This window comes from Schistocerca gregaria, chromosome 3 (assembly GCF_023897955.1).
Source record: "Schistocerca gregaria isolate iqSchGreg1 chromosome 3, iqSchGreg1.2, whole genome shotgun sequence".
Taxonomy (NCBI): Eukaryota; Metazoa; Arthropoda; class Insecta; order Orthoptera; family Acrididae; genus Schistocerca; species Schistocerca gregaria.
This window is the reverse complement of record NC_064922.1, coordinates 64,830,823-65,984,255: the sequence shown is the minus strand read 5'-3', so window position 1 is coordinate 65,984,255 and position 1,153,433 is coordinate 64,830,823.

Below are 1,153,433 nucleotides of genomic sequence, written 5' to 3'. Positions count from 1 at the left end.
TACAGAATGCCACCAGATGTGCATCGGAAATTACTACTGGTCTTCCAAGGGATGATCAAAGCGTACACTCTTTGAGACATTACTCCCATGGAGGAAAGTGCGCATGGTGACTGTTGTATTCAATCCGGATGCAATATCTGTGTTTCATCAACACTCTGATAGTCCACAGATTACAGAATGCTACCAGATGTGCATCGGAAACTACTACTGGTCTTCCAGGGAACGATCAAAGCGTAGACTGTTTGAGACATTACTCCCATGGAGGTAAGTGCGCATGGTGAATGTTGTATTCAATCCCGATGCTATTTCTGTGTTTCACCAACACTCTGATAGTCCACAGGTTACAGAATGCCACCAGATGTGCATCGGAAATTACTACTGGTGTTCCAGGGAACGATCAAAGCGTACACTCTTTGAGACATTACTCCCATGGAGGAAATGCGAGTATTGACTGTTGTATTCAATCCAGTTGCAATTTCTGTGTTTCATGAACACTCTGGTAGTCCACAGATTACAGAACGCCACCAGATGTGTATCGGAGGCTACTACTGGTCTTCCAGGAAAGATCAAAGCGTAGACTGTTTGAGACATTACTCCCATGGAAGAAAGTGCGCATGGTGACTCTTGTATTCAATCCCGATGCTATTTCTGTGTTTCATCAACTCTCTGATAGTCCACAGATTACAGAATGCCACCAGATGTGCATCGGAAACTACTACTGGTATTCCAGGGAACGATCAAAGCGTAGACTGTTTGAAATATCACTCACGTGGGGGAAAGTGCACATGGTGACTGTTGTATTTAATCCCGATGCATTTTCTGTGTTTCATCAACACTCTGATAGTCTACAGATTACAGAACGCCACCAGTTGTGCATCGGAAACCACTACTGGTCTTCCAGGGAACGATCAACGCGTAGACTGTTTGAGACATTACTCATATGGAGGAAAGTGCGCATGGTGACTGTTGTATTCAATCCCGATGCAATTTCTGTGTTTCATCAACACTCTGATAGTCCACAGATTACAGATTGCCACCAGATGTGCATCGGAAACTACTACTGGTCTTCCTGGGAACGATCAATGCGTAGACTGTTTGAGACATTACTCCCATGGAGGAAAGTGCGCATGGTGACTGTTGTATTCAATCCCATTGCAATTACTGTGTTTTATCAACACTCAGTTAGTCCACAAATTTCAGAATGCCTCCAGATGTGCATTGGAAACTACTACTGGTCTTCCTGGAAACGATCAAATCGTAGTCTGTATCAGACATTACTCCCATGGAGGAAAGTGCGGATTGTAACTGTTGTATTCACTCCCGATGCAATTTCTGTTTTTCATCAACACTCTGATAGTCCACAGAGTACAGAATGACTCCAGATGTGCATCGGAAACTACTACTGGTCTTCCAGGGAACGATCAAACCCAAGACTGTTTGAGACATTACTCCCATGGAGGAAAGTGCTCATGGTGACTGTTGTATTCAATCCCGATGCTATATCTGTGTTTCACCAATACTCTGATAGTATACAGATTACAGATTGCCACCAGATGTGTACCGGAAATTACTACTGGTCTTCCAAGGAACGATCAAAGCGTACACTCTTTGAGACATTATTCCCATGGAGGAAAGTGCCCATGGTGATTGTTGTATTCAATCCCGATGCAATTTCTGTGTTTCATCAATACTTTGAAGAACCACAGATTACAGAATGCCTCCAGATGTGAATCGAAACTACTACTGGTCTTCCAGGGAACGATCAAAGCTTAGACTGTTTGAGACATTACTCCCATGGAGGAAAGTGGGCATGGTGACTGTTGTATTTAATCCCGATGCAATTTCTGTCTTTTATCAACACCCGGCTAGACCACAGATTACAGAATGACTCCAGATGTGCATCGAAAACTACTACTGGTATTCCAGGGAACGATCAAAGCGTAGACTGTTTGAGACATTACTCCCATGGAGGTAAGTGCGCATGGTGACTGTTGTATTCAATCCCGTTGCAATATCTGTATTTCATCAACACTCTGGTAGTCCACAGATTACAGAACGCCACCAGATGTGTATCGGAGACTACTACTGGTCTTCCAGGAAGGATCAAAGCGTAGACTGTTTGAGACATTACTCCCATGGAAGAAAGTGCGCATGGTGACTCTTGTATTCAATCCCGATGCTATTTCTTTGTTTCATTAACACTCTGATAGTCCACAGATTACAGAATGCCACCAGTTGTGCATCGGAAACTACTACTGGTATTCCAGAGAACGATCAAAGCGTAGACTGTTTGAGACATTACTCCCAAGGAGGAAAGTGCTCATGATGACTGTTGTATTCAATCCCGATGCTATTTCTGTTTTTCATCAACACTCTGATAGTAAACAGATTACAGAATGCCATTAGATGTGCATCAGAAACTACTACTGGTCTTCCAGATAACGACCAAAACGTAGACTGTTTGAAAATTACTCCCATGGAGGAAAGTGCGCATGGTGACTGTTGTATTCAATCCCGATGGAATTTCTGTGTTTCATCAACACTCTGATAGTCCACAGATTACAGAATGCCTCCAGATGTGCATCGAAAACTACTACTGGTCTTCAGGGGAACAATCAAAACGTAGACTGCTTTAGACATTACTCCCATGGAGGAAAGTGCGCATGGTGACTGTTGTATTCAATCCCGATGGAATTTCTGTGTTTCATCAACACTCTGATAGTCCACAGATTACAGAATGCCTCCATTTGAGCATCGAAAACTACTACTGGTCTTCCAGGGAACAACCAAAACGTACACTGTTTGAGACAATACTCACAAGGAGGAAAGTGCGCATTGTGACTGTTGTATTCAATCCCGATGCAATTACTGTGTTTCATCAACACTCTGATAGTCCATAGATTACAGAATGCTACCAGATGTGCATCGGAAATTTCTACTGGTCTTCCAGGGAACGATCAAATCGTAGACTGTTTGAGACATTACTCCCATGGAGGAATGTGCGCATGGTGACTGTTGTATTCAATCCCAATGCAATTTCTGTGTTTCATCAACACTCTGATAGTCCACAGATTACAGAATGCCACCAGATGTGCATCGGAAACTACTACTGGTCATCCAGGGAACGATCAAATCGTAGAATGTTTGAGACATTACTCCCATGGAGGAAAGTGCGCATGTTGACTGTTGAATTCAATCCCGATGCTATTTCTGTGTTTCACCAACACTCTGATAGTCCACAGGCTACTGAATACCACCAGATGTGCATCGGAAACTACTACTGGTCTTCCAGGGAACGATCAAAGCGTAGACTGTTTGAGACATTACTCCCATGGAGGAAAGTGCGAATATTGACTGTTGTATTCAATCCCGATGCAATTTCTCTGTTTCATTAACACTCTGTTAGTCCACAGATTACAGAATGCCACCAGATGTGCATCGGAAACTACTACTGGTCTTCCAGGGAACGATCAAAGTGTAGACTGTTTGAGACATTACTCCCATGGAGAAAAGTGCGCATGGTGACTGTTGTATTCAATCCCAGTGCTACTTCTGTGTTTCATCAACACTCTGATAGCCCACTGATTACAGAATGGCACCAGATGTGCATCGGAAATTACTACTGCATTCCAGAGACCGATCAAAGCGTAGACTGTTTGAGATTTCACTCCCGTGGAGGAAAGCGCGCATGGTGACTGTTGTATTCAATCCCGATGCACTCTCTGTGTTTCATCAACACTCTGATGGTACGCAGATAACAGAATGCCACCAGTTATGCATCGGAAACCACTACTGCTCTTTCAGGGAACGATCAAAGCGTAGACTGTGTGAGATATTACTCCCATGGAGGAATGTGCGCATGGTGACTGTTGAATTCAATCCCGATGCAATTTCTGTGTTTCATCAACACTCTGATAGTCCACAGATTACAGAATGCCACCAGATCTGCATCGGAAACTACTACTGGTCTTCCAGGGAACGATCAAAGCGTAGAATGTATAAGAATTACTCCCATGGAGGAACGTGCGCATGGTGACTGTTGTATTCAATCCCGATGCAATTTCTGTGTTACACCAACACTCTGATAGTCCACAGATTACAGAATGCCACCAGATGTTCTTCGGAAACTACTACCGGTCTTCCAGGGAACGATCAAAACGTAGACTATTTGAGACATTACTCCCATGGAGGAAAGTGCGCATGGTGACTGTAGTATTCAATCCCGTTGCAATTTCTGTGTTTCATCAACACTCTGATAGTCCACAGATTACAGAATGCCTCCAGATGTGCATCGGAAATTTCCACTGGTCTTCCAGGGATTTATCAAAGCGTAGATTGTTTGAGACATTACTCCCATGGAGGAAAGTGAGAAAATTGACTGTTGTATTCAATCCCGATGCAATTTCTGTGTTTCAACAACACTCTGTTAGTCCACAGATTACAGAATGCCACCAGTTGTGCATCGGAGACTACTACTGGTCTTCCAGGGAACGATCAAAGCGTAGACTTTGAGACATTACTCCGATAAAGGAAAGTGCGCATGGTGACTGTTGTATTCAATCCCGATGCTATTTCTGTGTTTCATCAACACACTGATAGTCCACAGATTACAGAATGCCACCAGGTGTGCATCGGAAACTTCTACGGGTATTCCAGGGAACGATCAAAGCGTAGACTGTTTGAGATATCACTCCCGTGGAGGAAAGTGCTCATGGTGACTGTTGTATTCAATCCCGATGCATTCTCTGTGTTTCATCAACACTCTGATAGTCCACAGATTACAGAATACCACCAGTTGAGCATCGGAAACCACTACTGGTCTTTCAGGGAACGATCAAAGCGTAGACTGTTTGAGACATTACAAACATGGAGGAATGTGCGCATTGTGACTGTTGTATTCAATCCCGATGCAATTTCTGTGTTTCATCAACTCTCTGATAGTCCACAGATTACAGAATGCCACCAGATGTGCATCGGAAGCTACTACTGGTCATCCAGGGAACGATCAAATCGTAGACTGTTTGAGACATTACTCCCATGGAGGAAAATGCGCATGGTGACTGTTGTATTCAATCCCGATGCTATTTCTGTGTTTCACCAACACTCTAATCGTCCACAGACTACTGAATGCCACCAGATGTGCATCGGAAACTACTACTGGTCTTCCAGGGAACGATCAAAGCGTAGAATGTTTGATAATTACTCCCATGGAGGAAAGTGCGTATGGTGACTGTTGTATACAATCCCGATGCAATTTCTGTGTTTCATCAACACTCTGATAGTCCACAGATTGCAGAATGCCTCCAGATGTGCATCGGAAATTACTGCTGGTCTTCCAGGGAACGATCAAAGCGTAGACTGTTTGAGACATTACTACCATGGAGGAAAGTGCGAATATTGACTATTGTATTCAATCCCGATGCAATTTCTCTGTTTCATCAACACTCTGTTAGTCCACAGATTACAGAATGCCACCAGGTGTGCATCGGAAACTACTACTGGTCTTCCAGGGAACGATCAAAGTGTAGACTGTTTGAGACATTACTCCCATGGAGAAAAGTGCGCATGGTGACTGTTGTATTCAATCCCAGTGCTATTTCTGTGTTTCATCAACACTCTGATAGCCCACTGATTACAGAATGGCACCAGATGTGCATCGGAAACTACTAATGCATTCCAGAGAACGATCAAAGCGTAGACTATTTGAGATATCACTCCCATGGAGGAAAGTGCGCATGGTGACTGTTGTATTCAATCCCGATGCAATTTCTGTGTTTCATCAACAATCTGATAGTCCACAGATTACAGAATGCCACCAGATGTGCATCGGAAACTACTACTGGTCTTCCAGGGAACGATCAAAACGTAGACTTTTTGAGATATCACTCCCGTGGAGGAAAGTGCGCATGGTGACTGTTGTATTCAATCCCCATGCATTCTCTGTGTTTCATCAACACTCTGATAGTCCACAGATTAAAGAATGCCTCCAGATGTGCATCGGAAATTACTAGTGGTATTCCAGGGAACTATCAAAGCGTAGACTGTTTGAGACATTACTCCCATGGAGGAAAGTGAGAAAATTGACTGTTGTATTCAATCCCGATGCAATTTCTGTGTTTCAACAACACTCTGTTAGTCCACAGATTGCAGAATGCTACCAGATGTGCATCGAAAACTACTATTGGTCTTCCAGGGAACAATCAAAACGTAGACTGTTTGAGACAATACTCCCATGGAGGCAAGTGAGCATGGTGAATGTTGTATTCAATCCCGATGCAATTTCTGTGTTTCATGAACACTCTGATAGTCCATAGATAACAGAATGCTACCAGATGTCCATCGGAAACTTATACTGGTCTTCCAGGGAACGATCAAAGCGTAGACTGTTTGAGACATTACTCCCATGGAGGAATGTGCGCATGGTGACTGTTGTATTCAATCCCGATGCTATTTCTGTGTTTCATCAACACTCTGATAGTCCACAGATTACAGAATGCCACCGGATCTGCATCGGAAACTACTACTGGTCTTCCAGGGAACGATCAAAGCGTAGAATGTTTGAGAATTACTCCCATGGAGGAAAGTGCGCATGGTGACTGTTGTATTCAATCCCGATGCTACTTCTGTGTTTCATCAACACTCTGATAGTCCACAGATTACAGAATGCCTCCAGATGTGCATCGGAAATTACTACTGGTCTTCCAGGGAACTATCAAAGCGTAGACTTTTTGAGACATTACTCCCATGGAGGAAAGTGAGAAAATTGACTGTTGTATTCAATCCCGATGCAATATCTGTGTTTCATCAACACTCTGTTAGTCCACAGATTACAAAATGCCTCCAGATGTGCATCGGGGACTACTACTGGTCTTCCAGGGGACGATCAAAGCGTAGACTGTTTGAGATATCACTCCCGTGGAGGAAAGTGCGCATGGTGACTGTTGTATTCAATCCCGATGCATTCTCTGTGTTTCATCAAAACTCTGATAGTCCACAGATTACAGAATGCCACCAGTTGCGCATCGGAAACCACTACTGGTATTCCAGGGAACGATCAAAGCGTAGACTGTTTGAGATATCACTCCCGTGGAGGAAAGTGCGCATGGCGACTGTTGTATTGAATCCCGATGCATTCTCTGTGTTTCATCAACACTCTGATAGTCCACAGATTACAGAATGTCACCAGTTGCGCATCGGAAACCACTACTGGTCTTTCAGGGAACGATCAAAGCGTAGTCTGTTTGAGACATTACTCACATGGAGGTTCGTGCGCATTGTGACTGTTGTATTCAATCCCGATGCAATTTCTGTGTTTCATCAACTCTCTGATAGTCCACAGATTACGGAATGCCACCAGATGTGCATCGGAAACTACTACTGGTGTTCCAGGGAACGATCAAATCATAGACTGTTTGAGACATTACTCCCATGGAGGAAAGTGCTCATGATGACTGTTGTATTCAATCCCAGTGCTATTTCTGTGTTTCATCAACACTCTGATAGCCCACTGATTACAGAATGGCACCAGATGTGCATCGGAAACTACTAATGCATTCCAGAGAACGATCAAAGCGTAGACTATTTGAGATATCACTCCCATGGAGGAAAGTGCGCATGGTGACTGTTGTATTCAATCCCGATGCAATTTCTGTGTTTCATCAACAATCTGATAGTCCACAGATTACAGAATGCCACCAGATGTGCATCGGAAACTACTACTGGTCTTCCAGGGAACGATCAAAACGTAGACTTTTTGAGATATCACTCCCGTGGAGGAAAGTGCGCATGGTGACTGTTGTATTCAATCCCCATGCATTCTCTGTGTTTCATCAACACTCTGATAGTCCACAGATTAAAGAATGCCTCCAGATGTGCATCGGAAATTACTAGTGGTATTCCAGGGAACTATCAAAGCGTAGACTGTTTGAGACATTACTCCCATGGAGGAAAGTGAGAAAATTGACTGTTGTATTCAATCCCGATGCAATTTCTGTGTTTCAACAACACTCTGTTAGTCCACAGATTGCAGAATGCTACCAGATGTGCATCGAAAACTACTATTGGTCTTCCAGGGAACAATCAAAACGTAGACTGTTTGAGACAATACTCCCATGGAGGCAAGTGAGCATGGTGAATGTTGTATTCAATCCCGATGCAATTTCTGTGTTTCATGAACACTCTGATAGTCCATAGATAACAGAATGCTACCAGATGTCCATCGGAAACTTATACTGGTCTTCCAGGGAACGATCAAAGCGTAGACTGTTTGAGACATTACTCCCATGGAGGAATGTGCGCATTGTGACTGTTGTATTCAATCCCGATGCTATTTCTGTGTTTCATCAACACTCTGATAGTCCACAGATTACAGAATGCCACCAGATCTGCATCGGAAACTACTACTGGTCTTCCAGGGAACGATCAAAGCGTAGAATGTTTGAGAATTACTCCCATCTAGGAAAGTGCGCATGGTGACTGTTGTATTCAATCCCGATGCTACTTCTGTGTTTCATCAACACTCTGATAGTCCACAGATTACAGAATGCCTCCAGATGTGCATCGGAAATTACTACTGGTCTTCCAGGGAACTATCAAAGCGTAGACTTTTTGAGACATTACTCCCATGGAGGAAAGTGAGAAAATTGACTGTTGTATTCAATCCCGATGCAATATCTGTGTTTCATCAACACTCTGTTAGTCCACAGATTACAAAATGCCTCCAGATGTGCATCGGGGACTACTACTGGTCTTCCAGGGAACGATCAAAGCGTAGACTGTTTGAGATATCACTCCCGTAGAGGAAAGTGCGCATGGTGACTGTTGTATTCAATCCCGATGCATTCTCTGTGTTTCATCAAAACTCTGATAGTCCACAGATTACAGAATGCCACCAGTTGCGCATCGAAACCACTACTGGTATTCCAGGGAACGATCAAAGCGTAGACTGTTTGAGATATCACTCCCGTGGAGGAAAGTGCGCATGGCGACTGTTGTATTGAATCCCGATGCATTCTCTGTGTTTCATCAACACTCTGATAGTCCACAGATCACAGAATGTCACCAGTTGCGCATCGGAAACCACTACTGGTCTTTCAGGGAACGATCAAAGCGTAGTCTGTTTGAGACATTACTCACATGGAGGTTCGTGCGCATTGTGAATGTTGTATTCAATCCCGATGCAATTTCTGTGTTTCATCAACTCTCTGATAGTCCACAGATTACAGAATGCCACCAGATGTGCATCGGAAACTACTACTGGTGTTCCAGGGAACGATCAAATCATAGACTGTTTGAGACATTACTCCCATGGAGGAAAGTGCTCATGATGACTGTTGTATTCAATCCCGATGCTACTTCTGTGTTTCATCAACACTCTGATAGTCCACAGATTACAGAATGATACCAGATGTGCATCGGAAACTACTACTGGTCTTCCAGGAAACGATCAAAGCGTAGACTGTTTGAGAATTACTCCCATGGAGGAAAGTGCGCATGGTGACTGTTGTATTCAATCCCGATGGAATTTCTGTGTTTCATCAACACTCTGATAGTCAACAGATTACAGAATGCCTCCATTTCTGCATCGAAAACTACTACTGGTCTTCCAGGGAACAATCAAAACGTAGACTGTTTGAGACAATATTCCCATGGAGGAAAGTGCGCATGGTGACTGCTGTAATCAATCCCGATGCAATTTCTGTGTTTCATCATCATTCTGATAGTCCATAGATTACAGAATCCTACCAGATGAGCATCGGATACTTCTACTGGTCTTCCAGGGAACGATCAAATCGTAGACTGTTTGAGACATTACTCCCATGGAGGAGAGTGCGCATGGTGACAGTTGTATTCAATCCCGATGCTATTTCTGTGTTTCACCAACACTCTGATTGTCCACAGATTACTGAGTGCCACCAGATGTGCATCGGAATTTACTACTGGTCTTCCAGGGAACGATCAAAGCGTAGAAAGTTTGAGAATTACTCCCATGGAGGAAAGTGCGCATGATTATTGTTGTATTCAATCCCGATGCAATTTCTGTGTTTCATCAACACTCTGATAGTCCACAGATTGCAGAATGCCTCCAGATGTGCATCGGAAATTACTACTGGTCTTCCAGGGAACAATCAAAGCGTAGACTGTTTGAGACATTACTCCCATGTAGGAAAGTGCGAATATTGACTGTTGTATTCAATCCCGATGCAATTTCTCTGTTTCATCAACACTCTGTTAGTCCACAGATTACAGAATGCCACCAGATGTGCATCGGAAACTACTACTGGTCTTCCAGGGAACGATCAAAGCGTAGACTGTTTGAGACATTACTCCCATGGAGGAAAGTGCGCATGGTGAATGTTGTATTCAATCCCGATGCTATTTCGGTGCTTCATCAACACTCTGATAGTCCACAGATTACAGAATGCCTTCAGATGTGCATCGGAAACTACTACTGGTGTTCCAGGGAACGATCAAAACGTAGACTGTTTGAGACATTACTCCCATGGAGGAAAGTGCGCATAGTGACTGTTGCATTCAATCCCGATGCAATTTCTGTGTTTCATCAAGACTCTTATAGTCCACAGATTACAGAATGCCTCCACATGTGCATCGGAAATTACTACTGGTCTTCCAGGGAACAATCAAAGCGTAGACTGTTTGAGACATTACTCCCATGTAGGAAAGTGCGAATATTGACTGTTGTATTCAATCCCGATGCAATTTCTCTGTTTCATCAACACTCTGTTAGTCCACAGATTACAGAATGCCACCAGTTGCGCATCGGAAACCACTACTGGTATTCCAGGGAAGGATCAAAGCGTAGACTGTTTGAGATATCACTCCCGTGGAGGAAAGTGCGCATGGTGACTGTTGTATTGAATCCCGATGCATTCTCTGTGTTTCATCAACACTCTGATAGTCCACAGATTACAGAATGCCTCCAGTTGCGCATCGGAAACCACTACTGGTCTTTCAGCGATCGATCAAAGCGTAGTCTGTTTGAGACATTACTCACATGGAGGTTCGTGCGCATTGTGACTGTTGTATTCAATCCCGATGCAATTTCTGTGTTTCATCAACTCTCTGATAGTCCACAGATTACAGAATGCCACCAGATGTGCATCGGAAACTACTACTGGTGTTCCAGGGAACGATCAAATCGTAGACTGTTTGAGACATTACTCCCATGGAGGAAAGTGCTCATGATGACTGTTGTATTCAATCCCGATGCTACTTCTGTGTTTCATCAACACTCTGATAGACCACAGATTACAGAATGATATCAGATGTACATCGGAAACTACTACTGGTCTTCCAGGGAACGTTCAAAGCGTAGACTGTTTGAGAATTACTCCCATGGAGGAAAGTGCGCATGGTGACTGTTGTATTCAATCCCGATGGAATTTCTGTGTTTCATCAACACTCTGATAGTCCACAGATTACAGAATGCCTCCATTTCTGCATCGAAAACTACTACTGGTCTTCCAGGGAACAATCAAAACGTAGACTGTTTGAGACAATATTCCCATGGAGGAAAGTGCGCATGGTGACTGCTGTAATCAATCCCGATGCAATTTCTGTGTTTCATCATCATTCTGATAGTCCATAGATTACAGAATCCTACCAGATGAGCATCGGAAACTTCTACTGGTCTTCCAGGGAACGATCAAATCGTAGACTGTTTGAGACATTACTCCCATGGAGGAAAGTGCGCATGGTGACTGTTGTATTCAATCCCGATGCTATTTCTGTGTTTCACCAACACTCTGATAGTCCACAGATTACTGAGTGCCACCAGATGTGCATCGGAATTTACTACTGGTCTTCCAGGGAACGATCAAAGCGTAGAAAGTTTGAGAATTACTCCCATGGAGGAAAGTGCGCATGATTATTGTTGTATTCAATCCCGATGCAATTTCTGTGTTTCATCAACACTCTGATAGTCCACAGATTGCAGAATGCCTCCAGATGTGCATCGGAAATTACTACTGGTCTTCCAGGGAACAATCAAAGCGTAGACTGTTTGAGACATTACTCCCATGTAGGAAAGTGCGAATATTGACTGTTGTATTCAATCCCGATGCAATTTCTCTGTTTCATCAACACTCTGTTAGTCCACAGATTACAGAATGCCACCAGATGTGCATCGGAAACTACTACTGGTCTTCCAGGGAACGATCAAAGCGTAGACTGTTTGAGACATTACTCCCATGGAGGAAAGTGCGCATGGTGAATGTTGTATTCAATCCCGATGCTATTTCTGTGCTTCATCAACACTCTGATAGTCCACAGATTACAGAATGCCTTCAGATGTGCATCGGAAACTACTACTGGTGTTCCAGGGAACGATCAAAACGTAGACTGTTTGAGACATTACTCCCATGGAGGAAAGTGCGCATAGTGACTGTTGCATTCAATCCCGATGCAATTTCTGTGTTTCATCAAGACTCTTATAGTCCACAGATTACAGAATGCCTCCAGATGTGCATCGGAAATTACTACTGGTCTTCCAGGGAACAATCAAAGCGTAGACTGTTTGAGACGTTACTCCCATGGAGGAAAGTGCTCATGATGACTGTTGTATTCAATCCCGATGCTACTTCTTTGTTTCATCAACACTCTGATAGTCCACAGATTACAGAATGCCACCAGATGTGCATCGGAAACTACTACTGGTCTTCCAGGGAACGATCAAGGCGTAGACTGTTTGAGAATTACTCCCGTGGAGGAAAGTGGGCATGGTGACTGTTGTATTAAATCCCGATGGAATTTCTGTGTTTCATCAACACTCTGATAGTCCACAGTTTACAGAATGCCTCCATTTGTACATCGAAAACTACTACTGGTCTTCCAGGGAACAATCAAAACGTAGACTGTTTGAGACAATACTCCCATCGAGGAAAGTGCGCATGGTGACTGTTGTAATCAATCCCGATGCAATTTCTGTGTTTCATCAACACTCTGATAGTCCATAGATTATAGAATGCTACCAGATGAGCATCGGAAACTTCTACTGGTCTTCCAGGGAACGATGAAAACGTAGACTGTTTGAGACATTACTCCCATGGAGGAAAGTGCGCATGGTGAATGTTGTATTCAATCCCGATGCTATTTCTGTGCTTCATCAACACTCTGATAGTCCACAGATTACAGAATGCCTTCAGATGTGCATCGGAAACTACTACTGGTGTTCCAGGGAACGATCAAAACGTAGACTGTTTGAGACATTACTCCCATGGAGGAAAGTGCGCATAGTGACTGTTGCATTCAATCCCGATGCAATTTCTGTGTTTCATCAAGACTCTTATAGTCCACAGATTACAGAATGCCTCCAGATGTGCATCGGAAATTACTACTGGTCTTCCAGGGAACTATCAAAGCGTAGACTGTTTGAGACATTACTCCCATGGAGGAAAGTGAGAAAATTGACTGTTGTATTCAATCCCGATGCTATTTCTGTGTTTCATCAACACTCTGATAGTCCACTGATTACAGAATGCCACCAGATGTGCATCGGAAACTACTACTGGTGTTCCAGGGAACGATCAAATCGTAGACTGTTTGAGACATAACTCCCATGGAGGGAAGTGCGCATGGTGACTGTTGTATTCAAGCACGATGCAATTTCTGTGTTTCATCAACACTCTGATAGTCCACTGATTACAGAATGCCACCAGATAAGCATCCAAAACTACAACTGGTCTTCCAGGGAACGATCAAAGCGTAGACTGTTTGAGACATTACTCCCATGGAGGAAAGTGCTCATGACGACTGTTGTATTCAATCCCGATGCTACTTCTGAGTTTCATCAACACTCTGATAGTCCACAGATTACAGAATGCCACCAGATGTGCATCGGAAATTACTACTGGTCTTCCAGGGAACGATCAAGGCGTAGACTGTTTGAGAATTACTCCCATGGAGGAAAGTGGGCATGGTGACTGTTGTATTAAATCCCGATGGAATTTCTGTGTTTCATCAACACTCTGATAGTCCACAGTTTACAGAATGCCTCCATTTGTACATCGAAAACTACTACTGGTCTTCCAGGGAACAATCAAAACGTAGACTGTTTGAGACAATACTCCCATGGAGGAAAGTGCGCATGGTGACTGTTGTAATCAATCCCGATGCAATTTCTGTGTTTCATCAACACTCTGATAGTCCATAGATTATAGAATGCTACCAGATGAGCATCGGAAACTTCTACTGGTCTTCCAGGGAACGATGAAAGCGTAGACTGTTTGAGACATTACTCCCATATGGGAATGTGCGCATGGTGACTGTTGTATTTAATCCCGATGCAATTTCTGTGTTTCATCAACACTCTGATAGTCCACAGATTATCAGAATGCCACCAGATGTGCATCGGAAACTACTACTGGTCTTTCAGGGAACGACCAAATCATAGACTGATTGAGACATTACTCCCATGGAGGAAAGTGCGAATGGTGACTGTTGTATTCAATCCCGATGCAATTTCTCTGTTTCATCAACACTCTGTTAGTCCACAGATTACAGAATGCCACCAGATGTGCATCGGAAACTACTACTGGTCTTCCAGGGAACGATCAAAGCGTAGACTGTTTGAGACATTACTCCCATGGAGAAAAGTGCGCATGGTGACTGTTGTATTCAATAACGACGCTAATTCTGTGTTTTATCAACACTCTGATAGTCCACTGATTACAGAATGCCACCAGATGTGCATCGGAAACTACTACTGCATTCCAGTGAACGATCAAAGCGTAGACTGTTTGAGATATCACTCCCGTGGAGGAAAGTGCGCATGGTAACTGTAGTATTCAATCCCGATGCATTCTCTGTGTTTCATCAACACTCTGATGGTCCACAGATTACAGAATGCCACCAGTTGTGCATCGGAAACCACTACTGGTCTTTCAGGGAACGATCAAAACGTAGACTGTTGGAGACATTACTCCCATGGAGATATGTGCGCATGGTGACTGTTGAATTCAATCCAGATGCAATTTCTGTGTTTCATCAACACTCTGATAGTCAACAGATTACAGAATGCCACCAGATGTGCATCGGAAACTACTACTGGTCTTCCAGGGAACGATCAAAGCGTAGAATGTTTGAGAATTACTCCCATGGAGGAACTTGTGCATGGTGACTGTTGTATTCAACCCCGATGCAATTTCTGTGTTTCATCAACACTCTGATAGTCCACAGATTACAGAATGCCTTCAGATGTGCATCGGAAACTACTACTGGTCTTCCAGGGAACGATCAAAACGTAGAATGTTTGAGACATTACTCCCATGGAGGAAAGTGCGCATGGTGTGTTGTATTCAATCCCGATGCAATTTCTGTGTTTCATCAACACTCTAATAGTCCACAGATTACAGAATGCCTCCAGATGTGCATCGAAAATTACTACTGGTCTTCCAGGGAACTATCAAAGCGTGGACTGTTTGAGACATTGCTCCCATGGAGGAAAGTGAGAAAATTGACTGTTGTATTCAATCCCGATGCAATTTCTGTGTTTCATCAACACTCTGTTAGTCCACAGATTACAGAATGCCACAAGATGTGCATAGGAGACTACTACTGTTTCTTCCAGGGAACGATCAAACCGTAGAGTTTGAGACATTACTCCCATGGAGGAAAGTGCGCATGGTGACTGTTGTATTCAATCCCGATGCTATTTATGTGTTTCATCAACACTCTGATAGTCCACAGATTACAGAATGCCACCAGATGTGCATCGGAAACTACTACTGGTATTCCAGTGAACGATCAAAGCGTAGACTGTTTGAGATATCACTCCCGTGGAGGAAAGTGCTCATGGGGACTGTTGTAGTCAATCCCGATGCATTCTCTGTGTTTCATCAACACTCTGATAGTCCACAGATTACAGAATGCCACCAGTTGTGCATCGGAAAACACTACTGGTCTTTCAGGGAACGATCAAAGCGTAGACTGTTTGAGACATTACTCACATTGAGGAAAGTGCGAATATTGACTGTTGTATTCAATCCCGATGCAATTTCTGTGTTTCATCAACTCTCTGATAGTACACAGATTACAGAATGCCACCAGATGTGCATCGGAAAGTACTACTGGTGTTCCAGGGAACGATCAAATCGTAGACTGTTTGAGACATTACTCCCATGGAGGGAAGTGCGCATGGTGACTGTTGTATTCAATCACGATGCTATTTCTGTGTTTCATCAACACTCTGATAGTCCACAGATTACAGAATGCCACCAGATGTGCATCCAAAACTACTACTGGTCTTCCAGAGAACGATCAAAGCGTAGACTGTTTGAGACATTACTCCCAAGGAGGAAAGTGCTCATGATGACTGTTGTATTCAATCCCGATGCTACTTCTGTGTTTCATCAACACTCTGATAGTCCACAGATTACAGAATGCCACCAGATGTACATCGGAAACTACTACTGGTCTTCCAGGGAACGATCAAAGCGTAGACTGTTTGAGAATTACTCCCATGGAGGAAAGTTCGCATAGTGACTGTTGTATTCAATCCCGATGGAATTTCTGTGTTTCATCAACACTCTGATAGTCCACAGATTACAGAATGCCTCCATTTGTGCATCGAAAACTACCACTGGTGTTCCAGGGAACGATCAAATCGTAGACTGTTTGAGACATTACTCCCATGGAGGGAAGTGCGCATGGTGACTGTTGTATTCAATCACGATGCAATTTCTGTGTTTCATCAACACTCTGATTGTCCACAGATTACAGAATGCCACCAGATGTGCATCCAAAACTACAACTGGTCTTCCAGCGAACGATCAAAGCGTAGACTGTTTGAGACATTACTCCCATGGAGGAAAGTGCTCATGACGACTGTTGTATTCAATCCCGATGCTACTTCTGAGTTTCATCAACACTCTGATAGTCCACAGATTACAGAATGCCACCAGATGTGCATCGGAAACTACTACTTGTCTTCCAGGGAAAGATCAAAGCGTAGAAAGTTTGAGAATTACTCCCATGGTGGAAAGTGCGCATGGTTACTGTTGTATTCAATCCCGATGCAATTTCTGTGTTTCATCAACACTCTGATAGTCCACATATTGCAGAATGCCTCCAAATGTGCATCGGAAATTACTACTTTTCTTCCAGGGAACGATCAAAGCGTAGACTGTTTGAGACATTACTCCCATGGAGGAAAGTGCGAATATTGACTGTTGTATTCAATCCCGATGCAATTTCTCTGTTTTATCAACACTCTGTTAGTCCACAGATTACAGAATGCCACCAGATGTGCATCGGAAACTACTACTGGTCTTCCAGGGAACGATCAAAGCGTAGACTGTTTGAGACATTACTCCCATGGAGAAAAGTGCGCAACGTGACTGTTGTATTTAATCCCCATGCAATTTCTGTGTTTCATCAACTCTCTGATAGTCCACAGATTACAGAATGCCACCAGATGTGCATCGGAAACTACTACTGGTGTTCCAGGGAACGATCAAATCGTAGACTGTTTGAGACATTACTCCCATGGAGGGAAGTGCGCATGGTGACTGTTGTATTCAATCACGATGCAATTTCTGTGTTTCATCAACACTCTGATAGTCCACAGATTACAGAATGCCACCAGATGTGCATCCAAAACTACTACTGGTCTTCCAGAGAACGATCAAAGCGTAGACTGTTTGAGACATTACTCCCATGGAGGAAAGTGCTCATGATGACTGTTGTATTCAATCCCGATGCTACTTCTGTGTTTCAACAACACTCTGATAGTCCACAGATTACAGAATGCCACCAGATGTGCATCGGAAACTACTACTGGTCTTCCAGGGAACGATCAAAGCGTAGACTGTTTGAGAATTACTCCCATGGAGGAAAGTGCGCATGGTGACTGTTGTATTTAATCCCGATGGAATATCTGTGTTTCATCAACACTCTGATAGTCCACAGATTACAGAATGCCTCCATTTGTGCATCGAAAACTACTACTGGTCTTCCAGGGAACAATCAAAACGTAGACTGTTTGAGACAATACTCCCATTTAGGAAAGTGCGCATGGTGAATGTTGTATTCAATCCCGATGCAATTTCTGTGTTTCATCAACACTCTGATAGTCCATAGATTACAGAATGCTACCAGATGAGCATCGGAAACTTCTACTGGTCTTCCAGGGAACGATGAAAGCGTAGACTGTTTGAGACATTACTCCCATGGAGGAATGTGCGCATGGTGACTGTTGTATTCAATAACGATGCAATTACTGTGTTTCATCAACACTCTGATAGTCCACAGATTACAGAATGGGACCAGATGTGCATCGGAAACTAAAACTGGTCTTTCAGGGAACGATCAATTCGTAGACTGTTTGAGACATTACTCCCATGGAGGGAAGTGCGCATGGTGACTGTTGTATTCAATCCCGATGCTATATCTGTGTTTCACCAACACTCTGATAGTCCACAGATTACTGAATGCCACCAGATGTGCATCGGAAACTACTACTGGTCTTCTAGGGAACGATCAAAGCGTAGAATGTTTGAGAATTACTCCCATGGAGGAAAGTGCGCATGGTGACTGTTGTATCAATCCCGATGGAATTTCTGTGTTTCACCAACACTCTGATAGTCCACAGATTACTGAATGCCACTAGATGTGCATCGGAAACTACTACTTGTCTTCCAGGGAACGACCAAAGCGTAGAAAGTTTGAGAATTACTCCCATGGAGGAAAGTGCGCATGGTGACTGTTGTATTCAATCCCGATGCAATTTCTGTGTTTCATCAACACTCTGATAGTCCACAGATTGCAGAGTGCCTCCAGATGTGCATCGGAAATTGCTACTATTCTTCCAGGGAACGATCAAAGCGTAGACTGTTTGAGACATTACTCCCATGGAGGAAAGTGAAAATATTGACTGTTGTATTCAATCCCGATGCAATTTCTCTGTTTCATCAACACTCTGTTAGTCCACAGATTACAGAATGCCACCAGATGTGCATCGGAATCTACTACTGGTCTTCCAGGGAACGATCAAAGCGTAGACTGTTTGAGACATTACTCCCATGGTGAAAAGTGCGCGTGGTGACTGTTGTATTCAATCCCGATGCAATTTCTGTGTTTCATCAACTCTCTGATAGTCCACAGATTACAGAATGCCACCAGATGTGCATCGGAAACTACTACTGGTGTTCCAGGGAACGATCAAAGCGTAGACTGTTTGAGACATTACTCCCATGGAGGAAAGTGCGAATATTGACTGTTGTATTCAATCCCGATGCAATTTCTCTGTTTCATCAACACTCTGTTAGTCCACAGATTACAGAATGCCACCAGATGTGCATCGGAAACTAATACTGGTCTTCCAGGGAACGATCAAAGCGTAGACTGTATGAGACATTACTCCCATGGAGAAAAGTGCGCAACGTGACTGTTGTATTCAATCCCCATGCAATTTCTGTGTTTCATCAACTCTCTGATAGTCCACAGATTACAGAATGCCACCAGATGTGCATCGGAAACTACTACTGGTGTTCCAGGGAACGATCAAATCGTAGACTGTTTGAGACATTACTCCCATGGAGGGAAGTGCGCATGGTGTCTGTTGTAATCAATCACGATGCAATTTCTGTGTTTCATCAACACTCTGATAGTCCACAGATTACAGAATGCCACCAGATGTGCATCCAAAACTACTACTGGTCTTCCAGAGAACGATCAAAGCGTAGACTGTTTGAGACATAACTCCCATGGAGGAAAGTGCTCATGATGACTGTTGTATTCAATCCCGATGCTACTTCTGTGTTTCATCAACACTCTGATAGTCCACAGATTACTGAATGCCACCAGATGTGCATCGGAAACTACTACTGGTCTTCCAGGGAACGATCAAAGCGTAGACTGTTTGAGAATTACTCCCATGGAGGAAAGTGCGCATGGTGACTGTTGTATTTAATCCCGATGGAATATCTGTGTTTCATCAACACTCTGATAGTCCACACATTACAGAATGCCTCCATTTGTGCATCGAAAACTACTACTGGTCTTCCAGGGAACAATCAAAACGTAGACTGTTTGAGACAATACTCCCATTTAGGTAAGTGCGCATGGTGACTGTTGTATTCAATCCCGATGCAATTTCTGTGTTTCATCAACACTCTGATAGTCCACAGATTACAGAATGCCACCAGATGTGCATCGGAAACTAAAACTGGTCTTTCAGGGAACGATCAAATCGTAGACTGTTTGAGACATTACTCCCATGGAGGGAAGTGCGCATGGTGACTGTTGTATTCAATCCCGATGCTATATCTGTGTTTCACCAACACTCTGATAGTCCACAGATTACGAATGTCACCAGATGTGCATCGGAAACTACTACTGGTCATCCAGGGAACGATCAGAGCGTAGAATGTTTGAGAATTACTCCCATGGATTAAAGTGCGCATGGTGACTGTTGTATTCAATCCCGATGCAATTTCTGTGTTTCATCAACACTCTGATAGTCCACAGATTACAGAATGCCACCAGATGTGCATCGGAAACTACTACTGGTCTTCCAGGGAACGATCAAAGCGTAGACTGTTTGAGAATAACTCTCATGGAGGAAAGTGCGCATGGTGACTGTTGTATCAATCCCGATGGAATTTCTGTGTTTCACCAACACTCTGATAGTCCACAGATTACTGAATGCCACCAGATGTGCATCGGAAACTACTACTGGTGTTCCAGGGAACGATCAAAGCGTAGACTGTTTGAGACATTACTCCCATGGAGGAAAGTGCGAATATTGACTGTTGTATTCAATCCCGATGCAATTTCTCTGTTTCATCAACACTCTGTTAGTCCACAGATTACAGAATGCCACCAGATGTGCATCGGAAACTAATACTGGTCTTCCAGGGAACGATCAAAGCGTAGACTGTATGAGACATTACTCCCATGGAGAAAAGTGCGCAACGTGACTGTTGTATTCAATCCCAATGCAATCTCTGTGTTTCATCAACTCTCTGATAGTCCACAGATTACAGAATGCCACCAGATGTGCATCGGAAACTACTACTGGTGTTCCAGGGAACGATCAAATCGTAGACTGTTTGAGACATTACTCCCATGGAGGGAAGTGCGCATGGTGTCTGTTGTAATCAATCACGATGCAATATCTGTGTTTCATCAACACTCTGATAGTCCACAGATTACAGAATGCCACCAGATGTGCATCCAAAACTACTACTGGTCTTCCAGAGAGCGATCAAAGCGTAGACTGTTTGAGACATAACTCCCATGGAGGAAAGTGCTCATGATGACTGTTGTATTCAATCCCGATGCTACTTCTGTGTTTCATCAACACTCTGATAGTCCACAGATTACAGAATGCCACCAGATGTGCATCGGAAACTACTACTGGTCTTCCAGGGAACGATCAAAGCGTAGACTGTTTGAGAATTACTCCCATGGAGGAAAGTGCGCATGGTGACTGTTGTATTTAATCCCGATGGAATATCTGTGTTTCATCAACACTCTGATAGTCCACAGATTACAGAATGCCTCCATTTGTGCATCGAAAACTACTACTGGTCTTCCAGGGAACAATCAAAACGTAGACTGTTTGAGACAATACTCCCATTTAGGTAAGTGCGCATGGTGACTGTTGTATTCAATCCCGATGCAATTTCTGTGTTTCATCAACACTCTGATAGTCCATAGATTACAGAATGCTACCAGATGAGCATCGGAAACTTCTACTGGTCTTCCAGGGAACGATGAAAGCGTAGACTGTTTGAGACATTACTCCCATGGAGGAATGTGCGCATGGTGACTGTTGTATTCAATAACGATGCAATTTCTGTGTTTCATCAACACTCTGATAGTCCACAGATTACAGAATGCCACCAGATGTGCATCGGAAACTAAAACTGGTCTTTCAGGGAACGATCAAATCGTAGACTGTTTGAGACATTACTCCCATGGAGAAAAGTGCGCATGGTGACTGTTGTATTCAATCGCGATGCTATATCTGTGTCTCACCAACACTCTGATAGTCCACAGATTACGAATGTCACCAGATGTGCATCGGAAACTACTACTGGTCTTCCAGGGAACGATCAGAGAGTAGAATGTTTGAGAATTACTCCCATGGAGGAAAGTGCGCATGGTGACTGTTGTATTCAATCCCGATGCAATTTCTGTGTTTCATCCACACTCTGATACTCCACAGATTACAGAATGCCACCAGATGTGCATCGGAAACTACTACTGGTCTTCCAGGGAACGATCAAAGCGTAGACTGTTTGAGAATTACTCTCATGGAGGAAAGTGCGCATGGTGACTGTTGAATCAATCCCGATGGAAATTCTGTGTTTCACCAACACTCTGATTGTCCACAGATTACTGAATGCCACCAGATGTGCATCGGAAACTACTACTTGTCTTCCAGGGAACGACCAAAGCGTAGAAAGTTTGAGAATTACTCCCATGGAGGAAAGTGCGCATGGTGACTGTTGTATTCTATCCCAATGCAATTTCTGTGTTTCATCAACACTCTGATAGTCCACAGATTGCAGAGTGCCTCCAGATGTGCATCGGAAATTACTACTGTTCTTCCAGGGAACGATCAAAGCGTAGACTGTTTGAGACATTACTCCCATGGAGGAAAGTGAAAATATTGACTGTTGTATTCAATCCCGATGCAATTTCTCTGTTTCATCAACACTCTGTTAGTCCACAGATTACAGAATGCCACCAGATGTGCATCGGAATCTACTACTGGTCTTCCAGGGAACGATCAAAGCGTAGACTGTTTGAGACATTACTCCCATGGTGAAAAGTGCGCGTGGTGACTGTTGTATTCAATCCCGATGCAATTTCTGTGTTTCATCAACTCTCTGATAGTCCACAGATTACAGAATGCCACCAGATGTGCATCGGAAACTACTACTGGTGTTCCAGGGAACGATCGAAGCGTAGACTGTTTGAGACATTACTAACATTGGAGGAAAGTGCGAATATTGACTGTTGTATTCAATCCCGATGCAATTTCTCTGTTTCATCAACACTCTGTTAGTCCACAGATTACAGAATGCCACCAGATGTGCATCGGAAACTAATACTGGTCTTCCAGGGAACGATCAAAGCGTAGACTGTATGAGACATTACTCCCATGGAGAAAAGTGCGCAACGTGACTGTTGTATTCAATCCCCATGCAATTTCTGTGTTTCATCAACTCTCTGATAGTCCACAGATTACAGAATGCCACCAGATGTGCATCGGAAACTACTACTGGTGTTCCAGGGAACGATCAAATCGTAGACTGTTTGAGACATTACTCCCATGGAGGGAAGTGCGCATGGTGTCTGTTGTAATCAATGACGATGCAATTTCTGTGTTTCATCAACACTCTGATAGTCCACAGATTACAGAATGCCACCAGATGTGCATCCAAAACTACTACTGGTCTTCCAGAGAACGATCAAAGCGTAGACTGTTTGAGACATAACTCCCATGGAGGAAAGTGCTCATGATGACTGTTGTATTCAATCCCGATGCTACTTCTGTGTTTCATCAACACTCTGATAGTCCACAGATTACAGAATGCCACCAGATGTGCATCGGAAACTACTACTGGTCTTCCAGGGAACGATCAAAGCGTAGACTGTTTGAGAATTACTCCCATGGAGGAAAGTGCGCATGGTGACTGTTGTATTTAATCCCGATGGAATATCTGTGTTTCATCAACGCTCTGATAGTCCACAGATTACAGAATGCCTCCATTTGTGCATCGAAAACTACTACTGGTCTTCCAGGGAACAATCAAAACGTAGACTGTTTGAGACAATACTCCCATTTAGGTAAGTGCGCATGGTGACTGTTGTATTCAATCCCGATGCAATTTCTGTGTTTCATCAACACTCTGATAGTCCATAGATTACAGAATGCTACCAGATGAGCATCGGAAACTTCTACTGGTCTTCCAGGGAACGATGAAAGCGTAGACTGTTTGAGACATTACTCCCATGGAGGAATGTGCGCATGGTGACTGTTGTATTCAATAACGATGCAATTTCTGTGTTTCATCAACACTCTGATAGTCCACAGATTACAGAATGCCACCAGATGTGCATCGGAAACTAAAACTGGTCTTTCAGGAACGATCAAATCGTAGACTGTTTAAGACATTACTCCCATGGAGAAAAGTGCGCATGGTGACTGTTGTATTCAATCGCGATGCTATATCTGTGTTTCACCAACACTCTGATAGTCCACAGATTACGAATGTCACCAGATGTGCATCGGAAACTACTACTGGTCTTCCAGGGAACGATCAGAGGGTAGAATGTTTGAGAATTACTCCCATGGAGGAAAGTGCGCATGGTGACTGTTGTATTCAATCCCGATGCAATTTCTGTGTTTCATCAACACTCTGATAGTCCACAGATTACAGAATGCCACCAGATGTGCATCGGAAACTACAACTGGTCTTCCAGGGAACGATCAAAGCGTAGACTGTTTGAGAATTACTCTCATGGAGGAAAGTGCGCATGGTGACTGTTGTATCAATCCCGATGGAAATTCTGTGTTTCACCAACACTCTGATAGTCCACAGATTACTGAATGCCACCAGATGTGCATCGGAAACTACTACTGGTCTTCCAGGGAACGACCAAAGCGTAGAAAGTTTGAGAATTACTCCCATGGAGGAAAGTGCGCATGGTGACTGTTGTATTCAATCCCGATGCAATTTCTGTGTTTCGTCAACACTCTGATAGTCCACAGATTGCAGAGTGCCTCCAGATGTGCATCGGAAATTACTACTATTCTTCCAGGGAACGATCAAAGCGTAGACTGTTTGAGACATTACTCCCATGGAGGAAAGGGAAAATATTGACTGTTGTATTCAATCCCGATGCAATTTCTCTGTTTCATCAACACTCTGTTAGTCCACAGATTACAGAATGCCACCAGATGTGCATCGGAATCTACTACTGCTCTTCCAGGGAACGATCAAAGCGTAGACTGTTTGAGACATTACTCCCATGGTGAAAAGTGCGCGTGGTGACTGTTGTATTCAATCCCGATGCAATTTCTGTGTTCATCAACTCTCTGATAGTCCACAGATTACAGAATGCCACCAGATGTGCATCGGAAACTACTACTGGTGTTCCAGGGAACGATCAAAGCGTAGACTGTTTGAGACATTACTCCCATGGAGGAAAGTGCGAATATTGACTGTTGTATTCAATCCCGATGCAATTTCTCTGTTTCATCAACACTCTGTTAGTCCACAGATTACAGAATGCCACCAGATGTGCATCGGAAACTAATACTGGTCTTCCAGGGAACGATCAAAGCGTAGACTGTATGGGACATTACTCCCATGGAGAAAAGTGCGCAACGTGACTGTTGTATTCAATCCCCATGCAATTTCTGTGTTTCATCAACTCTCTGATAGTCCACAGATTACAGAATGCCACCAGATGTGCATCGGAAACTACTACTGGTGTTCCAGGGAACGATCAAATCGTAGACTGTTTGAGACATTACTCCCATGGAGGGAAGTGCGCATGGTGTCTGTTGTAATCAATCACGATGCAATTTCTGTGTTTCATCAACACTCCGATAGTCCACAGATTACAGAATGCCACCAGATGTGCATCCAAAACTACTACTGGTCTTCCAGGGAACGATCAAAGCGTAGACTGTTTGAGAAATACTCCCATGGAGGAAAGTGCGCATGGTGACTGTTGTATTTAATCCCGATGGAATATCTGTGTTTCATCAACACTCTGATAGTCCACAGATTACAGAATGCCTCCATTTGTGCATCGAAAACTACTACTGGTCTTCCAGGGAACAATCAAAACGTAGACTGTTTGAGACAATACTCCCATTTAGGTAAGTGCGCATGGTGACTGTTGTATTCAATCCCGATGCAATTTCTGTGTTTCATCAACACTCTGATAGTCCATAGATTACAGAATGCTACCAGATGAGCATCGGAAACTTCTACTGGTCTTCCAGGGAACGATGAAAGCGTAGACTGTTTGAGACATTACTCCCATGGAGGAATGTGCGCATGGTGACTGTTGTATTCAATAACGATGCAATTTCTGTGTTTCATCAACACTCTGATAGTCCACAGATTACAGAATGCCACCAGATGTGCATCGGAAACTAAAACTGGTCTTTCAGGGAACGATCAAATCGTAGACTGTTTGAGACATTACTCCCATGGAGGGAAGTGCGCATGGTGACTGTTGTATTCAATCCCGATGCTATATCTGTGTTTCACCAACACTCTGATAGTCCACAGATTACGAATGTCACCAGATGTGCATCGGAAACTACTACTGGTCATCCAGGGAACGATCAGAGCGTAGAATGTTTGAGAATTACTCCCATGGATTAAAGTGCGCATGGTGACTGTTGTATTCAATCCCGATGCAATTTCTGTGTTTCATCAACACTCTGATAGTCCACAGATTACAGAATGCCACCAGATGTGCATCGGAAACTACTACTGGTCTTCCAGGGAACGATCAAAGCGTAGACTGTTTGAGAATTACTCTCATGGAGGAAAGTGCGCATGGTGACTGTTGTATCAATCCCGATGGAATTTCTGTGTTTCACCAACACTCTGATAGTCCACAGATTACTGAATGCCACCAGATGTGCATCGGAAACTACTACTGGTGTTCCAGGGAACGATCAAAGCGTAGGCTGTTTGAGACATTACTCCCATGGAGGAAAGTGCGAATATTGACTGTTGTATTCAATCCCGATGCAATTTATCTGTTTCATCAACACTCTGTTAGTCCACAGATTACAGAATGCCACCAGATGTGCATCGGAAACTAATACTGGTCTTCCAGGGAACGATCAAAGCGTAGACTGTATGAGACATTACTCCCATGGAGAAAAGTGCGCAACGTGACTGTTGTATTCAATCCCCATGCAATTTCTGTGTTTCATCAACTCTCTGATAGTCCACAGATTACAGAATGCCACCAGATGTGCATCGGAAACTACTACTGGTGTTCCAGGGAACGATCAAATCGTAGACTGTTTGAGACATTACTCCCATGGAGGGAAGTGCGCATGGTGTCTGTTGTAATCAATCACGATGCAATTTCTGTGTTTCATCAACACTCTGATAGTCCACAGATTACAGAATGCCACCAGATGTGCATCGGAATCTACTACTGGTCTTCCAGGGAACGATCAAAGCGTAGACTGTTTGAGACATTACTCCCATGGTGAAAAGTGCGCGTGGTGACTGTTGTATTCAATCCCGATGCAATTTCTGTGTTTCATCAACTCTCTGATAGTCCACAGATTACAGAATGCCACCAGATGTGCATCGGAAACTACTACTGGTGTTCCAGGGAACGATCAAAGCGTAGACTGTTTGAGACATTACGCCCATGGAGGAAAGTGCGAATATTGACTGTTGTATTCAATCCCGATGCAATTTCTCTGTTTCATCAACACTCTGTTAGTCCACAGATTACAGAATGATACCAGATGTGCATCGGAAACTAATACTTGTCTTCCAGGGAACGATCAAAGCGTAGACTGTATGAGACATTACTCCCATGGAGAAAAGTGCGCAACGTGACTGTTGTATTCAATCCCCATGCAATTTCTGTGTTTCATCAACTCTCTGATAGTCCACAGATTACAGAATGCCACCAGATGTGCATCGTAAACTACTACTGGTGTTCCAGGGAACGATCAAATCGTAGACTGTTTGAGACATTACTCCCATGGAGGGAAGTGCGCATGGTGTCTGTTGTAATCAATGACGATGCAATTTCTGTGTTTCATCAACACTCTGATAGTCCACAGATTACAGAATGCCACCAGATGTGCATCCAAAACTACTACTGGTCTTCCAGTGAACGATCAAAGCGTAGACTGTTTGAGAATTACTCCCATGGAGGAAAGTGCGCATGGTGACTGTTGTCTTTAATCCCGATGGAATATCTGTGTTTCATCAACACTCTGATAGTCCACAGATTACAGAATGCCTCCATTTGTGCATCGAAAACTACTACTGGTCTTCCAGGGAACAATCAAAACGTAGACTGTTTGAGACAATACTCCCATTTAGGTAAGTGCGCATGGTGACTGTTGTATTCAATCCCGATGCAATTTCTGTGTTTCATCAACATTCTGATAGTCCATAGATTACAGAATGCTACCAGATGAGCATCGGAAACTTCTACTGGTCTTCCAGGGAACGATGAAAGCGTAGACTGTTTGAGACATTACTCCCATGGAGGAATGTGCGCATGGTGACTGTTGTATTCAATAACGATGCAATTTCTGTGTTTCATCAACACTCTGATAGTCCACAGATTACAGAATGCCACCAGATGTGCATCGGAAACCACTACTGGTCTTCCAGGGAACGATCAAATCGTAGACTGTTTGAGACATTACTCCCATGGAGGGAAGTGCGCATGGTGACTGTTGTATTCAATCCCGATGCTATATCTGTGTTTCACCAACACTCTGATAGTCCACAGATTACGAATGTCACCAGATGTGCATCGGAAACTACTACTGGTCATCCAGGGAACGATCAGAGCGTAGAATGTTTGAGAATTACTCCCATGGATTAAAGTGAGCATGGTGACTGTTGTATTCAATCCCGATGCAATTTCTGTGTTTTATCAACACTCTGATAGTCCACAGATTACAGAATGCCACCAGATGTGCATCGGAAACTACTACTGGTCTTCCAGGGAACGATCAAAGCGTAGACTGTTTGAGAATTACTCTCATGGAGGAAAGTGCGCATGGTGACTGTTGTATCAATCCCGATGGAAATTCTGTGTTTCACCAACACTCTGATAGTCCACAGATTACTGAATGCCACCAGATGTGCATCGGAAACTACTACTGGTCTTCCAGGGAACGACCAAAGCGTAGAAAGTTTGAGAATTACTCCCATGGAGGAAAGTGCGCATGGTGACTGTTGTATTCAATCCCGATGCAATTTCTGTGTTTCATCAACACTCTGATGGTCCACAGATTGCAGAGTGCCTCCAGATGTGCATCGGAAATTGCTACTATTCTTCCAGGGAACGATCAAAGCGTAGACTGTTTGAGACATTACTCCCATGGAGGAAAGTGAAAATATTGACTGTTGTATTCAATCCCGATGCAATTTCTCTGTTTCATCAACACTCTGTTAGTCCACAGATTACAGAATGCCACCAGATGTGCATCGGAATCTACTACTGGTCTTCCAGGGAACGATCAAAGCGTAGACTGTTTGAGACATTACTCCCATGGTGAAAAGTGCGCGTGGTGACTGTTGTATTCAATCCCGATGCAATTTCTGTGTTTCATCAACTGTCTGATAGTCCACAGATTACAGAATGCCACCAGATGTGCATCGGAAACTACTACTGGTGTTCCAGGGAACGATCAAAGCGTAGACTGTTTGAGACATTACTCCCATGGAGGAAAGTGCGAATATTGACTGTTGTATTCAATCCCGATGCAATTTCTCTGTTTCATCAACACTCTGTTAGTCCACAGATTACAGAATGCCACCAGATGTGCATCGGAAACTAATACTGGTCTTCCAGGGAACGATCAAAGCGTAGACTGTATGAGACATTACTCCCATGGAGAAAAGTGCGCAACGTGACTGTTGTATTCAATCCCCATGCAATTTCTGTGTTTCATCAACTCTCTGATAGTCCACAGATTACAGAATGCCACCAGATGTGCATCGGAAACTACTACTGGTGTTCCAGGGAACGATCAAATCGTAGACTGTTTGAGACATTACTCCCATGGAGGGAAGTGCGCATGGTGTCTGTTGTAATCAATCACGATGCAATTTCTGTGTTTCATCAACACTCCGATAGTCCACAGATTACAGAATGCCACCAGATGTGCATCCAAAACTTCTACTGGTCTTCCAGGGAACGATCAAAGCGTAGACTGTTTGAGAATTACTCCCATGGAGGAAAGTGCGCATGGTGACTGTTGTATTTAATCCCGATGGAATATCTGTGTTTCATCAACACTCTGATAGTCCACAGATTACAGAATGCCTCCATTTGTGCATCGAAAACTACTACTGGTCTTCCAGGGAACAATCAAAACGTAGACTGTTTGAGACAATACTCCCATTTAGGTAAGTGCGCATGGTGACTGTTGTATTCAATCCCGATGCAATTTCTGTGTTTCATCAACACTCTGATAGTCCATAGATTACAGAATGCTACCAGATGAGCATCGGAAACTTCTACTGGTCTTCCAGGGAACGATGAAAGCGTAGACTGTTTGAGACATTACTCCCATGGAGGAATGTGCGCATGGTGACTGTTGTATTCAATAACGATGCAATTTCTGTGTTTCATCAACACTCTGATAGTCCACAGATTACAGAATGCCACCAGATGTGCATCGGAAACTAAAACTGGTCTTTCAGGGAACAATCAAATCGTAGACTGTTTGAGACATTACTCCCATGGAGGGAAGTGCGCATGGTGACTGTTGTATTCAATCCCGATGCTATATCTGTGTTTCACCAACACTCTGATAGTCCACAGATTACGAATGTCACCAGATGTGCATCGGAAACTACTACTGGTCATCCAGGGAACGATCAGAGCGTAGAATGTTTGAGAATTACTCCCATGGATTAAAGTGCGCATGGTGACTGTTGTATTCAATCCCGATGCAATTTCTGTGTTTCATCAACACTCTGATAGTCCACAGATTACAGAATGCCACCAGATGTGCATCGGAAACTACTACTGGTCTCCAGGGAACGATCAAAGCGTAGACTGTTTGAGAATTACTCTCATGGAGGAAAGTGCGCATGGTGACTGTTGTATCAATCCCGATGGAATTTCTGTGTTTCACCAACACTCTGATAGTCCACAGATTACTGAATGCCACCAGATGTGCATCGGAAACTACTACTGGTGTTCCAGGGAACGATCAAAGCGTAGACTGTTTGAGACATTACTCCCATGGAGGAAAGTGCGAATATTGACTGTTGTATTCAATCCCGATGCAATTTATCTGTTTCATCAACACTCTGTTAGTCCACAGATTACAGAATGCCACCAGATGTGCATCGGAAACTAATACTGGTCTTCCAGGGAACGATCAAAGCGTAGACTGTATGAGACATTACTCCCATGGAGAAAAGTGCGCAACGTGACTGTTGTATTCAATCCCCATGCAATTTCTGTGTTTCATCAACTCTCTGATAGTCCACAGATTACAGAATGCCACCAGATGTGCATCGGAAACTACTACTGGTGTTCCAGGGAACGATCAAATCGTAGACTGTTTGAGACATTACTCCCATGGAGGGAAGTGCGCATGGTGTCTGTTGTAATCAATCGCGATGCAATTTCTGTGTTTCATCAACACTCACACAGTCCACAGATTACAGAATGCCACCAGATGTGCATCGAAAACTACTACTGGTCTTCCAGGGAACAATCAAAACGTAGACTGTTTGAGACAATACTCCCATTTAGGTAAGTGCGCATGGTGACTGTTGTATTCAATCCCGATGCAATTTCTGTGTTTCATCAACACTCTGATAGTCCATAGATTACAGAATGCTACCAGATGAGCATCGGAAACTTCTACTGGTCTTCCAGGGAACGATGAAAGCGTAGACTGTTTGAGACATTACTCCCATGGAGGAATGTGCGCAACGTGACTGTTGTATTCAATAACGATGCAATTTCTGTGTTTCATCAACACTCTGATAGTCCACAGATTACAGAATGCCACCAGATGTGCATCGGAAACTAAAACTGGTCTTTCAGGGAACGATCAAATCGTAGACTGTTTGAGACATTACTCCCATGGAGGGAAGTGCGCATGGTGACTGTTGTATTCAATCCCGATGCTATATCTGTGTTTCACCAACACTCTGATAGTCCACAGATTACGAATGTCACCAGATGTGCATCGGAAACTACTACTGGTCATCCAGGGAACGATCAGAGCGTAGAATGTTTGAGAATTACTCCCATGGATTAAAGTGCGCATGGTGACTGTTGTATTCAATCCCGATGCAATTTCTGTGTTTCATCAACACTCTGATAGTCCACAGATTACAGAATGCCACCAGATGTGCATCGGAAACTACTACTGGTCTTCCAGGGAACGATCAAAGCGTAGACTGTTTGAGAATTACTCTCATGGAGGAAAGTGCGCATGGTGACTGTTGTATCAATCCCGATGGAATTTCTGTGTTTCACCAACACTCTGATAGTCCACAGATTACTGAATGCCACCAGATGTGCATCGGAAACTACTACTGGTGTTCCAGGGAACGATCAAAGCGTAGACTGTTTGAGACATTACTCCCATGGAGGAAAGTGCGAATATTGACTGTTGCATTCAATCCCGATGCAATTTATCTGTTTCATCAACACTCTGTTAGTCCACAGATTACAGAATACCACCAGATGTGCATCGGAAACTAATACTGGTCTTCCAGGGAACGATCAAAGCGTAGACTGTATGAGACATTACTCCCATGGAGAAAAGTGCGCAACGTGACTGTTGTATTCAATCCCCATGCAATTTCTGTGTTTCATCAACTCTCTGATAGTCCACAGATTACAGAATGCCACCAGATGTGCATCGGAAACTACTACTGGTGTTCCAGGGAACGATCAAATCGTAGACTGTTTGAGACATTACTCCCATGGAGGGAAGTGCGCATGGTGTCTGTTGTAATCAATCACGATGCAATTTCTGTGTTTCATCAACATTCTGATAGTCCACAGATTACAGAATGCCACCAGATGTGCATCGGAATCTACTACTGGTTTTCCAGGGAACGATCAAAGCGTAGACTGTTTGAGACATTACTCCCATGGTGAAAAGTGCGCGTGGTGACTGTTGTATTCAATCCCGATGCAATTTCTGTGTTTCATCAACTCTCTGATAGTCCACAGATTACAGAATGCCACCAGATGTGCATCGGAAACTACTGCTGGTGTTCCAGGGAACGATCAAAACGTAGACTGTCTGAGACATTACTCCCATGGAGGAAAGTGCGAATATTGACTGTTGTATTCAATCCCGATGCAATTTCTCTGTTTCATCAACACTCTGTTAGTCCACAGATTACAGAATGCCACCAGATGTGCATCGGAAACTAATACTGGTCTTCCAGGGAACGATCAAAGCGTAGACTGTATGAGACATTACTCCTATGGAGAAAAGTGCGCAACGTGACTGTTGTATTCAATCCCCATGCAATTTCTGTGTTTCATCAACTCTCTGATAGTCCACAGATTACAGAATGCCACCAGATGTGCATCGGAAACTACTACTGGTGTTCCAGGGAACGATCAAATCGTAGACTGTTTGAGACATTACTCCCATGGAGGGAAGTGCGCATGGTGTCTGTTGTAATCAATCACGATGCAATTTCTGTGTTTCATCAACACTCTGATAGTCCACAGATTACAGAATGCCTCCATTTGTGCATCGAAAACTACTACTGGTCTTCCAGGGAACAATCAAAACGTAGACTGTTTGAGACAATACTCCCATTTAGGTAAGTGCGCATGGTGACTGTTGTATTCAATCCCGATGCAATTTCTGTGTTTCATCAACACTCTGATAGTCCATAGATTACAGAATGCTACCAGATGAGCATCGGAAACTTCTACTGGTCTTCCAGGGAACGATGAAAGCGTAGACTGTTTGAGACATTACTCCCATGGAGGAATGTGCGCATGGTGACTGTTGTATTCAATAACGATGCAATTTCTGTGTTTCATCAACACTCTGATAGTCCACAGATTACAGAATGCCACCAGATGTGCATCGGAAACTAAAACTGGTCTTTCAGGGAACGATCAAATCGTAGACTGTTTGAGACATTACTCCCATGGAGGGAAGTGCGCATGGTGACTGTTGTATTCAATCCCGATGCTATATCTGTGTTTCACCAACACTCTGATAGTCCACAGATTACGAATGTCACCAGATGTGCATCGGAAACTACTACTGGTCATCCAGGGAACGATCAGAGCGTAGAATGTTTGAGAATTACTCCCATGGATTAAAGTGCGCATGGTGACTGTTGTATTCAATCCCGATGCAATTTCTGTGTTTCATCAACACTCTGATAGTCCACAGATTACAGAATGCCACCAGATGTGCATCGGAAACTACTACTGGTCTCCAGGGAACGATCAAAGCGTAGACTGTTTGAGAATTACTCTCATGGAGGAAAGTGCGCATGGTGACTGTTGTATCAATCCCGATGGAATTTCTGTGTTTCACCAACACTCTGATAGTCCACAGATTACTGAATGCCACCAGATGTGCATCGGAAACTACTACTGGTGTTCCAGGGAACGATCAAAGCGTAGACTGTTTGAGACATTACTCCCATGGAGGAAAGTGCGAATATTGACTGTTGTATTCAATCCCGATGCAATTTATCTGTTTCATCAACACTCTGTTAGTCCACAGATTACAGAATGCCACCAGATGTGCATCGGAAACTAGTACTGGTCTTCCAGGGAACGATCAAAGCGTAGACTGTATGAGACATTACTCCCATGGAGAAAAGTGCGCAACGTGACTGTTGTATTCAATCCCCATGCAATTTCTGTGTTTCATCAACTCTCTGATAGTCCACAGATTACAGAATGCCACCAGATGTGCATCGGAAACTACTACTGGTGTTCCAGGGAACGATCAAATCGTAGACTGTTTGAGACATTACTCCCATGGAGGGAAGTGCGCATGGTGTCTGTTGTAATCAATCACGATGCAATTTCTGTGTTTCATCAACACTCTCACAGTCCACAGATTACAGAATGCCACCAGATGTGCATCGAAAACTACTACTGGTCTTCCAGGGAACAATCAAAACGTAGACTGTTTGAGACAATACTCCCATTTAGGTAAGTGCGCATGGTGACTGTTGTATTCAATCCCGATGCAATTTCTGTGTTTCATCAACACTCTGATAGTCCATAGATTACAGAATGCTACCAGATGAGCATCGGAAACTTCTACTGGTCTTCCAGGGAACGATGAAAGCGTAGACTGTTTGAGACATTACTCCCATGGAGGTATGTGCGCATGGTGACAGTTGTATTCAATAACGATGCAATTTCTGTGTTTCATCAACACTCTGATAGTCCACAGATTACAGAATGCCACCAGATGTGCATCGGAAACTAAAACTGGTCTTTCAGGGAACGATCAAATCGTAGACTGTTTGAGACATTACTCCCATGGAGGGAAGTGCGCATGGTGACTGTTGTATTCAATCCCGATGCTATATCTGTGTTTCACCAACACTCTGATAGTCCACAGATTACGAATGTCACCAGATGTGCATCGGAAACTACTACTGGTCATCCAGGGAACGATCAGAGCGTAGAATGTTTGAGAATTACTCCCATGGATTAAAGTGCGCATGGTGACTGTTGTATTCAATCCCGATGCAATTTCTGTGTTTCATCAACACTCTGATAGTCCACAGATTACAGAATGCCACCAGATGTGCATCGGAAACTACTGCTGGTCTTCCAGGGAACGATCAAAGCGTAGACTGTTTGAGAATTACTCTCATGGAGGAAAGTGCGCATGGTGACTGTTGTATCAATCCCGATGGAATTTCTGTGTTTCACCAACACTCTGATAGTCCACAGATTACTGAATGCCACCAGATGTGCATCGGAAACTACTACTGGTGTTCCAGGGAACGATCAAAGCGTAGACTGTTTGAGACATTACTCCCATGGAGGAAAGTGCGAATATTGACTGTTGTATTCAATCCCGATGCAATTTCTCTGTTTCATCAACACTCTGTTAGTCCACAGATTACAGAATGCCACCAGATGTGCATCGGAAACTAATACTGGTCTTCCAGGGAACGATCAAAGCGTAGACTGTATGAGACATTACTCCCATGGAGAAAAGTGCGCAACGTGACTGTTGTATTCAATCCCCATGCAATTTCTGTGTTTCATCAACTCTCTGATAGTCCACAGATTACAGAATGCCGCCAGATGTGCATCGGAAGCTACTACTGGTGTTCCAGGGAACGATCAAATCGTAGACTGTTTGAGACATTACTCCCATGGAGGGAAGTGCGCATGGTGTCTGTTGTAATCAATCACGATGCAATTTCTGTGTTTCATCAACACTCCGATAGTCCACAGATTACAGAATGCCACCAGATGTGCATCCAAAACTACTACTGGTCTTCCAGGGAACGATCAAAGCGTAGACTGTTTGAGAATTACTCCCATGGAGGAAAGTGCGCATGGTGACTGTTGTATTTAATCCCGATGGAATATCTGTGTTTCATCAACACTCTGATAGTCCACAGATTACAGAATGCCTCCATTTGTGCATCGAAAACTACTACTGGTCTTCCAGGGAACAATCAAAACGTAGACTGTTTGAGACAATACTCCCATTTAGGTAAGTGCGCATGGTGACTGTTGTATTCAATCCCGATGCAATTTCTGTGTTTCATCAACACTCTGATAGTCCATAGATTACAGAATGCTACCAGATGAGCATCGGAAACTGCTACTGGTCTTCCAGGGAACGATGAAAGCGTAGACTGTTTGAGACATTACTCCCATGGAGGGAAGTGCGCATGGTGACTGTTGTATTCAATCCCGATGCTATATCTGTGTTTCACCAACACTCTGATAGTCCACAGATTACGAATGTCACCAGATGTGCATCGGAAACTACTACTGGTCATCCAGGGAACGATCAGAGCGTAGAATGTTTGAGAATTACTCCCATGGATTAAAGTGCGCATGGTGACTGTTGTATTCAATCCCGATGCAATTTCTGTGTTTCATCAACACTCTGATAGTCCACAGATTACAGAATGCCACCAGATGTGCATCGGAAACTACTACTGGTCTCCAGGGAACGATCAAAGCGTAGATGTTTGAGAATTACTCTCATGGAGGAAAGTGCGCTTGGTGACTGTTGTATCAATCCCGATGGAATTTCTGTGTTTCACCAACACTCTGATAGTCCACAGATTACTGAATGCCACCAGATGTGCATCGGAAACTACTACTGGTGTTCCAGGGAACGATCAAAGCGTAGACTGTTTGAGACATTACTCCCATGGAGGAAAGTGCGAATATTGACTGTTGTATTCAATCCCGATGCAATTTATCTGTTTCATCAACACTCTGTTAGTCCACAGATTACAGAATGCCACCAGATGTGCATCGGAAACTAATACTGGTCTTCCAGGGAACGATCAAAGCGTAGACTGTATGAGACATTACTCCCATGGAGAAAAGTGCGCAACGTGACTGTTGTATTCAATCCCCATGCAATTTCTGTGTTTCATCAACTCTCTGATAGTCCACAGATTACAGAATGGCACCAGATGTGCATCGGAAACTACTACTGGTGTTCCAGGGAACGATCAAATCGTAGACTGTTTGAGACATTACTCCCATGGAGGGAAGTGCGCATGGTGTCTGTTGTAATCAATCACGATGCAATTTCTGTGTTTCATCAACACTCTGATAGTCCACAGATTACAGAATGCCACCAGATGTGCATCCAAAACTACTACTGGTCTTCCAGAGAACGATCAAAGCGTAGACTGTTTGAGACATAACTCCCTTGGAGGAAAGTGCTCATGATGACTGTTGTATTCAATCCCGATACTATTTCTGTGTTTCATCAACACTCTGATAGTCCACAGATTACAGAATGCCACCAGATGTGCATCGGAAACTACTACTGGTCTTCCAGGGAACGATCAAAGCGTAGACTGTTTGAGAATTACTCCCATGGAGGAAAGTGCGCATGGTGACTGTTGTATTTAATCCCGATGGAATATCTGTGTTTCATCAACACTCTGATAGTCCACAGATTACAGAATGCCTCCATTTGTGCATCGAAAACTACTACTGGTCTTCCAGGGAACAATCAAAACGTAGACTGTTTGAGACAATACTCCCATTTAGGTAAGTGCGCATGGTGAATGTTGTATTCAATCCCGATGCAATTTCTGTGTTTCATCAACACTCTGATAGTCCATAGATTACAGAATGCTACCAGATGAGCATCGGAAACATCTACTGGTCTTCCAGGGAACGATGAAAGCGTAGACTGTTTGAGACATTACTCCCATGGAGGAATGTGCGCATGGTGACTGTTGTATTCAATAACGATGCAATTTCTGTGTTTCATCAACACTCTGATAGTCCACAGATTACAGAATGCCACCAGATGTGCATCGGAAACTAAAACTGGTCTTTCAGGGAACGATCAAATCGTAGACTGTTTGAGACATTACTCCCATGGAGAAAAGTGCGCATGGTGACTGTTGTATTCAATCCCGATGCAATTTCTCTGTTTCATCAACTCTCTGATAGTCCACAGATTGCAGAGTGCCTCCAGATGTGCATCGGAAATTACTACTGGTCTTCCAGGGAACGATCAAAGCGTAGACTGTTTGAGACATTACTCCCATGGAGTAAAGTGCGAATATTGACTGTTGTATTCAATCCCGATGCAATTTCTCTGTTTCATCAACACTCTGTTAGTCCACAGATTACAGAATGCCACCAGATGTGCATCGGAAACTACTACTGGTCTTCCAGGGAACGATCAATGCGTAGACTGTTTGAGACATTACTCCCATGCTGAAAAGTGCGCGTGGTGACTGTTGTATTCAATCCGGATGCAATTTCTGTGTTTCATCAACTCTCTGATAGTCCACAGATTACAGAATGCCACCAGATGTGCATCGGAAACTACTACTGGTGTTCCAGGGAACGATCAAATCGTAGACTGTTTGAGACATTACTCCCATGGAGGGAAGTGCGCATGGTGACTGTTGTATTCAATCACGATGCAATTTCTGGGTTTCATCAACACTCTGATACTCCACAGATTACAAAATGCCACCAGATGTGCATCGGAGACTACTACTGGTCTTCCAGAGAACGATCAAAGCGTAGACTGTTTGAGACATTACTCCCATGGAGGAAAGTGCCCATGATGACTGTTGTATTCAATCACGAAGCTACTTCTGTGTTTCATCAACACTCTGATAGTGCACAGATTACAGAATGCCACCAGATGTGCATCGGAAACTACTACTGGTCTTCCAGGGAACGATCAAAGCGTAGACTGTTTCAGACATTACTCCCATGGAGGAAATTGCGCATGGTGACTGTTGTATTCAATCCCGATGGAATTTCTGTGTTTCATCAACACTCTGATAGTCCACAGATTACAGAATGCCTCCATTTGTGCATCGGAAACTACTACTGGTCTTGCAGGGAACGATCAATGCGTAGACTGTTTGAGACATTACTCCCATGGTGAAAAGTGCGCGTGGTGACTGTTGTATTCAATCCCGATGCAATTTCTGTGTTTCATCAACTCTCTGATAGTCCACAGATTACAGAATGCCACCAGATGTGCATCGGAAACTACTACTGGTGTTCCAGGGAACGATCAAATCGTAGACTGTTTGAGACATTACTCCCATGGAGGGAAGTGCGCATGATGACTGTTGTATTCAATCACGATGCAATTTCTGGGTTTCATCAACACTCTGATACTCCACAGATTACAAAATGCCACCAGATGTGCATCGGAGACTACTACTGGTCTTCCAGAGAACGATCAAAGCGTAGACTGTTTGAGACATTACTCCCATGGAGGAAAGTGCTCATGATGACTGTTGTATTCAATCACGAAGCTACTTCTGTGTTTCATCAACACTCTGATAGTCCACAGATTACAGAATGCCACCAGATGTGCATCGGAAACTACTACTGGTCTTCCAGGGAACGATCAAAGCGTAGACTGTTTGAGACATTACTCCCATGGAGGAAAGTGCGCATGGTGACTGTTGTATTCAATCCCGATGCAATTTCTGTGTTTCATCAACACTCTGATAGTCCATAGATTACAGAATGCTACCAGATGAGCATCGGAAACTTCTACTGGTCTTCCAGGGAACGATGAAAGCGTAGACTGTTTGAGACATTACTCCCATGGAGTAATGTGCGCATGGTGACTGTTGTATTCAATAACGATGCAATTTCTGTGTTTAATCAACACTCTGATAGTCCACAGATTACAGAATGCCACCAGATGTGCATCGGAAGCTACTACTGGTCTTCCAGGGAACGATCAAAGCGTAGACTGTTAGAGACATTACTCCCATGGAGAAAAGTTCGCATGGTGACTGTTGTATTCAATCCCGATGCTATTTCTCTTTTTCATCAACACTCTGACAGTCCACTGATTACAGAATGCCACCAGATGTGCATCGGAGACTACTACTGCATTCCAGGGAACGATCAAAGCGTAGACTGTTTGAGATATCACTCCCGTGGAGGAAAGTGCGCATGGTAACTGTTGTATTCAATCCCGATGCATTCTCTGTGTTTCATCAACACTCTGATGGTCCACAGATTACAGAATGCCACCAGTTGTGCATCGGAAACCACTACTGGTCTTTCAGGGAACGATCAAAACGTAGACTGTTTGCGACATTACTCCCATGGAGGAATGTGCCCATGGTGACTGTTGAATTCAATCCCGATGCAATTTCTGTGTTTCATCAACACTCTGATAGTCCACAGATTACAGAATGCCACCAGATTTGCATCGGAAACTACTACTGGTCTTCCAGGGAACGATCAAAGCGTAGAATGTTTGAGAATTACTCCCATGGTGGAACGTGTGCATGGTGACTGTTGTATTCAATCCCGATGCAATTTCTGCGTTTCATCAACACTCTGATAGTCCACAGATTACAGAATGCCACCAGATGTGCATCGGAAACTACTACTGGTCTTCCAGGGAACGATCAAAACGTAGACTGTTTGAGACATTACTCCCATGGAGGAAAGTGAGAAAATTGACTGTTGTATTCAATCCCGATGCAATATCTGTGTTTCATCAACACTCTGTTAGTCCACAGATACAGAATGCCACCAGATGTGCATCGGGGACTACTACTGGTCTTCCAGGGAACGATCAAAGCGTAGACTTTGAGACATTACTTCCATGGAGGAAAGTGCGCATGGTGACTGTTGTATTCAATCCCGATGCTATTTCTGTGTTTCATCAACAATCTGATAGTCCACAGATTACAGAATGCCACCAGATGTGCATCGGAAACTACTACTGGTCTTCCAGGGAACGATCAAAGCGTAGACTGTTTGAGACATTACTCCCATGGTGAAAAGTGCGCGTGGTGACTGTTGTATTCAATCACGATGCAATTTCTGTGTTTCATCAACTCTCTGATAGTCCACAGATTACAGAATGCCACCAGATGTGCATCGGAAACTACTACTGGTGTTCCAGGGAACGATCAAATCGTAGACTGTTTGAGACATTACTCCCATGGAGGGAAGTGCGCATGGTGACTGTTGTATTCAATCACGATGCAATTTCTGGGTTTCATCAACACTCTGATACTCCACAGATTACAAAATGCCACCAGATGTGCATCGGAGACTACTACTGGTCTTCCAGAGAACGATCAAAGCGTAGACTGTTTGAGACATTACTCCCATGGAGGAAAGTGCTCATGATGACTGTTGTATTCAATCACGAAGCTACTTATGTGTTTCATCTACACTCTGATAGTCCACAGATTACAGAATGTCACCAGATGTGCATCGGAAACTACTACTGGTCTTCCAGGGAACGATCAAAGCGTAGACTGTTTGAGACATTACTCCCATGGAGGAAAGTGCGCATGGTGACTGTTGTATTCAATCCCGATGGAATTTCTGTGTTTCATCAACACTCTGATAGTCCACAGATTAAGAATGCCTCCATTTGTGCATCGAAAACTACTACTGGTCTTTCAGGGAACGATCAAATCGTAGACTGTTTGAGACATTACTCCCAAGGAGGAAAGTGCGCATGGTGACTGTTGTATTCAATCCCGATGCTATTTCTGTGTTTCACCAACACTCTGATAGTCCACAGATTACTGAATGCCACCAGATGTGCATCGGAAACTACTACTGGTCTTCCAGGGAACGATCAAATCGTAGACTGTTTGAGACATTACTCCCATGGAGGAAAGTGCGAATATTGACTGTTGTATTCAATCCCGATGCAATTTCTCTGTTTCATCAACACTCTGTTAGTCCACAGATTAAAGAATGCCACCAGATGTGCATCGGAAACTACTACTGGTCTTCCAGGGAACGATCAAAGCGTAGACTGTTTGAGACATTACTCACATGGAGAAAAGTTCGCATGGTGACTGTTGTATTCAATCCCGATGCTATTTCTCTTTTTCATCAACACTCTGATAGTACACTGATTACAGAATGCCACCAGATGTGCATCGGAGACTACTACTGCATTCCAGGGAACGATCAAAGCGTAGACTGTTTGTGATATCACTCCCTTGGAGGAAAGTGCGCATGGTAACTGTTGTATTCAATCCCGATGCATTCTCTGTGTTTCATCAACACTCTGATGGTCCACAGATTACAGAATGCCACCAGTTGTGCATCGGAAACCACTACTGGTCTTTCAGGGAACGATCAAAACGTCGACTGTTTGCGACATTACTCCCATGGAGGAATGTGCCCATGGTGACTGTTGAATTCAATCCCGATGCAATTTCTGTGTTTCATCAACACTCTGATAGTCCACAGATTACAGAATGTCACCAGATTTGCATCGGAAACTACTACTGGTCTTCCAGGGAACGATCAAGGCGTAGAATGTTTGAGAATTACTCCCATGGAGGAACGTGTGCATGGTGACTGTTGTATTCAATCCCGATGCAATTTCTGCGTTTCATCAACACTCTGATATTCCACAGATTACAGAATGCCACCAGATGTGCATCGGAAACTACTACTGGTCTTCCAGGGAACGATCAAATCGTAGACTGTTTGAGACATTACTCCCATGGAGGAAAGTGAGAAAATTGACTGTTGTATTCAATCTCGATGCAATATCTGTGTTTCATCAACACTCTGTTAGTCCACAGATTACAGAATGCCACCAGATGTGCATCGGAGACTACTACTGGTCTTCCAGGGAACGATCAAAGCGTAGACTTTGAGACATTACTTCCATGGAGGAAAGTGCTCATGATGACTGTGGTATTCAATCCCGATGCTACTTCTGTGTTTCATCAACACTCTGATAGTCCACAGATTACAGAATGCCACCAGATGTGCATCGGAAATTACTACTGGTCTTTCAGGGAACGATCAAAGCGTAGACTGTTTGAGAATTACTCCCATGGAGGAAAGTGCGAATAGTGACTGTTGTATTCAATCCCGATGGAATTTCTGTGTTTCATCAACACTCTGATAGTCCACAGATTACAGAATGCCTCCATTTGTGCATCGAAAACTACTACTGGTCTTCCAGGGAACAATCAAAACGTAGACTGTTTGAGACAATACTCCCATGGAGAAAGTGCGCATGGTGACTGTTGTATTCAATACCGATGCAAATTCTGTGTTTCATCGACACTCTGATAGTCCATAGATTACAGAATGCTACCAGATGTGCATCGGAAACTTCTACTGGTCTTCCAGGGAACGATCAAAGCGTAGACTGTTTGAGACATTACTCCCATGGAGGAATGTGCGCATGGTGACTGTTGTATTCAATCCCGATGCAATTTCTGTGTTTCATCATCACTCTGATAGTCCACAGATTACAGAATGCCACCAGATGTGCATCGGAATCTACTAATTGTCTTCCAGGGAACGATCAAATCGTAGACTGTTTGAGACATTACTCCCATGGAGGAAAGTGCGCATGGTGACTGTTGTATTCAATCCCGATGCTATTTCTGTGTTTCACCAACACTCTGATAGTCCACAGATTACTGAATGCCACCAGATGTGCATCGGAAACTACTACTTGTCTTCCAGGGAACGATCAAAGCGTAGAAAGTTTGAGAATTACTCCCATGGAGGAAAGTGCGCATGGTGACTGTTGTATTCAATCCCGATGCAATTTCTGTGTTTCATCAACACTCTGATAGTCCACAGATTGCAGAATGCCTCCAGATGTGCATAAGAAATTACTACTGGTCTTCCAGGGAACGATCAAAGCATAGACTGTTTGAGACATTACTCCCATGGAGGAAAGTGCGAATATTGACTGTTGTATTCAATCCCGAAGCAATTTCTCTGTTTCATCAACACCCTGTTAGTCCACAGATTACAGAACGCCACCAGATGTGCATCGGAAACTACTGCTGGTATTCCAGGGAACGATCAAAGCGTAGACTGTTTGAGATATCACTCCCATGGAGGAAAGTGCTCATGGTGACTGTTGTATTCAATCCCGATGCATTCCATGTGTTTCATCAACACTCTGATAGTCCACAGATTACAGAATGCCACCAGATGTGCATCGGAAACAACTACTGGTCTTTCAGGGTACGATCAAAGCGTAGACTGTTTGAGACATTACTCACATGGAGGAATGTGCGCATTGTGACTGTTGTATTCAATCCCGATGCAATTTCTGTGTTTCATCAACTCTCTGATAGTGCACAGATTACAGAATGCCACCAGATGTGCATCGGAAACTACTACTGGTTATCCAGGGAACGATCAAATCGTAGACTGTTTGACACATTACTCCCATGGAGGGAAGTGCGCATGGTGATTGTTGTATTCAATCACGATGCAATTTCTGTGTTTCATCAACACTCTGATAGTCCACAGATTACAGAATGCCACCAGATGTGCATCCAAAACTACTACTGGTCTTCCAGAGAACGATCAAAACGTAGACTGTTTGAGACATTACTCCCAAGGAGGTATGTGCTCATGATGACTGTTGTATTCAATCCCGATGCAATTTCTGTGTTTCATCAACTCTCTGATAGTCCATAGATTACAGAATGCTACCAGATGTGCATCGTAAACTTCTACTGGTCTTCCAGGGATCGATCAAAGCGTAGACTGTTTGAGACATTACTCCCATGGAGGAAAGTGCTCATGATGACTGTTGTATTCAATCACGAAGCTACTTCTGTGTTTCATCTACACTCTGATAGTCCACAGATTACAGAATGCCACCAGATGTGCATCGGAAACTACTACTGGTCTTCCAGGGAACGATCAAAGCGTAGACTGTTTGAGACAATACTCCCATGGAGGAAAGTGCGCATGGTGACTGTTGTATTCAATCCCGATGGAATTTCTGTGTTTCATCAACACTCTGATAGTCCACAGATTACAGAATGCCTAAATTTGTGCATCGAAAACTACTACTGGTCTTCCAGGGAACAGTCAAAACATAGACTGTTTGAGACAATACTCCCATGGAGGAAAGTGCGCATGGTGACTGTTGTATTCAATCCCGATGCAATTTCTGTGTTTCATCAACACTCTGATAGTCCATAGATTACAGAATGCTACCAGATGAGCATCGGAAACTTCTACTGGTCTTCCAGGGAACGATGAAAGCGTAGACTGTTTGAGACATTAATCCCATGGAGGAATGTGCGCATGGTGACTGTTGTATTCAATCCCGATGCTATTTCTGTGTTTCACCAACACTCTGATAGTCCACAGATTACTGAATGCCACCAGATGTGCATCGGAAACTACAACTGGTCTTCCAGGGAACGATCAAAGCGTAGACTGTTTGAGACATTACTCCCATGGAGGAAAGTGCGAATATTGACTGTTGTATTCAATCCCGATGCAATTTCTCTGTTTCATCAACACTCTGTTAGTCCACAGATTAAAGAATGCCACCAGATGTGCATCGGAAACTACTACTGGTCTTCCAGGGAACGATCAAAGCGTAGACTGTTTGAGACATTACTCCCATGGAGAAAAGTTCGCATGGTGACTGTTGTATTCAATCCCGATGCTATTTCTCTTTTTCATCAACACTCTGATAGTCCACTGATTACAGAATGCCACCAGATGTGCATCGGAGACTACTACTGCATTCCAGGGAACGATCAAAGCGTAGACTGATTGTGATATCACTCCCTTGGAGGAAAGTGCGCATGGTAACTGTTGTATTCAATCCCGATGCATTCTCTGTGTTTCATCAACACTCTGATGGTCCACAGATTACAGAATGCCACCAGTTGTGCATCGGAAACCACTACTGGTCTTTCAGGGAAGATCAAAACGTAGACTGTTTGCGACATTACTCCCATGGAGGAATGTGCCCATGGTGACTGTTGAATTCAATCCCGATGCAATTTCTGTGTTTCATCAACACTCTGATAGTCCACAGATTACAGAATGTCACCAGATTTGCATCGGAAACTACTACTGGTCTTCCAGGGAACGATCAAGGCGTAGAATGTTTGAGAATTACTCCCATGGAGGAACGTGTGCATGGTGACTGTTGTATTCAATCCCGATGCAATTTCTGCGTTTCATCAACACTCTGATAGTCCACAGATTACAGAATGCCACCAGATGTGCATCGGAAACTACTACTGGTCTTCCAGGGAACGATCAAATCGTAGACTGTTTGAGACATTACTCCCATGGAGGAAAGTGAGAAAATTGACTGTTGTATTCAATCCCGATGCAATATCTGTGTTTCATCAACACTCTGTTAGTCCACAGATTACAGAATGCCACCAGATGTGCATCGGAGACTACTACTGGTCTTCCAGGGAACGATCAAAGCGTAGACTTTGAGACATTACTTCCATGGAGGAAAGTGCTCATGATGACTGTGGTATTCAATCCCGATGCTACTTCTGTGTTTCATCAACACTCTGATAGTCCACAGATTACAGAATGCCACCAGATGTGCATCGGAAATTACTACTGGTCTTTCAGGGAACGATCAAAGCGTAGACTGTTTGAGAATTACTCCCATGGAGGAAAGTGCGAATAGTGACTGTTGTATTCAATCCCGATGGAATTTCTGTGTTTCATCAACACTCTGATAGTCCACAGATTACAGAATGCCTCCATTTGTGCATCGAAAACTACTACTGGTCTTCCAGGGAACAATCAAAACGTAGACTGTTTGAGACAATACTCCCATGGAGGAAAGTGCGCATGGTGACTGTTGTATTCAATCCCGATGCAATTTCTGTGTTTCATCAACACTCTGATAGTCCATAGATTACAGAATGCTACCAGATGTGCATCGGAAACTTCTACTGGTCTTCCAGGGAACGATCAAAGCGTAGACTGTTTGAGACATTACTCCCATGGAGGAATGTGCGCATGGTGACTGTTGTATTCAATCCCGATGCAATTTCTGTGTTTCATCATCACTCTGATAGTCCACAGATTACAGAATGCCACCAGATGTGCATCGGAATCTACTAATTATCTTCCAGGGAACGATCAAATCGTAGACTGTTTGAGACATTACTCCCATGGAGGAAAGTGCGCATGGTGACTGTTGTATTCAATCCCGATGCTATTTCTGTGTTTCACCAACACTCTGATAGTCCACAGATTACTGAATGCCACCAGATGTGCATCGGAAACTACTACTTGTCTTCCAGGGAACGATCAAAGCGTAGAAAGTTTGAGAATTACTCCCATGGAGGAAAGTGCGCATGGTGACTGCTGTATTCAATCCCGATGCAATTTCTGTGTTTCATCAACACTCTGATAGTCCACAGATTGCAGAATGCCTACAGATGTGCATAAGAAATTACTACTGGTCTTCCAGGGAACGATCAAAGCATAGACTGTTTGAGACATTACTCCCATGGAGGAAAGTGCGAATATTGACTGTTGTATTCAATCCCGAAGCAATTTCTCTGTTTCATCAACACCCTGTTAGTCCACAGATTACAGAACGCCACCAGATGTGCATCGGAAACTACTACTGGTCTTCCAGGGAACGATCAAAGCGTAGACTGTTTGAGACATTACTCCCATGGAGAAAAGTGCGAATGGTGACTGTTGTATTTAATCCCGATGCAATTTCTGTGTTTCATCAACACTCTGATAGTCCACAGATTACAGAATGCCTCCAGATGTGCATCGGAATCTACTACTGGACTTCCAGGGAACGATGAAAACGTAGACTGTTTGAGACATTACTCCCATGGAGGAAAGTGCGCATGGTGACTGTTGTATTCAATCCCGATGCAATTTCTGTGTTTCATCAACACTCTGATAGTCCACAGACTACAGAATGCCTCCAGATGTGCATCGGAAATTACTACTGGTCTTCCAGGGAACTATCAAAGCGTAGACTGTTTGAGACATTACTCCCATGGAGGAAAGTGAGAAAATTGACTGTTGTATTCAATCCCGATGCAATTTCTGTGTTTCATCAACACTCTGTTAGTCCACAGATTACAGAATGCCACCAGATGTGCATCGGAGACTACTACTGGTCTTCGAGGGAACGATCAAAGCGTAGACTTTGAGACATTACTCCCATGGAGGAAAGTGCGCATGGTGACTGTTGTATTCAATCCCGATGCTATATCTGTGTTTCATCAACACTCTGATAGTCCACAGATTACAGATTGCCACCAGATGTGCATCGGAAACTACTGCTGGTATTCCAGGGAACGATCAAAGCGTAGACTGTTTGAGATATCACTCCCATGGAGGAAAGTGCTCATGGTGACTGTTGTATTCAACCCCTATGCATTCCATGTGTTTCATCAACACTCTGATAGTCCACAGATTACAGAATGCCACCAGTTGTGCATCGGAAACAAATACTGGTCTTTCAGGGTACGATCAAAGCGTAGACTGTTTGAGACATTACTCACATGGAGGAATGTGCGCATTGTGACTGTTGTATTCAATCCCGATGCAATTTCTGTGTTTCATCAACTCTCTGATAGTGCACAGATTACAGAATGCCACCAGATGTGCATCGGAAACTACTACTGGTTATCCAGGGAACAATCAAATCGTAGACTGTTTGACACATTACTCCCATGGAGGGAAGTGCGCATGGTGATTGTTGTATTCAATCACGATGCAATTTCTGTGTTTCATCAACACTCTGATAGTCCACAGATTACAGAATGCCACCAGATGTGCATCCAAAACTACTACTGGTCTTCCAGAGAACGATCAAAACGTAGACTGTTTGAGACATTACTCCCAAGGAGGTATGTGCTCATGATGACTGTTGTATTCAATCCCGATGCAATTTTTGTGTTTCATCAACACTCTGATAGTCCATAGATTACAGAATGCTACCAGATGTGCATCGTAAACTTCTACTGGTCTTCCAGGGATCGATCAAAGCGTAGACTGTTTCAGACATTACTCCCATGGAGGAATGTGCGCATGGTGACTGTTGTATTCAATCCCGATGCAATTTCTGTGTTTCATCAACACTCTGATAGTCCACAGATTACAAAATGCCACCAGATGTGCATCGGAAACTACTAATTGTCTTCCAGGGAACGATCAAATCGTAGACTGTTTGAGACATTACTCCCATGGAGGATAGTGCGCATGGTGACTGTTGTATTCAATCCCGATGCTATTTCTGTGTTTCACCAACACTCTTATAGTCCACAGATTACTGAATGCCACCAGATGTGCATCGGAAACTACTACTGGTCTTCCAGGGACCGAAAAAAGCGTAGAAAGTTTGAGAATTACTCCCATGGAGGAAAGTGCGCATGGTGCTGTTGTATTCAATCCCGATGCAATATCTGTGTTTCATCAACACTCTGATAGTCCACAGATTGCAGAATGCCTCCAGATGTGCATCGAAAATTACTACTGGTCTTCCAGGGAACGATCAAAGCGTAGACAGTTTGAGACATTACTCCCATGGAGGAAAGTGAGAATATTGACTGTTGTATTCAATCCCGATGCAATTTCTCTGTTTCATCAACACTCTGTTAGTCCACAGATTACAGAATGCCACCAGATGTGCATCGGAAACTGCTACTGGTCTTCCAGGGAACGATCAAAGCGTAGACTGTTTGAGACATTACTCCCATGGAGAAAAGTGCGCATGGTGACTGTTGTAATCAATCCCGATGCTATTTCTGTGTTTCATCAACACTCTGATGGTCCACTGATTACAGAATGCCACCAGATGTGCATCGGAAACTACTACTGCATTCCAGGGAACGATCAAAGCGTAGACTGTTTGTGATATCACTCCCGTGGGGGAAAGTGCGCATGGTGACTGTTGTATTCAATCCCGATGCAATCTCTGTGTTTCATCAACACTCTGATGGCCCACAGATTACAGAATGCCACCAGTTGTGCATCGGAAACCACTACTGGTCTTTCAGGGAACGATCAAAGCGTAGACTGTTTGAGACATTATTCCCATGGAGGGATGTGCGCATGGTGACTGTTGAATTCAATCCCGATGCAATTTCTGTGTTCCATCAACACTTTGATAGTCCACAGATTACAGACTGCCTCCAGATGTGCATCGGAAACTACTACTGGTCTTCCTCGGAACGATCAAAGCGTAGTCTGTTTCAGACGTTACTCCCATGGAGGAAAGTGCGGATGGTGACTGTTGTATTCACTCCCGATGCAATTTCTGTGTTTTATCAACATTTTGAAGGTCCACAGATTACAGAATGCTTCCAGATGTGCAGCGGAAGCTACTAATGGTCTTCCAGGGAACGATCAAAGCGTAGATTGTTTCAGACATTACTCCCATGGAGGAAAGTGCGCATGGTGACTGTTGTATTCAATCCCGATGCAATATCTGTGTTTCATCAACACTCTGTTAGTCATCAGATTACAGAATGCCACCAGAAGTGCATCGGAGACTACTACTGGTCTTCCAGGGAACGATCAAAGCGTAGATTGTTTCAGACATTACTCCCATGGAGGAAAGTGCGCATGGTGACTGTTGTATTCAATCCCGATGCTATTTCTCTTTTTCATCAACACTCTGATAGTCCACTGATTACAGAATGCCACCAGATGTGCATCGGAATCTACTAATTGTCTTCCAGGGAACGATCAAATCGTAGACTGTTTGAGACATTACTCCCATGGAGGAAAGTGCGCATGGTGACTGTTGTATTCAATCCCGATGCTATTTTTGTGTTTCACCAACACTCTGATAGTCCACAGATTACTGAATGCCACCAGATGTGCATCGGAAACTACTACTTGTCTTCCAGGGAACGATCAAAGCGTAGAAAGTTTGAGAATTACTCCCATGGAGGAAAGTGCGCATGGTGACTGTTGTATTCAATCCCGATGCAATTTCTGTGTTTCATCAACACTCTGATAGTCCACAGATTGCAGAATGCCTCCAGATGTGCATCGGAAATTACTACTGGTCTTCCAGGGAACGATCAAAGCGTATACTGTTTGAGACATTACTCCCATGGAGGAAAGTGCGAATATTAACTGTTGTATTCAATCCCGAAGCAATTTCTCTGTTTCATCAACACCCTGTTAGTCCACAGATTACAGAATGCCACCAGATGTGCATCGGAAACTACTACTGGTCTTCCAGGGAACGATCAAAGCGTAGACTGTTTGAGACATTACTCCCATGGAGAAAAGTGCGCATGGTGACTGTTGTATTCAATCCCGATGCAATATCAGTGTTTCATCAACACTCTGATAGTCCACAGATTACAGAATGCCTCCAGATGGGCATCGGAATCTACTACTGGTCTTCCAGGGAACGATGAAAACGTAGACTGTTTGAGACATTACTCCCATGGAGGAAAGTGCGCATGGTGACTGTTGTATTCAATCCCGATGCAATTTATGTGTTTCATCAACACTCTGATAGTCCACAGATTACAGAATGCCTCCAGATGTGCATCGGAAATTACTACTGGTCTTCCAGGGAACTATCAAAGCGTAGACTGTTTGAGACATCACTCCCATGGAGGAAAGTGAGAAAATTGACTGTTGTATTCAAACGCGATGCAGTTTCTGTGTTTCATCAACACTCTGTTAGTCATCAGATTACAGAATGCCACCAGATGTGCATCGGAGACTACTACTGGTCTTCGAGGGAACGATCAAAGCGTAGACTTTGAGACATTACTCCCATGGAGGAAAGTGCGCATGGTGACAGTTGTATTCAATCCCGATGCTATATCTGTGTTTCATCAACACTCTGATAGTCCACAGATTACAGAATGCCACCAGATGTGCATCGGAAACTACTGCTGGTATTCCAGGGAACGATCAAAGCGTAGACTGTTTGAGATATCACTCCCGTGGAGGAAAGTGCTCATGGTGACTGTTGTATTCAATCCCGATGCATTCTCTGTCTTTCATCAACACTCTGAAAGTCCACAGATTACAGAATGCCACCAGTTGTGCATCGGAAACAACTACTGGTCTTTCAGAGAACGATCAAAGCGTAGACTGTTTGAGACATTACTCACATGGAGGAATGTGCGCATTTTGACTGTTGTATTCAATCCCGATGCAATTTCTGTGTTTCATCAACTCTCTGATAGTACACAGATTACAGAATGCCACCAGATGTGCATCGGAAACTACTACTGGTGTTCCAGGGAACGATCAAATCGTAGACTGTTTGAGACATTACTCCCATGGAGGGAAGTGCGCATGGTGACTGTTGTATTCAATCACCATGCAATTTCTGTGTTTCATCAACACTCTGATAGTCCACAGATTACAGAATGCCACCAGATGTGCATCCAAAACTACTACTGGTCTTCCAGAGAACGATCAAAGCGTAGACTGTTTGAGACATTACTCCCAAGGAGGAAAGTGCTCATGATGACTGTTGTATTCAATCCCGATGCTACTTCTGTGTTTCATCAACACTCTGATAGTCCACAGATTACAGAATGCCTCCAGATGTGCATCGGTAACTACTACTGGTCTTCCAGGGAACGATCAAAGCGTAGACTGTTTGAGAATTACTCCCATGGAGGAAAGTGCGCATAGTGACTGTTGTATTCAATTCCGATGGAATTTCTGTGTTTCATCAACACTCTGATAGTCCACAGATTACAGAATGCTACCAGATGAGCATCGGAAACTACTACTGGTCTTCCAGGGAACAATCAAAACGTAGACTGTTTGAGACAATACTCCCATGGAGAAAAGTGCGCATGGTGACCGTTGTATTCAATCCCGATGCAATTTCTGTGTTTCATCAACACTCTGATAGTCCATAGATTACAGAATGCTACCAGATGTGCAACGGAAACTTCTACTGGTCGTCCAGGGAACGATCAAAGCGTAGACTGTTTCAGACATTACTCCCATGGAGGAATGTGCGCATGGTGACTGTTGTATTCAATCCCGATGCAATTTCTGTGTTTCATCAACACTCTGATAGTCCACAGATTACAAAATGCCACCAGATGTGCATCGGAAACTACTAATTGTCTTCCAGGGAACGATCAAATCGTAGACTGTTTGAGACATTACTCCCATGGAGGAAAGTGCGCATGGTGACTGTTGTATTCAATCCCGATGCAATTTCTGTGTTTCACCAACACTCTTATAGTCCACAGATTACTGAATGCCACCAGATGTGCATCGGAAACTACTACTGGTCTTCCAGGGACCGAACAAAGCGTAGAAAGTTTGAGAATTACTCCCATGGAGGAAAGTGCGCATGGTGACTGTTGTATTCAATCCCGATGCAATATCTGTGTTTCATCAACACTCTGATAGTCCACAGATTGCAGAATGCCTCCAGATGTGCATCGAAAATTGCTACTGGTCTTCCAGGGAACGATCAAAGCGTAGACTGTTTGAGACATTACTCCCATGGAGGTAAGTGCGAATATTGACTGTTGTATTCAATCCCGATGCAATTTCTCTGTTTCATCAACACTCTGTTAGTCCACAGATTACAGAATGCCACCAGATGTGCATCGGAAACTACTACTGGTCTTCCAGGGAACGATCAAAGCGTAGACTGTTTGAGACATTACTCCCATGGAGAAAAGTGCGAATGGTGACTGTCGTAATCATTCACGATGCTATTTCTGTGTTTCATCAACACTCTGATAGTCCACTGATTACAGAATGCCACCAGATGTGCATCGGAAACTACTACTGCATTCCAGGGAACGATCAAAGCGTAGACTGTTTGTGATATCACTCCCGTGGGGGAAAGTGCGCATGGTGACTGTTGTATTCAATCCCGATGCAATCTCTGTGTTTCATCAACACTCTGATGGTCCACAGATTACAGAATGCCACCAGTTGTGCATCGGAAACCACTACTGGTCTTTCAGGGAACGATCAAAGCGTAGACTGTTTGAGACATTACTCCCATGGAGGAATGTGCGCATGGTGACTGTTGAATTCAATCCCGATGCAATTTCTGTGTTTCATCAACACTCTGATAGTCCACAGATTACAGATTGCCTCCAGATGTGCACCGGAAGCTACTAATGGTCTTCCAGGGAACGATCAAAGCGTAGACTTTGAGACATTACTTCCATGGAGGAAAGTGCGCATGGTGACTGTTGTATTCAATCCCGATGCTATTTCTGTGTTTCATCAACACTCTGTTAGTCCACAGATTACAGAATGCCACCAGATGTGCATCGGAGACTACTACTGGTCTTCGAGGGAACGATCAAAGCGTAGACTTTGAGACATTACTCCCATGGAGGAAAGTGCGCATGGTGACTGTTGTATTCAATTCCGATGCATTCTCTGTGTTTCATCAACACTCTGATAGTCCACAGATTACAGAATGCCACCAGTTGTGCATCGGAAACAACTACTGGTCTTTCATTGAACGATCAAAGCGTAGACTGTTTGAGACATTACTCACATGTAGGAATGTGCGCATTGTGACTGTTGTATTCAATCCCGATGCAATTTCTGTGTTTCATCAACTCTCTGATAGTACACAGATTACAGAATGCCACCAGATGTGCATCGGAAACTACTAGTGGTGTTCCAGGGAACGATCAAATCGTAGACTGTTTGAGACATTACTCCCATGGAGGGAAGTGCGCATGGTGACTGTTGTATTCAATCACGATGCAATTTCTGTGTTTCATCAACACTCTGATAGTCCACAGATTACAGAATGCCACCAGATGTGCATCCAAAACTACTACTGGTCTTCCAGAGAACGATCAAAGCGTAGACTGTTTGAGACATTACTCCCAAGGAGGAAAGTGCTCATGATGACTGTTGTATTCAATCCCGATGCTACTTCTGTGTTTCATCAACACTCTGATAGTCCACAGATTACAGAATGCCTCCAGATGTGCATCGGAAACTACTACTGGTCTTCCAGGGAACGATCAAAGCGTAGACTGTTTGAGAATTACTCCCATGGAAGAAAGTGCGCATAGTGACTGTTGTATTCAATTCCGATGGAATTTCTGTGTTTCTTCAACACTCTGATAGTCCACAGATTACAGAATGCTACCAGATGAGCATCGGAAACTACTACTGGTCTTCCAGGGAACAATCAAAACGTAGACTGTTTGAGACAATACTCCCATGGAGGATAGTGCGCACGGTGACTGTTGTATTCAATCCCGATACAATTTCTGTGTTTCATCAACACTCTGATAGTCCATAGATTACAGAATGCTACCAGATGAGCATCGGAAACTTCTACTGGTTTTCCAGGGAACGATCAAAGCGTAGACTGTTTCAGACATTACTCCCATGGAGGAATGTGCGCATGGTGACTGTTGTATTCAATCCCGATGCAATTTCTGTGTTTCATCAACACTCTGATAGTCCACAGATTACAAAATGCCACCAGATGTGCATCGGAAACTACTAATTGTCTTCCAGGGAACGATCAAATCGTAGACTGTTTGAGACATTACTCCCATGGAGGAAAGTGCGCATGGTGACTGTTGTATTCAATCCCGATGCAATTTCTGCGTTTCACCAACACTCTTATAGTCCACAGATTACTGAATGCCACCAGATGTGCATCGGAAAGTACTACTGGTCTTCCAGGGACCGAACAAAGCGTAGAAAGTTTGAGAATTACTCCCATGGAGGAAAGTGCGCGTGGTGACTCTTGTATTCAATCCCGATGCAATATCTATGTTTCATGAACACTCTGATAGTCCACAGATTGCAGAATGCCTCCAGATGTGAATCGAAAATTACTACTGGTCTTCCAGGGAACGATCAAAGCGTAGACTGTTTGAGACATTACTCCCATGGAGGAAAGTGCGAATATTGACTGTTGTATTCAATCCCGATGCAATTTCTGTGTTTCATCAACACTCCGTTAGTCCACAGATTACAGAATGCCACCAGATGTGCATCGGAAACTACTACTGGTCTTCCAGGGAACGATCAAAGCGTAGACTGTTTGAGACATTACTCCCATGGAGGAATGTGCGCATGGTGACTGTTGAATTCAATCCCGATGCAATTTCTGTGTTTTATCAACATTTTGAAGGTCCACAGATTACAGAATGCTTCCAGATGTGCACCGGAAGCTACTAATGGTCGTCCAGGGAACGATCAAAGCGTAGATTGTTTCAGACATTACTCCCATGGAGGAAAGTGCGCATGGTGACTGTTGTATTCAATCCCGATGCAATTTCTGTGTTTCATCAACACTCTCCTAGTCCACAGATTACAGAATGCCACCAGATGTGCATCGGAGACTACTACTGGTCTTCCAGGGAACGATCAAAGCGTAGATTTTGAGACATTACTTCCATGGAGGAAAGTGCGCATGGTGACTGTTGTATTCAATCCCGATGCTATTTCTGTGTTTCATCAACACTCTGATAGTCCACAGATTACAGAATGCCACCAGAAGTGAATCGGAAACTACTACTGGTATTCCAGGGAACGATCAAGTCGTAGACTGTTTGAGATATTACTCCAGTGGAGGAAATTGCGCATGGAGACTGTTGTATTCAATCCCGATGCATTCCATGTGTTGCATCAACACTCTGATAGTCCACAGATTACAAAATGCCACCAGATGTGCTTCGGAAACTACTACTGGTTTTCCAGCGAACGATCAAAACGTAGACTGTTTGAGACATTACTCCCATGGAGGAAAGTGCGCATGGTGACTGTTGTATTCAATCCCGATGCAATTTCTGTGTTTCATCAACACTCTGATAGTCCACAGATTACAGAATGCCTCCAGATGTGCATCGGAAATTACTACTGCTCTTCCAGGCAACTATCAAAGCGTAGACTGTTTGAGACATTACTCCCATGGAGGAAAGTGAGAAAATTGACTGTTGTATTCAATCCCGATGCAATTTCTGTGTTTCATCAACACTCTGTTAGTCCACAGATTACAGTATGCCACCAGATGTGCATCGGAGACTACTACTGGTCTTCCAGGGAACGATCAAAGCGTAGACTTCGAGACATTACTGCCATGGAGGAAAGTGCGCATGGTGACTGTTGTATTCAATCCCGATGCTATTTCTGTGTTTCATCAACACTCTGATAGTCCACAGAATACAGAATGCCACCAGATGTGCATCGGAAACTACTACTGGTATTCCTGGGAACGATCAAAGCGTAGACTGTTTGAGATATCACTCCCGTGGAGGAAAGTGCTCATGGTGACTGTTGTATTCAATCCCAATGCATTCTCTGTGTTTCATCAACACTCTGATTGTCCACAGATTACAGAATGCCACCAGTTGTGCATCGGAAACCACTACTGGTCTTTCAGGGAACGATCAAAGCGTAGACTATTTGAGACATTACTCACATGGAGGAATGTGCTCATTGTGACTGTTGTGTTCAATCCCGATGCAATTTCTGTGTTTCATCAACACACTGATAGTCCAGAGATTACAGAATGCCTCCAGATGTGCATCGGAAACTACTACTGGTCCTCCAGGGAACGATCAAAGCGTAGACTGTTTGAGAATTACTCCCATGGAGGAAAGTGCGCATAGTGACTATTGTATTCAATCCCGATGGAATTTCTGTGTTTCATCAACACTCTGATAGTCCACAGATTAAAGAATGCTACCAGATGAGCATCGGAAACTACTACTGGTCTTCCAGGGAACAATCAAAACGTAGACTGTTTGAGACAATATTCCCATGGAGAAAAGTGCGCATGGTGACTGTTGTATTCAATCCCGATGCAATTTCTGTGTTTCATCAACACTCTGATAGTCCATAGATTACAGAATGCTACCAGATTTGCATCGGAAACTTCTACTTGTCTTCCAGGGAACGATCAAAGCGTAGACTGTTTCAGACATTACTCCCATGGAGGAATGTGCGCATGGTGACTGTTCTATTCAATCCCGATGCAATTTCTGTGTTTCATCAACACTCTGATAGTCCACAGATTACAAAATGCCACCAGATGTGCATCGGAAACTACTAATTGTCTTCCAGGGAACGATCAAATCGTAGACTGTTTAAAACATTACTCCCATGGAGGAAAGTGCGCATGGTGACAGTTGTATTCAATCCCGATGCTATTTCTGTGTTTCACCAACACTCTTATAGTCCACAGATTACTGAATGCCGCCAGATGTGCATCGGAAACTACTACTGGTCATCCAGGGAACGATCAAAGCGTAGAAAGTTTGAGAATTACTCCCATGGAGGAAAGTGCGCATGGTGACAGTTGTATTCAATCCCGATGCTATTTCTGTGTTTCACCAACACTCTTATAGTCCACAGATTACTGAATGCCTCCAGATGTGCATCGAAAATTACTACTGGTCTTCCAGGGAACGATCAAAGCGTAGACAGTTTGAGACATTACTCCCATGGAGGAAAGTGCGAATATTGACTGTTGTATTCAATCCCGATGCAATTTCTCTGTTTCATCAACACTCTGTTAGTCCACAGATTACAGAATGCCACCAGATGTGCATCGGAAACTACTACTGGTCTTCCAGGGAATGATCAAAGCGTAGACTGTTTGAGACATTACTCCCATGGAGAAAAGTGCGCATGGTGTCCGTTGTAATCAATCCCGATGCTATTTCTGTGTTTCATCAACACTCTGATAGTCCACTGATTACAGAATGCCACCAGATGTGCATTGGAAACTACTACTGCATTCCAGGGAACGATCAAAGCGTAGACTGTTTGAGAATTACTCCCATGGAGGAAAGTGCGCATGGTGACTGTTGTATTCAATCCCGATGCAATTTCTGTTTTTCATCAACACTCTGATAGTACACAGATTACAGAATGCCTCCAGATGTGCATCGGAAATTACTACTGGTCTTCCAGGGAACAATCAAAGCGTAGACTGTTTGAGACAATACTCCCATGGAGGAAAGTGCGAATATTGACTGTTGTATTAAATCCTGATGCAATCTCTGTTTCATCAACACTCTGTTAGTCCACATATCACAGAATGCCACCAGATGTGCATCGGAAACTACTACTGGTCTTCCAGGGAACGTTCAAAGCGTAGACTGTTTGAGACATTACTCCCATGGAGGAAAGTGCGCATGGTGACTGTTGTATTCAATCCCGATGCTATTTCTGTGTTTCATCAACACTCTGATTGTCCACTGATAACAGAATGCCACCAGATGTGCATTGGAAACTACTACTGCATTCCAGGGAACGATCAAAGCGTAGACAGTTTGAGACATTACTCCCATGGAGGGAAGTGCGCATGGTGACTGTTGTATTCAATCCCGATTCAATTTCAGTGTTTCAACAACACTCTGATAGTCCACAGATTACAAAATGCCTCCAGAAGTGCATCGAAAACTACTACTGGTCTTCCAGGGAACAATCAAAACGTATACTGTTTGAGACATTACTCCCATGGAGGAAAGTGCGCATGGTGACTGTTGTATTCAATCCCGATGCAATTTGTGATTTTCATCAACACTCTGATAGTCCACAGATTACAGATTGCCTCCAGATGTGCATCGGAAACTACTACTGGTCTTCCTGGGAACGATCAAAGCGTAGACTGTTTCAGACATTACTCCCATGCATGAAAGTGCGCATGGTGTCTGTTGTATTCATCCCGATGCTATTTCTGTCTTTCACCAACACTCTGATATTCCACAGATTACTGAATGCCACCAGATGTGCATCGGAAACTACTACTGGTCTTCCAGGGAACGATCAAAGCGTAGAATGTTTGAGCATTACTCTCATGTAGGAAAGTGCGTTTGGTGACTGTTGTATTCAATCCCGATGCTACTTCTGTGTTTCATCAACACTCTGATAGTCCACAGATTACAGAATGCCTCCAGATGTGCACCGGAGACTACTAATGGTCTTCCAGGGAACGATCAAAACGTAGATTCTTTGAGACATTACTCCCATGGAGGGAAGTGCGCATGGTGACTGTTGTATTCAATCCCGATGCAATTTCTGTGTTTCATCAAAACTCTGATAGTCCATAGATGACAGAATGCCTCCAGAAGTGAATCGAAAATTACTACTGGTCTTCCAGGGAACGATCATAGCGTAGACTGTTTGAGACATTACTCCCATGGAGGAAAGTGCGAATATTGACTGTTGTATTCAATCCCGATGCAATTTCTGTGTTCCATCAACACTCTGTTAGCCCACAGATTACAGAATGCCACCAGATTTGCATCGGAGACTACTACTGGTCTTCCAGGGAACGATCAAAGCGTAGACTGTTTGAGACAATACTCCCATGGAGGAAAGTGCGCATGGTGACTGTTGTATTCAATCCCGATGCAATTTCTGTGTTTCATCAACACTCAGTTAGTCCACAGATTACAGAATGCCACAAGATGTGCATCGGAGACTACTACTGATCTTCCAGGGAAAGATCAAAGCGTAGACTGTTTGAGACATTACTCCCATGGAAGAAAGTGCGCATGGTGACTGTTGTATACAATCCCTATGCTATTTCTGTGTTTCATCAACACTCTGATAGTCCACAGATTACAGAATGCCACCAGATGTGCATCGGAAACTAATACTGGTATTCCAGGGAACGATCAAAGCGTAGACGGTTTGAGATATCACTCCCGTGGAGGAAAGTGCGCATGGTGACTGTTGTATTCAATCCCGATGCATTCTCTGTGTTTCATCAACACTCTGATAGTCCACAGATTACAGAATGCCACCAGTTGTGCATCGGAAACCACTACTGGTCTTTCAGGGAGCGATCAGAGCGTAGACTGTTTGAGACATTACTCACATGGAGGAATGTGAGAATTGTGACTGTTGTATTCAATCCCGATGCTATTTCTGTGTTTCATCAACTCTCTGATAGTCCACAGATTACAGAATGCCACCACATGTGCATCGGAAACTACTACTGGTGTTCCAGGGAACGATCAAATCGTAGACTGTTTGAGACATTACTCCCATGGAGAGAAGTGCGCATGGTGACTGTTGTATTCAATCCCTATGCTATTTCTGTGTTTCTTCAACACTCTGATAGTCCCAGATTACACAATGCCACCAGATGTGCATCGAAAACTACTACTGGTCTTCCAGGGAACGATCAAAGCGTAGACTGTTTGAGAATTACTCCCATGGAGGAAAGTGCGCATGGTGACTGTTGTATTCAATCCTGATGCAATTTCTGTGTTTCATCAACACTCTGATAGTCCACAGATTACAGAAAGCCTCCATTTGTGCATCGAAAACTACTACTGCCATTCCAGAGAACAATAAAAACGTAGACTGTTTGAGACATTACTCCCATGGAGGAAAGTGCGCATGGTGACTGTTGTATTAAATCCCGATTAAATTTCTGTGTTTCATCAACACTCTGATACTCCATAGATTACAGAATGCCACCAGATGTGCATCGGAAACTACTACTGGTCTTCCAGGAAACGATCAAAGCGTAGACTGTTTGAGACATTACTCTCGTGGAGGAATGTGCGCATGGTGACTGTTGTATTCAATCCCGATGCTATTTCTGTGTTTCACCTACACTCTGATAGTCCACAGATTACTGAATGCCACCAGATGTGCATCGGAAACTACTACTGGTCTTACAGGGAACGATCAAAGCGTAGAATGTATGAGAATTACTCCCATGGAGGAAAGTGCGCATGGTGACTGTTGTATTCAATCCCGATGCAATATCTGTGTTTCAACAACACTCTGATAGTCCACAGATTACAGAATGCCTCCAGATGTGCAGCGGAAACTACTAATGGTCTTCCAGGGAACGATCAAAACGTAGACTTCTTGAGACATTACTCCCATGGAGGAAAGTGCGCATGTGACTGTTGTATTCAATCCCGATGCAATTTCTGTGTTTCATCAACACTCTGATAGTCCACAGATGACAGAATGCCTCCAGATGAGCATCGAAAATTACTACTGGTCTTCCAGGGAACGATCATAGCGTAGACTGTTTGAGACATTACTCCCATGGAGGAAAGTGCGAATATTGACTGTTGTATTCAATCCCGATGCAATTTCTCTGTTTCATCAACACTCTGTTAGTCCACAGGTTACAGAATGCCACCAGATGTGCTTTGGAAACTACTACTGCATTCCAGGGAACGATCAAAGCGTGGACTGTTTGTGATATCACTCCCGAGGGGGAAAGTGCGCATAGTGACTGTTGTATTCAATCCCGATGCATTCTCTGTGTTTCATCAACACTCTGATGGTCCACAGATTACAGAATGCCACCAGTTGTGCATCGGAAACCACTACTGGTCTTTCAGGGAGCGATCAGAGCGTAGACTGTTTGAGACATTACTCACATGGAGGAATGTGAGAATTGTGACTGTTGTATTCAATCCCGATGCAATTTCTGTGTTTCTTCAACACTCTGATAGTCCACAGATTACACAATGCCACCAGATGTGCATCGAAAGCTACTACTGGTCTTCCAGTGCACGATCAAAGCGTAGACTGTTTGAGACATTACTCCCAAGGAGGAAAGTGCTCATGATGACTGTTGTATTCAATCCCGATGCTACTTCTGTGTTTCATCAAAACTCTGATAGTCCACAGATTACAGAATGCCACCAGATGTGCATCGGAAACTACTACTGGTCTTCCAGGGAACGATCAAAGCGTAGACTGTTTGAGAATTACTCCCATGGTGGAAAGTGCGCATGGTGACTGTTGTATTCAATCCCGATGCAATTTCTGTGTTTCATCAACACTCTGATAGTCCACAGATTACAGAATGCCTCCATTTGTGCATCGAAAACTACTACTGCCATTCCAGAGAACAATAAAAACGTAGACTGTTTGAGACATTACTCCCATGGAGGAAAGTGCGCATGGTGACTGTTGTATTAAATCCCGATTAAATTTCTGTGTTTCATCAACACTCTGATACTCCATAGATTACAGAATGCCACCAGATGTGCATCGGAAACTTCTACTGGTCTTCCCGGAAACGATCAAAGCGTAGACTGTTTGAGACATTACTCTCGTGGAGGAATGTGCGCATGGTGACTGTTGTATTCAATCCCGATGCTATTTCTGTGTTTCACCTACACTCTGATAGTCCACAGATGACAGAATGCCTCCAGATGAGCATCGAAAATTACTACTGGTCTTCCAGGGAACGATCATAGCGTAGACTGTTTGAGATATTACTCCCGTGGAGGAAATTGCGCATGGAGACTGTTGTATTCAATCCCGATGCATTCCATGTGTTTCATCAACACTCTGATAGTCCACAGATTACAAAATGCCACCAGATGTGCTTCGGAAACTACTACTGGTCTTCCAGCGAACGATCAAAACGTAGACTGTTTGAGACATTACTCCCATGGAGGAAAGTGCGCATGGTGACTGTTGTATTCAATCCCGATGCAATTTCTGTGTTTCATCAACACTCTGATAGTCCACAGATTACAGAATGCCTCCAGATGTGCATCGGAAATTACTACTGCTCTTCCAGGGAACTATCAAAGCGTAGACTGTTTGAGATATTACTCCCGTGGAGGAAATTACGCATGGAGACTGTTGTATTCAATCCCGATGCATTCCATGTGTTTCATCAACACTCTGATAGTCCACAGATTACAAAATGCCACCAGATGTGCTTCGGAAACTACTACTGGTCTTCCAGCGAACGATCAAAACGTAGACTGTTTGAGACATTACTCCCATGGAGGAAAGTGCGCATGGTGACTGTTGTATTCAATCCCGATGCAATTTCTGTGTTTCATCAACACTCTGATAGTCCACAGATTACAGAATGCCTCCAGATGTGCATCGGAAATTACTACTGCTCTTCCAGGGAACTATCAAAGCGTAGACTGTTTGAGACATTACTCCCATGGAGGAAAGTGAGAAAATTGGCTGTTGTATTCAATCCCGATGCAATTTCTGTGTTTCATCAACACTCTGTTAGTCCACAGATTACAGTATGCCACCAGATGTTCATCGGAGACTACTACTGGTCTTCCAGGGAACGATCAAAGCGTAGACTTCGAGACATTACTCCCATGGAGGAAAGTGCGCATGGTGACTGTTGTATTCAATCCCGATGCTATTTCTGTGTTTCATCAACACTCTGATAGTCCACAGAATACAGAATGCCACCAGATGTGCATCGGAAACTACTACTGGTATTCCTGGGAACGATCAAAGCGTAGACTGTTTGAGATATCACTCCCGTGGAGGAAAGTGCTCATGGTGACTGTTGTATTCAATCCCAATGCATTCTCTGTGTTTCATCAACACTCTGATAGTCCACAGATTACAGAATGCCACCAGTTGTGCATCGGAAACCACTACTGGTCTTTCAGGGAACGATCAAAGCGTAGACTATTTGAGACATTACTAACATGGAGGAATGTGCGCATTGTGACTGTTGTATTCAATCCCGATGCAATTTCTGTGTTTCATCAACTCTCTGATAGTACACAGATTACAGAATGCCACCAGATGTGCATCCAAAACTACTACTGGTCTTCCAGAGAACGATCAAAGCGTAGACTGTTTGAGACATTACTCCCAAGGAGGAAAGTGTTCATGATGACTGTTGTATTCAATCCCGATGCTACTTCTGTGTTTCATCAACACTCTGATAGTCCACAGATTACAGAATGCGTCCAGATGTGCATCGGAAACTACTACTGGTCCTCCAGGGAACGATCAAAGCGTAGACTGTTTGAGAATTACTCCAATGGAGGAAAGTGCGCATAGTGACTATTGTATTCAATCCCGATGGAATTTCTGTGTTTCATCAACACTCTGATAGTCCACAGATTAAAGAATGCTACCAGATGAGCATCGGAAACTACTACTGGTCTTCCAGGGAAGAATCAAAACGTAGACTGTTTGAGACAATATTCCCATGGAGAAAAGTGCGCATGGTGACTGTTGTATTCAATCCCGATGCAATTTCTGTGTTTCATCAACACTCTGATAGTCCATAGATTACAGAATGCTACCAGATGTGCATCGGAAACTTCTACTTGTCTTCCAGGGAACGATCAAAGCGTAGACTGTTTCAGACATTACTCCCATGGAGGAATGTGCGCATGGTGACTGTTCTATTCAAACCCGATGCAATTTCTGTGTTTCATCAACACTCTGATAGTCCACAGATTACAAAATGCCACCAGATGTGCATCGGGAACTACTAATTGTCTACCAGGGAACGATCAAATCGTAGACTGTTTAAAACATTACTCCCATGGAGGAAAGTGCGCATGGTGACAGTTGTATTCAATCCCGAAGCTATTTCTGTGTTTCACCAACACTCTTATAGTCCAGAGATTACTGAATGCCACCAGATGTGCATCGGAAACTACTACTGGTCATCCAGGGAACGATCAAAGCGTAGAAAGTTTGAGAATTACTCCCATGGAGGAAAGTGCGCATGGTGACAGTTGTATTCAATCCCGATGCTATTTCTGTGTTTCACCAACACTCTTATAGTCCACAGATTACAGATTGCCTCCAGATGTGCATCGAAAATTACTACTGGTCTTCCAGGGAACGATCAAAGCGTAGACTGTTTGAGACATTACTCCCATGGAGGAAAGTGCGAATATTGACTGTTGTATTCAATCCCGATGCAATTTCTCTGTTTCATCAACACTCTGTTAGTCCACAGATTACAGAATGCCACCAGATGTGCATCGGAAACTACTACTGGTCTTCCAGGGAAAGATCAAAGCGTAGACTGTTTGAGACATTACTCCCATGGAGAAAAGTGCGCATGGTGTCTGTTGTAATCAATCCCGATGCTATTTCTGTGTTTCATCAACACAGAATGCCACCAGATGTGCATTGGGAACTACTACTGCATTCCAGGGAACGATCAAAGCGTAGACTGTTTGTGATATCACTCCCGTGGGGGAAAGTGCGCATGGTGACTGTTGTATTCAATCCCGATGCATTCTCTGTGTTTCATCAACACTCTGATGGTCCACAGATTACAGAATGCCACCAGTTGTGCATCGGAAACCACTACTGGTCTTTCAGGGAACGATCAAAGCGTAGAGTGTTTGAGACATTACTCCCATTGAGGAATGTGCGCATGGTGACTGTTGATGCAATTTCTGTGTTTCATCAACACTCTGATAGTCCACAGATTACAGATTGCCTCCAGATGTGCATCGGAAACTACTACTGGTCTTCCTGGCAACGATCAAAGCGTAGTCTGTTTCAGACGTTACTCCCATGAAGGAAAGTGCGGATGGTGACTGTTGTATTCACTCCCGATGCAATTTCTGTGTTTTATCAACATTTTGAAGGTCCACAGATTACAGAATGCTTCCAGATGTGCACCGGAAGTTACTAATGGTCTTCCAGGGAACGATCAAAGCGTAGATTGTTTCAGACATTACTCCCATGGAGGAAAGTGCGCATGGTGACTGTTGTATTCAATCCCGATGCAATTTCTGTGTTTCATCAACACTCTGTTAGTCCACAGATTACAGAATGCCACCAGATGTGCCTCGGAGACTACTACTGGTCTTCCAGGGAACGATCAAAGCGTAGACTTTGAGACATTACTTCCATGGAAGAAAGTGCGCATGGTGACTGTTGTGTTCAATCCCGATGCTATTTCTGTGTTTCATCAACACTCTGATAGTCCACAGATTACAGAATGCCACCAGATGTGCATCGGAAACTACTACTGGCATTCCAGGGAACGATCAAATCGTAGACTGTTTGCGACATTACTCCCATGGAAGGAAGTGCGCATGGTGACTGTTGTATTCAATCACGATGCAATTTCTCTGTTTCATCAACACTCTGGTGGTCCACAGATTACAGAATGCCTCCAGATGTGCATCCAAAAGTACTACTGGTCTTCCAGGGAACAATCAAAACGTAGACTGTTTGAGACAATACTCCCATGGAGGAAAGTGCGCATGGTGACTGTTGTATTCAATCCCGATGCAATCTCTGTGTTTCATCAACACTCTGATAGTCCATAGTTTACAGAATGCTACCAGATGTGCATCGGAAACTTCTACTGGTCTTCCAGGGAACGATCAAAGCGTAGACTGTTTGAGACATTACTCCCATGGAGGAATGTGCGCATGGTGACTGTTGTATTCAATCCCGATGCAATTTCTGTGTTTCATCAACACTCTGAAAGTCCACAGATTACAGAATGCCAGCAGATGTGCATCGGAAACTACTACTGGTCTTCCAGGGAACGATCAAAGCGTAGACTGTTTGAGAATTACTCCCATGGAGGAAAGTGCGCATGGTGACTGTTGTATTCAATCCCGATGCAATTTCTGTGTTTCATCAACACTCTGATAGTCCACAGATTACAGAATGCCTCCAGATGAGCATCGGAAATTACTACTGGTCTTCCAGGGAACGATCAAAGCGTAGACTGTTGGAGACAATACTCCCATGCAGGAAAGTGCGAATATTGACTGTTGTATTAAATCCTGATGCAATCTCTGTTTCATCAACACTCTGTTAGTCCACATATCACAGAATGCCACCAGATGTGCATCGGAAACTACTACTGGTCTTCCAGGGAACGTTCAAAGCGTAGACTGTTTGAGACATTACTCCCATGGAGGAAAGTGCGCATGGTGACTGTTGTATTCAATCCCGATGCTATTTCTGTGTTTCATCAACACTCTGATTGTCCACTGATTACAGAATGCCACCAGATGTGCATTGGAAACTACTACTGCATTCCAGGGAACGATCAAAGCGTAGACTGTTTGAGACATTACTCCCATGGAGGGAAGTGCGCATGGTGACTGTTGTATTCAATCCCGATGCAATTTGTGATTTTCATCAACACTCTGATAGTCCACAGATTACAGATTGCCTCCAGATGTGCATCGGAAACTACTACTGGTCTTCCTGGGAACGATCAAAGCGTAGACTGTTTCAGACATTACTCCCATGCATGAAAGTGCGCATGGTGTCTGTTGTATTCATCCCGATGCTATTTCTGTCTTTCACCAACACTCTGATAGTCCACAGATTACTGAATGCCACCAGATGTGCATCGGAAACTACTACTGGTCTTCCAGGGAACGATCAAAGCGTAGAATGTTTGAGCATTACTCCCATGTAGGAAAGTGCGCATGGTGACTGTTGTATTCAATCCCGATGCTACTTCTGTGTTTCATCAACACACTGATAGTCCACAGATTACAGAATGCCTCCAGATGTGCACCGGAGACTACTAATGGTCTTCCAGGGAACGATCAAAACGTAGATTCTTTGAGACATTACTCCCATGGAGGGAAGTGCGCATGGTGACTGTTGTATTCAATCCCGATGCAATTTCTGTGTTTCATCAAAACTCCGATAGTCCACAGATGACAGAATGCCTCCAGAAGTGCATCGAAAATTACTACTGGTCTTCCAGGGAACGATCATAGCGTAGACTGTTTGAGACATTACTCCCATGGAGGAAAGTGCGAATATTGACTGTTGTATTCAATCCCGATGCAATTTCTGTGTTTCATCAACACTCTGTTAGCCCACAGATTACAGAATGCCACCAGATGTGCATCGGAGACTACTACTGGTCTTCCAGGGAACGATCAAAGCGTAGACTGTTTGAGACATTACTCCCATGGAGGAAAGTGCGCATGGTGACTGTTGTATTCAATCCCGATGCAATTTCTGTGTTTCATCAACACTCAGTTAGTCCACAGATTACAGAATGCCACCAGATGTGCATCGGAGACTACTACTGGTCTTCCAGGGAACGATCAAAGCGTAGACTGTTTGAGACATTACTCCCATGGAAGAAAGTGGGCATGGTGACTGTTGTATACAATCCCGATGCTATTTCTGTGTTTCATCAACACTCTGATAGTCCACAGATTACAGAATGCCACCAGATGTGCATCGGAAACTAATACTGGTATTCCAGGGAACGATCAAAGCGTAGACGGTTTGAGATATCACTCCCGTGGAGGAAAGTGCGCATGGTGACTGTTGTATTCAATCCCGATGCATTCTCTGTGTTTCATCAACACTCTGAAAGTCCACAGATTACAGAATGCCACCAGTTGTGCATCGGAAACCACTACTGGTCTTTCACGGAGCGATCAGAGCGTAGATTGTTTGAGACATTACTCACATGGAGGAATGTGAGAATTGTGACTGTTGTATTCAATCCCGATGCTATTTCTGTGTTTCATCAACTCTCTGATAGTCCACAGATTACAGAATGCCACCACATGTGCATCGGAAACTACTACTGGTGTTCCAGGGAACGATCAAATCGTAGACTGTTTGAGACATTACTCCCATGGAGAGAAGTGCGCATGGTGACTGTTGTATTCAATCCCTATGCAATTTCTGTGTTTCTTCAACACTCTGATAGTCCACAGATTACACAATGCCACCAGATGTGCATCGAAAACTACTACTGGTCTTCCAGTGCACGATCAAAGCGTAGACTGTTTGAGACATTACTCCCAAGGAGGAAAGTGCTCATGATGACTGTTGTATTCAATCCCGATGCTACTTCTGTGTTTCATCAACACTCTGATAGTCCACAGATTACAGAATGCCACCAGATGTGCATCGGAAACTACTACTGGTCTTCCAGGGAACGATCAAAGCGTAGACTGTTTGAGAATTACTCCCATGGAGGAAAGTGCGCATGGTGACTGTTGTATTCAATCCCGATGCAATTTCTGTGTTTCATCAACACACTGATAGTCCACAAATTACAGAATGCCTCCATTTGTGCATCGAAAACTACTACTGCCATTCCAGAGAACAATAAAAACGTAGACTGTTTGAGACATTACTCCCATGGAGGAAAGTGCGCATGGTGACTGTTGTATTAAATCCCGATTAAATTTCTGTGTTTCAGCAACACTCTGATAGTCCATAGATTACAGAATGCCACCAGATGAGCATCGAAAATTACTACTGGTCTTCCAGGGAACGATCATAGCGTAGACTGTTTGAGACATTACTCCCATGGAGGAAAGTGCGAATATTGACTGTTGTATTCAATCCCGATGCAATTTCTGTGTTTCATCAACACTCTGTTATTCCACAGATTGCAGAATGCCACCAGATGTGCATCGGAGACTACTACTGGTCTTCCAGGGAACGATCAAAGCGTAGACTGTTTGAGACATTCCTCCCATGGAGGAAAGTGCGCATGGTGACTGTTGTATACAATCCCGATGCTATTTCTGTGTTTCATCAACACTCTGATAGTCCATAGATTACAGAATGCCACCAGATGTGCATCGGATACTTCTACTGGTCTTCCAGGGAACGATCAAAGCGTAGACTGTTTCAGACGTTACTCCCATTGAGGAAAGTGCGGATGGTGACTGTTGTATTCAATCCCTATGCTATTTCTGTGTTTCACCTACACTCTGATAGTCCACAGATTACTGAATGCCACCAGATGTGCATCGGAAACTACTACTGGTCTTACAGGGAACGATCAAAGCGTAGAATGTTTGAGAATTACTCCCATGGAGGAAAGTGCGCATGGTGACTGTTGTATTCAATCCCGATGCAATATCTGTGTTTCAACAACACTCTGATAGTCCACAGATCACAGAATGCCTCCAGATGTGCACCGGAAACTACTAATGGTCTTCCAGGGAACGATCAAAACGTAGACTTCTTGAGACATTACTCCCATGGAGGAAAGTGCGCATGGTGACTGTTGTATTCAATCCCGATGCAATTTCTGTGTTTCATCAACACTCTGATAGTCCACAGATGACAGAATGCCTCCAGATGAGCATCGAAAATTACTACTGGTCTTCCAGGGAACGATCATAGCGTAGACTGTTTGAGACATTACTCCCATGGATGAAAGTGCGAATATTGACTGTTGTATTCAATCCCGATGCAATTTCTGTGTTTCATCAACACTCTGTTATTCCACAGATTACAGAATGCCACCAGATGTGCATCGGAGACTACTACTGGTCTTCCAGGGAACGATCAAAGCGTAGACTGTTTGAGACATTCCTCCCATGGAGGAAAGTGCGCATGGTGACTGTTGTATACAATCCCGATGCTATTTCTGTGTTTCATCAACACTCTGATGGTCCATAGATTACAGAATGCCACCAGATGTGCATCGGATACTTCTACTGGTCTTCCAGGGTACGATCAAAGCGTAGACTGTTTCAGACATTACTCCCATGGAGGAAAGTGCGGATGGTGACTGTTGTATTCAATCCCGATTCAATTTTAGTGTTTCATCAACACTATGATAGTCCACAGATTACAGAATGCCACCAGATGTGCATCGGAAACTACTACTGGTCTTCCAGGGAAAGATCAAAGCGTAGACTGTTTGAGACATTACTCCCATGGAGGAAAGTGCGCATGGTGACTGTTGTATTCAATCCCTTTGCAATTTCTGTGTTTCATCAACACTTAGTTAGTCCACAGTTTACAGAATGCCTCCAGATGTGCATCGGAAACTACTACTGGTCTTCCTGGGAACGATCAAAGCGTAGACTGTTTGAGACATTACTCCCATAGAGGAAAGTGCGCATGGTGACTGTTGTATTCAATCCTGATGCAATTTCTGTGTTTCATCAACACTCTGATAGTCCACAGATTACAGAATGCCTCCATTTGTGCATCGAAAACTACTACTGCCATTCCAGAGAACAATGAAAACGTAGACTGTTTGAGACTTTACTCCCATGGAGGAAAGTGCGCATGGTGACTGTTGTATTAAATCCCGATTAAATTTCTGTGTTTCATCAACACTCTGATAGTCCATAGATTACAGAATGCCACCAGATGTGCATCGGAAACTTCTACTGGTCTTCCAGGGAACGATCAAACCGTACACTGTTTGAGACATTACTCCTATGGAGGAATGTGCGCATGGTGACTGTTGTATTCAATCCCGATGGTATTTCTGTGTTTCATCAACTCTCTGATAGTCCACAGATTACAGAATGCCACCACATGTGCATCGGAAACTACTACTGGTCTTCCTTTGAACGATCAAAGCGTAGACTGTTTCAGACGTTACTCCCATGGAGGAAAATGCGCATGGAGACTGTTGCATTCAATCCCGATGCAATTTCTGTGTTTCAACAACACTCTGATAGTCCACAGATTACAGAATGCCTCCAGATGTGCACCGGATACTACTAATGGTCTTCCAGGGAACGATCAAAACGTAGACTTCTTGTGACATTACTCCCATGGAGGAAAGTGCGCATGGTGACTGTTGTATTCAATCCCGATGCAATTTCTGTGTTTCATCAACACTCTGATAGTCGACAGATGACAGAATGCCTCCAGATGAGCATCGAAAATTACTACTGGTCTTCCAGGGAACGATCATAGCGTAGACTGTTTGAGACATTACTCCCATGGAGGAAAATGCGCATGGTGACTGTTGTATTCAATCCCGATGCAATTTCTGTGTTTCAACAACACTCTGATACTCCACAGATTACAGAATGCCTCCAGATGTGCACCGGATACTACTAATGGTCTTCCAGGGAACGATCAAAACGTAGACTTCTTGTGACATTACTCCCATGGAGGAAAGTGCGCATGGTGACTGTTGTATTCAATCCCGATGCAATTTCTCTGTTTCATCAACACTCTGTTAGTCCACAGATTACAGAATGCCACCAGATGTGCATCGGAAACTACTACTGGTCTTCCAGGGAAAGATCAAAGCGTAGACTGTTTGAGACATTACTCCCATGGAGAAAAGTGCGCATGGTGTCTGTTGTAATCAATCCCGATGCTATTTCTATGTTTCATGAACACTCTGATAGTCCACTGATTACAGAATGCCACCAGATGTGCATTGGAAACTACTACTGCATTTCAGGGAACGATCAAAGCGTAGACTGTTTGTGATATCACTCCCGTGGGGGAAAGTGCGCATGGTGACTGTTGTATTCAATCCCGATGCATTCTCTGTGTTTCATCAACACTCTGATGGTCCACAGATTACAGAATGCCACCAGTTGTGCATCGGAAACCACTACTGGTCTTTCAGGGAACGATCAAAGCGTAGAGTGTTTGAGACATTACTCCCATGGAGGAATGTGCGCATGGTGACTGTTGATGCAATTTCTGTGTTTCATCAACACTCTGATAGTCCACAGATTACAGAATGCTTCCAGATGTGCACCGGAAGCTACTAATGGTCTTCCAGGGAACGATCAAAGCGTAGATTGTTTCAGACATTACTCCCATGGAGGAAAGTGCGCATGGTGACTGTTGTATTCAATCCCGATGCAATTTCTGTGTTTCATCAACACTCTGTTAGTCCACAGATTACAGAATGCCACCAGATGTACCTCGGAGACTACTACTTGTCTTCCAGGGAACGATCAAAGCGTAGACTTTGAGACATTACTTCCATGGAAGAAAGTGCGCATGGTGACTGTTGTGTTCAATCCCGATGCTATTTCTGTGTTTCATCAACACTCTGATAGTCCACAGATTACAGAATGCCACCAGATGTGCATCGGAAACTACTACTGGCATTCCAGGGAACGATCAAGTCGTAGAATGTTTGAGATATCACTCCCGTGGAGGAAATTGCGCATGGTGACTGTTGTAATCAATACCGATGCATTCCATGTGTTTCATCAACACTCTGATAGTCCACAGATTACAGAATGCCACCAGATGTGCATCGGAAACTACTATTGGTCTTCCAGGGAACGATCAAAGCGTAGACTGTTTGAGAATTACTGCCATGGAGGAAAGTGCGCATGGTGACTGTTGTATTCAATCCCGATGGAATTTCTGTGTTTCATCAACACTCTGATAGTCCACAAATTACAGAATGCCTCCATTTGTGCATCGAAAACTACTACTGGTCTTCCAGGGAACAATCAAAACGTAGACTGTTTGAGACAATACTCCCATGGAGGAAAGTGCGCATGGTGACTGTTGTATTCAATCCCGATGCAATCTCTGTGTTTCATCAACACTCTGATAGTCCATAGTTTACAGAATGCTACCAGATGTGCATCGGAAACTTCTACTGGTCTTCCAGGGAACGATCAAAGCGTAGACTGTTTGAGACATTACTCCCATGGAGGAATGTGCGCATGGTGACTGTTGTATTCAATCCCGATGCAATTTCTGTGTTTTATCAACACTCTGATAGTCCACAGATTACAGAATGCCAGCAGATGTGCATCGGAAACTACTACTGGTCTTCCAGTGAACGATCAAAGCGTAGACTGTTTGAGAATTACTCCCATGGAGGAAAGTGCGCATGGTGACTGTTGTATTCAATCCCGATGCAATTTCTGTGTTTCATCAACACTCTGATAGTCCACAGATTACAGAATTCCTCCAGATGTGCATCGGAAATTACTACTGGTCTTCAAGGGAACGATCAAAGCGTAGACTGTTTGAGACAATACTCCCATGGAGGAAAGTGCGAATATTGACTGTTGTATTAAATCCTGATGCAATCTCTGTTTCATCAACACTCTGTTAGTCCACATATCACAGAATGCCACCAGATGTGCATCGGAAACTACTACTGGTCTTCCAGGGAACGTTCAAAGCGTAGACTGTTTGAGACATTACTCCCATGGAGGAAAGTGCGCATGGTGACTGTTGTATTCAATCCCGATGCTATTTCTGTGTTTCATCAACACTCTGATTGTCCACTGATTACAGAATGCCACCAGATGTGCATTGGAAACTACTACTGCATTGCAGGGAACGATCAAAGCGTAGACTGTTTGAGACATTACTCCCATGGAGGGAAGTGCGCATGGTGACTGTTGTATTCAATCCCGATTCAATTTCAGTGTTTCAACAACACTCTGATAGTCCACAGATTACAAAATGCCTCCAGAAGTGCATCGAAAACTACTACTGGTCTTCCAGGGAACAATCAAAACGTATACTGTTTGAGACATCACTCCCATGGAGGAAAGTGCGCATGGTGACTGTTGTATTCAATCCCGATGCAATTTGTGATTTTCATCAACACTCTGATAGTCCACAGATTACAGATTGCCTCCAGATGTGCATCGGAAACTACTGCTGGTCTTCCTGGGAACGATCAAAGCGTAGACTGTTTCAGACATTACTCCCATGCATGAAAGTGCGCATGGTGTCTGTTGTATTCATCCCGATGCTATTTCTGTCTTTCACCAACACTCTGATAGTCCACAGATTACTGAATGCCACCAGATGTGCATCGGAGACTACTACTGGTCTTCCAGGGAACGATCAAAGCGTAGACTGTTTGAGACATTACTCCCATGGAGGAAAGTGCGCATGGTGACTGTTGTATTCAATCCCGATGCAATTTCTGTGTTTCATCAACACTCAGTTAGTCCACAGATTACAGAATGCCACCAGATGTGCATCGGAGACTACTACTGGTCTTCCAGGGAACGATCAAAGCGTAGACTGTTTGAGACATTACTCCCATGGAAGAAAGTGGGCATGGTGACTGTTGTATACAATCCCGATGCTATTTCTGTGTTTCATCAACACTCTGATAGTCCACAGATTACAGAATGCCACCAGATGTGCATCGGAAACTAATACTGGTATTCCAGGGAACGATCAAAGCGTAGACGTTTTGAGATATCACTCCCGTGGAGGAAAGTGTGCATGGTGACTGTTGTATTCAATCCCGATGCATTCTCTGTGTTTCATCAACACTCTGAAAGTCCACAGATTACAGAATGCAACCAGTTGTGCATCGGAAACCACTACTGGTCTTTCAGGGAGCGATCAGAGCGTAGATTGTTTGAGACATTACTCACATGGAGGAATGTGAGAATTGTGACTGTTGTATTCAATCCCGATGTTATTTCTGTGTTTCATCAACTCTCTGATAGTCCACAGATTACAGAATGCCACCACATGTGCATCGGAAACTACTACTGGTGTTCCAGGGAACGATCAAATCGTAGACTGTTTGAGACATTACTCCCATGGAGAGAATTGCGCATGGTGACTGTTGTATTCAATCCCTATGCAATTTCTGTGTTTCTTCAACACTCTGATAGTCCACAGATTACACAATGCCACCAGATGTGCATCGAAAACTACTACTGGTCTTCCAGTGCACGATCAAAGCGTAGACTGTTTGAGACATTACTCCCAAGGAGGAAAGTGCTCATGATGACTGTTGTATTCAATCCCGATGCTACTTCTGTGTTTCATCAACACTCTGATAGTCCACAGATTACAGAATGCCACCAGATGTGCATCGGCAACTACTACATGTCTTCCAGGGAACGATCAAAGCGTAGACTGTTTGAGAATTACTCCCATGGAGGAAAGTGCGCATGGTGACTGTTGTATTCAATCCCGATGCAATTTCTGTGTTGCATCAACACTCTGATAGTCCACAGATTACAGAATGCCTCCATTTGTGCATCGAAAACTACTACTGCCATTCCAGAGAACAATAAAAACGTAGACTGTTTGAGACATTACTCCCATGGAGAAAAGTGCGCATGGTGACTGTTGTATTAAATCCCGATTAAATTTCTGTGTTTCAGCAACACTCTGATAGTCCATAGATTACAGAATGCCACCAGATGAGCATCGAAAATTACTACTGGTCTTCCAGGGAACGATCATAGCATAGACTGTTTGAGACATTACTCCCATGGAGGAAAGTGCGAATATTGACTGTTGTATTCAATCCCGATGCAATTTCTGTGTTTCATCAACACTCTGTTATTCCACAGATTACAGAATGCCACCAGATGTGCATCGGAGACTACTACTGGTCTTCCAGGGAACGATCAAAGCGTAGACTGTTTGAGACATTCCTCCCATGGAGGAAAGTGCGCATGGTGACTGTTGTATACAATCCCGATGCTATTTCTGTGTTTCATCAACACTCTGATAGTCCATAGATTACAGAATGCCACCAGATGTGCATCGGATACTTCTACTGGTCTTCCAGGGAACGATCAAAGCGTAGACTGTTTCAGACGTTACTCCCATTGAGGAAAGTGCGGATGGTGACTGTTGTATTCAATCCCGATGCTATTTCTGTGTTTCACCTACACTCTGATAGTCCACAGATTACTGAATGCCACCAGATGTGCATCGGAAACTACTACTGGTCTTACAGGGAACGATCAAAGCGTAGAATGTTTGAGAATTACTCCCATGGAGGAAAGTGCGCATGGTGACTGTTGTATTCAATCCCGATGCAATATCTGAGTTTCAACAACACTCTGATAGTCCACAGATCACAGAATGCCTCCAGATGTGCACCGGAAACTACTAATGGTCTTCCAGGGAACGATCAAAACGTAGACTTCTTGAGACATTACTCCCATGGCGGAAAGTGCGCATGGTGACTGTTGTATTCAATCCCGATGCAATTTCTGTGTTTCATCAACACTCTGATAGTCCACAGATGACAGAATGCCTCCAGATGAGCATCGAAAATTACTACTGGTCTTCCAGGGAACGATCATAGCGTAGACTGTTTGAGACATTACTCCCATGGAGGAAAGTGCGAATATTGACTGTTGTATTCAATCCCGATGCAATTTCTGTGTTTCATCAACACTCTGTTATTCCACAGATTACAGAATGCCACCAGATGTGCATCGGAGACTACTATTGGTCTTCCAGGGAACGATCAAAGCGTAGACTGTTTGAGACATTCCTCCCATGGAGGAAAGTGCGCATGGTGACTGTTGTATACAATCCCGATGCTATTTCTGTGTTTCATCAACACTCTGATAGTCCATAGATTACAGAATGCCACCAGATGTGCATCGGATACTTCTACTGGTCTTCCAGGGTACGATCAAAGCGTAGACTGTTTCAGACATTACTCCCATGGAGGAAAGTGCGGATGGTGACTGTTGTATTCAATCCCGATTCAATTTCAGGGTTTCATCAACACTATGATAGTCCACAGATTACAGAATGCCACCAGATGTGCATCGGAAACTACTACTGGTCTTCCAGGGAAAGATCAAAGCGTAGACTGTTTGAGACATTACTCCCATGGAGGAAAGTGCGCATGGTGACTGTTGTATTCAATCCCTTTGCAATTTCTGTGTTTCATCAACACTTAGTTAGTCCACAGATTACAGAATGCCTCCAGATGTGCATCGGAAACTATTACTGGTCTTCCTGGGAACGATCAAAGCGTAGACTGTTTGAGACATTACTCCCATAGAGGAAAGTGCGCATGGTGACTGTTATATTCAATCCCGATGCAATTTCTGTGTTTCATCAACACTCTGATAGTCCACAGATTACAGAATGCCTCCATTTGTGCATCGAAAACTACTACTGCCATTCCAGAGAACAATGAAAACGTAGACTGTTTGAGACTTTACTCCCATGGAGGAAAGTGCGCATGGTGACTGTTGTATTAAATCCCGATTAAATTTCTGTGTTTCATCAACACTCTGATAGTCCATAGATTACAGAATGCCAACAGATGTGCATCGGAAACTTCTACTGGTCTTCCAGGGAACGATCAAACCGTACACTGTTTGAGACATTACTCCCACGGAGGAATGTGCGCATGGTGACTGTTGTATTCAATCCCGATGGTATTTCTGTGTTTCATCAACTCTCTGATAGTCCACAGATTACAGAATGCCACCACATGTGCATCGGAAACTACTACTGGTCTTCCTTTGAACGATCAAAGCGTAGACTTCTTGTGACATTACTCCCATGGAGGAAAATGCGCATGGTGACTGTTGTATTCAATCCCGATGCAATTTCTGTGTTTCAACAACACTCTGATAGTCCACAGATTACAGAATGCCTCCCGATGTGCACCGGATACTACTAATGGTCTTCCAGGGAACGATCAAAACGTAGACTTCTTGTGACATTACTCCCATGGAGGAAAGTGCGCATGGTGACTGTTGTATTCAATCCCGATGCAATTTCTGTGTTTCATCAACACTCTGATAGTCCACAGATGACAGAATGCCTCCAGATGAGCATCGAAAATTACTACTGGTCTTCCAGGGAACGATCATAGCGTAGACTGTTTGAGACATTACTCCCATGGAGGAAAGTGCGAATATTGACTGTTGTATTCAATCCCGATGCAAATTCTGTGTTTCATCAACACTCTGTAATTCCACAGATTACAGAATGCCACCAGAAGTGCATCGGAGACTACTACTGGTCTTCCAGGGAACGATCAAAGCGTAGACTGTTTGAGACATTCCTCCTATGGAGGAAAGTGCGCATGGTGACTGTTGTATACAATCCCGATGCTATTTCTGTGTTTCATCAACACTCTGATAGTCCATAGATTACAGAATGCCACCAGATGTGCATCGGATACTTCTGCTGGTCTTCCAGGGAACGATCAAAGCGTAGACTGTTTCAGACGTTACTCCCATGGAGGAAAGTGCAGATGGTGACTGTTGTATTCACTCCCGATGCAATTTCTGTGTTTTATCAACATTTTGAAGGTCCACAGATTACAGAATGCTTCCAGATGTGCACCGGAAACTACTAATGGTCTTCCAGGGTACGATCAAAGCGTAGACTGTTTCAGACATTACTCCCATGGAGGAAAGTGCGGATGGTGACTGTTGTATTCAATCCCGATTCAATTTCAGGGTTTCAACAACACTATGATAGTCCACAGATTACAGAATGCCACCAGATGTGCATCGGAAACTACTACTGGTCTTCCAGGGAAAGATCAAATCTTAGACTGTTTAAGACATTACTCCCATGGAGGAAAGTGCGAATGGTGACTATTGTATTCAATCCCTTTGCAATTTCTGTGTTTCATCAACACTTAGTTAGTCCACAGATTACAGAATGCCTCCAGATGTGCATCGGAAACTACTACTGGTCTTCCTGGGAACGATCAAAGCGTAGACTGTTTGAGACATTACTCCCATAGAGGAAAGTGCGCATGGTGACTGTTGTATTCAATCCCGATGCAATTTCTGTGTTTCATCAACACTCTGATAGTCCACAGATTACAGAATGCCTCCATTTGTGCATCGAAAACTACTACTGCCATTCCAGAGAACAATGAAAACGTAGACTGTTTGAGACTTTACTCCCATGGAGAGAAGTGCGCATGGTGACTGTTGTATTAAATCCCGATTAAATTTCTGTGTTTCATCAACACTCTGATAGTCCATAGTTTACAGAATGCCACCAGATGTGCATCGGAAACTTCTACTGGTCTTCCAGGGAACAATCAAAGCGTAGACTGTTTGAGACATTACTCCCATGGAGGAATGTGCGCATGGTGACTGTTGTATTCAATCCCGATGCTATTTCTGTGTTTCACCTACACTCTGATAGTCCACAGATTACTGAATGCCACCAGATGTGAATCGGAAACTACTACTGGTCTTCCAGGGAACGATCAAAGCGTAGAAATTTTTGAGAATTACTCCCATGGAGGAAAGTGCGCATGGTGACTGTTGTATTCAATCCCGATGCAATTCCTGTGTTTCATCAACACTCTGATAGTCCACAGATTACAAAATGCCTCCAGATGTGCATCGGAAATTACTACTAGTCTTCCAGTGAACGATCAAAGGGTAGACTGTTTGAGACATTACTCCCATGGAGGAAAGTGCGAATATTGACCGTTGTATTCAATCCCGATGCAATTTCTGTCTTTCATCAACACTCTGTTAGTCCACAGATTACAGAATGCCACCAGATGTGCATCGGAAACTACTACTGCTCTTCCAGGGAACGACCAAAGCGTAGACTGTTTGAGACATTACTCCCATGGAGTAAAGTACGCATGGTGTTTGTTGTATTCAATCCCGATGCTATTTCTGTGTTTCATCAACACTCTGATAGTCCACTGATTACAGAATGCCACCAGATGTGCATCGGAAACCACTAGTGGTATTCCAGGGAAGGATCAAAGCGTAGACTGTTTGAGATATCACTCCCGTGGAGGAAAGTGCGCATGGTGATTGTTGTATTCAATCCCGATGCATTCTCTGTGTTTCATCAACACTCTGATGATCTACAGATTACAGAATGCCACCAGTTGTGCATCGGAAGCCACTACTGGTCTTTCAGGGAACGATCAAAGCGTAGACTGTTTGAGACATTACTCCCATGGAGGAAAGTGCGCATGGTGACTGTTGTATACAATCCCGATGCTATTTCTGTGTTTCATCAACACTCTGATAGTCCAAAGATTACAGAATGCCACCACATGTGCATCGGAAACTACTACTGGTATTCCAGGGAACGATCAAAGCGTAGACTGTTTGAGATATCACTCCCGTGGAGGAAAGTGCGCATGGTGACTGTTGTATTCAATCCCGATGCATTCTCTGTGTTTCATCAACACTCTGATAGTCCACAGATTACAGAATGCCACCAGTTGTGCATCGGAAACCACTACTGGTCTTTCAGGGAACGATCAAAGCGTAGACTGTTTGAGACATTAATCCCAAGGATGAAAGTGCTCATGATGATTGTTGTATTCAATCCCGATGCTACTTCTGTGTTTCATCAACACTCTGATAGTCCACAGATTACAGAATGCCACCAGATGTGCATCGGAAACTACTACTGGTCTTCCAGGGAACGATCAAAGCGTAGACTGTTTGAGACATTACCCCCAAGGAGGAAAGTGTTCATGATGACTGTTGTATTCAATCCCGATGCTACTTCTGTGTTTCATCAACACTCTGATAGTCCACAGATTACAGAATGCCACCAGATGTGCATCGGAAACTACTACTGGTCTTCCAGGGAACGATCAAAGCGTAGACTGTTTGAGAATTACTCCCATGGAGGAAAGTGCGCATGGTGACTGTTGTATTCAATCCCGATGCAATATCTGTGTTTCAACAACACTCTGATAGTCCACAGATCACAGAATGCCTCCAGATGTGCACCGGAAACTACTAATGGTCTTCCAGGGAACGATCAAAACGTAGACTTCTTGAGACATTACTCCCATGGAGGAAAGTGCGCATGGTGACTGTTGTATTCAACCCCGATGCAATTTCTGTGTTTCATCAACACTCTGATAGTCCACAGATGACAGAATGCCTCCAGATGAGCATCGAAAATTACTACTGGTCTTCCAGGGAACGATCATAGCGTAGACTGTTTGAGACATTACTCCCATGGAGGAAAGTGCGAATATTGACTGTTGTATTCAATCCCGATGCAATTTCTGTGTTTCATCAACACTCTGTTATTCCACAGATTACAGAATGCCACCAGATGTGCATCGGAGACTACTACTGGTCTTCCAGGGAACGATCAAAGCGTAGACTGTTTGAGACATTCCTATCATGGAGGAAAGTGCGCATGGTGACTGTTGTATACAATCCCGATGCTATTTCTGTGTTTCATCAACACTCTGATAGTCCATAGATTACAGAATGCCACCAGATGTGCATCGGATACTTCTACTGGTCTTCCAGGGTACGATCAAAGCGTAGACTGTTTCAGACATTACTCCCATGGAGGAAAGTGCGGATGGTGACTGTTGTATTCAATACCGATTCAATTTCAGGGTTTCATCAACACTATGATAGTCCACAGATTACAGAATGCCACCAGATGTGCATCGGAAACTACTACTGGTCTTCCAGGGAAAGATCAAAGCGTAGACTGTTTGAGACATTACTCCCATGGAGGAAAGTGCGCATGGTGACTGTTGTATTCAATCACTTTGCAATTTCTGTGTTTCATCAACACTTAGTTAGTCCACAGATCACAGAATGCCTCCAGATGTGCATCGGAAACTACTACTGGTCTTCCTGGGAACGATCAAAGCGTACACTGTTTGAGACATTACTCCCATAGAGGAAAGTGCGCATGGTGACTGTTGTATTCAATCCCGATGCAATTTCTGTGTTTCATCAACACTCTGATAGTCCACAGATTACAGAATGCCTCCATTTGTGCATCGAAAACTACTACTGCCATTCCAGAGAACAATGAAAACGTAGACTGTTTGAGACTTTACTCCCATGGACGAAAGTGCGCATGGTGACTGTTGTATTAAATCCCGATTAAATTTCTGTGTTTCATCAACACTCTGATAGTCCATAGATTACAGAATGCCACCAGATGTGCATCGGAAACTTCTACTGGTCTTCCAGGGAACGATCAAACCGTAGACTGTTTGAGACATTACTCCCATGGAGGAATGTGCGCATGGTGACTGTTGTATTCAATCCCGATGGTATTTCTGTAATTCATCAACTCTCTGATAGTCCACAGATTACAGACTCCACCACATGTGCATCGGAAACTACTACTGGTCTTCCTTTGAACGATCAAAGCGTAGACTGTTTCAGACGTTACTCCCATGGAGGAAAATGCGCATGGTGACTGTTGTATTCAATCCCGATGCAATTTCTGTGTTTCAACAACACTCTGATAGTCCACAGATTACAGAATGCCTCCAGATGTGCACCGGATACTACTAATGGTCTTCCAGGGAACGATCAAAACGTAGACTTCTTGTGACATTACTCCCATGGAGGAAAGTGCGCATGGTGACTGTTGTATTCAATCCCGATGCAATTTCTGTGTTTCATCAACACTCTGATAGTCCACTGATTACAGAATGCCTCCAGATGAGCATCGAAAATTACTACTGGTCTTCCAGGGAACGATCATAGCGTAGACTGTTTGAGACATTACTCCCATGGAGGAAAGTGCGAATATTGACAGTTGTATTCAATCCCGATGCAATTTCTGTGTTTCATCAACACTCTGTTATTCCACAGATTACAGAATGCTACCAGAAGTGCATCGGAGACTACTACTGGTCTTCCAGGGAACGATCAAAGCGTAGACTGTTTGAAACATTCCTCCAATGGAGGAAAGTGCGCATGGTGACTGTTGTATACAATCCCGATGCTATTTCTGTGTTTCATCAACACTCTGATAGTCCATAGATTACAGAATGCCACCAGATGTGCATCGAATACTTCTGCTGGTCTTCCAGGGAACGATCAAAGCGTAGACTGTTTCAGACGTTACTCCCATGGAGGAAAGTGCAGATGGTGACTGTTGTATTCACTCCCGATGCAATTTCTGTGTTTCATCAACATTTTGAAGGTCCACAGATTACAGAATGCTTCCAGATGTGCACCGGAAACTACTAATGGTCTTCCAGGGTACGATCAAAGCGTAGACTGTTTCAGACATTACTCCCATGGAGGAAAGTGCGGATGGTGACTGTTGTATTCAATCCCGATTCAATTTCAGGGTTTCATCAACACTATGATAGTCCACAGATTAGAGAATGCCACCAGATGTGCATCGGAAACTACTACTGGTCTTCCAGGGAAAGATTAAAGCTTAGACTGTTTGAGACATTACTCCCATGGAGGAAAGTGCGAATAGTGACTGTTGTATTCAATCCCTTTGCAATTTCTGTGTTTCATCAACACTTAGTTAGTCCACAGATTACAGAATGCCTCCAGATGTGCATCGGAAACTACTACTGGTCTTCCTGGGAACGATCAAAGCGTAGACTGTTTGAGACATTACTCCCATAGAGGAAAGTGCGCATGGTGACTGTTGTATTCAATCCCGATGCAATTTCTGTGTTTCATCAACACTCTGATAGTCCACAGATTACAGAATGCCTCCATTTGTGCATCGAAAACTACTACTGCCATTCCAGAGAACAATGAAAACGTAGACTGTTTGAGACTTTACTCCCATGGAGAAAAGTGCGCATGGTGACTGTTGTATTAAATCCCGATTAAATTTCTGTGTTTCATCAACACTCTGATAGTCCATAGTTTACAGAATGCCACCAGATGTGCATCGGAAACTTCTACTGGTCTTCCAGGGAACAATCAAAGCGTAGACTGTTTGAGACATTACTCCCATGGAGGAATGTGCGCATGGTGACTGTTGTATTCAATCCCGATGCTATTTCTGTGTTTCAGCTACACTCTGATAGTCCACAGATTGCTGAATGCCACCAGATGTGAATAGGAAACTACTACTGGTCTTACAGGGAACGATCAAAGCGTAGAATGTTTGAGAATTACTCCCATGGAGGAAAGTGCGCATGGTGACTGTTGTATTCAATCCCGATGCAATTCCTGTGTTTCATCAACACTCTGATAGTCCACAGATTACAAAATGCCTCCAGATGTGCATCGGAAATTACTACTAGTCTTCCAGTGAACGATCAAAGGGTAGACTGTTTGAGACATTACTCCCATGGAGGAAAGTGCGAATATTGACCGTTGTATTCAATCCCGATGCAATTTCTGTCTTTCATCAACACTCTGTTAGTCCACAGATTACAGAATGCCACCAGATGTGCATCGGAAACTACTACTGCTCTTCCAGGGAACGACCAAAGCGTAGACTGTTTGAGACATTACTCCCATGGAGTAAAGTACGCATGGTGTTTGTTGTATTCAATCCCGATGCTATTTCTGTGTTTCATCAACACTCTGATAGTCCACTGATTACAGAATGCCACCAGATGTGCATCGGAAACCACTAGTGGTATTCCAGGGAAGGATCAAAGCGTAGACTGTTTGAGATATCACTCCCGTGGAGGAAAGTGCGCATGGTGATTGTTGTATTCAATCCCGATGCATTCTCTGTGTTTCATCAACACTCTGATGATCTACAGATTACAGAATGCCACCAGTTGTGCATCGGAAACCACTACTGGTCTTTCAGGGAACGATCAAAGCGTAGACTGTTTGAGACATTACTCCCATGGAGGAAAGTGCGCATGGTGACTGTTGTATACAATCCCGATGCTATTTCTGTGTTTCATCAACACTCTGATAGTCCAAAGATTACAGAATGCCACCAGATGTGCATCGGAAACTACTACTGGTATTCCAGGGAACGATCAAAGCGTAGACTGTTTGAGATATCACTCCCGTGGAGGAAAGTGCGCATGGTGACTGTTGTATTCAATCCCGATGCATTCTCTGTGTTTCATCAACAGTCTGATAGTCCACAGATTACAGAATGCCACCAGTTGTGCATCGGAAACCACTACTGGTCTTTCAGGGAACGATCAAAGCGTAGACTGTTTGAGACATTAATCCCAAGGATGAAAGTGCTCATGATGACTGTTGTATTCAATCCCGATGCTACTTCTGTGTTTCATCAACACTCTGATAGTCCACAGATTACAGAATGCCACCAGATGTGCATCGGAAACTACTACTGGTCTTCCAGGGAACGATCAAAGCGTAGACTGTTTGAGTCATTACTCCCAAGGAGGAAAGTGCTCATGATGACTGTTGTATTCAATCCCGATGCTACTTCTGTGTTTCATCAACACTCTGATTGTCCACAGATTACAGAATGCCACCAGATGTGCATCGGAAACTACTACTGGTCTTCCAGGGAACGATCAAAGCGTAGTCTGTTTGAGAATTACTCCCATGGAGGAAAGTGCGCATGGTGACTGTTGTATTCAATCCCGATGGAATTTCTGTGTTCCATCAACACTCTGATAGTCCACAGATTACAGAATGTCTCCATTTGTGCATCGAAAACTACTACTGGCATTCCAGGCAACAATCAAAACGTAGACTGTTTGAGACATTACTCCCATGGAGGAAAGTGCGCATGGTGGCTGTTGTATTAAATCCCGATTAAATTTCTGTGTTTCATCAACACTCTGATAGTCCATAGATTACAGAATGCCACCAGATGTGCATCGGAAACTTCTACTGGTCTTCCAGGGAACGAGCAAAGCGTAGACTGCTTGAGACATTACTCCCATGTAGGAATGTGCGCATGGTAACTGTTGTATTCAATCCTGATGCTATTTCTGTGTTTCACCTACACTCTGATAGTCCACAGATTACTGAATGCCACCAGATGTGAATCGGAAACTACTACTGGTCTTCCAGGGAACGATCAAATCGTAGACTGTTTGAGACATCACTCCCTTTTAGAGAAGTGCGCATGGTGACTGTTGTATTCAATCCCTATGCAATTTCTGTGTTTCATCAACACTCTGAGAGTCCACAGATTACAGAATGCCACCAGATGTGCATCGAAAACTACTACTGGTCTTCCAGTGAACGATCAAAGCGTAGACTGTTTGAGACATTACTCCCAAGGAGGAAAGTGCTCATGATGACTGTTGTATTCAATCCCGATGCTACTTCTGTGTTTCATCAACACTCTGATAGTCCACAGATTACAGAATGCCACCAGATGTGCATCGGAAACTACTACTGGGCTTCCAGGGAACGATCAAAGCGTAGACTGTTTCAGACGTTACTCCCATGGAGGAAAATGCGCATGGTGACTGTTGTATTCAATCCCATTGCAATTTCTGTGTTTTGTCAGCACTTAGTTAGTCCACAGATTCCAGAATGCCACAAGATGTGCGTCGGAAACTACTACTGGTCTTCCAGGGAACGATCAAATCGTAGACTGTTTGAGACATTACTCCCATGGAGGAAAGTGCGCATGGTGAATGTTGTATTCAATCCCGATGCAATTTCTGTGTTTCATCAACACTCTGATAGTCCACAGATTAAAGAATGCCACCATATACGCAAAGGAAACTACTACTGGTGTTCCAGGGAACGATCAAATCGTAGACTGTTTGAGACATTACTCCTATGGAGGAATGTGCGCATGGTAACTGTTGTATTCAATCGCGATGCTATTTCTGTGTTTCATCAACACTCTGATAGTCCACAGATTAAAGAATGCCACCATATACGCAAAGGAAACTACTACTGGTGTTCCAGGGAACGATCAAATCGTAGACTGTTTCAGACATTACTCCCATGGAGGGAAGTGCGCATGGTGACTGTTGTATTCAATCCCATTGCAATTTCTGTGTTTGATCAACACTCAGTTAGTCCACAGATTACAGAATGCCTCCAGATGTGCATCGAAAACTACTACTGGTCATCCAGGGAACAATCAAAAAGTATACTGTTTGAGACATTACTCCCATGGAGGAAAGTGCGCATGGTGACTGTTGTATTAAATCCCGATGAAATTTCTGATTTTCATCAATACTCTGATAGTACACAGATTACAGATTGCCTCCAGATGTGCATCGGAAACTACTACTGGTCTTCCAGGGAAAGATCAAAGCGTAGACTGTTTGAGACATTACTCCCATGGAGGAAAGTGCGCATGGTGACTGTTGTATTCAATCCCTTTGCAATTTCCGTGTTTCATCAACACTTAGTTAGTCCACAGATTACAGAGTGCTTCCAGATGTGCACCGGAAACTACTAATGGTCTTCCAGGGAACGATCAAAGCGTAGACTGTTTCAGACATTACTCCCATCGAGGAAAGTGCGGATGGTGACTGTTGTATTCAATCCCGAATCAATTTCAGTGTTTCATCAACACTATGATAGTCCACAAATTACAGAATGAAACCAAATGTGCATCGGAATCTACTACAGGTCTTCCAGGGAACGATAAAAGCGTAGACTGTTTGAGACATTACTCCCATGGAGGAAAGTGCGCATGGTGACTGTTGTATTCAATCCCATTGCAATTTCTGTGTTTGATCAACACTCAGTTAGTCCACAGATTACAGAATGCCTCCAGATGTGCATCGGAAACTACTACTGGTCTTCCAGGGAACGATCAAAGCGTAGACTGTTTGAGACATTACTCCCATGGAGGAAAGTGCGCATGGTGACTGTTGTATTCAATCCCATTGCAATTTCTGTGTTTTATCAACACTCAGTTAGTCCAAAGATTCCAGAATGCCTCCAGATGTGCATCGGAAACCACTACTGGTCTTAATGGGAACGATCAAAGCGTAGACTGTATCAGACATTACTCCCATGGAGGAAAGTGCGTATTGTGTCTGTTGTATTCACTCCCGATGCAATTTCTTTGTTTCAACAACACTTTGAAGGTCCACAGATTATAGAATGCCTCCAGATGTGCATCGGAAACTACTACTGGTATTCCATGGAACTATCAAAGCGTAGACTGTTTCAGATATTACTCCCATGGAGGAAAGTGCGGATTTTGACTGTTGTATTCACTCCCGATGCAATTTCTGTGTTTCATCAACACTTTGAAGGTCCACAGATTACAGAATGCCTCCAGATGTGCATCGGAAATTACTACTGGTCTTCCAGAGAACGATCAAACCGTAGATTGTTTGAGACATTACTCCCATGGAGGAAAGTGCGAATATTGACCGTTGTATTCAATCCCGATGCAATTTCTGTGTTTCATCAACACTCTGATAGTCCACAGATTACAGAATGCCTCCAGGTGTGCGTCGGAAATTACTACTGGTCTCCCAGGGGACGATAAAAGCGTAGACTGTTTGAGACATTACTCCCATGGAGGAAAGTGCGAATATTGACTGTTGTATTCAATCCCGATGCAATTTCTGTGTTTCATCATCACTCTGATAGTCCACAGATTAAAGAATGCCACCATATACGCAAAGGAAACTACTACTGGTGTTCCAGGGAACGATCAAATCGTAGACTGTTTCAGACATTACTCCCATGGAGGGAAGTGCGCATGGTGACTGTTGTATTCAATCCCGTTTCAATTTCAGTGTTTCATCAACACTCTGATAGTCCACAGATTACAGATTGCCTCCAGATGTGCATCGGAAACTACTACTGGTCTTCCTGGGAACGATCAAAGCGTAGACTGTATCAGACGTTACTCCCATGGAGGAAAGTGCGGATGGTGACTGTTGTATTCACTCCCGATGCAATTTCTGTGATTCATCAAAACTTTGAAGGTCCACAGATTACAGAATGCCTCCAGATGTGCATCGGAAATTACTACTGGTCTTCCAGGGAACGATCAAACCGTAGACTGTTTGAGACATTACTCCCATGGAGGAAAGTGCGAATATTGACCGTTGTATTCAATCCCGATGCAATTTCTGTGTTTCATGAACACTCTGATAGTCCACAGATTAAAGAATGCCACCATATATGCAAAGGAAACTACTACTGGTGTTCCAGGGAACGTTCAAATCGTAGACTGTTTGAGACATAACTCCCATGGAGGGAAGTGCGCATGGTGACTGTTGTATTCAATCCTGATTCAGTTTCAGTGTTTCATCAACACTCTGATAGTCCACTGATTACAGAATGCCTCCAGATGTGCATCGAAAACTACTACTGGTCTTCCAGGGAACAATCAAAAAGTATACTGTTTGAGACATTACTCCCATGGGGGAAAGAGCGCATGGTGACTGTTGTATTAAATCCCGATGCAATTTCTGATTTTCATCAACACTCTGATAGTCCACAGATTACAGATTGCCTCCAGATGTGCATCGGAAACTACTACTGGTCTTCCTGGGAACGATCAAAGCGTAGGCTGTTTCAGACGTTACTCCCATGGAGGAAAGTGCGGATGGTGACTGTTGTATTCACTCCCGATGCAATTTCTGTGTTTCATCAACATTTTGAAGGTCCACAGATTACAGAATGCTTCCAGATGTGCACCGGAAACTACTAATGGTCTTCCAGGGAACGATCAAAGCGTAGACTGTTTCAGACATTACTCCCATGGAGGAAAGTGCGGATGGTGACTGTTGTATTCAATCCCGATTCAGTTTCAGTGTTTCATCAACACTCTGATAGTCCACTGATTACAGAATGCCACCAGATGTGCATCGGAAACTACTACTGGTATTCCAGGGAACGATCAAAGCGTAGACTGTTTGAGATATCACGCCCGTGGAGGAAAGTGCGCATGGTGACTGTTGTATTCAATCCCGATGCATTCTCTGTGTTTCATCAACACTCTGCTGATCCACAGATTACAGAATGACACCAGTTGTGCATCGGAAACCACTACTGGTCTTTCAGGGAACGATCAAAGCGTAGACTGTTTGAGACATTACTCCCATGGAGGAATGTGCGCATGGTGACTGTTGAATTCAATCCCGATGCAATTTCTGTGTTTCATCAACACTCTGATAGTCCACAGATTAAAGAATGCCACCAGATGTGCATCGGAAACTACTACTGGTGTTCCAGGGAACTATCAAATCGTAGACTGTTTGAGACATTACTCCCATGGAGGGAAGTGCGCATGGTGACTGTTGTATTCAATCCCGATTCAATTTCAGTGTTTCATCAACACTCTGATAGTCCACAGATTACAGAATGCCTCCAGATGTGCATCGAAAACTACTACTGGTCTTCCAGGGAACAATCAAAACGTATACTGTTTGAGACATTACTCCCATGGAGGAGAGTGCGCATGGTGACTGTAGTATTCAATCCCGATTCAATTTCAGTGTTTCATCAACACTCTGATAGTCCACAGATTACAGAATGCCTCCAGATGTGCATCGAAAACTACTACTGGTCTTCCAGGGAACAATCAAGAAGTATACTGTTTGAGACATTACTCCCATGGAGGAAAGTGCGCATGGTGACTGTTGTATTAAATCCCGATGAAATTTCTGATTTTCATCAATACTCTGATAGTCCACAGATTACAGATTGCCTCCAGATGTGCATCGGAAACTACTACTGGTCTTCCTGGGAACGATCAAAGCGTAGACTGTTTCAGACGTTACTCCCATGGAGGAAAGTGCGGATGAGGACTGTTGTATTCACTCCCGATGCAATTTCTGTGTTTCATCAACATTTTGAAGGTCCACAGATTACAGAATGCTTCCAGATGTGCACCGGAGACTACTAATGGTCTTCCAGGGAACGATCAAAGCGTAGACTGTTTCAGACATTACTCCCATGGAGGAAAGTGCGCATGGTGACTGTTGTATTAAATCCCGATGAAATTTCTGATTTTCATCAATACTCTGATAGTCCACAGATTACAGATTGCCTCCAGATGTGCATCGGAAACTACTACTGGTCTTCCTGGGAACGATCAAAGCGTAGACCGTTTCAGACGTTACTCCCATGGAGGAAAGTGCGCATGGTGACTGTTGTGTTCAATCCCATTGCAATTTCTGAGTTTTATCAACACTCAGTTAGTCCACAGATTCCAGAATGCCTCCAGATGTGCATCGGAAACTACTACTGGTCTTAATGGGAACGATCAAAGCGTAGACTGTATCAGACATTACTCCCATGGAGGAAAGTGCGTATTGTGTCTGTTGTATTCACTCCCGATGCAATTTCTGTGTTTCAACAACACTTTGTTTGTCCACAGATTACAGAATGCCTCCAGATGTGCATCGGAAACTACTACTGGTATTCCATGGAACTATCCAAGCGTAGACTGTTTCAGATATTACTCCCATGGAGAAAAGTGCGGATGGTGATTGTTGTATTCCATCCCGATGCAATATATATGTTTCATCAACACTCTGATGGTCCACAGATTACAGATTGCCTCCACATGTGCATCGGAAACTACTACTGGTCTTTCTGGGAACGATCAAAGCGCAGACTGTTTCAGACGTTTCTCCCATGGAGGAAAGTGCGGATGGTGACTGTTGTATTCACTCCCGATGCAATTTCTGTGTTTCATCAACATTTTGAAGGTCCGCAGATTACAGAATGCTTCCAGATGTGCACCGGAAACTACTAATGGTCTTCCAGGGAACGATCAAAGCGTAGACTGTTTCAGACATTACTCCCTTGGAGGAAAGTGCGGATGGTGACTGTTGTATTCAATCCCGATTCAATTTCAGTGTTTCATGAACACTATGATAGTCCACAGATTACAGAATGCCACCAGATGTGCATCGGAAACTACTACAGGTCTTCCAGGGAACGATCAAAGCGTAGACTGTTTGAACATTACTCCCATGGAGGAAAGTGCGCATGGTGACTGTTGTATTCAATCCCATTGCAATTTCTGTGTTTGATCAACACTCAGTTAGTCCACAGATTACAGAATGCCTCCAGATGTGCATGGGAAACTACTACTGGTCTCCCAGGGTACGATCAAAGCGTAGACTGTTTGAGACATTACTCCCATGGAGGAAAGTGCTCTTGGTGACTGGTGTATTCGATCCCATTGCAATTTCTGTGTTTTATTAACACTCAGTTAGTCCACAGATTCCAGAATGCCTCCAGATGTGCATCGGAAACTACTACTGGTCTTAAAGGGAACGATCAAAGCATAGACTGTATCAGACATTACTCCCATGGAGGAAAGTGCGAATTGTGGCTGTTGTATTCACTCACGATGCAATTTCTGTGTTTCATCAACACTTTGAAGGTCCACAGATTACAGAATGCCTCCAGATGTGCATCGAAAACTACTACTGGTCTTCCAGGGAACAATCAAAACGTATACTGTTTGAGACATTACTCCCATGGAGGAGAGTGCGCATGGTGACTGTTGTATTCAATCCCGATTCAATTTCAGTGTTTCATCAACACTCTGATAGTCCACAGATTACAGAATGCCTCCAGATGTGCATCGAAAACCACTACTGGTCTTCCAGGGAACAATCAAAAAGTATACTGTTTGAGACATTACTCCCATGGAGGAAAGTGCGCGTGGTGACTGTTGTATTAAATCCCGATGAAATTTCTGATTTTCATCAATACTCTGATAGTCCACAGATTACAGATTGCCTCCAGATGTGCATCGGATACTACTACTGGTCTTCCTGGGAACGATCAAAGCGTAGACTGTTTCAGACGTTACTCCCATGGAGGAAAGTGCGGATGGTGACTGTTGTATTCACTCCCGATGCAATTTCTGTGTTTCATCAACATTTTGAAGGTCCACAGATTACAGAATGCTTCCAGATGTGCACCGGAAACTACTAATGGTCTTCCAGGGAACGATCAAAGCGTAGACTGTTTCAGACATTACTCCCATGGAGGAAAGTGCGCATGGTGACTGTTGTATTAAATCCCGATGAAATTTCTGATTATCATCAATACTCTGATAGTCCACAGATTACAGATTGCCTCCAGATGTGCATCGGAAACTACTACTGGTCTTCCTGGGAACGATCAAAGCGTAGACTGTTTCAGACGTTACTCCCATGGAGGAAAGTGCGCATGGTGACTGTTGTATTCAATCCCATTGCAATTTCTGTGTTTTATCAACACTCAGTTAGTCCACAGATTCCAGAATGCCTCCAGATGTGCATCGGAAACTACTACTGGTCTTAATGGGAACGATCAAATCGTAGACTGTATCAGACATTACTCCCATGGAGGAAAGTGCGTATTGTGTCTGTTGTATTCACTCCCGATGCAATTTCTGTGTTTCAACAACACTTTGAAGGTCCACAGATTACAGAATGCCTCCAGATGTGCATCGGAAACTACTACTGGTATTCCATGGAACTATCCAAGCGTAGACTGTTTCAGATATTACTCCCATGGAGAAAAGTGCGGATGGTGATTGTTGTATTCCATCCCGATGCAATTTATATGTTTCATCAACACTATGATGGTCCACAGATTACAGATTGCCTCCACATGTGCATCGGAAACTACTACTGGTCTTTCTGGGAACGATCAAAGCGTAGACTGTTTGAGACATGACTCCCATGGAGGAAATTGCGCATGGTGACTGTTGTATTCAATCCCATTGCATTTTCTGTGTTTTATCAACACTCAGTTAGTCCACAAATTTCTGAATGCCACCAGATGTGAATTACAAACTACTACTGGTCTTCCTGGAAACGATCAAAACGTAGACTGTATCAGACATTACTCCCATGGAGGAAAGTGCGGATTTTGACTGTTGTATTCACTCCCGATGCAATTTCTGTGTTTCATCAACACTTTGAAGGTCCACAGATTACAGAATGCCTCCAAATGTGCATCGGAAATTACTACTGGTCTTCCAGGGAACGATCAAACCGTAGACTGTTTGAGACATTACTTCCATGGAGGAAAGTGCGAATATTGACCGTTGTATTCAATCCCGATGCAATTTCTGTGTTTCATCAACACTCTGATAGTCCACAGATTACAGAATGCCTCCAGATGTGCATCAAAAACTACTACTGGTCTTCCAGGGAACAATCAAAAAGTATACTGTTTGAGACATTACTCCCATGGAGGAAAGTGCGGATGGTGACTGTTGTATTCAATCCCGATTCAGTTTCAGTGTTTCATCAACACTCTGATAGTCCACTGATTACAGAATGCCACCAGATGTGCATCGGAAACTACTACTGGTATTCCAGGGAACGATCAAAGCGTAGACTGTTTCAGACGTTACTCCCATGGAGGAATGTGCGCATGGTGACTGTTGAATTCAATCCCGATGCAATTTCTGTGTTTCATCAACACTCTGATAGTCCACAGATTAAAGAATGCCACCAGATGTGCATCGGAAACTACTACTGGTGTTCCAGGGAACTATCAAATCGTAGACTGTTTGAGACATTACTCCCATGGAGGGAAGTGCGCATGGTGACTGTTGTATTCAATCCCGATTCAATTTCAGTGTTTCATCAACACTCTGATAGTCCACAGATTACAGAATGCCTCCAGATGTGCATCGAAAACTACTACTGGTCTTCCAGGGAACAATCAAATCGTATACTGTTTGAGACATTACTCCCATGGAGGAGAGTGCGCATGGTGACTGTTGTATTCAATCCCGATTCAATTTCAGTGTTTCATCAACACTCTGATAGTCCACAGATTACAGAATGCCTCCAGATGTGCATCGAAAACTACTACTGGTCTTCCAGGGAACAATCAAAAAGTATACTGTTTGAGACATTACTCCCATGGAGGAAAGTGCGCATGGTGACTGTTGTATTAAATCCCGATGAAATTTCTGATTTTCATCAATACTCTGATAGTCCACAGATTACAGAATGCCTCCAGATGTGCATCGGAAACTACTACTGGTATTCCATGGAACTATCCAAGCGTAGACTGTTTCAGATATTACTCCCATGGAGAAAAGTGCGGATGGTGATTGTTGTATTCCATCCCGATGCAATTTATATGTTTCATCAACACTATGATGGTCCACAGATTACAGATTGCCTCCACATGTGCATCGGAAACTACTACTGGTCTTTCTGGGAACGATCAAAGCGTAGACTGTTTGAGACATGACTCCCAAGGAGGAAATTGCGCATGGTGACTGTTGTATTCAATCCCATTGCATTTTCTGTGTTTTATCAACACTCAGTTAGTCCACAAATTTCTGAATGCCACCAGATGTGAATTACAAACTACTACAGGTCTTCCTGGAAACGATCAAAACGTAGACTGTATCAGACATTACTCCCATGGAGCAAAGTGCGGATTTTGACTGTTGTATTCACTCCCGATGCAATTTCTGTGTTTCATCAACACTTTGAAGGTCCACAGATTACAGAATGCCTCCAAATGTGCATCGGAAATTACTACTGGTCTTCCAGGGAACGATCAAACCGTAGACTGTTTGAGACATTACTTCCATGGAGGAAAGTGCGAATATTGACCGTTGTATTCAATCCCGATGCAATTTCTGTGTTTCATCAACACTCTGATAGTCCACAGATTACAGAATGCCTCCAGATGTGCATCAAAAACTACTACTGGTCTTCCAGGGAACAATCAAAAAGTATACTGTTTGAGACATTACTCCCATGGAGGAAGGAGCGCATGGTGACTGTTGTATTAAATCCCGATGCAATTTCTGATTTTCATCAACTCTCTGATAGTCCACAGATTACAGATTGCCTCCAGATGTGCATCGGAAACTACTACTGGTCTTCCTGTGAACGATCAAAGCGTAGACTGTTTCAGACGTTACTCCCATGGAGGAAAGTGCGAATGGTGACTGTTGTATTCACTCCCGATGCAATTTCTGTGTTTCATCAACATTTTGAAGGTCCACAGATTACAGAATGCTTCCAGATGTGCACCGGAAACTACTAATGGTCTTCCAGGGAACGATCAAAGCGTAGACTGTTTCAGACATTACTCCCATGGAGGAAAGTGCGGATGGTGACTGTTGTATTCAATCCCGATTCAATTTCAGTGTTTCATCAACACTATGATAGTCCACAGATTACAGAATGCCACCAGATGTGAATCGGAAACTACTACAGGTCTTCCAGGGAACGATCAAAGCGTAGACTGTTTGAGACATTACTCCCATGGAGGAAAGTGCGCATGGTGACTGTTGTATTCAATCCCATTGCAATTTCTGTGTTTGATCAACACTCAGTTAGTCCACAGATTACAGAATGCCTCCAGATGTGCATGGGAAACTACTACTGGCCTCCCAGGGTACGATCAAAGCGTAGACTGTTTGAGACATTACTCCCATGGAGGAAAGTGCTCTTGGTGACTGTTGTATTCAATCCCATTGCAATTTCTGTGTTTTATTAACACTCAGTTAGTCCACAGATTCCAGAATGACTCCAGATGTGCATCGGAAACTACTACTGGTCTTAAAGGGAACGATCAAAGCTTAGACTGTATCAGCCATTACTCCCATGGAGGAAAGTGCGAATTGTGTCTGTTGTATTCACTCACGATGCAATTTCTGTGTTTCATCAACACTTTGAAGGTCCACAGATTACAGAATGCCTCCAGATGTGCATGGGAAACTACTACTGGTATTCCATGGAACTATCAAAGCGTTGACTGCTTCAGATATTACTCCCATGGAGAAAAGTGCGGATGGTGATTTTTGTATTCCATCCCGATGCAATTTCTATGTTTCATCAACACTCTGATGGTTCACAGATTACAGATTGCCACCAGATGTGCATCGGAAACTACTACTGGTCTTCCTGGGAACGATCAAAGTGTAGACTGTTTGAGACATTACTCCCATGGAGGAAATTGCGCATGGTGACTGTTGTATTCAATCCCATTGCAATTTCTGTGTTTTATCAACACTCAGTTAGTCCACAAATTTCAGAATGCCTCCAGATGTGCATTGGAAACTACTACTGGCCTTCCTGGAAACGATCAAAACGTAGACTGTATCAGACATTACTCCCATGGAGGAAAGTGAGGATTTTGACTGTTGTATTCACTCCCGATGCAATTTCTGTGTTTCATCAACACTTTGAAGGTCCACAGATTACAGAATGCCTCCAGATGTGCATCGGAAACTTCTACTGGTATTCCATGGAACGATCAAAGCGTAGACTGTTTAAGATATTACTGCCATGGAGAAATGTGCGGATGGTGACTGTTGTATTCCATCCCATGCAATTTCTATGTTTCGTCAACACTCTGATAGTCCACAGATTACAGAATGCCTCCAGACTTGCTTCGGAAACTACTACTGGTCTTCCAGAGAACGATCAAAGAGTAGACTGTTTGAGACATTACTCCCATGGAGGAAAGTGCGGATGGTGACTGTTGTATTCAATCCCGATTCAGTTTCAGTGTTTCATCAACACTCTGATAGTCCACTGATTACAGAATGCCACCAGATGTGCATCGGAAACTACTACTGGTATTCCAGGGAACGATCAAAGCGTAGACTGTTTGAGATATCACTCCCGTGGAGGAAAGTGCGCATGGTGACTGTTGTATTCAATCCCGATGCATTCTCTGTGTTTCATCAACACTCTGCTGATCCACAGATTACAGAATGACACCAGTTGCGCATCGGAAACCCCTACTGGTCTTTCAGGGAACGATCAAAGCGTAGACTGTTTGAGACATTACTCCCATGGAGGAATGTGCGCATGGTGACTGTTGAATTCAATCCCGATGCAATTTCTGTGTTTCATCAACACTCTGATAGTCCACAGATTAAAGAATGCCACCAGATGTGCATCGGAAACTACTACTGGTGTTCCAGGGAACTATCAAATCGTAGACTGTTTGAGACATTACTCCCATGGAGGGAAGTGCGCATGGTGACTGTTGTATTCAATCCCGATTCAATTTCAGTGTTTCATCAACACTCTGATAGTCCACAGATTACAGAATGCCTCCAGATGTGCATCGAAAACTACTACTGGTCTTCCAGGGAACAATCAAAACGTATACTGTTTGAGACATTACTCCCATGGAGGAGAGTGCGCATGGTGACTGTTGTATTCAATCCCGATTCAATTTCAGTGTTTCATCAACACTCTGATAGTCCACAGATTACAGAATGCCTCCAGATGTGCATCGAAAACTACTACTGGTCTTCCAGGGAACAATCAAAAAGTATACTGTTTGAGACATTACTCCCATGGAGGAAAGTGCGCATGGTGACTGTTGTATTAAATCCCGATGAAATTTCTGATTTTCATCAATACTCTGATAGTCCACAGATTACAGATTGCCTCCAGATGTGCATCGGAAACTACTACTGGTCTTCCTGGGAACGATCAAAGCGTAGACTGTTTCAGACGTTACTCCCATGGAGGAAAGTGCGGATGAGGACTGTTGTATTCACTCCCGATGCAATTTCTGTGTTTCATCAACATTTTGAAGGTCCACAGATTACAGAATGCTTCCAGATGTGCACCGGAAACTACTAATGGTCTTCCAGGGAACGATCAAAGCGTAGACTGTTTCAGACATTACTCCCATGGAGGAAAGTGCGCATGGTGACTGTTGTATTAAATCCCGATGAAATTTCTGATTTTCATCAATACTCTGATAGTCCACAGATTACAGATTGCCTCCAGATGTGCATCGGAAACTACTACTGGTCTTCCTGGGAACGATCAAAGCGTAGACTGTTTCAGACGTTACTCCCATGGAGGAAAGTGCGCATGGTGACTGTTGTATTCAATCCCATTGCAATTTCTGTGTTTTATCAACACTCAGTTAGTCCACAGATTCCAGAATGCCTCCAGATGTGCATCGGAAACTACTACTGGTCTTAATGGGAACGATCAAAGCGTAGACTGTATCAGACATTACTCCCATGGAGGAAAGTGCGTATTGTGTCTGTTGTATTCACTCCCGATGCAATTTCTGTGTTTCAACAACACTTTGTTTGTCCACAGATTACAGAATGCCTCCAGATGTGCATCGGAAACTACTACTGGTATTCCATGGAACTATCCAAGCGTAGACTGTTTCAGATATTACTCCCATGGAGAAAAGTGCGGATGGTGATTGTTGTATTCCATCCCGATGCAATTTATATGTTTCATCAACACTCTGATGGTCCACAGATTACAGATTGCCTCCACATGTGCATCGGAAACTACTACTGGTCTTTCTGGGAACGATCAAAGAGTAGACTGTTTCAGACGTTTCTCCCATGGAGGAAAGTGCGGATGGTGACTGTTGTATTCACTCCCGATGCAATTTCTGTGTTTCATCAACAGTTTGAAGGTCCGCAGATTACAGCATGCTTCCAGATGTGCACCGGAAACTACTAATGGTCTTCCAGGGAACGATCAAAGCGTAGACTGTTTCAGACATTACTCCCATGGAGGAAAGTGCGGATGGTGACTGTTGTATTCAATCCCGATTCAATTTCAGTGTTTCATGAACACTATGATAGTCCACAGATTACAGAATGCCACCAGATGTGCATCGGAAACTACTACAGGTCTTCCAGGGAACGATCAAAGCGTAGACTGTTTGAACATTACTCCCATGGAGGAAAGTGCGCATGGTGACTGTTGTATTCAATCCCATTGCAATTTCTGTGTTTGATCAACACTCAGTTAGTCCACAGATTACAGAATGCCTCCAGATGTACATGGGAAACTACTACTGGTCTCCCAGGGTACGATCAAAGCGTAGACTGTTTGAGACATTACTCCCATGGAGGAAAGTGCTCTTGGTGACTGGTGCATTCAATCCCATTGCAATTTCTGTGTTTTATTAACACTCAGTTAGTCCACAGATTCCAGAATGCCTCCAGATGTGCATCGGAAACTACTACTGGTCTTAAAGGGAACGATCAAAGCATAGACTGTATCAGACATTACTCCCATGGAGGAAAGTGCGAATTGTGGCTGTTGTATTCACTCACGATGCAATTTCTGTGTTTCATCAACACTTTGAAGGTCCACAGATTACAGAATGCCTCCAGATGTGCATCGAAAACTACTACTGGTCTTCCAGGGAACAATCAAAACGTATACTGTTTGAGACATTACTCCCATGGAGGAGAGTGCGCATGGTGACTGTTGTATTCAATCCCGATTCAATTTCAGTGTTTCATCAACACTCTGATAGTCCACAGATTACAGAATGCCTCCAGATGTGCATCGAAAACTACTACTGGTCTTCCAGGGAACAATCAAAAAGTATACTGTTTGAGACATTACTCCCATGGAGGAAAGTGCGCGTGGTGACTGTTGTATTAAATCCCGATGAAATTTCTGATTTTCATCAATACTCTGATAGTCCACAGATTACAGATTGCCTCCAGATGTGCATCGGAAACTACTACTGGTCTTCCTGGGAACGATCAAAGCGTAGACTGTTTCAGACGTTACTCCCATGGAGGAAAGTGCGGATGGTGACTGTTGTATTCACTCCCGATGCAATTTCTGTGTTTCATCAACATTTTGAAGGTCCACAGATTACAGAATGCTTCCAGATGTGCACCGGAAACTACTAATGGTCTTCCAGGGAACGATCAAAGCGTAGACTGTTTCAGACATTACTCCCATGGAGGAAAGTGCGCATGGTGACTGTTGTATTAAATCCCGATGAAATTTCTGATTATCATCAATACTCTGATAGTCCACAGATTACAGATTGCCTCCAGATGTGCATCGGAAACTACTACTGGTCTTCCTGGGAACGATCAAAGCGTAGACTGTTTCAGACGTTACTCCCATGGAGGAAAGTGCGCATGGTGACTGTTGTATTCAATCCCATTGCAATTTCTGTGTTTTATCAACACTCAGTTAGTCCACAGATTCCAGAATGCCTCCAGATGTGCATCGGAAACTACTACTGGTCTTAATGGGAACGATCAAAGCGTAGACTGTATCAGACATTACTCCCATGGAGGAAAGTGCGTATTGTGTCTGTTGTATTCACTCCCGATGCAATTTCTGTGTTTCAACAACACTTTGAAGGTCCACAGATTACAGAATGCCTCCAGATTTGCATCGGAAACTACTACTGGTATTCCATGGAACTATCCAAGCGTAGACTGTTTCAGATATTACTCCCATGGAGAAAAGTGCGGATGGTGATTGTTGTATTCCATCCCGATGCAATTTATATGTTTCATCAACACTATGATGGTCCACAGATTACAGATTGCCTCCACATGTGCATCGGAAACTACTACTGTTCTTTCTGGGAACGATCAAAGCGTAGACTGTTTGAGACATGACTCCCATGGAGGAAATTGCGCATGGTGACTGTTGTATTCAATCCCATTGCATTTTCTGTGTTTTATCAACACTCAGTTAGTCCACAAATTTCTGAATGCCACCAGATGTGAATTACAAACTACTACTGGTCTTCCTGGAAACGATCAAAACGTAGACTGTATCAGACATTACTCCCATGGAGGAAAGTGCGGATTTTGACTGTTGTATTCACTCCCGATGCAATTTCTGTGTTTCATCAACACTTTGAAGGTCCACAGATTACAGAATGCCTCCAAATGTGCATCGGAAATTACTACTGGTCTTCCAGGGAACGATCAAACCGTAGACTGTTTGAGACATTACTTCCATGGAGGAAAGTGCGAATATTGACCGTTGTATTCAATCCCGATGCAATTTCTGTGTTTCATCAACACTCTGATAGTCCACAGATTACAGAATGCCTCCAGATGTGCATCAAAAACTACTACTGGTCTTCCAGGGAACAATCAAAAAGTATACTGTTTGAGACATTACTCCCATGGAGGAAGGAGCGCATGGTGTCTGTTGTATTAAATCCCGATGCAATTTCTGATTTTCATCAACACTCTGATAGTCCACAGATTACAGATTGCCTCCAGATGTGCATCGGAAACTACTACTGGTCTTCCTGTGAACGATCAAAGCGTAGACTGTTTCAGACGTTACTCCCATGGAGGAAAGTGCGAATGGTGACTGTTGTATTCACTCCCGATGCAATTTCTGTGTTTCATCAACATTTTGAAGGTCCACAGATTACAGAATGCTTCCAGATGTGCACCGGAAACTACTAATGGTCTTCCAGGGAACGATCAAAGCGTAGACTGTTTCAGACATTACTCCCATGGGGGAAAGTGCGGATGGTGACTGTTGTATTCAATCCCGATTCAATTTCAGTGTTTCATCAACACTATGATAGTCCACAGATTACAGAATGCCACCAGATGTGCATCGGAAACTACTACAGGTCTTCCAGGGAACGATCAAAGCGTAGACTGTTTGAGACATTACTCCCATGGAGGAAAGTGCGCATGGTGACTGTTGTATTCAATCCCATTGCAATTTCTGTGTTTGATCAACACTCAGTTAGTCCACAGATTACAGAATGACTCCAGATGTGCATGGGAAACTACTACTGGCCTCCCAGGGTACGATCAAAGCGTAGACTGTTTGAGACATTACTCCCATGGAGGAAAGTGCTCTTGGTGACTGTTGTATTCAATCCCATTGCACTTTCTGTGTTTTATTAACACTCAGTTAGTCCACAGATTCCAGAATGACTCCAGATGTGCATCGGAAACTACTACTGGTCTTAAAGGGAACGATCAAAGCATAGACTGTATCAGACATTACTCCCATGGAGGAAAGTGCGAATTGTGTCTGTTGTATTCACTCACGATGCAATTTCTGTGTTTCATCAACACTTTGAAGGTCCACAGATTACAGAATGCCTCCAGATGTGCATGGGAAACTACTACTGGTATTCCATGGAACTATCAAAGCGTTGACTGTTTCAGATATTACTCCCATGGAGAAAAGTGCGGATGGTGATTTTTGTATTCCATCCCGATGCAATTTCTATGTTTCATCAACACTTTGATGGTTCACAGATTACAGATTGCCTCCAGATGTGCATCGGAAACTACTACTGGTCTTCCTGGGAACGATCAAAGTGTAGACTGTTTGAGACATTACTCCCATGGAGGAAATTGCGCATGGTGACTGTTGTATTCAATCCCATTGCAATTTCTGTGTTTTATCATCACTCAGTTAGTCCACAAATTTCAGAATGCCTCCAGATGTGCATTGGAAACTACTACTGGCCTTCCTGGAAACGATCAAAACGTAGACTGTATCAGACATTACTCCCATGGAGGAAAGTGAGGATTTTGACTGTTGTATTCACTCCCGATGCAATTTCTGTGTTTCCTCAACACTTTGAAGGTCCACAGATTACAGAATGCCTCCAGATGTGCATCGGAAACTTCTACTGGTATTCCATGGAACGATCAAAGCGTAGACTGTTTAAGATATTACTGCCATGGAGAAAAGTGCGGATGGTGACTGTTGTATTCCATCCCATGCAATTTCTATGTTTCATCAACACTCTGATAGTCCACAGATTACAGAATGCCTCCAGACTTGCTTCGGAAACTACTACTGGTCTTCCAGAGAACGATCAAAGAGTAGACTGTTTGAGACATTACTCCCATGGAGGAAAGTGCGGATGGTGACTGTTGTACTCAAACTCGATGCAATTTCTGTGTTTCATCAACACTTTGCGGGTCCACAGATTACAGAATTCCTCCAGATGTGCATCGGAAATTACTACTGGTCTTCCAGGGAACGATCAAAGCGTACACTCTTTGTGACATTACTCCCATGGAGGAAAGTGCGCATGGTGACTGTTGTATTCAATCCCGATGCAATTTCTGTGTTTCATCAACACTCTGATAGTCCACAGATTACAGATTGCCACCAGATGTGCATCGGAAGCTACTACTGGTCTTCCAGGGATCGATCAAAGCGTAGACTGTTTGAGACATTACTCCCATGGAGGAAAGTGCGCATGGCGACTGTTGTATTCAATCCCATTGCAATTTCTGTGTTTTATCAACACTCAGTTAGTCCACAGATTCCAGAATGCCTCCAGATGTGCATCGGAAACTACTACTGGTCTTAATGGGAACGATCAAAGCGTAGACTGTATCAGACATTACTCCCATGGAGGAAAGTGCGTATTGTGTCTGTTGTATTCACTCCCGATGCAATTTCTGTGTTTCAACAACACTTTGAAGCTCCACAGATTACAGAATGCCTCCAGATGTGGATTGGAAACTACTACTGGTCTTCGTGGAAACGATCAAATCGTAGACTGTATCAGACATTACTCCCATGGAGGAAAGTGCGGATTGTGAATGTTGTATTCACTCCCGATGCAATTTCTGTGTTTCTTCAACACTTTGAAGGTCCACAGATTACAGAATGCCTCCAGATGTGCATCGGAAACTTCTACTGGTATTCCATGGAACGATCAAAGCGTAGACTGTTTAAGATATTACTGCCATGGAGAAAAGTGCGGATGGGGACTGTTGCATTCCATCCCATGCAATTACTATGTTTCATCCACACTCTGATAGTCCACAGATTACAGAATGCCTCCAGATGTGGATCGGAAACTACTACTAGTCATCCTGGGAACGATCAAAGCGTAGACTGTTTGAGACTTACTGCCATGGAGGAAAGTGCGGATGGTGACTGTTGTATTGAAACTCGATGCAACTTCTGTGTTTCATCAACACTTTGAGGGTCCACAGATTACAGAATGCCTCCAGATGGGCATCGGAAACTACTACTGGTCTTCCAGGGAACGATCAAAGCGTAGACTGTTTGAGACATTACTCCCATGGAGGAAAGTGCGCATGGTGACTGTTGTATTCAATCCCGATGCAATTTCTGTGTTTCATCAACACTTTGACGGTCCACAGAATACAGAATGCCTCCAGATGTGCATCGGAAACTACTACTGGTATTCCAGGGAACGATCAAAGCGTAGACGGTTTCAGACGTTACTTCCATGGAGGAAAGTGCGGATGGTGTTGTATTCACTCCCGATGCAATTTCTGCGTTTCATCAACATTTGGAGGTCCACAGATTACAGAATGTTTCCAGATGTGCACCGGAAACTAGTAATGGTCTTCCTGGGAACGATCAAATCGTAGACTGTTTCAGACATTACTAACATGGAGGAAAGTGCGGATGGTGAATGTTGTATTCAATCCCGATGCTATTTCTGTGTTTCATCAACACTCTGACAGTCCACAGATTATAGTATGCCACCAGATGTGCATCAGAAACTACTACTGGTCTTCCAGGGAACGATCAAAGCGTAGACTGTTTTAGACATTACTCCCATGGAGGAAAGTGCGCATGGTGACTGTTGTATTCAAACCCGATGCAATTTCTGTGTTTCATCAACACTCTGACAGTCCACAGATTACAGAATGCCACCAGATGTGCATCGGAAACTACTACTGGTCTTCCAGGGAAAGATCAAAGCGTAGACTGTTTGAGACATTAGTCCCACGGCGGTAAGTGCGCATGATGACTGTTGTATTCCATCCCGATGCTATTTCTGTGTTTCACCAACTCTCTGATAGTCCACAGATTACAGAATGCCACCAGATGTGCATCGGAAATTACTACTGGTCTTCCAGGGAACGATCAAAGCATACACTCTTTGAGACATTACTTCCATGGAGGAAAGTGCGCATGGTGACTGTTGTATTCAATCCCGATGCAATTTCTGTGTTTCATCAACACTCTGATAGTCCACAGATTACAGAATGCCACCAGATGTGCATCGGAAACTACTTCTGGTCTTCCAGGGATCGATCAAAGCGTAGACTGTTTGAGAATTACTCCCATGGAGGAAAGTGCGGATGGTGACTGTTGTATTCCATCCCGATGCAATTTCTATGTTTCATCAACACTCTGATGGTTCACAGATTACAGATTGCCTCCAGATGTGCATCGGAAACTACTACTGGTCTTCCTGGGAACGATCAAAGCGTAGACTGTTTGAGACATTACTCCCATGGAGGAAAGTGCGCATGGTGACTGTTGTATTCAATCCCGATGCAATTTCTGTGTTTCATCAACACTCTGATAGTCCACAGATTACAGAATGCCACCAGATGTGCATCGGAAACTACTCCAGGTCTTCCATGGAACGATCAACTCGTAGACTGTTTGAGACATTACTCCCATGGAAGTAAGTTCGGATGGTGACTGTTGTATTGAAACCCGATGCAATTTCTGTGTTTCATCAACACTCTGACAGCCCACAGATTACAGAATGCCACCAGATGTGCATCGGAAACTACTACTGGTCTTCCAGGGAACGATCAAAGCGTAGACTGTTTCAGACGTTACTCGCATGGAGGAAAGTGCGGATGGTGACTGTTGTATTCAATCCCGAAGCAATTTCTGTGTTTCATCAACACTTTGAAGGTCCACAGATTACAGAATGCCTCCAGATGTGCATCGGAAACTACTACTGGTATTCCAGGGATCGATCAAAGCGTAGACTGTTTCAGACGTTACTCCCATGGAGGAAAGTGCGGATGGTGTTGTATTCACTCCCGATGCAATTTCTGCGTTTCATCAACATTTTGAAGGTCCACAGATTACAGAATGTTTCCAGATGTGCACCGGAAACTAGTAATGGTCTTCCTGGGAACGATCAAAGCGTAGACTGTTTCAGACATTACTAACATGGAGGAAAGTGCGGATGGTGAATGTTGTATTCAATCCCATTGCAATATCTGGGTTTTATCAACACCCAGATAGTCCACAAATTTCAGAATGCCCCCAGATATGCATTGGAAACTACTACTGGTCTTCGTGGAAACGATCAAATCGTAGACCGTATCAGACATTACTCCCATGGAGGAAAGTGCGTATTGTGTCTGTTGTATTCACTCCCGATGCAATTTCTGTGTTTCAACAACACTTTGAAGGTCCACAGATTACAGAATGCCTCCAGATGTGCATTGGAAACTACTACTGGTCTTCGTGGAAACGATCAAATCGTAGACTGTATCACACATTACTCCCATGGAGGAAAGTGCGGATTGTGACTGTTGTATTCACTCCCGATGCAATTTCTGTGTTTCATCAACACTTTGAAGGTCCACAGATTACAGAATGCCTCCAGATGTGCATCGGAAACTTCTACTGGTATTCCATGGAACGATCACAGCGTAGACTGTTTAAGATATTACTGCCATGGAGAAAAGTGCGGATGGTGACTGTTGCATTCCATCCCATGCAATTACTATGTTTCATCCACACTCTGATAGTCCACAGATTACAGAATGCCTCCAGATGTGCATCGGAAACTACTACTAGTCTTCCTGGGAACGATCAAAGCGTAGACTGTTTGAGTCTTACTGCCAATGAGGAAAGTGCGGATGGTGACTGTTGTATTGAAACTCGATGCAATTTCTGTGTTTCATCAACACTTTGAGGGTCCACAGATTACAGAATGCCTCCAGATGGGCATCGGAAACTACTACTGGTCTTCCAGGGAACGATCAAAGCGTAGACTGTTTGAGACATTACTCCCATGGAGGGAAGTGCGCATGGTGACTGTTGTATTCAATCCCGATGCAATTTCTGTGTTTCATCAACACTCTGATAGTCCACAGATTACAGAATGCCACCAGATGTGCATCGGAAACTACTCCAGGTCTTCCATGGAACGATCAACTCGTAGACTGTTTGAGACATTACTCCCATGGAGGTAAGTTCGGATGGTGACTGTTGTATTCAAACCCGATGCAATTTCTGTGTTTCATCAACACTCTGATAGTCCACAGATTACAGAATGCCACCAGATGTGCATTGGAAACTACTACTGGTCAACCAATGAACGATCCAATCGTAGACTGTTTGAGACATTATTCCCATGGAGGAAAGTGCGCATGGTGACTGTTGTATTCAATCCCGATGCTACTTCTGTGTTTCATCAACACTCTGATAGTCCACAGATTACAGAATGCCTCCAGTTGTGCATCGGAAACTACTACTGGTCAACCAATGAACGATCCAATCGTAGACTGTTTGAGACATTACTCCCATGGAGGAAAGTGCGCATGGTGACTGTTGTATTCAATCCCGACGGAATTTCTGTTTTTCATCAACACTCTGATTGTCCGCAGATTACAGAATGCCATCAGATGTGCATCGGAAACTGCTACTGGTCTTTCAGAGAACGATCAAATCGTAGACTGTCTGAGACATTACTCCCATGGAGGAAAGTGCGCATGGTGACTGTTGCATTCAATCCCGATGATATTTCTGTGTTTCATCATTACTCTGATAGTCCACAGGTTACAGAAAACCACCAGGTGTGCGTCGGAAATTACTACTGGTCTTCCAGGGGACGACGAAATCGTAGACTGTTTGAGACATTACTCCCATGGAGGAAAGTGCGAATATTGACTATTGCATTTAATCCCGATGCATTTTCTGTGTTTCATCAACACTCTGATAGTCCACAGATTACAGAATGCCACCAGATTTGCATCGGAAACCACTACTGGTCTTCCAGGGAACGATCAACGCGTAGACTGTTTGAGACATACTCCCATGGAGAAAAGTGCGCATGGTGACTGTTGTATTCAATCCCGATGCAATTTCTGTGTTTCATCAACACTCTGATAGTCCACATATTATAGAATGCCTCCAGATGTGCATCGGAAATTACTACTGGTATTCCAGGGTACGATCAAAGCGTAGACTGTTTGAGACATTACTCCCATGGAGGAAAGTGCGCATGGTGACTGTTGTATTCAATCCCAATGGAATTTCTGTGTTTCATCAACACTCTGATAGTCCACAGATTACAGAATGCCACCAGATGTGCATCAGAAACTACTACTGGTCTTCCAGGGATCGATCAAAGCGTAGACTGTTTGAGAATTATTCCCATGGAGGAAAGTGCGCATGGTGACTGTTGTATTCAATCCCGATGGAATTTCTGTGTCTCATCAACACTCTGATAGTCCACAGATTACAGAATGCCTCCAGATGTGCATCGAAAACTACTACTGGTCTTCCAGGGAACAATCAAAACGTAGACTGTCTGAGACATTACCCCCATGGAGGAAAGTACTCATGGTGACTGTTGTATTCAATATCGATGCAATTTCTGATTTTCATCAACACTCTGATGGTCCACAGATTACAGAATGCCACCAGATGTGCATCGGAAACTACTATTGGTCTTCCAGGGAACGATCCAAGCGTAGACTGTTTGAGACATTACTCCCATGGAGGAAAGTGCGCATGGTGACTGTTGTATTCAATCCTGATGCTATTTCTGTGTTTCACCAACACTCTGATAGTCCACAGATTACAGAATGCCACCAAATGTGCATCGGAAATTACTACTGGTCTTCCAGGGATCGATCAAAGCGTAGACCCTTTGAGACATTACTCCCATGGTGGAATGTGCGAATATTGACTGTTGTATTCAATCCCGATGCAATTTCTGTGTTTCATCAACACTCTGTTAGGCCACAGATTGCAGAATGCCACCAGATGTGCATCGGAAACTACTACTGGTCTTCCAGGGAACGATCAAAGCGTAGACTGTTTGAGACATTACTCCCATGGAGGTAAGTGCGCATGGTGACTGTTGTATTCAATCCCGATGCTATTTCTGTGTTTCACCAACACTCTGATATTCCACAGATTACAGTATGCCACCAGTTGTGCATCGGAAAGTACTACTGGTCTTCCAGGGAACGATCAAAGCGTAGACGCTTTGAGACATTACTCAAATGGAGGAAAGTGCGAGTATTCACTGTTGTATTCAATCCCGTTGCAATTTCTGTGTTTCATCAACACTCTGGTAGTCCACAGATTACAGAATGCCACCAGATGTGCATCGGAATCTACTACTGGTATTCCTGGGAACGATCAAAGCGTAGAAAGTTTGAGATATCACTCACGTGGAGAAAAGTGCACATTGTGACTGTTGTATTTAATCCCGATGCATTTTCTGTGTTTCATCAACACTCTGATAGTCCACAGATTACAGAATGCCACCAGATTTGCATCGGAAACCACTACTGGTCTTCCAGGGAACGATCAACGCGTAGACTGTTTGAAACATTACTCCCATGGAGGAAAGTGCGCATGGTGACTGTTGTATTCAATCCCAATGGAATTTCTGTGTTTCATCAACACTCTGATAGTCCACAGATTACAGAATGCCACCAGATGTGCATCAGAAACTACTACTGGTCTTCCTGGGATCGATCAAAGCGTAGACTGTTTGAGAATTATTCCCATGGAGGAAAGTGCGAATGGTGACTGTTGTATTCAATCCCGATGGAATTTCTGTGTTTCATCAACACTCTGATAGTCCACAGATTACAGAATGCCTCCAGATGTGCATCGAGAACTACTACTGGTCTTCCAGGGAACAATCAAAACGTAGACTGTTTGAGACATTACTCCCATGGAGGAAAGTACTCATGGTGACTGTTGTATTCAGTATCGATGCAATTTCTGGTTTTCATCAACACTCTGATGGTCCACAGATTACAGAATGCCACCTGATGTGTATCGGAGACTACTACTGGTCTTCCAGGGAACGATCAAAGCGTAGACTATTTGAGACATTACTCCCATGGAAGTAAGTGCGCATGGTGACTGTTGTATTCAATCCCGATGCATTTTCTGTGTTTCTTCAACACTCTGATAGTCCACAGATTACAGAATGCCACCAGATGTGCATCGGAATCTACTACTGGTATTCCAGGGAACGATCAAAGCGTAGACAGTTTGAGATATCACTCACGTGGAAAAAAGTGCACATTGTGGCTGTTGTATTTAATCCCGATGCATTTTCTGTGTTTCATCAACACTCTGATAGTCTACAGATTACAGAATGCCACCAGATTTGCATCGGAAACCACTACTGCTCTTCCAGGGAACGATCAACTCGTAGACTGTTTGAGACGTTACTCCCATGGAGGAAAGTGCGCATGGTGACTGTTGTATTCAATCCCGATGCAATTTCTGTGTTTCATCAACACTCTGATAGTCCACATATTACAGAATGCCTCCAGATGTGCATCGGAAATTACTACTGGTATTCCAGGGAACGATCAAAGCGTAGACTGTTTGAGACATTACTCCCATGGAGGAAAGTGCGCATGGTGACTGTTGTATTCAATCCCAATGGAATTTCTGTGTTTCATCAACACTCTGATAGTCCACAGACTACAGAATGCCACCAGATGTGCATCAGGAACTACTACTGGTCTTCCAGGGAACGATCCAAGCGTAGACTGTTTGAGACATTACTCCCATGGAGGAAAGTGCGCATGGTGACTGTTGTATTCAATCCCGATGGAATTTCTGTGTATCATCAACACTCTGATAGTCCACAGTTTACAGAATGCCTCCAGATGTGCATCGAAAACTACTACTAGTCTTCCAGGGTACAATCAAAACGTAGACTGTTTGAGACGTTACTCCCATGGAGAAAAGTGCGCATGGTGACTGTTGTATTCAATCTCGATGCAATTTCTGATTTTCATCAACACTCTGATAGTCCACAGATTACAGAATGCCACCAGATGTGCATCGGAAACTACTGCTGGTCTTCCAGGGAACGATCAAAGCGTAGACTGTTTGTGACATTACTCCCATGGAGGAAAGACCGCATGGTGCCTGTTGTATGCAATCCTGATGCAATTTCTCTGTTTCATCAACAATCTGATAGTCCGCAGATTACAGAATGCCACCAGATGTGCATCGGAAACTACTACTGGTATTACAGGGAACGATCAAAGCGTACACTGTTTGAGATATCACTCCCGTGGAGGAAAGTGTGCATGGTGACTGTTGTATTCAATCCCGATGCAATTTCTGTGTTTCATCAACACTCTGATAGTCCACAGATTACAGAATGCCTCCAGATGTGCATCGGAAACTACTACTGGTCAACCAATGAACGATCCAATCGTAGACTGTTTGAGACATTACTCCCATGGAGGAAAGTGCGCATGGTGACTGTTGTATTCAATCCCGATGGAATTTCTGTGTTTCATCAACACTCTGATAGTCCACAGATTACAGAATGCCATCAGATGTGCATCGGAAACTACTACTGGTCTTTCAGAGAACGATCAAATCGTAGACTGTCTGAGACATTACTCCCATGGAAAAAAGTGCGCATGGTAACTGTTGCATTCAATCCCGATGCTATTTCTGTGTTTCATCATTACTCTGATAGTCCACAGGTTACAGAATGCCACCAGGTGTGCGTCGGAAATTACTACTGGTCTTCCAGGGGACGATCAAAGCGTAGACTGTTTGAGACATTACTCCCATGGAGGAAAGTGCGAATATAGACTATTGCTTCAATCCCGATGCAATTTCTGTGTTTCATCAACACTCTGTTAGTCCACAGATTACAGAATGCCACCAGGTGTGCATCGGAGACTACTACTCGTCTTCCAGGGAACGATCAAAGCGTAGACTGTTTGAGACATTACTCCCATGGAGGAAAGTGCGCATGGTGACTGTTGTATTGATTCCCGATGCTATTTCTGTGTTTCATCAACGCCCTGATAGTCCACAGATTACAGAATGCCACCAGATGTGCATCGGAAACTACTACTGGTCTTTCAGAGAACGATCAAATCGTAGACTGTCTGAGACATTACTCCCATGGAGGAAAGTGCGCATGGTGACTGTTGCATTCAATCCCGATGCTATTTCTGTGTTTCATCATTACTCTGATAGTCCACAGGTTACAGAATGCCACCAGGTGTGCGTCGGAAATTACTACTGATCTTCCAGGGGACGATCAAAGCGTAGACTGTTTGAGACATTACTCCCATGGAGGAAAGTGCGAATATTGACTATTGCATTCAATCCCGATGCAATTTCTGTGTTTCATCAACACTCTGTTAGTCCACAGATTACAGAATGCCACCAGGTGTGCATCGGAGACTACTACTCGTCTTCCAGGGAACGATCAAAGCGTAGACTGTTTGAGACATTACTCCCATGGAGGAAAGTGCGCATGGTGACTGTAGTATTGATTCCCGATGCTATTTCTGTGTTTCATCAACGCTCTGATAGTCCACAGATTACAGAATGCCACCAGATAGGCATCGGAAACTACTACTGGTCTTCCTGGAAACGATCCAAGCGTAGACTGTATCACACATTACTCCCATGTAGGAACTGGCGGATTGTGACTGATGTATTCACTCCCGATGCAATTTCTGTGTTTCATCAACACTTTAAAGGTCCACAGATTACAGAATGCCTATAGATGTGCATCGGAAACTACTACTGGTCTTCCAGGGAACGATCAAAGCGTAGACTGTTTCAGATATTACTCCGAGGGAGAAAAGCGCGGATGGTGACTGTTGTATTGAATCGCGATGCAATTTCTGTGTTTCATCAACACTCTGATAGTCCACATATTACAAAATGCCTCCAGATGTGAATCGGAAATTACTACTGGTCTTCCAGGGAACGATCAAAGCGTAGACTGTTTGAGACATTACTCCCATGGAAGAAAGTGCGCATGGTGACTGTTGTATTCAATCCCGACGCAATTTCTGTGTTTCATCAACACTCAGATAGTCCACAGATTACAGAATGCCACCAGATAGGCATCGGAAACTACTACTGGTCTTCCTGGAAACGATCCAAGCGTAGACTGTATCACACATTACTCCCATGGAGCAAAGTGCGCATGGTGACTGTTGTATTCAATCCCGATGGAATTTCTGTGTTTCATCAACACTCTGATAGTCCACAGATTACAGAATGCCATCAGATGTGCATCGGAAACTACTACTGGTCTTTCAGAGAACGATCAAATCGTAGACTGTCTGAGACATTACTCCCATATAGGAAAGTGCGCATGGTGACTGTTGTATTGATTCCCGAAGCTATTCCTGTGTTTCATCAACGCTCTGATAGTCCACAGATTACAGAATGCCACCAGATGTGCATCGGAAACTACTACTGGTCTTCCAGGGGACGATCAAAGCGTAGACTGTTTGAGACATTACTTCTATGGAGGAAAGTGCGAATATTGACTGTTGTATTCAATCCCGATGACATTTCTGTGTTTCATCAACACTCTGTTAGTCCACAGATTACAGAATGCCACCAAGTGTGCATCGGAGACTACTACTGGTCTTCCAGGGAACGATCAAAGCGTAGACTGTTTGAGACATTACTCCCATGGAGGAAAGTGCGCATGGTAACTGTTGTATTCAATCCCGATGCTATTTCTGTGTTTCATCAACACTCTGATAGTACACAGATTACAGAATGCCACCAGATGTGCATCGAAAAAATTACTAGTGGTATTCCAGGGAGGGATCAAAGCGTAGACTGTTGAGATATCACTCCCGTGGAGGAAAGTGTGCATGGTGACTGTTGTATTCAAACCCGATGCAATTTCTGTGTTTCATCAACACTCTCACAGTCCACAGATTATAGAATGCCACCAGATGTGCATCAGAAACTACTACTGGTCTTCCAGAGAACGATCAAAGCGTAGACTGTTTGAGACATTACTCCCATGGAGGAAAGTGCGCATGGTGACTGTTGTATTCAATCCCGATGCAATTTCTGTGTTTCATCAACACTCTGATAGTCCACAGATTACAGAATGCCACCAGATGTGCATCGGAAACTACTACTGGTCTTCCAGGGAACGATCAAAGCGTAGACTGTTTGAGACATACTCCCATGGAGGTAGGTGCGCATGGTGACTGTTGTATTCAATCCCGATGCTATTTCTGTGTTTCACCAACACTCTGATAGTCCACAGATTACAGTATGCCACCAGATGTGCATCGGAAATTACTACTGGTCTTCCAGGGAACGATCAAAGCGTAGACGCTTTGAGATATTACTCAAATGGAGGAAAGTGCGAGTATTCACTGTTGTATTCAATCCCGTTGCAATTTCTGTGTTTCATCAACACTCTGGTAGTCCACAGATTACAGAACGCCACCAGATGTGTATCGGAGACTACTGCTGGTCTTCCAGGGAACGATCAAAGCGTAGACTATTTGAGACATTACTCCCATGGAAGAAAGTGCGCATGGTGACTGTTTTATTGAATCCCGATGCTATTTCTGTGTTTCATCAACGCTCTGATAGTCCACAGATTACAAAATGCCTCCAGATGTGAATCGGAAATTACTACTGGTATTCCAGGGAACGATCAAAGCGTAGACTGTTTCAGATATTACTCCGAGGGAGAAAAGCGCGGATGGTGACTGTTGTATTGAATCGCGATGCAATTTCTGTGTTTCATCAACACTCTGATAGTCCACATATTACAAAATGCCTCCAGATGTGAATCGGAAATTACTACTGGTATTCCAGGGAACGATCAAAGCGTAGACTGTTTGAGACATTACTCCCATGGAAGAAAGTGCGCATGGTGACTGTTGTATTCAATCCCGATGCAATTTCTGTGTTTCATCAACAATCTGATAGTCCGCAGATTACAGAATGCCTCCAGATGTGCATCGGAAACTACTACTGGTCAACCAATGAGCGATCCAATCGAAGACTGTTTGAGACATTACTCCCATGGAGGAAAGTGCGCATGGTGACTGTTGTATTCAATCCCGATGGAATTTCTGTGTTTCATCAACACTCTGATAGTCCACAGATTACAGAATGCCATCTGATGTGCATCGGAATCTACTACTGGTCTTTCAGAGAACGATCAAATCGTAGACTGTCTGAGACATTACTCCCATATAGGAAAGTGCACATGGTGACTGTTGTATCCAATCCCGATGCTATTTCTGTGTTTCATCATTACTCTGATCGTCCACAGATTACAGAATGCCACCAGGTGTGCGTCGGAAATTACTACTGGTCTTCCAGGGGACGATCAAAGCGTAGACTGTTTGAGGCATTACTCCCATTGAGGAAAGTGCGAATATTGACTGTTGTATTCAATCCCGATGCAATTTCTGTGTTTCATCAACACTCTGTTAGTCCACAGATTACAGAATGCCACCAGGTGTGCATCGGAGACTACTACTGGTCTTCCAGGGAACGATCAAAGCGTAGACTGTTTGAGACATTACTCCCATGGAGGAAAGTGCGCATGGTGACTGTTGTATTGAATCCCGATGCTATTTCTGTGTTTCATCAACGCTCTGATAGTCCACAGATTACAGAATGCCACCAGATGTGCATCGGAAACTACTACTGGTCTTCCAGGGGACGATCAAAGCGTAGACTGTTTGAGACATTACTTCTATGGCGGAAAGTGCGAATATTGACTGTTGTATTCAATCCCGATGACATTTCTGTGTTTCATCAACACTCTGTTAGTCCACAGATTACAGAATGCCACCAAGTGTGCATCGGAGACTACTACTGGTCTTCCAGGGAACGATCAAAGCGTAGACTGTTTGAGACATTACTCCCATGGAGGAAAGTGCGCATGGTAACTGTTGTATTCAATCCCGATGCTATTTCTGTGTTTCATCAACACTCTGATAGTACACAGATTACAGAATGCCACCGGATGTGCATCGAAAAAATTACTAGTGGTATTCCAGGGAAGGATCAAAGCGTAGACTGTTGAGATATCACTCCCATGGAGGAAAGTGTGCATGGTGACTGTTGTATTCAAACCCGATGCAATTTCTGTGTTTCATCAACACTCTCACAGTCCACAGATTACAGAATGCCACCAGATGTGCATCGGAAACTACTACTGGTCTTCCAGGGAACGATCAAAGCGTAGACTGTTTGAGACATTACTCCCATGGAGGAAAGTGCGCATGGTGACTGTTGTATTCAATCCCGATGCAATTTCTGTGTTTCATCAACACTCTGATAGTCCACAGATTACAGAATGCCACCAGATGTGCATCGGAAACTACTACTGGTCTTCCAGGGAACGATCAAAGCGTAGACTGTTTGAGACATACTCCCATGGAGGAAAGTGCGCATGGTGACCGTTGTATTCCATCCCGATGCTATTTCTGTGTTTCACCAACACTCTGATAGTCCACAGATTACAGTATGCCACCAGATGTGCATCGGAAATTATTACTGGTCTTCCAGGGAACGATCAAAGCGTAGACGCTTTGAGATATTACTCAAGTGGAGGAAAGTGCGAGTATTCACTGTTGTATTCAATCCCGTTGCAATTTCTGTGTTTCATCAACACTCTGGTAGTCCACAGATTACAGAACGCCACCAGATGTGTATCGGAGACTACTACTGGTCTTCCAGGGAACGATCAAAGCGTAGACTATTTGAGACATTACTCCCATGGAAGAAAGTGCGCATGGTGACTGTTGTATTCAGTCCCGATGCTATTTCTGTGTTTCATCATTACTCTGATATTCCACAGATTACAGAATGCCACCAGGTGTGCGTCGGAAATTACTACTGGTCTTCCAGGGGACGATCAAAGCGTAGACTGTTTGAGGCATTACTCCCATTGGGGAAAGTGCGAATATTGACTGTTGTATTCAATCCCGATGCAATTTCTGTGTTTCATCAACACTCTGTTAGTCCACAGATTACAGAATGCCACCAGGTGTGCATCGGAGACTACTACTGGTCTTCCAGGGATCGATCAAAGCGTAGACTGTTTGAGACATTACTCCCATGGAGGAAAGTGCGCATGGTGTCTGTTGTATTGAATCCCGATGCTATTTCTGTGTTTCATCAACGCTCTGATAGTCCACAGATTACAGAATGCCACCAGATGTGCATCGGACACTACTACTGGTCTTCCAGGGGACGATCAAAGCGTAGACTGTTTGAGACATATTCCCATGGAGGAAAGTGCGCATGGTAACTGTTGTATTCAATCCCGATGCTATTTCTGTGTTTCATCAACACTCTGATAGTACACAGATTACAGAATGCCACCAGATGTGCATCGGAAACTACTACTGGTCTTCCAGGGGACGATCAAAGCGTAGACTGTTTGAGGCATTACTCCCATTGGGGAAAGTGCGAATATTGACTGTTGTATTCAATCCCGATGACATTTCTGTGTTTCATCAACACTCTGTTAGTCCACAGATTACAGAATGCCACCAGATGTGCATCGGAAACTACTACTGGTCTTCCAGGGAACGATCAAAGCGTAGACTGTTTGAGACATTACTCCCATGGAGGAAAGTGCGCATGGTGACTGTTGTATTCAATCCCGATGCAATTTCTGTGTTTCATCAACACTCTGATAGTCCACAGATTACAGTATGCCACCAGATGTGCATCGGAAATTACTACTGGTCTTCCAGGGAACGATCAAAGCGTAGACAGTTTCAGATATTACTCCGAGGGAGAAAAGCGCGGATGGTGACTGTTGTATTGAATCGCGATGCAATTTCTGTGTTTCATCAACACTCTGATAGTCCACAGATTACAGAATGCCATCAGATGTGCATCGGAAACTACTACTGGTCTTTCAGAAAACGATCAAATCGTAGACCGTCTGAGACATTACTCCCATATAGGAAAGTGTGCATGGTGACTGTTGTATTCAATCCTGATGCTATTTCTGTGTTTCATCATTACTCTGATAGTCCACAGATTACAGAATGCCACCAGGTGTGAGTCGGAAATTACTACTGGTCTTCCAGGGGACGATCAAAGCGTAGACTGTTTGAGGCATTACTCCCATTGAGGAAAGTGCGAATATTGACTGTTGTATTCAATCCCGATGCAATTTCTGTGTTTCATCAACACTCTGTTAGTCCACAGATTACAGAATGCCACCAGGTGTGCATCGGAGACTACTACTGGTCTTCCAGGGAACGATCAAAGCGTAGACTGTTTGAGACATTACTCCCATGGAGGAAAGTGCGCATGGTGACTGTTGTATTGAATCCCGATGCTATTTCTGTGTTTCATCAACGCTCTGATAGTCCACAGATTACAGAATGCCACCAGATGTGCATCGGAAACTACTACTGGTCTTCCAGGGGACGATCAATGCGTAGACTGTTTGAGACATTACTTCTATGGAGGAAAGTGCGAATATTGACTGTTGTATTCAATCCCGATGACATTTCTGTGTTTCATCAACACTCTGTTAGTCCACAGATTACAGAATGCCACCAAGTGTGCATCGGAGACTACTACTGGTCTTTCAGGGAACGATCAAAGCGTAGACTGTTTGAGACATTACTCCCATGGAGGAAAGTGCGCATGGTAACTGTTGTATTCAATCCCGATGCTATTTCTGTGTTTCATCAACACTCTGATAGTACACAGATTACAGAATGCCACCAGATGTGCATCGAAAAAATTACTAGTGGTATTCCAGGGAAGGATCAAAGCGTAGACTGTTGAGATATCACTCCCGTGGAGGAAAGTGTGCATGGTGACTGTTGTATTCAAACCCGATGCAATTTCTGTGTTTCATCAACACTCTCACAGTCCACAGATTTCAGAATGCCACCAGATGTGCATCGGAAACTACTACTGGTCTTCCAGGGAACGATCAAAGCGTAGACTGTTTGAGACATTACTCCCATGGAGGAAAGTGCGCATGGTGACTGTTGTATTCAATCCCGATGCAATTTCTGTGTTTCATCAACACTCTGATAGTCCACAGATTACAGAATGCCACCAGATGTGCATCGGAAACTACTACTGGTCTTCCAGGGAACGATCAAATCGTAGACTGTTTGAGACATACTCCCATGGAGGTAAGTGCGCATGGTGACTGTTGTATTCAATCCCGATGCTATTTCTGTGTTTCACCAACACTCTGATAGTCCACAGATTACAGTATGCCACCAGATGTGCATCGGAAATTATTACTGGTCTTCCAGGGAACGAACAAATCGTAGACGCTTTGAGATATTACTGAAATGGAGGAAAGTGCGAGTATTCACTGTTGTATTCAATCCCGTTGCAATTTCTGTGTTTCATCAACACTCTAAGTAGTCCACAGATTACAGAACGCCACCAGCTGTGTATCGGAGACTACTACTGGTCTTCCAGGGAACGATCAAAGCGTAGACTATTTGAGACATTACTCCCATGGAAGAAAGTGCGCATGGTGACTGTTGTATTCAATCCCGATGCTATTTCTGTGTTTCATCATTACTCTGATATTCCACAGATTACAGAATGCCACCAGGTGTGCGTTGGAAATTACTACTGGTCTTCCAGGGGACGATCAAAGCGTAGACTGTTTGAGGCATTACTCCCATTGAGGAAAGTGCGAATATTGGCTGTTGTATTCAATCCCGATGCAATTTCTGTGTTTCATCAACACTCTGTTAGTCCACAGATTACAGAATGCCACCAGGTGTGCATCGGAGACTACTACTGGTCTTCCAGGGAACGATCAAAGCGTAGACTGTTTGAGACATTACTCCCATGGAGGAAAGTGCGCATGGTGACTGTTGTATTGAATCCCGATGCTATTTCTGTGTTTCATCAACGCTCTGATAGTCCACAGATTACAGAATGCCACCAGATGTGCATCGGAAACTACTACTGGTCTTCCAGGGGACGATCAATGCGTAGACTGTTTGAGACATTACTTCTATGGAGGAAAGTGCGAATATTGACTGTTGTATTCAATCCCGATGACATTTCTGTGTTTCATCAACACTCTGTTAGTCCACAGATTACAGAATGCCACCAAGTGTGCATCGGAGACTACTACTGGTCTTTCAGGGAACGATCAAAGCGTAGACTGTTTGAGACATTACTCCCATGGAGGAAAGTGCGCATGGTAACTGTTGTATTCAATCCCGATGCTATTTCTGTGTTTCATCAACACTCTGATAGTACACAGATTACAGAATGCCACCAGATGTGCATCGAAAAAATTACTAGTGGTATTCCAGGGAAGGATCAAAGCGTAGACTGTTGAGATATCACTCCCGTGGAGGAAAGTGTGCATGGTGACTGTTGTATTCAAACCCGATGCAATTTCTGTGTTTCATCAACACTCTCACAGTCCACAGATTTCAGAATGCCACCAGATGTGCATCGGAAACTACTACTGGTCTTCCAGGGAACGATCAAAGCGTAGACTGTTTGAGACATTACTCCCATGGAGGAAAGTGCGCATGGTGACTGTTGTATTCAATCCCGATGCAATTTCTGTGTTTCATCAACACTCTGATAGTCCACAGATTACAGAATGCCACCAGATGTGCATCGGAAACTACTACTGGTCTTCCAGGGAACGATCAAATCGTAGACTGTTTGAGACATACTCCCATGGAGGTAAGTGCGCATGGTGACTGTTGTATTCAATCCCGATGCTATTTCTGTGTTTCACCAACACTCTGATAGTCCACAGATTACAGTATGCCACCAGATGTGCATCGGAAATTATTACTGGTCTTCCAGGGAACGAACAAATCGTAGACGCTTTGAGATATTACTCAAATGGAGGGAAGTGCGAGTATTCACTGTTGTATTCAATCCTGTTGCAATTTCTGTGTTTCATCAACACTCTGGTAGTCCACAGATTACAGAACGCCACCAGATGTGTATCGGAGACTACTACTGGTCTTCCAGGGAACGATCAAAGCGTAGACTATTTGAGACATTACTCCCATGGAAGAAAGTGCGCATGGTGACTGTTGTATTCAATCCCGATGCTATTTCTGTGTTTCTTCATTACTCTGATATTCCACAGATTACAGAATGCCACCAGGTGTGCGTCGGAAATTACTACTGGTCTTCCAGGGGACGATCAAAGCGTAGACTGTTTGAGGCATTACTCCCATTGAGGAAAGTGCGAATATTGACTGTTGTATTCAATCCCGATGCAATTTCTGTGTTTCATCAACACTCTGTTAGTCCACAGATTACAGAATGCCACCAGGTGTGCATCGGAGACTACTACTGGTCTCCCAGGGAACGATCAAAGCGTAGACTGTTTGAGACATTACTCCCATGGAGTCAAGTGCGCATGGTGACTGTTGTATTGAATCCCGATGCTATTTCTGTGTTTCATCAACGCTCTGATAGTCCACATATTACAGAATGCCACCAGATGTGCATCGGAAACTACTACTGGTCTTCCAGGGGACGATCAAAGCGTAGACTGTTTGAGACATTACTTCTATGGAGGAAAGTGCGAATATTGACTGTTGTATTCAATCCCGATGACATTTCTGTGTTTCATCAACACTCTGTTAGTCCACAGATTACAGAATGCCACCAAGTGTGCATCGGAGACTACTACTGGTCTTCCAGGGAACGATCAAAGCGTAGACTGTTTGAGACATTACTCCCATGGAGGAAAGTGCGCATGGTAACTGTTGTATTCAATCCCGATGCTATTTCTGTGTTTCATCAACACTCTGATAGTACACAGATTACAGAATGCCACCAGATGTGCATCGAAAAAATTACTAGTGGTATTCCAGGGAAGGATCAATGCGTAGACTGTTGAGATATCACTCCCGTGGAGGAAAGTGTGCATGGTGACTGTTGTATTCAAACCCGATGCAATTTCTGTGTTTCATCAACACTCTCACAGTCCACAGATTACAGAATGCCACCAGATGTGCATCGGAAACTACTACTGGTCTTCCAGGGAACGATCAAAGCGTAGACTGTTTGAGACATTACTCCCATGGAGGAAAGTGCGCATGGTGACTGTTGTATTCAATCCCGATGCAATTTCTGTGTTTCATCAACACTCTGATAGTCCACATATTACAGAATGCCACCAGATGTGCATCGGAAACTACTACTGGTCTTCCAGGGGACGATCAAAGCGTAGACTGTTTGAGACATTACTTCTATGGAGGTAAGTGCGCATGGTGACTGTTGTATTCAATCCCGATGCTATTTCCGTGTTTCACCAACACTCTGATAGTCCACAGATTACAGTATGCCACCAGATGTGCATCGGAAATTATTACTGGTCTTCCAGGGAACGATCAAAGCGTAGACGCTTTGAGATATTACTCAATTGGAGGAAAGTGCGAGTATTCACTGTTGTATTCAATCCCGTTGCAATTTCTGTGTTTCATCAACACTCTGGTAGTCCACAGATTACAGAACGCCACCAGATGTGTATCGGAGACTACTACTGGTCTTCCAGGGAACGATCAAAGCGTAGACTATTTGAGACATTACTCCCATGGAAGAAAGTGCGCATGGTGACTGTTGTATTCAATCCCGATGCTATTTCTGTGTTTCTTCATTACTCTGATATTCCACAGATTACAGAATGCCACCAGGTGTGCGTCGGAAATTACTACTGGTCTTCCAGGGGTCGATCAAAGCGTAGACTGTTTGAGGCATTACTCCCATTGAGGAAAGTGCGAATATTGACTGTTGTATTCAATCCCGATGCAATTTCTGTGTTTCATCAACACTCTGTTAGACCACAGATTACAGAATGCCACCAGGTGTGCATCGGAGACTACTACTGGTCTCCCAGGGAACGATCAAAGCGTAGACTGTTTGAGACATTACTCCCATGGAGTCAAGTGCGCATGGTGACTGTTGTATTGAATCCCGATGCTATTTCTGTGTTTCATCAACGCTCTGATAGTCCACATATTACAGAATGCCACCAGATGTGCATCGGAAACTACTACTGGTCTTCCAGGGGACGATCAAAGCGTAGACTGTTTGAGACATTACTTCTATGGAGGAAAGTGCGAATATTGACTGTTGTATTCAATCCCGATGACATTTCTGTGTTTCATCAACACTCTGTTAGTCCACAGATTACAGAATGCCACCAAGTGTGCATCGGAGACTACTACTGGTCTTCCAGGGAACGATCAAAGCGTAGACTGTTTGAGACATTACTCCCATGGAGGAAAGTGCGCATGGTAACTGTTGTATTCAATCCCGATACTATTTCTGTGTTTCATCAACACTCTGATAGTACACAGATTACAGAATGCCACCAGATGTGCATCGAAAAAATTACTAGTGGTATTCCAGGGAAGGATCAAAGCGTAGACTGTTGAGATATCACTCCCGTGGAGGAAAGTGTGCATGGTGACTGTTGTATTCAAACCCGATGCAATTTCTGTGTTTCATCAACACTCTCACAGTCCACAGATTACAGAATGCCACCAGATGTGCATCGGAAACTACTACTGGTCTTCCAGGGAACGATCAAAGCGTAGACTGTTTGAGACATTACTCCCATGGAGGAAAGTGCGCATGGTGACTGTTGTATTCAATCCCGATGCAATTTCTGTGTTTCATCAACACTCTGATAGTCCACAGATTACAGAATGCCACCAGATGTGCATCGGAAACTACTACTGGTCTTCCAGGGAACGATCAAAGCGTAGACTGTTTGAGACATACTCCCATGGGGGTAAGTGCGCATGGTGACTGTTGTAATCAATCCCGATGCTATTTCTGTGTTTCACCAACACTCTGATAGTCCACAGATTACAGTATGCCACCAGATGTGCATCGGAAATTATTACTGGTCTTCCAGGGAACGATCAAAGCGTAGACGCTTTGAGATATTACTCAAATGGAGGAAAGTGCGAGTATTCACTGTTGTATTCAATCCCGATGCAATTTCTGTGTTTCATCAACACTCTGGTAGTCCACAGATTACAGAACGCCACCAGATGTGTATCGGAGACTACTACTGGTCTTCCAGGGAACGATCAAAGCGTAGACTATTTGAGACATTACTCCCATGGAAGAAAGTGCGCATGGTGACTGTTGTATTCAATCCCGATGCTATTTCTGTGTTTCATCATTACTCTGATATTCCACAGATTACAGAATGCCACCAGGTGTGCGTCGGAAATTACTACTGGTCTTCCAGGGGACGATCAAAGCGTAGACTGTTTGAGGCATTACTCCCATTGAGGAAAGTGCGAATATTGACTGTTGTATTCAATCCCGATGCAATTTCTGTGTTTCATCAACACTCTCACAGTCCACAGATTACAGAATGCCACCAGGTGTGCATCGGAGACTACTACTGGTCTTCCAGGGAACGATCAAAGCGTAGACTGTTTGAGACATTACTCCCATGGAGGAAAGTGCGCATGGTGACTGTTGTATTGAATCCCGATGCTATTTCTGTGTTTCATCAACGCTCTGATAGTCCACAGATTACAGAATGCCACCAGATGTGCATCGGAAACTACTACTGGTCTTCCAGGGGACGATCAAAGCGTAGACTGTTTGAGACATTACTTCTATGGAGGAAAGTGCGAATATTGACTGTTGTATTCAATCCCGATGACATTTCTGTGTTTCATCAACACTCTGTTAGTCCACAGATTACAGAATGCCACCAAGTGTGCATCGGAGACTACTACTGGTCTTCCAGGGAGCGATCAAAGCGTAGACTGTTTGAGACATTACTCCCATGGAGGAAAGTGCGCATGGTAACTGTTGTATTCAATCCCGATGCTATTTCTGTGTTTCATCAACACTCTGATAGTACACAGATTACAGAATGCCACCAGATGTGCATCGAAAAAATTACTAGTGGTATTCCAGGGAAGGATCAAAGCGTAGACTGTTGAGATATCACTCCCGTGGAGGAAAGTGTGCATGGTGACTGTTGTATTCAAACCCGATGCAATTTCTGTGTTTCATCAACACTCTCACAGTCCACAGATTACAGAATGCCACCAGATGTGCATCGGAAACTACTACTGGTCTTCCAGGGAACGATCAAAGCGTAGACTGTTTGAGACATTACTCCCATGGAGGAAAGTGCGCATGGTGACTGTTGTATTCAATCCCGATGCAATTTCTGTGTTTCATCAACACTCTGATAGTCCACGGATTACAGAATGCCACCAGATGTGCATCGGAAACTACTACTGGTCTTCCAGGGAACGATCAAAGCGTAGACTGTTTGAGACATACTCCCATGGAGGTAAGTGCGCATGGTGACTGTTGTATTCAATCCCGATGCTATTTCTGTGTTTCACCAACACTCTGATAGTCCACAGATTACAGAATGCCACCAGATGTGCATCGGAAACTACTACTGGTCTTCCAGGGAACGATCAAAGCGTAGACTGTTTGAGACATTACTCCCATGGAGGAAAGTGCGCATGGTGACTGTTGTATTCAATCCCGATGCAATTTCTGTGTTTCATCAACACTCTGATAGTCCACGGATTACAGAATGCCACCAGATGTGCATCGGAAATTATTACTGGTCTTCCAGGGAACGATCAAAGCGTAGACGCTTTGAGATATTACTCAAATGGAGGAAAGTGCGAGTATTCACTGTTGTATTCAATCCCGTTGCAATTTCTGTGTTTCATCAACACTCTGGTAGTCCACAGATTGCAGAACGCCACCAGATGTGTATCGGAGACTACTACTGGTCTTCCAGGGAACGATCAAAGCGTAGACTATTTGAGACATTACTCAATGGAAGAAAGTGCGCATGGTGACTGTTGTATTCAATCCCGATGCTATTTCTGTGTTTCATCATTACTCTGATATTCCACAGATTACAGAATGCCACCAGGTGTGCGTCGGAAATTACTACTGGTCTTCCAGGGGACGATCAAAGCGTAGACTGTTTGAGGCATTACTCCCATTGAGGAAAGTGCGAATATTGACTGTTGTATTCAATCCCGATGCAATTTCTGTGTTTCATCAACACTCTGTTAGTCCACAGATTACAGAATGTCACCAGGTGTGCATCGGAGACTACTACTGGTCTTCCAGGGAACGATCAAAGCGTAGACTGTTTGAGACATTACTCCCATGGAGGAAAGTGCGCATGGTGACTGTTGTATTGAATCCCGATGCTATTTCTGTGTTTCATCAACGCTCTGATAGTCCACAGATTACAGAATGCCACCAGGTGTGCGTCGAAAATTACTACTGTTCTTCCAGGGGACGATCAAAGCGTAGACTGTTTGAGGCATTACTCCCATTGAGGAAAGTGCGAATATTGACTGTTGTATCAATCCCGATGACATTTCTGTGTTTCATCAACACTCTGTTAGTCCACAGATTACAGAATGCCACCAAGTGTGCATCGGAGACTACTACTGGTCTTCCAGGGAACGATCAAAGCGTAGACTGTTTGAGACATTACTCCCATGGAGGACAGTGCGCATGGTAACTGTTGTATTCAATCCCGATGCTATTTCTGTGTTTCATCAACACTCTGATAGTACACAGATTACAGAATGCCACCAGATGTGCATCGAAAAAATTACTAGTGGTATTCCAGGGAAGGATCAAAGCGTAGACTGTTGAGATATCACTCCCGTGGAGGAAAGTGTGCATGGTGACTGTTGTATTCAAACCCGATGCAATTGCTGTGTTTCATCAACACTCTCACAGTCCACAGATTACAGAATGCCACCAGATGTACATCGTAAACTACTACTGGTCTTCCAGGGAACGATCAAAGCGTAGACTGTTTGAGACATTACTCCCATGGAGGAAAGTGCGCATGGTGACTGTTGTATTCAATCCCGATGCAATTTCTGTGTTTCATCAACACTCTGATAGTCCACAGATTACAGAATGCCACCAGATGTGCATCGGAAACTACTACTGGTCTTCCAGGGAACGATCAAAGCGTAGACTGTTTGAGACATACTCCCATGGAGGTAAGTGCGCATGGTGACTGTTGTATTCAATCCCGATGCAATTTCTGTGTTTCATCAACACTCTGATAGTCCACAGATTACAGAATGCCTCCAGATGTGGATAGGAAACTACTACTGGTCAACCAATGAACGATCCAATCGTGGACTGTTTGAGACATTACTCCCATGGAGGAAAGTGCGCATGATGTCTGTTGTATTAAATCCCGATGGAATTTCTGTGTTTCATCAACACTCTGATAGTCCATAGATTACAGAATGCCATCAGATGTGCATCGGAAACTACTACTGGTCTTTCAGAGAATGATCAAATCGTTGACTGTCTGAGACATTACTCCCATGGAGGAAAGTGCGCATGGTGACTGTTGCATTCAATCCCGATGCTATTTCTGTGTTTCATCATTACTCTGATAGTCCACAGGTTACAGAATGCCACCATGTGTTCGTCGGAAATTACTACTGGTCTTCCAGGGGACGATCAAAGCGTAGACTGATTGAGACGTTACTCACATGGAGGAAAGTGCGAATATTGACTATTGCATTCAATCCCGATGCAATTTCTGTGTGTCATCAACACTCTGTTAGTCCACAGATTACAGAATGCCACCAGGTGTGCATCGGAGACTACTACTGGTCTTTCAGAGAACGATCAAGTCGTAGACTGTCTGAGACATTACTCCCATATAGGAAAGTGCGCATGGTGACTGTTGTATTCAATCCCGATGCTATTTCTGTGTTTCATCATTACTCTGATAGTCCACAGACTACAGAATGCCACCAGGTGTGCGTCGGAAATTACTACTGGTCTTCCAGGGGACGATCAAAGCGTAGACTGTTTGAGACATTACTCCCATTGAGGAAAGTGCGAATATTGACTGTTGTATTCAATCCCGATGCAATTTCTGTGTTTCATCAACACTCTGTTAGTCCACAGATTACAGAATGCCACCAGGTGTGCATCGGAGACTACTACTGGTCTTCCAGGGAACGATCAAAGCGTAGACTGTTTGAGACATTACTCACATGGATGAAAGTGCGCATGGTGACTGTTGTATTAAATCCCGATGCTATTTCTGTGTTTCATCAACGCTCTGATAGTACACAGATTACAGAATGCCACCAGATGTGCATCGGAAACTACTACTGGTCTTCCAGGGGACGATCAAAGCGTAGACTGTTTGAGACATTACTCCCATGGAGGAAAGTGCGAATATTGACTGTTGTATTCAATCCCGATGACATTTCTGTGTTTCATCAACACTCTGTTAGTCCACAGATTAGAGAATGCCACCAAGTGTGCATCGGAGACTACTACTGGTCTTCCAGGGAACGATCAAAGCGTAGACTGTTTGAGACATTACTCCCATGGAGGAAAGTGCGCATGGTGACTGTTGTATTCAATCCCGATGCAATTTCTGTGTTTCATCAACACTCTGATAGTCCACAGATTACAGAATGCCACCAGATGTGCATCGGAAACTACTACTGGTCTTCCAGGGAATGATCAAAGCGTAGACTGTTTGAGACATACTCACATGGAGGTAAGTGTGCATGGTGACTGTTGTATTCAATCCCGATGCTATTTCTGTGTTTCACCAACACTCTGATAGTCCACAGATTACAGTATGCCACCAGATGTGCATCGTAAATTACTACTGGTCTTCCAGGGAACGATCAAAGCGTAGACGCTTTGAGATATTACTCAAATGGAGGAAAGTGCGAGTATTCACTGTTGTATTCAATCCCGTTGCAATTTCTGTGTTTCATCAACACTCTCACAGTCCACAGATTACAGAATGCCACCAGATGTGCATCGGAAACTACTACTGGTCTTACAGGGAACGATCAAAGCGTAGACTGTTTGAGACATTACTCCCATGGAGGAAAGTGCGCATGGTGACTGTTGTATTCAATCCCGATGCAATTTCTGTGTTTCATCAACACTCTGATAGTCCACAGATTACAGAATGCCACCAGATGTGCATCGGAAACTACTACTGGTCTTCCAGGGAACGATCAAAGCGTAGACTGTTTGAGACATACTCCCATGGAGGAAAGTGCGCATGGTGACTGTTGTATTCAATCCCGATGCAATTTCTGTGTTTCATCAACACTCTGATAGTCCACAGGTTACAGAATGACACCAGGTGTGCGTCGGAAATTACTACTGGTCTTCCAGGGGACGATCAAAGCGTAGACTGATTGAGACATTACTCCCATGGAGGAAAGTGCGAATATTGACTATTGCATTCAATCCCGATGCAATTTCAGTGTTTCATCAACACTCTGTTAGTCCACAGATTACAGAATGCCACCAGGTGTGCATCGAAGACTACTACTGGTCTTTCAGAGAACGATCAAGTCGTAGACTGTCTGAGACATTACTCCCATATAGGAAAGTGCGCATGGTGACTGTTGTATTCAATCCCGATGCTATTTCTGTGTTTCATCATTACTCTGATAGTCCACAGATTACAGTATGCCACCAGGTGTGCGTCGGAAATTACTACTGGTCTTCCAGGGGACGATCAAAGCGTAGACTGTTTGAGACATTACTCCCATTGAGGAAAGTGCGAATATTGACTGTTGTATTCAATCCCGATGCAATTTCTGTGTTTCATCAACACTCTGTTAGTCCACAGATTACAGAATGCCACCAGGTGTGCATTGGAGACTACTACTGGTCTTCCAGGGAACGATCAAAGCGTAGACTGTTTGAGACATTACTCCCATGGAGGAAAGTGCGCATGGTGACTGTTGTATTGAATCCCGATGCTATTTCTGTGTTTCATCAACGCTCTGATAGTCCACAGATTACAGAATGCCACCAGATGTGCACCGGAAACTACTACTGGTCTTCCAGGGGACGATCAAAGCGTAGACTGTTTGAGACATTACTCCCATGGAGGAAAGTGCGAATAGTGACTGTTGTATTCAATCCCGATGACATTTCTGTGTTTCATCAACACTCTGTTAGTCCACAGATTACAGAATGCCACCAAGTGTGCATCGGAGACTACTACTGGTCTTCCAGGGAACGATCAAAGCGTAGACGCTTTGAGACATTACTCAAATGGAGGAAAGTGCGAGTATTCACTGTTGTATTCAATCCTGTTGCAATTTCTGTGTTTCATCAACACTCTGGTAGTCCACAGATTACAGAACGCCACCAGATATGTATCGGAGACTACTACTGGTCTTCCAGGGAACGATCAAAGCGTAGACTATTTGAGACATTACCTGCATGGAAGAAGGAGCGCATGGTGACTGTTGTATTCAATCCCGATGCAATTTCTGTGTTTCATCAACACTCTGATAGTCCACAGATTACAGAATGCCTCCAGATATGCATCGGAAACTACTACTGGTCAACCAATGAACGATCCAATCGTAGACTGTTTGAGACATTACTCCCATGGAGGAAAGTGCGCATGATGACTGTTGTATTCAATCCCGATGGAATTTCTGTGTTTCATCAACGCTCTGATAGTCCACAGATTACAGAATGCCATCAGATGTGCATCGGAAACTACTACTGGTCTTTCAGAGAACGATCAAATCGTAGACTGTCTGAGACATTACTCCCATGGAGGAAAGTGCGCATGGTGACTGTTGCATTCAATCCCGATGCTATTTCTGTGTTTCATCATTACTCTGATAGTCCACAGGTTACAGAATGTCACCAGGTGTGCGTCGGAAATTACTAATGGTCTTACAGGGGACGATCAAAGCGTAGACTGATTGAGACATTACTCCCATGGAGGAAAGTGCGAATATTGACTATTGCATTCAATCCCGATGCAATTTCTGTGTTTCATCAACACTCTGTTAGTCCACAGATTACAGAATGCCACCAGGTGTGCATCGGAGACTACTACTGGCCTTCCAGGGAACGATCAAAGCGTAGACTGTTTGAGACATTACTCCCATGGATGAAAGTGGGCATGGTGACCGTTGTATTCAATCCCGATGTAATTTCTGTGTTTCATCAACACTCTCACAGTCCACAGATTACAGAATGCCACCAGATGTACATCGTAAACTACTACTGGCCTTCCAGGGAACGATCAAATCGTAGACTGTCTGAGACATTACTCCCATGGAGGAAAGTGCGCATGGTGACTGTTGTATTCAATCCCGATGCTATTTCTGTGTTTCATCAACACTCTGATAGTACACAGATTACAGAATGCCACCAGATGTGCATCGAAAAAATTACTAGTGGTATTCCAGGGAAGGATCAAAGCGTAGACTGTTGAGATATCACTCCCGTGGAGGAAAGTGTGCATGGTGACTGTTGTATTCAAACCCGATGCAATTGCTGTGTTTCATCAACACTCTCACAGTCCACAGATTACAGAATGCCACCAGATGTACATCGTAAACTACTACTGGTCTTCCAGGGAACGATCAAAGCGTAGACTGTTTGAGACATTACTCCCATGGAGGAAAGTGCGCATGGTGACTGTTGTATTCAATCCCGATGCAATTTCTGTGTTTCATCAACACTCTGATAGTCCACAGATTACAGAATGCCACCAGATGTGCATCGGAAACTACTACTGGTCTTCCAGGGAACGATCAAAGCGTAGACTGTTTGAGACATACTCCCATGGAGGTAAGTGCGCATGGTGACTGTTGTATTCAATCCCGATGCAATTTCTGTGTTTCATCAACACTCTGATAGTCCACAGATTACAGAATGCCTCCAGATGTGGATAGGAAACTACTACTGGTCAACCAATGAACGATCCAATCGTGGACTGTTTGAGACATTACTCCCATGGAGGAAAGTGCGCATGATGTCTGTTGTATTAAATCCCGATGGAATTTCTGTGTTTCATCAACACTCTGATAGTCCATAGATTACAGAATGCCATCAGATGTGCATCGGAAACTACTACTGGTCTTTCAGAGAATGATCAAATCGTTGACTGTCTGAGACATTACTCCCATGGAGGAAAGTGCGCATGGTGACTGTTGCATTCAATCCCGATGCTATTTCTGTGTTTCATCATTACTCTGATAGTCCACAGGTTACAGAATGCCACCATGTGTTCGTCGGAAATTACTACTGGTCTTCCAGGGGACGATCAAAGCGTAGACTGATTGAGACGTTACTCACATGGAGGAAAGTGCGAATATTGACTATTGCATTCAATCCCGATGCAATTTCTGTGTGTCATCAACACTCTGTTAGTCCACAGATTACAGAATGCCACCAGGTGTGCATCGGAGACTACTACTGGTCTTTCAGAGAACGATCAAGTCGTAGACTGTCTGAGACATTACTCCCATATAGGAAAGTGCGCATGGTGACTGTTGTATTCAATCCCGATGCTATTTCTGTGTTTCATCATTACTCTGATAGTCCACAGACTACAGAATGCCACCAGGTGTGCGTCGGAAATTACTACTGGTCTTCCAGGGGACGATCAAAGCGTAGACTGTTTGAGACATTACTCCCATTGAGGAAAGTGCGAATATTGACTGTTGTATTCAATCCCGATGCAATTTCTGTGTTTCATCAACACTCTGTTAGTCCACAGATTACAGAATGCCACCAGGTGTGCATCGGAGACTACTACTGGTCTTCCAGGGAACGATCAAAGCGTAGACTGTTTGAGACATTACTCACATGGATGAAAGTGCGCATGGTGACTGTTGTATTAAATCCCGATGCTATTTCTGTGTTTCATCAACGCTCTGATAGTACACAGATTACAGAATGCCACCAGATGTGCATCGGAAACTACTACTGGTCTTCCAGGGGACGATCAAAGCGTAGACTGTTTGAGACATTACTCCCATGGAGGAAAGTGCGAATATTGACTGTTGTATTCAATCCCGATGACATTTCTGTGTTTCATCAACACTCTGTTAGTCCACAGATTAGAGAATGCCACCAAGTGTGCATCGGAGACTACTACTGGTCTTCCAGGGAACGATCAAAGCGTAGACTGTTTGAGACATTACTCCCATGGAGGAAAGTGCGCATGGTGACTGTTGTATTCAATCCCGATGCAATTTCTGTGTTTCATCAACACTCTGATAGTCCACAGATTACAGAATGCCACCAGATGTGCATCGGAAACTACTACTGGTCTTCCAGGGAATGATCAAAGCGTAGACTGTTTGAGACATACTCACATGGAGGTAAGTGTGCATGGTGACTGTTGTATTCAATCCCGATGCTATTTCTGTGTTTCACCAACACTCTGATAGTCCACAGATTACAGTATGCCACCAGATGTGCATCGTAAATTACTACTGGTCTTCCAGGGAACGATCAAAGCGTAGACGCTTTGAGATATTACTCAAATGGAGGAAAGTGCGAGTATTCACTGTTGTATTCAATCCCGTTGCAATTTCTGTGTTTCATCAACACTCTCACAGTCCACAGATTACAGAATGCCACCAGATGTGCATCGGAAACTACTACTGGTCTTACAGGGAACGATCAAAGCGTAGACTGTTTGAGACATTACTCCCATGGAGGAAAGTGCGCATGGTGACTGTTGTATTCAATCCCGATGCAATTTCTGTGTTTCATCAACACTCTGATAGTCCACAGATTACAGAATGCCACCAGATGTGCATCGGAAACTACTACTGGTCTTCCAGGGAACGATCAAAGCGTAGACTGTTTGAGACATACTCCCATGGAGGAAAGTGCGCATGGTGACTGTTGTATTCAATCCCGATGCAATTTCTGTGTTTCATCAACACTCTGATAGTCCACAGGTTACAGAATGACACCAGGTGTGCGTCGGAAATTACTACTGGTCTTCCAGGGGACGATCAAAGCGTAGACTGATTGAGACATTACTCCCATGGAGGAAAGTGCGAATATTGACTATTGCATTCAATCCCGATGCAATTTCAGTGTTTCATCAACACTCTGTTAGTCCACAGATTACAGAATGCCACCAGGTGTGCATCGAAGACTACTACTGGTCTTTCAGAGAACGATCAAGTCGTAGACTGTCTGAGACATTACTCCCATATAGGAAAGTGCGCATGGTGACTGTTGTATTCAATCCCGATGCTATTTCTGTGTTTCATCATTACTCTGATAGTCCACAGATTACAGTATGCCACCAGGTGTGCGTCGGAAATTACTACTGGTCTTCCAGGGGACGATCAAAGCGTAGACTGTTTGAGACATTACTCCCATTGAGGAAAGTGCGAATATTGACTGTTGTATTCAATCCCGATGCAATTTCTGTGTTTCATCAACACTCTGTTAGTCCACAGATTACAGAATGCCACCAGGTGTGCATTGGAGACTACTACTGGTCTTCCAGGGAACGATCAAAGCGTAGACTGTTTGAGACATTACTCCCATGGAGGAAAGTGCGCATGGTGACTGTTGTATTGAATCCCGATGCTATTTCTGTGTTTCATCAACGCTCTGATAGTCCACAGATTACAGAATGCCACCAGATGTGCACCGGAAACTACTACTGGTCTTCCAGGGGACGATCAAAGCGTAGACTGTTTGAGACATTACTCCCATGGAGGAAAGTGCGAATAGTGACTGTTGTATTCAATCCCGATGACATTTCTGTGTTTCATCAACACTCTGTTAGTCCACAGATTACAGAATGCCACCAAGTGTGCATCGGAGACTACTACTGGTCTTCCAGGGAACGATCAAAGCGTAGACGCTTTGAGACATTACTCAAATGGAGGAAAGTGCGAGTATTCACTGTTGTATTCAATCCTGTTGCAATTTCTGTGTTTCATCAACACTCTGGTAGTCCACAGATTACAGAACGCCACCAGATATGTATCGGAGACTACTACTGGTCTTCCAGGGAACGATCAAAGCGTAGACTATTTGAGACATTACCTGCATGGAAGAAGGAGCGCATGGTGACTGTTGTATTCAATCCCGATGCAATTTCTGTGTTTCATCAACACTCTGATAGTCCACAGATTACAGAATGCCTCCAGATATGCATCGGAAACTACTACTGGTCAACCAATGAACGATCCAATCGTAGACTGTTTGAGACATTACTCCCATGGAGGAAAGTGCGCATGATGACTGTTGTATTCAATCCCGATGGAATTTCTGTGTTTCATCAACGCTCTGATAGTCCACAGATTACAGAATGCCATCAGATGTGCATCGGAAACTACTACTGGTCTTTCAGAGAACGATCAAATCGTAGACTGTCTGAGACATTACTCCCATGGAGGAAAGTGCGCATGGTGACTGTTGCATTCAATCCCGATGCTATTTCTGTGTTTCATCATTACTCTGATAGTCCACAGGTTACAGAATGTCACCAGGTGTGCGTCGGAAATTACTAATGGTCTTACAGGGGACGATCAAAGCGTAGACTGATTGAGACATTACTCCCATGGAGGAAAGTGCGAATATTGACTATTGCATTCAATCCCGATGCAATTTCTGTGTTTCATCAACACTCTGTTAGTCCACAGATTACAGAATGCCACCAGGTGTGCATCGGAGACTACTACTGGCCTTCCAGGGAACGATCAAAGCGTAGACTGTTTGAGACATTACTCCCATGGATGAAAGTGGGCATGGTGACCGTTGTATTCAATCCCGATGTAATTTCTGTGTTTCATCAACACTGAGATAGTCCACAGATTACAGAATGCCTCCAGATGTGCATCGGAAACTACTACTGGTCTTCCAAGAACGATCAAAGCGTACACTGTTTGAGACATTACTCCCATGCAGGAAAGTGCGCATGGTGAATGTTGTATTCAATCCCGATGCAATTTCTGTGTTTCATCAACACTCTGAAAGTCCACAGATTACAGAATGCCACCAGATGGGCATCGGAAACTACTACTGGTCTTCCTGGAAACGATCCAAACGAAGACTGTATCACACTATACTCCCATGTAGGAAAGGGCGGATTGTGACTGATGTATTCACTCCCGATGCAATTTCTGTGTTTCATCAACACTTTAAAGGTCCACAGATTACAGAATGCCTATAGATGTGCATCGGAAACTACTACTGGTATTCCAGGGAACGATCAAAGCGTAGACTGTTTCAGATATTACTCCGAGGGAGAAAAGCGCGGATGGTGACTGTTGTATTGAATCGCGATGAAATTTCTGTGTTTCATCAACACTCTGATAGTCCACATATTACAGAATGCCTCCAAATGTGCATCGGAAATTACTACTGGTCTTCCAGGGAACGATCAAAACGTAGCCTGTTTGAGACATTACTCCCATGGAAGAAAGTGCGCATGGTGACTGTTGTATTCAATCCCGATGCAATTTATGTGTTTCATCAACACTCTGATAGTCCACAGATTACAGAATGCCACCAGGTGTGCGTCGGAAATTACTACTGGTCTTCCAGGGGACGATCAAAGCGTAGACTGTTTGAGACATTACTCCCATTGAGGAAAGTGCGAATATTGACTGGTGTATTCAATCCCGATGCAATTTCTGTGTTTCATCAACACTCTGTTAGTCCACAGATTACAGAATGCCACCAGGTGTGCATCGGAGACTACCACTGGTCTTCCAGGGAACGATCAAAGCGTAGACTGTTTGAGACATTACTCCCATGGAGGAAAGTGCGCATGGTGACTGTTGTATTGAATCCCGATGCTATTTCTGTGTTTCATCAACGCTCTGATAGTCCAGAGATTACAGAATGCCTCCAGATGTGCATCGGAAACTACTACTGGTCTTCCAGGGGACGATCAAAGCGTAGACTCTTTGAGACATTACTCCCATGGAGGAGAGTGCGAATATTGACTGTTGTATTCAATCCCGATGAAATTTCTGTGTTTCATCAACACTCTGTTAGTCCACAGATTACAGAATGCCACCAGGTGTGCATCGGAGACTACTACTGGTCTTCCAGGGAACGATCAAAGCGTAGTCTGTTTGAGACATTACTCCCATGGAGGAAAGTGGGCATGGTCACTGTTGTATTCAATCCCGATGCTATTTCTGTGTTTCATCAACACTGTGATAGTACACAGATTACAGAATGCCACCAGATGTGCATCGGAAACTACTAGTGGTATTCCAGGGAAGGATCAAAGCGTAGACTGTTTGAGATATCACTCCCGTGGAGGAAAGTGTGCATGGTGACTGTTGTATTCAAACCCGATGCCATTTCTGTGTTTCATCAACACTCTCACAGTCCACAGATTACAGAATGCCACCAGATGTGCATCGGAAACTACTACTGGCCTTCCAGGGAACGATCAAAGCGTAGACTCTTTGAGACATTACTCCCATGGAGGAAAGGGCGCATGGTGAATGTTGTATTCATTCCCGATGCAATTTCTGTGTTTCATCAACACTCTGATAGTCCACAGATTACAGAATGCTACCAGATGTTCATCGGAAACTACTACTGATCTTCCAGGGAACGATGAAAGCGTAGACTGTTTGAGACATTACTCCCAAAGAGGTAAGTGCGCATGGTGACTGTTGTATTCAATCCCGATGCTATTTCTGTGTTTCACCAACACTCTGATAGTCCACAGATTACAGAATGCCACCAGATGTGCATCGGAAATTACTACTGGTCTTCCAAGGAACGATCAAATCGTAGACTATTTGGGACATTACTCCCATGGAAGAAAGTGCGCGTAGTGACTGTTGTATTTAATCCCGATGCATTTTCTGTGTTTCATCAACACTCTGATAGTCCACAGATTACAGAATGCCACCAGATTTGCATCGGAAACCACTACTGGTCTTCCAGGGAACGATCAACGCGTAGACTGTTTGAGACATTACTCCCATGGAGGAAAGTGCGCATGGTGACTGTTGTATTCAATCTCGATGCAATTTCTGACTTTCATCAACTCTCTGATAGTCCACAGACTACAGGTTGCCTCCAAATGTGCATCGGAAAGTACTACTCGTCTTCCTGGGAACGATCAAAGCGTATACTGTTTCACACGTTACTCCCATGGAGGAAAGTGCGGATTATGACTGTTGTATTCACTCCCGATGCAATTTCTGTGTTTCATCAACATTTTGAAGGTCCACAGATTACAGAATGCTTCCAGATGTGCATCGGAAACTACTACTGGTCTTCCAGGGAACGATCAAAACATAGGCTGTTTGAGACATTACTCCCGTATAGGAAAGTTCACATGGTGACTGTTGTATTCAATCCCGATGCAACTTCTGTGTTTCATCAACACTCTGATAGTCCATAGATTACAGAATGCCACCAGATGTGCATCGGAAACTACTACTGGTATTCCAGGATCGATCAAAGCGTAGACTGTTTGATACATGACTCCCATGGAGGAAAGTGCGCATGGTGACTGTTGTATTCAATCCCGATGCAATTTCTGTGTTTCATCAACACTCTGATAGTCCACAGATTACAAAAGGCCACCAGATGTGCATCGGAAACTGCTACTGGTCTTCCAGGGAACGATCAAATCGTACACTGTTTGAGACATTACTCCCATCGAGGAAAGTGCGCATGGTGAATGTTGCATTCAATCCCGATGCAATTTCAGTGTTTCATCAACACTCTGTTAGTCCACAGATTACAGAGTGCCACCAGGTGTGCATCGGAGACTACTACTGGTCTTTCAGAGAACGATCAAGTCGTAGACTGTAGACTGTCTGAGACATTACTCCCATATAGGAAAGTGCGCATGGTGACTGTTGTATTCAATCCCGATGCTATTTCTGTGTTTCATCATTACTCTGATAGTCCACAGATTACAGTATGCCACCAGGTGTGCGTCGGAAATTACTACTGGTCTTCCAGGGGACGATCAAAGCGTAGACTGTTTGAGACATTACTCCCATTGAGGAAAGTGCGAATATTGACTGTTGTATTCAATCCCGATGCAATTTCTGTGTTTCATCAACACTCTGTTAGTCCACAGTTTACAGAATGCCACCAGGTGTGCATCGGAGACTACTACTGGTCTTCCAGGGAACGATCAAAGCGTAGACTGTTTGAGACATTACTCCCATGGAGGAAAGTGCGCATGGTGACTGTTGTATTTAATCCCGATGCTATTTCTGTGTTTCATCAACGCTCTGATAGTCCACAGATTACAGAATGCCACCAGATGTGCATCGAAAACTACTACTGGTCTTCCAGGGGACGATCAAAGCGTAGACTGTTTGAGACATTACTCCCATGGAGGAAAGTGCGAATATTGACTGTTGTATTCAATCCCGATGACATTTCTGTGTTTCATCAACACTCTGTTAGTCCACAGATTACAGAATGCCACCAAGTGTGCATCGGAGACTACTACTGGTCTTCCAGGGAACGATCAAAGCGTAGACTGTTTGAGACATTACTCCCATGGAGGAAAGTGCGCATGGTGACTGTTGTATTCAATCCCGATGCAATTTCTGTGTTTCATCAACACTCTGATAGTCCACATATTACAGAATGCCTCCAGATGTGCATCGGAAATTACTACTGTTCTTCCAGGGAACGATCAAAGCGTAGACGCTTTGAGACATTACTCAAATGGAGGAAAGTGCGAGTATTCACTGTTGTATTCAATCCCGTTGCAATTTCTGTGTTTCATCAACACTCTGGTAGTCCACAGATTACAGAACGCCACCAGATATGTATCGGAGACTACTACTGGTCTTCCAGGGAACGATCAAAGCGTAGACTATTTGAGACATTACTCCCATGGAAGAAGGAGCGCATGGTGACTGTTGTATTCAATCCCGATGCAATTTCTGTGTTTCATCAACACTCTGATAGTCCACAGATTACAGAATGCCACCAGATGTGCATCGGAATCTACTACTGGTATTCCAGGGAACGATCAAAGCGTAGACAGTTTGAGATATCACTCACGTGGAGAAAAGTGCACATTGTGACTGTTGTATTTAATCCCGATGCATTTTCTGTGTTTCATCAACACTCTGATAGTCCACAGATTACAGAATGCCACCAGATTTGCATCGGAAACCACTACTGGTCTTCCAGGGAACGATCAACGCGTAGACTGTTTGAGACATTACTCCCATGGAGGAATGTGCGCATGGTGACTTTTGTATTCAATCCCGATGCAATTTCTGTGTTTCATCAACACTCTGATAGTCCACATATTACAGAATGCCTCCAGATGTGCATCGGAAATTACTACTGGTATTCCAGGGAACGATCAAAGCGTAGACTGTTTGAGACATTACTCCCATGGAGGAAAGTGCGCATGGTGACTGTTGTATTCACTCCCAATGGAATTTCTGTGTTTCATCAACACTCTGATGGTCCCCAGATTACAGAATGCCACCAGATGTGCATCGGAAACTACTGCTGGTCTACCAGGGAACGATCAAAGCGTAGACTGTTTGTGACATTACTCCCATGGAGGAAAGTCCGCATGGTGCCTGTTGTATGCAATCCTGATGCAATTTCTCTGTTTCATTAACAATCTGATAGTCCACAGATTACAGAAAGCCACCAGATGTGCATCGGAAACTACTACTGGTATTCCAGGGAACGATCAAAGCGTACACTGTTTGAGATATCACTCCCGTGGAGGAAAGTGCGCATGGTGACTGTTGTATTCAATCCCGATGCAATTTCTGTGTTTCATCAACACTCTGATAGTCCACAGATTACAGAATGCCTCCAGATGTGCATCGGAAACTACTACTGGTTAACCAATGAACGATCCAATCGTAGACTGTTTGAGATATTACTCCCATTTAGGAAAGTGCGCATGATGACTGTTGTATTCAATCCCGATGGAATTTCTGTGTTTCATCAACGCTCTGATAGTCCACAGATTACAGAATGCCATCAGATGTGCATCGGAAACTACTACTGGTCTTTCAGAGAACGATCAAATCGTAGACTGTCTGAGACATTACTCCCATGGAGGAAAGTGCGCATGGTGACTGTTGCATTCAATCCCGATGCTATTTCTGTGTTTCATCATTACTCTGATAGTCCACAGGTTACAGGATGCCACCAGGTGTGCGTCGGAAATTACTAATGGTCTTACAGGGGACGATCAAAGCGTAGACTGATTGAGACATTACTCCCATGGAGGAAAGTGCGAATATTGACTATTGCATTCAATCCCGATGCAATTTCTGTGTTTCATCAACACTCTGTTAGTCCACAGATTACAGAATGCCACCAGGTGTGCATCGGAGACTACTACTGGTCTTCCAGGGAACGATCAAAGCGTAGACTGTTTGAGACATTACTCCCATGGATGAAAGTGGGCATGGTGACCGTTGTATTCAATCCCGATGCAATTTCTGTGTTTCATCAACACTGAGATAGTCCACAGATTACAGAATGCCTCCAGATGTGCATCGGAAACTACTACTGGTCTTCCAAGAACGATCAAAGCGTACACTGTTTGAGACATTACTCCCATGCAGGAAAATGCGCATGGTGAATGTTATATTCAATCCCGATGCAATTTCTGTGTTTCATCAACACTCTGAAAGTCCACAGATTACAGAATGCCACCAGATGGTCATCGGAAACTACTACTGGTCTTCCTGGAAACGATCCAAACGAAGACTGTATCACACTATACTCCCATGTAGGAAAGGGCGGATTGTGACTGATATATTCACTCCCGATGCAATTTCTTTGTTTCATCAACACTCTGATAGTCCACATATTACAGAATGCCTCCAAATGTGCATCGGAAATTACTACTGGTCTTCCAGGGAACGATCAAAGCGTAGACTGTTTGGGACATTACTCCCATGGAGGAAAGTGCGAATATTGACTGTTGTATTCAATCCCGATGACATTTCTGTGTTTCATCAACACTCTGTTAGTCCACAGATTACAGAATGCCACCAAATGTGCATCGGAGACTACTACTGGTCTTACAGGGAACGATCAAAGCGTAGACTGTTTGAGACATACTCCCATGGAGGTAAGTGCGCATGGTGACTGTTGTATTCAATCCCGATGGTATTTCCGTGTTTCACCAACACTCTGATAGTCCACAGATTACAGTATGTCACCAGATGTGCATCGGAAATTACTACTGGTCTTCCAGGGAACGATCAAAGCGTAGACGCTTTGAGACATTACTCAAATGGAGGAAAGTGCGAGTATTCACTGTTGTGTTTAATCCCGTTGCAATTTCTGTGTTTCATCAACACTCTGGTAGTCCACAGATTACAGAACGCCACCAGATGTGTATCGGAGACTACTACTGGTCTTCCAGGGAACGATTAAAGCGTAGGCTATTTGAGACATTACTCCCATTGAAGAAAGTGCGCATGGTGAGTGTTGTATTCAATCCCGATGCAATTTCTGTGTTTAATCAACACTCTGATAGTCCACAGATTACAGAATGCCACCAGATGTGCATCGGAATCTACTACTGGTATTCCAGGGAACGATCAAAGCGTAGACAGTTTGAGATATCACTCACGTGGAGAAAAGTACACATTGTGACTGTTCTATTTAATCCCGATGCATTTTCTGTGTTTCATCAACACTCTGATAGGCCACAGATTACAGAATGCCACCAGATTTGCATCGGAAACTACTGCTGGTCTACCAGGGAACGATCAAAGCGTAGACTGTTTGTGACATTACTCCATGGAGGAAAGACCGCATGGTGCCTGTTGTATGCAATCCTGATGCTATTTCTCTGTTTCATCAACAATCTGATATTCCACAGAATACAGAAAGCCACCAGATGTGCATCGGAAACTACTACTGGTATTCCAGGGAACGATCAAAGCGTACACTGTTTGAGATATCACTCCCGTGGAGGAAAGTGCGCATGGTGACTGTTGTATTCAATCCCGATGCAATTTCTGTGTTTCATCAGCACTCTGATAGTCCACAGATTACAGAATGCCTCCAGATGTGCATCGGAAACTACTACTGGTCAACCAATGAACGATCCAATCGTAGACTGTTTGAGACATTACTCCCATGGAGGAAAGTGCGCATGATGACTGTTGTATTCAATCCCGATGGAATTTCTGTGTTTCATCAACACTCTGATAGTCCACAGATTAGAGAATGCCATCAGATGTGCATCGGAAACAACTACTAATCTTTCAGAGAACGATCAAATCGTAGACTGTCTGAGACATTACTCCCATGGAGGAAAGTGCGCATGGTGACTGTTGCATTCAATCCCGATGCTATTTCTGTGATTCATCATCACTCTGATAGTCCACAGGTTACAGAATGCCACCAGGTGTGCGTCGGAAATTACTACTGGTCTTCCAGGGAACGATCAAAGCGTAGATTGATTGAGACGTTACTCCCATGGAGGAAAGTGCGAATATTGACTATTGCATTCAATCCCGATGCAATTTCTGTGTTTCATCAACACTCTGTTAGTCCACAGATTACAGAATGCCACCAGGTGTGCATCGGAGACTACTACTGGTCTTCCAGGGAACGATCAAAGCGTAGACTGTTTGAGACATTACTCCCATGGATGAAAGTGCGCATGGTGACTGTTGTATTCAATCCCGATGCAATTTCTGTGTTTCATCAACACTCAGATAGTCCACAGGTTACAGAATGCCTCCAGATGTGCATCGGAAACTACTACTGGTCTTCCAAGAACGATCAAAGCGTACACTGTTTGAGACATTACTCCCATGCAGGAAAGTGCGCATGGTGAATTTTGTATTCAATCCAGATGCAATTTCTGTGTTTCATCAACACTCTGAAAGTCCACAGATTACAGAATGCCACAAGATGGGCATCGGAAACTACTACTGGTCTTCCTGGAAACGATCCAAGCGTAGACTGTATCACACTTTACTCCCATGTAGGAAAGGGCGGATTGTGACTGATGTATTCACTCCCGATGCAATTTCTGTGTTTCTTCAACACTTTAAAGGTCCACAGATTACAGAATGCCTATAGATGTGCATCGGAAACTACTACTGGTATTCCAGGGAACGATCAAAGCGTAGACTGTTTCAGATATTACTCCGAGGGAGAAAAGCGCGGATGGTGACTGTTGTATTGAATCGCGATGCAATTTCTGTGTTTCATCAACACTCTGATAGTCCACATATTACAGAATGCCTCCAAATGTGCATCGGAAATTACTACTGGTCTTCCAGGGAACGATCAAAGCGTAGACTGTTTGAGACATTACTCCCATGGAGGAAAGGGCGCATGGTGACTGTTGTATTCATTCCCGATGCAATTTCTATGTTTCATCAACACTCTGATAGTCCACAGATTACAGAATGCCACCAGGTGTGCATCGGAGACTACTACTGGTCTTCCAGGGAACGATGAAAGCGTAGACTGTTTGAGACATTACTCCCATCGAGGAAAGTGCGCATGGTGAATGTTGCATTCAATCCCGATGCAATTTCAGTGTTTCATCAACACTCTGTTAGTCCACAGATTACAGAGTGCCACCAGGTGTGCATCGGAGACTACTACTGGTCTTTCAGAGAACGATCAAGTCGTAGACTGTAGACTGTCTGAGACATTACTCCCATATAGGAAAGTGCGCATGGTGACTGTTGTATTCAATCCCGATGCTATTTCTGTGTTTCATCATTACTCTGATAGTCCACAGATTACAGTATGCCACCAGGTGTGCGTCGGAAATTACTACTGGTCTTCCAGGGGACGATCAAAGCGTAGACTGTTTGAGACATTACTCCCATTGAGGAAAGTGCGAATATTGACTGTTGTATTCAATCCCGATGCAATTTCTGTGTTTCATCAACACTCTGTTAGTCCACAGATTACAGAATGCCACCAGGTGTGCATCGGAGACTACTACTGGTCTTCCAGGGAACGATCAAAGCGTAGACTGTTTGAGACATTACTCCCATGGAGGAAAGTGCGCATGGTGACTGTTGTATTTAATCCCGATGCTATTTCTGTGTTTCATCAACGCTCTGATAGTCCACAGATTACAGAATGCCACCAGATGTGCATCGAAAACTACTACTGGTCTTCCAGGGGACGATCAAAGCGTAGACTGTTTGAGACATTACTCCCATGGAGGAAAGTGCGAATATTGACTGTTGTATTCAATCCCGATGACATTTCTGTGTTTCATCAACACTCTGTTAGTCCACAGATTACAGAATGCCACCAAGTGTGCATCGGAGACTACTACTGGTCTTCCAGGGAACGATCAAAGCGTAGACTGTTTGAGACATTACTCCCATGGAGGAAAGTGCGCATGGTGACTGTTGTATTCAATCCCGATGCAATTTCTGTGTTTCATCAACACTCTGATAGTCCACATATTACAGAATGCCTCCAGATGTGCATCGGAAATTACTACTGTTCTTCCAGGGAACGATCAAAGCGTAGACGCTTTGAGACATTACTCAAATGGAGGAAAGTGCGAGTATTCACTGTTGTATTCAATCCCGTTGCAATTTCTGTGTTTCATCAACACTCTGGTAGTCCACAGATTACAGAACGCCACCAGATATGTATCGGAGACTACTACTGGTCTTCCAGGGAACGATCAAAGCGTAGACTATTTGAGACATTACTCCCATGGAAGAAGGAGCGCATGGTGACTGTTGTATTCAATCCCGATGCAATTTCTGTGTTTCATCAACACTCTGATAGTCCACAGATTACAGAATGCCACCAGATGTGCATCGGAATCTACTACTGGTATTCCAGGGAACGATCAAAGCGTAGACAGTTTGAGATATCACTCACGTGGAGAAAAGTGAACATTGTGACTGTTGTATTTAATCCCGATGCATTTTCTGTGTTTCATCAACACTCTGATAGTCCACAGATTACAGAATGCCACCAGATTTGCATCGGAAACCACTACTGGTCTTCCAGGGAACGATCAACGCGTAGACTGTTTGAGACATTACTCCCATGGAGGAATGTGCGCATGGTGACTTTTGTATTCAATCCCGATGCAATTTCTGTGTTTCATCAACACTCTGATAGTCCACATATTACAGAATGCCTCCAGATGTGCATCGGAAATTACTACTGGTATTCCAGGGAACGATCAAAGCGTAGACTGTTTGAGACATTACTCCCATGGAGGAAAGTGCGCATGGTGACTGTTGTATTCACTCCCAATGGAATTTCTGTGTTTCATCAACACTCTGATGGTCCCCAGATTACAGAATGCCACCAGATGTGCATCGGAAACTACTGCTGGTCTACCAGGGAACGATCAAAGCGTATACTGTTTGTGACATTACTCCCATGGAGGAAAGTCCGCATGGTGCCTGTTGTATGCAATCCTGATGCAATTTCTCTGTTTCATTAACAATCTGATAGTCCACAGATTACAGAAAGCCACCAGATGTGCATCGGAAACTACTACTGGTATTCCAGGGAACGATCAAAGCGTACACTGTTTGAGATATCACTCCCGTGGAGGAAAGTGCGCATGGTGACTGTTGTATTCAATCCCGATGCAATTTCTGTGTTTCATCAACACTCTGATAGTCCACAGATTACAGAATGCCTCCAGATGTGCATCGGAAACTACTACTGGTTAACCAATGAACGATCCAATCGTAGACTGTTTGAGACATTACTCCCATTTAGGAAAGTGCGCATGATGACTGTTGTATTCAATCCCGATGGAATTTCTGTGTTTCATCAACGCTCTGATAGTCCACAGATTACAGAATTTAATCAGATGTGCATCGGAAACTACTACTGGTCTTTCAGAGAACGATCAAATCGTAGACTGTCTGAGACATTACTCCCATGGAGGAAAGTGCGCATGGTGACTGTTGCATTCAATCCCGATGCTATTTCTGTGTTTCATCATTACTCTGATAGTCCACAGGTTACAGAATGCCACCAGGTGTGCGTCGGAAATTACTAATGGTCTTACAGGGGACGATCAAAGCGTAGACTGATTGAGACATTACTCCCATGGAGGAAAGTGCGAATATTGACTATTGCATTCAATCCCGATGCAATTTCTGTGTTTCATCAACACTCTGTTAGTCCACAGATTACAGAATGCCACCAGGTGTGCATCGGAGACTACTACTGGTCTTCCAGGGAACGATCAAAGCGTAGACTGTTTGAGACATTACTCCCATGGATGAAAGTGGGCATGGTGACCGTTGTATTCAATCCCGATGCAATTTCTGTGTTTCATCAACACTGAGATAGTCCACAGATTACAGAATGCCTCCAGATGTGCATCGGAAACTACTACTGGTCTTCCAAGAACGATCAAAGCGTACACTGTTTGAGACATTACTCCCATGCAGGAAAATGCGCATGGTGAATGTTATATTCAATCCCGATGCAATTTCTGTGTTTCATCAACACTCTGAAAGTCCACAGATTACAGAATGCCACCAGATGGTCATCGGAAACTACTACTGGTCTTCCTGGAAACGATCCAAACGAAGACTGTATCACACTATACTCCCATGTAGGAAAGGGCGGATTGTGACTGATATATTCACTCCCGATGCAATTTCTGTGTTTCATCAACACTCTGATAGTCCACATATTACAGAATGCCTCCAAATGTGCATCGGAAATTACTACTGGTCTTCCAGGGAACGATCAAAGCGTAGACTGTTTGGGACATTACTCCCATGGAGGAAAGTGCGAATATTGACTGTTGTATTCAATCCCGATGACATTTCTGTGTTTCATCAACACTCTGTTAGTCCACAGATTACAGAATGCCACCAAATGTGCATCGGAGACTACTACTGGTCTTACAGGGAACGATCAAAGCGTAGACTGTTTGAGACATACTCCCATGGAGGTAAGTGCGCATGGTGACTGTTGTATTCAATCCCGATGGTATTTCCGTGTTTCACCAACACTCTGATAGTCCACAGATTACAGTATGTCACCAGATGTGCATCGGAAATTACTACTGGTCTTCCAGGGAACGATCAAAGCGTAGACGCTTTGAGACATTACTCAAATGGAGGAAAGTGCGAGTATTCACTGTTGTGTTTAATCCCGTTGCAATTTCTGTGTTTCATCAACACTCTGGTAGTCCACAGATTACAGAACGCCACCAGATGTGTATCGGAGACTACTACTGGTCTTCCAGGGAACGATTAAAGCGTAGGCTATTTGAGACATTACACCCATTGAAGAAAGTGCGCATGGTGAGTGTTGTATTCAATCCCGATGCAATTTCTGTGTTTAATCAACACTCTGATAGTCCACAGATTACAGAATGCCACCAGATGTGCATCGGAATCTACTACTGGTATTCCAGGGAACGATCAAAGCGTAGACAGTTTGAGATATCACTCACGTGGAGAAAAGTACACATTGTGACTGTTCTATTTAATCCCGATGCATTTTCTGTGTTTCATCAACACTCTGATAGGCCACAGATTACAGAATGCCACCAGATTTGCATCGGAAACTACTGCTGGTCTACCAGGGAACGATCAAAGCGTAGACTGTTTGTGACATTACTCCATGGAGGAAAGACCGCATGGTGCCTGTTGTATGCAATCCTGATGCTATTTCTCTGTTTCATCAACAATCTGATATTCCACAGAATACAGAAAGCCACCAGATGTGCATCGGAAACTACTACTGGTATTCCAGGGAACGATCAAAGCGTACACTGTTTGAGATATCACTCCCGTGGAGGAAAGTGCGCATGGTGACTGTTGTATTCAATCCCGATGCAATTTCTGTGTTTCATCAGCACTCTGATAGTCCACAGATTACAGAATGCCTCCAGATGTGCATCGGAAACTACTACTGGTCAACCAATGAACGATCCAATCGTAGACTGTTTGAGACATTACTCCCATGGAGGAAAGTGCGCATGATGACTGTTGTATTCAATCCCGATGGAATTTCTGTGTTTCATCAACAATCTGATAGTCCACAGATTAGAGAATGCCATCAGATGTGCATCGGAAACAACTACTAATCTTTCAGAGAACGATCAAATCGTAGACTGTCTGAGACATTACTCCCATGGAGGAAAGTGCGCATGGTGACTGTTGCATTCAATCCCGATGCTATTTCTGTGATTCATCATCACTCTGATAGTCCACAGGTTACAGAATGCCACCAGGTGTGCGTCGGAAATTACTACTGGTCTTCCAGGGAACGATCAAAGCGTAGATTGATTGAGACGTTACTCCCATGGAGGAAAGTGCGAATATTGACTATTGCATTCAATCCCGATGCAATTTCTGTGTTTCATCAACACTCTGTTAGTCCACAGATTACAGAATGCCACCAGGTGTGCATCGGAGACTACTACTGGTCTTCCAGGGAACGATCAAAGCGTAGACTGTTTGAGACATTACTCCCATGGATGAAAGTGCGCATGGTGACTGTTGTATTCAATCCCGATGCAATTTCTGTGTTTCATCAACACTCAGATAGTCCACAGGTTACAGAATGCCTCCAGATGTGCATCGGAAACTACTACTGGTCTTCCAAGAACGATCAAAGCGTACACTGTTTGAGACATTACTCCCATGCAGGAAAGTGCGCATGGTGAATTTTGTATTCAATCCAGATGCAATTTCTGTGTTTCATCAACACTCTGAAAGTCCACAGATTACAGAATGCCACAAGATGGGCATCGGAAACTACTACTGGTCTTCCTGGAAACGATCCAAGCGTAGACTGTATCACACTTTACTCCCATGTAGGAAAGGGCGGATTGTGACTGATGTATTCACTCCCGATGCAATTTCTGTGTTTCTTCAACACTTTAAAGGTCCACAGATTACAGAATGCCTATAGATGTGCATCGGAAACTACTACTGGTATTCCAGGGAACGATCAAAGCGTAGACTGTTTCAGATATTACTCCGAGGGAGAAAAGCGCGGATGGTGACTGTTGTATTGAATCGCGATGCAATTTCTGTGTTTCATCAACACTCTGATAGTCCACATATTACAGAATGCCTCCAAATGTGCATCGGAAATTACTACTGGTCTTCCAGGGAACGATCAAAGCGTAGACTGTTTGAGACATTACTCCCATGGAGGAAAGGGCGCATGGTGACTGTTGTATTCATTCCCGATGCAATTTCTATGTTTCATCAACACTCTGATAGTCCACAGATTACAGAATGCCACCAGGTGTGCATCGGAGACTACTACTGGTCTTCCAGGGAACGATGAAAGCGTAGACTGTTTGAGACATTAATCCCATGGATGAAAGTGCGCATGGTGACTGTTGTATTCAATCCCGATGCAATTTCTGTGTTTCATCAACACTCTGATAGTCCACAGATTACAGAATGCCATCAGATGTGCATCGGAAGCTACTACTGGTCTTTCAGAGAACGATCAAATCGTAGACTGTCTGAGACATTACTCCCGTGGAGGAAAGTGCGCATGGTGACTGTTGTATTCAATCCCGATGCTATTTCTGTGTTTGATCATTACTCTGATAGTCCACAGATTACAGAATGCCACCAGGTGTGCGTCGGAAATTACTAATGGTCTTCCAGGGGACGATCAAAGCGTAGACTGTTTGAGACATTACTCCCATTGAGGAAAGTGCGAATATTGACTGGTGTATTCAATCCCGATGCAATTTCTGTGTTTCATCAACACTCTGATAGGCCACAGATTACAGAATGCCACCAGATTTGCATCGGAAACTACTGCTGGTCTACCAGGGAACGATCAAAGCGTAGACTGTTTGTGACATTACTCCATGGAGGAAAGACCGCATGGTGCCTGTTGTATGCAATCCTGATGCTATTTCTCTGTTTCATCAACAATCTGATATTCCACAGAATACAGAAAGCCACCAGATGTGCATCGGAAACTACTACTGGTATTCCAGGGAACGATCAAAGCGTACACTGTTTGAGATATCACTCCCGTGGAGGAAAGTGCGCATGGTGACTGTTGTATTCAATCCCGATGCAATTTCTGTGTTTCATCAGCACTCTGATAGTCCACAGATTACAGAATGCCTCCAGATGTGCATCGGAAACTACTACTGGTCAACCAATGAACGATCCAATCGTAGACTGTTTGAGACATTACTCCCATGGAGGAAAGTGCGCATGATGACTGTTGTATTCAATCCCGATGGAATTTCTGTGTTTCATCAACAATCTGATAGTCCACAGATTAGAGAATGCCATCAGATGTGCATCGGAAACAACTACTAATCTTTCAGAGAACGATCAAATCGTAGACTGTCTGAGACATTACTCCCATGGAGGAAAGTGCGCATGGTGACTGTTGCATTCAATCCCGATGCTATTTCTGTGATTCATCATCACTCTGATAGTCCACAGGTTACAGAATGCCACCAGGTGTGCGTCGGAAATTACTACTGGTCTTCCAGGGAACGATCAAAGCGTAGATTGATTGAGACGTTACTCCCATGGAGGAAAGTGCGAATATTGACTATTGCATTCAATCCCGATGCAATTTCTGTGTTTCATCAACACTCTGTTAGTCCACAGATTACAGAATGCCACCAGGTGTGCATCGGAGACTACTACTGGTCTTCCAGGGAACGATCAAAGCGTAGACTGTTTGAGACATTACTCCCATGGATGAAAGTGCGCATGGTGACTGTTGTATTCAATCCCGATGCAATTTCTGTGTTTCATCAACACTCAGATAGTCCACAGGTTACAGAATGCCTCCAGATGTGCATCGGAAACTACTACTGGTCTTCCAAGAACGATCAAAGCGTACACTGTTTGAGACATTACTCCCATGCAGGAAAGTGCGCATGGTGAATTTTGTATTCAATCCAGATGCAATTTCTGTGTTTCATCAACACTCTGAAAGTCCACAGATTACAGAATGCCACAAGATGGGCATCGGAAACTACTACTGGTCTTCCTGGAAACGATCCAAGCGTAGACTGTATCACACTTTACTCCCATGTAGGAAAGGGCGGATTGTGACTGATGTATTCACTCCCGATGCAATTTCTGTGTTTCTTCAACACTTTAAAGGTCCACAGATTACAGAATGCCTATAGATGTGCATCGGAAACTACTACTGGTATTCCAGGGAACGATCAAAGCGTAGACTGTTTCAGATATTACTCCGAGGGAGAAAAGCGCGGATGGTGACTGTTGTATTGAATCGCGATGCAATTTCTGTGTTTCATCAACACTCTGATAGTCCACATATTACAGAATGCCTCCAAATGTGCATCGGAAATTACTACTGGTCTTCCAGGGAACGATCAAAGCGTAGACTGTTTGAGACATTACTCCCATGGAGGAAAGGGCGCATGGTGACTGTTGTATTCATTCCCGATGCAATTTCTATGTTTCATCAACACTCTGATAGTCCACAGATTACAGAATGCCACCAGGTGTGCATCGGAGACTACTACTGGTCTTCCAGGGAACGATGAAAGCGTAGACTGTTTGAGACATTAATCCCATGGATGAAAGTGCGCATGGTGACTGTTGTATTCAATCCCGATGCAATTTCTGTGTTTCATCAACACTCTGATAGTCCACAGATTACAGAATGCCATCAGATGTGCATCGGAAGCTACTACTGGTCTTTCAGAGAACGATCAAATCGTAGACTGTCTGAGACATTACTCCCGTGGAGGAAAGTGCGCATGGTGACTGTTGTATTCAATCCCGATGCTATTTCTGTGTTTGATCATTACTCTGATAGTCCACAGATTACAGAATGCCACCAGGTGTGCGTCGGAAATTACTAATGGTCTTCCAGGGGACGATCAAAGCGTAGACTGTTTGAGACATTACTCCCATTGAGGAAAGTGCGAATATTGACTGGTGTATTCAATCCCGATGCAATTTCTGTGTTTCATCAACACTCTGATAGTCCACAGATTACAGAATGCCACTAGATGTGCATCGGAATCTACTATTGGTATTCCAGGGAACGATCAAAGCGTAGACTGTTTGAGACATTACTCCCATGGAGGAAAGGGCGCATGGTGACTGTTGTATTCATTCCCGATGCAATTTCTGTGTTTCATCAACACTTTGATAGTCCACAGATTACAGAATGCCACCAGATTTGCATCGGAAACAGCTACTGGTCTTCCAGGGAACGATCAACGCGTAGACTGTTTGAGACATTACCCCCATGGAGGAAAGTGCGCATGGTGACTGTTGTATTCAATCCCGATGCAATATCTGTGTAGCATCAACACTCTGATAGTCCACAGATTACAGAATGCCACCAGATGTGCATCGGAAACCACTACTGGTCTTCCAGGGAACGATCAAACCGTAGACTGTTTGAGACATTACTCCCATGGAGAAAAGTGCGCATGGTGACTGTTGTATTCAATCTCGATGCAATTTCTTTCATCAACTCTCTGATAGTCCACAGACTACAGGTTGCCTCGAAATGTGCATCGGAAAGTACTACTCGTCTTCCTGGGAACGATCAAAGCGTAGACTGTTTCAGACGTTACTCCCATGGAGGAAAGTGCGGATTATGACTGTTGTATTCACTCCCGATGCAATTTCTGTGTTTCATCAACATTTTGAAGGTCCACAGATTACAGAATGCTTCCAGATGTGCATCGGAAACTACTACTGGTATTCCAGGAACGATCAAAGCGTAGACTGTTTGATACATGACTCCCATGGAGGAAAGTGCGCATGGTGACTGTTGTATTCAATCCCGATGCAATTTCTGTGTTCCATAAACACTCTGATAGTCCACAGATTACAGAATGCCATCAGATGTGCATCGGAAACTACTACTGGTCTTCTAGAGAACGATCAAAGCGTAGACTGTCTGAGACATTAGTCCCAAGAAAGAAAGTGCGCATGGTGACTGTTGTATTGAATCCCGATGCAATTTCTGTGTTTCATCAACGCTCTGATAGTCCACAGATTACAGAATGCCACCAGATGTGCATCGGAAACTACTACTGGTCTTCCAGGGAACGATCAAAGCGTAGACTGTTTGAGAATTACTCCCATGGAGGAAAGTGCGCATGGTGACTGTTGTATTCAATCCCGATTTAATTTCTGTGTTTCATCAACACTCTGATAGTCCACAGTTTGCAGAATACCTCCAGATGCGCATCGGAAACTACTACTGATATTCCATGGAACGATCAAAGCGTAGACTGTTTGAGACATTACTCCCATGGAGGAAAGTGCGCATTGTGACTGTTGTATTCAATCCCGATGCAATTTCTGTGCCTCATCAACACTCTGATAGTCCACAGATTACAGAATGAGTCCAGATGTGCATCGGAAACTACTACTGTCTTCCAAGAACGATCAAAGCGTAGACTGTTTGAGACATTACTCCCATGCAGGAAAGTGCGCATGGTGACTGTTGTATTCGATCCCGATGAAATTTCTGTGTTTCATCAACACTCTGAAAGTCTACAGATTACAGAATACCTCCAGATGCGCATCGGAAACTACTACTGGTCTTCCAAGAACGATCAAAGCGTACACTGTTTGAGACATTACTCCCATGCAGGAAAGTGCGCATGGTGAATGTTGTATTCAATCCCGATGCAATTTCTGTGTTTCATCAACACTCTGAAAGTCCACAGATTACAGAATTCCACAAGATGGGCATCGGAAACTACTACTGGTCTTCCTGGAAACGATCCAAGCGTAGACTGTATCACACTTTACTCCCATGTAGGAAAGGGCGGATTGTGACTGATGTATTCACTCCCGATGCAATTTCTGTGTTTCTTCAACACTTTAAAGGTCCACAGATTACAGAATGCCTATAGATGTGCATCGGAAACTACTACTGGTATTCCAGGGAACGATCAAAGCGTAGACTGTTTCAGATATTACTCCGAGGGAGAAAAGCGCGGATGGTGACTGTTGTATTGAATCGCGATGCAATTTCTGTGTTTCATCAACACTCTGATAGTCCACATATTACAGAATGCCTCCAAATGTGCATCGGAAATTACTACTGGTCTTCCAGGGAACGATCAAAGCGTAGACTGTTTGAGACATTACTCCCATGGAGGAAAGGGCGCATGGTGACTGTTGTATTCATTCCCGATGCAATTTCTGTGTTTCATCAACACTCTGTTAGTCCACAGATTACAGAATGCCACCAGGTGTGCATCGGAGACTACTACTGGTCTTCCAGGGAACGATCAAAGCGTAGACTGTTTGAGACATTACTCCCATGGATGAAAGTGCGCATGGTGACTGTTGTATTCAATCCCGATGCAATTTCTGTGTTTCATCAACACTCTGATAGTCCACAGATTACAGAATGCCATCAGATGTGCATCGGAAGCTACTACTGGTCTTTCAGAGAACGATCAAATCGTAGACTGTCTGAGACATTACTCCCGTGGAGGAAAGTGCGCATGGTGACTGTTGTATTCAATCCCGATGCTATTTCTGTGTTTGATCATTACTCTAATAGTCCACAGATTACAGAATGCCACCAGGTGTGCGTCGGAAATTACTACTGGTCTTCCAGGGGACGATCAAAGCGTAGACTGTTTGAGACATTACTCCCATTGAGGAAAGTGCGAATATTGACTGGTGTATTCAATCCCGATGCAATTTCTGTGTTTCATCAACACTCTGTTAGTCCACAGATTACAGAATGCCACTAGATGTGCATCGGAATCTACTATTGGTATTCCAGGGAACGATCAAAGCGTAGACTGTTTGAGACATTACTCCCATGGAGGAAAGGGCGCATGGTGACTGTTGTATTCATTCCCGATGCAATTTCTGTGTTTCATCAACACTTTGATAGTCCACAGATTACAGAATGCCACCAGATTTGCATCGGAAACAGCTACTGGTCTTCCAGGGAACGATCAACGCGTAGACTGTTTGAGACATTACCCCCATGGAGGAAAGTGCGCATGGTGACTGTTGTATTCAATCCCGATGCAATATCTGTGTAGCATCAACACTCTGATAGTCCACAGATTACAGAATGCCACCAGATGTGCATCGGAAACCACTACTGGTCTTCCAGGGAACGATCAAACCGTAGACTGTTTGAGACATTACTCCCATGGAGAAAAGTGCGCATGGTGACTGTTGTATTCAATCTCGATGCAATTTCTTTCATCAACTCTCTGATAGTCCACAGACTACAGGTTGCCTCGAAATGTGCATCGGAAAGTACTACTCGTCTTCCTGGGAACGATCAAAGCGTAGACTGTTTCAGACGTTACTCCCATGGAGGAAAGTGCGCATGGTGACTGTTGTATTGAATCCCGATGCAAGTTCTGTGTTTCATCAACGCTCTGATAGTCCACAGATTACAGAATGCCACCAGATGTGCATCGGAAACTACTACTGGTCTTCCAGGGAACGATCAAAGCGTAGACTGTTTGAGAATTACTCCCATGGAGGAAAGTGCGCATGGTGACTGTTGTATTCAATCCCGATGGAATTTCTGTGTTTCATCAACACTCTGATAGTCCACAGTTTGCAGAATACCTCCAGATGCGCATCGGAAACTACTACTGATATTCCATGGAACGATCAAAGCGTAGACTGTTTGAGACATTACTCCCATGGAGGAAAGTGCGCATTGTGACTGTTGTATTCAATCCCGATGGTATTTCTGTGTTTCACCAACACTCTGATAGTCCACAGATTACAGTATGTCACCAGATGTGCATCGGAAATTACTACTGGTCTTCCAGGGAACGATCAAAGCGTAGACGCTTTGAGACATTACTCAAATGGAGGAAAGTGCGAGTATTCACTGTTGTATTCAATCCCGTTGCAATTTCTGTGTTTCATCAACACTCTGGTAGTCCACAGATTACAGAACGCCACCAGATGTGTATCGGAGACTACTACTGGTCTTCCAGGGAACGATTAAAGCGTAGACTATTTGAGACATTACTCCCATGTAAGAAAGTGCGCATGGTGAGTGTTGTATTCAATCCCGATGCAATTTCTGTGTTTAATCAACACTCTGATAGTCCACAGATTACAGAATGCCACCAGATGTGCATCGGAATCTACTACTGGTATTCCAGGGAACGATCAAAGCGTAGACAGTTTGAGATATCACTCACGTGGAGAAAAGTACACATTGTGACTGTTCTATTTAATCCCGATGCATTTTCTGTGTTTCATCAACACTCTGATAGTCCACAGATTACAGAATGCCACCAGATTTGCATCGGAAACTATTGCTGGTCTACCAGGGAACGATCAACGCGTAGACTGTTTGTGACATTACTCCCATGGAGGAAAGACCGCATGGTGCCTGTTGTATGCAATCCTGATGCTATTTCTCTGTTTCATCAACAATCTGATATTCCACAGAATACAGAAAGAAACCAGATGTGCAACGGAAACTACTACTGGTATTCCAGGGAACGATCAAAGCGTACACTGTTTGAGATATCACTCCCGTGGAGGAAAGTGCGCATGGTGACTGTTGTATTCAATCCCGATGCAATTTCTGTGTTTCATCAGCACTCTGATAGTCCACAGATTACAGAATGCCTCCAGATGTGCATCGGAAACTACTACTGGTCAACCAATGAACGATCCAATCGTAGACTGTTTGAGACATTACTCCCATGGAGGAAAGTGCGCATGATGACTGTTGTATTCAATCCCGATGGAATTTCTGTGTTTCATCAACACTCTGATAGTCCACAGATTAGAGAATGCCATCAGATGTGCATCGTGAACAACTACTAATCTTTCAGAGAACGATCAAATCGTAGACTGTCTGAGACATTACTCCCATGGAGGAAAGTGCGCATGGTGACTGTTGCATTCAATCCCGATGCTAATTCTGTGTTTCATCATCACTCTGATAGTCCACAGGTTACAGAATGCCACCAGGTGTGCGTCGGAAATTACTACTGGTCTTCCAGGGAACGATCAAAGCGTAGATTGATTGAGACGTTACTCCCATGGAGGAAAGTGCGAATATTGACTATTGCATTCAATCCCGATGCAATTTCTGTGTTTCATCAACACTCTGTTAGTCCACAGATTACAGAATGCCACCAGGTGTGCATCGGAGACTACTACTGGTCTTCCAGGGAACGATCAAAGCGTAGACTGTTTGAGACATTACTCCCATGGATGAAAGTGCGCATGGTGACTGTTGTATTCAATCCCGATGCAATTTCTGTGTTTCATCAACACTCAGATAGTCCACAGATTACAGAATGCCTCCAGATGTGCATCGGAAACTACTACTGGTCTTCCAAGAACGATCAAAGCGTACACTGTTTGAGACATTACTCCCATGCAGGAAAGTGCGCATGGTGAATGTTGTATTCAATCCCGATGCAATTTCTGTGTTTCATCAACACTCTGAAAGTCCACAGATTACAGAATGCCACAAGATGGGCATCGGAAACTACTACTGGTCTTCCTGGAAACGATCCAAGCGTAGACTGTATCACACTTTACTCCCATGTAGGAAAGGGCGGATTGTGACTGATGTATTCACTCCCGATGCAATTTCTGTGTTTCTTCAACACTTTAAAGGTCCACAGATTACAGAATGCCTATAGATGTGCATCGGAAACTACTACTGGTATTCCAGGGAACGATCAAAGCGTAGACTGTTTCAGATATTACTCCGAGGGAGAAAAGCGCGGATGGTGACTGTTGTATTGAATCGCGATGCAATTTCTGTGTTTCATCAACACTCTGATAGTCCACATATTACAGAATGCCTCCAAATGTGCATCGGAAATTACTACTGGTCTTCCAGGGAACGATCAAAGCGTAGACTGTTTGAGACATTACTCCCATGGAGGAAAGGGCGCATGGTGACTGTTGTATTCATTCCCGATGCAATTTCTGTGTTTCATCAACACTCTGATAGTCCACAGATTACAGAATGCCACCAGGTGTGCATCGGAGACTACTACTGGTCTTCCAGGGAACGATCAAAGCGTAGACTGTTTGAGACATTACTCCCATGGATGAAAGTGCGCATGGTGACTGTTGTATTCAATCCCGATGCAATTTCTGTGTTTCATCAACACTCTGATAGTCCACAGATTACAGAATGCCATCAGATGTGCATCGGAAACAACTACTAATCTTTCAGAGAACGATCAAATCGTAGACTGTCTGAGACATTACTCCCATGGAGGAAAGTGCGCATGGTGACTGTTGCATTCAATCCCGATGCTATTTCTGTGTTTCATCATCACTCTGATAGTCCACAGGTTACAGAATGCCACCAGGTGTGCGTCGGAAATTACTACTGGTCTTCCAGGGAACGATCAAAGCGTAGATTGATTGAGACGTTACTCCCATGGAGGAAAGTGCGAATATTGACTATTGCATTCAATCCCGATGCAATTTCTGTGTTTCATCAACACTCTGTTAGTCCACAGATTACAGAATGCCACCAGGTGTGCATCGGAGACTACTACTGGTCTTCCAGGGAACGATCAAAGCGTAGACTGTTTGAGACATTACTCCCATGGATGAAAGTGCGCATGGTGACTGTTGTATTCAATCCCGATGCAATTTCTGTGTTTCATCAACACTCAGATAGTCCACAGATTACAGAATGCCTCCAGATGTGCATCGGAAACTACTACTGGTCTTCCAAGAACGATCAAAGCGTACACTGTTTGAGACATTACTCCCATGCAGGAAAGTGCGCATGGTGAATGTTGTATTCAATCCCGATGCAATTTCTGTGTTTCATCAACACTCTGAAAGTCCACAGATTACAGAATGCCACAAGATGGGCCTCGGAAACTACTACTGGTCTTCCTGGAAACGATCCAAGCGTAGACTGTATCACACTTTACTCCCATGTAGGAAAGGGCGGATTGTGACTGATGTATTCACTCCCGATGCAATTTCTGTGTTTCTTCAACACTTTAAAGGTCCACAGATTACAGAATGCCTATAGATGTGCATCGGAAACTACTACTGGTATTCCAGGGAACGATCAAACCGTAGACTGTTTCAGATATTACTCCGAGGGAGAAAAGCGCGGATGGTGACTGTTGTATTGAATCGCGATGCAATTTCTGTGTTTCATCAACACTCTGATAGTCCACATATTACAGAATGCCTCCAAATGTGCATCGGAAATTACTATTGGTCTTCCAGGGAACGATCAAAGCGTAGACTGTTTGAGACATTACTCCCATGGAGGAAAGGCGCATGGTGACTGTTGTATTCATTCCCGATGCAATTTCTGTGTTTCATCAACACTCTGATAGTCCACAGATTACAGAATGCCACCAGGTGTGCATCGGAGACTACTACTGGTCTTCCAGGGAACGATCAAAGCGTAGACTGTTTGAGACATTACTCCCATGGATGAAAGTGCGCATGGTGACTGTTGTATTCAATCCCGATGCAATTTCTGTGTTTCATCAACACTCTGATAGTCCACAGATTACAGAATGCCATCAGATGTGCATCGGAAGCTACTACTGGTCTTTCAGAGAACGATCAAATCGTAGACTGTCTGAGACATTACTCCCGTGGAGGAAAGTGCGCATGGTGACTGTTGTATTCAATCCCGATGCTATTTCTGTGTTTGATCATTACTCTGAAAGTCCACAGATTACAGAATGCCACCAGGTGTGCGTCGGAAATTACTACTGGTCTTCCAGGGGACGATCAAAGCGTAGACTGTTTGAGACATTACTCCCATTGAGGAAAGTGCGAATATTGACTGGTGTATTCAATCCCGATGCAATTTCTGTGTTTCATCAACACTCTGTTAGTCCACAGATTACAGAATGCCACTAGATGTGCCTCGGAATCTACTATTGGTATTCCAGGGAACGATCAAAGCGTAGACTGTTTGAGATATCACTCACGTGGAGAAAAGTGCACATGGTGACTGTTGTATTTAATCCCGATGCATTTTCTGTGTTTCATCAACACTTTGATAGTCCACAGATTACAGAATGCCACCAGATTTGCATCGGAAACAGCTACTGGTCTTCCAGGGAACGATCAACGCGTAGACAGTTTGAGACATTACCCCCATGGAGGAAAGTGCGCATGGTGACTGTTGTATTCAATCCCGATGCAATATCTGTGTATCATCAACACTCTGATAGTCCACAGATTACAGAATGCCACCAGATGTGCATCGGAAACCACTACTGGTCTTCCAGGGAACGATCAAACCGTAGACTGTTTGAGACATTACTCCCATGGAGAAAAGTGCGCATGGTGACTGTTGTATTCAATCTCGATGCAATTTCTTTCATCAACTCTCTGATAGTCCACAGACTACAGGTTGCCTCCAAATGTGCATCGGAAAGTACTACTCGTCTTCCTGGGAACGATCAAAGCGTAGACTGTTTCAGACGTTACTCCCATGGAGGAAAGTGCGGATTATGACTGTTGTATTCACTCCCGATGCAATTTCTGTGTTTCATCAACATTTTGAAGGTCCACAGATTACAGAATGCTTCCAGATGTGCATCGGAAACTACTACTGGTATTCCAGGAACGATCAAAGCGTAGACTGTTTGATACATGACTCCCATGGAGGAAAGTGCGCATGGTGACTGTTGTATTCAATCCCGATGCAATTTCTGTGCTTCATCAACACTCTGATAGTCCACAGATTACAGAATGAGTCCAGATGTGCATCGGAAACTACTACTGTCTTCCAAGAACGATCAAAGCGTAGACTGTTTGAGACATTACTCCCATGCAGGAAAGTGCGCATGGTGACTGTTGTATTCGATCCCGATGAAATTTCTGTGTTTCATCAACACTCTGAAAGTCTACAGATTACAGAATACCTCCAGATGCGCATCGGAAACTACTACTCATATTCCAGGGAACGATCAAAGCGTAGACTGTTTGAGACATTACTCCCATGGAGGAAAGTGCGCATTGTGACTGTTGTATTCAATCCCGATGCAATTTCTGTGCTTCATCAACACTCTGATAGTCCACAGATTACAGAATGAGTCCAGATGTGCATCGGAAACTACTACTGGTCTTCCAGGGAACGATCTAAGCATAGACTGTTTGAGACATTACTCCCATGGAGAAAAGTGCGCATGGTGACTGTAGTATTCAATCCCGATGCAATTTCTGTGTTTCATCAACACTCTGATAATCCACAGATTGCAGAATACCTCCAGATGCGCATCGGAAACTACTACTAATATTCCTAAGAACGATCCAAGCGTAGACTGTACCACACATTACTCCCACGGAGGAAAGGGCGAATCGTGACTGACGTATTCACTACCGATGCAATTTCTGTGTTTCATCAACACTTTGAAGGTCCACAGATTACAGAATGCCTCCTGATGTGCATCGGAAACTACTACTGGTATTCCAGGGAACGATCAAAGCGTAGACTGTTTCAGATATTACTCCGATGGAGAAAAGCGCGGATGGTGACTGTTGTATTCAATCGCGATGCAATTTCTGTGTTTCATCAACACTCTGATACTCCACATGTTACAGAATGCCTCCAGGCTTGCTTCGGAAACTACTACTGGTCTTCCAGAGAACGATCAAAGCGTAGACTGTTTGAGACATTACTTCCATGGAGGAAAGTGCGCATGGTGACTGTTGTATTCAGTCCCGATGCAATTTCTGTGTTTCATCAACACTCTGATAGTCCACAGATTACTGAATGCCTCCAGATGTGCATTAGAAACTGCTACTGGTCTTCCAGGGAATTATCAAAGCGTAGACTGTTGGAGACATTACTTCCATGGAGGAAAGTGCGCATGGTGACGGATTTATTCAATCCCGATGAAATTTCTGTGTTTCATCAACACTCTGATAGTCCACAGATTACAGAATGCCTCCAGATGTGCATCGGAAACTACTACTGGTCTTCCAGGGAATGATCAAAACGTAGACTGTTTGAGACATTACTCCCATGGAGGAAAGTGCGCATGGTGACTGTTGTATTCAATCCCGATGCAATTTCTGTGTTTCATCAACACTCTGATAATCCACAGATTACAGAATACTTCCACATGTGCATCGGAAACTACTACTGGCCTTCAAGGGAACGATCAAAGCGTAGAATGTTTGAGACATTTTTCCCATGAAGGAAAGTGCGCATGGTGACTGTTGTATTCAATCCCGATGTAATTTTTTTGTTTGATCAACACTCAGATAGTCCACAGATTACAGAATGCCTCCAGATGTGCACAAGAAACTGCTACTGGTCTTCCAGGGAATTATCAAAGCGTAGACTGTTTGAGACATTACTTCCATGGAGGAAAGTGCGCATGGTGACGGCTTTATTCAATCCCGATGCAATTTCTGTGTTTCATCAACACTCTGATAGTCCACAGATTACAGAATGCCTCCAGATGTGCATCGGAAACTACTACTGGGCTTCCAGGGAACGATCAAGGAATAGCCTGTTTGAGACATTACTCCCATGGAGGAAAGTGCACATGGTGCCTGTTGTATTCAATCCCGATGCAATTTCTGTGTTTCATCAACACTCTGATAGTCCACGGATTACAGAATGCCTCTAGATGTGCATCGGAAACTACTACTGGTCTTCCAGGGAACGATCAAGGAATAGCCTGTTTGAGACATTACTCCCATGGAGGAAAGTGCGCATGAAGACTGTTGTATTCAATCCCGATGCAATTTCTGTGTTTCATCAACACTCTGATAGTCCACGGATTACAGAATGCCTCCAGATGTGCATCGGAAACTACTACTGGTGTTCAAGGGAACGATCAAAGCGTAGCCTGTATTAGAATTACTCACATGGAGAAAAGTGCATATGGTGACTGTTTTACCCAATCCCGATGCATTTTCTGAGTTTCATCAACACTCTGATAGTCCACAGATTACAGAATGCCTCCAGATGTGCATCGGAAACTACTTCTGGTCTTCCAGGGAACGATCTAAGCATAGACTGTTAGAGACATTACTTCCATGGAGGAAAGTGCGCATGGTGACGGCTGTATTCAATCCCGATGCAATTTCTGTGTTTCATCAATACTCTGATAGTCCACAGATTACAGACTGCCTCCAGATGTGCATCGGGAACTACTACTGGTCTTCCAGGGAACGATCAAGGAATAGCCTGTTTGAGACATTACTCCCATGGAGGAAATTGCGCATGGTGCCTGTTGTATTCAATCCCGATGCAATTTCTGTGTTTCATCAACAGTCTGATAGTCCACAGACTACAGAATGCCTCCAGATGTGCATCGTAAACTACTACTGGTCTTCCAGGGAACGATCAAAACGTAGACTGTTTGAGACATTACTCCCATGGAGGAAAGTGCGCATGGTGACTGTTGTAATCAATCCCGATGCAATTTCTGTGTTTCATCAACACTCTGATAGCCCACAGATTACAGAATGCCTCCAGATGTGCATCGGAAACTACTACTGGTCTTCCAGGGAACGATCAAAGCATAGACTGTTAGAGACATTACTCCCATGGAGGAAAGTGCGCATGGTGCCAGTTGTATTCAATCCCGATGCACTGTCTGTGTTTGAGCAACAGTGTGATAGTCCACAGACTACAGAATGCCTCCAGATGTGCATCGTAAACTACTACTAGTCTTCCAGGGAACGATCAAAACGTAGACTGTTTGAGACATTACTCCCATGGAGGAAAGTGCGCATGGTGACTGTTGTATTCAATCCCGATGCAATTTCTGTGTTTCATCAACACTCTGATAGCCCACAGATTACAGAATGACTCCAGACTTGCTTCGGAAACTACTACTGGTCTTCCAGAGAACGATCAAAGAGTAGACTGTTTGAGACATTACTCCCATGGAGGAAAGTGCGCATGGTGACTGTTGTATTCAGTCCCGATGCAATTTCAGTGTTTCATCAACACTCTGATAGTCCACAGATTACTGAATGCCTCCAGATGTGCATCGGAAAGTACTACTGGCCTTCAAGGGAACGATTTAAGCGTAGAATGTTTGAGACATTTTTCCCATGAAGGAAAATGCGCATGGTGACTGTTGTATTCAATCCCGATGTAATTTTTTTGTTTGATCAACACTCAGATAGTCCACAGATTACAGAATGCCTCCAGGTGTGCATTAGAAACTGCTACTGGTCTTTCAGGGAATTATCAAAGCGTAGACTGTTAGAGACATTACTCCCATGCAGGAAAGTGCGCATGGTGACTGTTGTATTCGATCCCGATGAAATTTCTGTGTTTCATCAACACTCTGAAAGTCTACAGATTACAGAATACCTCCAGATGCGCATCGGAAACTACTACTCATATTCCAGGGAACGATCAAAGCGTAGACTGTTTGAGACATTACTCCCATGGAGGAAAGTGCGCATTGTGACTGTTGTATTCAATCCCGATGCAATTTCTGTGCTTCATCAACACTCTGATAGTCCACAGATTACAGAATGAGTCCAGATGTGCATCGGAAACTACTACTGGTCTTCCAGGGAACGATCTAAGCATAGACTGTTTGAGACATTACTCCCATGGAGAAAAGTGCGCATGGTGACTGTAGTATTCAATCCCGATGCAATTTCTGTGTTTCATCAACACTCTGATAATCCACAGATTGCAGAATACCTCCAGATGCGCATCGGAAACTACTACTAATATTCCTAAGAACGATCCAAGCGTAGACTGTACCACACATTACTCCCACGGAGGAAAGGGCGAATCGTGACTGACGTATTCACTACCGATGCAATTTCTGTGTTTCATCAACACTTTGAAGGTCCACAGATTACAGAATGCCTCCTGATGTGCATCGGAAACTACTACTGGTATTCCAGGGAACGATCAAAGCGTAGACTGTTTCAGATATTACTCCGATGGAGAAAAGCGCGGATGGTGACTGTTGTATTCAATCGCGATGCAATTTCTGTGTTTCATCAACACTCTGATACTCCACATGTTACAGAATGCCTCCAGGCTTGCTTCGGAAACTACTACTGGTCTTCCAGAGAACGATCAAAGCGTAGACTGTTTGAGACATTACTTCCATGGAGGAAAGTGCGCATGGTGACTGTTGTATTCAGTCCCGATGCAATTTCTGTGTTTCATCAACACTCTGATAGTCCACAGATTACTGAATGCCTCCAGATGTGCATTAGAAACTGCTACTGGTCTTCCAGGGAATTATCAAAGCGTAGACTGTTGGAGACATTACTTCCATGGAGGAAAGTGCGCATGGTGACGGATTTATTCAATCCCGATGAAATTTCTGTGTTTCATCAACACTCTGATAGTCCACAGATTACAGAATGCCTCCAGATGTGCATCGGAAACTACTACTGGTCTTCCAGGGAATGATCAAAACGTAGACTGTTTGAGACATTACTCCCATGGAGGAAAGTGCGCATGGTGACTGTTGTATTCAATCCCGATGCAATTTCTGTGTTTCATCAACACTCTGATAATCCACAGATTACAGAATACTTCCACATGTGCATCGGAAACTACTACTGGCCTTCAAGGGAACGATCAAAGCGTAGAATGTTTGAGACATTTTTCCCATGAAGGAAAGTGCGCATGGTGACTGTTGTATTCAATCCCGATGTAATTTTTTTGTTTGATCAACACTCAGATAGTCCACAGATTACAGAATGCCTCCAGATGTGCACAAGAAACTGCTACTGGTCTTCCAGGGAATTATCAAAGCGTAGACTGTTTGAGACATTACTTCCATGGAGGAAAGTGCGCATGGTGACGGCTTTATTCAATCCCGATGCAATTTCTGTGTTTCATCAACACTCTGATAGTCCACAGATTACAGAATGCCTCCAGATGTGCATCGGAAACTACTACTGGGCTTCCAGGGAACGATCAAGGAATAGCCTGTTTGAGACATTACTCCCATGGAGGAAAGTGCACATGGTGCCTGTTGTATTCAATCCCGATGCAATTTCTGTGTTTCATCAACACTCTGATAGTCCACGGATTACAGAATGCCTCTAGATGTGCATCGGAAACTACTACTGGTCTTCCAGGGAACGATCAAGGAATAGCCTGTTTGAGACATTACTCCCATGGAGGAAAGTGCGCATGAAGACTGTTGTATTCAATCCCGATGCAATTTCTGTGTTTCATCAACACTCTGATAGTCCACGGATTACAGAATGCCTCCAGATGTGCATCGGAAACTACTACTGGTGTTCAAGGGAACGATCAAAGCGTAGCCTGTATTAGAATTACTCACATGGAGAAAAGTGCATATGGTGACTGTTTTACCCAATCCCGATGCATTTTCTGAGTTTCATCAACACTCTGATAGTCCACAGATTACAGAATGCCTCCAGATGTGCATCGGAAACTACTTCTGGTCTTCCAGGGAACGATCTAAGCATAGACTGTTAGAGACATTACTTCCATGGAGGAAAGTGCGCATGGTGACGGCTGTATTCAATCCCGATGCAATTTCTGTGTTTCATCAATACTCTGATAGTCCACAGATTACAGACTGCCTCCAGATGTGCATCGGGAACTACTACTGGTCTTCCAGGGAACGATCAAGGAATAGCCTGTTTGAGACATTACTCCCATGGAGGAAATTGCGCATGGTGCCTGTTGTATTCAATCCCGATGCAATTTCTGTGTTTCATCAACAGTCTGATAGTCCACAGACTACAGAATGCCTCCAGATGTGCATCGTAAACTACTACTGGTCTTCCAGGGAACGATCAAAACGTAGACTGTTTGAGACATTACTCCCATGGAGGAAAGTGCGCATGGTGACTGTTGTAATCAATCCCGATGCAATTTCTGTGTTTCATCAACACTCTGATAGCCCACAGATTACAGAATGCCTCCAGATGTGCATCGGAAACTACTACTGGTCTTCCAGGGAACGATCAAAGCATAGACTGTTAGAGACATTACTCCCATGGAGGAAAGTGCGCATGGTGCCAGTTGTATTCAATCCCGATGCACTGTCTGTGTTTGAGCAACAGTGTGATAGTCCACAGACTACAGAATGCCTCCAGATGTGCATCGTAAACTACTACTAGTCTTCCAGGGAACGATCAAAACGTAGACTGTTTGAGACATTACTCCCATGGAGGAAAGTGCGCATGGTGACTGTTGTAATCAATCCCGATGCAATTTCTGTGTTTCATCAACACTCTGATAGTCCACAGATTACTGAATGCCTCCAGATGTGCATTAGAAACTGCTACTGGTCTTCCAGGGAATTATCAAAGCGTAGACTGTTGGAGACATTACTTCCATGGAGGAAAGTGCGCATGGTGACGGATTTATTCAATCCCGATGAAATTTCTGTGTTTCATCAACACTCTGATAGTCCACAGATTACAGAATGCCTCCAGATGTGCATCGGAAACTACTACTGGTCTTCCAGGGAATGATCAAAACGTAGACTGTTTGAGACATTACTCCCATGGAGGAAAGTGCGCATGGTGACTGTTGTATTCAATCCCGATGCAATTTCTGTGTTTCATCAACACTCTGATAATCCACAGATTACAGAATACTTCCACATGTGCATCGGAAACTACTACTGGCCTTCAAGGGAACGATCAAAGCGTAGAATGTTTGAGACATTTTTCCCATGAAGGAAAGTGCGCATGGTGACTGTTGTATTCAATCCCGATGTAATTTTTTTGTTTGATCAACACTCAGATAGTCCACAGATTACAGAATGCCTCCAGATGTGCACAAGAAACTGCTACTGGTCTTCCAGGGAATTATCAAAGCGTAGACTGTTTGAGACATTACTTCCATGGAGGAAAGTGCGCATGGTGACGGCTTTATTCAATCCCGATGCAATTTCTGTGTTTCATCAACACTCTGATAGTCCACAGATTACAGAATGCCTCCAGATGTGCATCGGAAACTACTACTGGGCTTCCAGGGAACGATCAAGGAATAGCCTGTTTGAGACATTACTCCCATGGAGGAAAGTGCACATGGTGCCTGTTGTATTCAATCCCGATGCAATTTCTGTGTTTCATCAACACTCTGATAGTCCACGGATTACAGAATGCCTCTAGATGTGCATCGGAAACTACTACTGGTCTTCCAGGGAACGATCAAGGAATAGCCTGTTTGAGACATTACTCCCATGGAGGAAAGTGCGCATGAAGACTGTTGTATTCAATCCCGATGCAATTTCTGTGTTTCATCAACACTCTGATAGTCCACGGATTACAGAATGCCTCCAGATGTGCATCGGAAACTACTACTGGTGTTCAAGGGAACGATCAAAGCGTAGCCTGTATTAGAATTACTCACATGGAGAAAAGTGCATATGGTGACTGTTTTACCCAATCCCGATGCATTTTCTGAGTTTCATCAACACTCTGATAGTCCACAGATTACAGAATGCCTCCAGATGTGCATCGGAAACTACTTCTGGTCTTCCAGGGAACGATCTAAGCATAGACTGTTAGAGACATTACTTCCATGGAGGAAAGTGCGCATGGTGACGGCTGTATTCAATCCCGATGCAATTTCTGTGTTTCATCAATACTCTGATAGTCCACAGATTACAGACTGCCTCCAGATGTGCATCGGGAACTACTACTGGTCTTCCAGGGAACGATCAAGGAATAGCCTGTTTGAGACATTACTCCCATGGAGGAAATTGCGCATGGTGCCTGTTGTATTCAATCCCGATGCAATTTCTGTGTTTCATCAACAGTCTGATAGTCCACAGACTACAGAATGCCTCCAGATGTGCATCGTAAACTACTACTGGTCTTCCAGGGAACGATCAAAACGTAGACTGTTTGAGACATTACTCCCATGGAGGAAAGTGCGCATGGTGACTGTTGTAATCAATCCCGATGCAATTTCTGTGTTTCATCAACACTCTGATAGCCCACAGATTACAGAATGCCTCCAGATGTGCATCGGAAACTACTACTGGTCTTCCAGGGAACGATCAAAGCATAGACTGTTAGAGACATTACTCCCATGGAGGAAAGTGCGCATGGTGCCAGTTGTATTCAATCCCGATGCACTGTCTGTGTTTGAGCAACAGTGTGATAGTCCACAGACTACAGAATGCCTCCAGATGTGCATCGTAAACTACTACTAGTCTTCCAGGGAACGATCAAAACGTAGACTGTTTGAGACATTACTCCCATGGAGGAAAGTGCGCATGGTGACTGTTGTATTCAATCCCGATGCAATTTCTGTGTTTCATCAACACTCTGATAGCCCACAGATTACAGAATGACTCCAGACTTGCTTCGGAAACTACTACTGGTCTTCCAGAGAACGATCAAAGAGTAGACTGTTTGAGACATTACTCCCATGGAGGAAAGTGCGCATGGTGACTGTTGTATTCAGTCCCGATGCAATTTCAGTGTTTCATCAACACTCTGATAGTCCACAGATTACTGAATGCCTCCAGATGTGCATCGGAAAGTACTACTGGCCTTCAAGGGAACGATTTAAGCGTAGAATGTTTGAGACATTTTTCCCATGAAGGAAAATGCGCATGGTGACTGTTGTATTCAATCCCGATGTAATTTTTTTGTTTGATCAACACTCAGATAGTCCACAGATTACAGAATGCCTCCAGGTGTGCATTAGAAACTGCTACTGGTCTTTCAGGGAATTATCAAAGCGTAGACTGTTAGAGACATTACTTCCATGGAGGAAAGTGCGCATGGTGACGGCTTTATTCAATCCCGATGCAATTTCTGTGTTTCATCAACACTCTGATAGTCCACAGATAACAGAATGCCTCCAGATGTGCATCGGAAACTACTACTGGTCTTCCAGGGAACGATCAAAGCGTAGACTGTTAGAGACATTTCTCCCATGGTGGAAAGTGCGCGTGGTGACTGTTGTATTCAATCCCAATGCAATTTCTGTGTTTCATCAACACTCTGATAGTCCACAGATTACAGATTGTCTCCAGATGTGCATCGTAAACTACTACTGGTCTTCCAGGGAACGATCAAAACGTAGACTGTTTGAGACATTACTCCCATGGAGGAAAGTGCGCATGGTGACTGTTGTATTCAATCCCGATGCAATTTCTGTGTTTCATCAACACTCTGATAGGCCACAGATTACAGAATACCTCCAGATGTGCATCGGAAACTACTACTGGCCTTCAAGGGAACGATCAAAGCGTAGACTGTTAGAGACATTACTCCCATGGAGGAATGTGCGCATGGTGACTGTTGTATTCAATAACGATGCAATTTCTGTGTTTCATCAACACTCTGATAGTCCACAGATTACAGAATGCCACCAGATGTGCATCGGAAACTAAAACTGGTCTTTCAGGGAACGATCAAAGAGTAGACTGTTATAGACATTACTTCAATGAAGGAAAGTGCGCATGGTGACGGCTTTATTCAATCCCGATGCAATTTCTGTGTTTCATCAACACTCTGATAGTCCACAGATTACAGAATGCCTCCAGATGTGCATCGGAAACTACTACTGGTCTTCCAGGGAACGATCAAAGCGTAGACTGTTTGAGACATTACTCCCATGGAGGAAAGTGCGCATGAAGACTGCTGTATTCAATCCCGATGCAATTTCTGTGTTTCATCTACACTCTGATAGTCCAGGGATTACAGACTGCCTCCAGATGTGCATCGCAAACTTCTACTGGTCTTCCAGGGAACGATCAAAGCGTAGCCTGTATTAGAATTACTCACATGGAGGAAAGTGCACATGGTGACTGTTTTACTCAATCCCGATGCATTTTCTGAGTTTCATCAACACTCTGATAGGCCACAGATTACAGAATGCCTCCAGATGTGCATCGGAAACTACTTCTGGTCTTCTAGGGAACGATCAAAGCATGGACTGTTAGAGACATTACTTCCATGGAGGAAAGTGCGCATAGTGACTGTTGTATTCAATCCCGATGCTATTTCTGTGATTCATCAACAGTCTGATAGTCCACAGACTACAGAATGCCTCCAGATGTGCATCGTAAACTACTACTGGTCTTCCAGGGAACGATCAAAACGTAGACTGTTTGAGACATTACTCCCAAGGAGGAAAGTGCGCATGGTGACTGTGGTATTCAATCCCGATGCAATTTCTGTGTTTCATCAACAGTGTGATAGTCCACAGACTACAGAATGCCTCCAGATGTGCATCGTAAACTACTACTGGTCTTCCAGGGAACGATCAAATCGTAGACTGTTTGAGACATTACACCCATGGAGGAAAGTGCGCATGGTGACTGTTGTATTCAATCCCGATGCAATTTCTGTGTTTCATCAACACACTGATAGTACACAGATTACAGAATGCCTCCAGACTTGCTTCGGAAACTACTACTGGTCTTCCAGGGAACGATCAAAGAGTAGACTGTTTGAGACATTACTCCCATGGAGGAAAGTGCGCATGGTGACTGTTGTATTCAGTCCCGATGCAATTTCTGTGTTTCATCAACACTCTGATAGTCCACAGATTACTGAATGCATCCAGATGTGCATCGGAAACAACTACTGGCCTTCAAGGGAACGATCAAAGCGTAGATTGTTTGAGACTTTTTTCCCATGAAGGAAAGTGCGCATGGTGACTGTTGTATTCAAAGCCGATGTAATTTTTTTGTTTGATCAACACTCAGATAGTCCACAGATTACAGAATGCCTCCAGATGTGCATTAGAAACTACTACTGGTCTTCCAGGGAATTATCAAAGCGTAGACTGTTAGAGACATTACTTCCATGGAGGAAAGTGCGCATGGTGACTGATTTATTCAATCCCGATGCAATTTCTGTGTTTCATCAACACTCTGATAGTCCACACATTACAGAATGCCTCCAGATGTGCATCGGAAACTACTACTGGTCTTCCAGGGAACGATCAAAGCATAGACTGTTAGTGACATTACTCCCATGGAATAAAGTGCGCATGGTGCCTGTTGTATTCAATCCCGATGCAATTTCTGTGTTTCATCAACACTCTGATAGTCCACAGATTACTGAATGCCTCCCGATGTGCATCGGAAAGTACTACTGGCCTTCAAGGGAACGATTTAAGCGTAGAATGTTTGAGACATTTTTCCCATGAAGGAAAGTGCGCATGGTGACTGTTGTATTCAATCCCGATGTAATTTTTTTGTTTGATCAACACTCAGATAGTCCACAGATTACAGAATGCCTCCAGGTGTGCATTAGAAACTGCTACTGGTCTTTCAGGGAATTATCAAAGCGTAGACTGTTAGAGACATTACTTCCATGGAGGAAAGTGCGCATGGTGACGGCTTTATTCAATCCCGATGCAATTTCTGTGTTTCATCAACACTCTGATAGTCCACAGATAACAGAATGCCTCCAGATGTGCATCGGAAACTACTACTGGTCTTCCAGGGAACGATCAAAGCGTAGACTGTTAGAGACATTTCTCCCATGGTGGAAAGTGCGCGTGGTGACTGTTGTATTCAATCCCAATGCAATTTCTGTGTTTCATCAACACTCTGATAGTCCACAGATTACAGATTGTCTCCAGATGTGCATCGTAAACTACTACTGGTCTTCCAGGGGACGATCAAATCGTAGACTGTTTGAGACATTACTCCCATGGAGGAAAGTGCGCATGGTGACTGTTGTATTCAATCCCGATGCAATTTCTGTGTTTCATCAACACTCTGATAGGCCACAGATTACAGAATACCTCCAGATGTGCATCGGAAACTACTACTGGCCTTCAAGGGAACGATCAAAGCGTAGACTGTTAGAGACATTACTTCCATGGAGGAAAGTGCGCATGGTGACGGCTTTATTCAATCCCGATGCAATTTCTGTGTTTCATCAACACTCTGATAGTCCATAGATTACAGAATGCCTCCAGATGTGCATCGGAAACTACTACTGGTCTTCCAGGGAACGATCAAAGAGTAGACTGTTAGAGACATTACTTCAATGAAGGAAAGTGCGCATGGTGACGGCTTTATTCAATCCCGATGCAATTTCTGTGTTTCATCAACACTCTGATAGTCCACAGATTACAGAATGCCTCCAGATGTGCATCGGAAACTACTACTGGTCTTCCAGGGGACGATCAAAGCGTAGACTGTTTGAGACATTACTCCCACGGAGAAAAGTGCGCATGAAGACTGCTGTATTCAATCCCGATGCAATTTCTGTGTTTCATCTACACTCTGATAGTCCAGGGATTACAGACTGCCTCCAGATGTGCATCGCAAACTACTACTGGTCTTCCAGGGAACGATCAAAGCGTAGCCTGTATTAGAATTACTCACATGGAGGAAAGTGCACATGGTGACTGTTTTACTCAATCCCGATGCATTTTCTGAGTTTCATCAACACTCTGATAGGCCACAGATTACAGAATGCCTCCAGATGTGCATCGGAAACTACTTCTGGTCTTCCAGGGAACGATCAAAGCATAGACTGTTAGAGACATTACTTCCATGGAGGAAAGTGCGCATGGTGACTGTTGTATTCAATCCCGATGCAATTTCTGTGATTCATCAACAGTCTGATACTCCACAGACTACAGAATGCCTCCAGATGTGCATCGTAAACTACTACTGGTCTTCCAGGGAACGATCAAAACGTAGACTGTTTGAGACATTACTCCCAAGGAGGAAAGTGCGCATGGTGACTGTTGTATTCAATCCCGATGCAATTTCTGTGTTTCATCAACACACTGATAGTCCACAGATTACAGAATGCCTCCAGACTTGCTTCGGAAACTACTACTGGTCTTCCAGGGAACGATCAAAGAGTAGACTGTTTGAGACATTACTCCCATGGAGGAAAGTGCGCATGGTGACTGTTGTATTCAGTCCCGATGCAATTTCTGTGTTTCATCAACACTCTGATAGTCCACAGATTACTGAATGCATCCAGATGTGCATCGGAAACTACTACTGGCCTTCAAGGGAACGATCAAAGCGTAGATTGTTTGAGACATTTTTCCCATGAAGGAAAGTGCGCATGGTGACTGTTGTATTCAATGCCGATGTAATTTTTTTGTTTGATCAACACTCAGATAGTCCACAGATTACAGAATGCCTCCAGATGTGCATTAGAAACTACTACTGGTCTTCCAGGGAATTATCAAAGCGTAGACTGTTAGAGACATTACTTCCATGGAGGAAAGTGCGCATGGTGACTGATTTATTCAATCCCGATGCAATTTCTGTGTTTCATCAACACTCTGATAGTCCACACATTACAGAATGCCTCCAGATGTGCATCGGAAACTACTACTGGTCTTCCAGGGAACGATCAAAGCATAGACTGTTAGTGACATTACTCTCATGGAATAAAGTGCGCATGGTGCCTGTTGTATTCAATCCCGATGCAATTTCTGTGTTTCATCAACAGTGTGATAGTCCACAGACTACAGAATGCCTCCAGATGTGCATCGTAAACTACTACTGGTCTTATAGGGAACGATCAAAACGTAGACTGTTTGAGACATTACTGCCCATGGAGGAATGTGCGCATGGTGACTGTTGTATTCAATCCCGATGCAATTTCTGTGTTTCGTCAACACTCTGATAGTCCACAGATTACAGAATGCCTCCAGACTTGCTTCGGAAACTACTACGGGTCTTCCAGAGAACGATCAAAGAGTAGACTGTTTGAGACATTACTCCCATGGAGGAAAGTGCGCATGGTGACTGTTGTATTCAGTCCCGATGCAATTTCTGTGTTTCATCAACACTCTGATAGTCCACAGATTACTGAATGCATCCAGATGTGCATCGGAAACTACTACTGGCCTTCAAGGGAACGATCAAAGCGTAGATTGTTTGAGACATTTTTCCCATGAAGGAAAGTGCGCATGGTGACTGTTGTATTCAATGCCGATGTAATTCTTTTGTTTGATCAACACTCAGATAGTCTACAGATTACAGAATGCCTCCAGATGTGCATTAGAAACTACTACTGGTCTTATAGGGAACGATCAAAACGTAGACTGTTTGAGACATTACTGCCCATGGAGGAAAGTGCGCATGGTGACTGTTGTATTCAGTCCCGATGCAATTTCTGTGTTTCATCAACACTCTGATAGTCCACAGATTACTGAATGCATCCAGATGTGCATCGGAAACTACTACTGGTCTTCCAGGGAACGATCAAAACGTAGACTGTTTGAGACATTACTCCCATGGAGGAAAGTGCGCATGGTGACTGTTGTATTCAGTCCCGATGCAATTTCTGTGTTTCATCAACACTCTGATAGTCCACAGATTACTGAATGCATCCAGATGTGCATCGGAAACTACTACTGGCCTTCAAGGGAACGATCAAAACGTAGACTGTTTGAGACATTAACGCCATGGAGGAAAGTGCGCATGGTGACTGTTGTATTCAATCCCGATGCAATTTCTGTGTTTCATCAACACTCTGATAGTCCACAGATTACTGAATGCATCCAGATGTGCATCGGAAACTACTACTGGCCATCAAGGGAACGATCAAAGCGTAGATTGTTTGAGACATTTTTCCCATGAAGGAAAGTGCGCATGGTGACTGTTGTATTCAATGCCGATGTAATTTTTTTGTTTGATCAACACTCAGATAGTCCACAGATTACAGAATGCCTCCAGATGTGCATTAGAAACTACTACTGGCCTTCCAGCTAATTATCAAAGCGTAGACTGTTAGAGACATTACTTCCATGGAGGAAAGTGCGCATGGTGACTGATTTATTCAATCCCGATGCAATTTCTGTGTTTCATCAACACTCTGATAGTCCACAGATTACAGAATGCCTCCAGATGTGCATCGGAAACTACTACTGGTCTTCCAGGGAACGATCAAAGCGTAGACTGTTAGAGACATTTCTCCCATGGTGGAAAGTGTGCGTGGTGACTGTTGTATTCAATCCCGATGCAATTTCTGTGTTTCATCAACACTCTGATAGTCCACAGATTACAGATTATCTCCAGATGTGCATCATAAACTACTACTGGTCTTCCAGGGAACGATCAAAACGTAGACTGTTTGAGACATTACTCCCATGGAGGAAAGTGCGCATGGTGACTGTTGTATTCAATCCCGATGCAATTTCTGTGTTTTGATACACACTTCGAAGGTCCACAGATTACAGAATGCCTCCAGACGTGCATCGGAAACTACTACTGGTCTTCCGCGGAACGATAAATGCGTAGACTGTTTGAGAATTACCCCCATGGAGGAAAGTGCGCATGGTGACTGTTGTATTCAATCCCGATGCAATTTCTGTGTTTCATCAACACTCTGATAGTCCACGGATTACAGAATGCCTCCAGATGTGGATCGGAAACTACTACTGGTCTTCCAGGGAACGATCAAAGCATAGACTGTTAGAGACATTACTTCCATGGAGGAAAGTGCGCATGGTGACGGCTGTATTCAATCCCGATGCAATTTCTGTGTTTCATCAATACTCTGATAGTCCACAGATTACAGACTGCCTCCAGATGTGCATCGGAAACTACTACAGGTCTTCCAGGGAACGATCAAAGCATAGATAGTTTGAGACATTTCTCCCATGGTGAAAGTGCGCGTGGTGACTGTTGTATTCAATCCCGATGCAATTTCTGTGTTTCATCAGCACTATGATAGTCCACAGATTACAGAATGCCTCCAGATGTGCATCGTAAACTACTACTGGCCTTCCAGGGAACGATCAAAACGTAGACTGTTTGGGACATTACTCCCATTTAGGAAAGTGCGCATGGTGACTGTTGTATTCAATCCCGATGCAATTTCTGTGTTTCATCAACACTCTGATAGCCCACAGATTACAGAATGCCTCCAGATGTGCATCGGAAACTACTACTGGTCTTCCAGGGAACGATCAAAGCATAGACTGTTAGAGACATTACTCCCATGGAGGAAAGTGCGCATGGTGCCTGTTGTATTCAATCCCGATGCAATTTCTGTGTTTCATCAACACTCTGATAGTCCACAGACTACAGAATGCCTCCAGATGTGCATCGTAAACTACTACTGGTCTTCCAGGGAACGATCAAAGCGTAGACTGTTTGAGACATTACCACCATGAAGGAAAGTGCACTTGGTGACTGTTGTATTCAATCCCGATGCAATTTCTGTGTTTCATCAACACTCAGATAGTCCACAGATTACAGAATGCCTCCAGACTTGCTTCGGAAACTACTACTGGTCTTCCAGAGAACGATCAAAGGGTAGACTGTTTGAGACATTACTCCCATAGAGGAAAGTGCGCATGGTGACTGTTGTATTCAGTCCCGATGCAATTTCAGTGTTTCATCAACACTCTGATAGTCCACAGATTACTGAATGCCTCCAGATGTGCATCGGAAAGTACTACTGGCCTTCAAGGGAACGATCAAAGCGTAGAATGTTTGAGACATTTTTCCCATGAAGGAAAGTGCGCATGGTGACTGTTGTATTCAATCCCGATGTAGTTTTTTTGTTTGATCAACACTCAGATAGTCCACAGATTACAGAATGCCTCCAGATGTGCATTAGAAACTGCTACTGGTCTTCCAGGGAATTATAAAAGCGTAGACTGTTAGAGACATTACTTCCATGGAGGAAAGTGCGCATGGTGACGGCTTTATTCAATCCCGATGCAATTTCTGTGTTTCATCAACACTCTGATAGTCCACAGATTACAGAATGCCTCCAGATGTGCATCGGAAACTACTACTGGTCTTCCAGGGAACGATCAAAGCGTAGACTGTTAGAGACATTACTTCCATGGAGGAAAGTGCGCATGGTGACGGCTTTATTCAATCCCGATGCAATTTCTGTGTTTCATCAACACTCTGATAGTCCACAGATTACAGATTGTCTCCAGATGTGCATCGTAAACTACTACTGGTCTTCCAGGGAACGATCAAAACGTACACTGTTTGAGACATTACTCCCATGGAGGAAAGTGCGCATGGCGACTGTTATATTCAATCCCGATGCAATTTCTGTGTTTCATCAACACTCTGATAGTCCACACATTACAGAATGCGTCCAGACTTGCTTTGGAAACTACTACTGATCTTCTAGAGAACGATCAAAGAGTAGACTGTTTGAGACATTACTTCCATGGAGGAAAGTGCGCATGGTGGCGGCTTTATTCAACCCCGATGCAATTTCTGTGTTTCATCAACACTCTGATAGTCCACAGATTACAGAATGCCTCCAGATGTGCATCGGAAACTACTACTGGTCTTCCAATGAACGATCAAAGCGTAGACTGTTAGAGACATTACTTCCATGGAGGAAAGTGCGCATGGTGACGGCTTTATTCAATCCCGATGCAATTTCTGTGTTTCATTAACACTCTGATAGTCCACAGATTACAGAATGCCTCCAGATGTGCATCGGAAACTACTACTGGTCTTCCAGGGAACGATCAAAGCGTAGACTGTTAGAGACATTTCTCCCATGGTGGAAAGTGCGCGTGGTGACTGTTGTATTCAATCCCGATGAAATTTCTGTTTTTCATCTACACTCTGATAGTCCACAGATTACAGATTGTCTCCAGATGTGCATCGTAAACTACAACTGGTCTTCCACGGAACGATAAAAGCGTAGACTGTTTGAGAAATACCCCCATGGAGGAAAGTGCGCATGGTGACTGTTGTATTCAATCCCGATGCAATTTCTGTGTTTCATCAACACTCTGATAGTCCACAGATTACAGAATGCCTCCAGACTTGCTTCGGAAACTACTACTGGTCTTAAAGAGAACGATCAAAGAGTAGACTGTTTGAGACATTACTCCCATGGAGGAAAGTGCGCATGGTGACTGTTGTATTCAGTCCCGATGCAATTTCTGTGTTTCATCAACACTCTGATAGTCCACAGATTACTGAATGCCTCCAGATGTGCATCAGAAACTACGACTGGCCTTCAAGGGAACGATCAAAGCGATGAATGTTTGAGACATTTTTCCCATGAAGGAAAGTGCGCATGGTGACTGTTGTATTCAATCCCGATGTAATGTTTTTGTTTGATCAACAATCAGATAGTCCACAGATTACAGAATGCCTCCAGATGTGCATTAGAAACTGCTACTGGTCTTTCAGGGATTTATCAAAGCGTAGACTGTTAGAGACATTACTTCCATGGAGGAAAGTGCGCATGGTGACGGCTTTATTTAATCCCGATGCAATTTCTGTGTTTCATCAACACTCTGATAGTCCACAGATTACAGAATGCCTCCAGATGTGCATCGGAAACTACTACTGGTCTTCCAGGGAACGATCAAAGCGTAGAATGTTAGAGACATTTCTCCCATGGTGGAAAATGCGTGTGGTGATTGTTGTATTCAATCCCAATGCATTTCTGTGTTTCATCAACACTCTGATAGTCCACAGATTACAGATTGTCTCCAGATGTGCATCGTAAACTACTACTGGTCTTCCAGGGAACGATCAAAACGTAGACTGTTTGAGACATTACTCCCATGGAGGAAAGTGCGCATGGTGACTCTTGTATTCAATCCCGATTCAATTTCTGTGTTTCATCAACACTCTGATAGGCCACAGATTACAGAATACCTCCAGATGTGCATCGGAAACTACTACTGGCCTTCAAGGGAACGATCAAAGCGTAGAATGTTTGAGACATTTTTCCCATGAAGGAAAGTGCGCATGGTGACTGTTGTATTCAATGCCGATGTAATTTTTTTGTTTGATCAACACTCTGATAGTCCACAGATTACAGAATGCCTCCAGATGTGCATTAGAAACTGCTACTGGTCTTCCAGCGAATTATCAAAGCGTAGACTGTTAGAGACATTACTTCCATGGAGGAAAGTGCGCATGGTGACGGCTTTATTCAATCCCGATGCAATTTCTGTGTTTCATCAACACTCTGATAGTCCACAGATTACAGAATGCCTCCAGATGTGCATCGGACACTACTACTGGTCTTCCAGGGAACGATCAAAGAGTAGACTGTTAGAGACATTACTTCAATGAAGGAAAGTGCGCATGGTGACGGCTTTATTCAATCCCGATGCAATTTCTGTGTTTCATCGACACTCTGATAGTCCACAGATTACAGATTGTCTCCAGATGTGCATCGTAAACTACTACTGGTCTTCCAGGGAACGATCAAAACGTAGACTGTTTGAGACATTACTCCCATGGGGGAAAGTGCGCATGGTGACGGCTGTATTCAATCCCGATGCAATTTCTGTGTTTCATCAATACTCTGATAGTCCACAGATTACAGAATGCCTCCAGATGTGCATCGGACACTACTACTGGTCTTCCAGGGAACGATCAAAGAGTAGATTGTTAGAGACATTACTTCCATGGAGGAAAGTGCGCATGGTGACGGCTTTATTCAATCCCGATGCAATTTCTGTGTTTCATCAACACTCTGATAGTCCACAGATTACAGAATGCCTCCAGATGTGCATCGGAAACTACTACTGGTCTTCCAGGGAACGATCAAAGCGTAGACTGTTAGAGACATTACTTCCATGGAGGGAAGTGCGCATGGTGACGGCTTTATTCAATCCCGATGCAATTTCTGTGTTTCATTACCACTCTGATAGTCCACAGATTACAGAATGCCTCCAGATGTGCATCGGAAACTACTACTGGTCTTCCAGGGAACGATCAAAGCGTAGACTGTTAGAGACATTTCTCCCATGGTGGAAAGTGCGCATGGTGACTGTTGTATTCAATCCCGATGCAATTTCTGTGTTTCATCAACACTCTGATAGTCTACAGATCACAGATTGTCTCCAGATGTGCATCGTAAACTACTACTGGTCTTCCAGGGAACGATCAAAACGTAGACTGTTTGAGACATTACTCCCATGGAGGAAAGTGCGCATAAAGACTGTTGTATCCAATCCCGATGCAATTTCTGTGTTCCATCAACACTCAGATAGTCCACGGATTACAGAATGCCTCCAGATGTGCATCGGAAACTCCTACTGGTCTTCCAGGGAACGATCAAAGCGAAGTCTGTATTAGACTGACTCACATGGAGGAAAGTGCACATGGTGACTGTTTTACTCAATCCCGATGCATTTTCTGAGTTTCATCAACACTCTGATAGTCCACAGATTACAGAATGCCTCCAGATGTGCGTCGGAAACTACTTCTGGTCTTCCAGGGAACGATCAAAGCATAGACTGTTAGAGACATTACTTCCATGGAGGAAAGTGCGCATGGTGACGGCTGTTTTCAATCCCCATGCAATTTTCTGTGTTTCATCAATATTCTGATAGTCCACAGACTACAGACTGCCTCCAGATGTGCATCGGGAACTACTACTGGTCTTCCAGGGAACGATCAAAGAATAGCCTGTTTGAGACATTACTCCCATGGAGGAAAGTGCGCATGGTGACTGTTGTATTCAGTCCCGATGCAATTTCTGTGTTTCATCAACACTCTGATAGTCCACAGATTACTGAATGCATCCAGATGTGCATCGGAAACTACTACTATCCTTCAAGGAAACGATCAAAGCGTAGAATGTTTGAGACATTTTTCCCATGAAGGAAAGTGCGCATGGTGACTGTTGTATTCAATGCCGATGTAATTTTTTTGTTTGATCAACACTCAGATAGTCCACAGATTACAGAATGCCTCCAGATGTGCATTAGAAACTACTACTGGTCTTCCAGGGAATTATCAAATTGTAGACTATTTGAGAAATACCCCCATGGAGGAAAGTGCGCATGGTGACTGTTGTATTCAATCCCGATGCAATTTCTGTGTTTCATCAACACTCTGATAGTCCACACATTACAGAATGCGTCCAGACTTGCTTTGGAAACTACTACTGGTCTTCCAGAGAACCATCAAAGAGTAGACTGTTTGAGACATTACTTCCATGGAGGAAAGTGCGCATGGTGGCGGCTTTATTCAATCCCGATGCAATTTCTGTGTTTCATCAACACTCTGATAGTCCACAGATTACAGAATGCCTCCAGATGTGCATCGGAAACTACTACTGGTCTTCCAGTGAACGATCAAAGCGTAGACTGTTAGAGACATTACTTCCATGGAGGAAAGTGCGCATGGTGACGGCTTTATTCAATCCCGATGCAATTTCTGTGTTTCATCAACACTCTGATAGTCCACAGATTACAGAATGCCTCCAGATGTGCATCGGAAACTACTACTGGTCTTCCAGGGAACGATCAAAGCGTAGACTGTTAGAGACATTTCTCCCATGGTGGAAGGTGCGCGTGGTGACTGTTGTATTCAATCCCGATGCAATTTCTGTGTTTCATCAATATTCTGATAGTCCACAGACTACAGACTGCCTCCAGATGTGCATCGGGAACTACTACTGGTCTTCCAGGGAACGATCAAAGAATAGCCTGTTTGAGACATTACTCCCATGGAAGAAAGTGCGCATGGTACCTGTTGTATTCAATCCCGATGCAATTTCTGTGTTTCATCAACAGTGTGATAGTCCACAGACTACAGTATGCCTCCAGATGTGCATCGTAAGCTACTACTGGTCTTCCAGGGAACGATCAAAACGTAGACTGTTTGAGACATTACCCCCATGGAGGAAAGTGCGCATGGTGACTGTTGTATTCAATCCCGATGCAATTTCTGTGTTTCATCAACACTCAGATACTCATCAGATTACAGAATGCCTCCAGACTTGCTTCGGAAACTACTACTGGTCTTCCAGAGAACGATCAAAGAGTAGACTGTTTGAGACATTACTCCCATGGAGGAAAGTGCGCATGGTGACTGTTGTATTCAGTCCCGATGCAATTTCTGTGTTTCATCAACACTCTGATAGTCCACAGATTACTGAATGCATCCAGATGTGCATCGGAAACTACTACTATCCTTCAAGGGAACGATCAAAGCGTAGAATGTTTGAGACGTTTTTCCCATGAAGGAAAGTGCGCATGGTGACTGTTGTATTCAATGCCGATGTAGATTTTTTGTTTGATCAACACTCAGATAGTCCACAGATTACAGAATGCCTCCAGATGTGCATTAGAAACTACTACTGGTCCTCCAGGGAATTATCAAAGCGTAGACTGTTAGAGACATTTCTCCCATGGTGGAAGGTGCGCGTGGTGACTGTTGTATTCAATCCCGATGCAATTTCTGTGTTTCATCAATATTCTGATAGTCCACAAACTACAGACTGCCTCCAGATGTGCATCGGAAACTACTACTGGTCTTCCAGGGAACGATCAAAGCATAGACTGTTAGAGACATTACTTCCATGGAGGAAAGTGCGCATGGTGACGGCTGTATTCAATCCCGATGCAATATCTGTGTTTCATCAATACTCTGATAGTCCACAGATTACAGACTGCCTCCAGATGTGCATCGGAAACTACTACTGGTCTTCCAGGGAACGATCAAAGCGTAGACAGTTTGAGACATTTCTCCCATGGTGGAAAGTGCGCGTGGTGACTGTTGTATTCAATCCCGATGCAATTTCTGTGTTTCATCAGCACTATGATAGTCCACAGATTACAGAATGCCTCCAGATGTGCATCGGAAACTACTACTGGTCTTCCTGGGAACGACCAAAGTGTAGACTGTATGAGACAATACTCCCATGGAGGAAAGTGCGCATGGTCACTGTTGTATTCAATCCCGATGCAATTTCTGTGTTTCACCAACACTCTGATAGCCCACAGATTACAGAATGCCTCCAGATGTGCATCGGAAACTACTACTGGTCTTCCAGGGAACGATCAAAGCATAGACTGTTATAGACATTACTTCCATGGAGGAAAGTGCGCATGGAGACGGCTGTATTCAATCCCGATGCAATTTCTGTGTTTCATCAACACTCTGATAGCCCACAGATTACAGAATGCCTCCAGATGTGCATCGGAAACTACTACTGGTCTTCGAGGGAACGATCAAAGCATAGACTGTTAGAGACATTACTCCCATGGAGGAAAGTGCGCAGGGTGCCTGTTGTATTCAATCCCGATGCAATATCTGTGTTTCATCAACAGTGTGATAGTCCACAGACTACAGAATGCCTCCAGATGTGCATCGTAAACTTCTACTGGTCTTCCAGGGAACGATCAAAACCTAGAATGTTTGAGACATTACCCCCATGGAGATAAGTGCGCATGGTGACTGTTGTATTCAGTCCCGATGCAATTTCTGTGTTTCATCAACACTCTGCTAGTCCACAGATTACTGAATGCATCCAGATGTGCATCGGAAACTACTACTGGCCTTCAAGGGAACGATCAAAGCGTAAAATGTTTGAGACATTTTTCCCATGAAGGTAAGTGCGCATGGTGACTGTTGTATTCAATATCGATATAATTTTTCTGTTTGATCAACTCTCAGATAGTCCACAGATTACAGAATGCCTCCAGATGTGCATTAGAAACTACTACTGGTCTTCCAGGGAATTATCAAAGCGTAGACTGTTAGAGACATTACTACCATGGAGGAAAGTGCGCATGGTGACTGCTTTATTCAATCCCGATGCAATTTCTGTGTTTCATCAACACTCTGATAGTCCACAGATTACAGAATGCCTCCAGATGTGCATCGGAAACTACTACTGGTCTTCCAGGGAACGATCAAAGCGTAGACTGTTAGAGACATTACTTCCATGGAGGGAAGTGCGCATGGTGACGACTTTATTCAATCCCGATGCAATTTATGTGTTTCATTACCACTCTGATAGTCCACAGATTACAGAATGCCTCCAGATGTGCATCGGAAACTACTACTGGTCTTCCAGGGAACGATCAAAGCGTAGACTGTTAGAGACATTTCTCCCATGGTGGAAAGTGCGCGTGGTGACTGTTGTATTCAATCCCGATGCAATTTCTGTGTTTCATCAACACTCTGATAGTCTACAGATCACAGATTGTCTCCAGATGTGCATCGTAAACTACTAATGGTCTTCCAGGGAACGATCAAAACGTAGACTGTTTGAGACATTACTCCCATGGAGGAAAGTGCGCATAAAGACTGTTGTATCCAATCCCGATGCAATTTCTGTGTTCCATCAACACTCAGATAGTCCACGGATTACAGAATGCCTTCAGATGTGCATCGGAAACTCCTACTGGTCTTCCAGGGAACGATCAAAGCGTAGCCTGTATTAAACTTACTCACAAGGAGGATAGTGCACATGGTGACTGTTTTACTCAATCCCGATGCATTTTCTGAGTTTCATCAACACTCTGATAGTCCACAGATTACAGAATGCCTCCAGATGTGCATCGGAAACTACTTCTGGTCTTCCAGGGAACGATCAAAGCATAGACTGTTAGAGACATTACTTCCATGGAGGAAAGTGCGCATGGTGACGGCTGTATTCAATCCCCATGCAATTTTCTGTGTTTCATCAATATTCTGATAGTCCACAGACTACAGACTGCCTCCAGATGTGCATCGGGAACTACTACTGGTCTTCCAGGGAACGATCAAAGAATAGCCTGTTTGAGACATTACTCCCATGGAGGAAAGTGCGCATGGTACCTGTTGTATTCAATCCCGATGCAATTTCTGTGTTTCATCAACAGTGTGATAGTCCACAGACTACAGAATGCCTCCAGATGTGCATCGTAAGCTACTACTGGTCTTCCAGGGAACGATCAAAACGTAGACTGTTTGAGACATTACCCCCATGGAGGAAAGTGCGCATGGTGACTGTTGTATTCAATCCCGATGCAATTTCTGTGTTTCATCAACACTCAGATACTCATCAGATTACAGAATGCCTCCAGAATTGCTTCGGAAACTACTACTGGTCTTCCAAAGAACGATCAAAGAGTAGACTGTTTGAGAAATTACTCCCATGGAGGAAAGTGCGCATGGTGACTGTTGTATTCAGTCCCGATGCAATTTCTGTGTTTCATCAACACTCTGATAGTCCACAGATTACTGAATGCATCCATATGTGCATCGGAAACTACTACTATCTTTCAAGGGAACGATCAAAGCGTAGAATGTTTGAGAGATTTTTCCCATGAAGGAAAGTGCGCATGGTGACTGTTGTATTCAATGCCGATGTAATTTTTTTGTTTGATCAACACTCAGATAGTCCACAGATTACAGAATGCCTCCAGATGTGCATTAGAAACTACTACTGGTCTTCCAGGGAATTATCAAAGCGTAGACTGTTAGAGACATTACTTCCATGGAGGAAAGTGCGCATGGTGACTGTTGTATTCAAACTCGATGCAATTTCTGTATTTCATCAACACCCAGATACTCATCAGATTACAGAATGCCTCCAGACTTGCTTCGGAAACTACTACTGGTCTTCCAGAGAACGATCAAAACGTAGACTGTTTGAGACATTACTCCCATGGAGGAAAGTGCGCATGGTGACTGTTGTATTCAATCACGATGCAATTTCTGTGTTTTGATACACACTTTGAAGGTCCACAGATTACAGAATGCCGTCAGACTTGCTTCGGAAACTACTACTGGTCTTCCAGAGAACGATCAAAGAGTAGACTGTTTGAGACATTACTCCCATGGAGGAAAGTGCGCATGGTGACTGTTGTATTCAGTCCCGATGCAATTTCTGTGTTTCATCAACACTCTGATAGACCACAGATTACTGAATGCCTCCAGATGTGCATCGGAAACTACTACTGGCCTTCAAGGGAACGATCAAAGCGTAGAATGTTTGAGACATTTTTCCCATGAAGGAGAGTGCGCATGGTGACTGTTGTATTCAATCGCGATGTAATTTTTATGTTTGATCAATACTCAGATAGTTCACAGATTACAGAATGCCTCCAGATGTGCATTACAAACTGCTACTGGTCTTCTAGGGAATTATCAAAGCGTAGACTGTTAGAGACATTACTTCCATGGAGGAAAGTGCGCATGGTGACGGCTTTATTCAATCCCGATGCAATTTCTGTGTTTCATCAACACTCTGATAGTCCACAGATTACAGAATGCCTCCAGATGTGCATCGGAAACTACTACTGGTCTTCCAGGGAACGATCAAAGCGTAGACTGTTAGAGACATTTCTCCCATGTTGGAAAGTGCGCGTGGTGACTGTTGTATACAATCCCGATGCAATTTCTGTGTTTCATCAACACTCTGATAGTCCACAGATTACAGATTGTCTCCAGATGTGCATCGTAAACGACTACTGGTTTTCCAGGGAACGATCAAAACGTAGACTGTTTGAGACATTACTCCCATGGAGGAAAGTACGCATGGTGACTGTTGTATTCAATCCCGATTTAATTATTTTGTTTGATCAACACTCAGATAGTCCACAGATTACAGAGTGCCTCCAGATGTGCATTAGAAACTGCTACTGGTCTTCCAGGGAATTATCAAAGCGTAGACTGTTAGAGACATTACTTCCATGGAGGAAAGTGTGCATTGTGACGGCTTTATTCAATCCCGATGCAATTTCTGTGTTTCATCAACACTCTGATAGTCCACAGATTACAGAATGCCTCCAGATGTGCATCGGAAACTACTACTGGTCTTCCAGGGAACGATCAAAGCGTAGACTGTTAGAGACATTACTTCCATGGCGGGAAGTGCGCATGGTGACGGCTTTATTCAATCCCGATGCAATTTCTGTGTTTCATTAACACTCTGATAGTCCACAGATTACAGAATGCCTCCAGATGTGCATCGGAAACTACTACTGGTCTTCCAGGGAACGATCAAAGCGTAGACTGTTAGAGACATTTCTCCCATGGTGGAAAGTGCGCGTGGTGACTGTTGTATTCAATCCCGATGCAATTTCTGTGTTTCATCAACACTCTGATAGTCTACAGATTACAGATTGTCTCCAGATGTGCATCGTAAACTACTACTGGTCTCCCAGGGAACGATCAAAACGTAGACTGTTTGAGACATTACTCCCATGGAGGAAAGTGCGCATAAAGACTGTTGTATTCGATCCCGATGCAATTTCTGTGTTTCATCAACACTCTGATAGCCCACAGATTACAGAATGCCTCCAGATGTGCATCGGAAACTACTACTAGTCTTCAAGGGAACGATCAAAGCGTAGACTGTTTGAGACATTACTTCCAAGGAGGAAAGTGCGAATGGTGACTGTTGTATTCAATCCCGATGCAATTTCTGTGTTTCATCAACACTCTGATAGGCCACAGATTACAGAATACCTCCAGATGTGCATCGGAATCTACTACTGGCCTTCAAGGGAAAGACCAAAGCGTAGAATGTTTGAGACATTTTTCCCATGAAGGAAAGTGCGCATGGTGACTGTTGTATTCAATCACGATATAATTTCTGTGTTTCATCAACACTCAGATAGTCCACAGATTACAGATTGTCTCCATATGTGCATCGGAAACTACTACTGGTCTTCCAGGGAACGATCAAAGCTTAGCCTGTATGAAAATTACTCACATGAGGAAAGTGCATATGGTGACTGTTTTACTCAATCTCGATGCATTTTCTGTGTTTCATCACCACTCTGATAGTCCACAGATTACAGAATGCCTCCAGATGTGCATCGGAAACTACTACTGGTCTTCCTGGGAACTACCAAAGTGTAGACTGTCTGAGACAATACTCCCATGGAGGAAAGTGCGCATGGTGACTGTTGTATTAAATCCCGATGCCATTTCTGTGGTTCATCAACACTCTGATAGTCCACAGGTTACAGAGTGCCTCCAGATGTGCATCGGAAACTACTACTAGTCTTCAAGGGAACGATCAAAGAGTAGACAGTTTGAGACATTACTTCCATGGAGGAAAGTGCGCATGGTGACTGTTGTATTCAATCCCGACGCTACTTCTGTGTCTCATCAACACTCAGATAGTCCACAGATTACAGAATGCCTCCAGATGTGCATCGGAAACTACTACTGGTCTTCCAGGGAATGATCAAAGCGTAGACTGTTAGAGACATTACTCCCATGGAGGAAAGTGCGCATGATGACTGTTGTATTTAATCCCGATGCAATTTCTGTGTTTCAATCCACACTTTGAAATTCCACAGATTACAGAATGCCTTAAGATGTGCATCGGAAACTACTACTGGTCTTCCAGGGAACGATCAAAGCGTAGTCTGTTTGAGACATTACTCCCATGGAGGATGTGCACATGGTGACTGTTGTATTTAATCCCGATGCAATTTCTGTGTTTTGATACACACTTTGAAGGTCCACAGATTACAGAATGCACCAGACGTGCATCGGAAACTACTACTGGTCTTCCATGGAACGATAAAAGCGTAGACTGTTTGAGAATTACCCCATGGAGGAAAGTGCGCATGCTGACTGTTGTATTCAATCCCGATGCAATTTCTGTGTTTCATCAACACTCTGATAAGTCACAGATTACAGAATACCTCCAGATGTGTATCGGAATCCACTTCTGGCCTTCAAGGGAAAGACCAAAGCGTAGACTGTTTGAGACATATTTCCCATGAAGGAAAGTGCGCATGGTGACTGTTGTATTCAATCCCGATATAATTTCTGTGTTTCATCAACACTCAGATAGTCCACAGAATACAGATTGTCTCCAGACGTGCATAGGAAACTACTACTGGTCTTCCACGGAACGATAAAAGCGTAGACTGTTTGAGAATTACCCCATAAAGGAAAGTGCGCATGGTGACTGTTGTATTCAATCCCGATGCAATTTCTGTGTTTCATCAACACTCTGATAGTCCACAGATTACAGAATGCCTCCAGACTTGCTTCGGAAACTACTACTGGTCTTCCAGTGAACGATCAAAGAGTAGACTGTTTGAGACATTACTCCCATGGAGGAAAGTGCGCATGGTGACTGTTGTATTCAGTCCCGATGCAATTTCTGTGTTTCATCAACACTCTGATAGTCCACAGATTACTGAATGAATCCAGATGTGCATCGGAAACTACTACTGGTCTTCCAGGGAACAATCAAACCGTAGACTGTTTGAGACATTACTCCCATGGAGGAAAGTGCGCATGGTGACTGTTGTATTCAATCCCGATGCAATATCTGTGTTTCATCAACACTCTGATAGGCCACAGATTACAGAATACCTCCAGATGTGCATCGGAAACTACTACTGGCCTTCAAGGGAACGATCAAAGCGTAGAATGTTTGAGACATTTTTCCCATGAAGGAAAGTGCGCATGGTGACTGTTGTATTCAATCCCGATTTAATTTTTTTGTTTGATCAACACTCAGATAATCCACAGATTACAGAATGCCTCCAGATGTGCATTGGAAACTTCTACTGGTCTTCCAGGGAATTATCAAAGCGTAGACTGTTATAGGCATTACTCCCATGGAGGAAAGTGCGCATGGTGACTGTTGTATTCAATCCCGATGCAATTTCTGTGTTTCATCAACTCTCTGATAGTCCACAGATTACAAAATGCCTCCAGATGTGCATCGGTACTACTACTGGTCTTCCAGGAAACGATCAAAGCGTATACTGTTTGAGACATTAAACCCATGGAGGAAAGTCCGCATGGTGACTGTTGTATTCAATCCCGAGGCAATTTCTGTGTTTCAATCCACACTTTGAAGATCCACAGATACACAATGCCTCCAGATGTGCATCGGAAACTCCTACTGGTCTTCCACGGAACGATCAAATCGTAGACTGTTTGAGAATTACCCCCATGGAGGAAAGTGCGCATGGTGACTGTTGTATTCAATCCCGTTGCAATTTCTGTGTTTCATCAACAGTCTGATAATCCACAGATTACAGAATGCCTCCAGATGTGCATCGGAAACTACTACTGGTCAACCAGGGAACGATCAAAGCGTAGCCTGTATGAGAATTACTCACATGGAAGAAAGTGCACATGGTGACTGTTTTACTCAATCCCGATGCATTATCTGTGTTTCATCAACACTCTGATAGTCCACAGATTATAGAATGCCTCCAGATGTGCATCGGAAATTACTACTGGTCTTCCTGGGAACAACCAAAGCGTAGTCTGTCTGAGACAATACTCCCATGGAGGAAAGTGCGCATGGTGACTGTTGTATTGAATCCCGATGCCATTTCTGTGTTTCATCAACACTCAGATAGTCCACAGATTACAGAATGCCACCAGACGTGTATCGGAAACTACTACTGGTCTTCCAGGGAACGATCAAAGCGTAAACTGTTTGAGACATTACTCCCATGGTGGAAGGTGCGCATGGTGACTGTTATATTCAATCCCGATGCAATATCTGTGTTTCATCAAAACTCTGATAATCCACAGATTACAGAATGCCTCCAGATGTGCATCGGAAACTACTACTGGCCTTAAAGGTAACGATCAAAGCGTAGAATGTTTGAGACATTTTTCCCATGAAGGAAAGTGCGCATGGTGACTGTTTTACTCAATCCCGATGCATTTTCTGTGTTTCATCACCACTCTGTTAGTCCACAGATTACAGAATGCATCCAGATGTGCATCGGAAACTACTACTGGCCTTCAAGGGAACGATCAAAGCGTAGAATGTTTGAGACATTACTTCCATGGAGGAAAGTGCGCATTGTGACGGCTTTATTCAATCCCGATGCAATTTCTGTGTTTCATCAACACTCTGATAGTCCACAGATTACAGAATGCCTCCAGATGTGCATCGGAAACTACTACTGGTCTTCCAGGGAACGATCAAAGCGTAGACTGTTAGAGACATTACTTCCATGGCGGGAAGTGCGCATGGTGACGGCTTTATTCAATCCCGATGCAATTTCTGTGTTTCATTAACACTCTGATAGTCCACAGATTACAGAATGCCTCCAGATGTGCATCGGAAACTACTACTGGTCTTCCAGGGAACGATCAAAGCGTAGACTGTTAGAGACATTTCTCCCATGGTGGAAAGTGCGCGTGGTGACTGTTGTATTCAATCCCGATGCAATTTCTGTGTTTCATCAACACTCTGATAGTCTACAGATTACAGATTGTCTCCAGATGTGCATCGTAAACTACTACTGGTCTCCCAGGGAACGATCAAAACGTAGACTGTTTGAGACATTACTCCCATGGAGGAAAGTGCGCATAAAGACTGTTGTATTCGATCCCGATGCAATTTCTGTGTTTCATCAACACTCTGATAGCCCACAGATTACAGAATGCCTCCAGATGTGCATCGGAAACTACTACTAGTCTTCAAGGGAACGATCAAAGCGTAGACTGTTTGAGACATTACTTCCAAGGAGGAAAGTGCGCATGGTGACTGTTGTATTCAATCCCGATGCAATTTCTGTGTTTCATCAACACTCTGATAGGCCACAGATTACAGAATACCTCCAGATGTGCATCGGAATCTACTACTGGCCTTCAAGGGAAAGACCAAAGCGTAGAATGTTTGAGACATTTTTCCCATGAAGGAAAGTGCGCATGGTGACTGTTGTATTCAATCACGATATAATTTCTGTGTTTCATCAACACTCAGATAGTCCACAGATTACAGATTGTCTCCATATGTGCATCGGAAACTACTACTGGTCTTCCAGGGAACGATCAAAGCTTAGCCTGTATGAAAATTACTCACATGAGGAAAGTGCATATGGTGACTGTTTTACTCAATCTCGATGCATTTTCTGTGTTTCATCACCACTCTGATAGTCCACAGATTACAGAATGCCTCCAGATGTGCATCGGAAACTACTACTGGTCTTCCTGGGAACTACCAAAGTGTAGACTGTCTGAGACAATACTCCCATGGAGGAAAGTGCGCATGGTGACTGTTGTATTAAATCCCGATGCCATTTCTGTGGTTCATCAACACTCTGATAGTCCACAGGTTACAGAGTGCCTCCAGATGTGCATCGGAAACTACTACTAGTCTTCAAGGGAACGATCAAAGAGTAGACAGTTTGAGACATTACTTCCATGGAGGAAAGTGCGCATGGTGACTGTTGTATTCAATCCCGACGCTACTTCTGTGTCTCATCAACACTCAGATAGTCCACAGATTACAGAATGCCTCCAGATGTGCATCGGAAACTACTACTGGTCTTCCAGGGAATGATCAAAGCGTAGACTGTTAGAGACATTACTCCCATGGAGGAAAGTGCGCATGATGACTGTTGTATTTAATCCCGATGCAATTTCTGTGTTTCAATCCACACTTTGAAATTCCACAGATTACAGAATGCCTTAAGATGTGCATCGGAAACTACTACTGGTCTTCCAGGGAACGATCAAAGCGTAGTCTGTTTGAGACATTACTCCCATGGAGGATGTGCACATGGTGACTGTTGTATTTAATCCCGATGCAATTTCTGTGTTTTGATACACACTTTGAAGGTCCACAGATTACAGAATGCACCAGACGTGCATCGGAAACTACTACTGGTCTTCCATGGAACGATAAAAGCGTAGACTGTTTGAGAATTACCCCATGGAGGAAAGTGCGCATGCTGACTGTTGCATTCAATCCCGATGCAATTTCTGTGTTTCATCAACACTCTGATAAGTCACAGATTACAGAATACCTCCAGATGTGTATCGGAATCCACTTCTGGCCTTCAAGGGAAAGACCAAAGCGTAGACTGTTTGAGACATATTTCCCATGAAGGAAAGTGCGCATGGTGACTGTTGTATTCAATCCCGATATAATTTCTGTGTTTCATCAACACTCAGATAGTCCACAGAATACAGATTGTCTCCAGACGTGCATCGGAAACTACTACTGGTCTTCCACGGAACGATAAAAGCGTAGACTGTTTGAGAATTACCCCATAAAGGAAAGTGCGCATGGTGACTGTTGTATTCAATCCCGATGCAATTTCTGTGTTTCATCAACACTCTGATAGTCCACAGATTACAGAATGCCTCCAGACTTGCTTCGGAAACTACTACTGGTCTTCCAGTGAACGATCAAAGAGTAGACTTTTTGAGACATTACTCCCATGGAGGAAAGTGCGCATGGTGACTGTTGTATTCAGTCCCGATGCAATTTCTGTGTTTCATCAACACTCTGATAGTCCACAGATTACTGAATGAATCCAGATGTGCATCGGAAACTACTACTGGTCTTCCAGGGAACAATCAAACCGTAGACTGTTTGAGACATTACTCCCATGGAGGAAAGTGCGCATGGTGACTGTTGTATTCAATCCCGATGCAATATCTGTGTTTCATCAACACTCTGATAGGCCACAGATTACAGAATACCTCCAGATGTGCATCGGAAACTACTACTGGCCTTCAAGGGAACGATCAAAGCGTAGAATGTTTGAGACATTTTTCCCATGAAGGAAAGTGCGCATGGTGACTGTTGTATTCAATCCCGATTTAATTTTTTTGTTTGATCAACACTCAGATAGTCCACAGATTACAGAATGCCTCCAGATGTGCATTGGAAACTTCTACTGGTCTTCCAGGGAATTATCAAAGCGTAGACTGTTATAGGCATTACTCCCATGGAGGAAAGTGCGCATGGTGACTGTTGTATTCAATCCCGATGCAATTTCTGTGTTTCATCAACTCTCTGATAGTCCACAGATTACAAAATGCCTCCAGATGTGCATCGGTACTACTACTGGTCTTCCAGGAAACGATCAAAGCGTATACTGTTTGAGACATTAAACCCATGGAGGAAAGTCCGCATGGTGACTGTTGTATTCAATCCCGAGGCAATTTCTGTGTTTCAATCCACACTTTGAAGATCCACAGATACACAATGCCTCCAGATGTGCATCGGAAACTCCTACTGGTCTTCCACGGAACGATCAAATCGTAGACTGTTTGAGAATTACCCCCATGGAGGAAAGTGCGCATGGTGACTGTTGTATTCAATCCCGTTGCAATTTCTGTGTTTCATCAACAGTCTGATAATCCACAGATTACAGAATGCCTCCAGATGTGCATCGGAAACTACTACTGGTCAACCAGGGAACGATCAAAGCGTAGCCTGTATGAGAATTACTCACATGGAAGAAAGTGCACATGGTGACTGTTTTACTCAATCCCGATGCATTATCTGTGTTTCATCAACACTCTGATAGTCCACAGATTATAGAATGCCTCCAGATGTGCATCGGAAATTACTACTGGTCTTCCTGGGAACAACCAAAGCGTAGTCTGTCTGAGACAATACTCCCATGGAGGAAAGTGCGCATGGTGACTGTTGTATTGAATCCCGATGCCATTTCTGTGTTTCATCAACACTCAGATAGTCCACAGATTACAGAATGCCACCAGACGTGTATCGGAAACTACTACTGGTCTTCCAGGGAACGATCAAAGCGTAAACTGTTTGAGACATTACTCCCATGGTGGAAGGTGCGCATGGTGACTGTTATATTCAATCCCGATGCAATATCTGTGTTTCATCAAAACTCTGATAATCCACAGATTACAGAATGCCTCCAGATGTGCATCGGAAACTACTACTGGCCTTAAAGGTAACGATCAAAGCGTAGAATGTTTGAGACATTTTTCCCATGAAGGAAAGTGCGCATGGTGACTGTTTTACTCAATCCCGATGCATTTTCTGTGTTTCATCACCACTCTGTTAGTCCACAGATTACAGAATGCATCCAGATGTGCATCGGAAACTACTACTGGCCTTCAAGGGAACGATCAAAGCGTAGAATGTTTGAGACATTTTTCCCAGAAGGAAAGTGCGCATGGTGACTGTTGTATTCAATCCCGATTTAATATTTTTGTTTGATCAACACTCAGATAGTCCACAGATTACAGAATGCCTCCAGATGTGCATTGGAAACTTCTACTGGTCTTCCAGGGAATTATCAAAGCGTAGACTGTTATAGACATTACTCCCATGGAGGAAAGTGCGCATGGTGACTGTTGTATTCAATCCCGATGCAATTTCTGTGTTTCATCAACTCTCTGATAGTCCACTGATTACAAAATGCCTCCAGATGTGCATCGGTACTACTACTGGTCTTCCAGGAAACGATCAAAGCGTAGACTGTTTGAGACATTACTCCCATGGAGGAAAGTGCGCATGGTGACTGTTGTATTCAATCCCGATGCAATTTCTGTGTTACATCAACACTCTGATAGGCCACAGATTACAGAATACCTCCAGATGTGTATCGGAATCTACTTGTGGCCTTCAAGGGAAAGACCAAAGCGTAGACTGTTTGAGACATTTTTCCCATGAAGGAAAGTGCGCATGGTGACTGTTGTATTCAATCCCGATATAATTTCTGTGTTTCATCAACACTCAGATAGTCCACAGAATACAGATTGTTTCCAGATGTGCATCGGAAACAACTACTGGTCTTCCTAGGTACGATCAAAGCGTAGACTGTTTCAGACATTACTCCGATATAGGAAAGTGCACATGGTGACTGTTATATTCAATCCCGATGTAATTTCTGTGTTTTGATACACACTTTGAAGGTCCACAGATTACAGAATGCACCAGACGTGCATCGGAAACTACTACTGGTCTTCCATGGAACGATAAAAGCGTAGACTGTTTGAGAATTACCCCCATGGAGGAAAGTGCGCATGCTGACTGTTGTATTCAATCCCGATGCAATTTCTGTGTTTCATCAACACTCTGATAGGCCACAGATTACAGAATACCTCCAGATGTGTATCGGAATCTACTTCTGGCCTTCAAGGGAAAGACCAAAGCGTAGACTGTTTGAGACATTTTTCCCATGAAGGAAAGTGCGCATGGTGACTGTTGTATTCAATCCCGATATAATTTCTGTGTTTCATCAACACTCAGATAGTCCACAGAATACAGATTGTCTCCAGATGTGCATCGGAAACAACTACTGGTCTTCCTAGGTACAATCAAAGCGTAGACTGTTTCAGACATTACTCCCATAGAGGAAAGTGCACATGGTGACTGTTATATTCAATCCCGATGTAATTTCTGTGTTTTGATACACACTTTGAAGGTCCACAGATTACAGAATGCCTCCAGACGTGCATCGGAAACTACTACTGGTCTTCCACGGAACGATAAAAGCGTAGACTGTTTGAGAATTACCCCATAAAGGAAAGTGCGCATGGTGACTGTTGTATTGAATCCCGATGCCATTTCTGTGATTCATCAACACTCTGATAGTCCACAGATTACAGAATGCCTCCAGACTTGCTTCGGAAACTACTACTGGTCTTCCAGTGAACGATCAAAGAGTAGACTGTTTGAGACATTACTCCCATGGAGGAAAGTGCGCATGGTGACTGTTGTATTCAGTCCCGATGCAATTTCTGTGTTTCATCAACACTCTGATAGTCCACAGATTACTGAATGCCTCCAGATGTGCATCGGAAACTACTACTGGTCTTCCAGGGAACAATCAAACCGTAGACTGTTTGAGACATTACTCCCATGGAGGAAAGTGCGCATGGTGACTGTTGTATTCAATCCCGATGCAATATCTGTGTTTCATCAACACTCTGATAGGCCACAGATTACAGAATACCTCCAGATGTGCATCGGAAACTACTACTGGCCTTCAAGGGAACGATCAAAGCGTAGAATGTTTGAGACATTTTTCCCATGAAGGAAAGTGCGCATGGTGACTGTTGTATTCAATCCCGATTTAATTTTTTTGTTTGATCAACACTAAGATAGTCCACAGATTACTGAATGCCTCCAGATGTGCATTGGAAACTTCTACTGGTCTTCCAGGGAACGATCAAAGCGTAGACTGTTATAGACATTACTCCCATGGAGGAAAGTGCGCATGGTGACTGTTGTATTCAATCCCGATGCAATTTCTGTGTTTCATCAACTCTCTGATAGTCCACAGATTACAAAATGCCTCCAGATGTGCATCGGTACTACTACTGGTCTTCCAGGAAACGATCAAAGCGTATACTGTTTGAGACATTAATCCCATGGAGGAAAGTCCGCATGGTGACTGTTGTATTCAATCCCGAGGCAATTTCTGAGTTTCAATCCACACTTTGAAGATCCACAGATACACAATGCCTCCAGATGTGCATCGGAAACTCCTACTGGTCTTCCACGGAACGATCAAAGCGTAGACTGTTTGAGAATTACCCCCATGGAGGAAAGTGCGCATGGTGACTGTTGTATTCAATCCCGTTGCAATTTCTGTGTTTCATTAACACTCTGATAGTCCACATATTACAGATTGTCTCCAGATGTGCATCGGAAACTACCACTGGTCTTCCTAGGTACGATCAAAGCGTAGACTGTTTCAGACATTACTCCCATAGAGGAAAGTGCGCATGGTGACTATTGTATTCAATCCCGATGCAATTTCTGTGTTTCATCAACAGTCTGATAATCCACAGATTACAGAATGCCTCCAGATGTGCATCGGAAACTACTACTGGTCAACCAGGGAACGATCAAAGCGTAGCCTGTATAAGAATTACTCACATGGAAGAAAGTGCACATGGTGACTGTTTTACTCAATCCCGATGCATTATCTGTGTTTCATCAACACTCTGATAGTCCACAGATTATAGAATGCCTCCAGATGTGCATCGGAAATTACTACTGGTCTTCCTGGGAACAACCAAAGCGTAGTCTGTCTGAGACAATACTCCCATGGAGGAAAGTGCGCATGGTGACTGTTGTATTGAATCCCGATGCCATTTCTGTGTTTCATCAACACTCAGATAGTCCACAGATTCAGAATGCCACCAGACGTGTATCGGAAACTACTACTGGTCTTCCAGGGAACGATCAAAGCGTAAACTCTTTGAGACATTACTACCATGGAGGAAGGTGCGCACGGTGACAGTTGTATTCAATCCCGATGCAATATCTGTGTTTCATCAAAACTCTGATAATCCACAGATTACAGAATGACTCCAGATGTGCATCGGAAACTACTACTGGCCTTCAAGGGAACGATCAAAGCGTAGAATGTTTGAGACATTTTTCCCATGAAGGAGAGTGCGCATGGTGACTGTTGTATTCAATCGCGATGTAATTTTTATGTTTGATCAATACTCAGATAGTTCACAGATTACAGAATGCCTCCAGATGTGCATTACAAACTGCTACTGGTCTTCCAGGGAATTATCAAAGCGTAGACTGTTAGAGACATTACTTCCATGGAGGAAAGTGCGCATGGTGACGGCTTTATTCAATCCCGATGCAATTTCTGTGTTTCATCAACACTCTGATAGTCCACAGATTACAGAATGCCTCCAGATGTGCATCGGAAACTACTACTGGTCTTCCAGGGAACGATCAAAGCGTAGACTGTTAGAGACATTTCTCCCATGTTGGAAAGTGCGCGTGGTGACTGTTGTATACAATCCCGATGCAATTTCTGTGTTTCATCAACACTCTGATAGTCCACAGATTACAGATTGTCTCCAGATGTGCATCGTAAACGACTACTGGTTTTCCAGGGAACGATCAAAACGTAGACTGTTTGAGACATTACTCCCATGGAGGAAAGTGCGCATGGTGACTGTTGTATTCAATCCCGATTTAATTATTTTGTTTGATCAACACTCAGATAGTCCACAGATTACAGAGTGCCTCCAGATGTGCATTAGAAACTGCTACTGGTCTTCCAGGGAATTATCAAAGCGTAGACTGTTAGAGACATTACTTCCATGGAGGAAAGTGTGCATTGTGACGGCTTTATTCAATCCCGATGCAATTTCTGTGTTTCATCAACACTCTGATAGTCCACAGATTACAGAATGCCTCCAGATGTGCATCGGAAACTACTACTGGTCTTCCAGGGAACGATCAAAGCGTAGACTGTTAGAGACATTACTTCCATGGCGGGAAGTGCGCATGGTGACGGCTTTATTCAATCCCGATGCAATTTCTGTGTTTCATTAACACTCTGATAGTCCACAGATTACAGAATGCCTCCAGATGTGCATCGGAAATTACTACTGGTCTTCCTGGGAACAACCAAAGCGTAGTCTGTCTGAGACAATACTCCCATGGAGGAAAGTGCGCATGGTGACTGTTGTATTGAATCCCGATGCCATTTCTGTGTTTCATCAACACTCAGATAGTCCACAGATTACAGAATGCCACCAGACGTGTATCGGAAACTACTACTGGTCTTCCAGGGAACGATCAAAGCGTAAACTGTTTGAGACATTACTCCCATGGTGGAAGGTGCGCATGGTGACTGTTATATTCAATCCCGATGCAATATCTGTGTTTCATCAAAACTCTGATAATCCACAGATTACAGAATGCCTCCAGATGTGCATCGGAAACTACTACTGGCCTTAAAGGTAACGATCAAAGCGTAGAATGTTTGAGACATTTTTCCCATGAAGGAAAGTGCGCATGGTGACTGTTTTACTCAATCCCGATGCATTTTCTGTGTTTCATCACCACTCTGTTAGTCCACAGATTACAGAATGCATCCAGATGTGCATCGGAAACTACTACTGGCCTTCAAGGGAACGATCAAAGCGTAGAATGTTTGAGACATTTTTCCCAGAAGGAAAGTGCGCATGGTGACTGTTGTATTCAATCCCGATTTAATATTTTTGTTTGATCAACACTCAGATAGTCCACAGATTACAGAATGCCTCCAGATGTGCATTGGAAACTTCTACTGGTCTTCCAGGGAATTATCAAAGCGTAGACTGTTATAGACATTACTCCCATGGAGGAAAGTGCGCATGGTGACTGTTGTATTCAATCCCGATGCAATTTCTGTGTTTCATCAACTCTCTGATAGTCCACTGATTACAAAATGCCTCCAGATGTGCATCGGTACTACTACTGGTCTTCCAGGAAACGATCAAAGCGTAGACTGTTTGAGACATTACTCCCATGGAGGAAAGTGCGCATGGTGACTGTTGTATTCAATCCCGATGCAATTTCTGTGTTACATCAACACTCTGATAGGCCACAGATTACAGAATACCTCCAGATGTGTATCGGAATCTACTTGTGGCCTTCAAGGGAAAGACCAAAGCGTAGACTGTTTGAGACATTTTTCCCATGAAGGAAAGTGCGCATGGTGACTGTTGTATTCAATCCCGATATAATTTCTGTGTTTCATCAACACTCAGATAGTCCACAGAATACAGATTGTTTCCAGATGTGCATCGGAAACAACTACTGGTCTTCCTAGGTACGATCAAAGCGTAGACTGTTTCAGACATTACTCCGATATAGGAAAGTGCACATGGTGACTGTTATATTCAATCCCGATGTAATTTCTGTGTTTTGATACACACTTTGAAGGTCCACAGATTACAGAATGCACCAGACGTGCATCGGAAACTACTACTGGTCTTCCATGGAACGATAAAAGCGTAGACTGTTTGAGAATTACCCCCATGGAGGAAAGTGCGCATGCTGACTGTTGTATTCAATCCCGATGCAATTTCTGTGTTTCATCAACACTCTGATAGGCCACAGATTACAGAATACCTCCAGATGTGTATCGGAATCTACTTCTGGCCTTCAAGGGAAAGACCAAAGCGTAGACTGTTTGAGACATTTTTCCCATGAAGGAAAGTGCGCATGGTGACTGTTGTATTCAATCCCGATATAATTTCTGTGTTTCATCAACACTCAGATAGTCCACAGAATACAGATTGTCTCCAGATGTGCATCGGAAACAACTACTGGTCTTCCTAGGTACAATCAAAGCGTAGACTGTTTCAGACATTACTCCCATAGAGGAAAGTGCACATGGTGACTGTTATATTCAATCCCGATGTAATTTCTGTGTTTTGATACACACTTTGAAGGTCCACAGATTACAGAATGCCTCCAGACGTGCATCGGAAACTACTACTGGTCTTCCACGGAACGATAAAAGCGTAGACTGTTTGAGAATTACCCCATAAAGGAAAGTGCGCATGGTGACTGTTGTATTGAATCCCGATGCCATTTCTGTGATTCATCAACACTCTGATAGTCCACAGATTACAGAATGCCTCCAGACTTGCTTCGGAAACTACTACTGGTCTTCCAGTGAACGATCAAAGAGTAGACTGTTTGAGACATTACTCCCATGGAGGAAAGTGCGCATGGTGACTGTTGTATTCAGTCCCGATGCAATTTCTGTGTTTCATCAACACTCTGATAGTCCACAGATTACTGAATGCCTCCAGATGTGCATCGGAAACTACTACTGGTCTTCCAGGGAACAATCAAACCGTAGACTGTTTGAGACATTACTCCCATGGAGGAAAGTGCGCATGGTGACTGTTGTATTCAATCCCGATGCAATATCTGTGTTTCATCAACACTCTGATAGGCCACAGATTACAGAATACCTCCAGATGTGCATCGGAAACTACTACTGGCCTTCAAGGGAACGATCAAAGCGTAGAATGTTTGAGACATTTTTCCCATGAAGGAAAGTGCGCATGGTGACTGTTGTATTCAATCCCGATTTAATTTTTTTGTTTGATCAACACTAAGATAGTCCACAGATTACTGAATGCCTCCAGATGTGCATTGGAAACTTCTACTGGTCTTCCAGGGAACGATCAAAGCGTAGACTGTTATAGACATTACTCCCATGGAGGAAAGTGCGCATGGTGACTGTTGTATTCAATCCCGATGCAATTTCTGTGTTTCATCAACTCTCTGATAGTCCACAGATTACAAAATGCCTCCAGATGTGCATCGGTACTACTACTGGTCTTCCAGGAAACGATCAAAGCGTATACTGTTTGAGACATTAATCCCATGGAGGAAAGTCCGCATGGTGACTGTTGTATTCAATCCCGAGGCAATTTCTGAGTTTCAATCCACACTTTGAAGATCCACAGATACACAATGCCTCCAGATGTGCATCGGAAACTCCTACTGGTCTTCCACGGAACGATCAAAGCGTAGACTGTTTGAGAATTACCCCCATGGAGGAAAGTGCGCATGGTGACTGTTGTATTCAATCCCGTTGCAATTTCTGTGTTTCATTAACACTCTGATAGTCCACATATTACAGATTGTCTCCAGATGTGCATCGGAAACTACCACTGGTCTTCCTAGGTACGATCAAAGCGTAGACTGTTTCAGACATTACTCCCATAGAGGAAAGTGCGCATGGTGACTATTGTATTCAATCCCGATGCAATTTCTGTGTTTCATCAACAGTCTGATAATCCACAGATTACAGAATGCCTCCAGATGTGCATCGGAAACTACTACTGGTCAACCAGGGAACGATCAAAGCGTAGCCTGTATAAGAATTACTCACATGGAAGAAAGTGCACATGGTGACTGTTTTACTCAATCCCGATGCATTATCTGTGTTTCATCAACACTCTGATAGTCCACAGATTATAGAATGCCTCCAGATGTGCATCGGAAATTACTACTGGTCTTCCTGGGAACAACCAAAGCGTAGTCTGTCTGAGACAATACTCCCATGGAGGAAAGTGCGCATGGTGACTGTTGTATTGAATCCCGATGCCATTTCTGTGTTTCATCAACACTCAGATAGTCCACAGATTCAGAATGCCACCAGACGTGTATCGGAAACTACTACTGGTCTTCCAGGGAACGATCAAAGCGTAAACTCTTTGAGACATTACTACCATGGAGGAAGGTGCGCACGGTGACAGTTGTATTCAATCCCGATGCAATATCTGTGTTTCATCAAAACTCTGATAATCCACAGATTACAGAATGACTCCAGATGTGCATCGGAAACTACTACTGGCCTTCAAGGGAACGATCAAAGCGTAGAATGTTTGAGACATTTTTCCCATGAAGGAGAGTGCGCATGGTGACTGTTGTATTCCATCGCGATGTAATTTTTATGTTTGATCAATACTCAGATAGTTCACAGATTACAGAATGCCTCCAGATGTGCATTACAAACTGCTACTGGTCTTCCAGGGAATTATCAAAGCGTAGACTGTTAGAGACATTACTTCCATGGAGGAAAGTGCGCATGGTGACGGCTTTATTCAATCCCGATGCAATTTCTGTGTTTCATCAACACTCTGATAGTCCACAGATTACAGAATGCCTCCAGGTGTGCATCGGAAACTACTACTGGTCTTCCAGGGAACGATCAAAGCGTAGACTGTTAGAGACATTTCTCCCATGTTGGAAAGTGCGCGTGGTGACTGTTGTATACAATCCCGATGCAATTTCTGTGTTTCATCAACACTCTGATAGTCCACAGATTACAGATTGTCTCCAGATGTGCATCGTAAACGACTACTGGTTTTCCAGGGAACGATCAAAACGTAGACTGTTTGAGACATTACTCCCATGGAGGAAAGTGCGCATGGTGACTGTTGTATTCAATCCCGATTTAATTATTTTGTTTGATCAACACTCAGATAGTCCACAGATTACAGAGTGCCTCCAGATGTGCATTAGAAACTGCTACTGGTCTTCCAGGGAATTATCAAAGCGTAGACTGTTAGAGACATTACTTCCATGGAGGAAAGTGTGCATTGTGACGGCTTTATTCAATCCCGATGCAATTTCTGTGTTTCATCAACACTCTGATAGTCCACAGATTACAGAATGCCTCCAGATGTGCATCGGAAACTACTACTGGTCTTCCAGGGAACGATCAAAGCGTAGACTGTTAGAGACATTACTTCCATGGCGGGAAGTGCGCATGGTGACGGCTTTATTCAATCCCGATGCAATTTCTGTGTTTCATTAACACTCTGATAGTCCACAGATTACAGAATGCCTCCAGATGTGCATCGGAAACTACTACTGGTCTTCCAGGGAACGATCAAAGCGTAGACTGTTAGAGACATTTCTCCCATGGTGGAAAGTGCGCGTGGTGACTGTTGTATTCAATCCCGATGCAATTTCTGTGTTTCATCAACACTCTGATAGTCTACAGATTACAGATTGTCTCCAGATGTGCATCGTAAACTACTACTGGTCTCCCAGGGAACGATCAAAACGTAGACTGTTTGAGACATTACTCCCATGGAGGAAAGTGCGCATAAAGACTGTTGTATTCGATCCCGATGCAATTTCTGTGTTTCATCAACACTCTGATAGCCCACAGATTACAGAATGCCTCCAGATGTGCATCGGAAACTACTACTAGTCTTCAAGGGAACGATCAAAGCGTAGACTGTTTGAGACATTACTTCCAAGGAGGAAAGTGCGCATGGTGACTGTTGTATTCAATCCCGATGCAATTTCTGTGTTTCATCAACACTCTGATAGGCCACAGATTACAGAATACCTCCAGATGTGCATCGGAATCTACTACTGGCCTTCAAGGGAAAGACCAAAGCGTAGAATGTTTGAGACATTTTTCCCATGAAGGAAAGTGCGCATGGTGACTGTTGTATTCAATCACGATATAATTTCTGTGTTTCATCAACACTCAGATAGTCCACAGATTACAGATTGTCTCCATATGTGCATCGGAAACTACTACTGGTCTTCCAGGGAACGATCAAAGCTTAGCCTGTATGAAAATTACTCACATGAGGAAAGTGCATATGGTGACTGTTTTACTCAATCTCGATGCATTTTCTGTGTTTCATCACCACTCTGATAGTCCACAGATTACAGAATGCCTCCAGATGTGCATCGGAAACTACTACTGGTCTTCCTGGGAACTACCAAAGTGTAGACTGTCTGAGACAATACTCCCATGGAGGAAAGTGCGCATGGTGACTGTTGTATTAAATCCCGATGCCATTTCTGTGGTTCATCAACACTCTGATAGTCCACAGGTTACAGAGTGCCTCCAGATGTGCATCGGAAACTACTACTAGTCTTCAAGGGAACGATCAAAGAGTAGACAGTTTGAGACATTACTTCCATGGAGGAAAGTGCGCATGGTGACTGTTGTATTCAATCCCGACGCTACTTCTGTGTCTCATCAACACTCAGATAGTCCACAGATTACAGAATGCCTCCAGATGTGCATCGGAAACTACTACTGGTCTTCCAGGGAATGATCAAAGCGTAGACTGTTAGAGACATTACTCCCATGGAGGAAAGTGCGCATGATGACTGTTGTATTTAATCCCGATGCAATTTCTGTGTTTCAATCCACACTTTGAAATTCCACAGATTACAGAATGCCTTAAGATGTGCATCGGAAACTACTACTGGTCTTCCAGGGAACGATCAAAGCGTAGTCTGTTTGAGACATTACTCCCATGGAGGATGTGCACATGGTGACTGTTGTATTTAATCCCGATGCAATTTCTGTGTTTTGATACACACTTTGAAGGTCCACAGATTACAGAATGCACCAGACGTGCATCGGAAACTACTACTGGTCTTCCATGGAACGATAAAAGCGTAGACTGTTTGAGAATTACCCCATGGAGGAAAGTGCGCATGCTGACTGTTGTATTCTATCCCGATGCAATTTCTGTGTTTCATCAACACTCTGATAAGTCACAGATTACAGAATACCTCCAGATGTGTATCGGAATCCACTTCTGGCCTTCAAGGGAAAGACCAAAGCGTAGACTGTTTGAGACATATTTCCCATGAAGGAAAGTGCGCATGGTGACTGTTGTATTCAATCCCGATATAATTTCTGTGTTTCATCAACACTCAGATAGTCCACAGAATACAGATTGTCTCCAGACGTGCATCGGAAACTACTACTGGTCTTCCACGGAACGATAAAAGCGTAGACTGTTTGAGAATTACCCCATAAAGGAAAGTGCGCATGGTGACTGTTGTATTCAATCCCGATGCAATTTCTGTGTTTCATCAACACTCTGATAGTCCACAGATTACAGAATGCCTCCAGACTTGCTTCGGAAACTACTACTGGTCTTCCAGTGAACGATCAAAGAGTAGACTGTTTGAGACATTACTCCCATGGAGGAAAGTGCGCATGGTGACTGTTGTATTCAGTCCCGATGCAATTTCTGTGTTTCATCAACACTCTGATAGTCCACAGATTACTGAATGAATCCAGATGTGCATCGGAAACTACTACTGGTCTTCCAGGGAACAATCAAACCGTAGACTGTTTGAGACATTACTCCCATGGAGGAAAGTGCGCATGGTGACTGTTGTATTCAATCCCGATGCAATATCTGTGTTTCATCAACACTCTGATAGGCCACAGATTACAGAATACCTCCAGATGTGCATCGGAAACTACTACTGGCCTTCAAGGGAACGATCAAAGCGTAGAATGTTTGAGACATTTTTCCCATGAAGGAAAGTGCGCATGGTGACTGTTGTATTCAATCCCGATTTAATTTTTTTGTTTGATCAACACTCAGATAGTCCACAGATTACAGAATGCCTCCAGATGTGCATTGGAAACTTCTACTGGTCTTCCAGGGAATTATCAAAGCGTAGACTGTTATAGGCATTACTCCCATGGAGGAAAGTGCGCATGGTGACTGTTGTATTCAATCCCGATGCAATTTCTGTGTTTCATCAACTCTCTGATAGTCCACAGATTACAAAATGCCTCCAGATGTGCATCGGTACTACTACTGGTCTTCCAGGAAACGATCAAAGCGTATACTGTTTGAGACATTAAACCCATGGAGGAAAGTCCGCATGGTGACTGTTGTATTCAATCCCGAGGCAATTTCTGTGTTTCAATCCACACTTTGAAGATCCACAGATACACAATGCCTCCAGATGTGCATCGGAAACTCCTACTGGTCTTCCACGGAACGATCAAATCGTAGACTGTTTGAGAATTACCCCCATGGAAGAAAGTGCGCATGGTGACTGTTGTATTCAATCCCGTTGCAATTTCTGTGTTTCATCAACAGTCTGATAATCCACAGATTACAGAATGCCTCCAGATGTGCATCGGAAACTACTACTGGTCAACCAGGGAACGATCAAAGCGTAGCCTGTATGAGAATTACTCACATGGAAGAAAGTGCACATGGTGACTGTTTTACTCAATCCCGATGCATTATCTGTGTTTCATCAACACTCTGATAGTCCACAGATTATAGAATGCCTCCAGATGTGCATCGGAAATTACTACTGGTCTTCCTGGGAACAACCAAAGCGTAGTCTGTCTGAGACAATACTCCCATGGAGGAAAGTGCGCATGGTGAATGTTGTATTGAATCCCGATGCCATTTCTGTGTTTCATCAACACTCAGATAGTCCACAGATTACAGAATGCCACCAGACGTGTATCGGAAACTACTACTGGTCTTCCAGGGAACGATCAAAGCGTAAACTGTTTGAGACATTACTCCCATGGTGGAAGGTGCGCATGGTGACTGTTATATTCAATCCCGATGCAATATCTGTGTTTCATCAAAACTCTGATAATCCACAGATTACAGAATGCCTCCAGATGTGCATCGGAAACTACTACTGGCCTTAAAGGTAACGATCAAAGCGTAGAATGTTTGAGACATTTTTCCCATGAAGGAAAGTGCGCATGGTGACTGTTTTACTCAATCCCGATGCATTTTCTGTGTTTCATCACCACTCTGTTAGTCCACAGATTACAGAATGCATCCAGATGTGCATCGGAAACTACTACTGGCCTTCAAGGGAACGATCAAAGCGTAGAATGTTTGAGACATTTTTCCCAGAAGGAAAGTGCGCATGGTGACTGTTGTATTCAATCCCGATTTAATATTTTTGTTTGATCAACACTCAGATAGTCCACAGATTACAGAATGCCTCCAGATGTGCATTGGAAACTTCTACTGGTCTTCCAGGGAATTATCAAAGCGTAGACTGTTATAGACATTACTCCCATGGAGGAAAGTGCGCGTGGTGACTGTTGTATTCAATCCCGATGCAATTTCTGTGTTTCATCAACTCTCTGATAGTCCACTGATTACAAAATGCCTCCAGATGTGCATCGGTACTACTACTGGTCTTCCAGGAAACGATCAAAGCGTAGACTGTTTGAGACATTACTCCCATGGAGGAAAGTGCGCATGGTGACTGTTGTATTCAATCCCGATGCAATTTCTGTGTTACATCAACACTCTGATAGGCCACAGATTACAGAATACCTCCAGATGTGTATCGGAATCTACTTGTGGCCTTCAAGGGAAAGACCAAAGCGTAGACTGTTTGAGACATTTTTCCCATGAAGGAAAGTGCGCATGGTGACTGTTGTATTCAATCCCGATATAATTTCTGTGTTTCATCAACACTCAGATAGTCCACAGAATACAGATTGTTTCCAGATGTGCATCGGAAACAACTACTGGTCTTCCTAGGTACGATCAAAGCGTAGACTGTTTCAGACATTACTCCGATAGAGGAAAGTGCACATGGTGACTGTTATATTCAATCCCGATGTAATTTCTGTGTTTTGATACACACTTTGAAGGTCCACAGATTACAGAATGCACCAGACGTGCATCGGAAACTACTACTGGTCTTCCATGGAACGATAAAAGCGTAGACTGTTTGAGAATTACCCCCATGGAGGAAAGTGCGCATGCTGACTGTTGTATTCAATCCCGATGCAATTTCTGTGTTTCATCAACACTCTGATAGGCCACAGATTACAGAATACCTCCAGATGTGTATCGGAATCTACTTCTGGCCTTCAAGGGAAAGACCAAAGCGTAGACTGTTTGAGACATTTTTCCCATGAAGGAAAGTGCGCATGGTGACTGTTGTATTCAATCCCGATATAATTTCTGTGTTTCATCAACACTCAGATAGTCCACAGAATACAGATTGTCTCCAGATGTGCATCGGAAACAACTACTGGTCTTCCTAGGTACAATCAAAGCGTAGACTGTTTCAGACATTACTCCCATAGAGGAAAGTGCACATGGTGACTGTTATATTCAATCCCGATGTAATTTCTGTGTTTTGATACACACTTTGAAGGTCCACAGATTACAGAATGCCTCCAGACGTGCATCGGAAACTACTACTGGTCTTCCACGGAACGATAAAAGCGTAGACTGTTTGAGAATTACCCCATAAAGGAAAGTGCGCATGGTGACTGTTGTATTGAATCCCGATGCCATTTCTGTGTTTCATCAACACTCTGATAGTCCACAGATTACAGAATGCCTCCAGACTTGCTTCGGAAACTACTACTGGTCTTCCAGTGAACGATCAAAGAGTAGACTGTTTGAGACATTACTCCCATGGAGGAAAGTGCGCATGGTGACTGTTGTATTCAGTCCCGATGCAATTTCTGTGTTTCATCAACACTCTGATAGTCCACAGATTACTGAATGCCTCCAGATGTGCATCGGAAACTACTACTGGTCTTCCAGGGAACAATCAAACCGTAGACTGTTTGAGACATTACTCCCATGGAGGAAAGTGCGCATGGTGACTGTTGTATTCAATCCCGATGCAATATCTGTGTTTCATCAACACTCTGATAGGCCACAGATTACAGAATACCTCCAGATGTGCATCGGAAACTACTACTGGCCTTCAAGGGAACGATCAAAGCGTAGAATGTTTGAGACATTTTTCCCATGAAGGAAAGTGCGCATGGTGACTGTTGTATTCAATCCCGATTTAATTTTTTTGTTTGATCAACACTAAGATAGTCCACAGATTACTGAATGCCTCCAGATGTGCATTGGAAACTTCTACTGGTCTTCCAGGGAATTATCAAAGCGTAGACTGTTATAGACATTACTCCCATGGAGGAAAGTGCGCATGGTGACTGTTGTATTCAATCCCGATGCAATTTCTGTGTTTCATCAACTCTCTGATAGTCCACAGATTACAAAATGCCTCCAGATGTGCATCGGTACTACTACTGGTCTTCCAGGAAACGATCAAAGCGTATACTGTTTGAGACATTAATCCCATGGAGGAAAGTCCGCATGGTGACTGTTGTATTCAATCCCGAGGCAATTTCTGAGTTTCAATCCACACTTTGAAGATCCACAGATACACAATGCCTCCAGATGTGCATCGGAAACTCCTACTGGTCTTCCACGGAACGATCAAAGCGTAGACTGCTTGAGAATTACCCCCATGGAGGAAAGTGCGCATGGTGACTGTTGTATTCAATCCCGTTGCAATTTCTGTGTTTCATTAACACTCTGATAGTCCACATATTACAGATTGTCTCCAGATGTGCATCGGAAACTACCACTGGTCTTCCTAGGTACGATCAAAGCGTAGACTGTTTCAGACATTACTCCCATAGAGGAAAGTGCGCATGGTGACTATTGTATTCAATCCCGATGCAATTTCTGTGTTTCATCAACAGTCTGATAATCCACAGATTACAGAATGCCTCCAGATGTGCATCGGAAACTACTACTGGTCAACCAGGGAACGATCAAAGCGTAGCCTGTATAAGAATTACTCACATGGAAGAAAGTGCACATGGTGACTGTTTTACTCAATCCCGATGCATTATCTGTGTTTCATCAACACTCTGATAGTCCACAGATTATAGAATGCCTCCAGATGTGCATCGGAAATTACTACTGGTCTTCCTGGGAACAACCAAAGCGTAGTCTGTCTGAGACAATACTCCCATGGAGGAAAGTGCGCATGGTGACTGTTGTATTGAATCCCGATGCCATTTCTGTGTTTCATCAACACTCAGATAGTCCACAGATTCAGAATGCCACCAGACGTGTATCGGAAACTACTACTGGTCTTCCAGGGAACGATCAAAGCGTAAACTCTTTGAGACATTACTCCCATGGAGGAAGGTGCGCACGGTGACAGTTGTATTCAATCCCGATGCAATATCTGTGTTTCATCAAAACTCTGATAATCCACAGATTACAGAATGCCTCCAGACGTGCATCGGAAACTACTACTGGCCTTAAAGGTAACGATCAAAGCGTAGAATGTTTGAGACATTTTTCCCATGAAGGAAAGTGCGCATGGTGACTGTTTTACTCAATCCCGATGCATTTTCTGTGTTTCATCACCACTCTGTTAGTCCACAGATTACAGAATGCCTCCAGATGTGCATCGGAAACTACTACTGGCCTTCAAGGGAACGATCAAAGCGTAGAATGTTTGAGACATTTTTCCCAGAAGGAAAGTGCACATGGTGACTGTTGTATTCAATCCCGATTTAATATTTTTGTTTGATCAACACTCAGATAGTCCACAGATTACAGAATGCCTCCAGATGTGCATTGGAAACTTCTACTTCTCTTCCAGGGAATTATCAAAGCGTAGACTGTTATAGACATTACTCCCATGGAGGAAAGTGCGCATGGTGACTGTTGTATTCAATCCCGATGCAATTTCTGTGTTTCATCAACTCTCTGATAGTCCACTGATTACAAAATGCCTCCAGATGTGCATCGGTACTACTACTGGTCTTCCAGGAAACGATCAAAGCGTAGACTGTTTGAGACATTACTCCCATGGAGGAAAGTGCGCATGGTGACTGTTGTATTCAATCCCGATGCAATTTCTGTGTTTCATCAACACTCTGATAGGCCACAGATTACAGAATACCTCCAGATGTGTATCGGAATCTACTTCTGGCCTTCAAGGGAAAGACCAAAGCGTAGACTGTTTGAGACATTTTTCCCATGAAGGAAAGTGCGCATGGTGACTGTTGTATTCAATCCCGATATAATTTCTGTGTTTCATCAACACTCAGATAGTCCACAGAATACAGATTGTCTCCAGATGTGCATCGGAAACAACTACTGGTCTTCCTAGGTACGATCAAAGCGTAGACTGTTTCAGACATTACTCCCATAGAGGAAAGTGCACATGGTGACTCTTATATTCAATCCCGATGTAATTTCTGTGTTTTGATACACACTTTGAAGGTCCACAGATTACAGAATGCCTCCAGACGTGCATCGGAAACTACTACTGGTCTTCCACGGAACGATAAAAGCGTAGACTGTTTGAGAATTACCCCATAAAGGAAAGTGCGCATGGTGACTGTTGTATTCAATCCCGATGCAATTTCTGTGTTTCATCAACACTCTGATAGTCCACAGATTACAGAATGCCTCCAGACTTGCTTCGGAAACTACTACTGGTCTTCCAGTGAACGATCAAAGAGTAGACTGTTTGAGACATTACTCCCATGGAGGAAAGTGCGCATGGTGACTGTTGTATTCAGTCCCGATGCAATTTCTGTGTTTCATCAACACTCTGATAGTCCACAGATTACTGAATGCCTCCAGATGTGCATCGGAAACTACTACTGGGCTTCCATGGAAACAATCAAACCGTAGACTGTTTGAGACATTACTCCCATGGAGGAAAGTGCGCATGGTGACTGTTGTATTCAATCCCGATGCAATATCTGTGTTTCATCAACACTCTGATAGGCCACAGATTACAGAATACCTCCAGATGTGCATCGGAAACTACTACTGGCCCTCAAGGGAACGATCAAAGCGTAGAATGTTTGAGACATTTTTCCCATGAAGGAAAGTGCGCATGGTGACTGTTGTATTCAATCCCGATTTAATTTTTGTGTTTGATCAACACTCAGATAGTCCATAGATTACAGAATGCCTCCAGATGTGCATTGGAAACTTCTACTGGTCTTCCAGGGAATTATCAAAGCGTAGACTGTTATAGACATTACTCCCATGGAGGAAAGTGCGCATGGTGACTGTTGTATTCAATCCCGATGCAATTTCTGTGTTTCATCAACTCTCTGATAGTCCACAGATTACAAAATGCCTCCAGATGTGCATCGGTACTACTACTGGTCTTCCAGGAAACGATCAAAGCGTATACTGTTTGAGACATTAATCCCATGGAGGAAAGTCCGCATGGTGACTGTTGTATTCAATCCCGAGGCAATTTCTGTGTTTCAATCCACACTTTGAAGATCCACAGATACACAATGCCTCCAGATGTGCATCGGAAACTCCTACTGGTCTTCCACGGAACGATCAAAGCGTAGACTGTTTGAGAATTACCCCCATGGAGGAAAGTGCGCATGGTGACTGTTGTATTCAATCCCGTTGCAATTTCTGTGTTTCATTAACACTCTGATAGTCCACATATTACAGATTGTCTCCAGATGTGCATCGGAAACTACCACTGGTCTTCCTAGGTACGATCAAAGCGTAGACTGTTTCAGACATTACTCCCATAGAGGAAAGTGCGCATGGTGACTATTGTATTCAATCCCGATGCAATTTCTGTGTTTCATCAACAGTCTGATAATCCACAGATTACAGAATGCCTCCAGATGTGCATCGGAAACTACTACTGGTCATCCAGGGAACGATCAAAGCGTAGCCTGTATGAGAATTACTCACATGGAAGAAAGTGCACATGGTGACTGTTTTACTCAATCCCGATGCATTATCTGTGTTTCATCAACACTCTGATAGTCCACAGATTACTGAATGCCTCCAGATGTGCATCGGAAATTACTACTGGTCTTCCTGGGAACAACCAAAGCGTAGTCTGTCTGAGACAATACTCCCATGGAGGAAAGTGCGCATGGTGACTGTTGTATTGAATCCCGATGCCATTTCTGTGTTTCATCAACACTCAGATAGTCCACAGATTACAGAATGCCACCAGACGTGTATCGGAAACTACTACTGGTCTTCCAGGGAACGATCAAAGCGTAAACTGTTTGAGACATTACTCCCATGGAGGAAGGTGCGCATGGTGACTGTTGTATTCAATCCCGATGCAATATCTGTGTTTCATCAAAACTCTGATAGTCCACAGATTACAGAATGCCTCCAGATGTGCATCGGAAACTACTACTGGCCTTAAAGGTAACGATCAAAGCGTAGAATGTTTGAGACATTTTTCCCATGAAGGAAAGTGCGCATGGTGACTGTTTTACTCAATCCCGATGCATCTTCTGTGTTTCATCACCACTCTGTTAGTCCACAGATTACAGAATGCCTCCAGATGTGCATCGGAAACTACTACTGGTCTTCCTTGGATCGACCAAAGCGTAGACTGTTTGAGACAATACTCCCATGGAGGAAAGTGCGCATGGTGACAGTTGTATTTAATCCCGATGCAATTTCTGTGTTTCATCAACACTCTGATAGTCCACAGATTACAGAATGCCTCCAGATGTGCATCGGAAACTACTTCTGGTCTTCCAGGGTACGATCAAAGAATAGACTGTTTAAGACATTACTCCCATGGAGGAAAGTGCGCATGGTGCCTGTTGTATTTAATCCCGATGCAAATTTTTGTGTTTCATCAACAGTCTGAGAGTCCACAGACTACAGAATGCCTCCAGATGTGCATCGTAAACTACTACTGGTCTCAAAGGGAACGATCAAAACGTAGACTGTTTGAGACATTACTCCCATGGAGGAAAGTGCGCAAGGTGACTGTTGTATTCAATTCCGATGCAATTTATGTGTTTCATCAACACTCTGATAGTCCACAGATTACAGATTGCCTCCAGATGTGCATCGGAAACTACTACTGGTCTTCCAGTAAACGATCAAAGCGTAGACAGTTTGAGACATTACTCCCATAAAGGAAAGTGCGCATGGTGACTGTTGTATTCGGTCCCGATGCTATTTCTGTGTTTCATCAACTCTCTGATAGTCCACAGATTACAAAATGCCTCCAGATGTGCATCGGTACTACTACTGGTCTTCCAGGAAACGATCAAAGCGTATACTGTTTGAGACATTAATCCCATGGAGGAAAGTCCGCATGGTGACTGTTGTATTCAATCCCGAGGCAATTTCTGTGTTTCAATCCACACTTTGAAGATCCACAGATACACAATGCCTCCAGATGTGCATCGGAAACTCCTACTGGTCTTCCACGGAACGATCAAAGCGTAGACTGTTTGAGAATTACCCCCATGGAGGAAAGTGCGCATGGTGACTGTTGTATTCAATCCCGTTGCAATTTCTGTGTTTCATTAACACTCTGATAGTCCACATATTACAGATTGTCTCCAGATGTGCATCGGAAACTACCACTGGTCTTCCTAGGTACGATCAAAGCGTAGACTGTTTCAGACATTACTCCCATAGAGGAAAGTGCGCATGGTGACTATTGTATTCAATCCCGATGCAATTTCTGTGTTTCATCAACAGTCTGATAATCCACAGATTACAGAATGCCTCCAGATGTGCATCGGAAACTACTACTGGTCATCCAGGGAACGATCAAAGCGTAGCCTGTATGAGAATTACTCACATGGAAGAAAGTGCACATGGTGACTGTTTTACTCAATCCCGATGCATTATCTGTGTTTCATCAACACTCTGATAGTCCACAGATTACTGAATGCCTCCAGATGTGCATCGGAAATTACTACTGGTCTTCCTGGGAACAACCAAAGCGTAGTCTGTCTGAGACAATACTCCCATGGAGGAAAGTGCGCATGGTGACTGTTGTATTGAATCCCGATGCCATTTCTGTGTTTCATCAACACTCAGATAGTCCACAGATTACAGAATGCCACCAGACGTGTATCGGAAACTACTACTGGTCTTCCAGGGAACGATCAAAGCGTAAACTGTTTGAGACATTACTCCCATGGAGGAAGGTGCGCATGGTGACTGTTGTATTCAATCCCGATGCAATATCTGTGTTTCATCAAAACTCTGATAGTCCACAGATTACAGAATGCCTCCAGATGTGCATCGGAAACTACTACTGGCCTTAAAGGTAACGATCAAAGCGTAGAATGTTTGAGACATTTTTCCCATGAAGGAAAGTGCGCATGGTGACTGTTTTACTCAATCCCGATGCATCTTCTGTGTTTCATCACCACTCTGTTAGTCCACAGATTACAGAATGCCTCCAGATGTGCATCGGAAACTACTACTGGTCTTCCTTGGATCGACCAAAGCGTAGACTGTTTGAGACAATACTCCCATGGAGGAAAGTGCGCATGGTTACAGTTGTATTTAATCCCGATGCAATTTCTGTGTTTCATCAACACTCTGATAGTCCACAGATTACAGAATGCCTCCAGATGTGCATCGGAAACTACTTCTGGTCTTCCAGGGTACGATCAAAGAATAGACTGTTTAAGACATTACTCCCATGGAGGAAAGTGCGCATGGTGCCTGTTGTATTTAATCCCGATGCAATTTTTTGTGTTTCATCAACAGTCTGAGAGTCCACAGACTACAGAATGCCTCCAGATGTGCATCGTAAACTACTACTGGTCTCAAAGGGAACGATCAAAACGTAGACTGTTTGAGACATTACTCCCATGGAGGAAAGTGCGCAAGGTGACTGTTGTATTCAATTCCGATGCAATTTATGTGTTTTCAACACTCTGATAGTCCACAGATTACAGATTGCCTCCAGATGTGCATCGGAAACTACTACTGGTCTTCCAGTAAACGATCAAAGCGTAGACAGTTTGAGACATTACTCCCATAAAGGAAAGTGCGCATGGTGACTGTTGTATTCGGTCCCGATGCTATTTCTGTGTTTCATCAACACTCTGGTAGTCCACAGATTGCAGAATGCCTCCAGATGTGCATCCGAAACTACCACTGGTCTTCCAGGGAACGATCAAAGCATAGACTGTTTGAGGCATTACTGCCATGGATAAAAGTTTTCATGGTGACAGTTGTATTCAATCCTGATGCAATTTCTGTGTTTCATCAGCACTCTGATAGTCCACAGATTACAGAATGCCTCCAGATGTGCATTGGAAACTACTACTGGCCTTCCAAAGAATGATCGAAGCGTAGACTGTTAGAGACATTACTTCCATGGAGGAAAGTGCGCATGGTGACGGCTTTATTCAATCCCGATGCAATTTCTGTGTTTCATCAACACTCTGATAGCCCACAGATTACAGAATGCCTCCAGATGTGCATCGGAAATTACTACTGGTCTTCCAGGGAACGATCAAAGCATAGACTGTTAGAGACATTACTTCCATGGAGGAAAGTGCGCATGGTGACGGCTGTATTCAATCCCGATGCAATTTCTGTGTTGCATCAACACTCTGATAGCCCACAGATTACAGAATGCCTCCAGATGTGCATCGGAAACTACTACTGGTCTTCCAGGGAACGATCAAAGCATAGACTGTTAGAGACATTACTCCCATGGAGGAAAGTGCGCATGGTGACTGTTGTATTCAATCCCGATGCAATTTCTGTGTTTCATCAACACTCTGATAGTCCACAGATTACAGAATGCCTCCAGACTTGCTTCGGAAACTACTGCTGGTCTTCCAGTGAACGATCAAAGAGTAGACTGTTTGAGACATTACTCCCATGGAGGAAAGTGCGCATGGTGACTGTTGAATTCAGTCCCGATGCAATTTCTGTGTTTCATCAACACTCTGATAGTCCACAGATTACTGAATGCCTCCAGATGTGCATCGGAAACTACTACTGGTCTTCCAGGGAACAATCAAACCGTAGACTGTTTGAGACATTACTCCCATGGAGGAAAGTGCGCATGGTGACTGTTGTATTCAATCCCGATGCAAAATCTGTGTTTCATCAACACTCTGATAGGCCACAGATTACAGAATACCTCCAGATGTGCATCGGAAACTCCTACTGGTCTTCCACGGAACGATCAAAGCGTAGACTGTTTGAGAATTACCCCCATGGATTAAAGTGCGCATGGTGACTGTTGTATTCAATCCCGTTGCAATTTCTGTGTTTCATTAACACTCTGATAGTCCACATATTATAGATTGTCTCCAGATGTGCATCGGAAACTACCACTGGTCTTCCTAGGTACGATCAAAGCGTAGACTGTTTCAGACATTACTCCCATAGAGGAAAGTGCGCATGGTGACTATTGTATTCAATCCCGATGCAATTTCTGTGTTTCATCAACAGTCTGATAATCCACAGATTACAGAATGCCTCCAGATGTGTATCGTAAACTACTACTGGTCAACCAGGGAACGATCAAAGCGTAGCCTGTATGAGAATTACTCACATGGAAGAAAGTGCACATGGTGACTGTTTTACTCAATCCCGATGCATTATCTGTGTTTCATCAACACTCTGATAGTCCACAGATTATAGAATGCCTCCAGATATGCATCGGAAATTACTACTGGTCTTCCTGTTAACAACCAAAGCGTAGTCTGTCTGAGACAATACTCCCATGGAGGAAAGTGCGCATGGTGACTGTTGTATTGAATCCCGATGCCATTTCTGTGCTTCATCAACACTCAGATAGTCCACAGATTACAGAATGCCACCAGACGTGTATCGGAAACTACTACTGGTCTTCCAGGGAACGATCAAAGCGTAAACTGTTTGAGACATTACTCCCATGGAGGAAGGTGCGCATGGTGACTGTTGTATTCAATCCGGATGCAATATCTGTGTTTCATCAAAACTCTGATAGTCCACAGATTACAGAATGCCTCCAGATGTGCATCGGAAACTACTACTAGCCTTAAAGGTAACGATCAAAGCGTAGAATGTTTGAGACATTTTTCCCATGAAGGAAAGTGCGCATGGTGACTGTTTTACTCAATCCCGATGCATTTTCTGTGTTTCATCACCACTCTGTTAGTCCACAGATTACAGAATGCCTCCAGATGTGCATCGGAAACTACTACTGGTCTTCCTTGGAACGACCAAAGCGTAGACTGTTTGAGACAATACTCCCATGGAGGAAAGTGCGCATGGTGACAGTTGTATTTAATCCCGATGCAATTTCTGTGTTTCATCAACACTCTGATAGTCCACAGATTACAGAATGCCTCCAGATGTGTATCGGAAACTACTTCTGGTCTTCCAGGGTACGATCAAAGAATAGACTGTTTAAGACATTACTCCCATGGAGGAAAGTGCGCATGGTGCCTGTTGTATTTAATCCCGATGCAAATTTTTGTGTTTCATCAACAGTCTGAGAGTCCACAGACTACAGAATGCCTCCAGATGAGCATCGTAAACTACTACTGGTCTTAAAGGGAACGATCAAAACGTAGACTGTTTGAGACATTACTCCCATGGAGGAAAGTGCGCAAGGTGACAGTTGTATTCAATTCCGATGCAATTTATGTGTTTCATCAACACTCTGATAGTCCACAGATTACAGATTGCCTCCAGATGTGCATCGGAAACTACTACTGGTCTTCCAGTAAACGATCAAAGCGTAGACAGTTTGAGACATTACTCCCATAAAGGAAAGTGCGCGTGGTGACTGTTGTATTCGGTCCCGATGCTATTTCTGTGTTTCATCAACACTCTGGTAGTCCACAGATTGCAGAATGCCTCCAGATGTGCATCCGAAACTACCACTGGTCTTCCAGGGAACGATCAAAGCATAGACTGTTTGAGGCATTACTGCCATGGATAAAAGTTTTCATGGTGACAGTTGTATTCAATCCTGATGCAATTTCTGTGTTTCATCAGCACTCTGATAGTCCACAGATTACAGAATGCCTCCAGATATGCATTGGAAACTACTACTGGCCTTCCAAAGAATGATCGAAGCGTAGACTGTTAGAGACATTACTTCCATGGAGGAAAGTGCGAATGGTGACGGCTTTATTCAATCCCGATGCAATTTCTGTGTTTCATCAACACTCTGATAGCCCACAGATTACAGAATGCCTCCAGATGTGTATCGGAAACTACAACTGGTCTTCCAGGGAACGATCAAAGCATAGACTGTTAGAGACATTACTTCCATGGAGGAAAGTGGGCATGGTGACGGCTGTATTCAATCCCGATGCAATTTCTGTGTTTCATCAACACTCTGATAGCCCACAGATTACAGAATGCCTCCAGATGTGCATCGGAAACTACTACTGGTCTTCCAGGGAACGATCAAAGCATAGACTGTTAGAGACATTACTTCCATGGAGGAAAGTGCGCATGGTGACTGTTGTATTCAATCCCGATGCAATTTCTGTATTTCATCAGCACTATGATAGTCCACAGATTACAGAATGCCTCCAGATGTGCATCTGAAACTACTACTGGTCTTCCAAGGAACGATCAAAGCGTAGACTGTTAGAGACATTTCTCCCATGGTGGAAAGTGCGCGTGGGGACCGTTGTATTCAATCCCGATGCAATTTCTGTGTTTCATCAGAACTCTGATGGTCCACAGATTACAGAATGCCTCCATATGTGCATCGGAAACTACTACTGGTCTTCCAGGGAACGATCAAAAAATAGAATGTTTGAGACAATACTCCCATGGAGGAAAGTGCGAATGGTGACTTTTGTATTCAATCCTGATGCAATTTCTGTGTTTCATCAACAGTCTGAGAGTCCACAGATTGCAGAATGCCTCCAGATGTGCATCGGAAACTACTACTGGTCTTCCAGGGAACGATAAAAGCGTAGCCTGTATTAGAATTACTCACATGGAGGAAAGTGCACATGGTGACTGTTTTACACAATCCCGATGCATTTTCTGAGTTTCATCAACACTCTGATAGTCCACAGATTACAGAATGCCTCCAGATGAGTATCTGAAACAACTACTGGTCTTCCTGGGAACGATTAAAGCGTAGACTGTCTGAGACAATACTCCCTAGGAGGAAAGTGCGCATGGTGATTGTTGTATTCAATCCCGATGCAATTTCTGTGTTTCATCAACACTCTGATAGTCCACAGATTACAGAATGTCTCCAGATGTGCATCGGAAACTACTACTGGTCTTCCAGGGAACGATTAAAGCATAGACTGTTTGAGACATTACTCCCATAAAGGAATGTGCGCATGGTGACTGTTGTATTCGGTCCCGATGCAATATCTGTGTTTCATTAACACTCTGATAGTCCACAGATTACAGAATGCCTCAAGATGAGCATCGGAAACTACTACTGATATTCCAGGGTGCGATCAAAGCATAGACTGTTTGAGACATTACTCCCATGGAGGAACGTTCTCATGGTGACTCTTGTATTCAATCCCGATGCAATTTCTGTGTTTCATCAGCACTCTGATAGTCCACAGATTACAGAATGCATCCAGATGTGCATAGGAAACTACTACTGGTCTTCCAGGGAACGATCAAATCGTAGACTGTTAGAGACATTACTTCCATGGAGGAAAGTGCGCATGGTGCCTCCTGTACTCAATCACGATGCAATATCTTTGTTTCATCAACACTCTGATAGTCCACAGATTACAGAATGCCACCAGATGGGCATCGGAAACTACTACTGGTCTTCCAGGGAACGATCAAAGCGTAGTCTGTTTGAGACATACCTCCCGTGGAGGAAAGTACGAATGGTGACTGTTGTATTAAATCCCGATGCAATTTCTGTGTTTCATCAACACTCTGACAGTCCACTTATTACAGATTGCCTCCAGATGTGCTTCGGAAATTACTACTGGTCTTCCAGAGAACGATCAAAGCGTAGACTGTTTGAGACATAACTTTTATAGAGGAAAGTGCTTTTGGTGACTGTTGTATTCAATCCCGATGCAATTACTGTGATTCATCAACACTCTGATAGTCCACAGATTACAGAATGCAACGAGATTTGCATCGGAAACTACTACTGGTCTTCCAGGGAACGATCAAAGCGTAGACTGCTGAGACATTACTCCCACGGAGGAAGGTGCGCATGGTGACAGTTGTATTCAATCCCGATGCAATTTCTGTGTTTCATCAACACTCTGATACTCCACAGATTGCAGAATGCCACCAGATGGGCATCGGAACTACTACTGGTCTTCCAGGGAATTATCAAAGCGTAGACTGTTTGAGACATTACTCCCACGGAGGAAAGTGCACTTGGTGACTGTAGTCAATCCCGATGCAATTTCTGTGTTTCATCAACAGTCTGATAGACCACAGATTACAGAGTGCCTCCAGAAGTGAATCGGAAACTACTGCTGGTCTTCCAGGGAACCATCAAAGCGTAGACTGTTTGAGACATTACTCCCATGGAGGAAAGTGCGCATGGTGCCTGTTGTATTTAATCCCGATGCAATTTTTTGTGTTTCATCAACAGTCTGAGAGTCCACAGACTACAGAATGCCTCCAGATGTGCATCGTAAACTACTACTGGTCTCAAAGGGAACGATCAAAACGTAGACTGTTTGAGACATTACTCCCATGGAGGAAAGTGCGCAAGGTGACTGTTGTATTCAATTCCGATGCAATTTATGTGTTTTCAACACTCTGATAGTCCACAGATTACAGATTGCCTCCAGATGTGCATCGGAAACTACTACTGGTCTTCCAGTAAACGATCAAAGCGTAGACAGTTTGAGACATTACTCCCATAAAGGAAAGTGCGCATGGTGACTGTTGTATTCGGTCCCGATGCTATTTCTGTGTTTCATCAACACTCTGGTAGTCCACAGATTGCAGAATGCCTCCAGATGTGCATCCGAAACTACCACTGGTCTTCCAGGGAACGATCAAAGCATAGACTGTTTGAGGCATTACTGCCATGGATAAAAGTTTTCATGGTGACAGTTGTATTCAATCCTGATGCAATTTCTGTGTTTCATCAGCACTCTGATAGTCCACAGATTACAGAATGCCTCCAGATGTGCATTGGAAACTACTACTGGCCTTCCAAAGAATGATCGAAGCGTAGACTGTTAGAGACATTACTTCCATGGAGGAAAGTGCGCATGGTGACGGCTTTATTCAATCCCGATGCAATTTCTGTGTTTCATCAACACTCTGATAGCCCACAGATTACAGAATGCCTCCAGATGTGCATCGGAAATTACTACTGGTCTTCCAGGGAACGATCAAAGCATAGACTGTTAGAGACATTACTTCCATGGAGGAAAGTGCGCATGGTGACGGCTGTATTCAATCCCGATGCAATTTCTGTGTTGCATCAACACTCTGATAGCCCACAGATTACAGAATGCCTCCAGATGTGCATCGGAAACTACTACTGGTCTTCCAGGGAACGATCAAAGCATAGACTGTTAGAGACATTACTCCCATGGAGGAAAGTGCGCATGGTGACTGTTGTATTCAATCCCGATGCAATTTCTGTGTTTCATCAACACTCTGATAGTCCACAGATTACAGAATGCCTCCAGACTTGCTTCGGAAACTACTGCTGGTCTTCCAGTGAACGATCAAAGAGTAGACTGTTTGAGACATTACTCCCATGGAGGAAAGTGCGCATGGTGACTGTTGAATTCAGTCCCGATGCAATTTCTGTGTTTCATCAACACTCTGATAGTCCACAGATTACTGAATGCCTCCAGATGTGCATCGGAAACTACTACTGGTCTTCCAGGGAACAATCAAACCGTAGACTGTTTGAGACATTACTCCCATGGAGGAAAGTGCGCATGGTGACTGTTGTATTCAATCCCGATGCAAAATCTGTGTTTCATCAACACTCTGATAGGCCACAGATTACAGAATACCTCCAGATGTGCATCGGAAACTCCTACTGGTCTTCCACGGAACGATCAAAGCGTAGACTGTTTGAGAATTACCCCCATGGATTAAAGTGCGCATGGTGACTGTTGTATTCAATCCCGTTGCAATTTCTGTGTTTCATTAACACTCTGATAGTCCACATATTATAGATTGTCTCCAGATGTGCATCGGAAACTACCACTGGTCTTCCTAGGTACGATCAAAGCGTAGACTGTTTCAGACATTACTCCCATAGAGGAAAGTGCGCATGGTGACTATTGTATTCAATCCCGATGCAATTTCTGTGTTTCATCAACAGTCTGATAATCCACAGATTACAGAATGCCTCCAGATGTGTATCGTAAACTACTACTGGTCAACCAGGGAACGATCAAAGCGTAGCCTGTATGAGAATTACTCACATGGAAGAAAGTGCACATGGTGACTGTTTTACTCAATCCCGATGCATTATCTGTGTTTCATCAACACTCTGATAGTCCACAGATTATAGAATGCCTCCAGATATGCATCGGAAATTACTACTGGTCTTCCTGTTAACAACCAAAGCGTAGTCTGTCTGAGACAATACTCCCATGGAGGAAAGTGCGCATGGTGACTGTTGTATTGACTCCCGATGCCATTTCTGTGCTTCATCAACACTCAGATAGTCCACAGATTACAGAATGCCACCAGACGTGTATCGGAAACTACTACTGGTCTTCCAGGGAACGATCAAAGCGTAAACTGTTTGAGACATTACTCCCATGGAGGAAGGTGCGCATGGTGACTGTTGTATTCAATCCGGATGCAATATCTGTGTTTCATCAAAACTCTGATAGTCCACAGATTACAGAATGCCTCCAGATGTGCATCGGAAACTACTACTAGCCTTAAAGGTAACGATCAAAGCGTAGAATGTTTGAGACATTTTTCCCATGAAGGAAAGTGCGCATGGTGACTGTTTTACTCAATCCCGATGCATTTTCTGTGTTTCATCACCACTCTGTTAGTCCACAGATTACAGAATGCCTCCAGATGTGCATCGGAAACTACTACTGGTCTTCCTTGGAACGACCAAAGCGTAGACTGTTTGAGACAATACTCCCATGGAGGAAAGTGCCCATGGTGACAGTTGTATTTAATCCCGATGCAATTTCTGTGTTTCATCAACACTCTGATAGTCCACAGATTACAGAATGCCTCCAGATGTGTATCGGAAACTACTTCTGGTCTTCCAGGGTACGATCAAAGAATAGACTGTTTAAGACATTACTCCCATGGAGGAAAGTGCGCATGGTGCCTGTTGTATTTAATCCCGATGCAAATTTTTGTGTTTCATCAACAGTCTGAGAGTCCACAGACTACAGAATGCCTCCAGATGAGCATCGTAAACTACTACTGGTCTTAAAGGGAACGATCAAAACGTAGACTGTTTGAGACATTACTCCCATGGAGGAAAGTGCGCAAGGTGACAGTTGTATTCAATTCCGATGCAATTTATGTGTTTCATCAACACTCTGATAGTCCACAGATTACAGATTGCCTCCAGATGTGCATCGGAAACTACTACTGGTCTTCCAGTAAACGATCAAAGCGTAGACAGTTTGAGACATTACTCCCATAAAGGAAAGTGCGCGTGGTGACTGTTGTATTCGGTCCCGATGCTATTTCTGTGTTTCATCAACACTCTGGTAGTCCACAGATTGCAGAATGCCTCCAGATGTGCATCCGAAACTACCACTGGTCTTCCAGGGAACGATCAAAGCATAGACTGTTTGAGGCATTACTGCCATGGATAAAAGTTTTCATGGTGACAGTTGTATTCAATCCTGATGCAATTTCTGTGTTTCATCAGCACTCTGATAGTCCACAGATTACAGAATGCCTCCAGATATGCATTGGAAACTACTACTGGCCTTCCAAAGAATGATCGAAGCGTAGACTGTTAGAGACATTACTTCCATGGAGGAAAGTGCGAATGGTGACGGCTTTATTCAATCCCGATGCAATTTCTGTGTTTCATCAACACTCTGATAGCCCACAGATTACAGAATGCCTCCAGATGTGTATCGGAAACTACAACTGGTCTTCCAGGGAACGATCAAAGCATAGACTGTTAGAGACATTACTTCCATGGAGGAAAGTGGGCATGGTGACGGCTGTATTCAATCCCGATGCAATTTCTGTGTTTCATCAACACTCTGATAGCCCACAGATTACAGAATGCCTCCAGATGTGCATCGGAAACTACTACTGGTCTTCCAGGGAACGATCAAAGCATAGACTGTTAGAGACATTACTTCCATGGAGGAAAGTGCGCATGGTGACTGTTGTATTCAATCCCGATGCAATTTCTGTATTTCATCAGCACTATGATAGTCCACAGATTACAGAATGCCTCCAGATGTGCATCTGAAACTACTACTGGTCTTCCAAGGAACGATCAAAGCGTAGACTGTTAGAGACATTTCTCCCATGGTGGAAAGTGCGCGTGGGGACCGTTGTATTCAATCCCGATGCAATTTCTGTGTTTCATCAGAACTCTGATAGTCCACAGATTACAGAATGCCTCCATATGTGCATCGGAAACTACTACTGGTCTTCCAGGGAACGATCAAAAAATAGAATGTTTGAGACAATACTCCCATGGAGGAAAGTGCGAATGGTGACTTTTGTATTCAATCCTGATGCAATTTCTGTGTTTCATCAACAGTCTGAGAGTCCACAGATTGCAGAATGCCTCCAGATGTGCATCGGAAACTACTACTGGTCTTCCAGGGAACGATAAAAGCGTAGCCTGTATTAGAATTACTCACATGGAGGAAAGTGCACATGGTGACTGTTTTACACAATCCCGATGCATTTTCTGAGTTTCATCAACACTCTGATAGTCCACAGATTACAGAATGCCTCCAGATGAGTATCTGAAACAACTACTGGTCTTCCTGGGAACGATTAAAGCGTAGACTGTCTGAGACAATACTCCCTAGGAGGAAAGTGCGCATGGTGATTGTTGTATTCAATCCCGATGCAATTTCTGTGTTTCATCAACACTCTGATAGTCCACAGATTACAGAATGTCTCCAGATGTGCATCGGAAACTACTACTGGTCTTCCAGGGAACGATTAAAGCATAGACTGTTTGAGACATTACTCCCATAAAGGAATGTGCGCATGGTGACTGTTGTATTCGGTCCCGATGCAATATCTGTGTTTCATTAACACTCTGATAGTCCACAGATTACAGAATGCCTCAAGATGAGCATCGGAAACTACTACTGATATTCCAGGGTGCGATCAAAGCATAGACTGTTTGAGACATTACTCCCATGGAGGAACGTTCTCATGGTGACTCTTGTATTCAATCCCGATGCAATTTCTGTGTTTCATCAGCACTCTGATAGTCCACAGATTACAGAATGCATCCAGATGTGCATAGGAAACTACTACTGGTCTTCCAGGGAACGATCAAATCGTAGACTGTTAGAGACATTACTTCCATGGAGGAAAGTGCGCATGGTGCCTCCTGTACTCAATCACGATGCAATATCTTTGTTTCATCAACACTCTGATAGTCCACAGATTACAGAATGCCACCAGATGGGCATCGGAAACTACTACTGGTCTTCCAGGGAACGATCAAAGCGTAGTCTGTTTGAGACATACCTCCCGTGGAGGAAAGTACGAATGGTGACTGTTGTATTAAATCCCGATGCAATTTCTGTGTTTCATCAACACTCTGACAGTCCACTTATTACAGATTGCCTCCAGATGTGCTTCGGAAATTACTACTGGTCTTCCAGAGAACGATCAAAGCGTAGACTGTTTGAGACATAACTTTTATAGAGGAAAGTGCTTTTGGTGACTGTTGTATTCAATCCCGATGCAATTACTGTGATTCATCAACACTCTGATAGTCCACAGATTACAGAATGCAACGAGATTTGCATCGGAAACTACTACTGGTCTTCCAGGGAACGATCAAAGCGTAGACTGCTGAGACATTACTCCCACGGAGGAAGGTGCGCATGGTGACAGTTGTATTCAATCCCGATGCAATTTCTGTGTTTCATCAACACTCTGATACTCCACAGATTGCAGAATGCCACCAGATGGGCATCGGAACTACTACTGGTCTTCCAGGGAATTATCAAAGCGTAGACTGTTTGAGACATTACTCCCACGGAGGAAAGTGCACTTGGTGACTGTAGTCAATCCCGATGCAATTTCTGTGTTTCATCAACAGTCTGATAGACCACAGATTACAGAGTGCCTCCAGAAGTGAATCGGAAACTACTGCTGGTCTTCCAGGGAACCATCAAAGCGTAGACTGTTTGAGACATTACTCCCATGGAGGAAAGTGCGCATGGTGACCGTTGTATTCAATCCCGATGCAATTTCTGTGTTTCATCAACACTCTGATAGTCCACAGATTGCAGAATGCCACCAGATGGGCATCGGAAACTACTACTGGTCTTCCAGGGAATGATCAAAGCGTAGACTGTTAGAGACATTACTCCCATGGAGGAAAGTGCGCATGATGACTGTTGTATGTAATCCCGATGCAATTTATATGATTCATCAACACTCTGATAGTACACAGATTACAGAATGCCTACAGATGTGCATCGGTAACTACTACTGGTCTTCCAGGGAACGATCAAAGCGTAGACTGTTACAGACATTACTGCCATGGAGGAAAGTGCGCATGATGACTGTTGAATTTAATCCCGATGCATTTTCTGTGTTTCATCAATACTCTGATAGTCCACAGATTACAGAATGCCTCCAGATGTGCATCGGAAACTACTACTGGTCTTCCAAGGAACGATCAAAGCGTAGCCTGTTTGAGAATTACTCCCATGGAGGAGAGTGCGGATGGTGACTGTTGTATTCAATCCCGATGGAATTTCTCAGTTTCGTCTACAGTCGGATAGTCCACAGATTACAGAATGCCGCCAGATGTGCTTCGTAAACTACTACTGCTCTTCCAGGGAACGATCAACACGTAGACTGTATGAGACATTACTCCCATGGAGGAAAGTGCGCATGTTGCCTGTTGTATTCAATCCCGATGAAATTTCTGTGTTTCATCGACACACTGATAGTCCACAGATTACAGATTGTCTCCAGATGTGCATCGGAAACTACTACTCGTCTTCCAGGGAACAATCAAAACATAGACTGTTTGAGTCATTACTCCCATAAAGGAAAGTGCGAATGGTGACTGTTGTATTCAGTCCCGATGCAATTTCTGTGTTTCATCAGCACTCTGATAGTCCACACATTACAGAATGCCTGCAAATGTGCATAGGAAACTACTACTGGTCTTCCAGGGAACGATCAAATCGCAGACTGTTAGGGACATTACTTCCATGGAGGAAAGTGCGCATGGTGCCTGTTGTGTTCAATTCCGATGCAATTTTTGTGTTTCATCAACACTCTGATAGTCCACAGATTACAGAATGCCTCCAGTTGTGCATCGGGAACTACTACGGGTCTTCCAGGGAACGATCAAAGAGTAGACTGTTTGAGACACTGTTCGCATGGAGGAAAGTGTGCATGGTGACTGTTGTATTGAATCCCGATGCCATTTCTGTGTTCCATCAACACTCTGATAGTCCACAGATTACAGATTGCCTCCATATGAGCATCGGAAACTACTACTGGTCTTCAAGGGAACGATCAAAGCGTAGACTGTTTGAGACATTACTTCCATGGAGAAAAGGGCGCATGGTGACAGTTGTATTCAATCCTGACGCAATTTCTGTGTTTCATCAACACTCAGATAGGTCACAGATTACAGAATGCCTCCAGATGTGCATCGGTAACTACTACTGGTCTTCCAGGGAACGATCAAAGCGTAGACTGTTTGAGACATTACTCCCATGGTGGAAAGTGCGCATGGTGACTTTTGTATTCAATCCCGAGGCAATTTCTGTGATTCAATACACACTTTGATGGTACACAGATTACAGAATGCCTCCAGATGTGCATCGGAAACTGCTACTGGCCTTCCAGGGAACGATCAAAGCATAGACTGTTTGAGAATTACCCCCATGAGGGAAAGTGCGCATGGTGGCTGTTGTATTCAATGCCGATGCAATTTCTGTGTTTCATCAACACTCTGATAGTCCACAGATTACAGAATGGCACGAGACGTGCATCGGAACTATTACTGGTCTCCCAGGGAACAATCAAAGCGTAGACTGTTTGAGACATTACCCCCGTGGAGGAAAGTGCGCATGGTGACTGGGTATTCAATCCAGATGCAATTATTGTGTTTCATCAACACTTTGAACGTCCACAGATTACAGAATGCCTCCATATGTGCATCGGAAACTACTACTGGTCTTCCAGGGAACGATCAAAGCGTAGACTGTTTGAGACACTGCTCCCTTGGAGGAAAGTGCGCATGGTGACTGTTATATTCAATTCCGATGCAATTTCTGTGGTTCATCAACACTCAGATAGTCCACAGATTACAGAATGCTTCCAGATGTGCATCGGAAACTACTACTGGTCTTCCAGGGAATAATCAAATCGTAGACTGTTAGAGACATTACTACAATGGAGGAAAGTGCGAATGCTGACTGTTATATTCAATCCCGATGCAATTTCTGTGTTTCATCAACAGTCTGATAGACCACAGATTACAGAATGCCTCCAGATGTGCATCGGAAACTACTGCTGGTCTTCCAGGGAACGATCAAAGCGTAGACTGTTTGAGACATTACTCCCATGGAGGGAAGTGCGCATGGTGACTGTTGTATTCAATCCCGATGCAGTTTCTGTGTTTCATCAACACTCTGACAGACCACTGATTACAGAATGCCTCCAGAAGTGAATCGGAAACTACTGCTGGTCTTCCAGGGAACGATCAAAGCGTAGACTGTTTGAGACATTACTCCCATGGAGGAAAGTGCGCATGGTGACCGTTGTATTCAATCCCGATGCAATTTCTGTGTTTCATCAACACACTGATAGTCCACAGATTGCAGAATGCCACCAGATGGGCATCGGAAACTACTACTGGTCTTCCAGGGAATGATCAAAGCGTAGACTGTTAGAGACATTACTCCCATGGAGGAAAGTGCGCATGATGACTGTTGTATTTAATCCCGATGCAATTTATATGATTCATCAACACTCTGATAGTACACAGATTACAGAATGCCTACAGATGTGCATCGGTAACTACTACTGGTCTTCCAGGGAACGATCAAAGCGTAGACTGTTACAGACATTACTGCCATGGAGGAAAGTGCGCATGATGACTGTTGAATTTAATCCCGATACAATTTCTGTGTTTCATCAATACTCTGATAGTCCACAGATTACAGAATGCCTCCAGATGTGCATCGGAAACTACTACTAGTCTTCCAGGGAACGATCAAAGCGTAGACTGTTAGAGACATTTCTCCCATGGTGGAAATTGCGGGTGTTGACCGTTGTATTCAATCCCGATGCCATTTCTGTGTTTCATCAGAACTCTGATAGTCCACAGATTACAGAATGCCTCCAGATGTGCATCGGAAACTACCACTGGTCTTCCAGGGAACGATCAAAAAATAGACTGTTTGTGACAATACTCACATGGAGGAAAGTGCGAATGGTGACTTTTGTATTCAATCCTGATGCAATTTCTGTGTTTCATCAACAGTCTGAGAGTCCACAGAATGCAGAATGGCTCCAGATGTGCATCGGAAACTACTACTGGTCTTCCAGGGAACGATCAAAGCGAGGCCTGTATTAGAATTACTCACATGGAGGAAAGTGCACATGGTGACTGTTTTACACAATCCCGATGCATTTTCTGAGTTTCATCAACACTCTGATAGTCCACAGATTACAGAATGCCTCCAGATGAGTATCTGAAACTACTACTGGTCTTCCTGGGAACGATTAAAGCGTAGACTGTCTGAGACAATACTCCCTAGGAGGAAAGTGCGCATGGTGATTGTTGTATTCAATCCCGATGCAATTTCTGTGTTTCATCAACACTCTGATAGTCCACAGATTACAGAATGTCTCCAGATGTGCATCGGAAACTACTACTGGTCTTCCAGGGAACGATTAAAGCATAGACTGTTTGAGACATTACTCCCATAAAGGAATGTGCGCATGGTGACTGTTGTATTCGGTCCCGATGCAATATCTGTGTTTCATTAACACTCTGATAGTCCACAGATTACAGAATGCCTCAAGATGAGCATCGGAAAGTACTACTGATATTCCAGGGAGCGATCAAAGCATAGACTGTTTGAGACATTACTTCCATGGAGGAAAGTGCGCATGGTGCATCCTGTACTCAATCACGATGCAATATCTTTGTTTCATCAACACTCTGATAGTCCACAGATTACAGAATGCCACCAGATGGGCATCGGAAACTACAACTGGTCTTCCAGGGAACGATCAAAGCGTAGTCTGTTTGAGACATACCTCCCGTGGAGGAAAGTACGAATGGTGACTGTTGTATTAAATCCCGATGCAATTTCTGTGTTTCATCAACACTCTGACAGTCCACTTATTACAGATTGCCTCCAGATGTGCTTCGGAAATTACTACTGGTCTTCCAGAGAACGATCAAAGCGTAGACTGTTTGAGACATAACTTTTATAGAGGAAAGTGCTTTTGGTGACTGTTGTATTCAATCCCGATGCAATTACTGTGATTCATCAACACTCTGATAGTCCACAGATTACAGAATGCAACGAGATTTGCATCGGAAACTACTACTGGTCTTCCAGGGAACGATCAAAGCGTAGACTGTTTGAGACATTACTCCCACGGAGGAAGGTGCGCATGGTGACAGTTGTATTCAATCCCGATGCAATTTCTGTGTTTCATCAACACTCTGATACTCCACAGATTGCAGAATGCCACCAGATGGGCATCGGAACTACTACTGGTCTTCCAGGGAATTATCTAAGCGTAGACTGTTTGAGACATTACTCCCACGGAGGAAAGTGCACTTGGTGACTGTAGTCAATCCCGATGCAATTTCTGTGTTTCATCAACAGTCTGATAGACCACAGATTACAGAATGCCTCCAGAAGTGAATCGGAAACGACTACTGGTCTTCCAAGGAACGATCAAAGCGTAGCCTGTTTGAGAATTACTCCCATGGAGGAGAGTGCGGATGGTGACTGTTGTATTCAATCCCGATGGAATTTCTCAGTTTCATCTACAGTCGGATAGTCCACAGATTACAGAATGCCGCCAGATGTGCATCGTAAACTACTACTGCTCTTCCAGGGAACGATCAACTCGTAGACTGTATGAGACATTACTCCCATGGAGGAAAGTGCGCATGGTGACTGTTGTATTCAATCCCGATGAAATATCTGTGTTTCATCGACACTCTGATAGTCCACAGATTACAGATTGTCTCCAGATGTGCATCGGAAACTACTACTCGTCTTCCAGGGAACGATCACAACATAGACTGTTTGAGTCATTACTCCCATAAAGGAAAGTGCGAATGGTGACTGTTGTATTCAGTCCCGATGCAATTTCTGTGTTTCATCAGCACTCTGATAGTCCACAGATTACATAATGCCTGCAAATGTGCATAGGAAACTACTACTGGTCTTCCAGGGAACGATCAAATCGTAGACTGTTAGGGACATTACTTCCATGGAGGAAAGTGCGAATGGTGCCTGTTGTATTCAATTCCGATGCAATTTTTGTGTTTCATCAACACTCTGATAGTCCACAGATTACAGAATGCCACCAGATGGGCATCGGAAACTACTACTGGTCTTCGAGGGAACGATCAAAGCGTAGACTGTTTGAGACATTACTTCCATGGAGGAAAGTGCGCATGGTGACTGTTGTATTAAATCCCGACGCAATTTCTGTGTTTCATCAACACTCAGATAGTTCACAAATTACAGAATGCCTCCAGATGTGCATCGGAAACTACTACTGGTCTTCCAGGGAAAGATCAAAGCGTAGGCTGTTAGAGACATTACTCCCATGGAGGAGAGTGCGCATGATGACTGTTGTATTTAATCCCGATGCAATTTATGTGATTCATCAACCCTCTGATAGTCCACAGATTACTGAATGCCTCCAGTTGTGCATAGGAAACTACTACTGGTCTTCCAGGGAACGATCAAAGTGTAGACTGTTTGAGACACTGTTCGCATGGAGGAAAGAGTGCATGGTGACTGTTGTATTGAATCCCGATGCCATTTCTGTGTTCCATCAACACTCTGATAGTCCACAGATTACAGATTGCCTCCAGATGAGCATCGGAAACTACTACTGGTCTTCCAGGGAACGATCAAAGCGTAGACTGTTAGAGACATTACTCCCATGGAGGAAAGTGCGCATGATGACTGTTGTATTTAATCCCGATGCAATTTCTGTGTTTCATCAATACTCTGATAGTCCACAGATTACAGAATGCCTCCAGATGTGCATCGGAAACTACTACTGGTCTTCCAGGGAACGATCAAAGCGTAGACTGTTAGAGACATTTCTCCCATGGTGGAAAGTGCGCGTGGGGACCGTTGTATTCAATCCCGATGCAATTTCTGTGTTTCATCAGAACTCTGATAGTCCACAGATTACAGAATGCCTCCAGATGTGCATCGGAAACTACTACTGGTCTTCCAGGGAACGATCAAAAAATAGACTGTTTGAGACAATACTCACATGGAGGAAGGTGCGAATGGTGACTTTTGTATTCAATCCTGATGCAATTTCTGTGTTTCATCAACAGTCTGAGAGTCCACAGATTGCAGAATGCCTCCAGATGTGCATCGGAAACTACTACTGGTCTTCCAGGGAACGATCAAAGCGTAGCCTGTATTAGAAATACTCACATGGAGGAAAGTGCACATGGTGACTGTTTTACACAATCCCGATGCATTTTCTGAGTTTCATCAACACTCTGATAGTCCACAGATTACACAATGCCTCCAGATGAGTATATGAAACTACTACTGGTCTTCCTGGGAACGATTAAAGCGTAGACTGTCTGAGACAATACTCCCTAGGAGGAAAGTGCGCATGGTGATTGTTGTATTCAATCCCGATGCAATTTCTGTGTTTCATCAACACTCTGATAGTCCACAGATTACAGAATGTCTCCAGATGTGCATCGGAAACTACTACTGGTCTTCCAGGGAACGATTAAAGCATAGACTGTTTGAGACATTACTCCCATAAAGGAATGTGCGCATGGTGACTGTTGTATTCGGTCCCGATGCAATATCTGTGTTTCATTAACACTCTGATAGTCCACAGATTACAGAATGCCTCAAGATGAGCATCGGAAACTACTACTGATATTCCAGGGAGCGATCAAAGCATAGACTGTTTGAGACATTACTCCCATGGAGGAACGTTCTCATGGTGACTCTTGTATTCAATCCCGATGCAATTTCTGTGTTTCATCAGCACTCTGATAGTCCACAGATTACAGAATGCATCCAGATGTGCATAGGAAACTACTACTGGTCTTCCAGGGAACGATCAAATCGTAGACTGTTAGAGACATTACTTCCATGGAGGAAAGTGCGCATGGTACCTCCTGTACTCAATCACGATGCAATATCTTTGTTTCATCAACACTCTGATAGTCCACAGATTACAGAATGCCACCAGATGGGCATCGGAAACTACTACTGGTGTTCCAGGGAACGATCAAAGCGTAGTCTGTTTGAGACATACCTCCCGTGGAGGAAAGTACGAATGGTGACTGTTGTATTAAATCCCGATGCAATTTCTGTGTTTCATCAACACTCTGACAGTCCACTTATTACAGATTGCCTCCAGATGTGCTTCGGAAATTACTACTGGTCTTCCAGAGAACGATCAAAGCGTAGACTGTTTGAGACATAACTTTTATAGAGGAAAGTGCTTTTGGTGACTGTTGTATTCAATCCCGATGCAATTACTGTGATTCATCAACACTCTGATAGTCCACAGATTACAGAATGCAACGAGATTTGCATCGGAAACTACTACTGGTCTTCCAGGGAACGATCAAAGCGTAGACTGTTTGAGACATTACTCCCACGGAGGAAGGTGCGCATAGTGACAGTTGTATTCAATCCCGATGCAATTTCTGTGTTTCATCAACACTCTGATACTCCACAGATTGCAGAATGCCACCAGATGGGCATCGGAAACTACTACTGGTCTTCCAGGGAATGATCAAAGCGTAGACTGTTAGAGACATTACTCCCATGGAGGAAAGTGCGCATGATGACTGTTGTATGTAATCCCGATGCAATTTATATGATTCATCAACACTCTGATAGTACACAGATTACAGAATGCCTCCAGAAGTGAATCGGAAACTACTGCTGGTCTTCCAGGGAACGATCAAAGCGTAGACTGTTACAGACATTACTGCCATGGAGGAAAGTGCGCATGATGACTGTTGAATTTAATCCTGATGCAATTTCTGTGTTTCATCAATACTCTGATAGTCCACAAATTACAGAATGCCTCCAGATGTGCATCGGAAACTACTACTGGTCTTCCAAGGAACGATCAAAGCGTAGCCTGTTTGAGAATTACTCCCATGGAGGAGAGTGCGGATGGTGACTGTTGTATTCAGTCCCGATGGAATTTCTCAGTTTCATCTACAGTCGGATAGTCCACAGATTACAGAATGCCGCCAGATGTGCATCGTAAACTACTACTGCTCTTCCAGGGAACGATCAACACGTAGACTGTATGAGACATTACTCCCATGGAGGAAAGTGCGCATGGTGACTGTTGTATTCAATCCCGATGAAATTTCTGTGTTTCATCGACACTCTGATAGTCCACAGATTACAGATTGTCTCCAGATGTGCATCGGAAACTACTACTTGTCTTCCATGGAACGATCAAAACATAGACTGTTTGAGTCATTACTCCCATAAAGGAAAGTGCGAATGGTGACTGTTGTATTCAGTCCCGATGCAATTTCTGTGTTTCATCAGCACTCTGATAGGCCACAGATTACAGAATGCCTGCAAATGTGCATAGGAAACTACTACTGGTCTTCCAGGGAACGATCAAATCGTACACTGTTAGAGACATTACTTCCATGGAGGAAAGTGCGCATGGTGCCTGTTGTATTCAATTCCGAAGCAATTTTTGTGTTTCATCAACACTCTGATAGTCCTCAGATTACAGAATGAAACCAGATGTGCATCGGAAACTACTACTGGTCTTCCAGGGAACGATCAAAGCGTAGTCTGTTTGAGACATACCTTCCTTGGAGGAAAGTGCGCATTGTGACTGTTGTATTCAATCCCGATGCAATTTCTGTGTTTCATCAACACTCTGACAGACCACTGATTACAGAATGCCTGCAAATGTGCATAGGAAACTACTACTGGTCTTCCAGGGAACGATCAAATCGTAGACTTTTAGGGACATTACATCCATGGAGGAAAGTGCGCATGGTGCCTGTTGTATTCAATTCCGATGCAATTTTTGTGTTTCATCAACACTCTGATAGTCCACAGATTACAGAATGCCTCCAGTTGTGCATCGGAAACTACTACTGGTCTTCCAGGGAACGATCAAAGAGTAGACTGTTTGAGACACTGTTCGCATGGAGGAAAGTGTGCATGGTGACTGTTGTATTGAATCCCGATGCCATTTCTGTGTTCCATCAACACTCTGATAGTCCACAGATTACAGATTGCCTCCATATGAGCATCGGAAACTACTACTGGTCTTCCAGGGAACGATTAAAGCATAGACTGTTTGAGACATTACTCCCATAAAGGAATGTGCGCATGGTGATTGTTGTATTCGGTCCCGATGCAATATCTGTGTTTCATTAACACTCTGATAGTCCACAGATTACAGAATGCCTCAAGATGAGCATCGGAAACTACTACTGATATTCCAGGGAGCGATCAAAGCATAGACTGTTTGAGACATTACTCCCATGGAGGAACGTTCTCATGGTGACTCTTGTATTCAATCCCGATGCAATTTCTGTGTTTCATCAGCACTCTGATAGTCCACAGATTACAGAATGCATCCAGATGTGCATAGGAAACTACTACTGGTCTTCCAGGGAACGATCAAATCGTAGACTGTTAGAGACATTACTTCCATGGAGGAAAGTGCGCATGGTACCTCCTGTACTCAATCACGATGCAATATCTTTGTTTCATCAACACTCTGATAGTCCACAGATTACAGAATGCCACCAGATGGGCATCGGAAACTACTACTGGTCTTCCAGGGAACGATCAAAGCGTAGTCTGTTTGAGACATACCTCCCGTGGAGGAAAGTACGAATGGTGACTGTTGTATTAAATCCCGATGCAATTTCTGTGTTTCATCAACACTCTGACAGTCCACTTATTACAGATTGCCTCCAGATGTGCTTCGGAAATTACTACTGGTCTTCCAGAGAACGATCAAAGCGTAGACTGTTTGAGACATAACTTTTATAGAGGAAAGTGCTTTTGGTGACTGTTGTATTCAATCCCGATGCAATTACTGTGATTCATCAACACTCTGATAGTCCACAGATTACAGAATGCAACGAGATTTGCATCGGAAACTACTACTGGTCTTCCAGGGAACGATCAAAGCGTAGACTGTTTGAGACATTACTCCCACGGAGGAAGGTGCGCATAGTGACATTTGTATTCAATCCCGATGCAATTTCTGTGTTTCATCAACACTCTGATACTCCACAGATTGCAGAATGCCACCAGATGGGCATCGGAACTACTACTGGTCTTCCAGGGTATTATCAAAGCGTAGACTGTTTGAGACATTACTCCCACGGAGGAAAGTGCACTTGGTGACTGTAGTCAATCCCGATGCAATTTCTGTGTTTCATCAACAGTCTGATAGACCACAGATTACAGAATGCCTCCAGAAGTGAATCGGAAACTACTGCTCGTCTTCCAGGGAACCATCAAAGCGTAGACTGTTTGAGACATTACTCCCAAGGAGGAAAGTGCGCATGGTGACCGTTGTATTCAATCCCGATGCAATTTCTGTGTTTCATCAACACTCTGATAGTCCACAGATTGCAGAATGCCACCAGATGGGCATCGGAAACTACTACTGGTCTTCCAGGGAATGATCAAAGCGTAGACTGTTAGAGACATTACTCCCATGGAGGAAAGTGCGCATGATGACTGTTGCATGTAATCCCGATGCAATTTATATGATTCATCAACACTCTGATAGTACACAGACTACAGAATGCCTACAGATGTGCATCGGTAACTACTACTGGTCTTCCAGGGAACGATCAAAGCGTAGACTGTTACAGACATTACTGCCATGGAGGAAAGTGCGCATGATGACTGTTGAATTTAATCCCGATGCAATTTCTGTGTTTCATCAATACTCTGATAGTCCACAAATTACAGAATGCCTCCAGATGTGCATCGGAAACTACTACTGGTCTTCCAAGGAACGATCAAAGCGTAGCCTGTTTGAGAATTACTCCCATGGAGGAGAGTGCGGATGGTGACTGTTGTATTCAGTCCCGATGGAATTTCTCAGTTTCATCTACAGTCGGATAGTCCACAGATTACAGAATGCCGCCAGATGTGCATCGTAAACTACTACTGCTCTTCCAGGGAACGATCAACACGTAGACTGTATGAGACATTACTCCCATGGAGGAAAGTGCGCATGGTGACTGTTGTATTCAATCCCGATGAAATTTCTGTGTTTCATCGACACTCTGATAGTCCACAGATTACAGATTGTCTCCAGATGTGCATCGGAAACTACTACTCGTCTTCCAGGGAACGATCAAAACATAGACTGTTTGAGTCATTACTCCCATAAAGGAAAGTGCGAATGGTGACTGTTGTATTCAGTCCCGATGCAATTTCTGTGTTTCATCAGCACTCTGATAGGCCACAGATTACAGAATGCCTGCAAATGTGCATAGGAAACTACTACTGGTCTTCCAGGGAACGATCAAATCGTACACTGTTAGAGACATTACTTCCATGGAGGAAAGTGCGCATGGTGCCTGTTGTATTCAATTCCGATGCAATTTTTGTGTTTCATCAACACTCTGATAGTCCTCAGATTACAGAATGAAACCAGATGTGCATCGGAAACTACTACTGGTCTTCCAGGGAACGATCAAAGCGTAGTCTGTTTGAGACATACCTTCCTTGGAGGAAAGTGCGCATTGTGACTGTTGTATTCAATCCCGATGCAATTTCTGTGTTTCATCAACACTCTGACAGACCACTGATTACAGAATGCCTGCAAATGTGCATAGGAAACTACTACTGGTCTTCCAGGGAACGATCAAATCGTAGACTTTTAGGGACATTACTTCCATGGAGGAAAGTGCGCATGGTGCCTGTTGTATTCAATTCCGATGCAATTTTTGTGTTTCATCAACACTCTGATAGTCCACAGATTACAGAATGCCTCCAGTTGTGCATCGGAAACTACTACTGGTCTTCCAGGGAACGATCAAAGAGTAGACTGTTTGAGACACTGTTCGCATGGAGGAAAGTGTGCATGGTGACTGTTGTATTGAATCCCGATGCCATTTCTGTGTTCCATCAACACTCTGATAGTCCACAGATTACAGATTGCCTCCATATGAGCATCGGAAAGTACTACTGGTCTTCAAGGGAACGATCAAAGCGTAGACTGTTTGAGACATTACTTCCATGGAGAAAAGGGCGCATGGTGACTGTTGTATTCAATCCTGACGCAATTTCTGTGTTTCATCAACACTCAGATAGGTCACAGATTACAGAATGCCTCCAGATGTGCATCGGTAACTACTACTGGTCTTCCAGGGAACGATCAAAGCGTAGACTGTTTGAGACATTACTTCCATGGTGGAAAGTGCGCATGGTGACTTTTGTATTCAATCCCGAGGCAATTTCTGTGTTTCAATACACACTTTGAAGGTACACAGATTGCAGAATGCCTCCAGATGTGCATCGGAAACTGCTACTGGCCTTCCAGGGAACGATAAAAGCATAGACTGTTTGAGAATTACCCCCATGAGGGAAAGTGCGCATGGTGGCTGTTGTATTCAATGCCGATGCAATTTCTGTGTTTCATCAACACTCTGATAGTCCACAGATTACAGAATGGCACGAGACGTGCATCGGAACTATTACTGGTCTCCCAGGGAACAATCAAAGCGTAGACTGTTTGAGACATTACTCCCGTGGAGGAAAGTGCGCATGGTGACTGGGTATTCAATCCAGATGCAATTATTGTGTTTCATCAACACTTTGAACGTCCACAGATTACAGAATGCCTCCATATGTGCATCGGAAACTACTACTGGTCTTCCAGGGAACGATCAAAGCGTAGACTGTTTGAGACACTGCTCCCTTGGAGGAAAGTGCGCATGGTGACTGTTATATTCAATTCCGATGCAATTTCTGTGGTTCATCAACACTCAGATAGTCCACAGATTACAGAATGCTTCCAGATGTGCATCGGAAACTACTACTGGTCTTCCAGGGAATAATCAAATCGTAGACTGTTAGAGACATTACTACAATGGAGGAAAGTGCGAATGCTGACTGTTATATTCAATCCCGATGCAATTTCTGTGTTTCATCAACAGTCTGATAGACCACAGATTACAGAATGCCTCCAGATGTGCATCGGAAACTACTGCTGGTGTTCCAGGGAACGATCAAAGCGTAGACTGTTTGAGACATTACTCCCATGGAGGAAAGTGCGCATGGTGACTGTTGTATTCAATCCCGATGCAATTTCTGTGTTTCATCAACACTCTGACAGACCACTGATTACAGAATGCCTCCAGAAGTGAATCGGAAACTACTGCTGGTCTTCCTGGGAACGATTAAAGCGTAGACTGTCTGAGACAATACTCACATGGAGGAAAGTGCGAATGGTGACTTTTGTATTCAATCCTGATGCAATTTCTGTGTTTCATCAACAGTCTGAGAGTCCACAGATTGCAGAATGGCTCCAGATGTGCATCGGAAACTACTACTGGTCTTCCAGGGAACGATCAAAGCGTAGCCTGTATTAGAATTACTCACATGGAGGAAAGTGCACATGGTGACTGTTTTACACAATCCCGATGCATTTTCTGAGTTTCATCAACACTCTGATAGTCCACAGATTACAGAATGCCTCCAGGTGAGTATCTGAAACTACTACTGGTCTTCCTGGGAACGATTAAAGCGTAGACTGTCTGAGACAATACTCCCTAGGAGGAAAGTGCGCATGGTGATTGTTGTATTCAATCCCGATGCAATTACTGTGATTCATCAACACTCTGATAGGCCACAGATTACAGAATGCAACGAGATTTGCATCGGAAACTACTACTGGTCTTCCAGGGAACGATCAAAGCGTAGACTGTTTGAGACATTACTCCCACGGAGGAAGGTGCGCATGGTGACAGTTGTATTCAATCCCGATGCAATTTCTGTGTTTCATCAACACTCTGATACTCCACAGATTGCAGAATGCCACCAGATGGGCATCGGAACTACTACTGGTCTTCCAGGGAATTATCAAAGCGTAGACTGTTTGAGACATTACTCCCACGGAGGAAAGTGCACTTGGTGACTGTAGTCAATCCCGATGCAATTTCTGTGTTTCATCAACAGTCTGATAGACCACAGATTACAGAATGCCTCCAGAAGTGAATCGGAAACTACTGCTGGTCTTCCAGGGAACCATCAAAGCGTAGACTGTTTGAGACATTATTCCCATGGAGGAAAGTGCGCATGGTGACCGTTGTATTCAATACCGATGCAATTTCTGTGTTTCATCAACACTCTGATAGTCCACAGATTGCAGAATGCCACCAGATGGGCATCGGAATCTACTACTGGTCTTCCAGGGAATGATCAAAGCGTAGACTGTTAGAGACATTACTCCCATGGAGGAAAGTGCGCATGATGACTGTTGTATGTAATCCCGATGCAATTTATATGATTCATCAACACTCTGATAGTACACAGATTACAGAATGCCTACAGATGTGCATCGGTAACTACTACTGGTCTTCCAGGGAACGATCAAAGCGTAGACTGTTACAGACATTACTGCCATGGAGGAAAGTGCGCATGATGACTGTTGAATTTAATCCCAATGCAATTTCTGTGTTTCATCAATACTCTGATAGTCCACAGATTACAGAATGCCTCCAGATGTGCATCGGAAACGACTACTGGTCTTCCAAGGAACGATCAAAGCGTAGCCTGTTTGAGAATTACTCCCATGGAGGAGAGTGCGGATGGTGACTGTTGTATTCAATCCCGATGGAATTTCTCAGTTTCATCTACAGTCGGATAGTCCACAGATTACAGAATGCCGCCAGATGTGCATCGTAAACTACTACTGCTCTTCCAGGGAACGATCAACACGTAGACTGTATGAGACATTACTCCCATGGAGGAAAGTGCGCATGGTGACTGTTGTATTCAATCCCGATGAAATTTCTGTGTTTCATCGACACTCTGATAGTCCACAGATTACAGATTGTCTCCAGATGTGCATCGGAAACTACTACTCGTCTTCCAGGGAACGATCAAAACATAGACTGTTTGAGTCATTACTCCCATAAAGGAAAGTGCGAATGGTGACTGTTGTATTCAGTCCCGATGCAATTTCTGTGTTTCATCAGCACTCTGATAGTCCACAGATTACAGAATGCCTGCAAATGTGCATAGGAAACTACTACTGGTCTTCCAGGGAACGATCAAATCGTAGACTGTTAGGGACATTACTTCCATGGAGGAAAGTGCGCATGGTGCCTGTTGTATTCAATTCCGATGCAATTTTTGTGTTTCATCAACACTCTGATAGTCCACAGATTACAGAATGCCACCAGATGGGCATCGGAAACTACTACTGGTCTTCGAGGGAACGATCATAGCGTAGACTGTTTGAGACATTACTTCCATGGAGGAAAGTGCGCATGGTGACTGTTGTATTAAATCCCGACGCAATTTCTGTGTTTCATCAACACTCAGATAGTTCACAGATTACAGAATGCCTCCAGATGTGCATCGGAAACTACTACTGGTCTTCCAGGGAAAGATCAAAGCGTAGGCTGTTAGAGACATTACTCCCATGGAGGAGAGTGCGCATGATGACTGTTGTATTTAATCCCGATGCAATTTATGTGATTCATCAACACTCTGATAGTCCACAGATTACAGAATGCCTCCAGTTGTGCATCGGAAACTACTACTGGTCTTCCAGGGAACGATCAAAGAGTAGACTGTTTGAGACACTGTTCGCATGGAGGAAAGAGTGCATGGTGACTGTTGTATTGAATCCCGATGCCATTTCTGTGTTCCATCAACACTCTGATAGTCCACAGATTACAGATTGCCTCCAGATGAGCATCGGAAACTACTACTGGTCTTCAAGGGAACGATCAAAGCGTAGACTGTTTGAGACACTGTTCGCATGGAGGAAAGAGTGCATGGTGACTGTTGTATTGAATCCCGATGCCATTTCTGTGTTTCATCAACACTCTGATAGTCCACAGATTACAGAATGGCATGAGACGTGCATCGGAACTATTACTGGTCTCCCAGGGAACAATCAAAGCGTAGACTGTTTGAGACATTACTCCCGTGGAGGAAAGTGCGCATGGTGACTGGGTATTCAATCCAGATGCAATTATTGTGTTTCATCAACACTTTGTACGTCCACAGATTACAGAATGCCTCCATATGTGCATCGGAAACTACTACTGGTCTTCCAGAGAACGATCAAAGCGTAGACTGTTTGAGACACTGCTCCCTTGGAGGAAAGTGCGCATGGTGACTGTTATATTCAATTCCGATGCAATTTCTGTGGTTCATCAACACTCAGATAGTCCACAGATTACAGAATGCTTCCAGATGTGCATCGGAAACTACTACTGGTCTTCCAGGGAATTATCAAAGCGTAGACTGTTTGAGACATTACTCCCATGGAGGAAAGTGCGCATGGTGACTGTTGTATTCAATCCCGATGCAATTTCTGTGTTTCATCAACACTCTGACAGACCACTGATTACAGAATCCCTCCAGATGTGCATCGGAACTACTACTGGTCTTCCAGGGAACGATCAAAGCGTAGCCTGTATTAGAATTACTCACATGGAGGAAAGTGCACATGGTGACTGTTTTACACAATCCCGATGCATTTTCTGAGTTTCATCAACACTCTGATAGTCCACAGATTACAGAATGCCTCCAGATGAGTATCTGAAACTACTACTGGTCTTCCTGGGAACGATTAAAGCGTAGACTGTCTGAGACAATACTCCCTAGGAGGAAAGTGCGCATGGTGATTGTTGTATTCAATCCCGATGCAATTTCTGTGTTTCATCAACACTCTGATAGTCCACAGATTACAGAATGTCTCCAGATGTGCATCGGAAACTACTACTGGTCTTCCAGGGAACGATTAAAGCATAGACTGTTTGAGACATTACTCCCATAATGGAATGTGAGCATGGTGACTGTTGTATTCGGTCCCGATGCAATATCTGTGTTTCATTAACACTCTGATAGTCCACAGATTACAGAATGCCTCAAGATGAGCATCGGAAACTACTACTGATATTCCAGGGAGCGATCAAAGCATAGACTGTTTGAGACATTACCCCCATGGAGGAACGTTCTCATGGTGACTCTTGTATTCAATCCCGATGCAATTTCTGTGTTTCATCAGCACTCTGATAGTCCACAGATTACAGAATGGCACGAGACGTGCGTCGGAACTATTACTGGTCTCCCAGGGAACAATCAAAGCGTAGACTGTTTGAGACACTGCTCCCTTGGAGGAAAGTGCGCATGGTGACTGTTATATTCAATTCCGATGCAATTTCTGTGGTTCATCAACACTCAGATTGTCCACAGATTACAGAATGCTTCCAGATGTGCATCGGAAACTACTACTGGTCTTCCAGGGAATAATCAAATCGTAGACTGTTAGAGACATTACTACAATGGAGGAAAGTGCGAATGCTGACTGTTATATTCAATCCCGATGCAATTTCTGTTTTTCATCAACAGTCTGATAGACCACAGATTACAGAATGCCTCCAGATGTGCATCGGAAACTACTGCTGGTCTCCAGGGAACGATCAAAGCGTAGACTGTTTGAGACATTACTCCCATGGAGCAAAGTGCGCATGGTGACTGTTGTATTCAATCCCGATGCAATTTCTGTGTTTCATTAACACTCTGACAGACCACTGATTACAGAATGCCTCCAGATGTGCATCGGAACTACTACTGGTCTTCCAGGGAATTATCAAAGCGTAGACTGTTTGAGACATTACTCCCACGGAGGAAAGTGCACTTGGTGACTGTAGTCAATCCCGATGCAATTTCTGTGTTTCATGAACAGTCTGATAGACCACAGATTACAGAATGCCTCCAGGAGTGAATCGGAAACTACTGCTGGTCTTCCAGGGAACGATCAAAGCGTAGACTGTTTGAGACATTACTCCCATGGAGGAAAGTGCGCATGATGACAATTGTATTCAATCCCGATGCAATTTCTGTGTTTCATCAACACTCTGATAGTCCACAGATTGCAGAATGCCACCAGATGGGCATCGGAAACTACTACTGGTCTTCCAGGGAATGATCAAATCGTAGACTGTTAGAGACATTACTCCCATGGAGGAAAGTGCGCATGATGACTGTTGTATTTAATCCCGATGCAATTTATATGATTCATCAACACTCTGATAGTACACAGATTACAGAATGCCTACAGATGTGCATCGGTAACTACTACTGGTCTTCCAGGGAACGATCAAAGCGTAGACTGTTACAGACATTACTGCCATGGAGGAAAGTGCGCATGATGACTGTTGAATTTAATCCCGATGCAATTTCTGTGTTTCATCAATACTCTGATAGTCCACAGATTACAGAATGCCTCCAGATGTGCATCGGAAACTACTACTGGTCTTCCAGGGAACGATCAAAGCGTAGGCTGTTAGAGACATTTCTCCCATGGTGGAATGTGCGTGTGGTGACTGTTGTATTCAATCCCGATGCAATTTCTGTGTTTCATCAGCACTATGATAGTCCACAGATTACAGATTGTCTCCAGATGTGCATCGGAAACTACTACTGGTCTTCCTGGGAGCGATCAAAGCGTAGACTGTTTCAGACATTACTCCCATAGAGGAAAGTGCACATGGTGACTGTTATATTCAATCCCGATGTAATTTCTGTGTTTTGATACACACTTTGAAGGTCCACAGATTACAGAATGCCTCCAGACGTGCATCGGAAACTACTACTGGTCTTCCACGGAACGATAAAAGCGTAGACTGTTTGAGAATTACCCCATAAAGGAAAGTGCGCATGGTGACTGTTGTATTCTATCCCGATGCAATTTCTGTGTTTCATCAACACTCTGATAGTCCACAGATTACAGAATGCCTCCAGACTTGCTTCGGAAACTACTACTGGTCTTCCAGTGAACGATCAAAGAGTAGACTGTTTGAGACATTACTCCCATGGAGGAAAGTGCACATGGTGACTGTTGTATTCAGTCCCGATGCAATTTCTGTGTTTCATCAACACTCTGATAGTCCACTGATTACTGAATGCCTCCAGATGTGCATCGGAAACTACTACTGGTCTTCCAGGGAACAATCAAACCGTAGACTGTTTGAGACATTACTCCCATGGAGGAAAGTGCGCATGGTGACTGTTGTATTCAATCCCGATGCAATATCTGTGTTTCATCAACACTCTGATAGGCCACAGATTACAGAATACCTCCAGATGTGCATCGGAAACTCCTACTGGTCTTCCACGGAACGATCAAAGCGTAGACTGTTTGAGAATTACCCCCATGGAGGAAAGTGCGCATGGTGACTGTTGTATTCAATCCCGTTGCAATTTCTGTGTTTCATTAACACTCTGATAGTCCAAATATTTTAGATTGTCTCCAGATGTGCATCGGAAACTACCACTGGTCTACCTAGGTACGGTCAAAGCGTAGACTGTTTCAGACATTACTCCCATAGAGGAAAGTGCGCATGGTGACTATTGTATTCAATCCCGATGCAATTTCTGTGTTTCATCAACAGTCTGATAATCCACAGATTACAGAATGCCTCCAGATGTGTATCGTAAACTACTACTGGTCAACCAGGGAACGATCAAAGCGTAGCCTGTATGAGAATTACTCACATGGAAGAAAGTGCACATGGTGACTGTTTTACTCAATCCCGATGCATTATCTGTGTTTCATCAACACTCTGATAGTCCACAGATTATAGAATGCCTCCAGATGTGCATCGGAAATTACTACTGGTCTTCCTGGGAACAACCAAAGCGTAGTCTGTCTGAGACAATACTCCCATGGAGGAAAGTGCGCATGGTGACTGTTGTATTGAATCCCGATGCCATTTCTGTGTTTCATCAACACTCAGATAGTCCACAGATTACAGAATGCCACCAGACGTGTATCGGAAACTACTACTGGTCTTCCAGGGAACGATCAAAGCGTAAACTGTTTGAGACATTACTCCCATGGAGGAAGGTGCGCATGGTGACTGTTGTATTCAATCCCGATGCAATATCTGTGTTTCATCAAAACTCTGATAGTCCACAGATTACAGAATGCCTCCAGGTGTGCATCGGAAACTACTACTGGCCTTAAAGGTAACGATCAAAGCGTAGAATGTTTGAGACATTTTTCCCATGAAGTAAAGTGCGCATGGTGACTGTTTTACTCAATCCCGATGCATTTTCTGTGTTTCATCACCACTCTGTTAGTCCACAGATTACAGAATGCCTCCAGATGTGCATCGGAAACTACTACTGGTCTTCCTTGGAACGACCAAAGCGTAGACTGTTTGAGACAATACTCCCATGGAGGAAAGTGCGCATGGTGACAGTTGTATTTAATCCCGATGCAATTTCTGTGTTTCATCAACACTCTGATAGTCCACAGATTACAGAATGCCTCCAGATGTGCATCGGAAACTACTTCCGGTCTTCCAGGGTACGATCAAAGAATAGACTGTTTAAGACATTACTCCCATGGAGGAAAGTGCGCATGGTGCCTGTTGTATTTAATCCCGATGCAAATTTTTGTGTTTCATCAACAGTCTGAGAGTCCACAGACTACAGAATGCCTCCAGATGTGCATCGTAAACTACTACTGGTCTTAAAGGGAACGATCAAAACGTAGACTGTTTGAGACATTACTCCCATGGAGGAAAGTGCGCAAGGTGACTGTTGTATTCAAATTCCGATGCAATTTATGTGTTTCATCAACACTCTGATAGTCCACAGATTACAGATTGCCTCCAGATGTGCATCGGAAACTACTACTGGTCTTCCAGTAAACGATCAAAGCGTAGACAGTTTGAGACATTACTCCCATAAAGGAAAGTGCGCATGGTGACTGTTGTATTCGGTCCCGATGCTATTTCTGTGTTTCATCAACACTCTGGTAGTCCACAGATTGCAGAATGCCTCCAGATGTGCATCCGAAACTACCACTGGTCTTCCAGGGAACGATCAAAGCATAGACTGTTTGAGGCATTACTGCCATGGATAAAAGTTTTCATGGTGACAGTTGTATTCAATCCTGATGCAATTTCTGTGTTTCATCAGCACTCTGATAGTCCACAGATGACAGAATGCCTCCAGATGTGCATTGGAAACTACTACTGGCCTTCCAAAGAATGATCGAAGCGTAGACTGTTAGAGACATTACTTCCATGGAGGAAAGTGCGAATGGTTATGGCTTTATTCAATCCCGATGCAATTTCTGTGTTTCATCAACACTCTGATAGCCCACAGATTACAGAATGCCTCCAGATGTGCATCGGAAACTACAACTGGTCTTCCAGGGAACGATCAAAGCATAGACTGTTAGAGACATTACTTCCATGGAGGAAAGTGCGCATGGTGACGGCTGTATTCAATCCCGATGCAATTTCTGTGTTTCATCAACACTCTGATAGCCCACAGATTACAGAATGCCTCCAGATGTGCATCGGAAACTACTACTGGTCTTCCAGGGAACGATCAAAGCATAGACTGTTAGAGACATTACTTCCATGGAGGAAAGTGCGCATGGTGACTGTTGTATTCAATCCCGATGCAATTTCTGTATTTCATCAGCACTATGATAGTCCACAGATTACAGAATGCCTCCAGATGTGCATCTGAAACTACTACTGGTCTTCCAGGGAACGATCAAAGCGTAGACTGTTAGAGAGATTTCTCCCATGGTGGAAAGTGCGCGTGGGGACCGTTGTATTCAATCCTGATGCAATTTCTGTGTTTCATCAACACTCTGATAGTCCACAGATTACAGAATGCCTCCAGATGAGTATCTGAAACTACTACTGGTCTTCCTGGGAACGATTAAAGCGTAGACCGTCTGAGACAATACTCCCTAGGAGGAAAGTGCGCATGGTGATTGTTGTATTCAATCCCGATGCAATTTCTGTGTTTCATCAACACTCTGATAGTCCACAGATTACAGAATGTCTCCAGATGTGCATCGGAAACTACTACTGGTCTTCCAGGGAACGATTAAAGCATAGACTGTTTGAGACATTACTCCCATAAAGGAATGTGCGCATGGTGACTGTTGTATTCGGTCCCGATGCAATATCTGTGTTTCATTAACACTCTGATAGTCCACAGATTACAGAATGCCTCAAGATGAGCATCGGAAACTACTACTGATATTCCAGGGAGCAATCAAAGCATAGACTGTTTGAGACATTACTCCCATGGAGGAACGTTCTCATGGTGACCCTTGTATTCAATCCCGATGCAATTTCTGTGTTTCATCAGCACTCTGATAGTCCACAGATTACAGAATGCATCCAGATGTGCATAGGAAACTAATACTGGTCTTCCAGGGAACGATCGAATCGTAGACTGTTAGAGACATTACTTCCATGGAGGAAAGTGCGCATGGTGCCTCCTGTACTCAATCACGATGCAATATCTTTGTTTCATCAACACTCTGATAGTCCACAGATTACAGAATGCCACCAGATGGGCATCGGAAACTACTACTGGTCTTCCAGGGAACGATCAAAGCGTAGTCTGTTTGAGACATACCTCCCATGGAGGAAAGTACGAATGGTGACTGTTGTATTAAATCCCGATGCAATTTCTGTGTTTCATCAACACTCTGACAGTCCACTTATTACAGATTGCCTCCAGATGTGCTTCGGAAATTACTACTGGTCTTCCAGAGAACGATCAAAGGGTAGACTGTTTGAGACATAACTTTTATAGAGGAAAGTGCTTTTGGTGATTGTTGTATTCAATCCCGATGCAATTACTGTGATTCATCAACACTCTGATAGTCCACAGATTACAGAATGCAACGAGATTTGCATCGGAAACTACTACTGGTCTTCCAGGGAACGATTAACGCGTAGACTGTTTGAGACATTACTCCCACGGAGGAAGGTGCGCATGGTGACAGTTGTATTCAATCCCGATGCAATTTCTGTGTTTCATCAACACTCTGATACTCCACAGATTGCAGAATGCCACCAGATGGGCATCGGAACTACTACTGGTCTTCCAGGGAATTATCAAAGCGTAGACTGTTTGAGACATTACTCCCACGGAGGAAAGTGCACTTGGTGACTGTAGTCAATCCCGATGCAATTTCTGTGTTTCATCAACAGTCTGATAGACCACAGATTACTAAATGCCTCCAGAAGTGAATCGGAAACTACTGCTGGTCTTCCAGGGAACCATCAAAGCGTAGTCTGTTTGAGACATTACTCCCATGGAGGAAAGCGCGCATGGTGACCGTTGTATTCAATCCCGATGCAATTTCTGTGTTTCATCAACACTCTGATAGTCCACAGATTGCAGAATGCCACCAGATGGGCATCGGAAACTACTACTGGTCTTCCAGGGAATGATCAAAGCGTAGACTGTTAGAGACATTACTCCCATGGAGGAAAGTGCGCATGATGACTGTTGTATGTAATCCCGATGCAATTTATATGATTCATCAACACTCTGATAGTACACAGATGACAGAATGCCTACAGATGTGCATCGGTAACTACTACTGGTCTTCCAGGGAACGATCAAAGCGTAGACTGTTACAGACATTACTGCCATGGAGGAAAGTGCGCATGATGACTGTTGAATTTAATCCCGATGCAATTTCTGTGTTTCATCAATACTCTGATAGTCCACAGATTACAGAATGCCTCCAGATGTGCATCGGAAACTACTACGGGTCTTCCAAGGAACGATCAAAGCGTAGCCTGTTTGAGAATTACTCCCATGGAGGAGAGTGCGGATGGTGACTGTTGTATTCAATCCCGATGGAATTTCTCAGTTTCATCTACAGTCGGATAGTCCACAGATTACAGAATGCCGCCAGATGTGCATCGTAAACTACTACTGCTCTTCCAGGGAACGATCAACACGTAGACTGTATGAGACATTACTCCCCAGGAGGAAAGTGAGCATGGTGACTGTTGTATTCAATCCCGATGAAATTTCTGTGTTTCATCGACACTCTGATAGTCCACAGATTACAGATTGTGTCCAGATGTGCATCGGAAACTACTACTCGTCTTCCAGGGAACGATCAAAACATAGACTGTTTGAGTCATTACTCCCATAAAGGAAAGTGCGAATGGTGACTGTTGTATTCAGTCCCGATGCAATTTCTGTGTTTCATCAGCACTCTGACAGACCACTGATTACAGAATGCCTGCAAATGTGCATAGGAAACTACTACTGGTCTTCCAGGGAAAGATCAAAGCGTAGGCTGTTAGAGACATTACTCCCATGGAGGAGAGTGCGCATGATGACTGTTGTATTTAATCCCGATGCAATTTATGTGATTCATCAACACTCTGATAGTCCACAGATTACAGAATGCCTCCAGTTGTGCATCGGAAACTACTACTGGTCTTCCAGGGAACGATCAAAGAGTAGACTGTTTGAGACACTGTTCGCATTGAGGAAAGTGTGCATGGTGACTGTTGTATTGAATCCCGATGCCATTTCTGTGTTCCATCAACACTCTGATAGTCCACAGATTACAGATTGCCTCCATATGAGCATCGGAAACTACTACTGGTCTTCAAGGGAACGATCAAAGCGTAGACTGTTTGAGACATTACTTCCATGGAGAAAAGGGCGCATGGTGACTGTTGTATTCAATCCTGACGCAATTTCTGTGTTTCATCAACACTCAGATAGGTCACAGATTACAGAATGCCTCCAGATGTGCATCGGTAACTACTACTGGTCTTCCAGGGAACGATCAATTCGTAGACTGTTTGAGACATTACTCCCATGGTGGAAAGTGCGCATGGTGACTTTTGTATTCAATCCCGAGGCAATTTCTGTGTTTCAATACACACTTTGAAGGTACACAGATTACAGAATGCCTCCAGATGTGCATCGGAAACTGCTACTGGCCTTCCAGGGAACGATCAAAGCATAGACTGTTTGAGAATTACCCCCATGGAGGAAAGTGCGCATGGTGGCTGTTGTATTCAATGCCGATGCAATTTCTGTGTTTCATCAACACTCTGATAGTCCACAGATTACAGAATGGCACGAGACGTGCATCGGAACTATTACTGGTCTCCCAGGGAACAATCAAAGCGTAGACTGTTTGAGACATTACTCCCGTGGAGGAAAGTGCGCATGGTGACTGGGTATTCAATCCAGATGCAATTATTGTGTTTCATCAACACTTGGAACGTCCACAGATTACAGAATGCCTCCATATGTGCATCGGAAACTACTACTGGTCTTCCAGGGAACGATCAAAGCGTAGACTGTTTGAGACACTGCTCCCTTGGAGGAAAGTGCGCATGGTGACTGTTATATTCAATTCCGATGCAATTTCTGTGGTTCATCAACACTCAGATAGTCCACAGATTACAGAATGCTTCCAGATGTGCATCGGAAACTACTACTGGTCTTCCAGGGAATAATCAAATCGTAGACTGTTAGAGACATTACTACAATGGAGGAAAGTGCGAATGCTGACTGTTATATTCAATCCCGATGCAATTTCTGTGTTTCATCAACAGTCTGATAGACCACAGATTACAGAATGCCTCCAGATGTGCATCGGAAACTACTGCTGGTCTTCCAGGGAACGATCAAAGCGTAGACTGTTTGAGACATTACTCCCATGGAGGAAAGTGCGCATGGTGACTGTTGTATTCAATCCCGATGCAATTTCTGTGTTTCATCAACACTCTGACAGACCACTGATTACAGAATGCCTCCAGATGTGCATCGGAACTACTACTGGTCTTCCAGGGAATTATCAAAGCGTAGACTGTTTGAGACATTACTCCCATGGAGGAAAGTGCACTTGGTGACTGTAGTCAATCCCGATGCAATTTCTGTGTTTCATCAACAGTCTGATAGACCACAGATTACAGAATGCCTCCAGAAGTGAATCGGAAACTACTGCTGGTCTTCCAGGGAACGATCAAAGCGTAGACTGTTTGAGACATTACTCCCATGGAGGAAAGTGCGCATGGTGACCGTTGTATTCAATCCCGATGCAATTTCTGTGTTTCATCAACACTCTGATAGTCCACAGATTGCAGAATGCCACCAGATGGGCATCGGAAACTACTACTGGTCTTCCAGGGAATGATCAAAGCGTAGACTGTTAGAGACATTACTCCCATGGAGGAAAGTGCGCATGATGACTGTTGTATTTAATCCCGATGCAATTTATATGATTCATCAACACTCTGATAGTACACAGATTACAGAAAGCCTACAGATGTGCATCGGTAACTACTACTGGTCTTCCAGGGAACGATCAAAGCGTAGACTGTTACAGACATTACTGCCATGGAGGAAAGTGCGCATGATGACTGTTGAATTTAATCCCGAAGCAATTTCTGTGTTTCATCAATACTCTGATAGTCCACAGATTACAGAATGCCTCCAGATGTGCATCGGAAACTACTACTGGTCTTCCAGGGAACGATCAAAGCGTAGACTGTTAGAGACATTTCTCCCATGGTGGAAAGTGCGCGTGGGGACCGTTGTATTCAATCCCGATGCAATTTCTGTGTTTCATCAGAACTCTGATAGTCCACAGATTACAGAATGCCTCCAGATGTGCATCGGAAACTACTACTGGTCTTCCAGGGAACGATCAAAAAATAGACTGTTTGTGACAATACTCACATGGAGGAAAGTGCGAATGGTGACTTTTGTATTCAATCCTGATGCAATTTCTGTGTTTCATCAACAGACTGAGAGTCCACAGATTGCAGAATGCCTCCAGATGTGCATCGGAAACTACTACTGGTCTTCCAGGGAACGATCAAAGCGTAGCCTGTATTAGAATTACTCACATGGAGGAAAGTGCACATGGTGACTGTTTTACACAATCCCGATGCATTTTCTGAGTTTCATCAACACTCTGATAGTCCACAGATTACAGAATGCCTCCAGATGAGTATCTGAAACTACTACTGGTCTTCCTGGGAACGATTAAAGCGTAGACTGTCTGAGACAATACTCCCCAGGAGGAAAGTGCGCATGGTGATTGTTGTATTCAATCCCGATGCAATTTCTGTGTTTCATCAACACTCTGATAGTCCACAGATTGCAGAATGTCTCCAGATGTGCATCGGAAACTACTACTGGTCTTCCAGAAAACGATTAAAGCATAGACTGCTTGAGACATTACTCCCATAAAGGAATGTGCGCATGGTGACTGTTGTATTCGGTCCCGATGCAATATCTGTGTTTCATTAACACTCTGATAGTCCACAGATTACAGAATGCCTCAAGATGAGCATCGGAAACTACTACTGATATTCCAGGGAGCGATCAAAGCATAGACTGTTTGAGACATTACTCCCATGGAGGAACGTTCTCATGGTGACTCTTGTATTCAATCCCGATGCAATTTCTGTGTTTCATCAGCACTCTGATAGTCCACAGATTACAGAATGCATCCAGATGTGCATAGGAAACTACTACTGGTCTTCCAGGGAACGATCAAATCGTAGACTGTTAGAGACATTACTTCCATGGAGGAAAGTGCGCATGGTGCATCCTGTACTCAATCACGATGCAATATCTTTGTTTCATCAACACTCTGATAGTCCACAGATTACAGAATGCCACGAGATGGGCATCGGAAACTACTACTGGTCTTCCAGGGAACGATCAAAGCGTAGTCTGTTTGAGACATACCTCCCGTGGGGGAAAGTACGAATGGTGACTGTTGTATTAAATCCCGATGCAATTTCTGTGTTTCATCAACACTCTGACAGTTTACTTATTACAGATTGCCTCCAGATGTGCTTCGGAAATTACTACTGGTCTTCCAGAGAACGATCAAAGCGTAGACTGTTTGAGACATAACTTTTATAGAGGTAAGTGCTTTTGGTGACTGTTGTATTCAATCCCGATGCAATTACTGTGACTCATCAACACTCTGATAGTCCACAGATTACAGAATGCAACGAGATTTGCATCGGAAACTACTACTGGTCTTCCAGGGAACGATCAAAGCGTAGACTGTTTGAGACATTACTCCCACGGAGGAAGGTGCGCATGGTGACAGTTGTATTCAATCCCCATGCAATTTCTGTGTTTCATCAACACTCTGATACTCCACAGATTGCAGAATGCCACCAGATGGGCATCGGAACTACTACTGGTCTTCCAGGGAATTATCAAAGCGTAGACTGTTTGAGACATTACTCCCACGGAGGAAAGTGCACTTGGTGACTGTAGTCAATCCCGATGCAATTTCTGTGTTTCATCAACAGTCTGATAGACCACAGATTACAGAATGCCTCCAGAAGTGAATCGGAAACTACTGCTGGTCTTCCAGGGAACCATCAAAGCGTAGACTGTTTGAGACATTACTCCCATGGAGGAAAGTGCGCATGGTGACCGTTGTATTCAATCCCGATGCAATTTCTGTGTTTCATCAACACTCTGATAGTCCACAGATTGCAGAATGCCACCAGATGGGCATCGGAAACTACTACTGGTTTTCCAGGGAATGATCAAAGCGTAGACTGTTAGAGACATTACTCCCATGGAGGAAAGTGCGCATGATGACTGTTGTATGTGATCCCGATGCAATTTCTGTGTTTCATCAATACTCTGATAGTCCACAGATTACAGAATGCCTCCAGATGTGCATCGGAAACGACTACTGGTCTTCCAAGGAACGATCAAAGCGTAGCCTGTTTGAGAATTACTCCCATGGAGGAGAGTGCGGATGGTGACTGTTGTATTCAATCCCGATGGAATTTCTCAGTTTCATCTACAGTCGGATAGTCCACAGATTACAGAATGCCGCCAGATGTGCTTCGTAAACTACTACTGCTCTTCCAGGGAACGATCAACACGTAGACTGTATGAGACATTACTCCCATGGAGGAAAGTGCGCATGGTGACTGTTGTATTCAATCCCGATGAAATTTCTGTGTTTCATCGACACTCTGATAGTCCACAGATTACAGATTGTCTCCAGATGTGGATCGGAAACTACTACTCGTCTTCCAGGAACCGATCAAAACATAGACTGTTTGAGTCATTACTCCCATAAAGGAAAGTGCGAATGGTGACTGTTGTATTCAGACCCGATGCAATTTCTGTGTTTCATCAGCACTCTGATAGTCCACAGATTACAGAATGCCTGCAAATGTGTATAGGAAACTACTATTGGTCTTCCAGGGAACGATCAAATCGTAGACTGTTAGGGACATTACTTCCATGGAGGAAAGTGCGCATAGTGCCTGTTGTATTCAATTCCGATGCAATTTTTGTGTTTCATCAACACTCTGATAGTCCACAGATTACAGAATGAAACCAGATGTGCATCGGAAACTACTACTGGTCTTCCAGGGAACGATCAAAGCGTAGTCTGTTTGAGACATACCTCCCTTGGAGGAAAGTGCGCATTGTGACTGTTGTATTCAATCCCGATGCAATTTCTGTGTTTCATCAACACTCTGACAGACCACTGATTACAGAATGCCTCCAGATGGTCATCGGAACTACTACTGGTCTTCCAGGGAACGATCAAAGCATAGACTGTTTGAGACATTACTCCCATGGAGGAAAGTGCGCATGGTGACCGTTGTATTCAATCCCGATGCAATTTCTGTGTTTCATCAACACTCTGATAGTCCACAGATTGCAGAATGCCACCAGATGGGCATCGGAAACTACTACTGGTCTTCGAGGGAACGATCAAAGCGTAGACTGTTTGAGACATTACTTCCATGGAGGAAAGTGCGCATGGTGACTGTTGTATTAAATCCCGACGCAATTTCTGTGTTTCATCAACACTCAGATAGTTCACAGATTACAGAATGCCTCCAGATGTGCATCGGAAACTACTACTGGTCTTCCAGGGAAAGATCAAAGCGTAGGCTGTTAGAGACATTACTCCCATGGAGGAGAGTGCGCATGATGACTGTTGTATTTAATCCCGATGCAATTTATGTGATTCATCAACACTCTGATAGTCCACAGATTACAGAATGCCTCCAGTTGTGCATCGGAAACTACTACTGGTCTTCCAGGGAACGATCAAAGAGTAGACTGTTTGAGACACTGTTCGCATGGAGGAAAGTGTGCATGGTGACTGTTGTATTGAATCCCGATGCCATTTCTGTGTTCCATCAACACTCTGATAGTCCACAGATTACAGATTGCCTCCAGATGAGCATCGGAAACTACTGCTGGTCTTCAAGGGAGCGATCAAAGCGTAGACTGTTTGAGACATTACTTCCATGGAGAAAAGGGCGCATGGTGACTGTTGTATTCAATCCCGATGGAATTTCTCAGTTTCATCTACAGTCGGATAGTCCACAGATTACAGAATGCCGCCAGATGTGCATCGTAAACTACTACTGCTCTTCCAGGGAACGATCAACACGTAGACTGTATGAGACATTACTCCCATGGAGGAAAGTGCGCATGGTGACTGTTGTATTCAATCCCGATGAAATTTCTGTGTTTCATCGACACTCTGATAGTCCACAGATTACAGATTGTCTCCAGATGTGCATCGGAAACTACTACTCGTCTTCCAGGGAACGATCAAAACATAGACTGTTTGAGTCATTACTCCCATAAAGGAAAGTGCGAATGGTGACTGTTGTATTCAGTCCCGATGCAATTTCTGTGTTTCATCAGCACTCTGACAGACCACTGATTACAGAATGCCTGCAAAGGTGCATAGGAAACTACTACTGGTCTTCCAGGGAACGATCAAAGCGTAGGCTGTTAGAGACATTACTCCCATGGAGGAGAGTGCGCATGATGACTGTTGTATTTAATCCCGATGCAATTTATGTGATTCATCAACACTCTGATAGTCCACAGATTACAGAATGCCTCCAGTTGTGCATCGGAAACTACTACTGGTCTTCCAGGGAACGATCAAAGAGTAGACTGTTTGAGACACTGTTCGCATTGAGGAAAGTGTGCATGGTGACTGTTGTATTGAATCCCGATGCCATTTCAGTGTTCCATCAACACTCTGATAGTCCACAGATTACAGATTGCCTCCATATGAGCATCGGAAGCTACTACTGGTCTTCAAGGGAACGATCAAAGCGTAGACTGTTTGAGACATTACTTCCATGGAGAAAAGGGCGCATGGTGACTGTTGTATTCAATCCTGACGCAATTTCTGTGTTTCATCAACACTCAGATAGGTCACAGATTACAGAATGCCTCCAGATGTGCATCGGTAACTACTACTGGTCTTCCAGGGAACGATCAAAGCGTAGACTGTTTGAGACATTACTCCCATGGTGGAAAGTGCGCATGGTGACTTTTGTATTCAATCCCGAGGCAATTTCTGTGTTTCAATACACACTTTGAAGGTACACAGATTATAGAATGCCTCCAGATGTGCATCGGAAACTGCTACTGGCCTTCCAGGGAACGATCAAAGCATAGACTGTTTGAGAATTACCCCCATGGAGGAAAGTGCGCATGGTGGCTGTTGTATTCAATGCCGATGCAATTTCTGTGTTTCATCAACACTCTGATAGACCACAGATTACAGAATGGCACGAGACGTGCATCGGAACTATTACTGGTCTCCCAGGGAACAATCAAAGCGTAGACTGTTTGAGACATTACTCCCGTGGAGGAAAGTGCGCATGGTGACTGGGTATTCAATCCAGATGCAATTATTGTGTTTCATCAACACTTTGAACGTCCACAGATTACAGAATGCCTCCATATGTGCATCGGAAACTACTACTGGTCTTCCAGGGAACGATCAAAGCGTAGACTGTTTGAGACACTGCTCCCTTGGAGGAAAGTGCGCATGGTGACTGTTATATTCAATTCCGATGCAATTTCTGTGGTTCATCAACACTCAGATAGTCCACAGATTACAGAATGCTTCCAGATGTGCATCGGAAACTACTACTGGTCTTCCAGGGAATAATCAAATCGTAGACTGTTAGAGACATTACTACAATGGAGGAAAGTGCGAATGCTGACTGTTATATTCAATCCCGATGCAATTTCTGTGTTTCATCAACAGTCTGATAGACCACAGATTACAGAATGCCTCCAGATGTGCATCGGAAACTACTGCTGGTCTTCCAGGGAACGATCAAAGCGTAGACTGTTTGAGACATTACTCCCATGGAGGAAAGTGCGCATGGTGACCGTTGTATTCAATCCCGATGCAATTTCTGTGTTTCATCAACACTCTGATAGTCCACAGATTGCAGAATGCCACCAGATGGGCATCGGAAACTACTACTGGTCTTCCAGGGAATGATCAAAGCGTAGACTGTTTGAGACATTACTCCCATGGTGGAAAGTGCGCATGGTGACTTTTGTATTCAATCCCGAGGCAATTTCTGTGTTTCAATACACACTTTGAAGGTACACAGATTATAGAATGCCTCCAGATGTGCATCGGAAACTGCTACTGGCCTTCCAGGGAACGATCAAAGCATAGACTGTTTGAGAATTACCCCCATGGAGGAAAGTGCGCATGGTGGCTGTTGTATTCAATGCCGATGCAATTTCTGTGTTTCATCAACACTCAGATAGTCCACAGATTACAGAATGCCTCCAGATGTGCATCGGAAACTACTACTGGTCTTCCAGGGAACGATCAAAGCGTAGACTGTTAGAGACATTTCTCCCATGGTGGAAAGTGCGCGTGGGGATCGTTGTATTCAATCCCGATGCAATTTCTGTGTTTCATCTGAACTCTGATAGTCCACAGATTACAGAATGCCTCCAGATGTGCATCGGAAACTACTACTGGTCTTCCAGGGAACGATCAAAGCATAGACTGTTTGAGACATTACTCCCATGGAGGAACGTTCACATGGTGACTCTTGTATTCAATCCCGATGCAATTTCTGTGTTTCATCAGCACTCTGATAGTCCACAGATTACAGAATGCATCCAGATGTGCATAGGAAACTACTACTGGTCTTCCAGGGAACGATCAAATCGTAGACTGTTAGAGACATTACTTCCATGGAGGAAAGTGCGCATGGTGCATCCTGTACTCAATCACGATGCAATATCTTTGTTTCATCAACACTCTGATAGTCCACAGATTACAGAATGCCACGAGATGGGCATCGGAAACTACTACTGGTCTTCCAGGGAACGATCAAAGCGTAGTCTGTTTGAGACATACCTCCCGTGGGGGAAAGTACGAATGGTGACTGTTGTATTAAATCCCGATGCAATTTCTGTGTTTCATCAACACTCTGACAGTCCACTTATTACAGATTGCCTCCAGATGTGCTTCGGAAATTACTACTGGTCTTCCAGAGAACGATCAAAGCGTAGACTGTTTGAGACATAACTTTTATAGAGGTAAGTGCTTTTGGTGACTGTTGTATTCAATCCCGATGCAATTACTGTGACTCATCAACACTCTGATAGTCCACAGATTACAGAATGCAACGAGATTTGCATCGGAAACTACTACTGGTCTTCCAGGGAACGATCAAAGCGTAGACTGTTTGAGACATTACTCCCACGGAGGAAGGTGCGCATGGTGACAGTTGTATTCAATCCCGATGCAATTTCTGTGTTTCATCAACACTCTGATACTCCACAGATTGCAGAATGCCACCAGATGGGCATCGGAACTACTACTGGTCTTCCAGGGAATTATCAAAGCGTAGACTGTTTGAGACATTACTCCCACGGAGGAAAGTGCACTTGGTGTCTGTAGTCAATCCCGATGCAATTTCTGTGTTTCATCAACAGTCTGATAGACCACAGATTACAGAATGCCTCCAGAAGTGAATCGGAAACTACTGCTGGTCTTCCAGGGAACCCTCAAAGCGTAGACTGTTTGAGACATTACTCCCATGGAGGAAAGTGCGCATGGTGACCGTTGTATTCAATCCCGATGCAATTTCTGTGTTTCATCAACACTCTGATAGTCCACAGATTGCAGAATGCCACCAGATGGGCATCGGAAACTACTACTGGTCTTCCAGGGAATGATCAAAGCGTAGACTGTTAGAGACATTACTCCCATGGAGGAAAGTGCGCATGATGACTGTTGTATGTAATCCCGATGCAATTTCTGTGTTTCATCAATACTCTGATAGTCCACAGATTACAGAATGCCTCCAGATGTGCATCGGAAACGACTACTGGTCTTCCAAGGAACGATCAAAGCGTAGCCTGTTTGAGAATTACTCCCATGGAGGAGAGTGCGGATGGTGACTGTTGTATTCAATCCCGATGGAATTTCTCAGTTTCATCTACAGTCGGATAGTCCACAGATTACAGAATGCCGCCAGGTGTGCTTCGTAAACTACTACTGCTCTTCCAGGGAACGATCAACACGTAGACTGTATGAGACATTACTCCCATGGAGGAAAGTGCGCATGGTGACTGTTGTATTCAATCCCGATGAAATTTCTGTGTTTCATCGACACTCTGATAGTCCACAGATTACAGATTGTCTCCAGATGTGGATCGGAAACTACTACCCGTCTTCCAGGAACCGATCAAAACATAGACTGTTTGAGTCATTACTCCCATAAAGGAAAGTGCGAATGGTGACTGTTGTAATCAGTCCCGATGCAATTTCTGTGTTTCATCAGCACTCTGATAGTCCACAGATTACAGAATGCCTGCAAATGTGTATAGGAAACTACTACTGGTCTTCCTGGGAACGATCAAATCGTAGACTGTTAGGGACATTACTTCCATGGAGGAAAGTGCGCATGGTGCCTGTTGTATTCAATTCCGATGCAATTTTTGTGTTTCATCAACACTCTGATAGTCCACAGATTACAGAATGAAACCAGATGTGCATCGGAAACTACTACTGGTCTTCCAGGGAACGATCAAAGCGTAGTCTGTTTGAGACATACCTCCCTTGGAGGAAAGTGCGCATTGTGACTGTTGTATTCAATCCCGATGCAATTTCTGTGTTTCATCAACACTCTGACAGACCACTGATTACAGAATGCCTCCAGATGTGCATCGGAACTACTACTGGTCTTCCAGGGAACGATCAAAGCGTAGACTGTTTGAGACATTACTCCCATGGAGGAAAGTGCGCATGGTGACCGTTGTATTCAATCCCGATGCAATTTCTGTGTTTCATCAACACTCTGATAGTCCACAGATTGCAGAATGCCACCAGATGGGCATCGGAAACTACTACTGGTCTTCGAGGGAACGATCAAAGCGTAGACTGTTTGAGACATTACTTCCATGGAGGAAAGTGCGCATGGTGACTGTTGTATTAAATCCCGACGCAATTTCTGTGTTTCATCAACACTCAGATAGTTCACAGATTACAGAATGCCTCCAGATGTGCATCGGAAACTACTACTGGTCTTCCAGGGAAAGATCAAAGCGTAGGCTGTTAGAGACATTACTCCCATGGAGGAGAGTGCGCATGATGACTGTTGTATTTAATCCCGATGCAATTTATGTGATTCATCAACACTCTGATAGTCCACAGATTACAGAATGCCTCCAGATGGGCATCGGAAACTACTACTGGTCTTCCAGGGAACGATCAAAGAGTAGACTGTTTGAGACACTGTTCGCATGGAGGAAAGTGTGCATGGTGACTGTTGTATTGAATCCCGATGCCATTTCTGTATTCCATCAACACTCTGATAGTCCACAGATTACAGATTGCCTCCAGATGAGCATCGGAAACTACTGCTGGTCTTCAAGGGAGCGATCAAAGCGTAGACTGTTTGAGACATTACTTCCATGGAGAAAAGGGCGCATGGTGACTGTTGTATTCAATCCCGACGCAATTTCTGTGTTTCATCAACACTCAGATAGGTCACAGATTACAGAATGCCTCCAGATGTGCATCGGTAACTACTACTGGTCTTCCAGGGAACGATCAAAGCGTAGACTGTTTGAGACATTACTCCCATGGTGGAAAGTGGGCATGATGACTTTTGTATTCAATCCCGAGGCAATTTCTGTGTTTCAATACACACTTTGAAGGTACACAGATTACAGAATGCCTCCAGATGTGCATCGGAAACTGCTACTGGCCTTCCAGGGAACGATCAAAGCATAGACTGTTTGAGAATTACCCCCATGGAGGAAAGTGCGCATGGTGGCTGATGTATTCAATGCCGATGCAATTCCTGTGTTTCATCAACACTCTGATAGTCCACAGATTACAGAATGGCACGAGACGTGCATCGGAACTATTACTGGTCTCCCAGGGAACAATCAAAGCGTAGACTGTTTGAGACATTACTCCCGTGGAGGAAAGTGCGCATGGTGACTGGGTATTCAATCCAGATGCAATTATTGTGTTTCATCAACACTTTGAACGTCCACAGATTACAGAATGCCTCCATATGTGCATCGGAAACTACTACTGGTCTTCCAGGGAACGATCAAAGCGTAGACTGTTTGAGACACTGCTCCCTTGGAGGAAAGTGCGCATGGTGACTGTTATATTCAATTCCGATGCAGTTTCTGTGGTTCATCAACACTCAGATAGTCCACAGATTACAGAATATTTCCAGATGTGCATCGGAAACTACTACTGGTCTTCCAGGGAATAATCAAATCGTAGACTGTTAGAGACATTACTACAATGGAGGAAAGTGCGAATGCTGACTGTTATATTCAATCCCGATGCAATTTCTGTGTTTCATCAACAGTCTGATAGACCACAGATTACAGAATGCCTCCAGATGTGCATCGGAAACAACTGCTGGTCTTACAGGGAACGATCAAAGCGTAGACTGTTTGAGACATTACTCCCATGGAGGAAAGTGCGCATGGTGACTGTTGTATTAAATCCCGACGCAATTTCTGTGTTTCATCAACACTCAGATAGTTCACAGATTACAGAATGCCTCCAGATGTGCATCGGAAACTACTACTGGTCTTCCAGGGAAAGATCAAAGCGTAGGCTGTTAGAGACATTACTCCCATGGAGGAGAGTGCGCATGATGACTGTTGTATTTAATCCCGATGCAATTTATGTGATTCATCAACACTCTGATAGTCCACAGATTACAGAATGCCTCCAGTTGTGCATCGGAAACTACTACTGGTCTTCCAGGGAACGATCAAAGAGTAGACTGTTTGAGACACTGTTCGCATGGAGGAAAGTGTGCATGGTGACTGTTGTATTGAATCCCGATGCCATTTCTGTTTTCCATCAACACTCTGATAGTCCACAGATTACAGATTGCCTCCAGATGAGCATCGGAAACTACTACTGGTCTTCAAGGGAGCGATCAAAGCGTAGACTGTTTGAGACATTACTTCCATGGAGCAAAGGGCGCATGGTGACTGTTGTATTCAATCCCGACGCAATTTCTGTGTTTCATCAACACTCAGATAGGTCACAGATTACAGAATGCCTCCAGATGTGCATCGGTAACTACTGCTGGTCTTCCAGGGAACGATCAAAGCGTAGACTGTTTGAGACATTACTCCCATGGTGGAAAGTGCGCATGGTGACTTTTGTATTCAATCCCGAGGCAATTTCTGTGTTTCAATACACACTTTGAAGGTACACAGATTACAGAATGCCTCCAGATGTGCATCGGAAACTGCTACTGGCCTTCCAGGGAACGATCAAAGCATAGACTGTTTGAGAATTACCCCCATGGAGGAAAGTGCGCATGGTGGCTGTTGTATTCAATGCCGATGCAATTTCTGTGTTTCATCAACACTCTGATAGTCCACAGATTACAGAATGGCACGAGACGTGCATCGGAACTATTACTGGTCTCCCAGGGAACAATCAAAGCGTAGACTGTTTGAGACATTACTCCCGTGGAGGAAAGTGCGCATGGTGACTGGGTATTCAAATCCAGATGCAATTATTGTGTTTCATCAACACTTTGAACGTCCACAGATTACAGAATGCCTCCATATGTGCATCGGAAACTACTACTGGTCTTCCAGGGAACGATCAAAGCGTAGACTGTTTGAGACACTGCTCCCTTGGAGGAAAGTGCGCATGGTGACTGTTATATTCAATTCCGATGCAATTTCTGTGGTTCATCAACACTCAGATAGTCCACAGATTACAGAATATTTCCAGATGTGCATCGGAAACTACTACTGGTCTTCCAGGGAATAATCAAATCGTAGACTGTTAGAGACATTACTACAATGGGGGAAAGTGCGAATGCTGACTGTTATATTCAATCCCGATGCAATTTCTGTGTTTCATCAACAGTCTGATAGACCACAGATTACAGAATGCCTCCAGATGTGCATCGGAAACTACTGCAGGTCTTACGGGGAACGATCAAAGCGTAGACTGTTTGAGACATTACTCCCATGGAGGAAAGTGCGCATGGTGACTGTTGTATTCAATCCCGATGCAAATTCTGTGTTTCATGAACACTCTGACAGACCACTGATTACAGAATGCCTCCAGATGTGCATCGGAACTACTACTGGTCTTCCAGGGAATTATCAAAGCGTAGACTGTTTGAGACATTACTCCCATGGAGGAAAGTGCACTTGGTGACTGTAGTCAATCCCGATGCAATTTCTGTGTTTCATCAACAGTCTGATAGACCACAGATTACAGAATGCCTCCAGAAGTGAATCGGAAACTACTGCTGGTCTTCCAGGGAACGATCAAAGCGTAGACTGTTTGAGACATTACTCCCATGGAGGAAAGTGCGCATAGTGACCGTTGTATTCAATCCCGATGCAATTTCTGTGTTTCATCAACACTCTGATAGTCCACAGATTGCAGAATGACACCAGATGGGCATCGGAAACTACTACTGGTCTTCCAGGGAATGATCAAAGCGTAGACTGTTATAGACATTACTCCCATGGAGGAAAGTGCGCATGATGACTGTTGTATTTAATCCCGATGCAATTTATATGATTCATCAACACTCTGATAGTACACATATTACAGAATGCCTACAGATGTGCATCGGAAACTACTACTGGTCTTCCAGGGAACGATCAAAAAATAGACTGTTTGAGACAATACTCACGTGGAGGAAAGTGCGAATGGTGACTTTTGTATTCAATCCTGATGCAATTTCTGTGTTTCATCAACAGTCTGAGAGTCCACAGACTGCAGAATGCCTCCAGATGTGCATCGGAATCTACTACTGGTCTTCCAGGGAACGATCAAAGCGTAGCCTGTATTAGAATTACTCACATGGAGGAAAGTGCACATGGTGACTGTTTTACACAATCCCGATGCATTTTCTGAGTTTCATCAACACTCTGATAGTCCACAGATTACAGAATGCCTCCAGATGAGTATCTGAAACTACTACTGGTCTTCCTGGGAACGATTAAAGCGTAGACTGTCTGAGACAATACTCCCTAGGAGGAAAGTGCGCATGGTGATTGTTGTATTCAATCCCGATGCAATGTCTGTGTTTCATCAACACTCTGATAGTCCACAGATTACAGAATGTCTCCAGATGTGCATCGGAAACTACTACTGGTCTTCCAGAAAACGATTAAAGCATAGACTGTTTGAGACATTACTCCCATAAAGGAATGTGCGCATGGTGACTGTTGTATTCGGTCCCGATGCAATATCTGTGTTTCATTAACACTCTGATAGTCCACAGATTACAGAATGCCTCAAGATGAGCATCGGAAACTACTACTGATATTCCAGGGAGCGATCAAAGCATAGACTGTTTGAGACATTACTCCCATGGAGGAACGTTCTCATGGTGACTCTTGTATTCAATCCCGATGCAATTTCTGTGTTTCATCAGCACTCTGATAGTCCACAGATTACAGAATGCATCCAGATATGCATAGGAAACTACTACTGGACTTCCAGGGAACGATCAAATCGTAGACTGTTAGAGACATTACTTCCATGGAGGAAAGTGCGCATGGTGCCTCCTGTACTCAATCACGATGCAATATCTTTGTTTCATCAACACTCTGATAGTCCACAGATTACAGAATGCCACCAGATGGACATCGGAAACTACTACTGGTCTTCCAGGGAACGATCAAAGCGTAGTCTGTTTGAGACATACCTCCCGTGGAGGAAAGTACGAATGGTGACTGTTGTATTAAATCCCGATGCAATTTCTGTGTTTCATCAACACTCTGACAGTCCACTTATTACAGATTGCCTCCAGATGTGCTTCGGAAATTACTACTGGTCTTCCAGAGAACGATCAAAGCGTAGACTGTTTGAGACATAACTTTTATAGAGGAAAGTGCTTTTGGTGACTGTTGTATTCAATCCCGATGCAATTACTGTGAATCATCAACACTCTGATAGTCCACAGATTACAGAATGCAACGAGATTTGCATCGGAAACTACTACTGGTCTTCCAGGGAACGATCAAAGCGTAGACTGTTTGAGACATTACTCCCACGGAGGAAGGTGCGCATGGTGACAGTTGTATTCAATCCCGATGCAATTTCTGTGTTTCATCAACACTCTGATACTCCACAGATTGCAGAATGCCACCAGATGGGCATCGGAACTACTACTGGTCTTCCAGGGAATTATCAAAGCGTAGACTGTTTGAGACATTACTCCCAAGGAGGAAAGTGCACTTGGTGACTGTGGTCAATCCCGATTCAATTTCTGTGTTCCATCAACACTCTGATAGTCCACAGATTACAGATTGCCTCCAGATGAGCATCGGAAACTACTACTGGTCTTCCAGGGAACGATCAAAGAGTAGACTGTTTGAGACACTGTTCGCATGGAGGAAAGTGTGCATGGTGACTGTTGTATTGAATCCCGATGCCATTTCTGTGTTCCATCAACACTCTGATAGTCCACAGATTACAGATTGCCTCCAGATGAGCATCGGAAACTACTACTGGTCTTCAAGGGAACGATTAAAGCGTAGACTGTTTGAGACATTACTTCCATGGAGAAAAGGGCGCATGGTGACTGTTGTATTCAATCCCGACGCAATTTCTGTGTTTCATCAACCCTCAGATAGGTCACAGATTACAGAATGCCTCCAGATGTGCATCGGTAACTACTACTGGTCTTCCAGGGAACGATCAAAGCGTAGACTGTTTGAGACATTACTCCCATGGTGGAAAGTGCGCATGGTGACTTTTGTATTCAATCCCGAGGCAATTTCTGTGTTTCAATACACACTTTGAAGGTACACAGATTACAGAATGCCTCCAGATGTGCATCGGTAACTACTACTGGCCTTCCAGGGAACGATCAAAGCATAGACTGTTTGAGAATTACCCCTATGGAGGAAAGTGCGCATGGTGGCTGTTGTATTCAATGCCGATGCAATTTCTGTGTTTCATCAACACTCTGATAGTCCACAGATTACAGAATGGCACGAGACGTGCATCGTAACTATTACTGGTCTCCCAGGGAACAATCAAAGCGTAGACTGTTTGAGACATTACTCCCGTTTAGGAAAGTGCGCATGGTGACTGGGTATTCAATCCAGATGCAATTATTGTGTTTCATCAACACTTTGAACGTCCACAGATTACAGAATGCCTCCATATGTGCATCGGAAACTACTACTGGTCTTCCAGGGAACGATCAAAGCGTAGACTGTTTGAGACACTGCTCCCTTGGAGGAAAGTGCGCATGGTGACTGTTATATTCAGTCCCGATGCAATTTCTGTGTTTCATCAACAGTCTGATAGACCACAGATTACAGAATGCCTCCAGATGTGCATCGGAAACTACTGCTGGTCTTCCAGGGAACGATCAAAGCGTAGACTGTTTGAGACATTACTCCCATGGAGGAAAGTGCGCATGGTGACTGTTGTATTCAATCCCGATGCAATTTCTGTGTTTCATCAACACTCTGACAGACCACTGCTTACAGAATGCCTCCAGATGTGCATCGGAACTACTACTGGTCTTCCAGGGAATTATCAAAGCGTAGACTGTTTCAGACATTACTCCCATGGAGGAAGGTGCACTTGGTGACTGTAGTCAATCCCGATGCAATTTCTGTGTTTCATCAACAGTCTGATAGACCACAGATTACAGAATGCCTCCAGAAGTGAATCGGAAACTACTGCTGGTCTTCCAGGGAACGATCAAAGCGTAGACTGTTTGAGACATTACTCCCATGGAGGAAAGTGCGCATGGTGACCGTTGTATTCAATCCCGATGCAATTTCTGTGTTTCATCAACTCTCTGATAGTCCACAGATTGCAGAATGCCACCAGATGGGCATCGGAAACTACTACTGCTCTTCCAGGGAATGATCAAAGCGTAGACTGTTAGAGACATTACTCCCATGGAGGAAAGTGCGCATGACGACTGTTGTATTTAATCCCGATGCAATTTATATGATTCATCAACACTCTGATAGTACACATATTACAGAATGTCTCCAGATGTGCATCGGAAACTACTACTGGTCTTCCAGGGAGCGATCAAAGCATAGACTGTTTGAGACATTACTCCCATGGAGGAACGTTCTCATGGTGACTCTTGTATACAATCCCGATGCAATTTCTGTGTTTCATCAGCACTCTGATAGTCCACAGATTACAGAATGCATCTAGATGTGCATAGGAAACTACTACTGGTCTTCCAGGGAACGATCAAATCGTAGACTGTTAGAGACATTACTTCCATGGAGGAAAGTGCGCATGGTGCCTCCTGTACTCAATCACGATGCAATATCTTAGTTTCATCAACACTCTGATAGTCCACAGATTACAGAATGCCACCAGATGGGCATCGGAAACTACTACTGGTCTTCCAGGGAACGATCAAAGCGTAGTCTGTTTGAGACATACCTCCCGTGGAGGAAAGTACGAATGGTGACTGTTGTATTAAATCCCGATGCAATTTCTGTGTTTCATCAACACTCTGACAGTCCACTTATTACAGATTGCCTCCAGATGTGCTTCGGAAATTACTACTGGTCTTCCAGAGAACGATCAAAGCGTAGACTGTTTGAGACATAACTTTTATAGAGGAAAGTGTTTTTGGTGACTGTTGTATTCAATCCCGATGCAATTACTGTGATTCATCAACACTCTGATAGTCCACAGATTACAGAATGCAACGAGATTTGCATCGGAAACTACTACTGGTCTTCCAGGGAACGATCAAAGCGTAGACTGTTTGAGACATTACTCCCACGGAGGAAGGTGCGCATGGTGACAGTTGTATTCAATCCCGATGCAATTTCTGTGTTTCATTAACACTCTGATAGTCCACAGATTGCAGAATGCCACCAGATGGGCATCGGAAACTACTACTGGTCTTCCAGGGAATGATCCAAGCGTAGACTGTTAGAGACATTACTCCCATGGAGGAAAGTGCGCATGATGACTGTTGTATGTAATCCCGATGCAATTTATATGATTCATCAACACTCTGATAGTACACAGATTACAGAATGCCTACAGATGTGCATCGGTAACTACTACTGGTCTTCCAGGGAACGATCAAAGCGTAGACTGTTACAGACATTACTGCCATGGAGGAAAGTGCGCATGATGACTGTTGAATTTAATCCCGATGCAATTTCTGTGTTTCATCAATACTCTGATAGTCCACAGATTACAGAATGCCTCCAGATGTGCATCGGAAACTACTACTGGTCTTCCAAGGAACGATCAAAGCGTAGCCTGTTTGAGAATTACTCCCATGGAGGAGAGTGCGGATGGTGACTGTTGTATTCAATCCCGATGGAATTTCTCAGTTTCATCTACAGTCGGATAGTCCACAGATTACAGAATGCCGCCAGATGTGCATCGTGAACTACTACTGCTCTTCCAGGGAACGATCAACACGTAGACTGTATGAGACATTACTCCCATGGAGGAAAGTGCGCATGGTGACTGTTGTATTCAATCCCGATGAAATTTCTGTGTTTCATCGACACTCTGATAGTCCACAGAATACAGATTGTCTCCAGATGTGCATCGGAAACTACTACTCGTCTTCCAGGGAACGATCAAAACATAGACTGTTTGAGTCATTACTCCCATAAAGGAAAGTGCGAATGGTGACTGTTGTATTCAGTCCCGATGCAATTTCTGTGTTTCATCAGCACTCTGATAGTCCACAGATTACAGAATGCCTGCAAATGTGCATAGGAAACTACTACTGGTCTTCCAGGGAACGATCAAATCGTAGACTGTTAGAGACATTACTTCCATGGAGGAAAGTGCGCATGGTGCCTGTTGTATTCAATTCCGATGCAATTTTTGTGTTTCATCAACACTCTGATAGTCCACAGATTACAGAATGAAACCAGATGTGCATCGGAAACTACTACTGGTCTTCCAGGGAACGATCAAATCGTAGTCTGTTTGAGACATACCTCCCTTGGAGGAAAGTGCGCATTGTGACTGTTGTATTCAATCCCGATGCAATTTCTGTGTTTCATCAACACTCTGACAGACCACTGATTACAGAATGCCTCCAGATGTGCATCGGAACTACTACTGGTCTTCCAGGGAACGATCAAAGCGTAGACTGTTTGAGACATTACTGACATGGAGGAAAGTGCGCATGGTGACCGTTGTATTCAATCCCGATGCAATTTCTGTGTTTCATCAACACTCTGATAGTCCACAGATTGCAGAATGCCACCAGATGGGCATCGGAAACTACTACTGGTCTTCGAGGGAACGATCAAAGCGTAGACTGTTTGAGACATTACTTCCATGGAGGAAAGTGCGCATGGTGACTGTTGTATTAAATCCCGACGCAATTTCTGTGTTTCATCAACACTCAGATAGTTCACAGATTACAGAATGCCTCCAGATGTGCATCGGAAACTACTACTGGTCTTCCAGGGAAAGATCAAAGCGTAGGCTGTTAGAGACATTACTCCCATGGAGGAGAGTGCGCATGATGACTGTTGTATTTAATCCCGATGCAATTTATGTGATTCATCAACACTCTGATAGTCCACAGATTACAGAATGCCTCCAGTTGTGCATCGGAAACTACTACTGGTCTTCCAGGGAACGATCAAAGAGTAGACTGTTTGAGACACTGTTCGCATGGAGGAAAGTGTGCATGGTGACTGTTGTATTGAATCCCGATGCCATTTCTGTGTTCCATCAACACTCTGATAGTCCACAGATTACAGATTGCCTCCAGATGAGCATCGAAAACTACTACTGGTCTTCAAGGGAACGATCAAAGCGTAGACTGTTTGAGACATTACTTCCATGGAGAAAAGGGCGCATGGTGACTGTTGTATTCAATCCCGACGCAATTTCTGTGTTTCATCAACACTCAGATAGGTCACAGATTACAGAATGCCTCCAGAAGTGCATCGGTAACTACTACTGGTCTTCCAGGGAACGATCAAAGCGTAGACTGTTTGAGACATTACTCCCATGGTGGAAAGTGCGCATGGTGACTATTGTATTCAATCCCGAGGCAATTTCTGTGTTTCAATACACACTTTGAAGGTACACAGATTACAGAATGCCTCCAGATGTGCATTGGAAACTGCTACTGGCCTTCCAGGGAACGATCAAAGCATAGACTGTTTGAGAATTACCCCCATGGAGGAAAGTGCGTATGGTGGCTGTTGTATTCAATGCCGATGCAATTTCTGTGTTTCATCAACACTCTGATAGTCCACAGATTACAGAATGGCACGAGACGTGCATCGGAACTATTACTGGTCTCCCAGGGAACAATCAAAGCGTAGACTGTTTGAGACATTACTCCCGTGGAGGAAAGTGCGCATGGTGACTGGGTATTCAATCCAGATGCAATTATTGTGTTTCATCAACACTTTGAACGTCCACAGATTACAGAATGCCTCCATATGTGCATCGGAAACTACTACTGGTCTTCCAGGGAACGATCAAAGCGTAGACTGTTTGAGACACTGCTCCCTTGGAGGAAAGTGCGCATGGTGACTGTTATATTCAATTCCGATGCAATTTCTGTGGTTCATCAACACTCAGATAGTCCTCAGATTACAGAATGCTTCCAGATGTGCATCGGAAACTACTACTGGTCTTCCAGGGAATAATCAAATCGTAGACTGTTAGAGACATTACTACAATGGAGGAAAGTGCGAATGCTGACTGTTATATTCAATCCCGATGCAATTTCTGTGTTTCATCAACAGTCTGATAGACCACAGATTACAGAATGCCTCCAGATGTGCATCGGAACTACTACTGGTCTTCTAGGGAATTATCAAAGCGTAGACTGTTTGAGACATTACTCCCACGGAGGAAAGTGCACTTGGTGACTGTAGTCAATCCCGATGCAATTTCTGTGTTTCATCAACAGTCTGATAGACCACAGATTACAGAATGCCTCCAGAAGTGAATCGGAAACTACTGCTGGTCTTCCAGGGAACGATCAAAGCGTAGACTGTTTGAGACATTACCCCCATGGAGGAAAGTGCGCATGGTGACCGTTGTATTCAATCCCGATGCAATTTCTGTGTTTCATCAACACTCTGATAGTCCACAGATTGCAGAATGCCACCAGATGGGCATCGGAAACTACTACTGGTCTTCCAGGGAATGATCAAAGCGTAGACTGTTAGAGACATTACTCCCATGGAGGAAAGTGCGCATGATGACTGTTGTATTTAATCCCGATGCAATTTATATGATTCATCAACACTCTGATAGTACACAGATTACAGAATGCCTACAGATGTGCATCGGTAACTACTACTGGTCTTCCAGGGAACGATCAAAGCGTAGACTGTTACAGACATTACTGCCATGGAGGAAAGTGCGCATGATGACTGTTGAATTTAATCCCGATGCAATTTCTGTGTTTCATCAATACTCTGATAGTCCACAGATTACAGAATGCCTCCAGATGTGCATCGGAAACTACTACTGGTCTTCCAGGGAACGATCAAAGCGTAGACTGTTAGAGACATTTCTCCCATGGTGGAAAGTGCGTGTGGTGACTGTTGTATTCAATCCCGATGCAATTTCTGTGTTTCATCAGCACTATGATAGTCCACAGATTACAGAATGCCTCCAGATGTGCATCTGAAACTACTACTGGTCTACCAGGGAACGATCAAAGCGTAGACTGTTAGAGACATTTCTCCCATGGTGGAGAGTGCGCGTGGGGACTGTTGTATTCAATCCCGATGCAATTTCTGTGTTTCATCAACACTCTGATAGTCCACAGATTACAGATTGTCTCCAGATGTGCATCGGAAACTACTACTGGTCTTCCTGGGAGCGATCAAAGCGTAGACTGTTTCAGACATTACTCCCATGGTGGAAAGTGCGTGTGGTGACTCTTGTATTCAATCCCGATGCAATTTCTGTGATTCATCAACACTTTGAAGGTCCACAGATTACAGAATACCACCAGATGTGCATCGGAAACTACTACTGGTCTTCCAAGGAACGATCAAAGCGTAGACTGTTAGAGACATTTCTCCCATGGTGAAAAGTGCGTTTGGTGTCTGTGTGTTTCATCAGCACTATGATAGTGACTCTGTGTTTCATCAGCACTATGATAGTCCACAGATTACAGAATGCCTCCAGATATGCATCTGAAACTACTACTGGTCTTCCAGGGAACGATCAAAGCGTAGACTGTTAGAGACATTTCTCCCATGGTGGAAAGTGCGCGTGGGGACTGTTGTATTCAATCCCGATGCAATTTCTGTGTTTCATCAACACTCTGATAGTCCACAGATTACAGATTGTCTCCAGATGTGCATCGGAAACTACTACTGGTCTTCCTGGGAGCGATCAAAGCGTAGACTGTTTCAGACATTACTCCCATGGAGGAAAGTGCGCATGTTGACTCTTGTATTCAATCCCGATGCAATTTCTGTGATTCATCAACACTTTGAAAGTCCACAGATTACAGAATACCACCAGATGTGCATCGGAAACTACTACTGGTCTTCCAAGGAACGATCAAAGCGTAGCCTGTTTGAGAATTACTCCCATGGAGGAGAGTGGGGATGGTGACTGTTGTATTCAATCCCGATGGAATTTCTCAGATTCATCAACAGTCTGATAGTCCACAGATTGCAGAATGCCTCCAGATGTACATCGGAAACTACTTCACGTCTTCCAGGGTACGATCAAAGAATAGACTGCTTGAGACATTACGCCCATGGAGGAAAATGAGCATGGTGCCTGTTGTATTCAATCCCGATGCAATATCTGTGTTTCATCAACAGTCTGATAGTCCACAGATTACAGAATGCCTCCAGATGTGCATCGTAAACTACAACTGCTCTTCCAGGGAACGATCAAAACGTAGACTGTATGAGACATTACTCCCATGGAGGAAAGTGCGCATGGTGACTGTTGTATTCAATCCCGATGAAATTTCTGTGTTTCATCGACACTCTGATAGTCCACAGATTACAGATTGTCTCCAGATGTGCATCGGAAACTACTACTCGTCTTCCATGGAACGATCAAAACATAGACTGTTTGAGTCATTACTCCCATAAAGGAAAGTGCGAATGGTGACTTTTGTATTCAGTGCCGATGCAATTTCTGTGTTTCATCAGCACTCTGATAGTCCACAGATTACAGAATGCCTGCAAATGTGCATAGGAAACTACTACTGGTCTTCCAGGGAACGATCAAATCGTAGACTGTTAGAGACATTACTTCCATGGAGGAAAGTGCGCATGGTGCCTTTTGTATTCAATTCCGATGCAATTTTTGTGTTTCATCAACACTCTGATAGTCCACAGATTGCAGAGGGAAACCAGATGTGCATCGGAAACTACTACTGGTCTTCCAGGGAACGATCAAAGCGTAGTCTGTTTGAGACATACCTCCCGTGGAGGAAAGTGCGCATGGTGACTGTTGTATTCAATCCCGATGCAATTTCTGTGTTTCATCAACACTCTGACAGACCACTGATTACAGAATGACTCCAGATGTGCATCGGAACTACTACTGGCCTTCCAGGGAACGATCAAAGCGTAGACTGTTTGAGACATTACTCCCATGGTTGAAAGTGCACTTGGTGACTGTAGTCAATCCCGATGCAATTTCTGTGTTTCATCAACAGTCTGATAGACCACAGATTACAGAATGCCTCCAGATATGCATCGGAAACTACTGCTAGTCTTCCAGGGAACGATCAAAGCGTAGACTGTTTGAGACATTACTCCCATGGAGGAAAGTGCGCATGGTGACCGTTGTATTCAATCCCGATGCAATGTCTGTGTTTCATCAACACTCTGATAGTCCACAGATTGCAGAATGCCACCACATGGGCATCGGAAACTACTACTGGTCTTCGAGGGAACGATCAAAGCGTAGACTGTTTGAGACATTACTTCCATGGAGGAAAGTGCGCATGGTGACTGTTGTATTAAATCCCGACGCAATTTCTGTGTTTCATCAACACTCAGATAGTTCACAGATTACAGATTGCCTCCAGATGTGCATCGGAAACTACTACTGGTCTTCCAGGGAATGATCAAAGCGTAGGCTGTTAGAGACATTACTCCCATGGAGGAGAGTGCGCATGATGACTGTTGTATTTAATCCCGATGCAATTTATGTGATTCATCAACACTCTGATAGTCCACAGATTGCAGAATGCCACCAGATGGGCATCGGAAACTACTACTGGTCTTCCAGGGAACGATCAAAGCGTAGACTGTTTGAGACATTACTCCCATGGTGGAAAGTGCGCATGGTGAGTTTTGTATTCAATCGCGAGGCAATTTCAGTGTTTCAATACACACTTTGAAGGTACACAGATTACAGAATGCCTCCAGATGTGCATCGGAAACTGCTACTGGCCTTCCAGGGAACGATCAAAGCATAGACTGTTTGAGAATTACCCCCATGGAGGAAAGTGCGAATGGTGGCTGTTGTATTCAATCCCGATGCAATTTCTGTGTTTCATCAACACTCTGATAGTCCACAGATTACAGAATGCCACAAGACGTGCATCCGAACTATTACTGGTCTCCCAGGGAACAATCAAAGCGTAGACTGTTTGAGACATTACTCCCGTGGAGGAAAGTGCGCATGGTGACTGGGTATTAAATCCAGATGCAATTATTGTGTTTCATCAACACTTTGAACGTCCACAGATTACAGAATGCCTCCATATGTGCATCGGAAACTACTACTGGTCTTCCAGGGAACGATCAAAGCGTAGACTGTTTGAGACACTGCTCCATTGGAGGAAAGTGCGCATGGTGACTGTTATATTCAATTCCGATGCAATTTCTGTGGTTCATCAACACTCAGATAGTCCACAGATTACAGAATGCTTCCAGATGTGCATCGGAAACTACTACTGGTCTTCCAGGGAATAATCAAATTGTAGACTGTTAGAGACATTACTACAATGGAGGAAAGTGCGAATGCTGACTGTTATATTCAATCCCGATGCAATTGCTGTGTTTCATCAACAGTCTGATAGACCACAGATTACAGAATGCCTCCAGATGTGCATCGGAAACTACTGCTGGTCTTCCAGGGAACGATCAAAGCGTAGACTGTTTGAGACATTACTCCCATGGAGGAAAGTGCGCATGGTGACTGTTGTATTCAATCCCGATGCAATTTCTGTGTTTCATCAACACTCTGACAGACCACTGATTACAGAATGCCTCCAGATGTGCATCGGAACTACTACTGGTCTTACAGGGAACGATCAAAGCGTAGACTGTTTGAGACATTACTCAGACGGAGGAAAGTGCACTTGGTGACTGTAGTCAATCCCGATGAAATTTCTGTTTTTCATCAACAGTCTGATAGACCACAGATTACAGAATGCCTCCAGATGTGCATCGGAAACTACTAGTGGTCTTCCAGGGAACGATCAAAGCGTAGACTGTTTGAGACACTGTTCGCATGGAGGAAAGTGTGCATGGTGACTGTTGAATTGAATCCCGATGCCATTTCTGTGTTCCATCAACACTCTGATAGTCCACAGATTACAGATTGCCTCCAGATGAGCATCGGAAACTACTACTGGTCTTCAAGGGAACGATCAAAGCGTAGACTGTTTGAGACATTACTTCCATGGAGAAAAGGGCGCATGGTGACTGTTGTATTCAATCCCGACGCAATTTCTGTGTTTCATCAACACTCAGATAGTTCACAGATTACAGAATGCCTCCAGATGTGCATCGGTAACTACTACTGGTCTTCCAGGGAACGATCAAAGCGTAGACTGTTTGAGACAGTACTCCCATGGTGGAAAGTGCGCATGGTGACTTTTGTATTCAATCCCTAGGCAATTTCTGTGTTTCAATACACACTTTGAAGGTACACAGATTACAGAATGCCTCCAGATGTGATCGTAAACTGCTACTGGCCTTCCAGGGAACGATCAAAGCATAGCCTGTTTGAGAATTACCCCCATGGAGGAAAGTGCGCATGGTGGCTGTTGTATTCAATCCCGATGCAATTTCTGTGTTTCATCAACACTCTGATAGTCCACAGATTACAGAATGCCTCCAGATGTGCTGCGGAAACTACTACTGGTCTTCCAGGGAACGATCAAAACGTAGACAGTTTGAGACATTTCTCCCATGGAGGAAAGTGCGCATGGTGTCTGTTGTATACAATCCCGATTCTATTTCTGTGTTTCATCAACACTCTGATACTCCACAGATTACAGAATGCCATTAGACGTGCATCGGAACTACTACTGGTCTCCCAGGGAACGATCAAAGCGTAGACTGTTTGAGACATTACTCCCGTGGAGGAAAGTGCGCATGGTGACTGGGTATTCAATCCAGATGCAATTATTGTGTATTATCAACACTTTGAAAGTCCACAGATTACAGAAAGCCTCCATATGTGCATCGGAAACTACTACTGGTCTTCCAGGGAACGATCAAAGCGTAGACTGTTTGAGACACTGCTCCCTTGGAGGAAAGTGCGCATGGTGACTGTTATATTCAATTCCGATGCAATTTCTGTGGTTCATCAACACTCCGATAGTCCACAGATTACAGAATGCTTCCAGATGTGCATTGGAAACTACTACTGGTCTTCCAGGGAATAATCATATCGTAGACTGTTAGAGACATTACTACAATGGAGGAAAGTGCGAATGCTGACTGTTATATTCAATCCCGATGCAATTTCTGTGTTTCATCAACAGTCTGATAGACCACAGATTACAGAATGTCTCCAGATGTGCATCGGAAACTACTACTGGTCTTCGAGGGAACGATCAAAGCGTAGACTGTTTTAGACATTACTTCAATGGAGGAAAGTGCGCATGGTGACTGTTGTATTAAATCCCGACGCAATTTCTGTGTTTCATCAACACTCAGATAGTCCACAGATTACAGAATGCCTCCAGATGTGCATCGGAAACTACTACTGGCCTTCCTGGGAACGATCAAAGCGTAGACTGTTTGAGAATTATCCCCATGGAGGAAAGTGCGCATGGTGACTGTTATATTCAATCCCGATGCAATTTCTGTGTTTCATCAACACTCTGATAGTCCACAGATAACAGATTGCCTCCAGATGTGCATCGGAAACTACTACTTGTCTTCCAGGGAACGATCAAAGCGTAGACTGTTGGAGACATTACTCGCATGGAGGAAAATGCGCATAGTGACTGTTGTATTCAATCCCGAGGCAATTTCTGTGTTTCAATCCACACTTTGAAGGTCCAGAGATTACAGAATGCCTCCAGATGTGCATCGGAAACTACTACAGGTCTCCCAGGGAACGATCAAAGCGTAGACTGTTTGAGAATTACCCCATGGAGGAAAGAGTTCATGGTGTCTCTTGTATTTAATCCCGCTCCAATATCTGTGTTTCATCATCACTCTGATAGTCCACAGATTTCAGATTGCCTCCAGATGTGCTTCGGAAACTACTACTGGTCTTCCAGGGAACGATCAATGCGTAGACTGTTTGAGACATTACCTTTATGGGGGAAAGTGCGCATGGTGACTGTTGTATTCAATCCCGATGCAATTTCTGTGTTTCATCAACACTATGATAGTACACAGTTTACAGAATGCCTCCAGATATGCATCAGAAACTACTACTGACTTGCAGCTAACGATCAAAGCGTAGACTATTTGAGACATTATTCCCATGGAGGAAAGTGGGCATGGTGATTGTTGTACTCAATCCCGATTCAATTTCTGTGTTTCATCAACAGTCTGATAGTCCACAGATTACAGAATGCCTCCGGATGTGCATCGTAAACTACAACTGCTCTTCCAGGGAACGATCAAAACGTAGACTGTATGAGACATTACTCCCGTGGAGGAAAGTGCGCATGGTGACTGTTGTATTCAATCCCGATGCAATTTCTGTGTTTCATCAACACTCTGATAGTCCACAGATTACAGATTGTCTTCAGATGTGCATCGGAAACTACTACTGGTCTTCCAGCGAACGATCAAAACGTAGACTGTTTGAGTCATTACTCCCATAAAGGAAAGTGCGAATGGTGACTGTTGTATTCAGTCCCGATGCAATTTCTGTGTTTCATTAACACTCTGATAGTCCACAGATTACAGAATGCCTCAAGATGAGCATCGGAAACTACTACTGGTCTTCCAGGGAACTATCAAAGCATAGACTGTTTGAGACATTACTCCCATGGAGGAACGTTCTCATGGTGACTGTTGTATTCAATCCCGATGCAATTTCTGTGTTTCATCAGCACTCTGATAGTCCACAGATTACAGAACGCCTGCAGATGTGCATAGGAAACTACTACTGGTCTTCCAGGGAACGATCAAATCGTAGACTGTTAGAGACTTTACTCCCATGGAGGAAAGTGCGCATGGTGCCTGTTGTATTCAATTCCGATGCAATTTTTGTGTTTCATCAACACTCTGATAGTCCACAGATTACAGAATGCCAGCAGATGTGCATCGGAAACTACTACTGGTCTTCCAGGGAACGATCAAAGCGTAGTCAGTTTGAGACATACCTCCCGTGGAGGAAAGTGCGCATGGTGACTGTTGTATTCAATCCCGATGCAATTTCTGTGTTTCATCAACAGTCTGATAGTCCACAGATTACAGAATGCCTCCAGATGTGCATCGTAAACTACTACTGCTCTTCCAGGGAACGATCAAAACGTAGACTGTATGAGACATTACTCCCATGGAGGAAAGTGCGCATGGTGACTGTTGTATTCAATCCCGATGCAATTTCTGTGTTTCATCAACACTCTGATAGTCCACAGATTACAGATTGTCTTCAGATGTGCATCGGAAACTACTACTGGTCTTCCCGGGAACGATCAAAACGTAGACTGTTTGAGTCATTACTCCCATAAAGGAAAGAGCGAATGGTGACTGTTGAATTTAGTCCCGATGCAATTTCAGTGTTTCATTAACACTCTGATAGTCCACAGATTACAGAATGCCTCAAGATGATCATCGGAAACTACTACTGGTCTTCCAGGGAACGATCAAAGCATAGACTGTTTGAGACATTTCTCCCATGGAGGAACGTTCTCATGGTGACTGTTGTATTCAATCCCAATGCAATCTCTGTGTTTCATCAGCACTCTGATAGTCCACAGATTACAGAGCGCCTGCAGATGTGCATAGGAAACTACTACTGGTCTTCCAGGGAACGATCAAATCGTAGACTGTTAGAGACATTACTCCCATGGAGGAAAGTGCGCATGGTGCCTGTTGTATTCAATTCCGATGCAATTTTTGTGTTTCATCAACACTCTGATAGTCCACAGATTACAGAAAGCCACCAGATGTGCATCGGAAACTACTACTGGTCTTCAAGGGAACGGTCAAAGCGTAGACTGTTTGAGACATTACTCCCATGGTGGAAAGTGCGCATGGTGACTGTTGTATTCAATCCCGATTCTATTTCTGTGTTTTATCAACACTCTGATACTCCACAGATTACAGAATGCCACGAGACGTGCATCGGAACTACTACTGGTCTCCCAGGGAACGATCAAAGCGTAGACTGTTTGAGACATTACTCCCGTGGAGGAAAGTGCGCATGGTGACTGGGTATTCAATCCAGATGCAATTATTGTGTTTCATCAACAGTTTGAAAGTCCACAGATTACAGAATGCCTCCATATGTGCATCGGAAACTACTACTGGTCTTCCAGGGAATAATCAAATCGTAGACTGTTAGAGACATTACTACAATGGAGGAAAGTGCACATGGTGCCTGTTGTATTCACTTCCGATGCAATTTTTGTGTTTCATCAACACTCTGATAGTCCACAGATTACAGAATGCCACCAGATGTGCATCGGAAACTACTACTGGTCTTCCAGGGAACGATCAAAGCGTACTCAGTTTGAGACATACCTCCCTTGGAGGAAAGTGCGCATGGTGACTGTTGTATTCAATTCCGATGCAATTTCTGTGTTTCATCAACACTCTGATAGTCCACAGACTACAGATTGTCTTCAGATGTGCATCGGAAACTACTACTGGTCTTCCAGGGAACGATCAAAACGTAGACTGTTTGAGTCATTACTCCCATAAAGGAAAGTGCGAATGGTGACTGTTGTATTCAGTCCCGATGCAATTTCTGTGTTTCATTAACACTCTGATAGTCCACAGATTACAGAATGCCTCAAGATGAGCACCGGAAACTACTACTGGTCTTCCAGGGAACGATCAAAGCATAGACTGTTTGAGACATTACTCCCATGGAGAAACGTTCTCATGGTGACTGTTGTATTCAATCCCGATGCAATTTCTGTGTTTCATCAGCACTCTGATAGTCCACAGATTACAGAACGCCTGCAGATGTGCATAGGAAACTACTACTGGTCTTCCAGGGAACGATCAAATCGTAGACTGTTAGAGACATTACTCCCATGGAGGAAAGTGCGCATGGTGCCTGTTGTATTCAATTCCGATGCAATTTTTGTGTTTCATCAACACTCTGATAGTCCACAGATTACAGAAAGCCACCAGATGTGCATCGGAAACTACTACTGGTCTTCAAGGGAACGGTCAAAGCGTAGACTGTTTGAGACATTACTCCCATGGTGGAAAGTGCGCATGGTGACTGTTGTATTCAATCCCGATTCTATTTCTGTGTTTTATCAACACTCTGATACTCCACAGATTACAGAATGCCACGAGACGTGCATCGGAACTACTACTGGTCTCCCAGGGAACGATCAAAGCGTAGACTGTTTGAGACATTACTCCCGTGGAGGAAAGTGCGCATGGTGACTGGGTATTCAATCCAGATGCAATTATTGTGTTTCATCAACAGTTTGAAAGTCCACAGATTACAGAATGCCTCCATATGTGCATCGGAAACTACTACTGGTCTTCCAGGGAATAATCAAATCGTAGACTGTTAGAGACATTACTACAATGGAGGAAAGTGCACATGGTGCCTGTTGTATTCAATTCCGATGCAATTTTTGTGTTTCATCAACACTCTGATAGTCCACAGATTACAGAATGCCACCAGATGTGCATCGGAAACTACTACTGGTCTTCCAGGGAACGATCAAAGCGTACTCAGTTTGAGACATACCTCCCTTGGAGGAAAGTGCGCATGGTGACTGTTGTATTCAATTCCGATGCAATTTCTGTGTTTCATCAACACTCTGATAGTCCACAGACTACAGATTGTCTTCAGATGTGCATCGGAAACTACTACTGGTCTTCCAGGGAACGATCAAAACGTAGACTGTTTGAGTCATTACTCCCATAAAGGAAAGTGCGAATGGTGACTGTTGTATTCAGTCCCGATGCAATTTCTGTGTTTCATTAACACTCTGATAGTCCACAGATTACAGAATGCCTCAAGATGAGCATCGGAAACTACTACTGGTCTTCCAGGGAACGATCAAAGCATAGACTGTTTGAGACATTACTCCCATGGAGAAACGTTCTCATGGTGACTGTTGTATTCAATCCCGATGCAATTTCTGTGTTTCATCAGCACTCTGATAGTCCACAGATTACAGAACGCCTGCAGATGTGCATAGGAAACTACTACTGGTCTTCCAGGGAACGATCAAATCGTAGACTGTTAGAGACATTACTCCCATGGAGGAAAGTGCACATGGTGCCTGTTGTATTCAATTCCGATGCAATTTTTGTGTTTCATCAACACTCTGATAGTCCACAGATTACAGAATGCCACCAGATGTGCATCGGAAACTACTACTGGTCTTCCAGGGAACGATCAAAGCGTAGTCAGTTTGAGACATACCTCCCGTGGAGGAAAGTGCGCATGGTGACTGTTGTATTCAATCCCGATGCAATTTCTGTGTTTCATCAACAGTCTGATAGTCCACAGATTACAGAATGCCTCCATATGTGCATCGTAAACTACTACTGCTCTTCCAGGGAACGATCAAAACGTAGACTGTATGAGACATTACTCCCATGGAGGAAAGTGCGCATGATGACTGTTGTATGTAATCCCGATGCAATTTCTGTGTTTCATCAACACTCAGATAGTTTACAGATTACAGATTGCCTCCAGTTGTGCATCGGAAACTACTACTGGTCTTCCAGGGAATGATCAAAGCGTAGGCTGTTAGAGACATTACTCCCATGGAGGAGAGTGCGCATGATGACTGTTGTATTTAATCCCGATGCAATTTATGTGATTCATCAACACTCTGATAGTCCACAGATTGCAGAATGCCACCAGATGGGCATCGGAAACTACTACTGGTCTTCCAGGGAACGATCAAAGCGTAGACTGTTTGAGACATTACTCCCATGGTGGAAAGAGCGCATGGTGACTTTTGTATTCAATCGCGAGGCAATTTCTGTGTTTCAATACACACTTTGAAGGTACACAGATTACAGAATGCCTCCAGATGTGCATCGGAAACTGCTACTGGCGTTCCAGGGAACGATCAAAGCATAGACTGTTTGAGAATTACCCCCATGGAGGAAAGTGCGCATGGTGGCTGTTGTATTCAATCCCGATGCAATTTCTGTGTTTCATCAACACTCTGATAGTCCACAGATTACAGAATGCCACGAGACGTGCATCGGAACTATTACTGGTCTCCCAGGGAACAATCAAAGCGTAGACTGTTTGAGACATTACTCCCGTGGAGGAAAGTGCGCATGGTGACTGGGTATTCAATCCAGATGCAATTATAGTGTTTCATCAACACTTTGAACGTCCACAGATTACAGAATGCCTCCATATGTGCATCGGAAACTACTATTGGTCTTCCAGGGGACGATCAAAGCGTAGACTGTTTGAGACACTGCTCCATTGGAGGAAAGTGCGCATGGTGACTGTTATATTCAATTCCGATGCAATTTCTGTGGTTCATCAACACTCAGATAGTCCACAGATTACAGAATGCTTCCAGATGTGCATCGGAAACTACTACTGGTCTTCCAGGGAATAATCGAATTGTAGACTGTTAGAGACATTACTACAATGGAGGAAAGTGCGAATTCTGACTGTTATATTCAATCCCGATGCAATTTCTGTGTTTCATCAACAATCTGATAGACCACAGATTACAGAATGCCTCCAGATGTGCATCGGAAACTACTGCTGGTCTTCCAGGGAACGATCAAAGCGTAGACTGTTTGAGACATTACTCCCATGGAGGAAAGTGCGCATGGTGACTGTTGTATTCAATCCCGATGCAATTTCTGTGTTTCATCAACACTCTGACAGACCACTGATTACAGAATGCCTCCAGATGTGCATCGGAACTACTACTGGTCTTCCAGGGAACGATCAAAGCGTAGACTGTTTGAGACATTACTCAGACGGAGGAAAGTGCACTTGGTGACTGTAGTCAATCCCGATGCAATTTCTGTGTTTCATCAACAGTCTGATAGACCACAGATTACAGAATGCCTCCAGATGTGCATCGGAAACTACTACTGGTCTTCCAGGGAACGATCAAAGCGTAGACTGTTTGAGACACTGTTCGCATGGAGGAAAGTGTGCATGGTGACTGTTGTATTGAATCCCTATGCCATTTCTGTGTTCCATCAACACTCTGATAGTCCACAGATTACAGATTGCCTCCAGATGAGCATCGGAAACTACTACTGGTCTTCAAGGGAACGATCAAAGCGTAGACTGTTTGAGACATTACTTCCATGGAGAAAAGGGCGCATGGTGACTGTTGTATTCAATCCCGACGCAATTTCTGTGTTTCATCAACACTCAGATAGTTCACAGATTACAGAATGCCTCCAGATGTGCATCGGTAACTACTACTGGTCTTCCAGGGAACGATCAAAGCGTAGACTGTTTGAGACATTACTCCCATGGTGGAAAGTGCGCATGGTGACTTTTGTATTCAATCCCTAAGCAATTTCTGTGTTTCAATACACACTTTGAAGGTACACAGATTACAGAATGCCTCCAGATGTGCATCGGAAACTGCTACTGGCCTTCCAGGGAACGATCAAAGCATAGACTGTTTGAGAATTACCCCCATGGAGGAAAGTGCGCATGGTGGCTGTTGTATTCAATCCCGATGCAATTTCTGTGTTTCATGAACACTCTGATAGTCCACAGATTACAGAAAGCCTCCAGATGTGCTGCGGAAACTACTACTGGTCTTCCAGGGAACGATCAAAGCGTAGACAGTTTGAGACATTTCTCCCATGGAGGAAAGTGCGCAAGGTGTCTGTTGTATTCAATCCCGATTCTATTTCTGTGTTTCATCAACACTCTGATACTCCACAGATTACAGAATGCCACGAGACGTGCATCGGAACTACTACTGGTCTCCCAGGGAACGATCAAAGCGTAGACTGTTTGAGACATTACTCCCGTGGAGGAAAGTGCGCATGGTGACTGGGTATTCAATCCAGATGCAATTATTGTGTTTCATCAACACTTTGAAAGTCCACAGATTACAGAATGCCTCCATATGTGCATCGGAAACTACTACTGGTCTTCCAGGGAACGATCAAAGCGTAGACTGTTTAAGACACTGCTCCCTTGGAGGAAAGTGCGCATGGTGACTGTTGTATTAAATCCCGACGCAATTTCTGTGTTTCATCAACACTCAGATAGTCCACAGATTACAGAATGCTTCCAGATGTGCATCGGAAACTACTACTGGTCTTCCAGGGAATAATCAAATCGTAGACTGTTAGAGACAGTACTACAATGGAGGAAAGTGCGAATGCTGACTGTTATATTCAATCCCGATGCAATTTCTGTGTTTCATCAACAGTCTGATAGACCACAGATTACAGAATGCCTCCAGATGTGCATCGGAAACTACTACTGGTCTTCGAGGGAACGATCAAAGCGTAGACTGTTTGAGACATTACTTCCATGGAGGAAAGTGCGCATGGTGACTGTTGTATTAAATCCCGACGCAATTTCTGTGTTTCATCAACACTCAGATAGTCCACAGATTACAGAATGCCTCCAGATGTGCATCGGAAACTACTACTGGCCTTCCTGGGAACGATCAAAGCGTAGACTGTTTGAGAATTATCCCCATGGAGGAAAGTGCGCATGGTGACTGTTGTATTCAATCCCGATGCAATTTCTGTGTTTCATCAACACTCTGATAGTCCACAGATTACAGAATGCCTCCAGATGTGCATCGGAAACTACTACAGGTCTCCCAGGGAACGATCAAAGCGTAGACTGTTTGAGAATTACCCCATGGAGGAAAGAGTTCATGGTGTCTGTTGTATTCAATACCGCTCCAATATCTGTGTTTCATCATCACTCTGATAGTCCACAGATTTCAGATTGCCTCCAGATGTGCTTCGGAAACTACTACTGGTCTTCCAGGGAACGATCAATGCGTAGACTGTATGAGACATTACTCCCATGGAGGAAAGTGCGCATGGTGACTGTTGTATTCAATCCCGATGCAATTTCTGTGTTTCATCAACAATCTGATAGTCCACAGATTACAGATTGTCTTCAGATGTGCATCGGAAACTACTACTGGTCTTCCCGGGAACGATCAAAACATAGACTGTTTGAGTCATTACTCCCATAAAGGAAAGTGCGAATGGTGACTGTTGTATTCAGTCCCGATGCAATTTCTGTGTTTTATTAACACTCTGATAGTCCACAGATTACAGAATGCCTCAAGATGAGCATCGGAAACTACTACTGATATTCCAGGGAGCGATCAAAGCATAGACTGTTTGAGACATTACTCCCATGGAGGAACGTTCTCATGGTGACTCTTGTATTCAATCCCGATGCAATTTCTGTGTTTCATCAACAGTCTGATAGTCCACAGATTACAGAATGCCTCCAGATGTGCATCGTAAACTACTACTGCTCTTCCAGGGAACGATCAAAACGTAGACTGTATGAGACATTACTCCCATGGAGGAAAGTGCGCATGGTGACTGTTGTATTCAATCCCGATGCAATTTCTGTGTTTCATCAACACTCTGATAGTCCACAGATTACAGATTGTCTTCAGATGTGCATCGGAAACTACTACTGGTCTTCCCGGGAACGATCAAAACATAGACTGTTTGAGTCATTACTCCCATAAAGGAAAGTGCGAATGGTGACTGTTGTATTCAGTCCCGATGCAATTTCTGTGTTTTATTAACACTCTGATAGTCCACAGATTACAGAATGCCTCAAGATGAGCATCGGAAACTACTACTGATATTCCAGGGAGCGATCAAAGCATAGACTGTTTGAGACATTACTCCCATGGAGGAACGTTCTCATGGTGACTCTTGTATTCAATCCCGATGCAATTTCTGTGTTTCATCAACAGTCTGATAGTCCACAGATTACAGAATGCCTCCAGATGTGCATCGTAAACTACTACTGGTCTTCGAGGGAACGATCAAAGCGTAGACTGTTTGAGACATTACTTCCATGGAGGAAAGTGCGCATGGTGACTGTTGTATTAAATCCCGACGCAATTTCTGTGTTTCATCAACACTCAGATAGTCCACAGATTACAGAATGCCTCTAGATGTGCATCGGAAACTACTACTGGCCTTCCTGGGAACGATCAAAGCGTAGACTGTTTGAGAATTATCCCCATGGAGGAAAGTGCGCATGGTGACTGTTGTATTCAATCGCGATGCAATTTCTGTGTTTCATCAACACTCTGATAGTCCACAGATAACAGATTGCCTCCAGATGTGCATCGGAAACTACTACTTGTCTTCCAGGGAACGATCAAAGCGTAGACTGTTGGAGACATTACTCCCATGGAGGAAAATGCGCATGGTGACTCTTGTATTCAATCCCGATGCAATTTCTGTGTTTCAATCCACACTTTGAAGGTCCAGAGATTACAGAATGCCTCCAGATGTGCATCGGAAACTACTACAGGTCTCCCAGGGAACGATCAAAGCGTAGACTGTTTGAGAATTACCCCATGGAGGAAAGAGTTCATGGTGTCTGTTGTATTCAATCCCGCTCCAATATCTGTGTTTCATTATCACTCTGATAGTCCACAGATTTCAGATTGCCTCCAGATGTGCTTCGGAAACTACTACTGGTCTTCCAGGGAACGATCAATGCGTAGACTGTTTGAGACATTACCTTTATGGAGGAAAGTGCGCATGGTGTCTGTTGTATTCAATCCCGATACTATTTCTGTGTTTCATCAACACTCTGATACTCCACAGATTACAGAATGCCACGAGACGTGCATCGGAACTACTACTGGTCTCCCAGGGAACGATCAAAGCGTAGACTGTTTGAGACATTACTCCCGTGGAGGAAAGTGCGCATGGTGACTGGGTATTCAATCCAGATGCAATTATTGTGTTTCATCAACACTTTGAAAGTCCACAGATTACAGAATGCCTCCATATGTGCATCGGAAACTACTACTGGTCTTCCAGGGAACGATCAAAGCGTAGACTGTTTGAGACACTGCTCCCTTGGAGGAAAGTGCGCATGGTGACTGTTGTATTAAATCCCGACGCAATTTCTGTGTTTCATCAACACTCAGATAGTCCACAGATTACAGAATGCTTCCAGATGTGCATCGGAAACTACTACTGGTCTTCCAGGGAATAATCAAATCGTAGACTGTTAGAGACAGTACTACAATGGAGGAAAGTGCGAATGCTGACTGTTATATTCAATCCCGATGCAATTTCTGTGTTTCATCAACAGTCTGATAGACCACAGATTACAGAATGCCTCCAGATGTGCATCGGAAACTACTACTGGTCTTCGAGGGAACGATCAAAACGTAGACTGTTTGAGACATTACTTCCATGGAGGAAAGTGCGCATGGTGACTGTTGTATTAAATCCCGACGCAATTTCTGTGTTTCATCAACACTCAGATAGTCCACAGATTACAGAATGCCTCCAGATGTGCATCGGAAACTACTACTGGCCTTCCTGGGAACGATCAAAGCGTAGACTGTTTGAGAATTATCCCCATGGAGGAAAGTGCGCATGGTGACTGTTGTATACAATCCCGATGCAATTTCTGTGTTTCATCAACACTCTGATAGTCCACAGATAACAGATTGCCTCCAGATGTGCATCGGAAACTACTACTTGTCTTCCAGGGAACGATCAAAGGGTAGACTGTTGGAGACATTACTCCCATGGAGGAAAATGCGCATGGTGACTGTTGTATTCAATCCCGAGGCAATTTCTGTGTTTCAATCCACACTTTGAAGGTCCAGAGATTACAGAATGCCTCCAGATGTGCATCGGAAACTACTACAGGTCTCCCAGGGAACGATCAAAGCGTAGACTGTTTGAGAATTACCACATGGAGGAAAGAGTTCATGGTGTCTGTTGTATTCAATCCCGCTCCAATATCTGTGTTTCATCATCACTCTGATAGTCCACAGATTTCAGATTGCCTCCAGATGTGCTTCGGAAACTACTACTGGTCTTCCAGGGAACGATCAATGCGTAGACTGTTTGAGACATTACCTTTATGGAGGAAAGTGCGCATGGTGACTGTTGTATTCAATCCCGATGCAATTTCTGTGTTTCATCAACACTATGATAGTCCACAGTTTACAGAATGCCTCCAGATATGCATCAGAAACTACTACTGACTTCCAGCTAACGATCAAAGCGTAGACTGTTTGAGACATTATTCCCATGGAGGAAAGTGGGCATGGTGTTTGTTGTACTCAATCCCGATGCAATTTCTGTGTTTCATCAACAGTCTGATAGTCCACAGATTACAGAATGCCTCCAGATGTGCATCGTAAACTACAACTGCTCTTCCAGGGAACGATCAAAACGTAGACTGTATGAGACATTACTCCCATGGAGGAAAGTGCGCATGGTGACTGTTGTATTCAATCCCGATGCAATTTCTGTGTTTCATCAACACTCTGATAGTCCACAGATTACAGATTGTCTTCAGATGTGCATCGGAAACTACTACTGGTCTTCCAGGGAACGATCAAAACGTAGACTGTTTGAGTCATTACTCCCATAAAGGAAAGTGCGAATGGTGACTGTTGTATTCAGTCCCGATGCAATTTCTGTGTTTCATTAACACTCTGATAGTCCACAGATTACAGAATGCCTCAAGATGAGCATCGGAAACTACTACTGGTCTTCCAGGGAACGATCAAAGCATAGACTGTTTGAGACATTACTCCCATGGAGGAACGTTCTCATGGTGACCGTTGTATTCAATCCCGATGCAATTTCTGTGTTTCATCAGCACTCTGATAGTCCACAGATTACAGAACGCCTGCAGATGTGCATAGGAAACTACTACTGGTCTTCCAGGGAACGATCAAATCGTAGACTGTTAGAGACATTACTCCCATGGAGGAAAGTGCGCATGGTGCCTGTTGTATTCAATTCCGATGCAATTTTTGTGTTTCATCAACACTCTGATAGTCCACAGATTACAGAATGCCACCAGATGTGCATCGGAAACTACTACTGGTCTTCCAGGGAACGATCAAAGCGTAGTCAGTTTGAGACATACCTCCCGTGGAGGAAAGTGCGCATGGTGACTGTTGTATTCAATCCCGATGCAATTTCTGTGTTTCATCAACAGTCTGATAGTCCACAGATTACAGAATGCCTCCAGATGTGCATCGTAAACTACTACTGCTCTTCCAGGGAACGAACAAAACGTAGACTGTATGAGACATTACTCCCATGGAGGAAAGTGCGCATGGTGACTGTTGTATTCAATCCCGATGCAATTTCTGTGTTTCATCAACACTCTGATAGTCCACAGATTACAGATTGTCTTCAGATGTGCATCGGAAACTACTACTGGTCTTCCCGGGAACGATCAAATCGTAGACTGTTTGAGTCATTACTCCCATAAAGGAAAGTGCGAATGGTGACTGTTGTATTCAGTCCCGATGCAATTTCTGTGTTTTATTAACACTCTGATAGTCCACAGATTACAGAATGCCTCAAGATGAGCATCGGAAACTACTACTGATATTCCAGGGAGCGATCAAAGCATAGACTGTTTGAGACATTACTCCCATGGAGGAACGTTCTCATGGTGACTCTTGTATTCAATCCCGATGCAATTTCTGTGTTTCATCAACAGTCTGATAGTCCACAGATTACAGAATGCCTCCAGATGTGCATCGTAAACTACTACTGGTCTTCGAGGGAACGATCAAAGCGTAGACTGTTTGAGACATTACTTCCATGGAGGAAAGTGCGCATGGTGACTGTTGTATTAAATCCCGACGCAATTTCTGTGTTTCATCAACACTCAGATAGTCCACAGATTACAGAATGCCTCTAGATGTGCATCGGAAACTACTACTGGCCTTCCTGGGAACGATCAAAGCGTAGACTGTTTGAGAATTATCCCCATGGAGGAAAGTGCGCATGGTGACTGTTGTATTCAATCGCGATGCAATTTCTGTGTTTCATCAACACTCTGATAGTCCACAGATAACAGATTGCCTCCAGATGTGCATCGGAAACTACTACTTGTCTTCCAGGGAACGATCAAAGCTTAGACTGTTGGAGACATTACTCCCATGGAGGAAAATGCGCATGGTGACTCTTGTATTCAATCCCGATGCAATTTCTGTGTTTCAATCCACACTTTGAAGGTCCAGAGATTACAGAATGCCTCCAGATGTGCATCGGAAACTACTACAGGTCTCCCAGGGAACGATCAAAGCGTAGACTGTTTGAGAATTACCCCATGGAGGAAAGAGTTCATGGTGTCTGTTGTATTCAATCCCGCTCCAATATCTGTGTTTCATTATCACTCTGATAGTCCACAGATTTCAGATTGCCTCCAGATGTGCTTCGGAAACTACTACTGGTCTTCCAGGGAACGATCAATGCGTAGACTGTTTGAGACATTACCTTTATGGAGGAAAGTGCGCATGGTGTCTGTTGTATTCAATCCCGATTCTATTTCTGTGTTTCATCAACACTCTGATACTCCACAGATTACAGAATGCCACGAGACGTGCATCGGAACTACTACTGGTCTCCCAGGGAACGATCAAAGCGTAGACTGTTTGAGACTTTACTCCCGTGGAGGAAAGTGCGCATGGTGACTGGGTATTCAATCCAGATGCAATTATTGTGTTTCATCAACACTTTGAAAGTCCACAGATTACAGAATGCCTCCATATGTGCATCGGAAACTACTACTGGTCTTCCAGGGAACGATCAAAGCGTAGACTGTTTGAGACACTGCTCCCTTGGAGGAAAGTGCGCATGGTGACTGTTGTATTAAATCCCGACGCAATTTCTGTGTTTCATCAACACTCAGATAGTCCACAGATTACAGAATGCTTCCAGATGTGCATCGGAAACTACTACTGGTCTTCCAGGGAATAATCAAATCGTAGACTGTTAGAGACAGTACTACAATGGAGGAAAGTGCGAATGCTGACTGTTATATTCAATCCCGATGCAATTTCTGTGTTTCATCAACAGTCTGATAGACCACAGATTACAGAATGCCTCCAGATGTGCATCGGAAACTACTACTGGTCTTCGAGGGAACGATCAAAACGTAGACTGTTTGAGACATTACTTCCATGGAGGAAAGTGCGCATGGTGACTGTTGTATTAAATCCCGACGCAATTTCTGTGTTTCATCAACACTCAGATAGTCCACAGATTACAGAATGCCTCCAGATGTGCATCGGAAACTACTACTGGCCTTCCTGGGAACGATCAAAGCGTAGACTGTTTGAGAATTATCCCCATGGAGGAAAGTGCGCATGGTGACTGTTGTATACAATCCCGATGCAATTTCTGTGTTTCATCAACACTCTGATAGTCCACAGATAACAGATTGCCTCCAGATGTGCATCGGAAACTACTACTTGTCTTCCAGGGAACGATCAAAGCGTAGACTGTTGGAGACATTACTCCCATGGAGGAAAATGCGCATGGTGACTGTTGTATTCAATCCCGAGGCAATTTCTGTGTTTCAATCCACACTTTGAAGGTCCAGAGATTACAGAATGCCTCCAGATGTGCATCGGAAACTACTACAGGTCTCCCAGGGAACGATCAAAGCGTAGACTGTTTGAGAATTACCACATGGAGGAAAGAGTTCATGGTGTCTGTTGTATTCAATCCCGCTCCAATATCTGTGTTTCATCATCACTCTGATAGTCCACAGATTTCAGATTGCCTCCAGATGTGCTTCGGAAACTACTACTGGTCTTCCAGGGAACGATCAATGCGTAGACTGTTTGAGACATTACCTTTATGGAGGAAAGTGCGCATGGTGACTGTTGTACTCAATCCCGATGCAATTTCTGTGTTTCATCAACACTATGATAGTCCACAGTTTACAGAATGCCTCCAGATATGCATCAGAAACTACTACTGACTTCCAGCTAACGATCAAAGCGTAGACTGTTTGAGACATTATTCCCATGGAGGAAAGTGGGCATGGTGTTTGTTGTACTCAATCCCGATGCAATTTCTGTGTTTCATCAACAGTCTGATAGTCCACAGATTACAGAATGCCTCCAGATGTGCATCGTAAACTACAACTGCTCTTCCAGGGAACGATCAAAACGTAGACTGTATGAGACATTACTCCCATGGAGGAAAGTGCGCATGGTGACTGTTGTATTCAATCCCGATGCAATTTCTGTGTTTCATCAACACTCTGATAGTCCACAGATTACAGATTGTCTTCAGATGTGCATCGGAAACTACTACTGGTCTTCCAGGGAACGATCAAAACGTAGACTGTTTGAGTCATTACTCCCATAAAGGAAAGTGCGAATGGTGACTGTTGTATTCAGTCCCGATGCAATTTCTGTGTTTCATTAACACTCTGATAGTCCACAGATTACAGAATGCCTCAAGATGAGCATCGGAAACTACTACTGGTCTTCCAGGGAACGATCAAAGCATAGACTGTTTGAGACATTACTCCCATGGAGGAACGTTCTCATAATGACCGTTGTATTCAATCCCGATGCAATTTCTGTGTTTCATCAGCACTCTGATAGTCCACAGATTACAGAACGCCTGCAGATGTGCATAGGAAACTACTACTGGTCTTCCAGGGAACGATCAAATCGTAGACTGTTAGAGACATTACTCCCATGGAGGAAAGTGCGCATGGTGCCTGTTGTATTCAATTCCGATGCAATTTTTGTGTTTCATCAACACTCTGATAGTCCACAGATTACAGAATGCCACCAGATGTGCATCGGAAACTACTACTGGTCTTCCAGGGAACGATCAAAGCGTAGTCAGTTTGAGACATACCTCCCGTGGAGGAAAGTGCGCATGGTGACTGTTGTATTCAATCCCGATGCAATTTCTGTGTTTCATCAACAGTCTGATAGTCCACAGATTACAGAATGCCTCCAGATGTGCATCGTAAACTACTACTGCTCTTCCAGGGTACGAACAAAACGTAGACTGTATGAGACATTACTCCCATGGAGGAAAGTGCGCATGGTGACTGTTGTATTCAATCCCGATGCAATTTCTGTGTTTCATCAACACTCTGATAGTCCACAGATTACAGATTGTCTTCAGATGTGCATCGGAAACTACTACTGGTCTTCCCGGGAACGATCAAATCGTAGACTGTTTGAGTCATTACTCCCATAAAGGAAAGTGCGAATGGTGACTGTTGTATTCAGTCCCGATGCAATTTCTGTGTTTTATTAACACTCTGATAGTCCACAGATTACAGAATGCCTCAAGATGAGCATCGGAAACTACTACTGATATTCCAGGGAGCGATCAAAGCATAGACTGTTTGAGACATTACTCCCATGGAGGAACGTTCTCATGGTGACTCTTGTATTCAATCCCGATGCAATTTCTGTGTTTCATCAGCACTCTGATAGTCCACAGATTACAGAATGCAACCAGATGTGCATAGGAAACTACTACTGGTCTTCCAGGGAACGATCAAATCGTAGACTGTTAGAGACATTACTTCCATGGAGGAAAGTGCGCATGGTGCCTCCTGTACTCAATCACGATGCAATATCTTTGTTTCATCAACACTCTGATAGTCCACAGATTACAGAATGCCACCAGATGGGCATCGGAAACTACTACTGGTCTTCCAGGGAACGATCAAAGCGTAGTCTGTTTGAGACATACCTCCCGTGGAGGAAAGTACGAATGGTGACTGTTGTATTAAATCCCGATGCAATTTCTGTGTTTCATCAACACTCTGACAGTCCACTTATTACAGATTGCCTCCAGATGTGCTTCGGAAGTTACTACTGGTCTTCCAGAGAACGATCAAAGCGTAGACTGTTTGAGACATAACTTTTATAGAGGAAAGTGCTTTTGGTGACTGTTGTATTCAATCCCGATGCAATTACTGTGATTCATCAACACTCTGATAGTCCACAGATTACAGAATGCAACGAGATTTGCATCGGAAACTACTACTGGTCTTCCAGGGAACGATCAAAGCGTAGACTGTTTGAGACATTACTCCCATGGAGGAACGTTCTCATGGTGACTCTTGTATTCAATCCCGATGCAATTTCTGTGTTTCATCAGCACTCTGATAGTCCACAGATTACAGAATGCATCCAGATGTGCATAGGAAACTACTACTGGTCTTCCAGGGAACGATCAAATCGTAGACTGTTAGAGACATTACTTCCATGGAGGAAAGTGAGCATGGTGCCTCCTGTACTCAATCACGATGCAATATCTTTGTTTCATCAACACTCTGATAGTCCACAGATTACAGAATGCCAACAGATGGGCATCGGAAACTACTACTGGTCTTCCAGGGAACGATCAAAGCGTAGTCTGTTTGAGACATACCTCCCGTGGAGGAAAGTACGAATGGTGACTGTTGTATTAAATCCCGATGCAATTTCTTTGTTTCATCAACACTCTGACAGTCCACTTATTACAGATTGCCTCCAGATGTGCTTCGGAAATTACTACTGGTCTTCCAGAGAACGATCAAAGCGTAGACTGTTTGAGACATAACTTTTATAGAGGAAAGTGCTTTTGGTGACTGTTGTATTCAATCCCGATGCAATTACTGTGATTCATCAACACTCTGATAGTCCACAGATTACAGAATGCAACGAGATTTGCATCGGAAACTACTACTGGTCTTCCAGGGAACGATCAAAGCGTAGACTGTTTGAGACATTACTCCCACGGAGGAAGGTGCGCAAGGTGACAGTTGTATTCAATCCCGATGCAATTTCTGTGTTTCATCAACACTCTGATACTCCACAGATTGCAGAATGCCACCAGATGGGCATCGGAACTACTACTGGTCTTCCAGGGAATTATCAAAGCGTAGACTGTTTGAGACATTACTCCCACGGACTAAAGTGCACTTGGTGACTGTAGTCAATCCCGATGCAATTTCTGTGTTTCATCAACAGTCTGATAGACCACAGATTACAGAATGCCTCCAGAAGTGAATCGGAAACTACTGCTGGTCTTCCAGGGAACCATCAAAGCGTAGACTGTTTGAGACATTACTCCCAAGGAGGAAAGTGCGCATGGTGACCGTTGTATTCAATCCCGATGCAATTTCTGTGTTTCATCAACACTCTGATAGTCCACAGATTGCAGAATGCCACCAGATGGGCATCGGAAACTACTACTGGTCTTCCAGGGAATGATCAAAGCGTAGACTGTTAGAGACATTACTCCCATGGAGGAAAGTGCGCATGATGACTGTTGTATGTAATCCCGACGCAATTCATATGATTCATCAACACTCTGATAGTACACAGATTACAGAATGCCTACAGATGTGCATCGGTAACTACTACTGGTCTTCCAGGGAACGATCAAAGCGTAGACTGTTACAGACATTACTGCCATGGAGGAAAGTGCGTATGATGACTGTTGAATTTAATCCCGATGCAATTTCTGTGTTTCATCAATACTCTGATAGTCCACAGATTACAGAATGCCTCCAGATGTGCATCGGAAACTTTACTGGTCTTCCAAGGAACGATCAAAGCGTAGGCTGTTTGAGAATTACTCCCATGGAGGAGAGTGCGGATGGTGACTGTTGTATTCAATCCCGATGGAATTTCTCAGTTTCATCTACAGTCGGATAGTCCACAGATTACAGAATGCCGCCAGATGTGCATCGTAAACTACTACTGCTCTTCCAGGGAACGATCAACACGTAGACTGTATGAGACATTACTCCCATGGAGGAAAGTGCGCATGGTGACTGTTGTATTCAATCCCGATGAAATTTCTGTGCTTCATCGACACTCTGATAGTCCACAGATTACAGATTGTCTCCAGATGTGCATCGGAAACTACTACTCGTCTTCCAGGGAACGATCAAAACATAGACTGTTTGAGTCATTACTCCCATAAAGGAAAGTGCGAATGGTGACTGTTGTATTCAGTCCCGATGCAATTTCTGTGTTTCATCAGCACTCTGATAGTCCACAGATTACAGAATGCCTGCAAATGTGCATAGGAAACTACTACTGGTCTTCCAGGGATCGATCAAATCGTAGACTGTTAGAGACATTACTTCCATGGAGGAAAGTGCGCATGGTGCCTGTTGTATTCAATTCCGATGCAATTTTTGTGTTTCATCAACACTCTGATAGTCCACAGATTACAGAATGAAACCAGATGTGCATCGGAAACTACTACTGGTCTAACAGGGAACGATCAAAGCGTAGTCTGTTTGAGACATACCTCCCTTGGAGGAAAGTGCGCATTGTGACTGTTGTATTCAATCCCGATGCAATTTCTGTGTTTCATCAACACTCTGACAGACCACTGATTACAGAATGCCTCCAGATGTGCATCGGAACTACTACTGGTCTTCCAGGGAACGATCATAGCGTAGACTGTTTGAGACATTACTCCCATGGAGGAAAGTGCGCATGGTGACCGTTGTATTCAATCCCGATGCAATTTCTGTGTTTCATCAACACTCTGATAGTCCACAGATTGCAGAATGCCACCAGATGGGCATCGGTAACTACTACTGGTCTTCGAGGGAACGATCAAAGCGTAGACTGTTTGAGACATTACTTCCATGGAGGAAAGTGCGCATGGTGACTGTTGTATTAAATCCCGACGCAATTTCTGTGTTTCATCAACACTCAGATAGTTCACAGATTACAGAATGCCTCCAGATGTGCATCTTAAACTACTACTGGTCTTCCAGGGAAAGATCAAAGCGTAGGCTGTTAGAGACATTACTCCCATGGAGGAGAGTGCGCATGATGACTGTTGTATTTAATCCCGATGCAATTTATGTGATTCATCAACACTCTGATAGTCCACAGATTACAGAATGCCTCCAGTTGTGCATCGGAAACTACTACTGGTCTTCCAGGGAACGATCAAAGAGTAGACTGTTTGAGACACTGTTCGCATGGAGGAAAGTGTGCATGGTGACTGTTGTATTGAATCCCGATGCCATTTCTGTGTTCCATCAACACTCTAATAGTCCACAGATTACAGATTGCTTCCAGATGAGCATCGGAAACTACTACTGGTCTTCAAGGGAAAGATCAAAGCGTAGACTGTTTGAGACATTACTCCCATGGAGGAAAGTGCTCATGGTGACCGTTGTATTCAATCCCGATGCAATTTCTGTGTTTCATCAACAGTGTGATAGTCCACAGACTACAGAATGCCTCCAGATGTGCATCGGAACTACTACTGGTCTTCCAGGGAACGATCAAAGCGTAGACTGTTTGAGACATTACTCAGACGGAGGAAAGTGCACTTGGTGACTGTCGTCAATCCCGATGCAATTTCTGTGTTTCATCAACAGTCTGATAGACCACAGATTACAGAATGCCTCCAGATATGCATCGGAAACTACTGCTAGTCTTCCAGGGAACGATCAAAGCGTAGACTGTTTGAGATATTACTCCCATGGAGGAAAGTGCGCATGATGACTGTTGTATTTAATCCCGATGCAATTTATGTGATTCATCAACACTCTGATAGTCCACAGATTGCAGAATTCCACCAGTTGGGCATCGAAAATTACTACTGGTCTTCCAGGGAACGATCAAAGCGTAGACTGTTTGAGACATTACTCCCATGGTGGAAAGTGCGCATGGTGACTTTTGTATTCAATCGCGAGGCAATTTCTGTGTTTCAATACACACTTTGAAGGTACACAGATTACAGAATGCCTCCAGATGTGCATCGGAAACTGCTACTGGCCTTCCAGGGAACGATCAAAGCATAGACTGTTTGAGAATTTCCCCCATGGAGGAAAGTGCGCATGGTGGCTGTTGTATTCAATCCCGATGCAATTTCTGTGTTTCATCAACACTCTGATAGTCCACAGATTACAGAATGCCACAAGACGTGCATCGGAACTATTACTGGTCTCCCAGGGAACAATCAAAGCGTAGACTGTTTGAGACATTACTCCCGTGGAGGAAAGTGCGCATGGTGACTGGGTATTCAATCCAGATGCAATTATTGTGTTTTATCAACACTTTGAACGTCCACAGATTACAGAATGCCTCCATATGTGCATCGGAAACTACTACTGGTCTTCCAGGGAACGATCAAAGCGTAGACTGTTTGAGACACTGCTCCATTGGAGGAAAGTTCGCATGGTGACTGTTATATTCAATTCCGATGCAATTTCTGTGGTTCATCAACACTCAGATAGTCCACAGATTACAGAATGCTTCCAGATGTGCATCGGAAACTACTACTGGTCTTCCAGGGAATAATCAAATTCTAGACTGTTAGAGACATTACTACAATGGAGGAAAGTGCGAATGCTGACTGTTATATTCAATCCCGATGCAATTTCTGTGTTTCATCAACAGTCTGATAGACCACAGATTACAGAATGCCTCCAGATGTGCATCGGAAACTACTGCTGGTCTTCCAGGGAACGATCAAAGCGTAGACTGTTTGAGACATTACTCCCATGGAGGAAAGTGCGCATGGTGACCGTTGTATTCAATCCCGATGCAATTTCTGTGTTTCATCAACACTCTGACAGACCACTGATTACAGAATGAACCCAGATGTGCATCGGAACTACTACTGGTCTTCCAGGGAACGATCAAAGCGTAGACTGTTTGAGACATTACTCAGACGGAGGAAAGTGCACTTGGTGACTGTAGTCAATCCCGATGCAATTTCTGTGTTTCATCAACAGTCTGATAGACCACAGATTACAGAATGCCTCCAGATGTGCATCGGAAACTACTACTGGTCTTCCATGGAACGATCAAAGCGTAGACTGTTTGAGACACTGTTCGCATGGAGGAAAGTGTGCATGGTGACTGTTGTATTGAATCCCGATGCCATTTCTGTGTTCCATCAACACTCTGATAGTCCACAGATTACAGATTGCCTCCAGATGAGCATCGGAAACTACTACTGGTCTTCAAGGGTACGATCAAAGCGTACACTGTTTGAGACATTACTTCCATGGAGAAAAGTGCGCATGGTGACTGTTGTATTCAATCCCGACGCAATTTCTGTGTTTCATCAACACTCAGATAGTTCACAGATTACAGAATGCCTCCAGATGTGCATCGGTAACTACTACTGGTCTTCCAGGGAACGATCAAAGCGTAGACTGTTTGAGACATTACTCCCATGGTGGAAAGTGCGCATGGTGACTTTTGTATTCAATCCCTAGGCAATTTCTGTGTTTCAATACACACTTTGAAGGTACACAGATTACAGAATGCCTCCAGATATGCATCGGAAACTGCTACTGGCCTTCCAGGGAACGATCAAAGCATAGACTGTTTGAGAATTACCCCCATGGAGGAAAGTGCGCATGGTGGCTGTTGTATTCAATCCCGATGCAATTTCTGTGTTTCATCAACACTCTGATAGTCCACAGATTACAGAATGCCTCCAGATGTGCTGCGGAAACTACTACTGGTCTTCCAGGGAACGATCAAAGCGTAGACAGTTTGAGACATTTCTCCCATGGAGGAAAGTGCGCATGGTGTCTGTTGTATTCAATCCCGATGCAATTTCTGTGGTTCATCAACACTCAGATAGTCCACAGATTACAGAATGCTTCCAGATGTGCATTGGAAACTACTACTGGTCTTCCAGGGAATAATCAAATCGTAGACTGTTAGAGACATTACTACAATGGAGGAAAGTGCGAATGCTGACTGTTATATTCAATCCCGATGCAATTTCTGTGTTTCATCAACAGTCTGATAGACCACAGATTACAGAATGCCTCCAGATGTGCATCGGAAACTACTACTGGTCTTCGAGGGAACGATCAAAGCGTAGACTGTTTGAGACATTACTTCCATGGAGGAAAGTGCGCATGGTGACTGTTGTATTAAATCCCGACGCAATTTCTGTGTTTCATCAACACTCAGATAGTCCACAGATTACAGAATGCCTCCAGATGTGCATCGGAAACTACTACTGGCCTTCCTGGGAACGATCAAAGCGTAGACTGTTTGAGAATTATCCCCATGGAGGAAAGTGCGCATGGTGACTGTTGTATTCAATCCCGATGCAATTTCTGTGTTTCATCAACACTCTGATAGTCCACAGATAACTGATTGCCTCCAGATGTGCATCGGAAACTACTACTTGTCTTCCAGGGAACGATCAAAGCGTAGACTGTTGGAGACATTACTCCCATGGAGGAAAATGCGCATGGTGACTGTTGTATTCAATCCCGAGGCAATTTCTGTGTTTCAATCCACACTTTGAAGGTCCAGAGATTACAGAATGCCTCCAGATGTGCATCGGAAACTACTACAGGTCTCCCAGGGAACGATCAAAGCGTAGACTGTTTGAGAATTACCCCATGGAGGAAAGAGTTCATGGTGTCTGTTGTATTCAATCCCGCTCCAATATCTGTGTTTCATCATCACTCTGATAGTCCACAGATTTCAGATTGCCTCCAGATGTGCTTCGGAAACTACTACTGGTCTTCCAGGGAACGATCAATGCGTAGACTGTTTGAGACATTACCTTTATGGAGGAAAGTGCGCATGGTGACTGTTGTATTCAATCCCGATGCAATTCCTGTGTTTCATCAACACTATGATAGTCCACAGTTTACAGAATGCCTCCAGATATGCATCAGAAGCTACTACTGACTTCCAGCTAACGATCAAAGCGTAGACTGTTTGAGACATTATTCCCATGGAGGAAAGTGGGCATGGTGATTGTTGTACTCAATCCCGATTCAATTTCTGTGTTTCATCAACAGTCTGATAGTCCACAGATTACAGAATGCCTCCAGATGTGCATCGTAAACTACAACTGCTCTTCCAGGGAACGATCAAAACGTAGACTGTATGAGACGTTACTCCCATGGAGGAAAGTGCGCATGGTGACTGTTGTATTCAATCCCGATGCAATTTCTGTGTTTCATCAACACTCTGATAGTCCACAGATTACAGATTGTCTTCAGATGTGCATCGGAAACTACTACTGGTCTTCCAGGGAACGATCAAAACGTAGACTGTTTGAGTCATTACTCCCATAAAGGAAAGTGCGAATGGTGACTGTTGTATTCAGTCCCGATGCAATTTCTGTGTTTCATTAACACTCTGATAGTCCACAGATTACAGAATGCCTCAAGATGAGCATGGGAAACTACTACTGGTCTTCCAGGGAACGATCAAAGCATAGACTGTTTGAGACATTACTCCCATGGAGGAACGTTCTCATGGTGACTGTTGTATTCAATCCCGATGCAATTTCTGTGTTTCATCAGCACTCTGATAGTCCACAGATTACAGAACGCCTGCAGATGTGCATAGGAAACTACTACTGGTCTTCCAGGGAACGATCAAATCGTAGACTGTCAGAGACATTACTCCCATGGAGGAAAGTGCGCATGGTGCCTGTTGTATTCAATTACGATGCAATTTTTGTGTTTCATCAACACTCTGATAGTCCACAGATTACAGAATGCCACCAGATGTGCATCGGAAACTACTACTGGTCTTCCAGGGAACGATCAAAGCGTAGTCAGTTTGAGACATACCTCCCGTGGAGGAAAGTGCGCATGGTGACTGGGTATTCAATCCAGATGCAATTATTGTGTTTCATCAACACTTTGAAAGTCCACAGATTACAGAATGCCTCCATATGTGCATCGGAAACTACTACTGGTCTTCCAGGGAACGATCAAAGCGTAGACTGTTTGAGACACTGCTCCCTTGGAGGAAAGTGCGCATGGTGACTGTTATATTCAATTCCGATGCAATTTCTGTGGTTCATCAACACTCAGATAGTCCACAGATTACAGAATGCTTCCAGATGTGCATTGGAAACTACTACTGGTCTTCCAGGGAATAATCAAATCGTAGACTGTTAGAGACATTACTACAATGGAGGAAAGTGCGAATGCTGACTGTTATATTCAATCCCGATGCAATTTCTGTGTTTCATCAACAGTCTGATAGACCACAGATTACAGAATGCCTCCAGATGTGCATCGGAAACTACTACTGGTCTTCGAGGGAACGATCAAAGCGTAGACTGTTTGAGACATTACTTCCATGGAGGAAAGTGCGCATGGTGACTGTTGTATTAAATCCCGACGCAATTTCTGTGTTTCATCAACACTCAGATAGTCCACAGATTACAGAATGCCTCCAGATGTGCATCGGAAACGACTACTGGCCTTCCTGGGAACGATCAAAGCGTAGACTGTTTGAGAATTATCCCCATGGAGGAAAGTGCGCATGGTGACTGTTGTATTCAATCCCGATGCAATTTCTTTGTTTCATCAACACTCTGATAGTCCACAGATAACAGATTGCCTCCAGATGTGCATCGGAAACTACTACTTGTCTTCCAGGGAACGATCAAAGCGTAGACTGTTGGAGACATTACTCCCATGGAGGAAAATGCGCATGGTGACTGTTGTATTCAATCCCGAGGCAATTTCTGTGTTTCAATCCACACTTTGAAGGTCCAGAGATTACAGAATGCCTCCAGATGTGCATCGGAAACTACTACAGGTCTCCCAGGGAACGATCAAAGCGTAGACTGTTTGAGAATTACCCCATGGAGGAAAGAGTTCATGGTGTCTGTTGTATTCAATCCCGCTCCAATATCTGTGTTTCATCATCACTCTGATAGTCCACAGATTTCAGATTGCATCCAGATGTGCTTCGGAAACTACCTCTGGTCTTCCAGGGAACGATCAATGCGTAGACTGTTTGAGACATTACCTTTATGGAGGAAAGTGCGCATGGTGACTGTTGTGTTCAATCCCGATGCAATTCCTGTGTTTCATCAACACTATGATAGTCCACAGTTTACAGAATGCCTCCAGATATGCATCAGAAACTACTACTGACTTCCAGCTAACGATCAAAGCGTAGACTGTTTGAGACATTATTCCCATGGAGGAAAGTGGGCATGGTGATTGTTGTACTCAATCCCGATTCAATTTCTGTGTTTCATCAACAGTCTGATAGTCCACAGATTACAGAATGCCTCCAGATGTGCATCGTAAACTACAACTGCTCTTCCAGGGAACGATCAAAACGTAGACTGTATGAGACATTACTCCCATGGAGGAAAGTACGCATGGTGACTGTTGTATTCAATCCCGATGCAATTTCTGTGTTTCATCAACACTCTGATAGTCCACAGATTACAGATTGTCTTCAGATGTGCATCGGAAACTACTACTGGTCTTCCAGGGAACGATCAAAACGTAGACTGTTTGAGTCATTACTCCCATAAAGGAAAGTGCGAATGGTGACTGTTGTATTCAGTCCCGATGCAATTTCTGTGTTCCATTAACACTCTGATAGTCCACAGATTACAGAATGCCTCAAGATGAGCATCGGAAACTACTACTGGTCTTCCAGGGAACGATCAAAGCATAGACTGTTTGAGACATTACTCCCATGGAGGAACGTTCTCATGGTGACTGTTGTATTCAATCCCGATGCAATTTCTGTGTTTCATCAGCACTCTGATAGTCCACAGATTACAGAACGCCTGCAGATGTGCATAGGAAACTCCCACTGGTCTTCCAGGGAACGATCAAATCGTAGACTGTCAGAGACATTACTCCCATGGAGGAAAGTGCGCATGGTGCCTGTTGTATTCAATTACGATGCAATTTTTGTGTTTCATCAACACTCTGATAGTCCACAGATTACAGAATGCCACCAGATGTGCATCGGAAACTACTACTGGTCTTCCAGGGAACGATCAAAGCGTAGTCAGTTTGAGACATACCTCCCGTGGAGGAAAGTGCGCATGGTGACCGTTGTATTCAATCCCGATGCAATTTCTGTGTTTCATCAACAGTCTGATAGTCCACAGATTACAGAATGCCTCCAGATGTGCATCGTAAACTACTACTGCTCTTCCAGGGAACGATCAAAACGTAGACTGTATGAGACATTACTCCCATGGAGGAAAGTGCGCATGGTGACTGTTGTATTCAATCCCGATGCAATTTCTGTGTTTCATCAACACTCTGATAGTCCACAGATTACAGATTGTCTTCAGATGTGCATCGGAAACTACTACTGGTCTTCCCGGGAACGATCAAAACGTAGACTGTTTGAGTCATTACTCCCATAAAGGAAAGTGCGAATGGTGACTGTTGTATTCAGTCCCGATGCAATTTCTGTGTTTCATTAACACTCTGATAGTCCACAGATTACAGAATGCCTCAAGATGAGCATCGGAAACTACTACTGGTCTTCCAGGGAACGATCAAAGCATAGACTGTTTGAGACATTACTCCCATGGAGGAACGTTCTCATGGTGACTGTTGTATTCAATCCCAATGCAATCTCTGTGTTTTATCAGCACTCTGATAGTCCACAGATTACAGAACGCCTGCAGATGTGCATAGGAAACTACTACTGGTCTTCCAGGGAACGATCAAATCGTAGACTGTTAGAGACATTACTCCCATGGAGGAAAGTGCGCATGGTGCCTGTTGTATTCAATTCCGATGCAATTTTTGTGTTTCATCAACACTCTGATAGTCCACAGATTACAGAATGCCACCAGATGTGCATCGGAAACTACTACTGGTCTTCCAGGGAACGATCAAAGCGTAGACTGTTTGAGACATTACTCCCATGGTGGAAAGTGCGCATGGTGACTGTTGTATTCAATCCCGATTCTATTTCTGTGTTTCATCAACACTCTGATACTCCACAGATTACAGAATGCCACGAGACGTGCATCGGAACTACTACTGGTCTCCCAGGGAACGATCAAAGCGTAGACTGTTTGAGACATTACTCCCGTGGAGGAAAGTGCACATGGTGACTGGGTATTCAATCCAGATGCAATTATTGTGTTTCATCAACACTTTGAAAGTCCACAGATTACAGAATGCCTCCATATGTGCATCGGAAACTACTACTGGTCTTCCAGGGAACGATCAAAGCGTAGACTGTTTGAGACACTGCTCCCTTGGAGGAAAGTGCGCATGGTGACTGTTATATTCAATTCCGATGCAATTTCTGTGGTTCATCAACACTCAGATAGTCCACAGATTACAGAATGCTTCCAGATGTGCATCGGAAACTACTACTGGTCTTCCAGGGAATAATCAAATCGTAGACTGTTAGAGACATTACTACAATGGAGGAAAGTGCGAATGCTGACTGTTATATTCAATCCCGATGCAATTTCTGTGTTTCATCAACAGTCTGATAGACCATAGATTACAGAATGCCTCCAGATGTGCATCGGAAACTACTACTGGTCTTCGAGGGAACGATCAAAGCGTAGACTGTTTGAGACATTACTTCCATGGAGGAAAGTGCGCATGGTGACTGTAGTATTAAATCCCGACGCAATTTCTGTGTTTCATCAACACTCAGATAGTCCACAGATTACAGAATGCCTCCAGATGTGCATCGGGAACTACTACTGGCCTTCCAGGGAACGATCAAAGCGTAGACTGTTTGAGAATTATCCCCATGGAGGAAAGTGCGCATGGTGACTGTTGTATTCAATCCCGATGCAATTTCTGTGTTTCATCAACACTCTGATAGTCCACAGATAACAGATTGCCTCCAGATGTGCATCGGAAACTACTACTTGTCTTCCAGGGAACGATCAAAGCGTAGACTGTTGGAGACATTACTCCCATGGAGGAAAGTGCGCATGGTGACTGTTGTATTCAATCCCGAGGCAATTTCTGTGTTTCAATCCACACTTTGAAGGTCCAGAGATTACAGAATGCCTCCAGATGTGCATCGGAAACTACAACAGGTCTCCCAGGGACCGATCAAAGCGTAGACTGTTTGAGAATTACCCCATGGAGGAAAGAGGGCATGGTGTCTGTTGTATTCAATCCCGCTCCAATATCTGTGTTTCATCATCACTCTGATAGTCCACAGATTTCAGATTGCCTCCAGATGTGCTTCGGAAGCTACTACTGGTCTTCCAGGGAACGATCAATGCGTAGACTGTTTGAGACATTACTTTTATGGAGGAAAGTGCGCATGGTGACTATTGTATTCAATCCCGATGCAATTTCTGTGCTTCATCAAAACTATGATAGTCCACAGATTACAGAATGCCTCCAGATATGCATCAGAAACTACTACTGACTTCCAGCTAACGATCAAAGCGTAGACTGTTTGAGACATTATTCCCATGGAGGAAAGTGGGCATGGTGACTGTTGTACTCAATCCCGATGCAATTTCTGTGTATCATCAACAGTCTGATAGTCCACAGATTACAGAATGCCTCCAGATGTGCATCGTAAACTACTACTGCTCTTCCAGGGAACGATCAAATCCTAGACTGTATGAGACATTACACCCATGGAGGAAAGTGCGCATGGTGACTGTTGTATTCAATCCCGATGCAATTTCTGTGTTTCATCAACACTCTGATAGTCCACAGACTACAGATTGTCTTCAGATGTGCATCGGAAACTACTACTGGTCTTCCAGGGAACGATCAAAACGTATACTGTTTGAGTCATTACTCCCATAAAGGAAAGTGCGAATGGTGACTGTTGTATTCAGTCCCGATGCAATTTCTGTGTTTCATTAACACTCTGATAGTCCACAGATTACAGAATGCCTCAAGATGAGCATCGGAAACTACTACTGGTCTTCCAGGGAACGATCAAAGCATAGACTGTTTGAGACATTACTCCCATGGAGAAACGTTCTCATGGTGACTGTTGTATTCAATCCCGATGCAATTTCTGTGTTTCATCAGCACTCTGATAGTCCACAGATTACAGAACGCCTGCAGATGTGCATAGGAAACTACTACTGGTCTTCCAGGGAACGATCAAACCGTAGACTGTTAGAGACATTACACCCATGGAGGAAAGTGCGCATGGTGCCTGTTGTATTCAATTCCGATGCAATTTTTGTGTTTCATCAACACTCTGATAGTCCACAGATTACAGAATGCCACCAGATGTGCATCGGAAACTACTACTGGTCTTCCAGGGAACGATCAAAGCGTAGTCAGTTTGAGACATACCTCCCGTGGAGGAAAGTGCGCATGGTGACTGTTGTATTCAATCCCGATGCAATTTCTGTGTTTCATCAACAGTCTGATAGTCCACAGATTACAGAATGCCTCCAGATGTGCATCGTAAACTACTACTGCTCTTCCGGGGAACGATCAAAACGTTGACTGTTAGAGACATTACTCCCATGGAGGAAAGTGCGCATGATGACTGTTGTATGTAATCCCGATGCAATTTCTGTGTTTCATCAACACTCAGATAGTTCACAGATTACAGATTGCCTCCAGATGTGCATCGGAAACTACTACTGGTCTTCCAGGGAATGATCAAAGCGTAGGCTGTTAGAGACATTACTCCCATGGAGGAGAGTGCGCATGATGACTGTTGTATTTAATCCCGATGCAATTTATGTGATTCATCAACACTCTGATAGTCCACAGATTGCAGAATGCCACCAGATGGGCATCGGAAACTACTACTGGTCTTCCAGGGAACGATCAAAGCGTAGACTGTTTGAGACATTACTCCCATGGTGGAAAGTGCGCATGGTGACTTTTGTATTCAATCGCGAGGCAATTTCTGTGTTTCAATACACACTTTGAAGGTACACAGATTACAGAATGCCTCCAGATGTGCATCGGAAACTGCTACTGGCCTTCCAGGGAACGATCAAAGCATAGACTGTTTGAGAATTACCCCCATGGAGGAAAGTGCGCATGGTGGCTGTTGTATTCAATCCCGATGCAATTTCTGTGTTTCATCAACACTCTGATAGTCCACAGATTACAGAATGCCACGAGACGTGCATCGGAACTATTACTGGTCTCCCAGGGAACAATCAAGGCGTAGACTGTTTGAGACATTACTCCCGTGGAGGAAAGTGCGCATGGTGACTGGGTATTCAATCCAGATGCAATTATTGTGTTTCATCAACACTTTGAACGTCCACAGATTACAGAATGCCTCCATATGTGCATCGGAAACTACTACTGGTCTTCTAGGGAACGATCAAAGCGTAGACTGTTTGAGACACTGCTCCATTGGAGGAAAGTGCGCATGGTGACTGTTATATTCAATTCCGATGCAATTTCTGTGGTTCATCAACACTCAGATTGTCCACAGATTACAGAATGCTTCCAGATGTGCATCGGAAACTACTACTGGTCTTCCAGGGAATAATCAAATTGTAGACTGTTAGAGACATTACTACAATGGAGGAAAGTGCGAATGCTGACTGTTATATTCAATCCCGATGCAATTTCTGTGTTTCATCAACAGTCTGATAGACCACAGATTACAGAATGCCTCCAGATGTGCATCGGAAACTACTGCTGGTCTTCCAGGGAACGATCAAAGCGTAGACTGTTTGAGACATTACTCCCATGGAGGAAAGTGCGCATGGTGACTGTTGTATTCAATCCCGATGCAATTTCTGTGTTTCATCAACACTCTGACAGACCACTGATTACAGAATGCCTCCAGATGTGCATCGGAACTACTACTGGTCTTCCAGGGAACGATCAAAGCGTAGACTGTTTGAGACATTACTCAGACGGAGGAAAGTGCACTTGGTGACTGTAGTCAATCCCGATGCAATTTCTGTGTTTCATCAACAGTCTGATAGACCACAGATTACAGAATGCCTCCAGATGTGCATCGGAAACTACTACTGGTCTACCAGGGAACGATCAAAGCATAGACTGTTTGGGACACTGTTCGCATGGACGAAAGTGTGCATGGTGACTGTTGTATTGAATCCCGATGCCATTTCTGTGTTCCATCAACACTCTGATAGTCCACAGATTACAGATTGCCTCCAGATGAGCATCGGAAACTACTACTGGTCTTCAAGGGAACGATCAAAGCGTAGACTGTTTGAGACATTACTTCCATGGAGAAAAGGGCGCATGGTGACTGTTGTATTCAATCCCGACGCAATTTCTGTGTTTCATCAACACTCAGATGGTTCACAGATTACAGAATGACTCCAGATGTGCATCGGTAACTACTACTGGTCTTCCAGGGAACGATCAAAGCGTAGACTGTTTGAGACATTACTCCCATGGTGGACAGTGCGCATGGTGACTTTTGTATTCAATCCCTAGGCAATTTCTGTGTTTCAATACACACTTTGAAGGTACACAGATTACAGAATGCCTCCAGATGAGCATCGGAAACTGCTACTGGCCTTCCAGGGAACGATCAAAGCATAGACTGTTTGAGAATTACCCCCATGGAGGAAAGTGCGCATGGTGGCTGTTGTATTCAATCCCGATGCAATTTCTGTGTTTCATCAACACTCTGATAGTCCACAGATTACAGAATGCCTCCAGATGTGCTGCGGAAACTACTACTGGTCTTCCAGGGAACGATCAAAGCGTAGACAGTTTGAGACATTTCTCCCATGGAGGAAAGTGCGCATGGTGTCTGTTGTATTCAATCCCGATTCTATTTCTGTGTTTCATCAACACTCTGATACTCCACAGATTACAGAATGCCACGAGACGTGCATCGGAACTACTACTGGTCTCCCAGGGAACGATCAAAGCGTAGACTGTTTGAGAATTACCCCATGGAGGAAAGAGGGCATGGTGTCTGTTGTATTCAATCCCGCTCCAATATCTGTGTTTCATCATTACTCTGATAGTCCACAGATTTCAGATTGCCTCCAGATGTGCTTCGGAAGCTACTACTGGTCTTCCAGGGAACGATCAATGCGTAGACTGTTTGAGACATTACTTTTATGGAGGAAAGTGCGCATGGTGACTGTTGTATTCAATCCCGATGCAATTTCTGTGTTTCATCAAAACTATGATAGTCCACAGATTACAGAATGCCTCCAGATATGCATCAGAAACTACTACTGACTTCCAGCTAACGATCAAAGCGTAGACTGTTTGAGACATTATTCCCATGGAGGAAAGTGGGCATGGTGACTGTTGTACTCAATCCCGATGCAATTTCTGTGTTTCATCAACAGTCTGATAGTCCACAGATTACAGAATGCCTCCAGATGTGCATCGTAAACTACTACTGCTCTTCCAGGGAACGATCAAATCCTAGACTGTATGAGACATTACACCCATGGAGGAAAGTGCGCATGGTGACTGTTGTATTCAATCCCGATGCAATTTCTGTGTTTCATCAACACTCTGATAGTCCACAGACTACAGATTGTCTTCAGATGTGCATCGGAAACTACTACTGGTCTTCCAGGGAACGATCAAAACGTATACTGTTTGAGTCATTACTCCCATAAAGGAAAGTGCGAATGGTGACTGTTGTATTCAGTCCCGATGCAATTTCTGTGTTTCATTAACACTCTGATAGTCCACAGATTACAGAATGCCTCAAGATGAGCATCGGAAACTACTACTGGTCTTCCAGGGAACGATCAAAGCATAGACTGTTTGAGACATTACTCCCATGGAGAAACGTTCTCATGGTGACTGTTGTATTCAATCCCGATGCAATTTCTGTGTTTCATCAGCACTCTGATAGTCCACAGATTACAGAACGCCTGCAGATGTGCATAGGAAACTGCTACTGGTCTTCCAGGGAACGATCAAACCGTAGACTGTTAGAGACATTACACCCATGGAGGAAAGTGCGCATGGTGCCTGTTGTATTCAATTCCGATGCAATTTTTGTGTTTCATCAACACTCTGATAGTCCACAGATTACAGAATGCCACCAGATGTGCATCGGAAACTACTACTGGTCTTCCAGGGAACGATCAAAGCGTAGTCAGTTTGAGACATACCTCCCGTGGAGGAAAGTGCGCATGGTGACTGTTGTATTCAATCCCGATGCAATTTCTGTGTTTCATCAACAGTCTGATAGTCCACAGATTACAGAATGCCTCCAGATGTGCATCGTAAACTACTACTGCTCTTCCGGGGAACGATCAAAACGTAGACTGTTAGAGACATTACTCCCATGGAGGAAAGTGCGCATGATGACTGTTGTATGTAATCCCGATGCAATTTCTGTGTTTCATCAACACTCAGATAGTTCACAGATTACAGATTGCCTCCAGATGGGCATCGGAAACTACTACTGGTCTTCCAGGGAACGATCAAAGCGTAGACTGTTTGAGACATTACTCCCATGGTGGAAAGTGCGCATGGTGACTTTTGTATTCAATCGCGAGGCAATTTCTGTGTTTCAATACACACTTTGAAGGTACACAGATTACAGAATGCCTCCAGATGTGCATCGGAAACTGCTACTGGCCTTCCAGGGAACGATCAAAGCATAGACTGTTTGAGAATTACCCCCATGGAGGAAAGTGCGCATGGTGGCTGTTGTATTCAATCCCGATGCAATTTCTGTGTTTCATCAACAGTCTGATAGACCACAGATTACAGAATGCCTCCAGATGTGCATCGGAAACTACTGCTGGTCTTCCAGGGAACGATCAAAGCGTAGACTGTTTGAGACATTACTCCCATGGAGGAAAGTGCGCATGGTGACTGTTGTATTCAATCCCGATGCAATTTCTGTGTTTCATCAACACTCTGACAGACCACTGATTACAGAATGCCTCCAGATGTGCATCGGAACTACTACTGGTCTTCCAGGGAACGATCAAAGCGTAGACTGTTTGAGACATTACTCAGACGGAGGAAAGTGCACTTGGTGACTGTAGTCAATCCCGATGCAATTTCTGTGTTTCATCAACAGTCTGATAGACCACAGATTACAGAATGCCTCCAGATGTGCATCGGAAACTACTACTGGTCTACCAGGGAACGATCAAAGCATAGACTGTTTGAGACACTGTTCGCATGGTCGAAAGTGTGCATGGTGACTGTTGTATTGAATCCCGATGCCATTTCTGTGTTCCATCAACACTCTGATAGTCCACAGATTACAGATTGCCTCCAGATGAGCATCGGAAACTACTACTGGTCTTCAAGGGAACGATCAAAGCGTAGACTGTTTGAGACATTACTTCCATGGAGAAAAGGGCGCATGGTGACTGTTGTATTCAATCCCGACGCAATTTCTGTGTTTCATCAACACTCAGATGGTTCACAGATTACAGAATGCCTCCAGATGTGCATCGGTAACTACTACTGGTCTTCCAGGGAACGATCAAAGCGTAGACTGTTTGAGACATTACTCCCATGGTGGAAAGTGCGCATGGTGACTTTTGTATTCAATCCCTAGGCAATTTCTGTGTTTCAATACACACTTTGAAGGTACACAGATTACAGAATGCCTCCAGATGAGCATCGGAAACTGCTACTGGCCTTCCAGGGAACGATCAAAGCATAGACTGTTTGAGAATTACCCCCATATAGGAAAGTGCGCATGGTGGCTGTTGTATTCAATCCCGATGCAATTTCTGTGTTTCATCAACACTCTGATAGTCCACAGATTACAGAATGCCTCCAGATGTGCTGCGGAAACTACTACTGGTCTTCCAGGGAACGATCAAAGCGTAGACAGTTTGAGACATTTCTCCCATGGAGGAAAGTGCGCATGGTGTCTGTTGTATTCAATCCCGATTCTATTTCTGTGTTTCATCAACACTCTGATACTCCACAGATTACAGAATGCCACGAGACGTGCATCGGAACTACTACTGGTCTCCCAGGGAACGATCAAAGCGTAGACTGTTTGAGACATTACTCCCGTGGAGGAAAGTGCGCATGGTGACTGGGTATTCAATCCAGATGCAATTATTGTGTTTCATCAACACTTTGAAAGTACACAGATTACAGAATACCTCCATATGTGCATCGGAAACTACTACTGGTCTTCCAGGGAACGATCAAAGCGTAGACTGTTTGAGACACTGCTCCCTTGGAGGAAAGTGCGCATGGTGACTGTTATATTCAATTCCGATGCAATTTCTGTGGTTCATCAACACTCAGATAATCCACAGATTACAGAATGCTTCCAGATGTGCATCGGAAACTACTACTGGTCTTCCAGGGAATAATCAAATCGTAGACTGTTAGAGACATTACTACAATGGAGGAATGTGCGAATGCTGACTGTTATATTCAATCCCGATGCAATTTCTGTGTTTCATCAACAGTCTGATAGACCACAGATTACAGAATGCCTCCAGATGTGCATCGGAAACTACTACTGGTCTTCGAGGGAACGATCAAAGCGTAGACTGTTTGAGACATTACTTCCATGGAGGAAAGTGCGCATGGTGACTGTTGTATTAAATCCCGACGCAATTTCTGTGTTTCATCAACACTCAGATAGTCCACAGATTACAGAATGCCTCCAGATGTGCATCGGAAACTACTACTGGCCTTCCTGGGAACGATCAAAGCGTAGACTGTTTGAGAATTATCCCCATGGAGGAAAGTGCGCATGGTGACTGTTGTATTCAATCCCGATGCAATTTCTGTGTTTCATCAACACTCTGATAGTCCACAGATAACAGATTGCCTCCAGATGTGCATCGGAAACTACTACTTGTCTTCCAGGGAACGATCAAAGCGTAGACTGTTGGAGACATTACTCCCATGGAGGAAAATGGGCATGGTGACTGTTGTATTCAATCCCGAGGCAATTTCTGTGTTTCAATCCACACTTTGAAGGTCCAGAGATTACAGAATGCCTCCAGATGTGCATCGGAAACTACTATAGGTCTCCCAGGGAACGATCAAAGCGTAGACTGTTTGAGAATTACCCCATGGAGGAAAGAGTTCATGGTGTCTGTTGTATTCAATCCCGCTCCAATATCTGTGTTTCATCATCACTCTGATAGTCCACAGATTTCAGATTGCCTTCAGATGTGCTTCGGAATCTACTACTGGTCTTCCTGGGTACGATCAATGCGTAGACTGTTTGAGACATTACCTTCATGGAGGAAAGTGCGCATGGTGACTGTTGTATTCAATCCCGATGCAATTTCTGTGTTTCATCAACACTATGATAGTCCACAGTTTACAGAATGCCTCCAGATATGCATCAGAAACTACTACTGACTTCCAGCTAACGATCAAAGCGTAGACTGTTTGAGACATTATTCCCATGGAGGAAAGTGGGCATGGTGATTGTTGTACTCAATCCCGATGCAATTTCTGTGTTTCATCAACAGTCTGATAGTCCACAGATTACAGAATGCCTCCAGATGTGCATCGTAAACTACAACTGCTCTTCCAGGGAACGATCAAAGCGTAGACTGTATGAGACATTACTCCCATGGAGGAAAGTGCGCATGGTGACTGTTGTATTCAATCCCGATGCAATTTCTGTGTTTCATCAACACTCTGATAGTCCACAGATTACAGATTGTCTTCAGATGTGCATCGGAAACTACTACTGGTCTTCCAGGGAACGATCAAAACGTAGACTGTTTGAGTCATTACTCCCATAAAGGAAAGTGCGAATGGTGACTGTTGTATTCGGTCCCGATGCAATTTCTGTGTTTCATTAACACTCTGATAGTCCACAGATTACAGAATGCCTCAAGATGAGCATCGGAAACTACTACTGGAGTTCCAGGGAACGATCAAAGCATAGACTGTTTGAGACATTACTCCCATGGAGGAACGTTCTCATGGTGACTGTTGTATTCAATCCCGATGCAATTTCTGTGTTTCATCAGCACTCTGATAGTCCACAGATTACAGAACGCCTGCAGATGTGCGTAGGAAACTACTACTGGTCTTCCAGGGAACGATCAAATCGTAGACTGTTAGAGACATTACTCCCATGGAGGAAAGTGCGCATGGTGCCTGTTGTATTCAATTCCGATGCAATTTTTGTGTTTCATCAACACTCTGATAGTCCACAGATTACAGAATGCCACCAGATGTGCATCGGAAACTACTACTGGTCTTCCAGGGAACGATCAAAGCGTAGCCTGTTGAGACACTGCTCCCTTGGAGGAAAGTGCGCATGGTGACTGTTATATTCAATTCCGATGCAATTTCTGTGGTTCATCAACACTCAGATAATCCACAGATTACAGAATGCTTCCAGATGTGCATCGGAAACTACTACTGGTCTTCCAGGGAATAATCAAATCGTAGACTGTTAGAGACATTACTACAATGGAGGAATGTGCGAATGCTGACTGTTATATTCAATCCCGATGCAATTTCTGTGTTTCATCAACAGTCTGATAGACCACAGATTACAGAATGCCTCCAGATGTGCATCGGAAACTACTACTGGTCTTCGAGGGAACGATCAAAGCGTAGACTGTTTGAGACATTACTTCCATGGAGGAAAGTGCGCATGGTGACTGTTGTATTAAATCCCGACGCAATTTCTGTGTTTCATCAACACTCAGATAGTCCACAGATTACAGAATGCCTCCAGATGTGCATCGGAAACTACTACTGGCCTTCCTGGGAACGATCAAAGCGTAGACTGTTTGAGAATTATCCCCATGGAGGAAAGTGCGCATGGTGACTGTTGTATTCAATCCCGATGCAATTTCTGTGTTTCATCAACACTCTGATAGTCCACAGATAACAGATTGCCTCCAGATGTGCATCGGAAACTACTACTTGTCTTCCAGGGAACGATCAAAGCGTAGACTGTTGGAGACATTACTCCCATGGAGGAAAATGGGCATGGTGACTGTTGTATTCAATCCCGAGGCAATTTCTGTGTTTCAATCCACACTTTGAAGGTCCAGAGATTACAGAATGCCTCCAGATGTGCATCGGAAACTACTATAGGTCTCCCAGGGAACGATCAAAGCGTAGACTGTTTGAGAATTACCCCATGGAGGAAAGAGTTCATGGTGTCTGTTGTATTCAATCCCGCTCCAATATCTGTGTTTCATCATCACTCTGATAGTCCACAGATTTCAGATTGCCTCCAGATGTGCTTCGGAATCTACTACTGGTCTTCCTGGGTACGATCAATGCGTAGACTGTTTGAGACATTACCTTCATGGAGGAAAGTGCGCATGGTGACTGTTGTATTCAATCCCGATGCAATTTCTGTGTTTCATCAACACTATGATAGTCCACAGTTTACAGAATGCCTCCAGATATGCATCAGAAACTACTACTGACTTCCAGCTAACGATCAAAGCGTAGACTGTTTGAGACATTATTCCCATGGAGGGAAGTGGGCATGGTGATTGTTGTACTCAATCCCGATGCAATTTCTGTGTTTCATCAACAGTCTGATAGTCCACAGATTACAGAATGCCTCCAGATGTGCATCGTAAACTACAACTGCTCTTCCAGGGAACGATCAAAGCGTAGACTGTATGAGACATTACTCCCATGGAGGAAAGTGCGCATGGTGACTGTTGTATTCAATCCCGATGCAATTTCTGTGTTTCATCAACACTCTGATAGTCCACAGATTACAGATTGTCTTCAGATGTGCATCGGAAACTACTACTGGTCTTCCAGGGAACGATCAAAACGTAGACTCTTTGAGTCATTACTCCCATAAAGGAAAGTGCGAATGGTGACTGTTGTATTCAGTCCCGATGCAATTTCTGTGTTTCATTAACACTCTGATAGTCCACAGATTACAGAATGCCTCAAGATGAGCATCGGAAACTACTACTGGAGTTCCAGGGAACGATCAAAGCATAGACTGTTTGAGACATTACTCCCATGGAGGAACGTTCTCATGGTGACTGTTGTATTCAATCCCGATGCAATTTCTGTGTTTCATCAGCACTCTGATAGTCCACAGATTACAGAACGCCTGCAGATGTGCGTAGGAAACTACTACTGGTCTTCCAGGGAACGATCAAATCGTAGACTGTTAGAGACATTACTCCCATGGAGGAAAGTGCGCATGGTGCCTGTTGTATTCAATTCCGATGCAATTTTTGTGTTTCATCAACACTCTGATAGTCCACAGATTACAGAATGCCACCAGATGTGCATCGGAAACTACTACTGGTCTTCCAGGGAACGATCAAAGCGTAGTCAGTTTGAGACATACCTCCCGTGGAGGAAAGTGCGCATGGTGACTGTTGTATTCAATCCCGATGCAATTTCTGTGTTTCATCAACAGTCTGATAGTCCACAGATTACAGAATGCCTCCAGATGTGCATCGTAAACTACTACTGCTCTTCCAGGGAACGATCAAAACGTAGACTGTATGAGACATTACTCCCATGGAGGAAAGTGCGCATGGTGACTGTTGTATTCAATCCCGATGCAATTTCTGTGTTTCATCAACACTCTGATAGTCCACAGATTACAGATTGTCTTCAGATGTGCATCGGAAACTACTACTGGTCTTCCCGGGAACAATCAAAACGTAGACTGTTTGAGTCATTACTCCCATAAAGGAAAGTGCGAATGGTGACTGTTGTATTCAGTCCCGATGCAATATCTGTGTTTCATTAACACTCTGATAGTCCACAGATTACAGAATGCCTCAAGATGAGCATCGGAAACTACTACTGGTCTTCCAGGGAACGATCAAAGCATAGACTGTTTGAGACATTACTCCCATGGAGGAACGTTCTCATGGTGACTGTTGTATTCAATCCCAATGCAATCTCTGTGTTTCATCAGCACTCTGATAGTCCACAGATTACAGAACGCCTGCAGATGTGCATAGGAAACTACTACTGGTCTTCCAGGGAACGATCAAATCGTAGACTGTTACAGACATTACTCCCATGGAGGAAAGTGCGCATGGTGCCTGTTGTATTCAATTCCGATGCAATTTTTGTGTTTCATCAACACTCTGATAGTCCACAGATTACAGAATGCCACCAGATGTGCATCGGAAACTACTACTGGTCTTCCAGGGAACGATCAAAGCGTAGACTGTTTGAGACATTACTCCCATGGTGGAAAGTGCGCATGGTGACTGTTGTATTCAATCCCGATTCTATTTCTGTGTTTCATCAACACTCTGATACTCCACAGATTACAGAATGCCACGAGACGTGCATCGGAACTACTACTGGTCTCCCAGGGAACGATCAAAGCGTAGACTGTTTGAGACATTACTCCCGTGGAGGAAAGTGCGCATGGTGACTGGGTATTCAATCCAGATGCAATTATTGTGTTTCATCAACACTTTGAAAGTCCACAGATTACAGAATGCCTCCATATGTGCATCGGAAACTACTACTGGTCTTCCAGGGAACGATCAAAGCGTAGACTGTTTGAGACACTGCTCCCTAGGAGGAAAGTGCGCATGGTGACTGTTATATTCAATTCAGATGCAATTTCTGTGGTTCATCAACACTCAGATAGTCCACAGATTACAGAATGCTTCCAGATGTGCATCGGAAACTACTACTGGTCTTCCAGGGAATAATCAAATCGTAGACTGTTAGAGACATTACTACAATGGAGGAAAGTGCGAATGCTGACTGTTATATTCAATCCCGATGCAATTTCTGTGTTTCATCAACAGTCTGATAGACCACAGATTACAGAATGCATCCAGATGTGCATCGGAAACTACTACTGGTCTTCGAGGGAACGATCAAAGCGTAGACTGTTTGAGACATTACTTCCATGGAGGAAAGTGCGCATGGTGACTGTAGTATTAAATCCCGACGCAATTTCTGTGTTTCATCAACACTCAGATAGTCCACAGATTACAGAATGCCTCCAGATGTGCATCGGAAACTACTACTGGCCTTCCAGGGAACGATCAAAGCGTAGACTGTTTGAGAATTATCCCCATGGAGGAAAGTGCGCATGGTGACTGTTGTATTCAATCCCGATGCAATTTCTGTGTTTCATCAACACTCTGATAGTCCACAGATAACAGATTGCCTCCAGATGTGCATCGGAAACTACTACTTGTCTTCCAGGGAACGATCAAAGCGTAGACTGTTGGAGACATTACTCCCATGGAGGAAAGTGCGCATGGTGACTGTTGTATTCAATCCCGAGGCAATTTCTGTGTTTCAATCCACACTTTGAAGGTCCAGAGATTACAGAATGCCTCCAGATGTGCATCGGAAACTACTACAGGTCTCCCAGGGAACGATCAAAGCGTAGACTGTTTGAGAATTACCCCATGGAGGAAAGAGTTCATGGTGTCTGTTGTATTCAATCCCGCTCCAATATCTGTGTTTCATCATCACTCTGATAGTCCACAGATTTCAGATTGCCTCCAGATGTGCTTCGGAAACTACTACTGGTCTTCCAGGGTACGATCAATGCGTAGACTGTTTGAGACATTACCTTTATGGAGGAAAGTGCGCATGGTGACTGTTGTATTCAATCCCGATGCAATTTCTGTGTTTCATCAACACTATGATAGTCCACAGTTTACAGAATGCCTCCAGATATGCATCAGAAACTACTACTGACTTCCAGCTAACGATCAAAGCGTAGACTGTTTGAGACATTATTCCCATGGAGGAAAGTGGGCATGGTGATTGTTGTACTCAATCCCGATGCAATTTCTGTGTTTCATCAACAGTCTGATAGTCCACAGATTACAGAATGCCTCCAGATGTGCATCGTAAACTACAACTGCTCTTCCAGGGAACGATCAAAACGTAGACTGTATGAGACATTACTCCCATGGAGGAAAGTGCGCATGGTGACTGTTGTATTCAATCCCGATGCAATTTCTGTGTTTCATCAACACTCTGATAGTCCACAGATTACAGATTGTCTTCAGATGTGCATCGGAAACTACTACTAGTCTTCCAGGGAACGATCAAAACGTAGACTGTTTGAGTCATTACTCCCATAAAGGAAAGTGCGAATGGTGACTGTTGTATTCAGTCCCGATGCAATTTCTGTGTTTCATCAACAGTCTGATAGTCCACAGATTACAGAATGCCTCCAGATGTGCATCGTAAACTACTACTGCTCTTCCAGGGAACGATCAAAACGTAGTCAGTTTGAGACATACCTCCCGTGGAGGAAAGTGCGCATGGTGACTGTTGTATTCAATCCCGATGCAATTTCTGTGTTTCATCAACACTCTGATAGTCCACAGATTACAGATTGTCTTCAGATGTGCATCGGAAACTACTACTAGTCTTCCAGGGAACGATCAAAACGTAGACTGTTTGAGTCATTACTCCCATAAAGGAAAGTGCGAATGGTGACTGTTGTATTCAGTCCCGATGCAATTTCTGTGTTTCATCAACAGTCTGATAGTCCACAGATTACAGAATGCCTCCAGATGTGCATCGTAAACTACTACTGCTCTTCCAGGGAACGATCAAAACGTAGTCAGTTTGAGACATACCTCCCGTGGAGGAAAGTGCGCATGGTGACTGTTGTACTCAATCCCGATGCAATTTCTGTGTTTCATCAACAGTCTGATAGTCCACAGATTACAGAATGCCTCCAGATGTGCATCGTAAACTACTACTGCTCTTCCAGGGAACGATCAAAACGTAGACTGTATGAGACATTACTCCCATGGAGGAAAGTGCGCATGGTGACTGTTGTATTCAATCCCGATGCAATTTCTGTGTTTCATCAACACTCTGATAGTCCACAGATTACAGATTGTCTTCAGATGTGCATCGGAAACTACTACTGGTCTTCCCGGGAACGATCAAAACGTAGACTGTTTGAGTCATTACTCCCATAAAGGAAAGTGCGAATGGTGACTGTTGTATTCAGTCCCGATGCAATATCTGTGTTTCATTAACACTCTGATAGTCCACAGATTACAGAATGCCTCAAGATGAGCATCGGAAACTACTACTGGTCTTCCAGGGAACGATCAAAGCATAGACTGTTTGAGACATTACTCCCATGGAGGAACGTTCTCATGGTGACTGTTGTATTCAATCCCAATGCAATCTCTGTGTTTCATCAGCACTCTGATAGTCCACAGATTACAGAACGCCTGCAGATGTGCATAGGAAACTACTACTGGTCTTCCAGGGAACGATCAAAGCGTAGACTGTTTGAGACATTACTCCCATGGTGGAAAGTGCGCATGGTGACTGTTGTATTCAATCCCGATTCTATTTCTGTGTTTCATCAACACTCTGATACTCCACAGATTACAGAATGCCACGAGACGTGCATCGGAACTACTACTGGTCTCCCAGGGAACGATCAAAGCGTAGACTGTTTGAGACATTACTCCCGTGGAGGAAAGTGCGCATGGTGACTGGGTATTCAATCCAGATGCAATTACTGTGTTTCATCAACACTATGATAGTCCACAGATTACAGAATGCCTTCAGATATGCATCAGAAACTACTACTGACTTCCAGCTAACGATCAAAGCGTAGACTGTTTGAGACATTATTCCCATGGAGGAAAGTGGGCATGGTGACTGTTGTACTCAATCCATATGCAATTTCTGTGTTTCATCAACAGTCTGATAGTCCACAGATTACAGAATGCCTCCAGATGTGCATCGTAAACTACTACTGCTCTTCTAGGGAACTATCAAATCCTAGACTGTATGAGACATTACTCCCATGGAGGAAAGTGCGCATGGTGACTGTTGTATTCAATCCCGATGCAATTTCTGTGTTTCATCAACACTCTGATAGTCCACAGACTACAGATTGTCTTCAGATGTGCATCGGAAACTACTACTGGTCTTCCAGGGAACGATCAAAACGTAGACTGTTTGAGTCATTACTCCGATAAAGGAAAGTGCGAATGGTGACTGTTGTATTCAGTCCCGATGCAATTTCTGTGTTTCATTAACACTCTGATAGTCCACAGATAACAGAATGCCTCAAGATGAGCATCGGAAACTACTACTGGTCTTCCAGGGAACGATCAAAGCATAGACTGTTTGAGACATTACTCCCATGGAGGAACGTTCTCATGGTGACTGTTGTATTCAATCCCGATGCAATTTCTGTGTTTCATCAGCACTCTGATAGTCCACAGATTACAGAACGCCTGCAGATGTGCATAGGAAACTACTACTGGTCTTCCAGGGAACGATCAAATCGTAGACTGTTAGAGACATTACTCCCATGGAGGAAAGTGCGCATGGTGCCTGTTGTATTCAATTCCGATGCAATTTTTGTGTTTCATCAACACTCTGATAGTCCACAGATTACAGAATGCCACCAGATGTGCATCGGAAACTACTACTGGTCTTCCAGGGAACGATCAAAGCGTAGTCAGTTTGAGACATACCTCCCGTGGAGGAAAGTGCGCATGGTGACTGTTGTATTCAATCCCGATGCAATTTCTGTGTTTCATCAACAGTCTGATAGTCCACAGATTACAGAATGCCTCCAGATGTGCATCGTAAACTACTACTGCTCTTCCAGGGAACGATCAAAACGTAGACTGTATGAGACATTACTCCCATGGAGGAACGTTCTCATGGTGACTGTTGTATTCAATCCCGATGCAATTTCTGTGTTTCATCAGCACTCTGATAGTCCACAGATTACAGAACGCCTGCAGATGTGCATAGGAAACTACTACTGGTCTTCCAGGGAACGATCAAATCGTAGACTGTTAGAGACATTACTCCCATGGAGGAAAGTGCGCATGGTGCCTGTTGTATTCAATTCCGATGCAATTTTTGTGTTTCATCAACACTCTGATAGTCCACAGATTACAGAATGCCACCAGATGTGCATCGGAAACTACTACTGGTCTTCCAGGGAACGATCAAAGCGTAGTCAGTTTGAGACATACCTCCCGTGGAGGAAAGTGCGCATGGTGACTGTTGTATTCAATCCCGATGCAATTTCTGTGTTTCATCAACACTCTGATAGTCCACAGATTACAGATTGTCTTCAGATGTGCATCGGAAACTACTACTGGTCTTCCCGGGAACGATCAAAACGTAGACTGTTTGAGTCATTACTCCCATAAAGGAAAGTGCGAATGGTGACTGTTGTATTCAGTCCCGATGCAATTTCTGTGTTTCATTAACACTCTGATAGTCCACAGATTACAGAATGCCTCAAGATGAGCATCGGAAACTACTACTGGTCTTCCAGGGAACGATCAAAGCATAGACTGTTTGAGACATTACTCCCATGGAGGAACGTTCTCATGGTGACTGTTGTATTCAATCCCAATGCAATCTCTGTGTTTCATCAGCACTCTGATAGTCCACAGATTACAGAACGCCTGCAGATGTGCATAGGAAACTACTACTGGTCTTCCAGGGAACGATCAAATCGTAGACTGTTAGAGACATTACTCCCATGGAGGAAAGTGCGCATGGTGCCTGTTGTATTCAATTCCGATGCAATTTTTGTGTTTCATCAACACTTTGAAAGTCCACAGATTACAGAATGCCTCCATATGTGCATCGGAAACTACTACTGGTCTTCCAGGGAACGATCAAAGCGTAGACTGTTTGAGACACTGCTCCCTTGGAGGAAAGTGCGCATGGTGACTGTTATATTCAATTCAGATGCAATTTCTGTGGTTCATCAACACTCAGATAGTCCACAGATTACAGAATGCTTCCAGATGTGCATCGGTAACTACTACTGGTCTTCCAGGGAATAATCAAATCGTAGACTGTTAGAGACATTACTACAATGGAGGAAAGTGCGAATGCTGACTGTTATATTCAATCCCGATGCAATTTCTGTGTTTCATCAACAGTCTGATAGACCACAGATTACAGAATGCCTCCAGATGTGCATCGGAAACTACTACTGGTCTTCGAGGGAACGATCAAAGCGTAGACTGTTTGAGACATTACTTCCATGGAGGAAAGTGCGCATTGTGACTGTAGTATTGAATCCCGACGCAATTTCTGTGTTTCATCGACACTCAGATAGTCCACAGATTACAGAATGCCTCCAGATGTGCATCGGAAACTACTACTGGCCTTCCAGGGAACGATCAAAGCGTAGACTGTTTGAGAATTATCCCCATGGAGGAAAGTGCGCATGGTGACTGTTGTATTCAATCCCGATGCAATTTCTGTGTTTCATCAACACTCTGATAGTCCACAGATAACAGATTGCCTCCAGATGTGCATCGGAAACTACGACTTGTCTTCCAGGGAACGATCAAAGCGTAGACTGTTGGAGACATTACTCCCATGGAGGAAAGTGCGCATGGTGACTGTTGTATTCAATCCCGAGGCAATTTCTGTGTTTCAATCCACACTTTGAAGGTCCAGAGATTACAGAATGCCTCCAGATGTGCATCGGAAACTACTACAGGTCTCCCAGGGAACGAACAAAGCGTAGACTGTTTGAGAATTACCCCATGGAGGAAAGAGGGCATGGTGTCTGGTGTATTCAATCCCGCTCCAATATCTGTGTTTCATCATCACTCTGATAGTCCACAGATTTCAGATTGCCTCCAGATGTGCTTCGGAAACTACTACTGGTCTTCCAGGGAACGATCAATGCGTAGACTGTTTGAGACATTACTTTTATGGAGGAAAGTGCGCATGGTGACTGTTGTATTCAATCCCGATGCAATTTCTGTGTTTCATCAACACTATGATAGTCCACAGATTACAGAATGCCTTCAGATATGCATCAGAAACTACTACTGACTTCCAGCTAACGATCAAAGCGTAGACTGTTTGAGACATTATTCCCATGGAGGAAAGTGGGCATGGTGACTGTTGTATTCAATCCCGATGCAATTTCTGTGTTTCATCAACACTCTGATAGTCCACAGATTACAGAATGCCTTCAGATATGCATCAGAAACTACTACTGACTTCCAGCTAACGATCAAAGCGTAGACTGTTTGAGACATTATTCCCATGGAGGAAAGTGGGCATGGTGACTGTTGTATTCAATCCCGAGGCAATTTCTGTGTTTCAATCCACACTTTGAAGGTCCAGAGATTACAGAATGCCTCCAGATGTGCATCGGAAACTACTACAGGTCTCCCAGGGAACGATCAAAGCGTAGACTGTTTGAGAATTACCCCATGGAGGAAAGAGGGCATGGTGTCTGGTGTATTCAATCCCGCTCCAATATCTGTGTTTCATCATCACTCTGATAGTCCACAGATTTCAGATTGCCTCCAGATGTGCTTCGGAAACTACTACTGGTCTTCCAGGGAACGATCAATGCGTAGACTGTTTGAGACATTACTTTTATGGAGGAAAGTGCGCATGGTGACTGTTGTATTCAATCCCGATGCAATTTCTGTGTTTCATCAACAGTCTGATAGTCCACAGATTACAGAATGCCTCCAGATGTGCATCGTAAACTACTACTGCTCTTCTAGGGAACGATCAAATCCTAGAATGTATGAGACATTACTCCCATGGAGGAAAGTGCGCATGGTGACTGTTGTATTCAATCCCGATGCAATTTCTGTGTTTCATCAACACTCTGATAGTCCACAGACTACAGATTGTCTTCAGATGTGCATCGGAAACTACTACTGGTCTTCCAGGGAACGATCAAAACGTAGACTGTTTGAGTCATTACTCCCATAAAGGAAAGTGCGAATGGTGACTGTTGTATTCAGTCCCGATGCAATTTGTGTGTTTCATTAACACTCTGATAGTCCACAGATTACAGAATGCCTCAAGATGAGCATCGGAAACTACTACTGGTCTTCCAGGGAACGATCAAAGCATAGACTGTTTGAGACATTACTCCCATGGAGAAACGTTCTCATGGTGACTGTTGTATTCAATCCCGATGCAATTTCTGTGTTTCATCAGCACTCTGATAGTCCACAGATTACAGAACGCCTGCAGATGTGCATAGGAAACTACTACTGGTCTTCCAGGGAACGATCAAATCGTACACTGTTAGAGACATTACTCCCATGGTGGAAAGTGCGCATGGTGCCTGTTGTATTCAATTCCGATGCAATTTTTGTGTTTCATCAACACTCTGATAGTCTACAGATTACAGAATGCCACCAGATGTGCATCGGAAACTACTACTGGTCTTCCTGGGAACGATCAAAGCGTAGTCAGTTTGAGACATACCTCCCGTGGAGGAAAGTGCGCATGGTGACTGTTATATTCAATCCCGATGCAATTTCTGTGTTTCATCAACAGTCTGATAGTCCACAGATTACAGAATGCCTCCAGATGTGCATCGTAAACTACTACTGCTCTTCCAGGGAACGATCAAAACGTAGACTGTATGAGCCATTACTCCCATAGAGGAAAGTGCGCATGGTGACTGTTGTATTCAATCCCGATTCTATTTCTGTGTTTCATCAACACTCTGATACTCCACAGATTACAGAATGCCACGAGACGTGCATCGGAACTACTACTGGTCTCCCAGGGAACGATCAAAGCGTAGACTGTTTGAGACATTACTCCCGTGGAGGAAAGTGCGCATGGTGACTGGGTATTCAATCCAGATGCAATTATTGTGTTTCATCAACACTTTGAAAGTCCACAGATTACAGAATGCCTCCATATGTGCATCGGAAACTACTACTGGTCTTCCAGGGAACGATCAAAGCGTAGACTGTTTGAGACACTGCTCCCTTGGAGGAAAGTGCGCATGGTGACTGTTATATTCAATTCAGATGCAATTTCTGTGGTTCATCAACACTCAGATAGTCCACAGATTACAGAATGCTTCCAGATGTGCATCGGAAACTACTACTGGTCTTCCAGGGAATAATCAAATCGTAGACTGTTAGAGACATTACTACAATGGAGGAAAGTGCGAATGCTGACTGTTATATTCAATCCCGATGCAATTTCTGTGTTTCATCAACAGTCTGATAGACCACAGATTACAGAATGCCTCCAGATGTGCATCGGAAACTACTACTGGTCTTCGAGGGAACGATCAAAGCGAAGACTGTTTGAGACATTACTTCCATGGAGGAAAGTGCGCATGGTGACTGTAGTATTAAATCCCGACGCAATTTCTGTGTTTCATCAACACTCAGATAGTCCACAGATTACAGAATGCCTCCAGATGTGCATCGGAAACTACTACTGGCCTTCCAGGGAACGATCAAAGCGTAGACTGTTTGAGAATTATCCCCATGGAGGAAAGTGCGCATGGTGACTGTTGTATTCAATCCCGATGCAATTTCTGTGTTTCATCAACACTCTGATAGTCCACAGATAACAGATTGCCTCCAGATGTGCATCGGAAACTACTACTTGTCTTCCAGGGAACGATCAAAGCGTAGACTGTTGGAGACATTACTCCCATGGAGGAAAGTGCGCATGGTGACTGTTGTATTCAATCCCGAGGCAATTTCTGTGTTTCAATCCACACTTTGAAGGTCCAGAGATTACAGAATGCCTCCAGATGTGCATCGGAAACTACTACAGGTCTCCCAGGGAACGATCAAAGCGTAGACTGTTTGAGAATTACCCCATGGAGGAAAGAGGGCATGGTGTCTGGTGTATTCAATCCCGCTCCAATATCTGTGTTTCATCATCACTCTGATAGTCCACAGATTTCAGATTGCCTCCAGATGTGCTTCGGAAACTACTACTGGTCTTCCAGGGAACGATCAATGCGTAGACTGTTTGAGACATTACTTTTATGGAGGAAAGTGCGCATGGTGACTGTTGTATTCAATCCCGATGCAATTTCTGTGTTTCATCAACACTATGATAGTCCACAGATTACAGAATGCCTTCAGATATGCATCAGAAACTACTACTGACTTCCAGCTAACGATCAAAGCGTAGACTGTTTGAGACATTATTCCCATGGAGGAAAGTGGGCATGGTGACTGTTGTACTCAATCCCGATGCAATTTCTGTGTTTCATCAACAGTCTGATAGTCCACAGATTACAGAATGCCTCCAGATGTGCATCGTAAACTACTACTGCTCTTCTAGGGAACGATCAAATCCTAGACTGTATGAGACATTACTCCCATGGAGGAAAGTGCGCATGGTGACTGTTGTATTCAATCCCGATGCAATTTCTGTGTTTCATCAACACTCTGATAGTCCACAGACTACAGATTGTCTTCAGATGTGCATCGGAAACTACTACTGGTCTTCCAGGGAACGATCAAAACGTAGACTGTTTGAGTCATTACTCCCATAAAGGAAAGTGCGAATGGTGACTGTTGTATTCAGTCCCGATGCAATTTCTGTGTTTCATTAACACTCTGATAGTCCACAGATTACAGAATGCCTCAAGATGAGCATCGGAAACTACTACTGGTCTTCCAGGGAACGATCAAAGCATAGACTGTTTGAGACATTACTCCCATGGAGAAACGTTCTCATGGTGACTGTTGTATTCAGTCCCGATGCAATTTCTGTGTTTCATCAGCACTCTGATAGTCCACAGATTACAGAACGCCTGCAGATGTGCATCGGAAACTACTACTGGTCTTCCAGGGAACGATCAAAGCGTAGTCAGTTTGAGACATACCTCCCGTGGAGGAAAGTGCACATGGTGACTGTTATATTCAATCCCGATGCAATTTCTGTGTTTCATCAACAGTCTGATAGTCCACAGATTACAGAATGCCTCCAGATGTGCATCGTAAACTACTACTGCTCTTCCAGGGAACGATCAAAACGTAGACTGTATGAGACATTACTCCCATAGAGGAAAGTGCGCATGGTGACTGTTGTATTCAATCCCGATGCAATTTCTGTGTTTCATCAACACTCTGATAGTCCACAGATTACAGATTGTCTTCAGATGTGCATCGGAAACTACTACTGGTCTTCCCGGGAACGATCAAAACGTAGACTGTTTGAGTCATTACTCCCATAAAGGAAAGTGCGAATGGTGACTGTTGTATTCAATCCCGATGCAATTTCTGTGTTTCATCAATACTCTGATAGTCCACAGATTACAGAATGCCACCAGATGTGCATCGGAAACTACTACTGGTCTTCCAGGGAACGATCAAAGCGTAGACTGTTTGAGACACTGTTCGCATGGAGGAAAGTGCGCATGATGATAGTTGTATTGAATCCCGATGCCATTTCTGTGTTTCATCAACACTCTGATAGTCCACAGATTACAGAATGCCTCAAGATGAGCATCGGAAACTACTACTGGTCTTCAAGGGAACGATCAAGGCGTAGACTGTTTGATACATTACTTCCATGGAGAAAAGGGCGCATGGTGACTGTTGTATTCAATCCCGACGCAATTTCTGTGTTTCATCAACACTCAGATACTTCACAGATTACAGAATGCCTCCAGATGTGCATCGGAAACTACTACTGATCTTCCAGGGAACGATCAAAGCGTAGACTGTTTGAGACATTACTCCCCTGGAGGAAAGTTCACTTGGTGACAGTTGTATTCAATCCCGATGCAATTTCTGTGTTTCATCAACACTCTGATAGTCTACAGATCACAGAATGCCACCAGATGTGCATCGGAAACTACTACAGGTCTTCCAGGGAACGATCAAAGCGTAGACTGTTTGACCCATTACTTTTATGGAGGAAAGTGCGCATGGTGACTGTTGTTTTCAATCCCGATGCAATTTCTGTGTTTCATCAACACTATGATAGTCCACAGATTACAGAATGCCTCCAGATGAGCATCGGTAACTACTACTGGTCTTCCAGGGAACGATCAAAGCGTAGACTGTTTGAGACATTACTCCCATGGTGGAAAGTGCGCATGGTGACTTTTGTATTCAATCCCGAGGCAATTTCTGTGTTTCAATACACACTTTGAAGGTACACAGATTACAGAATGCCTCCAGTTGTGCATCGGAAACTGCTACTGGCCTTCCAGGGAACGATCAAAGCATAGACTGTTTGAGAATTAACCCCATTTAGGAAAGTGCGCATGGTGGCTGTTGTATTCAATACCGATGCAATTTCTGTGTTTCATCGACACTCTGATAGTCCACAGATTACAGAATGCCTCCATATGTGCATCGGAAACTACTACTGGTCTTCCAGGGAACGATCAAAGCGTAGACTGTTTGAGACACTGCTCCCTTGGAGGAAAGTGCGCATGGTGACTGTTATATTCAATTCAGATGCAATTTCTGTGGTTCATCAACACTCAGATAGTCCACAGATTACAGAATGCTTCCAGATGTGCATCGGAAACTACTACTGGTCTTCCAGGGAATAATCAAATCGTAGACTGTTAGAGACATTACTACAATGGAGGAAAGTGCGAATGCTGACTGTTATATTCAATCCCGATGCAATTTCTGTGTTTCATCAACAGTCTGATAGACCACAGATTACAGAATGCCTCCAGATGTGCATCGGAAACTACTACTGGTCTTCGAGGGAACGATCAAAGCGTAGACTGTTTGAGACATTACTTCCATGGAGGAAAGTGCGCATGGTGACTGTAGTATTAAATCCCGACGCAATTTCTGTGTTTCATCAACACTCAGATAGTCCACAGATTACAGAATGCCTCCAGATGTGCATCGGAAACTACTACTGGCCTTCCAGGGAACGATCAAAGCGTAGACTGTTTGAGAATTACCCCATGGAGGAAAGAGGGCATGGTGTCTGGTGTATTCAATCCCGCTCCAATATCTGTGTTTCATCATCACTCTGATAGTCCACAGATTTCAGATTGCCTCCAGATGTGCTTCGGAAACTATTACTGGTCTTCCAGGGAACGATCAATGCGTAGACTGTTTGAGACATTACTTTTATGGAGGAAAGTGCGCATGGTGACTGTTGTATTCAATCCCGATGCAATTTCTGTGTTTCATCAACACTATGATAGTCCACAGATTACAGAATGCCTTCAGATATGCATCAGAAACTACTACTGACTTCCAGCTAACGATCAAAGCGTAGACTGTTTGAGACATTATTCCCATGGAGGAAAGTGGGCATGGTGACTGTTGTACTCAATCCCGATGCAATTTCTGTGTTTCATCAACAGTCTGATAGTCCACAGATTACAGAATGCCTCCAGATGTGCATCGTAAACTACTACTGCTCTTCTAGGGAACGATCAAATCCTAGACTGTATGAGACATTACTCCCATGGAGGAAAGTGCGCATGGTGACTGTTGTATTCAATCCCGATGCAATTTCTGTGTTTCATCAACACTCTGATAGTCCACAGACTACAGATTGTCTTCAGATGTGCATCGGAAACTACTACTGGTCTTCCCGGGAACGATCAAAACGTAGACTGTTTGAGTCATTACTCCCATAAAGGACAGTGCGAATGGTGACTGTTGTATTCAATCCCGATGCAATTTCTGTGTTTCATCAATACTCTGATAGTCCACAGATTACAGAATGCCACCAGATGTGCATCGGAAACTACTACTGGTCTTCCAGGGAACGATCAAAGCGTAGACTGTTTGAGACATTACTCCCCTGGAGGAAAGTTCACTTGGTGACAGTTGTATTCAATCCCGATGCAATTTCTGTGTTTTATCAACACTCTGATAGTCTACAGATCACAGAATGCCACCAGATGTGCATCGGAAACTACTACAGGTCTTCCAGGGAACGATCAAAGCGTAGACTGTTTGACCCATTACTTTTATGGAGGAAAGTGCGCATGGTGACTGTTGTTCTCAATCCCGATGCAATTTCTGTGTTTCATCAACACTATGATAGTCCACAGATTACAGAATGCCTCCAGATGAGCACCGGTAACTACTACTGGTCTTCCAGGGAACGATCAAAGCGTAGACTGTTTGAGACATTACTCCCATGGTGGAAAGTGCGCATGGTGACTTTTGTATTCAATCCCGAGGCAATTTCTGTGTTTCAATACACACTTTGAAGGTACACAGATTACAGAATGCCTCCAGTTGTGCATCGGAAACTGCTACTAGCCTTCCAGGGAACGATCAAAGCATAGACTGTTTGAGAATTAACCCCATGGAGCAAAGTGCGCATGGTGGCTGTTGTATTCAATACCGATGCAATTTCTGTGTTTCATCGACACTCTGATAGTCCACAGATTACAGAATGCCTCCAGATGTGCTACGGAACTACTACTGATCTTCCAGGGAACGATCAAAGCGTAGACAGTTTGAGACATTACTCCCATGGAGGAAAGTGCGCATGGTGACTGTTGTATTCAATCCCGATGCAATTTCTCTGTTTCATCAACACTCTGATTCTCCACAGATTACAGAATTCCTCCAGATGTGCTTCGGAAACTACTACTGGTCTTCCAGGGAAAGATCAAAGCGTAGACTGTTTGAGACATTACTCCCCTGGAGGAAAGTTCACTTGGTGACAGTTGTATTCAATCCCGATGCAATTTCTGTGTTTCATCAACACTCTGATAGTCTACAGATTACAGAATGCCACCAGATGTGCATCGGAAACTACTACAGGTCATCCAGGGAACGATCAAAGCGTTGACTGTTTGAGAATTACCCCATATAGGAATGAGGGCATGGTGTCTGTTGTATTCAATCCCGCTGCAATATCTGTGTTTCATTAACACTCTGATAGTCCACAGATTACAGATTGCCTCCAGATGTGCTTCGGAAACTACTACTGGTCTTCCAGGGAACTATCAAAGCGTAGACTGTTTGAGACATTACTTTTATGGAGGAAAGTGCGCATGGTGACTGTTGTTTTCAATCCCGATGCAATTTCTGTGTTTCATCAACACTATGATAGTCCACAGATTACAGAATTCCTCCATATGTGCATCGGAAACTACTACTGGTCTTCCAGGGAACGATCAAAGCGTAGACTGTTGGAGACATTACTCCCATGGAGGAAAATGGGCATGGTGACTGTTGTATTCAATCCCGAGGCAATTTCTGTGTTTCAATCCACACTTTGAAGGTCCAGAGATTACAGAATGCCTCCAGATGTGCATCGGAAACTACTATAGGTCTCCCAGGGAACGATCAAAGCGTAGACTGTTTGAGAATTACCCCATGGAGGAAAGAGTTCATGGTGTCTGTTGTATTCAATCCCGCTCCAATATCTGTGTTTCATCATCACTCTGATAGTCCACAGATTTCAGATTGCCTCCAGATGTGCTTCGGAATCTACTACTGGTCTTCCTGGGTACGATCAATGCGTAGACTGTTTGAGACATTACCTTCATGGAGGAAAGTGCGCATGGTGACTGTTGTATTCAATCCCGATGCAATTTCTGTGTTTCATCAACACTATGATAGTCCACAGTTTACAGAATGCCTCCAGATATGCATCAGAAACTACTACTGACTTCCAGCTAACGATCAAAGCGTAGACTGTTTGAGATATTATTCCCATGGAGGAAAGTGGGCATGGTGATTGTTGTACTCAATCCCGATGCAATTTCTGTGTTTCATCAACAGTCTGATAGTCCACAGATTACAGATTGCCTCCAGATGTGCTTCGGAAACTACTACTGGTCTTCCAGGGAACTATCAAAGCGTAGACTGTTTGAGACATTACTTTTATGGAGGAAAGTGCGCATGGTGACTGTTGTTTTCAATCCCGATGCAATTTCTGTGTTTCATCAACACTATGATAGTCCACAGATTACAGAATGCCTCCATATGTGCATCGGAAACTACTACTGGTCTTCCAGGGAACGATCAAAGCGTAGACTGTTTGAGACATTACTCCCCTGGAGGAAAGTTCACTTGGTGACAGTTGTATTCAATCCCGATGCAATTTCTGTGTTTCATCAACACTCTGATAGTCTACAGATCACAGAATGCCACCAGATGTGCATCGGAAACTACTACAGGTCTTCCAGGGAACGATCAAAGCGTAGACTGTTTGACCCATTACTTATATGGAGGAAAGTGCGCATGGTGACTGTTATATTCAATTCCGATGCAATTTCTGTGGTTCATCAACACTCAGATAGTCCACAGATTACAGAATGCTTCCAGATGTACATCGGAAACTACTACTGGTCTTCAAGGGAACGATCTAAGCGTAGACTGTTTGAGAATTATCCCCATGGAGGAAAGTGCGCATGGTGACTGTTGTATTCAATCCCGATGCAATTTCTGTGTTTCATCAACACTCTGATAGTCCACAGATAACAGATTGCCTCGAGATGTGCATCGGAAACTACTACTGGTCTTCCAGGGAACGATCAATGCGTAGACTGTTGGAGACATTACTCCCATGGAGGAAAGTGCGCATGGTGACTGTTGTATTCAATCCCGAGGCAATTTCTGTGTTTCAATCCACAATTTGAAGGCCAGAGGTTACAGAATGCCTCCAGATGTGCATCGTAAACTACTACTGGTCTTCCAGGGAACGATCAAAGCGTAGACCGTTGGAGACATTACTCCCATGGAGGAAAGTGCGCATGGTGACCGTTGTATTCAATCCCGATGCAATTTCTGTGTTTCATCAACACTCTGATAGTCCACAGATTACAGATAGTCTTCAGATGTGCATCGGAAACTACTACTGGTCTTCCACGGAACGATCAAAACGTAGACTGTTTGAGTCATTACTCCCATAAAGGAAAGTGCGAATGGTGACTGTTGTATTCAGTCCCGATGCAATTTCTGTGTTTCATTAACACTCTGATAGTCCACAGATTACAGAATGCCTCAAGATGAGCATCGGAAACTACTACTGGTCTTCCAGGGAACGATCAAAGCATAGAATGTTTGAGACATTACTCCCATGGAGGAACGTTCTCATGGTGACTGTTGTATTCAATCACGATGCAATTTCTGTGTTTCATCAGCACTCTGATAGTCCACAGATTACAGAACGCCTGCAGATGTGCATAGGAAACTACTACTGGTCTTCCAAGGAACGATCAAATCGTAGACTGTTAGAGACATTACTTCCGTGGTGGAAAGTGCGCATGGTGCCTGTTGTATTCAATTCCGATGCAATTTTTGTGTTTCCTCAACACTCTGATAGTACACAGATTACAGAATGCCACCAGATGTGCATCGGAAACTACTACTGGTCTTCCAGAGAACGATCAAAGCATAGTCAGTTTGAGACATACCTCCCGTGGAGGAAAGTGCGCATGGCGACTGTTGTATTCAATCCCGATGCAATTTCTGTGTTTCATCAACACTCTTACAGTCCACTGATTACAGAATGCCTCCAGATGTGCATCGGAACTACTACTGGTCTTCCAGGGAACGATCAAAGCGTAGACTGTTTGAGACATTACTCAGACGGAGGAAAGTGCACTTGGGGACTGTAGTCAATCCCGATGCAATTTCTGTGTTTTATCAACAGTCTGATAGACCACAGATTACAGAATGCTTCCAGATGTGCATCGGAAACTACTGCTGGTCTTCCGGGGAACGATCAAAACGTAGACTGTTTGAGAGATTACTCCCATGGAGGAAAGTGCGCATTGTGACCGTTGTATTCAATCCCGATGCAATTTCTGTGTTTCATCAACACTCTGTGAGTCCACAGATTACAGAATGCCTCCAGATGTGCATCGGAAACTACTACTGGTCTTCCAGGGAATGAACAAAGCGTAGACTGTTACAGACATTACTGCCATGGAGGAAAGTGCGCATGATGACTGTTGTATTTAATCCCGATGCAATTTATGTGTTTCATCAACACTCTTATAGTCCACAGATTACAGAATGCCTCCATATGTGCATCGGAAACTACTACTGGTCTTCCAGGGAACGATCAAAGCGTAGACTGTTTAAGACACTGCTCCCTTGGAGGAAAGTGCGCATGGTGACTGTTATATTCAATTCCGATGCAATTTCTGTGGTTCATCAACACTCAGATAGTCCACAGATTACAGAATGCTTCCAGATGGGCATCGGAAACTACTACTGGTCTTCAAGGGAACGATCAAAGCGTAGACTGTTTGAGAATTACCCCATGGAGGAAAGAGGGTATGGTGTCTGTTGTATTCAATCCCGCTGCAATATCTGTGTTTCATCAACACTCTGATAGTCCACAGATTACAGATTGCCTCCACATGTGCTTCGGAAACTACTACTGGTCTTCCAGGGAACGATCAAAGCGTGGACTGTTTGAGACATTACTTTTATGGAGGAAAGTGCGCATGGTGACTGTCGTATTCAATCCCGATGCAATTTCTTTGTTTCATCAACACTATGATAGTCCACAGATTACAGAATGCCTCCAGATATGCATCAGAAACTACTACTGGCTTCCAGCTAACGATCAAAGCGTAGACTGTTTGAGACATTACTCCCATGGAGGAAAGTGCGCATAGTGAATGTTGTACTCAATCCCGATGCAATTTCTGTGTTTCATCAACACTCTGATAGTCCACAGATTACAGAAAGCCTCGAGATGTGCATCGGAAACTACTACTGGTCTTCCAGGGAATGATCAAAACGTAGACTGTTAGAGACATTACTCCTATGGAGGAAAGTGCGCATGGTGACTGTTGTATTCAATCCCGATGCAATTTCTGTGTTTCATCAACACCCAAATAGTCGACAGATTACAGAATGCCACCAGATGTGCATCGGAAACTACTACTGGTCTTCCAGGGGACGATCAAAGCGTAAAGACTTTGAGACATTACTCCCATTGTGAAAGGTGCGCATGGTGACTGTTGTATTCAATCCCGATGCAATTTCTGTGTTTCAACAACAGTCCGATTCTCCACAGATTACAGAATTCCTCCAGATGTGCTTCGGAAACTACTACTGGTCTTCCAGGGAACGATCAAAGCGTAGACTGTTTGAGACATTACTCCCACGGAGGAAAGTTCACTTGGTGACTGTTGTATTCAATCCCGACGCAATTTCTGTGTTTCATCAACACTCTGATAGTCTACAGATTACAGAATGCCACCAGATGTGCATCGGAAACTACTACTGGTCTTCCAGGGAACGATCAAAGCGTAGACTGTTTGAGACATTACTCCCGTGGAGGAAAGTGCTCATGGTGACTGGGTATTCAATCCAGATGCAATTATTGTGTTTCATCAACACTTTTGAAGGTCCACAGATTACAGAATGCCTCCATATGTGCATCGGAAACTACTACTGGTCTTCCAGGGAACGATCAAAGCGTAGACTGTTTGAGGCATTACTTTTATGGAGGAAAGTGCGCATGGTGACTGTTGTATTCAATCCCGATGCAATTTCTGTGTTTCATCAACACTATGATAGTCCACAGAATACAGAATGCCTCCAGATATGCATCAGAAACTACTACTGGCTTCCAGCTAACGATCAAAGTGTAGACTGTTTGAGACATTATTCCCATGGAGGAAAGTGTTCATGGTGAATGTTGTACTCAATCCCGATGCAATTTCTGTGTTTCATCAACACTCTGATAGTCCACAGATTACAGAAAGCCTCGAGATGTGCATCGGAAACTACTACTGGTCTTCCAGGGAACGATCAAAGCGTAGACTGTTAGAGACATTACTCCCATGGAGGAAAGTGCGCATGGTGACTCTTGTATTCAATCCCGATGCAATTTCTATGTTTCATCAACACTCAAATAGTCGACAGATTACAGAATGCCACCAGATGTGCATCGGAAACTACTACTGGTCTTCCAGGGGACGATCAAAGCGTAAAGACTTTGAGACATTACTCCCATGGTGAAAGGTGCACATGGTGACTTGTATTCTATCCCGATGCAATTTCTGTGTTTCAACAACAGTCTAATTCTCCACAGATTACAGAATTCCTCCAGATGTGCTTCGGAAACTACTACTGGTCTTCCAGGGAACGATCAAAGCGTAGACTGTTAGAGACATTACTCCCACGGAGGAAAGTTCACATGGTGACTGTTGTATTCAATCCCGATGCAATTTCTGTGTTTCATCAACACTCTGATAGTCTACAGATTACAGCATGCCACCAGATGTGCATCGGAAACTACTACAGGTCTTCCAGGGAACGATCAAAGCGTAAACTGTTTGAGAATTACCCCATGGAGGAAAGAGGGCATGGTGTCTGTTGTATTCAATCCCGCTGCAATATCTGTGTTTCATCAACACTCTGATAGTCCACAGATTACAGATTGCCTCCAGATGTGCTTCGGAAACTACTACTGGTCTTCCAGGGAACGATCAAAGCGTAGACTGTTTGAGGCATTACTTTTATGGAGGAAAGTGCGCATGGTGACTGTTGTATTCAATCCCGATGCAATTTCTGTGTTTCATCAACACTATGATAGTCCACAGAATACAGAATGCCTCCAGATATGCATCAGAAACTACTACTGGCTTCCAGCTAACGATCAAAGTGTAGACTGTTTGAGACATTATTCCCATGGAGGAAAGTGTTCATGGTGAATGTTGTACTCAATCCCGATGCAATTTCTGTGTTTCATCAACACTCTGATAGTCCACAGATTACAGAAAGCCTCGAGATGTGCATCGGAAACTACTACTGGTCTTCCAGGGAACGATCAAAGCGTAGACTGTTAGAGACATTACTCCCATGGAGGAAAGTGCGCATGGTGACTCTTGTATTCAATCCCGATGCAATTTCTATGTTTCATCAACACTCAAATAGTCGACAGATTACAGAATGCCACCAGATGTGCATCGGAAACTACTACTGGTCTTCCAGGGGACGATCAAAGCGTAAAGACTTTGAGACATTACTCCCATGGTGAAAGGTGCACATGGTGACTTGTATTCTATCCCGATGCAATTTCTGTGTTTCAACAACAGTCTAATTCTCCACAGATTACAGAATTCCTCCAGATGTGCTTCGGAAACTACTACTGGTCTTCCAGGGAACGATCAAAGCGTAGACTGTTAGAGACATTACTCCCACGGAGGAAAGTTCACATGGTGACTGTTGTATTCAATCCCGATGCAATTTCTGTGTTTCATCAACACTCTGATAGTCTACAGATTACAGCATGCCACCAGATGTGCATCGGAAACTACTACTGGTCTTCCAGGGAACGATCAAAACGTAGACTGTTTGAGACATTACTCCCGTGGAGGTAAGTGCTCATGGTGACTGGGTATTCAATCCAGATGGAATTATTGTGTTTCATCAACACTTTTGAAGGTCCACAGATTACAGAATGCCTCCATATGTGCATCGGAAACTACTACTGGTCTTCCAGGGAACGATCAAAGCGTAGACTGTTTGAGACACTGCTAATTTGGAGGAAAGTGCGCATGGTGACTGTTATATTCAATTCCGATGCAATTTTTGTGGTTCATCAACACTCAGATAGTCCACAGATTACAGAATGCTTCCAGATGTGCATCGGAAACTACTACTGGTCTTCCAGGGAATAATCAAATCGTAGACTGTTAGAGACATTACTACAATGGAGGAAAGTGCGAATCCTGACTGTTATATTCAATTCGATGCAATTTCTGTGTTTCATCAACACTCAGACAGTATACAGATTACAGAATGATTCCAGATGTGCATCGGAAACTACTACTGGTCTTCAAGGGAACGATCAAAGCGTAGACTGTTTGAGAATTGTCCCCATGGACGAAAGTGCGCATGGTGACTGTTGTATTCAATCCCGATGCAATTTCTGTGTTTCATCAACACTCTGATAGTCCACAGATAACAGATTGCCTCCAGATGTGCATCGGAAACTACTACTGGTCTTCCAGGGAACGATCAAAGCGTAGACTGTTGGAGACATTACTCCCATGGAGGAAAGTGCGCATGGTGACTGTTGTATTCAATCCCGAGGCAATTTCTGTGTTTCAATCCACACTTTGGAGGTCCAGAGATAACAGAATACCTCCAGATGTGCATCGGAAACTACTGCAGGTCTTCCAGGGAACGATCAAAGCGTAGACTGTTGGAGACATTACTCCCATGGAGGAAAGTGCGCATGGTGACTGTTGTATTCAATCCCGAGGCAATTTCTGTGTTTCAATCCACACTTTGAAGGTCCAGAGATTACAGAATGCCTCCAGATGTGCATCGGAAACTACTGCAGGTCTTCCAGGGAACGAGCAAAGCGTAGACTGTTTGAGAATTACCCCATGGAGGAAAGAGGGCATGGTGTCTGTTGTATTCAATCCCGCTGCAATATCTGTGTTTCATCAACCCTCTGATAGTCCACAGATTACATATTGCGTCCAGATGTGCTTCGGAAACTACTACTGGTCTTCCAGGGAACGATCAAAGCGTAGACTGTTTGAGACATTACTTTTATGGAGGAAAGTGCGCATGGTCACTGTTGTATCCAATCCCGATGCTATTTATGTGTTTCATCAACACTCTGATAGTCCACAGATTACAGAATGCCACCAGATATGCATCACAAACTACTACTGGCATCCAGCTAACGATCAAATCGTAGACTGTTTGAGACATAATTCCCATGGAGGAAAGTGCGCATGGTGACTGTTGTACTCAATCCCGATGCAATTTCTGTGTTTCATCAACACTATGATAGTCCACAGATTACAGAATGCCACCAGATATGCATCACAAACTACTACTGGCATCCAGCTAACGATAAAATCGTAGACTGTTTGAGACATAATTCCCATGGAGGAAAGTGCGCATGGTGACTGTTGTACTCAATCCCGATGCAATTTCTGTGTTTCATCAACACTCTGATAGTCCACAGATTACAGAAAGCCTCGAGATGTGCATCGGAAACTACTGCTGGTCTTCCAGGGAACGATCAAAGCGTAGACTGTTAGAGACATTACTTCCATGGAATAAAGTGCGCATGGTGACGGCTTTATTCAATCCCGATGTAATTTCTGTGTTTCATCAACACTCTGATAGTCCACAGATTACAGAATGCCTCCAGATGTGCATCGTAAACTACTACTGGTCTTCCAGGGAACGATCAAAGCGTAGACTGTTGGAGACATTACTCCCATGGAGGAAAGTGCGCATGGTGACTGTTGTATTCAATCCCGATGCAATTTCTGTGTTTCATCAACACTCTGATAGTCCACAGATTACAGATTGTCTTCAGATGTGCATCGGAAACTACTACTGGTCTTCATCGGAACGATCAAAACGTAGACTGTTTGAGTCATTACTCCCATAAAGGAAAGTGCGAATGGTGACTGTTGTATTCAGTCCCGATGCAATTTCTGTGTTTCATTAACACTCTGATAGTCCACAGATTACAGAATGCCTCAAGATGAGCATCGGAAACTACTACTGGTCTTCCAGGGAACGATCAAAGCATAGAATGTTTGAGACATTACTCCCATGGAGGAACGTTCTCATGGTGACTGTTGTATTCAATCACGATGCAATTTCTGTGTTTCATCAGCACTCTGATAGTCCACAGATTACAGAACGCCTGCAGATGTGCATAGGAAACTACATCTGGTCTTCCAAGGAACGATCAAATCGTAGACTGTTAGAGACATTACTTCCATGGAGGAAAGTGCGCATGGTGCCTGTTGTATTCAATTCCGATGCAATTTTTGTGTTTCCTCAACACTCTGATAGTACACAGATTACAGAATGCCACCAGATGTGCATCGGAAACTACTACTGGTCTTCCAGAGAACGATCAAAGCATAGTCAGTTTGAGACATACCTCCCGTGGGGGAAAGAGCGCATGGCGACTGTTGTATTCAATCCCGATGCAATTTCTGTGTTTCATCAACACTCTTACAGTCCACTGATTACAGAATGCCTCCAGATGTGCATTGGAACTACTACTGGTTTTCCAGGGAACGATCAAAGCGTAGACTGTTTGAGACATTACTCAGACGGAGGAAAGTGCACTTGGGGACTGTAGTCAATCCCGATGCAATTTCTGTGTTTTATCAACAGTCTGATAAACCACAGATTACAGAATGCTTCCAGATGTGCATCGGAAACTACTGCTGGTCTTCCGGGGAACGATCAAAACGTAGACTGTTTGAGAGATTACTCCCATGGAGGAAAGTGCGCATTGTGACCGTTGTATTCAATCCCGATGCAATTTCTGTGTTTCATCAACACTCTGAGAGTCCACAGATTACAGAATGCCTCCAGATGTGCATCGGTACCTACTACTGGTCTTCCAGGGAACGATCAAAGCGTAGACTGTTTGAGACATTACTACCATGGTGGAAAGTGCGCATGGTGACTTTTGTATTCAATCCCGAAGCAATTTCTGTGTTTCAATACACACTTTGAAGGTCCAAAGATTACAGAATGCCTCCTGATGTGCATCGGAAACTACTACTGGCCTTCCAGTGAACGATCAAAGCGTAGACTGTTTGAGAGTTACCCCCATGGAGGAAAGTGCGCATAGTGAATGTTGTACTCAATCCCGATGCAATTTCTGTGTTTCATCAACACACTGATAGTCCCCAGATTACAGAAAGCCTCGAGATGTGCATCGGAAACTACTACTGGTCTTCCAGGGGACGATCAAAGCGTAAAGACTTTGAGACATTACTCCCATTGTGAAATGTGCGCATGGTGACTGTTGTATTCAATCCCGATGCAATTTCTGTGTTTCAACAACTGTCCGATTCTCCACAGATTACAGAATTCCTCCAGATGTGCTTCGGAAACTACTACTGGTCTTCCAGGGAACGATCAAAGCGTAGACTGTTTGAGACATTACTCCCACGGAGGAAAGTTCACTTGGTGACTGTTGTATTCAATCCCGACGCAATTTCTGTGTTTCATCAACACTCTGATAGTCTACAGATTACAGAATGCCACCAGATGTGCATCGGAAACTACTACTGGTCTTCCAGGGAACGATCAAAGCGTAGACTGTTTGAGACATTACTCCCGTGGAGGAAAGTGCTCATGGTGACTGGGTATTCAATCCAGATGCAATTATTGTGTTTCATCAACACTTTTGAAGGTCCACAGATTACAGAATGCCTCCATATGTGCATCGGAAACTACTACTGGTCTTCCAGGGAACGATCAAAGCGTAGACTGTTGGAGACATTACTCCCATGGAGGAAAGTGCGCATTTTGACTGTTGTATTCAATCTCGAGGCAATTTCTGTGTTTCAATCCACACTTTGAAGGTCCAGAGATTACAGAATGCCTCCAGATGTGCATCGGAAACTACTACAGGTCTTCCAGGGAACGATCAAAGCGTAGACTGTTTGAGAATTACCCCATGGAGGAAAGAGGGCATGGTGTCTGTTGTATTCAATCCCGCTGCAATATCTGTGTTTCATCAACACTCTGATAGTCCACAGATTACAGATTGCCTCCAGATGTGCTTCGTAAACTACTAGTGGTCTTCCAGGGAACGATCAAAGCGTAGACTGTTTGAGGCATTACTTTTATGGAGGAAAGTGCGCATGGTGACTGTTGTATTCAATCCCGATGCAATTTCTGTGTTTCTTCAACACTATGATAGTCCACAGATTACAGAATGCCTCCAGATATGCATCAGAAACTACTACTGGCTTCCAGCTAACGATCAAAGTGTAGACTGTTTGAGACATTATTCCCATGGAGGAAAGTGTTCATGGTGAATGTTGTACTCAATCCCGATGCAATTTCTGTGTTTCATCAACACTCTGATAGTCCACAGATTACAGAAAGCCTCGAGATGTGCATCGGAAACTACTACTGTTCTTCCAGGGAACGATCAAAGCGTAGACTGTTAGAGACATTACTCCCATGGAGGAAAGTGCGCATGGTGACTGTTGTATTCAATCCCGATGCAATTTCTATGTTTCATCAACACTCAAATAGTCGACAGATTACAGAATGCCACCAGATGTGCATCGGAAACTACTACTGGTCTTCCAGGGGACGATCAAAGCGTAAAGACTTTGAGACATTACTCCCATGGTGAAAGGTGCACATGGTGACTTGTATTCTATCCCGATGCAATTTCTGTGTTTCAACAACAGTCTGATTCTCCACAGATTACAGAATTCCTCCAGATGTGCTTCGGAAACTACTACTGGTCTTCCAGGGAACGATCAAAGCGTAGACTGTTTGAGACACTGCTAATTTGGAGGAAAGTGCGCATGGTGACTGTTATATTCAATTCCGATGCAATTTTTGTGGTTCATCAACACTCAGATAGTCCACAGATTACAGAATGCTTCCAGATGTGCATCGGAAACTACTACTGGTCTTCCAGGGAATAATCAAATCGTAGACTGTTAGAGACATTACTACAATGGAGGAAAGTGCGAATGCTGACTGTTATATTCAATTCGATGCAATTTCTGTGTTTCATCAACACTCAGACAGTATACAGATTACAGAATGATTCCAGATGTGCATCGGAAACTACTACTGGTCTTCAAGGGAACGATCAAAGCGTAGACTGTTTGAGAATTGTCCCCATGGACGAAAGTGCGCATGGTGACTGTTGTATTCAATCCCGATGCAATTTCTGTGTTTCATCAACACTCTGATAGTCCACAGATAACAGATTGCCTCCAGATGTGCATCGGAAACTACTACTGGTCTTCCAGGGAACGATCAAAGCGTAGACTGTTGGAGACATTACTCCCATGGAGGAAAGTGCGCATGGTGACTGTTGTATTCAATCCCGAGGCAATTTCTGTGTTTCAATCCACACTTTGGAGGTCCAGAGATTACAGAATGCCTCCAGATGTGCATCGGAAACTACTGCAGGTCTTCCAGGGAACGATCAAAGCGTAGACTGTTGGAGACATTACTCCCATGGAGGAAAGTGCGCATGGTGACTGTTGTATTCAATCCCGAGGCAATTTCTGTGTTTCAATCCACACTTTGAAGGTCCAGAGATTACAGAATGCCTCCAGATGTGCATCGGAAACTACTGCAGGTCTTCCAGGGAACGAGCAAAGCGTAGACTGTTTGAGAATTACCCCATGGAGGAAAGAGGGCATGGTGTCTGTTGTATTCAATCCCGCTGCAATATCTGTGTTTCATCAAACCTCTGATAGTCCACAGATTACATATTGCGTCCAGATGTGCTTCGGAAACTACTACTGGTCTTCCAGGGAACGATCAAAGCGTAGACTGTTTGAGACATTACTTTTATGGAGGAAAGTGCGCATGGTCACTGTTGTATCCAATCCCGATGCTATTTATGTGTTTCATCAACACTATGATAGTCCACAGATTACAGAATGCCACCAGATATGCATCACAAACTACTACTGGCATCCAGCTAACGATCAAATCGTAGACTGTTTGAGACATAATTCCCATGGAGGAAAGTGCGCATGGTGACTGTTGTACTCATACCCGATGCAATTTCTGTGTTTCATCAACACTCTGATAGTCCACAGATTACAGAAAGCCTCGGGATGTGCATCGGAATATACTGCTGGTCTTCCAGGGAACGATCAAAACGTAGACTGTTAGAGACATTTTTCCCATGGAGGAAAGTGTACATGGTGACTGTTGTATTCAATCCCGATGCAATTTCTGTGTTTCATCAACACTCAAATAGTCGACAGATTACAGAATGCCACCAGATGTGCATCGGAAACTACTACTGGTCTTCCAGGGGACGATCAAAGCGTAAAGACTTTGAGACATTACTCCCATTGTGAAAGGTTCGCATGGTGACTGTTGTATTCAATGCCTATGTAATTTCTGGGTTTGAACAACAGTCTGATAGTCCACCGATTACAGAATGCCTCCAGATGTGCATCGGAAACTACTACTGGTCTTCCAGGAAACGATCAAAGAGTAGACTGTTTGAGACGTTACTCCCATGGAGGAATGTGCGCATGGTGACTGTTGCATTCATTTCAGATGCAATTTCTGTGTCTCATCAACACTCTGATAGTCTACAGATTACAGAATGCCACTAGATGTGCATCGGAAACTACTACTGTTCTTCCAGGGAACTATCAAAGCGTAGACTCTTTGAGACATTATTCCCATGGAGGAAAGTGCGCATGGTGACTGTTGTATTCAATCCTGTCGCAATTTCTGTGTTTCATTAACACTCAGATAGTCCACAGATTACAGAATGCCTCCAGATGTGCATCGGAGACTACTACTGGTCTTCCAGGGAATGATCAAAGTGTAGACTGTTCGAGACATTACGTTTATGGAGGAATGTGTGCATGGTAACTGTTGTATTAAATCCCGATGCAATTTCTGTGTTTCATCAACACTCTGATAGTCCACAGATTACAGAATGCCTCCAGATGTGCATCGGCAACAAACACTGGTCTTCATGAGACGATCAAAGCGTAGTCTGTTTGAGACATTACTACCATGGAGGAAAGTGCGCATGGTGACTGTTGTATTCAATCCCGATGCAATTATTGTGTTCCATCAAAACTTTGAAGGTCCACAGATTACAGAATGCCTCCAGATGTGCATCAGAAACTACTACTGGTCTTCCAGGGAAGGATCAAATCGTAGACTGTTTGAGACACTGCTCCCTTGGAGGACAGTGCGCATGGTGACTGTTGTATTGAATCCCGATGCAATATCTGTCTTTCATCAACACTCTGATAGTCCACAGATTACAGAATGCCTCCAGATGTGCATCGGAAACTACTACTGGTCTTCCAGGGAACGATCAAAGCGCAGACTGTTTGAGACATTACTCCCACGGAGGAAAGTGCACTTGGTGACTGTAGTCAATCCCGATGCAATTTCTGTGTTTCATCAACAGTCTGATAGTCCACAGATTACAGAATGCCTCCAGATGAGCATCGGAAACTACTGCTGGTCTTCCAGGGTACGATCAAAGCGTAGACTGTTTGAGACATTACTCCCATGGAGGTAAGTGCGCATGGTGACTGTTGTATTCAATCCCGATGCAATTTCTGTGTTTCATCAACAGTCTGATAGTCCACAGATTACAGAATGCCTCCAGATGTGCATCGGAAACCTCTGCTGGTCTTCCAGGGAACGATCAAAGCGTAGACTGTTTGAGACATTACTCCCATGGAGGAAAGTGCGCATGATGACTGTTGTACTCAATCCCGATGCAATTTCTGTGTTTCATCAACACTCTGATAGTCCACAGATTACAGAATGCCACCAGATGTGCATCGGAAGCTACTACTTGTCTTCCGGGGAACGATCAAAGCGTAGACTGTTTGAGACACTGTTCGCATGGAGGAAAGTGCGCATGGTGACTTTTGTATTGAATCCGATGCCATTTCTGTGTTCCATCAACACTCTGATAGTCCACAGATTACAGAATGCCTCCAGATGTGCATCGGAAACTAATACTGGTCTTCAAGGGAACGATCAAAGCGTAGACTGTTTGAGACATTACTTCCATGGAGGAAAGTGCGCATGGTGACGTATTCAATCCCGGCGCAATATCTGTGTTTCATCAACCCTCAGATAGTCCACAGTTTACAGAATGCCTCCAGATGTGCATCGGTAAGTACTACTGGTCTTCCAGGGAACGATCAAAGCGTAGACTGTTTGAGACATTACTCCCATGGTGGAAAGTGCGCATGGTGACTCTTGTATTCAATCCCGAGGCAATTTCTGTGTTTCAATACACACTTTGAAGGTCCACAGATTACAGAATGCCTCCAGATGTGCATCGGAAACTACTACTGGTCTTCCAGGGAACGTTCAAAGCGTAGACTGTTTGAGAATTACATCCATGGAGGAAAGTGCGCATGGTGACTGTTGTATTCAATCCCGATGCAATCTCTGTGTTTCATCAACACTCTGATAGTACACAGATTACAGAATGCCTCCAGATGTGTTTCGGAAACTACTACTGGTCTTCCAGGGAGCGATCAAAGCGTAGACTGTTTGAGACATTACTCCAATGGAGGAAAGTGCGCCTGGTGAATGTTGTATTCAATCCCGATGCAATTTCTGTGTTTCATCAACAGTCTGATAGTCCACAGATTATAGAATGCCTCCAGATGTGCATCGGAAACTACTTCTGGTCTTCCAGGGAGCGATCAAAGCGTAGACTGTTTGAGATATTACTCCCATGGAGGAAATGCGCATGGTGACTGTTGTATTCAATCCCGATGCAATTTCTGTGTTTCATCAACACTCTGATAGTCTACAGATTACAGAATGCATCCAGATGTGCATCGGAAACTACTACTGGTCTTCCAGGAAACGATCAAAGCGTAGACTGTTTGAGACATTACTCCCGTGGAGGAAAGTGCGCATGGTGACTGGGTATTCAATCCAGATGCAATTATTGTGTTTCATCAACACTTTGAAGGTCCACAGATAACAGAATGCCTCCATATGTGCATCGGAAACTACTACTGGTCTTCCAGGGAACGATCAAAGCGTAGAGTGTTTGATACACTGCTCCCTTGGAGGAGAGTGCGCATTTTGACTGTTGTATTGAATCCCGATGCAATATCTGTGTTTCGTCAACACTCTGATAGTCCACAGATTACAGAATGCCTCCAGATATGCATCGGAAACTACTACTGGTCTTCTAGGGAACGATCAAAGCGTAGACTGTTTCAAGGTTACTCCCATGGACGAAAGTGCGCATGGTGACTGTTATATTCAATTCCGATGCAATTTCTGTGTTTCATCAACACTCAGATAGTCCACAGATAACAGATTGCCTCCAGATGTGCATCGGAAACTACTGCAGGTCTTCCAGGGAACGATCAAAGCGTAGACTGTTTGAGAATTACCCCATGGAGGAAAGAGGGCATGGTGTCTGTTGTATTCAATAACGCTGCAATATCTGTGTTTCATCAACCCTCTGATAGTCCACAGATTACATATTGCCTCCAGATGTGCTTCGGAAACTACTACTTTTCTTCCAGGGAACGATCAAAGCGTAGACTGTTTGAGACATTACTTTTATGGAGGAAAGTGCGCATGGTGACTGTTGTATCCAATCCCGATGCTATTTATGTGTTTCATCAACACTATGATAGTCCACAGATTACAGAATGCCACCAGATATGCATCACAAACTACTACTGGCATCCAGCTAACGATCAAATCGTAGACTGTTTGAGACATAATTCCCATGGAGGAAAGTGCGCATGGTGACTGTTGTACTCAATCCCGATGCAATTTCTGTGTTTCATCAACACTCTGATAGTCCACAGATTACAGAATGCCTCGAGATGTGCATCGGAAACTACAGCTGGTCTTCCAGGGAACGATCAAAGCGTAGACTTTTAGAGACATTTTTCCCATGGAGGAAAGTGCGCATGGTGACTGTTGTATTCAATCCCGATGCAATTTCTGTGTTTCATCAACACTCAAATAGTCGACAGATTACAGAATGCCACCAGATGTGCATCGGAAACTACTACTGGTCTTCCAGGGGACGATCAAAGCGTAAAGACTTTGAGACATTACTCCCATTGTGAAAGGTTCGCATGGTGACTGTTGTATTCAATCCCTATGTAATTTCTGTGTTTCAACAACAGTCTGATAGTCCACCGATTACAGAATGCCTCCAGATGTGCATCGGAAACTACTACTGGTCTTCCAGGAAACGATCAAAGAGTAGACTGTTTGAGACGTTACTCCCATGGAGGAATGTGCGCATGGTGACTGTTGCATTCATTTCCGATGCAATTTCTGTGTCTCATCAACACTCTGATAGTCTACAGATTACAGAATGCCACTAGATGTGCATCGGAAACTACTACTGTTCTTCCAGGGAACTATCAAAGCGTAGACTCTTTGAGACATTATTCCCATGGAGGAAAGTGCGCATGGTGACTGTTGTATTCTATCCTGTCGCAATTTCTGTGTTTCATTAACACTCAGATAGTCCACAGATTACAGAATGCCTCCAGATGTGCATCGGAGACTACTACTGGTCTTCCAGGGAATGATCAAAGTGTAGACTGTTCGAGACTTTACGTTTATGGAGGAATGTGTGCATGGTAACTGTTGTATTAAATCCCGATGTAATTTCTGTATTTCATCAACACTCTGATAGTCCACAGATTACAGAATGCCTCCAGATGTGCATCGGCAACAAACACTGGTCTTCCAGCGAACGATCAAAGCGTAGACTGTTTGAGACATTACTACCATGGAGGAAAGTGCGCATGGTGACTGTTGTATTCAATCCCGATGCAATTATTGTGTTTCATCAAAACTTTGAAGGTCCACAGATTACAGAATGCCTCCAGATGTGCATCGGAAACTACTACTGGTCTTCCAGGGAATGATCAAAGCGTAGACTGTTTGAGACTTTACTCCCGTGGAGGAAAGTGCGCATGGTGACTGGGTATTCAATCCCGATGCAATTTCTGTGTTTCATCAACACTCTGATACTCCACAGATTACAGAATTCCTCCAGATGTGCTTCGGAAACTACTACTGGTCTTCCAGGGAACGATCAAAGCGTAGACTGTTTGAGACATTACTCCCACGGAGGAAAGTGCACTTGGTGACTGTAGTCAATCCCGATGCAATTTCTGTGTTTCATCAACAGTCTGATAGTCCACAGATTACAGAATGCCTCCAGATGTGCATCGGAAACCTCTGCTGGTCTTCCAGGGAACGATCAAAGCGTAGACTGTTTGAGACATTACTCCCATGGAGGAAAGTGCGCATGATGACTGTTGTATTCAATCCCGATGCAATTTCTGTGTTCCATCAACACTCTGATAGTCCACAGATTACAGAATGCCACCAGATGTGCATCGGAAGCTACTAGTGGTCTTCCGGGGAACGATCAAAGCGTAGACTGTTTGAGACACTGTTCGCATGGAGGAAAGTGCGCATGGTGACTTTTGTATTGAATCCGATGCCATTTCTGTGTTCCATCAACACTCTGATAGACCACAGATTACAGAATGCCTCCAGATGTGCATCGGAAACTACTACTGGTCCTCTAGGGAACGATCAAAGCGTAGACTGTTTCAAGGTTACTCCCATGGACGAAAGTGCGCATGGTGACTGTTATATTCAATTCCGATGCAATTTCTGTGTTTCATCAACACTCAGATAGTCCACAGATTACAGAATGCATCCAGATATGCATCGGAAACTACTACTAGTCTTCCAGGGAATGATCAAAGCGTAGACTGTATAAGACATTACTTTTATGGAAGAAAGTGCGCATGGTGACTTTTGCATTCATTTCCGATGCAATGTCTGTGTTTCATCAACACTCTGATAGTCTACAGATTACAGAATGCCACTAGATGTGCATCGGAAACTACTACTGGTCTTCTAGGGAACGATCAAAGCATAGACTGTTTGAGACACTGCTCCCTTGGAGGAAAGTGCGCATGGTGACTGTTGTATTGAATCCCGATGCAATATATGTCTTTCATCAACACTCTGATAATCCACAGATTACAGAATGCCTCCAGATGTGCATCGGAAACTACTACTGGTCTTCTAGGCAACGATCAAAGCGTAGACTGTTTTGGGGTTACTCCCATGGAGGAAAGTGCGCATGGTGGCAGTTATATTCAACAACGATGCAATATCTGTGTTTCATCAACACTCAGATAGTCCAGAGATTACAGAATGCTTCCAGATGTGCATCGGAAACTAATACTGGTCATCCAGGGAATGATCAAAGCGTAGACTGTTTGAGACATTACTCCGGTGGAGGAAAGTGCGCATGGTGTCTGGGTATTCAATCCGGATGCAATTTCTGTGTTTCATCAACACTCTGATAGTCCACAGATTACAGAATGCCTCCAGATGTGCATCGGAAACTAACACTGGTCTTCCAGGGTACGATCAAAGCGTAGACTGTTTGAGACATTACTCCCATGGAGGAAAGTGCGCATGGTGACTGTTGTATTAAATCCCGATGCAATTTCTGTGTTTCATCAACACTCTGATAGTCCACAGATTACAGAATGCTACGAGACCTGCATCGGAAACTACTACTGGTCTTCCAGTGAACGATCAAACCGTAGACTGTTTGAGACATTACTCCCATGGAGGAAAGTGCGCTTGGTGAATGTTGTATTCAATCCCGATGCAATTTCTGTGTTTCATCAACAGTCTGATAGTCCACAGATTATAGAATGCCTCCAGATGTGCATCTTAAACTACTTCTGGTCTTCCAGGGAGCGATCAAAGCGTAGACTGTTTGAGACATTACTCCCATGGAGGAAATGCGCATGGTGACTGTTGTATTCAATCCCGATACAATTTCTGTGTTTCATCAACACTCTGATAGTCTACAGATTACAGAATGCATCCAGATGTGCATCGGAAACTACTCCTGGTCTTCCAGGAAACGATCAAAGCGTAGACTGTTTGAGACATTACTCCCGTGGAGGAAAGTGCGCATGGTGACTGGGTATTCAATCCAGATGCAATTATTGTGTTTCATCAACACTTTGAAGGTCCACAGATAACAGAATGCCTCCATATGTGCATCGGAAACTACTACTGGTCTTCCAGGGAACGATCAAAGCGTAGACTGTTTGAGACACTGCTTCCTTGGAGGAGAAAGCGCATGGTGACTGTTGTATTGAATCCCGATGCAATATCTGTGTTTCGTCAACACTCTGATAGTCCACAGATTACAGAATGCCTCCAGATATGCATCGGAAACTACTACTGGTCTTCTAGGGAACGATAAAAGCGTAGACTGTTTCGGGGTTACTCCCATGGAGGATAGTGCGCATGGTGACTGTTATATTCAATTCCGATGCAATTTCTGTGTTTCATCAACACTCAAATAGTCCACAGATTACAGAATGCTTCCAGATGTGCATCGGAAACTACTACTGGTCTTCCAGGGAATGATCAAAGCGCAGACTGTTTGAGACATTACTTTTATGGAAGAAAGTGTGCATGGTGACTGTTGTATTCAATCCCGATGCAATTTCTGTGTTTCATCAACACTGTGATAGTCCACAGATAACAGATTGCCTCCAGATGTGCATCGGAAACTACTACTGGTCTTCTAGGGAACGATCAAAGCGTAGACTGTTGGAGACATTACTCCCATGGAGGAAAGTGCGCATGGTGACTGTTGTATTCAATCCCGAGGCAATTTCTGTGTTTCAATCCACACTTTGAAGGACCAGAGATTACAGAATGCCTCCAGATGTGCATCGGAAACTACTACTGGTCTTCCAGGGAACGATCAAAGCGTAGACTGTTTGAGAATTACCCCATGGAGGAAAGAGGGCATGGTGACTGTTGTACTCAATCCCGCTGCAATATCTGTGTATCATCAACACTCTGATAGTCCACAGATAACAGATTGCCTCCAGATGTGCTCCGGAAACTACTACTGGTCTTCCAGGGAACGATCAAAGCGTAGACTGTTTGAGACATTACTTTTATGGAGGAATGTGCGCATCGTGACTGTTGTATTCAATCCCGATGCAATTTCTGTGTTTCATCAACACTATGATAGTCCACAGATTACAGAATGCCTCCAGATATGCATCGGAAACTACTACTGGTCTTCCAGTGAACGAACAAACCGTAGACTGTTTGAGACATTACTCCCATGGAGGAAAGTGCGCTTGGTGAATGTTGTATTCAATCCCGATGCAATTTCTGTGTTTCATCAACAGTCTGATAGTCCACAGATTATAGAATGCATCCAGATGTGCATCGGAAACTACATCTGGTCTTCCAGGGAGCGATCAAAGCGTAGACTGTTTGAGACATTACTCCCATGGAGGAAATGCGCATGGTGACTGTTGTATTCAATACCGATGCAATTTCTGTGTTTCATCAACACTCTGATCGTCTACAGATTACAGAATGCATCCAGATGTGCATCGGAAACTACTACTGGTCTTCCAGGAAACGATCAAAGCGTAGACTGTTTGTGACGTTACTCCCATGGAGGAAAGTGCGCATGGTGACTGTTGCATTCATTTCCGATGCAATGTCTGTGTTTCATCAACACTCTGATAGTCTACAGATTACAGAATGCCACTAGATGTGCATCGGAAACTACTACTGGTCTTCTAGGGAACGATCAATGCGTAGACGGTTTGAGACACTGCTCCCTTGGAGGAAAGTGCGCATGGTGATTGGGTATTCAATCCGGATGCAATTTCTGTGTTTCATCAACACTCTGATAGTCCACAGATTACAGAATACCTCCAGATGTGCATCGGAAACTATCACAGGTCTTCCAGGGTACGATCAAAGCGTAGACTGTTTGTGACATTACTACCATGGAGGAAAGTGCGCATGGTGACTGTTGTATTCAATCCCGATGCAATTATTGTGTTTCATCAACACTTTGAAGGTCCACAGATTACAGAATGCCTACACATGTGCTGTGGAAACTACTACTGGTCTTCTAGGGAACGATAAAAGCGTAGACTGTTTGAGACATTACTCCCACGGAGGAAAGTGCGCATGGTGACTGCTGAATTCAATCCCGATGCAATATCTGTGTTTCATCAACACTCTGATAGTATACAGATTACAGAATGCCACGAGACGTGCATCGCAACTACTACTGGTCTTCCAGCGAACGATCAAAGCGTAGACTGTTTGAGACATTACTCCCACGGAGGAAGGTGCGCATGGTGAGTGTTGTATACAATCCCGATGTTATTTCTGTGTTTCATCAACACTCTGATAGTCCACAGATTACAGAATGCCTCCAGATGTGCATCGGAAACTACTACTGGTCTTCTAGGGAACGATCAATGCGTAGACTGTTTGAGACACTGCTCCCTTGGAGGAAAGAGTGCATGGTGACTGTTGTATTCAATCCCGAGGCAATTTCTGTGCTTCAATCCACACTTTGAAGGTCCACAGATTACAGAATGATTCCAGATGTGCATCGGAAACTACTACTGGTCTTCCAGGGAACAATGAAAGCGTAGACTGTTTGAGAATAACCCTCATGGAGGAAAGTGCGCATGGTGACTGTTGTATTCAGTCCCGATGCAATTACTGTGTTTCCTCAACACTCTGATAGTCCACAGACAACAGATTGCCTCCAGATGTGCTTCGGAAACTACTACTGGTTTTCCAGGGAACGATCAAAGCGTAGACTGTTTGAGACATTACTCCCATGGAGGAAAAAGCGCATGGTGACTGTTGTACTCAATCCCAATGCAATTTCTGTGTTTCATCAACACTCTGATAGCCCACAGATTACAGAAAGCCTCGAGATGTGCATCGGAAACTACCACTGTTCTTCCAGGGAATGATCAAAGCGTAGACTTTTAGAGACATTACTCCCATGGAGGAAAGAGCGCATGGTGACTGTTGTATTCAATCCCGATGCAATTTCTGTGTTTCATCAACACTCTGATAGTCCACAGATTACAGAATGCCACGAGATGAGCATCGGAAACTACTACTGGTCTCCCAGGAAACGACCAAAGCGTACACTGTTTGAGACGTGGCTTCCATGGAGAAAAGTGCGCTTGGTGACTGTTGTATTCAATCCCGATGCCATATCTGTGTTTCATCAACATTGTGATAGTCTACAGATAACAGAATGCCTTCAGATGTGCTTTCGAAACTAATACTGGTCTTCCAGGGAACGATCAAAGCGTAGACTGTTTGAGACATTACTTTTACGTAGGAAAGTGCGCATGGTGACTGTTGTATTCAAAGTGCGCATGGCTACCGTTGTATTCAATCCCGATGCAATTACTGTGTTTCATCAACACTCTGATAGTCCACAGATTACAGAATGACTCCAGATGTACATCGGAAACTAATACTGGTCTTCCAGGGAACGATCAAAGCTTAGACTGTTTGAGACTTTACTCCCATGATGGATAGTGCGCATGGTGACTGTTGTATTCAATCCCGAGACAATTTCTGTGTTTCAATCCACACTTTGAAGGTCCACATATTACAGAATGATTCCAGATGAGCATCGGAAACTACTACTGGTCTTCCAGGGAACGATGAAAGCGTAGACTGTTTGAGAAGTACCCCCATGGAGGAAAGTGCGCATGGTGACTGTTGTATTCAATCCCGATGCAATTTCTTTGTTTCATCAACGCTCTGATAGTCCACAGATTACACAAAACCTCGAGATGTGCATCGGAAACTACCACTGGTCTTCCTGGGAACGATCAAAGCGTAGACTGTTTCAGACATTACTCCCATGCATGAAAGTGCGCATGGTGTCTGTTGTATTCAATCCCGATGCTATTTCTGTGTTTCACCAACACACTGATAGTCCACAGATTACTGAATGCCACCAGATGTGCATCGGAAACTACTACTGGTCTTCCAGGGAACGATCAAATTGTAGACTGTTTGAGAATTACCCCCATGGAGGAAAGTTCGCATGGTGACTGTTGTATTCAATCCCGATGCAATTTCTGTGTTTCATCAACACTCTGATAGTCCACAGGTAACAGATTGCTTCCAGATGTGCTTCGGAAACTACTACTGGTCTTCCAGGGAACGAACAAAGCGTAGACTGTTAGAGATATTACTTCCATGGAGGAAAGTGCGCATAGTGACTGTTGTATTCAATCCCGAGGCAATTTCTGTGTTTCAATCCACACTTTGAAGGTCCACAGAGTACAGAATGATTACAGATGAGCATCGGAAACTACTACTGGTCTTCCAGGGAACGATGAAAGCGTAGACTGTTTGAGAAGTACCCCCATGGAGGAAAGTGCGCATGGTGACTGTTGTATTCAATCCCGATGCAATATCTTTGTTTCATCAACGCTCTGATAGTCCACAGATTACACAAAGCCTCGAGATGTGCATCGGAAACTACCACTGGTCTTCCAGGGAAAGATCAATGCGTAGACTGTTTGAGACACTGCTCCCTTGGAGGAGAGTGCGCATGGTAACTGTTGTATTGAATCCCGATGCAATATCTGTGTTTCGTCAACACTCTGATAGTCCACAGATTACAGAATGCCTCCAGATTTGCATCGGTAACTACTACTGGTCTTCCAGGGAATAATCAAATCGTAGACTGTTAGAGACATTACTACAATGGAGGAAAGTGCGAATGCTGACTGTTATATTCAATTCCGATGCAATTTCTGTGTTTCAACAACACTCAGATAGTCCACAGATTACAGAATGCTTCCAGATGTGCATCGGAAACTACGACTGGTCTTCCAGGGAATGATCAAAGCGTAGACTGTTTGAGACATTACTTTTATGGAAGGAAGTGTGCATGGTGACTGTTGTATTCAATCCCGATGCAATTTCTGTGTTTCATCAACACTCTGATAGTCCACAGATTACAGAATGCCTCCAGATGTGCATCGGTAACTACTACTGGTCTTCCAGGGAACGATCAAATCGTTTGAGACATCACGCCCATGGAGTAAAGTGCGCATGGTGCCTGTTGTATTCAATCCCGAGGAAATTTCTGTGTTTCAATCCACACTTTGAAGGACTAGAGATTACAGAATGCCTCCAGATGTGCATCGGAAACTACTACTGGTCTTCAAGGGAACGATCAAAGCGTAGACTGTTTGAGAATTACCCCATGGAGGAAAGAGGGCATGGTGTCTGTTGTATTCAATCCCGTTGCAATATCTGTGTTTCATTAACACTCTGATAGTCCTCAGATTACAGATTGCCTCCAGATGTGCTTCGGAAACTACTACTGGCGTTCCAGGGAACGATCAAAGCGTAGACTGTTTGAGACATAACTTTTATGGAGGAAAGTGCGCATGGTGACTGTTGTATTCAATCCCGATGCAATTTCTGTGTTTCATCAACACTATGATAGTCCACAGATTACAGAATGCCTCCAGATATGCATCGGAAACTACTACTGGTCTTCCAGGAAACGATCAAAGCGTAGACTGTTTGAGACGTTACTCCCATGGAGGAAAGTGCGCATGGTGACTGTTGCATTCATGTCCGATGCAATGTCTGCGTTTCATCAACACTCTGATAGTCTACAGATTACAGAATGCCACTAGATGTGCAATGGAAACTACTGTTGGTCGTCCAGGGAACTATAAAAGCGTAGACTGTTTGAGACATTATTCCCATGGAGGAAAGTGCGCATGGTCACTGTTGTACTCAATCCCGATGATATTTCTGTGTTTCATTAACACTCTGATAGTCCACAGATTACAGAAAGCCTCGAGATGTGCATCGGAAACTACTACTGGTTTTCCAGGGGCGATCAAAGCGTAAACACTTTGAGACATTACTCCCATTGTGAAAGGTGTGCATTGTGACTGTTGTATTCAATCCCTATGCAATTGCTGTGTTTCAACAACAGTCTGATAGTCCACCGATTACAGAATGCCTCCAGATGTGCATCGGAAACTACTACTGGTCTTCCAGGAAACGATCAAAGCGTAGACTGTTTGAGACGTTACTCCCATGGGGGAAAGTGCACATGGTGACTGTTGCATTCATTTCCGACGCAATGTCTGTGTTTCATCAACACTCTGATAGTCTACAGATTACAGAATGCCACTAGATGTGCATCGGAAACTACTACTGGTCTTCTAGGGAACGATCAAAGCGTAGACTGTTTGAGACACTGCTCCCTTGGAGGAAAGTGCGCATGGTGACTGGGTATTCAATCCGGTTGCAATTTCTGTGTTTCATCAACACTCTGATAGTCTACAGATTACAGAATGCCACGAGACGTGCATCGCAACTACTACTGGTCTTCCAGCGAACGATCAAAGCGTAGACTGTTTGAGACATTACTCCCACGGAGGAAGGTGCGCATGGTGACTGTTGTATTCAATCCCGATGTTATTTCTGTGTTTCATCAACACTCTGATAGTCCACAGATTACAGAATGCCACCAGATGTGCTTCGGAAACTACTACTGGTCTTCCAGGGAACGATTAAAGCGTAGACTGTTTGAGACATTACTCCCACGGAGGTAAGTGCACTTAGTGACTGTAGTCAATCCCGATGCAATTTCTGTGTTTCATCAACAGTCTGATAGACCACAGATTACAGACTGCCTCCAGATGTGCATCGGAAACTACTGCTGGTCTTCCAGGGAACGATCAAAGCGTAGACTGTTTGAGACATTACTCCCATGGAGGTAAGTGCGCATGGTGACTGTTGAATTCAATCCCGATGCAATTTCTGTGTTTCATCAACACTTTGAAGGTCCACAGATTACAGAATGCCTCCAGATGTGCATCGGAAACTACTACTGGTCTTCTAGGGAACGATCAAAGCGTACCCTGTGTCAGGGTTACTCCCATGGAGGAAAGTGCGCATGGTGATCGTTATATTCAATTCCGATGCAATTTCTGTGTTTCTTCAACACTCAGATAGTCCACAGATTACAGAATGCCTCCAGATGTGCATCGGAAACTAACACTGGTCTTCCAGGGAACGATCAAATCGTAGACTCTTTGAGACATTACTACCTTGGAGGAAAGTTCGCATGATGACTGTAGTATTCAATCCCGATGCAATTACTGAGTTTCATCAACACTTTGAAGGTCCACAGATTACAGAATGACTCAAGATGTGCATCGGAAACTACTACTGGTCTTCCAGGGAACGATCAAAGCGTAGACTGTTTGAGACACTGCTCCCTTTTAGGAAAGTGCGCATGGTGACTGTTATATTCAATTCCGATGCAATTTCTATGTTTCATCAACACTCAGATAGTCCACAGAATACAGAATGCTTCCAGATGTGCATCGGAAACTACTACTGGTCTTCCAGTGAATGATCAAAGCGTAGACTGTTTGAGACTTTACTTTTATGGAGGAAAGTGTGCATGGTGACTGTTGTATTCAATCCCGATGCAATTTCCATGTTTCATCAACACTCTGATAGTCCACAGATTACAGAATGCCTCCAGATGTGCATCGGTAACTACTACTGGTCTTCCAGGGAACGATCAACGCGTAGACTGTTTTAGACGTGGCTCCCATGGAGAAAAGTGCGCTTGGTGACTGTTGTATTCAATCCCGATGCAATATCTGTGTTGCATCAACATTGTGATAGTCTACAGATAACAGAATGCCTTCAGATGTGCTTTCGAAACTAATACTGGTCTTCCAGGGAACGATCAAAGCGTACACTGTTTGAGACATTACTTTTACGTAGGAAAGTGCGCATGGTGACTGTTGTATTCAATCCCGAGACAATATCTGTGTTTCAATCCACACTTTGAAGGTCCACAGATTACAGAATGATTCCAGATGAGCATCGGAAACTACTACTGGTCTTCCAGGGAACGATGAAAGCGTAGACTGTTTGAGAATTACCCCCATGGCGGAAAGTGCGCATGGTGACTGTTGTATTCAATCCCGATGCAATTTCTGTGTTTCATCAACACTCTGATAGTCCACAGAATACACAAAGCCTCGAGATGTGCATCGGAAACTACCACTGGCCTTCCAGGGAAAGATCAATGCGTAGACTGTTAGAGACTTTACTCCCATGGAGGAAAGAGCGCATGGTGACTGTTGTATTCAATCCCTTTGCAATTTCTGTGTTTCATCAACACTCTGATAGTCAACAGACAACAGATTGCCTTCAGATGGGCTTCGGAAACTACTACTCGTCTTCCAGGGAACGATCAAAGCGTACACTGTTTGAGACATTAGTCCCACGGAGGAAAGTGCGGATGGTGTCTGTTGTACGCAATCCCGATGCAATTTCTGTGTTTCATCAACACTCTGATAGTCCACAGGTAACAGATTGCTTCCAGATGTGCTTCGGAAACTACTACTGGTCTACCAGGGAACGATCAAAGCGTAGACTGTTAGAGACATTAATCCCATGGAAGAAAGTGCGCATGGTGACTGTTGTACTCAATCCCGATGCAATTTCTGTGTTTCATCAACGCTCTGATAGTCCACAGATTACAGAAAGCATCGAGATGTGCATCGGAAACTGCCACTGGTCTTCCAGGGAATGATCAATGCGTAGACTGTTAGAGACTTTACTCCCATGGAGGAAAGAGCGCATGGTGACTGTTGTATTCAATCCCTATGCTATTTCTGTGTTTCATCAACACTCTGATAGTCCACAGACAACAGATTGCCTCCAGACGTGCTTCGGAAACTACTAATGGTCTTCCAGGGAACGATCAAAGCGTAGACTGTTTGCGACATCAGTCCCATGGAGGAAAGTGCGCATGGTGACTGTTGTACTCAATCCCGATGCAGTTTCAGTGTTCCATCAAAACTCTGATAGTATACAGATAACAAAATGCCACCAGATGTGCATCTGAAACTACTACTGAACTCCCAGGAAACGATCAAAGCGTAGACTGTTTGAGACATTGCTCCCATGGAGGAAAGTGCGCATGGTGACTGCTGTATTCAATCCCGATGCAATTTCTGTGTTTCATCAACACTCTGATAGTCCACAGGTTACAGAAAGCCTCGAGATGTGCATCGGAAACTACTACTGGTCTTCCAGGGAACGATCAAAGCGTAGACTATTAGAGACATTACTCCCATTGAGGGAGGTGCGCATGGTTACTGTTGTCTTCAATCCCGATGCAATTTCTGTGTTTCATCAACAGTCCGATAGTCCACAGATTACAGAATGCCTCCAGATGTGCATCGGAAACTACCACTGTTCTTCCAGGGAATGATCAAAGCGTAGACTTTTAGAGACATTACTCCCATGGAGGAAAGAGCGCATGGTGACTGTTGTATTCAATCCCGATGCAATTTCTGTGTTTCATCAACACTCTGATAGTCTACACACCACAAAATGCCACCAGATGTGCATCGGAAACTACTACTGGTCTCCCAGGAAACGACCAAAGCGTAGACTGTTTGAGACGTGGCTCCCATGGAGAAAAGTGCGCTTGGTGACTGTTGTATTCAATCCCGATGCAATATCTGTGTTCATCAACATTGTGATAGTCTACAGATAACAGAATGCCTTCAGATGTGCTTTCGAAACTAATACTGGTCTTCCAGGGAACGATCACAGCGTACACTGTTTGAGACATTACTTTTACGTAGGAAAGTGCGCATGGTGACTGTTGTATTCAATCCCGATGCAATTTCTGTGTTTCATCAACACCCTGATAGTCCACAGATTACAGAATGCCACCAGATGGGCATCACAAACTACTACTGGTTTTCCAGGGAATGATCAAAGTGTAGACTGCTTGAGACGTTACACCCATGGAGGAAAGTGCGCATGGTTACCGTTGTATTCAGTCCCGATGCAATTACTGTGTTTCATCAACACTCTGATAGTCCACAGATTACAGAATGACACCAGATGTGCATCGGAAACTAATACTGGTCTTCCAGGGAACGATCAAATCTTAGACTGTTTGAGACTTTACTCCCATGATGGAAAGTGCGCATGGTGACTGTTGTATTCAATCCCGAGACAATTTCTGTGTTTCAATCCACACTTTGAAGGTCCACAGATTACAGAATGATTCCAGATGAGCATCGGAAACTACTACTGGTCTTCCAGGGAACGATGAAAGCGTAGACTGTTTGAGAATTACCCCTATGGAGGAAAGTGCGCATGGTGACTGTTGTATTCAATCCCGATGCAATTTCTGTGTTTCATCAACGCTCTGATATTCCACAGATTACACAAAGCCTCGAGATGTGCATCGGAAACTACCACTGGCCTTCCAGGGAAAGATCAATGCGTAGACTGTTAGACACTTTACTCCCATGGAGGAAACAGCGCATGGTGACTGTTGTATTCAATCCCTTTGCAATTTCTGTGTTTCATCAACACCCTGATAGTCCACACACAACAGATTGCCTCCAGATGTGCTTCGGAAACTACTACTGGTCTTCCAGGGAACGATCAAAGCGTACACTGTTTGAGACATTAGTCCCACGGAGGAAAGTGCGCATGGTGTCTGTTGTACGCAATCCCGATGCAATTTCTGTGTTTCATCAACACTCTGATAGTCCACAGGTAACAGATTGCTTCCAGATGTGCTTCGGAAACTACTACTGGTCTTCCAGGGAACGATCAAAGCGTAGACTGTTAGAGACATTAATCCCATGGAGGAAAGTGCGCATGGTGACTGTTGTACTCAATCCCGATGCAATTTCTGTGTTTCATCAACGCTCTGATAGTCCACAGATTACAGAAAGCCTCGAGATGTGCATCGGAAACTGCCACTGGTCTTCCAGGGAAAGATCAATGCGTAGACTGTTAGAGACTTTACTCCCATGGAGGAAAGAGCGCATGGTGACTGTTGTATTCAATCCCTATGCTATATCTGTGTTTCATCAACACTCTGATAGTCCACAGACAACAGTTTGCCTCCAGATGTGCTTCGGAAACTACTACTGGTCTTCCAGGGAACGATCAAAGCGTAGACTGTTTGAGACATCAGTCCCATGGAGGAAAGTGCGCATGGTGACTGTTGTACTCAATCCCGATGCAGTTTCAGTGTTTCATCAACACTCTGATAGTATACAGATAACAAAATGCCACCAGATGTGCATCGGAAACTACTACTGAACTCCCAGGAAACGATCAAAGCGTAGACTGTTTGAGACATTGCTCCCATGGAGGAAAGTGCGCATGGTGACTGTTGTATTCACTCCCGATGCAGTTTCTGTGTTTCATCAACACTCTGATAGTCCACAGATTACAGGATGCCTCCAGATGTTAATCGGAAACTACTACTGGTCTTCCAGGGAACGATCAAAGCGTAGACTATTAGAGACATTACTCCCATTGAGGGAGGTGCGCATGGTGACTGTTGTCTTCAATCCCGATGCAATTTCTGTGTTTCATCAACAGTCTGATAGTCCACAGATTACAGAATGCCTCCAGATGTGCATCGGAATCTACTACTGATCTTCCATGGAACGATCAAAACGTAGACTGTTTGAGACATTACTCCCATGGAGGAAGGTGCGCATGGTGATTGTTGTATTCAATCCCGATGAATTTCTGTGTTTCACCAACACCCTAATAGTCCATAGATAACAGATTGCCTCCAGATGTGCATCGGAAACTACTACTGGTCTTCCCGGGAACGATCAAAGCGTAGACTGTTTGAGACATTACTCCCATGGAGGAAACTGCGCATGGAGACTGTTGTATTCAATCCCGATGCAATTTCTGTGTTTCATCAACACTCTGATAGTCCACAGATTACAGAAAGCCTCCAGATGTGCATCAGAAACTACTACTGGACTTCCAGGGAACGATCAAAGCGTAGACTATTAGAGACATTACTCCCATGGAGGAAAGTGCGCATGGTGACTGTTGTATTGAATCCCGGTGCATATACTGTGTTTCATCAACATTCTGATATTCCACAGATAACAGATTGCCTCCAGATGTGCATCGGAAACTACTACTGGTCTTCCAGGGAACGATCAAAGTGTAGACTTATAGAGACATTACTCCCATGGAGGAAAGTGCGCATGGTGACTGTTATATTCAATCCCGATGCAATTTCTGTGTTTCATCAACACTCTGATAGCCCACAGATTACAGAATGCCTCCAGATGTGCATCGGAAACTACTTTTGGTCCTCCAGGGAACGATCAAAGCGTAGACTGCTTCACAATTACTCCCATGGAGGAATGTGCGCATGGTGACTGTTGAATTCAATCCCGATGCAATTTCTGTGTTTCATCAACACTCAGATAGTCCACAGATTACAGAATGCCTCCAGATGTGCATCGGAAACTACTACTGGTCATCTAGGGAACGATCAAAGCGTAGACTGTTTCACGGTTACTCCCATGGAGGAAAGTGCGCATGGTGACTGTTATATCCAACTCCGATGCAATTTCTGTGTTTCATCAACACTCAGATAGTCCACAGATTACAGAATGTCTCCAGATGTGCATCGGAAACTACTACTGGTCTTCCAGGGAATGATCAAAGCGTATACTGTTTGAGACTTTACTTTTATGGAGGAATGTGTGCATGGTGACTTTTGTATTCAATCCCTATGCAATTTACGTGTTTCATCAACACTCTGATAGTCCACAGACAACAGATTGCCTCCAGATGTGCTTCGGAAACTTCTACTGGTCTTCCAGGGAACGATAAAAGCGTAGACTGTTTGAGACGTTAGTTCCGTGGAGGAAAGTGCGCATGGTCACTGTTGTACTCAATCCCGATGCAATATCTGTGTTTCATCAATACTCTGATAGTATACAGATTACAAAATGCCACCAGATGTGCATCGGAAAGTACTACTGAAGTCCCAGGAAACGATCAAAGCGTAGACTGTTTGAGACATTACTTTTACGGAGGAAAGTGCGCATGGTGACAGTTGTATTCAATCCCGATGCAATTTCTGTGTTTCATCAACACCCAGATAGTCCACAGATCACAGAATGCCACCAGATGGCCATCGCAAACTACTACTGGTCTTCCAGGGAACGATCAAAGCGTAGACTATTAGAGACATTACTCCCATTGAGGAAGTTGCGCATGGTGACTGTTGTATTCAATCCCGATGCAATTTCTGTGTTTCACCAACACTCTAGTGGTGCACAGGTTACAGAATGCCTCCAGAAGTGCATCGGAAACTACTACTGGTCTGCCAGGGAACGATCAAAGCGTAGACTGTTTGAGACATATCTCCCATGGAGGAAACTGCGCAAGGAGACTGTTGTATTCAATCCCGATGCAATTTCAGTGATTCATCAACACTCTGATAGTCCACAGATTACAGAAAGCCTCCAGATGTGCATCGGAAACTACTACTGGACTTCCAGGGAACGATCAAAGTGTAGACTATTAGAGACATTACTCCCATGGAGGAAAGTGCGCATGGTGACTCTTATATTCAATTCCGATGCAATTTCTGTGTTTCATCAACACTCAGATAGTCCACAGATTACAGAATGCTTCCAGATGTGCATCGGAAACTACTACAGGTATTCCAGGGAATGATCAAATCGTAGACTGTTAGAGACATTACTCCCATGGAGGAAAGTGCGCATGGTGACTGTTATATTCAATTCCGATGCAATTTCTGTGTTTCATCAACACTCAGATAGTCCACAGATTACAGAATGCCACCAGATGGGCATCGCAAACTACTACTGGTTTACCAGGGAAGGATCAAAGCGTAGACTGCTTGAGACATTACACCCATGGAGGAAAGTGCGCATGGTTACCGTTGTATTCAGTCCCGATGCAATTACTGTGTTTCATCAACACTCTGATAGTCCACAGATTACAGAATGACTCCAGATGTGCATCGGAAGCTAATACTGGTCTTCCAGGGAACGATCAAAGCTTAGACTGTTTGAGACTTTACTCCCATGATGGAAAGTGCGCATGGTGACTGTTGTATTCAATCCCGAGACAATTTCTGTGTTTCATCAACACTCTGATAGTCCACAGGTAACAGATTGCTTCCAGATGTGCTTCGGAAACTACTACTGGTCTTCCAGGGAACGATCAAAGCGTAGACTGTTAGAGACATTAATCCCATGGAGGAAAGTGCGCATGGTGACTGTTGTACTCAATCCCGATGCAATTTCTGTGTTTCATCAACGCTCTGATAGTCCACAGATTACAGAAAGTCTCGAGATGTTCATCGGAAACTGCCACTGGTCTTCCAGGGAAAGATCAATGTGTAGACTGTTAGAGACTTTACTCCCATGGAGGAAAGAGCGCATGGTGACTGTTGTATTCAATCCCTATGCTATTTCTGTGTTTCATCAACACTCTGATAGTCCACAGACAACAGATTGCCTCCTGATGTGCATCGGAAACTACTACTGGTCTTCCAGGGAACGATCAAAGCGTAGACTGTTTGAGACATCAGTCCCATGGAGGAAAGTGCGCATGGTGACTGTTGTACTCAATCCCGATGCAGTTTCAGTGTTTCATCAACACTCTGGTAGTATACAGATAACAAAATGCCACCAGATGTGCATCGGAAACTACTACTGAACTCCCAGGAAACGATCAAAGCGTAGACTGTTTGAGACATTGCTCCCATGGAGGAAAGTGCGCATGGTGACTGTTGTACTCAATCCCGATGCAATTTCTGTGTTTCATCAACACTCTGATAGTCTACAGATTACAGAATGCCACCAGATGTGCATCGGAAACTACTACTGGTCTTCCAGTGAACGATCAAAGCGTTGACCGTTTGAGACATTACTCCCGTGGAGGAAAATGCGGTTGGTGAGTGTTGTATTCAATCCCGATGCAATATCTGTGTTTCATCAACACTCTGATAGTCCACAGATTACAGAAAGCCTCGAGATGTGCATCGGAAACTACTACTGGTCTTCCAGGGAACGATCAAAGCGTAGACTATTAGAGACATTACTCCCATTGAGGGAGGTGCGCATGGTGACTGTTGTCTTCAATCCCGATGCAATTTCTGTGTTTCATCAACAGTCTGATAGTCCACAGATTACAGAATGCCTCCAGATGTGCTTCGGAAACTACTACTGGTCTTCCAGGGAACGATCAAAGCGTAGACTGATAGAGACATTACTCCCATGGAGGAAAGTGCGTATGGTGACTGTTATATTCAATTCCGATGCAATTTCTGTGTTTCATCAACACTAAGACAGTCCACAGATTACAGAATGCTTCCAGATGTGCATCGGAAACTACTACTGGTCTTCCAGGGAATGATCAAAGCGTATACTGTTTGAGACTTTACTTTTATGGAGGAAAGTGTGCATGGTTACTGTTGTATTCAATCCCGATGCAATTTCTGTGTTTCATCAACATTCTGATATTCCACAGATAACAGATTGCCTCCAGATGTGCATCGGAAACTACTACTGGTCTTCCAGGGAACGATCAAAGCGTAGACTTATAGAGACATTACTCCCATGGAGGAAAGTGCGCATGGTGACTGTTATATTCAATTCGGATGCAATTTTTGTGTTTCAATCCACACTTTAATGGTCCAGAGATTTCAAAATGCCTCCAGATGTGCATCGGAACTACTACTGGTCTTCCAGGGAACGATCAAAGCGTAGACTGTTTGAGAATTACCCCATGGAGGAAAGTGGGCATGGTGTCTGTTGTATTCAATTCCGCTGCAATATCTGTGTTTCATCAACACTCTGACAGTCCACAGATTACAGATTGCCTCCAGATGTGCTTCGGAAACTACTACTGGTTTTCCAGGGAACGATCAAATCGTAGACTGTTAGAGACATTACTCCCATGGAGGAATGTGCGCATGGTGACTGTTGTATTCAATCCGGAGGCAATTTCTGTGTTTCATCAACACTCTGATAGTCCACAGATTACAGAAAGCCTCCAGATGTGCATCAGAAACTACTACTGGACTTCCAGGGAACGATCAAAGCGTAGACTATTAGAGACATTACTCCCATGGAGGAAAGTGCGCATGGTGACTGTTGTATTGAATCCCGGTGCATATACTGTGTTTCATTAACACTCTGATAGTCTACACATTACAGAATGCCACCAGATGTGTATCGGAAACTACTACTGGTCTTCCAGGGAATGATCAAAGCGTAGATTGTTTGAGACAATACTCCCGTTGAGGAAAGTGCGCATGGTGACTGTTGTATTCAATCCCGATGCAATTTCTGTGTTTCATCAACACTCTGATAGCCCACAGATTACAGAATGCCTCCAGATGTGCATCGGAAACTACTTTTGGTCCTCCAGGGAACGATCAAAGCGTAGACTGCTTGACAATTACTCCCATGGAGGAATGTGCGCATGGTGACTGTTGAATTCAATCCCGATGCAATTTCTGTGTTTCATCAACACTCAGATAGTCCACAGATTACAGAATGCCTCCAGATGTGCATCGGAAACTACTACTGGTCATCTAGGGAACGATCAAAGCGTAGACTGTTTCACGGTTACTCCCATGGAGGAAAGTAGGCATGGTGACTGTTATATCCAACTCCGATGCAATTTCTGTGTTTCATCAACACTCAGATAGTCCACAGATTACAGAATGTCTCCAGATGTGCATCGGAAACTACTACTGGTCTTCCAGGGAATGATCAAAGCGTATACTGTTTGAGACTTTACTTTTATGGAGGAAAGTGTGCATGGTGACTTTTGTATTCAATCCCTATGCAATTTACGTGTTTCATCAACACTCTGATAGTCCACAGACAACAGATTAACCTCCAGATGTGCTTCGGAAACTTCTACTGGTCTTCCAGGGAACGATAAAAGCGTAGACTGTTTGAGACATTAGTTCCGTGGAGGAAAGTGCGCATGGTCACTGTTGTACTCAATCCCGATGCAATATCTGTGTTTCATCAATACTCTGATAGTATACAGATTACAAAATGCCACCAGATGTGCATCGGAAAGTACTACTGAAGTCCCAGGAAACGATCTAAGCGTAGACTGTTTGAGACATTACTTTTACGGAGGAAAGTGCGCATGGTGACAGTTGTATTCAATCCCGATGCAATTTCTGTGTTTCATCAACACCCAGATAGTCCACAGATCACAGAATGCCACCAGATGGCCATCGCAAACTACTACTGGTCTTCCAGGGAACGATCAAAGCGTAGACTATTAGAGACATTACTCCCATTGAGGAAGGTGCGCATGGTGACTGTTGTATTCAATCCCGATGCAATTTCTGTGTTTCACCAACACTCTAGTGGTGCACAGGTTACAGAATGCCTCCAGAAGTGCATCGGAAACTACTACTGGTCTGCCAGGGAACGATCAAAGCGTAGACTGTTTGAGACATAACTCCCATGGAGGAAACTGCGCAAGGAGACTGTTGTATTCAATCCCGATGCAATTTCAGTGTTTCATCAACACTCTGATAGTCCACAGATTACAGAAAGCCTCCAGATGTGCATCGGAAACTACTACTGGACTTCCAGGGAACGATCAAAGTGTAGACTATTAGAGACATTACTCCCATGGAGGAAAGTGCGCATGGTGACTGTTATATTCAATTCCGATGCAATTTCTGTGTTTCATCAACACTCAGATAGTCCACAGATTACAGAATGCTTCCAGATGTGCATCGGAAACTACTACAGGTATTCCAGGGAATGATCAAATCGTAGACTGTTAGAGACATTACTCCCATGGAGGAAAGTGCGCATGGTGACTGTTATATTCAATTCCGATGCAATTTCTGTGTTTCATCAACACTCAGATAGTCCACAGATTACAGAATGCCACCAGATGGGCATCGCAAACTACTACTGGTTTACCAGGGAAGGATCAAAGCGTAGACTGCTTGAGACATTACACCCATGGAGGAAAGTGCGCATGGTTACCGTTGTATTCAGTCCCGATGCAATTACTGTGTTTCATCAACACTCTGATAGTCCACAGATTACAGAATGACTCCAGATGTGCATCGGAAGCTAATACTGGTCTTCCAGGGAACGATCAAAGCTTAGACTGTTTGAGACTTTACTCCCATGATGGAAAGTGCGCATGGTGACTGTTGTATTCAATCCCGAGACAATTTCTGTGTTTCAATCCACACTTTGAAGGTCCACAGATTACAGAGTGATTCCAGATGAGGATCGGAAACTACTACTGGTCTTCCAGGGAACGATGAAAGCGTAGACTGTTTGAGAATTACCCCCATGGAGGAAAGTGCGCATGGTGACTGTTGTATTCAATCCCGATGCAATTTCTGTGTTTCATCAACGCTCTGATAGTCCACAGATTACACAAAGCCTCGAGATGTGCATCGGAAACTACCACTGGCCTTCCAGGGAAAGATCAATGCGTAGACTGTTAGAGACATTACTCCCAAGGAGGAAAGAGTTCATGGTGACTGTTGTATTCAATCCCTTTGCAATTTCTGTGTTTCATCAACACTCTGATAGTCCACAGACAACAGATTGCCTCCAGATGTGCTTCGGAAACTACTACTGGTCTTCCAGGGAACGATCAAAGCGTACACTGTTTGAGACATTAGTCCCACGGAGGAAAGTGCGCATGGTGTCTGTTGTACGCAATCCCGATGCAATTTCTGTGTTTCATCAACACTCTGATAGTCCACAGGTAACAGATTGCATCCAGATGTGCTTCGGAAACTACTACTGGTCTTCCAGGGAACGATCAAAGCGTAGACTGTTAGAGACATTAATCCCATGGAGGAAAGTGCGCATGGTGACTGTTGTACTCAATCCCGATGCAATTTCTGTGTTTCATCAACGCTCTGATAGTCCACAGATTACAGAAAGCCTCGAGATGTTCATCGGAAACTGCCACTGGTCTTCCAGGGAAAGATCAATGCGTAGACTGTTAGAGACTTTACTCCCATGGAGGAAAGAGCGCATGGTGACTGTTGTATTCAATCCCTATGCTATTTCTGTGTTTCATCAACACTCTGATAGTCCACAGACAACAGATTGCCTCCTGATGTGCATCGGAAACTACTACTGGTCTTCCAGGGAACGATCAAAGCGTAGACTGTTTGAGACATCAGTCCCATGGAGGAAAGTGCGCATGGTGACTGTTGTACTCAATCCCGATGCAGTTTCAGTGTTTCATCAACACTCTGGTAGTATACAGATAACAAAATGCCACCAGATGTTCATCGGAAACTACTACTGAACTCCCAGGAAACGATCAAAGCGTAGACTGTTTGAGACATTGCTCCCATGGAGGAAAGTGCGCATGGTGACTGTTGTATTCAATCCCGATGCAATTTCTGTGTTTCATCAACACTCTGAGAGTCTACAGATTACAGAATGCCACCAGATGTGCATCGGAAACTACTACTGGTCTTCCAGTGAACGATCAAAGCGTTGACCGTTTGAGACATTACTCCCGTGGAGGAAAATGCGGTTGGTGAGTGTTGTATTCAATCCCGATGCAATATCTGTGTTTCATCAACACTCTGATAGTGCACAGATTACAGAAAGCCTCGAGATGTGCATTGGAAACTACTACTGGTCTTCCAGGGAACGATCAAAGCGTAGACTATTAGAGACATTACTCCCATTGAGGGAGGTGCGCATGGTGACTGTTGTCTTCAATCCCGATGCAATTTCTGTGTTTCATCAACAGTCTGATAGTCCACAGATTACAGAATGCCTCCAGATGTGCTTCGGAAACTACTACTGGTCTTCCAGGGAACGATCAAAGCGTAGACTGATAGAGACATTACTCCCATGGAGGAAAGTGCGTATGGTGACTGTTATATTCAATTCCGATGCAATTTCTGTGTTTCATCAACACTAAGACAGTCCACAGATTACAGAATGCTTCCAGATGTGCATCGGAAACTACTACTGGTCTTCCAGGGAATGATCAAAGCGTATACTGTTTGAGACTTTACTTTTATGGAGGAAAGTGTGCATGGTGACTGTTGTATTCAATCCCGATGCAATTTCTGTGTTTCATCAACATTCTGATATTCCACAGATAACAGATTGCCTCCAGATGTGCATCGGAAACTACTACTGGTCTTCCAGGGAACGATCAAAGCGTAGACTTATAGAGACATTACTCCCATGGAGGAAAGTGCGCATGGTGACTGTTATATTCAATTCGGATGCAATTTTTGTGTTTCAATCCACACTTTAATGGTCCAGAGATTTCAAAATGCCTCCAGATGTGCATCGGAACTACTACTGGTCTTCCAGGGAACGATCAAAGCGTAGACTGTTTGAGAATTACCCCATGGAGGAAAGTGGGCATGGTGTCTGTTGTATTCAATCCCGATGCAATTTCTGTGTTTCCTCAACACTCTGAAAGTCCACAGACAACAGATTGCCTCCAGATGTGCTTCGGAAACTACTACTGGTTTTCCAGGGAACGATCAAAGCGTAGACTGTTTGAGACATTACTCCCATGGAGGAAAGTGCGCATGGTGACTGTTGTATTCAATCCCGAGGCAATTTCTGTGTTTCAATCCACACTTTAAAGGTCCAGAGATTACAAAATGCCTCCAGATGTGCATCGGAAACTACTACTGGTCTTCCAGGGAACGATCAAAGCGTAGACTGTTTGAGAAATACCCAATGGTGGAAAGTGGGCATGGTGTCTGTTGTATTCAATCCCGCTGCAATATCTGTGTCTCATCAACACTCTGGCAGTCCACAGATTACAGATTGCCTCCAGATGTGCTTCGGAAACTACTACTGGTCTTCCAGGGAACGATCAAAGCGTAGACTGTTAGAGACATTACTCCCATGGAGGAAAGTGAGCATGGTGACTGTTGTATTCAATCCTGAGGCAAATTCTGTGTTTCAATCCACACTTTGAAGGTCCACAGATTACAGAATGATTCCAGATGAGCATCGGAAACTACTACTGGTCTTCCAGGGAACAATGAAAGCGTAGACTGTTTGAGAATTACCCTCATGGAGGAAAGTGCGCATGGTGACTGTTGTATTCAATCCCGATGCTATTTCTGTGTTTCCTCAACACTCTGATAATCCACAGACAACAGATTGCCTCCAGATGTGCTTCGGAAACTACTACTGGTTTTCCAGGGAACGATCAAAGCGTAGACTGTTTGAGACATTACTCCCATGGAGGAAAGTGCGCATGGTGACTGTTGTACTCAATCCCGATGCAATTTCTGTGTTTCATCAACACTCTAATAGTCCACAGATTACAGAAAGCCTCGAGATGTGCATCGGAAGCTACCACTGGTCTTCCAGGGAGATCAAAGCGTAGACTTTTAGAGACATTACTCCCATGGAGGAAAGAGCGCATGGTGACTGTTGTATTCAATCCCGATGCAATTTCTGTGTTTCATCAACACTCTGATAGTCTACAGATCACAAAATGCCAATAGATATGCATCAGAAACAACTACTGGTTTCCCAGGAAACGATCAAAGCGTAGACTGTTTGAGACATTACTCCCATGGAGGAAAGTGCGCATGGTTACCGTTGTATTCAATCCCGATGCAATATCTGTGTTTCATCAACAGTCTGATAGTCCACAGATTACAGAATGACTCCAGATGTGCATCGGAAACTACTACTGGTCTTCCAGGGAATGATCAAGGCGTAGACTGTTAGAGACATTACTTCCATGGAGGAAAGTGCGCATGGTGACTGTTGTATTCAATCCCGATGCAACTTCTGTGTTTCATCAAAACTCTGATATTACACAGATTACAGAATGCCTCCAGATTTGCATCGGTTACTACTACTGGTCTTACAGGGAACGATCAAAGCTTAGACTGTTTGAGACTTTACTCCCATGAAGGAAAGTGCGCATGGTGACTGTTGTATTCAATCCGAAGGCAATTTCTGTGTTTCAATCCACACTTTGAAGGTCCACAGATTACAGAATGATTCCAGATGTGCTTCGGAAACTACTACTGGTCTTCCAGGGAACGATCAAAGCGTAGTCTGTTTGAGACATTACTCCCATGGAGGAATGTGCGCATGGTGATTGTTGTATTCAATCCCGATGCAATTTCTGTGTTTCATCAACACTCTGATAGTCTACAGATTACAAAATGCCACCAGATGTGCATCGAAAACTACTACTGAACTCCCAGGAAACGATCAAAGCGTAGACTGTTTGAGACATTGCTTCCATATAGGAAAGTCCGCATGGTGACTGTTGTATTCAATCCGTATGCAATTTCTGTGCTTCATCAACATTGTGATAGTCCACAGATAACAGAATGCCTTCAGATGTGCTTTCGAAACTACTACTGGTCTTCCAGGGAACGATTAAAGCGTAGACCGTTTGAGACATTACTCTCGTGGAGGAAAGGTCGCATGGTGACTGTTGTATTCAACCCCGATGCAATTTCTATGTTTCATCAACACTCTGATAGTCCACAGATTACAGAATGCCACCAGATGTGCATCGGAAACAACTACTGGTCTTCCAGGGAACGATCAAAGCGTAGACTGTTTGAGACATTACTCCCATGGAGGAATGTGCTCATGGTGACAGTTGTATTCAATCCCGATGGAATTTCTGTGTTTCATCAACACTCTGATAGGCCACAGATTACAGAATGAATCCAGATGTGCATCGGAAACTACTACTCGTCCTCCAGGGAACGAGCAAAATGTAAACTCTTTGAGACATTACTCCCATGGAGGAAAGTGCGCATGGTGACTGTTGTATTCAATCCCGAGGCAATGTCTGTGTTTCATCAACACTCTGATAGTCCACAGATTACAGAAAGCCTCCAGATGTGCATCGGAAACTACTACTGGTCTTCCAGGGAACGATCAAAGCGAAGACTGTTTGAGACATTACTCCCATGGAGGAAACTGCGCATGGTGACTGTTTTATTCAATCCCGATGCAATTTCTGTGTTTCATCAACACTCTGATACTCCACAGATTACAGAATGCCTCCAGATGTGCATCGCAAACAACTACTGGTCTTCCTGCGAACGATCAAAGCGTAGACTGTTTGAGACATTACTCCCATGGAGGAAAGTTTGCATGGTTACTGTTGTATTCAATCCCGATGGAATATCTGTGTTTCATCAACACTCTGATAGTCCACAGATTACAGAATGCCTCCAGATGTTCATCGTAATCTACTACAGGTCTTCCAGGGAACGATCAAAGCGTAGACTGTTTGAGACATTACTTTTATGGAGGAATGTGCGCATGGTGATTGTTGTATTCAATCCCGATGCAATTTCTGTGTTTCATCAACACTCTAATAGTCCACAGATAACAGAATGCCTCCAGATGTGCATCGGAAACTACTACTCGTCTTCCAGGGAACGATCAATGTGTAAACTCTTTGAGACATTACTCCCATGGAGGAAAGTGCGCATGGTGAATGTTGTATTCAATCCCGATGCATTTTCTGTGTTTCATCAACACTCTGATAGTCCACAGATTACAGAATGCCACGAGATGTGCATCGGAAACTACTACTGTCTTCCAGGGAACGATCAAAGCGTAGACAGCTTGAGAATTACTCCCATGGAGGAAAGTGCACATGTTGACTGTTGTATTCAATCCAGATGTAATTTCTGTGTTTCATCAACACTCTGATAGTCCACAGATTACAGAAAGCCTCCTGATGTGTAACGGAAACTACTGCTGCTCTTCCAGATAACGATCAAAGCGAAGACTGTTTGAGACATGACTCCCATGGAATAAAGTGCGCATGGTGACTGTTGTATTCAATCCCGATGCATTTTCTGTGTTTCATCAACATTCTGATAGTCTACAAAAAACAGTATGCCACCAGATGTGCATCGGATACTACTACTGGTCTTCCAGGGAACGATCAAAGCGTAGACTGTTTGAGACTTTAAACCTGTATAGGAATGTGCGCTTGGTGACTGTTGTATTCAATCCCGATGCAATTTCTGTGTTTCATCAACACTGTGATAGTGAACAGATTACAGAATGCCTAAAGACGTTCATCGGAAACTAATACTGGTCTTGCAGGGAACGATCAAATCGTAGACTGTTTGAGACACTACAACCGTTGAGGAAAGTGCGCATGGTGACTATTGTATTCAATCCCGATGCAATTTCTGTGTTTCATCAACACTCTGATAGTCCTCAGATTACAGAATGCCACCAGATGTGCTTCGGAAACTACTACTGGTCTTCCAGGGAACGATCAAAGCGTAGACTGTTAGAGACATTACTCCTATGGAGGAATGTGCGCATGGTGACTGTTGTATTCAATCCCGATGCAATTTCTGTGTTTCATCAACACTCTAATAGTCCACAGATTACAGAATGCCTCCAGATGTGCATCGGAAATTCTTACTGGTCTTCCCGGGAACGATCAAATCGTAGACTGTTTGAGACATTACTCCCATGGAGGAATGTGTGCATGGTGACTGTCGTATTCAATCCCGATGCAATTTCTGTGTTTCATAAACACTCTGATAGTCCACAGATTACAGAAAGCCTCCAGAAGTTCATCGGAAACTACTACTGGTCTTCCAGGGAACGATCAAAGCGTGGACTGTTAGAGACATTACTCCCATGGAGGAAAGTGAGCATGGTGAGTGTTTTATTAAATCCGGATGCAATTACTGTGTTTCATCAATACTCTGATAGTCTACAGATTACAGAATGCCACCAGAGGTGCATCGGAAACTGCTACTGGTCTTCCAGGGAACGATCAAAGCGTAGATTGTTTGAGACATTACTCCCGTGTAGGAAAGTGCGCATGGTGACTGTTGTATTCAATCCCGATGCATTTTCTGTGTTTCATCAACACTCTGATAGTCCACAGATTACAGAATGCCTCCACATGTGAATCGGAAACTACTACTGGTCTTCCAGGAAACCATCAAAGCGTAGACTGTTTGAGACATTACTTTTATGGAGGAATGTACGCATGGTGACTGTTGTATTCAATCCCGATGCAATTTCTGTGTTTCATCAACACTCTGATAGTCCACAGATTACAGAATGCCTGCAGATGTTAATCGGAAACTACTACTGGTCTTCCAGGGAACGATCAAAGCGTATACTGTTTGAGACATTACTCCCATGGAGGAAACTGCCCATGGAGAATGTTGTATTCAATCCCGATGCAATTTCTGTGTTTCATCAACACTCTGATAGTCCACAGTTTACAAAATGCCTCCAGATGTTAATCGGAAACTACTACTGGTCCTCCAGGGAACGATCAAAGCGTAGACTGTTTGGGACATTACTCCCATGAAGGAAAGTGCGCATGGTGACTGTTGTATTCAATCCTGATGCAATTTCTGTGTTTCAACAACACTCTGATACTCCACAGATTACAGAATGCCTCCAAATGTGCATCGGAAACTACTACTGGTCTTCCAAGGAACGATCAAAGCGTAGATTGTTTGAGACATTACTCCCGTGGAGGAAAGTGCGCATGGTGACTGTTGTATTCAATCCCGATGCAATTTCTGTGTTTCATCAACACTCTGATAGTCCACAGATTACAGAATGCCTCCAGATGTGCATCGGAAACTACTACTGCTCTTCCAGGGAACGATCAAAGCGTAGACTGTTTGAGACATTACTCCCATGGAGGAATGTGCGCATAGTGACTGTTGTATTCAATCCCCATGCAATATCTGTGTTTTATCAACACTCTGATACTCCACAGATTACAGAATGCCTCCAAATGTGCATCGGAAACTACTACTGGTCTTCCAGGGAACGATCAAAGTGTAGATTGTTTGAGACATTACTCCCGTGGAGGAAAGTGCGCATGGTGACTGTTGTATTCAATCCCGATGCATTTTCTGTGTTTCATCAACACTCTAATAGTCCACAGATTACAGAATGCCTCCAGATGTGCATCGGAAACTACTACTGGTCTTCCAGGGAACAATCAAAGCTTAAACTCTCTGAGACATTACTCCCATGGGGGAGAGTGAGCATGGTGACTGTTTTATTCAATCCCGATGCAATTACAGTGTTTCATCAGTACTCTGATAGTCTACACATTACAGAATGCCACCAGAAGAGCATCGGAAACTACTACTGGTCTTCCAGGGAACGATCAAAGCGTAGGCTGTTTGTTACATTACTCCCATTGAGGAAAGGGCGCATGGTGACTGTTGTATTCAATCCCGATGCATTTACAGTGTTTCATCAACACTCTGATAGACCACAGATTACAGAATGCCACGAGATGTGCATCGGAAACTACTACTCGTCTCCAGGTAACGATGAAAGCGTAGACTGTTTGAGACATTACTTTTATGTAAGAAACAGCGCATGGTGACTGATGTATTGAATCCCGATGCAATTTCTGTGTTTCATCAACACTCTGATAGTCCACAGATTACAGAATGCCTCCACATGTGAATCGGAAACTACTACTGGTCTTCCAGGAAACCATCAAAGCGTAGACTGTTTGAGACATTACTTTTATGGAGGAATGTACGCATGGTGACTGTTGTATTCAATCCCGATGCAATTTCTGTGTTTCATCAACACTCTGATAGTCCACAGATTACAAAATGCCTCCAGATGTTAATCGGAAACTACTACTGGTCCTCCAGGGAACGATCAAAGCGTAGACTGTTTGGGACATTACTCCCATGAAGGAAAGTGCGCATGGTGACTGTTGTATTCATTCCCGATGCAATTTCTGTGTTACATCAACACTCCGATACTCCACAGATTACATAATGCCTCCAGATGTGCAATTGAAACTACTACTGGTTTTCCAGGGAACGATCAAAGCGTAGACTGTTTGAGACATTACTCCCATGGAGGAAAGTGCGCATGGTGACTGTTGTATCCAATCCCGATGCATTTTCTGTGTTTCATCAACACTCTGATAGTCCACAGATTACAGAATGCCATGAGATGTGCATCGGAAACTACTACTGGTCTTCCCGGGAACGATCAAAGCGTAGACTGTTTGAGACATTACTCCCATGGAGGAAAGTGCGCATAATGACTGTCGTATTCAATCCCGATGCAATTTCTGTGTTTCATCAACACTCTGATAGTCCACAGATTACAGAATGCCTCCAGATGTGCATCGGAAACTACTACTGCTCTTCCAGGGAACGATCAAAGCGTAGACTGTTTGAGACATTACTCCCATTGAGGAAAGTGCGCATGGTGACTGTTGTATTCAATCCCGATGCATTTTCTGTGTTTCATCAACACTCTGATAGCCCACAGTTTACAGAAAGCCACGACAAGTGCATCAGAAACTACTACTGGTCTTCCCGGGAACAATCAAAGCGTAGACTCTTTGAGACATTACTCCCATGGTGGAAAGTGCGCATGGTGACTGTTGTATTCAATCCCGATGCAATTTCTGTGTTTCATCAACACTCTGATAGTCCACAGATTACAGAATGCCTCCAGATGTTAATCGGAAACTACTACTGGTCTTCCCGGGAACGATCAAAGCGTAGACTGTTTCAGACATTACTCCCATGGAGGAAAGTGCGGATGGTGACTGTTTTATTCAATCCCGATACAATTTCTGTGTTTCATCAACTCTCTAATACTCCACAGCTTACAGAATGCCTCCAGTTGTGGTTCGGAAACTTCTACTGGTCTTCCAAGGAACGATCAAATTGTAGACTGTTTCAGACATTACTCCCATGGAGGAAAGTGCGGATGATGACTGTTTTATTCAATCCCGATACAATTTCTGTGTTTCATCAACTCTCTAATACTCCACAGATTACAGAATGCCTCCAGATGAGCATCGGAAACTTCTACCGGTCTTCCAGGGAACGATCAAATTGTAGACTGTTTGAGACATTACTCCCATGGAGGAATGTGCGCATGGTGACTGTTGTATTCAATCCCGATGCAATTTCTGTGTTTTATCAACACTCTGATACTCCACAGATTACAGAATGCCTCCAAATGTGCATCGGAAACTACTACTGGTCTTCCATGTAACGATCAAACCGTAAACTCTTTGAGACATTACTCCCATGGAGGAAAGTGCGCATGGTGACTGTTGCATTCAATCCCGATGCATTTTCTGTGTTTCATCAACACTCTGATAGTAAACAGATTACAGAATGCCACGAGATGTGCATCGGAAACTACTACTGGTCTTCCCGGGAACGATCGAAGCGTAGACTGTTTGAGACATTACTCCCATGGAGGAAAGTGCGCATGGTGACTGTTGCATTCAATCCCGATGCAATTTCTGTGTTTCATCAACACTCTGATACTCCACAGATTACAGAATGCCTCCAGATGTGCAGTTGAAAATACTATTGGTCTTTTACTGAACGATCAAAGCGTTGACTGTTTGAGACATTACTCCCATGGAGGAAACTGCGCATGGAGAATGTTGTATTCAATCCCGATGCAATTTCTGTGTTTCATCAACACTCTGATAGTCCACAGATTACAGAAAGCCTCCAGATGTTCATCGGAAGCTACTACTGGTCTTCCAGGGAACGATCAAAGCGTAGACTGTTAGAGACATTACTCCCACGGAGGAAAGTGAGCATGGTGACTGTTTTATTCAATCCCGATGCATTTACAGTGTTTCATTAACACTCTGATAGTCTACACATTACAGAATGGCACCAGAGGTGCATCGGAAACTACTACTGGTCTTCGAGGGAACGATCAATGCATAGATTGTTTGACACATTACTTTTATATAAGAAACAGCGCATGGTGACTGTTGTATTCAATCCCGATGCAATTTCTGTGTTTCATCAACACTCTGATAGTCCACAGATTACAGAATGCCTCCAAATGTGCATCGGAAACTACTACTGGTCTTCCAGGGAACGATCAAAGCGTAAACTCTTTGAGACATTACTCCCATGGAGGAAAGTGCGCATGGTGACTATTGTATTCAATCCCGATGAACTCTCTGTGTTTCATCAACACTCTGATAGTCCACAGATTACAGAATGCCACGAGATGTGCATCAGAAACTACTACTGGTCTTCCAGGGAACGTTCAAAGCGTAGACTGTTTGAGACATTACTATTATGAAGGAATGTGCGCATGGTAACTGTTGTTTTCAATCCCGATGCAATTTCTGTGTTTCATCAACATTCTAATAGTCCACAGATTACAGAATGCCTCCAGATGTGCATCGGAAACTACTACTGGTCTTCCAGGGAACAATCAAAGCGTAAACTCTTTGAGACATTACTCCCATGGAGGAAAGTGCGCATGGTGACTGTTGTATTCAATCCCGATGCATTTTCTGTGTTTCATCAACACTCTGATAGACCACAGATTACAGAATGCCACGAGATGTGCATCGGAAACTTCTACTGGTCTTCCTGGGAACGATCAAATTGTAGACTGATGAGACATTACTCCCATGGAGGAATTTGCGCATGGTGACTGTTGTATTCAATCCCGATGCAATTTCTGTGTTTCATCAACACTCTGATAGTCCACAGATTACAAAATGCCAAGAGATGTGCATCGGAAACTACTACTGGTCTTCCAGGGAACGATCAAAGCGTAGGCTGTTTGTTACATTACTCCCATGGAGGAAAGGGCGCATGGTGACTGTTGTATTCAATCCCTATGCATTTACAGTGTTTCATCAACACTCTGATGGACCACAGATTACAGAATGCCACGAGATGTGCATCGGAAACTACTACTGGTCTCCAGGGAACGATGAAAGCGTAGACTGTTTGAGACATTACTTTTATGTAAGAAACAGCGCATGGTGACTGTTGTATTGAATCCCGATGCAATTTCTGCGTTTCATCAACACTCTGATAGTCCACAGATTACAGAATGCCTCCAAATGTGAATCGGAAACTACTACTGGTCTTCCCGGGAACGATCAAAGCGTAGACTGTTTCAGACATTACTCCCATGGAGGAAAGTGCGGATGGTGACTGTTTTATTCAATCCCGATACAATTTCTGTGTTTCATCAACTCTCTAATACTCCACAGATTACAGAATGCCTCCAGATGAGCATCGGAAACTTCTACCGGTCTTCCAGGGAACGATCAAATTGTAGACTGTTTGAGACATTACTCCCATGGAGGAATGTGCGCATGGTGACTGTTGTATTCAATCCCGATGCAATTTCTGTGTTTTATCAACACTCTGATACTCCACAGATTACAGAATGCCTCCAAATGTGCATCGGAAACTACTACTGGTCTTCCATGTAACGATCAAACCGTAAACTCTTTGAGACATTACTCCCATGGAGGAAAGTGCGCATGGTGACTGTTGCATTCAATCCCGATGCAATTTCTGTGTTTCATCAACACTCTGATACTCCACAGATTACAGAATGCCTCCAGATGTGCAGTTGAAACTACTATTGGTCTTTTACTGAACGATCAAAGCGTTGACTGTTTGAGACATTACTCCCATGGAGGAAACTGCGCATGGAGAATGTTGTATTCAATCCCGATGCAATTTCTGTGTTTCATCAACACTCTGATAGTCCACAGATTACAGAAAGCCTCCAGATGTTCATCGGAAACTACTACTGGTCTTCCAGGGAACGATCAAAGCGTAGACTGTTAGAGGCATTACTCCCATGGAGGAAAGTGCGCATGGTGACTATTGTATTCAATCCCGATGCATTCTCTGTGTTTCATCAACACTCTGATAGTCCACAGATTACAGAATGCCACGAGATGTGCATCAGAAACTACTACTGGTCTTCCAGGGAACGTTCAAAGCGTAGACTGTTTGAGACATTACTTTTATGAAGGAATGTGCGCATGGTGACTGTTGTTTTCAATCCCGATGCAATTTCTGTGTTTCATCAACACTCTAATAGTCCACAGATTACAGAATGCCTCGAGATGTGCATCGGAAACTACTACTGGTCTTCCAGGGAACAATCAAAGCGTAAACTCTTTGAGACATTACTCCCATGGAGGAAAGTGCGCATGGTGACTGTTGTATTCAATCCCGATGCATTTTCTGTGTTTCATCAACACTCCGATAGTCCACAGATTACAGAATGCCACGAGATGTGCATCGGAAACTACTACTGGTCTTCCCGGGAACGATCAAAAACGTAGACTGTTTGTGACATTACTCCCATGGAGGAAAGTGCGCATGGTGACTGTTGTATTCAATCCCGATGCAATTTCTGTGTTTCATCAACACTCTGATACTCCACAGATTACAGAAAGCCTCCAAATTTGCATCGGAAACTACTACTGGTCTTCCAGGGAACGATCAAAGCGTAGATTGTTTGTGACAATACTCCCGTGGAGGAAAGTGCGCATGGTGACTGTTGTATTCAATCCCGATGCATTCTCTGTGTTTCATCAACACTCTGATAGTCCACAGATTACAGAATGCCACGAGATGTGCATCGGAAACTACTACTGGTCTTCCAGGGAACGATCAAAGCGTAGACTGTTTGAGACATTACTTTTATGAAGGAATGTGCGCATGGTGACTGTTGTTTTCAATCCCGATGCAATTTCTGTGTTTCATCAACACTCTAATAGTCCACAGATTACAGAATCCCTCCAGAGGTGCATCGGAAACTACTACTGGTCTTCCAGGGAACGATCAAAGCGTAGATTGTTTGTGACAATACTCCCGAGGAGGAAAGTGCTCATGGTGACTGTTGTATTCAATCCCGATGCATTTTCTGTGTTTCATCAACACTCTGATAGTCCACAGATAACAGAATGCCAGCAGATATGCATCGGAAACTACTACTGGTCTTCCAGGGAACGATCAAAGCGTAGACTGTTTGAGACATTACTCACATGGAGGAAAGTGCGCATGGTGACTGTTGTATTCAATACCGATGCAATTTCTGTGTTTCATCAACACTCTGATACTCCACAGATTACAGAATGCCTCCAGATGTGCATCGGAAACTACTACTGGTCTTCCAGGGAACGATGAAAGCGTAGACTGTTTGAGACATTACTTTTATATAAGAAACAGCGCATGGTGGCTGTTGTATTCAATCCCGATGCAATTTCTGTGTTTCATCAACACTCTGATAGTCCACAGATTACAGAATGCCTCCAGATGTTAATCGGAAACTACTACTGGTCTTCCAGGGAACGATCAAAGCGTAGACTGTTCGGGACATTACTCCCTTGGAGGAAAGTGCGCATGGTGACTGTTGTATTCAATCCCGATGCAATTTCTGAGTTTCATCAACACTCTGATACTCCACAGATTACAGAATGCCTCCAAATGTGCATCAGAAACTACTACTGGTCTTCCAGGGAACGATCAAAGCGTAAACTCTTTGAGACATTACTCCCATGGAGGAAAGTGCGCATGGTGACTGTTGTATACAATCCCGATGCATTTTCTGTGTTTCATCAACACTCTGATAGTCCACAGATTACAGAATGCCACGAGATGTGCATCGGAAACTACTACTGGTCTTCCGGGGAACGATCAAAGCGTAGACCGCATGAGACATTACTCCCATGGAGGAAAGTGCGCATGGTGACTGTTGTATTCAATCCCGATGCAATTTCTGCGTTTCATCAACACTCTGATTGTCCACAGATTACAGAATGCCTCCAGATGTGCAATTGAAACTACTACTGGTATTACCGGGAACGATCAAAGCGTAGACTGTTTGAGACATTACTTCCATGGAGGAAAGTGAGCATGGTGACTGTTTTATTCAATCCCGATGCAATTACTGGGTTTCATCAACACTCTGATAGTCGACACAATACAGAATGCCACCAGAAGTGCATGGGAAACTACTACTGGTCTTCCAGGGAACGATCAAAGCGTAGATTGTTTGAGACATTACTCCCGTGCAGGAAAGTGCGCATGGTGACTGTTGTATTCTATCCCGATACATTTTCTGTGTTTCATCAACACTCTGATAGTCCACAGATTACAGGATGCCTCCAGATGTGCTTCGGAAACTACTACTGGTCTTGCAGGGAACAATCAAAGCGTAGACTATTAGAGACATTACTCCCATGGAGGAAAGTGCGCAAGGTGACTGTTGTATTCAATCCCGATGCAATTTCCGTGTTTCATCAACACTCTGATAGTCCACAGATTCCAGAATGCCTCCAGATGTGCTTCGGAAACTACTACTGGGTTTGCAGGGAACAATCAAAGCGTAGACTGCTTCAGACAATACTCCCATGGAGGAAAGTGCGGATAGTAACTGTTGTATTCAATCCCAATGCAATTTCTGTGTTTCATCAACACTCTGATAGTCATGAGATTACAGAATGCCACCAGATGTGATTCGGAAACTACTACTGGTCTTCCACGGAACGATCAAAGCGTAGACTGTTTGAGACATTACTCCCATGGAGGAAAGTGCGCACGGTGACTGTTGTATTCAATCCCGAAGCAATTTCTGTGTTTCATCAACACTCTGATAGCCTACAGATTACAGAATGCCACCAGATGTGCATCGGAATCTACTACTAGTGTTCCAGGGAACGATCAAAGCGTAGACTGTTTGAGACATTACTCCCGTGGAGGAAAGTGCGCATGGTGACTTGTATTCAATCCCGATGCAATTTCTGTGTTTCATCAACACTCTGATAGTCCACAGATTACAGAATGCCTCCAGATGTTCATCGGAAACTACTACCGGTCTTCCAGAGAACGAGCAAAGCGTAGACCGTTTGAGACATTACTTTTATGGAGGAATGTGCGCATGGTGACTGTTGTATTCAATCCCGATGCAATTTCTGTGTTTCATCAACAATCTGATAGCCCACAGATTACAGAATGCCTCCAGATGTTCATCGGAAACTACTACCGGTCTTCCAGGGAACGATCAAGGCGAAGACTGTTAGACACATTACTCCCATGGGGGAAAGTGCGCATGGTGACTGTTGTATTCAATCCCAATGCAATTTCTGTGTTTCATCAACACTCTGATAGTCCACAGATTACAGAATGCCTCCAGATGTGCAATTGAAACTACTACTGGTCTTCAGGGAACGATCAAAGCATATACTGTTTGAGAATTACTCCCATGGAGGAAAGTGCGCATGGTGAATGTTGTTTTCAATCCCGAGGCAATTTCTGTGTTTCAACAACACTCTGATAGTCCACAGATTACAGAAAGCCTCCAGATGTGCATCGGAAACTACTACTGGTCTTCAAGGGAACGATCAAAGCGTAGACTATTTGAGACATACCTCCCGTGGAGGACAGTGCGCTTGGTGAATGTTGTATTCAATTCCGTTGCAAATTCTGTATTTCATCAACACTCTGATAGTCCACAGATTACGGAATGCCACCAGATGGTCCTCCAGGGAACGATCAAAGCAAAGACTGTTAGACACATTACTCCCATGGAGGAAAGTGCGCATGGTGACTGTTGTATTCAATCCCGATGCAATTTCTGTGTTTCATCAAAACTCTGATAGTCCACAGATTACAGTATGCCTCCATATGTGCACCGGAAACTACTACTGGTCTTTCAGGGAACGATCAAAGCGTAGACTGTTTGAGACATTACTTTCATAGAGGAATGTGCTCATGGTGACTGTTGTTTTCAATCCCGATGCAATTTCTGTGTTTCATCAACACTCTGATAGTCCACAGATTACGGAAAGCCTTCAGATGTGCATCGGAAACTACTACTGGGCTTCCAGGGAACGATCAAAGCGTAGACTGTTAGAGACATTACTCCCATGGAGGAAAGTGCGCATGGTGACTGTTGTATTCAATCCCGATGCAATTTCTGTGTTTCATCAAAACTCTGATAGTCCACAGATTACAGAAGGCCTCCAGATGTGCACCGGAAACTACTACTGGTCTTTCAGGGAACGATCAAAGCGTAGACTGTTTGAGACATTACTTTCATGGAGGAATGTGCTCATGAGGACTGTTTTTTTATCAATCCCGATATATTTTCTGTGTTTCATCAACACTCTGATAGTCCACAGATTACAGAAAGCCTCCAGATGTTCATCAGAAACTACTACTGGTCTTCCAGGGAACGATCAAAGCGTAGACTGTTGGAGATATTACTCCCATGGAAAAAAGTGAGCATGGTGACTGTTTTATTCAATCCCGATGCAATTACTGGTTTCATCAACACTCTGATAGTCTACACATTACAGAATGCCACCAGAAGTGCATCGGAAACTACTACTAGTCTTCCAGGGTACGATCAAAGCGTAGATTGTCTGAGACTTTACTCCCGTGTAGGAAAGTGCGCATGGTGACTGTTGTATTAAATCCCGATGCATTTTCTGTGTTTCATCAACACTCTGATAGTCCACAGATTACAGAATGCCTCATGATTTGCATTGGAAACTATTACTGGTCTTCCAGGGAACAATCAAAGCGTAGACTCTTTGAGACATTACTCCCATGGTGGAAAGTGCTGATAGTAACTGTTGTATTCAATCCTGATGCAATTTCTGTGTTTCATCAACACTCTGATAGTCCACAGATTACAGAATGCCACCAGATGTGCATCGGAAACTACTACTGGTCTTCCAGGGAACGATCAAAGCGTAGACTGTTTCAGACATACCTCCCGTGGAGCAAAGTGCGCATGGTGACTGTTGTATTCATTCCCGATGCAATTTCTGTGTTACATCAACACTCTGGTAGGCCACAGATTACAGAATGCCACCAGATGTGCATCGGAAACTAATACTGGTCTTCCAGGGAACGATCAAAGCATAGACTGTTTGAGAATTACTCCCATGGAGGAAAGTGCGCATGTTGAATGTTGTTTTCAATCCAGAGGCAATTTCTGTGTTTCATCAACACTCTGATAGTCCACAGATTACAGAAAGCCTCCAGATGTGCATCGTAAACTACTACTGGTTTTCCAGGGAACGATCAAAGCGAAGACTGTTAGAGACATTACTCCCATAGAGGAAAGTGCGCATGGTGACTGTTGTATTCAATCCCGATGCAATTTCTGTGTTTCATCAACACTCTAATAGTCCACAGATTACAGAATGCCTCCAGATGTGCATCGGAAACTACTACTGGTCTTCCAGGGAACGATCAAAGCGTAAACTCTTTGAGACATTACTCCCATGGAGGAAAGTGCTCATGGTGACTGTTGTATTCAATCCCGATGCATTTTCCGTGTTTCATCAATACTCTGATAGTCCACAGATTACAGAATGCCACGAGATGTGCATCGCAAACTACTACCGGTCTTCCAGGGAACGATCAAAGCGTAGACTGTTTAAGACATACCTCCCGTGGAGGAAAGTGCGCATGGTGACTGTTGTATTCATTCCTGATGCAATTTCTGTGTTTCATCAACACTCAGATAGTAAACAGATTACAGAATGGCACCAGATATGCATCGGAAACTACTACTGGTATTCAGGGAACGATCAAAGCATAGACTGTTTGAGAATTACTCCCAAGGAGGAAAGTACTCATGGTGACCGTTGTATTCAATCCCGATGCAATTTCTGTGTTTCATCAAGACTCTGATAGTCTACAGATTACAGAATGCCACCAGATGTGCATCGGAAACTACTACTGGTGTTCCTGGGAACGATAAAAGCGCAGACTGTTTGAGACATTACTAGCGTGGAGGAAAGTTTGCATGGTGACTGTTGTATTCAATCCCAATGCAATTTCTGTGTTTCATCAACACTCAGATAGTAAACAGATTACAGAATGGCACCAGATATGCATCGGAAACTACTACTGGTATTCAGGGAACGATCAAAGCATAGACTGTTTGAGACATTACTTTTATGGAGGAATGTTCGCATGGTGACTGTTGTATTCAATCCCGATGCAATTTCTGTGTCTCATCAACACTCTGATACTCCACAGATTACAGAATGCCTCCAGATGTGCATCGGAAACTAGTTCTGGTCTTCCAGGGATCGATCAAAGCGTAGTCTGTTTGGGACATTACTCCCATGGAGGAAAGTGCGCATGGTGACTGTTGTATTCAATCAGGATTCAATTTCTGTGTTTCATCAAAACTCTGATAGTCCACGGATTACAGAATGCCTCCAGATGTGCATCGGAAACTACTACTTTACTTCCAGGGAATGATCAAAGCGTAGATTGTCCGAGACTTTACTCCCGTGTCGGAAAGTGCGCATGGTGACTGTTGTATTCAATCCCGATGCATTTTCTGTGTTTCATCAACACTCTGATAGACCACAGATTACAGAATGCCACGAGATGTGCATCGGAAACTACTACTGGTCTTCCAGGGAACGATCAAAGCGTAGACTGTTTCAGACATTACTCCCATGGAGGAAAGTGCTGATAGTGACTGTTGTATTCAATCCTGATGCAATTTCTGTGTTTCATCAACACTCTGATAGTCCACAGATTACAGAATGCCACCAGATGTGCATCGGAAACTACTACTGGTCTTCCAGGGAACGATCAAAGCGTAGACTGTTTCTGACATACCTCCCGTGGAGCAAAGTGCGCATGGTGACTGTTGTATTCATTCCCGATGCAATTTCTGTGTTACATCAACACTCTGGTAGGCCACAGATTACAGAATGCCACCAGATGTGCATCGGAAACTACTACTGGTCTTCCAGGGAACGATCAAAGCATAGACTGTTTGAGAATTACTCCCATGGAGGAAAGTGCGCATGTTGAATGTTGTTTTCAATCCAGAGGCAATTTCTGTGTTTCATCAACACTCTGATAGTCCACAGATTACAGAAAGCCTCCAGATGTGCATCGGAAACTACTACTGGTTTTCCAGGGAACGATCAAAGCGAAGACTGTTAGAGACATTACTCCCATAGAGGAAAGTGCGCATGGTGACTGTTGTATTCAATCCCGATGTAATTTCTGTGTTTCATCAACACTCTAATAGTCCACAGATTACAGAATGCCTCCAGATGTTCATCGGAAACTACTACTGGTCTTCCAGGGAACGATCAAAGCGTAAACTCTTTGAGACATTACTCCCATGGAGGAAAGTGCTCATGGTGACTGTTGTATTCAATCCCGATGCATTTTCTGTGTTTCATCAATACTCTGATAGTCCACAGATTACAGAATGCCACGAGATGTGCATCGCAAACTACTACCGGTCTTCCAGGGAACGATCAAAGCGTAGACTGTTTAAGACATACCTCCCGTGGAGGAAAGTGCGCATGGTGACTGTTGTAATCATTCCCGATGCAATTTCTGTGTTTCATCAACACTCAGATAGTAAACAGATTACAGAATGGCACCAGATATGCATCGGAAACTACTACTGGTATTCAGGGAACGATCAAAGCATAGACTGTTTGAGAATTACTCCCAAGGAGGAAAGAGCGCATGGTGACCGTTGTATTCAATCCCGATGCAATTTCTGTGTTTCATCAACACTCTGATAGTCTACAGATTACAGAATGCCACCAGATGTGCATCGGAAACTACTACTGGTGTTCCTGGGAACGATAAAAGCGCAGACTGTTTGAGACATTACTAGCGTGGAGGAAAGTTTGCATGGTGACTGTTGTATTCAATCCCAATGCAATTTCTGTGTTTCATCAACACTCTGATAGTCCACAGGTTACAGAATGCCTCCAGATGTGCATCGGAAACTACTACTGGTGTTCCAGGGAACGATCAAAGCGCAGACTGTTTGAGACAATACTCCCGTGGAGGAATGAGGTCATGGTGACTGTTGTATTCAATCCCAATGCAATTTCTGTGTTACATCAACACTCTGATAGTCCACAGGTTACAGAATGCCTCCAGATGTTCATCGGAAACTACTACTGGTCTTCCAGGGAACGATCAAAGCGCAGACTGTTTGAGACATTACTAGCGTGGAGGAAAGTGCGCATGGTGACTGTTGTATTCAATCCCGATGCAATTTCTGTGTTTCATCAACACTCTGATAGTCCACAGATTACAGAATGCCTCCAGATGTTCATCGGAAACTACTACCGGTCTTCCAGGGAACGATCAAAGCATAGATTGTTTGAGACATTACTTTTATGGAGGAATGTGCGCATGGTGACTGTTGTATTCAATCCCGATGCAATTTCTGTGTTTCATCAACACTCTGATAGTCCACAGATTACAGAATGCCTCGAGATGTGCATCGGAAATTACTACTGGTCTTCCAGCTAACGATCAAAGCGTAGACTCTTTGAGACATACCTCCCGTGGAGGAAAGAGCGCATGGTGAATGTTGTATTCAATCCCGTTGCAATTTCTGTGTTTCATAAACACTCTGATAGTCCACAGATTACAGAATGTAACCAGATGTTCATCGGAAACTACTACTGTTCTCCCAGGGAACGATCAAAGCTTAGACTGTTTGAGAATTACTCCCATGGAGGAAAGTGCGCACGGTGACTGTTGTATTCAATCCCGATGCAATTTCTGTGTCTCATCAACACTCTGATACTCCACAGATTACAGAATGTTTCCAGATGTTCATCGGAAACTACTTCTGGTCTTCCAGGGAACGATCAAAGCGTAGTCTGTTTGGGACATTACTCCCATGGAGGAAAGTGCGCATGGTGACTGCTGTATTCAATCAGGATTCAATTTCTGTGTTTCATCAAAACTCTGATAGTCCACGGATTACAGAATGCCTCCAGATGTGCATCGGAATCTACTACTGGTCTCCCAGGGAACGATCAAATCGTAAACTCCTTGAGATATAACTCCCTTGGAGGAAAGTGCGCATGGTGACTGTTGTATTCAATCCCGATGCAATTTCTGTGTTTCATCAACACTCTTATAGTCCACACATAACAGAATGCCACGAGATGTGCATCGGAAAGTACTACTGGTCTTCCAGGGAACGACCAAAGCCAAGACTGTTTGAGAATTACTCCCATGGAGGAAAGTGCCCATGGTGACTGTTGTAATCAATCCCGATGCAATTTCTGTGTCTCATCAACACTCTGGTACTCCACAAATTACAGAATGCCTCCAGATGTGCATCGGAAACTACTTCTTTACTTCCAGGGAATGATCAAAGCGTAGATTGTCTGAGACTTTACTCCCGTGTCGGAAAGTGCGCATGGTGACTGTTGTATTCAATCCCGATCCATTTTCTGTGTTTCATCAACACTCTGATAGTCCACAGATTACAGAATGCCTAATGATGTGCATCGGAAACTAGTACTGGTCTTCCAGGGAACAATCAAATCGTAGACTAATTCAGACATACCTCCCGTGGAGCAAAGTGCGCATGGTGACTGTTGTATTCATTCCCGATGCAATTTCTGTGTTTCATCAACACTCTGATAGTCCACAGATTACAGAATGATTCCAGATGTGCATCGGAAACTACTACTTGTCTTCCAGGGAACGATCAAAGCGTAGACTGTTTGAGACATTACTTTTATGGAGGAATGTGCGCATGGTGACTGTTGTATTCAATCCCGATGCAATTTCTGTGTTTCATCAACACTCTAATAGTCCACAGATTACAGAATGCCCCCAGATGTGCATCGGAAACTACTACTGGTCTTCCAGGGAACAATCAAAGCGTAAACTCTTTGAGACTTTACTCCCATGAAGGAAAGTGCGCATGGAGACTGTTGTATTCAATCCCGATGCATTTTCTGTGTTTCATCAACACTCTGATAGACCACAGATTACAGAATGCCACGAGATGTGCATCGGAAACTACTACTGGTCTTCCAGGGAACGATCAAATCGTAAACCCCTTGAGATATAACTCCCTTGGAGGAAAGTGCGCATGGTGACTGTTGTATTCAATCCCGATGCAATTTCTGTGTTTCATCAACACTCTGACAGCCCACAGATTACAGAATGCCTCGAGATGTGCATCGGAAATTACTACTGGTCTTCCAACTAACGATCAAAGCGTAGACTCTTTGAGACATACCTCCCGTGGAGGAAAGAGCGCATGGTGAATGTTGTATTCAATCCCGTTGCAATTTCTGTGTTTCATCAACACTCTGATAGTCCACAGATTACAGAATGCCACCAGATGTTCATCGGAAACTACTACTGGTCTCCCACGGAACGATCAAAGCTTAGACTGTTTGAGAATTACTCCCATGGAAGAAAGTGCGCACGGTGACTGTTGTATTCAATCCCGATGCAATTTCTGTGTTTCATCAACACTCTAATAGTCTACAGATTACAGAATGCCCCCAGATGTGCATCGGAAACTACTACTGGTCTTCCAGGGAACAATCAAAGCGTAAACTCTTTGAGACTTTACTCCCATGGAGGAAAGTGCGCATGGAGACTGTTGTATTCAATCCCGATGCATTTTCTGTGTTTCATCAACACTCTGATAGACCACAGATTACAGAATGCCACGAGATGTGCATCGGAAACTACTACTGGTCTTCCAGGGAACGATCAAATCGTAGACTAATTCAGACATACCTCCCGTGGAGCAAAGTGCGCATGGTGACTGTTGTATTCATTCCCGATGCAATTTCTGTGTTTCATCAACACTCTGGTAGGCCACAGATTACAGAATGCCACCAGATGTGCATCGGAAACTACTACTGGTCTTCCAGGGAACGATCAAAGCATAGACTGTTTGAGAATTACTCCCATGGAGGAAAGTGCGTATGTTGAATGTTGTTTTCAATCCAGAGGCAATTTCTGTGTTTCATCTACACTCTGATAGTCCACAGATTACAGAAAGCCTCCAGATGTGCATCGGAAACTACTACTGGTTTTCCAGGGAACGATCAAAGCGAAGACTGTTAGAGACATTACTCCCATAGAGGAAAGTACGCATGGTGACTGTTGTATTCAATCCCGACGCAATTTCTGTGTTTCATCAACAGTCTAATAGTCCACAGATTACAGAATGCCTCCAGATGTGCATCGGAAACTACTACTGGTCTTCCAGGGATCGATCAAAGCGTAAACTCTTTGAGACATTACTCCCATGGAGGAAAGTGCTCATGGTGACTGTTGTATTCAATCCCGATGCATTTTCTGTGTTTCATCAATACTCTGATAGTCCACAGATTACAGAATGCCACGAGATGTGCATCGCAAACTACTACCGGTCTTCCAGGGAACGATCAAAGCGTAGACTGTTTAAGACATACCTCCCGTGGAGGAAAGTGCGCATGGTGACTGTTGTAATCATTCCCGATGCAATTTCTGTGTTTCATCAACACTCAGATAGTAAACAGATTACAGAATGGCACCAGATATGCATCGGAAACTACTACTGGTACTCAGGGAACGATCAAAGCATAGATTGTTTGAGAATTACTCCCAAGGAGGAAAGTGCGCATGGTGACCGTTGTATTCAATCCCGATGCAATTTCTGTGTTTCATCAACACTCTGATAGTCTACAGATTACAGAATGCCACCAGATGTGCATCGGAAACTACTACTGGTGTTCCTGGGAACGATAAAAGCGCAGACTGTTTGAGACATTACTAGCGTGGAGGAAAGTTTGCATGGTGACTGTTGTATTCAATCCCAATGCAATTTCTGTGTTTCATCAACACTCTGATAGTCCACAGATTACAGAATGCCTCCAGATGTTCATCGGAAACTACTACCGGTCTTCCAGGGAACGATCAAAGCGCAGAATCTTTGAGACATTACTTTTATGGAGGAATGTGCGCATGGTGACTGTTGTATTCAATCCCGTTGCAATTTCTGTGTTTCATCAACACTCTGTTAGTCCACAGATTACAGAATGCCTCCAGATGTGCATCGGAAACTACTACTGGTGTTCCAGGGAACGATCAAAGCGCAGACTGTTTGAGACAATACTCCCGTGGAGGAATGAGGTCATGGTGACTGTTGTATTCAATCCCGATGCCATTTCTGTGTTACATCAACACTCTGATAGTCCACAGGTTACAGAATGCCTCCAGATGTTCATCGGAAACTACTACTGGTCTTCCAGGGAACGATCAAAGCGCAGACTGTGTGAGACATTACTAGCGTGGAGGAAAGTGCGCATGGTGACTGTTGTATTCAATCCCGATGCAATTTCTGTGTTTCATCAACACTCTGATAGTCCACAGATTACAGAATGCCTCCAGATGTTCATCGGAAACTACTACCGGTCTTCCAGGGAACGATCAAAGCATTGATTGTTTGAGACATTACTGTTATGGAGGAATGTGCGCATGGTGACTGTTGTATTCAATCCCGATGCAATTTCTGTGTTTCATCAACACTCTGATAGTCCACAGATTACAGAATGCCTCGAGATGTGCATCGGAAATTACTACTGGTCTTCCAGCTAACGATCAAAGCGTAAACTCTTTGAGACATACCTCCCGTGGAGGAAAGAGCGCATGGTGAATGTTGTATTCAATCCCGTTGCAATTTCTGTGTTTCATCAACACTCTGATAGTCCACAGATTACAGAATGCCACCAGATGTTCATCGGAAACTACTACTGGTCTCCCAGGGAACGATCAAAGCTTAGACTGTTTGAGAATTACTCCCATGGAGGAAAGTGCGCACGGTGACAGTTGTATTCAATCCCGATGCAATTTCTGTGTCTCATCAACACTCTGATACTCCACAGATTACAGAATGTTTCCAGATGTTCATCGGAAACTACTTCTGGTCTTCCAGGGAACGATCAAAGCGTAGTCTGTTTGGGACATTACTCCCATAGAGGAAAGTGCGCATGGTGTATGCTGTATTCAATCAGGATTCAATTTCTGTGTTTCATCAAAACTCTGATAGTCCACGGATTACAGAATGCCTCCAGATGTGCATCGGAAACTACTACTCGTCTTCCAGGGAACGTTAAAATCGTAAACTCCTTGAGATATAACTCCCTTGGAGGAAAGTGCGCATGGTGACTGTTGTATTCAATCCCGATGCAATTTCTGTGTTTCATCAACACTCTGACAGTCCACAGATTACAGAATGCCTCGAGATGTGCATCGGAAATTACTACTGGTCTTCCAGCTAACGATCAAAGCGTAGACTCTTTGAGACATACCTCCCGTGGAGGAAAGAGCGCATAGTGAATGTTGTATTCAATCCCGTTGCAATTTCTGTGTTTCATCAACACTCTGATAGTCCACAGATTACAGAATGCCACCAGATGTTCATCGGAAACTACTACTGGTCTCCCAGGGAACGATCAAAGCTTAGACTGTTTGAGAATTACTCCCATGGAGGAAAGTGCGCACGGTGACTGTTGTATTCAATCCCGATGCAATTTCTGTGTCTCATCAACACTCTGATACTCCACAGATTACAGAATGTTTCCAGATGTTCATCGGAAACTACTTCTGGTCTTCCAGGGAACGATCAAAGCGTAGTCTGTTTGGGACATTACTCCCATGGAGGAAAGTGCGCATGGTGACTGCTGTATTCAATCAGGATTCAATTTCTGTGTTTCATCAAAACTCTGATAGTCCACAGATAACAGAATGCCACCAGATGTGCATCGGAAACTACTACTGGTCTTCCAGGGAACGACCAAAGCCAGGACTGTTTGAGAATTACTCCCATGGAGGAAAGTGCGCATGGTGACTGTTGTAATCAATCCCGATGCAATTTCTGTGTCGCATCAACACTCTGGTACTCCACTAATTACAGAATGCCTCCAGATGTGCATCGGAAACTACTTCTTTACTTCCAGGGAATGATCAAAGCGTAGATTGTGTGAGACTTTACTCCCGTGTCGGAAAGTGCGCATGGTGGCTGTTGTATTCAATCCCGATCCATTTTCTGTGTTTCATCAACACTCTGATAGTCCACAGATTACAGAATGCCTCATGATGTGCATCGGAAACTAGTACTGGTCTTCCAGGGAACAATCAAAGCGTAAACTCTTTGAGACTTTACTCCCATGGAGGAAAGTGCGCATGGAGACTGTTGTATTCAATCCCGATGCATTTTCTGTGTTTCATCAACACTCTGATAGACCACAGATTACAGAATGCCACGAGATGTGCGTCGGAAACTACTACTGGTCTTCCAGGGAACGATCAAATCGTAGACTAATTCAGACATACCTCCCGTGGAGCAAAGTGCGCATGGTGACTGTTGTATTCATTCCCGATGCAATTTCTGTGTTTCATCAACACTCTGGTAGGCCACAGATTACAGAATGCCACCAGATGTGCATCGGAAACTACTACTGGTCTTCCAGGGAACGATCAAAGCATAGACTGTTTGAGAATTACTCCCATGGAGGAAAGTGCGTATGTTGAATGTTGTTTTCAATCCAGAGGCAATTTCTGTGTTTCATCTACACTCTGATAGTCCACAGATTACAGAAAGCCTCCAGATGTGCATCGGAAACTACTACTGGTTTTCCAGGGAACGATCAAAGCGAAGACTGTTAGAGACATTACTCCCATAGAGGAAAGTACGCATGGTGACTGTTGTATTCAATCCCGACGCAATTTCTGTGTTTCATCAACAGTCTAATAGTCCACAGATTACAGAATGCCTCCAGATGTGCATCGGAAACTACTACTGGTCTTCCAGGGATCGATCAAAGCGTAAACTCTTTGAGACATTACTCCCATGGAGGAAAGTGCTCATGGTGACTGTTGTATTCAATCCCGATGCATTTTCTGTGTTTCATCAATACTCTGATAGTCCACAGATTACAGAATGCCACGAGATGTGCATCGCAAACTACTACCGGTCTTCCAGGGAACGATCAAAGCGTAGACTGTTTAAGACATACCTCCCGTGGAGGAAAGTGCGCATGGTGACTGTTGTAATCATTCCCGATGCAATTTCTGTGTTTCATCAACACTCAGATAGTAAACAGATTACAGAATGGCACCAGATATGCATCGGAAACTACTACTGGTATTCAGGGAACGATCAAAGCATAGATTGTTTGAGAATTACTCCCAAGGAGGAAAGTGCGCATGGTGACCGTTGTATTCAATCCCGATGCAATTTCTGTGTTTCATCAACACTCTGATAGTCTACAGATTACAGAATGCCACCAGATGTGCATCGGAAACTACTACTGGTGTTCCTGGGAACGATAAAAGCGCAGACTGTTTGAGACATTACTAGCGTGGAGGAAAGTTTGCATGGTGACTGTTGTATTCAATCCCAATGCAATTTCTGTGTTTCATCAACACTCTGATAGTCCACAGATTACAGAATGCCTCCAGATGTTCATCGGAAACTACTACCGGTCTTCCAGGGAACGATCAAAGCGCAGAATCTTTGAGACATTACTTTTATGGAGGAATGTGCGCATGGTGACTGTTGTATTCAATCCCGTTGCAATTTCTGTGTTTCATCAACACTCTGTTAGTCCACAGATTACAGAATGCCTCCAGATGTGCATCGGAAACTACTACTGGTGTTCCAGGGAACGATCAAAGCGCAGACTGTTTGAGACAATACTCCCGTGGAGGAATGAGGTCATGGTGACTGTTGTATTCAATCCCGATGCAATTTCTGTGTTACATCAACACTCTGATAGTCCACAGGTTACAGAATGCCTCCAGATGTTCATCGGAAACTACTACTGGTCTTCCAGGGAACGATCAAAGCGCAGACTGTTTGAGACATTACTAGCGTGGAGGAAAGTGCGCATGTTGACTGTTGTATTCAATCCCGATGCAATTTCTGTGTTTCATCAACACTCTGATAGTCCACAGATTACAGAATGCCTCCAGATGTTCATCGGAAGCTACTACCGGTCTTCCAGGGAACGATCAAAGCATAGATTGTTTGAGACATTACTGTTATGGAGGAATGTGCGCATGGTGACTGTTGTATTCAATCCCGATGCAATTTCTGTGTTTCATCAACACTCTGATAGTCCACAGATTACAGAATGCCTCGAGATGTGCATCGGAAATTACTACTGGTCTTCCAGCTAACGATCAAAGCGTAAACTCTTTGAGACATACCTCCCGTGGAGGAAAGAGCGCATGGTGAATGTTGTATTCAATCCCGATGCAATTTCTGTGTTTCATCAACACTCTGATAGTCCACAGATTACAGAATGCCACCAAATGTTCATCGGAAACTACTACTGGTCTCCCAGGGAACGATCAAAGCTTAGACTGTTTGAGAATTACTCCCATGGAGGAAAGTGCGCACGGTGACTGTTGTATTCAATCCCGATGCAATTTCTGTGTCTCATCAACACTCTGATACTCCACAGATTACAGAATGTTTCCAGATGTTCATCGGAAACTACTTCTGGTCTTCCAGGGAACGATCAAAGCGTAGTCTGTTTGGGACATTACTCCCATAGAGGAAAGTGCGCATGGTGACTGCTGTATTCAATCAGGATTCAATTTCTGTGTTTCATCAAAACTCTGATAGTCCACGGATTACAGAATGCCTCCAGATGTGCATCGGAAACTACTACTCGTCTTCCAGGGAACGTTAAAATCGTAAACTCCTTGAGATATAACTCCCTTGGAGGAAAGTGCGCATGGTGACTGTTGTATTCAATCCCGATGCATTTTCTGTGTTTCATCAACACTCTTATAGTCCACACATAACAGAATGCCACGAGATGTGCATCGGAAACTACTACTGGTCTTCCAGGGAACGACCAAAGCCAAGACTGTTTGAGAATTACTCCCATGGAGGAAAGTGCGCATGGTGACTGTTGTAATCAATCCCGATGCAATTTCTGTGTCTCATCAACACTCTGGTACTCCACAAATTACAGAATGCCTCCAGATGTGCATCGGAAACTACTTCTTTACTTCCAGGGATTGATCAAAGCGTAGATTGTCTGAGACTTTACTCCCGTGTCGGAAAGTGCGCATGGTGACTGTTGTATTCAATCCCGATCCATTTTCTGTGTTTCATCAACACTCTGATAGTCCACAGATTACAGAATGCCTCATGATGTGCATCGGAAACTAGTACTGGTCTTCCAGGGAACAATCAAATCGTAGACTAATTCAGACATACCTCCCGTGGAGCAAAGTGCGCATGGTGTCTGTTGTATTCATTCCCGATGCAATTTCTGTGTTTCATCAACACTCTGATAGTCCACAGATTACAGAATGATTCCAGATGTGCATCGGAAACTACTACTTGTCTTCCAGGGAACGATCAAAGCGTAGACTGTTTGAGACATTACTTTTATGGAGGAATGTGCGCATGGTGACTGTTTTATTCAATCCCGATGCAATTTCTGTGTTTCATCAACACTCTAATAGTCCACAGATTACAGAATGCCCCCAGATGTGCATCGGAAACTACTACTGGTCTTCCAGGGAACAATCAAAGCGTAAACTCTTTGAGACTTTACTCCCATGGAGGAAAGTGCGCATGGAGACTGTTGTATTCAATCCCGATGCATTTTCTGTGTTTCATCAACACTCTGATAGACCACAGATTACAGAATGCCACGAGATGTGCATCGGAAACTACTACTGGTCTTCCAGGGAACGATCAAATCGTAGACTAATTCAGACATACCTCCCGTGGAGCAAAGTGCGCATGGTGACTGTTGTATTCATTCCCGATGCAATTTCTGTGTTTCATCAGCACTCTGGTAGGCCACAGATTACAGAATGCCACCAGATGTGCATCGGAAACTACTACTGGTCTTCCAGGGAACGATCAAAGCATAGACTGTTTGAGAATTACTCCCATGGAGGAAAGTGCGTATGTTGAATGTTGTTTTCAATCCAGAGGCAATTTCTGTGTTTCATCTACACTCTGATAGTCCACAGATTACAGAAAGCCTCCATATGTGCATCGGAAACTACTACTGGTTTTCCAGGGAACGATCAAAGCGAAGACTGTTAAAGACATTACTCCCATAGAGGAAAGTGCGCATGGTGACTGTTGTATTCAATCCCGACGCAATTTCTGTGTTTCATCAACAGTCTAATAGTCCACAGATTACAGAATGCCTCCAGATGTGCATCGGAAACTACTACTGGTCTTCCAGGGATCGATCAAAGCGTAAACTCCTAGAGATATAACTCCCTTGGAGGAAAGTGCGCATGGTGACTGTTGTATTCAATCCCGATGCATTTTCTGTGTTTCATCAACACTCTTATAGACCACACATAACAGAATGCCACGAGATGTGCATCGGAAACTACTACTGGTCTTCCAGGGAACGACCAAAGCCAAGACTGTTTGAGAACTACTCCCATGGAGGAAAGTGCGCATGGTGACTGTTGTAATCAATCCCGATGCAATTTCTGTGTCTCATCAACACTCTGGTACTCCACAAATTACAGAATGCCTCCAGATGTGCATCGGAAACTACTTCTTTACTTCCAGGGAATGATCAAAGCGTAGATTGTCTGAGACTTTACTCCCGTGTCGGAAAGTGCGCATGGTGACTGTTGTATTCAATCCCGATCCATTTTCTGTGTTTCATCAACACTCTGATAGTCCACAGATTACAGAATGCCTCATGATGTGCATCGGAAACTAGTACTGGTCTTCCAGGGAACAATCAAATCGTAGACTAATTCAGATATACCTCCCGTGGAGCAAAGTGCGCATGGTGACTGTTGTATTCATTCCCGATGCAATTTCTGTGTTTCATCAACACTCTGATAGTCCACAGATTACAGAATGATTCAAGATGTGCATCGGAAACTACTACTTGTCTTCCAGGGAACGATCAAAGCGTAGACTGTTTGAGACATTACTTTTATGGAGGAATGTGCGCATGGTGACTGTTGTATTCAATCCCGATGCAATTTGTGCGTTTCATCAACACTCTAATAGTCCACAGATTACAGAATGCCCCCAGATGTGCATCGGAAACTACTACTGGTCTTCCAGGGAACAATCAAAGCGTAAACTCTTTGAGACTTTACTCCCATGGAGGAAAGTGCGCATGGAGACTGTTGTATTCAATCCCGATGCATTTTCTGTGTTTCATCAACACTCTGATAGACCACAGATTACAGAATGCCACGAGATGTGCATCGGAAACTACTACTGGTCTTCCAGGGAAGGATCAAATCGTAGACTAATTCAGACATACCTCCCGTGGAGCAAAGTGCGCATGGTGACTGTTGCATTCATTCCCGCTGCAATTTCTGTGTCTCATCTACTCTCTGATAGTCCACAGATTACAGAAAGCCTCCATATGTGCATCGGAAACTACATCTGGTTTTCCAGGGAACGAGCAAAGCGAAGACTGTTAGAGACATTACTCCCATAGAGGAAAGTGCACATGGTGACTGTTGTATTCAATCCCGACGCAATTTCTGTGTTTCATCAACAGTCTAATAGTCCACAGATTACAGAATGCCTCCAGATGTGCATCGGAAACTACTACTGGTCTTCCAGGGATCGATCAAAACGTAAACTCTTTGAGACATTACTCCCATGGAGGAAAGTGCTCATGGTGACTGTTGTATTCAATCCAGATGCATTTTCTGTGTTTCATCAATACTCTGATAGTCCACAGATTACAGAATGCCACCAGATGTGCATCGCAAACTACTACCGGTCTTCCAGGGAACGATCAAAGCGTAGACTGTTTAAGACATACCTCCCGTGGAAGAAAGTGCGCATGGTGACTGTTGTACTCATTCCCGATGCAATTTCTGTGTTTCATCAACACTCAGATAGTAAACAGATTACGGAATGGCACCAGATATGCATTGGAAACTACTACTGGTATTCAGGGAACGATCAAAGCATAGACTGTTTGAGAATTACTCCCAAGGAGGAAAGTGCGCATGGTGACTGTTGTATTCAATCCCGATGCAATTTCTGTGTTTCATCAACACTCTAATAGTCTACAGATTACAGAATGCCACCAGATGTGCATCGGAAACTACTACTGGTGTTCCTGGGAACGATCAAAGCGCAGACTGCTTGAGACATTACTAGCGTGGAGGAAAGTTTGCATGGTGACTGTTGTATTAAATCCCAATGCAATTTCTGTGTTTCATCAACACTCTGATAGTCCACAGATTACAGAATGCCTCCAGATGTTCATCGGAAACTATTACCGATCTTCCAGGGAGCGATCAAAGCGTAGATTCTTTGAGACATTACTTTTATGGAGGAATGTGCGCATGGTGACTGTTGTATTCAATCCCGATGCAATTTCTGTGTTTCATCAACACTCTGTTAGTCCACAGGTTACAGAATGCCTCCAGATGTTCATCGGAAACTACTACTGGTTTTCCAGCTAACGATCAAAGCGTAGACTCTTTGAGACATACCTCCCGAGGAGGAAAGAGCGCATGGTGAATGTTGTATTCAATCCCGATGCATTTTCTGTGTTTCATCAACACTCTGATAGTCCACACATAACAGAATGCCACAAGATGTGCATCGGAAACTACTACTGGTGTTCCAGGGAACGATCAAAGCGCAGACTGTTTGAGACAATACTCCCGTGGAGGAATGAGGTCATGGTGACTGTTGTATTCAATCCCGATGCAATTTCTGTGTTACATCAACACTCTGATAGTCCACAGGTTACAGAATGCCTCCAGATGTTCATCGGAAACTACTACTGGTCTTCCAGGGAACGATCTAACCGCAGACTGTTTGAGACATTACTAGCGTGGAGGAAAGTGTGCATGGTGACTGTTGTATTCAATCCCGATGCAATTTCTGTGTTTCATCAACACTCTGATAGTCCACAGATTACAGAATGCCTCCAGATGTTCATCGGAAACTACTACCGGTCTTCCAGGGAACGATCAAAGCATAGATTGTTTGAGACATTACTTTTATGGAGGAAAGAGCACATGGTGAATATTGTATTCAATCCCGTTGCAATTTCTGTGTTTCATCAACACTCTGATAGTCCACAGGTTACAGAATGCCACCAGATGTTGATCGGAAACTACTACTGGTCTCCCAGGGAACGATCAAAGCGTAGACTGTTTGAGAATTACTCCCATGGAGGAAAGTGCGCATGGTGACAGTTGTATTCAATCCCGATGCAATTTCTGTGTCTCATCAACACTCTGATACTCCACAGATTACAGAATGCCTCCAGATGTGCATCGGAAACTACTACTGGTCTTCCAGGGAACGATCAAATCGTAAAGTCCTTGAGATATAACTCCCTTGGAGGAAAGTGCGCATGGTGACTGTTGTATTCAATCCCGATGCATTTTCTGTGTTTCATCCACACTCTGATAGTCCACACAAAACAGAATGCCACAAGATGTTCATCGGAAACTACTACTGGTCTTCCAGGGAACGACCAAAGCCAAGACTGTTTGAGAATTACTCCCATGGAGGAAAGTGCGCATGGTGACTTTTGTAATCAATCCCTATGCAATTTCTGTGTCTCATCAACACTCTGGTACTCCACAAATTACAGAATGCCTCCAGATGTGCATCGGAAACTACTTCTTTACTTCCAGGGAATGATCAAAGCGTAGACTGTTTGAGACATTACTCCCATGGAGGAAAGTGCGCATGGTGACTGTTGTATTCAATCCCGATGCAATTTCTGTGTTTCATCAACACTCTGATAGTCCACAGATTACAGAATGCCACCAGATGTTCATCGGAAACTACTACTGGCGTTCCAGGGAACGATCAAAGCGTAGACTGTTTGAGAATTACTCCCATTGAGGAAAGTGCGCATGGTGACTGTTGTATTCAATCCCGATGCATTTTCTGTGATTCATCAACAATCTGATAGTCCAGAGATTACAGAATGCCTCCAGATGTGCATCGGAAACTACTACTGGTCTTCCAGGGAACGATCAAAGCGTAGACTGTTTCAGACATTACTCCCATGGAGGAAAGTGCGCATGGTGACTGTTGTATTCAATCCCAATGCTATTTCTGTGTTTCATCAACACTCTGATAGTCCACAGAATACAGAATGGCACCAGATGTGCATCGGAAACTACTACTGGTCTTTCAGGGAATGATCAAAGCATAGACTGTTTGAGAATTACTCCCATGGAGGAAAGTGCGCATGGTGAATGTTGTTTCAATCCCTAGGCAATTTCTGTGTTTCATCAAAACTCTGATAGTCCACAGATTACAGAAATCTTCCAGATGTGAATCGGAAACTACTACCGGTCTTCCAGGGAACGATCAAAGCGAAGACTGTTGGACACATTACTCCCATGGAGGAAAGTGCGCATGGTGACTGTTGTATTCAATCCCGATGCAATTTCTGTGTTTCATCAACACTCTGATTGTCTACAGATTACAGAATGCCACCAGATGTGCATCGGAAACATCTACTGGTCTTCCAGGGAACGATCAAAGCGTAGACTGTTTGAGACATTACTCCCATTGAGGAAAGTGCGCATTGTGACTGTTGTATTCAATCCCGATGCATTCTCTGTGTTTCATCAACACTCTGATAGTCCACAGATTGCAGAATGCCACGAGATGTGCATCGGAAACATCTACTGGTCTTCCAGGGAACGATCAAAGCGTAGACTGTTTGAGACATTACTCCCATGGAGGAAAGTGCGCATTGTGACTGTTGTATTCAATCCCGATGCAATCTCTGTGTTTCATCAACACTCTGATAGTCCACAGATTACAGAATGCCACGAGATGTGCATCGGAAACATCTACTGGTCTTCCAGGGAACGATCAAAGCCAAAACTGTTTCAGACATTACTCCCATGGAGGAAATTGCGGATGGTGACTGTTGTATTCAATCCCGATGCAATTTCTGTATTTCATCAACACCCTGATAGTCCAAAAATTACAGAATGGATCCAGATGTGCATCGGAAACTACTACTGGTCTTCCAGTTAACGGTCAAAGCGAACGTGTTTGAGACATACCTCCCTTGGAGGAAAGTGCGCATGGTGACTGTTGTAATCAATTCCGATGCAATTTCTGTGATTCATCAACACTCTGATAGTCCACAGATTACGGAAAGCCTCCAGATGTGCATCGGAAACTACTACTGGTCTTCCAGGGAACGATCAAAGCGTAGACTGTTTGATAATTACTCCCATGGAGGAAAGTGCGCATGGTGACTGTTGTATTCAATCCCGATGCAATTTCTGTGTCTCATCAACACTCTGATAGTCCACAGATTACGGAAAGCCTCCAGATGTGCATCGGAAACTCCTACTGGTCTTCCAGGGAACGATCAAATCGTAGACTGTTAGAGACAATACTCCCATTTAGGAAAGTGCGCATGGTGATCGTTGTATTCAATCCCGATGCAATTTCTGTGTTTCATCAACACTCTGATAGTCCACAGACCACGGAAAGCCTCCAGATGTGCATTGGAAACTACTACTGGTCTTCCAGGGAACGATCAAAGCGTAGACTGTTAGAGACATACCCCCGTGGAGGAATGTGTGCATGGTGACTGTTGTATTCAATCCCGATGAATTTTCTGTGTTTCATCAATACTCTGATAGTCCACAGATTACAGAATGCCACGAGATGTGCATCGCAAACTACTACCGGTCTTCCAGGGAACGATCAAAGCATAGATTGTTTGAGACATTACTTTTATGGAGGAAAGAGCGCATGGTGAATATTGTATTCAATCCCGTTGCAATTTCTGTGTTTCTTCAACACTCTGATAGTCCACAGGTTACAGAATGCCACCAGATGTTCATCGGAAACTACTACTGGTCTCCCAGGGAACGATCAAAGCGTAGACTGTTTGAGAATTACTCCCATGGAGGAAAGTGCGCATGGTGACTGTTGTATTCAATCCCGATGCAATTTCTGTGTCTCATCAACACTCTGATACTCCACATATTACAGAATGCCTCCAGATGTGCATCGGAAACTACTACTGGTCTTCCAGGGAACGATCAAATCGTAAAGTCCTTGAGAAATAACTCCCTTGGAGGAAAGTGCGCATGGTGACTGTTGTATTCAATCCCGATGCATTTTCTGTGTTTCATCAACACTCTGTTAGTCCACACAAAACAGAATGCCACAAGATGTTCATCGGAAACTACTACTGGTCTTCCAGGGAACGACCAAAGCCAAAACTGTTTGAGAATTACTCCCATGGAGGAAAGTGCGCATGGTGACTTTTGTAATCAATCCCGATGCAATTTCTGTGTCTCATCAACACTCTGGTACTCCACAAATTACAGAATGCCTCCAGATGTGCATCGGAAACTACTTCTTTACTTCCAGGGAATGATCAAAGCGTAGACTGTTTGAGACATTACTCCCATGGAGGAAAGTGCGCATGGTGACTGTTGTATTCAATCCCAATGCTATTTCCGTGTTTCATCAACACTCTGATAGTCCACAGAATGCAGAATGGCACCAGATGTGCATCGGAAACTACTACTGGTCTTTCAGGGAATGATCAAAGCACAGACTGTTTGAGATTTACTCCCATTGAGGAAAGTGCGCATGGTGACAGTTGTATTCAATCCCGATGCATTTTCTGTTATTCATCAACACTCTGATAGTCCAGAGATTACAGAATGCCTCCAGATGTGCATCGGAAACTACTGGTCTTCCAGGGAACGATCAAAGCGTAGACTGTTTCAGACATTACTCCCATGGAGGAAAGTGCGCATGGTGACTGTTGTATTCAATCCCAATGCTATTTCCGTGTTTCATCAACACTCTGATAGTCCACAGAATACAGAATGGCACCAGATGTGCATCGGAAACTACTACTGGTCTTTCAGGGAATGATCAAAGCACAGACTGTTTGAGAATTACTCCCATGGAGGAAAGTGCGCATGGTGAATGTTGTTTCAATCCCGAGGCAATTTCTGTGTTTCATCAACACTCTGATAGTCCACAGATTACAGAAATCCTCCAGATGTGAATCGGAAACTACTTCCGGTCTTCCAGGGAACGATCAAAGCGAAGACTGTTGGACACATTACTCCCATGGAGGAAAGTGCGCATGGTGACTGTTGTATTCAATCCCGATGCAATTTCTGTGTTTCATCAACACTCTGATTGTCTACAGATTACAGAATGCCACCAGATGTGCATCGGAAACTACTACTGGTGTTCTAGGGAACGATCAAAGCGTAGACTGCTTGAGACATTACTCCTGTGGAGGAATGTGCGCATGGTGACTGTTGTATTCAATCCCGATGCAATTTCTGTGTTTCATCAACACTCTGATAGTCCACAGATTACAGAATGCCTCCAGATGTGCATCGGAAACTACTACTGGTCTTTCATGGAACGATCAAAGCGTAGACTGTTCGAGACATACCTCCCGTGGAGGAAAGTGCGCATGGTGAATGTTGTATTCAATCCCGTTGCAATTTCTGTGTTTCATCAACACTCTGATAGTCCACAGATTACAGAATGCCACCAGATGTTCATCGGAAACTAATACTGGTCTTCCAGGGAACGATCAAAGCGTAGACTGTTTGATAATTACTCCCTTGGAGGAAAGTGCGCATGGTGACTGTTGCATTCAATCCCGATGCAATTTCTGTGTTTTATCAACACACTGATAGTCCACAGATTTCAGAATGGCTCCAGATGTGCATCGGAAACTACTACTGGTCTTCGAGGGAATGATCAAAGCGTAGACTGTTCGAGACATTACTCCCATGGAGGAAAGTGCGCATGGTGACTGTTGTAGTCAATTCCGATGCAATTTCTGTGATTCATCAACACTCTGATAGTCCACAGATTACGGAAAGCCTCCAGATGTGCATCGGAAACTACTACTGGTCTTCCAGGGAACGATCAAAACGTAGACTGTTTGAGACATTATTCCCATGGAGGAAAGTGCGCATGGTGGCTGTTGTATTCAATCACGAAGTAATTTCTGTGTTTCATCATCACTCTGATAGTCCACAGATTACGGAAAGCCTCCAGATGTGCATCGGAAACTACTACTGGTCTTCCAGGGAACGATCAAATCGTAGACTGTTAGAGACAATACTCCCATTTAGTAAAGTGCGCATGGTGATTGTTGTATTCAATCCCGATGCAATTTCTGTGTTTCATCAACACTCTGATAGTCCACAGACCACGGAAAGCCTCCAGATGTGCATTGGAAACTACTAATGGTCTTCCAGGGAACGATCAAAGCGTAGAATCTTTGAGACATTACTTTTATGGAGGAATGTGCGCATGGTGACTGTTGTATTCAATCCCGATGCAATTTCTGTGTTTCATCAACACTCTGTTAGTCCACAGATTACAGAATGCCTCCAGATGTGCATCGGAAACTACTACTGGTTTTCCAGGGAACAATCATAGCGCAGACCCTTTGAGACAAGACTCGCCTGGAGGAAAGTGCTCATGGTGACTGTTGTATTCAATCCCGATGCAATTTCTGTGTTACATCAACACTCTGATAGTCCACAGGTTACAGAATGTTTCACGATGTGCATCGGAAACTACTACTGGTCTTCCAGCTAACGATCAAAGCGTAGACTGTTTGAGACATTACTCCCATGGAGGAAAGTGCGCATGGTGACTGTAGTATTCAATCCAATTGCAATTTCTGTGTTTCATCAGCACTCTGATAGTCCACAGATTACAGAATACCTCCAGATGTTCATCGGAAACTACTACTGGTCTTCCAGGGAACGATCAAAGCGTAGACTCTTTGAGACATTACTTTTATGGAGGAATGTGCGCATGGTGACTGTTGTATTCAATCTCGATGCAATTTCTGTGTTTCATAATCACTCTAATATTCCACAGGTTACAGAATGCCTCCAGATGTGCATCGTAAACTATTACTGGTCTTCCAGGGATCGATCAAATCGTAAACTCTTTGAGACATTACTCCAATGGAGGAAAGTGCGCATGGTGACTGTTGTATTCAATCCCGATGCATTTTCTTCGTTTCATCAACACACTCATAGTCCACAGATTACAGAATGCCACGAGATGTGCATCGGAAACTACTACTGGTCTTCCAGGGAACGATCAAAGCCTAGACTGTTTCAGAAATTACTACCATGGAGGAAAGTGCGGATGGTGACAGTTGTGTTCAATCCCGATGCAATTTCTGTGTTTCATCAACACTCTGATAGTCCACAGTTTACAGAATGTCACCAGACGTGCATCGGAAACTGCTACTGGTCTTCCAGGGAACGATCAAAGCGTAGACTGTTAGAGACATACCTCCCGTGGAGGAAAGTGCGCATGTTGACTTTTGTATTCATTCCCGAAACAATTTCTGTGTTTCATCAACACTCTGATAGTCCACAGATTACAGAATGCCACCAGATGTGCATCGGAAACTACTACTGGTCTTCCAGTGAATGGTCAAAGCGAACGCGTTTGCGACATACCTCCCGTGGAGGAAAGTGCGCATGGTGACTGTTGTATTCAATCCCGACGCAATTTCTGTGTTTCATCAACACACTGATAGTCCATAGATTTCAGAATGCCTGCAGAAGTGCATCGGAAACTACTACTGGTCTTCCAGGGAACGATCAAAGCGTAGACTGTTTGAGACAACCCTCCAGTGGAGGAAAGTGCACATGGTGACTGTTGTATTAAATCCCGATGCAATTTCTGTGTTTCATCAACACTCTGATAGTCGACAGATTACAGAGTGACACCAGATGTGCATCGGAAACTACTACTGGTGTTCTAGGGAACGATCAAAGCGTAGACTGCTTGAGACATTACTCCTGTGGAGGAATGTGCGCATGGTGACTGTTGTATTCAATCCCGATGCAATTTCTGTGTTTCATCAACACTCTGATAGTCCACAGATTACAGAATGCCTCCAGATGTGCATCGGAAACTACTACTGGTCTTTCATGGAACGATCAAAGCGTAGACTGTTCGAGACATACCTCCCGTGGAGGAAAGTGCGCATGGTGAATGTTGTATTCAATCCCGTTGCAATTTCTGTGTTTCATCAACACTCTGATAGTCCACAGATTACAGAATGCCACCAGATGTTCATCGGAAACTAATACTGGTCTTCAAGGGAACGATCAAAGCGTAGACTGTTTGATAATTACTCCCTTGGAGGAAAGTGCGCATGGTGACTGTTGCATTCAATCCCGATGCAATTTCTGTGTTTTATCAACACACTGATAGTCCACAGATTTCAGAATGGCTCCAGATGTGCATCGGAAACTACTACTGGTCTTCGAGGGAATGATCAAAGCGTAGACTGTTCGAGACATTACTCCCATGGAGGAAAGTGCGCATGGTGACTGTTGTAGTCAATTCCGATGCAATTTCTGTGATTCATCAACACTATGATAGTCCACAGATTACGGAAAGCCTCCAGATGTGCATCGGAAACTACTACTGGTCTTCCAGGGAACGATCAAAACGTAGACTGTTTGAGACATTATTCCCATGGAGGAAAGTGCGCATGGTGGCTGTTGTATTCAATCACGAAGTAATTTCTGTGTTTCATCATCACTCTGATAGTCCACAGATTACGGAAAGCCTCCAGATGTGCATCGGAAACTACTACTGGTCTTCCAGGGAACGATCAAATCGTAGACTGTTAGAGACAATACTCCCATTTAGTAAAGTGCGCATGGTGATTGTTGTATTCAATCCCGATGCAATTTCTGTGTTTCATCAACACTCTGATAGTCCACAGACCACGGAAAGCCTCCAGATGTGCATTGGAAACTACTAATGGTCTTCCAGGGAACGATCAAAGCGTAGAATCTTTGAGACATTACTTTTATGGAGGAATGTGCGCATGGTGACTGTTGTATTCAATCCCGATGCAATTTCTGTGTTTCATCAACACTCTGTTAGTCCACAGATTACAGAATGCCTCCAGATGTGCATCGGAAACTACTACTGGTTTTCCAGGGAACAATCATAGCGCAGACCCTTTGAGACAAGACTCGCGTGGAGGAAAGTGCTCATGGTGACTGTTGTATTCAATCCCGATGCAATTTCTGTGTTACATCAACACTCTGATAGTCCACAGGTTACAGAATGTTTCACGATGTGCATCGGAAACTACTACTGGTCTTCCAGCTAACGATCAAAGCGTAGACTGTTTGAGACATTACTCCCATGGAGGAAAGTGCGCATGGTGACTGTAGTATTCAATCCAATTGCAATTTCTGTGTTTCATCAGCTCTCTGATAGTCCACAGATTACAGAATACCTCCAGATGTTCATCGGAAACTACTACTGGTCTTCCAGGGAACGATCAAAGCGTAGACTCTTTGAGACATTACTTTTATGGAGGAATGTGCGCATGGTGACTGTTGTATTCAATCTCGATGCAATTTCTGTGTTTCATAATCACTCTAATATTCCACAGGTTACAGAATGCCTCCAGATGTGCATCGTAAACTATTACTGGTCTTCCAGGGATCGATCAAATCGTAAACTCTTTGAGACATTACTCCAATGGAGGAAAGTGCGCATGGTGACTGTTGTATTCAATCCCGATGCATTTTCTTCGTTTCATCAACACACTCATAGTCCACAGATTACAGAATGCCACGAGATGTGCATCGGAAACTACTACTGGTCTTCCAGGGAACGATCAAAGCCTAGACTGTTTCAGAAATTACTACCATGGAGGAAAGTGCGGATGGTGACAGTTGTGTTCAATCCCGATGCAATTTCTGTGTTTCATCAACACTCTGATAGTCCACAGTTTACAGAATGTCACCAGACATGCATCGGAAACTGCTACTGGTCTTCCAGGGAACGATCAAAGCGTAGACTGTTAGAGACATACCTCCCGTGGAGGAAAGTGCGCATGTTGACTTTTGTATTCATTCCCAAAACAATTTCTGTGTTTCATCAACACTCTGATAGTCCACAGATTACAGAATGCCACCAGATGTGCATCGGAAACTACTACTGGTCTTCCAGTTAATGGTCAAAGCGAACGCGTTTGCGACATACCTCCCGTGGAGGAAAGTGCGCATGGTGACTGTTGTATTCAATCCCGACGCAATTTCTGTGTTTCATCAACACACTGATAGTCCATAGATTTCAGAATGCCTGCAGAAGTGCATCGGAAACTACTACTGGTCTTCCAGGGAACGATCAAAGCGTAGACTGTTTGAGACAACCCTCCAGTGGAGGAAAGTGCACATGGTGACTGTTGTATTAAATCCCGATGCAATTTCTGTGTTTCATCAACACTCTGATAGTCGACAGATTACAGAGCGACACCAGATGTGCATCGGAAACTACTACTGGTCTTCCAGGGAACGATCAAAGCGTAGACTGTTTGAGACATTACTCCCAAAGAGGAAAGTGCGCATGGTGACTGTTGTATTCAATCCCGACGCAGTTTCTGTGTTTCATCAACACTCTGATAGTCCACAGATTACAGAATGCCTCCAGATGTGCATCGGTAACTACTACTGGTCTTCCAGGGAACGATCAAAGCGTAGACTGTATGAGACAACCCTTCAGTAGAGGAAAGTGCACATGGTGACTGTTGTATTCAATCCCGATGCAATATCTGTGTTTCATCAACACTCTGATAGTCCACAGATTACAGAGTGCCACCAGATGTGCATCGGAAACTACTACTGGTCTTCCAGGGAACGATAAAAGCGTAGACTGTTTGAGACATTAGTCCCATGGAGCAAAGTGCACATGGTGACTGTTGTATTAAATCCCGTTGCAATTTCCCTGTTTCATCAACACTCAGTTAGTCCACAGATTACAGAATGCCCCCAGATGTGCATCGGAACATACTTCTGGTCATCCAGGGAACGCTCCATGCGTAGACTGTTTGAGACACTACTCCAATGAAGGAAAGTGCGCATGGTGACTGTTGTATTCAATCCCGATGCAATTTCTGTGTTTCATCAACACTCAGATAGTCCACAGATTACAAAATGCCTCCAGATGTGCATCGGAAACTACTACTGGCCTTTCAGGGAACGATCAAAGCGTAAACTATTTGAGACATTACTCCCATGGAGGAAGGTGCGCATGGTGACTGTTGTATTCAATCCCGTTCCATATTCTGTGTTTCATCAACACTCAGATACTCCACAGATTACAGAATGTCTCCAGATGTGCATCGGAAACTAACGTTGGTCTTCCAGGGAACGATCAAAGCGTAGACAGTTTGAGACATTACTTATATGGAGGAAAGTGTGCGTGGTGACTGTTGTATTCAATCCCGATGCAATTTCTGTGTTTCATCAACACTCTGATATTCCACAGATTACAGAATGTCACGAGATGTGCATCGGAAACTACTACTGGTCTTCCAGGGAAAGATCAAAGCGTAGACTGTTTCAGACATTACTCCCATGGAGGAAAGTGCGTACGGTGACTGTTGTATTCAATCCCGATGCAATTTCTGTGTTTCATCAACACTCTGATAGTCCACAGATTACTGAATGCCTCCATGTGTGCCTCGGCAACTACTACTGGTCGTCCAGGGAACGATCAAAACGTAGACTGTTTGAGACATTACTCCCATGGAGGAAGGTGCGCATGGTGACTGTTGTATTCAATCCAGATGCAATTTCTGTGTTTCAGCAACACTCTGATAGTCCACAGATTAGAGAATGCCTCCAGATGTGCATCGGAAACTACTACTGGTCTTCCAGGGAACGATCAAAGCGTAGACTGTTTGGACACTACTCCCATGGAGGAAGTGCGCGTGGTGTCTGTTGTATTCAATCCCGTTGCAATTTCTGTGTTTCATCAACACTCTGATATCCCACAGATTACAAAATGCCTCCAGATGTGCATCGGAAACTACTACTGGTCTTCCAGGGAACGATCAAAGCGTAAACTCTTTGAGACATTACTCCCATTGTGGAAGGTGAGCATGGTGACTGTTGTATTCAATCCCGATGCAATTTCTGTGTTTCATCAACACTCAGATACTCCGCATATTACAGAATGCGTCCAGATATGCATCGGAAACTAACGTTGGTCTTCCAATGAACGATCAAAGCGTAGACTGTTTGAGACATTACTAACATGGAGGAAAGTGCGCATGGTGACTTTTGTATTCAATCCCGATGCAATTTCTGTGTTTCATCAACACTCTGATAGTCCACAGACCACGGAAAGCCTCCAGATGTGCATTGGAAACTACTAATGGTCTTCCAGGGAACGATCAAAGCGTAGAATCTTTGAGACATTACTTTTATGGAGGAATGTGCGCATGGTGACTGTTGTATTCAATCCCGATGCAATTTCTGTGTTTCATCAACACTCTGTTAGTCCACAGATTACAGAATGCCTCCAGATGTGCATCGGAAACTACTACTGGTTTTCCAGGGAACAATCATAGCGCAGACCCTTTGAGACAAGACTCGCCTGGAGGAAAGTGCTCATGGTGACTGTTGTATTCAATCCCGATGCAATTTCTGTGTTACATCAACACTCTGATAGTCCACAGGTTACAGAATGTTTCACGATGTGCATCGGAAACTACTACTGGTCTTCCAGCTAACGATCAAAGCGTAGACTGTTTGAGACATTACTCCCATGGAGGAAAGTGCGCATGGTGACTGTAGTATTCAATCCAATTGCAATTTCTGTGTTTCATCAGCTCTCTGATAGTCCACAGATTACAGAATACCTCCAGATGTTCATCGGAAACTACTACTGGTCTTCCAGGGAACGATCAAAGCGTAGACTCTTTGAGACATTACTTTTATGGAGGAATGTGCGCATGGTGACTGTTGTATTCAATCTCGATGCAATTTCTGTGTTTCATAATCACTCTAATATTCCACAGGTTACAGAATGCCTCCAGATGTGCATCGTAAACTATTACTGGTCTTCCAGGGATCGATCAAATCGTAAACTCTTTGAGACATTACTCCAATGGAGGAAAGTGCGCATGGTGACTGTTGTATTCAATCCCGATGCATTTTCTTCGTTTCATCAACACACTCATAGTCCACAGATTACAGAATGCCACGAGATGTGCATCGGAAACTACTACTGGTCTTCCAGGGAACGATCAAAGCCTAGACTGTTTCAGAAATTACTACCATGGAGGAAAGTGCGGATGGTGACAGTTGTGTTCAATCCCGATGCAATTTCTGTGTTTCATCAACACTCTGATAGTCCACAGTTTACAGAATGTCACCAGACATGCATCGGAAACTGCTACTGGTCTTCCAGGGAACGATCAAAGCGTAGACTGTTAGAGACATACCTCCCGTGGAGGAAAGTGCGCATGTTGACTTTTGTATTCATTCCCGAAACAATTTCTGTGTTTCATCAACACTCTGATAGTCCACAGATTACAGAATGCCACCAGATGTGCATCGGAAACTACTACTGGTCTTCCAGTTAATGGTCAAAGCGAACGCGTTTGCGACATACCTCCCGTGGAGGAAAGTGCGCATGGTGACTGTTGTATTCAATCCCGACGCAATTTCTGTGTTTCATCAACACACTGATAGTCCATAGATTTCAGAATGCCTGCAGAAGTGCATCGGAAACTACTACTGGTCTTCCAGGGAACGATCAAAGCGTAGACTGTTTGAGACAACCCTCCAGTGGAGGAAAGTGCACATGGTGACTGTTGTATTAAATCCCGATGCAATTTCTGTGTTTCATCAACACTCTGATAGTCGACAGATTACAGAGTGACACCAGATGTGCATCGGAAACTACTACTGGTCTTCCAGGGAACGATCAAAGCGTAGACTGTTTGAGACATTACTCCCAAAGAGGAAAGTGCGCATGGTGACTGTTGTATTCAATCCCGACGCAGTTTCTGTGTTTCATCAACACTCTGATAGTCCACAGATTACAGAATGTCTCCAGATGTGCATCGGAAACTAACGTTGGTCTTCCAGGGAACGATCAAAGCGTAGACAGTTTGAGACATTACTTATATGGAGGAAAGTGTGCGTGGTGACTGTTGTATTCAATCCCGATGCAATTTCTGTGTTTCATCAACACTCTGATATTCCACAGATTACAGAATGTCACGAGATGTGCATCGGAAACTACTACTGGTCTTCCAGGGAAAGATCAAAGCGTAGACTGTTTCAGACATTACTCCCATGGAGGAAAGTGCGTACGGTGACTGTTGTATTCAATCCCGATGCAATTTCTGTGTTTCATCAACACTCTGATAGTCCACAGATTACTGAATGCCTCCATGTGTGCCTCGGAAACTACTACTGGTCGTCCAGGGAACGATCAAAACGTAGACTGTTTGAGACATTACTCCCATGGAGGAAGGTGCGCATGGTGACTGTTGTATTCAATCCAGATGCAATTTCTGTGTTTCAGCAACACTCTGATAGTCCACAGATTAGAGAATGCCTCCAGATGTGCATCGGAAACTACTACTGGTCTTCCAGGGAACGATCAAAGCGTAGACTGTTTGGACACTACTCCCATGGAGGAAGTGCGCATGGTGTCTGTTGTATTCAATCCCGTTGCATTTTCTGTGTTTCATCAACACTCTGATATCCCACAGATTACAAAATGCCTCCAGATGTGCATCGGAAACTACTACTGGTCTTCCAGGGAACGATCAAAGCGTAAACTCTTTGAGACATTACTCCCATTGTGGAAGGTGAGCATGGTGACTGTTGTATTCAATCCCGATGCAATTTCTGTGTTTCATCAACACTCAGATACTCCGCATATTACAGAATGCGTCCAGATATGCATCGGAAACTAACGTTGGTCTTCCAATGAACGATCAAAGCGTAGACTGTTTGAGACATTACTAACATGGAGGAAAGTGCGCATGGTGACTGTTGTATTCAATCCCGATGCAATTTCTGTGTTTCATCAACACTTTGAAGGTCCACAGATTACAGAATGACTCCAGATGTGCATCGGAAACTATCACTGGTCTTCAAGGGTACGATCAAATCGTAGACTGTTTGAGACATTACTCCCATGGAGGAATGTGCGCATGGAGTCTGTTGTATTCAATTCCGATTCATTTTCTGTGTTTCATCAACACTCTGATAGTCCACAGATTACAGAATGTCTCCAGATGTGCATCGGAAACTAACACTGGTCTTCCAGGGAACGATCAAAGCGCAGACTGTTTGAGACATTACTAACATGGAGGGAATTGCGCATGGTGATTGTTGTATTCAATCCCGGTGCAATTTCTGTGTTTGAACCACACTTTGAAAGTCCACAGTTAATAGAATGCCTCCAGATGTGCATCGAAAACTACTACTGGTCTTCCAGGGAACGATCAAAGCGTACACTGTTTGAGACACTGCTCCCATAGAGGAAAGTGCGCATGGTGATTGTTGTATTGAATCCCGATACTACATATGTGTTTCATCAACACTCTGATAGTCCACAGATTACAGAATGCCTCCAGATGTGCATCGGAAATTACAACTGGTCTTCAAGGGAACGATCAAAGCGTAGACTGTTTGAGAAATTACTCCCATGGAGGAAAGTGCGCATGGTGACTGTTGTATTCAATCCCGAAGCAATTTCTGTGTTTCATCAACACTCAGATTGTCCACAGATTACAGAATGCCCCCAGATGTACATCGGAAAATACTACTAGTCTTCCAGAGAATGATCAAAGCGTAGACTGTTGAGACATTACTCCCATGGAGGAAAGTGTGCATGGTGACTGTTGTATTAAATCCCGTTGCAATTTCCGTGTTTCATCAACACTCAGTTAGCCCACAGATTACAGAATGCCCCCAGATGTTCATCGGAACATACTTCTGGTCTTCCAGGGATCGCTCCATGCGTAGACTGTTTGAGACGCTACTCCAATGAGGGAAAGTGCGGATGGTGACTGTTGTATAGAATCCCGATGCAATATCTGTGTTTCATAAACACTCTGATAGTCCACAGATTACAGAATGCCCACAGATGTGCATCGGAAATTACCACTGGTCTTCAAAGGAACGATCAAAGCGTAGACTGTTTGAGACATTACTCCCATGGAGGAAAGTGCGCATGGTGACTGTTGTATTCAATCCCGATGCAATTTCTCTGTTTCATCAACACTCAGATAGTCCACAGATTACAGAATGCCTCCAGATGTGCATCGGAAACTAACGTTGGACTTCCGGGGAACGATCAAATCGTAGACTGTTAGAGACATTGCTCCCATGGAGGAAAGTGCGCATGGTGACTGTTGTATTCAATCACGATGCAATTTCTGTATTTCATCAACACTCTGATAGTATACAGATTACAGAATGCCTCCAGATGTGCATCGGTAACTACTACTGGTCTTCCAGGGAACGATCAAAGGGTAGACTGTTAGAGACATTACTCCCATAGAGGAAAGTGCGCATAGTGACTGTTGTATTCAATCCCGAGGCAATTTCTGTGTTTCAATTAACACTTTGAAGGACCACAGATTGCAGAATGCCTCCAGATGTGCATCGGAAACTACTACTCGTCTTCCAGGGGATGATCAAAGCGAAGACTGTTTGAGAATTACCCCCATGAAGGAAAGTGCGCATGTGGACTGTTGTATTCAATCCCGATACAATTTCTGTGTTTCATCATCACTCTAATAGTCCACAGATTGCAGAATGCCTCCAGATGTGCTTCGGAAACTACTACTGGTCTTCCAGGGAACGATCAAAGCGTAGACTGTTCGAGACATTACTTTTATGGAGGAAATTGCGCATGGTGACCGTTGTATTCAATCCCGATGCAATTTCTGTGTTTCATCAACACTTGGATAGTCCACTGATTACAGAATGCCACGAGATGTGCATCGGAAACTACTACTGGTCTTCCAGGGAACGATCAAAGCGTAGACTGTTTCAGACATTACTCCCATGGAGGGAAGTGCGCATGTGGTCTGTTGTATTCAATCCCGATGCAATTTCTGTGTTTCATCAACACTCTGATAGTCCACAGATTACAGAATGCCACCAGATGTGCATCGGAAACTACTACTGGTCTTCCAGGGAACGATCAAATCGTAGACTGTTAGAGACATACCTCCCATGGAGGAGAATGCGCATAATGACTGTTGTAATCAATCCCGATGCAATTTCTGTGTTTCATCAACACTCTCATAGTCCACAGATTACAGAATGCCACCAGATGTGCATCGGAAACTACTACTGGTCTTCCAGGGAACGTTCAAAGCGTAGACTGTTTGAGAATTACTCCCATGGAGGAAAGTGCGCATGGTGACTGTTGCATTCAATCCCGATGCAATTTCTGTGTTTCATCAACACTCTGATAGTCCACAGATTACAGTATGCCACCAGATGTGCATCGGAAATTACTACTGGTCTTCCAGGGAACGATCAAAGCGTAGACTGTTTGAGAATTACTCCCATGGAGGAAAGTGCGCATGGTGACTGTTGTACTCAATCCCGATGCAATCTCTGTGTTTCATCAACACTCTGATAGTCCACAGATTACAAAATGCCTCCAGATGTGCATCGGAAACTACTACTGGTCTTCCAGGGAACGATCAAAGCGTAAACTCTTGAGACACTACTCCCATTGAGGAAGGTGTGCATGGTGACTGTTGTATTCAATCACGATGCAATTTCTGTGTTTCATCAACACTCAGATACTCCACAGATTACAGAATGCCTCCAGATGTGCATCGGAAACTACTATTGGTCTTCCAGGGAACGATCAAAGCTTAGACTGTTTGAGACATTACTGACATGGAGTAAAGTGCGCATGGTGACTGTTGTATTCAATCCCGATGCAATTTCTGTGTTTCATCAACACTCTGTTAGTATACAGGTTACAGAATGCCTCCAGATGTGCATCGGTAACTACTACAGGTTTCCTGGGAACGATCAAAGCGTAGACTGTTTGAGACATTACTCCCATGGAGGAAAGTGCGCATGGTGACTGTTGTATTCAATCCCGAGGCAATATCTGTGTTTCAATCCATACTTGGAAGGTCCACAGATTACAGAATGCCTACAGATGTGCATCGGAAACTACTACTGGTCTTCGAGGGAACGATCAAAGCGTAGACTGTTTCAGACAATACTCCCGTATAGGAAAGTGCGCATGGTGACTGTTGTATTCAATCCTGATGCAATTTCTGTGTTTCATCAACACTCTGATAGTCCGCAGATTACTGTATGCCACCAGATGTGCATCGGAAACTACTACTGGTCTTCCAGGGAACGATCAAAGCGTAGACTGTTTGAGAATTACTCAAATAAAGGAAAGTGCGCATGGTGACTGTTGTACTCAATCCCGATGCAATTTCTGTGTTTCATCAACACTCTGATAGTCCACAGATTACAGAATGCCTCCAGATGTTCATCGGAAACTACTACCGGTCTTCCAGGGAACGATCAAAGCGTAGAATCTTTGAGTCATTACTTTTATGTAGGAATGTGCGCATGGTGACTGTTGTATTCAATCCCGATGCAATTTCTGTGTTTCATCAACACTCTGTTAGTCCACAGGTTACAGAATGCCTCCAGATGTGCGTCGGAAACTACTACTGGTCTTCCAGCTAACGATCAAAGCGTAGACTCTTTGAGACATACCTCCCGTGGAGGAAAGAGCGCATGGTGAATGTTGTATTCAATCCCGATGCATTTTCTGTGTTTCATCAACACTCTGATAGACCTCACATAACAGAATGCCACAAGATGTGCATCGGAAACTACTACTGGTCTTCCAGGGAACGACCAAAGACAAGACTGTATGATAATTACTCCCATGGAGGGAAGTGCGCATGGTGACTGTTGTAATCAATCCCGATGCAATTTCTGTGTCTCATCAACACTCTGGTACTCCAAAAATTACAGAATGCCTCCAGATGTGCATCGGAAACTACTTCTTTACTTCCAGGGAATGATCAAATCGTAGACTGTTTGAGACTTTACTCCTATGGAGGCAAGTGCGCATGGTGACTGTTGTATTCAATCAGGATGCATTTTCTGTGTTTCATCAACACTCTGATAGTCCACAGATTACAGAATGCCTCCAGATGTGCATCGGAAACTACTACTGGTTGTCCAGGGAACGATCAAAGCGCAGACTGTTTGAGACATTACTAGCGTGGAGGAAAGTGCGCATGGTGACTGTTGTATTCAATCCCGATGCAATTTCTGTGTTTCATCAACACTCTGATAGTCCACAGATTACAGAATGCCTCCAGATGTTCATCGGAAACTACTACCGGTCTTCCAGGGAACGATCAAAGCATAGATTGTTTGAGACATTACTTTTATGGAGGAATGTGCGCATGGTGACTGTTGTATTCAATCCCGATGCAATTTCTGTGTCTCATCAACACTCTGATACTCCACAGATTACAGAATGCCACCAGACGTTCATCGGAAACTACTACTGGTCTCCCAGGGAACGATCAAAGCGTAGACTGTTTGAGAATTACTCCCATGGAGGAAAGTGCGCATGGTGACTGTTGTATTCAATCCCGATGCTATTTCTGTGTCTCATCAAAACTCTGATAGTCCACAGATTACAGAATGCCTCCAGATGTGCATCGGAAACTACTACTGGTCTTCCAGGGAACGATCAAATCGTAAACTCCTTGAGATATAACTCCCTTGGAGGAAAGTGCGCATGGTGAATGTTGTATTCAATCCCGATGCATTTTCTGTGTTTCATCAACACTCTGATAGTCCACACATAACAGAATGCCACAAGATGTGCATCGGAAACTACTACTGGTCTTCCAGGGAACGACCAAAGCCAAGACTGTTTGAGAATTACTCCCATGGAGGAAAGTGCGCATGGTGACTGTTGTAATCAATCCCGATGCAATTTCTGTGTCTCATCAACACTCTGGTACTCCACTAATTACAGAATGCCTCCAGATGTGCATCGGAAACTACTTCTTTACTTCCAGGGAATGATCAAAGCGTAGACGGTTTGAGACATTACTCCCATGGAGCAAAGTGCGCATGGTGACTGTTGTATTAAATCCCGTTGCAATTTCTGTGTTTCATCAACACTCTGTTAGTCCACAGATTACAGAATGCCTCCAGATGTGCATCGGAAACTACTACTGGTGTTCCAGGGAACAATCAAAGCGCAGACTGTTTGAGACAATACTCCCGGGGAGGAATGAGGTCATGGTGACTGTTGTATTCAATCCCGATGCAATTTCTGTTTTACATCAACACTCTGATAGTCCACAGGTTACAGAATGTTTCACGATGTGCATCGGAAACTACTACTGGTCTTCCAGCTAACGATCAAAGCGTAGACTGTTTGAGACATTACTCCCATGGGGGAAAGTGCGCATGGTGACTGAAGTATTCAATCCAATTGCAATTTCTGTGTTTCATCAGCACTCTGATAGTCCACAGATTACAGAATGCCTCCAGATGTTCATCGGAAACTACTACTGGTCTTCCAGGGAACGATCAAAGCGTAGACTCTTTGAGACATTACTTTTATGGAGGAATGTGCGCATGGTGACTGTTGTATTCAATCTCGATGCAATTTCTGTGTTTCATCATCACTCTAATATTCCACAGGTTACAGAATGCCTGCAGATGTGCATCATAACTATTACTGGTCTTCCAGGGATCGATCAAAGCGTAAACTCTTTGAGACATTACTCCCATGGAGGAAAGTGCGCATGGTGACTGTTGTATTCAATCCCGATGCATTTTCTTTGTTTCATCAACACTCTGATAGTCCACAGATTACAGAATGCCACGAGATGTGCATCGGAAACTACTACAGGTCTTCCAGAGAACGATCAAAGCCTAGACTGTTTCAGAAATTACTGCCATGGAGGAAAGTGCGGACGGTGACGGTTGTGTTCAATCTCGATGCAATTTCTGTGTTTCATCAACACTCTGATAGTCCACAGATTACAGAGTGCCACCGGATGTGCATCGGAAACTACTACTGGTCTTCCAGGGAACGATCAAATCGTAGACTGTTTGAGAATTACTCCCATAGAGGAAAGTGCGCATGGTGACTGTTGTATTCAATCCCGATGCAATTTCTGTGTTTCATCAACACTCTGATAGTCCACAGATTAGAGAATGCCTCCAGATGTGCATCGGAAACTACTACTGGTCTTCCAGGGAACGATCAAAGCGATGACAGTTTGAGACAATACTCCAATGGAGAAATGTACGCATGGTGCCTGTTGTATTCAATCCCGATGCAATTTCAGTGTTTCATCAACACTTTGAAGGTCCACAGATTACAGAAAGCCTCCAGATGTACATCGGAAACTACTACTGGTCATCCAGGGAACGATCGAAGCGTAGACTGTTTGAGACATTAATCCCATGGAGGAAAGTGCGCATGGTGACTGTTGTATTCAATCCCGTTGCAATTTCTGTGTTTCATCAACACTCTGATAGTCCACAGATTACAAAATGCCTCCAGATGTGCATCAGAAACTACTACTGGTCTTCCAGGGAACGATCAAAGCGTAAACTGTTTGAGACATTACTCCCATTGAGGAAGGTGAGCATGGTGACTGTTGTATTCAATCCCGATGCAATTTCTGTGTTTCATCAACACTCTGATAGTATACAGATTACAGAATGCCTCCAGATGTGCATCGGTAACTACTACTGGTCTTCCAGGGAACGAACAATGCGTAGACTGTTTGAGACATTACTTACATGGAGGAAAGTGAATATGGTGACTGTTGTATTCAATCCCGAGGCAACTTCTGTGTTTCAATCCATACTTGGAAGGTCCACAATTTACAGAATGCCTCCAGATGTGCATTGGAAACTACTACTGGTCTTCCAATGAACGATCAAAGCGTAGACTGTTTGAAAATTACCCCCATAGAGGGAAGTGCGCATGTGGACTGTTTTATTCAATCCCGAAGCAATTTCTGTGTTTCATCAACACTCCGATAGTAAACAGATTACAGAATGCGTCCAGATGTACTTCGGAAACTACTACTGGTCTTCCAGGGAACGATCAAATCGTAGACTGTTTGAGACATTACTAACATGGAGGGATGTGCGCATGGTGACTGTTGTATTCAATCCCGGTGCAATTTCTGTGTTTCATCAACACTCAGATTGTCCACAGATTACAGAATGCCCCCAGATGTGCATCGGAAAATACTACTAGTCTTCCAGAGAATGATCAGAGCGTAGACTGTTGAGACATTACTCCCATGGAGCAAAGTGCGCATGGTGACTGTTGTATTAAATCCCGTTGCAATTTCCCTGTTTCATCAACACTCAGTTAGTCCACAGATTACAGAATGCCCCCAGATGTGCATCGGAACATACTTCTGGTCATCCAGGGAACGCTCCATGCGTAGACTGTTTGAGACACTACTCCAATGGAGGAAAGTGCGCATGGTGACTGTTGTATTCAATCCCGATGCAATTTCTGTGTTTCATCAACACTCTGATAGTCCACATATTACAAAATGCCTCCAGATGTGCATCGGAACATACTTCTGGTCTTTCAGCGAACGATCAAAGCGTAAACTATTTGAGACATTACTCCCATCGAGGAAGGTGCGCATGGTGAGTGTTGTATTCAATCCTGTTCCATATTCTGTGTTTCATCAACACTCAGATACTCCACAGATTACAGAATGTCTCCAGATGTGCATCGGAAACTAATGTTGGTCTTCCAGGGAACGATCAAAGCGTAGACTGTTTGAGACATTACTTATATGGAGGAAAGTGTGCGTGGTGACTGTTGTATTCAATCCCGATGCAATTTCTGTGTTTCATCAACACTCTGATATTCCACAGATTACAGAATGCCACGAGATGTGCATCGGAAACTACTACTGGTGTTCCAGGGAAAGATCAAAGCGTAGACTGTTTCAGACATTACTTCCATGGAGGAAAGTGCGTACGGTGACTGTTGTATTCAATCCCGATGCAATTTCTGTGTTTCATCAACACTCTGATAGTCCACAGATTACAGAATGCCTCCATGTGTGCTTCGGAAGCTACTACTGGTCTTCCAGGGAACGATCAAAACGTAGACTGTTTGAGACATTACTCACATGGAGGAAAGTGTGCATGGTGGCTGTTGTATTCAATCCCGATGCAATTTCTGTGTTTCATCAACACTCATTTAGTCCACAGATTACAGCATGCCCCCAGATGTGAATCGGAACATACTTCTGGTCTTCCAGGGAACGATCCATGCGTAGACTTTTTGAGACACTACTCCCATGGAGGAAAGTGCGCATGGTAACTGTTGTATTCAATCGCGATGCAATTTCTGTGTTTCATCAACACTCTGGTAGTCCACAGATTACAAAATGACTCCAGATGTGCATCGGAAACTACTACTGGTCTTCCAGGGATCGATCAAAGCGTAGAATCTTTGAGACATTACTCCCATGGAGGAAGGTGCGCATGGTGACTGTTGTATTCAATCCAGATGCAATTTCTGTGTTTCAGCAACACTCTGATAGTCCACAGATTAGAGAATGCCTCCAGATGTGCATCGGAAACTACTACTGGTCTTCCAGGGAACGATCAAAGCGTAGACTGTTTGGACACTACTCCCATGGAGGAAAGTGCGCATGGTGTCTGTTGTATTCAATCCCGTTGCAATTTCTGTGTTTCATCAACACTCTGATAGTCCACAGATTACAAAATGCCTCCAGATGTGCATCGGAAACTACTACTGGTCTTCCAGGGAACGATCAAAGCGTTGGCTGTTTGAGAATTACCCCCATGGAGGGAAGTGAGCATGTGGACTGTTTTATTCAATCCCGAAGCAATTTCTGTGTTTCATCAACACTCCGATAGTCCACAGATTACAGAATGCCTCCAGATGTGCTTCGGAAACTACTACTGGTCTACCAGGGAACGATCACAGCGTAGACTGTTTGAGACATTACTTTTATCTAGGAAAGTGCGCGTGGTGACTGTTGTATTCAATCCCGATGCAATTTCTGTGTATCATCAACACCCTGATAGTCCACAGATTACAAAATGCCTCCAGATGTGCATCGGAAACTACTACTGGTCTTCCAGGGAACGATCAAAGAGTAGACTGTTTCAGACATTACTCCCATGGAGGAAGGTGCGGACGGTGACTATTGTATTCAATCCCGATGCAATTTCTGTGTTTCATCAACACTCTGATAGTCCACTGATTACAAAATGAATCCAGATGTGCATCGGAAACTACTACTGGTCTTCCAGGGAACGATCAAAGCGTAAACTCTTTGAGACATTACTCCCATGGAGGAAGGTGCGCATGGTGACTGTTGTATCCAATCCCCATTCAATCTCTGTGTTTCATTAACACTCTGATAGTCCACAGATTACAGAATACCTCCAGATGTACATCGCAAACTACTACTGGTCTTCCAGGGAACGATCAAAGCGTAAACTGTTTGATACATAACTGCCTTTTAGGGAAGTGCGCATGGTGACTGTTGTATTCAGTCCCCATTCAATCTCTGTGTTTCATCAACACTCAGATACTCATCAGATAACAGAATGCCTCCAGATGTGCATCTGAAACTACTACTGGTCTTCCAGGGAACGATCAAAGCGTAGACTGTTTGAGTCATTACTCCCATGGAGGAAAGAGCGCATGGTGTCTGTTGAATTAAATCGCGATGCAATTTCTGTGTTTCAACAACACTCTGATAGTCCACAGATTACCGAATGCCTCCAGATGTGCATCGGAAAGTACTACTGGTCTTCCAGGGAACGATCAAAGCGTAGACTGTTTGAGACATTACTCCCATGGAGGAAAGTGCGCATGGTGACTGTTGTATTCAATCCCGATGCAATTTCTGTATTTCATCAACACTCTGATAGTATACAGATTACAGAATGCCTCCAGATGTGCATCGGTAACTACTACTGGTCTTCCAGGGAACGATCAAAGGGTAGACTGTTAGAGACATTACTCCCATAAAGGAAAGTGCGCATAGTGACTGTTGTATTCAATCCCGAGGCAATTTCTGTGTTTCAATTAACACTTTGAAGGTCCACAGATTGCAGAATGCCTCCAGATGTGCATCGGAAACTACTACTCGTCTTCCAGGGGATGATCAAAGCGAAGACTGTTTGAGAATTACCCCCATGAAGGAAAGTGCGCATGTGGACTGTTGTATTCAATCCCGATACAATTTCTGTGTTTCATCATCACTCTGATAGTCCACAGATTGCAGAATGCCTCCAGATGTGCTTCGGAAACTACTACTGGTCTTCCAGGGAACGATCAAAGCGTAGACTGTTCGAGACATTACTTTTATGGAGGAAATTGCGCATGGTGACCGTTGTATTCAATCCCGATGCAATTTCTGTGTTTCATCAACACTTGGATAGTCCACTGATTACAGAATGCCACGAGATGTGCATCGGAAACTACTACTGGTCTTCCAGGGAACGATCAAAGCGTAGACTGTTTCAGACATTACTCCCATGGAGGGAAGTGCGCATGTGGTCTGTTGTATTCAATCCCGATGCAATTTCTGTGTTTCATCAACACTCTGATAGTCCACAGATTACAGAATGCCACCAGATGTGCATCGGAAACTACTACTGGTCTTCCAGGGAACGATCAAATCGTAGACTGTTAGAGACATACCTCCCATGGAGGAGAATGCGCATAATGACTGTTGTAATCAATCCCGATGCAATTTCTGTGTTTCATCAACACTCTCATAGTCCACAGACTACAGAATGCCACCAGATGTGCATCGGAAACTACTACTGGTCTTCCAGGGAACGTTCAAAGCGTAGACTGTTTGAGAATTACTCCCATGGAGGAAAGTGCGCATGGTGACTGTTGTATTCAATCCCGATGCAATTTCTGTGTTTCATCAACACTCTGATAGTCCACAGATTACAGTATGCCACCAGATGTGCATCGGATATTACTACTGGTCTTCCAGGGAACGATCAAAGCGTAGACTGTTTGAGAATTACTCCCATGGAGGAAAGTGCGCATGGTGACTGTTGTACTCAATCCCGATGCAATCTCTGTGTTTCATCAACACTCTGATAGTCCACAGATTACAAAATGCCTCCAGATGTGCATCGGAAACTACTACTGGTCTTCCAGGGAACGATCAAAGCGTAAACTCTTGAGACATTACTCCCATTGAGGAAAGTGCGCATGGTGACTGTTGTACTCAATCCCGATGCAATCTCTGTGTTTCATCAACACTCTGAGAGTCCACAGATTACAAAATGCCTCCAGATGTGCATCGGAAACTACTACTGGCCTTCCAGGGAACGATCAAAGCGTAAACTCTTGAGACATTACTCCCATGGAGGAAAGTGCGCATGGTGACTGTTGTATTCAATCCCGAGGCAATATCTGTGTTTCAATCCATACTTGGAAGGTCCACAGATTACAGAATGCCTACAGATGTGCATCGGAAACTACTACTGGTCTTCCAGGGAACGATCAAAGCGTAGACTGTTTCAGACAATACTCCCGTATAGGAAAGTGCGCATGGTGACTGTTGTATTCAATCCTGATGCAATTTCTGTGTTTCATCAACACTCTGATAGTCCGCAGATTACTGTATGCCACCAGATGTGCATCAGAAACTACTACTGGTCTTCCAGGGAACGATCAAAGCGTAGGCTGTTTGAGAATTACTCAAATAAAGGAAAGTGCGCATGGTGACTGTTGTACTCAATCCCGATGCAATTTCTGTGTTTCATCAACACTCTGATAGTCCACAGATTACAGAATGCCTCCAGATGTTCATCGGAACTACTACCGATCTTCCAGGGAACGATCAAAGCGTAGAATCTTTGAGACATTACTTTTATGTAGGAATGTGCGCATGGTGACTGTTGTATTCAATCCCGATGCAATTTCTGTGTTTCATCAACACTCTGTTAGTCCACAGGTTACAGAATGCCTCCAGATGTGCGTCGGAAACTACTACTGGTCTTCCAGCTAACGATCAAAGCGTAGACTCTTTGAGACATACCTCCCGTGGAGGAAAGAGCGCATGGTGAATGTTGTATTCAATCCCGATGCATTTTCTGTGTTTCATCAACACTCTGATAGTCCTCACATAACAGAATGCCACAAGATGTGCATCGGAAACTACTACTGGTCTTCCAGGGAACGACCAAAGACAAGACTGTATGAGAATTACTCCCATGGAGGGAAGTGCGCATGGTGACTGTTGTAATCAATAGCGATGCAATTTCTGTGTCTCATCAACACTCTGGTACTCCAAAAATTACAGAATGCCTCCAGATGTGCATCGGAAACTACTTCTTTACTTCCAGGGAATGATCAAATCGTAGACTGTTTGAGACATTACTCCTATGGAGGCAAGTGCGCATGGTGACTGTTGTATTCAATCAGGATGCATTTTCTGTGTTTCATCAACACTCTGATAGTCCACAGATTACAGAATGCCTCCAGATGTGCATCGGAAACTACTACTGGTTGTCCAGGGAACGATCAAAGCGCAGACTGTTTGAGACATTACTAGCGTGGAGGAAAGTGCGCATGGTGACTGTTGTATTCAATCCCGATGCAATTTCTGTGTTTCATCAACACTCTGATAGTCCACAGATTACAGAATGCCTCCAGATGTTCATCGGAAACTACTACCGGTCTTCCAGGGAACGATCAAAGCATAGATTGTTTGAGACATTACTTTTATGGAGGAATGTGCGCATGGTGACTGTTGTATTCAATCCCGATGCAATTTCTGTGTCTCATCAACACTCTGATACTCCACAGATTACAGAATGCCACCAGACGTTCATCGGAAACTACTACTGGTCTCCCAGGGAACGATCAAAGCGTAGACTGTTTGAGAATTACTCCCATGGAGGAAAGTGCGCATGGTGACTGTTGTATTCAATCCCGATGCTATTTCTGTGTCTCATCAAAACTCTGATAGTCCACAGATTACAGAATGCCTCCAGATGTGCATCGGAAACTACTACTGGTCTTCCAGGGAACGATCAAATCGTAAACTCCTTGAGATATAACTCCCTTGGAGGTAAGTGCGCATGGTGAATGTTGTATTCAATCCCGATGCATTTTCTGTGTTTCATCAACACTCTGATAGTCCACACATAACAGAATGCCACAAGATGTGCATCGGAAACTACTACTGGTCTTCCAGGGAACGACCAAAGCCAAGACTGTTTGAGAATTACTCCCATGGAGGAAAGTGCGCATGGTGACTGTTGTAATCAATCCCGATGCAATTTCTGTGTCTCATCAACACTCTGGTACTCCACTAATTACAGAATGCCTCCAGATGTGCATCGGAAACTACTTCTTTACTTCCAGGGAATGATCAAAGCGTAGACGGTTTGAGACATTACTCCCATGGAGAAATGTGCGCATGGTGACTGTTGTATTCAATCAGGATGCAATTTTTTGTGTTTCATCAACACTCCGATAGTCCACAGATTACAGAATGCCACCAGATGTTCATCGGAAACTACTACTGGCGTTCCAGGGAACGATCAAAGCGTAGACTGTTTGAGAATTACTCCCATTGAGGAAAGTGCGCATGGTGACTGTTGTATTCAATCCCGATGCATTTTCTGTGATTCATCAACACTCTGATAGTCCAGAGATTACAGAATGCCTCCAGATGTGCATCGGAAACTACTACTGGTCTTTCAGGGAACGATCAAATCGTAGACTGTTTCAGACATTACTCCCATGGAAGAAAGTGCGGATGGTGACTGTTGTATTCAATCCCAATGCTACTTCTGTGTTTCATCAACACGCTGATAGTCCACAGAATACAGAATGGCACCAGATATGCATCGGAAACTACTACTGGTCTTTCAGGGAATGATCAAAGCATAGACTGTTTGAGAATTACTCCCATTGAGGAAAGTGCGCACCGTGAATGTTGTTTCAATCCCGAGGCAATTTCTGTGTTTCATCAACACTCTGATAGTCCACAGATTACAGAAATCCTCCAGATGTGAATCGGAAACTACTACCGGTCTTCCAGGGAACGATCAAAGCGAAGACTGTTGGACACATTACTCCCATGGAGGAAAGTGCGCATGGTGACTGTTGTAATCAATCCCGATGCAATTTCTGTGTTTCATCAACACTCTGATTGTCTATAGATTACAGAATGCCACCAGATGTGCATCGGAAACTACTACTGGTGATCCAAGGAACGATCAAAGCGTAGACTGCTTGAGACATTACTCCTGTGGAGGAATGTGCAAATGGTGACAGTTGTATCATATCCCGATGCAATTTCTGTGTTTCATCAACACTCTGATAGTCCACAGATTACAGAATGCCCCCAGATGTGCATCGGAAACTACTACTGGTCTTCCATGGAACGTTCAAAGCGTAGACTGTTCGAGACATACCTCCCGTGGACGAAAGTGCGCATGGTGAATGTTGTATTCAATCCCGTTGCAATTTCTGTGTTTCATCAACACTCTGATAGTCCACAGATTAAAGAATGCCACCAGATGTGCATCGGAAACTACTACTGGTGTTCCAGGGAACGATCAATGCGTAGACTGCTTGAGACATTACTCCTGTGGAGGAATGTGCGCATGGTGACTGTTGTATTCAATCCCGATGCATTCTCTGTGTTTAATCAATACTCTGATAGTCCACAGATTACAGAATGCCACGAGATGTGCATCGCAAACTACTACCGGTCTTCCAGGGAACGATCAAAGCGTAGACTGTTTAAGACATACCTCCCGTGGAGGAAAGTGCGCATGGTGACTGTTGTATTCATTCCCGATGCAATTTCTGTGTTTCATCAGCACTCAGATAGTAAACAGATTACAGAATGGCACCAGATATGCATCGGAAACTACTACTGGTACTCAGGGAACGATCAAAGCATAGACTGTTTGAGAATTACTCCCAAGGAGGAAAGTGCGCATGGTGACTGTTGTATTCAATCCCGATGCAATTTCTGTGTTTCATCAACACTCTGATAGTCCACAGATTTCAGAATGCCTCCAGATGTTCATCAGAAACTACTACCGGTCTTCCAGGGAACAATCAAAGCGCAGACTGTTTGAGACAATACTCCCGGGGAGGAATGAGGTCATGGTGACTGTTGTATTCAATCCCGATGCAATTTCTGTTTTACATCAACACTCTGATAGTCCACAGGTTACAGAATGTTTCACGATGTGCATCGGAAACTACTACTGGTCTTCCAGCTAACGATCAAAGCGTAGACTGTTTGAGACATTACTCCCATGGGGGAAAGTGCGCATGGTGACTGAAGTATTCAATCCAATTGCAATTTCTGTGTTTCATCAGCACTCTGATAGTCCACAGATTACAGAATGCCTCCAGATGTTCATCGGAAACTACTACTGGTCTTCCAGGGAACGATCAAAGCGTAGACTCTTTGAGACATTACTTTTATGGAGGAATGTGCGCATGGTGACTGTTGTATTCAATCTCGATGCAATTTCTGTGTTTCATCATCACTCTAATATTCCACAGGTTACAGAATGCCTGCAGATGTGCATCATAACTATTACTGGTCTTCCAGGGATCGATCAAAGCGTAAACTCTTTGAGACATTACTCCCATGGAGGAAAGTGCGTATGGTGACTGTTGTATTCAATCCCGATGCATTTTCTTTGTTTCATCAACACTCTGATAGTCCACAGATTACAGAATGCCACGAGATGTGCATCGGAAACTACTACAGGTCTTCCAGGGAACGATCAAAGCCTAGACTGTTTCAGAAATTACTGCCATGGAGGAAAGTGCGGACGGTGACGGTTGTGTTCAATCTCGATGCAATTTCTGTGTTTCATCAACACTCTGATAGTCCACAGATTACAGAGTGCCACCAGATGTGCATCGGAAACTACTACTGGTCTTCCAGGGAACGATCAAAGCGTAGACTGTTTGAGAATTACTCCCATAGAGGAAAGTGCGCATGGTGACTGTTGTATTCAATCCCGATGCAATTTCTGTGTTTCATCAACACTCTGATAGTCCACAGATTAGAGAATGCCTCCAGATGTGCATCGGAAACTACTACTGGTCTTCCAGGGAACGATCAAAGCGATGACAGTTTGAGACAATACTCCAATGGAGAAATGTACGCATGGTGCCTGTTGTATTCAATCCCGATGCAATTTCAGTGTTTCATCAACACTTTGAAGGTCCACAGATTACAGAAAGCCTCCAGATGTACATCGGAAACTACTACTGGTCATCCAGGGAACGATCGAAGCGTAGACTGTTTGAGACATTAATCCCATGGAGGAAAGTGCGCATGGTGACTGTTGTATTCAATCCCGTTGCAATTTCTGTGTTTCATCAACACTCTGATAGTCCACAGATTACAAAATGCCTCCAGTTGTGCATCGGAAACTACTACTGGTCTTCCAGGGAACGATCAAAGCGTAAACTATTTGAGACATTACTCCCATTGAGGAAGGTGAGCATGGTGACTGTTGTATTCAATCCCGATGCAATTTCTGTGTTTCATCAACACTCTGATAGTATACAGATTACAGAATGCCTCCAGATGTGCATCGGTAACTACTACTGGTCTTCCAGGGAACGATCAATGCGTAGACTGTTTGAGACATTACTTACATGGAGGAAAAAGAATATGGTGACTGTTGTATTCAATCCCGAGGCAACTTCTGTGTTTCAATCCATACTTGGAAGGTCCACAATTTACAGAATGCCTCCAGATGTGCATTGGAAACTACTACTGGTCTTCCAATGAACGATCAAAGCGTAGACTGTTTGAGAATTACCCCCATAGAGGGAAGTGCGCATGTGGACTGTTTTATTCAATCCCGAAGCAATTTCTGTGTTTCATCAACACTCCGATAGTCCACAGATTACAGAATGCGTCCAGATGTACTTCGGAAACTACTACTGGTCTTCCAGGGAACGATCAAATCGTAGACTGTTTGAGACATTACTAACATGGAGGGATGTGCGCATGGTGACTGTTGTATTCAATCCCGGTGCAATTTCTGTGTTTCATCAACACTCAGATTGTCCACAGATTACAGAATGCCCCCAGATGTGCATCGGAAAATACTACTAGTCTTCCAGAGAATGATCAGAGCGTAGACTGTTGAGACATTACTCCCATGGAGCAAAGTGCGCATGGTGACTGTTGTATTAAATCCCGTTGCAATTTCCCTGTTTCATCAACACTCAGTTAGTCCACAGATTACAGAATGCCCCCAGATGTGCATCGGAACATACTTCTGGTCATCCAGGGAACGCTCCATGCGTAGACTGTTTGAGACACTACTCCAATGGAGGAAAGTGCGCATGGTGACTGTTGTATTCAATCCCGATGCAATTTCTGTGTTTCATCAACACTCTGATAGTCCACATATTACAAAATGCCTCCAGATGTGCATCGGAACATACTTCTGGTCTTTCAGCGAACGATCAAAGCGTAAACTATTTGAGACATTACTCCCATCGAGGAAGGTGCGCATGGTGAGTGTTGTATTCAATCCTGTTCCATATTCTGTGTTTCATCAACACTCAGATACTCCACAGATTACAGAATGTCTCCAGATGTGCATCGGAAACTAATGTTGGTCTTCCAGGGAACGATCAAAGCGTAGACTGTTTGAGACATTACTTATATGGAGGAAAGTGTGCGTGGTGACTGTTGTATTCAATCCCGATGCAATTTCTGTGTTTCATCAACACTCTGATATTCCACAGATTACAGAATGCCACGAGATGTGCATCGGAAACTACTACTGGTGTTCCAGGGAAAGATCAAAGCGTAGACTGTTTCAGACATTACTTCCATGGAGGAAAGTGCGTACGGTGACTGTTGTATTCAATCCCGATGCAATTTCTGTGTTTCATCAACACTCTGATAGTCCACAGATTACAGAATGCCTCCATGTGTGCTTCGGAAGCTACTACTGGTCTTCCAGGGAACGATCAAAACGTAGACTGTTTGAGACATTACTCACATGGAGGAAAGTGTGCATGGTGGCTGTTGTATTCAATCCCGATGCAATTTCTGTGTTTCATCAACACTCATTTAGTCCACAGATTACAGAATGCCCCCAGATGTGCATCGGAACATACTTCTGGTCTTCCAGGGAACGATCCATGCGTAGACTTTTTGAGACACTACTCCCATGGAGGAAAGTGCGCATGGTAACTGTTGTATTCAATCGCGATGCAATTTCTGTGTTTCATCAACACTCTGGTAGTCCACAGATTACAAAATGACTCCAGATGTGCATCGGAAACTACTACTGGTCTTCCAGGGATCGATCAAAGCGTAGAATCTTTGAGACATTACTCCCATGGAGGAAGGTGCGCATGGTGACTGTTGTATTCAATCCAGATGCAATTTCTGTGTTTCAGCAACACTCTGATAGTCCACAGATTAGAGAATGCCTCCAGATGTGCATCGGAAACTACTACTGGTCTTCCAGGGAACGATCAAAGCGTAGACTGTTTGGACACTACTCCCATGGAGGAAAGTGCGCATGGTGTCTGTTGTATTCAATCCCGTTGCAATTTCTGTGTTTCATCAACACTCTGATAGTCCACAGATTACAAAATGCCTCCAGATGTGCATCGGAAACTACTACTGGTCTTCCAGGGAACGATCAAAGCGTAGGCTGTTTGAGAATTACCCCCATGGAGGGAAGTGAGCATGTGGACTGTTTTGTTCAATCCCGAAGCAATTTCTGTGTTTCATCAACACTCCGATAGTCCACAGATTACAGAATGCCTCCAGATGTGGTTCGGAAACTACTACTGGTCTACCAGGGAACGATCAAAGCGTAGACTGTTTGAGACATTACTTTTATCTAGGAAAGTGCGCGTGGTGACTGTTGTATTCAATCCCGATGCAATTTCTGTGTATCATCAACACCCTGATAGTCCACAGATTACAAAATGCCTCCAGATGTGCATCGGAAACTACTACTGGTCTTCCAGGGAACGATCAAAGAGTAGACTGTTTCAGACATTACTCCCATGGAGGAAGGTGCGGACGGTGACTATTGTATTGAATCCCGATGCAATTTCTGTGCTTCATCAACACTCTGATAGTCCACAGATTACAAAATGAATCCAGATGTGCATCGGAAACTACTACTGGTCTTCCAGGGAACGATCAAAGCGTAAACTCTTTGAGACATTACTCCCATGGAGGAAGGTGCGCATGGTGACTGTTGTATTCAATCCAGATGCAATTTCTGTGTTTCAGCAACACTCAGATACTCCACAGATTACAGAATGCTTCCAGATGTGGATCGGAAACTAACGTTGGTCTTCCAATGAACGCTCAAAGCGTAGACTGTTTGAGACATTACTAACATGGAGGAAAGTGCGCATGGTGACTGTTGTATTCAATCCCGATGCAATTTCTGTGTTTCATCAACACTTTAAAGGTCCACAGATTACAGAATGACTCCAGATGTGCATCGGAAACTACCACTGGTCTTCAAGGGTACGATCAAATCGTAGACTGTTTGAGACATTACTCCCATGGAGGAAAGTGCGCATGGAGTCTGTTGTATTCAATTCCGATGCATTTTCTGTGTTTCATCAACACTCTGATAGTCCACAGATTACAGAATGTCTCCAGATGTGCATCGGAAACTAACACTGGTCTTCCAGGGAACGATCAAAGCGCAGACTGTTTGAGACATTACTAACATGGAGGGAATTGCGCATGGTGAATGTTGTATTCAATCCCGGTGCAATTTCTGTGTTTGAACCACACTTTGAAAGTCCACGGATAATAGAATGCCTCCAGATGTGCATCGAAAACTACTACTGGTCTTCCAGGGAACGATCATAGCGTACACTGTTTGAGACACTGCTCCCATAGAGGAAAGTGCGCATGGTGATTGTTGTATTGAATCCCGATACTACATATGTGTTTCATTAACACTCTGATAGTCCACAGATTACAGAATGCCTCCAGATGTGCATCGGAAATTACTACTGGTCTTCAAGGAAACGATCAAAGCGTAGACTGTTTGAGAAATTACTCCCATGGAGGAAAGTGCGCATGGTGACTGTTGTATTCAATCCCGATGCAATTTCTGTGTTTCATCAACACTCAGATTGTCCACAGATTACAGAATGCCCCCAGATGTGCATCGGAAAATACTACTAGTCTTCCAGAGAATGATCAAATCGTAGACTGTTGAGACATTACTCCCATGGAGGAAAGTGTGCATGGTGACTGTTGTATTAAATCCCGTTGCAATTTCCATGTTTCATCAACACTCAGTTAGCCCACAGATTACAGAATGCCCCCAGATGTTCATCGGAACATACTTCTGGTCTTCCAGGAATCGCTCCATGCGTAGACTGTTTGAGACGCTACTCCAATGAGGGAAAGTGCGCATGGTGACTGTTGTATTCAATCCCGATGCAATTTCTGTGTTTCATCAACACTCTGATAGTCCACAGATTACAAAATGCCTCCAGATGTGCATCGGAAACTACTACTGGTCTTCCAGCGAACGATCAAAGCGTAAACTATTTGAGACTTTACTCCCATGGAGGAAGGTGCGCATGGTGACTGTTGTATTCAATCCTGTTCCATATTCTGTGTTTCATCAACACTCAGATACCCCACAGATTACAGAATGCCTCCAGATGTGCATCGGAAACTAACGTTGGTCTTCCAGGGAACGATCAAAGCGTAGACTGTTTGAGACATTACTTTTATGGAGGAAAGTGTGCGTGGTGACTGTTGTATTCAATCCCGATGCAATTTCTGTGTTTCATCAACACACTGATATTCCACAGATTACAGAATGCCACGAGATGTGCATCGGAAACTACTACCGGTCTTCCACGGAACAATCAAAGCGTAGACCGTTTCAGACATTACTCCCATGGAGCAAAGTGCTGACGGTGAATGTTGTATTCAATCCCGATGCAATTTCTGTGTTTCATCAACACTCTAATAGTCCACAGATTACAGAATGCCTCCATGTGTGCTTCGGAAACTACTACTGGTCTTCCAGGGAACGATCAAGACGTAGACTGTTTGAGACATTACTCCCATGGAGGAAAGTGCGCATGGTGACTGTTGCATTCAATCCCGATGCAATTTCTGTGTTTCATCAACACTCTGATAGTCCACAGATTACAAAATGAATCCAGATGTGCATCGGAAACTACTACTGGTTTTCCAGAGAACGATCAAAGCGTAAACTCTTTGAGACATTACTCCCATTGAGGAAGATGAGCATGGTGACTGTTGTATTCAATCCCGATGCAATTTCTGTGTTTCATCAACACTCAGATACTCCGCATATTACAGAATGCCTCCAGATGTGCATCGGAAACTACTATTGGTCTTACAGGGAACGATCAAAGCTTACACTGTTTGAGACATTACTCCCATGGTGGAAAGTGCGCATGGTGACTGTTTTATTCAATCCCAATGCAATTTCTGTGTTTCATCAACACTCTGATAGTATACAGATTACAGAATGACTCAAGTTGTGCTTCGGAAACTACTACTGATCTGCCAGGGAACGATCAAAGCGTAGACTGTTTGAGAAATTACTTTTATGGAGGAAAGTGTGCGTGGTGACTGTTGTATTCAATCCCGATGCAATTTCTGTGTTTCATCAACACTCTGATATTCCACAGATTACAGAATGCCACGAGATGTGCATCGGAAACTACTACCGGTCTTCCACGGAACAATCAAAGCGTAGACCGTTTCAGACATTACTCCCATGGAGGAAAGTGCGGAAGGTGAATGTTGTATTCAATCCCGATGCAATTTCTGTGTTTCATCAACACTCTAATAGTCCACAGATTACAGAATGCCTCCATGTGTGCTTCGGAAACTACTACTGGCCTTCCAGGGAACGATCAAGACGTAGACTGTTTGAGACATTACTCCCATGGAGGAAAGTGCGCATGGTGACTGTTGTATTCAATCCCGATGCAATTTCTGTGTTTCATCAACATTTTGAAGGTCCACAGATTACAGAATAATTCCAGATGTGCACCGGAAACTACTAATGGTCTTCCAGGGTACGATCAAAGCGTAGACTGTTTCAGACATTACTCCCATGGTGGAAAGTGCGGATGGTGACTATTGTATTCAATCCCGATGCAATTTCTGTGTTTCATCAACACTCTGATAGTCCACAGATTACAAAATGAATCCAGATGTGCATCGGAAACTACTACTGGTTTTCCAGAGAACGATCAAAGCGTAAACTCTTTGAGACATTACTCCCATGGAGGAAGGTGCGCATGGTGACTGTTGTATTCAATCCAGATGCAATTTCTGTGTTTCAGCAACACTCAGATACTCCACAGATTACAGAATGCCCTCAGATGTGCATCGGAAAATACTACTAGTCTTCCAGAGAATGATCAAATCGTAGACTGTTGAGACATTACTCCCATGGAGGAAAGTGTGCATGGTGACTGTTGTATTAAATCCCGTTGCAATTTCCGTGTTTCATCAACACTCAGTTAGCCCACAGATTACAGAATGCCCCCAGATGTTCATCGGAACATACTTCTGGTCTTCCAGGGATCGCTCCATGCGTAGACTGTTTGAGACGCTACTCCAATGAGGGAAAGGGCGCATGGTGACTGTTGTATTCAATCCCGATGCAACTTCTGTGTTTCATCAACACTCTGATAGTCCACAGATTACAAAATGCCTCCAGATGTGCATCGGAAACTACTACTGGTCTTCCAGCGAACGATCAAAGCGTAAACTATTTGAGACATTACTCCCATGGAGGAAGGTGCGCATGGTGACTGTTGTATTCAATCCTGTTCCATATTCTGTGTTTCATCAACACTCAGATACCCCACAGATTACAGAATGCCTCCAGATGTGCATCGGAAACTAACGTTGGTCTTCCAGGGAACGATCAAAGCGTAGACTGTTTGAGACATTACTTTTATGGAGGAAAGTGTGCGTGGTGACTGTTGTATTCAATCCCGATGCAATTTCTGTGTTTCATCAACACACTGATATTCCACAGATTACAGAATGCCACGAGATGTGCATCGGAAACTACTACCGGTCTTCCACGGAACAATCAAAGCGTAGACCGTTTCAGACATTACTCCCATGGAGGAAAGTGCGGACGGTGAATGTTGTATTCAATCCCGATGCAATTTCTGTTTTTCATCAACACTCTGATAGTCCACAGATTACAGAATGCCTCCATGTGTGCTTCGGAAACTACTACTGGTCTTCCAGGGAACGATCAAGACGTAGACTGTTTGAGACATTACTCCCATGGAGGAAAGTGCGCATGGTGACTGTTGTATTCAATCCCGATGCAATTTCTGTGTTTCATCAACATTTTGAAGGTCCACAGATTACAGAATGCTTCCAGATGTGCACCGGAAACTACTAATGGTCTTCCAGGGTACGATCAAAGCGTAGACTGTTTCAGACATTACTCCCATGGAGGAAAGTGCGGATGGTTACTGTTGTATAGAATCCCGATGCAATATCTGTGTTTCATCAACTCTCTGATAGTCCACAGATTACAGAATGGCCACAGATGTGCATCGGAAATTACCACTGGTCTTCAAAGGAACGATCAAAGCGTAGACTGTTTGAGACATTACTCCCATGGATTAAAGTGCGCATGGTGACTGTTGTATTCAATCCCGATGCAATTTCTGTGTTTCATCAACACCCTGATAGTCCACAGATTACAGAATGCCTCCAGATGTGCATCGGAAACTAACGTTGGACTTCCGGGGAACGATCAAATCGTAGACTGTTAGAGACATTACTCCCTTGGTGGAAAGTGCGCATGGTGACTTTTGTATTCAATCACGATGCAATTTCTGTGTTTCATCAACACTCTGATAGTCCACAGATTACAAAATGCCTCCAGATGTGCATCGGAAACTACTACTGGTCTTCCAGCGAACGATCAAAACGTAAACTATTTGAGACATTATTCCCATGGAGGAAGGTGCGCATGGTGACTGTTGTATTCAATCCTGTTCCATATTCTGTGTTTCATCAACACTCAGATACCCCACGGATTACAGAATGCCTCCAGATGTGCATCGGAAACTAACGTTGGTCTTCCAGGGAACGATCAAAGCGTAGACTGTTTGAGACATTACTTTTATGGAGGAAAGTGTGCGTGGTGACTGTTGTATTCAATCCCGATGCAATTTCTGTGTTTCATCAACACTCTGATATTCCACAGATTACAGAATGCCACGAGATGTGCATCGGAAACTACTACCGGTCTTCCACGGAACAATCAAAGCGTAGACCGTTTCAGACATTACTCCCATGGAGGAAAGTGCGGACGGTGAAAGTTGTATTCAATCCCGATGCAATTTCTGTGTTTCATCAACACTCTAATAGTCCACAGATTACAGAATGCCTCCATGTGTGCTTCGGAAACTACTACTGGTCTTCCAGGGAACGATCAAGACGTAGACTGTTTGAGACATTACTCCCATGGAGGAAAGTGCGCATGGTGACTGTTGTATTCAATCCCGATGCAATTTCTGTGTTTCATCAACATTTTGAAGGTCCACAGATTACAGAATGCTTCCAGATGTGCACCGGAAACTACTAATGGTCTTCCAGGGTACGATCAAAGCGTAGACTGTTTCAGACGTTACTCCCATGGAGGAAAGTGCGGATGGTGACTGTTGTATAGAATCCCGATGCAATATCTGTGTTTCATCAACACTCTGATAGTCCACAGATTACAGAATGGCCACAGATGTGCATCGGAAATTACCACTGGTCTTCAAAGGAACGATCAAAGCGTAGACTGTTTGGGACATTACTCCGATGGAGGAAAGTGGGCATGGTGACTGTTGTATTCAATCCCGATGCAATTTCTGTGTTTCATCAACACTCAGATAGTCCACAGATTACAGAATGCCTCCAGATGTGCATCGGAAACTACTACTGGTCTTCCAGGGAACGATCAAAGCGTAAACTCTTTGAGACATTACTCCCATTGAGGAAGGTGAGCATGGTGACTGTTGTATTCAATCCCGATGCAATTTCTGTGTTTCATCAACACTCAGATACTCCGCATATTACAGAATGCCTCCAGATGTGCATCGGAAACTACTACTGGTCTTCCAGGGAACGATCAAAGCGTAGACTGTTTGAGAATTACCCCCATGGAGGGAAGTGAGCATGTGGACTGTTTTATTCAATCCCGAAGCAATTTCTGTGTTTCATCAACACTCCGATAGTCCACAGATTACAGAATGCCTCCAGATGTGCTTCGGAAACTACTACTGGTCTGCCAGGGAACGATCAAAGCGTAGACTGTTTGAGACACTACTTTTATCTAGGAAAGTGCGCGTGGTGACTGTTGTATTCAATCCCGATGCAATTTCTGTGTATCATCAACACCCTGATAGTCCACAGATTACAAAATGCCTCCAGATGTGCATCGGAAACTACTACTAGTCTTCCAGGGAACGATCAAAGCGTAGACTGTTTCAGACATTACTCCCATGGAGGAAAGTGCGGATGGTGACTATTGTATTCAATCCCGATGCAATTTCTGTGTTTCATCAACACTCTGATAGTCCACAGATTACAAAATGAATCCAGATGTGCATCGGAAACTACTACTGGTCTTCCAGAGAACGATCAAAGCGTAAACTCTTTGAGACATTACTCCCATGGAGGAAGGTGCGCATGGTGACTGTTGTATTCAATCCAGATGCAATTTCTGTGTTTCAGCAACACTCAGATACTCCACAGATTACAGAATGCGTCCAGATGTGCATCGGAAACTAACGTTGGTCTTCCAATGAACGATCAAAGCGTAGACTGTTTGAGACATTACTAACATGGAGGAATGTGCGCATGGTGACTGTTGTATTCAATCCCGATGCAATTTCTGTGTTTCATCAACACTTTGAAGGTCCACAGATTACAGAATGCCCCCAGATGTTCATCGGAACATACTTCTGGTCTTCCAGGGATCGCTCCATGCGTAGACTGTTTGAGACGCTACTCCAATGAGGGAAAGTGCGCATGGTGACTGTTGTATTCAATCCCGATGCAACTTCTGTGTTTCATCAACACTCTGATAGTCCACAGATTACAAAATGCCTCCAGATGTGCATCGGAAACTACTACTGGTCTTCCAGCGAACGATCAAAGCGTAAACTATTTGAGACATTACTCCCATGGAGGAAGGTGCGCATGGTGACTGTTGTATTCAATCCTGTTCCATATTCTGTGTTTCATCAACACTCAGATACCCCACAGATTACAGAATGCCTAGAGATGTGCATCGGAAACTAACATTGGTCTTCCAGGGAACGATCAAAGCGTAGACTGTTTGAGACATTACTTTTATGGAGGAAAGTGTGCGTGGTGACTGTTGTATTCAATCCCGATGCAATTTCTGTGTTTCATCAACACTCTGATACTCCACAGATTACAGAATGCCACGAGATGTGCATCGGAAACTACTACCGGTCTTCCACGGAACAATCAAAGCGTAGACCGTTTCAGACATTACTCCCATGGAGGAAAGTGCGGACGGTGAATGTTGTATTCAATCCCGATGCAATTTCTGTGTTTCATCAACACTCTGATAGTCCACAGATTACAGAATGCCTCCATGTGAGCTTCGGAAACTACTACTGGTCTTCCAGGGAACGATCAAGACGTAGACTGTTTGAGACATTACTCCCATGGAGGAGAGTGCGCATGGTGACTGTTGTATTCAATCCCGATGCAATTTCTGTGTTTCATCAACACTCTGATAGTCCACAGATTACAGAATGCCTCCAGATGTGCATCGGAAACTAACGTTGGACTTCCGGGGAACGATCAAATCGTAGACTGTTAGAGACATTACTCCCTTGGTGGAAAGTGCGGATGGTGACTGTTGTATAGAATCCCGATGCAATATCTGTGTTTCATCAACACTCTGATAGTCCACAGATTACAGAATGGCCACAGATGTGCATCGGAAATTACCACTGGTCTTCAAAGGAACGATCAAAGCGTAAACTGTTTGAGACATTACTCCCATGGAGGAAAGTGCGCATGGTGAGTGTTGTATTCAATCCCGATGCAATTTCTGTGTTTCATCAACACTCTGATAGTCCACAGATTACAGAATGCCTCCAGATGTGCATCGGAAACTAACGTTGGACTTCCGGGGAACGATCAAATCGTAGACTGTTAGAGACATTACTCCCTTGGTGGAAAGTGCGCATGGTGACTGTTGTATTCAATCACGATGTAATTTCTGTGTTTCATCAACACTCCGATAGTATACAGATCACAGAATGCCTCCAGATGTGCATCGGTAACTACTACTGGTCTTCCAGGGAACGATCAAAGGGTATACTGTTTGAGACATTACTGCCATGGAGGAAAGTGCGCATAGTGACTGTTGTATTCAATCCCGAGGCAATTTCTGTGTTTCAATCAACACTTTGAAGGTCCACAGATTGCAGAATGCCTCCAGGTGTGCATCGGAAACTACTACTCGTCTTCCTGGGGATGATCAAAGCGAAGACTGTTTGATTATTACCCCCATGAAGGAAAGTGCGCATGTGGACTGTTGTATTCAATCCCGATGCAATTTCTGTGTTTCATCATCACTCTGATAGTCCACAGATTGCAGAATGCCTCCAGATGTGCTTCGGAAACTACTACTGGTCTTCCAGGGAACGATCAAAGCGTGGACTGTTTGAGACATTACTTTTATGGAGGAAATTGCGCATGGTGACCGTTGTATTCAATCCCGATGCAATTTCTGTGTTTCATCAACACTCGGATAGTCCACTGATTACAGAATGCCACGAGATGTGCATCGGAAACTACTACTGGTCTTCCAGGGAACGATCAAAGCGTAGACTGTTTCAGGCATTACTCCCATGGTGGGAAGTGTGCATGTGGTCTGTTGTATTCAATCCCGATGTAATTTCTGTGTTTCATCAACACTCTGATAGTCCACAGATTACAGAATGCCACCAGATGTGCATCGGAAACTACTACTGGTCTTCCAGGGAACGATCAAATCGTAGACTGTTAGAGACATACCTCCCGTGGAGGAGAGTGCGCATGATGACTGTTGTATTCAATCCCGATCCAATTTCTGTGTTTCATCAACACTCTCATAGTCCACAGATTACAGAATGCCACCAGATGTGCATCGGAAACTACTACTGGTCTTCCAGGGAACGTTCTAAGCGTAGACTGTATGAGAATTACTCCCATGGAGGAAAGTGCGCGTGGTGACTGTTGTATTCAATCCCGATGCAATTTCTGTGTTTCATCAACACTCTGATAGTCCACAGATTACAGTATGCCACCAGATGTGCATCGGAAATTACTACTGGTCTTCCAGGGAACGATCAAAGCGTAGACTGTTTGAGAATTACTCCCATGGAGGAAAGTGCGCATGGTGACTGTTGTACTCAATCCCGATGCAATTTCTGTGTTTCATCAACACTCTGATAGTCCACAGATTACAAAATGCCTCCAGATGTGCATCGGAAACTACTACTGGTCTTCCAGGGAACGATCAAAGCGTAAACTCTTGAGACATTACTCCCATTGAGGAAGGTGTGCATGATGACTGTTGTATTCAATCACGATGCAATTTCTGTGTTTCATCAACACTCTGATAGTCCACAGATTACAGAATGCCTCCAGATGTGCATCGGAAACTACTACTGGTCTTCCAGGACACGATCATAACGTAGACTGCTTGAGACATTACTCGCATGGAGGAAAGTGCGCATGGTGACTGTTTTATTCAATCCCGATGCCATTTCTGTGTTTCATCAACACTCAGTTAGTCCACAGATTACAGAATGCCCCCAGATGTGCATCGGAACATACTTCTGGTCTTCCAGGGAACGATGAAAGCGTAGACTGTTTGAGACACTACTCCCATGGAGGAAAGTGCGCATGGTGACTGTTGTATTCAATCCCGATGCAATTTCTGTGTTTCATCAACACTCTGATAGTCCACAGATTACAAAATGCCTCCAGATGTGCATCGGAAACTACTACTGGTCTTCCAGGGAAAGATCAAAGCGTAAATTCTTTGAGACATCACTCCCATTGAGGAAGGTGTGCGTGGTGAGTGTTGTATTCAATCCCGATGCAATTTCTGTGTTTCATCAACACTCAGATACTCCTCAGATTACAGAATGCCTCCAGATAAGCATCGGAAACTACTATTGGTCTTCCAGGGAACGATCAGATCTTAGACTGATTGAGACATTTCACCCATGGCGGAAAGTGCGCTTGGTGACTGTTGTATTCAATCCCGATGCAATTTCTGAGTTTCATCAACACTCTGATAGTATACAGGTTACAGAATGCCTCCAGATGTGGATCGGTAACTACTACTGGTCTTCCTGGGAACGATCAAAGCGTAGACTGTTTGAGACATTACTCCCATGGAGGAAAGTGCTCATGGTGACTGTTGTATTCAACCCCCGAGGCAATTTCTGTGTTTCAATCCATAGTTGGAAGGTCCACAGATTACAGAATGCCTCCAGACGTGCATCGGAAACTACTACTGGTCTTCCAGGGAACGATCAAAGCGTAGACTGTTTCAGACATTACTCCCATGGAGGAAAGTGCGCATGGTGACTGTTGTATTCAATCCTGATGCAATTTCTGTGTTTCATCAACACTCTGATAGTCCACAGATTACAGTATGGCACCAGATGTGCATCGGAAACTACTACTGGTCTTCCAGGGAACGATCAAAGCGTAGACTGTTTGAGAATTACTCCCATGGAGGAAAGTGCGCATGGTGACTGTTGTACTCAATCCCGATGCAATTTCTGTGTTTCATAAACACTCAGATACTACACAGATTACAGAATGCCTCCAGATGAGCATCGGAAACTACTATTGGTCTTCAATGGAACGATCAGATCTTAGACTGATTGAGACATTTCTCCCATGGCGGAAAGTGCGCATGGTGACTGTTGTATTCAATCCCGATGCAATTTCTGTGTTTCATCAACACTCTCTTAGTATACAGGTTACAGAATGCCTCCAGATGTGGATCGGTAACTGCTACTGGTCTTCCTGGGAACGATCAAAGCGTAGACTGTTTGAGACATTACTCCCATGGAGTAAAGTGCGAATGGTGACTGTTGTATTCAATCCCGAGGCAATTTCTGTGTTTCAGACCATAGTTGGAAGGTCCACAGATTACAGAATGCCTCCAGATGTGCATGGGAAACTACTACTGGTCTTCCAGGGAACGATCAAAGCGTAGACTGTTTGAGACATTACTCCCATTGAGGAAGGTGTTCATGGTGACTGTTGTATTCAATCCTGATGAAATTTCTGTGTTTCATCAACACTCAGATACTCCACAGAATACAGAATGCCTCCAGATGTGCATCGGAAAGTACTAGTGGTCTTCCAGGGAACGATCAAAGCTTAGACTGTTTGAGACATTACTCCCATGGAGGAAAGTGCGCGTGGTGACTGTTGTATTCAATCCCGATACAATTTCTGTGTTTCATCAACATTCTGATAGTCCAAAGATTACAGAATGCCTCCAGATGTGCATCGGAAGCTACTACTGGTCTTCCAGGGAACAATAAAAGCGTAGACTGTTTCAGACATTATTCCCATGGAGAAAAGTGCGCATGGTGACTGTTGTATTCAATCCCGATGCAATTTCTGTTTTTCATCAACACTTTTAAGGTCCACAGATTACAGAATGCCTCCAGACGTGCATCGGAAACTACTACTGGTCGTCCAGAGAACGATCAAAGCGTAGACTGTTTCAGACATTACTCCCATGGAGGAAAGTGCGCATGGTGACTGTTGTATTGAATCCCGATGCCATTTCTGTGTTTCATCAACACTCTCATAGTCCACAGGTTACAGAATGCCTCCAGATGTGCATCGGAAACTACTACTAGTTTTCAAGGGAACGATCAAAGCGTAGACTGTTTGAGACATTTCTTCCATGGAGGAAAGTGCGCATGGTGATTGTTGTATTCAATCCCGACGCTATTTCTGTGTTTCATCAACACTCAGATAGTCCACAGACTACAGAATGCCTCCAGATGTGCATCGGAAACTACTACTGGTCTTCCAGGGAATGATCAAAGCGTAGACTGTTAGAGACATTACTCCCATGGAGGAAAGTGCGTACGATGACTGTTGTATTTAATCCGGATGCAATTTCTGTGTTTCAATCCACACTTTGAAGGTCCACAGATTACAGAATGCCTCCAGATGTGCATCGGAAACTACTATTGGTCTTCCAGGGAACGATCAAAGCGTAGACTGTTTGAGACATTACTCCCATGGAGGAAAGTGCACATAGTGAGTGTTGTATTCAATCCCGATGCAATTTCTGTGTTTTGACACACACTTTGAAGGTCCACAGATTACAGAATGCCTCCAGACGTGCATCGGAAACTACTACTGGTCTTCCAAGGAACGATAAAAGCGTAGACTGTTTGAGAATTACCCCCATGGAGGAAAGAGCGCATGGTGACTGTTGTATTCAATCCCGATGCAATTTCTGTGTTTCATCAACACTCTGATAGTCCACAGATTACAAAATGCCTCCAGATGTGCATCGGAACATACTTCTGGTCTTCCAGCGAACGATCAAAGCGTAAACTATTTGAGACATTACTCCCATGGAGGAAGGTGCGCATGGTGACTGTTGTATTCAATCCTGTTCCATATTCTGTGTTTCATCAACACTCAGATACTCCACAGATTACAGAATGTCAACAGATGTGCATCGGAAACTAACGTTGGTCTTCCAGGGAACGATCAAAGCGTAGACTGTTTTAGACATTACTCCCATGGAGGAAAGTGCGCATGGTGCCTGTTGTATTCAATCCCGATGCAATTTCTGTGTTTCATCAACACTCAGTTAGTCCACAGATTACAGAATGCCCCCAGATGTGCATCGGAAACTACTACTGGTCTTCCAGGGAAAGATCAAAGCGTAAACTCATTGAGACATTACTCCCATTGAGGAAGGTGTGCATGGAGAGTGTTGTATTCAATCCCGATGCAATTTCTGTGTTTCATCAACACTCAGATACTCTACAGATTACAGAATGCCTCCAGATAATCATCGGAAACTACTATTGGTCTTCCAGGGAACGATCAGATCTTAGACTGATTGAGACATTTCACCCATGGCGGAAAGTGCGCTTGGTGACTGTTGTATTCAATCCCGATGCAATTTCTGTGTTTCATCAACACTCTGATAGTATACAGGTTACAGAATGCCTCCAGATGTGGATCGGTAACTACTACTGGTCTTCCTGGGAACGATCAAAGCGTAGACTGTTTGAGACATTACTCCCATGGAGGAAAGTGCTCATGGTGACTGTTGTATTCAATCCCGAGGCAATTTCTGTGTTTCAATCCATAGTTAGAAGGTCCACAGATTACAGAATGCCTCCAGACGTGCATCGGAAACTACTACTGGTCTTCCAGGGAACGATCAAAGCGTAGACTGTGTCAGACATTACTCCCATGGAGGAAAGTGCGCATGGTGACTGTTGTATTCAATCCCGATGCAATTTCTGTTTTTCATCAACACTTTTAAGGTCCACAGATTACAGAATGCCTCCAGACGTGCATCGGAAACTACTACTGGTCGTCCAGAGAACGATCAAAGCGTAGACTGTTTCAGACATTACTCCCATGGAGGAAGGTGCGCATGGTGACTGTTGTATTCAATCCCGATGCAATTTCTGTGGTTCATCAACACTCCTCTGATAGTCCACAGATTATAGAATGCCTCCAGACGTGCTTCGGAAATTACTACTGGTCTTCCAGGGAACGATCAAAGCGTAGACCATTTGAGACATTACTTTTATGGAGGAAAGTGCGCATGGTGACTGTTGTATTCAGTCCCGATGCAATTTCTATGTTTCATCAAAACTCTGATAGGCCACAGATTACAGAATACCTCCAGATGTGCATCGAAAACTACTACTGGCCTTCAAGGGAAAGACCAAAGCGTAGAATGTTTGAGACATTTTTCCCATGAAGGAAAGTGCGCATGGTGACTGTTGTATTCAATTCCGATATAATTTCTGTGTTTCATCAACACTCAGATAGTCCACAGATTACAGATTGTCTCAAGATGTGCATCGGAAACTACTACTGGTCTTCCTAGGTACGATCAAAGCTTAGACTGTTTCAGACATTACTCCCATGGAGGAAAGTGCGCATGGTGACTATTGTATTCAATCCCGATGCAATTTATGTGTTTCATCAACAGTCTGATAGTCCACAGATTACAGAATGCCTCCAGATGTGCATCGGAAACTACTACGGGTCTTCCAGGGAACGATCAAAGCTTAGCCTGTATGAGAATTACTCACATGGAGGAAAGTGCACATGGTGACTGTTTTACTCAATCCCGATCAATTTTCTGTGTTTCATCACCACTCTGATAGTCCACAGATTACAGAATGCCTCCAGATGTGCATCGGAAACTACTACTGGTCTTCCTGGGAACGACCAAAGTGTAGACTGTCTGAGACAATACTCCCATGGAGGAAAGTGCGCATGGTGACTGTTGTATTGAATCCCGATGCCATTTCTGTGTTTCATCAACACTCTCATAGTCCACAGGTTACAGAATGCCTCCAGATGTGCATCGGAAACTACTACTAGTTTTCAAGGGAACGATCAAAGCGTAGACTGTTTGAGACATTACTTCCATGGAGGAAAGTGCGCATGGTGATTGTTGTATTCAATCCCGACGCTATATCTGTGTTTCATCAACACTCAGATAGTCCACAGATTATAGAATGCCTCCAGATGTGCATCGGAAACTACTACTGGTCTTCCAGGGAATGATCAAAGCGTAGACTGTTAGAGACATTACTCCCATGGAGGAAAGTGCGTACGGTGACTGTTGTATTTAATCCGGATGCAATTTCTGTGTTTCAATCCACACTTTGAAGGTCCACAGATTACAGAATGCCTCCAGATGTGCATCGGAAACTACTACTGGTCTTCCAGGGAACGATCAAAGCGTAGACTGTTTGAGACATTACTCCCATGGAGGAAAGTGCACATAGTGAGTGTTGTATTCAATCCCGATGCAATTTCTGTGTTTTGATACACACTTTGAAGGTCCACAGATTACAGAATGCCTCCAGACGTGCATCGGAAACTACTACTGGTCTTCCACGGAACGATAAAAGCGTAGACTGTTTGAGAATTACCCCCATGGAGGAAAGTGCGCATGGTGACTGTTGTATTCAATCCCGATGCAATTTCTGTGTTTCATCAACACTCTGATAGTCCACAGATTACAAAATGCCTCCAGATGTGCATCGGAACATACTTCTGGTCTTCCAGCGAACGATCAAAGCGTAAACTATTTGAGACATTACTCCCATGGAGGAAGGTGCGCATGGTGACTGTTGTATTCAATCCTGTTCCATATTCTGTGTTTCATCAACACTCAGATACTCCACAGATTACAGAATGTCAACAGATGTGCATCGGAAACTAACGTTGGTCTTCCAGGGAACGATCAAAGCGTAGACTGTTTTAGACATTACTCCCATGGAGGAAAGTGCGCATGGTGCCTGTTGTATTCAATCCCGATGCAATTTCTGTGTTTCATCAACACTCAGTTAGTCCACAGATCACAGAATGCCCCCAGATGTGCATCGGAAACTACTACTGGTCTTCCAGGGAAAGATCAAAGCGTAAACTCATTGAGACATTACTCCCATTGAGGAAGGTGTGCATGGAGAGTGTTGTATTCAATCCCGATGCAATTTCTGTGTTTCATCAACACTCAGATACTCTACAGATTACAGAATGCCTCCAGATAATCATCGGAAACTACTATTGGTCTTCCAGGGAACGATCAGATCTTAGACTGATTGAGACATTTCACCCATGGCGGAAAGTGCGCTTGGTGACTGTTGTATTCAATCCCGATGCAATTTCTGTGTTTCATCAACACTCTGATAGTATACAGGTTACAGAATGCCTCCAGATGTGGATCGGTAACTACTACTGGTCTTCCTGGGAACGATCAAAGCGTAGACTGTTTGAGACATTACTCCCATGGAGGAAAGTGCTCATGGTGACTGTTGTATTCAATCCCGAGGCAATTTCTGTGTTTCAATCCATAGTTAGAAGGTCCACAGATTACAGAATGCCTCCAGACGTGCATCGGAAACTACTACTGGTCTTCCAGGGAACGATCAAAGCGTAGACTGTGTCAGACATTACTCCCATGGAGGAAAGTGCGCATGGTGACTGTTGTATTCAATCCCGATGCAATTTCTGTTTTTCATCAACACTTTTAAGGTCCACAGATTACAGAATGCCTCCAGACGTGCATCGGAAACTACTACTGGTCGTCCAGAGAACGATCAAAGCGTAGACTGTTTCAGACATTACTCCCATGGAGGAAGGTGCGCATGGTGACTGTTGTATTCAATCCCGATGCAATTTCTGTGGTTCATCAACACTCCTCTGATAGTCCACAGATTATAGAATGCCTCCAGACGTGCTTCGGAAATTACTACTGGTCTTCCAGGGAACGATCAAAGCGTAGACCATTTGAGACATTACTTTTATGGAGGAAAGTGCGCATGGTGACTGTTGTATTCAGTCCCGATGCAATTTCTATGTTTCATCAAAACTCTGATAGGCCACAGATTACAGAATACCTCCAGATGTGCATCGAAAACTACTACTGGCCTTCAAGGGAAAGACCAAAGCGTAGAATGTTTGAGACATTTTTCCCATGAAGGAAAGTGCGCATGGTGACTGTTGTATTCAATTCCGATATAATTTCTGTGTTTCATCAACACTCAGATAGTCCACAGATTACAGATTGTCTCAAGATGTGCATCGGAAACTACTACTGGTCTTCCTAGGTACGATCAAAGCTTAGACTGTTTCAGACATTACTCCCATGGAGGAAAGTGCGCATGGTGACTATTGTATTCAATCCTTATGCAATTTATGTGTTTCATCAACAGTCTGATAGTCCACAGATTACAGAATGCCTCCATATGTGCATCGGAAACTACTACGGGTCTTCCAGGGAACGATCAAAGCTTAGCCTGTATGAGAATTACTCACATGGAGGAAAGTGCACATGGTGACTGTTTTACTCAATCCCGATCAATTTTCTGTGTTTCATCACCACTCTGATAGTCCACAGATTACAGAATGCCTCCAGATGTGCATCGGAAACTACTACTGGTCTTCCTGGGAACGACCAAAGTGTAGACTGTCTGAGACAATACTCCCATGGAGGAAAGTGCGCATGGTGACTGTTGTATTGAATCCCGATGCCATTTCTGTGTTTCATCAACACTCTCATAGTCCACAGGTTACAGAATGCCTCCAGATGTGCATCGGAAACTACTACTAGTTTTCAAGGGAACGATCAAAGCGTAGACTGTTTGAGACATTACTTCCATGGAGGAAAGTGCGCATGGTGATTGTTGTATTCAATCCCGACGCTATTTCTGTGTTTCATCAACACTCAGATAGTCCACAGATTATAGAATGCCTCCAGATGTGCATCGGAAACTACTACTGGTCTTCCAGGGAATGATCAAAGCGTAGACTGTTAGAGACATTACTCCCATGGAGGAAAGTGCGTACGGTGACTGTTGTATTTAATCCGGATGCAATTTCTGTGTTTCAATCCACACTTTGAAGGTCCACAGATTACAGAATGCCTCCAGATGTGCATCGGAAACTACTACTGGTCTTCCAGGGAACGATCAAAGCGTAGACTGTTTGAGACATTACTCCCATGGAGGAAAGTGCACATAGTGAGTGTTGTATTCAATCCCGATGCAATTTCTGTGTTTTGATACACACTTTGAAGGTCCACAGATTACAGAATGCCTCCAGACGTGCATCGGAAACTACTACTGGTCTTCCACGGAACGATAAAAGCGTAGACTGTTTGAGAATTACCCCCATGGAGGAAAGTGCGCATGGTGACTGTTGTATTCAATCCCGATGCAATTTCTGTGTTTCATCAACACTCTGATAGTCCACAGATTACAAAATGCCTCCAGATGTGCATCGGAACATACTTCTGGTCTTCCAGCGAACGATCAAAGCGTAAACTATTTGAGACATTACTCCCATGGAGGAAGGTGCGCATGGTGACTGTTGTATTCAATCCTGTTCCATATTCTGTGTTTCATCAACACTCAGATACTCGACAGATTACAGAATGTCAACAGATGTGCATCGGAAACTAACGTTGGTCTTCCAGGGAACGATCAAAGCGTAGACTGTTTTAGACATTACTCCCATGGAGGAAAGTGCGCATGGTGCCTGTTGTATTCAATCCCGATGCAATTTCTGTGTTTCATCAACACTCAGTTAGTCCACAGATTACAGAATGCCCCCAGATGTGCATCGGAACATACTTCTGGTCTTCCAGGGAACGATGAAAGCGTAGACAGTTTGAGACACTACTCCCATGGAGGAAAGTGCGCATGGTGACTGTTGTATTCAATCCCGATGCAATTTCTGTGTTTCATCAACACTCTGATAGTCCACAGATTACAAAATGCCTCCAGATGTGCATCGGAAACTACTACTGGTCTTCCAGGGAAAGATCAAAGCGTAAACTCTTTGAGACATTACTCCCATTGAGGAAGGTGTGCATGGAGAGTGTTGTATTCAATCCCGATGCAATTTCTGTGTTTCATCAACACTCAGATACTCCACAGATTACAGAATGCCTCCAGATAATCATCGGAAACTACTATTGGTCTTCCAGGGAACGATCAGATCTTAGACTGATTGAGACTTTTCACCCATGGCGGAAAGTGCGCTTGGTGACTGTTGTATTCAATCCCGATGCAATTTCTGTGTTTCATCAACACTCTGATAGTATACATGTTACAGAATGCCTCCAGATGTGGATCGGTAACTACTACTGGTCTTCCTGGGAACGATCAAAGCGTAGACTGTTTGAGACATTACTCCCATGGAGGAAAGTGCTCATGGTGACTGTTGTATTCAATCCCGAGGCAATTTCTGTGATTCAATCCATAGTTGGAAGGTCCACAGGTTACAGAATGCCTCCAGACGTGCATCGGAAACTACTACTGGTCTTCCAGGGAACGATCAAAGCGTAGACTGTTAGAGACATTACTCCCATGGAGGAAAGTGCGTACGTTGACTGTTGTATTTAATCCTGATGCAATTTCTGTGTTTCATCAACACTTTTAAGGTCCACAGATTACAGAATGCCTCCAGATGTGCATCGGAAACTACTACTGGTCTTCCAGGGAACGATCAAAGCGTAGACTGTTTGAGACATTACTCCCATGGAGGAAAGTGCACATAGTGAGTGTTGTATTCAATCCCGATGCAATTTCTGTGTTTTGATACACACTTTGAAGGTCCACAGATTACAGAATGCCTCCAGACGTGCATCGGAAACTACTACTGGTCTTCCACGGAACGATAAAAGCGTAGACTGTTTGAGAATTACCCCCATGGAGGAAAGTGCGCATGGTGACTGTTGTATTCAATCCCGATGCAATTTCTGTGTTTCATCAACACTCTGATAGTCCACAGATTACAAAATGCCTCCAGATGTGCATCGGAACATACTTCTGGTCTTCCAGCGAACGATCAAATCGTAAACTATTTGAGACATTACTCCCATGGAGGAAGGTGCGCATGGTGACTGTTGTATTCAATCCTGTTCCATATTCTGTGTTTCATCAACACTCAGATACTCGACAGATTACAGAATGTCAACAGATGTGCATCGGAAACTAACGTTGGTCTTATAGGGAACGATCAAAGCGTAGACTGTTTTAGACATTACTCCCATGGAGGAAAGTGCGCATGGTGCCTGTTGTATTCAATCCCGATGCAATTTCTGTGTTTCATCAACACTCAGTTAGTCCACAGATTACAGAATGCCCCCAGATGTGCATCGGAACATACTTCTGGTCTTCCAGGGAACGATGAAAGCGTAGACAGTTTGAGACACTACTCCCATGGAGGAAAGTGCGCATGGTGACTGTTGTATTCAATCCCGATGCAATTTCTGTGTTTCATCAACACTCAGATACTCCACAGATTACAGAATTCCTCCAGATAATCATCGGAAACTACTATTGGTCTTCCAGGGAACGATCAGATCTTAGACTGATTGAGACATTTCACCCATGGCGGAAAGTGCGCTTGGTGATTGTTGTATTCAATCCCGATGCAATTTCTGTGTTTCATCAACACTCTGATAGTATACATGTTACAGAATGCCTCCAGATGTGGATCGGTAACTACTACTGGTCTTCCTGGGAACGATCAAAGCGTAGACTGTTTGAGACATTACTCCCATGGAGGAAAGTGCTCATGGTGACTGTTGTATTCAATCCCGAGGCAATTTCTGTGATTCAATCCATAGTTGGAAGGTCCACAGGTTACAGAATGCCTCCAGACGTGCATCGGAAACTACTACTGGTCTTCCAGGGAACGATCAAAGCGTAGACTGTTTCAGACATTACTCCCATGGAGGAAAGTGCGCATGGTGACTGTTGTATTCAATCCTGATGCAATTTCTGCGTTTCATCAACACTCTGATAGTCCACAGATTACAGTATGCCACCAGATGTGCATCGGGAACTACTACTGGTCTTCCAGGGAACGATCAAAGCGTAGACTGTTTGAGAATTACTCCCATGGAGGAAAGTGCGCATGGTGACTGTTGTACTCAATCCCGATGCAATTTCTGTGTCTCATAAACACTCAGATACTACACAGATTACAGAATGCCTCCAGATGAGCATCGGAAACTACTATTGAACTTCAATGGAACGATCAGATCTTAGACTGATTGAGACATTTCTCCCATGGCGGAAAGTGCGCATGGTGACTGTTGGATTCAATCCCGATGCAATTTCTGTGTTCCATCAACACTCTGTTAGTATACAGGTTACAGAATGCCTCCAGATGTGGATCGGTAACTACTACTGGTCTTCCTGGGAACGATTAAAGCGTAGACTGTTTGAGACATTACTCCCATGGAGTAAAGTGCGCATGGTGACTGTTGTATTCAATCCCGAGGCAATTTCTGTGTTTCAATCCATAGTTGGAAGGTCCACAGATTACAGAATGCCTCCAGATGTGCATGGGAAACTACTACTGGTCTTCCAGGGAACGATCAAAGCGTAGACTGTTTGAGACATTACTCCCATTGAGGAAGGTGTGCATGGTGACCGTTGTATTCAATCCTGATGCAATTTCTGTGTTTCATCAACACTCAGATACTCCACAGATTACAGAATGCCTCCAGATGTGCATCGGAAAGTACTAGTGGTCTTCCAGGGAACGATCAAAGCGTAGACTGTTTGAGACATTACTCCCATGGAGAAAAGTGCGCATGGTGACTGTTGTATTCAATCCCGATGTAATTTCTGTGGTTCATCAACACTCCTCTGATAGTCCACAGATTATAGAATGCCTCCAGACGTGCTTCGGAAACTACTACTGGTCTTCCAGGGAAAGATCAAAGCGTAGACCATTTGAGACATTACTTTTATGGAGGAAAGTGCGCATGGTGACTGTTGTATTCAGTCCCGATGCAATTTCTGTGTTTCATCAAAACTCTGATAGGCCACAGATTACAGAATACCTCCAGATGTGCATCGAAAACTACTACTGGCCTTCAAGGGAAAGACCAAAGCGTAGAATGTTTGAGACATTTTTCCCATGAAGGAAAGTGCGCATGGTGACTGTTGTATTCAATCCCGATATAATTTCTGTGTTTCATCAACACTCAGATAGTCCACAGATTACAGATTGTCTCAAGATGTGCATCGGAAACTACTACTGGTCTTCCTAGGTACGATCAAAGCTTAGACTGTTTCAGACATTACTCCCATGGAGGAAAGTGCGCATGGTGACTATTGTATTCAATCCCGATGCAATTTATGTGTTTCATCAACAGTCTGATAGTCCACAGATTACAGAATGCCTCCAGATGTGCATCGGAACCTACTACGGGTCTTCCAGGGAACGATCAAAGCTTAGCCTGTATGAGAATTACTCACATGGAGGAAAGTGCACATGGTGACTGTTTTACTCAATCCCGATGCATTTTCTGTGTTTCATCACCACTCTGATAGTCCACAGATTACAGAATGCCTCCAGATGTGCATCGGAAACTACTACTGGTCTTCCTGGGAACGACAAAAGTGTAGACTGTCTGTGACAATACTCCCATGGAGGAAAGTGCGCATGGTGACTGTTGTATTGAATCCCGATGCCATTTCTGTGTTTCATCAACGCTCTCATAGTCCACAGGTTACAGAATGCCTCCAGATGTGCATCGGAAACTAATACTAGTCTTCAAGGGAACGATCAAAGCGTAGACTGTTTGAGACATTACTTCCATGGAGAAAAGTGCGCATGGTGATTGGTGTATTCAATCCCGACGCTATTTCTGTGTTTCATCAACACTCAGATAGTCCACAGATTACAGAATGCCTCCAGATGTGCATCGGAAACTACTACTGGTCTTCCAGGGAATGATCAAAGCGTGGACTGTTAGAGACATTACTCCCATGGAGGAAAGTGCACATAGTGAGTGTTGTATTCAATGCCGATGCAATTTCTGTGTTTCATCAACACTCTGATAGTCCAGAGATTACAGAATGCCTCCAGATGTGCATCGGAAACTACTACTGGTCTTCCAGGGAACGATCAAAGCGTAGACTGTTAGAGACATTTCTCCCATGGTTGAAAGTGCACGTGGTGACTGTTGTATTCAATCCCGATGCAACTTCTGTGTCTCATCAACACTCTGATAGTCCACAGATTACAGATTGTCTCCAGATGAGCATCGTAAACTACTACTGGTCTTCCAGGGAACGATCAAAACGTAGACTGTTTGAGACATTACTCCCATAAAGGAAAGTGCGCATGAAGACTGTTGTATTCAATCCCGATGCTATTTCTGTGTTTCATCAACACTCTGATAGTCCACAGATTACAAAATGCCTCCAGATGTGCATCGGAACATACTTCTGGTCTTCCAGCGAACGATCAAAGCGTAAACTATTTGAGACATTACTCTTATGGAGGAAGGTGCGCATGGTGACTGTTGTATTCAATCCTGTTCCATATTCTGTGTTTCATCAACACTCAGATACTCCACAGATTACAGAATGTCTCCAGATGTGCATCGGAAACTAACGTTGGTCTTCCAGGGAACGATCAAAGCGTAGACTGTTTGAGACATTACTCCCATGGAGGAGAGTGCTCATGGTGCCTGTTGTATTGAATCCCGATGCAATATCTGTGTTTCATCAACAGTCTGATGGTCCACAGACTACAGAATGCCTCCAGATGTGCATCGTACACTACTACTGGTCTTCCACGGAACGATAAAAGCGTAGACTGTTTGAGAATTACCCCCATGTAGGAAAGTGCGCATGGTGACTGTTGTATTCAATCCCGATGCAATTTCTGTGTTTCATAAACACTCTGATACTCCACGGTTTACAGAATACCTCCAGATGTGCATCGGAAACTACTACTGGTCTTCCAGGGAACGATCAAAGCGTAGACTGTTAGAGACATTTCTCCCACGGTGGAAAGTGCGCGTGGTGACTGTTGTATTCAATCCCGATGCAATTTCTGTGTTTCATCAACACTCTGATAGTCCACAGATTACAGATTGTCTCCTGATGTGCATCGTAAACTACTACTGGTCTTCCAGGGAACGATCAAAACGTAGACTGTTTGAGACATTACTCCCATGGAGGAAAGTGCGCATGGTGACTGTTGTATTTAATCCCGATGCAATTTCTGTGTTTCATCAACACTCTGATAGGCCACAGATTACAGAATACCTCCAGATGTGCATCGGAAACTACTACTGGCCTTCAAGGGAACGATCAAAGCGTAGAATGTTTGAGACATTTTTCCCATGAAAGAAAGTGCGCATGGTGACTGTTGTATTCAATCCCGATAAAAATTTTTTGTTTGATCAACACTCAGATAGTCCACAGATTACAGAAGGCCTCCAGATGTGCAGTTGAAACTACTACTGGTCTTCCACTGAACGATCAAAGCGTAGACTGTTTGAGACATTACTCCTATGGGGGGAACTGCGCATGGAGAATGTTGTATTCAATCCCGATGCATTTTCTGTGTTTCATCAACACTCTGATAGTCCACAGATTACAGAATGCCTCCAGATGTGCATCGGAAACTACTACTGGTCTTCCAGGGAACGATGAAAGCGTAGACTGTTAGAGACATTTCTCCCATGGTGGAAAGTGCGCGTGGTGACTGTTGTATTCAATCCCGATGCAATTTCTGTGTTTCATCAACACTCTGATAGTCCACAGATTACAGATTGTCTCCAGATGTGCATCGTAAACTACTACTGGTCTTCCAGGGAACGATCAAAACGTAGACTGTTTGAGACATTACTCCCATGGAGGAAAGTGCGCATGAAGACTGTTGTATTCAATCCCGATGCAATTTCTGTGTTTCATCAACACTCTGATAGTCCACGGATTACAGAATGCCTCCAGATGTGCATCGTAAACTACTACTGGTCTTCCAGGGAACGATCAAAACGTAGACTGTTTGAGACATTACTCCCATAAAGGAAAGTGCGCATGAAGACTGTTGTATTCAATCCCGATGCAATTTCTGTGTTTCTTCGACACTCTGATAGTCCACGGATTACAGAATGCCTCCAGATGTGCATCGGAAACTACTACTGGTCTTCCAGGGAACGATCAATGCGTAGCCTGTATTAGAATTACTCACATGGAGGAAAGTGCACATGGTGACTGTTTTACTCAATCCCGATGCATTTTCTGAGTTTCATCAACACTCTGATAGTCCACAGATTACAGAATGTCTCCAGATGTGCATCGGAAACTAACGTTGGTCTTCCAGGGAACGATCAAAGCGTAGACTGTTGGAGACATTTCTCCCGTGGTGGAAAGTGCGCGTGGTGACTGTTGTATTCAATCCCGATGCAATATCTGTGTTTCATCAACAGTCTGATGGTCCACAGACTACAGAATGCCTCCAGATGTGCATTGTAAACTACTACGGGTCTTCCACGGAACGATAAAAGCGTAGACTGTTTGAGAATTACCCCCATGGAGGAAAGTGCGCATGGTGACTGTTGTATTCAATCCCGATGCAATTTCTGTGTTTCATCAACACTCTGATACTCCACAGATTACAGAATACCTCCAGATGTGCATCGTATACTACTACTGGTCTTCCAGGGAACGATCAAAGCGTAGACTGTTGGAGACATTTCTCCCGTGGTGGAAAGTGCGCGTGGTGACTGTTGTATTCAATCCCGATGCAATATCTGTGTTTCATCAACAGTCTGATGGTCCACAGACTACAGAATGCCTCCAGATGTGCATTGTAAACTACTACGGGTCTTCCACGGAACGATAAAAGCGTAGACTGTTTGAGAATTACCCCCATGGAGGAAAGTGCGCATGGTGACTGTTGTATTCAATCCCGATGCAATTTCTGTGTTTCATCAACACTCTGATACTCCACAGATTACAGAATACCTCCAGATGTGCATCGTATACTACTACTGGTCTTCCAGGGAACGATCAAAGCGTAGACTGTTGGAGACATTTCTCCCGTGGTGGAAAGTGCGCGTGGTGACTGTTGTATTCAATCCCGATGCAATTTCTGTGTTTCATCAACACTCTGATAGTCCACAGATTACAGATTGTCTCCTGATGTGCATCGTAAACTACTACTGGTCTTCCGGGGAACGATCAAAACGTAGACTGTTTGAGACAATACTCCCATGGAGGAAAGTGCGCATGCTGACTGTTGTATTCAATCCCGATGCAATTTCTGTGTTTCATCAACACTCTGATAGGCCACAGATTACAGAATACCTCCAGATGTGCATCGGAAACTACTACTGGCCTTCAAGGGAACGATCAAAGCGTAGAATGTTTGAGACATTTAACCCATGAAAGAAAGTGCGCATGGTGACTGTTGTATTCAATCCCGATGTAATTTTTTTGGTTGATCAACACTCAGATAGTCCACAGACTACAGAATGCCTCCAGATGTGCATTAGAAACTGCTACTGGTCTTCCAGGGAATTATCGAAGCGTAGCCTGTTAGAGACATTACTTCCATGGAGGAAAAAGCGCATGGTGACGGCTTTATTCAATCCCGATGCAATTTCTGTGTTTCATCAACACTCTGATAGTCCACAGATTACAGAATGCCTCCAGATGTGCATCGGAAACTACTACTGGTCTTCCAGGGAACGATCAAAGCGTAGACTGTTAGAGACATTTCTCCCATGGTGGAAAGTGCGCGTGGTGACTGTTGTATTCAATCCCGATGCAATTTCTGTGTTTCATCAACACTCTGATAGTCCACAGATTACAGATTGTCTCCAGATGTGCATCGTAAACTACTACTGGTCTTCCAGGGAACGATCAAAACGTAGACTGTTTGAGACATTACTCCCATGGAGGAAAGTGCGCATGAAGACTGTTGTATTCAATCCCGATGCAATTTCTGTGTTTCATCAACACTCTGATAGTCCACGGATTACAGAATGCCTCCAGATGTGCATCGTAAACTACTACTGGTCTTCCAGGGAACGATCAAAACGTAGACTGTTTGAGACATTACTCCCATAAAGGAAAGTGCGCATGAAGACTGTTGTATTCAATCCCGATGCAATTTCTGTGTTTCTTCGACACTCTGATAGTCCACGGATTACAGAATGCCTCCAGATGTGCATCGGAAACTACTACTTGTCTTCCAGGGAACGATCAATGCGTAGCCTGTATTAGAATTACTCACATGGAGGAAAGTGCACATGGTGACTGTTTTACTCAATCCCGATGCATTTTCTGAGTTTCATCAACACTCTGATAGTCCACAGATTACAGAATGCCTTCAGATGTGCATCGGAAACTACTTCTGGTCTTCCACGGAACGATAAAAGCGTAGACTGTTTGAGAATTACCCCCATGGAGGAAAGTGCGCATGGTGACTGTTGTATTCAATCCCGATGCTATTTCTGTGTTTCATCAACACTCTGATAGTCCACAGATTACAAAATGCCTCCAGATGTGCATCGGAGCATACTTCTGGTCTTCCAGCGAACGATCAAAGCGTAAACTATTTGAGACATTACTCCCATGGAGGAAGGTGCGCATGGAGACTGTTGTATTCAATCCTGTTCCATATTCTGTGTTTCATCAACACTCAGATACTCCACAGATTACAGAATGTCTCCAGATGTGCATCGGAAACTAACGTTGGTCTTCCAGGGAACGATCAAAGCGTAGACTGTTTGAGACATTACTCCCATGGAGGAAAGTGCGCATGGTGCCTGTTGTGTTCAATCCCGATGCAATATCTGTGTTTCATCAACAGTCTGATGGTCCACAGACTACAGAATGCCTCCAGATGTGCATTGTAAACTACTACTGGTCTTCCACGGAACGATAAAAGCGTAGACTGTTTGAGAATTACCCCCATGGAGGAAAGTGCGCATGGTGACTGTTGTATTCAATCCCGATGCAATTTCTGTGTTTCATCAACACTCTGATACTCCACAGATTACAGAATACCTCCAGATGTGCATCGTATACTACTACTGGTCTTCCAGGGAACGATCAAAGCGTAGACTGTTAGAGACATTTCTCCCGTGGTGGAAAGTGCGCGTGGTGACTGTTGTATTCAATCCCGATGCAATTTCTGTGTTTCATCAACACTCTGATAGTCCACAGATTACAGATTGTCTCCAGATGTGCATCGTAAACTACTACTGGTCTTCCAGGGAACGATCAGGTCTTAGACTGATTGAGACATTTCTGCCATGGCGGAAAGTGCGCATGGTGACTGTTGTATTCAATCCCGATGCAATTTCTGTGTTTCATCAACACTCTGTTAGTATACAGGTTACAGAATGCCTCCAGATGTGGATCGGTAACTACTACTGGTCTTCCTGGGAACGATCAAAGCGTAGACTGTTTGAGACATTACTCCCATGGAGTAAAGTGCACATGGTGACTGTTGTATTCAATCCCGAGGCAATTTCTGTATTTCAATCCATAGTTGGAAGGGCCACAGATTACAGAATGCCTCCAGATGTGCATGGGAAACTACTACTGGTCTTCCAGGGAACGATCAAAGCGTAGACTGTTTGAGACATTACTCCCATTGAGGAAGGTGTGCATGGTGACTGTTGTATTCAATCCCGATGCAATTTCTGTGTTTCATCAACACTCTGTTAGTATACAGGTTACAGAATGCCTCCAGATGTGGATCGGTAACTACTACTGGTCTTCCTGGGAACGATCAAAGCGTAGACTGTTTGAGACATTACTCCCATGGAGTAAAGTGCGCATGGTGACTGTTTTATTCAATCCCGAGGCAATTTCTGTGTTTCAATCCATAGTTGGAAGGTCCACAGATTACTGAATGCCTCCAGATGTGCATGGGAAACTACTACTGGTCTTCCAGGGAACGATCAAAGCGTAGACTGTTTGAGACATTACTCCCATTGAGGAAGGTGTGCATGGTGACTGTTGTATTCAATCCCAATGCAATTTCTGTGTTTCATCAACACTCAAATACTCCACAGATTACAGATTGCCTCCAGATGTGCATCGGAAACTACTACTGGTCTTCCAGGGAACGATCAAATCGTAGACTGTTAGAGACATTCCTCCCATGGTGGAAAGTGCGCGTGGTGACTGTTGTATTCAATCCCGATACAATTTCTGTGTTTCATCAACACTCTGATAGTCCACAGATTACAGATTGTCTCCAGATGTGCATCGTAAACTACTACTGGTCTTCCAGGGAACGATCAAAACGTAGACTGCTTGAGACATTACTCCCATAAAGGAAAGTGCGCATGAAGACTGTTGTATTCAATCCCGATGCAATTTCTGTGTTTCTTCGACACTCTGATAGTCCACGGATTACAGAATGCCTCCAGATGTGCATCGGAAACTACTACTGGTCTTCCAGGGAACGATCAAAGCGTAGCCTGTATTAGAATTACTCACATGGAGGAAAGTGCACATGGTGACTGTTTTACTCAATCCCGATGCATTTTCTGAGTTTCATCAACACTCTGATAGTCCACAGATTACAGAATGCCTCCAGATGTGCATCGGAAACTACTTCTGGTCTTCCACGGAACGATAAAAGCGTAGACTGTTTGAGAATTACCCCCATGGAGGAAAGTGCGCATGGTGACTGTTGTATTCAATCCCGATGCAATTTCTGTGTTTCATCAACACTCTGTTAGTATACAGGTTACAGAATGCCTCCAGATGTGGATCGGTAACTACTACTGGTCTTCCTGGGAACGATCAAAGCGTAGACTGTTTGAGACATTACTCCCATGGAGTAAAGTGCACATGGTGACTGTTGTATTCAATCCCGAGGCAATTTCTGTGTTTCAATCCATAGTTGGAAGGGCCACAGATTACAGAATGCCTCCAGATGTGCATGGGAAACTACTACTGGTCTTCCAGGGAACGATCAAAGCGTAGACTGTTTGAGACATTACTCCCATTGAGGAAGGTGTGCATGGTGACTGTTGTATTCAATCCCGATGCAATTTCTGTGTTTCATCAACACTCTGATAGTCCACAGATTACAAAATGCCTAGAGATGTGCATCGGAACATACTTCTGGTCTTCCAGCGAACGATCAAAGCGTAAACTATTTGACACATTACTCCCATGGAGGAAGGTGCGCATGGTGACTGTTGTATTCAATCCTGTTCCATTTTCTGTGTTTCATCAACACTCAGATACTCCACAGATTACAGAATGTGTCCAGATGTGCATCGGAAACTAACGTTGGTCTTCCAGGGAACGATCAAAGCGTAGACTGTTTGAGACATTACATCCATGGCGGAAAGTGCGCATGGTGCCTGTTGTATTCAATCCCGATGCAATTTCTTTGTTTCATCAACAGTCTGATGGTCCACAGACTACAGAATGCCTCCAGATGTGCATCGTAAATTACTACTGGTCTTCCACAGAACGATAAAAGCGTAGACTCTTTGAGAATTACCCCATGGAGGAAAGTGCGCATGGTGACTGTTGTATTCAATCCCGATGCAATTTCTGTGTTTCATCAACACTCTGATAGTCCACAGATTACAGAATGCCTCCAGACTTGCTTCGGAAACTACTACTGGTCTTCCAGAGAACGATCAAAGAGTAGACTGTTTGAGACGTTACTCCCATGGAGGAAAGTGCGCATGGTGACTGTTGTATTCAATCCCGATGTAATTTTTTTGTTTGATCAACACTCAGATAGTCCACAGATTACAGAATGCCTCCAGATGTGCATTAGAAACTGCTACTGGTATTCCAGGGAATTATCAAAGCGTAGACTGTTAGAGACATTACTTCCATGGAGGAAAGTGGGCATGGTGACGGCTTTATTCAATCCCCGTGCAATATCTGTGTTTCATCAACACTCTGATACTCCACAGATTACAGAATGCCTCCAGATGTGCATCGGAAACTACTACTGGTCTTCCAGGGAACGATCAAAGCGTAGACTGTTAGAGACATTTCTCCCATGGTGGAAAGTGCGCGTGGTGACTGTTGTATTCAATCCCGATGCAATTTCTGTGTTTCATCAACACTCTGATAGTCCACAGATTACAGATTGTCTCCAGATGTGCATCGTAAACTACTACTGGTCTTCCAGGGAACGATCAAAACGTAGACTGTTTGAGACATTACTCCCATGGAGGAAAGTGCGCATGGAGACTGTTGTATTCAATCCCGATGCAATTTCTGTGTTTCATCAACACTCTGATAGTCCACAGATTACAGATTGTCTCCAGATGTGCATCGTAAACTACTACTGGTCTTCCAGGGAACGATCAGGTCTTAGACTGATTGAGACATTTCTGCCATGGCGGAAAGTGCGCATGGTGACTGTTGTATTCAATCCCGATGCAATTTCTGTGTTTCATCAACACTCTGTTAGTATACAGGTTACAGAATGCCTCCAGATGTGGATCGGTAACTACTACTGGTCTTCCTGGGAACGATCAAAGCGTAGACTGTTTGAGACATTACTCCCATGGAGTAAAGTGCACATGGTGACTGTTGTATTCAATCCCGAGGCAATTTCTGTGTTTCAATCCATAGTTGGAAGGGCCACAGATTACAGAATGCCTCCAGATGTGCATGGGAAACTACTACTGGTCTTCCAGGGAACGATCAAAGCGTAGACTGTTTGAGACATTACTCCCATTGAGGAAGGTGTGCATGGTGACTGTTGTATTCAATCCCGATGCAATTTCTGTGTTTCATCAACACTCTGTTAGTATACAGGTTACAGAATGCCTCCAGATGTGGATCGGTAACTACTACTGGTCTTCCTGGGAACGATCAAAGCGTAGACTGTTTGAGACATTACTCCCATGGAGTAAAGTGCACATGGTGACTGTTTTATTCAATCCCGAGGCAATTTCTGTGTTTCAATCCATAGTTGGAAGGTCCACAGATTACTGAATGCCTCCAGATGTGCATGGGAAACTACTACTGGTCTTCCAGGGAACGATCAAAGCGTAGACTGTTTGAGACATTACTCCCATTGAGGAAGGTGTGCATGGTGACTGTTGTATTCAATCCCAATGCAATTTCTGTGTTTCATCAACACTCAAATACTCCACAGATTACAGATTGCCTCCAGATGTGCATCGGAAACTACTACTGGTCTTCCAGGGAACGATCAAAGCGTAGACTGTTAGAGACATTCCTCCCATGGTGGAAAGTGCGCGTGGTGACTGTTGTATTCAATCCCGATGCAATTTCTGTGTTTCATCAACACTCTGATAGTCCACAGATTACAGATTGTCTCCAGATGTGCATCGTAAACTACTACTGGTCTTCCAGGGAACGATCAAAACGTAGACTGCTTGAGACATTACTCCCATAAAGGAAAGTGCGCATGAAGACTGTTGTATTCAATCCCGATGCAATTTCTGTGTTTCTTCGACACTCTGATAGTCCACGGATTACAGAATGCCTCCAGATGTGCATCGGAAACTACTACTGGTCTTCCAGGGAACGATCAAAGCGTAGCCTGTATTAGAATTACTCACATGGAGGAAAGTGCACATGGTGACTGTTTTACTCAATCCCGATGCATTTTCTGAGTTTCATCAACACTCTGATAGTCCACAGATTACAGAATGCCTCCAGATGTGCATCGGAAACTACTTCTGGTCTTCCACGGAACGATAAAAGCGTAGACTGTTTGAGAATTACCCCCATGGAGGAAAGTGCGCATGGTGACTGTTGTATTCAATCCCGATGCAATTTCTGTGTTTCATCAACACTCTGTTAGTATACAGGTTACAGAATGCCTCCAGATGTGGATCGGTAACTACTACTGGTCTTCCTGGGAACGATCAAAGCGTAGACTGTTTGAGACATTACTCCCATGGAGTAAAGTGCACATGGTGACTGTTGTATTCAATCCCGAGGCAATTTCTGTGTTTCAATCCATAGTTGGAAGGGCCACAGATTACAGAATGCCTCCAGATGTGCATGGGAAACTACTACTGGTCTTCCAGGGAACGATCAAAGCGTAGACTGTTTGAGACATTACTCCCATTGAGGAAGGTGTGCATGGTGACTGTTGTATTCAATCCCGATGCAATTTCTGTGTTTCATCAACACTCTGATAGTCCACAGATTACAAAATGCCTCCAGATGTGCATCGGAACATACTTCTGGTCTTCCAGCGAACGATCAAAGCGTAAACTATTTGACACATTACTCTCATGGAGGAAGGTGCGCATGGTGACTGTTGTATTCAATCCTGTTCCATTTTCTGTGTTTCATCAACACTCACATACTCCACAGATTACAGAATGTGTCCAGATGTGCATCGGAAACTAACGTTGGTCTTCCAGGGAACGATCAAAGCGTAGACTGTTTGAGACATTACATCCATGGCGGAAAGTGCGCATGGTGCCTGTTGTATTCAATCCCGATGCAATTTCTTTGTTTCATCAACAGTCTGATGGTCCACAGACTACAGAATGCCTCCAGATGTGCATCGTAAATTACTACTGGTCTTCCACAGAACGATAAAAGCGTAGACTCTTTGAGAATTACCCCATGGAGGAAAGTGCGCATGGTGACTGTTGTATTCAATCCCGATGCAATTTCTGTGTTTCATCAACACTCTGATAGTCCACAGATTACAGAATGCCTCCAGACTTGCTTCGGAAACTACTACTGGTCTTCCAGAGAACGATCAAAGAGTAGACTGTTTGAGACGTTACTCCCATGGAGGAAAGTGCGCATGGTGACTGTTGTATTCAATCCCGATGTAATTTTTTTGTTTGATCAACACTCAGATAGTCCACAGATTACAGAATGCCTCCAGATGTGCATTAGAAACTGCTACTGGTATTCCAGGGAATTATCAAAGCGTAGACTGTTAGAGACATTACTTCCATGGAGGAAAGTGCGCATGGTGACGGCTTTATTCAATCCCCATGCAATATCTGTGTTTCATCAACACTCTGATACTCCACAGATTACAGAATGCCTCCAGATGTGCATCGGAAACTACTACTGGTCTTCCAGGGAACGATCAAAGCGTAGACTGTTAGAGACATTTCTCCCATGGTGGAAAGTGCGCGTGGTGACTGTTGTATTCAATCCCGATGCAATTTCTGTGTTTCATCAACACTCTGATAGTCCACAGATTACAGATTGTCTCCAGATGTGCATCGTAAACTACTACTGGTCTTCCAGGGAACGATCAAAACGTAGACTGTTTGAGACATTACTCCCATGGAGGAAAGTGCGCATGGAGACTGTTGTATTCAATCCCGATGCAATTTCTGTGTTTCATCAACACTCTGATAGGCCACAGATTACAGAATACCTCCAGATGTGCATCGGAAACTACTACTGGCCTTCAAGGGAACGATCAAAGCGTAGAATGTTTGAGACATTTTTCCCATGACGGACAGTGCGCATGGTGACTGTTGTATTCAATCCCGATGTAATTTCTGTGTTTCATCAACACTCAGATAGTCCACAGATTACAGAATGCCTCCAGATGTTAATCGGAAACTACTACTGGTCTTCCAGGGAACGATCAAAGCGTAGACTGTTTGAGACATTACTCCCATGGAGGAATCTGCGCATGGTGACGGCTGTATTCAGTCCCGATGCAATTTCTGTGTTTCATCAATACTCTGATAGTCCACAGATTACAGACTGCCTCCAGATGTGCATCGGGAACTACTACTGGTCTTCCAGGGAACAATCAAAGAATAGCCTGTTTGAGACATTACTCCCATGGAGCAAAGTGCGCATGGTGACTGTTTTATTCAATCCAGATGCAATTTCTGTGTTTCATCAACACTCTGATAGCCCACAGATTACAGAATGCTTCCAGATGTTAATCGGAAACTACTACTGGCCATGAAGGGAACGATCAAAGCGTAGAATGTTTGAGACATTTTTCCCATGAAGGAAAGTGCGCATGGTGACTGTTGTATTCAATCCCGATGTAATTTTTTTGTTTGATCAACACTCAGATAGTCCACAGATTACAGAATGCCTCCAGATGTGCATTAGAAACTGCTACTTGTCTTCCAGGGAATTATCAAAGCGTAGACTGTTAGAGACATTACTTCCATGGAGGAAAGTGTGCATGGTGACGGCTTTATTCAATCCCTATGCAATTTCTGTGTTTCATCAACACTCTGATAGTCCACAGATTACAGAATGCCTCCAGATGTGCATCGGAAACTACTACTGGTCTTCCAGGGAACGATCAAAGCGTAGACTGTTAGAGACATTTCTCCCATGGTGGAAAGTGCGCGTGGTGACTGTTGTATTCAATCCCGATGCAATTTCTGTGTTTCATCAACACTCTGAAAGTTCACAGATTACAGATTGTCTCCAGATGTGCATCGTAAACTACTACTGGTCTTCCAGGGAACGATCAGATCTTAGACTGATTGAGACATTTCTCCCATGGCGGAAAGTGCGCATGGTGACAGTTGTGTTCAATCCCGATGCAATTTCTGTGTTTCATCAACACTCTGGTAGTATACAGGTTACAGAATGCCTCCAGATGTGCATCGGAAACTACTACTGGTCTTCCAGGGAACGATCAAAGCGTAGACTGTTAGAGACATTTCTACCATGGTGGAAAGTGCGCGTGGTGACTGTTGTATTCAATCCCGATGCAATTTCTGTGTTTCATCAACACTCTGATAGTCCACAGATTACAGATTGTCTCCAGATGTGCATCGTAAACTACTACTGGTCTTCCAGGGAACGATCAAAACGTAGACTGTTTGAGACATTACTCCCATAAAAGAATGTGCGCATGAAGACTGTTGTATTCAATCCCGATGTAATTTCTGTGTTTCTTCGACACTCTGATAGTCCATGGATTACAGAATGCCTCCAGATGTGCATCGGAAAATACTACTGGTCTTCCAGGGAACGATCAAAGCATAGCCTGTATTAGAATTACTCACATGCAGGAAAGTGCACATGGTGACTGTTTTACTCAATCCCGATGCATTTTCTGAGTTTCATCAACACTCTGATAGTCCACAGATTACAGAATGCCTCCAGATGTGCATCGGAAACTAACGTTGGTCTTCCAGTTAACGATCAAAGCGTAGACTGTTTGAGACATTACTCCCATGGAGGAAAGTGCGCATGGTGACTGTTGTATTCAATCCCGATGCAATTTCTGTGTTTCATCAACACTCTGATAGTCCACAGATTACAGAATGCCTCCAGACTTGCTTCGGAAACTACTACTGGTCTTCCAGAGAACGATCAAAGAGTAGACTGTTTGAGACATTACTCCCATGGAGGAAAGTGCGCATGGTGACTGTTGTATTCAATCCCGATGTAATTTTTTTGTTTGATCAACACTCAGATAGTCCACAGATTACAGAATGCCTCCAGATGTGCATTAGAAACTGCTACTGGTCTTTCAGGGAATTATCAAAGCGTAGACTGTTAGAGACATTACTTCCATGGAGGAAAGTGCGCATGGTGACGGCTTTATTCAATCCCGATGCAATTTCTGTGTTTCATCAACACTCTGATAGTCCACAGTTTACAGAATGCCTCCAGATGTGCATCGGAAACTACTACTGGTCTTCCAGGGAACGATCAAAGCGTAGACTGTTAGAGACATTTCTCCCATGGTGGAAAGTGCGCGTGGTGACTGTTGTATTGAATCCCGATGCAATTTCTGTGTTTCATCAACACTCTGATAGTCCACAGATTACAGATTTTCTCCAGATGTGCATCGTAAACTACTACTGGTCTTCCAGAGAACGATCAAACGTAGACTGCTTGAGACATTACTCCCATGGAGGAAAGTGTGCATGGTGAATGTTGTATTCAATCCCGATAAAATTTCTGTGTTTCATCAACACTCTGATAGGCCACAGATTACAGAATACCTCCAGATGTGCATCGGAAACTACTACAGGCCTTCAAGGGAACGATCAATGCGTAGAATGTTTGAGACATTTTTCCCATGAAGGAAAGTGCGCATGGTGACTGTTGTATTCAATCCCGATGTAATTTTTTTGTTTGATCAACACTCAGATAGTCCACAGATTACAGAATGCCTCCAGATGTGCATTAGAAACTGCTACTGGTCCTCCAGGGAATTATCAAAGCGTAGACTGTTAGAGACATTACTTCCATGGAGGAAAGTGCGCATGGTGACGGCTTTATTCAATCCCCATGCAATTTCTGTGTTTCATCAACACTCTGATAGTCCACAGATTACAGAATGCCTCCAGATGTGCATCGGAAACTACTACTGGTCTTCCAGGGAACGATCAAAGCGTAGACTGTAAGAGACATTTTTCCCATGGTGGAAAGTGCGCGTGGTGACTTTTGTATTCAATCCCGATGCAATTTCTGTGTTTCATCAACACTCTGATAGTCCACAGATTAAAGATTGTCTCCAGATGTGCATCGTAAACTACTACTGGTCTTCCAGGGAACGATCAAAACGTAGACTGTTTGAGACATTACTCCCATGGAGGAAAGTGCGCATGAAGACTGTTGTATTCAATCCCGATGCAATTTCTGTGTTTCATCAACACTCTGATAGTCCACGGATTACAGAATGCCTCCAGATGTGCATCGTAAACTACTACTGGTCTTCCAGGGAATGATCAAAACGTAGACTGTTTGAGACATTACCACCATGGAGGAAAGAGCGCATGGTGACTGTTGTATTCAATCCCGATGCAATTTCTGTGCATTATCAACACTCTGATAGTCCACAGATTTCAGAATGCCTCCAGACTTGCTTCGGAAACTACTACTGGTCTTCCAGAGAACGATCAAAAAGTAGACTGTTTGAGACATTACTCCCATGGAGGAAAGTGCGCATGGTGACTGTTGTATTCAGTCCCGATGCAATTTCTGTGTTTCATCAACACTCTGATAGTCCACAGATTACTAAATGCCCCCAGATGTGCATCGGAAACTACTACTGGCCTTCAAGGGAACGATCAAAGCGTAGAATGTTTGAGACATTTTTCCCATGAAGGAAAGTGCGCATGGTTACTGTTGTATTCAATCCCGATGTAATTTTTTTGTTTGATCAACACTCAGATAGTCCACAGATTACAGAATGCCTCCAGATGTGCATTAGAAACTGCTACTGGTCTTCCAGGGAATTATCAAAGCGTAAACTGTTAGAGACATTACTTCCATGGAGGAAGGTGTGCATGGTGACGGCTTTATTCAATCCCGATGCAATTTCTGTGTTCCATCAACACTCTGATAGTCCACAGATTACAGAATGCTTCCAGATGTGCATCGGAAACTACTACTGGTCTTCCAGGGAACGATCAAAGTGTAGACTGTTAGAGACATTTCTCCCATGGTGGAAAGTGCGCGTGGTGACTGTTGTATTCAATCCCGATGCAATTTCTGTGTTTCATCAACACTCTGATAGTCCACAGATTACAGATTGTCTCCAGATGGGCATCGTAAACTACTACTGGTCTTCCAGGGAACGATCAGATCTTAGACTGATTGAGACATTTCTCCCATGGCGGAAAGTGCGCATGGTGACTGTTGTATTCAATCCCGATGCAATTTCTGTGTTTCATCAACACTCTGTTAGTATACAGGTTACAGAATGCCTCCAGATGTGGATCGGTAACTACTACTGGTCTTCCTGGGAACGATCAAAGCGTAGACTGTTTGAGACATTACTCCCATGGAGTAAAGTGCGCATGGTGACTGTTGTATTCAATCCCGAGGCAATTTCTGTGTTTCAATCCATAGTTGGAAGGTCCACAGATTACAGAATGCCTCCAGATGTGCATGGGAAACTACTACTGGTCTTCCAGGGAACGATCAAAGCGTAGACTGTTTGAGACATTACTCCCATTGAGGAAGGTGTGCATGGTGACTGTTGTATTCAATCCCGATGCAATTTCTGTGTTTCATCAACACTCAGATACTCCACAGATTACAGAATGCCTCAAGATGTGCATCGGAAAGTACTACTGGTCTTCCAGGGAACAATCAAAGCGTAGACTGTTTCAGACATTATTCCCATGGAGAAAAGTGCGCATGGTGACTGTTGTATTCAATCCCGATGCAATTTCTGTTTTTCATCAACACTTTTAAGGTCCACAGATTACAGAATGCCTCCAGACGTGCATCGGAAACTACTACTGGTCTTCCAGGGAACGATCAAAGCGTAGACTGTTTCAGACATTACTCCCATGGAGGAAAGTGCGCATGGTGACTGCTGTATTCAATCCCGATGCAATTTCTGTGTTTCATCAACACTCCTCTGATAGTCCACAGATTATAGAATGCCTCCAGACGTGCTTCGGAAACTACTACTGATCTTCCAGGAAACGATCAAAGCGTAGACCATTTGAGACATTACTTTTATGGAGGAAAGTGCGCATGGCGACTGTTGTATTCAGTCCCGATGCAATTTCTGTGTTTCATCAACACTCTGATAGGCCACAGATTACAGAATACCTCTAGATGTGCATCGAAAACTACTACTGGCCTTCAAGGGACAGACCAAAGCGTAGAATGTTTGAGAAATTTTTCCCATGAAGGAAAGTGCGCATGGTGACTGTTGTATTCAATCCCGATGCAATTTCTGTGTTTCATCAACACTCTGATAGCCCACAGATTACAGAATGCCTCCAGATGTCAATCGGAAACTACTACTGGTCTTCCAGGGAACGATCAAAGCATAGACTGTTAGAGACATTACTCCCATGGAGGAAAGTGCGCATGGTGCCTGTTGTATTCAATCCCGATGCAATATCTGTGTTTCATCAACAGTGTGATACTCTACAGACTACAGAATGCCTCCAGATGTGCATCGTAAACTACTACTGGTCTTCCAGGGAACGATCAAAACGTAGACTGTTTGAGACATTACCACCATGGAGGAAAGAGCGCATGGTGACTGTTGTATTCAATCCCGATGCAATTTCTGTGTTTCATCAACACTCTGATAGTCCACAGATTTCAGAATGCCTCCAGACTTGCTTCGGAAACTACTACTGGTCTTCCAGAGAACGATCAAAAAGTAGACTGTTTGAGACATTACTCCCATGGAGGAAATTGCGCATGGTGACTGTTGTATTCAGTCCCGATGCGATTTCTGTGTTTCATCAACACTCTGATAGTCCACAGATTACTAAATGCCTCCAGATGTGCATCGGAAACTACTACTGGCCTTCAAGGGAACGATCAAAGCGTAGAATGTTTGAGACATTTTTCCCATGAAGGAAAGTGCGCATGGTGACTGTTGTATTCAATCCCGATGTAATTTTTTTGTTTGATCAACACTCAGATAGTCCACAGATTACAGAATGCCTCCAGATGTGCATTAGAAACTGCTACTGGTCTTCCAGGGAATTATCAAAGCGTAGACTGTTAGAGACATTACTTCCATGGAGGAAGGTGTGCATGGTGACGGCTTTATTCAATCCCGATGCAATTTCTGTGTTTCATCAACACTCTGATAGTCCACAGATTACAGAATGCATCCAGATGTGCATCGGAAACTACTACTGGTCTTCCAGGGAACGATCAAAGCGTAGACTGTTAGAGACATTTCTCCCATGGTGGAAAGTGCGCGTGGTGACTGTTGTATTCAATCCCGATGCACTTTCTGTGTTTCATCAACACTCTGATAGTCCACAGATTACAGAATGTCTCCAGATGTGCATCGTAAACTACTACTGGTCTTCCAGGGAACGATCAGATCTTAGACTGATTGAGACATTTCTCCCATGTTGGAAAGTGCGCATGGTGACTGTGTATTCAATCCCGATGCAATTTCTGTGTTTCATCAACACTCTGTTAGTATACAGGTTACACAATGCCTCCAGATGTGGATCGGTAACTACTACTGGTCTTCCTGGGAACGATCAAAGCGTAGACTGTTTGAGACATTACTCCCATGGAGTAATGTGCGCATGGTGACTGTTGTATTCAATCCCGAGGCAATTTCTGTGTTTCAATCCATAGTTGGAAGGTCCACAGATTACAGAATGCCTCCAGATGTGCATGGGAAACTACTACTGGTCTTCCAGGGAACGATCAAAGCGTAGACTGTTTGAGACATTACTCCCATTGAGGAAGGTGTGCATGGTGACTGTTGTATTCAATCCCGATGAAATTTCTGTGTTTCATCAACACTCAGATACTCCACAGATTACAGAATGCCTCAAGATGTGCATCAGAAAGTACTACTGGTCTTCCAGGGAACAATCAAAGCGTAGACTGTTTCAGACATTATTCCCATGGAGAAAAGTGCGCATGGTGACTGTTGTATTCAATCCCGATGCAATTTCTGTTTTTCATCAACACTTTTAAGGTCCACAGATTACAGAATGCCTCCAGACGTGCATCGGAAACCACTACTGGTCTTCCAGGGAACGATCAAAGCGTAGACTGTTTCAGACATTACTCCCATGGAGGAAAGTGCGCATGGTGACTGTTGTATTCAATCCCGATGCAATTTCTGTGTTTCATCAACACTCCTCTGATAGTCCACAGATTATAGAATGCCTCCAGACGTGCTTCGGAAACTACTACTGATCTTCCAGGGAACGATCAAAGCGTAGACCATTTGAGACATTACTTTTATGGAGGATAGTGCGCATGGTGACTGTTGTATTCAATCCCGATATAATTTCTGTGTTTCATCAACACTCAGATAGTCCACAGATTACAGATTGTCTCCAGATGTGCATTACTCCCATGGAGGAAAGTGCGCATGGTGACTATTGTATTCAATCCCGATGCAATTTATGTGTTTCATCACCAGTCTGATAGTCCACAGATTACAGAATGCCTCCAGATGTGCATAGGAAACTACTACGGGTCTTCCAGGGAACGATCAAAGCTTAGCCTGTATGAGAATTACTCACATGGAGGAAAGTGAACATGGTGACTGTTTTACTCAATCCCGATGCATTTTCTGTGTTTCATCACCACTCTGATAGTCCACAGATTACAGAATGCCTCCAGATGTGCACCGGAAACTACTACTCGTCTTCCTGGGAACGACCAAAGTGTAGACTGTCTGAGACAATACTCCCATGGAGGAAAGTGCGCATGGTGACTGTTGTATTCAATCCCGATGCAATTTCTATGTTTCATCAACACTCTGAATGTCCACAGATTACAGAATGCCTCCAGATGTGCATTAGAAACTGCTACTGGTCTTCCAGGGAATTATCAAAGCGTAGACTGTTAGAGACATTACTTCCGTGGAGGAAAGTGCGCATGGTGACGGCTTTATTCAATCCCGATGCAATTTCTGTGTTTCATCAACACTCTGATAGTCCACAGATTACAGAATGCCTCCAGATGTGCATCGGAAACTACTACTGGCCTTCCAGGGAAAGATCAAAGCGTAGACTGTTAGAGACATTACTCCCATGGAGGAAAGTGCGCACGATGACTGTTGTATTTAATGCGGATGCAATTTCTGTGTTTCAATCCACACTTTGAAGGTCCACAGATTACAGAATGCCTTCAGATGTGCATCGGAAACTACTACTGGACTTCGAGGGAACGATCAAAGCGTAGACTGTTAGAGCCATTTCTCCCATGGTGGAAAGTGCGCTTGGTGACTGTTGTATTCAATCCCGATGCAATTTCTGTGTTTCATCAACACTCTGATAGGCCACAGATTACAGATTGTCTCCAGATGTGCATCGTAAACTACTACTGGTCTTCCAGGGAAGGATCAAAACGTAGACTGTTTGAGACATTACTCGAATGGAGGAAAGTGCGCATGAAGACTGTTGTATTCAATCCCGATGCAGTTTCTGTGTTTCATCAACACTCCGAAAGTCCACAGATTACTGAATGCCTCCAGATGTGCATCGGAAACTACTACTGGCCTTCAAGGGAACGATCAAAGTGTAGAATGTTTGAGACATTTTTCCCATGAAGGAAAGTGCGCATGGTGACTGTTGTATTCAATCCCGATGTAATATTTTTGTTTGATCAACACTCAGATAGTCCACAGATTACAGAATGCCTCCAGATGTGCATCGTAAACTACTACTGGTCTTCCAGGGAACGATCAAAGCGTAAACTATTTGAGACATTACTCCCATGGAGGAAGGTGCGCATGGTGACTGTTGTATTCAATCCTGTTCCATATTCTGTGTTTCATCAACACTCACATACTCCACAGATTACAGAATGTCAACAGATGTGCATCGGAAACTAACGTTGGTCTTCCAGGGAACGATCAAAGCGTAGACTGTTTTAGACATTACTCCCATGGAGGAAAGTGCGCATGGTGCCTGTTGTATTCAATCCCGATGCAATTTCTGTGTTTCATCAACACTCTGATAGTCCACAGATTACAGAATGCCTCCAGACTTGCTTCGGAAACTACTACTGGTCTTCCAGAGAACGATAAAAGCGTAGACTGATTGAGAATTACCCCCATGGAGGAAAGTGCGCATGGTGACTGTTGTATTCAATCCCGATGCAATTTCTGTGTTTCATCAACACTCTGATAGTCCACAGATTACAGAATGCCTCCAGACTTGCTTCGGAAACTACTACTGGTCTTCCAGAGAACGATCAAAGAGTAGACTGTTTGAGACATTACTCAAATGGAGGAAAGTGCGCATGGTGACAGTTGTATTCAATCCCGATGTAATTTTTTTGTTTGATCAACACTCAGATAGTCCACAGATTACAGAATGCCTCCAGATGTGCATTAGAAACTGCTACTGGTCTTCCAGGGAATTATCAAAGCGTAGACTGTTAGAGACATTACTTCCATGGAGGAAAGTGCGCATGGTGACTGTTGTATTCAGTCCCGATACAATTTCTATGTTTCATCAACACTCTGATAGTCCACAGATTACAGAATGCCTCCAGATGTGCATCGGAAACTACTACTGGTCTTCCAGGGAACGATCAAAGCGTAGACTGTTAGAGACATTTCTCCCATGGTGGAAAGTGCGCGTGGTGACTGTTGTATTCAATCCCGATGCAATTTCTGTGTTTCAACCACACTCTGATAGTCCACAGATTACAGATTGTCTCCAGATGTGCATCGTAAACTACTACTTATCTTCCAGGGAACGATCAAAACGTAGACTGTTTGAGACATTACTCCCATGGAGGAAAGTGCGCATGGTGACAGTTGTATTCAATCCCGATGCAATTTCTGTGTTTCATCCACACTCTGATAGGCCACAGATTACAGAATACCTCATGATGTGCATCGGAAACTACTACTGGCCTTCAAGGGAACGATTAAAGCGTAGAATGTTTGAGACATTTCTCCCATGAAGGAAAGTGCGCATGGTGACTGTTGTATTCAATCCCGATGTAATTTTTTTGTTTGATCAACACTCAGATAGTCCACAGATTACAGAATGCCTCCAGATGTGCATTAGAAACTGCTACTGGTCTTCCAGGGAATTATCAAAGCGTAGACTGTTAGAGACATTACTTCCGTGGAGGAAAGTGCGAATGGTGACGGCATTATTCAATCCCGATGCAATTTCTGTGTTTCATCAACACTCTGATAGTCCACAGATTACAGAATGCCTCCAGATGTGCATCGGAAACTACTACTGGTCTTCGAGGGAACGATCAAAGCGTAGACTGTTAGAGACATTTCTCCCATGGTGGAAAGTGCGCGTGGTGACTGTTGTATTCAATCCCGATGCAATTTCTGTGTTTCAACGACACTCTGATAGGCCACAGATTACAGATTGTCTCCAGATGTGCATCGTAAACTACTACTGGTCTTCCAGGGAAGGATCAAAACGTAGACTGTTTGAGACATTACTCGAATGGAGGAAAGTGCGCATGAAGACTGTTGTATTCAATCCCGATGCAGTTTCTGTGTTTCATCAACACTCTGATCGTCCACGGATTACAGAATCCCTCCAGATGTGCATCGGAAACTACTACTGGTCTTCCAGGGAACGATCAAAGCGTAGCCTGTATTAGAATTACTCACATGGAGGAAAGTGCACATGGTGACTGTTTTACTCAATACCGATGCATTTTCTGAGTTTCATCAACACTCTGATAGTCCACAGATTACAGAATGCCTCCAGATGTGCATCGGAAACTACTTCTGGTCTTCCAGGAAAAGATCAAAGCATAGACTGTTAGTGACATTACTTCCGTGGAGGAAAGTGCGCATGGTGACGGCTGTATTCAATCCCGATGCAATATCTGTGTTTCATCAATACTCTGATAGTCCACAGATTACAGACTGCCTCCAGATGTGCATCGGGAACTACTACTGGTCTTCCAGGGAACGATCAAAGAATAGCCTGTTTGAGACATTACTCCCATGGAGGAAAGTGCGCATGGTGCCTCTTGTATTCAATCCCGATGCAATTTGTGTGTTTCATCAACAGTCTGATAGTCCACAGACTACAGAATGCCTCCAGATGTGCATCGTAAACTACTACTGGTCTTCCAGGGAACGATAAAAACGTAGACTGTTTGAGACATTACTCCCATGGAGGAAAGTGCGCATGGTGACTGTTGTATTCAATCCCGATGCAATTTCTGTGTTTCATCAAGACTCTGATAGCCCACAGATTACAGAATGCCTCCAGATGTTAATCGGAAACTACTTCTGGTCTTCCAGGGAACGATCAAAGCATAGACTGTTAGAGACATTACTGCCATGGAGGAAAGTGTGCATGGTGCCTGTTGTATTCAATCCCGATGCAATTTCTGTGTTTCATCAACAGTGTGATAGTCCACAGACTACAGAATGCCTCCAGATGTGCATCGTAAACTACTACTGGTCTTCCAGGGAACGATCAAAACGTAGACTGTTTGAGACATTACAACCATGGAGGAAAGTGCGCATGGTGACTGTTGTATTCAATCCCGATGCAATTTCTGTGTTTCATCAACACTCTGATAGTCCTCAGATTTCAAAATGCCTCCAGACTTGCTTGGGAAACTACTACTGGTCTTCCAGAGAACGATCAAAGAGTAGACTGTTTGAGACATTACTCCCATGGAGGAAAGTGCGCATGGTGACTGTTGTATTCAGTCCCGATGCAATTTCTGTGATTCATCAACACTCTGATAGTCCACAGATTACAGAATTCCTCCAGATGTGCATCGGAAACTACTACTGGTCTTCAAGGGAACGATCAAAGCGTAGAATGTTTGAGACATTTTTCCCATAAAGGAAGGTGCGCATGGTTACTGTTGTATTCAATCCCGATGTAATTTTTTTGTTTGATCAACACTCAGATAGTCCACAGATTACAGAATGCCTCCAGATGTGCATTAGAAACTGCTACTGGTCTTCCAGGGAATTATCAAAGCGTAGACTGTTAGAGACATTACTTCCATGGAGGAAAGTGCGCATGGTGACGGCTTTATTCAATCCCGATGCAATTTCTGTGTTTCATCAACACTCTGATAGTCCACAGATTACAGAATTCCTCCAGATGTGCATCGGAAACTACTACTGGTCTTCCAGGGAACGATCATAGCGTAGACTGTTAGAGACATTTCTCCCATGGTGGAAAGTGCGCGTGGTGACTGTTGTATTCAATCCCGATGCAATTTCTGTGTTTCATCAACACTCTGATAGTCCACAGATTACAGATTGTCTCCAGATGTGCATCGTAAACTGCTACTCGTCTTCCAGGGAACGATCAAAACGTAGACTGTTTGAGACATTACTCCCATGGAGGAAAGTGGGCATGGTGACTGTTGTATTCAATCCCGATGCAATTTCTGTGTTTTGATACACACTTTGAAGGTCCACAGATTACAGAATGCCTCCAGACGTGCATCGGAAACTACTACTGGTCTTCCACGGAACGATAAAAGCGTAGACTGTTTGAGAAATACCCCCATGGAGGAAAGTGCGCATGGTGACTGTTGTATTCAATCCCGATGCAATTTCTGTGTTTCATCAAACCTCTGATAGTCCACAGATTACAGAATGCCTCCAGACTTGCTTCGGAAACTACTACTGGTCTTCCAGAGAACGATCAAAGCGTAGACTGTTTGAGACATTACTCCCATTGAGGAAGGTGTGCATGGTGACTGTTGTATTCAATCCCGATGCAATTTCTGTGTTTCATCAACACTCTGATAGTCCACAGATTACAAAATGCCTCCAGATGTGCATCGGAACATACTTCTGGTCTTCCAGCGAACGATCAAAGCGTAAACTATTTGACACATTACTCCCATGGAGGAAGGTGCGCATGGTGACTGTTGTATTCAATCCTGTTCCATTTTCTGTGTTTCATCAACACTCAGATACTCCACAGATTACAGAATGTGTCCAGATGTGCATCGGAAACTAACGTTGGTTTTCCAGGGAACGATCAAAGCGTAGACTGTTTGAGACATTACATCCATGGCGGAAAGTGCGCATGGTGCCTGTTGTATTCAATCCCGATGCAATTTCTTTGTTTCATCAACAGTCTGATGGTCCACAGAGTACAGAATGCCTCCAGATGTGCATCGTAAATTACTACTGGTCTTCCACAGAACGATAAAAGCGTAGACTCTTTGAGAATTACCCCATGGAGGAAAGTGCGCATGGTGACTGTTGTATTCAATCCCGATGTAATTTTTTTGTTTGTTCAACACTCAGATAGTCCACAGATTACAGAATGCCTCCAGATGTGCATTAGAAACTGCTACTGGTATTCCAGGGAATTATCAAAGCGTAGACTGTTAGAGACATTACTTCCATGGAGGAAAGTGCGCATGGTGACGGCTTTATTCAATCCCCATGCAATATCTGTGTTTCATCAACACTCTGATACTCCACAGATTACAGAATGCCTCCAGATGTGCATCGGAAACTACTACTGGTCTTCCAGGGAACGATCAGAGCGTAGACTGTTAGAGACATTTCTCCCATGGTGGAAAGTGCGCGTGGTGACTGTTGTATTCAATCCCGATGCAATTTCTGTGTTTCATCAACACTCTGATAGTCCACAGATTACAGATTGTCTCCAGATGTGCATCGTAAACTACTACTGGTCTTCCAGGGAACGATCAAAACGTAGACTGTTTGAGACATTACTCCCATGGAGGAAAGTGCGCATGGAGACTGTTGTATTCAATCCCGATGCAATTTCTGTGTTTCATCAACACTCTGATAGGCCACAGATTACAGAATACCTCCAGATGTGCATCGGAAACTACTACTGGCCTTCAAGGGAACGATCAAAGCGTAGAATGTTTGAGACATTTTTCCCATGACGGACAGTGCGCATGGTGACTGTTGTATTCAATCCCGATGTAATTTATGTGTTTCATCAACACTCAGATAGTCCACAGATTACAGAATGCCTCCAGATGTTAATCGGAAACTACTACTGGTCTTCCAGGGAACGATCAAAGCGTAGACTGTTTGAGACATTACTCCCATGGAGGAATCTGCGCATGGTGACGGCTGTATTCAGTCCCGATGCAATTTCTGTGTTTCATCAATACTCTGATAGTCCACAGATTACAGACTGCCTCCAGATGTGCATCGGGAACTACTACTGGTCTTCCAGGGAACAATCAAAGAATAGCCTGTTTGAGACATTACTCCCATGGAGCAAAGTGCGCATGGTGACTGTTTTATTCAATCCAGATGCAATTTCTGTGTTTCATCAACACTCTGATAGCCCACAGATTACAGAATGCTTCCAGATGTTAATCGGAAACTACTACTGGCCATGAAGGGAACGATCAAAGCGTAGAATGTTTGAGACATTTTTCCCATGAAGGAAAGTGCGCATGGTGACTGTTGTATTCAATCCCGATGTAATTTTTTTGTTTGATCAACACTCAGATAGTCCACAGATTACAGAATGCCTCCAGATGTGCATTAGAAACTGCTACTTGTCTTCCAGGGAATTATCAAAGCGTAGACTGTTAGAGACATTACTTCCATGGAGGAAAGTGTGCATGGTGACGGCTTTATTCAATCCCTATGCAATTTCTGTGTTTCATCAACACTCTGATAGTCCACAGATTACAGAATGCCTCCAGATGTGCATCGGAAACTACTACTGGTCTTCCAGGGAACGATCAAAGCGTAGACTGTTAGAGACATTTCTCCCATGGTGGAAAGTGCGCGTGGTGACTGTTGTATTCAATCCCGATGCAATTTCTGTGTTTCATCAACACTCTGATAGTTCACAGATTACAGATTGTCTCCAGATGTGCATCGTAAACTACTACTGGTCTTCCAGGGAACGATCAGATCTTAGACTGATTGAGACATTTCTCCCATGGCGGAAAGTGCGCATGGTGACAGTTGTGTTCAATCCCGATGCAATTTCTGTGTTTCATCAACACTCTGGTAGTATACAGGTTACAGAATGCCTCCAGATGTGCATCAGAAACTACTACTGGTCTTCCAGGGAACGATCAAAGCGTAGACTGTTAGAGACATTTCTCCCATGGTGGAAAGTGCGCGTGGTGACTGTTGTATTCAATCCCGATGCAATTTCTGTGTTTCATCAACACTCTGATAGTCCACAGATTACAGATTGTCTCCAGATGTGCATCGTAAACTACTACTGGTCTTCCAGGGAACGATCAAAACGTAGACTGTTTGAGACATTACTCCCATAAAAGAATGTGCGCATGAAGACTGTTGTATTCAATCCCGATGTAATTTCTGTGTTTCTTCGACACTCTGATAGTCCATGGATTACAGAATGCCTCCAGATGTGCATCGGAAAATACTACTGGTCTTCCAGGGAACGATCAAAGCATAGCCTGTATTAGAATTACTCACATGCAGGAAAGTGCACATGGTGACTGTTTTACTCAATCCCGATGCATTTTCTGAGTTTCATCAACACTCTGATAGTCCACAGATTACAGAATGCCTCCAGATGTGCATCGGAAACTAACGTTGGTCTTCCAGTTAACGATCAAAGCGTAGACTGTTTGAGACATTACTCCCATGGAGGAAAGTGCGCATGGTGCCTGTTGTATTCAATCCCGATGCAATTTCTGTGTTTCATCAACAGTCTGATGGTCCACAGACTACAGAATGCCTCCAGATGTGCATCGTAAACTACTACTGGTCTTCCACGGAACGATAAAAGCGTAGACTGTTTGAGAATTACCCCCATGGAGGAAAGTGCGCATGGTGACTGTTGTATTCAATCCCGATGCAATTTCTGTGTTTCATCAACACTCTGATAGTCCACAGATTACAGAATGCCTCCAGACTTGCTTCGGAAACTACTACTGGTCTTCCAGAGAACGATCAAAGAGTAGACTGTTTGAGACATTACTCCCATGGAGGAAAGTGCGCATGGTGACTGTTGTATTCAATCCCGATGTAATTTTTTTGTTTGATCAACACTCAGATAGTCCACAGATTACAGAATGCCTCCAGATGTGCATTAGAAACTGCTACTGGTCTTTCAGGGAATTATCAAAGCGTAGACTGTTAGAGACATTACTTCCATGGAGGAAAGTGCGCATGGTGACGGCTTTATTCAATCCCGATGCAATTTCTGTGTTTCATCAACACTCTGATAGTCCACAGTTTACAGAATGCCTCCAGATGTGCATCGGAAACTACTACTGGTCTTCCAGGGAACGATCAAAGCGTAGACTGTTAGAGACATTTCTCCCATGGTGGAAAGCGCGCGTAGTGACTGTTGTATTGAATCCCGATGCAATTTCTGTGTTTCATCAACACTCTGATAGTCCACAGATTACAGATTTTCTCCAGATGTGCATCGTAAACTACTACTGGTCTTCCAGAGAACGATCAAACGTAGACTGCTTGAGACATTACTCCCATGGAGGAAAGTGTGCATGGTGAATGTTGTATTCAATCCCGATAAAATTTCTGTGTTTCATCAACACTCTGATAGGCCACAGATTACAGAATACCTCCAGATGTGCATCGGAAACTACTACAGTCCTTCAAGGGAACGATCAATGCGTAGAATGTTTGAGACATTTTTCCCATGAAGGAAAGTGCGCATGGTGACTGTTGTATTCAATCCCGATGTAATTTTTTTGTTTGATCAACACTCAGATAGTCCACAGATTACAGAATGCCTCCAGATGTGCATTAGAAACTGCTACTGGTCCTCCAGGGAATTATCAAAGCGTAGACTGTTAGAGACATTACTTCCATGGAGGAAAGTGCGCATGGTGACGGCTTTATTCAATCCCCATGCAATTTCTGTGTTTCATCAACACTCTGATAGTCCACAGATTACAGAATGCCTCCAGATGTGCATCGGAAACTACTACTGGTCTTCCAGGGAACGATCAAAGCGTAGACTGTAAGAGACATTTCTCCCATGGTGGAAAGTGCGCGTGGTGACTTTTGTATTCAATCCCGATGCAATTTCTGTGTTTCATCAACACTCTGATAGTCCACAGATTAAAGATTGTCTCCAGATGTGCATCGTAAACTACTACTGGTCTTCCAGGGAACGATCAAAACGTAGACTGTTTGAGACATTACTCCCATGGAGGAAAGTGCGCATGAAGACTGTTGTATTCAATCCCGATGCAATTTCTGTGTTTCATCAACACTCTGATAGTCCACGGATTACAGAATGCCTCCAGATGTGCATCGTAAACTACTACTGGTCTTCCAGGGAACGATCAAAACGTAGACTGTTTGAGACATTACTCCCATGGAGGAAAGTGCGCATGGTGACTGTTGTATTCAATCCCGATGCAATTTCTGTGTTTCATCAACACTCTGATAGCCCACAGATTACAGAATGCCTCCAGATGTTAATCGGAAACTACTACTGGTCTTCCAGGGAACGATCAAAGCATAGACTGTTAGAGACATTACTCCCGTGGAGGAAAGTGCGCATGGTGCCTGTTGTATTCAATCCCGATGCAATTTCTGTGTTTCATCAACAGTGTGATAGTCCGCAGACTACAGAATGCCTCCAGATGTGCATCGTAAACTACTACTGGTCTTCCAGGGAACGATCAAAACGTAGACTGTTTGAGACATTACCACCATGGAGGAAAGAGCGCATGGTGACTGTTGTATTCAATCCCGATGCAATTTCTGTGCTTTATCAACACTCTGATAGTCCACAGATTTCAGAATGCCTCCAGACTTGCTTCGGAAACTACTACTGGTCTTCCAGAGAACGATCAAAAAGTAGACTGTTTGAGACATTACTCCCATGGAGGAAAGTGCGCATGGTGACTGTTGTATTCAGTCCCGATGCAATTTCTGTGTTTCATCAACACTCTGATAGTCCACAGATTACTAAATGCCTCCAGATGTGCATCGGAAACTACTACTGGCCTTCAAGGGAACGATCAAAGCGTAGAATGTTTGAGACATTTTTCCCATGAAGGAAAGTGCGCATGGTTACTGTTGTATTCAATCCCGATGTAATTTTTTTGTTTGATCAACACTCAGATAGTCCACAGATTACAGAATGCCTCCAGATGTGCATTAGAAACTGCTACTGGTCTTCCAGGGAATTATCAAAGCGTAAACTGTTAGAGACATTACTTCCATGGAGGAAGGTGTGCATGGTGACGGCTTTATTCAATCCCGATGCAATTTCTGTGTTCCATCAACACTCTGATAGTCCACAGATTACAGAATGCTTCCAGATGTGCATCGGAAACTACTACTGGTCTTCCAGGGAACGATCAAAGCGTAGACTGTTAGAGACATTTCTCCCATGGTGGAAAGTGCGCGTGGTGACTGTTGTATTCAATCCCGATGCAATTTCTGTGTTTCATCAACACTCTGATAGTCCACAGATTACAGATTGTCTCCAGATGGGCATCGTAAACTACTACTGGTCTTCCAGGGAACGATCAGATCTTAGACTGATTGAGACATTTCTCCCATGGCGGAAAGTGTTCATGGTGACTGTTGTATTCAATCCCGATGCAATTTCTGTGTTTCATCAACACTCTGTTAGTATACAGGTTACAGAATGCCTCCAGATGTGGATCGGTAACTACTACTGGTCTTCCTGGGAACGATCAAAGCGTAGACTGTTTGAGACATTACTCCCATGGAGTAAAGTGCGCATGGTGACTGTTGTATTCAATCCCGAGGCAATTTCTGTGTTTCAATCCATAGTTGGAAGGTCCACAGATTACAGAATGCCTCCAGATGTGCATGGGAAACTACTACTGGTCTTCCAGGGATCGATCAAAGCGTAGACTGTTTGAGACATTACTCCCATTGAGGAAGGTGTGCATGGTGACTGTTGTATTCAATCCCGATGCAATTTCTGTGTTTCATCAACACTCAGATACTCCACAGATTACAGAATGCCTCAAGATGTGCATCGGAAAGTACTACTGGTCTTCCAGGGAACAATCAAAGCGTAGACTGTTTCAGACATTATTCCCATGGAGAAAAGTGCGCATGGTGACTGTTGTATTCAATCCCGATGCAATTTCTGTTTTTCATCAACACTTTTAAGGTCCACAGATTACAGAATGCCTCCAGACGTGCATCGGAAACTACTACTGGTCTTCCAGGGAACGATCAAAGCGTAGACTGTTTCAGACATTACTCCCATGGAGGAAAGTGCGCATGGTGACTGCTGTATTCAATCCCGATGCAATTTCTGTGTTTCATCAACACTCCTCTGATAGTCCACAGATTATAGAATGCCTCCAGACGTCCTTCGGAAACTACTACTGATCTTCCAGGAAACGATCAAAGCGTAGACCATTTGAGACATTACTTTTATGGAGGAAAGTGCGCATGGCGACTGTTGTATTCAGTCCCGATGCAATTTCTGTGTTTCATCAACACTCTGATAGGCCACAGATTACAGAATACCTCTAGATGTGCATCGAAAACTACTACTGGCCTTCAAGGGACAGACCAAAGCGTAGAATGTTTGAGAAATTTTTCCCATGAAGGAAAGTGCGCATGGTGACTGTTGTATTCAATCCCGATGCAATTTCTGTGTTTCATCAACACTCTGATAGTCCACAGATTAAAGATTGTCTCCAGATGTGCATCGTAAACTACTACTGGTCTTCCAGGGAACGATCAAAACGTAGACTGTTTGAGACATTACTTTTATGGAGGAAAGTGCGCATGGCGACTGTTGTATTCAGTCCCGATGCAATTTCTGTGTTTCATCAACACTCTGATAGGCCACAGATTACAGAATACCTCTAGATGTGCATCGAAAACTACTACTGGCCTTCAAGGGACAGACTAAAGCGTAGAATGTTTGAGAAATTTTTCCCATGAAGGAAAGTGCGCATGGTGACTGTTGTATTCAATCCCGATGCAATTTCTGTGTTTCATCAACACTCTGATAGCCCACAGATTACAGAATGCCTCCAGATGTCAATCGGAAACTACTACTGGTCTTCCAGGGAACGATCAAAGCATAGACTGTTAGAGACATTACTCCCATGGAGGAAAGTGCGCATGGTGCCTGTTGTATTCAATCCCGATGCAATATCTGTGTTTCATCAACAGTGTGATAGTCCACAGACTACAGAATGCCTCCAGATGTGCATCGTAAACTACTACTGGTCTTCCAGGGAACGATCAAAACGTAGACTGTTTGAGACATTACCACCATGGAGGAAAGAGCGCATGGTGACTGTTGTATTCAATCCCGATGCAATTTCTGTGTTTCATCAACACTCTGATAGTCCACAGATTTCAGAATGCCTCCAGACTTGCTTCGGAAACTACTACTGGTCTTCCAGAGAACGATCAAAAAGTAGACTGTTTGAGACATTACTCCCATGGAGGAAATTGCGCATGGTGACTGTTGTATTCAGTCCCGATGCAATTTCTGTGTTTCATCAACACTCTGATAGTCCACAGATTACTAAATGCCTCCAGATGTGCATCGGAAACTACTACTGGCCTTCAAGGGAACGATCAAAGCGTAGAATGTTTGAGACATATTTCCCATGAAGGAAAGTGCGCATGGTGACTGTTGTATTCAATCCCGATGTAATTTTTTTGTTTGATCAACACTCAGATAGTCCACAGATTACAGAATGCCTCCAGATGTGCATTAGAAACTGCTACTGGTCTTCCAGGGAATTATCAAAGCGTAGACTGTTAGAGACATTACTTCCATGGAGGAAGGTGTGCATGGTGACGGCTTTATTCAATCCCGATGCAATTTCTGTGTTTCATCAACACTCTGATAGTCCACAGATTACAGAATGCATCCAGATGTGCATCGGAAACTACTACTGGTCTTCCAGGGAACGATCAAAGCGTAGACTGTTAGAGACATTTCTCCCATGGTGGAAAGTGCGCGTGGTGACTGTTGTATTCAATCCCGATGCACTTTCTGTGTTTCATCAACACTCTGATAGTCCACAGATTACAGAATGTCTCCAGATGTGCATCGTAAACTACTACTGGTCTTCCAGGGAACGATCAGATCTTAGACTGATTGAGACATTTCTCCCATGGCGGAAAGTGCGCATGGTGACTGTGTATTCAATCCCGATGCAATTTCTGTGTTTCATCAACACTCTGTTAGTATACAGGTTACACAATGCCTCCAGATGTGGATCGGTAACTACTACTGGTCTTCCTGGGAACGATCAAAGCGTAGACTGTTTGAGACATTACTCCAATGGAGTAATGTGCGCATGGTGACTGTTGTATTCAATCCCGAGGCAATTTCTGTGTTTCAATCCATAGTTGGAAGGTCCACAGATTACAGAATGCCTCCAGATGTGCATGGGAAACTACTACTGGTCTTCCAGGGAACGATCAAAGCGTAGACTGTTTGAGACATTACTCCCATTGAGGAAGGTGTGCATGGTGACTGTTGTATTCAATCCCGATGCAATTTCTGTGTTTCATCAACACTCAGATACTCCACAGATTACAGAATGCCTCAAGATGTGCATCAGAAAGTACTACTGGTCTTCCAGGGAACAATCAAAGCGTAGACTGTTTCAGACATTATTCCCATGGAGAAAAGTGCGCATGGTGACTGTTGTATTCAATCCCGATGCAATTTCTGTTTTTCATCAACACTTTTAAGGTCCACAGATTACAGAATGCCTCCAGACGTGCATCGGAAACTACTACTGGTCTTCCAGGGAACGATCAAAGCGTAGACTGTTTCAGACATTACTCCCATGGAGGAAAGTGCGCATGGTGACTGTTGTATTCAATCCCGATGCAATTTCTGTGTTTCATCAACACTCCTCTGATAGTCCACAGATTATAGAATGCCTCCAGACGTGCTTCGGAAACTACTACTGATCTTCCAGGGAACGATCAAAGCGTAGACCATTTGAGACATTTCTTTTATGGAGGATAGTGCGCATGGTGACTGTTGTATTCAATCCCGATATAATTTCTGTGTTTCATCAACACTCAGATAGTCCACAGATTACAGATTGTCTCCAGATGTGCATTACTCCCATGGAGGAAAGTGCACATAGTGACTGTTGTATTCAATCCCGATGCAATTTCTGTGTTTCATCAACACTTTGATAGTCCACAGATTACAGAATGCCTCCAGGCTTGCTTCGGAAACTACTACTGGTCTTCCAGAGAACGATCAAAGAGTAGACTGTTTGAGACATTACTCCCATGGAGGAAAGTGCGCATGGTGACTGTTGTATTCAGACCCGATGCAATTTCTGTGTTTCATCAACACTCCGAAAGTCCACAGATTACTGAATGCCTCCAGATGTGCATCGGAAACTACTACTGGCCTTCAAGGGAACGATCAAAGCGTAGAATGTTTGAGACATTTTTCCCATGAAGGAAAGTGCGCATGGTGACTGTTGTATTCAATCCCGATGTAATATTTTTGTTTGATCAACACTCAGATAGTCCACAGATTACAGAATGCCTCCAGATGTGCATTAGAAACTGCTACTGGTCTTGCAGGGAATTATCAAAGCGTAGACTGTTAGAGACATTACTTCCATGGAGGAAAGTGCGCATGGTGACTGTTGTATTCAGTCCCGATACAATTTCTATGTTTCATCAACACTCTGATAGTCCACAGATTACAGAATGCCTCCAGATGTGCATCGGAAACTACTACTGGTCTTCCAGGGAACGATCAAAGCGTAGACTGTTAGAGACATTTCTCCCATGGTGGAAAGTGCGCGTGGTGACTGTTGTATTCAATCCCGATGCAATTTCTGTGTTTCAACCACACTCTGATAGTCCACAGATTACAGATTGTCTCCAGATGTGCATCGTAAACTACTACTTATCTTCCAGGGAACGATCAAAACGTAGACTGTTTGAGACATTACTCCCATGGAGGAAAGTGCGCATGGTGACAGTTGTATTCAATCCCGATGCAATTTCTGTGTTTCATCAACACTCTGATAGGCCACAGATTACAGAATACCTCATGATGTGCATCGGAAACTACTACTGGCCTTCAAGGGAACGATCAAAGCGTAGAATGTTTGAGACATTTTTCCCATGAAGGAAAGTGCGCATGGTGACTGTTGTATTCAATCCCGATGTAATATTTTTGTTTGATCAACACTCAGATAGTCCACAGATTACAGAATGCCTCCAGATGTGCATCGTAAACTACTACTGGTCTTCCAGGGAACGATCAAAGCGTAAACTATTTGAGACATTACTCCCATGGAGGAAGGTGCGCATGGTGACTGTTGTATTCAATCCTGTTCCATATTCTGTGTTTCATCAACACTCAGATACTCCACAGATTACAGAATGTCAACAGATGTGCATCGGAAACTAACGTTGGTCTTCCAGGGAACGATCAAAGCGTAGACTGTTTTAGACATTACTCCCATGGAGGAAAGTGCGCATGGTGCCTGTTGTATTCAATCCCGATGCAATTTCTGTGTTTCATCAACAGTCTGATGGTCCACAGACTACAGAATGCCTCCAGATGTGCATCGTAAACTACTTCTGGTCTTCCGCGGAACGATAAAAGCGTAGACTGATTGAGAATTACCCCCATGGAGGAAAGTGCGCATGGTGACTGTTGTATTCAATCCCGATGCAATTTCTGTGTTTCATCAACACTCTGATAGTCCACAGATTACAGAATGCCTCCAGACTTGCTTCGGAAACTACTACTGGTCTTCCAGAGAACGATCAAAGAGTAGACTGTTTGAGACATTACTCCCATGGAGGAAAGTGCGCATGGTGACAGTTGTATTCAATCCCGATGTAATTTTTTTGTTTGATCAACACTCAGATAGTCCACAGATTACAGAATGCCTCCAGATGTGCATTAGAAACTGCTACTGGTCTTCCAGGGAATTATCAAAGCGTAGACTGTTAGAGACATTACTTCCGTGGAGGAAAGTGCGAATGGTGACGGCATTATTCAATCCCGATGCAATTTCTGTGTTTCATCAACACTCTGATAGTCCACAGATTACAGAATGCCTCCAGATGTGCATCGTAAACTACTACTGGTCTTCGAGGGAACGATCAAAGCGTAGACTGTTAGAGACATTTCTCCCATGGTGGAAAGTGCGCGTGGTGACTGTTGTATTCAATCCCGATGCAATTTCTGTGTTTCAACGACACTCTGATAGGCCACAGATTACAGATTGTCTCCAGATGTGCATCGTAAACTACTACTGGTCTTCCAGGGAAGGATCAAAACGTAGACTGTTTGAGACATTACTCGAATGGAGGAAAGTGCGCATGAAGACTGTTGTATTCAATCCCGATGCAGTTTCTGTGTTTCATCAACACTCTGATCGTCCACGGATTACAGAATCCCTCCATATGTGCATCGGAAACTACTACTGGTCTTCCAGGGAACGATCAAAGCGTAGCCTGTATTAGAATTACTCACATGGAGGAAAGTGCACATGGTGACTGTTTTACTCAATACCGATGCATTTTCTGAGTTTCATCAACACTCTGATAGTCCACAGATTACAGAATGCCTCCAGATGTGCATCGGAAACTACTTCTGGTCTTCCAGGGAAAGATCAAAGCATAGACTGTTAGTGACATTACTTCCGTGGAGGAAAGTGCGCATGGTGACGGCTGTATTCAATCCCGATGCAATATCTGTGTTTCATCAATACTCTGATAGTCCACAGATTACAGACTGCCTCCAGATGTGCATCGGGAACTACTACTGGTCTTCCAGGGAACGATCAAAGAATAGCCTGTTTGAGACATTACTCCCATGGAGGAAAGTGCGCATGGTGCCTCTTGTATTCAATCCCGATGCAATTTGTGTGTTTCATCAACAGTCTGATAGTCCACAGACTACAGAATGCCTCCAGATGTGCATCGTAAACTACTACTGGTCTTCCAGGGAACGATAAAAACGTAGACTGTTTGAGACATTACTCCCATGGAGGAAAGTGCGCATGGTGACTGTTGTATTCAATCCCGATGCAATTTCTGTGTTTCATCAAGACTCTGATAGCCCACAGATTACAGAATGCCTCCAGATGTTAATCGGAAACTACTTCTGGTCTTCCAGGGAACGATCAAAGCATAGACTGTTAGAGACATTACTGCCATGGAGGAAAGTGTGCATGGTGCCTGTTGTATTCAATCCCGATGCAATTTCTGTGTTTCATCAACAGTGTGATAGTCCACAGACTACAGAATGCCTCCAGATGTGCATCGTAAACTACTACTGGTCTTCCAGGGAACGATCAAAACGTAGACTGTTTGAGACATTACCACCATGGAGGAAAGTGCGCATGGTGACTGTTGTATTCAATCCCGATGCAATTTCTGTGTTTCATCAACACTCTGATAGTCCTCAGATTTCAAAATGCCTCCAGACGTGCTTGGGAAACTACTACTGGTCTTCCAGAGAACGATCAAAGAGTAGACTGTTTGAGACATTACTCCCATGGAGGAAAGTGCACATGGTGACTGTTGTATTCAGTCCCGATGCAATTTCTGTGATTCATCAACACTCTGATAGTCCACAGATTACAGAATTCCTCCAGATGTGCATCGGAAACTACTACTGGTCTTCAAGGGAACGATCAAAGCGTAGAATGTTTGAGACATTTTTCCCATAAAGGAAGGTGCGCATGGTTACTGTTGTATTCAATCCCGATGTAATTTTTTTGTTTGATCAACACTCAGATAGTCCACAGATTACAGAATGCCTCCAGATGTGCATTAGAAACTGCTACTGGTCTTCCAGGGAATTATCAAAGCGTAGACTGTTAGAGACATTACTTCCATGGAGGAAAGTGCGCATGGTGACGGCTTTATTCAATCCCGATGCAATTTCTGTGTTTCATCAACACTCTGATAGTCCACAGATTACAGAATTCCTCCAGATGTGCATCGGAAACTACTACTGGTCTTCCAGGGAACGATCAAGCGTAGACTGTTAGAGACATTTCTCCCATGGTGGAAAGTGCGCGTGGTGACTGTTGTATTCAATCCCGATGCAATTTCTGTGTTTCATCAACACTCTGATAGTCCACAGATTACAGATTGTCTCCAGATGTGCATCGTAAACTGCTACTCGTCTTCCAGGGAACGATCAAAACGTAGACTGTTTGAGACATTACTCCCATGGAGGAAAGTGGGCATGGTGACTGTTGTATTCAATCCCGATGCAATTTCTGTGTTTTGATACACACTTTGAAGGTCCACAGATTACAGAATGCCTCCAGACGTGCATCGGAAACTACTACTGGTCTTCCACGGAACGATAAAAGCGTAGACTGTTTGAGAAATACCCCCATGGAGGAAAGTGCGCATGGTGACTGTTGTATTCAATCCCGATGCAATTTCTGTGTTTCATCAAACCTCTGATAGTCCACAGATTACAGAATGCCTCCAGACTTGCTTCGGAAACTACTACTGGTCTTCCAGAGAACGATCAAAGAGTAGACTGTTTGAGACATTACTCCCATGGAGGAAAGTGCGCATGGTGACTGTTGTATTCAGTCCCGATGCAATTTCTGTGATTCATTAACACTCTGATAGTCCACAGATTACTGAATGCCTCCAGATGTGCATCGGAAACTACTACTGGCCTTCAAGGGAACGACCAAAGCGTAGAATGTTTGAGACATTTTTCCCATGAAGGAAAGTGCGCATGGTGACTCTTGTATTCAATGCCGATGTAATTTTTTTGTTTGTTCAACACTCAGATAGTCCACAGATTACAGAATGCCTCCAGATGTGCATTAGAAACTGCTACTGGTCTTCCAGGGAATTATCAAAGCGTAGACTGTTAGAGTCATTACTTCCATGGAGGAAAGTGCGCATGGTGACGGCTTTATTCAATCCCGATGCAATTTCTGTGTTTCATCAACACTCTGATAGTCCACAGATTACAGAATGCCTCCAGATGTGTATCGGAAACTACTACTGGTCTTCCAGGGAACGATCAAAGCGTAGACTGTTAGAGACATTTCTCCCATGGTGGAAAGTGCGCGTGGTGACTGTTGTATTCAATCCCGATGCAATTTCTGTGTTTCATCAACACTCTGATAGTCCACAGATTACAGATTGTCTCCAGATGTGCATCGTAAACTACTACTGGTCTTCCAGGGAACGATCAAAACGTAGACTGTTTGAGACATTTCTCCCATGGTGGAAAGTGCGCGTGGTGACTGTTGTATTCAATCCCGATGCAATTTCTGTGTTTTATCAACACTCTGATAGTCCACAGATTACAGATTGTTTCCAGATGTGCATCGTAAACTACTACTGGCCTTCAAGGGAACGATCAAAGCGTAGAATGTTTGAGACATTTTTCCCTTGAAGGAAAGTGCGCATGGTGATTGTTGTATTCAATCCCGATGCAATTTCTGTGTTTCATCAACACTCTGATAGTCCACAGATTACAGAATGCCTCCAGACTTGTTTCGGAAACTACTACTGGTCTTCCAGGGAATTATCAAAGCGTAGACTGTTAGAGACATTACTTCCATGGAGGAAAGTGCGCATGGTGACGGCTTTATTCAATCCCGATGCAATTTCTGTGTTTCATCAACACTCTGATCGTCCACAGATTACAGAATGCTTCCAGATGTGCATCGGAAACTACTACTGGTCTTCCAGGGAACGATCAAAGCGTAGACTGTTAGAGACATTTCTCCCATGGTGGAAAGTGCGCGTGGTGACTGTTGTATTCAATCCCGATGCATTTTCCGAGTTTCATCAACACTCTGATAGTCCACAAATTACAGAATGCCTCCAGATGTGCATCGGAAACTACTTCTGGTCTTCCAGGGAAAGATCAAAGCATAGACTGTTAGAGAGATTACTTCCATGGAGGAATGTACGCATGGTGACGGCTGTATTCATTCCCGATGCAATTTCTGTGTTTCATCAATACTCTGATAGTCCACAGATTACAGACTGCCTCCAGATGTGCATCGGGAACTACTACTGGTCTTCCAGGGAACGATCAAAACGTAGACTGTTTGAGACATTACTCCCATGGAGGAAAGTGCGCATGGTGACTGTTGTATTCAATCCCGATGCAATTTCTGAGTTTCATCAACACTCTGATAGCCCACAGGTTACAGAATGCCTCCTAATGTTAATCGGAAACTACTACTGGTCTTCCAGGGAACGATCAAAGCATAGACTGTTAGAGACATTACTGCCATGGTGGAAAGTGTGCATGGTGCCTGTTGTATTCAATCCCGATGCAATTTCTGTGTTTCATCAACAGTGTGATAGTCCACAGACTACAGAATGCCTCCAGATGTGCATCGTAAACTACTACTGGTCTTCCAGGGAACGATCAAAACGTAGACTGTTTGAGACATTACCACCATGGAGGAAAGTGCACATGGTGACTGTTGTATTCAATCCCGATGCAATTTCTGTGTTTCATCAACACTCTGATAGTCCACAGATTTCAGAATGCCTCCAGACTTGCTTGGGAAACTACTACTGGACTTCCAGAGTACGATCAAAGAGTAGACTGTTTGAGACATTACTCCCATGGAGGAAAGTGCGCATGGTGACTGTTGTATTCAGTCCCGATGCAATTTCTGTGTTTCATCAACACTCTGATAGTCCACAGATTACTGAATGCCTCCAGATGTGCATCGGAAACTACTACTGGCCTTCAAGGGAACGATCAAAGCGTAGAATGTTTGAGACATTTTTCCCATAAAGGAAAGTGCGCATGGTTACTGTTGTATTCTATCCCGATGTAATTTTTTTGTTTGATCAACACTCAGATAGTCCACATATTACAGAATGCCTCCAGATGTGCATTAGAAACTGCTACTGGTCTTCCAGGGAATTATCAAAGCGTACACTGTTAGAGACATTACTTCCATGGAGGAAAGTGCGCATGGTGACGGCTTTATTCAATCCCGATGCAATTTCTGTGTTTCATCAACACTCTGATAGTCCACAGAATACTGAATGCCTCCAGATGTGCATCGGAAACTACTACTGGCCTTCAAGGGAACGACCAAAGCGTAGAATGTTTGAGACATTTTTCCCATGAAGGAAAGTGCGCATGCTGACTGTTGTATTCAATGCCGATGTAATTTTTTTGTTTGTTCAACACTCAGATAGTCCACAGATTACAGAATGCCTCCAGATGTGCATTAGAAACTGCTACTGGTCTTCCAGGGAATTATCAAAGCGTAGACTGTTAGAGTCATTACTTCCATGGAGGAAAGTGCGCATGGTGACGGCTTTATTCAATCCCGATGCAATTTCTGTGTTTCATCAACACTCTGATAGTCCACAGATTACAGAATGCCTCCAGATGTGCATCGGAAACTACTACTGGTCTTCCAGGGAACGATCAAAGCGTAGACTGTTAGAGACATTTCTCCCATGGTGGAAAGTGCGCGTGGTGACTGTTGTATTCAATCCCGATGCAATTTCTGCGTTTCATCAACACTCTGATAATCCACAGATTACAGATTGTCTCCAGATGTGCATCGTAAACTACTACTGGTCTTCCAGGGAACGATCAAAGCGTAGAATGTTTGAGACATTTTTCCCATAAAGGAAAGTGCGCATGGTTACTGTTGTATTCTATCCCGATGTAATTTTTTTGTTTGATCAACACTCAGATAGTCCACAGATTACAGAATGCCTCCAGATGTGCATTAGAAACTGCTACTGGTCTTCCAGGGAATTATCAAAGCGTAGACTGTTAGAGACATTACTTCCATGGAGGAAAGTGCGCATGGTGACGGCTTTATTCAATCCCGATGCAATTTCTGTGTTTAATCAACACTCTGATAGTCCACAGATTACAGAATGCCTCCAGATGTGCATCGGAAACTACTACTGGTCTTCCAGGGAACGATCAAAGCGCAGACTGTTAGAGACATTTCTCCCATGGTGGAAAGTGCGCGTGGTGACTCTTGTATTCAATCCCGATTCAATTTCTGTGTTTCATCAACACTCTGATAGTCCACAGATTACAGATTGTCTCCAGATGTGCATCGTAAACTGCTACTGGTCTTCCAGGGAACGATCAAAACGTAGACTGTTTGAGACATTACTCCCATGGAGGAAAGTGCCCATGGTGACTGTTGTATTCAATCCCGATGCAATTTCTGTGTTTCATCAACACTCTGATAGGCCACAGATTACAGAATACCTCCAGATGTGCATCGGAAACTACTACTGGCCTTCAAGGGAACGATCAAAGCGTAGAATGTTTGAGACATTTTTACCATGAAGGAAAGTGCGCATGGTGACTGTTGTATTCAATCCCGATGTAATTTTTTTGTTTGATCAACACTCAGATAGTCCACAGATTACAGAATGCCTCCAGATGTGCATTACAAACTGCTACTGGTCTTCCAGGGAATTATCAAAGCGTAGACTGTTAGAGACATTACTTCCATGGAGGAAAGTGCGCATGGTGACGGCTTTATTCAATCCCGATGCAATTTCTGTGTTTCATCAATACTCTGATCGTCCACAGATTACAGAATTCCTCCAGATGTGCATCGGAAACTACTATTGGTCTTCCAGGGAACGACCAAAGCGTAGACTGTTAGAGACATTTCTCTCATGGTGGAAAGTGCGCGTGGTGACTGTTGTATTCAATCCCGATGCATTTTCTGTGTTTCATCAACACTCTGATAGTCCACAGATTACAGATTGTCCCCAGATGTGCATCGTAAACTACTACTGGTCTTCCAGGGAACGATCAAATCGTAGCCTGTATTAGAATTACTCACATGGAGGAAAGTGCACATGGTGACTGTTTTACTCAATCCCGATGCATTTTCTGAGTTTCATCAACACTCTGATAGTCCACAGATTACAGAATGCCTCCAGATGTGAATCGGAAACTACTTCTGGTCTTCCAGGGAAAGATCAAAGCATAGACTGTTAGAGACATTACTTCCATGGAGGAAAGTACGCATGGTGACGGCTGTATTCAATCCCGATGCAATTTCTGTGTTTCATCAATACTCTGATAGTCCACAGATTACAGACTGCCTCCAGATGTGCATCGGGAACTACTACTGGTCTTCCAGGGAACGATCAAAGATAGCCTGTTTGAGACATTACTCCCATGGAGGAAAGTGCGCATGGTGCCTGTTGTATTCAATCCCGATGCAATTTCTGTGTTTCATCAACAGTCTGATAGTCCACAGACTACAGAATGCCTCCAGATGTGCATCGTAAACTACTACTGGTCTTCCAGGGAACGATCAAAACGTAGACTAATTGAGACATTACTCCCATGGAGGAAAGTGCGCATGGTGACTGTTGTATTCAATCCCGATGCAATTTCTGTGTTTCAGCAACACTCTGATAGCCCACAGGTTACAGAATGAATCCAGATGTTAATCGGAAACTACTACTGGTCTTCCAGGGAACGATCAAAGCATAGACTGTTAGAGACATTACTGCCATGGTGGAAAGTGTGCATGGTGCCTGTTGTATTCAATCCCGATGCAATTTCTGTGTTTCATCAACAGTGTGATAGTCCACAGGCTACAGAATGCCTCCAGATGTGCATCGTAAACTACTACTGGTCTTCCAGGGAACGATCAAAACGTAGACTGTTTGAGACATTACCACCATGGAGGAAAGTAAGTATGGTGACTGTTGTATTCAATCCCGATGCAATTTCTGTGTTTCATCAACACTCTGATAGTCCACAGATTTCAGAATGCCTCCAGACTTGCTTGGGAAACTACTACTGGTCTTCCAGAGAACGATCAAGGAGTAGACTGTTTGAGTCATTACTCCCATGGAGGAAAGTGCGCATGGTGACTGTTGTATTCAGTCCCGATGCAATTTCTGTGTTTCATCAACACTCTGATAGTCCACAGATTACTGAATGCCTCCAGATGTGCATCGGAAACTACTACTGGCCTTCAAGGGAACGATCAAAGCGTAGAATGTTTGAGACTTTTTCCCATAAAGGAAAGTGCGCATGGTTACTGTTGTATTCTATCCCGATGCAATTTCTGTGTTTTGATACACACTTTGAAGGTCCACAGATTACAGAATGCCTCCAGACGTGCATCGGAAACAACTACTGGTCTTCCACGGAACGATAAAAGCGTAGACCGTTTGAGAAATACCCCCATGGAGGAAAGTGCGCATGGTGACTGTTGTATTCAATCCCGATACAATTTCTGTGTTTCATCAACACTCTGATAGTCCACAGATTACAGAATGCCTCCAGACTTGCTTCGAAAACTACTACTGGTCCTCCAGAGAACGATCAAAGAGTAGACTGTTTGAGACATTACTCCCATGGAGGAAAGTGCGCATGGTGACTGTTGTATTCAGTCCCGATGCAATTTCTGTGATTCATCAACACTCTGATAGTCCACAGATTACTGAATGCCTTCAGATGTGCATCGGAAACTACTACTGGCCTTCAAGGGAACGACCAAAGCGTAGAATGTTTGAGACATTTTTCCCATGAAGGAAAGTGCGCATGGTGACTGTTGTATTCAATCCCGATGTAATTTTTTTGTTTGATCAACACTCAGATAGTCCACAGATTACAGAATGCCTCCAGATGTGCATTAGAAACTGCTACTGGTCTTCCAGGGAATTATCAAAGCGTAGACTGTTAGAGACATTACTTCCATGGAGGAAAGTGCGCATGGTGACGGCTTTATTCAATCCCGATGCAATTTCTGTGTTTCATCAACACTCTGATAGTCCACAGATTACAGAATGCCTCCAGATGTGCACCGGAAACTACTACTGGTCTTCCAGGGAACGATCAAAGCGTAGACTGTTAGAGACATTTCTCCCATGGGGGAAAGTGCGCGTGGTCACTGTTGTATTCAATCCCGATGCAATTTCTGCGTTTCATCAACACTCTGATAGTCCACAGATTACAGATTGTCTCCAGATGTGCATCGTAAACTACTACTGGTCTTCCAGGGAACGATCAAAGCGTAGAATGTTTGAGACATTTTTCCCCTAAAGGAAAGTGCGCATGGTTACTGTTGTATTCTATCCCGATGTAATTTTTTTGTTTGATCAACACTCAGATAGTCCACAGATTACAGAATGCCTCCAGATGTGCATTAGAAACTGCTACTGGTCTTCCAGGGAATTATCAAAGCGTAGACTGTTAGAGACATTACTTCCATGGAGGAAAGTGCGCATGGTGACGGCTTTATTCATCCCGATGCAATTTCTGTGTTTCATCAACACTCTGATAGTCCACAGATTACAGAATGCCTCCAGATGTGCATCGGAAACTACTACTGGTCTCCCAGGGAACGATCAAAGCGCAGACTGTTAGAGACATTTCTCCCATGGTGGAAAGTGCGTGTGGTGACTGTTGTATTCAATCCCGATGCAATTTCTGTGCTTCATCAACACTCTGATAGTCCACAGATTACAGATTGTCTCCAGATGTGCATCGTAAACTGCTACTGGTCTTCCAGGGAACGATCAAAACGTAGACTGTTTGAGACATTACTCCCATGGAGGAAAGTGCACATGGTGACTGTTGTATTCAATCCCGATGCAATTTCTGTGTTTCATCAACACTCCGATAGGCCACAGATTACAGAATACCTCCAGATGTGCATCGGAAACTGCTACTGGCCTTCAAGGGAACGATCAAAGCGTAGAATGTTTGAGACATTTTTACCATGAAGGAAAGTGCGCATGGTGACTGTTGTATTCAATCCCGATGTAATTTTTTTGTTTGATCAACACTCAGATAGTCCACAGATTACAGAATGCCTCCAGATGTGCATTAGAAACTGCTACTGGTCTTCCAGGGAATTATCAAAGCGTAGACTGTTAGAGACATTACTTCCATGGAGGAAAGTGCGCATGGTGACGGCTTTATTCAATCCCGATGCAATTTCTGTGTTTCATCAACACTCTGATCGTCCACAGATTACAGAATGCATCCAGATGTGCATCGGACACTACTACTGGTCTTCCATGGAATGATCAAAGCGTAGACTGTTAGAGACATTTCTCCCATGGTGGAAAGTGCACGTGGTGACTGTTGTATTCAATCCCGATGCAATTTCTGTGTTTCATCAACACTCTGATAGTCCACAGATTACAGATTGTCTCCAGATGTGCATCGTAAACTGCTACTGGTCTTCCAGGGAACGATCAAAACGTAGACTGTTTGAGACATTACTCCCATGGAGGAAAGTGCCCATGGTGACTGTTGTATTCAATCCCGATGCAATTTCTGTGTTTCATCAACACTCTGATAGGCCACAGATTACAGAATACCTCCAGATGTGCATCGGAAACTACTACTGGCCTTCAAGGGAACGATCAAAGCGTAGAATGTTTGAGACATTTTTACCATGAAGGAAAGTGCGCATGGTGACTGTTGTATTCAATCCCGATGTAATTTTTTTGTTTGATCAACACTCAGATAGTCCACAGATTACAGAATGCCTCCAGATGTGCATTACAAACTGCTACTGGTCTTCCAGGGAATTATCAAAGCGTAGACTGTTAGAGACATTACTTCCATGGAGGAAAGTGCGCATGGTGACGGCTTTATTCAATCCCGATGCAATTTCTGTGTTTCATCAATACTCTGATCGTCCACAGATTACAGAATTCCTCCAGATGTGCATCGGAAACTACTATTGGTCTTCCAGGGAACGACCAAAGCGTAGACTGTTAGAGACATTTCTCTCATGGTGGAAAGTGCGCGTGGTGACTGTTGTATTCAATCCCGATGCAATTTCTGTGTTTCATCAACACTCTGATAGTCCACAGATTACAGATTGTCCCCAGATGTGCATCGTAAACTACTACTGGTCTTCCAGGGAACGATCAAATCGTAGCCTGTATTAGAATTACTCACATGGAGGAAAGTGCACATGGTGACTGTTTTACTCAATCCCGATGCATTTTCTGAGTTTCATCAACACTCTGATAGTCCACAGATTACAGAATGCCTCCAGATGTGAATCGGAAACTACTTCTGGTCTTCCAGGGAAAGATCAAAGCATAGACTGTTAGAGACATTACTTCCATGGAGGAAAGTACGCATGGTGACGGCTGTATTCAATCCCGATGCAATTTCTGTGTTTCATCAATACTCTGATAGTCCACAGATTACAGACTGCCTCCAGATGTGCATCGGGAACTACTACTGGTCTTCCAGGGAACGATCAAAGATAGCCTGTTTGAGACATTACTCCCATGGAGGAAAGTGCGCATGGTGCCTGTTGTATTCAATCCCGATGCAATTTCTGTGTTTCATCAACAGTCTGATAGTCCACAGACTACAGAATGCCTCCAGATGTGCATCGTAAACTACTACTGGTCTTCCAGGGAACGATCAAAACGTAGACTAATTGAGACATTACTCCCATGGAGGAAAGTGCGCATGGTGACTGTTGTATTCAATCCCGATGCAATTTCTGTGTTTCAGCAACACTCTGATAGCCCACAGGTTACAGAATGAATCCAGATGTTAATCGGAAACTACTACTGGTCTTCCAGGGAACGATCAAAGCATAGACTGTTAGAGACATTACTGCCATGGTGGAAAGTGTGCATGGTGCCTGTTGTATTCAATCCCGATGCAATTTCTGTGTTTCATCAACAGTGTGATAGTCCACAGGCTACAGAATGCCTCCAGATGTGCATCGTAAACTACTACTGGTCTTCCAGGGAACGATCAAAACGTAGACTGTTTGAGACATTACCACCATGGAGGAAAGTAAGTATGGTGACTGTTGTATTCAATCCCGATGCAATTTCTGTGTTTCATCAACACTCTGATAGTCCACAGATTTCAGAATGCCTCCAGACTTGCTTGGGAAACTACTACTGGTCTTCCAGAGAACGATCAAGGAGTAGACTGTTTGAGTCATTACTCCCATGGAGGAAAGTGCGCATGGTGACTGTTGTATTCAGTCCCGATGCAATTTCTGTGTTTCATCAACACTCTGATAGTCCACAGATTACTGAATGCCTCCAGATGTGCATCGGAAACTACTACTGGCCTTCAAGGGAACGATCAAAGCGTAGAATGTTTGAGACTTTTTCCCATAAAGGAAAGTGCGCATGGTTACTGTTGTATTCTATCCCGATGCAATTTCTGTGTTTTGATACACACTTTGAAGGTCCACAGATTACAGAATGCCTCCAGACGTGCATCGGAAACAACTACTGGTCTTCCACGGAACGATAAAAGCGTAGACCGTTTGAGAAATACCCCCATGGAGGAAAGTGCGCATGGTGACTGTTGTATTCAATCCCGATACAATTTCTGTGTTTCATCAACACTCTGATAGTCCACAGATTACAGAATGCCTCCAGACTTGCTTCGAAAACTACTACTGGTCCTCCAGAGAACGATCAAAGAGTAGACTGTTTGAGACATTACTCCCATGGAGGAAAGTGCGCATGGTGACTGTTGTATTCAGTCCCGATGCAATTTCTGTGATTCATCAACACTCTGATAGTCCACAGATTACTGAATGCCTTCAGATGTGCATCGGAAACTACTACTGGCCTTCAAGGGAACGACCAAAGCGTAGAATGTTTGAGACATTTTTCCCATGAAGGAAAGTGCGCATGGTGACTGTTGTATTCAATCCCGATGTAATTTTTTTGTTTGATCAACACTCAGATAGTCCACAGATTACAGAATGCCTCCAGATGTGCATTAGAAACTGCTACTGGTCTTCCAGGGAATTATCAAAGCGTAGACTGTTAGAGACATTACTTCCATGGAGGAAAGTGCGCATGGTGACGGCTTTATTCAATCCCGATGCAATTTCTGTGTTTCATCAACACTCTGATAGTCCACAGATTACAGAATGCCTCCAGATGTGCACCGGAAACTACTACTGGTCTTCCAGGGAACGATCAAAGCGTAGACTGTTAGAGACATTTCTCCCATGGGGGAAAGTGCGCGTGGTCACTGTTGTATTCAATCCCGATGCAATTTCTGCGTTTCATCAACACTCTGATAGTCCACAGATTACAGATTGTCTCCAGATGTGCATCGTAAACTACTACTGGTCTTCCAGGGAACGATCAAAGCGTAGAATGTTTGAGACATTTTTCCCCTAAAGGAAAGTGCGCATGGTTACTGTTGTATTCTATCCCGATGTAATTTTTTTGTTTGATCAACACTCAGATAGTCCACAGATTACAGAATGCCTCCAGATGTGCATTAGAAACTGCTACTGGTCTTCCAGGGAATTATCAAAGCGTAGACTGTTAGAGACATTACTTCCATGGAGGAAAGTGCGCATGGTGACGGCTTTATTCAATCCCGATGCAATTTCTGTGTTTCATCAACACTCTGATAGTCCACAGATTACAGAATGCCTCCAGATGTGCATCGGAAACTACTACTGGTCTCCCAGGGAACGATCAAAGCGCAGACTGTTAGAGACATTTCTCCCATGGTGGAAAGTGCGTGTGGTGACTGTTGTATTCAATCCCGATGCAATTTCTGTGCTTCATCAACACTCTGATAGTCCACAGATTACAGATTGTCTCCAGATGTGCATCGTAAACTGCTACTGGTCTTCCAGGGAACGATCAAAACGTAGACTGTTTGAGACATTACTCCCATGGAGGAAAGTGCACATGGTGACTGTTGTATTCAATCCCGATGCAATTTCTGTGTTTCATCAACACTCCGATAGGCCACAGATTACAGAATACCTCCAGATGTGCATCGGAAACTGCTACTGGCCTTCAAGGGAACGATCAAAGCGTAGAATGTTTGAGACATTTTTACCATGAAGGAAAGTGCGCATGGTGACTGTTGTATTCAATCCCGATGTAATTTTTTTGTTTGATCAACACTCAGATAGTCCACAGATTACAGAATGCCTCCAGATGTGCATTAGAAACTGCTACTGGTCTTCCAGGGAATTATCAAAGCGTAGACTGTTAGAGACATTACTTCCATGGAGGAAAGTGCGCATGGTGACGGCTTTATTCAATCCCGATGCAATTTCTGTGTTTCATCAACACTCTGATCGTCCACAGATTACAGAATGCATCCAGATGTGCATCGGACACTACTACTGGTCTTCCATGGAATGATCAAAGCGTAGACTGTTAGAGACATTTCTCCCATGGTGGAAAGTGCACGTGGTGACTGTTGTATTCAATCCCGATGCAATTTCTGTGTTTCATCAACACTCTGATAGTCCACAGATTACAGATTGTCTCCAGATGTGCATCGTAAACTACTACTGGTCTTCCAGGGAACGATCAAAGCGTAGCCTGTATTAGAATTACTCACATGGAGGAAAGTGCACATGGTGACTGTTTTACTCAATCCCGATGCATTTTCTGAGTTTCATCAACACTCTGATAGTCCACAGATTACAGAAGGCCTCCAGATGTGCATCGGAAACTACTTCTGGTCTTCCAGGGAAAGATCAAAGCATAGACTGTTAGAGACATTACTTCCATGGTGGAAAGTGCGCGTGGTGACTGTTGTATTCAATCCCGATGCAATTTCTGTGTTTCATCAACACTCTGATAGTCCACAGATTACAGATTGTCTCCAGATGTGCATCGGGAACTACTACTGGTCTTCCAGGGAACGATCAAAGAATAGCCTGTTTGAGACTTTACTCCCATGGAGGAAAGTGCGCATGGTGCCTGTTGTATTCAATCCCGATGCAATTTCTGTGTTTCATCAACAGTCTGATAGTCCACAGACTACAGAATGCCTCCAGATGTGCATCGTAAACTACTACTGGTCTTCCAGGGAACGATCAAAACGTAGACTGTTTGAGACATTACTCCCATGGAGGAAAGTGCGCATGGTGACTGTTGTATTCAATCCCGATGCAATTTCTGTGTTTCATCAACACTCTGATAGCCCACAGGTTACAGAATGCCTCCAGATGTTAATCGGAAACTACTACTGGTCTTCCAGGGAACGATCAAAGCATAGACTGTTAGAGACATTACTGCCATGGTGGAAAGTGTGCATGGTGCCTGTTGTATTCAATCCCGATGCAATTTCTGTGTTTCATCAACAGTGTGATAGTCCACAGACTACAGAATGCCTCCAGATGTGCATCGTAAACTACTACTGGTCTTCCAGGGAACGATCAAAACGTAGACTGTTTGAGACATTACAACCTTGGAGGAAAGTGCGCATGGTGACTGTTGTATTCAATCCCGATGCAATTTCTGTGTTTCATCAACACTCTGATAGTCCACAGATTTCAGAATGCCTCCAGACTTGCTTGGGAAACTACTACTGGTCTTCCAGAGAACGATCAAGGAGTAGACTGTTTGAGTCATTACTCCCATGGAGAAAAGTGCGCATGGTGACTGTTGTATTCAGTCCCGATGCAATTTCTGTGTTTCATCAACACTCTGATAGTCCACAGATTACTGAATGCCTCCAGATGTGCATCGGAAACTACTACTGGCCTTCAAGGGAACGATCAGAGCGTAGAATGTTTGAGACATTTTTCCCATAAAGGAAAGTGCGCATGGTTACTGTTGTATTCTATCCCGATGCAATTTCTGTGTTTTGATACACACTTTGAAGGTCCACAGATTACAGAATGCCTCCAGACGTGCATCGGAAACAACTACTGGTCTTCCACGGAACGATAAAAGCGTAGACTGTTTGAGAAATACCCCCATGGAGGAAAGTGCGCATGGTGACTGTTGTATTCAATCCCGATGCAATTTCTTTGTTTCATCAACACTCTGATAGTCCACAGATTACAGAATGCCTCCAGACTTGCTTCGGAAACTACTACTGGTCCTCCAGAGAACGATCAAAGAGTAGACTGTTTGAGACATTACTCCCATGGAGGAAAGTGCGCATGGTGACTGTTGTATTCAGTCCCGATGCAATTTCTGTGATTCATCAACACTCTGATAGTCCACAGATTACTGAATGCCTTCAGATGTGCATCGGAAACTACTACTGGCCTTCAAGGGAACGACCAAAGCGTAGAATGTTTGAGACATTTTTCCCATGAAGGAAAGTGCGCATGGTGACTGTTGTATTCAATCCCGATGTAATTTTTTTGTTTGATCAATACTCAGATAGTCCACAGATTACAGAATGCCTCTAGATGTGCATTAGAAACTGCTACTGGTCTTCCAGGGAATTATCATTGCGTAGACTGTTAGAGACATTACTTCCATGGAGGAAAGTGCGCATGGTGACGGCTTTATTCAATCCCGATGCAATTTCTGTGTTTCATCAACACTCTGATAGTCCACAGATTACAGAATGCCTCCAGATGTGCATCGGAAACTACTACTGGTCTTCCAGGGAACGATCAAAGCGTAGACTGTTAGAGACATTTCTCCCATGGGGGAAAGTGCGCGTGGTGACTGTTGTATTCAATCCCGATGCAATTTCTGCGTTTCATCAACACTCTGATAGTCCACAGATTAAAGATTGTCTCCAGATGTGCATCGTAAACTACTACTGGTCTTCCAGGGAACGATCAAAACGTAGACTGTTTGAGACATTACCACCATGGAGGAAAGTGCGCATGGTGACTGTTGTATTCAATCCCGATGCAATTTCTGTGTTTCATCAACACTCTGATAGTCCACAGATTTCAGAATGCCTCCAGACTTGCTTGGGAAACTACTACTGGTCTTCCAGAGAACGATCAAAGAGTAGACTGTTTGAGACATTACTCCCATGGAGGAAAGTGCGCATGGTGACTGTTGTATTCAGTCCCGATGCAATTTCTGTGTTTCATCAACACTCTGATAGTAAACAGATTACTGAATGCCTCCAGATGTGCATCGGAAACTTCTACTGGCCTTCAAGGGAACGATCAAAGCGTAGAATGTTTGAGACATTTTTCCCATAAAGGAAAGTGCGCATGGTTACTGTTGTATTCTATCCCCATGTAATTTTTTTGTTTGATCAACACTCAGATAGTCCACAGATTACAGAATGCCTCCAGATGTGCATTAGAAACTGCTACTGGTCTTCCAGGGAATTATCAAAGCGTAGACTGTTAGAGACATTACTTCCATGGAGGAAAGTGCGCATGGTGACGGCTTTATTCAATCCCGATGCAATTTCTGTGTTTCATCAACACTCTGATAGTCCACAGATTACAGAATTCCTCCAGATGTGCATCGGAAACTACTACTGGTCTTCCAGGGAACGATCAAAGCGCAGACTGTTAGAGACATTTCTCCCATGGTGGAAAGTGCGTGTGGTGACTGTTGTATTCAATCCCGATGCAATTTCTGTGTTTCATCAACACTCTGATAGTCCACAGATTACAGATTGTCTCCAGATGTGCATCGTAAACTGCTACTGGTCTTCCAGGGAACGATCAAAACGTAGACTGTTTGAGACATTACTCCCATGGAGGAAAGTGCGCATGGTGACTGTTGTATTCAATCCCGATGCAATTTCTGTGTTTTGATACACACTTTGAAGGTCCACAGATTACAGAATGCCTCCAGACGTGCATCGGAAACTACTACTGGTCTTCCACGGAACGATAAAAGCGTAGACTGTTTGAGAAATACCCCCATGGAGGAAAGTGCGCATGGTGACTGTTGTATTCAATCCCGATGCAATTTCTGTGTTTCATCAACACTCTGATAGTCCACAGATTACAGAATGCCTCCAGACTTGCTTCGGAAACTACTACTGGTCTTCCAGAGAACGATCAAAGAGTAGACTGTTTGAGACATTACTCCCATGGAGGAAAGTGCGCATGGTGACTGTTGTATTCAGTCCCGATGCAATTTCTGTGATTCATCAACACTCTCATAGTCCACAGATTACTGAATGCATTCAGATGTGCATCGGAAACTACTACTGGCCTTCAAGGGAACGACCAAAGCGTAGAATGTTTGAGACATTTTTCCCATGAAGGAAAGTGCGCATGGTGACTGTTGTATTCAATCCCGATGTAATTTTTTTGTTTGATCAACACTCAGATAGTCCACAGATTACAGAATGCCTCCAGATGTGCATTAGAAACTGCTACTGGTCTTCCTGGGAATTATCAAAGCGTAGACTGTTAGAGACATTACTTCCATGGAGGAAAGTGCGCATGGTGACGGCTTTATTCAATCCCGATGCAATTTCTGTGTTTCATCAACACTCTGATAGTCCACAGATTACAGAATGCCTCCAGATGTGCATCGGAAACTACTACTGGTCTTCCAGGGAACGATCAAAGCGTAGACTGTTAGAGACATTTCTCCCATGGGGGAAAGTGCGCGTGGTGACTGTTGTATTCAATCCCGATGCAATTTCTGCGTTTCATCAACACTCTGATAGTCCACAGATTACAGATTGTCTCCAGATTTGTATCATAAACTACTACTAGTCTTCCAGGGAACGATCAAAACGTAGACTGTTTGAGACATTACTCCCATGGAGGAAAGTGCCCATGGTGACTGTTGTATTCAATCCCGATGCAATTTCTGTGTTTCATCAACACTCTGATAGGCCACAGATTACAGAATACCTCCAGATATGCATCGGAAACTACTACTGCCCTTCAAGGGAACGATCAAATCGTAGAATGTTTGAGACATTTTTCCCATGAAGGAAAGTGCGCATGGTGACTGTTGTATTCAATCCCGATGTAATTTTTTTGTTTGATCAACACTCAGATAGTCCACAGATTACAGAATGCCTCCAGATGTGCATTAGAAAGTGCTACTGGTCTTCCAGGGGACGATCAAAACGTAGACTGTTTGAGACATTACTCCCATGGAGGAAAGTACGCATGGTGACTGTTGTATTCAATCCCGATGCAATTTCTGTGTTTCATCAACACTCTGATAGCCCACAGATTACCGAATGCCTCCAGATGTTAATCGGAAACTACTACTGGTCTTCCAGGGAACGATCAAAGCATAGACTGTTAGAGACATTACTTCCATGGAGGAAAGTGCGCATGGTGACGGCTTTATTCAATCCCGATGCAATTTCTGTGTTTCATCAACACTCTGATAGTCCACAGATTACAGAATGCCTCCAGATGTGCATCGTAAACTACTACTGGTCTTCCAGGGAACGATCAAAACGTAGACTGTTTGAGACATTACCACCATGGAGGAAAGTGCGCATGGTGACTGTTGTATTCAATCCCGATGCAATTTCTGTGTTTCATCAACACTCTGATAGTCCACAGATATCAGAATGCCTCCAGACTTGCTTGGGAAACTACTACTGGTCTTCCAGAGAACGATCAAAGGGTAGACTGTTTGAGACATTACTCCCATGGAGGAAAGTGCCCATGGTGACTGTTGTATTCAATCCCGATGCAATTTCTGTGTTTCATCAACACTCTGATAGTCCACAGATTTCAGAATGCCTTCAGACTTGCTTGGGAAACTACTACTGGTCTTCCAGAGAACGATCAAAGAGTAGAGTGTTTGAGTCATTACTCCCATGGAGGAAAGTGCGCATGGTGACTGTTGTATTCAATCCCGATGCAATTTCTGCGTTTCATCAACACTCTGATAGTCCACAGATTACAGATTGTCTCCAGATGTGCATCGTAAACTACTACTGGTCTTCCAGGGAACGATCAAAACGTAGACCCTTTGAGACATTACTCCCATGGAGGAAAGTGCGCATGGTGAATGTTGTATTCAATCCCGATGCAATATCTGTGTTTCATCAACACTCTGATAGGCCACAGATTACAGAATACCTCCAGATGTGCATCGGAAACTACTACTGGCCTTCAAGGGAAAGATCAAAGCGTAGAATGTTTGAGACATTTTTCCCATGAAGGAAAGTGCGCATGGTGACTGTTGTATTCAATCCCGATGTAATTTTTTTGTTTGATCAACACTCAGATAGTCCACAGATTACAGAATGCCTCCAGATGTGCATTAGAAACTGCTACTGGGCTTCCAGGGAACAATCAAAACGTAGACTGTTTGAGACATTACTCCCATGGAGGAAAGTACGCATGGTGACTGTCGTATTCAATCCCGATGCAATTTCTGTGTTTCATCAACACTCTGATAGCCCACAGATTACCGAATGCCTCCAGATGTAATCGGAAACTACTACTGGTCTTCCAGGGAACGATCAAAGCATAGACTGTTAGAGACATTACTCCCATGGAGGAAAGTGTGCATGGTGCCTGTTGTATTCAATCCCGATGCAATTTCTGTGTTTCATCAACAGTGTGATAGTCCACAGACTACAGAATGCCTCCAGATGTGCATCGTAAACTACTACTGGTCTTCCAGGGAACGATCAAAACGTAGACTGTTTGAGACATTACCACCATGGAGGAAAGTGCGCATGGTGACTGTTGTATTCAATCCCGATGCAATTTCTGTGTTTCATCAACACTCTGATAGTCCACAGATTTCAGAATACCTCCAGACTTGCTTGGGAAACTACTACTGGTCTTCCAGAGAACGATCAAAGAGTAGACTCTTTGAGACATTACTCCCATGGAGGAAAGTGCGCATGGTGACTGTTGTATTCAATCCCGATGCAATTTCTGTGTTTCATCAACACTCTGATAGTCCACAGTTTTCAGAATGCCTCCAGACTTGCTTGGGAAACTACTACTGGTCTTCCAGAGAACGATCAAAGAGTAGACTGTTTGAGACATTACTCCCATGGAGGAAAGTGCGCATGGTGACTGTTGTATTCAGTCCCGATGCAATTTCTGTGTTTCATCAACACTCTGATAGTCCACAGATTACTGAATGCCTCCAGATGTGCATCGGAAACTACTACTGGCCTTCAAGGGAACAATCGAAGCGTAGAATGTTTGAGACATTTTTCCCATGATGGAAAGTGCGCATGGTGACTGTTGTATTAAATCCCGATGTAATTTTTTTGTTTGATCAACACTCAGATAGTCCACAGATTACAGAATGCCTCCAGATGTGCATTAGAAACTGCTACTGGTCTTCCAGGGAATTATCAAAGCGTAGACTGTTAGAGACATTACTTCCATGGAGGAAAGTGCGCATGGTGACTGTTGTATTCAATCCCGATGCTATTTCTGTGTTTTGATACACACTTTGAAGGTCCACAGATTACAGAATGCCTCCAGATGTGCATTAGAAACTACTACTGGTCTTCCAGGGAATTATCAAAGCGTAGACTGTTAGAGACGTTACTTCCATGGAGGAAAGTACGCATGGTGACGGCTTTATTCAATCCCGATGCAATTTCTGTGTTTCATCAACACTCTGATAGTCCACAGATTGCAGAATGCCTCCAGATGTGCATCGGAAACTACTACTTGTCTTTCAGGGAACGATCAAAGCGTAGACTGTTAGAGACATTACTTCCATGGAGGAAAGTGCGCATGGTGACTGTTGTATTCAATCCCGATGCAATTTCTGTGTTTCATCAACACTCTGATAGTCCACAGATTACAGAATGCCTATAGATGTGCATCGGAAACTACTACTGGTCTTCCAGCGAACGATCAAAGCGTAGACTGTTAGAGACATTTCTCCCATGGTGGAAAGTGCGCGTGGTGACTGTTGTATTCAATCCCGATGCAATTTCTGTGTTTCATCAACACTCTGATAGTCCACAGACTACAGAATGCCTCCACATGTGCATCGTAAACTACTACTGGTCTTCCAGGGAACGATCAAAACGCAGACTGTTTGAGACATTACCCCCATGGAGGAAAGTGCGCATGGTGATTGTTGTATTCAATCCCGATGCAATTTCTGTGTCTCATCAACACTCTGAAAGTCCACAGATTACAGAATGCCTCTAGACTTGCTTCGGAATCTACTACTGGTCTTCCAGAGAACGATCAAAGAGTAGACTGTTTGAGATATTACTTCCATGGAGGAAAGTGCGCATGGTGACTGTTGTATTCAGTCCCGATGCAATTTCTGTGTTTCATCAATACTCTGATAGTCCACAGATTACTGAATGCCTCCAGATGTGCATCGGAAACTACTACTGGCCTTCAAGGGAACGATCAAAGCGTAGAATGTTTGAGACATTTTTCCCATGAAGGAAAGTGCGCATGGTGACTGTTGTATTCAATCCCGATGTAATTTTTTTGTTTGATCAACACTCAGATAGTCCACAGATTACAGAATGCCTCCAGATGTGCATTAGAAACTGCTACTGGTCATCCAGGGAATTATCAAAGCGTAGACTGTTAGAGACATTACTTCCATGGAGGAAAGTGCGCATGGTGACAGCTTTATTCAATCCCGATGCAATTTCTGTGTTTCATCAACACTCTGATGGTCCACAGATTACAGAATGCCTCCAGATGTGCATCGAAAACTACTACTGGTCTTCCAGGGAACGATCAAAGCGTAGACTGTTAGAGACATTACTTCCATGGAGGAAAGTGCGCATGGTGACTGTTGTATTCAATCCCAATGCAATTTCTGTGTTTCATCAACACTCTGATAGGCCACAGATTACAGAATACCTCCAGATGTGCATCGGAAACTACTACTGGCCTTCAAGGGAACGATCAAAGCGTAGAATGTTTGAGACATTTTTCCCATGATGGAAAGTGCGCATGGTGACTGTTGTATTCAATCCTGATGTAATTTTTTTGTTTGATCAACACTCAGATAGTCCACAGATTACAGAATGCCTCCAGATGTGCATTAGAAACTGCTACTGGTCTTCCAGGGAATTATCAAAGCGTAGACTGTTAGAGACATTACTTCCATGGAGGAAAGTGCGCATGGTGACGGTTTTATTCAATCCCGATGCAATTTCTGTGTTTCATCAACACTCTGATAGTCCACAGATTACAGAATTCCTCCAGATGTGCATCGGAAACTACTACTGGTCTTCCAGGGAACGATCAAAGCGTAGACTGTTAGAGACATTTCTCCCATGGTGGAAAGTGCGCGTGGTGACTGTTGTATTCAATCCCGATGCAATTTCTGTGTTTCATCAACACTCTGATAGTCCACAGATTACAGATTGTCTCCAGATAAGCATCGTAAACTGCTACTGGTCTTCCAGGGTACGATCAAAACGTAGACTGTTTGAGACATTACTCCCATGGAGGAAAGTGCGCATGGTGACTGTTGTATTCTATCCCGATGCTATTTCTGTGTTTTGATACACACTTTGAAGGTCCACAGATTACAGAATGCCTCCAGATGTGCATTAGAAACTACTACTGGTCTTCCAGGAAATTATCAAAGCGTAGACTGTTAGAGACATTACTTCCATGGAGGAAAGTGCGCATGGTGACGGCTTTATTCAATATCGATGCAATTTCTGTGTTTCATCAACACTCTGATAGTCCACAGATTACAGAATGCCTCCAGATGTGCATCGGAAACTACTACTGGTCTTCCAGGGAACGATCAAAGCGTAGACTGTTAGAGACATTACTTCCACGGAGGAAAGTGCGCACGGTGACTGTTGTATTTAATCCCGAGGCAATTTCTGTGTTTCATCAACACTCTGATAGTCCACAGATTACAGAATGCCTATAGATGTGCATCGGAAACTACTACTGGTCTTCCAGCGAACGATCAAAGCGTAGACTGTTAGAGACATTTCTCCCATGGTGGAAAGTGCGCGTGGTGACTGTTGTATTCAATCCCGATGCAATTTCTGTGTTTCATCAACACTCTGATAGTCCACAGATTACAGATTGTCTCAAAGATGTGCATCGTAAACTACTACTGTTCTTCCAGGGAACGATCAAAACGTAGACTGTTTGAGACATTACTCCCATGGAGGAAAGTGCGCATGGTGACTGTTGTATACAATCCCGATGCAATTTCTGTGTTTCATCAACACTCTGATAGGCCACAGATTACAGAATACCTCCAGATGTGCATCGGAAACTACTACTGGCCTTCAAGGGAACGACCAAAGCGTAGAATGTTTGAGACATTTTTCCCATGAAGGAAAGTGCGCTTGGTGACTGTTGTATTCCATCCCGATGCAATTTCTGTGTTTCATCAACACTCTGATAGTCCACAGATTACAGAATGCCTCCAGACTTGCTTCGGAAACTACTACTGGTCTTCCAGAGAACGATCAAAGAGTAGACTGTTTGAGACATTACTCCCATGGAGGAAAGTGCGCATGGTGACTGTTGTATTCAGTCCCGATGCAATTTCTGTGATTCATCAACACTCTCATAGTCCACAGATTACAGAATGCCTCCAGATGTGCATCGGAAACTACTTCTGGTCTTCCAGGAAACGATCAAAGCATAGACTGTTAGAGACATTACTCCCATGGAGGATAGTGCGCATGGTGCCTGTTGTATTCAATCCCGATGCAATTTCTGTGTTTTGATACACACTTTGAAGGTCCACAGATTACAGAATGCCTCCAGATGTGCATTAGAAACTACTACTGGTCTTCCAGGGAATTATCAAAGCGTAGACTGTTAGAGACATTACTTCCATGGAGGAAAGTGCGCATGGTGACGGCTTTATTCAATCCCGATGCAATTTCTGTGTTTCATCAACACTCTGATAGTCCACAGATTACAGAATGCCTCCAGATGTGCATCGGAAACTACTACTGGTCTTCCAGGGAACGATCAAAGCGTAGACTGTTAGAGACATTACTTCCATGGAGGAAAGTGCGCACGGTGACTGTTGTATTTAATCCCGATGCAATTTCTGTGTTTCATCAACACTCTGATAGTCCACAGATTACAGAATGCCTATAGATGTGCATCGGAAACTACTACTGGTCTTCCAGCGAACGATCAAAGCGTAGACTGTTAGAGACATTTCTCCCATGGTGGAAAGTGCGCGTGGTGACTGTTGTATTCAATCCCGATGCAATTTGTGTGTTTCATCAACACTCTGATAGTACACAGATTACAGATTGTCTCAAAGATGTGCATCGTAAACTACTACTGTTCTTCCAGGGAACGATCAAAACGTAGACTGTTTGAGACATTACTCCCATGGAGGAAAGTGCGCATGGTGACTGTTGTATACAATCCCGATGCAATTTCTGTGTTTCATCAACACTCTGATAGGCCACAGATTACAGAATACCTCCAGATGTGCATCGGAAACTACTACTGGCCTTCAAGGGAACGATCAAAGAAAAGAAGGTTTGAGACATTTTTCCCATGATGGAAAGTGCGCATGGTGACTGTTGTATTCAATCCCGATGTAATTTTTTTGTTTGATCAACACTCAGATAGTCCACAGATTACAGAATGCCTCCAGATGTGCATTAGAAACTGCTACTGGTCTTCCAGGGAATTATCAAAGCGTAGACTGTTAGAGACATTACTTCCATGGAGGAAAGTGCGCATGGTGACGGCTTTATTCAATCCCGATGCAATTTCTGTGTTTCATCAACACTCTGATAGTCCACAGATTACTGAATGCCTCCGGATGAGCATCGGAAACTACTACTGGCCTTCCTGGGAATTATCAAAGCGTAGACTGTTAGAGACATTACTTCCATGGAGGAAAGTGCGCATGGTGACGGCTTTATTCAATCCCGATGCAATTTCTGTGTTTCATCAACACTCTGATAGTCCACAGATTACAGAATGCCTCCAGATGTGCATCGGAAACTACTACTGGTCTTCCACGGAACGATAAAAGCGTAGACTGTTTGAGAATTACCCCCATGGAGGAAAGTGCGCATGGTGACTGTTGTATTCAATCCCGATGCAATTTCTGTGTTTCATCAACACTCTGATAGTCCACAGATAACAGAATGCCTCCAGACTTGCTTCGGAAACTACTACTGGTCTTCCAGAGAACGATCAAAGAGTAGACTGTTTGAGACATTACTCCCATGGAGGAAAGTGGGCATGGTGGCTGTTGTATTCAGTCCCGATGCAATTTCTGTGTTTCATCAACACTCTGATAGTCCACAGATTACTGAATGCCTCCGGATGTGCATCGGAAACTACTACTGGCCTTCCTGGGAATTATCAAAGCGTAGACTGTTAGAGACATTACTTCCATGGAGGAAAGTGCGCATGGTGACGGCTTTATTCAATCCCGATGCAATTTCTGTGTTTCATCAACACTCTGATAGTCCACAGATTACAGAATGCCTCCAGATGTGCATCGGAAACTACTACTGGTCTTCCAGGGAACGATCAAAGCGTAGACTGTTAGAGACATTTCTCCCATGGTGGAAAGTGCGCGTGGTGACTGTTGTATTCAATCCCGATGCAATTTCTGTGTTTCATCAACACTCTGATAGTCCACAGATTACAGATTGTCTCAAAGATGTGCATCGTAAACTACTACTGTTTCTTCCAGGGAACGATCAAAACGTAGACTGTTTGAGACATTACTCCCATGGAGGAAAGTGCGCATGGTGACTGTTGTATTCAGTCCTGATGCAATTTCTGTGATTCATCAACCCTCTGATAGTCCACAGATTACAGAATGCCTCCAGATGTGCATCGGAAACTACTTCTGGTCTTCCAGGGAACGATCAAAGCATAGACTGTTAGAGACATTACTCCCATGGAGGATAGTGCGCATGGTGCCTGTTGTATTCAATCCCGATTCAATTTCTGTGTTTCATCAACAGTCTGATAGTCCACAGACTACAGAATGCCTCCAGATGTGCATCGTAAACACCTACTGGTCTTCCAGGGAACGATCAAAACGTAGACTGTTAGAGACATTACTCCCATGGAGGAAAGTGCGCATGGTGACTGTTGTATTCAATCCCGATGCAATTTCTGTGTTTTATCAACACTCTGATAGCCCACGGATTACAGAATGCCTCCAGATGTGCATCGGAAACTACTACTGGTCTTCCAGGGAACGATCAAAGCATAGACTGTTAGAGACATTACTTCCATGGAGTAAAGTGCGCGTGGTGACGGCTGTATTCAATCCCGATGCAATTTCTGTGTTTCATCAATACTCTGATAGTCCACAGATTACAGGCTGCCTCCAGATGTGCATCGGAAACTACTACTGGTCTTCCAGAGACCGATCAAAGCGTAGACAATTTGAGACATTTCTCCCATGGTGGAAAGTGCGCGTGGTGACTGTTGTATTCAATCCCAATGCAATTTCTGTGTTTCATCAGCACTATGATAGTCCACAGATTACAGAATGCCTCCAGATGTGCATCGGAAACTACTACAGGTCTTCCTGGGAACGACCAAAGTGTAGACTGTATGAGACAATACTCCCATGGAGGAAGGTTCGCATGGTGACTGTTGTATTCAATCCCGATGCAATTTCTGTGTTTCATCAACACTCTGATAGCCCACAGATTACAGAATGCCTCCAGATGTGCATCGGAAACTACTACTGGTCTTCCAGGGAACGATCAAAGCATAGACTGTTAGAGACATTACTTCCATGGAGGAAAGTGCGCATGGTGACGGCTGTATTCAATCCCGATGCAATTTCTGTGTTTCATCAGCACTCTGATAGCCCACAGATTACAGAATGCCTCCAGATGTGCATCGGAAACTACTACTGGTCTTCCAGGGAACGATCAAAACATAGACTGATAGAGACATTACTCCCATGGAGGAAAGTGCGCATGGTGCCTGTTGTATTCTATCCCGATGCAATTTCTGTGTTTCATCAACACTCTGATAGTCCACAGATTACAGAATGCCTATAGATGTGCATCGGAAACTACTACTGGTCTTCCAGGGAACGATCAAAACGCAGACTGTTTGAGACATTACCCCCATGGAGGAAAGTGCGCATGGTGACTGTTGTATTCAATCCCGATGCAATTTCTGTGTTTCATCAACACTCTGATAGTCCAAAGTTTACAGAATGCCTCCAGATGTGCATCGGAAACTACTACTGGTCTTCCAGGGAACGATCAAAGCGTAGACTGTTAGAGACATTACTTCCATGGAGGAAAGTGCGCACGGTGACTGTTGTATTTAATCCCGATGCAATTTCTGTGTTTCATCAACACTCTGATAGTCCACAGATTACAGAATGCCTATAGATGTGCATCGGAAACTACTACTGGTCTTCCAGCGAACGATCAAAGCGTAGACTGTTAGAGACATTTCTCCCATGGTGGAAAGTGCGCGTGGTGACTGTTGTATTCAATCCCGATGCAATTTCTGTGTTTCATCAACACTCTGATAGTCCACAGATTACAGATTGTCTCAAAGATGTGCATCGTAAACTACTACTGTTCTTCCAGGGAACGATCAAAACGTAGACTGTTTGAGACATTACTCCCATGGAGGAAAGTGCGCATGGTGACTGTTGTATACAATCCCGATGCAATTTCTGTGTTTCATCAACACTCTGATAGGCCACAGATTACAGAATACCTCCAGATGTGCATCGGAAACTACTACTGGCCTTCAAGGGAACGACCAAAGCGTAGAATGTTTGAGACATTTATCCCATGAAGGAAAGTGCGCTTGGTGACTGTTGTATTCCATCCCGATGCAATTTCTGTGTTTCATCAACACTCTGATAGTCCACAGATTACAGAATGCCTCCAGACTTGCTTCGGAAACTACTACTGGTCTTCCAGAGAACGATCAAAGAGTAGACTGTTTGAGACATTACTCCCATGGAGGAAAGTGCGCATGGTGACTGTTGTATTCAGTCCCGATGCAACTTCTGTGATTCATCAACCCTCTGATAGTCCACAGATTACAGAATGCCTCCAGATGTGCATCGGAAACTACTTCTGGTCTTCCAGGGAACGATCAAAGCATAGACTGTTACAGACATTACTCCCATGGAGGATAGTGCGCATGGTGCCTGTTGTATTCAATCCCGATGCAATATCTGTGTTTCATCAACAGTCTGATAGTCCACAGACTACAGAATGCCTCCAGATGTGCATCGTAAACTCCTACTGGTCTTCCAGGGAACGATCAAAACGTAGACTGTTAGAGACATTACTCCCATGGAGGAAAGTGCGCATGGTGACTGTTGTATTCAATCCCGATGCAATTTCTGTGTTTTATCAACACTCTGATAGCCCACGGATTACAGAATGCCTCCAGATGTGCATCGGAAACTACTACTGGTCTTCCAGGGAACGATCAAAGCATAGACTGTTAGAGACATTACTTCCATGGAGGAAAGTGCGCGTGGTGACGGCTGTATTCAATCCCGATGCAATTTCTGTGTTTCATCAATACTCTGATAGTCCACAGATTACAGGCTGCCTCCAGATGTGCATCGGAAACTACTACTGGTCTTCCAGGGAACGATCAAAGCGTAGCCAATTTGAGACATTTCTCCCATGGTGGAAAGTGCACATGGTGACTGTTGTATTCAATCCCGATGCAATTTCTGTGTTTCATCAGCACTATGATTGTCCACAGATTACAGAATGCCTCCAGATGTGCATCGGAAACTACTACTGGTCTTCCTGGGAACGACCAAAGTGTAGACTGTATGAGACAATACTCCCATGGAGGAAGGTTCGCATGGTGACTGTTGTATTCAATCCCGATGCAATTTCTGTGTTTCATCAACACTCTGATAGCCCACAGATTACAGAATGCCTCCCGATGTGCATCGGAAACTACTACTGGTCTTCCAGGGAACGATCAAAGGATAGACTGTTAGAGACATTACTTCCATGGAGGAAAGTGCGCATGGTGACGGCTGTATTCAATCCCGATGCAATTTCTGTGTTTCATCAACAGTGTGATAGTCCACAGACTACAGAATGCCTCCAGATGTGCATCGTAAACTACTACTGGTCTTCCAGGGAACGATCAAAACGCAGACTGTTTGAGACATTACCCCCATGGAGGAATGTGCGCATGGTGACTGTTGTATTCAATCCCGATGCAATTTCTGTGTTTCATCAACACTCTGATAGTCCACAGATTACAGATTGTCTCCAGATGTGCATCGTAAACTATTACTGGTCTTCCAGGGAACGATCAAAACGTAGACTGTTTGAGACATTACTCCCATGGAGGAAAGTGCACATGGTGACTGTTGTATTCAATCCCGATGCAATTTCTGTGTTTTGATACACACTTTGAAGGTCCACAGATTACAGAATGCCTCCAGACGTGCATCGGCAACTACTACTGGTCTTCCACGGAACGATAAAAGCGTAGACTGTTTGAGAATTACCCCATGGAGGAAAGTGCGCATGGTGACTGTTGTATTCAATCCCGATGCAATTTCTGTGTTTCATCAACACTCTGATAGTCCACAGATAACAGAATGCCTCCAGACTTGCTTCGGAAACTACTACTGGTCTTCCAGAGAACGATCAAAGAGTAGACTGTTTGAGACATTACTCCCATGGAGGAAAGTGGGCATGGTGGCTGTTGTATTCAGTCCCGATGCAATTTCTGTGTTTCATCAACACTCTGATAGTCCACAGATTACTGAATGCCTCCGGATGTGCATCGGAAACTACTACTGGCCTTCCTGGGAATTATCAAAGCGTAGACTGTTAGAGACATTACTTCCATGGAGGAAAGTGCGCATGGTGACGGCTTTATTCAATCCCGATGCAATTTCTGTGTTTCATCAGCACTATGATAGTCCACAGATTACAGAATGCCTCCAGATGTGCATCGGAAACTACTACTGGTCTTCCTGGGAACGACCAAAGTGTAGACTGTATGAGACAATACTCCCATGGAGGAAGGTTCGCATGGTGACTGTTGTATTCAATCCCGATGCAATTTCTGTGTTTCATCAACACTCTGATAGCCCACAGATTACAGAATGCCTCCAGATGTGCATCGGAAACTACTACTGGTCTTCCAGGGAACGATCAAAGCATAGACTGTTAGAGACATTACTTCCATGGAGGAAAGTGCGCATGGTGACGGCTGTATTCAATCCCGATGCAATTTCTGTGTTTCATCAGCACTCTGATAGCCCACAGATTACAGAATGCCTCCAGATGTGCATCGGAAACTACTACTGGTCTTCCAGGGAACGATCAAAACATAGACTGATAGAGACATTACTCCCATGGAGGAAAGTGCGCATGGTGCCTGTTGTATTCAATCCCGATGCAATTTCTGTGTTTCATCAACAGTGTGATAGTCCACAGACTACAGAATGCCTCCAGATGTGCATCGTAAACTACTACTGGTCTTCCAGGGAACGATCAAAACGCAGACTGTTTGAGACATTACCCCCATGGAGGAAAGTGCGCATGGTGACTGTTGTATTCAATCCCGATGCAATTTCTGTGTTTCATCAACACTCTGATAGTCCACAGATTACAGATTGTCTCCAGATGTGCATCGTAAACTACTACTGGTCTTCCAGGGAACGATCAAAACGTAGACTGTTTGAGACATTACTCCCATGGAGCAAAGTGCACATGGTGACTGTTGTATTCAATCCCGATGCAATTTCTGTGTTTTGATACACACTTTGAAGGTCCACAGATTACAGAATGCCTCCAGACGTGCATCGGAAACTACTACTGGTCTTCCACGGAACGATAAAAGCGTGGACTGTTTGAGAATTACCCCCATGGAGGAAAGTGCGCATGGTGACTGTTGTATTCAATCCCGATGCAATTTCTGTGTTTCATCAACACTCTGATAGTCCACAGATAACAGAATGCCTCCAGACTTGCTTCGGAAACTACTACTGGTCTTCCAGAGAACGATCAAAGAGTAGACTGTTTGAGACATTACTCCCATGGAGGAAAGTGGGCATGGTGGCTGTTGTATTCAGTCCCGATGCAATTTCTGTGTTTCATCAACACTCTGATAGTCCACAGATTACTGAATGCCTCCGGATGTGCATCGGAAACTACTACTGGCCTTCCTGGGAATTATCAAAGCGTAGACTGTTAGAGACATTACTTCCATGGAGGAAAGTGCGCATGGTGACGGCTTTATTCAATCCCGATGCAATTTCTGTGTTTCATCAACACTCTGATAGTCCACAGATAACAGAATGCCTCCAGACTTGCTTCGGAAACTACTACTGGTCTTCCAGAGAACGATCAAAGAGTAGACTGTTTGAGACATTACTCCCATGGAGGAAAGTGGGCATGGTGGCTGTTGTATTCAGTCCCGATGCAATTTCTGTGTTTCATCAACACTCTGATAGTCCACAGATTACTGAATGCCTCCGGATGTGCATCGGAAACTACTACTGGCCTTCCTGGGAATTATCAAAGCGTAGACTGTTAGAGACATTACTTCCATGGAGGAAAGTGCGCATGGTGACGGCTTTATTCAATCCCGATGCAATTTCTGTGTTTCATCAACACTCTGATAGTCCACAGATTACAGAATGCCTCCAGATGTGCATCGGAAACTACTACTGGTCTTCCAGGGAACGATCAAAGCGTAGACTGTTAGAGACATTTCTCCCATGGTGGAAAGTGCGCGTGGTGACTGTTGTATTCAACCCCGATGCAATTTCTGTGTTTCATCAACACTCTGATAGTCCACAGATTACAGATTGTCTCAAAGATGTGCATCGTAAACTACTACTGGTCTTCCAGGGAACGATCAAAACGTAGACTGTTTGAGACATTACTCCCATGGAGGAAAGTGCGCATGGTGACTGTTGTATTCAGTCCCGATGCAATTTCTGTGATTCATCAACCCTCTGATAGTCCACAGATTACAGAATGCCTCCAGATGTGCATCGGAAACTACTTCTGGTCTTCCAGGGAACGATCAAAGCATAGACTGTTAGAGACATTACTCCCATGGAGGATAGTGCGCATGGTGCCTGTTGTATTCAATCCCGATGCAATTTCTGTGTTTCATCAACACTCTGATAGCCCACGGATTACAGAATGCCTCCAGATGTGCATCGGAAACTACTACTGGTCTTCCAGGGAACGATCAAAGCATAGACTGTTAGAGACATTACTTCCATGGAGGAAAGTGCGCGTGGTGACGGCTGTATTCAATCCCGATGCAATTTCTGTGTTTCATCAATACTCTGATAGTCCACAGATTACAGGCTGCCTCCAGATGTGCATCGGAAACTACTACTGGTCTTCCAGGGAACGATCAAAGCGTAGACAATTTGAGACATTTCTCCCATGGTGGAAAGTGCGCGTGGTGACTGTTGTATTCAATCCCGATGCAATTTCTGTGTTTCATCAGCACTATGATAGTCCACAGATTACAGAATGCCTCCAGATGTGCATCGGAAACTACTACTGGTCTTCCTGGGAACGACCAAAGTGTAGACTGTATGAGACAATACTCCCATGGAGGAAGGTTCGCATGGTGACTGTTGTATTCAATCCCGATGCAATTTCTGTGTTTCATCAACAATCTGATAGCCCACAGATTACAGAATGCCTCCAGATGTGCATCGGAAACTACTACTGGTCTTCCAGGGAACGATCAAAGCATAGACTGTTAGAGACATTACTTCCATGGAGGAAAGTGCGCATGGTGACGGCTGTAATCAATCCCGATGCAATTTCTGTGTTTCATCAGCACTCTGATAGCCCACAGATTACAGAATGCCTCCAGATGTGCATCGGAAACTACTACTGGTCTTCCAGGGAACGATCAAAACATAGAGTGATAGAGACATTACTCCCATGGAGGAAAGTGCGCATGGTGCCTGTTGTATTCAATCCCGATGCAATTTCTGTGTTTCATCAACAGTGTGATAGTCCACAGACTACAGAATGCCTCCAGATGTGCATCGTAAACTACTACTGGTCTTCCAGGGAACGATCAAAACGCAGACTGTTTGAGACATTACCCCCATGGAGGAAAGTGCGCATGGTGACTGTTGTATTCAATCCCGATGCAATTTCTGTGTTTCATCAACACTCTGATAGTCCACAGATAACAGAATGCCTCCAGACTTGCTTCGGAAACTACTACTGGTCTTCCAGAGAACGATCAAAGAGTAGACTGTTTGAGACATTACTCCCATGGAGGAAAGTGGGCATGGTGGCTGTTGTATTCAGTCCCGATGCAATTTCTGTGTTTCATCAACACTCTGATAGTCCACAGATTACTGAATGCCTCCGGATTTGCATCGGAAACTACTACTGGCCTTCCTGGGAATTATCAAAGCGTAGACTGTTAGAGACATTACTTCCATGGAGGAAAGTGCGCATGGTGACGGCTTTATTCAATCCCGATGCAATTTCTGTGTTTCATCAACACTCTGATAGTCCACAGATTACAGAATGCCTCCAGATGTGCATCGGAAACTACTACTGGTCTTCCAGGGAACGATCAAAGCGTAGACTGTTAGAGACATTTCTCCCATGGTGGAAAGTGCGCGTGGTGACTGTTGTATTCAATCCCGATGCAATTTCTGTGTTTCATCAACACTCTGATAGTCCACAGATTACAGATTGTCTCAAAGATGTGCATCGTAAACTACTACTGGTCTTCCAGGGAACGATCAAAACGTAGACTGTTTGAGACATTACTCCCATGGAGGAGAGGGCGCATGGTGACTGTTGTATACAATCCCGATGCAATTTCTGTGTTTCATCAACACTCTGATAGGCCACAGATTACAGAATACCTCCAGATGTGCATCGGAAACTACTACTGGCCTTCAAGGGAACGACCAAAGTGTAGAATGTTTGAGACATTTTTCCCATGAAGGAAAGTGCGCATGGTGACTGTTGTATTCAGTCCCGATGCAATTTCTGTGTTTCATCAACACTCTGATAGTCCACAGATTAAAGAATGCCTCCAGACTTGCTTCGGAAACTACTACTGGTCTTCCAGGGAACGATCAAAGCGTAGACTGTTAGAGACATTTTTTCCATGGAGGAAAGTGCGCATGGTGACTGTTGTATTCAATCCCGATGCAATTTCTGTGTTTCATCGACACTCTGATAGTCCACAGATTACAGAATGCCTCCAGATGTGCATCGGAAACTACTACTGGTCTTCCAGGGAACGATCAAAGCGTAGCCTGTATTAGAATTACTCACATGGAGGAAAGTGCACATGGTGACTGTTTTACTCAATCCCGATGCATTTTCTGAGTTTCATCAACACTCTGATAGTCCACAGATTACAGAATGCCTCCAGATGTGCATCGGAAACTACTTCTGGTCTTCCAGGGAACGATCAAAGCATAGACTGTTAGAGACGTTACTCCCATGGAGGAAAGTGCGCATGGTGCCTGTTGTATTCAATCCCGATGCAATTTTTGTGTTTCATCAACAGTCTGATAGTCCACAGACTACAGAATGCCTCCAGATGTGCATCGTAAACCACTACTGGTCTTCCAGGGAACGATCAAAACGTAGACTGTTTGAGACATTACTCCCATGGAGGAAAGTGCGCATGGTGACTGTTGTATTCAATCCCGATGCAATTTCTGTGTTTCATCAACACTCTGATAGCCCACGGATTACAGAATGCCTCCAGATGTGCATCGGAAACTACTACTGGTCTTCCAGGGAACGATCAAAGCATAGACTGTTAGAGACATTACTTCCATGGAGGAAAGTGCGCATGGTGACGGCTGTATTCAATCCCAATGCAATTTCTGTTTTCATCAATACTCTGATAGTCCACAGACTACAGAATGCCTCCAGATGTGCATCGTAAACTACTACTGGTCTTCCAGGGAACGATCAAAACGCAGACTGTTTGAGACATTACCCCCATGGAGGAAAGTGCGCATGGTGACTGTTGTATTCAATCCCGATGCAATTTCTGTGTTTCATCAACACTCTGATAGTCCACAGATTACAGATTGTCTCCAGATGTGCATCGTAAACTACTACTGGTCTTCCAGGGAACGATCAAAACGTAGACTGTTTGAGACATTACTCCCATGGAGGAAAGTGCGCATGGTGACTGTTGTATTCAATCCCGATGCAATTTCTGTGTTTTGTTACACACTTTGAAGGTCCACAGATTACAGAATGCCTCCAGACGTGCATCGGAAACTACTACTGGTCTTCCACGGAACGATAAAAGCGTAGACTGTTTGAGAATTACCCCCATGGAGGAAAGTGCGCATGGTGACTGTTGTATTCAATCCCGATGCAATTTCTGTGTTTCATCAACACTCTGATAGTCCACAGATAACAGAATGCATCCAGACTTGCTTCGGAAACTACTACTGGTCTTCCAGAGAAAGATCAAAGAGTAGACTGTTTGAGACATTACTCCCATGGAGGAAAGTGCGCATGGTGACTGTTGTATTCAGTCCCGATGCAATTTCTGTGTTTCATCAACACTCTGATAGTCCACTGATTACTGAATGCCTCCGGATGTGCATCGGAAACTACTACTGGCCTTCCTGGGAATTATCAAAGCGTAGACTGTTAGAGACATTACTTCCATGGAGGAAAGTGCGCATGGTGACGGCTTTATTCAATCCCGATGCAATTTCTGTGTTTCATCAACACTCTGATAGTCCACAGATTACAGAATGCCTCCAGATGTGCATCGGAAACTACTACTGGTCTTCCAGGGAACGATCAAAGCGTAGACTGTTAGAGACATTTCTCCCATGGGGGAAAGTGCGCGTGGTGACTGTTGTATTCAATCCCGATGCAATTTCTGTGTTTCATCAACACTCTGATACTCCACAGATTACAGATTGTCTCAAAGATGTGCATCGTAAACTACTACTGGTCTTCCAGGGAACGATCAAAACGTGGACTGTTTGAGACATTACTCCCATGGAGGAAAGGGCGCATGGTGACTGTTGTATACAATCCCGATGCAATTTCTGTGTTTCATCAACACTCTGATAGGCCACAGATTACAGAATACCTCCAGATGTGCATCGGAAACTACTACTGGCCTTCAAGGGAACGACCAAAGCGTAGAATGTTTGAGACATTTTTCCCATGAAGGAAAGTGCGCATGGTGACTGTTGTATTCAATCCCGATGCAATTTCTGTGTTTCATCAACACTCTGATAGTCCACAGATTACAGAATGCCTCCAGACTTGCTTCGGAAACTACTACTGGTCTTCCAGAGAACGATCAAAGAGTAGACTGTTTGAGACATTACTCCCATGGAGGAAAGTGCGCTTGGTGACTGTTGTATTCAGTCCCGATGCAATTTCTGTGATTCATCAACACTCTGATAGTCCACAGATTACTGAATGCCTCCATATGTGCATCGGAAACTACTACTGGCCTTCAAGGGAACGACCAAAACGTAGAATGTTTGAGACATTTTTCCCATGAAGGAAAGTGCGCATGGTGACTGTTGTATTCAATCCCGATGTAATTTTTTTGTTTGATCAACACTCAGATAGTCCACAGATTACAGAATGCCTCCAGATGTGCATTAGAAACTGCTACTGGTCTTCCAGGGAATTATCAAAGCGTATACTGTTAGAGACATTACTTCCATGGAGGAAAGTGCGCTTGGTGACTGTTGTATTCAGTCCCGATGCAATTTCTGTGATTCATCAACACTCTGATAGTCCACAGATTACTGAATGCCTCCAGATGTGCATCGGAAACTACTACTGGTCTTCCAGGGAACGATCAAAACATAGACTGATAGAGACATTACTCCCATGGAGTAAAGTACGCATGGTGCCTGTTGTATTCAATCCCGATGCAATTTCTGTGTTTCATCAACAGTGTGATAGTCCACAGACTACAGAATGCCTCCAGATGTGCATCGTAAACTACTACTGGTCTTCCAGGGAACGATCAAAACGCAGACTGTTTGAGACATTACCCCCATGGAGGAAAGTGCGCATGGTGACTGTTGTATTCAATCCCGATGCAATTTCTGTGTTTCATCAACACTCTGATAGTCCACAGATTACAGAATGCCTATAGATGTGCATCGGAAACTACTACTGGTCTTCCAGCGAACGATCAAAGCGTAGACTGTTAGAGACATTTCTCCCATGGTGGAAAGTGCGCGTGGTGACTGTTGTATTCAATCCCGATGCAATTTCTGTGTTTCATCAACACTCTGATAGTCCACAGATTACAGATTGTCTCAAAGATGTGCATCGTAAACTACTACTGTTCTTCCAGGGAACGATCAAAACGTAGACTGTTTGAGACATTACTCCCATGGAGGAAAGTGCGCATGGTGACTGTTGTATACAATCCCGATGCAATTTCTGTGTTTCATCAACACTCTGATAGGCCACAGATTACAGAATACCTCCAGATGTGCATCGGAAACTACTACTGGCCTTCAAGGGAACGACCAAAGCGTAGAATGTTTGAGACATTTTTCCCATGAAGGAAAGTGCGCTTGGTGACTGTTGTATTCCATCCCGATGCAATTTCTGTGTTTCATCAATACTCTGATAGTCCACAGATTACAGAATGCCTCCAGACTTGCTTCGGAAACTACTACTGGTCTTCCAGAGAACGATCAAAGAGTAGACTGTTTGAGACATTACTCCCATGGAGGAAAGTGCGCATAGTGACTGTTGTATTCAGTCCCGATGCAACTTCTGTGATTCATCAACCCTCTGATAGTCCACAGATTACAGAATGCCTCCAGATGTGCATCGGAAACTACTTCTGGTCTTCCAGGGAACGATCAAAGCATAGACTGTTAGAGACATTACCCCCATGGAGGATAGTGCGCATGGTGCCTGTTGTATTCAATCCCGATGCAATATCTGTGTTTCATCAACAGTCTGATAGTCCACAGACTACAGAATGCCTCCAGATGTGCATCGTAAACTCCTACTGGTCTTCCAGGGAACGATCAAAACGTAGACTGTTAGAGACATTACTCCCATGGAGGAAAGTGCGCATGGTGACTGTTGTATTCAATCCCGATGCAATTTCTGTGTTTTATCAACACTCTGATAGCCCACGGATTACAGAATGCCTCCAGATGTGCATCGGAAACTACTACTGGTCTTCCAGGGAACGATCAAAGCATAGACTGTTAGAGACATTACTACCATGGAGGAAAGTGCGCGTGGTGACGGCTGTATTCAATCCCGATGCAATTTCTGTGTTTCATCAATACTCTGATAGTCCACAGATTACAGGCTGCCTCCAGATGTGCATCGGAAACTACTACTGGTCTTCCAGGGAACGATCAAAGCGTAGACAATTTGAGGCATTTCTCCCATGGTGGAAAGTGCACATGGTGACTGTTGTATTCAATCCCGATGCAATTTCTGTGTTTCATCAGCACTATGATAGTCCACAGATTACAGAATGCCTCCAGATGTGCATCGGAAACTACTACTGGTCTTCCTGGGAACGACCAAAGTGTAGACTGTATGAGACAATACTCCCATGGAGGAAGGTTCGCATGGTGACTGTTGTATTCAATCCCGATGCAATTTCTGTGTTTCATCAACACTCTGATAGCCCACAGATTACAGAATGCCTCCCGATGTGCATCGGAAACTACTACTGGTCTTCCAGGGAACGATGAAAGCATAGACTGTTAGAGACATTACTTCCATGGAGGAAAGTGCGCATGGTGACGGCTGTATTCAATCCCGATGCAATTTCTGTGTTTCATCAACAGTGTGATAGTCCACAGACTACAGAATGCCTCCAGATGTGCATCGTAAACTACTACTGGTCTTCCAGGGAACGATCAAAACGCAGACTGTTTGAGACATTACCCCCATGGAGGAAAGTGCGCATGGTGACTGTTGTATTCAATCCCGATGCAATTTCTGTGTTTCATCAACACTCTGATAGTCCACAGATTACAGATTGTCTCCAGATGTGCATCGTAAACTATTACTGGTCTTCCAGGGAACGATCAAAACGTAGACTGTTTGAGACATTACTCCCATGGAGGAAAGTGCACATGGTGACTGTTGTATTCAATCCCGATGCAATTTCTGTGTTTTGATACACACTTTGAAGGTCCACAGATTACAGAATGCCTCCAGACGTGCATCGGAAACTACTACTGGTCTTCCACAGAACGATAAAAGCGTAGACTGTTTGAGAATTACCCCATGGAGGAAAGTGCGCATGGTGACTGTTGTATTCAATCCCGATGCAATTTCTGTGTTTCATCAACACTCTGATAGTCCACAGATAACAGAATGCCTCCAGACTTGCTTCGGAAACTACTACTGGTCTTCCAGAGAACGATCAAAGAGTAGACTGTTTGAGACATTACTCCCATGGAGGAAAGTGGGCATGGTGGCTGTTGTATTCAGTCCCGATGCAATTTCTGTGTTTCATCAACACTCTGATAGTCCACAGATTACTGAATGCCTCCGGATGTGCATCGGAAACTACTACTGGCCTTCCTGGGAATTATCAAAGCGTAGACTGTTAGAGACATTACTTCCATGGAGGAAAGTGCGCATGGTGACGGCTTTATTCAATCCCGATGCAATTTCTGTGTTTCATCAACACTCTGATAGTCCACAGATAACAGAATGCCTCCAGACTTGCTTCGGAAACTACTACTGGTCTTCCAGAGAACGATCAAAGAGTAGACTGTTTGAGACATTACTCCCATGGAGGAAAGTGGGCATGGTGGCTGTTGTATTCAGTCCCGATGCAATTTCTGTGTTTCATCAACACTCTGATAGTCCACAGATTACTGAATGCCTCCGGATGTGCATCGGAAACTACTACTGGCCTTCCTGGGAATTATCAAAGCGTAGACTGTTAGAGACATTACTTCCATGGAGGAAAGTGCGCATGGTGACGGCTTTATTCAATCCCGATGCAATTTCTGTGTTTCATCAACACTCTGATAGTCCACAGATTACAGAATGCCTCCAGATGTGCATCGGAAACTACTACTGGTCTTCCAGGGAACGATCAAAGCGTAGACTGTTAGAGACATTTCTCCCATGGTGGAAAGTGCGCGTGGTGACTGTTGTATTCAATCCCGATGCAATTTCTGTGTTTCATCAACACTCTGGTAGTCCACAGATTACAGATTGTCTCAAAGATGTGCATCGTAAACTACTACTGGTCTTCCAGGGAACGATCAAAACGTAGACTGTTTGAGACATTACTCCCATGGAGGAAAGTGCGCATGGTGACTGTTGTATTCAGTCCCGATGCAATTTCTGTGATTCATCAACCCTCTGATATTCCACAGATTACAGAATGCCTCCAGATGTGCATCGGAAACTACTTCTGGTCTTCCAGGGAACGATCAAAGCATAGACTGTTAGAGACATTACTCCCATGGAGGATAGTGCGCATGGTGCCTGTTGTATTCAATCCCGATGCAATTTCTGTGTTTCATCAACAGTCTGATAGTCCACAGACTACAGAATGCCTCCAGATGTGCATCGTAAACTCCTACTGGTCTTCCAGGGAACGATCAAAACGTAGACTGTTAGAGACATTACTCCCATGGAGGAAAGTGCGCATGGTGACTGTTGTATTCAATCCCGATGCAATTTCTGTGTTTTATCAACACTCTGATAGCCCACGGATTACAGAATACCTCCAGATGTGCATCGGAAACTACTACTGGTCTTCCAGGGAACGATCAAAGCATAGACTGTTAGAGACATTACTTCCATGGAGGAAAGTGCGCGTGGTGACGGCTGTATTCAATCCCGATGCAATTTCTGTGTTTCATCAATACTCTGATAGTCCACAGATTACAGGCTGCCTCCAGATGTGCATCGGAAACTACTACTGGTCTTCCAGGGAACGATCAAAGCGTAGACAATTTGAGACATTTCTCCCATGGTGGAAAGTGCGCGTGGTGACTGTTGTATTCAATCCCGATGCAATTTCTGTGTTTCATCAGCACTATGATAGTCCACAGATTACAGAATGCCTCCAGATGTGCATCGGAAACTACTACTGGTCTTCCTGGGAACGACCAAAGTGTAGACTGTATGAGACAATACTCCCATGGAGGAAGGTTCGCATGGTGACTGTTGTATTCAATCCCGATGCAATTTCTGTGTTTCATCAACACTCTGATAGCCCACAGATTACAGAATGCCTCCAGATGTGCATCGGAAACTACTACTGGTCTTCCAGGGAACGATCAAAGCATAGACTGTTAGAGACATTACTTCCATGGAGGAAAGTGCGCATGGTGACGGCTGTATTCAATCCCGATGCAATTTCTGTGTTTCATCAGCACTCTGATAGCCCACAGATTACAGAATGCCTCCAGATGTGCATCGGAAACTACTACTGGTCTTCCAGGGAACGATCAAAACATAGACTGATAGAGACATTACTCCCATGGAGGAAAGTGCGCATGGTGCCTGTTGTATTCAATCCCGATGCAATTTCTGTGTTTCATCAACAGTGTGATAGTCCACAGACTACAGAATGCCTCCAGATGTGCATCGTAAACTACTACTGGTCTTCCAGGGAACGATCAAAACGCAGACTGTTTGAGACATTACCCCCATGGAGGAAAGTGCGCATGGTGACTGTTGTATTCAATCCCGATGCAATTTCTGTGTTTCATCAACACTCTGATAGTCCACAGATTACAGATTGTCTCCAGATGTGCATCGTAAACTACTACTGGTCTTCCAGGGAACGATCAAAACGTAGACTGTTTGAGACATTACTCCCATGGAGCAAAGTGCACATGGTGACTGTTGTATTCAATCCCGATGCAATTTCTGTGTTTTGATACACACTTTGAAAGTCCACAGATTACAGAATGCCTCCAGACGTGCATCGGAAACTACTACTGGTCTTCCACGGAACGATAAAAGCGTGGACTGTTTGAGAATTACCCCCATGGAGGAAAGTGCGCATGGTGACTGTTGTATTCAATCCCGATGCAATTTCTGTGTTTCGTCAACACTCTGATAGTCCACAGATAACAGAATGCCTCCAGACTTGCTTCGGAAACTACTACTGGTCTTCCAGAGAACGATCAAAGAGTAGACTGATGAGACATTACTCCCATGGAGGAAAGTGGGCATGGTGGCTGTTGTATTCAGTCCCGATGCAATTTCTGTGTTTCATCAACACTCTAATAGTCCACAGATTACAGAATGCCTCCGGATGTGCATCGGAAACTACTACTGGCCTTCCTGGGAATTATCAAAGCGTAGACTGTTAGAGACATTACTTCCATGGAGGAAAGTGCGCATGGTGACGGCTTTATTCAATCCCGATGCAATTTCTGTGTTTCATCAACACTCTGATAGTCCACAGATTACAGAATGCCTCCAGATGTGCATCGGAAACTACTACTGGTCTTCCAGGGAACGATCAAAGCGTAGACTGTTAGAGACATTTCTCCCATGGTGGAAAGTGCGCGTGGTGACTGTTGTATTCAATCCCGATGCAATTTCTGTGTTTCATCAACACTCTGATAGTCCACAGATTACAGATTGTCTCAAAGATGTGCATCGTAAACTACTACTGGTCTTCCAGGGAACGATCAAAACGTAGACTGTTTGAGACATTACTCCCATGGAGGAGAGGGCGCATGGTGACTGTATGTATACAATCCCGATGCAATTTCTGTGTTTCATCAACACTCTGATAGGCCACAGATTACAGAATACCTCCAGATGTGCATCGGAAACTACTACTGGCCTTCAAGGGAACGACCAAAGTGTAGAATGTTTGAGACATTTTTCCCATGAAGGAAAGTGCGCATGGTGACTGTTGTATTCAGTCCCGATGCAATTTCTGTGTTTCATCAACACTCTGATAGTCCACAGATTAAAGAATGCCTCCAGACTTGCTTCGGAAACTACTACTGGTCTTCCAGGGAACGATCAAAGCGTAGACTGTTAGAGACATTACTTCCATGGAGGAAAGTGCGCATGGTGACTGTTGTATTCAATCCCGATGCAATTTCTGTGTTTCATCGACACTCTGATAGTCCACAGATTACAGAATGCCTCCAGATGTGCATCGGAAACTACTACTGGTCTTCCAGGGAACGATCAAAGCGTAGACTGTATTAGAATTACTCACATGGAGGAAAGTGCACATGGTGACTGTTTTACTCAATCCCGATGCATTTTCTGAGTTTCATCAACACTCTGATAGTCCACAGATTACAGAATGCCTCCAGATGTGCATCGGAAACTACTTCTGGTCTTCCAGGGAACGATCAAAGCATATACTGTTAGAGACGTTACTCCCATGGAGGAAAGTGCGCATGGTGCCTGTTGTATTCAATCCCGATGCAATTTCTGTGTTTCATCAACAGTCTGATAGTCCACAGACTACAGAATGCCTCCAGATGTGCATCGTAAACCACTACTGGTCTTCCAGGGAACGATCAAAACGTAGACTGTTTGAGACATTACTCCCATGGAGGAAAGTGCGCATGGTGACTGTTGTATTCAATCCCGATGCAATTTCTGTGTTTCATCAACACTCTGATAGCCTACGGATTACAGAATGCCTCCAGATGTGCATCGGAAACTACTACTGGTCTTCCAGGGAACGATCAAAGCATAGACTGTTAGAGACATTACTTCCATGGAGGAAAGTGCGCATGGTGACGGCTGTATTCAATCCCAATGCAATTTCTGTTTTCATCAATACTCTGATAGTCCACAGACTACAGAATGCCTCCAGATGTGCATCGTAAACTACTACTTGTCTTCCAGGGAACGATCAAAACGCAGACTGTTTGAGACATTACCCCCATGGAGGAAAGTGCGCATGGTGACTGTTGTATTCAATCCCGATGCAATTTCTGTGTTTCATCAACACTCTGATAGTCCACAGATTACAGATTGTCTCCAGATGTGCATCGTAAACTACTACTGGTCTTCCAGGGAACGATCAAAACGTAGACTGTTTGAGACATTACTCCCATGGAGGAAAGTGCGCATGGTGACTGTTGTATTCAATCCCGATGCAATTTCTGTGCTTTGATACACACTTTGAAGGTCCACAGATTACAGAATGCCTCCAGACGTGCATCGGAAACTACTACTGGTCTTCCACGGAACGATAAAAGCGTAGACTGTTTGAGAATTACCCCCATGGAGGAAAGTGCGCATAGTGACTGTTGTATTCAATCCCGATGCAATTTCTGTGTTTCATCAACACTCTGATAGTCCACAGATAACAGAATGCATCCAGACTTGCTTCGGAAACTACTACTGGTCTTCCAGAGAAAGATCAAAGAGTAGACTGTTTGAGACATTACTCCCATGGAGGAAAGTGCGCATGGTGACTGTTGTATTCAGTCCCGATGCAATGTCTGTGTTTCATCAACACTCTGATAGGCCACAGATTACAGAATACCTCCAGATGTGCATCGGAAACTACTACTGGCCTTCAAGGGAACGACCAAAGCGTAGAATGTTTGAGACATTTTTCCCATGAAGGAAAGTGCGCATGGTGACTGTTGTATTCAATCCCGATACATTTTCTGTGTTTCATCAACACTCTGATAGTCCACAGATTACAGAATGCCTCCAGATGTGCATCGGAAACTACTACTGGTCTTCCAGGGAACGATCAAAGCGTAGACTGTTAGAGACATTACTCCCATGGAGGAAAGTGCGCATGGTGACTGTTGTATTCAATCCCGATGCAATTTCTGTGTTTCATCAACACTCTGATAGGCCACAGATTACAGAATACCTAGAGATGTGCATCGGAAACTACTACTGGCCTTCAAGGGAACGATCAAAGCGTAGAATGTTTGAGACATTTTTCCCATGAAGGAAAGTGCGCATGGTTACTGTTGTATTCAATCCCGCTGTAATTTTTTTGTTTGATCAACACTCAGATAGTCCACAGATTACAGAATGCCTCCAGATGTGCATTAGAAACTGCTACTGGTCTTCCAGGGAATTATCAAAGCGTAGACTGTTAGAAACATTACTTCCATGGAGGAAAGTGCGCATGGTGACGGCTTTATTCAATCCCGATGCAATTTCTGTGTTTCATCAACACTCTGATAGTCCACAGATTACAGGATGCCTCCAGATGTGCATCGGAAACTACTACTGGTCTTCCAGGGAACGATCAGAGCGTAGACTGTTAGAGACATTACTTCCATGGAGGAAAGTGCGCATGGTGACTGTTGTATTCAATCCCGATGCAATTTCTGTGTTTCATCAACAGTCTGATAGTCCACAGACTACAGAATGCCTCCAGATGTGCATCAGAAACTACTACTGGTCTTCCAGGGAACGATCAAAACGTAGACTGTTTAAGACATTACTCCCATGGTGGAAAGTGCGCATGGTGACTGTTGTATTCAATCCCGATGCAATTTCTGTGTTTCATCAACACTCTGGTAGCCCACGGATTACAGAATGCCTCCAGATGTGCATCGGAAACTACTACTGGTCTTCCAGGGAACGATCAAAGCATAGACTGTTAGAGACATTACTTCCATGGAGGAAAGTGCGCATGGTGACGGCTGTATTCAATCCCGATGCAATTTCTGTGTTTCATCAATACTCTGATAGTCCACAGGTTACAGACTGCCTCCTGATGTGCATCGGAAACTACTACTGGTGTTCCAGGGAACGATCAAACCGTAGACAGTTTGAGACATTTCTCCGATGGTGGAAAATGCGCGTGGTGACTGTTGTATTCAATCCCGATGCAATTTCTGTGTTTCATCAGCACTATGATAGTCCACAGATTACAGAATGCCTCCAGATGTGCATCGGAAACTACTACTGGTCTTCCTGGGAACGACCAAAGTGTAGACTGTATGAGACAATACTCCCATGGAGGAAGGTGCGCATGGTGACTGTTGTATTCAATCCCGATGCAATTTCTGTGTTTCATCAACACTCTGATAGTCCACAGATTACAGATTGTCTCAAAGATGTGCATCGTAAACTACTACTGGTCTTCCAGGGAACGATCAAAACGTAGACTGTTTGAGACATTACTCCCATGGAGGAAAGGGCGCATGGTGACTGTTGTATACAATCCCGATGCAATTTCTGTGTTTCATCAACACTCTGATAGGCCACAGATTACAGAATACCTCCAGATGTGCATCGGAAACTACTACTGGCCTTCAAGGGAACGACCAAAGCGTAGAATGTTTGAGACATTTTTCCCATGAAGGAAAGTGCGCATGGTGACTGTTGTATTCAATCCCGATGCAATTTCTGTGTTTCATCAACACTCTGATAGTCCACAGATTACAGAATGCCTCCAGACTTGCTTCGGAAACTACTACTGGTCTTCCAGAGAACGATCAAAGAGTAGACTGTTTGAGACATTACTCCCATGGAGGAAAGTGCGCTTGGTGACTGTTGTATTCAGTCCCGATGCAATATCTGTGATTCATCAACACTCTGATAGTCCACAGATTACTGAATGCCTCCAGATGTGCATCGGAAACTACTACTGGCCTTCAAGGGAACGACCAAAGCGTAGAATGTTTGAGACATTTTTCCCATGAAGGAAAGTGCGCATGGTTACTGTTGTATTCAATCCCGCTGTAATTTTTTTGTTTGATCAACACTCAGATAGTCCACAGATTACAGAATGCCTCCAGATGTGCATTAGAAACTGCTACTGGTCTTCCAGGGAATTATCAAAGCGTAGACTGTTAGAGACATTACTCCCATGGAGGAAAGTGCGCATGGTGCCTGTTGTATTCAATCCCGATGCAATTTCTGTGTTTCATCAACAGTCTGATAGTCCACAGACTACAGAATGCCTCCAGATGTGCATCGTAAACTACTACTGGTCTTCCAGGGAACGATCAAAACGTAGACTGTTTAAGACATTACTCCCATGGAGGAAAGTGCGCATGGTGACTGTTGTATTCAATCCCGATGCAATTTCTGTGTTTCATCAACACTCTGGTAGCCCACGGATTACAGAATGCCTCCAGATGTGCATCGGAAACTACTACTGGTCTTCCAGGGAACGATCAAAGCATAGACTGTTAGAGTCATTACTTCCATGGAGGAAAGTGCGCATGGTGACGGCTGTATTCAATCCCGATGCAATTTCTGTGTTTCATCAATACTCTGATAGTCCACAGATTACAGACTGCCTCCTGATGTGCATCGGAAACTACTACTGGTGTTCCAGGGAACGATCAAAGCGTAGACAGTTTGAGACATTTCTCCGATGGTGGAAAACGCGCGTGGTGACTGTTGTATTCAATCCCGATGCAATTTCTGTGTTTCATCAGCACTATGATAGTCCACAGATTACAGAATGCCTCCAGATGTGCATCGGAAACTACTACTGGTCTCCCTGGGAACGACCAAAGTGTAGACTGTATGAGACAATACTCCCATGGAGGAAGGTGCGCATGGTGACTGTTGTATTCAATCCCGATGCAATTTCTGTGTTTCATCAACACTCTGATAGCCCACAGATTACAGAATGCCTCCAGATGTGCGTCGGAAACTACTACTGGTCTTCCAGGGAACGATCAAAGCATAGACTGTTAGAGACATTACTTCCATGGAGGAAAGTGCGCATGGTGACGGCTATATTCAATCCCGATGCAATTTCTGTGTTTCATCAGCACTCTGAAAGCCCACAGATTACAGAATGCCTCCAGATGTGCATCGGAAACTACTACTGGTCTTCCAGGGAACGATCAAAACGCAGACTGTTTGAGACATTACCCCCATGGAGGAAAGTGCGCATGGTGACTGTTGTATTCAATCCCGATGCAATTTCTGTGTTTCATCAACACTCTGATAGTCCACAGATTACAGAATGCCTCCAGACTTGCTTCGGAAACTACTCCTGGTCTTCCAGAGAACGATCAAAGAGTAGACTGTTTGAGACATTACTCCCATGGAGGAAAGTGCGCATGGTGACTGTTGTATTCAGTCCCGATGCAATTTCTGTGTTTCATCAACACTCTGATAGTCCACAGATTACTGAATGCCTCCAGATGTGCATCGGAAATTACTACTGGCCTTCAAGGGAACTATCAAAGCGTAGAATGTTTGAGACATTTTTCCCATGAAGGAAAGTGCGCATAGTGACTGTTGTATTCAATCCCGATGTATTTTTTTGTTTGATCAACACTCAGATAGTCCACAGATTACAGAATGCCTCCAGATGTGCATTAGAAACTGCTACTGGTCTTCCAGGGAATTATCAAAGCGTAGACTGTTAGAGACATTACTTCCATGGAGGAAAGTGCGCATGGTGACGGCTTTATTCAATCCCGATGTAATTTCTGTGTTTCATCAACACTCTGATAGTCCACAGATTACAGAATGCCTCCAGATGTGCATCGGAAACTACTACTGGTCTTCCAGGGAACGATCAAAGCGTAGACTGTTAGAGACATTTCTCCGATGGTGGAAAGTGCGCGTGGTGACTGTTGTATTCAATCCCGATGCAATTTCTGTGTTTCATCAACACTCTGATAGTCCACAGATTACAGATTGTCTCCAGATGTGCATCGTTAACTACTACTGGTCTTCCAGGGAACGATCAAAACGTAGACTGTTTGAGACATTACTCCCATGGAGGAAAGGGCGAATGGTGACTGTTGTATTCAATCCCGATGCTATTTCTGTGTTTTGATACACACTTTGAAGGTCCACAGATTACAGAATGCCTCCAGACGTGCATCGGAAGCTACTACTGGTCTTCCAGTTAACGATCAAAGCGTAGACTGTTTGAGAATTACCCCCATTGAGGAAAGTGCGCATGGTGACTGTTGTATTCAATCCCGATGCAATATCTGTGTTTCATCAACACTCTGATAGTCCACAGATAACAGAATGCCTCCAGACTTGCTTCGGAAACTACTACTGGTCTTCCAGAGAACGATCAAAGAGTAGACTGTTTGAGACATTACTCCCATGGAGGAAAGTGCGCATGGTGACTGTTGTATTCAGTCCCGATGCAATTTCTGTGTTTCATCAACACTCTGATAGTCCACAGATTACAGAATGATTCCAGATGTGCATCGGAAACTACTACTGGCCTTCAAGGGAACGATCAAAACGTAGAATGTTTGAGACATTTTTCCCATGAAGGAAAGTGCGCATGGTGACTGTTGTATTCAATCCCGATGTAATTTTTTTGTTTGATCAACACTCAGATAGTCCACAGATTACAGAATGACTCCAGATGTGCATTAGAAACTGCTACTGGTCTTCCAGGGAATTATCAAAGCGTAGACTGTAAGAGACATTACTTCCATGGAGGAAAGTGCGCATGGTGACGGCTTTATTCAATCCCGATGCAATTTCTGTGTTTCATCAACACTCTGATAGTCCACAGATTACAGAATGCCTCCAGATGTGCATCGGAAACTACTACTGTTCTTCCAGGGAACGATCAAATCGTAGACTGTTAGAGACATTTCTCCCATGGTGGAAAGTGCGCGTGGTGACTGTTGTATTCAATCCCGATGCAATTTCTGTGTTTCTTCAGCACTATGATAGTCCACAGATTACAGAATGCCTCCAGATGTGCATCGGAAACCACTACTGGTCTTCCTGGGAACGACCAAAGTGTAGACTGTATGAGACAATACTCCCATGGAGGAAGGTGCGCATGGTGACTGTTGTATTCAATCCCGATGCAAATTCTGTGTTTCATCAACACTCTGATAGCCCACAGATTACAGAATGCCTCCAGATGTGCATCGGAAACTACTACTGGTCTTCCAGGGAACGATCAAAGCATAGACTGTTAGAGACATTACTTCCATGGAGGAAAGAGCGCATGGTGACGGCTGTATTCAATCCCGATGCAATTTCTGTGTTTCATCAGCACTCTGATAGCCCACAGATTACAGAATGCCTCCAGATGTGCATCGGAAACTACTACTGGTCTTCCAGGGAACGATCAAAACGCAGACTGTTTGAGACATTACCCCCATGGAGGAAAGTGCGCATGGTGACTGTTGTATTTAATCCCGATGCAATTTCTGTGTTTCATCAACACTCTGATTGTCCACAGATTACAGAATGCCTCCAGACTTGCTTCGGAAACTACTACTGGTCTTCCAGAGAACGATTAAAGAGTAGACTGTTTGAGACATTACTCCCATGGAGGAAAGTGCGCATGGTGACTGTTGTATTCAGTCCCGATGCAATTTCTGTGTTTCATCAACACTCTGATAGTCCACAGATTACTGAATGCCTCCAGATGTGCATCGGAAAGTACTACTGGCCTTCAAGGGAACGATCAAAGCGTAGAATGTTTGAGACATTTTTCCCATGAAGGAAAGTGCGCATGGTGACTGTTGTATTCAATCCCGATGTAATTTTTTTGTTTGATCTACACTCAGATAGTCCACAGATTACAGAATGCCTCCATATGTGCATTAGAAACTGCTACTGGTCTTCCAGGGAATTATCAAAGCGTAGACTGTTAGAGACATTACTCCCATGGAGGAAAGTGCGCATGGTGACGGCTTTATTCAATCCCGATGCAATTTCTGTGTTTCATCAACACTCTGATAGTCCACAGATTACAGAATGCCTCCAGATGTGCATCGGAAACTACTACTGGTCTTCCAGGGAACGATCAAAGCGTAGACTGTTAGAGACATTTCTCCCATGGTGGAAAGTGCGCGTGGTGACTGTTGTATTCAATCCCGATGCAATTTCTGTGTTTCATCAACACTCTGATAGTCCACAGATTACAGATTGTCTCCAGATGTGCATCGTTAACTACTACTGGTCTTCCAGGGAACGATCAAAACGTAGACTATTTGAGACATTACTCCCATGGAGGAAAGTGCGCATGGTGACTGTTGTATTCAATCCCGATGCAATCTCTGTGTTTTGATACACACTTTGAAGGTCCACAGTTTAAAGAATGCCTCCAGACGTGCATCGGAAACTACTACTGGTCTTCCACGGAACGATAAAAGCGTAGACTGTTTGAGAATTACCCCCATGGAGGAAAGTGCGCATGGTGACTGTTGTATTCAATCCCGATGCAATTTCTGTGTTTCATCAACACTCTGATAGTCCACAGATAACAGAATGCCTCCAGACTTGCTTTGGAAACTACTACTGGTCTTCCAGAGAACGATCAAAGAGTAGACTGTTTGAGACATTACTCCCATGGAGGAAAGTGCGCATGGTGACTGTTGTATTCAGTCCCGATGCAATTTCTGTGTTTCATCAACACTCTGATAGTCCACAGATTACAGAATGCCTCCAGATGTGCATCGGAAACTACTACTGGCCTTCAAGGGAACGATCAAAACGTAGAATGTTTGAGACATTTTTCCCATGAAGGAAAGTGCGCATGGTGACTGTTGTATTCAATCCCGATGTAATTTTTTTGTTTGATCAACACTCAGATAGTCCACAGATTACAGAGTGCCTCCATATGTGCATTAGAAACTGCTACTGGTCTTCCAGGGAATTATCAAAGCGTAGACTGTTAGAGACATTACTTCCATGGAGGAAAGTGCGCATGGTGACGGCTTTATTCAATCCCGATGCAATTTCTGTGTTTCATCAACAGTCTGATAGTCCACAGATTACAGAATGCCTCCAGATGTGCATCGGAAACTACTACTGGTCTTCCAGGGAACGATCAAAGCGTAGACTGTTAGATACATTTTTCCCATGGTGGAAAGTGCGCGTGGTGACTGTTGTATTCAATCCCGATGCAATTTCTGTGTTTCATCAACACTCTGATAGTCCACAGATTACAGATTGTCTCCAGATGTGCATCGTAAACTACTACTGGTCTTCCAGGGAACGATCAAAGAATAGCCTGTTTGAGACATTACTCCCATGGAGGAAAGTGCGCATGGTGCCTGTTGTATTCAATCCCGATGCAATTTCTGTGTTTCATCAACACTCTGATAGTCCACAGATTACAGAATGTCTCCAGATGTGCATCGGAAACTACTACTAGCCTTCAAGGGAACGATCAAAACGTAGAATGTTTGAGAAATTTTTCCCATGAAGGAAAGTGCGCATGGTGACTGTTGTATTCAATCCCGATGTGATTTTTTTGTTTGATCAACACACAGATAGTCCACAGATTACAGAATGCCTCCAGATGTGCATTAGAAACTGCTACTGGTCTTCCAGGGAATTATCAAAGCGTAGACTGTTAGAGACATTACTTCCATGGAGGAAAGTGCGCATGGTGACGGCTTTATTCAATCCCGATGCAATTTCTGTGTTTCATCAACACCCTGATAGTCCACAGACTACAGAATGCCTCCAGATGTGCATCGGAAACTACTACTGGTCTTCCAGGGAACGATCAAGGCGTAGACTGTTAGAGACATTTCTCCCATGGTGGAAAGTGCGCGTGGTGACTGTTGTATTCAATCCCGATGCAATTTCTGTGTTTCATCAACACTCTGATAGTCCACAGATTACAGATTGTCTCCAGATGTGCATCGTAAACTACTACTGGTCTTCCAGGGAACGATCAAAACGTAGACTGTTTGAGACATTACTCCCATGGAGGAAAGTGCGCATGGTGCCTGTTGTATTCAATCCCGATGCAATTTCTGTGTTTCATCAACAGTGTGATAGTCCACAGACTACAGAACGCCTCGAGATGTGCATCGTAAACTACTACTGGTCTTCCAGGGAACGATCGAAACGTAGACTGTTTGAGACATTACTCCCATGGAGGAAAGTGCGCATGGTGACTGTTGTATTCAATCCCGATGCAATTTCTGTGTTTCATCAACACTCTGATAGCCCACAGATTACAGAATGCCTCCAGATGTGCATCGGAAACTACTACTGGTCTTCCAGGGAACGATCAAAGCATAGACTGTTAGAGACATTACTTCCAATGAGGAAAGTGCGCATGGTGACGGCTGTATTCAATCCCGATGCAATTTCTGTGTTTCATCAATACTCCGATAGTCCACAGATTACAGACTGCCTCCAGATGTGCATCGGAAACTACTACTGGTCTTCCAGGGAACGATCAAAGCGTAGACAGTTTGAGACATTTCTCCCATGGTGGAAAGTGCGCGTGGTGACGGTTGTATTCAATCCCGATGCAATTTCTGTGCTTCATCAGCACTATGATAGTCCACAGATTACAGAATGCCTCCAGATGTGCATCGGAAACTACTACTGGTCCTCCTGGGAACGACCAAAGTGTAGACTGTCTGAGACAATACTCCCATGGAGGAAAGTGCGCATGGTGACTGTTGTATTGAATCCCGATGCCATTTCTGTGTTTCATCAACACTCTGATAGTCCACAGGTTACAGAATGCCTCCAGATGTGCATCGGAAACTACTACTAGTCTTCAAGGGAACGATCAAAGCGTAGACTGTTCCAGAAATTACTCCCATGGAGGAAAGTGCGCATGGTGACTATTGTATTCAATCCCGATGCAATTTCTGTGTTTCATCAACAGTCTGATAGTCCACAGATTACAGAATGCCTCCAGATGTGCATCGGAAACTACTACTGGTCTTCCAGGGAACGATCAAAGCTTAGCCTGTATGAAAATTACTCACATGGAGGAAAGTGCACATGGTGACTGTCTTACTCAATCCCGATGCATTTTCTGTGTTTCTTCGACACTCAGATAGTCCACAGATTACAGAATGCCTCCAGATGTGCATCGGAAACTACTACTGGTCTTCCAGGGAATGATCAAAGCGTAGACTGTTAGAGACATTACTCCCACGGAGGAAAGTGCGCATGATGACTGTTGTATTTAATCCCGATGCAATTTCTGTGTTTCAATCCACACTTTGAAGGTCCACAGATTACAGAATGCCTTCAGATGTGCATCGTAAACTACTACTGGTCTTCCAGGGAACGATCAAAACGTAGACTGTTTGAGACATTACTCCCATGGAGGAAAGTGCGCATGGTGACTGTTGTATTCAATCCCGATGCAATTTCTGTGTTTTGATACACACTTTGAAGGTCCACAGATTACAGAATGCCTCCAGACGTGCATCGGAAACTACTACTGGTCTTCCACGGAACGATAAAAGCGTAGACTGTTTGAGAATTACCCCCATGGAGGAAAGTGCGCATAGTGACTGTTGTATTCAATCCCGATGCAATTTCTGTGTTTCATCAACACTCTGATAGTCCACAGATAACAGAATGCATCCAGACTTGCTTCGGAAACTACTACTGGTCTTCCAGAGAAAGATCAAAGAGTAGACTGTTTGAGACATTACTCCCATGGAGGAAAGTGCGCATGGTGACTGTTGTATTCAGTCCCGATGCAATTTCTGTGTTTCATCAACACTCTGATAGGCCACAGATTACAGAATACCTCCAGATGTGCATCGGAAACTACTACTGGCCTTCAAGGGAACGACCAAAGCGTAGAATGTTTGAGACATTTTTCCCATGAAGGAAAGTGCGCATGGTGACTGTTGTATTCAATCCCGATACATTTTCTGTGTTTCATCAACACTCTGATAGTCCACAGATTACAGAATGCCTCCAGATGTGCATCGGAAACTACTACTGGTCTTCCAGGGAACGATCAAAGCGTAGACTGTTAGAGACATTACTCCCATGGAGGAAAGTGCGCATGGTGACTGTTGTATTCAATCCCGATGCAATTTCTGTGTTTCATCAACACTCTGATAGGCCACAGATTACAGAATACCTAGAGATGTGCATCGGAAACTACTACTGGCCTTCAAGGGAACGATCAAAGCGTAGAATGTTTGAGACATTTTTCCCATGAAGGAAAGTGCGCATGGTTACTGTTGTATTCAATCCCGCTGTAATTTTTTTGTTTGATCAACACTCAGATAGTCCACAGATTACAGAATGCCTCCAGATGTGCATTAGAAACTGCTACTGGTCTTCCAGGGAATTATCAAAGCGTAGACTGTTAGAAACATTACTTCCATGGAGGAAAGTGCGCATGGTGACTTTTGTATTCAATCCCGATGCAATTTCTGTGTTTCATCAACTCTCTGATAGTCTACAGATTACAAAATGCCTCCAGATGTGCATCGGTACTACTACTGGTCTTCCAGGAAACGATCAAAGCGTAGACTGTTTGAGACATTACTCCCATGGAGGAAAGTGCGCATGGTGACTGTTGTATTCAATCCCGATGCAATTTCTGTGTTTCATCAACACTCTGATAGTCCACAGATTACAGAATGCCTCCAGATGTGCATCGGAAACTACTACTGGTCTTCCAGGGAACGATCAAAGCGTAGACTGTTAGAGACATTACTCCCATGGAGGAAAGTGCGCATGGTGACTGTTGTATTCAATCCCGATGCAATTTCTGTGTTTCATCAACACTCTGATAGTCCACAGATTACAGAATACCTCCAGATGTGCATCGGAAACTACTACTGGCCTTCAAGGGAACGACCAAAGCGTAGAATGTTTGAGACATTTTTCCCATGAAGGAAAGTGCGCATGGTGACTGTTGTATTCAATCCCGATATAATTTCTGTGTTTCATCAACACTCAGATAGTCCACAGATTACAGATTGTCTCCAGATGTGCATCGGAAACTACTACTGGTCTTCCTAGGTACGATCAAAGCGTAGACTGTTTCAGACATTACTCCCATGGAGGAAAGTGCGCATGGTGACTGTTGTATTCAATCCCGATGCAATTTCTGTGTTTCATCAACTCTCTGATAGTCCACAGATTACAAAATGCCTCCAGATGTGAATCGGTACTACTACTGGTCTTCCAGGAAACGATCAAAGCGTTTACTGTGTGAGACATTAATCCCATGGAGGAAAGTCCGCATGGTGACTGTTGTATTCAATCCCGATGCAATTTCTGTGTTTCATCAACACTCTGATAGTCCACAGATTACAGAATGCCTCCAGATGTGCATCGGAAACTACTTCTGGTCTTCCAGGGTACGATCAAAGAATAGACTGTTTAAGACATTACTCCCATGGAGGAAAGTGCGCATGGTGCCTGTTGTATTTAATCCCCATGCAAATTTTGTGTTTCATTAACAGTCTGAGAGTCCACAGACTACAGAATGCCTCCAGATGTGCATAGTAAACTACTAATGGTCTTAAAGGCAACGATCAAAACGTAGACTGTTTGAGACATTACTCCCATGGAGGAAAGCGCGCAAGGTGACTGTTGTATTCAATTCCGATGCAATTTCTGTGTTTCATCAACACTCTGATAGTCCACAGATTGCAGAATGCCTCCAGATGTGCATCCGAAACTACCACTGGTCTTCCAGGGAACGATCAAAGCATAGACTGTTTGAGGCATTACTGCCATGGATAAAAGTTTTCATGGTGACAGTTGTATTCAATCCTGATGCAATTTCTGTGTTTCATCAGCACTCTGATAGTCCACAGATTACAGAATGCCTCCGGATGTGCATCGAAAACTACTACTGGTCTTCCTGGGAGCGATCAAAGCGTAGACTGTTAGAGACATTACTTCCATGGAGGAAAGTGCGCATGGTGACGGCTGTATTCAATCCCGATGCAATTTCTGTGTTTCATCAATACTCTGATAGTCCACAGATTACAGAATGCCTCCAGATGTGCATCGGAAACTACTACTGGTCTTGCAGGGAACGATCAAAGCGTAGACTGTTAGAGACATTTCTCCCATGGTGGAAAGTGCGCGTGGTGACTGTTGTATTCAATCCCGATGCAATTTCTGTATTTCATCAGCACTATGATAGTCCACAGAATACAGAATGCCTCCAGATGTGCATCTGAAACTACTACTGGTCTTCCAGGGAACGATCAAAGCGTAGACTGTTAGAGACATTTCTCCCATGGTGGAAAGTGCGCGTGGGGACTGTTGTATTCGATCCCGATGCAATTTCTGTGTTTCATCAGAACTCTGATAGTCCACAGATTACAGAATGCCTCCAGATGTGCATCGGAAACTACTACTGGTCTTCCAGGGAACGATCAAAAAATAGACTGTTTGAGACAATACTCCCACGGAGGAAGGTGCGCATGGTGACAGTTGTATTCAATCCCGATGCAATTTCTGTGTTTCATAAACACTCTGATACTCCACAGATTACAGAATGCCTCCAGATGTGCATCGGAACTACCACTGGTCTTCCAGGGAACGATCAAAGCGTAGACTGTTTGAGACATTACTCCCATGGAGGAAAGTGCACTTAGTGACTGTAGTCAATCCCGATGCAATTTCTGTGTTTCATCAACAGTCTGATAGTCCATAGATTGCAGAATGCCACCAGATGGGTATCGGAAACTACTACTGGTCTTCCAGGGAATGATCAAAGCGTAGACTGTTAGAGACAATACTCCCATGGAGGAAAGTGCGCATGATGACTGTTGTATTTAATCCCGATGCAATTTATATGATTCACCAACACTCTGATAGTACACAGATTACAGAATGCCTCGAGATGTGCATCGGTAACTACTACTGGTCTTCCAGGGAACGATCAAAGCGTAGACTGTTACAGACACTACTGCCATGGAGGAAAGTGCGCATGATGACTGTTGAATTTTATCCCGATGCAATTTCTGTGTTTCATCAATACTCTGATAGTCCACAGATTACAGAATGCCTCCAGATGTGCATCGGAAAATACTACTGGTATTCCAGGGAACGATCAAAGCGTAGACTGTTAGAGACATTTCTCCCATGGTGGAAAGTGCATGTGGTGACTGTTGTATTCAATCCCGATGCAATTTCTGTGTTTCATCAGCACTATGATAGTCCACAGATTACAGAATGCCTCCAGATGTGCATCTGAAACTCTTACTGGTCTTCCAGGGAACGATCAAAGCGTAGACTGTTAGAGACATTTCTCCCATGGTGGAAAGTGCGCGTGGGGATTGTTGTATTCAATCCCGATACAATTTCTGTGTTTCATCAACACTCTGATAGTCCACAGATTACAGATTGTCTCCAGATGTGCATCGGAAACTACTACTGGTCTTCCTGGGAGCGATCAAAGCTTGACTGTTTCAGACATTACTCCCATGGAGGAAAGTGCGCGTGGTGATTCTTGTATTCAATTCCGATGCAATATCTGTGATTCATCAACACTTTAAAGGTCCACAGATTACAGAATACCACCAGATGTGCATCGGAAACTACTACTGGTCTTCCAAGGAACGATCAAAGCGTAGCCTCTTTGAGAATTACTCCCATGGAGGAGAGTGCGGATTTTGACGGTTGTATTCAATCCCGATGCAATTTCTCAGTTTCATCAACATTCTGATAGTCCACAGATAGCAGAATACCTCCAGATGTGCATCGGAAACTACTACTGGTCTTCCTGGGAACGATCAAAGCGTACTGTCTGAGACAATACTACCTAGGAAGAAAGTGCGCATGGTGACTGTTGTATTCAATCCCGATCCAATTTCTGTGTTTCAATAACACTCTGATAGTCCACAGATTACGGAATGCCTCCAGATGTGCATCGGAAACTACCTCTCGTCTTCCAGGGTACGATCAAAGAATAGACTGCTTGAGACATTACTCCCATGGAAGAAAATGAGCATGGTGCTGTTGTATTCAATCCCGATGTAATTTCTGTGTTTCATCAACAGTCTGATAGTCCACAGATTACAGAATGCCGCCAGATGTGCATCGTAAACTACTACTGCTCTTCCAGGGAACGATCAAAACGTAGACTGTATGAGACATTTCTCCCATGGAGGAAAGTGCGCATGGTGACTGTTGTATTCAATCCCGATGAAATTTCTGTGTTTCATCGACACTCTGATAGTCCACAGATTACAGACTGTCTCCAGATGTGGATCGGAAACTACTACTCGTCTTCCAGGGATCGATCAAAACATAGACTGTTTGAGTCATTACCCCCATAAAGGAAAGTGCGAATGGTGACTGTTGTATTCAGTCCCGATGCAATTTCTGTGTTTCATCAGCACTCTGATAGTCCACAGATTACAGAATGCCTGCAAATGTGCATAGGAAACTACTACTGGTCTTCCAGGGAACGATCAAATCGTAGACTGTTAGAGACATTACTTCCATGGAGGAAAGTGCGCATGGTGACTGTTGTATTCAATCCCGATGCAATTTCTGTGTTTCATCAACGGTCTGATAGACCACAGATTACAGAATGCCTCCAGATGTGCATCGGAAACTACTGCTAGTCTTCCAGGGAACGATCAAAGTGTAGACTGTTTGAGACATTACTCCCATGGAGGAAAGTGCGCATGGTGACCGTTGTATTCAATCCCGATGCAATTTCTGTGTTTCATCAACACTCTGATAGTCCACAGATTGCAGAATGCCACCAGATGGGCATCGGAAACTACTACTGGTCTTCGAGGGAACGATCAAAGCGTAGACTGTTTGAGACATTACTTCCATGGAGGAAAGTGCGCATGGTGACTGTTTTATTAAATCCCGACGCAATTTCTGTGTTTCATCAACACTCAGATAGTCCACAGATTACAGAATGCCTCCAGATTTGCATCGGAAACTACTACTGGTCTTCCAGGGAACGATCAAAGCGTAGAAAGTTTGAGACATTACTCCCATGAGAGGAAAGTGCGCATGGTGACTGTTGTATTCAATCCCGATGCAATGTCTGTGTTTCATCAACACTCTGATAGTCCACAGATTACAGAATGCCTCCAGATGTGCTACGGAAACTACTACTGGTCTTCCAGGGAACGATCAAAGCGTAGAAAGTTTGAGACATTACTCCCATGAGAGGAAAGTGCGCATGGTGACTGTTGTATTCAATCCCGTTGCCATTTCTGTGTTTCATCAACAATCTGATAGTCCACAGATTACAGAATGCCACGAGACGTGCATCGGAACTACTACTGGTCTCCCAGGGAACGATCAAAGCGTAGACTGTTTGAGACATTACTCCCGTGGAGGAAAGTGCGCATGGTGACTGGGTATTCAATCCAGATGCAATAAATGTGTTTCATCAACACTTTGAAGGTCCACAGATTACAGAATGCCTCCATATGTGCATCGGAAACTACTACTGGTCTTCCAGGGAACGATCAAAGCGTTGACTGTTTGAGACACTGCTCCCTTGGAGGAAAGTGCGCATGGTGACTGTTATATTCAATTCCGATGCAATTTCTGTGGTTCATCAACACTCAGAAAGTCCACAGATTACAGAATGCTTCCAGATGTGCATCGGAAACTACTACTGGTCTTCCAGCGGAATAATCAAATCGTAGACTGTTAGAGACAATACTACAATGGAGGAAAGTGCGAATGCTGACTGCTATACTCAATCCCGATGCCATTTCTGTGTTTCGTCAACAGTCTGATAGACCACAGATTACAGAATGCCTCCAGATGTGCATCGGAACTACTGCTGGTCTTCCAGGGAACGATCAAAACGTAGACTGTTTGAGACATTACTTCCATGGAGGAAAGTGCGCATGGTGACTGTTGTATTAAATCCCGACGCAATTTCTGTGTTTCATCAACACTCTGATAGTTCACAGATTACAGAATGCCTCCAGATGTGCATCGGAAACTAATACTGGTCTTCCAGGGTATGATCAAAGCGTAGGCTGTTAGTGACATTACTCCCATGGAGGAGAGTGCGCATGATGACTGTTGTATTTAATCCCGATGCAATTTATGTGATTCATCAACACTCCGATAGTCCACAGATTACAGAATGCCTCCAGATGTGCATCGGTAACTACTACTGGTCTTCCAGGGAACGATCAAAACGTAGACTGTTTGAGACATTACTCGAATGGTGGAAAGTGTGCATGGTGACCTTTGTATTCTATCCCGAAGCAATTTCTGTGTTTCAATGCACACTTTGAAGGTCCACAGATTACAGAATGCCTCCAGATGTGCATCGGAAACTACTACTGGCCTTCCAGGGAACGATGAAAGCGTAGACTGTTTGAGAATTACCAATATGGAGGAAAGTGCGCATGGTGACTGTTGTATTTAATACCGATGCAATTTCTGTGTTTCATCAACACTCTGATAGTCCACAGATTACAGAATGCCACAAGATGTGCATCGGAAACTACTACTGGTCTTCCAGGGAACGATCAAAGCGTAGACTGTTTGAGACACTGTTCGCATGGAGGAAAGTGTGCATGGTGACTGTTGTATTGAATCCCGATGCCATTTCTGTGTTCCATCAACACTCTGATAGTCCACAGATTACAGATTGCCTCCAGATGAGCATCGGAAACTACTACTGGTCTTCAAGGGAACGATCAAAGCGTAGACTGTTTGAGACATTACTTCCATGGAGAAAAGGGCGCATGGTGACTGTTGTATTCAATCCCGACGCAATTTCTGTGTTTCATCAACACTCAGATAGTTCACAGATTACAGAATGCCTCCAGATGTGCATCGGCAACTACTACTGGTCTTCCATCGAACGATCAAAGCATAGACTGTTTGCGACATTACTCCCGTGGAGGAAAGTGCGCATGGTGACCGTTGTATTCAATCCCGATGCAATTTCTGTGTTTCATCAACACTCTGACAGTCCACACATTGCAGAATGCCACCAGATGGTCATCGGAAGCTACTACTGGTCTTCGAGGGAACGATCAAAGCGTAGACTGTTTGAGGCATTACTTCCATGGGGGAAAGTGCGCATGGTGACTGTTCTATTAAATCCCGACGCAATTTCTGTGTTTCATCAACACTCAGATAGTCCACAGATTACAGAAAGCCTCCAGATGTGCATCGGAAACTACTACTGGCCTTCCAGGGAACGATCATAGCGTAGACTGTTTGAGTATTATCCCCATGGAGGAAAGTGCGCATGGTGACTGTTGTATTCAATCCCGATGAAATTTCTCTGTTTCATCAACACTCTGATAGTCCACAGATAACAGATTGCCTCCAGATGTGCATCGGAAACTACTACTGGTCTTCCAGGGAACGATCAAAGCGTAGACTGTTGGAGACATTACTCCCATGGAGGAAAGTGCGCATGGTAATTGTTGTATTCAATCCCGAGGCAATTTCTCTGTTTCAATCCACACTTTGAAGGTCCAGAGATTACAGAATGCCTCCAGATGTGCGTCGGAAACTACTACAGGTCTTCCAGGGAACGATCAAAGGGTAGACTGTTTGAGAATTACCCCATGGAGGAAAGAGGGAATGGTGTCTGTTGTATTCAATCCCGCTGCAATATCTGTGTTTCATCATCACTCTGATAGTCCACAGATTTCAGATTGCCTCCAGATGTGCTTCGGAAACTACTACTGGTCTTCCAGGGAACGATCAATGCGTAGACTGTTTGAGACATTACTTTTATGGAGGAAAGTGCGCATGGTGACTGTTGTATTCAATCCTGATGCAACTTCTGTGTTTCATTAACACTATGGTAGTCCACAGATTACAGAATGCCTCCAGATATGCATCAGAAACTACTACTGGCTTCCAGCTAACGATCAAAGTGTAGACTGTTTGAGACATTATTCCCATGGAGGAAAGTGGGCATGGTGACTGCTGTACTTAATCCCGATGCAATTTCTGTGTTTCATCAACAGTCTGATAGTCCACAGATTACAGAATGTCTCCAGATGTGCATCGTAAACTACTACTGCTCTTCCAGGGAACGATCAAAACGTAGACTGTATGAGACATTACTCCCATGGAGGAAAGTGCGCATGGTGACTGTTGTATTCAATCCCGATGCAATTTCTATGTTTCATGAACACTCTGACAGTCCACTGATTACAGAATGCCTCCAGATGTGCATCGGAACTACTACTGGTCTTCCAGGGAACGATCAAAGCGTAGACTGTTTGAGACATTACTCAGACAGAGGAAAGTGCACTTGGGGACTGTAGTCAATCCCGATGCAATTTCTGTGTTTTATCAACAGTCTGATAGACCACAGATTACAGAATGCCTCCAGATGTGCATCGGAAACTACTGCTGGTCTTCCAGGGAAAGATCAAAGCGTAGACTGTTTGAGACATTACTCCCATGTAGGAAAGTGCGCATGGTGACCGTTGTATTCAATCCCGATGCAATTTCTGTGTTTCATCAACACTCTGATAGTCCACAGATAACAGATTGCCTCCAGATGTGCATCGGAAACTACTACTGGTCTTCCAGGGAACGATCAAAGCGTAGACTGTTTGAGACATTACTCCCATGGTGGAAAGTGCGCATGGTGACTTTTGTATTCAATCCCGAGGCAATTTCTGTGTTTCAATACACACTTTGAAGGTACACAGATTACAGAATGCCTCCAGATGTGCATCGGAAACTGCTACTGGCCTTCCAGGGAACGATCAAAGCATAGACTGTTTGAGAATTGCCCCCATGGAGGAAAGTGCGCATGGTGGCTGTTGTATTCAATACCGATTCAATTTCTGTGTTTCATCAACACTCTGATGGTCCACAGATTACAGAATGCCTCCAGATGTGTTGCGGAAACTACTACTGGTCTTCCAGGGAACGATCAAATCGTAGACAGGTTGAGACATTACTCCCATGGAGGAAAGTGCGCATGGTGACTGTTGTATTCAATCCCGATGCAATTTCTGTGTTTCATTAACACTCTGATTCTCCACAGATTTCAGAATTCCTCCAGATGTGCTTCGGAAACTACTACTGGTCTTCCAGGGAACGATCAAAGCGTAGACTGTTTGAGACAATACTCCCATTGTGAAAGGTGCGCATGGTGACTGTTGTATTCAATCCCGATGCAATTTCTGTGTTTCATCAACACTCTGATAGTCTACAGATTACAGAATGCCACCAGATGTGCATCGGAAACTACTACTGGTCCTCCAGGGAACGATCAAAGCGTATACTGTTTGAGACATTACTCCCATGGAGGAAAGTGCGCATGGTGACTGGGTATTCATTCCAGATGCAATTATTGTGTTTCATCAACACTTTGAAGGTCCACAGATTACAGAATGCCTCCATATGTGCATCGGAAACTACTACTGGTCTTCCAGGGAACGATCAAAGCGTAGACTGTTTGAGACACTGCTCCCTTGGAGGAAAGTGCGCATGGTGACTGTTAAATTCAATTCCGATGCAATTTCTGAGGTTCATCAACACTCAGATAGTAGACAGATTACAGAATGCTTCCAGATGTGCATCGGAAACTACTACTGGTCTTCCAGGGAACGATCAAAGCGTAGACTGTTTGAGACATTACTTTTATGGAGGAAAGTGCGCATGGTGACTGTTGTATTCAATCCCGATGCAATTTCTGTGTTTCATCAACACTATGATAGTCGAGAGATTACAGAATGCCTCCAGATATGCATCAGAAACTACTACTGGCTTCCAGATAACGATCTAAGCGTAGACTGTTTGAGACATTATTCCCATGGAGGAAAGTGCGCATGGTGAATGTTGTACTCAATCCCGATGCAATTTCTGTGTTTCAACAACACACTGATAGTCCACAGATTACAGAAAGCCTCGAGATGTGCATCGGAAACAACTACTGGTCTTCCAGGGAGCGATCAAAGCGTAGACTGTTAGAGACATTACTCCCATATAGGAAAGTGCGCATGGTGACTGTTGTATTCAATCCCGATGCAATTTCTGTGTTTCATCAACACTCAAATAGTCGACAGATTACAGAATGCCACCAGATGTGCATCGGAAACTACTACTGGACTTCCAGGGACGATCAAAGCGTAAAGACTTTGAGACATTACTCCCATTGTGAAAGGTGCGCATGTTGACTGTTGTATTCAATCCCGATGCAATTTCTGTGTTTCAACAACAGTCTGATTCTCCACAGATTAAAGAATTCCTCCAGATGTGCTTCGGAAACTACTACTGGTCTTCCAGGGAACGATCAAAGCGTAGACTGTTTGAGACATTACTCCCACGGAGGAAAGTTCAATTGGTGACTGTTGTATTCAATCCCGATGCAATTTCTGTGTTTCATCAACACTCTGATAGTCTACAGATTACAGAATGCCACCAGATGTGCATCGGAAACTACTACTGGTCTTCCAGGGAACGATCAAAGCGTAGACAGTTTGAGAGTTACCCCATGGAGGAAAGATGGCATGGTGTCTGTTGTATTCAATCCCGCTGCAATATCTGTGTTTCATCAACACTCTGATAGTCCACAGATTACAGATTGCCTCCAGATGTGCTTCGGAAACTACTACTGGTCTTCCAGGGAACGATCAAAGCGTAGACTGTTTGAGACATTACTTTTATGGAGGAAAGTGCGCATGGTGATTGTTGTTTTCAATCCCGATGCAATTTCTGTGTTTCATCAACACTATGATAGTCCACAGATTACAGAATGCCTCCAGATATGCATCACAAACTACTACTGGCTTCCAGCTAACGATCAAAGCGTAGACTTCTTGAGACATTATTCCCAAGGAGGAAAGTGCGCATGGTGAATGTTGTACTCAATCCCGATGCAATTTCTGTGTTTCATCAACACTCTGATAGTCCACAGATTACAGAAAGCCTCGAGATGTGCATCGGAAACTACTACTGGTCTTCCAGGGAACGATCAAAGCGTAGACTGTTAGAGACATTACTCCCATGGAGGAAAGTGTTCATGGTGACTGTTGTATTCAATCCCGATGCAATTTCTGTGTTTCATCAACACTCAAATAGTCGACAGATTACAGAATGCCACCAGATGTGCATCGGAAACTACTACTGGTCTTCCAGGGGACGATCAAAGCGTAAAGACTTTGAGACATTACTCCCATTGTGAAAGGTGCGCATGGTGACTGTTGTATTCAATCCCGATGCAATTTCTGTGTTTCAACAACAGTCTGATTCTCCACAGATTACAGAATTCCTCCAGATGTGCTTCGGAAACTACTTCTGGTCTTCCAGGGAACGATCAAAGCGTAGACTGTTTGAGACATTACTCCCACGGAGGAAAGTTCAATTGGTGACTGTTGTATTCAATCCCGATGCAATTTCTGTGTTTCATCAACACTCTGATAGTCTACAGATTACAGAATGCCACCAGATGTTCATCGGAAACTACTACTGGTCTTCCAGTGAACGATCAAAGCGTAGACTGTTTGAGAGTTACCCCATGGAGGAAAGAGGGCATGGTGTCTGTTGTATTCAATCCCGCTGCAATATCTGTGTTTCATCAACACTCTGATAGTCCACAGATTACAGATTGCCTCCAGATGTGCTTCGGAAACTACTACTGGTCTGCCAGGGAACGATCAAAGCGTAGACTGTTTCAGACATTACTTTTATGGAGGAAAGTGCGCATGGTGACTGTTGTATTCAATCCCGATGCAATTTCTGTGTTTCATGAACACTCTGACAGTCCACTGATTACAGAATGCCTCCAGATGTGCATCGGAACTACTACTGGTCTTCCAGGGAACGATCAAAGCGTACACTGTTTGAGACATTACTCAGACAGAGGAAAGTGCACTTGGGGACTGTAGTCAATCCCGATGCAATTTCTGTGTTTTATCAACAGTCTGATAGACCACAGATTACAGAATGCCTCCAGATGTGCATCGGAAACTACTGCTGGTCTTCCAGGGAAAGATCAAAGCGTAGACTGTTTGAGACATTACTCCCATGTAGGAAAGTGCGCATGGTGACGGTTGTATTCAATCCCGATGCAATTTCTGTGTTTCATCAACACTCTGATAGTCCACAGATAACAGATTGCCTCCAGATGTGCATCGGAAACTACTACTGGTCTTCCAGGGAACGATCAAAGCGTAGACTGTTTGAGACATTACTCCCATGGTGGAAAGTGCGCATGGTGACTTTTGTATTCAATCCCGAGGCAATTTCTGTGTTTCAATACACACTTTGAAGGTACACAGATTACAGAATGCCTCCAGATGTGCATCGGAAACTGCTACTGGCCTTCCAGGGAACGATCAAAGCATAGACTGTTTGAGAATTGCCCCCATGGAGGAAAGTGCGCATGGTGGCTGTTGTATTCAATACCGATTCAATTTCTGTGTTTCATCAGCACTCTGATGGTCCACAGATTACAGAATGCCTCCAGATGTGTTGCGGAAACTACTACTGGTCTTCCAGGGAACGATCAAATCGTAGACAGGTTGAGACATTACTCCCATGGAGGAAAGTGCGCATGGTGACTGTTGTATTCCATCCCGATGCAATTTCTGTGTTTCATTAACACTCTGATTCTCCACAGATTTCAGAATTCCTCCAGATGTGCTTCGGAAACTACTACTGGTCTTCCAGGGAACGATCAAAGCGTAGACTGTTTGAGACAATACTCCCATTGTGAAAGGTGCGCATGGTGACTGTTGTATTCAATCCCGATGCAATTTCTGTGTTTCATCAACACTCTGATAGTCTACAGATTACAGAATGCCACCAGATGTGCATCGGAAACTACTACTGGTCCTCCAGGGAACGATCAAAGCGTATACTGTTTGAGACATTACTCCCATGGAGGAAAGTGCGCATGGTGACTGGGTATTCATTCCAGATGCAATTATTGTGTTTCATCAACACTTTGAAGGTCCACAGATTACAGAATGCCTCCATATGTGCATCGGAAACTACTACTGGTCTTCCAGGGAACGATCAAAACGTAGACTGTTTGAGACACTGCTCCCTTGGAGGAAAGTGCGCATGGTGACTGTTATATTCAATTCCGATGCAATTTCTGAGGTTCATCAACACTCAGATAGTAGACAGATTACAGAATGCTTCCAGATGTGCATCGGAAACTACTACTGGTCTTCCAGGGAACGATCAAAGCGTAGACTGTTTGAGACATTACTTTTATGGAGGAAAGTGCGCATGGTGACTGTTGTATTCAATCCCGATGCAATTTCTGTGTTTCATCAACACTATGATAGTCGAGAGATTACAGAATGCCTCCAGATATGCATCAGAAACTACTACTGGCTTCCAGATAACGATCTAAGCGTAGACTGTTTGAGACATTATTCCCATGGAGGAAAGTGCGCATGGTGAATGTTGTACTCAATCCCGATGCAATTTCTGTGTTTCATCAACACACTGATAGTCCACAGATTACAGAAAGCCTCGAGATGTGCATCGGAAACAACTACTGGTCTTCCAGGGAGCGATCAAAGCGTAGACAGTTTGAGAGTTACCCCATGGAGGAAAGATGGCATGGTGACTGTTGTATTCAATCCCGCTGCAATATCTGTGTTTCATCAACACTCTGATAGTCCACAGATTACAGATTGCCTCCAGATGTGCTTCGGAAACTACTACTGGTCTTCCAGGGAACGATCAAAGCGTAGACTGTTTGAGACATTACTTTTATGGAGGAAAGTGCGCATGGTGACTGTTGTTTTCAATCCCGATGCAATTTCTGTGTTTCATCAACACTATGATAGTCCACAGATTACAGAATGCCTCCAGATATGCATCACAAACTACTACTGGCTTCCAGCTAACGATCAAAGCGTAGACTTCTTGAGACATTATTCCCAAGGAGGAAAGTGCGCATGGTGAATGTTGTACTCAATCCCGATGCAATTTCTGTGTTTCATCAACACTCTGATAGTCCACAGATTACAGAAAGCCTCGAGATGTGCATCGGAAACTACTACTGGTCTTCCAGGGAACGATCAAAGCGTAGACTGTTAGAGACATTACTCCCATGGAGAAAAGTGTTCATGGTGACTGTTGTATTCAATCCCGATGCAATTTCTGTGTTTCATCAACACTCAAATAGTCGACAGATTACAGAATGCCACCAGATGTGCATCGGAAACTACTACTGGTCTTCCAGGGGACGATCAAAGCGTAAAGACTTTGAGACATTACTCCCATTGTGAAAGGTGCGCATGGTGACTGTTGTATTCAATCCCGATGCAATTTCTGTGTTTCAACAACAGTCTGATTCTCCACAGATTACAGAATTCCTCCAGATGTGCTTCGGAAACTACTTCTGGTCTTCCAGGGAACGATCAAAGCGTAGACTGTTTGAGACATTACTCCCACGGAGGAAAGTTCAATTGGTGACTGTTGTATTCAATCCCGATGCAATTTCTGTGTTTCATCAACACTCTGATAGTCTACAGATTACAGAATGCCACCAGATGTGCATCGGAAACTACTACTGGTCTTCCAGTGAACGATCAAAGCGTAGACTGTTTGAGAGTTACCCCATGGAGGAAAGAGGGCATGGTGTCTGTTGTATTCAATCCCGCTGCAATATCTGTGTTTCATCAACACTCTGATAGTCCACAGATTACAGATTGCCTCCAGATGTGCTTCGGAAACTACTACTGGTCTGCCAGGGAACGATCAAAGCGTAGACTGTTTCAGACATTACTTTTATGGAGGAAAGTGCGCATGGTGACTGTTGTATTCAATCCCGATGCAATTTCTGTGTTTCATCAACACTATGATAGTCCACAGATTACAGAATGCCTCCAGATATGCATCAGAAACTACTACTGGCTTCTAGCTAACGATAAAAGCGTAGACTGTTTGAGACATTATTCCCATAGAGGAAAGTGCGCATGGTGAAATTTGTACTCAATCCCGATGCAATTTCTGTGTTTCATCAACACACTGATAGTCCACAGATTACAGAAAGCCTCGAGATGTGCATCGGAAACAACTACTGGTCTTCCAGGGAACGATCAAAGCGTAGACTGTTAGAGACATTACTCCCATATAGGAAAGTGCGCATGGTGACTGTTGTATTCAATCCCGATGCAATTTCTGTGTTTCATCAACACTCAAATAGTCGACAGATTACAGAATGCCACCAGATGTGCATCGGAAACTACTACTGTTCTTCCAGGGGACGATCAAAGCGTAAAGACTTTGAGACATTACTCCCATTGTGAAAGGTGCGCATGGTGACTGTTGTATTCAATCCCGATGCAATTTCTGTGTTTCATTAACAGTCTGATAGTCCACAGATTACAGAATGCCTCAAGATGAGCATCGGGAACCACTACTGGTCTTCCAGGGAACGATCAAAGCATAGACTGTTTGAGACATTACTCCCATGGAGGAACGTTCTCATGGTGACTGTTGTATTCAATCCCGATGCAATTTCTGTGTTTCATCAGCACTCTGATAGTCCACAGATAGCAGAACGCCTGCAGATGTGCATAGGAAACTACTACTGGTCTTCCAGGGAAAGATCAAATCGTAGACTGTTAGAGACATTACTTCCATGGAGGAAAGTGCACATGGTGCCTGTTGTATTCAATTCCGATGCAATTTTTGTGTTTCATCAACACTCCGATAGTCCACAGATTACAGAATGCCACCAGATGTGCATCGGAAACTACTACTGGTGTTCCAGGGAACGATCAAAGCGTAGTCAGTTTGAGACATACCTCCCGTGGAGGAAAGTGCGCATGGTGACTGTTGTATACAATCCCGATGCAATTTCTGTGTTTCATCAACACTCTGACAGTCCACTGATTACAGAATGCCTCCAGATGTGCATCGGAACTACTTCTGGTCTTCCAGGGAACGATCAAAGCGTAGACTGTTTGAGACATTACTCAGACGGAGGAAAGTGCACTTCAGGACTGTAGTCAATCCCGATGCAATTTCTGTGTTTTATCAACAGTCTGATAGACCACAGATTACAGAATGCCTCCAGATGTGCATCGGAAACTACTGCTGGTCTTCCAGGGAACGATCAAAGCGTAGACTGTTTGAGACATTACTCCCATGGAGGAAAGTGCGCATGGTGACCGTTGTATTCAATCCCGATGCAATTTCTGTGTTTCATCAACACTCAAATAGTCGACAGATTACAGAATGCCATCAGATGTGCATCGCAAACTACTACTGGTCTTCCAGGGGACGATCAAAGCGTAAAGACTTTGAGACATTACTCCCATTGTGAAAGGTGCGCATGGTGACTGTTGTATTCAATCCCGATGCAATTTCTGTGTTTCGACAACATTCTGATTCTCCACAGATTACAGAATTCCTCCAGATGTGCTTCGAAAACTACTACTGGTCTTACAGGGAACGATCAAAGTGTAGACTGTTTGAGACATTACTCCCACGGATGAAAGTTCACTTGGTGACTGTTGTATTCAATCCCGATGCAATTTCTGTGTTTCATCAACACTCTGATAGTCTACAGATTACAGAATGCCACCAGATGTGCATCGGAAACTACTACTCGTCTTCCAGGGAACGATCAAAGCGTAGACTGTTTGAGACATTACTCCCGTGGAGGAAAGTGCTCATGGTGACTGGGTATTCAATCCAGATGCAATTATTGTGTTTCATCAACACTTTTGAAGGTCCACAGATTACAGAATGCTTCCATATGTGCATCGGAAACTACTACTGGTCTTCCAGGGAACGATCAAAGCGCAGACTGTTTAAGACACTGCTAATTTGGAGGAAAGTGCGCATGGTGACTGTTGTATTCAATCACGATGCAATTTCTGTGTTTCATCAACACTCTGATAGTCCACAGATAACAGATTGCCTCCAGATGTGCATCGGAAACTACTACTGGTCTTCCAGGGAACGATCAAAGCGTAGACTGTTGGAGACATTACTCCCATGGAGGAAAGTGCGCATGGTGACTGTTGTATTCAATCCCGATGCAATTTCTGTGTTTCATTAACACTCTGATAGTCCACAGATTACAGAATGCCTCAAGATGAGCATCGGAAACTACTACTGGTCTTCCAGGGAACGATCAAAGCATAGACTGTTTGAGACATTACTCCCATGGAGGAACGTTCTCATGGTGACTGTTGTATTCAATCCCGATGCAATTTCTGTGTTTCATCAGCACTCTGATAGTCCACAGATTACAGAACGCCTGCAGATGTGCATAGGAAACTAATACTGGTCTTCCAGGGAACGGTCAAATCGTAGACTGTTAGAGACATTACTTCCATGGAGGAAAGTGCGCATGGGGTCTGTTGTATTCAATTCCGATGCAATTTTTGTGTTTCATCAACACTGTGATAGTCCACAGATTACAGAATGCCACCAGATGTGCATCGGAAACTACTACTGGTCTTCCAGGGAACGATCAAAGCGTAGACTGTTTGAGACATTACTCAGACGGAGGAAAGTGCACTTGGGGACTGTAGTCAATCCCGATGCAATTTCTGTGTTTTATCAACAGTCTGATAGACCACAGATTACAGAATGCCTCCAGATGTGCATCGGAAACTACTGCTGGTCTTCCAGGGAACGATCAAAGCGTAGACTGTTTGAGACATTACTCCCATGGTGGAAAGTGCGCATGGTGACCGTTGTATTCAATCCCGATGCAATTTCTGTGTTTCTACAACAGTCTGATTCTCCACAGATTACAGAATTCCTCCAGATGTGCTTCGGAAACTACTACTGGTCTTCCAGGGAACGATCAAAGCGTAGACTGTTTGATACATTACTCCCACGGATGAAAGTTCACTTGGTGACTGTTGTATTCAATCCCGATGCAATTTCTGTGTTTCATCAACACTCTGATAGTCTACAGATTACAGAATGCCACCAGATGTGCATCGGAAACTACTACTGGTCTTCCAGAGAACGATCAAAGCGTAGACTGTTTGAGACATTACTCCCGTGGAGGAAAGTGCTCATGGTGACTGGGTATTCAATCCAGATGCAATTATTGTGTTTCATCAACACTTTTGAAGGTCCACAGATTACAGAATGCCTCCATATGTGCATCGGAAACTACTACTTGTCTTCCAGGGAACGATCAAAGCGTAGACTGTTTAAGACACTGTTAATTTGGAGGAAAGTGCGCATGGTGACTGTTATATTCAATTCCGATGCAATTTCTGCGGTTCATCAACACTCAGATAGACCACGGATTACAGAATGCTTCCAGATGTGCATCGGAAACTACTACTGGTCTTCAAGGGAACGATCTAAGCGTAGACTGTTTGAGAATTATCACCATGGAGGAAAGTGCGCATGGTGACTGTTGTATTCAATCCCGATGCAATTTCTGTGTTTCATCAACACTCTGATAGTCCACAGATAACAGATTGCCTCCAGACGTACATCGGAAACTACTACTGGTCTTCCAGGGAACGATCAAAGCGTAGACTGTTGGAGACATTACTCCCATGGAGGAAAGTGCGCATGGTGACTGTTGTATTCAATCCCGATGCAATTTCTGTGTTTCATTAATACTCTGATAGTCCACAGATTACAGAATGCCTCAAGATGAGCATCGGAAACTACTACTGGTCTTCCAGGGAACGATCAAAGCGTAGACTATTTGAGACATTACTCCCATGGAGGAAAGTGCGCATGGTGACCGTTGTATTCAATCCCGATGCAATTTCTGTGTTTCATCAACCGTCTGATAGTCCACAGATTGCAGAATGCCACCAGATGGGCATCGGAAACTGCTACTGGTCTTCGAGGGAACGATCAAAGCGTAGACTGTTTGAGACATTACTTCCATGGAGGAAAGTGCGCGTGGTGACTGTTGTATTAAATCCCGACGCAATTTCTGTGTTTCATCAACACTCAGATAGTCCACAGATTACAGAATGCCTCCAGATGTGCATCGCAAACTACTACTGGTCTTCCAGGGAACGATCAAAGCGTAGACTGTTTGAGACATTACTCCCATGGTGGAAAGTGCGCATGGTGACTTTTGTATTCAGTCCCGAAGCAATTTCTGTGTTTCAATACACACTTTGAAGGTCCAAAGATTGCAGAATGCCTCCAGATGTGCATCGGAAACTACTACTGGCCTTCCAGGGAACGATCAAAGCGTAGACTGTTTGAGAATTACCCCCATGGAGGAAAATGCGCATGGTGACTGTTGTATTCAATCCCGATGCAACTTCTGTGTTTCATCAACACTCTGATAGTCCACAGATTTCACATTGCCACCAGATGTGCATCGGAAACTACTACTGGTCTTCCAGGGAACGATCAAAGCGTAGACTGTTTGAGACACTGTTCCCTTGGAGGAAAGTGCGCATGGTGACTGTTGTATTGAATTCCGATGCCATTTCTGTGTTTCATCAACTCTCTGATAGTCCACAGATTACAGATTGCCTCCAGATGAGCATCGGAAACTACTACTGGTCTTCAAGGGAACGATCAAAGCGTAGACTGTTTGAGACATTACTTCCATGGAGAAAAGGGCGCATGGTGACTGTTGTATTCAATCCCGACGCAATTTCTGTGTTTCATCAACACTCAGATAGTTCACAGATTACAGAATGCCTCCAGATGTGCATCGGAAACTACTACTGGTCTTCCAGGGAATGAACAAAGCGTAGACTGTTACAGACATTACTGCCATGGAGGAAAGTGCGCATGACGACTGTTGTATTTAATCCCGATGCAATTTATGTGTTTCATCAACACTCTGATAGTCCACAGATAACAGATTGCCTCCAGATGTGCATCGGAAACTACTACTGGTCTTCCAGGGAACGATCAAAGCGTAGACTGTTGGAGACATTACTCCCATGGAGGAAAGTGCGCATGGTGACTGTTGTATTCAATCCCGATGCAATTTCTGTGTTTCATTAACACTCTGATAGTCCACAGATTACAGAATGCCTCAAGATGAGCATCGGAAACTACTACTGGTCTTCCAGGGAACGATCAAAGCGTAGACTGTTTGAGACATTAATCCCATGGAGGAAAATGCGCATGGTGACCGTTGTATTCAAACCCGATGCAATTTCTGTGTTTCATCAACACTCTGATAGTCCACAGATTGCAGAACGCCACCAGATGGGCATCGGAAACTACTACTGGTCTTCGAGGGAACGATCAAAGAGTAGACTGTTTGAGACATTACTTCCATGGAGGAAAGTGCGCATGGTGACTGTTGTATTAAATCCCGACGCAATTTCTGTGTTTCATCAACACTCTGATAGTCCACAGATTTCAGATTGCCACCAGATGTGCATCGGAAACTACTACTGGTCTTCCAGTGAACGATCAAAGCGTAGACTGTTTGAGACACTGTTCCCTTGGAGGAAAGTGCGCATGGTGACTGTTGTATTGAATTCCGATGCCATTTCTGTGTTTCATCAACACTCTGATAGTCCACAGATTTCAGATTGCCTCCAGATGAGCATCGGAAACTACTACTGGTCTTCAAGGGAACGATCAAAGCGTAGACTGTTTGAGACATTACTTCCATGGAGAAAAGTGCGCATGGTGACTGTTGTATTCAATCCTGACGCAATTTCTGTGTTTCATCAACACTCAGATAGTTCACAGATTACAGAATGCCTCCAGATGTTCATCGGAAACTACTACTGGTCTTCCAGGGAATGAACAAAGCGTAGACTGTTACAGACATTACTGCCATGGAGGAAAGTGCGCATGATGACTGTTGTATTTAATCCCGAAGCAATTTATGTGTTTCATCAACACTCTGATAGTCCACAGATTACCGAATGCCTCCAGATGAGCATCGGTAACTACTACTGGTCTTCCAGGGAACGATCAAAGCGTAGACTGTTTAAGACACTGCTCCCTTGGAGGAAAGTGCGCATGGTGACTGTTATATTCAATTCCGATGCAATTTCTGTGGTTCATCAACACTCAGATAGTCCACAGATTACAGAATGCCTCCAGATGTGCTGCGGAAACTACTACTGGTCTTCCAGGGAACGATCAAAGCGTAGACAGTTTGAGACATTACTCCCATGGAGGAAAGTGCGCATGGTGACTGTTGTATTTAATCCCGATGCAATTTCTGTGTTTCATCAACACTCTGATTCTCCACAGATTACAGAATTCCTCCAGATGTGCTTCGGAAACTACTACTGGTCTTCCAGGGTACGATCAAAGCGTAGACTGTTTGAGAATTACCCCCATGGAGGAAAATGCGCATGGTGACTGTTGTATTCAATCCCGATGCAACTTCTGTGTTTCATCAACACTCTGATAGTCCACAGATTTCAGATTGCCACCAGATGTGCATCGGAAACTACTACTGGTCTTCCAGGGAACGATCAAAGCGTAGACTGTTTGAGACACTGTTCCCTTGGAGGAAAGTGCGCATGGTGACTGTTGTATTGAATTCCGATGCCATTTCTGTGTTTCATCAACACTCTGATAGTCCACAGATTACAGATTGCCTCCAGATGAGCATCGGAAACTACTACTGGTCTTCAAGGGAACGATCAAAGCGTAGACTGTTTGAGACATTACTTCCATGGAGAAAAGTGCGCATGGTGACCGTTGTATTCAATCCCGATGCAATTTCTGTGTTTCATCAACACTCTGATAGTCCACAGATTGCAGAATGCCACCAGATGTGCATCGGAAACTCTTACTGGTCCTCCAGGGAACGATCAAAGCGTAGACTGTTTGAGACATTACTCCCGTGGAGGAAAGTGCGCATGGTGACTGGGTATTCATTCCAGATGCAATTATTGTGTTTCATCAACACTTTGAACGTGAACAGATTACAGAATGCCTCCATATGTGCATCGGAAACTACTACTGGTCTTCCAGGGAAGGATCAAAGCGTAGACTGTTTGAGACACTGCTCCCTTGGAGGAAAGTGCGCATGGTGACTGTTATATTCAATTCCGATGCAATTTCTGTGGTTCATCAACACTCAGATAGTCCACAAATTACAGAATGCTTCCAGATGTGCATCGGAAACTACTACTGGTCTTCAAGGGAACGATCAAAGCGTAGACTGTTTGAGAATTACCCCATGGAGGAAAGAGGGCATGGTGTCTGTTGTATTCAATCCTGCTGCAATATCTGTGTTTCATCAACACTCTGATAGTCCACAGATTACAGATTGCCTCCAGATGTGCTTCGGAAACTACTACTGGTCTTCCAGGGAACGATCAAAGCGTAGACTGTTTGAGACATTACTTTTATGGAGGAAAGTGCGCATCGTGACTGTTGTATTCAATCCCGATGCAATTTCTGTGTTTCAACAACACTATGATAGTCCACTGATTACAGAATGCCTCCAGATATGCATCAGAAACTACTACTGGCTTCCAGCTAACGATCAAAGCGTAGACTGTTTGAGACATTACTCCCATGGAGAAAGTGCGCATGGTGAATGTTGTACTCAATCCCGATGCAATTTCTGTGTTTCATCAACACTCTGATAGTCCACAGATTACAGAAAGCCTCGAGATGTGCATCGGTAACTACTACTGGTCTTCCAGGGAACGATCAAAGTGTAGACTGTTAGAGACATTACTCCCATGGAGGAAAGTGCGCATGGTGACTGTTGTATTCAATCCCGATGCAATTTCTGTGTTTCATCAACACTCAAATAGTCGACAGATTGCAGAGTTTCACCAGATGTGCATCGAAAACTACTACTGGCCTTCCAGGGGACGATCAAATCGTAAAGACTTTGAGACATTACTCCCATTGTGAAAGGTGCGCATGGTGACTGTTGTATTCTATCCCGATGCAATTTCTGCGTTTCAACAACAGTCTGATTCTCCACAGATTACAGAATTCCTCCAGATGTGCTTTGGAAACTACTACTGGTCTTCCAGGGAACGATCAAAGCGTAGACTGTTTGAGACATTACTCCCTAGGAGGAAAGTTCACTTGGTGACTGTTGTATTCAATCCCGATGCAATTTCTATGTTTCATCAACACTCTGATAGTCTACAGATTACAGAATGCCACCAGATGTGCATCGGAAACTACTACTGGTCTTCCAGGGAACGATCAAAGCGTAGACTGTTTGAGACATTACTCCCGTGGAGGAAAGTGCTCATGGTGACTGGGTATTCAATCCAGATGCAATTATTGTGTTTCATCAACACTTTTGAAGGTCCACAGATTACAGAATGCCTCCATATGTGCATCGGAAACTACTACTGGTCTTCCAGGGAACGATCAAAGCGTAGACTGTTTGAGACACTGCTAATTTGGAGGAAAGTGCGCATGGTGACTGTTATATTCAATTCAAATGCAATTTCTGTGGTTCATCAACACTATGATAGTCCACAGATTACAGAATGCCACCAGATATGCATCAGAAACTACTACTGGCTTCCAGCTAACGATCAAATCGTAGACTGTTTGAGACATTATTCCCATGGAGGTAAGTGCGCATGGTGACCGTTGTACTCAATCCCGATGCAATTTCTGTGTTTCATCAACACTCTGATAGTCCACAGATTACAGAAAGCCTCGAGATGTGCATCGGAAACTACTACTGGTCTTCCAGGGAACGATCAAAGCGTAGACTGTTAGAGACATTTTTCCCATGGAGGAAAGTGCGCATGGTGACTGTTGTATTCAATCCCGATGCAATTTCTGTGTTTCATCAACACTCAAATAGTCGACAGATTACAGAATGCCAAAAGATGTGCATCGGAAACTACTACTGGTCTTCCAGGGGACGATCAAAGCGTAAAGACTTTGAGACATTACTCCCATTGTGAAAGGTTCGCATGGTGACTGTTGTATTCAATCCCGATGTAATTTCTGTGTTTCAACAACAGTCTGATAGTCCACCGATTACAGAATGCCTCCAGATGTGCATCGGAAACTACTACTGGTCTTACAGGGAACTATCAAAGCGTAGACTCTTTGAGACATTACGCCCATGGAGGAAAGTGCGCATGGTGACTGTTGTATTCAATCCTGTCGCAATTTCTGTGTTTCATTAACACTCAGATAGTCCACAGATTACAAAATGCCTCCAGATGTGCATCGGAGACTACTACTGGTCTTCCAGGGAATGATCAAAGTGTAGACTGTTTGAGACACTATGTTTATGGGGGAAAGTGTGCATGGTAACTGTTGTATTAAATCCCGATGCAATTTCTGTGTTTCATCAACACTCTGATAGTCCACAGATTATAGAATGCCTGAAGATGTGCATCGGAAACAAACACTGGTCTTCCAGGGAACGATCAAAGCGTAGACTGTTTGAGACATTACTACCATGGAGGAAAGTGCGCATGGTGACTGTTGTATTCAATCCCGATGCAATTATTGTGTTTCATCAAAACTTTGAAGGTCCACAGATTACAGAATGCCTCCAGATGTGCATCGGAAACTACTACTGGTCTTCCAGGGAAGGACCAAATCGTATACTGTTTGAGACACTGCTCCCTAGGAGGACAGTGTTCATGGTGACTGTTGTATTGAATCCCGATGTAATATCTGTCTTTCATCAACACTCTGATAGTCCACAGATTACAGAATGCCTCCAGATGTGCATCTGAAACTACTACTGGTCTTCTAGGGAACGATCAAAGCGTAGACTGTATCAGGGTTACTCCCATGGAGGAAAGTGCGCATGGTGACAGTTATATTCAATTCCGATGCAATTTCTGTGTTTCATCAACACTCAGATAGTCCACAGATTACAGAATGCTTCCAGATGTGCATCGGAAACTACTACTGGTCTTCCAGGGAATGATCAAAGCGTAGACTGTTTGAGACTTCACTCCCGTGTAGGAAAGTGCGCATGGTGACTGGGTATTCAATCCCGATGCAATTTCTGTGTTTCATCAACACTCTGATACTCCACAGATTACAGAATTCCTCCAGATGTGCTTCGGAAACTACTACTAGTCTTCCAGGGAACGATCAAATCGTAGACTGTTTGAGACATTACTCCCACGGAGGAAAGTGCACTTGGTGACTGTAGTCTATCCCGATGCAATTTCTGTGTTTCATCAACAGTCTGATAGTCCACAGATTACAGAATGCCACCAGATGTGCATCGGAACCTACTGCTGGTCTTCCAGGGTACGATCAAAGCGTAGACTGTTTGAGACATTACTCTCATGGAGGTAAGTGCGCATGGTGACTGTTGTATTCAATCCCGATGCAATTTCTGTGTTTCATCAACAGTCTGATAGTCCACAGATTACAGAATGTCTCCAGATGTGCATCGGGAACTACTGCTGGTCTTCCAGGGAACGATCAAAGCGTAGACTGTTTGAGACATTACTCCCATGGAGGAAAGTGCGCATGATGACTGTTGTATTCAATCCCGATGCAATTTCTGTGTTTCATCAACACTCTGATAGTCCACAGATTACAGAATGCCACCAGATGTGCATCGGAAGCTACTACGGGTCTTCCGGGGAATGATCAAAGCGTAGACTGTTTGAGACACTGTTCGCATGGAGGAAAGTGCGCATGGTGACTTTTGTATTAAATCCGATGCCATTTCTGTGTTCCATCAACACTCTGATAGTCCACAGATTACAGAATGCCTCCAGATGTGCATCGGTAAGTACTACTGTTCTTCCAGGGAACGATCAAAGCGTAGACTGTTTGAGACATTACTCCCATGGTGGAAAGTGCGCATGGTGACTTTTGTATTCAATCCCGAGGCAATTTTTGTGTTTCAATACACACTTTGAATTTCCACAGATTACAGAATGCCTCCAGATGTGCATCTGAAACTACTACTGGTCTTCCAGGGAGCGATCAAAGCGTAGACTGTTTGAGAATTACCCCCATGGAGGAAAGTGCGCATGGTGACTGTTGTATTCAATCCCGATGCAATCTCTGTGTTTCATCAACACTCTGATAGTACACAGATTACAGAATGCCTCCAGATGTGCTTCGGAAACTACTACTGGTCTTCCAGGGAGCGATCAAAGCGTAGACTGTTTGAGACATTACTCCCATGGAGGAAAGTACGCATGGTGACTGTTGTATTAAATCCCGATGCAATTTCTGTGTTTCATCAATACTCTGATAGTCCACAGATTACAAAATGCCTCCAGATGTGCATCGGAGACTACTACTGGTCTTCCAGGGAATGATCAAAGTGTAGACTGTTTGAGACACTATGTTTATGGGGGAAAGTGTGCATGGTAACTGTTGTATTAAATCCCGATGCAATTTCTGTGTTTCATCAACACTCTGATAGTCCACAGATTATAGAATGCCTGAAGATGTGCATCGGAAACAAACACTGGTCTTCCAGGGAACGATCAAAGCGTAGACTGTTTGAGACATTACTACCATGGAGGAAAGTGCGCATGGTGACTGTTGTATTCAATCCCGATGCAATTATTGTGTTTCATCAAAACTTTGAAGGTCCACAGATTACAGAATGCCTCCAGATGTGCATCGGAAACTACTACTGGTCTTCCAGGGAAGGACCAAATCGTATACTGTTTGAGACACTGCTCCCTAGGAGGACAGTGTTCATGGTGACTGTTGTATTGAATCCCGATGTAATATCTGTCTTTCATCAACACTCTGATAGTCCACAGATTACAGAATGCCTCCAGATGTGCATCTGAAACTACTACTGGTCTTCTAGGGAACGATCAAAGCGTAGACTGTATCAGGGTTACTCCCATGGAGGAAAGTGCGCATGGTGACAGTTATATTCAATTCCGATGCAATTTCTGTGTTTCATCAACACTCAGATAGTCCACAGATTACAGAATGCTTCCAGATGTGCATCGGAAACTACTACTGGTCTTCCAGGGAATGATCAAAGCGTAGACTGTTTGAGACTTTACTCCCGTGTAGGAAAGTGCGCATGGTGACTGGGTATTCAATCCCGATGCAATTTCTGTGTTTCATCAACACTCTGATACTCCACAGATTACAGAATTCCTCCAGATGTGCTTCGGAAACTACTACTAGTCTTCCAGGGAACGATCAAATCGTAGACTGTTTGAGACATTACTCCCACGGAGGAAAGTGCACTTGGTGACTGTAGTCTATCCCGATGCAATTTCTGTGTTTCATCAACAGTCTGATAGTCCACAGATTACAGAATGCCACCAGATGTGCATCGGAACCTACTGCTGGTCTTCCAGGGTACGATCAAAGCGTAGACTGTTTGAGACATTACTCTCATGGAGGTAAGTGCGCATGGTGACTGTTGTATTCAATCCCGATGCAATTTCTGTGTTTCATCAACAGTCTGATAGTCCACAGATTACAGAATGTCTCCAGATGTGCATCGGGAACTACTGCTGGTCTTCCAGGGAACGATCAAAGCGTAGACTGTTCGAGACATTACTCCCATGGAGGAAAGTGCGCATGATGACTGTTGTATTCAATCCCGATGCAATTTCTGTGTTTCATCAACACTCTGATAGTCCACAGATTACAGAATGCCACCAGATGTGCATCGGAAGCTACTACGGGTCTTCCGGGGAATGATCAAAGCGTAGACTGTTTGAGACACTGTTCGCATGGAGGAAAGTGCGCATGGTGACTTTTGTATTAAATCCGATGCCATTTCTGTGTTCCATCAACACTCTGATAGTCCACAGATTACAGAATGCCTCCAGATGTGCATCGGTAAGTACTACTGTTCTTCCAGGGAACGATCAAAGCGTAGACTGTTTGAGACATTACTCCCATGGTGGAAAGTGCGCATGGTGACTTTTGTATTCAATCCCGAGGCAATTTTTGTGTTTCAATACACACTTTGAATTTCCACAGATTACAGAATGCCTCCAGATGTGCATCTGAAACTACTACTGGTCTTCCAGGGAGCGATCAAAGCGTAGACTGTTTGAGAATTACCCCCATGGAGGAAAGTGCGCATGGTGACTGTTGTATTCAATCCCGATGCAATCTCTGTGTTTCATCAACACTCTGATAGTACACAGATTACAGAATGCCTCCAGATGTGCTTCGGAAACTACTACTGGTCTTCCAGGGAGCGATCAAAGCGTAGACTGTTTGAGACATTACTCCCATGGAGGAAAGTACGCATGGTGACTGTTGTATTAAATCCCGATGCAATTTCTGTGTTTCATCAATACTCTGATAGTCCACAGATTACAGAATGCCACAAGACCTGCATCGGAAACTACTACTGGTCTTCCAGTGAACGATCAAACCGTAGACTGTTAGAGACATTACTCCCATGGAGGAAAGTGCGCATGGTAATTGGGTATTCAATCCACATGCAATTATTGTGTTTCATCAACACTTTGAAAGTCCACAGATAACAGAATGCCTCCATATGTGCATCGGAAACTACTACTGGTCTTCCAGGGAACGATCAAAGCGTAGACTGTTTGAGACACTGCTCCCTTGGAGGAAAGTGCGCATGGTGACTTTTGTATTGAATCCGATGCCATTTCTGTGTTCCATCAACACTCTGATAGTCCACAGATTACAGAATGCCTCCATATGTGCATCGGAAACTAAAACTGGTCTTCAAGGGAACGATCAAAGCGTAGACTGTTTGAGACATTACTTCCATGGAGGAAAGTGCACATGGTGACTGTTATATTCAATTCCGATGCAATTTCTGGGTTTTATCAACACTCAGATAGTCCACAGATTACAGTATGCATCCAGATATGCATCGGTAACTACTACTGGTCTTCCAGGGAATAATCAAAGCGTAGACTCTTAGAGACATTACTACAATGGAGGAAAGTGCGAATGCTGACTGTTATATTCAATTCTGATGCAATTTCTGTGTTTCATCAACACTCAGAGAGTCCACAGATTACAGAATGCTTCCAGATGTGCATCGGAAACTACTACTGGTCTTCCAGGGAATGATCAAAGCGTAGACTGTTTGAGACATTACTTTTATTTAAGAAAGTGTGCATGGTGACTGTTGTATTCAATCCCGATGCAATTTCTGTGTTTCATCACCACTCTGATAGTCCACAGATAACAGATTGCCTCCAGATGTGCATCGGAAACTACTACTGGTCTTCCAGGGAACGATCAAAGCGTAGACTGTTGGAGACATTACTCCCATGGAGGAAAGTGCGCATGGTGATGTTGTATTCAATCCCAAGGCAATATCTGTGTTTCAGTCCACACTTTGAAGGACCAGAGATTACAGAATGCCTCCAGATGTGCAGCAGAAACTACTACTGGTCTTCCTGGGAACGATCAAAGCGTAGACTGTTTGAGACGTTACTCCCATGGAGGAAAGTGCGCATGGTGCCTGTTGCATTCATTTCCGATGCAATGTCTGTGTTTCATCAACACTCTGATAGTCTACAGTTTACAGAATGGCACTAGATGTGCATCGGAAACTACTACTGGTCTCCCAGGGAACTATCAAAGCGTAGACTGTTTGAGACATTATTCCCATGGAGGAAAGTGCGCATGGTGACAGTTGTATTAAATCCCGATGCAATTTCTGTGTTTCATCAACACTCTGATAGTCCACAGATTACAGAATGCTACGAGACCTGCATCGGAAACTACTAATGGTCTTCCAGTGAACGATCAAACCGTAGACTGTTTGAGACATTACTCCCATGGAGGAAAGTGCGCTTGGTAAATGTTGTATTCAATCCCGATGCAATTTCTGTGTTTCATCAACAGTCTGATAGTCCACAGATTATAGAATGCCTCCAGATGTGCATCGGAAACTACTTCTGGTCTTCCAGGGAGCGATCAAAGCGTATAGACTTTGAGACATTACTCCCATTGTGAAAGGTGCGCATGGTGACTGTTGTATACAATCCCGATGCAATTGCTGTGTTTCAACAACAGTCTGATAGTCCACCGATTACAGAATGCCTCCAGATGTGCATCGGAAACTACTACTGGTCTTCCAGGGAACGATCAAAGCGTAGACTGTTTGAGACACTGCTCCCTTGGAGGAAAGTGCGCATGGTGACTGTTGTATTGAATCCCGATGCAATATCTGTCTTTCATCAACATTCTGTTAATCCACAGATTACAGAATGCCTCCAGATGTGCATCGGAAACTACTACTGGTCTTCTAGGGAACGATCAAATCGTAGACTGTTTTGGGGTTACTCCCATGGAGGAAAGTGCGCATGGTGGCAGTTATATTCAATAGCGATGCAATATCTGTGTTTCATCAACACTCAGATAGTCCACAGATTACAGAATGCTTCCAGATGTGCATCGGAAACTACTACTGGTCTTCCAGGGAATGATCAAAGCGTAGACTGTTTGAGACATTACTCCTGTGGAGGAAAGTGCGAATGCTGACTGTTATATTCAATTCCGATGCAATTTCTGAGTTTCATCAACACTCAGATAGTCCACATATTACAGAATGCTTCCAGATGTGCATCGGAAACTACTACTGGTCTTCCAGGGAATGATCAAAGCGCAGCCTGTTTGAGACATTACTTTTATGGAAGAAAGTGTGCATGGTGGCTGTTGTATTCAATCCCGATGCAATTTCTGTGTTTCATTAACACTCTGATAGTCCACAGATTACAGAATGCCTCCAGATGTGCATCGGTAACTACTACTGGTCTTCCAGGGAACGATCAAAGCGTAGACTGTTTGAGACATTACTCCCATGGAGGAAAGTGCGCATGGTGCCTGTTGTATTCAATCCTGAGGAGATTTCTGTGTTTCAATCCACACTTTGAAGGTCCACAGATTACAGAATGATTCCAGATGTGCATCGGAAACTACTACTGGTCTTCAAGGGAACGATCAATGCGTAGACTGTTTGAGAATTATCCCCATGGAGGAAAGTGCGCATGGTGACTGTTGTATTCAATCCCGATGCAATTTCTGTGTTTCATCAACACTCTGATAGTCCACAGATAACAGATTGCCTTCAGATGTGCATCGGAAACTACTACTGGTCTTCTAGGGAACGATCAAAGCGTAGACTGTTGGAGACATTACTCCCATGGAGGAAAGTGCGCATGGTGACTGTTGTATTCAATCCCGAGGCAATTTCTGTGTTTCAATCCACATTTTGAAGGACCAGAGATTAGAGAATGCCTCCAGATGTGCATCGGAAACTACTACTGGTCTTCCAGGGAACGATCAAAGCGTAGACTGTTTGAGAATTACCCCATGGAGGAAAGAGGGCATGGTGTCTGTTGTATTCAATCCCGCTGCAATATCTGTGTTTCATCAACACTCTGATAGTCCACAGATTACAGATTGCCTCCAGATGTGCTTCGGAAACTACTACTGGTCTTCCAGCGAACGATCAAAGCGTAGACTGTTTGAGACATAACTTTTATGGAGGAAAGTGCGCATGGTGACTGTTGTATTCAATCCCGATGCAATTTCTGTGTTTCATCAACACTATGATAGTCTACAGATTACAGAATGCCACGAGACCTGCATCGGAAACTACTACTGGTCTTCCAGTGAACGATCAAACCGTAGACTGTTTGAGACATTACTCCCATGGAGGAAAGTGCGCTTGGTGAATGTTGTATTCAATCCCGATGCAATTTCTGTGTTTCATCAACAGTCTGATAGTCCACAGATTATAGAATGCCTCCAGATGTGCATCGGAAACTACTTCTGGTCTTCCAGGGAGCGATCAAAGCGTAGACTGTTTGGGACATTACTCCCATGGAGGAAATGCGCATGGTGACTGTTGTATTCAATCCCGATGCAATTTCTGTGTTTCATCAACACTCTGATAGTCTACAGATTACAGAATGCATCCAGATGTGCATCGGAAACTACTACTGGTCATCCAGGAAACGATCAAAGCGTAGACTGTTTGAGACATTACTCCCGTGGAGGAAACTGCGCATTGTGACTGGTTATTCAATCCAGATGCAATTATTGTGTTTCATCAACACTTTGAAGGTCCACAGGTAACAGAATGCCTCCATATGTGCATCGGAAACTACTACTGGTCTTCCAGGGAACGATCAAAGCGTAGACTGTTTGAGACACTGCTCCCTTGGAGGAGAGTGCGCATGGTGACTGTTGTATTGAAACCCGATGCAATATCTGTGTTTCGTCAACACTCTGATAGTCCACAGATTACAGAATGCCTCCAGATATGCATCGGAAACTACTACTGGTCTTCTAGGGAATAATCAAAGCGTAGACTGTTAGAGACATTACTACAATGGAGGAAAGTGCGAATGCTGACTGTTATATTAAATTTCGATGCAATTTCTGTGTTTCATCAACACTCAGATGGTCCACAGATTACAGAATGCATAAAGATATGCATCGGAAACTACTACTGGTCTTCTAGGGAATAATCAAAGCGTAGACTGTTAGAGACATTACTACAATGGAGGAAAGTGCGAATGCTGACTGTTATATTCAATTCCGATGCAATTTCTGTGTTTCATCAACACTCAGATAGTCCACAGATTACAGAATGCTTCCAGATGTGCAACGGAAACTACTACTGGTCTTCCAGGGAATGATCAAACCTAAGACTGTTTGAGACAATACTTTTATGGAAGCAATTGTGCATGGTGACTGTTGTATTCAATCCCGAGGCAATTTCTGTGTTTCAATCCACACTTTGAAGGTCCACAGATTACAGAATGATTGCAGATGTGCATCGTAAACTACTACTGGTCTTCAAGGGAACGATCAATGCGTAGACTGTTTGAGAATTATCCCCATGGAGGACAGTGCGCATGGTGACTGTTGTATTCAATCCCGATGCAATTTCTTTGTTTCATCAACACTCTGATAGTCCACAGATAACAGATTGCCTCCAGATGTGCATCGGAAACTACTAATGGTCTTCTAGGGAACGATCAAAGCGTAGACTGTTGGAGACATTACTCCCATGGAGGAAAGTGCGCATGGTGACTGTTGTATTCAATCCCAAGGCAATTTCTGTGTTTCAATCCACACTTTGAAGGACCAGAGATTACGGTATGCCTTCAGATGTGCATCGGAAACTACTACTGGTCTTCCAGGGAACGATCAAAGCGTAGACTGTTTGAGAATTACTCCATGGAGGAAAGAGGGCATGGTGTCTGTTGTATTCAATCCCGCTACAATATCTGTGTTTCATCAACACTCTGATAGTCCACAGATTACAGATTGCCTCCAGATGTGCTTCGGAAACTACTACTGGTCTTCCAGGGAACGATCAAAGCGTAGACTGTTTGAGACATTAGTTTTATGGACGAAAGTGCGCATGGTTACTGTTGTATTCAATCCCGATGCAATTTCTGTGTTTCGGCAACACTATGATAGTCCACAGATTACAGAATGCCTCCAGATATGCATCGGAAACTAGTACTGGTCTTCCAGGAAACGATCAAATCGTAGACTGTTTGAGACGTTACTCCCATGGGGCAAAGTGCGCATGGTGAATGTTGCATTCATTTCCGATGCAATGTCTGTGTTTCATCAACAATCTGATAGTCTACAGATTACAGAATGCCACGAGACATGGATCGCAACTACTACTGGTCTTCCAGCGAACGATCAAAGCGTAGACTGTTTGAGACTTTACTCCCATGGAGGAAATGCGCATGGTGACTGTTGTATTCAATCCCGATGCAATTTCTGTGTTTCATCAACACTCTGATAGTCTACAGATTACAGAATGCATCCAGATGTGCATCGGAAACTACTACTGGTCTTCCAGGAAACGATCAAAGCGTAGACTGTTTGAGACATTACTCCCGTGGAGGAAAGTGCGCATGGTGACTGGGTATTCAATCCAGATGCAATTATTGTGTTTCATCAACACTTTGAAGGTCCACAGGTAACAGAATGCCTCCATATGTGCATCGGAAACTACTACTGGTCTTCCAGGGAACGATCAAAGCGTAGACAGTTTGAGACACTGCTCCCTTGGAGGAGAGTGCGCATGGTGACTGTTGTATTGAAACCCGATGCAATATCTGTGTTTCGTCAACACTCTGATAGTCCACAGATTACAGAATGCCTCCAGATATGCATCGGAAACTACTACTGGTCTTCTAGGGAACGATCAAAGCGTAGACTGTTTCAGGGTTACTCCCATGGAGGAAAGTGCGCATGGTGACTGTTATATTCAATTCCGATGCAATTTCTGTGTTTCATCAACACTCAGATAGTCCACAGATTACAGAATGCATCCAGATATGCATCGGAAACTACTACTGGTCTTCCAGGGAATAATCAAAGCGTAGACTGTTAGAGACATTACTACAATGGAGGAAAGTGCGAATGCTGACTGTTATATTCAATTCCGATGCAATTTCTGTGTTTTATCAACACTCAGATAGTCCACAGATTACAGAATGCTTCCAGATGTGCATCGGAAACTACTACTGGTCTTCCAGGGATTGATCAAAGCGTAGACTGTTTGAGACATTACTTTTATGGAAGGAAGTGTGCGTGGTGACTGTTGTATTCAATCCCGATGCAATTTCTGTGTTTCATCAACACTCTGATAGTCCACAGATTACAGAATGCCTCCAGATGTGCATCGGTAACAACTACTGGTCTTCCAGGGAACGATCAAAGCGTAGACTGTTTGAGACATTACTCCCATGGAGGAAAGTGCGCATGGTGCCTGTTGTATTCAATCCCGAGGCAATTTCTGTGTTTCAATCCACACTTTGTAGGCCCACAGATTACAGAATGATTCCAGATGTGCATCGGAAACTACTACTGGTCTTCAAGGGAACGATCAATGCGTGGACTGTTTGAGAATTATCCCCATGGAGGAAAGTGCGCATGGTGACTGTTGTATTCAATCCCGATGCAATTTCTGTGTTTCATCAACACTCTGATAGTCCACAGATAACAGATTGCCTCCAGATGTGCATCGGAAACTACTAATGGTCTTCTAGGGAACGATCAAAGCGTAGACTGTTGGAGACATTACTCCCATGGAGGAAAGTGCGCATGGTGACTGTTGTATTCAATCCCGAGGCAATTTCTGTGTTTCAATCCACACTTTGAAGGACCAGAGATTACGGTATGCCTTCAGATGTGCATCGGAAACTTCTACTGGTCTTCCAGGGAACGATCAAAGCGTAGACTGTTTGAGAATTACCCCATGGAGGAAAGAGGGCATGGTGTCTGTTGTATTCAATCCCGCTACAATATCTGTGTTTCATCAACACTCTGATAGTCCACAGATTACAGATTGCCTCCAGATGTGCTTCGGAAACTACTACTGGTCTTCCAGGGAACGATCAAAGCGTAGACTGTTTGAGACATAACTTTTATGGAGGAAAGTGCGCATGGTGACTGTTGTATTCAATCCCGATGCAATTTCTGTGTTTCATCAACACTATGATAGTCCACAGATTACAGAATGCCTCCAGATATGCATCGGAAACTACTACTGGTCTTCCAGGAAACGATCAAATCGTAGACTCTTTGAGACGTTACTCCCATGGAGGAAAGTGCGCATGGTGACTGTTGCATTCATTTCCGATGCAATGTCTGTGTTTCATCAACACTCTGATAGTGTACAGATTACAGAATGCCACGAGACCTGCATCGGAAACTACTACTGGTCTTCCAGTGAACGATCAAACCGTAGACTGTTTGAGACATTACTCCCATGGAGGAAAGTGCGCTTGGTGAATGTTGTATTCAATCCCGATGCAATTTCTGTGTTTCATCAACAGTCTGATAGTCCACAGATTATAGAATGCCTCCAGATGTGCATCGGAAACTACTTCTGGTCTTCCAGGGAGCGATCAAAGCGTAGACTGTTTGAGACATTACTCCCATGGAGGAAATGCGCATGGTGACTGTTGTATACAATCCCGATGCAATTTCTGTGTTTCATCAACACTCTGATAGTCTACAGATTACAGAATGCATCCAGATGTGCATCGGAAACTACTACTGGTCTTCCAGGAAACGATCAAAGCGTAGACTGTTTGAGACATTACTCCCGTGGAGGAAAGTGCGCATTGTGACTGGTTATTCAATCCAGATGCAATTATTGTGTTTCATCAACACTTTGAAGGTCCACAGGTAACAGAATGCCTCCATATGTGCATCGGAAACTACTACTGGTCTTCCAGGGAACGATCAAAGCGTAGACTGTTTGAGACACTGCTCCCTTGGAGGAGAGTGCGCATGGTGACTGTTGTATTGAAACCCGATGCAATATCTGTGTTTCGTCAACACTCTGATAGTCCACAGATTACAGAATGCCTCCAGATATGCATCGGAAACTACTACTGGTCTTCTAGGGAATAATCAAAGCGTAGACCTCTTAGAGACATTACTACAATGGAGGAAAGTGCGAATGCTGACTGTTATATTAAATTCCGATGCAATTTCTGTGTTTCATCAACACTCAGATAGTCCACAGATTACAGAATGCATAAAGATATGCATCGGAAACTACTACTGGTCTTCTAGGGAATAATCAAAGCGTAGACTGTTAGAGACATTACTACAATGGAGGAAAGTGCGAATGCTGACTGTTATATTCAATTCCGATGCAATTTCTATGTTTCATCAACACTCAGATAGTCCACAGATTACAGAATGCTTCCAGATGTGCAACGGAAACTACTACTGGTCTTCCAGGGAATGATCAAAGCTAAGACTGTTTGAGACAATACTTTTATGGAAGCAATTGTGCATGGTGACTATTGTATTCAATCCCGATGCAATTTCTGTGTTTCATTAACACTCTGATAGTCCACAGATTACAGAATGCCTCCAGATGTGCATCGGTAACTACTACTGGTCTTCCAGGGAACGATCAAAGCGTGGACTGTTTGAGACATTACTCCCATGGAGGAAAGTGCGCATGGTGCCTGTTGTATTCAATCCCGAGGCAATTTCTGTGTTTCAATCCACACTTTGAAGGTCCACAGATTACAGAATGATTGCAGATGTGCATCGTAAACTACTACTGGTCTTCAAGGGAACGATCAATGCGTAGACTGTTTGAGAATTATCCCCATGGAGGACAGTGCGCATGGTGACTGTTGTATTCAATCCCGATGCAATTTCTGTGTTTCATCAACACTCTGATAGTCCACAGATAACAGATTGCCTCCAGATGTGCATCGGAAACTACTAATGGTCTTCTAGGGAACGATCAAAGCGTAGACTGTTGGAGACATTACTCCCATGGAGGAAAGTGCGCATGGTGACTGTTGTATTCAATCCCGAGGCAATTTCTGTGTTTCAATCCACACTTTGAAGGACCAGAGATTACGGTATGCCTTCAGATGTGCATCGGAAACTACTACTGGTCTTCCAGGGAACGATCAAAGCGTAGACTGTTTGAGAATTACCCCATGGAGGAAAGAGGGCATGGTGTCTGTTGTATTCAATCCCGCTACAATATCTGTGTTTCATCAACACTCTGATAGTCCACAGATTACAGATTGCCTCCAGATGTGCTTCGGAAACTACTACTGGTCTTCCAGGGAACGATCAAAGCGTAGACTGTTTGAGACATTACTTTTATGGACGAAAGTGCGCATGGTTACTGTTGTATTCAATCCCGATGCAATTTCTGTGTTTCGGCAACACTATGATAGTCCACAGATTACAGAATGCCTCCAGATATGAATCGGAAACTAGTACTGGTCTTCCAGGAAACGATCAAATCGTAGACTGTTTGAGACGTTACTCCCATGGGGCAAAGTGCGCATGGTGACTGTTGCATTCATTTACGATGCAATGTCTGTGTTTCATCAACACTCTGATAGTCTACAGATTACAGAATGCCACGAGACATGGATCGCAACTACTACTGGTCTTCCAGCGAACGATCAAAGCGTAGACTGTTTGAGACATTACTCCCATGGAGGAAATGCGCATGGTGACTGTTGTATTCAATCCCGATCCAATTTCTGTGTTTCATCAACACTCTGATAGTCTACAGATTACAGAATGCATCCAGATGTGCATCGGAAACTACTACTGGTCTTCCAGGAAACGATCAAAGCGTAGACTGTTTGAGACATTACTCCCGTGGAGGAAAGTGCGCATGGTGACTGGGTATTCAATCCAGATGCAATTATTGTGTTTCATCAACACTTTGAAGGTCCACAGGTAACAGAATGCCTCCATATGTGCATCGGAAACTACTACTGGTCTTCCAGGGAACGATCAAAGCGTAGACTGTTTGAGACACTGCTCCCTTGGAGGAGAGTGCGCATGGTGACTGTTGTATTGAAACCCGATGCAATATCTGTGTTTCGTCAACACTCTGATAGTCCACAGATTACAGAATGCCTCCAGATATGCATCGGAAACTACTACTGGTCTTCTAGGGAACGATCAAAGCGTAGACTGTTTCAGGGTTACTCCCATGGAGGAAAGTGCGCATGGTGACTGTTATATTCAATTCCGATGCAATTTCTGTGTTTCATCAACACTCAGATAGTCCACAGATTACAGAATGCATCCAGATATGCATCGGAAACTACTACTGGTCTTCCAGGGAATAATCAAAGCGTAGACTGTTAGAGACATTACTACAATGGAGGAAAGTGCGAATGCTGACTGTTATATTCAATTCCGATGCAATTTCTGTGTTTTATCAACACTCAGATAGTCCACAGATTACAGAATGCTTCCAGATGTGCATCGGAAACTACTACTGGTCTTCCAGGGATTGATCAAAGCGTAGACTGTTTGAGACATTACTTTTATGGAAGGAAGTGTGCGTGGTGACTGTTGTATTCAATCCCGATGCAATTTCTGTGTTTCATCAACACTCTGATAGTCCACAGATTACAGAATGCCTCCAGATGTGCATCGGTAACAACTACTGGTCTTCCAGGGAACGATCAAAGCGTAGACTGTTTGAGACATTACTCCCATGGAGGAAAGTGCGCATGGTGCCTGTTGTATTCAATCCCGAGCCAATTTCTGTGTTTCAATCCACACTTTGTATTCCCACAGATTACAGAATGATTCCAGATGTGCATCGGAAACTACTACTGGTCTTCAAGGGAACGATCAATGCGTGGACTGTTTGAGAATTATCCCCATGGAGGAAAGTGCGCATGGTGACTGTTGTATTCAATCCCGATGCAATTTCTGTGTTTCATCAACACTCTGATAGTCCACAGATAACAGATTGCCTCCAGATGTGCATCGGAAACTACTAATGGTCTTCTAGGGAACGATCAAAGCGTAGACTGTTGGAGACATTACTCCCATGGAGGAAAGTGCGCATGGTGACAGTTGTTTTCAATCCCGAGGCAATTTCTGTGTTTCAATCCACACTTTGAAGGACCAGAGATTACGGTATGCCTTCAGATGTGCATCGGAAACTACTACTGGTCTTCCAGGGAACGATCAAAGCGTAGACTGTTTGAGAATTACCCCATGGAGGAAAGTGCGCATGGTGACTGTTGCATTCATTTCCGATGCAATGTCTGTGTTTCATCAACACTCTGATAGTCCACAGAATACAGAAAGCCTCGAGATGTGCCTCGGAAACTACTACTGGTCTTCCAGGGGACGATCAAAGCGTAAAGAATTTGAGACATTACTCCCATTGTGAAAGGTGCGCATTGTGACTGTTGTATTCAATCCCGATGAAATTGCTGTGTTTCAACAACAGTCCGATTGTCCACCGATTACAGAATGCCTCCAGATGTGCATCGGAAACTACTACTGGTCTTCCAGGGAACGATCAGAGCGTAGACTGTTTGAGACATTACTCCCACGAAGGAAAGTGCGCATGGTGACTGTTGAATTCAATCCCGATGCAATATCTGTGTTTCATCAACACTCTGATAGTGTACAGATTACAGAATGCAACGAGACATGCATCGCAACTACTACTGGTCTTCCAGCGAACGATCAAAGCGTAGACTGTTTGAGACATTACTCCCACGGAGGAAGGTGCGCATGGTGACTGTTGTATTCAATCCCGATGTTTTTTCTGTGTTTCATCAACTCTGTGATAGTCCACAGATTACAGAATGCCTCCAGATGTGCTTCGGAAACTACTACTGGTCTTCCAGGGAACGATTAAAGCGTAGACTGTTTGAGACATTACTCATACGGAGGTAAGTGCACTTGGTGACTGTAGTCAATCCCGATGCAATTTCTGTGTTTCATCAACAGTCTGATAGACCACAGATTACAGACTGCCTCCAGATGTGCATCGGAAACTACTGCTGGTCTTCCAGGGAACGATCAAAGCGTAGACTGTTTGAGACATTATTCCCATGGAGGTAAGTGCGCATGGTGACTGTTGTATTCAATCACGATGCAATTTCTATGTTTCATCAACACTTTGAAGGTCCACAGATTACAGAATGCCTCCAGATGTGCATCGGAAACTACTACTGGTCTTCCAGGGAACGATCAAAGCGTAGACTGTTTGAGACACTGCTCCCTTGGAAGGAAGTGCGCATGGTGACTGTTGTATTGAATCCCGATGCAATATCCGTGTTTCATCAACACTGGGATAGTCCACAGATTACAGAATGCCTCCAGATGTGCATCGGAAACTACTACTGGTCTTCCAGGGAACGATCAGAGCGTAGACTGTTTGAGACATTACTCCCACGGAGGAAAGTGCGCATGGTGACTGTTGAATTCAATCCCGATGCAATATCTGTGTTTCATCAACACTCTGATAGTGTACAGATTACAGAATGCCACGAGACATGCATCGCAACTACTACTGGTTTTCCAGCGAACGATCAAAGCGTAGACTGTTTGAGACATTACTCCCACGGAGGAAGGTGCGCATGGTGACTGTTGTATTCAATCCCGATGTTATTTCTGTGTTTCATCAACTCTCTGATAGTCTACAGATTACAAAATGCCTCCAGATGTGCTTCGGAAACTACTACTGGTCTTCCAGGGAACGATTAAAGCGTAGACTGTTTGAGACATTACTCATACGGAGGTAAGTGCACTTGGTGACTGTAGTCAATCCCGATGCAATTTCTGTGTTTCTTCAACACTCAGATAGTCCACAGATTACAGAATGCCTCCAGATGTGCATCGGAAACTAACACTGGTCTTCCAGGGAACGATCGAAGCGTAGACTCTTTGAGACATTACTACCATGGAGGAAAGTGCGCATGGTGGCTGTTATATTCAATCCCGAGGCAATATCTGTGTTTCAATCCACACTTTGAATGTCCACAGATTACAGAATGATTCCAGATTTGCATCGGAAACTACTACTGGTCTTCCAGGGAACAATGAAAGCGTAGACTGTTTGAGAATAACCCTCATGGAGGAAAGTGCGCATGGTGACTGTTGTATTCAGTCCCGATGCAATTTCTGTGTTTCCTCAACACTCTGATAGCCCACAGACAACAGATTGCCTCCAGATGTGCTTCGGAAACTACTGCAGGTTTTCCAGGGAACGATCAAAGCGTAGACTGTTTGAGACATTACTCCCATGGAGGAAAGTGCGCATGGTGACTGTTGTACTCAATCCCAATGCAATTTCTGCGTTTCATCAACACTCTGATAGTCCACAGATTACAGAAAGCCTCGAGATGTGCATCGGAAACTACCACTGGTCTTCCAGGGAATGATCAAAGCGTAGACTTTTAGAGACATTACTCCCATGGAGGAAAGAGCGCATGGTGACTGTTGTATTCAATCCCGATGCAATTTCTGTGTTTCATCAACACTCTGATAGTCTACAGATCACAAAATGCCACCAGATGTGCATCGGAAACTACTACTGGTCTCCTAGGAAACGACCAAAGCGTTGACTGTTTGAGACGTGGCTCCCATGGAGAAAAGTGCGCTTGGTGACCGTTGTATTCAATCCCGATGCAATATCTGTGTTTCATCAACATTGTGATAGTCTACAGATAACAGAATGCCTTCAGATGTGCTTTCGAAACTAATACTGGTCTTCCAGGGAACGATCAAAGCGTAGACTGTTTGAGACATTACTTTTACGTAGGAAAGTTCGCATGGTGACTGTTGTATTCAATCCCGATGCAATTTCTGTGTTTCATCAACACCCTGATAGTCCACAGATTACAGAATGCCACCAGATGGGCATCGCAAACTACTACTGGTTTTCCAGGGAAAGGTCAAAGCGTAGACTGCTTGAGACATTACTCCCATGGAGGAAAGTGCGCATGGTTACCATTGTATTCAATACCGATGCAATTACTGTGTTTCATCAACACTCTGATAGTCCACAGATTACAGAATGACTCCAGATGTGCATCGGAAACTAATACTGGTCTTCCAAGGAACGATCAAAGCTTAGACTGTTTGAGACTTTACTGCCATGATGGAAAGTGCGCATGGTGACTGTTGTATTCAATCCCGATGCAATTTCTGTGTTTCATCAACACTCTGATAGTCCATAGGTAACAGATTGCTTCCAGATGTGCTTCGGAAACTACTACTGGTCTTCCAGGGAACGAACAAAGCGTACACTGTTAGAGACATTACTTCCATGGAGGAAAGTGCGCATAGTGACTGTTGTATTCAATCCCGAGGCAATTTCTGTATTTCAATCCACACTTTGAAGGTCCACAGATTACAGAATGATTACAGATGAGCATCGGAAACTACTGCTGGTCTTCCAGGGAACGATGAAAGCGTAGACTGTTTGAGAATTACCCCCATGGAGGAAAGTGCGCATGGTGACTGTTGTATTCAATCCCGATGCAATTTCTGTATTTCATCAACGCTCTGATAGTCCACAGATTACAGAAAGCCTCGAGATGTGCATCGGAAACTGCCACTGGTCTTCCAGGGAAAGATCAATGCGTAGACTGTTAGAGACTTTACTCCCATGGAGGAAAGAGCGCATGGTGACTGTTGTATTCAATCCCTATGCAATTTCTGTGTTTCATCAACACTCTGATAGTCCACAGACAACAGATTGCCTCCAGATGTGCTTCGGAAACTACTACTGGTCTTCCAGAGAACGATCAAAGCGTAGACTGTTTGAGACATCAGTCCCATGGAGGAAAGTGCGCATGGTGACTGTTGTACTCAATCCAGATGCAATTTCTGTGTTTCATCAACACTCTGATAGTATACAGATAACAAAATGCCACCAGATGTGCATCGGAAACTACTACTGAACTCCCAGAAAACGATCAAAGCGTAGACTGTTTGAGACATTGCTCCCATGGAGGAAAGTGCGCATGGTGACTGTTGTATTCAATCCCGATGCAATTTCTGTGTTTCATCAACATTGTGATAGTCCACAGATAACAGAATGCCTTCAGATGTGCTTTCGAAACTACTACTGGTCTTCCAGGGAACGATCAAAGAGTAGACTGTTTGAGACATTAATTTTACGGAGGAAAGTGCGCATGGTAACAGTTGTAATCAATCCCGATGCAATTTCTGTGTTTCATCAACACCCTGATTGTCCACAGATTCCAGAATGCCACCAGATGGGCATCGCAAACTACTACTGGTTTTCCAGGGAAAGATCAAATCGCAGACTGTTTGAGACATTACTCCCATGGAGGAAAGTGCGCATGGTGACTGTTGTATTCAATCCCGATGCAATTTCTGTGTTTCATCAACACTCTGATAGTCTACAGATTACAGAATGCTACCAGATGTGCATCGGAAACTACTACAGGTCTTCTAGGGAACGATCAAAGCGTTGACCGTTCGAGACATTACTCCCGTGGAGGAAAGTGCGGTTGGTGACTGTTGTATTCAATCCCGATGCAATTTCTGTGTTTCATCAAGAGTCTGATAGTCCACAGATTACAGAATGCCTCCAGATGTGCATCGGAATCTACTACTGATCTTCCATGGAACGATCAAAACGTAGACTGTTTGAGACATTACTCCCATGGAGGAAAGTGCGCATGGTGATTGTTGTATTCAATCCCGATGAATATCTGTGTTTCACCAACACTCTAATAGTCCACAGATAACAGATTGCCTCCAGATGTGCATCGGAACCTAGTACTGGTCTTCCAGGGAACGATCAAAGCATAGACTGTTTGAGACATTACTCCCATGGAATAAACTGCGCATGGTGACTGTTGTATTCAATCCCGATGTAATTTCTGTGTTTCATTAACACTCTGATAGTCTACACATTACAGAATGTAACCAGATGTGTATCGGAAACTACTACTGGTCTTCCAGGGAATGATCAAAGCGTAGATTGTTTGAGACATTACTCCCGTTGAGAAAAGTGCGCATGGTGACTGTTGTATTCAATCCCGATGCAATTTCTGTGTTTCATCAACACTCTGATAGCCCACAGATTACAGAATGCCTCCAGATGTGCATCTGAAACTCCTACTGGTCTTCAAGGGAATGATCAAAGCGTATACTGTTTGAGACTTTACTTTTATGGAGGAAAGTGTGCATGGTGACTGTTGTATTCAATCCCTATGCCATTTATGTGTTTCATCAACACTCTGATAGTCCACAGACAACAGATTGCCTCCAGATGTGCTTCGGAAACTTCTACTGGTCTTCCAGGGAACGATAAAAGTGTAGACTGTTTGAGACATTAGTTCCATGGAGGAAAGTGCGCATGGTCACTGTTGTACTCAATCCCAAAGCAATTTCTGTGTTTCATCAACACTCTGATAGTATACAGATTACAAGATGCCACCAGATATGCATCGGAAACTACTACTGAAGTCCCAGGAAACGATCAAAGCGTAGACTGTTTGAGACATTGCTCCCATGGAGGAAAGTGCGCATGGTGACTGTTGTATTCAATCCCGATGCAATTTCTGTGTTTCATCAACATTGTGATAGTCCTCAGATAACAGAATGCTTTCAGATGTCCTTTCGAAACTACTACTGGTCTTCCAGGGAACGATCAAAGCGTAGACTGTTTGAGACATTACTTTTACGGAGGAAAGTGCGCATGGTGACAGTTGTATTCAATCCCGATGCAATTTCTGTGTTTCACCAACACCCTGATAGTCCACAGATTACAGAATGCCACCAGATGGGCATCGCAAACTACTACTGGTCTTCCAGGGAACGATCAAAGCGTAGACTATTAGAGACATTACTCCCATTGAGGAAGGTGCGCATGGTGACTGTTGTATTCAATCCCGATGCAATTTCTGTGTTTCATCAACACTCTGATAGTCCACAGATTACAGTATGCCTCCAGACGTGCATCGGAATCTACTACTGATCTTCCATGGAACGATCAAAACGTAGACTGTTTGAGACATTACTCCCATGGAGGAAAGTGCGCATGGTGATTGTTGTATTCAATCCCAATGAATTTCTGTGTTTCACCAACACTCTAGTGGTCCACAGGTTACAGAATGCCTCCAGATGTGCATCGGAAACTACTACTGGTCTTCCAGGGAACGATCAAAGCGTAGACTGTTTGAGACATAACTCCTATGGAGGAAACTTCGCATGGAGACTGTTGTATTCAATCCCGATGCAATTTCTGGGTTTCATCAACACTCTGATAGACCACAGATTACATAAAGGATCCAGATGTGCATAGGAAACTACTACTGAACATCCAGGGAACGATCAAAGTGTAGACTATTAGAGACATTACTCCCATGGAGGAAAGTGCGCATGGTGACTGTTATATTCAATTCCGATGCAATTTCTGTGTTTCATCAACACTCAGATGGTCCACAGATTACAGAATTCTTTCAGATGTGCATCGGAAACTACTACTGGTCTTCTAGGGAACGATCAAAGCGTAGACTGTTTCAGGGTAACTCCCATGGAGGAAAGTGCGCATGGTGACTGTTATATTCAATTCCGATGGAATTTCTGTGTTTCATCAACACTCAGATAGTCCACAGATTACAGAATGCTTCCAGATGTGCATCGGAAACAACTACTGGTCTTCCAGGGAATGATCAAATCGTAGACTGTTAGAGACATTACTCCCATGGAGGAAAGTGCGCATGGTGACTGTTATATTCAATTCCGATGCAATTTCTGTGTTTCATCAACACTCAGATAGTCCACAGATTACAGAATGCTTCCAGATGTGCATCGGAAACTACTACTGGTCTTCCAGGGAATGATCAAAGCGTATACTGTTTGAGACTTTACTTTTATGGAGGAAAGTGTGCATGGTGACTGTTGTATTCAATCCCGATGCAATTTCTGTGTTTCATCAACACTCTGATATTCCACAGATAACAGATTGCCTCCAGATGTGCATCGGAAACTACTACTGATCTTCCAGGGAACGATCAAAGCGTAGACTGTTGGAGACATTACTCCCATTGAGGAATGTGCGCATAGTGACTGTTGTATTCAATCCCGAGGCAATTTCTGTGTTTCAATCCACACATGAAAGGTCCAGAGATTCCAAAATGTATCCAGATGTGCATCGGAAACTACTACTGGTCTTCCAGGGAACGATCAAAGCGTAGACTGTTTGAGAATTACCCCATGGAGGAAAGTGGGCATGGTGTCTGTTGTATTCACTCCCGCTGCAATATCTGTGTTTCATCAACACTCTGACAGTCCACAGATTACAGATAGCCTCCAGATGTGCTTCGGAAACTACTACTGGTCTTCCAGGGAACGATCAAAGCGTAGACTGATAGAGACATTACTCCCATGGAGGAAAGTGCGCATGGTGACTGTTATATTCAATTCCGATGCAATTTCTGTGTTTCATCAACACTCAGATAGTCCACAGATTACAGAATGCTTCCAGATGTGCATCGGAAACTACTACTGGTCTTCCAGGGAATGATCAAAGCGTATAGTGTTTGAGACTTTACTTTTATGGAGGAAAGTGTGCATGGTGACTGTTGTATTCAATCCCGATGCAATTTCTGTGTTTCATCAACACTCTGATAGACCACAGATTACATAAAGGATCCAGATGTGCATAGGAAACTACTACTGGACATCCAGGGAACGATCAAAGTGTAGACTATTAGAGACATTACTCCCATGGAGGAAAGTGCGCATGGTGACTGTTATATTCTATTCCGATGCAATTTCGGTGTTTCATCAACACTCAGATAGTCCACAGATTACAGAATTCTTCCAGATGTGCATCGGAAACTACTACTGGTCTTCTAGGGAACGATCAAAGCGTAGACTGTTTCAGGGTTACTCCCATTGAGGAAAGTGCGCATGGTGACTGTTATATTCAATTCCGATGCAATTTCTGTGTTTCATCAACACTCAGATACTCCACAGATTACAGAATGCTTCCAGATGTGCATCGGAAACTACTACTGGTCTTCCAGGGAATGATCAAAGCGTAGACTGTTTGAGACATTACTCCTGTGAAGGAAAGTGCGCATGGTGACTGGGTATTCAATCCGGATGCAATTTCTCTGTTTCATCAACACTCTGATAGTCCACAGATTACAGAATGACTCCAGATGTGCATCGGAAACTAACACTGGTCTTCCAGGGAACGATCAAAGCGTAGACTGTTAGAGACATTACTACCATGGAGGAAAGTGCGCATGGTGACTGTTGTATTCAATCCCGATGCAATTACTGTGTTTCATCAACACTCTGATAGTCCACAGATTACAGAATGCCTCCAGATGTACATCGGAAACTACTACTGGTCTTCTAGGGAACGATCAAAGCGTAGACTGTTTCATCGTTACTCCCATTGAGGAAAGTGCGTATGGTGACTGTTATATTCAATTCCGATGCAATTTCTGTGTTTCATCAACACTCAGATAGTCCACAGATTACAGAATGCTTCCAAATGTGCTTCGGAAACAACTACTGGTCTTCCAGGGAATGATCAAATCGTAGACTGTTAGAAACATTACTCCCATGGAGGAAAGTGCGCATGGTGACTGTTATATTCAATTCCAATGCAATTTCTGTGTTTCATAAACACTCAGATAGACCACAGATTACAGAATGCTTCCAGATGTGCATCAGAAACTACTACTGGTCTTCCAGGGAACGATCAAAGCGTAGACTGTTTGAGAATTACCCCATGGAGGAAAGTGGGCATGGTGTCTGTTGTATTCAATTCCGCTGCAAAATCTGTGTTTCATCAACACCCTGACAGTCCACTGATTACAGATTGCCTCCAGATGTGCTTCGGAAACTACTACTGGTCTTCCAGGGAAAGATCAAAGCGTAGACTGTTAGAGACATTACTCCCATGGAGGAAAGTGCGCTTGGTGACTGTTGTATTCAATCCGGAGGCAATTTCTGTGTTTCAATCCACACTTTGTAGGTCCACAGATTACAGAATGATTCCAGATGTGCATCAGAAACTACTACTGGTCTTCAAGGGAACGATCAAAGCGTAGACTGTTTGAGAATTACCCCATGGAGGAAAGTGGGCATGGTGTCTGTTATATTCAATCCCGCTGCAATATCTGTGTTTCATCAACACTCTGGCAGTCCACAGATTACAGATTGCCTCCAGATGTGCTTCGGAAACTACTACTGGTCTTCCAGGGAACGATCGAAGCGTAGACTGTTAGAGACCATACTCCCATGGAGGAAAGCGCGCATGGTGACTGTTGTATTCAATCCCGAGGCAAATTCTGTGTTTCAATCCACACTTTGAAGGTCCACAGATTACAGAATGATTCCAGATGAGCATCGGAAACTACTACTGGACTTACAGGGAACAATGAAAGCGTAGACTGTTTGAGAATTACCCTCATGGAGGTAAGTGCGCATGGTGACTGTTGTATTCAATCCCGATGCAATTTATGTGTTTCATCAATAGTCTGATAGTCCACAGATTACAGAATGACTCCAGATGTGCATCGGAAACTAATACTGGTCTTCCAGGGAACGATCAAATCGTAGACTGTTTGAGACATTACTCCCATGGAGGAGAGTGCTAATGGTGACTGTTGTATTCAATCCTGTCGCAATTTCTGTGTTTCATCAACACTCTGATAGTCCACAGATTACAGAATGCCTCCAGATGTGCATCGGAAACTACTACTGGTCTTCCAGGGAATGATCAAGGCGTAGACTGTTAGAGACATTACTCCCATGGAGGAAAGTGCGCACGGTGACTGTTGTATTCAATCCCGATGCAACTTCTGTGTTTCATCAAAACTCTGATAGTACACAGATTACAGAATGCCTCCAGATGTGCATCGGTTACTACTACTGGTCTTACAGGGAACGATCAAAGCTCAGACTGTTTGAGACTTTACTCCCATGAAGGAAAGTGCGCATGGTGACTGTTGTATTCAATCCCAAGGCAATTTCTGTGTTTCAATCCACACTTTGAAGGTCCACAGATTACAGAATGATTCCAGATGTGCTTCGGAAACTACTACTGGTCTTCCTGGGAACGATCAAATCGTTGACTGCTTGAGAATTACCCCCATGGAGGAAAGTGCGCATGGTGACTGTTGTATTCAATCCCGATGCAATTTCTGTGTTTCATCAACACTCTGATAGTCCACAGGTAACAGATTGCTTCCAGATGTGCTTCGGAAACTACTACTGGTCTTCCAGGGAACGATCAAAGCGTAGACTGTTAGACACATTACTGCCATGGAGGAAAGTGCGCATGGTGACTATTGTATTCAATCCCGAGGCAATTCCTGTGTTTCAATCCACACTTTGAAGGTCCACAGATTACAGAATGATTCCAGATGAGCATCGGAAACTACTACTTGTCTTCCAGGGAACGATCAAAGCGTAGTCTGTTTGAGACATTACTCCAATGGAGGAATGTGCGCATGGTGACTGTTGTATTCAATCCCGATGCAATTTCTGTGTTTTATCAACACTCTGATAGTATACAGATTACAGAAAGCCTCGAGATGTGCATCGGAAACTACTACTGGTCTTCCAGGGAACGATCAAAGCGTAGACTATTAGAGACATTACTCCCATTGAGGAAGGTGCGCATGGTGACTGTAGTATTCAATCCCGATGCAATTTCTGTGTTTCATCAACAGTCTGATAGTCCACAGATTACAGAATTGCTTCAGATGTGCATCGGGATCTACTACTGATCTTCCATGGAACGATCAAAACGTAGACTGTTTGAGACATTACTCCAATGGAGGAAAGTGCGCATGGTGATTGTTGTATTCAATCCCGATGAATTTCTGTGTTTCACCGACACTCTAATAGTCCACAGATTACAGAAAGCCTCCAGATGTGCATCGGTAACTACTACTGGACTTCCAGGGAACGATCAAATCGTAGACTATTAGAGACATTACTCCCATGGAGGAAAGTGCGCATAGTGACTGTTGTTTTGAATCCCGGTGCAATTACTGTGTTTCATCAACACTCTGATAGTCTACACATTACAGAATGCCACCATAAATGTATCGGAAACTACTACTGGTCTTCCAGGGAATGATCAAAGCGTAGATTGTTTGAGACATTACTCCCGTGGAGGAAAGTGCGCATGGTGACTGTTGTATTCAACCCCGATGCAATTTCTATGTTTCATCAACACTCTGATAGTCCACAGATTACAGAATGCCACCAGATGTGCATCGGAAACAACTACTGGTCTTCCAGGGAACGATCAAAGCGTAGACTGTTTGAGACATTACTCCCATGGAGTAATGTGCGCATGGTGACTGTTGTATTCAATCCCGATGGAATTTCTGTGTTTCATCAACACTCTGATAGTCCACAGATTACAGAATGCCTCCAGATGTGCATCGGAAACTACTACTCGTCCTTCAGGGAACGATCAAAATGTAAAATCTTTGAGACATTACTCCCATGGAGGAAAGTGTGCATGGTGACTGTTGTATTCAATCCCGATGCATTTTCTGTGTTTCATCAACACTCTGATAGTCCACAAATTACAGAATGCAACGAGATGTGCATCGGAAACTACTACTGGTCTTCCAGGGATCGATCAAAGCGTAGACTGTTTGATAATTACTCCCATGCAGGAAAGTGCGGATGGTGACTCTTGTATTCAATCCCGAAGCAATTTCTGTGTTTCATCAACACTCCGATAGTCCGCAGATTACAGAATGCCACCAGATGTGCATCGGAAACTACTACTGGTCTTCCAGGGAACGATCAAAGCGTAGACTTTTTGAGACATACTTCCCGTGGAGGAAAGTGCGCATGGTGACTGTTGTATTCATTCCCGATGCAATTTCTGTGTTTCATCAATACTCTGATAGTCCACAGATTACAGAAGGGCACCAAATATGCATCGGAAACTACTACTGGTCTTCCAGGGAATTATCAAAGCGTAGACTGTTTGAGACATTACTCCCATGGAGGAAAGTGCGCATTGTGATTGTTGTATTCAATCCCGATGAAATTCTGTGTTTCACCAACACTCTAATAGTCCACAGGTTACAGAATGCCTCCAGATGTGCATCGGAAACTACTACTCGTCTTCCAGGGAACGATCAAAGTGTAAACTCTTTGAGACATTACTCCCACGGAGGAAAGTGCGCATGGTGACTGTTGTATTCAATCCCGATGCATTTTCTGTGTTTCATCAACACTCTGATAGTCCACAGATTACAGAATGCCACGAGATGTGCATCGGCAACTACTACTGGTCTTCCAGGGAACGATCAAAGCGTAGACTGCTTGAGAATTACTCCCATGGAGGAAAGTGCGCATGGTGACTGTTGTATTCAATCCAGATGTAATTTCTGTGTTTCATCAACACTCTGATAGTCCACAGATTACAGAAAGCCTCCTGATGTGTAACGGAAACTACTGCTGCTCTTCCAGATAACGATCAAAGAGAAGACTGTTTGCGACATGACTCCCATGGAATAAAGTGCGCATGGTGACTGTTGTATTCAATCCCGATGCATTTTCTGTGTTTCATCAACATTCTGATAGTCTACATATTACAGTATGCCACCAAATGTGCATCGGAAACTACTACTGGTCTTCCAGGGAACGATCAAAGCGTAGACTGTTTGAGACTTTACTACTGTATAGGAATGTGCGCTTGGTGACTGTTGTATTCAATCCCGATGCAATTTCTGTGTTTCATCAACACTCTGATAGTGAACAGATTACAGAATGCCTAAAGATGTTCATCGGAAACTACTACTGGTCTTCCAGGGAACGATCAAATCGTAGACTGTTTGAGACATTACTACCGTGGAGGAAAGTGCGCATCGTGATTGTTGTATTCATTCCCGATGCAATTTCTGAGTTTCATCAATACTCTGATAGTCCATAGATTACTGAATGCCACCAGATGTGCATAGGAAATACTACTGGTCTTCCAGGGAACGATCAATGCTTAGACTGCTTGAGAATTACTCCTATGGAGGAAAGTGCGCATTGTGACTGTTGTATTCAATCCCGATGCAGTTTCTGTGTTTCATCAACACTCTGATAGTCCACAGATTACAGAATGCCTCCAGATGTGCATCGGAAACTACTACTGGTCTTCCAGGGAACGAACAAAGCGTAGACTGTTTGAGACATACTCCCATGGAGGAAGATGCACATGGTGAGTGTCGTATTCAACCCCGATACAATTTCTGTGTTTCATCAACACTCTGATAGTCCACAGATTAAAGAATGCCTCCAGATGTGCATCGGAAACTACTACTGGTCTTCCAGGGAACGATCAAAGCGTAGACTGTTTCAGACATTACACCCATGGAGGAATGTGCGGATGGTGACTGTTTTATTCAAATCCGATGCAATTTCTGTGTTTCATCAAGTCTCTGATACTCCACAGATTACAGAATGCCTCCAGATGTGCATCGGAAACTACTACTGGGCTTCCAGGGAACGAATAAAGCGTAGTCTGTTTGAGACATTGCTTTTATGGAAGAAACAGCCCATGGTGACTGTTGTATTCAATCCCGATGCAATTTCTGTGTTTCATCAACACTCTGATAGTCCACAGATTACAGAATGCCTCCCGATGTGCATCGGAAACTACTACTGGTCTTCCAGTGAACGTTCAAAGTGTAGACTGTTTGAGACATTACTTTTATGGAGGAATGTCCTCATGGTGACTGTTGTATTCAATCCCGATGCAATTTCTGTCTTTCATCAACACTCTGATAGTCCACAGACTACAGAATGCCTCCAGATGTGCATCGGAAACTACTACTGAACTCCCAGGAAACGATCAAAACGTAGACTGTTTGAGACATTCCTTCCATATAGGAAAGTGCGCATGGTGACTGTTGTATTCAATCCGTATGCCATTTCTGTGTTTCATCAACATTGTGATAGTCCACAGATAACAGAATGCCTTCAGATGTGCTTTCGAAACTACTACTGGTCTTCCAGGGAACGATTAAAGCGTAGACCGTTTGAGACATTACTCCCGTGGAGGAAAGTGCGCATGGTGACTGTTGTATTCAATCCCGATGCAATTTCTGTGTTTTATCAACACTCTGATAGTATACAGATTACAGAAAGCCTCGAGATGTGCATCGGAAACTACTACTGGTCTTCCAGGGAACGATCAAAGCGTAGACTATTAGAGACATTACTCCCATTTAGGAAGGTGCGCATGGTGACTGTAGTATTCAATCCCGATGCAATTTCTGTGTTTCATCAACAGTCTGATAGTCCACAGATTGCAGAATTGCTTCAGATGTGCATCGGGATCTACTACTGATCTTCCATGGAACGATCAAAACGTAGACTGTTTGAGACATTACTCCAATGGAGGAAAGTGCGCATGGTGATTGTTGTATTCAATCCCGATGAATTTCTGTGTTTCACCGACACTCTAATGGTCCACAGGTTACAGAATGCCTCCAGATGTGCATCGGAAACTACTACTGGTCTTCCTGGGAATTATCAAAGCGTAGACTGTTTGAGACATTACTCCCATGGAGGAAACTGCGCATGGTGACTGTTGTATTCAATCCCGATGCAATTTCTGTGTTTCATCAACACTCTGATAGTCCACAGATTACAGAAAGCCTCCAGATGTGCATCGGTAACTACTACTGGACTTCCAGGGAACGATCAAATCGTAGACTATTAGAGACATTACTCCCATGGAGGAAAGTGCGCATAGTGACTGTTGTTTTGAATCCCGGTGCAATTACTGTGTTTCATCAACACTCTGATAGTCTACACATTACAGAATGCCACCATATGTGTATAGGAAACTACTACTGGTCTTCCAGGGAATGATCAAAGCGTAGATTGTTTGAGACATTACTCCCGTGGAGGAAAGTGCGCATGGTGACTGTTGTATTCAACTCCGATGCAATTTCTATGTTTCAACACTCTGATAGTCCACAGATTACAGAATGCCACCAGATGTCCATCGGAAACAACTACTGGTCTTCCAGGGAACGATCAAAGCGTAGACTGTTTGAGACATTACTCCCATGGAGTAATGTGCGCATGGTGACAGTTTTTTTCAATCCCGATGGAATTTCTGTGTTTCATCAACACTCTGATAGTCCACAGATTACAGAATGCCTCCAGATGTGCATCGGAAACTACTACTCGTCCTCCAGGGAACGATCAAAATGTAAACTCTTTGATACATTACTCCCATGGAGGAAAGTGTGCATGGTGACTGTTGTATTCAATCCCGATGCATTTTCTGTGTTTCATCAACACTCTGATAGTCCACAAATTACAGAATGCAACGAGATGTGCATCGGAAACTACTACTGGTCTTCCAGGGATCGATCAAAGCGTAGACTGTTTGATAATTACTCCCATGCAGGAAAGTGCGGATGGTGACTCTTGTATTCAATCCCGAAGCAATTTCTGTGTTTCATCAACACTCCGATAGTCCGCAGATTACAGAATGCCACCAGATGTGCATCGGAAACTACTACTGGTCTTCCAGGGAACGATGAAAGCGTAGACTTTTTGAGACATACTTCCCGTGGAGGAAAGTGCGCATGGTGACTGTTGTATTCATTCCCGATGCAATTTCTGTGTTTCATCAATACTCTGATAGTCCACAGATTACAGAATGGCACCAAATATGCATCGGAAACTACTACTGGTCTTCCAGGGAATTATCAAAGCGTAGACTGTTTGAGACATTACTCCCATGGAGGAAAGTGCGCATTGTGATTGTTGTATTCAATCCCGATGAAATTCTGTGTTTCACCAACACTCTAATAGTCCACAGGTTACAGAATGCCTCCAGATGTGCATCGGAAACTACTACTCGTCTTCCAGGGAACGATCAAAGTGTAAACTCTTTGAGACATTACTCCCACGGAGGAAAGTGCGCATGGTGACTGTTGTATTCAATCCCGATGCATTTTCTGTGTTTCATCAACACTCTGATAGTCCACAGATTACAGAATGCCACGAGATGTGCATCGGCAACTACTACTGGTCTTCCAGGGAACGATCAAAGCGTAGACTGCTTGAGAATTACTCCCATGGAGGAAAGTGCGCATGGTGACTGTTGTATTCAATCCAGATGTAATTTCTGTGTTTCATCAACACTCTGATAGTCCACAGATTACGGAAAGCCTCCTGATGTGTAACGGAAACTACTGCTGCTCTTCCAGATAACGATCAAAGAGAAGACTGTTTGCGACATGACTCCCATGGAATAAAGTGCGCATGGTGACTGTTGTATTCAATCCCGATGCATTTTCTGTGTTTCATCAACATTCTGATAGTCTACAAATTACAGTATGCCACCAAATGTGCATCGGAAACTACTACTGGTCTTCCAGGGAACGATCAAAGCGTAGACTGTTTGAGACTTTACTACTGTATAGGAATGTGCGCTTGGTGACTGTTGTATTCAATCCCGATGCAATTTCTGTGTTTCATCAACACTCTGATAGTGAACAGATTACAGAATGCCTAAAGATGTTCATCGGAAACTACTACTGGTCTTCCAGGGAACGATCAAATCGTAGACTGTTTGAGACATTACTACCGTGGAGGAAAGTGCGCATCGTGATTGTTGTATTCAATCCCGATGCAATTTCTGAGTTTCATCAATACTCTGATAGTCCATAGATTACTGAATGCCACCAGATGTGCATAGGAAATATTACTGGTCTTCCAGGGAACGATCAATGCTTAGACTGCTTGAGAATTACTCCTATGGAGGAAAGTGCGCATTGTGACTGTTGTATTCAATCCCGATGCAGTTTCTGTGTTTCATCAACACTCTGATAGTCCACAGATTACAGAATGCCTCCAGATGTGCATCGGAAACTACTACTGGTCTTCCAGGGAACGAACAAAGCGTAGACTGTTTGAGACATACTCCCATGGAGGAAGATGCACATGGTGAGTGTCGTATTCAACCCCGATACAATTTCTGTGTTTCATCAACACTCTGATAGTCCACAGATTAAAGAATGCCTCCAGATGTGCATCGGAAACTACTACTGGTCTTCCAGGGAACGATCAAAGCGTAGACTGTTTCAGACATTACACCCATGGAGGAATGTGTGGATGGTGACTGTTTTATTCAAATCCGATGCAATTTCTGTGTTTCATCAAGTCTCTGATACTCCACAGATTACAGAATGCCTCCAGATGTGCATCGGAAACTACTACTGGGCTTCCAGGGAACGAATAAAGCGTAGTCTGTTTGAGACATTGCTTTTATGGAAGAAACAGCCCATGGTGACTGTTGTATTCAATCCCGATGCAATTTCTGTGTTTCATCAACACTCTGATAGTCCACAGATTACAGAATGCCTCCTGATGTGCATCGGAAACTACTACTGGTCTTCCAGGAAACGATCAAAGCGTAGACTGTTTGAGACATTACTTTTATGGAGGAATGTACGCATGGTGACTGTTGTATTCAATCCCGAAGCATTTTCTGTGTTTCATCAACAATCTGATAGTCCACAGATTACAGAATGCCACGAGATGTACTTCGGAAACTACTACTGGTCTTCCCGGGAACGATCAAAGCGTAGACTGCTTGAGACATTACTCCCATGGATGAAAGTGCGCATGGTGACTGTTGTATTCAATCCCGATGCAATTTCTGTGTTTCATCAACACTCTGATAGTCCACAGATTACAGAAAGCCTAAAGATGTTCATCGGAAACTACTACTGGTCTTCCAGGGAACGATCAAAGCGTAGACTGTTAGAGACATTACTCCCATGGAGGAAAGTGAGCATGGTGACTGTTTTATTCAATCCCGATGCAATTACTGTGTTTCATCAACACTCTGATAGTCTAGCCATTACAGAATGCCACCAGAAGTGCATCGGAAACTACTCCTTGTCTTCCAGGGAACGATCAAAGCGTAGATTGTTTGAGACATTACTCCTGTGGAGGAAAGTGCGCATGGTGACTGTTGTATTCAATCCCGATGCATTTTCTGTGTTTCATCAACACTCTGATACTCCACAGATTACAGAATGCCTCCAGATGTGCATCGGAAACTACTACTGGTCTTCCAGAGAACGATCAAAGCGTAGACTGTTTGAGACAATACTCCCATTGTGAAAGGTGCGCATGGTGACTGTTGTATTCAATCCCGATACAATTTCTGTGTTTCATCAACACTCTGATAGTCCACATATTACAGAATGGCTCCAGATGTGCATCGGAAACTACTACTGGTCTTCCAGGGAACGATCAAAAGGTAGACTGTTTGGGACATTACTCCCATTGAGGAAAGTGCGCATGGTGACTGTTGTATTCATTCCCCATGCAATTTCTGTGTTTCATCAACACTCTGATAGTCCACAGATTACAGAGTGCCTCCAGATGTTAATCGGAAACTACTACTGGTCTTCTCGGGATCGATCAAAGCGTAGACTCTTTCAGACATTACTCCCATGGAGGAAAGTGCGGATGGTGACTGTTTTATTCAATCCCGATACAATTTCTGTGTTTCATCAACTCTCTGATACTCCACAGATTACAAAATGCCTCCAGATGGGCATCGGAAACTACTACTGGTCTTCCAGGGAACGATCAAAGCGTAGACTGTTTGAGACATTACTGCCATGGAGGAAAGTGTGACTGTTGTATTCAATCCCGATGGAATTTCTGTGTTTTATCAACACTCTTATAGTCACCAGATTACAGAATGCCTCCAGATGTGCATCGGAAACTTCTACTGGTCTTCCAGGGAACGATCAAATTGTAGACTGTTTGAGACATTACTCCCATGGAGGAATGTGCGCATGGTGACTGTTGTATTCAATCCCGATGCAATTTCTGTGTTTTATCAACACTCTGATACTCCACAGATTACAGAATGCCTCCAAGTGTGCATCGGAAACTACTACTGGTCTTCCAGGGAGCGATCAAACCGTAAACTCTTTGAGACATTACTCTGATGGACGAAAGTGCGCATGGTGACTGTTGTATTCAATCGCGATGCATTTTCTGTGTTCCATCAACACTCTGATAGTCCACAGATTACAGAATGCCACGAGATGTGCATCGGAAACTACTACTGGTCTTCCCGGGAACGATCAAAGCGTAGAATGTTTGAGACATTACTCCCATGGAGGAAAGTGCGCATGGTGACTGTTGTATTCAATCCCGATGCCATTTCTGTGTTTCTTCAACACTCTGATACTCAACAGATTACAGAATGCCTCCAGATGTGCAGTTGAAACTACTACTGGCCTTCCACTGAACGATCAAATCGTAGACTGTTTGAGACATTACTCCCACGGAGGAAACTGCGCATGGAGAATGTTGTATTCAATCCCGATGCAATATCTGTGTTTCATCAACATTCTGATAGTCCACAGATTACAGAATGTCTCCAGATGTTAATCGGAAACTACTACTGGTCATCCAGGGAGCGATAAAAGCGTAGACTGTTTGGGACATTACTCCCATGGAGGAAAGTGCGCATGGTGACTGTTGTATTCAATCCCGATGCAATTTCTGTGTTTCATCAATACTCTGATAGTCTACAGATTACAGAATGCCACTAGATGTGCATAGGAAATACTACTGGTCTTCCAGGGAACGATCAATGCGTAGACTGCTTGAGAATTACTCCAATGGGGAAAGTGCGCATTGTGACTGTTGTATTCAATCCCGATTCATTTTCTGTGTTTCATAAACACTCTGGTAGTCCACAGATTACGGAATGCCACGAGATGTGCATCGGAAACTACTACTGGTCTTCCCGAGAACGATCAAAGCGTAGTCTGTTAGAGACATTACTCCCAAGGAGGAATGTGCGCATAGTGACTGTTGTATTCAATCCCAATGCAATATCTGTGTTTTATCAACACTCTGATACTCCACAGATTACAGAATGCCTCCAAATGTGCATCGGAAACTACTACTGGTCTTCCAGGGAAATGATCAAAGCGTAAACTCTTTGAGACATTACTCCCATGGAGGAATGTGCGCATGGTGACTGTTGTATTCAATCCCGATGCATTTTCTGTGTTTCATCAACACTCTGATACTCCATAGATTACAGAAAGCCTCCAGATGTTCATCGGGAACCACTACTGGTCTTCCAGGGAACGATCAAAACGTAGACTGTTTGGGACATTACTCCCATGGAGGAAAGTGCGCATGGTGACTGTTGTATTCAATCCCGAAGCAATTTCTGTGTTTCATCAACACTCTGATAGTCCACAGATTACAGAATGCCTCCAGATGTGCATCGGAAACTACTACTGGTCTTCCAGGGAACGATCAAAGCGTAGACTGTTTGAGACATTACTCAAACTGAGGAAGGTGCACATGGTGAGTGTTGTATTCAATCCCGATACAATTTCTGTGTTTCATCAACACTCTGATAGTCCACAGATTACAGAATGCATCCAGATGTGCATCGGAAACTAATACTGGTCTTCCAGGGAACGATCAAAGCGTAGACTGTTTGGGACATTACTCCCATAGAGGAAAGTGCGCATGGTGATTGTTGTATTCAATCCCGATGCAATTTCTGTGTTGCATCAACACTCTGATAATCCACAGATTACAGAATGACTCCAGATGTTAATCGGAAACTACTACTGGTCTTCCCGGGAACGATCAAAGCGTAGACTGTTTCAGACATTACACCCATGGAGGAAAGTGCGGATGGTGACTGTTTTATTCAATCCCGATGCAATTTCTGTGTTTCATCAACACTCTGATAGTCCACAGATTACAGAATGCCTCCAGATTTGAATCGAAAACTACTACTTGTCTTCCAGGGAACGAATAAAGCGTAGACTGTTTGAGACATTGCTTTTATGGAAGAAACATCGCATGGTGACTGTTATATTCAATCCCGATGGAATTTCTGTGTTTCATCAACACTCTGATAGTCCACAGATTACAGAATGCCTCCAGATGTGCAGCGGAAACTACTACTGGGCTTTCCGGGAACGAGCAAAGCGTAGACTGCTTGAGACATTACTCCCATGGAGGAAAGTGAGCATGGTGACTGTTTTATTCAATCCCGAGGCAATTACTGTGTTTCATCAACACTCTGATAGTCTAGACATTACAGAATGCCACCAGAAGTGCATCGGAAACTACTACTGGTCTTCCAGGGAACGATCAAAACGTAGACTGTTTAGGACATTACTGCCATGGAGGAAAGTGTGCATGGTGACTGTTGGATTCGATCCCAATGCAATCTGTGTTTCATCAACACTCTGATAGTCCACAGATTACAGAATGCCTCTAGATGTTAATCGGAAACTTCTACTGGTCATCCAGGGAACGATCAAAGCGTAGACTGTTTGGGACATTACTCCCATTGAGGAAAGTGCGCATGGTGACTGTTGTATTCAATCCCGATGCAATTTCTGTGTTTTATCAACACTCTGATACACCACAGATTACAGAATGCCTCCAAATGTGCATCGGAAACTACTACTGGTCTTCCAGGGAACGATCAAACCGTAAACTCTTTGAGACATTACTCCGATGGACGAAAGTGTGCATGGTGACTGTTGTATTCAATCGCGATGCATTTTCTGTGTTTCATCAACACTCTGATAGTCCACAGATTACAGAATGCCACGAGATGTGCATCGGAAACTACTACTGGTCTTCCCGGGAACGATCAAAGCGTAGACTGTTTGAGACATTACTCCCATGGAGGAAAGTGCGCATGGTGACTGTTGTATTCAATCCCGATGCCATTTCTGTGTTTCTTCAACACTCTGATACTCAACAGATTACAGAATGCCTCCAGATGTGCAGTTGAAACTACTACTGGCCTTCCACTGAACGATCAAATCGTAGACTGTTTGAGACATTACTCCCATGGAGGAAACTGCGCATGGAGAATGTTGTATTCAATCCCGATGCAATATCTGTGTTTCATCAACATTCTGATAGTCCACAGATTACAGAATGCCTCCAGATGTTAATCGGAAACTACTACTGGTCATCCAGGGAACGATAAAAGCGTAGACTGTTTTGGACATTACTCCCATGGAGGAAAGTGCGCATGGTGACTGTTGTATTCAATCCCGTTGCAATATCTGTGTTTCATCAATACTCTGATAGTCCACAGGTTACAGAATGCCACTAGATGTGCATAGGAAATACTACTGGTCTTCCAGGGAACGATCAATGCGTAGACTGCTTGAGAATTACTCCTATGGGGGAAAGTGCGCATTGTGACTGTTGTATTCAATCCAGAAGCAATTTCTGTGTTTCATCAACACTCTGATAGTACACAGATTACAGAATGCCTCCAGATGTGCATCGGAAATTACTACTGGCCTTCCAGGGAACGATCAAAGCGTAGACTGTTTGAGACATTACTCAAATGGAGGAAGGTGCACATGGTGAGTGTTGTATTCAATCCCGAAACAATTTCTTTGTTTCATCAACACTCTGAATGTCCACAGATTACAGAATGCCTCCAGATGTTAATCGGAAACTACTACTGGTCTTCCCTGGGAACGATCAAAGCGTAGACTGTTTCAGACATTACACCCATGGAGGAAAGTGCGGATGGTGAGTGTTTTATTCAATCCCGATGCAATTTTTGTGTTTTATCAACACTCTGAGACTAAACAGATTACAGAATGCCTCCTAATGTGCATCGGAAACTACTACTGGTCTTCCAGGGAACGATCAAAGCGTAAACTCTTTGAGACATTACTCCCATGGAGGAAAGTGCGCATGGTGACTGTTGTATTCAATCCCGATGCATTTTCTGTGTTTCATAAACACTCTGGTAGTCCACAGATTACGGAATGCCACGAGATGTGCATCGGAAACTACTACTGGTCTTCCCGAGAACGATCAAAGCGTAGACTGTTAGAGACATTACTCCCAAGGAGGAATGTGCGCATAGTGACTGTTGTATTCAATCCCAATGCAATATCTGTGTTTTATCAACACTCTGATACTCCACAGATTACAGAATGCCTCCAAATGTGCATCGGAAACTACTACTGGTCTTCCAGGGAACGATCAAAGCGTAAACTCTTTGAGACATTACTCCCATGGAGGAAAGTGCGCATGGTGACTGTTGTATTCAATCCCGATGCATTTTCTGTGTTTCATCAACACTCTGATACTCCACAGATTACAGAATGACTCCAGATGTTAATCGGAAACTACTACTGGTCTTCCCGGGAACGATCAAAGCGTAGACTGTTTCAGACATTACACCCATGGAGGAAAGTGCGGATGGTGACTGTTTTATTCAATCCCGAGGCAATTACTGTGTTTCATCAACACTTTGATAGTCTAGACATTACAGAATGCCACCAGAAGTGCATCGGAAACTACTACTGGTCTTCCAGGGAACGATTAAAGCGTAGATTGTTTGAGACATTACTCCCTTGGAGGAAAGTGCACATGGCGACTGTTGTATTCAATCCCGATGCATTTTCTGTGTTTCATCAACACTCTGATACTCCACAGATTTTAGAAAGCCTTCAGATGTTCATCGGAAACTACTACTAGTGTTCCAGGGAACGATCAAAACGTTGAGGGTTTGGGACATTACTCCCATGGAGGAAAGTGCGCATGGTGACTGTTGTATTCAATCCCGATGCAATTTCTGTGTTTCATCAACACTCTGATAGTCCACAGATTACAGAATGCCTCCAGATGTTAATCGGAAACTACTACTGGTCTTCCCGGATCGATCAAAGCGTAGACTGTTTCAGACATTACTCTTGTGGAGGAAAGTGCGGATGGTGACTGTTTTATTCAATCCCGATACAATTTCTGTGTTTCATCAACTCTCTGATACTCCACAGATTACAGAATGCCTCCAGATGGGCATCGGAAACTACTACTGGTCTTCCAGGGAACGATCAAAACGTAGACTGTTTGAGACATTACTGCCATGGAGGAAAGTGTGCATGGTGACTGTTGGATTCGATCCCAATGCAATCTGTGTTTCATCAACACTCTGATAGTCCACAGATTACAGAATGCCTCCAGATGTTGATCGGAAACTTCTACTGGTCATCCAGGGAACGATCAAAGCGTAGACTGTTTGGGACATTACTCCCATGGAGGAAAGTGCGCATGGTGACTGTTGTATTCAATCCCGATGCAATTTCTGTGTTTCATCAATACTCTGATAGTCCACAGATTACAGAATGCCACCAGATGTGCATGGGAAATACTACTGGTCTTCCAGGGAACGATCAATGCGTAGACTGCTTGAGAATTACTCCTATGGGGGAAAGTGCGCATTGTGACTGTTGTATTCAATCCCGCAGCAATTTCTGTGTTTCATCAACACTCTGATAGTCCACAGATTACAGAATGCCTCCAGATGTGCATCGGAAACTACTACTGGTCTTCCAGGGAACGATCAAAGCGTAGACTGTTTCAGTCATTACACCCATGGAGGAAAGTGCGGATGGTGACTGTTTTATTCAATCCCGATGAAATTTCTGTGTTTCATCAACCCTCTGATACTCCACAGATTACAGAATGCCTCCAGATGTGCATCGGAAACTACTACTTGTCTTCCAGGGAACGAATAAAGCGTAGACTGTTTGAGACATTGCTTTTATGGAAGAAACAGCGCATGGTGACTGTTGTATGCAATCCCGATGGAATTTCTGTGTTTCATCAACACTCCGATAGTCCACAGATTACAGAATGCCTCCAGATGTGCATCGGAAAGTAATACTGGTCTTTCCGGGAAAGATCAAAGCGTAGACTGCTTGAGACATTACTCCCATGGAGGAAAGTGAGCATGGTGACTGTTTTATTCAATCCCGAGGCAATTACTGTGTTTCATCAACACTCTGATAGTCTAGACATTACAGAATGCCACCAGAAGTGCATCGGAATTTACTACTGGTCTTCCAGGGAACAATCAAAGCGTAGATTGTTGGAGAAATTACTCCCTTGGAGGGAAGTGCTAATGGTGTCTGTTGTATTCAATCCCGATGCTTTTTCTGTGTTTCATCAACACTCTGATACTCCACAGATTACAGAAAGCCTTCAGATGTTCATCGGAAACTACTACTGGTCTTCCAGGGAACAATCAAAACGTTGACTGTTTGGGACATTACTCACATGGAGGAAAGTGCGCATGGTGACTGTTGTATTCAATCCCGAAGCAATTTCTGTGTTTCATCAACACTCTGATAGTCCACAGATTACAGAATGCCTCCAGATGTGCAACGGAAACTACTACTGGTCTTCCAGGGAACGATCAAAGCGTAGACTGTTTGAGACATTACTCAAATGGAGGAAGGTGCACATGTTGAGTGTTGTATTCAATCCCGATACAATTTCTGTGTTTCATCAACACTCTGATTGTCCACAGATTACAGAATGCATCCACATGTGCATCGTAAACTACTACTGGTCTTCCAGGGAACGATCAAAGCGTAGACTGTTTGGGACATTACTCCCATGGAGGAAAGTGCGCATGGTGACTGTTGTATTCAATCCCGATGCAATTTCTGTGTTGCTTCAACACTCAGATAGTCCACAGACTACAGAATGACTCCAGATGTTAATCGGAAACTTCTACTGGTCTTCCCGGGAACGATCAAAGCGTAGACTGTTTCAGACATTACACCCATGGAGGAAAGTGCGGATGGTGACTGTTTTATTCAATCCCGATACAATTTCTGTGTTTCATCAACTCTCTGATACTCCACAGATTACAGAATGCCTCCAGATGGGCATCGGAAACTACTACTGGTCTTCCAGGGAACGATCAAAGCGTAGACTGTTTGAGACATTACTCCCATGGAGGAATGTGCGCATAGTGACTGTTGTATTCAATCCTAATGCAATTTCTGTGTTTTATCAACACTCTGATACTCCACAGATTACAGATTGCCTCCAAATGTGCATCGGAAACTACTACTGGTCTTAGCGGGAACGATCAAAGTGTAGACTGTTTGAGTCATTACTCCCACGGAGGAAAGTGCGCATGGTGACTGTTGTATTCAATCCCGATGCATTTTCTGTGTTTCATCAACACTCTGATACTCCACAGATTACAGAAAGCCTCCAGATGTTCATCGGAAACTACTACTTGTCTTCCAGGGAACGATCAAAACGTAGACTGTTTGGGACATTACTCCCATGGAGGAAAGTGCGCATGGTGACTGTTGTATTCAATCCCGATGCAATTTCTGTGTTTCATCAACACTCTGATAGACCACAGATTACAGAATGCCTCCAGATGTTAATCAGAAACTACTACTGGTCTTCCCGGGAACGATCAAAGCGTAGACGGTTTCAGACATTACTCCCATGGAGGAAAGTGCGGATGGTGACTGTTTTATTCAATCCCGAAACAAAATCTGTGTTTGATCAACTCTCTGATACTCCACAGATTACAGAATGCCTCCAGATGAGCATCGGAAACTACTACTGGTCTTCCAGGGAACGATCAAAGCGTAGACTGTTTGAGACATTACTCCCATGGAGGAAAGTGCGCATAGTGACTGTTGTATTCAATCCCGATGCAATTTCTGTGTTTTATCAACACTCTGATACTCCACAGATTACAGAATGCCTCCAAATGTGCATCGGAAACTACTACTGGTCTTCCAGGGAACGAGCAAAGCGTAAACTCTTTGAGACATTACTCCCATGGAGGAAATTGCGCGTGGTGACTGTTGTATTCAATCCCGATGCATTTTCTGTGTTTCATCAACACTCTGATAGTCCACAGATTACAGAATGCCACGAGATGTGCATCGGAAACTACTACTGGTCTTCCCGGGAACGATCATAGCGTAGACTGTTTGAGACATTACTCCCATGGAGGAATGTGCGCATAGTGACTGTTGTATTCAATCCCGATGCAATTTCTGTGTTTTATCAACACTCTGATACTAAACAGATTACAGAATGCCTCCAAATGTGCATCGGAAACTACTACTGGTCTTCCAGGGAACGATCAAAGCGTATACTCTTTGAGACATTACTCCCATGGAGGAAAGTGCGCATGGTGACTGTTGTATTCAATCCCGATGCATTTTCTGTGTTTCATCAACACTCTGATAGTCCACAGATTACAGAATGCCACGAGATGTGCATCGGAAACTACTACTTGCCTTCCCGGGAACGATCAAAGTGTAGACTGTTAGAGATATTACTCCCATGGAGGAAAGTGCGCATGGTGACTGTTGTATTCAACCGCGATGCAATTTCTGTGTTTCATCAACACTCTGATACTCCACAAATTACAGAATGCCTCCAGATGTGCAGTTGAAACTACTACAGGCCTTCCACTGAACGATCAAAGCGTAGACTGTTTGAGACATTACTCCTATGGAGGAAACTGCGCATGGAGAATGTTGTATTCAATCCCGATGCAGTTTCTGTGATTCATCAACACTCTGATAGTCCACAGATTACAGGATGCCTCCAGATGTTAATCGGAAACTACCACTGGTCTTCCCGGGAACGATCAATGCGTAGACTGTTTCAGACATACTCCCATGGAGGAAAGTGCGGATGGTGACTGTTTTATTCAATCCCGATACAATTTCTGTGTTTCATCAACTCTCTGATACTCCACAGATTACGGAATGCCTCCAGATGGGCATCGGAAACTACTACTGGTCTTCCAGGGAACGATCAAAGCGTAGACTGTTTGAGACATTACTTTTATGGAGGAATGTGCTCATGGTGATTGTTGTATTCAATCCCGATGCAATTTCTATGTTTCATCAACACTCTGATAGTCCACAGATTACAGAATGCCTCCAGATGTTAATCGGAAACTACCACTGGTCTTCCCGGGAACGATCAATGCGTAGACTGTTTCAGACATTACTCCCATGGAGGAAAGTGCGGATGGTGACTGTTTTATTCAATCCCGATACAATTTCTGTGTTTCATCAACACTCTGATACTCCACAGATTACGGAATGCCTCCAGATGGGCATCGGAAACTACTACTGGTCTTCCAGGGAACGATCAAATCGTAGACTGTTTGAGACATTACTGCCATGGAGGAAAGTGTGCATGGTGACTGTTGTATTCAATCCCGATGCAATTTCTGTGTTTCATCATCACTCTGATAGTCCACAGATTACAGAATGCCTCCAGATGTTAATCGGAAACTTCTACTGGTCTTCAAGGGAACGAACAAATTATAGAGTGTTTGAGACATTACTCCCATGGAGGAATGTGCGCATAGTGACTGTTGTATTCAATCCCGATGCAATTTCTGTATTTTATCAACACTCTGATACTCCACAGATTACTGAATGCCTCCAAATGAGCATCGGAAACTACTACTTGTCTTCCAGGGAACGATCAAAACGTAGACTGTTTGGGACATTACTCCCATGGAGGAAAGTGCGCATGGTGACTGTTGTATTCAATCCCGATGCAATTTCTGTGTTTCATCAACACTCTGATAGACCACAGATTACAGAATGCCTCTAGATGTTAATCAGACACTACTACTGGTCTTCCCGGGAACGATCAAAGCGTAGACGGTTTCAGACATTACTCCCATGGAGGAAAGTGCGGATGGTGACTGTTTTATTCAATCCCGAAACAAAATCTGTGTTTGATCAACTCTCTGATACTCCACAGATTACAGAATGCCTCCAGATGAGCATCGGAAACTACTACTGGTCTTCCAGGGAACGATCAAAGCGTAGACTGTTTGAGACATTACTCCCATGGAGGAAAGTGCGCATAGTGACTGTTGTATTCAATCCCGATGCAATTTCTGTGTTTTATCAACACTCTGATACTCCACAGATTACAGAATGCCTCCAAATGTGCATCGGAAACTACTACTGGTCTTCCAGGGAACGAGCAAAGCGTAAACTCTTTGAGACATTACTCCCATGGAGGAAATTGCGCGTGGTGACTGTTGTATTCAATCCCGATGCATTTTCTGTGTTTCATCAACACTCTGATAGTCCACAGATTACAGAATGCCACGAGATGTGCATCGGAAACTACTACTGGTCTTCCCGGGAACGATCATAGCGTAGACTGTTTGAGACATTACTCCCATGGAGGAATGTGCGCATAGTGACTGTTGTATTCAATCCCGATGCAATTTCTGTGTTTTATCAACACTCTGATACTAAACAGATTACAGAATGCCTCCAAATGTGCATCGGAAACTACTACTGGTCTTCCAGGGAACGATCAAAGCGTATACTCTTTGAGACATTACTCCCATGGAGGAAAGTGCGCATGGTGACTGTTGTATTCAATCCCGATGCATTTTCTGTGTTTCATCAACACTCTGATAGTCCACAGATTACAGAATGCCACGAGATGTGCATCGGAAACTACTACTTGCCTTCCCGGGAACGATCAAAGTGTAGACTGTTAGAGATATTACTCCCATGGAGGAAAGTGCGCATGGTGACTGTTGTATTCAACCGCGATGCAATTTCTGTGTTTCATCAACACTCTGATACTCCACAAATTACAGAATGCCTCCAGATGTGCAGTTGAAACTACTACAGGCCTTCCACTGAACGATCAAAGCGTAGACTGTTTGAGACATTACTCCTATGGAGGAAACTGCGCATGGAGAATGTTGTATTCAATCCCGATGCAGTTTCTGTGTTTCATCAACACTCTGATAGTCCACAGATTACAGGATGCCTCCAGATGTTAATCGGAAACTACCACTGGTCTTCCCGGGAACGATCAATGCGTAGACTGTTTCAGACATACTCCCATGGAGGAAAGTGCGGATGGTGACTGTTTTATTCAATCCCGATACAATTTCTGTGTTTCATCAACTCTCTGATACTCCACAGATTACGGAATGCCTCCAGATGGGCATCGGAAACTACTACTGGTCTTCCAGGGAACGATCAAAGCGTAGACTGTTTGAGACATTACTTTTATGGAGGAATGTGCTCATGGTGATTGTTGTATTCAATCCCGATGCAATTTCTATGTTTCATCAACACTCTGATAGTCCACAGATTACAGAATGCCTCCAGATGTTAATCGGAAACTACCACTAGTCTTCCCGGGAACGATCAATGCGTAGACTGTTTCAGACATTACTCCCATGGAGGAAAGTGCGGATGGTGACTGTTTTATTCAATCCCGATACAATTTCTGTGTTTCATCAACACTCTGATACTCCACAGATTACGGAATGCCTCCAGATGGGCATCGGAAACTACTACTGGTCTTCCAGGGAACGATCAAATCGTAGACTGTTTGAGACATTACTGCCATGGAGGAAAGTGTGCATGGTGACTGTTGTATTCAATCCCGATGCAATTTCTGTGTTTCATCATCACTCTGATAGTCCACAGATTACAGAATGCCTCCAGATGTTAATCGGAAACTTCTACTGGTCTTCAAGGGAACGAACAAATTATAGAGTGTTTGAGACATTACTCCCATGGAGGAATGTGCGCATAGTGACTGTTGTATTCAATCCCGATGCAATTTCTGTATTTTATCAACACTCTGATACTCCACAGATTACTGAATGCCTCCAAATGAGCATCGGAAACTACTACTGGTCTTCCAGGGAACGATCAAAGCGTAAACTCTTTGAGAGATTACTCCCATGGAGGAAATTGCGCATGGTGACGGATGTATTAAATCCCGATGCATTTTCTGTGTTTCATCAACACTCTGATAGTCCACAGATTACAGAATGCCACGAGATGTGCATCGGAAACTACTACTGGTCTTCCCGGGAACGATCAAAGCGTAGACTGTTTGAAACATTACTCCCATGGAGGAATGTGCGCATAGTGACTGTTGTATTCAATCCCGATGCAATTTCTGTGTTTTATCAACACTCTGATACTCCACAGATTACAGAATGCCTCCAAATGTGCATCGGAAACTACTACTGGTCTTCCAAGGAACGATCAAAGCGTAAACTCTTTGAGACATTACTTCCATGGAGGAAAGTGCGCATGGTGACTGTAGTATTCAATCCCGATGCATTTTCTGTGTTTCATCAACACTCTGATAGTCCACAGATTACAGAATGCCTCGAGATGTGCAGTTGAAATTACTACTGGCCTTCCACTGAACGATCAAAGCGTAGACTATTTGAGACATTACTTTTATGGAGGAATGTGCTCATGGTGATAGTTGTATTCAATCCCGATTCAATTTATATGTTTCATCAACACTCTGATAGTCCACAGATTACAGAATGCCTCCAGATGTTAATCGGAAACTACTACTGGTCTTCCTGGGAACGATCAATGCGTAGACTGTTTCAGACATTACTCCCATGGATGAAAGTGCGGATGGTGACTGTTTTATTCAATCCCGATACAATTTCTGTGTTTCCTCAACTCTCTGATACTGCACAGATTACGGAATGCCTCCAGATGGGCTTCGGAAACTACTACTGGTCTTCCAGGGAACGATCAAAGCGTAGACTGTTTGAGACATTACTGCCATGGAGGAAAGTGTGCATGGTGAATGTTGTATTCAATCCCGATGCAATTTCTGTGTTTCATCAACACTCTGATAGTCCACAGATTACAGAATGCCTCCAAATGTGCATCGGAAACTACTACTGGTCTTCCAGGGAACGAACAAAGCGTAAACTCTTTGAGACATTACTCCCATGGAGGAAAGTGCGCATGGTGACTGTTGTATTCAATCCCGACGCATTTTCTATGTTTCATCAACACTCTGATAGTCCACAGATTACAGAATGTAACGAGATGTGCATCGGAAACTACTACTGGTCTTCCCGGGAACGATCAAAGCGTAGACTGTTTGAGACGTTACTCCCATGGAGGAATGTGCGCATAGTGACTGTTGTATTCAATCCCGATGCAATTTCTGTGTTTTATCAACACTATGATACTCCACAGATTACAGAATGCCTCCGAATGTGCATCGGAAACTACTACTGGTCTTCCAGGGTACGATCAAAGCGTAAACTCTTTGAGACATTACTCCCATGGAGGAAATTGCGCATGGTGACTGTTGTATTCAATCCCGATGCATTTTCTGTGTTTCATCAACACTCTGATAGTCCACAAATTACAGAATGCCACGAGATGTTCATCGGAAACTACTACTGGTCTTCCCGGGAACGATCAAAGCGTAGACTGTTTGAGACATTACTCCCATGGAGGAATGTGCGCATAGTGACTGTTGTATTCAATCCCGATGCAATTTCTGTGTTTCATTAACACTCTGATAGACCACAGATTACAGAAAGCCTCCAGATTTTAATCAGAAACTACTACTGGTCTTCCCGGTAACGATCAAAGCGTAGACTGTTTCGGACATTACTCCCATGGAGGAAAGTGCGGGTGCGACTGTTTTATTCAATCCCGAAACAAAATCTGTGTTTCATCAACTCTCTGATAGTCCACAGATTACAGAATGCCTCCAGATGTGCATCGGAAACTACTACTGGTCTTCCAGCTAACGATCAAAGCGTAGAGTGTTTGAGACATTACTCCCATGGAGGAAAGTGCGCATGGTGACTGTTGTATTCAATCCCGATGCATTTTCTGTGTTTCATCAACACTCTGATAGTCCACAGATTACAGAATGACTCCAAATGTGCATCGGAAACTACTACTGGTCTTCCAGGGAACGATCAAAGCGTAAACTCTTTGAGACATTACTCCCATGGAGGAAAGTGCGCATGGTGACTGTTGTATTCAATCCCGATGCATTTTCTGTGTTTCATCAACACTCTGATAGTCCACAGATTACAGAATGCCACGAGATGTGCATCGGAAACTACTACTGGTCTTCCCGGGAACGATCAAAGCGTAGACTGTTTGAGACATTACTCCCACGGAGGAATGTGCGCATAGTGACTGTTGTATTCAATCCCGATGCAATTTCTGTGTTTTATCAACACTCTGATACTCCACAGATTACAGAATGCCTCCAAATGTGCATCGGAAACTACTACTGGTCTTCAGGGAACGATCAAAGCGTAAACTCTTTGAGACATTACTCCCATGGAGGAAATTGCGCGTGGTGACTGTTGTATTCAAGCCCGATGCATTTTCTGTGTTTCATCAACACTCTGATAGTCCACAGATTACAGAATGCCACGAGATGTGCATCGGAAACTACTACTGGGCTTCCCGGGAACGATCAAAGCGTAGACTGTTTGAGACATTACTCCCATGGAGGAATGTGCGCATAGTGACTGTTGTATTCAATTCCGATGCAATTTCTGTGTTTTATCAACACTCTGATACTAAACAGATTACAGAATGCCTCCAAATGTGCATCGGAAACTACTACTGGTCTTCCAGGGAACGATCAAAGCGTAAACTCTTTGAGACATTACTCCCATGGAGGAAAGTGCGCATGGTGACTGTTGTATTCAATCCCGATGCATTTTCTGTGTTTCATCAACACTCTGATAGTCCACAGATTACAGAATGCCACGAGATGTGCATCGGAAACTACTACTGGCCTTCCTGGGAACGATCAAAGTGTAGACTGTTAGAGATATTACTCCCATGGAGGAAAGTGCGCATGGTGACTGTTGTATTCAACCCCGATGCAATTTCTGTGTTTCATCAACACTCTGATACTCCACAAATTACAGAATGCCTCCAGATGTGCAGTTGAAACTACTACAGGCCTTCCACTGAACGATCAAAGCGTAGACTGTTTGAGACATTATTCCTATGGAGGAAACTGCGCATGGAGAATGTTGTATTCAATCCCGATGCAGTTTCTGTGTTTCATCAACACTCTGATAGTCCACAGATTACATGATGCCTCCAGATGTTAATCGGAAACTACCACTGGTCTTCCCGGGAACGATCAATGCGTAGACTGTTTCAGACATTACACCCATGGAGGAAAGTGTTGATGGTGACTGTTTTATTCAATCCCGATACAATTTCTGTGTTTCATCAACTCTCTGATACTCCACAGATTACGGAATGCCTCCAGATGGGCATCGGAAACTACTACTGGTCTTCCAGGGAACGATCAAAGCGTAGACTGTTTGAGACATTACTTTTATGGAGGAATGTGCTCATGGTGATTGTTGTATTCAATCCCGATGCAATTTCTATGTTTCATCAACACTCTGATAGTCCACAGATTACAGAATGCCTCCAGATGTTAATCGGAAACTACCACTGGTCTTCCCGGGAACGATCAATGCGTAGACTGTTTCAGACATTACTCCCATGGAGGAAAGTGCGGATGCTGACTGTTTTATTCAATCCCGATACAATTTCTGTGTTTCATCAACACTCTGATACTCCACAGATTACGGAATGCCTTCAGATGGGCATCGGAAACTACTACTGGTCTTCCAGGGAACGATCAAAGCGTAGACTGTTTGAGACATTACTGCCATGGAGGAAAGTGTGCATGGTGAATGTTGTATTCAATCCCGATGCAATTTCTGTGTTTCATCAACACTCTGATAGTCCACAGATTACAGAATGCCTCCAGATGTTAATCGGAAACTTCTACTGGTCTTCCAGGGAAAGATCAAATTGTAGACTGTTTGAGACATTACTCCCATGGAGGAACGTGCGCATAGTGACTGTTGTATTCAATCCCCATGCAATTTCTGTGTTTTATCAACACTCTGATACTCCACAGATTACAGAATGCCTCCAAATGTGCATCGGAAGCTACTACTAATCTTCCTGGGAACGATCAAAGCGTAAACTCTTTGAGACATTACTCCCATGGAGGAAATTGCGCATGGTGACTGATGTATTAAATCCCGATGCATTTTCTGTGTTTCATCAACACTCTGATAGTCCACAGATTACAGAATGCCTCCAAATGTGCATCGGAAACTACTACTGGTCTTCCAAGGAACGATCAAAGCGTAAACTCTTTGAGACATTACTTCCATGGAGGAAAGTGCGCATGGTGACTGTAGTATTCAATCCCGATGCATTTTCTGTGTTTCATGAACACTCTGATAGTCCACATATTACAGAATGCCTCGAGATGTGCATCGGAAACTACTACTGGTCTTCCCGGGAACGATCAAAGTGTAGACTGTTTGTGACAATACTCCCGTGGAGGAAAGTGCGCATGGTGACTGTTGTATACAATCCCGATGCAATTTCTGTGTTTCATCAACACTCTGATACTCCACAGATTATAGAATGCCTCCAGATGTGCAGTTGAAACTACTACTGGCATTCCACTGACGATCAAAGCGTAGACTGTTTGAGACATTACTCCTACGGATCGAACTGCGCATGGAGAATGTTGTATTCAATCCCGATGAAATTTCTGTGTTTCATCAACACTCTGATAGTCCACAGATTACAGAATGCCTCCAAATGTGCATCGGAAACTACTACTGGTCTTCCAGGGAACGATCAAAGCGTAAACTCTTTGAGACATTACTCCCATGGAGGAAAGTGCGCATGGTGACTGTTGTATTCAATCCCGATGCATTTTCTGTGTTTCATCAACACTCTGATAGTCCACAGATTACAGAATGCCACGAGATGTGCATCGGAAACTACTACTGGTCTTCCCGGGAACGATCAAAGCGTAGACTGTTTGAGACATTACTCCCACGGAGGAATGTGCGCATAGTGACTGTTGTATTCAATCCCGATGCAATTTCTGTGTTTTATCAACACTCTGATACTCCACAGATTACAGAATGCCTCCAAATGTGCATCGGAAACTACTACTGGTCTTCAGGGAACGATCAAAGCGTAAACTCTTTGAGACATTACTCCCATGGAGGAAATTGCGCGTGGTGACTGTTGTATTCAATCCCGATGCATTTTCTGTGTTACATCAACACTCTGATAGTCCACAGATTACAGAATGCCACGAGATGTGCATCGGAAACTACTACTGGGCTTCCCGGGAACGATCAAAGCGTAGACTGTTTGAGACATTACTCCCATGGAGGAATGTGCGCATAGTGACTGTTGTATTCAATTCCGATGCAATTTCTGTGTTTTATCAACACTCTGATACTAAACAGATTACAGAATGCCTCCAAATGTGCATCGGAAACTACTACTGGTCTTCCAGGGAACGATCAAAGCGTAAACTCTTTGAGACATTACTCCCATGGAGGAAAGTGCGCATGGTGACTGTTGTATTCAATCCCGATGCATTTTCTGTGTTTCATCAACACTCTGATAGTCCACAGATTACAGAATGCCACGAGATGTGCATCGGAAACTACTACTGGCCTTCCTGGGAACGATCAAAGTGTAGACTGTTAGAGATATTACTCCCATGGAGGAAAGTGCGCATGGTGACTGTTGTATTCAACCCCGATGCAATTTCTGTGTTTCATCAACACTCTGATACTCCACAAATTACAGAATGCCTCCAGATGTGCAGTTGAAACTACTACAGGCCTTCCACTGAACGATCAAAGCGTAGACTGTTTGAGACATTATTCCTATGGAGGAAACTGCGCATGGAGAATGTTGTATTCAATCCCGATGCAGTTTCTGTGTTTCATCAACACTCTGATAGTCCACAGATTACATGATGCCTCCAGATGTTAATCGGAAACTACCACTGGTCTTCCCGGGAACGATCAATGCGTAGACTGTTTCAGACATTACACCCATGGAGGAAAGTGTTGATGGTGACTGTTTTATTCAATCCCGATACAATTTCTGTGTTTCATCAACTCTCTGATACTCCACAGATTACGGAATGCCTCCAGATGGGCATCGGAAACTACTACTGGTCTTCCAGGGAACGATCAAAGCGTAGACTGTTTGAGACATTACTTTTATGGAGGAATGTGCTCATGGTGATTGTTGTATTCAATCCCGATGCAATTTCTATGTTTCATCAACACTCTGATAGTCCACAGATTACAGAATGCCTCCAGATGTTAATCGGAAACTACCACTGGTCTTCCCGGGAACGATCAATGCGTAGACTGTTTCAGACATTACTCCCATGGAGGAAAGTGCGGATGCTGACTGTTTTATTCAATCCCGATACAATTTCTGCGTTTCATCAACACTCTGATACTCCACAGATTACGGAATGCCTTCAGATGGGCATCGGAAACTACTACTGGTCTTCCAGGAAACGATCAAAGCGTAGACTGTTTGAGACATTACTGCCATGGAGGAAAGTGTGCATGGTGAATGTTGTATTCAATCCCGATGCAATTTCTGTGTTTCATCAACACTCTGATAGTCCACAGATTACAGAATGCCTCCAGATGTTAATCGGAAACTTCTACTGGTCTTCCAGGGAAAGATCAAATTGTAGAGTGTTTGAGACATTACTCCCATGGAGGAACGTGCGCATAGTGACTGTTGTATTCAATCCCCATGCAATTTCTGTGTTTTATCAACACTCTGATACTCCACAGATTACAGAATGCCTCCAAATGTGCATCGGAAACTACTACTGGTCTTCCAGGGAACGATCAAAGCGTAAACTCTTTGAGACATTACTCCCATGGAGGAAATTGCGCATGGTGACTGATGTATTAAATCCCGATGCATTTTCTGTGTTTCATCAACACTCTGATAGTCCACAGATTACAGAATGCCTCCAAATGTGCATCGGAAACTACTACTGGTCTTCCAAGGAACGATCAAAGCGTAAACTCTTTGAGACATTACTTCCATGGAGGAAAGTGCGCATGGTGACTGTAGTATTCAATCCCGATGCATTTTCTGTGTTTCATGAACACTCTGATAGTCCACATATTACAGAATGCCTCGAGATGTGCATCGGAAACTACTACTGGTCTTCCCGGGAACGATCAAAGTGTAGACTGTTTGTGACAATACTCCCGTGGAGGAAAGTGCGCATGGTGACTGTTGTATACAATCCCGATGCAATTTCTGTGTTTCATCAACACTCTGATACTCCACAGATTATAGAATGCCTCCAGATGTGCAGTTGAAACTACTACTGGCATTCCACTGACGATCAAAGCGTAGACTGTTTGAGACATTACTCCTACGGATCGAACTGCGCATGGAGAATGTTGTATTCAATCCCGATGAAATTTCTGTGTTTCATCAACACTCTGATAGTCCACAGATTACAGAATGCCTCCAGATGTTAATCGGAAACTACTACATTTCTTCCAGTTAACGATCAAAGCGTAGGCTGTTTGTTACATTACTCCCATGGGGGAAAGGGGGCATGGTGACTGTTGTATTCAATCAGGATGCATTTACAGTGATTCATCAACAATCTAATAGACCACAGATTACAGAATGCCACGAGATGTGCATCGGAAACTACTACTGGTCTCCAGGGAACGATGAAAGCGTAGACTGTTTGAGACATTACTTTTATGTAAGAAACAGCGCATGGTGACTGTTGAATTGAATCCCGGTGAAATTTCTGTGTTTCATCAACACTCTGATAGTCCACAGATTACAGAATGCCTCCACATAAGAATCGGAAACTACTACTGGTCTTCCAGGAAACCATCAAGGCGTAGACTGTTTGACACATTACATTTATGGAGGAATGTACGCATGGTGAATGTTGTATTCAATTCCGATGCAATTTCTGTGTTTCATCAACACTCTGATAGTCACAGATTACAGAATGCCTCCAGATGTTAATCGGAAACTACTACTGGTCTTCCAGGGAACGATCAAAGCGTAGACTGTTTGAGAGATTACTCCCATGGAGGAAACTGCGCATGGTGACTGTTGTATTCAATCCTGATGCAATTTCTTTGTTTCATTAACACTCTGATACTCCACAGATTACAGAATGCCTCCAAATGTGCATCGGAAACTACTACTGGTATTCTAGGGAACGATCAAAGCGTAGACTGTTTAAGACATTACTCCCATGGAGAAAAGTGCGCATGGTGACTGTTGTATCCAATCCCGATGCATTTTCTGTGTTTCATCAACACTCTGATAGTCCACAGTTTACTGAATGCCACGAGATGTGCATCGGAAACTACTACTGGTCTCCCCAGGAACGATCAAAGCGTAGACTGTTTGAGACATTACTCCCATGGAGGAAAGTGCGCATGGTGACTGTTGTATCCAATCCCGATGCATTTTCTGTGTTTCATCAACACTCTGATAGTCCACAGATTACAGAATGCCACGAGATGTGCATCGGAAGCTACTAATTGTCTTTCCTTGGAACGATCAAAGCGTAGACTGTTTGAGACATTACTCCCATGGAGGAAAGTGCGCATGGTGACTGTTGTATTCAATCCCGATGCAATTTCTGTTTTTCATCAACACTCTGATACTCCACAGATTACAGAATGCCTCCAAATGTGCATCGGAAACTACTACTGGTCTTCCAGGGAACGATCAAAGCGTAGACTGTTTGAGACATTACTCCCATGGAGGAAAGTGCGCATGGTGACTGTTGTATCCAATCCCAAAGCATTTTCTGTGTTTCATCAACACTCTGATAGTCCACAGATTACAGAATGCCACGAGATGTGCATCGGAAACTACTACTTTTCTTCCCGGGAACGATCAAAGCGTAGACTGTTTGAGACATGACTCCCATGGAGGAAAGTGCGCATGGTGACTGTCGTATTCAATCCCGATGCAATTTCTGTGTTTCATCAACACTCTGATATTCCACAGATTACAGAAAGCCTCCAGAAGTTCATCGGAAACTACTACTGGTCTTCCAGGGAACGATCAAAGCGTAGACTGTTAGAGACATTACTGCCATGGAGGAAAGTGAGCATGGTGAGTGTTTTATTCAATCCGGATGCAATTACTGTGTTTCATCAACACTCTGATAGTCTACAGATTACAGAATGCCTCCAGATGTGCATCGGAAACTACTACTGCTCTTCCAGGGAACGATCAAAGCGTAGACTGTTTGAGACATTACTGCCATGGAGGAAAGTGTGCATGGTGACTGTTGTATTCAATCCCAAAGCAATTTCTGTGTTTCATCAACACTCTGATAGTCCACAGATTACAGAATGCCTCCAAATGTGCATCGGAAACTACTACTGGTCTTCCAGGGAACGATCAAAGCGTAAACTCTTTGAGACATTACTCCCATGGTGGAAAGTGCGCATGGTGACTCTTGTATTCAATCCCGATGCATTTTCTGTGTTTCATCAACACTCTGATAGTCCACAGATAACAGAATGCCACGAGATGTGCATCGGAAACTACTACTGGTCTTCCAGGGAACGATCAAAGCGTAAACTCTTTGAGACATTACTCCCATGGTGGAAAGTGCGCATGGTGACTCTTGTATTCAATCCCGATGCATAGTCTGTGTTTCATCAACACTCTGATAGTCCACAGATAACAGAATGCCACGAGATGTGCATCGGAAACTACTACTGGTCTTCCAGGGAACGATCAAAGCGTGAACTCTTTGAGACATTACTCCCATGGAGGAAAGAGCACATGGTGACTGTTGTATTCAATCCCGATGCATTTTCTGTGTTTCATCAACACTCTGATAGTCCACAGATTACAGAATGCCACGAGATGTGCATCAGAAACTACTACTGGTCTTCCCGGGAACGATCAAAGCGTAGACTCTTTGAGACATTACTCCTATGGATCGAACTGCGCATGGAGAATGTTGTATTCAATCCCGATACAATTTCTGTGTTTCATCAACACTCTGATAGTCCACAGATTACAGAATGCCTCCAGATGTTAATCGGAAACTACTACTGGTTTTCCAGTTAACGATCAAAGCGTAGGCTGTTTGTTACATTACTCCCATGGAGGAAAGGGCGCATGATGACTGTTGTATTCAATCACGATGCATTTACAGTGATTCATCAACAATCTGATAGACCACAGATTACAGAATGCCACGAGATGTGCATCGGAAACTACTACTGGTCTCCAGGGTACGATGAAAGCTTAGACTGTTTGAGACATTACTTTTATGTAAGAAACAGCGCATGGTAACTGTTGTATTGAATCCCGATGAAATTTCTGTGTTTCATCAACACTCTGATAGTCCACAGATTACAGAATGCCTCCACATGTGAATCGGAAACTACTACTGGTCTTCCAGGAAACCATCAAATCGTAGACTGTTTGAGACATTACTTTATGGAGGAATGTACGCATGGTGTCTGTTGTATTCAATCCCGATGCAATTTCTGTGTTTCATCAACACTCTGATACTCCAGAGATTACAGAATGCCTCCAAATGTGCATCGGAAACTACTACTGGTCTTCCAGGGAACGATTAAAGCGTAGACTGTTTGAGACATTACTCCCATGGAGGAAAGTGCGCATGGTGACTGTTGTATCCAATCCCGAAGCATTTTCTGTGTTTCATCAACACTCTGATAGTCCACAGATTACAGAATGCCACGAGATGTGCATCGGAAACTACTACTTTTCTTCCCGGGAACGACCAAAGCGTAGACTGTTTGAGACATGACTCCCATGGAGGAAAGTGCGCATGGTGACTGTCGTATTCAATCCCGATGCAATTTCTGTGTTTCATCAACACTCTGATATTCCACAGATTACAGAAAGCCTCCGGAAGTTCATCGGAAACTACTACTGGTCTTCCAGGGAACGATCAAAGCGTAGACTCTTTGAGACACTACTGCCATGGAGGAAAGTGAGCGTGGTGAGTGTTTTACTCAATCCGGATGCAATTACTGTGTTTCATCAACACTCTGATAGTCTACAGATTACAGAATGCCTCCTGATGTGCATCCGAAACTACTACTGCTCTTCCAGGGAACGATCAAAGCGTAGACTGTTTGAGACATTACTGCCATGGAGGAAAGTGTGCATGGTGACTGTTGTATTCAATCCCAATGCAATTTCTGTGTTTCATCAACACTCTGATAGTCCACAGATTACAGAATGTCTCCAAATGTGCATCGGAAACTACTACTGGTCTTCCAGGGAACGATCAAAGCGTAAACTCTTTGAGACATTACTCCCATGGTGGAAAGTGCGCATGGTGACTCTTGTATTCAATCCCGATGCATTTTCTGTGTTTCATCAACACTCTGATAGTCCACAGATAACAGAATGCCACGAGATGTGCATCGGAAACTACTACTGGTCTTCCCGGGAACGATCAAAGCGTAGACTGTTTGAGACATTACTCCCATGGAGGAATGTGCGCATAGTGACTGTTGTATTCAATCCCGATGCTATTTCTGTGTTTTATCAACACTCTGATACTCCACAGATTACAGAATGCCTCCAAAGGTGCCTCGGAAACTCTTCCTGGTCTTCCAGGGAACGATCAAAGCGTAAACTCTTTGAGACATTACTCCTATGGATCGAACTGCGCATGGAGAATGTTGTATTCAATCCCGATGCAATTTCTGTGTTTCATCAACACTCTGATAGTCCACAGATTACAGAATGCCTCCAGATGTTAATCGGAAACTACTACTGGTTTTCCAGTTAACGATCAAAGCGTAGGCTGTTTGTTACATTACTCCCATGGAGGAAAGCGCGCATGATGACTGTTGTATTCAATCACGATGCATTTACAGTGATTCATCAACAATCTGATAGACCACAGATTACAGAATGCCACGAGATGTGCATCGGAAACTACTACTGGTCTCCAGGGAAAGATGAAAGCTTAGACTGTTTGAGACATTACTTTTATGTAAGAAACAGCGCATGTTAACTGTAGTAATGAATCCCGATGAAATTTCTGTGTTTCATCAACACTCTGATAGTCCACAGATTACAGAATGCCTCCACATGTGAATCGGAAACTACTACTGGTCTTCCAGGAAACCATAATCGTAGACTGTTTGAGACATTACTTTATGGCGGAATGTACGCATGGTGACTGTTGTATTCAATCCCGATGCAATATCTGTGTTTCATCAACACTCTGATAGTCCACAGATTACAGAATTGCCTCCAGATGTTAATCGGAAACTACTACTGGTCTTCCAGGGAACGATCAAAGCGTAGACTGTTTGAGACATTACTCCCATGGAGGAAACTGCGCATGGTGACTGTTGTATTCAATCCCGATGCAATTTCTGTGTTTCATCAACACTCTGATACTCCAGAGATTACAGAATGCCTCCAAATGTGCTTCGGAAACTACTACTGGTCTTCCAGGGAACGATTAAAGCGTAGACTGTTTAAGACATTACTTTCATGGAGGAAAGTGCGCATGGTGACTGTTGTATCCAATCCCGATGCATTTTCTGTGTTTCATCAACACTCTGATAGTCCACAGATTACAGAATGCCACGAGATATGCATCGGAAACTACTACTGGTCTTCCCAGGAACGATCTGAGCGTAGACTGTTTGAGACATTACTCCCATGAAGCAAAGTGCGCATGGTGACTGTTGTATCCAATCCCGAAGCATTTTCTGTGTTTCATCAACACTCTGATAGTCCACAGATTACAGAATGCCACGAGATGTGCATCGGAAGCTACTACTTGTCTTCCCTTGGAACGATCAAAGCGTAGACTGTTTGAGACATTACTCCCATGGAGGAAAGTGCGCATGGTGACTGTTGTAATCAATCCCGATGCAATTTCTGTCTTTCATCAACACTCTGATACTCCACAGATTACAGATTGCCTCCAAATGTGCATCGGAAACTACTACTGGTCTTCCAGGGAACGATCAAAGCGTAGACTGTTTGAGACATTACTCCCATGGAGGAAAGTGAGCATAATGAGTGTTTTATTCAATCCGGATGCAATTACTGTGTTTCATCAACACTCTGATAGTCTACAGATTACAGAATGCCACCAGAGGTGCATCGGAAACTACTACTGGTCTTCCAGGGAACGATCAAAGCGTAGATAGTTTGAGACATTACTCCCGTGGAGGAGAGTGCGCATGGTGACTGTTGTATTCAATCCCTATGCATTTTCTGTGTTTCATCAACACTCTGATACTCCAGAGATTACAGAATGCCTCCAAATGTGCTTCTGAAACTACTACTGGTCTTCCAGGGAACGATTAAAGCGTAGACTGTTTAAGACATTACTTTCATGGAGGAAAGTGCGCATGGTGACCGTTGTATCCAATCCCGATGCATTTTCTGTGTTTCATCAACACTCTGATAGTCCACAGATTACAGAATGCCACGAGATATGCATCGGAAACTACTACTGGTCTTCCCAGGAACGATCAAAGCGTAGACTGTTTGAGACATTACTCCCATGAAGGAAAGTGCGCATGGTGACTGTTGTATCCAATCCCGAAGCATTTTCTGTGTTTCATCAACACTCTGATAGTCCACAGATTACAGAATGCCTCCAGATGTGCATCGGAAACTACTACTGCTCTTCCAGGGAACGATCAAAGCGTAGACTGTTTGAGACATTACTGCCATGGAGGAAAGTGTGCATGGTGACTGTTGTATTCAATCCCAAAGCAATTTCTGTGTTTCATCAACACTCTGATAGTCCACAGATTACAGAATGCCTCCAAATGTGCATCGGAAACTACTACTGGTCTTCCAGGGAACGATCAAAGCGTAAACTCTTTGAGACATTACTCCCATGGTGGAAAGTGCGCATGGTGACTCTTGTATTCAATCCCGATGCATTTTCTGTGTTTCATCAACACTCTGATAGTCCACAGATAACAGAATGCCACGAGATGTGCATCGGAAACTACTACTGGTCTTCCAGGGAACGATCAAAGCGTAAACTCTTTGAGACATTACTCCCATGGTGGAAAGTGCGCATGGTGACTCTTGTATTCAATCCCGATGCATAGTCTGTGTTTCATCAACACTCTGATAGTCCACAGATAACAGAATGCCACGAGATGTGCATCGGAAACTACTACTGGTCTTCCAGGGAACGATCAAAGCGTGAACTCTTTGAGACATTACTCCCATGGAGGAAAGAGCACATGGTGACTGTTGTATTCAATCCCGATGCATTTTCTGTGTTTCATCAACACTCTGATAGTCCACAGATTACAGAATGCCACGAGATGTGCATCAGAAACTACTACTGGTCTTCCCGGGAACGATCAAAGCGTAGACTCTTTGAGACATTACTCCTATGGATCGAACTGCGCATGGAGAATGTTGTATTCAATCCCGATACAATTTCTGTGTTTCATCAACACTCTGATAGTCCACAGATTACAGAATGCCTCCAGATGTTAATCGGAAACTACTACTGGTTTTCCAGTTAACGATCAAAGCGTAGGCTGTTTGTTACATTACTCCCATGGAGGAAAGGGCGCATGATGACTGTTGTATTCAATCACGATGCATTTACAGTGATTCATCAACAATCTGATAGACCACAGATTACAGAATGCCACGAGATGTGCATCGGAAACTACTACTGGTCTCCAGGGTACGATGAAAGCTTAGACTGTTTGAGACATTACTTTTATGTAAGAAACAGCGCATGGTAACTGTTGTATTGAATCCCGATGAAATTTCTGTGTTTCATCAACACTCTGATAGTCCACAGATTACAGAATGCCTCCACATGTGAATCGGAAACTACTACTGGTCTTCCAGGAAACCATCAAATCGTAGACTGTTTGAGACATTACTTTATGGAGGAATGTACGCATGGTGTCTGTTGTATTCAATCCCGATGCAATTTCTGTGTTTCATCAACACTCTGATACTCCAGAGATTACAGAATGCCTCCAAATGTGCATCGGAAACTACTACTGGTCTTCCAGGGAACGATTAAAGCGTAGACTGTTTGAGACATTACTCCCATGGAGGAAAGTGCGCATGGTGACTGTTGTATCCAATCCCGAAGCATTTTCTGTGTTTCATCAACACTCTGATAGTCCACAGATTACAGAATGCCACGAGATGTGCATCGGAAACTACTACTTTTCTTCCCGGGAACGACCAAAGCGTAGACTGTTTGAGACATGACTCCCATGGAGGAAAGTGCGCATGGTGACTGTCGTATTCAATCCCGATGCAATTTCTGTGTTTCATCAACACTCTGATATTCCACAGATTACAGAAAGCCTCCGGAAGTTCATCGGAAACTACTACTGGTCTTCCAGGGAACGATCAAAGCGTAGACTCTTTGAGACACTACTGCCATGGAGGAAAGTGAGCGTGGTGAGTGTTTTACTCAATCCGGATGCAATTACTGTGTTTCATCAACACTCTGATAGTCTACAGATTACAGAATGCCTCCTGATGTGCATCCGAAACTACTACTGCTCTTCCAGGGAACGATCAAAGCGTAGACTGTTTGAGACATTACTGCCATGGAGGAAAGTGTGCATGGTGACTGTTGTATTCAATCCCAATGCAATTTCTGTGTTTCATCAACACTCTGATAGTCCACAGATTACAGAATGTCTCCAAATGTGCATCGGAAACTACTACTGGTCTTCCAGGGAACGATCAAAGCGTAAACTCTTTGAGACATTACTCCCATGGTGGAAAGTGCGCATGGTGACTCTTGTATTCAATCCCGATGCATTTTCTGTGTTTCATCAACACTCTGATAGTCCACAGATAACAGAATGCCACGAGATGTGCATCGGAAACTACTACTGGTCTTCCCGGGAACGATCAAAGCGTAGACTGTTTGAGACATTACTCCCATGGAGGAATGTGCGCATAGTGACTGTTGTATTCAATCCCGATGCTATTTCTGTGTTTTATCAACACTCTGATACTCCACAGATTACAGAATGCCTCCAAAGGTGCCTCGGAAACTCTTCCTGGTCTTCCAGGGAACGATCAAAGCGTAAACTCTTTGAGACATTACTCCTATGGATCGAACCGCGCATGGAGAATGTTGTATTCAATCCCGATGCAATTTCTGTGTTTCATCAACACTCTGATAGTCCACAGATTACAGAATGCCTCCAGATGTTAATCGGAAACTACTACTGGTTTTCCAGTTAACGATCAAAGCGTAGGCTGTTTGTTACATTACTCCCATGGAGGAAAGCGCGCATGATGACTGTTGTATTCAATCACGATGCATTTACAGTGATTCATCAACAATCTGATAGACCACAGATTACAGAATGCCACGAGATGTGCATCGGAAACTACTACTGGTCTCCAGGGAAAGATGAAAGCTTAGACTGTTTGAGACATTACTTTTATGTAAGAAACAGCGCATGTTAACTGTAGTAATGAATCCCGATGAAATTTCTGTGTTTCATCAACACTCTGATAGTCCACAGATTACAGAATGCCTCCACATGTGAATCGGAAACTACTACTGGTCTTCCAGGAAACCATAATCGTAGACTGTTTGAGACATTACTTTATGGCGGAATGTACGCATGGTGACTGTTGTATTCAATCCCGATGCAATATCTGTGTTTCATCAACACTCTGATAGTCCACAGATTACAGAATTGCCTCCAGATGTTAATCGGAAACTACTACTGGTCTTCCAGGGAACGATCAAAGCGTAGACTGTTTGAGACATTACTCCCATGGAGGAAACTGCGCATGGTGACTGTTGTATTCAATCCCGATGCAATTTCTGTGTTTCATCAACACTCTGATACTCCAGAGATTACAGAATGCCTCCAAATGTGCTTCGGAAACTACTACTGGTCTTCCAGGGAACGATTAAAGCGTAGACTGTTTAAGACATTACTTTCATGGAGGAAAGTGCGCATGGTGACTGTTGTATCCAATCCCGATGCATTTTCTGTGTTTCATCAACACTCTGATAGTCCACAGATTACAGAATGCCACGAGATATGCATCGGAAACTACTACTGGTCTTCCCAGGAACGATCTGAGCGTAGACTGTTTGAGACATTACTCCCATGAAGCAAAGTGCGCATGGTGACTGTTGTATCCAATCCCGAAGCATTTTCTGTGTTTCATCAACACTCTGATAGTCCACAGATTACAGAATGCCACGAGATGTGCATCGGAAGCTACTACTTGTCTTCCCTTGGAACGATCAAAGCGTAGACTGTTTGAGACATTACTCCCATGGAGGAAAGTGCGCATGGTGACTGTTGTAATCAATCCCGATGCAATTTCTGTCTTTCATCAACACTCTGATACTCCACAGATTACAGATTGCCTCCAAATGTGCATCGGAAACTACTACTGGTCTTCCAGGGAACGATCAAAGCGTAGACTGTTTGAGACATTACTCCCATGGAGGAAAGTGAGCATAATGAGTGTTTTATTCAATCCGGATGCAATTACTGTGTTTCATCAACACTCTGATAGTCTACAGATTACAGAATGCCACCAGAGGTGCATCGGAAACTACTACTGGTCTTCCAGGGAACGATCAAAGCGTAGATAGTTTGAGACATTACTCCCGTGGAGGAGAGTGCGCATGGTGACTGTTGTATTCAATCCCTATGCATTTTCTGTGTTTCATCAACACTCTGATACTCCAGAGATTACAGAATGCCTCCAAATGTGCTTCTGAAACTACTACTGGTCTTCCAGGGAACGATTAAAGCGTAGACTGTTTAAGACATTACTTTCATGGAGGAAAGTGCGCATGGTGACCGTTGTATCCAATCCCGATGCATTTTCTGTGTTTCATCAACACTCTGATAGTCCACAGATTACAGAATGCCACGAGATATGCATCGGAAACTACTACTGGTCTTCCCAGGAACGATCAAAGCGTAGACTGTTTGAGACATTACTCCCATGAAGGAAAGTGCGCATGGTGACTGTTGTATCCAATCCCGAAGCATTTTCTGTGTTTCATCAACACTCTGATAGTCCACAGATTACAGAATGCCACGAGATGTGCATCGTAAACTACTACTTGTCTTCCCGGGAACGATCAAAGCGAGGACTGTTTGAGACATTACTCCCATGGAGGAAAGTGCACATGGTGACTGTCGTATTCAATCCCGATGCAATTTCTGTGTTTCATCAACACTCTGATAGTCCACAGATTACAGAAAGACTCCAGAAATTCATCGGAAACTACTACTGGTCTTCCAGGGAACGATCAAAGCGTAGACTGTTAGAGACATTACTCCCATGGAGGAAAGTGAGCATGGTGAGTGTTTTATTCAATCCGGATGCAATTACTGTGTTTCATCAACACTCTGATAGTCTACAGATTACAGAATGCCACCAGAGGTGCATCGGAAACTACTACTGGTCTTCCAGGGAACGATCAAAGCGTAGATTGTTTGAGACATAACTCCCGTGGAGGAGAGTGCGCATGGTGACTGTTGTATTCAATCCCTATGCATTTTCTGTGTTTCATCAACACTTTGATAGTCCACAGATTACAGAATGCCTCCAGATGTGCATCGGAAACTACTACTGCTCTTCCAGGGAACGATCAAAGCGTAGACTGTTTGAGACATTACTGCCATGGAGGAAAGTGTGCATGGTGACTGTTGTATTCAATCCCAAAGCAATTTCTGTGTTTCATCAACACTCTGATAGTCCACAGATTACAGAATGCCACCAAATGTGCATCGGAAACTACTACTGGTCTTCCAGGGAACGATCAAAGCGTAAACTCTTTGAGACATTACTCCCATGGAGGAAAGTGCGCATGGTGACTGTTGTATTCAATCCCGATGCATTTTCTGTGTTTCATCAACACTCTGATAGTCCACAGATTACAGAAAGCCTCCAGAAGTTCATCGGAAACTACTACTGGTCTTCCAGGGAACGATCAAAGCGTAGACTGTTAGAGACATTACTCCCATGGAGGAAGGTGAGCATGGTGAGTGTTTTATTCAATCCGGATGCAATTACTGTGTTTCATCAACACTCTGATAGTCTACAGATTACAGAATGCCACCAGAGGTGAATCGGAAACTACTACTGGTCTTCCAGGGAACGATCAAAGCGTAGATTGTTTGAGACATTACTCCCGTGGAGGAGAGTGCGCATGGTGACTGTTGTATTCAATCCCTATGCATTTTCTGTGTTTCATCAACACTCTGATAGTCCACAGATTACAGAATGCCTCCAAATGTGCATCGGAAACTACTACTGGTCTTCCAGGGAACGATCAAAGCGTAAACTCTTTGAGACATTACTCCCATGGAGGAAAGTGCGCATGGTGACTGTTGTATTCAATCCCGATGCATTTTCTGTGTTTCATCAACACTCTGATAGTCCACAGATTACAGAATGCCACGAGATGTGCATCGGAAACTACTACTGGTCTTCCCGGGAACGATCAAAGCGTAGACTGTTTGAGACATTACTCCCATGGAGGAATGTGCGCATAGTGACTGTTGTATTCAATCCCGATGCAATTTCTGTGTTTTATCAACACTCTGATACTCCACAGATTACAGAATGCCTCCAAATGTGCATCGGAAACTACTACTGGTCTTCCAGGGAACGATCAAAGTGTTAACTCTTTGAGACATTACTCCCATGGAGGAAAGTGATCATGGTGACTGTTGTATTCAATCCCGATGCATTTTCTGTGTTTCATCAACACTCTGATAGTCCACAGATTACAGAATGCCACGAGATGTGCATCGGAAACTACTACTGGTCTTCCCGGGAACGATCAAAGTGTAGACTCTTTGAGACATTACTCCCATGGAGGAAAGTGCGCATGGTGACTGTTGTATTCAATCCCGATGCAATTTCTGTGTTTCATCCACACTCTGATACTCAACAGATTACAGAATGCCTCCAGATGTGCAGTTGAAACTACTACTGGCCTTCCACTGAACGATCAAAGCGTAGCCTGTTTGAGACATTACTCCTATGGATCGAACTGCGCATGCAGAATGTTGTATTCAATCCCGATGAAATTTCTGTGTTTCATCAACACTCTGATAGTCCACAGATTACAGAATGCCTCCAGATGTTAATCGGAAACTACTACTGGTCTTCCAGTTAACGATCAAAGCGTAGGCTGTTTGATACATTACTCCCATGGAGGAAAGGGCGCATGGTGACTGTTGTATTCAATCCCGATACATTTACAGTGTTTCATCAACACTCTGATAGACCACAGATTACAGAATGCCACGAGATGTGCATCGGAAACTACTACTGGTCACCAGGGAACGATAAAAGCGTAGACTGTTTGAGACATTACTTTTATGTAAGAAACAGCGCATGGTGACTGTTGTATTGAATCCCGATGCAATTTCTGTGTTTCATCAACACTCTGATAGTCCACAGATTACAGAATGCATCCACATGTGAATCGGAAACTACTACAGGTCTTTCAGGAAACCATCAAAGTGTCGACTGTTTGAGACATTACTTTTATGGAGGAATGTACGCATGGTGACTGTTGTATTCAATCCCCATGCAGTTTCTGTGTTTCATCAACACTCTAATTGTCCACAGATTACAGAATGCCTCCAGATGTTAATCGGAAACTACTACTGGTCTTCCAGGGAACGATCAAAGCGAAGACTGTTTGAGACATTACTCCCATGGAGGAAACTGCGCACGGAGAATGTTGTATTCAATCCCGATGCAATTTCTGTGTTTCATCAACACTCTGATAGTCCACAGATTATAAAATGCCTCCAGATGTTAATCGGAAACTACTACTGGTTCTCCAGGGAACGATCAAAGCGTAGACTGTTTGGGACATTACTCCCATGAAGGAAAGTGCGCATGGTGACTGTTGTATTCAATCCCGGTGCAATTTCTGTGTTTCATCAACACTCTGATACTCCACAGATTACAGAATGCCTCCAAATGTGCATCGGAAACTACTACTGGTCTTCCAGGGAACGATCAAAGCGTAGACTGTTAGAGACATTACTCCCATGGAGGAAAGTGCGCATGGTGACTGTTGTATTCAATCCCGATTCAATTTCTGTGTTTCATCAACACTCTGATACTCAACAGATTACAGAATGCCTCCAGATGTGCAGTTGAAGCTGCTACTGGCCTTCCACTGAACGATCAAAGCGTAGACTGTTTGAGACATTACTCCTATGGATCGAACTGCGCATGGAGAATGTTGTATTCAATCCCGATGCAATTTCTGTGTTTCATCAACACTCTGATAGTCCACAGATTACAGAAGCCTCCAGATGTTAATCGGAAACTACTACTGGACTTCCAGTTAACGATCAAAGCGTAGGCTGTTTGTTACATTACTCCCATGGAGGAAACAGCGCATGGTGACTGTTGTATTGAATCCCGATGCAATTTCTGTGTTTCATCAACACTCTGCTAGTCCACAGATTACAGAATGCCTCCACATGTGAATCGGAAACTACTACTGGTCTTCCAGGAAACCATCAAAGCGTAGACTGTTTGAGACATTACTCCCATGGACGAAACTGCGCATGGTGACTGTCGTATTCAATCCCGATGCAATTTCTGTGTTTCATCAACACTCTTATACTCCACAGATTACAGAATGCCTCCAAATGTGCTTCGGAAACTACTACTGGTCTTCCAGGGAACGATCAAAGCGTAGACTGTTTAAGACATTACTCCCATGGAGGAAAGTGCGCATGTTGACTGTTGTATCCAATCCCGATGCATTTTCTGTGTTTCATCAACACTCTGATAGTCCACAGATTACAGAATGCCACGAGATGTGCATCGGAAACTACTACTGGTCTTCCCAGGAACGATCAAAGCGTAGACTGTTTGAGACATTACTCCCATGGAGGAAAGTGCGCATGGTGACTGTTGTATCCAATCCCGATGCATTTTCTGTGTTTCATCAACACTCTGATAGTCCACAGATTACAGAATGCCACGAGATGTGCATCGGAAGCTACTACTTGTCTTCCCTTGGAACGATCAAAGCGTAGACTGTTTGAGACATTACTCCCATGGAGGAAAGTGCGCATGGTGACTGTTGTATTCAATCCCGATGCAATTTCTGTGTTTCATCAACACTCTGATACTCCACAGATTACAGAATGCCTCCAAATGTGCATCGGAAACTACTACTGGTCTTCCAGGGAACGATCAAAGCGTAGACTGTTTGAGACATTACTCCCATGGAGGAAAGTGCGCATGGTGACTGTTGTATCCAATTCCGATGCATTTTCTGTGTTTCATCAACACTCGGATATTCCACAGATTACAGAATGCCACGAGATGTGCATCGGAAACTACTACTGGTCTTCCCGGGAACGATCAAAGTGTAGACTGTTTGAGACATTACTCCCATGGAGGAATGTGCGCATAGTGACTGTTGTATTCACTCACAATGCAATTTCTGTGTTTCATCAACACTCTGATAGTCCACAGATTACAGAATGCCTCCAAATGAGCATCGGAAACTACTACTGGTCTTCCAGGGAACGATCAAAGCGTAGACTGTTAGAGACATTACTCCCATGGAGGAAAGTGAGCATGGTGAGTGTTTTATTCAATCCGGATGCAATTACTGTGTTTCATCCACACTCTGACAGTCCACAGATTATAGAATGCCACCAGAGGTGCATCGGAAACTACTACTGGTCTTCCAGGGAACGATCAAAGCGTAGATTGTTTGAGACATTACTCCCATGGAGGAAAGTGCGCATGGTGACTGTTTTATTCAATCCCTACGCATTTTCCGTGTTTCATCAACACTCTGATAGTCCACAGATTACAGAATGCCTCCAGATGTGCATTGGAAACTACTACCTCTCTTCCAGGGAACGATCAAAGCGTAGACTGTTTGAGACATTACTGCCATGGAGGAAAGTGTGCATGGTGACTGTTGTATTCAATCACAATGCAATTTCTGTGTTTCATCAACACTCTGATAGTCCACAGATTACAGAATGCCTCCAAATGTGCATCGGAAACTACTACTGGTCTTCCAGGGAACGATCAGAGCGTAAACTCTTTGAGACATTACTCCCATGGAGGAAAGTGCGCATGGTGACTGTTGTATTCAATCCCGATGCATTTTCAGTGTTTCATCAACACTCTGATAGTCCACAGATTACAGAATGCCACGAGATGTGCATCGGAAACTACTACTGGTCTTCCCGGGAACGATCAAAGTGTAGACTGTTTGAGACATTACTCCCATGGAGGAATGTGCGCATAGTGACTGTTGTATTCAATCCCGATGCAATTTCTGTGTTTTATCAACACTCTGATACTCCACAGATTACAGAATGCCTCCAAATGTGCATCGGAAACTACTACTGGTCTTCCAGGGAACGAGCAAAGTGGAAACTCTTTGAGACATTACTCCCATGGAGGAAAGTGATCATGGTGACTGTTGTCTTCACTCCCGATGCATTTTCTGTGTTTCATCAACACTCTGATAGTCCACAGATTACAGAATGCCACGAGATGTGCATCGGAAACTACTACTGGTCTTCCCGGGAACGATCAAAGTGTAGACTGTTTGAGACATTACTCCCATGGAGGAATGTGCGCATAGTGACTGTTGTATTCAATCCCGATGCAATTTCGGTGTTTTATCAACACTCTGATACTCCACAGATTACAGAATGCCTCCAAATGTGCATCGGAAACTACTACTGGTCTTCCAGGGAACGATCAAAGTGTAAACTCTTTGAGACATTACTCCCATGGAGGAAAGGGCGCATGGTGACTGTTGTATTCAATCCCGATGCATTTACAATGTTTCGTCAACACTCTGATAGACCACAGATTACAGAATGCCACGAGATGTGCATCGGAAACTACTACTGGTCTCCAGGGAACGATAAAAGCGTAGACTGTTTGAGACATTACTTTTATGTAAGAAACAGCGCATGGTGACTGTTGTATTGAATCCCGATGCAATTTCTGTGTTTCATCAACACTCTGATAGTCCACAGATTACAGAATGCATCCACATGTGAATCGGAAACTACTACTGGTCTTCCAGGAAACCATCAAAGGGTCGACTGTTTGAGACATTACTTTTATGGAGGAATGTACGCATGGTGACTGTTGTATTCAATCCCCATGCAGTTTCTGTGTTTCATCAACACTCTGATTGTCCACAGATTACAGAATTCCTCCAGATGTTAATCGGAAACTACTACTGGTCTTCAAGGGAACGATCAAAGCGTAGACTGTTTGAGACATTACTCCCATGGAGGAAACTGCGCATGGAGAATGTTGTATTCAATCCCGATGCAATTTCTGTGTTTCATCAACACTCTGATAGTCCACAGATTACAAAATGCCTCCAGATGTTAATCGGAAACTACTACTGGTTCTCCAGGGAACGATCAAAGCGTAGACTGTTTGGGACATTACTCCCATGAAGGAAAGTGCGCATGGTGACTGTTGTATTCAATCCCGATGCAATTTCTGTGTTTCATCAACACTCTGATACTCCACAGATTACAGAATGCCTCCAAATGTGCATCGGAAACTACTACTGATCTTCCAGGGAACGATCAAAGCGTAGACTGTTAGAGACATTACTCCCATGGAGGAAAGTGCGCATGGTGACTGTTGTATTCAATCCCGATTCAATTTCTGTGTTTCATCAACACTCTGATACACAACAGATTACAGAATGCCTCCAGATGTGCAGTTGAAGCTGCTACTGGCCTTCCACTGAACGATCAAAGCGTAGACAATTTGAGACATTACTCCTATGGATCGAACTGCGCATGGAGAATGTTGTATTCAATCCCGATGCAATTTCTGTGTTTCATCAACACTGTGATAGTCCACAGATTACAGAAGCCTCCAGATGTTAATCGGAAACTACTACTGGTCTTCCAGTTAACGATCAAAGCGTAGGCTGTTTGTTACATTACTCCCATGGAGGAAAGGGCGCATGGTGACTGTTGTATTCAATCACGATGCATTTACAGTGATTCATCGACAATCTGATAGACCACAGATTACAGAATGCCACGAGATGTGCATCGGAAACTACTACTGGTCTCCAGGGAACGATGAAAGCGTAGACTGTTTGAGACATTACTTTTATGTAAGAAACAGCGCATGGTGACAGTTGTATTGAATCCCGATGCAATTTCTGTGTTTCATCAACACTCTGATAGTCCACAGATTACAGAATGCCTCCACATGTGAATCGGAAACTACTACTGGTCTTCCAGGAAACCATCAAAGCGTAGACTGTTTGAGACATTACTTTTATGGAGGAATGTACGCATGGTGACTGTTGTATTCAATCCCGATGCAATTTCTGTGTTTCATCAACACTCTGATAGTCCACAGATTACAGAATGCCTCCAAATGTTAATCGGAAACTACTACTGGTCTTCCAGGGAAAGATCAAAGCGTAGACTGTTTGAGACATTACTCCCATGGACGAAACTGCGCATGGTGACTGTCGTATTCAATCCCGATGCAATTTCTGTGTTTCATCAACACTCTTATACTCCACAGATTACAGAATGCCTCCAAATGTGCTTCGGAAACTACTACTGGTCTTCCAGGGAACGATCAAAGCGTAGACTGTTTAAGACATTACTCCCATGGAGGAAAGTGCGTATGTTGACTGTTGTATCCAATCCCGATGCATTTTCTGTGTTTCATCAACACTCTGATAGTCCACAGATTGCAGAATGCCACGTGATGTGCATCGGAAACTACTACTGGTCTTCCAGCAAACGATCAAAGCGTAGACTGTTTCAGACATTACTCCCATGTAGGAAAGTGCGGATGGTGACTGTTGTATTCAATCCCGATGCATTTTCAGTGTTTCATCAACACTCTGATAGTCCACAGATTACAGAATGCCACGAGATGTGCATCGGAAACTACTACTGGTCTTCCCGGGAACGAACAAAGTGTAGACTGTGTGAGACATTACTCCCATGGAGATGTGTGCACATAGTGACTGTTGTATTCAATCCCGATGCAATTTCTGTGTTTTATCAACACCCTGATACTCCACAGATTACAGAATGCCTCCAAAAGTGCATCGGAAACTACTACTGGTCTTCCAGGGAACGATCAAAGTGTAAACTCTTTGAGACATTACTCCCAATGAGGAAAGTGATCATGGTGACTGTTGTATAAAATCCCGATGCATTTTCTGTGTTTCATCAACACTCTGATAGTCCACAGATTACAGAATGCCACGAGATGTGCATCGGAAACTGCTACTGGTCTTCCCGGGAACGATCAAAGTGTAGACTGTTTGAGACATTACTCCCATGGAGGAATGTGCGCATAGTGACTGTTGTATTCAATCCCGATGCAATTTCTGTGTTTTATCAACACTCTGATACTCCACAGATTACAGAATGCCTCCAAATGTGCATCGGAAGCTACTACTGGTCTTCCAGGGAACGATCAAAGTGTAAACTCTTTGAGACATTACTCCCATGGAGGAAAGTGCTCATGGTGACTGTTGTATTCAATCCCGATGCAATTTCTGTGTTTCATCAACACTCTGATACTCAACAGATTACAGAATGCCTCCAGATGTGCAGTTGAAACTACTACTGGCCTTCCACTGAACGATCAAAGCGTAGACTGTTTGAGACATTACTCCTATGGATCGAACTGCGCATGAAGAATGTTGTATTCAATCCCGATGCAATTTCTGTGTTTCATCAACACTCTGATAGTCCACAGATTACAGAATGCCTCCAGATGTTAATCGGAAACTACTACTGGTCTTCCAGTTAACGATCAAAGCGTAGGCTGTTTGTTACATTACTCCCATGGAGGAAAGGGCGCATGGTGACTGTTGTATTCAATCCCGATGCATTTACAGTGTTTCATCAACACTCTGATAGACCACAGATTACAGAATGCCACGAGATGTGCATCGGAAACAACTACTGGTCTCCAGGGAACGATAAAAGCGTAGACTGTTTGAGACATTACTTTTATGTAAGGAACAGCGCATGGTGACTGTTGTATTGAATCCCGATGCAATTTCTGTGTTTCATCAACACTCTGATAGTCCACAGATTACAGAATGCATCCACATGTGAATCGGAAACTACTACTGGTCTTCCAGGAAACCATCAAAGCGTAGACTGTTTGAGACATTACTTTTATGGAGGAATGTACGCATGGTGACTGTTGTATTCAATCCCCATGCAATTTCTGTGTTTCATCAACACTCTGATAGTCCACAGATTACAGAATGCCTCCAGATGTTAATCGGAAACTACTACTGGTCTTCCAGGGAACGATCAAAGCGTAGACTGTTTGAGACATTACTCCCATGGAGGAAACTGCGCATGGAGAATGTTGTATTCAATCCCGATGCAATTTCTGTGTTTCATCAACACTCTGATAGTCCACAGATTACAAAATGCCTCCAGATGTGAATCGGAAACTACTACTGGTTCTCCAGGGAACGATCAAACCGTAGACTGTTTGGGACATTACTCCCATGGAGGAAAGTGCGTATGGTGACTGTTGTATTCAATCCCGGTGCAATTTCTGTGTTTCATCAACACTCTGATACTGAACAGATTACAGAATGCCTCCAGATGTGCAGTTGAAACTGCTACTGGCCTTCCACTGAACGATCAAAACGTAGATTGTTTGAGACATTAGTCCTATGGATCGAACTGCGCATGGAGAATGTTGTATTCAATCCCGATGCAATTTCTGTGTTTCATCAACACTCTGATAGTCCACAGATTACAGAATGCCTCCAGATGTTAATCGGAAACTACTACTGGTCTTCCAGTTAACGATCAAAGCGTAGGCTGTTTGTTACATTACTCCCATGGAGGAAACTGCGCATGGAGAATGTTGTATTCAATCCCGATCCAATTTCTGTGTTTCATCAACACTCTGATAGTCCACAGATTACAGAATGCCTCCAGATGTTAATCGGAAACTACTACTGGTCTTCCAGGGAACGATCAAAGCGTAGACTGTTTGAGACATTACTCCCATGGAGGAAACTGCGCATGGAGAATGTTGTATTCAATCCCGATGCAATTTCTGTGTTTCATCAACACTCTGATAGTCCACAGATTACAAAATGCCTCCAGATGTTAATCGGAAACTACTACTGGTTCTCCAGGGAACGATCAAAGCGTAGACTGTTTGGGACATTACTCCCATGAAGGAAAGTGCGCATGGTGACTGTTGTATTCAATCCCGATTCAATTTCTGTGTTTCATCAACACTCTGATACTCAACAGATTACAGAATGCCTCCAGATGTGCAGTTGAAGCTGCTACTGGCCTTCCACTGAACGATCAAATCGTAGACTGGTTGCGACATTACTCCTATGGATCGAACTGCGCATGGAGAATGTTGTATTCAATCCCGATGCAATATCTGTGTTTCATCAACACTCTGATAGTCCACAGATTACAGAAGCCTCCAGATGTTAATCGGAAACTACTACTGGTTTTCCAGTTAACGATCAAAGCGTAGGCTGTTTGTTACATTACTCCCATGGAGGAAAGGGCGCATGGTGACTGTTGTATTCAATCACGATGCATTTACAGTGATTCATCGACAATCTGATAGGCCACAGATTACAGAATGCCACGAGATGTGCATCGGAAACTACTACTGGTCTCCAGGGAACGATGAAAGCGTAGACTGTTTGAGACATTACTTTTATGTAAGAAACAGCGCATGGTGACTGTTGTATTGAATCCCGATGCAATTTCTGTGTTTCATCAACACTCTGATAGTCCACAGATTACAGAATGCCTCCACATGTGCATCGGAAACTACTACTGGTCTTCAAGGGAACGATCAAAGCGTAGACTGTTTGAGACATTACTCCCATGGAGGAAAGTGCGCATGGTGACTGTTGTATCCAATCCCGATGCATTTTCTGTGTTTCATCAACACTCTGATAGTCCACAGATTACAGAATGCCACGAGATGTGCATCGAAAACTACTACTTGTCTTCCCGGGAACGATCAAAGCGAGGACTGTTTGAGACATTATCCCCATGGAGGAAAGTGCGCATGGTGACTGTCGTATTCAATCCCGATGCAATTTCTGTGTTTCATCAACACTCTGATAGTCCACAGATTACAGAAAGCCTCCAGAAGTTCATCGGAAACTACTACTGGTCTTCCAGGCAACGATCAAAGCGTAGACTGTTTGAGACATTACTCCCATGGAGGAAAGTGAGCATGGTGAGTGTGTTATTCAATCCGGATGCAATTACTGTGTTTCATCAACACTCTGACAGTCCACAGATTACAGAATGCCACCAGAGGTGCATCGGAAACTACTACTGGTCTTCCAGGGAACGATCAAAGCGTAGATTGTTTGAGACATTACTCCCGTGGAGGAAAGTGCGCATGGTGACTGTTGTATTCAATCCCGACGCATTTTCTGTGTTTCATCAACACTCTGATAGTCCACAGATTACAGAATGCCTCCAGATGTGCATCGGAAACTACTACTGCTCTTCAAGGGAACGATCAAAGCGTAGACTGTTTGAGACATTACTGCCATGGAGGAAAGTGTGCATGGTGACTGTTGTATTCAATCACAATGCAATTTCTGTGTTTCATCAACACTCTGATAGTCCACAGATTACAAAATGCCTCCAAATGTGCATCGGAAACTACTACTGGTCTTCCAGGGAACTATCAAAGCGTAAACTCTTTGAGACATTACTCCCATGGAGGAAAGTGCGCATAGTGACTGTTGTATTCAATCCCGATGCAATTTCTGTGTTTTATCAACACTCTGATACTCCACAGATTACAGAATGCCTCCAAATGTGCATCGGAAACTACTACTGGTCTTCCAGGGAACGATCAAAGTGGAAACTCTTTGAGACATTACTCCCATGGAGGAAAGTGATCATGGTGACTGTTGTATTCAATCCCGATGCATTTTCTGTGTTTCATCAACACTCTGATAGTCCACAGATTACAGAATGCCACGAGATGTGCATCGGAAACTACTACTGGTCTTCCCGGGAACGATCAAACCGTAGACTGTTTGAGACATTACTCCCATGGAGGAATGTGCACATAGTGACTGTTGTATTCAATCCCGATGCAATTTCTGTGTTTTATCAACACTCTGATACTCCACAGATTACAGAATGCCTCCAAATGTGCATCGGAAACTACTACTGGTCTTCCAGGGAACGATTAAAGTGTAAACTCTTTGAGACATTACTCCCATGGAGGAAAGTGCACATAGTGACTGTTGTATTCAATCCCGATGCAATTTCTGTGTTTCATCAACACTCTGATACTCAACAGATTACAGAATGCCTCCAGATGTGCAGTTGAAACTACTACTGGCCTTCCACTGAACGATCAAAGCGTAGACTGTTTGAGACATTACTCCTATGGATGGAACTGCGCATGGTGATTGTTGTATTCAATCCCGATGCAATTTCTGTGTTTCATCAAAACTCTGATAGTCCACAGATTACAAAATGCCTCCAGATGTTAATCGGAAACTACTACTGGTTCTCCAGGGAACGATCAAAGCGTAGACTGTTTGAGACATTGCTCCTATGGATCGAACTGCGCATGGAGAATGATGTATTCAATCCCGATGCATTTTCTGTGTTTCATCAAAACTCTGATAGTCCACAGATTACAAAATGCCTCCAGATGTTAATCGGAAACTACTACTGGTTCTCCAGGGAACGATCAAAGCGTAGACTGTTTGAGACATTGCTCCTATGGATCGAACTGCGCATGGAGAATGATGTATTCAATCCCGATGCATTTTCTGTGTTTCATCAACACTCTGATAGTCCACAGATTACAGAATGCCTCCAGATGTTAATCGGAAACTACTACTGGTCTTCCAGTTAACGATCAAAGCGTAGGCTGTTTGTTACATTACTCCCATGGAGGAAAGGGCGCATGGTGACTGTTGTATTCAATCACGATGCATTTACAGTGATTCATCAACAATCTGATAGACCACAGATTACAGAATGCCACGAGATGTGCATCGGAAACTACTACTGGTCTCCAGGGAGCGATGAAAGCGTAGACTGTTTGAGACATTACTTTTATGTAAGAAACAGCGCATGGTGACTGTTGTATTGAATCCCGATGCAATTTCGGTGTTTCATCAACACTCTAATAGTCCACAGATTACAGAATGCCTCCAGATGTTAATCGGAAACTACTACTGGTCTTCCAGGGAACGATCAAAGCGTAGACTGTTTGAGACATTACTCCCATGGACGAAACTGCGCATGGTGATTGTTGTATTCAATCCCGATGCAATTTCTGTGTTTCATCAACACTCTTATACTCCAAAGATTACAGAATGCCTCCAAATGTGCTTCGGAAACTACTAATGGTCTTCCAGGGAACGATCAAAGCGTAGACTGTTTAAGACATTACTCCCATGGAGGAAAGTGCGCATGTTGACTGTTGTATCCAATCCCGATGCATTTTCTGTGTTTCATCAACACTCTGATAGTCCACAGATTACAGAATGCCACGAGATGTGCATCGGAAACTACTACTGGTCTTCCCAGGAACGATCAAAGCGTAGACTGTTTGAGACATTACTCCCATGGAGGAAAGTGCGCATGGTGACTGTTGTATTCAATCCCGATGCATTTTCTGTGTTTCATCAACACTCTGATAGTCCACAGTTTACAGAATGCTACGAGATGTGCATCGGAAACTACTACTGGTCTTCCCGGGAACGATCAAAGTGTAGACTGTTTGAGACATTACTCCCATGGAGGAATGTGCGCATAGTGACTGTTGTATTCAATCCCGATGCAATTTCTGTGTTTTATCAACACTCTGATACTCCACAGATTACAGAATGCCTCCAAATGTGCATCGGAAACTACTACTGGTCTTCCAGGGAACGATCAAAGTGAAAACTCTTTGAGACATTACTCCCATGGAGGAAAGTGATCATGGTGACTGTTGTATTCAATCCCGATGAATATTCTGTGTTTCATCAACACTCTGATACTCAACAGATTACAGAATGCCTCCAGATGTGCAGTTGAAACTACTACTGGCCTTCCACTGAACGATCAAAGCGTAGACTGTCTGAGACATTACTCCTATGGATCGAACTGCGCATGGAGAATGTTGTATTCAATCCCGATGAAATTTCTGTGTTTCATCAACACTCTGATAGTCCACAGATTACAGAATGCCTCCAGATGTTAATCGGAAACTACTACTGGTCTTCCAGTTAACGATCAAAGCGTAGGCTGTTTGTTACATTACTCCCATGGAGGAAAGGGCGCATGGTGACTGTTGTATTCAATCCCGATGCATTTACAGTGTTTCATCAACACTCTGATAGACCACAGATTACAGAATGCCACGAGATGTGCATCGGAAACTACTACTGGTCTCCACGGAACGATGAAAGCATAGACTGTTTGAGACATTACATTTATGTAAGAAACAGCGCATGGTGACTGTTGTATTGAATCCCGATGCAATTTTTGTGTTTCATCAACACTCTGATAGTCCACAGATTACAGAATGCCTCCACATGTGAATCGGAAACTACTACTGGTCTTCCAGGAAACCATCAAAGCGTAGACTGTTTGAGACATTACTTTTATGGAGGAATGTACGCATGGTGACTGTTGTATTCAATCCCCATGGAACTTCTGTGTTTCATCAACACTCTGGTAGTCCACGGATTACAGAATGCCTCCAGATGTTAATCGGAAACTACTACTGGTCTTCCAGGTAACGATCAAAGCGTAGACTGTTTGAGACATTACTCCCATGGAGGAAACTGCGCATGGAGAATGTTGTATTCAATCCCGATGCAATTTCTGTGTTTCATCAACACTCTGATAGTCCACAGATTACAAAATGCCTCCAGACGTTAATCGGAAACTACTACTGGTTCTCCAGGGAACGATCAAAGCGTAGACTGTTTGGGACATAACTACCATGAAGGAAAGTGCGCATGGTGACTGTTGTATTCAATCCCGATTCAACTTCTGTGTTTCATCAACACTCTGATACTCCACAAATTACAGAATGCCTAAAAATGGGCATCGGAAACTACTACTGGTCTTCCAGGGAACGATCAAAGCGTAGACTGTTTGAGACATTACTCCCATGGAGGAAAGTGCGCATGGTGACTGTTGTATCCAATCCCGATGCATTTTCTGTGTTTCATCAACACTCTGATAGTCCACAGATTACAGAATGCCACGAGATGTGTATCGGAAACTACTACTGGTCTTCCTGGGAACGATCAAAGCGTAGACTGTTTGAGACATTACTCCCATGGAGGAAAGTGCGCATGGTGACTGTCGTATTCAATCCCGATGAAATTTCTGTGTTTCATCATCACTCTGATACTCCACAGATTGCAGAATGCCTCCAAATGTGCATCGGAAACTACTACTGGTCTTCCAGGGAACGATCAAAGTGTAGACTGTTAGAAACATTACCCCCATGGAGGAAAGTGAGCATGGTGACTGTTTTATTCAATCCGGATGCAATTACTGTGTTTCATCAACACTCTGATAGTCTACACATTTCAGAATGCCACCAGAGGTGCATCGGAAACTACTACTGGTCTTCCAGGGAACGATCAAAGCGTACATTGTTTGAGACATTACTCCCGCGAAGGAAAGTGCGCATGGTGACTGTTGTATTCAATCCCGATGCATTTTCTGTGTTTCATCAACACTCTGATGGTCCAAAGATTACAGAATGCCTCCAGATGTGCATCGGAAACTACTACTGCTCTTCCATAGACCGATCAAAGCGTAGACTGATTGAGACATTACTCCCATGGAGGAAAGTGCGCATGGTGACTGTTGTATTCAATCCCGATGCAATTTCTGTGTTTCATCAACACTCCAATAGTCCACAGATTACAGAATGCCTCCAGATGTGCATCGGAAACTACTACTGGTCTTCCAGGGAACAATCAAAGCGAAAAACTCTTTGAGACATTACTCCCATGGAGGAAAGTGGGCATAGTGACTGTTTTATTCAATCCCGATGCAATTTCTGTGTTTCACCAGTACTCTGATAGTCTACACATTACAGAATGCCACCAGAAGTGCATCGGAAACTACTACTGGTCTTCCAGGGAACGATCAAAGCGTAGACTGTTTGAGACATTACTGTTATGGAGGAATGTGCTCATGGTGATTGTTGTATTCAATCCCGATGCAATTTCTATGTTTCATCAACACTCTGATAGTCCACAGATTACAAAATGCCTCCAGATGTTAATCGGAAACTACTACTTGTCCTCCAGGGGACGATCAAAGCGTGGACTGTTTGGGACATTACTCCCATGAAGGATAGTGCGCATGGTGACTGTTGTATTCAATCCCGATGCAATTTCTGTGTTTCATCAACACTCTGATACTCCACAGATTACAGAATGCCTCCAAATGTGCATCGGAAACTACTACTGGTCTTCCAGGGAACGATCAAAGCGTAGACTGTTTGAGACATTACTCCCATGGAGGAAAGTGCGCATGGTAACTGTTGTATCCAATCCCGATGCATTTTCTGTGTTTCATCAACACTCTGATAGTCCACAGATTACAGAATGCCTCAAAATGTGCATCGGAAAATACTACTGGTCTTCCAGGGAGCGGTCAAATCGTAATTTCTTTGAGACATTACTGCCATGGAGGGAAGTGCGCATGGTGCCTATTGTATTCAATACCGATGTATTTTCTGTGTTTCATCAACACTCTGGTAGTCCACAGATTACAGAATGCCACGAGATGTGCATCGGAAACTACTACTGGTCTTCCAGGGAACGATCAAAGCGTAGACTGTTTGAGACATTACTCCCTTGGAGGAATGTGCGCATGGTGACTGTTGTATTCAATCCCGATGCAATTTCTGTGTTTTATCAACACTCTGATACTCCAAAGATTACAGAATGCCACCAAATGTGCATCGGAAACTACTACTGGTCTTCCATGTAACGATCAAAGCGTAAACTCTTTGAGACATTACTCCCATGGAGGAAAGTGCGCATGGTGACTGTTGCATTCAATTCCGATGCATTTTCTGTGTTTCATCAACACTCTGATAGTCCACAGATTACAGAATGCCACGAGATGTGCATTTGAAACTACTACTGGTCTTCCCGGGAACGATCGTAGCGTAGACTGTTTGAGACATTACTCCCATGTAGGAAAGTGCGCATGGTGACTGTTGTATTCAATCCCGATGCAATTTCTATGTTTCATCAAAACTCTGATAGTCCACAGATTACGGAAAACCTCCAGATGTGCTTCGGAAACTACTACTGGTCTTCCAGGGAACGATCAAAGCGTAGACTGTTAGAGACATTACTCCCATGGAGGAAAGTGCGCATGGTGACTGTTGTATTCAATCCCGATGCAATTTCTGTGTTTCATCAACACTCTGATAGTCCACAGATTACAGTAAGCCTCCAGACGTTCATCGGAAACTATTACTGGTCTTCCAGGGAACGATCAAAGCGTAGACTGTTAGAGACATTACTCCCACGGAGGAAAGTGAGCATGGTGACTGTTATACTCAATCCCGATGCAATTACTGTGTTTCATCAACACTCTGATAGTCTACACATTACAGAATGCCACCAGAGGTCCATCGGAAACTACTACTGGTCTTCGAGGGAACGATCAAAGCATAGATTGTTTGACACATTACTTTTATGTAAGAAACAGCGCATGGTGACTGTTGTATTCAATCCCGATGCATTTTCTGTGTTTCATCAACACTCTGATAGTCCACAGATTACAGAATGCCTGCAGATGTGCATAGGAAACTACTACTGGTCTTCCAGGGAACAATGAAAGCGTAAACTCTTTAAGACATTACTCCGATGGAGGAAAGTGTGCATGGTGACTGTTGTATTCAATCCCGATGCATTTTCTGTGTTTCATCAACACTCTGATTGTCCACAGATTACAGAATGCCACGAGATGTGCATCGGAAACTACTACTGGTCTTCCCGGGAACGATCAAAGCGTAGACTGTTTGTGACATTACTCCCATGGTGGAAAGTGCGCATGGTGACTGTTGTATTCAATCCCGATGCAATTTCTGTGTTTCATCAACACTCTGATACTCCACAGATTACAGAATGCCTCCAAATTTGTATCGGAAACCACTACTGGTCTTCCAGGGAACGATCAAAGCGTAGACTGATTGAGAATTACTCCCATGAAAGAATGTGCGCATGGTGACTGTTGTATTCAATCCCGATGCAATTTCTGTGTTTCATCAACACTCTGGTAGTCCACAGATTACAGAAAGCCTCCAGATGTGCATCGGGGACTACTACTGGTCCTCCAGGGAACGATCAAAGCGTAGACTGTTTTAGACATTACTCCCATGGAGGAAAGTGCGCATGGTGACTGTTGTATTCAATCCCGATGCATTATCTGTGTTTCATCAACATTCTGATAGTCCACAGATTACAGAATGCCACGAGATGTGCATCGGAAACTACTACTGGTCTTCCAGGGAACGATCAAAGCGTAGACTGTTTGAGAATTACTCCCTTGTAGGAAAGTGCGCATGGTGTCTGTTGTATTCAATCCCGATGTAATTTCTGTGTTTCATCAACACTCTGATACTCCACAGATTACAGAATGCCTCCAGATGTGCATCGGAAACTACTACTGGTCTTCCAGGGAACGATCAAAGCGTAGACAGTTTGAGACATTACTCCTGTGGAGGAATGTGCGCATGGTGACTGTTGTATTCAATCCCGATGCAATTTCTGTGTTTCATCAACACTCTGATAGTCCACAGATTACAGAATGCCTCCAGATGTTCTTCGGAAACTACTTCTCGTCTTCCAGGGAACGATCAAAGCGTTGACTGTTTGAGACATTACTTTTATGTAAGAAACAGCGCATGGTGACTGTTGTATTCAATCCCGATGCAATTTCTGTGTTACATCAACACTCTGATAGTTCACAGATTACAGAATGCCTCCAGATGTTAATCGGAAACTACTACTGGTCTTCCAGGGAACGATCAAAGCGTAGACTGTTTGGGACATTACTCCCATGGAGGAAAGTGCGCATGGTGACTGTTGTATTCAATCCCGATGCAATTTCTGAGTTTCATCAACACTCTGATACTCCACAGATTACAGAATGCCTCCAAATGTGCATCGGAAACTACTACTGGCCTTTCAGGGAACGATCAAAAACGTAAACTCTTTGAGACATTACTCCCATGGAGGAGAGTGCGCATGGTGACTGTTGTATTCAATCCCGATGCATTTTCTGTGTTTCATCAACACTCTGATAGTCCACAGATTACAGAATGCCACGAGATGTGCATCGGAAACTACTACTGGTCTTCCCGGGAACGATCAAAGCGTAGACTCTTTGAGACATTACTCCCATGGAGGAAAGTGCGCATGGTGACTGTTGTATTCAATCCCGATGCAATTTCTGTGTTTCATCAACACTCTGATACTCCACAGATTACAGAATGCCTCCAGATGTGCATCGGGAACTCTTACTGGTCTTCCAGGGAACGATCATAACGTAGACTGTTTTTGACATTACTCCCTTGGAGGAAAGTGCGCATGGTGACTGTTGTATTCAATCCCGATGCAATGTCTGTGTTTCATCAACACTCTGATACTCCACAGATTACAGAATGCCTCCAGATGTTAATCGGAAACTACTACTGGTCTTCCCGGGAACGATCAACGCGTAGACTGTTTCAGACATTACTCCCATGGAGGAAAGTGCGGATGAGGACTGTGTTATTCAATCCCGATAGAATTTCTGTGTTTCATCAACTCTCTAATACTCCACAGATTACAGAATGCCTCCAGATGTGCATCGGAAACTTCTACTGGTCTTCCAGGGAACGATCAAATTGTAGACTGTTTGAGACATTACTCCCATGGAGGAATGTGCGCATGGTGACTGTTGTATTCAATCCCGATGCAATTTCTGTGTTTTATCAACACTCTGATACTCCACAGATTACAGAATGCCTCCAAATGTGCATCGGAAACTACTACTGGTCTTCCATGTAACGATCAAAGCGTAAACTCTTTGAGACAATACTCCCATGGAGGAAAGTGCGCATGGTGACTGTTGCATTCAATCCCGATGCATTTTCTGTGTTTCATCAACACTCTGATAGTCCACAGATTACAGAATGCCACGAGATGTGCATCGGAAAGTACTACTGGTCTTCTCGGGAACGATCGAAGCGTAGACTGTTTGAGACATTAGTCCCATGGAGGAAAGTGCGCATGGTGACTGTTGTATTCTATCCCGATGCAATTTCTGTGTTTCATCAACACTCTGATACTCCACAGATTACAGAATGCCTCCAGATGTGCAGTTGAAACTACTACTGGTCTTCCACTGAACGATCAAAGCGTAGACTGTTTGAGACATTACTCCCATGGAGGAAACTGCGCATGGAGAATGTTGTATTCAATCCCGATGCAATTTCTGTGTTTCATCAACACTCTGATAGTCCACAGATTACAGAAAGCCTCCAGATGTTCATCGGAAAGTACTACTGGTCTTCCAGGGAACGATCAAATCGTAGACTGTTAGAGACATTACTCCCACGGAGGGAAGTGAGCATGGTGACTGTTTTATTCAATCCCGATGCAATTACTGTGTTTCATCAACACTCTAATAGTCCACAGATTACAGAATGCCTCCAGATGAGCATCGGAAACGACTACTGGTCTTCCAGGGAACGATCAAAGCGTAGATTGTTTGTGACAATACTCCCGTGGAGGAAAGTGCGCATGGTGACAGTTGTATTCAATCCTGATGCATTTTCTGTGTTTCATCAACACTCTGATAGTCCACAGATTACTGAATGCCTGCAGATGTACATCGGAAACTACTACTGGTCTTCCAGGGAACGATCAAAGCGTAGACTGTTAGAGACATTACTCCCACGGAGAAAAGTGTGCATGGTGACGGTTTTATTCAATCCCGATGCAATTACTGTGTTACAGCAACACTCTGATAGTCTACACATTACAGAATGCCACCAGAGGTGCATCGGAAACTACTACTGGTCTTCGAGGGAACGATCAAAGCATAGATTGTTTGACACATTACTTTTATGTAAGAAACAGCGCATGGTGACTGTTGTATTCAATCCCGATGCAATTTCTGTGTTTCATCAACACTATGATACTCCACAGATTACAGAATGCCTCCAAATTTGCATCGGAAACTACTACTGGTCTTCCAGGGAACGATCAAAGCGTAGACTGTTTGAGACATTACTCCCATGGAGGAAACTGCGCATGGAGAATGTTGTATTCAATCCCGATCCAATTTCTGTGTTTCATCAACACTCTGATAGTCTACACATTACAGAATGCCACCAGAGGTGCATCGGAAACTACTACTGGTCTTCCAGGGAACGATCAAAGCGTAGATTGGTTGTGACAATACTCCCGTGGAGGGAAGTGCGCATGGTGACTGTTGTATTCAATCCCGATGCATTTTCTGTGTTTCATCAACACTCTGATAATCCACAGATTACTGAATGCCTGCAGATGTGCATCGGAAACTACTACTGGTCTTCCAGGGAACGATCAAAGCGTAGACTGTTTGAGACATTACTCACATAGAGGAAAGTGCGCATGGTGACTGTTGTATTCAATACCGATGCAATTTCTGTGTTTCATCAACACTCTGATACTCCACAGATTACAGGATGCCTCCAGATGTGCATCGTAAACTACTACTGGTCTTCCAGGGAACGATCAAAGCGTAGACTGGTTGAGACATTACTTTCATGGAGGTATGTGTGCATGGTGACTGTTGTATTCAATCCCGATGCAATTTCTGTGTTTCATCAACACTCTAATAGTCCACAGATTACAGAATGCCTCCAGATGTGCATCGGAAACTACTACTGGTCTTCCAGGGAACAATCAAAGCGTAAACTCTTTGAGACATTACTCCCATGGAGGAAAGTGCGCATGGTGACTGTTTTATTCAATCCCGATGCATTTACTGTGTTTCATCAACACTCTGATAGACCACAGATTACAGAATGCCACGAGATATGCATCGGAAACTACTACTGGTCTTCCAGGGAACGATGAAAGCGTAGACTGTGTGAGACATTACTTTTATGTAAGAAACAGCGCATGGTGACTGTTGTATTCAATCCCGATGCAATTTCTGTGTTTCATCAACACTCTGATAGTCCACAGATTACAGAATGCCTCCACATGTGAATCGGAAACTACTACTGTTCTTCCAGAAACGATCAAAGCGTAGACTGTTTGAGACATTACTTTTATGGAGGAATGTACGCATGGTGAGTGTTGTATTCAATCCTGATGCAATTTCTGTGTTTCATCAGCACTCTGATAGTCCACAGATTACAGAATGCCTCCAGATGTTAATCGGAAACTACTACTGGTCTTCCAGGGAACGATCAAAGCGTAGACTGTTTGGGACATTACTTCCATGGAGGAAAGTGCGCATCGTGACTGTTGTATTCAATCCCGATGCAATTTGTGTCTTTCATCAACACTCTGATGGTCCACAGATTACAGAATGCCTCCAGATGTTAATCGGAAACAACTACTGGTCTTCCTGGGAACGATCAAAGCGTAGACTGTTTCAGACATTACTCCTCTGGAGGAAAGTGCGGATGGTGACTGTTTTATTCAATCCCGATGCAATTTCTGTGTTTTATCAACACTCTGATACTCCACAGATTACAGAATGCCTCCAAATGTGCATCGGAAACTACTACTGGTCTTCCAGGGAACGATCAAAGCGTAGACTGTTTGAGACATTACTCCCATGGAGGAAAGTGCGCATGGTAACTGTTGTATCCAATCCCGATGCATTTTCTGTGTTTCATCAACACTCTGATAGTCCACAGATTACAGAATGCCACGAGATGTGCATCGGAAACTACTACTGGTCTTCCCGGGAACGATCAAAGCGTAGACTGTTTGAGACATTACTCCCATGGAGGAAAGTGCGCATGGTGACTGTCGTATTCAATCCCGATGCAATTTCTGTGTTTCATCAACACTCTGATAGTCCACTGATTACAGAAAGCCTCCAGAAGTTCATAGGAAACTACTACTGGTCTTCCAGGGAACGATCAAAGCGTAGAGTGTTTGAGACTTTACTTCCATGGAGGAAAGTGCGCATCGTGACTGTTGTATTCAATCCCGATGCAATTTGTGTCTTTCATCAACACTCTGATGGTCCACAGATTACAGAATGCCTCCAGATGTTAATCGGAAACTACTACTGGTCTTCCTGGGAACGATCAAAGCGTAGACTGTTTCAGACATTACTCCTCTGGAGGAAAGTGCGGATGGTGACTGTTTTATTCAATCCCGATGCAATTTCTGTGTTTTATCAACACTCTGATACTCCACAGATTACAGAATGCCTCCAAATGTGCATCGGAAACTACTACTGGTCTTCCAGGGAACGATCAAAGCGTAGACTGTTTGAGACATTACTCCCATGGAGGAAAGTGCGCATGGTAACTCTTGTATCCAATCCCGATGCATTTTCTGTGTTTCATCAACACTCTGATAGTCCACAGATTACAGAATGCCACGAGATGTGCATCGGAAACTACTACTGGTCTTCCCGGGAACGATCAAAGCGTAGACTGTTTGAGACATTACTCCCATGGAGGAAAGTGCGCATGGTGACTGTCGTATTCAATCCCGATGCAATTTCTGTGTTTCATCAACACTCTGATAGTCCACTGATTACAGAAAGCCTCCAGAAGTTCGTAGGAAACTACTACTGGTCTTCCAGGGAACGATCAAAGCGTAGAGTGTTTGAGACTTTACTTCCATGGAGGAAAGTGCGCATCGTGACTGTTGTATTCAATCCCGATGCAATTTGTGTCTTTCATCAACACTCTGATGGTCCACAGATTACAGAATGCCTCCAGATGTTAATCGGAAACTACTACTGGTCTTCCTGGGAACGATCAAAGCGTAGACTGTTTCAGACATTACTCCTCTGGAGGAATGTGCGGATGGTGACTGTTTTATTCAATCCCGATGCAATTTCTGTGTTTTATCAACACTCTGATACTCCACAGATTACAGAATGCCTCCAAATGTGCATCGGAAACTACTACTGGTCTTCCAGGGAACGATCAAAGCGTAGACTGTTTGAGACATTACTCCCATGGAGGAAAGTGCGCATGGTAACTCTTGTATCCAATCCCGATGCATTTTCTGTGTTTCATCAACACTCTGATAGTCCACAGATTACAGAATGCCACGAGATGTGCATCGGAAACTACTACTGGTCTTCCCGGGAACGATCAAAGCGTAGACTGTTTGAGACATTACTCCCATGGAGGAAAGTGCGCATGGTGACTGTTGTATCTAATCCCGATGCATTTTCTGTGTTTCATCAACACTCTGATAGTCCACAGATTACAGAAAGCCTCCAGATGTTCATCGGAAACTATTACTGGTCTTCCAGGGAACGATCAAAGCGTAGACTGTTAGAGACATTACTCCCACGGAGGAAAGTGAGCATGGTGACTGTTATACTCAATCCCGATGCAATTACTGTGTTTCATCAACACTCTGATAGTCTACACATTACAGAATGCCACCAGAGGTGCATCGGAAACTACTACTGGTCTTCGAGGGAACGATCAAAGCATAGATTGTTTGACACATTACTTTTATGTAAGAAACAACGCATGGTGACAGTTGTATTCAATCCCGATGCAATTTCTGTGTTTCATCAACACTCTGATAGTCCACAGATTACAGAATGCCTCAAAATGTGCATCGGAAAATACTACTGGTCTTCCAGGGAACGGTCAAATCGTAATTTCTTTGAGACATTACTGCCATGGAGGGAAGTGCGCATGGTGACTATTGTATTCAATACCGATGTATTTTCTGTGTTTCATCAACACTCTGGTAGTCCACAGATTACAGAATGCCACGAGATGTGCATCGGAAACTACTACTGGTCTTCCAGGGAACGATCAAAGCGTAGACTGTTTGAGACATTACTCCCATGGAGTAATGTGCGCATGGTGACTGTTGTATTCAATCCCGATGCAATTTCTGTGTTTTATCAACACTCTGATACTCCACAGATTACAGAATGCCACCAAATGTGCATCGGAAACTACTACTGGTCTTCCATGTAACGATCAAAGCGTAAACTCTTTGAGACATTACTCCCATGGAGGAAAGTGCGCATGGTGACTGTTGCATTCAATCCCGATGCATTTTCTGTGTTTCATCAACACTCTGATAGTCCACAGATTACAGAATGCCACGAGATGTGCATTTGAAACTACTACAGGTTTTCCCGGCAACGATCGAAGCGTAGACTGTTTGAGACATTACTCCCATGTAGGAAAGTGCGCATGGTGACTGTTGTATTCAATCCCGATGCAATTTCTATGTTTCATCAACACTCTGATAGTCCACAGATTACGGAAAACCTCCAGATGTGCTTCAGAAACTACTACTGGTCTTCCAGGGAACGATCAAAGCGTAGACTGTTAGAGACATTACTCCCATGTAGGAAAGTGCGCATGGTGACTGTTGTATTCAATCCCGATGCTATTTCTGTGTTTCATCAACACTCTGATAGTCCACAGATTACAGAAAGCCTCCAGATGTTCATCGGAAACTATTACTGGTCTTCCAGGGAACGATCAAAGCGTAGACTGTTAGAGACATTACTCCCACGGACGAAAGTGAGCATGGTGACTGTTATACTCAATCCCGATGCAATTACTGTGTTTCATCAACACTCTGATAGTCTACACATTACAGAATGCCACCAGAGGTGCATCGGAAACTACTACTGGTCTTCGAGGGAACGATCAAAGCATAGATTGTTTGACACATTACTTTTATGTAAGAAACAGCGCATGGTGACTGTTGTATTCAATCCCGATGCATTTTCTGTGTTTCATCAACACTCTGATAGTCCACAGATTACAGAATGCCTGCAGATGTGCATAGGAAACTACTACTGGTCTTCCAGGGAACAATGAAAGCGTAAACTCTTTAAGACATTACTCCCATGGAGGAAAGTGTGCATGGTGACTGTTGTATTCAATCCCGATGCATTTTCTGTGTTTCATCAACACTCTGATAGTCCACAGATTACAGAATGCCACGAGATGTGCATCGGAAACTACTACTGGTCTTCCCGGGAACGATCAAAGCGTAGACTGTTTGTGACATGACTCCCATGGTGGAAAGAGCGCATGGTGACTGTTGTATTCAATCCTGATGCTATTTCTGTGTTTCATCAACATTCTGATACTCCACAGATTACAGAATGCGTCCAAATTTGTATCGGAAACCACTACTGGTCTTCCAGGGAACGATCAAAGCGTAGACTGATTGAGAATTTCTCCCATGAAAGAAAGTGCGCATGGTGACTGTTGTATTCAATCCCGATGCAATTTCTGTGTTTCATCAACACTCTGGTAGTCCACAGATTACAGAAAGCCTCCAGATGTGCATCGGGGACTACTACTGGTCCTCCAGGGAACGATCAAAGCGTAGACTGTTTTAGACATTACTCCCATGGAGGAAAGTGCGCATGGTGAATGTTGTATTCAATCCCGATGCATTATCTGTGTTTCATCAACATTCTGATAGTCCACAGATGACAGAATGCCACGAGATGTGCATCGGAAACTACTACTGGTCTTCCAGGGAACGATCAAAGCGTAGACTGTTTGAGAATTACTCCCATGGAGGAAAGTGCGCATGGTGTCTGTTGTATTCAATCCCGATGCAATTTCTGTGTTTCATCAACACTCTGATACTCCACAGATTACAGAATGCCTCCAGATGTGCATCGGAAACTACTACTGGTCTTCCAGGGAACGATCAAAGCGTAGACAGTTTGAGACATTACTCCCGTGGAGGAATGTGCGCATGGTGACTGTTGTATTCAATCCCGATGCAATTTCTGTGTTTCATCAACACTCTGATAGTCCACAGATTACAGTATGCCTCCAGATGTTCTTCGGAAACTACTGCTCGTCTTCCAGGGAACGATCAAAGCGTTGACTGTTTGAGACATTACTTTTATGTAAGAAACAGCGCATGGTGACTGTTGTATTCAATCCCGATGCAATTTCTGTGTTACATCAACACTCTGATAGTTCACAGATTACAGAATGCCTCCAGATGTTAATCGGAAACTACTACTGGTCTTCCAGGGAACGATCAAAGCGTAGACTGTTTGGGACATTACTCCCATGGAGGAAAGTGCGCATGGTGACTGTTGTATTCAATCCCGATGCAATTCCTGAGTTTCATCAACACTCTGATACTCCACAGATTACAGAATGCCCCCAAATGTGCATCGGAAACTACTACTGGCCTTTCAGGGAACGATCAAAACGTAAACTCTTTGAGACATTACTACTATGGAGGAAAGTGCGCATGGTGACTGTTGTATTCAATCCCGATGCATTTTCTGTGTTTCATCAACACTCTGATAGTCCACAGATTACAGAATGCCACGAGATGTGCATCGGAAACTACTACTGGTCTTCCCGGGAACGATCAAAGCGTAGACTGTTTGTGACATTACTCCCATGGTGGAAAGTGCGCATGGTGACTGTTGTATTCAATCCCGATGCAATTTCTGTGTTTCATCAACACTCTGATACTCCACAGATTACAGAATGCCTCCAAATTTGTATCGGAAACCACTACTGGTCTTCCAGGGAACGATCAAAGCGTAGACTGATTGAGAATTACACCCATGAAAGAAAGTGCGCATGGTGACTGTTGTATTCAATCCCGATGCAATTTCTGTGTTTCATCAACACTCTGGTAGTCCACAGATTACAGAAAGCCTCCAGATGTGCATCGGGGACTACTACTGGTCCTCCAGGGAACGATCAAAGCGTAGACTGTTTTAGACATTACTCCCATGGAGGAAAGTGCGCATGGTGACTGTTGTATTCAATCCCGATGCATTATCTGTGTTTCATCAACATTCTGATAGTCCACAGATTACAGAATGCCACGAGATGTGCATCGGAAACTACTACTGGTCTTCCAGGGAACGATCAAAGCGTAGACTGTTTGAGAATTACTCCCATGGAGGAAAGTGCGCATGGTGTCTGTTGTATTCAATCCCGATGCAATTTCTGTGTTTCATCAACACTCTGATACTCCACAGATTACAGAATGCCTCCAGATGTGCATCGGAAACTACTACTGGTCTTCCAGGGAACGATCAAAGCGTAGACAGTTTGAGACATTACTCCCGTGGAGGAATGTGCGCATGGTGACTGTTGTATTCAATCCCGATGCAATTTCTGTGTTTCATCAACACTCTGATAGTCCACAGATTACAGAATGCCTCCAGATGTTCTTCGGAAACTACTGCTCGTCTTCCAGGGAACGATCAAAGCGTTGACTGTTTGAGACATTACTTTTATGTAAGAAACAGCGCATGGTGACTGTTGTATTCAATCCCGATGCAATTTCTGTGTTACATCAACACTCTGATACTTCACAGATTACAGAATGCCTCCAGATGTTAATCGGAAACTACTACTGGTCTTCCAGGGAACGATCAAAGCGTAGACTGTTTGGGACATTACTCCCATGGAGGAAAGTGCGCATGGTGACTGTTGTATTCAATCCCGATGCATTTTTGTGTTTCATCAACACTCTGATAGTCCACAGATGACAGAATGCCACGAGATGTGCATCGGAAACTACTACTGGTCTTCCGGGAACGATCAAAGCGTAGACTCTTTGAGACATTACTCCCATGGAGGAAAGTGCGCATGGTGACTGTTGTATTCAATCCCGATGCAATTTCTGTGTTTCATCAACACTCTGATACTCCACAGATTACAGAATGCCTCCAGATGTGCATCGGGAACTCCTACTGGTCTTCCAGGGAACGATCAAAACGTAGACTGTTTTTGACATTACTCCCTTGGAGGAAAGTGCGCATGGTGACTGTTGTATTCAATCCCGATGCAATTTCTGTGTTTCATCAACACTCTGATACTCCACAGATTACAGAATGCCTCCAGATGTTAATCGGAAACTACTACTGGTCTTCCCGGGAACGATCAACGCGTAGACTGTTTCAGACATTACTCCCATGGAGGAAAGTGCGGATGAGGACTGTGTTATTCAATCCCGATACAATTTCTGTGTTTCATCAACTCTCTAATACTCCACAGATTACAGAATGCCTCCAGATGTGCATCGGAAACTTCTACTGGTCTTCCAGGGAATGATCAAATTGTAGACTGTTTGAGACATTACTCCCATGGAGGAATGTGCGCATGGTGACTGTTGTATTCAATCCCGATGCAATTTCTGTGTTTTATCAACACTCTGATACTCCACAGATTACAGAATGCCTCCAAATGTGCATCGGAAACTACTACTGGTCTTCCATGTAACGATCAAAGCGTAAACTCTTTGAGACAATACTCCCATGGAGGAAAGTGCGCATGGTGACTGTTGCATTCAATCCCGATGCATTTTCTGTGTTTCATCAACACTCTGATAGTCCACAGATTACAGAATGCCACGAGATGTGCATCGGAAAGTACTACTGGTCTTCCCGGGAACGATCGAAGCGTAGACTGTTTGAGACATTAGTCCCATGGAGGAAAGTGCGCATGGTGACTGTTGTATTCTATCCCGATGCAATTTCTGTGTTTCATCAACACTCTGATACTCCACAGATTACAGAATGCCTCCAGATGTGCAGTTGAAACTACTACTGGTCTTCCACTGAACGATCAAAGCGTAGACTGTTTGAGACATTACTCCCATGGAGGAAACTGCGCATGGTGAATGTTGTATTCAATCCCGATGCAATTTCTGTGTTTCATCAACACTCTGATAGTCCACAGATTACAGAAAGCCTCCAGATGTTCATCGGAAAGTACTACTGGTCTTCCAGGGAACGATCAAATCGTAGGCTGTTAGAGACATTACTCCCACGAAGGAAAGTGAGCATGGTGACTGTTTTATTCAATCCCGATGCAATTACTGTGTTTCATCAACACTCTAATAGTCCACAGATTACAGAATGCCTCCAGATGTGCATCGGAAACGACTACTGGTCTTCCAGGGAACGATCAAAGCGTAGATTGTTTGTGACAATACTCCCGTGGAGGAAAGTGCGCATGGTGACTGTTGTATTCAATCCTGATGCATTTTCTGTGTTTCATCAACACTCTGATAGTCCACAGATTACTGAATGCCTGCAGATGTACATCGGAAACTACTACTGGTCTTCCAGGGAACGATCAAAGCGTAGACTGTTAGAGACATTACTCCCACGGAGAAAAGTGAGCATGGTGACTGTTTTATTCAATCCCGATGCAATTACTGTGTTTCAGCAACACTCTGATAGTCTACACATTACAGAATGCCACCAGAGGTGCATCGGAAACTACTACTGGTCTTCGAGGGAACGATCAAAGCATAGATTGTTTGACACATTACTTTTATGTAAGAAACAGCGCATGGTGACTGTTGTATTCAATCCCGATGCAATTTCTGTGTTTCATCAACACTCTGATACTCCACAGATTACAGAATGCCTCCAAATTTGCATCGGAAACTACTACTGGTCTTCCAGGGAACGATCAAAGCGTAGACTGTTGAGACATTACTCCCATGGAGGAAACTGCGCATGGAGAATGTTGTATTCAATCCCGATCCAATTTCTGTGTTTCATCAACACTCTGATAGTCTACACATTACAGAATGCCACCAGAGGTGCATCGGAAAATACTACTGGTCTTCCAGGGAACGATCAAAGCGTAGATTGGTTGTGACAATACTCCCGTGGAGGGAAGTGCGCATGGTGACTGTTGTATTCAATCCCGATGCAATTTCTGTGTTTCATCAACACTCTGATAGTCCACAGATTACAGAATGCCTCCAGATGTTAATCGGAAACTACTACTGGTCTTCCAGGGAACGATCAAAGCGTAGACTGTTTGAGACATTACTCACATGGAGGAAAGTGCGCATGGTGACTGTTGTATTCAATACCGATGCAATTTCTGTGTTTCATTTACACTCTGATACTCCACGGATTACAGGATGCCTCCAGATGTGCATCGTAAACTACTACTGGTCTTCCAGGGAACGATCAAATCGTAGACTGGTTGAGACATTACTTGTATGGAGGTATGTGCGCATGGTGACTGTTGTATTCAATCCCGATGCAATTTCTGTGTTTCATCAACACTCTAATAGTCCACAGATTACAGAATGCCTCCAGATGTGCATCGGAAACTACTACTGGTCTTCCAGGGAACAATCAAAGCGTAAACTCTTTGAGACATTACTCCCATGGAGGAAAGTGCGCATGGTGACTGTTTTATTCAATCCCGATGCATTTACTGTGTTTCATCAACACTCTGATAGACCACAGATTACAGAATGCCACGAGATATGCATCGGAAACTACTACTGGTCTTCCAGGGAACGATGAAAGCGTAGACTGTGTGAGACATTACTTTTATGTAAGAAACAGCGCATGCTGACTGTTGTATTCAATCCCGATGCAATTTCTGTGTTTCATCAACACTCTGATAGTCCACAGATTACAGAATGCCTCCACATGTGAATCGGAAACTACTACTGTTCTTCCAGAAACGATCAAAGCGTAGACTGTTTGAGACATTACTTTTATGGAGGAATGTACGCATGGTGAGTGTTGTATTCAATCCTGATGCAATATCTGTGTTTCATCAACACTCTGATAGTCCACAGATTACAGAATGCCTCCAGATGTTAATCGGAAACTACTACTGGTCTTCCAGGGAACGATCAAAGCGTAGACTGCTTGGGACATTACTCCCATGGAGGAAAGTGCGCATGGTGATTGTTGTATTCAATCCCGATGCAATTTCTGAGTTTCATCAACACTCTAATACTCCACAGATTACAGAATGCCTCCAAATGTGCATCGGAAACTACTACTGGCCTTCCAGGGAACGATCAAAGCGTAAACTCTTTGAGACGTTACTCCCATGGAGGAAAGTGCACATGGTGAATGTTGTATCAATCCCGATGCATTTTCTGTGTTTCATCAACACTCTGATAGTCCACAGATTACAGAATGCCACGAGATGTGCATCGGAAACTACTACTGTTCTTCCCGGGAACGACCAAACGTAGACTCTTTGAGACATTACTCCCATGGAGGAAACTGCGCATGGAGATTGTTGTATTCAATCCCGATGCAATTTCTGTGTTTCATCAACACTCTGATAGTCCACAGTTTACAAAATGCCTCCAGATGTTAATCGGAAACTACTACTGGTCCTCCAGGGAACGATCATAGCGTAGACTGTTTGGGACATTACTCCCATGAAGGAAAGTGCGCATGGTGACTGTTGTATTCAATCCCGATGCAATTTCTGTGTTTTATCAACACTCTGATACTCCACAGATTACAAAATGCCTCCAGATGTTAATCGGAAACTACTACTGGTCTTCCAGGGAACGATCAAAGCGTAAACTCTTTGAGACATTACTCCCATGGAGGAAAGTGCGCATGGTGACTGTTGTATTCAATCCCGATGCATTTTCTGTGTTTCATCAACACTCTGATAGTCCACAGATTACAGAATGCCACGAGAAGTGCATCGGAAACTACTACTGGTCTTCCCGGGAACGATCAAAACGTAGACTCTTTGAGAAATTACTCCCATGGAGGAAAGTGCGCATGGTGACTGTTGTATTCAATCCCGATGCAATTTCTGTGTTTCATCAACACTCTGATACTCAACAGATTACAGAATGCCTCCAGATGTGCAGTTGAAACTACTACTGGCCTTCCACTGAACGATCAAAGCGTAGACTGTTTGAGACATTACTCCTATGGATCGAACTGCGCGTGGAGAATGTTGTATTCAATCCCGATGCAATTTCTGTGTTTCATCAACACTCTGATAGTCCACAGATTACAGAATGCCTCCAGATGTTAATCGGAAACTACTACTGGTCTTCCAGGTAACCATCAAAGCGTAGACTGTTTGAGACATTACTTTTATGGACGAATGTACGCATGGTGACTGTTGTATTCAATCCCGAAGCAATTTCTGTGTTTCATCAACACTCTGATAGTCCACAGATTACAGAATGCCTCCACATGTGAATCGGAAACTACTGCTGGTCTTCCAGGGACCGATCAAAGCATAGACTGTTTGAGACATTACTCCAATGGAGGAAACTGCGCATGGAGAATGTCGTATTCAATCCCGATGCAATTTCTGTGTTTCATCAACACTCTGATAGTCCACAGATTACAAAATGCCTCCAGATGTTAATCGGAAACTACTACTGGTCCTCCAGGGAACGATCAAAGCGTAGACTGTTTGGGACATTACTCCCATGAAGGAAAGTGCGCATGGTGACTGTTGTATTCAATCCCGATGCAATTTCTGTGTTTCATCAACACTCAGATACTCCACAGATTACAGAATGCCTCCAAATGTGCATCGGAGACTACTACTGGTCTCCAGGGAACGATGAAAGCGTAGACTGTTTGAGACATTACTCCAATGGAGGAAACTGCGCATGGAGAATGTTGTATTCAATCCCGATGCAATTTCTGTGTTTCATCAACACTCTGATAGTCCACAGATTACTGAAATCCTCCAGAAGTTCATCGGAAACTACTACTGGTCTTCCAGGGAACGATCAAAGCGTAGACAGTTAGAGACTTTACTCCCATGGAGGAAAGTGAGCATGGTGAGTGTTTTATTCAATCCGGATGCAATTACTGTGTTTCATCAACACTCTGATAGTCTACAGATTACAGAATGCCACCAGAGGTGCATCGGAAACTACTACTGGTCTTCCAGGGAACGATCAAAGCGTAGATTGTTTGAGACATTACTCCCGTGGAGGAAAGTGCGCATGGTGACTGTTGTATTCAATCCCGATGCATTTTCTGTGTTTCATCAACACTCTGATAGTCCACAGATTACAGAATGCCTCCACATATGAATCGGAAACTACTACTGGTCTTCCAGGTAACCATCAAAACGTAGACTGTTTGAGACACTACTTTTATGGAGGAATGTACGCATGGTGACTGTTGTATTCAATCCCGATGCAATTTCTGTGTTTCATCAACACTCTGATAGACCACAGATTACAGAATGCCACGAGATGTGCATCGGAAACTACTACTGGTCTCCAGGGAACGATGAAAGCGTAGACTGTTTGAGACATTACTTTTATGTAAGAAACAGCGCATGGTGACTGTTGTATTGAATCCCGATGCAATTTCTGTGTTTCATCAACACTCTGATAGTCCACAGATTACAGAATGCCTCCACATGTGAATCGGAAACTACTACTGGTCTTCCAGGTAACCATCAAAACGTAGACTGTTTGAGACACTACTTTTATGGAGGAATGTACGCATGGTGACTGTTGTATTCAATCCCGATGCAATTTCTGTGTTTCATCAACACTCTGATAGTCCACAGATTACAGAATGCCTCCACATGTGAATCGGAAACTACTGCTGGTCTTCCAGGGACCGATCAAAGCATAGTCTGTTTGAGACATTACTCCAATGGAGGAAACTGCGCATGGAGAATGTTGTATTCAATCCCGATGCAATTTCTGTGTTTCATCAACACTCTGATAGTCCACAGATTAAAAAATGCCTCCAGATGTTAATCGGAAACTACTACTGGTCCTCCAGGGAACGATCAAAGCGTAGACTGTTTGGGACATTTCTCCCATGAAGGAAAGTGCGCATGGTGACTGTTGTATTCAATCCCGATGCAATTTCTGTGTTTCATCAACACTCTGATACTCCACAGATTACAGAATGCCTCCAAATGTGCATCGGAAACTACTACTGGTCTCCAGGGAACGATCAAAGCGTAGACTGTTAGAGTCATTACTTTTATGTAAGGAACAGCGCATGGTGACTGTTGTATTGAATCCCGATGCAATTTCTGTGTTTCATCAACACTCTGATAGTCCACAGATTACAGAATGCCTCCACATGTGAATCGGAAACTACTACTGGTCTTCAAGGAAACCATCAAAGCGTAGACTCTTTGAGACATTACTTTTATGGAGGAATGTACGCATGGTGACTGTTGTATTCAATCCCGATGCAATTTCTGTGTTTCATCAACAATCTGATAGTCCACAGATTACAGAATGCCTCCAGATGTTAATCGGAAACTACTACTGATGTTCCAGGGAACTATCAAAGCGTAGACTGTTTGAGACATTACTCCCATGGAGGAAACTGCGCATGGAGATTGTTGTATTCAATCCCGATGCAATTTCTGTGTTTCATCAACACTCTGATAGTCCACAATCTACAGAATGCTTCCAGATGTTAATCGGAAACTACTACTGGTCCTCCAGGGAACGATCAAAGCGTAGACTGTTTGGGACATTACTCCCATGAAGGAAAGTGCGCATGGTGACTGTTGAATTCAATCCCGATGCAATTTCTGTGTTTTATCAACACTCTGATACCCCACAGATTACAGAATGCCTCCAAATGTGCATCGGAAACTACTACTGGTCTTCCAGGGAACGATCAAAGCGTAAACTCTTTGAGACATTACTCCCATGGAGGAAAGTGCGCATGGTGACTGTTGTATTCAATCCCGATGCATTTTCTGTGTTTCATCAACACTCTGATAGTCCACAGATTACAGAATGCCACGAGAACTGCATCGGAAACTACTACTGGTTTTCCCGGGAACGATCAAAGCGTAGACTCTTTGAGACATTACTCCCATGGAGGAAAGTGTGCATGGTGACTGTTGTATTCAATCCCGATGCAATTTCTGTGTTTCATCAACACTCTGATACTCAACAGATTACAGAATGCCTCCAGATGTGCAGTTGAAACTACTACTGGCCTTCCACTGAACGATCAAAGCGTAGACTGTTTGAGACATTACTCCTATGGAGGGAACTGCGCATGGAGAATGTTGTATTCAATCCCGATGCAATTTCTGTGTTTCATCAACACTCTGATAGTCCACAGATTACAGAATGCCTCCAGATGTTAATCGGAAACTACTACATTTCTTCCAGTTAACGATCAAAGCGTAGACTGTTTGGGACATTACTCCCACTGAGGAAAGGGCGCATGGTGACAGTTGTATTCAATCCCGATGCAATTTCTGTGTTTCATCAACACTCTGATAGACCACAGATTACAGAATGCCACGAGATGTGCATCGGAAACTACTACTGGTCTCCAGGGAACGATCAAAGCGTAGACTGTTTGAGACATTACTTTTATGTAAGAAACAGCGCATGGTGACTGTTGTATTGAATCCCGATGCAATTTCTGTGTTTCATCAACACTCTGATAGTCCACAGATTACAGAATGCCTCCACATGTGAATCGGAAACTACTACTGGTCTTCCAGGAAACCATCAAAGCGTAGACTGTTTGAGACATTACTTTTATGGAGGAATGTACGCATGGTGACTGTTGTATTCAATCCCGATGCAATTTCTGTGTTTCATCAACACTCTGATAGTCCACAGATTACAGAATGCCTCCAGATGTTAATCGGAAACTACTACTGGTCTTCCAGGGAACGATCAAAGCGTAGCCTGTTTGAGACATTACTCCCATGGAGGAAACTGCGCATGGAGAATGTTGTATTCAATCCCGATGCAATTTCTGTGTTTCATCAACACTCTGATAGTCCACAGATTACAAAATGCCTCCAGATGTTAATCGGAAACTATTACTGGTCTTCCAGGAAACCATCAAAGCGTAGACTGTTTAAGACATTACTCACATGGAGGAAAGTGCGCATGGTGACTGTTGTATTCAATACCGATGCAATTTCTGTGTTTCATCAACACTCTGATACTCCACAGATTACAGGATGCCTCCACATGTGAATCGGAAACTATTACTGGTCTTCCAGGAAACCATCAAAGCGTAGACTGTTTAAGACATTACTCACATGGAGGAAAGTGCGCATGGTGACTGTTGTATTCAATACCGATGCAATTTCTGTGTTTCATCAACACTCTGATACTCCACAGATTACAGGATGCCTCCAGATGTGCATCGTAAACTACTACTGGTCTTCCAGGGAACGATCAAAGCGTAGACTGGTTGAGACATTACTTTTATGGAGGTATGTGCGCATGGTGACTGTTGTATTCAATCCCGATGCAATTTCTGTGTTTCATCAACACTCTGATAGTCCACAGATTACAGAATGCCTCCAGATGTTAATCGGTAACTACTACATTTCTTCCAGTTAACGATCAAAGCGTAGACTGTTTGAGACATTACTCCCGTTGAGGAAAGTGCGCATGGTGACTGTTGTATTCAATCCCGATGCATTTACAGTGTTTAATCAACACTCTGATAGACCACAGATTACAGAATGCCACGAGATGTGCATCGGAAACTACTACTGGTCTCCAGGGAACGATGAAAGCGTAGACTGTTTGAGACATTACTTTTATGTAAGAAACAGCGCATGGTGACTGTTGTATTGAATCCCGATGCAATTTCTGTGTTTCATCAACACTCTGATAGTCCACAGATTACAGAATGCCTCCACATGTGAATCGGAAACTATTACTGGTCTTCCAGGAAACCATCAAAGCGTAGACTGTTTAAGACATTACTCACATGGAGGAAAGTGCGCATGGTGACTGTTGTATTCAATACCGATGCAATTTCTGTGTTTCATCAACACTCTGATACTCCACAGATTACAGGATGCCTCCAGATGTGCATCGTAAACTACTACTGGTCTTCCAGGGAACGATCAAAGCGTAGACTGGTTGAGACATTACTTTTATGGAGGTATGTGCGCATGGTGACTGTTGTATTCAATCCCGATGCAATTTCTGTGTTTCATCAACACTCTAATAGTCCACAGATTACAGAATGCCTCCAGATGTGCATCGGAAACTACTACTGGTCTTCCAGGGAACAATCAAAGCGTAAACTCTTTGAGACATTACTCCCATGGAGGAAAGTGCGCATGGTGACTGTTTTATTCAATCCCGATGCATTTACTGTGTTTCATCAACACTCTGATAGACCACAGATTACAGAATGCCACGAGATATGCATCGGAAACTACTACTGGTCTTCCAGGGAACGATGAAAGCGTAGACTGTGTGAGACATTACTTTTATGTAAGAAAAGGCGCATGGTGACTGTTGTATTCAATCCCGATGCAATTTCTGTGTTTCATCAACACTCTGATAGTCCACAGATTACAGAATGCCTCCACAAGTGAATCGGAAACTACTACTGTTCTTCCAGAAACGATCAAAGCGTAGACTGTTTGAGACATTACTTTTATGGAGGAATGTACGCATGGAGAGTGTTGTATTCAATCCTGATGCAATTTCTGTGTTTCATCAACACTCTGATAGTCCACAGATTACAGAATGCCTCCAGATGTTAATCGGAAACTACTACTGGTCTTCCAGGGAACGATCAAAGCGTAGACTGTTTGGGACATTACTCCCATGGAGGAAAGTGCGCATGGTGATTGTTGTATTCAATCCCGATGCAATTTCTGAGTTTCATCAACACTCTAATACTCCACAGATTACAGAATGCCTCCAAATGTGCATCGGAAACTACTACTGGCCTTCCAGGGAACGATCAAAGCGTAAACTCTTTGAGACATTACTCCCATGGAGGAAAGTGCACATGGTGAATGTTGTATCAATCCCGATGCATTTTCTGTGTTTCATCAACACTCTGATAGTCCACAAAGTACAGAATGCCACGAGATGTGCATCGGAAACTACTAAAGTTCTTCCCGGGAACTACCAAACGTAGACTCTTTGAGACATTACTCCCATGGAGGAAACTGCGCATGGAGATTGTTGTATTCAATCCCGATGCAATTTCTGTGTTTCATCAACACTCTGATAGTCCACAGTTTACAAAATGCCTCCAGATGTTAATCGGAAACTACTACTGGTCCTCCAGGGAACGATCAAAGCGTAGACTGTTTGGGACATTACTCCCATGAAGGAAAGTGCGCATGGTGACTGTTGTATTCAATCCCGATGCAATTTCTGTGTTTTATCAACACTCTGATACTCCACAGATTACAGAATGCCTCCAAATGTGCATCGGAAACTACTACTGGTCTTCCAGGGAACGATCAAAGCGTAAACTCTTTGAGACATTACTCCCATGGAGGAAAGTGCGCATGGTGACTGTTGTATTCAATCCCGATGCATTTTCTGTGTTTCATCAACTCTCTGATAGTCCACAGATAACAGAATGCCACGAGAAGTGCATCGGAAACTACTACTGGTCTTCCCGGGAACGATCAAAGAGTAGACTCTTTGAGTCATTACTCCCATGGAGGAAAGTGCGCATTTTGACTGTTGTATTCAATCGCGATGCAATTTCTGTGTTTCATCAACACTCTGATACTCAACAGATTACAGAATGCCTCCAGATGTGCAGTTGAAACTACTACTGGCCTTCCACTGAACGATCAAAGCGTAGACTGTTTGAGACATTACTCCTATGGATCTAACTGCGCGTGGAGAATGTTGTATTCAATCCCGATGCAATTTCTGTGTTTCATCAACACTCTGATAGTCCACAGATTACAGAATGCCTCCACATGTGAATCGGAAACTACTGCTGGTCTTCCAGGGACCGATCAAAGCATAGACTGTTTGAGACATTACTCCAATGGAGGAAACTGCGCATGGAGAATGTTGTATTCAATCCCGATGCAATTTCTGTGTTTCATCAACACTCTGATAGTCCACAGATTACAAAATGCCTCCAGATGTTAATCGGAAACTACTACTGGTCCTCCAGGGAACAATCAAAGCGTAGACTGTTTGGGACATTACTCAAATGAAGGAAAGTGCGCATGGTGACTGTTGTATTCAATCCCGATGCAATTTCTGTGTTTCATCAACACTCTGATACTCCACAGATTACAGAATGCCTCCAAATGTGCATCGAAAACTACTACTGGTCTCCAGGGAACGATGAAAGCGTAGACTGTTTGAGACATTACTTTTATGTAAGAAACAGCGCATGGTGACTGTTGTATTGAATCCCGATGCAATTTCTGTGTTTCATCAACACTCTGATAGTCCACAGATTACAGAATGCCTCCACATGTGAATCGGAAACTACTGCTGGTCTTCCAGGGACCGATCAAAGCATAGACTGTTTGAGACATTACTCCAATGGAGGAAACTGCGTATGGAGAATGTTGTATTCAATCCCGATGCATTTACAGTGTTTCATCAACACTCTGATAGACCACAGATTACAGAATGCCGCGAGATGTGCATCGGAAACTACTACTGGTCTCCAGGGAACGATGAAAGCGTAGACTGTTTGAGACATTACTTTTATGTAAGAAACAGCGCATGGTGACTGTTGTATTGAATCCCGATGCAATTTCTGTGTTTCATCAACACTCTGATAGTCCACAGATTACAGAATGCCTCCACATGTGAATCGGAAACTACTGCTGGTCTTCCAGGGACCGATCAAAGCATAGACTGTTTGAGACATTTCTCCAATGGAGGAAACTGCGCATGGAGAATGTTGTATTCAATCCCGATGCAATTTCTGTGTTTCATCAACACTCTTATAGTCCACAGATTACAGAATGCCTCCAGATGTTAATCGGATACTACTACTGGTGTTCCAGGGAACTATCAAAGCGTAGACTGTTTGAGACATTACTCCCATGGAGGAAACTGCGCATGGTGACTGTTGTATTCAATCCCGATGCATTTTCTGTGTTTCATCAACACTCTGATAGTCCACAGATTACAGAATGCCTCCACATATGAATCGGAAACTACTACTGGTCTTCCAGGAAACCATCAAAGCGTAGACTGTTTGAGACATTACTTTTATGGAGGAATGTACGCATGGTGACTGTTGTATTCAATCCCGATGCAATTTCTGTGTTTCATCAACACTCTGATAGTCCACAATCTACAGAATGCCTCCAGGTGTTAATCGGAAACTACTACTGGTCCTCCAGGGAACGATCAAAGCGTAGACTGTTTGGGACATTACTCCCATGAAGGAAAGTGCGCATGGTGACTGTTGTATTCAATCCCGATGCAATTTCTGTGTTTTATCAACACTCTGATACTCCACAGATTACAGAATGCCTCCAAATGTGCATCGGAAACTACTACTGGTCTTCCAGGGAACGATCAAAGCGTAAACTGTTTCAGACATTACTCCCATGGAGGAAAGTGCGCATGGTGACTGTTGTATTCAATCCCGATGCATTTTCTGTGTTTCATCAACACTCTGATAGTCCACAGATTACAGAATGCCACGAGAAGTGCATCGGAAACTACTACTGGTCTTCCCGGGAACGATCAAAGCGTAGACTCTTTGAGACATTACTGCCATGGAGGAAAGTGTGCATGGTGACTGTTGTATTCAATCCCGATGCAATTTCTGTGTTTCATCAACACTCTGATACTCAACAGATTACAGAATGCCTCCAGATGTGCAGTTGAAACTACTACTGGCCTTCCACTGAACGATCAAAGCGTAGACTGTTTGAGACATTACTCCTATGGAGGGAACTGCGCATGGAGAATGTTGTATTCAATCCCGATGCAATTTCTGTGTTTCATCAACACTCTGATAGTCCACAGATTACAGAATGCCTCCAGATGTTAATCGGAAACTACTACTGGTCTTCCAGTTAACGATCAAAGCGTAGACTGTTTGGGACATTACTCCCACTGAGGAAAGGGCGCATGGTGACAGTTGTATTCAATCCCGATGCAATTTCTGTGTTTCATCAACACTCTGATAGACCACAGATTACAGAATGCCACGAGATGTGCATTGGAAACTACTACTGGTCTCCAGGGAACGATGAAAGCGTAGACTGTTTGAGACATTACTTTTATGTAAGAAACAGCGCATGGTGACTGTTGTATTGAATCCCGATGCAATTTCTGTGTTTCATCAACACTCTGATAGTCCACAGATTACAGAATGCCTCCACATGTGAATCGGAAACTACTACTGGTCTTCCAGGAAACCATCAAAGCGTAGACTGTTTGAGACATTACTTTTATGGAGGAATGTACGCATGGAGAGTGTTGTATTCAATCCTGATGCAATTTCTGTGTTTCATCAACACTCTGATAGTCCACAGATTACAGAATGCCTCCAGATGTTAATCGGAAACTACTACTGGTCTTCCAGGGAACGATCAAAGCGTAGACTGTTTGGGACATTACTCCCATGGAGGAAAGTGCGCATGGTGATTGTTGTATTCAATCCCGATGCAATTTCTGAGTTTCATCAACACTCTAATACTCCACAGATTACAGAATGCCTCCAAATGTGCATCGGAAACTACTACTGGCCTTCCAGGGAACGATCAAAGCGTAAACTCTTTGAGACATTACTCCCATGGAGGAAAGTGCACATGGTGAATGTTGTATCAATCCCGATGCATTTTCTGTGTTTCATCAACACTCTGATAGTCCACAAAGTACAGAATGCCACGAGATGTGCATCGGAAACTACTACTGTTCTTCCCGGGAACGACCAAACGTAGACTCTTTGAGACATTACTCCCATGGAGGAAACTGCGCATGGAGATTGTTGTATTCAATCCCGATGCAATTTCTGTGTTTCATCAACACTCTGATAGTCCACAGTTTACAAAATGCCTCCAGATGTTAATCGGAAACTACTACTGGTCCTCCAGGGAACGATCAAAGCGTAGACTGTTTGGGACATTACTCCCATGAAGGAAAGTGCGCATGGTTACTGTTGTATTCAATCCCGATGCAATTTCTGTGTTTTATCAACACTCTGATACTCCACAGATTACAGAATGCCTCCAAATGTGCATCGGAAACTACTACTGGTCTTCCAGGGAACGATCAAAGCGTAAACTCTTTGAGACATTACTCCCATGGAGGAAAGTGCGCATGGTGACTGTTGTATTCAATCCCGATGCATTTTCTGTGTTTCATCAACTCTCTGATAGTCCACAGATAACAGAATTCCACGAGAAGTGCATCGGAAACTACTACTGGTCTTCCCGGGAACGATCAAAGAGTAGACTCTTTGAGTCATTACTCCCATGGAGGAAAGTGCGCATTTTGACTGTTGTATTCAATCGCGATGCAATTTCTGTGTTTCATCAACACTCTGATACTCAACAGATTACAGAATGCCTCCAGATGTGCAGTTGAAACTACTACTGGCCTTCCACTGAACGATCAAAGCGTAGACTGTTTGAGACATTACTCCTATGGATCGAACTGCGCGTGGAGAATGTTGTATTCAATCCCGATGCAATTTCTGTGTTTCATCAACACTCTGATAGTCCACAGATTACAGAATGCCTCCACATGTGAATCGGAAACTACTGCTGGTCTTCCAGGGACCGATCAAAGCATAGACTGTTTGAGACATTACTCCAATGGAGGAAACTGCGCATGGAGAATGTTGTATTCAATCCCGATGCAATTTCTGTGTTTCATCAACACTCTGATAGTCCACAGTTTACAAAATGCCTCCAGATGTTAATCGGAAACTACTACTGGTCCACCAGGGAACAATCAAAGCGTAGACTGTTTGGGACATTACTCAAATGAAGGAAAGTGCGCATGGTGACTGTTGTATTCAATCCCGATGCAATTTCTGTGTTTCATCAACACTCTGATACTCCACAGATTACAGAATGCCTCCAAATGTGCATCGGAAACTACTACTGGTCTTCCAGGAAACCATCAAAGCGTAGACTGTTTGAGACATTACTTTTATGTAAGAAACAGCGCATGGTGACTGTTGTATTGAATCCCGATGCAATTTCTGTGTTTCATCAACACTCTGATAGTCCACAGATTACAGAATGCCTCCACATGTGAATCGGAAACTACTGCTGGTCTTCCAGGGACCGATCAAAGCATAGCCTGTTTGAGACATTACTCCAATGGAGGAAACTGCGTATGGAGAATGTTGTATTCAATCCCGATGCATTTACAGTGTTTCATCAACACTCTGATAGACCACAGATTACAGAATGCCGCGAGATGTGCATCGGAAACTACTACTGGTCTCCAGGGAACGATGAAAGCGTAGACTGTTTGAGACATTACTTTTATGTAAGAAACAGCGCATGGTGACTGTTGTATTGAATCCCGATGCAATTTCTGTGTTTCATCAACACTCTGATAGTCCACAGATTACAGAATGCCTCCACATGTGAATCGGAAACTACTGCTGGTCTTCCAGGGACCGATCAAAGCATAGACTGTTTGAGACATTTCTCCAATGGAGGAAACTGCGCATGGAGAATGTTGTATTCAATCCCGATGCAATTTCTGTGTTTCATCAACACTCTTATAGTCCACAGATTACAGAATGCCTCCAGATGTTAATCGGATACTACTACTGGTGTTCCAGGGAACTATCAAAGCGTAGACTGTTTGAGACATTACTCCCATGGAGGAAACTGCGCATGGTGACTGTTGTATTCAATCCCGATGCATTTTCTGTGTTTCATCAACACTCTGATAGTCCACAGATTACAGAATGCCTCCACATATGAATCGGAAACTACTACTGGTCTTCCAGGAAACCATCAAAGCGTAGACTGTTTGAGACATTACTTTTATGGAGGAATGTACGCATGGTGACTGTTGTATTCAATCCCGATGCAATTTCTGTGTTTCATCAACACTCTGATAGTCCACAATCTACAGAATGCCTCCAGGTGTTAATCGGAAACTACTACTGGTCCTCCAGGGAACGATCAAAGCGTAGACTGTTTGGGACATTACTCCCATGAAGGAAAGTGTGCATGGTGACTGTTGTATTCAATCCCGATGCAATTTCTGTGTTTTATCAACACTCTGATACTCCACAGATTACAGAATGCCTCCAAATGTGCATCGGAAACTACTACTGGTCTTCCAGGGAACGATCAAAGCGTAAACTCTTTGAGACATTACTCCCATGGAGGAAAGTGCGCATGGTGACTGTTGTATTCAATCCCGATGCATTTTCTGTGTTTCATCAACACTCTGATAGTCCACAGATTACAGAATGCCACGAGAAGTGCATCGGAAACTACTACTGGTCTTCCCGGGAACGATCAAAGCGTAGACTCTTTGAGACATTACTGCCATGGAGGAAAGTGTGCATGGTGACTGTTGTATTCAATCCCGATGCAATTTCTGTGTTTCATCAACACTCTGATACTCAACAGATTACAGAATGCCTCCAGATGTGCAGTTGAAACTACTACTGGCCTTCCACTGAACGATCAAAGCGTAGACTGTTTGAGACATTACTCCTATGGAGGGAACTGCGCATGGAGAATGTTGTATTCAATCCCGATGCAATTTCTGTGTTTCATCAACACTCTGATAGTCCACAGATTACAGAATGCCTCCAGATGTTAATCGGAAACTACTACTGGTCTTCCAGTTAACGATCAAAGCGTAGACTGTTTGGGACATTACTCCCACTGAGGAAAGGGCGCATGGTGACAGTTGTATTCAATCCCGATGCAATTTCTGTGTTTCATCAACACTCTGATAGACCACAGATTACAGAATGCCACGAGATGTGCATTGGAAACTACTACTGGTCTCCAGGGAACGATGAAAGCGTAGACTGTTTGAGACATTACTTTTATGTAAGAAACAGCGCATGGTGACTGTTGTATTGAATCCCGATGCAATTTCTGTGTTTCATCAACACTCTGATAGTCCACAGATTACAGAATGCCTCCACATGTGAATCGGAAACTACTACTGGTCTTCCAGGAAACCATCAAAGCGTAGACTGTTTGAGACATTACTTTTATGGAGGAATGTACGCATGGAGAGTGTTGTATTCAATCCTGATGCAATTTCTGTGTTTCATCAACACTCTGATAGTCCACAGATTACAGAATGCCTCCAGATGTTAATCGGAAACTACTACTGGTCTTCCAGGGAACGATCAAAGCGTAGACTGTTTGGGACATTACTCCCATGGAGGAAAGTGCGCATGGTGATTGTTGTATTCAATCCCGATGCAATTTCTGAGTTTCATCAACACTCTAATACTCCACAGATTACAGAATGCCTCCAAATGTGCATCGGAAACTACTACTGGCCTTCCAGGGAACGATCAAAGCGTAAACTCTTTGAGACATTACTCCCATGGAGGAAAGTGCACATGGTGAATGTTGTATCAATCCCGATGCATTTTCTGTGTTTCATCAACACTCTGATAGTCCACAAATTACAGAATGCCACGAGATGTGCATCGGAAACTACTACTGTTCTTCCCGGGAACGACCAAACGTAGACTCTTTGAGACATTACTCCCATGGAGGAAACTGCGCATGGAGATTGTTGTATTCAATCCCGATGCAATTTCTGTGTTTCATCAACACTCTGATAGTCCACAGTTTACAAAATGCCTCCAGATGTTAATCGGAAACTACTACTGGTCCTCCAGGGAACGATCAAAGCTTAGACTGTTTGGGACATTACTCCCATGAAGGAAAGTGCGCATGGTGACTGTTGTATTCAATCCCGATGCAATTTCTGTGTTTTATCAACACTCTGATACTCCACAGATTACAGAATGCCTCCAAATGTGCATCGGAAACTACTACTGGTCTTCCAGGGAACGATCAAAGCGTAAACTCTTTGAGACATTACTCCCATGGAGGAAAGTGCGCATGGTGACTGTTGTATTCAATCCCGATGCATTTTCTGTGTTTCATCAACTCTCTGATAGTCCACAGATAACAGAATGCCACGAGAAGTGCATCGGAAACTACTACTGGTCTTCCCGGGAACGATCAAAGAGTAGACTCTTTGAGTCATTACTCCCATGGAGGAAAGTGCCCTTTTTTACTGTTGTATTCAATCGCGATGCAATTTCTGTGTTTCATCAACACTCTGATACTCAACAGATTACAGAGTGCCTCCAGATGTGCAGTTGAAACTACTACTGGCCTTCCACTGAACGATCAAAGCGTAGACTGTTTGAGACATTACTCCTATGGATCGAACTGCGCGTGGAGAATGTTGTATTCAATCCCGATGCAATTTCTGTGTTTCATCAACACTCTGATAGTCCACAGATTACAGAATGCCTCCACATGTGAATCGGAAACTACTGCTGGTCTTCCAGGGACCGATCAAAGCATAGACTGTTTGAGACATTACTCCAATGGAGGAAACTGCGCATGGAGAATGTTGTATTCAATCCCGATGCAATTTCTGTGTTTCATCAACACTCTGATAGTCCACAGATTACAAAATGCCTCCAGATGTTAATCGGAAACTACTACTGGTCTTCCAGTTAACGATCAAAGCGTAGACTGTTTGGGACATTACTCAAATGAAGGAAAGTGCGCATGGTGACTGTTGTATTCAATCCCGATGCAATTTCTGTGTTTCATCAACACTCTGATACTCCACAGATTACAGAATGCCTCCAAATGTGCATCGGAAACTACTACTGGTCTCCAGGGAACGATGAAAGCGTAGACTGTTTGAGACATTACTTTTATGTAAGAAACAGCGCATGGTGACTGTTGTATTGAATCCCGATGCAATTTCTGTGTTTCATCAACACTCTGATAGTCCACAGATTACAGAATGCCTCCACATGTGAATCGGAAACTACTGCTGGTCTTCCAGGGACCGATCAAAGCATAGACTGTTTGAGACATTACTCCAATGGAGGAAACTGCGCATGGAGAATGTTGTTTTCAATCCCGATGCATTTACAGTGTTTCATCAACACTCTGATAGACCACAGATTACAGAATGCCACGAGATGTGCATCGGAAACTACTACTGGTCTCCAGGGAACGATGAAAGCGTAGACTGTTTGAGACATTACTTTTATGTAAGAAACAGCGCATGGTGACTGTTGTATTGAATCCCGATGCAATTTCTGTGTTTCATCAACACTCTGATAGTCCACAGATTACAGAATGCCTCCACATGTGAATCGGAAACTACTGCTGGTCTTCCAGGGACCGATCAAAGCATAGACTGTTTGAGACATTTCTCCAATGGAGGAAACTGCGCATGGAGAATGTTGTATTCAATCCCGATGCAATTTCTGTGTTTCATCAACACTCTGATAGTCCACAGATTACAGAATGCCTCCAGATGTTAATCGGATACTACTACTGGTGTTCCAGGGAACTATCAAAGCGTAGACTGTTTGAGACATTACTCCCATGGACGAAACTGCGCATGGTGACTGTTGTATTCAATCCCGATGCATTTTCTGTGTTTCATCAACACTCTGATAGTCCACAGATTACAGAATGCCTCCACATATGAATCGGAAACTACTACTGGTCTTCCAGGAAACCATCAAAGCGTAGACTGTTTGAGACATTACTTTTATGGAGGAATGTACGCATGGTGACTGTTGTATTCAATCCCGATGCAATTTCTGTGTTTCATCAACACTCTGATAGTCCACAGATTACAGAATGCCTCCAAATGTTAATCGGAAACTACTACTGGTCTTCCAGGGAACGATCAAAGCGTAGGCTGTTTGAGACATTACTCCCATGGAGGAAACTGCGCATGGAGAATGTTGTATTCAATCCCGATGCAATTTCTGTGTTTCATCAACACTCTGATAGTCCACAGATTACAAAATGCCTCCAGATGTTAATCGGAAACTGCTACTGGTCCTCCAGGGAACGATGAAAGCGTAGACTGTTTGGGACATTACTGCCATGAAGGAAAGTGCGCATGGTGACTGTTGTATTCAATCCCGATGCAATTTCTGTGTTTCATCAACACTCTGATACTCCACAGATTACAGAATGCCTCCAAATGTGCATCGGATACTACTACTGGTCTTCCAGGGAACGATCAAAGAGTAGATTGTTTGAGACATTACTCCCGTGGAGGAAAGTGCGCATGGTGACTGTTGTATTCAATCCCGATGCATTTTCTGTGTTTCATCAACACTCTGATAGTCCACAGATTAAACAATGCCTCCATATGTGCATCGGAAACTACTACTGCTCTTCCAGGGACCGATCAAAGCGTAGACTGTTTGAGACATTACTCCAATGGAGGAATGTGCGCATAGTGACTGTCGTATTTAATCCCGATGCAATTTCTGTGTTTTATCAACACTCTAATACTCCACAGATTACAGAACGCCTCCAAATGTGCATCGGAAACTACTACTGGTCTTCCAGGGAACGATCAAAGCGTAAACTCTTTGAGACATTACTCCCATGGAGGAAAGTGCGCATGGTGACTGTTGTATTCAATCCCGATGCAATTTCTGTGTTTCATCAACACTCTGATACTCAACAGATTACAGAATGCCTCCAGATGTGCAGTTGAAACTACTACTGGCCTTCCACAGAACGATCAAAGCGTAGACTGTTTGAGACATTACTCCTATGGAGGGAACTGCGCATGGAGAATGTTGTATTCAATCCCAATGCAATTTCTGTGTTTCATCAACACTCTGATAGTCCACAGATTACAGAATGCCTCCAGATGTTAATCGGAAACTACTACTGGTCTTCCAGTTAACGATCAAAGCGTAGGCTGTTTGTTACATTACTCCCATGGAGGAAAGGGCGCATGGTGACGGTTGTATTCAATCCCGATGCATTTACAGTGTTTAATCAACACTCTGATAGACCACAGATTACAGAATGCCACGAGATGTGCATCGGAAACTACTACTGGTCTTCCAGGGAACGATCAAAGCGTAGATTGTTTGAGACATTACTCCCGTTGAGGAAAGTGCGCATGGTGACTGTTGTATTCAATCCCGATGCATTTACAGTGTTTAATCAACACTCTGATAGACCACAGATTACAGAATGCGACGAGATGTGCATCGGAAACTACTACTGGTCTCCAGGGAACGATGAAAGCGTAGACTGTTTGAGACATTACTTTTATGTAAGAAACAGCGCATGGTGACTGTTGTATTGAATCCCGAAGCAATTTCTGTGTTTCATCAACACTCTGATAGTCCACAGATTACAGAATGCCTCCACATGTGAATCGGAAACTACTACTGGTCTTCCAGGAAACCATCAAAGCGTAGACTGTTTAAGACATTACTTTTATGGAGGAATGTACGCATGGTGACTGTTGTATTCAATCTCGATGCAATTTCTGTGTTTCATCAACACTCTGATAGTCCACAGTTTACAAAATGCCTCCAGATGTTAATCGGAAACTACTACTGGTCCTCCAGGGAACGATCAAAGCGTAGACTGTTTGAGACATTACTCCCATGGAGGAAACTGCGCATGGAGAATGTTCTATTCAATCCCGATGCATTTTCTGTGTTTTATCAACACTCTGATAGTCCACAGATTACAGAATGCCTCCAGATGTGCATCGGAAACTACTACTGCTCTTCCAGGGAACGATCAAAGCGTAGACTGTTTGAGACATTACTCCCATGGAGGAATGTGCGCATAGTGACTGTTGTATTCAATCCCGATATAATTTCTGTGTTTTATCAACACTCTGATAGTCCACAGATTAAACAATGCCTCCAGATGTGCATCGGAAACTACTACTGCTCTTCCAGGGACCGATCAAAGCGTAGACTGTTTGAGACATTACTCCAATTAAGGAATGTGCGCATAGTGACTGTCGTATTCAATCCCGATGCAATTTCTGTGTTTTATCAACACTCTAATACTCCACAGATTACAGAACGCCTCCAAATGTGCATCGGAAACTACTACTGGTCTTCCAGGGAACGATCAAAGCATAGACTGTTTGAGACATTACTCCAATGGAGGAAACTGCGCATGGAGAATGTTGTATTCAATCCCGATGCAATTTCTGTGTTTCATCAACACTCTGATAGTCCACAGATTACAAAATGCCTCCAGATGTTAATCGGAAACTACTACTGGTCCTCCAGGGAACAATCAAAGCGTAGACTGTTTGGGACATTACTCAAATGAAGGAAAGTGCGCATGGTGACTGTTGTATTCAATCCCGATGCAATTTCTGTGTTTCATCAACACTCTGATACTCCACAGATTACAGAATGCCTCCAAATGTGCATCGGAAACTACTACTGGTCTCCAGGGAACGATGAAAGCGTAGACTGTTTGAGACATTACTTTTATGTAAGAAACAGCGCATGGTGACTGTTGTATTGAATCCCGATGCAATTTCTTTGTTTCATCATCACTCTGATAGTCCACAGATTACAGAATGCCTCCACATGTGAATCGGAAACTACTGCTGGTCTTCCAGGGACCGATCAAAGCATAGACTGTTTGAGACATTACTCCAATGGAGGAAACTGCGCATGGAGAATGTTGTATTCAATCCCGATGCATTTACAGTGTTTCATCAACACTCTGATAGACCACAGATTACATAATGCCACGAGATGTGCATCGGAAACTACTACTGGTCTCCAGGGAACGATGAAAGCGTAGACTGTTTGAGACATTACTTTTATGTAAGAAACAGCGCATGGTGACTGTTGTATTGAATCCCGATGCAATTTCTGTGTTTCATCAACACTCTGATAGTCCACAGATTACAGAATGCCTCCACATGTGAATCGGAAACTACTGCTGGTCTTCCAGGGACCGATCAAAGCATAGACTGTTTGAGACATTTCTCCAATGGAGGAAACTGCGCATGGAGAATGTTGTATTCAATCCCGATGCAATTTCTGTGTTTCATCAACACTCTGATAGTCCACAGATTACAGAATGCCTCCAGATGTTAATCGGATACTACTACTGGTGTTCCAGGGAACTATCAAAGCGTAGACTGTTTGAGACATTACTCCCATGGAGGAAACTGCGCATGGTGACTGTTGTATTCAATCCCGATGCATTTTCTGTGTTTCATCAACACTCTGATAGTCCACAGATTACAGAATGCCTCCACATATGAATCGGAAACTACTACTGGTCTTCCAGGAAACCATCAAAGCGTAGACTGTTTGAGACATTACTTTTATGGAGGAATGTACGCATGGTGACTGTTGTATTCAATCCCGATGCAATTTCTGTGTTTCATCAACACTCTGATAGTCCACAATCTACAGAATGCCTCCAGGTGTTAATCGGAAACTACTACTGGTCCTCCAGGGAACGATCAAAGCGTAGACTGTTTGGGACATTACTCCCATGAAGGAAAGTGCACATGGTGACTGTTGTATTCAATCCCGATGCAATTTCTGTGTTTTATCAACACTCTGATACTCCACAGATTACAGAATGCCTCCAAATGTGCATCGGAAACTACTACTGGTCTTCCAGGGAACGATCAAAGCGTAAACTCTTTGAGACATTACTCCCATGGAGGAAAGTGCGCATGGTGAATGTTGTATTCAATCCCGATGCATTTTCTGTGTTTCATCAACACTCTGATAGTCCACAGATTACAGAATGCCACGAGAAGTGCATCGGAAACTACTACTGGTCTTCCCGGGAACGATCAAAGCGTAGACTCTTTGAGACATTACTGCCATGGAGGAAAGTGTGCATGGTGACTGTTGTATTCAATCCCGATGCAATTTCTGTGTTTCATCAACACTCTGATACTCAACAGATTACAGAATGCCTCCAGATGTGCAGTTGAAACTACTACTGGCCTTCCACTGAACGATCAAAGCGTAGACTGTTTGAGACATTACTCCTATGGAGGGAACTGCGCATGGAGAATGTTGTATTCAATCCCGATGCAATTTCTGTGTTTCATCAACACTCTGATAGTCCACAGATTACAGAATGCCTCCAGATGTTAATCGGAAACTACTACTGGTCTTCCAGTTAACGATCAAAGCGTAGACTGTATGGGACATTACTCCCACTGAGGAAAGGGCGCATGGTGACAGTTGTATTCAATCCCGATGCAATATCTGTGTTTCATCAACACTCTGATAGACCACAGATTACAGAATGCCACGAGATGTGCATTGGAAACTACTACTGGTCTCCAGGGAACGATGAAAGCGTAGACTGTTTGAGACATTACTTTTATGTAAGAAACAGCGCATGGTGACTGTTGTATTGAATCCCGATGCAATTTCTGTGTTTCATCAACACTCTGATAGTCCACAGATTACAAAATGCCTCCACATGTGAATCGGAAACTACTACTGGTCTTCCAGGAAACCATCAAAGCGTAGACTGTTTGAGACATTACTTTTATGGAGGAATGTACGCATGGTGACTGTTGTATTCAATCCCGATGCAATTTCTGTGTTTCATCAACACTCTGATAGTCCATAGATTACAGAATGCCTCCAGATGTTAATCGGAAACTACTACTGGTCTTCCAGGGAACGATCAAAACGTAGGCTGTTTGAGACATTACTCCCATGGAGGAAACTGCGCATGGAGAATGTTGTATTCAATCCCGATGCAATTTCTGTGTTTCATCAACACTCTGATAGTCCACAGATTACAAAATGCCTCCAGATGTTAATCGGAAACTGCTACTGGTCCTCCAGGGAACGATGAAAGCGTAGACTGTTTGGGACATTACTGCCATGAAGGAAAGTGCGCATGGTGACTGTTGTATTCAATCCCGATGCAATTTCTGTGTTTCATCAACACTCTGATACTCCACAGATTACAGAATGCCTCCAAATGTGCATCGGATACTACTACTGGTCTTCCAGGGAACGATCAAAGAGTAGATTGTTTGAGACATTACTCCCGTGGAGGAAAGTGCGCATGGTGACTGTTGTATTCAATCCCGATGCATTTTCTGTGTTTCATCAACACTCTGATAGTCCACAGATTAAACAATGCCTCCAGATGTGCATCGGAAACTACTACTGCTCTTCCAGGGACCGATCAAAGCGTAGACTGTTTGAGACATTACTCCAATGGAGGAATGTGCGCATAGTGACTGTCGTATTCAATCCCGATGCAATTTCTGTGTTTTATCAACACTCTAATACTCCACAGATTACAGAACGCCTCCAAATGTGCATCGGAAACTACTACTGGTCTTCCAGGGAACGATCAAAGCGTAAACTCTTTGAGACATTACTCCCATGGAGGAAAGTGCGCATGGTGACTGTTGTATTCAATCCCGATGCAATTTCTGTGTTTCATCAACACTCTGATACTCAACAGATTACAGAATGCCTCCAGATGTGCAGTTGAAACTACCACTGGCCTTCCACAGAACGATCAAAGCGTAGACTGTTTGAGACATTACTCCTATGGAGGGAACTGCGCATGGAGAATGTTGTATTCAATCCCAATGCAATTTCTGTGTTTCATCAACACTCTGATAGTCCACAGATTACAGAATGCCTCCAGATGTTAATCGGAAACTACTACTGGTCTTCCAGTTAACGATCAAAGCGTAGGCTGTTTGTTACATTACTCCCATGGAGGAAAGGGCGCATGGTGACGGTTGTATTCAATCCCGATGCATTTACAGTGTTTAATCAACACTCTGATAGACCACAGATTACAGAATGCCACGAGATGTGCATCGGAAACTACTACTGGTCTTCCAGGGAACGATCAAAGCATAGATTGTTTGAGACATTACCCCCGTTGAGGAAAGTGCGCATGGTGACTGTTGTATTCAATCACGATGCATTTACAGTGTTTAATCAACACTCTGATAGACCACAGATTACAGAATGCCACGAGATGTGCATCGGAAACTACTACTGGTCTCCAGGGAACGATGAAAGCGTAGACTGTTTGAGACATTACTTTTATGTAAGAAACAGCGCATGGTGACTGTTGTATTGAATCCCGATGCAATTTCTGTGTTTCATCAACACTCTGATAGTCCACAGATTACAGAATGCCTCCACATGTGAATCGGAAACTACTACTGGTCTTCCAGGAAACCATCAAAGCGTAGACTGTTTAAGACATTACTTTTATGGAGGAATGTACGCATGGTGACTGTTGTATTCAATCTCGATGCAATTTCTGTGTTTCATCAACACTCTGATAGTCCACAGTTTACAAAATGCCTCCAGATGTTAATCGGAAACTACTACTGGTCCTCCAGGGAACGATCAAAGCGTAGACTGTTTGAGACATTACTCCCATGGAGGAAACTGCGCATGGAGAATGTTGTATTCAATCCCGATGCATTTTCTGTGTTTTATCAACACTCTGATAGTCCACAGATTACAGAATGCCTCCAGATGTGCATCGGAAACTACTACTGCTCTTCCAGGGAACGATCAAAGCGTAGACTGTTTGAGACATTACTCCCATGGAGGAATGTGCGCATAGTGACTGTTGTATTCAATCCCGATATAATTTCTGTGTTTTATCAACACTCTGATACTCCACAGATTACAGAATGCCACGAGATGTGCATCGGAAACTACTACTGGTCTTCCCGGGAACGATCAAATCGTAGACTGTTTGAGACATTACTCCCATGGAGGAAAGTGCGCATGGTGACTGTCGTATTCAATCCCGATGCAATTTCTGTGTTTCATAAACACTCTGATAGTCCACAGATTACAGAAAGCCTCCAGACGTTCATCGGAAACTACTACTGGTCTTCCAGGGAACGATCAAAGCGTAGACTGTTAGAGACATTACTCCCATGGAGGAAAGTGAGCATCTATCTACATCTACATGACTACTCTGCAATTCACATTTAAGTGCTTGGCAGAGGGTTCATCGAACCACAATCATACTATCTCTCTACTATTCCACTCCCGAACAGCGAGCGGGAAAAACGAACACCTAAACCTTTCTGTTCGAGCTCTGATTTCTCTTATTTTATTTTGATGATCATTCCTACCTATGTAGGTTGGGCTCAACAAAATATTTTCGCATTCGGAAGAGAAAGTTGGTGACTGAAATTTCGTAAAAAGGTCTCGCCGCGACGAAAAACGTCTATGCTGTAATGACTTCCATCCCAACTCGTGTATCATATCTGCCACACTCTCTCCCCTATAACGCGATAATACAAAACGAGCCGCCCTTCTTTGCACCCTCTCGATGTCCTCCGTCAATCCCACCTGGTAAGGATCCCACACCGCGCAGCAATATTCTAACAGAGGACGAACGAGTGTAGTGTAAGCTGTCTCTTTAGTGGACTTGTTGCATCTTCTAAGTGTCCTGCCAATGAAACGCAACCTTTGGCTCGCCTTCCCGACAATAATATCTATGTGGTCCTTCCAACTGAAGTTGTTTGTAATTTTAACACCCAGGTACTTAGTTGAATTGACAGCCTTGAGAATTGTACTATTTATCGAGTAATCGAATTCCAACGGATTTCTTTTGGAACTCATGTGGATCATCTCACACTTTTCGTTATTTAGCGTCAACTGCCACCTGACACACCATACAGCAATCTTTTCTAAATCGCTTTGCAGCTGATACTGGTCTTCGGATGACCTTACTAGACGGTAAATTACAGCATCATCTGCGAACAACCTAAGAGAACTGCTCAGATTGTCACCCAGGTCATTTATATAGATCAGGAACAGTAGAGGTCCCAGGACGCTTCCCTGGGGAACACCTGATATCACTTCAGTTTTACTCGATGATTTGCCGTCTATTACTACGAACTGCGACCTTCCTGACAGGAAATCACGAATCCAGTCGCACAACTGAGACGATACCCCATAGCTCCGCAGCTTGATTGGAAGTCGCTTGTGAGGAACGGTGTCAAAAGCTTTCCGGAAATCTAGAAATACGGAATCAACTTGAGATCCCCTGTCGATAGCGGCCATTACTTCGTGCGAATAAAGAGCTAGCTGCGTTGCACAAGAGCGATGTTTTCTGAAGCCATGCTGATTACGTGTCAATAGATCGTTCCCTTCGAGGTGATTCATAATGTTTGAATACAGTATATGCTCCAAAACCCTACTGCAAACCGACGTCAATGATATAGGTCTGTAGTTAAATGGATTACTCCTACTACCCTTCTTGAACACTGGTGCGACCTGCGCAATTTTCCAATCTGTAGGTACAGATCTATCGGTGAGCGAGCGGTTGTATATGAGTGCTAAGTAGGGAGCTATAGTATCAGCGTAATCTGAAAGGAACCTAATCGGTATACAATCTGGACCTGAAGACTTGCCCGTATCAAGCGACTTGAGTTGCTTCGCAACCCCTAAGGTATCTACTTCTAAGAAACTCATGCTAGCAGATGTTCGTGTTTCAAATTCTGGAATATTCCATTCGTCTTCCCTGGTGAAGGAATTTCGGAAAACTGCGTTCAATAACTCCGCTTTAGCGGCGCAGTCGTCGATAACAGTACCATCGGCACTGCGCAGCGAAGGTATTGACTGCGTCTTGCCGCTTGTGTACTTTACATACGACCAGAATTTCTTCGGATTTTCTACCAAATTTCGAGACAATGTTTCGTTGTGGAACCTATTAAAGGCATCTCGCATCGAAGTACGTGCAAAATTTCGCGCGTCTGTAAATTTTAGCCCATCTTCAGGATTTCGCGTTCTTCTGAACTTCGCATGCTTTTTCCGTTGCCTCTGCAACAGCGTTCGGACCTTTTTTGTGTACCACGGGGGATCCGTTCCATCTCTTACCAATTTATGAGGTATGAATATCTCAATTGCTGTTGCTACTATATCTTTGAATTTGAGCCACATCTCGTCTACATTCGCATAGTCAGTTCGGAAGGAATGGAAATTGTCTTTTAGGAAGGCTTCTAGTGGTACTTTATCCGCTTTTTTAAATAAAATTATTTTGCGTTTGTTTCTGATGGATTTGGAAGATATGGTATTGAGCCTAGCTACAATGACCTTGTGATCACTAATCCCTGTATCAGTCATGATGCTCTCTATCAGCTCTGGATTGTTTGTGGCCAAGACGTCAAGTGTGTTTTCGCAAACATTTACAATTCGCGTGGGTTCGTGGACTAACTGCTCTAAATAATTTTCGGAGAATGCATTTAGGACAATCTCGGAAGACGTTTTGTGCCTACCACCGGTTTTGAACAAGTATTTTTGCCAACATACCGAGGGTAGGTTGAAGTCCCCACCAACTATAACCGTATGAGTGGGGTATTTATTTGTTACGAGACTCAAACTTTCTCTGAACTGTTCCGCAACTGTATCATCGGAGTCTGGGGGTCGGTAGAAGGAGCCAATTATTAACTTAATTCGGCTGTTAAGTATAACCTCCACCCACACCAATTCGCACAGAGTATCTACTTCGACTTCACTACAAGATAAACCACTACTGACAGACACCAACACTCCACCACGAATTCTGCCTAATCTATCTTTCCTGAACACCGTCTGAGACTTCGTAAAAATTTCTGCAGAACTTATTTCAGGCTTTAGCCAGCTTTCTGTACCTATAACGATATCCGCTTCTGTGCTTTCTATTAGCGCTTGAAGCTCAGGGACTTTTCCAGCGCAACTACAACAGTTTACAACTATAATTCCGACTGTTCCTTGATCCAAGCACGTCCTGTAATTGCCAAGCACCCTTTGACATTGCAGCCCATCCCGTGAGTGTTTTATTCAATCCGGATGCAATTACTGTGTTTCATCAACACTCTGATAGTCTACAGATTACAGAATGCCACCAGAGGTGTATCGGAAACTACTACTGGTCTTCCAGGAAACCATCAAAGCGTAGACTGTTTGAGACATTACTTTTATGGAGGAATGTACGCATGGTGACTGTTGTATTCAATCCCGATGCATTTTCTGTGTTTCATCAACACTCTGATAGCCCACAGATTACAGAATGCCACGAGAAGTGCATCGGAAACTACTACTGGTCTTCCCGGGAACGATCAAAGCGTAGACTCTTTGAGACATTACTCCCATGGAGGAAAGTGTGCATGGTGACTGTTGTATTCAATCCCGATGCAATTTCTGTGTTTCATCAACACTCTGATACTCAACAGATTACAGAATGCCTCCAGATGTGCAGTTGAAACTACTACTGGCCTTCCACTGAACGATCAAAGCGTAGACTGTTTGAGACATTACTCCTATGGAGGGAACTGCGCATGGAGAATGTTGTATTCAATCCCGATGCAATTTCTGTGTTTCATCAACACTCTGATAGTCCACAGATTACAGAATGCCTCCAGATGTTAATCGGAAACTACTACTGGTCTTCCAGTTAACGATCAAAGCGTAGACTGTATGGGACATAACTCCCACTGAGGAAAGGGCGCATGGTGACAGTTGTATTCAATCCCGATGCAATTTCTGTGTTTCATCAACACTCTGATAGACCACAGATTACAGAATGCCACGAGATGTGCATCGGAAACTACTACTGGTCTCCAGGGAACGATGAAAGCGTAGACTGTTTGAGACATTACTTTTATGTAAGAAACAGCGCATGGTGACTGTTCTATTGAATCCCGATGCAATTTCTGTGTTTCATCAACACCTGATAGTCCACAGATTACAGAATGCCTCCACATGTGAATCGGAAACTACTACTGGTCTTCCAGGAAACCATCAAAGCGTAGACTGTTTGAGACATTACTTTTATGGAGGAATGTACGCATGGTGACTGTTGTATTCAATCCCGATGCAATTTCTGTGTTTCATCAACACTCTGATAGTCCACAGATTACAGAATGCCTCCAGATGTTAATCGGAAACTACTACTGGTCTTCCAGGGAACGATCAAAGCGTAGACTGTTTGAGACATTACTCCCATGGAGGAAACTGCGCATGGAGAATGTTGTATTCAATCCCGATGCAATTTCTGTGTTTCATCAACACTCTGATAGTCCACAGATTACAAAATGCCTCCAGATGTTAATCGGAAACTGCTACTGGTCCTCCAGGGAACGATCAAAGCGTAGACTGTTTGGGACATTACTGCCATGAAGGAAAGTGCGCATGGAGACTGTTGTATTCAATCCCGATGCAATTTCTGTGTTTCATCAACACTCTGATACTCCACAGAATACAGAATGCCTCCAAATGTGCATCGGATACTACTACTGGTCTTCCAGGGAACGATCAAAGGGTAGATTGTTTGAGACATTACTCCCGTGGAGGAAAGTGCGCATGGTGACTGTTGTATTCAATCCCGATGCATTTTCTGTGTTTCATCAACACTCTGATAGTCCACAGATTACACAATGCCTCCAGATGTGCATCGGAAACTACTACTGCTCTTCCAGGGACCGATCAAAGCGTAGACTGTTTGAGACATTACTCCCATGGAGGAATGTGCGCATAGTGACTGTTGTATTCAGTCCCGATGCAATTTCTGTGGTTTATCAACACTCTAATACTCCACAGATTACAGAATGCCTCCAAATGTGCATCGGAAACTACTACTGGTCTTCCAGGGAACGATCAAAGCGTAGACTGTTTGGGACATTACTGCCATGAAGGAAAGTGCGCATGGAGACTGTTGTATTCAATCCCGATGCAATTTCTGTGTTTCATCAACACTCTGATACTCCACAGAATACAGAATGCCTCCAAATGTGCATCGGATACTACTACTGGTCTTCCAGGGAACGATCAAAGGGTAGATTGTTTGAGACATTACTCCCGTGGAGGAAAGTGCGCATGGTGACTGTTGTATTCAATCCCGATGCATTTTCTGTGTTTCATCAACACTCTGATAGTCCACAGATTACACAATGCCTCCAGATGTGCATCGGAAACTACTACTGCTCTTCCAGGGACCGATCAAAGCGTAGACTGTTTGAGACATTACTCCCATGGAGGAATGTGCGCATAGTGACTGTTGTATTCAGTCCCGATGCAATTTCTGTGGTTTATCAACACTCTAATACTCCACAGATTACAGAATGCCTCCAAATGTGCATCGGAAACTACTACTGGTCTTCCAGGGAACGATCAAAGCGTAAACTATTTTGAGACATTACTCCCATGGAGGAAAGTGCGCATGGTGACTGTTGTATTCAATCCCGATGCAATTTCTGTGTTTCATCAACACTCTGATACTCAACAGATTACAGAATGCCTCCAGATGTGCAGTTGAAACTACTACTGGCCTTCCACAGAACAATCAAAGCGTAGACTGTTTGAGACATTACACCTATGGAGGGAACTGAGCATGGAGAATGTTGTATTCAATCCAAATGCAATTTCTGTGTTTCATCAACACTCTGATAGTCCACAGATTACAGAATGCCTCCAGATGTTAATCGGAAACTACTACTGGTCTTCCAGTTAACGATCAAAGCGTAGGCTGTTTGTTACATTACTCCCATGGAGGAAAGGGCGCATGGTGACGGTTGTATTCAATCCCGATGCATTTACAGTGTTTAATCAACACTCTGATAGACCACAGATTACAGAATGCCACGAGATGTGCATCGGAAACTACTACTGGTCTTCCAGGGAACGATCAAAGCGTAGATTGTTTGAGACATTACTCCCGTTGAGGAAAGTGTGCATGGTGACTGTTGTATTCAATCCCGATGCATTTACAGTGTTTAATCAACACTCTGATAGACCACAGATTACAGAATGCCACGAGATGTGCATCGGAAACTACTACTGGTCTCCAGGGAACGATGAAAGCGTAGACTGTTTGAGACATTACTTTTATGTAAGAAACAGCGCATGGTGACTGTTGTATTGAATCCCGATGCAATTTCTGTGTTTCATCAACACTCTGATTGTCCACAGATTACAGAATGCCTCCACATGTGAATCGGAAACTACTACTGGTCTTCCAGGAAACCATCAGATCGTAGACTGTTTAAGACATTACTTTTATGGAGGAATGTACGCATGGTGACTGTTGTATTCAATCTTGATGCAATTTCTGTGTTTCATCAACACTCTGATAGTCCACAGTTTACAAAATGCCTCCAGATGTTAATCGGAAACTACTACTGGTCCTCCAGGGAACGATCAAAGCGTAGACTGTTTGAGACATTACTCCCATGGAGGAAACTGCGCATGGAGAATGTTGTATTCAATCCCGATGCATTTTCTGTGTTTTATCAACACTCTGATAGTCCACAGATTACAGAATGCCTCCAGATGTGCATCGGAAACTACTACTGCTCTTACAGGGAACGATCAAAGCGTAGACTGTTTGAGACATTACTCCCATGGAGGAATGTGCGCATAGTGACTGTTGTATTCAATCCCGATGCAATTTCTGTGTTTTATCAACACTCTGATACTCCACAGATTACAGAATGCCACGAGATGTGCATCGGAAACTACTACTGGTCTTCCCAGGAACGATCAAATCGTAGACTGTTTGAGACATTACTCCTATGGAGGAAAGAGCGCATCGTGACTGTCGTATTCAATCCCGATGCAATTTCTGTGTTTCATAAACACTCTGATAGTCCACAGATTACAGAAAGCCTCCAGAAGTTCATCGGAAACTACTACTGGTCTTCCAGGGAACGATCAAAGCGTAGACTGTTAGAGACATTACTCCCATGGAGGAAAGTGAGCATGGTGAGTGTTTTATTCAATCCGGATGCAATTACTGTGTTTCATCAACACTCTGATAGTCTACAGATTACAGAATGCCACCAGAGGTGTATCGGAAACTACTACTGGTCTTCCAGGGAACGATCAAAGCGTAGATTGTTTGAGACATTACTCCCGTGGAGGTAAGTGGGCATGGTGACTGTTGTATTCAATCCCGATGCATTTTCTGTGTTTCATCAACACTCCGATAGTCCACAGATTACAGAATGCCTCCAGATGTTAATCGGAAACTACTACTGGTCTTCCAGGGAACGATCAAAGCAAAGACTGTTTGAGACATTACTCCCATGGAGGAAACTGCGCATGGAGAATGTTGTATTCAATCCCGATGCAATTTCTGTTTTTCATCAACACTCTGATAGTCCACAGTTTACAAAATGCCTCCAGATGTTAATCGGAAACTACTACTGGTCCTCCAGGGAACGATCAAAGCGTAGACTGTTTGGGACATTACTCCCATGAAGGAAAGTGCGCATGGTGACCGTTGTATTCAATCCCGATGCAATTTCTGTGTTTTATCAACACTCTGATACTCCACAGATTACAGAATGCCTACAAATGTGCATCGGAAACTACTACTGGTCTTCCAGGGAACGATCAAAGCGTAAACTCTTTGAGACATTACTCCCATGGAGGAAAGTGCGCATGGTGACTGTTGTATTCAATCCCGATGCAATTACTGTGTTTCATCAACACTCTGATATTCCACAGATTACAAAATGCCTCCAGATGTTAATCGGAAACTACTAAAGGACTTCCAGGGAACGATCAAAGCGTAGACTGTTTGGGACATTACTCCCATGGAGGAAAGTGCGCATGGTGACCGTCGTATTCAATCCCGATGCAATTTCTGTGTTTCATCAACACTCTGATATTCCACAGATTACAAAATGCCTCCAGATGTTAATCGGAAACTACTACAGGACTTCCAGGGAACGATCAAAGCGTAGACTGTTTGGGACATTACTCCCATGGAGGAAAGTGCGCATGGTGACTGTCGTATTCAATCCCGATGCAATTTCTGTGTTTCATCAACACTCTGATATTCCACAGATTACAAAATGCCTCCAGATGTTAATCGGAAACTACTACATGTCTTCCAGGGAACGATCAAAGCGTAGACTGTTTGGGACATTACTCCCATGGAGGAAAGTTTGTATGGTGACTGTTGTATTCAATCCCGATGCAATTACTGTGTTTCATCAACACTCTGATAGTCTACAGATTACAGAATGCCACCAGAGGTGCATCGGAAACTACTACTGGTCTTCCCGGGAACGACCAAACGTAGACTCTTTGAGACATTACTCCCATGGAGGAAAGTGCGCATGGTGACTGTTGTATTCAATCCCGTTGCATTTCCAGTGTTTCATCAACACTCTGATAGACCACAGATTACAGAATGCCACGAGATGTGCATCGGAAACTACTACTGGTCTCCAGGGAACGATGAAAGCGTAGACTGTTTGAGACATTACTTTTATGTAAGAAACAGCGCATGGTGACTGCTGTATTGAATCCCGATGCAATTTCTGTGTTTCATCAACACTCTGATAGTCCACAGATTACAGAATGCCTCCACATGTGAATCGGAAACTACTACTAGTCTTCCAGGAAACCATCAAAGCGTAGACAGTTTGAGACATTACTTCTATGGAGGAATGTACGCATGGTGACTGTTGTATTCAATCCCGATGCAATTTCTGTGTTTCATCAACACTCTGATAGTCCACAGATGACAGAAAGCCTCCAGAAGTTCATCGGAAACTACTACTGGTCTTCCAGGGAACGATCAAAGCGTAGACTCTTAGAGACTTTACTCCCATGGAGGAAAGTGAGCATGGTGAGTGTTTTATTCAATCCGGATGCAATTACTGTGTTTCATCAACACTCTGATAGTCTACAGATTACAGAATGCCACCAGAGGTGCATCGGAAACTACTACTGGTCTTCCAGGGAACGATCAAAGCGTAGATTGTTTGAGACATTACTCCCGTGGAGGAAAGTGCGCTTGGTGACTGTTGTACTCAATCCCGATGCATTTTCTGTGTTTCATCAACACTCTGATAGTCCACAGATTACAGAATGCCTCCACATGTGAATCGGAATCTACTACTGGTCTTCCAGGAAACCATCAAAGCGTAGACTGTTTGAGACATTACTTTTATGGAGGAATGTACGCATGGTGACTGTTGTATTCAATCCCGATGCAATTTCTGTGTTTCATCAACAGTCTGATAGTCCACAGTTTACAGAATGCCTCCAGATGTTAATCGGAAACTACTACTGGTCTTCCAGGGAACGATCAAAGCGTAGACTGTTTGAGACATTACTCCCATGGAGGAAACTGCGCATGGAGAATGTTGTATTCAATCCCGATGCCATTTCTGTGTTTCTTCAACACTCTGATACTCAACAGATTACAGAATGCCTCCAGATGTGCAGTTCAAACTACTACTGGCCTTCCACTGAACGATCAAATCGTAGACTGTTTGAGACATTACTCCCATGGAGGAAACTGCGCATGGAGAATGTTGTATTCAATCCCGATGCAATATCTGTGTTTCATCAACATTCTGATAGTCCACAGATTACAGAATGCCTCCAGATGTTAATCGGAAACTACTACTGGTCTTCCAGGGAACGATCAAAGCGTAGACTCTTAGAGACTTTACTCCCATGGAGGAAAGTGAGCATGGTGAGTGTTTTATTCAATCCGGATGCAATTACTGTGTTTCATCAACACTCTGATAGTCTACAGATTACAGAATGCCACCAGAGGTGCATCGGAAACTACTACTGGTCTTCCAGGGAACGATCAAAGCGTAGATTGTTTGAGACATTACTCCCGTGGAGGAAAGTGCGCTTGGTGACTGTTGTACTCAATCCCGATGCATTTTCTGTGTTTCATCAACACTCTGATAGTCCACAGATTACAGAATGCCTCCACATGTGAATCGGAATCTACTACTGGTCTTCCAGGAAACCATCAAAGCGTAGACTGTTTGAGACATTACTTTTATGGAGGAATGTACGCATGGTGACTGTTGTATTCAATCCCGAAGCAATTTCTGTGTTTCATCAACACTCTGATAGTCCACAGATTACAGAATGCCTCCAGATGTGCATCGGAAACTACTACTGGTCTTCCAGGGAACGATCAAAGCGTAGACTGTTTGAGACATTACTCCCATGGAGGAAACTGCGCATGGTGACTGTTGTATTCAATCCCGATGCAATTTCTGTGTTTTATCAACACTCTGATACTCCACAGATTACAGAATGCCTCCAAATGTGCATCGGAAACTACTACTGGTCTTCCAGGGAACGATCAAAGCGTAAACTCTTTGAGACATTACTCCCATGGAGGAAAGTGCGCATGGTGACTGTTGTATTCAATCCCGATGCATTTTCTGTGTTTCATCAACACTCTGATTGTCCACAGATTACAGAATGCCACGAGAAGTGCATCGGAAACTACTACTGTTCTTCTCGGGAACGATCAAAGCGTAGACTCTTTGAGACATTACTCCCATGGAGGAAACTGCGCATGGAGAATGTTGTATTCAATCCCGATGCAATTTCTGTGTTTCATCAACACTCTGATATTCCACAGATTACAAAATGCCTCCAGATGTTAATCGGAAACTACTACAGGACTTCCAGGGAACGATCAAAGCGTAGACTGTTTGGGACATTACTCCCATGGAGGAAAGTGCGCATGGTGACTGTCGTATTCAATCCCGATGCAATTTCTGTGTTTCATCAACACTCTGATATTCCTTAGATTACAAAATGCCTCCAGATGTTAATCGGAAACTACTACAGGTCTTCCAGGGAACGATCAAAGCGTAGACTGTTTGGGACATTACTCCCATGGAGGAAAGTTCGCATGGTGACTGTTGTATTCAATCCCGATGCAATTACTGTGTTTCATCAACACTCTGATAGTCTACAGATTACAGAATGCCACCAGAGGTGCATCGGAAACTACTACTGGTCTTCCCGGGAACGACCAAACGTAGACTCTTTGAGACATTACTCCCATGGAGGAAAGTGCGCATGGTGACTGTTGTATTCAATCCCGATGCATTTACAGTGTTTCATCAACACTCTGATAGACAACAGATTTCAGAATGCCACGAGATGTGCATCGGAAACTACTACTGGTCTCCAGGGAACGATGAAAGCGTAGACTGTTTGAGACATTACTTTTATGTAAGAAACAGCGCATGGTGACTGTTGTATTGAATCCCGATGCAATTTCTGTGTTTCATCAACACTCTGATAGTCCACAGATTACAGAATGCCTCCACATGTGAATCGGAAACTACTACTAGTCTTCCAGGAAACCATCAAAGCGTAGACTGTTTGAGACATTACTTTTATGGAGGAATGTACGCATGGTGACTGTTGTATTCAATCCCGATGCAATTTCTGTGTTTCATCAACAATCTGATAGTCCACAGATTACAGAATGCCTCCAGATGTTAATCGGAAACTACTACTGGTCTTCCAGGGAACGATCAAAGCGTAGACTGTTTGAGACATTACTTCCATGGAGGAAAGTGCGCATGGTGACGGCTGTATTCAATCCCGATGCAATTTCTGTGTTTCATCAACACTCTGATAGTCCACAGAAGACAGAAAGCCTCCAGAAGTTCATCGTAAACTACTACTGGTCTTCCAGGAAACGATCAAAGCGTAGACTCTTAGAGACTTTACTCCCATGGAGGAAAGTGAGCATGGTGAGTGTTTTATTCAATCCGGATGCAATTACTGTGTTTCATCAACACTCTGATAGTCTACAGATTACAGAATGCCACCAGAGGTGCATCGGAAACTACTACTGGTCTTCCAGGGAACGATCAAAGCGTAGATTGTTTGAGACATTACTCCCGTGGAGGAAAGTGCGCATGGTGACTGTTGTATTCAATCCCGATGCATTTTCTGTGTTTCATCAACACTCTGATAGTCCACAGACTACAGAATGCCTCCACATGTGATTCGGAATCTACTACTGGACTTCCAGGAAACCATCAAAGCGTAGACTGTTTGAGACATTACTTTTATGGAGGACTGTACGCATGGTGACTGTTGTATTCAATCCCGATGCAATTTCTGTGTTTCATCAACACTCTGATAGTCCACAGATTACAGAATGCCTCCAGATGTTAATTGGAAACTACTACTGGTCTTCCAGGGAACGATCAAAGCGTAGACTGCTTGAGACATTACTCCCATGGAGGAAACTGCGCATGGAGAATGTTGTATTCAATCCCGATGCCATTTCTATGTTTCTTCTACACTCTGATACTCAACAGATTACAGAATGCCTCCAGATGTGCAGTTGAAACTACTACTGGCCTTCCACTGAACGATCAAATCGTAGACTGTTTGAGACATTACTCCCATGGAGGAAACTGCGCATGGAGAATGTTGTATTCAATCCCGATGCAATATCTGTGTTTCATCAACATTCTGATAGTCCACAGATTACAGAATGCCTCCAGATGTTAATCGGAAACTACTACTGGTCATCCAGGGAACGATAAAAGCGTAGACTGTTTGGGACATTACTCCCATGGAGGAAAGTGCGCATTGTGACTGTTGTATTCCATCCCGATGCAATTTCTGTGTTTCATCAATACTCTGATAGTCCACAGATTACAGAATGCCACCAGATGTGCATAGGAAATACTACTGGTCTTCCAGGGAACGATCAATGCGTAGACTGCTTGAGAATTACTCCAATGGGGGAAAGGGCGCATTGTGACTGTTGTATTCAATCCCGATTCAATTTCTGTGTTTTATCAACACTCTGATACTCCACAGATTACAGAATGCCTCCAAATGTGCATCGGAAACTACTACTGGTCTTCCACGGAACGATCAAAGCGTAAACTCTTTGAGACATTACTCCCATGGTGGAAAGTGCGCATGGTGACTGTTGTATTCAATCCCGATGCATTTTCTGTGTTTCATCAACACTCTGATAGTCTACAGATTACAGAATGCCACCAGAGGTGTATCGGAAACTACTACTGGTCTTCCAGGGAACGATCAAAGCGTAGATTGTTTGAGACATTACTCCCGTGGAGGAAAGTGCGCATGGTGACTGTTGTATTCAATCCCGATGCATTTTCTGTGTTTCATCAACACTCTGATAGTCCACAGATTACAGAATGCCTCCACATGTGAATCGGAAACTACTACTGGTCTTTCAGGAAACCATCAAAGCGTAGACTGTTTGAGACATTACTTTTATGGAGGAATGTACGCATGGTGACTGTTGTATTCAATCCCGATGCATTTTCTGTGTTTCATCAACACTCTGATAGTCCACAGATTACAGATTGCCACGAGAAGTGCATCGGAAACTACTACTGTTCTTCCCGGGAACGATCAAAGCGTAGACTCTTTGAGACATTACTCCCATGGAGGAAACTGCGCATGGAGAAAGTTGTATTCAATCCCGATGCAATTTCTGTGTTTCATCAACACTCTGATATTCCACAGATTACAAAATGCCTCCAGATGTTAATCGGAAACTACTACAGGACTTCCAGGGAACGATCAAAGCGTAGACTGTTTGGGACATTACTCCCATGGAGGAAAGTGCGCATGGTGACTGTCGTATTCAATCCCGATGCAATTTCTGTGTTTCATCATCACTCTGATATTCCACAGATTACAAAATGCCTCCAGATGTTAATCGGAAACTACTACAGGTCTTCCAGGGAACGATCAAAGCGTAGACTGTTTGGGACATTACTCCCATGGAGGAAAGTGCGCATGGTGACTGTTGTATTCAATCCCGATGCAATTACTGTGTTTCATCAACACTCTGATAGTCTACAGATTACAGAATGCCACCAGAGGTGCATCGGAAACTACTACTGGTCTTCCCGGGAACGACCAAACGTAGACTCTTTGAGACATTACTCCCATGGAGGAAAGTGCGCATGGTGACTGTTGTATTCAATCCCGATGCATTTACAGTGTTTCATCAACACTCTGATAGACCACAGAATACAGAATGCCACGAGATGTGCATCGGAAACTACTACTGGTCTCCAGGGAACGATGAAAGCGTAGACTGTTTGACACATTACTTTTATGTAAGAAACAGCGCATGGTGACTGTTGTATTGAATCCCGATGCAATTTCTGTGTTTCATCAACACTCTGATAGTCCACAGATTACAGAATGCCTCCACATGTGAATCGGAAACTACTACTAGTCTTCCAGGAAACCATCAAAGCGTAGACTGTTTGAGACATTACTTTTATGGAGGAATGTACGCATGGTGACTGTTGTATTCAATCCCGATGCAATTTCTGTGTTTCATCAACAATCTGATAGTCCACAGATTACAGAATGCCTCCAGATGTTAATCGGAAACTACTACTGGTCTTCCAGGGAACGATCAAAGCGTAGACTGTTTGAGACATTACTTCCATGGAGGAAAGTGCGCATGGTGACGGCTGTATTCAATCCCGATGCAATTTCTGTGTTTCATCAACACTCTGATAGTCCACAGAAGACAGAAAGCCTCCAGAAGTTCATCGGAAACTACTACTGGTCTTCCAGGAAACGATCAAAGCGTAGACTCTTAGAGACTTTACTCCCATGGAGGAAAGTGAGCATGGTGAGTGTTTTATTCAATCCGGATGCAATTACTGTGTTTCATCAACACTCTGATAGTCTACAGATTACAGAATGCCACCAGAGGTGCATCGGAAACTACTACTGGTCTTCCAGGGAACGATCAAAGCGTAGATTGTTTGAGACATTACTCCCGTGGAGGAAAGTGCGCATGGTGACTGTTGTATTCAATCCCGATGCATTTTCTGTGTTTCATCAACACTCTGATAGTCCACAGACTACAGAATGCCTCCACATGTGAATCGGAATCTACTACTGGACTTCCAGGAAACCATCAAAGCGTAGACTGTTTGAGACATTACTTTTATGGAGGACTGTACGCATGGTGACTGTTGTATTCAATCCCGATGCAATTTCTGTGTTTCATCAACACTCTGATAGTCCACAGATTACAGAATGCCTCCAGATGTTAATCGGAAACTACTACTGGTCTTCCAGGGAACGATCAAAGCGTAGACTGCTTGAGACATTACTCCCATGGAGGAAACTGCGCATGGAGAATGTTGTATTCAATCCCGATGCCATTTCTATGTTTCTTCAACACTCTGATACTCAACAGATTACAGAATGCCTCCAGATGTGCAGTTGAAACTACTACTGGCCTTCCACTGAACGATCAAATCGTAGACTGTTTGAGACATTACTCCCATGGAGGAAATTGCGCATGGAGAATGTTGTATTCAATCCCGATGCAATATCTGTGTTTCATCAACATTCTGATAGTCCACAGATTACAGAATGCCTCCAGATGTTAATCGGAAACTACTACTGGTCATCCAGGGAACGATAAAAGCGTAGACTGTTTGGGACATTACTCCCATGGAGGAAAGTGCGCATTGTGACTGTTGTATTCCATCCCGATGCAATTTCTGTGTTTCATCAATACTCTGATAGTCCACAGATTACAGAATGCCACCAGATGTGCATAGGAAATACTACTGGTCTTCCAGGGAACGATCAATGCGTAGACTGCTTGAGAATTACTCCAATGGGGGAAAGTGCGCATTGTGACTGTTGTATTCAATCCCGATGCAATTTCTGTGTTTTATCAACACTCTGATACTCCACAGATTACAGAATGCCTCCAAATGTGCATCGGAAACTACTACTGGTCTTCCACGGAACGATCAAAACGTAAACTCTTTGAGACATTACTCCCATGGAGGAAAGTGCGCATGGTGACTGTTGTATTCAATCCCGATGCATTTTCTGTGTTTCATCAACACTCTGATAGTCTACAGATTACAGAATGCCACCAGAGGTGTATCGGAAACTACTACCGGTCTTCCAGGGAACGATCAAAGCGTAGATTGTTTGAGACATTACTCCCGTGGAGGAAAGTGCGCATGGTGACTGTTGTATTCAATCCCGATGCATTTTCTGTGTTTCATCAACACTCTGATAGTCCACAGATTACAGAATGCCTCCACATGTGAATCGGAAACTACTACTGGTCTTCCAGGAAACCATCAAAGCGTAGACTGTTTGAGACATTACTTTTATGGAGGAATGTACGCATGGTGACTGTTGTATTCAATCCCGATGCATTTTCTGTGTTTCATCAACACTCTGATAGTCCACAGATTACAGATTGCCACGAGAAGTGCATCGGAAACTACTACTGGTCTTCCAGGGAACGATCAAATCGTAGACTGTTTGAGACATTACTCCCATGGAGGAAACTGCGCATGGTGACTGTTGTATTCAATCCCGATGCAATTTCTGTGTTTTATCAACACTCTGTTACTCCACAGATTTCAGAATGCCTCCAAATGTGCATCGGAAACTACTACTGGTCTTCCAGGGAACGATCAAAGCGTAAACTCTTTGTGACATTACTCCCATGGAGGAAAGTGCGCATGGTGACTTTTGTATTCAATCCCGATGCATTTTCTGTGTTTCATCAACACTCTGATAGTCCACAGATTACAGAATGCCTCGAGAAGTGCATCGGAAACTACTACTGGTCTTCCCAGGAACGATCAAAGCGTAGACTCTTTGAGACATTACTCCCATGGAGGAAAGTGCGCATGGTGACTGTTGTATTCAATCCCGATGCAATTTCTGTGTTTCATCAACACACTGATACTCAACAGATTACAGAATGCCTCAAGATGTGCAGTGGAAACTAATACTGGCCTTCCACTGAACGATCAAAGCGTAGACTGTTTGAGACATTACTCCTATGGAGGGAACTGCGCATGGAGAATGTTGTATTCAATCCCGATGCAATTTCTGTGTTTCATCAACACTCTGATAGTCCACAGATTACAGAATGCCTCCAGATGTTAATCGGAAACTACAACTGGTCTTCCAGTTAACGATCAAAGCGTAGGCTGTTTGTTACATTACTCCCACTGAGGAAAGGGCGCATGGTGACAGTTGTATTCAATCCCGATGCATTTACAGTGTTTCATCAACACTCTGATAGACCACAGATTACAGAATGCCACGAGATGTGCATCGGAAACTACTACTGGTCTCCAGGGAACGATGAAAGCGTAGACTGTTTGAGATATTACTTTTATGTAAGAAACAGCGCATGGTGACTGTTGTATTGAATCCCGATGCAATTTCTGTGTTTCATCAACACTCTCATAGTCCACAGATTACAGAATGCCTCCACATGTGAATCGGAAACTACTACGGGTCTTCCAGGAAACCATTAAAGCGTAGACTGTTTGAGACATTACTTTTATGGAGGAATGTACGCATGGTGACTATTGTATTCAATCCCGATGCATTTTCTGTGTTTCATCAACACTCTGAAAGTCCACAGATTACACAATGCCTCCAGATGTGCATCGGAAACTACTACTGCTCTTCCAGGGAACGATCAAAGCGTAGACTGTTTGAGACATTACTCCCATGGAGGAATGTGCGCATAGTGACTGTTGTATTCAATCCCGATGCATTTTCTGTGTTTCATCAACACTCTGATAGTCCACAGATTACAGAATGCCACGAGAAGTGCATCGGAAACTATTACTGGTCTTCCCGGGAACGATCAAAGCGTAGACTCTTTGAGACATTACTCCCATGGAGGAAAGTGCGCATGGTGACTGTTGTATTCAATCCCGATGCAATTTCTGTGTTTCATCAACACTTTGATACTCAACAGATTACAGAATGCCTCCAGATGTGCAGTTGAAACTCTTGCTGGCCTTCCACTGAACGATGAAAGCGTAGACTGTTTGAGACATTACTCCTATGGAGGGAACTGCGCATGGAGAATGTTGTATTCAATCCAGATGCAATTTCTGTGTTTCATCAACACTCTGATAGACCACAGATTACAGAATGCCACTAGATGTACATCGGAAACTACTACTGGTCTCCAGGGAACGATGAAAGCGTAGACTGTTTGAGACATTACTTTTATGTAAGAAACAGCGCATGGTGACTGTTGTATTGAATCCCGATGCAATTTCTGTGTTTCATCAACACTCTGATAGTCCACAGATTACAGAATGCCTCCACATGTGAATCGGAAACTACTAATGGACTTCCAGGAAACCTTCAAAGCGTAGACTGCTTAAGACATTACTTTTATGGAGGAAAGTACTCATGGTGACTGTTGTATTCAATCCCGATGCAATTTCTGTGTTTCATCAACACTCTGATAGTCCACGGATTACAGAATGATTCCAGATGTTAATCGGAAACTACTACTGGTCTTCCAGGGAACGATCAAAGCGTAGACTGTTTGAGAAATTACTCCCATGGAGGAAATGCACATGGAGAATGTTGTATTCAATCCCGATGCAATTTCTGTGTTTCATCAACACTCTGATAGTCCACAGTTTACAAAATGCCTCCAGATGTTAATCGGAAACTACTACTGGTCCTCCAGGGAACGATCAAAGCGTAGACTGTTTGGGACATTACTCCCATGAAGGAAAGTGCGCATGGTGAATGTTGTATTCAATCCCGATGCAATTTCTGTGTGTCATCAACACTCTGATACTCCACAGATTACACAATGCCTCCAAATGTGCATCGGAAACTACTACTGGTCTTCCAGGGAACGATCAAAGCGTAGACTGTTTGAGACATTACTTTTATGGAGGAATGTGCGCATGGTGACTGTTGTATTCAATCCCGATGCAATTTCTGTGTTTCATCAACACTCTAATAGTCCACAGATTACAGAATGCCTCCAGATGTGCATCGGAAACTACTACTGCTCTTCCATGGAACGATCAAAGCGTAGACTGTTTGAGACATACTCCCATGGAGGAATGTGCGCATAGTGACTGTTGTATTCAATCCCGATGCATTTTCTGTGTTTCATCAACACTCTGATAGTCCACAGATTACAGAAAGCCTCCAGAAGTTCATCGGTAACTACTACTGGTCTTCCAGGGAACGATCAAAGCGTACACTGTTAGAGACATTACTCCCATGGAGGAAAGTGAGCATGGTGAGTGTTTTATTCAATCCGGATGCAATTACTGTGTTTCATCAACACTCTGATAGTCTACAGATTACAGAATGCCACAAGAGGTGCATTGGAAACTACTACTGGTCTTCCAGGGAACGATCAAAGCGTAGATTGTTTGAGACATTACTCCCGTTGAGGAAAGTGCGCATGGTGACTGTTGTATTCAATCCCGATGCATTTTCTGTGTTTCATCAACACTCTGATAGTCCGCAGATTACAGAATGCCACGAGAAGTGCATCGGAAACTACTACTGGACTTCCCGGGAACGATCAAAGCGTAGACTCTTTGAGACATTACTCCCATGGAGGAAAGTGCGCATGGTGACAGTTGTATTCAATCCCGATGCATTTACAGTGTTTAATCAACACTCTGATAGACCACAGATTACAGAATGCCACGAGATGTGCATCTGAAAATACTATTGGTCTCCAGGGAACGATGAAAGCGTAGACTGTTTGAGACATTACTCTTATGCAAGAAACAGCGCATGGTGACTGTTGTATTGAATCCCGATGCAATTTCTGTGTTTCATCAACACTCTGATAGTCCACAGATTACAGAATGCCGCCACATGTGAATCGGAAACTACTACTGGTCTTCCAGGAAACCATCAAAGCGTAGACTGTTTAAGACATTACTTTTATGGAGGAATGTACGCATGGTGACTGTTGTATTCAATCCCGATGCAATTTCTGTGTTTCATCAACACTCTGATAATCCACAGATTACAGAATGCCTCCAAATGTGCATCGGAAACTACTACTGGTCTTCCAGGTAACGATCAAAGCGTAGATTGTTTGAGACATTACTCCCGTGGAGGAAAGTGCGCATGGTGACTGTTGTATTCAATCCCGATGCATTTTCTGTGTTTCATCAACACTCTGATAGTCCACAGATTAAAGAATGCCTCCAGATGTGCATCGGAAACTACTACTGCACTTCCAGGGAACGATCAAAGCGTAGACTGTTTGAGACATTACTCCCATGGAGGAATGTGCGCATAGTGACTGTTGTATTCAATCCCGATGCAATTTCTGTGTTTTATCAACACTCTGATACTCCACAGATTACAGAATGCCTCCAAATGTGCATCGGAAACTACTACTGGTCTTCCAGGGAACGATCAAAGCGTAAACTCTTTGAGACATTACTCCCATGGAGGAAAGTGCGCATGGTGACTGTTGTATTCAATCCCGATGCAATTTCTGTGTTTCATCAACACTCTGATAGTCCACAGATTACAGAATGCCACGAGAAGTGCATCGGAAACTACTACTGGTCTTCCTGGGAACGATCAAAGCGTAGACCCTTTGAGACATTACTCCCATGGAGGAAAGTGCGCATGGTGACTGTTGAATTCAATCCCGATGCAATTTCTGTGTTTCATCAACACTCTGATACTCAACAGATTACAGAATGCCTGCAGATGTGGAGTTGAAACTACTACTGGCTTTCCACTGAACGATCAAAGCGTAGACTGTTTGAGAAATTACTCCTATGGAGGGAACTGCGCATGGAGAATGTTGTATTCAATCCCGATGCAATTTCTGTGTTTCATCAACACTCTGATAGTCCACAGATTACAGAATGCCTCCAGATGTTAATCGGAAACTACTACTGGTCTTCCAGGGAACGATCAAAGCGTAGACTGTTTGAGACATTACTCCCATGGAGGAAAGTGCGCATGGTGACTGTTGTATTCAATCCCGATGCATTTTCTGTGTTTCATCAACACTCTGATAGTCCACAGATTACAGAATGCCACGAGAAGTGCATCGGAAACTACTACTGGTCTTCCTGGGAACGATCAAAGCGTAGACCCTTTGAGACATTACTCCCATGGAGGAAAGTGCGCATGGTGACTGTTGTATTCAATCCCGATGCAATTTGTGTGTTTCATCAACACTCTGATACTCCACAGATTACAGAATGCCTCCAAATGTGCATCGGAAACTGCTACTAGTCTTCCAGGGAACGATCAAAGCGTAGACTATTTGAGACATTACTCCCATGGAGGAAAGTGCGCATGGTGACTGTTGTATCCAATCCCGATGCATTTTCTGTGTTTCATCAACACTCTGATAGTCCACAGATTACAGAATGCCACGAAATGTGTATCGGAAACTACTACTGGTCTTCCCGGCAACGATCAAAGCGTAGACTGTTTGAGACACTACTCCCGTGGAGGAAAGTGCGCATGGTGACTGTTGTATTCAATCCCGATGCATTTTCTGTGTTTCATCATCACTCTGATAGTCCACAGATTACAGAATGCCTCCAGATGTGCATCGGAAACTACTACTGCTCTTCCAGGGACCGATCAAAGCGTAGACTGTTTGAGACATTACTCCCATGGAGGAAAGTGCGCATGGTGACTGTTGTATTCAATACCGATGCAATTTCTGTGTTTCATCAACACTCTGATAGTCAACAGATTACAGAATGCCTCCAGATGTGCATCGGAAACTACTACTGGTCTTCCAGGGAACGATCAAAGCGTAGACTGTTTGAGACATTACTTTTATGGAGGAATGTGCGCATGGTGACTGTTGTATTCAATCCCGATGCAATTTCTGTGTTTCATCAACACTCTAATAGTCCACAGATTACAGAATGCCTCCAGATGTGCATCGGAAACTACTACTGGTCTTACAGAGAACGATCAAATCGTAGACTGTTTGAGACATTACTCCCATAGAGTAAAGTGCGCATGGTGACTGTCGCATTCAATCCCGATGCAATTTCTGTGTTTCATAAACACTCTGATAGTCCACAGATTACAGAAAGCCTCCAGAAGTTCATCGGAAACTACTACTGGTCTTCCAGGGAACGATCAAAGCGTAGACTGTTAGAGACATTACTCCCATGGAGGAAAGTGAGCATGGTGAGGGTTTTATTCAATCCGGATGCAATTACTGTGTTTCATCAACACTCTGATAGTCTACAGATTACAGAATGCCACGAGAGGTGCATCGGAAACTGCTACTGGTCTTCCAGGGAACGATCAAAGCGTAAACTCTTTGTGACATTACTCCCATGGAGGAAAGTGCGCATGGTGACTGTTGAATTCAATCCCGATGCATTTTCTGTGTTTCATCAACACTCTGATAGTCCACAGATTACAGAATGCCTCGAGAAGTGCATCGGAAACTACTACTGGTCTCCAGGGAACGATGAAAGCGTAGACTGTTTGAGATATTACTTTTATGTAAGAAACAGCGCATGGTGACTGTTGTATTGAATCCCGATGCAATTTCTGTGTTTCATCAACACTCTCATAGTCCACAGATTACAGAATGCCTCCACATGTGAATCGGAAACTACTACGGGTCTTCCAGGAAACCATTAAAGCGTAGACTGTTTGAGACATTACTTTTATGGAGGAATGTACGCATGGTGACTGTTGTATTCAATCCCGATGCATTTTCTGTGTTTCATCAACACTCTGATAGTCCACAGATTACACAATGCCTCCAGATGTGCATCGGAAACTACTACTGCTCTTCCAGGGAACGATCAAAGCGTAGACTGTTTGAGACATACTCCCATGGAGGAATGTGCGCATAGTGACTGTTGTATTCAATCCCGATGCAATTTCTGTGTTTTATCAACACTCTAATACTCCACAGATTACAGAATGCCTCCAAATGAGCATCGGAAACTACTACTGGTCTTCCAGGGAACGATCAAAACGTAAACTCATTGAGACATTACTCCCATGGAGGAAAGTGCGCATGTTGACTGTTGTATTCAATCCCGATGCATTTTCTGTGTTTCATCAACACTCTGATAGTCCACAGATTACAGAATGCCACGAGAAGTGCATCGGAAACTATTACTGGTCTTCCCGGGAACGATCAAAGCGTAGACTCTTTGAGACATTACTCCCATGGAGGAAAGTGCGCATGGTGACTGTTGTATTCAATCCCGATGCAATTTCTGTGTTTCATCAACACTTTGATACTCAACAGATTACAGAATGCCTCCAGATGTGCAGTTGAAACTCTTACTGGCCTTCCACTGAACGATCAAAGCGTAGACTGTTTGAGACATTACTCTTATGGAGGGAACTGCGCATGGAGAATGTTGTATTCAATCCAGATGCAATTTCTGTGTTTCATCAACACTCTGATAGTCCACAGATTACAGAATGCCTCCAGATGTTAATCGGAAACTACTACTGGTCTTCCAGTTAACGAACAAAGCGTAGGCTGTTTGTTACATTACTCCCATGGAGGAAAGGGCGCATGGTGACAGTTGTATTCAATCCCGATGCATTTACAGTGTTTAATCAACACTCTGATAGACCACAGATTACAGAATGCCACTAGATGTACATCGGAAACTACTACTGGTCTCCAGGGAACGATGAAAGCGTAGACTGTTTGAGACATTACTTTTATGTAAGAAACAGCGCGTGGTGACTGTTGTATTGAATCCCGATGCAATTTCTGTGTTTCATCAACACTCTGATAGTCCACAGATTACAGAATGCCTCCACATGTGAATCGGAAACTACTAATGGACTTCCAGGAAACCTTCAAAGCGTAGACTGCTTAAGACATTACTTTTATGGAGGAAAGTACTCATGGTGACTGTTGTATTCAATCCCGATGCAATTTCTGTGTTTCATCAACACTCTGATAGTCCACGGATTACAGAATGATTCCAGATGTTAATCGGAAACTACTACTGGTCTTCCAGCGAACGATCAAAGCGTAGACTGTTTGAGAAATTACTCCCATGGAGGAAATGCACATGGAGAATGTTGTATTCAATCCCGATGCAATTTCTGTGTTTCATCAACACTCTGATAGTCCACAGTTTACAAAATGCCTCCAGATGTTAATCGGAAACTACTACTGGTCCTCCAGGGAACGATCAAAGCGTAGACTGTTTGGGACATTACTCCCATGAAGGAAAGTGCGCATGGTGAATGTTGTATTCAATCCCGATGCAATTTCTGTGTGTCATCAACACTCTGATACTCCACAGATTACACAATGCCTCCAAATGTGCATCGGAAACTACTACTGGTCTTCCAGGGAACGATCAAAGCGTAGACTGTTTGAGACATTACTTTTATGGAGGAATGTGCGCATGGTGACTGTTGTATTCAATCCCGATGCAATTTCTGTGTTTCATCAACACTCTAATAGTCCACAGATTACAGAATGCCTCCAGATGTGCATCGGAAACTACTACTGCTCTTCCATGGAACGATCAAAGCGTAGACTGTTTGAGACATACTCCCATGGAGGAATGTGCGCATTGTGACTGTTGTATTCAATCCCGATGCATTTTCTGTGTTTCATCAACACTCTGATAGTCCACAGATTACAGAATGCCTCGAGAAGTGCATCGGAAACTACTACTGGTCTTCCTGGGAACGATCAAAGCGTAGACCCTTTGAGACATTACTCCCATGGAGGAAAGTGCGCATGGTGACTGTTGTATTCAATCCCGATGCAATTTGTGTGTTTCATCAACACTCTGATACTCCACAGATTACAGAATGCCTCCAAATGTGCATCGGAAACTGCTACTAGTCTTCCAGGGAACGATCAAAGCGTAGACTATTTGAGACATTACTCCCATGGAGGAAAGTGCGCATGGTGACTGTTGTATCCAATCCCGATGCATTTTCTGTGTTTCATCAACACTCTGATAGTCCACAGATTACAGAATGCCACGAAATGTGTATCGGAAACTACTACTGGTCTTCCCGGCAACGATCAAAGCGTAGACTGTTTGAGACATTACTCCCGTGGAGGAAAGTGCGCATGGTGACTGTTGTATTCAATCCCGATGCATTTTCTGTGTTTCATCAACACTCTGATAGTCCACAGATTACAGAATGCCTCCAGATGTGCATCGGAAACTACTACTGCTCTTCCAGGGACCGATCAAAGCGTAGACTGTTTGAGACATTACTCCCATGGAGGAAAGTGCGCATGGTGACTGTTGTATTCAATACCGATGCAATTTCTGTGTTTCATCAACACTCTGATAGTCAACAGATTACAGAATGCCTCCAGATGTGCATCGGAAACTACTACTGGTCTTCCAGGGAACGATCAAAGCGTAGACTGTTTGAGACATTACTTTTATGGAGGAATGTGCGCATGGTGACTGTTGTATTCAATCCCGATGCAATTTCTGTGTTTCATCAACACTCTAATAGTCCACAGATTACAGAATGCCTCCAGATGTGCATCGGAAACTACTACTGGTCTTACAGAGAACGATCAAATCGTAGTTTGTTTGAGACATTACTCCCATAGAGTAAAGTGCGCATGGTGACTGTCGCATTCAATCCCGATGCAATTTCTGTGTTTCATAAACACTCTGATAGTCCACAGATTACAGAAAGCCTCCAGAAGTTCATCGGAAACTACTACTGGTCTTCCAGGGAACGATCAAAGCGTAGACTGTTAGAGACATTACTCCCATGGAGGAAAGTGAGCATGGTGAGGGTTTTATTCAATCCGGATGCAATTACTGTGTTTCTTCAACACTCTGATAGTCTACAGATTACAGAATGCCACGAGAGGTGCATCGGAAACTGCTACTGGTCTTCCAGGGAACGATCAAAGCGTAAACTCTTTGTGACATTACTCCCATGGAGGAAAGTGCGCATGGTGACTGTTGTATTCAATCCCGATGCATTTTCTGTGTTTCATCAACACTCTGATAGTCCACAGATTACAGAATGCCTCGAGAAGTGCATCGGAAACTACTACTGGTCTTCCCGGGAACGATCAAAGCGTAGACTCTTTGAGACATTACTCCCATGGAGGAAAGTGCGCATGGTGACTGTTGTATTCAATCCCGATGCATTTACAGTGTTTCATCAACACTCTGATAGACCACAGATTACAGAATGCCACGAGATGTGCATCGGAAACTACTACTGGTCTCCAGGGAACGATGAAAGCGTAGACTGTTTGAGATATTACTTTTATGTAAGAAACAGCGCATGGTGACTGTTGTATTGAATCCCGATGCAATTTCTGTGTTTCATCAACACTCTCATAGTCCACAGATTACAGAATGCCTCCACATGTGAATCGGAAACTACTACGGGTCTTCCAGGAAACCATTAAAGCGTAGACTGTTTGAGACATTACTTTTATGGAGGAATGTACGCATGGTGACTGTTGTATTCAATCCCGATGCATTTTCTGTGTTTCATCAACACTCTGATAGTCCACAGATTACACAATGCCTCCAGATGTGCATCGGAAACTACTACTGCTCTTCCAGGGAACGATCAAAGCGTAGACTGTTTGAGACATACTCCCATGGAGGAATGTGCGCATAGTGACTGTTGTATTCAATCCCGATGCAATTTCTGTGTTTTATCAACACTCTAATACTCCACAGATTACAGAATGCCTCCAAATGAGCATCGGAAACTACTACTGGTCTTCCAGGGAACGATCAAAACGTAAACTCATTGAGACATTACTCCCATGGAGGAAAGTGCGCATGTTGACTGTTGTATTCAATCCCGATGCATTTTCTGTGTTTCATCAACACTCTGATAGTCCACAGATTACAGAATGCCACGAGAAGTGCATCGGAAACTATTACTGGTCTTCCCGGGAACGATCAAAGCGTAGACTCTTTGAGACATTACTCCCATGGAGGAAAGTGCGCATGGTGACTGTTGTATTCAATCCCGATGCAATTTCTGTGTTTCATCAACACTTTGATACTCAACAGATTACAGAATGCCTCCAGATGTGCAGTTGAAACTCTTACTGGCCTTCCACTGAACGATCAAAGCGTAGACTGTTTGAGACATTACTCTTATGGAGGGAACTGCGCATGGAGAATGTTGTATTCAATCCAGATGCAATTTCTGTGTTTCATCAACACTCTGATAGTCCACAGATTACAGAATGCCTCCAGATGTTAATCGGAAACTACTACTGGTCTTCCAGTTAACGAACAAAGCGTAGGCTGTTTGTTACATTACTCTCATGGAGGAAAGGGCGCATGGTGACAGTTGTATTCAATCCCGATGCATTTACAGTGTTTAATCAACACTCTGATAGACCACAGATTACAGAATGCCACTAGATGTACATCGGAAACTACTACTGGTCTCCAGGGAACGATCAAAGCGTAGACTGCTTGAGACATTACTCCCATGGAGGAAACTGCGCATGGAGAATGTTGTATTCAATCCCGATGCCATTTCTATGTTTCTTCAACACTCTGATACTCAACAGATTACAGAATGCCTCCAGATGTGCAGTTGAAACTACTACTGACCTTCCACTGAACGATCAAATCGTAGACTGTTTGAGACATTACTCCCATGGAGGAAACTGCGCATGGAGAATGTTGTATTCAATCCCGATGCAATATCTGTGTTTCATCAACATTCTGATAGTCCACAGATTACAGAATGCCTCCAGATGTTAATCGGAAACTACTACTGGTCATCCAGGGAACGATAAAAGCGTAGACTGTTTGGGACATTACTCCCATGGAGGAAAGTGCGCATTGTGACTGTTGTATTCCATCCCGATGCAATTTCTGTGTTTCATCAATACTCTGATAGTCCACAGATTACAGAATGCCACCAGATGTGCATAGGAAATACTACTGGTCTTCCAGGGAACGATCAATGCGTAGACTGCTTGAGAATTACTCCAATGGGGGAAAGTGCGCATTGTGACTGTTGTATTCAATCCCGATGCAATTTCTGTGTTTTATCAACACTCTGATACTCCACAGATTACAGAATGCCTCCAAATGTGCATCGGAAACTACTACTGGTCTTCCACGGAACGATCAAAGCGTAAACTCTTTGAGACATTACTCCCATGGAGGAAAGTGCGCATGGTGACTGTTGTATTCAATCCCGATGCATTTTCTGTGTTTCATCAACACTCTGATAGTCTACAGATTACAGAATGCCACCAGAGGTGTATCGGAAACTACTACCGGTCTTCCAGGGAACGATCAAAGCGTAGATTGTTTGAGACATTACTCCCGTGGAGGAAAGTGCGCATGGTGACTGTTGTATTCAATCCCGATGCATTTTCTGTGTTTCATCAACACTCTGATAGTCCACAGATTACAGAATGCCTCCACATGTGAATCGGAAACTACTACTGGTCTTCCAGGAAACCATCAAAGCGTAGACTGTTTGAGACATTACTTTTATGGAGGAATGTACGCATGGTGACTGTTGTATTCAATCCCGATGCATTTTCTGTGTTTCATCAACACTCTGATAGTCCACAGATTACAGATTGCCACGAGAAGTGCATCGGAAACTACTACTGGTCTTCCAGGGAACGATCAAATCGTAGACTGTTTGAGACATTACTCCCATGGAGGAAACTGCGCATGGTGACTGTTGTATTCAATCCCGATGCAATTTCTGTGTTTTATCAACACTCTGTTACTCCACAGATTTCAGAATGCCTCCAAATGTGCATCGGAAACTACTACTGGTCTTCCAGGGAACGATCAAAGCGTAAACTCTTTGTGACATTACTCCCATGGAGGAAAGTGCGCATGGTGACTTTTGTATTCAATCCCGATGCATTTTCTGTGTTTCATCAACACTCTGATAGTCCACAGATTACAGAATGCCTCGAGAAGTGCATCGGAAACTACTACTGGTCTTCCCAGGAACGATCAAAGCGTAGACTCTTTGAGACATTACTCCCATGGAGGAAAGTGCGCATGGTGACTGTTGTATTCAATCCCGATGCAATTTCTGTGTTTCATCAACACACTGATACTCAACAGATTACAGAATGCCTCAAGATGTGCAGTGGAAACTAATACTGGCCTTCCACTGAACGATCAAAGCGTAGACTGTTTGAGACATTACTCCTATGGAGGGAACTGCGCATGGAGAATGTTGTATTCAATCCCGATGCAATTTCTGTGTTTCATCAACACTCTGATAGTCCACAGATTACAGAATGCCTCCAGATGTTAATCGGAAACTACAACTGGTCTTCCAGTTAACGATCAAAGCGTAGGCTGTTAGTTACATTACTCCCACTGAGGAAAGGGCGCATGGTGACAGTTGTATTCAATCCCGATGCATTTACAGTGTTTCATCAACACTCTGATAGACCACAGATTACAGAATGCCACGAGATGTGCATCGGAAACTACTACTGGTCTCCAGGGAACGATGAAAGCGTAGACTGTTTGAGATATTACTTTTATGTAAGAAACAGCGCATGGTGACTGTTGTATTGAATCCCGATGCAATTTCTGTGTTTCATCAACACTCTCATAGTCCACAGATTACAGAATGCCTCCACATGTGAATCGGAAACTACTACGGGTCTTCCAGGAAACCATTAAAGCGTAGACTGTTTGAGACATTACTTTTATGGAGGAATGTACGCATGGTGACTATTGTATTCAATCCCGATGCATTTTCTGTGTTTCATCAACACTCTGAAAGTCCACAGATTACACAATGCCTCCAGATGTGCATCGGAAACTACTACTGCTCTTCCAGGGAACGATCAAAGCGTAGACTGTTTGAGACATTACTCCCATGGAGGAATGTGCGCATAGTGACTGTTGTATTTAATCCCGATGCATTTTCTGTGTTTCATCAACACTCTGATAGTCCACAGATTACAGAATGCCACGAGAAGTGCATCGGAAACTATTACTGGTCTTCCCGGGAACGATCAAAGCGTAGACTCTTTGAGACATTACTCCCATGGAGGAAAGTGCGCATGGTGACTGTTGTATTCAATCCCGATGCAATTTCTGTGTTTCATCAACACTTTGATACTCAACAGATTACAGAATGCCTCCAGATGTGCAGTTGAAACTCTTGCTGGCCTTCCACTGAACGATGAAAGCGTAGACTGTTTGAGACATTACTCCTATGGAGGGAACTGCGCATGGAGAATGTTGTATTCAATCCAGATGCAATTTCTGTGTTTCATCAACACTCTGATAGTCCACAGATTACAGAATGCCTCCAGATGTTAATCGGAAACTACTACTGGTCTTCCAGTTAACGAACAAAGCGTAGGCTGTTTGTTACATTACTCCCATGGAGGAAAGGGCGCATGGTGACAGTTGTATTCAATCCCGATGCATTTACAGTGTTTAATCAACACTCTGATAGACCACAGATTACAGAATGCCACTAGATGTACATCGGAAACTACTACTGGTCTCCAGGGAACGATCAAAGCGTAGACTGCTTGAGACATTACTCCCATGGAGGAAACTGCGCATGGAGAATGTTGTATTCAATCCCGATGCCATTTCTATGTTTCTTCAACACTCTGATACTCAACAGATTACAGAATGCCTCCAGATGTGCAGTTGAAACTACTACTGGCCTTCCACTGAACGATCAAATCGTAGACTGTTTGAGACATTACTCCCATGGAGGAAACTGCGCATGGAGAATGTTGTATTCAATCCCGATGCAATATCTGTGTTTCATCAACATTCTGATAGTCCACAGATTACAGAATGCCTCCAGATGTTAATCGGAAACTACTACTGGTCATCCAGGGAACGATAAAAGCGTAGACTGTTTGGGACATTACTCCCATGGAGGAAAGTGCGCATTGTGACTGTTGTATTCCATCCCGATGCAATTTCTGTGTTTCATCAATACTCTGATAGTCCACAGATTACAGAATGCCACCAGATGTGCATAGGAAATACTACTGGTCTTCCAGGGAACGATCAATGCGTAGACTGCTTGAGAATTACTCCAATGGGGGAAAGTGCGCATTGTGACTGTTGTATTCAATCCCGATGCAATTTCTGTGTTTTATCAACACTCTGATACTCCACAGATTACAGAATGCCTCCAAATGTGCATCGGAAACTACTACTGGTCTTCCACGGAACGATCAAAGCGTAAACTCTTTGAGACATTACTCCCATGGAGGAAAGTGCGCATGGTGACTGTTGTATTCAATCCCGATGCATTTTCTGTGTTTCATCAACACTCTGATAGTCTACAGATTACAGAATGCCACCAGAGGTGTATCGGAAACTACTACCGGTCTTCCAGGGAACGATCAAAGCGTAGATTGTTTGAGACATTACTCCCGTGGAGGAAAGTGCGCATGGTGACTGTTGTATTCAATCCCGATGCATTTTCTGTGTTTCATCAACACTCTGATAGTCCACAGATTACAGAATGCCTCCACATGTGAATCGGAAACTACTACTGGTCTTCCAGGAAACCATCAAAGCGTAGACTGTTTGAGACATTACTTTTATGGAGGAATGTACGCATGGTGACTGTTGTATTCAATCCCGATGCATTTTCTGTGTTTCATCAACACTCTGATAGTCCACAGATTACAGATTGCCACGAGAAGTGCATCGGAAACTACTACTGGTCTTCCAGGGAACGATCAAATCGTAGACTGTTTGGGACATTACTCCCATGGAGGAAACTGCGCATGGTGACTGTTGTATTCAATCCCGATGCAATTTCTGTGTTTTATCAACACTCTGTTACTCCACAGATTTCAGAATGCCTCCAAATGTGCATCGGAAACTACTACTGGTCTTCCAGGGAACGATCAAAGCGTAAACTCTTTGTGACATTACTCCCATGGAGGAAAGTGCGCATGGTGACTTTTGTATTCAATCCCGATGCATTTTCTGTGTTTCATCAACACTCTGATAGTCCACAGATTACAGAATGCCTCGAGAAGTGCATCGGAAACTACTACTGGTCTTCCCAGGAACGATCAAAGCGTAGACTCTTTGAGACATTACTCCCATGGAGGAAAGTGCGCATGGTGACTGTTGTATTCAATCCCGATGCAATTTCTGTGTTTCATCAACACACTGATACTCAACAGATTACAGAATGCCTCAAGATGTGCAGTGGAAACTAATACTGGCCTTCCACTGAACGATCAAAGCGTAGACTGTTTGAGACATTACTCCTATGGAGGGAACTGCGCATGGAGAATGTTGTATTCAATCCCGATGCAATTTCTGTGTTTCATCAACACTCTGATAGTCCACAGATTACAGAATGCCTCCAGATGTTAATCGGAAACTACAACTGGTCTTCCAGTTAACGATCAAAGCGTAGGCTGTTAGTTACATTACTCCCACTGAGGAAAGGGCGCATGGTGACAGTTGTATTCAATCCCGATGCATTTACAGTGTTTCATCAACACTCTGATAGACCACAGATTACAGAATGCCACGAGATGTGCATCGGAAACTACTACTGGTCTCCCGGGAACGATGAAAGCGTAGACTGTTTGAGATATTACTTTTATGTAAGAAACAGCGCATGGTGACTGTTGTATTGAATCCCGATGCAATTTCTGTGTTTCATCAACACTCTCATAGTCCACAGATTACAGAATGCCTCCACATGTGAATCGGAAACTACTACGGGTCTTCCAGGAAACCATTAAAGCGTAGACTGTTTGAGACATTACTTTTATGGAGGAATGTACGCATGGTGACTATTGTATTCAATCCCGATGCATTTTCTGTGTTTCATCAACACTCTGAAAGTCCACAGATTACACAATGCCTCCAGATGTGCATCGGAAACTACTACTGCTCTTCCAGGGAACGATCAAAGCGTAGACTGTTTGAGACATTACTCCCATGGAGGAATGTGCGCATAGTGACTGTTGTATTTAATCCCGATGCATTTTCTGTGTTTCATCAACACTCTGATAGTCCACAGATTACAGAATGCCACGAGAAGTGCATCGGAAACTATTACTGGTCTTCCCGGGAACGATCAAAGCGTAGACTCTTTGAGACATTACTCCCATGGAGGAAAGTGCGCATGGTGACTGTTGTATTCAATCCCGATGCAATTTCTGTGTTTCATCAACACTTTGATACTCAACAGATTACAGAATGCCTCCAGATGTGCAGTTGAAACTCTTGCTGGCCTTCCACTGAACGATGAAAGCGTAGACTGTTTGAGACATTACTCCTATGGAGGGAACTGCGCATGGAGAATGTTGTATTCAATCCAGATGCAATTTCTGTGTTTCATCAACACTCTGATAGTCCACAGATTACAGAATGCCTCCAGATGTTAATCGGAAACTACTACTGGTCTTCCAGTTAACGAACAAAGCGTAGGCTGTTTGTTACATTACTCCCATGGAGGAAAGGGCGCATGGTGACAGTTGTATTCAATCCCGATGCATTTACAGTGTTTAATCAACACTCTGATAGACCACAGATTACAGAATGCCACTAGATGTACATCGGAAACTACTACTGGTCTCCAGGGAACGATGAAAGCGTAGACTGTTTGAGACATTACTTTTATGTAAGAAACAGCGCATGGTGACTGTTGTATTGAATCCCGATGCAATTTCTGTGTTTCATCAACACTCTGATAGTCCACAGATTACAGAATGCCTCCACATGTGAATCGGAAACTACTAATGGACTTCCAGGAAACCTTCAAAGCGTAGACTGCTTAAGACATTACTTTTATGGAGGAAAGTACTCATGGTGACTGTTGTATTCAATCCCGATGCAATTTCTGTGTTTCATCAACACTCTGATAGTCCACGGATTACAGAATGATTCCAGATGTTAATCGGAAACTACTACTGGTCTTCCAGGGAACGATCAAAGCGTAGACTGTTTGAGAAATTACTCCCATGGAGGAAATGCACATGGAGAATGTTGTATTCAATCCCGATGCAATTTCTGTGTTTCATCAACACTCTGATAGTCCACAGTTTACAAAATGCCTCCAGATGTTAATCGGAAACTACTACTGGTCCTCCAGGGAACGATCAAAGCGTAGACTGTTTGGGACATTACTCCCATGAAGGAAAGTGCGCATGGTGAATGTTGTATTCAATCCCGATGCAATTTCTGTGTGTCATCAACACTCTGATACTCCACAGATTACACAATGCCTCCAAATGTGCATCGGAAACTACTACTGGTCTTCCAGGGAACGATCAAAGCGTAGACTGTTTGAGACATTACTCCCATTGAGGAAAGTGCGCATGGTGACTGTTGTGTCCAATCCCGATGCATTTTCTGTGTTTCATCAACACTCTGATAGTCCACAGATTACAGAATGCCACGAGATGTGCATCGGAAACTACTACTGGTCTTCCCGGGAACGATCAAAGCGTAGACTGTTTGAGACATTACTCCCATGGAGGAAAGTGCGCATGGTGACTGTCGTATTCAATCCCGATGCAATTTCTGTGTTTCATCAACACTCTGATAGTCCACAGATTACAGAAAGCCTCCAGAAGTTCATCGGAAACTACTACTGGTCTTCCAGGGAACGATCAAAGCGTACACTGTTAGAGACATTACTCCCATGGAGGAAAGTGAGCATGGTGAGTGTTTTATTCAATCCGGATGCAATTACTGTGTTTCATCAACACTCTGATAGTCTACAGATTACAGAATGCCACAAGAGGTGCATTGGAAACTACTACTGGTCTTCCAGGGAACGATCAAAGCGTAGATTGTTTGAGACATTACTCCCGTTGAGGAAAGTGCGCATGGTGACTGTTGTATTCAATCCCGATGCATTTTCTGTGTTTCATCAACACTCTGATAGTCCGCAGATTACAGAATGCCACGAGAAGTGCATCGGAAACTACTACTGGACTTCCCGGGAACGATCAAAGCGTAGACTCTTTGAGACATTACTCCCATGGAGGAAAGTGCGCATGGTGACAGTTGTATTCAATCCCGATGCATTTACAGTGTTTAATCAACACTCTGATAGACCACAGATTACAGAATGCCACGAGATGTGCATCTGAAAATACTATTGGTCTCCAGGGAACGATGAAAGCGTAGACTGTTTGAGACATTACTCTTATGCAAGAAACAGCGCATGGTGACTGTTGTATTGAATCCCGATGCAATTTCTGTGTTTCATCAACACTCTGATAGTCCACAGATTACAGAATGCCGCCACATGTGAATCGGAAACTACTACTGGTCTTCCAGGAAACCATCAAAGCGTAGACTGTTTAAGACATTACTTTTATGGAGGAATGTACGCATGGTGACTGTTGTATTCAATCCCGATGCAATTTCTGTGTTTCATCAACACTCTGATAATCCACAGATTACAGAATGCCTTCAAATGTGCATCGGAAACTACTACTGGTCTTCCAGATAACGATCAAAGCGTAGATTGTTTGAGACATTACTCCCGTGGAGGAAAGTGCGCATGGTGACTGTTGTATTCAATCCCGATGCATTTTCTGTGTTTCATCAACACTCTGATAGTCCACAGATTAAAGAATGCCTCCAGATGTGCATCGGAAACTACTACTGCACTTCCAGGGAACGATCAAAGCGTAGACTGTTTGAGACATTACTCCCATGGAGGAATGTGCGCATAGTGACTGTTGTATTCAATCCCGATGCAATATCTGTGTTTTATCAACACTCTGATACTCCACAGATTACAGAATGCCTCCAAATGTGCATCGGAAACTACTACCGGTCTTCCAGGGAACGATCAAAGCGTAAACTCTTTGAGACATTACTCCCATGGAGGAAAGTGCGCATGGTGACTGTTGTATTCAATCCCGATGCAATTTCTGTGTTTCATCAACACTCTGATAGTCCACAGATTACAGAATGCCACGAGAAGTGCATCGGAAACTACTACTGGTCTTCCTGGGAACGATCAAAGCGTAGACCCTTTGAGACATTACTCCCATGGAGGAAAGTGCGCATGGTGAGTGTTGAATTCAATCCCGATGCAATTTCTGTGTTTCATCAACACTCTGATACTCAACAGATTACAGAATGCCTGCAGATGTGGAGTTGAAACTACTACTGGCCTTCCACTGAACGATCAAAGCGTAGACTGTTTGAGAAATTACTCCTATGGAGGGAACTGCGCATGGAGAATGTTGTATTCAATCCCGATGCAATTTCTGTGTTTCATCAACACTCTGATAGTCCACAGATTACAGAATGCCTCCAGATGTTAATCGGAAACTACTACTGGTCTTCCAGGGAACGATCAAAGCGTAGACTGTTTGAGACATTACTCCCATGGAGGAAAGTGCGCATGGTGACTGTTGTATTCAATCCCGATGCATTTTCTGTGTTTCATCAACACTCTGATAGTCCACAGATTACAGAATGCCACGAGAAGTGCATCGGAAACTACTACTGGTCTTCCTGGGAACGATCAAAGCGTAGACCCTTTGAGACATTACTCCCATGGAGGAAAGTGCGCATGGTGACTGTTGTATTCAATCCCGATGCAATTTGTGTGTTTCATCAACACTCTGATACTCCACAGATTACAGAATGCCTCCAAATGTGCATCGGAAACTGCTACTAGTCTTCCAGGGAACGATCAAAGCGTAGACTATTTGAGACATTACTCCCATGGAGGAAAGTGCGCATGGTGACTGTTGTATTCAATCCCGATGCAATTTCTGTGTTTCATCAACACTCTATTAGTCCACAGATTACAGAATGCCTCCAGATGTGCATCGGAAACTACTACTGGTCTTACAGAGAACGATCAAATCGTAGACTGTTTGAGACATTACTCCCATAGAGTAAAGTGCGCATGGTGACTGTCGCATTCAATCCCGATGCAATTTCTGTGTTTCATAAACACTCTGATAGTCCACAGATTACAGAATGCCTCCAGATGTTAATCGGAAACTACTACTGGTCTTCCAGTTAACGAACAAAGCGTAGGCTGTTTGTTACATTACTCCCATGGAGGAAAGGGCGCATGGTGACAGTTGTATTCAATCCCGATGCATTTACAGTGTTTAATCAACACTCTGATAGACCACAGGTTACAGAATGCCACTAGATGTACATCGGAAACTACTACTGGTCTCCAGGGAACGATCAAAGCGTAGACTGCTTGAGACATTACTCCCATGGAGGAAACTGCGCATGGAGAATGTTGTATTCAATCCCGATGCCATTTCTATGTTTCTTCAACACTCTGATACTCAACAGATTACAGAATGCCTCCAGATGTGCAGTTGAAACTACTACTGGCCTTCCACTGAACGATCAAATCGTAGACTGTTTGAGACATTACTCCCATGGAGGAAACTGCGCATGGAGAATGTTGTATTCAATCCCGATGCAATATCTGTGTTTCATCAACATTCTGATAGTCCACAGATTACAGAATGCCTCCAGATGTTAATCGGAAACTACTACTGGTCATCCAGGGAACGATAAAAGCGTAGACTGTTTGGGACATTACTCCCATGGAGGAAAGTGCGCATTGTGACTGTTGTATTCCATCCCGATGCAATTTCTGTGTTTCATCAATACTCTGATAGTCCACAGATTACAGAATGCCACCAGATGTGCATAGGAAATACTACTGGTCTTCCAGGGAACGATCAATGCGTAGACTGCTTGAGAATTACTCCAATGGGGGAAAGTGCGCATTGTGACTGTTGTATTCAATCCCGATGCAATTTCTGTGTTTTATCAACACTCTGATACTCCACAGATTACAGAATGCCTCCAAATGTGCATCGGAAACTACTACTGGTCTTCCACGGAACGATCAAAGCGTAAACTCTTTGAGACATTACTCCCATGGAGGAAAGTGCGCATGGTGACTGTTGTATTCAATCCCGATGCATTTTCTGTGTTTCATCAACACTCTGATAGTCTACAGATTACAGAATGCCACCAGAGGTGTATCGGAAACTACTACCGGTCTTCCAGGGAACGATCAAAGCGTAGATTGTTTGAGACATTACTCCCGTGGAGGAAAGTGCGCATGGTGACTGTTGTATTCAATCCCGATGCATTTTCTGTGTTTCATCAACACTCTGATAGTCCACAGATTACAGAATGCCTCCACATGTGAATCGGAAACTACTACTGGTCTTCCAGGAAACCATCAAAGCGTAGACTGTTTGAGACATTACTTTTATGGAGGAATGTACGCATGGTGACTGTTGTATTCAATCCCGATGCATTTTCTGTGTTTCATCAACACTCTGATAGTCCACAGATTACAGATTGCCACGAGAAGTGCATCGGAAACTACTACTGGTCTTCCAGGGAACGATCAAATCGTAGACTGTTTGAGACATTACTCCCATGGAGGAAACTGCGCATGGTGACTGTTGTATTCAATCCCGATGCAATTTCTGTGTTTTATCAACACTCTGTTACTCCACAGATTTCAGAATGCCTCCAAATGTGCATCGGAAACTACTACTGGTCTTCCAGGGAACGATCAAAGCGTAAACTCTTTGTGACATTACTCCCATGGAGGAAAGTGCGCATGGTGACTTTTGTATTCAATCCCGATGCATTTTCTGTGTTTCATCAACACTCTGATAGTCCACAGATTACAGAATGCCTCGAGAAGTGCATCGGAAACTACTACTGGTCTTCCCAGGAACGATCAAAGCGTAGACTCTTTGAGACATTACTCCCATGGAGGAAAGTGCGCATGGTGACTGTTGTATTCAATCCCGATGCAATTTCTGTGTTTCATCAACACACTGATACTCAACAGATTACAGAATGCCTCAAGATGTGCAGTGGAAACTAATACTGGCCTTCCACTGAACGATCAAAGCGTAGACTGTTTGAGACATTACTCCTATGGAGGGAACTGCGCATGGAGAATGTTGTATTCAATCCCGATGCAATTTCTGTGTTTCATCAACACTCTGATAGTCCACAGATTACAGAATGCCTCCAGATGTTAATCGGAAACTACAACTGGTCTTCCAGTTAACGATCAAAGCGTAGGCTGTTAGTTACATTACTCCCACTGAGGAAAGGGCGCATGGTGACAGTTGTATTCAATCCCGATGCATTTACAGTGTTTCATCAACACTCTGATAGACCACAGATTACAGAATGCCACGAGATGTGCATCGGAAACTACTACTGGTCTCCAGGGAACGATGAAAGCGTAGACTGTTTGAGATATTACTTTTATGTAAGAAACAGCGCATGGTGACTGTTGTATTGAATCCCGATGCAATTTCTGTGTTTCATCAACACTCTCATAGTCCACAGATTACAGAATGCCTCCACATGTGAATCGGAAACTACTACGGGTCTTCCAGGAAACCATTAAAGCGTAGACTGTTTGAGACATTACTTTTATGGAGGAATGTACGCATGGTGACTATTGTATTCAATCCCGATGCATTTTCTGTGTTTCATCAACACTCTGAAAGTCCACAGATTACACAATGCCTCCAGATGTGCATCGGAAACTACTACTGCTCTTCCAGGGAACGATCAAAGCGTAGACTGTTTGAGACATTACTCCCATGGAGGAATGTGCGCATAGTGACTGTTGTATTTAATCCCGATGCATTTTCTGTGTTTCATCAACACTCTGATAGTCCACAGATTACAGAATGCCACGAGAAGTGCATCGGAAACTATTACTGGTCTTCCCGGGAACGATCAAAGCGTAGACTCTTTGAGACATTACTCCCATGGAGGAAAGTGCGCATGGTGACTGTTGTATTCAATCCCGATGCAATTTCTGTGTTTCATCAACACTTTGATACTCAACAGATTACAGAATGCCTCCAGATGTGCAGTTGAAACTCTTGCTGGCCTTCCACTGAACGATGAAAGCGTAGACTGTTTGAGACATTACTCCTATGGAGGGAACTGCGCATGGAGAATGTTGTATTCAATCCAGATGCAATTTCTGTGTTTCATCAACACTCTGATAGTCCACAGATTACAGAATGCCTCCAGATGTTAATCGGAAACTACTACTGGTCTTCCAGTTAACGAACAAAGCGTAGGCTGTTTGTTACATTACTCCCATGGAGGAAAGGGCGCATGGTGACAGTTGTATTCAATCCCGATGCATTTACAGTGTTTAATCAACACTCTGATAGACCACAGATTACAGAATGCCACTAGATGTACATCGGAAACTACTACTGGTCTCCAGGGAACGATGAAAGCGTAGACTGTTTGAGACATTACTTTTATGTAAGAAACAGCGCATGGTGACTGTTGTATTGAATCCCGATGCAATTTCTGTGTTTCATCAACACTCTGATAGTCCACAGATTACAGAATGCCTCCACATGTGAATCGGAAACTACTAATGGACTTCCAGGAAACCTTCAAAGCGTAGACTGCTTAAGACATTACTTTTATGGAGGAAAGTACTCATGGTGACTGTTGTATTCAATCCCGATGCAATTTCTGTGTTTCATCAACACTCTGATAGTCCACGGATTACAGAATGATTCCAGATGTTAATCGGAAACTACTACTGGTCTTCCAGGGAACGATCAAAGCGTAGACTGTTTGAGAAATTACTCCCATGGAGGAAATGCACATGGAGAATGTTGTATTCAATCCCGATGCAATTTCTGTGTTTCATCAACACTCTGATAGTCCACAGTTTACAAAATGCCTCCAGATGTTAATCGGAAACTACTACTGGTCCTCCAGGGAACGATCAAAGCGTAGACTGTTTGGGACATTACTCCCATGAAGGAAAGTGCGCATGGTGAATGTTGTATTCAATCCCGATGCAATTTCTGTGTGTCATCAACACTCTGATACTCCACAGATTACACAATGCCTCCAAATGTGCATCGGAAACTACTACTGGTCTTCCAGGGAACGATCAAAGCGTAGACTGTTTGAGACATTACTCCCATTGAGGAAAGTGCGCATGGTGACTGTTGTGTCCAATCCCGATGCATTTTCTGTGTTTCATCAACACTCTGATAGTCCACAGATTACAGAATGCCACGAGATGTGCATCGGAAACTACTACTGGTCTTCCCGGGAACGATCAAAGCGTAGACTGTTTGAGACATTACTCCCATGGAGGAAAGTGCGCATGGTGACTGTCGTATTCAATCCCGATGCAATTTCTGTGTTTCATCAACACTCTGATAGTCCACAGATTACAGAAAGCCTCCAGAAGTTCATCGGAAACTACTACTGGTCTTCCAGGGAACGATCAAAGCGTACACTGTTAGAGACATTACTCCCATGGAGGAAAGTGAGCATGGTGAGTGTTTTATTCAATCCGGATGCAATTACTGTGTTTCATCAACACTCTGATAGTCTACAGATTACAGAATGCCACAAGAGGTGCATTGGAAACTACTACTGGTCTTCCAGGGAACGATCAAAGCGTAGATTGTTTGAGACATTACTCCCGTTGAGGAAAGTGCGCATGGTGACTGTTGTATTCAATCCCGATGCATTTTCTGTGTTTCATCAACACTCTGATAGTCCGCAGATTACAGAATGCCACGAGAAGTGCATCGGAAACTACTACTGGACTTCCCGGGAACGATCAAAGCGTAGACTCTTTGAGACATTACTCCCATGGAGGAAAGTGCGCATGGTGACAGTTGTATTCAATCCCGATGCATTTACAGTGTTTAATCAACACTCTGATAGACCACAGATTACAGAATGCCACGAGATGTGCATCTGAAAATACTATTGGTCTCCAGGGAACGATGAAAGCGTAGACTGTTTGAGACATTACTCTTATGCAAGAAACAGCGCATGGTGACTGTTGTATTGAATCCCGATGCAATTTCTGTGTTTCATCAACACTCTGATAGTCCACAGATTACAGAATGCCGCCACATGTGAATCGGAAACTACTACTGGTCTTCCAGGAAACCATCAAAGCGTAGACTGTTTAAGACATTACTTTTATGGAGGAATGTACGCATGGTGACTGTTGTATTCAATCCCGATGCAATTTCTGTGTTTCATCAACACTCTGATAATCCACAGATTACAGAATGCCTTCAAATGTGCATCGGAAACTACTACTGGTCTTCCAGATAACGATCAAAGCGTAGATTGTTTGAGACATTACTCCCGTGGAGGAAAGTGCGCATGGTGACTGTTGTATTCAATCCCGATGCATTTTCTGTGTTTCATCAACACTCTGATAGTCCACAGATTAAAGAATGCCTCCAGATGTGCATCGGAAACTACTACTGCACTTCCAGGGAACGATCAAAGCGTAGACTGTTTGAGACATTACTCCCATGGAGGAATGTGCGCATAGTGACTGTTGTATTCAATCCCGATGCAATATCTGTGTTTTATCAACACTCTGATACTCCACAGATTACAGAATGCCTCCAAATGTGCATCGGAAACTACTACCGGTCTTCCAGGGAACGATCAAAGCGTAAACTCTTTGAGACATTACTCCCATGGAGGAAAGTGCGCATGGTGACTGTTGTATTCAATCCCGATGCAATTTCTGTGTTTCATCAACACTCTGATAGTCCACAGATTACAGAATGCCACGAGAAGTGCATCGGAAACTACTACTGGTCTTCCTGGGAACGATCAAAGCGTAGACCCTTTGAGACATTACTCCCATGGAGGAAAGTGCGCATGGTGAGTGTTGAATTCAATCCCGATGCAATTTCTGTGTTTCATCAACACTCTGATACCCAACAGATTACAGAATGCCTGCAGATGTGGAGTTGAAACTACTACTGGCCTTCCACTGAACGATCAAAGCGTAGACTGTTTGAGAAATTACTCCTATGGAGGGAACTGCGCATGGAGAATGTTGTATTCAATCCCGATGCAATTTCTGTGTTTCATCAACACTCTGATAGTCCACAGATTACAGAATGCCTCCAGATGTTAATCGGAAACTACTACTGGTCTTCCAGGGAACGATCAAAGCGTAGACTGTTTGAGACATTACTCCCATGGAGGAAAGTGCGCATGGTGACTGTTGTATTCAATCCCGATGCATTTTCTGTGTTTCATCAACACTCTGATAGTCCACAGATTACAGAATGCCACGAGAAGTGCATCGGAAACTACTACTGGTCTTCCTGGGAACGATCAAAGCGTAGACCCTTTGAGAGATTACTCCCATGGAGGAAAGTGCGCATGGTGACTGTTGTATTCAATCCCGATGCAATTTGTGTGTTTCATCAACACTCTGATACTCCACAGATTACAGAATGCCTCCAAATGTGCATCGGAAACTGCTACTAGTCTTCCAGGGAACGATCAAAGCGTAGACTATTTGAGACATTACTCCCATGGAGGAAAGTGCGCATGGTGACTGTTGTATTCAATCCCGATGCAATTTCTGTGTTTCATCAACACTCTATTAGTCCACAGATTACAGAATGCCTCCAGATGTGCATCGGAAACTACTACTGGTCTTACAGAGAACGATCAAATCGTAGACTGTTTGAGACATTACTCCCATAGAGTAAAGTGCGCATGGTGACTGTCGCATTCAATCCCGATGCAATTTCTGTGTTTCATAAACACTCTGATAGTCCACAGATTACAGAAAGCCTCCAGAAGTTCATCGGAAACTACTACTGGTCTTCCAGGGAACGATCAAAGCGTAGACTGTTAGAGACATTACTCCCATGGAGGAAAGTGAGCATGGTGAGGGTTTTATTCAATCCGGATGCAATTACTGTGTTTCATCAACACTCTGATAGTCTACAGATTACAGAATGCCACGAGAGGTGCATCGGAAACTGCTACTGGTCTTCCAGGGAACGATCAAAGCGTAAACTCTTTGTGACATTACTCCCATGGAGGAAAGTGCGCATGGTGACTGTTGAATTCAATCCCGATGCATTTTCTGTGTTTCATCAACACTCTGATAGTCCACAGATTACAGAATGCCTCGAGAAGTGCATCGGAAACTACTACTGGTCTTCCCGGGAACGATCAAAGCGTAGACTCTTTGAGACATTACTCCCATGGAGGAAAGTGCGCATGGTGACTGTTGTATTCAATCCCGATGCATTTACAGTGTTTCATCAACACTCTGATAGACCACAGATTACAGAATGCCACGAGATGTGCATCGGAAACTACTACTGGTCTCCAGGGAACGATGAAAGCGTAGACTGTTTGAGATATTACTTTTATGTAAGAAACAGCGCATGGTGACTGTTGTATTGAATCCCGATGCAATTTCTGTGTTTCATCAACACTCTCATAGTCCACAGATTACAGAATGCCTCCACATGTGAATCGGAAACTACTACGGGTCTTCCAGGAAACCATTAAAGCGTAGACTGTTTGAGACATTACTTTTATGGAGGAATGTACGCATGGTGACTGTTGTATTCAATCCCGATGCATTTTCTGTGTTTCATCAACACTCTGATAGTCCACAGATTACACAATGCCTCCAGATGTGCATCGGAAACTACTACTGCTCTTCCAGGGAACGATAAAAGCGTAGACTGTTTGAGACATACTCCCATGGAGGAATGTGCGCATAGTGACTGTTGTATTCAATCCCGATGCAATTTCTGTGTTTTATCAACACTCTAATACTCCACAGATTACAGAATGCCTCCAAATGAGCATCGGAAACTACTACTGGTCTTCCAGGGAACGATCAAAACGTAAACTCATTGAGACATTACTCCCATGGAGGAAAGTGCGCATGTTGACTGTTGTATTCAATCCCGATGCATTTTCTGTGTTTCATCAACACTCTGATAGTCCACAGATTACAGAATGCCACGAGAAGTGCATCGGAAACTATTACTGGTCTTCCCGGGAACGATCAAAGCGTAGACTCTTTGAGACATTACTCCCATGGAGGAAAGTGCGCATGGTGACTGTTGTATTCAATCCCGATGCAATTTCTGTGTTTCATCAACACTTTGATACTCAACAGATTACAGAATGCCTCCAGATGTGCAGTTGAAACTCTTACTGGCCTTCCACTGAACGATCAAAGCGTAGACTGTTTGAGACATTACTCTTATGGAGGGAACTGCGCATGGAGAATGTTGTATTCAATCCAGATGCAATTTCTGTGTTTCATCAACACTCTGATAGTCCACAGATTACAGAATGCCTCCAGATGTTAATCGGAAACTACTACTGGTCTTCCAGTTAACGAACAAAGCGTAGGCTGTTTGTTACATTACTCCCATGGAGGAAAGGGCGCATGGTGACAGTTGTATTCAATCCCGATGCATTTACAGTGTTTAATCAACACTCTGATAGACCACAGATTACAGAATGCCACTAGATGTACATCGGAAACTACTACTGGTCTCCAGGGAACGATGAAAGCGTAGACTGTTTGAGACATTACTTTTATGTAAGAAACAGCGCGTGGTGACTGTTGTATTGAATCCCGATGCAATTTCTGTGTTTCATCAACACTCTGATAGTCCACAGATTACAGAATGCCTCCACATGTGAATCGGAAACTACTAATGGACTTCCAGGAAACCTTCAAAGCGTAGACTGCTTAAGACATTACTTTTATGGAGGAAAGTACTCATGGTGACTGTTGTATTCAATCCCGATGCAATTTCTGTGTTTCATCAACACTCAGATAGTCCACGGATTACAGAATGATTCCAGATGTTAATCGGAAACTACTACTGGTCTTCCAGGGAACGATCAAAGCGTAGACTGTTTGAGAAATTACTCCCATGGAGGAAATGCACATGGAGAATGTTGTATTCAATCCCGATGCAATTTCTCTGTTTCATCAACACTCTGATAGTCCACAGTTTACAAAATGCCTCCAGATGTTAATCGGAAACTACTACTGGTCCTCCAGGGAACGATCAAAGCGTAGACTGTTAGGGACATTACTCCCATGAAGGAAAGTGCGCATGGTGAATGTTGTATTCAATCCCGATGCAATTTCTGTGTGTCATCAACACTCTGATACTCCACAGATTACACAATGCCTCCAAATGTGCATCGGAAACTACTACTGGTCTTCCAGGGAACGATCAAAGCGTAGACTGTTTGAGACATTACTTTTATGGAGGAATGTGCGCATGGTGACTGTTGTATTCAATCCCGATGCAATTTCTGTGTTTCATCAACACTCTAATAGTCCACAGATTACAGAATGCCTCCAGATGTGCATCGGAAACTACTACTGCTCTTCCAGGGAACGATCAAAGCGTAGACTGTTTGAGACATACTCCCATGGAGGAATGTGCGCATAGTGACTGTTGTATTCAATCCCGATCCATTTTCTGTGTTTCATCAACACTCTGATAGTCCACAGATTACAGAATGCCACGAAAAGTGTATCGGAAACTACTACTGGTCTTCCCGGCAACGATCAAAGCGTAGACTGTTTGAGACATTACTCCCGTGGAGGAAAGTGCGCATGGTGACTGTTGTATTCAATCCCGATGCATTTTCTGTGTTTCATCAACACTCTGATAGTCCACAGATTACAGAATGCCTCCAGATGTGCATCGGAAACTACTACTGCTCTTCCAGGGACCGATCAAAGCGTAGACTGTTTGAGACATTACTCCCATGGAGGAAAGTGCGCATGGTGACTGTTGTATTCAATACCGATGCAATTTCTGTGTTTCATCAACACTCTGATAGTCCACAGTTTACAAAATGCCTCCAGATGTTAATCGGAAACTACTACTGGTCCTCCAGGGAACGATCAAAGCGTAGACTGTTTGAGACATTACTTTTATGGAGGAATGTGCGCATGGTGACTGTTGTATTCAATCCCGATGCAATTTCTGTGTGTCATCAACACTCTGATACTCCACAGATTACACAATGCCTCCAAATGTGCATCGGAAACTACTACTGGTCTTCCAGGGAACGATCAAAGCGTAGACTGTTTGAGACATTACTTTTATGGAGGAATGTGCGCATGGTGACTGTTGTATTCAATCCCGATGCAATTTGTGTGTTTCATCAACACTCTGATACTCCACAGATTACAGAATGCCTCCAAATGTGCATCGGAAACTGCTACTAGTCTTCCAGGGAACGATCAAAGCGTAGACTATTTGAGACATTACTCCCATGGAGGAAAGTGCGCATGGTGACTGTTGTATCCAATCCCGATGCATTTTCTGTGTTTCATCAACACTCTGATAGTCCACAGATTACAGAATGCCACGAAAAGTGTATCGGAAACTACTACTGGTCTTCCCGGCAACGATCAAAGCGTAGACTGTTTGAGACATTACTCCCGTGGAGGAAAGTGCGCATGGTGACTGTTGTATTCAATCCCGATGCATTTTCTGTGTTTCATCAACACTCTGATAGTCCACAGATTACAGAATGCCTCCAGATGTGCATCGGAAACTACTACTGCTCTTCCAGGGACCGATCAAAGCGTAGACTGTTTGAGACATTACTCCCATGGAGGAAAGTGCGCATGGTGACTGTTGTATTCAATACCGATGCAATTTCTGTGTTTCATCAACACTCTGATAGTCAACAGATTACAGAATGCCTCCAGAAGTTCATCGGAAACTACTACTGGTCTTCCAGGGAACGATCAAAGCGTAGACTGTTAGAGACATTACTCCCATGGAGGAAAGTGAGTATGGTGAGGGTTTTATTCAATCCGGATGCAATTACTGTGTTTCTTCAACACTCTGATAGTCTACAGATTACAGAATGCCACGAGAGGTGCATCGGAAACTGCTACTGGTCTTCCAGGGAACGATCAAAGCGTAAACTCTTTGTGACAATACTCCCATGGAGGAAAGTGCGCATGGTGACTGTTGTATTCAATCCCGATGCATTTTCTGTGTTTCATCAACACTCTGATAGTCCACAGATTACAGAATGCCTCGAGAAGTGCATCGGAAACTACTACTGGTCTTCCCGGGAACGATCAAAGCGTAGACTCTTTGAGACATTACTCCCATGGAGGAAAGTGCGCATGGTGACTGTTGTATTCAATCCCGATGCATTTACAGTGTTTCATCAACACTCTGATAGACCACAGATTACAGAATGCCACGAGATGTGCATCGAAAACTACTACTGGTCTCCAGGGAACGATGAAAGCGTAGACTGTTTGAGATATTACTTTTATGTAAGAAACAGCGCATGGTGACTGTTGTATTGAATCCCGATGCAATTTCTGTGTTTCATCAACACTCTCATAGTCCACAGATTACAGAATGCCTCCACATGTGAATCGGAAACTACTACGGGTCTTCCAGGAAACCATTAAGGCGTAGACTGTTTGAGACATTACTTTTATGGAGGAATGTACGCATGGTGACTGTTGTATTCAATCCCGATGCATTTTCTGTGTTTCATCAACACTCTGATAGTCCACAGATTACACAATGCCTCCAGATGTGCATCGGAAACTACTACTGCTCTTCCAGGGAACGATAAAAGCGTAGACTGTTTGAGACATACTCCCATGGAGGAATGTGCGCATAGTGACTGTTGTATTCAATCCCGATGCAATTTCTGTGTTTTATCAACACTCTAATACTCCACAGATTACAGAATGCCTCCAAATGAGCATCGGAAACTACTACTGGTCTTCCAGGGAACGATCAAAACGTAAACTCATTGAGACATTACTCCCATGGAGGAAAGTGCGCATGTTGACTGTTGTATTCAGTCCCGATGCATTTTCTGTGTTTCATCAACACTCTGATAGTCCACAGATTACAGAATGCCACGAGAAGTGCATCGGAAACTATTACTGGTCTTCCCGGGAACGATCAAAGCGTAGACTCTTTGAGACATTACTCCCATGGAGGAAAGTGCGCATGGTGACTGTTGTATTCAATCCCGATGCAATTTCTGTGTTTCATCAACACTTTGATACTCAACAGATTACAGAATGCCTCCAGATGTGCAGTTGAAACTCTTACTGGCCTTCCACTGAACGATCAAAGCGTAGACTGTTTGAGACATTACTCTTATGGAGGGAACTGCGCATGGAGAATGTTGTATTCAATCCAGATGCAATTTCTGTGTTTCATCAACACTCTGATAGTCCACAGATTACAGAATGCCTCCAGATGTTAATCGGAAACTACTACTGGTCTTCCAGTTAACGAACAAAGCGTAGGCTGTTTGTTACATTACTCCCATGGAGGAAAGGGCGCATGGTGACAGTTGTATTCAATCCCGATGCATTTACAGTGTTTAATCAACACTCTGATAGACCACAGATTACAGAATGCCACTAGATGTACATCGGAAACTACTACTGGTCTCCAGGGAACGATGAAAGCGTAGACTGTTTGAGACATTACTTTTATGTAAGAAACAGCGCGTGGTGACTGTTGTATTGAATCCCGATGCAATTTCTGTGTTTCATCAACACTCTGATAGTCCACAGATTACAGAATGCCTCCACATGTGAATCGGAAACTACTAATGGACTTCCAGGAAACCTTCAAAGCGTAGACTGCTTAAGACATTACTTTTATGGAGGAAAGTACTCATGGTGACTGTTGTATTCAATCCCGATGCAATTTCTGTGTTTCATCAACACTCTGATAGTCCACGGATTACAGAATGATTCCAGATGTTAATCGGAAACTACTACTGGTCTTCCAGGGAACGATCAAAGCGTAGACTGTTTGAGAAATTACTCCCATGGAGGAAATGCACATGGAGAATGTTGTATTCAATCCCGATGCAATTTCTGTGTTTCATCAACACTCTGATAGTCCACAGTTTACAAAATGCCTCCAGATGTTAATCGGAAACTACTACTGGTCCTCCAGGGAACGATCAAAGCGTAGACTGTTTGGGACATTACTCCCATGAAGGAAAGTGCGCATGGTGAATGTTGTATTCAATCCCGATGCAATTTCTGTGTGTCATCAACACTCTGATACTCCACAGATTACACAATGCCTCCAAATGTGCATCGGAAACTACTACTGGTCTTCCAGGGAACGATCAAAGCGTAGACTGTTTGAGACATTACTCCCATTGAGGAAAGTGCGCATGGTGACTGTTGTATCCAATCCCGATGCATTTTCTGTGTTTCATCAACACTCTGATAGTCCACAGATTACAGAATGCCACGAGATGTGCATCGGAAACTACTACTGGTCTTCCCGGGAACGATCAAAGCGTAGACTGTTTGAGACATTACTCCCATGGAGGAAAGTGCGCATGGTGACTGTCGTATTCAATCCCGATGCAATTTCTGTGTTTCATCAACACTCTGATAGTCCACAGATTACAGAAAGCCTCCAGAAGTTCATCGGAAACTACTACTGGTCTTCCAGGGAACGATCAAAGCGTAGACTGTTAGAGACATTACTCCCATGGAGGAAAGTGAGCATGGTGAGTGTTTTATTCAATCCGGATGCAATTACTTTGTTTCATCAACACTCTGATAGTCTACAGATTACAGAATGCCACCAGAGGTGCATTGGAAACTACTACTGGTCTTCCAGGGAACGATCAAAGCGTAGATTGTTTGAGACATTACTCCCGTTGAGGAAAGTGCGCATGGTGACTGTTGTATTCAATCCCGATGCATTTTCTGTGTTTCATCAACACTCTCATAGTCCGCAGATTACAGAATGCCACGAGAAGTGCATCGGAAACTACTACTGGACTTCCCGGGAACGATCAAAGCGTAGACCCTTTGAGACATTACTCCCATGGACGAAAGCGCGCATGGTGACTGTTGAATTCAATCCCGATGCAATTTCTGTGTTTCATCAACACTCTGATAATCCACAGATTACAGAATGCCTCCAAATGTGCATCGGAAACTACTACTGGTCTTCCAGGTAACGATCAAAGCGTAGATTGTTTGAGACATTACTCCCGTGGAATAAAGTGCGCATGGTGACTGTTGTATTCAATCCCGATGCATTTTCTGTGTTTCATCAACACTCTGATAGTCCACAGATTAAAGAATGCCTCCAGATGTGCATCGGAAACTACTACTGCACTTCCAGGGAACGATCAAAGCGTAGACTGTTTGAGACATTACTCCCATGGAGGAATGTGCGCATAGTGACTGTTGTATTCAATCCCGATGCAATTTCTGTGTTTTATCAACACTCTGATACTCCACAGATTACAGAATGCCTCCAAATGTGCATCGGAAACTACTACTGGTCTTCCAGGGAACGATCAAAGCGTAAACTCTTTGAGACATTACTCCCATGGAGGAAAGTGCGCATGGTGACTGTTGTATTCAATCCCGATGCAATTTCTGTGTTTCATCAACACTCTGATAGTCCACAGATTACAGAATGCCACGAGAAGTGCATCGGAAACTACTACTGGTCTTCCTGGGAACGATCAAAGCGTAGACCCTTTGAGACATTACTCCCATGGAGGAAAGCGCGCATGGTGACTGTTGAATTCAATCCCGATGCAATTTCTGTGTTTCATCAACACTCTGATACTCAACAGATTACAGAATGCCTGCAGATGTGGAGTTGAAACTACTACTGGCCTTCCACTGAACGATCAAAGCGTAGACTGTTTGAGACATTACTCCTATGGAGGGAACTGCGCATGGAGAATGTTGTATTCAATCCCGATGCAATTTCTGTGTTTCATCAACACTCTGATAGTCCACAGATTACAGAATGCCTCCAGATGTTAATCGGAAACTACTACTGGTCTTCCAGGGAACGATCAAAGCGTAGACTGTTTGAGACATTACTCCCATGGAGGAAAGTGCGCATGGTGACTGTTGTATTCAATCCCGATGCATTTTCTGTGTTTCATCAACACTCTGATAGTCCACAGATTACAGAATGCCACGAGAAGTGCATCGGAAACTACTACTGGTCTTCCTGGGAACGATCAAAGCGTAGACCCTTTGAGACATTACTCCCATGCAGGAAAGTGCGCATGGTGACTGTTGTATTCAATCCCGATGCAATTTGTGTGTTTCATCAACACTCTGATACTCCACAGATTACAGAATGCCTCCAAATGTGCATCGGAAACTGCTACTAGTCTTCCAGGGAACGATCAAAGCGTAGACTATTTGAGACATTACTCCCATGGAGGAAAGTGCGCATGGTGACTGTTGTATCCAATCCCGATGCATTTTCTGTGTTTCATCAACACTCTGATAGTCCACAGATTACAGAATGATACGAGATGTGTATCGGAAACTACTACTGGTCTTCCCGGCAACGATCAAAGCGTAGACTGTTTGAGACATTACTCCCGTGGAGGAAAGTGCGCATGGTGACTGTTGTATTCAATCCCGATGCATTTTCTGTGTTTCATCAACACTCTGATAGTCCACAGATTACAGAATGCCTCCAGATGTGCATCGGAAACTACTACTGCTCTTCCAGGGACCGATCAAAGCGTAGACTGTTTGAGACATTACTCCCATGGAGGAAAGTGCGCATGGTGACTGTTGTATTCAATACCGATGCAATTTCTGTGTTTCATCAACACTCTGATAGTCAACAGATTACAGAATGCCTCCAGATGTGCATCGGAAACTACTACTGGTCTTCCAGGGAACGATCAAAGCGTAGACTGTTTGAGACATTACTTTTATGGAGGAATGTGCGCATGGTGACTGTTGTATTCAATCCCGATGCAATTTCTGTGTTTCATCAACACTCTAATAGTCCACAGATTACAGAATGCCTCCAGATGTGCATCGGAAACTACTACTGGTCTTACAGAGAACGATCAAATCGTAGACTGTTTGAGACATTACTCCCATAGAGGAAAGTGCGCATGGTGACTGTTGTATTCAATCCCGATGCAATTTCTGTGTTTCATCAACACTCTGATAGTCCACAGATTACAGAATGCCTCCAGATGTTAATCGGAAACTACTACTGGTCTTCCAGTTAACGAACAAAGCGTAGGCTGTTTGTTACATTACTCCCATGGAGGAAAGGGCGCATGGTGACAGTTGTATTCAATCCCGATGCATTTACAGTGTTTAATCAACACTCTGATAGACCACAGATTACAGAATGCCACTAGATGTACATCGGAAACTACTACTGGTCTCCAGGGAACGATGAAAGCGTAGACTGTTTGAGACATTACTTTTATGTAAGAAACTGCGCGTGGTGACTGTTGTATTGAATCCCGATGCAATTTCTGTGTTTCATCAACACTCTGATAGTCCACAGATTACAGAATGCCTCCACATGTGAATCGGAAACTACTAATGGACTTCCAGGAAACCTTCAAAGCGTAGACTGCTTAAGACATTACTTTTATGGAGGAAAGTACTCATGGTGACTGTTGTATTCAATCCCGATGCAATTTCTGTGTTTCATCAACACTCTGATAGTCCACGGATTACAGAATGATTCCAGATGTTAATCGGAAACTACTACTGGTCTTCCAGGGAACGATCAAAGCGTAGACTGTTTGAGAAATTACTCCCATGGAGGAAATGCACATGGAGAATGTTGTATTCAATCCCGATGCAATTTCTGTGTTTCATCAACACTCTGATAGTCCAGAGTTTACAAAATGCCTCCAGATGTTAATCGGAAACTACTACTGGTCCTCCAGGGAACGATCAAAGCGTAGACTGTTTGGGACATTACTCCCATGAAGGAAAGTGCGCATGGTGAATGTTGTATTCAATCCCGATGCAATTTCTGTGTGTCATCAACACTCTGATACTCCACAGATTACACAATGCCTCCAAATGTGCATCGGAAACTACTACTGGTCTTCCAGGGAACGATCAAAGCGTAGACTGTTTGAGACATTACTCCCATTGAGGAAAGTGCGCATGGTGACTGTTGTATCCAATCCCGATGCATTTTCTGTGTTTCATCAACACTCTGATAGTCCACAGATTACAGAATGCCACGAGATGTGCATCGGAAACTACTACTGGTCTTCCCGGGAACGATCAAAGCGTAGACTGTTTGAGACATTACTCCCATGGAGGAAAGTGCGCATGGTGACTGTCGTATTCAATCCCGATGCAATTTCTGTGTTTCATCAACACTCTGATAGTCCACAGATTACAGAAAGCCTCCAGAAGTTCATCGGAAACTACTACTGGTCTTCCAGGGAACGATCAAAGCGTAGACTGTTAGAGACATTACTCCCATGGAGGAAAGTGAGCATGGTGAGTGTTTTATTCAATCCGGATGCAATTACTTTGTTTCATCAACACTCTGATAGTCTACAGATTACAGAATGCCACCAGAGGTGCATTGGAAACTACTACTGGTCTTCCAGGGAACGATCAAAGCGTAGATTGTTTGAGACATTACTCCCGTTGAGGAAAGTGCGCATGGTGACTGTTGTATTCAATCCCGATGCATTTTCTGTGTTTCATCAACACTCTCATAGTCCGCAGATTACAGAATGCCACGAGAAGTGCATCGGAAACTACTACTGGACTTCCCGGGAACGATCAAAGCGTAGACTCTTTGAGACATTACTCCCATGGAGGAAAGTGCGCATGGTGACAGTTGTATTCAATCCCGATGCATTTACAGTGTTTAATCAACACTCTGATAGACCACAGATTACAGAATGCCACGAGATGTGCATCTGAAAATACTATTGGTCTCCAGGGAACGATGAAAGCGTAGACTGTTTGAGACATTACTCTTATGCAAGAAACAGCGCATGGTGACTGTTGTATTGAATCCCGATGCAATTTCTGTGTTTCATCAACACTATGATAGTCCACAGATTACAGAATGCCGCCACATGTGAATCGGAAACTACTACTGGTCTTCCAGGAAACCATCAAAGCGTAGACTGTTTAAGACATTACTTTTATGGAGGAATGTACGCATGGTGACTGTTGTATTCAATCCCGATGCAATTTCTGTGTTTCATCAACACTCTGATAATCCACAGATTACAGAATGCCTCCAAATGTGCATCGGAAACTACTACTGGTCTTCCAGGTAACGATCAAAGTGTAGATTGTTTGAGACATTACTCCCGTGGAATAAAGTGCGCATGGTGACTGTTGTATTCAATCCCGATGCATTTTCTGTGTTTCATCAACACTCTGATAGTCCACAGATTAAAGAATGCCTCCAGATGTGCATCGGAAACTACTACTGCACTTCCAGGGAACGATCAAAGCGTAGACTGTTTGAGACATTACTCCCATGGAGGAATGTGCGCATAGTGACTGTTGTATTCAATCCCGATGCAATTTCTGTGTTTTATCAACACTCTGATACTCCACAGATTACAGAATGCCTCCAAATGTGCATCGGAAACTACTACTGGTCTTCCAGGGAACGATCAAAGCGTAAACTCTTTGAGACATTACTCCCATGGAGGAAAGTGCGCATGGTGACTGTTGTATTCAATCCCGATGCAATTTCTGTGTTTCATCAACACTCTGATAGTCCACAGATTACAGAATGCCACGAGAAGTGCATCGGAAACTACTACTGGTCTTCCTGGGAACGATCAAAGCGTAGACCCTTTGAGACATTACTCCCATGGAGGAAAGTGCGCATGGTGACTGTTGAATTCAATCCCGATGCAATTTCTGTGTTTCATCAACACTCTGATACTCAACAGATTACAGAATGCCTGCAGATGTGGAGTTGAAACTACTACTGGCCTTCCACTGAACGATCAAAGCGTAGACTGTTTGAGACATTACTCCTATGGAGGGAACTGCGCATGGAGAATGTTGTATTCAATCCCGATGCAATTTCTGTGTTTCATCAACACTCTGATAGTCCACAGATTACAGAATGCCTCCAGATGTTAATCGGAAACTACTACTGGTCTTCCAGGGAACGAACAAAGCGTAGACTGTTTGAGACATTACTCCCATGGAGGAAAGTGCGCATGGTGACTGTTGTATTCAATCCCGATGCATTTTCTGTGTTTCATCAACACTCTGATAGTCCACAGATTACAGAATGCCACGAGAAGAGCATCGGAAACTACTACTGGTCTTCCTGGGAACGATCAAAGCGTAGACCCTTTGAGACATTACTCCCATGGAGGAAAGTGCGCATGGTGACTGTTGTATTCAATCCCGATGCAATTTGTGTGTTTCATCAACACTCTGATACTCCACAGATTACAGAATGCCTCCAAATGTGCATCGGAAACTGCTACTAGTCTTCCAGGGAACGATCAAAGCGTAGACTATTTGAGACATTACTCCCATGGAGGTAAGTGCGCATGGTGACTGTTGTATCCAATCCCGATGCATTTTCTGTGTTTCATCAACACTCTGATAGTCCACAGATTACAGAATGATACGAGATGTGTATCGGAAACTACTACTGGTCTTCCCGGCAACGATCAAAGCGTAGACTGTTTGAGACATTACTCCCGTGGAGGAAAGTGCGCATGGTGACTGTTGTATTCAATCCCGATGCATTTTCTGTGTTTCATCAACACTCTGATAGTCCACAGATTACAGAATGCCTCCAGATGTGCATCGGAAACTACTACTGCTCTTCCAGGGACCGATCAAAGCGTAGACTGTTTGAGACATTACTCCCATGGAGGAAAGTGCGCATGGTGACTGTTGTATTCAATACCGATGCAATTTCTGTGTTTCATCAACACTCTGATAGTCAACAGATTACAGAATGCCTCCAGATGTGCATCGGAAACTACTACTGGTCTTCCAGGGAACGATCAAAGCGTAGACTGTTTGAGACATTACTTTTATGGAGGAATGTGCGCATGGTGACTGTTGTATTCAATCCCGATGCAATTTCTGTGTTTCATCAACACTCTAATAGTCCACAGATTACAGAATGCCTCCAGATGTGCATCGGAAACTACTACTGGTCTTACAGAGAACGATCAAATCGTAGACTGTTTGAGACATTACTCCCATAGAGGAAAGTGCGCATGGTGACTGTCGTATTCAATCCCGATGCAATTTCTGTGTTTCATCAACACTCTGATAGTCCACAGATTACAGAAAGCCTCCAGAAGTTCATCGGAAACTACTACTGGTCTTCCAGGGAACGATCAAAGCGTAGACTGTTAGAGACATTACTCCCATGGAGGAAAGTGAGCATGGTGAGTGTTTTATTCAATCCGGATGCAATTACTGTGTTTCATCAACACTCTGATAGTCTACAGATTACAGAATGCCACGAGAGGTGCATCGGAAACTGCTACTGGTCTTCCAGGGAACGATCAAAGCGTGGATTGTTTGAGACATTACTCCCATGGAGGAATGTGCGCATAGTGACTGTTGTATTCAATCCCGATGCAATTTCTGTGTTTTATCAACACTCTGATACTCCACAGATTACGGAATGCCTCCAAATGTGCATCAGAAACTACTACTAGTCTTCCAGGGAACGATCAAAGCGTAAACTCTTTGAGACATTACTCCCATGGAGGAAAGTGCGCATGGTGACTGTTGTATTCAATCCCGAGGCATTTTCTGTGTTTCAACAACACTCTGATAATCCACAGATTACAGAATGCCACGAGATGTGCATCGGAAACTACTACTGGTCTCCAGGGAACGGTGAAAGCGTAGACCGTTTGAGACATTACTTTTATGTAAGAAACAGCGCATGGTGACTGTTGTATTGAATCCCGATGAAATTTCTGTGTTTCATCAACACTCTGATAGTCCACAGATTACAGAATGCCTAAACATGTGAATCGGAAACTACTACTGGTCTTCCAGGAAACCATCAAAGCCTAGACTGTTTGAGACATTACTTTTATGGCGGAATGTACGCATGGTGACTGTTGTATTCAATCCCGATGCAATTTCTGAGTTTCATCAACACTCTGATAGTCCACAGACTACAGAATGCCTCCAGATGTTAAACGGAAACTACTACTGGTCCTCCAGGGAACGATCAAAGCGTAGACTGTTTGGGACATTACTCCCATGAAGGAAAGTGCGCATGGTGACTGTTGTATTCAATCCCGATGCAATTTCTGTGTTTCATCAACACTCTGATACTCCACAGATTACAGAATGCCACGAGATGTGCATCGGAAACTACTACTGGTCTTCCAGGGAACGATCAAAACGTAGACTGTTTTTGACATTACTCCCATGGAGGAAATTGCGCATGGTGACTGTTGTATTCAATCCCGATGCAGTTTCTGTGTTTCATCAACACTCTGATAGTCCACAGATTACAGAATGCCTCCAGATGTTAATCGGAAACTACTACTGGTCTTCCCGGGAACGATCAAAGCGTAGACTGTTTCAGACATTACTCACATGGAGGAAAGTGCGCATGGTGACTGTTGTATTCAATACCGATGCAATTTCTGTGTTTCATCAACTCTCTAATACTCCACAGATTACAGAATGCCTCCAGTTGTGGATCGGAAACTTCTACTGGTCTTCCAGGGAACGATCAAATTGTAGGCTGTTTCAGACATTACTCCCATGGAGGAAAGTGCGGATGATGACTGTTTTATTCAATCCCGATACAATTTCTGTGTTTCATCAACTCTCTAATACTGCACAGATTACAGAATGCCTCCAGATGTGCATCGGAAACTTCTACTGGTCTTCCAGGGAACGATCAATTTGTAGACTGTTTGAGACATTACTCCCATGGAGGAATGTGCGCATCGTGACAGTTGTATTCAATCCCGATGCATTTACAGTGTTTAATCAACACTCTGATAGACCACAGATTACAGAATGCCACGAGATGTGCATCTGAAAATACTATTGGTCTCCAGGGAACGATGAAAGCGTAGACTGTTTGAGACATTACTCTTATGCAAGAAACAGCGCATGGTGACTGTTGTATTGAATCCCGATGCAATTACTGTGTTTCATCAACACTCTGATAGTCTACAGATTACAGAATGCCACGAGAGGTGCATCGGAAACTGCTACTGGTCTTCCAGGGAACGATCAAAGCGTGGATTGTTTGAGACATTACTCCCATAGAGGAAAGTGCGCATGGTGACTGTCGTATTCAATCCCGATGCAATTTCTGTGTTTCATAAACACTCTGATAGTCCACAGATTACAGAAAGCCTCCAGAAGTTCATCGGAAACTACTACTGGTCTTCCAGGGAACGATCAAAGCGTAGACTGTTAGAGACATTACTCCCATGGAGGAAAGTGAGCATGGTGAGTGTTTTATTCAATCCGGATGCAATTACTGTGTTTCATCAACACTCTGATAGTCTACAGATTACAGAATGCCACGAGAGGTGCATCGGAAACTGCTACTGGTCTTCCAGGGAACGATCAAAGCGTGGATTGTTTGAGACATTACTCCCATGGAGGAAAGTGCGCATGGTGACTGTTGTATTCAATCCCGATGCATTTTCTGTGTTTCATCAACACTCTGATAGTCCACAGATTACAGAATGCCACGAGAAGAGCATCGGAAACTACTACTGGTCTTCCTGGGAACGATCAAAGCGTAGACCCTTTGAGACATTACTCCCATGGAGGAAAGTGCGCATGGTGACTGTTGTATTCAATCCCGATGCAATTTGTGTGTTTCATCAACACTCTGATACTCCACAGATTACAGAATGCCTCCAAATGTGCATCGGAAACTGCTACTAGTCTTCCAGGGAACGATCAAAGCGTAGACTATTTGAGACATTACTCCCATGGAGGTAAGTGCGCATGGTGACTGTTGTATCCAATCCCGATGCATTTTCTGTGTTTCATCAACACTCTGATAGTCCACAGATTACAGAATGATACGAGATGTGTATCGGAAACTACTACTGGTCTTCCCGGCAACGATCAAAGCGTAGACTGTTTGAGACATTACTCCCGTGGAGGAAAGTGCGCATGGTGACTGTTGTATTCAATCCCGATGCATTTTCTGTGTTTCATCAACACTCTGATAGTCCACAGATTACAGAATGCCTCCAGATGTGCATCGGAAACTACTACTGCTCTTCCAGGGACCGATCAAAGCGTAGACTGTTTGAGACATTACTCCCATGGAGGAAAGTGCGCATGGTGACTGTTGTATTCAATACCGATGCAATTTCTGTGTTTCATCAACACTCTGATAGTCAACAGATTACAGAATGCCTCCAGATGTGCATCGGAAACTACTACTGGTCTTCCAGGGAACGATCAAAGCGTAGACTGTTTGAGACATTACTTTTATGGAGGAATGTGCGCATGGTGACTGTTGTATTCAATCCCGATGCAATTTCTGTGTTTCATCAACACTCTAATAGTCCACAGATTACAGAATGCCTCCAGATGTGCATCGGAAACTACTACTGGTCTTACAGAGAACGATCAAATCGTAGACTGTTTGAGACATTACTCCCATAGAGGAAAGTGCGCATGGTGACTGTCGTATTCAATCCCGATGCAATTTCTGTGTTTCATAAACACTCTGATAGTCCACAGATTACAGAAAGCCTCCAGAAGTTCATCGGAAACTACTACTGGTCTTCCAGGGAACGATCAAAGCGTAGACTGTTAGAGACATTACTCCCATGGAGGAAAGTGAGCATGGTGAGTGTTTTATTCAATCCGGATGCAATTACTGTGTTTCATCAACACTCTGATAGTCTACAGATTACAGAATGCCACGAGAGGTGCATCGGAAACTGCTACTGGTCTTCCAGGGAACGATCAAAGCGTGGATTGTTTGAGACATTACTCCCATGGAGGAATGTGCGCATAGTGACTGTTGTATTCAATCCCGATGCAATTTCTGTGTTTTATCAACACTCTGATACTCCACAGATTACGGAATGCCTCCAAATGTGCATCAGAAACTACTACTAGTCTTCCAGGGAACGATCAAAGCGTAAACTCTTTGAGACATTACTCCCATGGAGGAAAGTGCGCATGGTGACTGTTGTATTCAATCCCGAGGCATTTTCTGTGTTTCAACAACACTCTGATAGTCCACAGATTACAGAATGCCACGAGATGTGCATCGGAAACTACTACTGGTCTCCAGGGAACGGTGAAAGCGTAGACCGTTTGAGACATTACTTTTATGTAAGAAACAGCGCATGGTGACTGTTGTATTGAATCCCGATGAAATTTCTGTGTTTCATCAACACTCTGATAGTCCACAGATTACAGAATGCCTAAACATGTGAATCGGAAACTACTACTGGTCTTCCAGGAAACCATCAAAGCCTAGACTGTTTGAGACATTACTTTTATGGCGGAATGTACGCATGGTGACTGTTGTATTCAATCCCGATGCAATTTCTGAGTTTCATCAACACTCTGATAGTCCACAGACTACAGAATGCCTCCAGATGTTAAACGGAAACTACTACTGGTCCTCCAGGGAACGATCAAAGCGTAGACTGTTTGGGACATTACTCCCATGAAGGAAAGTGCGCATGGTGACTGTTGTATTCAATCCCGATGCAATTTCTGTGTTTCATCAACACTCTGATACTCCACAGATTACAGAATGCCACGAGATGTGCATCGGAAACTACTACTGGTCTTCCAGGGAACGATCAAAACGTAGACTGTTTTTGACATTACTCCCATGGAGGAAATTGCGCATGGTGACTGTTGTATTCAATCCCGATGCAGTTTCTGTGTTTCATCAACACTCTGATAGTCCACAGATTACAGAATGCCTCCAGATGTTAATCGGAAACTACTACTGGTCTTCCCGGGAACGATCAAAGCGTAGACTGTTTCAGACATTACTCACATGGAGGAAAGTGCGCATGGTGACTGTTGTATTCAATACCGATGCAATTTCTGTGTTTCATCAACTCTCTAATACTCCACAGATTACAGAATGCCTCCAGTTGTGGATCGGAAACTTCTACTGGTCTTCCAGGGAACGATCAAATTGTAGGCTGTTTCAGACATTACTCCCATGGAGGAAAGTGCGGATGATGACTGTTTTATTCAATCCCGATACAATTTCTGTGTTTCATCAACTCTCTAATACTGCACAGATTACAGAATGCCTCCAGATGTGCATCGGAAACTTCTACTGGTCTTCCAGGGAACGATCAATTTGTAGACTGTTTGAGACATTACTCCCATGGAGGAATGTGCGCATCGTGACAGTTGTATTCAATCCCGATGCATTTACAGTGTTTAATCAACACTCTGATAGACCACAGATTACAGAATGCCACGAGATGTGCATCTGAAAATACTATTGGTCTCCAGGGAACGATGAAAGCGTAGACTGTTTGAGACATTACTCTTATGCAAGAAACAGCGCATGGTGACTGTTGTATTGAATCCCGATGCAATTTCTGTGTTTCATCAACACTCTGATAGTCCACAGATTACAGAATGCCGCCACATGTGAATCGGAAACTACTACTGGTCTTCCAGGGAACGATCAAAGCGTAGACTGTTAGAGACATTACTCCCGTTGAGGAAAGTGCGCATGGTGACTGTTGTATTCAATCCCGATGCATTTTCTGTGTTTCATCAACACTCTGATAGTCCGCAGATTACAGAATGCCACGAGAAGTGCATCGGAAACTACTACTGGACTTCCCGGGAACGATCAAAGCGTAGACTCTTTGAGACATTACTCCCATGGAGGAAAGTGCGCATGGTGACAGTTGTATTCAATCCCGATGCATTTACAGTGTTTAATCAACACTCTGATAGACCACAGATTACAGAATGCCACGAGATGTGCATCTGAAAATACTATTGGTCTCCAGGGAACGATGAAAGCGTAGACTGTTTGAGACATTACTCTTATGCAAGAAACACCGCATGGTGACTGTTGTATTGAATCCCGATGCAATTTCTGTGTTTCATCAACACTCTGATAGTCCACAGATTACAGAATGCCGCCACATGTGAATCGGAAACTACTACTGGTCTTCCAGGAAACCATCAAAGCGTAGACTGTTTAAGACATTACTTTTATGGAGGAATGTACGCATGGTGACTGTTGTATTCAATCCCGATGCAATTTCTGTGTTTCATCAACACTCTGATAATCCACAGATTACAGAATGCCTCCAAATGTGCATCGGAAACTACTACTGGTCTTCCAGGTAACGATCAAAGCGTAGATTGTTTGAGACATTACTCCCGTGGAGGAAAGTGCGCATGGTGACTGTTGTATTCAATCCCGATGCATTTTCTGTGTTTCATCAACACTCTGATAGTCCACAGATTAAAGAATGCCTCCAGATGTGCATCGGAAACTACTACTGCACTTCCAGGGAACGATCAAAGCGTAGACTGTTTGAGACATTACTCCCATGGAGGAATGTGCGCATAGTGACTGTTGTATTCAATCCCGATGCAATTTCTGTGTTTTATCAACACTCTGATACTCCACAGATTACAGAATGCCTCCAAATGTGCATCGGAAACTACTACTGGTCTTCCAGGGAACGATCAAAGCGTAAACTCTTTGAGACATTACTCCCATGGAGGAAAGTGCGCATGGTGACTGTTGTATTCAATCCCGATGCAATTTCTGTGTTTCATCAACACTCTGATAGTGCACAGATTACAGAATGCCACGAGAAATGCATCGGAAACTACTACTGGTCTTCCTGGGAACGATCAAAGCGTAGACCCTTTGAGACATTACTCCCATGGAGGAAAGTGCGCATGGTGACTGTTGAATTCAATCCCGATGCAATTTCTGTGTTTCATCAACACTCTGATACTCAACAGATTACAGAATGCCTGCAGATGTGGAGTTGAAACTACTACTGGCCTTCCACTGAACGATCAAAGCGTAGACTGTTTGAGACATTACTCCTATGGAGGGAACTGCGCATGGAGAATGTTGTATTCAATCCCGATGCAATTTCTGTGTTTCATCAACACTCTGATAGTCCACAGATTACAGAATGCCTCCAGATGTTAATCGGAAACTACTACTGGTCTTCCAGGGAACGATCAAAGCGTAGACTGTTTGAGACATTACTCCCATGGAGGAAAGTGCGCATGGTGACTGTTGTATTCAATCCCGATGCATTTTCTGTGTTTCATCAACACTCTGATAGTCCACAGATTACAGAATGCCACGAGAAGTGCATCGGAAACTACTACTGGTCTTCCTGGGAACGATCAAAGCGTAGACCCTTTGAGACATTACTCCCATGGAGGAAAGTGCGCATGGTGACTGTTGTATTCAATCCCGATGCAATTTGTGTGTTTCATCAACACTCTGATACTCCACAGATTACAGAATGCCTCCAAATGTGCATCGGAAACTGCTACTAGTCTTCCAGGGAACGATCAAAGCGTAGACTATTTGAGACATTACTCCCATGGAGGAAAGTGCGCATGGTGAATGTTGTATCCAATCCCGATGCATTTTCTGTGTTTCATCAACACTCTGATAGTCCACAGATTACAGAATGCCACGAGATGTGTATCGGAAACTACTACTGGTCTTCCCGGCAACGATCAAAGCGTAGACTGTTTGAGACATTACTCCCGTGGAGGAAAGTGCGCATGGTGACTGTTGTATTCAATCCCGATGCATTTTCTGTGTTTCATCAACACTCTGATAGTCCACAGATTACAGAATGCCTCCAGATGTGCATCGGAAACTACTACTGCTCTTCCAGGGACCGATCAAAGCGTAGACTGTTTGGGACATTACTCCCATGGAGGAAAGTGCGCATGGTGACTGTTGTATTCAATACCGATACAATTTCTGTGTTTCATCAACACTCTGATAGTCAACAGATTACAGAATGCCTCCAGATGTGCATCGGAAACTACTACTGGTCTTCCAGGGAACGATCAAAGCGTAGACTGTTTGAGACATTACTTCTATGGAGGAATGTGCGCATGGTGACTGTTGTATTCAATCCCGATGCAATTTCTGTGTTTCATCAACACTCTAATAGTCCACAGATTACAGAATGCCTCCAGATGTGCATCGGAAACTACTACTGGTCTTACAGAGAACGATCAAATCGTAGACTGTTTGAGACATTACTCCCATAGAGGAAAGTGCGCATGGTGACTGTCGTATTCAATCCCGATGCAATTTCTGTGTTTCATAAACACTCTGATAGTCCACAGATTACAGAAAGCCTCCAGAAGTTCATCGGAAACTACTACTGGTCTTCCAGGGAACGATCAAAGCGTAGACTGTTAGAGACATTACTCCCATGGAGGAAAGTGAGGATGGTGAGTGTTTTATTCAATCCGGATGCAATTACTGTGTTTCATCAACACTCTGATAGTCTACAGATTACAGAATGACACGAGAGGTGCATCGGAAACTGCTACTGGTCTTCCAGGGAACGATCAAAGCGTGGATTGTTTGAGACATTACTCCCATGGAGGAATGTGCGCATAGTGACTGTTGTATTCAATCCCGATGCAATTTCTGTGTTTTATCAACACTCTGATACTCCACAGATTACGGAATGCCTCCAAATGTGCATCAGAAACTACTACTAGTCTTCCAGGGAACGATCAAAGCGTAAACTCTTTGAGACATTACTCCCATGGAGGAAAGTGCGCATGGTGACTGTTGTATTCAATCCCGAGGCATTTTCTGTGTTTCAACAACACTCTGATAGTCCACAGATTACAGAATGCCACGAGATGTGCATCGGAAACTACTACTGGTCTCCAGGGAACGGTGAAAGCGTAGACCGTTTGAGACATTACTTTTATGTAAGAAACGGCGCATGGTGACTGTTGTATTGAATCCCGATGAAATTTCTGTGTTTCATCAACACTCTGATAGTCCACAGATTACAGAATGCCTAAACTTGTGAATCGGAAACTACTACTGGTCTTCCAGGAAACCATCAAAGCCTAGACTGTTTGAGACATTACTTTTATGGCGGAATGTACGCATGGTGACTGTTGTATTCAATCCCGATGCAATTTCTGAGTTTCATCAACACTCTGATAGTCCACAGACTACAGAATGCCTCCAGATGTTAAACGGAAACTACTACTGGTCCTCCAGGGAACGATCAAAGCGTAGACTGTTTGGGACATTACTCCCATGAAGGAAAGTGCACATGGTGACTGTTGTATTCAATCCCGATGCAATTTCTGTGTTTCATCAACACTCTGATACTCCACAGATTACAGAATGCCACGAGATGTGCATCGGAAACTACTACTGGTCTTCCAGGGAACGATCAAAACGTAGACTGTTTTTGACATTACTCCCATGGAGGAAATTGCGCATGGTGACTGTTGTATTCAATCCCGATGCAGTTTCTGTGTTTCATCAACACTCTGATAGTCCACAGATTACAGAATGCCTCCAGATGTTAATCGGAAACTACTACTGGTCTTCCCGGGAACGATCAAAGCGTAGACTGTTTCAGACATTACTCCCATGGAGGAAAGTGCGGATGGTGACTGTTTTATTCAATCCCGATACAATTTCTGTGTTTCATCAACTCTCTAATACTCCACAGATTACAGAATGCCTCCAGTTGTGGATCGGAAACTTCTACTGGTCTTCCAGGGAACGATCAAATTGTAGGCTGTTTCAGACATTACTCCCATGGAGGAAAGTGCGGATGATGACTGTTTTATTCAATCCCGATACAATTTCTGTGTTTCATCAACTCTCTAATACTCCACAGATTACAGAATGCCTCCAGATGTGCATAGGAAACTTCTACTGGTCTTCCAGGGAACGATCAATTTGTCGACTGTTTGAGACATTACTCCCATGGAGGAATGTGCGCATGGTGACTGTTGTATTCAATCCCGATGCAATTTCTGTGTCTCATCAACACTCTGATAGTCCACAGATTACAGAATGCCAAGAGATGTGCATCGGAAGCTACTACTGGTCTTCCAGGGAACGATCAAATCGTAGGCTGTTTGTTACATTACTCCCATGGAGGAAAGGGCGCATGGTGACTGTTGTATTCAATCCCGATGCATTTACAGTGTTTCATCAACACTCTGATAGACCACAGATTATATAATGCCACGAGATGTGCATCGGAAACTACTACTGGTCTCCAGGGAACGATGAAAGCGTAGACTGTTTGAGACATTACTTTTATGTAAGAAACAGCGCATGGTGACTGTTGTATTGAATCCCGATGCAATTTCTGAGTTTCATTAACACTCTGATAGTCCACAGATTACAGAATGCCTCCACATGTGAATCGGAAACTACTATTGGTCTTCCAGGTAACCATTAAAGCGTAGACTGTTTGAGACATTACTTTTATGGAGGAATGTACGCATGGTGACTGTTGTATTCAATCCCCATGCAATTTCTGTGTTTCATCAACACTCTGATAGTCCACAGATTACAGAATGCCTACAGATGTTAATCGGAAACTACTGCTGGTCTTCCAGGGAACGATCAAAGCGTAGACTGTTTGAGACATTACTCCCATGGAGGAATGTGCGCATAGTGACTGTTGTATTCAATCCCGATGCAATTTCTGTGTTTTATCAACACTCTGATACTCCACAGATTACAGAATGCCTCCAAATGTGCATCGGAAACTACTACTGGTCTTCCAGGGAACGATCAAAGCGTAAACTCTTTGAGACATTACTCCCTTGGAGGAAAGTGCGCATGGTGATTGTTGTATTCAATCCCGATGCATTTTCTGTGTTTCATCAACACTCTGATATTCCACAGATTACAGAAAGCCACGAGAAGTGCATCAGAAACTACTACTGGACTTCCCGGGAACGATCAAAGCGTAGACTCTTTGAGACATTACTTCCATGGAGGAAAGTGCGCATGGTGACTGTTGTATTCAATCCCGATGCAATTTCTGTGTTTCATCAACACTCTGATACTCAACAGATTACAGAATGCCTCCAGATGTGCAGTTGAAACTACTACTGGTCTTCCAGGGAACGATCAAAGCGTAAACTCTTTGAGACATTACTCCCTTGGAGGAAAGTGCGCATGGTGATTGTTGTATTCAATCCCGATGCATTTTCTGTGTTTCATCAACACTCTGATATTCCACAGATTACAGAAAGCCACGAGAAGTGCATCAGAAACTACTACTGGACTTCCCGGGAACGATCAAAGCGTAGACTCTTTGAGACATTACTTCCATGGAGGAAAGTGCGCATGGTGACTGTTGTATTCAATCCCGATGCAATTTCTGTGTTTCATCAACACTCTGATACTCAACAGATTACAGAATGCCTCCAGATGTGCAGTTGAAACTACTACTGGCCTTCCACTGAACGATCAAAGCGTAGACTGTTTGAGACATTACTCCTATGGAGGGAACTGCGCATGGAGAATGTTGTATTCAATCCCGATGCAATTTCTGTGTTTCATCAACACTCTGATAGTCCACAGATTACAGAATGCCTCCAGATGTTAATCGGAAACTACTACTGGTCTTCCAGTTAACGATCAAAGCGTAGGCTGTTTGTTACATTACTCCCATGGAGGAAAGGGCGCATGGTGACAGTTGTATTCAATCCCGATGCATTTACAGTGTTTCATCAACACTCTGATAGACCACAGATTACAGAATGCCACGAGATGTGCATCGGAAACTACTACTGGTATTCCAGGGAACGATCAAAGCGTAGACTGTTAGAGACATTACTCCCATGGAGGAAAGTGAGCATGGTGACTGTTTTATTCAATCCGGATGCAATAACTGTGTTTCATCAACACTCTGATAGTCTACACATTACAGAATGCCACCAGAGGTGCATCGGAAACTACTACTGGTCTTTCAGGGAACGATCAAAGCGTAGATTGTTTGAGACATTACTCTCCTGGAGGAAAGTGCGAGTGGTGACTGTTGTATTCAATCCCGATGCATTTTCTGTGTTTCATCAACACACTGATAGTCCACAGATTACAGAATGCCTCCAGATGTGCATCGGAAACTACTACTGCTCTTCCAGGGAACGATCAAAGCGTAGACAGTTTGAGACATTACTCCCATGGAGGAAAGTGCGCATGGTGACTGTTGTATTCAATACCGATGCAATTTCTGTGTTTCATCAACACTCTGATACTCCACAGATTACAGAATGCCTCCAGATGTGCAATTGAAACTACTACTGGTCTTCCAGGGAACGATCAAAGCGTAGACTGTTTGAGACATTACTCCCATGGAGGAAAGTGCGCATGGTGACTGTTGTATCCAATCCCGATGCATTTTCTGTGTTTCATCAACACTCTGATAGTCCACAGATTACAGAATGCCACGAGATGTGCATCGGAAACTACTACTGGTCTTCCCGGGAACGATCAAAGCGTAGACTCTTTGAGACATTACTCCCATGGAGGAAAGTGCGCATAGTGACTGTCGTATTCAAACCCGATGCAATTTCTGTGTTTCATCAACACTCTGATAGTCCACAGATTACAGAAAGCCTCCAGAAGTTCATAGGAAACTACTACTGGTCTTCCAGGGAACGATCAAAGCGTAGACTGTTAGAGACATTACTCCCATGGAGGAAAGTGAGCATGGTGACTGTTTTATTCAATCCGGATGCAATTACTGTGTTTCATCAACACTCTGATAGTCTACACATTACAGAATGAAACCAGAGGTGCATCGGAAACTACTACTGGTCTTCCAGGGAACGATCAAAGCGTAGACTGTTTGAGACATTACTCCCATGGAGGAAACTGCGCATGGAGAATGTTGTATTCACCCCGATGCATTTTCTGTGTTTCATCAACACACTGATAGTCCACAGATTACAGAATGCCTCCAGATGTGCATCGGAAAGTACTACTGCTCTTCCAGGGAACGATCAAAGCGTAGACTGTTTGAGACATTACTTTTATGGAGGAATGTGCGCATGGTGACTGTTGTATTCAATCCCGATGCAATTTCTGTGTTTCATCAACACTCTAATAGTCCATAGATTACAGAATGCCTCCAGATGTGCATCGGAAACTACTACTGGTCTTCCAGGGAACAATCAAAGCGTAAACTCATTGAGACATTACTCCCATGGAGGAAAGTGAGCATGGTGACTGTTTTATTCAATCCCGATGCAATTACTGTGTTTCATCCGTACTCTGATAGTCTACACATTACAGAATGCCACCAGAAGTGCGACGGAAACTTCTACTGGTCTTCCAGGGAGCGATCAAAACGTAGACTGTTTGAGACATTACTCCCATGGAGGAAAGTGCGCATGGTGACTGTTGAATTCAATTCCGATGCAATTTCTGTGTTTCATCAACACTCTGATACTCCACAGATTACAGAATGCCTCCAGATGTGCAGTTGAAACTACTATTGGTCTTCCACTGAACGATCAAAGCGTAGACTATTTGAGACATTACTCCCATGGAGGAAACTGCGCATGGAGAATGTTGTATTCAATCCCGATACAATTTCTGTGTTTCATCAACACTCTGATAGTCCACAGATTACAGAAAGCCTCCAGATGTTCATCGGAAACTGCTACTGGTCTTCCAGTGAACGATCAAAGCGTAGACTGTTAGAGACATTACTCCCACGGAGGAAAGTGAGCATTATGACTGTTTTATTCAATCCCGATGCAATTACTGTGTTTCATCAACACTCTGATAGTCTACACATTACAGAATGCCACCAGAGGTGCATCGGAAACTACTACTGGTCTTCGAGGGAACGATCAAAGCATAGATTGTTTGACACATTACTTTTATATAAGAAACAGCGCATGGTGACTGTTGTATTCAGTCCCGATGCAATTTCTGTGTTTCATCAACACTCTGATAGTCCACAGATTACAGAATGCCCCAAATGTGCATCGGAAACTACTACTGGTCTTCCAGGGAACGATCAAAGCGTAAACTCTTTGAGACATTACTCCCATGGAGAAAAGTGCGCATGGTGACTATTGTATTCAATCCCGATGCATTCTCTGTGTTTCATCAACACTCCGATAGTCCACAGATTACAGAACGCCACGAGATGTGCATCGGAAACTACTACTGGTCTTCCAGGGAACGATCAAAGCGTAGACTGTTTGAGACATTACTTTTATGAAGGAATGTGCTCATGGTGACTGTTGTTTTCAATCCCGATGCAATTTCTGTGTTTCATCAACACTCTGATACTCCACAGATTACAGAATAATTCCAAATTTGCATCGGAAACTACTACTGGTCTTCAAGGGAACGATCAATGCGTAGACTGTTTGAGACATTACTCCCATGGAGGAAACTGCGCATGGAGAATGTTGTATTCAATCCCGATCCAATTTCTGTGTTTCATCAACACTCTGATAGTCTACACATTACAGAATGCCACCAGAGGTGCATCGGAAACTACTACTGGCCTTCCAGGGAACGATCAAAGCGTAGATTGTTTGTGACAATTCTCCCGTGGAGGAAAGTGCGCATGGTGACTGTTGTATTCAATCCCTATGCATTTTCTGTGTTTCATCAACACTCTGATAGTCCACAGATAACAGAATGCCTGCAGATATGCATCGGAAACTACTACTGGTCTTCCAGGGAACGATCAAAGGGTAGACTGTTTGAGACATTACTCACATGGAGGAAAGTGCGCATGGTGACTGTTGTATTCAATACCGATGCAATTTCTGTGTTTCATCAACACTCTGATACTCCACAGATTACAGAATGCCTCCAGATGTGCATCGGAAACTACTACTGGTCTTCCAGGGAACGATCAAAGCGTAGACTGCTTGAGACATTACTTTTATGGAGGAATGTGCGCATGGTGACTGTTGTATTCAATCCCGATGCAATTTCTGTGTTTCATCAACACTCTAATAGTCCACAGATTACAGAGTGCCTCCAGATGTGCATCGGAAACTACTACTGGTCTTCCACTGAAGAATCAAAGCGTAAACTCTTTGAGACATTACTCCCATGGAGGAAAGTGCGCATGGTGACTGTTGTATTCAATCCCGATGCAATTTACTGTGTTTCATCAACACTCTGATAGTCCACAGATTACAGAATGCCTCCAGATGTTAATCGGAAACTACTACTGGTCTTCCAGTTAACGATCAAAGCGTAGGCTGTTTGTTACATTACTCCCATGGAGGAAAGGGCGCATGGTGACAGTTGTATTCAATCCCGATGCATTTACAGTGTTTCATCAACACTCTGATAGACCACAGATTACAGAATGCCACGAGATGTGCATCGGAAACTACTACTGGTCTTCCAGGGAACGATCAAAGCGTAGACTGTTAGAGACATTACTCCCATGGAGGAAAGTGAGCATGGTGACTGTTTTATTCAATCCGGATGCAATAACTGTGTTTCATCAACACTCTGATAGTCTACACATTACAGAATGCCACCAGAGGTGCATCGGAAACTACTACTGGTCTTTCAGGGAACGATCAAAGCGTAGATTGATTGAGACATTACTCTCGTGGAGGAAAGTGCGAGTGGTGACTGTTGTATTCAATCCCGATGCATTTTCTGTGTTTCATCAACACACTGATAGTCCACAGATTACAGAATGCCTCCAGATGTGCATCGGAAACTACTACTGCTCTTCCAGGGAACGATCAAAGCGTAGACAGTTTGAGACATTACTCCCATGGAGGAAAGTGCGCATGGTGACTGTTGTATTCAATACCGATGCAATTTCTGTGTTTCATCAACACTCTTATACTCCACAGATTACAGAATGCCTCCAGATGTGCAATTGAAACTACTACTGGTCTTCCAGGGAACGATCAAAGCGTAGACTGTTTGAGACATTACTCCCATGGAGGAAAGTGCGCATGGTGACTGTTGTATCCAATCCCGATGCATTTTCTGTGTTTCATCAACACTCTGATAGTCCACAGATTACAGAATGCCACGAGATGTGCATCGGAAACTACTACTGGTCTTCCCGGGAACGATCAAAGCATAGACTCTTTGAGACATTACTCCCATGGAGGAAAGTGCGCATAGTGACTGTCGTATTCAATCCCGATGCAATTTCTGTGTTTCATCAACACTCTGATAGTCCACAGATTACAGAAAGCCTCCAGAAGTTCATAGGAAACTACTACTGGTCTTCCAGGGAACGATCAAAGCGTAGACTGTTAGAGACATTACTCCCATGGAGGAAAGTGAGCATGGTGACTGTTTTATTCAATCCGGATGCAATTACTGTGTTTCATCAACACTCTGATAGTCTACACATTACAGAATGCCACCAGAGGTGCATCGGAAACTACTACTGGTCTTCCAGGGAACGATCAAAGCGTAGATTGTTTGAGACATTACTCCCGTGGAGGAAAGTGCGCATGGTGACTGTTGTATTCAATCCCGATGCATTTTCTGTGTTTCATCAACACACTGATAGTCCACAGATTACAGAATGCCTCCAGATGTGCATCGGAAAGTACTACTGCTCTTCCAGGGAACGATCAAAGCGTAGACTGTTTGAGACATTACTTTTATGGAGGAATGTGCGCATGGTGACTGTTGTATTCAATCCCGATGCAATTTCTGTGTTTCATCAACACTCTAATATAATAGTCCACAGATTACAGAATGCATCCAGATGTGCATCGGAGACTACTACTGGTCTTCCAGGGAACGATCAAAGCGTAGACTGTTTGAGACATTACTTTTATGGAGGAATGTGCGCATGGTGACTGTTGTATACAATCCCGATGCAATTTCTGTGTTTCATCAACCCTCTAATAGTCCACAGATTACGGAATGCCTCCAGATGTGCATCGGAAACTACTACTGGTCTTCCAGGGAACAATCAAAGCGTAAACTCATTGAGACATTACTCCCATGGAGGAAAGTGAGCATGGTGACTGTTTTATTCAATCCCGATGCAATTACTGTGTTTCATCAGTACTCTGATAGTCTACACATTACAGAATGCCACCAGAAGTGCGACGGAAACTTCTACTGGTCTTCCAGGGAGCGATCAAAACGTAGACTGTATGAGACATTACTCCCATGGAGGAAAGTGCGCATGGTGACTGTTGAATTCAATTCCGATGCAATTTCTGTGTTTCATCAACACTCTGATACTCCACAGATTACAGAATGCCTCCAGATGTGCAGTTGAAACTACTATTGGTCTTCCACAGAACGATCAAAGCGTAGACTGTTAGAGACATTACTCCCACGGAGGAAAGTGAGCATTATGACTGTTTTATTCAATCCCGATGCAATTACTGTGTTTCATCAACACTCTGATAGTCTACACATTACAGAATGCCACCAGAGGTGCATCCGAAACTACTACTGGTCTTCGAGGGAACGATCAAAGCATAGATTGTTTGACACATTACTTTTATATAAGAAACAGCGCATGGTGACTGTTGTATTCAATCCCGATGCAATTTCTGTGTTTCATCAACACTCTGATTGTCCACAGATTACAGAATGCCTCCAGATGTGCATCGCAAACTACTACTGGTCTTCCAGGGAACGATCAAAGCGTAGACTGTTTGAGACATTACTTTTATGGAGGAATGTGCGCATGGTGACTGTTGTATTCAATCCCGATGCAATTTCTGTGTTTCATCAACACTCTAATAGTCCACAGATTACAGAGTGCCTCCAGATGTGCATCGGAAACTACTACTGGTCTTCCACTGAAGAATCAAAGCGTAAACTCTTTGAGACATTACTCCCATGGAGGAAAGTGCGCATGGTGACTGTTGTATTCAATCCCGATGCAATTTACTGTGTTTCATCAACACTCTGATAGACCACAGATTATAGAATGCCACGAGATGTGCATCGGAAACCACTACTGGTCTTCCAGGGAACGATGAAAGCGTAGACTGTTTGAGACATTACTTTTATGTAAGAAACAGCGCATGGTGACTGTTGTATTCAATCCCGATGCAATGTCTGTGTTTCATCAACACTCTGATAGTCCACAGATTACAGAATGCCTCCACATGTGAATCGGAAACTACTACTGGTCTTCCAGGGAACGATCAAAGCGTAGACTGTTAGAGACATTACTCCCACGGAGGAAAGTGAGCATTATGACTGTTTTATTCAATCCCGATGCAATTACTGTGTTTCATCAACACTCTGATAGTTTACACATTACAGAATGCCACCAGAGGTGCATCGGAAACTACTACTGGTCTTCGAGGGAACGATCAAAGCATAGATTGTTTGACACATTACTTTTATATAAGAAACAGCGCATGGTGACTGTTGTATTCAATCCCGATGCAATATCTGTGTTTCATCAACACTCTGATAGTCCACAGATTACAGAATGCCCCAAATGTGCATCGGAAACTACTACTGGTCTTCCAGGGAACGATCAAAGCGTAAACTCTTTGAGACATTACTCCCATGGAGGAAAGTGCGCATGGTGACTATTGTTTTCAATCCCGATGCAATATCTGTGTTTCATCAACACACTGATAGTCCACAGATTACAGAATGCCCCAAATGTGCATCGGAAACTACTACTGGTCTTTCAGGGAACGATCAAAGCGTAGATTGATTGAGACATTACTCTCGTAGAGGAAAGTGCGAGTGGTGACTGTTGTATTCAATCCCGATGCATTTTCTGTGTTTCATCAACACACTGATAGTCCACAGATTACAGAATGCCTCCAGATGTGCATCGGAAACTACTACTGCTCTTCCAGGGAACGATCAAAGCGTAGACACTTTGAGACATTACTCCCATGCAGGAAAGTGCGCATGGTGACTGTTGTATTCAATACCGATGCAATTTCTGTGTTTCATCAACACTCTGATACTCCACAGATTACAGAATGCCTCCAGATGTGCAATTGAAACTACTACTGGTCTTCCAGGGAACGATCAAAGCGTAGACTGTTTGAGACATTACTCCCATGGAGGAAAGTGCGCATGGTGACTGTTGTATCCAATCCCGATGCATTTTCTGTGTTTCATCAACACTCTGATAGTCCACAGATTACAGAATGCCACGAGATGTGCATCGGAAACTACTACTGGTCTTCCCGGGAACGATCAAAGCGTAGACTCTTTGAGACATTACTCCCATGGAGGAAAGTGCGCATAGTGACTGTCGTATTCAATCCCGATGCAATTTCTGTGTTTCATCAACACTCTGATAGTCCACAGATTACAGAAAGCCTCCAGAAGTTCATAGGACACTACTACTGGTCTTCCAGGGAACGATCAAAGCGTAGACTGTTAGAGACATTACTCCCATGGAGGAAAGTGAGCATGGTGACTGTTTTATTCAATCCGGATGCAATTACTGTGTTTCATCAACACTCTGATAGTCTACACATTACAGAATGCCACCAGAGGTGCATCGGAAACTACTACTGTTCTTCCAGGGAACGATCAAAGCGTAGATTGTTTGAGACATTACTCCCGTGGAGGAAAGTGCGCATGGTGACTGTTGTATTCAATCCCGATGCATTTTCTGTGTTTCATCAACACACTGATAGTCCACAGATTACAGAATGCCTCCAGATGTGCATCGGAAAGTACTACTGCTCTTCCAGGGAACGATCAAATCGTAGACTGTTTGAGACATTACTTTTATGGAGGAATGTGCGCATGGTGACTGTTGTATTCAATCCCGATGCAATTTCTGTGTTTCATCAACACTCTAATAGTCCACAGATTACAGAATGCCTCCAGATGTGCATCGGAGACTACTACTGGTCTTCCAGGGAACGATCAAAGCGTAGACTGTTTGAGACATTACTTTTATGGAGGAATGTGCGCATGGTGACTGTTGTATACAATCCCGATGCAATTTCTGTGTTTCATCAACACTCTAATAGTCCACAGATTACAGAATGCCTCCAGATGTGCATCGGAAACTACTACTGGTCTTCCAGGGAACAATCAAAGCGTAAACTCATTGAGACATTACTCCCATGGAGGAAAGTGAGCATGGTGACTGTTTTATTCAATCCCGATGCAATTACTGTGTTTCATCAGTACTCTGATAGTCTACACATTACAGAATGCCACCAGAAGTGCGACGGAAACTTCTACTGGTCTTCCAGGGAGCGATCAAAACGTAGACTGTTTGAGACATTACTCCCATGGAGGAAAGTGCGCATGGTGACTGTTGAATTCAATTCCGATGCAATTTCTGTGTTTCATCAACACTCTGATACTCCACAGATTACAGAATGCCTCCAGATGTGCAGTTGAAACTACTATTGGTCTTCCACTGAACGATCAAAGCGTAGACTATTTGAGACATTACTCCCATGGAGGAAACTGCGCATGGAGAATGTTGTATTCAATCCCGATGCAATTTCTGTGTTTCATCAACACTCTGATAGTTCACAGATTACAGAGAGCCTCCAGATGTTCATCGGAAACTGCTACTGGTCTTCCAGTGAACGATCAAAGCGTAGACTGTTAGAGACATTACTCCCACGGAGGAAAGTGAGCATTATGACTGTTTTATTCAATCCCGATGCAATTACTGTGTTTCATCAACACTCTGATAGTCTACACATTACAGAATGCCAACAGAGGTGCATCGGAAACTACTACTGGTCTTCGAGGGAACGATAAAAGCATAGATTGTTTGACACATTACTTTTATATAAGAAACAGCGCATGGTGACTGTTGTATTCAATCCCGATGCAATTTCTGTGTTTCATCAACACTCTGATAGTCCACAGATTACAGAATGCCCCAAATGTGCATCGGAAACTACTACTGGTCTTCCAGGGAACGATCAAAGCGTAAACTCTTTGAGACATTACTCCCATGGAGGAAAGTGCGCATGGTGACTATTGTATTCAATCCCGATGCATTCTCTGTGTTTCATCAACACTCCGATAGTCCACAGATTACAGAACGCCACGGGATGTGCATCGGAAACTACTACTGGTCTTCCAGGGAACGATCAAAGCGTAGACTGTTTGAGACATTACTTTTATGAAGGAATGTGCGCATGGTGACTGTTGTTTTCAATCCCGATGCAATTTCTGTGTTTCATCAACACTCTGATACTCCACAGATTACAGAATGCCTCCAAATTTGCATCGGAAACTACTACTGGTCTTCCAGGGAACGATCAATTCGTAGACTGTTTGAGACATTACTCCCATGTAGGAAACTGCGCATGGAGAATGTTGTATTCAATCCCGATCCAATTTTTGTGTTTCATCAACACTCTGATAGTCTACACATTACAGAATGACACCAGAGGTGCATCGGAAACTACTACTGGTCTTCCAGGGAACGATCAAAGCGTAGATTGTTTGTGACAATACTCCCGTGGAGGAAAGTGCGCATGGTGACTGTTGTATTCAATCCCGAGGCATTTTCTGTGTTTCATCAACACTCTGATAGTCCACAGATAACAGAATGCCTGCAGATATGCATCGGAAACTACTACTGGTCTTCCAGGGAACGATCAAAGGGTAGACTGTTTGAGACATTACTCACATGGAGGAAAGTGCGCATGGTGACTGTTGTATTCAATACCGATGCAATATCTGTGTTTCATCAACACTCTGATACTCCACAGATTACAGAATGCCTCCAGATGTGCATCGGAAACTACTACTGGTCTTCCAGGGAACGATCAAAGCGTATACTGTTTGAGACATTACTTTTATGGAGGAATGTGCGCATGGTGACTGTTGTATTCAATCCCGATGCAATTTCTGTGTTTCATCAACACTCTAATAGTCCACAGATTACAGAGTGCCTCCAGATGTGCATCGGAAACTACTACTAGTCTTCCACTGAAGAATCAAAGCGTAAACTCTTTGAGACATTACTCCCATGGAGGAAAGTGCGCATGGTGACTGTTTTATTCAATTCCGATGCAATTACTGTGTTTCATCAACACTCTGATAGTTTACACATTACAGAATGCCACCAGAGGTGCATCGGAAACTACTACTGGTCTTCGAGGGAACGATCAAAGCATAGATTGTTTGACACATTACTTTTATATAAGAAACAGCGCATGGTGACTGTTGTATTCAATCCCGATGCAATATCTGTGTTTCATCAACACTCTGATAGTCCACAGATTACAGAATGCCCCAAATGTGCATCGGAAACTACTACTGGTCTTCCAGGGAACGATCAAAGCGTAAACTCTTTGAGACATTACTCCCATGGAGGAAAGTGCGCATGGTGACTATTGTTTTCAATCCCGATGCATTCTCTGTGTTTCATCAACACTCTGATAGTCCACAGATTACCGAATGCAACCACATGTGAATCGGAAACTACTACTGGTCTTCCAGGAAACGATCAAAGCGTAGACTAATTGAGACGTTACTTTTATGGAGAAATGTACGCATTGTGACTGTTGTATTCAATCCCGATGCAATTTCTGTGTTTCATCAACACTCTGATAGTCCACAGATTAGAGAATGCCTCCAGATGTTAAACGGAAACTACTACTGGTCTTCCAGGGAACGATCAAAGCGTAGACTGTTTGAGACATTACTTTTATGGAAGAATGTGCGCATGGTGACAGTTGTATTCAATCCCGATGCAATTTCTGTGTTTCATCAACACTCTAATAGTCCACAGATTACAGAATGCCTCCAGATGTGCATCGGAAACTACTACTGGTCTTCCACTTCAGAATCAAAGCGTAAACTCTTTGAGACAGTACTCCCATAGAGGAAAGTGCGCATGGTGACTGTTGTATTCAATCCCGATGCATTTACTGTGTTTCATCAACACTCTGATAGACCACAGATTACAGAATGCCACGAGATGTGCATCGGAAACCACTACTGGTCTTCCAGGGAACGTAGTTGCGTAGACTGTTTGAGACATTACTTTTATGTAAGAAACAGCGCATGGTGACTGTATTATTCAATCCCGATGCAATTTCTGTGTTTCATCAACACTCTGATAGTCCACAGATTACAGAATGCCTCCACATGTGAATCGGAAACTACTACTGGTCTTCCAGGAAACGATCAAAGCGTAGACTGATTGAGACGTTACTTTTATGGAGGAATGTACGCATGGTTACTGTTGCATTCAATCCCGATGCAATTTCTGTGTTTCAACAACACTCTGATAGTCCACAGATTACAGAATGCCTCCAGATGTGAATCGAAACTACTACTGGTCTTCCGGGGAACGATGAAAGCGTAGACTGCATGAGACATTACCCCCATGGAGGAAAGTGCGCATGGTGACTGTTGTATTCAATCCCGATGCAATGTCTGCGTTTCATCAACACTCTGATAGTCCACAGATTACAGAATGCCTCCAGATGTGCAATTGAAACTACTACTGGTCTTCCAGGGAACGATCAAAGCGTAGACTGTTTGAGACATTACTCCCATGGAGGAAACTGCTCATGGAGAATGTTGTATTCAATCCCGATGCAATTTTTGTGTTTCATCAACACTCTGATGGTCCACAGATTACATAAAGCCTCCAGATGTTCATCGGAAACTACTACTGGTCTTCCAGGGAACGATCTAAGCGTAGACTGTTAGAGACATTACTCCCATGGTGGAAAGTGAGCATGGTGACTGTTTTATTCAATCCCGATGCAATTACTGTGTTTCATCAACACTCTGATAGTCGACACATTACAGAATGCCGCCAGAAGTGCATGGGAAACTACTACTGGTCTTCCAGGGAACGATCAAAGCGTAGATTGTTTGAGACATTACTCCCGTGTAGGAAAGTGCGCATCGTGACTGTTGTATTCTATCCCGATGCATTTTCAGTGTTTCATCAACACTCTGATAGTCCACAGATTACAGAATGCCTCCAGATGTGCTTCGGAAACTACTACTGGTCTTGCAGGGAACAATCAAAGCGTAGACTATTTGAGACATTACACCCATGGAGGAAAGTGCGCATGGTGACTGTTGTATTGAATCCCGATGCAATTTCTGTGTTTCATCAACACTCTGATAGTCCACAGATTACAGAATGCCTCCAGATGTACTTCGGAAACTACTACTGGTCTTGCAGGGAACAATCAAAGCCTAGACTGCTTCAGACAATACTCCCATGGAGGAAAGTGCGGATAGTGACTGTTGTATTCAATCCCAATGCAATTTCTGTGTCTCATCAACACTCTGATAGTCATGAGATTACAGAATGCCACCAGATGTGAATCGGAAACTACTACTGGTCTTCCAGGGAACGATCAAAGCGTAGACTGTTTCAGACATACCACCCGTGGAGCAAAGTGCGCATGGTGACTGTTGTATTCATTCCCGATGCCATTTCTGTGTTTCATCAACACTCTGATAGGCCACAGATTTCAGAATGCCACCAGATGTGCATCGGAAAATACTACTGGTCTTCCAGGGAAGGATAAAAGCATAGACTGTTTGAGAATTACTCCCATGGAGGAAAGTGCGCATGGTGAATGTTGTTTTCAATTCCGAGGCAATTTCTGTGTTTCATCAACACTCTAATGGTCCACAGATTACAGAAAGCCGCCAGATGTGCATCGGAAACTACTACTGGTCTCCCAGGGAACGATCAAAGCGAAGACTGTTAGAGACATTACTCCCATGAAGGAAAGTGCGCATGGTGACTGTTGTATTCAATCCCGATGCAATTTCTGTGTTTCATCAACACGCTAATAGTCCACAGATTACAGAATGCCTCCAGATGTGCATCGGAAACTACTACTGGTCTTCCAGGAATCGATCAAAGCGTAGACTGTTTCAGACATTACTCCAATGGAGGAAAGTGCGCATGGTGACTGTTGTATTCAATCCCGAAGCAATTTCTGTGTTTCATCAACACTCTGATAGCCTACAGATTACAGAATGCCACCAGATGTTCATCGGAAACTACTACCGGTCTTCCAGGGAACGATCAAAGCGTAGACTGTTTGAGACATTACTTTTAAGGAGGAATGTGCGCATGGTGACTGTTGTATTCAATCCCGATGCAATTTCTGTGTTTCATCAACACTCTGATAGCCCACAGATTACAGAATGCCTCCAGATGTGCATCGGAAACTACTACTGGTCTTCCAGGGAACGATCAAGGCGTAGACTGTTTGAGACATACCTCCCGAGGAGGAAAGTGCGCATGGTGAATGTTGTATTCAATCCCGTTGCAAGTTCTGTGTTTCATCAACACTCTGATAGTCCACAGATTACAGAATGCCACCAGATGGTCTTCCAGGGAACGATCAAGGCGAAGACTGTTAGACACATTACTCCCATGGGGGAAAGTGCGCATGGTGACTGTTGTATTCAATCCCAATGCAATTTCAGTGTGTCATCAACATTCTGATAGTCCACAGATTACAGAATGCCTCCAGATGTGCAATTGAAACTACAACTGGTCTTCAGGGAACGCTCAAAGCATATACTGTTAGAGCATTACTCCCATGGAGGAAAGTGCGCATGGTGAATGTTGTTTTCAATCCCGAGGCAATTTCTGTGTTTCGTCAACACTCTGATTGTCCAAAGATTACAGAAAGCCTCCAGATGTGCATCGGAAACTACTACTGGTCTTCCAGGGAACGATCAAAGCGAAGACTGTTAGACACATTTCTCCCATGGAGGAAAGTGCGCATGGTGACTGTTGTATTCAATCCCGATGCAATTTCTGTGTTTCATCAACACTCTGATAGTCTACAGAATATAGAATGCCACCAGTTGTGCATCGGAAACTACTGCTGGTATTCCACGGACGAATCAATGCGTAGACTGTTTGAGACATTACTCCCGTGGAGGAATGTTTGCATGGTGACTGTTGTATTCAATCCCGATGCAAGTTCTGTGTTTTATCAACACTCTGATAGTCCACAGGTTACAGAATGCCTCCAGATGTTCATCGGAAACTACTACTGGTCTTCCAGGGAACGATCAAAGCGCAGACTGTTTGACACATTACTAGCATGGAGGAAAGTGCGCATGGTGACTGTTGTATTCAATCCCGATGCAATTTCTGTGTTTCATCAACACTCTGATAGTCCACAGATAACAGAATGCCTCCAGATGTTAATCGGAAACTACAACTTTTCTTCCAGGGAACGATCACAGCGTAGACTGTTTGAGACATTACTCCCATGGAGGAAAGTGCGCATGGTGACTGTTGTATTCAATCCCGATGCAATTTCTGTGTTTCATCAACACTCTGATAGTCCACTGATTACGGAAAGCCTCCAGATGTGCATCGGAAACTACTACTGGGCTTCCAGGGAACGATCAAAGCGTAGACTGTTAGAGACATTACTCCCATGGAGGAAAGTGCGCATGGTGACTGTTGTATTCAATCCCGATGCAATTTCTGTGTTTCGTCAACACTCTGATTGTCCACAGATTACAGAATGCCTCCAGATGTGCATCGGAAACTACTACTGGGCTTCCAGGGAACGATCACAGCGTAGACTGTTTGAGACATTACTCCCATGGAGGAAAGTGCGCATGGTGACTGTTGTATTCAATCCCGATGCAATTTCTGTGTTTCATCAACACTCTGATAGTCCACTGATTACGGAAAGCCTCCAGATGTGCATCGGAAACTTCTACTGGGCTTCCAGGGAACGATCAAAGCGTAGACTGTTAGAGACATTACTCCCATGGAGGAAAGTGCGCATGGTGACTGTTGTATTCAATCCCGTTGCAAGTTCTGAGTTTCATCAACACTCTGATTGTCCACAGATTACAGAATGCCACCAGATGGTCTTCCAGGGAACGATCAAGGCGAAGACTGTTAGACACATTACTCCCATGGGGGAAAGTGCGCATGGTGACTGTTGTATTCAATCCCAATGCAATTTCAGTGTGTCATCAACATTCTGATAGTCCACAGATTACAGAATGCCTCCAGATGTGCAATTGAAACTACAACTGGTCTTCAGGGAACGCTCAAAGCATATACTGTTAGAGCATTACTCCCATGGAGGAAAGTGCGCATGGTGAATGTTGTTTTCAATCCCGAGGCAATTTCTGTGTTTCGTCAACACTCTGATTGTCCAAAGATTACAGAAAGCCTCCAGATGTGCATCGGAAACTACTACTGGTCTTCCAGGGAACGATCAAAGCGAAGACTGTTAGACACATTTCTCCCATGGAGGAAAGTGCGCATGGTGACTGTTGTATTCAATCCCGATGCAATTTCTGTGTCTCATCAACACTCTGGTAGTCTACAGAATATAGAATGCCACCAGTTGTGCATCGGAAACTACTGCTGGTATTCCACGGACGAATCAATGCGTAGACTGTTTGAGACATTACTCCCGTGGAGGAATGTTTGCATGGTGACTGTTGTATTCAATCCCGATGCAAGTTCTGTGTTTTATCAACACTCTGATAGTCCACAGGTTACAGAATGCCTCCAGATGTTCATCGGAAACTACTACTGGTCTTCCAGGGAACGATCAAAGCGCAGACTGTTTGACACATTACTAGCATGGAGGAAAGTGCGCATGGTGACTGTTGTATTCAATCCCGATGCAATTTCTGTGTTTCATCAACACTCTGATAGTCCACAGATAACAGAATGCCTCCAGATGTTAATCGGAAACTACAACTTTTCTTCCAGGGAACGATCACAGCGTAGACTGTTTGAGACATTACTCCCATGGAGGAAAGTGCGCATGGTGACTGTTGTATTCAATCCCGATGCAATTTCTGTGTTTCATCAACACTCAGATAGTAAACAGATTACAGAATGGCACCAGATATGCATCGGAAACCACTACTGGTATTCAGGGAACGATCAAAGCGTAGACTGTTTGAGAATTACTCCCAAGGAGGAAAGTGCGCATGATGACTGTTGTATTCAATCCCGATGCAATTTCTGTGTTTCATCAACACTCTGATAGTCTACAGATTACAGAATGCCACCAGATGTGCATCGGAAACTACTACTGGTGTTCCTGGGAACGATCAAAGCGCAGACTGTTTGAGACATTACTAGCGTGGAGGAAAGTTTGCATGGTGACTGTTGTATTTAATCCCAATGCAATTTCTGTGTTTCATCAACACTCTGATAGTCCACAGATTACAGAATGCCTCCAGATGTTCATCGGAAACTACTACCGGTCTTCCAGGGAACGATCAAAGCGTAGAATCTTTGAGACATTACTTTTATGGAGGAATGTGCGCGTGGTGACTGTTGTATTCATTCCCGATGCAATTTCTGTGTTTCATCAACACTCTGTTTGTCCACAGATTACAGAATGCCTCCAGATGTGCATCGGAAAATACTACTGGTGTTCCAGGGAACGATCAAAGCGCAGACTGTTTGAGACAATACTCCCGTGGAGGAATGAGGTCATGGTGACTGTTGTATTCAATCCCGATGCAATATCTGTGTTACATCAACACTCTGATAGTCCACAGGTTACAGAGTGCCTCCAGATGTTCATCGGAAACTACTACCGGTCTTCCAGGGAACGATCAAAGCATAGATTGTTTGAGACATTACTTTTATGGAGGTATGTGCGCATGGTGACTGTTGTATTCGATCCCGATGCAATTTCTGTGTTTCATCAACACTCTGATAGTACACAGATTATACAATGCCTCCAGATGTGCATCGGAAACTACTACTGGTCTTCCAGGGAATGATCAAAGCGTGGACTCTTTGAAACATTACTCCCATGGAGGAAAGTGCGCATGGTGACTGTTGTATTCAATCCCGATGCATTTTCTGTGATTCATCAACACTCTGATAGTCCAGAGATTACAGAATGCCTCCAGATGTGCATCGGAAGCTACTACTGGTCTTCCAGGGAACGATCAAAGCATAGACTGTTTCAGACATTACTCCCATGGAGGAAAGTGCGGATGGTGACTGTTGTATTCAATCCCAATGCTATTTCTGTGTTTCATCAACACTCTGAGAGTCCACAGAATACAGAATGGCACCAGATATGCATCGGAAACTACTACTGGTCTTTCAGGGAATGATCAAAGCATAGACTGTTTGAGAATTACTCCCATGGAGGAAAGTGCGCATGGTGAATGTTGTTTCAATCCCGAGGCAATTTCAGTGTTTCATCAACACTCTGATAGTCCACAGATTACAGAAATCCTCCAGATGTGAATCGGAAACTACTACCGGTCTTCCAGGGAACGATCAAAGCAAAGACTGTTGGACACATTACTCCCATGGAGGAAAGTGCGCATGGTGACTGTTGTATTCAATCCCGAGGCAATTTCTGTGTTTCATCAACACTCTGATTGTCTACAGATTACAGAATGCCACCAGATGTGCATCGGAAACTACTACTGGTGTTCCAGGGAACGATCAAAGCGTAGACTGCTTGAGACATTACTCCTGTGGAGGAATGTGCGCATGGCGACTGTTGTATTCAATCCCGATGCAATATCTGTGTTTCATCAACACTCTGATAGTCCACAGATTACAGAATGCCTCCAGATGTCCATCGGAAACTACTACTGGTCTTCCATGGAACGATCAAAGCGTAGACTGTTCGAGACATACCTCCCGTGGAGGAAAGTGCGCATGGTGAATGTTGTATTCAATCCCATTGCAATTTCTGTGTTTCATCAACACACTGATAGTCCACAGATTACAGAATGCCACCAGATGTTCATCGGAAACTACTACTGGTCTTCCAGGGAACGATCAAAGCGTAGACTGTTTGATAATTACCCCCATGGAGGAAAGTGCGCATGGTGACTGTTGTATTCAATCCCGATGCAATTTCTGTGTTTCATCAACACTCTGATAGTCCACAGATAACAGAATGCCTCCAGATGTTAATCGGAAACTACAACTTTTCTTCCAGGGAACGATCACAGCGTAGACTGTTTGAGACATTACTCCCATGGAGGAAAGTGCGCATGGTGACTATTGTATTCAATCCCGATGCAATTTCTGTGTTTCATCAACACTCAGATAGTAAACAGATTACAGAATGGCACCAGATATGCATCGGAAACCACTACTGGTATTCAGGGAACGATCAAAGCATAGAATGTTTGAGAATTACTCCCAAGGAGGAAAGTGCGCATGGTGACTGTTGTATTCAATCCCGATGCAATTTCTGTGTTTCATCAACACTCTGATAGTCTACAGATTACAGAATGCCACCAGATGTGCATCGGAAACTACTACTGGTGTTCCTGGGAACGATCAAAGCGCAGACTGTTTGAGACATTACTAGCGTGGAGGAAAGTTTGCATGGTGACTGTTGTATTTAATCCCAATGCAATTTCTGTGTTTCATCAACACTCTGATAGTCCACAGATTACAGAATGCCTCCAGATGTTCATCGGAAACTACTACCGGTCTTCCAGGGAACGATCAAAGCGTAGAATCTTTGAGACATTACTTTTATGGAGGAATGTGCGCGTGGTGACTGTTGTATTCATTCCCGATGCAATTTCTGTGTTTCATCAACACTCTGTTTGTCCACAGATTACAGAATGCCTCCAGATGTGCATCGGAAAATACTACTGGTGTTCCAGGGAACGATCAAAGCGCAGACTGTTTGAGACAATACTCCCGTGGAGGAATGAGGTCATGGTGACTGTTGTATTCAATCCCGATGCAATTTCTGTGTTACATCAACACTCTGATAGTCCACAGGTTACAGAGTGCCTCCAGATGTTCATCGGAAACTACTACCGGTCTTCCAGGGAACGATCAAAGCATAGATTGTTTGAGACATTACTTTTATGGAGGTATGTGCGCATGGTGACTGTTGTATTCGATCCCGATGCAATTTCTGTGTTTCATCAACACTCTGATGGTCCACTGATTACAGAATGCCTCGAGATGTGCATCGGAAACTACTACTGGTCTTCCAGCTAACGATCAAAGCGTAAACTCTTTGAGACATACCTCCCGTGGAGGAAAGAGCGCATGGTGAATGTTGTATTCAATCCCGTTGCAATTTCTGTGTTTCATCAACACTCTGATAGTCCACAGATTACAGAATGCCACCAGATGTTCATCGGAAACTACTACTGGTCTCCCAGGGAACTATCAAAGCGTAGACTGTTTGAGAATTACTCCCATGGAGGAAAGTGCGCATGGTGAATGTTGTTTCAATCCCGACGCAATTTCTGTGTTTCATCAACACTCTGATAGTACACAGATTATACAATGCCTCCAGATGTGCATCGGAAACTACTACTGGTCTTCCAGGGAATGATCAAAGCGTGGACTCTTTGAAACATTACTCCCATGGAGGAAAGTGCGCATGGTGACTGTTGTATTCAATCCCGATGCATTTTCTGTGTTTCATCAACACTCTGATAGTCCACACATAACAGAATGCCACAAGCTGTGCATCGGAAACTACTACTGGTCCTCCAGGGAGCGACCAAAGCCAAGACTGTTTGAGAAGTACTCCCATGGAGGAAAGTGCGCATGGTGACTGTTGTAATCAATCCCGATGCAATTTCTGTGTCTCGTCAACACTCTGGTACTCCACAAATTACAGAATGCCTCCAGATGTGCATCGGAAACTACTTCTTTACTTCCAGGGAATGATCAAAGCGTAGACTGTTTGAGACATTACTCCCATGGAGGAAAGTGCGCATGGTGACTGTTGTATTCAATCCCGATGCATTTTCTGTGATTCATCAACACTCTGATAGTCCAGAGATTACAGAATGCCTCCAGATGTGCATCGGAAGCTACTACTGGTCTTCCAGGGAACGATCAAAGCGTAGACTGTTTCAGACATTACTCCCATGGAGGAAATTGCGGATGGTGACTTTTGTATTCAATCCCAATGCTATTTCTGTGTTTCATCAACACTCTGATAGTCCACAGAATACAGAATGCCACCAGATGTTCATCGGAAACTACTACTGGTGTTCCAGGGAACGATCAAAGCGTAGACTGTTTGAGAATTACTCCCATTGAGGAAAGTGCGCATGGTGACTGTTGTATTCAATCCCGATGCATTTTCTGTGATTCATCAACACTCTGATAGTCCAGAGATTACAGAATGCCTCCAGATGTGCATCGGAAGCTACTACTGGTCTTCCAGGGAACGATCAAAGCATAGACTGTTTCAGACATTACTCCCATGGAGGAAAGTGCGGATGGTGACTGTTGTATTCAATCCCAATGCTATTTCTGTGTTTCATCAACACTCTGATAGTCCACAGAATACAGAATGGCACCAGATATGCATCGGAAACTACTACTGGTCTTTCAGGGAATGATCAAAGCATAGACTGTTTGAGAATTACTCCCATGGAGGAAAGTGCGCATGGTGAATGTTGTTTCAATCCCGAGGCAATTTCAGTGTTTCATCAACACTCTGATAGTCCACAGATTACAGAAATCCTCCAGATGTGAATCGGAAACTACTACCGGTCTTCCAGGGAACGATCAAAGCAAAGACTGTTGGACACATTACTCCCATGGAGGAAAGTGCGCATGGTGACTGTTGTATTCAATCCCGAGGCAATTTCTGTGTTTCATCAACACTCTGATTGTCTACAGATTACAGAATGCCACCAGATGTGTATCGGAAACTACTACTGGTGTTCCAGGGAACGATCAAAGCGTAGACTGCTTGAGACATTACTCCTGTGGAGGAATGTGCGCATGGCGACTGTTGTATTCAATCCCGATGCAATATCTGTGTTTCATCAACACTCTGATAGTCCACAGATTACAGAATGCCTCCAGATGTCCATCGGAAACTACTACTGGTCTTCCATGGAACGATCAAAGCGTAGACTGTTCGAGACATACCTCCCGTGGAGGAAAGTGCGCATGGTGAATGTTGTATTCAATCCCATCGCAATTTCTGTGTTTCATCAATACTCTGATAGTCCACAGATTACAGAATGCCACCAGATGTTCATCGGAAACTACTACTGGTCTTCCAGGGAACGATCAAAGCGTAGACTGTTTGATAATTACCCCCATGGAGGAAAGTGCGCATGGTGACTGTTGTATTCAATCCCGATGCAATTTCTGTGTCTCATCAACACTCTGATACTCCACAGATTACAGAATGCCTCTAGATGTGCATCGGAAACTACTTCTGGTCTTCCAGGGAACGATCAAAGCGTAGACTCTTTGAGACATTACTCCCATGGAGGAAAGTGCGCATGGTGACTGTTGTATTCAATCCCGATACATTCTCTGTGTTTCATCAACACTCTGATACTCCACAGATTACAGAATGACACGAGATGTGCATCGGAAACATCTACTGGTCTTCCAGGGAACGATCAAAGCCAATACTGTTTCAGACATTACTCCCATGGAGGAAAGTGCGGATGGTGACTGTTGTATTCAATCCCGATGCAATTTCTGTGTTTCATCAACACCCTGATAGTCCAAAAGTTACAGAATGCCTCCAGATGTGCATCGGAAACTACTACTGGTCTTCCAGTTAACGGTCAAAGCGAACGTGTTTGAGACATACCTCCCGTGGAGGAAAGTGCGCATGGTTACTGTTGTATTCAATCCCGATGCAATTTCTGTGTTTCATCAACACACTGATAGTCCACAGATTTCAGAATGCCTCCAGATGTGCATCGGAAACTACTACTGGTCTTCGAGGGAACGATCAAAGCGTAGACTGTTCGGGACATTACTCCCATGGAGAAAAGTGCGCATGGTGACTGTTGTAATCAATTCCGATGTAATTTCTGTGATTCATCAACACTCTGATCGTCCACAGATTACGGAAAGCCTCCAGATGTGCATCGGAAACTACTACTGGTCTTCCAGGGATCGATCAAAGCGTAGACTGTTTGAGACATTATTCCCATGGAGGAAAGTGCGCATGGTGGCTGTTGTATGCAATCACGAAGTAATTTCTGTGTTTCATCATCACTCTGATGGTCCACAGATTACGGAAAGCCTCCAGATGTGCATCGGAAACTACTACTGTTCTTCCAGGGAACGATCAAATCGTAGACTGTTAGAGACAATACTCCCATTTAGGAAAGTGCGCATGGTGATTGTTGTAATCAATCCTGATGCAATTTCTGTGTTTCATCAACACTCAGATTGTCCACAGACAACGGAAAGCCTCCAGATGTGCATTGGAAACTACTACTGGTCTTCCAGGGAACGTTCAAAGCGTAGACTGTTAGAGACTTATCCCCTGTGGAGGAGAGTGCGCATGGTGACTGTTGTATTCAACCCCGATGCATTTTCTGTGATTCATCAACACTCTGATAGTCCAGAGATTACAGAATGCCTCCAGATGTGCATCGGAAGCTACTACCGGTCTTCCAGGGAACGATCAAAGCGCAGACTGTTTGAGACATTACTAGCGTGGAGGAAAGTTTGCATGGTGACTGTTGTATTTAATCCCAATGCAATTTCTGTGTTTCATCAACACTCTGATAGTCCACAGATTACAGAATGCCTCCAGATGTTCATCGGAAACTACTACCGGTCTTCCAGGGAACGATCAAAGCGTAGAATCTTTGAGACATTACGTTTATGGAGGAATGTGCGCGTGGTGACTGTTGTATTCATTCCCGATGCAATTTCTGTGTTTCATCAACACTCTGTTAGTCCACAGATTACAGAATGCCTCCAGATGTGCATCGGAAAATACTACTGGTGTTCCAGGGAACGATCAAAGCGCAGACTGTTTGAGACAATACTCCCGTGGAGGAATGAGGTCATGGTGACTGTTGTATTCAATCCCGATGCAATTTCTGTGTTACATCAACACTCTGATAGTCCACAGGTTACAGAGTGCCTCCAGATGTTCATCGGAAACTACTACCGGTCTTCCAGGGAACGATCAAAGCATATATTGTTTGAGACATTACTTTTATGGAGGTATGTGCGCATGGTGACTGTTGTATTCGATCCCGATGCAATTTCTGTGTTTCATCAACACTCTGATGGTCCACTGATTACAGAATGCCTCGAGATGTGCATCGGAAACTACTACTGGTCTTCCAGCTAACGATCAAAGCGTAAACTCTTTGAGACATACCTCCCGTGGAGGAAAGAGCGCATGGTGAATGTTGTATTCAATCCCGTTGCAATTTCTGTGTTTCATCAACACTCTGATAGTCCACAGATTACAGAATGCCACCAGATGTTCATCGGAAACTACTACTGGTCTCCCAGGGAACTATCAAAGCGTAGACTGTTTGAGAATTACTCCCATGGAGGAAAGTGCGCATGGTGAATGTTGTTTCAATCCCGACGCAATTTCTGTGTTTCATCAACACTCTGATAGTACACAGATTATACAATGCCTCCAGATGTGCTTTGGAAACTACTACTGGTCTTCCAGGGAATGATCAAAACATAGACTGTTTGAGAATTACTCCCATGGAGGAAAGTGCGCATGGTGAATGTTGTATCAATCCCGAGGCAATTTCAGTGTTTCATCAACACTCTGATAGTCCACAGATTACAGAAATCCTCCAGATGTGAATCGGAAACTACTACCGGTCTTCCAGGGAACGATCAAAGCAAAGACTGTTGGACACATTACTCCCATGGAGGAAAGTGAGCATGGTGACTGTTGTATTCAATCCCGAGGCAATTTCTGTGTTTCATCAACACTCTGATTGTCTACAGATTACAGAATGCCACCAGATGTGCATCGGAAACTACTACTGGTGTTCCAGGGAACGATCAAAGCGTAGACTGCTTGAGACATTACTCCTGTGGAGGAATGTGCGCATGGCGACTGTTGTATTCAATCCCGATGCAATATCTGTGTTTCATCAACACTCTGATAGTCCACAGATTACAGAATGCCACCAGATGTTCATCGGAAACTACTACTGGTCTTCCAGGGAACGATCAAAGCGTAGACTGTTTGATAATTACCCCCATGAAGGAAAGTGCGCATGGTGACTGTTGTATTCAATCCCGATGCAATTTCTGTGTTTCATCAACACTCTGATACTCCACAGATTACAGAATGCCTCTAGATGTGCATCGGAAACTACTTCTGGTCTTCCAGGGACGATCAAAGCGTAGACTCTTTGAGACATTACTCCCATGGAGGAAAGTGCGCATGGTGACTGTTGTATTCAATCCCGATACATTCTCTGTGTTTCATCAACACTCTGATACTCCACAGATTACAGAATGACACGAGATGTGCATCGGAAACATCTACTGGTCTTCCAGGGAACGATCAAAGCCAAGACTGTTTCAGACATTACTCCCATGGAGGAAAGTGCGGATGGTGACTGTTGTATTCAATCCCGATGCAATTTCTGTGTTTCATCATCACTCTGATAGTCCACAGATTACGGAAAGCCTCCAGATGTGCATCGGAAACTACTACTGGTCTTCCAGGGAACGATCAAATCGTAGACTGTTAGAGACAATACTCCCATTTAGGAAAGTGCGCATGGTGATTGTTGTATTCAACCCCGATGCATTTTCTGTGATTCATCAACACTCTGATAGTCCAGAGATTACAGAATGCCTCCAGATGTGCATCGGAAGCTACTACTGGTCTTCCAGGGAACGATCAAAGCGTAGACTGTTTGGGACATTACTCCCATGGAGGAAAGTGCGCATGGTGACTGTTGTATTCAATCCCGATGCAATTTCTGTGTTTCATCATCACTCTGATAGTCCACACATAACAGAATGCCACAAGCTGTGCATCGGAAACTACTACTGGTCCTCCAGGGAACGACCAAAGCCAAGACTGTTTGAGAAGTACTCCCATGGAGGAAAGTGCGCATGGTGACTGTTGTAATCAATCCCGATGCAATTTCTGTGTCTCGTCAACACTCTGGTACTCCACAAATTACAGAATGCCTCCAGATGTGCATCGGAAACTACTTCTTTACTTCCAGGGAATGATCAAAGCGTAGACTGTTTGAGACATTACTCCCATGGAGGAAAGTACGCATGGTGACTGTTGTATTCAACCCCGATGCATTTTCTGTGATTCATCAACACTCTGATAGTCCAGAGATTACAGAATGCCTCCAGATGTGCATCGGAAGCTACTACTGGTCTTCCAGGGAACGATCAAAGCGTAGACTGTTTGAGACATTACTCCCATGGAGGAAAGTGCGGATGGTGACTTTTGTATTCAATCCCAATGCTATTTCTGTGTTTCATCAACACTCTGATAGTCCACAGAATACAGAATGCCACCAGATGTTCATCGGAAACTACTACTGGTGTTCCAGGGAACGATCAAAGCGTAGACTGTTTGAGAATTACTCCCATTGAGGAAAGTGCGCATGGTGACTGTTGTATTCAATCCCGATGCATTTTCTGTGATTCATCAACACTCTGATAGTCCAGAGATTACAGAATGCCTCCAGATGTGCATCGGAAGCTACTACTGGTCTTCCAGGGAACGATCAAAGCATAGACTGTTTCAGACATTACTCCCATGGAGGAAAGTGCGGATGGTGACTGTTGTATTCAATCCCAATGCTATTTCTGTGTTTCATCAACACTCTGATAGTCCACAGAATACAGAATGGCACCAGATATGCATCGGAAACTACTACTGGTCTTTCAGGGAATGATCAAAGCATAGACTGTTTGAGAATTACTCCCATGGAGGAAAGTGCGCATGGTGAATGTTGTTTCAATCCCGAGGCAATTTCAGTGTTTCATCAACACTCTGATAGTCCACAGATTACAGAAATCCTCCAGATGTGAATCGGAAACTACTACCGGTCTTCCAGGGAACGATCAAAGCAAAGACTGTTGGACACATTACTCCCATGGAGGAAAGTGCGCATGGTGACTGTTGTATTCAATCCCGAGGCAATTTCTGTGTTTCATCAACACTCTGATTGTCTACAGATTACAGAATGCCACCAGATGTGCATCGGAAACTACTACTGGTGTTCCAGGGAACGATCAAAGCGTAGACTGCTTGAGACATTACTCCTGTGGAGGAATGTGCGCATGGCGACTGTTGTATTCAATCCCGATGCAATATCTGTGTTTCATCAACACTCTGATAGTCCACAGATTACAGAATGCCTCCAGATGTCCATCGGAAACTACTACTGGTCTTCCATGGAACGATCAAAGCGTAGACTGTTCGAGACATACCTCCCGTGGAGGAAAGTGCGCATGGTGAATGTTGTATTCAATCCCGTTGCAATTTCTGTGTTTCATCAACACTCTGATAGTCCACAGATTACAGAATGCCACCAGATGTTCATCGGAAACTACTACTGGTCTTCCAGGGAACGATCAAAGCGTAGACTGTTTGATAATTACCCCCATGAAGGAAAGTGCGCATGGTGACTGTTGTATTCAATCCCGATGCAATTTCTGTGTCTCATCAACACTCTGATACTCCACAGATTACAGAATGCCTCTAGATGTGCATCGGAAACTACTTCTGGTCTTCCAGGGACGATCAAAGCGTAGACTCTTTGAGACATTACTCCCATGGAGGAAAGTGCGCATGGTGACTGTTGTATTCAATCCCGATACATTCTCTGTGTTTCATCAACACTCTGATACTCCACAGATTACAGAATGACACGAGATGTGCATCGGAAACATCTACTGGTCTTCCAGGGAACGATCAAAGCCAAGACTGTTTCAGACATTACTCCCATGTAGGAAAGTGCGGATGGTCACTGTTGTATTCAATCCCGATGCAATTTCTGTGTTTCATCATCACTCTGATAGTCCACAGATTACGGAAAGCCTCCAGATGTGCATCGGAAACTACTACTGGTCTTCCAGGGAACGATCAAATCGTAGACTGTTAGAGACAATACTCCCATTTAGGAAAGTGCGCATGGTGATTGTTGTAATCAATCCTGATGCAATTTCTGTGTTTCATCAACACTCTGATAGTCCACAGACCACGGAAAGCCTCCAGATGTGCATTGGAAACTACTACTGGTCTTCCAGGGAACGTTCAAAGCGTAGACTGTTAGAGACTTATCCCCCGTGGAGGAGAGTGCGCATGGTGACTGTTGTATTCAACCCCGATGCATTTTCTGTGATTCATCAACACTCTGATAGTCCAGAGATTACAGAATGCCTCCAGATGTGCATCGGAAGCTACTACTGGTCTTCCAGGGAACGATCAAAGCGTAGACTGTTTCAGACATTACTCCCATGGAGGAAAGTGCGGATGGTGACTGTTGTATTCAATCCCAATGCTATTTCTGTGTTTCATCAACACTCTGATAGTCCACAGAATACAGAATGGCACCAGATATGCATCGGAAACTACTACTGGTCTTTCAGGGAATGATCAAAGCATAGACTGTTTGAGAATTACTCCCATGGAGGAAAGTGCGCATGGTGAATGTTGTTTCAATCCCGAGGCAATTTCAGTGTTTCATCAACACTCTGATAGTCCACAGATTACAGAAATCCTCCAGATGTGAATCGGAAACTACTACCGGTCTTCCAGGGAACGATCAAAGCGAAGACTGTTGGACACATTACTCCCATGGAGGAAAGTGCGCATGGTGACTGTTGTATTCAATCCCGAGGCAAATTCTGTGTTTCATCAACACTCTGATTGTCTACAGATTACAGAATGCCACCAGATGTGCATCGGAAACTACTACTGGTGTTCCAGGGAACGATCGAAGCGTAGACTGCTTGAGACATTACTCCTGTGGAGGAATGTGCGCATGGCGACTGTTGTATTCAATCCCGATGCAATATCTGTGTTTCATCAACACTCTGATAGTCCACAGATTACAGAATGCCTCCAGATGTCCATCGGAAACTACTACTGGTCTTCCATGGAACGATCAAAGCGTAGACTCTTCGAGACATACCTCCCGTGGAGGAAAGTGCGCATGGTGAATGTTGTATTCAATCCCGTTGCAATTTCTGTGTTTCATCAACACTCTGATAGTCCACAGATTACAGAATGCCACCAGATGTTCATCGGAAACAACTACTGGTCTTCCAGGGAACGATCAAAGCGTAGACTGTTTGATAATTACCCCCATGGAGGAAAGTGCGCATGGTGACTGTTGTATTCAATCCCGATGCAATTTCTGTGTCTCATCAACACTCTGATACTCCACAGATTACAGAATGCCTCTAGATGTGCATCGGAAACTACTTCTGGTCTTCCAGGGAACGATCAAAGCGTAGACTCTTTGAGACATTACTCCCATGGAGGAAAGTGCGCATGGTGACTGTTGTATTCAATCCCGATACATTCTCTGTGTTTCATCAACACTCTGATACTCCACAGATTACAGAATGACACGAGATGTGCATCGGAAACATCTACTGGTCTTCCAGGGAACGATCAAAGCCGAGACTGTTTCAGACATTACTCCCATGGAGGAAAGTGCGGATGGTGACTGTTGTATTCAATCCCGATGCAATTTCTGTGTTTCATCAACACCCTGATAGTCCAAAAGTTACAGAATGCCTCCAGATGTGCATCGGAAACTACTACTGGTCTTCCAGTTAACGGTCAAAGCGAACGTGTTTGAGACATACCTCCCGTGGAGGAAAGTGCGCATGGTGACTGTTGTAATCAATTCCGATGTAATTTCTGTGATTCATCAACACTCTGATAGTCCACAGATTACGGAAAGCCTCCCGATGTGCATCGGAAACTACTACCGGTCTTCCAGGGAACGATCAAAGCGTAGACTGTTTGAGACATTATTCCCATGGAGGAAAGTGCGCATGGTGGCTGTTGTATGCAATCACGAAGTAATTTCTGTGTTTCATCATCACTCTGATAGTCCACAGATTACGGAAAGCCTCCAGATGTGCATTGGAAACTACTACTGGTCTTCCAGGGAACGATCAAAGCGTAGACTGTTAGAGACTTATCCCCCGTGGAGGAAAGTGTGCATGGTGACTGTTGTATTCAACCCCGATGCATTTTCTGTGTTCCATCAATACTCTGATAGTCCACAGATTACAGAATGCCACGAGATGTGCATCGCAAACTACTATCGGTTTCAAGGGAACGATCAAAGCGTAGACTGTTTAAGACATACCTCCCGTGGAGGAAAGTGCGCATGGTGACTGTTGTATTCAATCCCGATGCAATTTTTGTGTTGTATCAACACTCTGATAGTCCACAGATTACAGAAAGCCTCCAGATGTTCATCGGAAACTACTACTGGTCTTCCAGGGAACGATCAAAGCGTAGACTGTTGGAGACATTACTCCCATGGAAAAAAGTGAGCATGGTGAATGTTTTATTCAATCCCGATGCAATTACTGTGTTTCATCAACACTCTGATAGTCTACACATTACAGAATGCCACCAGAAGTGCATCGGAAACTACTACTAGTCTTCCAGGGTACGATCAAAGCGTAGATTGTCTGAGACTTTACTCCAGTGTAGGAAAGTGCGCATGGTGACTGTTGTATTCAATCCCGATGCATTTTCTGTGTTTCATCAACACTCTGATAGTCCACAGATTACAGAATGCCTCATGATGTGCATCGGAAACTATTACTGGTGTTCCAGGGAACAATCAAATCGTAGACTGTGTGAGACATTACTCCCATGGAGGAAAGTGCGCATGGTGACTGTTGTATTCAAACCCGATGCAATTTCTGTATTTCATCAACACTCTGATAGGCCACAGATTACAGAATGATTCCAGATGTGCATCGGAAACTACTACTGGTCTTCCAGGAAACGATCAAAGCGTAGACTGTTTGAGACATTACTTTTATGGAGTAATGTGCGCATGGTGACTGTTGTATTCAATCCCGATGCAATTTCTGTGTTTCATCAACACTCTGATAGTCCACAGATTACAGAATGCCCCCAGATGTGCATCGGAAACTACTACTGGTCTTCCAGGGAACAATCAAAGCGTAAACTCTTTGAGACTTTACTCCCATGGAGGAAAGTGCGCATGGTGACTGTTGTATTCAATCCCGATGCATTTTCTGTGTTTCATCAACACTCTGATAGACCACAGATTACAGAATGCCACGAGATGTGCATCGGAAACTACTAATGGTCTTCCAGGGAACGATCAAAGCGTAGACTGTTTCAGACATTACTCCCATGGAGGAAAGTGCTGATAGTGACTGTTGTATGCAATCGTGATGCAATTTCTGTGTTTCATCAACACTCTGATAGTCCACAGATTACAGAATGCCACCAGATGTGCATCGGAAACTACTACTGGTCTTCCAGGGAACGATCAAAGCGTAGACTGTTTCAGACATACCTCCCGTGGAGCAAAGTGCGCATGGCGACTGTTGTATTCATTCCCGATGCAATTTCTGTGTTTCATCAACACTCTGGTAGGCCACAGATTACAGAATGCCACCAGATGTGCATCGGAAACTACTACTGGTCTTCCAGGGAACGATCAAAGCATAGACTGTTTGAGAATTTCTCAAATGGAGGAAAGTGCGCATGTTGAATGTTGTTTTCAATCCAGAGGCAATTTCTGTGTTTCATCAACAATCTGATAGTCCACAGATTACAGAAAGCCTCCAAATGTGCATCGGAAACTACTACTGGTTTTCCAGGGAACGATCAAAGCGAAGACTGTTAGAGACATTACTCCCATAGAGGAAAGTGCGTATGGTGACTGTTGTATTCAATCCCGATGCAATTTCTGTGTTTCATCAACACTCTAATAGTCCACAGATTACACAATGCCTCCAGATGTGCATCGGAAACTACTACTGGTCTTCCAGGGAACGATCAAAGCGTAAACTCTTTGAGACATTACTCCCATGGAGGAAAGTGCGCATGGTGACTGTTGTATTCAATCCCGAAGCAATTTCTGTGTTTCATCAACACTCTGATAGCCTACAGATTACAGAATGCCACCAGATGTTCATCGGAAACTACTACCGGTCTTCCAGGGAACGATCAAAGCGTAGACTGTTTGAGACATTACTTTTATGGAGGAATGTGCGCATGGTGACTGTTGTATTCAATCCCGATGCAATTTCTGTGTTTCATCAACACACTGATATCCCACAGATTACAGAATGCCTCCAGATGTGCATCGGAAACTACTACTGGTCTTCCAGGGAACGATCAAGGCGTAGACTGTTTGAGACATACCTCCCGAGGAGGAAAGTGCGCATGGTGAATGTTGTATTCAATCCCGTTGCAAGTTCTGTGTTTCATCAACACTCTGATAGTCCACAGATTACAGAATGCCACCAGATGGTCTTCCAGGGAACGATCAAGGCGAAGACTGTTAGACACATTTCTCCCATGGAGGAAAGTGCGCATGGTGACTGTTGTATTCAATCCCGATGCAATTTCTGTGTTTCATCAACACTCTGATAGTCTACAGAATATAGAATGCCACCAGTTGTGCATCGGAAACTACTGCTGGTATTCCACGGACGAATCAATGCGTAGACTGTTTGAGACATTACTCCCGTGGAGGAATGTTTGCATGGTGACTGTTGTATTCAATCCCGATGCAAGTTCTGTGTTTTATCAACACTCTGATAGTCCACAGGTTACAGAATGCCTCCAGATGTTCATCGGAAACTACTACTGGTCTTCCAGGGAACGATCAAAGCGCAGACTGTTTGACACATTACTAGCATGGAGGAAAGTGCGCATGGTGACTGTTGTATTCAATCCCGATGCAATTTCTGTGTTTCATCAACACTCTGATAGTCCACAGATAACAGAATGCCTCCAGATGTTAATCGGAAACTACAACTTTTCTTCCAGGGAACGATCACAGCGTAGACTGTTTGAGACATTACTCCCATGGAGGAAAGTGCGCATGGTGACTGTTGTATTCAATCCCGATGCAATTTCTGTGTTTCATCAACACTCTGATAGTCCACTGATTACGGAAAGCCTCCAGATGTGCATCGGAAACTACTACTGGGCTTCCAGGGAACGATCAAAGCGTAGACTGTTAGAGACATTACTCCCATGGAGGAAAGTGCGCATGGTGACTGTTGTATTCAATCCCGATGCAATTTCTGTGTTTCATCAACACTCTGATTGTCCACAGATTACAGAATGCCTCCAGATGTGCATCGGAAACTACTACTGGGCTTCCAGGGAACGATCACAGCGTAGACTGTTTGAGACATTACTCCCATGGAGGAAAGTGCGCATGGTGACTGTTGTATTCAATCCCGATGCAATTTCTGTGTTTCATCAACACTCTGATAGTCCACTGATTACGGAAAGCCTCCAGATGTGCATCGGAAACTACTACTGGGCTTCCAGGGAACGATCAAAGCGTAGACTGTTAGAGACATTACTCCCATGGAGGAAAGTGCGCATGGTGACTGTTGTATTCAATCCCGTTGCAAGTTCTGTGTTTCATCAACACTCTGATAGTCCACAGATTACAGAATGCCACCAGATGGTCTTCCAGGGAACGATCAAGGCGAAGACTGTTAGACACATTACTCCCATGGGGGAAAGTGCGCATGGTGACTGTTGTATTCAATCCCAATGCAATTTCAGTGTGTCATCAACATTCTGATAGTCCACAGATTACAGAATGCCTCCAGATGTGCAATTGAAACTACAACTGGTCTTCAGGGAACGCTCAAAGCATATACTGTTAGAGCATTACTCCCATGGAGGAAAGTGCGCATGGTGAATGTTGTTTTCAATCCCGAGGCAATTTCTGTGTTTCGTCAACACTCTGATTGTCCAAACATTACAGAAAGCCTCCAGATGTGCATCGGAAACTACTACTGGTCTTCCAGGGAACGATCAAAGCGAAGACTGTTAGACACATTTCTCCCATGGAGGAAAGTGCGCATGGTGACTGTTGTATTCAATCCCGATGCAATTTCTGTGTTTCATCAACACTCTGATAGTCTACAGAATATAGAATGCCACCAGTTGTGCATCGGAAACTACTGCTGGTATTCCACGGACGAATCAATGCGTAGACTGTTTGAGACATTACTCCCGTGGAGGAATGTTTGCATGGTGACTGTTGTATTCAATCCCGATGCAAGTTCTGTGTTTTATCAACACTCTGATAGTCCACAGGTTACAGAATGCCTCCAGATGTTCATCGGAAACTACTACTGGTCTTCCAGGGAACGATCAAAGCGCAGACTGTTTGACACATTACTAGCATGGAGGAAAGTGCGCATGGTGACTGTTGTATTCAATCCCGATGCAATTTCTGTGTTTCATCAACACTCTGATAGACCACAGATAACAGAATGCCTCCAGATGTTAATCGGAAACTACAACTTTTCTTCCAGGGAACGATCACAGCGTAGACTGTTTGAGACATTACTCCCATGGAGGAAAGTGCGCATGGTGACTGTTGTATTCAATCCCGATGCAATTTCTGTGTTTCATGAACACTCTGATAGTCCACTGATTACGGAAAGCCTCCAGATGTACATCGGAAACTACTACTGGGCTTCCAGGGAACGATCAAAGCGTAGACTGTTAGAGACATTACTCCCATGGAGGAAAGTGCGCATGGTGACTGTTGTATTCAATCCCGATGCAATTTCTGTGTTTCATCAACACTCTGATTGTCCACAGATTACAGAATGCCTCCAGATGTGCACCGCAAACTACTACTGGTCTTTCAGGGAACGATCAAAGCGTAGACTGTTTGAGACATTACTTTCATGGAGGAATGTGCTCATGGTGACTGTTGTATTCAATCCCGATGCAGTTTCTTTGTTTCGTCAACACTCTGATAGTCCACAGATTACAGAATGCCTCCAGATGTGCAATTGAAACTACTACTGGTCTTCCATGGAACGATCAAAGCGTAGACTGTTTGAGACATTTCTCCCATGGAGGAAACTGCGCATGGAGAATGTTGTATTCAATCCCGATACAATTCTTGTGTTTTATCAACACTCTGATAGTCCACAGATTACAGAAAGCCTCCAGATGTTCACCGGAACCTACTACTGGTCTTCCAGGGAACGATCAAAGCGTAGACTGTTGGAGACATTACTCCCATGGAAAAAAGTGAGCATGGTGAATGTTTTATTCAATCCCGATGCAATTACTGTGTTTCATCAACACTCTGATAGTCTACTCATTACAGAATGCCACCAGAAGTGCATCGGAAACTACAACTAGTCTTCCAGGGTACGATCAAAGCGTAGATTGTCTGAGACTTTATTCCCGTGTAGGAAAGTGCGCATGGTGACTGTTGTATTCAATCCCGATGCATTTTCTGTGTTTCATCAACACTCTGATAGTCCACAGATTACAGAATGCCTCCAGATGTGCATCGGAAACTACTACTGGTCTTCCAGGGAACGATCAAAGCGTAAACTCTCTGAGACATTACTCCCATGGAGGAAAGTGCGCATGGTGACTGTTGTATTAAATCCCGATGCATTTTCTGTGTTTCATCAATACTCTGATAGTCCACAGATTACAGAATGCCACGAGATGTGCATCGCAATCTACTACCGGTCTTCCAGGGAATGATCAAAGCGTAGACTGTTTAAGACATACCTCCCGTGGAGGAAAGTGCGCATGGTGACTGTTGTATTCATTCCCGATGCAATTTCTGTGTTTCATCAACACTCAGATAGTAAACAGATTACAGAATGGCACCAGATATGCATCGGAAACCACTACTGGTATTCAGGGAACGATCAAAGCATAGACTGTTTGAGAATTACTCCCAAGGAGGAAAGTGCGCATGGTGACCGTTGTATTCAATCCCGATGTAATTTCTGTGTTTCATCAACACTCTGATAGTCTACAGATTACAGAATGCCACCAGATGTGCATCGGAAACTACTACTGGTGTTCCTGGGAACGATCAAAGCGCAGACTGTTTGAGACATTACTAGCGTGGAGGAAAGTTTGCATGGTGACTGTTGTATTTAATCCCAATGCAATTTCTGTGTTTCATCAACACTCTGATAGTCCACAGATTACAGAATGCCTCCAGATGTTCATCGGAAACTACTACCGGTCTTCCAGGGAACGATCAAAGCGTAGAATCTTTGAGACATTACTTTTATGGAGGAATGAGGTCATGGTGACTGTTGTATTCAATCCCGATGCAATTTCTGTGTTACATCAACACTCTGATAGTCCACAGGTTACAGAGTGCCTCCAGATGTTCATCGGAAACTACTACCGGTCTTCCAGGGAACGATCAAAGCATAGATTGTTTGAGACATTACTTTTATGGAGGTATGTGCGCATGGTGACTGTTGTATTCGATCCCGATGCAATTTCTGTGTTTCATCAACACTCTGATGGTCCCCTGATTACAGAATGCCTCGAGATGTGCATCGGAAACTACTACTGGTCTTAAAGCTAACGATCAAAGCGTAAACTCTTTGAGACATACCTCCCGTGGAGGAAAGAGCGCATGGTGAATGTTGTATTCAATCCCGTTGCAATTTCTGTGTTTCATCAACACTCTGATAGTCCACAGATTACAGAATGCCACCAGATGTTCATCGGAAACTACTACTGGTCTCCCAGGGAACTATCAAAGCGTAGACTGTTTGAGAATTACTCCCATGGAGGAAAGTGCGCATGGTGAATGTTGTTTCAATCCCGACGCAATTTCTGTGTTTCATCAACACTCTGATAGTACACAGATTATACAATGCCTCCAGATGTGCATCGGAAACTACTACTGGTCTTCCAGGGAATGATCAAAGCGTGGACTCTTTGAAACATTACTCCCATGGAGGAAAGTGCGCATGGTGACTGTTGTATTCAATCCCGATGCATTTTCTGTGTTTCATCAACACTCTGATAGTCCACACATAACAGAATGCCACAAGCTGTGCATCGGAAACTACTACTGGTCCTCCAGGGAACGACCAAAGCCAAGACTGTTTGAGAAGTACTCCCATGGAGGAAAGTGCGCATGGTGACTGTTGTAATCAATCCCGATGCAATTTCTGTGTCTCGTCAACACTCTGGTACTCCACAAATTACAGAATGCCTCCAGATGTGCATCGGAAACTACTTCTTTACTTCGAGGGAATGATCAAAGCGTAGACTGTTTGAGACATTACTCCCATGGAGGAAAGTGCGCATGGTGACTGTTGTATTCAATCCCGATGCATTTTCTGTGATTCATCAACACTCTGATAGTCCAGAGATTACAGAATGCCTCCAGATGTGCATCGGAAGCTACTACTGGTCTTCCAGGGAACGATCAAAGCGTAGACTGTTTCAGACATTACTCCCATGGAGGAAAATGCGGATGGTGACTTTTGTACTCAATCCCAATGCTATTTCTGTGTTTCATCAACACTCTGATAGTCCACAGAATACAGAATGCCACCAGATGTTCATCGGAAACTACTACTGGTGTTCCAGGGAACGATCAAAGCGTAGACTGTTTGAGAATTACTCCCATTGAGGAAAGTGCGCATGGTGACTGTTGTATTCAATCCCGATGCATTTTCTGTGATTCATCAACACTCTGATAGTCCAGAGATTACAGAATGCCTCCAGATGTGCATCGGAAGCTACTACTGGTCTTCCAGGGAACGATCAAAGCATAGACTGTTTCAGACATTACTCCCATGGAGGAAAGTGCGGATGGTGACTGTTGTATTCAATCCCAATGCTATTTCTGTGTTTCATCAACACTCTGAGAGTCCACAGAATACAGAATGGCACCAGATATGCATCGGAAACTACTACTGGTCTTTCAGGGAATGATCAAAGCATAGACTGTTTGAGAATTACTCCCATGGAGGAAAGTGCGCATGGTGAATGTTGTTTCAATCCCGAGGCAATTTCAGTGTTTCATCAACACTCTGATAGTCCACAGATTACAGAAATCCTCCAGATGTGAATCGGAAACTACTACCGGTCTTCCAGGGAACGATCAAAGCAAAGACTGTTGGACACATTACTCCCATGGAGGAAAGTGCGCATGGTGACTGTTGTATTCAATCCCGAGGCAATTTCTGTGTTTCATCAACACTCTGATTGTCTACAGATTACAGAATGCCACCAGATGTGCATCGGAAACTACTACTGGTGTTCCAGGGAACGATCAAAGCGTAGACTGCTTGAGACATTACTCCTGTGGAGGAATGTGCGCATGGCGACTGTTGTATTCAATCCCGATGCAATATCTGTGTTTCATCAACACTCTGATAGTCCACAGATTACAGAATGCCTCCAGATGTCCATCGGAAACTACTACTGGTCTTCCATAAAACGATCAAAGCGTAGACTGTTCGAGACATACCTCCCGTGGAGGAAAGTGCGCATGGTGAATGTTGTATTCAATCCCGTTGCAATTTCTGTGTTTCATCAACACTCTGATAGTCCACAATTTACAGAATGCCACCAGATGTTCATCGGAAACAACTACTGGTCTTCCAGGGAACGATCAAAGCGTAGACTGTTTGATAATTACCCCCATGGAGGAAAGTGCGCATGGTGACTGTTGTATTCAATCCCGATGCAATTTCTGTGTCTCATCAACACTCTGATACTCCACAGATTACAGAATGCCTCTAGATGTGCATCGGAAACTACTTCTGGTCTTCCAGTTAACGGTCAAAGCGAACGTGTTTGAGACATACCTCCCGTGGAGGAAAGTGCGCATGGTGACTGTTGTATTCAATCCCGATACATTCTCTGTGTTTCATCAACACTCTGATACTCCACAGATTACAGAATGACACGAGATGTGCGTCGGAAACATCTACTGGTCTTCCAGGGAACGATCAAAGCCAAGACTGTTTCAGACATTACTCCCATGGAGGAAAGTGCGGATGGTGACTGTTGTATTCAATCCCGATGCAATTTCTGTGTTTCATCAACACCCTGATAGTCCAAAAGTTACAGAATGCCTCCAGATGTGCATCGGAAACTACTACTGGTCTTCCAGTTAACGGTCAAAGCGAACGTGTTTGAGACATACCTCCCGTGGAGGAAAGTGCGCATGGTGACTGTTGTATTCAATCCCGATGCAATTTCTGTGTTTCATTAACACACTGATAGTCCACAGATTTCAGAATGCCTCCAGATGTGCATCGGAAACTACTACTGGTCTTCGAGGGAACGATCAAAGCGTAGACTGTTCGGGACATTACTCCCATGGAGAAAAGTGCGCATGGTGACTGTTGTAATCAATTCCGATGTAATTTCTGTGATTCATCAACACTCTGATAGTCCACAGATTACGGAAAGCCTCCAGATGTGCATCGGAAACTACTACTGGTCTTCCAGGGATCGATCAAAGCGTAGACTGTTTGAGACATTATTCCCATGGAGGAAAGTGCGCATGGTGGCTGTTGTATGCAATCACGAAGTAATTTCTGTGTTTCATCATCACTCTGATAGTCCACAGATTACGGAAAGCCTCCAGATGTGCATCGGAAACTACTACTGGTCTTCCAGGGAACGATCAAATCGTAGACTGTTAGAGACAATACTCCCATTCAGGAAAGTGCGCATGGTGATTGTTGTAATCAATCCTGATGCAATTTCTGTGTTTCATCAACACTCTGATAGTCCACAGACCACGGAAAGCCTCCAGATGTGCATTGGAAACTACTACTGGTCTTCCAGGGAACGATCAAAGCGTAGACTGTTAGAGACTTATCCCCCGTGGAGGAAAGTGTGCATGGTGACTGTTGTATTCAACCCCGATGCATTTTCTGTGTTCCATCAATACTCTGATAGTCCACAGATTACAGAATGCCACGAGATGTGCATCGCAAACTACTATCGGTTTCAAGGGAACGATCAAAGCGTAGACTGTTTAAGACATACCTCCCGTGGAGGAAAGTGCGCATGGTGACTGTTGTATTCAATCCCGATGCAATTTTTGTGTTTTATCAACACTCTGATAGTCCACAGATTACAGAAAGCCTCCAGATGTTCATCGGAAACTACTACTGGTCTTCCAGGGAACGATCAAAGCGTAGACTGTTGGAGACATTACTCCCATGGAAAAAAGTGAGCATGGTGAATGTTTTATTCAATCCCGATGCAATTATTGTGTTTCATCAACACTCTGATAGTCTACACATTACAGAATGCCACCAGAAGTGCATCGGAAACTACTACTAGTCTTCCAGGGTACGATCAAAGCGTAGATTGTCTGAGACTTTACTCCAGTGTAGGAAAGTGCGCATGGTGACTGTTGTATTCAATCCCGATGCATTTTCTGTGTTTCATCAACACTCTGATAGTCCACAGATTACAGAATGCCTCATGATGTGCATCGGAAACTATTACTGGTGTTCCAGGGAACAATCAAAGCGTAGACTGTGTGAGACATTACTCCCATGGAGGAAAGTGCGCATGGTGACTGTTGTATTCAAACCCGATGCAATTTCTGTATTTCATCAACACTCTGATAGTCCACAGATTACAGAATGATTCCAGATGTGCATCGGAAACTACTACTGGTCTTCCAGGAAACGATCAAAGCGTAGACTGTTTGAGACATTACTTTTATGGAGTAATGTGCGCATGGTGACTGTTGTATTCAATCCCGATGCAATTTCTGTGTTTCATCAACACTCTGATAGTCCACAGATTACAGAATGCCCCCAGATGTGCATCGGAAACTACTACTGGTCTTCCAGGGAACAATCAAAGCGTAGAGTGTTTGAGACATTACCCCCGTGGAGGAATGCGCGCATGGTGACTGTTGTATTCAATCCCGATGCATTTTCTGTGTTTCATCAACACTCTGATAGACCACAGATTACAGAATGCCACGAGATGTGCATCGGAAACTACTAATGGTCTTCCAGGGAACGATCAAAGCGTAGACTGTTTCAGACATTACTCCCATGGAGGAAAGTGCTGATAGTGACTGTTGTATGCAATCGTGATGCAATTTCTGTGTTTCATCAACACTCTGATAGTCCACAGATTACAGAATGCCACCAGATGTGCATCGGAAACTACTACTGGTCTTCCAGGGAACGATCAAAGCGTAGACTGTTTCAGACATACCTCCCGTGGAGCAAAGTGCGCATGGTGACTGTTGTATTCATTCCCGATGCAATTTCTGTGTTTCATCAACACTCTGGTAGGCCACAGATTACAGAATGCCACCAGATGTGCATCGGAAACTACTACTGGTCTTCCAGGGAACGATCAAAGCATAGACTGTTTGAGAATTACTCAAATGGAGGAAAGTGCGCATGTTGCATGTTGTTTTCAATCCAGAGGCAATTTCTGTGTTTCATCAACACTCTGATAGTCCACAGATTACAGAAAGCCTCCAAATGTGCATCGGAAACTACTACTGGTTTTCCAGGGAACGATCAAAGCGAAGACTGTTAGAGACATTACTCCCATAGAGGAAAGTGCGCATGGTGACTGTTGTATTCAATCCCGATGCAATTTCTGTGTTTCATCAACACTCTAATAGTCCACAGATTACACAATGCCTCCAGATGTGCATCGGAAACTACTACTGGTCTTCCAGGGAACGATCAAAGCGTAAACTCTTTGAGACATTACTCCCATGGAGGAAAGTGCGCATGGTGACTGTTGTATTCAATCCCGATGCATTTTCTGTGTTTCATCAATACTCTGATAGTCCACAGATTACAGAATGCCACGAGATGTGCATCGCAAACTACTACCGGTCTTCCAGGGAACGATCAAAGCGTAGACTGTTTAAGACATACCTCCCGTGGAGGAAAGTGCGCATGGTGACTGTTGTATTCATTCCCGATGCAATTTCTGTGTTTCATCAACACTCAGATAGTTAACAGATTACAGAATGGCACCAGATATGCATCGGAAACTACTACTGGTATTCAGGGAACGATCAAAGCATAGACTGTTTGAGAATTACTCCCAAGGAGGAAAGTGCGCATGGTGACTGTTGTATTCAATCCCGATGCAATTTCTGTGTTTCATCAACACTCTGATAGTCTACAGATTACAGAATGCGACCAGATGTGCATCGGAAACTACTACTGGTGTTCCTGGGAACGATCAAAGCGCAGACTGTTTGAGACATTACTAGCGTGGAGGAAAGTTTGCATGGTGACTGTTGTATTCAATCCCAATGCAATTTCTGTGTTTCATCAACACTCTGATAGTCCACAGATTACAGAAGGCCTCCAGATGTTCATCGGAAACTACTACCGGTCTTCCAGGGAACGATCAAAGCGTAGAATCTTTGAGACAATACTTTTATGGAGGAATGTGCGCATGGTGACTGTTGTATTCAATCCCGATGCAATTTCTGTGTTTCATCAACACTCTGTTAGTCCACGGATTACCGAATGCCTCCAGATGTGCATCGGAAACTACTACTGGTGTTCCAGGGAACGATCAAAGCGCAGACTGTTTGAGACAATACTCCCGTGGAGGAATGAGGTCATGGTGACTTTTGTATTCAATCCCGATACAATTTCTGTGTTACATCAACACTCTGATAGTCCACAGGTTACAGAATGCCTAAAGATGTTCATCGGAAACTACTACTGGTCTTCCAGGGAACGATCAAAGCGCAGACTGTTTGAGACATTACTAGCGTGGTGGAAAGTGCGCATGGTGACTGTTGTATTCAATCCCGATGCAATTTCTGTGTTACATCAACACTCTGATAGTCCACAGATTACAGAATGCCACCAGATGTTCATCGGAAACTACTACTCGTCTCCCAGGGAACGATCAAAGCGTAGACTGTTTGAGAATTACTCCCATGGAGGAAAGTGCGCATGGTGACTATTGTATTCAATCACGATGCAATTTCTGTGTCTCATCAACACTCTGATACTCCACAGATTACAGAATGCCTCCAGATGTGCATCGGAAACTACTTCTGGTCTTCCAGGGAACGATCAAATCGTAGTCTGTTTGAGACATTACTCCCATGGAGGAAAGTGCGCATGGTGACTGTTGTATTCAATCAGGATTCAATTTCTGTGTTTCATCAAAACTCTGATAGTCCACGGATTACAGAATGCCTCCAGATGTGCATCGGAAACTACTACTGGTCTTCCAGGGAACGATCAAATCGTAAACTCCTTGAGATATATCTCCCTTGGAGGAAAGTGCGCATGGTGACTGTTGTATTCAATCCCGATGCATTTTCTGTGTTTCATCAACACTCTGATAGTCCACACATAACAGAATGCCACGAGATGTGCATCGGAAACTACTGCTGGTCCTCCAGGGAACGACAAAAGCCAAGACTGTTTGAGAATTACTCCCATGGAGGAAAGTGCGCATGGTGACTGTTGTAATCAATCCCGATGCAATTTCTGTGTCTCATCAACACTCTGGTACTCCACAGATTACAGAATGCCTAATGATGTGCATCGGAAACTACTACTGGTGTTCCAGGGAACGATCAAAGCGCAGACTGTTTGAGACAATACTCCCGTGGAGGAATGAGGTCATGGTGACTGTTGTATTCAATCCCGATGCAATTTCTGTGTTACATCAACACTCTGATAGTCCACAGGTTACAGAATGCCTCCAGACGTTCATCGGAAACTACTACCGGTCTTCCAGGGAACGATCAAAGCATAGATTGTTTGAGACATTACTTTTATGGAGGAATGTGCGCATGGTGACTGTTGTATTCAATCCCGATGCAATTTCTGTGTTTCATCAACACTCTGATAGTCCACAGATTACAGAATGCCTCGAGATGTGCATCGGAAACTACTACTGGTCTTCCAGCTAACGATCAAAGCGTAGACTCTTTGAGACATACCTCCCGTGGAGGAAAGAGCGCATGGTGAATGTTGTATTCAATCCCGTTGCTATTTCTGTGTTTCATCAACACTCTGATAGTCCACAGATTACAGAATGCCACCAGATGTTCATCGGAAACTACTACTGGTCTTCCAGGGAACGATCAAAGCGTAGACTGTTTGATAATTACTCCCATGGAGGAAAGTGCGCATGGTGACTGTTGTATTCAATCCCGATGCAATTTCTGTGTTTCATCAACACTCTAATAGTCCACAGATTACACAATGCCTCCAGATGTGCATCGGAAACTACTACTGGTCTTCCAGGGAACGATCAAAGCGTAAACTCTTTGAGACATTACTCCCATGGAGGAAAGTGCGCATGGTGACTGTTGTATTCAATCCCGATGCATTTTCTGTGTTTCATCAACACTCTGTTAGTCCACGGATTACCGAATGCCTCCAGATGTGCATCGGAAACTACTACTGGTGTTCCAGGGAACGATCAAAGCGCAGACTGTTTGAGACAATACTCCCGTGGAGGAATGAGGTCATGGTGACTTTTGTATTCAATCCCGATACAATTTCTGTGTTACATCAACACTCTGATAGTCCACAGGTTACAGAATGCCTAAAGATGTTCATCGGAAACTACTACTGGTCTTCCAGGGAACGATCAAAGCGCAGACTGTTTGAGACATTACTAGCGTGGTGGAAAGTGCGCATGGTGACTGTTGTATTCAATCCCGATGCATTTTCTGTGTTTCATCAACACTCTGATAGTCCACAGATTACAGAATGCCACGAGATGTGCATCGCAAACTACTACCGGTCTTCCAGGGAACGATCAAAGCGTAGACTGTTTAAGACATACCTCCCGTGGAGGAAAGTGCGCATGGTGACTGTTGTATTCATTCCCGATGCAATTTCTGTGTTTCATCAACACTCAGATAGTTAACAGATTACAGAATGGCACCAGATATGCATCGGAAACTACTACTGGTATTCAGGGAACGATCAAAGCATAGACTGTTTGAGAATTACTCCCAAGGAGGAAAGTGCGCATGGTGACTGTTGTATTCAATCCCGATGCAATTTCTGTGTTTCATCAACACTCTGATAGTCTACAGATTACAGAATGCGACCAGATGTGCATCGGAAACTACTACTGGTGTTCCTGGGAACGATCAAAGCGCAGACTGTTTGAGACATTACTAGCGTGGAGGAAAGTTTGCATGGTGACTGTTGTATTCAATCCCAATGCAATTTCTGTGTTTCATCAACACTCTGATAGTCCACAGATTACAGAAGGCCTCCAGATGTTCATCGGAAACTACTACCGGTCTTCCAGGGAACGATCAAAGCGTAGAATCTTTGAGACAATACTTTTATGGAGGAATGTGCGCATGGTGACTGTTGTATTCAATCCCGATGCAATTTCTGTGTTTCATCAACACTCTGTTAGTCCACGGATTACCGAATGCCTCCAGATGTGCATCGGAAACTACTACTGGTGTTCCAGGGAACGATCAAAGCGCAGACTGTTTGAGACAATACTCCCGTGGAGGAATGAGGTCATGGTGACTTTTGTATTCAATCCCGATACAATTTCTGTGTTACATCAACACTCTGATAGTCCACAGGTTACAGAATGCCTAAAGATGTTCATCGGAAACTACTACTGGTCTTCCAGGGAACGATCAAAGCGCAGACTGTTTGAGACATTACTAGCGTGGTGGAAAGTGCGCATGGTGACTGTTGTATTCAATCCCGATGCATTTTCTGTGTTTCATCAACACTCTGATAGTCCACACATAACAGAATGCCACGAGATGTGCATCGGAAACTACTGCTGGTCCTCCAGGGAACGACAAAAGCCAAGACTGTTTGAGAATTACTCCCATGGAGGAAAGTGCGCATGGTGACTGTTGTAATCAATCCCGATGCAATTTCTGTGTCTCATCAACACTCTGGTACTCCACAGATTACAGAATGCCTAATGATGTGCATCGGAAACTACTACTGGTGTTCCAGGGAACGATCAAAGCGCAGACTGTTTGAGACAATACTCCCGTGGAGGAATGAGGTCATGGTGACTGTTGTATTCAATCCCGATGCAATTTCTGTGTTACATCAACACTCTGATAGTCCACAGGTTACAGAATGCCTCCAGACGTTCATCGGAAACTACTACCGGTCTTCCAGGGAACGATCAAAGCATAGATTGTTTGAGACATTACTTTTATGGAGGAATGTGCGCATGGTGACTGTTGTATTCAATCCCGATGCAATTTCTGTGTTTCATCAACACTCTGATAGTCCACAGATTACAGAATGCCTCGAGATGTGCATCGGAAACTACTACTGGTCTTCCAGCTAACGATCAAAGCGTAGACTCTTCGAGACATACCTCCCGTGGAGGAAAGAGCGCATGGTGAATGTTGTATTCAATCCCGTTGCTATTTCTGTGTTTCATCAACACTCTGATAGTCCACAGATTACAGAATGCCACCAGATGTTCATCGGAAACTACTACTGGTCTTCCAGGGAACGATCAAAGCGTAGACTGTTTGATAATTACTCCCATGGAGGAACGTGCGCATGGTGACTGTTGTATTCAATCCCGATGCAATTTCTGTGTCTCATCAACACTCGGATACTCCACAGATTACAGAATGCCTCCAGATGTGCATCGGAAACTACTTCTGGTCTTCCAGGTAACGATCAAATCGTAGACTCTTTGAGACATTACTCCCATGGAGGAAAGTGCGCATGGTGACTGTTGTATACAATCCCGATGCATTCTCTGTGTTTCATCAACACTCTGATAGTCCACAGATTACAGAATGCCACGAGATGTGCATCGGAAACATCTACTGGTCTTCCAGGGAACTATCAAAGCCAAGACTGTTTCAGACATTACTCCCATGGAGGAAAGTGCGGATGGTGACTGTTGTATTCAATCCCGAAGCAATTTCTGTGTTTCATCAACACCCTGATAGTCCAAAAATTACAGAATGCCTCCAGATGTGCATCGGAAACTACTACTGGTCTTGCAGGGAACGCTCAAATCGTAAACTCCTTGAGATATAACTCCCTTGGAGGAAAGTGCGCATGGTGACTGTTGTATTCAATCCCGATGCATTTTCTGTGTTTCATCAACACTCTGATAGTCCACACATAACAGAATGCCACAAGATGTGCATCGGAAGCTACTACTGGTCTTCCAGGGAACGACCAAAGCCAAGACTGTTTGAGAAGTACTCCCATGGAGGAAAGTGCGCATGGTGACTGTTGTAATCAATCCCGATGCAATTTCTGTGTCTCATCAACACTCTGGTACTCCACAAATTACAGAATGCCTCCAGATGTGCATCGGAAACTACTTCTTTACTTCCAGGGAATGATGAAAGCGTAGACTGTTTGAGACATTACTCCCATAGAGGAAAGTGCGCATGGTGACTGTTGTATTCAATCAGGATGCAATTTCTGTGTTTCATCAACACTCTAATTGTCTACAGATTACAGAATGCCACCAGATGTTCATCGGAAACTACTACTGGTGTTCCAGGGAACGATCAAAGCGTAGACTGTTCGAGACATACCTCCCGTGGAGGAAAGTGCGCATGGTGAATGTTGTATTCAATCCCGTTGCAATTTCTGTGTTTCATCAACACTCTGATAGTCCACAGATTACAGAATGCCACCAGATGTTCATCGGAAACTACTACTGGTCTTCCAGGGAACGATCAAAGCGTAGACTGTTTGATAATTACTCCCATGGAGGAAAGTGCGCATGGTGACTGTTGTATTCAATCCCGATGCAATTTCTGTGTCTCATCAACACTCTGATACTCCACAGATTACAGAATGTCTCCAGATGTGCATCGGAAACTACTTCTGGTCTTCCAGGTAACGATCAAATCGTAGACTCTTTGAGACATTACTCCCATGGAGGAAAGTGCGCATGGTGACTGTTGTATACAATCCCGATGCATTCTCTGTGTTTCATCAACACTCTGATAGTCCACAGATTACAGAATGCCACGAGATGTGCATCGGAAACATCTACTGGTCTTCCAGGGAACTATCAAAGCCAAGACTGTTTCAGACATTACTCCCATGGAGGAAAGTGCGGATGGTGACTGTTGTATTCAATCCTGAAGCAATTTCTGTGTTTCATCAACACCCTGATAGTCCAAAAATTACAGAATGCCTCCAGATGTGCATCGGAAACTACTACTGGTCTTCCAGTTAACGGCCAAAGCGAACGTGTTTGAGACATACCTCCCGTGGAGGATAGTGCGCATGGTGACTGTTGTATTCAATCCCGATGCAATTTCTGTGTTTCATCAACACACTGATAGTCCACAGATTTCAGAATGCCTCCAGATGTGCATCGGAAACTACTACTGGTCTTCGAGGGAACGAGCAAAGCGTAGACTGTTCGGGACATTACTCCCATGGAGGAAAGTGCGCATGGTGGCTGTTGTATTCAATCACGAAGTAATTTCTGTGTTTCATCATCACTCTGATAGTCCACAGATTACGGAAAGCCTCCAGATGTGCATCGGAAACTACTACTGGTCTTCCAGGGAACGATGAAATCGTAGACTGTTAGAGACAATACTCCCATTTAGGAAAGTGCGCATGGTGATTGTTGTATTCAATCCCGATGCAATTTCTGTGTTTCATCAACACTCTGATAGTCCACAGACCACGGAAAGCCTCCAGATGTGCATTGGAAACTACTACTGGTCTTCCAGGGAACGATCAATGCGTAGACTGTTAGAGACATACCCCCCGTGGAGGAAAGTGTGCATGGTGACTGTTGTATTCAATCCCGATGCATTTTCTGTGTTTCATCAACACTCTGACGGACCACAGATTACAGAATGCCACGAGATGTGCATCGGAAACTACTACTGGTCTTCCAGGGAACGATCAAAGCGTAGACTGTTTCAGACATTACTCCCATGGAGGAAAGTGCTGATAGTGACTGTTGTATTCAATCCTGATGCAATTTCTGTGTTTCATCAACACTCTGATAGTCCACAGATTACAGAATGCCACCAGATGTGCATCGGAAACTACTACTGGTCTTCCAGGGAACGATCAAAGCGTAGACTGTTTCAGACATACCTCCCGTGGAGCAAAGTGCGCATGGTGACTGTTGTATTCATTTACGATGCAATTTCTGTGTTTCATCGACACTCTGGTAGGCCACAGATTACAGAATGCCACCAGATGTGCATCGGAAAGTACTACAGGTCTTCCAGGGAACGATCAAAGCATAGACTGTTTGAGAATTACTCCCATGGAGGAAAGTGCGCATGTTGAATGTTGTTTTCAATCCAGAGGCAATTTCTGTGTTTCATCAACACTCTGATAGTCCACAGATTACAGAAAGCCTCCAGATGTGCATCGGAAACTACTACTGGTTTTCCAGGGAACGATCAAAGCGAAGACTGTTAGAGACATTACTCCCATAGAGGAAAGTGCGCATGGTGACTGTTGTATTCAATCCCGATGCAATTTCTGTGTTTCATCAACAGTCTAATAGTCCACAGATTACAGAATGCCTCCAGATGTGCATCGGAAACTACTACTGGTCTTCCAGGGGACGATCAAAGCGTAAACTCTTTGAGACAATACTCCCATGGAGGAAAGTGCGCATGGTGACTGTTGTATTCAATCCCGATGCATTTTCTGTGTTTCATCAATACCCTGATAGTCCACAGATTACAGAATGCCACGAGCTGTGCATCGCAAACTACTACCGGTCTTCCAGGGAACGATCAAAGCGTAGACTGTTTAAGACATACCTCCCATGGAGGAAAGTGCGCATGATGACTGTTGTATTCATTCCCGATGCAACTTCTGTGTTTCATCAACACTCTGATAGTAAACAGATTACAGAATGGCACCAGTTATGCATCGAAAACTACTACTGGTATTCAGGGAACGATCAAAGCATAGACTGTTTGGGAATTACTCCCAAGGAGGAAAGTGCGCATGGTGACTGTTGTATTCAATCCCGATGCAATTTCTGTGTTTCATCAACACTCTGATAGTCTGCAGATTACAGAATGCCACCAGATGTGCATCGGAAACTACTACTGGTGTTCCTGGGAACGATCAAAGCGCAGACTGTTTGAGACATTACTAGCGTGGAGGAAAGTTTGCATGGTGACTGTTGTATTCAATCCCAATGCATTTTCTGTGTTTCATCAACACTCTGATAGTCCACAGATTACAGAATGCCTCCAGATGTTCATCGGAAACTACTACCGGTCTTCCAGGGAACGATCAAAACGTAGAATCTTTGAGATATTACTTTTATGGAGGAATGTGCGCATGGTGACTGTTGTATTCAATCCCAATGCAATTTCTGTGTTTCATCAACACTCTGTTAGTCACCAGATTACAGAATGCCTCCAGATGTACATCGGAAACTACTACTGGTGTTCCAGGGAACGATCAAAGTGCAGACTGTTTGAGACAATACTCCCGTGGAGGAATGAGGTCATGGTGACTGTTGTATTCAATCCCGATGCAATTTCTGTGTTACATCAACACTCTGATAGTCCACAGGTTACAGAATGCCTCCAGATGTTCATCGGAAACTATTACTGGTCTTCCAGGGAACGATCAAAGCGCAGACTGTTTGAGACATTACTAGCGTGGAGGAAAGTGCGCATGGTGACTGTTGTATTCAATCCCGATGCAATTTCTGTGTTTCATCAACACTCTGATAGTCCACAGATTACAGAATGCGTCGAGATGTGCATCGGAAACTACTACTGGTCTTCCAGCTAACGATCAGAGCGTATACCATTTGAGACATACCTCCCGTGGAGGAAAGAGCGCAAGGTGAATGTTGTATTCAATCCCGTTGCAATATCTGTGTTTCATCAACACGCTGATAGTCCACAGATTACAGAATGCCACCAGATGTTCATCGGAAACTACTACTGGTCTCCCAGGGAACGATCAAAGCGTAGACTGTTTGAGACATTACTCCCATGGAGGAAAGTGCGCATGGTGACTGTAGTATTCAATCCAATTGCAATTTCTGTGTTTCATCAGCACTCTGATAGTCCACAGATTACAGAAAACCTCCAGATGTTCATCGGTAACTACTACTGGTCTTCCAGGGAACGATCAAAGCGTAGACTCTTTGAGACATTACTTTTATGGAGGAATGTGCGCATGGTGACTGTTGTATTCAATCTCGATGCAATTTCTGTGTTTCATCATCACTCTAATATTCCACAGGTTACAGGATGCCTCCAGATGTGCATCGTAAACTATTACTGGTCTTCCAGGGATCGATCAAAGCGTAAACTCTTTGAGACATTACTCCCATGGAGGAAAGTGCACATGGTGACTGTTGTATTCAATCCCGATGCATTCTCTGTGTTTCATCAACTCTCTGATAGTCCACAGTTTATAGAATGCCACGAGATGTGCATCGGAAACATCTACTGGTCTTCCAGGGAACGATCAAAGCCAAGACTGTTTCAGACATTACTCCCATAGAGGAAAGTGCGGATGGTGACTGTTGTATTCAATCCCGATGCAATTTCTGTGTTTCATCAACACTCTGATAGTCCACAGATTACAGAATGCCACCAGATGTCCATCGGAAACTACTACTGGTGTTCCTGGGAACGATCAAAGCGCAGACTGTTTGAGACATTACTAGCGTGGAGGAAAGTTTGCATGGTGACTGTTGTATTCAATCCCAATGCAATTTCTGTGTTTCATCAACACTCTGATAGTCCACTGATTACAGAATGCCTCCAGATGTTCATCGGAAACTACTACCGGTCTTCCAGGGAACGATCAAAGCGTAGACTCTTTGAGACATTACTTTTATGGAGGAATGTGCGCATGGTGACTGTTGTATTCAATCTCGATGCAATTTCTGTGTTTCATCATCACTCTAATATTCCACAGGTTACAGGATGCCTCCAGATGTGCATCGTAAACTATTACTGGTCTTCCAGGGATCGATCAAAGCGTAAACTCTTTGAGACATTACTCCCATGGAGGAAAGTGCACATGGTGACTGTTGTATTCAATCCCGATGCATTTTCTTTGTTTCATCAACACTCTGATAGTCCACAGATTACAGAATGCCACGAGATGTGCATCGGAAACTACTACTGGTCTTACAGGGAACGATCAAAGCGTAGACTGTTTCAGAAATTACTACCATGGAGGAAAGTGCGGATGGTGACTGTTGTGTTCAATCCCGATGCAATTTCTGTGTTTCATCAACACTCTGATAGTCCACAGTTTACAGAATGCCACCAGATGTGCATCGGAAACTACTACTGGTCTTCCAGGGAACGATCAAAGCGTAGACTGTTAGAGACATACCTCCCGTGGAGGAAAGTGCGTATGTTGAGTGTTGTATTCATTCCCGAAACAATTTCTGTGTTTCATCAACACTCTGATAGTCCACAGATTACTGAATACCACCAGATATGCATCGGAAACTACTACTGGTCTTCCAGTTAACGGTCAAAGCGAACGTGTTTGAGACATACCTCCCGAGGAGGATAGTGCGCATGGTGACTGTTGTATTCAATCCCGATGCATTTTCTATGATTCATCAACACTCTGATAGTCCAGAGATTACAGAATGCCTCCAGATGTGCATCGGAAACTACTACTGGTCTTTTAGGGAACGATCAAAGCGTAGACTGTTTCAGACATTACTCCCATGGAGGAAAGTGCGGATGGTGACTGTTGTATTCAATCCCAATGCAATTTCTGTGTTTCATCAACACTCTGATAGTCCACAGAATACAGAATGGCACCAGATATGCATCGGAAACTACTACTGGTCTTTCAAGGAATGATCAAAGCATAGACTGTTTGAGAATTACTCCCATGGAGGAAAGTGCGCATGGTGAATGTTGTTTCAATCCCGAGGCAATTTCTGTGTTTCATCAACACTCTGATAGTGCACAGATTACAGAAATCCTCCAGATGTGAATCGGAAACTACTACCGGTCTTCCAGGGAACGATCAAAGCGAAGACTGTTTCAGACATTACTCCCATAGAGGAAAGTGCGGATGGTGACTGTTGTATTCAATCCCGATTCAATTTCTGTGTTTCATCAACACCCTGATAGTCCAAAAATTACAGAATGCCTCCAGATGTGCATCGGAAACAACTACTGGTCTTCCAGTTAACGGTCAAAGCGAACGTGTTTGAGACATACCTCCCGTGGAGGAAAGTGCGCATGGTGACTGTTGTATTCAATCCCGATGCAATTTCTGTGTTTCATCAACACACTGATAGTCCACAGATTTCAGAATGCCTCCAGATGTGCATCGGAAACTACTACTGGTCTTCGAGGGAACGATCAAAGCGTAGACTGTTCGGGACATTACTCCCATGGAGCAAAGTGCGCATGGTGGCTGTTGTATTCAATCACGAAGTAATTTCTGTGTTTCATCATCACTCTGATAGTCCACAGACTACGGAAAGCCTCCAGATGTGCATCGGAAACTACTACTGGTCTTCCAGGGAACGATCAAATCGTAGACTGTTAGAGACAATACTCCCATTTAGGAAAGTGCGCATGGTGATTGTTGTATTCAATCCCGATGCAATTTCTGTGTTTCATCATCACTCTGATAGTCCACAGATTACAGAATGCCTCCAGATGTGCATCGGAAACTACTACTGGTCATCCAGTTAACGGTCAAAGCGAACGTGTTTGAGGCATACCTCCCATGGAGGAAAGTGCGCATGGTGGCTGTTGTATTCAATCACGAAGTAATTTCTGTGTTTCATCATCACTCTGATAGTCCACAGACCACGGAAAGCCTCCAGATGTGCATTGGAAACTACTACTGGTCTTCCAGGGAAAGATCAAAGCGTAGACTGTTAGAGACATACCCCCCGTGGAGGAAAGTGTGCATGGTGACTGTTGTATTCAATCCCGATGCATTTTCTGTGTTTCATCAATACTCTGATAGTCCACAGATTACAGAATGCCACGAGATGTGCATGGCAAACTACTACCGGTCTTCCAGGGAACGATCAAAGCGTAGACTGTTTAAGACATACCTCCCGTGGAGGAAAGGGCGCATGGTGACTGTTGTATTCATTCCCGATGCAATTTCTGTGTTTCATCAACAGTCAGATAGTAAACAGATTACAGAATGGCACCAGATATGCATCGGAAACTACTACTGGTATTCAGGGAACGATCAAAGCATAGACTGTTTGAGAATTACTCCCAAGGAGGAAAGTGCGCATGGTGACTGTTGTATTCAAACCCGATGCAATTTCTGTGTTTCATCAACACTCTGATAGTCCACAGATTACAGAATGCCACCAGATGTCCATCGGAAACTACTATTGGTGTTCCTGGGAACGATCAAAGCGCAGACTGTTTGAGACATTACTAGCGTGGAGGAAAGTTTGCATGGTGACTGTTGTATTCAATCCCAATGCAATTTCTGTGTTTCATCAACACTCTGATAGTCCACAGATTACAGAATGCCTCCAGATGTTCATCGGAAACTACTACCGGTCTTCCAGGGAACGATCAAAGCGTAGACTCTTTGAGACATTACTCTTATGGAGGAATGTGCGCATGGTGACTGTTGTATTCAATCGCGATGCAATTTCTGTGTTTCATCAACACTCTGTTAGTCCACAGATTACAGAATGCCTCCAGATGTGCATCGGAAACTACTACTGGTGTTCCAGGGAACGATCAAAGCGCAGACTGTTTGAGACAATACTCCCGTGGAGGAATGATGTCATGGTGACTGTTGTATTCAATCCCGATGCAATTTCTGTGTTACATCAACACTCTGATAGTCCACAGGTTACAGAATGTTTCACGATGTGCATCGGAAACTACTACTGGTCTTCCAGCTAACGATCAAAGCGTAGACTGTTTGAGACATTACTCCCATGGAGGAAAGTGCGCATGGTGACTGTAGTATTCAATCCAATTGCAATTTCTGTGTTTCATCAGCACTCTGATAGTCCACAGATTACAGAAAACCTCCAGATGTTCATCGGTAACTACTACTGGTCTTCCAGGGAACGATCAAAGCGTAGACTCTTTGAGATATTACTTTTATGGAGGAATGTGCGCATGGTGTCTGTTGTATTCAATCTCGATGCAATTTCTGTGTTTCATCATCACTCTAATACTCCACAGGTTACAGAATGCCTCCAGATGTGCATCGTAAACGATTACTGGTCTTCCAGGGATCGATCAAAGCGTAAACTCTTTGAGACATTACTCCCATGGAGGAAAGTCCACATGGTGACTGTTGTATTCAATCCCGATGCATTTTCTTTGTTTCATCAACACTCTGATAGTCCACAGATTACAGAATGCCACGAGATGTGCATCGGAAACTACTACTGGTCTTACAGGGAACGATCAAAGTGTAGACTGTTTCAGAAATTACTACCATGGAGGAAAGTGCGGATGGTGACTGTTGTGTTCAATCCCGATGCAATTTCTGTGTTTCGTCAACACTCTGATACTCCACAGTTTACAGAATGCCACCAGATGTGCATCGGAAACTGCTACTGGTCTTCCAGGGAACGATCAAAGCGTACACTGTTAGAGACATACCTCCCGTGGAGGAAAGTGCGTATGTTGACTGTTGTATTCATTCCCGAAACAATTTCTGTGTTTCATCAACACTCTGATAGTCCACAGATTACTGAATGCCACCAGATATGCATCGGAAACTACTACTGGTCTTCCAGTTAACGGTCAAAGCGAACGTGTTTGAGACATACGTCCCGTGGAGGAAAGTGCGCATGGTGACTGTTGTATTCAATTCCGATGCAATTTCTGTGTTTCATCAACACTCTGATAGTCCACAGATTACGGAAAGCCTCCAGATGTGCATCGGAAACTACTACTGGTCTTCCAGGGAACGATCAAAGCGTAGACTGTTTGACACATTATTCCCATGGAGGAAAGTGCGCATGGTGGCTGTTGTATTCAATCACGAAGTAATTTCTGTGTTTCATCATCAGTCTGATAGTCCACAGAAGTAGTATGTGGGTCACTTGGGAGCAGCCCCTCTTCTAAGGTTCATTTTAACCATAACTTTAATTAACTTTTAAGTTTCAATGGGACCTTAAAAGTTAATTAAAGTTATGGTTAAAATGAACCATAGAAGAGGGGTCACTTGGGAGCAGCCCCTCTCCTAAGGTTCATTTTAACCATAACTTTAATTAACTTTTAAGGTCCCATTGAAACTTAAAAAATATTTTCCTTATCTGTTGGGTAATCTTGTTCAACCTTAAATAAGGTGTAAGTATACCTTAAACTCATTTTATTTTTAAATCTTTTTTAAGATTAAAACCAACCACACTCTTCCCAATGAGGTTTCCACAAGTATATCTTGTTTAAGGTTAAAACTAGCCATAAAACGTAATCGAAAATAATGAACCTATTTTATGGTTCACCCAATCTTGAAAAGTTAACCTATTTGAAGGTTAAAACTAAACTTAAAAAACGTCATAAGATTTTATTAAAAAATATGGTTCAAAGTCACCAAAAAAAACATTCAAAAATGTTGAGAAACAGAGTGGCTAATCTTAATCTTAAACAAGATTTAAAAAGTATTAAAAATTATGGTGGAACCATCCATTTTATTTAAATAAATAATTTCACATTTGTGAAATAAAAAGTGGTACAAATAATGGTTAATCTTAACCTTAAAATGTAATCGAAGATTTTTTCAAAACTTATTCCTACACCAAACCAACCATCTTCTAGGTTCCTATTAACCTTAAAAATTATTTTACTTATCTTTACAGTGTGCTCTAAGTATACCTTAAAAATTATTTATAGTCTACCATTTTTCTTAATCTTAATTAAGATTGTGTCTACCTTAAAAATTATTATACTTATCTTAATCTTGTTTAAGATTGTGGTTTGTGTCTACCTTATTTTCCTATTTATTTTTTATTCAATAACCCCAAGGATATGTTTCAATAATACCGCCAGCCTCCGGCTCAATCATTCTCTTATCATAGTCAAATTTGAATTCCTTACTAACATCCTTATTAATCAATCTTTTGGTTTTTGTATCTCTAGTAATCATTTTGTAGTTTAATTTAACCTTATCTATCTCCTTATCCACAATATTTTTCATGGTATTTATGTTGAGTGCTTTAGAATTTTCATAATTTAACGTGAAGCCTTTCACCTTCATAGTTTCCTTTCCTTTGTATGTCACGTACCCGTAGCTCTTAGGTCCTGTAGAAATCCAGCCTGTGATATGATCATCCTTACCCAGTTCGTCAGTCCACTCCCCCAACATACAACCAGTTTCAACAGTGTTGGTACTATCATCAATATAAACAATACTATCAGTATCGTAGTAGACCACATTTGACCCTAGCCTGTCTAGCATATCATAAAGCCGTAGGCGCGCATTAGAAGTTGTAAATGCTGCTATAAACACATTGGTTGAGTAGGAGTCTTCAACGAAATTATCTTTGTACTTATAGGTGACTTGTACAATATTATCATTAATAAAAATCATATTGCTTATATCAACCCTATCATCTAACATTATTTTGTACCACCTCTCTACACCCACTACGTATTCACTTTGGGTCAAGTTCTGTCTTTGACCGAATTTACCCCACAATGAGTTTAAGCAAATCTTTGAAACGGCACGCTTACCAGGATTCGGAACCACTTCTTCGGGATTCAGATCGATATCAAGATGTTCCTTAACCGCTGTGGTGTACTCTTCAATAGTTTTAAAGTCATCTTTCCACCCACTCGTTTCTAGCTTTATTTTCATAAAGTCTTTGACGTAGCCTTTAAACAGATTATTACTCTTTTCTTCAAAATGCCAAACCTCGTACACTTGTACCACTTTATACCCCTTCTCTATAGCTTTCTTCACTTCATCTGTAGTCCACGTTCCTATTATCACCCTTTCGTCGTCTGTGTGCTGACAAGCACCACATTTTTCCTCAATACACTTTCCACACAACCCAAATATCAACTTATCCTTTTTAATAGGCAAAACAGGATGATACAGCTTACGCGGTGGTAATACTTTGCACTTAATCAAACCGTACCAATTTTTGTTGTACCTCTTAGGTTTGTATAATTTTATAGGGTGACCGACAGGATAGTAATCAAAATACTGAACTGTAGGGTAGAGGCTGCATACATCTATGTATCTCAGCTTTTTACCACACACTTTAAGCTTGCTTGCATTTGTTCTTCCTCCATAGAAAGCATCTCTAGGGTTCAAGGGCTCAACGATTGGAGTAGTATTGTTGTATCCTTTGCTCTTAGCCCACTGGCATTCCCACATTTCGACAAGGTTGTATCCTGCTTCCCTAATTTGGTAACTTCTTTGCTTTGTTTTCTCGTACAAGTCTCCCATAGTCTCATGGTTAACATTGTTAATAGTCTCTTCTTGATAACAATCAGGACATCCATGCCAAAAGCAACCGTGGAACTGATATACTGTATTAGTGTCCTTATTGAATCCATCTACTTTTGCCCCACGAATCGTTACTTCTCCACCATTCAAAGCGTGTTGTACACCCCCGAAGGTGTTGAGCCAGGTTATCGACTCTTTACTATACATTTCTTTCTTGTCACTTTTTATCACAGCCATAGTATTTTCCTGGAGGTACTTGGACCTATAAATACCCATACAAACACTTGCAATAGTTATGTACTGAAATGGATCTATGTTAGCAATCTCTAAAAATTGTTTCCTTAACTCCATACAACCTCTACGCAGAATATCTACATCAGAGTTACAATAATCCATAAATTCTTTTTGAAAGTCAAATATATAATTTTCTTTAACCTTATTGTTGTACCACTCAAGAAACTCTTTTCTAGCTTTTGTCTTCATCGTGTCTACGCCATAGTATTTGGTCTCAGGAATAGGTCCTACATAAGTCTGATTGTCTCTTGTGTTGAAGAAATGTGGGAAGAGAACCCTTCTTAAGTTCTTTCAGCCCGAATGTTATAGGGAAGTCACTCAAAGGAGAAGCTACGAAATTGTGGCTATCAATAATGCTTATTAGTCCGTTTACCTCTAGCATCATCAACTTTGTTCCATTGTATATAGTGTATGGTTTCAACGTATTCTCTATACAGTATTTTAAAATGAATTGTGAGTCATAGCCTTTCGCATTGTGTGCAATAGCCGTGTACCCTTGGTGGTTCTTAGAAATCAACCACTTGCAGAACTCTTCATTTGTTTTGAAGGAAACTTTGGTACCGTCAATATAGTGGGCTACTACGAGGTTGGGGATGTGCACTTCAGTATCTTGCTCAGCTTCATAGTCGAACCAGATATACTTTTCTGTGTAATGGCAACCATTTAATAACGTTATAATTTCAGTCAGTGTATTATTGTAGAGTACTTTATACTCTTGTTCTGAAATATCTCCATTACCAAATTGTCTTTGAAGGGTAGTGAGCTTAACATTTTTGAGAAGTTTATCCTTGTTTTTAGCTACAAAGTGTTCCAAAAAACTCTCCTTATCGGTAGCCTTACAAATACACCGACTTTCACACCTTCCGCCTTTCTGATGTTTATGTTGTATGTAGCATTGATGTTCACCAGTCTTATAAGGTTCCATACAATTGTAGCAAAAGGAGTATCCGCATTTATGCTCTTTAGATCTCGATAAAATTAAATTACATCCTCTACATTTATAAACTGTGTTACAAACTTCTGAGTGGTTATCTAAGCATTCCTGGTTGTAACAATACCTGTTACATTCCTTACAATAAACCTTATTCTTTTCTTCAGGGGAGTGCGCAGGTTTCTTGCACAGAATACACACATTTACATTCTTCTTACACTTGTGCTTATCCTTGTTGTTGTAAGGTGCATCGCACCTATCGCAGTAATATACACTACCCAAGAAAGCTTTCATACTGTTTACTACATCAAAATGATTCCCGTTTTTGTATAAATAAAGTTTAGTATCCTTCTCCTGGCCCGAGTATATAACCGAATTAAAATTTTCAGCACACACAACCTTTATCTGAATACCCAACAATTCTTCTACGTTCTTTATGTCCTCTAGTGTGAAGCCTTCTTCGTTGTAGTTACCTAGTCTGTTGCACAACTCTAGGGTTAGCTCAGTTTGAATAGGTCTACCTTGCCTAACTAATTTAATTTCCATTTCACTAAGCGGCCTACCGAGAACCTCATTCGTGTGGTAGGTCAGGGCTGTTACTATGGCTCGTGGGCAGCACAAGTTATCTTTGTTCTTTATTTGGGTGATGCATCTTTTGGTTCTCACATCTTCAGATAGATTTATAATTTTCGACCTGCCTTGACCTCTAGGTACATTCAGAATCTTAATATTGAACCTGGTCTGTGTGATATTTAAGTTCTTGTTAGAAGATAGAATTCTACCGATATGACTCATGAAAGATCTGGCGTTAACATTAGATTGTACCACGGTTGAAATATCATGATGGAAATTTGGGTTGCTCGCTACTACTGTTAATTTGTCTCCTTTTTTGTAGTTTCCTTTCTCTTTGGCCAGTTTAATCATTGCGTTGATGGCGTTCTCAACTTGCATTAACTTATCAACTTTAATGGTGTAGTCTACTTCAGTCGCGTTAAATTTCTTAATGAATCGTGAGTTTGTTTCTGTGATGGTGTATGGTGGCTTGCGTTCTTCCTTAGGTGGTTCTATCAAGTCCTCGTGGAAGCCTAACTCTTGAGCTACCTTATTACGAAAGACAATGTCTTGTGTCTTCAAAATGGATTCGATTATTTCAGCCTTCCTCATCCTAACAGTCACCTTAATGTTTTTACTTCTGCCGATGTTTATAAGCTGTGGTACCTTTAGCTTTTCCAAATCCTGCTTCTTGTACAACATGTCCTTAGTCTTATCCAAAGCTTCTTTAAGTTCCGATTTCTTCATTTTCGAAAACCCACTCAGATTACAATCTTTAGCCATGATTCTAAGGTCTTGGCGTGTTATTTTCTCCTTGTTGTGCTCCTCCTTCTCTTCATTGTTAGGGTCATTCTTAACATGACTCTTTGATTTCAAGTGCCTGGACCAGTTATTATAAGTGATGTTCACTCGACACTTGTTGCAGTGTTTACCTGCATAGTTATATTTCTTTCCTTCCGTCATATTCATTTATTTACTGATTTATTTTATTAAAAAATTAAATAAAAATTCATTTTTTTAATTTCGAAAAAATCTTATTACTACTTGCTACCAATAGTTTTAAGGTTTCGTAGACCTTAAAAATAATATTTGAATTTAGCCTGAGTCAGATTGTTCAGCCTCAGAGTCAGATTGTTCAACCTCAGGGTCAGATTGTTCAGCCTCAGAGTCAGATTGATCAACCTCAGGGTCAGATTGTTCAGCCTCAGAGTCAGATTGTTCAGCCTCAGAGTCAGATTGTGGTATTATTTCAACCATCAACTTTTCAAATTGTTTTTCTAGCTGTGACATACCTTCACCTATTGCATTGAGTTCTCTCTCGTCTTCTACATGTTCCATAATAGTCAGTTGTAAGTACTGAAGGCTGCGCAGATAATTAAAAACGGGAAACAACAGATTTTCTGGCACCTTATTTATATCAAAACAAAGTGCTGCGGGGTTGTCATTGCCTTTCATTATAGCCGTCATGCTACAAGGAGTTATTAGTTTATTGCTCACAGACATTTATTATATGTATTATCTAATTAAAAAAATTAATTTTTGTCGAAAACAGCAAAACCTCGGCGCCGAGGAACCCTGTGGGGTCTTTTGTCTGTAACATTTCTTCGTCGTTGTCGTTGTTCTTCTGCCCCACAGGGTTTTTTTTCTCTTTGTTACCACGTCTCGTCCCATACTTCTTAGCAGATGAGGGAGAGCGGATCAGTGCGGACGTCTCATGACGTCACTCAAAATTCCACGATGAAAACTTTACTCAGTTTTTTCTTCAGAAAGGTGGCCAGTCTTCCTGACCGAACGCGCTGAGCAACCGCGCCGGCGAAGCAAATGCATTCGATTAAGCTATTAATCTTACTCTCTCTCTCTCAGCATTACGCTACATTCGACTTACCGTATATTTTTACTTACATTACGTAGTGTAACATACACAACAACACCCAAAAACAACAATTTATTAGCGGAACATTTACGTTTAAATGAATAATATACATTTAAGTTAAAATATTACGCTAGAGCAGCGCTGTTGTGACTAATGCAGGCGATAGTGACGTCGGCGACCTGACCTTCACCGTTGCCTTCTCAGCTAGCTATCGCAGTCGCAGCAGCCTTGGCCGTGAAGCTATCGCAAGAGGTGAGACGCGCCTGTTCATACTAGCGTCAATGAAAATACGGAAGGATCTACTCGTCACCGCCTGATTTATTATTTATTATTTCCATTCAAATAAATGAACAGAATAATTATACTTTCAATATTATCCTTAGTGTGTGCTCACGATGAAGCAGCAGTAAAATATTTGCACGACTTTGGGTACTTAGACTACCAAGAAAATCAACTTTCTCAATTGAGTGATGAAGCGTACAAAGATGCACTTACGTTATTCCAACAGAAATATAATCTACCAGCTAATGGTGAGCTTACTGATGAAACATTACAATTAATGAAGAACCCGAGGTGTGGCGTGGAAGATAACGTTTTAAGCTTTACTACACACATCTACAAGTGGAATAAGAAGAATATTAAGTGGCATTACTACCTAGCAACTAGAAAAATGTTACAGGTGGCAGAGGCAGCATTCAAAATGTGGCAGGAACACACGGATCTTACTTTTGAGAACAGCAACCAAAGTCCTGATATTGTCATTTCGACCAAGAGAGGTGCACACCGACGCCAAAATTCAGCCCTACAGTTCTGTCAACGAAGTTTTGATGGCAGAGGAAACGTATTAGCGCATGCAGATTATCCTAATTTGTACAACGACCCCATTGAAATTCACGTTGATCAGGATGAATATTGGTACGTGGAAATGGACAATAACACACCATCTTCACAAACAAACCTATTTACAGTGTTAGTTCACGAGATTGGTCACACGCTGGGTATGGCACATTCAGATTTCTCTGAATCGGTGATGTACGCATTTTACAATAACACTATCACCACCCTATCTGAAGACGATATACGCGGTATTCAAAGTTTATATGGGAAACGTGCTTCTAGTAACCCTCCTACTCCAGCTTCTCCCTCAACCGAAGCCGTGCCTGAAAAGGAACCTGAACTGTGCAGACTGAAGCAGTTTGGAAGTTCTGTGATTGTGAATGAGTTTTTATACATTTTTTGTGGAAGGTGGGTTTGGATGACTGCTCTTAATAACAACAAGGATCGTTCGAAGCCGCAACTAATCACAGACTGGTTAACGTTTCTACCTCAACAATTCGAAAATGTATCTGCTGTTTATCAGAGACCATCAGGTGAAGTCTTTCTTATCATTAATAACATGATATACATGGTTTACATACCGAGTTTAACGTTACAACCTGGTTACCCAAAAAGAGTATCTGATATAGGGCTGCGACAAAATTCTGTTGTACATGGAGCTGTGAACACTTACTCTGGCAGAACCTTTATTTTCTATGACGATGTATACTTTGCAGAAATAGATGAATGTAGTTTTAGAGCAAAGGCTTATGGAGTGATCAGTAAAAGCTTCCCGGGGGTGCCTTCAGCCTTAGACTCTGTTTTTAGATACACAAACGGTTTGCTCTATTTCTTCAAGGATGGTATATTATATGAATACAATGAATTCTCAAACGTACTAGTAAGAGCAGGTAAATTCGATCTTTCTTTATTTCGTATAAACTGTCCCAAGAAATCATCTTCATTTACAGCACTAGTGAAGAGCTTAAAAGATACTGTGACTCAGCTAGAAACTTTAAAACCCTAACGAGAAATTTTTTTTAAAATATTGCAGTAAATAAATGGAACGAAATCAACTGCTATTGAAACTTAACAGCGCCAACAAAACGTTTACGAAGCTGAATGAGTTAGAAAAGGGACACACTTATACCATTACAAATGCTGAGAATATAAGTACAAAATATGGCCAAAAGTTTTGTCTACAACTCGACAGTGAATACAAGATTATATTACCCGATAGATACACCAAATTATTAAGCTGGGATGATTGCAATACTTTGGTTGGATTAAAGATGTTATACAATGGTGTCAAAGAAACAAACAACGACAAGAAGGTACACGATATTGAGTTCTTTTAAATTGATTTTAATGGTTTTTAATCTCTTTAAAGAGATTAAAATCTATACTAACTATCTACATCGTAAAACGTCTCAACGTCCCAACGTCCCAACGTCAACGTCAACGTCCCAACGTCAACGTCTCAACGTCAACGTCTCAACGTCAACGTCCCAACGTCCCAACGTCAACGTCAACGTCAACGTCTCAACGTCAACGTCAACGTCAACGTCTCAACGTCAACGTCCCAACGTCCCAACGTCAACTTCCCAACGTCCCAACGTCAACGTCAACGTCCCAACGTCAACGTCTCAACGTCAACGTCTCAACGTCAACGTCCCAACGTCCCAACGTCAACGTCCCAACGTCCCAACGTCAACGTCTCAACGTCCAACGAATAATTTTATTATTTTTCCTTAAATAAATGTTTGCAAAATATGATGAAAAGCTTGTTAAGCAAGCAAAAAAGAACAGAAAGAAATTTGAACAAATCAAAGACGAATTTAAAGAATGGAAAATTAAGCCTATAACCGAATACGAAAAATACAAAAAGGAGGACCAACCAGTAATTGACAAATTAGATGCGATAGGGAAAGAAGTGATTGACGCTATAGAAAAAAATCGTGAGATTGAAAAGCAGCTACTACCTTACGATGGGGGGTTTGACGATATGTTCCCTATACCACCTACTCCTGAGGTAACATCGTTTGAGAGAAGCTTATTTGTTGATGACCCCATCACACCAAAGACACGTAAGAGGTTGGAGCCTATGTTGGAACAAATTGAAGACAAGGAACGGCAGAAGATGAAGGCTGTTTCAGACTACTCAACAACTTACCTGGGCCCAAAAGTTTCAAAATACTTAGGCGCTCTAGGTGACACAATTTTTGGTCTCCGTTTTGACAATGGAAGGCATTACATGGGTGACTCCGAAGTAACATTCAACAACGATAATATTATGGTGAAGGGTAACTCCTTTAAAGCCACCAATGGGTTTATGAAGCTCCTGACTCAGAAAACCGTAGCACCTGAAGAGTACACATCTGACGATCTTGATACCTATACAACTATGCTGAAGGTTACCAATGCGATATATAAGAACAATGATCCAAAGGGGAATAAACCCAAGTCAAGCAGCAGCGAAAAATACAACAACATCATTAAACCAATATGGCAGTCACTCAAGAAAGAACGTGGTAACTCGCCAAACACAAAGGGTGGTATGGGTTTTGTAAAGAGGTATACAGACAAACCGGTGGAGTACGTGTGGATGAATGACGTCAGAGACTTAATTGATAGGCTAATGGTTATTCATGGTGAAGAGAATGCGGGAAATAATAACTTCCACAATGAGAAGGTTGGAATAACCAAGATGCTTACGAGTAAATTTAATGACTTCATAGTAAATAATCCAAAGGGGATACCTTACCTAATTAGATTTCTAAACAATCTCCCTCATACATTCTGGAAGGCAGAAAGTTATGGAAAGGGCTTAGTGAACACGTTAATTAATAATCTTCCTGTTGAAATGCATTTACCTGGATACAATTACTGCGGCCCTGGTACCAAACTAGAAGAACGATTAGAAAGAGGAGATGCTGGAATAAATCCTCTAGATGAAGCTTGCAAAAGGCATGATATCGCATACAGGGATCATAAAGATTTGGAACAAAGACATCAAGCTGATAAAGAACTGCAGAAAGCGGCAAAGGAAAGGATTTTCAGTAAAGATGCTTCCCTAGGAGAAAGATTAGCTTCAACAGCTGTAGCTGGAATAATGTTTGGGAAAAGGAAGCTAGGTCTAGGGTTAGATGATAATGGATGGGCATTGTGAATGTGAATGAAGAGGTGTAATTTTAATGGGCCACAACCCATTAAAATTTAATATGAGTGTAGCACTAAAATATTTAATTTATTTGAGATAATAAATGAAAGGATTTAGTATTGACTACAACATTCCCTCCAGTGGGAATCCGAGAGCGAAATCTATTAAAATAAAACTGTCCAATGACGACCTGAAAAATCATGGCATTCTAGATGCTTATCTTACAGAGACTCAAATGAAACAGAAAGCTAATAAACTTAAAAAAGCTGGTAGCTTATTGATAACATTTTCTGTACCTGTTGTGAAGAAGATACTCGAGTACCTAAGCTCTAAGAGATTGAAAGAAGGTTCTGGATTGAATAAGCATGAAGGTGGATTTCTACCACTGATACTTGCAGCGTTGGGAGCAATCGGGTCTTTAGCTGGTGGTGCTGCGGCAATAACAAGTGCTGTGCACAAGAAGCAAAAGGAAGACGCAGAGTTAGCGGAGCAAAAGAGGCATAATCTTGAAATGGAAAAGAAAGCGGGATATGGTATTTTTTTAAAGAAAAAAGTCGAAAAAAAGTCGAAAAAATTGTGCAAAAGTATGATCACCCGTTGAGCAACTATGATATCGAGAGGTTAGCAAAGTCTTTAAAAATCCAAAATTTTAGAGGTGTATTCATGGCCGACGACCTACCATTAGAACCTAAAGAAATCGAATCAGGGGTAGTTAACTTGGATACATCTGATCACATTGGTACTCACTGGATATGCTATTACAAGAAGGGTAATGAAAAATACGTTTTTGACTCATTCGGTGGCAGTATACCACAAACTTTAGTGAAATACCTGGGTCCTGACAATCTGTTTTACAACTCAGAAAGAATTCAGAATTTCGATCAGTTTATATGCGGTCATTTGTGTGTGATGGTACTGAAGCTATTTACAGATGGATGGAGTTTTATTAAAATTCTTGATACAATAAATGGATATTTTCGGAAACAAGATAAAGAAAGGTACTGAACAACTAGACGATGTCAGAGACGTCATAAACGGACTAGAATCTAGTATCAGTAAACTTAATATTAAGAAGTATTTCTCATTTTCAAAGAACTGGGTATCATTGAAAGGAAGGCGCATTGTAAACGTAGCAGATGGCGTAGGTGGATATGATACAGTCACTACAAGCCAGCTCTATGCTGTTAATGATGTTGCTAACGCCAAATACACAAGTATACTAACAACCCTTAATAATTATGTAAGTAAAACCAACCTCGACCATTATTACAGTAAAAAGGACCTAGAAAAAGTTTTCTCAGATTATTATACAAAAGGTGATTTATCTCAATACATCAACAAAACTGAACAAGGCCTGAACAAAATATGTGATAAACAAACAGTTGAATTCACTTTTATGACTGGATTAGAACAACAAACGTACACGTTCGAGTATGACTTTGTACTGAAAAAAGTTATTGTCATTGGAAAAGATATAAACAAAGATTTAACATTTAATGATTTTGATGTTTCAGTAAATGTACATGACAAATTACACGTAATTGAGGACAAGCATAACCCAATATTAATTCATAAAGGAAATTCCCTAACCGTAAGACTAAAAGAGTCGGCGAAGACAGTCCCTGTGGACGTAAAACTCTTACTATCTGGTGAACTTTCATCAATTACTGATGCTATTGACGAGGGCTTAGAATCTTGATTTTTTAATTTCCGAACAAATAAATGATGGATGATAAACATATTTGGTGTCTAAGCTGCAAAAAAGTTACTACTACACTTCATCCCAAGAGAGTTGTGACGAAAAACGGTCGTCATAGGATTGAGGGCTATTGTGGGGTGTGTAACACCAAGAAAAGTAAGTTTATAAAAATAAAGTAATGTCTCCGACAAGTAAAAGTATTCGTGAAGAAATTATACAAGAGCTTCACAAGCCACTGAGAAAGAATTTTCCAAGAAAACCTGTTACATCCTACGGTATAGATGATTTGTGACAGGCTGACTTGGTTGAGATGGATTCTGGTCACCTTAAAGGTATATCAAAATTCAACAAGGGTATGAAGTATTTACTGACTGTAATAGACGTCTTTTCAAAGTGTGCTTGGGCTATTCCTGTTAAAGATAAATCAGGTGAAAGTATTACCAACGCTTTTAAAGGTATAGTACAAGAAAGGACGCCGAAACACTTACAAACAGATAATGGCAAAGAATTCTACAACAAACACTTCAAAGAGCTCATGAAACTTACAGGTGTAAATCATTATTCTACGTTTACAGAACTTAAGGCTTCAGTAGTTGAAAGGTTCAACAGGACTTTAAAGGAAAAAATGTGGAAACAATTTGCACTCCAGGGCAATCAAAAATGGGTTGAGCTACTTCAAAAACTGGTGTATGATTACAACAACAGGAAACACAGGACAATAGGGATGAAACCAGTAGACGTAAACGAAAAGAATGCCAAAAAGGTGGTACCTACGATGCAACTCAAAGCAGATGCGCCCAAGTTCAAGATAGGTGACAAAGTTAGGATAAGTAAACTTAAAGGCTTGTTCGAAAAAGGTTATACTGCTAATTGGTCGACAGAAATATTTGAAGTGACTCAGATTAATAACACAAGTCCGACTACATACAAGTTAAAAGATACAAGTGAAGAAGAAATTAAAGGAAGTTTTTACGAACAGGAGTTACAAAAGACAAAGTATCCAGATGTGTATCTTGTAGAAAAAGTTTTAAGAAAAAAGGGTGACAAAGTATTTGTTAAGTGGCTAGGTTTTGATAGCTCACACAATAGTTGGGTAAACAGAAAAAATGTGGTATTTTAATGGTTTTTTAACCATTAAAATCTTATAAAAGTTTTAATTTTATTACGGTACCTACCGTCATACAGCTTTCGAGTCATGTCAACAGTTATGAATCCAAAGTCCTCGTTCCACACCTCACTGCAAAGCTGTCTAAAGTCATTCCATTTAAAGTCTCCACCTACAAACTCGTCGTAGATGTGCTTCAAATTAATGTCGTCTTGTCTAAATATGTTCAAAAAGTTAAGGTTGTCTCTCACCAGCTGCTTAGGTATTTTAGAATACGTTTGAGCTAAGTAGAAACAGTCAATATTCTTATGTCTTCCTCTGGTAAAGTATTCTCTTACAATATCTTGATTCTCTGATATAAAGTCGTCAAACACCACAACAGAGCGGTCTTCACACTCATCTAATGGTATAACGTCATCACTGTTACTGATAAAGGTAGCTATTTTATCATTGTGTTCATTTTCTATCTGTTCACATTTTTCCATAAGATGTTTGTACTTAAACTGTTCTAAGCTTTTCGAGTAGATGTACAAGTGTTTAATGGTGTTCCAGTTAAGCCATCCAGGGCACAGAAGGTAATTATCAACCATTAAAGTTGTTTTACCACATCCACTTGGTCCAACGATGGCGCAACGAATTGAACTAGGTAATAACTTCCCATGTCTGCTTTTGATTCGTTTTTCTCGAATTCTGATCTTTGGATCCCAATCAGTCATTTTACTTTTTTATTTACTACTTATTACTTAATTAATAAATGAATAGAATTTTTGAAATTAGTAATACATCCTCAAACTTAAAAAAGAGGCTAAATGTACCAATAAGAAACATGTATACAAAGGTTGGTTTGGTCGGATTTTATTCAACATTCTTAACTCCAAATGTCACAAAGGATAATAACAGATTACACTATGAGAAAGATGGTGTGGTTAATACTTTAAATATTCCATCAGGGCAGTACAGTCTAGACAATTTAGAGAGGTGTATTCAGAGCCAGGAACCTTTCAATGCTAGTAATATAAAGATTAAGGCTAACGAAATCGTAAATAGAGTTGAGATAGAAAGCTTAGACTTTAAGCTGTATTTTAATAAGGAATGTAGTATTGGGAGGATGCTAGGTTTTAGAGACGCAATTGTGGAACCTGTAACAAAAGTTGTAGCAAATGAGCTACCGAAAATAATCCCTTTTGAAAAAATTAAAGTGCATTTTAACTTAGCTGATGGTATGTTTGTAAAGGATTCTGACCACTTTCATCGAGAAACAAACATTATTGCTTCTTTTAAACCCAAATTGGAGGGGTGTGGTCACTTACAGTTTGGTAGTCCTATAATACACGAACCGAATTATCCATTATTTTTCCCTGTGCACGATAAAGTTCAAAACCTGGAAGTAAGTGTAACGGATGAAAATGATGCTGCGATAGATTTTGGTGGAGCTACAGCGACTGTTCTTTTAGAAATGCTTTAAAATTAAAATATTGCAGTAAATAAAATGAATAAAATAGAAAGCTATCAGTGGCAGTCTTTTCCAGTAAATGAGAAGACTAGGAATAATTTAAACCTACCGAACAAAGATGTAGAAATAGACATCAAAGTTGGTGATGGTTGGTTTGACAACAATGCTTACTTGTATATGACCTATAATGTTACTCACGCAAATGAATCAGATTACACTTCTTACGAAGGTAAATCGAATGTTAAACTCGTTGACAACTTTCCGACACAGTTATGGAGTGCAGTAATTGTTAAGAAAAGAGGTCACATAATCTACAGGTTAGAGCATCCAAGCATTTCGTCGACGGTTTTATACCACCTTACTTCTTCTCTCGACGATGACATTAGATTCGAGGGTAATTTCATTAACAATGGTAAGTTACGAAGAAAGGAAAACGAGGTGTTGTATCCGTTAAAAATGTTGGGTGGATTTTTTAAGGATTACAAAGAAATCATGTGGGATGGTGACTTAACAGTAACATTTGTGGGAAGCGCAAATGCTAGCGATGCCTTGTTTAGATGGTTTTCGCAAAATAATAGTGGTGCAGATATTGAAGGCTCTCGACCTGAGTTGGGTAAAGTAACCATTACCAGTTTAGAGATTAGAGTACCCATTATTAAGTATGAGCCTAATTATGAACTAGAGCTAAGAGAAAAGATGCTAAAGGACCCTAAGATTCCGATTTCATTTTTTGATCTCCAGACGCAGGAAATAGCAGGAATTAGTGGTAAGAGAAACTTTGAGCTAGATATAACGAATTACTACAACTCTATGGAGTTTGACATGCCTTATTTTGTGTTTGTGGTGTTTCAGACCAACAGGAAAGGAAACCAAGATGCTGATTCATCAGTGTATGATCACGTTCATCTCCAAAACATTTATCTAAAGAATGGTAGAAATGAGATATTTCCTGAAGAACTGTGGAACATTGACCCTCCGGGTACTTGTTTGAAGGCATACAATGCATTTGCAGACTTTAAGAGAATAACTGAATTGAAAGATGACCATAAAATTAGTGCATACAGTTTCATTAATTCGTACCCTATTTACGTAATCAATATGAGTAGACGCAAGAATGTTGTTACTGCACAGAAAACAGCAATGAAGTTATCGGCGACATTTAATGCGCCTATTCCTGACAACACTTTAGCATACATAATTATGTATGGTAAAAGAAACTTGACTTATGATCTTAAGCATGGACTAATTACTGAAAACTTTTGATGGAGAAGTTTTAATTTTAATGGTTCACAAGCCATTAAAATGTATGGAAACAACAGGTTTTACGAGAGTTGCGTTAACTCCAGCAATATCTAAAGCTTGCTCAAATCTTTGTTCATCAGTACCGAGATGAGCTGTATATACTACTTTAGTAGCCCAATCACGAAATCGATATCCTGCACCTGAATTGGATTTAAAAATAACCTTTAAAAGACCATTATAAGTAAAAAATGTTCGTTTGACTCGTTTTTGTTCTTCTGTCCTATACTCCCTTTTTAAGGGAGTAATAGGCACAAGAAATTTTTCGTAATCTTTTTCTAACTCAAAATATTCACTTATATGTTTGATTAGGTTTTCCATTTCAAACAATTTTTCAATATCTCTACCTCGAAAATATATTTTATTAACTTCTCTGACTCCTCTTACTTCAACTTCAAACACGTTTCCTGTGTCATCACAAAACTTCTCACGTTCTTCCAACTCTAAAATAGGTGGAGCTTCTCTTAATACTTTTTCACATGTTGTTCTTAGAATGATTGAGCTGGAGGCTGGCGGTATTATTGAAACATATCCTTGGGGTTATTGAATAAAAAATAAATAGGAAAATAAGGTAGACACAAACCACAATCTTAAACAAGATTAAGATAAGTATAATAATTTTTAAGGTAGACACAATCTTAATTAAGATTAAGAAAAATGGTAGACTATAAATAATTTTTAAGGTATACTTAGAGCACACTGTAAAGATAAGTAAAATAATTTTTAAGGTTAATAGGAACCTAGAAGATGGTTGGTTTGGTGTAGGAATAAGTTTTGAAAAAATCTTCGATTACATTTTAAGGTTAAGATTAACCATTATTTATACCACTTTTTATTTCACAAATGTGAAATTATTTATTTAAATAAAATGGATGGTTCCACCATAATTTTTAATACTTTTTAAATCTTGTTTAAGATTAAGATTAGCCACTCTGTTTCTCAACATTTTTGAATGTTTTTTATGATGACTTTGAACCATATTTTTTAATAAAATCTTATGACGTTTTTTAAGTTTAGTTTTAACCTTCAAATAGGTTAACTTTTCAAGATTGGGTGAACCATAAAATAGGTTCATTATTTTCGATTACGTTTTATGGCTAGTTTTAACCTTAAACAAGATATACTTGTGGAAACCTCATTGGGGAGAGTGTGGTTGGTTTTAATCTTAAAAAAGATTTAAAAATAAAATGAGTTTAAGGTATACTTACACCTTATTTAAGGTTGAACAAGATTACCCAACAGATAAGGAAAATATTTTTTAAGTTTCAATGGGACCTTAAAAGTTAATTAAAGTTATGGTTAAAATGAACCTTAGAAGAGGGGCTGCTCCCAAGTGACCCCTCTTCTAAGGTTCATTTTAACCATAACTTTAATTAACTTTTAAGGTCCCATTGAAACTTAAAAGTTAATTAAAGTTATGGTTAAAATGAACCTTAGAAGAGGGGCTGCTCCCAAGTGACCCACATACTACTCACAGATTACGGAAAGCCTCCAGATGTGCATCGGAAACTACTACTGGTCTTCCAGGGAACGATCAAAGCGTAGACTGTTAGAGACAATACTCCCATTTAGGAAAGTGCGCATGGTGAATTTTGTATTCAACCCCGATGCAATTTCTGTGTTTCATCAACACTCTGATAGTCCACAGATTACGGAAAGCCTCCAGATATGCATCGGAAACTACTACTGGTCTTCCAGGGAACGATCAAATCGTAGACTGTTAGAGACATAACCCCCATGGAGGAAAGTGTGCATGGTGACTGTTGTATTCAATCCCGATGCAATTTCTGTGTTTTATCAACACTCTGATAGTCCACAGATTACAGAATGCCTCCAGATGTGCAATTGAAACTACTACTGGTCTTCCAGGGAACGATCAAAGCGTAGAATTCTTGAGACATTACTCCCATGGAGGAAACTGCGCATGGAGGCTGTTGTATTCAATCCCGATGCAATTTCTGTGTTTCACGAACATTTTGATAGTCCACCGATTACAGAAAGCCTCCAGATGTGCATCGGGAACTACTACTGGTCTTCCAGGGAACGATCAAAGCGTAGACTGTTAGAGACATTACTCCCATGGAGGAAAGTGCGCATGGTGACTGTTGTATTCAATCCCGATGCAATTACTGTGTTTCATCAACACTCTGATAGTCTACACATTACAGTATGCCACCAGATGTGCATCGGAAACTACTACTGGTCTTCCGAGGAACGATCAAAGTGTAGATTGTTTGAGACATTACTCCCGTGGAGGAAACTGCGCATGGAGAATGTTGTGTTCAATCCCAATGCAATTTCTCTGTTTCATCTTCACTCTGATAGTCCACAGATTACAGAAAGCCTCCAGATGTGCATCGCAAAGTACTACTGGTCTTCCAGGGAACGATCAAAGCGTAGACTGTTAGAGAAATTACTCCCATGGAGGAAAGTGCGCATGGTGACTGTTTTATTCACTCCCGATGCAATTACTGTGTTTCATCAACACTCTGATAGTCTACACATTACAGAATGCCACCAGATGTGCATCGGAAACTACTACAGGTCTTCCAGGGAACGATCAATGCGTAGATTGTTCGAGACATTACTCCAATGGAGCGAAGTGCGCATGGTGACTGTTGTATTCAATCCCGATGCATTTTCTGTGTTTCATCAACACTCTGATAGTCCACAGATTACAGAATGCCAAGAGATGTGCATCGGAAACTACTACTGGTCTTCCAGGGAACGATCAAAGCGTAGACTGTTTGAGACATTACTCCCATAGAGGAAAGTGCGCATGGTGACGGTTGTATTCAATCCCGATGCAATTTCTGTGTTTCATCAACGATCTGCTAGTCTACAGATTACAGAATGTTTCAAGATGTGCATCGGAAACCACTACTGGTCTTCCAGCTAACGATCAAACCGTAGACTGTTTGAGACACTACTCCCATGGTGGAAAGTTCGCATGATGACTGTAGTACTCAATCCAATTGCAATTTCTGTGTTTCATCAACACTCTGATAGTCCACAGATTACAGAATGCCTCCAGATGTTCATCGGAAACTACTACTGGTCTTCCAGGGAACGATCAAAGAGTAGACTCTTTGAGACATTACTTTTATGGATGAATGTGCGCATGGTGACTGTTGTATTCAATCTCGGCGCAAATTTCTGTGTTTCATCATCACTCTAATGGTCCACAGATAACAGAATGCCCCCAGATGTGCATCGTAAAGTACTACTGGTCTTCCAGGGATCGATCAAAGCGTAAACTCTTTGAGACATTACTCCCATGGAGGAAAGTGCGCATGGTGACTGTTGTATTCAATCCCGATGCATTTTCTTTGTTTTATCAACACTCTGATAGTCCACAGATTACAGAATGCCAAGAGATGTGCATCGGAAGCTACTACTGGTCTTCCATGGAACGATCAAAATCGTAGACTCTTTCAGACATAACTCCCGTTGAGGAAAGTGCGCATGTTGACTGTTGTATTCATTCCCGAAACGAATTCTGTGATTCATCAACACTCTAATAGTCCACAGATTACAGAATGCCACCAGATGTGCATCGGAAACTGCTACTGGTCTTCCAGGGAACGATCAAAGCGTAGACTGTTAGAGACATACCTCCCGTGGAGGTATGTGCGCATGGTGACTGTTGTATTCAATCCCGAAGAAATTTCTGTGTTTCATCAACACTCTGATAGACCACAGATTACAGAAAGCCACCAGATGTGCATCGGAAACTACTACTGGACTTCCAGGGAACGATCAAAGCGTAAACTCCTTGAGCCTTTACTCCCATGGAGGAAAGTGGGCATGGTGACTGTTGTATTCAATCCCGATGCATTTTCTGTGTTTCATCAACATTCTGATAGTCCACAGATTACAGAATGCCATGAGATGTGCATCGGAAACTACTACTGGTCTTCCAGGGAACGATCAAAGCGTAGACTGTTTGAGAATTACTCCCATATAGGAAAGTGCGCATGGTGTCTGTTGTATTCAATCCCGATAAAATTTCTGTGTTTCATCAACACTCTGATACTCCACAGATTACAGAATGCCTCCAGATGTGCATCGGAAACTACTACTGGTCTTCCAGGGAACGACGAAAGCATAGACTGTTTGAGACATTACTCCCTTGGAGGAGAGTGCACATGGTGAATGTTGTATTCAATCCCGATGCAATTTCTGTGTTTCATCAACACTCTGATAATCCACAGATTACAGAATGCCTCCCGATGTGTATCGGAAACTACTACTGGTCTTCCAGGGAACGATCAAAGCGTAGACAGTTTGAGACATTACAGCTGTGGAGGAAAGTGCGCATGGTGACTGTTGTATTCAATCCCGATGCTATTTCTGTGTTTCATCAACACTCTGATAGTCCACAGATTACAGATGATTCCAGATGTTCATCGGAAATTTCTACTGGTCTTCCAGGTAACGATCAAAGCGTAGACTGTTTGATACATTACTTTTATGCAGGAATGTGCACTTGGTGACTGTTGTATTCAATCCCGATGCAATATCTGTGTTTCATCAACACTCTGATAATCCACAGATTACAGAATGCCTCCCGATGTGCATCGGAAACTAATACTGGTCTTCCAGGGAACGATCAAAACGTAGACAGTTTGAGACATTTCTCCCGTGGAGGAATATGCGCATGGTGACTGTTGTATTCAATCCCGATGCAATTTCTGTGTTTCATCAACATTCTGATAGTCCACAGATTACAGAATGCCTCCAGATGTTCATCGGAAACTACTACTGGTCTTCCAGGGAAGGATCAAAACGAAGACTGTTTGAGACATACCTCCCGTGGAGGAAAGGGCGCATGGTGACTGTTGTATTCAATCCCGATGCATTTTCTTTGTTTTATCAACACTCTGATAGTCCACAGATTACAGAATGCCAAGAGATGTGCATCGGAAGCTACTACTGGTCTTCCATGGAACGATCAAAATCGTAGACTCTTTCAGACATAACTCCCGTGGAGGAAAGTGCGCATGTTGACTGTTGTATTCATTCCCGAAACGAATTCTGTGATTCATCAACACTCTAATAGTCCACAGATTACAGAATGCCACCAGATGTGCATCGGAAACTGCTACTGGTCTTCCAGGGAACGATCAAAGCGTAGACTGTTAGAGACATACCTCCCGTGGAGGAAAGTGGGCATGGTGACTGTTGTATTCAATCCCGATGCAATTTCTCTGTTTCATCAACACTCTGATAGTCCACAGATTACAGAAAGCCTCCAGACGTGCATCGAAAACTACTACTGGTCTTCCAGGGATCAATCAAAGCGAAGACTGTTAGAGACTTTACTCCCATGGAGGAAAGTGCGCATGGTGACTGTTGTATTCAATCCCGATGCCATTTTTATGTGTTTCATCAACACTCTGATAGTCCACAGATTACAGAATGCCTCCAGATGTTCATCGGAAACTACTACTGGTCTTCCAGGGAACGATCAAGGCGTAGACTGTTTGAGACATTACTGCTGTGGAGGAAAGTGCGCATGGTGACTGTTGTATTCAATCCCCATGCCATTTCTGTGTTTCATCAAAACTCTGATAATCCACAGATTACAGAATACCTCCAGATGTGCATCGGAAACTACTACTGGTCTTCCAGGGAACGATCAAAGCGTAGACTGTTGGAGACATACCTCCCGTGGAGGTATGTGCGCATGGTGACTGTTGTATTCAATCCCGAAGAAATTTCTGTGTTTCATCAACACTCTGATAGACCACAGATTACAGAAAGCCACCAGATGTGCATCGGAAACTACTACTGGACTTCCAGGGAACGATCAAAGCGTAAACTCCTTGAGCCTTTACTCCCATGGAGGAAAGTGGGCATGGTGACTGTTGTATTCAATCCCGATGCATTTTCTGTGTTTCATCAACATTCTGATAGTCCACAGATTACAGAATGCCATGAGATGTGCATCGGAAACTACTACTGGTCTTCCAGGGAACGATCAAAGCGTAGACTGTTTGAGAATTACTCCCATATAGGAAAGTGCGCATGGTGTCTGTTGTATTCAATCCCGATAAAATTTCTGTGTTTCATCAACACTCTGATACTCCACAGATTACAGAATGCCTCCAGATGTGCATCGGAAACTACTACTGGTCTTCCAGGGAACGACCAAAGCATAGACTGTTTGAGACATTACTCCCTTGGAGGAGAGTGCACATGGTGAATGTTGTATTCAATCCCGATGCAATTTCTGTGTTTCATCAACACTCTGATAATCCACAGATTACAGAATGCCTCCCGATGTGTATCGGAAACTACTACTGGTCTTCCAGGGAACGATCAAAGCGTAGACAGTTTGAGACATTACAGCTGTGGAGGAAAGTGCGCATGGTGACTGTTGTATTCAATCCCGATGCTATTTCTGTGTTTCATCAACACTCTGATAGTCCACAGATTACAGATGCCTCCAGATGTTCATCGGAAATTTCTACTGGTCTTCCAGGTAACGACCAAGCGTAGACTGTTTGATACATTTCTTTTATGCAGGAATGTGCACTTGGTGACTGTTGTATTCAATCCCGATGCAATATCTGTGTTTCATCAACACTCTGATAATCCACAGATTACAGAATGCCTCCCGATGTGCATCGGAAACTACTACTGGTCTTCCAGGGAACGATCAAAACGTAGACAGTTTGAGACATTTCTCCCGTGGAGGAATATGCGCATGGTGACTGTTGTATTCAATCCCGATGCAATTTCTGTGTTTCATCAACATTCTGATAGTCCACAGATTACAGAATGCCTCCAGATGTTCATCGGAAACTACTACTGGTCTTCCAGGGAAGGATCAAAACGAAGACTGTTTGAGACATACCTCCCGTGGAGGAAAGGGCGCATGGTGACTGTTGTATTCTATCCCGATGCAATTTCTGTGTTTCATCAACACTCTTATACTCCGCAGATTACAGAATGCATCCAGATGTGCATCGGAAACTACTACTGGACTTCCAGGGAACGATCAAAGCGTAAACACCTTGAGACATTACTCCAATGGAGCAAAGTGCGCATGGTGACTGTTGTATTCATTCCCGAAACAAATTCTGTGATTCATCAACACTCTAATAGTCCACAGATTACAGAATGCCACCAGATGTGCATCGGAAACTACTACTGGTCTCCAGGGAACGATCAAAGCATAGACTGTTTGAGAATTACTCCCATGGAGGAAAGTGGGCATGGTGACTGTTGTATTCAATCCCGATGCAATTTCTGTGTTTCATCAACACTCTGATAGTCCACAGATTACAGAAAGCCTCCACACGTGCATCGAAAACTACTACTGGTCTTCCAGGGAACAATCAAAGCGAAGACTGTAAGAGACTTTACTCCCATGGAGGAAAGTGCGCATGGTGACTGTTGTATTCAATCCCGATGCCATTTTTATGTGTTTCATCAACACTCTGATAGTCCACAGATTACAGAATGCCTCCAGATGTTCATCGGAAACTACTACTGGTCTTCCAGGGAACGATCAAAGCGTAGACTGTTTGAGACATTACTGCTGTGGAGGAAAGTGCGCATGGTGACTGTTGTATTCAATCCCGATGCAATTTCTGTGTTCATCAACACTCTGATAGTCCACAGATTACAGAATGCCTCCAGATGTTCATCGGAAATTTCTACTGGTCTTCCAGGTAACGATCAAAGCGTAGACTGTTTGAGACATTACTTTTATGCAGGAATGTGCACTTGGTGACTGTTGTATTCAATCCCGATGCAATATCTGTGTTTCATCAACACTCTGATAGACCACAGATTACAGAAAGCCACCAGATGTGCATCGGAAACTACTACTGGACTTCCAGGGAACGATCAAAGCGTAAACTCCTTGAGCCTTTACTCCCATGGAGGAAAGTGGGCATGGTGACTGTTGTATTCAATCCCGATGCATTTTCTGTGTTTCATCAACATTCTGATAGTCCACAGATTACAGAATGCCATGCGATGTGCATCGGAAACTACTACTGGTCTTCCAGGGAACGATCAAGGCGTAGACTGTTTGAGAATTACTCCCATATAGGAAAGTGCGCATGGTGTCTGTTGTATTCAATCCCGATAAAATTTCTGTGTTTCATCAACACTCTGATACTCCACAGATTACAGAATGCCTCCAGATGTGCATCGGAAACTACTACTGGTCTTCCAGGGAACGACCAAAGCATAGACTGTTTGAGACATTACTCCCTTGGAGGAGAGTGCACATGGTGAATGTTGTATTCAATCCCGATGCAATTTCTGTGTTTCATCAACACTCTGATAATCCACAGATTACAGAATGCCTCCCGATGTGTATCGGAAACTACTACTGGTCTTCCAGGGAACGATCAAAGCGTAGACAGTTTGAGACATTACTCCCGTGGAGGAATATGCGCATGGTGACTGTTGTATTCAATCCCGATGCAATTTCTGTGTTTCATCAACACTCTGATAGTCCACAGATTACAGAATGCCTCCAGATGTTCATCGGAAACTACTACTGGTCTTCCAGGGAACGATCAAAGCGTAGACTGTTTGAGACATTACAGCTGTGGAGGAAAGTGCGCATGGTGACTGTTGTATTCAATCCCGATGCAATTTCTGTGTTTCATCAACACTCTGATAGTCCACAGATTACAGATGCCTCCAGATGTTCATCGGAAATTTCTACTGGTCTTCCAGGTAACGATCAAAGCGTAGACTGTTTGATACATTACTTTTATGGAGGAATGTGCACTTGGTGACTGTTGTATTCAATCCCGATGCAATATCTGTGTTTCATCAACACTCTGATAATGCACAGATTACAGAATGCCTCCCGATGTGCATCGGAAACTACTACTGGTCTTCCAGGGAACGATCAAAACGTAGAAAGTTTGAGACATTTCTCCCGTGGAGGAATATGCGCATGGTGACTGTTGTATTCAATCCCGATGCAATTTCAGTGTTTCATCAACACTCTGATAGTCCACAGATTACAGAAAGCCTCCAGATGTTCATCGGAAACTACTACTGGACTTCCAGGGAACGATCAAAGCGTAAACTCCTTGAGACATTACTCCAATGGAGCAAAGTGCGCATGGTGACTGTTGTATTCAATCCCGATGCATTTTCTGTGTTTCATCAACACTCTGATAGTCCACAGATTACAGAATGCCTAGTGATGTGCATCGGAAACTACTACTGGTCTTCCAGGGATCGATCAAAGCGCTAACTCTTTGAGACATTACTCCCATGGAGGAAAGTGCGCATGGTGACTGTTGTATTCAATCCCGATGCATTTTCTTTGTTTCATCAACACTCTGATAGTCCACAGATTACAGAATGCCAAGAGATGTGCATCGGAAACTACTACTGGTCTCCCAGGGAACGATCAAAGCGTAGACCGTTAGAGACATACCTCCCGTGGAGGAAAGTGCGCATGTTGACACTTGTATTCATTCCCGAAACAATTTCTGTGATTCATCAACACTCTGATAGTCCACAGTTTACAGAATGCCACCAGATGTGCATCGGAAACTACTACTGGTCTTCCAGGGAACGATCAAAGCATAGACTGTTTGAGAATTACTCCCATGGAGGAAAGTGGGCATGGTGACTGTTGTATTCAATCCCGATGCAATTTCTGTGTTTCATCAACACTTTGATAGTCCACAGATTACAGAAAGCCTCCAGATGTTCATCGGAAACTACTACTGGTCTTCCAGGGAACGATCAAAACGAAGACTGTTATAGACTTTACTCCCATGGAGGAAAGTGCGCATGGTGACTGTTGTATTCAATCCCGATGCAATTTCTGTGTTTCATCAACACTCTGATAGTCTACAGATTACAGAATGCCACATGATGTGCATCGGAAACTACTACTGGTCATCCAGGGAACGATCTAAGCGTAGACTGTTTGAGACATTACTCCCGTGGAGGAATGTGCGCATGGTGACTGTTGTATACAATCCTGATGCAATTTCTGTGTTTCATCAACACTCTGATAATCCACAGATTACAGAATGCCTCCCGATGTGCATCGGAAACTACTACTGGTCTTCCATTGAACGATCAAAGCGTAGACTGTTTGAGACATTACTCCCGTGGAGGAATGTGCGCATGGTGACTGTTGTATTCAATCCCGATGCAATTTCTGTGTTTCATGAACACTCTGATATTCCACAGATTACAGAATGCCTCCCGATGTGCATCGGAAACTACTACTGGTCTTCCAAGGAACGATCAAAGCGTAGACTGTTTGAGACATTACTGCTGTGGAGGAAAGTGCGCATGGTAACTGTTGTATTCAATCCCGATGCAATTTCTGTGTTCATCAACACTCTGATAGTCCACAGATTACAGAATGCCTCCAGATGTTCATCGGAAATTTCTACTGGTCTTCCAGGTAACGATCAAAGCGTAGACAGTTTGAGACATTACTTTTATGCAGGAATGTGCGCGTGGTGACCGTTGTATTCAATCCCGATGCAATTTCTGTGTTTCATCAACACTCTGATAATCCACAGATTACAGAATACCTCCAGATGTGCATCGGAAACTACTACTGGTCTTCCAGGGAACGATCAATGCGTAGACTGTTGGAGACATTCCTCCCGTGGAGGAGAGTGCGCATGGTGACTGTTGTATTCAATCACGATGAAATTTCTGTGTTTCATCAACACTCTGATAGACCACAGATTACAGAATGCCACCAGATGTGCATCGGAAACTACTACTGGACATCCAGGTAACGATCAAAGCGTAAACTCCTTGAGACATTACTCCCATGGTAGGAAAGTGCGCATGGTGACTGTTGTATTCAATCCCGATGCAATTTCTGTGTTTCATCAACATTCTGATAGTCCACAGATTACAGAATGCCACGAGATGTGCATCGGAAACTACTACTGGTCTTCCAGGGAACGATCAAAGCGTAGACTGTTTGAGAATTACTCCCATGGAGGAAAGTGCGCATGGTGGCTGTTGTATTCAATCCCGATGCAATTTCTGTGTTTCATCAACACTCTGATACTCCACAGATTACAGAATGCCTCCAGATGTGCATCGGAGACTACTACTGGTCTTCCAGGGAACGATAAAAGCGTAGACTGTTTGAGACATTACTCCCATGGAGGAAAGTGCACATGGTGAATGTTGTATTCAATCCCGATGCAATTTCTGTGTTTCATCAACACTCTGATAATCCACAGATTACAGAATGCCTCCCGATGTGCATCGGAAACTACTACTGGTCTTCCAGGGAACGATCAAAGCGTAGACAGTTTGAGACATTACTCCCGTGGAGGAATGTGCGCATGGTGACTGTTGCATTCAATCCCGATGCAATTTCTGTGTTTCATCAACACTCTGATAGTCTACAGATTACAGAATGCCACATGATGTGCATCGGAAACTGCTACTGGTCATCCAGGGAACGATCAAAGCGTAGACTGTTTGAGACATTACTCGCGTGGAGGAATGTGTGCATGGTGACTGTTGTATTCAATCCCGATGCAATTTCTGTGTTTCATCAACACTCTGATAGTCTACAGATTACAGAATGCCACATGATGTGCATCGGAAACTGCTACTGGTCATCCAGGGAACGATCAAAGCGTAGACTGTTTGAGACATTACCCCCGTGGGGGAATTCGCGCATGGTGACTGTTGTATTCAATCCCGATGCAATTTCTGTGTTTCAGCAACACTCTGATAGTCCACAGATTACAGAATGCCTCCCGATGTGCATCGGAAACTACTACTGGTCTCCCATGGAACGATCAAAGCGAAGACTGTTTGAGACATTGCTCCCGTGGAGGAATGTGCGCATGGTGACTGTTGTATTCAATCCCGATGCAATTTCTGTGTTTCATCAACACTCTGATAGTCCACAGATTACAGAATGCCTCCAGATGTTCATCGGAAACTACTACTGCTCTTCCAGGGAACGATCAAAGCGTATACTGTTTGAGACATTACTGCTGTGGAGGAAAGTGCGCATGGTAACTGTTGTATTCAATCCCGATGCAATTTATGTGTTCATCAACACTCTGATAGTCCACAGAAACAGAATGCCTCAGATGTTCATCGGAAATTTCTACTGGTCTTCCAGGTAACGAGCAAAGCGTAGACTGTTTGTGACATTACTTTTATGCAGGAATGTGCGCGTGGTGACTGTTGTATTCAATCCCGATGCAATTTATGTGTTTCATCAACACTCTGATAATCCACAGATTACAGGATACCTCCAGATGTGCATCGGAAACTACTACTGGTCTTCCAGGGAACGATCAAAGCGTAGACTGTTGGAGACATACCTTCCGTGGAGGAGAGTGCGCATGGTGACAGTTGTATTCAATCCCGATGAAATTTCTGTGTTTCATCAACACTCTGATAGACCACAGATTACAGAATGCCACCAGATGTGCATCGGAAACTACTACTGGACTTCCAGGGAACGATCAAAGCGTAAACTCCTTGAGACATTACTCCCATGGAGGAAAGTGCGCATGGTGACTGTTGTATTCAATTCCGATGCATTTTCTGTGTTTCATCAACATTTTGATAGTCCACAGATTACTGAATGCCGCGAGATGTGCATCGGAATCTACTACTGGTCTTCCAGGGAACGATCAAAGCGTAGACTGTTTGAGAATTACTCCCATGGAGGAAAGTGCTCATGGTGTCTATTGTATTCAATCCCGATGCAATTTCTGTGATTCATCAACACTCTGATAATCCACAGATTACAGAATGCCTCCCGATGTTCTTCGGAAACTACTACTGGTCTTCCAGGGAACGATCAAAGCGCAAACAGTTTGAGACATTACTCCTGTGGAGGAATGTGCGCATGGTGACTGTTGTATTCAATCCCGATGCAATTTCTGTGTTTCATCAACACTCTGATAGTCCACAGATTACAGAATGCCTCCAGATGTTCATCGGAAACTACTACTGGTCTTCCAGGGAACGATCAAAGCGTAGACTGTTTCAGACATTACTTTTATGCAGGAATGTGCGCGTGGTGACTGTTGTATTCAATCCCGATGCAATTTCTGTGTTTCATCAACACTCTGATAGACCACAGATTACAGAATGCCACCAGATGTGCATCGGAAACTACTATTGGTCTTCCAGGGAACGATCAAAGCGTAGACTGTTTGAGAATTACTCCCACGGAGGAAAGTGCGCATGGTGACTGTTGTATTCAATCCCGATGCAATTTCTGCGTTTCATCAACACTCTGATACTCCGCAGATTACAGAATGCATCCAGATGTGCATCGGAAACTACTACTGGACTTCCAGGGAACGATCAAAGCGTAAACTCTTTGAGACATTACTCCCATGGAGGAAAGTGCGCATGGTGACTGTTGTATTCAATCACGATGCATTTTCTGTGTTTCATCAACACTCTGATAGTCCACAGATTACAGAATGCCACAAGATGTGCATCGGAAACTACTACTGGTCTTCCTGGGAACGATCCAAGCGTAGACTGTTTGGGACATTACTCCCATGGAGGAAAGTGCGGATGGTGACTGTTGTATTCAATCCCGATGCAATTTCTGTGTTTCATAAACACTCTGATAGTCCACAGATTACAGAATGCCTCCCGATGTGCATCGGAAACTACTACTGGTCTTCCAGGGAACGATCAAAGCGTAGACTGTTTGAGACATTACAGCTGTGGAGGAAAGTGCGCATGGTGACTGTTGTATTCAATCCCGATGCAATTTCTGTGTTTCATCAACACTCTGATAGTCCACAGATTACAGATGCCTCCAGATGTTCATCGGAAATTTCTACTGGTCTTCCAGGTAACGATCAAAGCGTAGACTGTTTGATACATTACTTTTATGCAGGAATGTGCACTTGGTGACTGTTGTATTCAATCCCGATGCAATATCTGTGTTTCATCAACACTCTGATAATCCACAGATTACAGAATTCCTCCCGATGTGCACCGGAAACTACTACTGGTCTTCCAGGGAACGATCAAAACGTAGACAGTTTGAGACATTACTCCCGTGGAGGAATATGCGCATGGTGACTGTTGTATTCAATCCCGATGCAATTTCTGTGTTTCATCAACACTCTGATACTCCGCAGATTACAGAATGCATCCAGATGTGCATCGGAAACTACTACTGGACTTCCAGGGAACGATCAAAGCGTAAACTCTTTGAGACATTACTCCCAAGGAGGAAAGTGCATATGGTGACTGTTGTATTCAATCACGATGCATTTTCTGTGTTTCATCAACACTCTGATAGTCCACAGATTACAGAATGCCACGAGATGTGCATCGGAAACTACTACTGGTCTTCCTGGGAACGATCCAAGCGTAGACTGTTTGGGACATTACTCCCATGGAGGAAAGTGCGGATGGTGACTGTTGTATTCAATCCCGATGCAATTTCTGTGTTTCATAAACACTCTGATAGTCCACAGATTACAGAATGCCTCCCGATGTGCATCGGAAACTACTACTGGTCTTCCAGGGAACGATCAAAGCGTAGACTGTTTGAGACATTACAGCTGTGGAGGAAAGTGCGCATGGTGACTGTTGTATTCAATCCCGATGCAATTTCTGTGTTTCATCAACACTCTGATAGTCCACAGATTACAGAATGCCTCCCGATGTTCATCGGAAACTACTACTGGTCTTCCAGGGAAGGATCAAAACGAAGACTGTTTGAGACATACCTCCCGTGGAGGAAAGTGCGCATGGTGACTGTTGTATTCTATCCCGATGCAATTTCTGTGTTTCATCAACACTCTGATACACCGCAGATTACAGAATGCATCCAGATGTGCATCGGAAACTACTACTGGACTTCCAGGGAACGATCAAAGCGTAAACTCCTTGAGACATTACTCCAATGGAGCAAAGTGCGCATGGTGACTGTTGTATTCAATCCCGATGCATTTTCTGTGTTTCATCAACACTCTGATAGACCACAGATTACAGAATGCCTAGAGATGTGCATCGGAGACTACTACTGGTCTTCCAGGGAACGATAAAAGCGTAGACTGTTTGAGACATTACTCCCATGGTGGAAAGTGCACATGGTGAATGTTGTATTCAATCCCGATGCAATTTCTGTGTTTCATCAACACTCTGATAATCCACAGATTACAGAATGCCTCCCGATGTGCATCGGAAACTACTACTGGTCTTCCAGGGAACGATCAAAGCGTAGACAGTTTGAGACATTACTCCCGTGGAGGAATGTGCGCATGGTGACTGTTGCATTCAATCCCGATGCAATTTCTGTGTTTCATCAACACTCTGATCGTCTACAGATTACAGAATGCCACATGATGTGCATCGGAAACTGCTACTGGTCATCCAGGGAACGATCAAAGCGTAGAGTGTTTGAGACATTACCCCCGTGGAGGAATGCGCGCATGGTGACTGTTGTATTCAATCCCGATGCAATTTCTGTGTTTCATCAAAACTCTGATAGTCCACAGATTACAGAATGCCTCCCGATGTGCATCGGAAACTACTACTGGTCTCCCATGGAACGATCAAAGCGAAGACTGTTTGAGACATTGCTCCCGTGGAGGAATGTGCGCATGGTGACTGTTGTATTCAATCCCGATGCAATTTCTGTGTTTCATCAACACTCTGATAGTCCACAGATTACAGAATGCCTCCAGATGTTCATCGGAAACTACTACGGCTCTTCCAGATAACGATCAAAGCGTATACTGTTTGAGACATTACTGCTGTGGAGGAAAGTGCGCATGGTAACTGTTGTATTCAATCCCGATGCAATTTCTGTGTTCATCAACACTCTGATAGTCCACAGAAACAGATTGCCTCAGATGTTCATCGGAAATTTCTACTGGTCTTCCAGGTAACGAGCAAAGCGTAGACTGTTTGTGACATTACTTTTATGCAGGAATGTGCGCGTGGTGACTGTTGTATTCAATCCCGATGCAATTTATGTGTTTCATCAACACTCTGATAATCCACAGATTACAGGATACCTCCAGATGTGCATCGGAAACTACTACTGGTCTTCCAGGGAACGATCAAAGCGTAGACTGTTGGAGACATACCTTCCGTGGAGGAAAGTGCGCATGGTGACAGTTGTATTCAATCCCGATGAAATTTCTGTGTTTCATCAACACTCTGATAGACCACAGATTACAGAATGCCACCAGATGTGCATCGGAAACTACTACTGGGCTTCCAGGGAACGATCAAAGCGTAAACTCCTTGAGACATTACTCCAATGGAGCAAAGTGAGCATGGTGACTGTTGTATTCAATCCCGATGCATTTTCTGTGTTTCATCAACACTCTGATAGTCCACAGATTACAGAATGCCTAGTGATGTGCATCGGAAACTACTACTGGTCTTCCAGGGAACGATCAAAGCGTAGACTGTTAGAGACATTACTCCCATGGAGGAAAGTGCGCATGGTGTCTGTTGTATTCAATCCCGATGCAATTACTGTGTTTCATCAATACTCTGATAGTCTACACATTACAGAATGCCACCAGATGTGCATCGGAAACTGCTGCTGGTCTTCCAGGGAACGACCAAAGGCGTAGATTGTTTGAGACATTACTCCCGTGGAGGAAAGTGCCCATGGTGACTGTAGTACTCAATCCAATTGCAATTTCTGTGTTTCATCAGCACTCTGATAGTCCAGAGATTACAGAATGCCTCCAGATGTGCATCTTAAACTACTACTGGTCTTCCAGGGATCGATCAAAGCGCTAACTCTTTGAGACATTACTCCCATGGAGGAAAGTGCGCATGGTGACTGTTGTATTCAATCCCGATGCATTTTCTTTGTTTCATCAACACTCTGATAGTCCACAGATTACAGAATGCCAAGAGATGTGCATCGGAAACTACTACTGGTCTTCCAGGGAACGATCAAAGCGTAGACCGTTAGAGACATACCTCCCGTGGAGGAAAGTGCGCATGTTGACACTTGTATTCATTCCCGAAACAATTTCTGTGATTCATCAACACTCTGATAGTCCACAGTTTACAGAATGCCACCAGATGTGCATCGGAAACTACTACTGGTCTTCCAGGGAACGATCAAAGCATAGACTGTTTGAGAATTACTCCCATGGAGGAAAGTGGGCATGGTGACTGTTGTATTCAATCCCGATGCAATTTCTGTGTTTCATCAACACTCTGATGGTCCACAGATTACAGAAAGCCTCCAGATGTTCATCGGAAACTACTACTGGTCTTCCAGGGAACGATCAAAACGAAGACGGTTAGAGACTTTACTCCCATGGAGGAAAGTGCGCATGGTGACTGTTGTATTCAATCCCGATGCAATTTCTGTGTTTCATCAACACTCTGATAGTCTACAGATTACAGAATGCCACATGATGTGCATCGGAAACTACTACTGGTCATCCAGGGAACGATCTAAGCGTAGACTGTTTGAGACATTACTCCCGTGGAGGAATGTGCGCATGGTGACTGTTGTATACAATCCTGATGCAATATCTGTGTTTCATCAACACTCTGATAATCCACAGATTACAGAATGCCTCCCGATGTGCATCGGAAACTACTACTGGTCTTCCATTGAACGATCAAAGCGTAGACTGTTTGAGACATTACTCCCGTGGAGGAATGTGCGCATGGTGACTGTTGTATTCAATCCCGATGCAATTTCTGTGTTTCATGAACACTCTGATATTCCACAGATTACAGAATGCCTCCCGATGTGCATCGGAAACTACTACTGGTCTTCCAGGGAACGATCAAAGCGTAGACTGTTTGAGACATTACTACCGTGGAGGAATGTGCGCATGGTGACTGTTGTATTCAATCCCGATGCAATTTCTGTGTTTCATCAACACTCTGCTAGTCCACAGATTACAGAATGCCTCCAGATGTTCATCGGAAACTACTACTGGTCTTCCAGGGAACGATCAAAGCGTAGACTGTTTGAGACTTTACTGCTGTGGAGGAAAGTGCGCATGGTAACTGTTGTATTCAATCCCGATGCAATTTCTGTGTTCATCAACACTCTGATAGTCCACAGATTACAGAATGCCTCCAGATGTTCATCGGAAATTTCTACTGGTCTTCCAGGTAACGATCAAAGCGTAGACAGTTTGAGACATTACTTTTATGCAGGAATGGGCGCGTGGTGACTGTTGTATTCAATCCCGATGCAATTTCTGTGTTTCATCAACACTCTGATAATCCACAGATTACAGAATACCTCCAGATGTGCATCGGAAACTACTACTGGTCTTCCAGGGAACGATCAAATCGTAGACTGTTGGAGACATTCCTCCCGTGGAGGAGAGTGCGCATGGTGACTGTTGTATTCAATCACGATGAAATTTCTGTGTTTCATCAACACTCTGATAGACCACAGATTGCAGAATGCCACCAGATGTGCATCGGAAACTACTACTGGACATCCAGGTAACGATCAAAGCGTAAACTCCTTGAGACATTACTCCCATGGTAGGAAAGTGCGCATGGTGACTGTTGTATTCAATCCCGATGCAATTTCTGTGTTTCATCAACACTCTGATACTCCACAGATTACAGAATGCCTCCAGATGTGCATCGGAGACTACTACTGGTCTTCCAGGGAACGATAAAAGCGTAGACTGTTTGAGACATTACTCCCATGGAGGAAAGTGCACATGGTGAATGTTGTATTCAATCCCGATGCAATTTCTGTGTTTCATCAACACTCTGATAATCCACAGATTACAGAATGCCTCCCGATGTGCATCGGAAACTACTACTGGTCTTCCAGGGAACGATCAAAGCGTAGACAGTTTGAGACATTATTCCCGTGGAGGAATGTGCGCATGGTGACTGTTGCATTCAATCCCGATGCAATTTCTGTGTTTCATCAACACTCTGATAGTCTACAGATTACAGAATGCCACATGATGTGCATCGGAAACTGCAACTGGTCATCCAGGGAACGATCAAAGCGTAGACTGTTTGAGACATTACTCGCGTGGAGGAATGTGTGCATGGTGACTGTTGTATTCCATCCCGATGCAATTTCTGTGTTTCATCAACACTCTGATAGTCTACAGATTACAGAATGCCACATGATGTGCATCGGAAACTGCTACTGGTCATCCAGGGAACGATCAAAGCGTAGACTGTTTGAGACATTACCCCCGTGGAGGAATGCGCGCATGGTGACTGTTGTATTCAATCCCGATGCAATTTCTGTGTTTCATCAACACTCTGATAGTCCACAGATTACAGAATGCCTCCCGATGTGCATCGGAAACTACTACTGGTCTCCCATGGAACGATCAAAGCGAAGACTGTTTGAGACATTGCTCCCGTGGAGGAATGTGCGCATGGTGACTGTTGTATTCAATCCCGATGCAATTTCTGTGTTTCATCAACACTCTGATAGTCCACAGATTACAGAATGCCTCCAGATGTTCATCGGAAACTACTACTGCTCTTCCAGGGAACGATCAAAGCGTATACTGTTTGAGACATTACTGCTGTGGAGGAAAGTGCGCATGGTAACTGTTGTATTCAATCCCGATGCAATTTCTGTGTTCATCAACACTCTGATAGTCCACAGAAACAGAATGCCTCAGATGTTCATCGGAAATTTCTACTGGTCTTCCAGGTAACGAGCAAAGCGTAGACTGTTTGTGACATTACTTTTATGCAGGAATGTGCGCGTTGTGACTGTTGTATTCAATCCCGATGCAATTTATGTGTTTCATCAACACTCTGATAATCCACAGATTACAGGATACCTCCAGATGTGCATCGGAAACTACTACTGGTCTTCCAGGGAACGATCAAAGCGTAGACTGTTGGAGACATACCTTCCGTGGAGGAAAGTGCGCATGGTGACAGTTGTATTCAATCCCGATGAAATTTCTGTGTTTCATCAACACTCTGATAGACCACAGATTACAGAATGCCACAAGATGTGCTTCGGAAACTACTACTGGACTTCCAGGGAACGATCAAAGCGTAAACTCCTTGAGACATTACTCCCATGGAGGAAAGTGCGCATGGTGACTGTTGTATTCAATTCCGATGCATTTTCTGTGTTTCATCAACATTTTGATAGTCCACAGATTACTGAATGCCGCGAGATGTGCATCGGAATCTACTACTGGTCTTCCAGGGAACGATCAAAGCGTAGACTGTTTGAGAATTACTCCCATGGAGGAAAGTGCTCATGGTGTCTATTGTATTCAATCCCGATGCAATTTCTGTGATTCATCAACACTCTGATAATCCACAGATTACAGAATGCCTCCCGATGTTCTTCGGAAACTACTACTGGTCTTCCAGGGAACGATCAAAGCGCAAACAGTTTGAGACATTACTCCCGTGGAGGAATGTGTGCATGGTGACTTTTGTATTCAATCCCGATGCAATTTCTGTGTTTCATCAACACTCTGATAGTCCACAGATTACAGAATGCCTCCAGATGTTCATCGGAAACTACTACTGGTCTTCCAGGGAACGATCAAAGCGTAGACTGTTTCAGACATTACTTTTATGCAGGAATGTGCGCGTGGTGACTGTTGTATTCAATCCCGATGCAATTTCTGTGTTTCATCAACACTCTGATAATCCACAGATTACAGAATACCTCCAGATGTGCATCGGAAACTACTACTGGTCTTCCAGGGGACGATCAAAGCGTAGCCTGTTGGAGACATACTTCCTGTGGAGGAAAGTTCGCATGGTGACTGTTGTATTCAATCCCGATGAAATTTCTGTGTTTCATCAACACTCTGATAGACCACAGAGTACAGAATGCCACCAGATGTGCATCGGAAACTACTATTGGTCTTCCAGGGAACGATCAAAGCGTAGACTGTTTGAGAATTACTCCCACGGAGGAAAGTGCGCATGGTGACTGTTGTATTCAATCCCGATGCAATTTCTGCGTTTCATCAACACTCTGATACTCCGCAGATTACAGAATGCATCCAGATGTGCATCGGAAACTACTACTGGACTTCCAGGGAACGATCAAAGCGTAAACTCTTTGAGACATTACTCCCATGGAGGAAAGTGCGCATGGTGACTGTTGTATTCAATCACGATGCATTTTCTGTGTTTCATCAACACTCTGATAGTCCACAGATTACAGAATGCCACGAGATGTGCATCGGAAACTACTACTGGTCTTCCTGGGAACGATCCAAGCGTAGACTGTTTGGGACATTACTCCCATGGAGGAAAGTGCGGATGGTGACTGTTGTATTCAATCCCGATGCAATTTCTGTGTTTCATAAACACTCTGATAGTCCACAGATTACAGAATGCCTCCCGATGTGCATCGGAAACTACTACTGGTCTTCCAGGGAACGATCAAAGCGTAGACTGTTTGAGACATTACAGCTGTGGAGGAAAGTGCGCATGGTGACTGTTGTATTCAATCCCGATGCAATTTCTGTGTTTCATCAACACTCTGATAGTCCACAGATTACAGATGCCTCCAGATGTTCATCGGAAATTTCTACTGGTCTTCCAGGTAACGATCAAAGCGTAGACTGTTTGATACATTACTTTTATGCAGGAATGTGCACTTGGTGACTGTTGTATTCAATCCCGATGCAATATCTGTGTTTCATCAACACTCTGATAATCCACAGATTACAGAATGCCTCCCGATGTGCATCGGAAACTACTACTGGTCTTCCAGGGAACGATCAAAACGTAGACAGTTTGAGACATTACTCCCGTGGAGGAATATGCGCATGGTGACTGTTGTATTCAATCCCGATGCAATTTCTGTGTTTCATCAACACTCTGATAGTCCACAGATTACAGAATGCCTCCAGATGTTCATCGGAAACTACTACTGGTCTTCCAGGGAAGGATCAAAACGAAGACTGATTGAGACATACCTCCCGTGGAGGAAAGTGCGCATGGTGACTGTTGTATTCTATCCCGATGCAATTTCTGTGTTTCATCAACACTCTGATACACCGCAGATTACAGAATGCATCCAGATGTGCATCGGAAACTACTACTGGACTTCCAGGGAACGATCAAAGCGTAAACTCCTTGAGACATTACTCCAATGGAGCAAAGTGCGCATGGTGACTGTTGTATTCAATCCCGATGCAATTTCTGCGTTTCATCAACACTCTGATACTCCGCAGATTACAGAATGCATCCAGATGTGCAACGGAAACTACTACTGGACTTCCAGGGAACGATCAAAGCGTAAACTCTTTGAGACATTACTCCCATGGAGGAATGTGCGCATGGTGACTGTTGTATTCAATCACGATGCATTTTCTGTGTTTCATCAACACTCTGATAGTCCACAGATTACAGAATGCCACGAGATGTGCATCGGAAACTACTACTGGTCTTCCTGGGAACGATCCAAGCGTAGACTGTTTGGGACATTACTCCCATGGAGGAAAGTGCGGATGGTGACTGTTGTATTCAATCCCGATGCAATTTCTGTGTTTCATAAACACTCTGATAGTCCACAGATTACAGAATGCCTCCCGATGTGCATCGGAAACTACTACTGGTCTTCCAGGGAACGATCAAAGCGTAGACTGTTTGAGACATTACAGCTGTGGAGGAAAGTGCGCATGGTGACTGTTGTATTCAATCCCGATGCAATTTCTGTGTTTCATCAACACTCTGATAGTCCACAGATTACAGATGCCTCCAGATGTTCATCGGAAATTTCTACTGGTCTTCCAGGTAACGATCAAAGCGTAGACTGTTTGATACATTACTTTTATGCAGGAATGTGCACTTGGTGACTGTTGTATTCAATCCCGATGCAATATCTGTGTTTCATCAACACTCTGATAATCCACAGATTACAGAATGCCTCCCGATGTGCATCGGAAACTACAACTGGTCTTCCAGGGAACGATCAAAACGTAGACAGTTTGAGACATTACTCCCGTGGAGGAATATGCGCATGGTGACTGTTGTATTCAATCCCGATGCAATTTCTGTGTTTCATCAACACTCTGATAGTCCACAGATTACAGAATGCCTCCAGATGTTCATCGGAAACTACTACTGGTCTTCCAGGGAAGGATCAAAACGAAGACTCTTAGAGACATACCTCCCGTGGAGGAAAGTGCGCATGGTGACTGTTGTATTCTATCCCGATGCAATTTCTGTGTTTCATCAACACTCTGATACACCGCAGATTACAGAATGCATCCAGATGTGCATCGGAAACTACTACTGGACTTCCAGGGAACGATCAAAGCGTAAACTCCTTGAGACATTACTCCAATGGAGCAAAGTGCGCATGGTGACTGTTGTATTCAATCCCGATGCATTTTCTGTGTTTCATCAACACTCTGATAGTCCACAGATTACAGAATGCCTAGAGATGTGCATCGGAAACTACTACTGGTCTTCCAGGGAACGATCAAAGCGTAGACTGTTTGAGAATTACTCCCATGGAGGAAAGTGCGCATGGTGTCTGTTGTATTCAATCCCGAAGCAATTTCTGTGTTTCATCAACACTCTGATACTCCACAGATTACAGAATGCCTCCAGATGTGCATCGGAGACTACTACTGGTCTTCCAGGGAACGATAAAAGCGTAGACTGTTTGAGACATTACTCCCATGGAGGAAAGTGCACATGGTGAATGTTGTATTCAATCCCGATGCAATTTCTGTGTTTCATCAACACTCTGATAATCCACAGATTACAGAATGCCTCCCGATGTGCATCGGAAACTACTACTGGTCTTCCAGGGAACGATCAAAGCGTAGACAGTTTGAGACATTACTCCCGTGGAGGAATGTGCGCATGGTGACTGTTGAATTCAATCCCGATGCAATTTCTGTGTTTCATCAACACTCTGATAGTCTACAGATTACAGAATGCCACATGATGTGCATCGGAAACTGCTACTGGTCATCCAGGGAACGATCAAAGCGTAGACTGTTTGAGACATTACTCGCGTGGAGGAATGTGCGCATGGTGACTGTTGTAATCAATCCCGATGCAATTTCTGTGTTTCATCAACACTCTGATAGTCTACAGATTACAGAATGCCACATGATGTGCATCGGAAACTGCTACTGGTCATCCAGGGAACGATCAAAGCGTAGACTGTTTGAGACATTACCCCCGTGGAGGAATGCGCGCATGGTGACTGTAGTATTCAATCCCGATGCAATTTCTGTGTTTCATCAACACTCTGATAGTCCACAGATTACAGAATGCCTCCCGATGTGCATCGGAAACTACTACTGGTCTCCCATGGAACGATCAAAGCGAAGACTGTTTGAGACATTGCTCCCGTGGAGGAATGTGCGCATGGTGACTGTTGTATTCAATCCCGATGCAATTTCTGTGTTTCATCAACACTCTGATAGTCCACAGATTACAGAATGCCTCCAGATGTTCATCGGAAACTACTACTGGTCTTCCAGGGAACGATCAAAGCGTAGACTGTTTCAGACATTACTTTTATGCAGGAATGTGCGCGTGGTGACTGTTGTATTCAATCCCGATGCAATTTCTGTGTTTCATCAACACTCTGATAATCCACAGATTACAGAATACCTCCAGATGTGCATCGGAAACTACTACTGGTCTTCCAGGGAACGACCAAAGCGTAGACAGTTTCTGACATTATTCCCATGGAGGAAAGTGCGGATGGTGACTGTTGTATTCAATCCCGATGCAATTTCTCTGTTTCATCAACACTCTGATAGTCCACAGATTACAGAATGCTACCAGATGTGCATCGGAAACTACTACTTGTCTTCCAGGGAATGATCAAAACGAAGACTGTTTGAGACATACCTCCCGTGGAGGAAAGTGCGCATGCTGACTGTTGTATTCAATCCCGATGCTATTTCTGTGTTTCATCAATACTCTGATAGTCCGCAGATTACAGAAGGCCTCCAGATGTGCACCGGAAACTACTACTGGTCTTCCAGGGAACGATCAAAGCGTAGACTGTTAGAGACATTACTCCCATGGAGGAAAGTGCGCATGGTGACTGTTGTATTCAATCCCGATGCAATTACTGTGTTTCATCAATACTCTGATAGTCTACACATTACAGAATGCCACCAGATGTGCATCTTAAACTACTACTGGTCTTCCAGGGATCGATCAAAGCGCTAACTCTTTGAGACATTACTCCCATGGAGGAAAGTGCGCATGGTGACTGTTGTATTCAATCCCGATGCATTTTCTGTGTTTCATCAACACTCTGGTAGTCCACAGATTACAGAATGCCAAGAGATGTGCATCGGAAACTACTACTGGTCTTCCAGGGAACGATCAAAGCGTAGACTGTTAGAGACATACCTCCCGTGGAGGAAAGTGCGCATGTTGACAGTTGTATTCATTCCCGAAATAATTTCTGTGATTCATCAACACTCTGATAGTCCACAGATTACAGAATGCCACCAGATGTGCATCGGAAACTACTACTGGTCTTACAGGGAACGATCAAAGCGTAGACTGTTTGAGATATTACTTCTATGGAGGAATAAGAGCATGGTGACTGTTGTATTCAATCCCGATGCAAATTCTGTGTTTCATCAACACTCTGATAGTCCACAGATTACAGAAAGCCTCCTGATGTGCATCGGAAACTACTACTGGTCTTCCAGGGAACGATCAAAGCGAAGACTGTTAGAGACTTTACTCCCATGCAGGAAAGTGCGCATGGTGACTGTTGTATTCAATCCCGATGCAATTTCTGTGTTTCATCAACACTCTGATAGTCTACAGATTACAGAATGCCACATGATGTGCATCGGAAACTACTACTGGTCATCCAGGGAACGATCTAAGCGTAGGCTGTTTGAGACATTACTCCCGTGGAGGAATGTGCGCATGGTGACTGTTGTATACAATCCCGATGCAATTTCTGTGTTTCATCAACACTCTGATAATCCACAGATTACAGAATGCCTCCCGATGTGCATCGGAAACTACTACTGGTCTTCCATTGAACGATCAAAGCGTAGAATGTTTGAGACATTACTCCCGTGGAGGAATGTGCGCTTGGTGACTGTTGTATTCAATCCCGATGCAATTTCTGTGTTTCATGAACACTCTGATAGTCCACAGATTACAGAATGCCACCCGATGTGCATCGGAAACTACTACTGGTCTTCCAGGGAACGATCAAAGCGTAGACTGTTTGAGACATTACTCCCGTGGAGGAATGTGCGCATGGTGACTGTTGTATTCAATCCCGATGCAATTTCTGTGTTTCATCAACACTCTGATAGTCCACAGATTACAGAATGCCTCCAGATGTTCATCGGAAATTTCTACTGGTCTTCCAGGTAACGATCAAAGCGTAGACAGTTTGAGACATTACTTTTATGCAGGAATGTGCGTGTGGTGACTGTTGTATTCAATCCCGATGCAATTTCTGTGTTTCATCAACACTCTGATAATCCACAGATTACAGAATACCTCCAGATGTGCATCGGAAACTACTACTGGTCTTCCAGGGAACGATCAAAGCGTAGACTGTTGGAGACATACCTCCCGTGGAGGAAAAGTGCGCATGGTGACTGTTGTATTCAATCAGGATGAAATTTCTGTGTTTCATCAACACTCTGATAGACCACAGATTACAGAATGCCACCAGATGTGCATCGCAAACTACTACTGGACTTCCAGGGAACGATCAAAGCATAAACTCCTTGAGACATTACTCCCATGGAGGAAAGTGCGCATGGTGACTGTTGTATTCAATCCCGATGCAATTTCTGTGTTTCATCAACACTCTGATACTCCACAGATTACAGAATGCCTCCAGATGTGCATCGGAGACTACTACTGGTCTTCCAGGGAACGATAAAAGCGTAGACTGTTTGAGACATTACTCCCATGGAGGAAAGTGCACATGGTGAATGTTGTATTCAATTCCGATGCAATTTCTGTGTTTCATCAACACTCTGATAATCCACAGATTACAGAATGCCACCCGATGTGCATCGGAAACTACTACTGGTCTTCCAGGGAACGATCAAAGCGTAGACAGTTTGAGACATTACTCCCGTGGAGGAATGTGCGCATGGTGACTGTTGCATTCAATCCCGATGCAATTTCTGTGTTTCATCAACACTCTGATAGTCTACAGATTACAGAATGCCACATGATGTGCATCGGAAACTGCTACTGGTCATCCAGGGAACGATCAAAGCGTAGACTGTTTGAGACATTACCCCAGTGGAGGAATGTGCGCATGGTGACTGTTGTATTCAATCCCGATGCAATTTCTGTGCTTCATCAACACTCTGATAGTCCACAGATTACAGAATGCCTCCCGATGTGCATCGGAAACTACTACTGGTCTCCCATGGAACGATCAAAGCGTAGACTGTTTGAGACATTGCTCCCGTGGAGGAATGTGCGAATGGTGACTGTTGTATTCAATCCCGATGCAATTTCTGTGTTTCATCAACACTCTGATAGTCCACAGATTACAGAATGCCTCCAGATGTTCATCGGAAACTACTACTGCTCTTCCAGGGAACGATCAAAGCGTATACTGTTGGAGACATTACTGCTGTGGAGGAAAGTGCGCATGATAACTGTTGTATTCAATCCCGATGCAATTTCTGTGTTCATCAACACTCTGATAGTCCACAGAAACAGAATGCCTCAGATGTTCATCGGAAATTTCTACTGGTCTTCCAGGTAACGAGCAAAGCGTAGACTGTTTGTGACATTACTTTTATGCAGGAATGTGCGCGTGGTGACTGTTGTATTCAATCCCGATGCAATTTATGTGTTTCATCAACACTCTGATAATCCACAGATTACAGAATGCCTCCCGATGTGCATCGGAAACTACTACTGGTCTTCCAGGGAACGATCAAAGCGCAGACAGTTTGAGACATTACTCCCGTGGAGGAATGTGCGCATGGTGACTGTTGTATTCAATCCCGATGCAATTTCTGTGTTTCATCAACACTCTGATAGTCCACAGATTACAGAATGCCTCCAGATGTTCATCGGAAACTACTACTGGTCTTCCAGGGATCGATCAAAGCGTAGACTGTTTGAGACATTACTTTTATGCAGGAATGTGCGCGTGGTGACTGTTGTATTCAATCCCGATGCAATTTCTGTGTTTCATCAACACTCTGATAATCCACAGATTACAGAATACCTCCAGATGTGCATCGGAAACTACTACTGTTCTTCCAGGGGACGATCAAAGCGTAGACTGTTGGAGACATACCTCCTGTGGAGGAAAGTGCGCGTGGTACTGTTGTATTCAATCCCGATGAAATTTCTGTGTTTCATCAACACTCTGATAGACCACAGATTACAGAATGCCACCAGATGTGCATCGGAAACTACTATTGGTCTTCCAGGGAACGATCAAAGCGTAGACTGTTTGAGAATTACTCCCACGGAGGAAAGTGCGCATGGTGACTGTTTTATTCAATCCCGATGCAATTTCTGCGTTTCATCAACACTCTGATACTCCGCAGATTACAGAATGCATCCAGATGTGCATCGGAAACTACTACTGGACTTCCAGGGAACGATCAAAGCGTAAACTCCTTGAGACATTACTCCCATGGAGGAAAGTGCGCATGATGACTGTTGTATTCAATCACGATGCATTTTCTGTGTTTCATCAACACTCTGATAGTCCACAGATTACAGAATGCCACGAGATGTGCATCGGAAACTACTACTGGTCTTCCTGGGAACGATCCAAGCGTAGACTGTTTGGGACATTACTCCCATGGAGGAAAGTGCGGATGGTGACTGTTCTATTCAATCCCGATGCAATTTCTGTGTTTCATAAACACTCTGATAGTCCACAGATTACAGAATGCCTCCCGATGTGCATCGGAAACTACTACTGGTCTTCCAGGGAACGATCAAAGCGTAGACTGGTTGGGACATTACTCCCATGGAGGAAAGTGCGCATGGTGACTGTTGTATTCAATCCCGATGCAATTTCTGTGATTCATAAACACTCTGATAGTCCACAGATTACAGAATGCCTCCAGATGTTAATCGGAACTACTACTGGTCTTCCAGGGAACGATCAAAGCGTAGACTGTTTGAGACATTGCTCCCATGGAGGAAAGTGCGCATGGTGACTGTTGTATTCAATCCCGATGCAATTTCTGTGTTTCATCAACACTCTGATAGTCCACTGATTACAGAAAGCCTCCAGATGTGCATTGGAAACTACTACTGATCTTCCAGGGAACGATCAAATCGTAGACTGTTAGAGACATTACTCCCATGGAGGAAAGTGCGCATGGTGACTGCTGTATTCAATCCCGATGCAATTTCTGTGTTTCATCAACACTCTGATAGTCTACAGATTACAGAATGCCTCCAGATGTGCATCGGAAACTTCTACTGGTCTTTCAGGGAACGATCAAAGCGTAGACTGTTTGAGACATTACTCCCATGGAGGAAAGTTCTCATGGTGACTGTTGTATTCAATCCCGTTGCAATTTTTGTGTTTCATCAACACTCTGATAGTCCACAGATTACAGAATGCCTCCAGATGTGCATCGGAAACTACTACTGGTCTTCCAGGGAACGATCAAAGCGTAGACTGTTGGAGACATACCTCCCGTGGAGGAAAGTGCGCATGGTGACTGTTGTATTCAATCAGGATGAAATTTCTGTGTTTCATCAACACTCTGATAGACCACAGATTACAGAATGCCACCAGATGTGCATCGGAAACTACTACTGGACTTCCAGGGAACGATCAAAGCATAACTCCTTGAGACATTACTCCCATGGAGGAAAGTGCGCATGGTGACTGTTGTATTCAATCCCGATGCAATTTCTGTGTTTCATCAACATTCTGATAGTCCACAGATTACAGAATGCCACGAGATGTGCATCGGAAACTACTACTGGTCTTCCAGGGAACGATCAAAGCGTAGACTGTTTGAGAATTACTCCCATGGAGGAAAGTGCGCATGGTGTCTGTTGTATTCAATCCCGATGCAATTTCTGTGTTTCATCAACACTCTGATAGTCCACAGATTACAGAATGCCTCCAGATGTGCATCGGAGACTACTACTGGTCTTCCAGGGAACGATGAAAAGCGTAGACTGTTTGAGACATTACTCCCATGGAGGAAAGTGCACATGGTGAATGTTGTATTCAATCCCGATGCAATTTCTGTGTTTCATCAACACTCTGATAATCCACAGATTACAGAATGCCTCCCGATGTGCATCGGAAACTACTACTGGTATTCCAGGGAACGATCAAAGCGTAAACAGTTTGAGACATTACTCCCGTGGAGGAATGTGCGCATTGTGACTGTTGCATTCAATCCCGATGCAATTTCTGTGTTTCATCAACACTCTGATAGTCTACAGATTACAGAATGCCACATGATGTGCATCGGAAACTGCTACTGGTCATCCAGGGAACGATCAAAGCGTAGTCTGTTTGAGACATTACTCGCGTGGAGGAATGTGCGCATGGTGACTGTTGTATTCAATCCCGATGCAATTTCTGTGTTTCATCAACACTCTGATAGTCTACAGATTACAGAATGCCACATGATGTGCATCGGAAACTGCTACTGGTCATCCAGGGAACGATCAAAGCGTAGACTGTTTGAGACATTACCCCCGTGGAGGAATGTGCGCATGGTGACTGTTGTATTCAATCTCGATGCAATTTCTGTGTTTCATCAACACTCTGATAGTCCACAGATTACAGAATGCCTCCCGATGTGCATCGGAAACTACTACTCGTCTCCCATGGAACGATCAAAGCGTAGACTGTTTGAGACATTGCTCCCGTGGAGGAATGTGCGCATGGTGACTGTTGTATTCAATCCCGATGCAATTTCTGTGTTTCATCAACACTCTGATAGTCCACAGATTACAGAATGCCTCCAGATGTTAATCGGAAACTACTACTGCTCTTCCAGGGAACGATCAAAGCGTATACTGTTTGAGACATTACTGCTGTGGAGGAAAGTGCGCATGGTAACTGTTGTATTCAATCCCGATGCAATTTCTGTATTCATCAACACTCTGGTAGTCCACAGAAACAGAATGCCTCAGATGTTCATCGGAAATTTCTACTGGTCTTCCAGGTAACGAGCAAAGCGTAGACTGTTTGTGACATTACTTTTATGCAGGAATGTGCACGTGGTGACTGTTGTATTCAATCCCGATGCAATTTCTGTGTTTCATCAACACTCTGATAATCCACAGATTACAGGATACCTCCAGATGTGCATCGGAAACTACTACTGGTCTTCCAGGGAACGATCAAAGCGTAGACTGTTGGAGACATACCTCCCGTGGAGGAAAGTGCGCATGGTGACAGTTGTATTCAATCCCGATGAAATTTCTGTGTTTCATCAACACTCTGATAGATTACAGATTACAGAATGCCACCAGATGTGCATCGGAAACTACTACTGGACTTCCAGGGAACGATCAAAGCGTAAACTCCTTGAGACATTACTCCCATGGAGGAAAGTGCGCATGGTGACTGTTGTATTCAATTCCGATGCATTTTCTGTGTTTCATCAACATTTTGATAGTCCACAGATTACAGAATGCAGCGAGATGTGCATCGGAATCTACTACTGGTCTTCCAGGGAACGATCAAAGCGTAGACTGTTTGAGAATTACTCCCATGGCGGAAAGTGCTCATGGTGTCTATTGTATTCAATCCCGATGCAATTTCTGTGATTCATCAACACTCTGATAGACCACAGATTACAGAATGCCACCAGCTGTGCATCGGAAACTACTATTGGTCTTCCAGGGAACGATCAAAGCGTAGACTGTTTGAGAATTACTCCCACGGAGGAAAGTGCGCATGGTGACTGTTGTATTCAATCCCGATGCAATTTCTGTGTTTCATCAACACTCTGATACTCCGCAGATTACAGAATGCATCCAGATGTGCATCGGAAACTACTACTGGACTTCCAGGGAACGATCAAAGCGTAAACTCCTTGAGACATTACTCCCATGGAGGAAAGTGCGCATGGTGACTGTTGTATTCAATCACGATGCATTTTCTGTGTTTCATCAACACTCTGATAGTCCACAGATTACAGAATGCCACGAGATGTGCATCGGAAACTATTACTGGTCTTCCTGGGAACGATCCAAGCGTAGACTGTTTGGGACATTACTCCCATGGAGGAAAGTGCGGATGGTGACTGTTGTATTCAATCCCGATGCAATTTCTGTGTTTCATAAACACTCTGATAGTCCACAGATTACAGAATGCCTCCCGATGTGCATCGGAAACTACTACTGGTCTTCCAGGGAACGATCAAAGCGTAGACTGTTTGGGACATTACTCCCATGGAGGAAAGTGCGCATGGTGAATGTTGTATTCAATCCCGATGCAATTTCTGTGATTCATAAACACTCTGATAGTCCACAGATTACAGAATGCCTCCAGATGTTAATCGGAAACTACTACTGGTCTTCCAGGGAACGATCAAAGCGTAGACTGTTTGAGACATTGCTCCCATGGAGGAAAGTGCGCATGGTGACTGTTGTATTCAATCCCGATGCAATTTCTGTGTTTCATCAACACTCTGATAGTCCACTGATTACAGAAAGCCTCCAGATGTGCATCGGAAACTACTACTGATCTTCCAGGGAACGATCAAAGCGTAGACTGTTAGAGACATTACTCCCATGGAGGAAAGTGCGCATGGTGACTGCTGTATTCAATCCCGATGCAATTTCTGTGTTTCATCAACACTCTGATAGTCTACAGATTACAGAATGCCTCCAGATGTACATCGGAAACTTCTACTGGTCTTCCAGGGAACGATCAAAGCGTAGACTGTATGAGATATTACTTTTATGGAGGAATATGCGCATGGTGACTGTTGTATTCATTCCCGATGCAATTTCTGTGTTTCATCAACACTCTGATAGTCCACAAATTACAGAATGCCTCCAGATGTGCATCGGAAACTACTACTGGTCTTTCAGGGAACGATCAAAGCGTAAACTCTTTGTGACATTACTCCCATGAAGGAAATTGCGCATGGTAACTGTTGCATTCAATCCCGTGGCATTTTCTGTGTTTCATCAACACTCTGATAGTACACAGATTACAGAATGCCACGAGATGTGCATCAGAAACTACTAGTTTTCTTCCTGGGACCGATCAAAGCGTAGACTGTTTCAGACATTACTCCCATGCAGGAAAGTGCGGATTGTGACTATTGTATTCAATCCCGATGCAATTTCTGTGTTTCATCAACACTCTGATAGTCCACAGATTACAGAATGCCACCAGATGTGCATCGGAAACCACTACTGGTCTTACAGGGAACGATCAAAGCGTCGACTGTTTGAGACATACCTCCCGTGGAGGAGAGTGCGCATGGTGACTGTTGTATTCAATCCCGAAGCAATTTCTGTGTTTCATCAACTCTCTGATAGTCCACAGATTACAGAATGCCCCCAGATGTGCATCGGAAACTACTACTGGTCTTCCAGGGAACGATCAAAGCGTAGACTGTTTGAGAATTACTCCCATGAAGGAAATTGCGCATGGTAACTGTTGCATTCAATCCCGTGGCATTTTCTGTGTTTCATCAACACTCTGATAGTACACAGATTACAGAATGCCACGAGATGTGCATCAGAAACTACTAGTTTTCTTCCTGGGACCGATCAAAGCGTAGACTGTTTCAGACATTACTCCCATGCAGGAAAGTGCGGATTGTGACTGTTGTATTCAATCCCGATGCAATTTCTGTGTTTCATCAACACTCTGATAGTCCACAGATTACAGAATGCCTCCAGATGTGCATCGGAAACTACTACTGGTCTTTCAGGGAACGATCAAAGCGTAAACTCCTTGTGACATTACTCCCATGAAGGAAATTGCGCATGGTAACTGTTGCATTCAATCCCGTGGCATTTTCTGTGTTTCATCAACACTCTGATAGTCCACAGATTACAGAATGCCACGAGATGTGCATCAGAAACTATTAGTTTTCTTCCCGGGAACGATCAAAGCGTAGACTGTTTCAGACATTACTCCCATGCAGGAAAGTGCGGATTGTGACTATTGTATTCAATCCCGATGCTATTTCTGTGTTTCATCAACACTCTGATAGTCCACAGATCACAGAATGCCACCAGATGTGCATCGGAAACCACTACTGGTCTTCCAGCGAACGATCAAATCGTGGACTGTTTGAGACTTACCTCCCGTGGAGGAAAGTGCGCATGGTGACTGTTGTATTCAATCCCGAAGCAATTTCTGTGTTTCATCAACTCTCTGATAGTCCACAGATTACAGAATGCCCCCAGATGTGCATCGGAAACTACTACTGGTCTTCCAGGGAACGATCAAAGCGTAGACTGTTTGAGAATTACTCCGATGAAGGAAAGTGCGCATGGTGACTGTTGTATTCAATCCCAATGCAATTTCTGTGTTTCATCAACACTCTGGTAGTCCACAGATTACAGAAAGCCTCCAGATGTGCATCGGAAACTACTACTGGTCTTCCAGGGAACGATCAAAGCGTAGACTGTTTGAGACATTACTCCCATGGAGGAAAGTGCGCATGGTTGGTGTTGTATTCAATGCCGATGCAATATCTGTGTTTCATCAACACTCTAATAGTCCACAGATTACAGAATGTCTCCAGATGTTCATCGGAAACTACTACCGGTCTTCCAGGGAACGATCAAAGCGTAGACCGTTTGAGACATTACTTTTATGCAGGAATGTGCTCATGGTGACTGTTGTATTCAATCCCGATGCAATTTCTGTGTTTCATCAACACTCTGATAGTACACAGATTACAGTATGCCTCCTGATGTTAATCGGAAACTACTACTGGTCTTCCAGGGAACGATCAAAGCGTAGACTGTTTGAGACATTACTCCCACGGAGGAAAGTGCGCATGGTGTCTGTTGTATTCAATCCCGATGCAATTTCTGTGTTTCATCAACACTCTGATAGACCACAGATTACAGAATGCCACCAGATGTGCATCGGAAACTACTACTGGACTTCCAGGGAACGATCAAAGCGTAGACTGTTTGGGACATTACTCCCATGGAGGAAAGTGCGCATGGTGACTGTTGTATTCAATCCCGATGCATTTTCTGTGTTTTATCAACAATCTGATAGTCCACAGATTACAGAATGCCACGAGATGTGCATCGGAAACTACTACTGGTCTTCCAGGGAACGATCAAAGCGTAGACTGTTTGAGAATTACTCCCATGGAGGAAAGTGCGCATGGTGTCTTTTGTATTCAATCCCGATGCAATTTCTGTGTTTCATCAACACTCTGATACTCCACAGATTACAGAATGCCTCCAGATGTGCATCGGACACTACTACTGGTCTTCCAGGGAACGATCAAAGCGTAGACAGTTTGAGACATTACTCCCGTGGAGGAATGTGCGTATGGTGACTGTTGTATTCAATCCCGATGCAATTTCTGTGTTTCATGAACACTCTGATAGTCCACAGATTACAGAATGCCTCCAGATGTTCATCGGAAACTACTACTGGTCTTCCAGGGAACGATCAAAGCGTAGACTGTTTGAGACATTACAGCTGTGGAGGAAAGTGCGCAGGGTGACTGTTGGATTCAATCCCGAAGCAATTTCTGTGTTTCATCAACACTCTGATAGTCCACAGATTACAGAATGCCTCCAGATGGTCATCGGAAATTTCTACTGGTCTTCCAGGTAACGATCAAAGCGTAGACTGTTTGATACATTACTTTTATGCAGGAATGTGCACTTGGTGACTGTTGTATTCAATCCTGATGCAATTTCTGTGTTTCATCAACACTCTGATAATCCACAGATTACAGAATACCTCCAGATGTGCATCGGAAACTACTACTGGTCTTCCAGGGAACGATCAAAACGTAGACTGTTGGAGACATACCTCCCGTGGAGGAAAGTGCACATGGTGACTGTTGTATTCAATCCCGATGAAATATCTGTGTTTCATCAACACTCTGATAGACCACAGATTACAGAATGCCACCAGATGTGCATCGGAAACTACTATTGGTCTTCCAGGGAACGATCAAAGCGTAGACTGTTTGAGAATTACTCCCACGGAGGAAAGGGCGCATGGTGACTGTTGTATTCAATCCCGATGCAATTTCTGTGTTTCATCAACACTCTGATACTCCGCAGATTACAGAATGCATCCAGATGTGCATCGGAAACTACTACTGGACTTCCAGGGAACGATCAAAGCGTAAACTCCTTGAGACATTACTACCATGGAGGAAAGTTCGCATGGTGACTGTTGTATTCAATCACGATGCATTTTCTGAGTTTCATCAACACTCTGATAGTCCACAGATTACAGAATGCCGCGAGATGTGCATCGGAAACTACTAATGCTCTTCCTGGGAACGATCCAAACGTAGACTGTTCGGGACATTACTCCCATGGAGGAAAGTGCGGATGGTGACTGTTGTATTCAATCCCGATGCGATTTCTGTGTTTCATCAACACTCTGATAGTCCACAGATTACAGAATGCCTCCCGATGTGCATCGGAAACTACTACTGGTCTTCCAGGGAACGATCAAAGCGTAGACTGTTTGTGACATTACTCCCATGGAGGAAAGTGGGCATGGTGACTGTTGTATTCAATCCCGATGCAACTTCTGTGATTCATAAACACTCTGATAGTTCACAGATTACAGAATGCCTCCAGGTGTTAATCGGAAACTACTACTGGTCTTCCAATGAACGATCAAAGCGTAGACTGTTTGAGACATTACTCCTATGGAGGAAAGTGCGCATGGTGACTGTTGTATTCAATCGCGATGCAATACTGTGTTTCATCAACACTCTGATAGTCCACTGATTACAGAAAGCCTCCAGATGTGAATCGGCAACTACTACTGGTCTTCCAGGTAACGATCAAAGCGTAGACTGCTAGAGACATTACTCTCATGGAGGAAAGTGCGCATGGTGACTGTTGTATTCAATCCCGATGCAATTTCTGTGTTTCATCAACACTCTGATAGTCCACAGATTACAGAATGCCTCCAGATGTGTATCGGAAACTTCTACTGGTCTTCCAGGGAACGATCAAAGCGTAGACTGTTTGAGACATTACTCCCATGGAGTAAAGTTCTCATGGTGACTGTTGTATTCAATCCCGTTGCAATAATTGTGTTTCATCAACACTCTGATAGCCCACAGATTACGGAATGCCTCCGGATGTGCATCGGAAACTACTACTGGTCTTACAGGGAACGATCAAAGCGTAGACTGTTTGAGATATTACTTTTATGGAGGAATAAGAGCATGGTGACTGTTGTATTCAATCCCGATGCAATTTCAGTGTTTCATCAACACTCTGATAGTCCACTGATTGCGGAAAGCCTCCAGATGTGCATCGCAAACTACTACTGGTCTTCCAGGGAACGATCAAAGCGTAGACTGTTAGAGACATTACTATCATGGAGGAAAGTGCGCATGGTGACTGCTGTATTCAATCCCGATGCAATTTCTGTGTTTCATCAACACTCTGATAGTCCACAGATTACAGAATGCCTCCAGATGTGCATCGGAAACTACTACTGGTCTTCCAGGGAACGATCAAAGCGTAGACTGTTTGAGAATTACTCCCATGAAAGAAAGTGCGCATGGTGACTGTTGTATTCAATCCCGATGCAATTTCTGTGTTTCATCAACTTTCTGGTAGTCCACAGATTACAGAAAGCCTCCAGATGTGCATCGGGGACTACTACTGGTCTTCCAGGGAACGATCAAAGCGTAGACTGTTTTAGACATTACTCCCATGGAGGAAAGTGCGCATGGTGTCTGTTGTATTCAATCCCGATGCAATTTCTGTGTTTCATCAACACTCTGATAGTACACAGATTACAGTATGCCTCCTGATGTTAATCGGAAACTACTACTGGTCTTCCAGGGAACGATCAAAGCGTAGACTGTTTGAGACATTACTCCCATGGAGGAAAGTGCGCATGGTGTCTGTTGTATTCAATCCCGATGCATTTTCTGTGTTTCTTCAACATTCTGATAGTCCACAGATTACAGAATGCCACGAGATGTGCATCGGAAACTACTACTGGTCTTCCAGGGAACGATCAAAGCGTAGACTGTTTGAGAATTACTCCCATGGAGGAAAGTGCGCATGGTGTCTGTTGTATTCAATCCCGATGCAATTTCTGTGTTTCATCAACACTCTGATACTCCAAAGATTACAGAATGCCTCCAGATGTGCATCGGAAACTACTACTGGTCTTCCAGGGAACGATCAAAGCGTAGACAGTTTGAGACATTACTCCCGTGGAGGAATGTGCGCATGGTGACTGTTGTATTCAATCCCGATGCAATTTCTGTGTTTCATCAACACTCTGATAGTCCACAGATTACAGAATGCCGCCAGATGTTCTTCGGAAACAACTGCTGGTCTTCCAGGGAACGATCAAAGCGTAGACTGTTTGAGACATTACAGCTGTGGAGGAAAGTGCGCAGGGTGACTGTTGTATTCAATCCCGAACAATTTCTGTGTTTCATCAACACTCTGATAGTCCACAGATTACAGAATGCCTCCAGATGGTCATCGGAAATTTCTACTGGTCTTCCAGGTAATGATCAAAGCGTAGACTATTTGATACATTACTTTTATGCAGGAATGTGCACTTGGTGACTGTTGTATTCAATCCCGATGCAATTTCTGTGTTTCATCAACACTCTGATAATCCACAGATTACAGAATACCTCCAGATGTGCATCGGAAACTACTACTGGTCTTCCAGGGAACGATAAAGCGTAGACTGTTGGAGACATACCTCCCGTGGAGGAAAGTGCTCATGGTGACTGTTGTATTCAATCCCGATAAAATATCTGTGTTTCATCAACACTCTGATAGACCACAGATTACAGAATGCCACCAGATGTGCATCGGAAACTACTATTGGTCTTCCAGGGAACGATCAAAACGTAGACTGTTTGAGAATTACTCCCACGGAGGAAAGTGCGCATGGTGACTGTTGTATTCAATCCCGATGCAATTTCTGTGTTTCATCAACACTCTGATACTCCGCAGATTACAGAATGCATCCAGATGTGCATCGGAAACTACTACTGGACTTCCAGGGAACGATCAAAGCGTAAACTCCTTGAGATATTACTACCATAAAGGAAAGTGCGCATGGTGGCTGTTGTATTCAATCACGATGCATTTTCTGTGTTTCATCAACACTCTGATAGTCCACAGATTACAGAATGCCGCGAGATGTGCATCGGAAACTACTAATGGTCTTCCTGGGAACGATCCAAACGTAGACTGTTCGGGACATTACTCCCATGGAGGAAAGTGCGGATGGTGACTGTTGTATTCAATCCCGATGCGATTTCTGTGTTTCATCAACACTCTGATAGTCCACTGATTACAGAAAGCCTCCAGATGTGCATCGGCAACTACTACTGGTCTTCCAGGGAACGATCAAAACGTAGACTGTTAGAGACATTACTCCCATGGAGGAAAGTTCTCATGGTGACTGTTGTATTCAATCCCGATGTAATTTCTGTGTTTCATCAACTCTCTGATAGCCCACAGATTACAGATTGCCTCCAGATGTGCATCGGAAACTACTACTGGTCTTACAGGGAACGATCAAAGCGTAGACTGTTTGAGATATTACTTTTATGGAGGAATAAGAGCATGGTGACTGTTGTATTCAATCCCGATGCAATTTCGGTGTTTCATCAACACTCTGATAGTCCACAGATTACAGAATGCCTCCAGATGTGCATCGGAAACTACTACTGGTCTTTCAGGGAACGAATAAAGCGTAAACTCTTTGAGACATTACTCACATGAAGGAAAGTGCGCATGGTAACTGTTGTATTTAATCCCGTGGCATTTTCTGTGTTTCATCAACACTCTGATAGTCCACAGATTACAGAATGCCACGAGATGTGCATCAGAAACTACTACTGGTCTTCCTGGGAACGATCAAAGCGTAGACTGTTTCAGACATTACTCCCATCCAGGAAAGTGCGCATGGTGACTGTTGTATTCAATCCCGAAGCAATTTCTGTGTTTCATCAACTCTCTGATAGTCCACAGATTACAGAATGCCCCCAGATGTGCATCGGAAACTACTACTGGTCTTCCAGTGAACGATCAAAGCGTCGACTGTTTGAGAATTACTCCCATGAAGGAAAGTGCGCATGGTGACTGTTGAATTCAATCCCGATGCAATTTCTGTGTTTCATCAACACTCTGGTAGTCCACAGATTACAGAAAGCCTCCAGATGTGCATCGGAAACTACTACTGGTCTTCCAGGGAACGATCAAAACGTAGACTTTTTGAGACATTACTCCCATGGAGTAAAGTGCGCATGGTGGCTGTTGTATTCAATCCCGATGAAATATCTGTGTTTCATCAACACTCTAATAGTCCGCAGATTACAGAATGCCTCCAGATGTTCATCGGAAACTACTACCGGTCTTCCAGGGAACGATCAAAGCGTAGACCGTTTGAGACATTACTTTTATGGAGGAACGTGCTCATGGTGACTGTTGTATTCAATCCCGATGCAATTTCTGTGTTTCATCAACACTCTGATAGTCCACAGATTACAGAAAGCCTCCAGATGTGCATCGGAAACTACTACTGGTCTTCCAGGGAACGATCAAAGCGTAGACTGTTAGAGACATTACTCCCATGGAGGAAAGTGCGCATGGTGACTGTTGTATTCAATCCCGATGCAATTTCAGTGTTTCATCAACACTCTGATAGTCCACTGATTACGGAAAGCCTCCAGATGTGCATCGCAAACTACTACTGGTCTTCCAGGGAACGATCAAAGCGTAGACTGTTAGAGACATTACTTCCATGGAGGAAAGTGCGCAAGGTGACTGCTGTATTCAATCCCGATGCAATTTCTGTGTTTCATCAACACTCTGATAGTCCACAGATTACAGAATGCCTCCAGATGTGCATCGGAAACTACTACTGGTCTTCCAGGGAACGATCAAAGCGTAGACTGTTTGAGAATTACTCCCATGAAAGAAAGTGCGCATGGTGACTGTTGTATTCAATCCCGATGCAATTTCTGTGCTTCATCAAGACTCTGGTAGTCCACAGATTACAGAATGCCTCCCGATGTGCATCGGAAACTACTACTGGTCTTCCAGGGAACGATCAAAGCGTAGACTGTTTGGGACATTACTCCCATGGAGGAAAGTGCGCATGGTGACTGTTGTATTCAATCCCGATGCAATTTCTGTGATTCATAAACACTCTGATAGTTCACAGATTACAGAATGCCTCCAGATGTTAATCGGAAACTACTACTGGTCTTCCAGGGAACGATCAAAGCGTAGACTGTTTGAGACATTACTCCTATGGAGGTAAGTGCGCATGGTGACTGTTGTATTCAATCCCGATGCAATTTCTGTGTTTCATCAACACTCTGATAGTCCACTGATTACAGAAAGCCTCCAGATGTGCATCGGCAACTACTACTGGTCTTCCAGGGAACGATCAAAGCGTAGACTGTTTCAGACATTACTCCCATCCAGGAAAGTGCGCATGGTGACTGTTGTATTCAATCCCGAAGCAATTTCTGTGTTTCATCAACTCTCTGATAGTCCACAGATTACAGAATGCCCCCAGATGTGCATCGGAAACTACTACTGGTCTTCCAGTGAACGATCAAAGCGTCGACTGTTTGAGAATTACTCCCATGAAGGAAAGTGCGCATGGTGACTGTTGAATTCAATCCCGATGCAATTTCTGTGTTTCATCAACACTCTGGTAGTCCACAGATTACAGAATGCCTCCCGATGTGCATCGGAAACTACTACTGGTCTTCCAGGGAACGATCAAAGCGTAGACTTTTAGAGACATTACTCCCATGGAGGAAAGTGCGCATGGTGACTGCTGTATTCAATCCCGATGATATTTCTGTGTTTCATCAACACTCTGATAGTCCACAGATTACAGAATGCCTCCAGATGTGCATCGGAAACTACTACTGGTCTTTCAGGGAACGAATAAAGCGTAAACTCTTTGAGACATTACTCACATGAAGGAAAGTGCGCATGGTAACTGTTGTATTTAATCCCGTGGCATTTTCTGTGTTTCATCAACACTCTGATAGTCCACAGATTACAGAATGCCACGAGATGTGCATCAGAAACTACTACTGGTCTTCCTGGGAACGATCAAAGCGTAGACTGTTTCAGACATTACTCCCATCCAGGAAAGTGCGCATGGTGACTGTTGTATTCAATCCCGAAGCAATTTCTGTGTTTCATCAACTCTCTGATAGTCCACAGATTACAGAATGCCCCCAGTTGTGCATCGGAAACTACTACTGGTCTTCCAGTGAACGATCAAAGCGTCGACTGTTTGAGAATTACTCCCATGAAGGAAAGTGCGCATGGTGACTGTTGAATTCAATCCCGATGCAATTTCTGTGTTTCATCAACACTCTGGTAGTCCACAGATTACAGAAAGCCTACAGATGTGCATCGGAAACTACTACTGGTCTTCCAGGGAACGATCAAAACGTAGACTTTTTGAGACATTACTCCCATGGAGTAAAGTGCGCATGGTGGCTGTTGTATTCAATCCCGATGAAATATCTGTGTTTCATCAACACTCTAATAGTCCGCAGATTACAGAATGCCTCCAGATGTTCATCGGAAACTACTACCAGTCTTCCAGGGAACGATCAAAGCGTAGACCGTTTGAGACATTACTTTTATGGAGGAACGTGCTCATGGTGACTGTTGTATTCAATCCCGATGCAATTTCTGTGTTTCATCAACACTCTGATAGTCCACAGATTACAGAAAGCCTCCAGATGTGCATCGGAAACTACTACTGGTCTTCCAGGGAACGATCAAAGCGTAGACTGTTAGAGACATTACTCCCATGGAGGAAAGTGCGCATGGTGACTGTTGTATTCAATCCCGATGCAATTTCTGTGCTTCATCAAGACTCTGGTAGTCCACAGATTACAGAATGCCTCCCGATGTGCATCGGAAACTACTACTGGTCTTCCAGGGAACGATCAAAGCGTAGACTGTTTGGGACATTACTCCCATGGAGGAAAGTGCGCATGGTGACTGTTGTATTCAATCCCGATGCAATTTCTGTGATTCATAAACACTCTGATAGTTCACAGATTACAGAATGCCTCCAGATGTTAATCGGAAACTACTACTGGTCTTCCAGGGAACGATCAAAGCGTAGACTGTTTGAGACATTACTCCTATGGAGGAAAGTGCGCATGGTGACTGTTGTATTCAATCCCGATGCAATTTCTGTGTTTCATCAACACTCTGATAGTCCACTGATTACAGAAAGCCTCCAGATGTGCATCGGCAACTACTACTGGTCTTCCAGGGAACGATCAAAGCGTAGACTGTTAGAGACATTACTCCCATGGAGGAAAGTGCGCATGGTGACTGCTGTATTCAATCCCGATGATATTTCTGTGTTACATCAACACTCTGATAGTCTACAGATTACAGAATGCCTCCAGATGTGTATCGGAAACATCTACTGGTCTTCCAGGGAACGATCAAAGCGTAGACTGTTTGAGACATTACTTCCATGGAGGAAAGTTCTCATGGTGACTGTTGTATTCAATCCCGATGCAATTTCTGTGTTTCATCAACACTCTGATAGCCCACAGATTACAGAATGCCTCCAGATGTGCATCGGAAACTACTACTGGTCTTACAGGGACCGATCAAAGCGTAGACTGTTTGAGATATTACTTTTATGGAGGAATAAGAGCATGTTGACTGTTGTATTCAATCCCGATGTGCATCTGAAACTACTACTGGCCTACCCGGGAACGATCAAAGCGTAGACTGTTTCAGACATTACTCCCATCCAGGAAAGTGCGCATGGTGACTGTTGTATTCAATCCCGAAGCAATTTCTGTGTTTAATCAACCCTCTGATAGTCCACAGATTACAGAATGCCCCCAGATGTGCATCGGAAACTACTACTGGTCTTCCAGGGAACGATCAAAGCGTAGACTGTTTGAGAATTACTCCCATGAAGGAAAGTGCGCATGGTGACTGTTGTATTCAATCCCGATGCAATTTCTGTGTTTCATCAACACTCTGGTAGTCCACAGATTACAGAAAGCCTCCAGATGTGCATCGGAAACTACTACTTGTCTTCCATGGAACGATCAAAACGTAGACTGTTTGAGACATTACTCCCATGGAGGAAAGTGCGCATGGTGGCTGTTGTATTCAATCCCGATGAAATATCTGTGTTTCATCAACACTCTAATAGTCCACAGATTACAGAATGCCTACAGATGTTCATCGGAAACTACTACCGGTCTTCCAGGGAACGATCAAAGCGTAGACCGTTTGAGACATTACTTTTATGGAGGAACGTGCTCATGGTGACTGTTGTATTCAATCCCGATGCAATTTCTGTGTTTCATCAACACTCTGATAGTCCACAGATTACAGAATGCCACGAGATGTGCATCGGAAACTACTACTGGTCTTCCAGGGAACGATCATAGCGTAGACTGTTTGAGAATTACTCCCATGGAGGAAAGTGCGCATGGTGTCTGTTGTATTCAATCCCGATGCAATTTCTGTGTTTCATCAACACTCTGGTACTCCACAGATTACAGAATGCCTCCAGATGTGCATCGGAAACTACTACTGGTCTTCCAGGGAACGATCAAAGCGTAGACAGTTTGAGACATTACTCCTGTGGAGGAATGTGTGCATGTTGACTGTTGAATTCAATCCCGATGCAATTTCTGTGTTTCATCAACACTCTGATAGTCCACAGATTACAGAATGCCTCCAGATGTTCTTCGGAACTACTGCTGGTCTTCCAGGGAACGATCAAAGCGTAGACTAATTGAGACATTACAGCTGTGGAGGAAAGTGAGCAGGGTGACTGTTGTATTCAATCCCGAAGCAATTTCTGTGTTTCATCAACACTCTGATAGTCCACAGATTACAGAATGCCTCCAGATGGTCATCGGAAATTTCTACTGGTCTTCCAGGTAACGATCAAAGCGTAGACTATTTGATACATTACTTTCATGCAGGAATGTGCACTTGGTGACTTTTGTATTCAATCCCGATGCAATTTCTGTGTTTCATCAACACTCTGATAATCCACAGATTACAGAATACCTCCAGATGTGCATCGGAAACTACTACTGGACTTCCAGGGAACGATCAAAGCGTAGACTGTTGGAGACATACCTCCCGTGGAGGAAAGTGCTCATGGTGACTGTTGTATTCAATCCCGATGAAATATCTGTGTTTCATCAACACTCTGATAGACCACAGATTACAGAATGCCACCAGATGTGCATCGGAAACTACTATTGGTCTTCCAGGAAACGATCAAAGCGTAGACTGTTTGAGAATTACTCCCACGGAGGAAAGGGCGCATGGTGACTGTTGTATTCAATCCCGATGCAATTTCTGTGTTTCATCAACACTCTGATACTCCGCAGATTACAGAATGCATCCAGATGTGCATCGGAAACTACTACTGGACTTCCAGGGAACGATCAAAGCGAAAACTCCTTGAGACATTACTACCATGGAGGAAAGTGCGCATGGTGATTGTTGTATTCAATCACGATGCATTTTCTGTGTTTCATCAACACTCTGATAGTCCACAGATTACAGAATGCCGCGAGATGTGCATCGGACACTACTAATGGTCTTCCTGGGAACGATCCAAACGTAGACTGTTTGGGACATTACTCCCATGGAGGAAAGTGCGGATGGTGACTGTTGTATTCAATCCCGATGCGATTTCTGTGTTTCATCAACACTCTGTAGTCCACAGATTACAGAATGCCTCCAGATGTGTATCGGAAACTTCTACTGGTCTTCCAGGGTACGATCAAAGCGTAGACTGTTTCAGACATTACTCCCATCCAGGAAAGTGCGCATGGTGACTGTTGTATTCAATCCCGAAGCAATTTCTGTGTTTCATCAACCCTCTGATAGTCCACAGATTACAGAATGCCCCCAGATGTGCATCGGAAACTACTAATGGTGTTCCAGGGAACGATCAAAGCGTAGACTGTTTGAGAATTACTCCCATGAAGGAAAGTGCGCATGGTGACTGTTGTATTCAATCCCGATGCAATTTCTGTGTTTCATCAACACTCTGGTAGTCCACAGATTACAGAAAGCCTCCAGATGTGCATCGGAAACTACTACTGGTCTTCCAGGGAACGATCAAAACGTAGACTGTTTGAGACATTACTCCCATGGAGGAAAGTGCGCATGGTGGCTGTTGTATTCAATCCCGATGAAATATCTGTGTTTCATCAACACTCTAATAGTCCACAGATTACAGAATGCCTCCAGATGTTCATCGGAAACTACTACCGGTCTTCCAGGGAACGATCAAAGCGTAGACCGTTTGAGACATTACTTTTATGGTGGAACGTGCTCATGGTGACTGTTGTATTCAATCCCGGTGCAATTTCTGTGATTCATCAACACTCTGATAGTCCACAGATTACAGAAAGCCTCCAGATGTGCATCGGAAACTACTACTGGTCTTCAAAGGAACGATCAAAGCGTAGACTGTTAGAGACATTACTCCCATGGAGGAAAGTGCACATGGTGACTGTTGTATTCAATCCCGATGCAATTTCAGTGTTTCATCAACACTCTGATCGTCCCCTGATTACGGAAAGCCTCCAGATGTGCATCGCAAACTACTACTGGTCTTCCAGGGAACGATCAAAGCGTAGACTGTTAGAGACATTACTCCCATGGAGGAAAGTGCGCAAGGTGACTGCTGTATTCAATCCCGATGCAATTTCTGTGTTTCATCAACACTCTGATAGTCAACAGATTACAGAATGCCTCCAGATGTGCATCGGAAACTACTACTGGTCTTCCATGGAACGATCAAAGCGTAGATTGTTTAAGAATTACTCCCATGAAAGAATGTGCGCATGGTGACTGTTGTATTCAATCCCGATGCAATTTCTGTGTTTCATCAACACTCTGGTAGTCCACAGATTACAGAAAGCCTCCAGATGTGCATCGGGGACTACTACTGGTCTTCCAGGGAACGATCAAAGCGTAGACTGTTTTAGACATTACTCCCATGGAGGAAAGTGCGCATGGTGGCTGTTGTATTCAATCCCGATGCAATTTCGGTGTTTCATTAACACTCTGATAGTACACTGATTACAGATTGCCTCCAGATGTGCATCGGAAACTACTACTGGTATTTCAGGGAACGATCAAAGCGTAAACTTTTTGGGACATTACTCCCATGGAGGAAAGTGCGCATGGTAACTGTTGTAATCAATCCGATGCATTGTCTGTGTTTCATCAACACTCTGATAGTCCACAGATTACAGAATGCCACCAGATGTGCATCGGAAACTACTACTGGTCTTCCAGGGAACGACCAAATCGTAGACTGTTTGAGAATTACTCCCATGGAGGAAAGTGCGCATTGTAACTGTTGTATTCAATCCCGATGCAATTTCTGTGTTTCATCAACACTCTGATAGTCCACAGATTACAGGAAGCCTCCAGATGTGCATCGGAAACTACTACTGGTCTTCGAGGGAACGATCAAAGCGTAGACTGTTTTAGACATTACTCCCATGGAGTAAAGTGCGCATGGTGGCTGTTGTATTCAATCCCGATGAAATATCTGTGTTTCATCAACACTCTAATAGTCCACAGATTACAGAATGCCTCCAGATGTTCATCGGAAACTACTACCGGTCTTCCAGGGAACGATCAAAGCGTAGACCGTTTGAGACATTACTTTTATGGAGGAACGTGCTCATGGTGACTGTTGTATTCAATCCCGATGCAATTTCTGTGTTTCATCAACACTCTGATAGTCCACAGATTACAGAAAGCCTCCAGATGTGCATCGGAAACTACTACTGGTCTTCCAGGGAACGATCAAAGCGTAGACTGTTAGAGACATTACTCCCATGGAGGAAAGTGCGCATGGTGACTGTTGTATTCAATCCCGATGCAATTTCAGTGTTTCATCAACACTCTGATAGTCCACTGATTACGGAAAGCCTCCAGATGTGCATCGCAAACTACTACTGGTCTTCCAGGGAACGATCAAAGCGTAGACTGTTAGAGACATTACTCCCATGGAGGAACGTGCTCATGGTGACTGTTGTATTCAATCCCGATGCAATTTCTGTGTTTCATCAACACTCTGATAGTCCACAGATTACAGAATGCCACGAGATGTGCATCTGAAACTACTACTGGCCTACCCGGGAACGATCAAAGCGTAGACTGTTTCAGACATTACTCCCATCCAGGAAAGTGCGCATGGTGACTGTTGTATTCAATCCCGAAGCAATTTCTGTGTTTAATCAACCCTCTGATAGTCCACAGATTACAGAATGCCTCCAGATGTTCATCGGAAACTACTACCGGTCTTCCAGGGAACGATCAAAGCGTAGACCGTTTGAGACATTACTTTTATGGAGGAACGTGCTCATGGTGACTGTTGTATTCAATCCCGATGCAATTTCTGTGTTTCATCAACACTCTGATAGTCCACAGATTACAGAAAGCCTCCAGATGTGCATCGGAAACTACTACTGGTCTTCCAGGGAACGATCAAAGCGTAGACTGTTAGAGACATTACTCCCATGGAGGAAAGTGCGCATGGTGACTGCTGTATTCAATCCCGATGCAATTTCTGTGTTTCATCAACACTCTGATAGTCCACAGATTACAGAATGCCTCCAGATGTGTATCGGAAACTTCTACTGGTCTTCCAGGGAACGATCAAAGCGTAGACCGTTTGAGACATTACTCCCATGGAGGAAAGTTCTCATGGTGACTGTTGTATTCAATCCCGATGCAATTTCTGTGTTTCATCAACACTCTGATAGCCCACAGATTACAGAATGTCTCCCGATGTGCATCGGAAACTACTACTAGCCTTACAGGGAACGATCAAAGCGTAGACTGTTCGAGATATTACTTTTATGGAGGGAATAAGAGCATGGTGACTGTTGTATTCAATCCCGATGCAATTTCTGTGTTTCATCAACACTCTGATAGTCCACAGATTACAGAATGCCTCCAGATGTGCATCGGAAACTACTACTGGTCTTTCAGGGAACGATCAAAGCGTAAACTCTTTGAGACATTACTCACATGAAGGAAAGTGCGCATGGTAACTGTTGTATTTAATCCCGTGGCATTTTCTGTGTTTCATCAACACTCTGATAGTCCACAGATTACAGAATGCCACGAGATGTGCATCAGAAACTACTACTGGCCTTCCCGGGAACGATCAAAGCGTAGACTGTTTCAGACATTACTCCCATCCAGGAAAGTGCGCATGGTGACTGTTGTATTCAATCCCGAAGCAATTTCTGTGTTTCATCAACACCCCGATAGTCCACAGATTACAGAATGCCCCCAGATGTGCATCGGAAACTACTAATGGTCTTCCACGGAACGATCAAAGCGTAGACTGTTTGAGAATTACTCCCATGAAGGAAAGTGCGCATGGTGACTGTTGTATTCAATCCCGATGCAATTTCTGCGTTTCATCAACACTCTGGTAGTCCACAGATTACAGAAAGCCTCCAGATGTGCATCGGAAACTACTACTGGTCTTCCAGGGAACGATCAAAACGTAGACTGTTTGAGACATTACTCCCATGGAGGAAAGTGCGCATGGTGGCTGTTGTATTCAATCCCGATGAAATATCTGTGTTTCATCAACACTCTAATAGTCCACAGATTACAGAATGCCTCCAGATGTTCATCGGAAACTACTACCGGTCTTCCAGGGAACGATCAAAGCGTAGACCGTTTGAGACATTACTTTTGTGGTGGAACGTGCTCATGGTGTCTGTTGTATTCAATCCCGATGCAATTTCTGTGTTTCATCAACATTCTGATAGTCCAGAGATTACAGAAAGCCTCCAGATGTGCATCGGAAACTACTACTGGTCTTCCAAGGAACGATCAAAGCGTAGACTGTTAGAGACATTACTCCCATGGAGGAAAGTGCGCATGGTGACTGTTGTATTCAATCCCGATGCAATTTCAGTGTTTCATCAACACTCTGATAGACCACTGATTACGGAAAGCCTCCAGATGTGCATCGCAAACTACTACTGGTCTTCCAGGGAACGATCAAAGCGTAGACTGTTAGAGACATTACTCCCATGGAGGTAAGTGCGCAAGGTGACTGCTGTATTCAATCCCGATGCAATTTCTGTGTTTCATCAACACTCTGATAGTCCACAGATTACAGAATGCCTCCAGATGTGCATCGGAAACTACTACTGGTCTTCCAGGGAACGATCAAAGCGTAGACTGTTTGAGAATTACCCCCATGAAAGAATGTGCGCATGGTGACTGTTGTATTCAATCCCGATGCAATTTCTGTGTTTCATCAACACTCTGGTAGTCCACAGATTACAGAAAGCCTCCAGATGTGCATCGGGGACTACTACTGGTCTTCCAGGGAACGATCAAAGCGTAGACTGTTTTAGACATTACTCCCATGGAGGAAAGTGCGCATGGTGGCTGTTGTATTCAATCCCGATGCAATATCTGTGTTTCATTAAAACTCTAATAGTCCACAGATTACAGAATGCCTCCAGATATTCATCGGAAACTACTACCGGTCTTCCAGGGAACGATCAAAGCGTAGACCGTTTGAAACATTACTTTTATGGAGGAATGTGCTCATGGTGACTGTTGTATTCAATCCCGATGCAATTTCGGTGTTTCATCAACACTCTGATAGTACACTGATTACAGATTGCCTCCAGATGTGCATCGGAAACTACTAGTGGTATTTCAGGGAACGATCAAAGCGTAAACTCTTTGGGACATTACTCCCATGGAGGAAAGTGCGCATGGTAACTGTTGTAATCAATCCGATGCATTGTCTGTGTTTCATCAACACTCTGATAGTCCACAGATTACAGAATGCCACCAGATGTGCATCGGAAACTACTACTGGTCTTCCAGGGAACGACCAAATCGTAGACTGTTTGAGAATTACTCCCATGGAGGAAAGTGCGCATTGTAACTGTCGTATTCAATCCCGATGCAATTTCTGTGTTTCATCAACACTCTGATACTCCACAGATTACAGAATGCCTCCAGATGTGCATCGGAAATTACCACTGGTCTTCCGGGGAACGATCAAAGGGTAGACTGTTAGAGACATTACTCCCATGGAGGAAAGTGCGCATGGTAATTGTGGTATTCAAAACCCGATACAATTTCTGTGTTTCATCAACACTCTGATACTCCACAGATTACAGAATGCCAGCAATTGTGCATCGGAAACTACTACTGGTCTTCCTGGGAACGATCAAATAGTAGATTGTTTGAGAATTACTGCCATGGAGGAAAGTGCGCATGGTAACTGTTGTATTCAATCCCGATGCAATTTCTGTGTTTCATCAACACTCTGATAGTCCACAGATTACAGAAAGCCTCCAGATGTGCATCGGAAACTACTACTGGTCTTCCAGTTAACGATCAAAGCGTAGACTGTTTGAGACATTACTCCCTTGGAGGAAAGTGCGCATGGTAACTGTGGTATTCAAAACCCGATGCAATTTCTGTGTTTCATCAACACTCTGAAATTCCACAGATTACAGAATGCATCCAGATGTGCATCGGAAACTACTACTGGACTTCCAGGGAACGATCAAAGCGTAAACTCCTTGAGACATTACTACCATGGAGGAAAGTGCGCATGGTGATTGTTGTATTCAATCACGATGCATTTTCTGTGTTTCATCAACACTCTGATAGTCCACAGATTACAGAATGCCGCGAGATGTGCATCGGAAACTACTAATGGTCTTCCTGGGAACGATCCAAACGTAGACTGTTTGGGACATTACTCCCATGGAGGAAAGTGCGGCTGGTGACTGTTGTATTTAATCCCGATGCGATTTCTGTGTTTCATCAACACTCTGATAGTCCACAGATTACAGAATGCCTCCCGATGTGCATCGGAAACTACTACTGGTCTTCCAGGGAACGATCAAAGCGTAGACTGTTTGGGACATTACTCCCATGGAGGAAAGTGCGCATGGTGACTGTTGTATTCAATCCAGATGCAATTTCTGTGACTCATAAACACTCTAATAGTTCACAGATTACAGAATGCCTCCAGATTTTAATCGGAAACTACTACTGGTCTTCCAGGGAACGATCAAAGCGTAGACTGTTAGAGACATTACTCCCATGGAGGAAAGTGCGCATGGTGACTGCTGTATTCAATCCCGATGCAATTTCTGTGTTTCATCAACACTCTGATAGTCCACAGATTACAGAATGCCTCCAGATGTGTATCGGAAACTTCTACTGGTCTTCCAGGGAACGATCAAAGCGTAGACTGTTTGAGACATTACTCCCATGGAGGAAAGTTCTCATGGTGACTGTTGTATTCAATCCCGATGCAATTTCTGTGTTTCATCAACACTCTGATAGCCCACAGATTACAGAATGTCTCCAGATGTGCATCGGAAACTACTACTGGCCTTACAGGGAACGATCAAAGCGTAGACTGTTTGAGAAATTACTTTTATGGAGGAATAAGAGCATGGTGACTGTTGTATTCAATCCCGATGCAATTTCTGTGTTTCATCAACACTCTGATAGTCCACAGATTACAGAATGCCTCCAGATGTGCTTCGGAAACTACTACTGGTCTTTCAGGGAACGATCAAAGCGTAAACTCTTTGAGACATTACTCACATGAAGGAAAGTGCGCATGGTAACTGTTGTATTTAATCCCGTGGCATTTTCTGTGTTTCATCAACACTCTGATAGTCCACAGATTACAGAATGCCACGAGATGTGCATCAGAAACTACTACTGGCCTTCCCGGGAACGATCAAAGCGTAGACTGTTTCAGACATTACTCCCATCCAGGAAAGTGCGCATGGTGACTGTTGTATTCAATCCCGAAGCAATTTCTGTGTTTCATCAACTCTCTTATAGTCCACAGATTACAGAATGCCCCCAGATGTGCATCGGAAACTACTAATGGTCTTCCAGGGAACGATCAAAGCGTAGACTGTTTGAGAATTACTCCCATGAAGGAAAGTGCGCATGGTGACTGTTGTATTCAATCCCGATGCAATTTCTGTGTTTCATCAACACTCTGGTAGTCCACAGACTACAGAAAGCCTCCAGATGTGCATCGGAAACTACTAGTGGTCTTCCAGGGAACGATCAAAACGTAGACTGTTTGAGACATTACTCCCATGGAGGAAAGTGCGCATGGTGGCTGTTGTATTCAATCCCGATGAAATATCTGTGTTTCATCAACACTCTAATAGTCCACAGATTACAGAATGCCTCCAGATGTTCATCGGAAACTACTACCGGTCTTCCAGGGAACGATCAAAGCGTAGACCGTTTGAGACATTACTTTTATGGTAGAACGTGCTCATGGTGACTGTTGTATTCAATCCCGATGCAATTTCTGTGTTTCATCAACACTCTGATAGTCCAGAGATTACAGAAAGCCTCCAGATGTGCATCGGAAACTACTACTGGTCTTCCAAGGAACGATCAAAACGTAGACTGTTTGAGACATTACTCCCATGGAGGAAAGTGCGCATGGTGGCTGTTGTATTCAATCCCGATGAAATATCTGTGTTTCATCAACACTCTAATAGTCCACAGATTACAGAATGTCTCCAGATGTGCATCGGAAACTACTACTGGCCTTACAGGGAACGATCAAAGCGTAGACTGTTTGAGAAATTACTTTTATGGAGGAATAAGAGCATGGTGACTGTTGTATTCAATCCCGATGCAATTTCTGTGTTTCATCAACACTCTGATAGTCCAGAGATTACAGAAAGCCTCCAGATGTGCATCGGAAACTACTACTGGTCTTCCAAGGAACGATCAAAGCGTAGACTGTTAGAGACATTACTCCCATGGAGGAAAGTGCGCATGGTGACTGTTGTATTCAATCCCGATGCAATTTCGGTGTTTCATCAACACTCTGATAGTACACTGATTACAGATTGCCTCCAGATGTGCATCGGAAACTACTACTGGTATTTCAGGGAACGATCAAAGCGTAAACTCTTTGGGACATTACTCCCATGGAGGAAAGTGCGCATGGTAACTGTTGTAATCAATCCGATGCATTGTCTGTGTTTCATCAACACTCTGATAGTCCACAGATTACAGAATGCCACCAGATGTGCATCGGAAACTACTACTGGTCTTCCAGGGAACGACCAAATCGTAGACTGTTTGAGAATTACTCCCATGGAGGAAAGTGCGCATTGTAACTGTTGTATTCAATCCCGATGCAATTTCTGTGTTTCATCAACACTCTGATACTCCACAGATTACAGAATGCCTCCAGATGTGCATCGGAAATTACCACTGGTCTTCCGGGGAACGATCAAAGGGTAGACTGTTAGAGACATTACTCCCATGGAGGAAAGTGCGCATGGTAATTGTGGTATTCAAAACCCGATGCAATTTCTGTGTTTCATCAACACTCTGATACTCCACAGATTACAGAATGCCAGCAATTGTGCATCGGAAACTACTACTGGTCTTCCTGGGAACGATCAAATAGTAGATTGTTTGAGAATTACTGCCATGGAGGAAAGTGCGCATGGTAACTGTTGTATTCAATCCCGATGCAATTTCTGTGTTTCATCAACACTCTGATAGTCCACAGATTACAGAAAGCCTCCAGATGTGCATCGGAAACTACTACTGGTCTTCCAGTTAACGATCAAAGCGTAGACTGTTTGAGACATTACTCCCTTGGAGGAAAGTGCGCATGGTAACTGTGGTATTCAAAACCCGATGCAATTTCTGTGTTTCATCAACACTCTGAAATTCCACAGATTACAGAATGCATCCAGATGTGCATCGGAAACTACTACTGGACTTCCAGGGAACGATCAAAGCGTAAACTCCTTGAGACATTACTACCATGGAGGAAAGTGCGCATGGTGATTGTTGTATTCAATCACGATGCATTTTCTGTGTTTCATCAACACTCTGATAGTCCACAGATTACAGAATGCCGCGAGATGTGCATCGGAAACTACTAATGGTCTTCCTGGGAACGATCAAAGCGTAGACTGTTTGGGACATTACTCCCATGGAGGAAAGTGCGCATGGTGACTGTTGTATTCAATCCAGATGCAATTTCTGTGACTCATAAACACTCTAATAGTTCACAGATTACAGAATGCCTCCAGATTTTAATCGGAAACTACTACTGGTCTTCCAGGGAACGATCAAAGCGTAGACTGTTAGAGACATTACTCCCATGGAGGAAAGTGCGCATGGTGACTGCTGTATTCAATCCCGATGCAATTTCTGTGTTTCATCAACACTCTGATAGTCCACAGATTACAGAATGCCTCCAGATGTGTATCGGAAACTTCTACTGGTCTTCCAGGGAACGATCAAAGCGTAGACTGTTTGAGACATTACTCCCATGGAGGAAAGTTCTCATGGTGACTGTTGTATTCAATCCCGATGCAATTTCTGTGTTTCATCAACACTCTGATAGCCCACAGATTACAGAATGTCTCCAGATGTGCATCGGAAACTACTACTGGCCTTACAGGGAACGATCAAAGCGTAGACTGTTTGAGATATTACTTTTATGGAGGAATAAGAGCATGGTGACTGTTGTATTCAATCCCGATGCAATTTCTGTGTTTCATCAACACTCTGATAGTCCACAGATTACAGAATGCCTCCAGATGTGCATCGGAAACTACTACTGGTCTTTCAGGGAACGATCAAAGCGTAAACTCTTTGAGACATTACTCACATGAAGGAAAGTGCGCATGGTAACTGTTGTATTTAATCCCGTGGCATTTTCTGTGTTTCATCAACACTCTGATAGTCCACAGATTACAGAATGCCACGAGATGTGCATCAGAAACTACTACTGGCCTTCCCGGGAACGATCAAAGCGTAGACTGTTTCAGACATTACTCCCATCCAGGAAAGTGCGCATGGTGACTGTTGTATTCAATCCCGAAGCAATTTCTGTGTTTCATCAACTCTCTTATAGTCCACAGATTACAGAATGCCCCCAGATGTGCATCGGAAACTACTAATGGTCTTCCAGGGAACGATCAAAGCGTAGACTGTTTGAGAATTACTCCCATGAAGGAAAGTGCGCATGGTGACTGTTGTATTCAATCCCGATGCAATTTCTGTGTTTCATCAACACTCTGGTAGTCCACAGATTACAGAAAGCCTCCAGATGTGCATCGGAAACTACTAGTGGTCTTCCAGGGAACGATCAAAACGTAGACTGTTTGAGACATTACTCCCATGGAGGAAAGTGCGCATGGTGGCTGTTGTATTCAATCCCGATGAAATATCTGTGTTTCATCAACACTCTAATAGTCCACAGATTACAGAATGCCTCCAGATGTTCATCGGAAACTACTACCGGTCTTCCAGGGAACGATCAAAGCGTAGACCGTTTGAGACATTACTTTTATGGTGGAACGTGCTCATGGTGACTGTTGTATTCAATCCCGATGCAATTTCTGTGTTTCATCAACACTCTGATAGTCCAGAGATTACAGAAAGCCTCCAGATGTGCATCGGAAACTACTACTGGTCTTCCAAGGAACGATCAAAGCGTAGACTGTTAGAGACATTACTCCCATGGAGGAAAGTGCGCATGGTGACTGTTGTATTCAATCCCGATGCAATTTCAGTGTTTCATCAACACTCTGATAGTCCACTGATTACGGAAAGCCTCCAGATGTGCATCGCAAACTACTACTGGTCTTCCAGGGAACGATCAAAGCGTAGACTGTTAGAGACATTACTCCCATGGAGGAAAGTGCGCAAGGTGACTGCTGTATTCAATCCCGATGCAATTTCTGTGTTTCATCAACACTCTGATAGTCCACAGATTACAGAATGCCTCCAGATGTGCATCGGAAACTACTACTGGTCTTCCAGGGAACGATCAAAGCGTAGACTGTTTGAGAATTACTCCCATGAAAGAATGTGCGCATGGTGACTGTTGTATTCAATCCCGATGCAATTTCTGTTTTTCACCAACACCCCGGTAGTCCACAGATTACAGAAAGCCTCCAGATGTGCATCGGGGACTATTACTGGTCTTCCAGGGAACGATCAAAGCGTAGACTGTTTTAGACATTACTCCCATGGAGGAAAGTGCGCATGGTGGCTGTTGTATTGAATCCCGATGCAATATCTGTGTTTCATTAAAACTCTAATAGTCCACAGATTACAGAATGCCTCCAGATATTCATCGGAAACTACTACCGGTCTTCCAGGGAACGATCAAAGCGTAGACCGTTTGAAACATTACTTTTATGGAGGAATGTGCTCATGGTGACTGTTGTATTCAATCCCGATGCAATTTCGGTGTTTCATCAACACTCTGATAGTACACTGATTACAGATTGCCTCCAGATGTGCATCGGAAACTACTACTGGTATTTCAGGGAACGATCAAAGCGTAAACTCTTTGGGACATTACTCCCATGGAGGAAAGTGCGCATGGTAACTGTTGTAATCAATCCGATGCATTGTCTGTGTTTCATCAACACTCTGATAGTCCACAGATTACAGAATGCCACCAGATGTGCATCGGAAACTACTACTGGTCTTCCAGGGAACGACCAAATCGTAGACTGTTTGAGAATTACTCCCATGGAGGAAAGTGCGCATTGTAACTGTTGTATTCAATCCCGATGCAATTTCTGTGTTTCATCAACACTCTGATAGTCCACAGATTACAGGAAGCCAACAGATGTGCATCGGAAACTACTACTGGTCTTCCAGGGAACGATCAAAGCGTAGACTGTCAGAGACATTACTCCCATGGAGGAAAGTGCGCATGGTAAATGTTGTATTCAATCCCGATGCAATTTCTGTGTTTCATCAACACTCTGATACTCCACAGATTACAGAATGCCTCCAGATGTGCATCGGAAATTACCACTGGTCTTCCGGGGACCAATCAAAGGGTTAGACTGTTAGAGACAATACTCCCATGGAGGAAAGTGCGCATGGTAATTGTGGTATTCAAAACCCGATGCAATTTCTGTGTTTCATCAACACTCTGATACCCCACAGATTACAGAATGCCAGCAATTGTGCATCGGAAACTACTACTGGTCTTCCTGGGAACGATCAAATAGTAGATTGTTTGAGAATTACTGCCGTGGAGGAAAGTGCGCATGGTAACTGTTGTATTCAATCCCGATGCAATTTCTGTGTTTCATCAACACTCTGATAGTCCACAGATTACAGAAAGCCTCCAGATGTGCATCGGAAACTACTACTGGTCTTCCAGTTAACGATCAAAGCGTAGACCGTTTGAGACATTACTCCCTTGGAGGAAAGTGCGCATGGTAACTGTGGTATTCAAAACCCGATGCAATTTCTGTGTTTCATCAACACTCTGAAATTCCACAGATTACAGAATGCCTCCAGATGAGCATCGGAAACTATTACTGGTCTTCCAGGGAACGATCAAAGCGTAGACTGTTTGAGACATTACTCCCATGGAGGAAAGTGCGCATGGATATTGTTGTATTCAATCCCGATGCAATTTCTGTGTTTCAACAACACTCTGAAACTCCACAGATTACAGAATGCCTCCAGATGAGCATCTGAAACTACTACTGGTCTTCCAGGGAACGATCACAGCGTAGACTGTTTGAGACATTACTCCCATGGAGGAAAGTGCGCATGGTGGTTGTTGTATTCAATCCCGATGCAATTTCTGTGTTTCATCAACACTCTGATAGTACACAGATTACAGAATGCCTCCAGATGTGCATCGGAAACTGCTACTGGTCTTCCAGGGAACGATCAAAGCGTGAACTCTTTGAAACATTACTCCCATGGAGGAAAGTGCGCATGGTGACTGTTGTATTCAATCCCGATGCAATTTCTGTGTTTCATCAATACTCTGATAGTCCACAGATTACATAATGCCTCCAGATTTGCAATTGAAACTACTTCTGTTCTTCCAGGGAACGATCAAAGCGTAGACTGTTTAAGACATTACTCCCATGGAGGAAACTGCGCATGGAGACTGTTGTATTCAATCCCGAAGCAATTTCTGTGATTCATCAACACTCTGATAGTCCACAGATTACAGAATGCCTCCAGATGTGCATCGGAAACTACTACTGGCTTTTCAGGGAACGATCAAATCGTAAACTCTTTGGGACATTACTCCCATTGAGGAAAGTGCGCATGGTAAATGTTGTAATCAATCCCGATACATTCTCTGTGTTTCAACAACACTCTGATAGTCCACAGATTTCAGAATGCCACCAGTTGTGCATCGGAAACTACTACTGGTCTTCCAGTTAACGATCAAAGCGTAGACTGTTTGAGAAATTACTCCCATGGAGGAAAGTGCACATGGTAGCTGTTGTATTCAATCCCGATGCAATTTCTGTGTTTCATCAACACTCTGATAGTCCACAGATTACAGAATGCCTCCAGATGTGCATCGGAAACTACTACTAGTCTTCCAGGGAACGATCGAAGCGTAGACTGTTTGAGCCATTACTCCCATGGCGGAAAGTGCGCATGGTGACTGTTGTATTCAATCCCGATGCAATTTCTGTGTTTCATCAACACTCTGATAGTCCACAGATTACAGAATGCCTCCAGATGTGCATCGGAAACTACTACTGGTCTTCCAGGGAACGATCAGATCTTTGACTGTTTGGGACATTACTCCCATGGAGGAAAGTGCGCATGGTGACTGTTGTATTCAATCCCGATGCAATTTCTGTGTTTCATCAACACTCTGATAGTCCACAGATTACAGAATGCCTCCCGATGTGCATCGGAAACTACTACTGGTCTTCCAGGGAACGATCAGATCGTAGACTGTTTGGGTCATTACTCCCATGGAGGAAAGTGCGCAAGGTGACTGTTGTATTCAATCCCGATGCAATTTCTGTGTTTCATCAACACTCTGATAGTCCACAGATTACAGAATGCCTCCAGATGTGCATCGGAAACTACTACTGGTCTTCCAGGGAACGATCAGATCTTTGACTGTTTGGGACATTACTCCCATGGAGGAAAGTGCGCATGGTAAAAGTTGTATTCAATCCCGATGCAATTTCTGTGTTTCATCAACACTCTGATAGTCCACAGATTAACGAAAGCCTGCAGATGTGCATCGGAAACTACTACTTGTCTTCCAGGGAACGATCAAAGCGTAGACTGTTTGAGACATTACTCCCATGGAGGAAAGTTCTCATGGTGACTGTTGTATTCAATCCCGATGCAATTTCTGTGTTTCATCAACACTCTGATAGAACACAGATTACAGAATGCCTCCAGATGTGCATCGGAAACTACTACTGGTCTTACAGGGAACGATCAAAGCGTAGACTGTTTGAGATATTACTTTTATGGAGGAATAAGAGCATGGTGACTGTTGTATTCAATCCCGATGCAATTTCTGTGTTTCATCAACACTCTGATAGTCCACAGATTACAGAATGCCTCCAGATGTGCATCTGAAACTACTACTGGTCTTTCAGGGAACGATCAAAGCGTAAACTCTTTCAGACATTACTCACATGAAGGAAAGTGCGCATGGTAACTGTTGTATTTAATCCCGTGGCATTTTCTGTGTTTCATCAACACTCTGATAGTCCACAGATTACAGAATGCCACGGGATGTGCATCAGAAACTACTACTGGCCTTCCCGGGAACGATCAAAGCGTAGACTGTTTCAGACATTACTGCCATCCAGGAAAGTGTGCATGGTGACTGTTGTATTCAATCCCGAAGCAATTTCTGTGTTTCATCAACCCTCTGATAGTCCACAGATTACAGAATGCCCCCAGATGTGCATCGGAAACTACTACTGGTCTTCCAGGGAACGATCAAAGCGTAGACTGTTTGAGAAGTACTCCCATGAAGGAAAGTGCGCATGGTGACTTTTGTATTCAATCCCGATGCAATTTCTGTGTTTCATCAACATTCTGGTAGTCCACAGATTACAGAAAGCCTCCAGATGTGCATCGGAAACTACTACTGGTCTTCCAGTTAACGATCAAAGCGTAGACTGTTTGAGACATTACTCCCTTGGAGGAAAGTGCGCATGGTAACTGTGGTATTCAAAACCCGATGCAATTTCTGTGTTTCATCAACACTCTGAAATTCCACAGATTACAGAATGCCTCCAGATGAGCATCGGAAACTACTACTGGTCTTCCAGGGAACGATCAAAGCGTAGACTGTTTGAGACATTACTCCCATGGAGGAAAGTGCGCATGGATATTGTTGTATTCAATCCCGATGCAATTTCTGTGTTTCATCAACACTCTGAAACTCCACATATTACAGAATGCCTCCAGATGAGCATCTGAAACTACTACTGGTCTTCCAGGGAACGATCACAGCGTAGACTGTTTGAGACATTCCTCCCATGGAGGAAAGTGCGCATGGTGGTTGTTGTATTCAATCCCGATGCAATTTCTGTGTTTCATCAACACTCTGATAGTACACAGATTACAGAATGCCTCCAGATGTGCATCGGAAACTGCTACTGGTCTTCCAGGGAACGATCAAGGCGTGAACTCTTTGAAACATTACTCCCATGGAGGAAAGTGCGCATGGTGACTGTTGTATTCAATCCCGATGCAATTTCTGTGTTTCATCAATACTCTGATAGTCCACAGATTACAGAATGCCTCCAGATTTGCAATTGAAACTACTTCTGTTCTTCCAGGGAACGATCAAAACGTAGACTGTTTAAGACATTACTCCCATGGAGGAAACTGCGCATGGAGACTGTTGTATTCAATCCCGAAGCAATTTCTGTGATTCATCAACACTCTGATAGTCCACAGATTACAGAATGCCTCCAGATGTGCATCGGAAACTACTACTGCCTTTTCAGGGAACGATCAAATCGTAAACTCTTTGGGACATTACTCCCATTGAGGAAAGTGCGCATGGTAAATGTTGTAATCAATCCCGATACATTCTCTGTGTTTCAACAACACTCTGATAGTCCACAGATTACAGAATGCCACCAGATGTGCATCGGAAACTACTACTGGTCTTCCAGTTAACGATCAAAGCGTAGACTGTTTGAGAAATTACTCCCATGGAGGAAAGTGCGCATGGTGGCTGTTGTATTCAATCCCGATGCAATTTCTGTGTTTCATCAACACTCTAATAGTCCACAGATTACAGAATGCCTCCAGATGTGCATCGGAAACTACTACTGGTCTTCCAGGGGACGATCGAAGCGTAGACTGTTTGAGCCATTACTCCTATGGAGGAAAGTTCGCATGGTGACTGTTGTATTCAATCCCGATGCAATTTCTGTGTTTCATCAACACTCTGATAGTTCACAGATTACAGAATGCCTCCAGATGTGCATCGGAAACTACTACTGGTCTTCCAGGGAACGATCAGATCGTAGACTGTTTGGGACATTACTCCCATGGAGGAAAGTGTTCATGGTGACTGTTGTATTCAATCCCGATGCAATTTCTGTGTTTCATCAACACTCTGATAGTCCACAGATTACAGAATGCCTACCGATGTGCATCGGAAACTACTACTGGCCTTCCAGGGGACGATCAAAGCATAGACTGTTAGAGACATTACTCCCATGGAGGAAAGTGCGCATGGTAAAAGTTGAATTCAATCCCGATGCAATTTCTGTGTTTCATCAACACTCTGATAGTCCACAGATTACAGAAAGCCTGCATATGTGCATCGGAAACTACTACTTGTCTTCCAGGGAACGATCAAAGCGTAGACTGTTTGAGACATTACTCCCATGGAGGAAAGTTCTCATGGTGACTGTTGTATTCAATCCCGATGCAATTTCTTTGTTTCATCAACACTCTGATAGCCCACAGATTACAGAATGCCTCCAGATGTGCATCGGAAACTACTACTGGTCTTACAGGGAACGATCAAAGCGTAGACTGTTTGAGATATTACTTCTATGGAGGAATAAGAGCATGGTGACTGTTGTATTCAATCCCGATGCAATTTCTGTGTTTCATCAACACTCTGATAGTCCACAGATTACAGAATGCCTCCAGATGTGCATCGGAAACTACTACTGGTCTTTCAGGGAACGATCAAAGCGTAAACTCTTTGAGACATTACTCACATGAAGGAAAGTGCGCATGGTAACTGTTGTATTTATTCCCGTGGCATTTTCTGTGTTTCATCAACACTCTGATAGTCCACAGATTACAGAATGCCACGAGATGTGCATCAGAAACTACTACTGGCCTTCCCGGGAACGATCAAAGCGTAGACTGTTTCAGACATTACTCCCATCCAGGAAAGTGCGCATGGTGAGTGTTGTATTCAATCCCGAAGCAATTTCTGTGTTTCATCAACCCTCTGATAGTCCACAGATTACAGAATGCCCCCAGATGTGCATCGGAAACTACTACTGGTCTTCCAGGGAACGATCAAAGGGTAGACTGTTTGAGAAGTACTCCCATGAAGGAAAGTGCGCATGGTGACTTTTGTATTCAATCCCGATGCAATTTCTGTGTTTCATCAACACTCTGGTAGTCCACAGATTACAGAAAGCCTCCAGATGTGCATCGGAAACTACTACTGGTCTTCCAGGGAACGATCAAAACGTAGACTGTTTGAGACATTACTCCCATGGAGGAAAGTGCGCATGGTGGCTGTTGTATTCAATCCCGATGAAATATCTGTGTTTCATCAACACTCTAATAGTCCACAGATTACAGAATGCCTCCAGATGTTCATCGGAAACTACTACCGGTCTTCCAGGGAACGATCAAAGCGTAGACCATTTGAGACATTACTTTTATGGAGGAACGTGCTCATGGCGACTGTTGTATTCAATCCCGATGCAATTTCTGTGTTTCATCAACACTCTGATAGTCCACAGATTACAGAATGCCTCCCGATGTGCATCGGAAACTACTACTGGTCTTCCAGGGAACGATCAGATCGTAGACTGTTTGGGTCATTACTCCCATGGAGGAAAGTGCGCAAGGTGACTGTTGTATTCAATCCCGATGCAATTTCTGTGTTTCATCAACACTCTGATAGTCCACAGATTACAGAATGCCACCAGATGTGCATCGGAAACTACTACTGGTCTTCCAGTTAACGATCAAAGCGTAGACTGTTTGAGAAATTACTCCCATGGAGGAAAGTGCGCATGGTAGCTGTTGTATTCAATCCCGATGCAATTTCTGTGTTTCATCAACACTCTAATAGTCCACAGATTACAGAATGCCTCCAGATGTGCATCGGAAACTACTACTGGTCTTCCAGGGGACGATCGAAGCGTAGACTGTTTGAGCCATTACTCCCATGGAGGAAAGTTCGCATGGTGACTGTTGTATTCAATCCCGATGCAATTTCTGTGTTTCATCAACACTCTGAATGTTCACAGATTACAGAATGACTCCAGATGTGCATCGGAAACTACTACTGGTCTTCCAGGGAACGATCAGATCGTAGACTGTTTGGGACATTACTCCCATGGAGGAAAGTGCGCATGGTGACTGTTGTATTCAATCCCGATGCAATTTCTGTGTTTCATCAACACTCTGATAGTCCACAGATTACAGAATGCCTACCGATGTGCATCGGAAACTACTACTGGTCTTCCAGGGAACGATCAAAGCATAGACTGTTTGAGAAATACTCCCTTGGAGGAAAGTGCGCATGGTGAATGTTGTTTTCAATCCCGATGCAATTTCTGTGTTTCATCAACACTCTGATAGTCCACAGATTACAGAATGCCTCCCGATGTGCATCGGAAACTACTACTGGTCTTCCAGGGAACGATCAGATCGTAGACTGTTTGGGTCATTACTCCCATGGAGGAAAGTGCGCAAGGTGACTGTTGTATTCAATCCCGATGCAATTTCTGTGTTTCATCAACACTCTGATAGTCCACAGATTACAGAATGCCTACCGATGTGCATCGGAAACTACTACTGGTGTTCCAGGGAACGATCAAAGCATAGACTGTTTGAGAATTACTCCCTTGGAGGAAAGTGCGCATGGTGAATGTTGTTTTCTATCCCGATGCAATTTCTGTGTTTCATCAACACTCTGATAGTCCACAGATTACAGAAAGCCTCCAGATGTGCATCGGAAACTACTACTGGCCTTCCAGGGGACGATCAAAGCATAGACTGTTAGAGACATTACTCCCATGGAGGAAAGTGCGCATGGTAAAAGTTGAATTCAATCCCGATGCAATTTCTGTGTTTCATCAACACTCTGATAGTCCACAGATTACAGAAAGCCTGCATATGTGCATCGGAAACTACTACTTGTCTTCCAGGGAACGATCAAAGCGTAGACTGTTTGAGACATTACTCCCATGGAGGAAAGTTCTCATGGTGACTGTTGTATTCAATCCCGATGCAATTTCTGTGTTTCATCAACACTCTGATAGCCCACAGATTACAGAATGCCTCCAGATGTGCATCGGAAACTACTACTGGTCTTACAGGGGACGATCAAAGCGTAGACTGTTTGAGATATTACTTTTATGGAGGAATAAGAGCATGGTGACTGTTGTATTCAATCCCGATGCAATTTCTGTGTTTCATCAACACTCTGATAGTCCACAGATTACAGAATGCCTCCAGATGTGCATCGGAAACTACTACTGGTCTTTCAGGGAACGATCAAAGCGTAAACTCTTTGAGACATTACTCACATGAAGGAAAGTGCGCATGGTGAATGTTGTTTTCAATCCCGATGCAATTTCTGTGTTTCATCAACACTCTGGTATTCCACAGATTACAGAAAGCCTCCAGATGTGCATCGGAAACTACTACTGGTCTTCCAGGGAACGATCAAAACGTAGACTGTTTGAGACATTACTCCCATGGAGGAAAGTGCGCATGGTGGCTGTTGTATTCAATCCCGATGAAATATCTGTGTTTCATCAACACTCTAATAGTCCACAGATTACAGAATGCCTCCAGATGGTCATCGGAAACTACTACCGGTCTTCCAGGGAACGTTCAAAGCGTAGACCATTTGAGACATGACTTTTATGGAGGAACGTGCTCATGGCGACTGTTGTATTCAATCCCGATGCAATTTCTGTGTTTCATCAACACTCTGATAGTCCACAGATTACAGAAAGCCTCCAGATGTGCATCGGAAACTACTACTGGTCTTCCAGGGAACGATCAAAGCGTAGACTGTTAGAGACATTACTCCCATGGAGGAAAGTGCGCATGGTGACTGTTGTATTCAATCCCGATGCAATTTCAGTGTTTCATCAACACTCTGATAGTCCACTGATTACGGAAAGCCTCCAGATGTGCATCGCAAACTACTACTGGTCTTCCAGGGAACGATCAAAGCGTAGACTGTTAGAGACATTACTCCCATGGTGGAAAGTGCGCATGGTGACTGCTGTATTCAATCCCGATGCAATTTCTGTGTTTCATCAACACTCTGATAGTCCACAGATTACAGAATGCCTCCAGATGTGCATCGGAAACTACTACTGGTCTTCCAGGGAACGATCAAAGCGTAGACTGTTTGAGAATTACTCCCATGAAAGAAAGTGCGCATGGTGACTGTTGTATTCAATCCCGATGCAATTTCTGTGTTTCATCAACACTCTGGAAGTCCACAGATTACAGAAAGCCACCAGATGTGCATCGGGGACTACTACTGGTCTTCCAGGGAACGATCAAAGCGTAGACTGTTTTAGACATTACTCCCATGGAGGAAAGTGCGCATGGTGGCTGTTGTATTCAATCCCGATGCAATATCTGTGTTTCATTAAAACTCTAATAGTCCACAGATTACAGAATGCCTCCAGATGTTCATCGGAAACTACTACCGGTCTTCCAGGGAACGATCAAAGCGTAGACCGTTTGAGACATTACTTTTATGGAGGAATGTGCTCATAGTGACTGTTGTATTCAATCCCGATGCAATTTCGGTGTTTCATCAACACTCTGATAGTACACCGATTACAGATTGCCTCCAGATGTGCATCGGAAACAACTACTGGTCTTCCAGGGAACGATCAAAACGTAGACTGTTTGAGACATTACTCCCATGGAGGAAAGTGCGCATGGTGGCTGTTGTATTCAATCCCGGTGAAATATCTGTGTTTCATCAACACTCTAATAGTCCACAGATTACAGAATGCCTCCAGATGTTCATCGGAAACTACTACCGGTCTTCCAGGGAACGATCAAAGCGTAGACCATTTGAGACATTACTTTTATGGAGGAACGTGCTAATGGCGACTGTTGTATTCAATCCCGATGCAATTTCTGTGTTTCATCAACACTCTGATAGTCCACAGATTACAGAAAGCCTCCAGATGTGCATCGGAAACTACTACTGGTCTTCCAGGGAACGATCAAAGCGTAGACTGTTAGAGACATTACTCCCATGGAGGAAAGTGATCATGGTGACTGTTTTATTCAATCCCGATGCAATTTCAGTGTTTCATCAACACTCTGATAGTCCACTGATTACGGAAAGCCTCCAGATGTGCATCGCAAACTACTACTGGTCTTCCAGGGAACGATCAAAGCGTAGACTGTTAGAGACATTACTCCCATGGAGGAAAGTGCGCATGGTGACTGCTGTATTCAATCCCGATGCAATTTCTGTGTTTCATCAACACTCTGATAGTCCACAGATTACAGAATGCCTCCAGATGTGCATCGGAAACTACTACTGGTCTTCCAGGGAACGATCAAAGCGTAGACTGTTTGAGAATTACTCCCATGAAAGAAAGTGCGCATGGTGACTGTTGTATTCAATCCCGATGCAATTTCTGTGTTTCATCAACACTCTGGAAGTCCACAGATTACAGAAAGCCTCCAGATGTGCATCGGGGACTACTACTGGTCTTCCAGGGAACGATCAAAGCGTAGATTGTTTTAGACATTACTCCCATGGAGGAAAGTGCGCATGGTGTCTGTTGTATTCAATCCCGATGCAATATCTGTGTTTCATTAAAACTCTAATAGTCCACAGATTACAGAATGCCTCCAGATGTTCATCGGAAACTACTACCGGTCTTCCAGGGAACGATCAAAGCGTAGACCGCTTGAGACATTACTTTTATGGAGGAATGTGCTCATAGTGACTGTTGTATTCAATCCCGATGCAATTTCGGTGTTTCATCAACACTCTGATAGTACACCGATTACAGATTGCCTCCAGATGTGCATCGGAAACTACTACTGGTATTTCAGGGAACGATCAAAGTGTAAACTCTTTGGGACATTACTCCCATGGAGGAAAGTGCGAATGGTAACTGTTGTAATCAATCCGATGCATTGTCTGTGTTTCATCAACACTCTGATAGTCCACAGATTACAGAATGCCACCAGATGTGCATCGGAAACTACTACTGGTCTTCCAGGGAACGATCAAATCGTAGACTGTTTGAGAATTACTCCCATGGAGGAAAGTGCACATTGTAACTGTTGTATTCAATCCCGATGCAATTTCTGTGTTTCATCAACACTCTGATAGTCCACAGATTACAGAAAGCCTCCAGATGTGCATCGGAAACTACTACTGGTCTTCCAGGGAACGATCAAAGCGTAGACTGTTAGAGACATTACTCCCATGGAGGAAAGTGCGCATGGTAAATGTTGTATTCAATCCCGATGCATTTTCTGTGTTTCATCAACACTCTGATACTCCACAGATTACAGAATGCCTCAAGATGTGCATCGGAAATTACCACTGGTCTTCCGGGGAACGATCAAAGCGTAGACTGTTAGAGACATTACTCCCATGGAGGAAAGTGCGCATGGTAATTGTGGTATTCAAAACCCGATGCAATTTCTGTGTTTCATCAACACTCTGATACTCCACAGATTACAGAATGCCAGCAATTGTGCATCGGAAACTACTACTGGTCTTCCAGGGAACGATCAAATATTAGATTGTTTGAGAATTACTGCCATGGAGGAAAGTGCGCATGGTAGCTGTTGTATTCAATCCCGATGCAATTTCTGTGTTTCATCAACACTCTAATAGTCCACAGATTACAGAATGCCTCCAGATGTGCATCGGAAACTACTACTGGTCTTCCAGGGGACGATCGAAGCGTAGACTGTTTGAGCCATTACTCCCATGGAGGAAAGTTCGCATGGTGACTGTTGTATTCAATCCCGATGCAATTTCTGTGTTTCATCAACACTCTGATAGTTCACAGATTACAGAATGACTCCAGATGTGCATCGGAAACTACTACTGGTCTTCCAGGGAACGATCAGATCGTAGACTGTTTGGGACATTACTCCCATGGAGGAAAGTGCGCATGGTGACTGTTGTATTCAATCCCGATGCAATTTCTGTGTTTCATCAACACTCTGATAGTCCACAGATTACAGAATGCCTACCGATGTGCATCGGAAACTACTACTGGTCTTCCAGGGAACGATCAAAGCATAGACTGTTTGAGAAATACTCCCTTGGAGGAAAGTGCGCATGGTGAATGTTGTTTTCAATCCCGATGCAATTTCTGTGTTTCATCAACACTCTGATAGTCCACAGATTACAGAATGCCTCCCGATGTGCATCGGAAACTACTACTGGTCTTCCAGGGAACGATCAGATCGTAGACTGTTTGGGTCATTACTCCCATGGAGGAAAGTGCGCAAGGTGACTGTTGTATTCAATCCCGATGCAATTTCTGTGTTTCATCAACACTCTGATAGTCCACAGATTACAGAATGCCTACCGATGTGCATCGGAAACTACTACTGGTGTTCCAGGGAACGATCAAAGCATAGACTGTTTGAGAATTACTCCCTTGGAGGAAAGTGCGCATGGTGAATGTTGTTTTCTATCCCGATGCAATTTCTGTGTTTCATCAACACTCTGATAGTCCACAGATTACAGAAAGCCTCCAGATGTGCATCGGAAACTACTACTGGCCTTCCAGGGGACGATCAAAGCATAGACTGTTAGAGACATTACTCCCATGGAGGAAAGTGCGCATGGTAAAAGTTGAATTCAATCCCGATGCAATTTCTGTGTTTCATCAACACTCTGATAGTCCACAGATTACAGAAAGCCTGCATATGTGCATCGGAAACTACTACTTGTCTTCCAGGGAACGATCAAAGCGTAGACTGTTTGAGACATTACTCCCATGGAGGAAAGTTCTCATGGTGACTGTTGTATTCAATCCCGATGCAATTTCTGTGTTTCATCAACACTCTGATAGCCCACAGATTACAGAATGCCTCCAGATGTGCATCGGAAACTACTACTGGTCTTACAGGGGACGATCAAAGCGTAGACTGTTTGAGATATTACTTTTATGGAGGAATAAGAGCATGGTGACTGTTGTATTCAATCCCGATGCAATTTCTGTGTTTCATCAACACTCTGATAGTCCACAGATTACAGAATGCCTCCAGATGTGCATCGGAAACTACTACTGGTCTTTCAGGGAACGATCAAAGCGTAAACTCTTTGAGACATTACTCACATGAAGGAAAGTGCGCATGGTAACTGTTGTATTTATTCCCGTGGCATTTTCTGTGTTTCATCAACACTCTGATAGTCCACAGATTACAGAATGCCACGAGATGTGCATCAGAAACTACTACTGGCCTTCCCGGGAACGATCAAAGCGTAGACTGTTTCAGACATTACTCCCATCCAGGAAAGTGCGCATGGTGAGTGTTGTATTCAATCCCGAAGCAATTTCTGTGTTTCATCAACCCTCTGATAGTCCACAGATTACAGAATGCCCCCAGATGTGCATCGGAAACTACTACTGGTCTTCCAGGGAACGATCAAAGGGTAGACTGTTTGAGAAGTACTCCCATGAAGGAAAGTGCGCATGGTGACTTTTGTATTCAATCCCGATGCAATTTCTGTGTTTCATCAACACTCTGGTAGTCCACAGATTACAGAAAGCCTCCAGATGTGCATCGGAAACTACTACTGGTCTTCCAGGGAACGATCAAAACGTAGACTGTTTGAGACAGTACTCCCATGGAGGAAAGTGCGCATGGTGGCTGTTGTATTCAATCCCGATGAAATATCTGTGTTTCATCAACACTCTAATAGTCCACAGATTACAGAATGCCTCCAGATGGTCATCGGAAACTACTACCGGTCTTCCAGGGAACGTTCAAAGCGTAGACCATTTGAGACATTACTTTTATGGAGGAACGTGCTCATGGCGACTGTTGTATTCAATCCCGATGCAATTTCTGTGTTTCATCAACACTCTGATAGTCCACAGATTACAGAAAGCCTCCAGATGTGCATCGGAAACTACTACTGGTCTTCCAGGGAACGATCAAAGCGTAGACTGTTAGAGACATTACTCCCATGGAGGAAAGTGCGCATGGTGACTGTTGTATTCAATCCCGATGCAATTTCAGTGTTTCATCAACACTCTGATAGTCCACTGATTACGGAAAGCCTCCAGATGTGCATCGCAAACTACTACTGGTCTTCCAGGGAACGATCAAAGCGTAGACTGTTAGAGACATTACTCCCATGGTGGAAAGTGCGCATGGTGACTGCTGTATTCAATCCCGATGCAATTTCTGTGTTTCATCAACACTCTGATAGTCCACAGATTACAGAATGCCTCCAGATGTGCATCGGAAACTACTACTGGTCTTCCAGGGAACGATCAAAGCGTAGACTGTTTGAGAATTACTCCCATGAAAGAAAGTGCGCATGGTGACTGTTGTATTCAATCCCGATGCAATTTCTGTGTTTCATCAACACTCTGGAAGTCCACAGATTACAGAAAGCCACCAGATGTGCATCGGGGACTACTACTGGTCTTCCAGGGAACGATCAAAGCGTAGACTGTTTTAGACATTACTCCCATGGAGGAAAGTGCGCATGGTGGCTGTTGTATTCAATCCCGATGCAATATCTGTGTTTCATTAAAACTCTAATAGTCCACAGATTACAGAATGCCTCCAGATGTTCATCGGAAACTACTACCGGTCTTCCAGGGAACGATCAAAGCGTAGACCGTTTGAGACATTACTTTTATGGAGGAATGTGCTCATAGTGACTGTTGTATTCAATCCCGATGCAATTTCGGTGTTTCATCAACACTCTGATAGTACACCGATTACAGATTGCCTCCAGATGTGCATCGGGGACTACTACTGGTATTTCAGGGAACGATCAAAGCGTAAACTCTTTGAGACATTACTCACATGAAGGAAAGTGCGCATGGTAACTGTTGTATTTATTCCCGTGGCATTTTCTGTGTTTCATCAACACTCTGATAGTCCACAGATTACAGAATGCCACGAGATGTGCATCAGAAACTACTACTGGCCTTCCCGGGAACGATCAAAGCGTAGACTGTTTCAGACATTACTCCCATCCAGGAAAGTGCGCATGGTGAGTGTTGTATTCAATCCCGAAGCAATTTCTGTGTTTCATCAACCCTCTGATAGTCCACAGATTACAGAATGCCCCCAGATGTGCATCGGAAACTACTACTGGTCTTCCAGGGAACGATCAAAGGGTAGACTGTTTGAGAAGTACTCCCATGAAGGAAAGTGCGCATGGTGACTTTTGTATTCAATCCCGATGCAATTTCTGTGTTTCATCAACACTCTGGTAGTCCACAGATTACAGAATGCCTACCGATGTGCATCGGAAACTACTACTGGTCTTCCAGGGAACGATCAAAGCATAGACTCTTTGAGAAATACTCCCTTGGAGGAAAGTGCGCATGGTGAATGTTGTTTTCAATCCCGATGCAATTTCTGTGTTTCATCAACACTCTGATAGTCCACAGATTACAGAATGCCTCCCGATGTGCATCGGAAACTACTACTGGTCTTCCAGGGAACGATCAGATCGTAGACTGTTTGGGTCATTACTCCCATGGAGGAAAGTGCGCAAGGTGACTGTTGTATTCAATCCCGATGCAATTTCTGTGTTTCATCAACACTCTGATAGTCCACAGATTACAGAATGCCTACCGATGTGCATCGGAAACTACTACTGGTGTTCCAGGGAACGATCAAAGCATAGACTGTTTGAGAATTACTCCCTTGGAGGAAAGTGCGCATGGTGAATGTTGTTTTCTATCCCGATGCAATTTCTGTGTTTCATCAACACTCTGATAGCCCACAGATTACAGAATGCCTCCAGATGTGCATCGGAAACTACTACTGGCCTTCCAGGGGACGATCAAAGCATAGACTGTTAGAGACATTACTCCCATGGAGGAAAGTGCGCATGGTAAAAGTTGAATTCAATCCCGATGCAATTTCGGTGTTTCATCAACACTCTGATAGTCCACAGATTACAGAAAGCCTGCATATGTGCATCGGAAACTACTACTTGTCTTCCAGGGAACGATCAAAGCGTAGACTGTTTGAGACATTACTCCCATGGAGGAAAGTTCTCATGGTGACTGTTGTATTCAATCCCGATGCAATTCCTGTGTTTCATCAACACTCTGATAGCCCACAGATTACAGAATGCCTCCAGATGTGCATCGGAAACTACTACTGGTCTTACAGGGAACGATCAAAGCGTAGACTGTTTGAGATATTACTTTTATGGAGGAATAAGAGCATGGTGACTGTTGTATTCAATCCCGATGCAATTTCTGTGTTTCATCAACACTCTGATAGTCCACAGATTACAGAATGCCTCCAGATGTGCATCGGAAACTACTACTGGTCTTTCAGGGAACGATCAAAGCGTAAACTCTTTGAGACATTACTCACATGAAGGAAAGTGCGCATGGTAACTGTTGTATTTATTCCCGTGGCATTTTCTGTGTTTCATCAACACTCTGATAGTCCACAGATTACAGAATGCCACGAGATGTGCATCAGAAACTACTACTGGCCTTCCCGGGAACGATCAAAGCGTAGACTGTTTCAGACATTACTCCCATCCAGGAAAGTGCGCATGGTGAGTGTTGTATTCAATCCCGAAGCAATTTCTGTGTTTCATCAACCCTCTGATAGTCCACAGATTACAGAATGCCCCCAGATGTGCATCGGAAACTACTACTGGTCTTCCAGGGAACGATCAAAGGGTAGACTGTTTGAGAAGTACTCTCATGAAGGAAAGTGCGCATGGTGACTTTTGTATTCAATCCCGATGCAATTTCTGTGTTTCATCAACACTCTGGTAGTCCACAGATTACAGAAAGCCTCCAGATGTGCATCGGAAACTACTACTGGTCTTCCAGGGAACGATCAAAACGTAGACTGTTTGAGACATTACTCCCATGGAGGAAAGTGCGCATGGTGGCTGTTGTATTCAATCCCGATGAAATATCTGTGTTTCATCAACACTCTAATAGTCCACAGATTACAGAATGCCTCCAGATGTTCATCGGAAACTACTACCGGTCTTCCAGGGAACGATCAAAGCGTAGACCATTTGAGACATTACTTTTATGGAGGAACGTGCTCATGGCGACTGTTGTATTCAATCCCGATGCAATTTCTGTGTTTCATCAACACTCTGATAGTCCACAGATTACAGAAAGCCTCCAGATGTGCATCGGAAACTACTACTGGTCTTCCAGGGAACGATCAAAGCGTAGACTGTTAGAGACATTACTCCCATGGTGGAAAGTGCGCATGGTGACTGCTGTATTCAATCCCGATGCAATTTCTGTGTTTCATCAACACTCTGATAGTCCACAGATTACAGAATGCCTCCAGATGTGCATCGGAAACTACTACTGGTCTTCCAGGGAACGATCAAAGCGTAGACTGTTTGAGAATTACTCCCATGAAAGAAAGTGCGCATGGTGACTGTTGTATTCAATCCCGATGCAATTTCTGTGTTTCATCAACACTCTGGAAGTCCACAGATTACAGAAAGCCTCCAGATGTGCATCGGGGACTACTACTGGTCTTCCAGGGAACGATCAAAGCGTAGACTGTTTTAGACATTACTCCCATGGAGGAAAGTGCGCATGGTGGCTGTTGTATTCAATCCCGATGCAATATCTGTGTTTCATTAAAACTCTAATAGTCCACAGATTACAGAATGCCTCCAGATGTTCATCGGAAACTACTACCGGTCTTCCAGGGAACGATCAAAGCGTAGACCGTTTGAGACATTACTTTTATGGAGGTATGTGCTCATAGTGACTGTTGTATTCAATCCCGATGCAATTTCGGTGTTTCATCAACACTCTGATAGTACACCGATTCCAGATTGCCTCCAGATGTGCATCGGGGACTACTACTGGTATTTCAGGGAACGATCAAAGCGTAAACTCTTTGGGACATTACTCCCATGGAGGAAAGTGCGAATGGTAACTGTTGTAATCAATCCGATGCATTGTCTGTGTTTCATCAACACTCTGATAGTCCACAGATTACAGAATGCCACCAGATGTGCATCGGAAACTACTACTGGTCTTCCAGGGAACGATCAAATCGTAGACTGTTTGAGAATTACTCCCATGGAGGAAAGTGCACATTGTAACTGTTGTATTCAATCCCGATGCAATATCTGTGTTTCATCAACACTCAGATACTCCAGAGATTACAGAATGCCTCCAGATGTGCATCGGAAACTACTACTGGTCTTCCAGGGAACGATCAAAGCGTAGACTGTTTGAGACATTACTCCCATGGAGGAAAGTGCGCATGGTGACTGTTGTATTCATTCCCGATGCAATTTCTGTGTTTCATCAATACTCTGATAGTCCACAGATTACATAACGCCTCCAGATTTGCAATTGAAACTACTTCTGTTCTTCCAGGGAACGATCAAAGCGTAGACTGTTTAAGACATTACTCCCATGGAGGAAACTGCGCATGGAGACTGTTGTATTCAATCCCGAAGCAATTTCTGTGATTCATCAACACACTGATAGTCCACAGATTACAGAATGCCTCCAGATGTGCATCGGAAACTACTACTGGCTTTTCAGGGAACGATCAAATCGTAAACTCTTTGGGACATTACTCCCATTGAGGAAAGTGCGCATGGTAAATGTTGTAATCAATCCCGATACATTCTCTGTGTTTCAATAACACTCTGATAGTCCACAGATTTCAGAATGCCACCAGATGTGCATCGGAAACTACTACTGGTCTTCCAGTTAACGATCAAAGCGTAGACTGTTTGAGAAATTACTCCCATGGAGGAAAGTGCGCATGGTGGCTGTTGTATTCAATCCCGATGCAATTTCTGTGTTTCATCAACACTCTGATAGTACACAGATTACAGAATGCCTCCAGATGTGCATCGGAAACTACTACTAGTCTTCCAGGGAACGATCGAAGCGTAGACTGTTTGAGCCATTACTCCCATGGCGGAAATTGCGCATGGTGACTGTTGTATTCAATCCCGATGCAATTTCTGTGTTTCATCAACACTCTGATAGTCCACAGATTACAGAATGCCTCCCGATGTGCATCGGAAACTACTACTGGTCTTCCAGGGAACGATCAGATCGTAGACTGTTTGGGTCATTACTCCCATGGAGGAAAGTGCGCAAGGTGACTGTTGTATTCAATCCCGATGCAATTTCTGTGTTTCATCAACACTCTGATAGTCCACAGATTACAGAATGCCTACCGATGTGCATCGGAAACTACTACTGGTCTTCCAGGGAACGATCAAAGCATAGACTGTTTGAGAATTACTCCCTTGGAGGAAAGTGCGCATGGTGAATGTTGTTTTCAATCCCGATGCAATTTCTGTGTTTCATCAACACTCTGATAGTCCACAGATTACAGAAAGCCTCCAGATGTGCATCGGAAACTACTACTGGCCATCCAGGGGACGATCAAAGCATAGACTGTTAGAGACATTACTCCCATGGAGGAAAGTGCGCATGGTAAAAGTTGTATTCAATCCCGATGCAATTTCTGTGTTTCATCAACACTCTGATAGTCCACAGATTAACGAAAGCCTGCAGATGTGCATCGGAAACTACTACTTGTCTTCCAGGGAACGATCAAAGCGTAGACTGTTTGAGACATTACTCCCATGGAGGAAAGTTCTCATGGTGACTGTTGTATTCAATCCCGATGCAATATCTGTGTTTCATCAACACTCTGATAGCCCACAGATTACAGAATGTCTCCAGATGTGCATCGGAAACTACTACTGGTCTTACAGGGAACGATCAAAGCGTAGACTGTTTGAGATATTACTTTTATGGAGGAATAAGAGCATGGTGACTGTTGTATTCAATCCCGATGCAATTTCTGTGTTTCATCAACACTCTGATAGTCCACAGATTACAGAATGCCTCCAGATGTGCATCGGAAACTACTACTGGTCTTTCAGGGAACGATCAAAGCGTAAACTCTTTCAGACATTACTCACATGAAGGAAAGTGCGCATGGTAACTGTTGTATTTAATCCCGTGGCATTTTCTGTGTTTCATCAACACTCTGATAGTCCACAGATTACAGAATGCCACGAGATGTGCATCAGAAACTACTACTGGCCTTCCCGGGAACGATCAAAGCGTAGACTGTTTCAGACATTACTCCCATCCAGGAAAGTGCGCATGGTGAATGTTGTATTCAATCCCGAAGCAATTTCTGTGTTTCATCAACCCTCTGATAGTCCACAGATTACAGAATGCCCCCAGATGTGCATCGGAAACTACTACTTGTCTTCCAGGGAACGATCAAAGCATAGACTGTTTGAGAAGTACTCCCATGAAGGAAAGTGCGCATGGTGACTTTTGTATTCAATCCCGATGCAATATCTGTGTTTCATCAACATTCTGGTAGTCCACAGATTACAGAAAGCCTCCAGATGTGCATCGGAAACTACTACTGGTCTTCCAGTTAACGATCAAAGCGTAGACTGTTTGAGACATTACTCCCTTGGAGGAAAGTGCGCATGGTAACTGTGGTATTCTAAACCCGATGCAATTTCTGTGTTTCATCAACACTCTGAAATTCCACAGATTACAGAATGCCTCCAGATGAGCATCGGAAACTACTACTGGTCTTCCAGGGAACGATCAAAGCGTAGACTGTTTGAGACATTACTCCCATGGAGGAAAGTGCGCATGGATACTGTTGTATTCAATCCCGATGCAATTTCTGTGTTTCATCAACACTCTGAAACTCCACAGATTACAGAATGCCTCCAGATGAGCATCTGAAACTACTACTGGTCTTCCAGGGAACGATCACAGCGTAGACTGTTTGAGACATTCCTCCCATGGAGGAAAGTGCGCATGGTGGTTGTTGTATTCAATCCCGATGCAATTTCTGTGTTTCATCAACACTCTGATAGTACACAGATTACAGAATGCCTCCAGATGTGCATCGGAAACTGCTACTGGTCTTCCAGGGAACGATCAAAGCGTGAACTCTTTGAAACATTACTCCCATGGAGGAAAGTGCGCATGGTGACTGTTGTATTCAATCCCGATGCAATTTCTGTGTTTCATCAATACTCTGATAGTCCACAGATTACAGAATGCCTCCAGATTTGCAATTGAAACTACTTCTGTTCTTCCAGGGAACGATCAAAGCGTAGACTGTTTAAGACATTACTCCCATGGAGGAAACTGCGCATGGAGACTGTTGTATTCAATTCCGAAGCAATTTCTGTGATTCATCAACACTCTGATAGTCCACAGATTACAGAATGCCTCCAGATGTGCATCGGAAACTACTACTGGCTTTTCAGGGAACGATCAAATCGTAAACTCTTTGGGACATTACTCCCATTGAGGAAAGTGCGCATGGTAAATGTTGTAATCAATCCCGATACATTCTCTGTGTTTCAACAACACTCTGATAGTCCACAGATTACAGAATGCCACCAGATGTGCATCGGAAACTACTACTGGTCTTCCAGTTAACGATCAAAGCGTAGACTGTTTGAGAAATTACTCCCATGGAGGAAAGTGCGCATGGTGGCTGTTGTATTCAATCCCGATGCAATTTCTGTGTTTCATCAACACTCTAATAGTCCACAGATTACAGAATGCCTCCAGATGTGCATCGGAAACTACTACTGGTCTTCCAGGGGACGATCGAAGCGTAGACTGTTTGAGCCATTACTCCCATGGAGGAAATTTCGCATGGTGACTGTTGTATTCAATCCCGATGCAATTTCTGTGTTTCATCAACACTCTGATAGTTCACAGATTACAGAATGCCTCCAGATGTGCATCGGAAACTACTACTGGTCTTCCAGGGAACGATCAGATCGTAGACTGTTTGGGACATTACTCCCATGGAGGAAAGTGCGCATGGTGACTGTTGTATTCAATCCCGATGCAATTTCTGTGTTTCATCAACACTCTGATAGTCCACAGATTACAGAATGCCTACCGATGTGCATCGGAAACTACTACTGGTCTTCCAGGGAACGATCAAAGCATAGACTGTTTGAGAAATACTCCCTTGGAGGAAAGTGCGCATGGTGAATGTTGTTTTCAATCCCGATGCAATTTCTGTGTTTCATCAACACTCTGATAGTCCACAGATTACAGAATGCCTCCCGATGTGCATCGGAAACTACTACTGGTCTTCCAGGGAACGATCAGATCGTAGACTGTTTGGGTCATTACTCCCATGGAGGAAATTGCGCAAGGTGACTGTTGTATTCAATCCCGATGCAATTTCTGTGTTTCATCAACACTCTGATAGTCCAGAGATTACAGAATGCCTGTCGATGTGCATCGGAAACTACTACTGGTGTTCCAGGGAACGATAAAAGCATAGACTGTTAGAGACATTACTCCCATGGAGGAAAGTGCGCATGGTAAAAGTTGAATTCAATCCCGATGCAATTTCTGTGTTTCATCAACACTCTGATAGTCCACAGATTACAGAAAGCCTGCAGATGTGCATCGGAAACTACTACTTGTCTTCCAGGGAACGATCAAAGCGTAGACTGTTTGAGACATTACTCCCATGGAGGAAAGTTCTCATGGTGACTGTTGTATTCAATCCCGATGCAATTTCTGTGTTTCATCAACACTCTGATAGCCCACAGATTACAGAATGCCTCCAGATGTGCATCGGAAACTACTACTGGTCTTACAGGGAACGATCAAAGCGTAGACTGTTTGAGATATTACTTTTATGGAGGAATAAGAGCATGGTGACTGTTGTATTCAATCCCGATGCAATTTCTGTGTTTCATCAACACTCTGATAGTCCACAGATTTTTATAGAATGCCACGAGATGTGCATCGGAAACTACTACTGGTCTTTCAGGGAACGATCAAAGCGTAAACTCTTTGAGACATTACTCACATGAAGGAAAGTGCGCATGGTAACTGTTGTATTTATTCCCGTGGCATTTTCTGTGTTTCATCAACCCTCTGATAGTCCACAGATTACAGAATGCCCCCAGATGTGCATCGGAAACTACTACTGGTCTTCCAGGGAACGATCAAAGCGTAGACTGTTTGAGAAGTACTCCCATGAAGGAAAGTGCGCATGGTGACTTTTGTATTCAATCCCGATGCAATTTCTGTGTTTCATCAACACTCTGGTAGTCCACAGATTACAGAAAGCCTCCAGATGTGCATCGGAAACTACTACTGGTCTTCCAGGGAACGATCAAAACGTAGACTGTTTGAGACATTACTCCCATGGAGGAAAGTGCGCATGGTGGCTGTTGTATTCAATCCCGGTGAAATATCTGTGTTTCATCAACACTCTAATAGTCCACAGATTACAGAATGCCTCCAGATGTTCATCGGAAACTACTACCGGTCTTCCAGGGAACGATCAAAGCGTAGACCATTTGAGACATTACTTTTATGGAGGAACGTGCTAATGGCGACTGTTGTATTCAATCCCGATGCAATTTCTGTGTTTCATCAACACTCTGATAGTCCACAGATTACAGAAAGCCTCCAGATGTGCATCGGAAACTACTACTGGTCTTCCAGGGAACGATCAAAGCGTAGACTGTTAGAGACATTACTCCCATGGAGGAAAGTGATCATGGTGACTGTTTTATTCAATCCCGATGCAATTTCAGTGTTTCATCAACACTCTGATAGTCCACTGATTACGGAAAGCCTCCAGATGTGCATCGCAAACTACTACTGGTTTTCCAGGGAACGATCAAAGCGTAGACTGTTAGAGACATTACTCCCATGGAGGAAAGTGCGCATGGTGACTGCTGTATTCAATCCCGATGCAATTTCTGTGTTTCATCAACACTCTGATAGTCCACAGATTACAGAATGCCTCCAGATGTGCATCGGAAACTACTACTGGTCTTCCAGGGAACGATCAAAGCGTAGACTGTTTGAGAATTACTCCCATGAAAGAAAGTGCGCATGGTGACTGTTGTATTCAATCCCGATGCAATTTCTGTGTTTCATCAACACTCTGGAAGTCCACAGATTACAGAAAGCCTCCAGATGTGCATCGGGGACTACTACTGGTCTTCCAGGGAACGATCAAAGCGTAGATTGTTTTAGACATTACTCCCATGGAGGAAAGTGCGCATGGTGGCTGTTGTATTCAATCCCGATGCAATATCTGTGTTTCATTAAAACTCTAATAGTCCACAGATTACAGAATGCCTCCAGATGTTCATCGGAAACTACTACCGGTCTTCCAGGGAACGATCAAAGCGTAGACCGCTTGAGACATTACTTTTATGGAGGAATGTGCTCATAGTGACTGTTGTATTCAATCCCGATGCAATTTCGGTGTTTCATCAACACTCTGATAGTACACCGATTACAGATTGCCTCCAGATGTGCATCGGAAACTACTACTGGTATTTCAGGGAACGATCAAAGTGTAAACTCTTTGGGACATTACTCCCATGGAGGAAAGTGCGAATGGTAACTGTTGTAATCAATCCGATGCATTGTCTGTGTTTCATCAACACTCTGATAGTCCACAGATTACAGAATGCCACCAGATGTGCATCGGAAACTACTACTGGTCTTCCAGGGAACGATCAAATCGTAGACTGTTTGAGAATTACTCCCATGGAGGAAAGTGCACATTGTAACTGTTGTATTCAATCCCGATGCAATTTCTGTGTTTCATCAACACTCTGATAGTCCACAGATTACAGAAAGCCTCCAGATGTGCATCGGAAACTACTACTGGTCTTCCAGGGAACGATCAAAGCGTAGACTGTTAGAGACATTACTCCCATGGAGGAAAGTGCGCATGGTAAATGTTGTATTCAATCCCGATGCATTTTCTGTGTTTCATCAACACTCTGATACTCCACAGATTACAGAATGCCTCCAGATGTGCATCGGAAATTACCACTGGTCTTCCGGGGAACGATCAAAGCGTAGACTGTTAGAGACATTACTCCCATGGAGGAAAGTGCGCATGGTAATTGTGGTATTCAAAACCCGATGCAATTTCTGTGTTTCATCAACACTCTGATACTCCACAGATTACAGAATGCCAGCAATTGTGCATCGGAAACTACTACTGGTCTTCCAGGGAACGATCAAATAGTAGATTGTTTGAGAATTACTGCCATGGAGGAAAGTGCGCATGGTAACTGTTGTATTTAATCCCGATGCAATTTCTGTGTTTCATCAACACTCTGATAGTCCACAGATTACAGAAAGCCTCCAGATGTGCATCGGAAACTACTACTGGTCTTCCAGTTAACGATCAAAGCGTAGACTGTTTGAGACATTACTCCCTTGGAGGAAAGTGCGCATGGTAAGTGTGGTATTCAAAACCCGATGCAATTTCTGTGTTTCATCAACACTCTGAAACTCCACAGATTACAGAAGGACTCCAGATGAGCATCGGAAACTACTACTGGTCTTCCAGGGAACGATCAAAGCGTAGGCTGTTTGATACATTACTCCCATGGAGGAAAGTGCGCATGGATATTGTTGTATTCAATCCCGCTGCAATTTCTGTGTTTCATCAACACTCTGAAACTCCACAGATTACAGAATGCCTCCAGATGAGCATCTGAAACTACTACTGGTCTTCCAGGGAACGATCACAGCGTAGACTGTTTGAGACATTACTCCCATGGAGGAAAGTGCGCATGGTGGTTGTTGTATTCAATCCCGATGCAATTTCTGTGTTTCATCAATACTCTGATAGTCCACAGATTACAGAATGCCTCCAGATTTGCAATTGAAACTACTTCTGTTTTTCCAGGGAACGATCAAAGCGTAGACTGTTTAAGACATTACTCCCATGGAGGAAACTGCGCATGGAGACTGTTGTATTCAATCCCGAAGCATTTTCTGTGATTCATCAACACTCTGATAGTCCACAGATTACAGAATGCCTCCACATGTGCATCGGAAACTACTACTGGCCTTTCAGGGAACGATCAAATCGTAAACTCTTTGGGACATTACTCCCATTGAGGAAAGTGCGCATGGTAAATGTTGTAATCAATCCCGATGCAATTTCTGTGTTTCATCAACACTCTGATAGTCCACAGATTACAGAATGCCTACCGATGTGCATCGGAAACTACTACCGGTCTTCCAGGGAACGATCAGATCGTAGACTGTTTTGGACATTACTCCCATGGAGGAAAGTGCGCATGGTGACTGTTGTATTCAATCCCGATGCAATTTCTGTGTTTCATCAACACTCTGATAGTCCACAGATTACAGAATGCCTACCGATGTGCATCGGAAACTACTACTGGTCTTCCAGGGAACGATCAAAGCATAGACTGTTTGAGAATTACTCCCTTGGAGGAAAGTGCGCATGGTGAATGTTGTTTTCAATCCCGATGCAATTTCTGTGTTTCATCAACACTCTGATAGTCCACAGATTACAGAATGCCTCCCTATGTGCATCGGAAACTACTACTGGTCTTCCAGGGAACGATCAGATCGTAGACCGTTTGGGTCATTACTCCCATGGAGGAAAGTGCGCATGGTGACTGTTGTATTCAATCCCGATGCAATTTCTGTGTTTCATCAACACTCTGATAGTCCACAGATTACAGAATGCCTACCGATGTGCATCGGAAACTACTACTGGTCTTCCAGGGAACGATCAAAGCATAGACTGTTTGAGAATTACTCCCTTGGAGGAAAGTGCGCATGGTGAATGTTGTTTTCAATCCCGAGGCAATTTCTGTGTTTCATCAACACTCTGATAGTCCACAGATTACAGAAAGCATCCAGATGTGCATCGGAAACTACTACTGGCCTTCCAGGGGACGATCAAAGCATAGACTGTTAGAGACATTACTCCCATGGAGGAAAGTGCGCATGGTAACTGTGGTATTCGAAACCTGATGCAATTTCTGTGTTTCATCAACACTCTGATACTCCACAGATTACAGAATGCCTCCAGATGAGCATCGGAAACTACTACTGGTCTTCCAGGGAACGATCAAAGCGTAGACTGTTTGAGACATTACTACCATGGAGGAATGTGCGCATGGTTGTTGTTGTATTCAATCCCGATGCTATTTCTGTGTTTCATCAACACTCTAATAGTCCACAGATTACAAAATGCCTCCAGATGTGCATCGGAAACTACTACTGGTCTTCCAGGGAACGATCAAAGCGTATACTGATTGAGACATTACTTTTATGGAGGACTGTGCTCATGGTGACTGTTGTATTCAATCCCGATGCAATTTCTGTGTTTCATCAACACTCTGATAGTACACAGATTACACAATGCATCCAGATGTGCATCGGAAACTACTACTGGTCTTCCAGGGAACGATCAAAGCGTGGACTCTTTGAAACATTGCTCCCATGGAGGACCTGCGCATGGTGACTGTTGTATTCAATCCCGATGCAATTTCTGTATTTCATCAACACTCTGATAGTCCACAGATTACAGAATGCCTCCAGATGTTAATCGGAAACTACTACTGGTCTTCCAGGGAACGATCAAAGCGTAGACTGTTTGGGACATTACTCCAATGGAGGAAAGTGCGCATGGTGAATGTTGTTTTCAATCCCGATGCTATTTCTGTGTTTCATCAACACTCTGATAGTCCACAGATTACAGAAAGCCTCCAGATGTGCATCGGAAACTACTACTGGTCTTCCAGGGAACGATCAAAGCGTAGACTGTTTGAGACATTACTCCCATGGAGGAAAGTGCGCATGGTGACTGTTGTATTCAACCCCGATGCAATTTCTTTGTTTCATCAACACTCTGATAGTCCATAGATTACAGAATGCCACCAGATGTGCATCGGAAACTACTACTGGTCTTCCAGGGAACGATCAAAACGTCGACTGTTTGAGGCATATCTCCCGTGGAGGAAAGTGCGCATGGTGACTGTTGTACTCAATCCCGATGCAATTTCTGTGTTTCATCAACACTCTGATAGTCCACAGATTACAGAAAGCCTCCAGATGTGCATCGGAAACTACTACTTGTCTTCCGGGGAACGATCAAAGCGTAGACTGTTAGAGACATTACTCCCATGGAGGAAAGTGCGCAATGTAACTGTGGTATTCAAAACCCGATGCAATTTCTGTGTTTCATCAACACTCTGATACTCCACAGGTTACAGAATGCCTCCAGATGAGCATCGGAAACTACTACTGGTCTTCCAGGGAACGATCAAAGCGTAGACTGTTTCAGACATTACTCCCATTCAGGAAAGTGCGGATGGTGACTGTTGTATTCAATCCCGATGCAATTTCTGTGTTTCATGAACACTCTGATAGTCCACAGATTACAGAATGCCTCCAGATGTGCATCAGAAACTACTACTGGCCTTTCAGGGAACGATCAAAGCATAGACTGTTTGAGAATTACTCCCTTGGAGGAAAGTGCGCATGGTGAATGTTGTTTTCAATCCCGATGCAATTTCTGTGTTTCATCAACACTCTGATAGTCCACAGATTACAGAATGCCACCCGATGTGCATCGGAAACTACTACTGGTCTACCAGGGAACGATCAGATCGTAGACCGTTTGGGTCATTACTCCCATGGAGGAAAGTGCGCATGGTGACTGTTGTATTCAATCCCGATGCAATTTCTGTGTTTCATCAACACTCTGATAGTCCACAGATTACAGAATACCTACCGATGTGCATCGGAAACTACTACTGGTCTTCCAGGGAACGATCAAAGCATAGACTGTTTGAGAATTACTCCCTTGGAGGAAAGTGCGCATGTTGAATGTTGTTTTCAATCCCGATGCAATTTCTGTGTTTCATCAACACTCTGATAGTCCACAGATTACAGAAAGCCTCCAGATGTGCATCGGAAACTACTACTGGCCTTCCAGAGGAAGATCAAAGCATAGACTGTTAGAGACATTACTCCCATGGAGGAAGGTGCGCATGGTAAAAGTTGTATTCAATCCCGATGCAATTTCTGTGTTTCATCAACACTCTGATAGTCCACAGATTACAGAAAGCCTGCAGATGTGCATCGGAAACTACTACTTGTCTTCTGGGGAACGATCAAAGCGTAGACTGTTGAGACATTACCCCCATGGAGGAAAGTGCGCATGGTAACTGTGGTATTCAAAACCTGATGCAATTTCTGTGTTTCATCAACACTCTGAAACTCCACAGATTACTGAATGACTCCAGATGAGCATCGGAAACTACTACTGGTCTTCCAGGGAACGATCAAAGCGTAGACTGTTTGATACATTACTCCCATGGAGGAAAGTGCGCATGGATATTGTTGTATTCAATCCCGCTGCAATTTCTGTGTTTCATCAACACTCTGATAGCCCACAGATTACAGAATGCCTCCACATGAGCATCTGAAACTACTACTGGTCTTCCAGGGAACGATCACAGCGTAGACTGTTTGAGACATTACTCCCATGGAGGAAAGTGCGCATGGTGGTTGTTGTATTCAATCCCGATGCAATTTCTGTGTTTCATCAACACTCTGATAGTACACAGATTACAGAATGCCTCCAGATGTGCATCGGAAACTGCTACTGGTCTTCCAGGGAACGATCAAAGCGTGAACTCTTTGAAACATTACTCCCATGGAGGAAAGTGCGCATGGTGACTGTTGTATTCAATCCCGATGCAATTTCTGTGTTTCATCAATACTCTGATAGTCCACAGATTACAGAATGCCTCCAGGTTTGCAATTGAAACTACTTCTGTTCTTCCAGGGAACGATCAAAGCGTAGACTGTTTAAGACATTACTCCCATGGAGGAAACTGCGCATGGAGACTGTTGTATTCAATCCCGAAGCAATTTCTGTGATTCATCAACACTCTGATAGTCCACAGATTACAGAATGCCTCCACATGTGCATCGGAAACTACTACTGGCCTTTCAGGGAACGATCAAATCGTAAACTCTTTGGGACATTACTCCCATTGAGGAAAGTGCGCATGGTAAATGTTGTAATCAATCCCGATACATTTTCTGTGTTTCATCAACACTCTGATAGTCCACAGATTAAGGAATGCCACCAGATGTGCATCGGAAACTACTACTGGTCTTCCAGTTAACGATCAGATCGTAGACTGTTTGGGACATTACTCCCATGGAGGAAAGTGCGCATGGTAAATGTTGTAATCAATCCCGATGCAATTTCTGTGTTTCATCAACACTCTGATAGTCCACAGATTACAGAATGCCTCCCGATGTGCATCGGAAACTACTACCGGTCTTCCAGGGAACGATCAGATCGTAGACTGTTTGGGACATTACTCCCATGGAGGAAAGTGCGCATGGTGACTGTTGTATTCAATCCCGATGCAATTTCTGTGTTTCATCAACACTCTGATAGTCCACAGATTACAGAATGCCTACCGATGTGCATCGGAAACTACTACTGGTCTTCCAGGGAACGATCAAAGCATAGACTGTTTGAGAATTACTCCCTTGGAGGAAAGTGCGCATGGTGAATGTTGTTTTCAATCCCGATGCAATTTCTGTGTTTCATCAACACTCTGATAGTCCACAGATTACAGAATGCCTCCCTATGTGCATCGGAAACTACTACTGGTCTTCCAGGGAACGATCAGATCGTAGACCGTTTGGGTCATTACTCCCATGGAGGAAAGTGCGCATGGTGACTGTTGTATTCAATCCCGATGCAATTTCTGTGTTTCTTCAACACTCTGATAGTCCACAGATTACAGAATGCCTACCGATGTGCATCGGAAACTACTACTGGTCTTCCAGGGAACGATCAAAGCATAGACTGTTTGAGAATTACTCCCTTGGAGGAAAGTGCGCATGGTGAATGTTGTTTTCAATCCCGATGCAATTTCTGTGTTTCATCAACACTCTGATAGTCCACAGATTACAGAAAGCATCCAGATGTGCATCGGAAACTACTACTGGCCTTCCAGGGGACGATCAAAGCATAGACTGTTAGAGACATTACTCCCATGGAGGAAAGTGCGCATGGTAACTGTGGTATTCGAAACCTGATGCAATTTCTGTGTTTCATGAACACTCTGATAGTCCACAGATTACAGAATGCCTCCAGATTTGCAATTGAAACTACTTCTGTTCTTCCATGAAACGATCAAATCGTCGACTGTTTAAGACATTACTCCCATGGAGGAAACTGCGCATGGAGACTGTTGTATTCAATCCCGAAGCAATTTCTGTGATTCATCAACACTCTGATAGTCCACAGATTACAGAATGGCTCCAGATGTGCATCAGAAACTACTACTGGCCTTTCAGGGAACGATCAAAGCATAGACTGTTTGAGAATTACTCCCTTGGAGGAAAGTGCGCATGGTGAATGTTGTTTTCAATCCCGATGCAACTTCTGTGTTTCATCAACACTCTGATAGTCCACAGATTACAGAATGCCTCCCGATGTGCATCGGAAACTACTACTGGTCTTCCAGGGAACGATCAAAGCGGTGACTGTTTCAGACATTACTACCATTCAGGAAAGTGCGCATGGTGACTGTTGTATTCAATCCCGATGCAATTTCTGTGTTTCATCAACACTCTGATAGTCCACAGATTACAGAATACCTACCGATGTGCATCGGAAACTACTACTGGTCTTCCAGGGAACGATCAAAGCATAGACTGTTTGAGAATTACTCCCTTGGAGGAAAGTGCGCATGTTGAATGTTGTTTTCAATCCCGATGCAATTTCTGTGTTTCATCAACACTCTGATAGTCCACAGATTACAGAAAGCCTCCAGATGTGCATCGGAAACTACTACTGGCCTTCCAGAGGAAGATCAAAGCATAGACTGTTAGAGACATTACTCCCATGGAGGAAGGTGCGCATGGTAAAAGTTGTATTCAATCCCGATGCAATTTCTGTGTTTCATCAACACTCTGATAGTCCACAGATTACAGAAAGCCTGCAGATGTGCATCGGAAACTACTACTTGTCTTCTGGGGAACGATCAAAGCGTAGACTGTTGAGACATTACTCCCATGGAGGAAAGTGCGCATGGTAACTGTGGTATTCAAAACCTGATGCAATTTCTGTGTTTCATCAACACTCTGAAACTCCACAGATTACTGAATGACTCCAGATGAGCATCGGAAACTACTACTGGTCTTCCAGGGAACGATCAAAGCGTAGACTGTTTGATACATTACTCCCATGGAGGAAAGTGCGCATGGATATTGTTGTATTCAATCCCGCTGCAATTTCTGTGTTTCATCAACACTCTGAAACTCCACAGATTACAGAATGCCTCCAGATGAGCATCTGAAACTACTACTGGTCTTCCAGGGAACGATCACAGCGTAGACTGTTTGAGACATTACTCCCATGGAGGAAAGTGCGCATGGTGGTTGTTGTATTCAATCCCGATGCAATTTCTGTGTTTCATCAACACTCTGATAGTACACAGATTACAGAATGCCTCCAGATGTGCATCGGAAACTGCTACTAGTCTTCCAGGGAACGATCAAAGCGTGAACTCTTTGAAACATTACTCCCATGGAGGAAAGTGCGCATGGTGACTGTTGTATTCAATCCCGATGCAATTTCTGTGTTTCATCAATACTCTGATAGTCCACAGATTACAGAATGCCTCCAGGTTTGCAATTGAAACTACTTCTGTTCTTCCAGGGAACGATCAAAGCGTAGACTGTTTAAGACATTACTCCCATGGAGGAAACTGCGCATGGAGACTGTTGTATTCAATCCCGAAGCAATTTCTGTGATTCATCAACACTCTGATAGTCCACAGATTACAGAATGCCTCCACATGTGCATCGGAAACTACTACTGGCCTTTCAGGGAACGATCAAATCGTAAACTCTTTGGGACATTACTCCCATTGAGGAAAGTGCGCATGGTAAATGTTGTAATCAATCCCGATACATTTTCTGTGTTTCATCAACACTCTGATATTCCACAGATTAAGGAATGCCACCAGATGTGCATCGGAAACTACTACTGGTCTTCCAGTTAACGATCAGATCGTAGACTGTTTGGGACATTACTCCCATGGAGGAAAGTGCGCATGGTGACTGTTGTATTCAATCCCGATGCAATTTCTGTGTTTCATCAACACTCTGATAGTCCACAGATTACAGAATGCCTACCGATGTGCATAGGAAACTACTACTGGTCTTCCAGGGAACGATCAAAGCATAGACTGTTTGAGAATTACTCCCTTGGAGGAAAGTGCGCATGGTGAATGTTGTTTTCAATCCCGATGCAATTTCTGTGTTTCATCAACACTCTGATAGTCCACAGATTACAGAATGCCTCACGATGTGCATCGGAAACTACTACTGGTCTTCCAGGGAACGATCAGATCGTAGACCGTTTGGGCCATTACTCCCATGGAGGAAAGTGCGCATGGTGACTGTTGTATTCAATCCCGATGCAATTTCTGTGTTTCATCAACACTCTGATAGTCCACAGATTACAGAATGCCTACCGATGTGCATCGGAAACTACTACTGGTCTTCCAGGGAACGATCAAAGCATAGACTGTTTGAGAATTACTCCCTTGGAGGAAAGTGCGCATGGTGAATGTTGTTTTCAATCCCGATGCAATTTCTGTGTTTCATCAACACTCTGATAGTCCACAGATTACAGAAAGCATCCAGATGTGCATCGGAAACTACTACTGGCCTTCCAGGGGACGATCAAAGCATAGACTGTTAGAGACATTACTCCCATGGAGGAAAGTGCGCATGGTAAAAGTTGTATTCAATCCCGATGCAATTTCTGTGTTTCATCAACACTCTGATAGTCCACAGATTACAGAAAGCCTGCAGATGTGCATCGGAAACTACTACTTGTCTTCTGGGGAACGATCAAAGCGTAGACTGTTAGAGACATTACTCCCATGGAGGAAAGAGCGCATGGTAACTGTGGTCTTCGAAACCTGATGCAATTTCTGTGTTTCATCAACACTCTGATACTCCACAGATTACAGAATGCCTCCAGATGAGCATCGGAAACTACTACTGGTCTTCCAGGGAACGATCAAAGCGTAGACTGTTTGAGACATTACTACCATGGAGGAATGTGCGCATGGTGGTTGTTGTATTCAATCCCGATGCAATTTATGTGTTTCATCAACACTCTAATAGTCCACAGATTACAAAATGCCTCCAGATGTGCATCGGAATCTACTACTGGTCTTCCAGGGAACGATCAAAGCGTATACTGATTGAGACATTACTTTTATGGAGGACTGTGCTCATGGTGACTGTTGTATTCAATCCCGATGCAATTTCTGTGTTTCATCAACACTCTGATAGTACACAGATTTCACAATGCATCCAGATGTGCATCGGAAACTACTACTGGTCTTCCAGGGAACGATCAAAGCGTGGACTCTTTGAAACATTACTCCCATGGAGGAACTGCGCAAGGTGACTGTTGTATTCAATCCCGATGCAATTTCTGTATTTCATCAACACTCTGATAGTCCACAGATTACAGAATGCCTCCAGATGTTAATCGGAAACTACTACTGGTCTTCCAGGGAACGATCAAAGCGTAGACTGTTTGGGACATTACTCCAATGGAGGAAAGTGCGCATGGTGAATGTTGTTTTCAATCCCGATGCTATTTCTGTGTTTCATCAACACTCTGATAGTCCACAGATTACAGAAAGCCTCCAGATGTGCATCGGAAACTACTACTGGTCTTCCAGGGAACGATCAAAACTTCGACTGTTAGAGACATTACTCCCATGGAGGAAAGTGCGCAATGTCTCTGTGGTATTCAAAACCCGATGCAATTTCTGTGTTTCATCAACACTCTGATACTCCACAGATTACAGAATGCCTCCAGATGAGCATCGGAAACTACTACTGGTCTTCCAGGGAACGATCAAAGCGTAGACTGTTTGAGACATTACTCCCATGGAGGAAACTGCGCATGGAGACTGTTGTATTGAATCCCGATGCAATTTCTGTGTTTCATGAACACTCTGATAGTCCACAGATTACAGAATGCCTCCAGATTTGCAATTGAAATTACTTCTGTTCTTCCAGGGAACGATCAAATCGTCGACTGTTTAAGACATTACTCCCATGGAGGAAACTGCGCATGGAGACTGTTGTATTCAATCCCGAAGCAATTTCTGTGATTCATCAACACTCTGATAGTCCACAGATTACAGAATGCCTCCAGATGTGCATCGGAAACTACTACTGGCCTTTCATGGAACGATCAAATCGTAAACTCTTTGGGACATTACTCCCATTGAGGAAAGTGCGCATGGTAAATGTTGTAATCAATCCCGATACATTTTCTGTGTTTCATCACACTCTGATAGTCCACAGATTACAGAATGCCACCAGATGTGCATCGGAAACTACTACTGGTCTTCCAGTTAACGATCAAAGCGTAGACTGTTTGAGCCATTACTCCCATGGAGGAAAGTGCGCATGGTGACTGTTGTATTCAATCCCGATGCAATTTCTGTGTTTCATCAACACTCTGATAGTCCACAGATTACAGAATGCCTCCCGATGTGCATCGGACACTACTACTGGTCTTCCAGGGAACGATCAGATCGTAGACTGTTTGGGACAATACTCCCATGGAGGAAAGTGCGCATGGTGACTGATGTATTCAATCCCGATGCTATTTCTGTGTTTCATCAACACTCTGATAGTCCACAGATAACAGAATGCCTACCGATGTGCATCGGAAACTACTACTGGTCTTCCAGGGAACGATCAAAGCATAGACTGTTTGAGAATTACTCCTTTGGAGGAAAGAGCGCATGGTGAATGTTGTTTTCAATCCCGATGCAATTTCTGTGTTTCATCAACACTCTGATAGTCCACAGATTACAGAATGCCTCCCGATGTGCATCGGAAACTACTACTGGTCTTCCAGGGAACGATCAGATCGTAGACCATTTGGGTCATTACTCCCATGGAGGAAAGTGCGCATGGTGACTGTTGTATTCAATCCCGATGCAATTTCTGTGTTTCATCAACACTCTGATAGTCCACAGATTACAGAATGCCTACCGATGTGCATCGGAAACTACTACTGGTCTTCCAGGGAACGATCAAAGCATAGACTGTTTGCGAATTACTCCCTTGGAGGAAAGTGCGCATGGTGAATGTTGTTTTCAATCCCGATGCAATTTCTGTGTTTCATCAACACTCTGATAGTCCACAGATTACAGAAAGCCTCCAGATGTGCATCGGAAACTACTACTGGCCTTCCAGAGGAAGATCAAAGCGTAGACTGTTAGAGACATTACTCCCATGGAGGAAAGTGCGCATGGTAAATGTGGTATTCAAAACCTGATGCAATTTCTGTGTTTCATCAACACTCTGATACTCCACAGATTACAGTATGCCTCCAGATGAGCATCGGAAACTACTACTGGTCTTCCAGGGAACGATCAAAGCGTAGACTGTTTGAGACATTACTACCATGGAGGAATGTGCGCATGGTGGTTGTTGTATTCAATCCCGATGCAATTTCTGTGTTTCATCAACACTCTAATAGTCCACAGATTACAAAATGCCTCCAGATGTGCATCGGAAACTACTACTGGTCTTCCAGGGAACGATCAAAGCGTATACTGATTGAGAGATTACTTTTATGGAGGACTGTGCTCATGGTGACTGTTGTATTCAATCACGATGCAATTTCTGTGTTTCATCAACACTCTGATAGTACACAGATTACACAATGCATCCAGATGTGCATCGGAAACTACTACTGGTCTTCCAGGGAACGATCAAAGCGTGGACTCTTTGAAACATTACTCCCATGGAGGAACTGCGCATGGTGACTGTTGTATTCAATCCCGATGCAATTTCTGTATTTCATCAACACTCTGATAGTCCACAGATTACAGAATGCCTCCAGATGTTAATCGGAAACTACTACTGGTCTTCCAGGGAACGATCAAAGCGTAGACTGTTTGGGACATTACTCCAATGGAGGTAAGTGCGCATGGTGAATGTTGTTTTCAATCCCGATGCAATTTCTGTGTTTCATCAACACTCTGATAGTCCACAGATTTCAGAAAGCCTCCAGATGTGCATCGGAAACTACTTTTGGTCTTCCAGGGAACGATCAAAGCGTAGACTGTTTCAGACATCACTCCCATGGAGAAAAGTGCGCATGGTAAATGTTCTATTCAATCCCGATGCAATATCTGTGTTTCATCAACACTCTGATACTCCACAGATTACAGAATGCCTCCAGATGTGCATCGGAAACTACTACTGGTCTTCCAAGGAACGATCAAAGCGTAGACTGTTTGAGACATTACTCCCATGGAGGAAAGTGCGTATGGTGACTGTTGTATTCAACCCCGATGCAATTTCTTTGTTTCATCAACACTCTGATAGTCCATAGATTACAGAATGCCACCAGATGTGCATCGGAAACTACTACTGGTCTTCCAGGGAACGATCAAAACGTCGACTGTTTGAGACATTTCCTCCCGTGGAGGAAAGTGCGCATGGTGACTGTTGTACTCAATCCCGATGCAATTTCTGTGTTTCATTAACACTCTGATAGTCCACAGATTACAGAAAGCCTCCAGATGTGCATCGGAAACTACTACTTGTCCTCCGGGGAACGATCAGAGCGTAGACTGTTAGAGACATTACTCCCATGGAGGAAAGTGCGCAATGTAACTGTGGTATTCAAAACCCGATGCAATTTCTGTGTTTCATCAACACTCTGATACTCCACAGATTACAGAATGCCTGCAGATGAGCATCGGAAACTGCTACTGGTCTTCCAGGGAACGATCAAAGCGTAGACTGTTTGAGACATTACTCCCATGGAGGAAAGTGCGCATGGTGGTTGTTGTATTCAATCCCGATGTAATTTATATGTTTCATCAACACTCTAATAGTCCACAGATTACAGAATGCCTCCAGATGTGCATCGGAAACTACTACTGGTCTTCCAGGGAACGATCAAAGCGTAGACTGTATGAGACATTACTTTTATGGAGGAATGTGCTCATGGTGACTGTTGTATTCAATCCCGATGCAATTTCTGTGTTTCATCAACACTCTTATAGTACACAGATTATACAATGCCTCCAGATGTGCATCGGAAACTACTACTGGTCTTCCAGGGAATGATCAAAGCGTGGACTCTTTGAAACATTACTCCCATGGAGGAAAGTGCGCATGGTGACTGTTGTATTCAATCCCGATGCAATTTCTGTGATTCATCAACACTCTGATAGTCCACAGATTACAGAATGCCTCCAGATGTGCATCGGAAACTACTACTGGCCTTTCAGGGAACGATCAAACCGTAAACTCTTTGGGACATTACTCCCATTGAGGAAAGTGCGCATGGTAAATGTTGTAATCAATCCCGATACATATTCTGTGTTTCATCAACACTCTGATAGTCCACAGATTACAGAATGCCTCCAGATGTTCATCGGAAACTACTACTGGTCTTCCAGGGAACGATCAAAGCGTGGACTCTTAGAGACATTACTAAAATGGAGGAAAGTGCGCATTGTGACTTTTGTATTCAATCCCGATGCAATTTTTGTGTTTTATCAACACTCTGATAGTCCACAGAGTACAGAAAGCCTCCAGAATTGCATCGGAAACTACTACTGGTCTTCCAGGGAACGATCAAAGCGTGGACTCTTAGAGACATTACTCCCATGGAGGAAAGTGCGCATGGTGACTGTTGTATTCAACCCCGATGCAATTTCTTTGTTTCGTCAACACTCTGATAGTCCATAGATTACAGAATGCCACCAGATGTGCATCGGAAACTACTACTGGTCTTCCAGGGAACGATCAAAACGTCGACTGTTTGAGACATTTCCTCCCATGGAGGAAAGTGCGCATGGTGACAGTTGTATTCAACCCCGATGCAATTTCTTTGTTTCATCAACACTCTGATAGTCCACAGATTACAGAAAGCCTCCAGATGTGCATCGGAAACTACTACTTGTCTTCCGGGGAACGATCAGAGCATAGACTGTTAGAGACATTACTCCCATGGAGGAAAGTGCGCAATGTAACTGTGGTATTCAAAACCCGATGCAATTTCTGTGTTTCATCAACACTCTGATACTCCACAGATTACAGAATGCCTCCAGATGAGCATCGGAAACTACTACTGGTCTTCCAGGGAACGATCATAGCGTAGACTGTTTGAGACATTACTCCCATGGAGGAAAGTGCGCATGGTGGTTGTTGTATTCAATCCCGATGCAATTTATATGTTTCATCAACACTCTAATAGTCCACAGATTACAGAATGCCTCCAGATGTGCATCGGAAACTACTACTGGTCTTCCAGGGAACGATCAAAGCGTAGACTGTATGAGACATTACTTTTATGGAGGAATGTGCTCATGGTGACTGTTGTATTCAATCCCGATGCAATTTCTGTGTTTAATCAACACTCTTATAGTACACAGATTATACAATGCCTCCAGATGTGCATCGGAAACTACTACTGGTCTTCCAGGGAATGATCAAAGCGTGGACTCTTTGAAACATTACTCCCATGGAGGAAAGTGCGCATGGTGACTGTTGTATTCAATCCCGATGCAATTTCTGTGTTTCATCAACACTCTGATAGTCCACAGATTACAGAATGCCTCCAGATGTTAATCGGAATTTACTACATGTCTTCCAGGGAACGATCAATCGTAGACTGTTTGGGACATTACTCCAATGGAGGAAAGTGCGAATGGTGAATGTTGTTTTCAATCCCGATGCAATTTCTGTGTTTCATCAACACTCTGATGGTCCACAGATTACAGAAAGCCTCTAGATGTGCATCGGAAACTACTACTGGTCTTCCAGGGAACGATCAAAGCGTAGACTGTTTGATACATTACTCCTATGGAGGAAACTGCGCATGGAGACTGTTGTATTGAATCCCAATGCAATTTCTGTGTTTCATCAACACTCTGATAGTCCACAGATTACAGAATGCCTCCAGATGTGCATCGGAAACTACTACTGGTCTTTCAGGGAACGATCAAAGCGTAAAGTCTTTGAGACATTACTCCCATGGAGGAAAGTGCGCATGGTAACTGTTGTAATCAATCCCGATGCATTTTATGTGTTTCATCAACACTCCGATAGTCCACAGATTACAGAATGCCAGAAATGTGCATCGGAAACTACTACTGGTCTTCACGGGAACGATCAAAGCGTAGACTGTTTCAGACATTACTCCCATTCAGGAAAGTGCGGATGGTGACTGTTGTATTCAATCCCGATGCAATTTCTGTGTTTCATGAACACTCTGATAGTCCACAGATTACAGAATGCGTCCAGATGTTCATCGGAAAGTACTACCGGTCTTCCAGGGAACGATCAAATCGTAGACTGTTTGAGACATTACAGCTGTGGAGGAAAGTGCGCATGGTGACTGTTGTATTCAATCCCGAAGCAATTTCTGTGTTTCATCAACACTCTGATAGTCCACAGATTACAGAATGCCTCCAGATGTTCATCGAAAATTTCTACTGGTCTTCCAGGTAACGATCAAAGCGTAGACTGTTTGATACATTACTTTTATGCAGGAATGTGCACTTGGTGACTGTTGTATGCAATCCCGATGCAATTTCTGTGTTTCATCAACACTCTGATAATCCACAGATTACAGAATACCTCCAGATGTGCATCGGACACTACTACTGGTCTTCCAGGGAACGATCAAAGCGTAGACTGTTGGAGACATACCTCCCGTGGAGGAAAGTGCGCATGGTGACTGTTGTATTCAATCCCGATGAAATATCTGTGTTTCATCAACACTCTGATAGACCACAGATTACAGAATGCCACCAGATGTGCATCGGAAACTACTATTGGTCTTCCAGGGAACGATCAAAGCGTAGACTGTTTCAGACATCACTCCCATGGAGAAAAGTGCGCATGGTAAATGTTCTATTCAATCCCGATGCAATATCTGTGTTTCATCAACACTCTGATACTCCACAGATTACAGAATGCCTCCAGATGTGCATCGGAAACTACTACTGGTCTTCCAGGGAACGATCAAAGCGTAGACTGTTTGAGACATTACTCCCATGGAGGAAAGTGCGCATGGTGACTGTTGTATTCAATCACGATGCATTTTCTGTGTTTCTTCAACACTCTGATAGTCCACAGATTACAGAATGCCGCGAGATATGCATCGGAAACTACTACTGGTCTTCCTGGGAACGATCCAAGCGTAGACTGTTTATGACATTACTCCCATGGAGGAAAGTGCGGATGGTGACTGTTGTATTCAATCCCGATGCGATTTCTGTGTTTCATCAAACTCTGATAGTCCACAGATTACAGAATGCCTCCCGATGTTCATCGGAAAGTACTACTGGTCTTCCATTGAACGATCAAAGCGCAGACTGTTTGGGACATTACTCCCATGGAGGAAAGTGCGCATGGTGACTGTTGTATTCAATCCCGATGCAATTTCTGTGATTCATAAACACTCTGATAGTCCACAGATTACAGAATGCCTCCAGATGTTAATCGGAAACTACTACTGGTCTTCCAAGGATCGATCAAAGCGTAGACTGTTTGAGACATTACTCCCATGGAGGAAAGTGCGCATGGTAACTGTGGTATTCGAAACCTGATGCAATTTCTGTGTTTCATCAACACTCTGATAGTCCACTGATTACAGAAAGTCTCCAGATGTGCATCGGCAACTACTACTGGTCTTCCAGGGAACGATCAAAGCGTAGACTGTTAGAGACATTACTCCCATGGAGGAAAGTGCGCATGGTGACTGCTGTATTCAATGCCGATTCAATTTCTGTGTTTCATCAACACTCTGATAGTCCACAGATTACAGAATGCCTCCAGATGTGTATCGGAAACTTCTACTGGTCTTCCAGGGAACGATCAAAGCGTAGACTGTTTGAGACATTACTCCCATGGAGGAAAGTTCTCATGGTGACTGTTGTATTCAATCCCGATGCAATTTCTGTGTTTCATCAACACTCTGATAGCCCACAGATTACAGAATGCCACCAGATGTGCATCGGAAACTACTACTGGTCTTACAGGGAACGATCAAAGCGTAGACTGTTTGAGATATTACTTTTATGGAGGAATAAGCGCATGGTGACTGTTGTATTCAATCCCGATGCAATTTCTGTGTTTCATCAACACTCTGATAGTCCACAGATTACAGAATGCCTCCAGATGTGCATCGGAAACTACTACTGGTCTTTCAGGGAACGATCAAATCGTAAATTCTTTAAGACATTACTCACATGAAGGAAAGTGCGCATGGTAACTGTTGTATTCAATCCCCTGGCATTTTCTGTGTTTCATCAACACTCTGATAGTCCACAGATTACAGAATGCCACGAGATGTGCATCAGAAACTACTACTGGTCTTCCAGGGAACGATCAAAGCGTAGACTGTTTCAGACATTACTCCCATGGAGGAAAGTGCGCATGGTGACTGTTGTATTCAATCCCGAAGCAATTTCTGTGTTTCATCAACTCTCTGATAGTCCACAGATTACAGAATGCCCCCAGATGTGCATCGGAAACTACTACTGGTCTTCCAGGAACGATCAATGCGTAGACTGTTTGAGAATTACTCCCATGAAGGAAAGTGCGCATGGTGACTGTTGTATTCAATCCCGATGCAATTTCTGTGTTTCATCAACACTCTGGTAGTCCACAGATTACAGAAAGCCTCCAGATGTGCATCGGAAACTACTACTGGTCTTCCAGGGAACGATCAAAACGTAGACTGTTTGAGACATTACTGCCATGGAGGAAAGTGCGCATGGTGGCTGTTGTATTCAATCCCGATGAAATATCTGTGTTTCATCAACACTGTAATAGTCCACAGATTACAGAATGCCTCCAGATGTTCATCGGAAACTACTACCGGTCTTCCAGGGAACGATCAAAGCGTAGACCGTTTGAGACATTACTTTTATGGAGGAACGTGCTCATGGTGACTGTTGTATTCAATCCCGATGCAATTTCTGTGTTTCATCAACACTCTGATAGTCCACAGATTACAGAAAGCCTCCAGATGTGCATCGGAAACTACTACTGGTCTTCCAGGGAACGATCAAAGCGTAGACTGTTAGAGACATTACTCCCATGCAGGAAAGTGCGCATGGTGACTGCTGTATTCAATCCCGATGCAATTTCTGTGTTTCATCAACACTCCGATAGTCCACTGATTACGGAAAGCCTCCAGATGTGCATCGCAAACTACTACTGGTCTTCCAGGGAACGATCAAAGCGTAGACCGTTTGAGACATTACTTTTATGGAGGAACGTGCTCATGGTGACTGTTGTATTCAATCCCGATGCAATTTCTGTGTTTCATCAACACTCTGATAGTCCACAGATTACAGAATGCCTCCAGATGTTCATCGGAAACTACTACTGGTCTTCCAGGGAACGATCAAATCGTAGACTGTTTGAGACATTACAGCTGTGGAGGAAAGTGCGCATGGTGACTGTTGTATTAAATCCCGAAGCAATTTCTGTGTTTCATCAACACTCTGATAGTCCACAGATTACAGAATGCCTCCAGATGTTCATCGGAAATTTCTACTGGTCTTCCAGGTAACGATCAAAGCGTAGACTGTTTGATACATTACTTTTATGCAGGAATGTGCACTTGGTGACTGTTGTATGCAATCCCGATGCAATTTCTGTGTTTCATCAACACTCTGATAATCCACAGATTACAGAATACCTCCAGATGTGCATCGGAAACTACTACTGGTCTTCCAGGGAACGATCAAAGCGTAGACTGTTGGAGACATACCTCCCGTGGAGGAAAGTGCGCATGGTGACTGTTGTATTCAATCCCGATGAAATATCTGTGTTTCATCAACACTCTGATAGACCACAGATTACAGAATGCCACCAGATGTGCATCGGAAACTACTATTGGTCTTCCAGGGAGCGATCAAAGCGTAGACTGTTTGAGAATTACTCCCACGGAGGAAAGGGCGCATGGTGACTGTTGTATTCAATCCCGATGCAATTTCTGTGTTTCATCAACACTCTGATACTCCGCAGATTACTGAATGCATCCAGATGTGCATCGGAAACTACTACTGGACTTCCAGGGAACGATCAAAGCGTAAATTCCTTGAGACATTACTACCATGGAGGAAAGTGCGCATGGTGACTGTTGTATTCAATCACGATGCATTTTCCGTGTTTCTTCAACACTCTGATAGTCCACAGATTACAGAATGCCGCGAGATGTGCATCGGAAACTACTACTGGTCATCCTGGGAACGATCCAAGCGTAGACTGTTTATGACATTACTCCCATGGAGGAAAGTGCGGATGGTGACTGTTGTATTCAATCCCGATGCGATTTCTGTGTTTCATCAACACTCTGATAGTCCACAGATTACAAAATGCCTCCAGATGTGTATCGGAAACTTCTACTGGTCTTCCAGGGAACGATCAAAGCGTAGACTGTTTGAGACATTACTCCCATGGAGGAAAGTTCTCATGGTGACTGTTGTATTCAATCCCGATGCAATTTCTGTGTTTCATCAACACTCTGATAGCCCACAGATTACAGAATGCCACCAGATGTGCATCGGAAACTACTACTGGTCTTACAGGGAACGATCAAAGCGTAGACTGTTTGAGATATTACTTTTATGGAGGAATAAGCGCATGGTGACTGTTGTATTCAATCCCGATGCAATTTCTGTGTTTCATCAACACTCTGATAGTCCACAGATTACAGAATGCCTCCAGATGTGCATCGGAAACTACTACTGGTCTTTCAGGGAACGATTAAATCGTAAACTCTTTGAGACATTACTCACATGAAGGAAAGTGCGCATGGTAACTGTTGTATTCAATCCCCTGGCATTTTCTGTGTTTCATCAACACTCTGATAGTCCACAGATTACAGAATGCCACGAGATGTGCATCAGAAACTACTACTGGTCTTCCAGGGAACGATCAAAGCGTAGACTGTTTCAGACATTACTCCCATGGAGGAAAGTGCGCATGGTGGTTGTTGTATTCAATCCCGATGCAATTTATATGTTTCATCAACACTCTAATAGTCCACAGATTACAGAATGCCTCCAGATGTGCATCGGAAACTACTACTGGTCTTCCAGGGAACGATCAAAGCGTAGACTGTATGAGACATTACTTTTATGGAGGAATGTGCTCATGGTGACTGTTGTATTCAATCCCGATGCAATTTCTGTGTTTCATCAACACTCTTATAGTACACAGATTACACAATGCCTCCAGATGTGCATCGGAAACTACTACTGGTCTTCCAGGGAATGATCAAAGCGTGGACTCTTTGAAACATTACTCCCATGGAGGAAAGTGCGCATGGTGACTGTTGTATTCAATCCCGATGCAATTTCTGTGTTTCATCAACACTCTGATAGTCCACAGATTACAGAATGCCTCCAGATGTTAATCGGAATTTACTACATGTCTTCCAGGGAACGATCAATCGTAGACTGTTTGGGACATTACTCCAATGGAGGAAAGTGCGAATGGTGAATGTTGTTTTCAATCCCGATGCAATTTCTGTGTTTCATCAACACTCTGATGGTCCACAGATTACAGAAAGCCTCTAGATGTGCATCGGAAACTACTACTGGTCTTCCAGGGAACGATCAAAGCGTAGACTGTTTGATACATTACTCCTATGGAGGAAACTGCGCATGGAGACTGTTGTATTGAATCCCAATGCAATTTCTGTGTTTCATCAACACTCTGATAGTCCACAGATTACAGAATGCCTCCAGATGTGCATCGGAAACTACTACTGGTCTTTCAGGGAACGATCAAAGCGTAAACTCTTTGAGACATTACTCCCATGGAGGAAAGTGCGCATGGTGAATGTTGTATTCAATCCCGATGAAATATCTGTGTTTCATCAACACTCTGATAGACCACAGATTACAGAATGCCACCAGATGTGCATCGGAAACTACTATTGGTCTTCCAGGGAACGATCAAAGCGTAGACTGTTTCAGACATCACTCCCATGGAGAAAAGTGCGCATGGTAAATGTTCTATTCAATCCCGATGCAATATCTGTGTTTCATCAACACTCTGATACTCCACAGATTACAGAATGCCTCCAGATGTGCATCGGAAACTACTACTGGTCTTCCAGGGAACGATCAAAGCGTAGACTGTTTGAGACATTACTCCCATGGAGGAAAGTGCGCATGGTGACTGTTGTATTCAATCACGATGCATTTTCTGTGTTTCTTCAACACTCTGATAGTCCACAGATTACAGAATGCCGCGAGATATGCATCGGAAACTACTACTGGTCTTCCTGGGAACGATCCAAGCGTAGACTGTTTATGACATTACTCCCATGGAGGAAAGTGCGGATGGTGACTGTTGTATTCAATCCCGATGCGATTTCTGTGTTTCATCAAACTCTGATAGTCCACAGATTACAGAATGCCTCCCGATGTTCATCGGAAAGTACTACTGGTCTTCCATTGAACGATCAAAGCGCAGACTGTTTGGGACATTACTCCCATGGAGGAAAGTGCGCATGGTGACTGTTGTATTCAATCCCGATGCAATTTCTGTGATTCATAAACACTCTGATAGTCCACAGATTACAGAATGCCTCCAGATGTTAATCGGAAACTACTACTGGTCTTCCAAGGATCGATCAAAGCGTAGACTGTTTGAGACATTACTCCCATGGAGGAAAGTGCGCATGGTAACTGTGGTATTCGAAACCTGATGCAATTTCTGTGTTTCATCAACACTCTGATAGTCCACTGATTACAGAAAGTCTCCAGATGTGCATCGGCAACTACTACTGGTCTTCCAGGGAACGATCAAAGCGTAGACTGTTAGAGACATTACTCCCATGGAGGAAAGTGCGCATGGTGACTGCTGTATTCAATGCCGATTCAATTTCTGTGTTTCATCAACACTCTGATAGTCCACAGATTACAGAATGCCTCCAGATGTGTATCGGAAACTTCTACTGGTCTTCCAGGGAACGATCAAAGCGTAGACTGTTTGAGACATTACTCCCATGCAGGAAAGTTCTCATGGTGACTGTTGTATTCAATCCCGATGCAATTTCTGTGTTTCATCAACACTCTGATAGCCCACAGATTACAGAATGCCACCAGATGTGCATCGGAAACTACTACTGGTCTTACAGGGAACGATCAAAGCGTAGACTGTTTGAGATATTACTTTTATGGAGGAATAAGCGCATGGTGACTGTTGTATTCAATCCCGATGCAATTTCTGTGTTTCATCAACACTCTGATAGTCCACAGATTACAGAATGCCTCCAGATGTGCATCGGAAACTACTACTGGTCTTTCAGGGAACGATCAAATCGTAAATTCTTTGAGACATTACTCACATGAAGGAAAGTGCGCATGGTAACTGTTGTATTCAATCCCCTGGCATTTTCTGTGTTTCATCAACACTCTGATAGTCCACAGATTACAGAATGCCACGAGATGTGCATCAGAAACTACTACTGGTCTTCCAGGGAACGATCAAAGCGTAGACTGTTTCAGACATTACTCCCATGGAGGAAAGTGCGCATGGTGACTGTTGTATTCAATCCCGAAGCAATTTCTGTGTTTCATCAACTCTCTGATAGTCCACAGATTACAGAATGCCCCCAGATGTGCATCGGAAACTACTACTGGTCTTCCAGGAACGATCAATGCGTAGACTGTTTGAGAATTACTCCCATGAAGGAAAGTGCGCATGGTGACTGTTGTATTCAATCCCGATGCAATTTCTGTGTTTCATCAACACTCTGGTAGTCCACAGATTACAGAAAGCCTCCAGATGTGCATCGGAAACTACTACTGGTCTTCCAGGGAACGATCAAAACGTAGACTGTTTGAGACATTACTGCCATGGAGGAAAGTGCGCATGGTGGCTGTTGTATTCAATCCCGATGAAATATCTGTGTTTCATCAACACTGTAATAGTCCACAGATTACAGAATGCCTCCAGATGTTCATCGGAAACTACTACCGGTCTTCCAGGGAACGATCAAAGCGTAGACCGTTTGAGACATTACTTTTATGGAGGAACGTGCTCATGGTGACTGTTGTATTCAATCCCGATGCAATTTCTGTGTTTCATCAACACTCTGATAGTCCACAGATTACAGAAAGCCTCCAGATGTGCATCGGAAACTACTACTGGTCTTCCAGGGAACGATCAAAGCGTAGACTGTTAGAGACATTACTCCCATGCAGGAACGTGCGCATGGTGACTGTTGTATTCAATCCGGATGCAATTTCAGTGTTTCATCAACACTCTGATAGTCCACTGATTACGGAAAGCCTCCAGATGTGCATCGCCAACTACTATTGGTCTTCCAGGGAACGATCAAATCGTAGACAGTTAGAGACATTACTCCCATGGAGGAAAGTGCGCATGGTGACTGCTGTATTCAATCCCGATGCAATTTCTGTGTTTCATCAACACTCCGATAGTCCACTGATTACGGAAAGCCTCCAGATGTGCATCGCAAACTACTACTGGTCTTCCAGGGAACGATCAAAGCGTAGACCGTTTGAGACATTACTTTTATGGAGGAACGTGCTCATGGTGACTGTTGTATTCAATCCCGATGCAATTTCTGTGTTTCATCAACACTCTGATAGTCCACAGATTACAGAATGCCTCCAGATGTTCATCGGAAACTACTACTGGTCTTCCAGGGAACGATCAAATCGTAGACTGTTTGAGACATTACAGCTGTGGAGGAAAGTGCGCATGGTGACTGTTGTATTAAATCCCGAAGCAATTTCTGTGTTTCATCAACACTCTGATAGTCCACAGATTACAGAATGCCTCCAGATGTTCATCGGAAATTTCTACTGGTCTTCCAGGTAACGATCAAAGCGTAGACTGTTTGATACATTACTTTTATGCAGGAATGTGCACTTGGTGACTGTTGTATGCAATCCCGATGCAATTTCTGTGTTTCATCAACACTCTGATAATCCACAGATTACAGAATACCTCCAGATGTGCATCGGAAACTACTACTGGTCTTCCAGGGAACGATCAAAGCGTAGACTGTTGGAGACATACCTCCCGTGGAGGAAAGTGCGCATGGTGACTGTTGTATTCAATCCCGATGAAATATCTGTGTTTCATCAACACTCTGATAGACCACAGATTACAGAATGCCACCAGATGTGCATCGGAAACTACTATTGGTCTTCCAGGGAACGATCAAAGCGTAGACTGTTTGAGAATTACTCCCACGGAGGAAAGGGCGCATGGTGACTGTTGTATTCAATCCCGATGCAATTTCTGTGTTTCATCAACACTCTGATACTCCGCAGATTACTGAATGCATCCAGATGTGCATCGGAAACTACTACTGGACTTCCAGGGAACGATCAAAGCGTAAATTCCTTGAGACATTACTACCATGGAGGAAAGTGCGCATGGTGACTGTTGTATTCAATCACGATGCATTTTCCGTGTTTCTTCAACACTCTGATAGTCCACAGATTACAGAATGCCGCGAGATGTGCATCGGAAACTACTACTGGTCTTCCTGGGAACGATCCAAGCGTAGACTGTTTATGACATTACTCCCATGGAGGAAAGTGCGGATGGTGACTGTTGTATTCAATCCCGATGCGATTTCTGTGTTTCATCAACACTCTGATAGTCCACAGATTACAAAATGCCTCCAGATGTGTATCGGAAACTTCTACTGGTCTTCCAGGGAACGATCAAAGCGTAGACTGTTTGAGACATTACTCCCATGGAGGAAAGTTCTCATGGTGACTGTTGTCTTCAATCCCGATGCAATTTCTGTGTTTCATCAACACTCTGATAGCCCACAGATTACAGAATGCCACCAGATGTGCATCGGAAACTACTACTGGTCTTACAGGGAACGATCAAAGCGTAGACTGTTTGAGATATTACTTTTATGGAGGAATAAGCGCATGGTGACTGTTGTATTCAATCCCGATGCAATTTCTGTGTTTCATCAACACTCTGATAGTCCACAGATTACAGAATGCCTCCAGATGTGCATCGGAAACTACTACTGGTCTTTCAGGGAACGATTAAATCGTAAACTCTTTGAGACATTACTCACATGAAGGAAAGTGCGCATGGTAACTGTTGTATTCAATCCCCTGGCATTTTCTGTGTTTCATCAACACTCTGATAGTCCACAGATTACAGAATGCCACGAGATGTGCATCAGAAACTACTACTGGTCTTCCAGGGAACGATCAAAGCGTAGACTGTTTCAGACATTACTCCCATGGAGGAAAGTGCGCATGGTGACTGTTGTATTCAATCCCGAAGCAATTTCTGTGTTTCATCAACTCTCTGATAGTCCACAGATTACAGAATGCCCCCAGATGTGCATCGGAAACTACTACTGGTCTTCCAGGAACGATCAATGCGTAGACTGTTTGAGAATTACTCCCATGAAGGAAAGTGCGCATGGTGACTGTTGTATTCAATCCCGATGCAATTTCTGTGTTTCATCAACACTCTGGTAGTCCACAGATTACAGAAATCCTCCAGATGTGCATCGGAAACTACTACTGGTCTTCCAGGGAACGATCAAAACGTAGACTGTTTGAGACATTACTGCCATGGAGGAAAGTGCGCATGGTGGCTGTTGTATTCAATCCCGATGAAATATCTGTGTTTCATCAACACTGTAATAGTCCACAGATTACAGAATGCCTCCAGATGTTCATCGGAAACTACTACCGGTCTTCCAGGGAACGATCAAAGCGTAGACCGTTTGAGACATTACTTTTATGTAGGAACGTGCTCATGGTGACTGTTGTATTCAATCCCGATGCAATTTCTGTGTTTCATCAACACTCTGATAGTCCACAGATTACAGAAAGCCTCCTGATGTGCATCGGAAACTACTACTGGTCTTCCAGGGAACGATCAAAGCGTAGACTGTTAGAGACATTACTCCCATGCAGGAACGTGCGCATGGTGACTGTTGTATTCAATCCGGATGCAATTTCAGTGTTTCATCAACACTCTGATAGTCCACTGATTACGGAAAGCCTCCAGATGTGCATCGCAAACTACTACTGGTCTTCCAGGGAACGATCAAATCGTAGACAGTTAGAGACATTACTCCCATGGAGGAAAGTGCGCATGGTGACTGTTGTATTTAATCCCGATGCAATTTCTGTGTTTCATCAACACTCTGATAGTCCACTGATTACGGAAAGCCTCCAGATGTGCATCGCAAACTACTACTGGTCTTCCAGGGAACGATCAAAGCGTAGACCGTTTGAGACATTACTTTTATGGAGGAACGTGCTCATGGTGACTGTTGTATTCAATCCCGATGCAATTTCTGTGTTTCATCAACACTCTGATAGTCCACAGATTACAGAATGCCTCCAGATGTTCATCGGAAACTACTACTGGTCTTCCAGGGAACGATCAAATCGTAGACTGTTTGAGACATTACAGCTGTGGAGGAAAGTGCGCATGGTGACTGTTGTATTCAATCCCGAAGCAATTTCTGTGTTTCATCAACACTCTGATAGTCCACAGATTACAGAATGCCTCCAGATGTTCATCGGAAATTTCTACTGGTCTTCCAGGTAACGATCAAAGCGTAGACTGTTTGATACATTACTTTTATGCAGGAATGTGCACTTGGTGACTGTTGTATGCAATCCCGATGCAATTTCTGTGTTTCATCAACACTCTGATAATCCACAGATTACAGAATACCTCCAGATGTGCATCGGAAACTACTACTGGTCTTCCAGGGAACGATCAAAGCGTAGACTGTTGGAGACATACCTCCCGTGGAGGAAAGTGCGCATGGTGACTGTTGTATTCAATCCCGATGAAATATCTGTGTTTCATCAACACTCTGATAGACCACAGATTACAGAATGCCACCAGATGTGCATCGGAAACTACTATTGGTCTTCCAGGGAACGATCAAAGCGTAGACTGTTTGAGAATTACTCTTACGGAGGAAAGGGCGCATGGTGACTGTTGTATTCAATCCCGATGCAATTTCTGTGTTTCATCAACACTCTGATACTCCGCAGATTACAGAATGCATCCAGATGTGCATCGGAAACTACTACTGGACTTCCAGGGAACGATCAAAGCGTAAACTCCTTGAGACATTACTACCATGGAGGAAAGTGCGCATGGTGACTGTTGTATTCAATCACGATGCATTTTCTGTGTTTCTTCAACACTCTGATAGTCCACAGATTACAGAATGCCGCGAGATGTGCATCGGAAACTACTACTGGTCTTCCTGGGAACGATCCAAGCGTAGACTGTTTATGACATTACTCCCATGGAGGAAAGTGCGGATGGTGACTGTTGTATTCAATCCCGATGCGATTTCTGTGTTTCATCAACACTCTGATAGTCCACAGATTACAGAATGCCTCCCGATATTCATCGGAAAGTACTACTGGTCTTCCATTGAACGATCAAAGCGCAGACTGTTTGGGACATTACTCCCATGGAGGAAAGTGCGCATGGTGACTGTTGTATTCAATCCCGATGCAATTTCTGTGATTCATAAACACTCTGATAGTCCACAGATTACAGAATGCCTCCAGATGTTAATCGGACACTACTACTGGTCTTCCAGGGAACGATCAAAGCGTAGACTGTTTGAGACATTACTCCTATGGAGGAAAGTGCGCATGGTGACTGTTGTATTTAATCCCGATGCAATTTCTGTGTTTCATCAACACTCTGATAGTCCACTGATTACAGAAAGCCTCCAGATGTGCATCGGCAACTACTACTTGTCTTCCAGGGAACGATCAAAGCGTAGACTGTTAGAGACATTACTCCCATGGAGAAAAGTGCGCATGGTGACTGCTGTATTCAATCCCGATGCAATTTCTGTGTTTCATCAACACTCTGATAGTCCACAGATTACAGAATGCCTCCAGATGTGTATCGGAAACTTCTACTGGTCTTCCAGGGAACGATCAAAGCGTAGACTGTTTGAGACATTACTCCCATGGAGGAAAGTTCTCATGGTGACTGTTGTATTCAATCCCGATGCAATTTCTGTGTTTCATCAACACTCTGATAGCCCACAGATTACATAATGCCACCAGATGTGCATCGGAAACTACTACTGGTCTTACAGGGAACGATCAAAGTGTAGACTGTTTGAGATATTACTTTTATGGAGGAATAAGCGCATGGTGACTGTTGTATTCAATCCCGATGCAATTTCTGTGTTTCATCAACACTCTGATAGTCCACAGATTACAGAATGCCTCCAGATGTGCATCGGAAACTACTACTGGTCTTTCAGGGAACGATCAAATCGTAAACTCTTTGAGACATTACTCACATGAAGGAAAGTGCGCATGGTAACTGTTGTATTCAATCCCCTGGCATTTTCTGTGTTTCATCAACACTCTGATAGTCCACAGATTACAGAATGCCACGAGATGTGCATCAGAAACTACTACTGGTCTTCCAGGAACGATCAAAGCGTAGACTGTTTGAGAATTACTCCCATGAGGGAAAGTGCGCATGGTGACTGTTGTATTCAATCCCGATGCAATTTCTGTGTTTCATCAACACTCTGGTAGTCCACAGATTACAGAAAGCCTCCAGATGTGCATCGGAAACTACTACTGGTCTTCCAGGGAACGATCAAAACCTAGACTGTTTGAGACATTACTGCCATGGAGGAAAGTGCGCATGGTGGCTGTTGTATTCAATCCCGATGAAATATCTGTGTTTCATCAACACTGTAATAGTCCACAGATTACAGAATGCCTCCAGATGTTCATCGGAAACTACTACCGGTCTTCCAGGGAACGATCAAATCGTAGACCGTTTGAGACATTACTTTTATGGAGGAACGTGCTCATGGTCACTGTTTTATTCAATCCCGATGCAATTTCTGTGTTTCATCAAAACTCTGATAGTCCACAGATTACAGAAAGCCTCCAGATTTGCATCGGAAACTACTACTGGTCTTCCAGGGAACGATCAACGCGTAGACTGTTAGAGACATTACTCCCATGCAGGAAAGTGTGCATGGTGGCTGTTGTATTCAATCCGGACGCAATTTCAGTGTTTCATCATCACTCTGATAGTCCACTGATAACGGAAATCCTCCAGGTGTGCATCGCAAACTACTACTGGTCTTCCAGGGAACGATCAAAGCGTAGACAGTTAGAGACATTACTCCCATGGAGGAAAGTGCGCATGGTGACTGCTGTATTCAATCCCGATGCAATTTCTGTGTTTCATCAACACTCTGATAGTCCACAGATTACAGAATGCCTCCAGATGTGCATCGGAAACTACTACTGGTCTTCCAGGGAACGATCAAAGCGTAGACTGTTTGAGACATTACTCCCATGGAGGAAAGTGCGCATGGTGGCTGTTGTATTCAATCCCGATGCAATTTCGGTGTTTCATCAACACTCTGATAGTACACCGATTACAGAATGCCTCCAGATGTGCATCGGAAACTGCTACTGGTCTTCCAGGGAACGATCAAAGCGTGAACTCTTTGAAACATTACTCCCATGGAGGAAAGTGTGCATGGTGACTGTTGTAATCAATCCCGATGCATTGTCTGTGTTTCATCACCACTCTGATAGTCCACAGATTACAGAATGCCACCAGATGTGCATCGGAAACTACTACTGGTCTTCCCGGAAACGATCAAAGCGTAGACTGTTTCAGTCTTTAATCCCTTGCAGGAAAGTGCGGATGGTGACTGTTGTATTCAATCCCGATGCATTTTTTGTGTTTCATCAACACTCTGATAGTCCACAGATTACAGGATTCCGCCAGATGTGCATCGGAAACTACTACTGGTCTTCCAGGGAACGATCAAATCGTCGACTGTTTGAGACATTCCTCCATGGAGGAAACTGCGCATGGTGACTGTTGTATTTAATCCCGATGCAATTTCTGTGTTTCATCAACACTCTGATAGTCCACAGATTACAGAATGCCAGCAATTGTGCATCGGAAACTACTACTGGTCTTCCAGGGAACGATCAAATAGTAGATTGTTTGAGAATTACTGCCCTGGGGGAAAGTGCGCATGGTAACTGTTGTATTCAATCCCGATGCAATGTCTGTGTTTCATCAACACTCTGATAGTCCACAGATTACAGAAAGCCTCCAGATGTGGATCGGAAACTACTACTGGTCTTCCACTTAACGATCAAAGCGTAGACTGTTTGAGACATTACTCCCTTGGAGGAAAGTGCGCATGGTAACTGTGGTATTCAAAACCCGATGCAATTTCTAAGTTTCATCAACACTCTGAAACTCCACAGATTACAGAATGCCTCCAGATGAGCATCGGAAACTACTACTGGTCTTCCAGGGAACGATCAAAGCGTAGACTGTTTGAGACATTACTCCCATGGAGGAAAGTGCGCATGGAAATTGTTGTATTCAATCCCGATGCAATTTCTGTGTTTCATCAACACTCTGAAGCTCCACAGATTACAGAATGCCTCCAGATGAGCATCTGAAACTACTACTGGTCTTCCAGGGAAAGATCAAAGCGTAGACTGTTTGTGACACTACTCCCATGGAGGAAAGTGCGCATGGTGGTTGTTGTATTCAATCCCGATGCAGTTTCTGTGTTTCATCAACACTCTGATAGTACACAGATTACAGAATGCCTCCAGATGTGCATCGGAAACTGCTACTGGTCTTCCAGTTAACGATCAAAGCGTGAACTCTTTGAAACATTACTCCCATGGAGGAAAGTACGCATGGTAACTGTTGTATTCAATCCCGATGCAATTTCTGTGTTTCATCAATACTCTGATAGTCCACAGATTACAGAATGCCTCCAGATTTGCAATTGAAACTACTTCTGTTCTTCCAGGGAACGATCAAAGCGTAGACTGTTTAAGACATTACTCCCATGGAGGAAACTGCGCATGGAGACTGTTGTATTCAATCCCGAAGCAATTTCTGTGATTCATCAACACTCTGATAGTCCACAGATTACAGAATGCCTCCAGATGTGCATCGGAAACAACTACTGGCCTTTCAGGGAACGATGAAATCGTAAACTCTTTGGGACATTACTCCCATGGAGGAAAGTGCGCATGGTAAATGTTGTAATCAATCCCGATACATTTTCTGTATTTCATCAACACTCTGATAGTCCACAGATTACAGAATGCCTAAAGATGTGCATCGGAAACTACTACTGGTTTTCCAGGGAACGATCAAAGCGTAGACTGTTTGAGAAATTACTTTTATGGAGAAATGTGCTCATGGTGACAGTTGTATTCAATCCCGATGCAATTTCTATGTTTCATCAACACTCTTATAGTCCACAGATTACAGAATGCCTCCAGATGTGCATCGGAAACTGCTCCTGGTCATCCAGGGAACGATCAAAGCGTAAACCCTATGAAACATTACTCCCATGGAGGAAAGTGCGCATGGTGACTGTTGTATTCAATCCCGATGCAATTTCTGTGTTTCATCAACACTCTGATAGTCCACAGATTACAGAATGCCTCCGATGTGCATCGGAAACTACTACTGGTCTTCCAGTGAACGATCAGATCGTAGACTGTTTGGTACATTACTCCCATGGAGGAAAGTGTGCATGGTGACTCTTGTATTCAATCCCGATGCAATTTCTGTTTTTCATCAACACTCTGATAGTCCACAGATTACGGAATGTATCCCGATGTGCATCGGAAACTACTACTGGTCTTCCAGGAACGATCAAAGCGTAGACTGTTTGAGAATTACTCCCTTGGAGGAAAGTGCGCATGGTGAATGTTGTTTTCAATCCCGATGCAGTTTCTGTGTTTCATCAACACTCTGATAGTCCACAGATTACAGAAGGCCTGCAGATGTGCATCGGAAACTACTACTTGTCTTCTGGGGAACGATCAAAGCGTAGACTGTTAGAGACATTGCTCCCATGGAGGAAAGTGCGCATGGTAAATGTGGTATTCAAAACCTGATGCAATTTCTGTGTTTCATCAACACTCTGATACTCCACAGATTACAGAATGCCTCCAGATGAGCATCGGAAACTACTACTGGTCTTCCAGGGAACGATCAAAGCGTAGACTGTTTGAGACATTACTCCCATGGAGCAAAGGGCGCATGGTGGTTGTTGTATTCATTCCCGATGCAATTTCTGTGTTTCATCAACACTCTAATAGTCCACAGATTACAGAATGATTCCAGATGTGCATCGGAAACTACGACTGTTCTTCCAGGGGACGATCAAAGCGTATACTGATTGAGACATTACTTTTATGGAGGACTGTGCTCATGGTGACTGTTGTATTCAATCCCGATGCAATTTCTGTGTTTCGTCAACACTCTGATAGTACACAGATTACACAATGCCTCCAGATGTGCATCGGAAACTACTACTGGTCTTCCAGTTAACGATCAAAGCGTAGACTGTTTGAGAAATTACTCCCATGGAGGAAAGTGCGCATGGTGGCTGTTGTATTCAATCCCGATGCAATTTCTGTGTTTCATCAACACTCTGATAGTCCACAGATTACAGAATGCCTCCCGATGTGCATCGGAAACTTCTACTGGTCTTCCAGGGAACGTTCAGATCGTAGACTGTTTGGGACATTACTCGCATGGAGGAAAGTGTGCATGGTGACTGTTGTATTCAATCCCGATGCAATTTCTGTCTTTCATCAACACTCTGATAGTCCACAGATTACAGAATGCCTCCCAATGTGCATCGGAAACTACTACTGGTCTTCCAGGGAACGATCAAAGCATAGACTGTTTGAGAATTACTCCCTTGGAGGAAAGTGCGCATGGTGAATGTTGTTTTCAATCCCGATGCAGTATCTGTGTTTCATCAACACTCTGATAGTCCACAGTTTACAGAAGGCCTGCAGATGTGCATCGGAAACTACTACTTGTCTTCCGGGGAACGATCAAAGCGTAGACTGTTAGAGACATTACTCCCATGGAGGAAAGTGCGCATGGTAACTGTGGTATTCAAAACCTGATGCAATTTCTGTGTTTCATCAACACTCTGATACTCCACAGATTACAGAATGCCTCCAGATGAGCATCGGAAACTACTACTGGTCTTCCAGGGAACGATCAAAGCGTAGACTTTTTGAGACATTACTCCCATGGAGGAAAGGGCGCATGGTGGTTGTTGTATTCAATCCCGATGCAATTTCTGTGTTTCATCAACACTCTAATAGTCCACAGATTACAGAATGCCTCCAGATGTGCATCGGAAACTACTACTGGTCTTCCAGGGGACGATCAAAGCGTATACTGATTGAGACATTACTTTTATGGAGGACTGGGCTCATGGTGACTGTTGTATTCAATCCCGATGCAATTTCTGTGTTTCATCAACACTCTGATAGTACACAGATTACACAATGCCTCCAGATGTGCATCGGAAACTACTACTGGTCTCCCAGTTAACGATCAAAGCGTAGACTGTTTGAGAAATTACTCCCATGGAGGAAAGTGCGCATGGTGGCTGTTGTATTCAATCCCGATGCAATTTCTGTGTTTCATCAACACTCTAATAGTCCACAGATTACAGAATGCCTCCAGATGTGCATCGGAAACTACTACTGGTCTTCCAGGGAACGATGGAAGCGTAGACTGTTTGAGCCATTACTCCCATGGAGGAAATTGCGCATGGTGACTGTTGTATTCATTCCCGATGCAATTTCTGTGATTCATCAACACCCTGATAGTCCACAGATTACAGAATGCCTAAAGATGTGCATCGGAAACTACTACTGGTTTTCCAGGGAACGATCAAAGCGTAGACTGTTTGAGAAATTACTTTTATGGAGGAATGTGCTCATGGTGACTGTTGTATTCAATCCCGATGCAATTTCTATGTTTCATCAACACTCTTACAGTCCACAGATTACAGAATGCCTCCAGATGTGCATCGGAAACTACTACTGGTCTTCCAGGGAACGATCAAAGCGTAGACTGTTTGAGACATTACTCCCATGCAGGAAAGTGCGCATGGTGACTGTTGTATTCAATCCCGATGCAATTTCTTTGTTTCATCAACACTCTGATAGTCCATAGATTACAGAATGCCACCAGATGTGCATCGGAAACTACTACTGGTCTTCCAGGGAACGATCAAAACGTCGACTGTTTGAGACATATCTCCCGTGGAGGAAAGTGCGCATGGTGACTGTTGTACTCAATCCCGATGCAATTTCTGTGTTTCATCAACACTCTGATTGTCCACAGATCACAGAAAGTTTCCAGATGTGCATCGGAAACTACTACTTGTCTTCCGGGGAACGATCAAAGCGTAGACAGTTAGAGACATTACTCCCATGGAGGAAAGTGCGCAATGTAACTGTGGTATTCAAAACCCGATGCAATTTCTGTGTTTCATCAACACTCTGATACTCCACAGATTACAGAATGCCTCCAGATGAGCATCGGAAACTACTACTGGTCTTCCAGGGAACGATCAAAGCGTAGACTGTTTGAGACATTACTCCCATGGAGGAAAGTGCGCATGGTGGTTGTTGTATTCAATCCCGATGCAATTTCTATGTTTCATCAACACTCTAATAGTCCACAGATTACAGAATGCCTCCAGATGTGCATCGGAAACTACTACTGGTCTTCCAGGGAACGATCAAAGCGTAGACTGTTTGAGACATTACTTTTATGGAGGAATGTGCTCATGGTGACTGTTGTATTCAATCCCGATGCAATTTCTGTGTTTCATCAACACTCTGATAGTACACAGATTATACAATGCCTCCAGATGTGCATCGGAAACTACTACTGGTCTTCCAGGAAATGATCAAAGCGTGGACTCTTTGAAACATTACTCCCATGGAGGAAAGTGCGCATGGTGACTGTTGTATTCAATCCCGATGCAATTTCTGTGTTTCATCAACACTCTGATAGTCCACAGATTACAGAATGCCTCCAGATGTTAATCGGAATTTACTACTTGTCTTCCAGGGAACGATCAAAGCGTAGACTGTTTGGGACATTACTCCAATGGAGCAAAGTGCGCATGGTGAATGTTGTTCTCAATCCCGATGCAATTTCTGTGTTTCATCAAAACTCTGATAGTTTACAGATTACAGAAAGCCTCTGGATGTGCATCGGAGACTACTACTGGTCTTCCAGGGAACGATCAAAGCGTAGACTGTTTCAGACATCACTCCCATGGAGAAAAGTGCGCATGGTAAATGTTGTATTCAATCCCGATGCAATTTCTGTGATTCATCAACACTCTGATACTCCACAGATTACAGAATGCCAGATGTGCATCGGAAACTACTACTGGTCTTCCAGGGAACGATCAAAGCGTAGACTGTTTGAGACATTACTCCCATGGAGGAAACTGCGCATGGAGACTGTTGTAATCAATCCCGATGCAATTTCTGTGTTTCATCAACACTCTGATAGTCCACAGATTACAGAATGCCTCCAGATGTGCATCGGAAACTACTACTGGTCTTTCAGGGAACGATCAAAGCGTAAACTCTTTGAGACATTACTCCCATGGAGGAAAGTGCGCATGGTAACTGTTGTAATCAATCCCGATGCATTTTCTGTGTTTCATCAACACTCCGATAGTCCACAGATTACAGAATGCCAGAAATGTGCATCGGAAACTACTACTGGTCTTCCCGGGAACGAACAAAGCGTAGACTGTTTCAGACATTACTCCCATTCAGGAAAGTTCGGATGGTGACTGTTGTATTCAATCCCGATGCAATTTCTGTGTTTCATCAACACTCTGATAGTCCACAGATTACAGAATGCCTCGCGATTTGCATCGGAAACTACTACTGGTCTTCCAGGGAACGATCAAATCGTAAACTCTATGAAACATTACTCCCATGGAGGAAAGTGCGCATGGTGACTGTTGTATTCAATCCCGATGCAATTTCTGTGTTTCATCAACACTCTGATAGTCCACAGATTACAGAATGAATCGCGATGTGCATCGGAAACTACTACTGGTCTTCCAGGGAACGATCAAAGCGTAGACTGTTTGAGACATTACTCCCATGGAGGAAAGTGCGCATGGTTTTTGTTGTATTCAATCCCGATGCAATTTCTGTGTTTCATCAACACTCTAATAGTCCACAGATTACAGAATGCCTCCAGATGTGCATCCGAAACTACTACTGGTCTTCCAGGGGACGATCAAAGCGTAGACTGTTGGAGACATTACTTTTATGGAGGACTGTGCTCATGGTGACTGTTGTATTCAATCCCGATGCAATTTCTGTGTTTCATCAACACTCTGCTAGTACACAGATTACACAATGCCTCCAGATGTGCATCGGAAACTACTACTGGTCTTCCAGGGAACGATCAAAGCGTGGACTCTTTGACACATTACTCCCATGGAGGAAGTGCCCATGGTGACTGTTGTATTCAATCCCGATGCAATTTCTGTATTTCATCAACACTCTGATAGTCCACAGATTACAGAATGCCTCCAGATGTTAATCGGAAATTACTACTGGTCTTCTAGGGAACGATCAAAGCGTAGACTGTTTGGGACATTACTCCAATGGAGGAAAGTGCGCATGGTGAATGTTGTTTTCAATCACGATGCAATTTCTGTGTTTCATCAACACTCTGATAGTCCACAGATTACAGAAAGCCTCCAGATGTGCATCGGAAACAACTACTGGTCTTCCAGGGAACGATCAAAGCGTAGACTGTTTCAGACATCACTCCCATGGAGAAAAGTGCGCATGGTAAATGTTCTATTCAATCCCGATGCAATATCTGTGTTTCATCAACACTCTGATACTCCACAGATTACAGAATGCCTCCAGATGTGCATCGGAAACTACTACTGGTCTTCCAGGGAACGATCAAAGCGTAGACTGTTTGAGACATTACTCCCATTGAGGAAAGTGCGCATGGTGACTGTTGTATTCAATCCCGATTCAATTTCTTTGTTTCATCAACACTCTGATAGTCCATAGATTACAGAATGCCACCAGATGTGCATCGGAAACTACTACTGGTCTTCCAGGGAACGATCAAAACGTCGACTGTTTGAGACATATCTCCCGTGGAGGAAAGTGCGCATGGTGACTGTTGTACTCAATCCCGATGCAATTTCTGTGTTTCATCAACACTCTGATAGTCCACAGATTACAGAAAGTTTCCAGATGTGCATCGGAAACTACTACTTGTCTTCCGGGGAACGATCAAAGCGTAGACTGTTAGAGACATTACTCCCATGGAGGAAAGTGCGCAATGTAACTGTGGTATTCAAAACCCGATGCAATTTCTGTGTTTCATCAACACTCTGATACTCCACAGATTACAGAATGCCTCCAGATGAGCATCGGAAACTACTACTGGTCTCCCAGGGAACGATCAAAGCGTAGACTGTTTGAGACATTACTCCAATGGAGGAAAGTGCGCATGGTGGTTGTTGTATTCAATCCCGATGCAATTTCTATGTTTCATCAACACTCTAATAGTCCACAGATTACAGAATGCCTCCAGATGTGCATCGGAAACTACTACTGGTATTCCAGGGAACGATCAAAGCGTAGACTGTTTGAGACATCACTTTTATGGAGGAATGTGCTCATGGTGACTGTTGTATTCAATCCCGATGCAATTTCTGTGTTTCATCAACACTCTGATAGTACGCAGATTATACAATGCCTCCAGATGTGCATCGGAAACTAGTACTTGTCTTCCAGGGAATGATCAAAGCGTGGACTCTTTGAAACAATACTCCCATGGAGGAAAGTGCGCATGCTGACTGTTGTATTCAATCCCGATGCAATTTCTGTGTTTCATCAACACTCTGATAGTCCACAGATTACAGAATGCCTCCAGATGTTAATCGGAATTTACTACTTGTCTTCCAGGGAACGATCAAAGCGTACACTGTTTGGGACATTACTTCAATGGAGGAAAGTGCGCATGGTGAATGTTGTTCTCAATCCCGATGCAATTTCTGTGTTTCATCAACACTCTTATAGTCCACAGATTACAGAAAGCCTCTGGATGTGCATCGGAAACTACTACTGGTCTTCCAGGGAACGATCAAAGCGTAGACTGTTTCAGACATCACTCCCATGGATAAAAGTGCGCATGGTAAATGTTGTATTCAATCCCGATGCAATTTCTGTGATTCATCAACACTCTGATACTCCACAGATTACAGAATGCCAGATGTGCATCGGAAACTACTACTGGTCTTCCAGGGAACGATCAAAGCGTAGACTGTTTGAGACATTACTCCCATGGAGGAAACTGCGCATGGAGACTGTTGTAATCAATCCCGATGCAATTTCTGTGTTTCATCAACACTCTGATAGTCCACAGATTACAGAATGCCTCCAGATGTGCATCGGAAACTACTACTGGTCTTTCAGGGAACGATCAAAGCGTAAACTCTTTGAGACATTACTCCCATGGAGGAAAGTGCGCATGGTAACTGTTGTAATCAATCCCGATGCATTTTCTGTGTTTCAACAACACTCCGATAGTCCACAGATTACAGAATGCCAGAAATGTGCATCGGAAACTACTACTGGTCTTCCCGGGAACGAACAAAGCGTAGACTGTTTCAGACATTACTCCCATTCAGGAAAGTTCGGATGGTGACTGTTGTATTCAATCCCGATGCAATTTCTGTGTTTCATCAACACTCTGATAGTCCACAGATTACAGAATGCCTCGCGATTTGCATCGGAAACTACTACTGGTCTTCCAGGGAACGATCAAATCGTAAACTCTATGAAACATTACTCCCATGGAGGAAAGTGCGCATGGTGACTGTTGTATTCAATCCCGATGCAATTTCTGTGTTTCATCAACACTCTGATAGTCCACAGATTACAGAATGAATCGCGATGTGCATCGGAAACTACTACTGGTCTTCCAGGGAACGATCAAAGCGTAGACTGTTTGAGACATTACTCCCATGGAGGAAAGTGCGCATGGTTTTTGTTGTATTCAATCCCGATGCAATTTCTGTGTTTCATCAACACTCTAATAGTCCACAGATTACAGAATGCCTCCAGATGTGCATCCGAAACTACTACTGGTCTTCCAGGGGACGATCAAAGCGTAGACTGTTGGAGACATTACTTTTATGGAGGACTGTGCTCATGGTGACTGTTGTATTCAATCCCGATGCAATTTCTGTGTTTCATCAACACTCTGATAGTACACAGATTACACAATGCCTCCAGATGTGCATCGGAAACTACTACTGGTCTTCCAGGGAACGATCAAAGCGTGGACTCTTTGACACATTACTCCCATGGAGGAAGTGCCCATGGTGACTGTTGTATTCAATCCCGATGCAATTTCTGTATTTCATCAACACTCTGATAGTCCACAGATTACAGAATGCCTCCAGATGTTAATCGGAAACTACTACTGGTCTTCTAGGGAACGATCAAAGCGTAGACTGTTTGGGACATTACTCCAATGGAGGAAAGTGCGCATGGTGAATGTTGTTTTCAATCACGATGCAATTTCTGTGTTTCATCAACACTCTGATAGTCCACAGATTACAGAAAGCCTCCAGATGTGCATCGGAAACAACTACTGGTCTTCCAGGGAACGATCAAAGCGTAGACTGTTTCAGACATCACTCCCATGGAGAAAAGTGCGCATGGTAAATGTTCTATTCAATCCCGATGCAATATCTGTGTTTCATCAACACTCTGATACTCCACAGATTACAGAATGCCTCCAGATGTGCATCGGAAACTACTACTGGTCTTCCAGGGAACGATCAAAGCGTAGACTGTTTGAGACATTACTCCCATTGAGGAAAGTGCGCATGGTGACTGTTGTATTCAATCCCGATTCAATTTCTTTGTTTCATCAACACTCTGATAGTCCATAGATTACAGAATGCCACCAGATGTGCATCGGAAACTACTACTGGTCTTCCAGGGAACGATCAAAACGTCGACTGTTTGAGACATATCTCCCGTGGAGGAAAGTGCGCATGGTGACTGTTGTACTCAATCCCGATGCAATTTCTGTGTTTCATCAACACTCTGATAGTCCACAGATTACAGAAAGTTTCCAGATGTGCATCGGAAACTACTACTTGTCTTCCGGGGAACGATCAAAGCGTAGACTGTTAGAGACATTACTCCCATGGAGGAAAGTGCGCAATGTAACTGTGGTATTCAAAACCCGATGCAATTTCTGTGTTTCATCAACACTCTGATACTCCACAGATAACAGAATGCCTCCAGATGAGCATCGGAAACTACTACTGGTCTCCCAGGGAACGATCAAAGCGTAGACTGTTTGAGACATTACTCCAATGGAGGAAAGTGCGCATGGTGGTTGTTGTATTCAATCCCGATGCAATTTCTATGTTTCATCAACACTCTAATAGTCCACAGATTACAGAATGCCTCCAGATGTGCATCGGAAACTACTACTGGTATTCCAGGGAACGATCAAAGCGTAGACTGTTTGAGACATCACTTTTATGGAGGAATGTGCTCATGGTGACTGTTGTATTCAATCCCGATGCAATTTCTGTGTTTCATCAACACTCTGATAGTACGCAGATTATACAATGCCTCCAGATGTGCATCGGAAACTAGTACTTGTCTTCCAGGGAATGATCAAAGCGTGGACTCTTTGAAACAATACTCCCATGGAGGAAAGTGCGCATGCTGACTGTTGTATTCAATCCCGATGCAATTTCTGTGTTTCATCAACACTCTGATAGTCCACAGATTACAGAATGCCTCCAGATGTTAATCGGAATTTACTACTTGTCTTCCAGGGAACGATCAAAGCGTACACTGTTTGGGACATTACTTCAATGGAGGAAAGTGCGCATGGTGAATGTTGTTCTCAATCCCGATGCAATTTCTGTGTTTCATCAACACTCTTATAGTCCACAGATTACAGAAAGCCTCTGGATGTGCATCGGAAACTACTACTGGTCTTCCAGGGAACGATCAAAGCGTAGACTGTTTCAGACATCACTCCCATGGATAAAAGTGCGCATGGTAAATGTTGTATTCAATCCCGATGCAATTTCTGTGATTCATCAACACTCTGATACTCCACAGATTACAGAATGCCAGATGTGCATCGGAAACTACTACTGGTCTTCCAGGGAACGATCAAAGCGTAGACTGTTTGAGACATTACTCCCATGGAGGAAACTGCGCATGGAGACTGTTGTATTCCATCCCGATGCAATTTCTGTGTTTCATCAACACTCTGATAGTCACAGATTACAGAATGCCTCCAGATGTTAATCGGAAACTACTACTGGTCTTCCAGGGATCGATCAAAGCGTAGACTGTTTGGGACATTACTCCAATGGAGGAAAGTGCGCATGGTGAATGTTGTTTTCAATCCCGATGCAATTTCTGTGTTTCATCAACACTCTGATAGTCCACAGATTACAGAAAGCCTCCAGATGTGCATCGGAAACTACTACTGGTCTTCCAGGGAACGATCAAAGCGTAGACTGTTTCAGACATCACTCCCATGGAGAAAAGTGCGCATGGTAAATGTTCTATTCAATCCCGATGCAATATCTGTGTTTCATCAACACTCTGATAGTCCACAGATTACAGAATGCCTCCAGATGAGCATCGGAAACTACTACTGGTCTTCCAGGGAACGATCAAAGCGTAGACTGTTTGAGACATTATTCCCATGGAGGAAAGTGCGCATGGTTTTTTTTGTATTGAATCCCGATGCAATTTCTGTGTTTCATCAACACCCTAATAATCCACAGATTACAGAATGCCTCCAGATGTGCATCGGAAACTACTACTGGTCTTCCAGGGGACGATCAAAGCGTATACTGATTGAGACATTACTTTTATGGAGGACTGTGCTCATGGTGACTGTTGTATTCAATCCCGATGCAATTTCTGTGTTTCATCAACACTCTGATAGTACACAGATTACACAATGCCTCCAGATGTGCATCGGAAACTACTACTGGTCTTCCAGGGAACGATCAAAGCGTGGACTCTTTGACACATTACTCCCATGGAGGAAGTGCCCATGGTGACTGTTGTATTCAATCCCGATGCAATTTCTGTATTTCATCAACACTCTGATAGTCCACAGATTACAGAATGCCTCCAGATGTTAATCGGAAACTACTACTGGTCTTCCAGGGAACGATCAAAGCGTAGACTGTTTGGGACATTACTCCAATGGAGGAAAGTGCGCATGGTGAATGTTGTTTTCAATCCCGAAGCAATTTCTGTGTTTCATCAACACTTTGATAGTCCACAGATTACAGAAAGCCTCCAGATGTGCATCGAAAAATACTACTGGTCTTCCAGGGAACGATCAAAACGTCGACTGTTTGAGACATATCTCCCGTGGAGGAAAGTGCGCATGGTGACTGTTGTACTCAATCCCGATGAAGTTTCTGTGTTTCATCAACACTCTGGTAGTCCACAGACTACAGAAAGTTTCCAGATGTGCATCGAAAACTACTACTTGTCTTCCGGGGAACGATCAAAGCGTAGACTGTTAGAGACATTACTCCCATGGAGGAAAGTGCGCAATGTAACTGTGGTATTCAAAACCCGATGCAATTTCTGTGTTTCATCAACACTCTGATACTCCACAGATTACAGAATGCCTCCAGATGAGCATCGGAAACTACTACTGGTCTTCCAGGGAACGATCAAAGCGTAGACTGTTTGAGACATTACTCCCATGGAGGAAAGTGCGCATGGTGACTGTTGTACTCAATCCCGATGCAATTTCTGTGTTTCATCAACACTCTGGTAGTCCACAGACTACAGAAAGTTTCCAGATGTGCATCGAAAACTACTACTTGTCTTCCGGGGAACGATCAAAGCGTAGACTGTTAGAGACATTACTCCCATGGAGGAAAGTGCGCAATGTAACTGTGGTATTCAAAACCCGATGCAATTTCTGTGTTTCATCAACACTCTGATACTCCACAGATTACAGAATGCCTCCAGATGAGCATCGGAAACTACTACTGGTCTTCCAGGGAACGATCAAAGCGTAGACTGTTTGAGACATTACTCCCATGGAGGAAAGTGCGCATGGTGGTTGTTGTATTCAATCCCGATGCAATTTCTATGTTCCATCAACACTCTAATAGTCCACAGATTACAGAATGCCTCCAGATGTGCATCGGAAACTACTACTGGTCTTCCCGGGAATGATCAAAGCGTGGACTCTTTGAAACATTACTCCCATGGAGGAAAGTGCGCATGGTGACTGTTGTATTCAATCCCGATGCAATCTCTGTGTTTCATCAACACTCTGATAGTCCACAGATTACAGAATGCCTCCAGATGTTAATCGGAATTTACTACTTGTCTTCCAGGGAACGATCAAAGCGTAGACTGTTTGGGACATTACTCCAATGGAGGAAAGTGCGCATGGTGAATGTTGTTCTCAATCCCGATGCAATTTCTGTGTTTCATCTACACTCTGATAGTCCACAGATTACAGAAAGCCTCTGGATGTGCATCGGAAACTACTACTGGTCTTCCAGGGAACGATCAAAGCGTAGACTGTTTCAGACATCACTCCCATGGAGAAAAGTGCGCATGGTAAATGTTGTATTCAATCCCGATGCAATTTCTGTGATTCATCAACACTCTGATACTCCAGAGATTACAGAATGCCAGATGTGCATCGGAAACTACTACTGGTCTTCCAGGGAACGATCAAAGCGTAGACTGTTTGAGACATTACTCCCATGGAGGAAACTGCGCATGGAGACTGTTGTATTCCATCCCGATGCAATTTCTGTGTTTCATCAACACTCTGATAGTCACAGATTACAGAATGCCTCCAGATGTTAATCGGAAACTACTACTGGTCTTCCAGGGATCGATCAAAGCGTAGACTGTTTGGGACATTACTCAAATGGAGGAAAGTGCGCATGGTGAATGTTGTTTTCAATCCCGATGCAATTTCTGTGTTTCATCAACACTCTGATAGTCCACAGATTACAGAAAGCCTCCAGATGTGCATCGGAAACTACTACTGGTCTTCCAGGGAACGATCAAAGCGTAGACTGTTTCAGACATCACTCCCATGGAGAAAAGTGCGCATGGTAAATGTTCTATTCAATCCCGATGCAATATCTGTGTTTCATCAACACTCTGATAGTCCACAGATTACAGAATGCCTCCAGATGAGCATCGGAAACTACTACTGGTCTTCCAGGGAACGATCAAAGCGTAGACTGTTTGAGACATTATTCCCATGGAGGAAAGTGCGCATGGTTTTTTTTGTATTGAATCCCGATGCAATTTCTGTGTTTCATCAACACTCTAATAATCCACAGATTACAGAATGCCTCCAGATGTGCATCGGAAACTACTACTGGTCTTCCAGGGGACGATCAAAGCGTATACTGATTGAGACATTACTTTTATGGAGGACTGTGCTCATGGTGACTGTTGTATTCAATCCCGATGCAATTTCTGTGTTTCATCAACACTCTGATAGTACACAGATTACACAATGCCTCCAGATGTGCATCGGAAACTACTACTGGTCTTCCAGGGAACGATCAAAGCGTGGACTCTTTGACACATTACTCCCATGGAGGAAGTGCCCATGGTGACTGTTGTATTCAATCCCGATGCAATTTCTGTATTTCATCAACACTCTGATAGTCCACAGATTACAGAATGCCTCCAGATGTTAATCGGAAACTACTACTGGTCTTCCAGGGAACGATCAAAGCGTAGACTGTTTGGGACATTACTCCAATGGAGGAAAGTGCGCATGGTGAATGTTGTTTTCAATCCCGAAGCAATTTCTGTGTTTCATCAACACTTTGATAGTCCACAGATTACAGAAAGCCTCCAGATGTGCATCGAAAAATACTACTGGTCTTCCAGGGAACGATCAAAACGTCGACTGTTTGAGACATATCTCCCGTGGAGGAAAGTGCGCATGGTGACTGTTGTACTCAATCCCGATGAAGTTTCTGTGTTTCATCAACACTCTGGTAGTCCACAGACTACAGAAAGTTTCCAGATGTGCATCGAAAACTACTACTTGTCTTCCGGGGAACGATCAAAGCGTAGACTGTTAGAGACATTACTCCCATGGAGGAAAGTGCGCAATGTAACTGTGGTATTCAAAACCCGATGCAATTTCTGTGTTTCATCAACACTCTGATACTCCACAGATTACAGAATGCCTCCAGATGAGCATCGGAAACTACTACTGGTCTTCCAGGGAACGATCAAAGCGTAGACTGTTTGAGACATTACTCCCATGGAGGAAAGTGCGCATGGTGACTGTTGTACTCAATCCCGATGCAATTTCTGTGTTTCATCAACACTCTGGTAGTCCACAGACTACAGAAAGTTTCCAGATGTGCATCGAAAACTACTACTTGTCTTCCGGGGAACGATCAAAGCGTAGACTGTTAGAGACATTACTCCCATGGAGGAAAGTGCGCAATGTAACTGTGGTATTCAAAACCCGATGCAATTTCTGTGTTTCATCAACACTCTGATACTCCACAGATTACAGAATGCCTCCAGATGAGCATCGGAAACTACTACTGGTCTTCCAGGGAACGATCAAAGCGTAGACTGTTTGAGACATTACTCCCATGGAGGAAAGTGCGCATGGTGGTTGTTGTATTCAATCCCGATGCAATTTCTATGTTCCATCAACACTCTAATAGTCCACAGATTACAGAATGCCTCCAGATGTGCATCGGAAACTACTACTGGTCTTCCCGGGAATGATCAAAGCGTGGACTCTTTGAAACATTACTCCCATGGAGGAAAGTGCGCATGGTGACTGTTGTATTCAATCCCGATGCAATCTCTGTGTTTCATCAACACTCTGATAGTCCACAGATTACAGAATGCCTCCAGATGTTAATCGGAATTTACTACTTGTCTTCCAGGGAACGATCAAAGCGTAGACTGTTTGGGACATTACTCCAATGGAGGAAAGTGCGCATGGTGAATGTTGTTCTCAATCCCGATGCAATTTCTGTGTTTACATCTACATCCGTACTCCGCAAGCCACCTGACAGTCCACAGATTACAGAAAGCCTCTGGATGTGCATCGGAAACTACTACTGGTCTTCCAGGGAACGATCAAAGCGTAGACTGTTTCAGACATCACTCCCATGGAGAAAAGTGCGCATGGTAAATGTTGTATTCAATCCCGATGCAATTTCTGTGATTCATCAACACTCTGATACTCCAGAGATTACAGAATGCCAGATGTGCATCGGAAACTACTACTGGTCTTCCAGGGAACGATCAAAGCGTTGACTGTTTGAGACATTACTCCCATGGAGGAAACTGCGCATGGAGACTGTTGTATTCAATCCCGATGCAATTTCTGTGTTTCATCAACACTCTGATAGTCCACAGATTACAGAATGCCTCCAGATGTGCATCGGAAACTACTACTGGTCTTTCAGGGAACGATCAAAGCGTAAACTCTTTGAGACATTACTCCCATGGAGGAAAGTGCGCATGGTAACTGTTGTAATCAATCCCGATGCATTTTCTGTGTTTCATCAACACTCCGATAGTCCACAGATTACAGAATGCCAGAAATGTGCATCGGAAACTACTACTGGTCTTCCCGGGAACGAACAAAGCGTAGACTGTTTCAGACATTACTCCCATTCAGGAAAGTTCGGATGGTGACTGTTGTATTCAATCCCGATGCAATTTCTGTGTTTCATCAACACTGTGATAGTCCACAGATTACAGAATGCCTCGCGATTTGCATCGGAAACTACTACTGGTCTTCCAGGGAACGATCAAAGCGTAAACTCTATGAAACATTACTCCCATGGAGGAAAGTGCGCATGGTGACTGTTGTATTCAATCCCGATGCAATTTCTGTGTTTCATCAACACTGTGATAGTCCACAGATTACAGAATGAATCGCGATGTGCATCGGAAACTACTACTGGTCTTCCAGGGAACGATCAAAACGTAGACTGTTTGGGACATTACTCCCATGGAGGAAAACGCGCATGGTGACTGTTGTATTCGATCCCGATGCAATTTCTGTGTTTCATCAACAGTCTGATAGTCCACCGATTACTGAATGCCACCATATGTGCATCGGAAACTACTACAGGTCTTCCAGGGAACGATCAAAGAGTCGACTGTTTGAGACATACCTCGCGTGGAGGAAAGTGCGCATGGTGACTGTCGTATTTAATCCCGAAGCAATTTCTGTGTTTCATCAACACTCTGATAGTCCACAGATTACAGAATGCCACCAGATATGCATCGGAAACTACTACTGGTCTTCCAGGGAACGATTAAAGCGTAGACTGTTTGAGAATTACTCCCATGGAGGAAAGTGCGCATGGTGACTGTTGTATTCAATCCCGATGCAATTTCTGTGTTTCATCAACACTCTGATAGTCCACAGAATACAGAAAGCCTACAGATGTGCATCGGAAACTACTACTGGTCTTCCAGGGAACGATCAAAGCGTAGACTGTTTGAGACATAATTTTATGGAGGTATGTGCTTATGGGTACTGTTGTATTCAATCCCGATGCAATTTCTGTGTTTCATCAACACTCTGATAGTCCACACATTACAGAATGCCTCCAGTTGTGCAATTGAAACTACTTCTGGTCTTCCAGGGAACGATCAAAGCGTAGGCTGTTTAAGACATTACTCCCATAGAGGAAACTGCGCATGGAGACTGTTGTATTCAATCCCGATGCAATATCTGTGTTTCATCAACACTCTGATAGTCCACAGATTGCAGAATGCCTCGCGATGTGCATCGGAAACTACTACTGGTCTTCCAGGGAACGATCAAAACGTAGACTGTTTGGGACATTACTCCCATGGAGGAAAGTGCGCATGGTGACTGTTGTACTCAATCCCAATGCAATTTCTGTGTTTCATCAACACTCTGATAGTCCACAGATTACAGATTGCCTCCCGTGGTGCATCGGAAACTACTACTGGTCTTCCAGGGAACGATCAAACCGTAGACTGTTTCAGACATTACTCCCATGGAGGAAAGTGCGGATGGTGACTGTTGTATTCAATCCAGATGCTATTTCTGTGTTTCATCAACACTCTGATAGTCCACAGGTTACAGCATGGCACCAGATGTGCATCGGAAACTACTACTGGTCTTCCAGGGAACGATCAAATCATAGACTGTTTGAGAATTACTCAATTGGAGGAAAGTGCGCATGGTGAATGTTGTTTTTAATCCCGATGCAATTTCTGTGTTTCATCAACACTCTGATAGTCCACAGATTACAGAAAGCCTCCAGATGTGCATCGGAAACTACTACTGGTCTTCCAGGGAACGATCAAAGCGTAGACTGTTAGAGACATTACTCCCATCGAGGAAAGTGCGCATGGTGAATGTTGTATTCAATCCCGATACAATTTCTGTGTTTCATCAACACTCTGATACTAAACAGATTACAGAATGCCTCCAGATGAGCATCGGAAACTACTACTGGTCTTCCAGGGAACGATCAAAGCGTAGACTGTTTGAGACATTACTTTTATGGAGGAATGTGCTTATGGGTACTGTTGTATTCAATCCCGATGCAATTTCTGTGTTTCATCAACACTCTGATAGTCCACAGATAACAGAATGCCTCCAGATGTGCAATTGAAACTACTTCTGGTCTTCCAGGGAACGATCAAAGCGTAGACTGTTTAAGTCGTTACTCCCATGGAGGAAATTGCGCATGGAGACAGTTGTATTCAATCCCGATGCAATTTCTGTGTTTCATCAACAACCTGATAGTCCACAGATTACAGAATGCCTCCAGATGTGCATCGGAAACTACTACTGGTCTTTCAGGGAACGATCAAAGCGTAAACTTTTTGAGACATTACTCCCATGGAGGAAAGTGCGCATGGTAGCTGTTGTAATCAATCCCGATGCATTTTCTGTGTTTCATCAACACTCTGATAGTCCACAGATTAATGAATGCCATGAGATGTGCATCGGAAACTGCTACTGGTCTTCCCGGGAACGATCAAAGAGTAGACTGTTTGAGAATTACTCCCATGGAGGAAAGTGCGCATGGTAACTGTTGTATTCAACCCCGATGAAATATCTTTGTTTCATCAACACTCTGATAGTCCACAGATTACAGAATGTTTACAGATGTGCATCGGAAACTACTATTGGTCTTCCGGGGAACGATCAAAGCGTAGACTGTTTGAGACATTACTTTTATGCAGGAATGTGCTCATGGTGACTGTTGTATTCAATCCAGATGCAATTTCTATGTTTCATCAACACTCTGATAGTCCACAGAATACAGAATGCCTCCAGATGTGCATTGGACACTGCTACTGGCCTTCCAGGGAACGATTAAAGCGTAAACCCTATGAAACATTACTCCCATGGAGGAAAGTGCGCATGGTGACTGTTGTATTCAATCCCGATGCAATTTCTGTGTTTAATCAACACTCTGATAGTCCACAGATTACAGAATGCCTCCCGATGTGCATCGGAAACGACTACTGGTCTTCCAGGGAACAATCAAAGCGTAGACTGTTTGGGACATTACTCCCATGGAGGTAAGTGCAAATGGTGACTGTTGTATTCAATCCCGATGCAATTACTGTGTTTCATCAACACTCTGATAGTCCACAGATTACAGAATGTTTACAGATGTGCATCGGAAACTAATATTGGTCTTCCGGGGAACGATCAAAGCGTAGACTGTTTGAGACATTACTTTTATGCAGGAATGTGCTCATGTGACTGTTGTATTCAATCCCGATGCAATTTCTATGTTTCATCAACACTCCGATAGTCCACAGGTTACAGTATGCCTCCAGATGTTCATCGGAAACTACTACTGGTCTTCCAGGTAACGATAAAAGCGCAGACTCTTTGAGACATTACTAGCGTGGAGGAAAGTGCGCATGGTGAATGTTGTATTCAATCCCGATGCAATTTCTGTGCTTCATCAACACTCTGATAGTCCACAGAATGCAGAATGCCTCCAGATATGCATCGGAAACTACTACTGGTCTTCCCGGGAACGATCAAAGCGTAGACTGTTTGGGACATTACTCCCATGGAGGAAAGTGCGCATGGTGACTTGTTGTATTCAATCCCGATGCAATATCTGTGTTTCATCAACACTCTGATACTAGACAGATTACAGAATGCCTCCAGATTTGCATCGGAAACTACTACTGATCTTCCAGGGAACAATCAAAGAGTAGACTGTTTGAGACATTACTTTTTTGGAGGAATGTGCTCATGGTGATTGTTTTATTCAATCCCGATGCAATTTCTATGTTTCATCAACACTCTGATAGTCCACAGATTACTGAATGCCTCCAGAAGTGCATCGGAAACTGCTACTGGTCTTCCAGGGAACGATCAAAGCGTAAACTCTATGAAACATTATTCCCATGGAGGAAAGTGCGCATGGTGACTGTTGTATTCAATCCCGATGCAATTTCTGTGTTTCATCAACACTCTGATAGTCCACAGATTACAGAATGCCTCCAGATGTGCATCGGAAACTACTACTGGTCTTCCAGGGAACGATCAAATCGTAAACTCCTTGAGACAATACTCCCATGGAGGAAAGTGCGCATGGTGACTGTTGTATTCAATCCCGATGCAATTTCTGTGTTTCATCAACACTCTGATAGTCCACAGATTACGGATAGCCACCAGATGTGCATCGGAAACTACTACTGGTCTTCCAGGGAACGATCAAAGCGTAGACTTTAGAGACATTACTCCCATGGAGGAAAGTGCGCATGGTAACTGTTGTATTAAATCCCGATGCAATATCTGTGTTTCATCAACACTCTGATACTCCACAGATTACAGAATGAATCCAGATTTGCATCGGAAACTACTACTGGTCTTCCAGGGAACGATCAAATCGTAGACTGTTTGAGACATTACTTTTATGGAGGAATGTGCTCAAGATGATTGTTGTATTCAATCCCGATGCAATTTCTATGTTTCATCAACACTCTGATACTCCACAGATTACAGAATGCCTCCAGATGTGCATCGGAAACTGCTACTGGTCTTCCAGGGAACGATCAAAGCGTAAACTCTATGAAACATTATTCCCATGGAGGAAAGTGCGCATGGTGATTGTTGTATTCAATCCCGATGCAATTTCTGTGTTTCATCAACACTCTGATAGTCCACAGATTACAGTATGCCTCCCGGTGTGCATCGGAAACTACTACTGGTCTTCCAGGAAACGATCAAAGCGTAGACTGTTTAGGACATTACTCCAATGGTGGAAAGTGCCCATGGTGACTGTTGTATTCAATCCCGATGCAATTTCTGTGTTTCATCAACACTCTGATAGTCCACAGAATACAGAATGCCTCCAGATATGCATCGGAAACTACTACTGGAATTCCAGGGAACGATCAAAGCGTAGACCGTTTGGGACATTACTCCCATGGAGGAATGTGCGCATGGTGACTGTTGTATTCAATCCCGATGCAATTTCTGTGTCTCATTAACACTCTGATAGTCCACAGATTACAGAATGCCACGGGATGTGCATCGGAAACTACTACTGGTCTTCCAGGGAACGATCAAATCATAGACTGCTTGAGAATTACTCCCACGGAGGAAAGTGCGCATGGTAACTGTTGTATTCAATCCCGATGCAATTTATGAGTTTCATCAACTCTCTGATAGTCCACAGATTACAGAAAGCCTCCAGATGTGCATCGGAAACTACTACTGGTTTTCCAGGGAACGATCAAAGCGTATACTGTTAGAGACATTACTCCCATGGAGGAAAGTGCGCATGGTAACTGTTGTATTTAATCCCGATGCAATATCTGTGTTTCATCAACACTCAGATACTAGACAGATTACAGAATTCCTCCAGATTTGCATCGGAAACTACTACTGGTCTTCCAGGGAACGATCAAAGCGTAGACTGTTTGAGACATTACTTTTTTGGAGGAATGTGCTCATGGTGATTGTTGTATTCAATCCCGATGCGATTTCTATGTTTCATCAACACTCTGATAGTCCACAGATTACTTAATGCCTCCAGAAGTGCATCGGAAACTGCTACTGGTCTTCCAGGCAACGATCAAAGCGTAAACTCTATGAAACATTATTCCCATGGAGTAAAGTGCGCATGGTGACTGCTGTATTCAATCCCGATGCAATTTTTGTGTTTAATCAACACTCTGAAAGTCCACAGATTACCGAATGCCTCCCGATGTGCATCGGAAACTACTACTGGTCTTCCAGGGAACGATCAAAACGTAGACTGTTTGGGACATTACTCCCATGGAGGAAAGTGCGCATGGTGACTGTTGTATTCAATCCCGATGCAATTTCTGTGTTTCATCAACACTCTGATAGTCCACAGATTACGGAAACCCTCCAGATGTGCATCGGAAACTCCTACTGGTCTTCCAGGGAACGATCAAAGCGTAGACTGTTAGAGACATTACTCCCATGGAGGAAAGTGCGCATTGTGACTGTTGTATTCAATCCCGATGCAATTTCTGCGTTTCATCACCACTCTGATAGTCCACAGATTACAGAATGCCTCCAGATGTGCATCGGAAACTACTATTGGTTTTCGAGGGAACGATCAAAGCGTAGACTGTGTGAGACATTACTTTTATGCAGGAATGTGCTCATGATGACTGTTGTATTCAATCCCGATGCAATTTCTATATTTAATCAACACTCTGATAGTCCACAGATTACAGAATGCCTCCAAGATGTGCATCGGAAACTGCTACTGGCCTTCCAGGGAACGATCAAAGCGTAAACTCTATGAAACATTACTCCCATGGAGGAAAGTGCGCATCGTGACTGTTGTATTCAATCCCGATACAATTTCTGTGTTTCATCAACACTCTGATAGTCCACAGAATACAGAATGCCTCCAGATATGCATCGGAAACTACTACTGGTCTTCCAGGGAACGATCAAAGCGTAGACTGTTTGGGACATTACTCCCATGGAGGAAAGTGCGCATGGTGACTGTTGTATTCTATCCCGATGCAATTTCTGTGTCTCATCAACACTCTGATAGTCCACAGATTACAGAATGCTCTAGATGTGCATCGGAAACTACTACTGGTCTTCCAGGGAACGATCAAATCGTAGACTGTTTGAGAATTACTCCCACGGAGGAAAGTGCGCATGGTAACTGTTGTATTCAATCCCGATGCAATATCTGTGTTTCATCAACACTCTGATACTCCACAGATTACAGAATGCCTCCAGATTTGCATCGGAAACTACTACTGGTCTTCCAGGGAACGATCAAAGCGTAGACTGTTTGAGACATTACTTTTATGGAGGAATGTGCTCATGGTGATTGTTGTATTCAATCCCGATGCAATTTCTATGTTTCATCAACACTCTGATAGTCCACAGATTACAGAATGCCTCCAGATTTGCATCGGAAACTACTACTGGTCTTCCAGGGAACGATCAAAGCGTAGACTGTTTGGGACATTACTCCCATGGAGGAAAGTGCGCATGGTGACTGTTGTATTCAATCCCGATGCAATTTCTGTGTCTCATCAACACTCTGATAGTCCACAGATTACAGAATGCCACGAGATGTGCATCGGAAACTACTACTGGTCTTCCAGGTAACGATCAAATCGTAGACTGTTTGAGAATTACTCCCACGGAGGAAAGTGCGCATGGTAACTGTTGTATTCAATCCCGATGCAATTTCTGTGTTTCATCAACTCTCTGATAGTCCACAGATTACAGAAAGCCTCCAGATGTGCATCGGAAACTACTACTGGTCTTCCAGGGAACGATCAAAGCGTAGACTGTTAGAGACATTTCTCCCATGGAGGAAAGTGCGCATGGAAACTGTTGTATTTAATCCCGATGCAATATCTGTGTTTCATCAACACTCTGATACTCCACAGATTACAGAATGCCTCCAGATTTGCATCGGAAACTACTACTGGTCTTCCAGGGAACGATCAAAGCGTAGACTGTTTGAGACATTACTTTTATGGAGGAATGTGGTCATGGTGATTGTTGTATTCAATCCCGATGCAATTTCTATGTTTCATCAACACTCTGATAGTCCACAGATTACAGAATGCCTCCAGATGTGCATCGGAAACTGCTACTGGACTTCCAGGGAACGATCAAAGCGTAAACTCTATGAAACATTATTCCCATGGAGGAAAGTGCGCATGGTGACTGTTGTATTCAATCCCGATGCAATTTCTGTGTTTCATCAACACTGTTATATTCCACAGATTACAGAATGCCTCCCGATGTGCATCGGAAACTACTACTGGTCTTCCAGGAAACGATCAAAGCGTAGACTGTTTAGGACATTACTCCCATGGAGGAAAGTGCGCATGGTGACTGTTGTATTCAATCCCGATGAAATTTCTGTGTTTCATCAACACTCTGATAGTCCACAGATTACAGAATGCCACGAGATGTGCATCGGAAACTACTACTGGTCTTCCAGGGAACGATCAAAGCGTAGACTGTTTCAGACATTAATCCCATGGAGGAAAGTGCGCATGGTGACTGTTGTATTAAATCCTGATGGTATTTCTGTGTTTCAATAACACTCTGATAGTCCACAGATTACAGAATGCCACCAGATTTGCATCGGAAACTACTACTGGTCTTCCAGGGAACGATCAAACCGTAGACTGTTTGAGACATACCTCCCGTGGAGGAAAGTGCGCATGGTGACTGTTGCATTCATTCCCGATGCAATTTCTTTGTTTCATCAACACTCTGATAGTCCACAGATTACAGAATGCCTCCAGATGTGCATTGGAAACTGCTACTGGTCTTCCAGGGAACGATCAAATCGTAAACTCTATGAAACATTATTCCCATGGAGGAAAGTGCCCATGGTGACTGTTGTATTCAATCCCGATGAAATTTCTGTCTTTCATCAACACTCTGATAGTCCACATATTACAGAATGCCACCAGATGTGCATCGGAAACTACTACTGGTCTTCCAGGGAACGATCAAACCGTAGACTATTGGGACATTACTCCCATCTAGGAATGTGCGCATGGTGACTGTTGTATTCAATCCCGATGCAATTTCTGTGTCACATTAACACTTTGATAATCCACAGATTACAGAATGCCACGAGATGTGCATCGGAAACTACTACTGGTCTTCCAGGGAACGATCAAATCGTAGACTGTTTGAGAATTACTCCCACAGAGGAAAGTGCGCATGTTAACTGTTGTATTCAATCCCGATGCAATTTCTGTGTTTCATCAACTCTCTGATAGTCCACAGATCACAGAAAGCCTCCAGAGGTGCATCGGAAACTACTACTGGTTTTCCAGGGAACGATCAAAGCGTAGACTGTTAGAGACATTACACCCATGGAGGAAAGTGCGCATGGTAGCTGTTGTATTTAATCCCGATGCAATATCTGTGTTTCATCAACACTCTGATACTAGACAGATTACAGAATGCCTCCAGATTTGCATCGGAAACTACTACTGATCTTCCAGGGAACAATCAAAGAGTAGACTGTTTGAGACATTACTTTTTTGGAGGAATGTGCTCATGGTGATTGTTTTATTCAATCCCGATGCAATTTCTATGTTTCATCAACACTCTGATAGTCCACAGATTACTGAATGCCTCCAGAAGTGCATCGGAAACTGCTACTGGTCTTCCAGGGAACGATCAAAGCGTAAACTCTATGAAACATTATTCCCATGGAGGAAAGTGCGCATGGTGACTGTTGTATTCAATCCCGATGCAATTTCTGTGTTTCATCAACACTCTGATAGTCCACAGATTACAGAATGCCTCCAGATGTGCATCGGAAACTACTACTGGTCTTCCAGGGAACGATCAAATCGTAAACTCCTTGAGACAATACTCCCATGGAGGAAAGTGCGCATGGTGACTGTTGTATTCAATCCCGATGCAATTTCTGTGTTTCATCAACACTCTGATAGTCCATAGATTACGGATAGCCACCAGATGTGCATCGGAAACTACTACTGGTCTTCCAGGGAACGATCAAAGCGTAGACTTTAGAGACATTACTCCCATGGAGGAAAGTGCGCATGGTAACTGTTGTATTAAATCCCGATGCAATATCTGTGTTTCATCAACACTCTGATACTCCACAGATTACAGAATGAATCCAGATTTGCATCGGAAACTACTACTGGTCTTCCAGGGAACGATCAAATCGTAGACTGTTTGAGACATTACTTTTATGGAGGAATGTGATCAAGATGATTGTTGTATTCAATCCCGATGCAATTTCTATGTTTCATCAACACTCTGATAGTCCACAGATTACAGAATGCCTCCAGATGTGCATCGGAAACTGCTACTGGTCTTCCAGGGAACGATCAAAGCGTAAACTCTATGAAACATTATTCCCATGGAGGAAAGTGCGCATGGTGACTGTTGTATTCAATCCCGATGCAATTTCTGTGTTTCATCAACACTCTGATAGTCCACAGATTACAGTATGCCTCCCGGTGTGCATCGGAAACTACTACTGGTCTTCCAGGAAACGATCAAAGCGTAGACTGTTTAGGACATTACTCCAATGGTGGAAAGTGCCCATGGTGACTGTTGTATTCAATCCCGATGCAATTTCTGTGTTTCATCAACACTCTGATAGTCCACAGAATACAGAATGCCTCCAGATATGCATCGGAAACTACTACTGGTCTTCCAGGGAACGATCAAAGCGTAGACCGTTTGGGACATTACTCCCATGGAGGAATGTGCGCATGGTGACTGTTGTATTCAATCCCGATGCAATTTCTGTGTCTCATTAACACTCTGATAGTCCACAGATTACAGAATGCCACGGGATGTGCATCGGAAACTACTACTGGTCTTCCAGGGAACGATCAAATCGTAGACTGCTTGAGAATTACTCCCACGGAGGAAAGTGCGCATGGTAACTGTTGTATTCAATCCCGATGCAATTTATGTGTTTCATCAACTCTCTGATAGTCCACAGATTACAGAAAGCCTCCAGATGTGCATCGGAAACTACTACTGGTTTTCCAGGGAACGATCAAAGCGTATACTGTTAGAGACATTACTCCCATGGAGGAAAGTGCGCATGGTAACTGTTGTATTTAATCCCGATGCAATATCTGTGTTTCATCAACACTCAGATACTAGACAGATTACAGAATTCCTCCAGATTTGCATCGGAAACTACTACTGGTCTTCCAGGGAACGATCAAAGCGTAGACTGTTTGAGACATTACTTTTTTGGAGGAATGTGCTCATGGTGATTGTTGTATTCAATCCCGATGCAATTTCTATGTTTCATCAACACTCTGATAGTCCACAGATTACTTAATGCCTCCAGAAGTGCATCGGAAACTGCTACTGGTCTTCCAGGCAACGATCAAAGCGTAAACTCTATGAAACATTATTCCCATGGAGTAAAGTGCGCATGGTGACTGCTGTATTCAATCCCGATGCAATTTTTGTGTTTAATCAACACTCTGAAAGTCCACAGATTACCGAATGCCTCCCGATGTGCATCGGAAACTACTACTGGTCTTCCAGGGAACGATCAAAACGTAGACTGTTTGGGACATTACTCCCATGGAGGAAAGTGCGCATGGTGACTGTTGTATTCAATCCCGATGCAATTTCTGTGTTTCATCAACACTCTGATAGTCCACAGATTACGGAAACCCTCCAGATGTGCATCGGAAACTCCTACTGGTCTTCCAGGGAACGATCAAAGCGTAGACTGTTAGAGACATTACTCCCATGGAGGAAAGTGCGCATTGTGACTGTTGTATTCAATCCCGATGCAATTTCTGCGTTTCATCACCACTCTGATAGTCCACAGATTACAGAATGCCTCCAGATGTGCATCGGAAACTACTATTGGTTTTCGAGGGAACGATCAAAGCGTAGACTGTGTGAGACATTACTTTTATGCAGGAATGTGCCCATGATGACTGTTGTATTCAATCCCGATGCAATTTCTATATTTAATCAACACTCTGATAGTCCACAGATTACAGAATGCCTCCAAGATGTGCATCGGAAACTGCTACTGGCCTTCCAGGGAACGATCAAAGCGTAAACTCTATGAAACATTACTCCCATGGAGGAAAGTGCGCATCGTGACTGTTGTATTCAATCCCGATACAATTTCTGTGTTTCATCAACACTCTGATAGTCCACAGAATACAGAATGCCTCCAGATATGCATCGGAAACTACTACTGGTCTTCCAGGGAACGATCAAAGCGTAGACTGTTTGGGACATTACTCCCATGGAGGAAAGTGCGCATGGTGACTGTTGTATTCTATCCCGATGCAATTTCTGTGTCTCATCAACACTCTGATAGTCCACAGATTACAGAATGCTCGAGATGTGCATCGGAAACTACTACTGGTCTTCCAGGGAACGATCAAATCGTAGACTGTTTGAGAATTACTCCCACGGAGGAAAGTGCGCATGGTAACTGTTGTATTCAATCCCGATGCAATATCTGTGTTTCATCAACACTCTGATACTCCACAGATTACAGAATGCCTCCAGATTTGCATCGGAAACTACTACTGGTCTTCCAGGGAACGATCAAAGCGTAGACTGTTTGAGACATTACTTTTATGGAGGAATGTGCTCATGGTGATTGTTGTATTCAATCCCGATGCAATTTCTATGTTTCATCAACACTCTGATAGTCCACAGATTACAGAATGCCTCCAGATTTGCATCGGAAACTACTACTGGTCTTCCAGGGAACGATCAAAGCGTAGACTGTTTGGGACATTACTCCCATGGAGGAAAGTGCGCATGGTGACTGTTGTATTCAATCCCGATGCAATTTCTGTGTCTCATCAACACTCTGATAGTCCACAGATTACAGAATGCCACGAGATGTGCATCGGAAACTACTACTGGTCTTCCAGGTAACGATCAAATCGTAGACTGTTTGAGAATTACTCCCACGGAGGAAAGTGCGCATGGTAACTGTTGTATTCAATCCCGATGCAATTTCTGTGTTTCATCAACTCTCTGATAGTCCACAGATTACAGAAAGCCTCCAGATGTGCATCGGAAACTACTACTGGTCTTCCAGGGAACGATCAAAGCGTAGACTGTTAGAGACATTTCTCCCATGGAGGAAAGTGCGCATGGTAACTGTTGTATTTAATCCCGATGCAATATCTGTGTTTCATCAACACTCTGATACTCCACAGATTACAGAATGCCTCCAGATTTGCATCGGAAACTACTACTGGTCTTCCAGGGAACGATCAAAGCGTAGACTGTTTGAGACATTACTTTTATGGAGGAATGTGGTCATGGTGATTGTTGTATTCAATCCCGATGCAATTTCTATGTTTCATCAACACTCTGATAGTCCACAGATTACAGAATGCCTCCAGATGTGCATTGGAAACTGCTACTGGTCTTCCAGGGAACGATCAAAGCGTAAACTCTATGAAACATTATTCCCATGGAGGAAAGTGCCCATGGTGACTATTGTATTCAATCCCGATGAAATTTCTGTCTTTCATCAACACTCTGATAGTCCACATATTACAGAATGCCACCAGATGTGCATCGGAAACTACTACTGGTCTTCCAGGGAACGATCAAACCGTAGACTATTGGGACATTACTCCCATCTAGGAATGTGCGCATGGTGACTGTTGTATTCAATCCCGATGCAATTTCTGTGTCTCATTAACACTCTGATAATCCACAGATTACAGAATGCCACGAGATGTGCATCGGAAACTACTACTGGTCTTCCAGGGAACGATCAAATCGTAGACTGTTTGAGAATTACTCCCACAGAGGAAAGTGCGCATGTTAACTGTTGTATTCAATCCCGATGCAATTTCTGTGTTTCATCAACTCTCTGATAGTCCACAGATCACAGAAAGCCTCCAGAGGTGCATCGGAAACTACTACTGGTTTTCCAGGTAACGATCAAAGCGTAGACTGTTAGAGACATTACACCCATGGAGGAAAGTGCGCATGGTAGCTGTTGTATTTAATCCCGATGCAATATCTGTGTTTCATCAACACTCTGATACTAGACAGATTACAGAATGCCTCCAGATTTGCATCGGAAACTACTACTGATCTTCCAGGGAACAATCAAAGAGTAGACTGTTTGAGACATTACTTTTTTGGAGGAATGATCTCATGGTGATTGTTTTATTCAATCCCGATGCAATTTCTATGTTTCATCAACACTCTGATAGTCCACAGATTACTGAATGCCTCCAGAAGTGCATCGGAAACTGCTACTGGTCTTCCAGGGAACGATCAAAGCGTAAACTCTATGAAACATTATTCCCATGGAGGAAAGTGCGCATGGTGACTGTTGTATTCAATCCCGATGCAATTTCTGTGTTTCATCAACACTCTGATAGTCCACAGATTACGGATAGCCACCAGATGTGCATCGGAAACTACTACTGGTCTTCTAGGGAACGATCAAAGCGTAGACTTTAGAGACATTACTCCCATGGAGGAAAGTGCGCATGGTAACTGTTGTATTAAATCCCGATGCAATATCTGTGTTTCATCAACACTCTGATACTCCACAGATTACAGAATGAATCCAGATTTGCATCGGAAACTACTACTGGTCTTCCAGGGAACGATCAAATCGTAGACTGTTTGAGACATTACTTTTATGGAGGAATGTGCTCAAGATGATTGTTGTATTCAATCCCGATGCAATTTCTATGTTTCATCAACACTCTGATAGTCCACAGATTACAGAATGCCTCCAGATGTGCATCGGAAACTGCTACTGGTCTTCCAGGGAACGATCAAAGCGTAAACTCTATGAAACATTATTCCCATGGAGGAAAGTGCGCATGGTGACTGTTGTATTCAATCCCGATGCAATTTCTGTGTCTCATCAACACTCTGATAGTCCACAGATTACAGAATGCCACGAGATGTGCATCGGAAACTACTACTGGTCTTCCAGGAAACGATCAAAGCGTAGACTGTTTAGGACATTACTCCCATGGAGGAAAGTGCGCATGGTGACTGTTGTATTCAATCCCGATGAAATTTCTGTGTTTCATCAACACTCTGATAGTCCACAGATTACAGAATGCCACGAGATGTGCATCGGAAACTACTACTGGTCTTCCAGGGAACGATCAAAGCGTAGACTGTTTCAGACATTAATCCCATGGAGGAAAGTGCGCATGGTGACTGTTGTATTAAATCCTGATGGTATTTCTGTGTTTCATTAACACTCTGATAGTCCACAGATTACAGAATGCCACCAGATTTGCATCGGAAACTACTACTGGTCTTCCAGGGAACGATCAAACCGTAGACTGTTTGAGACATACCTCCCGTGGAGGAAAGTGCGCATGGTGACTGTTGCATTCATTCCCGATGCAATTTCTTTGTTTCATCAACACTCTGATAGTCCACAGATTACAGAATGCCTCCAGATGTGCATTGGAAACTGCTACTGGTCTTCCAGGGAACGATCAAAGCGTATACTCTATGAAACATTATTCCCATGGAGGAAAGTGCCCATGGTGACTGTTGTATTCAATCCCGATGAAATTTCTGTCTTTCATCAACACTCTGATAGTCCACATATTACAGAATGCCACCAGATGTGCATCGGAAACTACTACTGGTCTTCCAGGGAACGATCAAACCGTAGACTATTGGGACATTACTCCCATCTAGGAATGTGCGCATGGTGACTGTTGTATTCAATCCCGATGCAATTTCTGTGTCTCATTAACACTCTGATAATCCACAGATTACAGAATGCCACGAGATGTGCATCGGAAACTACTACTGGTCTTCCAGGGAACGATCAAATCGTAGACTGTTTGAGAATTACTCCCACAGAGGAAAGTGCGCATGTTAACTGTTGTATTCAATCCCGATGCAATTTCTGTGTTTCATCAACTCTCTGATAGTCCACAGATCACAGAAAGCCTCCAGAGGTGCATCGGAAACTACTACTGGTTTTCCAGGGAACGATCAAAGCGTAGACTGTTAGAGACATTACACCCATGGAGGAAAGTGCGCATGGTAGCTGTTGTATTTAATCCCGATGCAATATCTGTGTTTCATCAACACTCTGATACTAGACAGATTACAGAATGCCTCCAGATTTGCATCGGAAACTACTACTGATCTTCCAGGGAACAATCAAAGAGTAGACTGTTTGAGACATTACTTTTTTGGAGGAATGATCTCATGGTGATTGTTTTATTCAATCCCGATGCAATTTCTATGTTTCATCAACACTCTGATAGTCCACAGATTACTGAATGCCTCCAGAAGTGCATCGGAAACTGCTACTGGTCTTCCAGGGAACGATCAAAGCGTAAACTCTATGAAACATTATTCCCATGGAGGAAAGTGCGCATGGTGACTGTTGTATTCAATCCCGATGCAATTTCTGTGTTTCATCAACACTCTGATAGTCCACAGATTACGGATAGCCACCAGATGTGCATCGGAAACTACTACTGGTCTTCTAGGGAACGATCAAAGCGTAGACTTTAGAGACATTACTCCCATGGAGGAAAGTGCGCATGGTAACTGTTGTATTAAATCCCGATGCAATATCTGTGTTTCATCAACACTCTGATACTCCACAGATTACAGAATGAATCCAGATTTGCATCGGAAACTACTACTGGTCTTCCAGGGAACGATCAAATCGTAGACTGTTTGAGACATTACTTTTATGGAGGAATGTGCTCAAGATGATTGTTGTATTCAATCCCGATGCAATTTCTATGTTTCATCAACACTCTGATAGTCCACAGATTACAGAATGCCTCCAGATGTGCATCGGAAACTGCTACTGGTCTTCCAGGGAACGATCAAAGCGTAAACTCTATGAAACATTATTCCCATGGAGGAAAGTGCGCATGGTGACTGTTGTATTCAATCCCGATGCAATTTCTGTGTTTCATCAACACTCTGATAGTCCACAGATTACAGTATGCCTCCCGGTGTGCATCGGAAACTACTACTGGTCTTCCAGGAAACGATCAAAGCGTAGACTGTTTAGGACATTACTCTAATGGAGGAAAGTGCCCATGGTGACTGTTGTATTCAATCCCGATGAAATTTATGTCTTTCATCAACACTCTGATAGTCCACATATACAGAATGCCACGAGATGTGCATCGGAAACTACTACTGGTCTTCCAGGGAACGATCAAAGCGTAGAATGTTTCAGACATTACTCCCATGGAGGAAAGTGCGCATGGTGACTGTTGTATTCAATCCTGATACTATTTCTGTGTTTCATCAACACTCTGATAGTCCAAAAATTACAGAATGCCACAAGATGTGCATCGGAAACTACTACTGGTCTTCCAGGGAACGATCAAACCGTAGACTGTTTGAGACATACCTCCCGTGGAGGAAAGTGCGCATGGTGACTGTTGCATTCATTCCCGATGCAATTTCTGTGTTTCATCAACACTCTGATAGTCCACAGATTACAGAATGCCACGAGATGTGCATCGGAAACTACTACTGGTCTTCCAGGGAACGATCAAAGCATAGACTGTTTGAGAATTACTCCCTTGGAAGAAAGTGCGCATGGTGAATGTTGTTTTCAATCCCGATGCAATTTCTGTGTTTCATTAACACTCTGATAGCCCACAGATTACAAAAGGCCTCCAGATGTGCATCGGAAACTACTACCGGACTTCCAGGGAACGATCAAAGCGTAGACTGTTTGGGACATTACTCCCATGGAGGAAAGTGCGCATGGTGACTGTTGTATTAAATCCCGATGCAATTTCTGTGTCTCATCAACACTCTGATAGTCCACAGATTACAGAATGCCACGAGATGTGCATCGGAAACTACTACTGGTCTTCCAGGGAACGATCAAATCGTAGACTGTTTGAGAATTACTCCCACGGAGGAAAGTGCGCATGGTAACTGTTGTATTCAATCCCGATGCAATTTCTGTGTTTCATCAACACTCTGATAGTCCACAGATTACAGAAAGCCTCCAGATGTTCATCGGAAACTAATACTGGTCTTCCAGGGAACGATCAAAGCGTAGACTGTTAGAGACATTACTCCCATGGAGGAAAGTGCGCATGGTAACTGTTGTATTAAATCCCGATGCAATATCTGTGTTTCATCAACACTCTGATACTAGACAGATTACAGAATGCCTCCAGATTTCCATCGGAAACTACTACTGATCTTCCAGGGAACAATCAAAGAGTAGACTGTTTGAGACATTACTTTTTTGGAGGAATGTGCTCATGGTGATTGTTTTATTCAATCCCGATGCAATTTCTATGTTTCATCAACACTCTGATAGTCCACAGATTACTGAATGCCTCCAGAAGTGCATCGGAAACTGCTACTGGTCTTCCAGGGAACGATCAAAGCGTAAACTCTATGAAACATTATTCCCATGGAGGAAAGTGCGCATGGTGACTGTTGTATTCAATCCCGATGCAATTTCTGTGTTTCATCAACACTCTGATAGTCCACAGATTACAGAATGCCTCCAGATGTGCATCGGAAACTACTACTGGTCTTCCAGGGAACGATCAAATCGTAAACTCCTTGAGACAATACTCCCATGGAGGAAAGTGCGCATGGTGACTGTTGTATTCAATCCCGATGCAATTTCTGTGTTTCATCAACACTCTGATAGTCCACAGATTACGGATAGCCACCAGATGTGCATCGGAAACTACTACTGGTCTTCCAGGGAACGATCAAAGCGTAGACTTTAGAGACATTACTCCCATGGAGGAAAGTGCGCATGGTAACTGTTGTATTAAATCCCGATGCAATATCTGTGTTTCATCAACACTCTGATACTCCACAGATTACAGAATGAATCCAGATTTGCATCGGAAACTACTACTGGTCTTCCAGGGAACGATCAAATCGTAGACTGTTTGAGACATTACTTTTATGGAGGAATGTGCTCAAGATGATTGTTGTATTCAATCCCGATGCAATTTCTATGTTTCATCAACACTCTGATAGTCCACAGATAACAGAATGCCTCCAGATGTGCATCGGAAACTGCTACTGGTCTTCCAGGGAACGATCAAAGCGTAAACTCTATGAAACATTATTCCCATGGAGGAAAGTGCGCATGGTGACTGTTGTATTCAATCCCGATGCAATTTCTGTGTTTCATCAACACTCTGATAGTCCACAGATTACAGTATGACTCCCGGTGTGCATCGGAAACTACTACTGGTCTTCCAGGAAACGATCAAAGCGTAGACTGTTTAGGACATTACTCCAATGGAGGAAAGTGCCCATGGTGACTGTTGTATTCAATCCCGATGAAATTTCTGTGTTTCATCAACACTCTGATTGTCCACATATACAGAATGCCACGAGATGTGCATCGGAAACTACTACTGGTCTTCCAGGGAACGATCAAAGCGTAGAATGTTTCAGACATTACTCCCATGGAGGAAAGTGCGCATGGTGACTGTTGTATTCAATCCTGATACTATTTCTGTGTTTCATCAACACTCTGATAGTCCAAAAATTACAGAATGCCACAAGATGTGCATCGGAAACTACTACTGGTCTTCCAGGGAACGATCAAACCGTAGACTGTTTGAGACATACCTCCCGTGGAGGAAAGTGCGCATGGTGACTGTTGCATTCATTCCCGATGCAATTTCTGTGTTTCATCAACACTCTGATAGTCCACAGATTACAGAATGCCACGAGATGTGCATCGGAAACTACTACTGGTCTTCCAGGGAACGATCAAAGCATAGACTGTTTGAGAATTACTCCCTTGGAAGAAAGTGCGCATGGTGAATGTTGTTTTCAATCCCGATGCAATTTCTGTGTTTCATTAACACTCTGATAGCCCACAGATTACAAAAGGCCTCCAGATGTGCATCGGAAACTACTACTGGACTTCCAGGGAACGATCAAAGCGTAGACTGTTTGGGACATTACTCCCATGGAGGAAAGTGCGCATGGTGACTGTTGTATTAAATCCCGATGCAATTTCTGTGTCTCATCAACACTCTGATAGTCCACAGATTACAGAATGCCACGAGATGTGCATCGGAAACTACTACTGGTCTTCCAGGGAACGATCAAATCGTAGACTGTTTGAGAATTACTCCCACGGAGGAAAGTGCGCATGGTAACTGTTGTATTCAATCCCGATGCAATTTCTGTGTTTCATCAACACTCTGATAGTCCACAGATTACAGAAAGCCTCCAGATGTTCATCGGAAACTAATACTGGTCTTCCAGGGAACGATCAAAGCGTAGACTGTTAGAGACATTACTCCCATGGAGGAAAGTGCGCATGGTAACTGTTGTATTAAATCCCGATGCAATATCTGTGTTTCATCAACACTCTGATACTAGACAGATTACAGAATGCCTCCAGATTTGCATCGGAAACTACTACTGATCTTCCAGGGAACAATCAAAGAGTAGACTGTTTGAGACATTACTTTTTTGGAGGAATGTGCTCATGGTGATTGTTTTATTCAATCCCGATGCAATTTCTATGTTTCATCAACACTCTGATAGTCCACAGATTACTGAATGCCTCCAGAAGTGCATCGGAAACTGCTACTGGTCTTCCAGGGAACGATCAAAGCGTAAACTCTATGAAACATTATTCCCATGGAGGAAAGTGCGCATGGTGACTGTTGTATTCAATCCCGATGCAATTTCTGTGTTTCATCAACACTCTGATAGTCCACAGATTACAGTATGCCTCCCGGTGTGCATCGGAAACTACTACTGGTCTTCCAGGAAACGATCAAAGCGTAGACTGTTTAGGACATTACTCCAATGGAGGAAAGTGCCCATGGTGACTGTTGTATTCAATCCCGATGAAATTTCTGTGTTTCATCAACACTCTGATAGTCCACATATACAGAATGCCACGAGATGTGCATCGGAAACTACTACTGGTCTTCCAGGGAACGATCAAAGCGTAGAATGTTTCAGACATTACTCCCATGGAGGAAAGTGCGCATGGTGACTGTTGTATTCAATCCTGATACTATTTCTGTGTTTCATCAACACTCTGATAGTCCAAAAATTACAGAATGCCACAAGATGTGCATCGGAAACTACTACTGGTCTTCCAGGGAACGATCAAACCGTAGACTGTTTGAGACATACCTCCCGTGGAGGAAAGTGCGCATGGTGACTGTTGCATTCATTCCCGATGCAATTTCTGTGTTTCATCAACACTCTGATAGTCCACAGATTACAGAATGCCACGAGATGTGCATCGGAAACTACTACTGGTCTTCCAGGGAACGATCAAAGCATAGACTGTTTGAGAATTACTCCCTTGGAAGAAAGTGCGCATGGTGAATGTTGTTTTCAATCCCGATGCAATTTCTGTGTTTCATTAACACTCTGATAGCCCACAGATTACAAAAGGCCTCCAGATGTGCATCGGAAACTACTACTGGTCTTCCAGGGAACGATCAAAGCGTAGACTGTTTGGGACATTACTCAGATGGAGGAAAGTGCGCACGGTGACTGTTGTATTCAATCCCGATGCAATTTCTGTGTCTCATCAACACTCTGATAGTCCACAGATTACAGAATGCCACGAGATGTGCATCGGAAACTACTACTGGTCTTCCAGGGAACGATCAAATCGTAGACTGTTTGAGAATTACTCCCACGGAGGAAAGTGCGCATGGTAACTGTTGTATTCAATCCCGATGCAATTTCTGTGTTTCATCAACACTCTGATAGTCCACAGATTACAGAAAGCCTCCAGATGTTCATCGGAAACTAATACTGGTCTTCCAGGGAACGATCAAAGCGTAGACTATTAGAGACATTACTCCCATGGAGGAAAGTGCGCATGGTAACTGTTGTATTAAATCCCGATGCAATATCTGTGTTTCATCAACACTCTGATACTCCACAGATTACAGAATGAATCCAGATTTGCATCGGAAACTACTACTGGTCTTACAGGGAACGATCAAATCGTAGACTGTTTGAGACATTACTTTTATGGAGGAATGTGCTCAAGATGATTGTTGTATTCAATCCCGATGCAATTTCTATGTTTCATCAACACTCTGATAGTCCACAGATTACAGAATGCCTCCAGATGTGCATCGGAAACTGCTACTAGTCTTCCAGGGAACGATCACAGCGTAAACTCTATGAAACATTATTCCCATGGAGGAAAGTGCGCATGGTGACTGTTGTATTCAATCCCGATGCAATTTCTGTGCTTCATCAACACTCTGATAGTCCACAGATTACAGAATGCCTCATGGTGTGCATCGGAAACTACTACTGGTCTTCCAGGGAACGATCAAATCGTAGACTGTTAGAGACATTACTCCCATGGAGGAAAGTGCGCATGGTAAATGTTGAATTCAATCCCGATGCAATTTCTGTGTTTCATCAACACTCTGATAGTCCACAGATTACGGAAAGCCTCCAGATGTACATCGGAAACTACTACTGGTCTTCCAGGGAACGAACAAAGCGTAGACTGTTTAGGACATTACTCCCATTGAGGAAAGTGCGCATGGTGACTGTTGTATTCAATTCCGATGAAATTTCTGTGTTTCATCAACACTCTGATAGTCCACAGAATACTGAATGCCTCAAGATATGCATCGGAAACTACTACTGGTCTTCCAGGGAACGATCAAAGCGTAGACTGTTTGGGACATTACTCAGATGGAGGAAAGTGCGCATGGTGACTGTTGTATTCAATCCCGATGCAATTTCTGTGTCTCATCAACACTCTGATAGTCCACAGATTACAGAATGCCACGAGATGTGCATCGGAAACTACTACTGGTCTTCCAGGGAACGATCAAATCGTAGACTGTTTGAGAATTACTCCCACGGAGGAAAGTGCGCATGGTAACTGTTGTATTCAATCCCGATGAAATTTCTGTGTTTCATCAACACTCTGATAGTCCACATATTAGAGAATGCCACCAGATGTGCTTCGGAAACTACTACTGGTCTTCCAGGGAACGATCAAACCGTAGACTGTTTGGGACATTACTCCCATGGAGGAATGTGCGCATGGTGACTGTTGTATTCAATCCCGATGCAATTTCTGTGTCTCATTAACACTCTGATAGTCCACAGATTACAGAATGCCACGAGATGTGCATCGGAAACTACTACTGGTCTTCCAGGGAACGATCAAATCGTAGACTGTTTGAGAATTACTCCCACGGAGGAAAGTGCGCATGGTAACTGTTGTATTCAATCCCGATGCAATTTCTGTGTTTCATCAACTCTCTGATAGTGCACAGATTACAGAAAGCCTCCAGATGTGCATCGGAAACTACTACTGGTTTTCCAGGGAACGATCAAAGCGTAGACTGTTAGAGACATTACTCCCATGGAGGAAAGTGCGCATGGTGACTGTTGTATTCAATCCCGATGAAATTTCTGTCTTTCATCAACACTCTGATAGTCCACATATTACAGAATGCCACCAGATGTGCATCGGAAACTACTACTGGTCTTCCAGGGAACGATCAAAGCGTAGACTGTTTGGGACATTACTCCCATGGAGGGTAGTGCGCATTGTAACTGTTGTATTCAATCCCGATGCAATTTCTGTGTTTCATCAACACTCTGATAGTCCACAGATTACAGAATGCCTCCAGATGTGCATCGGAAACTACTACTGGTCTTCCAGGGAACGATCAAATCGTAAACTCCTTGAGACAATACTCTCATGGAGGAAAGTGCGCATGGTGACTGTTGTATTCAATCCCGATGCAATCTCTGTGTTTCATCAACACTCTGATAGTCCACAGATTACGGAAAGCCTCCAGATGTGCATCGGAAACTACTAATGGTCTTCCAGGGAACGATCAAAGCGTAGACTGTTAGAGACATTACTCCCATGGAGGAAAGTGCGCATTGTGACTGTTGTATTCAATCCCAATGCAATTTCTGTGCTTCATCACCACTCTGATAGTCCACAGATTACAGAATGCCTCCAGACGTGCATCGGAAACTACTATTGGTCTTCGAGGGAACGATCAAAACGTAGACTGTTTGAGACATTACATTTATGCAGGAATGTGCTCATGATGACTGTTGTATTCAATCCCGATGCAATATCTATGTTTAATCAACACTCTGATAGTCCACAGATTACAGAATGCCTCCAAGATGTACATCGGAAACTGCTACTGGTATTCCAGGGAACGATCAAAGCGTAAACTCTATGAAACATTATTCCCATGGAGGAAAGTGCGCATGGTGACTGTTGTATTCAATCCCGTTGAAATTTCTGTCTTTCATCAACACTCTGATAGTCCACATATTACAGAATGCCACGAGATGTGCATCGGAAACTACTACTGGTCTTCCAGGGAACGATCAAAGCGTAGACTGTTTCAGACATTACTCCCATGGAGGAAAGTGCGCATCGTGACTCTTGTATTCAATCCCGATGCAATTTTTGTGTTTAATCAACACTCTGAAAGTCCACAGATTACCGAATGCCTCCCGATGTGCATCGGAAACTACTACTGGTCTTACAGGGAACGATCAAACCGTAGACTGTTTGAGACTTACCTCCCGTGGAGGAAAGTGCGCATGGTGACTGTTGCATTCATTCCCGATGCAATTTCTGTGTTTCATCAACACTCTGATAGTCCACAGATTACAGAATGCCACGAGATGTGCATCGGAAAATACTACTGGTCTTCCAGGGAACGATCAAAGCAAAGACTGTTTGAGAATTACTCCCTTGGAGGAAAGTGCGCATTGTGAATGTTGTTTTCAATCCCGATGCAATTTCTGTGTTTCATTAACACTCTGATAGCCCACAGGTTACAGAAGGCCTCCAGATGTGCATCGGAAACTACTACTTGTCTTCCAGGGAACGATCAAAGCGTAGACTGTTAGAGACATTACTCCCATGGAGGAAAGTGCGCATGGTAAATGTTGAATTCAATCCCGATGCAATTTCTGTGTTTCATCAACACTCTGATAGTCCACAGATTACAGAAAGCCTCCAGATGTGCATCGGAAACTACAACTGGTCTTCCAGGGAACTCCTTGAGACATTACTCCCTTGGAGGAAAGTGCGCATGGTGACTGTTGTATTCAATCCCGATGCAATTTCTGTGTTTCATCAACACTCTGATAGTCCACAGATTACGGAAAGCCTCCAGATGTACATCGGAAACTACTACTGGTCTTCCAGGGAACGATCAAAGCGTAGACTGTTAGAGACATTACTCCCATGGAGGAAAGTGCGCATGGTGACTGTTGTATTCAATCCCGATGCAATTTCTGTGTTTCATCAACACTCTGATAGTCCACAGATTACAGAATGCCTCCCGATGTGCATCGGAAACTACTACTGGTCTTCCAGGGAACGATCAAAGCGTAGACTGTTTAGGACATTACTCCCATGGAGGAAAGTGCGCATGGTGACTGCTGTATTCAATCCCGATGAAATTTCTGTGTTTCATCAACACTCTGATAGTCCACAGAATACAGAATGCCTCCAGATATGCATCGGAAACTACTACTGGTCTTCCAGGGAACGATCAAAGCGTAGACTGTTTGGGACATTACTCCCATGGATGAAAGTGCGCATGGTGACTGTTGTGTTCAATCCCGATGCAATTTCTGCGTCTCATCAACACTCTGATAGTCCACAGATTACAGAAAGCTTCCAGATGTTCATCGGAAACTACTACTGGTCTTCCAGGGAACGATCAAAGCGTAGACTGTTAGAGACATTACTCCCATGGAGGAAAGTGCGCATGGTAACTGTTGTATTAAATCCCGTTGCAATATCTGCGTTTCATCAACACTCTGATACACCACAGTTTACAGAATGAATCCAGATTTGCATCGGAAACTACTACTGGTCTTCCAGGGAACGATCAAAGCGTAGACTGTTTGAGACATTACTTTTATGGAGGAATGTGCTCAAGGTGATTGTTGTATTCAATCCCGATGCAATTTCTATGTTTCATCAACACTCTGATAGTCCACAGATTACAGAATGCCTCCCGATGTGCATCGGAAACTACTACTGGTCTTCCAGGGAACGATCAAAGAGTAGACTGTTTAGGACATTACTCCCATGGAGGAAAGTGCGCATGGTGACTGTTGTATTCAATCCCGATGAAATTTCTGTGTTTCATCAACACTCTGATTCTCCACAGATTACAGAATGCCACGAGATGTGCATCGGAAACTACTACTGGTCTTCCAGGGAACGATCAAAGCGTAGACTGTTTCAGACATTACTCATATGGAGGAAAGTGCGCATTGTGACTGTTCTATTAAATCCTGATGCTATTTCTGTGTTTCATCAACACTCTGATAGTCCACAGATTACAGAATGCCACCAGATGTGCATCGGAAACTACTACTGGTCTTCCAGGGAACGATCAAACCGTAGACTCTTTGAGACATACCTCTCGTGGAGGAAAGTGCGCATGGTAAATGTTGAATTCAATCCCGATGCAATTTCTGTGTTTCATCAACACTCTGATAGTCCACAGATTACAGAAAGCCTCCAGATGTGCATCGGAAACTACAACTGGTCTTCCAGGGAACTCCTTGAGACATTACTCCCTTGGAGGAAAGTGCGCATGGTGACTGTTGTATTCAATCCCGATGCAATTTCTGTGTTTCATCAACACTCTGATAGTCCACAGATTACGGAAAGCCTCCAGATGTACATCGGAAACTACTACTGGTCTTCCAGGGAACGATCAAAGCGTAGACTGTTAGAGACATTACTCCCATGGAGGAAAGTGCGCATGGTGACTGTTGTATTCAATCCCGATGCAATTTCTGTGTTTCATCAACACTCTGATAGTCCACAGATTACAGAATGCCTCCCGATGTGCATCGGAAACTACTACTGGTCTTCCAGGAAACGATCAAAGCGTAGACTGTTTAGGACATTACTCCCATGGAGGAAAGTGCGCATGGTGACTGTTGTATTCAATCCCGATGAAATTTCTGTGTTTCATCAACACTCTGATAGTCCACAGAATACAGAATGCCTCCAGATATGCATCGGAAACTACTACTGGTCTTCCAGGGAACGATCAAAGCGTAGACTGTTTGGGACATTACTCCCATGGATGAAAGTGCGCATGGTGACTGTTGTGTTCAATCCCGATGCAATTTCTGCGTCTCATCAACACTCTGATAGTCCACAGATTACAGAAAGCTTCCAGATGTTCATCGGAAACTACTACTGGTCTTCCAGGGAACGATCAAAGCGTAGACTGTTAGAGACATTACTCCCATGGAGGAAAGTGCGCATGGTAACTGTTGTATTAAATCCCGTTGCAATATCTGTGTTTCATCAACACTCTGATACACCACAGTTTACAGAATGAATCCAGATTTGCATCGGAAACTACTACTGGTCTTCCAGGGAACGATCAAAGCGTAGACTGTTTGAGACATTACTTTTATGGAGGAATGTGCTCAAGGTGATTGTTGTATTCAATCCCGATGCAATTTCTATGTTTCATCAACACTCTGATAGTCCACAGATTACAGAATGCCTCCAGATGTGCATTGGAAACTGCTACTGGTCTTCCAGGGAACGATCACAGCGTAAAATCTATGAAACATTATTCCCATGGAGGAAAGTGCGCATGGTGACTGTTGTATTCAATCCCGTTGAAATTTCTGTCTTTCATCAACACTCTGATAGTCCACATATTACAGAATGCCACGAGATGTGCATCGGAAACTACTACTGGTCTTCCAGGGAACGATCAAAGCGTAGACTGTTTCAGACATTACTCCCATGGAGGAAAGTGCGCATCGTGACTCTTGTATTCAATCCCGATGCAATTTTTGTGTTTAATCAACACTCTGAAAGTCCACAGATTACCGAATGCCTCCCGATGTGCATCGGAAACTACTACTGGTCTTACAGGGAACGATCAAACCGTAGACTGTTTGAGACTTACCTCCCGTGGAGGAAAGTGCGCATGGTGACTGTTGCATTCATTCCCGATGCAATTTCTGTGTTTCATCAACACTCTGATAGTCCACAGATTACAGAATGCCACGAGATGTGCATCGGAAAATACTACTGGTCTTCCAGGGAACGATCAAAGCAAAGACTGTTTGAGAATTACTCCCTTGGAGGAAAGTGCGCATTGTGAATGTTGTTTTCAATCCCGATGCAATTTCTGTGTTTCATTAACACTCTGATAGCCCACAGGTTACAGAAGGCCTCCAGATGTGCATCGGAAACTACTACTTGTCTTCCAGGGAACGATCAAAGCGTAGACTGTTAGAGACATTACTCCCATGGAGGAAAGTGCGCATGGTAAATGTTGAATTCAATCCCGATGCAATTTCTGTGTTTCATCAACACTCTGATAGTCCACAGATTACAGAAAGCCTCCAGATGTGCATCGGAAACTACAACTGGTCTTCCAGGGAACTCCTTGAGACATTACTCCCTTGGAGGAAAGTGCGCATGGTGACTGTTGTATTCAATCCCGATGCAATTTCTGTGTTTCATCAACACTCTGATAGTCCACAGATTACGGAAAGCCTCCAGATGTACATCGGAAACTACTACTGGTCTTCCAGGGAACGATCAAAGCGTAGACTGTTAGAGACATTACTCCCATGGAGGAAAGTGCGCATGGTGACTGTTGTATTCAATCCCGATGCAATTTCTGTGTTTCATCAACACTCTGATAGTCCACAGATTACAGAATGCCTCCCGATGTGCATCGGAAACTACTACTGGTCTTCCAGGGAACGATCAAAGCGTAGACTGTTTAGGACATTACTCCCATGGAGGAAAGTGCGCATGGTGACTGCTGTATTCAATCCCGATGAAATTTCTGTGTTTCATCAACACTCTGATAGTCCACAGAATACAGAATGCCTCCAGATATGCATCGGAAACTACTACTGGTCTTCCAGGGAACGATCAAAGCGTAGACTGTTTGGGACATTACTCCCATGGATGAAAGTGCGCATGGTGACTGTTGTGTTCAATCCCGATGCAATTTCTGCGTCTCATCAACACTCTGATAGTCCACAGATTACAGAAAGCTTCCAGATGTTCATCGGAAACTACTACTGGTCTTCCAGGGAACGATCAAAGCGTAGACTGTTAGAGACATTACTCCCATGGAGGAAAGTGCGCATGGTAACTGTTGTATTAAATCCCGTTGCAATATCTGCGTTTCATCAACACTCTGATACACCACAGTTTACAGAATGAATCCAGATTTGCATCGGAAACTACTACTGGTCTTCCAGGGAACGATCAAAGCGTAGACTGTTTGAGACATTACTTTTATGGAGGAATGTGCTCAAGGTGATTGTTGTATTCAATCCCGATGCAATTTCTATGTTTCATCAACACTCTGATAGTCCACAGATTACAGAATGCCTCCCGATGTGCATCGGAAACTACTACTGGTCTTCCAGGGAACGATCAAAGAGTAGACTGTTTAGGACATTACTCCCATGGAGGAAAGTGCGCATGGTGACTGTTGTATTCAATCCCGATGAAATTTCTGTGTTTCATCAACACTCTGATTCTCCACAGATTACAGAATGCCACGAGATGTGCATCGGAAACTACTACTGGTCTTCCAGGGAACGATCAAAGCGTAGACTGTTTCAGACATTACTCATATGGAGGAAAGTGCGCATTGTGACTGTTCTATTAAATCCTGATGCTATTTCTGTGTTTCATCAACACTCTGATAGTCCACAGATTACAGAATGCCACCAGATGTGCATCGGAAACTACTACTGGTCTTCCAGGGAACGATCAAACCGTAGACTCTTTGAGACATACCTCTCGTGGAGGAAAGTGCGCATGGTAAATGTTGAATTCAATCCCGATGCAATTTCTGTGGTTCATCAACACTCTGATAGTCCACAGATTACAGAAAGCCTCCAGATGTGCATCGGAAACTACAACTGGTCTTCCAGGGAACTCCTTGAGACATTACTCCCTTGGAGGAAAGTGCGCATGGTGACTGTTGTATTCAATCCCGATGCAATTTCTGTGTTTCATCAACACTCTGATAGTCCACAGATTACGGAAAGCCTCCAGATGTACATCGGAAACTACTACTGGTCTTCCAGGGAACGATCAAAGCGTAGACTGTTAGAGACATTACTCCCATGGAGGAAAGTGCGCATGGTGACTGTTGTATTCAATCCCGATGCAATTTCTGTGTTTCATCAACACTCTGATAGTCCACAGATTACAGAATGCCTCCCGATGTGCATCGGAAACTACTACTGGTCTTCCAGGGAACGATCAAAGCGTAGACTGTTTAGGACATTACTCCCATGGAGGAAAGTGCGCATGGTGACTGTTGTATTCAATCCCGATGAAATTTCTGTGTTTCATCAACACTCTGATAGTCCACAGAATACAGAATGCCTCCAGATATGCATCGGAAACTACTACTGGTCTTCCAGGGAACGATCAAAGCGTAGACTGTTTGGGACATTACTCCCATGGATGAAAGTGCGCATGGTGACTGTTGTGTTCAATCCCGATGCAATTTCTGCGTCTCATCAACACTCTGATAGTCCACAGATTACAGAAAGCTTCCAGATGTTCATCGGAAACTACTACTGGTCTTCCAGGGAACGATCAAAGCGTAGACTGTTAGAGACATTACTCCCATGGAGGAAAGTGCGCATGGTAACTGTTGTATTAAATCCCGTTGCAATATCTGTGTTTCATCAACACTCTGATACACCACAGTTTACAGAATGAATCCAGATTTGCATCGGAAACTACTACTGGTCTTCCAGGGAACGATCAAAGCGTAGACTGTTTGAGACATTACTTTTATGGAGGAATGTGCTCAAGGTGATTGTTGTATTCAATCCCGATGCAATTTCTATGTTTCATCAACACTCTGATAGTCCACAGATTACAGAATGCCTCCAGATGTGCATTGGAAACTGCTACTGGTCTTCCAGGGAACGATCACAGCGTAAAATCTATGAAACATTATTCCCATGGAGGAAAGTGCGCATGGTGATTGTTGTATTCAATCCCGATGCAATTTCTGTGCTTTATCAACACTCTGATAGTCCACAGATTGCAGAATGCCTCCCGGTGTGCATCGGAAACTCCTACTGGTCTTCCAGGGAACGATCAAAGCGTAGACTGTTTGGGACATTACTCCCATGGAGAAAAGTGCGCATGGTGACTGTTGTATTCAATCCCGATGCAATTTCTGTGTTTCATCAACACTCTGATAGTCCACAGATTACAGAAAGCCTCCAGATGTGCATCGGAAACTACAACTGGTCTTCCAGGGAACTCCTTGAGACATTACTCCCTTGGAGGAAAGTGCGCATGGTGACTGCTGTATTCAATCCCGATGCAATTTCTGTGTTTCATCAACACTCTGATAGTCCACAGATTACGGAAAGCCTCCAGATGTACATCGGAAACTACTACTGGTCTTCCAGGGAACGATCAAAGCGTAGACTGTTAGAGACATTACTCCCATGGAGGAAAGTGCGCATGGTGACTGTTGTATTCAATCCCGATGCAATTTCTGTGTTTCATCAACACTCTGATAGTCCACAGATTACAGAATGCCTCCCGATGTGCATCGGAAACTACTACTGGTCTTCCAGGGAACGATCAAAGCGTAGACTGTTTAGGACATTACTCCCATGGAGGAAAGTGCGCATGGTGACTGTTGTATTCAATCCCGATGAAATTTCTGTGTTTCATCAACACTCTGATAGTCCACAGAATACAGAATGCCTCCAGATATGCATCGGAAACTACTACTGGTCTTCCAGGGAACGATCAAAGCGTAGACTGTTTGGGACATTACTCCCATGGATGAAAGTGCGCATGGTGACTGTTGTGTTCAATCCCGATGCAATTTCTGCGTCTCATCAACACTCTGATAGTCCACAGATTACAGAAAGCTTCCAGATGTTCATCGGAAACTACTACTGGTCTTCCAGGGAACGATCAAAGCGTAGACTGTTAGAGACATTACTCCCATGGAGGAAAGTGCGCATGGTAACTGTTGTATTAAATCCCGTTGCAATATCTGTGTTTCATCAACACTCTGATACACCACAGTTTACAGAATGAATCCAGATTTGCATCGGAAACTACTACTGGTCTTCCAGGGAACGATCAAAGCGTAGACTGTTTGAGACATTACTTTTATGGAGGAATGTGCTCAAGGTGATTGTTGTATTCAATCCCGATGCAATTTCTATGTTTCATCAACACTCTGATAGTCCACAGATTACAGAATGCCTCCAGATGTGCATTGGAAACTGCTACTGGTCTTCCAGGGAACGATCACAGCGTAAAATCTATGAAACATTATTCCCATGGAGGAAAGTGCGCATGGTGATTGTTGTATTCAATCCCGATGCAATTTCTGTGCTTTATCAACCCTCTGATAGTCCACAGATTGCAGAATGCCTCCCGGTGTGCATCGGAAACTCCTACTGGTCTTCCAGGGAACGATCAAAGCGTAGACTGTTTGGGACATTACTCCCATGGAGAAAAGTGCGCATGGTGACTGTTGTATTCAATCCCGATGCAATTTCTGTGTTTCATCAACACTCTGATAGTCCACAGATTACAGAATGCCTCCCGATGTGCATCGGAAACTACTACTGGTCTTCCAGGGAACGATCAAAGAGTAGACTGTTTAGGACATTACTCCCATGGAGGAAAGTGCGCATGGTGACTGTTGTATTCAATCCCGATGAAATTTCTGTGTTTCATCAACACTCTGATTCTCCACAGATTACAGAATGCCACGAGATGTGCATCGGAAACTACTACTGGTCTTCCAGGGAACGATCAAAGCGTAGACTGTTTCAGACATTACTCATATGGAGGAAAGTGCGCATTGTGACTGTTGTATTAAATCCTGATGCTATTTCTGTGTTTCATCAACACTCTGATAGTCCACAGATTACAGAATGCCACCAGATGTGCATCGGAAACTACTACAGGTCTTCCAGGGAACGATCAAAGCATAGACTGTTTGATAATTACTAACTTGGAGGAAAGTGCGCATGGTGAATGTTGTTTTCAATCCCGATGCAATTCCTGTGTTTCATCAACACTCTGATAGTCCACAGACTACAGAAAGCCTCCAGATGTGCATCGGAAACTACTACTGGTCTTCCAGGGAACGATCAAAGCGTAGACTGTTAGAGACATTACTCCCATGGAGGAAAGTGCGCATGGTAAAAGTTGAATTCAATCCCGATGCAATTTCTGTGTTTCATCAACACTCTGATAGTCCACAGATTACAGAATGCCTCCAGATGTGCATCGGAAACTACAACTGGTCTTCCAGGGAACGATCAAACCGTAAACTCCTTGAGACATTACTCCCATGGAGGAAAGTGCGCATGGTGACTGTTGTATTCAATCCCTATGCAATTTCTGTGTTTCATCAACACTCTGATAGTCCACAGATTACGGGAAGCCTCCAGATGTACATCGGAAACTACTACTGGTTTTCCAGGGAACGATCAAAGCGTAGACTGTTAGAGACATTACTCCCATGGAGTAAAGTGCGCATGGTGACTGGTTGTATTCAATACCGATGCAATTTCTGTGTTTCATCAACACTCTGATAGTCCACAGATTACAGAATGCCTCCAGATGTGCAATTGAAACTACTTCTGGTCTTCCAAGGAACGATCAAAGCGTAGACTGTTTAAGACGTTACTCCCATGGAGGAAACTGCGCATGGAGACTGTTGTATTCAATCCCGTTGCAATTTCTGTGTTTCATCAACACTCTGATAGTCCACAGATTACAGAATGCCTCCAGATGTGCATCGGAAACTACTACTGGTCTTTCAGGGAACGATCAAAGCGTAAACTCTTTGAGACATTACTCCCATGGAGGAAAGTGCGCATAGTAACTGTTGTAATTAATCCCGATGCATTTTCTGTGTTTCATCAACACTCTGATAGTGCACAGATTATAGAATGCCACGAGATGTGCATCGGAAACTACTACTGGTCTTCCCAGGAACGATCAAAGCGTAGACTGTTTAGGACTTTACTCCCATGGAGGAAAGTGCGCATGGTGACTGTTGTATTTAATCCTGATTCTATTTCTGTGTTTCATCAACACTCTGATAGTCCACAGATTACAGAATGCCACCAGATGTGCATCGGAAACTACTACTGGTCTTCCAGGGACCGATCAAACCGTAGACTGTTTGAGACATACCTCCCGTGGAGGAAAGTGCGCATGGTGACTGTTGCATTCATTCCCGATGCAATTTCTGTGTTTCATCAACACTCTGATAGTCCACAGATTACAGAATGCCACGAGATGTGCATCGGAAACTACTACAGATCTTCCAGGGAACGATCAAAGCATAGACTGTTTGATAATTACTCCCTTGGAGTAAAGTGCGCATGGTGAATGTTGTTTTCAATCCCGATGCAATTTCTGTGTTTCATCAACACTCTGATAGTCCACAGACTACAGAAAGCCTCCAGATGTGCATCGGAAACTACTACTGGTCTTCCAGGGAACGATCAAAGCGTAGACTGTTAGAGACATTACTCCCATGGAGGAAATTGCGCATGGTAAATGTTGAATTCAATCCCGATGCAATTTCTGTGTTTCATCAACACTCTGATAGTCCACAGATTACAGAATGCCTCCAGATGTGCATCGGAAACTACAACTGGTCTTCCAGGGAACGATCAAACCGTAAACTCCTTGAGACATTACTCCCATGGAGGAAAGTGCGCATGGTGACTGATTATTCAATCCCTATGCAATTTCTGTGTTTCATCAACACTCTGATAGTCCACAGATTACGGGAAGCCTCCAGATGTACATCGGAAACTACTACTGGTTTTCCAGGGAACGATCAAAGCGTAGACTGTTGGAGACATTACTCCCATGGAGTAAAGTGCGCATGGTGACTGGTTGTATTCAATTACGATGCAATTTCTGTGTTTCATCAACACTCTGAGAGTCCACAGATTACAGAATGCCTCCAGATGTGCAATTGAAACTACTTCTGGTCTTCCAAGGAACGATCAAAGCGTAGACTGTTTAAGACGTTACTCCCATGGAGGAAACTGCGCATGGAGACTGTTGTATTCAATCCCGATGCAATTTCTGTGTTTCATCAACACTCTGATAGTCCACAGATTACAGAATGCCTCCAGATGTGCATCGGAAACTACTACTGGTCTTTCAGGGAACGATCAAAGCGTAAACTCTTTGAGACATTACTCCCATGGAGGAAAGTGCGCATAGTAACTGTTGTAATTAATCCCGATGCATTTTCTGTGTTTCATCAACACTCTGATAGTGCACAGATTATAGAATGCCACGAGATGTGCATCGGAAACTACTACTGGTCTTCCCAGGAACGATCAAAGCGTAGACTGTTTAGGACTTTACTCCCATGGAGGAAAGTGCGCATGGTGACTGTTGTATTTAATCCTGATTCTATTTCTGTGTTTCATCAACACTCTGATAGTCCACAGATTACAGAATGCCACCAGATGTGCATCGGAAACTACTACTGGTCTTCCAGGGACCGATCAAACCGTAGACTGTTTGAGACATACCTCCCGTGGAGGAAAGTGCGCATGGTGACTGTTGCATTCATTCCCGATGCAATTTCTGTGTTTCATCAACACTCTGATAGTCCACAGATTACAGAATGCCACGAGATGTGCATCGGAAACTACTACAGATCTTCCAGGGAACGATCAAAGCATAGACTCTTTGATAATTACTCCCTTGGAGTAAAGTGCGCATGGTGAATGTTGTTTTCAATCCCGATGCAATTTCTGTGTTTCATCAACACTCTGATAGTCCACAGACTACAGAAAGCCTCCAGATGTGCATCGGAAACTACTACTGGTCTTCCAGGGAACGATCAAAGCGTAGACTGTTAGAGACTTTACTCCCATGGAGGAAAGTGCGCATGGTAAATGTTGAATTCAATCCCGATGCAATTTCTGTGTTTCATCAACACTCTGATAGTCCACAGATTACAGATTGCCTCCAGATGTGCATCGGAAACTACAACAGGTCTTCCAGGGAACGATCAAATCGTTAACTCCTTGAGACATTACTCCCATGGAGGAAAGTGCGCATGGTGACTGTTGTATTCAATCCCGATGCAATTTCTGTGTTTCATCAACACTCTGATAGTCCACAGATTACGGGAAGCCTCCAGATGTACATCGGAAACTACTACTGGTCTTCCAGGGAACGATCAAAGCGTAGACTGTAAGAGACATTACTCCCATGGAGTAAAGTGCGGATGGTGACCGTTGTATTCAATTTCGATGCAATTTCTGTGTTTCATCAACACTCTGATAGTTCACAGATTACAGAATGCCTCGAGTTGTGCAATTGAAACCACTTCTGGTCTTCCAAGGAACGATCAAAGCGTAGACTGTTTAAGACGTTACTCCCATGGAGGAAACTGCGCATGGAGACTGTTGTATTCAATCCCGATGCAATTTCTGTGTTTCATCAACACTCTGATAGTCCACAGATTACAGAATGCCTCCAGATGTGCATCGGAAACTACTACAGGTCTTTCCTTGAACGATCAAAGCGTATACTCTTTGAGACATTACTCCCATGGAGGAAAGTGCGCATGGTAACTGTTGTAATTAATTCCGATGCATTTTCTGTGTTTCATCAACACTCTGATAGTCCACAGATTACTGGATGCCACCAGATGTGCATCGGAAACGACTACTGTTCTTCCAGGGAAAGATCAAAGCGTCGACTGTTTGCGACATTCCTCACACGGAGGAAAGTGCGCACGGTGACTGTTGTATTTAATCCCGAAGCAATTTCTGTGTTTCATCAACACTCTGATAGTCCACAGATTACAGAATGCCTCCAGATGTGCATCGGAAACTGCTACTGGTCTTCCAGGGAACGATCAAAGCGTAAACTCTATGGCACATTATTCCCATGGAGCAAAGCGCGCATGGTGACTGTTGTATTCAATCCCGATGCAATTTCTGTGTTTCTTCAAAACTCTGATAGTCCACAGATTACAGAATGCCTCCCCGTGTGCATCGGAAACTACTACTGGTCTTCGAGGGAACGATCAAAGCTTAGACTGTTTGGGACATTACTCCCATGGAGGAAAGTGCGCATGGTGACTGTTGTATTCAATCCCGATGCAATTTCTGTGTTTCATCAACACTCTGATAGTCCACAGATTACAGAATGCCTCCCGATGTGCATCGGAAACTACTACTGGTCTTCCAGGGAACGATCAAAGCGTAGACTGTTAGAGACATTACTCCCATGGAGGAAAGTGCGCATGGTCACTGTTGTATTCAATCCCGATGCAATATCTGTGTTTCATCAACACTCTGATACTCCACAGATTACAGAATGCCTCCACATTTGCATCGGAAACTACTACTGGTCTTCCAGGGAACGATCAAAGCGTAGACTGTTTGAGACATTACTTTTATGGAGGAATGTTCTCATGGTTATTGTTGTATTCAATCCCGATGCAATTTTTATGTTTCATCAACACTCTGATAGTCCACAGATTACAGAATGCCTCCAGATGTGCATCGGAAACTGCTACTGTTCTTCCAGGGAATGTTCAAAGCGTAAACTCTATGAAACATTATTCCCATAGAGGAAAGTGCGCATGGTGATTGTTGTATTCAATCCCGATGCAATTTCTGTGTTTCATCAACACTCCGATAGTCCACAGATTACAGAATGCCTCCCGGTGTGCATCGGAAACTCCTACTGGTCTTCCAGGGAACGATCAAAGCGTAGACTGTTTGGGACATTACTCCCATGGAGGAAAGTGCGCATGGTGACTGTTGTATTCAATCATGATGCAATTTCTGTGTTTCATCAACACTCTGATAGTCCACAGATTATAGAATGCCACCAGATGTGCATCGGAAACTGCTACTGGTCTTCCAGGGAACGATCAAAGCGTAAACTCTATGACACATTATTCCCATGGAGGAAAGTGCGCATGGTGACTGTTGTATTCAATCCCGATGCAATTTCTGTGTTTCATCAACACTCTGATAGCCCACAGATTACGGAAAGCCTCCAGATGTACATCGGAAACTACTACTGGTCTTCCAGGGAACGATCAAAGCGTAGACTGTTAGAGACATTACTCCCATGGAGGAAAGTGCGCATGGTGACTGTTGTATTCAATCCCGATGCAATTTCTGTGTTTCATCAACACTCTGATAGTCCTCAGATTACAGAATGCCTCCCGATGTGCATCGGAAACTACTACTGATCTTCCAGGGAACGATCAAAGCGTAGACTGTTTAGGACATTACTCCCATGGAGGAAAGTGCGCATGGTGACTGTTGTATTCAATCCCTATGAAATTTCTGTGTTTCATCAACACTCTGATAGTCCACAGAATACAGAATGCCTCCAGAAATGCATCGGAAACTACTACTGGTTTTCCAGGGAACGATCAAAGCGTAGACTGTTTGGGATATTACTCCCATGGATGAAAGTGCGCATGGTGACTGTTGTATTCAATCCCGATGCAATATCTGTGTCTCATCAACACTCTGATAGTCCACAGATTACAGAATGCCACGAGATGTGCATCAGAAACTACTACTGGTCTTCCAGGGAACGATCAAATCGTAGACTGTTTGAGAATTACTCCCACGGAGGAAAGTGCGCATGGTAACTGTTGTATTCAATCCCGATGCAATTTCTGTGTTTCATCAACACTCTGATATTCCACAGATTACAGAATGCCTCCCGGTGTGCATCGGAAACTCCTACTGGTCTTTCATGGAACGATCAAAGCGTAGACTGTTTGGGACATTACTCCCATGGAGGAAAGTGCGCATGGTGACTGTTGTATTCAATCCCGATGCAATTTCTGTGTTTCATCAACACTCTGATAGTCCATAGATTACCGAATGCCTCCCGATGTGCATCGGAAACTACTACTGGTCTTCCAGGGAACGATCAAAGCGTAGACTGTTTAGGACATTACTCCCATGGAGGAAAGTGCGCATGGTGACTGTTGTATTCAATCCCGATGAAATTTCTGTGTTTCATCAACACTCTGATAGTCCACAGATTACAGAATGCCACGAGATGTGCATCGGAAACTACTACTGGTCTTCCAGGGAACGATCAAAGCGTAGTCTGTTAGAGACATTACTCCCATGGAGGAAAGTGCGCATGGTAAATGTTGAATTCAATCCCGATGCAATTTCTGTGTTTCATCAACACTCTGATAGTCCACAGATTACAGAATGCCTCCAGATGTGCATCGGAAACTACAACTGGTCTTCCAGGGAACGATCAAATCGTAAACTCTTTGAGACATTACTCCCATTGAGGAAAGTGCGCATGGTTACTGTTGTATTCAATCCCGATGCAATTTCTGTGTTTCATCAACACTCTGATAGTCCACAGATTACGGGAAGCCTCCAGATGTACATCGGAAACTACTACTGGTCTTCCAGGGAACGATCAAAGAATAGACTGTTAGAGACATTACTCCCATGGAGTAAAGTGCGCATGGTGACTGTTGTATTCAATCCCGATGCAATTTCTGTGTTTCATCAACACTCTGATAGTCCACAGATTACAGAATGCCTCCAGATGTGCAATTGAAACTACTTCTGGTCTTCCAAGGAACGATCAAAGCGTAGACTGTTTAAGACGTTACTCCCATGGAGGAAACTGCGCATGGAGATTGTTGTATTCAATCCCGATGCAATTTCTGTGTTTCATCAACACTCTGATAGTCCACAGATTACAGAATGCCTCCAGATGTGCATCGGAAACTACTACTGGTCTTTCAGGGAACGATCAAAGCGTAAACTCTTTGAGACATTACTCCCATGGAGGAAAGTGCGCATGGTAACTGTTGTAATTAATCCCGATGCATTTTCTGTGTTTCATCAACACTCTGATAGTCCACAGATTATAGAATGCCACGAGATGTGCATCGGAAACTACTACTGGTCTTCCCAGGAACGATCAAAGCGTAGACTGTTTAGGACATTACTCATATGGAGGAAAGTGCGCATGGTGACTGTTGTATTCAATCCTGATTCTATTTCTGTGTTTCATCAACACTCTGATAGTCCACAGATTACAGAATGCCACCAGATGTTCATCGGAAATTACTACTGGTCTTCCAGGGAACGATCAAACCGTAGACTGTTTGAGACATACCTCCCGTGGAGGAAAGTGCGCATGGTGACTGTTGCATTCATTCCCGATGCAATTTCTGTGTTTCATCAACACTCTGATAGTCCACAGATTACAGAATGCCACGAGATGTGCATCGGAAACTACTACAGGTCTTCCAGGGAACGATCAAAGCATAGACTGTTTGATAATTATTCCCTTGGAGGAAAGTGCGCATGGTGAATGTTGTTTTCAATCCCGATGCAATTTCTGTGTTTCATCAACACTCTGATAGTCCACAGACTACAGAAAGAATCCAGATGTGCATCGGAAACTACTACTGGTCTTCCAGGGAACGATCAAAGCGTAGACTGTTAGAGACTTTACTCCCATGGAGGATAGTGCGCATGGTAAATGTTGAATTCAATCCCGATGCAATTTCTGTGTTTCATCAACACCCTGATAGTCCACAGATTACAGAATGCCTCCAGATGTGCATCAGAAACTACAACTGGTCTTCCAGGGAACGATCAAATCGTTAACTCCTTGAGACATTACTCCCATGGAGGAAAGTGCGCATGGTGACTGTTGTATTCAATCCCGATGCAATTTCTGTGTTTCATCAACACTCTGATAGTCCACAGATTACGGGAAGCCTCCAGATGTACATCGGAAACTACTACTGGTCTTCCAGGGAACGATCAAAGCGTAGACTGTTTGGGACATTACTCCCATGGAGGAAAGTGCGCATGGTGACTGTTGTATTCAATCCCGATGCAATTTCTGTGTTTCATCAACACTCTGATAGTCCACAGATTACAGAATGCCACCAGATGTGCATCGGAAACTGCTACTGGTCTTCCAGGGAACGATCAAAGCGTAAACTCTTTGAGACATTACTCCCATGGAGGAAAGTGCGGATGGTGACCGTTGTATTCAATCCCGATGCAATTTCTGTGTTTCATCAACACTCTGATAGTCCACAGATTACAGGATGCCACCAGATGTGCATCGGAAACTACAACTGGTCTTCCAGGGAACGATCAAATCGTAAACTCCTTGAGACATTACTCCCATGGAGGAAAGTGCGCATGGTGACTGTTGTATTCAATCCCGATGCAATTTCTGTGTTTCATCAACACTCTGATAGTCCACAGATTACAGAATGCCTCCCGATGTGCATCAGAAGCTACTACTGGTCTTCCAGGGAACGATCAAAGCGTAAACTGTTTAGGACATTACTCCCATGGAGGAAAGTGCGCATGGTGACGGTTGTATTCAATCCCGATGAAATTTCTGTGTTTCATCAACACTCAGATAGTCCGCAGAATACAGAATGCCTCCAGATATGCATCGGAATCTACTACTGGTCTTCCAGGGAACGATCAAAGCGTAGACTGTTTGGGCCATTACTCCCATGGAGGAAAGTGCGCATGGTGACTGTTGTATTTAATCCCGATGCAATTTCTGTGTCTCATCAACACTCTGATAGTCCACAGATTACAGAATGCCACGAGATGTGCAACGGAAACTACTACTGGTCTTCCAGGGAATGATCAAATCGTAGACTGTTTGAGAATTACTCCCACGGAGGAAAGTGCGCATGGTAACTGTTGTATTCGATCCCGATGCAATTTCTGTGTATCATCAACACTTTGATAGTCCACAGATTACAGAAAGCCTCCAGATGTTCATCGGAAACTACTACTGGTCTTCCAGGGAACAATCAAATCGTAGACTGTGAGAGACATTACTCCCATGGAGGAAAGTGCGCATGGTAACTGTTGTATTCAATCCCGATGCAATATCTGTGTTTCATCAACACTCTGATACTCCACAGATTACAGAATGCCTCCAGATTTGCATCGAAAACTACTACTGGTCTTCCAGAGAACGATCAAAGCTTAGACTGTTTGGGACATTACTCCCATGGAGGAAAGTGCGCATGGTGACTGTTGTATTCAATCCCGATGCAATTTCTGTGTTTCATCAACACTCTGATAGTCCACAGATTACAGAATGCCTCCCGATGTGCATCGGAAACTACTACTGGTCTTCCAGCGAACGATCAAAGCGTAGACTGTTTAGGACATTACTCCCAAGGAGGAAAGTGCGCATGGTGACTGTTGTATTCAATCCCGATGAAATTTCTGTGTTTCATCAACACTCTGATAGTCCACAGAATACAGAATGCCTCCAGATATGCATCGGAAACTACTACTGGTGTTCCAGGGAACGAACAAAGAGTAGACTATTTGGGAGATTACTCCCATGGAGGAAAGTGCGCATGGTGACTGTTGTATTCTATCCCGATGCAATTTCTGTGTCTCATCAATACTCTGATAGTCCACAGATTACAGAATGCCACGAGATGTGCATCGGAAACTACTACTGGTCTTCCAGGGAACGATCAAATCGTAGACTGTTTGAGAATTACTCCCAAGGATTAAAGAGCGCATTGTAACTGTTGTATTCAATCCCGATGCAATTTCTGTGTTTCATCAACACTCTGATAGTCCACAGATTACAGAAAGCCTCCAGATGTTCATCGGAAACTACTACTGGTCTTCCAGGGAACGATCAAAGCGTAGACTGTTAGAGACATTAGTCCCATGGAGGAAAGTGCACATTGTAACTGTTGTATTCAATCCCGATGCAATATCTGTGTTTCATCAACACTCTGATACTCCACAGATTACAGAATGCCTCCACATTAGCATCGGAAACTACTACTGGTCTTCCAGGGAACGATCAAAGCGTAGACTGTTAGAGACATTACTCCCATGGAGTAAAGTGCGCATGGTGACTGTTGTATTCAATCCCGATGCAATTTCTGTGTTTCATCAACACTCTGATAGTTTACAGATTACAGAATGCCTCCAGATGTGCAATTGAAACCACTTCTGGTCTTCCAAGGAACGATCAAAGCGTCGACTGTTTGCGACATTCCTCACACGGAGGAAAGTGCGCACGGTGACTGTTGTATTTAATCCCGAAGCAATTTCTGTGTTTCATCAACACTCTGATAGTCCACAGATTACAGAATGCCACCAGATGTGCATCGGAAACTCGCACTGGTCTTCCAGGGAACGATCAAAGCGTAGACTGTTTGGGACATTACTCCCATGGAGGAAAGTGCGCATGGTGACTGTTGTATTCAATCCCGATGCAATTTCTGTGTTTCATCAACACTCTGATAGTCCACAGATTACAGAATGCCACCAGATGTGCATCGGAAACTAATACTGGTCTTCCAGGGAACGATCAAAGCGTAAACTCTTTGAGACATTACTCCCATGGAGGAAAGTGCGAATGGTGACCGTTGTATTCAATCCCGATGCAATTTCTGTGTTTCATCAACACTCTGATAGTCCACAGATTACAGGATGCCACCAGATGTGCATCGGAAACTACAACTGGTCTTCCAGGGAACGATCAAATCGTAAACTCCTTGAGACATTACTCCCATGGAGGAAAGTGCGCATGGTGACTGTTGTATTCAATCCCGATGCAATTTCTGTGTTTCATCAACACTCTGATAGTCCACAGATTACAGAATGCCTCCCGATGTGCATCAGATGCTACTACTGGTCTTCCAGGGAACGATCAAAGCGTAAACTGTTTAGGACATTACTCCCATGGAGGAAAGTGCGCATGGTGACGGTTGTATTCAATCCCGATGAAATTTCTGTGTTTCATCAACACTCAGATAGTCCGCAGAATACAGAATGCCTCCAGATATGCATCGGAATCTACTACTGGTCTTCCAGGGAACGATCAAAGCGTAGACTGTTTGGGCCATTACTCCCATGGAGGAAAGTGCGCATGGTGACTGTTGTATTTAATCCCGATGCAATTTCTGTGTCTCATCAACACTCTGATAGTCCACAGATTACAGAATGCCACGAGATGTGCAACGGAAACTACTACTGGTCTTCCAGGGAATGATCAAATCGTAGACTGTTTGAGAATTACTCCCACGGAGGAAAGTGCGCATGGTAACTGTTGTATTCGATCCCGATGCAATTTCTGTGTATCATCAACACTTTGATAGTCCACAGATTACAGAAAGCCTCCAGATGTTCATCGGAAACTACTACTGGTCTTCCAGGGAACAATCAAATCGTAGACTGTGAGAGACATTACTCCCATGGAGGAAAGTGCGCATGGTAACTGTTGTATTCAATCCCGATGCAATATCTGTGTTTCATCAACACTCTGATACTCCACAGATTACAGAATGCCTCCAGATTTGCATCGAAAACTACTACTGGTCTTCCAGGGAACGATCAAAGCGTAGACTGTTCGAGACATTACTTTTATGGAGGAATGTGCTCATGGTGATTGTTGTATTCAATCCCGATGAAATTTCTATGTTTCATCAACACTCTGATAGTCCACAGATTACAGAATGCCTCCAGATGTGGATCGGAAACTGCTACTGGTCTTCCAGGGAACGATCAAAGCGTAAACTCTATGAAACATTATTCCCGTGGAGGAAAGTGCGCATGGTGACTGTTGTATTCAATCCCGATGCTATTTCTGTGTTTCTTCAAAACTCTGATAGTCCACAGATTACAGAATGCCTCCCGGTGTGCATCGGAAACTACTACTGGTCTTCCAGAGAACGATCAAAGCTTAGACTGTTTGGGACATTACTCCCATGGAGGAAAGTGCGCATGGTGACTGTTGTATTCAATCCCGATGCAATTTCTGTGTTTCATCAACACTCTGATAGTCCACAGATTACAGAATGCCTCCCGATGTGCATCGGAAACTACTACTGGTCTTCCAGCGAACGATCAAAGCGTAGACTGTTTAGGACATTACTCCCAAGGAGGAAAGTGCGCATGGTGACTGTTGTATTCAATCCCGATGAAATTTCTGTGTTTCATCAACACTCTGATAGTCCACAGAATACAGAATGCCTCCAGATATGCATCGGAAACTACTACTGGTGTTCCAGGGAACGAACAAAGAGTAGACTATTTGGGAGATTACTCCCATGGAGGAAAGTGCGCATGGTGACTGTTGTATTCTATCCCGATGCAATTTCTGTGTCTCATCAATACTCTGATAGTCCACAGATTACAGAATGCCACGAGATGTGCATCGGAAACTACTACTGGTCTTCCAGGGAACGATCAAATCGTAGACTGTTTGAGAATTACTCCCAAGGATTAAAGAGCGCATTGTAACTGTTGTATTCAATCCCGATGCAATTTCTGTGTTTCATCAACACTCTGATAGTCCACAGATTACAGAAAGCCTCCAGATGTTCATCGGAAACTACTACTGGTCTTCCAGGGAACGATCAAAGCGTAGACTGTTAGAGACATTAGTCCCATGGAGGAAAGTGCACATTGTAACTGTTGTATTCAATCCCGATGCAATATCTGTGTTTCATCAACACTCTGATACTCCACAGATTACAGAATGCCTCCACATTAGCATCGGAAACTACTACTGGTCTTCCAGGGAACGATCAAAGCGTAGACTGTTAGAGACATTACTCCCATGGAGTAAAGTGCGCATGGTGACTGTTGTATTCAATCCCGATGCAATTTCTGTGTTTCATCAACACTCTGATAGTTTACAGATTACAGAATGCCTCCAGATGTGCAATTGAAACCACTTCTGGTCTTCCAAGGAACGATCAAAGCGTCGACTGTTTGCGACATTCCTCACACGGAGGAAAGTGCGCACGGTGACTGTTGTATTTAATCCCGAAGCAATTTCTGTGTTTCATCAACACTCTGATAGTCCACAGATTACAGAATGCCACCAGATGTGCATCGGAAACTCGCACTGGTCTTCCAGGGAACGATCAAAGCGTAGACTGTTTGGGACATTACTCCCATGGAGGAAAGTGCGCATGGTGACTGTTGTATTCAATCCCGATGCAATTTCTGTGTTTCATCAACACTCTGATAGTCCACAGATTACAGAATGCCACCAGATGTGCATCGGAAACTAATACTGGTCTTCCAGGGAACGATCAAAGCGTAAACTCTTTGAGACATTACTCCCATGGAGGAAAGTGCGGATGGTGACCGTTGTATTCAATCCCGATGCAATTTCTGTGTTTCATCAACACTCTGATAGTCCACAGATTACAGGATGCCACCAGATGTGCATCGGAAACTACAACTGGTCTTCCAGGGAACGATCAAATCGTAAACTCCTTGAGACATTACTCCCATGGAGGAAAGTGCGCATGGTGACTGTTGTATTCAATCCCGATGCAATTTCTGTGTTTCATCAACACTCTGATAGTCCACAGATTACAGAATGCCTCCCGATGTGCATCAGATGCTACTACTGGTCTTCCAGGGAACGATCAAAGCGTAAACTGTTTAATACATTACTCCCATGGAGGAAAGTGCGCATGGTGACGGTTGTATTCAATCCCGATGCAATTTCTGTGTTTCATCAACACTCTGATAGTCCACAGATTACAGAATGCCACGAGATGTGCAACGGAAACTACTACTGGTCTTCCAGGGAATGATCAAATCGTAGACTGTTTGAGAATTACTCCCACGGAGGAAAGTGCGCATGGTAACTGTTGTATTCGATCCCGATGCAATTTCTGTGTATCATCAACACTTTGATAGTCCACAGATTACAGAAAGCCTCCAGATGTTCATCGGAAACTACTACTGGTCTTCCAGGGAACAATCAAATCGTAGACTGTGAGAGACATTACTCCCATGGAGGAAAGTGCGCATGGTAAGTGTTGTATTCAATCCCGATGCAATATCTGTGTTTCATCAACACTCTGATACTCCACAGATTACAGAATGCCTCCAGATATGCATCGAAAACTACTACTGGTCTTCCAGGGAACGATCAAAGCGTAGACTGTTCGAGACATTACTTTTATGGAGGAATGTGCTCATGGTGATTGTTGTATTCAATCCCGATGCAATTTCTATGTTTCATCAACACTCTGATAGTCCACAGATTACAGAATGCCTCCAGATGTGGATCGGAAACTGCTACTGGTCTTCCAGGGAACGATCAAAGCGTAAACTCTATGAAACATTATTCCCGTGGAGGAAAGTGCGCATGGTGACTGTTGTATTCAATCCCGATGCTATTTCTGTGTTTCTTCAAATCTCTGATAGTCCACAGATTACAGAATGCCTCCCGGTGTGCATCGGAAACTACTACTGGTCTTCCAGAGAACGATCAAAGCTTAGACTGTTTGGGACATTACTCCCATGGAGGAAAGTGCGCATGGTGACTGTTGTATTCAATCCCGATGCAATTTCTGTGTTTCATCAACACTCTGATAGTCCACAGATTACAGAATGCCTCCCGATGTGCATCGGAAACTACTACTGGTCTTCCAGCGAACGATCAAAGCGTAGACTGTTTAGGACATTACTCCCAAGGAGGAAAGTGCGCATGGTGACTGTTGTATTCAATCCCGATGAAATTTCTGTGTTTCATCAACACTCTAATAGTCCACAGAATACAGAATGCCTCCAGATATGCATCGGAAACTACTACTGGTGTTCCAGGGAACGAACAAAGAGTAGACTATTTGGGACATTACTCCCATGGAGGAAAGTGCGCATGGTGACTGTTGTATTCTATCCCGATGCAATTTCTGTGTCTCATCAATACTCTGATAGTCCACAGATTACAGAATGCCACGAGATGTGCATCGGAAACTACTACTGGTATTCCAGGGAACGATCAAATCGTAGACTGTTTGAGAATTACTCCCAAGGATTAAAGAGCGCATTGTAACTGTTGTATTCAATCCCGATGCAATTTCTGTGTTTCATCAACACTCTGATAGTCCACAGATTACAGAAAGCCTCCAGATGTTCATCGGAAACTACTACTGGTCTTCCAGGGAACGATCAAAGCGTAGACTGTTTGAGACATTACTTTTATGGAGGAATGTTCTCATGGTTATTGTTGTATTCAATCCCGATGCAATTTCTATGTTTCATCAACACTCTGATAGTCCACAGATTACAGAATGCCTCCAGATGTGCATCGGAAACTGCTACTGTTCTTCCAGCAAACGATCAAAGCGTAATCTCTATGAAACATTATTCCCATGGAGGAAAGTGCGCATGGTGACTGTTGTATTCAATCCCGATGCAATTTCTGTGTTTCATCAACACTCCGATAGTCCACAGATTACAGAATGCCTCCCGGTGTGCATCGGAAACTCGTACTGGTCTTCCAGGGAACGATCAATGCGTAGACTGTTTGGGACATTACTCCCATGGAGGAAAGTGCGCATGGTGACTGTTGTATTCAATCCCGATGCAATTTCTGTGTTTCATCAACACTCTGATAGTCCACAGCTTACAGAATGCCACCAGATGTGCATTGGAAACTGCTACTGGTCTTCCAGGGAACGATCAAAGCGTAAACTCTTTGAGACATTACTCCCATGGAGGAAAGTGCGGATGGTGACCGTTGTATTCAATCCCGATGCAATTTCTGTGTTTCATCAACACTCTGATAGTCCACAGATTACAGGATGCCACCAGATGTACATCGGAAACTACTACTGGTCTTCCAGGGAACGATCAAATCGTAAACTCCTTGAGACATTACTCCCATGGAGGAAAGTGCGCATGGTGACTGTTGTATTCAATCCCGATGCAATTTCTGCTTTTCATCAACACTCTGATAGTCCAAAGATTACAGAATGCCTCCCGATGTGCATCAGAAGCTACTACTGGTCTTCCAGGGAACGATCAAAGCGTAAACTGTTTAGGACATTACTCCCATGGAGGAAAGTGCGCATGGTGACTGTTGTATTCAATCCCGATGAAATTTCTGTGTTTCATCAACACTCAGATAGTCCACAGAATACAGAATGCCTCTAGATATGCATCGGAAACTACTACTGGTCTTCCAGGGAACGATCAAAGCGTAGACTGTTTGGGACATTACTCCCATGGAGGAAAGTGCGCATGGTGACTGTTGTATTCAATCCCGATGCAATTTCTGTGTCTCATCAACACTCTGATAGTCCACAGATTACAGAATGCCACCAGATGTGCATCGGAAACTACTACTGGTCTTCCAGGGAATGATCAAATCGTAGACTGTTTGAGAAATACTCCCACGGAGGAAAGTGCGCATGGTAACTGTTGTATTCGATCCCAATGCAATTTCTGTGTATCATCAACTCTTTGATAGTCCACAGATTACAGAAAGCCTCCAGATGTTCATCGGAAACTACTACTGGTCTTCCAGGGAACGATCAAAGCGTAGCCTGTTTGAGACATTACTTTTATGGAGGAATGTGCTCATGGTGATTGTTGTATTCAATCCCGATGCAATTTCTATGTTTCATCAACACTCTGATAGTCCACAGATTACAGAATGCCTCCAGATGTGCATCGGAAACTGCTACTGGTCTTCCAGGGAACGATCAAAGCGTAAACTCTATGAAACATTATTCCCATGGAGGAAAGTGCGCATTCTGACTGTTGTATTCAATCCCGATGCAATTTCTGTGTTTCATCAACACTCTGATAGTCCACAGATTACAGAATGCCTCCCGGTGTGCATCGGAAACTCCTACTGGTCTTCCAGGGAACGATCAAAGCGTAGACTGTTTCAGACATTACTCCCATGGAGGAAAGTGCGCATGGTGACTGTTGTATTAAATCCTGATGATATTTCTGTGTTTCATCAACACTCTGATAGTCCACAGATTACAGAATGCCACCAGATGTGCATCGGAAACTACTACTGGTCTTCCAGGGAACGATCAAACCGTAGACTGTTTGAGACATACCTCCCGTGGAGGAAAGTGCGCATGGTGACTGTTGCATTCATTATCGATGCAATTTCTGTGTTTCATCAACACTCTGATAGTCCACAGATTACAGAATGCTACGAGATGTGCATCGGAAACTACTACTGGTCTTCCAGGGAACGATCAAAGCATAGACTGTTTGAGAATTACTCCCTTGGAGGAAAGTGCGCATGGTGAATGTTGTTTTCAATCCCGATGCAATTTCTGTGTTTCATCAACACTCTGATAGTCCACAGATTACAGAAAGCCTCCAGATGTGCCTCGGAAACTACTACTGGTCTTCCAGGGAACGATCAAAGCGTAGACTGTAAGAGACATGACTCCCATGGAGGAAAGTGCGCATGGTAAATTTTGAATACAATCCCGATGCAATATCTGTGTTTCATCAACACTCTGATAGTCCACAGATTACGGGAAGCCTCCAGATGTACATCGGAAACTACTACTGGTCTTCCAGGGAACGATCAAAGCATAGACTGTTAGAGACATTACTCCCATGGAGTAAAGTGCGCATGGTGACTGTTGTATTCAATCCCGATGCAATTTCTGTGTTTCATCAACACTCTGATAGTCCACAGATTACAGAATGCCTCCAGATGTGCAATTGAAACTACTTCTGGTCTTCCAAGGAACGATCAAAGCGTAGACTGTTTAAGACGTTACTCCCATGGAGGAAACTGCGCATGGAGATTGTTGTATTCAATCCCGATGCAATTTCTGTGTTTCATCAACACTCTGATAGTCCACAGATTACAGAATGCCTCCAGATGTGAATCGGAAACTACTACTGGTCTTTCAGGGAACGATCAAAGCGTAAACTCTTTGAGACATTACTCCCATGGAGGAAAGTGCGCATGGTAACTGTTGTAATTAATCCCGATGCATTTTCTGTGTTTCATCAACACTCTGATAGTCCACAGATTATAGAATGCCACGAGATGTGCATCGGAAACTACAACTGGTCTTCCCAGGAACGATCAAAGCGTAGACTGTTTAGGACATTACTCATATGGAGGAAAGTGCGCATGGTGACTGTTGTATTCAATCCTGATTCTATTTCTGTGTTTCATCAACACTCTGATAGTCCACAGATTACAGAATGCCACCAGATGTGCATCGGAAATTACTACTGGGCTTCCAGGGAACGATCAAACCGTAGACTGTTTGAGACATACCTCCCGTGGAGGAAAGTGCGCATGGTGACTGTTGCATTCATTCCCGATGCAATTTCTGTGTTTCATCAACACTCTGATAGTCCACAGATTACAGAATGCCACGAGATGTGCATCGGAAACTACTACAGGTCTTCCAGGGAGCGATCAAAGCATAGACTGTTTGATAATTATTCCCTTGGAGGAAAGTGCGCATGGTGAATGTTGTTTTCAATCCCGATGCAATTTCTGTGTTTCATCAACACTCTGATAGTCCACAGACTACAGAAAGAATCCAGATGTGCATGGGAAACTACTACTGGTCTTCCAGGGAACGATCAAAGCGTAGACTGTTAGAGACTTTACTCCCATGGAGGATAGTGCGCATGGTAAATGTTGAATTCAATCCCGATGCAATTTCTGTGTTTCATCAACACCCTGATAGTCCACAGATTACAGAATGCCTCCAGATGTGCATCGGAAACTACAACTGGTCTTCCAGGGAACGATCAAATCGTTAACTCCTTGAGACATTACTCCCATGGAGGAAAGTGCGCATGGTGACTGTTGTATTCAATCCCGATGCAATTTCTGTGTTTCATCAACACTCTGATAGTCCACAGATTACGGGAAGCCTCCAGATGTACATCGGAAACTACTACTGGTCTTCCAGGGAACGATCAAAGCGTAGACTGTTAGAGACATTACTCCCATGGAGTAAAGTGCGCATGGTGACTGTTGTATTCAATCCCGATGCAATTTCTGTGTTTCATCAACACTCTGATAGTTCACAGATTACAGAATGCCTCCAGATGTGCAATTGAAACCACTTCTGGTCTTCCAAGGAACGATCAAAGCGTAGACTGTTTAAGACGTTACTCCCATGGAGGAAACTGCGCATGGAGACTGTTGTATTCAATCCCGATGCAATTTCTGTGTTTCATCAACACTCTGATAGTCCACAGATTACAGAATGCCTCCAGATGTGCACGGAAACTACTACTGGTCTTTCCTTGAACGATCAAAGCGTAAACTCTTTGAGACATTACTCCCATGGAGGAAAGTGCGCATGGTAACTGTTGTAATTAATCCCGATGCATTTTCTGCGTTTCATCAACACTCTGATAGTCCACAGATTATAGAATGCCACGAGATGTGCATCGGAAACTACTACTAGTCTTCCCAGGAACGATCAAAGCGTACACTGCTTCAGACATTACTCCCATGCAGGAAAGTGCGGATGGTGACCGTTGTATTCAATCCCGATGCAATTTCTGTGTTTCATCAACACTCTGATAGTCCACAGATTACTGGATGCCACCAGATGTGCATCGGAAACGACTACTGTTCTTTCAGGGAACGATCAAAGCGTCGACTGTTTGCGACATTCCTCACACGGAGAAAGTGCGCACGGTGACTGTTGTATTTAATCCCGAAGCAATTTCTGTGTTTCATCAACACTCTGATAGTCCACAGATTACAGAATGCCACCAGATGTGCATCGGAAACTCGCACTGGTCTTCCAGGGAACGATCAAAGCGTAGACTGTTTGGGACATTACTCCCATGGAGGAAAGTGCGCATGGTGACTGTTGTATTCAATCCCGATGCAATTTCTGTGTTTCATCAACACTCTGATAGTCCACAGATTACAGAATGCCACCAGATGTGCATCGGAAACTGCTACTGGTCTTCCAGGGAACGATCAAAGCGTAAACTCTTTGAGACATTACTCCCATGGAGGAAAGTGCGGATGGTGACCGTTGTATTCAATCCCGATGCAATTTCTGTGTTTCATCAACACTCTGATAGTCCACAGATTACAGGATGCCACCAGATGTGCATCGGAAACTACAACTGGTCTTCCAGGGAACGATCAAATCGTAAACTCCTTGAGACATTACTCCCATGGAGGAAAGTGCGCATGGTGACTGTTGTATTCAATCCCGATGCAATTTCTGTGTTTCATCAACACTCTGATAGTCCACAGATTACAGAATGCCTCCCGATGTGCATCAGATGCTACTACTGGTCTTCCAGGGAACGATCAAAGCGTAAACTGTTTAGGACATTACTCCCATGGAGGAAAGTGCGCATGGTGACGGTTGTATTCAATCCCGATGAAATTTCTGTGTTTCATCAACACTCAGATAGTCCGCAGAATACAGAATGCCTCCAGATATGCATCGGAATCTACTACTGGTCTTCCAGGGAACGATCAAAGCGTAGACTGTTTGGGCCATTACTCCCATGGAGGAAAGTGCGCATGGTGACTGTTGTATTTAATCCCGATGCAATTTCTGTGTCTCATCAACACTCTGATAGTCCACAGATTACAGAATGCCACGAGATGTGCATCGGAAACTACTACTGGTCTTCCAGGGAATGATCAAATCGTAGACTGTTTGAGAATTACTCCCACGGAGGAAAGTGCGCATGGTAACTGTTGTATTCGATCCCGATGCAATTTCTGTGTATCATCAACACTTTGATAGTCCACAGATTACAGAAAGCCTCCAGATGTTCATCGGAAACTACTACTGGTCTTCCAGGGAACAATCAAATCGTAGACTGTGAGAGACATTACTCCCATTGAGGAAAGTGCGCATGGTAACTGTTGTATTCAATCCCGATGCAATATCTGTGTTTCATCAACACTCTGATACTCCACAGATTACAGAATGCCTCCAGATTTGCATCGAAAACTACTACTGGTCTTCCAGGGAACGATCAAAGCGTAGACTGTTCGAGACATTACTTTTATGGAGGAATGTGCTCATGGTGATTGTTGTATTCAATCCCGATGCAATTTCTATGTTTCATCAACACTCTGATAGTCCACAGATTACAGAATGCCTCCAGATGTGGATCGGAAACTGCTACTGGTCTTCCAGGGAACGATCAAAGCGTAAACTCTATGAAACATTATTCCCGTGGAGGAAAGTGCGCATGGTGACTGTTGTATTCAATCCCGATGCTATTTCTGTGTTTCTTCAAAACTCTGATAGTCCACAGATTACAGAATGCCTCCCGGTGTGCATCGGAAACTACTACTGGTCTTCCAGAGAACGATCAAAGCTTAGACTGTTTGGGACATTACTCCCATGAAGGAAAGTGCGCATGGTGACTGTTGTATTCAATCCCGATGCAATTTCATTGTTTCATCAACACTCTGATAGTCCACAGATTACAGAATGCCTCCCGATGTGCATCGGAAACTACTACTGGTCTTCCAGCGAACGATCAAAGCGTAGACTGTTTAGGACATTACTCCCAAGGAGGAAAGTGCGCATGGTGACTGTTGTATTCAATCCCGATGAAATTTCTGTGTTTCATCAACACTCTGATAGTCCACAGAACACAGAATGCCTCCAGATATGCATCGGAAACTACTACTGGTGTTCCAGGGAACGAACAAAGAGTAGACTATTTGGGACATTACTCCCATGGAGGAAAGTGCGCATGGTGACTGTTGTATTCTATCCCGATGCAATTTCTGTGTCTCATCAATACTCTGATAGTCCACAGATTACAGAATGCCACGAGATGTGCATCGGAAACTACTACTGGTCTTCCAGGGAACGATCAAATCGTAGACTGTTTGAGAATTACTCCCAAGGATTAAAGAGCGCATTGTAACTGTTGTATTCAATCCCGATGCAATTTCTGTGTTTCATCAACACTCTGATAGTCCACAGATTACAGAAAGCCTCCAGATGTTCATCGGAAACTACTACTGGTCTTCCAGGGAACGATCAAAGCGTAGAGTGTTAGAGACATTAGTCCCATGGAGGAAAGTGCACATTGTAACTGTTGTATTCAATCCCGATGCAATATCTGTGTTTCATCAACACTCTGATACTCCACAGATTACAGAATGCCTCCACATTAGCATCGGAAACTACTACTGGTCTTCCAGGGAACGATCAAAGCGTAGACTGTTTGAGACATTACTTTTATGGAGGAATGTTCTCATGGTTATTGTTGTATTCAATCCCGATGCAATTTCTGTGTTTCATCAACACTCTGATAGTCCACAGATTACAGAATGCCACCAGATGTGCATTGGAAACTGCTACTGGTCTTCCAGGGAACGATCAAAGCGTAAACTCTTTGAGACATTACTCCCATGGAGGAAAGTGCGGATGGTGACCGTTGTATTCAATCCCGATGCAATTTCTGTGTTTCATCAACACTCTGATAGTCCACAGATTTCAGGATGCCACCAGATGTGCATCGGAAACTACAACTGGTCTTCCAGGGAACGATCAAATCGTAAACTCCTTGAGACATTACTCCCATGGAGGAAAGTGCGCATGGTGACTGTTGTATTCAATCCCGATGCAATTTCTGCGTTTCATCAACACTCTGATAGTCCACAGATTACAGAATGCCTCCCGATGTGCATCAGAAGCTACTACTGGTCTTCCAGGGAACGATCAAAGCGTAAACTGTTTAGGACATTACTCCCATGGAGGAAAGTGCGCATGGTGACTGTTGTATTCAATCCCGATGAAATTTCTGTGTTTCATCAACACTCAGATAGTCGGCAGAATACAGAATGCCTCCAGATATGCATCGGAAACTACTACTGGTCTTCCAGGGAACGATCAAAGCGTAGACTGTTTGGGACATTACTCCCATGGAGGAAAGTGCGCATGGTGACTGTTGTATTCAATCCCGATGCAATTTCTGTGTCTCATCAACACTCTGATAGTCCACAGATTACAGAATGCCACCAGATGTGCATCGGAAACTACTACTGGTCTTCCAGGGAATGATCAAATCGTAGACTGTTTGAGAATTACTCCCACGGAGGAAAGTGCGCATGGTAACTGTTGTATTCGATCCCGATGCAATTTCTGTGTATCATCAACACTTTGATAGTCCACAGATTACAGAAAGCCTCCAGATGTTCATCGGAAACTACTACTGGTCTTCCAGGGAACGATCAAAGCGTAGCCTGTTTGAGACATTACTTTTATGGAGGAATGTGCTCATGGTGATTGTTGTATTCAATCCCGATGCAATTTCTATGTTTCATCAACACTCTGATAGTCCACAGATTACAGAATGCCTCCAGATGTGCATCGGAAACTGCTACTGGTCTTCCAGGGAACGATCAAAGCGTAAACTCTATGAAACATTATTCCCATGGAGGAAAGTGCGCATGGAGACTGTTGTATTCAATCCCGATGCAATTTCTGTGTTTCATCAACACTCTGATAGTCCACAGATTACAGAAAGCCTCCAGATGTTCATCGGAAACTACTACTGGTCTTCCAGGGAACGATCAAAGCGTAGACTGTTTCAGACATTACTCCCATGGAGGAAAGTGCGCATGGTGACTGTTGTATTAAATCCTGATGATATTTCTGTGTTTCATCAACACTCTGATAGTCCACAGATTACAGAATGCCACCAGATGTGCATCGGAAACTACTACTGGTCTTCCAGGGAACGATCAAACCGTAGACTGTTTGAGACATACCTCCCGTGGAGGAAAGTGCGCATGGTGACTGTTGCATTCATTATCGATGCAATTTCTGTGTTTCATCAACACTCTGATAGTCCACAGATTACAGAATGCTACGAGATGTGCATCGGAAACTACTACTGGTCTTCCAGGGAACGATCAAAGCATAGACTTTTTGAGAATTACTCCCTTGGAGGAAAGTGCGCATGGTGAATGTTGTTTTCAATCCCGATGCAATTTCTGTGTTTCATCAACACTCTGATAGTCCACAGATTACAGAAAGCCTCCAGATGTGCCTCGGAAACTACTACTGGTCTTCCAGGGAACGATCAAAGCGTAGACTGTAAGAGACATGACTCCCATGGAGGAAAGTGCGCATGGTAAATTTTGAATTCAATCCCGATGCAATTTCTGTGTTTCATCAACACTCTGATAGTCCACAGATTACAGAATGCCTCCAGATGTGCATCGGAAACTACAACTGGTCTTCCAGGGAACGATCAAATCGTAAACTCCTTGAGACATTACTCCCATGGAGGAAAGTGCGCATGGTGACTGTTGTATTCAATCCCGATGCAATTTCTGTGTTTCATCAACACTCTGATAGTCCACAGATTACGGAAAGCCTCCAGATTTACATCGGAAACTACTACTGGTCTTCCAGGGAACGATCAAAGCGTAGACTGTTAGAGACATTACTCCCATGGAGTAAAGTGCGCATGGTGACTGTTGTATTCAATCCCGATGCAATTACTGTGTTTCATAAACACTCTGATAGTCCACAGACTACAGAATGCTTCCAGATGTGCAATTGAAACTACTTCTGGTCTTCCAGGGAACGATCAAAGCGTAGACTGTTTAAGACGTTACTCCCATGGAGGAAACTGCGCATGGAGACTGTTGTATACAATCCCGCTGCAATTTCTGTGTTTCATCAACACTCTGATATTCCACAGATTACAGAATGCCTCCAGATGTGCATCGGAAACTACTACTGGTCTTTCAGGGAACGATCAAAGCGTAAACTCTTTGAGACATTACTCCCATGGAGGAAAGTGCGCATGGTAACTGTTGTAATTAATCCCGATGCATTTTCTGTGTTTCATCAACACTCTGATAGTCCACAGATTATAGAATGCCACGAGATGTGCATCGGAAACTACTACTGGTCTTCCCATTAACGATCAAAGCGTACACTGTTTGAGACATTACTCCCATGCAGGAAAGTGCGGATGGTGACCGTTGTATTCATTCCCGATGCAATTTCTGTGTTTCATCAACACTCTGATAGTCCACAGATTACAGGATGCCACCAGATGTGCATCGGAAACGACTACTGGTCTTCCAGGGAACGATCAAATCGTAGACTGTTTGAGAAATACTCCCATTGAGGAAAGTGCGCATGGTAACTGTTGTATTCAATCCCGATGCAATTTCTTTGTTTCATCAACTCCCTGATAGTCCACAGATTACAGAAACCCTCCAGATGTGCATCGGAAACTACTAGTGGTCTTCCAGGGAACGATCAAAGCATAGACTGTTAGAGACATTAGTCCCATGGAGGAAGGTGCGCATGGTGACTGTTGTATTCAATCCCGATGCAATTTCCGTGTTTCATCAACACTCTGATACTCCACAGATAACAGAATGCCTCCAGATGTGCATCGGAAACTACTATGGTCTTCCAGGGAACGATCAAAGCGTAGACTGTTTGAGACATTACTCCCATATAGGAAAGTGCGCATGGTGACTGTTGTATTCAATCACGATGCAATTTCTGTGTTTCATCAACACTCTGATAGTCCACAGATTACAGAACGCCTACAGATGTGCATCGGAAACTACTATTGGTCTTCCAGGGAACGACCAAAGCGTAGACTGTTTGAGACATTACTTTTAGGCAGGAATGTGCTCAGGGTGACTGTTGTATTCAATCCCGATGCAATTTCTATGTTTCATCAACACTCTGATAGTCCACAGGTTACAGAATGAGCCCAAGATGAAACTGCTACTGGCCTTCCAGGGAACGATCAAAGCGTAAACTCTATGAAACCTTACTCCCATGGAGGAAAGTGCGCATCGTGACTGTTGCATTAAATCCCGATGCAATTTTTGTGTTTAATCACCACTCTGAAAGTCCACAGATTACAGAATGCCGCCCGATGTGCATCGGAAACTACTACTGGTCTTCCAGGGAACGATCAAAGCGTAGACTGTTTACGACATTACTCCCATGGAGGAAAGTGCGCATGGTGACTGTTGTATTCAATCCCGATGAAATTTCTGTGTTTCATAAACACTCTGATAGTCCACAGATTACAGAATGCCACCAGATGTGCATCGGAAACTACTACTGGTCTTCCAGGGAACGATCAAACCGTAGACTGTTTGAGACATACCTCCCGTGGAGGAAAGTGCGCATGGCGACTGTTGTATTCATTCCCGATGCAATTTCTGTGTTTCATCAACACTCTGATAGTCCACAGATTAAAGAATGCCACGAGATGTGCATCGGAAACTACTACTGGTCTTCCAGGGAGCGATCAAAGCATAGACTGTTTGAGAATTACTCACTTGGAGGAAAGTGCGCATGGTGAATGTTGTTTTCAATCCCGATGCAATTTCTGTGTTTCATCAATACTCTGATAGTCCACAGATTACAGAAAGCCTCCAGATGTGCATAGGAAACTACTACTGGTCTTCCAGGGAACGATCAAAGCGTAGACTGTTAGAGACATTACTCCCATGGAGGAAAGTGCGCATGGTAAATGTTGAATTCAATCCCGATGCAATTTCTGTGTTTCATCAACACTCTGATACTCCACAGATTACAGAATGCCTCCAGATGTGCATCGGAAACTACTACTGGTCTTCCAGGGAACGATCAAAGCGTAGACTGTTTGAGACATTACTCCCATGGAGGAAAGTGCGCATGGTGACTGTTGTATTCAATCCCGATGCAATTTCTGTGTTTCATCAACACTCTGATAGTCCATAGATTACAGAATGCCTCCACATGTGCATCGGAAACTACTACTGGTCTTCCAGGGAACGATCAAAGCGTCGACTGTTTGAGACATACCTCCCATGGAGGAAAGTGCGCATGGTGTCTGTTGTATTCAATCCCGAAGCAATTTCTGTGTTTCATCAACACTCTGATAGTCCACAGATTACAGAATGCCACCAAATGTGCATCGCAAACTACTACTGGTCTTCCAGGGAACGATCAAAGCGTAGACTGTTTGAGAATTACTCCCATGGAGGAAAGTGCGCATGGTGACTGTTGTATTCAATCCCTATGCAATTTCTGTGTCTCATCAACACTCTGATAGTCCACAGATTACAGAAAGCCTCCATATGTGCATCGGAAACTACTACTTGTCTTCAAGGGAACAATCAAAGCGTAGACTGTTAGAGACATTACTCCCATGGAGGAAAGTGCGCATGGTAACTGTGGTATTCAAAACCCGATGCAATTTCTGTGTTTCATCAACACTCTGATACTCCACAGATTACAGAAAGCCTCCAGATGTGCATAGGAAACTACTACTGGTCTTCCAGGGAACGATCAAAGCGTAGACTGTTAGAGACTTTACTCCCATGGAGGAAAGTGCGCATGGTAAATGTTGAATTCAATCCCGATGCAATTTCTGTGTTTCATCATCACTCTGATACTCCACAGATTACAGAATGCCTCCAGATGTGCATCGGAAACTACTACTGGTTTTCCAGGGAACGATCAAAGCGTAGACTGTGTGAGACATTACTCCCCTGGAGGAAAGTGCGCATGGTGACTGTTGTATTCAATCCTGATGCTATTTCTGTGTTCATCAACACTCTGATAGTCCACAGATTACAGAATGCCACCAGATGTCCATCGGAAACTACTACTGGTATTCCAGGGAACGATCAAAGCGTAGACTGTTTCAGACATTACTCCCATGGAGGAAAGTGCGCATGGTGACTGCTGTATTCAATCCTGATGCTATTTCTGTGTTTCATCAACACTCTGATAGTCCACAGATTACAGAATGCCACGAGATGTGCATCGAAAACTACTACTGGTCTTCCAGGGAACGATCAAAGCATAGACTGTTTGAGAATTACTCCCTTGTAGGAAAGTGCGCATGGTGAATGTTGTTTTCAATCCCGATGCAATTTCTGTGTTTCATCAACACTCTGATAGTCCACAGATTACAGAATGCCACCAAATGTGCATCGGAAACTACTACTGGTCTTCCAGGGAACGATCAAAGCGAAGACTGTTAGAGACATTACTCCCATGGAGGAAAGTGCGCATGGTAAATGTTGAATTCAATCCCGATGCAATTTCTGTGTTTCATCAACACTTTGATACTCCACAGATTACAGAATGCCTCCAGATGTGCATCGGAAACTACTACTGGTCTTCCAGGAAACGATCAAAGCGTAGACTGTTTGAGACATTACTCCCATGGAGGAAAGTGCGCATGGTGACTGTTGTATTCAATCCCGAAGCAATTTCTGTGTTTCATCAACATTCTGATAGTCCACAGATTACAGAATGCCACCAAATGTGCATCGGAAACTACTACTGGTCTTCCGTGGAACGATCAAAGCGTAGACTGTTTGAGAATTACTCCCATGGAGGAAGGTGCGCATGGTGACTGTTGTATTCAATCCCGATGCAATTTCTGTGTCTCATCAACACTCTGATAGTACACAGATTACAGAATGCCTCCAGATGTGCATCGAAAACTGCTACTGATCTTCCAGGGAACGATCAAAGCGTGAACTCTTTGAAACATTACTCCCATGGAGGAAAGTGCGCATGGTGACTGTTGTATTCAATCCCGATGCAATTTCTGTGTTTCATCAACACTCTGACAGTCCACAGATTACAGAATGCCTCCCGGTGTGCATCGGAAACTACTACTGGTCTTCCAGGGAACGATCAAAGCGTAGACTGTTTGGGACATTACTCCCATGGAGGAAAGTGCGCATGGTGACTGTTGTATTAAATCTCGATGCAATTTCTGTGTTTCATCAACACTCTGATAGTCCACAGATTACAGAATGCCTCCCGATGTGCATCGGAAACTACTACTGGTCTTCCAGGGAACGATCAAAGCGTAGACTGTTTAGGACATTACTCCCATGGAGGAAAGTGCGCATGGTGACTGTTGTATTCAATCCCGATGAAATTGCTGTGTTTCATCAACACTCTGATAGTCCACAGATTACAGAATGCCACGAGATGTGCATCGGAAACTACTACTGGTCTTCCAGCAAACGATCAAAAAAACGTAGACTGTTTCAGACATTACTCCCATGGAGGAAAGTGCGGATGGTGACTGCTGTATTCAATCCCGATGCTATTTCTGTGTTTCATCAACACTCTGATAGTCCACAGATTACAGAATGCCAGCAAATGTGCATCGGAAACTACTACTGGTCTTCCAGGGGACGATCAAACCGTAGACTGTTTGAGACATACCTCCCGTGGAGGAAAGTGCGCATGGTGACTGTTGTATTCATTCCCGATGCAATTTCTGTGTTTCATCAACTTTCTGATAGTCCACAGATTACAGAATGGCACCAGATATGCATCGGAAACTACTACTGGTCTGTCAGGGAACGATCAAAGCGTAAACTCTTTGAGACATTAATCCCATGGAGGAAAGTGCGCATGGTAACTGTTGTAATCAATCCCGATACATTTTCTGTGTTTCATCAACACTCTGATAGTCCACAGACTACAGAATGCCACGAGATGTGCATCGGAAACTACTACTGGTCTTCCCAGGAACGATCAAAGCGTAGACTGTTTCAGACATTACTCCCATGGAGGAAAGTGCGCATGGTAACTGTTGTATTCAATCCCGATGCACTTTCTGTGTTTCATCAACACTCTGATAGTCCACAGATTACGGAAAGCCTCCAGATGTGTATCGTAAACTACTACTGGTCTTCCAGGGAAATATCAAAGCGTAGACTGTTAGAGACATTACTCCCATGGAGGAAAGTGTGCATGGTAAGTGTTGTATTCAATCCCGATGCAATATCTGTGTTTAATCAACACTCTGATACTCCAGAGATTACAGAATGCCTCCAGATGTGCATCGAAAACTACTACTGGTCTTCCAGGGAACGATCAAAGCGTAGACTGTTTGGGACATTACTCCCATGGAGGAAAGTGCGCATGGTGACTGTTGTATTCAATCCCGATGCAATTTCTGTGTTTCATAAACACTCTGATAGTCCACATATTACAGAATGCTTCGCGATGTGCATCGGAAACTACTACTGGTGTTCCAGGGAACGATCAAAGCGTAGACTGTTTGAGACATTACTTTTATGCTTGAATGGGCTCATGGTGACGTTGTATTCAATCCCGATGCAATTTCTATGTTTCATCAACACTCTGATAGTCCACAGATTACAGAATGCCTCCAGATGTGCATCGGAAACTGCTACTGGCCTTCCAGGGAGCGATCAAAGCTTAAACTCTATGAAACAATAATCCCATGGAGGAAAGTGCGCATGGTGCCTGTTGTATTCAATCCCGATGCAATTTCTGTGTTTCATCAACACTCTGATAGTCCACAGATTATAGAATGCCTCGCGATGTGCATCGGAAACTACTACTTGTCTTCCAGGGAACGATCAAAGCGTAGACTGTTTGGGACATTACTCCCATGCAGTAAAGTGCGCATTGTAACTGTTGTATTCAGTCCCGATGCAATTTCTGTGTTTCATCAACACTCTGATAGTCCACAGAATACAGAATGCCTCCCGATGTGCATCGGAAACTACTACTGGTCATTCAGGGAACGATCAAAGCGTAGACTGTTTGGGACATTACTCCCATGGAGGAAAGTGCGCATGGTGACTGTTGTATTCAATCCCGATGCAATTTCTGTGTTTCATCAACACTCTGATAGTCCACAGATTACAGAATGCCACGTGATGTGCATCGGAAACTACTACTGGTCTTCCAGCAAACGATCAAAGCGTAGACTGTTTCAGACATAACTCCCATGGAGGAAAGTGCGGATGGTGACTGTTGTATTCAATCCCGATGCTATTTCTGTGTTTCATCAACACTCTGATAGTCCACAGATTACAGAATGCCACCAGATGTGCATCGGAAACTACTAATGGTCTTCCAGGGAACGATCAAACCGTAGACTGTTTGAGACATACCTCCCGTGGAGGAAAGTGCGCATGGTGACTGTCGTATTCATTCCCGATGCAATTTCTGTGTTTCATCAATACTCTGATACTCCACAGATTACAGAATGGCACCAGATATGCATCGGAAACTACTACTGGTCTTCCAGGGAGCGATCAAAGCATAGACTGTTTGAGAATTACTCCCTTGGAGGAAAGTGCGCATGGTGACTGTTGTATTCAATCCCGATGCAATTTCTGTGTTTCATAAACAATCTGATAGTCTACAGATAACAGAATGCCACCAGATGTGCATCGGAAACTACTACTGGTGTTCCAGGGAACGATCAAAGCGTAGACTGTTTGAGACATTACTCCCGTGGAAGAATGTGCGCATGGTGACTGTTGTATTCAATCCCGATTAAATTTCTATGTTTCATCAACACTCTGATAGTCCACAGGTTACAGAATGCCTCCAGATGTTCATCGGAAACTACTACTGGTCTTCCAGGGAACGATAAAAGCGCAGACTGTTTGAGACATTACTAGCGTGGAGGAAAGTGCGCATGGTGACTGTTGTATTCAATCCCGATGCAATTTCTGTGTCTTATCAATACTCTGATACTCCACAGATTACAGAATGCCTCCAGATGAGCATCGGAAACTACTACTGGTCTTCCAGGGAACGATCAAAGCGTAGACTCTTTGAGACATAGCTTTTATGGAGGAATGTGCTCATGGTGACTGTTGTATTCAATCCCGATGCAATTACTGTGTTTCATCAACACTCTGATAGTACACAGATTACAGAATGCCTCCAAATGTGCATCGGAAACTACTACTGGTCTTCCAGGGAACGATCAAAGCGTAGACTGTTTCAGACATTACTCCCATGGAGGAAAGTGCGCATGGTAACTGTTGTATTCAATCCCGATGCACTTTCTGTGTTTCATCAACACTCTGATAGTCCACAGATTACAGAAAGCCTCCAGATGTGCATCGGAAACTACTACTGGTCTTCCAGGGAAAGATCAAAGCGTAGACTGTTAGAGACATTACTCCCATGGAGGAAAGTGTGCATGGTAAGTGTTGTATTCAATCCCGATGCAATATCTGTGTTTAATCAACACTCTGATACTCCACAGATTACAGAATGCCTCCAGATGAGCATCGGAAACTACTACTGGTCTTCCAGGGAACGATCAAAGCGTAGACTCTTTGAGACATAGCTTTTATGGAGGAATGTGCTCATGGTGACTGTTGTATTCAATCCCGATGCAATTACTGTGTTTCATCCACACTCTGATAGTACACAGATTACAGAATGCCACGAGATGTGCATCGGAAACTACTACTGGTCTTCCAGCAAACGATCAAAAAAACGTAGACTGTTTCAGACATTACTCCCATGGAGGAAAGTGCGGATGGTGACTGCTGTATTCAATCCCGATGCTATTTCTGTGTTTCATCAACACTCTGATAGTCCACAGATTACAGAATGCCAGCAAATGTGCATCGGAAACTACTACTGGTCTTCCAGGGGACGATCAAACCGTAGACTGTTTGAGACATACCTCCCGTGGAGGAAAGTGCGCATGGTGACTGTTGTATTCATTCCCGATGCAATTTCTGTGTTTCATCAACTTTCTGATAGTCCACAGATTACAGAATGGCACCAGATATGCATCGGAAACTACTACTGGTCTGTCAGGGAACGATCAAAGCGTAAACTCTTTGAGACATTAATCCCATGGAGGAAAGTGCGCATGGTAACTGTTGTAATCAATCCCGATACATTTTCTGTGTTTCATCAACACTCTGATAGTCCACAGACTACAGAATGCCACGAGATGTGCATCGGAAACTACTACTGGTCTTCCCAGGAACGATCAAAGCGTAGACTGTTTCAGACATTACTCCCATGGAGGAAAGTGCGCATGGTAACTGTTGTATTCAATCCCGATGCACTTTCTGTGTTTCATCAACACTCTGATAGTCCACAGATTACGGAAAGCCTCCAGATGTGTATCGTAAACTACTACTGGTCTTCCAGGGAAATATCAAAGCGTAGACTGTTAGAGACATTACTCCCATGGAGGAAAGTGTGCATGGTAAGTGTTGTATTCAATCCCGATGCAATATCTGTGTTTAATCAACACTCTGATACTCCAGAGATTACAGAATGCCTCCAGATGTGCATCGAAAACTACTACTGGTCTTCCAGGGAACGATCAAAGCGTAGACTGTTTGGGACATTACTCCCATGGAGGAAAGTGCGCATGGTGACTGTTGTATTCAATCCCGATGCAATTTCTGTGTTTCATAAACACTCTGATAGTCCACATATTACAGAATGCCTCCAGATGTGCATCGGAAACTACTACTGGTGTTCCAGGGAACGATCAAAGCGTAGACTGTTTGAGACATTACTTTTATGCTTGAATGGGCTCATGGTGACGTTGTATTCAATCCCGATGCAATTTCTATGTTTCATCAACACTCTGATAGTCCACAGATTACAGAATGCCTCCAGATGTGCATCGGAAACTGCTACTGGCCTTCCAGGGAGCGATCAAAGCTTAAACTCTATGAAACAATAATCCCATGGAGGAAAGTGCGCATGGTGCCTGTTGTATTCAATCCCGATGCAATTTCTGTGTTTCATCAACACTCTGATAGTCCACAGATTATAGAATGCCTCGCGATGTGCATCGGAAACTACTACTTGTCTTCCAGGGAACGATCAAAGCGTAGACTGTTTGGGACATTACTCCCATGCAGTAAAGTGCGCATTGTAACTGTTGTATTCAGTCCCGATGCAATTTCTGTGTTTCATCAACACTCTGATAGTCCACAGAATACAGAATGCCTCCCGATGTGCATCGGAAACTACTACTGGTCATTCAGGGAACGATCAAAGCGTAGACTGTTTGGGACATTACTCCCATGGAGGAAAGTGCGCATGGTGACTGTTGTATTCAATCCCGATGCAATTTCTGTGTTTCATCAACACTCTGATAGTCCACAGATTACAGAATGCCACGTGATGTGCATCGGAAACTACTACTGGTCTTCCAGCAAACGATCAAAGCGTAGACTGTTTCAGACATAACTCCCATGGAGGAAAGTGCGGATGGTGACTGTTGTATTCAATCCCGATGCTATTTCTGTGTTTCATCAACACTCTGATAGTCCACAGAATACAGAATGCCACCAGATGTGCATCGGAAACTACTAATGGTCTTCCAGGGAACGATCAAACCGTAGACTGTTTGAGACATACCTCCCGTGGAGGAAAGTGCGCATGGTGACTGTCGTATTCATTCCCGATGCAATTTCTGTGTTTCATCAATACTCTGATACTCCACAGATTACAGAATGGCACCAGATATGCATCGGAAACTACTACTGGTCTTCCAGGGAGCGATCAAAGCATAGACTGTTTGAGAATTACTCCCTTGGAGGAAAGTGCGCATGGTGACTGTTGTATTCAATCCCGATGCAATTTCTGTGTTTCATAAACAATCTGATAGTCTACAGATAACAGAATGCCACCAGATGTGCATCGGAAACTACTACTGGTGTTCCAGGGAACGATCAAAGCGTAGACTGTTTGAGACATTACTCCCGTGGAAGAATGTGCGCATGGTGACTGTTGTATTCAATCCCGATTAAATTTCTATGTTTCATCAACACTCTGATAGTCCACAGGTTCCAGAATGCCTCCAGATGTTCATCGGAAACTACTACTGGTCTTCCAGGGAACGATAAAAGCGCAGACTGTTTGAGACATTACTAGCGTGGAGGAAAGTGCGCATGGTGACTGTTGTATTCAATCCCGATGCAATTTCTGTGTCTTATCAATACTCTGATACTCCACAGATTACAGAATGCCTCCAGATGAGCATCGGAAACTACTACTGGTCTTCCAGGGAACGATCAAAGCGTAGACTCTTTGAGACATAGCTTTTATGGAGGAATGTGCTCATGGTGACTGTTGTATTCAATCCCGATGCAATTACTGTGTTTCATCAACACTCTGATAGTACACAGATTACAGAATGCCTCCAAATGTGCATCGGAAACTACTACTGGTCTTCCAGGGAACGATCAAAGCGTAGACTGTTTCAGACATTACTCCCATGGAGGAAAGTGCGCATGGTAACTGTTGTATTCAATCCCGATGCACTTTCTGTGTTTCATCAACACTCTGATAGTCCACAGATTACAGAAAGCCTCCAGATGTGCATCGGAAACTACTACTGGTCTTCCAGGGAAAGATCAAAGCGTAGACTGTTAGAGACATTACTCCCATGGAGGAAAGTGTGCATGGTAAGTGTTGTATTCAATCCCGATGCAATATCTGTGTTTAATCAACACTCTGATACTCCAGAGATTACAGAATGCCTCCAGATGTGCATCGAAAACTACTACTGGTCTTCCAGGGAACGAACAAATCGTAGACTGTTTGAGACATTACTTTTATGCTTGAATGTGCTCATGGTGACGTTGTATTCAATCCCGATGCAATTTCTATGTTTCATCAACACTCTGATAGTCCACAGATTACAAAATGCCTCCGGATGTGCATCGGAAACTGCTACTGGCCTTCCAGGAAACGATCAAAGCTTAAACTCTATGAAACATTACTCCCATGGAGGAAAGTGCGCATGGTGCCTGTTGTATTCAATCCTGATGCAATTTCTGTGTTTCATCAACACTCTGATAGTCCACAGATTCTAGAATGCCTCGCGATGTGCATCGGAAACTACTACTTGTCTTCCGGGGAACGATCAAAGCGTAGACTGTTTGGGACATTACTCCCATGCAGTAAAGTGCGCATTGTAACTGTTGTATTCAATCCCGATGTAATTTCTGTGTTTCATCAACACTCTGATAGTCCACAGAATACAGAATGCCTCCCGATGTGCATCGGAAACTACTACTGGTCTTCCAGGGAACGATCAAAGCGTAGACTGTTTGGGACATTACTCCCATGGAGGAAAGTGCGCATGGTGACTGTTGTATTCAATCCCGATGCAATTCCTGTGTTTCATCAATATTCTGATAGTCCACAGATTACAGAATGCCACGTGATGTGCATCGGAAACTACTACTGGTCTTCCAGCAAACGATCAAAGCGTAGACTGTTTCAGACATAACTCCCATGGAGGAAAGTGCGGATGGTGACTGTTGTATTCAATCCCGATGCTATTTCTGTGTTTCATCAACACTCTGATAGTCCACAGATTACAGAATGCCACCAGATGTGCATCGGAAACTACTAATGGTCTTCCAGGGAACGATCAAACCGTAGACTGTTTGAGACATACCTCCCGTGGAGGAAAGTGCGCATGGTGACTGTCGTATTCATTCCCGATGCAATTTCTGTGTTTCATCAATACTCTGATACTCCACAGATTACAGAATGGCACCAGATATGCATCGGAAACTACTACTGGTCTTCCAGGGAGCGATCAAAGCATAGACTGTTTGAGAATTACTCCCTTGGAGGAAAGTGCGCATGGTGACTGTTGTATTCAATCCCGATGCAATTTCTGTGTTTCATAAACACTCTGATAGTCTACAGATAACTGAATGCCACCAGATGTGCATCGGAAACTACTACTGGTCTTCCAGGGAACGATCAAAGCGTAGACTGTTTGAGACATTACTCCCGTGGAAGAATGTGCTCATGGTGACTGTTGTATTCAATCCCGATGCAATTACTGTGTTTCATCAACACTCTGATAGTACACAGATGACAGAATGCCTCCGGATGTGCATCGGAAACTGCTACTGGCCTTCCAGGGAACGATCAAAGCTTAAACTCTATGAAACATTACTCCCATGGAGGGAAGTGCGCATGGTGCCTGTTGTATTCAATCCCGACGCAATTTCTGTGTTTCATCAACACTCTGATAGTCCACAGATTATAGAATGCCTCGCGATGTGCATCGGAAACTACTACTTGTCTGCCAGGGAACGATCAAAGCGTAGACTGTTTAGGACATTACTCCCATGCAGTAAAGTGCGCATTGTAACTGTTGTATTCAATCCCGATGCAATTTCTTTGTTTCATCAACACTCTGATAGTCCACAGAATACAGAATGCCTCCCGATGTGCATCGGAAACTACTACTGGTCTTCCAGGGAACGATCAAAGCGTAGACTGTTTGGGACATTACTCCCATGGAGGAAAGTGCGCATGGTGACTGTTGTATTCAATCCCGATGCAATTTCTGTGTTTCATCAACACTCTGATAGTCCACAGATTACAGAATGCCACGTGATGTGCATCGGAAACTACTACTGGTCTTCCAGCAAACGATCAAAGCGTAGACTGTTTCAGACATTACTCCCATGGAGGAAAGTGCGGATGGTGACTGTTGTATTCAATCCCGATGCTATTTCTGTGTTTCATCAACACTCTGATAGTCCACAGATTACAGAATGCCACCAGATGTGCATCGGAAACTACTAATGGTCTTCCAGGGAACGATCAAACCGTAGACTGTTTGAGACATACCTCCCGTGGAGGAAAGTGCGCATGGTGACTGTCGTATTCATTCCCGATGCAATTTCTGTGTTTCATCAATACTCTGATACTATGTAGATTACAGAATGGCACCAGATATGCATCGGAAACTACTACTGGTCTTCCAGGGAGCGATCAAAGCATAGACTGTTTAAGAATTACTCCCTTGGAGGAAAGTGCGCATGGTGACTGTTGTATTCAATCCCGATGCAATTTCTGTGTTTCATAAACTCTCTGATAGTCTACAGATAACAGAATGCCACCAGATGTGCATCGGAAACTGCTACTGGTGTTCCAGGGAACGATCAAAGCGTAGACTGTTTGAGACATTACTCCCGTGGAAGAATGTGCGCATGGTGACTGTTGTATTCAATCCCGATGCAATTTCTATGTTTCATCAACACTCTGATAGTCCACAGGTTACAGAATGCCTCCAGATGTTCATCGGAAACTACTACTGGTCTTCCAGGGAACGATAAAAGCGCAGACTGTTTGAGACATTACTAGCGTGGAGGGAAGTGCGCATGGTGACTGTTGTATTCAATCCCGATGCAATTTCTGTGTCTCATCAACACTCTGATAGTCCACAGATTACAGAAAGCCTCCAGACGTGCATCGGAAACTACTACTTGTCTTCCGGGGAACGATCAAAGCGTAGACTGTTAGAGACATTACTCCCATGGAGGAAAGTGCGCATGGTAACTGTGGTATTCAAAACCCGATGCAATTTCTGTGTTTCTTCAACACTCAAATAGTCCACAGATTACAGAATGCCTCCAGATGTGCATCGGAAACTACTACTGGTCTTCCAGGGAACGTTCAAAACGTAGACTGTTTCAGACATTACTCCCATGGAGGAAAGTGCGCATGGTGACTGTTGTATTCAATCCCGATGCAATTTCTGTGTCTTATCAATACTCTGATACTCCACAGATTACAGAATGCCTCCAGATGAGCATCGGAAACTACTACTGGTGTTCCAGGGAACGATCAAAGCGTAGACTGTTTGAGACATTACTCCCGTGGAAGAATGTGCTCATGGTGACGTTGTATTCAATCCCGATGCAATTTCTATGTTTCATCAACACTCTGATAGTCCACAGATTACAGAATGCCTCCGGATGTGCATCGGAAACTGCTACTGGCCTTCCAGGAAACGATCAAAGCTTAAACTCTATGAAACATTACTCCCATGGAGGAAAGTGCGCATGGTGCCTGTTGTATTCAATCCCGATGCAATTTCTGTGTTTCATCAATACTCTGATACTCCACAGATTACAGAATGGCACCAGATATGCATCGGAAACTACTACTGGTCTTCCAGGGAGCGATCAAAGCATAGACTGTTTGAGAATTACTCCCTTGGAGGAAAGTGCGCATGGTGACTGTTGTATTCAATCCCGATGCAATTTCTGTGTTTCATAAACACTCTGATAGTCTACAGATAACAGAATGCCACCAGATGTGCATCGGAAACTACTACTGGTGTTCCAGGGAACGATCAAAGCGTAGACTGTTTGAGACATTACTCCCGTGGAAGAATGTGCGCATGGTGACTGTTGTATTCAATCCCGATTAAATTTCTATGTTTCATCAACACTCTGATAGTCCACAGGTTACAGAATGCCTCCAGATGTTCATCGGAAACTACTACTGGTCTTCCAGGGAACGATAAAAGCGCAGACTGTTTGAGACATTACTAGCGTGGAGGAAAGTGCGCATGGTGACTGTTGTATTCAATCCCGATGCAATTTCTGTGTCTTATCAATACTCTGATACTCCACAGATTACAGAATGCCTCCAGATGAGCATCGGAAACTACTACTGGTCTTCCAGGGAACGATCAAAGCGTAGACTCTTTGAGACATAGCTTTTATGGAGGAATGTGCTCATGGTGACTGTTGTATTCAATCCCGATGCAATTACTGTGTTTCATCAACACTCTGATAGTACACAGATTACAGAATGCCTCCAAATGTGCATCGGAAACTACTACTGGTCTTCCAGGGAACGATCAAAGCGTAGACTGTTTCAGACATTACTCCCATGGAGGAAAGTGCGCATGGTAACTGTTGTATTCAATCCCGATGCACTTTCTGTGTTTCATCAACACTCTGATAGTCCACAGATTACAGAAAGCCTCCAGATGTGCATCGGAAACTACTACTGGTCTTCCAGGGAAAGATCAAAGCGTAGACTGTTAGAGACATTACTCCCATGGAGGAAAGTGTGCATGGTAAGTGTTGTATTCAATCCCGATGCAATATCTGTGTTTAATCAACACTCTGATACTCCAGAGATTACAGAATGCCTCCAGATGTGCATCGAAAACTACTACTGGTCTTCCAGGGAACGAACAAATCGTAGACTGTTTGAGACATTACTTTTATGCTTGAATGTGCTCATGGTGACGTTGTATTCAATCCCGATGCAATTTCTATGTTTCATCAACGCTCTGATAGTCCACAGATTACAAAATGCCTCCGGATGTGCATCGGAAACTGCTACTGGCCTTCCAGGAAACGATCAAAGCTTAAACTCTATGAAACATTACTCCCATGGAGGAAAGTGCGCATGGTGCCTGTTGTATTCAATCCCGATGCAATTTCTGTGTTTCATCAACACTCTGATAGTCCACAGATTCTAGAATGCCTCGCGATGTGCATCGGAAACTACTACTTGTCTTCCGGGGAACGATCAAAGCGTAGACTGTTTGGGACATTACTCCCATGCAGTAAAGTGCGCATTGTAACTGTTGTATTCAATCCCGATGTAATTTCTGTGTTTCATCAACACTCTGATAGTCCACAGAATACAGAATGCCTCCCGATGTGCATCGGAAACTACTACTGGTCTTCCAGGGAACGATCAAAGCGTAGACTGTTTGGGACATTACTCCCATGGAGGAAAGTGCGCATGGTGACTGTTGTATTCAATCCCGATGCAATTCCTGTGTTTCATCAACACTCTGATAGTCCACAGATTACAGAATGCCACGTGATGTGCATCGGAAACTACTACTGGTCTTCCAGCAAACGATCAAAGCGTAGACTGTTTCAGACATAACTCCCATGGAGGAAAGTGCGGATGGTGACTGTTGTATTCAATCCCGATGCTATTTCTGTGTTTCATCAACACTCTGATAGTCCACAGATTACAGAATGCCACCAGATGTGCATCGGAAACTACTAATGGTCTTCCAGGGAACGATCAAACCGTAGACTGTTTGAGACATACCTCCCGTGGAGGAAAGTGCGCATGGTGACTGTCGTATTCATTCCCGATGCAATTTCTGTGTTTCATCAATACTCTGATACTCCACAGATTACAGAATGGCACCAGATATGCATCGGAAACTACTACTGGTCTTCCAGGGAGCGATCAAAGCATAGACTGTTTGAGAATTACTCCCTTGGAGGAAAGTGCGCATGGTGACTGTTGTATTCAATCCCGATGCAATTTCTGTGTTTCATAAACACTCTGATAGTCTACAGATAACTGAATGCCACCAGATGTGCATCGGAAACTACTACTGGTCTTCCAGGGAACGATCAAAGCGTAGACTGTTTGAGACATTACTCCCGTGGAAGAATGTGCTCATGGTGACTGTTGTATTCAATCCCGATGCAATTACTGTGTTTCATCAACACTCTGATAGTACACAGATGACAGAATGCCTCCGGATGTGCATCGGAAACTGCTACTGGCCTTCCAGGGAACGATCAAAGCTTAAACTCTATGAAACATTACTCCCATGGAGGGAAGTGCGCATGGTGCCTGTTGTATTCAATCCCGACGCAATTTCTGTGTTTCATCAACACTCTGATAGTCCACAGATTATAGAATGCCTCGCGATGTGCATCGGAAACTACTACTTGTCTGCCAGGGAACGATCAAAGCGTAGACTGTTTAGGACATTACTCCCATGCAGTAAAGTGCGCATTGTAACTGTTGTATTCAATCCCGATGCAATTTCTGTGTTTCATCAACACTCTGATAGTCCACAGAATACAGAATGCCTCCCGATGTGCATCGGAAACTACTACTGGTCTTCCAGGGAACGATCAAAGCGTAGACTGTTTGGGACATTACTCCCATGGAGGAAAGTGCGCATGGTGACTGTTGTATTCAATCCCGATGCAATTTCTGTGTTTCATCAACACTCTGATAGTCCACAGATTACAGAATGCCACGTGATGTGCATCGGAAACTACTACTGGTCTTCCAGCAAACGATCAAAGCGTAGACTGTTTCAGACATTACTCCCATGGAGGAAAGTGCGGATGGTGACTGTTGTATTCAATCCCGATGCTATTTCTGTGTTTCATCAACACTCTGATAGTCCACAGATTACAGAATGCCACCAGATGTGCATCGGAAACTACTAATGGTCTTCCAGGGAACGATCAAACCGTAGACTGTTTGAGACATACCTCCCGTGGAGGAAAGTGCGCATGGTGACTGTCGTATTCATTCCCGATGCAATTTCTGTGTTTCATCAATACTCTGATACTATGTAGATTACAGAATGGCACCAGATATGCATCGGAAACTACTACTGGTCTTCCAGGGAGCGATCAAAGCATAGACTGTTTAAGAATTACTCCCTTGGAGGAAAGTGCGCATGGTGACTGTTGTATTCAATCCCGATGCAATTTCTGTGTTTCATAAACTCTCTGATAGTCTACAGATAACAGAATGCCACCAGATGTGCATCGGAAACTGCTACTGGTGTTCCAGGGAACGATCAAAGCGTAGACTGTTTGAGACATTACTCCCGTGGAAGAATGTGCGCATGGTGACTGTTGTATTCAATCCCGATGCAATTTCTATGTTTCATCAACACTCTGATAGTCCACAGGTTACAGAATGCCTCCAGATGTTCATCGGAAACTACTACTGGTCTTCCAGGGAACGATAAAAGCGCAGACTGTTTGAGACATTACTAGCGTGGAGGGAAGTGCGCATGGTGACTGTTGTATTCAATCCCGATGCAATTTCTGTGTCTCATCAACACTCTGATAGTCCACAGATTACAGAAAGCCTCCAGACGTGCATCGGAAACTACTACTTGTCTTCCGGGGAACGATCAAAGCGTAGACTGTTAGAGACATTACTCCCATGGAGGAAAGTGCGCATGGTAACTGTGGTATTCAAAACCCGATGCAATTTCTGTGTTTCTTCAACACTCAAATAGTCCACAGATTACAGAATGCCTCCAGATGTGCATCGGAAACTACTACTGGTCTTCCAGGGAACGTTCAAAACGTAGACTGTTTCAGACATTACTCCCATGGAGGAAAGTGCGCATGGTGACTGTTGTATTCAATCCCGATGCAATTTCTGTGTCTTATCAATACTCTGATACTCCACAGATTACAGAATGCCTCCAGATGAGCATCGGAAACTACTACTGGTCTTCCAGGGAACGATCAAAGCGTAGACTCTTTGAGACATTGCTTTTATGGAGGAATGTGCTCATGGTGACTGTTGTATTCAATCCCGATGCAATTACTGTGTTTCATCAACACTCTGATAGTACACAGATGACAGAATGCCTCCAGATGTGCATCGAAAACTGCTACTGGTCTTCCAGGGAACGATGAAAGCGTGAACTCTTTGAAATATTGCTCCCATGGAGGAAAGTGCGCATGGTGGCTGTTGTATTCAATCCCGATGCAATTTCTGTGTTTCATCAACACTCTGATAGTCCACAGATTACAGAATGCCTCCAAATGTGCATCGGAAACTACTACTGGTCTTCCAGGGAACGATCAAAGCGTAGACTGTTTCAGACATTACTCCCATGGAGGAAAGTGCGCATGGTAACTGTTGTATTCAATCCCGATGCACTTTCTGTGTTTCATCAACACTCTGATAGTCCACAGATTACAGAAAGCCTCCAGATGTGCATCGGAAACTACTACTGGTCTTCCAGGGAAAGATCAAAGCGTAGACTGTTAGAGACATTACTCCCATGGAGGAAAGTGTGCATGGTAAGTGTTGTATTCAATCCCGATGCAATATCTGTGTTTAATCAACACTCTGATACTCCAGAGATTACAGAATGCCTCCAGATGTGCATCGAAAACTACTACTGGTCTTCCAGGGAACGATCAAAGCGTAGACTGTTTGAGACATTACTCCCATGGAGGAAAGTGCGCATGGTGACTGTTGTATTCAATCCCGATGCAATTTCTGTGTTTCATCAACACTCTGATAGTCCACAGATTACAGAATGCCTCCAGATGTGCATCGGAAACTACTACTGGTCTTCCAGGGAACGATCAAAGCGTAGACTGTTTGAGACAGTACTTTTATGCTTGAATGTGCTCATGGTGACGTTGTATTCAATCCCGATGCAATTTCTATGTTTCATCAACACTCTGATAGTCCACAGATTACAGAATTCCTCCAGATGTGCATCGGAAACTGCTACTGGCCTCCCAGGGAACGATCAAAGCTTAAACTCTATGAAACATTACTCCCATGGAGGAAAGTGCGCATGGTGCCTGTTGTATTCAATCCCGATGCAATTTCTGTGTTTCATCAACACTCTGATAGTCCACAGATTATAGTATGCCTCGCGATGTGCATCGGAAACTACTACTTGTCTTCCAGGGAACGATCAAAGCGTAGACTGTTTGGGACATTACTCCCATGGAGTAAAGTTCGCATTGTAACTGTTGTATTCAATCCCGATGCAATTTCTGTGTTTCATCAACACTCTGATAGTCCACAGAATACAGAATGCCTCCCGATGTGCATCGGAAACTACTACTGGTCTTCCAGGGAACGATCAAAGCGTAGACTGTTTGGGACATTACTCCCATGGAGGAAAGTGCGCTTGGTGACTGTTGTATTCAATCCCGATGCAATTTCTGTGTTTCATCAACACTCTGATAGTCCACAGATTACAGAATGCCACGTGATGTGCATCGGAAACTACTACTGGTCTTCCAGCAAACGATCAAAGCGTAGACTGTTTCAGACATTACTCCCATTGAGGAAAGTGCGGATGGTGACTGTTGTATTCAATCCCGATGCTATTTCTGTGTTTCATCAACACTCTGATAGTCCACAGATTACAGAATGCCACCAGATGTGCATCGGAAACTACTAATGGTCTTCCAGGGAACGATCAAACCGTAGACTGTTTGAGACATACCTCCCGTGGAGGAAAGTGCGCATGGTGACTGTCGTATTCATTCCCGATGCAATTTCTGTGTTTCATCAATACTCTGATACTATGTAGATTACAGAATGGCACCAGATATGCATCGGAAACTACTACTGGTCTTCCAGGGAGCGATCAAAGCATAGACTGTTTGAGAATTACTCCCTTGGAGGAAAGTTCGCATGGTGACTGTTGTATTCAATCCCGATGCAATTTCTGTGTTTCATAAACACTCTGATAGTCTACAGATAACAGAATGCCACCAGATGTGCATCGGAAACTACTACTGGTGTTAAAGGGAACGATCAAAGCGTAGACTGTTTGAGACATTACTCCCGTGGAAGAATGTGCGCATGGTGACTGTTGTATTCAATCCCGATGCAATTTCTATGTTTCATCAACACTCCTATAGTCCACAGGTTACAGAATGCCTCCAGATGTTCATCGGAAACTACTACTGGTCTTCCAGGGAACGATAAAAGCGCAGACTGTTTGAGAATTACTCCCATGGAGGAAAGTGCGCATGGTGACTGTTGTATTCAATCCCGATGCAATTTCTGTGTCTTATCAATGCTCTGATACTCCACAGATTACAGAATGCCTTCAGATGAGCATCGGAAACTACTACTGGTCTTCCAGGGAACGATCAAAGCGTAGACTGTTTCAGACATTGCTTTTATGGAGGAATGTGCTCATGGTGACTGTTGTATTCAATCCCGATGCTATTACTGTGTTTCATCAACACTCTGAAGGTACACAGATTACAGAATGCCTCCAGATGTGCATCGAAAACTGCTACTGGTTTTCCAGGGAACGATGAAAGCGTGAACTTTTTGAAACATTGCTCCCATGGAGGAAAGTGCGCATGGTGGCTGTTGTATTCAATCCCGATGCAATTTCTGTGTTTCATCAACACTCTGATAGTCCACAGATTACAGAATGCCTCCAGATGTTAATCGGAAACTACTACTGGTCTTCCAGGGAACGATCAAAGCGTAGACTGTTTGGGACATTACTCCCATGGAGGAAAGTGCGCATGGTGACTGTTGTATTCAATCCCGATGCAATTTCTGTGTTTCATCAACACTCTGATAGTCCACAGATTACGGAAAGCCTCCAGATGTGCATCGGAAACTACTACTGGTCTTCCAGGGAACGATCAAATCGTAGACTGTTAGAGACATTACTCCCACGGAGTAAAGTGCGCATGGTGACTGTTGTATTCAATCCCGATGCAATTTCTGTGTTTCATCAACACTCTGATAGTCTACAGATTACAGAATGCCTCCAGATGTGCATCGGAAACTACTACTGGTCTTCCAGGGAACGATCAAAGCGTAGACTGTTTGAGTCATTACTTATATGCTTGAATGTGCTCATGGTGACGTTGTATTCAATCCCGATGCAATTTCTATGTTTCATCAACACTCTGATAGTCCACAGATTACAGAATGCCTACAGATGTGCATCGGAAACTGCTACTGGCCTTCCAGGGAACGATCAAAGCGTTAACTCTATGAAACATTACTCCCATGGAGGAAAGTGCGCATGGTGACTGTTGTATTCAATCCCGATGCTATTTCTGTGTTTCATCAACACTCTGATAGTCCAAAGATTACAGAATGCCACCAGATGTGCATCGGAAACTACTACTGGTCTTCCAGGGAACGATCAAACCGTAGACTGTTTGAGACATACGTCCCGTGGAGGAAAGTGCGCATGGTGACTGTTGTATTCATTCGCGATGCAATTTCTGTGTTTCGTCAACACTCTGATAGTCCACAGATTACAGAATGGCACCAGATATGCATCGGAAACTACTACTGGTCTGTCAGGGAACGATCAAAGCGTAAACTCTTCGAGACATTAATCCCATGGAGGAAAGTGCGAATGGTAACTGTTGTAATCAATCCCGATACATTTTCTGTGTTTCATCAACACTCTGATAGTCCACAGATTACAGAAATCCTCCATATGTGCATCGGAAACTACTACTGGTCTTCCAGGGAACGATAAAAAAGCAGACAGTTTGAGAATTACTCCCATGGAGGAAAGTGCGCATGGTGACTGTTGTATTCAATCCCGATGCAATTTCTGTGTCTTATCAATGCTCTGATACTCCACAGATTACAGAATGCCTCCAGATGAGCATCGGAAACTACTACTGGTCTTCCAGGGAACGATCAAAGCGTAGACTGTTTCAGACATTGCTTTTATGGAGGAATGTGCTCATGGTGACTGTTGTATTCAATCCCGATGCTATTACTGTGTTTCATCAACACTCTGAAGGTACACAGATTACAGAATGCCTCCAGATGTGCATCGAAAACTGCTACTGGTTTTCCAGGGAACGATGAAAGCGTGAACTTTTTGAAACATTGCTCCCATGGAGGAAAGTGCGCATGGTGGCTGTTGTATTCAATCCCGATGCAATTTCTGTGTTTCATCAACACTCTGATAGTCCACAGATTACAGAATGCCTCCAGATGTTAATCGGAAACTACTACTGGTCTTCCAGGGAACGATCAAAGCGTAGACTGTTTGGGACATTACTCCCATGGAGGAAAGTGCGCATGGTGACTGTTGTATTCAATCCCGATGCAATTTCTGTGTTTCATCAACACTCTGATAGTCCACAGATTACGGAAAGCCTCCAGATGTTCATCGGAAACTACTACTGGTCTTCCAGGGAACGATCAAAGCGTAGACTGTTAGAGACATTACTCCCACGGAGTAAAGTGCGCATGGTGACTGTTGTATTCAATCCCGATGCAATTTCTGTGTTTCATCAACACTCTGATAGTCTACAGATTACAGAATGCCTCCAGATGTGCATCGGAAACTACTACTGGTCTTCCAGGGAACGATCAAAGCGTAGACTGTTTGAGACATTACTTATATGCTTGAATGTGCTCATGGTGACGTTGTATTCAATCCCGATGCAATTTCTATGTTTCATCAACACTCTGATAGTCCACAGATTACAGAATGCCTACAGATGTGCATCGGAAACTGCTACTGGCCTTCCAGGGAACGATCAAAGCGTTAACTCTATGAAACATTACTCCCATGGAGGAAAGTGCGCATGGTGACTGTTGTATTCAATCCCGATGCTATTTCTGTGTTTCATCAACACTCTGATAGTCCAAAGATTACAGAATGCCACCAGTTGTGCATCGGAAACTACTACTGGTCTTCCAGGGAACGATCAAACCGTAGACTGTTTGAGACATACGTCCCGTGGAGGAAAGTGCGCATGGTGACTGTTGTATTCATTCGCGATGCAATTTCTGTGTTTCGTCAACACTCTGATAGTCCACAGATTACAGAATGGCACCAGATATGCATCGGAAACTACTACTGGTCTGTCAGGGAACGATCAAAGCGTAAACTCTTCGAGACATTAATCCCATGGAGGAAAGTGCGAATGGTAACTGTTGTAATCAATCCCGATACATTTTCTGTGTTTCATCAACACTCTGATAGTCCACAGATTACAGAAATCCTCCATATGTGCATCGGAAACTACTACTGGTCTTCCAGGGAACGATCAAAGCGTAGACTGTTAGAGACATTACTCCCATGGAGGAAAGTGCGCATGGTAAGTGTTGTATCAATCCCGATGCAATATCTGTGTTTCATCAACACTCTGATACTCCAGAGATTGCAGAATGCCTCCAGATGTGCATCGAAAACTACTACTGGTCTTCCAGGGAACGATCAAAGCGTAGACTGTTTGAGACATTACTCCCATGGAGGAAAGTGCGCATGGTGACTGTTGTATTCAATCCCGATGCAATTTCTGTGTTTCATCAACACTCTGATAGTCCACAGATTACAGAATGCCTCCAGATGTGCATCGGAAACTACTACTGGTCTTCCAGGGAACAATCAAAGCGTAGACTGTTTGAGACATTACTTTTATGCTTGAATGTGCTCATGGTGACGTTGTATTCAATCCCGATGCAATTTCTATGTTTCATCAACACTCTGATAGTCCACAGATTACAGAATGCTTCCAGAAGTGCATCGGAAACTGCTACTGGTCTTCCAGGTAACGATCAAAGCTTAAACTCTATGAAACATTACTCCCATGGAGGAAAGTGCGCATGGTGACTGTTGTATTCAATCCGATGCAATTTCTGTGTTTCATCAACAATCTGATAGTCCACAGATTATAGAATGCCTCCCGATGTGCATCGGAAACTACTACTGGTCTTCCAGGGAACGATCAAAGCGTAGACTGTTTGGGACATTACTCCCATGGAGGAAAGTGCGGATGGTGACTGTTGTATTCAATCCCGATGCTATTTCTGTGTTTCATCAACACTCTGATAGTCCACAGATTACAAAATGCCACCAGATGTGCATCGGAAACTACTACTGGTCTTCCAGGGACGATCAAACCGTAGACTGTTTGAGACATACCTCCCGTGGAGGAAAGTGCGCATGGTGACTGTTGTATTCATTCCCGATGCAATTTCTGTGTTTCGTCAACACTCTGATAGTCCACAGATTACAGAATGGCACCAGATATGCATCGGAAACTACTACTGGTCTGTCAGGGAACGATCAAAGCGTAAACTCTTCGAGACATTAATCCCATGGAGGAAAGTGCGGATGGTGACTGTTGTATTCAATCCCGATGCTATTTCTGTGTTTCATCAACACTCTGATAGTCCACAGATTACAGAATGCCACCAGATGTGCATCGGAAACTACTACTGGTCTTCCAGGGAACGATCAAACCGTAGACTGTTTGAGACATACCTCCCGTGGAGGAAAGTGCGCATGGTGACTGTTGTATTCATTGCCGATGCAATTTCTGTGTTTCATCAACACTCTGTTACTCCACAGATTACAGAATGGCACCAGATATGCATCGGAAACTACTACTGGTCTTCCAGGGAACGATCAAAGCATAGACTGTTTGAGAATTACTCCCTTGGAGGAAAGTCCACATGGTGACTGTTGTATTCAATCCCGATGCAATTTCTGCGTTTCATAAACACTCTGATAGTCTACAGATAACAGAATGCCACCAGATGTGCATCGGAAACTACTACTGGTGTTCCAGGGAACGATCAAAGCGTAGACTGTTTGAGACATTACTCCCGTGGAAGAATGTGCGCATGGTGACTGTTGTATTCAATCCCGATGCAATTTCTATGTTTCATCAACACTCTGATAGTCCACAGGTTACAGAATGCCTCCAGATGTTCATCGGAAACTACTACTGGTCTTCCAGGGAACGATAAAAGCGCAGACTGTTTGGGACATTACTAGCGTGGAGGAAAGTGCGCATGGTGATTGTTGTATACAATCCCGAGGCAATTTTTGTGTTTCATCAACACTCTGATCCACAGATTACAGAATGCCACCAGATGTGCATCGGAAACTACTACTGGTCTTACAGGGAACGATCAAAGCATAGACTGTTTGAGAATTACTCCCATGGAGGAAAGTTCGAATGTTGACTGTTGTATTCAATCCCGAGGCAATTTCTGTGTTTCATCAACACTCTGATAGTCCACAGATTACAGAAAGCCCCCAGATGTGCATCGGAAACTACTACTGGTCTTCCAGGGAACGATCAAATCGTAGACTGTTTGAGACATTACTTCCATGGAGGAAACTGCGCATGGAGACCGTTGTATTCAATCCCGATGCAATTTCTGCGTTTCATCAACACTCTGATAGTCTACAGATTACAGAATGCCTCCAGATGTTCATCGGAAACTACTACTGGTCTTCCAGGGAACGATCAAAGCGTAGACTGTTAGAGACATTACTCCCATGGAGGAAAGTGCGCATGGTAAGTGTTGTATCAATCCCGATGCAATATCTGTGTTTCATCAACACTCTGATACTCCAGAGATTACAGAATGCCTCCAGATGTGCATCGAAAACTACTACTGGTCTTCCAGGGAACGATCAAAGCGTAGACTGTTTGAGACATTACTCCCATGGAGGAAAGTGCGCATGGTGACTGTTGTATTCAATCCCGATGCAATTTCTGTGTTTCATCAACACTCTGATAGTCCACAGATTACAGAATGCCTCCAGATGTGCATCGGAAACTACTACTGGTCTTCCAGGGAACGATCAAAGCGTAGACTGTTTGAGACATTACTATTATGCTTGAATGTGCTCATGGTGACGTTGTATTCAATCCCGATGCAATTTCTATGTTTCATCAACACTCTGATAGTCCACAGATTACAGAATGCTTCCAGAAGTGCATCGGAAACTGCTACTGGCCTTCCAGGTAACGATCAAAGCTTAAACTCTATGAAACATTACTCCCATGGAGGAAAGTGCGCATGGTGACTGTTGTATTCAATCCGATGCAATTTCTGTGTTTCATCAACAATCTGATAGTCCACAGATTATAGAATGCCTCCCGATGTGCATCGGAAACTACTACTGGTCTTCCAGGGAACGATCAAAGCGTAGACTGTTTGGGACATTACTCCCATGGAGGAAAGTGCGGATGGTGACAGTTGTATTCAATCCCGATGCTATTTCTGTGTTTCATCAACACTCTGATAGTCCACAGATTACAGAAAGCCCCCAGATGTGCATCGGAAACTACTACTGGTCTTCCATGGAACGATCAAATCGTAGACTGTTTGAGACATTACTTCCATGGAGGAAACTGCGCATGGAGACTGTTGTATTCAATCCCGATGCAATTTCTGCGTTTCATCAACACTCTGATAGTCCACAGATTACAGAATGCCTCCAGATGTTCATCGGAAACTACTACTGGTCTTCCAGGGAACGATCAAACCGTAGACTGTTTGAGACATTCCTCCCGTGGAGGAAAGTGCGCATGGTGACTGTTGTATTCATTCCCGATGCAATTTCTGTGTTTCATCAACACTCTGATACTCCACAGATTACAGAATGGCACCAGATATGCATCGGAAACTACTACTGGTCTTCCAGGGAACGATCAAAGCATAGACTGTTTGAAAATTAATCCCTTGGAGGAAAGTGCGCATGGTGCCTGTTGTATTCAATCCCGATGCAATTTCTGTGTTTCATAAACACTCTGATAGTCTACAGATAACAGAATGCCACCAGATGTGCATCGGAAACTACTACTGGTGTTCCAGGGATCGATCAAAGCGTAGACTGTTTGAGACATTACTCCCGTGGAAGAATGTGCGCATGGTGACTGTTGTATTCAATCCCGATGCAATTTCTGTGTTTCATCAGCACTCTGATAGTCCACAGATTACAGAATGCCTTCAGATGTGCATCGGAAACTACTACTGGTCTTCCAGGGAACCATCAAATCGTAGACTGTTTGAGACATTACTCCCATGGAGGAAACTGCGCATGGAGACTCTTGTATTCAATCCCGATGCAATTTCTATGTTTCATCAACACTCTGATAGTCCACAGATTACGGAAAGCCTCCAGATGTGCATCGGAAACTACTACTGGTCTTCCAGGGAACGATCAAAGCGTAGATTGTTAGAGAGATTACTCCCATTGAGTAAAGTGCGCATGGTGACTGTTGTATTCAATCCCGATGCAATTTCTATGTTTCATCAACACTCTGATAGTCCACAGATTACAGAATGCCTCCAGATGTGCATCGGAAGCTGCTACTGGCCTTCCAGGGAACGATCAAAGCTTAAACTCTATGAAACATTACTCCCATGGAGGAAAGAGAGCATGGTGACTGTTGTATTAATTCCCGATGCAATTTCTGTGTTTCATCAACACTCTGATACTCCACAGATTACAGAATGGCACCAGATATGCATCGGAAACTACTACTGGTCTTCCAGGGAACGATCAAAGCGTAGACTGTTTGGGACATTACTCCCATGGAGGAAAGTGCGGATGGTGACTGCTGTATTCAATCCCGATGCTATTTCTGTGTTTCATCAACACTCTGATAGTCCACAGATTACAGAATGCCACGAGATGTGCATCGGAAACTACTACTGGTCTTCCCGGGAACGATCAAAGCATAGACTGTTTCAGACATTACTCCCATGGAGGAAAGTGCGCATGGTAACTGTTATATTCAATCCCGATGCAATTTCTGTGTTTCATCAACACTCTGAAAGTCCACAGATTACAGAAAGCCTCCAGATGTGCATCGGAAACTACTACTGGTCTTCCAGGGAACGATCAAAGCGTAGACTGTTTGGGACATTACTCCCATGGAGGAAAGTGCGCATTGTAACTGTTGTATTCAATCCCGATGCAATTTCTGTGTTTCATCAACACTCTGATAGTCCACAGAATACAGAATGCCACAAGATGTGCATCGGAAACTACTACTGGTCTTCCAGCAAACGATCAAAGCGTAGACTGTTTCAGACATTACTCCCATGGAGGAAAGTGCGGATGGTGACTGTTGTATTCAATCCCGATGCAATTTCTGTGTCTCATAAACACTCTGATAGTCTACAGATAACAGAATGCCACCAGATGTTTATCGGAAACTACTACTGGTGTTCCAGGGAACGATCAATGCGTAGACTGTTTGAGACATTACTCCCATGGAAGAATGTGAGCATGGTGACTGTTGTATTCAATCCCGATGCAATTTCTATGTTTCATCAACACTCTGATATCCACAGGTTACAGAATGCCTCCAGATGTAAATCGGAAACTACTACTGGTCTTCCAGGGAACGATAAAAGCGCAGACTGTTTGGGACATTACTAGCGTGGAGGAAAGTGTGCATGGTGACTGTTGTATTCAATCCCGATGCAATTTGTGTGTTTCATCAACACTCTGATAGTCCTCAGATTACAGAATGACACGAGATGTGCATCGAAAACTACTACTGGTCTTCCCGGGAACGATCAAAGCGTAGACTGTTTCAGACATTACTCCCATGGAGGAAAGTGCGCATGGTAACTGTTGTATTCAATCCCGATGCAATTTCTGTGTTTCATCAACACTCTGATAGTCCACAGATTACAGAAAGCCTCCAGATGTGCATCGGAAACTACCACTGGTCTTCCAGGGAAAGATCAAAGCGTAGACTGTTAAAGACATTACTCCCATGGAGGAAAGTGCGCATGGTAAGTGTTGTATTCAATCCCGATGCAATATCTGTGTTTCATCAACACTCTGATACTCCAGAGATTACAGAATGCCTCCAGATGTGCATCGAAAACTACTACTGGTCTTCCAGGGAACGATCAAAGCGTAGACTGCTTGAGACATTACTCCCATGGAGGAAAGTGCTCATGGTGACTGTTGTATTCAATCCCGATGCAATTTCTGTGTTTCATCAACACTCCGATAGTCCACAGATTACAGAATGCCACGAGATGTGCATCGGAAACTACTACTGGTCTTCCAGCAAACGATCAAAGCGTAGTCTGTTTCAGACATTACTCCCATGGAGGAAAGTGCGCATGGTAACTGTGGTATTCAAAACCCGATGCAATTTCTGTGTCTTATCAACAGTCTGATACTCCACAGATTACAGAATGCCTCCAGATGAGCATCGGAAACTACTACTGGTCTTCCAGGGAACGATCAAAGCGTAGACTGTTTGAGACATTGCTTTTATGGAGGAATGTGCTCATGGTGAATGTTGTATTCAATCCCGATGCAATTTCTGTGTTTCATCAACACTCTGATAGTACACAGATTACAGAATGCCTCCAGATGTGCTTCGAGAACTGCTACTGGTCTTCCAGGGAACGATGAAAGCGTGAACTCTTTGAAACATTGTTCCCATGGAGGAAAGTGCGCATGGTGGCTGTTGTATTCAATCCCGATGCAATTTCTGTGTTTCATCAACACTCTGATAGTCCATAGATTACAGAATGCCACCAGATGTTAATCGGAAACTACTACTAGTCTTCCAGGGAACGATTAAAGCGTAGACTGTTTGGAACATTACTCCCATGGAGGAAAGTGGGCATGGTGACTGTTGTATTCAATCCCGATGCAATTTCTGTGTTTCATCAACACTCTGATATTCCACAGATTACGGAAAGCCTCCAGATGTGCATCGGAAACTACTACTGGTCTTCCAGGGAACGATCAAAGCGTAGACTGTTAGAGACATTACTCCCATGGAGTAAAGTGCGCATGGTGACTGTTGTATTCAATCCCGATGCAATTTCTGTGTTTCATCAACACTCTGATAGTCCACAGATTACAGAATGCCTCCAGATGTGCATCGGAAACTACTACTGGTTTTCCAGGGAACGATCAAAGCGTAGACTGTTTGAGACATTACTTATATGCTTGAATGTGCTCATGGTGACGTTGTGTTCAATCCCGATGCAATTTCTATGTTTCATCAACACTCTGATAGTCCACAGATTACAGAGTGCCTACAGATGTGCATCGGAAACTGCTACTGGCCTTCCAGGGAACGATCAAAGCGTAAACTCCTTGAGACATTAATCCCGTGGAGGAAAGTGCGCATGGTAACTGTTGTAATCAATCCCGATACATTTTCTGTGTTTCATCAACACTCTGATAGTCCACAGATTACAGAATGCCACGAGATGTGCATCGGAAACTACTACTGGTCTTCCCGGGAACGATCAAAGCGTAGACTGTTTCAGACATTACTCCCATGGAGGAAAGTGCGCATGGTAAATGTTATATTCAATCCCGATGCAATTTCTGTGTTTCATCAACACTCTGAAAGTCCACAGATTACAGAAAGCCTCCAGATGTGCATCGGAAGCTACTACTGGTCTTCCAGGGAACGATCAAAGCGTAGACTGTTTGGGACATTACTCCCATGGAGGAAAGTGCGCATTGTAACTGTTGTATTCAATCCCGATGCAATTTCTGTGTTTCATCAACACTCTGATAGTCCACAGATTACAGAATGCCTCCAGATGTGCAATTGAAACTACTACTGGTCTTCAGGGAACGATCAAAGCATATACTGTTTGAGAATTACTCCCATGGAGGAAAGTGCGGATGGTGACTGTTGTATTCAATCCCGATGCAATTTCTGTGTCTCATAAACACTCTGATAGTCTACAGATAACAGAATGCCACCAGATGTTTATCGGAAACTACTACTGGTGTTCCAGGGAACGATCAAAGCGTAGACTGATTGAGACATTACTCCCGTGGAAGAATGTGCGCATGGTGACTGTTGTATTCAATCCCGATGCAATTTCTATGTTTCATCAACACTCTGATATCCACAGGTTACAGAATGCCTCCAGATGTTCATCGGAAACTACTACTGGTCTTCCAGGGAACGATCAAAGCGTAGACTGTTTGAGACATTACTTTTATGCTTGAATGTGCTCATGGTGACGTTGTATTCAATCCCGATGCAATTTCTATGTTTCATCAACACTCTGATAGTCCACAGATTACAGAATGCCTCCAGATGTGCATCGGAAACTGCTACTGGCCATCCAGGGAACGATCAAAGCTTAAACTCTATGAAACATTACTCCCATGGAGGAAAGTGCGCATGGTGCCTGTTGTATTCAACCCCGATGCAATTTCTGTGTTTCATAAACACTCTGATAGTCCACAGATTACAGAAAGCCTCCAGATGTGCATCGGAAACTACCACTAGTCTGCCAGGGAAAGATCAAAGCGTAGACTGTTAATGACATTACTCCCATGGAGGAAAGTGCGCATGGTAAGTGTCGTATTCAATCCCGATGCAATATCTGTGTTCCATCAACACTCTGATGGTCCACAGAATACAGAATGCCTCCCGATGTGCATCGGAAACTACTACTGGTCTTCCAGGGAACGATCAAAGCGTAGACTGTTTGGGACATTACTCCCATGGAGGAAAGTGCGCATGGTGACTGTTGTATTCAATCCCGATGCAATATCTGTGTTTCATCAACACTCTGATAGTCCACAGATTACAGAATGATACGTGATGTGCATCGGAAGCTACTACTGGTCTTCCAGCAAACGATCAAAGCGTAGTCTGTTTCAGACATTACTCCCATGGAGGAAAGTGCGCATGGTAACTGTGGTATTCAAAACCCGATGCAATCTCTGTGTTGCATCAACACTCTAAAAGTCCACAGATTACAGAATGCCTCCAGATGTGCATCGGAAACTACTACTGGTCTTCCAGGGAACGTTCAAAGCGTAGACTGTTTGAGAATTACTCCCATGGAGGAAAGTGCGCATGGTGACTGTTGTATTCAATCCCGATGCAATTTCTGGGTCTTATCAACAGTCTGATACTCCACAGATTACAGAATGCCTCCAGATGAGCATCGGAAACTACTACTGGTCTTCCAGGGAACGATCAAAGCGTAGACTGTTTGAGACATTGCTTTTATGGAGGAATGTGCTCATGGTGACTGTTGTATTTAATCCCGATGCAATTTCTGTGTTTCATCAACACTCTGATAGTACACAGATTACAGAATGCCTCCAGATGTGCATCGAAAACTGCTACTGGTCTTCCAGGGAACGATGAAAGCGTGAACTCTTTGAAACATTGCTCCCATGGAGGAAAGTGCGCATGGTGGCTGTTGTATTCAAACCCGATGCAATTTCTGTGTTTCATCAACACTCTGATAGTCCATAGATTACAGAATGCCATCAGATGTTAATCGGAAACTACTACTGGTCTTCCAGGGAACGATTAAAGCGTAGACTGTTTGTGACATTACTCCCATGGAGGAAAGTGCGCATGGTGACTGTTGTATTCAATCCCGATGCAATTTCTGTGTTTCATCAACACTCTGATATTCCACAGATTACGGAAAGACTCCAGATGTGCATCGGAAACTACTACTGGTCTTCCAGGGAACGATCAAAGCGTAGACTGTTAGAGACATTACTCCCATGGAGTAAAGTGCGCATGGTGACTGTTGTATTCAATCCCGATGCAATTTCTGTGTTTCATCAACACTCTGATAGTCCACAGATTACAGAATGCCTCCAGATGTGCATCGGAAACTACTACTGGTCTTCCAGGGAACGATCAAAGCGTAGACTGTTTAAGACATTACTTATATGCTTGAATGTGCTCATGGTGACGTTGTGTTCAATCCCGATGCAATTTCTATGTTTCATCAACACTCTGATAGTCCACAGATTACAGAGTGCCTACAGATGTGCATCGGAAACTGCTACTGGCCTTCCAGGGAACGATCAAAGCGTAAACTCTATGAAACATTACTCCCATGGAGGAAAGTGCGCATGGTGACTGTTGTATTCAATCCCGATGCTATTTCTGTGTTTTATCAACACTCTGATAGTCCACAGATTATAGAATGCCACCAGATGTGCATCGGAAACTACTACTGGTCTTCCAGGGAACGATCAAACCGTAGACTGTTTGAGACATACCTCCCGTGGAGGAAAGTGCGCATGGTGACTGTTGTATTCATTCCCGATGCAATTTCTGTGTTTCGTCAACACTCTGATAGTCCACAGATTACAGAATGGCACCAGATATGCATCGGAAACTACTACTGGTCTGTCAGGGAACGATCTAACCGTAAACTCTTTGAGACCATAATCCCATGGAGGAAAGTGCGCATGGTAACTGTTGTAATCAATCCCGATACATTTTCTGTGTTTCATCAACACTCTGATAGTCCACAGATTACAGAATGCCACGAGATGTGCATTGGAAACTACTACTGGTCTTCCGAGGAACGATCAAAGCGTAGACTGATTCAGACATTACTCCCATGGAGGAAAGTGCGCATGGTAACTGTTGTAATCAATCCCGATGCAATTTCTGTGTTTCATCAACACTCTGATAGTCCACAGATTACAGAAAGCATCCAGATGTGCATCGGAAATTACTACTGGTCTTTCAGGGAACGATCAAACCGTAGACTGTTTGAGACATTACTTTTATGCTTGAATGTGCTCATGGTGACGTTGTATTCAAGCCCGATGCAATTTCTATGTTTCATCAACACTCTGATAGTCCACAGATTACAGAATGCCTCCAGATGTGCATCGGAAACTGCTACTGGCCTTCCAGGGAACGATCAAAGCTTAAACTCTATGAAACATTACTCCCATGGAGGAAAGTGCGCATGGTGACGGTTGTATTCAATCCGATGCAATTTCTGTGTTTCATCAACACTCTGATAGTCCACAGATTATAGAATGCCTCCCGATGTGCATCGGAAACTACTACTGGTCTTCCAGGGAACGATCAAAGCGTAGACTGTTTGGGACATTACTCCCATTGGAGGAAAGTGCGGATGGTGACTGTTGTATTCAATCCCGATGCTATTTCTGTGTTTCATCAACACTCTGATAGTCCACAGATTACAGAATGCCACCAGATGTGCATCGGAAACTACTACTGGTCTTCCAGGGAACGATCAAACCGTAGACTGTTTGAGACATTCCTCCCGTGGAGGAAAGTGCACATGGTGACTGTTGTATTCATTCCCGATGCAATTTCTGTGTTTCATCAACACTCTGATACTCCACAGATTACAGAATGGCACCAGATATGCATCGGAAACTACTACTGGTCTTCTAGGGAACGATCAAAGCATAGACTGTTTGAGAATTACTCCCATGGAGGAAAGTGCGCATGGTGACTGTTGTATTCAATCCCGATGCAATTTCTGTGTTTCATAAACACTCTGATAGTCTACAGATAACAGAATGCCACCAGATGTGGATCGGAAACTACTACTGGTGTTCCAGGGATCGATCAAAGCGTAGACTGTTAGAGACATTACTCCCGTGGAAGAATGTGCGCATGGTGACTGTTGTATTCAATCCCGATGCAATTTCTGTGTTTCATCAACACTCTGATACTCCACAGATTACGGAAAGCCTCCAGATGTGCATCGGAAACTACTACTGGTCTTCCAGGGAACGATCAAAGCGTAGACTGTTAGAGACATTTCTCCCATGGAGTAAAGTGCGCATGGTGACTGTTGTATTCAATCCCGATGCAATTTCTGTGTTACATCAACACTCTGATAGTCCACAGATTACAGAATGCCTCCAGATGTGCATCGTAACTACTACTGGTCTTCCAGGGAACGATCAAAGCTTAAACTCTATGAAACATTACTCCCATGGAGGAAAGTGAGCATGGTGACTGTTGTATTCAATCCGATGCAATTTCTGTGTTTCATCAACACTCTGATAGTCCACAGATTATAGAATGCCTCCCGATGTGCATCGGAAACTACTACTGGTCTTCCAGGGAACGATCAAAGCGTAGACTGTTTGGGACATTACTCCCATGGAGGGAAGTGCGGATTGTGACTGTTGTATTCAATCCCGATGCTATTTCTGTGTTTCATCAACACTCTGATACTCCACAGATTACAGAATGGCACCAGATATGCATCGGAAACTACTACTGGTCTTCCAGGGAACGATCAAAGCATAGACTGCTTGAGAATTACTCACTTGGCGGAAAGTGCGCATGGTGACTGTTGTATTCAATCCCGATGCAATTTCTGTGTTTCATAAACACTCTGATAGTCTACAGATAACAGAATGCCATCAGATGTGCATCGGAAACTACTACTGGTGATCCAGGGAACGATCAAAGCGTAGACTCTTTGAGACATTACTCCCCGTTTAAGAATGTGCGCATGGTGACTGTCGTATTCAATCCCGATGCAATTTCTATGTTTCATCAACACTCTGATAGTCCACAGGTTACAGAATGCCTCCAGATGTTCATCGGAAACTACTACAGGTCTTCCAGGGAACGATAAAAGCGCAGACTGTTTGGGACATTACTAGCGTGGAGGAAAGTGCGCATGGTGACTGTTGTATTCAATCCCGATGCAATTTCTGTGTTTCATCAACACTCTGATAGTCCACAGATTACAGAATGCCTCCAGATGTTCATCGGAAACTACTACCGGTCTTCCAGGGAACAGTCAAAGCGTAGACTGTTTGAGATATACCTCCCGTGGAGGAAAGTGCGCGTGGTGAATGTTGTATTCAATCCCGTTGCAATTTCTGTGATTCATCAACACTCTGATAGTCCACAGATTACAGAATGCCACCAGATGTTCATCGGAAACTACTACTGGTCTTCCAGGGAACGATCAAAGCTTAGACTGTTTGGGACATTACTCCCATGGAGGAAAGTGCGCATGGTGACTGTTGTATTCAATCCCGATGCAATTTCTGTGTCTCATCAACACTCTGATACTCCACAGATTACAGAATGCCACCAGATGTTCATCGGAAACTACTACTGGTCTTCCAGGGAACGATCAAAGCTTAGACTGTTTGGGACATTACTCCCATGGAGGAAAGTGCGCATGGTGACTGTTGTATTCAATCCCGATGTTATTTCTGTGTCTTATCAACACTATGATACTCCACAGATTACAGAATGCCTCCAGATGAGCATCGGAAAGTACTACTGGTCTTCCAGGGAACGATCAATGTGTAGACTGTTTGAGACATTGCTTTTATGGAGGAATGTGCTCATGATGACTGTTGTATTCAATCCCGATGCAATTTCTGTGTTTCATCAACACTCTGATAGTACACAGATTACAGAATGCCTCCAGATGTGCATCGAAAACTGCTACTGGTCTTCCAGGGAATGATGAAAGCGTGAACTCTTTGAAACATTGCTCCCATGGAGGAAAGTGCGCATGGTGACTGTTGTATCCAATCCCGATGCAATTTCTGTGTTTCATCAACACTCTGATAGTCCACAGATTACAGAATGACTCCAGATGTTCATCGGAAACTACTACAGGTCTTCCAGGGAACGATAAAAGCGCAGACTGTTTGGGACATTACTAGCGTGGAGGAAAGTGCGCATGGTGACTGTTGTATTCAATCCCGATGCAATTTCTGTGTTTCATCAACACTCTGATAGTCCACAGATTACGGAAAGCCTCCAGATGTGCATCGGAAACTACTACTGGTCTTCCAGGGAACGATCAAAGCGTAGACTGTTAGAGACATTACTCCCATGGAGTAAAGTGCGCATGGTGACTGTTGTATTCAATCCCGATGCAATTTCTGTGTTTCATCAACACTCTGATAGTCCACAGATTACAGAATGCCTCCAGATGTGCAATTGAAACTACTTCTGGTCTTCCAGGGAACGATCAAAGCGTAGACTGTTTAAGACATTACTCCCATGAAGGAAACTGCGCATGGAGACTGTTGTAATCAATCCCGATGCAATTTATGTATTTCATCAACACTCTGATAGTCCACAGATTACAGAATGCCTCCAGATGTGCATCGGAAACTACTACTGGTCTTTCAGGGAACGATCAAAGCGTAAACTCTTTGAGACATTACTCCCATGGAGGAAAGTGCGCATGGTAAGTGTTGTATTCAATCCCGATGCAATATCTGTGTTTCATCAACACTCTGATACTCCAGAGATTACAGAATGCCTCCAGATGTGCATCGGAAACTACTACTGGTCTTCCAGGGAACGATCAAAGCGTAGACTGTTTGGGACATTACTCCCATGGAGGAAAGTGCGCATGGTGACTGTTGTATTCAATCCCTATGCAATTTCTGTGTTTCATCAACACTCTGATAGTCAACAGATTACAGAATGCCACGAGATGTGCATCGGAAACTACTACTGGTCTTCCAGCAAACGATCAAAGCGTAGACTGTTTCAGACATTACTCCCATGGAGGAAAGTGCGGATGGTAACTGTTGTATTCAATCCCGATGCTATTTCTGTGTTTCATCAACACTCTGATAGTCCACAGATTACAGAATGCCACCAGATGTGCATCGGAAACTACTACTGGTCTTCCAGGGAACTATCAAACCGTAGACTGTTTGAGACCTCCCTCAGGTGGAGGAAAGTGTTCATGGGGACTGTTGTATTCATTCCCGATGCAATTTCTGTGTTTCATAAACATTCTGATAGTCCACAGATTACAGAATGGCACCAGATATGCATCGGAAACTACTACTGGTCTGTCAGGGAACGATCAAAGCGTAAACTCTTTGAGACATTAATCCCATGGAGGAAAGTGCGCATGGTAAGTGTCGTAATCAATCCCGATACATTTTCTGTGTTTTATCAACACTCTGATAGTCCACAGACTACAGAATGCCACGATATGTGCATCGGAAACGACTACTGGTCTTCCCGGGAACGATCAAAGCGTAGACTGTTTCAGACATTACTCCCATGGAAGAAAGTGCGCATGGTAACTGTTGTATTCAATCCTGATTCAATTTCTGTGTTTCATCAACACTCTGATAGTCCACAGATTACAGAAAGCCTCCAGATGTGCATCGGAAACTACTACTGGTCTTCCAGGGAACGATCAAAGCGTAGACTGTTAGAGACATTACTCCCATGGAGGAAAGTGCGCATGGTAAGTGTTGTATTCAATCCCGATGCAATATCTGTGTTTCATCAACACTCTGATACTCCAGAGATTACAGAATGCCTCCAGATGTGCATCGGAAACTACTACTGGTCTTCCAGGGAACGATCAAAGCGTAGACTGTTTGGGACATTACTCCCATGGAGGAAAGTGCGCATGGTGACTGTTGTATTCAATCCCGATGGAATTTCTGTGTTTCATCAACACTCTGATAGTCAACAGATTACAGAATGCCACGAGATGTGCATCGGAAACTACTACTGGTCTTCCAGCAAACGATCAAAGCGTAGACTGTTTCAGACATTTCTCCCATGGAGGAAAGTGCGGATGGTGACTGCTGTATTCGATCCCGATGCTATTTCTGTGTTTCATCAACACTCTGATAGTCCACAGATTACAGAATGCCATCAGATGTGCATCGGAAACTACTACTGGTCTTCCAGGGAACGATCAAACCGTAGACTGTTTGAGACCTCCCTCCCGTGGAGGAAAGTGTTCATGGTGACTGTTGTATTCATTCCCGATGCAATTTCTGTGTTTCATAAACATTCTGATAGTCCACAGATTACAGAATGGCACCAGATATGCATCGGAAACTACTACTGGTCTGTCAGGGAACGATCAAAGCGTAAACTCTTTGAGACATTAATCCAATGGAGGAAAGTGCGCATGGTAACTGTTGTAATCAATCCCGATACATTTTCTGTGTTTCATCAACACTCTGATAGTCCACAGATTACAGAATGCCACGAGATGTGCATCGGAAACTACTACTGGTCTTCCCGGGAACGATCAAAGCGTAGACTGTTTCAGACATTACTCCCATGGAGGAAAGTGCTCATGGTAACTGTTGTATTCAATCCCGATGCAATTTCTGTGTTTCATCAACACTCTGAAAGTCCACAGATTACAGAAAGCCTCCAGATTTGCATCGGAAACTACTACTGGTCTTCCAGGGAACGATCAAAGCGTTGACTGTTAGAGACATTACTCCCATGGAGGAAAGTGCGCATGGTAAGTGTTGTATTCAATCCCGATGCAATATCTGTGTTTCATCAACACTCTGATACTCCAGAGATTACAGAATGCCTCCAGATGTGCATCGGAAACTACTACTGGCCTTCCAGGGAACGATCAAAGCGTAGACTGTTTGAGACATTACTCCCATGGAGGAAAGTGCGCATGGTGACTGTTGTAATCAATCCCGATACATTTTCTGTGTTTCATCAACACTCTGATAGTCCACAGATTACAGAATGCCACGAGATGTGCATCGGAAACTACTACTGGTCTTCCCGGGAACGATCAAAGCGTAGACTGTTTCAGACATTACTCCCATGGAGGAAAGTGCTCATGGTAACTGTTGTATTCAATCCCGATGCAATTTCTGTGTTTCATCAACACTCTGAAAGTCCACAGATTACAGAAAGCCTCCAGATTTGCATCGGAAACTACTACTGGTCTTCCAGGGAACGATCAAAGCGTTGACTGTTAGAGACATTACTCCCATGGAGGAAAGTGCGCATGGTAAGTGTTGTATTCAATCCCGATGCAATATCTGTGTTTCATCAACACTCTGATACTCCAGAGATTACAGAATGCCTCCAGATGTGCATCGGAAACTACTACTGGTCTTCCAGGGAACGATCAAAGCGTAGACTGTTTAAGACATTACTCCCATGAAGGAAACTGCGCATGGAGACTGTTGTAATCAATCCCGATGCAATTTCTGTGTTTCATCAACACTCTGATAGTCCACAGATTAGAGAATGCCTCCAGATGTGCATCGGAAACTACTACTGGTCTTTCAGGGAACGATCAAAGCGTAAACTCTTTGAGACATTACTCCCATGGAGGAAAGTACGCATGGTAAATGTCGTAATCAATCCCGATACATTTTCTGTGTTTCATCAACACTCTGATAGTCCACAGACTACAGAATGCCACGATATGTGCATCGGAAACGACTACTGGTCTTCCTGGGAACGATCAAAGCGTAGACTGTTTCAGACATTACTCCCATGGAAGAAAGTGCGCATGGTAACTGTTGTATTCAATCCTGATTCAATTTCTGTGTTTCATCAACACTCTGATAGTCTACAGATTACAGAAAGCCTCCAGATGTGCATCGGAAACTACTACTGGTCTTCCAGGGAACGATCAAAGCGTAGACTGTTACAGACATTACTCCCATGGAGGAAAGTGCGCATGGTAAGTGTTGTATTCAATCCCGATGCAATATCTGTGTTTCATCAACACTCTGATACTCCAGAGATTACAGAATGCCTCCAGATGTGCATCGGAAACTACTACTGGTCTTCCAGGGAACGATCAAAGCGTAGACTGTTTGGGATATTACTCCCATGGAGGAAAGTGCGCATGGTGACTGTTGTATTCAATCCCGATGCAATTTCTGTGTTTCATCAACACTCTGATAGTCAACAGATTACAGAATGCCACGAGATGTGCATCGGAAACTACTACTGGTCTTCCAGCAAACGATCAAAGCGTAGACTGTTTCAGACATTTCTCCCATGGAGGAAAGTGCGGATGGTGACTGCTGTATTCAATCCCGATGCTATTTCTGTGTTTCATCAACACTCTGATAGTCCACAGATTACAGAATGCCACCAGATGTGCATCGGAAACTACTACTGGTCTTCCAGGGAACGATCAAAGCGTAGACTGTTAGAGACATTACTCCCATGGAGGAAAGTGCGCATGGTAAGTGTTGTATTCAATCCCGATGCAATATCTGTGTTTCATCAACACTCAGATACTCCAGAGATTACAGAATGCCTCCAGATGTGCATCGGAAACTACTACTGGTCTTCCAGGGAACGATCAAAGCGTAGACTGTTTGAGACATTACTCCCATGGAGGAAAGTGCGCATGGTGACTGTTGTATTCAATCCCGATGCAATTTCTGTGTTTCATCAACACTCTGATAGTCCACAGATTACAGAATGCCTCCAGATGTGCATCGGAAACTGCTACTGGCCTTCCAGGGAACGATCAAAGCGTAAACTCTATGAAACATTACTCCCATGGAGGAAAGTGCGCATGGTGAGTGTCGTATTCAATCCCGATGCAATTTCTGTGTTTCATCAACACTCTGATAGTCCACAGATTACAGAAAGCCTCCAGATTTGCATCGGAAACTACTATTGGTCTTCCAGGGAACGATCAAAGCGTAGACTGTTAGAGACATTACTCCCATGGAGGAAAGTGCGCATGGTAAGTGTTGTATTCAATCCCGATGCAATATCTGTGTTTCATCAACACTCAGATACTCCAGAGATTACAGAATGCCTCCAGATGTGCATCGGAAACTACTACTGGTCTTCCAGGGAACGATCAAAGCGTAGACTGTTTGAGACATTACTCCCATGGAGGAAAGTGCTCATGGTGACTGTTGTATTCAATCCCGATGCAATTTCTGTGTTTCATCAACACTCTGATAGTCCACAGATTACAGAATGCCTCCAGATGTGCATCGGAAACTGCTACTGGCCTTCCAGGGAACGATCAAAGCGTAAACTCTATGAAACATTACTCCCATGGAGGAAAGTGCGCATGGTGAGTGTTGTATTCAATCCCGATGCAATTTCTGTGTATCATCAACACTCTGATAGTCCACAGATTACAGAATGCCTCCCGATGTGCATCGGAAACTACCACTGGTCTTCCAGGGAACGATCAAAGCGTAGACTGTTTGGGACATTACTCCCATGGAGGAAAGTGCGCATTGTAAGTGTTGTATTCAATCCCGATGCAATTTCTGTGTTTCATCAACACTATGATAGTGCACAGAATACATAATGCCACGAGATGTGCATCGGAAACTACTACTGGTCTTCCAGTAAACGATCAAAGCGTAGACTGTTTAGGACATTACTCCCATGGAGGAAAGTGCGGATGGTGACTGTTGTATTCAATCCCGATGCTATTTCTGTGTTTCATCAACACTCTGATAGTCCACAGATTACAGAATGCCACCAGATGTGCATCGGAAACTACTACTCGTCTTCCAGGGAACGATCAAAGCGTAGACTGTTTGAGACGTTACTTTTAAGCTTGAATGTGCTCATGGTGACGTTGTATTCAATCCCGATGCAATTTCTATGTTTCATCAACAATCTGATAGTCCACAGATTACAGAATGCCTCCAGATGTGCATCGGAAACTGCTACTGGCCTTCCAGGGAACGATCAAAGCTTAAACTCTATGAAACATTACTCCCATGGAGGAAAGTGAGCATGGTGACTGTTGTATTCAATCCCGATGCATTTTCTGTGTTTCATCAACACTCTGATAGTCCACAGATTATAGAATGCCTCCCGATGTTCATCGGAAAAAACTACTGGTCTTCCAGGGGACGATAAAAGCGCAGACTGTTTGGGACATTACTAGCGTGGAGGAAAGTGCGCATGGTGACTGTTGTATTCAATCCCGATGCAATTTCTGTGTTTCATCAACACTCTGATAGTCCACAGATTACAGAATGCCACCAGATGTTCATCGGAAACTACTACTGGTCTTCCAGGGAACGATCAAAGCGTAGACTGTTTGGGACATTACTCTCATGGAGGAAAGTGCGCATGGTGACTGTTGTATTCAATCCCGATGCAATTTCTGTGTCTCATCAACACTCTGATACTCCACAGATTACAGAATGCCTACAGATGTGCATCGGAAACTATTTCTGGTCTTCCAGGGAACGATCAAAGCGTAGACAGTTTGAGACATTACTCCCATGGAGGAAAGTGCGCATGGTGACTGTTGTATTCAATCCCGATGCAATTTCTGTGTCTTATCAACACTATGATACTCCACAGATTACAGAATGCCTCCAGATGAGAATCGGTAACTACTACTAGTCTTCCAGGGAACGATCAAAGTGTAGACTGTTTGAGACATTGCTTTTATGGAGGAATGTGCTCATGGTGACTATTGTATTCAATCCTGATGCAATTTCTGTGTTTCATCAACACTCTGATAGTACACAGATTACAGAATGCCTCCAGATGTGCATCGAAAACTGCTACTGGTCTTCCAGGGAACGATGAAAGCATGAACTCTTTGAAACATTGCTCCCATGGAGGAAAGTGCGCATGGTGACTGTTGTATTCAATCCCGATGCAATTTCTGTGTTTCATCAACACTCTGATAGTCCACAGATTACAGAATGCCTCCAGATGTGCAATTGAAACTACTTCTGGTCTTCCAGGGAACGATCAAAGCGTAGACTGTTTAAGACATTACTCCCATGAAGGAAACTGTGCATGGAGACTGTTGTAATCAATCCCGATGCAATATCTGTGTTTCATCAACACTCTGTTAGTCCACAGATTACAGAATGCCTCCAGATGTGCATCGGAAACTACTACTGGTCTTTCAGGGAACGATCAAAGCGTAAACTCTTTGAGACATTACTCCCATGGAGGAAAGTACGCATGGTAACTGTCGTAATCAATTCCGATACATTTTCTGTGTTTCATCAACACTCTGATAGTCCACAGACTACAGAATGCCACGATATGTGCATCGGAAACGACTACTGGTCTTCCCGGGAACGATCAAATCGTAGACTGTTTCAGACATTACTCCCATGGAGGAAAGTGCGGATGGTGACTGCTGTATTCAATCCCGATGCTATTTCTGTGTTTCATCAACACTCTGATAGTCCACAGATTACAGAATGCCACCAGATGTGCATCGTCAACTACTACTGGTCTTCCAGGGAACGATCAAACCGTAGACTGTTTGAGACCTCCCTCACGTGGAGCAAAGTGTTCATGGTGACTGTTTTATTCATTCCCGATGCAATTTCTGTGTTTCATAAACATTCTGATAGTCCACAGATTACAGAATGGCACCAGATATGCAATGGAAACTACTACTGGTCTGTCAGGGAACGATCAAAGCGTAAACTCTTTGAGACATTAATCCCATGGAGGAAAGTGCGCATGGTAACTGTTGTAATCAATCCCGATACATTTTCTGTGCTTCATCCACACTCTGATAGTCCACAGATTACAGAATGCCACGAGATGTGCATCGGAAACTACTACTGGTCTTCCAGGGAACGATCAAAGCGTAGACTGTTTCAGACATTACTCCCATGGAGGAAAGTGCGCATGGTGACTGTTGTATTCAATCCCGATGCTATTTCTGTGTTTCATCAACACTCTGATAGTCCACAGATTACAGAATGCCACCAGATGTGCATCGGAAACTACTACTGGTCTTCCAGGGAACGATCAAAGCGTAGACTGTTAGAGACATTACTCCCATGGAGGAAAGTGCGCATGGTAAGTGTTGTATTCAATCCCGATGCAATATCTGTGTTTCATCAACACTCAGATACTCCAGAGATTACAGAATGCCTCCAGATGTGCATCGGAAACTACTACTGGTCTTCCAGGGAACGATCAAAGCGTAGACTGTTTGAGACATTACTCCCATGGAGGAAAGTGCGCATGGTGACTGTTGTATTCAATCCCGATGCAATTTCTGTGTTTCATCAACACTCTGATAGTCCACAGATTACAGAATGCCTCCAGATGTGCATCGGAAACTGCTACTGGCCTTGCAGGGAACGATCAAAGCGTAAACTCTATGAAACATTACTCCCATGGAGGAAAGTGCGCATGGTGAGTGTCGTATTCAATCCCGATGCAATTTCTGTGTTTCATCAACACTCTGATAGTCCACAGATTACAGAAAGCCTCCAGATTTGCATCGGAAACTACTATTGGTCTTCCAGGGAACGATCAAAGCGTAGACTGTTAGAGACATTACTCCCATGGAGGAAAGTGCGCATGGTAAGTGTTGTATTCAATCCCGATGCAATATCTGTGTTTCATCAACACTCAGATACTCCAGAGATTACAGAATGCCTCCAGATGTGCATCGGAAACTACTACTGGTCTTCCAGGGAACGTTCAAAGCGTAGACTGTTTGAGACATTACTCCCATGGAGGAAAGTGCGCATGGTGACTGTTGTATTCAATCCCGATGCAATTTCTGTGTTTCATCAACACTCTGATAGTCCACAGATTACAGAATGCCTCCAGATGTGCATCGGAAACTGCTACTGGCCTTCCAGGGAACGATCAAAGCGTAAACTCTATGAAACATTACTCCCATGGAGGAAAGTGCGCATGGTGAGTGTTGTATTCAATCCCGATGCAATTTCTGTGTATCATCAACACTCTGATAGTCCACAGATTACAGAATGCCTCCCGATGTGCATCGGAAACTACCACTGGTCTTCCAGGGAACGATCAAAGCGTAGACTGTTTGGGACATTACTCCCATGGAGGAAAGTGCGCATTGTAAGTGTTGTATTCAATCCCGATGCAATTTCTGTGTTTCATCAACACTATGATAGTGCACAGAATACATAATGCCACGAGATGTGCATCGGAAACTACTACTGGTCTTCCAGTAAACGATCAAAGCGTAGACTGTTTAGGACATTACTCCCATGGAGGAAAGTGCGGATGGTGACTGTTGTATTCAATCCCGATGCTATTTCTGTGTTTCATCAACACTCTGATAGTCCACAGATTACAGAATGCCACCAGATGTGCATCGGAAACTACTACTCGTCTTCCAGGGAACGATCAAAGCGTAGACTGTTTGAGACGTTACTTTTAAGCTTGAATGTGCTCATGGTGACGTTGTATTCAATCCCGATGCAATTTCTATGTTTCATCAACAATCTGATAGTCCACAGATTACAGAATGCCTCCAGATGTGCATCGGAAACTGCTACTGGCCTTCCAGGGAACGATCAAAGCTTAAACTCTATGAAACATTACTCCCATGGAGGAAAGTGAGCATGGTGACTGTTGTATTCAATCCCGATGCATTTTCTGTGTTTCATCAACACTCTGATAGTCCACAGATTATAGAATGCCTCCCGATGTGCATCGGAAACTACTACTGGTCTTCCAGGGAACGATCAAAGCGTAGACTGTTTGTGACATTACTCCCATGGAGGGAAGTGCGGATGGTGACTGTTGTATTCAATCCCGATGCAATTTCTATGTTTCATCAACACTCTGATAGTCCACAGGTTACAGAATGCATCCAGATGTTCATCGGAAACAACTACTGGTCTTCCAGGGGACGATAAAAGCGCAGACTGTTTGGGACATTACTAGCGTGGAGGAAAGTGCGCATGGTGACTGTTGTATTCAATCCCGATGCAATTTCTGTGTTTCATCAACACTCTGATAGTCCACAGATTACAGAATGCCACCAGATGTTCATCGGAAACTACTACTGGTCTTCCAGGGAACGATCAAAGCGTAGACTGTTTGGGACATTACTCTCATGGAGGAAAGTGCGCATGGTGACTGTTGTATTCAATCCCGATGCAATTTCTGTGTCTCATCAACACTCTGATACTCCACAGATTACAGAATGCCTACAGATGTGCATCGGAAACTATTTCTGGTCTTCCAGGGAACGATCAAAGCGTAGACAGTTTGAGACATTACTCCCATGGAGGAAAGTGCGCATGGTGACTGTTGTATTCAATCCCGATGCAATTTCTGTGTCTTATCAACACTATGATACTCCACAGATTACAGAATGCCTCCAGATGAGAATCGGTAACTACTACTAGACTTCCAGGGAACGATCAAAGTGTAGACTGTTTGAGACATTGCTTTTATGGAGGAATGTGCTCATGGTGACTATTGTATTCAATCCTGATGCAATTTCTGTGTTTCATCAACACTCTGATAGTACACAGATTACAGAATGCCTCCAGATGTGCATCGAAAACTGCTACTGGTCTTCCAGGGAACGATGAAAGCGTGAACTCTTTGAAACATTGCTCCCATGGAGGAAAGTGCGCATGGTGACTGTTGTATTCAATCCCGATGCAATTTCTGTGTTTCATCAACACTCTGATAGTCCACAGATTACAGAATGCCTCCAGATGTGCAATTGAAACTACTTCTGGTCTTCCAGGGAACGATCAAAGCGTAGACTGTTTAAGACATTACTCCCATGAAGGAAACTGTGCATGGAGACTGTTGTAATCAATCCCGATGCAATATCTGTGTTTCATCAACACTCTGTTAGTCCACAGATTACAGAATGCCTCCAGATGTGCATCGGAAACTACTACTGGTCTTTCAGGGAACGATCAAAGCGTAAACTCTTTGAGACATTACTCCCATGGAGGAAAGTACGCATGGTAACTGTCGTAATCAATTCCGATACATTTTCTGTGTTTCATCAACACTCTGATAGTCCACAGACTACAGAATGCCACGATATGTGCATCGGAAACGACTACTGGTCTTCCCGGGAACGATCAAATCGTAGACTGTTTCAGACATTACTCCCATGGAGGAAAGTGCGGATGGTGACTGCTGTATTCAATCCCGATGCTATTTCTGTGTTTCATCAACACTCTGATAGTCCACAGATTACAGAATGCCACTAGATGTGCATCGGAAACTACTACTGGTCTTCCAGGGAACGATCAAACCGTAGACTGTTTGAGACCTCCCTCACGTGGAGCAAAGTGTTCATGGTGACTGTTTTATTCATTCCCGATGCAATTTCTGTGTTTCATAAACATTCTGATAGTCCACAGATTACAGAATGGCACCAGATATGCAATGGAAACTACTACTGGTCTGTCAGGGAACGATCAAAGGGTAAACTCTTTGAGACATTAATCCCATGGAGGACAGTGCGCATGGTAACTGTTGTAATCAATCCCGATACATTTTCTGTGCTTCATCCACACTCTGATAGTCCACAGATTACAGAATGCCACGAGATGTGCATCGGAAACTACTACTGGTCTTCCAGGGAACGATCAAAGCGTAGACTGTTTCAGACATTACTCCCATGGAGGAAAGTGCGCATGGTGACTGTTGTATTCAATCTCGATGCAATTTCTGTGTTTCATCAACACTCTGATAGTCCACAGATTACAGAATGCCTCCAGATGTGCATCGGAAACTGCTACTGGCCTGCCAGGGAACGATCAAAGCGTAAACTCTATGAAACATTACTCCCATGGAGGAAAGTGCGCATGGTGACTGTTGTATTCAATCCCGATGCAATTTCTGTGTTTCATCAACACTCTGATAGTATACAGATTACAGAATGCCTCCCGATGTGCATCGGAAACTACTACTGGTCTTCCAGGGAACGATCAAAGCGTAGACTGTTTGGGACATTACTCCCATGGAGGAAAGTGCGCATTGTAACTGTTGTATTCAATCCCGATGCAATTTCTGTGTTTCATCAACACTCTGATAGTCCACAGAATACATAATGCCACGAGATGTGCATCGGAAACTACTACTGGTCTTCCAGTAAACGATCAAAGCGTAGACTGTTTAGGACATTACTCCCATGGAGGAAAGTGCGGATGGTGACTGTTGTATTCAATCCTAATGCTATTTCTGTGTTTCATCAACACTCTGATAGTCCACAGATTACAGAATGCCACCAGATGTGCATCGGAAACTACTACTGGTCTTATAGGGAACGATCAAACCGTAGACTGATTGAGACACACCTCCCGTGGAGGAAAGTGCGCATGGTGACTGTTGTATTCAATCCCGATGCAATTTCTGTGTCTCATCAACACTCTGATACTCCACAGATTACAGAATGCCTCCAGATATGCATCGGAAACTATTTCTGGTCTTCCAGGGAACGATCAAAGCGTAGACTGTTTGAGACATTACTCCCATGGAGGAAAGTGCGCATGGTGACTGTTGTATTCAATCCCGATGCAATTTCTGTGTCTTATCAACCCTATGATACTCCACAGATTACAGAATGCCTCCAGATGAGCATCGGAAACTACTACTGGTCTTCCAGGTAAGGATCAAAGTGTAGACTGTTTGAGACATTGCTTTTATGGAGGAATGTGCTCATGGTGACTATTGTATTCAATCCTGATGCAATTTCTGTGTTTCATCAACACTCTGATAGTACACAGATTACAGAATGCCTCCAGATGTGCATCGAAAACTGCAACTGTTCTTCCAGGGAACGATGAAAGGGTGAACTCTTTGAAACATTGCTCCCATGGAGGAAAGTGCGCATGGTGACTGTTGTATTCAATCCCGATGCAATTTCTGTGTTTCATCAACACTCTGATAGTCCACAGATTACAGAATGCCTCCAGATGTTAATCGGAAACTACTACTGGTCTTCCAGGGAACGATCAAAGCGTAGACTGTTTCAGACATTACTCCCATGGAGGAAAGTGCGCATGGTGACTGTTGTATTCAATCCCGATGCAATTTCTGTGTTTCAGTAACACTCTGATAGTCCACAGATTACAGAATGCCTCCAGATGTGCATCGGAAACTGCTACTGGCCTGCCAGGGAACGATCAAAGCGTAAACTCTATGAAACATTACTCCCATGGAGGAAAGTGCGCATGGTGACTGTTGTATTCAATCCCGATGCAATTTCTGTGTTTCATCAACACTCTGATAGTATACAGATTACAGAATGCCTCCCGATGTGCATCGGAAACTACTACTGGTCTTCCAGGGAACGATCAAAGCGTAGACTGTTTGGGACATTACTCCCATGGAGGAAAGTGCGCATTGTAACTGTTGTATTCAATCCCGATGCAATTTCTGTGTTTCATCAACACTCTGATAGTCCACAGAATACATAATGCCACGAGATGTGCATCGGAAACTACTACTGGTCTTCCAGTAAACGATCAAAGCGTAGACTGTTTAGGACATTACTCCTATGGAGGAAAGTGCCGATGGTGACTGTTGTATTCAATCCCGATGCAATTTCTGTGTTTCATCAACACTCTGATAGTCCACAGATTACAGAATGCCTCCAGATGTGCATCGGAAACTGCTACTGGCCTGCCAGGGAACGATCAAAGCGTAAACTCTATGAAACATTACTCCCATGGAGGAAAGTGCGCATGGTGACTGTTGTATTCAATCCCGATGCAATTTCTGTGTTTCATCAACACTCTGATAGTATACAGATTACAGAATGCCTCCCGATGTGCATCGGAAACTACTACTGGTCTTCCAGGGAACGATCAAAGCGTAGACTGTTTGGGACATTACTCCCATGGAGGAAAGTGCGCATTGTAACTGTTGTATTCAATCCCGATTCAATTTCTGTGTTTCATCAACACTCTGATAGTCCACAGAATACATAATGCCACGAGATGTGCATCGGAAACTACTACTGGTCTTCCAGTAAACGATCAAAGCGTAGACTGTTTAGGACATTACTCCTATGGAGGAAAGTGCCGATGGTGACTGTTGTATTCAATCCTAATGCTATTTCTGTGTTTCATCAACACTCTGATAGTCCACAGATTACAGAATGCCACCAGATGTGCATCGGAAACTACTACTGGTCTTATAGGGAACGATCAAACCGTAGACTGATTGAGACACACCTCCCGTGGAGGAAAGTGCGCATGGTGACTGTTGTATTCAATCCCGATGCAATTTCTGTTTCTCATCAACACTCTGATACTCCACAGATTACAGAATGCCTCCAGATATGCATCGGAAACTATTTCTGGTTTTCCAGGGAACGATCAAAGCGTAGACTGTTTGAGACATTACTCCCATGGAGGAAAGTGCGCATGGTGACTGTTGTATTCAATCCCGATGCAATTTCTGTGTCTTATCAACCCTATGATACTCCACAGATTACAGAATGCCTCCAGATGAGCATCGGAAACTACTACTGGTCTTCCAGGGAACGATCAAAGTGTAGACTGTTTGAGACATTGCTTTTATGGAGGAATGTGCTCATGGTGACTATTGTATTCAATCCTGATGCAATTTCTGTGTTTCATCAACACTCTGATAGTACACAGATTACAGAATGCCTCCAGATGTGCATCGAAAACTGCTACTGTTCTTCCAGGGAACGATGAAAGCGTGAACTCTTTGAAACATTGCTCCCATGGAGGAAAGTGCGCATGGTGACTGTTGTATTCAATCCCGATGCAATTTCTGTGTTTCATCAACACTCTGATAGTCCACAGATTACAGAATGCCTCCAGATGTTAATCGGAAACTACTACTGGTCTTCCAGGGAACGATCAAAGCGTAGACTGTTTGGGACATTACTCCCATGGAGGAAAGTGCGCATGGTCACTGTTGTATTCAATCCCGATGCAATTTCTGTGTCTCATCAACACTCTGATACTCCACAGATTACAGAATGCCTCCAGATGTGCATCGGAAACTATTTCTGGTCTTCCAGGGAACGATCAAAGCGTAGACTGTTTAAGACATTACTCCCATGAAGGAAACTGTGCATGGAGACTGTTGTAATCAATCCCGATGCAATATCTGTGTTTCATCAACACTCTGTTAGTCCACAGATTACAGAATGCCTCCAGATGTGCATCGGAAACTACTACTGGTCTTTCAGGGAACGATCAAAGCGTAAACTCTTTGAGACATTACTCCCATGGAGGAAAGTACGCATGGTAACTGTCGTAATCAATTCCGATACATTTTCTGTGTTTCATCAACACTCTGATAGTCCACAGACTACAGAATGCCACGATATGTGCATCGGAAACGACTACTGGTCTTCCCGGGAACGATCAAATCGTAGACTGTTTCAGACATTACTCCCATGGAGGAAAGTGCGGATGGTGACTGCTGTATTCAATCCCGATGCTATTTCTGTGTTTCATCAACACTCTGATAGTCCACAGATTACAGAATGCCACCAGATGTTCATCGGAAACTACTACTGGTCTTCCAGGGAACGATCAAACCGTAGACTGTTTGAGACCTCCCTCACGTGGAGCAAAGTGTTCATGGTGACTGTTTTATTCATTCCCGATGCAATTTCTGTGTTTCATAAACATTCTGATAGTCCACAGATTACAGAATGGCACCAGATATGCAATGGAAACTACTACTGGTCTGTCAGGGAAGGATCAAAGCGTAAACTCTTTGAGACATTAATCCCATGGAGGAAAGTGCGCATGGTAACTGTTGTAATCAATCCCGATACATTTTCTGTGCTTCATCCACACTCTGATAGTCCACAGATTACAGAATGCCACGAGATGTGCATCGGAAACTACTACTGGTCTTCCAGGGAACGATCAAAGCGTAGACTGTTTCAGACATTACTCCCATGGAGGAAAGTGCGCATGGTGACTGTTGTATTCAATCCCGATGCAATTTCTGTGTTTCATCAACACTCTGATAGTCCACAGATTACAGAATGCCTCCAGATGTGCATCGGAAACTGCTACTGGCCTGCCAGGGAACGATCAAAGCGTAAACTCTATGAAACATTACTCCCATGGAGGAAAGTGCGCATGGTGACTGTTGTATTCAATCCCGATGCAATTTCTGTGTTTCATCAACACTCTGATAGTATACAGATTACAGAATGCCTCCCGATGTGCATCGGAAACTACTACTGGTCTTCCAGGGAACGATCAAAGCGTAGACTGTTTGGGACATTACTCCCATGGAGGAAAGTGCGCATTGTAACTGTTGTATTCAATCCCGATGCAATTTCTGTGTTTCATCAACACTCTGATAGTCCACAGAATACATAATGCCACGAGATGTGCATCGGAAACTACTACTGGTCTTCCAGTAAACGATCAAAGCGTAGACTGTTTAGGACATTACTCCCATGGAGGAAAGTGCGGATGGTGACTGTTGTATTCAATCCTAATGCTATTTCTGTGTTTCATCAACACTCTGATAGTCCACAGATTACAGAATGCCACCAGATGTGCATCGGAAACTACTATTGGTCTTATAGGGAACGATCAAACCGTAGACTGATTGAGACACACCTCCCGTGGAGGAAAGTGCGCATGGTGACTGTTGTATTCAATCCCGATGCAATTTCTGTGTCTCATCAACACTCTGATACTCCACAGATTACAGAATGCCTCCAGATATGCATCGGAAACTATTTCTGGTCTTCCAGGGAACGATCAAAGCGTAGACTGTTTGAGACATTACTCCCATGGAGGAAAGTGCGCATGGTGACTGTTGTATTCAATCCCGATGCAATTTCTGTGTCTTATCAACCCTATGATACTCCACAGATTACAGAATGCCTCCAGATGAGCATCGGAAACTACTACTGGTCTTCCAGGTAACGATCAAAGTGTAGACTGTTTGAGACATTGCTTTTATGGAGGAATGTGCTCATGGTGACTATTGTATTCAATCCTGATGCAATTTCTGTGTTTCATCAACACTCTGATAGTACACAGATTACAGAATGCCTCCAGATGTGCATCGAAAACTGCTACTGTTCTTCCAGGGAACGATGAAAGCGTGAACTCTTTGAAACATTGCTCCCATGGAGGAAAGTGCGCATGGTGACTGTTGTATTCAATCCCGATGCAATTTCTGTGTTTCATCAACACTCTGATAGTCCACAGATTACAGAATGCCTCCAGATGTTAATCGGAAACTACTACTGGTCTTCCAGGGAACGATCAAAGCGTAGACTGTTTCAGACATTACTCCCATGGAGGAAAGTGCGCATGGTGACTGTTGTATTCAATCCCGATGCAATTTCTGTGTTTCAGTAACACTCTGATAGTCCACAGATTACAGAATGCCTCCAGATGTGCATCGGAAACTGCTACTGGCCTGCCAGGGAACGATCAAATCGTAAACTCTATGAAACATTACTCCCATGGAGGAAAGTGCGCATGGTGACTGTTGTATTCAATCCCGATGCAATTTCTGTGTTTCATCAACACTCTGATAGTATACAGATTACAGAATGCCTCCCGATGTGCATCGGAAACTACTACTGGTCTTCCAGGGAACGATCAAAGCGTAGACTGTTTGGGACATTACTCCCATGGAGGAAAGTGCGCATTGTAACTGTTGTATTCAATCCCGATGCAATTTCTGTGTTTCATCAACACTCTGATAGTCCACAGAATACATAATGCCACGAGATGTGCATCGGAAACTACTACTGGTCTTCCAGTAAACGATCAAAGCGTAGACTGTTTAGGACATTACTCCTATGGAGGAAAGTGCCGATGGTGACTGTTGTATTCAATCCCGATGCAATTTCTGTGTTTCATCAACACTCTGATAGTCCACAGATTACAGAATGCCTCCAGATGTGCATCGGAAACTGCTACTGGCCTGCCAGGGAACGATCAAAGCGTAAACTCTATGAAACATTACTCCCATGGAGGAAAGTGCGCATGGTGACTGTTGTATTCAATCCCGATGCAATTTCTGTGTTTCATCAACACTCTGATAGTATACAGATTACAGAATGCCTCCCGATGTGCATCGGAAACTACTACTGGTCTTCCAGGGAACGATCAAAGCGTAGACTGTTTGGGACATTACTCCCATGGAGGAAAGTGCGCATTGTAACTGTTGTATTCAATCCCGATGCAATTTCTGTGTTTCATCAACACTCTGATAGTCCACAGAATACATAATGCCACGAGATGTGCATCGGAAACTACTACTGGTCTTCCAGTAAACGATCAAAGCGTAGACTGTTTAGGACATTACTCCTATGGAGGGAAGTGCCGATGGTGACTGTTGTATTCAATCCTAATGCTATTTCTGTGTTTCATCAACACTCTGATAGTCCACAGATTACAGAATGCCACCAGATGTGCATCGGAAACTACTACTGGTCTTATAGGGAACGATCAAACCGTAGACTGATTGAGACACACCTCCCGTGGAGGAAAGTGCGCATGGTGACTGTTGTATTCAATCCCGATGCAATTTCTGTTTCTCATCAACACTCTGATACTCCACAGATTACAGAATGCCTCCAGATATGCATCGGAAACTATTTCTGGTTTTCCAGGGAACGATCAAAGCGTAGACTGTTTGAGACATTACTCCCATGGAGGAAAGTGCGCATGGTGACTGTTGTATTCAATCCCGATGCAATTTCTGTGTCTTATCAACCCTATGATACTCCACAGATTACAGAATGCCTCCAGATGAGCATCGGAAACTACTACTGGTCTTCCAGGGAACGATCAAAGTGTAGACTGTTTGAGACATTGCTTTTATGGAGGAATGTGCTCATGGTGACTATTGTATTCAATCCTGATGCAATTTCTGTGTTTCATCAACACTCTGATAGTACACAGATTACAGAATGCCTCCAGATGTGCATCGAAAACTGCTACTGTTCTTCCAGGGAACGATGAAAGCGTGAACTCTTTGAAACATTGCTCCCATGGAGGAAAGTGCGCATGGTGACTGTTGTATTCAATCCCGATGCAATTTCTGTGTTTCATCAACACTCTGATAGTCCACAGATTACAGAATGCCTCCAGATGTTAATCGGAAACTACTACTGGTCTTCCAGGGAACGATCAAAGCGTAGACTGTTTGGGACATTACTCCCATGGAGGAAAGTGCGCATGGTCACTGTTGTATTCAATCCCGATGCAATTTCTGTGTCTCATCAACACTCTGATACTCCACAGATTACAGAATGCCTCCAGATGTGCATCGGAAACTATTTCTGGTCTTCCAGGGAACGATCAAAGCGTAGACTGTTTGAGACATTACTCCCATGGAGGAAAGTGCGCATGGTGACTGTTGTATTCAATCCCGATGCAATTTCTGTGTTTCATCAACACTCTGATAGTCCACAGATTACAGAATGCCTCCAGATGTGCAATTGAAACTACTTCTGGTCTTCCAGGGAACGATCAAAGCGTAGACTGTTTAAGACATTACTCCCATGAAGGAAACTGTGCATGGAGACTGTTGTAATCAATCCCGATGCAATATCTGTGTTTCATCAACACTCTGTTAGTCCACAGATTACAGAATGCCTCCAGATGTGCATCGGAAACTACTACTGGTCTTTCAGGGAACGATCAAAGCGTAAACTCTTTGAGACATTACTCCCATGGAGGAAAGTACGCATGGTAACTGTCGAAATCAATTCCGATACATTTTCTGTGTTTCATCAACACTCTGATAGTCCACAGACTACAGAATGCCACGATATGTGCATCGGAAACGACTACTGGTCTTCCCGGGAACGATCAAATCGTAGACTGTTTCAGACATTACTCCCATGGAGGAAAGTGCGGATGGTGACTGCTGTATTCAATCCCGATGCTATTTCTGTGTTTCATCAACACTCTGATAGTCCACAGATTACAGAATGCCACCAGATGTGCATCGGAAACTACTACTGGTCTTCCAGGGAACGATCAAACCGTAGACTGTTTGAGACCTCCCTCACGTGGAGCAAAGTGATCATGGTGACTGTTTTATTCATTCCCGATGCAATTTCTGTGTTTCATAAACATTCTGATAGTCCACAGATTACAGAATGGCACCAGATATGCAATGGAAACTACTACTGGTCTGTCAGGGAAGGATCAAAGCGTAAACTCTTTGAGACATTAATCCCATGGAGGAAAGTGCGCATGGTAACTGTTGTAATCAATCCCGATACATTTTCTGTGCTTCATCCACACTCTGATAGTCCACAGATTACAGAATGCCACGAGATGTGCATCGGAAACTACTACTGGTCTTCCAGGGAACGATCAAAGCGTAGACTGTTTCAGACATTACTCCCATGGAGGAAAGTGCGCATGGTGACTGTTGTATTCAATCCCGATGCAATTTCTGTGTTTCATCAACACTCTGATAGTCCACAGATTACAGAATGCCTCCAGATGTGCATCGGAAACTGCTACTGGCCTGCCAGGGAACGATCAAAGCGTAAACTCTATGAAACATTACTCCCATGGAGGAAAGTGCGCATGGTGACTGTTGTATTCAATCCCGATGCAATTTCTGTGTTTCATCAACACTCTGATAGTATACAGATTACAGAATGCCTCCCGATGTGCATCGGAAACTACTACTGGTCTTCCAGGGAACGATCAAAGCGTAGACTGTTTGGGACATTACTCCCATGGAGGAAAGTGCGCATTGTAACTGTTGTATTCAATCCCGATGCAATTTCTGTGTTTCATCAACACTCTGATAGTCCACAGAATACATAATGCCACGAGATGTGCATCGGAAACTACTACTGGTCTTCCAGTAAACGATCAAAGCGTAGACTGTTTAGGACATTACTCCCATGGAGGAAAGTGCGGATGGTGACTGTTGTATTCAATCCTAATGCTATTTCTGTGTTTCATCAACACTCTGATAGTCCACAGATTACAGAATGCCACCAGATGTGCATCGGAAACTACTACTGGTCTTATAGGGAACGATCAAACCGTAGACTGATTGAGACACACCTCCCGTGGAGGAAAGTGCGCATGGTGACTGTTGTATTCAATCCCGATGCAATTTCTGTGTCTCATCAACACTCTGATACTCCACAGATTACAGAATGCCTCCAGATATGCATCGGAAACTATTTCTGGTCTTCCAGGGAACGATCAAAGCGTAGACTGTTTGAGACATTACTCCCATGGAGGAAAGTGCGCATGGTGACTGTTGTATTCAATCCCGATGCAATTTCTGTGTCTTATCAACCCTATGATACTCCACAGATTACAGAATGCCTCCAGATGAGCATCGGAAACTACTACTGGTCTTCCAGGGAACGATCAAAGTGTAGACTGTTTGAGACATTGCTTTTATGGAGGAATGTGCTCATGGTGACTATTGTATTCAATCCTGATGCAATTTCTGTGTTTCATCAACACTCTGATAGTCCACAGATTACAGAATGCCTCCAGATGTGCATCGAAAACTGCTACTGTTCTTCCAGGGAACGATGAAAGCGTGAACTCTTTGAAACATTGCTCCCATGGAGGAAAGTGCGCATGGTGACTGTTGTATTCAATCCCGATGCAATTTCTGTGTTTCATCAACACTCTGATAGTCCACAGATTACAGAATGCCTCCAGATGTTAATCGGAAACTACTACTGGTCTTCCAGGGAACGATCAAAGCGTAGACTGTTTCAGACATTACTCCCATGGAGGAAAGTGCGCATGGTGACTGTTGTATTCAATCCCGATGCAATTTCTGTGTTTCATCAACACTCTGATAGTCCACAGATTACAGAATGCCTCCAGATGTGCATCGGAAACTGCTACTGGCCTGCCAGGGAACGATCAAAGCGTAAACTCTATGAAACATTACTCCCATGGAGGAAACTGCGCATGGTGACTGTTGTATTCAATCCCGATGCAATTTCTGTGTTTCATCAACACTCTGATAGTATACAGATTACAGAATGCCTCCCGATGTGCATCGGAAACTACTACTGGTCTTCCAGGGAACGATCAAAGCGTAGACTGTTTGGGACATTACTCCCATGGAGGAAAGTGCGCATTGTAACTGTTGTATTCAATCCCGATGCAATTTCTGTGTTTCATCAACACTCTGATAGTCCACAGAATACATAATGCCACGAGATGTGCATCGGAAACTACTACTGGTCTTCCAGTAAACGATCAAAGCGTAGACTGTTTAGGACATTACTCCTATGGAGGAAAGTGCGGATGGTGACTGTTGTATTCAATCCTAATGCTATTTCTGTGTTTCATCAACACTCTGATAGTCCACAGATTACAGAATGCCACCAGATGTGCATCGGAAACTACTACTGGTCTTATAGGGAACGATCAAACCGTAGACTGATTGAGACACACCTCCCGTGGAGGAAAGTGCGCATGGTGACTGTTGTATTCAATCCCGATGCAATTTCTGTGTCTCATCAACACTCTGATACTCCACAGATTACAGAATGCCTCCAGATATGCATCGGAAACTATTTCTGGTCTTCCAGGGAACGATCAAAGCGTAGACTGTTTGAGACATTACTCCCATGGAGGAAAGTGCGCATGGTGACTGTTGTATTCAATCCCGATGCAATTTCTGTGTCTTATCAACCCTATGATACTCCACAGATTACAGAATGCCTCCAGATGAGCATCGGAAACTACTACTGGTCTTCCAGGGAACGATCAAAGTGTAGACTGTTTGAGACATTGCTTTTATGGAGGAATGTGCTCATGGTGACTATTGTATTCAATCCTGATGCAATTTCTGTGTTTCATCAACACTCTGATAGTACACAGATTACAGAATGCCTCCAGATGTGCATCGAAAACTGCTACTGTTCTTCCAGGGAACGATGAAAGCGTGAACTCTTTGAAACATTGCTCCCATGGAGGAAAGTGCGCATGGTGACTGTTGTATTCAATCCCGATGCAATTTCTGTGTTTCATCAACACTCTGATAGTCCACAGATTACAGAATGCCTCCAGATGTTAATCGGAAACTACTACTGGTCTTCCAGGGAACGATCAAAGCGTAGACTGTTTGGGACATTACTCCCATGGAGGAAAGTGCGCATGGTCACTGTTGTATTCAATCCCGATGCAATTTCTGTGTCTCATCAACACTCTGATACTCCACAGATTACAGAATGCCTCCAGATGTGCATCGGAAACTATTTCTGGTCTTCCAGGGAACGATCAAAGCGTAGACTGTTTGAGACATTACTCCCATGGAGGAAAGTGCGCATGGTGACTGTTGTATTCAATCCCGATGCAATTTCTGTGTTTCATCAACACTCTGATAGTCCACAGATTACAGAATGCCTCCAGATGTGCAATTGAAACTACTTCTGGTCTTCCAGGGAACGATCAAAGCGTAGACTGTTTAAGACATTACTCCCATGAAGGAAACTGTGCATGGAGACTGTTGTAATCAATCCCGATGCAATATCTGTGTTTCATCAACACTCTGTTAGTCCACAGATTACAGAATGCCTCCAGATGTGCATCGGAAACTACTACTGGTCTTTCAGGGAACGATCAAAGCGTAAACTCTTTGAGACATTACTCCCATGGAGGAAAGTACGCATGGTAACTGTCGAAATCAATTCCGATACATTTTCTGTGTTTCATCAACACTCTGATAGTCCACAGACTACAGAATGCCACGATATGTGCATCGGAAACGACTACTGGTCTTCCCGGGAACGATCAAATCGTAGACTGTTTCAGACATTACTCCCATGGAGGAAAGTGCGGATGGTGACTGCTGTATTCAATCCCGATGCTATTTCTGTGTTTCATCAACACTCTGATAGTCCACAGATTACAGAATGCCACCAGATGTGCATCGGAAACTACTACTGGTCTTCCAGGGAACGATCAAACCGTAGACTGTTTGAGACCTCCCTCACGTGGAGCAAAGTGATCATGGTGACTGTTTTATTCATTCCCGATGCAATTTCTGTGTTTCATAAACATTCTGATAGTCCACAGATTACAGAATGGCACCAGATATGCAATGGAAACTACTACTGGTCTGTCAGGGAAGGATCAAAGCGTAAACTCTTTGAGACATTAATCCCATGGAGGAAAGTGCGCATGGTAACTGTTGTAATCAATCCCGATACATTTTCTGTGCTTCATCCACACTCTGATAGTCCACAGATTACAGAATGCCACGAGATGTGCATCGGAAACTACTACTGGTCTTCCAGGGAACGATCAAAGCGTAGACTGTTTCAGACATTACTCCCATGGAGGAAAGTGCGCATGGTGACTGTTGTATTCAATCCCGATGCAATTTCTGTGTTTCATCAACACTCTGATAGTCCACAGATTACAGAATGCCTCCAGATGTGCATCGGAAACTGCTACTGGCCTGCCAGGGAACGATCAAAGCGTAAACTCTATGAAACATTACTCCCATGGAGGAAAGTGCGCATGGTGACTGTTGTATTCAATCCCGATGCAATTTCTGTGTTTCATCAACACTCTGATAGTATACAGATTTCAGAATGCCTCCCGATGTGCATCGGAAACTACTACTGGTCTTCCAGGGAACGATCAAAGCGTAGACTGTTTGGGACATTACTCCCATGGAGGAAAGTGCGCATTGTAACTGTTGTATTCAATCCCGATGCAATTTCTGTGTTTCATCAACACTCTGATAGTCCACAGAATACATAATGCCACGAGATGTGCATCGGAAACTACTACTGGTCTTCCAGTAAACGATCAAAGCGTAGACTGTTTAGGACATTACTCCCATGGAGGAAAGTGCGGATGGTGACTGTTGTATTCAATCCTAATGCTATTTCTGTGTTTCATCAACACTCTGATAGTCCACAGATTACAGAATGCCACCAGATGTGCATCGGAAACTACTACTGGTCTTATAGGGAACGATCAAACCGTAGACTGATTGAGACACACCTCCCGTGGAGGAAAGTGCGCATGGTGACTGTTGTATTCAATCCCGATGCAATTTCTGTGTCTCATCAACACTCTGATACTCCACAGATTACAGAATGCCTCCAGATATGCATCGGAAACTATTTCTGGTCTTCCAGGGAACGATCAAAGCGTAGACTGTTTGAGACATTACTCCCATGGAGGAAAGTGCGCATGGTGACTGTTGTATTCAATCCCGATGCAATTTCTGTGTCTTATCAACCCTATGATACTCCACAGATTACAGAATGCCTCCAGATGAGCATCGGAAACTACTACTGGTCTTCCAGGGAACGATCAAAGTGTAGACTGTTTGAGACATTGCTTTTATGGAGGAATGTGCTCATGGTGACTATTGTATTCAATCCTGATGCAATTTCTGTGTTTCATCAACACTCTGATAGTCCACAGATTACAGAATGCCTCCAGATGTGCATCGAAAACTGCTACTGTTCTTCCAGGGAACGATGAAAGCGTGAACTCTTTGAAACATTGCTCCCATGGAGGAAAGTGCGCATGGTGACTGTTGTATTCAATCCCGATGCAATTTCTGTGTTTCATCAACACTCTGATAGTCCACAGATTACAGAATGCCTCCAGATGTTAATCGGAAACTACTACTGGTCTTCCAGGGAACGATCAAAGCGTAGACTGTTTCAGACATTACTCCCATGGAGGAAAGTGCGCATGGTGACTGTTGTATTCAATCCCGATGCAATTTCTGTGTTTCATCAACACTCTGATAGTCCACAGATTACAGAATGCCTCCAGATGTGCATCGGAAACTGCTACTGGCCTGCCAGGGAACGATCAAAGCGTAAACTCTATGAAACATTACTCCCATGGAGGAAACTGCGCATGGTGACTGTTGTATTCAATCCCGATGCAATTTCTGTGTTTCATCAACACTCTGATAGTATACAGATTACAGAATGCCTCCCGATGTGCATCGGAAACTACTACTGGTCTTCCAGGGAACGATCAAAGCGTAGACTGTTTGGGACATTACTCCCATGGAGGAAAGTGCGCATTGTAACTGTTGTATTCAATCCCGATGCAATTTCTGTGTTTCATCAACACTCTGATAGTCCACAGAATACATAATGCCACGAGATGTGCATCGGAAACTACTACTGGTCTTCCAGTAAACGATCAAAGCGTAGACTGTTTAGGACATTACTCCTATGGAGGAAAGTGCGGATGGTGACTGTTGTATTCAATCCTAATGCTATTTCTGTGTTTCATCAACACTCTGATAGTCCACAGATTACAGAATGCCACCAGATGTGCATCGGAAACTACTACTGGTCTTATAGGGAACGATCAAACCGTAGACTGATTGAGACACACCTCCCGTGGAGGAAAGTGCGCATGGTGACTGTTGTATTCAATCCCGATGCAATTTCTGTGTCTCATCAACACTCTGATACTCCACAGATTACAGAATGCCTCCAGATATGCATCGGAAACTATTTCTGGTCTTCCAGGGAACGATCAAAGCGTAGACTGTTTGAGACATTACTCCCATGGAGGAAAGTGCGCATGGTGACTGTTGTATTCAATCCCGATGCAATTTCTGTGTCTTATCAACCCTATGATACTCCACAGATTACAGAATGCCTCCAGATGAGCATCGGAAACTACTACTGGTCTTCCAGGGAACGATCAAAGTGTAGACTGTTTGAGACATTGCTTTTATGGAGGAATGTGCTCATGGTGACTATTGTATTCAATCCTGATGCAATTTCTGTGTTTCATCAACACTCTGATAGTACACAGATTGCAGAATGCCTCCAGATGTGCATCGAAAACTGCTACTGTTCTTCCAGGGAACGATGAAAGCGTGAACTCTTTGAAACATTGCCCCATGGAGGAAAATGCGCATGGTGACTGTTTTATTCAATCCCGATGCAATTTCTGTGTTTCATCAACACTCTGATAGTCCACAGATTACAGAATGCCTCCAGATGTTAATCGGAAACTACTACTGGTCTTCCAGGGAACGATCAAAGCGTAGACTGTTTGGGACATTACTCCCATGGAGGAAAGTGCGCATGGTGACTGTTGTATTCAATCCCGATGCAATTTCTGTGTCTCATCAACACTCTGATACTCCACAGATTACAGAATGCCTCCAGATGTGCATCGGAAACTATTTCTGGTCTTCCAGGGAACGATCAAAGCGTAGACTGTTTGAGACATTACTCCCATGGAGGAAAGTGCGCATGGTGACTGTTGTATTCAATCCCGATGCAATTTCTGTGTCTTATCAACACTATGATACTCCACAGATTACAGAATGCCTCCAGATGAGCATCGGAAACTACTACTGGTCTTCCAGGGAACGATCAAAGTGTAGACTGTTTGAGACATTGCTTTTATGGAGGAATGTGCTCATGGTGACTATTGTATTCAATCCTGATGCAATTTCTGTGTTTCATCAACACTCTGATAGTACACAGATTACAGAATGCCTCCAGATATGCATCGAAAACTGCTACTGGTCTTCCAGGGAACGATGAAAGCGTGAACTCTTTGAAACATTGCTCCCATGGAGAAAAGTGCGCATGGTGACTGTTGTATTCAATCCCGATGCAATTTCTATGTTTCATCAACACTCTGATAGTCCACAGATTACAGAATGCCTCCAGATGTTAATCGGAAACTACTACTGGTCTTCCAGGGAACGATCAAAGCGTAGACTGTTTGGGACATTACTCCCATGGAGGAAAGTGCGCATGGTGACTGTTGTATTCAATCCCGATGCAATTTCTGTGTTTCATCAACACTCTGATAGTCCACAGATTACGGAAAGCCTCCAGATGTGCATCAGAAACTACTACTGGTCTTCCAGGGAACGATCAAAGCGTAGACTGTTAGAGACATTACTCCCATGGAGTAAAGTGCGCATGGTGTCTGTTGTATTAATCCCGATGCAATTTCTGTGTTTCATCAACACTCTGATAGTCCACAGATTTCAGAATGCCTCCAGATGTGCAATTGAAACTACTTCTGGTCTTCCAGGGAACGATCAAAGCGTAGACTGTTTAAGACATTACTCCCATGAAGGAAACTGCGCATGGAGACTGTTGTAATCAATCCCGATGCAATATCTGTGTTTCATCAACACTCTGATAGTCCACAGATTACAGAATGCCTCCAGATGTGCATTGGAAACTACTACTGGTCTTTCAGGGAACGATCAAAGCGTAAACTCTTTAAGACATTACTGCCATGGAGGAAAGTACGCATGGTAACTGTCGTAATCAATTCCGATACATTTTCTGTGTTTCATCAACACTCTGATAGTCCACAGACTACAGAATGCCACGATATGTGCATCGGAAACGACTACTGGTCTTCCCGGGAACGATCAAATCGTAGACTGTTTCAGACATTACTCCCATGGAGGAAAGTGCGGATGGTGACTGCTGTATTCAATCCCGATGCTATTTCTGTGTTTCATCAACACTCTGATAGTCCACAGATTACAGAATGCCACCAGATGTGCATCGGAAACTACTACTGGTCTTCCAGGGAACGATCAAACCGTACACTGTTTGAGACCTCCCTCCCGTGGAGCAAAGTGTTCATGGTGACTGTTGTATTCATTCCCGATGCAATTTCTGTGTTTCATAAACATTCTGATAGTCCACAGATTACAGAATGGCACCAGATATGCATCGGAAACTACTACTGGTCTGTCAGGGAACGATCAAAGCGTAAACTCTTTGAGACATTAATCCCATGGAGGAAAGTGCGCATGGTAACTGTTGTAATCAATCCCGATACATTTTCTGTGTTTCATCCACACTCTGATAGTCCACAGATTACAGAATGCCACGAGATGTGCATCGGAAACTACTACTGGTCTTCCCGGGAACGATCAAAGCGTAGACTGTTTCAGACATCACTCCCATGGTGGAAAGTGCGCATGGTAACTGTTATATTCAATCCCGATGCAATTTCTGTGTTTCATCAACACTCTGATAGTCCACAGATTACAGAATGCCTCCCGATGTGCATCGGAAACTACTATTGGTCTTCCAGGGAACGATCAAAGCGTAGACTGTTTGGGACATTACTCCCATGGAGGAAAGTGCGCATTGTAACTGTTGTATTCAATCCCGATGCAATATCTGTGTTTCATCAACACTCTGATACTCCAGAGATTACAGAATGCCTCCAGATGTGCATCGGAAACTACTACTGGTCTGTCAGGGAACGATCAAAGCGTAGACTGTTTGAGACATTACTCCCATGGAGGAAAGTGCGCATGGTGACTGTTGTATTCAATCCCGATGCAATTTCTGTGTTTCATCAACACTCTGATAGTCCACAGATTACAGAATGCCTCCAGATGTGCATCGGAAACTGCTACTGGCCTGCCAGGGAACGATCAAAGCGTAAACTCTATGAAACATTACTCCCATGGAGGAAAGTGCGCATGGTGACTGTTGTATTCAATCCCGATGCAATTTCTGTGTTTCATCAACACTCTGATAGTCCACAGATTACAGAATGCCTCCCGATGTGCATCGGAAACTACTACTGGTCTTCCAGGGAACGATCAAAGCGTAGACTGTTTGGGACATTACTCCCATGGAGGAAAGTGCGCATTGTAACTGTTGTATTCAATCCCGATGCAATTTCTGTGTTTCATCAACACTCTGATAGTCCACAGAATACATAATGCCACGAGATGTGCATCGGAAACTACTACTGGTCTTCCAGTAAACGATCAAAGTGTAGACTGTTTAGGACATTACTCCCATGGAGGAAAGTGCGGATGGTGACTGTTGTATTCAATCCCAATGCTATTTCTGTGTTTCATCAACACTCTGATAGTCCACAGATTACAGAATGCCACCAGATGTGCATCGGAAACTACTACTGGTCTTATAGGGAACGATCAAACCGTAGACTGATTGAGACACACCTCCCGTGGAGGAAAGTGCGCATGGTGACTGTTGTATTCATTCCCGATGCAATTTCTGTGTTTCATCAACACTCTGATAGTCCACAGATTACAGAATGGCGCCAGATATGCATCGGAAACTACTACTGGTCTGTCAGGAACGATCAAAGCAAAAACTCTTAGAGACATTAATCCCATGGAGGAAAGTGCGCATGGTAACTGTTGTAATCAATCCCGATACATTTTCTGTGTTTCATCAACACTCTGATAGTCCACAGATTACAGAATGCCACGAGATGTACATCGGAAACTTCTACTGGTCTGCCCAGGAACGATCAAAGCGTAGACTGTTTCAGACATTACTCCCATGGAGGAAAGTGCGCATGGTAACTGTTGTATTCAATCCCGATGCAATTTCTGTGTTTCATCAACACTCTGATACTCCAGAGATTACAGAATACCTCCAGATGTGCATCGAAAACTACTACTGGTCTTCCAGGGAACGATCAAAGCGTAGACTGTTTGAGACATTACTCCCATGGAGGAAAGTGCGCATGGTGACTGTTGTATTCAATCCCGATGCAATTTCTTTGTTTCATCAACACTCTGATAGTCCACAGATTACAGAATGCCTCCAGATGTGCATCGGAAAGTGCTACTGGCCTCCAGGGAACGATCAAAGCTTAAACTCTATGAAACATTACTCCCGTGGAGGAAAGTGCTCATGGTGACTGTTGTATTCAATCCCGATGCAATTTCTGTGTTTCATCAACACTCTGATAGTCCACAGATTATAGAATGCCTCCCGATGTGCATCGGAAACTACTACTGGTCTTCCAGGGAACGGTCAAAGCGTAGACTGTTTGGGACATTACTCCCATGGAGGAAAGTGCGCATTGTAACTGTTGTATTCAATCCCGATGCAATATCTGTGTTTCATCAACACTCTGATACTCCACAGAATAAAGAATGCCTCCCGATGTGCATCGGAAACTACTACTGGTCTTCCAGGGAACGATCAAAGCGTAGACTGTTTGGGACATTACTCCCATGGAGGAAAGTGCGCATGGTGACTGTTGTATTCAATCCCGATGCAATTTCTGTGTTTCATCAACACTCTGATAGTCCACAGATTACAGAATGCCACGTGATGTGCATCGGAAACTACTACTGGTCTTCCAGCTATCGATCAAAGCGTAGACTGTTTCAGACATTACTCCCATGGAGGAAAGTGCGGATGGTGACTGTTGTATTCAATCCCGATGCTATTTCTGTGTTTCATCAACACTCTGATAGTCCACAGAATACAGAATGCCACCAGATGTTCATCGGAAACTACTACTGGTCTTCCAGGGAACGATAAAAGCGCAGACTGTTTGAGACATTAATAGCCTTGAGGAATGTGCGCATGGAGACTGTTGTATTCAATCCCTATGCAATTTCTGTGTTTCATCAACACTCTGATAGTCCACAGTTTACAGAATGCCTACAGATGTTAATCGGAAACTACTACCGATCTTCCAGGGAACAGTCAAAGCGTAGACTGTTAGAGACATTACTCCCGTGGAGGAATGTACGCATGGTGAATGTTGTATTAAATCCCTTTGCAATTTCTGTGATTCATCAACACTCTGATAGTCCACAGATTACAGAATGCCACCAGATGTTCATCGGAAACTACTACTGGTCTTCCAGGGAACGATCAAAACGTAGACTGTTTGGGACATTACTCCCATGGAGGAAAGTGCGCATGGTGACTGTTGTATTCAATCCCGATGCTATTTCTGTGTCTCATCAACACTCTGATACTCCACAGATTACAGAATGCCTCCAGATGTGCATCGGAAACTATTTCTGGTCTTCCAGGGAACGATCAAAGCGTAGACTGTTTGAGACATTACTCCCATGGAGGAAAGTGCGCATGATGACTGTTGTATTCAATCAGGATTCAATTTCAGTGTTTCATCAACACTCTGATAGTCCACAGATTACAGAATGCCTCCAGATGTGCATCGGAAACTACTACTGGCCTTCCAGGGAACGATCAAATCGTAAACTCCTTGAGACATTACTCCCATGGAGGAAAGTGCGCATGGTGACTGTTGTATTCAATCCCGATGCATTTTCTGTGTTTCATCAACACCCTGATAGTCCACAGATTACAAAATGCCACAAAATGTGCATCGGAAACTACTACTGGTCTTCCAGGGAACGATCAAATTGTCGACTGTTTGTGACATACCTCCCGTAGTGGAAAGTGCGCATGGTGACTCTTTTATTTAATCCCGAGGCAATTTCTGTGTTTCATCAACACTCTGATTGTCCACAGATTACTGAATGCCACCAGATGTGCATCGGAAACTACTACTGGTCTTCCAGGGAACGATCAAATCGTAGACTGTTTGAGAATTACTCCCATGGAGGAAAGTGCGCATGGTAACTGTTGTATTCAATCCCGATGCAATTTCTGTGTTTCATCAACACTCTGATAGTCCACAGATTACAGAAAGCCTCCAGATGTCCATCGGAAACTACTACTGGTCTTCCAGGGAACGATCAAAGCGTAGACTGTTAGAGACATTACCCCCATGGAGGAAAGTGCGCATGGTAAATGTTGTATTCAATCCCGATGCAATATCAGTGTTTCATCAACACTCTGATTCTCCACAGATTACAGAATGCCTCCAGATGTGCATCGGAAACTACTATTTGTCTTCCGGGGAACGAACAAAGCGTAGACTGTTAGAGACATTTCTCCCATGGAGGAAAGTGCGCATGGTAACTGTTGTATTCAAAACCCGATGCAATTTCTGTGTTTCATCAACACTCTGATACTGCACAGATTACAGAATGCCTCCAGATGAGCATCGGAAACTACTACTGGTCTTCCAGGGAACGATCAAAGCGTAGACTGTTTGAGACATTACTCCCATGGAGGAAAGTGCGAATTGTGGCTGTGTATTCAATCCCGATGCAATTTCTGTGTTTCATCAACACTCTAATAGTCCACATATTACAGAATGCCTCCAAATGTGCATCGGAAACTACTACTGGTCTTCCACGGAACGATTAAAGCGTAGACTGTTTGAGACATTACTTTTACGGAGGAGTGTGCTCATGGTGACTGTTGTATTCAATCCCGATGCAATTTCTGTGTTTCATCAACACTCTGATAGTACACAGAATACAGAATGCCTCCAGATGTGCATCGGAAACTGCTACTGGTCATCCAGGGAACGATCGAAGCGTGAACTCTTTGAAACATTACTCCCATGGAGGAAATTGCGCATGGTGACTGTTGTATTCAATCCCGATGCAATTTCAGTGTTTCATCAACACTCTGATAGTCCACCGATTACAGAATAATTCCAGATGTTAATCGGAAACTACTACTGGTCTTCCAGTGAACGATCAAAGCGTAGACTGTTTGGGACATTACTCCCATGGAGGAAAATGAGCATGGAGACCTTTGTATTCAATCCCGATGCAATTTCTGTGTTTCATCAACACTCTGATAGTCCAAAGATTACGGAAAGCCTCCAGATGTGCATCGGAAACTACTACTGGTCTTCCAGATAACGATCCAAGCGTAGACTGTTAGAGGCATTACTCCCATGGAGTAAAGTGCGCATGGTGACTGTTGTTTTCAATCCCGATGCAATTTCTGTGTTTCATCAACACTCAGATCGTCCACAGATTACTGAATGCCTCCAGATGTGGAATTGAAACTACTTCTGGTCTTCAAGGGAACGATCAAAGCGTCGACTGTTTAAGACATTACCCCCATGGAGGAAACTGCACATGGAGACTGTTGTATTCAATCCCGATGCAATTTCTGTGTTTCATCAACACTCTGATTGTCCACAGATTACAGAATGCCTCCAGATGTGCATCGGAAACTACTACTGGTCTTTCAGGGAACGATCAAAGCATAAACTCTTTGAGACATTACACCCATGGAGGAAAGTGCGCATGGTAACTGTTGTAATCAATCCCGATGCATTTTCTGTGTTTCATCAACACTCTGATAGTCCACAGATTACAGAATGCCACGAGAGGTGCATCAGAAACTGCTACTGGTCTTCCCGGGAACGATCAAAGCGTAGACTATTTCAGACATTACTCACATACAGGAAAGTGTGGATGGTGACAGTTGTATTCAATCCCGCTGCAATATCTGTGTTTCATCAACACTCTGATAGTCCACAGATTACAGGATGCCACCAGATGTGCATTGGAAACTACTACTGGTCTTCCAGGGAACGATCAAAACGTCGACTGTTTGAGACATACCTCCCGTGGAGGAAAGTGCGAATGGTGAATGTTGTATTTAATCCCGAAGCAATTTCTGCGTTTCATCAACACTCTGATAGTCCACAGATTACAGATAGCCTCCAGATGTGCATCGGAAACTACTACATGTCTTCCAAGGAACGATCAAAGCGTAGACTGTTAGAGACATTACTCCCATGGAGGTAAGTGCGCATGGTAACTGTTGTATTCAATCTCGATGCAATTTCTGTGTTTCATTAACACTCTGATAGTCCACAGATTACAGATAGCCTCCAGATGTGCATCGGAAACTACTAGTGGTCTTCCAGGGAACGATCAAAGCGTAGACTGTTATAGACATTGCTCCCATGGAGGAAAGTGCTCATGGTAACTGTTGTATTCAATCCCGATGCAATTTCTGTGTTTCATCAACACTCTGATACTCCACAGAATACAGAATCCCTCCAGGTATGCATCGGAAACTACTACTGGTCTTCCAGGGAACGATCAAAGCGTAGAGTGTTTGGGACATTACTCCCATGGAGGAAAGTGCGCATAGTGACTGTTGTATTCAATCCCGATGCAATTTCTGTGTTTCATCAACACTCTGATAGTCCACAGATTACAGAATGCCTCCAGATGTGCAATTGAAACTACTTCTGGTCTTCCAGGGAACGATCAAAGCGTAGACTGTTTAAGACATTACCCCTATGGAGGAAACTGCGCATGGAGACTGTTGTATTCAATCCCGATGCAATTTCTGTGTTTCATCAGCACTCTGATAGTCCACAGATTACAGAATGCCTCCAGATGTGCATCGGAAACTGCTACTGGCCTTCCAGGGAACGATCAAAGCGTAAACTCTATGAAACATTACTCCCATGGAGGAAAGTGCGCATGGTGACTGTTGTATTCAATCCCGATGCAATTTCTGTGTTTCATCAACACTCTGATAGTCCACAGATTACAGAATGCCTCCCGATGTGCATCGGAAACTACTACTGGTCTTCCAGGGATCGATCAAAGCGTAGACTGTTTGGGACATTACTCCCACGGAGGGAAGTGTGCATTGTAACTGTTGTATTCAATCCCGATGCAGTTTCTGTGTTTCATCAACACTCTGATAGTCCACAGAATACAGAATGCATCCCGAGTGCATCGGAAACTACTACAGGTCTTCCAGGGAACGATCAAAGCGTAGACTGTTTCAGACATTACTCCCATGGAGGAAAGTGCGGATGGTGACTGTTGTATTCAATCCCGATGCTATTTCTGTCTTTCATCAACACTCTGATAGTCCACAGATTACAGAATGCTACCAGATGTGCATCGGAAACTACTACTGGTCTTCCAGGGAACGATCAAACCGTAGACTGTTTGAGACATACCTCCCCTGGAGGAAAGTGCGCATGGTGACTGTTGTATTCATTCCCGATGCAATTTCTGTGTTTCATCAACACTCTGATAGTCTACATATTACAGAATGCCACCAGATGTGCATCGGAAACTACTGCTGGTGTTCCAGGGAACGATTAAAACGTAGAGTGTTTGAGACATTACTCCTGTGGAAGAATGTGCGCATGGTGACTGTTGTATTCATCCCGATGCATTTTCTATGTTTCATCAACACTCTGATAGTCCACATGTTACAGAATGCCTCCAGATGTTCATCGGAAACTACTACTGGTCTTCCAGGGAACGATAAAAGCGCAGACTGTTTGAGAATTACTCCCATGGAGGAAAGTGCGCATGGTGACTGTTGTATTCAATCCCGATGCTATTTCTGTGTTTCATCAACACTCTGATAGTCCACAGATTACAGAATGCCTCCAGATGTGCATCGGAAACTACTACTGGTCTTCCAGGGAACGATCAAATCGTAAACTCCTTGAGACATTACTCCCATGGAGGAAAGTGCGCATGGTGACTGTTGTATTCAATCCCGATGCATTTTCTGTGTTTCATCAACACCCTGATAGTCCACAGATTGCAGAATGCCACAAAATGTGCATCGGAAACTACTACTGGCTTTCCAGGGAACGATCAAAGCCAAGACTGTTTCAGACATTACTCCCATGGAGGAAAGTGCGGATGGTGACTGTTGTATTCAATCCCGATGCAATTTCTGTGTTTCGTCAACACTCTGTTAGTCCAAAGATTACGGAAAGCCTCCAGATGTGCATCGGAAACTACTACTGGTTTTCCAGGGAACGATGAAAGCGTAGACTGTTAGAGACATTACTCCCATGGAGTTAAGTGCGCATGGTGACTGTTGTATTCAATCCCGATGCAAGTTCTGTGTTTCATCAACACTCTGATGGTCCACAGATTACAGAATGCCTCCAGATGTGCATCGGAAACTACTACTGGTCTTTCAGGGAACGATCAAAGCGTAAACTCTTTGGGACATTACACCCATGGAGGAGAGTGCGCATGGTAACTGTTGTAATCAATCCTGATGCATTCTCTGTGTTTCATCAACACTCTGATAGTCCACAGATTACAGAATGCCACGAGATGTGCATCAGAAACTACTACTGGTCTTCCCGGGAACGATCAAAGCTTACACTGTTTCAGACATTACTCACATACAGGAAAGTGCGGATGGTGACTGTTGTATTCAATCCCGCTGCAATTTCTGTGTTTCATCAACACTCTGATAGTCCACAGATTACAGGATGCCACCAGATGTGCAATTGAAACTATTTCTGGTCTTCCAGGGAACGATCAAAGCGTACACTGTTTAAGACATTACCCCCATGGAGGAAACTGCGCATGGAGACTGTTGTATTCAATCCCGATGCAATTTCTGTGTTTCATCAACACTCTGTTAGTCCAAAGATTACGGAAAGCCTCCAGATGTGCATCGGAAACTACTACTGGTTTTCCAGGGAACGATGAAAGCGTAGACTGTTAGAGACATTACTCCCATGGAGGAGAGTGCGCATGGTAACTGTTGTAATCAATCCCGATGCATTTTCTGTGTTTCATCAACACTCTGATAGTCCACAGATTACAGAATGCCACGAGATGTGCATCAGAAACTACTACTGGTCTTCCAGGGAACGATCAAATCGTAGACTGTTTGAGAATTACTCCCATGGAGGAAAGTGCGCATGGTAACTGTTGTATTCAATCCCGATGCAATTTCTGTGTTTCATGAACAGTCTGATAGTCCACAGATTACAGATAGCCTCCAGATGTGCATCGGAAACTATTACTGGTCTTCCAGGGAACGATCAAATCGTAGACTGTTAGAGACATTACTCCCATGGAGGAAAGTGAGCATGGTAACTGTTGTATTCAATCCCGATGCAATTTCTGTGTTTCATCAACACTCTGATAGTCCACAGATTACAGATAGCCTCCAGATGTGCATCGGAAACTACTACTGGTCTTCCAGGGAACGATCAAACCGTAGACTGTTTGAGACATACCTCCCGTGGAGGAAAGTGCGCATGGTGACTGTTGTATTCATTCCCTATGCAATTTCTGTGTTTCATGAACACTCTGATAGTCCACAGATTACAGAATGGCACCAGATATGCATCGGAAACTACTACTAGTCTTCCAGAGAACAATCAAAGCGTAGACTGTTTGAGAAATACTCCCATCGAGGAAAGTGCGCATGGTGAATGTTGTTTTCAATCCCGATCCAATTTCTGTGTTTCATCGACACTCTGATAGTCCACAGATTACAGAAAGCCTCCAGATATGTATCGGAAACTACTACTGGTCTTCCAGGGAACGATCAAAGCGAAGACTGTTGGACACATTACTCCCATGGAGGAAAGTGCGCATGGTGACTGTTGTATTCAATCCCGATGCAATTTCAGTGTTTCATCAACACTCTGATTCTCCACAGATTACAGAATGCCTCCAGATATGCATCGGAAACTACTACTTGTCTTCCGGGGAACGATCAAAGCGTAGACTGTTAGAGACATTACTCCCATGGAGGAAAGAGCGCATGGTGACTGTTGTATTCAATCCCGATGCAATTTCTGTGTTTCATCAACACTCTGATAGTCCAAAGATTACGGAAAGCTTCCAGATGTGCATCGGAAGCTACTACTGATCTTCCAGGGAACGATCAAAGCGTAGACTGTTAGAGACATTACTCCCATGGAGTAAAGTGCTTATGGTGACTGTTGTATTCAATCCCGATGCAATTTCTGTGTTTCATCAACACTCTGATAGTCCACAGATTACAGAATGCCTCCAGATGTGCAATTGAAACTATTTCTGGCCTTCCAGGGAACGATCAAAGCGTACACTGTTTAAGACATTACCCCCATGGAATAAACTGCGCATGGAGACTGTTGTATTCAATCCCGATGCAATTTCTGTGATTCATCAGCACTCTGATAGTCCACAGATTACAGAATGCCTCCAGATGTGCATCGGAAACTGTTACTGGCCTTCCAGTGAACGATCAAAGCGTAAACGCTATGAAACATTACTCCCAAGGAGGAAAGTGCGCATGGTGACTGTTGTATTCAATCCCGATGCAATTTCTGTGTTTCATCAACACTCTGATAGTCCACAGATTACAGAATGCCTCCCGATGTGCATCGGAAACTACTACTGGTCTTCCAGGGATAGATCAAAGCGTAGACTGTTTGGGACATTACTCCCATTGAGGGAAGTGCGTATTGTAACTGTTGTATTCAATCCCGATGCAATATCTGTGTTTCATCAACACTCTGATAGTCCACAGAATACAGAATGCCTCCCGATGTGAATCGGAAACTACAACTGGTCTTCCAGGGAACGATCAAAGCGTAGAGTGTTTGGGACATTACTCCCATGGAGGAAAGTGCGCATGGTGACTGTTGTATTCAATCCCGACGCAATTTCTGTGTTTCATCAACACTCTGATAGTCCACAGATTACAGAATGCCACGAGATGTGCATCGGAAACTACTACTGGTCTTCCAGCAAACGATCAAATCGTAGACTGTTTCAGACATTACTCCCATGGAGGAAAGTGCGGATGGTGACTGTTTTATTCAATCCCGATGCTATTTCTGTGTTTCATCAACACTCTGATAGTCCACAGATTACAGAATGTCACCAGATGTGCATCGGAAACTACTACTGGTCTTGCAGGGAACGATCAAACCGTAGACTGTTTGAGACATACCTCCCATGGAGGAAAGTGTGCATGGTGACTGTTGTATTCATTCCCGTTGCAATTTCTGTGTTTCATCAACACTCTGATAGTCCACAGATTACAGAATGGCACCAGATATGCATCGGAAACTACTACTGGTCTTCCAGGGAACGATCAGAGCATAGACTGTTTGAGAATTACTCCCTTGGAGGAAAGTGCACATGGTGACTCCTGTATTCAATCCCCATGCAATTTCTGTGTTTCATCAACACTCTGATAGTCCAAAAATTACAGAATGCCTCCAGATGTGCATCGGAAACTACTACTGGTCTTCCAGGGAACGATCAAAGCGTAGACTGTTTGAGACATTTCTCCCATGGACGAAAGTGCGCATGGTGATTGTTGTATTCAATCCCGATGCAATTTCTGTGTTTCATCAACACTCTGATAGTCCAAAATTTACAGAATGCATCCAGATGTGCATCGGAAACTACTACTGGTCTTCCAGGGAACGATCAAAGCGTAGACTGTTTGAGACATTACTCCCATGGAGGAAAGTCGCATGGTGACTGTTGTATTCAATCCCGATGCGATTTCTGTGTTTCATCAACACACTGATAGTCCACAGATTTCAGAATGCCTCCAGATGTGCATCGGAAACTACTACTGGTCTTCCCGCGAACGATCAAAGCGTCGACTGTATCAGACATTACTCCCATGCAGGAAAGTGCGCATGGTGAATGTTGTATTTAATCACGAAGCAATTTCTGTGTTTCATCAACACTCTGATAGTCCACAAATTACAGAATGCCAACAGATGTGCATCGGAAACTACTACTGGTCTTCCAGCAAACGATCAAATCGTAGACTGTTTGAGAATTACTCCCATGGAGGAAAGTGCGCATGGTAACTGTTGTATTCAATCCCGAGGCAATTTCTGTGTTTCATCAACACTCTGATAGTCCACAGATTACAGAAAGCCTCCAGATGTGCATCGGAAACTACTACTGGTCTTCCAGGGAACGATCAAAGCGTAGACTGTTAGAGACCTTACTCCCATGGAGGAAAGTGCGCATGGTAAATGTTGTATTCAATCCCGATGCAATTTCAGTGTTTCATCAACACTCTGATTCTCCACAGATTACAGAATGCCTCCAGATGTGCATCGGAAACTACTATTTGTCTTCCGGGGAACGATCAAAGCGTAGACTCTTAGAGACATTACTCCCATGGAGGAAAGTGTGCATGGTAACTGTTGTATTCAAAACCCGATGCAATTTCTTTGTTTCATCAACACTCTGATACTCCACAGATTACAGAATGCCTCCAGATGAGCATCGGAAACTACTATTGGTCTTCCAGGGAACGATCAAGGCGTTGACTGTTTGAGACATTACTCCCATGGAGAAAAGTGCGCATGGTGGCTGTTGTATTCAATCCCGATGCTATTTCTGTGTTTCATCAACACTCTAATAGTCCACATATTACAGAACGCCTCCAAATGTGCATCGGAAACTACTACTGGTCTTCCAGGGAACGATTAAAGCGTAGACTGTTTGGGACATTACTCACATGGAGGAAAGTGCGCATGGAGACTGTTGTATTCAATCCCGATGCAATTTCTGTGTTTCATCAACACTCTGATAGTCCAAAGATTACGGAAAGCCTCCAGATGTGCATCGGAAACTACTACTGGTCTTCCAGGGAACGACAAAGCGTAGACTGTTAGAGACATTACTGCCATGGAGTAAAGTGCGCATGGTGACTGTTGTATTTAATCCCGATGCAATTTCTGTGTTTCATCAACACTCTGATAGTCCACAGATTACAGAATGCCAAGAGATGTGCATCGGAAACTACTACTGGTCTTCCAGGGAACGATCAAAGCGTAGACTGTTTCAGACATTACTCCCATGGAGGAAAGTGCCGATGGTGACTGTTGTATTCAATCCCGATGCTATTTCTGTGTTGCTTCAACACTCTGATAGTCCGCAGATTACAGAATGCCACCAGATGTGCATCGGAAACTACTACTGGTCTTCCAGGGAACGATCAAACCGTAGACTGTTTGAGACATACCTCCCGTGGGGGAAAGTGCGCTTGGTGACTGTTGTATTCATTCCCTATGCAATTTCTGTGTTTCATGAACACTCTGATTGTCCACAGATTACAGAATGGCAGACAGATATGCATCGGAAACTACTACTGGTCTTCCAGAGAACGATCAAAGCATAGACTGTTTGAGAATTACTCCCATGGAGGAAAGTGCGCATGGTGAATGTTGTTTTCAATCCCGATGCAATTTCTGTGTTTCATCAACACTATGATAGTCCACAGATTACAGAATGCCTCCCGATGTGCATCGGAAACTACTACTGGTCTTCCAGGGATCGATCAAAGCGTAGACTATTTGGGACATTACTCCCATGGAGGGAAGTGCGCATTGTAACTGTTGTATTCAATCCCGATGCAATTTCTGTGTTTCATCAACACTCTGATAGTCCACAGATTACAGAATGCCACGAGATGTGCATCGGAAACTACTACTGGTCTTCCAGCAAACGATCAAATCGTAGACTGTTTCAGACATTACTCCCATGGAGGAAAGTGCGGATGGTGACTGTTTTATTCAATCCCGATGCTATTTCTGTGTTTCATCAACACTCTGATAGTCCACAGACTACAGAATACCACCAGATGTGCATCGGAAACTGCTACTGGTCTTCCAGGGAACGATCAAAGCGTGAACTCTTTGGAACATTACTCCCATGGAGGAAAGTGCGCATGGCGGCTGTTGTATTCAATCCCGATGCAATTTCTGTGTTTCATCAACACACTAATAGTCCAAAGATTACGGAAAGCCTCCAGATGTGCATCGGAAACTACTACTGGTCTTCCAGGGAACGATCAAAGCGTAGACTGTTTCAGACATTACTCCCATGGAGGAAAGTGCGGATGGTGACTGTTGTATTCAATCCCGATGCAATTTCTGTGTTTCATCAACGATCTGATAGTCCACAGATTAGAGAATGGCACCAGATATGCATCGGAAACTACTACTGGTCTTCCAGGGAACGATCAAAGCATAGACTGTTTGAGAATTACTCCCTTGGAGGAATGTGCGCATGGTGACTCCTGTATTCAATCCCCATGAAATTTCTGTGTTTCATCAACACTCTGATAGTCTACATATTACAGAATGCCACCAGATGTGCATCGGAAACTACTGCTGGTGTTCCACGGAACGATCAAAGCGTAGACTGTTTGAGACATTACTCCCAGTGGAAGAATGTGCGCATGGTGACTGTTGTATTCATCCCGATGCAATATCTATGTTTCATCAACACTCTGATAGTCCACATGTTACAGAATGCCTCCAGATGTACTTCGGAAACTACTACTGGTCTTCCAGGGAACGATAAAAGCGCAGACTGTTTGAGACATTACTCCCATTGTGGAAAGTGCACATGGTGACTGTTGTATTCAATCAGGATGCAATTTCTGTGTTTCCTCAACACTCTGATAGTCCACAGATTACAGAATGCCTATAGATGTGCATCGGAAACTACTACTGGTCTTCCAGGGAACGATCAAATCGTAAACTCCTTGAGACATTACTCCCATGGAGGAAAGTGCGCATGGTGACTGTTGTATTCAATCCCGATGCGATTTCTGTGTTTCATCAACACACTGATAGTCCACAGATTTCAGAATGCCTCCAGATGTGCATCGGAAACTACTACTGGTCTTCCCGCGAACGATCAAAGCGTCGACTGTATCAGACATTACTCCCATGCAGGAAAGTGCGGATGGTGACTGTTGTATTCAATCCCGATGCAATTTCTGTGTTTCATCAACACTCTGATAGTCCACAGATTACAGAATGCCACGAGATGTGCATCGCAAACTACTACTGGTCTTCCAGGGAACGATCAAAGCGTAGACTGTTTGTGACTTACCTCCCGTGGTGGAAAGTGCGCATGGTGACTGTTGTATTTAATCCCGAAGCAATTTCTGTGTTTCATCAACACTCTGATAGTCTACATATTACAGAATGCCCCCAGATGTGCATCGGAAACTACTGCTGGTGTTCCAGGGAACGATTAAAACGTAGAGTGTTTGAGCCATTACTCCTGTGGAAGAATGTGCGCATGGTGACTGTTGTATTCATCCCGATGCATTTTCTATGTTTCATCAACACTCTGATAGTCCACATGTTACAGAATGCCTCGAGATGTTCATCGGAAACTACTACTGGTCTTCCAGGGAACGATCAAATCGTAGACTGTTTGAGAATTACTCCCATGGAGGAAAGTGCGCATGGTAACTGTTGTATTCAATCCCGAGGCAATTTCTGTGTTTCATCAACACTCTGATAGTCCACAGATTACAGAAAGCCTCCAGATGTGCATCGGAAACTACTACTGGTCTTCCAGGGAACGATCAAAGCATAGACTGTTTGAGAATTACTCCCTTGGAAGAAAGTGCGCATGGTGACTCCTGTATTCAATCCCCATGCAATTTCTGTGTTTCATCAATACTCTGATAGTCTACATATTACAGAATGCCCCCAGATGTGCATCGGAAACTACTGCTGGTGTTCCAGGGAACGATTAAAACGTAGAGTGTTTGAGACATTACTCCTGTGGAAGAATGTGCGCATGGTGACTGTTGTATTCATCCCGATGCATTTGCTATGTTTCATCAACACTCTGATAGTCCACATGTTACAGAATGCCTCGAGATGTTCATCGGAAACTACTACTGGTCTTCCAGGGAACGATAAAAGCGCAGACTGTTTGAGACATTACTCCCATGGAGGAAAGTGCGGATGGTGACTGTTGTATTCAATCCCGATGCAATTTCTGTGTTTCATCAACACTCTGATAGTCCAAAGATTACGGAAAGCCTCCAGATGTGCATCGGAAACTACTACTGGTCTTTCAGGGAACGATCAAAGCGTGAACTCTTTGGGACATTACACCCATGGAGGAGAGTGCGCATGGTAACTGTTGTAATCAATCCCGTTGCATTTTCTGTGTTTCATCAACACTCTGATAGTCCACAGATTACAGAATGGCACCAGATATGCATCGGAAACTACTACTGGTCTTCCAGGGAACGATTAAAGCGTAGACTTTTTGAGACATTACTTTTACGGAGGAATGTGCTCATGGTGACTGTTGTATTCAATCCCGATGCAATTTCTGTGTTTCATCAACACTCTGATAGTACACAGATTACAGAATGCCTCCAGATGTGCATCGGAAACTGCTACTGGTCTTCCAGGGAACGATCAAAGCGTGAACTCTTTGGAACATTACTCCCATGGAGGGAAGTGCGCATGGTGACTGTTGTATACAATCCCGATGCAATTTCTGTGTTTCATAAATACTCTGATAGTCCACCGATTACAGAATGCCTCCAGATGTTAATCGGAAACTACTACTGGTCTTCCAGGGAAAGATCAAAGCGTAGACTGTTTGGGACATTACTCCCATGGAGGAAAGTGCGCATGGAGACTGTTGTATTCAATCCCGATGCAATTTCTGTGTTTCATCAACACTCTGATAGTCCAAAGATTACGGAAAGCCTCCAGATGTGCATCGGAAACTACTACTGGTCTTCCAGGGAACGACCAAAGCGTAGACTGTTTCAGACATTACTCATATGGAGGAAAGTGCGGATGGTGACTGTTGTATTCAATCCCGATGCAATTTCTGTGTTTCATCAACACTCTGATAGTCCAAAAATTACAGAATGCCTCCAGATGTGCATCGGAAACTACTACTGGTCTTCCAGGGAACGATCAAAGCGTAGACTGTTTGAGACATTACTCCCATGGAGGAAAGTACGCATGGTGACTGTTGTATTCAATCCCTATGCAATTTCTGTGTTTCATCAACACTCTGATAGTCCAAAAATTACAGAAAGCCTCCAGATGTGCATCGGGAACTACTACTGGTCTTCCAGGGAACGATCAAAGCGTAGACTGTTTGAGACATTACTCCCATGGAGGAAAGTGCGCATGGTGACTGTTGTATTCAATCCCGATGCGATTTCTGTGTTTCATCAACACACTGATAGTCCACAGATTTCAGAATGCCTCCAGATGTGCATCGGAAACTACTACTGGTCTTCCCGCGAACGATCAAGCGTCGACTGTATCAGACATTACTCCCATGCTGGAAAGTGCGGATGGTGACTGTTGTATTCAATCCCGATGCAATTTCTGTGTTTCATCAACACTCTGATAGTCCACAGATTACAGAATGCCACGAGATGTGCATCGCAAACTACTACTGGTCTTCCAGGGAACGATCAAATCGTCGACTGTTTGTGACTTACCTCCCGTGGTGGAAAGTGCGCATGGTGACTGTTGTATTTAATCCCGAAGCAATTGCTGTGTTTCATCAACACTCTGATAGTCCACAGATTACAGAATGCCAACAGATGTGCATCGTAAACTACTACTGGTCTTCCTGGTAACGATCAAATCGTAGACTGTTTGAGAATTACTCCCATGGAGGAAAGTGCGCATGGTAACTGTTGTATTCAATCCAGAGGCAATTTCTGTGTTTCATCAACACTCTGATAGTCCACAGATTACAGAAAGCCTCCAGATGTGCATCGGAAACTACTACTGGTCTTCCAGGGAACGATCAAAGCATAGACTGTTTGAGAATTACTCCCTTGGAAGAAAGTGCGCATGGTGACTCCTGTATTCAATCCCCATGCAATTTCTGTGTTTCATCAACACTCTAATAGTCCAAAGATTACGGAAAGCCTCCAGATGTGCATCGGAAACTACTACTGCTCTTCCAGGGAACGATCAAAGCGTAGACTGTTAGAGACATTACTCCCATGGAGTTAAGTGCGCATGGTGACTGTTGTATTCATCCCGATGCATTTTCTATGTTTCATCAACACTCTGATAGTCCACATGTTACAGAATGCCTCCAGATGTTCATCGGAAACTACTACTGGTTTTCCAGGGAACGATAAAAGCGCAGACTGTTTGAGACATTACTCCCATGGAGGAAAGTGCGGTTGGTGACTGTTGTATTCAATCCCGATGCAATTTCTGTGTTTCATCAACACTCTAATAGTCCAAAGATTACGGAAAGCCTCCAGATGTGCATCGGAAACTACTACTGCTCTTCCAGGGAACGATCAAAGCGTAGACTGTTAGAGACATTACTCCCATGGAGTTAAGTGCGCATGGTGACTGTTGTATTCAATCCCGATGCAATTTCTGTGTTTCATCATCACTCTGATGGTCCACAGATTACAGAATGCCTCCAGATGTGCATCGGAAACTACTACTGGTCTTTCAGGGAACGATCAAAGCGTGAACTCTTTGGGACATTACACCCATGGAGGAGAGTGCGCATGGTAAATGTTGTAATCAATCCCGATGCATTTTCTGTGTTTCATCAACACTCTGATAGTCCACAGAGTACAGAATGGCACCAGATATGCATCCGAAACTACTACTGGTCTTCCAGGGAACGATTAAAGCGTAGACTTTTTGAGACATTACTTTTACGGAGGAATGTGCTCATGGTGACTGTTGTATTCAATCCCGATGCAATTTCTGTGTTTCATCAACACTCTGATAGTACACAGATTACAGAATGCCTCCAGATGTGCATCGGAAACTGCTACTGGTCTTCCAGGGAACGATCAAAGCGTGAACTCTTTGGAACATTACTCCCATGGAGGAAAGTGCGCATGGTGACTGTTGTATACAATCCCGATGCAATTTCTGTGTTTCATCAATACTCTGATAGTCCACCGATTACAGAATGCCTCCAGATGTTAATCGGAAACTACTACTGATCTTCCATTGAAACATCAAAGCGTAGACTGTTAGGGACATTACTCCCATGGAGGAAAGTGCGCATGGAGACTGTTGTATTCAATCCCGATGCAATTTCTGTGTTTCATCAACACCCTGGTAGTCCAAAGATTACGGAAAGCCTCCAGATGTGCATCGGAAACTACTACTGGTCTTCCAGGGAACGATCAAAGCGTAGACTGTTTCAGACATTACTCCCATGGAGGAAAGTGCGGATGGTGACTGTTGTATTCAATCCCGATGCAATTTCTGTGTTTCATCAACGCTCTGATAGTCCACAGATTACAGATTGGCACCAGATATGCATCGGAAACTACTACTGGTCTTCCAGGGAACGATCAAAGCATAGACTGTTTGAGAATTACTCCCTTGGAGGAAAGTGCGCATGGTGACTCCTGTATTCAATCCCCATGCAATTTCTGTGTTTCATCAACACTCTGATAGTCTACATATTACAGAATGCCACCAGATGTGAATCGGAAACTACTGCTGGTGTTCCACGGAACGATCAAAGCGTAGACTGTTTGAGACATTAGTCCCGTGGAAGAATGTGCGCATGGTGACTGTTGTATTCATCCCGATGCAATTTCTATGTTTCATCAACACTCTGATAGTCCACATGTTACAGAATGCCTCCAGATGTTCATCGGAAACTACTACTGGTCTTCCAGGGAACGATAAAAGCGCAGACTGTTTGAGACATTACTCCCATTGAGGAAAGTGCACATGGTGACTGTTGTATTCAATCAGGATGCAATTTCTGTGTTTCCTCAACACTCTGATAGTCCACAGATTACAGAATGCCTCCAGATGTGCATCGGAAACTACTACTGGTCTTCCAGGGAACGATCAAAGCGTAGACTGTTTGAGACATTACTCCCATGGAGGAAAGTGCGTATGGTGACTGTTTTATTCAATCCCGATGCAATTTCTGTGTTTCATCAACACTCTGATAGTCCAAAAATTACAGAAAGCCTCCAGATGTGCATCGGGAACTACTACTGGTCTTCCAGGGAACGATCAAAGCGTAGACTGTTTGAGACATTACTCCCATGGAGGAAAGTGCGCATGGTGACTGTTGTATTCAATCCCGATGCGTTTTCTGTGTTTCATCAACACACTGATAGTCCACAGATTTCAGAATGCCTCCAGATGTGCATCGGAAACTACTACAGTTCTTCCCGCGAACGATCAAAGCGTCGACTGTATCAGACATTACTCCCATGCAGGAAAGTGCGGTTGGTGACTGTTGTATTCAATCCCGATGCAATTTCTGTGTTTCATCAACACTCTGATAGTCCAAAGATTAAGGAAAGCCTCCAGATGTGCATCGGAAACTACTACTGGTCTTCCAGGGAACGATCAAAGCGTAGACTGTTTCAGACATTACTCCCATGGAGGAAAGTGCGAATGGAGACTGTTGTATTCAATCCCGATGTAATTTCTGTGTTTCATCAACGCTCTGATAGTCCAAAGATTACAGAAAGCCTCCAGATGTGCATCGGAAACTACTACTGGTCTTCCAGGGAACGATCAAAGCGTAGACTGTTTCAGACATTACTCCCATGGAGGAAAGTGCGGATGGTGACTGTTGTATTCAATCCCGATGCAATTTCTGTGTTTCATCAACGCTCTGATTGTCCACAGATTACAGAATGGCACCAGAAATGCATTAGAAACTACTACTGGTCTTCCAGGGAACGATCAAAGCATAGACTGTTTGAGAATTACTCCCTTGGAGGAAAGTGCGCATGGTGACTCCTGTATTCAATCCCCATGCAATTTCTGTGTTTCATCAACACTCTGATAGTCTACATATTACAGAATGCCACCAGATGTGCATCGGAAACTACTGCTGGTGTTCCACGGATCGATCAAAGCGTAGACTGTTTGAGACATTACTCCCGTGGAAGAATGTGCGCATGGTGACTGTTGTTTTCATCCCGATGCAATTTCTATGTTTCATCAACACTCTGATAGTCCACATGTTACAGAATGCCTCCAGATGTTCATCGGAAACTACTACTAGTCTTCCAGGGAACGATAAAAGCGCAGACTGTTTGAGACATTATTTCCATTGAGGAAAGTGCACATGGTGACTGTTGTATTCAATCAGGATGCAATTTCTGTGTTTCCTCAACACTCTGATAGTCCACAGATTATAGAATGCCTCCAGATGTGCATCGGAAACTACTTCTGGTCTTCCAGGGAACGATCAAATCGTAAACTCCTTGAGACATTACTCCCATGGAGGAAAGTGCGCATGGTGACTGTTGTATTCAATCCCGATGCAATTTCTGTGTTTCATCAACACTCTGATAGTCCACAAATTACAGAATGCCTCCAGATGTGCATCGGAAACTACTACTGGTCTTCCAGGGAACGATCAAAGCGTAGACTGTTTGAGACATTACTCCCATGGAGGAAAGTGCGCATGGTGACTGTTGTATTCAATCCCGATGCAATTTCTGTGTTTCATCAACACTCTGATAGTCCAAAAATTACAGAAAGCCTCCAGATGTGCATCGGGAACTACTACTGGTCTTCCAGGGAACGATCAAAGCGTAGACTGTTTGAGACATTACTCCCATGGAGGAAAGTGCGCATGGTGACTGTTGTATTCAATCCCGATGCGATTTCTGTGTTTCATCAACACACTGATAGTCCACAGATTTCAGAATGCCTCCAGATGTGCATCGGAAACTACTACTGGTCTTCCCACGAACGATCAAAGCGTCGACTGTATCAGACATTACTCCCATGCAGGAAAGTGTGGATGGTGTCTGTTGTATTCAATCCCGATGCAATTTCTGTGTTTCATCAACACTCTGATAGTCCACAGATTACAGAATGCCACGAGATGTGCATCGCAAACTACTACTGGTCTTCCAGGGAACGATCAAATCGTCGACTGTTTGTGACTTACCTCCCGTGGTGGAAAGTGCGCATGGTGACTGTTGTATTCAATCCCGAAGCAATTTCTGTGTTTCATCAACACTCTGATAGTCCACAGATTACAGAATGCCAACAGATGTGCATTGGAAACTACTACTGGTCTTCCAGGTAACGATCAAATCGTAGACTGTTAGGGAATTACTCCCATGGAGGAAAGTGCGCATGGTAACTGTTGTATTCAATCCCGAGGCAATTTCTGTGTTTCATCAACACTCTGATAGTCCACAGATTACAGAAAGCCTCCAGATGTGCATCGGAAACTACTACTGGTCTTCCAGGGAACGATCAAAGCATAGAGTGTTTGAGAATTACTCCCTTGGAAGAAAGTGCGCATGGTGACTCCTGTATTCAATCCCCATGCAATTTCTGTGTTTCATCAATACTCTGATAGTCTACATATTACAGAATGCCACCAGATGTGCATCGGAAACTACTGCTGGTGTTCCAGGGAACGATTAAAACGTAGAGTGTTTGAGACATTACTCCTGTGGAAGAATGTGCGCATGGTGACTGTTGTATTCATCCCGATGCATTTTCTATGTTTCATCAACACTCTGATAGTCCACATGTTACAGAATGCCTCCAGATGTTCATCGGTAACTACTACTGGTCTTCCAGGGAACGATAAAAGCGCAGACTGTTTGAGACATTACTCCCATGGAGGAAAGTGCGGATGGTGACTGTTGTATTCAATCCCGATGCAATTTCTGTGTTTCATCAACACTCTGATAGTCCAAAGATTACGGAAAGCCTCCAGATGTGCATCGGAAACTACTACTGGTCTTCCAGGGAACGATCAAAGCGTAGACTGTTAGAGACATTACTCCCATGGAGTTAAGTGCGCATGGTGACTGTTGTATTCAATCCCGATGCAATTTCTGTGTTTCATCAACAGTCTGATAGTCCACAGATTACAGATAGCCTCCAGATGTGCATCGGAAACTACTACTGGTCTTCCAGGGAACGATCAAATCGTAGACTGTTTGAGAATTACTCCCATGTAGGAAAGTGAGCGTGGTAACTGTTGTATTCAATCCCGATGCAATTTCTGGGTTTCATCAACAGTCTGATAGTCCACAGATTACAGATAGCCTCCAGATGTGCATCGGAAACTACTACTGGTCTTCCAGGGAACGATCAAATCATAGACTGTTAAGGACATTACTCCCATGGAGGAAAGTGAGTATGGTAACTGTTGTATTCAATCCCGATGCAATTTCTGTGTTTCATCAACACTCTGATAGTCCACAGATTACAGATAGCCTCCAGATGTGCATCGGAAACTACTACTGGTCTTCCAGGGAACGATCAAAGCGAAGACTGTTGGACACATTACTCCCATGGAGGAAAGTGCGCATGGTGACTGTTGTATTCAATCCCGATGCAATTTCAGTGTTTCATCAACACTCTGATTCTCCACAGATTACAGAAAGCCTCCAGATATGCATCGGAAACTACTACTTGTCTTCCGGGGAACGATCAAAGCGTAGACTGTTAGAGACATTACTCCCATGGAGGAAAGAGCGCATGGTGACTGTTGTATTCAATCCCGATGCATTTTCTGTGTTTCATCAACACCCCGATAGTCCACAGATTGCAGAATGCCACAAAATGTGCATCGGAAACTACTACTGGCTTTCCAGGGAACGATCAAAGCGTAGACTGTTAGAGACATTACTCCCATGGAGTAAAGTGCGCATGGTGACTGTTGTATTCAATCCCGATGCAATTTCTGTGATTCATCAACACTCTGATAGTCCACAGATTACAGAGTGCCTCCAGATGTGCAATTGAAACTACTTCTGGTCTTCCAGGGAACGATCAAATCGTACACTGTTTAAGACATTACCCCCATGGAGGAAACTGCGCATGGAGACTGTTGTATTCAATCCCGATGCAATTTCTGTGTTTCATCAACACTCTGATAGTCCACAGATTACAGAATGCCTCCGGATGTGCATCGGAAACTACTACTGGTCTTCCAGGGATCGATCAAAGCGTAGACTGTTTGGGACATTACTCCCATTGAGGGAAGTGCGCATTGTAACTGTTGTATTCAATCCCGATGCAATTTCTGTGTTTCATCAACACTCTGATAGTCCACAGAATACAGAATGCCTCCCGATGTGCATCGGAAACTACTACTGGTCTTCCAGGGAACGATCAAAGCGTAGACTGTTTGGGACATTACTCCCATGGAGGAAAGTGCGCATGGTGACTGTTGTATTCAATCCCGATGCAATTTCTGAGTTTCATCAACACTCTGATAGTCCACAGATTACAGAATGCCACGAGATGTGCATCGGAAACTACTACTGGTCTTCCAGGGAACGATCAAACCGTAGACTGTTTGAGACATACCTCCCATGGAGGAAAGTGTGCATGGTGACTGTTGTATTCATTCCCGATGCAATTTCTGTGTTTCATCAACACTCTGATAGTCCACAGATTACAGAATGGCACCAGATATGCATCGGAAACTACTACTGGTCTTCCAGGGAAAGATCAAAGCATAGACTGTTTGAGAATTACTCACTTGGAGGAAAGTGCGCATGGTGTCTCCTGTATTCAATCCCCATGCAATTTCTGTGTTTCATCAACACTCTGATAGTCTACATATTACAGAATGCCACCAGATGTGCATCGGAAACTACTGCTGGTGTTCCAGAGAACGATCAAAGCGTAGACTGTTTGAGACATTACTCCCGTGGAGGAATGTGCGCATGGTGACTGTTGTATTTATCCCGATGCAATTTCTATGTTTCATCAACACTCTGATAGTCCACATGTTACAGAATGCCTCCAGATGTTCATCAGAAACTACTACTGGTCTTCCAGGGAACGATAAAAGCGAAGACTGTTTGAGACATTACTCCCATGGAGGAAAGTGCACATGGTGACTGTTGTATTCAATCAGGATGCAATTTCTGTGTTTCATCAACACTCTGATAGTCCAAAAATTACAGAATGCCTCCAGATGTGCATCGGAAACTACTACTGGTCTTCCAGGGAACGATCAAAGCGTAGACTGTTTGAGACATTACTCCCATGGAGGAAAGTGCGCATGGTGTCTGTTGTATTCAATCCCGATGCGATTTCTGTGTTTCATCAACACACTGATAGTCCACAGATTTCAGAATGCCTCCAGATGTGCATCGGAAACTACTACTGGTCTTCCCGCGAACGATCAAAGCGTCGACTGTATCAGACATTACTCCCATGCAGGAAAGTGCGGATGGTGACTGTTGTATTCAATCCCGATGCAATTTTTGGGTTTCATCAACTCTCTGATAGTCCACAGATTACAGAATGCCACGAGATGTGCATCGCAATCTACTACTGGTCTTCCAGGGAACGATCAAATCGTCGACTGTTTGTGACTTACCTCCCGTGGTGGAAAGTGCGCATGGTGAATGTTGTATTTAATCACGAAGCAATTTCTGTGTTTCATCAACACTCTGATAATCCACAAATTACAGAATGCCAACAGATGTGCATCGGAAACTACTACTGGTCTTCCAGGGAACGATCGAAGCGTAGACTGTTTGAGACATTACTCCCATGGAGGAAAGTGCGCATGGTGTCTGTTGTATTCAATCCCGATGCGATTTCTGTGTTTCATCAACACACTGATAGTCCACAGATTTCAGAATGCCTGGAGATGTGCATCGGAAACAACTACCGGTCTTCCAGGGAACGATCAAAGCGTAGACTGTTAGAGACATTACTCCCACGGAGGAAAGTGCGCATGGTAAATGTTGTATTCAATCCCGATTCAATTTCAGTGTTTCATCAACACTCTGATTCTCCACAGATTACAGAATGCCTCCAGATGTGCATCGGAAACTACTATTTGTCTTCCGGGAACGATCAAAGCGTAGACTCTTAGAGACATTACTCCCATGGAGGAAAGTGTGCATGGTAACTGTTGTATTCAAAACCCGAAGCAATTTCTTTGTTTCATCAACACTCTGATACTCCACAGATTACAGAATGCCTCCAGATGAGCATCGGAAACTACTATTGGTCTTCCAGGGAACGATCAAGGCGTTGACTGTTTGAGACATTACTCCCATGGAGGAAAGTGCGCATGGTGGCTGTTGTATTCAATCCCGATGCAATTTCTGTGTTTCATCAACACTCTAAGAGTCCACATATTACAGAATGCCTCCAAATGTGCATCGGAAACTACTACTGGTCTTCCAGGGAACGATTAAAGCGTAGACTGTTTGGGACATTACTCCCATGGAGGAAAGTGCGCATGGAGACTGTTGTATTCAATCACGATGCAATTTCTGTGTTTCATCAACACTCTGATAGTCCACAGATTACAGAATGCCAAGAGATGTGCATCGGAAACTACTACTGGTCTTCCAGGGAACGATCAAAGCGTAGACTGTTTCAGACATTACTCCCATGGAGGAAAGTGCGGATGGTGACTGTTGTATTTAATCCCGATGCTATTTCTGTGTTTCATGAACACTCTGATAGTCCACTGATTGCAGAATGGCACCAGATATGCATCGGAAACTACTACTGGTCTTCCAGAGAACGATCAAAGCATAGACTGTTTGAGAATTACTCCCATGGAGGAAAGTGCGCATGGTGAATGTTGTTTTCAATCCCGTTCCAATTTCTGTGTTTCACCAACACTCTGATATTCCACAGATTACAGAAAGCCTCCAGATATGCATCGGAAACTACTACTGGTCTTCCAGGGAACGATCAAAGCGAAGACTGTTGGACACATTACTCCCATGGAGGAAAGTGCGCATGGTGACTGTTGTATTCAATCCCGATGCAATTTCTGTGTTTCATCAACACTCTGATAGTCCACAGACTACAGAATGCCTACAGATGTGCAATTGAAACTACTTCTGGTCTTCCAGGGAACGATCAAAGCGTAGACTGTTTAAGACATTACTCCCATGGAGGAAAGTGCGCATGGAGACTGTTGTATTCAATCACGATGCAATTTCTGTGTTTCATCAACACTCTGATAGTCCACAGATTACAGAATGCCAACAGATGTGCATCGGAAACTACTACTGGTCTTCCAGGGAACGATAAAAGCGTAGACTGTTTCAGACATTACTCCCATGGAGGAAAGTGCGGATGGTGACTGTTGTATTCAATCCCGATGCAATTTCAGTGTTTCATCAACACTCTGATTCTCCACAGATTACAGAATGCCACCAGATATGCATCGGAAACTACTACTTGTCATCCGGGGAACGATCAAAGCGTAGACTGTTAGAGACATTACTCCCATGGGGGAAAGTGCGGATGGTGACTGTTGTATTCAATCCCGATGCAATATCTGTGTTTCATCAACACTCTGATAGTCCAAAGATTACGGAATGCCTCCAGATGTGCATCGGAAGCTACTACGGATCTTCCAGGGAACGATCAAAGCGTAGACTGTTAGAGACATTACTCCCATGGAGTAAAGTGCGCATGGTGACTGTTGTATTCAATCCCGATGCAATTTCTGTGTTTCATCAGCACTCTGATAGTCCACAGACTACAGAATGCCTCCAGATGTGCAATTGAAACTACTTCTGGTCTTCCAGGGAACGATCAAAGCGTAGACTGTTTAAGACATTACCCCCATGGGGGAAACTGTGCATGGAGACTGTTGTATTCAATCCCGAAGCAATTTCTGTGTTTCATCAGCACTCTGATAGTCCACAGATTACAGAATGCCTCCCGATGTGCATCGGAAACTACTACTGGTCTTCCAGGGATCGATCAAAGCGTAGACTGTTTGGGACATTACTCCCATGGAGGGATGTGCGCATTGTAACTGTTGTATTCAATCCCGATGCAATTTCTGTGTTTCATCAACACTCTGATAGTCTACAGAATACAGAATGGCTCCCGATGTGCATCGGAAACTACTACTGGTCTTCCAGGGCACGATCAAAGCGTAGACTGTTTGGGACATTACTCCCATGGAGGAAAGTGCGCATGGTGACTGTTGTATTCAATCCCGATGCAATTTCTATGTTTCATCAACACTCTGATAGTCCACAGATTACAGAATGCCACGAGATGTGCATCGGAAACTGCTACTGGTCTTCCATCAAACGATCAAATCGTAGACTGTTTCAGACATTACTCCCATGGAGGAAAGTGCGGATGGTGACTGTTTTATTCAATCCCGATGCTATTTCTGTGTTTCATCAACACTCTGATAGTCCACAGATTACAGAATGCCACCAGATGTGCATCGGAAACTACTACTGGTCTTCCAGGAAACGATAAAACCGTAGACTGTTTGAGACATACCTCCCGTGGAGGAAAGTGCGCATGGTGATTGTTGTATTCATTCCCGATGCAATTTCTGTGTTTCATCAACACTCTGATAGTCCACAGATTACAGAATGGCACCAGATATGCATCGGAAACTACTACTGGCCTTCCAGGGAACGATTAAAGCGTAGACTGTTTGAGACATTACATTTACGGAGGAATGTGCTCATGGTGACTGTTGTATTCAATCCCGATGCAATTTCTGTGTTTCATCAACACTCTGATAGTACACAGATTACAGAATGCCTCCAGATGTGCATCGGAAACTGCTACTGGTCTTCCAGGGAACGATCAAAGCGTGAACTCTTTGAAACATTACTACAATGGAGGAAAGTGCGCATGGTGACTGTTGTATACAATCCCGATGCAATTTCTGTGTTTCATCAATACTCTGATAGTCCACCGACTACAGAATGCCTCCAGATGTTAATCGGAAACTACTACTGGTCTTCCAGGGAACGATCAAAGCGTGGACTGTTTGGGACATTACTCCCATGGAGTAAAGTGCGCATGGAGACTATTGTATTCAATCCCGATGCAATTTCTGTGTTTCATCAACACTCTGATAGTTCAAAGATTACGGAAAGCCTCCAGATGTGCATCGGAAACTACTACTGGCCTTCCAGGGAACGATCAAAGCGTAGACTGTTTCAGACATTACAACCATGGAGGAAAGTGCGGATGGTGACTGTTGTATTCAATCCCGATGCAATTTCTTTGTTTCATCAACACTCTGATAGTCCACAGATTAAAGAATGGCACCAGATATGCATCGGAAACTACTACTGGTCTTCCAGGGAACGATCAAAGCATAGACTGTTTGAGAATTACTCATTTGGAGGAAAGTGCGCATGGTGACTCCTGTATTCAATCCCCATGCAATTTCTGTGTTTCATCAACACTCTGATAGTCTACATATTACAGAATGCCACCAGATGTGCATCGGAAACTACTGCTGGTGTTCCACGGAACGATCAAAGCGTAGACTGTAGGAGACATTACTCCTGTGGAAGAATGTGCGCATGGTTACTGTTGTATTCATCCCGAAGCAATTTCTATGTTTCATCAACACTCTGATAGTCCACATGTTACAGAATGCCTCCAGATGTTCATCGGAAACTACTACTGGCCTTCCAGGGAACGATAAAAGCGCAGACTGTTTGAGACATTACTCCCATTGAGGAAAGTGCACATGGTGACTGTTGTATTCAATCCCGAAGCAATTTCTGTGTTTCATCAACACTCTGATAGTCCAAAAATTACAGAATGCCTCCGGATGTGCATCGGAAACTACTTCTGGTCTTCCAGGGAACGATCAAAGCGTAGACTGTTTGAGACATTACTCCCATGGAGGAAAGTGCGCATGGTGACTGTTGTATTCAATCCCGAAGCAATTTCTGTGTTTCATCAACACTCTGATAGTCCAAAAATTACAGAATGCCTCCGGATGTGCATCGGAAACTACTTCTGGTCTTCCAGGGAACGATCAAAGCGTAGACTGTTTGAGACATTACTCCCATGGAGGAAAGTGCGCATGGTGACTGTTGTATTCAATCCCGATGCAATTTCTGTGTTTCATCAACACTCTGATAGTCCAAAAATTACAGAATGCCTCCAGATGTGTATCGGGAACTACTACTGGTCTTCCAGGGAACGATCAAAGCGTAGACTGTTTGAGACATTACTCCCATGGAGGAAAGTGCGCATGGTGACTGTTGTATTCAATCCCGATGCGATTTCTGTGTTTCATCAACACACTGATAGTCCACAGATTTCAGAATGCCTCCAGATGTGCATCGGAAACTACTACTGGTCTTCCCGCGAACGATCAGAGCGTCGACTGTATCAGACATTACTCCCATGCAGGAAAGTGCGGATGGTGACTGTTGTATTCAATCCCGATGCATTTTCTGTGTTTCATCATCACTCTGATAGTCCACAGATTACAGAATGCCACGAGATGTGCATCGCAAACTACTACTGGTCTTCCAGGGAACGATCAAATCGTCGACTGTTTGTGACTTGCCTCCCGTGGTGGAAAGTGCGCATGGTGACTGTTGTATTTAATCCCGAAGCAATTTCTGTGTTTCATCAACACTCTGATAGTCAACAGATTACAGAATGTCAACAGATGTGCATCGGAAACTACTACTGGTCTTCCAGGGAACGATCAAATCGTAGACTGTTTGAGTATTACTCCCATGGAGGAAAGTGCGCATGGTAACTGTTGTATTCAATCCCGAGGAAATTTCTGTGTTTCATCAACACTCTGATAGTCCACAGATTACAGAAAGCCTCCAGATGTGCATCGGAAACTACTACTGGTCTTCCAGGGAACGATCAAAGCGTAGACTGTTTCAGACATTACTCCCATGGAGGAAAGTGCGGATTGTGACTGTTGTATTCAATCCCGATGCTATTTCTGTGTTGCTTCAACACTCTGATAGTCCGCAGATTACACAATGCCACCAGAAGTGCATCGGAAACTACTACTGGTCTTCCAGGGAACGATCAAACCGTAGACTGTTTGAGACATACCTCCCGTGGAGGAAAGTGCGCTTGGTGACTGTTGTATTCATTCCCTATGCAATTTCTGTGTTTCATGAACACTCTGATAGTCCACAGATTACAGAATGGCACCAGATATGCATCGGAAACTACTACTGGTCTTCCAGGGAACGATCAAAGCATAGACTGTTTGAGAATTACTCACTTGGAGGAAAGTGCGCATGGTGACTCCTGTATTCAATCCCCATGCAATTTCTGTGTTTCATCAACACTCTGATAGTCTACATATTACAGAATGCCACCAGATGTGCATCGGAAACTACTGCTGGTGTTCCAGGGAACGATCAAAGCGTAGACTGTTTGAGACATTACTCCCGTGGAAGAATGTGCGCATGGTGACTGTTGTATTTATCCCGATGCAATTTCTATGTTTCATCAACACTCTGATAGTCCACATGTTACAGAATGCCTCCAGATGTTCATCAGAAACTACTACTGGTCTTCCAGGGAACGATAAAAGCGAAGACTGTTTGAGACATTACTCCCATTGAGGAATGTGCACATGGTGACTGTTGTATTCAATCAGGATGCAATTTCTGTGTTTCATCAACACTCTGATAGTCCAAAAATTACAGAATGCCTCCAGATGTGCATCGGAAACTACTACTGGTCTTCCAGGGAACGATCAAAGCGTAGACTGTTTGAGACATTACTCCCATGGAGGAAAGTGCGCATAGTGTCTGTTGTATTCAATCCCGATGCGATTTCTGTGTTTCATCAACACACTGATAGTCCACAGATTTCAGAATGCCTCCAGATGTGCATCGGAAACTACTACTGGTCTTCCCGCGAACGATCAAAGCGTCGACTGTATCAGACATTACTCCCATGCAGGAAAGTGCGGATGGTGACTGTTGTATTCAATCCCGAAGCAATTTTTGGGTTTCATCAACACTCTGATAGTCCACAGATTACAGAATGCCACGAGATGTGCATCGCAATCTACTACTGGTCTTCCAGGGAACGATCAAATCGTCGACTGTTTGTGACTTACCTCCCGTGGTGGAAAGTGCGCATGGTGAATGTTGTATTTAATCACGAAGCAATTTCTGTGTTTCATCAACACTCTGATAATCCACAAAATACAGAATGCCAACAGATGTGCATCGGAAACTACTACTGGTCTTCCAGCAAACGATCAAATCGTAGACTGTTTGAGAATTACTCCCATGGAGGAAAGTGCGCATGGTAACTGTTGTATTCAATCCCGATGCAATTTCTGTGTTTCATCAACACTCTGACAGTCCACAGATTACAGAAAGCCTCCAGATGTGCATCGGAAACTACTACTGGTCTTCCAGGGAACGATCAAAGCGTAGACTGTTAGAGACATTACTCCCACGGAGGAAAGTGCGCATGGTAAATGTTGTATTCAATCCCGATTCAATTTCAGTGTTTCATCAACACTCTGATTCTGCACAGATTACAGAATGCCTCCAGATGTGCATCGGAAACTACTATTTGTCTTCCGGGGAACGATCAAAGCGTAGACTCTTAGAGACATTACTCCCATGGAGGAAAGTGTGCATGGTAACTGTTGTATTCAAAACCCGATGCAATTTCTTTGTTTCATCAACACTCTGATACTCCACAGATTACAGAATGCCTCCAGATGAGCATCGGAAACTACTATTGGTCTTCCAGGGAACGATCAAGGCGTTGACTGTTTGAGACATTACTCCCATGGAGGAAAGTGCGCATGGTGGCTGTTGTATTCAATCCCGATGCAATTTCTTTGTTTCATCAACACTCTAATAGTCCACATATTACAGAATGCCTCCAAATGTGCATCGGAAACTACTACTGGTCTTCCAGGGAGCGATTAAAGCGTAGAATGTTTGGGACATTACTCCCATGGAGGAAAGTGCGCATGGAGACTGTTGTATTCAATCACGATGCAATTTCTGTGTTTCATCAACACTCTGATAGTCCAAAGATTACGGAAAGCCTCCAGATGTGCATCGGAAACTACTACTGGTCTTCCAGGGAACGACAAAGCGTAGACTGTTAGAGACATTACTGCCATGGAGTAAAGTGCGCATGGTGACTGTTGTATTTAATCCCTATGCAATTTCTGTGTTTCATCAACACTCTGATAGTCCACAGATTAAAGAATGCCAAAAGATGTGCATCGGAAACTACTACTGGTCTTCCAGGGAACGATCAAAGCGTAGACTGTTTCAGACATTACTCCCATGGAGGAAAGTGCGGATGGTGACTGTTGTATTCAATCCCGATGCTATTTCTGTGTTTCATGAACACTCTGATAGTCCACAGATTGCAGAATGGCACCAGATATGCATCGGAAACTACTACTGGTCTTCCAGAGAATGATCAAAGCATAGACTGTTTGAGAATTACTCCCATGGAGGAAAGTGCGCATGGTGAATGTTGTTTTCAATCCCGATCCAATTTCTGTGTTTCACCAACACTCTGATATTCCACAGATTACAGAAAGCCTCCAGATATGCATCGGAAACTACTACTGGTCTTCCAGGGAACGATCAAAGCGAAGACTGTTGGACACATTACTCCCATGGACGAAAGTGCGCATGGTGACTGTTGTATTCAATCCCGATGCAATATCTGTGTGTCATCAACACTCTGATAGTCCAAAGATTACGGAAAGCCTCTAGATGTGCATCGGAAGCTACTACGGATCTTCCAGGGAACGATCAAAGCGTAGACTGTTAGAGACATTACTCCCATGGAGTAAAGTGCGCATGGTGACTGTTGTATTCAATCCCGATGCAATTTCTGTGTTTCATCAACACTCTGATAGTCCACAGACTACAGAATGCCTCCAGATGTGCAATTGAAACTACTTCTGGTCTTCCAGGGAACGATCAAAGCGTAGACTGTTTAAGACATCACCCCCATGGAGGAAACTGTGCATGGAGACTGTTGTATTCAATCCCGATGCAATTTCTGTGTTTCATCAGCACTCTGATAGTCCACAGATTACAGAATGCCTCCAGATGTGCATCGGAAACTGTAACTGGCCTTCCAGGGAAGGATCAAAGCGTAAACTCTATGAAACATTACACCTATGGAGGAAAGTGCGCATGGTGACTGTTGAATTCAATCCCGATGCAATTTCTGTGTTTCATCAACACTCTGATAGTCCACAGATTACAGAATGCCTCCCGATGTGCATCGGAAACTACTACTGGTCTTCCAGGGATCGATCAAAGCGTAGACTGTTTGGGACATTACTCCCATGGAGGGAAGTGCGCATTGTAACTGTTGTATTCAATCCCGATGCAATTTCTGTGTTTCATCAACACTCTGATAGTCTACAGAATACAGAATTCCTCCCGATGTGCATCGGAAACTACTACTGGTCTTCCAGGGAACGATCAAAGCGTAGACTGTTTGGGACATTACTCCCATGGAGGAAAGTGCGCATGGTGACTGTTGTATTCAATCCCGATGCAATTTCTGTGTTTCATCAACACTCTGATAGTCCACAGATTACAGAATGCCACGAGATGTGCATCGGAAACTACTACTGGTCTTCCATCAAACGATCAAATCGTAGACTGTTTCAGACATTACTCCCATGGAGGAAAGTGCGCATGGTGATTGTTGTATTCATTCCCGATGCAATTTCTGTGTTTCATCAACACTCTGATAGTCCACAGATTACAGAATGGCACCAGATATGCATCGGAAACTACTACTGGTCTTCCAGGGAACGATTAAAGCGTAGACTGTTTGAGACATTACATTTACGGAGGAATGTGCTCATGGTGACTGTTGTATTCAATCCCGATGCAATTTCTTTGTTTCATCAACACTCTGATAGTACACAGATTACAGAATGCCTCCAGATGTGCATCGGAAACTGCTACTGGTCTTCCAGGGAATGATCCAAGCGTGAACTCTTTGAAACATTACTCCAACGGAGGAAAGTGCGCATGGTGACTGTTGTATACATTCCCGATGCAATTTCTGTGTTTCATCAATACTCTGATAGTCCACCGATTACAGAATGCCTCCAGATGTTAATCGGAAACTACTACTGGTCTTCCAGGGAACGATCAAAGCGTGGACTGTTTGGGACATTACTCCCATGGAGTAAAGTGCGCATGGAGACTATTGTATTCAATCCCGATGATATTTCTGTGTTTCATCAACACTCTGATAGTCTAAAGATTACGGAAAGCCTCCAGATGTGCATCGGAAACCACTACTGGTCTTCCAGGGAACGATCAAAGCGTAGACTGTTTCAGACATTACTCCCATGGAGGAAAGTGCGGATGGTGACTGTTGTATTCAATCCCGATGCAATTTCTGTGTTTCATCAACACTCTGATAGTCCACAGATTAAAGAATGGCACCAGATATGCATCGGAAACTACTACTGGTCTTCCAGGGAACGATCAAAGCATAGACTGTTTGAGAATTACTCCCTTGGAGGAAAGTGCGCATGGTGACTCCTGTATTCAATCCCGATGCAATTTCTGTGTTTCATCAACACTCTGATAGTCCAAAAATTACAGAAAGCCTCCAGATGTGCATCGGGAACTACTACTGGTCTTCCAGGGAACGATCAAAGCGTAGACTGTTTGAGACATTACTCCCATGGAGGAAAGTGCGCATTGTGACTGTTGTATTCAATCCCGATGCGATTTCTGTGTTTCATCAACACACTGATAGTCCACAGATTTCAGAATGCCTCCAGATGTGCATCGGAAACTACTACTGGTCTTCCCGCGAACGATCAGAGCGTCGACTGTATCAGACATTACTCCCATGCAGGAAAGTGCGGATGGTGACTGTTGTATTCAATCCCGATGCAATTTCTGTGTTTCATCAACACTCTGATAGTCCACAGATTACAGAATGCCACGAGATGTGCATCGCAAACTACTACTGGTCTTCCAGGGATCGATCAAATCGTCGACTGTTTGTGACTTACCTCCCGTGGTGGAAAGTGCGCATGATGACTGTTGTATTTAATCCCGAAGCAATTTCTGTGTTTCATCAACACTCTGATAGTCAACAGATTACAGAATGCCAACAGATGTGCATCGGAAACTACTACTGGTCTTCCAGGGAACGATCAAATCGTAGATTGTTTGAGTATTACTCCCATGGAGGAAAGTGCGCATGGTAACTGTTGTATTCAATCCCGAGGAAATTTCTGTGTTTCATCAACACTCTGATAGTCCACAGATTACAGAAAGCCTCCAGATGTGCATCGGAAACTACTACTGGTCTTCCAGGGAACGATCAAAGCGTAGACTGTTAGAGACATTACTCCCATGGAGGAAAGAGCGCATGGTAAATGTTGTATTCAATCCCGATGCAATTTCAGTGTTTCATCAACACTCTGATTCTCCACAGATTACAGAATGCCTCCAGATGTGCATCGGAAACTACTATTTGTCTTCCGGGCAACGATCAAAGCGTAGACTCTTAGAGACATTACTCCCATGGAGGAAAAAGTGCATGGTAACTGTTGTATTCAAAACCCGATGCAATTTCTTTGTTTCATCAACACTCTGATACTCCACAGATAACAGAATGCCTCCAGATGAGCATCGGAAACTACTACTGGTCTTCCAGGGAACGATCAAAGCGTAGACTGTTTCAGACATTACTCCCATGGAGGAAAGTGCGGATGGCGACTGTTGTATTCAATCCCGATGCTATTTCTGTGTTGCTTCAACACTCTGATAGTCCGCAGATTACACAATGCCACCAGAAGTGCATCGGAAACTACTACTGGTCTTCCAGGGAACGATCAAACCGTAGACTGTTTGAGACATACCTCCCGTGGAGGAAAGTGCGCTTGGTGACTGTTGTATTCATTCCCTATGCAATTTCTGTGTTTCATGAACACTCTGATAGTCCACAGATTACAGAATGGCACCAGATATGCATCGGAAACTACTACTGGTCTTCCAGAGAACGATCAAAGCATAGACGGTTTGAGAATTACTGCCATGGAGGAAAGTGCGCATGGTGAATGTTGTTTTCAATCCCGATCCAATTTCTGTGTTTCATCATCACTCTGATAGTCCACAGATTACAGAAAGCATCCAGATATGCATCGGAAACTACTACTGGTCTTCCAGGGAACGATCAAAGCGAAGACTGTTGGACACATTACTCCCATGGAGGAAAGTGCGCATGGTGATTGTTGTATTCAATCCCGATGCAATTTCAGTGTTTCATCAACACGCTGATTCTCCACAGATTACAGAATGCCTCCAGATATGCATCGGAAACTACTACTTGTCTTCCGGGGAACGATCAAAGCGTAGACTGTTAGAGACATTACTCCCATGGAGGAAAGAGCGCATGGTGACTGTTGTATTCAATCCCGATGCATTTTCTGTGTTTCATCAACACCCTGATAGTCCACAGATTGCAGAATGCCACAAAATGTGCATCGGAAACTACTACTGGCTTTCCAGGGAACGATCAAAGCGTAGACTGTTAGAGACATTACTCCCATGGAGTAAAGTGCGCATGGTGACTGTTGTATTCAATCCCGATGCAATTTCTGTGATTCATCAACACTCTGATAGTCCACAGATTACAGAATGCCTCCAGATGTGCAATTGAAACTACTTCTGGTCTTCCAGGGAACGATCAAATCGTACACTGTTTAAGACATTACCCCCATGGAGGAAACTGCGCATGGAGACTGTTGTATTCAATCCCGATGCAATTTCTGTGTTTCATCAGCACTCCGATAGTCCACAGATTACAGAATGCCTCCAGATGTGCATCGGAAACTGTTACTGGCTTTCCAGTGAACGATCAAAGCGTAAACGCTATGAAACATTACTCCCATGGAGGAAAGTGCGCATGGTGACTGTTGTATTCAATCCCGATGCAATTTCTGTGTTTCATCAACACTCTGATAGTCCACAGATTACAGAATGGCACCAGATATGCATCGGAAACTACTACTGGTCTTCCAGGGAACGATCAAAGCGTGGACTGTTTGGGACATTACTCCCATGGAGTAAAGTGCGCATGGAGACTATTGTATTCAATCAGGATGCAATTTCTGTGTTTCATCAACACTCTGATAGTCTAAAGATTACGGAAAGCCTCCAGATGTGCATCGGAAACCACTACTGGTCTTCCAGGGAACGATCAAAGCGTAGACTGTTTCAGACATTACTCCCATGGAGGAAAGTGCGGATGGTGACTGTTGTATTCAATTCCGATGCAATTTCTGTGTTTCATCAACACTCTGATAGTCCACAGATTAAAGAATGGCACCAGATATGCATCGGAAACTACTACTGGTCTTCCAGGGAACGATCAAAGCATAGACTGTTTGAGAATTACTCCCTTGGAGGAAAGTGCGCATGGTGACTCCTGTATTCAATCCCCATGCAATTTCTGTGTTTCATCAACACTCTGATAGTCTACATATTACAGAATGCCACCAGATGTGCATCGGAAACTACTGCTGGTGTTCCACGGAACGATCAAAGCGTAGACTGTAGGAGACATTACTCCCGTGGAAGAATGTGCGCATGGTGACTGTTGTATTCAATCCCGATGCAATTTCTGTGTTTCATCAACACTCTGATAGTCCAAAAATTACAGAATGCCTCCAGATGTGCATCGGGAACTACTACTGGTCTTCCAGGGAATGATCAAAGCGTAGACTGTTTGAGACATTACTCCCATGGAGGAAAGTGCGCATGGTGACTGTTGTATTCAATCCCGATGCGATTTCTGTGTTTCATCAACACACTGATAGTCCACAGATTTCAGAATGCCTCCAGATGTGCATCGGAAACTACTACTGGTCTTCCCGCGAACGATCAGAGCGTCGACTGTATCAGACATTACTCCCATGCAGGAAAGTGCGGATGGTGACTGTTGTATTCAATCCCGATGCAATTTCTGTGTTTCATCAACACTCTTATAGTCCACAGATTACAGAATGAAACGTGATGTGCATCGCAAACTACTACTGGTCTTCCAGGGATCGATCAAATCGTCGACTGTTTGTGTCTTACCTCCCGTGGTGGAAAGTGCGCATGGTGACTGTTGTATTTAATCCCGAAGCAATTTCTGTGTTTCATCAACACTCTGATAGTCAACAGATTACAGAATGCCAACAGATGTGCATCGGAAACTACTACTGGTCTTCCAGGGAACGATCAAATCGTAGACTGTTTGAGTATTACTCCCATGGAGGAAAGTGCGCATGGTAACTGTTGTATTCAATCCCGAGGAAATTTCTGTGTTTCATCAACACTCTGATAGTCCACAGATTACAGAAAGCCTCCAGATGTGCATCGGAAACTACTACTGGTCTTCCAGGGAACGATCAAAGCGTAGACTGTTAGAGACATTACTCCCATGGAGGAAAGAGCGCATGGTAAATGTTGTATTCAATCCCGATGCAATTTCAGTGTTTCATCAACACTCTGATTCTCCACAGATTACAGAATGCCTCCAGATGTGCATCGGAAACTACTATTTGTCTTCCGGGGAACGATCAAAGCGTAGACTCTTAGAGACATTACTCCCATGGAGGAAAAAGTGCATGGTAACTGTTGTATTCAAAACCCGATGCAATTTCTTTGTTTCATCAACACTCTGATACTCCACAGATAACAGAATGCCTCCAGATGAGCATCGGAAACTACTACTGGTCTTCCAGGGAACGATCAAAGCGTAGACTGTTTCAGACATTACTCCCATGGAGGAAAGTGCGGATGGCGACTGTTGTATTCAATCCCGATGCTATTTCTGTGTTGCTTCAACACTCTGATAGTCCGCAGATTACACAATGCCACCAGAAGTGCATCGGAAACTACTACTGGTCTTCCAGGGAACGATCAAACCGTAGACTGTTTGAGACATACCTCCCGTGGAGGAAAGTGCGCTTGGTGACTGTTGTATTCATTCCCTATGCAATTTCTGTGTTTCATGAACACTCTGATAGTCCACAGATTACAGAATGGCACCAGATATGCATCGGAAACTACTACTGGTCTTCCAGAGAACGATCAAAGCATAGACTGTTTGAGAATTACTGCCATGGAGGAAAGTGCGCATGGTGAATGTTGTTTTCAATCCCGATCCAATTTCTGTGTTTCATCATCACTCTGATAGTCCACAGATTACAGAAAGCCTCCAGATATGCATCGGAAACTACTACTGGTCTTCCAGGGACCGATCAAAGCGAAGACTGTTGGACACATTACTCCCATGGAGGAAAGTGCGCATGGTGACTGTTGTATTCAATCCCGATGCAATTTCAGTGTTTCATCAACACTCTGATTCTCCACAGATTACAGAATGCCTCCAGATATGCATCGGAAACTACTACTTGTCTTCCGGGGAACGATCAAAGCGCAGACTGTTAGAGACATTACTCCCATGGAGGAAAGAGCGCATGGTGACTGTTGTATTCAATCCCGATGCATTTTCTGTGTTTCATCAACACCCTGATAGTCCACAGATTGCAGAAGGCCACAAAATGTGCATCGGAAACTACTACTGGCTTTCCAGGGAACGATCAAAGCGTAGACTGTTAGAGACATTACTCCCATGGAGTAAAGTGCGCATGGTGACTGTTGTATTCAATCCCGATGCAATTTCTGTGTTTCATCAACACTCTGATAGTCCACAGATTACAGAATGCCTCCAGATGTGCAATTGAAACTACTTCTGGTCTTCCAGGGAACGATCAAAGCGTGGACTGTTTGGGACATTACTCCCATGGAGTAAAGTGCGCATGGAGACTATTGTATTCAATCCCGATGCAATTTCTGTGTTTCATCAACACTCTGATAGTCTAAAGATTACGGAAAGCCTCCAGATGTGCATCGGAAACCACTACTGGTCTTCCAGGGAACGATCAAAGCGTAGACTGTTTCAGACATTACTCCCATGGAGGAAAGTGCGGATGGCGACTGTTGTATTCAATCCCGATGCTATTTCTGTGTTGCTTCAACACTCTGATAGTCCGCAGATTACACAATGCCACCAGAAGTGCATCGGAAACTACTACTGGTCTTCCAGGGAACGATCAAACCGTAGACTGTTTGAGACATACCTCCCGTGGAGGAAAGTGCGCTTGGTGACTGTTGTATTCATTCCCTATGCAATTTCTGTGTTTCATGAACACTCTGATAGTCCACAGATTACAGAATGGCACCAGATATGCATCGGAAACTACTACTGGTCTTCCAGAGAACGATCAAAGCATAGACTGTTTGAGAATTACTGCCATGGAGGAAAGTGCGCATGGTGAATGTTGTTTTCAATCCCGATCCAATTTCTGTGTTTCATCATCACTCTGATAGTCCACAGATTACAGAAAGCCTCCAGATATGCATCGGAAACTACTACTGGTCTTCCAGGGAACGATCAAAGCGAAGACTGTTGGACACATTACTCCCATGGAGGAAAGTGCGCATGGTGACTGTTGTATTCAATCCCGATGCAATTTCAGTGTTTCATCAACACTCTGATTCTCCACAGATTACAGAATGCCTCCAGATATGCATCGGAAACTACTACTTGTCTTCCGGGGAACGATCAAAGCGCAGACTGTTAGAGACATTACTCCCATGGAGGAAAGAGCGCATGGTGACTGTTGTATTCAATCCCGATGCATTTTCTGTGTTTCATCAACACCCTGATAGTCCACAGATTGCAGAATGCCACAAAATGTGCATCGGAAACTACTACTGGCTTTCCAGGGAACGATCAAAGCGTAGACTGTTAGAGACATTACTCCCATGGAGTAAAGTGCGCATGGTGACTGTTGTATTCAATCCCGATGCAATTTCTGTGTTTCATCAACACTCTGATAGTCCACAGATTACAGAATGCCTCCAGATGTGCAATTGAAACTACTTCTGGTCTTCCAGGGAACGATCAAAGCGTGGACTGTTTGGGACATTACTCCCATGGAGTAAAGTGCGCATGGAGACTATTGTATTCAATCCCGATGCAATTTCTGTGTTTCATCAACACTCTGATAGTCTAAAGATTACGGAAAGCCTCCAGATGTGCATCGGAAACCACTACTGGTCTTCCAGGGAACGATCAAAGCGTAGACTGTTTCAGACATTACTCCCATGGAGGAAAGTGCGGATGGTGACTGTTGTATTCAATTCCGATGCAATTTCTGTGTTTCATCAACACTCTGATAGTCCACAGATTAAAGAATGGCACCAGATATGCATCGGAAACTACTACTGGTCTTCCAGGGAACGATCAAAGCATAGACTGTTTGAGAATTACTCCCTTGGAGGAAAGTGCGCATGGTGACTCCTGTATTCAATCCCCATGCAATTTCTGTGTTTCATCAACACTCTGATAGTCTACATATTACAGAATGCCACCAGATGTGCATCGGAAACTACTGCTGGTGTTCCACGGAACGATCAAAGCGTAGACTGTAGGAGACATTACTCCCGTGGAAGAATGTGCGCATGGTGACTGTTGTATTCAATCCCGATGCAATTTCTGTGTTTCATCAACACTCTGATAGTCCAAAAATTACAGAATGCCTCCAGATGTGCATCGGGAACTACTACTGGTCTTCCAGGGAATGATCAAAGCGTAGACTGTTTGAGACATTACTCCCATGGAGGAAAGTGCGCATGGTGACTGTTGTATTCAATCCCGATGCGATTTCTGTGTTTCATCAACACACTGATAGTCCACAGATTTCAGAATGCCTCCAGATGTGCATCGGAAACTACTACTGGTCTTCCCGCGAACGATCAGAGCGTCGACTGTATCAGACATTACTCCCATGCAGGAAAGTGCGGATGGTGACTGTTGTATTCAATCCCGATGCAATTTCTGTGTTTCATCAACACTCTGATAGTCCACAGATTACAGAATGCCACGAGATGTGCATCGCAAACTACTACTGGTCTTCCAGGGATCGATCAAATCGTCGACTGTTTGTGTCTTACCTCCCGTGGTGGAAAGTGCGCATGGTGACTGTTGTATTTAATCCCGAAGCAATTTCTGTGTTTCATCAACACTCTGATAGTCAACAGATTACAGAATGCCAACAGATGTGCATCGGAAACTACTACTGGTCTTCCAGGGAACGATCAAATCGTAGACTGTTTGAGTATTACTCCCATGGAGGAAAGTGCGCATGGTAACTGTTGTATTCAATCCCGAGGAAATTTCTGTGTTTCATCAACACTCTGATAGTCCACAGATTACAGAAAGCCTCCAGATGTGCATCGGAAACTACTACTGGTCTTCCAGGGAACGATCAAAGCGTAGACTGTTAGAGACATTACTCCCATGGAGGAAAGAGCGCATGGTAAATGTTGTATTCAATCCCGATGCAATTTCAGTGTTTCATCAACACTCTGATTCTCCACAGATTACAGAATGCCTCCAGATGTGCATCGGACACTACTATTTGTCTTCCGGGGAACGATCAAAGCGTAGACTCTTAGAGACATTACTCCCATGGAGGAAAAAGTGCATGGTAACTGTTGTATTCAAAACCCGATGCAATTTCTTTGTTTCATCAACACTCTGATACTCCACAGATAACAGAATGCCTCCAGATGAGCATCGGAAACTACTACTGGTCTTCCAGGGAACGATCAAAGCGTAGACTGTTTCAGACATTACTCCCATGGAGGAAAGTGCGGATGGCGACTGTTGTATTCAATCCCGATGCTATTTCTGTGTTGCTTCAACACTCTGATAGTCCGCAGATTACACAATGCCACCAGAAGTGCATCGGAAACTACTACTGGTCTTCCAGGGAACGATCAAACCGTAGACTGTTTGAGACATACCTCCCGTGGAGGAAAGTGCGCTTGGTGACTGTTGTATTCATTCCCTATGCAATTTCTGTGTTTCATGAACACTCTGATAGTCCACAGATTACAGAATGGCACCAGATATGCATCGCAAAATACTACTGGTCTTCCAGAGAACGATCAAAGCATAGACTGTTTGAGAATTACTGCCATGGAGGAAAGTGCGCATGGTGAATGTTGTTTTCAATCCCGATCCAATTTCTGTGTTTCATCATCACTCTGATAGTCCACAGATTACAGAAAGCCTCCAGATATGCATCGGAAACTACTACTGGTCTTCCAGGGAACGATCAAAGCGAAGACTGTTGGACACATTACTCCCATGGAGGAAAGTGCGCATGGTGACTGTTGTATTCAATCCCGATGCAATTTCAGTGTTTCATCAACACTCTGATTCTCCACAGATTACAGAATGCCTCCAGATATGCATCGGAAACTACTACTTGTCTTCCGGGGAACGATCAAAGCGCAGACTGTTAGAGACATTACTCCCATGGAGGAAAGAGCGCATGGTGACTGTTGTATTCAATCCCGATGCATTTTCTGTGTTTCATCAACACCCTGATAGTCCACAGATTGCAGAATGCCACAAAATGTGCATCGGAAACTACTACTGGCTTTCCAGGGAACGATCAAAGCGTAGACTGTTAGAGACATTACTCCCATGGAGTAAAGTGCGCATGGTGACTGTTGTATTCAATCCCGATGCAATTTCTGTGATTCATCAACACTCTGATAGTCCACAGATTACAGAATGCCTCCAGATGTGCAATTGAAACTACTTCTGGTCTTCCAGGGAACGATCAAATCGTACACTGTTTAAGACATTACCCCCATGGCGGAAACTGCTCATGGAGACTGTTGTATTCAATCCTGATGCAATTTCTGTGTTTCATCAGCACTCCGATAGTCCACAGATTACAGAATGCCTCCGGATGTGCATCGGAAACTACTACTGGTCTTCCAGGGATCGATCAAAGCGTAGACTGTTTGGGACATTACTCCCATTGAGGGAAGTGCGCATTGTAACTGTTGTATTCAATCCCGATGCAATTTCTGTGTTTCATCAACACTCTGATAGTCCACAGAATACAGAATGCCTCCCGATGTGCATCGGAAACTACTACTGGTCTTCCAGGGAACGATCAAAGCGTAGACTGTGTGGGACATTACTCCCATGGAGGAAAGTGCGCATGGTGACTGTTGTATTCAATCCCGATGCAATTTCTGTGTTTCATCAACACTCTGATAGTCCACAGATTACAGAATGGCACCACATATGCATCGGAAACTACTACTGGTCTTCCAGGGAACGATCAAAGCATAGACTGTTTGAGAATTACTCACTTGGAGGAAAGTGCGCATGGTGACACCTGTATTCAATCCCCATGCAATTTCTGTGTTTCATCAACACTCTGATAGTCTACATATTACAGAATGCCACCAGATGTGCATCGGAAACTACTGCTGGTGTTCCAGGGAACGATCAAAGCGTAGACTGTTTGAGACATTACTCCCGTGGAAGAATGTGCGCATGGTGACTGTTGTATTTATCCCGATGCAATTTCTATGTTTCATCAACACTCTGATAGTCCACATGTTACAGAATGCCTCCAGATGTTCATCAGAAACTACTACTGGTCTTCCAGGGAACGATCAAAGCGTAAACTGTTTGAGACATTACTCCCATGGAGGAAAGTGCGCATGGTAACTGTTGTATTCAATCCCGATGCAATTTCTGTGTTTCATCAACACTCTGACAGTCCACAGATTAAAGAAAGCCTCCAGATGTGCATCGGAAACTACTACTGGTCTTCCAGGGAACGATCAAAGCGTAGACTGTTAGAGACATTACTCCCACGGAGGAAAGTGCGCATGGTAAATGTTGTATTCAAACCCGATTCAATTTCAGTGTTTCATCAACACTCTGATTCTATACAGATTACAGAATGCCTCCAGATGTGCATCGGAAACTACTATTTGTCTTCCGGGGAACGATCAAAGCGTAGACTCTTAGAGACATTACTCCCATGGAGGAGAGTGTGCATGGTAACTGTTGTATTCAAAACCCGATGCAATTTCTTTGTTTCATCAACACTCTGATACTCCACAGATTACAGAATGCCTCCAGATGAGCATCGGAAACTACTATTGGTCTTCCAGGGAACGATCAAGGCGTTGACTGTTTGAGACATTACTCCCATGGAGGAAAGTGCGCATGGTGGCTGTTGTATTCAATCCCGATGCAATTTCTGTGTTTCATCAACACTCTAATAGTCCACATATTACAGAATGCCTCCAAATGTGCCTCGGAAACTACTACTGGTCTCCCAGGGAACGATTAAAGCGTAGACTGTTTGGGACATTACTCCCATGGAGGAAAGTGCGCATGGAGACTGTTGTATTCAATCACGATGCAATTTCTGTGTTTCATCAACACTCTGATAGTCCAAAGATTACGGAAAGCCTCCAGATGTGCATCGGAAACTACTACTGGTCTTCCAGGGAACGACAAAGCGTAGACTGTTAGAGACATTACTGCCATGGTGTAAAGTGCGCATGGTGACTGTTGTATTTAATCCCGATGCAATTTCTGTGTTTCATCAACACTCTGATAGTCCACAGATTACAGAATGCCAAGAGATGTGCATCGGAAACTACTACTGGTCTTCCAGGGAACGATCAAAGCGTAGACTGTTTCAGACATTACTCCCATGGAGGAAAGTGCGGATGGTGACTGTTGTATTCAATCCCGATGCTATTTCTGTGTTTCATGAACACTCTGATAGTCCACAGATTGCAGAATGGCACCAGATATGCATCGGAAACTACTACTGGTCTTCCAGAGAACGATCAAAGCATAGACTGTTTGAGAATTACTCCCATGGAGGAAAGGGCGCATGGTGAATGTTGTTTTCAATCCCGATCCAATTTCTGTGTTTCACCAACACTCTGATATTCCACAGATTACAGAAAGCCTCCAGATATCCATCGGAAACTACTACTGGTCTTCCAGGGAACGATCAAAGCGAAGACTGTTGGACACATTACTCCCATGGAGGAAAGTGCGCATGGTGACTGTTGTATTCAATCCCGATGCAATATCTGTGTTTCATCAACACTCTGATAGTCCAAAGATTACGGAAAGCCTCTAGATGTGCATCGGAAGCTACTACGGATCTTCCAGGGAACGATCAAAGCGTAGACTGTTAGAGACATTACGCCCATGGAGTAAAGTGCGCATGGTGACTGTTGTATTCAATCCCGATGCAATTTCTGTGTTTCATCAACACTCTGATAGTCCACAGACTACAGAATGTCTCCAGATGTGCAATTGAAACTACTTCTGGTCTTCCAGGGAACGATCAAAACGTAGACTGTTTAAGACATTACCCCCATGGAGGAAACTGTGCATGGAGACTGTTGTATTCAATCCCGATGCCATTTCTGTGTTTCATCAGCACTCTGATAGTCCACAGATTACAGAATGCCTCCAGATGTGCATCGGAAACTGTTACTGGCCTTCCAGGGAAGGATCAAAGCGTAAACTCTATGAAACATTACTCCTATGGAGGAAAGTGCGCATGGTGACTGTTGAATTCAATCCCGATGCAATTTCTGTGTTTCATCAACACTCTGATAGTCCACAGATTACAGAATGCCTCCCGATGTGCATCGGAAACTACTACTGGTCTTCCAGGGATCGATCAAAGCGTAGACTGTTTGGGACATTAATCCCATGGAGGGAAGTGCGCGTTGTAACTGTTGTATTCAATCCCGATGCAATTTCTGTGTTTCATCAACACTCTGATAGTCTACAGAATACAGAATTCCTCCCGATGTGCATCGGAAACTACTACTGGTCTTCCAGGGAACGATCAAAGCGTAGACTGTTTGGGACATTACTCCCATGGAGGAAAGTGCGCATGGTGACTGTTGTATTTAATCCCGATGCAATTTCTGTGTTTCATCAACACTCTGATAGTCCACAGATTACAGAATGCCACGAGATGTGCATCGGAAACTACTACTGGTCTTCCATCAAACGATCAAATCGTAGACTGTTTCAGACATTACTCCCATGGAGGAAAGTGCGCATGGTGATTGTTGTATTCATTCCCGATGCAATTTCTGTGTTTCATCAACACTCTGATAGTCCACAGATTACAGAATGGCACCAGATATGCATCGGAAACTACTACTGGTCTTCCAGGGAACGATTAAAGCGTAGACTGTTTGAGACATTACATTTACGGAGGAATGTGCTCATGGTGACTGTTGTATTCAATCCCGATGCAATTTCTGTGTTTCATCAACACTCTGATAGTACACAGATTACAGAATGCCTCCAGATGTGCATCGGAAACTGCTACTGGTCTTCCAGGGAACGATCCAAGCGTGAACTCTTTGAAACATTACTCCCATGGAGGAAAGTGCGCATGGTGACTGTTGTATACAATCCCGATGCAATTTCTGTGTTTCATCAATACTCTGATAGTCCACCGATTACAGAATGCCTCCAGATGTTAATCGGAAACTACTACTGGTCTTCCAGGGAACGATCAAAGCGTGGACTGTTTGGGACATTACTCCCATGGAGTAAAGTGCGCATGGAGACTATTTTATTCAATCCCGATGCAATTTCTGTGTTTCATCAACACTCTGATAGTCTAAAGATTACGGAAAGCCTCCAGATGTGCATCGGAAACCACTACTGGTCTTCCAGGCAACGATCCAAGCGTAGACTGTTTCAGACATTACTCCCATGGAGGAAAGTGCGGATGGTGACTGTTGTATTCAATCCCGATGCAATTTCTGTGTTTCATCAACACTCTGATAGTCCACAGATTAAAGAATGGCACCAGATATGCATCGGAAACTACTACTGGTCTTCCAGGGAACGATCAAAGCATAGACTGTTTGAGAATTACTCCCTTGGAGGAAAGTGCGCATGGTGACTCCTGTATTCAATCCCCATGCAATTTCTGTGTTTCATCAACACTCTGATAGTCTACATATTACAGAATGCCACCAGATGTGCATCGGAAACTACTGCTGGTGTTCCACGGAACGATCAAAGCGTAGACTGTAGGAGACATTACTCCCGTGGAAGAATGTGCGCATGGTGACTGTTGTATTCAATCCCGATGCAATTTCCGTGTTTCATCAACACTCTGATAGTCTAAAGATTACGGAAAGCCTCCAGATGTGCATCGGAAACCACTACTGGTCTTCCAGGCAACGATCCAAGCGTAGACTGTTTCAGACATTACTCCCATGGAGGAAAGTGCGGATGGTGACTGTTGTATTCAATCCCGATGCAATTACTGTGTTTCATCAACACTCTGATAGTCCACAGATTAAAGAATGGCACCAGATATGCATCGCAAACTACTACTGGTCTTCCAGGGATCGATCAAATCGTCGACTGTTTGTGACTTACCTCCCGTGGTGGAAAGTGCGCATGGTGACTGTTGTATTTAATCCCGAAGCAATTTCTGTGTTTCATCAACACTCTGATAGTCAACAGATTACAGAATGCCAACAGATGTGCATCGGAAACTACTACTGCTCTTCCAGGGAACGATCAAATCGTAGACTGTTTGAGTATTACTCCCATGGAGGAAAGTGCGCATGGTAACTGTTGTATTCAATCCCGAGGAAATTTCTGTGTTTCATCAACACTCTGATAGTCCACAGATTACAGAAAGCCTCCAGATGTGCATCGGAAACTACTACTGGTCTTCCAGGGAACGATCAAAGCGTAGACTGTTAGAGACATTACTCCCATGAAGGAAAGAGCGCATGGTAAATGTTGTATTCAATCCCGATGCAATTTCAGTGTTTCATCAACACTCTGATTCTCCACAGATTACAGAATGCCTCCAGATGTGCATCCTAAACTACTATTTGTCTTCCGGGGAACGATCAAAGCGTAGACTCTTAGAGACATTACTCCCATGGAGGAAAAAGTGCATGGTAACTGTTGTATTCAAAACCCGATGCAATTTCTTTGTTTCATCAACACTCTGATACTCCACAGATAACAGAATGTCTCCAGATGAGCATCGGAAACTACTACTGGTCTTCCAGGGAACGATCAAAGCGTAGACTGTTTCAGACATTACTCCCATGGAGGAAAGTACGGATGGCGACTGTTGTATTCAATCCCGATGCTATTTCTGTGTTGCTTCAACACTCTGATAGTCCGCAGATTACACAATGCCACCAGAAGTGCATCGGAAACTACTACTGGTCTTCCAGGGAACGATCAAACCGTAGACTGTTTGAGACATACCTCCCGTGGAGGAAAGTGCGCTTGGTGACTGTTGTATTCATTCCCTATGCAATTTCTGTGTTTCATGAACACTCTGATAGTCCACAGATTACAGAATGGCACCAGATATGCATCGGAAACTACTACTGGTCTTCCAGAGAACGATCAAAGCATAGACTGTTTGAGAATAACTGCCATGGAGGAAAGTGCGCATGGTGAATGTTGTTTTCAATCCCGATCCAATTTCTGTGTTTCATCAACACTCTGATTGTCCACAGATTACAGAAAGCCTCCAGATATGCATCGGAAACTACTACTGGTCTTCCAGGGAACGATCAAAGCGAAGACTGTTGGACACATTACTCCCATGGAGGAAAGTGCGCATGGTGACTGTTGTATTCAATCCCGATGCAATTTCAGTGTTTCATCAACACTCTGATTCTCCACAGATTACAGAATGCCTCCAGATATGCATCGGAAACTACTACTTGTCTTCCGGGGAATGATCAAAGCGTAGACTGTTAGAGACATTACTCCCATGGAGGAAAGAGCGCATGGTGACTGTTGTATTCAATCCCGATGCATTTTCTGTGTTTCATCAACACCCTGATAGTCCACAGATTGCAGAATGCCACAAAATGTGCATCGGAAACTACTACTGGCTTTCCAGGGAACGATCAAAGCGTAGACTGTTAGAGACATTACTCCCATGGAGTAAAGTGCGCATGGTGACTGTTGTATTCAATCCCGATGCAATTTCTGTGATTCATCAACACTCTGATAGTCCACAGATTACAGAATGCCTCCAGATGTGCAATTGAAACTACTTCTGGTCTTCCAGGGAACGATCAAATCGTACACTGTTTAAGACATTACCCCCATGGAGGAAACTGCGCATGGAGTCTGTTGTATTCAATCCCGATGCAATTTCTGTGTTTCATCAGCACTCCGATAGTCCACAGATTACAGAATGCCTCCAGATGTGCATCGGAAACTGTTACTGGCTTTCCAGTGAACGATCAAAGCGTAAACGCTATGAAACATTACTCCCATGGAGGAAAGTGCTCATGGTGACTGTTGTATTCTATCCCGATGCAATTTCTGTGTTTCATCAACACTCTGATAGTCCACAGATTACAGAATGCCTCCGGATGTGCATCGGAAACTACTACTGGTCTTCCAGGGATCGATCAAAGCGTAGACTGTTTGGGACATTACTCCCATTGAGGGAAGTGCGCATTGTAACTGTTGTATTCAATCCCGATGCAATTTCTGTGTTTCATCAACACTCTGATAGTCCACAGAATACAGGATGCCTCCCGATGTGCATCGGAAACTACTACTGGTCTTCCAGGGAACGATCAAAGCGTAGACTGTTTGGGACATTACTCCCATGGAGGAAAGTGCGCATGGTGACTGTTGTATTCAATCCCGATGCAATTTCTGTGTTTCATCAACACTCTGATAGTCCACAGATTACAGAATGCCACGAGATGTGCATCGGAAACTACTACTGGTCTTCCAGGGAACGATCAAACCGTAGATTGTTTGAGACATACCTCCCATGGAGGAAAGTGTGCATGGTGACTGTTGTATTCATTCCCGATGCAATTTCTGTGTTTCATCAACACTCTGATAGTCCACAGATTACAGAATGGCACCAGATATGCATCGGAAACTACTACTGGTCTTCCAGGGAACGATCAAAGCATAGACTGTTTGAGAATTACTCACTTGGAGGAAAGTGCGCATGGTGACACCTGTATTCAATCCCCATGCAATTTCTGTGTTTCATCAACACTCTGATAGTCTACATATTACAGAATGCCACCAGATGTGCATCGGAAACTACTGCTGGTGTTCCAGGGAACGTTCAAAGCGTAGACTGTTTGAGACATTACTCCCGTGGAAGAATGTGCGCATGGTGACTGTTGTATTTATCCCGATGCAATTTCTATGTTTCATCAACACTCTGATAGTCCACATGTTACAGAATGCCTCCAGATGTTCATCAGAAACTACTACTGGTCTTCCAGGGAACGATAAAAGCGAAGACTGTTTGAGACATTACTCCCATTGAGGAAAGTGCACATGGTGACTGTTGTATTCAATCAGGATGCAATTTCTGTGTTTCATCAACACTCTGATAGTCCAAAAATTACAGAATGCCTCCAGATGTGCATCGGAAACTACTACTGGTCTTCCAGGGAACGATCAAAGCGTAAACTGTTTGAGACATTACTCCCATGGAGGAAAGTGCGCATGGTGTCTGTTGTATTCAATCCCGATGCGGTTTCTGTGTTTCATCAACACACTGATAGTCCACAGATTTCAGAATGCCTCCAGATGTGCATCGGAAACTACTACTGGTCTTCCCGCGAACGATCAAAGCGTCGACTGTATCAGACATTACTCCCATGCAGGAAAGTGCGGATGGTGACTGTTGTATTCAATCCCGATGCAATTTTTGGGTTTCATCAACACTCTGATATTCCACAGATTACAGAATGCCACGAGATGTGCATCGCAATCTACTACTGGTCTTCCAGGGAACGATCAAATCGTCGACTGTTTGTGACTTACCTCCCGTGGTGGAAAGTGCGCATGGTGAATGTTGTATTTAATCACGAAGCAATTTCTGTGTTTCATCAACACTCTGATAATCCACAAATTACAGAATGCCAACAGATGTGCATCGGAAACTACTACTGGTCTTCCAGCAAACGATCAAATCGTAGACTGTTTGAGAATTACTCCCATGGAGGAAAGTGCGCATGGTAACTGTTGTATTCAATCCCGATGCAATTTCTGTGTTTCATCAACACTCTGACAGTCCACAGATTATAGAAAGCCTCCAGATGTGCATCGGAAACTACTACTGGTCTTCCAGGGAACGATCAAAGCGTAGACTGTTAGAGACATTACTCCCACGGAGGAAAGTGCGCATGGTAAATGTTGTATTCAATCCCGATTCAATTTCAGTGTTTCATCAACACTCTGATTCTCCACAGATTACAGAATGCCTCCAGATGTGCATCGGAAACTACTATTTGTCTTCCGGGGAACGATCAAAGCGTAGACTCTTAGAGACATTACTCCCATGGAGGAAAGTGTGCATGGTAACTGTTGTATTCAAAACCCGATGCAATTTCTTTGTTTCATCAACACTCTGATACTCCACAGATTACAGAATGCCTCCAGATGAGCATCGGAAACTACTATTGGTCTTCCAGGGAACGATTAAAGCGTAGTCTGTTTGGGACATTACTCCCATGGAGGAAAGTGCGCATGGAGACTGTTGTATTCAATCACGATGCAATTTCTGTGTTTCATCAACACTCTGATAGTCCAAAGATTACGGAAAGCCTCCAGATGTGCATCGGAAACTACTACTGGTCTTCCAGGGAACGACAAAGCGTAGACTGTTAGAGACATTAGAGACATTACTGCCATGGAGTAAAGTGCGCATGGTGGCTGTTGTATTTAATCCCGATGCAATTTCTATGTTTCATCAACACTCTGATAGTCCACAGATTACAGAATGCCAAGAGATGTGCATCGGAAACTACTACTGGTCTTCCAGGGAACGATCAAAGCGTAGACTGTTTCAGACATTACTCCCATGGAGGAAAGTGCGGATGGTGACTGTTGTATTCAATCCCGATGCTATTTCTGTGTTTCATGAACACTCTGATAGTCCACAGATTGCAGAATGGCACCAGATATGCATCGGAAACTACTACTGGTCTTCCAGAGAACGATCAAAGCATAGACTGTTTGAGAATTACACCCATGGAGGAAAGTGCGCATGGTGAATGTTGTTTTCAATCCCGATCCAATTTCTGTGTTTCACCAACACTCTGATATTCCACAGATTACAGAAAGCCTCCAGATATGCATCGGAAACTACTACTGGTCTTCCAGGGAACGATCAAAGCTAAGACTGTTGGACACATTACTACCATGGAGGAAAGTGCGCATGGTGACTGTTGTATTCAATCCCGATGCAATTTCAGTGTTTCATCAACACTCTGATTCTCCACAGATTACAGAATGCCACCAGATATGCATCGGAAACTACTACTTGTCATCCGGGGAACGATCAAAGCGTAGACTGTTAGAGACATTACTCCCATGGATGAAATGCGCATGGTGACTGTTGTATTCAATCCCGATGCAATATCTGTGTTTCATCAACACTCTGATAGTCCAAAGATTACGGAAAGCCTCTAGATGTGCATCGGAAGCTACTACGGATCTTCCAGGGAACGATCAAAGCGTAGACTGTTAGAGACATTACTCCCATGGAGTAAAGTGCGCATGGTGACTGCTGTATTCAATCCCGATGCAATTTCTGGGTTTCATCAACACTCTGATAGTCCACAGATTACAGAATGCCACGAGATGTGCATCGGAAACTACTACTGGTCTTCCAGGGAACGATCAAACCGTAGATTGTTTGAGACATACCTCCCATGGAGGAAAGTGTGCATGGTAACTGTTGTATTCAAAACCCGATGCAATTTCTTTGTTTCATCAACACTCTGATACTCCACAGATTACAGAATGCCTCCAGATGAGCATCGGAAACTACTATTGGTCTTCCAGGGAACGATTAAAGCGTAGTCTGTTTGGGACATTACTCCCATGGAGGAAAGTGCGCATGGAGACTGTTGTATTCAATCACGATGCAATTTCTGTGTTTCATCAACACTCTGATAGTCCAAAGATTACGGAAAGCCTCCAGATGTGCATCGGAAACTACTACTGGTCTTCCAGGGAACGACAAAGCGTAGACTGTTAGAGACATTAGAGACATTACTGCCATGGAGTAAAGTGCGCATGGTGGCTGTTGTATTTAATCCCGATGCAATTTCTATGTTTCATCAACACTCTGATAGTCCACAGATTACAGAATGCCAAGAGATGTGCATCGGAAACTACTACTGGTCTTCCAGGGAACGATCAAAGCGTAGACTGTTTCAGACATTACTCCCATGGAGGAAAGTGCGGATGGTGACTGTTGTATTCAATCCCGATGCTATTTCTGTGTTTCATGAACACTCTGATAGTCCACAGATTGCAGAATGGCACCAGATATGCATCGGAAACTACTACTGGTCTTCCAGAGAACGATCAAAGCATAGACTGTTTGAGAATTACACCCATGGAGGAAAGTGCGCATGGTGAATGTTGTTTTCAATCCCGATCCAATTTCTGTGTTTCACCAACACTCTGATATTCCACAGATTACAGAAAGCCTCCAGATATGCATCGGAAACTACTACTGGTCTTCCAGGGAACGATCAAAGCGAAGACTGTTGGACACATTACTACCATGGAGGAAAGTGCGCATGGTGACTGTTGTATTCAATCCCGATGCAATTTCAGTGTTTCATCAACACTCTGATTCTCCACAGATTACAGAATGCCACCAGATATGCATCGGAAACTACTACTTGTCATCCGGGGAACGATCAAAGCGTAGACTGTTAGAGACATTACTCCCATGGAGGAAATGCGCATGGTGAATGTTGTATTCAATCCCGATGCAATATCTGTGTTTCATCAACACTCTGATAGTCCAAAGATTACGGAAAGCCTCTAGATGTGCATCGGAAGCTACTACGGATCTTCCAGGGAACGATCAAAGCGTAGACTGTTAGAGACATTACTCCCATGGAGTAAAGTGCGCATGTTGACTGTTGTATTCAATGCCGATGCAATTTCTGGGTTTCATCAACACTCTGATAGTCCACAGATTACAGAATGCCACGAGATGTGCATCGGAAACTACTACTGGTCTTCCAGGGAACGATCAAACCGTAGATTGTTTGAGACATACCTCCCATGGAGGAAAGTGTGCATGGTGACTGTTGTATTCATTCCCGATGCAATTTCTGTGTTTCATCAACACTCTGATAGTCCACAGATTACAGAATGGCACCAGATATGCATCGGAAACTACTACTGGTCTTCCAGGGAACGATCAAAGCATAGACTGTTTGAGAATTACTCACTTGGAGGAAAGTGCGCATGGTGACACCTGTATTCAATCCCCATGCAATTTCTGTGTTTCATCAACACTCTGATAGTCTACATATTACAGAATGCCACCAGATGTGCATCGGAAACTACTGCTGGTGTTCCAGGGAACGATCAAAGCGTAGACTGTTTGAGACATTACTCCCGTGGAAGAATGTGCGCATGGTGACTGTTGTATTTATCCCGATGCAATTTCTATGTTTCATCAACACTCTGATAGTCCACATGTTACAGAATGCCTCCAGATGTTCATCAGAAACTACTACTGGTCTTCCAGGGAACGATAAAAGCGAAGACTGTTTGAGACATTACTCCCATTGAGGAAAGTGCACATGGTGACTGTTGTATTCAATCAGGATGCAATTTCTGTGTTTCATCAACACTCTGATAGTCCAAAAATTACAGAATGCCTCCAGATGTGCATCGGAAACTACTACTGGTCTTCCAGGGAACGATCAAAGCGTAAACTGTTTGAGACATTACTCCCATGGAGGGAAGTGCGCATGGTGTCTGTTGTATTCAATCCCGATGCGATTTCTGTGTTTCATCAACACACTGATAGTCCACAGATTTCAGAATGCCTCCAGATGTGCATCGGAAACTACTACTGGTCTTCCCGCGAACGATCAAAGCGTCGACTGTATCAGACATTACTCCCATGCAGGAAAGTGCGGATGGTGACTGTTGTATTCAATCCCGATGCAATTTTTGGGTTTCATCAACACTCTGATATTCCACAGATTACAGAATGCCACGAGATGTGCATCGCAATCTACTACTGGTCTTCCAGGGAACGATCAAATCGTCGACTGTTTGTGACTTACCTCCCGTGGTGGAAAGTGCGCATGGTGAATGTTGTATTTAATCACGAAGCAATTTCTGTGTTTCATCAACACTCTGATAGTCCAAAAATTACAGAATGCCTCCAGATGTGCATCGGAAACTACTACTGGTCTTCCAGGGAACGATCAAAGCGTAAACTGTTTGAGACATTACTCCCATGGAGGAAAGTGCGCATGGTGTCTGTTGTATTCAATCCCGATGCGATTTCTGTGTTTCATCAACACACTGATAGTCCACAGATTTCAGAATGCCTCCAGATGTGCATCGGAAACTACTACTGGTCTTCCCGCGAACGATCAAAGCGTCGACTGTATCAGACATTACTCCCATGCAGGAAAGTGCGGATGGTGACTGTTGTATTCAATCCCGATGCAATTTTTGGGTTTCATCAACACTCTGATATTCCACAGATTACAGAATGCCACGAGATGTGCATCGGAAACTACTACTGGTCTTCCAGCAAACGATCAAATCGTAGACTGTTTGAGAATTACTCCCATGGAGGAAAGTGCGCATGGTAACTGTTGTATTCAATCCCGATGCAATTTCTGTGTTTCATCAACACTCTGACAGTCCACAGATTATAGAAAGCCTCCAGATGTGCATCGGAAACTACTACTGGTCTTCCAGGGAACGATCAAAGCGTAGACTGTTAGAGACATTACTCCCACGGAGGAAAGTGCGCATGGTAAATGTTGTATTCAATCCCGATTCAATTTCAGTGTTTCATCAACACTCTGATTCTCCACAGATTACAGAATGCCTCCAGATGTGCATCGGAAACTACTATTTGTCTTCCGGGGAACGATCAAAGCGTAGACTCTTAGAGACATTACTCCCATGGAGGAAAGTGTGCATGGTAACTGTTGTATTCAAAACCCGATGCAATTTCTTTGTTTCATCAACACTCTGATACTCCACAGATTACAGAATGCCTCCAGATGAGCATCGGAAACTACTATTGGTCTTCCAGGGAACGATTAAAGCGTAGTCTGTTTGGGACATTACTCCCATGGAGGAAAGTGCGCATGGAGACTGTTGTATTCAATCACGATGCAATTTCTGTGTTTCATCAACACTCTGATAGTCCAAAGATTACGGAAAGCCTCCAGATGTGCATCGGAAACTACTACTGGTCTTCCAGGGAACGACAAAGCGTAGACTGTTAGAGACATTAGAGACATTACTGCCATGGAGTAAAGTGCGCATGGTGGCTGTTGTATTTAATCCCGATGCAATTTCTATGTTTCATCAACACTCTGATAGTCCACAGATTACAGAATGCCAAGAGATGTGCATCGGAAACTACTACTGGTCTTCCAGGGAACGATCAAAGCGTAGACTGTTTCAGACATTACTCCCATGGAGGAAAGTGCGGATGGTGACTGTTGTATTCAATCCCGATGCTATTTCTGTGTTTCATGAACACTCTGATAGTCCACAGATTGCAGAATGGCACCAGATATGCATCGGAAACTACTACTGGTCTTCCAGAGAACGATCAAAGCATAGACTGTTTGAGAATTACACCCATGGAGGAAAGTGCGCATGGTGAATGTTGTTTTCAATCCCGATCCAATTTCTGTGTTTCACCAACACTCTGATATTCCACAGATTACAGAAAGCCTCCAGATATGCATCGGAAACTACTACTGGTCTTCCAGGGAACGATCAAAGCGAAGACTGTTGGACACATTACTACCATGGAGGAAAGTGCGCATGGTGACTGTTGTATTCAATCCCGATGCAATTTCAGTGTTTCATCAACACTCTGATTCTCCACAGATTACAGAATGCCACCAGATATGCATCGGAAACTACTACTTGTCATCCGGGGAACGATCAAAGCGTAGACTGTTAGAGACATTACTCCCATGGAGGAAATGCGCATGGTGACTGTTGTATTCAATCCCGATGCAATATCTGTGTTTCATCAACACTCTGATAGTCCAAAGATTACGGAAAGCCTCTAGATGTGCATCGGAAGCTACTACGGATCTTCCAGGGAACGATCAAAGCGTAGACTGTTAGAGACATTACTCCCATGGAGTAAAGTGCGCATGGTGACTGTTGTATTCAATCCCGATGCAATTTCTGTGTTTCATCAACACTCTGATAGTCCACAGACTACAGAATGCCTCCAGATGTGCAATTGAAACTACTTCTGGTCTTCCAGGGAACGATCAAAGCGTAGACTGTTTAAGACATTACCCCCATGGAGGAAACTGTGCATGGAGACAGTTGTATTCAATCCCGATGCAATTTCTGTGTTTCATCAGCACTCTGATAGTCCACAGATTACAGAATGCCTCCAGGTGTGCATCGGAAACTGTTACTGGCCTTCCAGGGAAGGATCAAAGCGTAAACTCTATGAAACATTACTCCTATGGAGGAAAGTGCGCATGGTGACTGTTGAATTCAATCCCGATGCAATTTCTGTGTTTCATCAACACTCTGATAGTCCACAGATTACAGAATGCCTCCCGATGTGCATCGGAAACTACTACTGGTCTTCCAGGGATCGATCAAAGCGTAGACTGTTTGGGACATTACTCCCATGGAGGGAAGTGCGCATTGTAACTGTTGTATTCAATCCCGATGCAATTTCTGTGTTTCATCAACACTCTGATAGTCCACAGATTACAGAATGGCACCAGATATGCATCGGAAACTACTACTGGTCTCCCAGGGAACGATAAAAGCGAAGACTGTTTGAGACATTACTCCCATTGAGGAAAGTGCACATGGTGACTGTTGTATTCAATCAGGATGCAATTTCTGTGTTTCATCAACACTCTGATAGTCCAAAAATTACAGAATGCCTCCAGATGTGCATCGGAAACTACTACTGGTCTTCCAGGGAAGGATCAAAGCGTAGACTGTTTGAGACATTACTCCCATGGAGGAAAGTGCGGATGGTGACTGTTGTATTCAATCCCGATGCAATTTTTGGGTTTCATCAACACTCTGATAGTCCACAGATTACAGAATGCCACGAGATGTGCATCGCAATCTACTACTGGTCTTCCAGGGAACGATCAAATCGTCGACTGTTTGTGACTTACCTCCCGTGGTGGAAAGTGCGCATGGTGAATGTTGTATTTAATCACGAAGCAATTTCTGTGTTTCATCAACACTCTGATAATCCACAAATAACAGAATGCCAACAGATGTGCATCGGAAACTACTACTGGTCTTCCAGCAAACGATCAAATCGTAGACTGTTTGAGAATTACTCCCATGGAGGAAAGTGCGCATGGTAACTGTTGTATTCAATCCCGATGCAATTTCTGTGTTTCATCAACACTCTGACAGTCCACAGATTACAGAAAGCCTCCAGATGTGCATCGGAAACTACTACTGGTCTTCCAGGGAACGACAAAGCGTAGACTGTTAGAGACATTACTGCCATGGAGTAAAGTGCGCATGGTGACTGTTGTATTTAATCCCGATGCAATTTCTGTGTTTCATCAACACTCTGATAGTCCACAGATTACAGAATGCCAAGAGATGTGCAACGGAAACTACTACTGGTCTTCCAGGGAACGATCAAAGCGTAGACTGTTTCAGACATTACTCCCATGGAGGAAAGTGCGGATGGTGACTGTTGTATTCAATCCCGATGCTATTTCTGTGTTTCATGAACACTCTGATAGTCCACAGATTGCAGAATGGCACCAGATATGCATCGGAAACTACTACTGGTCTTCCAGAGAACGATCAAAGCATAGACTGTTTGAGAATTACTCCCATGGAGGAAAGTGCGCATGGTGAATGTTGGTTTCAATCCCGATCCAATTTCTGTGTTTCACCAACACTCTGATATTCCACAGATTACAGAATGGCACCAGATATGCATCGGAAACTACTACTGGTCTTCCAGGGAACGATTAAAGGGTAAACTGTTTGAGACATTACATTTACGGAGGAATGTGCTCATGGTGACTGTTGTATTCAATCCCGATGCAATTTCTGTGTTTCATCAACACTCTGATAGTACACATATTACAGAATGCCTCCAGATGTGCATCGGAAACTGCTACTGGCCTTCCAGGGAACGATCCAAGCGTGAACTCTTTGAAACATTACTCCCATGGAGGAAAGTGCGCATGGTGACTGTTGTATACAATCCCGATGCAATTTCTGTGTTTCATCAATACTCTGATAGTCCACCGATTACAGAATGCCTCCAGATGTTAATCGGAAACTACTACTGGTCTTCCAGGGAACGATCAAAGCGTAGACTGTTAGAGACATTACTCCCATGGAGGAAATGCGCATGGTGACTGTTGTATTCAATCCCGATGCAATATCTGTGTTTCATCAACACTCTGATAGTCCAAAGATTACGGAAAGCCTCTAGATGTGCATCGGAAGCTACTACGGATCTTCCAGGGAACGATCAAAGCGTAGACTGTTAGAGACATTACTCCCATGGAGTAAAGTGCGCATGGTGACTGTTGTATTCAATCCCGATGCAATTTCTGTGTTTCATCAACACTCTGATAGTCCACAGACTACAGAATGCCTCCAGATGTGCAATTGAAACTACTTCTGGTCTTCCAGGGAACGATCAAAGCGTATACTGTTTAAGACATTACCCCCATGGAGGAAACTGTGCATGGAGACAGTTGTATTCAATCCCGATGCAATTTCTGTGTTTCATCAGCACTCTGATAGTCCACAGATTACAGAATGCCTCCAGGTGTGCATCGGAAACTGTTACTGGCCTTCCAGGGAAGGATCAAAGCGTAAACTCTATGAAACATTACTCCTATGGAGGAAAGTGCGCATGGTGACTGTTGAATTCAATCCCGATGCAATTTCTGTGTTTCATCAACACTCTGATAGTCCACAGATTACAGAATGCCTCCCGATGTGCATCGGAAACTACTACTGGTCTTCCAGGGATCGATCAAAGCGTAGACTGTTTGGGACATTACTCCCATGGAGGGAAGTGCGCATTGTAACAGTTGTATTCAATCCCGATGCAATTTCTGTGTTTCATCAACACTCTGATAGTCCACAGATTACAGAATGGCACCAGATATGCTTCGGAAACTACTACTGGTCTTCCAGGGAACGATCAAAGCATAGACTGTTTGAGAATTACTCACTTGGAGGAAAGTGCGCATGGTGACTCCTGTATTCAATCCCCATGCAATTTCTGTGTTTCATCAACACTCTGATAGTCTACATATTACAGAATGCCACCAGATGTGCATCGGAAACTACTGCTGGTGTTCCAGGGAACGATCAAAGCGTAGACTGTTTTAGACATTACTCCCGTGGAAGAATGTGCGCATGGTGACTGTTGTATTTATCCCGATGCAATTTCTATGTTTCATCAACACTCTGATAGTCCACATGTTACAGAATGCCTCCAGATGTTCATCAGAAACTACTACTGGTCTCCCAGGGAACGATAAAAGCGAAGACTGTTTGAGACATTACTCCCATTGAGGAAAGTGCACATGGTGACTGTTGTATTCAATCAGGATGCAATTTCTGTGTTTCATCAACACTCTGATAGTCCAAAAATTACAGAATGCCTCCAGATGTGCATCGGAAACTACTACTGGTCTTCCAGGGAAGGATCAAAGCGTAGACTGTTTGAGACATTACTCCCATGGAGGAAAGTGCGCATGGTGTCTGTTGTATTCAATCCCGATGCGATTTCTGTGTTTCATCAACACACTGATAGTCCACAGATTTCAGAATGCCTCCAGATGTGCATCGGTAACTACTACTGGTCTTCCCGCGAACGATCAAAGCGTCGACTGTATCAGACATTACTGCCATGCAGGAAAGTGCGGATGGTGACTGTTGTATTCAATCCCGATGCAATTTTTGGGTTTCATCAACACTCTGATAGTCCACAGATTACAGAATGCCACGAGATGTGCATCGCAATCTACTACTGGTCTTCCAGGGAACGATCAAATCGTCGACTGTTTGTGACTTACCTCCCGTGGTGGAAAGTGCGCATGGTGAATGTTGTATTTAATCACGAAGCAATTTCTGTGATTCATCAACACTCTGATAATCCACAAATTACAGAATGCCAACAGATGTGCATCGGAAACTACTACTGGTCTTCCAGCAAACGATCAAATCGTAGACTGTTTGAGAATTACTCCCATGGAGGAAAGTGCGCATGGTAACTGTTGTATTCAATCCCGATGCAATTTCTGTGTTTCATCAACACTCTGACAGTCCACAGATTACAGAAAGCCTCCAGATGTGCATCGGAAACTACTACTGGTCTTCCAGGGAACGACAAAGCGTAGACTGTTAGAGACATTACTGCCATGGAGTAAAGTGCGCATGGTGACTGTTGTATTTAATCCCGATGCAATTTCTGTGTTTCATCAACACTCTGATAGTCCACAGATTACAGAATGCCAAGAGATGTGCAACGGAAACTACTACTGGTCTTCCAGGGAACGATCAAAGCGTAGACTGTTTCAGACATTACTCCCATGGAGGAAAGTGCGGATGGTGACTGTTGTATTCAATCCCGATGCTATTTCTGTGTTTCATGAACACTCTGATAGTCCACAGATTGCAGAATGGCACCAGATATGCATCGGAAACTACTACTGGTCTTCCAGAGAACGATCAAAGCATAGACTGTTTGAGAATTACTCCCATGGAGGAAAGTGCGCATGGTGAATGTTGGTTTCAATCCCGATCCAATTTCTGTGTTTCACCAACACTCTGATATTCCACAGATTACAGAATGGCACCAGATATGCATCGGAAACTACTACTGGTCTTCCAGGGAACGATTAAAGGGTAAACTGTTTGAGACATTACATTTACGGAGGAATGTGCTCATGGTGACTGTTGTATTCAATCCCGATGCAATTTCTGTGTTTCATCAACACTCTGATAGTACACATATTACAGAATGCCTCCAGATGTGCATCGGAAACTGCTACTGGCCTTCCAGGGAACGATCCAAGCGTGAACTCTTTGAAACATTACTCCCATGGAGGAAAGTGCGCATGGTGACTGTTGTATACAATCCCGATGCAATTTCTGTGTTTCATCAACACTCTGATAGTCCACCGATTACAGAATGCCTCCAGATGTTAATCGGAAACTACTACTGGTCTTCCAGGGAACGATCAAAGCGTGGACTGTTTGGGACATTACTCCCATGGAGTAAAGTGCGCATGGAGACTATTGTATTCAATCCCAATGCAATTTCTGTGTTTCATCAACACTCTGATAGTCCACAGATTACGGAAAGCCTCCAGATGTGCATCGGAAACTACTACTGGTCTTCCAGGGAACGATCAAAGCGTAGACTGTTTCAGACATTACTCCCATGGAGGAAAGTGCGGATGGTGACTGTTGTATTCAATCCCGATGCAATTTCTGTGTTTCATCAACACTCTGATAGTCCACAGATTAAAGAATGGTACCAGATATGCATCGGAAACTACTACTGGTCTTCCAGGGAACGATCAAAGCATAGACTGTTTGAGAATTACTCCCTTGGAGGAAAGTGCGCATGGTGACTCCTGTATTCAATCCCCATGCAATTTCAGTGTTTCATCAACACTCTGATAGTCTACATATTACAGAATGCCACCAGATGTGCATCGGAAACTACTGCTGGTGTTCCACAGAACGATCAAAGCGTAGACTGTAGGAGACATTACTCCCGTGGAAGAATGTGCGCATGGTGACTGTTGTATTCATCCCTATGCAATTTCTATGTTTCGTCAACACTCTGATAGTCCACATGTTACAGAATGCCTCCAGATGTTCATCGGAAACTACTACTGGCCTTCCAGGGAACGATAAAAGCGCAGACTGTTTGAGACATTAGTCCCATTGAGGAAAGTGCACATGGTGACTGTTGTAATCAATCAGGATGCAATTTCTGTGTTTCCTCAACACTCTGATAGTCCACAGATTACAGAATGCCTCCAGATGTGCATCGGAAACAACTACTGGTCTTCCAGGGAACGATCAAATCGTAAACTCCTTGAGACATTACTCGCATGGAGGAAAGTGCGCATGGTGACTGTTGTATTCAATCCCGAAGCAATTTCTGTGTTTCATCAACACTCTGATAGTCCAAAAATTACAGAATGCCTCCAGATGTGCATCGGAAACTACTACTGGTCTTCCAGGGAACGATCAAAGCGTAGACTGTTTGAGACATTACTCCCATGGAGGAAAGTGCGCATGGTGACTGTTGTATTCAATCCCGATGCAATTTCTGTGTTTCATCAACACTCTGATAGTCCAAAAATTACAGAATGCCTCCAGATGTGCATCGGGAACTACTACTGGTCTTCCAGGGAACGATCAAAGCGTAGACTGTTTGAGACATTACTCCCATGGAGGAAAGTGCGCATGGTGACTGTTGTATTCAATCCCGAAGCGATTTCTGTGTTTCATCAACATACTGATAGTCCACAGATTACAGAATGCCACGAGATGTGCATCGCAAACTAGTACTGGTCTTCCAGGGAACGATCAAATCGTCGACTGATTGTGACTTACCTCCCGTGGTGGACAGTGCGCATGGTGACTGTTGTATTTAATCCCGAAGCAATTTCTGTGTTTCATCAACACTCTGATAGTCAACAGATTACAGAATGCCAACAGATGTGCATCGGAAACTACTACTGGTCTTCCAGGGAACGATCAAAGCGTAGACTGTTAGAGACATTACTCCCATGGAGGAAAGAGCGCATGGTAAATGTTGTATTCAATCCCGATGCAATTTCAGTGTTTCATCAACACTCTGATTCTCCACAGATTACAGAATGCCTCCAGATGTGCATCGGAAACTTCTATTTGTCTTCCGGGGAACGATCAAAGCGTAGACTCTTAGAGACATTACTCCCATGGAGGAAAAAGTGCATGGTAACTGTTGTATTCAATACCCGATGCAATTTCTTTGTTTCATCAACACTCTGATACTCCACAGATAACAGAATGCCTCCAGATGAGCATCGGAAACTACTACTGGTCTTCCAGGGAACGATCAAAGCGTTGACTGTTT